Raw genomic sequence first — 1,153,433 nt, forward strand, 5'->3', positions numbered from 1 at the left:
ACTTTGATAGCTGCACCATCTCAGGACTCTTTCTTCTAGTTTAAGGGTGAGCAATTTAGTGTCAGAGTGATTCTGTATCTTACTTGGGTTATACTCTTGGGTGGTGACTCTCAAACCACAACCCTTCCACTTTTCGGTTAATGCTTCTTCAGAGGCCTTGCTCACTTTGGCTTTACTCAGCAGCTGGGGTAACAAGAAAAGGCCACATGAGGAAGTCAGTCAGTGTTTCTCCTGGTCTTCCTCTCTCTTTGTCACTGGTCTGGTGCTAGGCTGCTGGGCTTAACTCTCACCTGCCAGCTGTGAGCCCTTAGGGAAATGACTCTGTCCCTCCGCACCTCATTTTCCCCATCTGGAAGATTGGGATGATTATAACTTTTATCTTATGAGGCCGTTGTGAAGATTAAATAATTTAAATATGTTAAGCATTTACAACTGTGGCTGGCACAGAGGAAGTGGTCGATGTTATTTTTGTAGCAGTGGCACTTGTTTTTATTGTGAGTAGCTATGTGACTAGTAATGATGATTATCATGATGAAGGCGCCAATGGTAAGATATAATCATTTGTTTTGCCTTTACTGGAGTGCCAGGGTTGACTGGGACAAGTGATTTAACATGTGTAGTATCGTAATTAACCCTCATCAGCTAGGATACTTTTGGATGCAATGACAGAAATTGCAACTCCAGCTGGTTTAAATGACAGGTCATTTATTATTGCCTGGAACAGGAAACTCAGACTAAGGCAGGTTTCAATACTGGTTGATTGAGGGAATAAATGGTGATACAAGTACCCGGACTCTTGTGATGCATCTCCTCTATGTTACTTAGCTGTTAGCTTCATTCATATCCTGTTCTTAAGTAGTCCAAGGCACCAGCGGCAGAGCAAACAAGCAAAAATGAGTAAGAGATGCCTGGAAGAAGAAACAAAAATGCTCTCAGAAGTCTTGAGCACACAGCAGACTTTGACTTATTGGCCAGCTCAGTGTCCTATGACACTGGCCAGAGCAGTGCTGTCTCTGAGATAGTGGAATTAATGCTGTTTCCTCCTCCGTGCCATTCAGATTAGCCTTGGAGTGGAGGGTCCCAGATAGTAATATTCTACTCCTATGCAGAAGGAAGAGAAATTGGGTGAGTGAGAATCAAGGTCTACCTCATACAGGTATTGGCCATGCCGTTTTGCTGAGAAGGAAACAGAGGCTGAAAGGAAAATGACATCATAGCTTCATCAAAGCTGAAATGGCACTCCAAGCCAACCCTGTTGGGTCACAGAGTACATGTTCTTCTGTGTCGCATTGAAACTGGATGTTTGGGACAGGAGATGTGCCCAATTTCACTGAGCATATACAGCATTGTTATCCCAGTTATAGGAATATCATAACAAGTCTAATCAAATTAATCAATTTATTTGTGTGTAAGGGTGCATATGCACATAAACACATGAATGCCAAAGTACAGCTTATGGCTTTGTTTCTCAGGTACAATCCACCATTTCTTTTCCGAGATAGTCTCCCAGTAGCTTAGAGTAGCTATGTAGTTTAGATAAGCTGGCTGGTGACCCACAGGGTTGCACAGCCTCTGCTCTCACAGAGCTGGATTGCTATGCTTGCCAACACAGTTGGCATTTTCATGTTAGTTCTGGGGATTGAACTCTTGTCCTTATGCTTGTGCAGTAAGCACTTTACAAACTGAGCCATCTCCCAGCCCATATTTATCAACTAAATGAATTAGGCATTTTTAAGATGCTTAAATATGTGTAGGGGTAAGCTGAGGTTCATGAAGAAACTTTGGTGGACTAGAGACCATTGAGCTAACAAACCCCAAACTTGAATTCAGGTTTGTCTACTTTCAAAGCCTCAACTTTTTCTATAATCTCCCCATAAAATAAAATGTCCTCACATCCCTGTATTTTTGGGGAGCCAAAGGAGAACTGAAACTTTTAATGAGGATCCTGATGCATTTCAACTCACTGACCCAGCTTTTTTATTAAACCATTTTTATTTTAGAATGAGGCACTTTCAAAGCACATGCCCTAGTGAACCGTTTTCTCGTCTGCACCCAGAGTTCTGTGACCTGTTCTGCCCACCTACCTCCACTGAACACTTTGAGGATGAAACATCCTAATTGGCTGCTCTGACGCCCCCTGCGATACATGGAGTCGGGAGTGTAGAAATGCCATCTTTGGGTGACAGGATGGTAGATCTCCTCTTCTCTCAAATGCAGGAGCAAGGAGAGAGTGATTTCAACTGCATGAAACCCAGGCCATGCCCAGTCTTGGGTGGCATGCCCTCAGAAATCACCTCTGTGCTTTCCCATATTACTTCTAAGTCAAACACAGGGATGGGGGTTATGATGAGTGGGTGATCCCACCAAGTGCCACATGCTAGACTAGTGTTTAATTTTCACAGATCAAACCCCTGTGGTTCACAGAAGTAAAATACTTGTCAAGATGCCACAGCTATGGTGTGTAAGCTTGGAGCTGACCTACATCTGAGCCTAAATCTTGTGTTTTCTCAGTAGTAAATTTTGGATCGGTAGTCAACAGTTTTATATCTTTCAAACACCTTTCTCATATTGCACACACGGTCATGTGAATTTGTGTTATTTTTATTGCTGGTAATGGGGACCTACTCAGATTAGCGTAAGAGAAAGGGAGATTGTGTTGTGCATTAGGGAGGTTTTCACAGAGTCCAAGGGCAGACGTTGAGCGCTGTGGAGACTTCTCTCCACCTGTCACATGAGCTTGTATGACTGAGTCATCCTTCATACCCACTGTAGACAGCATCCGTATTCTCTTTACCCAAGAACATCACCAGCTGCACGTGAGCTTTGCTATGCACCGAGGGAGAGTAGTCACAAGATGATGCACAGAGGGTCTTTTCCATTTTCTTTTCCCCATCTCTTTCCCCTCTTCTTCCTGCTTTGTTAGTTCTGTTTTTCAGGAAAGGGAATGACCATTCTCACAAATGATTGCTCTCACAAGTGAGCTGTATCTAGCCCTAGTTTATTGAAGTGTCTTTACAGGTTGAGGAGAAATATTGTACTAAATGGCTGCTCTTGCAATCCTCCTTGTATTGGTGGTATGCTCTAGAATAATGAAGACACATTCTAGAAGGCAACTCGCAGCTCTCTCTTCCAAAACAGCTTATAATATAGCTATGTATTCTGAGGACCCAGTGAACTGCATAGAAAACATAGCAGCATTTGTCAACAAACACAAATGCCCAGTGAATGTTCAACATTGCCATACAGCCCGTCCTTTGAAACTAGAGGGAAAAAAAAACAAATAAGTGGAAAGACCAAAAGCCAGTGCAGAAGCTCAGGGTCCGGTAATGAAAGACGAGGCCATGGGGTTCTTAGAGCAGAGGGAACTGTGCACTTTGGTTACAGAAACACTCAAGCACTTCAGGCTTTTCTCCATCATTGAAACTGTGTTCTTAACCAATAATGTGGATTATGGTTGGCTGAGGTGCTGGAAACCTACTCATGCCTAATGCCTCACATCCGTGGCTTGGCTCCACTGTTCGGGGATATGGGTTCATACAATAAGTTTTCAAAAAGCTTTTAGGGTGAGTTAAATTTCACACAGGGAAGAAATGCTGGTTCAGAATGAGAAGTTCTCTCCAGAGGACCTGAGATGAGTTCACAAAGACATAATAGCCACTATATCATCAAGACACAGCAAAGGCAAGTTTGCCTCAGACACTAGCAAGTCTCCGATACAATGTTTTCCTTGGGAAGTGCTGTCCTGAGGCCACTAATGGGCTCCTCTGGAGTGAGGCCCATTCTTGATAATTAGGAGAGCGGTAAGGGACGCTTGATGGAACCTCTGAGTATTAAGGATTCACCTCCTGGCTTCAATGGGCTCAGCCCATTGACTTCATCACCTCCCACAACACACATACCCCTGAGTGTTAGGGGCAGCTCTGAGAGGAGATTGCAGGTCCTTGTAGATGGGAGAGCAGGAGGAGAATTGATGCTTTGCTGCCATAATTTTCACCAGAGAGAGCCACCTTAGTCCCACTGACCTTTTACTTTATAGACAGTTATGACAACTGTCCTGCCTATTTCTAGGCGATGACAGCACTTTGAGTTTGTATAACACTTTACAGCCTCTAAGGCTCCCTGACAAATATCGCAGTCTTCACTAAAGTGTGATCACATACACCGCAGGCAGTACAAATGCACTTAGGTGGTACATGGAAATTTTTAGTTACCTTAATGCATTTTAGAGAAGACTTAATTAGCAAGTAAAAAATCATGATGTCTCAGGTATTATTTCTTATGATTAGGTGGTGATTATCTGTTTAGTGAGTAGATGTAAAAAGAAGACTGATTTCAGAAGGTGACTATATGGTCAGAAAATGTGTTTGACAATAGATTTACAAAATTAGGAAAATACTACTTGTTATTATTATTGTTGCCCTTATCAACCATGAAAAGTCATGGCACTGGAGATATGGCTCAGGGGTGCAAAGAGAGACCAGAGCTTGCCTCAGAGCACCCAAATTAGTAACCACTGCTGGTTCTTAACCTGCGGCTTGTGACTCCTTTGGGATCCAAAGGCCCTTTAACAGAGTTCACATAACAGGTATCCTGCATTTCAGATATTTACATTATAATCCATAACAGTAGCAAGTTACCGTTATGACATAGCTACAAAACAATGTTATGCTTGGAGGTCACCACAACATGAGGGACTCTATCAAAGGGTGGCAGCATGAGGAAAGTGGAGGATCACTGTTATAAAGGATTTGAACAGTTTCTTCTAATCTCTGTGGTGTGTGTGTGTGTGTGTGTGTGTGTGTGTGTGTGTGTGTGTGTCTGTGTGTCTGTGTGTCTGTGTGTCTGTGTCTGTGAGCGCGTGCTCACAGACACACAAATCTCAAGAGAAATACAATGCAAAGTAAATAGTGATTCCTTCATAGCTCTATTCTGTGTTTTTGTACAGGCTTAAAGTTATGTGGTCTGAATGCAAGTGCAGTTCCTTTCTATGTCCCAAATGTTTTTACAGAATCAGTGACTAAGTCAGATCTTATTATCTTGATAGGTGAGGGTGCGATTCCCAGCACTGCCCACTCCCACCCACCCCCAGGCAGCTTTTCAAAATTAGAAAAATGCAAGGCTCTTAATATGGACCAGAATGGGCTGAGTCAATGATTCCCAGCTCAGCAGAGTTAGCGCCATCAGCAAGGTATGAAAGGCAAAGTCTTGACCTACTCTGGAAGCAAGTCCTCTGGGATGAGGATGGGGTTCAGAAACCCGCTCTGTCGAGCCTACAGACTATGATGTGCCCCAAACAGCGAGAACGGGGTCCTTAACTGATGGCAAGTTCCCCTAGCAGACAATTAGCCATGTATGTGGGCACTTCTTTATCCTGTCAGTTGAGGTGGAGGGTGCTGCTGGCACCCGGTGATTAGAGGCTGCTGGGCATCCTAAAGTGCCCAGGGCAGCTCACCACTTCAAGAAATTCTCCAGTGCAAGGGACAGAGATCAGTGACTTGAAGGGATGCCACATTGCCCGCCAGTGCCCAGTTGGGAGTGGCAGGTAAGCAGGAGATTCTGAAGCTCATTCCTGGCTGTGCTCATGCTTGGTTGTCATCAGAGTTAGAGGTAGACCGAAATACCAGGAAGACTGGGACCAGTGCTCGGGGTTGCTCATTGTATCCCACTTTATCTCCCTGGGCACTCTCTCTCTTTTGAACCTCAAATTGCTGCCTGGATGTTGAGATTCCACCTCTTGTGAAATGGAGGTGTATAGCATTGTTTTAGTAAGTGTAGAATAATTTTGGCATCATTTTTTTTGTATGTAGAGGAGTATATGTGTGTTCATGTGAGTGGTGTACTCATCAATGTGTGTGTTTGTGAATGGGGGTGGGGCAAACAGGTGTCCTGCTCTATATTTTTGTGTTACTCCCTTGAGACAGGGGAACCTGGAGCTCACTGATATTCTTTGGTGCTGGCTGGAAGCTACTGTGCCCCTCCACATGCACTCCTCAACACACTGGCTTTACACGGATGTGCATTCAACACTCTTATTATTTTTAGTTTTGACAAATCACACTTTTTTTGTATACAATACGCCGTGATTACACTCACCCCTCCATTTCTCCCCTTCCATGACTGTTGACCCCCTTTTTCTTCTCAAATTGTCTTCTTTCTACCCTCCCTGCTCCATTTAGGCAGTCACAGTGAACTCACATTTACAACAGCTACACCATACTCCTCCTCATCCTTTGGCTCCTGTAGTTCTTCCATTCCCTCCTCTGTGCCCTTCCTTGGCCTGTAGTTGAAGCGACCAACCACTCTCGGGAATCACTTAATTTCAGCACTTTACCTGTTCTGAGTTCCCGCTTTGACCCAGTGCTATGAGGTTTCTCTGACCCAGAGATGCACGAGCCTGTGGCTGTAAACACATATGTTCAGAAAGCAGTTTTGCAACACCTCCATTTGCCTACCTGGAATTTTGTGTGGGTGCTGGGGATTTGAACCTAGGCTCTCATGCTTGCACAACAAGTGCTCTAACCCACTCAGCCATCTTCCACAGTCCCTCCTCACCATTCTCGGTGGTGAAACCTCAGCCTCTTCCTGTCTCAGACATACACATACTTCATTTCCCATCTGTAAAGTCAGGATGATACTTAGTGTCATTTTTTGTCCCTTCAGCATTATTAAGAGGATCAAGCAGAGCAAGTATGCAGATTTCTTCAGCAGTTCCAGATGAGTAGACAGTGCTTGCCTTTTGCTAATTATAATGATTATTAATTCCCTGTACTGTCTCTTTATGTGTTCTGTCATTTAAGTGGAAACAATCCCCCTAATGCCCAGTGCCATGCATCCGGAATAAGCCCCCTCCTCCCCTTTCATATGACAGATAATTGGTTCTAGGGTTTCACCACAGCTCCAGGGTTGATGTGCTTTCCAGTGGTGATGGAGCAGTGTAGCCTGATAGTCACTTCCATAAATGCGGAAAATTATTTCGAAGTGGTAGGTGATCAGCAGCAGCGAAGACATTTTCAAGCAGGGCATGTGCTGTCCCTGGTAAGCAGACCCCGTTGCTTTTCTCAGGTCAGCCTAGATCAGGTTAATATGGCTTTCACAATAATAAAGGGGAGAAGTCGGAATGTGTCTGCTCTTCTTCTGTTTACAACTTGCTGACCTACTAGAAATCAGAGGAATCACGAGCAGTCTCCGGCCATAATACGGGAAAGGGGGCAAGGGTGAAGCCCTCCCCACTGCTCTAAGACGCAAATGGTCCACACCAACAGCAGAGCATCTTCAGTTTGACTAGAAATGATCCAGCCACAAAGGGCAAGCGTGATGGAGGAGAGCTGTGCACATGTCGCTAAGACAGATCTCCTTCAAGATTCCTTTCTCCTCTGTGACCTCAGGTTATTTGGGAAAATCTTCCTCGAGCAGTTGGTTCTCAACCTTACTAATGCTGTGACCCTTCAAATTTCATGTTGTGGTGACCCCCAGTTATAAAATTATTTCATTGTTATGGCATAACTGTAATTTTTGCCACTGTTACAAATCATGATTTAAATATCCACTGTTCAGAATATCTGGTATGTGAGCCTGTGGGGGTCTTGACCCACAGATTGAGAACCACCGCCATACAGACTCCCAGTTTGTCATTTTCCTGATAACAATACATCTTCCTACCCTCACACCTGAGCATCACACCAGGAAACATCACAATACCTGTGCATCCCTCTTGACAGCAGCCTTCTTTGCTTGTGTAGAACGTTGAGGAAGTGTTTTGAACAGCTTTGAGATTCCCAGGCTGGCAAGGTACAATGTGGGGCTTCCTTCATTTAAGGGTGACTCCTTCCTGCCCACAGAGTATTGTTTCAGGTCTGGGTGGGTTTCATGTACAGCTGAAGTTAACAGGCTGCCTCTGCCTCTCTCCCTCTCTGACTCTACAAGAGAGAGGCTGCTGTTCTCCTTAAGAGTCTTTTTGAACCACCTGAAGAGTGTAACACTGATTCATGGAGACTTCTACTTCAAAGCTCTGTCTTTGTGTTCAGGGACAAGTGACACTGTCACTCTAATAACAGCTATAGGGAGAACTAGGTAAATGTTAATAAGATTTAACTGAAAAATCTAACAGTAAAATGGCAAAATGTCTGACACACAATCTTTTGCTAGACAGAGGCCAGCCTCCCAGCCTCAGCTGTGCTCTCAAATGATCTGTGACATCCAAAGCATGAGTTTGGGGACCTAGGAAGGTGGCTGTAAGTTCAGCATTTCACTGCACGAGGGTGTGAGTCCAGAGTTTTAGAACCAAGATGAAAAGCCTACCAAGCCAATATGTCTTTAATCTCAGAATTTCGGGGTGCTGTGACTGTATGTGTCCCTGGGGTGCTGTGACTGTATGTGTCCCTGGGGTGCTGTGACTGTACGTGTCCCTGGGGTATTGTGACTGTAGGTGGTCCCTGGGGTGTTATGGCTGTAGGTGTCCCTGGAGTATTGTGGCTGTAGGTGGTCCCTGGGGTGTTGTGGATGTACGCGGTCCCTGGAGCTTGCTGGACTGCCAGCCAAGCTGAGTCCTAGGACTCCAGGTTCATTGAGAATTCCTGTTTCCAAAAAGGTGGAGAGAGACTGAGGAAGACAACTGGCCTTTTCCTCTGGCCTTCGTGTAACCCGTATGTGTACATGTGTACACACACACACACACACACACACACATACACACACATGTTTTAAGAAATTGGAATGCTAAGGACTGCTTGTTATCTTGTTGCTCAGGAGGTGGCGGTCTGGGGTTCAAGGCCAGCCTAAGCAACAGGGTGATACCCTGCATCATAAAGACAGGGAAATTACAATTTGAAACATCCAAGCTAATGTCAAGCTCATGCCTAAAAAAACCAGAACCCTACTCTTACACCTAAACTACACAAAGACCCAACAAAGAAAGAGAACTTCAGACCAATTTCCCTTATGAATATCGACGCAAAAATACTCAATAAAATTCCTGCAAACCGAATCCAAGAGCACATCAAAACAATCATCCACCGTGATCAAGTAGGCTTCATCCCAGGCATGCAGGGATGGTTTAATATATGGAAAACCATCAACCTGATCCATTATATAAACAAACTGAAAGAACAAAACCACATGATCATTTCATTAGATGCTGAGAAAGCATTTGACAAAATTCAACACCCCTTTATGATAAAAGTCCTGGAAAGAATAGGAATTCAAGGCCCATACCTGAACATAGTAAAAGCAATATACAGCAAACCAGTTGCTAACATTAAACTAAATGGAGAGAAACTTGAAGCAATCCCACTAAAATCAGGGACTAGACAAGGCTGCCCACTCTCTTACTACTTATTCAATATAGTTCTTGAAGTTCTAGCCAGAGCAATCAGACAACAAAAGGAGGTCAAGGGGATACAGATCGGAAAAAAAGAAGTCAAAATATCACTATTTGCAGATGATATGATAGTATATTTAAGTGATCCCAAAATTTCCACCAGAGAACTACTAAAGCTGGTAAAAAAAAAACTTCAGCAAAGTGGCTGGGTATAAAATTAATTCAAATAAATCAGTAGCCTTCCTCTACACAAAAGAGAAACAAGCCGAGAAAAAATTTAGGGAAACGACACCCTTCATAATAGTCCCAAATAATATAAAATACCTCGGTGTGACTTTAACCAAGCAAGTAAAAGATCTGTACAATGAGAACTTCAAGACTCTGAAGGAAGAAATTGAAGAAGACCTCAGAAGATGGAAAGATCGCCCATGCTCATGGATTGGCAGGATTAATATAGTAAAAATGGCCATTTTACCAAAAGCGATCTACAGATTCAATGCAATCCCCATCAAAATACCAATCCAATTCTTCAGAGAGTTAGACAGAACAATTTGCAAATTCATCTGGAATAACAAAAAGCCCAGGATAGCTAAAACTATCCTCAACAATAAAAGGACTTCAGGGGGAATCACTATCCCTGAACTCAAGCAGTATTACAGAGCAATAGTGATAAAAACTGCATGGTATTGGTACAGAGACAGACAGATAGACCAATGGAATAGAATTGAAGACCCAGAAATGAACCCACACACCTATGGGCACTTGATTTTTGACAAAGGAGCCAAAACCATCCAATGGAAAAAAGATAGCATTTTCAGCAAATGGTGCTGGTTCAACTGGAGGGCAACATGTAGAAGAATGCAGATCGATCCATGCTTATCACCCTGTACAAAGCTTAAGTCCAAGTGGATCAAGGACCTCCACATCAAACCAGACACACTCAAACTAATAGAAGAAAAACTAGGGAAGCATCTGGAACACATGGGCACTGGAAAAAATTTCCTGAACAAAACACCAATGGCTTATGCTCTAAGATCAAGAATCGACAAATGGGATCTCATAAAACTGCAAAGCTTCTGTAAGGCAAAGGACACTGTGGTTAGGACAAAACGGCAACCAACAGATTGGGAAAAGATCTTTACCAATCCTACAACAGATAGAGGCCTTATATCCAAAATATACAAAGAACTCAAGAAGTTAGACCACAGGGAAACAAATAACCCTATTAAAAAATGGGGTTCAGAGCTAAACAAAGAATTCACAGCTGAGGAATGCCGAATGGCTGAGAAACACCTAAAGAAATGTTCAACATCTTTAGTCATAAGGGAAATGCAAATCAAAACAACCCTGAGATTTCACCTCACACCAGTGAGAATGGCTAAGATCAAAAACTCAGGTGACAGCAGATGCTGGCGAGGATGTGGAGAAAGAGGAACACTCCTCCATTGTTGGTGGGATTGCAGACTGGTAAAACCATTCTGGAAATCAGTCTGGAGGTTCCTCAGAAAATTGGACATTGAACTGCCTGAGGATCCAGCTATACCTCTCTTGGGCATATACCCAAAAGATGCCTCAACATATAAAAGAGACACGTGCTCCACTATGTTCATCGCAGCCTTATTTATAATAGCCAGAAACAGGAAAGAACCCAGATGCCCTTCAACAGAGGAATGGATACAGAAAATGTGGTACATCTACACAATGGAATATTACTCAGCTATCAAAAACAACGAGTTTATGAAATTCGTAGGCAAATGGTTGGAACTGGAAAATATCATCCTGAGTGAGCTAACCCAATCACAGAAAGACATACATGGTATGCACTCATTGATAAGTGGCTATTAGCCCAAATGCTTGAATTACCCTAGATCCCTAGAACAAACGAAACTCAAGACGGATGATCAAAATGTGAATGCTTCACTCCTTCTTTAAATGAGGAAAAAGAATACCCTTGGCAGGGAAGGGAGAGGCAAAGATTAAAACAGAGACTGAAGGAACACCCATTCAGAGCCTGCCCCACATGTGGCCCATACATATACAGCCACCCAATTAGACAAGATGGATGAAGCAAAGAAGTGCAGACCGACAGGAGCCGGATGTAGATCTCTCCTGAGAGACACAGCCAGAATACAGCAAATACAGAGGCGAATGCCAGCAGCAAACCACTGAACTGAGAATAGGTCCCCTATTGAAGGAATCAGAGAAAGAACTGGAAGAGCTTGAAGGGGCTCGAGACCCCAAAAGTACAACAATGCCAAGCAACCAGAGCTTCCAGGGACTAAGCCACTACCTAAAGACTATACATGGACTGACCCTGGACTCTGACCCCATAGGTAGCAATGAATATCCTAGTAAGAGCACCAGTGGAAGGGGAAGCCCTGGGTCCTGCTAAGACTGAACCCCCAGTGAACTAGTCTATGGGGGGAGGGCGGCAATGGGGGGAGGGTTGGGAGGGGAACACCCATAAGGAAGGGGAGGGGGGAGGGGGATTTTTGCCCGGAAACCGGGAAAGGGAATAACACTCGAAATGTATATAAGAAATACTCAAGTTAATAAAAAAAAAAAAAAAGTCCTGGAAAGAATAGGAATTCAAGGCCCATACCTGAACATAGTAAAAGCAATATACAGCAAACCAGTTGCTAACATTAAACTAAATGGAGAGAAACTTGAAGCAATCCCACTAAAATCAGGGACTAGACAAGGCTGCCCACTCTCTCACTACTTATTCAATATAGTTCTTGAAGTTCTAGCCAGAGCAATCAGACAACAAAAGGAGGTCAAGGGGATACAGATCGGAAAAAAAGAAGTCAAAATATCACTATTTGCAGATGATATGATAGTATATTTAAGTGATCCCAAAATTTCCACCAGAGAACTACTAAAGCTGGTAAAAAACAAAACTTCAGCAAAGTGGCTGGGTATAAAATTAATTCAAATAAATCAGTAGCCTTCCTCTACACAAAAGAGAAACAAGCCGAGAAAAAATTTAGGGAAACGACACCCTTCATAATAGTCCCAAATAATATAAAATACCTCGGTGTGACTTTAACCAAGCAAGTAAAAGATCTGTACAATGAGAACTTCAAGACTCTGAAGGAAGAAATTGAAGAAGACCTCAGAAGATGGAAAGATCGCCCATGCTCATGGATTGGCAGGATTAATATAGTAAAAATGGCCATTTTACCAAAAGCGATCTACAGATTCAATGCAATCCCCATCAAAATACCAATCCAATTCTTCAGAGAGTTAGACAGAACAATTTGCAAATTCATCTGGAATAACAAAAAGCCCAGGATAGCTAAAACTATCCTCAACAATAAAAGGACTTCAGAGGGAATCACTATCCCTGAACTCAAGCAGTATTACAGAGCAATAGTGATAAAAACTGCATGATATTGGTACAGAGACAGACAGATAGACCAGTGGGATAGAATTGAAGACCCAGAAATGAACCCACACACCTATGGGCACTTGATTTTTGACAAAGGAGCCAAAACCATCCAATGGAAAAAAGATAGCATTTTCAGCAAATGGTGCTGGTTCAACTGGAGGGCAACATGTAGAAGAATGCAGATCGATCCATGCTTATCACCCTGTACAAAGCTTAAGTCCAAGTGGATCAAGGACCTCCACATCAAACCAGATACACTCAAACTAATAGAAGAAAAAGTGGGGAAGCATCTCGAACACATGGGCACTGGAGAAAATTTACTGAACAAAACACCAATAGCTTATGCTCTACGATCAAGAATTGACAAATGGGATCTCATAAAACTGCAAAGCTTCTGTAAGGCAAAGGACACTGTTGTTAGGACAAAATGGCAACCAACAGATTGGGAAAAGATCTTTACCAATCCTACAACAGATAGAGGGCTTATATCCAAAATATACAAAGAACTCAGAAAGCTAGACTGCAGGGAGACAAATAACCCTATTAAAAATGGGGTTCACATTCTGGAAATCAGTCTGGAGGTTCCTCAGAAAACTGGACATTGAACTACCTGAGGACCCAGCTATGCCTCTCTTGGGCATATACCCATAAGATGCCCCAACACATAAAAAAGACACGTGCTCCAGTATGTTCATAGTAGCCTTATTTATAATAGCCAGAAGCTGGAAAGAACCCAGATGCCCTTCAACAGAGGAATGGATACAGAAAATGTGGTACATCTATACAATGGAATATTACTCAGCTATCAAAGTGACTTTATGAAATTCATAGGCAAATGGAGGGAAGTGGAAAATATCATCCTGAGCGAGGTAACCCAATCACAGAAAACCACACATGGTATGCACTCATTGATAAGTGGATATTAGCCCAAATGCTTGAATTACCCTAGATGCACAGAACACATGAAACTGAAGACGGATGATCAAAATGCGAATGCTTCACTCCTTCTTTAAAACGGGAACAAGAATGCCCTTGGCAGGGAATAGAGAGGCAAAGATTAAAACAGAGGCAGAAGGAACACCCATTCAGAGCCTGCCCGACATGTGGCCCATACATAAACAGCCACCCAATTAGACAAGATGGATGAAGCAAAGAAGTGCAGGCTGACAGGAACCGGATGTAGGTCTCTCCTGAGAGACAAAGGCAGAATACAGCAAATACATAGGCGAATGCCATCATTAAACCACTGAACTGAGAACGGGACCCCCGTTGAAGGAATCAGAGAAAGGACTGGAAGAGCTTGAAGGGGCTCGAGACCCCATATGAACAATAATGCCAAGCAACCAGAGCTTCCAGGGACTAAGCCACTACCCAAAGACTATACATGGACTGACCCTGGGCTCCAACCTCATAGGTAGCAATGAATATCCTAGTAAGAGCATCAGTGGAAGGGGAAGCTCTTGGTCCTGCTAAGACTGAACCCCCAGTGAACGTGTTTGTTGGGGGGAGGGGAACACCCATATAGAAGGGGAGGGGGAAGAGTTAGGTGGATGTTTGCCGGGAAACCGTGAAGGGGAATAACAATCGAAATGTAAATAAGAAATACTCAAGTTAATAAAGATAAAAAAATTTAAAAAATACCAGAACCCTTAGATTTCTCCCAGGTATCTGGTTCTTTTTTTAAACCTTCATAGATGATCTATCTCTCTAGGGGATGCAGGGTACAGAGCATGGCACACATTATTCCCTTAGAGAAAACAGAAGTGACTGTAATAAATACTGCAAGGCTTTGCGCACTGTATGAAGTCTAGGGGTTTTGCTGAGATCACTTTAGCTAATTTCCTTTTGGAGTGTGTAAAGGAATAGTTCACAAGAGAGAATAAATGTCACTGTAAGAAAGATGCAGAGTCTACTAATGTGGAAAGTGGGAAGAAGATAGGAGGGCAAAGGAGGTTGATGTAACCTGAGTCAAAAAGCAGCCAAGGAAGGTGCTACCTGCCTTGTAAATTTCCTACTCAGTAACCATCAGACTCGGAGGAACTTGGGAGAATGATCAGCTTAACCCAGGAACTTCCCATGACTGATGAGAAGTCAGGAACTACGAAATTCTCCTTTCTCTTCAGTAGAGCTGAAAGTACAAGATAGAAGGCAGCATCTATTCAGAAATGCCCTTCTGAGGGTCAGAGTGACAGGGAGGGCCTCAAGGGACTACTTCCCACTTGGACTCTTAATAGTTTTAAGGAATTTGTAAGTACCTCAACACTATGTACACCATGAGACAGATAGACAGACAGATGGACAGACAGGTGGATGGACACATGGATAGACCACACACACACACACACACACACACACACACACACACACACACACACACACTTTAGGTTTCCTTTCCTCTGAATGATTCAGAGGCCCGCTTTGATTTACATGAGTAGACCAGTCACTGATTAGGGCAACTATCTCTGAATAGGATTGTGAAGACATTTACAGAGAGGATTAGACTTTGAAGATTCTGACCTGATGGATGTCTCAATCCCTTGATGGATTCAGAATTTGAATACTATGGGAGGTGGTAGAAATGTGGCAGGGGTGGTCTAGTTGAAGGAAGCAAGTTAGTGAGACCATGTCCCTGGGGGATGTCTCTTGTCCTGCCCCCTTCTTATATTCTTTAGTTCATTTTCTTCTTGGACCACTGTGTCTTGAATGTTTTGCTCTGCATGCTTTCCTGTCTGTGACAGACAAGCCCTTCTGAAATTGTGAACTAAAATAATTCTTTCCTCTTGGTCGTGCAACTCTGCCCTCTGAGCAGAAGTGTCACCGTCATCTTATCAGAGGATGTGCCATTACTTGCAAGAGTCCTGAGAGGTTAAGACATGTTGGATCCATAAGAGTTGAGGGAAGGACTATTAGGGATTTTAGAGTCCAGCCACTGCCTCCTGAACCCCTTCTCAAATATATGTAAGTCTGCCCAGTGGTCTGCAGTTTTGGGACATCCTAGGGTATACAGAAAATAGAAGGTTAATTAAAAGGGGCTTCATATATGTCAGTATGTGAAGTTGTCACCCACATGTTCTAAGACCTATAGTCCTGGAAGCAGCGTCTCACCCATGTCCTGTAAGTGAGCCAAAGAAGCTCATTGGTTCACTAAACAGGCTCACAGGCTTGGCAGTGGGGTCAAAGCCCTGCTTCTCCTTGGAATTGGACTGTTCTCTGTTGTGCCTCCTGTGTTGTTGACCTTCCTGCATTAATACAGATGATCTGTGTTGAACCTGATCTAAAGGCTCTTCCTGCCGCCAGTCTTTACCGCAATCTCCAGTTACTTCACAAAGAGGCTCTTGCTGTGGCTATGGCAACCTTGAAGTTTCAGGTCTTCCTCAGTTGGAAGGTTGTACCAGTGATAGAGATGTTGGCTTGGTTTGTAAGCTGCGGCATTTTCAAGAAGGCAGTCAATACACTGTATCTGCAGAAGTGATTTATCAAGACCTGGTGTAAAATCTGGAGATGTGATGGGAATTCTGGAAATCACGTTCATGTCTGAGGCTGACACCAGTCAAACCACCAACTGACCAATTGTCAGCTGAGTCATGAACTGGCTTCTCTGTCATCTGTCATCTGTCATCCTTGCAGCCTGCAGTTCACAGTTGCGATTGCTCACGATGCTCTCACTGCTGTCTTATTATATTCTCCATCTCATAATTCCCCCTCAGACTCTCCCTCAGCTGTCTTAGTGCTGGGATTACAGGCATGCAGCAGGCATGCTGCAACCACAGTAATTTAAAAAAATCAAGAGCTTAATCTGCCCTAAGTGTGCTAACTATTTTAAGAAATTCCCTGACACTTATGTTCTATCCTTAATACTTTCCAAATGTCTTACTGCATATTTGATCACTCATAAGGGTAAGATTTTAGAAAATTTAAAGGGATACTTTCTGTTTTGTAGAAAATCATACTGACTTTAGATGTAACACTCCCCACCAAGTGTGTTTGGGAACAAGTTTCCCATAGAACAGTGTTGAGAGGCAAAGTGGGGACCCGAGGAAGGACATAAAAACTCCTAGAAAGGTTTAAATGTCTTTATCACCAGGATAGGTTCTTTATACAGGAATGCATTCTGCCTCCTCACCTGGCTTTCTTTCGACATTCTACCTTCCAGCACGAGATGGGAAGCCCTGCCGTTCTTCTGAGTCACTGAGGGATTTGGATATTATTGGATATTTACAAGGATGCTTGATTTTATTAGTACCTCAAAGGCCACACAATCAACAGTCACATGACGCATGCAGGCTACATGAACTGGAATCTTGGAAGAATGATCCTCCAGGCGGAAGTACAGAACGAGAAGCAGAAAAGAGCCTGTCCCAAAGCCTGTCCGGGCTGGAACAGCACAGAGCTCAAGTTCACCTACCACTGGCTTCCTCCTTGACTGTCAGCCAGAAGTTCAGCAGCCAGGGAGACAGGGTCATCTCCATGGAGACCAGAAGAGCCAGGTTTCAGTGATGGGATCTGACAAGATGACTACAGGAAGTCCTGCCTTCAAAATCACCATAGCGCCCTGTAATCCCACCTCCAGCTCCTCATCTGAATGGCATGAGGAAGGCTTGTAAGGAGAAGGGAGGGAATCAGAGATAGCGGGTGGAGGGTGAGACCCCTTAGAAGTTTTATGAAAGACGATATCTTGGTTTAACTAATTTTGAATTCTTGTTCTAGCCTTTGGGATGGTGATCTGTGAAGATTATCAGAGTCCAGTACATTTTATTTGAAAGCTAGATAATATGTGCTCATTTGTAACACCAAACTAACCTCAACCTGGACAACTTAACTGAAAACGTGTGTTCACCTACAGTTCAGAACACTGCACATCTGCTATCAAAGTGCTGCCGGGGGGGCTGGGGATTTAGCTCAGTGGTAGAGCGCTTACCTAGGAAGCACAAGGCCCTGGGTTCGGTCCCCAGCTCCGAAAAAAAGAACCAAAAAAAAAAAAGTGCTGCCGGGGACTATGTCTTCACGAGGTGGATGTGTTCGGGGCCTCTTCCTTGGTATTGCTGGCTGCCAGCAGCCAGGGACACTGTGTGGCTTTTTGGCACATCCCTGCAGTCTCTGTCCCCATTTACACACAGCGTTCATTTGTAGGCATGTCTCTGTACACCCTCTCCATTTCTCAAGTGATGCAAGTTTTCTTACTTGGGATCAACCTTAATCTAGCATCTCTATTAATCCTCATCTCTATTAATCACATCTGAAAAAACGATTTCAAATTACTCTAAGGTGATAGATAGACATGGATGTTTAGGGACATTGAGCAGGTCAGTCTTGTGTACCACTTTGACATCTCACATGTGTGTCTCCTACCCAGTAGTTATTAAAACACCAGAAGAGTGAATATGGGATAAGTTTTGACTCTTGGTTCCTTCTCTGTAATGTTGCTATTTATCCCTTCAGTCCTCCTGGAGCTGGACGAACTATTTTTGTCTACTATGCAAGTTATTTATTCTCAGTCTTTCCTTCTTCTATGTAGGAGGTTTCTCCAGAAATGTGGCTTCTCTGAAAATATCTCTTTTTCTTACAGGTACAAGGTAATTGGCGAGCCCTCTTTCTGTCTGCATGGCATGTGTTGAGGAAGAGGCAAGTCTGGTCTCTGTGCAAACAGAAGGCATGTATTCCTCACCATGGGTTTGAAGGAGAACTGAAGCTCTTCCCGTCCAGATTGACCTGTACTTTCTGTTGTTTATTTGGACCGAGAATTAGCTTTGGACACATCTACAGCATGGAGTGATTCCATGCAGAGCTACAGACGACTTTTTAATCATCCTGTCATGTAATTAAGGGATAAAATAGGTCACAGGCAACCGATGGAAAAGGGAAAAAATAGGTTATTCTCTTCAATGAAGGCCACATGTCTACAGCATAATCCTGGCGGGTTCTTGGGGTTTATTTTTCCACTTTTGGTTTCGTTTTTTTTTTTTGTTTGTCTGTTTATTTGGTTGTTTTTGGGACAGGAGATAATGCAGATGGGCATCATTACATATTCAGAACCTGTAGACTGTGTTCAGTGCAGTGATTCTGTTATATGACCCTTCCTTGGGAGGTATGAATAAACATTTTTCTTCCCACATGAACAGGCCAGCAAAATCATTCCCCCAAGTCAAGATTAGTGAACTTGATAGGTTACTAGGGTTACCTAAAGGGGCATGGTAGACCCAAAGGCAGCTTCCTCATCAAAATGCCCACACCACCATGGCTGATGACTTGGAAATGCTACATCTTTGGAGTGCTCTGGTCAGCCTGCAAACAGCTTCCCCTCAAAGTCTCATCTGACCAGAAGTTGTCTAGGCTACTACGATAACCTGAGCAGGGGCTATGTGAATCTTGGGATTCTGAGCTTTCTGGGATTCCTGAGCCTCCTCAGCCCTTCAGGAAGAAATGTTTCAATTGAGAGGAAATAGCTACCCAACAAGTAGGTGCAAAGCAGGGGACAGGAATGGAGAACATAGTTCTTTCTTGCCCGTAAAGGGTGTCTACTGTGTAATAATGGGTATGTCTGGGGGCTTATTTTGCTGCACTCTTGGAAGTGATCTGAGAAGTAAATTCAATTTGGTGAACAGTCACCCATCTGCCTTTCAAAGTCCCAAGAACCTGCCTCTTCCTGTAATTAATTGTATTCCACATCTCGGTGTAAATGTGGTCTAGATGATCTCTTTTCCCCTCCCCCACTCAATCATCTACCAGCTCACTCTATCATGCTGTTTCTGAAAATGTTCCCACTACCCTTATAGCCAGTAGAATTCAGGGATTAAAATCCAAACTTAGCCAGACCCAGCTGCTCTCCACAACATTGGGAGAGTTGGAGAAAACCCATAAAGGATAGCTCTGCAGAATGGAGAGATCTGAGATGGACATCCAATGTCCTGAAAGGAGCAGGCAGGGAGAAAGAACAACCTTTTCAAAGACAAAAGGAGTGAAGGTTGATTTTACCCAAGCAAATAATTCTGAGTTTACCATGGCTATTCTGAGAGGGACCACCATGAAGACAAGGCACAGAAAGACAACTGGAGGCAATTTACATAGGATTTGGAAGCCTAAGGCAAAGAGTGTAGATGGGTTTGTGCATCCCTAGTTAAGGCCATAGGTTGTTAACGGTTACATTTTCCTTGCTAGGTGGTGAGTTTTGAGAACAGATAACAATTCTTAGTGTCTCATGTGACTTTGGTGATCCCATGAGCTCCATCCCCTTAAACTAAGGTCAACCCCCAAAGAGCATCATCCCTTTTCCCAGGTGTGTGTGTGATGCAACCTCTCAGCTGAAAATGCAGCCCACTGACCAGCACCAGCTCCAGCATCACTTTACACAGCATAGTAGGGGGATGAATCCCATTTCTGACTTATTAAATATGAGTGTGAATTTTACATGTTGCAGGGTCATTCGCTTGCACAGTAACATTGGAAAAGCATTAGTTTAGAGGTTTCTCTTTGCAGTATCCTTCTGAATTCTTAGCAAGCCAAGCCCTCTGTCATCACCATAACAACTTCTAGCTCATGAGAACCAATGAAAATGATAACAAGACAGACAAATGGAGTTAGCTGAGGAGTGCAACCTTTACCCTCAATTCAGAAATGTTAGTTTACAGTGCTTTTTTGGTGGAGCTGTTTTCTTCTTTGGAAATCTCAGGTATGTATGTACTGTGTGTGTGTGTGTGTGTGTGTGTGTGTGTGTGTGTGTGTGTGTGTGTGTGTATACAGTCACACATATGTAGGCCAGATTCTGGGGGTGTCCTTCCCAATTGCTGTCTACTTATTTTTTGTTTTGTTCTCAATGCACTTGGCTAGAATCTCTAGGAATCTTCCTGGTTCTGCTTTTCCAGCACTGGATATACATCCAGCTATCTACATGAGTACTGGGGATCTAAATTCATGTCCTTGCATCTGTGCAGCAGCAAGCACTTTACCAAATGAACCATCTCTTCAGTTTTTTGAAATCTTGCTTTCTTAATTACATGGGTATGTGTGTGCATGTTTGTATGTGTATGGATTCATACATGTGTGTTAGTGTGGATGCGCATTTGTATACACGGAGGACAGAAGTTGATGTCCAGTTCTTCCACCAACTGTTGTCCACTTTCTATTTGGAGGCAGGACACTCATTGGAGCCAGAGGTAGCTAGCTGACTCTGTCCATTTTAGATGGCCACCTTGCCCTGGGATGCTTTGCCTCTGCCTCTGTGCATATGGGCCACCACATCTGCCTGGCTTTTAGGTTGGTTCTGTGGATCCAAGTACCAGTGCTCATACGTAGAAGGCAAGTGATTTACCAAGTCATCTTCCCAGCCCCAATATGCATCTACTGATGGTAGAGAATCAGCACTAGCTCTTGTATTTGTAGCTCATTGCTACCATCATCTTGCTCAGATGCATGCCTTTATTTTCAAAGGATAACATTAATCTTTTTTAAAGTTCTCCTTTCATATATTGCACCCCATTACTCCCAGACTCCTCCCACAACCCCCTCAGCTGCACTTTTCAAACATTTCCCTTCAGAAGAGAGCAAGCTTCCAGGGATATCAACCAAACGCAACATAACAAAATGCAGTAAGACACAAACCCTCATGTTGAGGATGGACAAAGCAACCCAGTAGGAGAAAAAGATCATACCAGCAGTCAAAAGAGTTAGAGACACCCACACTCCTATTAGGAGTCCCACAAGAACAACAAGATACACAACCATGACACACATAAGAGATCCTAGGTCAGACCCATGCAGACTCCCTGATTGCTGCCCCAGTCTCTGTGAGTGCCAATGACTGGCTTTGGTACCACCATGGTGCATAAACCAAGGCAGGCAGCTGTTGGGGGTCAGTGCTTTAAGCCACTGACCAGATTGCACCCAGATACCTACAGGAGCTGCAGCCAAAGGCAGCCAGTGATTAGAATTACTCAGCAGATGTTTTTCTGAGGGAACAAAGCTTAATAATGTACTGGAGGTGTTGAGAAAAAGAAGAAGAGAGAGAAAATTTACACACACACACACACACACACACACACACAGAGAGAGAGAGAGAGAGAGAGAGAGAGAGAGAGAGAGAGAGAGAGAGAGAGAGTTGATTGATGAATGAGAGAAACAATGTTCCAGTCACACCACACCATACTTTATTCTTTTTTTCCCTAGCTTACATATCCCAGCAAAATATTTCAAACAATTACAATGTGATTACATTTTAGTTTTCTTCTCGTAAATGATTATGAAAAAAACTGTGTTTTCCAATATCTTTACAAGAAATAGCATTACATTGTACAGGTAAAGAAAAGAGATTATTTAAAAAAAACACATACAATCATAACTAAGCAACTCGTTATCAATTAACAAAGATTAAGCAAGCAAGGTAGTTTTCTCAGCCAGTTTCTCTCACTGGCAGGCAGCAATTTGCAGTTACAAATAAATAATAATTACAAGCAGTAATTATTTTTCTATTTATCTTTAAAAGTAATCTTGTAAAAATCTTAAAAGAATCTAAACCTTCATATAAAAATCAGTCATATCTACCTCAGATCTTCAAAACGCTTATCTTCTCAAGAGCAACTCTTACTAAATCATATCAGGAAGCTGAGGGCAAAAATGGGTATAAGAAATCAATCATCACCAATCCAGCATCAGTGAGAGCTGCATAGGCTAGCAGTAATATACTTCTTCTTCCCTGACCATAAAGAGTCCCTAGCTTAACTAGTAAGACCCTGAATTTCATGTTGTTCCCTAAGACCTTTTACATCAGAACCAGTAGTAAAAATTGGTATCTCAATCTAGCATCACTAACAACTTTATTTTTTACAAATGTTTTCTTTTTCCCCCTTTTTTATTGGATTTTTTTTTATTTCCATTTCAAATGTTATTCCTTTTACTGGTTTCCCGGCCATAAGCTCCCTATCCCATCCCCCTCCCCTATGAGGGCGTTCCCTCTCCCAAACCACTCCGGCTTCCCCCCTCCCCTGACATTTCCCTACACTGGGGAGTCTAGCTTTGGCAGGACCAAGGGCTTCCCCTTCCACTGGTGCCCAACAAGGCTATCCTCTGCTACATATGCAGTTGGAGCCCTGGGTCAATCCATGTATATAGTCTTTGGGCAGTGGTTTAGTCCCTGGGAGCTCTGGTTGGCTGGTATAGTTGTTCTTATGGGGTTGCAAGCCCCTTCAGCTCTTTCAATCCTTTCTCTAATTCCTCTAATGAGGACCCCATTCTCAGTTCAGTGGTTTGCTGCTAGCATTCGCCTCTGTATTTGACATGCTCTGGCCATGCCTCTCAGGACACAGCTATATCAGGCTCCTGTCAGCATGCACTTAATTTCATCAATCTTACCTAGTTTTGGTGGCAATATATATATATATATATATATATATATATATATATATATATATATATATATATATATGGGTTGTATAGCCATGTGGAGCAGGATCTGAACGGCCATCTCTTCAGTCTCTACTCTAAACTTTGTCTCCATATCCTCTCATATGAATATTTTTGTTCCCCCTTTTAAGAAGGATTGAAGCGTGCTCGCTTCGGCAGCACATATACTAAGAAGGATTGAAGCATTTGCACTTTGGTCCTCCTTCTTCTTGAGCTTCATGTGGTCTGTGTATTATATCTTGGGTGATTCGTGCTTTTGGGCTAATATCCACTCACCAGTGAGTGCATTCCATGTGTGTTTTTCTGTGATTGGGTTATCTCACTCGGGATGATATTTTCTAGTTCAATCCATTTGCCTAAGAATTTCATGAAGTCATTGTTTTTGATAGCTGAGTAGTACTCAATTGCGAAGATGTACCACATTTTCTGTATCCATTCCTCTGTTGAAGGGCATCTGGGTTCTTTCCAGCTCCTGGCTATTATAAATGAGGCATCATTTGGGTATAGGAGAGGTATACCTGGGTTCTCATGTAGTGCAATGTCCAATTTTCTGAGAAATCTCCAGACTGATTTCCAGAGTGGATGTAACACTTTGCAATCCCACCAACAATGGAGGAGTATTCTTCTTTCTCCACATCCTTGCCAGTATCTGTTGTCATCTGAGTTTATTATCTTAGCCATTCTCACTGGTGTGAGGTGGACTCTCAGGTTCGTTTTGATTTGCATTTCCCTGATGACTAAGGACATCGAACATTTCTTTAGGTACTTCACAGCTGTTCTATATTCCTCAGCCAAGAATTCTTTGTTTAGCTCTGCACCCCATTTTTAATAGGGTTATTTGGATTTCTGGAGTCTAACTTCTTAAGTTCTTTGTATATTTTGTATATTAGCACTCTATCAGATGTAGGATTGGTAAAAATCTTTTCCAAATCTGTTGGTTGCCATTTTGTCCTAATGACAGTGTCCTTTGACTTACAGAAGCTTTGCAGTTTTATGAGGTCCCATTTGTCAATTCTTGATCTTAGAGCATAAGCCATTGGTGTTTTGTTCAGGAAATTTTCCCCAGTGGGCTCTTCTCCACTTTTTCTTCTACTAGTTTGAGTGTATCTGGTTTGATGTGGAGGTCCTTGATCCACTTGGACTTAAGCTCTGTACAGGGAGATAAGGATGGGTCAATTTGCATTCTTCTACAATCTCCAATTGAAGCAGCACCATTTGCTGAAAATGCGATCTTTTTTCCACTGAATGGTTTTAGCTCCTTTGTCAAAGATCAAGTGACCAAAGGTGTGTGGGTTCATTTCTGGGTTTTCAATTCTATTCCAAGGATCTGTCTGCCTGTCTCTGTACCAATAACATACAGTTTTTTATCACTATTGCTCTGTAATCCTGCTTGAGGTCAGGGATGGTGATTCCCCCAGAAGTTCTTTTATTGTTGAGGATAGTTTTCGATATCCTGGATTTTTTTGTTATTCCAAATGAATTTTCAAATTACTCTTTCTAACTCTATGAAGAACTGAGTTAGAATTTTGATGGGGATTGCATTGAATCTGTAGATTGCTTTTGGCAAAATGGACATTTTTACTATATTAATTCTGTCAATCAATGAGCCTGGGAAGTCTTTCTGTCTTCTGAGATCTTCAATTTCTTTTTCCAGAGACTTGAAGTTCTTGTCATACAGATCTTTCACTTGCTTGGTTAGAGTCACACCGAGGTATTTTATGTTATTTGTGACTATTCTGAAGGGTGTCATTTCCCTAATTACTTTCTCCTCCTGTTTATCCTTTGAGTAAAGGAAGGCTACTGATTTCTTTGAGTTAAATTTATACCGAGTCACTTTGCTGAAGTTGTCTATCAGCCTTAGTAGTTCTCAGGTGGGTCACTTAAGTATACTATTACATCATCTGCAAACAGTGACATTTTGATTTCTTCCCTTCTAATTTGTATCCCTTTGACCTCCTTTCACTGTCTGATTGCTCTGGCTAGGACTTTGAGTACTATATTGAATAAGTAGGGAGAGTGTGCAACCTTATCTAGCCTCTGATTTTAGTTGGATTGCTTCAAGTTTCTCTCCATTTAGTTTAATGTTGGTTACTGTTTTGCTGTATATTGCTTTTACTATGTTTAGATATGGACCTTGAATTCCCGACCTTTTCGGGAATTTTATCATGAAGGGATGTTTTCTCAGCATCTAATATAGTGATCATGTGGTTTTTTTTTCTTTGAGTTTGTTTACATAGTGAATTATGTGGATGGATTTCCATATATTGCTCAATCCCAGCATCTCTGGGAATAAAGCCTATTTGATCATGATGGATGATCATTTTGAGGTGTTCTTGGATTTGGTTTGCGAGAATTTTATTGAGTATTTTTGTGTTGATAATTTATAAGGGAAATTGGACTGAAGTTTTCTTTCTTTGTTGGATCTTTGTGTAGTTCAAGTATAAGCATATTTGTGGTTTCATAAAAGGAATTGAGTAGTGCTCCTTCTGTTTCTATTTTCTGGAATAGTTTGGGCAGTCTTGGTGTGAGGTCTTCTATGAAGGTCTGATAGAATTCTGCACTGAACCCGTCTGCTCCTGGGCTCTTCTTGGTTGGAACACTTTGAATGACTGCTTCTATTTCTTTGGAACTTTGACTGTTTAAATGGTTTATCTGCTGCTGATTTAACTTTGGTACCTGGTATTTGTTTTGAAATTGTTAATTTCATCCAGATTTTCCAGTTTTGTTAAATACAGGTTTTTAAAAATAGAATCTGATGATTTTTTGAATTTCCTCAGATTCTGTTGTTATGTCTCCCTTTTCATTTCTGATTTTGTTAATTTGGATACACACTCTGTGACCTCTGGTTAGTCTGGCTAAGGGTTTATCTATCTTGTTGATTTTCTCAAAGAACCAGCTCCTGGTTTTGTTGATTCTTTCTGTGGTCCTCTTTATTTCAACTTGGTTGATTTCACCCCTGAGTTTGATTATTTCCTGCTGTCTACTCCTCTTGGGTGTATTTACTTCTTTTTGTTCTAGAGCTTTTAGGTGTACTGTTAAGCTGCTAATGTGTGTTCTCTCGTGCTTCTTTTTGGAGGCACTCAGAGCTATGAGTTTTCCTCTTAACACTGCTTTCATTGTGTCCCATAACTTTTGGTATGTTGTGCCTTCATTGTCATTAAATTCTAAAAAGTGTTTAATTTCTTTATTTCTTCCTTGACCCAGTTATCACTGAGTAGATCATTGTTCAACTTCCATGTATATGTGGGCTTTCTGTTGTTATTGTTATTATAGAAGACCAGCCTTAGTCCTTGGTGATCTGATAGGATGCATGGGATTATTTCAATCTTCTTATATCTGTTGAGGCCTGTTTTGTGACTAATTATATGGTAAATTTTGCAGAAGGTACCATGAGGTGCTGAAAAGAAGGTATATTCTTTTGTTTTAGGATGAAATGCTCTATAAATATCTGTTAAATCCATTTGGTTAATAACTTCTGTTAGTTTCTCTATGTCTCTGTTTAGTTTCTGTTTCCTTGATCTGTGCATTGATGAAAGTAGAGTGTTGAAATCTCCTACTATTGTTGTGTGAGGTGCAGTGTGTGCTTTGAGCTTTAGTAAGGTTTCTTTTATGAATGTAGGTGCCCTGGCATTTGAAGCATAGATATTTAGGATTGAGAGTTCATCTTGGTGGATTTTTCCTTTGATAAATATGAAGTGTCCTTCCTTATCTTTTTTGATAACTTTTGGTTAACAGTCAATTTTAACCAAAATTCGATATTAGAACGGCTACTCCAGCTCTTTCTTTGAACCATTTGCTTGGAAATTTGTTTTCCAGTCTTTTACTCTCAGGTAGTGGCTTTCTTTGTCTCTGAGATGTGTTTCCTAAATGCAGCAAAATTCTGAGTCCTCTTTATATATCCAGTCTGTTATTCTATGTCTTTGGGTAGGGGGAATTGAGTCCATTAATGTTAAGAAATATTAAGGAATAGTTATTGTTGTTTCCTGTTATTTTTGTTGTTAGAGGTGGAATTATGTTTGTGTGGCTCTTCTCTCCTTTTGGGTTTGTTACAAGGAGATAACTTTCTTGCTTTGTCTAGGGTGTAGTTTCCCTCCTTGTGTTGGAGTTTTCCATATCCTATCCTTTGTAGCACTGGATTTGTAGAAAGATATTGTGTAAATTTGTTTTATTTTTATTTTTTGTTTTTTGGAATATCTTGGTTTCTTCACTTATGTTCATTGAGAATTTTGCTGGATATAGTAGCCTGGATTGGCATCTATGTTCTCTTAGTGTCGTATGACCTCTGTCCAGGATCTTCTGGCTTTCATAGTCTCTGCTGAGAAGTCTGGTGTAATTCTGATAGATCTGCATTTATATATTACTTGACCTTTTTCCCTTACTGCTTTTAATATTCTTTCTTTGCTTTGTTTATTTGGAGTTTTGGCTATTATGCGATGGGAGAAATTTCTTTTCTGGTCCAATCTATTTGGAGTTCTGTAGGCCATTTGTTTGTTTATGGGTATCTCTTTCTTTAGGTTTGTGAAGTTTTCTTCTATAATTTTGTTGACATTTTCTGGCCTTTTAATTTGGGAAGCTCCCTTCTACCTATTATTCTTAGGTTTGGTCATTTCATTTTGTCCTTGGTTTCCTGGATGTTTTGGGTTAGGAGCTTTTGCTTTGTGCATTTTATTTGACTATTTTGTCAATGTTTTCTATGGTATCTTCTTCCCCTAAGATTCTCTCTTCTCTCTCTTGTATTCTGTTGGGGATTCTTGCATCTGTGACTTCTGATTGCTTTCCTAGGTTTTCTATCTCCAGGACTGTCTCCCTTTGTGACTATTTATTGTTTCTATTTCCATTTTTAAATCCTCGATGGCTTTGTTCAATTCCTTCACCTGTTTGGTTGTGTTTTCCTGTAATTCTTTAAGGAATCTTCATGTTTCTTCTTTAAGGGCTTCTATTTGTTTACCTGTGTTGTCCTGTATTTCTTTTTTTTTAATAAAAAATGTATTTATTTACTTAGAAGCATTCAAGATCATCAACCAAACAGCCACAATGTTTTTTGCATTTACAGAGTGGTATTCAGTTAACAGAACAACAATTATCTTCGTATAAGCCCATCAATGATAACTGAATGATAACTGAGGATGAAAAAAATACAACAAAAATAAATCCCCCCCCCCAAGAAAAGAAAACAAACAAAAAATGAAAACCAAACTACTGTCCCCATATATAACTAATTTGTGCTGGGAACCAACAAGAACCTGCTTTAAATTTCCATGCCAATTTACAACACCCAGACTGTACCAGGCAAGGTTAGTGGCTATTGAAAAGTACCACCAATGGGGTTGGGGATTTAGCTCAGTGGTAGAGCGCTTGCCTAGGAAGCACAAGGCCCTGGGTTCGGTCCCCAGCTCCAAAAAAAAAAGAACCAAAAAAAAAAAAAAAAGAAAAGTACCACCAGGACAGGGTTATCTAAAGACACATTTGATAGGATGTTAACTATACAAAAAGAGACACTGTACAGTTTAAAACCAAATCTGACACAGCCTTACATTTTCAATTTTTTTCTTTAAAAGGTGTGAGTTGTGTACAGGGAGTTAAATGCTTTATTGACAAGGAAAAGAACTGCTCTAGAACCAACTTACTCATTATCAGCTTCTTCTTCATCTTTGTCTTCCTCTTCTTCCTCCTCTTTGTCATCCTCTTCATCCTCCTCATTGTCTTCCTTCTTTTTCTTGCTCTTTTCAGCCTTGACCACCCCCTTTTGCTGAATCAGGTTTTCCTTTAGCTCTGTAGGCGGCAAAATCCTTCTCATGCTTCTCTTTTAGCTTGGCAGTCTTCTTCCTATAGGAAACACCACCCATGGATAAGCCAGGATGCTCACCTTTGATTTTTGGGTGGTACTCAGAACAGAACAAGAAGGCCAGAGGAGGCCTCTTGGGGGCATTGGGGTCCTTGAACTTCTCTTTGGTCTCCCTTTTGGGGGGATGTAGGTTTTCATTTCTCTTTCATAATGAGCCTTGTCAGCCTTTGTTATATCTTCAAATTTCCCCTTTTCTTTAACAGAGATGGACTTCCTCCTCTCTGAGCACTTTTTGGAGGACTCTGAGAAGCATCTGGGTGCTTCTTTTTGTGCTCCTCCTGTCAGGTTTGCACAAAGAATGCATATGAGAACATTTTGCCTCTCGGTTTCGTAGGATCTCCTTTGCCCATGTTTGGTTGATTTTCCCCCCAAAAGTCAAAGAGTCGCCCAGTGCCCATCTGGCTCTTGCTTGCCCAGGTGCTGTCTCTATGGAACTCAATGTACTGCAATGGCTATGGGAGCGGGAGCCAGATCTGTCCTGTATTTCTTTAAGGGAGTTTTTTAAGTCCTTCTTAAAGTCCTCTATCATCATCATGAGATGTGATTTTAAATCCCAATCTTGCTTTACTGGTATGTTCGGATATCCAGTATTTGCTTTGGTGTGAGAACTGGGCTCTGATGATGGCAAATACCCCTGGTTTCTGTTGCTTAGGTTCCTGCGCTTGCCTCTTGTCATCAGGTTATCTCTGGTGTTAGCTTGTTTTGCTATCTGGGACAGTGGCTTGACCCTCCTGTAGGCCTGTATGTCAGCTCTCCTCTAGACCTGTTTTCTTTCAGCTGGATCTGGAAACAGAGAACTGCTCATGGGTTTGTGTGGCCTGAAGCCTCCAAGTGGGTTGCTTGGTGCAGAAGAGTTGGTCTTACTACTGCTCTCAGGTGTGTAAGTGCTCCTGGTCACTGGCTTTCAGCTCTTTGCCCAGGCAGAAACCCAAAGAGTCCTGCTCCTCACTGTCTCTAGGTCCCTGTGCCGAGAGGGCACAGAGGGCACTAGATGGGTTCCTCTTGGGCTAGGAATGTGGGCAGAAGACGGAAAAAAAGGAGGGTAGTTGTCTCCTCTGAGCTCTCAGGATTGTCTGCACTTCTGAGCTTTCTCCCCCACATGATTTGGGTCTTATAAATGTTTTCTAAGAATGGTGGTCTTTGTTGACAATCTACATCTCTAAGTTCTTCTCTAGGGTGGTGATAGACTCATAATCTGCTCCAGCAGCAATGCCTGAAAGAGATCAAACATTAATACTATGAATGCCAAAGATATTGTCCAGAGAGGGACTGGAAGCCCCTTAAAGTTTTCATGTAACCCCTAGACTAAGGGGGATGTGAGGGCAGCAAGCAAAGCAGAGCTCTGTAACAGCATAAAGTCCCCAGGACACATACTCCTCAGGGCCATGCCACACCAAGGCTCACCCATGTGGCTGTGGTAATCCATGGGCATGTGAACCCCTATGAGATGATTCTGTGGGTTATGCTCTCATAGTGTCCTTGACCCCTCTGGCTCCTACAATCCTTTCTTTCCATCTTCCATAAGATTCTCCAAGCAAGATGACATTAATCTTAAGAGCTGGATCCTTTTCTTATACCTTGATTGCCAGTATAAACATTTAAGCATAAGAATTGTACAAATAACTTGAATAGAATGCAAGTCCTGTCGGAAACATAATTCATTGTCTTTGCTTTTTCACAGTTTTATCATGTTTGTCAAACACACTTAAGATTCTGTGAAATTCTATAGGATATAGGCTTGTGCAACTTACTATTCGGCAAAGTTTTGCCATGGAACAAAATTAATAGATACATTAAATATCTCACAGGGAACAATTAGAATAATCTACTCTAGGAAAGAAATGGATGAGCAGTATTGGGCAGCAAATATTGCCATTGACTGGAATAAGAGAAGAGGGGAAACAGTGTCTGTGGAATTAGAGTCAACCCTCTGCTCTATTCAAAGGTTCTCAGTTAACTGAGAGAGTTTCCATATTAGAACAATTCCAGTTAACTGAGAGGTTCTCAGTATCAGAACAATTGCAGTTAATTGCCCTTGAAGCCTCCTCAGGTTTTCAAACTTACTAGAAAATGAGAAACTGATTAACCAATCTGATAATTTGGATCAAAAGGAGTTTGTTCTGAGAGAGATATGGACTCTGACACCAGTCATATCCAGAAGACAATTTTCTCTTCTGCAAGAACTTTTTTTGCCTCTAAAATAGAGAATATGGCAAGCACATACCAAGCCTCCATAAGCAAAACAAAGTACTTTGTTCTGAAGAGTAAATTATATTTTAATGAAGTACAAAATGTAAGAAAAATCATAGATAGCTAGATGATAGATAGATAGATAGATAGATAGATAGATAGATAGATAGATAGACAGTCAGACAGACAGTTCCATATTTATTTGTGGTTTTCTTCATTATTTTGTGTAGCCGAATACTTCTGTAAGAAAAATTTTCTTCTAGTGCTAAATTATTTTTAGTATTTTTGCTGGTGCCAATCTACTTCTGACAGATTTCTCTATGCCTAAAAACAGTCTTTTATTTAAAAACAATGATGTGAACTTACTAGCATACTTGCATAATGCACATATCTATTTACCTGTTTATCATTGATTATGTGTGTCTATCTATCTATCTATCTATCTATCTATCTATCTATCATCTATCTATCTCTGTATCTATCTCTGTCTCTGTGTCTATATCTGTCTCCCTATGTACACACACATTCTATCCATACGTATATATACATACATAAACACATATTCCTTTCTATATAGATTCCTCTCAGATATCCTGTTATTGCCCTGTGCCGTGGAATCCTGCAGCTTTGGATTTGCAGGACCCACCCCTTCATATACTTTAGCAGTCCATAGATGTTAGAGTGGGCCAACTCAGAGCCCTTGATACAGGTCTGAATGATACCTATGTTATTTAGCACACCAGCACTCTTGTGCCTGCACCACCACAGCTAGCTGTCCCACTTTGCCCAGGTGAGAGAAGGTGCCATCTCTCCTGCACCCATGCCACCAGGCTAGCTCTCCAGTACTACTTTGAGTGCTGCAGCTGGTAAGGGGCAGGGTCAACTCTGCACAGTTTTTGGACATCAACATGGTCCCAGTGGCCTATCAATAGTGGTCCAGACTAGGAACATCAGCATGGCCTTTGTGGTACCATGGGTCATGGACATTGAGACAGAGACCTGCTGCCGTAGGTTATCAGACCCAGACCTGGCCCTCTGCAACAGCATAGGCTATGACTACCACAGTGAGCAAACCTCTCCGTGTTTCCTAATTTTGAAATGTTCCACGGAATCTTCTCACTTGTGGTGTTTTTCACAATATGCCTGTCACTGTGATCACCCCTCATATGATACTGTAATTTTCTATGTGTGTTTGTGTTTCTTGGGTTAACATGCCTATAAAATTTTTAGTCATCATTTCTTTTAATTGATGCATATTAGTTTCTGTTAATATATTTTCCCTCCATATTATAAAACATACGCACTATATGTATAAGAGTGTTTCAATGTCCTCACATTACCAAGTTCTGCTTTCTGTGCCATCCCTGGGTCTGATATAACTGAATCCTTCTGTTCATTGTAGACTGTATCACCAAGCTCTTTTCCTTTCCTGGAGACTTTTGTATTGTGATTTTTAGATCATAAAGTAATTTTGTGTTTCCAAAAAACATTCTTGAGGTTTGTCCTAAGGTGCAGTTAGCTTACTTGGAAAAATTTCAATCCCTTGAAGTTTGCTTTTCAACAATTTTATGAGGGAGTAAAACAAACATTGATTTAGGCTGGGTTTGCCTAATATCAAGACAATAAACGCTGAGCTGTATACCATTAGGACTAAAATGTGGAGGCTCGTTTTCCATTACAAATGAGCCAGACACCTGCTAATGCCTGCTAAGCTATCTGTCCTTCTCAAATCTGCAACGCTACTCCCACTCAAACTCAAATTTTCTGCGAGAGAATTTTCTACTAAAGTAGAACATTACTGACACCCTGGCTTGCCTGCATGGTCATGTGTCTGATAAAATAAACAGGAAGCAAAATTAGTGATTGTTGAGAGAAGGACATGGATAGTGTGGCAGCTTGTGGCCTCCTGTATTAAGCAGGATGATGCCGACTTCCAAAGGTCAGAGTGAAAGGTTTGCTTCCACTTCTCTGGAGTCCAGTCCTCCTATTACATGGTGAGGATCATCCTTTTTATGAGCACCCTGCTTAGCTTCTGTATTTTATGGCATCTTTTTTCCTAATCAGCAGGGTTTGGAACTGGTCCTGGCGTTTTGTAAGCTTGAATGCTAGGGTCATTTTCTCTGGACTAGCAAGCAGAGCCTTCTCTAAACGTGGGTGTGCTTCTTACATATGTCTGCTGGCCGCTCTCAGCCCTGGGTGGATCTTCTGTGCCTCCCCTGTACCTCCTATTTTTTCTCTTCAATGTTTTTCTCAGTGAACTCTCACCTCTGGAAGGTACATCTATCTGAACTTGCAAATCTGCCTAGGTTAAGAAGTTTCCCTTTCCTACACCATGGTTTCAAAACTCTCTCTAGGAACAAGTTTGAGTTCTTAGTCAAGCTTATAGAATATGGGCTCCTCTCTTCAGAGACTGTTGGCATGTACTTCTGATGCTTATAATCTGAGAACACGCATTTCATCTCACCACAGGTGCCAACTTTCAGACAAATAGAGAGACCCTGCTCCTGCTGTTTAACTGAGACTGTAAGCAGAGGGCTGTATTAGAGAAAGAGAGAGCCTGTGCATGTACACATGTACATGTGTACATCTCTGTGTGTACATGTGCACTCGTTCATGTAGATGTGCACACTTGTGTATGTACACATGTGCATGGGCATCCACGTGATGCCTAGCAAAACCATGAGACAGAGAGAATTTCTATTTTCTTCTATTTGTGCTAGGTGTGATCTCTGCCTTGAATATTACAGCTATCTGGAAGCTTTGACGTCTAGCAAGAAGGTCTCACCTCAGTGTCCAGTTTCGCCTAAATGATTTAGAGAGGAACACAAATGTCTGCTTTTAGCTCTTAACCACATTCTGCACTTCATTATTGATTTGTTAGTAACTACCTTAATTTATCTATGGGTCACACCAGTCGTGCCGTTTTACTTTCCTCAGGAGAAAGCGTAGGAAGATAAATGGCACCTACAGGCTCACACACAAATTGCAGGTATAGTTGTAACATTTTCACAGGCGTGTTGCTCACAGCCTTCCCCAGGATAAAGTCTGTAGACAGCAAGGAACCTTGACCGCTGAGATGGCGACTTCTACACTAATTTTGTTACCAAGAGTGTGTAATGTAAAAATTACATTCATCAACAATAATTATATGTAGAGTGTCATGGTTAATCTCAGTTGTCACAGTGACAGAATCTGGAATTAACTAAACAGAAAGTTGATGAACACCCCTGTGAGTAATTTTCCTGAACACGTTATTTAAAGCTATAAGACCCACTCTAAGTGTTTCCAGAACCTTCTGGAGGCAGCACAGCTGAAAGAACATCAAAAGAAAGGCTTTGCTTTTAGCCTGTTTTCCTGCGTGCTTACAGGCAAGCGCATCTTCCTGCTGCTGCCGTTGCTGCACTCCTTCACTGTTATTAGAAGCAGCTTCTTTTGACTTGGAGATTTACAGATCGGGCCGCTTCAGTGTGAGTCTGCCATTGTTAGGTCACCTAGACCATACTGTGTAAAACAATCTGTTATGTCCCCTTTGATGTGTATCCTTTCTAACAATTCTTCAATAAGGAAGCCTGATAGAATAACCACAGTCGTGTAACATTTCTTTAGTTCTGGCTTACAGAATCTAAAATACCTACTGCTCAACGAGAAAATATGCTCAATAGTCATTTATAATCTTCAAAAGTAACTGTGTAGAGAAGTCCTCTCACTGTCTTCAGCACAGCACAGAACCACTGGTTATTGTGACCTAGGAGGGGAGTCTGCTCCACACTAACTTGGATAGGATTCTTAGAATGAATTACTAACGCAACAGCTAATTTGTCAACATGACAGAACAGAATATTGGGGTGTTTTTGATCAGACAGATACATACTCAAATCTCATACATTTATTGCTTTTATGATCTCAGGGGGATTACTTATCTGAATGAGCCTCAGAATGTATTAATAAGTAATAAGAAAAGCCAGCCTTGTCTGATCACTCACTCAGTACCAGACATTGTCATGAGATGAAAAGGGAACTGTTATTATTCTCATTTCCAGGAAAATGAGGCTTAGAGAGGTCATTTTCTCTGAATCATAAAAAAACAGTGCATGGACAGAGAGGGTCTGAACCTTGACTACAACAGTTTTATGAAAAACATTTGAAATGACACAGATTGTGGTTATTAGAAATTAAACCTCACAACATGGTCCTGAAACTTACAATCCATGATACCCCCTTTTATCACTGTAATCTCTTTAAACAAGGAGCTCATAGAAGGGGAGGTAACAAAAACATAGCTCTGTAATGACGCAAATATTTGCAGTTGATGAACATGTGAGCCAGTTTTTCATTGCTGTGACAAAATACCCCTAGAGGGTGATTTGACAGAGGGAACCTTGACTTTGGCTCACCGGTTTAAAGGCTTCGATGTTTAGTCCCTGGCTCTAATAATTGGAAGTCTGTGGTGAGGTGAAACATCAGGGTAATGAGAGTATGGAGAGGGCAGCCCACCTCAGGGGGATGATGGATAGGAAGCAAAGAAAGGAAGATTGTAAGAAGGGGGCCAGGCAAGGTATAGCCCAGAGTGACCCGTGCTTCACTGATTCTCATCACCTCCAAATAATCCCATCGTGTGTGAGTCCATCAAAGGATTAAGCCATTGATTACATCAGAACCTCTGAGATCCAATCATTTTACTAAAGTTCACCAGACAGCAACCCAGCCCCCACTGAAGGAGTCCATGTGGGACATTTTATATTAAAGTATGACAGAGGGGAAATTTAAATTCAGAGAAGGAAAGCAATTTTAAGACATTTTAATAACGATATTACTCTGTTCTCTATGGGATCCATGTTTGAGGATTCACATGAATGAAGACAATCCTGCGTATGATCATGTAAGACTGGCTCTAGGATTAGCATTCTTTCTGGGGAAAGAGATTCAGAGCGCATCCACCTCATCCTTATACAGGATTTAGCTGCTTTGGATATGAAAGGAGCCAGACTTTGGTCCAGGTGGCTTGACTCTTGAGTTCTGACCTTTAACTCCAGTACAATGCCACCTTAGTGTAGTTCCTAATACCTCATTTCCATACAGCACTTCTCACATTTTGTTTATTGAGGAGAAGAAAGCTGGGGATTGAAATCAGGACCTTGACAGGCAAAGCACACAAGGTACCTCTACAGAATACCCTCAGCCTTCTCCCCATTTCTGATTGAATTGAGCTATGTATTTGGTGCCAGGATTGTCGTAATTCCAAGACAATGCTCCCCTCTTCCTGGGTGCAGTTTCCCTTTAAAGCTAACATCACAAGTTCAAGGCAGGTTACACAAATATTTCCTTTGCGTTTTTCAATGTGTACTCATCCTCTGCCCCAGCTGATTCCAGATTCCTTTTCATGACAGTTAATTTCCAGCCAACAAGGGTCAAATGAACAGAGTCCGGGAAATAGTGTGAGAAACCCTTCCTCCCAGGGTTACAGCAATTACATCCTTGATAATGAATTGCTCATCAGTTCTGCAGGAGATGGAAGTGATTGCCTCCGCAGGTAGCAATCATTTTTGTGCAACTGCTGTAATTATCAGTCCCCTTCAGTGTGATTGGGATTTAGCAATGGAGACCAGAAGAGTGGAAGGTGTTTGAAGATATAGACTAATATTAGAAACCAAAAAATACATCTTATCTTTACTCTTCTGAAGGATGCTTAACAGATAAGCATTGGATTAAAAAGAAAAGTCATCAACATTTCTGAGTTAATTCCCTTAAAGGATGGCATGCACATTGTGTACACCCCAAACACTTAATACTTGTGACATCTATCTGCCCTCGTGTGTGTGTGTGTGTGTGTGTGTGTGTGTGTGTGCCCGAGAGTGCACGTGTGCGTGTGCACTCAAACAAGTGTTCAAACTTGCCATGATAAATATAACCTGTGGAAAGAAGTTCTTGATCTCCATAATGTGGGTCCTGGTGATTGAACTCAGGTCCTCAGGCTTCGCATCAAGTTCCCTTGCCTGCTGAGCCATCAGGCCGGTCTGACTTTGTTTTTAAAATGTGCCAACGTTTTTCTTTCCTCTTCACTATTGGCCTGGGTAATGTGTTGACATTCCTGATAATATTCTATCTATCTATCTATCTATCTATCTATCTATCTATCTATCTATCTATCTATCTCTTTCTTTCTTTCTATCCTGATTGCTACTCCTTCCTGTTCCTCTCCCCCATTGCCTCCTCTATCCCCTTCTCTTCTGAGAGAATGCAGATTCCTCCCCTGGTTATCTCCCCACCCTGGCACATCAAGTCTCTGCAGGGCTAGGTGTTTCTTATCCCACTGTGGCCAGACAAGAGTTAAGGGAACAGACTGCACAGACAGGTAACAGTTTTAGGGATAGCCCCTGCTCCAGTTCTTCAGGACCCACATGAAGACCAAGCTGAACATCTGCTACATATGTGTGGGGGATCTAGGTCCAGCCTGTGTATGCTGTTTGGTTGGTGGTTCAGTGTCTGAGAGTCCCAACAATCCCAACAGTTTAGTTGACTCATTGCTCTTCTTATAGAGTTCCTATCCCATTTGAGATCCTCAATCCTTCCCTCAGCTCTTCCATAAAAGTCCTTGAGCTCTGTCTAGTGTTTGGCTGTGGGTCTCTGCATCTGTCTGAGTCATCTGCTAGGTGGAGCCTCTCACAAGACAGCCATGCTAGACTCTTGTCTGCAAGCATTAACAGTGTATCATTAATAGTGTCATGGATTTGTCCTTGCCCATAGGATGGCTCTCAGGTATCTGGTTATTGGTTGGCCATTCTCTCAGTCTCTGCTCCATTTGGTAATTTTCAGTACTGATGGGAGTATCAAAAGGCTGTATTCTCCCAGCACTCAGGAATGTAATTTGGCAACAGATATACAAATCTTAAACTCTTATTTTCTCCATCCTTAGCATTTATCTTGGGAAGTTGGACCTGGAGAAACAAAGAAAAACGTAGAAAAAGGAATATTTGAGATTATTCCTAAGAGTAAAATATTAGAAAACACTTCACAGCTCAATGAGAACAGATCATTAAATAAGCCATGCTTCATTAAGTAATGGCATATTATGCAGTCATTAAAAGTCATGTTGTTGAAGAGTAGTTAATGACACATGGAAAATGTTCACTACCTGAATGTCAAGTGGCAAAAGACTAAATACAATCAGAGTTGAACAACAGTAGGTGTAGTGAAGTTTATTAAGCATCCATTATGTAATACTGAAAGGTTTTACAGTAGAGGGTTTTATCTTTATATTTCAGAAAAGGAAACAACAATTCAGTATGTGCTTTCATGCACATCTATGTGTATGTATGTGCCTGTACGTGTGTGTGCATGTGTGAAGACACAAGATATATTTGTGTTTACCATGAAAGAGTAACCAAAGTATTTCTTTTCTTTATCCATTATTTCTTTAAGCTGGTGATTTCCATCTTAAGCAGCCAGTGCATTTGCAATTAGAAAAAATGATAAATAGCAGTTAAAATGTTCTGGACACCTAAGGAATGAGCATCTCTGAAAAGGAAAACTTTCCTAAGCTGAACTCCTTTAAGCAAGACACATAGCTATCTCAGTTCAAACCCTAATTTGAGCATGTACCTGCTTGCCTGTGCAAGGCTCAGGTTAGGGCTGGGAGTCTCTAGCTAATGACACTTGTCTCAAAATGAAGCATCTTGGCGACAGAGCCTCACACACAGCCTGAAAGAGTTGCCGAATTCTCATTAAAGTCATGTCATCCACAGTCAATACAAGGCTGGGGGTTCCGCGTGTGTAATAAAAGCTCCATGTGACTCCTAATCACAAAACGCCACTATGCAATGAGGACTGTCTGCCAAAAGAAATAAAACAGAGGGTATTCTCTGAAATCCTGAGAGGCTGTACAGAGCAGCTAGAGCTGGGGCAGTAAATCTTTTCAGTAAGTTCTGACCATCGACTTCCTCCTAACATCCTGGTTCTTTTACAGCTCATCTGGGTGACTTTGAACTTAAGAAATTACTTCCCATCTCTGAATTTCACTTTTCCCATAAGAACAGTGATGATGATTGGTGGTGGTGGTGGTGGTGGTGGTGGAGGTGGTGGTGACAGAGGTGGAGGTTGTAGTGGTGATGGTTGTGGTGGTGACTCATGGCTTAGAGTAGTTTCAGGATCAACACTCAGCACTTGGGCTGAAATGTCAGGGCATGAAGACAGAACAGATGTGACTTAATCTCTTCTCAGGACTTCTGACTCTGCTTCCTTTTTTCATGTCATTCAGACACAGCACTTGCCTCCTTTCTGCTTATCCATGCAGTATAGAGATCTTGAATTGTCAATTCTCACATCTGTATTAATCCTACCAACTCCTGCTCCCTGCCATAGACTTCAAGCCTTCCTTTCACACTGCCTTTCTTTTCTTTTTTCTTTTTTTTTTTTTTTGGTTCTTTTTTTCGGAGCTGGGGACCGAACCCAGGGCCTTGCGCTTCCTAGGTAAGTGCTCTACCACTGAGCTAAATCCCCAGCCCCTTTCTTTTCTTTTTATGTTCTATTGCATATTCACCTTTTGCCTTTCTCCATTGTTTCTGCCATCATGCCATGCACACCTGTTAGAATATAAACTATGGAAAGTCAGGTATCTTTCATCATTGTTCATTGTTATCTCCAAGCATCTCGAACAGTTCCTGGCACATGAAAGGTGTTCAGAATATAGTTGTTGAATGAAAGTATGGACAAGTGGATGGAAGAATGGAGGAGGAGAGAAGGGTGGATGGATGAACAAATCATCCTCTAATTTGCTAGAATCCGTGGTTACTTAATGTTCACACATATTCTTGTTCATCTCTTCTTGGCTCACTGTTTAGCCAATCCTCTAGAAATCTGTTTATCTCTTACATCCTTCTTGTTTAAAGCCTTTAGTACTTATGTACCTAGAGATATAGCAGCAGTTCAACCCAATGGACAAGCCCCTGGAGATGCCATTTGATATAAGTACATACACATAGAATTGTATGCTTCTGGAAAACGTGGGCTAAATCACTCCCTTCCCAAATGGGGTCAAGGCTTTCTGCAAAGGCTTTCAAGGTATGTTCTGAATGACAAATTTAAGCTGTCACACTTGCCTCACCCATGGGTCTCTGGACTTCACAAATGAAATGTAATTTCCCAAATAAGTAAAATCAGTTCTCAATATCTGTTACTTTCTTGATACTTCTTGAGACCCTTAGAAAGAAGGACACTGCTAGCACTGCTTTTTTTAGCACCAACAGGACACTGTGATGAAATGCCTAACTGAGGCAACTTCAGGAAAGGAGGGCTTCTTCTGGCTCAGAGTTCAAAGGGATACAGTCCCCATGAAGGCAGGCACATGAGGTACCACAGTGAAGAAGTAGCATGAGAGAGATGGATTCCTGTGCTCATCTCATGTTTTTCTTTGCTGTTCAAAATCTCATCCTTTGTAATGGGGCCATCCCTGTAGGATAACTTTCTCTACCTATTAACCAAATCTAGAAAATCCCTCACAGACATCTCCAAATGATTCTACACCACATCAAGTTGATGATCAAGATTCACTGTCATGAAGAATATTGGACCAGAAATACAGATGTGTGGGAAATGTGCACTTCAGACCATGATGCACATGATGCCCAGTGGCATTCCAGTACTTGCCGTTCCTGTGCCTACCACTCCTATTGGTCCTTATTTGCCCTCCTGAGGTTTTGGTCACTGTTCCCACTCCCTTGCTGTAGAAGCCATGCCCAGAATTGGACTGAGGGTAAGATTAGCTCAGAAAGCCATTTACTGTCATCTCAATAAAACCAAGCTCTCTCTAGACCATCACATTTCTCTATTACCCCAGGTCTCCATGGAAGTGATCAATGAAAACATATAAAGTGTGCAGAAGGACATTGTTCCCAGTAGAGGGGACCAGATTACAAACCCACAGAAAAGCTTCTTGGCACTGCTTAACGGCACCCAATGTCAAGCATACTTGACTTTAATGATTGTTTTTGTTATTCTGCACAGCAAGAAGCAATTCATCTTTTCTGCAATTTGAGAACAGGATGTTCCTCTCTTTTGCTTGGGTCTTTTTCAGACAACCACTGTAGAGTTCATGAGCAATCCATTTACAGTGGCACAAGACAGAAATTAGGAGGAAAAGCAACAAAAAAAGGGCAAATCCTGTGACATTCAAACCACACAGAAGGGACCTTGGCATGTAGCACCTGATGGAGAGGGAGCTGGGGGAGGGGTGGGCTCCTTCTGTGATTCTGATCATTCTCTGCAGACACAGCAATGACATGGCCACAGGAATTCTGTTGAAGGAGGTCTTGCCTCAGATGGTGTTTTCCATCAAGGTAAACTTGGTGAACTCCTTTACCTTTGTGTGTCCCTTCTCCTAAGATCATTGATGGATTGGCACTCCCCCCTGTAGGGCTGCCTTGAGGACTTAGAGTAAATACCTACAGTTTTTAGTATACAGTTGATATAGAGCTCACTATTAATGTGTGAAGTCATACCTTTCTCTACCTCTCTAGGGGCTGTGACCCACACGTGATGAGCAATGGGCTTCAAAGCCCTGTCTCTTAGTGTGTCAGTATTGCTGGCTATTTTCTTCCTTCAGGCAAAGATCTCTGGCGATGGCCACAATTTCCATAATCTTGTCGCCTTAATTGCTGCTGTCACTGTGAGCACTGAAATTAATTTTGATTTCTTTTTGTTTCTGCTTAGCGCTTAGAATGTGACTAATGGGATTGTTTTAGCCTTGGCAGGAGCAATGTTCCTACAAACTTGAGCACTGATGGTCTGAGTTCTGCATGTGGGTCCATTTTCTGTCCAGAGCCCCCACAGGTACTGTAAACCTCAGGGAAGAGAATCATTTGGCTGTGGTCATTTGGCCATACAGCCCGCGAGAAGTGCTATGTTCTGCCTATAGACCCTTTTTCACATCTTAATGGTCCTAAGGAAGGGAATGCAAGGGAAGGGAGGCAAGTGAGATTTGCTGCCTGTGTAGGCATTACACTGCTTCATGGGGATTATCCAATTCCCTGTCAGAACTTCAAGAGTTAATAGAAAGGGGTCCACTTTACAAATTTAGTCAAGAAACTAACTGTTAGGGAGAAAATCTGAATTCAGTCGACAATGTAGGCCACCCTCAGTGTAAGAAAACTCCCTCAGAGGTTTCTGAATACTTAATTTGAAGTATTTGTTTATGGTTAGGTGTAGTTTCTTTCTATGTAAGCAAAGGTCTCTAGAGGAACAAATATATTAAGAAAAGAATATATTAATATAATAAACATATTCATATATTCTATATATGTATACAAAGAAAATTTATTAGATTGGCTTTCATTGATAGGGACTAAGTAGCCAATGGCATCTGCAGGCTATAGAGTTCGATAACCCATTTGTCAGTCCAAGGAGCCAGCCATCTTAGCTATACTGGTTGGGCATGAAATCCTGGAAACCCTCTGGGCAGTTTGAATCTACAGTGAAAGACCAGAGAGTTGGATCCCGGTGATATTAGCTCCCATCAGCAGAGGAAGATAGACTTGGGAAGATCAGTTTGCAAAGGCGAGTGTGCACACCCTGCTTTTCCTCAGACATTGTTTTCATCAGGGTCATCTGGAGAGGTGCGATCAACATCATTCCCAGATACAACCCCAAATGTCAATCATCTCTGCAAATGACCTCACAAACATAGAGAGGTGTGTGTCACAGTCAAGTCCAGTTGACAACTGAGGCCAACGACACCTACCAATCACGTTTTCATGATTGGCTCCAAGTTGACAACCAAGATTGACCATCTCGCTTTCTGGCTACCAATTTTCAAGGTTTTGTTAGAAACTCCCTCTGTGCTATGTACTTTCTCATCAACTTGACACAAGATAGGGGTGTGGGAGAGGAGGGAGCTCCAGTTGAGAAAATGGCTCCAGAAGACAGGGCTGCAGGCAACCTATAGGGCATTTTCTTACTTAGTGATTGATGGGAAAGGGCCCATCTCAGGTGATACATCCTGGGACGGTGGCCCTGGGAGTCAGAGGGAGCAAGCCAGTAGGCAGCACTCCTTCACAGCTTCTGCCTCCAGGGGCTTGCCCTGTGTGAGTTCCTGCCCTGACTTCCCTGGACTATGGACTACAAGCTGTAAGACAAAATGAACCCTTTCCTTCTCAAGTTGTTTTACAGCATAGTGTTTTACCACAGCAATGGAAAACCTGGCTAAGTCACCTTCCCTCTTGTGCTATTGTGAGATTTCCCTGTCATGCAGTGTCACTTCCCTAATCTCATTCTTGTTCCCTGAAACCCATTTTCCCCATAACAAATTATAGCTATTTGAAAAACTCAAATTTCACTATATTAATCTCCATGCATTATTAAAACTTCAGTGGCTTTCTATTGTGTAAAAACAATTTGATGGTGCATTAAACATGATTATTCCTCTCATCAAGAAGGCTGGCCCTATCATTGATTTTTATCAATGTAAAGAAGCAAAACTGTTTTCTTACACGCAACACTGGTCCTTAGAAGTTTGACTCCCACTTGGAGTGATCTTTCATACACAATCATGCTTCAAGGAAGCCCAGGCTTGCCACATCACACGCCTTCCAGCTCAACACAACATCCAGATGAGTGTGTGTGCATGACTGACCCAGTACATACTACCAAAAGAGGTATGTAGAAAATGTATATACTTGAATAATAATGTTTTTATTAACTTAAACCATTACATGTTGTCTCATTTTTATTCAGCAATAGAAATTCTGAGTAAGATTCAAATGTTTGCAGTATTCCACAAGCCCTTTCATGACCTCAGAAATAGCATGTCAATGTCACAACACACTTCATCTACTTACTATGATCCAGTCAGTCCTGCTTAAGGTCCCTTTACAAAATAAGCCCTTTTTTTGATTTCAGTCATTTCTGTTGACTCATTTCTCTATATGGAATATTCTTTCTTCCATCTGTTAATAGCATGGTGGGCTTCCACCCTTCCTCAGACTTAGCTTAAATATACTCTCCTTCAGAGAACCCCTGATGACTCCTATTAAATTGGTCATCCTAATATTTTTTTCATAGTAAGTGTACTCTGGTTGTTTTATTAATGCTATTTGCTGCAATTCCCAATCACACACTCCTTTGCTGGAGTCTCTCCTAGTAGATTTAAAATACTAAAGGGGAAGGACTGGATGTGTCTTTTAAACTATTAGATAGTTTGCATAAAACACTGTCCTGTGGGTACCACATGCTGCTTGTACTCCGTCAGAACTTAGGTCATCTCTCTTTTTTTTTATTTTAGGATCCTCAACTCCCTACAGATCCTCCCCACAACCCAGTTAATTTATGTTCTTCCTCTCTAAACAGACACAAAAACAGTTCAAAACAGACAAGTTAAATAAAAAGAGCCAATAAGACAAAAATACCAAAACAAAGCAAAACAAAGAGCAAGAACAAAAACAAAGGCAAGAACCATGGAGGTCATTTGTATTTGCCAGCTACTCCTGGGCATGGGGGAGCCCTGGATGGGAGTTGATATGCTCAGTGACTCTGGAGAAAACTGATTTTTTTTTTCCCTTCCCAGAAGATTTCAATTACAAATAGCTTCTTGGTTAGGGGTGGGGATGTGTTTCCATAACTTAAAAATACAGCTCTGTTCTAGACAAAGTATTTCTAATTATATCCTTATATATCAGCCACCACTTCAAGCATTCATTCATTCACATAACTATCCACTTGTCCATACATTCATCTATACATCCGTGTTAATTCTTTTAATTCTTTCAACATATATTCATTGAACCTCTGTGGTCTGCTGGACACTTGAATTCTGTGTCATATCACACAAAGAAGAGGACCAACTAATGGCAGGTGACGAAACATAAGTTTGGAAGGACATGATAACAGAGTGGGGACATTGCCAAAAATCTGGAAAATCTGGTACTGCCCTGTGTCCTCACCTGCTGCCATCAGCTGTGAATGTGACATCTTCTCTGGCTTAGAACTTCAATGACCTTTATTTCTTTCGATGCCTTCATTGCTGTCAGCATAAAATCCACACGGTTTTCAGTCCTCCCATCTGTCTCTTGCTCCTCTCACCTCCTTGTGCCCTCCAAGCCAGACTTCCTCCATCCTAGAGAGCAGTCCTGAGATACAGGAGCCACCTTTGAACAGTTGCATAACGCATTGACCCAGATGAAGTCAGTAGATCACAGTGGCACTTCTGCCTGCTTCATGTGTTGACCAAAATAATCTAGAGAAACTCCAAAGAGGCAAACACGCTCCTGGTTGAGAACCTTGTTTTGAGTCAAGGGGGTCAAGTTTGGTTTGAAATAGGAAGGTTTTACCCATGCTATCTACTGTCAATCAAAATGCAGCCCTTCCTCAATCCAAAAGTCAGCTATATAACCCCCTATTTATAACTGACCTTTCAGTAAAACATGGGCTAAGAACAGGTGGCTCACTTGTGGCAGCTCCAGATGTGGGGGGACCCATTCAGCTCCCTGAAGCTGTACTTGAAGCCTACCTATTTCCCCAGTTCTCCTGGAGCTCTCCTGAGCTCCATGCTCAGGTTAGAATCAACTTTTGTGATTTGTGATCAAAGGATTCTAGCTAGTCCATCCTCCTATGCCATTCAATTCTTAGGGTACCTAATAGTAATATGCCCCTATCCCTCTTCGCATTCCTCTACCTCTTCTGGAATGTCCTGCCCACCTGTTCCACCAACCCAGATCTTTATCTTTCATGGCCAAGATCAAGTGGTATCTCCCTCTAAGGATATTGGAGAGTGACCTTTTACTCTGGTTCTTCTGTGTACCCCTGGACTGGGTGAACACCTCAAATACCCATGTCCTGTTCCACAGCTGCTTGCTTACATTTCTGCTTTCCTGTGATGGAACACTTTTCCACTTGAGACTTGGCTTGGTCAAGGCTGCAGACGGATGCCATGCTCAGAACAGTTCCAGGCAGGCACGTCTTCTTGGTGACTGCACTTTGTATGAGTGGGCAGGTGTATGGATGGACTGACCTTGTGCAAGGACAAAAGGTCTGAAAATCATCACACTGAGAGTAATCATGTTGAATTGCTTAGAATAAACCTTTCGTGGGTTTGTGCTCATATGTTCAAAGTGCCCTGGGCCAAAATCAAAGAGCTCATTTCTCCAGATGCACAGAGGACAGACAGCACAAAGTCACTGTGACCTCTGAGATTCTGCTTTCTACAAAAATAACATAGGGGTTTTTTTTTTGTCTGACTATAAAAACAGTGCAAATATATTGTGGAGAAGTTATATAATATAAAATCAAAAAGTAAGAATCCCCCATTACTGTATGCAGAGAAAAAGGCCAGTCTTTCTCATCCAGCCCCTCGGAGGTACGAATTCATGTTTATTTAATAGTATTTTATGACATGCTTTCTCCCATTTGATCTTAGACAATGCACACTTTATGTGTTTGAAGAGAACACTGCTTTTAGGGCCTATTCGTGGCTGCACCCCACAGCTGCACCCACGCTGATTTCGTCAAGCCTTTTGCTTGCCAGAGCTGTGCTGTCTTCCTGTCTGGGGCAGGTGGTTGTTAGGGACACTGAGCTGGAGCCTGAGAATGGCTGACAAATAGCATCGCTCTTATTCCTACCCCACTCTGGAGTAGGCTGAGGCTAGGCAGGGATCCAGCTGCTGGAGTAGCTACTAGCTAGCTACTAGTTTGGAGGTGTGCTTTCTATGGGGAGGAGAGTCCCTAGACACCAGGCCTAGATTGGACAGGCTTACACTCAAAACTCCTGGCAGTACTGTGGGCCAGACCTCTGCCCACCCATCTCTATTTCCAGAGAACAAAGCAGCAATACTGTGATAAATGATCTTGGTTGTCAACTTGACTGGGTTTTAAATCGCCATGGAAACCCACTCAGGGTGTATCTATGAGAATGTTCCCAGAAATGTTTAAGGAGGGAGGGAAGAGTCACCCAGGGCCTGAGAACACTATCTTGTTGGCTGCAGTCCTGGACAAAATAGAAAGGAAAAGGAAAGACACCCATCTTTCTCCACTGTCTGACTGTATATAGGATGTGACCAACACTCCTTGACTCCTTGACTGTGCCATCCTGCTTTCTCCACCATGAAGGACGGTGGCCCCTCAAAATGCAAGCAAGTAGATTCACCTTCCTCCCTAAACTGCTGCTTCTTGGGTACCTTGTTTCAAGAAAAGTAACCCTTGCAAGCTAAGTCTTTAACCAAAGGATGAGGGCAAGCAAAGGAAGGCAAGACTGCCCAAATAGTGTTGTCTCCCTAGTGCCCTGAGGCAGGCCTGCTCTTGTCGGCTGTCTCCCACCTTCCTGAGAGCAGTCTCCTTTACAGACAGTACACTGCCTCCATATTTCACTTGTAAACAAGACATCATGGTCACAATCAACTTGTTCTAGTGTCATTTATGCCTTTGTGACAAAACACACCCACAGCAAGCAAGTTAGAAGAGAAAAGGTTCATAGTTCAGCTTATAGTCCCACGTCATGGTCCATGTTTCCACTGAAGACAAGGCATGAGGATTTAAAATGGCCAGTCACATCAGACCCACAGTCAGGGTCAAAGAGCAATGGAGGCTCACTTGACAGTTTGCTCACACTTAGCTTGATTTCTTCATTCTTAGACAATTTAGAAGTGCCTGCCTTGGGAAAGGTGCTGCTCATGGTGTGCTGGGTCTCCCCCTATCAGTCAACTCAGTTAAGACAGTCAATCCCTCACAGCCATGCACACAGGCCAACCCATGGAGACAGTTCCTCACTGAGACTGCCTTCCCAGGTGATTCTAGACTGTCAAGTTGACAAAGCGAGGTGTCACAATGCCCCATTGCCATCTCTCCTCTCTCCCACAGACAACTAGCTCCCTCCGTCCCTCACATGTCTCCATTCCTTTATTTTTCCCCCAGACTCTGTGCATGCAGCTGCAGCTCCTGTATATTGATGACTGCAATGGCCTCACGGCATCCACCTGACCCCATCCCACTGCATGCCTCCCCATCCCTCAGCTCCCACAGTCTCCTTTCAACCTCACCCTTTTTTTGATGTTCTCTGAGCCTCAGAGGGGGAGCCCTGGGAAATGAACTACTTTTCAAAAATATGTTTCTAGAAAAATACCTTGGTATAGGAGGTGGGATATTTTCAAAGCATCAAAACCTATTCCCTGCAAGCAAGTTGCAGTCTGTGGTTTGTTATGATTCTCCTCACTGCTCTCAATGAGGCCAATGACCCTGCCATGTCACATAAACCAGTATCCTGGAGGATCACTTTAGGAGTTTGCCTCTATTTATTTCACAGGGGGATGGGAAGAGCCTTCTTTTCCAAGTTTGTTTACCAGAATAGTATTGTCAATTTGTCCCTTGGGCTTCCCTTTATCCTAGTTGTCCCTTCAGGCCTATTTATTTCTACTGAATTTTAGAATGTCTGCTAAATACATTAACTTGCATCTGATGCTTGCGATAACCTGTCTGGTTATTCCTCTGTGGTTTAAAGTCGTGAGGGTTGGCTTCCTCATTTCTTCCATCGCTGAGAAATTCTCTCCATTCCATACACAAAAACTTTACCTACTTGCTTGGTGATTTTATATGTTCGCATTTAATATTTTGACTTGACTGGATTAGGTTTGTTTAGTTCATGGTTCCAGCAGCATGTCTCTTTTTCTTTATTGCTAATTTTTTCATCTTCTGTTTCTTCCTCAACTTGTCTGCTAGGATTCAATTTGAGTTGATATAGCGTTGAAATTATAAAAATCCTCATATTCTATGTTCCCTCAAATCTCTTGGTCAGTCCTATGTTTCTAAATGATCTTTGGAACTGGTTACTTTCGTCTTGAACAATCTCAGAATCCCAACTGACATTGAATGAAGTGCATTAGTTAATTTAGGGGAAGGAACTTTGCTTTTAACAGGGGAGCAATCAAGCGCAAGGCCTCAGGGCATTCTGGGAAACACTGCCTTGAAACAAATCTCCCACTCCCCCCATCCCCCAAGCAGAAGCCTTCAAAACAATAGCCCCTGAGCCCTTTCAGGCTTCATATGAAACCCTGTGCTAGGATTGCCTCGTTTATCTGTGTGTGCTTCCTCCTAAGTTTGACAGTTTAATTTCTACTTTGTCAACACTGTGAATGGAATTAAATTTTTCTAATTGTTTTATTTCAAATACAGAGGACACTATAGTCCATTGATTTTCAGCACACCACCTTCAGAATATCCTTCACGTTTCCATCCTTCTCAACTTAGTTCGTTTCTGTCCGCTGTGCTAGCAGGGTTAAGCATGTCTAAGAACGCTAAGCACCTCCTCTCACCAAAACGGTGACATGTCTCTGTCTGAGCTGTGGCTCCCGGCTGGGGATGCTCACAAAGGGTGCCCAGGAGCTTTACTCATTCCAGTTGCACTTGGCTTTAGTTAGCAATGAGCGTTGATGACCTAAGTCTGTGCCTTGGAGTTTTGTGGGTGCTGTGGTGTTGTATGCTGTCTTCTTCAAAACGGCCCGTTACAGAACACAAGCTTGAGAACAATTTGCTGTTTCACTCTTTCCAGGCAAAAATGCGGTGTTTCCCTTTGTTCTATTTTATACCAGAATACACGCAGAAAAATGTTGAATTAATCTTTGAAATTCTAAACCCGTGGGAGCCGTTGTCTAGCAAGCAATATCTATTGTAATCTCTTCAGATTCAGGCCGTCTAGAAACCTGGGAGGCCCTGCCACTTTGCCACTCTGATGATTGCTTTGGTGCTATTTTTCAGGATTGCTTTCTCAGAACCCCGCTCGGTGGTGTGTTAAACTCTATATCTGGCTATTCCCAGCTTTTCATTTCTCTTCTTATTATTTCCTGTCTTTGTTCTTGGACTCTGCATTCTGGGCAGGGTCACCTATACACTGCCGGTGCAGTGTCCACGATGTCCTCTGCCCTGTTGTTACAACATGATTTTACATGACCTTACACACATCTTTTGTTTCATTTCCATACCTCATGTGAGCAGTTCCTTGTCTGTCTGTCCTGGGTCTCGATCCCTGTCTGCAAATGGTTTTGATTTTATGATCTTTATTTCATCTTCTTTAGCCTCAATTATTATTTTCATCCATTAGATGCTTTTTTTCAATCATATTCATAAATACCTCTCAGGTTTTAAAAATAGCATGCCTATGCTGGAAACAAAAGAGTGCAGGGGAGTAAAAACGACAATCATTCTGTTAACAAAAAATTGTTAACATAATGAAGTGTTTTCTTTTAACCGAATTTGTGTTTCTGAAACAAAATTGGGTTTTACTTAGTAGGAAGACTCCCCCTTTTTATGTCATTATTACGTATTCTCAGGAGGTTGTTGTAACCCCATTTGCACTCACTGGCTTTCAGAAGAAGAGTAGCTGTAGAAGACAGACTAGCTGGGGAAAGAACATGAAGACCAGAAGGAATGAGAGCCAGAGCAGGACAGATGGGCAGGAGCCAAGGACGCAAGTTGCGAATTTTCATGATTGAAACTCCTCGTTATGTAGACTTGACATATTCTAATAAGAACCGAAAACATGACTGCAGGATTACTCAGTCGTTAAAGGCACTCACTGAACTCACTGAGTAGCTCACAGCACTCACAGGTGCAGGTGCAGGAGATTCTCTTCTGCGTGGACACTCGTCATACATGTAGTACCATTCCGACATGAGGCAAACACTCAGACACCTAAAAGAAACATAACGAATCTTTAAAATCTTGAAAATAGCCAAAAGTCCTTGTACATGCCACCCTAGCTCCTCCACAGTACCAACTTCTGTAACTGTAGCAGACTCTCAAACCGTGGACGTTGATGTTGGCAGAGGCTACCTTTTCGTCTTATTTGCGCGCGCGTGTGTAGACCTCTGCAAACCAACATACACACTGATACAGCCGCCACAAATGGAACTGGGGCAGCACCGTGCAGGACGCTGCGCGCACTGCTCCCCTGCTAGGCCTTTCAGTCTGTCCGTAGCACTAGTGACCGTTCAGTGGGATTATTTTTCAGTGTAGTTTTAGTAGTTCAAAGGGAAAAGACATTGGTTGGATAGACAGAGTATCTTTTTAGAACCACTGTAAAATGTGGGGAAATGGCTAACCGTGCAGCAGGGTGCATTCCCAAATCACTGAGAGCAGTTTTCAAATTTCTAATTTCAAAAATGTTTAAATATTTAAGGTGCTAGCAACATTGTATTCAAAATTTATAACATCACTCCGTATCCCTATAAATATATAAATGTATATAAGTAATTGTAATTTATCAATATGTCATTTTACAAGGCTTAGTGCATTCGGGAATCAGACATGGTAGCCTTGGAAGGCTGACTTTCTTTGCAAAGGACCATGCCCAGAGGTTCATGTAAGACAGTCTGGACAGTCTGTGTACTAATCAACATTTGCGAGTGCACACACGGACACACACACACACACACACTGAAGAAAATGTGACTTTGGTTGGAGGGGTTATGCCATTAATAATAAGGCTGCTGTGAAATTCATGCCCACGTTAAGATTTTACAATATGCAGTCTGCAGTGCACATGACTGTTAAATCCCTGTTTTAAAACATTACTCTACTGCAAGCACTTCTCATGTCAGGATTTAGTTTTTTAAAACAAAGGCTTTAATGACTGCATGATATTCTACTGTATGATTGCACCTCACCTTATTTAATTATTTCCTAAGAAGTTAGTGCTTCTTTGAATTTTATTAGTAGCACACCAGATGAAATTTAGACATTACTTTTTAGTAAATCTTCTAAAAACTGTTGGCATGGCACTTTTGATGTGTTTTTAAAAATGTAGCACTTTTCATGTTTCATTTCATTCATGGTTTTAAGTTATTATCCTGTAGGCCATTGTTCTATCAACAACATCATCATCATCATCATCATCATCATCATCATCATTATTATTATTTTGTTTTTCTTCATTTTTTTTTCCAAAATGAAGAAAGGTTTAGGCAGATTTGGTGTTTGCTAATAGGCAATTCGGATACTAGAAACTCTTTCTCTCTGTGCACAAGCATGAACAAGCACGTGTGCTTGTGTGGTGTGTGTGTGCCTGTGTGCTTGTGTGGTGTGTGTGTGTGTGTGTGTGTGTGTGTGTGTGTGTGTGTGTGACTTACATGGTGGTCTATTGGGGATGTGGGCATGTGTATACAAGTGTTTGTGCCTGTGTGTGGCAGAGGCTGGTGTAGGTAGGACACTAGATGTTCTGCTCTCTCATCCTATGCCTTCTATCCTTGAGACATGGATTTTCACTGAACCTGAGACAGGCTGAGGCCAAGCAAGCCCTAGCAGTCTTCTGCCTTTCACAGTGTGAAGGCTGGACATGCTTGCTTTTTTATAAGCGTACTAGGGATTTGAACTCAGATCCTCATGCTTGTGCAGCAAGCATTCTCACCCACTGACTAATCTCTCCAGTCCCCAGATGGGCTGGGTTTTCCTGATGTCCCCATCTATCTTTTGGGTTCCCCCCGAGAGCTTTTGGTGGAAGGCTACTGACTAATCCTATAGCTGAGACCTCAGAACTCTACACTGAACATGGACCAAGAAGGAATTGTCTTACTGATGAACCAGAAGTAATTTATTCATGAACTAAACTTTTAAAAATGTATATGTGTGGGTGTTTTGCCTGCATATGTGTCTGTGCACTACATGCCTGCAGTGCTGTAAAGGCCAGAAGTGGCGTCAATTTCCCTGGGGCTCTAATTACATATTGTACTGAGCTACATCTAGGTGCTGGGAATCGAACCCAGGACCTCTGAAAGAGCAGCCAGTGTCCTTAACTGCTGAACCCTCTCTCCAGCCCCTCTTTGTGAGTCTCTAATGCTGCCTAGTTCTGTGGTCAGAGCATTGCATTAAATCCAAGCTGGAGGTCACTGTTTCCATTGTTCCTTGTCTCTCAGTCCTTTCTCTTTTCATTTTACTTGAGGTGCTGAGACTTGAGCCTAGGCCCTTCTTCATGCTGAGCATGTGAGCTGTTACTGAGCCACATACCCAACTCGTTTCTCATCTCTCTAGCACTTACATCTTGCGTAGCAACCAACAGCTCTGGCCACCTGAGCCTACACATGACTGCAATAAGAAAGGTGATGTGTGGACAGGGTCAGTGCAGAAACTAGGATCTCCTCAGAACTTGCCTCCTCCATACCAGAGTCCCATGACCCAGATATTACAGCTCATGAAAAAATCCATCACCTTTCCCACCTCCAACTTGCTGCTCTGCCTCCTGCGGACAAGAGAGTCCTTCAAGGAAACCTTTCCTGGAGTAGCTGGCCAGAGCCTTTACCGTCATGCATTTTGATGTAGTTTGAAGTTACTTGAATAGACATGAGTCACTGTACAACTTGATGTCTCAAGATTTTCACCCCTAGTGACCCAGGAGTGGGTAATAGCACTGAGATCTAGGAGAATGGTACTGGAGCAATGTCTCCTCCTCCTCCAAATGATGATGGCTCCCATTTCTGAAACTCTTCATTGTTTAAAAGGCTTTTAAACATTAAAAAGATACATTATCTGAGCATCTGTTAGAACCAGGCACTGAGAACACAGAGTGAATGGCACATTAGCCTATTCCACTTCTCCTTAGTGCTTTCCAAGGACTTCGCACTACACTTTGAATAAGAGCTCGACTCCACTCCTTTCTGCAAGAGCCAGCTCTTCCTCTTTTAGATCATCTCAATGCCCTGCCCCCCTCTTCTGAGCAATCTCTACTCTCTTTAACCGTAGAGGGCTCCGGCTGTCCCTCTTACCTCAGAACCCTCTCTGACTTCTGACTGGAATGTTCTTTCTTTGTATTCATATAACTTACATAACATACTCACATAGCATATGTCATTCAATATCTCCACTTAACTGTCATCTACAGAAGTCAAAACACTGTTTTGATTTATCAAAGGTATGGAAAAGGAAAGAAGTTCACCCCAAACAAATAATTAATTCTTTAGGTGCCATCAGTTAGTCACTTAATTATCAGCAAGCTTTCCACTATGGTTCAGGCTCAGTGTTAGACACTATAGATATGGTTACGTGGTTGGCTATACCTCTGATATCTTGAAGTCTGTTGTGTGGTACTGTTCCTGGGGAGAAATAAGCAAATATCTACTAACTCTAGATAGGGAATGACAACATATCAAACCAAGGACACCACCACAGTCAAAAGCTGTAGATAGCTGAACAGGTTGGGTAATGTTTCTTCCAGGCACTTTGGCTGGTTTATCTCCTCTCCTCAGTATTTCTGGGTATCTCTCGGCAGTTTCTACTGTTTATATACATACACTTGGAGAAGGAGGGTCATAGTGATTCTGGTCAGTTTCTTGGACTTCCTGAATCCTCTGGATTCTTTGCTACCCATGCCTATGACGCTTCCCTGCAGAATAGCATAGCTCACCTCCCCTTAGAACATCCTGTATCTTCTCTGAAAGATGAAGGATTTATCTTGAAGGAATTTGATACACAAATCTACTTGCTTTTTGTAGCTAATAGTCTTTAAACAGATACGACCTTGCCAAAGGGTGGGCTATAGAAATGAGCAGGATGGAGTCAGCCTAAAAGCTATTGCAGTAATGTGATCACTTACAGAGAACTCCAACTTGTTTCTCCTCTCCAATTTCAAATCTTCTCATTTGTAAACTCAGATTCTGCAGGAAAAAAGGATTAATTTTCAAAATGACCCAAAGACTGCCATTGTGACCCCAAAGTGCCATTGATCTCACCTATTCTGGAGCCTGGCCTGCTTCCCAGTTCCAATTCCAGGAGTGATTCACCCTGCTTACCAGAGGATGCAGAGCTCAACTACACTGGTCCTTGTGTTTGACCACAGAATGTTCTAGTGGAAGCCTCTGTTTGACTTTTCCCCTCCTTGGGAGCAAAGTGAAGGCTAGTTGCCATAGTGACTCAGGCTCCAGAGATCCTTACCTGATTCTGCAAGAGGAGGTGCAATGAGTAGGACCAAAGGTGAAGGCTGGAATCCAAAAGAGGCCGATGTTCTGTTTCAGAAGCCTCTAGCTATAGCTTAAACAGTTTCTCATGATTAAATTTTGCAATTCCAGTGCTTCTTAACCTCACTCTCTTCATCAGAAGAGTAGGAATACTAAGGACTCCTTTGGGAATTCTCCAAAAGATAAGTATAGTTATTCCTTTAACTGCTTAGGAAACATCTGGTGCATGTGTAGTAAGGCCATCAATATTCTTATTTTATTACCGCTGTTACCGCCACCACCACAACTAATACAATTACCACCAACACTGTAATCTCCACCCCCATCATCATTATCAACATCACCAACATCATCAATAGCTTCCAGTAGCTTCTTTGTTTGGGACAGAGCTATATAAACGAACAAGAAACATGAAAATCAAAACTTTCTTGTCCAAGTGGTTCTATTGAGATATAGTTAGCGTACAAAGTTGTTGGAAGTTTATGATTTGAAATTTTTAACATGTGTGTACTAGTGAAAAGATTCCAGACACTTGTGGTTATGAGCGTACATCAGATCAAACTTTCCTTCAGTGCTTATTTATAAGGCCTCTGTCCCGTGTTGGTCCCGACACATCACCCAACGGCCAGACAAATGCTCACATGCTTTGTTTCCCTAATTACATGTGTTTGTATCCCTCCAATTCTGCATAAATAGAATCACACTAGTATTTTACGTATTAGAAAAAATGTAACTGTTTGGATACTCTGTGCATGTAATGCTTTTCCATTGTAATGTGTTTATCCATTTGTCTATTGATTCTTGTATAATATCAAAAAGGAAGAGATAATACAAATATAAATCAGTAGACATCATGATTATTAATATTTATCTGCAAGATTTACATATTAATTAATATTCATTTGTTTTACGTTAAAGTTTGTTTCTTAGAAGGTCATACTGGATACAATGTAGAGATCAACAGACCAAGAGGACTCCAGCCATAATGGATGTGGCTACATCGTATCTCCTTTATCTACGGCTCAGGGAACACGAAGAAGGGGGAGCAGAAGGCGTAAAAGAGCCGGGACACCTGGGACTCCAGACGAAAGTCTTCTCCTAGAAATGACTCCACAAGAATGAGCTGAACCAGGCGCATCAGCCGGGGTGCTAATGTGGAAGGGAAAAGTTTTCTTGGAGTCCCACCCCTAGACAACAAGGACAGATAGCAAATGCCTCTGTGAGGTAGAGTTATCCTCTCCAGGGAAGGAGCCCACAATTGGTTGTTCAGTGCAAAATATTCAGCCTTAAAATCATATATACACTACCAACAAACATGGACTCATCCTTTTGCATTTATATGTAATTGTGTATACATATACACATACTAATATATGTTTGTAACCATGATGGTAAAAGAAAAAAGAGGCCATCAGCTTGTGAGTGGGGGGATTATAAGAGGAAGAATAGCTGGGATGAGCTGGAGGGAAGAGAAGGAGGTGAAAGTGACCTAGTCTAACTTCAATTAAAATCATTTTTAAAAAGGAAATAATAAGAAAGTTAAATCATAAATAAAAAATAAAGTCCTAGTCTGTTTCTACTTTTTATGTCTTAAAACCACATTTCATTAGAATATGGACTTACATCAATGAGGTCTCAATATCAATTCAGATTATCATGTGATTAAAACTTTTATATAGAGAAAATGATCTTTTAAAACATCTCTTTTATGTAGCTTAACAAATATTACCACTAAAAAAAAGCCAGATCTATTTATTTATGAGTGAAGGTTATAATGACTGCACCTCAGCTTCCTGATGTGTAAGGCAGAGGACATTCAACTACTTTGGGGTTACTCTGAAGATTCCCAAGCTTATCAAATGAAAGTATTTAGACACAGAATTTGTGCTTACAACAAATGTAACCTAAGTCTGAGAAAAGACCTGGCTGCTAAGACTTTAAAAGAGAGTTCACAATTAAGGAAAAATTAAAAACAGTTCCCCTTTACAAATAATTCAAAATGACATTCCCTTACAACCTGTTTGGAATGAAGTCACTGTGTAAATTTATCTGACAGTCTAATGTGTTATCACCTCAGTGTAGTCTTGCGCAGTCTATTCGCTGGTCAGAATCATGTGTTTTAGGCATGTTATCTGCTGCTCTGCAGGGGGATGCAGGCGCAGAAGACCCAAAGTGCTTGAGTAAAGCCTTATGTCTATTGCACCAGAAAGACAGTTGAGAGGGTCATGGAGAGCCTGTAGTTCCAGATGAAAGGGTCACGTTAGGTTTACTCCAAAGGCCTTCGGGTTCCAACTTCTCACAGCCCCACTGCCTGCTATTTGACAAAAACCCAAAGATCCAGTGGAAATGCTTGATTGTGTAACGATCATTCTCACTCCTCTGTTCATATGATACCTCTTCTGCTTCTGGGGTTTCTTCTCAGATGACCCCTCCCAAAACGAGCATGGCCTCTTCATCTTCTCAAACTCACCTAAAGCCTCATAGCCCACAAGAATGTCCACTCACCTCCCATCTAATGCACCTGCCATTTCCCATCAATACAGTGTTCATTTGTCAAGCCACATTTGTCAAATATTGTCACACTTGTTTGGTCTACCCAATTCCTCCGGCATCCTCTAATACATTGGAGGTAGTTGGGTAAACATTCAGGCTCTGCACTTGAATTGTGAAGGTCCAACCCTACTTTGGTTGTTTCTCTGAACTGTAACCTTGGAAAGTGACTTAACCTCCAGTTAAATTTTTTATTATTAAAGTGTAAACTATCTCATAACATTCACAGGAGTCTAAATGGGAACTTTAATATATGTACATACAGTGATAAATAAATATAAACAAATTTAACACAACTAAAAGCATACGCTTAATAAACAATATCAGGTGAGAATAAACTGCTATGCGATGATTGTTGCTTTATTTTCTTGGCCTCCTTTTTTATGGCTCACGACAGCATTACAGAATACTCATTGCTCGTGTGTCCTGAATGCTAAACAAGGCAATAATGATAAGTGGCAAGTAGATGTTTATTAAATCATGACCCATGCTTGAGTTCTGCTTCTGACAGGCTCTAGGTATGACCCAGAGAAGCCTTTCAACCTCTTTAAAGTTCTGGTTTTACCTGTGAAATAAAAGCTATGATTTAAAAGTTGAATGAACCATTGCCTAATATTGTAGCTACAAAACAGTATTTAATTCATTGTACAAGCACGCTGCCTACTGTGTGCTGGGATGTAGACACACTACTGGGTTGTTAGATATGCACATGTCCTGCTGTCTATGCTGACTCCTCTTGTGTTAAAGGAGGGGTCCCAGAGAGAATCACTATTGGCTATAGGAAGAAAGAACTCAATACAGGAGATTCCCAAACAATCGAGAAAAATTAAATATATTAATTCTGAGACCTAAGGTCAGGGAGTCAGTCAATAACAGTTCATTAGATTTTAAAACTTCACCTTGAAATACATGGCTCAGGTTCTTTGATGTGAAATTAGAAATAATCCGTTTTCATACAGTTTGGGGTATGCGTGATATCTTTTGGATATGTAGATTTGATATAAAAAGAAAAGGAGGGTGTGATAAAAACCGTCAGGGCTTGAGCCAGGAAGAGAGGGACAGGATGCCAATTTGTGGCAATCAAGTTTACTGGATGGTGTGCTTCCCTGTATCCAGACATTCCAGAGGGTCAGACAGAACAGTTCAAATGTGTCCTACAGTTGGCTACTGATTACAGGGGCCGCGCTCGAGTTTGATTGTACTAGGATGTGTTGTTGTTGTTGTTGTTGTTGTTGTTGTTGTTGTTGTTGTTGTTGTTGAGTGGGATCAGTTGCTTTAAAAATGATTCTCCTCCCAGATCCCAGTGTTTCCCCATCCCACAAATAAACTGGACCAGCTGAAAGGCACAGTGCAGTGAGGAAGGAGGTGGAAACCGTTCACCCAGAAGGGGAAGCAGGGAGATGAAGAATCCACTGAGCGTGGTACATAATACAGACAGAAACACTGCAAGTCCACGGTTGAGAAGCTTTATGTGCCAGCCTCTGGACAATGCCATTTGCACGTAATTTGCTTTCAAAAAGATTTTTCTAAAAAAAAAATGACTCCTCACATTTTATAAGTGGGCAAAATCAAAGCAGAAGTGATGTGGAATAAAAGTGAGTGGGCACCAATTTTCAAAATAATGGTAAGTGGATAGATGATGATTAATGACTTGAGTGTGGACTCTTGGTTACAAGGATACAGTGGGTTTCAGAAAACTGGAGAGCCTGGGTGCTCCTGGAAAACCAAACCAATGCACACCTGGGCTTCCGTTTAATTTAAAATTTTTCCATTCTCTCTGTCAGTGCTATCCTGGGATGGCTTTCATTTAAAACTCTCTGCCCAGTCTATGGTCTTCACTTCCCTGGTGTAAAGAGACATCGACACCATCCAAACTCTACATCTTAGCAGACCACCATGCCAAAAGGACGTCTAATTTCCAAACACCTACACCACAGAGAAGCACTCTGACAGGATCAGATCCGCATCCGTGGTCCTGCAGATTCTGGGATAAACCACTGGACAGAGAGGAATGGTAAAGAGTGTTTAGGCAGACACATGGTTTGGGATGTAAGAGATAACAGATGGCTTTGTACTGCTACTGCAGCGAAACTCAGCTTATAAACCTGTCAACAAGACCTTCCCACACAACCAAAAGGCCATATTTTCCAATGACAATTGTTGACCTCTGAGACTTGGCTGTAACCTTTGTCAAGAGACTAGAGCATCCAAGAGGAAAATACAACAGTGGTGCACAGGCTGCTTTTGTCCAGTCCAGGACATGCCTACATGTCCCATTCAGTCACGATCCCTTGTTTGCTGATGTGGAATGGAGTGAGAACATTTGAGCAGAACTGTGGTGTAATAAATTGTGAAGCAAATTCTAAAACATATTCCATATCTCAGATCCTTATTACTCTCAAGCAAGCTCATTTAAAACTAGCTCCCCCCAACCCCCACGCCGGTGTCTTAGTGTCTTTCTAAACTTAGAAAAAGTTTTCAGAATAAAGTTAGACAGAATATATCTTGTTTCCTTCCAACTTCTGGCAATTGTTTGGTTCTACTCTGATCTCATGGGTACTTGCCAATAAGTCTGAGTCAGTCAAACTAAGACCAACCAAACAAGCCCCAAGTGAGTCATGGTACCCAGCATGCATATTTATAGACTCTTTCCAAGAGTGAATCCACTCCAGGCTCTTGATCACACCCCCATGCATCTGTGGTCTTGTAGCAGGCATTTGGAGGAATCAAAGACTGTGATACTTATTCGCCCACCTGGGTCAGTGATGGGCTTTGAACTCTCGGTGAACCACCACCACCCCACAGAGCCAAACACTAAGTGCTCATCTGTGGACGCAGAGTTGTGAAAGAATTCTGTTCTTGCCGCCACCAGACATTCTTCCAGTTGGATTTTCCTTGAGTTACTGCTGGATCCTGGAGCACTAGTCTTCCCCGCCCCACCCCCATCTTCCTGTGGACATAGCAGAAGGGCATGTTGGCACTACAGTCAGACAGATTGAGGCTCTGCTGTCACTGCTGATGTGACCTTGAAATGCTTCCGTGTCTAAGACTTAATGTTCTTCATTTAATATGTAAATGTGAGGGCTCCCCCCACCCCAGGGAACTGTGGGGAGGAGAACGGGGAGGGGAATCAGGCAGGCTGGGACTGTCACTCGGGTGGTAGAGTGCTTGTCTGGCATGAGTGAAGGCCTGGGTTCTAAATTCAGCACAACATATACTGGGAGTGGTGGCCCATGCCTATAATTCTGGCACCCTGGAGGAGGTAGAGGCCGACGGACCAGGAATTGAAGGTTGTGCTTAATTATAGAGGTTTCCTTGGACTACAAGAAACCTAGTCTTAAGAAAAACAACTGGAGGGGTTGGGGATTTAGCTCAGTGGTAGAGCGCTTGCCTAGCTAGCGCAAGGCCCTGGGTTCGGTCCCCAGCTCTGAAAAAAAAAAAAAAAAAGAAAAAAAAAAAGAAAAACAACTGGAAGAAACCCAGAAGACATGACAAATGATTCTGGAATGTGACAGGAGCTGGTGTCAACTGCAAGTCCCAGAAGGGGAGGGAGTGGATCTGACACCACAGAATACAGATGTTTGGAGAAGTTGCAGGTTACAGGTAATCTTCAACAGGAAGACAGACACATCCAGCTCCCTCATGATGACTTGGCTTGGAGGGAGCCTGTGGACCAAAGAGAAACTCTCACTGTTATCTTTCTCTCTGCCTTCCACTGGTACCTCCTACTCATTTGATCCATCCGAGAAGATCTGTGCAGTCTATACAGGTGAGGATCTCAGCACCAGGCTTGATGGTCAGGTATGGAGAGCAGACTGGAGGGCCAGTGGAGGCAGGCAGCTCATGTTACAAACAGCAGGATGTATGTGAATGCTGTGTCACACTGCTTGGCAGCTGCCATGTGCTTAATAAATATTGGCCCTGCTTATTTAATCAACATGAAGAGAATCAGAGAATCCTGCATTTGGTGATTCATTTCCATTTCAAACTTGGCGTTCAATTTTATAGAAAAATTGAACGATTGTGGCTCCTGTTCTCAGTGTTTACTGTGTCTTTTGCAGCTCATTATCACCCTGGCTACGACCTCTAACACAGTCTTTCTTTCCTCTTTGGAAAGAAAGATTGATTTACTCATGTATGGTTTCCTCAGCACCATCTATGCAACCCATGATACAATGCACAGAGGCTGCCTTGGTGGACACACACTGGGCCGCACAGTGTTTATGGCCTGGCACAGGGAAGACATGTAAACCATTCATCAAGAAACAGCATGTGCAGTATTAGCTGGGGAAAGGACAAGAGGCTGTGCTGAAAGCTTGGTGGTTAAACCTTTCCCAGCATCCTCGGCACTCCAGCCTGACACTGTCATTACTGAACATTTGGGAATGAATGTTTGGGGACTCAGGAACAGCATGACAGAGAGGAAGATGAGGGTTTCATCCCCAGAGTTTAAAGGTTTGCAACGTTTTTCAGTTGCTCAGCCCAACTTTGATGTCTTCCCAGCCTTGTGGTGTGACTGTTTAAGTGAATAATATTAAGGTCATCTCCTAATTGCTTATAGAAATCAGCTTCTCGTTCACGTGCTGAACACATTCTTTCCCAACTAATTAACTTGACAAAGCTGAATAGAGAATTGTTTCCGACCCTCCCTAAGCAATTAAACACAAGTGTTTTATCTTGTCTACAACCCTTCCACCGCCTTCTGAGTTTCTGCTGCCAAGGACCGGTGTGCAGAACTTGGATGCACACACCCCTGCTTGACTAGCAAGGTGCTACTCTTCATGGCTCCCTTGCCATCCTTACCCTCCTATGTCTGTCTATCTACAAAGGAAACCTGTCCCATCTTCCCCTGAACAGCCTGGTGTGCTTTCCTCCAGAACATACATGACATGGTGTGGGGGAAAGAGAGCAGCAGATGAAGGGAAAGGAGGCAGGGAAGAGTGATGGGCATGTCAATTATCTCCATGAACCTATTGTGTATACCAACGGTAGCCCAGAAATGGACAATACTATTGTTTTCCAACCAACACCACTATGTTAAAAATAGCATGTTCTTAGAATGTCCCTCCTGTGTCATTAGGAACAACAGTGGATAAATTGGCTGTGGATTGCCTGGTCAACTGCCAAAACACGGACGCATTGAGGATCCCAGGATGCTGAGTGGTAACAAAGAGCAGAGAGCAGAGCCTCCTTGATGCATAGATGGTGTGGGTGTCTTTCCCTCCTTGATGCATAGATGGTGTGGGTGTCTTTCCCTCCTTGATGCATAGATGGTGTCGGTGTCTTTCCCTCCTTGATCCTACATCCCTGAGTAAAAGAGCCCACTATGTCCTACACTCCAAAGAGTGAGAATGATGAAGACCTGGCAGTTCTCAAGAGAAGCAGGAAGTGGCAGCTAATGCCGGAAAACTGGGACATCCCTCCCTCTGAGTGATGCCAGTGTGTAACCCTCAGAGTTTTACCACAATCCCTTGCTAGGAATAAAGGCTGTACTTTTAGTTCTCTCTGTTCCACATGCCTTAGAATTCTTTCTTCTGGAGCTGCAAATGTAACTCAGTTGGTAGAATTGACCTGTCATGCAGGAGACACTTGCTCCATCCCAGGACTGAATAAACGAGACAAAGTGGCACACATCCTTAAGCCTAGCACCCAGGAAGTGGAGGCATGAGAATCAGAAGTGACTTTTATGCCACCTTATCTATAGTGGTTTGGATGAAAATAGCCCCCATCGGCCCACAGAGCAGGGTGTTATTAGAAGGTGTGGCCTTGGTGGAGGAAGTGTGTCCCGGGGTGGCATGGTCTTAGCTGCTTTAGCCAGGCCCAGTGCCACTCTTTCCTCCTGCTACCTGTGGATCTGAACATAGAAAGCCTGGGAAAAGGAAGAGGGTACTAGTTTTCTTATCACTGTAACAAAAATGCCTGCTGGAGTTGATTTCTGAGCAGGGATTTTTTTTTAATCATGATTTCATGTTTCAGAGGGAATAGTTCATTATGATGGAGTTCATGGCAGCAGAACATGGAGCATGGCTTGTTACATCCTGATGAGAAAGTAGAGAACAGAACAGGTCTTAGCTCCAAGTGCCACCCTCAGTGAGCTTCTGCCACTAGTCAGGCCACAGCCCCCTTATGTCTACAACCTGGGGCCAAATGTTCAGAGGGCATTTTATATTCAAATTTTCACAGTGACCATCGCAGTCCATGATGAGTAGTAGGGATTCAATAAGGTCTGACTGAGACTCGAACAGTGGCTACCAATGCAGAAAGATGGGCAGAAAGATGAAAGGAAAACTCTAAGGTGCATGTAGCAGAGCGACCAGAACCTAAACAAAAGACCAGGGGCCCTAAGTGTGACCACAGGATCTGCACAGCCCTAACTCCTGACTTTCTCTTCAAACCCCTGGAAGTCTAGGCAGCCATTACTGGGTGTGCTGTGAGCTTCAGTGTACACAGACTAGAATTTCCCATGGTTTTCAGAACTATCACAATGCATTGAAATTTTCTCTTTATCTGTGACCACGGAAGCCTGGATTATTTCTGTCCCATACTGTAAATTCAACCAGGGACAGGACTGTCTTGATCACTCTTATTTCTCCTCTACCTGACATATATTTGTTGGACAAATAAAAAACACACACTGAATGAATGCTATGGTCTAGCTATGTGATCTTTGCTAAATTATACCTGCTGTCTGCTGATATGTAACCCATTCTTATGGGACCCAGGGTTTTGTTATACATGAAATGAAGCTGGCAATTCCTTACCTCAAACTTGAAGACAACTTTCGATTCACCTCTCTCATATCCCTGTCAACCTCTATGTAAAAGCTCTAAAAGCTCTCACAGTCCACAACCCAGTCTGAATTTCCTGCTCCTACCCGTCTTTCTCAGGACCACATCCAAGCCCGGACTTCCATCCTCTGGAGTGCTACAAAACGTCCTGATTTATTTACTCACTAATGTCACTCTTACACACTTCTTCCCACCAGAGTCTGTTTAACAAGATAGGTTTGGGGAGATAAAAGGTAACTTGTAAAGAAGAGTGTGACAAAGCAGCACATAACCCAGCACTCAGAAGCCTAAGGTAGCAGGGCTGCAAGTTCAAACCCAGCCAAGCTACATCACTAATTCATGGAGAATATAACTAGACTCTGATTCAAACAAACAAATAAGCAAAAAAACAAAAAACAAAACAAAACATGGTAGGGGGTGGCAGTGTGATGTTTATAGGTGGTATATGTTTATCGTGTGTGTATGTGTATGCGTCTGTGTATGTGTGGTGTGATATGTGTTTGTGATGTGGTGACTCAGCACTAAATTGCTGAAAACCTTCAAGTAATATGGCATTTTATTTGAAATGCAGTAAGACCAGTGACCCAGGCTTACTTGGACCCATTAGCAACAGCTGCAGCTTCATGTCTTCTTACGATTGCCATTGAATTCACTGTCCCCTCTGTGCTGGTCAACTGCCATTTTTCTCCATTCATAACTCCTGTGTGAGCTGTAACACAAACATCCTGATTTCCTCCAAGCATTTCTCTTCCCACCGTTCATATTTTTCTTTAGATGGTTACTTCCCAGAGGCTTCCCCAGTAATGGTATCCTAAGGAAAGATATTTTTTGTAGTCTCATATTTTTGTTGTAGTTATTTATCAGATATTACATCGTTTACTGCCAGAATGTATGAATGGAAAGTCTCCTTATAAATGAATCCTACAATATGTACATTTACCATTTGTATATATGTAACTTAAAAGTAGCAGGAGTGTTTAAAAGGGTTATGGGATATGAGGAGGTAAAGGAGGAGTTAGGAAGGGATATAGGGTGAAGGTCATTTATATATGTATATAGAATAAAATGTCTTTCTAATCCCTATTCTCTTTTCAACTCTAATCAGATCTCCCTCCCAATCGCCCTCCCAAGTCCACATTTTCATTTTATTTCATTTCCTCTCTTTTCCTCTCCTTTCCTACCTTTGTTCTCTTTCTTTCCTCTGAGACAGGGTCTCCCTGGATGCGCTTGAAGTCAGAGATGCCCTGCCTCTCTCTTTTGAATGCTGGGATTAAAGTGTATACTGCCTCATTTGGCCAATGTATTTATTTTTAACCAATTGAGTCAATGCCAGTATGTCCCCTGGGACACAGACAACATACTAGTGACCACACCTGCAAAGGACCTTCCCGTAGCGGCCTTGGATTCCCATCCCCACTCCATATGGAGTTTCAATAAGCTTGGTTTTGTACCAGTAACAGCAGCTGCCATATTTGTGTGTGCAAACACTGTGCTATGCCCTGAGGGCAGTACTTCATGGCATTCCTCTCTACCATCTGTCTCTGACATTCTGTCTGCCTCTTCTCTCACAAGGTTCTCTAAGACTACATAAGGAGGGCTTGAGAGTAGTCCTGTCTGTAGGTGAGCACTTAGAGTCACATGCTCTTTACACCAGAAATTGTTATAAATTTCTGCATTAACCACTATCTACTGCAATAAGAAGCATCTCTGGTCAAAGCTGGGAGCCTTGTGGATATAGACATAAATATTTAGAAGGTAGTTTGAAAACATGAACATTTAGAAAAACAATATTAAGAAGAACCTTGGGGCCTATGACTTCCCTAGCCATGGGTTTAGCCATGTTTAAAGTAGCAGGTATGAATTCACTCCTATGGATCAGGTCTCAAATCCAGTCATAAGAGCGGTTGTTCACACCATAGTCAAGCTGCTATAGTGGAACATCTTTCTAGGAAGGTCAGTACTGTAGCATGCAGGGTTCAGTGCTGGAGAAGACCTGTTTTCTCCCAGCAGACTAAAGTGCCTTTCAGTATCATGAAAGTTAGCCAGGCAGGAGAATTCCCCATCAGTTCAAGATAGATTTCTCTGTGTCTTGCATCCAACGTGTATTAGGTCTAAAGCAATAGAGACTTAACATGTAATTATGGTGGGCAGCAAAGAGCAATGGTAATGGCCTGTGTTCTTTTGGGATCTTTAGTCCCCTCCCCCTTGAATAACAGCTTGTAGGAGGTATATCAGTCAAGATTCTCTAGGGGATAAGAACTTATAGAAAAAACATATATTCATATACCTATATATCTGCATGTATCTATATCTCTATATATAGATATGAAGTTTGTTAGTGTGGTTTACAGTCTGTACTCTAGCTAGTCCAACAATTGTTGCCTATCAACTGAAGATTCAAGAATTCTGTATTATTCAGTCTACAAGGCTAGATGTCTCTGCTGACCTTTAATATACACCAGAATCCCAAAGTAGACTCTATGCCAGTGAATGAATGGACTTACCAATGAGAGGGAGAGAAACTAGGCAAAGAACAAAAGCTTCATTCTTCCATATCCAGTTTCCATGTTAGACTGCCTGCAGAAGGTGTGGCCCAGATTAAAGTGGGTCTTCTTACTTCAAAGATCTGGATTAAAGGTGTGAGTCCCCATCTCAAAAGAGGTAGGTTTAAATGGGATTTTCCCACTTTCAATGACTTAATTAGGGCAAAGTCTCCACCTAAATGACTGGGTTTTAGTTAACTTCAGTTTTAGTCAAATTGACAATCAAAAATAGCCATCACAGGTCCACTTCTTGTCAACTTGACACACAATTATATCTCCTTATGACTTGATTAATTTCCAAATGAAAAAATAACCAGATCATAATTAAACCTAACAGGATATAACTATCCCACATATAACCAAAATGCATTGATTGTTTATCCAGGTCATAATTATCCATAATATGATATAACTCTCTTTTGCACAACCTCACATGCATTATAAATTTTAGAATAGGTGAAAATGTCCCCAGAGGGGCATTCAAATTGGTATTTCCAAACTTAAATATGATAACAACTAATATTCTCTTAATTGATGTTACATTATATGATAAAAAATTAAAGAAAGGAAACACGAATTTCTGTACAAATGCATTCTTAACAAACAATGACAGAAACATATCTATTATAATTCTAATTTCTAAAACTGGTCACATGACCTGAGCTGGTATATAACTGCCCCTACTACCCATTCAGTATTTTTTCCACCTTCAACAAGCATCTCAGCAGGTCTTTACTTCTTTCCTAGAGAAGTGACCCATCCCTTCATTCCTGAAGGGTCCGTGTCCTTTGTTATCATGTGGGATTAGGCTGTTGTAGTTTCCCTGTGACTATAATCACAGGACATGACAGCACCAAGAGATGCCCTAAAGGATCTCCAGACATAATCTTTCTTGTCTCCGTTGTGGAAAATGGACACAATTTTTTTGCCTTGGTAATCTGGTTTGGGGATCCATTGGACCTACTGTATTGAATTTTCCCCAGTGTACAATTATGTTCATAAAAGACTTCGAGTCCTTTAGGGGAAAGGGCTAGAAGGAAGGCTAACAGTAAACCTCTTCAGTATCTTATCAAGGTCTTTCCTTTGGTAAACCTGACAATCCTTTAAGATGGCCCTTAAGGAGTTCTGGTGTTTGCAAACTGTCTCAAGTCTAGAGATTGGTTCATGGGCCAACATTCCCTTTGCTATCCAGTGAAACCTTTCTTTCATTTGCTTGAGAAATTTTCTGCTTATAAATATTAAACAAAAATGTAGTAGGCTTCTCATCTATTTCATGCCTGGAAACACCAGGATTGATTATCCAGTACCAAAGGTTGCCATGAGTCATGCCACCATTAAATTCACTTTGCTTGTGCTGTCCATTCTGGGTCCTGACATTATGGGCATTGCTTTGTCGGTGCTGCCCATTAAGATAATTGCAATCACCTTGCCTTTGCCAATTCACTACTGCTTTTCCAGGGCCCAATTACACCCAACTGAGCAGCATTGTCTCTGAACCTAGTTCTGGCACCAGGAAAAGGACAAAAACAAAGCTCTTCAAATGTATGGTGTCCTTCATTATTTGCATCTGATAGGATTTGTGAAAGGTATGTGTTCTGGGTCTTCCCATTGTGGAGGATTAGGTTTTATACCACATTACAATTTCCCTGAGTCTAAAATCCCTTTTTCAACACTAAATCAAAGGATACTAGACATTTCCAACTTCTTTCCAGTGAGCTATCTTTTGATAACTTCAGCCAACCATTCAGTCTTGAACATCTTTTTCCTTTTTAACTGTGTGAGCTTTCATACTAAACCTAGAACCTTCACTCAGTGGGTCCATATATTAATATGTTTATTAAAACAGCCTGATCCAGTTTTATGTTTCTTCTACCATCATCCCACACCCTTACAATCCATTCTTACACATATTGCCCTGACTTCTGCTTGAATAAATTAGCAGACTCATTAAACTCATTAGTAGAGTTCCTCATGACTGAACTTTCTAGTTCTCTGCTAGGACCCTGAGTAGCCTTAACTATAGTTTACTAGATCTAGAGGCAACTATTGGTTGACCCTGGGGAGCATCAGTACTCTCCTGACTTCCATGTTCTTCAGGGAATGCCATTGCTGCTTTAACAGACAGAGAAGAATTATTTTTCTCAGTCAAAGGTGGGAAATGTGACATCTTAGAGGCTGTGTACCAGCTAATTTTATGTCAACTTGGCAGAAAATAGAGTCATAGAACAGAGAGAAACTGCTTTCATAAAACTGGGTTGTAGGCAAGTCTAGATGGCATTTCCTTTGAGAATGATGGGGAGGAAGAGAGGGCCCACCCATTATAGGTTGTGTCATTCCTCGGCTGGTGGTCCTGAGTTCTATAAGAAAAAAGGATGAGCAAGCCATGATGAAAAAGCCATTAAGTAGAATCCTCCACAGTTTTTATATCAGCTCCTCTCACCCCAGATTTCTGTCCTTTTGACTCCTGTCCTGACTCCCTTCAATGATGACCAGTGCTATGGAGGGGTGTTTTGTCCTAGATACAGAAACCCTGAGTAGGAGATGGTTGAGTACATTTTTCTGTTGAGAGTAGAAAGGCTACTTCCTCGACTGACATAAACCCTTGAGCATCTGATGGTTCAAAGAGCTCAGCTTCAATAGGCTCCTCTCACAGGTCTCCATCTGAATTGTAGGATCCCATTCTTTACCAATTAAATATCCTTACTTTAACTGCCAATACCCTCCAAGGCTGGGGTTTGAATTTTTGTTGTAATTCTGCCAACCCTATAATGGGGCTTCTGTTTAATCTCCTGCAACTTGAGCTCTATGGCTGCTGGAGAGAAGATTCTCTTCCAGGGCACAAGTAGCAACCTGTTGATGTGCATTTGGAGCCAGTCACATTTATCACTCAGTTCACTGATGTCCCTCATTGTCATATTCTGAGATGCTAGACATTGGTTAATTTCATCATCGGAGCTCATTCTTTACCTTTGTCAGTCTATCTAGAGATGCTAGAAGCAACTGTCCAGCATCACTGTTTTCTTCACTGTTTCACAAACTGTCAAAAGTTTTACATATGTAGTAACTTCCAAGTTTGTTGCCATCCACGATTGGTGAAGCAGATAATCAAATGTACTTGTTTCAGCAAGTTTGTAAAACCAGTTTCCATCACAGGCTTTCAGTACTCCCTGAGCTCCCAGGTAAGCTTTGGTAACTGTAGGTCCTAGCAAATTAGAAAGCCTATTCCAGAAACTTAAAAATTTATTTTTATACTTATGTTACTCTAGAACCACTCTGGTATCAAATTATATACTAGTCAGGGTTCTCTAGAGGAGCATATCTTATAGAATGAATATATGCATGTACGTGTGTGTGTGTGTGTGTGTGTGTTACACACACGTATAAGAGCTGGATGAAGTCTTAACTAAAATAAAAGGTACCTGAAGAAGCTACCTGGGACCCTATGACCTTGCAACCAGCTTCTGGCACATGGCTCTCATGCAATTTGTTTGGTATTTTAACCATTTATTACCTTGCTTTAAATGCCAGTGCCCACCTGCAAGTTTCTGTTTCTATGAAAATTCTAACCACCACTTTGGAAGTTGGGGTGGCAGAAGTTCTCCAAGAAACACTGACCTCTTTCTTCTTCTGTGTCTTGCCCAGTGTCATCCTGGTCCATGTGGTAGAAAGGAAGAAAGGGATGAGGGTGTCAATTGAAACTATCTTCAACTGTAAGCAGTAGAAACCAAAGATAAATGGCAAGTCAACTGACAGGACTAGTTTATCCTCACACAGCAATGCCTGGAGATTCATTCTAGGGCCCACACCTAATAGCCTCCTGTCTTCTAACTCTTTAACCTTCTCTTTGGGGTTCCTGAATGCTGCCTAATGTACAGAGAGGACTCATTCTCCATGGACCCCTGTCACATGGTGCATTATGTGGTAGTGACAGTATCTGGAATCACATGTCGTGGGTCAGGAGTCAGGCATGGCAGCAGAGCACTCATATCCCATTAACTTTTCAGGGATTGTTCTTGCATATTCACTCCCACAACATTAAATACCATCTTCATAGCTATCTCACCCTTTACAAGGAGGACATTTGCATACTGTGCTTGGGTCACTGACTGCTCCTTCACACATTTTTGTAGTTTGTCCTTGCACCAAGAAGCACAGGCACAGCTCAGATTGTCTTTGTTCTCTCCTTTATCTTTCTATAGCACCAGCTGACCCACATTAGATACTCCATGCAGACCACTGCAACCATTTCACATCTGTGGCTGTTCTCTCTAAGCCTCTTAGGCTATTCCGAATAAGGGGTTCGCTATAAAACATTCAGTTACAGTTGATGCATGAGCATGTTGATATATGAGTGCTGGGTCCTTTTTCATTCAAAGTCTGTTGAAGGTTGGGTAGCAAATTAGGTTATCCCTTCCTAGACCACCCAAGGGTCTATTTATTTTCCTTCGTGTATGCGTGTGTAGAAAAGAACTTGTGGTTTCAGACACAGCAGTGCTTCCTGGGATGTGCAAACACAGTGAAAACCATTGGTTGCTAATAAGTCAGCACTATAAAATATCATTTAAAAGTTATGTAGTGTAGAAGAGCTTGAGAGAACCATGCCGCGTCATGTTTCAACCTAATTTCAGCACCTGGACAGAGGACAGCTCCCCTCCCTCCAGTGAGCGTTCCACTTTAGCAGGGCTGCTGCGTCTTATTCCCCTGTCGGTTGATTGGACTCACACACACAGAGGTTAATTCCCTTGGGGTAGCTACTAAATGCTGAGGAATGGGAATCAGTGGATAAACGTCTTCCTGGTCTCGGCGCAAGACAATTCTGTGGTGTGTTCCACATGGGTCTTTCAAGGTCCCCGATCGTTCATTAACACACTTTTGTTGGCTGTTCTTCTGACTCTGCTTGTGTTTCCTAACTCTTCATCTTCTTTATCCTGTTTCGTAAAAATCTTTCAGTGAACCAAATATGTGAAATAGGAGCTGTTTGGGGTGGGGGGACAAAACAAAAATATTTATTATGCAATTGGTTTGGAAAATATCAATTTAATCATAATTTTTGTTGCAGGATTTTGAGAGGTTTTAATATGCAAACGAAATGTTCGTTTTTGATTCTTCAAAAAAGTAAGGAACACTGAGATTGCCCAGCAGGTAAAGGCTCTTGGTCTTGCCTGAGGACCGGAGTTTGATTACTGAATCTCACATAAGGGTGGAAGGAAAGAATCTATTCTGCAATCTTCTGATTCCCAGCAACCCTCCCCCACTTATCAAAATATGAGCACTCTCCCTCTCTCACACAAAATGATAATAATAATTTTTAAAAGTTTATTCAATCTCAGAAGAACAAATATCACATGTTCTTTGTTTTTGTAGCTCTTACAGGCAATTAAAGATTACCAAGAGAGGGAGAATTAGTCTTTCCCGAGGATTATAACCTCTCTAATAGATTATACATTTTCCAATACCAAGTGGTCAGCTTTAAACACATATACATATGTTTACACAGAATGGACTCAACGGGTTGCATATGCATTGTAAGGAAGAAGTCAATAACTTATGAAGAACGGAGGGGGATGTGGGAAGAGTTGAAGTGCAGAGTAGGGGTCTAAATAAGGTAAACACAGTCAATACTCACATATAAAGAATTCAAATAAAATGAAGAGAATCCAAACTATTTAAAAAGAAATGTGGAAATTAGAAACCCTAACCTTTGATTATAAACTTTTATGACTAACTCAACTTTCAGAATCAATACGCCATGCATGGCAAGAATATCCACTCTCCAATCTAACCTTTAAACTTTTCTGATTTTTGAATAAAGAAAAAATATTACTGTTTCTCAAAGATGTAGAAATGTGGGTGGGGAGAGAAAGGGGGTTTTAAGTGCATCAAATTATGAATACCCCAATTTCATTGCACAAAGAAGAATGAGCTGTATTATGACTATCCTATCCCAAGTAAAGAGTCAGTAGTGGGCTCTAAGTGGTGCTGCTTGAGTGGCAAGACCTTCCCTGAAACTTCATACAACTTCCATGGTAGGGTGGTATCCTGTGTTCTCAGTTGAAAAGATCAAGCTTGTACCCATCTTTAATTATTGTGCTGAGTAGTGAGATTAAACCCAGCAGTTAAACACCTCCTGTGGGGGTCTCTGGAGCTAAGCCCCTCCTGTGTGGGTCTCTGAAGCTGCTATCTCACACTCTGGTTAATCATATCAGCCTGCAGATGATGATTAGCATAATTAATCTTACCCTGTGATTACCCTGAGGAGGAAGCTGTTCTGAATTGCACAGGTGGGATCGGGTGAATGAGTGACTGTGTCTGTTTCCAAGTGGCAAAATCGCATGAGCTGGGGAAGGTTGAGATCAAGCCACCCACCGAGTCATCGGAGTGAAGCAGAGCTGAGTTTTGTGGGATAGGAGAGGGATAGGACAGGTGAGAAGTTTGTATGTCAGAGCTCAAAGCCTCTAACAAACATACAGCCACACAATTCCAGGTTTCCTCTAAGACAAGAGTTGTTTTTTTAAGTGTAACCTTTTGAGAATTTCGTACATGAGTTTATAATTGCATCATCCCCACCTCCTCTCTTGCTCTAACTTTACCCACAAAATCTCAGCAACATGGCCACCTAAACAAATGTTGCACAATGACCTCATCAGTTGAGATGTCATATTGAATGAGGGAAATCTGTCACCTCAAACCTCACAGATGTACAAACAACACTTGACAGGAGCTCTTGGAGTATATAGAACTGTTTATTTGCACCATAGAGTACTACAGCTTGGAGTGGGCATGGGCCCCTATTAACTGGAGGGGGAACAGTGTGTAGAATACGATGGGAAACTCAAAAATAGTATGGGATCAGGAAAAATAAAAGTATTCTACTAAAATTAAGGTGTAGACGTTGTTGGATAGATGGATGGATGACAGATGAAAATTAAAGAAATGCATCTTGCTGACCATGAGCCACACTATGCACTTTGTCCTCCTCCTCCTCCTCCTCCTCTTCCTCCTCCTCCTCCTCCTCTTCCTCCTCCTCCTTCCCCTTCCCCTCCCCCTCCTCCTCCTCTTCCTTCTCCTTCTTCTCCTTTTCCTTCTTTTCTTCCTCCATATCTCCCTCTCTCCTCCATCTCGCCTTCCTCCGTCTTCCCTCTGTTCCTCTTCCTTCCTTGCTTAATTATCTTGGCAATTCAATATTCCCACTGATTTTCAATTAAAGGATGACTAGCAACTACTATGAATGGTTGTTAAAATAAAAAAGTGTGGGTTTCACATCACGCTACTTGGATGCTACTGTCTTCAAATAGATCCTAAAATTATACTTTATTAATAACACATTGTTTGCATATGGTTACTCCTGGTACCTCACTTTGAGAAATGATATCTCTCTCTTGCTTTGTGTTTGTTGTTTGTTTGTTGTTGTTACTTTTGACTTTTTGTTTTGTTGTTTTGTTTTATTTATTTTGTTTTTGATGTTGCCATTTATCAGTTTTGTTTTTGTTTTTGTTTTTGTGAGACAAGGTCTCTCTACAGAGTCCTGGCTGTCCTGTAACTAGCTATGTAGTCCAGGCTGGCCTTGAACTCACAGAGATCCACCTGCCTCTGCTCTTCAAGTGCTGGTAGTAAAGTTGTCTGCCATCATTGCCCAGCTTGAAAAATGAACTCTCTTTATAGAATGAATAACTTGATTAACGCTTCCAAATAGTTATCTTGTTATAAAGGTCTGCACCAATGAACAGAGCAAGAGAGAAGCCTCTTGGAAGTCACATGGTCATAGTCACATGTTTGCCCTCTCTAGTGCAGAGAAATATAAGGGAGAAACTATGAAACATTTGTCCTACTTTGTATCCTATGTTCTTAGAATAAAAAGGAGAGCAGAAGTCAGAGAAAATGTTGTCAATTTGTGTCTGCATACATGCATATATATGAACTCATATGTGTATGGGCACACAAGTGTTACATGCTTGTGAAGGCCCAAATTGGCCACCAGTGTTGCAGTAAAAAATTAAAAAGGAGCAACTCCTGTGCATCCCCTTTAGGTCTCACTCTCACTAGTTCCAGCTCCCGTGGGCCATTGGAACTAGTGCTAATTTATCTTAGCGGCTCCAAGCTGTCCCCCAAAGTTCTCTCTGACCCAGGCAGGTCGCTGCCACTCCAGTTTCATACAGAGATTGCCTAACTCACGGCTCTCTTACTGTGGACTCTGTTCATATTTCCAACATCCAGCCCTGGTCTCAGCGGCAGCTACCCTCCCATAACTCTCTGCCGCTGGCTGCTCTGTTTACATTCCCAACATCTGGCCCCTAACAGTTATGGTATAAACTCCCAACAACCTGTTAAAATCAAGACTCAATAAATTGTAACCCAACAATAAGATTATATGTTAAATTCTCAATCCACAATACATCCACGAAATAAACCTACAACCAATTGATAAGGATATAAACCGCCCACCTACATAAGATAAATTTGCCTACAGAAATCCATCCCAACTACCTTGGCAATTTAACTCCACCCGGATCTGGGTCATCCTTCCCTGTCTCCATCTTGATTCTCCTTTCTTCTCCTTCTTTCCCACCTTACAAAAACTTTGTCCTGCCTTATTGCTTTACTGTCCAACTGTGGCCTTGACCTAACTGGTGCCAGCCTTCACCTGCATATAGACATCAACTTACAACCAGGAGTTTTTCTTGATGTCCTTCTACCATATTGATTGAGGCAGGATCTCTCAATCAAACCCAGAGCTCACCTATATGGTACAGGTGAGCCTGTACCATAGAATGTTACATCTAAGTTTAAAGAGTTAAAGAAGGTTAGATGTGCTGGTGCTTAGGTAATGACAATGTGCTGGCTATTGGTTCATGCATGAGTTCCAGGATGCTACAAGCAGCTGACAGAGAACACATATTACCACAAAGGAGATGTCCACCGAGAAACCAAACAGTCAGTAAGCCTTGGCGACATGGAAGTATGCCATGTGCTGACATGGCCAAAGAAGGAACTTGCTTTCAAGATCAGAAATGAGTCTTGAGAGGATTAATCTAGAGAACAGTAAGAGCTAGTGTATTTGCAGAATTCTTGTTTCGCCTAGCCTGTGACGTACACAACAGGGAACATAAGTAACCACAAGGAAAAGGACAAAGTATCTCGCTATGTCTGGCTGTGTGATTCTGAGCTAGTTATATCTCCTCTCTCTTTTCCTCCCTCTCTGTGTGCCAAGATTGTGGGTTCAGAACTCAGTAAACATATATTGACTTCTTGGAGATAAATATACTCCATTTTCAGCCACGTGTTTTGGCTGCAATGACACTAGTTCCATCCTCTTTAGAGGGCTTCACAACATATAAGGAGATATTTTCAATTTATTTGAGAACTTCACACATGAGTACACTATATATGTATGATTTACACCCGTCTTTCCTCTTCCAGCGCTTCCCATGTCCCTCCCATTCTCTCTCTAACAGCACGACTCTCCTGTAACTATTGTTGTAATATAATATGAAATAAAATACATGCAGATATCCTACTGTGAACACTTAGTGTTCCTCACATGTGCATGATCATTTAGGATTGGAGAACACATTTCCAATGTAAACTGCTTCTCCCTCCTTCAGCAATCCATTGCCTTTTTCTAGAGGTGGGGCTTTGTGAGGTTTTCCTCTGCCCATGATGGCAAAATAACGTTTTTTAAAATGCAGTCTCATGGTAAATTGGTGTCTTGTCTTAGAAAAAGCAGTAAAACTGTATCCATGTAAAGTGTGACAGAGGAGTATGGAGCGTAAGATTCTCAGCCTGCTGTCAGGATGGCCATGGGTTCTGTTGTAATGCTGGATGGTGCTAATTTGTCGGCTCTTTTGAAGGGAAAAAAATCACCAAGTACAGTGACACAACAAGTGTCAGGCCCATTCACACATGCAATGTGTGACTTCTGTCTCAAGTCTTCCAGAGTCATTTTCACTTTTCAATTACAGGATTCTTCTAGCAGGGACAAATGTACCAGACATTGAGTGGATTAGAAAGAAATATGGATCGTTTTCGAAGTGAAGAAGGACAAGCCACCATCTTGCTTCCCTTTGGTGCTACCCAGTAAACAACCCCTTGAGACCCTCTTGCAGAGATTCATTTTCTGAATTATGCATTGGCCAAATCCTTCTGAAAAGGGCCAGGTAGAAGATCACCTGGGTCTTTTGGTCCATAAAGATTTTGCTGCTACCAGTCAATTCTGCATCATAGCATGAAGGCTCTCATCATAGTATATCCCCAGTGCATTTTCATCCATTACAGTAAAATTATAAAATCATCCAGGGACCACATCTGACCTATGGGCTATAGTTTGTCAGTCCCTGCATTAATTGTCCTGAAGTTTCTTTTGTTTATTCCCCTGAGAGATAGAGGAGAGAGGAGAAAGGGCTATGGAGTTAGATAGATGTGGGGTGGAGGCGGGCTCTGCCTCCGCAGGTACAAGACCCTGAAACAAAGACTCTGCTCTTACCAGTGGTTGAGCAACATGGCCCACACCGCTCCTTGTAGCACTTTCTCCTTGAGACTTAACAGTAAGACTGTTTGATAGGAAGGCTCCTCCTCACCTACTCTTATTTCAAATGTTCCAGGTCCAGGAACAGATCACATGACCTGAGGTATAGCAACCAATTCACAGCAATGCCCTGATTTCAGATATTTCTGCTGGCATCCACTGCATAGGTGCCATGAATGATATGACACAGCCTACACTGCATAGGACACTCTTTTAGCAGATCATTAATCACTTGTTCCCAAATATTAGTAATATTGAAGTTCAAGATCCTGTTATAAAGTACTATTAATATAAGTCTTCTCCTTTATAAAATTATATTTTTAGAATGAAGTCCCTTCTATTAGATTCAGTGTGTCTAGTTTTATGTGGAGGCCCTTGACTCATTTGGGCACTATCTTTGTACAAGGAGATAAGAATGGATCAATTGGCATTCCTCTACATGCCCACCACCACTTGAGCCAACATCATTTGTTAAATATGCTGTCTTTTTTCCGCAGGATGGTTTTGGCTTCTTTGTCAAAGATCAGGTGACCATAGCTGTGTGGGTTTAATTCTGGGTCTTCAATTCTATTCCATAGATCTACCTGTCTGTACCAATATCATGCTGTTTTTATCACTATTGTTCTGTAGGACAATTTTAAGTCAGAGATGGTGATTCTCCCAGTTCTTTTAATGTGGAGAATGTTTTTCACTATTCTAGGTTTTTTGTTATTCCAGATGAATTTGAGAATTGCTCTTTCTAACTCTATAAAGAATTGAGTTCAAATTATGATGGGGATTGCATTGAATCTGTAGATTGTTTTTGGTAAGATAGCCATTTTTACTATATTAACTCTACCAAGATGGGAGATCTCTCCATCTTTGGAGGTCTTCTTCAATTTCTTTCTTCAGAGACTTGAAGTTCTTGTCATAGAGATCTTTCAATTGCTCAGTTAGAGTCACACCAAGGTATTTTGTATTAGTTGTGACTATTGTGAAGGGTGTCATTTCCCTAAATTCCTTCTAAGCCGATTTATCCTTTGAGTAGAGGAAGGCTACTGATTTGTTTGAGTTAATTTTATATCCAACCACTTTCCTGAAGTTGTTTATCAGCTGTAGAAGTTCTCTGGTGGAATTTTTGGCATCACCTAGTTATACTATTGTATCATCTGCAAATAGTGATATATTGACTTCTTCCTTTCCAGTTTTTATCCTCTTGACCTCCTTTTGTTGTCTAATTGCTCTGATTAGAACTTTGAGTACTATATTGAATAGGTAGGAACAGATGTTCAGGCTCTAAGATTAAATTAGACAAATGAGATCTCATAAAATTGAAAATCTTCTGTAAGGTAAAGAACACTGTCAACAGGACAAGACAGCAATCTACAGGTTGGGAAAAGATCTTTACCAACCCTACATCTAATATCTATATAGGGCTAATATCTAATATAGTCAAAGAACTTAAGAAGTTAGACTCCAGAGAACCAAATAACTCTATTAAAATGGAGAACAGAGCTAAACAAAAAATTCTCAGTGGAGGAATCTTGAATGGCTGAGAAATGCAAATCAAAAGACCCTGAGATTTAACCTCACACTTGTCAGAATGACTAAGATAAGAAACTCAGGTCACAGCAGATGTTGGCAAGGATGTGGAGAAAGAGGGATACTCCTTCATTGCTGGTGGAATTGAAAGTTGGTGGAAGCGCTCTGGAAATAAGTCTGGCAGTTTCTTAGAAAATTGGACGTAGTACTACCTGAGGACCCAACTAAACCACTCCTGGGGATGTACCCAAAAGATGCTCCAACATATAACAAGGACACATGCTACACTATGTTCATAGCAGCCTTATTTATAATAGCCAGAAGCTAGAAAAAAACCCAGATGTCCTTCAACAGAGGAATAGGTATAGAAAATGTGGTAGGTACATTTACACAATGGAGTACTACTCAGCTATTAAAAATGACGACTTCATGAAGTTCACAGGCAAATGGATGAAACTAGAAAATATCATCCTGAGTGAGGTAACCCAGTCACAAAAGGACACACATTGTATGTACTCTCTGGTAAGTGGATATTAGCCCCAAAGCTCAAAATACTCACAATACAATGCATAGACCATATGAAGATCAAGAAGAAGGAAGAACAAATTGTGAATGGTTGCTTCAGTCCTACGTAGAAGGGGAAACAAAATACTCATGGGAGGAAATGCAGGGACAAAGTGTGGAGCAGAAGCTGAAGGAAAGGCCACCCAGAGACTGCCATTCCATATGCAGACACCAAACCCCGGCACTATTATTGATGCCAAGAAATGCTTGTTAACAAGAGCTCTGCCAGCAATATAGATGAGGATTGTTACAGTCAACTATTGGACTGAGTATGTGGATCCCATTAAAGGAGTTAGGGGAAGGACTGAAGGTGCTGAAGGGGTTTGCAACCTCATAGGAAGAACAATACTATCAACCAACCAGACCCATCAGAGCTCCCAGGGACTAAACCACCAACCAAAGAATACACATGGAGGGAAGGACCCATGGCTTCAGCTGCATATATAGTAGAGGATGGCCTTGTCTGCTATCAATGGGAGGGGCCCTTGGTCCTGTAGAGAATCAATGCCCCAATGTAAGGGAATGCTAGGGCAGTGGGGTGGGAGTGGGTGGGTGGGGGTGGGTGGGTGGGTGGGAGTGGGTGCATGGGTGTGTGGGAGAGCTCCCTCATAGAAGCAGGGGGGAGAGGGGATGGTATGGGGGTTTAGGGAGGGAAAACTGGGGAAAGGGGATAGCATTTGAAATGTAAATAAATAAAATAAGCAAACAAAAAAGTTCCAAACAATAACCACAGCTCTTGAGTATATCTCAGCATTTTCTTGCACTGTGTTCTGCTCTTTATATGTTGTTATCAATAAAGAATTGCTTTCAGTTTAAAAAGAAAGAATGGAATCCCTATTGTCCTTTATAATAAAATCTTTGATCTCTCTAAATTTCTAGATATAAATGTTAGGGAGAAATGATACATATCCTTGAGGCATGCGAAAGTCTTTATCTAGATATAGAAGTTGCTTGATTATTCTTATCTTTAGTTTTCTCAGATATAAAAATAGGAAAAAATGTCACTTATATTAGTACTTTGTGAGGACTACATGGTAATATACATACATGGGGCAGAAATCCATCTCCCAGCCCTAGGTCCATTTAAAAGATAGAGGTAACTAAGACACAAAAAAAATGAAGTAAAAACCTGTGAGGTGATTAACACAGAGAGGTGAGGCAACCTTGAGTGTGCAAACTGGCTTTGAAGGAGTCTCAACCTTCCTATTAATTAATCGTTCCCTTTGGGCATAAGGTAATGAGGAAAAAAATCAAAGAACAACCTTGCCAACTAAACAGTGAAGCAATTAGGTGGAAGTCAATATTAACAAGTCTGTGAAACCCAAGGAGCCAACGGCACTTGGCGGTTTGTGTGTGTGTGTGTGTGTGTGTGTGTGTGTGTGTGTGTGTGTGTGTGTGTACTTGTGTCCTAAGGGCAAGAAACATGACAGAGGAATTTACTCTTCGCCAGATGATTAGCTATTCGATATCTTCCAAGCAGCCAGCAGTCTGTCTCGGCCATAACCATGGGTATGGCCAACTACAACAGGTTAAATAAAGATGTTTTGGGTGAAGCACTTCCTATTAGGTCAGAGTTCCCATCTGTGGCAGCTCAGCTTGTCAATGTAACACCTGGCAAGAAGGAACCGCCCCTAAATCAGATTGGCCCATGGACCTGGTTATGGGGCATATTCTTAACTGTTAGTTGATATAGGAGAGCCCAGCCCACTATGGGCAGAGCCATCCCCAAGCAGGTGGGCCTGGGTAGGAAAGGTAGGAAAAGCAAGCCAGGAAGTGGTGCTCTTCCATGATGTCTGCTTCAAGTTCCGGCCTGGCATTATTGCCTTGGTTTCTCTCAATGACAAACTACTACTTGCGAGCCAAATAGACCCTTTCTTCCCTGTACTTGTTTTTTGGGGTGCAGTCCTCAACATCATTGATGGTGACAGTTGACATTTATTTCCTTCTGTTCTGAAATCATCTAAGGCAATGTAGTTTACAGGCATCCTTTGTGGTACTGATGAACAAACTCAGAATTCTTTCCAGAGGCCTTCCCACTCCATGATATTTAAGGAATCTGTTCCCAAGGGCTATGGACACTGTCTTTCCACACAGTCTCCTCACATAACCAACCAAGTGCATTTGACTTGCTTTAAAGAGTTTCACTACAGTAGATCAGACTAAGCTTCTAATGCAGCCTGATGACAATAGGTGAGGTTTATGTCCACTTGCCTGCACTTTATTCTCACACCTCTCTGTCCCAGTCTCTGTCACATGGGACCTCAGTTACCCAAATGTCTTCACTTACACATATGCTATTTCTTTAGCCTGAATGGACTTTCCTTCTTTACCCATATTTAATAGATTTAACTACCTGTGTTACTAAAGACTCTAGTCTTGTTTTGTTTTTTATAAACCTTTGAATTGAATGAAGCATTTACTCCTCTTGATTCCTGTGGCTTCTTGGTCTTCCCTCTTGTGGAGAAACATTATGTTCATGGATACTTTGACACGGTTCCCTTAGTATTCTTCTCTTCAAAATGAACTGCTGCTTAAGAGAGTGGACGATGTAAGTAGAAGCAGGATACAAAAACACTGAAACTTTTAACCAACAGGAAGCTTCATTACCAGAAGTTGCCAATACTGCCTTTGCTTGTGGCTACAGCTTCTTAAAGGAGGAATCAGCTAGAAGAAGAGTTCAGTGCCAGACTCCAGGAAAATGTCCAAATCCACAACTTCTGCCCTCTTGCCATGTTGCCATAGACCAAACTACTTTTCTGACATGTCTGTGTGAGTAGGCTTGGAACGTTGGCAACTAGGCACACAGACCTGAGTCTGGGAGTATAGTGTTTAGCTTTGGCCTTAAATGAGCTGTCTCTCCAGAGCTAGAACTAGTAATATAGGGCATCCCAGAAGTCTCTAGCCCCTCTGGAGCTGGAACCAAGACAGTCTGGCCCAAAGCTGCCACCATCAATCACACTCTTAAACTGTCCAATGACAAAGAACCCCAGGCAAACAAAGACACTGGATCAAGAATGGCATCTGTGGAAGTCTAGGAAATATGTCCCTTCAGCCAAGGGCAGGCACTAGATCTTTCTTTGGGTGTGATTAGTTCTGCATTGCAGACAGGTCCCTAACTTATGGTGATTTCTGTTACAATTTTCACTTTACCATGGTGCAAAGGTGTTATGGACTAATGCTTCTAAGTTTGATCTTATTCTTTTCTCTGCCTAGGAGTACTCAACACAATTATATTTCACAAGGATAAAAAGAAATACAATGACCTTAAACGTGCTGTAATCTCAGCAGGATGAGCTCAGTAAATTATGCAGAATGGATTGCACTTTGGATTTAGGATATTTTCAATTAGCTCTGTGTGTGTGTGTGTGTGTGTGTGTGTGGTGTGTGTGTGTGTGTGTGTGAGAGAGAGAGAGAGAAAGAGAGAGAGAGAGAGAGAGAGAGAGAGAGAGAGAGAGAGAGAGAGATCTCACATAGCCCAAGCTGGCTTTATATCACTATGCAGCTGAGGATGATCTTGAATGTCTGATCCTCCTGTCTACTTTGCACGTTCTGTGGTTACAGCTGTATGGCATCATAGCAGCTTCTAAAATGCTGGGGATTGACCTTAGACGTTTGTATAATATGGGCAGGTACTCATCTCTTTCAATGGATGTACAGAGATATATCTCTTCGACGAATCAAGGAACATCTACTCAGTGATGTTAAAAGAGTAGACATTGCCATCTCAAATGTCTCAGTGGCTCATCCATCCGTATAAACACCCATTCTCTGTGGAAAATGGGCTGTAAAGAAAGTCATGAGAAAATGATTGTTAACTGATCTGACCCACATGTGAGCAGATGTGGGGCATGCAGAGACGATGGCACATGAAAACGTGTCCCACTAGATAGAGAGTGCCTGGTATACAGTGGCAGTAAGTTGTGGTCTCACTTCAAAATGGAAAATGAATTCAATTCTGTGGCCAGGAGACTGTGGACCCCTTTCCTATCAGTAGGAAACAAGAAGAGCCCTTACTGGCTAAAGCTTTGTATCTTTTGTATCCCGTTGTATCTTTTTCTTAGCAGTCAATATCCAAAACTACTTATCTTGGTTGGTGTTTCTGTCCTCTGACAGTGGAATAGGGGCTGGTGCCTGCTTATATTTCCCACCACCATACTTCTAGCATTTGTAAGAGCCTCTCGTCTAATGGAGACATCCATCTGTTACATCAACCTGATTCCAGCCCCATGCCACAAGAAGGGTTTCTCCATTCAATATTCACATTGCTCGGGTTTCTCTGTTTAATCAGGTAAAACTCATAGCTTCTAACTATCTAACTCCACGTCAGCTTTTTCTTTTCTCCACACCAAGGGGTTGTGCCCTGTATCAGGGGGAAGGAGGAGTTGAGTGTGGCTCATTTGTCCTTTAGAGCCACTGAAAAGCTCAGAGGTAATGTAGACACAAACCCGCTACTTTAATGCTCTAACTCCAAGAGGACTTAGTAAAGCATTGAGTACTGGGCTTCATGGTTTTGCACCTTAGCACATGAAGGCACTTTGCAAAAGGTTGAGTGCACATGATTACCAATTTCCATGTGCACAATGCTGTTCAGCTGTGACTGGGCAGACACTTCCTAAACATGCTGTCGACTGTGGTAATGATATTTCTACTCACTTCTCTCACAGGCCACACATATTTGCATCAATTTTGTAGAGTCCATTTTATTGGTTGCTATGTACATCCTGGTAAATACCAAACACTAGAGCCACACTCAAAGCCAATGACATTGGAGATAAAGGACAAAATAGAATTTGACTTTGTTTACTGTAGAAGTAAGAAGTCCCCTTTGAGGAACTATAACATTGTAGAAAATGGCTTAGGATAATGAAGTTTTTTCTTTATTTATTTACTAGAATATAAATTCAGACAAAGGCTGCTATAAGACATAATGTAAAATACTGAACAGAAGGGACTCTTTCTCTGAAAAGGGAATTTATACTGTTAGACACACACTCTCTCTTAGATCAATGGATTATAAAGTATAATTTTGTAGTTTTAGCTGTAACATATTCTGCTGTAAAAGAATCAAATAGGCTAAATTAGGAGAATAAGAATATGGCACAGGTAGAAGATAAATGGGAAAATCTGGGCTGGCCGGGAGGTTCAGTAGGCACAAACACTCACCTCACAAGCCTCCTATAGTGAGATGTGGGTCAGAGGAAGGAGGCTGGAACCCTGTGGCCCAGCTACCTTGCAGTGTGCGGAGAGACAGAGACAATACAAGTTCCTGCAGCAACAAGGGGGAAGGTAAGAACCCACCTGAGAATTCTCCTTCAATTTCCACAAAGTTAGTAGCATGTGCAATCCCACACTCATATACACATTCATCACACACCCACAACTCACCCCCCACAATAATGATAAAATAAGTCAAAGGAGGGAGCTGAGTGTATACCTTTCATAGCAATAGTATAAGGAACCAAAAACATAGGCAGAATTTAGGAGGCTGTAAGGAATACTTACACAGGCTTGGTGAGGGGTGTAGCTCCAGTATGGGAAGTCAGGGACAGGTTATAAAGGAAGGCACTCTTCTGTCATCACCACCACTGACGGACATTGGATGCTTAATGCCATATTCTATGCTTCAAAGTTCCCCATGGCTTCTTGCAAGCTGGTAAAACATAGGTGTCAGCACAAGACTGCATTTAAATCCCAGTTTCATCACTTAATATATGATTTTGAGCCGATTTCTTTCTGTGCAAAGAAAGTAAAAATGGTAGAGTCGTTGAGAAGGATCCATGGTTTGTATCAGAGCACGTGTCAAGTGCTCCCTACATTTTGTTTAGCACTTTTTTCTTTATTTCCTTTAATCACTTATGACACAGTAGGTTTCTTTACATGTTTACATTTACATTATGTAATACTTGGAAGAGCTGGGGTGTGAAGGCAAACACCGCTGTCCTACTTGGCCAGTGCTGCTGGTTCCTTTTCCTCTGCTTGTATCACCCCCACTCATCACCTACTTAAGGGTTCATATGAAAACAGCTTCTGATGCACTTCCTCACTCAAGCAGACCCTTACTGTAAAACAGAATAGCAGTTCCGGAAAGGGCAATCTTTGTGACAGTGCATGGCTGGTCAGAAATGTCCTGTAGGGGGAGCCATCTGCTTTCTCTCTCATCTCACAAGCAACCCATGCAAAAGGACTGCCTTGTCCGCTCAAAAGGACCACACAGGTATGGACAGCTCCTTGCCTTTCACTGCTTGAACAAGAGGGGTTGTTTATTTGCCATACTGAGTGAAGGGTCTAGATCAAACCAAAGTACTGTTCTTTACCAGACAGAAAGGATGAGCTGTGGGTGGTGGCCCACACACTGTTTGGAGTGACATGAGCTATGGTTTATCCTGCTCTTTGATGGACAACTACCCTTCCCTGGTATGTGCTGATACCAACTGGCATAAGCAGAGTTCATTAAATGCTGTGGTGTAGCAACAATGGCCCTTTATGGGGCTTCTCTTGCTTAGGTCTACCCAGTGATAGGCACTCAGTTCTGCATATTCCAGTGGAAGCTAACTAGGAGCTGGCTGGTCTAGAACGACCTGGCTGGGACAGCTGATACCTTCTCTACCTGCTCTCATTCTCCAGCGAGTCAGACCAGGCTTTTCCAGGGAACCACTGTGCTTCCAACCTCTGCTTATACGAAGTTCACTGTCATCTGATAAAGTCAGGCTGATGAATTTGATCAGATACAAAACTGACTGACCCCTGTCCTTTGCCAGATGGGTTGGTGTATTTACCCCAGTGTCAACTCTTTCTCAGAGCCAATACACTGAGGGAACACGATTTAATGGGAGGGGGGCGATCTGTTTTAGCCCATGATTTCAGGAATTTTAGTCCATCACGTTGAGGACACCATTCCAAAACAGAGCCCTACCTACACATGAATGGGAAAGAGAGAGACAGGGAGGGGACAAAGACAAGATACTCCCAACAACTCACACTACCAGTTGACCTACTTCCCCAACCGTGTTCTACTTACCATTTCAAAATAGTGCCACCTGCTGGACCAGAAGCAGCAAACACAGGAGCCTCTGCTAGGACAATTCCTTGACATCCAGTACTGCAAAAATGAGAACAGTTTTATCTAGGGAGCCAGGCTTGCTTTATACCTGAGGGCATTCTTGAGGCAAACTTTGGAAGCTTAGCATGCATTCTTTAAGAGAATGCAGGATAAGACAGGACTACAGCATCGATCAAGCAAACACTCTAAAGTCCCACAGTGTGGAGCACAGAAGGAACCAGCAATAAAATAAGATACGAAATGCAAGGTGGGAGTTACAGGATTCATCTCTAAGTCCACCTAAAGTTCTTAAAGCTTTCTGTGATGCTGAGAGGTGGGGTCCACCTCTGTGTGGAACAATAACTCTGTCTAAGGAAAGGAAGAGCTACGCCTATGGGGTCTGCAAGTTGCTACCCAATAGTGCTCCTTCCTCTGCCGACTGCATTATTTAGTAGCATTGTTCCTCTCAGGAACACAGATAAGTGGTTCTAATTCACAATCTTGGAGACCAGTTGTTTGCATAGTTCTCTCTCTCTCTCTCTCTCTCTCTCTCTCTCTCTCTCTCTCTCTCACACACACACACACACACACACTCACACACACACACACACAGACACACACACACAGACACACACACACGTCTATCACTGCCACCATCAGAATAATGAATGGCATAAGAAGGGAGGCCCCAGCTTGAAGCTGGTCCTTTCATTTTCATCCGGAAGCATCTATAACCAGGCTGTGGAGAAGCGGTTTACTTAATTCATGTTATTTCATGCAATATCATTAGCAGTATTCAACTGAATCTTTATTACCCTTGTACGTGCTTTCTCTATAAGAGTCGAGAGCAACAATGGGGTTTTACTTATCTTCAGGAAGCCAGTCTTTTCTTTTGATGAAAGAAAAATGGCCCCAGCCCCAGGTTGCCATAGACACTGAAAAAGGCTGTCACCAAACTGCAGCATACCTATTTCCTGGTGACACCTAGAATTAGAGGTATTGGAGAATCAACGGGAAAACTAACTTGATGAGACAAAGGATCCCCACAGTTTCTGCTGACACGCTGCTCTGCAGAAGCATCCTCCCCATGCCCTTCGCCCTTCCCTCCTGCCTGAAGCCATGTGAGTGGATTCAAATCCCAAGACCTTAGCCAGAAAAGTGAAAGCCGTAACTACTACGTATGGCTCAAATTCATGCACAGAACAAAAGACCTCCCTTAAACAACGGCAGTAGCCATCTGGGGCTCCAAAGTGTGGGGTGGTAAAGTGTGTGTGTGTGTGTGTGTGTGTGTGTGTGTGTGTGTGTGTGTGTGTGTGTGTGTGTGTGACTTGCATGTATGTACACATAGTTTGCATGTGTGGAACACCTGCGTGGGTGTACATGGACATATAGGTGGAGACCCAAGGCTGACGACAGGAATCACTCATGATTGCTTTTTCAACTTATTTACCAAGGCAGGGTGTGCTGGCTAGTTTTATGTCAACTTGACAAAAGCTACAGTCATCTGGGAAGAGGGAGCTTCATTCAGAAAATACCTCCATGAGATGGGGCGATAGGCAAGCCTGTAGAGCTTGCCTTAACTAGCAAGGGACCAGGCCACTGTGGGTGGGACCATTCTTGGACTGGTGACCTTGGATTCTACAAGAAAGCAGTCTGAACAAGCCATGAGGAGCAAGTCAGTATGTAGCACCCTCCATGGACTCTGCATTAGCTCCCTCCTCCAGGTTTCTGCCCTGTTTGAGTTCCTGCCTTGACCTTCCTAGTGGACTGTGATTCAGGGTATGTAAGTCAAATAAATCCTTTCTACCCCAAATACCTTTCAGTCACGGTGTTCTATTACAGCAGTAATAGCCCTAACTAAGACTCAGACAGGATCTTTCAATAAAACCCAGAACTCACTGACATAGATAGTCTTACTAGCCTACTTTCTCTGAGCATCCCTGTCTCTGCCTTCTGAGTCTGCTCACAGGCCTCATGGAGACCTGACCTGCAGTCCTCGGGCCTTCTCAGCAAGTGCTTTGACCAAGTGCCAAGCCATGTTCCTATGCCCTGATGAACTTCTCGAATTCCCAAAAATTCCCCAAAGCTGGATGCCTGTGTATGCTTTGGAGTTCCTCAGGCATTCTGCTATTGCCACACTATCTTCCTGTGAGTTCTTCAGCGTGCAGAACAATTTTCTAGACAGGGTGCTGCTTGAACTAAAAATATTTCTACAGGCTCATGTGTTGAAAGCTTGATCCTCATAGGGTCATGCTAAGTTTGGAAGGTCCTGGAACTTTGGAAGGTGGAGCCTAGTTACAGGAAATAGGTTGTTCAAGGTGACTTTGGTCCCCTCCTTTCTACCTGGTTTGGCTTCTTGCTTGCCATGGAGCTAATGGTTTATTTCCACTGCATCTAGTACACACTTCTTCTGTGGTACCCTGTCTCATCACAAACCCAGGGACAATGGCACCAGAGTCCACGGACTGAGAACCCTGAAACTATGAGCCAAAATAAATCTTTCCTCCTTTAAACCTGTTCTCTCAAGTGTTTATGGCAGCAATGAGTATATTCAACACACTGGCTTTTATGTTGTCTCTCCATAGAAGTTATCTCCTTTGCTCTTTCTGTGGCTGGCTCCTTCTTTGTCTCCAAGTCCTAATTTGGATACCATGCCTTCCTGGTTCATTTAAAAATAATTCATTTACCCTAGTTATTCTCTGTCATATCATGTTGTCATGTCATGCTGGTTCCTTTCAGATAATCATCAGCACTGACAATCATCCTTCACTTCCTATTTGCCTATTTATGGCTGATCCCACCTCCCCCATCCAAGGAGCTAGCAGGATAAAGAAGTTGCCTGACAGACGCACACTCTCACATTTGATGGTTTGTTTTGTGAAGCAGGGATCTCGGAGCTCACCTGCTACACTTGCTAGCCAGTCTAGCCTGTTCAGAATGTTCTGGGCAGGTCAACAATCCGCTTCAAAAAAAACCATAAAACTGGATGGCACTGACGAAGGGCACCTGAGACTTCCCCTAATGTTGAGAAGCAGGGGGACACACATGCGGGGCATACAGAGAAGTTGAGTTTTGTGCATGCTAATAAAACCTGAAGGAGAAAGAGGAAATGCTGGCAGCATATACTTTGTGCTCTGTGGATATCTGTTACATGGATAATCAGTTGATCCATCTATCGGTGCTGATGATACCTGACCCTTTAGAAATGTTCTAATCTAAGGCAGGCAACTATCGCCACACAGAAATTATGCAAAGGACCCAGATCTGGCTTCCAGTACTCAGACCAGGCAGTCCACAACCATCTGATGCCCTACCCTCTTAGCAGGCACTAGACATGCATGTCTTGCACATACATACATGCAGGAAAATATTCATTTACATGAAATAAATACATATTCTTAAAAAGACATGCTGATTGGGGCTTGGAAAGATCTATGTTAAACTGTAGCTAGACAAATTTCATGACCTCTTGGAGTCTTTTCACATATGTAGTTATCCCTTCCCCTTCACTTGTTGGCAAGTACTTTATGTATTTGCACTTAATCTGTACAACATAACTCTATGAAGAAGATGTTAACCTAACCTAAGTTTTGAACATTGAAAAAAAATTAAAAGAAAGTTAAGCCCTTGAGGACACTCTGAAACTTAAACAGCTAAATAAGAGTAAACTTAAACAGCTAAATCCTTTGAGTAAGGATTGTGTTTGAACAGCTATGTAGAAAACAGATAAAGTGGGTTTTTTTTTATAAAGGTAAGGTTGATGTTATGTGGGTTGAAGAAATTTAACAGGGGCACTGGGAACCATATGGAAACACAGTACTGCTCACAAATATTACAGAAAAAAGTAGGGAGCACTGTATGAACAAGCAGAGGGAGTAGGCCAGCACATCAGTGCTTAACATTGAGACAGAGTAGACATTGGGTGAGATGACAACATGGCCCAGTGAATCTCTGCATGTGACAGTTATGAGATAGATGATTTCCAGCCATCCAGAACACAGCACACACCTCTGATTCCATCCCCCAAAGGTTAGATTTTTCAAGCATATCTGTTTAGACTGTGAAGGGATAAATGTAACTATAGAAAGTGTAGATGATATTAGAAGAGTTTAAACCCTGGCAAACCTACAAGCTCAGACGTACTCATGCACACTGGAATCCACTCTTCAATGTCTTCAGTTTACATTTGCAACTATTCTCTTGAGATCATATTATAAACTCATTTTATATCCTTTATTTTAAATGTATCATTGGGACATACATGATTTCCCAGCACATACTCTTTGGAAGGTCCATATTCCACACTTTCAAATATCCCACCGAGAAAGTGTTCGATGCCATACATGTTAATTCTTCTTTCTTCTTTTCCGTTATTTCAGTCATGAGCATCTTCTTGCATAAAGTTCTGTCTGATTTCAGATTTAATTAGAAGAGGCATGAAAGTCTGTGTTAAACTGATGTGTGTTCTATAAATCTATGGTAATTACCATTAGAAGTCTTTCTATAGACTATCACCATGCTGTCCAATGAACTGAAGCCACAAAAGCCCAGTGCACCAGACACCCCAGCAGCACTGGGCCCTACTTCGTCTTCAACTTCCTCAAACCTGGGATTGGGATATAACTCAGCTGGTAAAGGGTGTACCCTGCCCTTCACTGGAAGGCCCCCAGCTAGACCCAACACTCTAATAATTTTTGAATGTGGTAGAGTGTGTTTGTAATTCCAGCTCTAGAGCAGTGCGGACAGGGCATCCCTGGAGTTCACTGATCATCTAACTTTGTCTAGACAGAACATTCTAAGCAAAGTAAGAGGTTGTGTCTCTATAAACAAGGTAGAGAGTGTCTAAGGAACAGCAGCCAAAGAGGACCTATGGCCTCAACATGCTTGCTAAACATACATGCAAATGTATCTGTGTGCATAGATGTGTGAGCACATGGGGGCAGACAGGCACACAATTCTTTTAAGACTAAAGGACTATCCAGAAAACCTGAGAAAATCTAATGAGCTAAAACGCTCTCTTATTCAAAAGCGTCAACTAACCTGGACCCTTGGGGGCTCTCAGAAGCTGAACCACCAACCAAAGAGTGAGCACAGGCTAGACCTAGCCCCTGCTCCACACATATGTAGCAGATGTGTAACTTGGTCTTCTTGAGGGCCCCCCCAACAACTGGAGCAGGGCTGTCCCTGAATCTGTTGCCTGCCTCCCTGCCTGTGGTTCCCTTTCCTCTAACTGAGCTGCCTTGTCTGGCCTCAGTGGGAGGAGATGATCCTGGACCCGCAATGACTTGATGTGCTGGGGGAGGGGTAGTGGAGGCCTGACATTAGGAAGTAAACTGAATAAATAAATAAATAAATAAATAAATAAATAAATAAATAAATATTAAAAAGGAAAAAACAGATTCCACCCAAAGGACAATGCTGTTTGATTTGTCTCTTCCAGTTCTGTAATGCTTAGAGATTTTGAAGAGGTGACCTCAGAAATCACTTTGATTCAACATCTGGAACCATGAAGGAGACATAAGTACAGAGGCCACAAAAGTGTCTGTGGTCTGCCTTGGAGCTGGGTCACAGTTGCTCTCCCCTTACATAAACCCTTCAGAGGAGGATGCTCTGCCCTTTAGCCTGATCACAGGATAGAAAAGAAAGAAGTTGACAGGTAAGTCTGTGACTTGAGCAGCACCAGAAGGTGCCTTTGTGATGACCAGGATGACATGAGAGCTGATAATTACAGTACTGGGCACAGATGAGAGACATAAGGACAGTGGCCAACCTAACAGTTAGGCCAGACTCTGCTAAGGTCTTTGAAGGCGTGTCTCTCCCCTTAAATCCATTAAGTTGACAGAACTTTGACTATAAATGTAAATTTGATTATAAATGTATCTGTGATTTTTATAGGAGACATTATTTGGTGATGTGATATTTAATATAATGAAAATCACATTTTGTGTTAGTCTCTCAATATCTTACAAAGAAAGAAAGGAAGGAAAGGAGGGAAGGAGGGAGGAAGGGAGGGAGAAAGAGAGGGGGGGGGGAGAGAGATTTTCCAGGGAGGTTGAGAAATCCCTGGAAACAATCCCTACTAACAATGTTGCTTTATTTTGCTCTAATCTCTGTTAGAGTCCAGAGCAACCATACCCACTCACACCTTGCATATACTACCTCTGTGAGACAGAAAGAACTAGTGGAAGGGAAGGGGAGGGGAGGGGAGCAAGGGAAAGGAACAGGGCAAGGAAGGAAGGAGGGCTATGCCTCTGGTGAACGTGTGCTCTCTGTTTTGAGAATCCTGAAATCTTGGCTGGTTCACTTTTTCCATGATTTCCCACTTGTAACTCATGCCGGTCCCATGAAGAAATCTATTTTGGTTTCTCTGCAGGTTATACTAGGACTGAAGATGTCTGCAGCCAAGTGCCCCAGACATCCCAGGCTTACACCTCTGTCCAGCCCTGGTGGTGGATTTAGGTGTTCTTTCTCCACCTGGCCTTGCTGTGAGACCAGGAATGGGAGCAAATGGCCTTTCTACATATCTCTCAGGCATTTCCCTAAATTCTCAGCACACTGGAACCCTGTGGGCATGCAGGAAACAAGTCCCCAAACACATTGAACTCAGGCCACCACTGTCCTGGCCTTTCTGTCCAGATACACTCAAAGCATCTAGTCACCCTAAGCCACATGATCTCCTTAGTGTGCTTCTCTTTCTCCTTTTGGAGACAGGCTCTTCATGTACACTGGCTTTGAGTTTGTTATGTAGTCCAAGATGACCTTGAACTTCTGCTCCTCCTGTCTCCACCACCTAAATGCTTGAATTACAAGTATGTACTAGTTTATGCTAGGACTCGAACCCAGGCCTTCACACTTGCTGGACGAGCACTTTAGCAAATAAGCTATAGCCCAGCTTGTTTCTTGAATTTTTGAGAATCAATACTGCAAAGGTGGTCACATCAGCTCTGACCAGGAAGACCCTCTGTAAACAGGGACAGGAGGATAACACCAAAAACAAAGAGCAGGTGGATTTGATTCTCCCTCCCTCCCTCCCTCCCTCCCCATTAATTGCTCTGCTCATGTGTGTTTTTGATTTGTTTTTCTAACCTCTAGCTTATAATCCTACTCTCTGGGGTGCTTGTTTATAGCACTTTATCAATGAATCCCACTTCTGCTGGCCTCATTTATTTGCTTCATTGGACATCTTATATTAAATGTTCGACCTTCAGATTTCTGTATGTAATATCACATATGTTAATATACATGTATGTTAATTATTGTACAGGTTCCTGCTCCATCATAACTGATAGCAATGAAAATGATACACGGTAATCTTCAGAAGCAAGGGCCAAGCTGCTTCTGAAAGACATCCATCTTGGGAGATGGCTTCTACGTGACAGTTACTGCCTCACCAGGCCAACAGATGCTTTGCAAATAAGTAACTGGACTTCCAGACCAGGCCCCTACTTGGAAGTCAAAAAAGAGTAGGCTTAAACTTGATTGATGCACAGATCACCCCATAAGTGACAGGAAACAATGTCAAGAGGTAAGAAAAGTGAGTGAAGGCAGGGCTGAGAGGAATAAGGAAGGGCGCCAGTGGGTGCTTTATGATGCATGGTATTTTGCTAATGTTAAGATTTCCCAGATGTGTCATATAAGCCATAGAACAAGGCAGTAGATGGAAGTTTTATTACCTTGTTTGGAATAACTAGTCCCTGTGAACTAAATAAAACTATAGGGGCTGGGACTATGGCTGATTATAAAGGCGTCAGATTGCACACAGAGGTAAGGCTGCATCATGCATTAACACCACCCACCGTTGTTGTTATCTATGTATGCTTGACATTTTAAAGATTATCAAGGGCTTTTATGTTTCATTGATCCATGTAATTCTATCACAAACCTTTATCTAAACCTTATTTTTGATATTATTTAAAATATAATTTATTTTATTTTATGTGATTTATGTGATTTATTTTATATCTATAATATAATCACATAATTTCTCCCTTCGCTGTCCTCCCTCTAAACCCTCCCATATGCTCCTTGCTCACAAGTTCATGGCCACCTTAATCATTAACTGTTCCTCCATGTTAAATATTAGTGCTAGATATAACCTTCTCGGTCAGGGCTGCCCTCTTATCATTGGCTAATCATCTTGTGTGCTGTTCCCTGGGGTACACTATTTTTCCCATTCTCAGAAGTTTTTAGTTGCCTGTAGTTCTCTTTGTATGGTTGAGGCCTCTTGGAATTGTGCCATGCTGGTCTTTGCTGTGATTCATAGACACCATAGTTGGGCAGGGCTGCTGGTTGCTTCCCTCCTTCGGAAGTTTGCATAGCACCTCTGGTTCCCTGAAAGCCAGTCCTCAAGGAGGAGGCTTGCCGTCCATTCCAGTTCAGTGGCTCTGGGCTCTGTGTCTGAAGCGCATGCATAGGTCTTCAGAAATGGAGATTGCCCTTCCACCTCAGGGTTAGAGGGGGCACAAGCTCTGTCCATAGTGACAGCCCATGTGCTTTGAGAGTCTCTTGGACAGCACTAGCAACAGATCAAGAGAGTATTTCTCATGTCTGGTGTTAAGGCCTTTATTAGGTGGTCTTTGGCTCTTAGAGAGAGCACTATCAGCCCAAATAGGAAAAATTATTTAAATTACGTATTTACACACGTATATGCATTGCATACCTTACAGGGGTTTTAAGGCTCTGATTCCTTATGATACTTCAGTCATCCTTACTGTTACCCTCCTTCTCCTGTCACTCTCCCCTTCCCCTGAACTCTGCTATTGCCTCCTTATTGCTCCCCCAAGCTCCTACCCCAGCAATTCTCCTCTTTCCTTCTCTGGTTGCTGTGGTTACTCCAGGCTGGGAGCTCACATCTGACCACCACAACTGTCACCAGACTCCTCCTCTGTGTGTGGGCTCTTTCCCTTTCCCACTCTTCGGGAACAACTAGGACTCCTGAGCCACTATTTCACTATTTTCCTTTTTCTCTGGTGAATATTCCCAGGAATTTTAATATGAGATGGGGGGGAGGGAATAGCCTGTCATATCTATTCAGCTGACGACCTAGTTTTATTTGGTCTGAGGAACGTTTTGTTTTGAGAAATTTCTTTCTTTTTTTTAAGTTTTAATTTTAAAACACATATTCATGTATATTTTCCTGAACATTATAAAACCAGTACAGAAACAGTGTAAATCGTCCTCACCGGTGTAGTCCTAGCATCTATAAAGATCTATGCTGTACTATCAGTGCGGACATCTTTACTGAGTGAATCAGGCCCTCAAATGGGACACCAGCAATGGGATAAAGATAAAGGCTGAATGTTCAGCCTCCTTAGAGACACGGGAGACTGGGCCTTCGCAGGGGATAATAGTAGACAGGTGGTGGCCTCATTGGCTATTCCTGAAAATCTTTTCTTCCTCGTTGAGACCAGGAATCCCTTAACTTGGCCTGAGTCTAGGTCTCTATGAGATTAGGAACCTCTGCACGATGCTGTGAGTGACCCGGTGGACCTGTGCCTCTTGCTTCTGTCACCCACAACACACCAACTTACAGAGTCCCTGTGAAGTAAAAAGCGTCCTTTCTCTGCCATCTACCTGCCTCCCCACTCCCACCCTTTCCCTAGTCTTGATCTCAATTACCGCTCTGCTGAGCGGGATTCATTTCCCGTGGCTCCCTGAAGATTACTGCCAGAGCTTGGAGCATGCCCAGACCCTTTCCTTAAACAAAACACAGGCAGGTTTTAGGCTAATAAGGAAGGCACTGGAAAGGAAACTCCCAGTTGAAAAGGACAGAGTGTTAACAGATTAAGTGGGAGACACTCAATCTTGCATTTGAAAATCAGATGCCTGTGTCTGTTCTACTTTAAAGGCAGACAATGGTGAAGGCTTCCTCTCTCCTTGTCCTTTCAAAGAAGCTTAAATTCTATCCTTGCTTGATACCTAAGCCAGCAGAAGACCAATCTCAAATCTGAAGAAACACACACCTGATAAAGCAAGTGTGTTAAAGGGGTTCAAGATTTAGTTTCTCAAGGAAAGCTGAAAATCGGTCCTTTCTTGTGATTAAGAAGCTGTATAATTCAAGTTGGGATGTGACTCACTTGGTAGGGTCCTTACCCAATTAGGAAGCCCTGAGTTCAGTTCCTAGCGTTAAGTGGGATGTGATGCACTGTGATGCAAACCTGTGCCTGAACTCCCAGCATTTGGGAGGTGTGAACAGGAAGATCAGAAATGAAGCGGAGGAGGTCACCACACAGCGAGTCCTGGGCCCACTTCCGTTGTATGAGATGCAGGCGTTTAGAGCCATCTCGTCTGTATGGACATGCGCCTGGGAGATGGTGCCTGAAACCCTCGCAGTCCTCCCTGTCTCCATCAGTACAAGAAGACTGACCCTCTCAGAACACACACACTCCTGCTGCTTGGAATGACGCATTTACCTGAGAATTAACTCAGGTCCTTGGCTGCATTTTGCTTCACTGTAGGCTAAGCAGCCCATGCTGGTAAATTGTGCGATCACTGCCCTTCTAATGTGGAGTTTGGAAGGTCAGAAGAGGCAGAGCTGGCTCCCAGCTGGGCTTTTGAGAATTGACCTTTTATTTCCTTTGCTGCTCTGTGGCAAAAACAAGTCCTTCTTTCCCAGGAAGGCCCTTGTGATTGGATTTAACACAATGGCAGCAGCAGGGGCCCAGGTCAAGGTAGAAATCCAGCCTGGCATTCAAGGGGTTAAAGTCCTGAGAGCTCCAGACACCAAGGAGCCAGCCCCTTGACTCCTTCTTTGTTTCCCCATCTAAAAAAAATCAAGATGGCTAATGGATGTCCTCCTCAGAGGCCTGACTTTCCACCTATACCAAGCCTGAAACAATGCTGTCCTGAATTGACAAACTCGTGACTTCACATAGGGGTGCGTGCGTGCGTGCGTGCGTGCGTGCGTGCGTGCGTGCGTGCGCATGTGTTATAAACCTCCAGAGATCTACTTCAAATTTGGAAGGTGGGGCAGGAAGATCATTTTAATCTAAATGTTGAATACCAGTCTGGACAACATGGAGACCCTGTTACAGGCTTTCTTTGAATGATCTCAGGCAGCTCGTCCCTTATTTCATGCCAATATGTTCAGGGTTTTGAATGGGCGATGGGATAGGTGACTTGATGATTGTAATCAGAAATTCAGCATCACTTTAGTCAAGGTGAAAATACAATTCCCTGTGTCCTGCAGACTGAACAGGTTAAGACTGAATCCATACTTCATTTGAGGGTGTGAGTATTTGTATCCCAGAGGGAGGATGGCAGCTCTTGGACTATCTTCTGTCATAAACACAATCTTGGATGGATGATGCTTTAAGGAATTTTTAATGAATTTATGGGTTATGAGTCTTACATCTTGATGCTGTCCTCAGTGATAATTTCCAAAATCCTCCTCTTAGTGATCTGACCCTGAGATGGAGGAGGTCTCTGCCTCTCTCACTGGCTCATGAGGAGAATCTCCTGAAGCTGCAGATGCACAGTATAGTGCTATTAACTCTGCCCACTGTTCTGAGCATGCGGTCCCTACAATGTCTTCATTTTTCACACTCTTGGACAGTCTTTTCTTCCTTATTCTTCAGCCTCACACCACAACTTCCTGCTCTCTATTTCTATAAACTCCACTTTGCAAGATTTCACATTTAAAGGAAAACATGATTTTTTTTTCCAACTTGGCTGATTTCACTTAGCAGAATGTTCTCCAGGGGTGCACTGGCTGTCACAGCTGCAAGGCTTTAAAGGTTCCAAGAATGGCCTCTCATTTTCTTTGCTTTCCTTTAAGGTCACTGTCTCCAGTTTTTCATGAGCATTTAGGGGCAACGAAGGGATGGAGCATATCCTGTTCAGAGAAGAAATGAAGACAGTAATTAAATGGTCATTTAGTCATTGCTAGGCTAACAAATCCCAATTATTTCTAACCTTTTTCACATGGCCCTTTAGTCCTGAATTTCTAATGAAAGTTGCCCTATTCATTTGCAGCCTTTTTCTACAGGCCATGAGCTCTTCAAATAGTTTGCAGAATCTTTTCTTGTAATACTAAAATGACTGTTTGCCCCCTAACCACAATAGTAGACTCTCACACATTATATGGTGTGTGTGTATGTGTGTGTGTGTGTGTGTGTGTATGTGTGTGTTTGGGTGTGTGTACATGTGTGTGTGTGTGTGTTTGGGTGTGTGTACGTGTATGTGTGTGTGTGTTTGGGTGTGTGTACATGTGTGTGTGTGTGTTTGGGTGTGTGTACATGTGTGTGTGTGTGTTTGGGTGTGTGTACGTGTATGTGTGTGTGTGTTTGGGTGTGTGTACGTGTGTGTGTTTGGGTGTGTGTACGTGTGTGTGTGTGTGTGTGTGTGTGTGTGTGTGTGTGTGTGTATGTTCTGAGACTGAATCCAGGCCTTTGTGTTCACATGACAAGCATGTTGAAAACTGAGTTACTTCCACAGCCACTTGTCCTAGTTCACTGATATGACCTGGAGTCCCTTCTTTACAAGCCAAGTCGCCCACAAAGGCAAGGCTGCTGAAGGAGTAACTTCAGAGATGCTGTTGCTTCTGGTCAATGAAGACTCACAGCGAGGGGTGTCCCAAGGTCTCCGACCGCAGTAAGTCATGCTGACCCTGTTCATCATGACACAGAAGCAGTTAGGACAGAGGGCAAGCGTGTGGGCAGTGGAGCTGTTCTGCCTTTCTACTCCACTCTCGTCGTGCAGCCTCTCTCTTTCAGTTTCTTCTTTGTGAACCAGGAGGGCTGGGTATACTAAAATGTTTAAAATGCTTACGGCTGAGCTACACAGGCACCTTTAGTATGTAGTTACTAGTAGCCAGCATTATTATAGAACTCCTCCTCCTGGGTGACACAGAAGGAAGCTTTCTAATGTCCATCTTCTCTGCAGTCACATCATTCTTTGGTAACCATGGCAAATGGCCCCAGCCAGATGTTGCCATGACATTTTTTCTCTTGAACAAAAACTTGAAAATCTCTCTTTTGAGAACCAAGGATATCTAATTTCACTTCCCCCATAACACATACCGAAAGGAATTTAGGTTTCTATTAAAGCTAGAAAGTGTTTTAAATGGGAATATAGGGGATTAAATAGGGTGTCTCAAAGCAATTAACTACCCAAATGGGTGGAAGGGAAACTGGATCTATATAGAATACAAGGTCATTGTGTTTTAAGGTGACAGTGGATTAAAGCAGGAACCGAAATGGAGACTGGAAAGTGGGCCTGGCGTATGTCTTGTTCCTTTCTGTGTTTTTCAAATGTATAATTTATACTGCAGTGTGGCATAATATAGCAAAGGACGGATGCAATCCTAAAAGAATGTTCACAAATAAATGAACAGGTTTACCATATCCTTTCCCACTTGGGTCTATTTTCCATTTTTCTTCCTACTCGCAGCCCTAATGAAGAATGACAAGACCTGAATATTAAAAATAGCAAACCATTTTCTAGGCATGGTGGCCAAGCCTGCAGTCTGGCACTGGGGAAACTGGGGTAAGAACTTTGCTGGGAGTCTAGCCTGGGCTGCAGGAGACATCCTGTGAGAGTGAAAATGAGACAGAACCACTCCGGTGTCCTGCTGAGGCGGTTTTTGTTGTAGATAGGAGAAAGAATGCAGCCGGAGGCCTCTGGAAGGGTCCTGAGAAGAGGGCCAGCAGAAGTCAGTGAGAGAGGAAGAAAAGAGAGAGAGCCAAGAGACAAGAGAGATATCCAAGTGGTGCACATGCAGAAATGGCAGGTTTATATAGGACGGAGAAGCTGGGGGAAGGGAAGGGAAGCCCGTAAGCTGGAGAAGTTTAGAATAGGGCAGGGTAAGACATGCTGAAGAGCCACAGACTTTGAGTTTGCCTAGCAGTCTAGCAGATACTGCCATATAGGAAGAGGTAACACAGTTAGCATTCTGTCCTCCTTTTCTCTGGGACCTGACACTCTGGTGTGACTTTTGTGGGAGATGTTAGCAAACTTTCTTAAAGTATGGATGACAGACCGAAGACTTGATTCCACTCAAGTTTCTGTCAGGAAGCAATGAATTTATACAGATTTGCTGGCGGGGAGGCTGGGTATGAGGGAGCAGTTAGAGTAGTGCTGGTGAACCTCAAAGAGCTGCCCCACCCAAAGGGCCCTCCCTGGCATGGGGAAGGCTTCCTAAAAGCTGCAGAAGGACCAGCCCCTTCAGCTAACTTTCTACCCACTAGGTGCTTGAGACCATGTGGAGCTGAGACAGAATTACATCTGAGGAGAGGGGTGTGCAAGATCTCAGAGGGGGGCTAAGGCCCTCTCCATACCCTCCTATTGAAGGAGCATCAGCAGGCGAATCTTGTAAGGTTCTAGGTCAGACAATCAAAACAAGCAATGGCCACCTGGAAAACAGTTTTATATGCCTTGTCTTAACAAAGCAAACAAATGATTTCAGTTTTGCTTTGAGCTTACAGAGCTGACAAGATTTATTTTCCCTCTACCCCTTTCACATTTTTAGCCAAATTTGAGCCCACCAAAAATACTCTTCAATGGCTCAAGATAGCTTGTATGCTAAATGCCTCATTAACAAATTATCTCCTGCCGGGATACTCCAATGAACACAAAGTAAAAGCAAAACAAAGCACTCAGAAGCAAACTCCTAGGGTAGCTATCATCTTCAACCAAGATGGCTCTGCCATGTTCAGCTTTCTGTCTGTCCTTGCTGTCCTGGGCCTGGCTTTCTGTCATCTGCCTGTGTACTCACCTTCACACCCACATGTGTGAAGATCCCGGGAGGACTGAGGTCTCCCATCACCTCTTTGAAGTTTCCAAGGTTCTCAGTGCTCTCGTGACACACAGAGTGCTTTCAATTATTGATTCAAAGAATGAGTGCATTTCTCCTCTTGGATAATAAAAAGTGTCAGAAAAAACAAAAGTTTTACTAAAAATACAAACATACAACCTTGATATGTTCCTGGAAGCTGGTGTTTTCATTAATTAGCATAATGGATCCAGTAAGTAGTGAAAAGTATGTTTGAAAAAGACCAGGATATGGCCCAAGAGGAAACTGTATAAGGCCTCTGGTCTCCCGTGGGGGAGGGCCCAGGAGCGGCAGGACCCCTGCCAGAGATACCGCTGGACCCTGAAGGAAACAGACCGGATAAACAGTTCTCTGCACCCAAATCCCGTGGGAGGGAGAGCTAAACCTTCAGAGAGGCAGACAAGCCTGGGAAACCAGAAGAGACTGCTCTCTGTACATACATCTCGGACGCCAGAGGAAAACACCAAAGGCCATCTGGAACCCTGGTGCACTGAAGCTCCCGGAAGAGGCGGCACAGGTATTCCTGGTTGCTGCCGCCGCAGAGAGCCCGTGGGCAGCACCCCACGAGCAAACTTGAGCCTCGGGACCACAGGTAAGACCAACTTTTCTGCTGCAAGCGACCTGCCTGGTGAACTCAAGACACAGGCCCACAGGAACAGCTGAAGACCTGTAGAGAGGAAAAACTACACGCCCGAAAGCAGAACACTCTGTCCCCATAACTGACTGAAAGAGAGGAAAACAGGTCTACAGCACTCCTGACACACAGGCTTATAGGACAGTCTAGCCACTTTCAGAAATAGCAGAACAAAGTAACACTAGAGATAATCTGATGGCGAGAGGCAAGCGCAGGAACCCAAGCAACAGAAACCAAGACTACATGCCATCATCAGAGCCCAATTCTCCCACCAAAACAAACATGGAATATCCAAACACACCAGAAAAGCAAGATCTAGTTTCAAAATCATATTTGATCATGATGCTGGAGGACTTCAAGAAAGATGTGAAGAACTCCCTTAGGGAAACACAGGAAAACATTAATAAACAAGTAGAAGCCTACAGAGAGGAATCGCAAAAATCCCTGAAAGAATTCCAGGAAAACACAATCAAACAGTTGAAGGAATTAAAAATGGAAATAGAAGCAATCAAGAAAGAACACATGGAAACAACTCTGGATATAGAAAACCAAAAGAAGAGACAAGGAGCTGTAGATACAAGTTTCACCAACAGAATACAAGAGATGGAAGAGAGAATCTCAGGAGCAGAAGATTCCATAGAAATCATTGACTCAACTGTCAAAGATAATGTAAAGCGGAAAAAGCTACTGGTCCAAAACATACAGGAAATCCAGGACTCAATGAGAAGATCAAACCTAAGGATAACAGGTATAGAAGAGAGTGAAGACTCCCAGCTCAAAGGACCAGTAAATATCTTCAACAAAATCATAGAAGAAAACTTCCCTAATCTAAAAAAAGAGATACCCATAGGTATACAAGAAGCCTACAGAACTCCAAATAGATTGGACCAGAAAAGAAACACCTCCCGTCACATAATAGTCAAAACACCAAACGCACAAAATAAAGAAAGAATATTAAAAGCAGTAAGGGAAAAAGGTCAAGTAACATATAAAGGCAGACCTATCAGAATCACACCAGACTTCTCGCCAGAAACTATGAAAGCCAGAAGATCCTGGACTGATGTCATACAGACCCTAAGAGAACACAAATGCCAGCCCAGGTTACTGTATCCTGCAAAACTCTTAATTAACATAGATGGAGAAACCAAGATATTCCATGACAAAACCAAATTTACACAATATCTTTCTACAAATCCAGCACTACAAAGGATAATAAATGGTAAAGCCCAACATAAGGAGGCAAGCTATAACCTAGAAGAAGCAAGAAACTAATCGTCTTGGCAACAAAACAAAGAGAATGAAAGCACACAAACATAACCTCACATCCAAATATGAATATAACGGGAAGCAATAATCACTATTCCTTAATATCTCTCAACATCAATGGCCTCAACTTCCCAATAAAAAGACATAGATGAACAAACTGGATACACAACGAGGACCCTGCATTCTGCTGCCTACAGGAAACACACCTCAGAGACAAAGACAGACATTACCTCAGAGTGAAAGGCTGGAAAACAATTTTCCAAGCAAATGGTCAGAAGAAGCAAGCTGGAGTAGCCATTCTAATATCAAATAAAATCAATTTTCAATTAAAAGTCATCAAAAAAGATAAGGAAGGACACTTCATATTCATCAAAGGAAAAATCCACCAAGATGAACTCTCAATCCTAAATATCTATGCCCCAAATACAAGGGCACCTACATATGTAAAAGAAACCTTACTAAAGCTCAAAACACACATTGCACCTCACACAATAATAGTGGGAGATTTCAACACCCCACTCTCATCAATGGACAGATCATGGAAACAGAAATTGAACAGAGATGTAGACAGACTAAGAGAAGTCATGAGCCAAATGGACTTAACGGATATTTATAGAACATTCTATCCTAAAGCAAAAGGATATACCTTCTTCTCAGCTCCTCATGGTACTTTCTCCAAAATTGACCATATAATTGGTCAAAAAACGGGCCTCAACAGGTACAGAAAGATAGAAATAATCCCATGCGTGCTATCGGACCACCACGGCCTAAAACTGGTCTTCAATAACAATAAGGGAAGAATGCCCACATATACGTGGAAATTGAACAATGCTCTACTCAATGATAACCTGGTCAAGGAAGAAATAAAGAAAGAAATTAAAAACTTTTTAGAATTTAATGAAAATGAAGGTACAACATACCCAAACTTATGGGACACAATGAAAGCTGTGCTAAGAGGAAAACTCATAGCGCTGAGTGCCTGCAGAAAGAAACAGGAAAGAGCATATGTCAGCAGCTTGACAGCACACCTAAAAGCTCTAGAACAAAAACAAGCACATACACCCAGGAGGAGTAGAAGGCAGGAAATAATCAAACTCAGATTGGAAATCAACCAAGTAGAAACAAAAAGGACCATAGAAAGAATCAACAGAACCAAAAGTTGATTCTTTGAGAAAATCAACAAGATAGATAAACCCTTAGCCAGACTAACGAGAGGACACAGAGAGTGCATCCAAATTAACAAAATCAGAAATGAAAAGGGAGACATAACAACAGATTCAGAGGAAATTCAAAAAATCATCAGATCTTACTATAAAAACCTATATTCAACAAAACTTGAAAATCTTCAGGAAATGGATAATTTCCTAGACAGATACGAGGTACCGAAGTTAAATCAGGAAGAGATAAATCAGTTAAACAACCCCATAACTCCTAAGGAAATAGAAGCAGTCATTAAAGGTCTCCCAACCAAAAAGAGCCCAGGTCCAGACGGGTTTAGTGCAGAATTCTACTAAACCTTCAGAGAAGACCTCATACCAATATTATCCAAACTATTCCACAAAATTGAAACAGATGGAGCCCTACCGAATTCCTTCTACGAAGCCACAATTACTCTTATACCTAAACCACACAAAGACACAACAAAGAAAGAGAACTTCAGACCAATTTCCCTTATGAATATCGATGCATAAATACTCAACAAAATTCTGGCAAACCGAATCCAAGAGCACATCAAAACAATCATCCACCATGACCAAGTAGGCTTCATCCCAGGCATGCAGGGATGGTTTAATATACGGAAAACCATCAACGTGATCCATTATATAAACAAACTGAAAGAACAAAACCACATGATCATTTCATTAGACGCTGAGAAAGCATTTGACAAAATTCAACACCCCTTCATGATAAAAGTCCTGGAAAGAATAGGAATTCAAGGCCCATACCTGAACATAGTAAAAGCCATATACAGCAAACCAGTTGCTAACATTAAACTAAATGGAGAGAAACTCGAAGCAATCCCACTAAAATCAGGGACTAGACAAGGCTGCCCACTCTCTCCCTACTTATTCAATATAGTTCTTGAAATTCTAGCCAGAGCAATCAGACAACAAAAGGAGGTCAAGGGGATACAGATCGGAAAAGAAGAAGTCAAAATATCACTGTTTGCAGATGATATGATAGTGTATTTAAGTGATCCCAAAAGTTCCACCAGAGAACTACTAAAGCTGATAAACAACTTCAGCAAAGTGGCTGGGTATAAAATTAACTCAAATAAATCAGTAGCCTTCCTCTACACAAAAGAGAAACAAGCCGAGAAAGAAATTAGGGAAACGACACCCTTCATAATAGACCCAAATAATATAAAGTACCTCGGTGTGACTTTAACCAAGCAAGTAAAAGATCTGTACAATAAGAACTACAAGACACTGAAGAAGGAAATTGAAGAAGACCTCAGAAGATGGAAAGATCTCCCATGCTCATGGATTGGCAGGATTAATATAGTAAACATGGCCATTTTACCAAAAGCAATCTACAGATTCAATGCAATCCCCATCAAAATACCAATCCAATTCTTCAAAGAGTTAGACAGAACAATTTGCAAATTCATCTAGAATAACAAAAAACCCAGGATAGCTAAAGCTATCCTCAACAATAAAAGGACTTCAGGGGGAATCACTATCCCTGAACTCAAGCAGTATTACAGAGCAATAGTGATAAAAACTGCATGGTATTGGTACAGAGACAGACAGATAGACCAATGGAATAGAATTGAAGACCCAGAAATGAACCCACACACCTATGGTCACTTGATTTTTGACAAAGGAGCCAAAACCATCAAATGGAAAAAAGATAGCATTTTCAGCAAATGGTGCTGGTTCAACTGGAGGGCAACATGTAGAAGAATGCAGATCGATCCATGCTTATCACCCTGTACAAAGCTTAAGTCCAAGTGGATCAAGGACCTCCACATCAAACCAGACACACTCAAACTAATAGAAGAAAAACTAGGGAAGCATCTGGAACACATGGGCACTGGAAAAAATTTCCTAAACAAAACACCAATGGCTTACGCTAAGATCAAGAATCGACAAATGGGATCTCATAAAACTGCAAAGCTTCTGTAAGGCAAAGGACACGGTGGTTAGGACAAAACGGCAACCAACAGATTGGGAAATGATCTTTACCAATCCTACAACAGATAGAGGCCTTATATCCAAAATATACAAAGAACTCAAGAAGTTAGACCGCAGGGAAACAAATAACCCTATTAAAAAATGGGATTCAGAGCTAAACAAAGAATTCACAGCTGAGGAATGCCGAATGGCTGAGAAACACCTAAAGAAATGTTCAACATCTTTAGTCATAAGGGAAATGCAAATCAAAACAACCCTGAGATTTCACCTCACACCAGTGAGAATGGCTAAGATCAAAAACTCAGGGGACAACAGATGCTGGCAAGGATGTGGAGGAAGAGGAACACTCCTCCATTGTTGGTGGGATTGCAAACTGGTACAACCATTCTGGAAATCAGTCTGGAGAATCCTCAGAAAATTGGACATTGAACTGCCTGAGGATCCAGCTATACCTCTCTTGGGCATATACCCAAAGGATGCCCCAACATATAAAAAAGACACGTGCTCCACTATGTTCATTGCAGCCTTATTTATAATAGCCAGAAGCTGGAAAGAACCCAGATGCCCTTCAACAGCGGAATGGATACAGAAAATGTGGTACATCTACACAATGGAATATTACTCAGCTATCAAAAACAACGACTTTATGAAATTCGTAGGCAAATGGTTGGAACTGGAAAACATCATCCTGAGTGAGCTAACCCAATCACAGAAAGACATACATGGTATGCACTCATTGATAAGTGGCTATTAGCCCAAATGCTTGAATTACCCTAGATGCCTAGAGCAAATGAAACTCAAGACGGATGATCAAAATGTGAATGCTTCACTCCTTCTTTAAAAGGGGAACAAGAATACCCTTGGCAGGGAATAGAGAGGCAAAGATTAAAACAGAGACTGAAGGAACACCCATTCAGAGTCTGCCCCACATGTGGCCCATACATATATAGCCACCCGATTAGACAAGATGGATGAAGCAAAGAAGTGCAGACCGACAGAAGCCGGATGTAGATCGCTCCTGAGAGACACAGCCAGAATACAGCAAATACAGAGGCGAATGCCAGCAGCAAACCACTGAACTGAGAATAGGACCCCCGTTGAAGGAATCAGAGAAAGAACTGGAAGAGCTTGAAGGGGCTCGAGACTCCATATGTACAACAATGCCAAGCAACCAGAGCTTCCAGGGACTAAGCCCCTACCCAAAGACTATACATGGACTGACCCTGGACTCTGACCTCATAGGTAGCAATGCATATCCTAGTAAGAGCACCAGTGGAAGGGGAAGCCCTGGGTCCTGCTAAGACTGAACCCCCAGTGAACTAGACTGGTGGGGGGAGGGCGGTAATGGGGGGAGGGTTGGGAGGGGAACACCCATAAGGAAGGGGAGGGGGGAGGGGGATGTTTGCCTGGATACCGGGAAAGGGAATAACACTCGAAATGTATATAAGAAATACTCAAGTTAATAAAAAAAAAAGAAAAAGAAAAAGACCAGGATACCTACAGACTGAAATCTCGTCATACAACACATTTGCAGTTTAGTGTAGTTTTTGCATTTGAAAGAGAAATTATTAATTGAGCCCCAAGAGCATCCTGTGTTTACAGTGTATTCTGAAATGTACCAATCTCTATCCAATTGCTTTACAATCAGAGGCTACCTAACGGGCTCATCAATGCTACATAGAGGCATATAGAAGATGTTCTGAGAAGAATCCAGAAGGCTACCCTACTCCCAAGTTCCTCCCTTTATTCATTTGAGACAATTTCCCACCCTGTAACCCTGGCTAGCCTAAAACTCCCTATCCTCTTGGCATCCTGAGTGCTGGAATGCTAGGTAAGTTTTCACCATTTCTGCTTTTGTAGTCTCCACTCATTCATTCACTTCTCATTCAGCGGAGACTCATTGGGCATCTACTCTGTACCAGACAATTCTTGCCTAGTGCAGGAACAAAGCAGAAGCAAGCAACACAAATCTGGCCAATCCCTGCCAAGCATACTAGGCTGCCAATTGTGGAGATACAGAGGGAAGCCAGGAGAACCAAGTCTTCTTCTAAATCGGTTCAAATGCTAACTATATTCACTCCCAGTGTGACTGATCAATACATTTTTGCCTACTTCCCCCTGCGGTACAGTTTTATCTGAATGCAGTATGTAAGTTCGGGTTCTCTGGAATAACTGAAATTGTAGAATCTTTCTCTATAGCTAGAAAAGAGATTTATTAGAATGATTTTAAGGCTCTAGTCCAGGTAACCCAACAATGGCTGGTTATGAATGTAAAGTCCAAGAACCCAGCAGTTGTTCAGTCCGCAAGGCTGGATGTCTTGGCTACAGTATACACTGGAATCATTATACACTGGAATCCCAAAGAAGTAGGCTGTAAAGCCAGGGAAGGGATGGACTTGCTAGTAAGGAGAGGGCAAACAAAGAGCCAAAGCTTCCTTTTTCCGTGTCTTTACAGAGGTTTCCAGAAGAAGGCCTGGCCCAGATTAGATCTGGATTAAAGCTCTGGACTACAGGTGTGATCCTGCCTTAAACACGCTGATTAAAAGTATCTTCCTACTTCAAGTTAAGCAAAAGTCCTCATGGCTGTGCCCTCCACTTCTGGGTTTTGGTTCCAGATGTAGTCAAGGTGACAACCAGGAAATAGTCATCACGTGCAGAGGTGACATCATGGATCACATGGCACACAGAGGTGAGAACATGGACTTTAAAGACAGGGACATTTTCTGTTCAGTAGAGAGAATGATTTACAGTAGCTTGCTTTCTGTTCTGAATGAGAGATTTACCAAATATATGGCAAGCGGAAGTGAAAGAATGGATAGGAAGAATCAATAGACAACAAAGTAGCATTAATTCAGGGACTTCTGAACACCCCGCAGAGACCTGCTGCGGAAGCCCTGTTGAAGCAGCTGGACTTCCCAAATGAGGAAGAGTTCTGAGAGATGCCTGCCGCATACCCTCAGATGAGGCTTCCAAGTTAAAGATAAACGAATAAATAAATAAATAAATAAATAAATAAATAAATAAATAAATAAATAAATAAATAGTAGCAGCTGCACAGCATCCTTCAGGTTTTCAGTATGCCCAGCAGAGAGAGACTGCCTGTGGAAGGAGAGGACCCGTCAGCTGCAGTTCCCGTAGAGCCTCCTCTCCATGGCTGCATTTTTGATGGTTTAGCATTCAGGTTTTTTTCCCCAATGTACAGATTTTTATATGATAAAATAAATGATAGTAACCTCTGTTGTAAATGGTTGACCTTTAAGCTATTCTCAAGCACACAAGATTTTTATATTTGGGCTGTTTCCGTGTTCTCTTCCCTTGTCACAGAGGACCCTTGGAGGACACTTACAGATAAACATGCTTGGGTCTGAAACATCAGAGAGGCAGCCTAATTGGACCTAGAGGGTTATCAATAACAAGAATTAAAATGAATAGGAGACAGGGTAGTTGGAGGAAAGTATTAGTGGATGGATATAATCAAGATACCTGTACACATGTATGATCAGTATACCTGTACACATGTATGAAACTTTAAAAAAAATGCACATATTACTTAAAAGTATGAGGGCTAGAGAGATGGTTTAGTGGTTAAGAGCACATGTTGCTCTTGTAGAGGTCCCAGGTTCAATTCCTAGCACTTGCTTGGAGACTCCAATTCCACAGGATCTGACCTCTGCAGGAACATTGTGGTATATTACATACAATCAGGCAAAACACTCACATGTAAAATAAAAAGAATAACTCCATTTCAATTATTTTAAAAATATGCGGTAGCTGTTGTTACTGGTATAATGACTGAATTTTAATAGTCTATTTAAATGTTTGCTAACATTCCTTCTAGGCTCTGGCCCACAGATACCTGGCAACAGCCCCCTCCTTACTCTTTTACTCTCTTCACTCTCTGTCCCTTTTCTCCCCATTCCCCTCCCCCTCTCTCCACATGTTCATGGCCAGCACCCCCCTCTCTACTCCCTTCCCAACTCCCCTCCCCAGCCTTTCTCTTGTTAAGCACCCATTGCTATTCCAACCATATTGAGTAGAGAAAGCTGATGAATCCTGCCTTAACTTATATTTATCCTATTGTTTGGTTGATATAGAGAACTCTGAGTGAGACATCACAGTTTAAGCCAAGTGGTTTTTAGAATCACCAATCAGTGGGGAAAAATTCTCTCCCCATAAAGTAAGCTAGCAAACATCATGCTAGAAAAAAATAAACAAAATAAAAGTAAAACTGATTCTAGGGAATTTCTATTTTATTTTCTTCTATTGTATTAAGGTGTGTAAGGAAGGTTCTTTGTGTGTGTGTGTATACATATACATATATATATATATATACATATATACATACATACATATATGTATATATATATATATGAATGACAGTGTATGCTGTGGGTGGGAAGGTGGCAGCAGAGGTATGACAGAGTATCTGATGCCCCAGAGGTGGAGTTTGAGGTCATTTTGAATCACCTAACATGGATTCTGGGAAACAACCCAGATTATCTACAAGAGCAACAAACCATCTTACCCACTGAACCACCTCAACTGTAGAGGAAAACAAGAAGACATGGCCCATGAGGATGAAAATATGACAGCATAATAACCTTTCTATTTATAGCTCCTGATTCCCCTCTCAGCCTATAAAAATCTCATACCCTGAGATCCTTAAGACAGGGCCTTGTGGAGTACCACCTTCTCCTGTCTTATTAAGACACTAGCTCTCAAATGATGATTTCTTTCCCATCAGCTTTTGTGTAGGGACAGCTAGACCTAGGTTGAATGCTACTACAAGAGAAATCCAGGCTTTAGGAATATAGATTTCCATTAGTGATACTGTATCCTGGACTAGGAATATAGTGTGACTGGTAGAATGGTTGCCTTGAATGCATGAGGACGTGGGTTCTGCCCCACAGTATTTCATAACTGAGTGTAGTGGAACACACAATAACCCCAGCACTTGAGAGGTAGAAGAAAGATGATTGTAGGTTCAAAGTTATCCATGACTACATCTCAAGTTTGAGGCCAGCGTGAGCCACTTGAGATCCTATTTCAAACAAAGAACAAAACACAATCTGCTTTCAAACACCTATGTGTTCTGTTAACATAGCTGGAGACTAATGGTCACCTTCACTGCCTTTCACTGAAGCAAAGCATTGCAGCTGAGAAACAAGATGCAGGGGAATGAATTAGTGAAAGAAGGAATTAGAGAAATCATTTGCGAGTCTATCTGGGTTGACGCCTCATCTTCTGAGTAAGGGAGAAATATCATTAGGTACTCACCCCCTGTGAGCTGGACTCCCATCACATCCATGTATTCCAAGTCCTCAGATGGTGAGGTCCTGTACAGACCATGCCTCAATACCCACCTTTCTGCCTTTATGTTCATGGTGGTTTGACTAAGAATGGTCCCCAACCCTAGCTGGAGCACTCGCCATGGCCTTGCTGGTACAGGAGAGCTGGGCTGTCCAGCTTATCTACCATCCAGGCTCAGATCCAGGACTTGGAGTTAGTCCACCCCAACATCTACACCATCTGTGAACTTTTGTGGTATGTGAAAGGGCTATTGCTTCTGCTCCAAAGCTGCAGGGTCTCCATGACACAGAACAACAACAGGAAGGATAAGCAGGAAGAGTCCCAGTGAGGACCCAATATTGATGGTGTCACAGAAGCCAGAGACCTGGAGCCAGACCAATGACTCATTACAATGGACATTTGCAAGTGAAGATGTGTGGACAGAGGGATATAGTGTAGGACACACTGACATACTACAGCTTCCACAGTGAGATGTTTTCTATGCTTTGCTTTGTTTATATGTTTTGTTTTATTTTGGGTGGAAAGTTGCAAGGGTGGAGGGCAGATATGAGGGGACAGGGAGGTGAGTAAGGCTGGGGTACATGATGTGAAACACATAAAGCATCAATAAAAAAATGATAAAAAGAATGGCCCCTCTCAGGCTCATGTATTTGAATGCTTAGTCATCAGGGAGTGAAGGTATTTGAAAACATTGGAAGGATAAGGAGGTGTGGTCTTGTTGGAGGAAGTGTGGCCTTTTGGAAGAAGTGTGTCACTGGGGATGGGCTTTGAGATTTCCAAAGTCTGTGACAGGCTGCATAAGTCTCCCTCACAACCTCCTTGCTGCCTGTAGAATAGGGTGTAGCTCTTGCTTCTTCTCTGGCACTATGCCTGCCTTCGAGCTGCCATGTTCCCCAACAAGCTGATCCTGGACAACCCCTAAAACTGCCATCAAGCACCCAGCTAAATACTCTTTTATGAGTCGTCTTGGACATGGTATCTCTTTACAGCAATAGAACAGTGAGCAAGACAGTGTGTTTTCCCCCTTTCCTCTTTCCTTCTAGATTATTATTAAAATGGTCATCTGTATATTTAAAAAAAAAACTCAAAGCATAGGGAAGTTAACCATTTTGTCCACCTGAGAATAGTTGTGCTGTCTAGAGACATCTATGGTTGTCACGATACAGGAGAAAGTGTGGTTGCAGCAGACAGTGAATAAGTAGAGGCCAGGGCTGCAGTTAGGTACCCAAAGTGCACATCACAGACCCATGACTCAGAACATCCTACCTGTCTCCCTCCCCTCTTTCCCTCTCCCACTAGGGCATTCTTCCCTATCACCAATGCATTCTTTTCCCAACTTCTCTCCTCTCTAATAACAAATGAAAGGGAGCATGGCTTTTTTTAAAGTGAGTCAATATCATGTCTTAACACTCAAATGGTAAAATTGCAAGAGACAAACAACGTGATGGAATTAAGATGTCAGGGCTTGCTGACATGGGCTGTGATATTAATGTTGCTTTCCCTGAGGAGTCAGGCCTTCTAAAGCTCGTAAACCATTGGTACATTGCGTATTGACTCCAGGAGGTAAAGATTTGTTTATATGGAAAGACAGTGTTGCCCTGTCCAAAAGTGCTCTAGCATACTTCCATTGGCCATAATTCAATAACTAAACTCTTCATTAGTTTTCTTGGGGTGTCATAAAAATATACCACAGACTGTTTCTTAAGCGATGAACAAAACTTTTCACACCATCTTAGTAGATTGATATCTGAGTTCAAAGTCAATAGGCCTGAGTCTGATATCATCCCACTTGCCTTGTAGACATCTGTCTTCTCCCTTGAACTTTGCATGTTCTTTCTTCTGTGTAACATTTATTTGTCTTAATCTCTACTTAGAAGGGTGCCAGTCATGTTGGCTTAATGCCTGTTGTAATCACTGTCTAAAATCTTACATTGTTAGAGATCATATCTGCTAGAGATCATATCTGCTGGATCATATCTGTTAGAGTTCTACTGAGAATTGCTGGGGGTGTGGAGGACAAAACATTAGCTTGCATTTGTAATGACTTATTTTATCTCTTTCTTCATTTCTAATTTTATATTCTATGCTAATATTTGGTTTGGAGACAGGACCTAAGTACGTGTGCTGGACTGGTCTTAAAGTTGCAATTTGCCTGTCTTGGCCTCTTTAGTGCTGAGATTATAAATGGGTACCATTAAACCAAGCACTACAAATCCACTCAATGAAGGCACTAGAAATCCACACTCTGTTTCAGGTGCTTCACAAGTTCCTGTAACTTAGTCTTCACCCACAGTGAGCAGGTGTTCCACCTCTGAGGTGCACCCATCTTTCAAAATCTTCCTGAGTTAGATTTTTCCATAACAACCCCTCCTAACTGCATGTATTAAAATCTTTATTTGCAATTCTTCCTGAAGTGATCTTACTCAGGAATAAGAATTCTTCAGATACATTTGAGATGAAATTGATATTGGATTGGGGTGGGTTTCTAGCCTAATCAAACTATTATCCTTCAGAAAAAAATATAAATGACTATTTAGAAATAGAGTAAGACAAAAAGAAAAAAGAAAAAAAAAGCATTGTGAATACACACTCCAGCCATCACAAAGCAAGATGGCGGCAGAATGGAAGAAGCTGGTGAAGGCTGCATATTGCTATTAGACCAGCAGGACATAATACAAAGGCAAAGGACACATTTTCTTTACAGTTTCCAGGAAGAAGTAAATGCTGTTGCCACCATAACCATGGATCCATAACCATGGATCCCGGAACCGTCCCACTATAAGTGAATGTTTTCAAGCCCCCACAGTCTGTGTAGCTTTGCCATGACAGCCCTGGAAAACTATTGCATATCATTCTCTGTATCACTATAGCCATACTGAGGTCTGCATCACTCTTTACCTGGTCTGCCACTGTCATCTCAAGTACCACAGCCACTGTAATGACTTCTTCCATTCATTTTTAAAAAACTGTGTGTGTGTGTGTGTGTGTGTGTGTGTGTGTGTGTGTGTGTGTGTGTGTGTGTGTATGCTGGTGGAGATCAGAGAAAAGCCTCAGGTGTCATTCTTCTGCCTTTTGTTTGAGACAGAATCTCCCATGGGCTTACAATATCATCAAATAGGCTAAACTTGCTGGTCAGCTACATTCCATGGATCTGCTTGTCTCTGGCTCTCATATAGCTCTTGCTGTTACTGGGATAATAGGCACACGAAACTGTGTGTGATGACCATTCCTGGTTGTCAACCTAACGACATCTACAATGAACTACAATACAGAAATGAGGGCATATCTGTGATCCAGATCTTGAGGCTGGACAGCACAGGCTTTGAACCAGAATCTTGACATGGGATGACACACACTTTTGATCCAGATCTTAAGGCATAGTAGCCATGAAAAGCTTAGGTCCAGGCAAAATAATACATGCCTCTAATTCCAGGAGAATGAGGCAATCAGATCTTTGAATTCAAAGTTAGCCTGGGACAGAGCAAGTTCCAAGTCCAAGCCTGGTGATTGAAGCATGGTGGTATATACCTTTAATCTCAGCCATACCTTCTGTTGGAGGCCTACATAAGGGCAACGAAAGAAGGGAGACTCACTGTTCTTTGCATGCATGCACTTATTGCCAGCACATCTTGAAGACATACTTCTTCAGGATTTCATGTTATAATAGAAGTACTCCACTTTCCTTATGTATTGTTAACCAACACTATTTCAAATACCAACTAGACATATTGAAAATGGAATATTCTACACAGTTAAAGTGTTCTCTGCACATTCTGGTCTTAGAGTAAAAGAGCGTCCAGCAGACTATAAGGCATACGGAATGATAAGGAAATAAGAGTTAGAGTGAGGGCTGCTTATTACTGCTGCAGAACCTGACCTATCCTGACTAATACAGACATCTTTATGCAAAATGCTTGGTGATGTACTTTACAGATAGGAAACACTTAACCATTTAAAACATTGTTCACATTCATATAGCAACCAGTGAGGCTGGGATGGTGTCAGTCTTACTTTTGCATACCTATACCCATTCGCTCTCAGTGTTTTTTGTGATATGAATTGAAAGATCTCACAAGCAAAAAGCTTCAAGTTATATGTGTGGCTCTTGCTTCCTTATTTGTTTCACCTCAAATTAAGCCCTCCATCATGCCATTAACTTACTACAGAGAATTTGTAGATAGAGGAAACACTTCAGCAAGTGTTGTTATCTTAGCAGACTGTCAAGACTCTATCTGGTACCGTTGGTGGGAGAGGCCATGTCCTTCGTTCACCTTAGGGGTAGAAGCAATGTGCAGAGTTGGTGTTCCCCAAGAGGCCTCTGTCTCTAGGATGCAGAGGCTTCTTGGTGTTACATTTAGGTCAACTTACTGCTGTGTCACAGAGGCCTGGTCTCCAGATTGACTCCATTTTCTGGTTTTGTAAATCTAGGGGAGCTGATTAACATCTTTGCACTAGATCCCCAGGAATAAAACTGGAAAAGGAAAAGTGGCTATCTCACAATCGTCAAGAGAGTTAAAAGAGATGGCAAGGAAGAAACATTTGGCGAGGTGCCCAGTCTGTGTAAGTGTCTAATAACAGCAGCTGCAGCCCAGACCACTGCTTCCGCCGAACACTGACAGACCCCACTGAACAGTGGTGCTCTTTGTTCAACATGTGAGAGCAGGGGACAAACAGAGACTTAGTTTGGGCTTGGAGAGCAGCAAGACTATCTTGAGTCTATTACTCAGCCGTTCTGTAGAGACAAAACACATGTAACTGGACCTTTGACAAGTCTAAGGAATGAATGGCATTTATGCCCAAGGGTCCAGAAAAGCAACTATTGTTTCATATATAATAATATAATATTAAGGCATCACAGTGTATAGGGGTGGGAAGATGGCTCAGTTGGTAGAGAGCTTGCGTCAGAAGCATGAAGACTTGGCTTTGATCCCCAGAGCCCATGTAAAAAGTTGAATATGGTAATGCATGCCTGTAATTGAAGCAATATTGAGATGGGCTGATTCCTTGCTGGTCAGCAGCCCAGCTGATTGGTGAAGTTCCATGTCAATTAAGACCTGAAGAAGGACTCCAGAGGTTTTCTTGTGTCTTCCACATGCATGTGCTCCTGTGTGTGTTTACCCATCTACACACACATGCACATGGTATAATAACATATAGAACATACTTATATAGACATTATTACATTTAAATATGCAAATGATTAATTCCATTGTTTCTTTGGAGTCTTTGGGGTGCACAAGAGTTGCACCTCTTGAAAAATCAATCAAGTGTGCAAAGGCAACAATCGTTTGTCTAATTTGAATTTTCAATATGTTGTAAAAATCCCGTGATAAAGTTCAGGATTAAGAATTCCACATAGATGTGAATGAGGCTTGTCCTGGGATGGGTGTCCTAGGGGGCATAGACTCTTTATTTTCCTTTTCCAGTACGGGATAGGCATTTCCTTATGTGCAGAGTTAGAGGAGCAGAGATTCAGTTTAAAGTCTTACATGGTTGGGTTGCGGAACAGTGAATCACAGCACAGGCTAGTCCTGGCTCATGCCTGGGGTTGAAAATATATACTGAAATGTAGATACATCCACTTATTTACATGTCATGGCATCTGCTTTGATATGATAATATCAAAGTCGGGAAGCTATAATAAGCATGGCATGACCTGTAAGAGCCAAGTATGCTTGTATCCTAGCCTTTGCAGAAAGCCCTGGTCCATAGAGTGACATAGAGCAAACACCTCTGATAGGATATAGTGCTGATGTATTGTGAATGGAGAATTTAACATAGAAATCTGATTGTTGAGTCTTGATTTTACCGGGTAGGTGGAATCAGAGAGTTTGCGGCTAGCTGAGAGCCACCGGGAGAGTTGCTAACCAGAGATAAATTGTGCTTAGTTCCATGTGGCCCAACGGTGCTGGAACTAACTCTAGGTACTAGTGTGGCAAGGTGACATGCTGAAATGAGTGGTGGACCACCTAGGTCGAGAGTACTTGGGGACAGAGTAGAGCCGCTGAAGTCCCCCACAGTGCCATGTGGCCCTATGGCTGCTGGCACTAGTGCGGGATAAAAGGTTACTGCATTGTTTAATATTTACCGCAACAAGGATATCACTTAGACTATGGGGAACTGATGCTCAATGCTCAAGTTGTGTTATTTCCTGTCTCTAAAGTGCCCCCATCTGGCTCTTTTCTGTTTAGAACTTACTGTATTCAAGTACCAGGTTTTAACTAGTGCTGTCTTGGAAGTTCAAGGGTCATTGAGGTTGAAAAGAAGAGAGAGCCAAAGAATCATGGAGCCAATAATGATAGTGTGACCAGAGATCACCATAAGGGAACACTGCAGGAATAGCAAGAGATTAGGAGCTGCAAGAAGCCCTCAAATTCTGAAACACTTGGGGGATGCTTTAGGCAAATGATGTATTTCACTTGGGAATATTCAAGCAAGTCTGGGAGATATCAAACAAGCTTTACCTTTGCATCCAGAGGATTGGGTGGAATACAGATGCTATTCTGTCTGCTTTCTCTTTCTTTGAACCCATCTTGCTTTTATAATAAGACAAAAAGAGAAAACAATGTCTGGGTAATCACAAGGCAGATGCCGGATGTCTGGAGAGTGGTGGTCTTTCCACAGAACTAGTAGGCAACAAGTCTTACATCACATGGCAGATCAAAGGCTTCCTGCTTCTTGGGCAAGTGTCCAGATGTCTGGCCCTCATGAGCTCAGTGATGCTGTTCAAAGCAGATGCCTGGAGCAATCTCATCTTCTATGAGTTACCGACTCCCAAAACTTAGGGCTCACCAGCTCTCCCTGTCTCATCTTGTAGCTAAAGGGAAGGATTCTCAGAGACATTACATTATTTATGGGAGGCCATGCAACTCATTAGTGGTAAAGTTAGGAGAAGAATCCATAGCCTATAACTTCAGGTGTAAGGTTCTTCCCTCTTTATTCCAATGTTGCCATGGGAAGCTTTGATTCCAGAGCTAGAGGGAACTTTAGCTCTTACCTTGTAAAATGAAGGTGCAAAGTTAGTAAAATAACCTAAGAACAATCATGGGGTAGCTATAATTACAAGCCAAGGATTTAGATTTCACTGTTTACCGATTGTTTTATGTCAACTTTTGTTCTTGAACCAGGAAGCACGTATTATATCCCCATTCACTGATAGTGTCTTTTTGCAGCTTTCCACTGTGTCAGAGGAAGCAGTCATATGCTGCTGTTACGTCTGACATAGGGTTAATACTGGGCAGTGAACCCTCTCTGTGAGAACACTCTCTCCTATAGCAAAAGATACCAGATGGTACAGCTCTGACAGCAAAGGCTGCCGGGTTTCTTGTCCTCAGAGCAGACTCTGCAGAGCCAGCCTTTTCTATTAGAGTTTGTAGAGAAAGAAACCACTCATAGACTGAAGATCACATGGACACAGTATCAGACATTTAGTTTTTCCTTTGTCAGTTAGACATTAAACAGAAACATGTTGCTTCAATATGAATTTTGTTTATACAGATGCCCTAAAGTATCTGGTGTAGTGGGAAATGTGGCCCAGGAGAGGTCCCAAAAGATTTAAGCAAGGGGTAAAAGAGAGGAATGGCCTAGAAGAAAGGGGAGAGAACAAGTGTTTGCTGATACTATTGTGTATCAAGTACAAGTATTGGACCCTGTTCCATATAACAAAATAATATTGGTCAAAATACACTTAGTGCTTTCTGTGTTCTATTGGGCAGAGTTTATGTCTTGGTTTATTAGCGTCCAAGGACAGTATGGACCTCAGGATGAACTTGTCAGAAATGATGCAAGGGAGGAAACTGGATAGTTTCTAGAATGTTTAATGCAGGAGGCCTTCCTTTACATGTCATAGATAAGGGGTAAAGAGTTACAAATTCTAGTTGAAGGGAAAGGCCCAAAGCCCATGTGCACGTGCTCCCTGGTGGTTCTAATTGGTGCTAGAGCAATTGGCAAGAAGTAGCATTACCTCTGTCCCCCAGAGCAGCATTTAGCTGACTCCTTTGGAGTAGGCAGATATGTGAGAGGAACGTGTGTCTGTATGGGACGATTTCACAGCGTTTTATCACCTGCAGGGGATCAGCTCTTCTTAAAAATGCTGAGTAGGAAAATGGCCAGATGCATGTCCTGGGAAGAAACAAACATCCACTAAGGGACCAGAGGCTTTGAGTCATGTGTGCCTTTCTTGAAGTATTGATGGGTTCCCAGGAAGACTTCCAATTTCTTATTCTGTAAATCTGTTGTGGTCACACTGGGTTTGTTTGTTTTTTTTTTTTCAAAATAAACAGAACTTGTCTTAACTCTGTACATCTAAAACATGTTTCCTAAACATTGTCCATAGCTGCCTTATTTCTGCAAACCCCTGTACTAGTATCAAGGCTCCTCTAGCCTCCTTTTAAATGGAATTCTCACAGAATGAAGCAAACATCTGGAGCAGGGCCAGGAAGCTATGGTTTATGGGACAGTCCACTTTGTCTTCCAATTTGTAAATAGGCAGTAGCCAAACTCACTTATTTTTACCTGTCTGAGTCTGCCCTCAGTCCAGTGACCTGTGGTATTTGCAGTGGGGACAATTCCAAAGAGTACTTGCCAGACACCAAACAAAATTCCAGTTCTTTTCTTTTGAGACTAATAAGTAAATGGCTATTTAAAAATACCTTTCCTAATTTTGACTTTTGATCCCCTTCTTCGACTTCCATACATTACACATTATAAATGGCTAAAACATAAACTTCTTTAGTGTTTAGGAGAAAAATAATTGTGTCATTAAAACATCTCTTCTTTTCAGATTCCACCCCACCATATTTTCTACCCAAATAAGTTGCACCAACTTCCAAAACACAGATGATTTCCTTCATCCCCCATCCATAAGGTTCCTGGTCCTTGCAGCTCTCACAATTCTTCCTTATTGGAGGTTGTGTCTTAAAAAACCATGAGTGTGAGGTTTATTCAGGCTCCCTGTTGGCATCTCTTATGCTATCTTATATTATTATTTAATATATATATATTAATTTCATTTCCCCAATTAGATGCTAAACCTCTGAGAGTAAGGCTATTAAGTAGGAAGCTTGAGTTACAAATGTTATAAAATGTAACTCTCATCTCTGCAAACTATGTTGTACAAATGAGCTTATGCAAAGCTGATCCACACTTGATTGATTTTGTTTCAGCTGCTTACAGAGAACCCTTTTGGACTGACCCACATTTATGTCTAGGAATTCCCCAGAGCTCTCTCACTTGTGTTCATTTGCTTACGGACCCTGCTGTGGGTAATGCTGCCTCGTCGGAGACCTGTGCTGTTTGTGCTGCTTCTGGAGTTGCATGGGTTGTATCTCAGTATACTCGTGTCTTATCATATGTCTTATCTCCATTTGTGAAGGCCAGATTGCTACTGCGTACTTACAGAGTTTGAGTCACAGTGTGATTCTAACTTCATGAGGAAGGTGAACAATTATCCCACCTATACTTTGTTGTTCATTTGATCCCCAGGTTACTTCACCAGAGCTCCTAAAGTTTCTGTTCCTTTCCTCGGCCTAAATCAGGGTTTCCTGGTTGAGTACCAGAAGACTGCCGTATTGTGAGGAAATCCAGTGGTTATATGGAGGGAAAGTAGTGTCAGTTGGTCCAAATTATTCCAGACATGTCCGTCTAAGCACTAGGCACGCAAGAGAAGAAACCCTTGGATGTAGCAGTTACAGAAGATGCCACATGGAGAAGTATTAAAACATTTGATCCGCAACCTCACCTGAACCATTTCAGCCATCTCCAATCAGCAAGGGTGGGAATTAGCTCAACTCACAGCAGACAGTCAAGATAGGGCCCTGGCTCAACCCACAGCAGACAGTCAAGATAGGGCCCTGGCTCAACCCACAGCCGACAGTCAAGATAGGGCCCTGGCTCAACCCACAGCAGACAGTCAAGATAGGGCCTGGCATGGAAGGCTTCTTTTTCTGACAGCTTGGGGCTTGCTGACAACCACTTACCATCACAACTGAAGACATTCTGATTCTTAGGAATACTATAGAAGTGGACACCCATAGTGCTCCCTTTACAGCTCCTGTCTCCTCTGCAAAGTCCTTTTCAAAATCCCAAGCAAGAGACTGACAATAGCAGCCCATCTTTGGGACTCCTCCTGGTGATCATCAATCCCAGCCACAGGATCATTGTCCTGATGCCATGAGTGTACCTCCCCAGGATGATGTCACGAGTGCCCCTTCTCATGAGAATGTCATAAGTGCTCCTTCTTATGATGATGTCATGAGTGCTCCTTCCCATGATGATGTCAGGTCTGTTTCTTCCTATGTTGATGTCATGAGTACCCCTTCCCATGATGATGTCATGAGTATCCTTTCTCCTACTTCTCAGTTCAGCTCTTTCACTTTGCTTTCATTGCTATCTGTAGGATTCACCAGTTGGACTCAGGAGACATAAACTTTGTGACGGTCTCTGGTATTAAGGGCTGCCACCCCCATTATTATCTGGTATCTTTGCACCTACACCAAGCCTTTCTAATCTTCTTACCAGACTGCCACACTCAAGGAAATCACCCAAGTCTCAGCATATTACGAAACTTCGACAGGACAGGAAACGATTCTTCTACATGCTTTTAATTCTACCAATTCCACATGTAGATGGGGTGAGAGAGAATACATGTAGATGGGCTGGAGTGAGAGAGAACACATGTGGATGGAGTGAGAGAGAACACATGTAGATGGGGTGAGAGAAAACACATGTAGATGGGGTGAGAGAGAACACATGTAGATGGGATGGAGTAAGAGAGAATGCATGTAAATAGAGCAGAAACTGCCCCCCAGCCTTGCTGCTGCTGCCCACTAGGATCAACTGATTCCAATCTATCCTGTTGCTTTATCCATTGGTCTTTACTCATCTCAGTATGTAGCCTAGGCTGGCCTCACAATTGAGGTCCTTCTGCTTTGGTCTGTAAGCACCACCAGTCCAGTTATTAGCATAAACTCACTTCTCCTTTAGTGGTAGTTGCAGTGTCTGCTTTTATTATTTTAAACATAAAGCTTCCAAATCACAGAACTGACAATATGAGAAAGTTGGCTCCTAATCTTTGTGATAAATTCCTCCATCTTTTAATTTTTCCAAGTGACAAAACATGTCATAAGGCACGAGGCACACATGCTTTTCCTCTCTGGGTGCCAACCATCTTTCAACACATCATTACAGACCCTATGCTGATGTTAGTAGTCCTCTGCTTCCTAAATGACTGAACCAACCTGCATCTTTTGCAGTGATGTACAGCATGGTTTATTCCAAAGGAAACTTGAGCAAGCAGAGAGTTATAACCTCATGATTTTCTCTGTAGCTGCCTTGATTTCTGATAAATAGATTTTATTCATCTTAGTTAATATTGGATTTTGACACAAACAGGTTTTTATCCCAGAGGAAATTTGGAGAATTCATCTTAGCTCTTTGAGAGTCTCTAAGGAATAAGCCTGTGAATTAAAATGTCCCTGGTTATCCAAAGTCAAATACAAAAGCTATGCCATCACATGGCGGTGAGAACTGGAACATGGGGGGTGCAGTGCTCTATTCTTAACTGTTGAATAGTTGGTCAGAGGTGACAACTGTATCTCCTTTATAATGTTGATTTAATTAAGTACAAAATGCCAGGTCCTAAAAGAAAGATCTATGGTATCGGTCCCTGCTGTTATCTTTCGCTGATTTTTCTGGCAGTCTTTACCTGGCATGTTTCCTAATTTTGTGTGAATCTTAGACTTTGTTTTTTACTTAGTCATGTGTAATGTACCTTCAAAATGTGCCTAGGTCCTAAGAATATTGCTGAATGTATTTCTACAAAGTGATAAGCTCAGCCATAAAGTCATTTAATCAGACCCAATGGAGAATGTCATCCACACCCCAGAAGTCCTGGCCCACGTCCTCTTTTAGACCGACTTCTGTAAGCCAAATACTCTTCTAACTTTATAGTGTTGCCTATTTTAAAAACTTATATAAATAAACTATTTCAGTATATACAGAGTTTCATATTTCCCAGGTTAGCCTTGGGTTTGCTATGTAGCAGAGGATGATCTCAAACTTCTGCCTTTTGCTCTTCTTTTCTCCATGTCTCCTGTGAGTGCTGGGATTATAGGCATATACCACCTTGGTTGACTTTATACAGTGCTGGATATTGAACTGAGGGCAGCATGCATGCTGGGTCAGAGTCTTGGTCTTTAGAGTCTGGCTATTTTTGCTCAGTATATATTTGCATGACTCAACCATGTTGTTACATGTGTTACTTCCTAGTGTGTGACTATATTATTTTAGTTTTCCGTTCTAATGCTCAGGGAAGTTTGAGTAGTTCCTATTTTAACAGTGGTGTGGATCATGCCTGAAACCTTCTAGTATATTTTCTAGGTGGGGGTTTGGGCACTCACTGCTGTTGGAAGTGAAATGGCATAGTACAGAATTTACATGCATGAGTTTGGGTTAGACGATGCTAAATGATTATGCACAGCACTGATCCCATGGTGCATTGCCACCATCTGCCTATGAGAGACGCTGCAGCATTCCCTTTCTGGGACCCTGCCTTTCCTGTCTTAAATACGTTGGTGGGTTACATTGGTTTTGCTTCAGAGATACTGAGATAGGAACACATCAGCTACTGAGACAGAAAACAAGTAGAAGTAGGAAGGAGCTGGCCCTTCAGCCTTGCTGCTGCTGCTGCTGCTGCTGCTGCTGCTGCTGCTGCTGCTGCTGCTGCTGCTGCTGCTGCTGCTGCGGCTGCTGCTGCTGCTGCTGCTCATTGGGATCATTTCCTGATTCCAATCCATTCTGTTTGTTTGTCCATTTGTTTTTGTTTTTTTTTTTACTTCCTTTCAGAATGTACCCATCTGACAGAAGGAACAAAGCAGTAAGGAAAAGCTTGTAACTCTTGAATTTGCATATCTCCTCCCAGAAATGTGACATAGTTAGTCACTCTACTTCTCCTAGCTGGGCTCCCTTGTATTTAAAATGAGGCTAATAATGTCCCCAGGGGATTCAAAGCTCTTGCTTCCAGGAATGCTCTGTGGGCATTTTTGAACTCCCACTCCATCCTGTTTTCAAATCCACCTTTTCTTTGTATGCAGAGCATCCCCTGGGGCAGTGCACCAATAGTAATCATCAGGTCAAGATGGCGATTTTTGGGATTGCAAAGTTGTGGCTTAATAGGTCCTGCTATTTTTTTAATGGGGCTTTTAAATATGGATCACAACACAGAGATATCACAGGGATCATTATTCTCCTATTTACTGAGGGAAAGAATAAAGACATAACTCTGGGGTTATCTGTAGCTCTCCATGTTTGTGTCCACCCAGCTCTCTCATTTGTGAGCCACATATGATAACTCAGATATGAGAAAACAAAATTTTACCCATGAGGAAAAGACTGTCCAAGCAATCCATCAATAGTGAAACTCAGAAATTTACTCTGGTCACAGAAAATCCCTTGTTGTCTATGCTACTGGCCTCAGTTCAACCATTAGTCCAGCTCCAACATGACTTCAGATAGCAGGATAAGATGACTTAGCTTTAGTTTAGAGAAGTATGGTTGTTCCTCCCCTTGGATATCCAAAATGGCAACTATCTGATCCAGATATCTGGTGTCTTAGGTAGGGGTTTATTGCTGTGAAAAGACACCATGACCAAGGCAAGTCTTATAAAGAAAAACATTGAACTGGGGTTGGCTTACAGTTCAGAGGTTCAGTCCATCATCATCACGACAAGAAGCATGGCAGCATCCAGGCAGACTTGGTGCTGGAGATGCTGAGAGTTCTACATCTTAATCCAAAGGCAAGTAGGTAGGAGGCATAGAATGAGTACTAGGACCCCAAAGCCCATCCTCACAGTGACTCACTTCCTTTAACGAGGTCAACAAGGCCATGCCTAATAGTGCCACTTCCATGGGCCTCTCATATTCAAACCACTGTACCTGGTAAACCTGATTCTTATCACATGTATACCTATAATCTTCTTATCACGTGTATATCTATAATCTGCTGACGCAACCGTGCCTACTTAACTCCAGTTCCTGGTAAATCTCAACAGTGAAGACATCGAAGGTTAAGTACCTGAAATCTTTACAGAGAGAAATTACTTGTTTCCAAAATCCCAAGAAATAAATATGTCTGGGATATAGAGATGATTCCATGGGTAAAGTACTTATTGTGCAAGAAAGTATGAAGAGTTGAGTTCAGCTTCCTAGAACTCATGTAAAGTCTGATACAGCAGTGTGAGTCTTTCTTCCAGCTCTCTAACCAAGAAATGTGAGGCAGAGACAGAACAGTCACTGGAAGTTCAGGGCACAGCTAGTCTGGTATATGCAACAGAGAACAATAAGAGTTTCTGTCTCAAGCAAGTGCAAGGTGAGGATAGACATTTGAGGGTGTACTGTGACCTCCACATGTACCCTCAGTCATGTGTGCATGCATACATATGCACACAAATCATATACACATGTATATGCATATACACATACATTTAAAAAGAAGAAATAATTCTATATACTTGTCTGGTGAATGATTAAAAAAAACTAATGACAACAGTAGACAATGAGTAGATTTACTAATTATTCTTTACATTTCTTTTAATTCTCTTGGGGAAGCATGACCGTGAGCTTGCACATAACAAATGAATACCACAGCTGGGAAGGCAAAAGAACCTCATGCTGGAAACATCACAAACCTTCCACCATTGAAATTCATTAAAGGTCTCCTTTGTAAGCATTCCCAAGGCCTTATCTGTTTCAGAAGTTAATCCCTGCTGTGATGGTTGAGAGAGTATTTTGAATATCTCCCTATCATACCATTAATTCATCTATCTATCTAGTTGTCTGTCTGCTTGTCTATCTGCCTGCATTCCACAAGCACATCACACACGATCAAAGTTTAATTATCCCTCTTCTTGAATTTAAGAGCTGCCTGAGCTCAAGAAGCATGAGCAACTGACCTTTGAATGTGACACAGTGGTTACCACGTAAGAGTGAAAGAAGAAAAAAAGGGAAAAGGAGAAAAAGGCAAAGAACAAAAAGGAAAAGAGGGCAGGAAAGGAGAGAAGAGGGGCGCCTGTTGTTATGGGCAACTGTTGGACACTGAACACCCTACTCCCTTTTGCTGATATCTGGGAACTGACCTCCATAAACTCACGTGGAGCCAGCTTCACAGTCTCTGCTGTGAGATGGTTGTATTAAGTCAGGCTGACCAATTATTATGCTTTCTTTTGATGATAATAATGGCTGTGAAACTAAATCAGACAGGCTGAATGCAATGTGGCAAAAGTTATTAGAATCCATTTCCTAGCCATGGGAGAGATGTTTAGCTCCTCCTGGTGTCCATTGTAAGGGTATTTTATGTGAGCAGTCATCTCAGATTTCCCGGAACTTAGAGGAATCCTGGGATATGAAAGTTTCAGTGTAAAACCTAAAATTTGTCAATTTGTTATTCCATATTTGCATTTTTTATTATCTTAACCCAAGAAGGCTCCTTTTGCAAATTATATATTGAAAAGCCAAAATCACTGTAAAACCTTCTAACATATGATAATGACTGTGTTCCAAGTAGTTTTATTTTTAAATATTATAATGAAATTAACACTGTGTGTGAGTGGAGGAGAAAGGGAAAAAAAAGAAACTGGTTTCCTAGAGTGAGGTCTCTCCTCTACTGTAGGGCATATTACAATTGAGGACTCACAGTGACTTCATGCGGTCTATGTGTAGACATACCATATAACAGAGAAGCCCTCTATGCACTCAGGAAAAGTGTTTTCCACATCTGATCGACCAGTCATAGGACAACACTGACAGCTCCTGTGCTAAGAAGCTTGGATGTTCTGACACCTGTAGCTGTGCCCCAAAAGAGATATCCTCCTCCTTTTGATGGAGGCCACCCTGAGTTTTAGCTGACTTGTGGGGGCCCCAAAGGTCTACATGGTTCATCTCTCTTAAAGTTATAGGCTGATATCTTTGTAAGATTCTACCAGAGAATCTGAGCAGAAACATCATTGTCTCTGTCCTCTTTACCCTTCATTATTCTCCCACCCTGCTGTTCGGAATTGGCATGAGTTATCAAGCCATTTTTGCAGTGTCAGCAGGAATAATAGCCTAGGCATGGCAGTGCAACCCAGAAGGATCCTTGATCCCAGAACAATGTCTCAGTGCAGAGCTGTCCATCCCAGTCTGCATTGTTTGGTTGGATTCATCTTTAAGTCATAGAGACTGTGGGTTATTTTTTTTTTTTTGAGCAGCTCTCTGCCCATTTTTTTTCTTTTATTGGACATGTTTATTTGCCATTCCTGGTTTCCCCTACAGATACCGGCTATCTCTCCCTGCTTCTATGAGGGTCCTCACCCACCCAACCACCCACTTACTCCCACCTCCCCACCCTGACATTTCTTACACTGGTGCATCAAGACTTGACAACACCAAGGGCTTCTCCTCCCATTGATGCCTGACAAGGCCATCCTTGTTACATATATGGCTGGAGCCAGAGGTCAATCCCTATATATTCTTGGGATGGTAGTTTAGTCCCTGAGAGTTCTGGGGGGTCTGGTTGGTTGATATTGTTGTTCTTCTTATGGGGTTGCAAACTCCTTCTTTCTCTAAATCCTCCATTGAGGACCCTGTTCTCAGTTCAATGGTTGGGTACAAGCATTCGTCTGTGTGTTTTTTTAAGGATCTGGCAGAGACTCTCAAGAGACAGCTATACTCTTGTCAGCATGAGCTTCTCGGCATCTGAAATATAATCTGGGTTTTGTGACTGTATATAGGATGGATCCCCAGCTAGAGCAGTCACTGGATAGCATTTTCTTCAATCTCTCCTCCACATTTGTCTCCATATTTCCTCATATGAGTATTTTAGTTCCCCTTCTAAAAAGGACTGAAGCATCTACATTTTTGGTCTTCCTTCTTCTTGAGCTTCATGTGGTCTGTGAATTGTATCTTGAGTATTTTGAGCTTTTGGGCTAATATGCACTTGTCAGTGAGTGCATACCATATATGCCCTTTTGTGATTGGGTTACCTCACTCAGGATGATATTTTCTGGTTTCATCCATTTGCCTAAGAATTTCATGAAGTCATTCTTTTTGATAGCTGAGTAGTACTCTGTTGTATAGATGTACCACCTTTTCTGTATTCATTCCTCTGTTGAAGGGCATCTGGGTTCTTTCCAGCTTCTGGCTGTTATAAATAAGGCTGCTATGAACATAGTGGAGCAAGTGTCCTTGTTATATGTTGGAGCATCTTTTGGGTATATTCCCAGGAGTAGTATAGCTGGGTCCTCAGGTAGTACATTTCCAAATTTCAGAGGAACCTCCAGACTGATTTCCAGAGTGGTACCAGCTTGCAATCGCACCAACAATGGAGGAGTGTTATCCTTTCTCCACATCCTGGCCAGCATCTGCTGTCACCTGAGTTTTTTACCTTAGCCATTCTGACTCGTGTGAGGTGGAATCTCAGGGTTGTTTTGATTTGCATTTCCCTGATGACTAAGGATGTTGAACACTGCCCATAGAGGAGGGCCCAGGAGCAGCAGGTCCACTGCGTCTGAGACACCGCTGGAACCTGAAGGGACCGACCGGATAAACAGTTCTCTGCACCCAAATCCTGTGGGAGGGAGAGCTAAACCTTCAGAGAGGCAGACACGCCTGGGAAACCAGAAGAGACTGCACTCTGCACACATTACTGATTCCAGAGGAAAACACCAAATGCCATCTGGAACCCTGGTGCATGGAAGCTCCCGGAAAAGATGGCGCAGATCTTCCTGGTTGCTGCGGCCACGGAGAGCTCATAAGCAACACCCCACGAGCAAACTTGAGCCTCGGGACCACAGGTAAGACCAACTTTTCTGCTGCAAGCGACCTGCCTGGTGAACTCAAGACACAGGCCCACAGGAACAGCTGAAGACCTGTAGAGAGGAAAAACTACACGCCCGAAAGCAGAACACTCTGTCGCCATAACAGGCTGAAAGAAAACAGGAAAACAGGTCTACAGCACTCCTGAAACACAGGCTTATAGGACAGTCTAGCCACTGTCAGAAATAGCAGAACAAAGTAACACTAGAGATAATCTGATGGCGAGAGGCAAGCGCAGGAACCCAAGCAACAGAAACCAAGATTACATGGCACCATCGGAGCACAATTCTCCCACCAAAGCAAACACGGAATATCCAAACACACCAGAAAAGCAAGATCTAGTTTCAAAATCATATTTGATCATGATGCTGGAGGACTTTAAGAAAGACGTGAAGAACTCGCTTACAGAACAAGTAGAAGCCTACAGAGAGGGATCGCAAAAATCCCTGAAAGAATTCCAGGAAAACACAATCAAACAGTTGAAGGAATTAAAAATGGAAATAGAAGCAATCAAGAAAGAACACATGGAAACAACCCTGGATATAGAAAACCAAAAGAAGAGACAAGGAGCTGTAGATACGAGCTTCACCAACAGAATACAAGAGATGGAAGAGAGAATCTCAGGAGTAGAAGATTCCATAGAAATCATCGACTCAACTGTCAAAGATAATGTAAAGCGGAAAAAGCTACTGGTCCAAAACATACAGGAAATCTAGGACTCAATGAGATCAAACCTAAGGATAATAGGTATAGAAGAGAGTGAAGACTCTCAGCTCAAAGGACCAGTAAATATCTTCAACAAAATCATAGAAGAAAACTTCCCTAACCTAAAGAAAGAGATACCAGTAAGCATACAAGAAGCGTACAGAACTCCAAATATATTGGACCAGAAAAGAAACTCCTCCCGTCACATAATAGTCAAAACACCAAACGCACAAAATAAAGGAAGAATATTAAAAGCAGTAAGGGAAAAAGTCAAGTAACATATGAAGGCAGACCTATCAGAATCACACCAGACTTTTCGCCAGAAACTATGAAAGCCAGAAGATCCTGGACAGATGTCATACAGACCCTAAGAGAACACAAATGCCAGCCCAGGTTACTGTATCCTGCAAAACTCTCAATTAACATAGATGGAGAAACCAAGATATTCCATGACAAGACCAAATTTACACAATATCTTTCTACAAATCCAGCACTACAAAGGATAATAAATGGTAAAGCCCAACATAAGGAGGCAAGCTATATCCTAGAAGAAGCAAGAAACTAATCGTCTTGGCAACAAAACAAAGAGAAGAAAAGCACACAAACATAACCTCATATCCAAATATGAATATAACAGGAAGCAATAATCACTATTCCTTAATATCTCTCAACATCAATGGCCTCAACTCCCCAATAAAAAGACATAGATTAACAAACTGGATACGCAACGAGGACCCTGCATTCTGCTGCCTACAGGAAACACACCTCAGAGACAAAGACAGACACTACCTCAGAGTGAAAGGCTGGAAAACAACTTTCCAAGCAAATGGTCGGAAGAAGCAAGCTGGAGTAGCCATTCTAATATCAAATAAAATCAATTTTCAACTAAAAGTCATCAAAAAAGATAAGGAAGGACACTTCATATTCATCAAAGGAAAAATCCACCAAGATGAACTCTCATTCCTAAATATCTATGCCCCAAATACAAGGGCACCTACATACGTAAAAGAAACCTTACTAAAGCTCAAAACACACATTGCACCTCACACAATAATAGTAGGAGATTTCAACACCCCACTCTCATCAATGGACAGATCATGGAAACAGAAATTAGACAGAGACGTGGACAGACTAAGAGAAATCATGAGCCAAATAGACTTAACAGATATTTATAGAACATTCTATCCTAAAGCAAAAGGATATACCTTCTTCTCAGCTCCTCATGGTACTTTCTCCAAAATTGACCATATAATTGGTCAAAAAAACGGGCCTCAACAGGTACAGAAAGATAGAAATAATCCCATGCGAGTTATTAGACCACCACGGCCTAAAGCTGGTCTTCAATAACAATAAGGGAAGAATGCCCACATATACGTGGAAATTGAACAATGCTCTACTCAATGGTAACCTGGTCAAGGAAGAAATAAAGAAAGAAATTAAAGACATTTTAGAATTTAATGAAAATGGAGGTACAACATACCCAAACTTTTGGGACACAATGAAAGCTGCGCTAAGAGGAAAACTCATAACGCTGAGTGCCTGCAGAAAGAAACAGGAAAGAGCATATATCACCTGCATGACAACACACCTAAAAGTTCTAGAACAAAAAGAAGCAAATACACCCAGGAGGAGTAGAAGGCAGGAAATAATCAAACTCAGAGCTGAAATCAACCAAGTAGAAACAAAAAGGACCATAGAAAGAATTGACAGAACCAAAAGTTGGTTCTCTCAGAAAATCAACAAGATAGATTAAACCCTTAGCCAGACTAACGAGAGGACACAGAGAGTGTGTCCAAATTAACAAAATCAGAAATGAAAAGGGAGACATAACTACAGATTCAGAGGAAATTCAAATAATAATCAGATCTTACTATAAAAGCCTATATTCAACTAAACTTGAAAATCTGCAGGAAATGAACAATTTCCTAGACAGATACCAGGTACCGAAGTTAAATCAGGAACAGATAAATCAGTTAAACAGCCCCATAACTCCTAAGGAAATAGAAGCAGTCATTAAAGGTCTCCCAACCAAAAAGGGCCCAGGTCCAGACGGGTTTAGTGCAGAATTCTATCAGACCTTCATAGAAGACCTCATACCAATATTATCCAAACTATTCCACAAAATTGAAACAGATTTGAAGCCACAATTACTCTTATACCTAAACCACACAAAGACCCAAAAAAGAAAGAGAACTTCAGACCAATTTCCCTAATGAATATCGACGCAAAAATACTCAATAAAATTCTGGCAAACTGAATCCAAGAGCACATCAAAACAATCATCCGCCATGATCAAGTAGGCTTCATCCCAGTCATGCAGGCATGGTTTAATATACAGAAAACCATCAACGTGATCCATTATATAAACAAACTGAAAGAACAAAACCACATGATCATTTCATTAGATGCTGACAAAGCATTTGACAAAATTCAACACCCCTTCATGATAAAAGTCCTGGAAAGAATAGGAATTCAAGGCCCATACCTAAACATAGTAAAAGCCATAAACAGCAAACCAGTTGCTAACATTAAACTAAATGGAGAGAAACTTGAAGCAATCCCACTAAAATCAGGGACTAGACAAGGCTGCCCACTCTCTCCCTACTTATTCAATATAGTTCTTGAAATTCTAGCCAGAGCAATCAGACAACAAACGGAGGTCAAGGGGATACAGATCGGAAAAGAAGAAGTCAAAATATCACTGTTTGCAGATGATATGATAGTATATTTAAGTGATCCCAAAAGTTCCACCAGAGAACTACTAAAGCTGATAAACAACTTCAGCAAAGTGGCTGGGTATAAAATTAACTCAAATAAATCAGTAGCCTTCCTCTACACAAAAGAGAAACAAGCCGAGAAAGAAATTAGGGAAACGACACCCTTCATAATAGATCCAAATAATATAAAGTACCTCGGTGTGACTTTAACCAAGCAAGTAAAAGATCTGTACAATAAGAACTCCAAGACTCTGAAGAAAGAAATTGAAGAAGACCTCAGAAGATGGAAAGATCTCCCATGCTCATGGATTGGCAGGATTAATATAGTAAAAATGGCCATTCTACCAAAAGCGATCTACAGATTCAATGCAATCCGTACCAAAATACCAATCCAATTCTTCAAAGAGTTAGACAGAACAATTTGCAAATTCATCTGGAATAACAAAAAACCCAGGATAGCTAAAGCTATCCTCAACAATAAAAGGACTTCAGGGGGAGTCACTATCCCTGAACTCAAGCAGTATTACAGAGCAATAGTAATAAAAACTGCATGGTATTGGTACAGAGACAGACAGATAGACCAATGGAACAGAACTGAAGACCCAGAAATGAACCCACACACCTATGGGCACTTGATTTTTGACAAAGGAGCCAAAACCATCCAATGGAAAAAAGATAGCATTTTCAGCAAATGGTGCTGGTTCAACTGGAGGTCAGCATGTAGAAGAATGCAGATCGATCCATGCTTATCACGTACAAAGCTTAAGTCCAAGTGGATAAAGGACCTCCACATCAAACCAGACACACTCAAACTAATAGAAGAAAATGTGGGGAAGAATCTTGAACATATGGGCACTGGGGAAAATTTCCTGAACAAAACAACAATGGCTTATGCTCTAAGATCAAGATTCGACAAATGGGATCTCGTAAAACTGCAAAGCTTCTGTAAGGTAAAGGACACTGTCGTTAGGACAAAATGGCAACCAACAGATTGGGAAAAGATCTTTACCAATCCTACAACAGATAGAGGGCTTATATCCAAAATATACAAAGAACTCAAAAAGTTAGACCGCAGGGAGACAAATAACCCTATTAAAAAATGGGGTTCAGAGCTAAACAAAGAATTCACAGCTGAGGAATGCCGAATGGCTGAGAAACACCTAAAGAAATGTTCAACATCTTTAGTCATAAGGGAAATGCAAATCAAAACAACCCTGAGATTTCACCTCACACCAGTGAGAATGGCTAAGATCAAAAACTCAGGTGACAGCAGATGCTGGCGAGGATGCGGAGAAAGAGGAACACTCCTCCATTGTTGGTGGGATTGCAAACTGGTACAACCATTCTGGAAATCAGTCTGGAGGTTCCTCAGAAAATTGGACATTGAACTGCCTGAGGATCCAGCTATACCTCTCTTGGGCATATACCCAAAAGATGCCCCAACATATAAAAAAGACACGTGCTCCACTATGTTCATCGCAGCCTTATTTATAATAGCCAGAAGCTGGAAAGAACCCAGATGCCCTTCAACAGTGGAATGGATACAGAAAATGTGGTACATCTACACAATGGAATATTACTCAGCTATCAAAAACAATGACTTTATGAAATTCGTAGGCAAATGGAGGAAACTGGAAAATATCATCCTGAGTGAGGTAACCCAATCACAGAAAAACACACATGGTATGCACTCATTGATAAGTGGCTATTAGCCCAAATGCTTGAATTACCCTAGATGCCTAGAACAAATGAAACTCAAGACAGATGACCAAAATGTGAATGCTTCACTCCTTCTTTAAAAGGGGAACAAGAATACCCTTGGCAGGGAATAGAGAGGCAAAGATTAAAACAGACACAGAAGGAACACCCATTCAGAGCCTGCCCCACATGTGGCCCACACATATACAGCCATCCAATTAGATAAGATGGATGAAGCAAAGAAGTGCAGACTGACAGGAGCCAGATGTAGATCGCTCCTGAGAGACACAGCCAGAATACAGCAAATACAGAGGTGAATGCCAGCAGCAAACCACTGAACTGAGAATAGGACCCCCGTTGAAGGAATCAGAGAAAGAACTCGAAGAGCTTGAAGGAGCTCGAGACCCCTTATGAACAACAATGCCAAGCAAGCAGAGCTTCCAGGGAGTAAGCCACTACCTAAAGACTATACATGGACTGACCCTGGACTCTGACCCCATAGGTAGCAATGAATAGTCTAGTAAGAGCACCAGTGGAAGGGGAAGCCCTGGGTCCTGCTAAGACTGAACCCCCAGTGAACATGATTGTTGGGGGAAGAGTGGCAATGGGGGGAGGATGGGGAGGGGAACACCCATAGAGAAGGGGAGGGGGAGGGGGATGTTTGCCCGGAAACCGGGAAAGGGAATAATACTCGAAATGTAAATAAGAAACACTCAAGTTAATAAAAAAAAAAGGATGTTGAACATTTCTTTAGGTTTTCTCAGCCATTAGCTCTGTACCCTATTTTTGATAGGTTTATTTGATTCTCTGGAGTCTAACTTCTTGAGTTTTCGTATGTATTGGATATTAGCCCTCTATCAGATATAGGATTGGTAAAGATCTTTTCCCAATCTTTTGGTTGCCATTTAGTCCTAATGACAGAGTCCTTTGCCTTACAGAAGCTTTGCAGTTTTATGAGGTCCCATTTGTTGATTCTTTTTTTTTTTTAAATATTTATTTATTTATTTTACATATAGCATTCTGCCTGCATATGTGACTGCAGGCCAGAAGAGGGCACCAGATCTCATTACAGATGGTTGTGAGCCACCATGTGGTTGCTGGGAATTGAACTCATGACCTCTGGAAGAGCAGTCAGTGCTCTTAACCGCTGAGCCATCTCTCCAGCCCCCCATTTGTTGATTCTTGATCTTAGAGCATAAGCCATTGGTGTTCTGTTCAGGAAATTTTCCCCAGTACCCACATGTCCCAGATCTTGCCTACTTTCTCTTCTATTGGTTTCAGTGTATCTGGTTTTATGTGGAGGTCCTTGATCTACTTGGACTTGACCTTTGTATAGGGTTATAAGAATGGATCAATTTGCATTCTTCTATATGCTGACTGCCAGTTGAACCAGCATTCGTTGAACATGCTGTCTTTTTTTCCATTGCATTGTTTTAGGTCCTTTGTCAAAGATCCAGTGGCCATAGGTGTTTGGGTTCATTTCTGGGCCTTCAGTTCTATCCCACCTGACTGTCTCTGTACCAATACCATACAGTTTGTATCACTATTGCTCTCTAATACAGCTTGAAGTCAGGGATGCTGATTCCCCCAGAGGTTCTTTTAATGTTGAGAATAGTTTTCACTATCCTGAGTTTTTTGTTATTATAAATGAATTTGCAAATTGCACTTTCTAACTCTAACTGAGTTAGAATTTTGAAGGGATTGCATTGAATCTGTAGTTTTTTTTTGGGAAGATGACCATTTTTACTATATTAACCCTACCGATCCATGAGCATGGGAGATCTTTCCATCTTCTGAGATCTTCTTCAATTTCTTTCTTCAGAGACTTGAAGTTCTTGTCATAGAGATCTTTTAATTGCTCAGTTAGAGTCACCCCAAGGTATTTTATATTATTTGTGGCTATCGTGAAGGGTGTCATTTCCTTAATTTCTTTCTCAGCCTCTTTATCCTGAGTAGAGGAAGGCTATTGATTTGTTTGAGTTAATTTTATATCCAGCCACTTTGCTGAAGTTGTTTGTCAGCTGTAAGACTTCTCTGGTAGAAGTTTTGGAGTCACTTAAGTATACTATCATATCATCTGCAAATAGTGGTATTTTGATTCTTCCTTTCCAATTTGTATCCTTTATACCTCCTTTTGTTGTCTGACTGCCTTGGCTAGGACTTCTAGTACTGTATTGAACAGGTAGGGAGAGTGGGCAGCCTTGTCTAATCCCTGATTTTAGTAGAATTGCTTCAAGTTTCTCTCCATTTTAGTTTAAAGTTGGCTACTGGTTTGCTGTAAATGGCTTTTACTATGTTTAGGTATAGGCCTTGAATTCCTGATCTTTCCAAGACTTTTACCATGAAGCGGTATTGAATTTTTTCAAATGCTTTCTCAGCATCTAATGAGATGATCATGTGTTTCTTTTCTTTGAGTTTCTTTATATAGTAGATTACTTTGATGGATTTATAAATATTGAACCATCCCTATGTCTCTGGGATGAAGCCTACTTGATGTTGGTGGATGATCCCTTTGATATATTCTTGGATTCAGTTTGTGAGCATTTTATTGAGTATTTTGGCATCAATATTCATAAGGGAAATTGATCTGAAGTTCTCTTTCTTTGTTGAGTCGTTGTATGGTTTAGGTATAAGCATAATTTTGGCTTCTTAGAAGGAATTGGGTGGTGTTCCTTCTCTTTCTATTTTGTGGACTAGTTTGGAGAGTACTGGTATTAGGTCTTCTATGAAGGTCTGTTAGAATCCTGCACTAAATCCATCTGGCCCTGGGCTTTTAATGACATTTAATGACTGCTTATAATTATTTAGGAGTTATATCATTTATTTGATCATGATTTAACTTCAGTACCTGATATCTGTCTAGAAAATTGTCCGTTTCATCCTGATTTTCCAGTTTTGTTGAGAATAGACCTTTGTACTAGGATCTGATAATTTTTTTAACTTCCTCAGTTTCTATTGTTATGTCTCCCCTTTCATTTCTGATTTTGCTAATTTGGATACTCTCTCTGTGACCTCTGGTTAGTCTGGCTAAAGGTTTATCTATCTTGTTGACTTTCTCAAAGAACCAGCTCCTTGTTTTTTTGATTCTTTGTATAGCTCTTTTTGTTTCTACTTGGTTGATTTCAGCCCTGAGTTTGATTATTTCTTGCCTTCTACTCCTCTTGGATGTATTTGTGTCTTTTTCTTCTAGAGCTTTTAGGTGTGCTGTCAAGCTGCTAATGTATGCTCTCTCCAGTTTCTTTTTGGAGGCACTCAGAGCTATAAGTTTTCCTCTTAGCACTGCTTTGTGTCCCATAAGTTTTGGGTATGTTGTGCTTTCATTGCCATTAAATTCTAAAAAGTCTTTAATTTCTTTCTCTATTTTTTCCTTAACCAAGTTATCATTGAGTAGAGCATGGTTCCACTTCCATGTACACGTGGGCTTCCTGTTATTTTTGTTATTATTGAAGGCCAGCCTTAGTTTGTGGTGATCTGATAGGATACATGGAATCATTTCCATCTTCTTGTATCAGTTGAGGCCTGTTTTGTGACTAATTATATGGTCAATTTTGTAGAAGTTACTGTGAGGTGCTGAGAAGAAGGTATATTCTCTTGTTTTAGGATGAAATATTCTGTAGACATCTGTTGAGCCTATTTGGTTCATAACTTCTGTTAGTTTCACTGTGTCTCTGTTTAGTTTCTGTTTCCATGATCTTTCCATTAGTGAGAGTGAGCAGTTAACGTCTCCTACTATTATTGTGTGAGGTTTAATGTTCTCTTTGAGATTCAGTAATCTTTCCTTTACATATGTGGGTCCTCTTGCATTTGGGGCTTATTCAGAATTGAGAGTTTCTCTTGGTGGATTTTTTTCCTTTGATGAATATATAGCCTTCTTCCCCATCTTTTTTGATAAATTTGGGCTGAAAGTCTATTTTATTGGATACTACAATTGCTACTGTAGCTTGCTTCTTAGGACCATTTGCCTGGAAAAAATTTTTCAGCCTTTTATTTTGAGGTAATATCTGTTTTGTCATTGAAATGTGTTTCTAGTATGGACCAAAATGCTTGGTCCTGTTTACCTATCCATTCTATTAGTCTATGTCTTTTTATTGGGGAATTTAGTCCAGTGGTATTGAGAGATATTTAGGACCAATGATTGTTGTTTCCTATTATTTTTGTTATTAGAGGTGGAATTATGTTTATGTGGCTATTTTCTTTTGGGTTCTTGTTTTTTTCTAGGATGTAGTTTCTCTCTTTGTCTTGGAGTTTTCCATCTTTTATCCTTTGTAGCACTGGATTTGTGGAAAGATACTGTGTAAATTTGGTTTTGTCATGGAATATCTTAGTTTTTCCATCTATAGTGATTGAGAGTTTTGCTGGATACAGTAGCCTGGGCTGGCATTTGTGTTCTCTTATGGTATGTATGACATCTGCCCAGAATCTTCTGGCTTTCATAGTCTCTGTTGAGAAGTCTGGTATAATTATAATGGGTCTGCCTTTATATATTACTTGACCTTTCTCCACTACTGCTTTTAATATTCTTTCTTTATTTTGTGCATTTGGTGTTTTGGCTATTATGTGATGGGAGGGATTTCTTTTCTGGTCCAATCTATATGCTTCTTGTATGTTTATGGACATCTCTTTCTTTAGTGTAGGGAAGATTTTATCTATAATTCTGTTGAATATGTTTACTGGCCCTTTAAGTTTGAAATCTTCTCTCTCTTCTATACCTGTTATCCTTAAGTTTCTCATTGTATCCTAGATTTCCTGGATGTTTTAGGTTAAGAGCTTTTTGCCTTTTACATTTTCTTTGACTGTTGTGTCAATGTTTTCTATGGTATCTTCTGCCCCTTTAAATTCTCTCTTCTATCTCTTGTAGTTTGTTGGTGATGCTTGTGTCTATGAGTTTTGATATCTTTCCTAGGTTTTCTATCTCCAGGGTTGTCTCCCTTTGTGATTTCTTTATTTCTTCTATCCTGGATGGTTTTTTCAATTCCTTCACCTGTTTGGTTGTACTTTCCTGTAATTCTTTAAGGGATTTTTTGTATTTCTCTTTTAAGGGCTTCTACTTGTTTACCTGTGTTGTCCTGTATTTCTTTAAGGGAGTTATTTATGTCCTTCTTAAAATCCTCTATCATCATCATGAGATGCGATTTTAAGTCCAAATCTTGCTTTTCAGCTGTTTTGAGATATCCAGTATTTGCTGTGGTGGGAGAACTGGCTTCTGATGATAACAAGTAGTCTTGGTTTTTGTTGCTTAGATTCTTGGGCTTACCTCTCGCCCTCTGGTTATCTCTTATATTAGATGGTCTTGCTGTCTCTGACAGTGACTTGACTCTCCTGTGCTCTCATTTGTGTCAGCACTCCTGGGAGACCAACTCTCTCCTGGCGGGATTTGGGAACAGAGAGCTGTGGTGCAGGGTCAGTTTTGGACACAGGTGGAAACCAGAACATTCCTGTTCCAGCGATTGTGGGCTTCTGATACACCCATTATCTCAGGTCACAACCGTCACTGTTGTTGAGGAAGTATAAGTACTCAGCCCATGACCATACAGTAAGCCATGACCATACAGCTAGCTTGAGCCTTACTCTCATCCTGAGCGACATACAAGTTGTTTTCTAAGCATCGTGTTCTCCTGTGACTCCTGCTCTTTAATTACTTTCATGATGTTCATTATCCCAGCAAAGGCAGCAGGAGTACTATTGTTCTCACCAGCAAGGGAGATTTCACTGTTTTCCTGTGTGCTAACTGATTTCAGATGATAATGGTGTCTGAAGACACTTGAAAATTACTCTTTCCCCTTATACATATGGCTTTCCTGGAAGAACTCGGGATTCAATGTCCTGGACCCTGCACATAAAGTACAACATATTCAAGTACATTCAAAGAGTCAAACAACTCATTCCATATCTATCCAAGGGAACTAGAGGCAAGTGTTTCCTTTGAATTAAGATGTACTTACCTTAAACAGTAGTAATTCCTTAGTTATAAATAAACAAAGCCTTAACCAATTTCAGTATCCCCTCCCACAAATAGGGTTTATAATCACTAGTTCTATTCATAATTTTTATAGTGAAAGAAAATTAAGTGCCAATTTTTTGAGCAAACAAATGATCTAATTCAGTCAAAACCTAGCAGGCTTTGTTTAGTGAGATTTAACAATATTATATAATTCTTATAATCATTTAGTGTCCTTGAAGCAGCCGGCCTAGTTCCCCAGTGCTGAAGTTTCTGACAAACACTCATTTTCTCACATATTTCCCAAACTGTAGGTTCTAATTCTGTGTTCCAGTTAAACAGCAGTACCTTTAATTTTAGACAACCCATATCAGTTAGATACCCAGAATTCTATCTTCGTTTCCAAAGGTGTCTGTTTGTTGCTCCAGAAGTTGCTCAGCTACCAAAATAAACAGATGACGTACAGGAGAAATGCTGTTGCCTCGTTGGGCAGATGTCTCTCACGATGGTGACTAAATATAAAGTGCCAGTTTTAGGGCAATGATGCCTGCAGATTTAAAACATATTAATAAAGTGTTGGTTGGGAGTATGCCGCTTTGGTTACTGGGGTTGTGGCACTAAGTTACCATTTCCAGGCATGGAATTGCTTAATCCCTGGAAACTAAAGACTTGTATGAACAATTACATTTGAAAAAAGAAATTGAGGAGCAGGAGAAATAGCTCAGTGGTTAATATCAGTTGCTACTCTCCCAAAGGACCAGGTTCTCAGCTACCAGGCCAGGTGATTCATAACTACTTGTAACACCAGCTACAGGGTCTGTGATACACTCTTTTGGCCTCTGTAAGCATCTTCATGCACACACACACACACACACACACACACACACACACACACATGCACACATAAATAAAATATTAAATCTTGAAAAGTATCAAGTTTAGAGTTGGGTATTGTGAATATACCTATAGTTCTGGCATCCAGGAGCCCAAAACAAGAGATTTAAGAGTTTATGGCCAAACCCTTCTATATAGCAAGTCCAAGGCCAGACTGGGATATTGTAATGGTTTGAACAGGCTCATGTGTTTGAACTAGTCCCCAGCTGATGGCATTGTTTTTATTTTTTCCTTTGTGTGTGGTGGGGTGAAACCTTTGGGACATGGTGTCTAGTGAATTCATGTAGGGTTTTAAAGCCAGAACAAATGGTTACAGATGGCCCCATTTGTTCATATCCTTTGCTTCTGGTCTTTAGTGGTCTAATAGGTCACCAAGAAGTGCCAGCCTTAATTTCTACCACCAGAAACTTGGTCATCTCTCCCCAACACGATGGATTGTTACCTTTCAAATTGTGAGGCAAAATAATTCCATCTACCCTTATGTTGTTCCCATCAGGTATTTGGTGACATCAATAAGAAAGGTAAACAATACACATTTGAGGCCAGCCTGGCCTACATAGCAAGAAACACACATCAGAGAAGTCAAGCACTGTAAAGTGTGAAATGTCAACATCTGGGATTTCAACCAAAAATGCTGCTGAATTCAAAGTTTTAATTTGCCTTTCCTTTTGTAACCTGCTTGATCCCAGAAGATAAAGCGATGAGTGACATGATTTAAAATGTGTCATGGTTTACATTCCAGGACCATATTTGAAGGAGAAATGAGTATTTTCCCTGAATAGAATGCAAATGTTCTAGATGTCCAGTTCCTATTGATCTGTCTACAAGTTTGTTACAGAGATTCCCAAGATCAGCATTTAGCAGCAACAGTGAAGCCCATCCTCCCCACATTACACGATGCTTGTTAGAACTGGTTCCATTTAGTTATACAAGCATGTTGAACAACCAGAAGTCACTTGCTCATTTGGAAATATTTATTGATCTCATCTCTAGATGCTCCAGGCAGTGTGCAAATCCCTGGAGACAAAAAGTTTTCAAGAAACAAATGTCTCAGGTGTGAAGACGACAGAGTGTACTGGGAAGGAAGAATAGAAATGCAGCCAGTTTCAATTAAAGCCTTCACACAGGACAATAAATGATAAGACATTTTCTGTACATTGAGCTAAGTCCCATTCGTAGCCATTGGCACATCTAGATGACAGATAATTCTGTCTCAGACACAGTTGTCACCCTCCTAGTATAGGAGTTTTTAAAGGACCTCAATTCTAGCTTTGCAGGACTTTGGACTGGATGATTTAAGCTTTATCCAATTCCTGACCCATAGTAACCATAGAATAACACATTTCTGTCATTTTAAGCCATTAAATTGTGGCAATTTGTTACAGAGCAACAGAAAATAAGAATACAGTCCCCTCTGACCTTTGTGATATTCCATGGTTTCTGCCAAGTGTTCCATTATCCAAGCCTACATACTCTCTGAAGCTACAAGATTTGTTGTTTCCATGAGTCTAAAGGAAAAAGTGTGGGTAGCTTGGAGTCAGAGTAGAGGCCAAATCCCCTCTGTTGAAGTGATCATGGGGAGGTTCATGAAGCCTCTGTCCACCCTCACTGTGGAGGGATTTCCCATGAGTGGACACTGAAACCATAATCTGTCAGGACAGCACAACAGCTTATGTTCTCCCAAGATTCAGAAAACAAACAAACAAAAAAACAAAAAAATAAAAATAAAAAACCAAACAAGCAAAGAGATTCAACCTCTGCTTTAAGACAGACAGCAACAGGAAGAAACCAGGGTGCTGCAGACCTCTCTTATGTGGAGGTGAGGGAGTCTGTGTGGAAGGCAAGGGATTGCTAGTTGCCTCCGTCTCCGTCCCGCAGAAAGGAGCGACACCACCACCACGTTCTTCTCAAAGCAGTTTATTCGGGAACCTTTCTTTCTGCATGCAAGCAGCAATCTCCCTTTTCTTCCCTTCCTTCCTCCAGCCCCCGAGCACACTCCCTTATATCCACCCTCAACTCCACCTCCTCAGTCCAGACTGCGTAATCTCAGTTCATAGGTCCATGTCACATGGCCTGATCTTGCGTCATGGTGCGCCTGCGCAGCTCTCACAATGGATGTGGCTAGTTTCAGGTGTGTGAGGAAGTCAGGTGCTAGTCATGAGACTTAGCTGCAGTCCCGGGCGCCATCTTGGGACTGCCACCACACCTGCTCCCCACAATTGCTGTCTCTCATTTGTTCTGATCATTCTACATCAACTAAACTGAAATACAAATGAACACCTCCACGTATTTTCCAAACTAGTGATGATCAAGTGAGCGAGAGGGCTGTGCCATGGTGTTTCCTTGTGAATCTTTAAGAATTACTGCTGGAAAGAGACCTTAGTGAGGGTCTGTGTGAACAGAGGAAATGGAAGGAGAGAATACATGAATAACACAGAAGTAAGACATCAGATGTGACACTTTTGCAGGTTGTAAAAACTGAGTGACTGAGGGAGAGATAAGAAGGTAAAGGTTGCAAAAAAGAAAAGGTCAGGTCCAGGAAAGCTTTGCAAACTCACCAGGGGAAATATCACCAGTGGACCAGCTTTTAATATTATAACTTTGCATAGCAAAGTCTTCCTTCTTCTGATGACTCATTTAAAAGCAAAATCAGAACATATTTTCCTATAACTTAAAAAAAAATATTAGCCATCTTAATGTTTTCCCAGAAGTCAAATAGTTGGTCAAAGAATAGTGTGGCTTCAAGATGTAGCCAGAAGATATATCTTCAGAGTGAAAGCGGGCAGATACACTGGGCTATTGGGTATTATGTGCTTGTGAAGAGGTGGTGTCTTGAGACTACACATGGGCCTGCCCTACCTATCTTCTGGTTGTCTTTGGGTCAGCTTCTACATTGGGTATTTCTCCAATGACAAAGGACAGAGATGCAGTAAAGCAAGAAGAAACGTGTCACAGTTCCTTTTCCTAGTGCTGTACTTTTGGCAAAATCTGTTTAAGAGACAATGGATTTTTTCTGGCACTCTTTTAGTTAGGGTATCTATTGCTGTAATAAAACACCATGACCAAAAGTAACTTATACTTCCATATTCTATTCCATCACTGAATGAAGCCAGAACAGATTCTTAAACAGGGCAGGAACCCAGAGGCAGGAGCTGATGCAGAGGTCATGGAGGGTTGTGGATTACTGGCTTCCTCCCCATTGGTTGCTCAGCCTCCTTTTTGATAGAACTGAGGATGACCATCCCAAGGATGTCACCACTCATAATGGGCTGGGACTTCTGCACCAGTCAGTAATTTAGAAGATGCCCTACTGCTTGATCTTACAAAGGCCTTTTCTCAATTGAGGTTTCCTCTTTACAGGTGACTCTACCTTATGTCAGGTTGAATAAAACTAGTCAGGACAGGTTCATACTTCAAGTCACTACATAATGTGGAGGTCAAGGGGTGGAAGCTTAAAGCATATAACCACATAGAATTCACAATCAGGAATGCGTAGATGATGGATGTCACCCTTCCTTTTATCCACTTAAATAGTCCAGGATTTCATCCAGGGAATGGTATCATTCACAGTGGGTATGTCAGTCAACACTGTCAAGATAACCCCCCAAAAAGCAGGCCAAAGACGTATCTCATGGATGATTTTAGATTTTGTTAGGTTGATAACTCTAACTCTTATAAATACAAAATGTTTCTTAGGGCTTCAGCTGGAGAGTGCCACATTAATAATTCTATATAAGTTATATTGGTCATAAAAAGTCATAGCTCCTTCAATATGAGTGCTGCACTCTGGCCACAGTGGGACACTGTGATAAACACAAGATAAAATGAGGTCTGTCATTGGACGAGAAGAAAGGGTGGTGGGAACAAAGTTTTAGAGGAAAAGGGAGAGGCAGAAAGGAGAGAGGAGAAAGAGGCAACATGGAGGCAGATGTAAATGATCCTCACCATGCCTCAACATAGATACAGGTTGTTATGAATATTTCTTAAGGATTGGATTTCTATAGGTCAATTTATCTTACCTAGGTGGGCGGTTTATATCTTTATCAATTGGTTTTGAGTTTATCAAGTGGACATACTGTGGATTGAGAATGTAGCATATAAGTCTGATTGATAAATTACAGTTTATTGAGTCCTGATTTCACTGGATAGTTGGGAGTTTATACCTTAACTACAAGGGGGCAGTTGTTGGGAGTGTGAGCAGAGTCCATGGCAGGGAGCCACAATAGGTCAGCCCATGCTGGACTTGTAGAGCCCTGATTTTACTGGGTACCTATAGAAATAAGCTCTATAAGGGGTGTGCTGGGCATGTTTGATACACCATTATAAATACCTGGAGCATCACTCTAGATCTCTGCATACATCTTCAGGTGCCTCTTCTCCCAAACACTGCTCTGGGTCCAAATTTTTGTTTCGAAGATGGCACCAAACATACATGATTGCGGACTCACCCTATTCTAGGATGACCTCATCTTAAGTACCATCTACAAATAACATTACATTCTGTGGTACTGGATCATAAGATTTAACACATGGAACTGGAAGAACCAACTCAAACCATAACAGCTGTATTTTTAAGCATTTGAAGAATGAGATCATTTAGTAGAGACACAAATATAAAAGGTAGCTGCCTGGCAGCATGCTACTTTCCTCCATAGTTGCTGGCAGCAGATGGCCATAAACAGGCAGCCACCAACAAGCCAAGACCATCAAATACTTGGGGCAACCCATATGTCAGGGAATGTAGAAGTCAGCTTTGAAGCTTGTCACTTGATTAACTGTCCTCTTGAACAGATGGGCTTTTCATAGTCCTGTGACAGTCCCTGAATCATTACCTCAATTACCCAACAGGTGCAGTCATTTCTTGAGCTACTTGACATGCAGTCTCTCTACAGAGCACCTCCAACACTGTTTTTTACGGGCTTATCCAAGATCAGAGTTTGATAAACTTGGCTGCACACTAGAGTTATCTAGAGACTTTTGAAATCAACAATTTTTCCATTTAGTTGGTCTGAGGTACAATATAGAATCTGAGAATCTTTTTAAAGCTTTTAGGTGATTACAGTATGTGGCTAAGTTTGCGAACCACTGACCTGGAACTCTCCCAGAAGCAACCACCTGTGTGATGATAATAGTGTTCATTGATTGCAGATGGCATGGCTTAGATTTGTTGCTTGTTGCTTCTAAGTCAAATAATTCAATAGTTCTTTGCTCTAGCTCTGTAATGCTGAATGCACCATTTTACTTCTTTAGCATATTTTTTTCAGCCACTAAGGAATCCACTCCTGGCTGTCTAGACCTATTTCAACTGCTTCTTAGCAGAGGTCACCTACCTGACTGAGACTGGAGAGAATAGTAGGCTTGAATGTGGAACAGCATACTGTAAGTAGCAGAAGTATGGGTCATCATATGATTCCTCTTACGGTCATTTAAACTTTATCAACAAGGCACACTAATAAACCACTTCAGTGAGTCTCAAGCCAACCCCATTCTTTTCTCTGTTAGGACTCTTCATTTACTATTTCTCTTTGTTTCTCATCCTCTTTCTCCTCTCATGCTCTCCCTCATGCCCTTTATTTTTTCCTCCCACTTTATTCCACAGATTTTTAAGGTTGGGGTGGAGGGCAAAGGACAAGCATTAGATTCACCAGACAAAAGATTATGAGAATTGAGTTATAGTATGGATGTTCTGCAGTACTCTACGTCATTTCTGATTGCTTCTTATAGAGTCTGAAGAGAAAACATAAGCCCCAAGCACACTGTGGATCTTAATCCTCTGCCTTGGACCAATATGGGGTTAATATATTCTGTAAGCCTGTTTATTAGTCCCAGAAAGAACTTAGATAGGTTAGCTCTACTCAAATAATAAATTATAGTCGTGATGTTTATAACATGTCCGTTATCTGCTATGCTGTCTTTGATAGGTTCAAAGACTAAAGACCAAGCTAGAATCTTTGCTCCTGTTTGTACATTTGAAATTTGACTTTTCATTAACTGGTACTTTAGACGGGGACAAAGGAAATAGGACACAAAAGGATCAAAAACCAAGAAGAGAGATGATGATGATGATGATGATGATGGTGGTGGTGGTGGTGGTGGTGGTGGTGGTGGTGATGGTGATGAAGAGGAGGAGGAGGAAGATGATGATGATGGAGGTGGGAGCAGACCATGATAGCAGCCTCACAGGATGGAGTCATAATGGAGAGAAATCTGGAAAACACACTGCTGACCTTTCAGCTGCAGAGAAGAGTCATGATGAACCCAGAAAACATATTGCCCACATTGTGTCTGGATCTTATTTTGCATCAGAGGCTCCAACTGAACAAGTTAGGTCATGCTATTGCACTGACTTGGTTGAGTTTGGGATGTTGCCTAGTTTGAGAAAATGAATCTTCATTTCCCCTTCACCTGGCATGTTTTAATGGAGAGAGAGAGAGAGAGAGAGAGAGAGAGAGAGAGAGAGAGAGAGAGAGAGAGAGAGAATCTTGAGTTCTAGGCTCAGTCCAGGAATACAAAGCAAAAAAATAATGTAGGCATTAGATTCTGTTTAATTTGGAGCATCAGCAAACCAAAGCAAAATATTCTGATTTCATTTGCTGTGGTGGTTTGAATGAATCCGCAAAGTCCACCTGCTAGTGACAGATTTCCTCCAACAAGGGCAAACCTCCTAGTAGTGCCACTCTCTATGGGCCTATGGAGGTGTTTTTTGGTAATACAGTGATACAGGATATACAAGGCGGTGGGCACTCCAATATTTGTAAGAGAAAGTATTACCTTTCCTCTGCTAGATTCTCATGGTGTCCATATCTAAAGACTTGGGATTTAGGATTTGAAAATATAGTTTAGAAGAAGTGAAATTTAACCCATTAAAAAAAGTAAATCGGGGTTGGGGATTTAGCTCAGTAGTAGAGCGCTTGCCTAGCAAGCGCAAGGCCCTGGGTTCGGTCCCCAGCTCCGAAAAAAAAGAAAAGAAAAAAAAGAAAAAAAAAGTAAATCATGTTATTTGTTGCAAGTTTATGTAAATTTACAGAACGGAATAAACTTTATAATGCATAAACGTTATGGTTTGTATATGCTTATCCCAGGGAGTGGCACTATTAAGAGGTATGGTCTTGGTGGAGTAGGTGTGTCACTGTGGGTGTGGGCTTAAGACCCTAACCATAGCTGCCTGCTTCATGCCTGCCTAGATGCTGCAATGATCACACCTTGATGATGATGGACTGGACCTCTGAACCTGTAAGCCATCCCCAATTAAATGTTGTCCTTATAAGACTTGCCTTGGTCATGGTGTCTATTCACAGCACAGTAAAACCCTAACTAAGGCAGAAGTTGGTAACAGGAGTAGGGTATTGCTGTGATACATCTGGCCATGCTTTGGTTTGAAAGAATGTGGATTTTGGAACTTTGGATTAGGAAAGCAGTGGGATGCTTTAAATTGGGCTTAATGAGCTAATAGTTGGAATATAGAAGACTTTGCTACTGAGAGTGATTTGAATTTTATGGACTGGGCCCAAAAGATTTCAGTGAAGAATTTTAATATGTGACCTAGAGACCATTTTTGTGGTATTTTGGTTAAGAATGTAGCTACTTTTTGTCCTTGTCTGGAGTCTGCCTGAGGCTAAGATGAAGAGAATGAGATTAATTGCATTGAAAAAGGAAGTCTCAGAAATACCCATCATAGACTTTGTTCTCTGGTTAAGTCTTATGAAGAGCATTTTAAACAAGTGTGGCAATCTGAGAAAGGAAAAATATAAAATATATAGTTCAAGTATTAAAGGGGCACTCAGGAAGTGAAATGGAGCCTAATCCTTGTCCTAAGAGATAGCAGATTAAGGGAACTGGACTTTGGGGAAAGATCCTACCAAGTTAAATTTAGATACAGATGTGGTGGACCACACCTTTAATCCCATGAGACAGGCATGCAGATGTCTAAGTTCAAAGTCAGTTTACAGAGGAAGTTCCAGGACAGCTAAACTTCGGCAGTGAAGGAGTTGGAAAACAGAGAGCTAGTGATAATGTAATAGAACAAGGGGGACATGTTCCAGCCCAAGGAAGCAGCACAAGTGAGCAGCTTTGGTCATTTGGCTGTGGCTTTATAGTCAAGCGGAGAAAGAAGTTTGTTGCAGTCAACAAAGATAAAAAAGGAGTCGGAGATCTGAAGACTGCCTTGAAATCAGACATGGAGTTGCAGAGTTTGAAGTTTTCCCCACTGGTTTCCTGTCTTGTCTTGGGGATTACAGTTAAGTGATTGGATGAATCTCAGAAGAGACTCTGAACTTTGAACTTTTAACATTACTGAGACTGTTATAGACTATAGGAACCTTTGAAGTTGGACTAAATGTTCCCTGCATTATACTATGTTTAGGTATGGCCCCCATAGACTCCTATGTTTGAACAAGCCTATGTGGCCAGGGAGTGGAATGCTATGGTTTGTACATGCTCAGCCCAGGGAGTAGCACTATTAGGAGGTGTGGCCTTGGTGAAGTAGGTGTGTCACTGTGGGCGTGAGCTTAAGACCCTAGCTGCCTGGAAGTCAGTCTTCCACTAGGAGCCTTCAGATGAAAATGTAGAACTCTCTCTGCCTGCACCATGCCTGCCTCGATGCTGCAATGCTTGATGATGATGGACTGAACCTCTGAACCTGTAAGCCAGCCCCAATTAAATGTTGTCCTTATAAGACTTGCCTTGGTCATGGTGTCTATTCACAGCAGTAAAACCCTAACTAAAACAGTAAATTATCATTTAGTGGAGTTGTTTTGAAAATATGGTAAGAAGACTTTTCAAACCATTGATAGGGGTCCTGAAATTCATGTAAACAGCCCTGAATTTCGAGCTGTCACATCAAAACTATTCAAAGTTATAATCAGTGTGTCAGTGGTTTTACATCCCGTATAGAACACAGAAAGACACTCATGTGAGTTGAGAAGAAAGTGGAAGAATAACTTACATCTCCAGCAATAGGACAACGGTAAACTAATTTTAAAATACCCACATGACACACTAATCTCAGTGTGCTTCAATTAAAATAGAAATATAAAAGTGAGAGTTTGACATTTACTCACATGGAAAGAGATTTCATGCATACAGTTCTAGGGAAAAATGCAAATTATAGTATGACCACATAGTCTCACAGCTCTGTTCTCTGTTTTGCTGAGTTATTAGTTCCCCTCTTTTATAATGATGGCAGTCACATTGGATAGTGAGTCCACCCAGCTCCATAGAACCTCACTTTAAACTTACCACACATATACATGCACACACACACACACACACACACACACACACACACACACACACACACACACACGATTTCCAAATAAGGTCACATTCTGAATTACTGTTATGAATTCAAATTACATTTACATTTTATAGAGGAATATTTCAACTTCTAACCACAATGTGTTTAAGGCAAAGACATGGACAATAAAATAATATTGAATATTTTCTATGTGCCAAGCATTAAACTAAGGCCGAGGATGGTGAGAGTATTGTTGAACAGGGAGCATTGTAATAGTTTTTCCTGGTTATATAACGTCATGCTTTTTCCAGTGTTGATAATTGCCCCTTTTTCCATATGTTTAGTTTTCTATTTATAAATTACTTCAGTTCTCCACTGAACATTATCCTTGTAACATTTTTTCTTACTGTCAAACAAATCAGTTATTCTATCGATTCTACAGCTTTTCTGGGCTGACTACATTCATATTTCTCAAATTCCTGTATTTCCTGTTCCAGGTTGTTTTCATTGCCCTCTGGGGACTTCCTTTCAAAATTATCCTTAAAATCACCTCTTCTGGAGTTGTTTCCTCAGGGCCTTACTTCTCAGGTGTCGGGTGTCCTCCTCCATTCTGGTGAAACATTTTGTCCATTGACCTTGCAAGCGGTCGAGAATTTGAGAACAAAATCAAGTGCCTCCTCATATGTGTGTGATTTGTTCTTTGAACAGACAAAGATTTCTAATCTAGAGGCCATTATTATCATTATTATTATTATTTCAAATAATCTCCCCAGCATCTCCCCCTTTTAATGTCAATGTTTAAGTTCAGTACCACACTGCTCTCTAGTAATTTGCCTGTTCCTTTCTACTTTCCTTTTTCAAAAACATAAAACCCCTTTCTCTTTGCCCCTATTGTCTTAAAATTTGATGGTGTGTCTTGCTTTGGCTTCTCCTTTGAAATCCTCAGTAGTAGAATAGGAAGAACATCTTTTCATTAGAGCAATGCTTTTCACAACGGGGAAATTCTCTTGTAGTTTTCCTTTGGCAATTTCCTTTCCTCTGTAACAACATGTGTTCTATTTTTTGGGACTCTTCTCAGTGAAAATATTGGCTTTCTTGAATCAGTTCTCCAGTTATACACGTGTGCGCCCATGCATCCGAATCTTTTCCATTGTTCCATTTTCTCTGAAATGTCCTCAGTTTTTATATTCCAGAGTTCATGCTTAGCTTTTTAAAGATTAGTTAAATTTTAATACCCAGAGCTTCTTCATGCACTCTGAAAATTCCTTTATTTATGTACTCCTCTGACATGGGTATTTCATGAATCCTAATGATATGATTTGATGCTAGCTACCCTGATAGTTAATACTAATTAAGCAAGGATGTATTTTAAGAACTTTCAGAGTTAGCAAGCTCCTTTAGTCCCCAGAACCAAATGGATGGAGGGTAGAGAATAGATCTTCAAAGGTAAAGGAAGATTTTTGGCGATAGAAGAAACAGATGTAGGACATCTGTGATGGCCATGCTCAGCACAGAATGACCACGAGTAGCACACATCTACTGGATCCAGGTGATATTGCTAAGCATAAGAGTCAGCACCATGGAGAGGGACGGCTATGCTGTGTTCAAACCCTTTAATGTACTTGGAAGCTACTGTCATTTACCACTTGTCAGCCCCTGATGAATGCCTCCCCCAGTGCCTTGAAACAGCCTGAAGCTTTGCAGGAAAGGCAGACTGGAGCAGGAGGAGGAGGGACAGGGAAGGGAGTGGGGGCAGGGACTTGTTTCTTCATGAAAAATCTGATGGAAAATTGTCAGCTGTACACCCACTCTCTCTGAAGACAGGATGATGCTGCACCCATCTTAAGCAGATCAGAGCGAGAGAGCCCATTTTAATAAGCAGCGTTATTCACCAAAACTTTGTTCTCCTTTCCCACTTCCTTCCAAAATAAGACAGACATGAACTTGCAGTGAACCCATCCACCTCCCGCCTGCTTTTCTTTTTGTTCACACACATTATCTTGTTGCCAAGGCCTCATCTTCTGGACATTATTCAGGCAACAAAAGCTGGGGAGCAGGGGCCCTCCTGGAGGGAAGCGAGTGCGTTGAGTCAGTCTCTTGACCCTTGGACTTTGCCATGGAGAATAGAGAGATGAAGGAGATAGGACACCATCTAGTCATAGAATTTACAGCTCATTCATCCATGTACTTAGTAAACAAGCATTAATTGGTCACTTAATATGTACTGTGCTGATAACACAACAGGGATCAGGTATAATTTCTATTCACAGAGGAACTGCTTACTGATTTATCCTACTACTGTGTTTGAGCTGTGGGACAGACCTACATTGGGACAATTAGAACGCATGTGATCCCTGCAGTCTGCTATTCATTGCATTGTTACCAAGCACACATATAAATCCACGTTAGAATTATCCCTGAATTGTTCAGATATGGGGGGTCAGTAATTTTTTCCAGATACAAACCAATGTGAATTCCACCCTTAAGAAATGCAAGGCCCGAGATAACATCTGTTCTAAGTCCCTAGAATTTGCAGTCAGGGAGGGGACATGTGTCAGGAGCCTCTCTACCTTCTATGATGGACTTCTATGATGGGCTTTGTTTGCTCTATAGAGAAGAGATGCCCTCTTTGGAGAGTATCTCTAAGTTAAACCTGAGAAAGAAACACTTTGCTTCAGCTAAACCAAAACCCCTGAAGAAGGTATCTATCATGAGAGAAGCATGTATGCATTTGTGCATTTTACTAACACACTTTTTTAAAGACCAAGATTGGTATCATGGACGAATCTTTCCTGCTCAGCATGGTCCATCAGGCATTCATCTATTCATTTCACATGGGAGGCACCATAGAACTTCACTAGAATCCAATTAAGAAAACACATAAGAATACATGTGAGTGTGTGTATGTGCATTTGTGCATGCCTGTCCCCCCCAACACATACATATCATGGCTGTGCTTCAGAGAAAAAGAACTGGTGGGATATGTCTTTCCTCCTCCTCTTCCTCCTCCCCCTCCTCCTCCTCCTCCTCCTCCTCCTTCCCTCGCCCCGCCTCTCTCTCTCTCTCTCTCTCTCTCTCTCTCTCTCTGCATATTTTCAACCCAAAATGTGTTTTCCTCGGTCAAAGCTATCGGGGTCTCCAGCATGATGGTTGTTTTATATGGAGGAAAAGAATCCTTAGCTCGCCCAAAGCTCCCAGGGACTAAACAACCATCCCAAGAATACTCATGTACTCCAGCCTCGTATGTAGCAGAGGATGGCCTTGTCGGGCATCAATTGAAGAAGAGGCCCTTGATCCTGTAAAGGCTCGATGCCCGGGTAGGGGAATGTCAGGGCAGGGAGGTGGGAGGGAATGGATGGGTGGGTGGGTGAGGGAGCACCCTCATAGAAGCAGGGAGGGAGGATGGGATAGTGGGTTTCTGGAGGGGAAACTAGGAAAAGGCATAACATTTAAAATGTAAATAAATAAAAAAAGAATAAAAATTAAAAAAAAAAAGAACCCTTAGCTCCCATGTCTGTTAGACATTGATCTAAGCAGACACAACACAGAAAGACAGACTGGAACAAATGCTGTAAGGGATGAAGAGTCTGAGGTGTGAAACCGGCCTCAGGTGTAAATTCTTAAAGGAGCCTGAGAAATTTCCCGCTATTTACTGACCTCTCAGCCTGTTTATTTAACAATGGAAGCACCTCAGAGGTGTCTCTTGGCAAAGGATGGGTTCAGTGTTTGTTAGGAAATGACTTTGCATTTCTGAAGTGCCTGGAGGGTATGTGGCAGTACTGATCTCCAGCTAGAATGTCAGTTAGTGCAGAGTCACAAGAGCCACACTAACCACCTCATGCTGTGTAATTACCAAAGGATGCCTCTAGTCTGTGCTTTCTGAGTTCTGCTTGTCCACAGCTTCCCATCTCACCCCATTACCCACTCATCAAACACAGCGCCTGATCTTCTTTTAAACATCTTTCCTGAGGGTCCAGGAGAGATGCCTCAGGTGGTAAGAACACTGGCTGCTCCTCGGGAGGAACTAGGTTTGACCTCACCCCATAGCCTTCCACAGCTTCACTTCTAGTGCACCCAACAACCTCAGATGGTCTCTGTGAGCACTACACACATGAAGTGTTCAGACATATGCAGGCAAAACAGACATACAAGGGAAAAAACAAGCATTTAAGGTCTCACCTGACCATGTGATCCAGCATAGGCTCTGATCTCCCAGGTCTCACTTTCAGTAATATTATTCCTTGTGAATTGAGTGGGTCCCTGGGACGGAGAATACACTCATGTCTGCAGAACCACGTATATGCTTTGGCATTTAGTATTATGTGAGTATCACAGAATCAGTGTTCCAGTTTCGCTATCTGCCTAGGCTGGCCTGAAAGTCCTGGTGACAGAGGTTTTCACTAAATCCAATGAATAATATCATCTGTCCACCATCTATTTATCATCTATGTGTCTCTGTATCTTTCATGCACTTATTATCTATCTCTCTATCTATCATCTATCTATTTATCTATCTTATCTGGAAAAGAACCAATAATATACGTGTGTGTCTGTATAATTCAGGTATATGTGCATGCCTGCATATAGATATACAATCATCTCTGTGTATACACACAGGCACACACACACACACACACACACACACACACATATATATACATATGTAGATGTACACATACACGCATGCACACATATATATGGAGAGAGACAGAGAGACAGAGACAGAGAGACAGAGAGAGGAGAGGAGGGAGAAACAGATTTGGTATTTTACTAACTCACACAATTCTGAAAACTTAGATGTTCTCTGATTTATTATTTAGAAGCCAGGGTTGAGGTTTGAATTCAGATTCTTCTAACTCAAGAAAAGGAAGTTTTAATCACTATGGAACATCCCAGTACAACCTCCAGATCACCACAGCAGGTTCTCAGTAAACACGTTTGCCGCTTTAATCATATGAATTAAGTGTAAATGAAGAATTTGCTCTATAATTAGGGTTGAGCACCCTTCCATATGTCCCCACTCTGGTGTAGCAACCATATCAAAGAACAAGTGAAGCCCTGCCCACAAGGAGCTTCTGCTCAAATGAGGTCTGGTTATCACACCAAAGGCCATGACATCCAGACTCTTGGGAAACACTTTGCCTTTTGTCTGTAACTGTAATTGTGAGCATTCTGTCTAGGCTCCACCTGACAGTTACCTGGCAACAGCCATGTATGCTCCACCCCCAGTTACCTGGCAACAGCCAGGTGTACCTGACTCTCTATAAAAGGGGCTGCTTGCCTCCTCCTCTCTCTTTTGCTCTCTCTTGCTCATTCCCTTGCCTTCCCTTCCCCCCTCTCCCCATTTCCTTTCTCCCTCTCTCTCTAAGTGCTCATGGCAGGCCTCTAGTCCTCTCCTCCTCCTTCTCCTCCCCCCCCCTCTTCCTCCCCCTCCTCCCCCTCCCCCCTCTCTCCCTTTCTCTGCATCTAATGCCCTCTAAACTCCCCTCCCAATACCCTGAATAAACTCTATTCTATACTCTACTGTCTTGTGGCTGATCCCTCAGGAGAAGGATGCCTCAACATGAGCACGCTGAGGCACCCCCTCCCCCACACCTCACCACACCTCCATAGAACATATCTCCACTCTATCTTTCTATAAACACAGCAGCAATGCCATGCATTTATTATTTTAAATTTCTGCATGGAAGAGAGGGAATACCACAAACCAGCCACGGGTGCATTATCCTAGCTTCCCTGAGGCTGGCCACCTGGCACCCTAACCTGGGCCTGCTCAGACTACGTGCCTCCTCTGTAAAGCTCTCACACTGACCCCCTTCCAGAGAAACAATGTCTAAAGAAGCTATGCATGGGAAAACTCTTCCAAGGTACCAAGGCGTTGGGCAGTACGGAGAATTCTAGCAGAAAAGAAAATGAGATGGGTAACCAGATGAGTCTCCTATTTCCACAGCATGTCTGAAATGAGAGCCTAGAGCACAGAGGGAAGGGCTTCTGCAAGCAGCTCTGAAGTGCTGCCCGAGTGCTGGCACTTTGTAATCTGTGACACAGAATCTCCATGAGTAGGGAACTGAGGCTGGAGAGGTCTCCGGAGCAAGAGCACCCAGCAACATCAAAAGTCAACCTTTGTTTGTACCTAAGGCCCCTTAGCTCTAAAGGGCCACACGGTCCACATCATTGCTTCATCCACATGGCTACATCCACCTGTTCCCTTTCTACAGTCAACAGATGGCCACCTCTGTAGATATTTTTGACCTTCTGTACTTAGGAATTTATTTACTTGTGTGCTTGCTGTGCGTGCGTGCGTGTGCGTGTGCGTGTGCGTGTGCGTGTGTGTGTGTGTGTGTGTGTGTGTGTGTGTGTGCTTTAGATAGGGTCTTTGTTGGTAGTTCAGTCTGATGTAGAAGTTCATTATAACCTCCAACTGGCAATCCTCCTGTCTCAGAGTCATGAGTGTTAGGATTAGATCAAATGTTGTATCCCTTTAATATAGTTCCTCGTGTTGTGGTGACCTCCAAATATAAAGTTATTTCATTGGTACTTCATAATTGTAATTTTGTATGGTTATGGATCACAATATAAATATCTGATATGTGACCCCTGCCAAAGGGGCCATGACCCACAGGATGAGAACTGCTGGATTAGAGGAATGTGCCACCTTGTCTGCTAAGACTTGGGCAGTCATTCCTGCCATCTGCTAGTTAGAGGTCACAGATTCCAATCAGCATCTTACAATATGTAGAACAGCTTCCCACAGCCAGACAGATAACTACAATCAGGAGCCTAAGATGTCAGTCTTTGTTGCCCAAGTCTAGAAACATTCCTTTAGGGGGCTCATTTCTACCAGGCACTTAATATTTAGCAACATATGTTGAGTGCTTTTCTATACGAGATACTTTTCAATGTTTTAAATAGTTTCAGGTTATTCTATTATATATCTTTTTAACAAACCTGCCATTGTTTCAATCTGGGTCGTTTGCAGAGCAGGGAAATTGCAAACAGTGCATCCAGGAAGCTGTAGCTGTGAGCATGACTCTGCAGAGGGATGCATGCCTTGGAGGATACATGCACAAAAGAGCTTCACTTTGCTCCTTCCAGACTGCTTGGTGAAGGTGCTGCACCCCTTCACGTACCTTCCTCTAGCAGTGAAAATGCCCATTTCTGCATACTCTCACCCACGCTGGGTTTTAGCAAACATTTGCATTCTTTTTGTCATTTTGATAGATAAATACTTTGATCTCATTGCTATTTAAAATAGCTTCTCATTATTCACGAGCGTGGTTGAACATCTTGGACTTGCCTTAGCTATCTGGAGTTCTTAGAAATGGTTCTTTGTTGCCTCAGGATGGGAGCTGTGCCCTTTCAGAAGGAGGCTTCATTTTAACACCTTTTTCTCCCCATCCTGGAGGCTGGCTGCTTCTCTGGCAGAGCCCTGGGAAGGTGTGAAAATGGTGTTACCACACTTACTGAAGACATGCTTCTAGGAAGACAGCATACTGAGACTCCGGTGGGGAATCCCAAGTCAGCCTACCTAGCTGTTTACTGTATCCCAGGCCTTTACCTTTACAAGCATAGCTGTTCTTATGTAAACTCCAAGAGAAATTAAAATTACAAAACACAGCCTGGAGCAGGATGTTTCCTATGAATAAGCTCCTTGTTTTGTCATAGACTAATTACAAGTTTTTATGTGGAACTAAAGTGATATCTTTAGTTCTTTAAGATTGTGATCTTTATATCAGGAAGGCAGATATCCAAAGGGTAAGCAAATGGAAAGGGAGTTTTAGTATCACCTCCATCTTTCGAGGAAGCAGGGAAAAGGGTGTAGTTTCTCACCACCCAGCAAAGGCCTACAAACCTTAGAAGAGAGGAGGTGGTTCTCTCCTGGGACGGCCAGGGAATCTGTTCTTTTAGGATGGAAACAATGCAGCCTGTAGCCAGATCAGCACATAAGCTGTAACTCCGGTCCCCAGAGAAGAAGGCCATGGGGCAGGGTGTGTGCTAAGTACAGTGGACTGTTCCACTGAGCTTCCAAAGGGACTGCTAACTCACCAAGTCTTCTTCACTGTGCTTCTAAGTGCCAGTCACTTGTTTATGTAGCACATACCACATCTAATCTAAATTAATGCCTCAGTTTTCTGGAGGGTAGAGCAAAATGAAGTCTCCATATACTCTTTATTTGTATCTTAGACCCCGAATTATGTCATAACTATATCTAAATACCATCTCCCATCTCGGTGTATGCTTACAATATTCTCTGCCTCTTCCTAAGGGAGGGTTGTGTATCTTAGCCCACTGATATGAGGTTTGGTCAGATAACTTGCTTATAACAATCAAATGTGAGCCACAGTGAGGTCAACTCCCATGAGTAGAAATTTTTTTTTTTAGATTTATTTATTTATTTTATGTAAGTACACTGTTGCTCTATTCAGACACACCAGAAGAGGGCATCCATCCCATTATAGATGGTTGTGAGCCACCATGTGGTTGCTGGGAATTAAATTCAAGACCTCTGAAAGTGTAGTCAGTGCTCTTAACCTCTGAGCCATCTCCACCCCATGGGTAGAAAGTTTCACAGCTACTGCATTGTGCTCTCCCTCTGTGGTATTTCTTTTCTTGACCGTCAGCCCCCTCAGAGCAGCGTCCTCTTCTATCTGTTTTTACCGAAACTTGTTTTGATTGATATGACTTCTGCAACCAGAAGCAGAAGTCCTCTAAGGTTGGTATTTATCTGTTTGTTTCTGTGGTTTTTTAAACACAGTTACTATAACGCTTACATATTCATGTAAATTTTAAAAATCATCTTATTAACTGTTGTAAAAATGGGAGCTAGGACTGTGAAATGTCTTGAGTTGACACTTGAGATAAATTTAGGGAACACTGTCCTTTTCAACTGCAATGTCTACTTAGCCATGAATATAGGATGTCTTGTGTTGTTTGCTTTGACTACTTTCCTCAGTAATGTGTAATGATGTTTTTTAGAGTTTTCAGTGTCCCAAGCTTCTGTTGAAGTCTTTTGTTACACTTCCTAAATGTTACCCATTCTTTCTTCCAGTGCCAGTGAAACTTTTCTTTGGCTTCTTTTCCTTTTAGGGTTCATTCACTGTTAGTATGGATGAATTGAATGTGGTTCTTTTGCCCAGTTACCTTGTATTGTATTGCATTTGTAAAACAATTTCTTAACATTAGCATTTTAAAAATATTTACTTGGGAATTTCTGTATTCGTTATCTTGTCACCTGCAGACACATGCTTCTTCTGTTCCATTATTTCTAATCTGGACACCAGTTACTTAATTCCTTGATTCCTTATCTTAGATAAAAGCTCTAGCATGATGTTGAGCAGTTATGACAAGAGTGACATCTGTGCCTTAGTTTTGGCCCTGGAGGGAAGCATTTAATCTTTCATCATTAATTTTGATGATAGATGTAGATTTTTCAGAGAGAGATAATTTTTTTCTTTTTTCTCATATGTTAACTCACTACAAAATACTACATGATTAGCTTTCATTAGTTCTTTGAGAATTTGATATATTTGATATTTCAGTCATATTTGTTCTCTTCCCCAATCTGCTTTCGGATCCACCCCTACCCTTACCTGCTAACATTGTGCCTCTATTTAAAAAAACAAATAAAACAAAACAACAACAATAAAAACAACAAAACACACAAGAAAACCTCTCAAGCACAGTTTTGCTGCTATAGGCCTGGATGTGTGGACATCCACTAGTCTGTGGTTGACCTATCAGGGCATATACCATATATACCATTAAGAAAATCTCTCTCTCTCTCTCTCTCTCTCTCTCTCTCTCTCTCTCTCTCTCTCTCTCTCTCTCACACACACACACACACACACACACACACACACACACAAATTGTAAATATCTCCTTATGTAGGAGTGAAACTTCAAGCCCACTTCTGCTCTCCATGTTGGGACTTGGTCTGGATTGAGCTTGATATTAACTGTGGGGAGGCCTGTGCAACTGCCCAGCTATGCTGGGAAAACACTGTTGTCTTGTGCTCCTTGCTACTGCTGCTTCTTCCTATATTTGCTTCCCCCCAGTCCCTGCTTCTTTTACAACCATAGCTAAACCTTGGGAGAAGGAGAGATGATATAGATGTCACCTTTAAGGCTGAACGGTCCCCAGGCTCTTGTTCTCTGGACCTTGACCAGATCTGAGTTTCTACATTAAACTGCTGCCAGAAGGAGCTTCCAACCAGGCCACAACACCTAGTCCTTCCCAAAGAGGTCCACAACTAGAGACCAAACATTCATTAACACTCTTGCTTGCTGTGCTATTTCTCCAGCCCTGAGCTCAGCTGGCTTGTGCTGAGCCTCCAGGGCAGCCAGCATTCTTTAAAGTTTCTATCGAATATGTGCTCATCTCTGGATATGCATACTGCCTTGCATGTCTCTGTGGCCTGCTAGCCTTTCTGAACACATAAGGAATTCTCAAAAGTGTCTGTGGATACCTCAGTCTTCACCACTTCAAGGGTTTTTTGTTTTTGTTTTTTTTTTTTGTCAACTTTTTGTTTGTTCAAATTTTCATTGCTGCCCCTGCCTGCTTCTGTATTCAGAAATTTTCTCTCACTTTTTGTGACAAAGGCTGCACGGAGAAACTTATCTTGTGGAAAGCTTTGAATCAGTACAAGTAAATACATGCTTTGTAAGTCACTGTTTCCAAGAAGCTGTCAGAAAGGCCAAGATGACAGTGACCTGAAAACCAGGTTCTGGTGTCCAGAATTGTTTGTCTGCCCAATGACTGGGAACCTTCTGGTCTCACCTGTGTTCTGGCCGCTGGTTGCCAAGGACACCATGGAACTGAGGATGCAGAACAGAGCAAATGTCAGTGCCACAAGCCTTAATCGTATTTATCTGTGTTTTCCTTAATAAAGGATTTGTATATTTTTGCAAACATCTGGTTAATTTCCAGAGCTCTGGATGACTTTTTTTTTTGACTTTTTTTTTAACCACTGCTTTTATGAGACAACAGATTTAGAGAGCTGTTTTGTACCATTCTTACCGGTGTCCCTCTGATGTCCCCCTGATGGACTTTGAATCTGCATCTAAACACTTTGCTTTAATAATCCTTTTCTAAAACGCTGCCTCCATCTTTCTGAAGGCTTCACAAAGGCAGTGATTCGGTTTGCTGTGTTTCTCACTACGTGATTCTTCTTGGTACAAGGGTCCTCTGTAGAGCAAGCATTTGGTATTTGGTGATTCCAGCGAATAAGTGAGTGAGTGTTTTCATGACTGATAAACCCAATCAGAATTTAAAATCAAGTTGTTACTTTACTCAAGTAGTATCTCATGTATGTATGTATGTATGTATGTATGTATGTATGTATGTATATATGTATGTATGTATGTATATGTGTGTGTATTCTAATATATGCAAGATCAATTTTAGAATTTACAAGGAGTAAAATCAATTTTTAAAATGAGTAAACAAAGTGTCTTAAATGGAAGTTTGTAGTATTCTTATTTTTATATAAAGAGAAACAAAGTTTATTATTTGTAGCAATTCTCCTAGGATCACAAAATCAGTATGCAGAAGAGCCTTGGGTTCATCAGTCTCTGATTTTTACATCAGTGTCTGTGACCCACTTATTAGCAGAGGCAGAAATGTGGCTAGACACATGAGGTTAAGAACCAAGATATTTCTGAGTTCAAATTCTAGTTCTATACATTACCTGATACTGCCCGACAGCTATGCACACTCCCCAGTTCTCATTTTGCTCCTTTGGATGAATGGAGACAAAATAACCCCAGCCTCCTGAGGGTGCAGACTGAATGCGATGATGTACACAGAATGTTTATGTGTGAATGATGCTAAATATATACCACATGGTTATGGCATGACAGTAAGAAACATGTGAAAGTGATTAATGGACAAGAAATGGAAAAGGTTGGACCTGGTTTTGTTCCCCTACCAATTATATTATAACAGTTCTTTTATTAAAGGGACACCGATACAATATTCTCCAAGGGAAGTAATTCTGTGGTTAAAAGCTTACTCTGAAAGCCTTAAAATTCACCTTTGATATTGGGTGTCCTATTATACTTTGGTCACCTCCATGTGCTTCGATATGCGCATTATAAGTTAACTGGTATGTATTAAACAGAATAAATAACCCCTTAAAATTCTTGCATCAGGACTATCTAAAGATTGTAAATAAAGGATGCTGTGTTCGGGAAGATTTGCAGTGATGAGAAAATGGAGCTCATTTGGCACATGGACCTGAAAAGATGAAATATTCACGGGATGCGTTATTTACCAGGAGGTTTGCTTTCTCCAGGCGAGCATGGTCTGCAGAGTGGTGGCCGTCAATACCCCACTCCCCGTCCCATTCATAAAATGGTGCCCACCTGGCTTTAGGTGCAGCAGACTTGTCTCTGTCCCTTTCCACCAGCTCTTATGCTGGCTTATTTTTACCTTGTTAGTCTGGGAATGGGTATGGACTGACTGATTCAGAAAGGCAGGCAGCAGCCATGACTTTCGGGTGTGAAGAGGTTAGAGGCTGCAGTCCACATCGTTTCATCTCCATTTGGACTCATATACTGAGGAATACAAAAGATACATTATATAAATGAAGACAAGAAAGCAGATACATTAGCAATTACTTTTAAACCTCCCAAAGTGTGTGAGTGTGTGTGTGTGTGTGTGTGTGTGTGTGTACATGCATGGATGCAGATTTGTGCGTGCATGTGCCTTTTAATGGTACACATGCATCATTAAATTCATTTGTATCTGTTTACATGCATGTAGGGTATGTGTACCTGCATGTTTGGGATATGCCTGGGCTAATATAATCCAGTGGGCAGTGTTTAAGCACACAGCCTGTGCTTGCAGACTGTCTTGCTTATACCCAACTCTACCACTGGCTGCTGGAAGATAAACATTAATCTCCAAGAGCTCAGTTTGCACATCTGCATAATGGGACTAGTTATGATTGCACTGTCCAATTGTAAGGATTAAATAACAATATATATGAAACAAAGTATCAGATTATTACCTGCTACATAGTAAGAGCCCAATAGCTTCTACTTGAAAACCACAGCACTCTCCCACACTTGGTTCCTTTTCTGTTTTGTTTTCCTCTTCGTCTCAAATATATTTTACTTATTATTTTTGTCTTTCCATCATTAAATCCAATAATATATGCTCGAGGGCAAGCTTATCATTAGTTTCCTAAACTACTGCCACCCAATCCTCAGAATCCAGCGGGTACTTAATAATTAATTATGGTCAGTTATGCATACTCGGCTTTGCACATGTCTGTCTCTGTGACTGTCAGTGTGTGAGTGACTGTGCCCAACATGAGGGTGTATTTGTCTGTTAGAGTATATTTAGGGTTTGGTATCTGTGTGGTAGAGGAAGAGATTCAGTCAAGATTTCTAAATGGCAAATGCCAAGAGACTGAGGTAGCTTTTGTGATGTCCTGGCATTAGGGAACATATTCATTAAAGTCACATTCTGAAGGGTTCACTGGCACTAGTAGATGGAAGAAATACAGGGTAACTGGTAGGTCAGGAAAAGTCTGCTCTCCTTAGGGCAACCCTATTCCTGTATTGACAATCATATTTCTGTCTAGTTTATCCATTAATTGCCAAAGCCTGTTGGTCCACAAGCATATGCCCTAAAGAAATGAGTTCCCTGCTGTGATCACATGCTTCTGTCTGTGGAGTACTCTTCAGATATGCTGTGAGACTGATGGGCATTAGGTTACAGCAGGGAAATGAAGACATTTAGCCACTTCTCTGGAACATAATTTTGAAGTTCATGCAATTTTCCCCCAACACTGAAGATGACAGTGATGTTGATGATCATGGCGGATATGGAGATACACCATGGAGACTCATTAAAGAGGTATGGGAAGTGTGGTCAGCATACAATTGTAGGTCTTCATTTAGATGCAAATGACACCTGGTCAGAGGTCACCTCCTTTCCAGGACATCTTATGACATTGAAAAGGAAAAAGATAATTCTGACAATTTAGGCCAAATTACATTCTTTCTGGTGAATGTTGTTTGCTGTAGTACTTGTGGTCAAGTTAGCCAATAGTTTACTGGATGCCTCACTTTCTATCTCTCTGTTCATCTCCTCTTTTTTCACAGATGAATGCTGCCAAATGTTTTGTTTTCAACTCCTTCCATACCAAAGGATTGAACCCTAATGAATATACAGTTCCCCTACCATTTCAGTATCTACTCCTGGAGAACCCAGTCTGCAATAATATGAACGTACATTGAGCTCCCACTATGTGTTTGCCAATGAACTTACATTGAGCTCCCACTATGTGTTTGCCTATGTGCAGACTGTTTCACTATGCTACCTCTTTGGTTCACACAAAATCTTCCTGGATTGTTTCTGTCACTGGTCCCAGTTTATGGATGTGGGAGTACAGGTTCAGAGACAATAACGACAGCTCTAAGTCACACTGTTATCACAAGGCTTTCTCTCTAAGGCTGAATGAGGAGCTAGATGTTGCAAGCATTTCTGTTTAGTCTATTATTTGTTTAGAAACGGGGGCACATTGTACCCTAGACTGTACTCAGGTGTGTACAACAAGAAGAAATAGCTAATAATGTATTATGCTTCCAATATTAAAAGCAGTTTCTGTCAATTCGAATATAAACTCCATTGTGTTGCTGAACAAAGTACTATGCTCAGAGGTAGAGAACTGTGCTAATAACCCAGACAGTGAGAACTCTCCTGATGGGATAGAGAAAAGACTTGACATCTGGATAGTTCCCTCCTAACTTCTGTCCTCCGACTCCTTGCTTTATCTCAGTCCCCAACTCCAGCAGGCACTCCCTGCTAACCCACAGGGTAATCCTGCCATGGAAGCAGCTAGTTTGACTGCAGATCTTCACCTCTTTCTATCCCTACAGATCCAATCTCCTATTCCCATCTCCAGCTCTATAACAGACCTTCTGGTGTGGCCTCTCTTCATTCTCAATTCCTACCCCATGGAGATTAAATAAGCAAATCCTGTTGGAACATTGCTCTTCTTGTAAACCCCTTCAGACATTTAGCCTACCCCCATTACTGTCAGATTGCAATAACAACTAGAAATATACTTTACCTAGGACCCTCAGTGGCCAACCTATCAGATCTACAAAAATTTGTCTACCAGGGAACACACAGCTACCACACTCTACTAAAAATCCAGAGAGGAAACAGAAACAAGAAATAAAGCAAAGACAAAATCCAACAGAGACAAAACCCAGATGCCTAGATACCAGTATAATAATACAAAAGACAATAGGCAGGACAACACATCTCTAACAGAGCTTAGCATCCCTGAATAGTTCAACATTGTTGAAGCACAAGAAAGACCTTAGAACAGACTGTATGAGTATTATAGAGAAACTTAAAGAGGAAATGAATATCCCTTAAAGAAATCCAAGAAAACACAGACAAGTCATAAAAAATGGAAACAGAATCAATAGAGCAAAACCAAAACTGAGAAATTCTGGAAATGAAAATTTTAAGAATTCCTATAGAAAACACCAAGGCAGTCTTCACCAACAGAATACAAGACATAGAAGACAGAATCTCAGGCATTGAAGATACTATTTAAAAAATGGATATATGAGTCAAAGAACTTGTTAAATATAAAAATATCCTGGCATGAAACATCCAGGAAATCTGGTTTAAATTGAAAAGACAAAATCTGAGAATAATATAAATAGAGGAAGGAGAAGAAACCCAGGTCAAAACCCACAAAATATTTTCAACAAAATCATAGATAAAAATTTCTTGAACCTAAAGAAGAAAATGCATAGAAAGGCACAAGAAGCTTACAGAATACCAAATAGATGGAGCAGAAAAGTAAGTCCATTTGGCACATAATAATAAAACACTAAATGTACCGAACAAGGAAAGAATATTAAAAGCTGGGGGTGGCAGGAGTGGACAAGTGACATATAAAGACAGGCCTATTAGAATTATACCTAACTTCCCAGTAAAGACTCTAAAAGCCAGAAGGACCTGAATAGATATGCTGTGAATATAAGAGGTCAGAGATGCTTTTTCTTAAAATACTATACCCAACAGAAGTTTTAATTACTGTAGATGGAGAAGATAAAACATTTGATGTTAGAGTCAAATGTAAGTAATATTTATTTAAAAATCCCAGACTACAGAAGGTGCTAGAAGGTAAGCTCCAACCTAAACAGGTTAGCTACAAGCATGAAAACAAAAGTGAACCAATAATCTTAGACCAGCAAGATCAAAAAAAGGGAAGTACACATGTACACTCAAACACACTCATAAACACACACACATGCACACTTCCCCATAGACACACACACACACATACACACACAGAGACAGACAGACAGACAGACAGACAGACAGAGACAGAGATACAGAGAGATCACCACCAACAACAAAATAATAGGAATCAACAATCATTGGTTATTATAATCTCTAAACATCAGCAGTCTCAATTCCCTAATTAAAACAACAACAGCAAAAACAAAGCCGCAGACTAACAGAATGGATAAAAGAACAGAATCCATCCTTCTGCTTTATTCAAGAAATACACCTCAATATAAAAGGTAGACATTATGTCAGCGTAAAAGTGTTAGAAGATGATATTCCAAGCCAATGACCCCAAAAAGTAAGCTGGTATGGCTATTTCAATATTCAACAAAATAGACTTCAACCTTAAACTAATCAGAAAAAATAGGGGACACTACATACTCATCAATGGAAAAATCCACCAAGATGACATTTCAATTTTTAGCATCTGTATACTAAACACAAGGAAGACCACTAAATCACACATTGACTCTCACACACTGATAGTAGGAGACTTCAACACCCTACTCACAACAATGGAAATGTCATCCAGACAAAAACAAAAGAAAATGCTGGAGCTAACAGACATTATAAACCAAGTGAGTCTAACAGATATTTACAGAACATTTCACCCAAACACAAAAGAATATATCTTCTTTTCTGCATTTCATGGAACTTTATCCAAAACTGACCACAAACTCAGACAAAAAAAAGCAAAAGATACAAGAAAATTGATATAAGCCTGCACCCAGAGCTAACCATGTGCCACAGATCTCTGTACCCAGATCCTGCTGGGAGAAATCTGGTCTCCCAGGAGTGCTGACACACCTGAGAGCATAGGTAAGACCACCATTTTAGCTCCGAGGGACCCACTCATAGCCCTCAGGACACAGAAATTGAGGAACACTCTGGGACAGGATCCTTCTGGTTTCTGTTTGAACCCCGAGCTGACCCCGTGCCACAGCTCTCTGTACTTAGATCCCATGGGGAGAAAGGTGGTCTCCCACTAGTGCTGACACATAGATTTACAGGAGTGTCAAGTCAGAGACAACAAGACCAGCTAACACCAGAGAGAAGCAGAAGGCGAGGGGCAAGAGCAATAACAGAAACAAAGGCTACTTGGCATCATCAGAACCCAGTGCCCCCACAACAGCCCCCTGGATACTCCCAACACACCGGAAAAGCAAGTTTTGATTTAAAAATCACAACTCATGATGATGATAGAGGTCTTTAAGAAGGACGTAAATAACTCCCTTAAAGAAAGAGAGGACAACACAGGTAAACAGATAGAAGCCCATAAAGAGGAAACACAAAAATCAACCAAACAGGTGAAGGAATTGAACAAAACCATCTAGGATCTAAAAACTGAAATAGAAACAATAAAGAAATCACCAAGAGAGACAACCCTGGAGATAGAAAACCAAGGAAAGATATCAGGAGACATAGACACAAGCATTACCACAGCATACAAGAAATAGAAGAGAGAATCTCAGGGGCAGAAGATACCATAGAAAACATTAACAGAACATTCAAATAAAATGCAAAAATGCTCCTAACCCAAAACATCCAGGAAATCCAGGACACAGTGAGAAGATCAAACCTAAGGATAATAGGTAAAGAAGAAAGCAAAGATTGCCAACTTAAAGGGACAGTAAATATCTTCAAGAAAATTATAGAAAAAAACTTCCCTAACCTAAAGAAAGAGATGCTCATAAAATTACAAGAAGCCTACAGAACTCCAAATATATTGGACCAGAAAAGAAACTCTTCCCATCACATAATAGTCAAAACACCAAACACAAAACAAAGAAAGAATATTAAAAGCAGTAAGAGAAAACAGTAACTTATAAAGGCAAACTATCAGAATCACACCAGACTTTTTAACAAAGACTATGAAAGCCAGAAGATCCTGGGGATATGTCATACAGACCATAAGAGACCATAAGAGAACACAAATGTCAGCCCAGGCTACTATATTCAGCAAAACTCTCAATTAACATAGATGGAGAAACAAGGATATTTCATGACAAAACCAAATTTACACAATACCTTTCTACAAATCCAGTCCTACAAAGAATAATAGATGGAAAACTCCAACTAAAAAGCAAGAAAATAATGTTCTTTCAACTAACCCAAAAGAAAGATAGCCATACAAACATAATTCCACCTATAACAACAAAAATAACAGGAAACAACAATCATTTGTCCCCAATATCTCTCAACATCAATGGACTCAATTTCCCAATAAAAGACGTAGACTAACAGAATGTATATGTAAAAAGGGCCCAACATTTTTCTACATACAGGAAACATACCTCAGTGACAAAGACAGACACTACCTTAGAATAAAAGGCTGGAAAATTTTTTCTCAAGCAAATGGTTCCAAGAAAAAAATTAGAGTAACCATTTGAATAAAATCAACTTTCAACCAAAAGTTGTCAAAAAGAATAAGAAAGGACACTTCATATTCATCAAAGGAAAAATCCACTAAGATGAACTCTCAATTCTGAAAATCAATGCTCCAAATGTATGAGAACCTACATTCATAAAAGAAACCCTACTAAAGCTCAAAGCACACGTTGCACTTCACACAATAATAGAGACTTCAATACCCACTCTCATGAATGGACAGATCATGGAGACAGAAACTAAACAGAGACATAGAGAAACTAATAGAAGTTATAAACCAAATGATAACAGATATCTGTTGTGGTTTGCACTGGAGTTATCTGTATTTTGATTCTAATTCCACTGCCCCAAGGATGGCTGCCTAATCACATACTCAGGACTCAGGTGACTTCACTAGAACATTCTCTCCATTTAATTTGTAAAATACAGGCAAGGGCCAGTACAGGATAGAATGAGAGAATGAGGCCTGTCACTGGATGACAAGGAAGGATGGGTGGGAAGAAAAGTTTAAGGGAAGAGGAGGAGAGAGGAGGAGAGTGCATGGCCATGGGCCATGGAGGCTGACATTAAGATTCCACGCTGTTATTATGTTATTCCAGGTTGTTATCAATGTTCTTAAGGGATGGATGTGTACAGGACTTTGTATGTTTAGGTGGGCAATTATATTTATCAATTGGATCAAAGGTTATTGTGTTGTGTGTTCTTTCATGTGTAGACTTAAGTGTAAGAGAGTGTGGGGTGGTTGATCTGGGCTGCCACGGAGTTGGGATGTGTATTACTGGCATGGAAACCTGCCTTGGGAACAAGATAGGTAGAGAGACTGCTGCCAGGCTCAGAGAGAGGCCTTTGGCAGTGTGATATGGGCTGAAGTAAAGCGGGTGAGAGGCTTTGCTGACTGAGACTGAGATATCAGATATCTTGGGGCACTGTGGTGCCAGATCTAGTGAGGGATAAAAGACAGCATTTTATTTTTTATATTTTTACAACAACAGATATCTATAGAACATTTCATCCAAAAACAAAAGAATATACCTTTTTCTAAGCAATTCATGGTACCTTATCCAAAAATGACCATATAATTGTTGTAAAAATATAAAAATAAAAAAATGTATTGTTGTCTTTTACCTCACTGGGTCCGCACCGCGGTGGCCCAAGATACCTGCTAGATATCTCTGTGGAAACACATCCCAACTCCGCCATGGCGGCCCAGTGTCTCCAGCTGCCGCACACTTTCCTAGACTCAAACCCTCACATATAAGAACACACAACACGATAACCTTAGATTCAATTGATAAGATATAAATGCCCACTTAAACATATAAAGCCCGGAACCATCCATCCCTTGAGAACATTAATAACAACCTCTAAATACACAGCCTCCATTGTCCTGCCATGGCTTCTCCCCTCTCTCTCCCTCCTGTCTCTTCCTTTCTGTTCTAGTCTCCTCCTCTTCCTTCAAACTTCTCTCCCACCCATCCTTCCTTCTCCTTCAATGACAGGCCTCCTTCTATCCTGTACCTGCCCCTCACCTGTACTTTACAAATTCAATGGGGAGAAGGTTCTGGTGAAGATACCTGATTCCTGAGCAGTCACTAGGCAGCTGTCCTTGGGGCAGTAGAATTAGCATCAAAATACAGATAACTTCAAGGCAAACCACAACATATAATCAGTCACAAAACAGGCCTCAACAGAAACAAGAAGGTTGAAACAATCCCATGCATCCTATCAGATCACATGGACTAAGGCTGGTCTTCAATAACAGCAAAAATGACAGAAAGCCCACATACATATGGAACCTGAACAATGTTCTACTCAATGATAATTTGGGCAAGGAAGAAATAAAGAAATTAAAGTTTTTTTTTTTTTAGAATTTAACGTAAATGAAGGCACAATATACCCAAACTTATGAGAGACAATGAAATCAGTGATAAGAGGAAAATTCATGGTTCTGAGTGCCTCCAGAAAGAGCCTGGAGAGAGCATACACTGGCAGCTTGACACTATAAGCTCTAGAACAAAAAGAAGCAAATACACCCAAGGGGAGTAGAAGACAGGAAATAATCAAACTCAGAACTGAATCAACCAAGTAGAAACAAGAAGAACTATACGAAGAATCAACAAAACCAGGAGCTGGATCTTTGAGAAAATCAACAAGATAAACTTTTAGCCAGACTAACCAGAGGGCACAGCGAATATCCAAATAAACAAAATCAAAAATGAAAAGGGAGACATAACAACAGAAACTGAGGAAATTTAAAAAAAAATCATCAGATTCTACTACAAAAGCCTATACTCAACAAAACTGGAAAATCTGGATGAAATGGATAATTTTCTAGACAGACACCAGGTTAAATCAGGGTCATATAAACCATCTAAACAGTCCCATAACTCCCAAAGAAATAGAAGCAGTCATTCAAAGTGTCCCAACCAAAAAAGCCTACAACCATATGGGTTTAGTGCAGAACTCTATCAGACTTTCATAAAAGACCTAATACCAGTACTCTCCAAACTATTCCACAAAATAGAAACAGAAGGAACACTACCCAATTTTTTCTATGAATCCACAAATATGCTTATACCTAAACTACACAAAGACCCAACAAAGAAAGAGAACTTCATACCCATCTCCCTTATGAATACTGATGCAAAATTACTTAATAAAATTCTGGCACACTGAATCCATGAGCACATCGAAATGATCATCATCATGATCAAGTAGGCTTCATCCCAGGGATGCAGAGATGTTTCAATATATAGAAATTCATCAATGTAATCCACTGTATAAGTAAACTCAAAGAAAATACCACATGATCATCTCATTAGATGTTGAGATAGCACTTGAAAAATTCAATACCCTTTCATCTAAAAAGTTCTGGAAAGATCAGGAATTCAAGGCCCATACCTAAACACAGTAAAAGTAATATAGAGCAAACCACTTGCCAACGAAATGGAGAGACACTTGAAACAATCACACTAAAATCAGGGACTAGAAAAGGCTGCCCATTTTCTCCGTACTTATTCAATATAGTACTGAAAGTCCTAGCCAGAGCAATCAGACAACAAAAGGAGGTCAAAGGGAAACAAATTGGAAAGGAAGAAGTCAAAATATCACTATTTGCAGATAATATGATAGTATACTTAAGTGACCCCAAAAATTCACCTAAACCTGATAATCAACTTCAGCAAAGTAGCTGGATATAAAATTAACTCAAAGAAATCAGTAGCCTTCCTCTACTCAAAGGATAAACAATCTGAGAAAGAAATTAGGGAATTGACACCCTTCACAATAGTCACAAATAATATAAAATAACTCAGTGTATTTTAGACACTATCTAAGCAAGTGGAATATCTGTATAGCAAGATCTTCAAGTCTCTGAAGAAAGAAATTGAAGATATCAGAAGATGGAAAGATCTCCCATGCTCATGGATTGGCAGGGTTAATATAGTAAAAATGGCTATCTTACCAAAAGCAATATACAGATTCAATGCAATCCTCATCAAAATTCCAACTCAATACTTCATAGAGTTAGAAAGTACAATTTGCAAATTCATCTGGAATAACAAAATATCCAGGATAGTGAAAACTATTCTCAACAATAAAAGAACTTCTGGGGAATCACCATCCCTGACCTCAAGCTGTATTACAGGCCAATAGTGATTAAAAACTGTATGGCATTGGTACAGAGACAGGCAGGTAGAGCAATGAAATAGAATTGAAGACCCAGAAATGAACCCACACACCTATGGTTACTTGATCTTTGACAAAGGACCTAAGACCATACAATGGGAAAAAAGACAGCATTTTCAACAACTGGTGCTGGTTCAACTGGTGGTCAGCATGTAGAAGAATGCAAATTGATCCATTCTTATAGTCCTGAACAAAGCTCAAGTCCAAGTAGATCAACGTTTGCCACATAAAACCAGATACACTGGACCCGCGGATCCCGGCCCGCAGCAGCTCTCTGCTCCCAGACCCGGTGAGAGAGAGACCCAACCGCCTGGTCAGGTGGGCACTCCTGAGGCTGCAGAGCGGAAGAGACCACCAACACTGCTCACCCCTGCCCACATCCCTGGCCCAAGAGGAAACTGTATAAGGCCTCTGGGCTCCCGTGGGGGAGGGCCCAGGAGCGGCAGGACCCCTGCCAGAGACACCGCCGGACCCTGAAGGAAACAGACCGGATAAACAGTTCTCTGCACCCAAATCCCGTGGGAGGGAGAGCTAAACCTTCAGAGAGGCAGACAAGCCTGGGAAACCAGAAGAGACTGCTCCCTGCACACACATCTCGGACGCCAGAGGAAAAAGCCAAAGAACATCTGGAACCCTGGTGCACTGAAGCTCCCGGAAGGGGCGGCACAGGTCTTCCTGGTTGCTGCCGCTGCAGAGAGCCCCTGGGCAGCACCCCACGAGCGAACCTGAGCCTCGGGACCACAGGTAAGACCAAATTTTCTGCTGCAAGAAAGCTGCCTGGTGAACTCAAGACACAGGCCCACAGGAACAGCTGAAGACCTGTAGAGAGGAAAAACTACACGCCCGAAAGCAGAACACTCTGTCCCCATAACTGACTGAAAGAGAGGAAAACAGGTCTACAGCACTCCTGACACACAGGCTTATAGGACAGTCTAGCCACTGTCAGAAATAGCAGAACAAAGTAACACTAGAGATAATCTGATGGCGAGAGGCAAGCGCAGGAACCCAAGCAACAGAAACCAAGACTACATGCCATCATCGGAGCCCAATTCTCCCACCAAAACAAACATGGAATATCCAAACACACCAGAAAAGCAAGATCTAGTTTCAAAATCATATTTGATCATGATGCTGGAGGACTTCAAGAAAGACATGAACACACTTAGGGAAGCACAGGAAAACATTAATAAACAAGTAAAAGCCTACAGAGAGGAATCGCAAAAATCCCTGAAAGAATTCCAGGAAAACACAATCAAACAGTTGAAGGAATTAAAAATGGAAATAGAAGCAATCAAGAAAGAACACATGGAAACAACCCTGGATATAGAAAACCAAAAGAAGAGACAAGGAGCTGTAGATACAAGCTTCACCAACAGAATACAAGAGATGGAAGAGAGAATCTCAGGAGCAGAAGATTCCATAGAAATCATTGACTCAACTGTCAAAGATAATGTAAAGCGGAAAAAGCTACTGGTCCAAAACATACAGGAAATCCAGGACTCAATGAGAAGATCAAACCTAAGGATAATAGGTATAGAAGAGAGTGAAGACTCCCAGCTCAAAGGACCAGTAAATATCTTCAACAAAATCATAGAAGAAAACTTCCCTAACCTAAAAAAAGAGATACCCATAGACATACAAGAAGCCTACAGAACTCCAAATAGATTGGACCAGAAAAGAAACACCTCCCATCACATAATAGTCAAAACACCAAACGCACAAAATAAAGAAAGAATATTAAAAGCAGTAAGGGAAAAAGGTCAAGTAACATATAAAGGGAGACCTATCAGAATCACACCAGACTTCTCGCCAGAAACTATGAAGGCCAGAAGATCCTGGACTGATGTTATACAGACCCTAAGAGAACACAAATGCCAGCCCAGGTTACTGTATCCAGCAAAACTCTCAATTAACATTGATGGAGAAACCAAGATATTCCATGACAAAACCAAATTTACACAATATCTTTCTACAAATCCAGCACTACAAAGGATAATAAATGGTAAAGCCCAACATAAGGAGGCAAGCTATAACCTAGAAGAAGCAAGAAACTAATCGTCTTGGCAACAAAACAAAGAGAATGAAAGCACACAAACATAACCTCACATCCAAATATGAATATAACGGGAAGCAATAATCACTATTCCTTAATATCTCTCAATATCAATGGCCTCAACTCCCCAATAAAAAGACATAGATTAACAAACTGGATACGCAACGAGGACCCTGCATTCTGCTGCCTACAGGAAACACACCTCAGAGACAAAGACAGACACTACCTCAGAGTGAAAGGCTGGAAAACAACTTTCCAAGCAAATGGTCAGAAGAAGCAAGCTGGAGTAGCCATTCTAATATCAAATAAAATCAATTTCCAACTAAAAGTCATCAAAAAAGATAAGGAAGGACACTTCATATTCATCAAAGGAAAAATCAACCAAGATGAACTCTCAATCCTAAATATCTATGCCCCAAATACAAGGGCACCTACATACGTAAAAGAAACCTTACTAAAGCTCAAAACACACATTGCACCTCACACAATAATAGTGGGAGATTTCAACACCCCACTCTCATCAATGGACAGATCATGGAAACAGAAAATAAACAGTGATGTAGACAGACTAAGAGAAGTCATGAGCCAAATGGACTTAACGGATATTTATAGAACATTCTATCCTAAAGCAAAAGGATATACCTTCTTCTCAGCTCCTCATGGTACTTTCTCCAAAATTGACCATATAATTGGTCAAAAAACGGGCCTCAACAGGTACAGAAAGATAGAAATAATCCCATGCGTGCTATCGGACCACCACGGCCTAAAACTGGTCTTCAATAACAATAAGGGAAGAATGCCCACATATACGTGGAAATTGAACAATGCTCTACTCAATGATAACCTGGTCAAGGAAGAAATAAAGAAAGAAATTAAAAACTTTTTAGAATTTAATGAAAATGAAGATACAACATACTCAAACTTATGGGACACAATGAAAGCTGTGCTAAGAGGAAAACTCATAGCGCTGAGTGCCTGCAGAAAGAAACAGGAAAGAGCATATGTCAGCAGCTTGACAGCACACCTAAAAGCTCTAGAACAAAAAGAAGCAAATACACCCAGGAGGAGTAGAAGGCAGGAAATAATCAAACTCAGAGCTGAAATCAACCAAGTAGAAACAAAAAGGACCATAGAAAGAATCAACAGAACCAAAAGTTGGTTCTTTGAGAAAATCAACAAGATAGATAAACCCTTAGCCAGACTAACGAGAGGACACAGAGAGTGTGTCCAAATTAACAAAATCAGAAATGAAAAGGGAGACATAACGACAGATTCGGAGGAAATTCAAAAAATCATCAGATCTTACTATAAAAACCTATATTCAACAAAATTTGAAAATCTTCAGGAAATGGACAATTTCCTAGACAGATACCAGGTATCGAAGTTAAATCAGGAACAGATAAACCAGTTAAACAACCCCATAACTCCTAAGGAAATAGAAGCAGTCATTAAAGGTCTCCCAACCAAAAAGAGCCCAGGTCCAGACGGGTTTAGTGCAGAATTCTACCAAACCTTCAGAGAAGACCTCATACCAATATTATCCAAACTATTCCACAAAATTGAAACAGATCGAGCCCTACCGAATTCCTTCTACGAAGCCACAATTACTCTTATACCTAAACCACACAAAGACACAACAAAGAAAGAGAACTTCAGACCAATTTCCCTTATGAATATTGACGCAAAAATACTCAATAAAATTCTGGCAAACCGAATTCAAGAGCACATCAAAACAATCATCCACCATGATCAAGTAGGCTTCATCCCAGGCATGCAGGGATGGTTTAATATACGGAAAACCATCAACGTGATCCATTATATAAACAAACTGAAAGAACAGAACCACATGATTATTTCATTAGATGCTGACAAAGCATTTGACAAAATTCAACACCCCTTCATGATAAAAGTCCTGGAAAGAATAGGAATTCAAGGCCCATACCTAAACATTGTAAAAGCCATATACAGCAAACCAGTTGCTAACATTAAACTAAATGGAGAGAAACTTGAAGCAATCCCACTAAAATCAGGGACTAGACAAGGCTGCCCACTCTCTCCCTACTTATTCAATATAGTTCTTGAAGTTCTAGCCAGAGCAATCAGACAACAAAAGGAGATCAAAGGGATACAGATCGGAAAAGAAGAGGTCAAAATATCACTATTTGCAGATGACATGATAGTATATTTAAGTGATCCCAAAAGTTCCACCAGAGAACTACTAAAGCTGATAAACAACTTCAGCAAAGTGGCTGGGTATAAAATTAACTCAAATAAATCAGTTGCCTTCCTCTATACAAAAGAGAAACAAGCCGAGAAAGAAATTAGGGAAACGACACCCTTCATAATAGACCCAAATAATATAAAGTACTTCGGTGTGACTTTAACCAAGCAAGTAAAAGATCTGTACAATAAGAACTTCAAGACACTGAGGAAAGAAATTGAAGAAGACCTCAGAAGATGGAAAGATCTCCCATGCTCATGGATTGGCAGGATTAATATAGTAAAAATGGCCATTTTACCAAAAGCAATCTACAGATTCAATGCAATCCCCATCAAAATACCAATCCAATTCTTCAAAGAGTTAGACAGAACAATTTGCAAATTCATCTGGAATAACAAAAAACCCAGGATAGCTAAAGCTATCCTCAACAATAAAAGGACTTCAGGGGGAATCACTATCCCTGAACTCAAGCAGTAATACAGAGCAATAGTGATAAAAACTGCATGGTATTGGTACAGAGACAGACAGATAGACCAATGGAATAGAATTGAAGACCCAGAAATGAACCCACACACCTATGGTCACTTGATTTTTGACAAAGGAGCCAAAACCATCCAATGGAAAAAAGATAGCATTTTCAGCAAATGGTGCTGGTTCAACTGGAGGGCAACATGTAGAAGAATGCAGATCAATCCATGCTTATCACCCTGTACAAAGCTTAAGTCCAAGTGGATCAAGGACCTCCACATCAAACCAGACACACTCAAACTAATAGAAGAAAAACTAGGGAAGCATCTGGAACACATGGGCACTGGAAAAAATTTCCTGAACAAAACACCAATGGCTTATGCTCTAAGATCAAGAATCGACAAATGGGATCTCATAAAACTGCAAAGCTTCTGTAAGGCAAAGGACACTGTGGTTAGGACAAAACGGCAACCAACAGATTGGGAAAAGATCTTTACCAATCCTACAACAGATAGAGGCCTTATATCCAAAATATACAAAGAACTCAAGAAGTTAGACCGCAGGGAAACAAATAACCCTATTAAAAAATGGGGTTCTGAGCTAAACAAAGAATTCACAGCTGAGGAATGCCGAATGGCTGAGAAACACCTAAAGAAATGTTCAACATCTTTAGTCAAAAGGGAAATGCAAATCAAAACAACCCTGAGATTTCACCTCACACCAGTGCGATTGGCTAAGATCAAAAACTCAGGTGACAGCAGATGCTGGCGAGGATGTGGAGAAAGAGGAACACTCCTCCATGGTTGGTGGGATTGCAGACTGGTAAAACCATTCTGGAAATCAGTCTGGAGGTTCCTCAGAAAATTGGACATTGAACTGCCTGAGGATCCAGCTATACCTCTCTTGGGCATATACCCAAAAGATGCCTCAACATATAAAAGAGACACGTGCTCCACTATGTTCATCGCAGCCTTATTTATAATAGCCAGAAAATGGAAAGAACCCAGATGCCCTTCAACAGAGGAATGGATACAGAAAATGTGGTACATCTACACAATGGAATATTACTCAGCTATCAAAAACAACGAGTTTATGAAATTCGTAGGCAAATGGTTGGAACTGGAAAATATCATCCTGAGTGAGCTAACCCAATCACAGAAAGACATACATGGTATGCACTCATTGATAAGTGGCTATTAGCCCAAATGCTTGAATTACCCTAGATCCCTAGAACAAACGAAACTCAAGACAGATGATCAAAATGTGAATGCTTCACTCCTTCTTTAAATGAGGAAAAAGAATACCCTTGGCAGGGAAGGGAGAGGCAAAGATTAAAACAGAGACTGAAGGAACACCCATTCAGAGCCTGCCCCACATGTGGCCCATACATATACAGCCACCCAATTAGACAAGATGGATGAAGCAAAGAAGTGCAGACCGACAGGAGCCGGATGTAGATCGCTCCTGAGAGACACAGCCAGAATACAGCAAATATAGAGGCGAATGCCAGCAGCAAACCACTGAACTGAGAATAGGTCCCCTATTGAAGGAATCAGAGAAAGAACTGGAAGAGCTTGAAGGGGCTCGAGACCCCAAAAGTATAACAATGCCAAGCAACCAGAGCTTCCAGGGACTAAGCCACTACCTAAAGACTATACATGGACTGACCCTGAACTCTGACCCCATAGGTAGCAATGAATATCCTAGTAAGAGCACCAGTGGAAGGGGAAGCCCTGGGTCCTGCTAAGACTGAACCCCCAGTGAACTAGTCTATGGGGGGAGGGCGGCAATGGGGGGAGGGTTGGGAGGGGAACACCCATAAGGAAGGGGAGGGGGGAGGGGGATGTTTGCCCGGAAACCGGGAAAGGGAATAACACTCGAAATGTATATAAGAAATACTCAAGTTAATAAAAAAAAAAAAAAAAAAAAACAGATACACTGAAACCATAGAAGAGAAAGTGTAGAAGACCCTTGAACACATGGACACAGGGCAAAATTTCCTGAGCAGAACACCAATGGCTTATGCTCTAAGATCAAAAATCAACAAATGGGACCTCATAAAACTGCAAAGATTCTGTAAGACAAAAGACACTATCATTAGGAAAAAATGGCAACCAACAGATTGAGAAAAGTTCTTTACCAACCCTGCATCTGATAGAGGGCTAATATCCAATATATCTTAAGATATATCCTCAAGAACTTAGACTCCAAAGAATCAAAAACCCTATTAAAAAATGGGTACAGAGCTAATCAAAGAATTTTCAACTGAGGAATATCTAATGGTTGAGAAGCACCTAAAGAAGTGTTCAACATCCTTAGTCATCAGGGAAATGCAAATCAAAACAACCCTGAGATTCCACCCCACACCAGTCAGAATGGCTAAGATCAAAAACTCATGTGACAACAGATGCTGGTGTGGATGTGTAGAAAGAGGAACGCTCCTCCATTGCTGGTAGGATTGCAAGCTGATACAACCACTCTAGAAATCAGTCTAGAGGTTCCTCAGAAATTTGGACATTGTATTACCTGAGGACTCAACTATACCTCTCCTGGGCATATACCCAAAAGATGCTCCAACATACAACAAAGACACATGCTCCACTATGTTCATGGCAGCCTTATTTATAATAGCCAGAAACTAGAAAGGACTCAGATGCCCTTCAACAGAGGAATGGATACAGAAAATGTGGTACATTTACACAATGGCATACTACTCAGCTATTAAAAGACAATGACTTCATGAAATTCATAGGCAAATGGATGAAACTAGAAAACATCATCCTGAATGAGGTAACCCAAACACCATCCTTGATTTCAAGCTGTACTCCAGACTATAGTAATAAAAACATCATCGTATCAGCACAAAAAGACACATTAATCAATGAAACTGAATTGAAGGCCCAGACATAAATCCACACACCTATGGATACCTGATTTTTTTTTAAAATAAAGAATGTAGAAATACACACTGGGAAGAATTAAAAAAGCATCTTGAACAAATTATACTGGTCAAACTTGATGTCTCCATGTATAAGATAGCAAATTGACCCACATTTACTACCTGCACAAAACTCAACTCTCTGATAGAAGAAAAAGTCATAAATAGCCTTGAATTCATTGACACAGGAAAAGACTTTCTGAACAGAACATTGTTATAGTGGGCACCAAGACCAACAGTTAATAAGTAAGACCTTATAAAAAAAGGAAAATAAAAGGACACCACATTCCGGACAAAGTGACAGCTCATAGAATGGGAAATGTTTTCTATTGGTGCAATGACTAAAGAAAGTCCATTTTAGGCTAGGTTGTCATCTTGGTGCTTAGTGGCTCTTTGTCTCGGACTCCAGTGCCTGGAAGATAAGTCCCCAGGAGCCCTGACTTCGAGATTCCTCACACAGCAATGCACAGCTGAGTCTACCTACTTGTTACGACACAACTAACTGCTCTCTTGGCCACTATAATTTGCTTATGCAGATACCCAAAGATTATTTTGAGTTGCTTAAGCCACTTAAATTTGGCAAAACAGACCAGATTTTGTTTGGTTGCATAGATATTGAAAGTCTTCTTGTGGTTTTGCCTTGTGAAAACCCTTTTCCACACCCCTCCTTCAGATTCAGCTTTAAGGATATAGGCCGGTCACACTTAATCAATGAATCTTTTAATTATAATTGGGTTGAGTCGTCTTTGTTCTTTTCCCAGGGGTCACAAACTCCGTAACACAACTCAACATCCGATAGAGGCTAATTTGCAAAAATATAAATAACTCAAAGAGACTGGATATCAGAAAATTAATAATCTAATTTAAAACTGGGGTATAGATGTAAACAGAGAATTCTCAATAAAGAAAACTCAAATGGCTGAGAAACACCTAAAGCAATGGTCAACATCCTTAGCCTCAGGGAAATGCAAACCAAAACTCCTTCGAGGCTCCATCTTTCACCTGTGAGAATGGCTCAGAGAACAAGAGCCATCTCATGCTGTTGAGCATGTAGAGCATCTATACTCTTGGTAGGAGTGTAAACTTGGGCAGCCACTATGGACATCATTGCCGTGTTTCCTCAGAATGACGGGAACCGATCTATCTCAGGACCCAGCTCTAACACGCTTGGACATATTCCTAAAGGACACTCTATCCTACCACAAGGACACTTTCTCAGTCATGTTCGTTGAGGCTTTATTCATAATACCCAGGAACTGGAAACAACCTAGATGTCTCTCAGTGGAAGAATGGATAAAGAAAATGTGGTATGTTTATGAAGAAAATGAAATAATGAAATTTTCAGGCTGAGGATAGAACTAAAAAAATTATCCCGAGTGAAGTATCCCAGACCCAGAAGGACAAATATGGTATGTATTTTACGTATTTGCTTAGATGTGGGTATTAGTCATTGAGTAATAACAAAGATATAATCCTTAAACCCAGAGATGTTAGGTAGAGAGGAAGGGCGGGATGGGGGCAGACACATGGATCTCCCAAGGAAGGGGCAATAGAATAGATTTTAGTTGTGGACTAGGGGCACTTGGAGCAGAAGCAGGTGGGGAGAAGGAGAGGAGATAAGGTTAAGGAAGGGAATATGGGGAAAGACGGCTTGAATTGAGGGCTATATGAGGGCTAGTATGGAAAACGAGTGCAGGTGAAACCTAAAGTATATGAAGGAGATCCTAATGGGGTCTCCAGACAGTGGGAGGCAGAGTCCCAACTGGCTGTCTCTTGTAACCAAATGCAAGTTATAGTACCAGGACTTGGTTACACCCAACTGAGAAATTAGCTAAAGGGTCTCATGGAAACAACTCAAGCTATTGTCAAGACAATAGGTTGGTCTCCACAAATTGATGGCAAGGCCTCATTGCTTTAGAAAACACCCACACGCAAACCATTGAAAAGGTTAAGTTGCTATATAGAACCTTCACTCCTTCATTCTAGTGTCATGGGTACAGAAATGTACTCTGCATGCTACCAAAAGGGAAATATGAACACCATCCAGACATAATTCCTTTGATCTATATGCTGTCCTACCTGAAAACCATGCTAGGGCAATAGTGGTACAGAGCTTGTGGGAGTCACCAACTGATGTCTGATGTGACTTAAGGTCCACTCTGTGATACAGAACTCACGCCTGACACTGCTGGGTGACCAAGAACCAGAGGCTAGATAACAGAGAGACCTAGAGTAAAACAATAACGACAAAAACAACAACAACAACAACAACAACAACAACAACAACAAAACAAAAACCCCCCCAAAAACTATCATTATTTTAAAAAGGGAGTGAAGTAACTCTTGATGATATTCTGCTATACTCACTGATCACTGCCTTGTTCAACCATCACCAGAGGAACTTCCTCTTGTTGCCATGGAAACAAATATAGAGACCTAATCAGACATGTAACAGAGAGAGACAGGCAACCTCTGGAGGTAGGAGGTGGGGGGACCCTCTAGAATGTCCCAGAGACCTGGGAGGTAAGGGGCACTAAGGACTCAAAGGGAGGGGCCTTTGATGAAAAGTCCAATAGTGGAAAGAGGGAACTTGTAGATTCCACCTCCAGTAGAAAGGCAGGGAATCAAATGGAGGAATGGGGCTGCCACCCCACAGTCAAAATCCCTGACCTAGAATTGTTCCTGTCTAAAAGAACTGTAGGGACAAAAGAGACTGAGAGAAAGGAGGTTCAGTGACTTGCCCAAATTGTGGTCCAGCTCAAGGGGAGGCTCCAAGGCCTGACACTATTATTGATGCTAGGTGTGCTTACAGACAAGATCCTTGCATGGCTGCCCTCCAAGAAGTCCAACATGCAGCTGAAAGACTCAAATGCAGATACTTACACACAACCAATGGAAGAAGCTGGGGACCCCTGTGTTTGAATTAAAGAAAATCTGGAAGAAGCTGAGGAAGAGGGTGACCCCATAGGAAGACCAGCATTAACTAACCTGGACTCTCAGGATCTCTAACACACTGAACCACAACCAGGCAGCATACACTAGTGGTATGAGGTGACTGGAAAATATGCAGCAGGGGATTGCCTTGTCTGGCCTCAGTGAGAGAAGATAGACCAAATCCTAGAGAGACTTGAGGCCCCCGGGAGTATGGAGGTCTGGTAGGGTGAGGTAGGGGTGTGGAGAAATTCTCTTGGAGACTGGGGAAGAGAAACAGGATGAAGAGAAGTCAGAGGGCAGATCAGGAGAAGGATAATGACTGGACTGTAAGAAAAGATTAAAGAATACATTTTAAAAAGGGATTCATTTGTAAATAGGGTATCTACATGAATTCCTTACCTCAGAGCTCAGAGAATCCCATGGAAGAGGAAGGAGCCAAAGGGTAAGATCCAGATGGGATAGAGGACAGTGGGAGAACAAAGTCCTCTAAATCAACTGAGAAAATCTTGTATGAACTCACAGGGCCTGAAGCATCATGCACAGGGCCTATGCAGGTCGGCACCAGACCTTGTGCACATATACATTATAGCTTTCAGCTTAGAGCTTTTCCAACACTTGTAAACGCGTGACTACTGAGTGGGTCTCTGACTCTTGTGCCTTCCCTTTGGCTCTTCTCCTTCTGCTGATTTGCCTTTTCCAACTTTGATGTGATGGTGTTTGTTTTATCTGGCTATATTTTATTTTGTTACACTTTGTTGATGATTCTTAGAAGCCTGTTGTTTTCTAAGAGAGACAGAAATGGAGTGGATCCATGTTGGAGGGGAGGAGAGAGTACCTTGGAGAGGTAGATAAAGGGGGAAAGGTAATAAGAATATATTGCATGATAAAAGAAAATATTTTTAGTAAGAGAACCTACAGTAAAATAGTTTTATATGTGAAAAAGCTTTAATAATTATAATGTTCTACCTAAATCTATGCTATTTCCTAACAGTCTAACAGTTTTATTATGTCTGCTGGCCATTAGTTTGGACTTCTAGCAAAATATTAAAAAATAAAGTATATACCAGTTTTAACTTGAACGTTTCTTTTTTTTTTTCCAGAGTTGAGGACCGAACCCAGGACCTTGCACTTGCTAGGCAAGCGCTCTACTACTGAGCTAAATCCCCAACCCCTCCAGTTTTAATCTTTATAAAAATTGCATCAAGTTTATTTTCTCATGCCATTCTCCAGCAGCTACCAGGACTCCTTCTTCCAGTCCCTCTCATTTCTGCTCCACTCCACCCCTGTCTCTCTCTCTCTCTCTCTCTCTCTCTCTCTCTCTCTCTCTCTCTCTCTCTCTCTCACACACACACACACACACACACATGTACAAAATTGTTCATGAGCATTATGGAAAAGAAATGGGACCTGAATCTTTCTATCAGCTAAATAAACTTGGGGAAAAAGTATTATGGCTCTGTGGCTCAATAAAGGGAGATAATGCTACACATCACATGAGGTGATTGCAGGTTTTAAAAAAATGTGCAAGAAACCTGGCCCAGAGGAATGTTGAGACCTCTAGCCATGGATGTCTAATGACACCCCAAGCTCTGCGTCAGATGATTTTTCAGAATACCATTTCACGCCCTCAAAACAAGACTAGAGGCCTGGGATCTAGCTGAGCCAGACTATGTATGATACTGGCTTCTGGTTCAAGAGCAATGACACAGTAACAACAGGCGGGTGTCATAGGCTCAGAGGAGAGCTCACTCACTTCAAGTTTGTAGAACCAGCAAAGGGCAAGACATGGCTGCAAAATCCATGGTGTCGGGCACATGTGATCTCTATTCATGAGCGTTGTGATTCTTGCCAGCTGAGTATGGTTATGATCATAATCACTCAAACAAAATAGACAATACTAAACTCTCCCAAGCAAAGAAGTTACTCTGATGCTGGATTTAATAGGCAATTTCCTCCATCCTATACTTTCAGCCTGTAAACTATAAATGAGTAAAAATGTATCTCTGATTGAGTAAAACAGTCATCCCCCAGGTGGCCATGGTGGGGTGGTTGGTCCAGAGTTAGACTGCAAAGCATCTATTGGTTCCAGTCAAGGTTGGGAGAACGAAGTTGGACTTTGGACTTTAACCCACACCTTCTGTGCTCTCAGGAAACCACTGTGCATGAAAGTAGACCATTACTCAGTGTCTGATATAAGGAAGGGGTTCTGTGCTGTGAGGAAGGGGAGAAACAGTCTTAACAAGCTTCAGACTGCACCATGAAGATGTGACATGTTATGGGCAGCTGCCCTGTGATGTGAGGAGTCTTCAAGGTCATCATTCCTGCTGTCCCTGCACCTAGCCTCCCAGCCTCTGCTACTGCAACTCAGTAAATGAACTATGGCTGGAAATCTTTTGAAAAATCTATGCCCAGAAAGAAGAAAGACTCTAAGTGCATGGGTAAGATCACCAGAACATTCTGTGAAGAAAAGATAAATGTTAGAGAAGGTTCTCAATGCCATGCCAATTGCCATGGAGTAACAACTATATAAACATGTGTCAAAAGCTGACTGCTGGCTTCCTAGTGAACTGAAGATGGACAAGGCTCCCACATCCCTGGCTCCTTCTTGTTTTCCTCCCTCCCTTTCTCTTAACCTTGCATACACTGTGACTGCCCACAAATGCCTTCCTGCCTCAGCCTAGCTGTACCTGCTGTTTTCCCTGGAAGGTCCTTATTACTATGCAAGCACAGTGCCTCCTGTATCTGTATTTCAGTTACAATGTCACTTCCTTAGTGAAGTCATCAATGGCCATCCTCGTTGTCCTTCACCATCAGTTCATTCTTCTTTATCCTCTGTTTGTTATTCAGTAACCATAAATAAAAGGTTTCTGGAAATAGAGGCGTTTTGTCTTTTCCTATTGCTGTAATAAATGCTCTGATAAACACAAATTATAGGAGAACTGGTTCTTCTTGGCTTATAGTTTCTGGAGGCTGCTGTTTGCCACAGTGAAATCATGGAGCAGGGAGCTGGTTGGTCATCTTGTTTCAGAAAGCAGAACATGAGCAGGAAGTGGGTCCCTGCTATGCATCCTGAAGGCCCACCCCTAATGACCTACTTCCTCCAGTAGGGTTCCACCCCTGCTTCACCTCCTAAAAGGACCAAAGGACGACGTGTTCAAATACCCGTGTTCAGATACCTCATCCTGTGGAGGACATGTGACATTCAAACCACTGCAAGAGGCTTTATTTAATAAACAATATCTCAAATTGCATCTAAAACACTTAGCAAATATTTTACAAATGAAATATGTGTACGAATGAATGAATGAATGAATGAATGAATGAATGAATGAGTTAATTAATTTTACATGCATGGAGATATGTGCAGAAATAAGTCCTGGGAGAGTACGCTGTCACTATTTACCTGAGCTACTTTGGAGAATGTAAAGAAATTTACTTTTCCAAAGGAGAGTGTGGCTGTGAAGTCATGGTTCCTCCTCACAGAAGCAGATGGAATTTATGTGTTAAGCTTTTATAAAGGTGTATCAAAATCTGTGCATCTCTTCTTGGTTAAAATAAAAATGTGCCTCACTATAACAAGAAAATGCAATTATGAGGTTTCTGGAAGTTCTTGTTTTTAAAGTTCCTTTTAATTTAATAATTGTTCTATTTTTAAGGGCTCTTTATAAAAAGTCCTTCTTGAGTTGAACATTTTGGCAGTATAGTCAAACTATTATTGTATTGTTCTTTTAAACTGATGTATATCACTGTATACAATGCTGGACTGCATAAGAATATAATGCATTTAAAAAACGTCCCCTCCATTATTCCCTCCCTCCTTCTCCTCACCTTTCCATGTCCCTTTACCTATAGTGTCCTCTATACACAGTGTCCTCTAAACAGCTTTATTTTTACCTTTGTGCCACAGACACATATGTGGTTTTATCTATCTATATAAAATTTAGAATCCACAAATGAAAAAGAACACATTTGTCTTTCAGAGACTTATTAATTAGATTAATATGAAGGTAAACAACTAAATATAGTTTCAGGAAGTCCCTGAAACTGACTAGATTCTAGATTCACTGGACTCCTCCCTCCAGAGTAAGCAATAAAAGTTGAGAGTTGCTTTCAGATGATCAAAGCTTAGCTGGAAAGGACACCCTCCAACCTGCTGAGCTGCCTACAGGCTGTGCAATATGTTCCAGCTTCCCAGAGATGTGAGCTGCCAACCATGCAGGGCTAGGTCTTGATGACACAGACATCTTTTAGTCATTTCTGCTCCTCTAAGTAACCCCAGTAAAATGCATTGGTGCACTAACTTGGACTCTGGTGGCATCCATACTCTAGCCTGATGTGGATTTTCTCTTTGGGGTGAGTAGACATGTGGTTTCATCTCCCCAGGAAAAGTTCCATCATAGAACAAAGTGAAATGCTAAGAGATGAAGGGGATAACAAGAAAGAATTGCAGGAAGAGAAAGGAAGCCTGCAGGGTATGGGGCAGAAATCCTTAACATACAATGTATACTTGGATGGACAATTTAAAAATGCTTCCAATAATCCACTCACTCCTTAGGTCCTAATCCAAATGCTATCTTCCACAGGGAAGCGATAAATTAACAAAAAAAATCCAGCAACAGCAACAAACAGAGAGAGAGAGAGAGAGAGAGAGAGAGAGAGAGAGAGGGAAACAGATTTCTTCATGCTTAGCTTATGTTGTCACAGAAGCTGTAGACTTTTGTATAGAAGAGTTTGACTTGGGAAGACCCATAGACCAACATTGATTTTAAATCCTAAATCCAAATGAGAAAAGTAATGCTGAAAAGTAGGGCAGGAATATATTCTAGAAAACCATTCTAGAAAAAGAGTGAGTATTTCAGGCTGCCTTTGAGGGTACTGACAAGAGACCCACAATTATACGGGGAAGGATTGGGGCGAGGGGACAAGGGGTACACAGAGTGAAGGAGGCTTGGTCAAACTTCAGTCTGGTTCTGAGTTGGGGGAGATGGGGCCAGCTCCAGGAAGTCCTGTTGTTCCAGAGAGACTGTTCCCAGGATGGCTGTGCTTGGAGCAGTGGGGGATGATCTGCCTAAGAGACAAATTCTTCCAAGATTTTTGAAATATCTTAGTCTCTCACTATAGCTTTTTCGGTCTGAAGAGAGGAGAAGGAAGAGAAATTTAGGATTAACCAGACTTGTATTTCCAGTTCCTAATGATTTGCATGTCTATGTGCAGAACTGAGCCGGGATCTAACCCCAAATTCTGATCAAAGGGACAGAGACAATGTGAAGACAGACGCAGGAATGGCCTGCACTTACCCATGCTCCAGCCAGACACTCGGAGGAATCTGTTCTTACCAAAAGCATACTCTAAGTCTCTGTCGCAGGATCTCAGTGCTGCAACCTTCTGGGATCTGTCTGGGATCTGGGACATGAGGTGTTTCCTTTGCTCCATTATCCTAAAGCCATCATCAGAAAATATCAAGTACAGCACGGTTTAAATGACGGTGATTTACTTACTGCCACGAAGTTCTGGAGGATGGAAGTCCAAAAATGAGAGTGTTGGCAGGGTCTGGTTTCCCTCCAAATACACGAGACAGAGGGGCACATACTCGGAGTCATCTCCTGGATTATGAAGGTTCCTTAATTGGTGGCAGCATAAATCTCACTGTGTCTGTCTGTCTGTCTCTGTGCATGTGCATTCTTTATTTTTTTAAGTTAGCACACACGGTATTAGGCATCATGTTATTTTCAAAGTGTGTTTTCATGACCTCCCCACTCTACTACTCCTTGAATCCCTCTGGGTTTATTTCTTCGATAAACTGTTCTCTCACTGTGCATCCTGTGTGTAAATTTCCCCTTCTCATAACAGTACTGGTTATGTTGAATCAAACTCCAACCTCATAACTTCACTCTGACTGGTTGCTTTTGTAATGATCCTATCTCTAATGTCACATTCTAACATACTGGGAGGTCAAGGTACCAAAATGTCTTTTTCAGTTTGTATGAACCTAACTCAACCCATACTCCCAACTGTAACATGTCAACAAACTGTGGTACTGTCTTCTGTAAATGCTCCTTTTTGTCTCTTCCATTACTAGGTTTCATGTGAAGCTCTCCACAGTGGTTTATACATAAGGAAGCCAGAAAATATAGAAGCAGTACTGCTTAATGTTTGAGGCATGCGTTCTGAATGGGGATGTTCAGGCCTTTAAGAGAACAAGAATTGATTCTAAGGATAGAGAAAGGCATGCTGTTTTATTTATAAGGCAAGATATGCACACAATAATTAAATGCTTAAGGGAGACTTAAAATATATCAACAGTGTATCGGAAATTAAAATTTCATATTGGGAAGACAATTTGAAAGTGTAATTGTTTCAAAGGCTCTTGGGTGATGATATCAGGTGTTAGGAAATACTGTTCTGTGTGACTCATATGTGGGAAGCCCCTAGCCTGTCTCTTCCTGTGCCATTGTACTTGATCATAGTGAATATACGCAGAAGTCATTAGTGTCAGGTATTGAAGAATCATCCATGCATGTTTGACACGGTGCTTAGTGATTGCTAAGAACTGCTGTGATTGTCTGGCCTAAGTCTGTTGTAAGGGTCAAAACCCGGAAGTTCAGCAGTGCAGCTGAGAGTCTCACCTGTAGGATCTCACAGGTGCACACATGCCAGGACAGGAGTTTTGGTAGCACATGTCCCTCTCCCTTCAGAAGGAGTGTCATTTGAATGGTTCGGATTTTATTTCATCTGAGTGTATTCTTTAAGAATTTGAATGATGTAAGTTTAGACTGCCAGTGTGTTGAAAAATGTAAATAAATCAAAGCTACATCAAGGTTCTATCTTACCCTAGTCAGAGTGACAGTCATTAAGAAAGCAAGTGCTGACAAGGGCAGAAGGAAAAGCAACTGTTGAACAATGGCTATATAAGCTAGGGAAGCCACTACCACATTCAGAACGGAGGTTTGTACTGAGAAAATGGATCCTCCATATTAGCCAGTTACACCCCAAAGATCTCCAACTGAACACACCAAGAAACATCAGCACATGGATGATTATGGAGCACTGTTCACAACAGCTGCTATGGGACCGACATAGGTGTTCAAGACCAGGATTAAGAACATGTGATATACATACATGGACAAAATGAAGTTTTGTCAAATTTGGGAAAATGAATACAGCTGGAGATTTTCATATTGAAGACATTGAGACATCAGACTAGGGGTGGAGGAACAACTGTTTCGACTGCTGTTTTGTTCCCTGGGCATGTATCTGCACGCCACTCTACTAAGTCCACAGTGGGATCTCAGTATACCTGCTGAATGAACTGATGTAAAACGGAGTGTTCAGATGTCAGAACCTTTCTATAACCAGGATTTTAGTCCTGTGTGTTCACTTAGTCGCTAAGTCAGGGGGAAGCCAGGATGGTCTCTAGTCCTGATGCTCAAGCTTGGCAGCTAAGATAGAACTGCTTAGTGCACAGGTAGGTTAGAGCCACCGTAGGTGATACTAAACTGTGTCCAAAGCTGACAGTCGTGAAGCATGAAAATGGTGGAAGGGGATTTTCAAATTGCAGCTTTTGTGCATGACAAAGTTACACTCGTGACCTGACAACATTGGGGCCGTGAGGTGGAGGATGAGCCTCTGAGCTTTAGGAGACTCCCCAGTTCTCAGTCATATTGAGACCCGATTATCTGGCTTTGCTCTTTCATTGTTCTCATGGACAAGTTGAAGCACAAAGAGGAAGGTGGGTTCTGCAGACACGGTGCTGCTGTAGCTTTTACTTCCTCCCAGGAGGAGACACAAATATGACTGAGAGCTGAACAATTACCAAATGACCATAACTTTGTCTCTCACGAAAGGCGATGTATAACCACAGTTAGACGCACAGGCTCTGGAGGCAAGCCCAACTCTGCCAGAATTATCTCTCGGACAGGACCCAAGGCCAACGGCCTCCATCTGCTTATCTCTACTTTGGAAAAGACAATGAGTCCTAACTGGAAAATAGCAAGAATTAAATGGTGTTGATTTTCTTAGTAGAGCCAACAGAATCAACAAAGAAAATGGAACATTATTACAAAATCACAAACATGATTTATCTAATGCTCAGACTTGTCTAACTGCTCTGTATTTACTTTTGTTAAACTGGCAATCCTGCTACTGAGAATGTGGAGGGGGATGACCAGGGAGCGGCAGAATTTGCTATGATTGTGTCATTTTATCATGAGGCCTCGCCTCCCTTTTGCCAAACCCTCTCAGATGAAAGTCCTTCAGAACCTTATTAACTCGATTCCAATAATTTTAGAGCCCACAAACTGAAGCGGAGTGCAAATTAGAGCTTTTCACTGTTGAGCAAACTCTCTTCCAAAAGTAAAATAAAGTCATGTTCAAAACTGGATCTCAGTGTGAACATTCAGAATACTGCAGCAGACAAGGTGCTTCTATGACTTTTTACACAGTCGAGGAGTTACTGGTTTCACCGTTAGAGTAATTATAGTTTGTATTAAAATAAGGTCCCCTGAGTGGTGTGCTCTTAAGCTGGTGTGGGTTCACAGTGCCACCTGAGCAAATGGACCTTGTTAATAGAACTAAATCAAATTTTATTTTCAAAGTAATGGCAAGAAATTAGTGTTTAAAACAAACCTGATGCTAATTATCTGTTTGTCTTTGGACAACACATTTCTCATTTGGGGATTCTTGTTTCCTGTTTAAAAATAGAGCCATCATATCACATGACCCCTTAAAGGGCCCTTGACTTTCTCTTTTTCCACCTAGGGCTTCTATTTGAGAAAAAAAAAAGCATGTAAGGTAAATCTATTAATTGTGTTTAGCAATGGCTGCTCCCAGGTCAAGAGGAAGAAAATGGACAAGGACTGCTCTAGAGCCTACACTCCATGACAGAGCCCACAATTCTCAGCCTAGCATGTGCTTGCTGACAGCTGGGAACTTTGAGAAGTATGATCCCAGTCAGAGACGCTGACTGAGCAGCCTGCTGAGGGATCAACCTTCTGTAAGCAAATGAGTTGTTGGTCTTCTGCCACCGGGAACCGGAACCTCTGGCCCAGCTGCCTCCTGTTGTCCTTTTGTCCTTCCTCATACACATCTCGGGCTCACCCCACAACCTCCAGGAAGAGCACATGTGACTACATGGCTTGGCTCATTAGGATGTATTAGGTGGGACCCCCTAGCTTTTGAAGTAGCAGCAGTAATCTGGTCACAGCTAGATCTACTTCTGGCTGGAATGTGTGTTTGCAATTCTCCCTCCTTGGATCACAAGCCTTTTGCACACTTCCACACTGTAGTCTAGTGTGCAATCTTCTCGGCCTACTGCTGCACTGAATTTCATTTCTTCGACTGTTGTGAGATCATTTGAGTGAGAAGAAGAGTTTAGATTTATTTAATAAACACATGCAGCATACTATCTCCTGGGTCACATGAATGATCTTGTTTTCATGCTTTAGCTATAGTCTTCCCTTCGTCTCAAATTCCTTGCATTCTCTTACGTGGGGAACACTACTCTGAAATTCTACAACCTTGTTAATATAATTATTTGTAAATTTCAATAAACAGCACAGAATGTTAATTTGTATGATGTTTTTAAACTTTTCCTGAAAGGAATAATAATTAGTACATTGTGTAGTTTGTTTATTTTAATATTTGTCTAACATTTATTACATATTCTTTTAGTTCACTGTGGTACATTTTTCTTTCTACCACCATAACATTTAGAAATACACATATTCATATATTAGTGATTTTAATCCTAAGAAATTCCATTCCTAACAGGAAAATTATTTGATGATACATCCAGCTACATGAATATTTATTTAGATAAGTGGTTCTCAACCTGTGGGCCATAACCTTTTTTGGAGTCCTGTCACAGAGGACATATATCAGATATCCTACATATCAGATATTTACATTATGATTTGCACCAGTAGAAAAATTATAGTTATGAAGTAACAACAAAAATAATTTTCTGGTTGGAGTCACCACAACTTGAGGTGTGTTAATTTAACATACCATTTCTCTTCCACCAAACTAGAACTGACAAACGAATTTGCTTCTGATCCAAGCAAATTATAACTTTCCTAGTGTGTGTGTGTGTGTGTGTGTGTGTGTGTATTTTAAAAATCTTCTATCATTAGGATTGTAGCTCAGTTGACAGAGTACTTGCCTAGCCAAGCCCTGGGTTTGATCCTAGCATCACATAAAATTGGTGTTGTAGATCATATGTGAAATCCCATCTCAGCACTTAGGAGGTTAAAGTAGGAGGATCAAAATTTAAAGTCATTCTCAGCTATATAGCAAGTTAGAGATCTGTCTGGACCTCAAACAGACAGATAGATAGACAAACAGACAGACAATAAAATAATCCCTCAGTGTTGAAACGAATCCATTTCTTTCATTTTTCTCAGCCCTGTAACAATCCCCACCTTCCAACACATGAGTCTTAAGATCTACATAACGCCCTTCATTTCTGAGGCTGCATGGGCCTTTCTCCTGATGAAGTCCTGAACCTTTTTTTGTTTTCTATTCCTAAGTAGAGAAGTAATACTGTGACTATATGCTTTTTAGAAACTGGAGATAATACACACCACCAAACATCCTCAAAATTCCTCTTCCCCATACTTATTTGTCTCAAAAGATAGCTCTAAAATTTCAAGAAGTGAAAAAAGCCTAGTTCAACCCATCCCTAGTTTTGTACCTAGTAGCAGCCTCTATTCAGAAACGGTTCTGCTGTAATCTCAATCGGGCTGAAGGGCTGGTTGAGGGAACTAGTTAGCTACTTGAAACCAGTCTGAGAAGTCTCTGGAGGAAGCTTTTCTGAACTAGAGTAGACTATAAGTAAGAACACTGTGGATTTGAACTGAAACTATGAGTCCTATTGCTTGGGTGACTGAAGGATGCCCAGGGTATGTAATGAAATATCCGTGTATTCAGCCCACATGTGTGCATGAGTGTGGTATGCATGTGTGTACATACGTGTGTGCATGAGTGTGGTGTGTGTATGTTTGTACATGTGTGCATGAGCATGGTGTGTGCATATATACCTGCTTATGGTGTGTGTGTACATACATGTGTGCATGAGTGTGGTGTGTATGTATGTGTGTGTACATGTGTACATGAGTATGGTGTGTGTGTACATGCACATGCACTCATGTGTTTTAACAGAGATCTTCGTTTCCTGTCTACTCCTACTGCTCTTCATCTTCTTTTAATACTAGGAATAGAATTGTCATTCCTAATGATGAGAAAGTCAACTGAGTTCACAAAGTGTTCAAAATCTCAGTTTCCCCCATAAGGGCAATATGAATGTGAACAAATGACTGCGTTGGAATTCAGCTTCATATTCTGAACAATGGAGACAAAACGATATTCTATTTTCTTTGGGAGGAGCAAGTGTCTGACTTTCTAAAAAGTAAAAGTATGAGAAATGTTACCCTGGGTGGCCTCCTCTCTTCTTGTTTTACACGTGCAGTTTGCCTTCATTTAAGCCCCAGCATGACTGATTACCACGGAGTAAACACTGTGTGGTGCCTAGCGTTCATAAGTATTCAGCACGTGGCAATCCCCAAAACAGGATTGTTAATTGTTTTTTTTCCTTTTGCAAATGTTGAATACTTTTAGAAGTTTACCCTGACCAGTGGCTTAAAACCCAGTTTATGTGTTGAATTGGTTTGAAGAATGACTTTCCGGGTCTGATCGTTGAGGCAGGAGATAAAGTATGCACACATGTTGTGTTTTGCATTTTTCTAGTGGCTCTGACAGAATATGTGATAACAAGTTTGAGGAGTGGAGGTTTGTTCTGGCTCTGTTCGAGGGTGTAGTCTACCATGGTGGGGGAGGCATGAGGCAGGAGCAGGGGATGCTGGTCCCCTTATTACATCCGCTGTCAGCAAACAAAAATGGATGGATGCTGGTGCTCAGTGTGTTTTCTCCTCTTCGATTCTGAACCCCAGCCCATGGGATGGCATTGCCCACAGTCAGGATGAGTCTTCCCACCTCAATTAACCCAATCTAGAAAATACTTTACAGACATGCTACAGGCTTGTCTACTGAGTGATCCTATATCCTGTCGTGCTGACACTCAGTATTAACCATGCTGGCCGTTGATGTATTAAACCATATGCTTATCATTAGATCTTTGCTATCAAACAGGGGCTAGAGACATTGGATTATCTAGAACTAGAAGCAAATCTGTGGTACCACCAGACCCACTGAATCAGAATCTCTGTGTTAAGATTCCTGGGAGATTTGCCAGCATAATAAGATTCAATTTGTGCTTATTGGATGTTTACAGAATATTAAAAACACTCCCAGCTGTGGGTACGGCTCAGCACAGAGCACGTACACAGCAGGCACAGAGCCCAGTCCAGTCCTGAGTACTCTAAACGAGAGTGTCACCAGCACCAAGTAAACCAACCCCATTCTCCTTAAACAGACATGCTGATTCTGTGTATATAACAACACACAATGAACAAAAATGGTAGACCAAAGGCTCAACACCATGTTAAATTGAAGCACTGATTTTTGAGTAATCTACAAAATCTTTTTAATTGGCATAAACTACTGAAATGAGACACAGGATTCTTTTTATTTTCAACAGATGCATAAATGGTAGAAGTTTTGTACATGCATTTTGCCCATGAATAATACATATGTTTTTGGACTACAGAGGTAGCAGTGCCATGTGGTAATAAGAAGTTATCTACACACTTTAACATGGTACAATATAAAAAGTTCTGTAGAGGGTTTTATTTTCTGTGAGATGAAATTGTACTTGGAGAAAACTTCTTGCCCTATGGGTGTGTGGGATCGCGTCCCAATTTTCTTTTAGAGGTTCAAATCCATGAGTTCCCACAGATAGTTGTAAATTCAGAAGACATTCTTGAGTTATATCTCTATTTCTAACCATCAGAACATGTTGCCCTAAATATCCCTGCAATTCATTACACACAGACATTGAGAGTGTTGAGTAGGATAAAGCGTGCTCTGTGCCTTACACCGGGCCTGGTATAAGGTGTGTGTCTTCCATACCTGGACAACACAGGTAAACCAGCATTTTCCTTGCATCTTAAGTCTTCTCTGCCTGAGGCAATGGTATGTAGAGGTTAAGAACACGAGTCTGATGCACATTCCCCTGGAATTGAAGGCAAATTTAGCCCCTTTACTTCAGGCGTGACTTCAGGGTTATTTTATAGACTCTTCAAGGTTGTTTTCTGGCCTCAGTGCTGTCCACTAGCCTGTACAGAAGCCAAATGCTATGCATAAACCACTCAGCACAATATGGAGTAGCTAATGTGAGGTAGGTATTAATTTTCAACATCACTATCCTTTTGGGAACACGGGTGTATTGTTCCAAGTTTCCAGGTATTTGGACTCAGTTTCCCTAGATTATTCTTAGTAGAAATGCATGATGCTGTGTCAGCATCTACCCTTCCTAATCCATCATTCTTTGTTAATTATTCATATTCTCATCCTAACTGTGGGTACAAAAGTGGATCTCCTAATGTTACCAGAAACATGTTCAAATCAGCATACCAAAAAAAAAAACAACCAAAGAAACAAACAAACAAAACAAATACAGGTGTGTACCATTAAAACTGTCACTTGCATTATCCAGAAAAAAAAAAGAGTCACATTCATAGAGGATGAATCCATCAAAGAGCATAGTTATTTAGACACAGAGAAAGACAAAGACTCTTCCAGAAGTTAATCCGAGAATAAATGAAATCGGAAATGATCTTTCAGATGCCGCTTATCATCATATTGTCTCTTTAATAAAAATATTCCCTGGTGTTCATTGTAATTGGGTATTGTCAGTTTAATATTGTCTATATGATATATTGTCTGCTGAATAACAATACTGAATGGAGATAATTATATTTGGGTGAAAAAGCCATCTTGCATATTCACTGAAAGACACACACTCCACAATTGTGCGAGTTGAGTGACGGTAGAGTGGGGAGCATCCTGTGTTGCTTGTTCTACATTTGCCTCTTTGTTTTCTCAGGGTGTCTCTTGTCTTTCTATGATTCAACATCTAAAGTAGAGAGACAAATGCTTTGTTTTCCTCCTTGTGGTAGTACATCAAAGGCAATTGCTTCTCCCTCCCCAGATTCTGGTCTATTTCATATTCCATTAAGGATCTTTTGAGCATAACTCTTCCAAGGAAAACTCAGGCAAATGTCAAAGGCATCAGGAATCCATCAGTGTGTGCTAAGCAATAAAGTTTAAGAACACATTTAGATAGTCTGAGTGGATTATCAAGGATTTGTGTAGTGGGCTTTGTTCTGCTTCCTGAATTTGTATTTATTTATTTACGTACTTATTGTGTTTGCCCGTGTGGTGTGTGTGTGTGTGTGTGTGTGTGTGTGTGTGTGTGTGTGTGTATGTGTGTGTGTATGTGTGTGTGTGTGTGTGTGTGTGTGTGTACATGTGTGCAGAAATACAAATATAAGCTCAGGAATCCTTCCTCAGGTGCCTTTTATCTTGCATTTGAGGCAAGGCACTAGCAGCTGTCCAGTGAGCTTGAAGAGATGCACAAGCCTCTGCCTGACATTTCACTATCACTGTGGGTGCAGGTGTAGTACCCCACTGTAGTACCCCACTGTAGAAGCTCTCCTCACATTTGCAAGGCGAGCACTTTGCCAACCACACTTTCTCCTCGGCCCATCTTCTCCTTCTCACATGTGGTCCCCATGTGTCTTCATCATCTACCTGCTTCTCTGATCCAGCTCAGATGCCACCTTTCCTATTCATGTCTTGCTGAGCCTCTGAACCCTCACTACTGTCACTGTTCTTCTTGCTGACTGTCACTACTTCTTTTAGTAATCTATTTCAACAATCATTATCCTTCAAATGTTTCCTGAGCTCATTTTAGGTGATTATTGCTGTGGTGAACACTGGGATAAGGTGGCAAATAGAATAGATGTAGTTCTTCTTCCTCAAAAAAAAGTCTTCAAAGAATTATATTTCAGAGGAGACATGAAATGAGCAGTTCCAACTAAAAATCACTCTAAGTTTCACTAGGCCCCACACTGATTTCAATGTTGGGCATATCCTAGTGGAAATAGTGTTTTCCATGGCTAGTTGTCCTCACACACTGTGCATCGTGCTCATAAACGCTACATTTTTCTCATTTCTGTGTATCAGGAGGCCACAAAATATTGTCTCTATGGTGGAGTGGTGTTTAAATGTTTTCTAAGTTCAAAGCATACCTCTTCGTGGTTGTTTGAATACAAATGACCCCCATAGGCTCAGATATTTGAATGCATAGTCACCAGAGAGTGGAACTGTTTGAAAGAACTAGAAAGATTAGGAGATATGGCTTTACTGGAGGAGTGCTAGCCTTGTTAGAGGAAGTGTGTCTCTGGACGTGGGCTTTGGGGTTTAAAAAGCCAACAGAAAACCCAGTATCTCAATGTTGCTATCTGCTGTTTGCAGATCAGGATGCACTCTCAGTAGTGATGTAGCACCAAGCTCACTCCCATACCTCATCCATGACGACAATGGACTCTGAAACTGTAAGCAAGCCCCAGATTGAATCATAAGCCTTGCCATGGTCATGGTACCTCTTCACAGCAACAAAACGGCGACTAAGACACTCTTCTTTCGAAAAGGATAACAATCTACAATGCAAGTGAACCCTACAGGGAAACCCAGACCATAATGTTATCTGCATAGATTCCTTCCTGTGAGTAGAGACTCCTAGTTAAGAGAAGTCATTTTGGGGCAGATGAGAAGTCAGTGGCTTGGGGTGTAGTGGGGGAAGCGAGGTGATGAAGGAAAAGGCTACACAGCTCTGAGTGAGAAGACAGATGTGAGTATCGTTACTGTGTGGGGTAAGCAAACAACAGGAGCAGCATAAATAAAGTGGTCTCAGAAGGTGATGCCCGCTGGTTAAGGAGAGGACACCAGAGAGAAGCCTACAGTCAGTGACACAACATGAGGCTAAGACAAAGAAGAGGTGAAGGAACAGACCTAATCCTACAGCCCCAAGAGAACCCAAACATTTCAATAGCAGAAAATTCTTTTTGGTATTTTCCTATTACTTTAAGTAGGACACCCGCCAAACTTTCACACACCCTATAATCTCAAACACAAGCTCATAAACATGGAAGTGTATTGGTCCGTGTTAGTGTGTAGGAAGCAGCAAAGAGGCTCGATTTTATATCTAAGACATCACAGTGGGGACTGGCACCAGGATTGGGTAGTGGTAAAGTTACCTTAGAGATTAACTTAAAGTACTGAGTTAGGATATAACTATTGGTCTTCCTACTAAGACCAATTAGTATTGTACAACTATTACTATTACTATTGGCTATTACTATTACTACTGGCTATTACTATTGGCTATTACCGCAACTGCCAATACAGAGTGTTAAACACTCATAGCAGAGACACAGAAGAGCAGCCTGAACATGAAGCTGTGTCCTTCCTTCCTCCCCACAAACTCGTGGTATAAGAACTGCCACAGACTGGAATCAAGGTTTAGAAACATTAAGTGGATTTCTCAATGCCCCATAACTAGCTAACTATAGCAATGAAGCTTGAACGTCTGCATCTCTGGGTTCAACACTCATAATTTTAATGCTTATTTGTTAATGATAAACAATAGTCAACAATTGTATGTGAGTTATACATTAAAATATACAGACACTAATGGTTTAAATGAAAGCTCATTCAACCAATAAATTATTAGTAGAATAATGAAGTAGAGAGGACACCAGGAGGTGCGAATGGGGAAAGGTCACGAGATGGTGAAGCAGGGGGGAATGCCTGAGAATCTGTGTCAGTTAGCATGGTGTGGTAATGGGCTACCTCAGGAATATGGAGGTGCTTAAGACCTTGGGACCTGAAAAGAGGAGCAAGATCACTTGCCTGATCTCAATGCACTCACTCTGGTAATCTTGGGAAATTTGATTACTTGGTGTCTTGATAGTGTCATATGAAAATAGGGATGAAAACAATACTAAGGGGCAATGGTAAGGTAAAGTGTGTGAAGACCAAGATGCTTAGCGAAACAAAATCACAACCAAGGTCAGAACAGAGAGAGGAAGGTAAGATTAAGAAGCACTTCAAGCTTGGCAATGGACTGGAGAACAGCAGGGGAAGCCTTTGAGTGATTTCTAATGCAAGCAGCTCAGGGGTGGTGGGGCCCCTAACTGAAATGAATGATTCTGGCAGGGAGTCATAGCCACTCAAAGCAAAGTGTTCCTCCATAGAGGCTGTCATTCCATTTTCTCTAAGAACAACAGAAAAGAGAGGATGAGAGTCATTTGAGAAAAGAGAAGACACTTTTATAAACTTTTAGGATGACATTAAATCATTCCTCTTCGTGAAAAATGAAGGCTGTAGAATATCAGAGAAAAAAAAGACCTTTAACATAAAGTAATGTCAACCTGAGTCTGTGTGCCAGTAGATCCTGAGACCAGAACATGAGTGCAGGTACCTTCTGTGGAGGAAACCTGGCATCATGGCACCATGACACCATAGGACCATGGCTGTGGCACCATGGTACTGTGGGAGAAGTACAAAGGGGAAGGGCTAGATGCCAAGCTGAGGACAGAGCCTTATTGGAGTTGTTACTGCTGTGAGGAAGATATCATCTTGCAGGTGGAATTGAGCCCAGAATTCTCCTCTTGAATGCCCAGTGCTATGGCATTTACCCATGGACTCACTTCCCACTGGCCAACTTTGAGCCCCTGGTGCAAACTTCCTACACTTCCAAATCTCACCTCATATGTGGCAGGAGTCAGCTGGTACCATTTTTGATGAACTACCTGAGCCAGAAATGTAAGATTGCTGGAGTGAGCCTCAGCTGCAATACAACCAAGAGTTGAGCCCAGTATGCATGACAGTTGTCCCAGTGGTCCTGACCTAGCTCTCCCCACTTCCTCCTTGTACTTCTCAGGAATAGCTATATATCACACAAAGAAGTGCAATATTCTGAGATAGGAGAGAATTAGCTGGAACAGTACAGGCTCTGGAGCATCCCCAAGCACAATGTCCCCTAGGGCATTAGCCTCTTGACTTGCATTGCCTTGAAGCTTAAGACCCACTGTGTGCTGCTCTCATCTCCCTCAGCTATTGTACAAATGGAGTGTGTACAGCTGAGAGTCTACCCACTCCAGGGCTCAGGCGCATCACTAATCCTTCAGTGGTTCCTTGCTACCAATGTGTTGTAAGTCAACTTCTTGAAGCATGCACAGAGCCTTGTGTCTCACCAGACTTCATTAAGATGGGAACCAATGCTGAATCTCTTTTCCTAGAGGAAAGAGATATCAAGAACCCACAACATATGCTAGGAAAAGATAGGTAAAAATAAACGTCAAACTATAGAAATCTTGAAATGTGTAAATATTTTCAATGTCATTTAACCTATGACTCAGGGATCAGAGATGGAAGAGTTAGTGTTAGGTTGGGGTGAGACTCATAGTGGCTATCATCTAAAACCTAGACAGCCATCTACCTCATCCATGTAGTCAGCCTCCAGCTAATAATTCTGTTAAGGAGAGAATGGAAGTGGCATTAATTCCACTCTTCTATTCTCCCCAGCGCTAATTACTGGAATTCTGCTGACTTATTATTGTGCAGACCAGGACCTAAAAATACAAATTTTAAAAGACGAGTAAATTTCTTTGCAGAATAAATAACACAAGAGCTATGGAGAATCTGAAATGGGATATTTGTCTCCACTTGGAGTCCAATGGATGGGAATTGCAGTTCTCAGTTCAATCAAGAACTTCTATTCCTGGGAGTACAGAGCTCTTAGAGGTCCTAGCTTCTGGCCTCTAAGGAATTCCAGAAATTCCTTCTGCAGTCTGCTTACTCATCATTGTACCCCGAACATTGAGCACTTTTGTTCTCTTTGTTTCATTCTGACAGGTCCTTCTAATACAGTTTGGTCCTGAACACACCCTGTCTTCTAGGTCAGTCAACCATATGATGACAACTTACTGCCACGGTGAAACCTCGAAGGTGTTACAACTGCCCTTCAAACCTGGAACACAAAACCCTTGACCTTCTGATGAAAGTTGATGTGTGTCAAGCATTGTGGGAAGGAGTCTTCCCCTCTTGTCCTTATAAGGACTTTCAACTGTCAGGATGAAGCAATTAGAACTCTGCTGGATATATCCTGAGAGAAAACTGAAAAGCCCAAAAGGAGAACAGAAGTCTCTGGTCTCTGGTTCTTAAAGGATGAAGAGAAGGTTAGAAGTGATGGGAGGGAAGAGGAAGAACGAGGAAGGTCCAGCTACATGTTCATGGATTATTTTACATGGATTGGTAATTGACTAGGGGTGTGTGTGTGTGTGTGTGTGTGTGTGTGTGTGTGTATGTTTGTGAGAGAGAGACAGAGAGACAGAGACAAAGACTTTTATATCTCAAAAATCTATAACAGGTGTTGGTCTTTCAATCTGCTGGCAAATTGAACCACAGCATGCTGGTCCTCCCTGCCTGTCCCAAGTAGACATTTTCAATCGATCAAGCCTTTTATTTCTTTGACTTTTGAATGTCTCCCATCCCAGCCTCACATATAGTAAGCACCAATCAAATAATATGGGATCATCTGATAGCATTCCTACTTAGGAAAGATTTTTTTGAAAAAGGAAAATTCTCCTTCAAATGGGGCTGTATCCATCACAGAGGTAGACTGAGATCTCCCAATCTTCAGGGACTGATGGCATCCCCAAACTACCGCTGCGACTGTGATTATAGATTACCAAGGAGGTGCTGTCCGGAGCTGCCTGCCCTTTCCCAGAAGCAGGCACTAATGACTTATTCATGCATGTATGTCAGCTCTTGTCCACTCTACACATTTAATGTTAACTTGAGTTTAATTGTGATCAAGCAGCAGCAGACTGTGATCCTATCTTCTCACTTACTCTTACCAGAAAGCATACAAGACTCCCAGAGCGAAGAAATTCCATTTGTTGAGGTCTCTTCTGTTTTCGGTATATGGAATAGAGAGTCAGATCATGTACCTTTTCCATTCACTGTTCTACGGTCCCAATACTGAGGATGAATACTTTAAAAGATTTATTTATTTTTGTGTGTGTATAAGTGCTTCATTAGCATGTATGTATGTGCACCACACGTGGGCCTGGTGCTAGCAGAGGCCAGAAGATGGCATTAGATCCCTTAGAACTGGAATTACAACCCAGATAATTGTAGACCACCATGTGGGTGTTAGGAATCCTGGGAATCCAGGTCTTCTGCAAGAGCAGCAAGCACTCTTGCCAGTCATCCCTCCAGCTCCACAGGATGGCATTTTAAAGGAAGGATAAGAAGTAAATGTCATTCTTCAGCTTAGGCACGACTGAGGGCTTGAGCTGGGGAAATGTTGAGGCGTAAAGCCTGAAGGGACTATTCTGTAGCCCTTACATCTCTTCTCCATTCTTTCAACTGACACCTTCCTTTCCAGCCTATGTTGATGCCATCAAAGCCTTCTGATTTGAGTCACAGCCAGAAGAAGCTTGGTAGATGCACAACCTGTTGTTGTTCTCTCTCCACTTGCAACAGTGAATCTGGAAAAATCTTTCTAGGAGAGCAGTGTGTTTGCTCTCCTACTGCTGTTCCCCGTGTTTGATCTGATGTTTCTTGCCTGGAGCTCTTATTTCAGACTAGAGTAAATTATTTACCGATGTTAGCAACCGAGCCTTGTGTTATTCAAAATATAAACCTGAAATACCCAAGCAGTCAGATATTACCAGCTGACTCTGTTTATGCTTTGTAGATATAGAGACAGATCAAAGGGTGATTCATAATTATCCTAACACAATGTGATGTTTCCTAGTGGAAGGAGGAGAAATGCAGTTTTCTCTGGTGACTAGATAATCAGGGAAACACACAGCAGTTTGAGTGAATGCTGACTTCTCTTCTTTAAAGCTTCTGCATCTAGAAGGAACATGGAAGGTGTCAGACCTTGGCAGGCTTAAAGTAATCCTATCTTGGCCTTGTATATCAACAGTCCTTGCTTTACACTTGTCCCGGGGGATACCTGTCACTGTTCCTTCTGCTCGTTCCAGTGCCAGTCCACAAGCTCCTGGTGTCAGCTCCCATTTTTCTTGCCCAGTCTTGTTGACTGTGGCTGTCTAGAAGTGTTTTTGTCTGCCTTCTGGGGGGCCTCCATTGGAACAGTGACTGGTGGAACCTTGTAAGAAGTGATAAAGAAACCAGACTTTGATGTGACATGGGTTTGGATTTGAGTCCTGCTCAAATATCTGTCCGCTGAGTCACCTTGGGGGAAGATCCTGATTCTCAAGTTCCTTGTGTATAGAATAGAAACTTTTGTGAAAACTGATGGAGAAAATTGTAATAGAAATTTATTTAATCTCTTTAGTTATTTAAGTTCCCGAATGAAAGACACATACAACCTTCGTATTTACAATAAGTCTTCAAAAGAACAAAAGCTGGGCAGCTTCTTAACCCTCTATGTTGTTAAAATCTACTTTCCTATCAATAAGCCCAAGTTATTACTGGAATTATTCATTTGGGCTGCTATTAACACCAATTGAGGCTATGTTTTCTTGACTTCTAACCCATGGCAGCTTCTCTTTTCTCCTCTCTTCTTTTTTCTCAGTGTGGTCCTCTTTGGGCTCCAAGCTTGGGAAACTTAAACCCCACCTATTGGCTGTTACCCTCTTTATTTACCAATCAGAAATAACATGGGGGCAGGGTTACAGATGCTACATGCAGACTACATGGGGCCCACATTTAGCATTACAATAGATAGTAAAAGACAAAACCCCAGCAGAAAATGTATATTAACATATGATCTTGTAAAGGAGTTGGGACAGTTCCTGTTAGTTAAGCAGAGGGTTCCTGTTGCAGTTGCTGGGGAGACCTGAAAGTTTTCTGTAGCTCTGTGGAGCATTGTTAGTAGAAGATGCTTAGATTTGCACAACCCTGGGAAAAGTGGACCCTCCATGAGCTTGGGACATGCTTACTCAGACATAGCCAAATGTGTTTTGAAAGGACAAAGAGGATTTCTGTGCAATGGGGAGAAAGTCTTAAAACTAGTGCTTCAAAGTCCAGATGTCAGTCCTCATTTTTTCTCTTTTAAAATTAGTGCAACTCAAGAGTACCTGAAGGGATGCCGAGGTACCAAGGTCATGGAAACCATCTTTCTTCTGTTCATGTCTATGGTGAAGTTGCAGAACCACAGCCCCACAGTCCCAAGCATGGCTGAGGCTGAGCCTAAGGCTGGACAGAAATAGAGCTCCACTCAGTGGATATAAGTGCATCTTCATACGTGTGCAGTGAAGTAATAGTCAAAAGAAATACAGAGTAGCTGTCTAGAAGTCTTTTCATTTGCCTTGTAGATAGCCTCCTTTGGAACAGGGAAGAACAGTGGTTATTGGCATATACATATATACAGTATATATACATATACATATACATATATATATGACCTACATGTCTGTGTGTATGTACATATATATAGGAATATATGTATGACCATATAAGGTATATAAGAACATAAGATGTATAAATACAAAAATACATAAAATATGTTATATACATAAGAATATACAATATGTGTATAAGATATACATAGCTATATAAAATATGAATATTTATGATATGTAAAATATGTTTATTGAAAAGAATACGTGCATAGTTAGAGGGAAAGAAAATGACTTAGGAGAGGCTGATTTGGGATCTGGGAAGTCCCAGGATAAACCATATTCTAGCAAAAGAACCAAGAGGAACTAGTGTGACTAAGAGTAAGTTCCAAGCCCTAAAACCAGGGAAACTGATACTGTCTCAGTCCAAGGCTAACAGCCTAGATAGTGTAGATGTTTGAAGACAAAGTAAAGCCTGGGCACCCAAGGGTATGAGGGCGCAATGCCTGAGCTCCAAAAGTGAGAGATCAAATTGCTATTCCTTTGCTTTAGGCTCCATCTGGGTCCCCAGTTGTTTCCTTATTGCTTCCCATGACTACTGACTCAAATGCCTACGTCTTCCAGGACAGTCTCATAGATACTTGTGGAAATTATGTCTCACATAATTAAAAACCCAGCCACATTGACACTTAAAACTAACTATGCAAACTAACTATGCAGGGCTTCCTCAGATGAGGTTGGTAACAGGTCTCCAAAGTTGTGTGTGACTAGCATGTGACTGAGCCCCTCCATTCCAAACCAGAGAGAAAACAAACCATTTATGTCTTTATCAAGCAAAAGCAGCCTTCATCTCGAAAATCCATCCACATACCTTCATAATTCCAACATATCATATTGACATGACATACATACATCACCTATTTAATAGTACCCTTCAAGGAGACAAACATGGAATGTGTGCGTATCAGATGTTTATGCTTCCAGACATTATAAGATGTGAAATATGCACGGCTCCAAGCTGAATGCCAAGTCATATTAGCTAAAAGGACATTCATTAAAACAGAAATACTACAGCTGTCAACAGATTGGAAATTGCAACAGTGGATCTGTTGATCCTTGATCCAATGGTCCTTGGCAGCTAACTTCTGTTTCTATTCTGAGGTCCTAAGGATCATGGCTCCAGTGCCCTGATAGCATCACATTCACACCTTCAGATTCTGTTCCCTATAACTCCCAAACTTTATAATGTATGTAGTATGTATTATGTATGTATGTATGTGTATATGCATATATTTAATTATATAATACACACACAATTTGTATATATGTGTTCATACTGCATGTGGTGCTTGTGAAGGCCAGCAAAGAGCATAGGTTCCTCTGGAGCTGGAATTACAGATGAACCCCTAAGATGGCTGCTGGTAACTGAACTCACATCCTCTGGAAGGGTAACAAGCTCTTCTAAATGTTAAGGCATCTCTTCAGACCCTTGCTTCCTTTCTTTAGACTAGTTTTACATTTTCAAAAAAAAAATCAGAGCTGCCCTTTTTGTGATCTCCATTCTTTGAGCTCCTCATCCTGTTGATACTGTGAATTCTTGAGACACAGTGACTACTAGGCAGTGGGAAAGTCTAGACTGATGGCTACCTTGAAGCTCACTGACTGAGCCGATCATTTCTCCATGGAAAATGCTCTTGATGCAAATGTTAGGTTAGGGAGACGTAATAACCACCTCACTGGGATGGGTTTTCCTTTCAAGAACAAAATGCATGTTCTAAAAATGACCCAGGAGGTTTATATACAATCATTATCATTTAAAAATAAATGATGTCATTTTTTGATAATGTACTCTCAATTATAGCTAGGCTAGGTTCACTTTAGTATTTCTTCTTCATCCAGATGTGCAAAGATCTTTTAATTGTCCTTGCTCACCTGATCTTAACAGCTATTTTCTCTGCACTGTTATCTGAAAGAAAAGACATGTGGGTGCTGGATACACTGACATGTGCACAGGTTGTCTGTGAGTACAAGTGGCCACTGACCTTGCATTGTGTGCTTTCACTTTTAAGTAGATTGACAGCAGATTTGAGGGAAGGGGGATTTGAAGCTTAGTTCTTGCTTCCTCTAAGCTCTGGGATATAAAGTGAAAATACAAATTTCCTCCATAACACAGAACCAGAAGTAAAAATACGTACCAGACAGTTTATTTCTTCCCTCACTCCGTCAGTGAAATAATTAACAGGATGTACTATTTGATGATGCTTGTTTTGAGTCAATGGATGAAGGCAGAGAAGAGGAGATAGTCAGAAAACTAGAGACTTGCAAGCCCCAGCTTATGTAGGATGTGAATGAATTTCAATGTCCAATGTGAATGAAGAGACGGAAGAGCAGATTTAGTTTTATAGGATAATATTGTTTATGCAAATTGAAAACACATGCAAGTAACACCACAGTTTTTCAGGGTACAGATACAGTTTAAATATGCATTAAAGAGGTAATTGAGTTAGAGCATATATTTAGTACAATAGTGTGTATAGCTTCGTGATGCTGTGACCCTCAATATAGTTCTTCATGTTGTGGTGATCCCCAATCATAATAAAATTATTTTATTGCTAATATGTATAATACAATATACAATATATAATATATAATATGTGATATGTAATATATAATATATACACACATATATATACATATATACACACACATATATACATATATACACACACACATATATACATATATATATATATGTTGGAGACCTCCAAGGATTTAGGATAAACTGTACTGCCAAGTCTATCTGCTCTTCAGTAAGCCTAGCTTTGCCCAAGAGCATAACTGTCATGCTCTCTACAAAGAACCATCATCTCAAAACCTGAGACCACCACAGCTGACTTAATCTGTCTCCTTACCACTTATATCCAAGGCAGTGATACAAAGCGGTGTGCAAGCCACTGAAAGAACCACAAGGAGAGGTTCGCTTAAAGTTGTATGGTTCCTGAAGCTGGCCTCTTTGCATTTTCTTCTGTTTTCCATATGCAGTGAGGATTTCTGATCCTTTTTCTCTATCTGTGAACTGAACAGAATATCTGACCATTGGTATTTGCTGATCATGGAAGCCATGAGACCCAGTGCCTCCTTTAAGCTGCAGTGCTTTGCAAGGAAACTGGATTTTCTGTTTTGTAGACGAGCTTGGGGTCTGTCATTTATTGATTGCATATCTTGGAGCATATAATTTCACCTCTCTGTGCCTTCATTCTCTCCATTTACAGAGTCCCAAGAATAATAGTATCTGGCAAGAGTTCTTAGCATTGTGTTTAGAAACTGATGCAAATTCAGTAAGTGCTGCAGTGACATCACTGTTGTTGTAGCTATCACTACCATGGCTACCGTTACTGTCAGTGTTATTACCACACTACCATGTTTGGATGTACCAACACTGTGAGCAGACATGCTTTGAAGGTGTGTTTGTTAGAAAATAACTCTGAGATCTTCAACAAGTCAAAAGTAAGGAGGAAGAAGTTTAAAAGGGAATTTTGTTTGGATGTCATTTTTCCATCATGGAATCATTCCTGGTTCATAGTAATCTTTGGGTCCACCACCCTTCCTCTTTGGGTGGTCTCACACACACCTGCACAGCATGCACACAGACACACCACTTTAAAGATTCAGTGTTATGAGACCAGGAACTCAATGATAACCAAACCAAGCCCTGCCCCTCCTTGTTCCTCTGCAAAGCCAACGAAGGAAACAAAACTCTGCTGTGCATCTGTGACTCACACTCAGAAGGCTTCCCAGGTGATATCATTTTCCATGAAATCATTCTAGAGCTTTTGTTTGAGTAAGAGCACACATTGATGATGAAATTGTCACTTGCCTCTGTCGTTAAAAAGTCATGAGCTGTGAAATTCAGTGTAATCCTCAGGCTGTGGTGGAGAAGAGTGTGCTCTTTAATGCTCCAGATTCATTTTGCAGACTGATAAGGTTTTGTTTTTGCATTGGGACAACAATGATTAATTTCAACCAAATTATCCTTTCATTGTTAAGCCACCATGTTGTTCTAAGCATTTTCTTATGGATTAGTATTGATGCCAGGGATCCTTGGAAAACCCAGCCAATGAAGCAAATACTTCCCAAGATGTTGTATTTATGGATACTCTTCTATGGATCTAATTAAAGATCATGGTGCCTAATGTAATTAATTCAGTCACCCATTCTGCCAGGAAAGTTCTTATACTTTGTAACTGTAAGCACCAGAACTAAATTGCTTTGGGGATAATGAATTGCAATTCTGAAGGAGAAATGGCTTTCAGGGTATAAATCCTTGAATCAAATAGGACTTTAATTATGGGATTACACCCTTTTATTTAAAGCAGTTGATGGTTATTCTCCTAGACCAAATCCTTTTCCACCTGGAGGTTAAATATCCCATGCCATTTTGTCAAATATGCCTTCAACTCTTTATTTGAGAGATTGTTTTGAGCCCAGGCCTAGAAAAATAGTGATTTATACATTGGTCCATGACTAGCATTTATGTATGTTATGGGGAGGGGCGTTGGGAGGAAGGGAAGGGAGATAGGAAATGCAAAAGTCTCAAATACACATAGTAGCTGTAGGTATCTGAACAAGACTGCATTCTTCTATGTGCCATCATGGATACAGCAGGCATGCATAAGGCCCTACCCCTTCTACAAGAGCTGTTAACTTATAATGGTTTTTGGAGGATACAGTGTCATTTTATTATGATGTATCCACTGAGGGGATAGTTGGGAAAAAAAGAGGTTGGGATGGAAAAGAGAATAGGCAGATGGTATTGGGTGGAGGTAAGCTTAATAACAAAGCAGTGCACATAGGTATGAAACTGTCAAAATCATTATACTGTCTTGATCATACATGGAAGGGTTGACTTTTGGAAGTTGAAAAACAATTCATAGATGGAAAAATGAGAAGATCAGGGGAGAGCATGGGTCTTGAAAACAAGACTGGGGGAGTGTCATCTGAATGTTTCCAACTTGTAAACTAAACAAGAAATGAAGGTATGAGATGGACGGAGAACAGGCTAATGGCTATGACATCACTATACCAACAAGAATTGCGATCATGGAGAGCAGTCTGTGTGTTCAGCCATTGTGTACTCATTAATACTTAACATTTCAACATCTTCATGAGACTGTAACAGGTCTTAGAGAGCATAAAAGCAAGCACGGTGTCAGAAGGTGCACTATCACCGGAGCCTCGGGTTTCTCTTGGCTGGTTTTAGCAGCTCAGGTGGGACACAAAGAAGGCATATGCTTACTGCATACAGGGCTGTGTTTTACCAGGCAAGGTGGTGGAGAGAAAGACAGAGGGAGAGAGAGAAAGAGAGAGAGACAAAGAGAGAGAGAGAGAGACATAGAGAGACACGGAGAGGAGATAGATCCTGAGAACATGGCATTTGGAAGAAGCTATTACTACTGGTGGACCAGGCAGTCTAAGTAGGTTGATAACAGGAATTGGCAAGTGAGAGGATTCATAAAGAAGGGAAGAGTAGCAGTGTAAATTGACTGAAGTCACAGTAAGGCTGCAGGATTGTTGCAAGGGGTTAGCGGACTCAAGCTGGGAGGATGGGAATTGATGTCTATGAGGTAGGGAGTTGGAAGCTATAAATCTGTAGATGGACAAGGCAGAGATCAGTGGAGGTAAATTACAAGTGTACCCTAAAATGCTAGTTGAATTACAGAGGAGGTGCAAGAACAGATATTATAAAAACTACATTTGCAAAGATGAGAAGACTGGCAGAAGTCAGAGTAGAAAAGAGGCTGAACCACTCTGGAGAGAGATCACACAGGCTTGGCTATGATTACATTGGTGAGGAAGGAAGCAGATTTGGGAGACATTTTTGTAGAGTGGTTGGGATGACTCATTCTTATCCTCAATATGACTAGATCAAGAAATGCCTGCTACATTTGTAAGGTGCACTTCTTGATATGACTGTGATAAAACTCCCAGAGATAATTAGGTCATGGGGGTTCTGATATAATGAATGGATTCATGGCATGCTGAAGTTAAGAAGTGGTAAAAGGTAGGTGGGAAGAAGGCAGGTCTTTGGAAGAAGAGAGGGTGTTCTTAGCCTTATGTCTTCCTGTATCCTTGTCCTTGCTTCATACTTAACAGTTAGGTGAGTGTTATCCTCTGTCACATTCTCTATATTCATGATATTCTCCACAGTTCTTTATTGACACATGATCATGGACTCTGAGACCATGAGCCAAAATAAGTTCTTACCTCTTTAATTTCTCTCTCAAGGAGTTTGTTTCATGTACACATACACAGTTAGTGAAATGGTGAGCAGACACCCTGGGTTTGGTTGTGTGAGTTCAGGAAGAAAGGAGAAGCAGAAACATATACCCAGAGTTTTGTGGCCACTACATGCATATTGGTCTGGATAGATCACTGGAGAAGACTTGGTTGGTTGGAGGAACAATGAACCTAGAGTAGACATAAGGTCTGGATATTTTTAAAGTTTTAAGAGAAATCAAAATGTCTCTGTGGTGTATACAAATCATTACATGTTGCTTTCAATGCTTCATCTCCTCTGAGGAGAGATTTACATCTTGCTGGGTGACTAATTCACACTATGGTTTGTGAGAGGAAAGAGTTTTTAAAGTGAAGGGATAGATTCAGAAGTTTAGGGAAGGTATTACAGTATAAGAAGTGAATATGAGCCCTACCATGACTAGAAATAACTGAAGTGGTACTTCTTGTCCAGGCTGGGGAAACTGCTGAGCCAGGATATAAATAACAGTGGTTATAATCTATAAACAATCTTCGTGTTTTCCAGAGCTTGGCCATTATCATTGCCAGTGTTGTTCATCTTCGTTTCAAATCCTCTTAGAACAGCCTCAAGACTTTCTCCATCTCCACCTTACCCTGGCATGCAAGAGTGACTGGATTGCTGACAGAGAAAGACACTTGTCCAAGATCAAAGAGACTGTGGGAGTTGAATGGGATTGCACTGAGGGCCTTTACTGAGCCCACAGAAAATGTGAAAAGAAGGATGTGTTAAGAGAGATAGAGGAGATGACAGCTCTAAGAATCTCAACAGAGCTGCTCTGTGACCTCTCACCTTATAGATCCAGCCACTGTTGAATTTTACCATTGACTAAGCAAGGATATATTGAGCATAGCCTATGAGTCAGGAACCTTGCCAGGTGCAACAGACGGAAAATCAAAAACAGATCCGGATTCTGGAAGAGTGTAGCAAGGAGATCTAGCCATTAATAAAATATTTATACATATACATGTGTAATTATAGTTTTGGTTAATGTGATAGAAAGGAACATAGTGTGAGATAAACAAAGTTGCTCTAATGGAGCAGGTCTAAGAGAGTTTGTATGATACGATGCACACTGAAGTACCAGCCACAAACGGAAGAGAGCAAAGGTGCTATCATTGTAGGCAGAGGCAATAGAATGTACAAAGGCCTGCTTGCAAAGCACACTTGGTGTCTTGAGGTTTCTACTGTGTGAGAAAACACCACGGCAACAGCAACTTGGTGCAGAAAGGGTTTGTGTCATTTTGCAGCTTATAGTCCATCTTCCAGGGAAGTCAAGATAGGAACTCAAACAGAGCAGGAACCTGGAGGCAGTCACTGATGCAGAAGCCATGAAGGGATGCTGCTTACTGGCTTGCTCCCCATGGCTTACTCAACCTGCTTGTTTGCTTCCTTCCTCCCTCTCTCCTTCCCTCCCTGCCTTCCTTCCTTCCTTCCTTCCTTCCTTCCTTTCTTTTTTTAAGGTCTATTTATTTATTTTATATGAGTACACTATAGCTGTCTTCAGACACACCAGAAGAAGACATCAGATTACATTACAGATGGTTGTGAGACACCATGTGGTGGCTGGAAATTGAACTCAAGTCTTCTGGAAGAACAGTCAGTGCTCCTAACCATGGTGCCTCTCTCCAGCACCCTACTTTTTTTTATAGAACCCAGGTCCACTAGTCCAGAAGTGACACTGTCCACAAGGAGATCTCCCATCTCCCGTCCATCATCAATCAAGAAAATGTCCCACAGGCTTTCCCACAAGGCAATTTTGTGGCAGCATTTTCTTAACTTAAGTTCCCTCTTCACAAATAACTCTAACTTGTGTCAAGATGACATAAAACTAGCCAATATACCTGGTGGGTCCAAAAGCCACAGAGGGCCAGGACATTTGCAGCACTGGAGTGAAAACTAATGTTGTCTGAGATGAGATTTGAAATGGCCATCACAGCTCAAGTTAAGACTTGCTAGGGCCTTATTTCAAGACCAATAGAGAGCCATGTACATATTTGAAGTGGAAGAGGAGTGATGACTTTCAGGTTTTCCTTTTAAAAGGATAATCATAGGTGAACTGCTGCTTATGATAGGAAAAACTCAGTTTCCAATTACAACTTCAAAGAGCAAACCAGATTGGTTGAATTTGGATCAGGAGCTCATCCTGGTCAAATGACATACTGCAGGAGGTCCGGGTGGTGTGGAAGGGCCACAGCTGGTGAGAACACACTTTAAGGGAGTCATCAGAAAGGATGAATCTGCAGGACATGGCTGACACTGTAGTCACTTATATGACTCCACCAGTTTCCATGTAAACCCAGAGGTCACAGTGACCTGGGGCTGGTAAATCATGCTCTCATTTCAACATCAGTATAACCCCAAGAGGTAGGTTGTCCCCATTTATAGAAATCAAAATGCAAAGTTGTGCATATTTTAAATCAGAAATGACAAGTTCTATTGTTTATATGCTCTTCAATGTTTTCCCACAAATCCCACAACCATGCTTCTTAAATAAATAAATAAATAAATAACACTGTTATAACTATCTCCTCTTTTTCCTCCTCTTCCTCCCAACACACCCCTCTTCTTGCTCCTTATCTTCTGTCTTATTTTTCTCCATGCCCATCTCTCTCTAAACACATATGTCTGAAGAGAATATCAGCAAGTCTGTCATCCATTAGTCATAACATTTTAATTTATGATTAATGTATGATACATGTATGATTAATGTATGATACATGAATGCTATGTGGGGGGTACATTGCAAGGGACATGTGTGAAGAAGTCAGATGCCAACTTTGTGGAATTGGTTCCTTGATCTCTTTACCTGGGTTCTGGGAGTCATGTTCAGGTCATCAGGCCTGCACATCTAACATCTTACCCACGGAACCTTCGCTTTGACCTGCACTCATTTATTCTAATTCTGTGTACAGTAAGACACCGTCTACTTTGATTAACAGCCCCTCACTATGCCGGTTGCATTGTTGTCCCCAGTGTACTGATAAGGAAACTGAGGCTTGGGGAGACAAGTTACATAGTTGAGAAAACACAGACAGTACTCAGGAATCAAGATTCTAGTTAAGATGTCATGTCCCAGAGTCCTTCACTGGGGTGTAAGAAGAGCTCCTCTGTCCCCTGGCTCCATTTCAGATCTTCTTGAATGAACTGTGGAATCCTCACCCAAAACAATCTTGCAAAATACCAATATAGTTAAAAGCACCTCTCAGTCCTTAATTCATGCTACTCCATGACACCCATACCTATGAGGCTGTGCCCTATTTTCAGAAAAAAATGTCACAACAAGGGATGGATTTCTGGCATTTTATGCTTCAGTTATAATCTCTGTCCTGGAAATGAGTTATTTAGATGGTTAGTAGCTGACAGTCTTCATAAATTCCAAGAGGAGGCACATCAGGGTGACAGGTGACACTGGTTTTCTCTCTGCCATCCTCTCTCTTTCTCCCCCTCTCTTTCTCTCATCACAATCTCTTCAGGAAATCTCTCCTTGTACTAAAGGGCCATGAATTATACAAGTATTTTCTGAAGTTTGATGAAAATTCTTTTACCTAGTACTCTGCCTGCTTGCTAGATCTAAGAGGACTCTAGCCTGGGCTCTTAGGGAGATGCTGTTTACTCTCCTATCATCCCATTGCTAACTTCATCTCACTGCATCTCGTACTTGAATTGCTCAGTCTCTGCTTGCATTGTAACCTAACCACCTAGGGTTTACAACCAAGCATCAGTCAGACGTGGCTCTGGCAAGCTCATGTTAGAAATACAGATAATTTCCAGATTTTTTTAGACAGGGTTAGGAGATGGGGTATAGCTATAGAAGGTCAGGAAATCGAAAGGAGGTATATAGCAGTGGGGGGTGGAAAACTGGGGGTAGCCACTAGAAAGTCCCAGATGCCAGGAAAGCAAGAGGCTCTCAGGATAATATTAGCTGAAATACCCAGCGAAGGAGAGAGAGGAACTATAGAGACCATATTTTAGAGGTTAGGCCTGGTCCTCATGTGAGGGTTGGGAACACCCACCTATCTCAAAAATATTAACCCAAAATTGCTCCTGTCTAAATGAAATGCAGAGACAAAGAGTGGAACAAAGATTGAAGGAAAGGCCATCCAGAGCTGCTCCACCTATGGATCCATCTCATTTGCAGACACCAAACCCAAACACTATTGCTAATGCCAAGAAGTGCTTGCTGACAGGAGCCTGGTATAGCTGTCCCTGAGAGGCTCTGCCAGAGCCTGACAAATACAGATGTGGATGCTCACAGCCAACTATCGGACTGAGCACAGGGGCCCCAGTGGAGGAGTTAGGGGAAGTACTGAGGAAGTACTGGGGTTTGCAACCCCATCAGAAAAACAATATTAACCAACCAGACCCCCCCCCCCCCCCGAGCTCTGAGGGACTAAACCACCAACCAAAGAGTATACATGGAGGGACCCATGGCTGCAGCTGCAGGTGTAGCAGAGGATGACCTTGTTGAGCATCCATGGGAGGAGAAGCCCTTGGTCCTGCCAAGGTTGGACCTCCCACAGTGTAGGGGAATGTCAGGGTGAGGAGGTGGGAAGGGGGTAGGTGGTTGGGGAGAGGGAACACCCTCATAGAAGAAGGGGGAGGGGATGGAATAGGGGGTTTATGGACATAAAACCAGGAAAAGGGATAACATTTGAAATGTAAATTTAAAAATCTAATTAAAAAAATAAAACAGAAAAAGACAGAAGCTGAGATAGAGAAACCAAACCTCGAAGTAAAGTTGCAAGACAAAGAAGGCCGGAGTCACCTCCACAACCTGTTGTTGGTGTGCGCTCCCCTCTGAAGCCAGAAATAACTTTTTTTTTAAAACTTATTTACTTTACATCCTGCTCACGGCCCTTCTCCTCGACATCCCTTCACCACAATCCTTCCCCTCCCCCTCCCCCTCTCCTTCTTCTCTGAGTAGATGGGCACCCCCTGGTTATGCTTCCACCCTGGCACATCAAGTCTGCAAGGTTGGGCACATTCTCTCCCACTGAGGCCAGACAGGGTAGCCTAACTAGAACAACATATCCTACAGGGGTTGGGGATTTAGCTCAGTGGTAGAGCGCTTGCCTAGCAAGCGCAAGGCCCTGGGTTTGGTCCCCAGCTCCGAAAAAAAGAAAACAAAAGAAAAAAAAAAAGAACATATCCTACATAGAGACAACAGCTTTTGGGATAACCCCTGTTCCAGTTCTTCAGGACCCACATGAAGGTCAAGCTGCACATCTGCTACATATGTGCAGGGAGGCCTAGGTCCAGCCCGTGTATGTTCTTTGTTTGGTGGTTCAGACTCTAAGAGCCCCAAGGGTCCAGGTTAGTTGACACTGCTCGTCTTCCTGTGGAGTTCCTATCCTCTTCTGGCCCTAGAATCCTTCCTCCTAATCTTCCATAAGAGTCCCCAAGCTCCATCCACTGTTGAGCTGTGAGTGTCTGCATCTGTCTGACTCATCAGTTGGGTGGAGCCCTTCAGAGGACACCCATGCTATCCTGTCTGCAATAACAGAGCATCATTAATACTGCCAGGGATTATTGTTTGCCCATGGGATGGGTCTCAAGTTGGGCTGGTTATTGGTTGACCATTCCCCTAGTTTCTGCTCCATACCCTGTGCCTACATTTCTTATAGACAGAATAAATTTGGGGTTGAAAGTTTTGTGGATGGGTTGGTGTCCTTATCACTTCACTGGGGTTCCAGCCTGGCTATAGGAGGTGGCCCCCTCAGGTTCCATATTGCCAAAGGTCACTCACATTGATTTGTGGGCATCTCCCACATCCCAGGTCTTAAACGTTCAAAGAATGCATCCTAGGTTCAGTTGAAAACAAACGGAAAATACTGTAGACTGTAGGTAAAGAACCTGCTTCAGTTATCATCTTTGGTGTGAGTTTAAGCAAAATGACATTTGTTATGTGGCAGGGAAGTTTGCAATGATAAATTATTCAAGTGGAGCTGAATCCAAAGGGTTCTAATGACAACCCAAGTCTGAAATTCTGAGCCTGTCTCAGTAGGCTTACCTCTGTGCTGTTGGTGCTGAAGCGAAATCCTCTTCCTCAGCTGACAAAAGCTGTAGGGAATACTGCAACTGCATCCCATAATTCCCAGTGTTCATTAACATTTTGCAAAATGAATGAATAGAGAATCTTACTTGCATACCCTGGTTGACAGTATCTCTGCAATGTCCATTCATTGCTCACTAACAAATGGTGACTCTAGCTGACAAAGGTGGCCCCTTGACACCCACTGTAAGCTTGGCTGACAGAGGGGGGCCCGCGGCACCCACTGTAGGCTCTCTAGTTAATGAACCATCCTCCCACATGCTTTTGTCACCCAGACTCTAGAGCCTAGCATCCGCAGCCACTTTTCCATTTCTCCTCATGTTTTCATTGTTGGTTTTAGGTTAGAAGCATTTCTTTGTGTTCACATTTGTGTGAAAACTAGGTCAGTTCATGAACACTGAGAGAGCCACGTGAATTCTGATTACCTGCTCCACTCTAATCGAATATGTTACTATCTGACTTCTAAGGATTGAGTCTCTGCAGGAAGGGTGGCCCACTTTGATGCCGTCAGTAGAATAATGAGTCGTGCTTAAAGAATGAGTGTCCAGGTACAGAGAAAGAATGAAGGCAAAATGAAATGACCAGTGATTTCACCCATGAATTTGGTATTTTATATTCCTTCATTCACTCAAATTGATTGATTGATTATTCTCAGAAATTGTTTGAAGCCATGCATGTCTGTCTGTCTGTCTATCATCTATCTATCAAGCACCTATTTATCATCTATGCATTTATCATCTATGTATGTATCTGTTATCTATTATCTATCTATAATTTATCTATGTATGTATCTATTTATCATTTATCTATCATCTATCAATCATCTGTTTATCAGTCTATTATATCCTCTCTCCCCCTCTTTTCCTTCCTTCTCTTCCTTTCCCCATTCTCACCGTTCAGGATAAAATCTATGGCCTTGGAATGGCATATTATCCACTTTAACTCTTGCTGTGACAATACAAAATCAAAAGAATTCAGGAAAAGAACGAAAGTTTTATTTTGGGTCACAGTCTGGGGACAATCTATCCCATTAGGAAAGACAGGGCACCAGGAGCCTGAGGCAGCTGGTAACATTGCATCCGTAGCCAGTAAGTAAACAGAAATGAAGGCTCACTCCTCTTTTTCCTTTTTATTCAGTCTGGGACATAGCCCATGGATTGATGTCATCCACATTTAAAGTGGGGTTTCCAATTTCTGTTAACCCCTCATTGATAGGCACAGAAGTGTGCTTCTCAGTGACTCTAGAGCCTATCAAACTGAGAGTCATGTTTGCCAGGACAGATGGGGAGGAGGCCATCTGTATTTATTTTAAGAAAACAATGCTTTAAGTTGCTAGGAAATTCCTCTCTGGAATTGGATGGATTCAATAAGTGTTATTTGCTTGCAAATGATAACAACCTTCCTTGTATCTTTCACATAAATTGTGGGGCAGTAGACAAAGATCCAGGTATTTAGTAGTAGCAACAAAATGTAGCTTCATCAAACTGTCAATTGCTTCCTTGGATTCCTCCATGATGCAGAATTTTGACTGACATGCACAGGGGGCATGGTTGCTGCCACTTTCTAAACACAGAGAACGATGAGGACTACTTCTCTACCTTTGAGTTGGTGAAAGTCAGTTCTACAGAGGCTGTTTACCTGATAGCATCTGGAGAAGCCTGAGAACAGTAACTATTAGAGCCTTTTCATGAGCTCCCAGAAAGGGGGACGAGGAAACTTCTGGTCTCAGGAGCCTCCACACTGGAACCCCCTCCCTTCAGTACTTAACTATAATTAGCGAGAACCATCCATATGGTGAGTCTTCTCGGGCCAGATGGGTGGCTGTCAGGCGGCACATGATCTTTGCTTCACTTTGAAATAGTCATGAGTAATCCTGGGGATATTAATCTGAAAAAGGCTATATTTATCCTCCTTTCTTTGGCTGATGGCACGTCTCTATTTCTTCTCTAGGCATCAGGGGGATACAGGGCACAAGCAGCAAGATAGTTTTTATTGATGCCTAAGGAAGCAGGATGCATTTGCTTGGATCCCACTAGAGTCCATGACCCAATCCTCAACTTCCCTCAGCAAGCTTTGAAGACACTGCATCAGAACCTTGTGTTATCTCAGAGCCTTGGAAGGCTACCCGGGCAATTTAATAGATAAGAAAAGAGTAACAGGTTCTAAACAAGTTATAGAGGAAACTAGAGTGACAGTCACATGACATCTCTGTGACTACGTAAAATTGAGCTTGACTTTTACATCTGCTAACAGGTCTTGTTTCTTTTATTCTTAAAAACTTATAAATATATTTTTTCTGCTGTATGTGATCAAAGGATACAAACAGCTGCTACAGAAAGGAAATCTTGGTCTATGGGAGCTGGGAGGATAACTGGAACCCAAAGGTAATCATCTATTCCATCTGTCTCCTCTCTCCACCTTTCTCCCTGACATCTTCATCTCTTGGCTCATTACCCACCCTCTGTCCTAAGGAGTCCACTTCCTATTTTAAGAGAAAGTCAATCTAATTGTCTGTGCTAATATCCAATGTTTCTTGGCCACCTTTTTCTTTGAAGTCAGAAGATCTCAGAGGTCATTGACCAACCAATGGATGAGTAAGAGCCAGACTCCATGGCCCAGTTAGATGTAACTCCTAGCTCACAGTACCTTAGGTGAGAAGGGACAGCAGGAGAACCCTGCTTCTGGAAGAGGATGCTGAGCAAGAAACACTCTGGGTTATAAGCAGAGGAGGGGTCCTTAAGGTTTTAGTAATTTTACTAACAACTTTATTACTAAAAATGACACATTTTATTAACCACTTCTTGGTAATAATTCACTTCATTGTTATTTTTTTAATACTTTCACAAACCCAAAGGATAGACTTCAATATCTTGTATTTTATAGGTACAACTTTGGAGAGAGGCTGGTCAGTTCTTCCCATGTAGCTTTTAAATCCAAACCACAACTACCTCTGCTGTCTGCACATCATATTCTAGACCAATGTGTCCTTCCTAACTACCTCAGGTCAAGTACTAAACACCCAGGTTCAGGCTCAGTGTGCCTAGAACATGCAGTAGTTGTCAACAGAGCCTGTCCTAAGCTGGTTAATCTGTCCATAAATATCACAATAAGGAATATCACCCATAGTGAAAGCTACTGCCATTTACCTGCCTTCACTTCAAGCCTGGTGCTTTCTGATTAACCCTAGGTGGTCTTTCTCCCTAGAACCATCCTCCCACTGGCTATGAGACTCCAATTTCTCATGTACACCTGGCCTTGCTGTACTTCTCCAGCAGTAATATAGTTTTAAAAGGGACAGAGCTCAGGAGACATAGAGCCAGGTCATGGCCTGGGAATGTCCATATCAGGAGCCATGCATGTGAATGAGCCTTACTCCCTCTCATTTGCCCAGGAAAGGGCTTGGGGAGAGAACAGCAGCAGCTTGGAGATCCAGGTGGACTCTGAACTTCTCACAGACACATTGGTACAAACAATTCCAAATCCTGGAGGCAAGAGTCATCTTTGGTATTTCCAGTCTGGATACTTCTCAGAGTCTGTATTAAAGTCTTTGATATCATTTACAAACAGACCTCAGACCCTGGTAAGCTTTCTCATGTCTTTATGATTGTTGATTGATATAAGGGAAAAGGGAGAGCATGGGTGCATGTCTGTAGCTTTAAACGAGGTTTTGTTGTTTTTTTAGATTCAGCATTTCTTCAGCAAGAAAACACATTGCTTTTCACCCCTAAGTTATTATGAAGAAGGAAATTAAAACATTCATGGAAGTGCCCAGGAGAGACCCTGGCACTCTGTATTTGCTCACTAAACACTGTCATCCCATCACTGAATTCAGCATTGTCTTGGAGCTCCAGAAGTCATGAAAACACGTATTTCTTTGATCTAAAGACATGTTCTTGATCCATCCTTGCTATTATTACTAATTCTAAGTCTCATTCATAATTTCTCATTCTCGCATTTTTCCTCCTATAACTCTACTTGAGTCCTTAAAATACCACCTTTCCTTCCATTTTCAGCTACATTTCATGAGTGGGTGATAGCCCTCATCTTTGGCCCTCCAGAGATTATCTCTCAAGATCTATATTCCTTGTTTTCCTGGGTTAGAAATAGCAACCATTTGGAAATGTGAAGGCTAACTGTGGTTGTGTGATAATAACACGTTTTGAGATAAGATTCTGGGTTCAAGTTCACTGAGAAATTCTTTCACGATTGTTTAGTAATGTCTGCTTAGGCATAGAGTGGAGAGAGACAACCCATATTATCTCTCAGTTAGTCTGTGTTTAATACATAGATTTACTCCCCTCACATACAATATTTCTAGCACTGTTGCCACATTATGCTAACAGTCAGCATGTAGCTGAAGTCCAGTGCATGGCTCTGTCGCCACTCAACAACTAACCATTCAAACATGTGTGGCTCACATACAACAGGAAAATGACCCTCTCAACCATCTTTCCTGAGCAGCTGGAACCAACTCATTAAAGTCTTTGTTATTTTCAAACATCTGTAATGATTTGTGTAATTAGATACAAAGACTAGAGGAAAGACGCAATCTTCAGCATGGTTATAATGGATTGTTATAAACTGCACTTTCAGTCTGGCACCGTAGCATGCCTACCTGTCTTCCTTCTTCCTTCATTACTTTGTTTTATCTCCCTTCCATTTTTCTTCTTTCTTTCAACAAGGTCTCTGCATATATGTAACCGTGTTCCTCCTCCTGCCTCCTGACTGTAGGATCACAGACATGCTTGGCTCTCCTTTAATTTCTAAGCAACATTATGAGGTCAGATGCTGTAGGTAAGGAATGTTCCTAAACTGCACATAAACATACAACTAAGCTAGAGCCTAGCCTACATGACACTTGTTTCCAAAACCTAGCATTTTTTCTCTCAAAATGTGTTAAGTTCTTATCTGCAGGTCTGTAAAATATTCTTTTCTTATTTAGTGTATAGTTGTTATTTGAGATGGAGACGTGTGTGTGTGTGTGTGTGTGTGTGTGTGTGTGTGCACGCGTGCGCATGTGTGCATTTGTGAATACATGGACAGGTACACTCATGTGTGTATATGTGAATGTGTGTGTGCAAATGCCTCTGTTTCCGTATATGTGGATGATTTTTTAATACATTAGGATGAGCAGAGCTATACTCGAGATGGCACATTATATAGCATCCACTGATGGTTCTGAGAAAAGGGGTTATGAAGAAAGTCGAGATTGGCCTTCAGCCAAGTTAGACAGCTTTAGATATCCTGTCTCCAACTCCTGCGAGATGAGTTTTCTGTAAAGGCTGTAACGGAGAGTCCTAGATTGAGAGATTGGCATGGCCTCTGGGACACTTAGCTGGCAAGTGGACGGATGTGCAATGTCTTATTCCAAGAAGAAAGAGTGAGTCCCCTGTGGGAAGCTCTCTGCTGAGCACTCTGTAATAATGAAGCTGTTTATTTCAGTGATCACTGGGGCGTCTTTCTGCCCGTATATACCTCAGGACAACTAAAGATGTGCAATTCCTACTGGACTAACAGCAAATCCTACAAAGGACCGCTCCATTAGCTGGGCCCAGACTCCAAATCAGGTGGGGATATGCTTCCTTCTAATGTCTGCTACATGTGCCCATAAGGGCTGGCCCTGACCAATGCTGGCTCAGAGTTCTGACAGCTGAACTGCCAGGATGACATACTCCTCAGGAATAGCAGAAAATTGGACAGTGTCAAGAAAGAGGGAAGAAAGCACAATCTATTCTGATTGTGTGGAGAACCAGTGAGAGAGCTCGATGAGTAAAATGGCTTTCTGTCAAGCCTGGAGTTCTGAGTTTGACTCCTGGGACCCACATGGTGAAACTCCCTCAAATTGTCTTCTGACACATACACTGTGGCGTGAGCTTGCCTACACACAGAAGCATGCATACACATACACACAAAATCAACCAATTAATATCCAATGTAAAAGGAATGACTGATTATCATTGGTAATGTGGGAACTGTTCTAGCTATGAAATGAAGTGGCTTTGGCTTTGTGATCCACTCTGCAAACTTGACATATGAGTGTAACTGGGGGAATCAGGGAGGAGGAGATGTGTGTGAAGACATGGGCTATGGCAAAAACTTTGTCTCTGTGTCTTTTCTGACTGTCCTTATGCTGGGGAAGATTGGGAGCTAGACAAGACTTTTTCATTCTTTGTCTTTATTTGTGTCCGTGTGTATGTACATGTGTGCATGTGTATGTCTGTATGTGTACATGAACATGTGTGCACCATTTGTGCATACCATGATGCTTATGTGGAAAACCATTCTTAAGAGCCACCTCTTACCTATGCTGCCTGTGGGATCATGGAAAGAAACACAAGTCATTGGGCCTGCTGATGGGACCAGATGATCTTTACTGAGATCTTTGTCTTTGCTACAAGCGTACAGAGGTTACTACTATTTATCATCATCATTGTTGTTATTGTTATTATTATTATCATTATTATTGCTTTTTTACAGTCTAGTCATTGCCATAGTCCCAGACCCCCCTCCCACAGTTCCTCATCTCTTCCTCCGTCCTCTTGTCTCCAAGAGGATGTCCCCCTAACCTCCTCCAGGCCTCCTTACTCCCTGGGGTTAGTCACAACTCAAGGTTAGGTACATCTTCTCCCCCTGAGGCCAGACCAGGCAGTTCTCTGCTTTATATGTGGGGGTGGGGAGGAGGACTTGGACCAGCTGGTGTATGCTGACAGGCTCAGTGTCTGAGAGATCTCAGGGGACCAGGTTAGTTGAGACTGCTGGTCTTCCTATGGGGTCACCCTACTCCTCAGCTTCTTCCAGCCTTTCCATAATTCAATGACGGGGTCCCTGACTTCAGTCCAATGGTTGGATATAAGTATCTGCCTCTGTCTCAGTCAGCTTCTTGTTGGGACTCTCAGAGGACAGCCATGATGCTCTGGGTCCAGCAGATCTCTTTGGAGGTCTTCAAATTGTAGGGTTTTCAGAGGGGCAAATCCACTGATGATCTGCACCAGCAGAAGGTGTAGACCAGAAGGAAGGCAGAGATTGACCAGAGAGGAGGGGTCCTGCTTCCACTGGGCTTCTTGGGGCTCCATCACTGCTGAGGTTATTTGGGCTGATCCCTTATCTGTTGCCCGAGTGCAGCAGATCTCCTGGGAAGCCTTCTTCAGGGTGTGGGGCAGACATGCTGATGCTCTGCCCTGTGGGAAGGCATAGGCTGGAAGAGCAAGCATGTGGAGTTTTAAGAAGGCAGTGTAAATCAGAAATGGCTTCATCAGAGGCGTTAAAGAACTCTGACATGCCACTACTATCATCTCAGTTTTGCTTCTGAGGATTGCAATGCCAAGACAGGACATGTGGATGCTCAGAGGTAAATTCCTAGCCATTCATAATGTCCTCTATGATCCTCGTTTATTATCCAGAGCATGAGCTTCTGGACAGCCATTGTGGATTATACCCTGTGAAATTTCTTTTATGCCCAGTTGCTTCTCTTTCTCAGAGGGAATGCTCAGCTGCTCTGGTGTCTCTGAGAAGACAGCAGACGAACAATGAATCTTCCTTCCTGCTCTGAAGGAGAGATCTTTATCCTTGCTTGGGCTATCAAATGTACATTCTTTAAAAAAAAAAACTCCATTTATTTTTCTTTTAGGTGTGTTTTGCCTGCGTGCAAGTGTACTTACTATGTGCATACCTGGTGCTCATGGAGGTCAAAAGAGGACAAGAGATCTCCTGGGACTGAAGTTACAGAGAGCTGCAAGCTACATGTGGGTGCTGGGAAATGAACTTCTGCCAGAGTGGTAAATGCACTTACTGCTGATCTATCTTTCCATCCCACAAACATACCTTTAAGTCACATTTGAAGCTTCTTTGGGAATGCATGGCTCTTCGAGGTCAACTGAGAAATGGCTTGGCTAGTTAGAGTAGTTTAATTATTTCCTTGTTATTTCTTTCACTCTTGAGTTCTCTCACTTGCTTTTTCAATATTTCTCCAGAACAAAATGTAGGTTTCTCTGCAAGCGGTTGATGAGCCCACCCATTCTTCATGGGCACCAGAAAGGTTCAACAGGACTTCCCAAAGATGAAGGTATTGAGCAACCCACTTGTTTTCCTTTGTCAAGATCCTCCTGGGTTTATCATGAAGGTCTAACATCCGGGAAATCCTCTTCATTTCAGATCAATTAAGATAGATGGTTACTGGGGCTGGAGATACAGCTCAACTGATAGGATGCTTGCCTAGCATTCAAGAAACACTGGGTTCAACCTCCAGCATAAAACAGGTGAGTACCATGCATGTGCATAATTCCAATGCCCAGGGGTACAGGAGGAACAAATGTCCAGTTTACCTCTTCCCACAACCCTGTCTGTCACCTACTTAGAGAAGGCCTTTCTATTTTTTCTACCCAAATATTATTTTTTGATTACTTCCAAGCATCTTCTCTCTTGATACTCTCCTAGGTATCACTATCCAATTTCCTCCCTGACCTGATTAGTAAGAGATCCTTGTTCAAGATTGACAGGAGGCATTTTATGAAGGGTAACAGGACAGAAACATCTACCTTTTGCATGTAGATCAGTGTGTCAGATCTGCAGTCCTCACCATGTAATCATCTCGACATGGATAAGTATTCTTAAAGTTTCTGCTTCAAAGAGAGCAAAGCAAAGACTCACTTAAAGATCTCATAGCAAACAGACAACGTAGATTCACTCTACACTGTCTAGGTCATGCCCAGAAACAAAGAGGTCATCTTGAAAGAGAAATTTCTATTATAGATGCCAAGTTTTTCAAACTGTTGGAACTAAGAGGAAAAATGCCCCATGAGGCAAGCAAGCAGACGAAGCGCCTATATGGGAACTGAAATGTATGCAGTCCTCTGTTTTTTTTAAAAAAAATAACACTATGAAGCTTAAGCTTTGAAACTCAGAAATGTATTCTGTATAATATGATTTGCTCATAAAATTATCGTGTTTGGTGTATTTAAAGACGTGAGAACTTAGGAGGAAGCAGATGAGTTTGGGGAAATAGCTCTTTTTTGAGAAAAGTTAAAACATTTTGAAAAAAATTCTATTAAGGTGAAATTTCCCATTTTCCAGCAGATGTTCACAATTCTATTTCCAGTCTTCAGCATTTTCCATTCTCAGTTAACCCTTGGGACCCCTGTAGGACTCTAAGTAAATAGTCCAAAGAACCAGTACCCTGTCATTGCCTCCTTCTACCCCTCTTGCCATATGTGGGGCACTAAGTGTGATACCCACCACTTGCCTGGTGCTTCATCACATTGTGGTCTTTTATGAAACCATCTACTCCTGCGGTTAACTCTGCCTCTTTACAATTATGGGTTGGTTGGTACCTGTGGTCACTCATGTCGACAATGGTCATCTCACTAGGATGAGCTCTAAGATAGGCTGGGCCTAGATTTATTGAACTGGAGTCTTTGGGGAATAATGTTGCTATAGAAATCATGAACTTACAGCTGGGGCTGCCTACATAGAACCTGTACAAGTCTAGGCCTGTCAACATCATCATGAGGGACTCATAGGTTTGCTATTACCCTAGATGGATTCTGGGAAAAGTCATTCTTTCAGTAATGTATCCCCTGATGAGCCCCCATGCACTAGATGGTGGCTCTACACCCTTGCCCACATGGATGGCCCTGGTTAGTTTTACTGTATAACAAACAAAACAAAACAACAGACATTAAAGTGGGAGGGAATATTGTAAGGATGGAGATGGAATGAGGAGTGTGGGAGAAAAACTAGAGAAGCTGTGGGGACGAGAGTAAACAGAATACATTATATATTTGCCTAAAATTACCAAACAATTAATTTAATAAAAGAAAACAAACTAATGAACCAAACATTATAATGAAAGAAAGTATAGTATATAGCTATTAAAATGTCAAGAAAGAGCTATGTGTACTAAATATGGTGTGACTTCCTGGGTATTAAGTGAACCAGGAGAAATATAAAAGTATATAGATGTGTGTTCCATTAGTTATTACATGGGACAAAATGGAAGAAAAAGACGATAGGCATAAGTCACTAAGCTTCTCCAAGAAGAGGCCCAGGAAACTGTAGCAGAGAAAGGTCATACAGTTGACTTTTAAAAGTATTTTGCATACACTGGCTCCACATTGTTGGCTAACAAAATAGATAAGTAGATAAATAAAAGCTCAGTGATTAACACACTGTATACATTCAAGGAGTCAGTGGGCTGGGAAATAAAAATTCTCTGATACTTTGACACATTGTATACATTCAAGAATTCCTTGGATTGGGGAGACAGCTCAGTAGGCAAAGGTGCTGGCTATGCAAGCATTAGGATCTGGGTCCAATTTCCCAGCATCCATGCGAAAAGGCTGAGCATGCTAGTATATTCCTATGACCCCTGGGCATAATGTCTATTGTTTTATTCTTACTCATACACACACATATGCTTTCCATACACACACTAAAGAAGCATGCCATAAGTTGATTACATTTTTGAAATCTCTACCAATTAAGTCATTATCACACAAAGAGCAGTTCACAAATGTACTTGACTGAGTCAATTGTCTCTGTGGAAGGAAAGTAAATAGTCTTGCTGATTGTCTGAATGTCTTCTGGACAGTCCTCTCAGTAATTTAATCACTTCTGCAACAAATGATAGCTGTTTTTTTTCTCTGTCCAGAAGTGAGATGTACACTGTGTCGCAGAGATGAATATGGTTTGGCTTACTCACCTGACACATCATCCATCAATATAAGGTGTAAAGATACTTGGAAATGATCCACAGAGAGGATTATTATACTTATTGAGAACTGCTTAAGTTCAGAGCTCAAGGTAACTTGACAGTCATCTGATTCAGTTCTTTCATGAGAAAGCCAAGTAAAACAGACCTGATCAAAGGCAGGCTGCCTTCTGAATGCGAAGGCTCCCCAATAGATTCTTGTGTATGAACGCTGGGAAAATTGTGAAAACACTTAGATAGAGCCTCATCAGAGGAAGTGGGTCACTGAGGAAAGCCTTGAAGTGTGATAGCCTGGTCTCCATCCTGTCCTGTTCACTCTCTGTTTCTTGATTGCAGAGGCATTATGGCCAACTGGCCTCTTACTCCTGTTACTACCCTTTCTTTCTTATGGTCCTATGGCAAACAGTATTCCCTGAAGCCTTAAACAAGAATAAACCATTCCTGACTTAAATTATTTCTTACCAGTCATTTGGTCACAGCAATGAGAAAAGAGAATAAGACAGTCATACAAAGATCTGGTCCTAAACTTTTTTTAAAGCAAAATATGTATTTTTATTTCTGCTGTGTAACAAACATCCCTCAAGCTTCCCAACAGCATGAACCAGTTAGCATTGATTCAGTTCTATATCCAAGAGTTGGCTAGGGATGGGAGACACGGCTCTGCTCTACTCAGTGCCATATGGGTTTTATGCAACTAGATGCCCCAGGCATATAATTTTCCTGGTATGGAAAACAAACAGGAAAGTAAATAAAGAATGAATCACAGACCTTGGACAATGAAGCCTTGGAGGTGGCACAGGACCATATCTAGAATTCTATCGACTAAAGAATCCTGGGCTAGACACAAATTAGGATTCAGTGCATTGTTCTGTACTCTTTTACTAGAAGAAAATTAAAAAGCAAAAGATAAGCCAGAGACAAAGGTGGCACAGGATCAAAAGACAAAGAAATAGCATCAACAATGGAATCTACGACAGGATTTTGGTAATAGTCCTGCCTCTTAGAGAGTAATTTCTGGTGTGTGAAGCCAAATGTCTTGGGGAGTAGGGAGGGCTGTGGAAGTCACCACTCTGCTGTTCAGGAGAGCACAGCAAAGGAACTGGATCTTTTCCTTTTCTTTTGAATCTAATCTACCCTGCTTAAGATGCAGCAAGTACAGGAGCTTGGGGAAGTGGTGCTGAGGCTCGCCTCCTCAGGAGCTGTCTTAGGGTTTCCACTGCTGTGAAAAGACACCGTGACCAAGGCAACTCTCATAAAGGACAACATTTAACTGGGGCTGGCTTACACTTTTATAGGTTCAGTTCACTATCATCATGACAGGAAGCATGGCAGTGGAACAGAAAGACATGGTGTTGGAGGAGCCAAGAGTTCTACATCTTCATCAAAATGGAGCCAGGATCACATCAAAAGGAAGCCAGGATCCAACTGTCTCAAGGGCACTTAGGAGGAGAGTCTCTTCTGTACATGGTGGGGCCTGAGCATAGGACCTCATAACCTGCCTACACAGTGACACACTTCCTCTAACAAGGCCACACCTCCTAGTAGTACCATTTCCCATGAGCCAAGCGTATTCAAACCACCAAAGACTGTCAGGGAGGTGATGCTGAAGGTCACTTCCTCAAGGCCCCGGTGGATTGAAAGCATGAAGAATGGGAAAAGATGTATATTAGGGGAGGAAAAGGGACAAGTGATCTCTTTCCTCAGATACTACAAGAGTAGAAGTCTTTCTATTACTTGATTAAAGCCAAGATGTGAACATGGCATTGTCATGAGGAAGATGGATTTAGGTACAAATAACAATCTGGGCACAACGTTAAGGTATGAACAAACACAATGTCTGTCATTCTGGGATTCTATTGCTCTTAGTAATTGAAAAGAACAGACTCTTCCTCCAACAGTTCCTGCCCCTTCTAGGCCCGACTTGAACTCTCTTCCTCCCTGACAAGGACCTTGCTAGATCCCTATGGAGAAGAGCTGGAAAGGGCTGGTCTTATGTACTGGGAAAAATAGTCTGGAAAGTTACTTTCACAGTAATCATGCCTACTGTTTCCTTGGAGGCAAGATTTCTATAAATTAGGAAACACTGCAACAGGAGCACAGTGACTGCTATTGTGATACTTCACACCCAAATCATAGATATTGATGCCGGAGAAGCAAATTCGTAGGATGGTTTGGTTGCAAAGACATTCTAGGATGCTTCGTTGATAATAAGGTACAGAAGAAGCGAGGTGAAAATAATAACAATAGATACCCACATATGGAACTCTCATTCTGCACTGCACATCTCTCCCAAGTCTAGTTCTCTCACTATCACAGAGTAATAGTAGCAGGTACATGTCCTACACCAGCTGATCAGACTCTTTTCTTGGATTCAGACTCCACTGAAGTGACATATACACAGTGGGAACCATTGGGGTTTGTCTATCCCAAAGTTGAAACCTAATAAAACCACTGTCAAGTGTGATTTTTCTGTGTCATCTAAACTGAGCCTCAGTAAGCCCTGGTATTTTATCAAACAGTCTCAGTGTGCCCAGGAAGGGGATTTGGGGTTAGTGTCTTAACATGTGGACCAGAGACCAAATTGCCCTCCCTAATGAGAACAGGCAGGCTAAAGAAGAGTTTTCCTTCTCTGCCTGGCACCCTTTGAGTTATCTTATGCATTTATTCTTGCATTTGGACTATTGGCTTCATTGGTTTTGTGGACCTTGGACTCTGACTGAAACCTCACTACCAAGCTCTCCTGAGTCTCACACTTGCAGATAGTAGAATGGTAAACACCATGGTTTTCATAATTGCATGAACCAGTTCCTATATAGATAAAAATATGAACACAGATACAGATATGCATATGGGTGCTATACATATAGATGATAGATACAGATATGTATCTAGATGTAGATAGCAGTGTCCTAGTTTAAATCCTGTTGTGATAAAAACACCCTGTCATGGTTTGTATATGCTTGGGCCGGGAAGTGACACTATCAGGAGGTGCAGCCTTATCAGAGTAGGTGTGTTACTGCGGGTGTGGGCTTTAATACCCTACTCCTAACTCCATGGAAGTCAATAATCTGCTAGCAGCCTTCAGCTGAAAATATAGAGCTCTCAGCTCTTCCTGCACCATGCTTGTTTTGATGCTGCCATGCTCCTGCCTTGGTGATAATGGACTGAACTTCTGAACCTCTAAGCCAGCCCCAATTAAGTGTTGTTCTTTATAAGACTTGCATCGGTCATGGTGTCTGTTCACAACAGTAAAACCCTAAGACACACCCTAACAAAAATCAGCTTGGCCCAAAAAGAGTCTTTTGTCCTTCCAGTCTTAGTAATCACTTCAAGGAAGTAAGGCAGGAACTCGAAGAGTCATATCACATGCACAGTCAGAAGCAGAGAGAACGAATACAAACTTGTTTGCTGCTCAACTCATTTTATTCAGCTTTATGCATTTGGAGTCCTGCTCATGAACAGTGCTGCCCATGTTCAGGGTGGGTCTTTGCACTTCCTCTTAACTAACTAGGAAAAATCCTTGACATGTACACCTGCAGGTCAACCCAGTCCGGGCAAACCCCTATCTAGGCTATATTCCCCGGTGTACCAAGTTGGCAAATTGAAGTAACCATCACATACAGATACGAAAATATCACCTATTGGGTCAGATTCTCAGGAAATTCCTTAATTTTTAAGGTGTACTTATTTTATATTATTTTAGTATTTTATTTTGTGCATGAGCATTTTGCTTGTATTCATGTGCACTGCATACATACCTGATGCGTACAGAGGTCAGAAGAGGGCATCAAGAGCTACAGATGGGGAAGGGGCGGCACAGGTCTTCCTGGTTGCTGCCGCTGCAGAGAGCCCGTGGGCAGCACCCCACGAGCGAACCTGAGCCTCGGGACCACAGGTAAGACCAAATTTTCTGCTGCAAGAAAGCTGCCTGGTGAGCTTGGGACACAGGAAAGCAGAATTTCTCTAGGACCGGGCACGTTCTGTGTTTACCGGAAGTCCCACACCCGCGGATCCCGGCCCGCAGCAGCTCTCTGCTCCCAGACCCGGTGAGAGAGAGACCCAACCGCCTGGTCAGGTGGGCACTCCTGAGGCTGCAGAGCGGAAGAGACCACCAACTCTGCTCACCCCTGCCCACATCCCTGGCCCAAGAGGAAACTGTATAAGGCCTCTGGGCTCCCGTGGGGAAGGGCCCAGGAGCGGCAGGACCCCTGTGCCTGAGACACCGCCAGAACCTGAAAGAAACAGACCGGATAAACAGTTCTCTGCACCCAAATCCCGTGGGAGGGAGAGCTAAACCTTCAGAGAGGCAGACAAGCCTGGGAAACCAGAAGTGACTGCTCCCTGCACACACATCTCAGACGCCAGAGGAAAAAGCCAAAGACCATCTGGAACCCTGGTGCACTGAAGCTCCCGGAAGGGGCGGCACAGGTCTTCCTGGTTGCTGCCGCTGCAGAGAGCCCGTGGGCAGCACCCCATGAGCGAACCTGAGCCTCGGGACCACAGGTAAGACCAAATTTTCTGCTGCAAGAAAGCTGCCTGGTGAACTCAAGACACAGGCCCACAGGAACAGCTGAAGACCTGTAGAGAGGAAAAACTACACGCCAGAAAGCAGAACACTCTGTCCCCATAACTGACTGAAAGAGAGGAAAACAGCTCTACAGCACTCCTGTCACACGGGCTTATAGGACAGTCTAGCCACTGTCAGAAATAGCAGAACAAAGTAACACTAGAGATAATCTGATGGCGAGAGGCAAGCGCAGGAACCCAAGCAACAGAAACCAAGACTATATGGCACCATCGGAGCCCAATTCTCCCATCAAAACAAACATGGAATATCCAAACACACCAGAAAAGCAAGATCTATTTTCAAAATCATATTTGATCATGATGCTGGAGGACTTCAAGAAAGACATGAAGAACTCTCTTAGAGAACAAGTAGAAGCCTACAGAGAGGAATCGCAAAAATCCCTGAAAGAATTCCAGGAAAACACAATCAAACAGTTGAAGGAATTAAAAATGGAAATAGAAGCAATCAAGAAAGAACACATGGAAACAACCCTGGATATAGAAAACCAAAAGAAGAGACAAGGAGCTGTAGATACAAGCCTCACCAACAGAATTCAAGAGATGGAAGAGAGAATCTCAGGAGCAGAAGATTCCATAGAAATCATTGACTCAACTGTCAAAGATAATGTAAAGAGGAAAAAGCTACTGGTCCAAAACATACAGGAAATCCAGGACTCAATGAGAAGATCAAACCTAAGGATAATAGGTATAGAAGAGAGTGAAGACTCCCAGCTCAAAGGACCAGTAAATATATTCAACAAAATCATAGAAGAAAACTTCCCGAACCTAAAAAAAGAGATACCCATAGACATACAAGAAGCCTACAGAACTCCAAATAGATTGGACCAGAAAAGAAACACCTCCCGTCACATAATTGTCAAAACACCAAACGCACAAAATAAAGAAAGAATATTAAAAGCAGTAAGGGAAAAAGGTCAAGTAACATATAAAGGGAGACCTATCAGAATCACACCAGACTTCTCGCCAGAAACTATGAAGGCCAGAAGATCCTGGACTAATGTCATACAGACCCTAAGAGAACACAAATGCCAGCCCAGGTTACTCTATCCAGCAAAACTCTCAATTAACATTGATGGAGAAACCAAGATATTCCATGACAAAACCAAATTTACACAATATGTTTCTACAAATCCAGCACTACAAAGGATAATAAATGGTAAAGCCCAACATAAGGAGGCAAGCTATACCCTAGAAGAAGCAAGAAACTAATCGTCTTGGCAACAAAACAAAGAGAATGAAAGCACACAAACATAACCTCACATCCAAATATGAATATAAAGGGAAGCAATAATCACTATTCCTTAATATCTCTCAATATCAATGGCCTCAACTCCCCAATAAAAAGACATAGATTAACAAACTGGATACGCAACGAGGACCCTGCATTCTGCTGCCTACAGGAAACACACCTCAGAGACAAAGACAGACACTACCTCAGAGTGAAAGGCTGGAAAACAACTTTCCAAGCAAATGGTCAGAAGAAGCAAGCTGGAGTAGCCATTCTAATATCAAATAAAATCAATTTCCAACTAAAAGTCATCAAAAAAGATAAGGAAGGCACTTCATATTCATCAAAGGAAAAATCCACCAAGATGAACTCTCAATCCTAAATATCTATGCCCCAAATACAAGGGCACCTACATACGTAAAAGAAACCTTACTAAAGCTCAAAACACACATTGCACCTCACACAATAATAGTGGGAGATTTCAACACACGACTCTCATCAATGGACAGATCATGGAAACAGAAATTAAACAGTGATGTCGACAGACTAAGAGAAGTCATGAGCCAAATGGACCTAACGGATATTTATAGAACATTCTATCCTAAAGCAAAAGGATATACCTTCTTCTCAGCTCCTCATGGTACTTTCTCCAAAATTGACCATATAATTGGTCAAAAAAACGGGCCTCAACAGGTACAGAAAGATAGAGATAATCCCATGCGTGCTATCGGACCACCACGGCCTAAAACTGGTCTTCAATAACAATAAGGGAAGAATGCCCACATATACGTGGAAATTGAACAATGCTCTACTCAATGATAACCTGGTCAAGGAAGAAATAAAGAAAGAAATTAAAAACTTTTTAGAATTTAATGAAAATGAAGATACAACATACCCAAACTTATGGGACACAATGAAAGCTGTGCTAAGAGGAAAACTCATAGCGCTGAGTGCCTGCAGAAAGAAACAGGAAAGAGCATATGTCAGCAGCTTGACAGCACACCTAAAAGCTCTAGAACAAAAAGAAGCAAATACACCCAGGAGGAGTAGAAGGCAGGAAATAATCAAACTCAGAGCTGAAATCAACCAAGTAGAAACAAAAAGGACCATAGAAAGAATCAACAGAACCAAAAGTTGGTTCTTTGAGAAAATCAACAAGATAGATAAACCCTTAGCCAGACTAACGAGAGGACACAGAGAGTGCGTCCAAATTAACAAAATTAGAAATGAAAAGGGAGACATAACTACAGATTCAGAGGAAATTCAAAAAATCATCAGATCTTACTATAAAAACCTATAGTCAACAAAATTTGAAAATCTTCAGGAAATGGACAATTTCCTAGACAGATACCAGGTATGGAAGTTAAATCAGGAACAGATAAACCAGTTAAACAACCCCATAACTCCTAAGGAAATAGAAGCAGTCATTAAAGGTCTTCCAACCAAAAAGAGCCCAGGTCCAGACGGGTTTAGTGCAGAATTCTATCAAACCTTCATAGAAGACCTCATACCAATATTATCCAAACTATTCCACAAAATTGAAACAGATGGAGCACTACCGAATTCCTTCTACGAAGCCACAATTACTCTTATACCTAAACCACACAAAGACACAACAAAGAAAGAGAACTTCAGACCAATTTCCCTTATGAATATCGACGCAAAAATACTCAATAAAATTCTGGCAAACCGAATTCAAGAGCACATCAAAACAATCATCCACCATGATCAAGTAGGCTTCATCCCAGGCATGCAGGGATGGTTTAATATACGGAAAACCATCAACGTGATCCATCATATAAACAAACTGAAAGAACAAAACCACATGATCATTTCATTAGATGCTGAGAAAGCATTTGACAAAATTCAACACCCCTTCATGATAAAAGTCCTGGAAAGAATAGGAATTCAAGGCCCATACCTAAACATAGTAAAAGCCATATACAGCAAACCAGTTGCTAACATTAAACTAAATGGAGAGAAACTCGAAGCAATCCCACTAAAATCAGGGACTAGACAAGGCTGCCCACTCTCTCCCTACTTATTCAATATAGTTCTTGAAGTTCTAGCCAGAGCAATCAGACAACAAAAGGAGATCAAGGGGATACAGATCGGAAAAGAAGAAGGTCAAAATATCACTATTTGCAGATGACATGATAGTATATTTAAGTGATCCCAAAAGTTCCACCAGAGAACTACTAAAGCTGATAAACAACTTCAGCAAAGTGGCTGGGTATAAAATTAACTCAAATAAATCAGTTGCCTTCCTCTATACAAAAGAGAAACAAGCCGAGAAAGAAATTAGGGAAACGACACCCTTCATAATAGACCCAAATAATATAAAGTACCTCGGTGTGACTTTAACCAAGCAAGTAAAAGATCTGTACAATAAGAACTTCAAGACACTGAGGAAAGAAATTGAAGAAGACCTCAGAAGATGGAAAGATCTCCCATGCTCATGGATTGGCAGGATTAATATAGTAAAAATGGCCATTTTACCAAAAGCAATCTACAGATTCAATGCAATCCCCATCAAAATACCAATCCAATTCTTCAAAGAGTTAGACAGAACAATTTGCAAATTCATCTGGAATAACAAAAAACCCAGGATAGCTAAAGCTATCCTCAACAATAAAAGGACTTCAGGGGGAATCACTATCCCTGAACTCAAGCAGTATTACAGAGCAATAGTGATAAAAACTGCATGGTATTGGTACAGAGACAGACAGATAGACCAATGGAATAGAATTGAAGACCCAGAAATGAACCCACACACCTATGGTCACTTGATTTTTGACAAAGGAGCCAAAACCATTCAATGGAAAAAAGATAGCATTTTCAGCAAGTGGTGCTGGTTCAACTGGAGGGCAATATGTAGAAGAATGTAGATCGATCCATGCTTATCACCCTGTACAAAGCTTAAGTCCAAGTGGATCAAGGACCTCCACATCAAACCAGACACACTCAAACTAATAGAAGAAAAACTAGGGAAGCATCTGGAACACATGGGCACTGGAAAAAATTTCCTGAACAAAACACCAATGGCTTATGCTCTAAGATCAAGAATCGACAAATGGGATCTCATAAAACTGCAAAGCTTCTGTAAGGCAAAGGACACGGTGGTTAGGACAAAACGGCAACCAACAGATTTGGAAAAGATCTTTACCAATCCTACAACAGATAGAGGCCTTATATCCAAAATATACAAAGAACTCAAGAAGTTAGACCGCAGGGAAACAAATAACCCTATTAAAAAATGGGGTTCAGAGCTAAACAAAGAATTCACAGCTGAGGAATGCCGAATGGCTGAGAAACACCTAAAGAAATGTTCAACATCTTTAGTCATAAGGGAAATGCAAATCAAAACAACCCTGAGATTTCACCTCACACCAGTGAGAATGGCTAAGATCAAAAACTCAGGTGACAGCAGATGCTGGCGAGGATGTGGAGAAAGAGGAACACTCCTCCATTGTTGGTGGGATTGCAGACTGGTAAAACCATTCTGGAAATCAGTCTGGAGGTTCCTCAGAAAATTGGACATTGAACTGCCTGAGGATCCAGCTATACCTCTCTTGGGCATATACCCAAAAGATGCCTCAACATATAAAAGAGACACGTGCTCCACTATGTTCATCGCAGCCTTATTTATAATAGCCAGAAGCTGGAAAGAACCCAGATGCCCTTCAACAGAGGAATGGATACAGAAAATGTGGTACATCTACACAATGGAATATTACTCAGCTATCAAAAACAACGAGTTTATGAAATTCGTAGGCAAATGGTTGGAACTGGAAAATATCATCCTGAGTGAGCTAACCCAATCACAGAAAGACATACATGGTATGCACTCATTGATAAGTGGCTATTAGCCCAAATGCTTGAATTACCCTAGATCCCTAGAACAAACGAAACTCAAGACGGATGATCAAAATGTGAATGCTTCACTCCTTCTTTAAATGAGGAAAAAGAATACCCTTGGCAGGGAAGGGAGAGGCAAAGATTAAAACAGAGACTGAAGGAACTCCCATTCAGAGCCCGCCCCACATGTGGCCCATACATATACAGCCACCCAGTTGGACGAGATGGATGAGGCAGGGAGGTGCAGACCGACAGGAGCCGGATGTGGATCGCTCCTGAGAGACACAGCCAGAATGCAGCAAATGCAGAGGCGAGTGCCGGCAGCAAACCACTGAACTGAGAATAGGTCCCCCATTGAGGGAATCAGAGAGGGAACTGGAGGAGCTTGGAGGGGCTCGAGAACCCAAAAGTACAGCAATGTCAAGCAACCAGAGCTTCCAGGGACTGAGCCACTACCTGAAGACTATACATGGACTGACCCTGGACTCTGACCCCATGGGTAGCGGTGAATATCCTAGTGAGAGCGCCAGTAGAGGGGGAAGCCCTGGGTCCTGCTGAGACTGAACCCCCAGTGAACTGGACTGTGGGGGGAGGGCGGCAATGGGGGGAGGGTTGGGAGGGGGGCACCCATGGGGAAGGGGGGGGGAGGGGGATTTTGCCCGGAAGCCGGGAAGGGGAATGGCACTTGAGGTGTGTATAGGAAATACTCAAGTTAATTAAAAAAAAAATTAAAAAAAAAGAAATGTAAATAAAAATATCCAATAAAAAAGAAAAAAAAAGAGCTACAGATGGTTGTGAGCCCCCATGTAGGTGCTAGTAACAGAATCCAGATCCTCTGCAAAAGCAACAAGTGTTAACTGCTGAGCCCTGGACATGTGTGCTGGGAAGGTCTGTTGGGGATGTCCAAATGCTTTGTTTTCCTTGCTTCCCACCATCCTGGAAAACACTCCTTATCCCTCTGGTTCACTTACTTTCATTTAAACTGCATTAAAAGAACTAACAACCAGGTTCTGCTACTGAAACCAAAACCTATAGCTAATAATACTGCCCTAATACGTGGATAAACATTATTTGTTTTTGAAGGCTTAAAACTATCTTCAGGGCTGTACCTGGCAAGGAGGACTGTAATTGTAGCTACTCAGAAAGCAGAAGCAGAATCACAAGTTTCAACTCTCCACTGGCTAGAACAAGTTTGGTGGCATTCTGAGTAATTTAATAAGATTCTCTGTCTATGTTTTTTAAAAACAAACAAACAAACAAAAAAGGAACTGAGGACGCAGTTTAGAAGTAGAGCACTTGCTGTGTACATGAGTCCCGAGATTCTATCCCCTATAAAAAATACACAAATAGTCAAACAATCCCCCTACACATACACACATAGGAAGCCAATATCTGATGAACAGCAGAGGCAGGATTTGAACCAGCTTGCTGTATAGTCAGACCTTCTATGTAGTCCCCTTTATAGTGAAAGCATCCTATGAGAAGGTAATAGAATAGACACTGGATATATTCTATTCCCTGAATGTAGCTTTTGTGAATGCTTAAAAGCAGAAACTCCCAAGTCAGATTCCTTTCCTCAGTCTGGGAAAGAAGATGCTAATTAGTTAACACTGGATAGACCAAAGAGGGGGTCTTCTCTAGCTCAGAGCTAAGCACCACACTTGCGTACTCTCACTAAACCATTGTGGACTCTACCACCTGAGGGATGTGGGACAGCTGTTGTAGTCTTTGTGAGTCTTTGTGACAGTGCATTCCTAGTCTGAGGAGTGGCCATGAGACCAACTGGCGAATAGCATTAGCTCAAAAGCATTCTGTCTAAACAGAACAATAATAAGAACCCTGACTTTTGCTAGGCACCATCCTAAATGTTTTGTGTGGATTATGTCCCCAATCATCATATCAATATCAGCATTATTATATCTTTTCCAAAAAATGGAAACAAAGAGAAAATTACATTTCTTTGCTAAGGCCTCTAAGCAGGGCTTGGAACCTAAGCAATCCAGCTGTGTTTTGTTAGAGCTGGGAATGGAAGCCAGGGTCTTATGGGTGCTAGACAAGAGCTCAAACACTGGGCTGCATCCCCAGCTCTTTACTCTGACTTGAAAGCAAAGAGAGCAGAAGACGCTGAGGCCCCAAGATGACTTTATTAGGTAACCCCTTCGTGCTTACCTGTTTCTTACAGTTGTGGTCCAGATCTTTGAGACACCATCATATAAGACAGTCTGTGCAGCAACATTCATATTTTTAAAAATATTTTGTTTATTTTTATTTTATGTGTACATGAAATGCGGTGGAGGCTGGTGACCTCGGGGGTGAGTGGGTATGTTGCATGCCCCTAGACTGGAGTTAAAAAAAGTTGTGAGCCTCCATATCGGTGCTGGGAATTGAACTAGGGTCTTCTGGAAAAGCAACAAATCCTCTTAACTATAGACCCATCTCTCCAGCCACAACACTTAGATTTTATGGAAGGTGTGATGTTGCCTATGATCTCAAATATGAGTTGAAGGCTTTGCAGGCTAGTTTTGATTGACAAGGATTTGTAGTTCTGATGTGCAATTGGAGCTCCAGGCTCCCTCACCCTACTCAGTTTTGTTCCCTTTAAAGGCAACTTTGCAACCACCTACGTCCCTGAGAAGATCAGGTGCAAGTCAAGAGGAGCTCAGCACAGAAGTGCTATTCCTTTGTTCTTTGTTTCTGTGAACATATGAGAGAGCATGTTCAAGCATGCAGATGGGCATATGTGTATATGTGCATATATGTGTACAAAAGCCAGAGGTCAACTTCAGTTATCATTCCTCATGTACTGAGACAAAGTTTCTCTCGATGGTTAGGAACGTGCTGACTCAGCTAGTCCAGCTAGCTTGTGAGCCCCAGACATTCATCTGTATCCATGGTATCTGAATCACAAGTACACAATGTCACACCTGCCTTTGCTATGTGGGTTCTGGTTATTGATCTCATATTCTCATGCTTGCATGGCAAACACTTTACCAACTGAGCCCTCTGCCCAGACACTTCTATTGCTGTGTGTTTACTTTTAGAGAGTAAATAATACAGCCTTTCATATTCCTCATAAACCTGAACTAGCCTCCCAGGCTCCTGGGCTAAATTTCATCAATCTGAAGTGTATATTTTACATAGAGAGTGGGGAAGGGGAGAAGACATTCCCTAATCCCCTACCCACAGCCTTGTTTTAACAGGGCTTTAGCTAGCTCTGAGCCTGGAGCCAAAATAAGCCTGCAGAATTAGCTACTAAGAGAGAAAAAAAACGGGAAACTATTAGGCAGATGTCTGGCTACTTTGGGACTTTATGCCTCCAAGGGCCTTAGGGACACTGTGGGGTGGGAGACTGTATCTAAAATTGAGGCTGTGCTCATTTTCAATTATCTTTTTCTATTAGTTCACAATATTGTCATTACTATTATTCTTCAACAGCAGCAGATATGCTGATGTGGTTGACTGAACTCAGTTAAGGCCTTCAGCAATTTCAAGGCCATTTCCATATCTGTTTAATGAAGACAATAGGCTATATTGAAGACAAGATTTCCATGAGAATTAAGAAGAGTATTTGCTATGCATTTACTCAGAAAGTACAATACATGGATATATGATACATACACTATATAGTTGAAGCTCTTTTATGGTGTTCTGCAAGTGTTTAGCAAACATGTATCATATGTCAGCTATTGCATTAGTTACTTTTAAAAAATCTTATTTAATTCCCACTAAGATGCAGTTCTTACAGTGCATATTTCCCAGACAGAGCTTTTTAAAACATTGAATAGCTATTCAATGGTCACGTGGATGTTACTTGGTAGAGATGTTATTATTGTGACTGTTATTAGTAGCCATGTCCTATGGATCCTGACTCTAACAAGGCATTGTACATACATCAATGCGCAAACATTGCTGAGATCAGACAGATTTACCGGAACGTATCACACAGACATCAGGCAGGAATACATAGCCACCTGTGTGGGTAAACACCTGTAATCCCAGCACCGGAAAGGTAGAGACAGGAGGATGGAGAGTTCAAGGTTATCGAGCTACATACAAAGTCCAGGTCTCAAAAAAAAAATATATATATATATATATATATATATATATATATATATAGAGAGAGAGAGAGAGAGAGAGAGAGAGAGGATAGGTTAAAAAAAGAATCAAAGCATAGACATTATAGAAAAAAAGGCCCTGTTGGTTTATAGAATCTAATTTCTCCTCCACAGTCATAGCGTTTTTTAAAAATATTTATATCAATGCCAATTCCCAAAGTAGATAAATTTTGGACAGCAAAATGCAAAGGCTGACAGAATTATTTTCTCACAGGGGAATTTGAGACTCCCCATAGGTGACAGGAAAAAGCATTCTAGGATAGAATTCTTCATTCATTCACTCAGTGATGCATTGCTGGGCATTAGCTATGACCTATGTACCATGACACAATGCTGGGGTCTATGGCTATCAAAGCCTGTTGATGTTAGAAATGCTGTTGGCACAACCTTGCAATGTCACCTCTTTGATCAAGATGGATGGTTGTAACCTGGGGACGGTGACTCCATTTGGGATCTTTGTTGTGTATTCTCAGGATTCTGGGGATCTCCTGTTTATATAGCAACACTAGCCACTTTTCTAATTACACGTGAATTCAAACGTATTAAAATGAAAACTTAGAGAGCCTTCAGGTACTCCATCTCCATTGCCATATTTCTAGTGTTCAGAAACTCCATCAGCAACTTCTCAAGAACCCAATACTTAGCCTGGCTGAGGGCTTCTATACTAAGTGAGTATACTTCTATACTCACGTCCAGCAATCCATACAGCATCACTGCAGAGCACTAAACAGAATATCGTGTGTGTGTGTGTGTGTGTGTGCGTGTGTGTGTGTGTGTGTGCGTGTGTGTGTGTGTGTGCATGTGTGTGTGCGTGTGTGTGTGTGCGCGTGTGTGTGTGCGTGTGTGTGTGTGCGTGTGTGTGTGTGCGTGTGTGTGTGTGTGCGTGTGTGTGTGCGTGTGTGCGTGTGTGTGCGTGTGTGCGTGTGTGTGCGTGTGTGCGTGTGTGTGTGTGCGTGTGTGTGTGTGCGTGTGTGTGCGTGTGTGCGTGTGTGCGTGTGTGTGCGTGTGTGCGTGTGTGTGTGTGCGTGTGTGCGTGTGTGCGTGTGTGTGTGTGCGTGTGTGCGTGTGTGCGTGTGTGTGTGCGCGCGCGCGCGCAGAGGTAGATGCACAGGTGTGCAGAGTCTATCCAAGCTGAAGTGAAAATCAAAACAAATGTAAAACCAAAGTTTAAACAAGAACTCTCCCCACCGTGAAAGCCACACCTGCTTTCCCCCTTCCTGATTTTGGCAGCTGTGCCCATCTCTGCATTGGGACCCCCTGGAAACATGACTGAGTCCAGGAGGACCAGAAGGAGCAATGAGTGAGGCATCTGGAGACTCAGGATGCACTGAGGATTATGTCAGAGTCTGAGTGATCCCTGGCACCTCTGTCTCAGGAAGAATGAGAAAGACAAACACAGAGACTCCCTTGATGTTGGGCTCCCTTCCAATCTCAGTTGCAGCTGCACCACTTCAAATTCCTGTCAGGCAAGGAGAGCCAGCTTTACTCTTGTGTGATAAGGCACCGTCGTCTCTTATTCATGTAGGTTTACCTTGTTCTGTCTCTTTAAGGACTGAAGTATTTGCTTGAGAATTCTTTCCATGGATTTCCTAGGATAGGAGGAACGCAGCTGGCTAGTGAGCTTCCTCACTACTAGTTGAGTTTATTTTGCAAAAGTAAACATAGGGAAATGTTGGAGATCCCCTAAATCCAAAGGCAAATATGAGGCAGGGGAGGTGACTTAGAACCACAGCACAGAGGATTCTCTGCACCACCCAAGGCACTGCTACTTGGTTGAGAATACAAGAATTTCAGAAATGAGATCTTTTAATTCGTTTCCTTTCAGCAGACAATTGCTACAATCTGGGTTTAATTTGATCATTTTGCAAGTATTACGTCCCTGCTATGTGCCAGCAACTCCTTTAGGCCTTACAAACTGGATCGTGCACCAGAGAAACACAGGCAGGCCCCCATGGGGCTTAGATTTTCTAGCATAATGATTTTCAACTGGGGACATTTGGAATCATCAGGAGGCACTGCTAATTTCCATAACAAGGAGAGAGTAGAACATACTTTTGGAATCCTGGAGCAGAGGCCAGGGGTGTTGTAAATCATCCTGCAATATGCAGAACAGCCTGGGCACAATTGGCAAAAATGTCAGCTGGTATTGAAGGTAGTGTGAACTCTGACCTACCAAGTCATAAGCTCATGGATGACACCGACCTGTCTCCCTGCTTATAAATCATGGACAGCACCACAGTGCCAAGTGCATAGGGTATAAATAGCAGATCAAACAAAGTAAGATTTTTGTGGGATAGCTTTGGAAATGATCCAAGCATATACCAATGTCAGACTTTAAGTGTTACAGGAAAAAAAATTGAAAATCTGTGATGTTTTTACTTCCAAGTCGAAGTTCAAGGGTATCCAATGTGAGACATCCACAATTATGAACTCCAGGTGACTTCTGGGGAAAATGATTAATGAGGTCCTAGGAATCAGGAAGTCTGCAACAAAGACCCATAACCTTTGGAATCCATCACACAAAAGGGTCAGTGGCAGTGGGCATTGATCAGATACTAGCCACCAGCATGCAATCATTATTGGCTGTATCATTCCAACCTCCCTGTGGAATGGAACTCCAGTGATCCTGGCTTTACAGACAAAGGATCAGAAGCAGAGAGCTGAAGTAACCTGCCCAAGACCAGCCAACATAGTAGAGGCAAACTGAAAGAAAGCACTTTGGTCTCAGAACATTCACAGTGCCTCCGTTTCCTCTTCTGGTGCTCCTTGATGTTTAGGGGACTACCATTTAGTATCCCCGACTGGCCAGATGGCCCTGGAAGATAGACACAAACTGCAATACAGAAGAAGAAACCTAATCTGAAATGGTTAATATAGACCTCTTCAAGCTGGTGTTTGATAGCGTTTGTCTTCTAGACGCTGATGCTGCCCTGGGTCCCACCTTCTGAACCATTCTACAAGCAATCTCCTTTCACAATTAAGTGCTCCCCCTGCTTATATAAGCTATCACAATTTTTATACATCCAGGATCAGTGAATTCTCGCACAGAAAGGCTCCAGGGAGTAATCTCTAAACCCAGGAAGCAACTCCAGGGTCAGTTTGAAGAAAAGGGAGGATATGTATCTGAATATGAGACTATAGCTCAGCCTAGGGATTAGGGGAGGCAGAAAGAGACTGCAGGAGGTGCCCAAGTCTGGATTCATCTGTCTAGGTTTCCTGGCTCTACTCACTGTATGATTTTAAATAAGCCATTTAATATGCCTCCAACTCCCTGTTCCTGAAAGAGGTATATATTAATACTTGCTTTGTGGACTTGATTGGAAACCAAGTGAACCAACGATGCATTTTATCACTCCTAAAATGCTCATCTACATGTTATCATCTCTGGAATTGAAATGTGCTTTACAATTGACAGATTACCGTAGATCCTTGTGTGGTTTTTTTTCTCAGTGGCATATAAAATAAAAATGTAAATTATTGATTGCATCTTAGAATCAATAATACAGTATGTCTGGAATATTATAAAAGCTTAAAATATTAGGACTCATTGCCTCTAGTTTTATTATCAGATCTTAGCACATCCTCAGGGCTTAGTAAATGTAAGCCCCAAACAAATTTCTCTTGGGCTTGCATCTGACCTGAAGGTACGTATAAAGATTTGTATCAATACAGCACATAGAGAGATCACACTTTGGGCTATCTTCCTAGGGGAAAGGTCAGCAGAAACCTACAGACAGAATTACTTTGGCAAGAAGAAATGATGAAACTCTGGCTGTAATAAATCATACTGGACAGGCTCTCTGTGCTTTCAGGCAATGTTTGCACCATATTTCTCCTCTCGCCACACAAAGCCATCAACCCTTCCACCTGTGCCTTCTAGTCCCAGCAAGCCATTCAGATTGTGAGCCCAATGGTCTGTATGTGATGTTGCCAGCTCAGACTCTGTAGTACCAGTGATAAGCCATTCTTCACCTTCAGCTTGGGCACACAATACTGTATCACCTTGGCCTTGATCTCCATGGTTATTTTGTAATGATGCTTTATGATGTTTACTTTTCTAAATTTTGCTTATTTGTTCAGAGGATATGAAGTTAGTTCATTTGAACATTTTTTTGTCAACATTTACTTGAGCTAAAGAGTTGACCTGGAAGAAACAAATTGTCATAATCGTTAAAATAGAAAGAAATTGTTTTCCTGTCTTTAGTCCTAAGTGACCTTTATCCATATAAAAAACATCCAAATACTTCCAGTTCCCCAGGTTTCTCTGGAACAATGAAACAATGGCAATAGATGACAATGGTGGTGGTGGTGGTGGTGGTGGTGAGCATGATAATGGTGATATTCTGTGTAATATAAGATGGAGAACAAGAAACTGCCTCCATACCATGTAGGATTGCCATGCAGGTGAAGGTACAAGATAGAACGAGGCCTGTCATTGGATGAGAAGGAAGGATGGGCAGGAGAAAAGTTTGAGGGAAGGGGAGGAGAGAGGAATGGAGAGAGACAGGAGACTGAAGGAGACTGAAGGAGAAGCCACGGAGAGAACATTAAGATTCCACTCTGTACAGGTTGTTATGAATATTCTTAAGGGATGGATGTGTACTGGGCTTTGTATGTTTAGGTGGGCAATTATATCTTATCAATTGGGTCAGAGGTTATTGTGTTCTATGTTCTTTCCTGTAGAGAATTGAGTTTTGGAGTATGTGTGGTGACACTGGGCTGCCAAGGAGTTGGGATCTATATTTCTGGCATGGAAACCTGCCTTGGGAGCTAGATGGGTTGAGAGATTGCTGCCAGGCTCAGAGAAAAGTCCTTTGGCAGTGTGATATGGGATGGAGCAGAGTGGGTGAGACACTTTGCTGACTGAGATTAAATATCTACGAGATATCTTGGGGTGCTGTGGTGCTGGATCCAGTGAGGATAAAAGAAAGTCTTTTTTTTTAAATAATTTTATAGGAACAATATCACCCAAAGAAACAGAGATGTAGAATAAAACAAAACCAACAACAGACCAATTTCAAAGACAGGGAGAGAGGGAACACTTAGAAATCCCTCAGATTAGTGATGAGTTACATGCAAGGGGCAGAGAAAGAGACAAGCGATGGCCATTGTGATGGTACATGATTTTTTCCCAGTCCAAGAGGTAAAGGCAGGGGATCTCTGTGAGATCAAGGCAAGTCTAGTCTACAGAGTGAGTTCCAGGTCATCCAGAGCTATGCAATGAAACCTTGTCTAGAACAAACCAAAAATATATGACATATAGCAAAACAAAGGAAGCCTGGGTGAATACAGTACTGGCTGTGTGGTTGACTAGCAGAAAGAGATAATAGGTAAAATGTCACATGAAGATGTCAGAATATCACTAATAAAAATGACTAAGGACCTCAAGACGACAGACAAGCAGAATTCAACCCAGAACCTTTTGTCATAGCCAAAGGCAAGGATAGAAAGCATTGTCTCTCACATCATGGACCAGATGAAGCTACATCACCCTCCTCTGGTAACACAGTGTTCAAGTGTTAGCTGTAACAAGTAAAAGAAGTCAAAGGAATACAAATTGGAAAGAAAGAAGTTAAATTATCCTCGTTTGCACATTACATACTCTTTTACTTAAAAAGACCCTAAAGGCTCCACCAGAAAACTCTTAGACTAGATAAGTATGCATTTATATGCATGATATAGAATCAGCACCCTTTCTACAGACCAATATAACAAGCTTTGCGGGGCCTGGAGAAGTAGTCCAATTGGTAAGGTGCTTGCTATGGTAGCCTGAGGACCTGGCTTAGACTTCTAGAACCCACAGAAAAGCTGTACAGGTCAGTCTGTGCCTGTGGAGACAGGCAGGTCCAGGGTCTGACTCAGCAGCCAGTCCAACTGAAACAACAGTGTCAGGTCCCAATGAGAGACCATGTCTCCAAAGGATACGGTGGAGGGTAATAGAGAAAGACATCAACCTTGGGCTTCCACATTCGCACATACATGTGCATATATCATGCACACATGTGTATAACACATCCATACACACACTATATTTTTTGATAAAGGAGTAAGAGGAAAACAACCCATTTACAAGACTTTGAAACAGTGAATGACCCAAGAGGTCTACTATAGAAGGAAAAAGCTATACAATGAAAACACTGAAGAACATAAATGACTGTGAGAAATATCTCCTATGCTGATATATGGGCATAATCAAGACTGCAAAATGACTACAGTATGTATGTGTGTATGCATATATATGTGTGTGTGCATGTGTGTATATGTGTTTGCATGTGTATATATGTATATGTGTATTTGTGTGTGTATATATGATGTCTGTGTGTATGGACATGTGTGTATATGTGTGTGTATGTATGTGTGCGACATGAAAGTAGAAGCAGGACAGTAAGAATGGAGAAGTGGTTCAAAGAGAGGTGAAGGGAACAAGAGAGGAATGAAATACACTTGATAATAGAAGAGTATGCTTTGGAAGAGGAATGGGACTAGACTGAGTGAGAAGCAGAAAGGAAGGTATTATACCAGCATATAAATAAAATAAAGAATAATGAAACATCTCTATGAAGTTAAAATATCACAATGAAACCCATTGCCTCATATCACAACTAAAAACAAATTATACTCTGGTATATCCAGGCAGTGATCAATGACATGTGCATCCAACAATTTAATTCTGGGTTAAAGATATCAAGACAGTAGCAGATATGTTTTTGTGTGTTTGAGGCCAGTCTTATTCTATATAGCAAGTTCCATGGAGTTATTCAAACCATTTATAAGGTACAGATTGCAGTATAATTAAAAATAGGCATGACCGGTTCCCGTGCACCAACACTCCACACTGGGCCCCTGGTACTCTCAGATCACTGGTCACTGCTTAGTGTTAGTTCTGGTACTGTTGGGCCATATAGAACTAACCTTAATTTATCTCAGTGGCAGCTGGCTTCAGTGTGGCACCACACCACATTAGCCTAGCTAATTTCTAGCCCCAGCAATCTCTCCACTCCCATTGCTAGTCACCTTGGCCAGCCCTGGCCAGCAGGGAACTCTGGCCCCAGCTACCCAGTAATAACAACAAACTATAACCCAACAACCAGATTTATGTGTGAAATACTCAATGTACAATACATCCACACAATAAACTTACAACCAATTGATATGGATATAAATCCACCCATCTAGATAGGATATAAATTGCCCATCTAGACACAAAATTCTGTGCACATCCATTCCTTCAGAATAGTCATAATAACCTGTAAATGTGCAGAGAGACATCCTAATATCTGCCATCATGTTCTCTCGGCTGCTCCCTCACCTTGCTTCAATTTCCTTTTCCTCTCCAAAACTTCCTCCTACCCATCCTTCTTTCTTATCCAATGACAGGCCTCATTCTCTCCTGTACCTGCCTTCACCTGCATAATGACATCAACCTACAGGTACACATCCTTTGAACACCCCCATCTTTCATAAGAGGAAGAGGTTGCCTAGTTTGCCCAATTACAGCTGGACCATAGCTCACTGTCTGTCCCATGGCCATGATCTTTCTTACCTGAAAGTCTACGTAGCCCAAATTAAACAAAAATGATTCCCTAAATGGAAGAACTGTGGCAGGATTGACTGGGACATTATAGGTGATATGTTTAATCCAGTTCTGCAATATAGAGACACAACAGTGAAGAGTATTGAAAACTCCATAAAAAAACCACGTACCTGTGGTGTCAAACCATGTCCTTAACATGGACTCCTTCCCCTTCACAGTGACCCTAGGAAGTAAGGCATATCATTGTGCCTTTAACAATAGAAGCTCAATGGTGGGAGTAGTCTCTTCTACATAACTTTGTATGTTCTGTAGTAAATCTCTCTAATTCAACACCTGTTTTCCTCATTACAGCCTGTGACTATAAATGTTCTATTTGACATTGGAGTACCCATATGCCATTTCAAGACAACCAAGCAAGTTTGGGATTTGGGTCATAGATCATGGTGGCAAGAGCAAGCAGTCAATAAGGAAAATTAGTATGAGGTTTACTCCCTCATGTTTTTGTAAATGAACCTAACAGCATAATTAATTGCAGGCACAATGCTATGCAACGGATCTCTAGAATCCCGTCATATTTTAGGACTGAAACTTGATGCAAAACAAAGAGCTCCTCAGTTTCCTCCCCACTGAGTTCCTATCCTAGTAACTGCCATTTTAGGATCTTTATCTATGTCTATGTCTGTCTATGTATTTGTCACAGGCCCACAGAAGCAGACAAGGGCATCCAGAACTATGGAGCTAGAGATAATAGGAGATTATGAATCACAGGATGTGTGTGTGTGTGTATGTGTGTGTGTGTATGTGTGTGTGTGTGTTGTGTGTGTGTTCCTCTTCTACAGCAGTGATTTGTAAGTGCCGATACATCTCTCTAGTTCCTTACTCAACACTTTTGTGAGTCTTTCTACTTTGAATTCATGTAAATATTTCTAATACAAAAGAAAAACAGAAAGAGTGAGGTGAGAGGGAGGGAAAATTTTACAGGTGGTGATGGTTTCATGGGCTTATGTAAGTATCCATGCTCATCAAAGTATGTAGATTTAAGCAGGTGTGATTTATGTCACCTTTTTTTAATGACAATGTGAGGAGTAAAATAAAGAGAATAAGGATTCCCTTGTGCATGGTGAGTTTCCCTAGAATTAGCTGTAAGCATCCTCAAGAGAAGAAGAACTTAGAAATCCAGGGAATGTGCTTGTGATGAAGGACCCTAGTTCTTACTGAAGTGTAAGAGCTATTAAGAGGCTTGGCCTGGTAGAAAGTAGGTAGGTTATGGAGTTCCTGTGAAGGACCCTAAGGGCTTTCTCCAGCTTTACAACCTCTGCCTTAGGTCAAGATCAGACCAAGTACCAGCTTCCCATCTCAGTTCAAGGATAGGCGAAGTTCCATTCTCCACCCACAGTTTTTGGGAGAAGCAAGGACATTCTTGTAAAACTGCAGAATGTACTGACTGATAGTCACCTGACCCTCTGGTCCCAGATAGAGTTCAAATACATGTCATATGCTTGCTAGCCAATAGATTCAAAGGTCAATATGCTTAGCCAATAAGTTTAAACTGTAACCTTGCTGATGTAACTTGTACCCCCTAAAATGTATAAAAATTGCTTGTTATAGCCATTCAGGGTCACCTTCTAGTCACTCGCCATGAGGGGCTGATTGAAGGTCGACTCTGACACACCAGAAAATAAACCTCTTGCATTTGCATCGAACTCTGTTCTCGTGTCTCACTTGGAAGTCTCCCAGTAGTTAAGACTCACTTTGAGCCTTACAGTGGCTCCCTGTATGCCCTCTGCCTCCCAACCAAGCTTTCCCTGAACCCCACCACAGAGAGTACAGGGCTTCCAGACAAGGCTTCATGTATACTGTCACAGTAAAAGCTGTGCATGTTTGGTATAGAAAATTAAGAAAATACCAAAATAAAGAAAGTTGCGACAAAAATAAAACAACCGTTTCCCACCCCCCAGAGAGCTGTGGATGATTTGGCATGCATCCTCCCAGCCCTCTCCCTCTGCAGTGTGTATTTGTTTTCATCTTCATGCACTTGTGAATGCTTTGTATACACAATTTGCTACCAGACTTCCCACTTAAATTACAAGTATTTCCATGTTATTACAGACTGCTCATAAACATTGCTTCCTTTCCAAGAATGAGACGCAACATCCCTGACCTCCCTGCTACTCTCAGCCTATTTACTCCCTTACAGAATCACTTTGAACCATTTATATTTGAAGCTTTTCTGATTGTTACCTCAGTGACACGGGTGTGCTACTTTTTTCTGTGATGGAACTCCCAGGCCAAATGTGTCTTTCAGAATACAGAGTTTATATTGGCTTCCAGCTCCAAGAGAGTCCACTATAAGGGAAGCATGGTAACAGTCAACCAGAGTGGAACAGGGGTAAAGGCCAGGCCAGAGAACCCTCAGTTTGTGTTGGGCCTCCATCATACTACTTAATGACTGTTTGCCCTAGACTCAAAATTCCAGAAAATAACCCTGCCTCAGTGACTCCACCCAGAAATGCAAAGCCTTGGCCATCTACTTGTTATGATGTAGCTAGCTTGTTTTTAGCTTCTGCAACTTGCTTACATAAACACCCAAAGATTGTTTTGAGTTACCTTAACCCCTTAACTTGGAACCAGGCCAGTTTTGGCTTGCTTGCATAGATATTGAAGGTCATCTTATAGTTTTCCCCATTACAAAAAAACAAAGCAAAACAAAAACAAAAAACAAAAAACTTCCTCGTACCCCTCCATCAAGACAAGCCTGAGATTTGTTTGGACTTAAGATTAGTGTCCTGCTGTTGGCTTGGCCTTAATTAGCATCTCTATGACTGTGATGTATAATTTTAACTATTTTAAAATCTATTTTTAGTGATTGTTTTTAAATGCTTTAACCTCCCTTTTAGTCCGCCAGAGGTAGTGGGAAGAAAAGATTCAGGGGGGAAAGGATAGAGTGGACCTGTTTAGAAAGGTTTTTTGGAGCAGCTCCCATCTATGTTGTCTGGAAATCAGCAGTTTAGTTCACAGGTCAGCAACGGCAGCTAGATCCACTCATAAGCACTTCACAGATACACCAGCAGTCCAGTTCAGTAGAGTTGGGTTAGCACACATGAATCAGCAGTGGTGGCATGACCTAGCAGAGGCAGCCAAGCCTCAGCCTCTGCTCCAGTCAGTAGGAAGGACCAGGAGGGATGCCAGGAGAAGTTCTTGTCTGTGCCTCTCTTAGGGAAACAGAGATCAGTGAAGACTTGAGACTCACGAGCATTGTATAGCTAGCTCGAAAAGCAAGCCTAGCTCAGCCTCTGTCATTGTCTGTCAACCTGTCAAGTCCTTTTGATACTCTCCAAATATCATGTGTCCCATGGGTCTTGCCACAGCACATGCATCTGTCTCAGCTGGCAAATTCTGCCAATCAGCCTGAGTTCACAGAAGCAGCAAGAAACTGCAATTTACCACCAGAAGTTTTTCAGTGTGTTTGTTTCTATAGAATCCTGTCGAATGCAACTGAATTCTGCAATGTAAGGCAGACTGATAAGTGTGTCCTTAGTGAAGAATCCTTCATGTGTCCTTTCACATGCTTGCTATAGCCAAACATTCTCTCTCCTGTGTCTGCTTCAGCTAAACATTTCTTCATGAGTTTGCCTTAGTCTTTCACCTATGTCCATTTCAGCTAATTGCTCCTTCGAGTGTTTGCTTCAGCAAAACACCATCTAACAAACTTTCCAAAAAAAAACCCTTGTTTCCACTTCAGTGAAGAGACAGCATAACCATAGCAACTCTTATAAAGGACAATGTTTAATTGGTGCTGGCTTATAGTTTCTGAGGTTTAGTCCATTATCGTCATGCTGGGAAGCATGGCAGTGTCCAGGCAGACACAGTGCTGGAGGAGAAGCCAAGAGTTCTCCATCTGGATCAACAGACAGTAAGAAGGAAGACTGAAGTACAACAAGGCCACATCTACTCCCACAAGGTCACATGCTCTAATATTTCCTCTCCACGTGGACCTATGTGGGCCATTTTAATTCAAAGTACCACATAGATAATCAATATTTTTCATTACAATTAGATTTAATATGTGGTCTTTTCCCATGGGTCACAAATTCTATAACAGTTGGGAGCTGGCAGCTGGGAGAATTAGCTGGAAATGTGGTGGAGCAATAAACTATCAAAGACGACTCCAGTGACATACTTCCTTCAGCAAGATTGTTCCACCTCCAAGTTCAACAGTTTTCCAAGAAGGACCATTAACTGAGGACCCAGTGTTCAAATATATAAGCCTGCGGGAGGCATATCTAACTCAGACCAGCACAGTGAGCTTTCTAGATAGTTCCTTTCTATGAGAGGTATTACCTATTGAATCTCTACAGTAGTGAATGGGCAAGGGTCATCCTTTGCATCAAATCTTTTCTCCTGCTGCTTCCTCCAGTGGTTATCTCTTCTTTCCCTAAGTACAATTATCATTTTGAAATCATTCCTAAGCCTCACGTTTACCTTCCTGTTAACTGCTTGTCCTATAACTGTGAGTCTTATAAGGAGATTTTCAGAGATCTCTTCAGGCTTTCCTTCTATCCTTTCTCAATTTCTTGTCCTAGTTGTTTTTCCAATTAGTCACTTTTAATAATGTTTATAGTCTTGAGCTAAGATTTGAAAATTATTTTCAAAATGTACATTATTGTGAGCAGGCATCTGTTAGCAACAGCGTAATGGTCCATATTTTGACTGTACCACGCCTACAATGATGTGAATGTTTAGGATAGATTGGGAGGCAATTCTTAATTATTTGCTATTATGAATTATACTATAAGAGATCTGGGGGTTGGGGATTTAGCTCAGCGGTAGAGTGCTTGCCTAGCGAGCACAAGGCCCTGGGTTCGGTCCCCAGCTCCGAAAAAAAGAAAAAAGAAAAAAAAAAAAGAGATCTGAGCATCTGTGCCTGTGTCTAGTCTAATTTTATTTTGTTCTATACTGGACATGCTTCCTACTTCATTGTATGTTCTTTATTAATATTTGTTCAATTAATGGGTCAAGCACAGCAAATATGAACAGTGCTAGAACCTTGGATGCTTTGCAAACTATTCCCCAGAAATTCTTGTAAGTCTTGGGTATCTGAGAAGTCCATGACCACATAGTAGGAATGATTCTCATATCAGCTTTATTTGAAAAGCTCAAAGGAGTGTTGGACTGGTATTCATGAGTCAATATGACATTGACATTGAACAATTTTTGTAATTAAAATTTTATTTAACACATAGCCACACATATTAACTTATAAATTACTAGTTCCATACAATCACGTAGGTGGATCTCCTTCACAAAGACTTTAATATTCAGATGCTAAAATATAATAGACTTAAAATTCTTATTGCTGAGATGAGTTGTGGTGGCATACATATTAGTCCCAGCACTCAGTTTGAGGCCAACCTGGTCTACAGAGCAAGTTTTAGGACAACCAAGAATACACAGAGAAAACCTGTCTCAAAAAACAAAACAAAAATTTTACTGTCAGGATCTTTATAGAAAGATTTATATAGACTTGTCTAGAAGGTCTTGAAGAATATGCCTAAGGTTATTATGACAGTTGTAAGACACCGAGTAAGTCACTAGAGAGGGTGTTGCCTCTCTTCCTGGGCATTCTTGTTCAAGGCCCTTGGGCATGCACTTGTCTCTTAAGATGAACAAAATCTGTGTGATTGACTTCGTAGCAAGCAAAGTTTGCATGCATATTTTAGCTCACTTAGTTGTCCTAACAACCCTTGAAGTAGCTTCTGCTTCTACTATATTATCTGTTTACATATAGAAGACTTTGCATAAAACCACATCTAGTGATGGATATCAGAACAGAAAAGCTGCCTGAGCACCCTCTCTTTTTGTCGGTTACCCAGATTCTATTCTCCAAGTCTCATCCCTAGTTCAGCAGCAGAGTGTCTGTGGCAACCTTCCCTGCCCATCTCTCATCTCCCATGGATCCCATGACCTTACTCTCCCCACTTGTTGCTTTGCCCCAGACCCCCAAACCCAGCATGTACCTCCTGCTAACCCGAGGTCTACTCCTCCCAGAAGAACAAGAAAGCAGAAGGTGGACTCAGACCTCTCCTACTACTCCCCTAACCCAAGTCTTATCTCCAGTTCTGTAGCAGGAAACTGGCTGCAGTCTCCCTTTCTTCTCCGATCCCATCCACAATAAAGTACAAAGATCTTCTTCCCCAGTTTTCTTTTCCCCAGCCCATCCCCTCAATAGTCGCAAACTTGCACTGGGAACACACCAGCTAAGAGATAATAGGTACATGCTCTCTCCTGTTTCTTTCTGCAGGCACCGTTTTACCAAAAGCGACCTACAGATTCAATGCAATCCCCATCAAAATACCAATCCAATTCTTCAAAGAGTTAGACAGAACAATTTGCAAATTCATCTGGAAAAACAAAAAACCCAGGATAGCTAAAACTATCCTCAACAATAAAAGAACTTCAGGGGGAATCACTATCCCTGAACTCAAGCAGTATTACAGAGCAATAGTGTAAAAACTGCATGGTATTGGTACTGAGACAGACAGATAGACCAGTGGAATAGAACTGAAGACCCAAAAATGAACCCACACACGTATGGTCACTTGATTTTTGACAAAGGAGCCAAAACCATCCAATGGAAAAAAGATAGCATTTTCAGCAAATGGTGCTGGTTCAACTGGAGGTCAGCATGTAGAAGAATGCAGATCAATCCATGCTTATCACCCTGTACAAAGCTTAAGTCCAAGTGGGTCAAGGACCTCCACATCAAACCAGATACACTCAAACTAATAGAAGAAAAAGTGGGGAAGCATCTCAAACACATGGGCACTAGAGAAAATTTCCTGAACAAACCCCAATGACTTACGCTCTAAGATCAAGAATCGACAATGGGATCTCATAAAACTACAAAGCTTCTGTAAGGCAAAGGACACTGTGGCTAGGACAAAATGGCAACCAACAGATTGGGAAAAGATCTTTACCAATCCTACAACAGATAGAGGGCTTATATCCAAAATATACAAAGAACTCAAGAAGTTAGACCACAGGGAGACAAATAAATCTATTAAAAATTGGGGTTCAGAGCTAAACAAAGAATTCACAGCTGAGGAATGCCAAATGGCTGAGAAACACCTAAAGAAATGTTCAACATCTTTAGTCATAAGGGAAATGCAAATCAAAACAACCCTGAGATTTCACCTCACACCAGTGAAAATGGCTAAGATCAAAAACTCAGGTGACAGCAAATGCTGGTGAGGATGTGGAGAAAGAGGAACATTCCTCCATTGTTGGTGGGATTGCAGACTGGTACAACCATTCTGGAAATCAGTCTGGATGTTCCTCAGAAAATTGGACATTGAACTACCTGAGGACCCAGCTATACCTCTCTTGGGCATATACCCATAAGATGCCCCAACATGTAACAAAGACACATGCTCCATTATGTTCATAGCAGCCTTATTTATAATAGCCAGAAGCTGGAAAGAACCCAGATACCCTTCAACAGAGGAATGGATACAAAAAATGTGGTACATCTACACAATGGAATATTACTCAGCTATCAAAAACAATGACTTTATGAAATTCATAGGCAAATGGATGGAACTGGAAAATATCATCCTGAGTGAGGTAACCCAATCACAGAAAAACACACATGGTATGCACTCATTGATAAGTTGATATTAGCCCAAATGCTCGAATTACCCTAGATGCACAGAACACATGAAACTCAAGAAGGATGACCAAAATGCAAATGCTTCACTTCTTTAAAAGGGGAGCAAGAATACCCTTGGGAGGGAATAGGGAGGCAAAGTTTAGAACAGAGGCAGAAGGAACACCCATTCAGTGCCTGCCCCACATGTGGCCCATACATATACAGCCACCCAATTAGACAAGATGGATGAAGCAAAGAAGTGCAGGCTGACAGGAACCGGATGTAGATCTCTCCCGAGAGACACAGCCAGAATACAGCAAATACATAGGCGAATGCCATCATCAAACCACTGAACTGAGAATGGGACCCCCGTTGAAGGAATCTTAGAAAGGACTGAAAGAGCTTGAAGGGGCTCGAGACCCCATATGAACAACAATGCCAAGCAACCAGAGCTTCCAGGGACTAAGCCACCACCCAAAGATTATACATGGACTGACCCCGGGCTCCAACCTTATAGGTAGCAATGAATAGCCTAGTAAGAGCACCAGTGGAAGGGGAAGCCCTTGGTCCTGCCAAGACTGAATCCCCAGTGAACATGATTGTTGGGGGGAGGGTGATAATGGGGGGAGTATGGTGAGGGGAACACCCATAAAGAAGGGAGGGGAGGGGTTAGGGGGATGTTGGCCTGGAAACTGGGAAAGGGACTAACAATTGAAATGTAAATAAGAAATACCCAAGTTAATAAAGAAAAAAAGAGATAATAGGTAAGGTTAACTGAAGACCCTCATGACTCCTTTTATCTCCTCCAAATCCAATCCTTCAGTCTGGTCCCTAGCTCTAAAATGGAACCCCCCCCACACACACTCACATCTCCTGTGGATCCCATAGACCATTCCCTCTTAACCTCCCTCTTTCTAGTCAGTAGCTGTATCCTGGCCCCCTACTCCAGCAGGTACCCCTACTAACCCAGAGGCCATGCCTGTCAGAAAACCAGGTAGGCTGCCTGTAGCTGCTTCTATTCTAATGCTAATTTGGGTCCCCCAAAATTGTTTGCACCTAGCTTCTGGGAACCTGCCTCCATTAATTCTAACTGGTCAATAAAGATGTCGGCAGCCAATATCTGGGTAGAAGAAAGAGAGGCAGGGTTTGGGTTTCTTCTTCCAGGAGGAGGAAGGAGGAGGGAGTAATAGATAGCCTTAGGAGAGTGCAGGAGGGAAGAGAAGAATCATGGGAGAAGAAGAATGCGCAAGAGGAAGAACCAGACCTGCAATGTAAAGGGGCCAAGAGGGCATGGCCCAAAGGACTGCTGGAGGGCAGCCAAGACGGAGCATAGAAATTAGTGAGTTACTGGCGACAGGTAGATTCTCTCTCTCTCTCTCTCTCTCTCTCTCTCTCTCTCTCTCTCTCTCTCTCTCTCTCCCCCTTCTCTGACTCTACTCCTTTCTCAGCTCCCCTCCCCATGCCCTGAATAAAGTCTATTCTATACTATACCATGCTGTGTTTGGTCTCTCAGGGGGAAGGGATGCCTCAGCGTGGGCCTGCAGAGGTACTCCTTCCCCCATGCCTGAATACACATGCACCAAACATATCCCCTCTCTCCTTATCTTTTTATAAATACAACAGAACCCATGCTGGGATTTATTAAAGTAATATCACTACTCCTGGCTGCAGACCTCCTCTTCTCTCTGTGTTCCTTCAGATACAATCCCCCAATCTCACCCCCAACTCTGCAGCAGAATCTCCCAAGTCTTATCTCTTGTTCAGTAGCAGGAAACCTGCAGTGGTCTTCCTTTCCCCTCTGACAGCCTCCCCAAGAGTTAAAAAGGCCTTCTGCTCCAGCCTTCACTCCCCCAACACTTCCCAGTATCCCAGTCTCCAACACTAGCAGGCATTCGCTGTGAATACACCAGCTGAGCAGACCAGGAAACCAGGCAACACTCCATCATTATACTCTCTTAAAATCTAGAATGGTAACAGAAAGTAAGGAATAAAACAACAACAAAAAAATCCAAATATCAGCACATACCATTCCACATACCTAGACACCAGCATCAAAACATATCAATAACAACCAGGGCAATGTGTCCGTCCTGTAGCCCTTCTATCCTCCAACAGAAGGCCCTGGATGTTACACCATAGCTGAAGCACAATAAAGACCTTAAACCAACTACATGAAGATGGCAAAGTCCTGAAAGGGAAATTAATAAATTCCCTAACAGAATCCGGGAGGGGGGGCAGGGCAGGGGGTGGAAAGAAATTGGAGGAAATAGATAAATCCCTTGAAGAAATCCAAGAAAACACAAATAGTTGAAGGGAATTAATAAAACTATTCAAGACATAAAAATAGAATCAATAAATAAAACACAAACTGGGGGAGTTCTAAAAGTATAAAATTAAAAATTTTGAACAGGAACAGCAGAGGAAATCTTCACCCACAGAATATAAGAGCTGGAATAGATAATCCCAGGTTTTGAAGATGCAATAAAAGAAATGGCTACATCAGCCAAATAAAATGTTTTAAAAACAAAAACAAAAAAACCCTCCTGAAAAAAAATATCCAGAAGGCACCTGTGGTGTATAGCTGTGCCCACTCCTCCAGCCCTGCCTGTCTCCCAGGGAGACTGCTCTAACCAAGAACACAAGTGAGACACCTATCCCAACCTTCATGCCAGCTGAGACCCCACAAAGCCCCAGCAGACATGGACTCTGTCCTGCCATGCTGGAGCTCGATTTTCCTTCCAGATCAAACCTTCACCTGCAATCAGGGCTAATTGGCATTCCTGTCTCCCCACTGCACAGCTCTGCCTGTCTTTCAGGAGGCCTGCTTTACCCAGACATACAGCAGAGTCTACCTCCAGACACCCAGGACAGTAATATCAGAGACAACCAGATGGTGGAAAACAAGCACAAGAATATAATCAACAGAAGCCAGTGCTGCTTGGCACCATCAGAACCCACCTCTCCTACTACAGCAAGCCTTAGATACCCTACCAAACCTGAATCAGAATCAGAGCAAGAGTCAGATCTTAAGTCCCATCTCACGAAGATGATGGAGGACTTTAAAGACAAGATAAATTATTCCTTTAAAGAAATACAGAAAACGGTCAAACAAGTAGAGGAGATACAGGAAAATATAATCAAAATATAATCAAACAGCTGAAGGAAAAAGACCTAAAAACGGAAGTAGAAACAATAAAGAAATCACAAATAGAAGCAACACTGGAGATGGAAAACCTAAGGAAGAGAACAGGAACTTCAGAAGCAAACATCACTAAGAATACAAAAGATGGAAAAGAGAATCTCAAGCATAGAAGATACAATAGAGAGTGTAAAAAGTATCTAATCCAAAACATTCAGAAAATTTGGGACACAATGAAAAGAACAAACCTAAGGCTAATAGGAATAGAAGAAGGTAAAGATTCCCAGTTCAAAGATACAGGAAACATCTTCAACAAAAACCATAGAAAAAACTTCCCTTACCTAAAGAAAGAGATGAGCATAAACATACATACATAAACATATACAAAGCCTACAGAACACAAAATAAATTGGGCTAGAAAAGAAAGTCCTTCTGCTGCATAATAATTAAAGCACTGAATGTACAGAACAAAAAATATTAAAAGTTGTAAAAGAGCCAAGTAACATATAAAGCAGACTGAACAGAATAGAACCTGAATTCTCAGCAGAGGCTCTAAAAGCCTCTTAGATGTCCTACAGACCCTAAGAGACCACAAATGCCAGCCCAGACTACTGTACCCAGAAAAACTCAATCACCATAGATGGAGAAATCAAGATATTCCGTGACAAAATCTCATTTAGACAACATCTTTTTAATAATCCAGCCCTACAGAGGATACTAAAAAGAAAACTCCAACTCAAGAAGGGTAACCATGCCCCAAAAACACTATAAGTTAATCATCTCACAAACCCAAAAGAAAATAATTATACATATAGTTCAATATACAAAAATCCATAAATGTAATTGACTATATAGCCAAACTCAAAGAAAAAATAATATAATCATTTCATTAGATGGTGAAAAAGCCTTTGACAAAATCCAATATCCTTTCATATTAAAAGTTTTAGAATGATCAGGAATTCAAGGCACATACCTAAACATAATGAAAGTAATATGCAGCAAACCAGTAGCCAACATCAAATTAAACAGAGAGAAACTTGAAGCAATCCCACTAAAATCTGAGACAAGACAAGATTGGTCACTCTCCCCTTATCTATTCAATGTAATATTTGAAGTTCTAGCTAGAGTACTAAGACAACAAAGGGAGAACAAAGGATACAAGTTGGAAAGGAAGAACAGAACACCAATGTCTCAGACTCCAAGAATGACAATTAACAAATGAGACCACCTGAAACTTAAAACTTAAAAGCTTCTGCAAGGCAGAGGACACTGTCAATAAGACTAAATGTCAGTCTACAAATTGGGAAAAGATCTTCATTAAGATCTGACAGAGGGCTGATATAGGAAGAACTCAAGACGTTAGACTCTAAGAAACTAAATAACCCAATTTTAAAATAGGGTACAGAGCAAAACAAAGAATTCTGCACAACCAGCAGAGAAGCACTTAAAGAAACATTCATCATCCTTAGTCATCAGGGAAATGCAAATCAAAATGACCCTGAGATTCTACCTCACACCTGTCAGAATGGCTAAGATCAAAAACTCAAGAGACAGCACATGCTGGCAAGGATGTGAAAAGTAAACATTCATCTAATGCTGGTGGGATTGCAAACCTGTACAACCACTCTGGAAATTAATCTGGCAGTCCCTCAGGAAATTGGAAATAGTTCTACCTGAAGACCCAGCTATACCACTCCTGAACATATACACAAAAGATGTTCCACCACACCACAAGGCCATGTGCTCCACCATGTTCATAGCAGCGTTATTCATAATAGCCTGAAACTAGAAGCAACCAGATGCCCTTCAGATGAGAATGGATTTGGAAAACATGGTGTATTTACACAATGGAATAGTATCCAGCTATTAAAATCAAGGACATCATGAATTTTCAGGCAAATAGGTGGAACTAGAAAATATCATCCTGAGTGAGGTAACCCAGACCCAAAAGGACATTCATGGTATGAACTCACTAATAAGAGGATATTAGCCCAAAAGTTCAGAATACCCATGATATACCCCACAGACACAAAAAAGTTAAATAAGAGAGAAGAAAGCCCAAGTAATGATGCTTCAATTCCACTTAGAAGGAGAGACAAAATAATCTTGGAAGGCAGGGGGAGGGAGGAATCTGGTTGGGAGAGAGGGAAGGGGGGGGAAGGGACCTGGGATGGGCGAGGCTCCCAGAACTCAATATGGGTGGCCTTAGCCAAAATACCCAACAGTGGGGATATGGAATCTGAAGAGAACACCTGCATTACCCAAGAACCCCAGAAGAGGGATAAGACATCAACCCATGTACAAAACTTTCAACCCCAAATTTATTCTATGTAAAAGAAAAGCAGAGACAAAAATGGAGCTACCAGTGACTGGTCCAACTCGGGATCCATCTCATAGGGTGGGGGACACCAATCCCTGACATTATTACTGATTCTATGTTGTGCTTGCAACAGGAACCTAACATGGCTATCCTCTGAAAAGCTCTATTCAGCAGCTGACTGAGACAGATGCAGATATACCCAAGCATTGCACAGAGGTCAGGAACTCCTACGGGAGAGTTAGGGGAAGGATTAAAGGGACTGAAGTAGATGAAAACTCCACAGGAGGACCCAACAGTGTCAACTAACATGGACTCCTGGGAGCTCTCAGAGACTAAGCCACCAACCAAAGAGCATACAGGGACTAGTCCAAGGCCCCCAGGACACATGTAGTAGAGGGCTGTCTTGTCTGGCCTCTGTGAGAGAGGATGGATCTAATCCTGTAAATACTTGATGTCCCAGGGTAAGGTGAAGAGATACGTAGTAGGGGAGGGACAACTTCTCAGAGTTGAAATTAAAGAAGGATAGGAGAAGAACTCTGTAACGGAGGCTGGCGGGAGGGGGGGGGGACATTTGAGATGTAAATAGAAAAAATAATTAGTAAAATAATATATAGATATAAAAAGATCATCCTGGAAATCCAGGACAGTACGAAAAGACCAAAATCTAAGAATAGTAGGAATAAAGGAAGGAGAAAATTCCCAGCTCAAAAGCCTAGAAAATATTTCCACAAAATCATAGAAGAAAAATTTTCTAATCTAAAAAAGGAGATGCCTAAACAGGTACAAGAAGCATACAGAATACCAAAAAGAATGGATTAGAAAAGAAAGTCCCCTCGCCACATAATAATCAAAACACTAAACATAAAGAACAAGGAAAGAACATTAAAAGCTACAATAAGTACAAAGAAACATATAAAGGCAGACCTATTCTATTAGAATTATACCTGACTTCTCAATGGAGACTCTAAAAGCCAGAAGGACCTAGACAGATGTGCTACAAACTCTAAGAGTCCACAGATACCAGCCCAGTCTACTATACACTGCAAAATTCTCAGTTACTGAAGATGGAGAAAAGAAGAAATTCAATGCAAAAGTCAAATTTAAACAACATTTATCTACAAATCCAGCCCTACAGAAGGTACAAGAAGAAAAATGTCAACCTAAAGAGGTTAATTGCAATCATGAGAACACAGGAAATACATAATTTCACACCAGCAAAAACAAAAGGGAAGCACACATACACAAACATACAAATATGCATCACTACTACCAACAACAACAACCAAATATCAGGAATAAACAATCATTGGTCATTAATATCTCTCAATATCAATGGTCTCAATTCCCCAATAAAAAGACACAGACTAACCAAATGGATGCAAACACAGGATCCATTCTTCTGCTACATGCAATAAACACACCTCAAAATCAAGGATAGACATTACCATGGAGTAAAGGATTAGAAAAACATACTCCAAGAAAATGGACTTTAAGAAGTAAGCTGATATAGCCACATTAATATCTAATAAAAATAAACTTCAAACCAAAACTAATCAACAGAAATGGTGAAGGACACTACATGGTAACTGCCCTCCCCTAAAAAAATCCACCAGGATGACATTTCAATTCTTAACATTTATGGCTGAAACACAAGGGTACCCAAGTTTGTAGAAGCAATACTACTACAGCTTAAATCACATGTTGACCCCCACATACAGATAGTCTGAAACTCAATATCCCACTCTCATCAATGGACAGGTTATGTAGACAAATTAAAGAGTGAAATACTGAAACTAGCAGATGTTATAAACCAAATGGACCTAACAGATATTTATGAAATATTTGAACCAAACACAAAATAATATACATTCTCCACATCTCAAAGAATTTTCTCCAAAATTGACCATATGCAAAGCAAGTTTCAACAAGATACAAGAAACTTGAAGTAACTTCTAGCATCCTATTAAACCACCACAGATTAAAGCTGGATTTCAACAACAACAGAAGCAATGCAAAGCTTACAAACTCGTGGAAGCTAAACAACTCTCTAATGAATGAAAACAAGTCAAGACAGAAATAGAAAGGAAATGAAAAGCTTTCTAGAATTCAAAGAAAGTGAATAGACTATTCCTGAATTTATGGGATACAACTAAAATAGTTCTGAAAGGGAAATTTATAGCACTAACTACCTACATTTAAAAAAAGGAGAGATCTCATACAAGCAACTTAACAGCATAGTTGAAAACTCTAGAGCAATAAAAAGTATTCACACCCAAAGGAACAAGAAATAAACTCAAATCTGACATCAACAAATAAAAACAAAGACTCAATTTAAAAAAAGATTGGTTGAGAAAATTAACAAGATAGACAAAATCTTATGCAAACTAACTAAAAAGACAAAGAGAGAATATCTAAAGTAACAAAATCAGAAATGCAAGGGTGGCAAAACAACCACCACCAAAATCTGGAGAACAAGAAGGACATACTTTCAAAGGTGCTCCACCAAATTCGAAAATCTAAAAGAAATACTTTTCTCAATAGGTACCACTTACCAAAATGAATCAAAATAGGATAAAAAATTAGACTAGTCCTATAATTCCTGAGGAAATATAGAAGCATTCATTAAATGTCTCTCAACATCAACAACAACAACAACAAAAAAGTTCAGGACCAAATGATTTTAGGATACAGGTCTACCAGATTTGAAAGAAAGATTAGTCCACAAAACAGAAACAGAAGCAGTATCGTCAAATTTGTTTTATGTGGTCACATTTATTCTGATACCCAAACCACACAAAAACCCAATAAAGAAATAAAATTATAAACCAATTTCTCTTATGAACATAGATATAAAAATCCTCAATAAAATACTTGTAAACCAACACCACATTAAAAACTCATCCAGCGCCATGATCATCTCAGAGATTCAGGGTTCAATACACAAAGATCTATAAATTGGAAGCTACCAAATAGACAAACTAAAAGAAAAAAACCCACATGATCATCTCACTAGGTGCAAACCTTTGGCAAAATCCTCTTCATGATAAAAAAAAAAAAAGTACTGGAGAGATTAGAGGCACAAGAAAGAGACATAATTAAATGTAATCAAGGTAATTTACAACAGGCCTATAGCTAGCATCAAATTAAATGGAGAGAAATTTCAAGCAATTCCACTAAAATCTGGAACAAGAGGAGGGTGTACGCCATCTCCATATCTATGTAATGCAGTACTTGAAGTTTTAGCTAGAGCAATAAGACAACTGAGAGAGATCAAGAAGATACAAATTTTAAAGGAAGAAGTCAAAGTATTCACATTTGCAAATGATATGATAGTATAAATAAGTGACTCTAAAAATTCAACCAAGGAAACTTCTACAGCTGATAAAACTTTTCAGCAAAGTAGCTGGATACAAGATTAAGTCACAAAAATCAGTAGCCTACCTGTATGGAAATGACAAACAGAGTGAAAAAGAAATTAGGGAAACAGCAACCTCGAATAATACAAAATGTCTTGGGGGTAACTTCAACCAAACAAGTGAAAGGCTTGGATGACAAAACTTCAAATCTTTGAAGAAAGAAACTGAAGAAGATATCAGAAGAGAGAATCTCTCATGCTCATGGATCAGTAGGATAAGCATGGTAAAAATGGCCAAGCTACCAAAAGCACCCTAGAGATTCAGTGCAATTCCCATCACAATTCAACACAATTCTTTACAGATTTTGAAAGCACAACTCTCAACTTCATATGGAAAAACAGAAAACCCAGGATGGCTAAAACAATGTTGAACAATAAACTACTGGAGGTATCGCCATTCCTGATTTCAAGTTCTACTTCAAGGCTGTGGTGCTAACAGCCACATGGTATTAGCATAAAAAAAATCACACGGATCTGGGTGGTCATGGTTGATCAATGCAATCAAATGAAGACCCAGACATAAATCCTACACCTAAGGACACATGTTTTCTGGTTTTTTGTTTGTTTGTTTGTTTGTTTTGTTTTGTTTTTGTTTTTCTTGTTTTTGTTTTGTTTTTTTGTTTTTTGGTAAAGAAGCCAGAAATACACATTGAATAAAAGAGAATATCTTTAACAACTGGTTTTGGTTTAACTGGATGTCTGCATGTAGAAAATGCAAATAGATTCATACTTATCACTGTGCACAACATTCAGGTCCAACTGAATCCACGACTTCAACATAAAACCAGATACAATGAACCCAATAGGAGAGAAAGTGGAGAATAGTCTTGAATGCATTGGTATATGAGACAATTTCCTGAACAGAACATCAATATCTCAGTCTCTAAGAATGACAATTATTACATGGGACCACATGAAACAGAAAAGTTTCTGTAAAGCAAAGGACACTGTCACTAGGACAAAACTGCAACCCGCAGAATGCAAAAGATCTTCACCAAACCCACATCTGAGAACTGATATCCAAAATAAAGAATCGAGAAAGTAGATACATTTAAAAAGCACAAATTAGCCAATTAAAACACGGGGTACAGATCTAAATAAAGAATTCTCAGTAGAGGAATCACAAATGATCAAGAAACACTTAAAGAAATGTTCAATGTCTTTAGCCATCAGGAAATTCTAAATCAAAACTACTTTGAGATTTGATCTTACTGTCAGAATGGCTAAGATCAATGACGCGAGGGATAGCTCATGCTGGCAAGGATGTGGGACAAGAGGAATCCTCCTTATTGTTGGTCGGAGTGCAAACATGTACAGTCACTTTGGAAACTAATATGGCACTTCCTCAGAAAGTTGGAAATTGATCTACCTCAAGACCTAGTTATACCATTCTTAGACATATACAACAAGGGCACTCATCCTACCACAGGACACTTGCACAACCATGTTCACTGCAGCTTTATTCATAATAACCAGAAACTGGAAACCACCTAGGTGTTGTTCAACAGAATAGATAAAGAAAGTACAGCACATTTACACACTTACTCAGCTGTTAAAAACAATAGCATTATGTAATTTGCAGGTAAGTGAGTATAATTAGAAAAAAATCATCTTGAGTGAAGTAATGCAACCTAGGAAGGTATAAATATGGTATTTCCTTAAATGTGGATATTAATCCTTAAATAAATAATGATCAAGCTATAATCCACAGATTCAGAAAGGATAGATACACCTTGATCTCCCCAAGATGGAGAAATTGTGATTTTGTGAGTAGACTGGGGGAAGGTGTGGACAAAAGTGGAGTAAATCAGGTAGAGGGGGTTAGGGTGGAGGGGAAAGAGTGCATGGAGAAGCAGAAAGAATTGGGGAGCATTTGGTAGGGGGGAACATGGAAATCTAGTGCAGTGGAAACTTCCCAGAATCTTAGAAGTTGATCCTGATGACGACTCCTAGTAATGGGTATATGGAGTCTCAGTTGATGTCTCTTGTCACCAGGCAAGACTTCCAGTGGTGGGGCTTGATGCTTGCTCAATTGAGTTGTAGCCATTGGCCCCATAGACATCCCCAAACAAATATCTGATGCTAAGACAGGTGCTTACTTTCCATAAACTGATAGCACTAACAATGGAGTCCCGTCACTCAGGACTACTTTCACACTCATTGAACGTGGAAAAGTTACGCTAGTGCCTACATGGAGCCTTCACCCATATGTTCTAGTCCTTAGGTTCAGGGAAGTGCTCTGCAAGCTAATAGAGAAACATGGAAAGCCACCCAGCAACAAAACTCTGACCTACATTCTGCCCTGCTAGGAAAATGGTGGCATAGAACTTGTGGGATTAGTCAACCAACCTCCGATTCAACTTGAAGTTATCCTCCATGAGAAGAAACACATACCTGTCACTACTTGGGTAACCAAGAACCAGAGACCAGATAGCACAGAGACCTAGGATAACCAAACACAACTTGTCAAAAAGTATCAATAAAATGACTTCTAATGGCAATCTGCAATACTCAGATTTCAATGCCTTATTCAGTCATCATCAGGGAGGCTTCCTCCAGCAGCAGATGGGAACGAGTGTAAAGATCCATGGCCAAACATTACTCAGAGAGAGGGAGTCTGAATAGGAGGACCCCATCAAGTCCCTCCCCTCTGAGCTCAGGGAATCCCATAAAAGGGAAGGTGAAAGACTGTAAGAGTCAGAGGGTATGGAGGACAGCAGAAGAACAAGGCTATGAACCAACTAAGTAAGGCACACATGAGCTCACGGAGACGGATGCAGCAAGCACAGGGCCTACATGGGTCTACACCAGATCTTCTAGACATATATTATAGCTATTAGCTTAGTATGCTTATGGGACTAGGAGAACAAGTGGTTCACTGACTTGCTCCTGCTCATAGGATTCTTTTGCTACTGTTGCGTTGTTCTGTCCAATTTTGATGTGATAGCTTTGTGGGTTTTTTTTGGGGGGGGGTGGGTTTGTTGTTGTTTTTGGTTGTTTTACTTCATTCTATTAGATTTTATTTTGTCATGTTAAAAAAAGATTAAAATTACACATGTTGATGGGCATCATAATAAGACTACCGCTGGTGGTGGCCATCAGCACTCCTGATCTTATCTGGGATGTAGAAAAGTGAAGGGAGAAATGCTGGTCAGAACAGCTCAACTCACTGAAAGGTCTGTGAACTCTAGTGTTCCGGAATGCGGACCTTGCACTTCCCTACTCATATCCTCCTTTGCTGACTTCCTGTGCCACTGTCATCTGTCATCTCTGTTTAATTAGCATGGCTCAAAGTACTTAACTGCACCTGGACCACATCCTTCCCTATCCATGGACTGAGAATGGGAAGACATGTATTTGTAGAAGTTATTTAAGGTTTCCAGATAAAATAGAGGATTCTCACCTCAACTGAAATTGTTGATAAACAATGGTATTTTAGTGTAAGTATATTAAAACTTTAAAAGACCCATATGAAAAGATTTTTATGATTTACCTGAAATTCAAATTTATCTGACTGTTATAATCACATATAAAGCATAATACATATTGTGGTATGTATGTATCCATAAACATTATACATATAATGTTTCAGGTATGGTTTCTCTATGAAAACCTTTGCATGACTAGGAAAGCTTGCATGACTTATATTCTATAAACATGCATGCATACATACATACATACATACATACATACATACATACATACATGCATGCATGATTTTTAGTTTGGCCAACATACTCAGAGAAAAGACTAACACAGTGCTTTCACCTCTCTCTGACCAATCCATGTGATGGAGATTAGTTTTTGCACGACAAAATCAAGTGGAACACTGGAGCTGGGAGGTGGATTCCAAACTAGTGAAGCTAGCCAGATTGGGAAACCTTGTCCAAAATGATTTTTAATGCTTTTGGAAGACTGATTTATATATTGATTATGTAATGACCTCAGGACTATCAGTGCACATATATTCTCAGTCTGATACCACTATATATCTTTGGTGTGGATGAAGCCAACATAGAAGAAAAAATCAGCACACAGACCGAAACAGACAAAAGAGAACAAATGAGCCCTGACTCATTCCTGTTTATAATCTTAAACTTGAATCCCACATGGGCGCCGGCCACCTACAACTCAAAAGCATTTTGACAAAACTATCACACACCCGTTGGATGCCGAAGTACAAAACAAAGTACTATTTATAAGTTGTGGGGAATTTCAAACAAGATTCTAATTCTCAGTCCACGTTAGACCTCTTAGTGTTTCTGTGATTTGGGAATCTGTAAAATGACTTTTCTTTCACGATTCATTACTGAGTTAGATTTACCCCTGCCAAACAAACACGTTACATTTCTAAGGCAAATACAAATCAAGAAAGTAGCTCACTGGGAGTTGGGATGAAGGGATGAGACTCACAGAAGGCTTCAGTTGGATTTATAGTGCTTTAGCGCTTAGGCTATGAGATTAACACGTGAGTGTCCATTCAGTTGTTCTTGAGATAGTTTATATGTCCCAACCACTTCATAAAACTAATCTATTAATCTAAAATCCCATTTCCAATCGTTGATCTTAATTAGAGCTATAGAACACGTTAGGAGAAAGTTTGCATTTTTATTTTGTCCCTACTTGGTATTTTGAATACAGAAGTTGTGGTTTGTCTTGTATTTGGTTTGTGCCCTTGGTTTTTATTTTGTTTTTATTTTATTTAGAGTTTGGTTAGGAGTTTTGCAGAATGGGGTCATTCCCTAATTTTGACTCATCACTTTCTCCATGCAAAGACTTCAGCAACCAGAGACCAGTGTTCGATATCTAACATTAATTCTGCAAGTGACTGGTTTTTTTAGATCTCATCTCCTATGTGTTTATGTCTGTGCTGTATTGGGAGTGAGACAGGGTAGATAAGCAGGGATTTGGTGTGGTTATTCTTTTCTCTGAGACCAATGCTTACTGGACACTTTACAACTAACTTGGTCTTCACCAGTTTTCCTTAAATAACAAACAGTACCTCAGGAGCCTCAGTGCTGTGGTTACAAACAACAGCAAGGGTGCAGACTCAACATCTTGTGTCCAGATATCCTGCCCTGCCACTCTCCCTCAAGAGTCTAGCATGTCTTCTAAAATTTACAGGACTTTCCAAGCACGTGGTCACTCACAGGAAGCCAGGAAAATAAATCCCCCCAAAGCCCCTTTTCTTTCCAAAGAGAACCTTGCTGGATACAAAGGAAATCTTATCCACTCTGGGGTTTGGAGGTTGAAGTAGCTCTGGGATACCGTGTTTCACTTTCTCGTTTTCTTATTTGGGTCCATAGAACCTCCAGATAGTTATTTTCTGAGATCTTAATGCTGCAGACGCACACTGAATGTCACAGAAGAGCAAAGGACAAGGGGAACATGTAGTAGGATCAGAAGCTCTCACCCCACTGCAGCCCGTGAGGCCCAGCCCTGAGGCTGTGCTTCAGGCAGGCAGACTCACTCCAGTTACAGTGAAATTCAACTGTAATTGCTGGCAGGGTCATCAGTATCCTCGCCTCAGCACAAATATTAAGCCCCTAAGTCTCCCAAAGAACCTATGCTTGTTTATAGGGTGCGAGCTCAATCTGAGTTGAGTAAATTACTAGCCTTGCATGCGTAAGGACCCAGAGCTCAGTTCCCAGAACTCATGTGAAGGAAAGGTTCGGTGTAGAGCATTGTAGAAGGCTTATGTAATCCCAGTACTAAAAACTCAGAGACAGGGAGGTCCCTGGGCCTTGCTGGCCGACCGGTCTTATCTACTTAGGAAGTTCCAGGCTAATGAGAAATCTTGTCACAAACTCAGAATGGGTAGTGCCTAAAGAATGAAGGTTGAGTTTGACTGTGACTCACATACATGCTGCACGTGCACATGCTTCTACACACACAATAACACACACATATGTATGTATGCACGTATGTATGTATGTATGTATGTATGTATGCATATATGCAAATACACAGATGCATGCATACCCTAAAAATAAACCAAACACACACACACACACACACACACACACACACACACACACACTGGATAGATAAGAGATGATCATTTTTACATGTAGAAAAATAATTTAAATCACTCTCTTAAAATGCAAAACAAGGTTTTGTTCATTTCCTTTCCATTAAAGGTCCATACAGCCTATTGACTTCTCTATTGATTTCTATAAAGCGAATGAGCTAGAAAAAAAACCAAATGGTGTTCAATGAAGACTTAGAGCTTTATTGCAAAAGAACTGTGATTCCAGAGGCTTGGAGAAGAAGTTTTGTCTAATTAGTCATTGTAATCAGGCGTCTGTGGGGATAAGCGCTAATTGTTGAAATAGACAAGCAGTTAGTCACATCGCTTGTCATCTTGCTGGCTGGCAGCAGCCTCTGTGCTGCTAGACCTCCATACTGAAAGCACAAGCAGGCTGCTTCCCCTGCTCTCACTGAAGTGGAAAGTTCACCCCTAGGGTAGTGAGGGCCCCTCAGAGCTCAGCTCTGAGCCTCTGAATTCCCAATGCTTTAACTGTGAGCCTTTAAAGCAGTGCCAGTAAATATGGAGGAGACACATTCAGAAGGAAGAATTCAGAATGTTTAAAACATGCTCACCTTTTTTACTCTGCCAGTGGAGAAAGTTCTGCATTGACATGAATAATTCTCTCTGAGCTCTGAGCACTACTGTAATTCTTATGTAACAGATGGGGAAGGCAAGCGTTTGGACTTGGTAAATGACTACTTTGACTTTGCCTGGATTATCTATGAGATTCGAACCCAAGCCAGCCTGCCTGCAGTCTCTGTTTACTCACTAAGATCATAGACCCTATTTGTAATTTATTGAATGATAAAACTTCTGCACACTGTGTCACTATTTCATTCATAAATACTCAGAAACTACCACAGTGGCAGAATACTCTTGCCTTCCACATGTACATATGCAGGTATCCCTGTATGTGTATTAATTTTAAGACAATTAATGTTGCATTCATTGATACCCCTCACTTCTAACCAGCAGAAGTGACTCTTGCAACTTAGGAGTCGAGATAAACCCCCAGCAGCTCATAACTACTCTACAGGTCGAGTACCATGTGGAGCAACTGTTGAAATATCCTCCATGGAAAGGATTTGGAAAGAGCCACAGCACAGGTGGACATCTTGCAAGTGGAGGCTTTGGTCCAATTCAAGTCTCCAGATGACTGAAACTCCAGCCACCTTCTTGACTAAGATTTCCAGAGCCGCCGAGCCATTCTAAGAGTCTGCAATCTTCCGACAATTAAGTTTTGTTTTATTTATTATTCAGTTTATTTTCGCTTGATTGTGTTTGTTATGTTAAACCAGGTATGTTCAGCTTAAAATAAAATGAGAACCTGTGGATCCTTTAAGGGTTTTTGTTTTTCCTGTTTTGTTTGAAATCACTGAGTTTTAGGGTAATTCACTACATAGCAATAACTAGTACTGGGCATGCACTAACGTGGATTTTTATGCAAGCATAAACTAATAGCGATTCAAATTTTAAAATAAAAAGCCACAGGACAGTGTGGTATGACCCTTGTGCCTTTAGTCCTGACATTGCCTACTCCTCTCCAGCTCAGTTGATGAAACAACTAATTATTGTTTAAATAACCAAATAAAAACAAAGCAAACCCAGGCTGCCAAGGACTCCCCCTTCCTACAGATGAGTTATGTGGAGCGGGACCAGATAACCCAACTCCTGCTGGCCAGTTCGTCTTGTTTTCCATCCCTTACCATCCCTTACCAGGCCATCGCAAAGCTAGGTCGGTTGTTTACAGCATTTTCTTAGCTAACGCTTACCTATACATCAAAGCCCTGGGGCTCTTCACTATTTATGAATCCTTTCTCCCAGCTCTGGGCCTTGCTCATACTTGTAACTTTACTTGTGTAAAGGGTTTTGGTAGCTCTTGCACCTCTGGGAGCAGGAACTACGTTCTATTCCTCTTAATTTCTCCTTTCTCATGCAAGGGTCCGGCAAAGGCAGTAATATGAAGATATTACTGTACTGACTGTCTGTTCTCTGTAACAAATGATTCCAGGACACAATGGCTTAAGGCAGCAAACATTTATTATCTCACATTTCAGTGGTTGATACCTGGAGTGATACACATCGATTGTTTAATCCTAAGTCCCGCCCAACTATTTAGCATTCAGTCAAAATTTACCTTGAAGTTAAAAGTCTACTTGCAGGCCATTTGCAAGGTCCTTCACCTTATAGGCCTCTCCATGGAGCAGTCTGCAACACAGAAGCTTGGTCTCATCACAGAGAGGGAGGGATAGACAGTGGGTAGAAAGAGGGATAAAGGATGAAGAGGAGAAGGGAGAATCAGAAGAAAGCGGAGCGTGAGGAAGATTTAAGTAAAACTGACAGCAAATGCCAGGGTCTCTTACCAGCAGCCATAGCTCATCGCCTCTACAGTACTGTGTGCATTAGACTGGCCCAGAGAGGTGATTCCACAAGTGACTGAAGGCCTGGAGGATGGGCTCAGTGAAGATATTTAGAAGGTAACCTTGGACTTCTCTGAGAATAAATCCAGGCTGCAGTGTTCTTTACCTGTCTTATTTTTCCACCTTCCTGCTACATATGACTCATGCAAAATACAGGCTTCTACATTTGACCTCTATTCATATACTACAGCAGCTGCATGCTGCACTCAAATGTGTGAGCATGCACATATCCCCCACACGCATAAACATGTGAGCATGCACATATCCCCCACACCTATACTCACCTCTTCATCTTCTATCGCTCCTCTCTCTTCTCTTTTCGCTCTTCTCTTCTCACTTTCCTTGTTTTTTAAAGAACAACTTGAACTCTCCAGTGACCCAGGATTTGGTCCATCCCTGTTGTAGGAGGAGAAGCCTGGAGGAGACAGAGGACAGGCACTCCTGGGTGGCAGTTACTCGGGCATAGGTGCAGCTGCCTTGTGCTATCCCAGGACTCTCTTGCAACCATATCAAGCAGGGAATCATTCTAAAATTCAAAGAAAAAATAAACCATTTTAAGGTGGGCAAAGCAGCAGCATTGAAAAGTGTGAGCTGTTTTGGCTGGAAGGCTTTCCCATTATTCTAACACTCTCCTTGGTCAGCACGGAATGGCAAGGAACAGCTTCCCTGGTCAGTGTGGCTGCCACTGTCCTCTCTCACCAAGACCTGGCAATGCCACTACTGCCATGTGCTCACGATCCATTCCATGCCATAGTTTATTATTTGGCTTCTTTTGCTTCATATTTTTGCATAACTTTTCTTGAAGTTCAACCATTTTTATCTTTCTTTTATTTTTGACAGTTTCACATACATACATAATATGTTTTAGTCACGTTCACCCCCATTAGCTTCCTTTCCCCTACCTAAATCCCTTCCTCCCAGTAAGACCCTGTAGTTTTCATGCCTTCCTATATGTATGCTCCTGACTTTATTTAGAGTTTCTTGCAAAGGCATGGGCATAGGGTTGCTGATGGGAGTATGAAACAAATGATGTGCCACTAGGGAAAATGAAGTCCCTTCTCATAGCAAGCATCTACCACCAATAGTCCCTAAGAGAGATGTGGGGCCTTACAGGCCCAGCAGTCTTCCCCTTCTCTCATCCATGACAAAGTGTTGATAAACCCAGTTTATCAGGATGGTGCATGCCGGTGTCAGTGTACACATGTGGTAGGTAGGTGCAGGTGATATGTGTGTATGTGTGTGTAGAGTCCCAACATCGACATCAGATAACTTCCTCAATCTCTCCCTACCATGTACCTGTGATACGGTCTCTTGCTGAACCTGAAACTTGCAGATTTGGTTAACCCGTGTGGTCAGCAAGCTCCAAGGATCTACCTGACTCCATCTGCCCATCATTGGGACCACAGGTGTACACTGCTACACAAGACTTTTGCATAGGTTCTGTGGATCTGAACTCAAGTGTTTATGCCTTGTTATCCATGTGGCAAGTGTTTCACCAACAGAACCATCTCACCTAGTGAGTGGGTCATTCCCATACCTGATGGTTCATCATCAGCACCCACTTGATTGACTTAAGCATCACCCGGGAGATTGGTGAAGTACACTCCCAGGTTTCTGTAAGGAAACTCTCTTAGAGGTTTAACCAAGGAAAAACTTCACATGAAATTAGTCAGCAGCACCCTCAAAGGCCGGCTCAGAAGGCACATCAAAGGGAAGATAGTTGGTGTACAAGACATTACAGCTCTCTGCTTACTGGCTGCTATGATACAAGTGTGATGCTCTATGGCACTCTTCACACCATAATGAATGAATGCTCTGAAACCAAGCCCTCTCTATCTTTAACCTCCCAAGGAACTCACCAGTATTTCCTCTCTACACATGGAGAAAACAAGAAAACTCCTTGCCACTTTCACAGTCATTGTCACTTAGGGAGGGCCACCTGGAAAAGGTGAGGTCACCTGTGGAGGAGTAGACTCACCCTGGGGAATGCTAAATGCAAGATGCTCAAGGAAGGAGTGGCACAATGGGACCCACATCCTCGAGGCTCCAGTGGAGTAAGACACCTTGCTTTGTTGTGATGAGGAAGAAGGAGGTACCTCTGTCTCATTCAGGCCAAGGTCCTGCTTAGACAGAACGTGGTCCCGAGGGTCTCGGCTGTTCTTCCTGGGTATTTGGTTGCTATGACCAGATACCATTCAAAGCTTTGACAGCTCCAAGGTCAATGCCACTTAAGACAATTAGCATCGCCAATTCTCCTAGCCATTGCTATAGTAAACTCAGTTTGGAGCACTAACACAGACTCTCATGTATTCTGTTCCTTTTCATTGCTGTGTCATCAATGCATGTTAGAAGCAACTTAAAGATTCACAGTTTCAAGAGTTCAAATCCTTCATGGCAGGGAAGACATAGAAGAATTCTAGCCAGTAGAAGGTTACGGTGGAAATTCCTCACATCCTGGAGGACCATGAACAGAGAGGGCAGACCTGGGAAGCAGGGTACTCACCTAAAAAGGCCCTAGTGACCTACTTCTACCAGAGCCCTTGCCTCCTGAAAGTGTCATAACCTTCAAGGTATCACCAGCAGTGTGGGCCTATGAGGCACTGCAGCATTAGACTGACATGTGCGTGTATATAGATTCTCAAGAAGTGTTAAGGAATTCTTAAAGGAAAATGAGTAGCTGGTTGTAAAGAGGGAAAGAGAGCATGGGGGATCAGAGGACCAAGAAGCAGGGAGAGGGAAGAAAAGTAAGAGACAGAGGCATGTGGAGAAATGCTAACCTCAGGGCTGAGATGCACCCTGTTCTTTTCATTAGGCAGGATCCACACTTCTCTGTACTCAAATCTGGTCCCTTTGAACAATTTCCCCCTGACTGGAGGCAGCAAGGGAGAGAGCAGAGTCAAGAGACAGTGATATGGCACATTTATTGATTCCAAACAGACTCCCCAGGATTCAGTTGAATTGATCCCTTCAAATTAAATCCTTTTGTTGCAGCTGCTTCTCAGCCACCACCTCGTCTGTCCTAATGGGGCTCTGATGCCCAGTTCAACACTGAGGCCTTCAGAGATTGACTCCACAGTCCGCTGATGGGCTCACAGACCACGGGGTAGGTAGGATAGGGTATGAGCTATGCGCCTTTCTGAATTCTCCTAGGTGGCCAAATAAGTCTAGCTAGTTTGAGGATAAAGACAGGAGAAGGGAATTATATTTGCAGAGGAGCTCCCCAAAGGGCTGAAGAGGAGCTGGCTTCCCCTTGCAGCTCCTGCATCATGGCATCCCACTCAAATGGAATCTGGGGGTGGAGCTGGTCCAGGAAGGCAGCACATTTTGGCATGCAGGAGTATCAGGGAGAAAAGTGAGCAAGCCTCCTGTCGAGCTCTGTTCTTACTCCTGCCAGCACCTTGAGTCTCATTTTGCTCGGATCAAGGTGCAATTTCACATCCTGGGGGAGGAGAAGAGCTGGGTGGCTTTGAAGTAGGGAGAACTGGATACAGGTGCAGAGGGAAGGTGTCATTTGGAGAGATGTAGCTCAGGAAAACCACACCCCTATCTAGAGTAGCATCTGTGGGGTGCAGATGAGGACACTGAGGCATGGTTATTCAGAAGAACCAGCACTTGGGTATTGGGCATGCATATTCATTTCTGTGACGTAGTTCCACAGCCTGCTGATCGGTGGTAGAGCTCCAGCTCTTCTGCCTACAGCTGTACGAGTTTGAGTAAATTATGTAACATCTCAAGGCCTCGGATTCTTCATCTGTAAAGGGGAGAGAAAGTTCATAACCACATCAGGATGTTGTTAGGGGACAGTGAGTTGCTAAGTCTCCTAAGATCTAAATGTTCTTAGAAGAAGGAGGCAAATATTAAAGGGTGGGGATATTTAGACCTTTGGCCACAAAGCAGTTCAGTGCTATCAAAAGAGTGGTGTTAGCGTATTTGCAGGGGGAGAGGCGGAGCTGGGTGGGCACTGGCAGATGATCAGGAAGTCACTAGCCTGTGCTCTTCCAATCCCCCTACACAACTGTCTTTGTCTTGTTATGGTTCCAAAAGGAACCAGCAAGGCTGCTCATTTAAGCTGAGAAGACTATCGACAGGCCTCCCAGCAACCTGGGAATACAACTTCCTGCTCTGCCAGTAACCAGAACCCATCAGTGTGTGGAAAGGAGATGAACATGTACTTCTGAGCAACTTCCCATTTCTCTAAAAGCCATAATTAGGCCAGACCTCAGCATGGAAGCCAGGGTATGCTACATGGAGGTTTGGGGCTCTTCTTCCCAAGAATCTGAAACTGAAAAACTATTCCAAAGTTCAGCATCATGCCAGATGAAGTGCTCTGACCTGTGGGGCCCCAGAAGTGCTAGAGAGCACACTTGTGGCAGTCAAGAGCTTAAGTCCTTTGTTTAGACAGAAATGGGTTCAAATCCCACATCTGCAACTTTTGGATGCTGGGATTCAGGGGAATTTACTAATGAGCACTTAGGGGTGCTGAGCCCTAACCCCGCTCCATTCTTTGGGCCCTCCTGGCTCCCCCATTTGTTTTATGCTATCCAAAGTGATAATAGTTGCTGGATTGTCCTGGTAGTCACTAGATGATCCTCTAACTAAAACTTTTAGCACACTTCCTGGGATACACTCAGTATTTATGAGCTGTTTAATTCACTTTCCGATATCTTCCCAGGTTTGTTCCATGGAGGACATCCAAAAGTATTGCCAGCTATGTCCCTGGACTAGACAGCGCCTCAAGCTCTACTTCCTGGTCTTGCTCTGACTTCCAGGAAGCTGAAGCCAACACTCATTGCAACTGTCTTACTGTTTTTCCTGAAGCCAGTCCTTTTTCTGACTGAGAATTGTATGCCCACTGCATCCATTAAATGTAAATATGACTATTGATCACTATTGTCTGGGAACACTGTCTCCGACTTCTCTGTTTCAGATGCCCACTACATTCCAGGCAACCCTAGCCCTCATCTGTTTTATGGTTTCCCAAGAAAATTGGGAAATTCCAACTGCATGCACTTGTTAAATTGGCCCCTAAATCTCTGCAATGTAATTTACATTAATCTCCTAAAATGATACGGTAAAACTATCAAGTGGCTTTAAAAGTCCAATTCCTTTGGCTCAAAATTTTGACACATAGAACTAAAGAAGGTAATAACATGAGGCTTAGAGAATGGGAAGAAAGTAGTTAAAATCACCTTTGCAAGGGAGAAGGTGATGGTTGCCCAGGTTCCATCCACAGAGGATGGATGAAGCTATTGGCAGACATTGGTGTGTTAAACAGGCTTGTGGCATCTCCCCTTTAATTCTGCGAGGATGCTGTTGGTTTTTATCTTCAACTTGACACAAGCTGGAAGAGGGAACCCTCAATTTAAAAATACCTGAATCAGATTGTCCTGAGACCTATCTCATAAGGGAACTGTCTTGATCATTAATTGGTGTATTGATTGAGAGCTGTGCCCACTGTTGGGCTGTATTAAGAAGCTATCTGGGAGTGAGCCAGTAATCTGCATCCCTACATGGTTTCTGCTTCAATTTCTACTTGAGCTCCCACCCTTACTGTACTCACTGATGGACTATGGCCTGGAAACTGGATGAAATAAATCCTCTGCTGCCCAAGTAGCTTTTGGTTGTGGCATTTATCACAGCATCAGCAAGCAAACACAGGGGTATTAGTATTTACATACAGAGTAAGTCTCTATGACACATGCAGGTCTGCATGTCAAGCTGACAAGGGCGTAGCTGTCAGAAACAAAATGCCCGTGGAGTTTCTTATATTTGTTTTGTATTTCTTCAGGTGTTTTTAAAAATAAGGATCATGTGTTAAACCTAAGTGTCATGATTAGGGTTTTATTGGTGGGAAGAGATGCCATGACTATGGCAATATAAAAAAGAAAAGCATTGAATTGGGGCCATTAAGCATGGTGTCTTGTAGGCACACATGGTGCTGGAAAGGCAACTGAGAGTACATCTGGACTGACAGGCAACAGGAAGAGAGAGTGACACTGGACCTGACTTGAGCTTCTGAAATCCCAAAGCCCAATACCTCCCAGTGACACACTTCCTCTAATGAGTCCATACCACCTAATAGAGCCATTCCCTGTGAACCTATGGGGGCCATGAGGAAGTAATATTGTAAATTACATGAAGGCTTTAATAAACCATGTGACTTATGGCCATGAATGTGATGTTCAGTTCAACAGATAGAATGTATCCCCTTCATATTCAGGGTCACAATCCCAGTGTTTTATCCAAAGCCTCAGAGCATCAGAGGTATCACACCTCCCATCTCTCTCTCTCTCTCTCTCTCTCTCTCTCTCTCTCTCTCTGTGTGTGTGTGTGTGTGTGTGTGTGTGTGTTTGTGCACTCACTCTTTAGGAAGCAGAAGGCACAGCAAACATCAACCCTGTAGATATAATATAAATGGGTAAATAACACCAGGATTTGTTACATAAAATGCTAAAAATTTATAACTTTAGGATGTAACCACTTATTTTCCACCTTCAGAAATCCTAGCATCTGTTTTTTCCAAAAATGATGAAGAGTGGAGAATTTTACAGAGGGGAAAATGATAACTCCTTTCTTTCAAATTGAAGGAAGAAGAAATGGCAATGGTGTGGAAGAAAGACCAAGCTTTCAATCAAATAAAGGCTTCATTTGAGTCTCTGTTGAAAGCATGGGGACAGGCACTGGACTTTGTAGCACACATCTGGCAGTTACAACCGGGGCAAGGAGCAGAGGCACTTCTCAAGTTACCGAGTATGCTGTGAGGACAGACTCTCTACTTCCTACCTCACACAGGCTGACATGGGCTCAGGGATCCCAGCCCAGCACAACAAGACATGACTTGTGATTCTGTTTTTACCAACTTGAGAAGAATTTTGGGAAAACATGTTGAGAGAGAGAGAGAGAGAGAGAGAGAGAGAGAGAGAGAGAGAGAGAGAGAGAGAGAGAGAGAGAGATCCAGAGGTAAACCCTAACTGTAATATTTAAGTGATGGTGCCTGTGTTTACATTCCCCTCTCTAGAGCTTCCTTTTCACCCTCCCCATCCGTAGGCCTTTTCTGGTGTTCTGGTTCTGATGGAGCTATTCCAGCTTGTATCTGGAGGTCATATTCACGTCTGAGGATTTGGATCTAGAATCCTTGTATTACTTACTGTTCTATTGCCGTGAAGAGATACCATGACCAAGGTAACTCTTATCAAAGAAAGCTTTTAACTGTGGGCTTGCTAACCATTCCAGAGGTTAGTTCATTTTCTTCATGGCAGGGAGCATGGTGGCATGCAGGCAGGTGCTGAAGCATAGTTGAGAGCTTTACATCCTGAACTGTTGAGCAGAAAGAAAGGCTTTGTGCCTGATGTGAGCTTTGGTAACCTCAAAGGCCACCTCAAGTGACACACTTCCTTGGACAAGGCTATGCCTCCTAATCTTTCTGCATTCAACTATATGAGCCCGTGGAGGCCATTTTTATTCAAACCACCACAATCTTCAAATAAGAGATAACATTTAGTGTTTTCTATCTGAGTCTAGTTTTCTCACTCACTATATTGTTTTAGAGCTCCGTTCATTCACCTACAACTTTATTTTCCTTTACAACAGTATTATATTCTATTTTATATAGGTGCTACATTCTTTATAATCTAAAAAATAGTTGAAGGACATTTGTTTCTATTTCATAGTATGCTTGCTAATTTTATGCCGATTTGACACAAGCTAAAGTAATCTGAAAGGAGAGAAGCCAATTCAGAAAATGCTTCCATAAGACCAGGGTGTCAGTAAGCTTGCAGGGCCTTTTCTTAATTTTTGATTGATGGGGGAGGACCCAGACTACTGTAGATGGGACCACCCCTGGGTTCCAGTTCTAGATTATATAAGAAAGAAGGCTGAGCAAGCCATAAGGAACTATCCAGTAAAAGTTCCTGTGCTGACTACCTTTTGTGATGAACAATGATGTAGAAACATGAACTAAGTAAACCCTTTCCTGCTAATTGCTTTAAGCAGTGGTAACCCTTAACTAAGACACCTAGCAAACATGAACCTAGCAGCAATGACTCCATCTAAGCAATCACCTGCAAAGTAGGTTATAGCTTTGAGCATATGCCAGGAAGTGCTATAACTAGGTCACATGGTATGTTTCTTTTTAGTATTTTGATAATTCACCATAATTATTTAAATAGTGGCTATACTAGTTCATCATTCTACCAACAGTGAAAGATGCTTTCCCTTTCCCCACATCCTTGCCAGAATTTGTTGTGAGTTGTTTTAGCCACTCTGAGTTAATATGGAGTTCTGCTTTATCTATCACTCCTGTTCGTCTAACATTACATATATAGGAAATGTTCCCCTTCCAATTCTGGTGAAGAAAATATAAGAGATTTAGCAAAATAGCATGAAGCCTCTTAAGTGCTCAGTTAAAGAACAACACACACGCAGGCGTGGGGTCACATGACTTTAATTCCAGTACTAGGGAGTCAGAGGCAAACAGATCTCTGTAGTTCAAGGCCAGCCTGGTCTATACAATGAGTTCAAGGAAGGTCAGGGATATGAGAAGGGGGAGGAGAAAGGGAGGGAGGGAGGGGGAATGGGAGAAGGAGAGGGAGGGAAAAAAGAAACTCATCAATCTGCTTCATTTGTTGCCCAAATTGAGTCATATGGGCAAATCAGAAAAGGAAAATAATATCCCATCTGTGGAATTCATAAGCTTGATGCCAAGAAATTAGCAGCTGTAGGCTGTATGCTGGTACAAAGGCAATATTATTCTAATTGATTTACTAATAAATGGTCTCAACTCCCAAGGCACAGGATGAACGTCAGTTGGAAGGATTAATAAACAAAATCCATGTGTCTGTTGTCTATAAGAAATTCATCATGACTTCAAAGACAGAAGCCCCTTGAAAGCGAAAGGATGGAAAGCAATACAGACGATGCTATCCTAATAATAACTGTTATAATAGACTTCAAATTAAAATCCTAATAGAATAAAGAATGACACTTTGCCTTCACCTGCACAGTGGGAGAAGGGACAGGACATAAGGAAGAATAAACCAGAGACAGGGACAGTCATTGGGAAGTTTCTGAAGATATCCAGACAAATGGATACTGTAAGAATAAGGTAAGAAATAAGCAAAGAGATAAAATAAAAACTAGGCACTGCCCTCCCCCCACAACACTATCCCCAAACCCCACTCCTCACCTTTACTCTGTACCAGCTTCCACCTCAGGTCTAGAGACTCCCTGTTGGACCAGAGACCACAAAGGATGCCAGAATTCCAGGAAGGCCACCAGCTCGCAGACATCCTTCACTGTCTTGGTGTACAGACCCCAGACACTATTCCCAATCCCCCTCCCCTCCTCATCACCATGCCATAGCTTCCAACTCTGGCTGAGACCACCTTCTCTAGGAGAAGACAAGAGTGGACAAGAGACCACACTGGCAAACAGAAGTCTAGCCCCAACTAGAGTAGAGACCTACTTCCCAAGCACAGGCCACACAGGCCAGAAGACCAGAAAGGAAATAGAAACCAAGAAACTAAAAACCCATCTAACAAGACAAACCCAGAAATCAGCATCTAGGACTATAATTACCCCAAACTCTGATACAGGCAAATGGATTGAACTGGGAAAACACCCATCCTGAGTGAGGTAACCCAGACCTAGAAAAGCATGACATGTACTTACTTCTAAGTAAATATGAGCTGTTAAATAAGAAATAATCACAATACAATTCACAGACACAGAGAAACTATGTAACAATGAGGGTACTAATGGGGTTACATTGACCTCCCTGGGAAGGGGAAATAGAACAGATTCTGTGATTGGACTGAGGACAGGTGGGTATGGGAACAGGAGTGATCAAGTACAGGGAGGAGGGACAGAGGGAGAAAGCATGGGGAGACATGACTGGAATGATTAGAATTAGGGAGAATTTGAGGGACAATGTGGAAACCTAGTGCAATGGAAACTTCCTGGAACCTATGACCGTGATTCTAGAGTGCATTCTTGGAAAGGATGATATGAAGCTTGGCCATGGCCAAATTCTGTAAGCAGGTGTGGTGGTTTAGACGAAAATATCCCCTATATTCTGGTATGGAATGGAATTATTAGAGGTGGCCTTGTTGTAGGAAGTGTGTCACAGGCTCTGAGGTTTCAGAAACTCAAGTGAGGCCCAGTAGCTCACTCGCTCTATCCCTAAGGATATCCTCTATGCCTAAGGATCCAAATAATAGACTCCTAAGCCACTTCTCCAGCACCATGTGTGCCTACCTGCTAAAATGCTTCATGCAATGATGATAATTGACTACACTTTGAACTATAAGCTATCCTTAATTAAATGCTTTCTTTAGAAGAGTTGCTGTGGTCATGGTGACTCTTCATGGTAATGAAACACTAAGGCACCAGGCAAGGCTTTCATTGGTGAGGCTGCCATACCAATCCATAAAACGTTCAATGTTACAATCTGTCCTGGTGCAAGATGTGCTGGCTCGGAGTTTGTGGAAGTACTCAACTAATGACTGCTCTAACTTGAAGTCCACACCAGGAGAGGAAACCCACACTCAATACTGCCTGGATGGCCAAGAGCTAGGAACTGGATGTCCCAGAAACATAAGGCACAACCAAACCTGACTGTCAAAAAAAGTCAATGAAAAAATTCCTATGATGTTCTGTTATATTGTTGGTACCTGCTTTGTCCCATTGTCACCCGAAACTACACCCATCAGCTGATGGGAGCAGATGGAGAGACCCACAGTCAAACATTAGGTGGAGCTCTGGGAACCTTAAAGTGGAGAATGGATTAAATGAGTTAAAGGAGACTAGGACACCAAGATAACACTGCCCATAGAATCAACTGAGCAGAGCTCATAGGGGCTCATGGAGACTGAACCAACAATCAAGGAACATGCATGGTTTATGCTAGTTCCTTTACATATTTGACTGTTTAACTTGCTGTTTTTGTGGAACTCCTACTAACTCCTAACAGGACTCTTTGTCTGCTCTTGGACCCCTTTTCCCCCTACTGGGTACCCATGTCTAGCCTTGATATGAGAGTTTGTGCCTAGTCTTGTTGTATCTTGTCATGCCATGTTCAGTTGTTATCCTTGGGAGACCTGCTCTTCTCTGAAGGAAAACAAAGGAGGAGCAGATCTACATCTGGGGGAGAGTGGAAGTCGGGGAGGTACTGAAAGGAGCGAAGGGTGGGGAGACTGTGGTCTGAATGTGTTGCATGAGAAAGAAAGCAAGAAAAAGAAAGTTTAAAATATAATTTTGATTAAAGTACAGTTATGTTGTCATTTGCCCTGAAGTTATCTGTATTTTGGTGCTAATTCCACTGCCCCAAGGACAACTGCCTAGTCGAGTACTCAGGAATCAGGTGACTTCACCAGAACCTTCTCCCCATTGAATCTGTAAAATACAGGTGAGGGGCAGGTACAGGATAGAAGGAGGCCTGTCATTGGAGGAGGAGGAAGGATGGGCGGGAGAGAAGTTCGAAGGAAGAGGAGACTGGAACGGAAAGAAGAAGAGACAGGAGGGAGAGGGTGAGAAGCCATGGCAGGTGATGTTAAGATTCCGCTCTGTGTATTTACAGGTTGTTATCAATGTTCTTAAGGGATGGATGTGTACTGGACTTTGTATGTTTAGGTGGGCAATTATATCTTATCAATTGGGTCAAAGGTTATTGTGTTGTATGTTCTTTCATGTGTAGATTTAAATGTAAGGGAGTGTGGGGCGGCTGGTCTGGGCCACCACAGAGTTGGGATGTGTGTTTCTGGCATGGAAACCTGCCTCGGGAACTAGATAGGTAGAGAGATTGCTGCCAGGCTCAGAGAGAGGCCTGTGGCAGTGTGATAGGGGATGGAGCAGAACAGGTGAGACGCTTTGCTGACTGAGAATTAAGATATCCAGCAGATATCTTGGGGCACTGTGGTGCCGGACCTAGTGGGGATAAAAGACAACCCTACTTTTTCATTTTTTATATTTTTACAACAACACAGTTACACCATTTTTCTCTTACTTTTCTTCTTTCTATCATTAGTTCCTTCACTCAAACCCCTCCCATGTTTTACTCTCTAACTGATAACTTTATTTTTATTATTATTATTATTGTTACATTTAAGTACAACCTGCTGAGGACAGTTCTGCTGTTTGTGTGTACATGGCTTCAGGGATGATTAGACTACTTTGTATCAGATAGGTTATCAGGGGTCTCATCCCTTGGAGAGGTTAGCTCTCCATACCTCCGCAGTCATTAGTTGTCAATAGTTCTTTGTTTAGGAGTGGGATCCTGTGAGATTCCTCTCCATTTTGCATTATCATGTCTATTGATAATGTCATTATTCAGATCATGTCTATTATACAGCCATTTCTGGGACAGACTACTTCACAGCAGACTTTCTGGTTCTTAAAATCTTGACACATCCCTTCCCTTGATCTTGTCTGCCAAGGACTGGCCTCAGCTAGGTTCAGGTTTCTGAGAGAAAGGGTGTCTGGGGCCAAAAACAAATGACTATAAGTCAAATCATAGATCTAAGCTGACAGCCTATGTTCTGCTCGAGATGGCTCCCTAGACAGCTCTCTATAGATAGCTCTTAGCTAGATAGCCCTTAATTCTGTAGTCTGCTCCAGACAGCTTTTCAGATTGTTCTCTCTGTGTGTTCTGCTCTGATCTCAACAGCCTTCTCTTGCTAATTAAGAAAAAAAACTTTCTGGGTGAGACAGATAACTCTCTGCTCAAGACATCTCTCTCTGGTAGAGACAGCTCTGTCTGCTAGTTAAAATTCTAAAAGCTCTCTGGATAGTGCATGAGTTTTCTGACCAGAGTCAGGAAAGCTGCCATAAAGAATTCTTAGATCTTCCAACCAAGTTGTAGATTCTGTTAGAAAAATTCTAAAAGTAATTCTTGGGTTTTCTGGTCAAAATCGGAAAGTCAGAGAAAAATTCTAAAAGAGCTGTGTTCATTCTTCACACAGCCTTCTCTGGATAGCTGCTAGAAGACCTTCTAAAAGAGCTGCGTTTGCTCTCTAGATAATTTTTAGAACTTCTGACCAAAAAATTCCGAAAGAGCTATGAAAAATTGAAAAGGAGTTGTGTTTGCTGTCCATGGATTTTCCAAGTAACATCAGAAATCCTGTTAGAAAAAAATTCTAGAAGAGCTATGCTCACTCTCCAGAGGTCTCAAGATAGCTTGGCTCCCACTAGAAAAAAAAATCTAAAAACAAATAGCTATCACTTTCTGCTAGCTCATCTCATCTCACACAGACCAAAAGTCCAGTTTTTTTTTATTTATATATCAATTCAGTTATTTAATATAGGTTGCCTCTTGACCATCCCAGGAATCAGCATTCCATGACGTTAGCCTTTTGACTCTTAGGAAAATGATAGTACCTACTTTGTTTTCTCTCTTTTTTTAAAACATTGTTAAAAGAATTCAGAGACCTCCCTGCTTTGTAAATTTAGCTAGGTGGGACCTTGTCCTGAAATTACCATTGCAACCACACCTGGACCTAAGTCATCTCCGCCCAGGCTGACCCTGAATTCAGAAGTCTGCCTGCATTTGTACCTACCTGTCTACCTGTCTGTATCTTTCTGAAAAGCTGACCCTGAACTCAGACATCTGCCTGCATTTGTATCTACCTGTCTTTGTAGCTTTCTGAAAAGCTGGCTCATAGTGGAACTGCCTCTGCTATTTAGATTTGTGAAGGTCCTCATATAATTCATATTGCATTGTTATATTTTGCATAACTGAAAAATTATATATCCCAAATTTATGTTTGAGTGTTCTTTCCAAGTCTTAAGGGCTATCCTGAAGGTCCCAGCATTTACAATTTTGCTGATACATTAGCCATACCTTTACCCCCTGGACTCTGATTATCATGGAGTCACTAATATTAACAGGGAGATCTCAAAGGAGGAAAGAGGAAATATATACATTATCATACAAAAAAGACTTATACCCAACAACTGTCAACACTCATGGAAGCCCACGCCCTGCTGGCTCAGCACAATCTCTTCCAAGAGCCATGTTGGAACTCCCCTAACCCCAAGTCATAGATGCTGTATTCTGGCTACATATCCACTTGGGCTAGGCTCCCATGATCCATTGATCTCTGCTTTGTGATCAGTTGTGGTTGTCTGTGATGGCCTTCATTTGCTATATAGAGAAGTTTCTTTAAAGGGGTGATAGCTGCACTTCTCTATGGGTAAACTTATAAGGTTTAGAATATAGGTAAGGACTTCTGCTGACCTACCTAAGTAATGCTAGTAGATACTCGTCTAAGGACTATGGCCTCTCTAGCCCCAGGACATTCTTTAGGTTTCTAGTACCAGGCATGATTCCCTCCTTGGGAGGCCTTAAGTTCACTTAGACAGCTGTTGGTAACCACCAGCCTATGAGTGCCACTATTGTACCTTTATTTTTTTTTTTTTTAGTGACAAGAAAAGAGACCATTTATTGAGCTGCAGCCAGGCTCAGGTATAGAAAGAGGTTGAGCTCTGAGACTTTTTCTGTTGAGTCGTTTATGTGCTATGCTTTGTTTTTGTAACGCTCTGTTTTGGCAGAGATAAGCTCACAGTTGGAGGGTTTCCAGTGTCCTGTGGGTTTCTTTTTTTTTAATTTTTTTTATTAGATATATTTCTTTACTTACATTTAAAATGTTATTCCCCTTCCCCACCCTTTCCCCTCCCTCTCCCCCATACGGTTATTCCCCCATACATCCACCTTACTGCCCCCCATATCTCCCTGCACTGGGGGTCCACCTTTGGCAGGACCAAGGGCTTCCCCTTACACTGGTGCCCCAACAAGGCTATTCTCTGTTACATATGCAGTTGGAGCCATGGGTCAGTCCATGTATAGTCTTTCAGTAGTGGTTTAGTCCCTGGAAGCTCTGGTTGGTTGGCATTATTTTTCTTTTTTTTTAATTTAGAGAATACTTTATTAGTTTTTGTAATCAAACCCACGTAGATAAGACCTTACATATTTAATACAGTGCGTTACCCCTGTACAAATGGAAAAAACTTAAGTTCAACATTTCTAGACCAATATGGCTGTTAATTTCTGTACAGTGCCAACTCAACACAGTAAACGGGGATACTTTTTTCCAAAGTTGACAGCACAGCTAAAGTTTCCAAAAATTCAAATTATATATCTGTATATATATATATTTATATTTATATAAAAAGACCAATAATAGCAGTGTGTTATGCATCAACAGCAGCAACAGCTTTTCCAGGTTCTGCAGTCATCTGAACAAAACTGTAGAGACATCCAGCACACTCCATTAAAAAAAAAAAGTAAAAAAACAAAACCCGAGAAAACAGCACAGTTCTGTTACTCTTGTGGTACCTGGCACCATTTTGAGTGCCACTATTGTACCTTTATGAATGTCTTGCCATGCTGATCATTGTTGTGGATCATAGGTCACAGCTGGAAAGAACTGTTAATTATCTCCCTCCCTTGACAGCTTACATGGTACTTTCTGGTACTATGAAGGCTAGATCACAAGAAGGGGGAGTTCAGTTTAGCTCCAGCTCAAATAATCCCGGACCTGTGCCCTAAATAAGCAGTATGTTCAGCAATAGGGGTTTACCTTCAACCTCTGAGAACTATCCAAGGTAACAGTAAGACTCTAGAGTTAGAGTTATTTATAATACCCTATTTATTTATTTATTCATTCATTCATTCAAGGATGTTCTCCTCTTATGACTGATATTGGGATTTCTGAGTATATGGTTCTTCTGGGGAGTGTTGTCAGTCCAAGTATCATAGCTTCATGTATGTATGTATATGTGTATGTATGTATGTATGTATGATGTGCATTTATGTATTATATATAACTTTTAAGCTTTTAATTAAATATAAAATAATATAATATAATTCCTTGACTCTTTATGAGACAGCCTCCATATTTGTCCCCCCTTCCTCATTTTTCTTCTGTACTGACCTTCCTCCCCAATCCCAATTCTAAGTCAGAATCTCCCTTCCCCCTTTCTCCATTTCTCTCTTCATATCACATGCACCCTGCTATTTCCCTTTCAACCCCTACCTCCATTGTCCATTTTCTGTGGTAACTCTACATTGGTAAATAATATCTGAAGTTTTAGAGGTATAACTGCAGAGGAAAGAAAACATAGAGTACTTGTCTTTCTGGATCTAGGCTACTTCACTGGAGATAATTGTAGATCCATCCATTCACTTGCAAATTTCATGATTTCATTTTTCTTCATAGCTGAATAGTATTCTAACATATATATAGAATTAAGGTCAACAATTGACAAATGGAAACTTATTAAAGTGATTCTGCACAGCTACAGAGTGGAAGAGAATTCTTGCAGCTACATATCTGATAGAATATTAATATCTAGTATATACAAAGAACTAAAAAAAAAACAAAACAAAACAAGAAAAATGAAGCAACAGTCAAGGAAACAAATGATCCTATTAATAAGAGGCCAGGGATCTAAATGGAGTTCTCAATAAAAGGAATAAAAATGGTTAAGAAAAGCCTTTTAAAATGTTAAATATCATTAGCAGTTAGAAAAATGTAAATTAAAACAACTCTGAAATATTTCATCTTACTCCAGTACAGAACACCTGACAATAAATGCTGGAGAGGTTATTGGCAAAGGGAAGCCTCCTTCGCTGTTTGTGAGAGGACAGACTTGTGTAGCCACTGAAGAAACCAGTATACAGAGTCCTCAAAAATGAAAATAAACACACCATATGATCCAGCTATAGCCCTCCTTGGCATATGTTTAGATGACTTCTCATCCTACTCCACAGACACTTGGGCCATGTTTGCTTCCTCTGTTAAGAATAGCTAGGAAGTGGAAACAACTGACCTCCTTCCTCAACAATCTCGTGAACTTGTACCATTACTTCCTCATTCGATGCTTGTAATGTTTATTTGTGTGTTTATTCATGTCGGTGCTAGGAATTGAACCCAGAGTGCTGCCTGTGTTTAAATAGCTGCTCTATCTCTGAGCTGTACCAATCCTCTTTTGACTTTTCCTTTTTGAGGCTTTGCTACATTTCACAGCCTGGTATTGAACTGACCCTAAAGCTCAGGCAGGCCTTGACCTTGCAGTCCTACCTCAGCCTGTCAAGTAGCAGAGATCACAGGCCTGCTTAAGAAACTTTTTGCCTAAGAAATCTATCTAAGGGAGCTAATTTTGAGTAGTAAATTTCAACCCAGGAGACCTAGAGTCTGAGCCTAGGTTTGCAGGATCTTCATGATTCTGCTGCTGCCTCACTTAGGAGGTTTATGGCAGAACAGAGAATGTGACCTTGTGATTGAAAAGTTCGAGGAGGTGAAAAGAAGAATTGAAGACAGAACACAAACAGCCCAGACTTCTCATCTCAAGGAAAGTGCATGTGTGCATGTGTGTATGAGTTTATATATGCATGTGTATCTGTGCATATGTAAATGTGTGCATGTATGTGCTTTGTGTCTATATGTATGTATGTGGATTTGCATATATGTGCATTACCAGATGCATATGTGGGTGTATATCTCTGACGCTGCTCCTGTGACTGCAGTAAGTATTTGGTGGTGGAAATAGTTTGAAGATGAGAATGCCTGGCCAGTCCTGGTGCTGCCTTGTTTTGTTCTGACCTTGTTTGCTTAGGGAACAGTGATCCTTCTCTCTGGAACAGAAGTCAAAACTAGTTTTTTCTATTTTTCATTTAAACAAGAATTTTCTTTTACGGCACACCCATATTCAGAACAGGTAGCTTGGAATGTTTGCTCTTTCATTGCGTTCACTTGTTCTAAGTCAGAGTCCTGAAATGTGGCCAAAGCTGGCCTAAAATTCCTAACTTTCCTGCCTCAGCCTTTGGAGTGCTGAGAGTACAAGCCTTGCTGCCATGGCTCAGCATCGTTTTCTTCCTAGAAACTTCTAAAGTAGAGTTTGATTGAGTTTTCTTTCTAGACAACCCTTTGGGACACAGTCTACAGCACTTACCTCTTTCCCCTTATCTGAGAAGCTGGTTATATGTGATAGGAGACAGGTGACCAAGTCTAGAATGAGCAACAGATCTCAGCTGAGACTCATGATGAAGACTTCGAGAAACAGAGAGAATTCTATGTTAACCAGAAATCTGATAAATAACTGAAAAGATGAAAAATACCCACAGACATTTTCACTGAACCCCATTTTGTTCTAAATGAAAGTGCCAGGAGGCCAGTGTGCTGGGTGAAGGCCCTAGCTGCCAGTCACCTGATTGGAGCACAGTCCCTGAGACCCACACGGTGGAAGGAGAGAACTGGCTCCTGCAAGTTGTGCTTTGACGTCTCCACATCAGAGTACAATACACAAGCCCCACTTCACACAGATAAATAAAGACAATGAAGAAGCTTTTAAAGTACCAGGGACCTTGTGCGCTCTGCTAACAAGGTAGAAAATAAAGGTAGGAGCAAAAAGGGAGTCACGAGCTTCTGGAAAAGTAGGCCAGAATTACCAGCTCTCTCAGTCCACATATTCAACCTGGCGACAACACAGAGACATGTGAAATTCCAATTGGCTCTCGCCAATCACGGTCTAAATTGTCTCTGTAATGTGGATCAAAGTTCACCCTGGGCAAGCTACTTCAGCACCACGGACAGCACAGCACCTCTAAGGAGCCGGAAGATAGTACAGTGAGTCTATTGCTTGCTGTACCTAAGGCTCAGGGATCATTTCAGGAGAGGAGGCAGAAGGACTGACTGACTGTAAGAACCAGAAAACTGGGGGGTGGCTGTGTAATCGTGTCTCTTCAGAATGCCAGAAGCTTCATCCATATATTCTCAGCAACATGACAGCATAGACATGAGCCAAGTGAATACAACAGCAATAGACATGGACTAGGGAATGCTCAGGAGGCAACGAAGGAAAGAACAGTCCTCCCCAGGGCCGTTAGTATCCAATATCAAGTGGTCAGCTCAGGAGCATATAGGAGTAACCATATGCAGACTGGGCAAAGATATATAGATATAAATATAGATATATAATATTTATATATAAAATCAGTATAAAATATCAATATCAAATACACACACATCATGAGTATATGGAAGGGTTTGGAGGGAAGAGTGGGGGAGGGAATATAATGTAATTATACTATAATATCAAAATATAAAATAGATGTTTTAAAAGTGCCTTCCATAGAAGCACAAGGAGCTGTATTAGTCAGGGTTCTCTATAGGTACTGAACCAATAGCATTAATATATTTGTATATTAAGAGAATTCATTAAAAATTTATATTGAAATAGTAAAAACAGCTGTATCATATCAGAGAGGCTGAAAACCTGATAGTTTCTCCATCCATTAGGCCGGTACCTCAGCCCCCAGTGTAAGTGAACAGTGGCTGTCCCAGGAGAAGCTGACAGTTCAGTCCACATGGCTGTGTGCCTCTCCAGTCTCATCTTGGCAGCAGACTCTGGAAGGCTCCTGAAGAGCTTTGGTCCCAGTCCAGTTGTGGAAATTCTAGATCTAATGTCAGTGAAAGAATCTGCAGTCATAGCAACAAGTAAATCAACTCAGCAGCCAGAGAGAAGGCCAAGTGAGAAAACAGCAAATAATCATCCTTCTACCATGGGCTCCTTTGTCTGGGCTGCTACCAGCCAGTGCTGCCCACATGTCATTTAAGGAAATCAGGACAGCTCTTTAGTTGAGCCTTCCTGTTCAGGTGATTCTAGTTTGTAGCAAAGTGACATCAAAACAACCACCACAGGACCTGACTTCAGGTCCCTGGCACTCACTGAAAAGGGCTATGCATGGTGGTGCAAACCAATGACACAGGAAATGTGAAGGTATGGACAGGAAGAGACTAGGGGCTCATTAGCCAGTCAGTGTAGCCAACCAGTGAGCTCCGTGGTCAGTGCAACACCCATCTCAAATGATAAGGTGTAGTGTAATGGAGGAAGACATCTGAAACTGACCACTGATTTCTGTATGTGCACATGTGGAGACAAACACACACACTTACATACACATACATATAAGCATCCCTCCCCAAATACACACATACAAACACACACACACACACACACACACACATTCTGAAAGGAGAAGGAACTAAGTATGGAAAAAGAGGGAGGGAGGGAGGGAGAGAGAGAGACAGACAGACAGACAGACAGACAGACAGACAGACAGACAGAGATTCCAACCATGGCTTTATGGTCAACCTTCTCTGACCCTCTTAGCAAAATCCATGGTGCTTGTGACTCCTGTGGTGTCTCCTTAAAAAAACACAAAGGCAGCTTGAATCTGCCTATCCCAGCTGTCTAGGAATGTAACAGTGCCTGTTTTCACCCCATGCCTGGCTCTGTACTGGCTAAGGATATAATAGTGCCTATTTTCAGCTTTTCATTTAATTTTTGAACCCAGACTTTCTCTATTGAGATTAACACATTCTTTAATATCAAAACTGTGATTTTTATTAAAATCATATTAAGATATAGAATGATTGTTCATACACGTGTACGGTTCACATGCAGGCTTATAATTTCTTGACAAGGATGCCCTACTTACACAAAAATCTCAATATGACCCCATGAGCAACATGAAACCAGCCAACTACAGAAAGTGTGTTTGTATAAAGGAGTCAGTGTGGTTATTTTGCTATTCTTACGTCAATTTCGAATTGCCTAACCAAGTAGGTCCACGTTACAGAGATGAAAGCAATAACAAGTTCTGTGGGACAGACAAGCTCGCCCCTGTCATCCTAATACTTGAAAGGCAGAAGCAGAAGAGTTCCCAAATTCAAGGCCAGCCTGAAAAACAAAGGTGAGTTCCAGGCCAGTCTGGACTATATGGTAAGATCCTGTCTCATTTTTTTTAATCTTTGAATTTTTTAATATTTACTTCTTTTAAAACATTCAGAATATCATCTGGGGAGATGACTTCAAATATGCTTGAGCTAGAGGATCCAAGTTCAAATCCCTACCACCACATGAAAAGTTAGGTATGGTTGTTTGTGCCTATAACCCCAGGACTGGGGAGTATAGACGATCCTGAGAGCTCACTGACCAGCCAGCCTAGCTGAATGACAACAGTGCCTGGTTCACTGGGTGAGCCTATTTCAAAGTAACGAGGAATAGCAATAGAGCATGATTTCAAGATATCCTGCTGTGACTTCCACATGTATATATAGTGCTGTATATGCCACACTCTTACGTACATGCCTCTCTCTCTTTCTCTCTCTCTCTTTCTCTCTCTCTCTCTCTCTCTCTCTCTCTCTCTCTCTCTCTCTCTCTCACACACACACACACACACACACACACACACACACACACATTAATAAGGTCTGGCCCATACAAGCTTTCTCACCCCTTTTATCAGGATCTAGAGCTGATTTCAAAACATCTTGAGTTTGGCCTGATTTCAGCAATAGAAAGTTAGAGGGAGTAATCTTTTCAAGGTTTAGTGTGTAGGTTTCAAAAAGTCTTGTGGTGACTATCTTCAGCCTTGAATTACTTTTTGGAAAGCACCCATAAGGAAATAGATCCGATCTGCTGAAGCAGAGTGAGAGACCACACAGTGAAGCACGGGTCAGCATCCACTGCTGCTGCTCAAGAAGGACTCACAGCACAGGTGAACCAGAACTTGGTTCTCCTGACCACTAATGTCACACCATTAGAGAACATTCTTAGAAGACGGCTGTGTGATCAAAACTGGCACAAGCAGAAGACCAGGACAAATGTCAATGCACAGACCTCTATTCCCAACAGTTACCAACTGCTGGATGTTTACAAACAAGTTGAAAGATGATTGGGTCTCAACTCTTCCCCTGCAGAAGCAGCAAGGGGTGGAGAAAACCCACACATCCCCTTTAAGTTCTGAGAGTCCTCAGTGGTGTGACTCAAAAGCACACCTTCCTTGCTCTTCACTGTGGAGTGTGGGGACTTTACTGTGGCCAGTGGGTAGCTGTGTGAGGAGGTGGTGGGTCATTCAATCTGTCAGTGTCCTTTCTTCTAAGGTATAGCATTGTCACACACAGGTAGTCCCACTGCGAGCCACTCACAGGTTGTCCCACTGCAAGCCACTCACAGGTAGTCCCACTGTGAGCCACTCACAGGTAGTCCCACTGTGAGCCACTCACAGGTAGTCCCACTGCGAGCCACTCACAGGTAGTCTCACTGTGAGCCACTTATGGGTTGTCCCACTGTGAGCCACTCACAGGTTGTCCCACTGCGAGCCACTCACAGGTAGTCCCACTGTGAGCCACTTATGGGTTGTCCCACTGTGAGCCACTCACAGGTAGCCCCACTGCGAGCCACTCACAGGTAGTCCCACTGCGAGCCACTCACAGGTAGTCTCACTGTGAGCCACTTACGGGTTGTCCCACTGTGAGCCACTCACAGGTAGTCCCACTGTGAGCCACTCACAGGTAGTCCCACTGCGAGCCACTCACAGGTAGTCTCACTGCGAGCCACTTATGGGTTGTTCCACTGTGATCTCCCCTTAATGGTTTAATTGACTCTGAACTTTATCACTCTGAGCAACAAGCCACAAAAAAGGGCCTAACTAAGTAACTGTCAGTGACACAAGGTACCAAGTCTTCTCATGTGGGAAGTCAGCTTCTAAGATAGCCTCCGTCTTCATAGGTCTTAACAATGGTGTACCACTTCCTTCCTAGTTTTCATCATAGCTAATGCCATGCATGAGTGCCCATGATGGCAAAGGATGACAGAGAAGACTCAATTCTGGGAGAAGCCATTCTGTTTACAACTTAAGTCCCTCCAAACCTCAAGTGTGCTGTGACTCTCTTTTATACATGAACATCTTTGCCCTTTTGTCATGGTAAACAAAAATCCAATATCATTAGCACACATGCAATACTATAGAGGTATAGAGTAGGTCAGGTCATAAAACAGGCCCTTTTATCTCAAGTTGAGTTATTCACACCCAGCTACACATACAGCATAACCCATGTTCAACTCCAAATCTCCAATCATGGAACAAAGAAATACTTTCGACGTGAATGAATAGATCTTCATTCTTCTAAAACACTTATTTTCTTGCCTTTCTTACCATTGAGCAAGTCCTCAAATCACATCACTGCTCTCATCCCCACACCAGAGTTCTCCTGATATTAGGAGACAATCTGACACAATTCAAGTGAACCTAGAAGGAGGTCAACATTTGTGTTGTTTGTCTGCAAAGTCAGAGTAGCTTAAGTGAGCAGCTAGATATTTGAGAAATTTTAGTTTGTAGATTCAATGCTAAAACACATTGCTTCCAGATACAGAAAATGTGGTAAATCTACACAATGGAATACTACTCAGCTATCAAAAACAATGACTTCATGAAATTCATAGGCAAATGGATGGAACTGAAAAATATCATCCTGAGTGAGGTAACTCAATCACAGAAAAACACACATGCTATGCACTCATTGATAAGTGGTTATTAGCCCAAATGCTCGAATTACCCTAGATGCACAGAACACATGAAACTCAAGAAGGATGACCAAAATGCAAATGCTTCACTTCTTTAAAAGGGGAACAAGAATACCCTTGGGAGGGAATAGGGAGGCAAAGTTTAGAATAGAGGCTGAAGGAAGCCTCAGAGCCTGCCCCACATGTGGCCCATACATATACAGCCACCAAACTAGATAAGATGGATGAAGCAAAGAAGTGCAGGCCAACAGGAACCGGATGTAGATCTCTCCTGAGAGACACAGCCAGAATACAGCAAATACATTGGCGAATGCCAGCAGCAAACCACTGAACTGAGAATGGGACCCCCGTTGAAGGAATCTTAGAAAGGACTGGAAGAGCTTGAAGGGGCTTGAGACCCCATATGAACAACAATGCCAAGCAACCAGAGCTTCCAGGGACTAAGCCACTACCCAAAGACTATACATGGACTGACCCTGGGCTCAAACCCTTGGTCCTGCCAAGATTGAACCCCCAGTGAATGTGATTGTTGGGGGTAGGGCGGTAATGGGGAGAGGATGGGGAGGGGAACACCCATAGAGAAGGGAAGGGGGAGGGGCTAGGGGGGATGTTGGCCCAGAAACTGGGAAAGGGAATAACAATTGAAATGTAAATAAGAAATACCCGAATTAACAAAGATAGGGGGAAAAAGGTTAAAATATTGAAATACATCATATATGGTAAAAATTCTTCAGTTTAAATGGTATTTTAAAAGCAACTGTTCACTGTGCAGTATGGAAAATTCTAGAGCATTTCTCATTGAGAATAAAGGGAGAGATGAAATACGTTGTCTTCTCTAGACAAGCTACTCCTGCATGGTTGCATGGGAACATTTTTCTTCATAAAACCATGCCTGAGAATAAATTAGGGACAGTAACGTGTATTAGCACAGAGCTGTAATCTTTGAGTTCCAAACTAATTAATAAAGGCGGAGGCAGGTGTGGTGATTTATGTCTGTTGTCCTAGCATTTGCAAAGCCGAGTCACAAATTGGGGCCAGTCTGGGCTCTATGAAGAGTTCCGGGTTCATGGCTTCTTCTACAGAGTGAAACTCTATATGGAGAAAGAAAACAAAACAAAATGAACACATGTAATAAGGATAGTGACCAGTTTCTTAGGTGGAATTCCAGTGGGAAGAACTACGATGAGTGATTTGGTGAATCCTATGGAAATCCATCATGTTAACAGAGGCAATCATACATGGGTAAAAAAGGAAGTTGAATGTAATCAAACCATTAAGCTGACCTCACAGTTTTCAGAAAATTCTGGAGCCAGAACATAGGGGAATGTCAGGGGTAGGGTGGGAAAAGGAGGTGGGTGGGGAGGGGAACACCCTTATAGAAAAAGGGGAGGGGGATGGAATAGGAGGCTTATGTCTGGGAAACTGGGAAAGGGACTAGCATTTAAAATTTAAATAAAGAAATATCCAATAAAAGAAAAACAAACAAACAAAAACACATTGCTTCCAGAAACCACTATTCCATTCTAATCTATTCTCTCTCTGTCTCTGTCTGTCTGTCTGTCTGTCTGTCTGTCTGTCTGTCTGTCTCTGTCTCTCTTGCCTTCCTCCTCTAGATGCCTCTCTCTTTTCTTTCTGCTGGTTTCTCCCAAGGAAGAAACAAAAAGATCACACAAGAACCTCACCATGCTTGAAATTCCAGTCTCTAAACTGAGGGGAAAAAAATCTATTATTTAAGCCAAATCTATGATCATTTAACAGTGGTCCAAGCCAACTGATACAAAAACAGCCCAGTTCATGCTTAGTTCCTTGTCCCTGCTCTGTGCTGATTTGACGCTCTTTGTGCAGTTGGCTTTTACCCGTTTGTTATTTTCAGCTGTTGTCACTTTAGCCTCCAGATAAAATCCTCCACTCAGACCTACCACATGAGGGACATGTGTATGCATAACACAGCAGCACCATCATGCTTCTCATGCAGAAGCCAAAGCTGGGGCTGGCATAGGTGCTAAAACATCTGTTACTCTAGCATGAAGCCCTGAGTGTATATCCTCAATGCCCATTTAAGGGCCACTCACTACAGCAAGAACCTGGAAGCTCCATGGTAGCAGTGGGGCAGGAGAAATCTGGAGCTTATTCATTGGCCAACCAAACTGATTGGTAGCTCCAGGTCAGACACTGTCTTAAATAATCGCTGTCTCCAAAAATTCAAGTGGAGAGCAACTGTGGAAGACATTCAATAATGACTTCTTGCTTTTATGGGTGTGTACAGTTGCATGAGGTACTACACAGACACACAGACACACACACACACAAGCACAAAAACATACACACACACGCACGCACGCACGTACGCACGCACACACACCCTGAAGAACTGACACCTGAGCATGTTGTCTTCTCTCAACACTTCCTCCATTTTATGTTCATCTCACTCTGATTTCTGTGAAGTGTCCTGCATTCCCTGAGTAGCTCAGAGATACCAATATATGTGCCCTTCCTCCCAGGTTCTGTTTATTATATATAAAAAGAAGTAGTAGTTCTAGATCATTCTCAGGCTCTAGATCATTCTCAACCACTTCTCTTTATTGTCATTTTGATGACAATATCTTCATAAAAATATCTATCAATGTCCATAAAATTCTGCCACACTTTTCTTATTTGTCCCCATCATTTTAATTTTGGCTTCTGTTACCTGTTGCTTCCTCTACAGTCTCTCACGTCCTACATAATGAACTATATCCTCATGATGCTTCTTATGCCAGAAACAGCACAAGCAAACCCAATGCACTGGTGACTACTGGGTCCTTTCAGCTGCCATCAAATATGGTTTCTCTCTCCCCAAGTCATCCAAATGTTTAATGCACAGAGTCACTTGTAAGTAGCATAAATTGGTAGAGTAAATGTTAATCAACTGTGATGAACAAGAGTAAGATTTTTACAAAGTTACAGGTTTAGATGAAGTTGTTCCCACGGTGGAGTCCTAGGGCCTTCATGACAAGAAGGAGAGGCATGTATGCTCCCACCATGGCACAATGCATGATGGTTACTTGAGTCTATGATATGTTATTTGCATTTCTACTCTCAAAATTTGAAGTAAATAAACCTCTTCTCTTTATAAAGTAACCCAATTCATGTATTTTATTACAATTACAAAATAAATTAATATACTTTTCCAACATTACTTCTTGCCATTTTCCATTCATGTTTTCTTTTTCCATCAGCAATGCAGATTTTTACCATTCTCCTGGACCATATCATATACGATCATGCCTCTAGATAGGTGAAAGTCCCTACCTCACTTTGTTCATCTCATCTCAGCTAACTGAGCTAGTTCGTATTATTCCTTCTACTTTCCATTTATTTCTTCCTCTTGGGACCCTCATTCACACACATTCCAATTTAATTGAGTTTTCATGAATTCCTGTAGGCCAGAATATTAACTTTTGGCCCCCAAACATAACAACCTAAGCTCAATCTCTGGGACACAAAAATTGGAAGGAGAGAACAGAGTCCATGAAAATTAAAGTTGAAAGTCATAGTTGTTTATACACACACACACACACACACACACACACACACACACAAATATAAAAATAGAAATATTAGGCTCTATAAACAAGATTGAAACAATGATATTAATAAACATAGTCATAGCAGCTCTCTGCTCCCAGACCCCGTGGGAAAGAGACCTCACCGCCTGGTCAGGTGGGCACTCCTGAGGCTGCAGAGCAGAAGAGACCACCAACACTGCCCACCCCTGCCCACATCCCTGGCCCAAGAGGAAACTGTATAAGGCCTCTGAGCTCCCATGGGGGAGGGCCCAGGAGCAGCAGGACCCCTGCCTGAGACACCGCCGGAACCTGAAGGAAACAGACCGGATAAACAGTTCTCTGTACCCAAATCCCGTGGGAGGGAGAGCTAAACCTTCAGAGAGGTAGACAAGCCTGGGAAACCAGAAGAGACTGCTCTCTGCACACACATCTCGGACGCCAGAGGAAAACACCAAAGGCCATCTGGAACCCTGGTGCACTGAAGCTCCCAGAAGGGGCGGCACAGGTCTTCCTGGTTGCTGCCGCTGCAAAAGCCTGTGGGCAGCACCCCGCGAGCGAACTTGAGCCTCGGGACCACAGGTAAGACCAACTTGTATGCTGCAAGTGACCTGCCTGGTGAACTCAAGACACAGGCCCACAGGAACAGCTGAAGACCTGTACAGAGGAAAAACTACACGCACGAAAGCAGAACACTCTGTCCCCATAACTGGCTGAAAGAAAACAGGAAAACAGGTCTACAGCACTCCTGACACACAGGCTTATAGGGACAGTCTAGCCACTGTCAGAAATAGCAGAACAAAGTAACACTAGAGATAATCTGATGGCGAGAGGCAAGCGCAGGAACCCAAGCAACAGAAACCAAGACTACATGGCATCATCGGAGCCCAATTCTCCCACCAAAACAAACATGGAATGTCCAAACACACCAGAAAAGCAAGATCTAGTTTCAAAATCATATTTGATCATGATGCTGGAGGACTTCAAGAAAGACGTGAAGAACTCCCTTAGAGAAACACAGGAAAACATTAATAAACAAGTAGAAGCCTACAGAGAGGAATCGCAAAAATGCCTGAAAGAATTGGAGGAAAACATAAATAAACAAGTAGAAGCCCATAGAGAGGAGACACAAAAATCCCTGAAAGAATATCAGGAAATCATAAATAAACAAGTAGAAGCCCATAGAGAGGAGTCACAAAAATCCCTGAAAGAATTCCAGGAAAACACAATCAAACAGTTGAAGGAATTAAAAATGGAAATAGAAGCAATCAAGAAAGAACACATGGAAACAACCCTGGATATAGAAAACCAAAAGAAGAGACAAGGAGCTGTAGATACAAGCTTCACCAACAGAATACAAGAGATGGAAGAGAGAATCTCAGGAGCAGAAGATTCCATAGAAATCATTGACTCAACTGTCAAAGATAATGTAAAGTGGAAAAAGCTACTGGTCCAAAACATACAGGAAATCCAGGACTCAATGAGAAGATCAAACCTAAGGATAATAGGTATAGAAGAGAGTGAAGACTCCCAGCTCAAAGGACCAGTAAATATCTTCAACAAAATCATAGAAGAAAACTTCCCTAACCTAAAAAAAAGAGATACCCATAGGCATACAAGAAGCCTACAGAACTCCAAATAGATTGGACCAGAAAAGAAACAACTCCCATCACATAATAGTCAAAACACCAAACGCACAAAATAAAGAATGAATACTAAAAGCAGTAAGGGAAAAAGGTCAAGTAACATATAAAGGCAGACCTATCAGAATCACACCTGACTTCTCGCCAGAAACTATGAAGGCCAGAAGATCCTGGACTGATGTCATACAGACCCTAAGAGAACACAAATGCCAGCCCAGGTTACTGTATCCTGCAAAACTCTCAATTAACATAGATGGAGAAACCAAGATATTCTATGACAAAACCAAATTTACACAATATCTTTCTACAAATCCAGCACTACAAAGGATACTAAATGGTAAAGCCCAACATAAGGAGGCAAGCTATACCCTAGAAGAAGCAAGAAACTAATCGTCTTGGCAACAAAACAAAGAGAATGAAAGCACACAAACATAACCTCACATCCAAATATGAATATAACGGGAAGCAATAATCATTATTCCTTAATATCTCTCAACATCAATGGCCTCAACTCCCCAATAAAAAGACATAGATTAACAAACTGGATATGCAACGAGGACCCTGCATTCTGCTGCCTACAGGAAACACACCTCAGAGACAAAGACAGACATTACCTCAGAGTGAAAGGCTGGAAAACAATTTTCCAAGCAAATGGTCAGAAGAAGCAAGCTGGAGTAGCCATTCTAATATCAAATAAAATCAATTTTCAACTAAAAGTCATCAAAAAAGATAAGGAAGGACACTTCATATTCATCAAAGGAAAAATCCACCAAGATGAACTCTCAATCCTAAATATCTATGCCCCAAATACAAGGGCACCAACATACATAAAAGAAACCTTACTAAAGCTCAAAACACACATTGCACCTCACACAATAATAGTGGGAGATTTCAACACCCCACTCTCATCAATGGACAGATCATGGAAACAGAAATTAAACAGAGATGTAGACAGACTAAGAGAAGTCATGAGCCAAATGGACCTAACGGATATTTATAGAACATTCTATCCTAAAGCAAAAGGATATACCTTCTTCTCAGCTCCTCATGGTACGTTCTCCAAAATTGACCATATAATTGGTCAAAAAACGGGCCTCAACAGGTACAGAAAGATAGAAATAATCCCATGCGTGCTATCGGACCACCACGGCCTAAAACTGGTCTTCAATAACAATCAAGGAAGAATGCCCACATATACTTGGAAATTGAACAATGCTCTACTCAATGATAACCTGGTCAAGGAAGAAATAAAGAAAGAAATTAAAAACTTTTTAGAATTTAATGAAAATGAAGGTACAACATACCCAAACTTATGGGACACAATGAAAGCTGTGCTAAGAGGAAAACTCATAGCGCTGAGTGCCTGCAGAAAGAAACAGGAAAGAGCATATGTCAGCAGCTTGACAGCACACCTAAAAGCTCTAGAACAAAAAGAAGCAAATACACCCAGGAGGAGTAGAAGGCAGGAAATAATCAAACTCAGAGCAGAAATCAACCAAGTAGAAACAAAAAGGACCATAGAAAGAATCAACAGAACCAAAAGTTGGTTCTTTGAGAAAATCAACAAGATAGATAAACCCTTAGCCAGACTAACGAGAGGACACAGAGAGTGTGTCCAAATTAACAAAATCAGAAATGAAAAGGGAGACATAACAACAGATTCAGAGGAAATTCAAAAAATCATCAGATCTTACTATAAAAACCTATATTCAACAAAACTTGAAAATCTTCAGGAAATGGACAATTTCCTAGACAGATACCAGCTACCGAAGTTAAATCAGGAACAGATAAACCAGTTAAACAACCCCATAACTCCTAAGGAAATAGAAGTAGTCATTAAAGGTCTTCCAACCAAAAAGAGCCCAGGTCCAGACGGGTTTAGTGCAGAATTCTATCAAACCTTCATAGAAGACCTCATACCAATATTATCCAAACTATTCCACAAAATTGAAACAGATGGATCACTACCGAATACCTTCTACGAAGCCACAATTACTCTTATACCTAAACCACACAAAGACACAACAAAGAAAGAGAACTTCAGACCAATTTCCCCTATGAATATCGACGCAAAAATACTCAACAAAATTCTGGCAAACCGAATCCAAGAGCACATCAAAACAATCATCCACCATGACCAAGTAGGCTTCATCCCAGGCATGCAGGGATGGTTTAATATATGGAAAACCATCAATGTGATCCATTATATAAACAAACTGAAAGAACAAAACCACATGATCATTTCATTAGATACTGAGAAAGCATTTGACAAAATTCAACACCCCTTCATGATAAAAGTCCTGGAAAGAAAAGGAATTCAAGGCCCATACCTGAACATAGTAAAAGCCATATACAGCAAACGAGTTGCTAACATTAAACTAAATGGAGAGAATCTTGAAGCAATCCCACTAAAATCAGGGACTAGACAAGGCTGCCCACTCTCTCCCTACTTATTCAATATAGTTCTTGAAGTTCTAGCCAGAGCAATCAGACAACAAAAGGAGGTCAAGGGGATACAGATCGGAAAAGAAGAAGTCAAAATATCACTATTTGCAGATGATATGATGGTATATTTAAGTGATCCCAAAAGTTCCACCAGAGAACTACTAAAGCTGATAAACAACTTCAGCCAAGTGGCTGGGTATAAAATTAACTCAAATAAATCAGTAGCCTTCCTCTACACAAAAGAGAAACAAGCCGAGAAAGAAATTAGGGAAACGACACCCTTCATAATAGACCCAAATAATATAAAGTACCTCGGTGTGACTTTAACCAAGCAAGTAAAAGATCTGTACAATAAGAACTTCAAGACACTGAAGAAAGAAATTGAAGAAGTCCTCAGAAGATGGAAAGATCTCCCATGCTCATGGATTGGGAGGATTAATATAGTAAAAATGGCCATTTTACCAAAAGCAATCTACAGATTCAATGCAATCCCCATCAAAATACCAATCCAATTCTTCAAAGAGTTAGACAGAAAAATTTGCAAATTCATCTGGAATAACAAAAAACCCAGGATAGCTAAAGCTATCCTCAACAATAAAAGGACTTCAGGGGGAATCACTATCCCTGAACTCAAGCAGTATTACAGAGCAATAGTGATAAAAACTGCATGGTATTGGTACAGAGACAGACAGATAGACCAATGGAATAGAATTGAAGACCCAGAAATGAACCCACACACCTATGGTCACTTGTTTTTTGACAAAGGAGCCAAAACCATCCAATGGAAAAAAGATAGCATTTTCAGCAAATGGTGCTGGTTCAACTGGAGGTCAACATGTAGAAGAATGCAGATCGATCCATGCTTATCACCCTGTACAAAGCTTAAGTCCAAGTGGGTCAAGGACCTCCACATCAAACCAGATACACTCAAACTAATAGAAGAAAAACTAGGGAAGCATCTGGAACACATGGGCACTGGAAAAAATTTCCTAAACAAAACACCAATGGCTTACGCTCTAAGATCAAGAATTGACAAATGGGATCTCATAAAACTGCAAAGCTTCTGTAAGGCAAAGGACACTGTGGTTAGGACAAAATGGCAACCAACAGATTGGGAAAAGATCTTTACCAATCCTACAACAGAAAGAGGCCTTATATCCAAAATATACAAAGAACTCAAGAAGTTAGACCGCAGGGAAACAAATAACCCTATTAAAAAATGGGATTCAGAGCTAAACAAAGAATTCACAGCTGAGGAATGCCGAATGGCTGAGAAACACCTAAAGAAATGTTCAACATCTTTAGTCATAAGGGAAATGCAAATCAAAACAACCCTGAGATTTCACCTCACACCAGTGAGAATGGCTAAGATCAAAAACTCAGGGGACAACAGATGCTGGCGAGGATGTGGAGAAAGAGGAACACTCCTCCATTGTTGGTGGGATTGCATACTGGTACAACCACTCTGGAAATCAGTCTGGAGGATCCTCAGAAAATTGGACATTGAACTGCCTGAGGATCCAGCTATACCTCTCTTGGGCATATACCCAAAAGATGCCCCAACATATAAAAAAGACACGTGCTCCACTATGTTCATTGCAGCCTTATTTATAATAGCCAGAAGCTGGAAAGAACCCAGATGCCCTTCAACAGAGGAATGGATACAGAAAATGTGGTACATCTACACAATGGAATATTACTCAGCTATCAAAAACAACGAGTTTATGAAATTCGTAGGCAAATGGTTGGAACTGGAAAATATCATCCTGAGTGAGCTAACCCAATCACAGAAAGACATACATGGTATGCACTCATTGATAAGTGGCTATTAGCCCAAATGCTTGAATTACCCTAGATGCCTAGAACAAATGAAACTCAAGACGGATGATCAAAATGTGAATGCTTCACTCCTTCTTTAAAGGGGAACAAGAATACCCTTGGCAGGGAAGAGAGAGGCAAAGATTAAAACAGAGACTGAAGGAACACCCATTCAGAGCCTGCCCCACATGTGGCCCATACATATACAGCCACCCAATTAGACAAGATGGATGAAGCAAAGAAGTGCAGGCAGACAGGAGCCGGATGTAGATCGCTCCTGAGAGACACAGCCAGAATACAGCAAATACAGAGGCGAATGCCAGCAGCAAACCACTGAACTGAGAATAGGCCCCCGTTGAAGGAATCAGAGAAAGAACTGGAAGAGCTTGAAGGGGCTCGAGACACCATATGTACAACAATGCCAAGCAACCAGAGCTTCCAGGGACTAAGCCACTACCTAAAGACTATACATGGACTGACCCTGGACTCTGACCTCATCGGTAGCAATGAATATCCTAGTAAGAGCACCAGTGGAAGGGGAAGCCCTGGGTCCTGCTAAGACTGAACCCCCAGTGAACTAGACTGGTGGTGGGAGGGCGGCAATGGGGGGAGGGTTGGGAGGGGAACACCCATAAGGTAGGGGAGGGGGGAGGGGGATGTTTGCCCGGATACCGGGAAAGGGAATAACACTCGAAATGTATATAAGAAATACTCAAGTTAATGAAAAAAAAATAAAACGTAAAAAAATAAAAAAATAAAAAAAATAAACATAGTCATGTGGAAGGAGTAAATGCTATGTGGTCCTACATATAGACATACATGTGAGTAATGACTGCTGGTCAAGGAGGAAGACAGATAGATAGATGATAGGTAGATATAGATATAGTTATAGATATAGATACAGATCTATAACCATAGATAGCAACCAACAAAAGGGGCTATCAATTTGAGAGTGGGGGCACATAGAAAGGGTTAAAGGGAGGGTACTGGGGAGGAATAGAGGAAGGAAAGGGAAAGGGGAAAGTATTACTTTATTTTAATTTAAAAATATTACATGTTCAAATTAAAATAAAAATACAACCTTCACCAGACACACCACATCATGATTGACTGGAGTCTGTTTGCAAGGTGTCTTTGAAATGTCATTTTCAAAGCTTTAGATACAAGGACAAGTTGATTTGGGCTTTCTGCTAACTTCATTGCTATCTTGAAAATCTATTCCACTTGTTGATGTCTGTCTTTCTAGGATACAGATGAAGATCTATTGTGTCATTGACTATCCTCACGTGATAAATAGATACATATCAAAGCTTTGCAATGGATTCTGCAGATGACATGCTCCTTTGTTATTTCCCTTCTCCCCCATGTAGATTTAAGGTAGGGTTTTTCCCCTGCTAATCGCTATGGAATAAGTGAACATCGAATGTTATATTTTACCCAGGAAAGTGATTTACTCACCTATGTTTATTTTATCTAGGCTCTGCAGTTTTATACTGACAAATATGTGTATCCACAAAGAAAATGTTTGGATATAGTGGCTTCTGAGAACAGGACAACATTGCCAGCAGTCATTTCTGCTTTAAAGTATATGACAATGATGGAGGAAGACAGCCAGACATACAGTAAAGCCATCCGTAGAGGCTAAGTAAGAACAAAGCTCAGAGGGCAGCTAAGTGATTGTTACACTAACATGAAAACCCGAGTTCACATTCAGAACCACACAAGGTTTTATGGCTTTGTAGCTTTGTGGCATGCGCCCTGGCACTGGAAGAGGAGAAACAGTCCAGCTGCAATAGATAACTCTAGATTCAGTGAGCTGCACTGTCTCAAAACAAAGTGGAAAGCAATAGAGAAAGAGATCCAATGGTTTCTGCCTATGCCTGGAGCTGAAAGCAAGTCACTAGGAGTGCTGACACATCTGAGAGCAGAGGTAAGACCAACTCTTCTGCTCCAAGCCTGCAAGACCCAGGACACACAAACTCAGGAGCAGTCTGGGACAGAACCCTTCAGGTTTCGGCCTGTACCTGAAGTTGAACAGGTCCCATAGCTCTCTGTATCCAAATCCCATAGCGGAGAGAGCTGGACTCCCATGTGAGGACATTCCTGAGAACTCAGGGGAGACCTCCACTTCTGCTCCCATTCCTGGTGCAAGAGGAACCTGCCTGGTGCCCTCTGGGAAAAGGAAGCTAGGAGCAGTCAGGGACAGGAACCTTGGGGTTTCTGCCTTTACCTGGAGCTGAAGCGGTCCCACAACTCTCTGTACCCAGATTTGGCTGTAAGAAAAGAGGTCTACAGGAGAGCTGACACACAGTCTTATAGGAGGATCAAGCCACTGTCAGAGATAACAAGATAAACTAACACTGGAGACAATCTGATGTAGAGAAGCAAGTTCAGGAACATAAGCAACAGAAACCAAGACTACTTGGCATCAGCAGAGCCCAGTTCTCCCACTAAATCAAATCCTGGATATCCAAACACACCAGAAAAGCAAGATTGGGATTTAAAAATCACATCTCAGGATGATGATAGAGGATTTTAAGAAGGACATAAATAACTCCCTTAAAGAAATACAGGACAACACAGGTAAACAAATAGAAGTCCTTAAAGAGGAAACACAAAACTCCCTTAAAGAATCCCTTAAAGAATTACAGGAAAATACAACCAAACAGGTGAAGGAATTGAACAAAAACATCCAGGATTTAAAATGGAAATAAAAACAATAAAGAAATCACAAAGGGAGACAACCCTGGAGATAGAAAACCTAGGGAAGAGATCAGGAGTCAGAGATGCAAGCATCACCAACAGAATACAAAAGATAGAAGAGAGAAACACAGGGGCAGAAGATAACATAGAAAACATCGACAAACCATCAAAGAAAATGTAAAACACAAAAAGCTCCTAACACAAAACATTCAGGAAATCCAGGACACAATGAGAAGGTCAAACCTAAGGATAATAGGTATAGAAGAGAATGAAGAATCCCAACTTAAAGGGCCAGTAAATATCTTCAACAAAATCATAGAAGAAAACTTTCCTCACCTAAAGAAAGAGATGCCCATAATCATACAAGAAGCCTACAGAATTTCAAATAGATTGGACCAGAAAACAAATTCCTCCTATCACATAATAGTCAAAACACCAAATGCACAAAACAAAGAAAGAATATTAAAAGCAGTAAGGGAAAACAATCAAGTAACATATAAAGGCAGACCTATCAGAATTACACCAGACTTCTCACTATAGACGATGAAAGCCGGAAGATTCTAGGCAGATGTCATACAGACCATAAAAGAACACAACTGCCAGCTACTATATTCAGCAAAACTCTCAATTAACGCAGATGGAGAAACCAAGATATTTCATGACAAAACCAAATTTACACAATATCTTTCTACAAATCCAGCCCTACACAGGATAATAAATTTAAAACTCCAACACAAGGAGGGAAACTACACCCTAGACAAAGCAAGAAAGTAATCTTCTTGCAACAAACCCAAAAGAAGAGAGACATATAAACATAATTCCAACAACAAAAATAACAGGAAACAACAATGACTATTCCTTAATATCTCTGAACATCAATGGACTCAATTAACAATGAAAAGACATAGACTAACAGACTAGATACATAAAGTGGACCCAGCATTTTGCTGAATACAAGAAGCACACCTAGTAACAAAGTCAGAAACTACCTCAGAGTAAAAGGCTAGAAAACAATTTTCCAAGCAAATGGTCCCAAGAAACAATCTGGAGTAGCCATTCTAATATTGAATAAAATGGACTTTCAACCAAAAGTTATCAAGAAAGATAAGGAAAAACATTTCATATTCATCAAAGGAAAAAAATCCACCAAGATGAACTCTCAATCCTAAATATCTATGCTCCAAATGCAAGGGCACCTACATTCATAAAAGAAACCTTACTAAAGCTCAAAGCACCCATTTCACCTCACATAATAATAGTGGGAGATTTCAACACCTCATTCTCATCAATGGGCAGATCATGGAAACATAAACTAAACAGAAACACAGAGAAACTAACAGAAGTTATGAACCAAATGGATTTAACAGATATTTATAGAATATTTTATCCTAAAACAAAAGAATACACCTTCTTCTCAACACCACATGGTACCTTCTCCAAAATTGACCATATAATAGGTTACAAAACAGGCCTCAACAGATACAAGAATATTGAAATAATCCCATCCACCCTATCAGATCACCAAGGACTAAGGCTGGTTTTCAATAACAATAAGGGAAGAATGCCCATATACACATGGAAGTTAAACAATGCTATACTCAATGATAACTTAGTCAAGGAAGAAGTAAAGAAAGAAATTAAAGACTTTTTAGAATTTAATGACAATGAAGGAACCACATATCCAAACTTATGGGACACAATGAAAGCAGTGCTAAGAGGAAAACTCATAGCTCTGAGTGCCTCCAAAATGAAACTGGAGAGAGCAGCTTGACAACACACCTGAAAGCTCTAGAATAAAAAGAAACAAATACACACAAGAGGAGTATAAGGCAGGAAATAATCAAACTCAGGGCTGAAATCAACCATGTAGAAATAAAAAGAACTGTACAAAGAATCAAGAAAACCAGAAGTTGGTTCTTTGAGAAAATCAAGAAGATAGATAAACCCTTAGCCAGACTAACCAGAGGTCACAGAGACAGTATCCAAATTAACAAAATCAGAAATGGAATGGGAGACATAACAACAGAATCTGAGGAAATTCAAAATATCATCCGATCCTACTACAAAAGCCTATGTTCAACTAAACTGGAACATCTGGATGAAATGGACAATTTTTAGACAGATACCAGGTACCAAAGTTAAATCAGCATGTGATAAACCATCTAAACAGTCCCATAACTCATAAAGAAATAGAAGCAGTCGTTAAAAGTCTTCCAATCAAAAAAAGCCCAGGACCAGATGAGTTTAGTGCAGAATTCTATCAGACCTAATACCAATACTGTCCAAACTATTCCACAAAATAGACACAGTAGGAACACTACCCAATTTCTTCTATGAAACCACAATTATGCTTATACCTAAACCACACAAAGACCCAACAAAGAAAGAGAACTTCAGACTAATTTCCCTTATGAATATCGATGCAAAAATACTCGATAAAGTTCTGACAACCAAATCCATGAGCACATCAAAACAATCATCCATCATGATCAAGTAGGCTTCATCCCAGGGGTGCAGGGATGGTTTAATATATGGAAATAATCCATCAACATAATCCACCATGTAAACAAACTCAAAAAAAAAAAGAAAAACCCACATGATCATCTCATTAGATGCTGAGAAAGCATTTGACAAAATTCAACACCCCTTCATATTAAAAGTCTTGGAAGGATCAGGAATTCAAGGCCTATACATAAACATAGTTAAAGCAATATACAAGCAAACCAGTAGCCAACATCAAACTAAATGCAGAGAAACTTGAAGTAATCCCACTAAAATCAGGGACTAGACAAGGCTGCTTACTCTCTCCCTACTTATCCAATATAGTACTTCAAGTTCTAGCCAGAACAATCAGACAACAAAAGGAGGTCAAATGGATACAAATTGGAAAGAAGTCAAAATATCACTATTTGCAGATGATATGATAGTATACTTAAGTGATCCCAAAAGTTCCACCAGAGAACTACTAAAGCTGATAAACAACTTCAGCAAAGTGACTGGATATAAAATTAACTCAAATCAGTAGCCTTCCTCTACTCAAAGGATAAATAGGCTGAAAAAGAAATTAGGGAAATGACACCCTTCACAATAGTCACAAATAACATAAAATACCTTGGTGTGACACTAACCAAGCAAGTGAAAGATCTATATGACAAGAACTTCAACTCTCTGAAGAAAGAAATTGAAGAAAATCTCAGAAGATGGAAAGATCTCTCATGCTCATAGATTGGCAGGATTAATATAGGAAAAAATGAGCATTTTGCCAAAAGTAATCTACAGATTCAATGCAATCCCCATCAAAATTCCAATTCAATTCTTCACAGAGTTAGAAAGAGCAATTTGCAAATAACAAAACAAAACAGGATAGCTAAAACTATCCTCAATGATAAAAGAACTACGGGAATTACCATCCCTGACTTTAAGCTGTATTACAGAGCAATAGTGATAAAAAAACTGTATGGTATTGATAGAGAGAGAGTCAGGTAGATAAATGGAATAGAATTGAAGACCCAGAAATGAACCCACACATCTATGGTTACTTGATCATTGACAACGAAACTGAAATCATCCAGTGGAAAATGATAGCATTTTCAACAAATGGTGCTGGTTCAACTAGAGGTAAGAATGTAGAAGACTGCAAATCAAACCATTCTTATTGCACTGTACAAAGCTTAAGTCCAAGTGGATCAAGTACCTCCACATAAAACCAGATACATTCAAACTAATAGAAGAAAAATTGGGGACAAGCCTTGAACACATGGACACTGGAGAAAATTTCCTGAACAGAACAGCAATGGCTTATGCTCTGAGATCAAGAATCAACAAATGGGACCTCATAGAACTTCAAAGCTTCTGTAAGTCAAAGGACACTGCCATTAGGACAAAACAGCAACCAACTTACTAGGAAAATATCATTGTCAATCCTGTATCCGATAGAAGGGAAATATCTAATATATACAAAGAACTCAAGAAGTTAGAATCCAAAGAAACAACCCTATTAAAAATGGGGTACAGAGTTAAACAAAGATTTCTCAACTGAGGAGTTTCAAATGGCTGAGAAAATGTTCAATATCCTTAGTCATCAGGTAAATGCAAATCAAAACAATGCTGAGATTGCACCTCACACCAGTCAGAATGGCTAAGATAAAAAACTCAGGTGACAGCAGATGCTGGCGAGGATGTGGAGAAAGAGGAACACTCCTCCATTGTTGGTGGGATTGCAGACTGGTACAACCATTCTGGAAATCAGTCTGGAGGTTCCTCAGAAAATTGGACATTGAACTGCCTGAGGATCCAGCTATACCTCTCCTGGGATTATACCCAAAAGATGCCCCAACATATAACAAAGACACATGCTCCACTATGTTCATCGCAGCCTTATTTATAATAGCCAAAAGCTGGAAAGAACCCAGATGCCCTTCAACAGAGGAATGGATACAGAAAATGTGGTACATCTACACAATGGAGTATTACTCAGCTATCAAAAATAATGACTCATGAAATTCATAGGATGGAACTAGAAAATATCATCCTGAGTGAAGTAACCCAGTCACACACACACACACACACACACACACACACACACACACACACACACAAACCCACACATGTATGCACTCATTGATAAGTAGATATTAGCCCAAAAGCTCGAATTAGCCAAGATACAATCCACAGATCACATTAAGCTCAAGAAGAAGGATGACCAAAGTGCAGATGCTTAAATCCTTCTTAAAAGGGGGAATAAAAATGTTCATAGGAGGAGATATGGAAACAACGTTTGGAGCAGAGACTGAAGGAATGACTATTCAGAGGCTGTCCCATCTGGGGAGCCAGCCCATATATATAGATATATGTATGTGTATGTGTATGTATACGTATGTATGCATATATGTGTATGTGTGTGTATATATATGTATATATATATATATGTGTGTGTATATACAGCTGCCCCACCTACACAATATTGATGAAGCCCAGAAGTACATTGTAACAGGAGCCTGTTATAGCTGTCTTTTGAGAGGCTCAACCAGAGCATGACAAATACAGAGGCAAATGATAGCAGCAAACCACTGAACTGAGAATGGGGTCCCCATGGAGAAGTTAGAGAAAGGTTTGAAGGAGCTGAAAGGGCTTGCAACCACATAAAAAGAACAATACCAAACAACCAGAGCTCCCAGGGACTAAACCACTACCCAAAGAGTAAACATGGACAGACCCATGGCTCCAGCTGCATATGTAGCAAAGGATGGCCATGTTGGGCGCCAATGGGAGGAGAAGCCCTTTGTTCTGTCAAGGCTGGACCCTCCTGCCAGTGTAGGGGAATGTCAAGGCAGGAAGAGTGTGGTTGATGAGGGGGAATACCCTCATAGAAGGAGAGCAGGGATGGGACAGGGGCCTTAAGGACAAGCTGGAAAGGGAATAACATTTGAAATGTAAATAAAAAATATAATAAAAAAGAAATGTAAATGAATAAAATGATTAATAAAAAAGCAGAGATCCATTAACCCTTTCACCTCCACAAGTCTGTGTACAGGTGAGAAGACCCATATATATATATATATATATATGTATATATGTCTTCATACATATACATATACATGTATATGTATATGTATGTATGTATATGTATATATGTATGTATGTATATGTGTGTACATACATGCATAAAGCAAAGAGTACATGCACACACACATTAAAAATCAATTGATATGATAATTGAAAAGATGGTATGAATGCTGAGGCACCACAATGAGAGAGAAAAGTAGTAGAAATGACTAAAATAATAGGTGGGTTACAGAGAGGGTTAGTAGATTAAAAGGTGGAGCAGTCAATCCCAAGCCTGCATAGCAGAATTGTTTCATCTGACATGTTCATGCTTATGAAAATGTTTTGCATGTAGGACTTAGACTCAAAATTTTCAAAGTGGAATCTATAGCTAGAGACATAGGGTGTGACCTAGGAAGGACAAGTAAGAACAAATATTTAAAATAATATTATCTTGTTAGATAAAAGTAAAGAAACAGAATGTAGATCCCTCATGATCCAAATCTGCAGTCACTGCCAAGGGAACAGAAAATGTTCTTGAAATTTCTGAATAATTACTTGCCTAAGAATTGCTCCCCAGCTGGCAACATCATTCAATTTCAATTTCATCAATAATTATAAACAACAACCAATAGATACCACTCATCTGAAGAAATCCAACAGTGTGGAAGAACATTCAAAAGACAATAAGCATACTAATGTGTAAAGAACAGTTAACAAATTAAACCCAAAGAAATGTATTGTACTGTCACACCAGCAGGAAAGAACAGAGTGCTGGGAAAAAGAATCATAACTCTCAAAAACAAAATCTAGTGTGGTGGTTTTAATTGTCAACAAGACACAATCTAGAAGACCTCCCCCCTCGCCAAGAAAACCCTCTTATTGAGAGATTATGTAGATTACCAGGTTGCCCTGTGGGTGTGCCTGCAAGAGATTTTCCTGATATGGATGATGTGAGGTTTGGGCCCTGAACTATACCAACATAGACAGGGGACTGAACACAAGAAGCTCTCTCTCTCTCTCTCTCTCTCTCTCTCTCTCTCTCTCTCTCTCTCTCTCTCTCTCTCTGGATGTGACTTGCTGTCTCCAGCTCCTCTCTCAGTTTCCTCTTAGTGATAAAGTGTAATCTGGAAATGTAAGTCAAATAAACCCTATCTTTCTTAGAGTGGCTTTGGCCAGGGTATTTCTCACAGCAACAGAAACAAAACTAGGGCAACAAGGACTGGCAAGCTAAGAACTACAAGATGGATACTCTGTATAGAAGCATGGGTAACCATGAATATTAACAATCTTGACTGGAATACCTCATTGAAAAATTATTTCATAACTGGCTAATTAAAAAAAAACAGGTCAAATATAATGGGTCTTGCCAAGGAAAAGAATGCATATCCTTGGTAGATTCAATATTTATTCAGTAAGTCTTCCAAAGAACGAAATATCAAACATGAAAGAAGTCTTTTAGAATTTATTTTAGTTTTAATTATGTGTGTCTGTGTATGACTGTGTACATGTGAATGCATGTATATGCAGAGTCCAAAGACATTAGATCCTGTGGAACTGCAGCTACATGTGCTTCGGGGCTCCCCTACATGAGTAGTAGAAACCAAACTCAGAGCCTCTGGAAAGGCAATACATGTTCTTATCTGCTGAGACATCTTGCCAACCACCTGAAAGGAATTTCAGACTTTTCATGTAGTCAGTGGTAGTATTCCATTTATTATTACTATGTGTATGCATGCATAATAGGGGGTGAGGTCACATGTTTTTGGGCACGAGAGTGGAGATCAGAGAACAACTTTGTAGAGACGGCTCTCTTTTGACATTTCTGTGGTTTCTGGGAATCAGGCTCAAATCATCAAGCCTGCATGGCAAGTGCCTTTTACCTGTTGAGCTAGCTCATCTCACTGGCCAAGATTTCATTTGTTAAGTGTATTTCTATTGAACACATATGTATTTGGCATGATTTAAAATGCAACCACAAAACTATTGCACAGGATACAGTAATGATCTCATCTGAATTCTGTGTATTACGGGAAGGTGCTGAACTCTGCTGCTTTGGGCCAGAGTAGTATAAGTGAACGATGTCTTAGATAGTGGGAGACAGGCAGGTGAGGACTATGATCCCTGAAAGAGGGAACTTTCTCGAGTGAGGCTGGTTGTCCAGTCCCCTGCTTAGAAAAAATGCCCCCAGCATATTTGGAGAATAGAAGATCAAGTGGACTAGTGCAGTAGTTCTGCTAATGTGTGAAAGCCAAGGTCAGAGGTCAACAAAGACATCTGCCAAGCAGTTTGGACTGTATTTAATAAACTGATACTTAACGATGTCATTAAAGGCACGAATGTGGACATTGTCTTTGATGGAACATCCCATCTAAATCCATCACTGATGTGACTTACCAAATACCAGATGCTGTGGGCTGGAAGGGAAGTTAGCCCCTCGGGTGCTGGAGGAAGTAATGCAAAGAGACATGGATGCTGCTGCTCACGGAGTGGAGAGAGCCTGTGACTGCCTCCATGATAGCTTGGAATCCAACTGAGACTGTGAATGCCTTTAAAACACTTACAACCCCTAAGGTAGGACTGACCCATGCTCTGTCCTTCTGACACCTGAAAGCAAGCCTGGATAAGATCTAGGGGAGCTGGAGGGAAGGGAACTGGGAGGATTTGACAGACAGATTTATATTGGATTCACGCTAGCCAAACACAAGTCCAAATACACAGGTTCATTGCTGCCATCCAGTCAGGAGCTTCCTGCCTGAACAGTCTCTGTGGTATATTAACATATTCAACATTAAATTAAAATTCACTGGATGTTCAAAAACAAGTTAAAAAGTAGTCCACCGTCAAGAAAAATAGAACCATCATTCTTACTCAATTATGAGCTATTCCAAATGCAGGGCTGAGCAGGTGAAAAATGTAAACAATTATAGTTCCCATGATCCCTTCATAGCCACAGGTTGCAGCAACATATGGACAACTAAGATTAGAAAATAATTAAATATTTCAATATTGTATCTGTACTGAGCATCTACAACCTATTCTTGTTATTATCCTCTTGAAATGCAGTGTAGAAAGTGTTTCGATGGCATTTATATTGCATTATCATAAGTACTCCAGAGATTACCTAAAATTCATAGGAGGTTCGAATCAATTATGTGCACTAATCATGCTATTCTGTATTGATAATTATGAAAGAGCATGTGATAATTATGAGCATTTATTGAGGCCTTGCAACCAATTCTTTGTTGATAGTTAAGAGACGGCTGTATGTAAACGTAATTAAAGAGTTAAAAGAAAATATGGTCTTTATGGGTGAATTAAAAAGTCTTATCCATGGTATAGAAATAAGAAAGAATCAAATAAAAAGCCTAGACCTTAAACATAGAATAATTAAAAGTCCAATAGCTAAAATGTAATAAGTCACCGTGTGGGTAAAATAAAAAAAATGATACAGCAACAGTAATCCTAACTAAAACAATGATTCATGATTTTCTGTGCCCCTTCAAGGGTCTCATGTGACTTCTGTGGCTCTGTTCTTTGGAGCACACACAGCTTGTTTTCTAGGCTCCAGCTGGCTTCACTGCTGCTGCTGTTCTTGATGGTCATCCCATGGTACTGGCATCTCCAATGTGCTGGAGTCTTCTATCATAACTGAGTTGTACTTTGACCAGTAGCCTCTCCTAGGCTCTCTTTGCTGACTCCAATTTTACCGTCACACACACAATGCCAAGCCTCAGCTGCTCTCCACCACCCCTTCATGCCTTCAAAACCAGTATTACCTCGTAACATACACATTACCAAGTTTGGCTACCAACAGAAGTACAACCTTATTTGCTTATGGAGTACAGCTTCTATGTGTTAACCCTGAGAAAATAGTTCCCAGAAGGTCAGTGATGCTGGTCTCTTGGTGATCACAGCTGATTCTTCAGCTCCAGCTGACCAGGCCCCACATACTCTGCACACAAAAGGGCTTAGTAAAGTCTTTGCTTCCCCCTGAAACTTCACAAGTCAGGCCTCCACTGTCTGAACTGATTTTTTTCCCCAAGCTCCCACAGAACAGCTCAATGAGCTCTCAACACTCAATGGCATTTCTAGCCCAAACTTCAAAAGTCCTTTGACGATCCTCCCAAACAACATGATCAGGTGTGTCATAGCAATACCCCATTATCTTGGCACCAACCTGTCTGAGTTTGGGTTACTATTGCTGTGATGAAACAGTCTGACCAAAGCAACTTGTGGAGAAAAGGATTTATTTGGCTTATAGTTCCACATAGTAGTCCTCTACTAGAGGAAATCAGGGAAACTCAAACAGACCTAGAACCTGGAAGCAGGAGCAGACGCAGAGGCCAAGGAGGGGTGCTGCTGACTGTCTTTCTTTTGGTGACTTTCTCAACCTGCTTTCTTATAGACTCTAGGACCACCATCCCCTTTCCCCATCAACCACTAATTAAGAATATGCCCAGGGTTGGGGATTTAGCTCAGTGGTAGAGCGCTTGCCTAGGACTGGGGACTGGGTTCGGTCCCCAGCTCCGAAAAAAAAATATGCCCCACAGACTTGCCTGCCGCCTGATCGTACAGAAGCATTTTCTTAACTGAGGATCCCTCCTCTCAAATGACTTTAGCATGTGTCAAGTTGACATAAAACTATCCAGCAAGCCATGATTATTATTTTTCTAATGAAAAGATAAAATGAAGAAAGACAACAGATCTTCAGATATCTAATGAACAATAATTTTTAGGAATATAATTTTTCAAGTCCCTAAGGAGAAAAGAGAAATAAATATTGGAGCAGAAAAAAAACTCACATAAATTAAGAAATAGTGGGTAAAAAGTCTCACAAAGTTATGGGGTGGGAGAGTAAAGCAGTGACTTTTAGTTCAAGAATCTTGGTAAATGAAACCTGTTGTGGTAAAATTAAAATAAGCTTCTTTTACCCTGCACTAGATCCAGCACCGTAGTGTTCCAAGACATCTATTTGATAGTTTCATCTCAGTCAACAAAGCATCTCACCCGCTTTGCTCCCTCCCATATCATACTGTCAATGACTACTCTCTGAGCCTGGCAACAGTCTGTCTACCCATCTAGTTCCCAAGGCAGGTTGCCACCATGCCAGACATACACATCCCAATTCTGTGGCAGCCCAGTGTCTCCAGTCACCACACACTATCTTAAATTCAATTAAATCACCACATGAAAGAACACACAATACAATAACCTCTGATCCAATTGATAGTATATAATTGCTCACCTAGACATACAAAGCCTTGTACACACACTTCCCTTAAGAATATTCATAACCACCTGTAAATGTACAGAGAGGAACCATAACATCTGCCTCCATGTTCTCTTGGCTGCTTCTCCTTCTCTCTCTCCAGTTTCCTCCTCCTCTCTAAAACTTTTCTCCTTCCCATCCTTCCTTCTTGTCCAATGACAGGTCTCGTTCTGTCTTGTACCTGCCTTCACCTGCATAATGACATCATCCTACAGAAATCACATTTAGGCATAGTGTAGTTATTCTAGTTAGCATCAGATGTCACCTGACCCAGCTCAGAGTCATTTGGAAAAGAGCAGTTGAAGGACTGCCTCAATCAGGTTGGCCTATGGGTCATTTCCTTGATGGCTGATTAATGTGGGCAGGTAAAACTGGGCTGTATATAAAAGTTAACTGAGCATGGGCAGGAGGAGAGAGGTTCCTCTGTGGTTTCCACTTCAGCTTATGCCCTGACAGTATGAGCTGAAAGAAACCCTTTCCTTCACAGAGCTGCTTTCAGTCAATGTGCTATTATTACAACACAGCAACAGGGAGCAAACAAGAGCAGTGGCCAAACTGGAAAAAGAAATAAAAGCCTAAAAACAAAGACATCACACACACACACACACACACACACACACACACACACACACACACACACACACACACAGAGAGAGAGAGAGAGAGAGAGAGAGAGAGAGAGAGAGAGAGAGAGAGAGAGAGACAGGGTGGAGGGAGGCATCAGGGACTTCTCACGGAACCAATGGAAGACAAAGTAAAGAGAATTTAAAAAGATGATCAGAAATCTAAATACAACAAAAATAATCTTCAAAATAGGATATGATACAGGCACTTTGGATAAACACAACCTGTGAGAATACATTACGAAGAGGACTTCATTGAAAGACATAGAAAGGTTACCCTTCAAGTCAAAAGGAAATGAAACAGATAAAAATCTGGTTAAAAACAAACAAACAAAAATCCATGAGCACCAGAAACGGTAAAAACATGAAAATACACTGTGATGGTTTCTTTTTCTTATAATTACCATAAAACAACACTGATGAAACAAAAGCAGCCATGTAAAGAGGGATTTAAAGCAGACATAGAAATAAAATTACATGGGCCAGTAGATAAAGCAGAGGGAGTCTGTGTAATGAAATCACACTCCCTAAGGTAACATTTATGGAGTATGAAATACAGAGTCTGAAGCAGACTTAGTAGAAGGAATATGTAAAGTGATCCAAAGACAAATGTAATGGGGTGTGGTCTGAGGAGCAGACAGAACTTATCCAGTGTGAAGAATGAAAGGGTATAGTCTCACTGTATGTACATTTCTATAATTTAAGAAGGTATAGTCATAGAAAATCCTGTTGGTGTGATAAAATTCTCTGAGATGAGCAACATAAGGGAGAAAGGCTTTATTTCAGCATATAGTTCAAGATGTGTCAACCATGGTAGAGAAGTTAAGACCGGAGGAGCTTAAAGCAAGTGATCACATCACATCCACATTTGGAATGGAGGATGAGTACTTGCTGGCACTCAGCCTTATTTCTCTATTTATATAGTCCAGATTCTTCTGCTTAGGGAATGGGCATGCCCAAAGTGGGCGGGTCTTTCCCCCTCAAATAATGTAAACAAAATAATTCTCCACAGGCATGCCCAGAGGCCCTCTTCTAAGTGAGCCTAGATCCTGTCAAGGGGACAGTTTCACTGCCATATGTAAGCTGTCTGATTAAGAAGGTAGTGGAGAATGTCATACAGATAATGTCATACAGAAAGTATCATATCGATACATACTTTAGAACATGAGTGTGTGGCATGAGATTATAGCTAATTAGTAGAATGCTTGCCTCCCATGCTTATATCCTGGGGTCAAACTCCAATGCCTAAATACATATGTAAATATACGCATGCACATTTTCTTACTTAGGGTTTTACTGCTGTAAACAGATACCATGACCAAAGCAACTCTTACGAGGACAACATTTAATTGGGGTTGGCTTATAGGTTCAGAAACTCAGTCCATTATCATCAAGGTGGGAGCACGGAGGCATACAGAAAGGCATGCTACAAGAGTAGCTGAGAGTTCTACATCTTCATATGAAAGCCACTAGGAGAAGACTGGCTTCCAGGCAGCTAGAATGAGGATCTTAAAACCCATATCCACAGTGACAACTTTCTCCAACAAAACCACACCTACTCCAACAAGATCACACCTCTAAATAGGGCCACTGACTGGGCCAACCATATTCAAACCCATAAACACACACACACACACACACACACACACACACACACACACACACACACACTTGTGTGTGTACACAACTCTGATGTCAAAACAAAGGGGAATGCTTGCTATGCAAACTGAGCATAGAAAAGCATAAAACCATATTTAAAAAGAGTATTATGGGCTAACACTATAGTAGAGCATTTGCCTCATATGTGCAAATTCCCAGCATAGCAATAAAAAAGCCATTACCTACACCAGATTTTATGACAAGGAATTTTAAAGAAATGAAAGGGAAGGATAACAATAGTAAAATTCACCACAAATATACCAGAATATTAAAATTCATGAAGCCTAAAGAGACAGAAATAAAGAAATAAACATCTTAAATCATAATAGAAGGTGTGAAAAGCCCCTCTCACCAGCTGATAGAAGAAGTGAGAAATTCTTAACAAGGGTACAAAACTTCAAAACAGCAATGTAAACCAATGTGACCCAGCTCATGTTTGCATAACAGCACACTCAAAACTGCAGAGCACACATTCTTTCCGAGGGCTTATGAAACATTCACCACGGTAGGATGTATACTGTACTAAAGTCTCAATAAATTTCCAACTGGTGAACGTATTTTTATATTTCAAAGGAAGTGATGGGACTGGGTGTGCTTAGTGGCGTTTAATTTCCTCCTCCCATCACTTTCAATGTATATCTCAGCGGCACTGCACACAGCCGTGGTGCTGAGCAGCCACTGCCACCCTCAGAGCATTGAATATTGTAGTTTTGATGAATGTGTGCTACATGTGTATATGAATAAAACTCAGCGTGATGTTTCAATACACATACAAGATATCCTTTCATCTTGTCAACTGAATCTGATTTTATGAAAGGTTTCAATGGCCTGGGCCTGGTGGTGTGTACCTGTGACCCAGCACTCAGAAGGTGGAGGTTGGAGAGTAAAATCTCGAAGGTCATCTGTGACTATATACAGATTTGAGGTCAATCTCGGGTAGGGTCTCTGTTAGAAGAGGATGGGGAGGAGTAAGAAAGAGGACAGGGAGAGGAGAAGCGTATTTCTGAGATAAATGGAAAATAAAGATCAAATTTTTATATAATAAAGAACTTGAAGTCAAGAAAATATTAACTAAATGAAAGTAAAAATCTATTTTAAAGTTTGTACGCTTCTGAGGAAGTAGTATGTAGAAGAATTTTATAATAATAAATGTAATGATTGGAAAAAAGCTATAACATAGACTAAGTTTCTGCCTCTAGGAAACTATAGGAAAAAAGAGCAGTTTAAGCTGACAATGAGCAAAGGAAAAACTAATAAAGTTAGAAGTCAATGAAACACAAACACGGGAACAGCAAAGTTTAGTTTTTGAAAAAAATGATAAACTATCCAAGCTAACCACAAAGAAAGGATATAAATTATTAATATCAGAACTAAAAGAGTGCTTAAGATCCAATTGGAACGAAATTAAATTAAGATCCAATTTCCAAAGCCAATGGGAATTAAGAGCGAATCCCAATTAGAAAAACTATAACCAGGAGAAGCAATCAAGAGCCGCTGAAAGGCAGGCACCTTTGACTGGTTGGTAGGAATAGGGGTTTTTGTAAAGCCACAGTGCAAATTGACAAAGTTCAACCAGTCACTCCTGGCCGTGCTGAATGGACCAGCCATGCCATATCTGGGAAATCCTCAGAGGGATCAGTCAGCATGCCACAGAGATGTGTGCATAGAACACTCATTTCTTCATTGGTCACAAAAGTCAAACCATACTCTGAACACACAGATCCATTCACAGACCACTGGTTTGCCATTCATTCAGCCACCAAGACAAACAAATTATATCATTTTGCACAAAACAACTAATGAGATAAACTAGAATCAGAAAGACGAGCTTCGTGTCCTTTCAAAACCTGATATTTAGAATTTGGAGACAACACTCTCAGAAGGAGAAGGAGACCATGAGGAGAGGTAGAGGGGAAAGACAGAGTAATGCGGGGGCATCTGTGATCACGGTCTATGTTGGATGTATACAAATGTCACAGTGAAATCCACTGCTTTGTACAACCGATGTTAATAAAGAAGCATGGTAGAGCTATATACCTCAAACGACTCAAACCCACTTCCTCAGACTTGATAACTTTAAATCATCAACTTCTTAAGGAAATAATTCCTTAAAAAAACCCATCAATTAAAACAAAGAAAATTGGTTATTTGAAGAGTCTATATTAAATCTTTAAATAACCAAGAAGTTAAACTTCTCCAAATGAGATCTCTAGGCACATGTGATGTCACTGCTTAACTCTTCCAACTATTTAAACATAAGTGACACAAGTTCTCCAGTCAGTGGAAGATGGGGGGGTGGGAAATAGAGACAGACAGACAGACAGACAGACAGACAGACAGACACAGAGACAAGATAGACAGACAGATTCCTAATAACTCATTCTAAGAGGTCAGCCCCTCTCTTATACATTAAAGGCATCCTGAGGGATAGATTGCAGAGTGATGTTTCTCATGAGCACAGACACATGCAAGTCCTCAACACAATCTTTTTTTTTTATTAACTTGAGTATTTCTTATTTACATTTCGAGTGTTATTCCCTTTCCTGGTTTACGGGCCAACATCCCCCAATCCCTTCCCTTCTTTATGGGTGTTCCCCTCCCCATCCTCCCCCCATTGCCGCCCTCCCCCCAACATTCACGTTCACTGGGGGTTCAGTCTTAGCAGGACCCAGGGCTTCCCCTTACACTGGTGATCTTACTAGGATATTCAATGAGGTCAGAATATCCTGTGAGGTCAGAGTCCAGGGTCAGTCCATGTATAGTCTTTAGGTAGTGGCTTAGTCCCTGGAAGCTCTGGTTGCTTGGCATTGTTGTTCATATGCGGTCTCGAGCCCCTTCAAGCTCTTCCAGTTCTTTCTCTGATTCCTTCAACGGGGGTCCTATTCTCAGTTCAGTGGTTTGCTGCTGGCATTCGCCTCTGTATTTGCTGTATTCTGGCTGTGTCTCTCAGGAGCGATCTACATCCGGCTCCTGTCGGCCTGCACTTCTTTGCTTCATCCATCTTGTCTAATTGGATGGCTGTATATGTATGGGCCACATGTGGGGCAGGCTCTGAATGGGTGTTCCTTCTGTCTCTGTTTTAATCTTTGCCTCTCTATTCCCGGCCAAGGGTATTATTGTTCCCCTTTTAAAGAAGGAAACACAATCTTACATAATTGAATCTACAATGTACACAAAGATTCTACTTTTATAGGACATTGGGTGAAACCAAGGGCATTCCAAAAAAACCCCACGAACTTTTGTTAGTACTACATTGTGTTAACATTTGTACCCTAAGGACATGTGTGCTGTGTGACAAATTGTCAGACAAATGTGAGACACAAGTAACAAAGGACATAGAGTCTACCACGAGGACCTTTGAATACTGTGTACAGAATAATTCTATAAATTCCAGCTACTCAGAAGTAAGAAAGTTTATTTACCCAATGGGAGGTGAGAAATAGGGAGAGAAGGGCATGCATATCCCAGAAGTAGAAAGCAGGCTCCTGCCAGTATGGAGTGAAAGTACCAGGAGGAGGGCAAAAAAGGGTCAAGGGTCAGCGAAAGCAAATATGTAAAAATGTCATTCTGAAACATTAGTTTGGTGCTAATTTTAAATTATAGGCATACTTCTTTGAGAGAAATTGGATGTAATACTACTGTGCGACCAATACAAGCCCAAAAAGCAAAATGGATACACACTCACACAAACAGCTGGTAAAAATAAACATTTCAATGGTTCAATTCCCACCAGCGGTTATACAACTTGTAAACATGCTCAGCATAGAAGCTGTGAAGATGAGCGTTAAAAAAGAAAAGATGGATGACTCCTCTATGGTGTCTGTTTTTAAGACACATGCTTCATTAATAAATTGGCTGCTTTTCTGTGACAGAAAGCAACTTGTACTGTCAGAGGAGGGAAGGCACAGCAACAGGCAGCCACAGCAGGAGGCTAAGGGACCCAGCCCAGCTACACCAGGAAGCAGAAAGCCAGTGCTAGGTAGGGCAAGGCTATAAAGCCTCAGCCTGGGTCACGACCCTTTGGGGGTCACAGGTCAGATATCCTGCATATCAGATATTTATAGTATGCCTCGTGACACTAGTAGGCTACGAAGGTTGAGAACCACTGCCAGCTGTCCCAAATGAAACAGCAAGGTTCCATCTTCCAAAGGTTTTATGACTTCCCCAAACTGCCTCCTTCTGAAGGACCAATTATTCAAATACACAAGGACATTTCTTATTCAGACACCAAAATCACAGAGATCCTGAGAAGAAGAAGGTATGTGCACACTCAGTAAACCTTTTCCAGTCACAGTCCCTGGTTTGGAAATGTCGCACTTGACCTTCACGGTGATCCGGTGAGAAATGCTATTCTTTTCTTTATTAGACAGCATGTACACATAGTAGAAGTTAGAGGCAGACTCAAGGCCAGACTGCCTGAGACATTTGACTTTATGCCTTGCCACTGGTGGGAAATGTAGACCAGACAGTGAGTGGCATGGGCCACGGCAGCATTAAATAGCCATGATCACAACTCAGGGAGGGTGTACTGACCAGCAGTATCCTGGGCTGCACGACCAAGGCACCTTGAGAATGTTGACAGGAGAACTGCTGCACGAGTTATGGTTATGAGCTACTGTCCTTGGCTGGAAGGAACCAAGGAGTCCTCTGCCAGATCTCAGAAGGACGGTGATTGCTGCTGGGGGCCTTTTGACTTCTTCAGCCATTGAAATTTCTCTGACAGCCTTCGTGCCATGGAATTTGGGCCACTTGACCCAGCCAGAAACATTCTCCTCCCTCCTTTCTGGGTCAGCCAGCGGTAATTTGGCTCCCCTCTGCCTGCCCCCATTATCTCCTCCCTGGGGGTTTAACAACCACTTCACTGCACAGCTGCTAGAGGCTGGACTTATTAATTAAAATTTAAAAGAAAGACCATTTTGGACGCCTTGATTGAGCACCCTTTACATCAGAAAATATAGAAGTTCATAACCTCTTCAAGAGATTTCAACTGCTTATCAAGGGAAAGAAAACTTTCCAAAAATAATATTTATGTTTATTCTTTGAAGAAAACTTTTCCCCCCTCTAGACTACATTAGCTGCATAAAGTCCATTCCCTAAGCGTATATATCAGTAATCAAACCATAAACGCAGACATTAAGGCAGAACAATCTTGCTGTATATAGCACTTGGAAATTTCCCCAGAACATTAAAATGGATTCATATGGGGAAAGTAAGAGCCAGGATATCAAATTAAAGAAGAAGAAGAAGAAAAAAAAAACCACTGAGGAGTGAAAAGAGACAATCTGATGCTTTAAGGTAATGCTCGACCACTGTCTTCTTTCACCAGGTGCCAAGACAACTTCGGATGCGCAGTAACACAGTTTAATGTTTTCATCCATGAGGCTTCAAGTGAGAAATAGGCAAACGAATGACAGAATGACAGGTGTTATGGGCGTCTGTCTAGACAAAGCCCTTACTTTTGTCAAGATGGAGGCAAAGGCTATGAGTGACACTCTCAAGGGCACAGAGCAAGTTATTTCTTTCCTAAAAACAGCCGCTTGGGGGAACCTGGGAAGATGTCCATGTTGCTGAAGCTGTACCCATGAAGCATGAAGATCTGAGTTTCAGTCCCTGCAGCCAGTGTGCAAATCAGGATGTAATGGTATGAGCTTGTAGTCTCAGCACTGAGGAAGCACAGATGTGGGGCCCCAGGAGCTCAATGATCAGCGAGTCTAGCTGAATTGCTGAGTCTGCAGTTTGAGACACCTGCATGTTGACATCTGGTATCTAAGCAAACCCACATGTATGCACGAACAGGTACACAGACATACAGTCACACACCATACACACATCCACATTTTAGAAGATTCAGCTTCCACATTGGCTCTTTAGCGTTAGTCAACTACAACCTGATGCCCTGACTGATGGCCCTAGAAGACTGTTTCCTACCATCTCAGAAAGATGAGCAACTGTGAATGTGACAACTGATGACAATCCTGGAGCTTCTTCACTCTAGGAAGATTGGAGGAGAGAATGAGAAATTCAGTAAACATCTCTGAGTCCAGCCCCATGGTCTCTGTCTTTGGATCCCACACCCCTAAACGGACCAAGTTGTCTGGCCTCAGTGGGAGAGGATCTGCCTAGTCTTGCAGCAATTTGATGTGCAGGGGCATGAAGGGTGAGGGGTGAGGAGGTGACAGTGGGAGCAGTGGTGGGGTTGGAGGGGGACAACATCCAGAGTGCAGGGCTTTCCCTTTTCAAAAATGGGGAAGGTGGAAAGGGGAGGGCTTGCATGAAGCAGGAAAGGAAGGGCTTATATTGGGTGATAGATAGATAGATAGATAGATAGATAGATAGATAGATAGATAGATAGATAGATAGATTGATTGATTTAGAAAAATGAAAAGAAAATTCCAGTTGAATTTTCCTAAGTGCCTCTATATTTAGCAGACAAAGGCCTAGACCATTAAGAGACTTAGCCATAAGGTGTAGACTGGGATGTAACATCCCAGCGTCATTAAAACTGTAGAGTGGAGGTGTTTTATGTCATCAACCAGGGGACACAGAAGTAAAAATTAGGTCCCTACAATACTGCTGTCCCACAGCTGAGAACAACCAAGTCCAAAGGAATATAGTAGAAATCCTGACCAATCAGCTAGAGGCTCTGCACAGTATCTCCATTATTGTTACTTTGTAGCTTGACAAGTTCAGACAAAGAGAGCAAAAATACTAAGCCTGGTTTCCTCAAGGGTTTAAATCTGCAAGCAGAGAGACTGAGGAGGGCATTGTGACTCAGCACAGAAAATGTGCTGAATTGTCAAAAGGCATAGGTGATAAGAAAAGCAGAGAGAAATGTGTAGACCCCTTTCAACACACGTGTAGCCTGGTGAGAAACCATGGCATGGCAGTGCACCGTAAGCAAGAAGAAACAGTGAAATGCAGTCTTTCCATCCACGAGGCACTCTGCCCAGTACACTCAGCCCTTGCATAGCTATCAACTCATCGTTTATAGATGGTACCATTGCTGGCATTTGTCTACTAACAGTTGGCTCTACCTGCTCTATGAGAGTGACCAAAGATACCCCACCTCCCTTCCCTGCTTACACCAGGAAAACCAAAAACAAACTTAGATTCTCTACATTCTCCCTGGGCTGGACAGTGGAGGACGGAGTAGGTACCCAACTTTACGCTCAATCAGAAACCAGCCGCTGGTGAACCATCCACCCCTTCACAGAAAACCAGTCGCTGGTGAACCACCCACCCCTTCACAGAAAACCAGCCGCTGGTGAACCATCCGCCCCTTCACAGCCGCTGGTGAACCATCCGCCCCTTCACAGCCGCTGGTGAACCATCCGCCCCTTCACAGCCGCTGGTGAACCATCCGCCCCTTCACAGCCGCTGGTGAACCATCCGCCCCTTCACAGCCGCTGGTGAACCATCCGCCCCTTCACAGTCGCTGGTGAACCATCCGCCCCTTCACAGCTGCTGGTTGTTTGCTTTTTTGAGTCAAGTCTCTATAGTCCAAGCTAATCTCAAACTCCCTCTGTCATCAAGAATGACTTTGACCCTTTGGTCCTCTGGCTTCCACATCTGTGTGCCACCAAGCCTTGGCTCCACACACACTGCTTTGAGAAGCAGCTCTAGTGTGGTATTTTACATCACACGAAACTCATGTTTCAATTACACTCCTATGAATTTTGGTTAAATTAAACAAGTGTTACAACCACCATTATAAATCTGTTGAGAACATTTGCAGACAGACAGGCAGGCAGGCACGCGCGCACGCACGCACGCACACACACACACACACACACACACACACACACACACACACATGGATAACTTAATCTTGAATCTTTCCCTTCTACCCCCTCTCTCCCTCATTCTATCCATCTCCCCTTCCTTCCAGCCTCCCTCCTCCCTCTCCTTCTTTCCTTCCTTCCTTTCTACCTTCCTTTCTTCCCTTTGGTGTGTACATGGGAGAAAATAGTGTGTGGTATATAAACATGTATATGTGTAAATTCACATGCCTATGCAAGCACATGGAGGCTAGAGAAAAACATGTGAACCATATCTGATGACTTTACACTTTTATGTAGGCTTTAAGGACTCAAACTTCTGTTTTTGCAGTAAGTGCTCTTAATCATTGAGCCATTTATCTCCTCAGCCCCCTCCTTCTACCATTTTTAAAGCTATATCCTATAAATACAATGACATGCTTGTGGTTTGGGTCTATTTCTTCCTCTTTTTGCTCTTGCTTATTCCCCATGATATATCTGAAGCTCACTGGTGAGCTCATGTGCTGGGAGTTTGTTCCTTTCCTCTATGAAGCAGTGTCTCATACACTGGAGTGAGCAGACAACATTCCAGCTCCTCTATGAGCACACAGAGCTGTGCACAGAAAAACCAGAGCAGCAGCTTTGAACACAGTGTCAGGCTGGAACTAACTAAATGTTCTTTTAAACAGATGTCCATAATGGTCCTCAAGACCAAATACACCCAGTGAATTTTTAATGGGCTTGGAGGAGGTCTCGGGACGTTCATTGGTTGACAAAGCTCCCAGAGGCACTGCTTTGGAATCCAACAAAGGCCATTTGCCTCCTACTCCGGCATTCCCACCCCAGTCTCTGCATCAGCACTGCAGGGCTTTGGTCTTATTATGTCTTAGTTGAAGTTGGCCAAGATCTCCCCAAGGATGAGTTCCACCTTTGCATATGCAAGTCAGCATTTCACGTAGACATCTGCCTGGGCCCAGGCCTCTGACATCAGAGATGCTCCACAGGTTTCTGACCCTTTTCAAGGTCAGCTCTCATTCTTTTACCCATCCAAACCTAAGACAGGACCCCTTAATCTGCTTCCTCAATGAGATTCCTAAATCAACTCCTTCTGTGGGATATGTGACCTTCAATGACTCTGAGATGTATTCATTGGGTTTTCATAACTCCAAGGTGTTCTGCCCACTTTCATTTTCTGTTTACTGCCTGTTTCACTGGGTTAATGAGAGAGACAGAGATTCAGCAGCACTGTGGTGCACCGGCCCAGTCACCCCATCACAGAAGCATATTATTATCATTATTTCAGACACAGATCCTCAGATAGGTTAATTGGCCAAGGTCATACAGCTGCTAATTGTAGCTTCAGTACTTCAAGTCTTAACTCCAGAGCCTGCCTACTTTGTACTATAGTCTGCTGGCTTCCATCCACCTTACATCTTTGCGGAGAAGTTTCCACTTTCCCTTTAAAGTGCAATTTAATTGTAAAGACATTCTTGCAAAGCTCATTCCGTCTCCCTCATTTTCTTTTCCTTCCCCACTCTCCTAAGAGAGAGTCATTAGAAAGGTACATTCTGTCTCTAAGTCCTCTTTGTCTCATACCAGAGGTCCCCTTCCAAAGAACCCAGTGGAGGTGCCCTGGAGAGTTGCAGCAACATCAGACCTTCCCAGTGGGTCTGTAGAGGCTGAGAAAAGCAGTATGCGAATGCTATAACATTCTCCAGCTTGCTTCAGACAGCCTACAACCTGCAGACCCTCGCCTCCAGGGGAAATGTAAATGAAAGGCAAGCTGAATTTTTCATCAAATAAACAGTTGGATTCTGTTGGAGTCTGGTGAGCAAAGCAGGGCATTGCTCCATTTTAAGCCCTTATCGGAGCCCAACAAACACTTCTCCCAATGTGTGACTGGGTTTAAATTTACTGCTGCAGGTGGAGGGGTGATAATGGAGTCAGCCTCTCAGGGTCTCATTCCAAAACACTTGTATAAAAGCTCTCTTTGGGCAAGTGTCAGCCTGGCTGCTGAGGAACTTTCCAGAGTTTCACCTAGTCTTTGGTGCTTGCACATGCATGGCTTTTACTCCCAACTGGGAGTTAAATCTAAGACCCATATGTACAAGGTATATGGCCTTAGTCAGATTATAGCACTGCTTTGAGTGACAGTTGGCCACCATCTTGCCTGTATTGTTTCAGCCATTGCTTCAGGCATTCACCCAGAACTTATGCATAGATTCTTTTTTCTAGCTAGAATAGTATTGAGCACTACAGATGAAGGAAGCCATTTTTGTCTGTCTCTGTCTTTTGGATAGGAAAGTGTAGAGAGGGGAGTAAGACTTAAGGTCACAGAGTCAACAGTAGAAGAGAGGGCTTGGCCAAGGCTTGTTGAGAGAAAAAGCAGAACAGGCAGGCACAGAACAGAATGAGACCAGACATGACCAACTATGGAGACGCTTTGCCTGGGGATGACCAGTAAAAGTTTGAGCATCCCCGGATTTGTGGAGGAAGCTCTGCCTTGTCAACTTCTCATAGACAGAAAGTAAAAGTTCTGAGGGACGCAGTAAAGTATATCTCCCATATTCAGCTGGTAGTTTGCCTCTCTGGTATTGTGTTTATTTTTATTCCTTCACCTTTTCATGTTTAATTATTTAAATCATTGTGGGAAGGAGTGTGTGTTTGTTTGTGTACAGGACAAGTGTGTGTAGGAGCCAAAGATCAACCTTCGATTTTTTTCCTCAGAAACTGCCCACCAAATTTTTAAGACAAGGTCTCTCTCTGGAATCTGGGACTCACAGATTCAGTAGCTGAATTGTTAGCACTCACCAACATATTTCTGACATGAGTGCTGCGGATGGAACTGGGATCCTTCCTCACCCATGGCTAGCACTTTATCAATGGGGCCCTCTCCCCAGCCTTCCAGCTGGGATTTAGTCCAGGGATATTTGACTTCAAAGGCATGCTGTGTGTTCTAAAGGCTGCAGATTACTGCAAAAGCCCTGCAATGCTCTTACAAACACACAGGTTCATACCTCTCTCCAGGGTCAGCTCAGGCTCAACGCCTCTTGAAGGGCAGTGCTCCTATCCTTCCTCTAACCACAGTACCTGGCATGCACATTCCTGTTCATCCCCTAACTCCAGCCTTTAGATTTTGTTTTTAACCTGTGAGGTTAAATAATAATATTCTTTATTTATTTATTCTTTGAATTTTCATGCACACCTACAGTGTATTTTAACCATATCCATCCACTACTATCTCTCTTAAACTCTATCACTCTATCAGTGGTTGCTGAAGGCTGAAACCACTCATAGAACCTATAGGAGAATGGAAATCTTATGTTCTCAAAAGAGAAATCAATAAATAACACATGGAGAAAATGAATACAAAATATTCTGTTTTGATGGTTAGAAATACAGAAGTAGTCTTCTGGAAGAAAGAGCTAGCCAGTGTCAAGAAGGCCTTGTCTCTAAGGACCCACCAAAAGGGGAGACCTGGAGACAAGAGGAACAATGAAAGCTAAGCTGCTTTGAAATAAAAACCCTAACACGTTTTAGAAGCCCTCCAATGTCCGTGATGAAAGACAACAGTGCGCAGCCGGGCTCTGCTCTGAACCTGAAACCAGAACACAAACTCTCCCCATCCAGGCTAGCAGGCGAGGAGCTGGAGCTCTGGGTTGTGCTCTCCCGTGAGCGTATACCCTGTACACCCTGTACACCCTGTACACCCTGTACACCCTGTACACCCTGAACCCTCTCTAGATATGGGTCTCTCTCATAAAGCAAATGCTCCAGACGTGCTCCCTTTGTTATCTGTTGTTCCAGACCCATTCTGGAGTGCTAACAACGCTCAGTATAATGGCAGGCATGTAGGCATCACCAGTAGGGTGTGTCTGCTCCAACACATAATAGGGACTTAGCAAAGACTTCCTATGTGGAAAAATTAGTGACAGTGGTTTCCACCACAATTGTGACTTTTTCTAGCTGTGAGTTGACTTTTTTTTTTTAATTAAAGGATCTCTGGGATAGATATAAAGACACTTTGGCTCATTAGAAAAGAAATATCACGAGGAACTTTGCCCACCATACTACGAGGGAAGCTATGTTGACATTAAGGATGGGGAGAGGATCGTTATCGCTACTGAGGGAGCATCTTCCTTCCCTCACATATGTAGAGAACATTATGTGCTGCTAGGCAGTTTGCACAGCATGGGTTTCTCAAAGGGGGGTTTTCCTTGAACAGAAGGCATGGCTTACTCATTTTAGCAGGCAAGTATCTTCCTGGCCCTTACCCACCACAAAAACAGCCAGGCAGGTCCCACTGGGCTGGGAATGAGAGGAGCTGAGAGGGAGGAGCTTGGGAATGGGGGCTCCTGCATCCCTCCTCCACAGAGTTTTTGGTTATAGGGGTTCTTTGAGAAGCAGGGGTGTGTACTCCAAAAGAACACTGCCAGGTGCTGTCCCAAGAAAGTATTGAGCAAGGAAAGACCCCTGGGGCCACGTATCAAATAGCACACCAGATTCTCACCACCTCCCTCCAGAGTCCCATTAATTCAGTTGTACGGAATTGTAAGCAGTACTGGAGATGCAGAGAGAATAGAGCAGGGAACAGACCCAAGTTGCTCTGACTCACTCCTAATGGCTTATCGCAAGTCAAATGGATTGTATCATTGTCTTAACTGCTCCCCTCCTTATACAGTTAGAATGCATTGTTTTTTTTCATCATTGTAAATAACACCACAGTCAAGTGGGTTGGATTTTTTTTTGTTTGTTTCTTGCAATACCAAAAATCTCTGCCTTTAGAGTTGCAGTTGCGAGCGGTAGACTTGTTGAATTAAGAAGCATGGATATTTTTAAGGCTGTTGATATACATTGCCAAATTGCTTTTCAAGGGCAGCAGCAGCTCATACTACCTCCAGCTGTGCATGCGCTCTCTCTCTCTCTCTCTCTCTCTCTCTCTCTCTCTCTCTCTCTCTTCTCCTTCCCTCCCTCCCTCTCTCTGTCTCCCTCACTCACTCACTCCTTCCCTCCCTCCCTCACTTCCTGTCCTCATTTTCCAACTACAAATTAACATCACCATTTTCTTTTTCTTTTTTATTTCTTTGATTACCAAGCAAGGTTTGAACACTTTCCCTCAGGTTGTTGCTGCTGCTGTGGTTGTTGCTGCTGCTGCTGCTGCTGCTGTTGTTGTCGCTGTTGTTGTTTTTAAAGCTATTCTTTTTCCTCTTTGTGATAGTTTTTATTTTTTTGTCTGTTTTAGTTTTCAGAATCTTACTGATTTTCTAAGCTCTTTATGTTAAAACTATTAAATCATGGTTTGTCAGTATTGCTTAGAATATGGTTCCATTCTACATCCATTTAAGATTTGTGAAGCCAAAAGACTTTCTAAAATACAATTTAATCCACAAATCTAACATTTTGTGATGTTGCCAACCTAGTATTTTCTGACTCAGAACCTTAATAAATGTTCAACTTTATTTTATTCTTTTGCTTATTTGTATTTTAAAATGATCAGTTTTTTGTTCTGGAAGTCTGGGGGCTTTTTTTTTTTCTATTATCAGAATTGACTGTGATGTAGGATTAACCTGGGCTTTTTGCTAAATTACAAACCAACATCTGTCTCAGCAGTATCCATTGTAATAATCCCTTGCTGGTCCCATGATTACTTAACCTCATTAAGGTCTTGTTCCTCAAAGTGGCCGTTTCTGCTCCTTCACTTGTGGAGCTGGCAAAGGCCTCTGCAGATGTTCCTTTTTCTCTCTGTTCCACCCACAACCACCTCCTGAGTTTCTTTTCCAGCAGAATCCCCAGAGAGAGTCTTGGACTTCAGACCAAAGACTGATGCATCTTGAAAGCTTTTGTGTTTATCTATTCTGCATTTGCAGTGCAACCTGCACTCTGGGAGGTCCGGGCCTCATGAGCAATTCCATTTGAGAAGCATAGCCTCGGTGTGTACCTGTGGGAAGCTGCTATGTGCCCACAGCAACTGTACACTCTCTAGAGCCTGAGCGAGTCTCAGTGAGTGAACGGCTGAACAGGGTTTCACAAAGGCATGGAAGACTTTGAGAACTACAAAGCCCTGATCTTAGTTCGAGACTGGAGGAGCTCGAACTCCTTTTACTGAAAAGGGAAATCAGTAAATTACACATAGAAAACAACAAAACAACAACAATGCATCTGTCCTTAAAAATATGAAACAGATTTTCAAAAAGAAAGAGCTAATGATAAACAAAAAGCCCTTGTTCTAAGGATCTGCCCAAGAGGGGAGACAAGAAGATAGAGGAACAAGGACTGCTACTCATCCTTAGGAATCTGATTGACACTTCTAAGTGTGGGTAAACAACTGCTTTGCAACAAAAACATACCACATCTTAGGGACCAATCAATGTCAACATAAACAAGATGCACTAAAACACAGCGCACTCACTTTCTTATCTGATGTATCGTGTGCAAAACCAGATCTTTCTCTGATCCCATAAGAACATAAATTGTGTGTATATTTCTCCTTTGGCAGCATACAGCCTGCCTCTGGTACCAAGAACACTAGCCTGTAGGGGTCAAGGCCCTGTGAAGGCACCAGTTCAACTTCTTTACGTTTATGTTCAATGAGGCATGTAAGTGTTGTCTTCAGCAACACGGCCTTGCTGTCAGTTTGTAGAGGGTCTCCTATATCTGTGTCAATAACCTGGGCTATTTGGGAATTCCATGGAACCCCTTTCTCAATTATATGAAACCCATTCCTGGTGCTAGAAGATTTATTTGGTAGCAAGAGAAGGCCAGATGAGATTCTGTCTTCCCTCTTACAGGTTCCCTACCTGCAAACTATGCTAGAATAATGGTGGCACTAATCTTGTAGAAGTAACCAACCAATACCTGATTTTACTTAAGGCCCCTTCCACAACATAGAAGCCATACCTGACACTGCTTAGTTGACCAGGAACCTGTGAGTAGATAACCCAGAGACCTAGGGGAAATCCAAATACTGCTGTTCTACCAAAGGAACTTAGCACAAAAATGACTCCTAGTGACATTCTGCTGTACTCAGAGATCAGAGTCTCACTCAGCCATCATTAGAGAAGCTTCCTCCTGCAGCAGATGGGAACAAATACAGAGACCCACAGCCAGACATTACACATTCCTCAGAGAATGAGAGACCTTGGAACACTCAGACCTTGTCTCCGTCTCTCCCCTGGGGGCTCAGAGAATCCTATGGAAGGTCAGACCAAAAGAATATAAGAACCAGAAGAAATAGACACCAGGAACCCAAGGCTTTCTAAATACAGCAGGACTAGCATACATGTGAACTCAGAGGTGAGGCAGCATGCACAGGGCCTGCAGTGGTCTGCTTCAGTTAGGGTCCTAGAGCTGAAAGAAGTGGACATGTTCTCCATTACTAACCCAGAATCCACCATTTAATAACCACTTGCAAACTAAAATTCAGTTTTCTCCAAGGGAACCCAGCAGTAGATGGCCAACAGAAAGTGAACTCAACTGCATCTTCGGAAGATTCTTGTCTCAGAATACCATATCAGAATCTTTCCCTTTTCTTTTTCTTCTTTGTTTTAATGTCCTATTTCTGACATTTCTGATCCTTTGTATACATATCATGGCTCCCAGTTTTGTGTATTTATCAGACTCCTGAATGTCCGCCTGAGTTGGTGTCTACATCTATTTCTGCCTCTTGTGTCTTTTCTTGGTCTCTTCTCCTTCTGTTTCTTTTGTCCTGTTCTTGTTAGTTTCTTTTTGTTTTACCTAAGTATATCTTATCTTATTGTTATCCTTTAGAAGTGTGCTCATTCTCTAAGGACAGGAAGTGGGTAGATCCAGACAGAAGGAGAGGTTAGGAGGTACTGGGAGGAGTAGAGGGAAGGGAAACAAACCATAATAGAGATCTACTTTATGAAAAAAATCTATTTTTGAGTTTTTTTTTTAAATTAAAAAATGCAACAAATTCTCACCATTCAAGTCAGTATGAGGAGGGAAAAAGAGGGGAGGGGAGCTGCAAATCATCCTCTCTCTGAGCACACATACTCTGTGCCCTCTCTGGATGTAGGTACATTATTCTAATGAAACAAAGCCTCCCAAGCCCTTCCCTTTTGCTTCTGAACCCAAAAGGTTCTCTCTCCCACACTAACTGCCCATCCTTCAGGGGAGGAGCCAATCAATGTCTTCTTCATTTCCTTAGCTCCAACATCTGTCATGTGCTCTGGGCTGCTTTTCTATTTGCTTTGGTTTTGAGACAAGGTCTTCCCGTACAGCACAGGGAGCCTTGAATTCGCAATCCTCTTGGCTCCATGTCATGATTACAGACATGGATCCCAATGCCAAGTCATTAGATCATACTCTGATGTTTGCATATACTTGTTGAATATTTGAAGGGAGGGGAGGAAGAGAAGAGGAGAAAAGAAGAAGAGAGGGGAAGAACGGAAGCAGAAGAAAGAGTAGAGGAGTGGGGGAGGAAATGGAAGAAATGTTACTCCTCTTTTTCTCAGCTGCCTATTGACTGGTCTCAGATGGTCTCTGGGATCATAATTTAGTTTCACACAGAGGGTGAATCCTTTACCAGCCTTGGACTTGGTTTCTGAGACTGTGCCAAAAGTAAATATCCTCTTGCTTAAAGCAGTGCTCATCTATTCAAACCCATGATGTCAGAAGCAGAATCTTCCTCAGCATCACTCAGTGCCAGAGACAAAGAGAGGTGGCTCTTCAGCACAATGCAGCATAAGAGAAAAACCAGTGTGAAATCAGTCATTGCAGCAGCAAGGCTTTGCTGGCTTCTGGATGCTTCGGACAACCTCAGTCAGAAAACCAAGGGGTCTTCTGCCAGTCTTCCTCTAGACTCAAGATTTAAGGCACCTTTTCCCTTACTCCTCTCCCTGCTGACTAGTGGGAGTTTATGTAAATGATAAAGACTGGATCAGGAAACAAAACAAACCAGGAGGGACAAAGGCCCTGAGATTCAAGATTGTATCTTTGGTTATACCAATGTTTGTAAAATTATACACATAATAACCCACTTTAAGTGAATTGTTATGCTATATTTCATGGCATGCATATGTAATCCCAGCGGTCAGGAGGCAAAGGCAAGAGGACCATGAGTTCAAGACCAGGCAGAGTGACATAGCACCACACTGTCTCCAAAAAATAATTTAGAGAGTTGAAAAGAAGGTATGATTTTCTTAGAAAATACTAAGTATATACTCAAGGTTTTTCGTTCTTACATATTTTCTATTTACATATCCCAGACTTTTTATTTTGAATTATTTATAGACACAATAAATTCTGCAGTTGTACAGACAGATCTCATGTACCTGTCACTCACCATCTCCCGAAAATGGCATCTTATGTAACTCTAGTTCATGATCAAAGCCAGGAGACAGAGACTGACGCAATCTCAAACAAGAGCTTGCACATAGTCAATTATATAGAGCCACGAGGAAATATGGGTTCCTGATAATAGAGTCTGTGGGTACTAGCCACAAACACCGTGACTATAAACTTCCTCAACGTCAGTGACAGCTCCAATCCACAGGGGAAATAACTGAGGGAGGTGTTTGTGAGGAAGTATGGTATGGGTGTGTCTGGTCTTGTGAACTGACAGGAAGGCTCTAGAAATGAGTCTAAGAGGCAAAGAAAACAGAATCCTCAGGAGAAAATGTTTATGTTGAAAGGCAGCTTAAGGGAGCTAAGATGAATATCTAACATAGATGCAGGTGGAGATTAAAGCAGATATTTAACTGATCACTAGAGACATTCAAGGCACGGTACTCCAGAAGGTCAACTAGAAGAAAGAGAATAAGAGAGAAAGCCAGTGTGCCCTCCATGACCTAGGCTAAATGAGCAAAGCTTGACTTTATATTCCTCAACTGGGCAGCCAAGCAAACTTAGCAACAGCATTCCATTCGCGGTGCTGTAGTGACCAGCTAGTGCGGGTATGGCTGACGTCTCTACATCCTTCATTTTCTACAACAAGCTACAGAAGTTCTATGGCTCCCACCACAGGGCAAATTGAAAGGAAGGAGGACTAGAGAGTCTAGCATTTAAAAATCTTCTGACTTACTGAACAAGTCTGCTAAGCATTACGGAAGATAAGAACTTCAGTGCGGACGGAGTAGAGGAGGAGCTGGCTGGCACCAGGGTGTTTGGGAAAGGATGAAATTAAGAATTTACTAGAGAGTCCTGTGAAGGGCAGCATCTGGTGTTTTGACTTTTACAGAAACTGGTGGTGTCACCCCCATTCTTTTTAGGCACAGAGCATATCAGACCTGGTTCTCTTCCTTTGGTGATTGACAGTCTGTTGTTTTTGCTAGATTGTTTGGAGGCATTTGAGGGTGGCAGAAATGTTGTTTTCCTCTCTATCCAACCTCAAAGAGAACTCCTGTCTCTTATCTCCATTTTCCAAGGCTCTGTCAAGGGGGCCCACCTGGGCTGGCTGGTTTAATTAATGTCTACATTATCTATCTGCTGCTTTTGAAGCTGTTGTCATGTTGTTGATAATAAAGCTGCACTGGGGCATGCCCGAAGCCTAGCTTTGCCTGTAGACCTCCATCCATGGATGTCCTCAGCCACAGAACAGAGAAGGGAAGCAAGAAGTGTTCTGATTTGGGGGAAAATTTTATTTCTTCTCCTAAGAAATTTGGCCACAGATGCATTCTAATCTCAACAATTCTGTCTCAGTGTTCTCATTCTCTTTGTCATAATCCTTTGAGGCTCATGAAAGCCACAGTCACCAGGTCACAGAAAGCTGTTATGATCACAGCCCTCATCTGTTGGACATGTGTATTGTTACTCCATTGGCTTCTTCTAATATGAAAGTACAAAATGTATCTGTCATTCTTGCTACCATTGTGAGCCATGTGAATACATAGAAAGAATTATTGCTGTGAGAGTTCTGAGATGAAAGTCTAGGAGGAAAGAGTGTTATTCTGAGCTTGTGGTTTCAGAGGGGTTGGCACAGGGCTGCTTCAACTTATGATAGGTAGGGCATCATCATGGTGGGAGAGTGGAGCTGAGTCTGTGCTTTATTTCTTGGTGGAGAAGAAGTGAAGAGAGCAAAAGAGACTGGAGACTTTGCATAACCTCCAGTCATCTACATCCTCTAGGTAGTCCCTACCTCCTGATGCTTCACCTTCTGAAGCTTCTACAACCTCCCAAAGTATCAGCACATACTGAGATCAATCTTTCAAACATGGACTTATGTGGAACATTTTGTTTTCAAATCATGGCACAAGACATTTAAAACAGTGCACTGGATTGAAAGGAGGCCTACAATGAGCATAAATATACCACAAGGTTCGGGTACACAGGATTCATTCTTGCTCAAATTCAGAAAAACCTCCTCTAGCAGGCCCATTAGCTGGTCACGAGCTAGCGGGAGTCTCCAGGTCTGGAGTAGAAGAATCCAGTATGAATTGGGCTGTGACATATACCATCCACATGTCCTCAGATCAGCTCCTTCATGCCAGTGTCTAGCAAAAAAAAAAAAAATACAAACGTACCATCAACCTCAGTGTCACAGTGTCCACAATCAGCAACATCACTGAAATCATAAGTAATCACCATCACTAGCATCACCACAGAAATCATGATCATTATCATAACATCATCATCAGTATCATTATCATCATCAATAACTTTGTGGATTAAAAATAAAACAATAATATTATTTTATGGACTATCCCAAACACTCAAGAGACTGTCACATTCTATAGCTAGATTCCTCAAGAAAACATAGTCTTTTATTCTATCACATCCTCATTTCCATAGCATGTGCAGAGTATTAACTATTAAATAAATGAACAGGTAGAAGTGAGTGACTTAGCACTCACTGAGCACTGGTATATGCCATATGCTTTATAGCCTTTTTAACTGTCAAAGAATCTTTAGAATATTTCCACTTCCATCTCTAGGCTACCATTATAAAGATCCTGGAATGTTCACAAAGGACAGATCATTATGAAGTGACAATGGCATTCAAACATAGATCTGCCCAGTGGTCATTTCATACCGAGATAGCTCCCTAATGAACCAGCAAGTTTTCTTATACAGAATCACCTTTACTCTGTATAATCTGGGTAATCAAATATTTACTGCCTCCAAATAGGGGAGAGGAACAAGGACTTGGGAGTGAATGGCAGATGGCCCAACAATGTCATCAACATTAAATTACCTGGCCTTCAGGCTGCTAAGATTTTCTAGTCAAATTCTAGCCACTTATAATTAAGAAAGTGCCTATTTTTTCCATTTGCAAAACTATCCATCCAAATAGAGCATGCTGAGAAGTCTGGTCATGATTTTATTATTTGAACAGGCTGCTTTTAAAATCTCAAAGAAAATGACAAACACAGACTCAAGTCACCAATAAAACGAAGTATTTAGACTGGGTTTTCTTCGGCATAATGAGCAGACTTCAGTGAGGGGAGAGAGAGAGCTTTCCAACTCCAAAGGTCAAGTTATAGGACTTTTACATAAGCGCTCACGGGAGCACTGAGAGGTGCCATATGGATAAGGCAATATCTGTAAGTGACATCTGAGTTATAGTAATATCTCCAGAAAATGCAGTTGATATCCCTCCACTCTGTGCAAAGCAATCAAAATATTGTTATGAGGATGCCATATCAGGTCTGGGGAGGTATAACCACCAGTAAATACTACACCAGGTCTAGGGAGATGGTACAATTGATAAAGTGCTTGCCATGGCTGCCTGATGACCCATGTTCAATCCAGGACCCATGTGAAAAGAAGCTGGGTATTGTGGTCTGCACTTGCAATACCAGTGCTGGGGAGGCAGAAGCAGGTGGCTCTTTGGGGTCCACTCCCCAAGCAGCCTAGCTAAATTGGTGAGTCCTAGTCATCAACACACACTGTCTCAGAAACAAAGTGGCAAGGTAAGAGGTAGAAAGAGTGTCCAGTGGGTTGGCTGGAGAAATGGCTCAGCAGTTAACAGCACTGGTTTCTCCTCCTAGACAACAGGCTCTCAGCACCTACGTGATAATTTACAACTGTCTATTAACTCCTGTTTCAAGAAACCCAGTACTTGCACATGGCCTCGCAGGCATTGCTTGCACCTGGTGCCCAGACATACATTCAGTCCAGACACCCACACACATAAAATAAAAATAGGTAAACTTCAATAAACATTAGGGTGGGTGACATTATGAGGAATGACATCCAAAATTGACTACTGGCTTATAAATGCATTCTCATACAAGTAAAGCTACACCCCCACACACACATGCACACACACACACATATGCACACACACGCACACACACATACACATGAAGACACACACATGCATGTACACACACAGAGGAAGAGAGAGAGAGATTGAGAGAGATTGAGAGAGAGATTGAGAGAGATTGAGACACACAGACAGACAGACAGAGTTTACTATCACACTGATCAAGAAATCTGGGCTCTAGGGATAATCATGATGGTGGTGGTTATAATTGGATGATTGCTGAGCATGAAGCATAACCAGAAATACCCCTAGTTACTACCCTTAGGTGGTTTCTATTCAATACCTTGTAAGATTGTTATTGTTAGCCCAATCTCGCTGATCTGAAATGTGTGTCCCAGAGGTTAAGTAACTTGTGTGTAATTAATAAGAAGTGAGCCAGATGCTACTTAAACTAGCTTAATTACATTCATTACCCCATGCGTAGCCTACCCAAGTCTGTCTCCAGGGTTATAACAAGGCATCATATATCAGTAGCAATAGTGCTAAAAAGGAAACCTTCTCTTGGAAGGTTTCCATGCCAATGGCAAACTATGCAGCCAAACAGGAGTATGTCATCCACGGAGGAATGAAGACACAGGAGTCTGATCCCATCTTAATTCCGACAAAACTTTCTAAATGAGTATAGACTTCTTGGTAGGTCATTTATATATTGATAGCAATTTTTGAGTTGAAGTTTTATATGTGTGCATGTGTATGTAGCTATCTGTATATGTGCACATGTGCATGTGCATGCAAGTATCTGTATGTACGTGGGCAGATGCATGTGCACATATGAGTGGAGTCAAAAGTATAAGTCTGGTGTCTTATTCAATTACTCTCCACATTATCTTTTGAGACAGGATCTCTCACTGAATCTAGAGCTGAATGACTTAGCTAGGCTGGACGGGCACTGAACTTCAGGGACCCAACTATAGCCATCTCTTTGGCACTTGTATTATGTCCAACACAACCCTCAGAATTTTATGTGGGTGGTGGTAATCCAGACTCAGGTCTTCATACGTGCATAAGAACCTGTACTGTACTGACTGAGTCATCTCCTGAGAGTCCTTAGCCCAGAGGTCCAAGGGCACATAAGGTTGATCAGTATATGAGGTCAAGAATCATAAGTCTATTTTTTTCTGGATAGAAGATTTCCACCTTAATTAAATGCTTAATGGTATAGGATATCCTTCACGATATCCTTCACAGCAAGGAATGGCTCCAAAGTTTAGGACCTGCAACCAGAAAGTGTCCTTGTCACACGTGTTCACGAAGGTGCCATGCTAAAGTAAAGATAGCATTCCTCTATGTGTTCATGTGTTCTCTCATTCAAGTCTTTTGCATTTCCTTTACTTCTTGCTGTGTTCTGGGCAATATGGATTCAGAGACAAATTCACCTTTAGGGAGATTTGTTGCATGACCAGTTCCTGGCGAGACATGAACAAATGTCTGATTTTCAGAGTAAGGCACCAACAATAGAAGAAGGATATGATCCCACTCAGGTCTAGATTGAGGAGTCTTTATTATCTTTATTATTTTACCTAAGTCATTGTTAGACTTATTTATGGGAACATGAGTGACCCCAAAATTATCATCCCTAACTTACTACAAATGGGTGCCTCCCAAAAGCCTTGGAGATTAACCCCTTCCCGGCCCTCAACTGATCTCCCACATTCTGTGTTTGGGAACATCCCCCTGACTATACGTAACTAAGACAGAATTACATATTACAGGATGAAGATGTGGGAGGTAGTGGCTAAAACATCAGGTTTACATCTTACAACCTTCTTCATCTTCTTTTTCTGAGGAAACATCTGCAGATCTGGAGGCTGTCTTGCTGATCTCAGCTGCTCTGATTAAGATGGTGATGGCTGTCATGCTCAGAGGACAGCATCCCACAACAAGCTCCCAGCAGGGGAAAATTCCTAAGCAGATGATTACAAAGTATATACTATCGTTTCAGGCATAATGAGAAGCATCTAGCTAGGCAGGAAAGGGTCTAGGAAGTTCTCATCCATGTCTTGGATAATGGGAAGAATTCATTAACTATGTGAGGAACAGAGTTCATTTTGGGCTGAGCCAAGGACTACCCAAAATGGTAGAAAATACAGGTGGATGTATGCAGGAAATCAACATGAATTTCCCCAGAACATACAATGACCATGAATGACACCACCATCAGTGAGAAGGTCATTCCCACATCAATCAAGACAATGCACCACAAGCTGGCTCACAGGCCAATCTGGTGGAGATGTTTAGAAGTTCCCTCTTCTAAAATGACTATATCTTGTGTCAACTTGATGTGAAAAAAAAAAAAACCTTTAAAGCTTTTTTAAGACTTCAGGAACAACCCAGGCTTCATATGATGCAAACTTAAAGACAGAGGCCATCTCTTGTCAGATGGCTGAGATCATCTCACATGGTCCATTTTCATATGTGTCTCCAGACCTACAGGCATCTCGTGTACTAATATTTTGATGAATAAGTTAGCAGTAGAGATTGCTAGGTGGGATTAATGTTTGAGAATTGGAAAGAGACTGGATGTGAAAAAAAGAGGGAAATTGAAGCCACTTGTAGCATCATAAGAAGCGTTTACCTTCCGACTTTAGAATTTGAATGCTACACAACAAATGTAATAGTGGAAGATGATGGTGGGTGATCTAATGTGAAGTGACATAGAGACATAATTACATTTTTTCTTTGTGTATGAAAGAGAAGAAATGAAGAAAGGAATCGAGAGATTTAAAAAAAAAAGAGGGCAGCTCTCTGCTCCCAGACCCGGTGAGAGAGAGACCCAACCGCCTGGTCAGGTGGGCACTCCTGAGGCTGCAGAGCGGAAGAGACCACCAAGACTGCTCAACCCTGCCCACATCCCTGGCCCAAGAGGAAACTGTATAAGGCCTCTGGGCTCCCGTGGGGGAGGGCCCAGGAGCGGCAGGACTTCTGCGCCTGAGACACCGCCTCCGGAACCTGAAAGAAACAGACCGGATAAACAGTTCTCTGCACCCAAATCCCGTGGGAGGGAGAGCTAAACCTTCAGAGAGGCAGACAAGCCTGGGAAACCAGAAGAGACTGCTCCCTGCACACACATCTCGGACGCCAGAGGAAAAAGCCAAAGACCATCTGGAACCCTGGTGCACTGAAGCTCCCGGAAGGGGCGGCACAGGTCTCCCTGGTTGCTGCGACTGCAGAGAGCCCCTGGGCAGCACCCCACGAGCGAACCTGAGCCTCGGGACCACAGGTAAGACCAAATTTTCTGCTGCAAGAAAGCTGCCTGGTGAACTCAAGACACAGGCCCACAGGAACAGCTGAAGACCTGTAGAGAGGAAAAACTACACGCCCGAAAGCAGAACACACTGTCCCCATAACTGACTGAAAGAGAGGAAAACAGGTCTACAGCACTCCTGACACACAGGCTTATAGGTCAGTCTAGCCACTGTCAGAAATAGCAGAACAAAGTAACACTAGAGATAATCTGATGGCGAGAGGCAAGCGCAGGAACCCAAGCAACAGAAACCAAGACTGCATGCCATCATCGGAGCCCAATTCTCCCACCAAAACAAACATGGAATATCCAAACACACCAGAAAAGCAAGATCTAGTTTCAAAATCATATTTGATCATGATGCTGGAGGACTTCAAGAAAGACATGAACACACTTAGGGAAACACAGGAAATCATTAATAAACAAGTAGAGGCCTACAGAGAGGAATGGCAAAAATCCCTGAAAGAATTCCAGGAAAACACAATCAAACAGATGAAGGAATTAAAAATGGAAATAGAAGCAATCAAGAAAGAACACATGGAAACAACCCTGGATATAGAAAACCAAAAGAAGAGACAAGGAGCTGTAGATACAAGCTTCACCAACAGAATACAAGAGATGGAAGAGAGAATCTCAGGAGCAGAAGATTTCATAGAAATCATTGACTCAACTGTCAAAGATAATGTAAAGTGGAAAAAGCTACTGGTCCAAAACATACAGGAAATCCAGGACTCAATGAGAAGATCAAACCTAAGGATAATAGGTATAGAAGAGAGTGAAGACTCCCAGCTCAAAGGACCAGTAAATATCTTCAACAAAATCATAGAAGAAAACTTCCCTAACCTAAAAAAAGAGATACCCATAGGCATACAAGAAGCCTACAGAACTCCAAATAGATTGGACCAGAAAAGAAACACCTCCCGTCACATAATTGTCAAAACACCAAACGCACAAAATAAAGAAAGAATATTAAAAGCAGTAAGGGAAAAAGGTCAAGTAACATATAAAGGGAGACCCATCAGAATCACACCAGACTTCTCGCCAGAAACTATGAAGGCCAGAAGATCCTGGACTGATGTCATACAGACCCTAAGAGAACACAAATGCCAGCCCAGGTTACTGTATCCAGCAAAACTCTCAATTAACATTGATGGAGAAACCAAGATATTCCATGACAAAACCAAATTTACACAATATCTTTCTACAAATCCAGCACTACAAAGGATAATAAATGGTAAAGCCCAACATAAGGAGGCAAGCTATACCCTAGAAGAAGCAAGAAACTAATCGCCTTGGCAACAAAACAAAGAGAATGAAAGCACACAAACATAACCTCACATCCAAATATGAATATAAAGGGAAACAATAATCACTATTCCTTAATATCTCTCAATATCAATGGCCTCAACTCCCCAATAAAAAGACATAGATTAACAAACTGGATACGCAACGAGGACCCTGCATTCTGCTGCCTACAGGAAACACACCTCAGAGACAAAGACAGACACTACCTCAGAGTGAAAGGCTGGAAAACAACTTTCCAAGCAAATGGTCAGAAGAAGCAAGCTGGAGTAGCCATTCTAATATCAAATAAAATCAATTTCCAACTAAAAGTCATCAAAAAAGATAAGGAAGGACACTTCATATTCATCAAAGGAAAAATCCACCAAGATGAACTCTCAATCCTAAATATCTATGCCCCAAATACAAGGGCACCTACATACGTAAAAGAAACCTTACTAAAGCTCAAAACACACATTGCACCTCACACAATAATAGTGGGAGATTTCAACACCCCACTCTCATCAATGGACAGATCATGGAAACAGAAATTAAACAGTGATGTCGACAGACTAAGAGAAGTCATGAGCCAAATGGACTTAACGGATATTTATAGAACATTCTATCCTAAAGCAAAAGGATATACCTTCTTCTCAGCTCCTCATGGTACTTTCTCCAAAATTGACCATATAATTGGTCAAAAAACGGGACTCAACAGGTACAGAAAGATAGAAATAATCCCATGTGTGCTATCGGACCACCACGGCCTAAAACTGGTCTTCAATAACAATAAGGGAAGAATGCCCACATATACGTGGAAATTGAACAATGCTCTACTCAATGATAACCTGGTCAAGGAAGAAATAAAGAAAGAAATTAAAAACTTTTTAGAATTTAATGAAAATGAAGATACAACATACTCAAACTTATGGGACACAATGAAAGCTGTGCTAAGAGGAAAACTCATAGCGCTGAGTGCCTGCAGAAAGAAACAGGAAAGAGCATATGTCAGCAGCTTGACAGCACACCTAAAAGCTCTAGAACAAAAAGAAGCAAATACACCCAGGAGGAGTAGAAGGCAGGAAATAATCAAACTCAGAGCTGAAATCAACCAAGTAGAAACAAAAAGGACCATAGAAAGAATCAACAGGACCAAAAGTTGGTTCTTTGAGAAAATCAACAAGATAGATAAACCCTTAGCCAGACTAACGAGAGGACACAGAGAGTGCATCCAAATTAACAAAATCAGAAATGAAAAGGGAGACATAACTACAGATTCAGAGGAAATTCAAAAAATCATCAGATCTTACTATAAAAACCTATATTCAACAAAATTTGAAAATCTTCAGGAAATGGACAATTTCCTAGACAGATACCAGGTATCAAAGTTAAATCAGGAACAGATAAACCAGTTAAACAACCCCATAACTCCTAAGGAAATAGAAGCAGTCGTTAAAGGTCTCCCAACCAAAAAGAGCCCAGGTCCAGACGGGTTTAGTGCAGAATTCTATCAAACCTTCATAGAAGACCTCATACCAATATTATCCAAACTATTCCACAAAATTGAAACAGATGGAGCCCTACCGAATTCCTTCTACGAATCTACAATTACTCTTATACCTAAACCACACAAAGACACAACAAAGAAAGAGAACTTCAGACCAATTTCCCTTATGAATATCGACGCAAAAATACTCAATAAAATTCTGGCAAACCGAATTCAAGAGCACATCAAAACAATCATCCACCATGATCAAGTAGGCTTCATCCCAGGCATGCAGGGATGGTTTAATATACGGAAAACCATCAACGTGATCCATTATATAAACAAACTGAAAGAACAGAACCACATGATCATTTCATTAGATGCTGAGAAAGCATTTGACAAAATTCAACACCCCTTCATGATAAAAGTCCTGGAAAGAATAGGAATTCAAGGCCCATACCTAAACATAGTAAAAGCCATATACAGCAAACCAGTTGCTAACATTAAACTAAATGGAGAGAAACTTGAAGCAATCCCACTAAAATCAGGGACTAGACAAGGCTGCCCACTCTCTCCCTACTTATTCAATATAGTTCTTGAAGTTCTAGCCAGAGCAATCAGACAACAAAAGGAGATCAAAGGGATACAGATCGGAAAAGAAGAGGTCAAAATATCACTATTTGCAGATGATATGATAGTATATTTAAGTGATCCCAAAAGTTCCACCAGAGAACTACTAAAGCTGATAAACAACTTCAGCAAAGTGGCTGGGTATAAAATTAACTCAAATAAATCAGTTGCCTTCCTCTATACAAAAGAGAAACAAGCCGAGAAAGAAATTAGGGAAACGACACCCTTCATAATAGACCCAAATAATATAAAGTACCTCGGTGTGACTTTAACCAAGCAAGTAAAAGATCTGTACAATAAGAACTTCAAGACACTGAAGAAAGAAATTGAAGAAGACCTCAGAAGATGGAAAGATCTCCCATGCTCATGGATTGGCAGGATTAATATAGTAAAAATGGCCATTTTACCAAAAGCAATCTACAGATTCAATGCAATCCCCATCAAAATACCAATCCAATTCTTCAAAGAGTTAGACAGAACAATTTGCAAATTCATCTGGAATAACAAAAAACCCAGGATAGCTAAAGCTATCCTCAACAATAAAAGGACTTCAGGGGGAATCACTATCCCTGAACTCAAGCAGTATTACAGAGCAATAGTGATAAAAACTGCATGGTATTGGTACAGAGACAGACAGATAGACCAATGGAATAGAATTGAAGACCCAGAAATGAACCCACACACCTATGGTCACTTGATTTTTGACAAAGGAGCCAAAACCATCCAATGGAAAAAAGATAGCATTTTCAGCAAATGGTGCTGGTTCAACTGGAGGGCAACATGTAGAAGAATGCAGATCGATCCATGCTTATCACCCTGTACAAAGCTTAAGTCGAAGTGGATCAAGGACCTCCACATCAAACCAGACACACTCAAACTAATAGAAGAAAAACTAGGGAAGCATCTGGAACACATGGGCACTGGAAAAAATTTCCTGAACAAAACACCAATGGCTTATGCTCTAAGATCAAGAATTGACAAATGGGATCTCATAAAACTGCAAAGCTTCTGTAAGGCAAAGGACACTGTGGTTAGGACAAAACGGCAACCAACAGATTGGGAAAAGATCTTTACCAACCCTACAACAGATAGAGGCCTTATATCCAAAATATACAAAGAACTCAAGAAGTTAGACCGCAGGGAAACAAATAACCCTATTAAAAAATGGGGTTCAGAGCTAAACAAAGAATTCACAGCTGAGGAATGCCGAATGGCTGAGAAACACCTAAAGAAATGTTCAACATCTTTAGTCATAAGGGAAATGCAAATCAAAACAACCCTGAGATTTCACCTCACACCAGTGCGATTGGCTAAGATCAAAAACTCAGGTGACAGCAGATGCTGGCGAGGTTGTGGAGAAAGAGGAACACTCCTCCATTGTTGGTGGGATTGCAGACTGGTAAAACCATTCTGGAAATCAGTCTGGAGGTTCCTCAGAAAATTGGACATTGAACTGCCTGAGGATCCAGCTATACCTCTCTTGGGCATATACCCAAAAGATGCCTCAACATATAAAAGAGACACGTGCTCCACTATGTTCATCGCAGCCTTATTTATAATAGCCAGAAAATGGAAAGAACCCAGATGCCCTTCAACAGAGGAATGGATACAGAAAATGTGGTACATCTACACAATGGAATACTACTCAGCTATCAAAAACAACGAGATTATGAAATTCGTAGGCAAATGGTTGGAACTGGAAAATATCATCCTGAGTGAACTAACCCAATCACAGAAAGACATACATGGTATGCACTCATTGATAAGTGGCTATTAGCCCAAATGCTTGAATTACCCTAGATCCCTAGAACAAACGAAACTCAAGACGGATGATCAAAATGTGAATGCTTCACTCCTTCTTTAAATGAGGAAAAAGAATACCCTTGGCAGGGAAGGGAGAGGCAAAGATTAAAACAGAGACTGAAGGAACACCCATTCAGAGCCTGTCCCACATTTGGCCCATACATATACAGCCACCCAATTGGACTAGATGGATGAAGCAAAGAAGTGCAGACCGACAGGAGCCGGATGTAGATCGCTCCTGAGAGACACAGCCAGAATACAGCAAATACAGAGGCGAATGCCAGCAGCAAACCACTGAACTGAGAATAGGTCCCCTATTGAAGGAATCAGAGAAAGAACTGGAAGAGCTTGAAGGGGCTCGAGACCCCAAAAGTACAACAATGCCAAGCAACCAGAGCTTCCAGGGACTAAGCCACTACCTAAAGACTATACATGGACTGACCCTGGACTCTGACCCCATAGGTAGCAATGAATATCCTAGTAAGAGCACCAGTGGAAGGGGAAGCCCTGGGTCCTGCTAAGACTGAACCCCCAGTGAACTAGTCTATGGGGGGAGGGCGGCAATGGTGGGAGGGTTGGGAGGGGAACACCCATAAGGAAGGGGAGGGGGGAGGGGGATGTTTGCCCGGAAACCGGGAAAGGGAATAACACTCGAAATGTATATAAGAAATACTCAAGTTAATAAAAAAAAAATAAAAAAAAACAAAAAAAAAAAAATAAAATAAAATAAAAAAAAAAGAGGCAGAGTTCCTAAAATAGAAAGACAAAAAAGAAAGTCAAAACAAAATCATTTGGTTTTGAAGAGGGCTGATTTTTCCCTTATTAATTAATTAATTTATTCACTTTACAGCCTGATTGTAGCCCCTCTCTCTACTTTCCTCCCATTCCCACCCTCACATACCCTCCCCCATTCCCTATCCTCTTTTCCTCAGAAAAGGAGAGGCTCCATGTACCAACCCACCCTGGTACAGGTTTTGAAGGCAAGAAGTACATAAAATATATGCAAAGACAAAGCCCAAGCAGAAAGGTGTGTGTGTGTGTGTGTGTGTGTGTGTGTGTGTGTGTGTGTGTGTGTGTGTGTGTGTGTGTGATCCCACACACATATGCATAAGTATGAAGAGGCAACATGCATGGGTAGAAGGAGAAAGAAGGAGAAAAGAGAGGGTAGGCAGTGAGAGAGTGTGGAGACAGCACTCATGGAAGGCATTCTCTGACTGGGAAAGCCAGGAATATAGTGTCAGGGACTAATTAAATTAGTGGATAGCCCAAAGAGGATGAGGAGAGGAGAGAGGAAGAAGACAGAAAGAAGTGCAGAAGCATATGCAAGAGACTCTTGCTGGATGAAGAGGATAGGAAGCCTGGACACTCAGTCTGCGCTGCTCCAGTCTGATTCTCTTAACCAGGTCAATGGATCCTTCACAAGACCACATTGCCTTTGTATACACACCTACTAAACTAGATTGGCAATTTGCAAGCCTAGAAGGGACTGAGCCTTCAGTTGCAAAAGCCCAGGTCTTTTGCTTTGCCCGGAAGGTATCCAGTGGGGATGCACTTGATGCTCCAAGACAGAAGAATTTTGATGTCACATCGGGAGAATATACCTTTGAGACTGTTAGGATCCAGATGAGGTGATTATCTGGGCCAAGAACTCCTTTCTGGAAAGAATGTCATGGTAATTGCTGACAGTCCTCTGTGTGATGGATGGGAAAAGCTGGGAATAACATGAATAATGAATAAGCAATCAGTCTATTCTTGGATCTGCTATTACTGACCTTCTAATTGGGTGTCTGAGTCTCCTGGGGTTCCCTAAACCATGACATGGCTCTCAGAAGACCCGGTAACCAAAGCTGAAACATAGTAACTCATCACAAATATTCTGATTGCAATCAGTGGCCACTTTGGAAGCAGGAACAAATGCCATTGTCTTATTTTTCTCCTCCCCTAGATTTGTGATGATTAGACAAGGAATGTTCTTTATCCAAGAACAGACTTGAATAGCATCCTGGCTCTCCCAATTCCCCATTGCTTAGCTTGCACTCAGAAGCTCATTCTCTTTCTAAAGTTAGGATTAATAGTTCCCACCTCATATGATATTTTTTGAATGTGTGTGCGGTGACCATTGCTAATGTATGCAAATTGCCTGGCACATAGTAGCCTTTTAATAAATAATAATTGTATCATTATTATTATAGTGGGCATCTTTGGCCAAGAAGCTAAAGACTGGCAGCCTGACAGATAAAAATCCAGAGTTACGTTTAGAAAACTACCACCCAAGTGTGCAGTAGCCCTAATTAGAATTCTCATTAAGTCCCGATAATGAGAAATCTGAAGACACTTTTCAGTCTCCCAGGAGAAAAGAAGTGAGAGGATTATTTTTTAAGTGAATTTATAAAAAAGTAGCTTTCTACACGATCTCACTTGGCCTCTCAAGCTCACTAAGTGATGTAGGGAGTTAGACAAGATGCTCTTGTGCTCCCTTTGACCTTACAGGGTGTTCCATAATTGTATGGTCAAAGGATGGCCACCACTCCCCACCCCACATCGTTTTTCCTCCAAGCTCAAGAAGTAGCAGGTATAGTATGTGTTATGTGTAAAGTGTGGAAAAGAGGATCAGGACAAAGACTCTAATCAGTGAACTTGTTTGACGTGTAGCCACAACCCTATGTGAAGTCACAGAACTGAATGGGGGGGGGAGGTCATGAAAAACCATACAAGGTTTTTGAAAAAGCAAACATGGAAACTTAACTCAAAAATCAAGTGCTTAATGACGCCAAAATGTTTGCGGCAGTGTTCATCCACCATAGCTTTGTTCTGAACACACAGCCTGTGCACTTGGCACTGTGTGTGCTGCTGAAAGCTACCCTAAACACATCTGCTCACATGTGAGACTTTTATCTGCTAGCAATTGCAGGGTTTTCGTGGTACATACAGAATATTCTGCTCTTACAGAAACACAATGCTCTAATCATGGAAAATAAATATTTTCATATATTCCTCCACCATTCCTCAGCATAAACGTATCAAATTAGTATATCTTTGGGTTGTATTTTGTTAGAATATTTAATTTTAAAACTTTCTATTTAAATAGATCATTTGTTTTTTTTATTAGTAAATGAATTTTGGCTTGAGGTTAAAAGAGAATTTGCAATAATTTCTAAAAATGGTCTAAACATACTCCAGCCTCGATGTATTATGTCATTATGTCCATAGCATTGACAGTTATAAATCCAAACTATGTATCAACTCTGAACCCATTTAAAAATTCTATATCCCATAATATCAAATATTCGGCTAAGATTTAGTTCTTTATACAAAATCAAGCAAGCACATCACTCTTATTGGCACGCAAACTAGTTTTCATTTGTAATAAGTGAAAAGATTGCATGTATATCATCAAAGAATTACTTCTAAGTAAATTTATGGTTTATTTTTATAAAATATTGAATTTAGGTGGATATTTTATATAGCCATATACCTGGGGTCAGGCAACAAATTCTTGAGGGAAAATGGCTCCAAATAAGAAGGATGTATGAAGCTGTGTTCCAGAGTGACACTCTCCTTCAGGTGACACAAAGGACCCGCCACATGACAGGGTAGAAAAGGAAAAGCTTGAAGAGACTGTTCCAGGGTGAGCAGTGTGAGCTGGAAGCAAGCACATCAGTGCTCACTTCACTAGAAATGCTAGTGGCCTCTCTTTAAAGAATATGAGGCCACACACAGAGTTGGGCCATTGATGGATATTAAATGGCTTTGAGAATCTTTGAGGTCCTAATGAAGCCATGTTTCTTGTTTCTTTGCACATCTCTTCCCATAAGCAATGGTGGTGCTGTTATAGTGCATGGGAAGCATCTTAATCATCAAAACCCTAAGACACTTCCTTCAGTCATCTTTTGTGCTTTCATAATGCCCAGGAAGAACACCTACTCTGTCATAGGCACTATGGTGGATGTTGGTCATTATGGCAACAGAGATCGTCACTCTCAGGAAGCTCCACTCCAATGAGAAGAGATGGACAGTATAGACACAAATAGTAAAGTAATACAGTAATCTGCAAAGGAGTGGGTGGCATTAGATTACAGAGCAAGTTAAAGGCAGCCCCCAATCAGAGGTGGACAAGTGTAGTGAGAATTTGGTTTCTTTAAAAATACAGATATAATATGGGAATATGTTCTTGTTCTAATCCCGGGTGTGGGACGCTTCAATTCTCCACAGCCGTTATGATTTGTCTTGTGCTTTGTCAGGTGGGGATGTGATTTGTCAAATGAAGATGGTTCACATTTGCAATTCTGGAGTATTCTTCAGAGGGTATAAAAATGTCATCGCCCCTAGGTGCTGTGGCAGCTTCTGTTCCCTCTGCTGTTGGTTGCTCATTGCTGGTTCTTGTGGATTGCCCTGGAGCTGTTTGTATTTTGATGCTAATTCTGCTTTCCCAAGAAGGCCTGCCTAGTCACTGCTCAGTACTCAGGTGACTTCATCAGAACCTTCTCCCCATTTTAACTTATAAACTGAAGGCGAGAGCTGATAATTGGGCTGAGGAAGGGAGCTGAAGAGTTTGAGAGAGAGGGGGGGGGGAGAGAGAGAGAGACAGACAGAGACAGAGACAGAGACAGAGAGATATTTGGGGGAGGTTGACTGACAGAAGAAGAGGAGGTAGAAGAAAGATAAAGCTGAAGCACATGGCCTGGCAGCCCTTCTTGGGGAAACAGGATTAGCATCAAAATACAAATAGCTTCAGGACAATCCTAACAGCTGCCTGCTGGTGGCTGGTGGCTGGTAGCTGGTGGCTGGTTGCTGGTTAGTTGCTGGATTGCAAGTTGGAGACATCCTAATGAAGATTGGGCTTGTCCCAAAAAGCTAGAAACCCCAAATCAGTAGGAAGTAGTCTAATTAGATTGACATCCTTCTTTCTCCTCTATCATTCTTTCCTACCTGGTGTTGGAGGGTTGGAGCAAAGGGTGAAGTAGAGCAGTAGGGAAAAGAACCAAATAAAATAGTCTGAAAGTCTGGTTACAGACAACAAGTTCTTACCTTCCATTGCTTAAGATTAGGACCATGAGTATTAGCCCATTCAGCCTCACATACTCTTCAGATGTTTGAAGCAGAAAGGCAAAGAGTCAGAAAAGTGGAACAGGCCGTGTATGCTGTTTGCCATAGCTATGGCAAGGCCTGAAAATTAGTCAGTTAGCCAAGAGGAAACAAAGTGGGGCTCAAGAAGTGTCTGACAGAAAAGATGGAGTGAGGAACTGTTTATTGTTGTATTCTGTATTAGTTAATTCTTTGCCTCTGAACGTAAGGAAGAAAGGGCTTATTTATCTCACACTTCCAGGATACAACCTGTATGATAGGGAAGTCACCAGCACAGACTTGGAGTAGCTCTTCATACTACATCCGTGTGGAGTAGCTCTTCATACTACATCCGTGTGAAGAAGAAGAAGGCACAAAGGTATGACTGCTGGTGATCTTTCTCCACCTCCTGGAGTCAGGGATCTCCTGCCCAGAGAATGTTCTGCCCACACTTAAGATGGTCTTTCCACACCAACTAGTGTTTTCAACATAATTGGGCATGCCCAGAGGCCTGGCTCCCAGACATATTTTGACATTTGTCAAAAGGACATTTAACACTGAAGTCAAACTACCTTTCCTTCATACTGGACAGAATGATGAAGCCCCTTGATTTAGTAATATTCACATGAGTATTATAAAACATGTAACCAAAGTTAAGTTTTTTGTGGGTAGACTGTTCCTAGAAGGAATCCCATGCCAGCTATTGTCCTCTGCATGCCTCCTTAATCAATGGGGTGCACCAGAGTATGGGGATGCACCCTATAGCAGAGACCCCTGAGAATAGCATGCCTGAGATGGGATCCTGGGCAGGTAGTGCTGGAGATTGTATGGCTTTTGCTATGTGGAAAACTGAGCTATCTTCCAAGAAAGTACTTCTATACCGTGTTGAGGAATTACAATTAATATATATATATATATATATATATATATATATATATATATATATATATATATATATATATATTCCACCATAGTCTCTTATTTGGCAGGAAAAGAAATATGGGGAAAGATGAGATGGAGATGTGGAGATGTTATCCTGACATTTCTTCAATCTGGTGGCACATAAGACAGAGACTAAAGGTTAGACCTGGGGCACAAAACCCTTCTTGAGATCCAAAGACTTGGAATATTTTGGGGGGTTAGGCAGGCAGTGGCACACAGCAAGTGAAATGGAAATGAAAAAGCACACCTATCACATATGACTAGTAAAAGATACAGTGAAAGAAAAAAATCTCTGATAGGGAAAACTCTGCCTCTGAACTGCTTTACCACATAGCCTGTCCTGTCTTGGGAAACTGTAAGGCATACAGAGAATGCAGAGGTAGCTAGTATAAGTGCCCTGGAAGCAGTGCTAAACACCCACCCCTCCTTGAGCCATGGATTATATAATATATGACAATGTGAAGGAAACCGATCTCCTGCTGGACTGGCTCTTATGGGACATTAAGTTATTGCTGACTGAGGTCTCCATAAACATAGAAACTAAAAACAACAGAGAATCAGGAGTCACTGAACAAACGGGGCATATGGAAAGCCATGTGTGATGTCGAGTTCATTGGCTCTAATAGGGTTTTGTTCGGAGGGGAATTAAATATGGTTCATTCAGCCAGGACTTTGGGGCTGGTATATAGGGCTCTAGCAGCTTTGCTAGGCACCATGGTGGGATTTAATATTAGACAGCATATAAATTGGGTCTGTAAGGTCTTAAAACATTCAACAGGATGAAAGGAACAGGAAAGTTGATGAAACTGATCACTCATAAACAAATGTGGTATGATTTGTGTTGAACTGAAGCTCTTACAGAAAAAGAAGTTGACAGAAAGCCAAATAGTGTGATAGACAACCTCTGGGAGGCCTTAGAGTCTGGACGACAATTCATCAGAAGGCTTTAAAGATAGTGAATGACCACAGCATAGGTAAACAAAATATTAAATATTGTCATAGAATAGGGAAACTACCCCCTCAAAGCATGCTGTGCATACTGTCCACTGTAAGACAGTATATGGGAAAGAGATTGTTCGGACAGCCTGAGACCCTTTACGTAGCCATGCATAGCCATTGGAGAAATAATGGACTACCTAAGAACCCATGAAAACTGGGGACCCAGCTCCAGTAATAGACACAGTAAATAAGAAGGTAGCCTTGCTGCCCTGTAAGCTTTGGTCAAGTCAAGTAGTATAAGCCAGTCTGGATGTGCTCATCAGGGCAGGGACATGAGCACCAGTGTCAAGATGGGAAACATGGATGGTTCATAGGGAAGATCCAGACTGTAGAGGAAGGCAGTGTCTCTTATTCTCACCCCTATAGACAACACTGCTATTTTAGTGGAGCAATCGATAATTGATATGTATAATGAGATCTTTGTCCGCTCTATTGGACCCTTCTAACATTTTAAAATACTCCCTTAGCTGCTAAAGACCAACTGGCACTTGCTTGAAATAGATATTAATTAACCTTCAGAGAGTCTGTGAAAAGGTTTGCTTATTTAGTGTCTTGTAAGTTTGGAGTCCCTTGGGCATTTCATGAGCCAGGAGAAGCATCTGGAAGAATGATACAAACAGCACTTATAGAGTATGAATGAAGATACCTTACATGGCATGTGTGGGAAAAGCACTCTCAAAATCCAGTACCAGGGTTAAGCCACCTGCCTATGAGGAGTTGACCATGGAAGCTCTCAAAGCCCCATAGTAAAGACTATTGTTAATACTATTGTTTGCATGTCAGAGCTAGATAGCAAGGAGACTGAACTATTTGGCTACAAGATAAGAAATCAAACTGGAACTGAGATAGTCCTTGGCTAACTTTCATAGTTGAGAAATGTACTGTTTAGGTCGCTGGTGAAAATGTCATCAGTAGTCATACTCAGCTGCAGATGTTGAGTGCCACATGCCAAATAAGATATTCTCACTGGGGGGTTGGGGATTTAGCTCAGTGGTAGAGTGCTTGCCTAGCAAGCGCAAGGCCCTGGGTTTGGTCCCCAGCTCCGAAAAAAAAAAAAGAAAAAAAGATGTTCTCACTGGCTCAGTTGTCATGGCTGTTTTGAGTGTTACCAACTGCTTTCCAATTGCACTTATGACCTGCTCCATAGGAGGAAATTAATGTTTGGTGCCATAATCCAGAGCCTGTGGTTGGTGAGGTCATGGGTACCAGTGAAAGGCTATTGCTATTGTTTTCATAAAGAGTTATAACTCTTGAATTGGCTTCTAGGCATTTGTAATTACACTCAAAGAATACTTATGCTGTTAACCTTAGTCACAGAGGAAAAATTCCTATTTATAATGGGCAATGGTTTCTTTGGAGGCTCATAACTGTTCAAACTAAGAATAAATGACTGTTACTGTGGCTTAGTAGCAACTCAGCCATGAGTGAAAACAATTCAGAAGTCTGTATCTCCTCTTCCAAAATTCAAAAAACATCATAAAAGAGGGGGCAAAATGTATCAGGACAGGAAGAATAGATGGAAGATTTCTGAGCTTTTCCCTCTAACTAGAAAACATTCTTTCCTAGAGTAAGGCATCAAACTTGTAACTTAAGCTCATGAGACTTAGCCCAGAACACTCAGAATTTCCAAGAGCACAGGCTTCCTTCCTGAGGTTACATGCATCACATTCAGTGGCTGAGCAGAGGAAGCTTCTCAGAAGCTGACTACAAGTTGCACAGAGGGGCCCAGGTATTGTAACTCACCCCCCCTATTGTGATGGAATTTGTTTTTGTTGGGAGGGTTGTTTGTGGATTTGATGATGTAGCTGCCTGAGAATCAACATGCTCCTCCTGTAGATAGCCCATTTGCCCATGCTCCTACACATAAAACCTCAATACACTACTGACGGATTCACCACACTGGACTTGAGAGTTTCACTCCCTTGTCTGGCATTGGTTTCCTGTCTGGGGTGAAAACACAGTAGTCCATTCATGATGGTTTGCATATTCTTGGCCCACGGAGTGGCACTATTAGAAGGTATGGCCTTGTGGGAGGAAGTGTGTCACTATGGGGATGGACTTGGACACCCTCCTTTTAGCTGCCTGAGGATGCTCAGCCTGCTCCTGGCTTCCTTCAAGTGAAGATGTAGAGCTCAGCTCCTCTTGCACCATGCCTGTCTGGATGCTGCCATGCTCCTGCCTTGATAATAATGGACTGAACCTCTGAACCTGTAAGCCAGGCCCATTTAATGCTGTCTTTTATGAAACTTGCATTGATTATGGTATCTGTTCACTGCAATAAAACCCTAACTAAGACACCATGTCTCTCCAAGAAAAGTTAGACTACAATACACAAGGACAATTGTGCTTGTTTCTTCTAAAATCTCTTGGGGTTTCATATCATCCATCTCAGCTGTTACTCAAAGAAGTCCTGCAAAGATGCAGACCATGGTTGAAGAGGCCGACTGCAGAAAAGAGCAGTGTACATGCACCCTCTCAGGAGCTCACGTGCCCTAACAGACTAGCGAGAAGCTCGCCAAGTGCTAGTGACAGAGCCAAGTCTCTACATGTGTTTCTCAACAGCTGTCCCTAACAATTTATACTGCACTCTTCAAATGCCTGGTACTTCCAGATCATACTATTCAGGTCTAAGTCATGCCACTTCTTACAAGTTGTCAAATTTCACCTCTCAATCTGCAGGAACTGTCCTCGATATCCCAGTAATGGTTCAACGGTTCTAGCCAAATGAATCTTATTCCAGCTTTCTGGACTTAGACTTTTCCCTAACCCAAATCTAACCATGACCCAAAATTCTGGGATGAAAAATATGAACTTGTGTTCCATTTAATAGGTGTCATAACTTGAGTAAGAGAAGATGGAAGAAAGAATAAGAAATACATAGGGGCTGGGTCACTGGGAAAGAAGAACAGATCTGTCCTAAACTATAAATGAGAATCCCCTCTAAAGTATATAACCAAGGAGAACAAGGTCTAAGTTCATGCAGCTGGCCCCATACAGAGCTGGAATTAACAGCAAGAATTTTTGGCTCTAGATGAATGCTCTTCGAACTCCATTTATCTGCAAAATAGCAGGCAGTTTACCTCTACGCCTCTGTTGCCCAGACCCTCCACTCTCCACTGCTAATGTTATTATAACATAAACTTGATTTGCTATTTCCCAGGGCTGTTCTCCCAGGATTGCTATCTGCACCTCATGTTCACCACCTTCTGGATAATTTTTAGTCACCTTCTACCACAGATAAGGATATGAGTTGAACTGAATCCCCCATAACCTCATAGATGTGTAACCTTCAGAAGAGAACTTAGGGAGCTTCAGGAAGAGGCAAGGACTCTACAGTACAAAGGTTCTTCTGTTCCCACAAATCTAGCCAGGTATGTGGTGGGGATGGGAGGATGCAAACCAGAAATATACAGATGAAGTAGGGATGAAGTAGTGTGAAAGGAAGGAAGATACAAGCAAGGCATAGAAAGGAGGTTAGTGTGAGCAAGGAAGGATACAGAGTCTTTCTCTCTATATTTTACCAAGGTCTTACAAGGCAGGGTGTGTGTCTGACTCACTGCAGTCCACCAATAATGGGTCCTGATAGTGCAAAAGCTCTTCTCGTGTTTTCTGAGTGAATCAGTGAGAACACAGACATCCCTATCTATGAACAAACTTCTAAAAAGTGCATTATTATACTTAATTCATATACAAGAAAAGCTATGTCTAAATAAATTGCCTAAAGTGGTACAGTGCTATTGTTTGAGGGGCCCCTCTAAAAATGAGACTTAGAGTTAGGCTTCCATTGTGATCATAGTAAGTGGTGGGATTCTTGGGTGGTACTCAAATGCTGAAGGCTCGTGGGAATTACCACAGGACCGGTTTGCGGGTAACAGTCTTGTGGGAATTACCACAGGACTGGGTTGCTGGTAACAGTCTCGTGGGAATTACCACAGGACTGGGTTGCTGGTAACAGTCTCGTGGGAATTACCACAGGACCGGGTTGCTGGTAACAGGCCACATTTCTGGTCCTTTTGTCTGTCTCCCACATGCTCGCATGTCCTTCAGCCACATTATGGCTCAAAATAGAGGCCATCACTTTGAAATGTCCAAACCTCAGAATCATAAGCTAAATGAAGCCCCATTATTTATTCTCTACCAAACAGTGGTTTTCAAATACACACCCCAGGAAACTGACTAGGACACATAGATTCTAAAATATGAACTGTGGATGTAACTTATTTTCTAAATCATTTCTCTAGCATGCATGAGGCTCTGGGTTTGATCCCTAACACTGGCAAACAAATAAATTGGTAAATGGGCTGAGATTGCCCCTTAAATGATACAAACTCCCTAGGACCATGCCCTACATGCTTCTTCCTAAACATAGTTCTCAGGAATAAATTCTCCAAATTTCTTGAATTTCTGATCCTGGAAAACTTATCCTTCTGAGACTGAGTCAAGACTAATGTTTTTCAGACGTCTAGCCCATGCTTCACAGAGATGTCCTCATGTTTTCCCATTTCATGCAAAGCTCTTCCTGATTTTGTATACCTTAACGGGTCTAAACTGTGGTTTTCAATTCAAGAGCTGAGGCACTTTGGAGACCTTTGGCTTTCCCATCTCTTTGACTTTGGCAAATGCTGAAGAATGAAAACCCTGGGTGCCAACTGGGAGAAGTAATGGCCTGTCACTAACCACTGTAAGGTGTTGTCTGAGATCTGACCCATTGGATTCCTCCTCTCTTAGTGAGCTGCTGTCATTCCCATCATTTTCCTTCCAAGCTTCTTTTCTTGAGTTTGCATCCTTGTCTCTACATCTTTCTTATGACCTTGACACAAAGAAAATGCAAAACCCAACCTACCCCATTAGCTTGTCTATCAGTGGGTCCAAATCAATGGTACAGAAATGCTTCATACTAATGACATCGCCAAACTCACCATTGGTTGAACACTCACCATTGTTCTATTTTGGTTATTGTTCTATGCCTTCTTTCTAGTCCTCAAAGAACACAGGATTGGTGTGATTGTATTTGTCCTCCAGACGAGAAGAACAAAGGCATTACAAAACTTAGTAGGTTTCCTCAGAAATTTAAGGAGGAATTCAAATTCATTGTTATCTACTTTTCTGTTTCCTGTTCCCATATTGGCATATAGTTACTCAATGTCCAGTTCCTCATTTTTAGAAGAAAAAAAAAGAAGATAGCCAAGGGATCCATGTCCTGTACACTCCCTGGAAAATCCTAAGTAGACTCTGTTTGTGAATAAATAACTAAACAAGGATATCTGAGCAGAAGCATGTTCTCCATGTTCAATAAACGTCAAAGACTTTCAATGACTCCTCATGAAAGAGCATCCGATTAATCTAAAGCTGGAGCCAATGTCAAGTAATGAAAGTGAGGATAAAGGCTTTCCCAACACAACCTACGGAGTGTTGACTCACGTTATGCTGAAACCAAGAATTCTACAGATACCGAGCTTACAGAACTACTGCACATTCAGTTCAACTGCCTTTGAGAAAGGGTCTTCAAACCACAAAAACAAAATAACAGCCTCAGAAACAGCTTTAAATTACCAGAAAGTAAGACACCTGCACATCCTAAATTGCATCTTCAGAGTCTTCCCAATTTCAATCTTTTAAGATGGAGACAATGAATGCTCTGTTTAGATGTTGGGACTTTTGAAAAAATGAGGCTCCCTTTTTCTAATGCTTTTCAAAGAGGCATTATACAATTTGAATCTAAGTGAAACCTCTGAACTGGCAAAGAGGAGAACTTCAAGAGGATGTGACAAAATTACTTCAGCAACCATGACATTTCTTGATGCGAAACACTTTCTTTGAACTGTACAACACAGTGTGAGTAAGAATTTGGAATCTGACAGGAAAATAAGCGAGATGCCAGGCTTGACGATGAAGACATTCTTCTCCTGTTTTTTTCTCCCACGGTGACTGATTCCAAGTATAGCCAGCAATACTGAGAGGGTTAAGTGGAATGCCTGTAAGTGGCAGAATCAGCCAATTTCAAAGTCAAATGATCACTCTAGGACTTGCCCTGTGACCTTGACTAAGTCATTTGACCTCTTGGTTCCCTTGTTCATAAAACAAAGCTATTATTGTCATCAGAGTTGCAGATGCAGGGTTAAAGAGAATGCATTAAAGTTCTTAGCACGGAAGGATAACTTAGCTAGGACAATGGCGATGTTAATGGAGGTGGCATACTGTTTACTGAGTGACATTTATGTGCCAGGTACAATTTTGTCTTTTGTAAGAAAATTCTGGCTACTCTAACTGTCCCTAAAATCTTAGGTGTTAACACAGTAGAAGAGCATGTCCCCCACACAAGCTCACGGGGAGGTAGGAAGAGCAGTAATGGAAGTTGCATATCCACAAAGTCATTCAGACTGCTTGGCTGAAGCTCTATTATCTTTACCTGAGTTTACCAAGATGGCCTGGGTATTGGCATTAAACCAGCAGTCTGAAAAGAACATTGGATGGACCATTCTGGAAGTTTTGAATGTGTTACATCTCAAAGTGCCCAAACTCAGGCAAATAGTCCCCATTCTCACGAAGAGGGAAGGAATGAGAAGCATAGTTCTATTATCATCCAATAACAGAGAACCTGAGGCACATGAAGGACTGAGCAAATGAAAGACTAAAGTCTGGTCCCAGGATAGCTGGCTGCTAGCTGTTGTAACCATCTTCAGGTGTCCATGCTTTGGTAGGGAAGGGGTCTTAGATACCATCTGTGGCAGGCGGCCTCCAAAAACACACCAGTAGCTCTTGCTCTGGTCTTTAGAGCCTTGTGTGATCTTTTCTCTTTCATCAACTTGTGTCTAATCAATAGACTGTGACAACATTGAAAGAATGTCACTTCTGGCATTAGGCTTGAAATGATAGTTGTCTTAGACAGGGTTTGATTGCTATGAACAGACACCATGACTACTGCAACTCTTATAAGGGAAAACATTTAATTGGGGCTGGCTTATATTTTCAAAAGTTTAGTACATTATATCGGTGGAGGTAAACATGGCACCAGGCAGGCCAGCAAGGAGCTGAGAGTTCTACATCTTAATCCACAGGCAGTAGGTGATTGTGTACCACATTGGGTGTAGCTTAAACATATGAGACCTCAAATATTGCCCTGACAATGACACTCGGATTTGTGTGTGTGTGTGTGTGTGTGTGTGTGTGTGTGTGTGTGTGTGTGTGTGTGTGTGTGTTTTCCCACTCTGATGAATCAAGCCACTATACTGGAGATACCAACATGGGAAGAAGTTGATGTGAGCTTTTGTAAGAACCAACTAAGAACTCAGCCCAAGAGCCTTGAGATCTGAAATCCAGCACCAACTCCGAGAGTTTAGAGCATACTTTTACCTGCTGAACCCCAAGGTGAAACCCAGACCCTGATCACATTGATTTAGGACCTCATTAAAGACTTCAATTTATAGGACAGAGTACGTTATATTCAGACTTCTGACCCCAGACACTATAAAAATACGTGTTGTTTTTTATAAAAGTATAGTTTTGTGAGCTTCTGGGGCCTTCCTAGTTAGCGGTTCCCAGGGAAATATCCCACACCTTAACACACACCAAAAAAATTCTTCTCCCTTTTGTTTTTATGCTTCCTGTTCTTTATCTCAAATTTTTCATCTTAATAATGAAATAAGCATACTTGTTAAGATTTTACTAAGAATGTTTAGGGCATTAAAAGTACTTTTCGATGATGTTTAATTAAATCAACTCATGGCTCCTGAGTTTGGCTTTATCCACCCACACATGGTACCTCTCTGCTCAAACTCTTTTTACATTATGATTTTAAATTAGCCTATAAAGTAGTAGGTTTTCTCCTAATTTACCACAGATTCTTAGTTTGAATGATCCCTCAGGCCTCCTCTTCTCCCACATATCCATCTTTTAGAATCTTGTTGCCCTCAGTTTTCTCTCCCTATGTTTTCATCACACATGGTCTGCCACTTCAGCCCATTGGCTCTTCTCTCACTTTCAAGTCTCTACAAATATTCCAAGCTAATCAAACAAACTAAGAATTTGAAACCATGGTCTACATATGAGTATGTGGTGGCCCACTCTCTGGGCCAGGGTTACTTAGTTCAGCATAATATTTCTAGTTCCGTTCATCTTCCTGCGAGTTTCATAATTTTCCGTTTTCTTTAGCATTGAGTGGAATTTCACTGTGTGTACATGCCTCATTTCCACTACTTGCTCACCAACAGACTGACATTTAGGCTGCTTCCATTTTTAGCTACTGTGAATAGAGCAGCAATGAATGTGAATGTGGCCATGCCACATATCTCTGTGGCAGGATATGAAACCCTTGGGTATATACTCGCATAGTATAATTGGGTCATATAGCCACTCTTTTTTTTTAAAGAAGCTTTCAGACTGATTTCCATGGATGCTGCATTAATTCACACTCCCAATAACAATGTATAAGAGTTCCTCTTTCCCTATCTCCAGCATTTGTTGACACTTGGGTTCTTGATGAAAGCCATTTTGACTTGAGTGAGGTAGAATCCCATTTTTCTAATGATGAAGGATGTTGAACAAGTGCCTACTGGGTATTTGTGCTTGTTCTTTTAAGGACCTTATTCGATTCTCTAGCTTATTTTTAATTGGTATCTTGTTTTCCTGCTCTGTTTAAGTTCTCTGTATGTTCTAGATGCTAATCCTCTGACAGATATATAGATGACAAAGATTTTCTCTTTCTGTGGGTTGATGCCTCATTTGATCGACAGTTTCCTTTGCTGTGTAGATACATCTTACTTTTATAAGATGCCATTTTCAGTTGTTCTCATTTTCTCTTCTACCAGAGCCATATCCAGGAAATGCTCACTTAGGCCTGAGTTGAACTGTCCTTCCTACTTTTCCCTCCAGGAGGTTCAGAATAAGCTCTTACGTTGAAGTTCCTACATTGGCCTTGGTTGCCTACCTGAACAGGAATAGTAAGACCTTATTGCTAAAGACACAATTCCTTGGTTGCCAAACAGAGAGAAACTACTGTGAACAAGCTAGAAGCAGCCTCTGCACTTACTGGCTTTCATAAGGAGAGAAATTGCTTTGTAGGCAACTGGGGAAGAAAAATCATTAATGATCTTTCTCATTTCTGAACCTTAAATGCTGTAATACCAACTTGTGTGCCTACTGGTACAATAGGGGCACAACAATTATGGGAGTAAACACACAATTTCTGATTGGATCTGAAGCTCATTCCACAAGAGGGAGTTCGTGTTCAATACTGTAGACCTTTGACCTGGTCAAAGGCTCAGAGCTGGAGATGTCACAGGCATGAGGGTGATTCTAGTGCTTTTGCACCAGTGAGTAGACATGCTGTCAAACTGACTCCTACTGAGTTGCTCAGATCCGAAAGCCAGTGCTGTCTTCAGCAAAGCAGCGTTTCTTTTCGGTGAATGGTGGTCAATGCAGAAAACAGAGATGCTGAGGTACTGAGAATAAGTGATAGCTGTGTGTTCCGCCTTAAGTAGGACACTCTCTGCAGGGCTCAAGGGACACCACTAAAGAGGGATCAGAAGGAATGGAAGAGCTTGACACTAGAGAAGAGGGCCATAAAGCTCTGTCACATGGATATGACATAGTCATGGCACCATGAGCTCACATGGTTTGCACAGGACTGAATCCCTAAACATTTAACAACAGATAGAAGAAGGACTCACACAGAACCCAGCAGGAGCAGAAGATTCCTGATAGAGAGGAGGTTGCTATCTTCACTGCTGTACCCACTACAAACACGAAAAAAAGTAAACAAACAAACAAGAAACCGTGAAGATGAAAGGAGATATGGCAGGGAGATGTGAATACATTACTTTCTAATTGACAAGTATGGGGAGAATTATGATATGCAAAATAATAATAATTATGCAAACTAATACATCATCTAAATCCAAGAGTTCTCAGATTTTTATTACTACCTTGTACCTCATTAATTATTATTTTATGGTTTATAGATTTCTAGATCAAAAAAATCCTTTCTACGAACAAGCAACATTTACTAAGGAATAATTGATTTTCTTTCTGTTTTCTTAAAACATTGTATTAAATTATATTTAATAGTTTACACAGAGACACAAGACACAGACAGACAGAGACACACACACACACACACATGCACACACACACACACACACACACACAAATCATATCCTGGTCTTTCTCATGATATCACTATCAAAAAATTAGAGCAAAACACAACACCGAATTCACTCATGTCTCACTCAAAGTCAATCAAAATGGTACTTTCTTAAACCCCATGGCCTGGGTGCAATTACCTCGATTAAAATGTAAAGCATTGACTGCTGTGTTCTCTAAGTTGGCATGTGTATGTACGCTCTCTTACTTCATTGTCATAACAAGACTTCGGTGATTTGCTTTTCTGGTGATTGGAGCTCAAATCATTTCTGAGGCTCCCAGGTTCCTCCTTGGTGTTCATTAGTCTTGCAGATCAACTAGATTAGATTAAGATGCACCTATGAGATGAGCAAGGCATACGCTGGGTGCTTCCAATTCAAACTGATGAAAGAGTAAACATCATCTTCACATGGATGGTACCATCTCATAGTCTAGGGACTCAGATCGAACCGAAGGAACAGAGGAGGTCTGGTAGCACAGGTCTCTTTCTCCCTTCCTCCTCCTCCTCCTCCTCCTCCTCCTCCTCCTCCTCCTCCACCTCCTCCCTTCCTCCCTCTTTCCCTTTCCTCCTGTGTGCTCTGATATGAGCTGGTCTCCTCTACTACACCTTCCCTGACATGATAAGCTCAAATCTCTGGAACCATGAACCTATTTTTCTTTCCCTTTCTCTTCACTAAATCATTCTCAAAAACTTTGTTATATCAACAAAAAGTCTGATGAATACATATTTTCATCCTTCACAGAGAGCCAGAGAACAGCTCTCTTTAGATAACATCTTTTTTCTAGTTGCATTCCAGAGATGTGTGTGTGTGTGTGTGTGTGTGTGTTTGTATGAGCATGTCTATATATGTGTATGTGTGTGTATGTGTGTATATGTAACTTTTATTGATTCTTTGTGAATTTAATCATGTACCATAATCCTACTCATTTCTAGATCCTTTAGTATCTTCCCCCCACCCATGCATCCTCACCCTCAAAAAAAAAGTAAGATCGAATAGAAACAAAACAAAAGCCCAAAACACCTTGTCATGGAATCTATAGCATGTCAGTGTGTCCCACAGTATGCCCTTTTGTTCACACACCTGTACTTGCAAATGTTCATTGCAACGAGTAAGTGGTCTGGTTCTAGGCCTCTGGCTTCTGCTACATCATCAATACTGGATCCTCAATGGGACTCCTCTTAGATATCCTGTTATTGCCCTAAGTCATGGAGGTCCTGCAGCTCTGTGTGTGCAAAACCGGCCCCTTCATGAACTGCAGCAGAACACAGACAGTCGATGTTGAGGTTAACCAACTCAAAGCCATGGACCTGGGCCTGGGAGGTAGCTGAGTCAGTCAGCCAGGTCTTCTGCCTCCCACACCACCAGGAGGAGGTCACTGGCATTGTCCCAGCTAACAACTCTCCTGCCTTTTATGTGCTGGGGTCAGTTCACCCATGCCTTGCCACCAGGGTCAGCTCCATTGTGCTGCACAAGCAAGGTACAGGCCCATTTTCCTGCTCCCCAACTCTCACACTCTCAGGGCCAGCCCCCCTACCTGCCACAGGTATCCAATCTCTCAAGCCCCCCAGAGCAGACCAGGGATGGAATCAGCTCTCCCATGCTCATACTCTCAGGGCCAGCTCACCTGTCCCTTCCACCCACCCTTCATTACCTCCTACCCCACCATCAGGGTCAGCTCTACTGTGCAGAGATAGCTTTCCAGCTTGTGGTGGTGCATGAGGAGCAGGGCCTGCTCAGCTTAGTGCCTCAGAGGGCAGGCTAGACCAGAGACATCTGCATGGCATTTGGTGGCCACTCAGGCTACAGATATTGACACAGACCCCAACTGCAGCATGACTACTGCATGGTCACCTCACATCTACCTGTGCTTACTGCTGTTGTGTCTCCAGTCCAACCTTTCCTCAGAGTGTATAGATTCCTCAGCTTCGCTTTCTTGTCCATCTCTCCACTATGTGCTCCACTTTACATCTCTCCATAACACATTTGTTCATCATAGTGTTACCCACAGCAGGTAGTTCGGTGTCTTTCTTCCAGTTACCCCAGTCTGGCAGAACCAGGGAAGGCCGTTGGGTGTCTTTCTTTGGGCCTCCCTAGGTGATATAATGGTATTTGATCAAGAGCTTGAGGCTGAATCTGAGAGAAAGTTAGAATTCTTAGTTTCCTGTCTATTTGTCCCAGAATCCTCCTCTTGTCTTGCTTTCCTTCCCTACTCAGACACTCGGGAATTATAAACACTGGGTCTTTTTTGTTGGTCATCTGTGAAATATAGAGAATAGATATGAAGAAGATGAACAGAGACACCAATTGCCAATGATCACTCAGTGCCTCTGTATCAGTGACAAGGGAATAAGAGACACCAATCTGTGGACCCAGCCTTGTCTAGAAGATTACTGTCTTCTCTTAACTTTATTTTCTTAGAACTGTTTTTGATCCACATATAGTTGTATAGGAGAGGAAGCAAGCATAGGTAAGAATCATGTAAGAATTAATTGGCCCTGGCAATAGAATTGTTTTGGAACAGTGTTGACTTCCAAACATGATATTCACTAGGTATGTGGTCATGAATGGATCATTTGACTTCAATGAGCCTTAATTTTCTCCATCTTGAACATGGGTGTAAAACTTTTGTTTGGAGTTCTGTCAAGATGTGAAAATGAAGCAATGCATGTATACTGGCTAGTCCAGAGCTTGTTATATAATAAGTATTCATTTGTTTATAAGCATTGCTATTATTTTTAATATTAAGACAATGATTATCCAGTCTGGGTCTGGAGTTATAATAAAATCTGTTGGGTTTTACAAATAGAGTCTTTCCATTTTGGAAACAGTGAGGTCTTTGTGATTGAGGTCTTCTAAGCACTAGATTGGACAGAACTTACTCAGTATTGTTTTAGACAAGTAGGTGACTACTAGGCTCTGACACCGAGGTCTGTCTTGTCAGGAGGGGCGATGAACTAGAAGTATATTTTGTCGTCTACTCCAGAATCTAGCTAAGTAAAACTTAGTATATGGTCAAGAGATTAAGAGCCAGGTGTCAGATAGCTCCGCCCCTGAAGGATGTTACTTGAGCAAGCTTAACACTTCTGATCCTTTGTGTTTTCTTCTATGAGTGGAAGATAGTAAAATACCACTTCATAGAGTAACATAAGCACATAAGAAATAATTATTATGATAATAAAAATGCCTGTTTGCCAAGTATCAAGCCCTGAGCTGATAGTATTTTTCTTCTCTACAACAGCCAGTAGTAGCTATATTGCTATCCCTATTCTAATGCCAAGCCCATGGAAGCATGGGGTCAGGGAAAGCTCTGTGTCTCCTAAATCTGCCAGCCCAAGGGCATTTGACTCTCACCATGAACCTTTGCAGGGATCTGTAGCTAGAACTCAGTAGCCTTATGAATTTAAATGGGGGAAAGCTTTGCTTTTACATGAATATCATTAAAATTTAGTATGTTTCTCAAATGATAAATGAAGCAACAAAACATAAAGACACCAATATCAGTGGGATGTGTTACTGAGGGAAAAACATCAAAAAGGTGTATATATATATATTTATAAAATATAAATATATAAATACATATTTTAAAAGTATATATAAGTATATATATATTTCTACATCACAAAACATGGAGTTTTTTTTAATACTTCTGTGACTATATTCTAAGAGAATGAGCTGTTGAATTCTAAGTGTTCTGAGCAAGGAATCTACAGTTTTGCAGGACAATCCAAGGCACCAAAAGCACCAAATATTAGGTCTTCAATCAGACATGATGGTACACATCTGAAATTTTAGTGCTGGGAACACAAATATGGGCAGATTCTGAGTTTGAAGCCAGGGACTCTGAAGAAAGAAGGGAGGGGAAAAAGGGTGGGAAGGAGTGTCTGTGTACCACTCAGGTACTGAACAGCACTCAAGGTACTGCAGGCTTACCAGGCCATGCCGCAGCATGCTAGTGTTGCAGGGACACATGAGAGAGATGAGGGTTTCAACCTGTGGCCACACACATTGACACAGTGATTTGGAGGTGAGGCTCTGCCTACTGGTGAGAGAGCAGGACTGAGGATTAACCCAAACTTCCTAATAGAGTCACAAAGAAAGCTACTTCCTGGGCCCGGCAACATGGTGAAAGAGGGGCGGAGCCAACAGCACTGCTCACCAAGTCTACTGCTGATGCAGGACAACAGAACCTTCCAGCACTGGACGCAAAGCCGAAGGATGCACCTACAAAGGTTCCCTCTCTCTGAATGGATACACATAGCTCCATTCCATTTTGTCTAAATCCTGAAATCTTAGGAAGAGTTGCAAGCCCCACCCATCGGCAGCTGCCTTGAGATGGTAGGAAGCTTGTTCTAAGCACTTGGCTGCCCTAAACTAATTCACACCGTCTTCATCCACGCTCTGCAAGGGAGCTTAGGGATCAGCCTGTATCCCCAGCTCTCTCACTGACCCACACACTCAAGCAAGTGAGAACTGCTGGCAGAGCAGGTGAAGATAAGCTTTCAAGTTCAAATCCCCATTCCACCACTTACTAGATGAAGTGATTTGAATGACTTCAGTTTTAGATACCTCTCTATACTAAAGCTCTGAAGCAGATAATTGTGAGGATTAAATGTGCCAAGACACCGTGTTTAGTCGTATCTGTCTCTACAGAGGTATCTTGCTTGTTGTTCATGAGTTGTGACTTAGCTCAGGTGGCTTAAAGCACAGAAGTGCGTCTCTCCCCACAAAGGCATACTTCTCTGTACTCCATTGGTTGGCTCCGATATGTCCTGGTTTGTAGCTTGACCTCTGTTCACGCTCAGGTGCCAGAAGAGCACTCTTTTCTTTCATATGGCTCTGACTGTGGGGCTATATACCATAGAATCTACCAGAGTACATAGCTCAGGATCCACACTCCCCGTTGCTTGATATGGAAAGACTTACTGAATAGCCCCAGCTTAGAAGTGTCATTCCTGGAGGACCTTAGGCCTCTGGATGTGAGCAGCAGCGCTTTCCTGCCCCAGCTCTGACATCTTCGCACATGTTGAAGCTAGTGTACAGCGGATGGTTTCTGGTTACCAACTGGTGCCTCTCTAGGCTTTCAGCAGCTTCCTCTCACGCTGAAAATGTTCATACTCACCAACCTAAGACTGTTTCCTCATGGAAGTCCCAGGAATCAGTCCATGAATGATACAGATCAGATGTGGATGGCTTAATTCTGAGGCAATGTACTTAACATGTTCATCTAGCCTTGTCTCACCACTCACTGTATAGACCCAACCAGCCTCAAGTTCACGGGAATCAGCCCCGTCTACCTCCTGAGAGCTGGTTTAAAACGTACCTGGCAATGCCTCTTTACAGAGTTAATATTCATGAGAGCAAAGATATGGAGCCAGCTTAAGTATCCATTAAAAGGTAAATTGATAATAAAAGTGTGTGACATAAAACTGATGGGATATTTCTCAGCTGTAAATAAATATGAAATCATGGATTTGCAGAAAAACACAAGGATCTCAAGAGTATACCTTTAAGCAAAGTGACCCAGACAAAGAAAGACAAGAACACATGTTCTCTTCCACATGAGATGCCATCCTGTCATCCTGTAATGGACACATGTGCGAGGGTAGTGGTGGGTGATGAGGAAGGACTGGAGACTACATGCAGGACAAACACAGGAAGAATGTGGGACGCTGGGAAACACACACATAGTGGGGGCAGGAGACAGGGTTAAGGGAACCACAAGGAACACCCCTGATCCCCAAATGTCATAATGGTATCTTGTACATTATATGCTGATTTTTAAATATACAGATAAAATCAAGAAAAGAGGGGGGAAAAGTTTACCTACGACCTAAGCCTCAACTATCTGTGGTGATAACCTACATGATAAAGGTCCCCAGTTTGAGAGTTTTCCTGTCATATTCCTCATCCCTTCCCAGGATATTATTTTTCCTTTTCAATTTTAATTAATTAATTGGTTTGTTTACTTATTATTTGGAGGGTTGCATACATACCATAGAGTATTTGTGGACATCAGCAAACAGCTTGCAGGAATTAGCCCTCTCCTTCTACCTTGTGGGGTCCTGGTATCAAAGGCAGGTCCCAGGCTTGGTGGCGGGCTCCTTTACCTGTTGAGCCATCTGGCCAGCCCTCCTTCGCTTCTGAAGTTAGTTTCTTCTCCTTGGTGTTTCAGACGTTCGGCCTCTTTCAGGAAGAGCTGTTTTTAACAAGTTTCTGTCTGATGCTGGCGGAATGATGGAAGCCAGCCAGGAAATGCAGTTGAATAAATAGGGGAGAGCCTTCCTTCTCCCTTCTTGTCAGTAGTCATGCCCACCATCGCCCTCTCACTAGTAAGAAAGCAAATGTCTGAGGCTCAGCCAGGTTCTTTGTTATTGATATGGATTGAGTGATGGTGAAGAGAACCAGCCATGCCATATTAAAGACCCAGTTAATTCCGACATGTGCATACTTATCAAAAAGACTGAACAATAGGTCTGGAAATCTTGTATACGTTGCCAACAACTAGGAGCTTCCATTGCCTGAGAGGATTAGTACTGAGCCTAGAAGAATCAGTGCTGAGCAGTTCCCAGGAGAAACTCATACCAACCTGAGGGGCTCCAGAAGCATGAGAAGACACCCTGAGCATCACATATAATCAGTTTATTGCCAGGTAAGAAATTCATATTAATATAGTGAATACATATGTTTACAAATAAACATTCTTAGAAAACAAACAAATGTTTTTTTCTTCATTGTAGGAAGTGTTATTGTATCATAAACTCTGCAGTGTGACAAGTGTTAACACGGGTTTACTTGCAGAACATATGGTTACTAAAATATTTGCACATAAAATATGCTCCATTTACACCAAAAAAAAAACTGGGGGGAGGAGTTAGATGGGAATTCCAGGCAGAGCCCAAGGCAGGTGGAGGCTGAGACTCCAGGAAGGTGAGGGAAGCCATGATCTGGTCCCATAGAGTTAGAAACTGGGGGTCTGATGGAAGGAGAAGAAAACAGTTGTATAATCTTACTCATTGTCTTCAATTATTGTACAGATCATGCTCTCTTTCAGTGTCATAAGAGTTACCTGCCTTCCCAAGAGGAAGGCAAAGAATAAACAGATATTCCCTGCTGATTGTCCCTTCTCAGTTCATCTTCCAAAGTCAAACAGAAAGCAATGAGGCAAGCAGTATGAGAGCTGTCTGTGACCGCATCATGTGGGAAGTATATGCTACATGCTAGTGGCCAGACTGTGTCTTGGAAGTCAAAATTACAACTGCAGACCAGGGAGCCGAGTCTACTTGGATGAAGTCTACGTCAACAAGAAGGGTGAGTAAGAAATAGACTAATATAGACTGTGGGTCAAGAAAGACCTTCTTTAACTTAGAGTTGGATAAAGGGGAGGTGAAGGGAGTCGAGAGGGAAAAATGAGCTAGAAGGAAGGAATGGATTGCAGAACTTGACCTGGAAAGAACCTCTCAGATAAGTCACCCTAGTGTTTCTTGAAGTAGGACTGTATGTCACTAGTACATGCAAACTGTATGTCAGGGAGGTAGTATATGGATACAGGGCACAATTTAACACCAATTCTAAAGAGGAGTTTCTTTTCACCTGCATTCCCCTTCACTGAATTACTCTTAAGGACGAGCTCTCTATTGGGTACCAGTATCTTTAACTGCATTAATGTCTTTTTGAAAGAGAAGAGAACAGGCCAGACCTTCACTAGAGTTTTGTCTTCGAGGCCAATGTTTTCCATGTTTACTGTCTGTACATGGTGATGGATGCTAGTGTTCTATATGTGATAAAGACGGGATGCTTCTCTTTCAAAATGACCTAGTTTAAAAGCAAATGCAGTAAGATACCAATACTGTGATGATAATCCCCCAGTGTGCGTGGCGAGGGTGTAACTAACTCATGTCAAAGAGAGATGTGCAAAGTCATACTCCACTGTGGAGAGTGCTGGGGTCTCAACATTTCTCTGACCTCTGACCTTTGTGTTGCCCTTCTCTGCACCTCTTCTTATTTGGGAATCTTATAGAGTTTGATCTTTGCAGACTCTCTTCTGTAAATAAGAACAGAGTGCTGTTTTTAAAACACCGAAAAGGCTTAACTTAGGCCAGACTCCCCATGCTTCAGATGGGAGACAGCCCCAGAGAGATCAAAGATATTGCCAGGTCCTTTCTGCTTGCTTGGAACATGGAAACTATCTGCTGTGCTGATGCTGCTGTGATGCCAGAGAGCCCGGGCAGCAGAGCATCCCATGGAATGCTCCAATTCTATTTCACTAGATTTTTACACCAAAGAAGCTGTGAGATTTTAGAAGATGCTTGTTAATTAGCTAAGAGCTTCGGGGAACAGTTGCAGACTTTTCTCTCTAAACAAAACTCTCTTGCCTCTCCACGCACCTGCCTGTGCTTCCACCAAATGAAGGACTTTTAGGAGGACCTTCCTTGCTGGGACCCAATAACTGTTGGCTGTTGGAACCAATCTGAAAGCAACCTTGGGAGAGTCCAGGTAAGAAAGGATGGCATGAAGTGGCCCTGGAGGTAATCTGGCGGGAGGGAGGGAGTTGGGCTGTTCTTAGGTACCTCTGACATTGTAGCAGCTCCTTCAAAGGGTGTTAATTGGTTGGGCTCACCTACAGAGGAGAGACAGAACATCACTACTGCAGGAGAAACGGGAGGCGGGAAGGGTAAAGGAACAGAGGATGTTCTTGGGAAACGAGACCATCACTTAAACAACAGCAACACACTGAAGGCACCACCCACGCTTATGACATTTTTCACTCCAAAGCAGTTGAAGTTTGGCAGCAGTGGCAGCAGCACGCTGAAAGGGAAAGGGTGGTGGGGACAGACAGGTCATAAAGGACATTTTTTGTCTTTGTTGCAGTTCTTAGAGACGACCCGGGAAGTGAAGGCTCCTCGGTGTCCATCTCACCTGCTGTTACTCTCCAACTGCAGGTTCTTTAAGCCCCAGAAAAAGTTAATATTTTGTGTGTTCATTTAACATGTCACTTTAAAAGTTCGTTCTTTATTATTCTCTGGACCCTCTGGCTATCATAAAAGCCCATCACTGTCAACATCATGGTCTTTCAGGGAGTTCTTTAGAATGTCCTTCCCTTTCCCATCATTGGCGGTGGGCTTAGAGCAGACTTACTTTGTGAGATTTTTGCATTCAGTTTCGACGGTATGCAATGTTCCATGAGAGTCCATTACAGCCTCACACTCCTCACTATTCTGCATTTGCATCACTTCTTTGGACTAGGAAATGCTTGTGACATGAGCAAATTCCTTCCGGACACTCTGAGCCACTCCTCTCTGTGTACCTACCCTCTTCCTTCTACCAGGAAAGACAGAACCGGGGAACCCAGTGCGCTCCGTGGGCAGTTTGTCTAAATTGTGCTACTTATACATCTGTTATAATGGATTTCAGTTTTCTGTTGGGGGAGAAGGAAAATGAGCCCCCACAATTTGGGCCTGAAGCTTAAAGTTTCCCCCTCTGTATTGCTCAATGTCCATGCTTCGGTCTCGCTCAGCTGCCTGCGGGAGCGTATTAGGCATGACCCAGGAAAAACATGATTCCTTATCACGAGTAGGTCTGTGGTTGGTTCCTGCAGAACGGAGTGTGTGTGTCTGCTGAGGGGTTGGGGTGGGGGTGGGGTTGGGAGTGGGGGTGTACAGGACCAGGAAGGTGTAGGTGGAATGGTATTTTTTGCCTCTCTCAGTTGAGTGTGGTCTCCAGGGTGCTCCCTGAAGTGAAAGCTCAGACAGTCACTTCTGTTTTGCTGTTAGTGATGAAGTATGGCTGTGTGGGTGGAAAGTGCTGGGTGCGAGTCCCCAGCGGGTCGCAAGAGCCTGACTCAGCTATGCCAAGCTTGCCCTTGTTGCCGTAAGCCTGCCGCCGGAGAGACTGGTCACTGGGGTCCCAGGTCTTAAAGTTGGCTGTAGAGTTGTAGGCCAGGGGATGCGGGGGCATCTTGTTGGTGCGAGACTTCTGTCCATTCTGCTGGGCAGGCCCGTGCTCTGGGCTGAAGGCCCGAGGCTCATCTTCCACTCTTACCGGGTGCAAAGGGAGATTTCCCTTGGCAGCTAGCTCTGCCAGGTGCCTTCTCTTGGTGTAGAAGTCATCATTGACCTTGTCAGCTGCACAGTGGGATGTGTTGACAGAGAAGAAGAGAGCAGAAACGGGGGAGAGAGAAGAGAGAGTTAGGGAGTTAGGCAGGTCAACTTGAAAACACTGCAAAAACGGGCTGACAATCCAAACAAGACATAACGGGGACTCCACCTGGTACAAGACAGAGGCAAGCATGGCGCCATGCCCTTCTCACAGTTCAGAGCAGAGCAGGAACAAGAGGTTTAAAGGTACTCCCAATTAAACACATTTAGATCACCCCAACTAAACACTTCTCCCACCAAAGTTCCACACCGCTTGCTGCTAACCTTGGATTTTCTAACATTCAAGTGTTGTTTCCTCATTAGAGGAAATAATAATGCTCACTAGAGAGAGCACTCTCTCACTCAAGGGCAGCAGTATCGACTGATGGATACATCAGTTTAGTCTCTGCTGGCTTTTGTGTGTATGTGTTAGAGGGGACACATGAAGGCAGGCACCAACTTCAGATGTCTTTCTCAGTTACTCTCCATCTCAGTTTTTGAGGCAGGGTCTATCACTTTCACCAGAACTCATAAATTCTGCCAGATGGCCAGACACAGAACCTCAGCCACAATCCTGTTTCTGTCTCCCCAGCACTGGAAGTGTGGGGACATGCTCTGTACTCAACTCTTTATGTGGTTTCTAGGGCTTGTACTTTTGTCCCTCTGCTTGTCTGTAGAACACTTCACCAGTTGAGCCATTTCCCTACCCATCTCCTGGATTTTTACTATTTTCACTTTAAGCTTTAGGTAGCATCATGCTCAAATCCCAGTTCCACCGCTGGTTACTTCTGTAACTTTGGCTGCCTTAAGTTCTTCTACCACCCACTTCACTTCTGCATAAGGAAGTACTCAAAACAAAACAACTATTTCCATAGTGTGTGGAAAGCTAAGTGATCCCATGTGTAGTGGATACTCTGTGCTATCTTAGCCGCCATTCTTAACAAAACAGCTCTAGGTTCTCCCACAATCGTATATAGGCTTGGCTTGCCATACGTAACTAACAATATCTTAGTAGCTACAAAATACTTCATCAACCGTCAAAATGAATTGACCCCCCTTATTTATGAAAAGTTAAACTATGCTAATGTTCTGCCTTTACAAACAAAGCTGAAATGACAATGTTTTTACTCAAATCTTTTGTATTAAGATTAATTCTAAAACATATTTTCTTAATCTGCACCAGAATTAGCAAACTGTGGCCTCCTGGGAACCACTGTTGTTATGAACAATGGTTTTTTGAAAACGATGCTACACCCATTCTTTTACCTATTGCCCATGACTCTAGTATAATTGAGTTACTGTGGCAGACAAACTCTAGCTGAAGAACTAAAATATCTACTTTATTGCACAAACCTTTGAGAAACTGTTGGGTGGTTCCTTATCTGGACTACCTGAAGTAGAATGACTTTTCTAAAGAGCATAAATATTGTTAAAGCTCCGGTTTTGCTATCAAGATTTGAAGCAGTTTTCACCATTTGACCACACCCTCACCTTCACTAAATGACCCCTTGTTTTCACCCCTCCTTCATTTTCTCTTTTTCATTTATTTTTTGAGAATGTGTTAAATGAGTACTGTGTTTACAACATTTTCATTCTTCCCCTCTTCTCTCTCTCTTCCTCTCTCTCTCTCTCTCTCTCTCTCTCTCTCTCTCTCTCTCTCTCTCTCTCTCCAGCTCTCCCACATCCCCCTCAAATCCTCTCTTCAGTTATTATTGTTGTATACACACAATCACAATCTGACGAGGTCTCACAGTGTTGCATTGGGACTGACCACTTTGGACTGAATGGATAACTTTCTGGGGTCATCCTTTCTCAGGAGCTGTTAATTATCAATGTACTGATTCACCTAGAGGTGGACCTCATTTATTTTTATTTAGATCCTTATTTACCTGATAATCTGATAACTTCCCTTTTTCATTTCCTCTTATTTTGTCTTGTAATTTTTATTCCTAAAAGATTCTTTATTATTTTACATTTATTTCTTAACAATATAGTTCTGAAATGGCGTGTTACTAGCCGTCCGAAGTACCTGTTCATTTACCATAGTGCTAACTGCATCACAGGTGTGAGCTCACAAAAGTTCAGTAGCTACAGCTCTTTAATCATGTGATCTTTCCTCTACAGATGTAGGACGGATGGGGATTATGAATCCTGCCAGTGGCTTCTGCTGTACAAATTAAGGAACTGTCAAATTCGAGCCCATGAAATGACACAACTAAGGGTATCCACAGCTAGAGCAAAGTCCTGGTAATAAAAGCAGCTACTTGGGACTGAAGAGTCAGGTAGTCAGAACCCAGAACCATCTCTGAACATGTTTAATCAGAATCTCTGAAAGGCGAGCCCAGACACCATTTGTCTTTAAGTCCAGGCAATCAATCCTAATCCTCAGTTGGGCTTGAGAGCCCCAGCAGCATCCATGCCCTCTATCACAGTGGCATGCTTCGTTTTTTATAGAAAACTGAAGAGCAGTGGCTTCCTAACTCGCAATAGTATCCTCAACTACTTCCTACCCAAGAAGCCTCTCCTTTCTTTGAACTCTCAGTGGTTCCCTTCTCAGAGGTTCTTGTCATTGTTCCCATGCTAGAGCTGTGCAGAGGAGCACATCTGGTCAAGAGGATGATGGAGAAATGCCCTTTCTGCTTCCCTCCCAGACATCTCTTACTGAAAAATCTCATTTACTCTCATTATGTACCTGGTTATGACCTAGCAGAATCATTTCGTACTGCAACTTCTCAGAACTCAGAGTAAGCCCAAGCTCTGCTCAGAGCATGGTCCAAAGGTTTCCATTTTGACAGGCAGAGAAAACTAATTATGAATGAGGCAATGCTTTCTAGAAAATTCTAAAGAGAGGGAAGCATGGGGGCATTTGATTCTTGAGTTGTCAGAGAAGACGTGTGGGTTCTCATGGCTTCCCACATTCCCAACCCGAGTTGGTTCTCTCTGTGAACCTAGTATTAGAAGCACCTTAGGAAGTGGAGCTCAAAAAGTGTATGGACTCCGAAACCAGCTAGACTATGGAAATGACACTTAACACCATATACCTGTCTCCCTGGGACAAAATGAGGATAATACTAAAAACAGTCAGATTTACTAGGAAGAATAAAGCACATGAGATACAGATGTTACAGAACAATAATTCCTATAGCGCAATGTAACTGCTCAATACATATTTAGTACCTACTTTTCCCTTACTGAAATAGCACAGAATTTCCATCAATGCATGTTTATTGAGTATGTATTGTGTTCCAGGCAACATAGTGGTCATGAAGTAGGCATCCATCAGAGCCAATCTGCACCCTTCGTGGCTTTGTTGCTTCACCCTTCCTGCCATGCTGGTTGAGTGCCCAGTTATCCATGAGAGAATATATAGGAGGTGAGTAGTGTTGAGGCAGGCTTCCATGAAGAAATGTTCTTTAAGCTGGCATCCAAAGGTGGTGAGCAGCCAGATGAGGGAATCAACACTGTATTGGAAGAGTTGTCACGGTCCTCGGAAGCTCTTGCCATCAGAAGGCAAAATCTATTTCTGCACATCTTGAATTGGGTTTGCTTTGTTTCTTGCTTTGATCAGATAGAAGGAGCTTCTTGAACCCCATTCCGTGGGAAGCCCAGCTTCTTAACCTCAAAGGATAAGAAACCTGTAGGCCTACTACTCAACTCCACATAGACCAAATCCATCCAGTGACCAGATAGCTAGTGAGACCATCATCCTGGACAGTACAGCAATAGTCAGTCTGCGTAAGTGCTGCCCAGAGCATCCCACCAAACCTGAAGTAGGGTTGGAAGCAGGATTCCCAATAAATGGTGGCTATGCTGAGCCACTAAGTGTTGGAACCATCTGTAGTATAGCACTTGATAAGCGATATACAGAAGCATTTCACAAAACCCTGTGGTGGGAAAGAGCATGGTTGTTTTGGGAAATTGAAACATCCAGGTGGCACAGAGAAAAAAGCAAAATTACACCGCTGTCATCCAATGCACCATTGGCAAGATCATGTCATCTGTACCACCTGATGTGTCTAACCAAATCCCTCCATGGAATTCTGGGGTGTTTTAGAGAAGCGAAGTAAGACATAGCTTTAGTACCCAGGGATAGAACAGACACCCCAGAGGATATTTTTACAATGATTTCAACCACCCTCATCTTCTAGTGTAGTTTCATGAACACCACCCTCCTTCCCCACTCCCCCAGTCCCCACACCTCCCGACACACACACACACACACACACACACACACACACACACACACAGAGTATTTCTGGTTTCTCCTTTCTTGCAAGAGGTGAGGACTGCTTACCTGGCCACTACATGCAGTATGGTCCCTGTTTTAATATATCACAAAGCACCTAGTGAAGGAAATAACAGATTCACTGAGCAGTCTTGTAAGCTCCATTAGCAAGTGCATTAACCTAATCAGCCCCACCACCTCATGGGCAGATGGCTGAGAAGCCAACCAAGAAAACAGATGTTGTGGCCATTCAGCAACACTAGAATTCTTTGGTTTGAATTTTCTCTTTACCTGAAAAAGAAGGGACAAAAAAAGGTTCTTTTCTTCCAATGAGCCTAATTGCCTTGAAGGAGCCTGGGTAGTAAAATAAAATGGCACCTTCCTCCATCTGTCTCTTTCTTAATTAGCAGAAGACACTTACTTGCACAGGTGCAGGGCAGGGTGGAACTCTGCATCTGTGGAAACAGTGTCACCACACTAACCATCTCCAAGGCAAGCTGCACGTCTGAGGGCCCAGCAGGTGGTTCCCCAGGTACCACCTCCTTTCCGCAGGCCAAAGGAATCCCCAGGACTGCTCCTTACCGCCTGCTTTCACCTGGTGATATTCATGAGCTTCTCCAGTGATAAGGGAAGCAATGCTCCACCACCAGCTTTCACCATGGCTTGTCCATCTCGGCCTTTGGTTCAGTAGTTTGATAAAATATAATGACTAATCTTCCCATCACACTTAAACACAGTGTTGGAGATTGGTTCTAATGCTTTGATTCAATCAGGACTCTGCATGCCAAAGGTCTTTGTCTCCAAATTGGTTTTTAATTGATCAATAAAGATGCCAACAGCCAACGGTTGAGCACAGGACAGGACACTTCGAGTTGTGCAGTTGAAGATACAGAGAGGAACTGGAGAACTGTCATGACTTGGGATAGACGGATGAGATGCAGGAGTGACAGGTAAAGCCAATCAGCCACGTGAGATTTCCGGTAAATGACCAGTGGCCACTCCCCCGAAAGAATCTGGGGTAGCAGGAAGGTTTAGGAGTTTCCAGCCTTTGAGGTAGCCAAGGCACTTTAAAAATAAGCTAATGCATATGTGTGTCTTTCATTCATGGATCCAAAGACAGCTCCTAGGCAGGTGTGCAATCCACTGGGAGCACAACGTGGTGTAGCCAAAACGCACCGCTACAAAGCAGGGTCTGTGTTCTTTGCAGAGGCCCCCAAGTGTGCATGACTGGATACTTGATCTTAGAGCACACTTTTCTATGCCACACTGATGGAGACCCATTGCAGAATGTATCTTCTTCCAAAACTGCTGCGACAGGGTACTACAAACCAACTGACTTTAGACAACAGAAATGAAGTTTATAGTTACTATGGTGGCAGAACCATGTTTCCCCTCAAAGCTCTGCCCTTCTTACTTTCTGTTGGTTGCTGGCAATTGGGGAGGTATCCAGTGTCTTATAGCTTCTGACCACACATGACCAACCCCAATTCTCTCTCTCTCTCTCTCTCTCTCTCTCTCTCTCTCTCTCTCTCTCTCTCTCTCTCCCTGTGTGTGTGTGTGTGTGTGTGTGTGTGTGTGTGTGTGTGTGTGTGTGAGTGTATGGTTTCAGGTGTATTATCTTCTTGTATGACCTCAGTTAGTTAATCTGGTGACATTTAAATCACCCTTCTTTGTATATGTTCTCAGAGCCTGGGCTTAGTAGACATGCTCTAAGAGCACCATTCTACCCAAGATATACGGATTCTTTTCTATTCTTGAACACAGAAGTGCATCACTAAATTACTAGCTGGTGGCCTTTGGTGCTCTTCATCTTTTGCCCCTCTAATCAAAGCCTACTTCCTCCTAACAGCCTTCCTGCTGGCCCAAGAGAGAGATTTTCTAATGCTTCCACCATTTCATCATCATTGGTATTGCTGTACGAAATTATCTTGCTTAGCATTTTATTCTTCCCTTTGGCTAGAATATAAGGTAGACAATATCTGTCTTCATTGCTATTTCTCAAACACAGAGCACAGTGCCTTGTACACAGCTGGGGTATATGTTGTATTTGATGAAGAAAGGAAACTGTTAACAGAAAGCCAGGCTGGTGTCATTCTCTAATACATTAGAGGTGGGCAGGCTGTTTCAATACCTGGTCATCCAGTCCATGACACAAAAGACTGAGGAACCTGTTCTTTCCAGAAGTTGAAGGACTGAAGCTTCGGTTAAGCATTTATGCCTCAGGCTGGTGAGGTAAGGGCCATGTGTCTGCCTGAAAGTGCAGAGACTCAGGCATTTTACATTTTACTCAGGCACATTACAGGGAGCATAGAATAGGGTTCAATGGAGACCAGAGGAGTTAAACAGACTAGATCTAGATTGATGAGTGTTGACATAGTCTGCCTCCTCACTCCCCAGCTCTTACCAGTGGGACCTAGTGACAACTCACCTTTACTGTGTGAGTGTGACCTCCTTCACACACTCTAGGTTGCTGAGTGTTGATGTAGTCTACCTCCTCACTGCCCAGATCAGTGGTACTAAGTGATAGCCTGCCTTTATGCCTTTACTGAGTATATGATCTCATTCATACACCTTTTGCCTTTCCTTTTATTTACCCAGTGTCCCAGTTGAATTCTTTTTGTCAACTTGACACGAGTTAGACTTATGTGGGAAAAGGAACCTCAACTGAGAAATGGTCTCCATCAGATGGCCTATAGGCAAGCCTTCTTAATAATTACTGTATAGGGACCATCTTAATAATTACTGTGAGAAGGCCCAGCCCACTGTGTATGATACCAACCTCGGCAGGTGGTCCTGGGCTGTATAAAAAAGTAGGCTGAGCAAGCCATGAGGAGCAAGCAGTTAAGCAGCACCCTCCATGGCCTCTGTTCTGTTATCAGCAGCCACTTTCTCAAGGCAAGGAGGAGTCAAACTACAGTTTCTGAATCCCACATGAAGCTCCTGAAATCCACAGCAGAACTACGGTAGTGAGTTTATGAACATTGAGATGAAATAGGAATTTCCATCCCTCCCTCCTTCCTGGCTACCATAATGTGAACTGCTCAGTTTTGCCCCTCTAGCCCTGACACGATGGACTGAAACTATGAATTCAGGTATTTTCTCATAGCAATAAAAATTCTAACCAGCTGATGGCACCATTGAGAGACCTTAGGAAGTAGAATTAGGACCCTCCCACCCTCCACCTCATTCCCCCTGCCTTTGCCATGGGTTCAAAGTAACAGAACTAAGATGCCCTGAACAAAACATCCAACAAAAAAGTAAATCTTTTTCTCCCCATTAAGTTGTTCGCTCAGGTGTTTTGTCACAGCGAGGGAAAGCTGAAAACATTGCTTTACTAACCCAGCAGCTCTGGCTATGAAAAGCATGGTAATGCAGCAAGAGGTCAGAACTGCAAGTGGAGCCTGGGTCCCTGTTGACCACTAGAACCAAGAACTGCCCCACCCACCTGGGACAATGATATGGCAGAAAACACACATCTTTCACCTAAGCCACTGTATTTGTAGAGCTTTTCTGGAATGTTAGGCAATATTTACTTTAACTTCTATAGAAACGGTTTCTGGGTCTCTGCCTTTTTATTTCCCCCTTCACAAGCTAAATTCAAAAGTACAAGGCAGACAGTTCAAGTTTTTCACTGCATCCTCTTGCCTTTGAAATGCATGCTGTAAAGCTATCCTGGCTCCCTAAGGCTGTCTCAACAGGCAAGAATAAGAAAGGCTGAGGAGAGCCGATCTGTCTGAGGGCTGCTATGCAGGGCCACAGAGGAGATGAGATGTATCTCCCTGGCAAATTAGACCCATTTACTCAGTTCTGGGCCTCACAAGGAGAGGGGATGCATTTAAGCCAGGCCCTAATGACTCTTAAGGTATCTTGTTTTTCATCATGGAACACTGCGTATCTTTCTTGCAGCAAGTCTCTGTCTATGAGAGGAAAGGAACAGAAACAAAAGCAGAAAGTACCATTCTGGAGATTGGTCTTTTTCTGTCATAACCCTGAAGGCCCCTGGCAGGAGGTCTTGCTGTCTTTGCTGAAGAAGATCCTGGAACCGCCTGGCTTGGGCTTTGCATCAAAGCTCCCAGACTGCAGCACTTGCTGCTCTTTTGTAGCTGATGGTCTTCTCAAACAGTGGACCCTTTGTCTCTTCCCTTAGGCAGTCTGGCTGTGTGCAGTCTCCATTTTCAGCAAGGTTGCTGAACAAAGGTTTTGGGGGGCTCTGCTCTAGCCAGAACTGACCACAGACCTCTGACACAATCCAGCCCAGAGTGAACTGTATCTGTTCCCTGCCTTCCCACGTGTCTGGTATTGCTGCTACATAAATATAACCCTGTGGTGTGGTTTGCCTTCTGGCCTACCTCCGTGCTGCTGAAACGTACAGGTGTGAGATAACTGAAGGGACTGAGGAAGACTTCGGTCCTACACCCCGCACTTACTGCCTGCCACTTCCCCTCTTCCCAGGATGATCTGAAGTCCATAATGGTGAGATTTGGGGTGCTACAGTAATTGAAGGTATTAGAGGACTTTTGCTTTTCTATTGGTGGCTTTTCTCTATTCTCCATGTGACTTTGAAACTCCTCCAGAGGGGCGGGGTGGAGGGGGTGGGGAGATAAAGGAAAAAGAAAAAGCAGGCAAAGCAAAAAGGTTCTTGTTTTCTTCTCTACCACTGGGCTCTGAGTTCATTCCTGTGACTAATAGTATTCATAGACAGGACAAAGGTGAAGGTTGCAAAGGTGCTTGCTGGCTTTGGTTGCTTTCCCATGTGCTTTCCCGCACAGCCATGACTGAAACTGGTCTCCGCTACTTCTATTATTTCGGAAAGAAAAAAAAAAAGGCCTTCACATGAAAATGTCTAAGCCACCCCTGTCAGTGGGCAAACCCAGCTTACATTAGAAGAACCTCCCACATCACACAAATCACCCGTACGTACAAGGAGTTCCTCCTCTAAACAGTCACTGAGCCCGGTGAATCCTGAGCTGTAATCCTGCTCCTTGGTTACGCACTGTGATGTGGTGACAGATATAGAAGTGCCAGCCAGTCTTTTCCTCACCTCTAAGAGGAGCCCTGGGTTTCTAGGAAGGACAGTCCTGGCTTTTCTCCTTCTCAGTCCTGGTTTTGTTTCATACTCATTTTAAGAACAGGAAAAGCTTGCCCTGCATGGACTTCACCGCTCTTTCAACAATTTTGCTGTGTCTACTGCATGCTGTGAGCATCATGCAAGATGGCTCCGCAATGTACAGGTCTGGTTGGCATATACTTGGAGCGACAGACTTTTCAACTACAAACCTGTGTATTGTGATCTTGATGTGATGGCATTTTATGAAGCCCAGAGAGCTCTCTGCACAGCCTCATTTCATGGCCTGTGGGTTCTCAGGCAGGTCCATTCAAGCCCCTCTGCTGCCCTGTGCTTTCAAAGTAGCTGAATGGAGGGTAGGGCGGGATTTGATTTTTATTTAAAAAAAAATCATCTCTCATCACCCGCATTCTTCCTTCTCTCTGTATCCTATTGCTTGCCACCAAACCAATAGCCAGAATCAGGAAATTACAAACACTAGAGTTTCACAAAGTAATGTCTTTAGGCTGTCTCTGGGTGGAAGTTTCACCAGTATGGACTGTGCACTATGTATACACCAATGAAGAGGTAATCAGATTAAAGGTGTGCTTTTGTCTTCTGTCTCCTATAGCATCCCTGGAAGAACAAGTCTATCCAGGAGACATTTGTTTTCTTCTTTATTTTGTCCATTCTTTTCTTATTCATATTTATGTTTTCATTAAGAGAGAGTCTTTCTCTGTTGCTCAAGCTAGCCCATGATCCCCCTCCCTCAGCCTCTGTAGTGCTGGGATCATATGTGTACAGTAAACCTGATATAGCTATTGTCTTAGGAGACAGAAATGACTAGGACTCTTAGTACCTACTATGAGCTAGATTATTTTTAGCCTTTCACTTTCATACCACATTTAAAGCATCTTAAAGAAATCAGACAGACAAGGGACCATTGCTCCTTTTATGTGGTGGCTAAAAGGAATTAAGACCCAGAGATACTGTGCATCTTGGTTGTCAAGGCACTCTTTTGTGGCCCATAAGTTGCAGTGTAGGAAATGATATGGAAGAATGTTCCCCCAACCAATGCTCTTCCAAATGTGATGTAGCTTTAACTGCCATGAGGAATATACTTTTTAGCAAACATCCAAAACACATGTTGGTTGCCTAGGAATGGAGTTTGTAGAGGCATAGTTAAGGGGGCTATTTTGTTTTCTTCAGCCAATGAAAATGATCTAAAATTGACTGTAGTAATAGTTGCATCTCTGAGAATATATAGTAAAAGTTATTGAATCATGAGAGGAGTGCATCATGGGAAAAATGACGGCCGGTGAAAATTGGTGTTCTAGGACACCTGTTAGATTTTAGGTAAAGCGGGATAAATTATAGCATGCATAAGAAGATTCAGAAGGTAGGTATATTAAAGGAAGAATGTGCTGGGACCTCCCCCAGCACACATAATTATAGGCCCAGGTCCTTAGGGATGAGTGGATGCACGACTTTGCAACCGACAACTTCAGTAATTCACAGTGAAGCTCTGGGTCTCACCCTGATCTTGCTGAGATGAAATTTTCTTGTGTAACCTTTAGCAACTCCAGGTTATCTATAGAGGAATAGGGATGGTGCCCCAGTGCCCTTACCTTGCCTTCTGAAAGGTTCCTTTACTCTTACTAAGAATTCCCTCTGAAGAATTGAGTGCCTCTAGAGTGCTGGGTTTTTCTATGCATTCTCTGAACCTGTTGTACACCAAGCCCTGTGTTAAGACTTCTACTCACATGACCTCATACAGTTATTCTCACCAACCCTGAGCAGAATGGTTATGCAGATTTCCTCCAGTTTAGCAATGGCAGAAACAGGAGTTCAGAGCACATGAATAGCTTGGGTAAGAACACAAAGGCTGACTCCAGTCAAAACAACTGCATAACAGCAGTTGCCCTCGTATCAGGCGCTCCAGTACAGCCCTGGAAAGTCCACATTCCTTGAGGAGAACAGTTTCCCAAAAGCTGGCTTTGACTTGATTGTAGGCTCAAAGCAGTATCTTCCGTTTGTGGTCTTTCTACAAAGGCAGCTGGAATTCTCAGGGTTCTGCATGAGTGGTCCAACATCAGTGACTGCTTCAGGCAGTGTTGAGGTTTGAGCTATTGCTATGTATTGTAATGCTAAATTCTGCAATGGAAGGTCTAGGCCGAGAGTGAATTCTCACATTTACCAGCTTTTGTTGTGCAAACCTTGTTTCTTAATTTAAGACTATTGGTTAAATAAAAATGACTACAGTCAATTACTGGAGGGATTAGGGGCAGGCACGGTTTTTGTTTGTTTGTTTGTTTGTTTTTGTTTTTTTGTTTTTTGTTTTTTAGTTACATGTTTAGCAGGGTGGGAAATGGGGAAAAAAGCAGAGAAGGAAGAGGGAAGAGAAGGAGGTGCCATGAAAGGAGATGAACCTGGTCTGGAGAAACAGCAGTTATTTGGGTTACATATTGGGGAGGTAGTTAAAAAATAGATTAGGGGTTACACCCCCCCAGTAATTGTCAAAACCAAATAAAATAACCATAGTCTGAGTCTCATTTATTTTTAAGCTAGTCAGGGATCTGCTTTAATTGGTTGTACTACATCCATAGATAGCAATAGACACTAAAAGATGAATGTGGTGTCTGCCACTTCTCTGTACCATTTCCTGTCCTGGCAGATGAGATTCTCTTCTAAGGTGAATCAATGGAACACAGGTGGCAGGAGAAGGCGTGGCACGTATCTATAGGGACTTTGTCATCACGGTTACACTTCTTTACCCAACCTCTCTGGGAAGGACCCACCTCCTACCTTCTCCACCATATTCTCCCTGTGTTCTAGAGGTGGGTTCCCAACAGCTTCCAAACAACTGACTGTTAAGATGTCAACTGATCTGCCTTAAATTAAAAAAAAAAAATGAAAGTCAAAGGTATTTGGGAAATAATGAGTTAAAGTTTAATAGCTTTTCGTTGGCATAAAATTCTCCAGGGTCTCAGGTTTTCCTCTCTCAATGATAATAGCAAAATAATGCCAGTAATCACCTGCAGACACTTAGCACTTTCTATTTGCTGGGGCTATGACATGTGTTTAAAGCATTATTCCATTTCTGCAGCCATCTAGGAAGTAGCTGGTGTGATTGTCTCCATTTTGCAGGTCAGAGAGTCAGGGTTTGGAGTTTATAACCATGCTACTTGAATGTGCCTGACTGAGTCTCATTTCAGGAGCTAAGCAGGGTCAGATTAAGGAGTTGACTGTCTGGCTGAAGGCACCACGAGCAGCAAGTTAGGAGCAGAACTGGAACTCATAAGCCCAACACACTCAGTTCTTTTCTTTCTTATAAGAAGGTGGCCTGACTGTGCAGACTTCCAGCCTTATTTCATGCTTCCCCTATAAGTTAAATGGATGACATTTGAGAAAGATCAGTGACCTCAAAAGAACTTGGCCTTGACCTCCTTCTCCTCCCCATAACAGAAAATAAATAAAGGTACACTTAGGAGAGGGCTCTGGTTTGAGCAGGAAACAGCTTTTCAGACTCTTCTTTCAACATGGCCTGAAATATTGTCTAAAGCCATCAGACCACAGCAGGCTGACAAAGGCCTAGATGCAGACTGCTTCTCCAGGGCTGTCACAGAGCCCTAATAGCTTTGTTTTCACAGGGAGTGTGGTTGGGGTATGTCTCTCAAATTAGTTAGATCTGTCATGTTCCAAATTGTTTGCGTTTCTAAAAATGGGATTTGACATGTGAACAATTATTATCTAATGCAAGACCCAAAAATCTGTCTCTTTCAAGTCAACAACCTGTTAGTCAGGGAATTCTTATTAAACACAAAGCTCTTTCTCGGTATGGGACTATTGTGCTCACCCTTTCCAACCAGAATTGTTTTTGAGCTCTGAAGCCTTTGTCCAATTTCATCTTCATCTCTTTCTTAAGCCTTGGGTAGGTGCTCTCTGTACTCATTCAAGGATATTAGTTCCCCAGCAAGCTGTCCCTCGGGCAGTGCTGTGAAATACCCAAGTCAGCAGAGCAGCACCCCAGAATTAATCAGCAATTCTACTCTTGTAGCTCCATCCAAGGCATAGTCAATCAGGCGCTCCTGAGCAACTGAGCGCTTACACTGCTCTGGGACAAGCATTTGCCTGGTGGTCCTTGTCCCCATCAGAGCTACTCGCTCATATCTCCTGCAGCCCCCCATTATCCCTCCACTGTTCTCTTCTCTCTGTCCAGTTGAACACCATCTGTCTTCAAGAGCATCCTAGTTGGTGTCTCCAGCCCCAGTCCAACTTTCTGTAGTCCATTTCCTATTGAACAGTCACAATCATCTTTGAAAAAGGCAAAAGTGATACCCAGATACTTGTCTAGAATTTGCATTGTCTGTCTCCTTCTCTTATTCTGTTTAAGGTCTTGAAAGAGCTCTACCTCCACCTCCTTCGATTAGCTGCTCCATTCCTACCGTGGGATCCAGCAATGTAGAAGGAATGAAGAACAAAGAGAGCAGTGCTTGTGGTTAGTTCTGAAAACAGCTTTTCCCACCCTCCACCTCCATGGGAAACAACTTATCCATTAGCATCAGAGGGACATATTCTCAAATTATAGTTCTACCTTTAGTGACTGAATTCCTTTAGGTAAGTGTGATTCTCCCTCATCCATGACCTATTTCTGAATGGGTATGAAGATCTTCAGCAAAGTGTCTGGAGAATTAAGCAGCACAATAAGTGTGAAGGACCAGTGTTCTGGCACATAGTAAGGAATTAATATTAACAATAATTATATTTAATAACTTGACCTAGTCACCCAACTAGCTCTTTCAAATACTCAATAATTTCCTTAGTCCCACTGATCACTGTGCTGGAAAGTTGAAAAAAGTTCTGTTCCCTAAACTCTAATTCCCCAGACATACGATTGACAATGTGGCTGTGTATCCTATGCAGCAATAGTGACAATTCCAGAATTAATTTGTCTTGTGATGTGTTTTGGCCACTCTACTTTTGACCAATTTGCCTTTCCTCAGACATTAAGGCATTTCCTTAGAACAACTAATAATGGGAGGTGAGCAAAGGGCTAACACACTGTCCAGAAACAGCCCTGAGCATGGACACTGCACCCGAGTGCATGCACTACAAGACACACCTCAGCACTGGAGACGCACAGACTTATAGGTACCAATCAGTAGACACACATATGACTGGATCACGTACAAACACTGGGACTCTCTGTCCCTTTGTTATAATGTTGACTTTGACAACACCTGGACGAAAGAGCCAGAAAGGGAGTACGGTACCTTTTGGTGACTTAAGCGTTGCCACTGCCCAGTCACCATCAGCATTTCCTAAAAAATAACAATTGAGAGATGCTGATCTGGTTACCAGGAAACCCATTCTTGTGGTACCCTCATGCCCAGATTGTGCTTGGTACCTCAGTTGCAGCCTCCAAGAACTGTGGTCTCAGGGGACCCAGGGAATTGGAAAGGAGCAGGTGTGGCCTTGCACTAGGTATGTACCTGTTTTGACAAGACCTAAGAGGATGTCAAGAGGACTGCCCGAGTCATGCTGAGCTACGGCATCACAGCAAGCAGCAGCAATCTGAAGTCTGACTATAAATTTCAAGTTTTCACTACAAAAGACAAGACATTTTGGCTTACAGAAGGTTTCACTAATACACAAGATGACTAGAGATGGAACTTGCTTCCCATTTGCTACAGACATTTTTCCAAAAGAGGTTACATCATTGTTAAGCTCCAAGCCCGGACTGGAGCATGCTCATCTGCCTGTAGCTTTAAAAGCCCCACTGGGCACAACTTACCTTAGCACAGTGCCTAACTGGGAAAGATATTGCTGAAAGTGAATGAATTCACTCTTCTCCAGAGCCACTTTCCTAAGTGAGGAAACCCCACCCTCTAAAGCTACAGGGACCACACTGGTTAGCAAAGAATCCCAAATGACTAATGCAGTGCTTTACAGAACAGCTATATGGCTGGAATTTGAGTTATAAAAGAGAGGAGACACCATCCCTGACCTCAAGCTATATTACAGAGCAATAGTGATAAAAACTGCATGGTATTGGTACAGAGACAGGCAGATAGATGAATGGAATATATTTGAAGGCCCAGAAATGAACCCATGCACCTATGTTCACTTGATCTTTGACAGAGGAGCTAAAATCATCCAGTGGGGGGAAAAAGACAGCATTTTCAACAAATGGTGCTGGAAACTGGCAGTCAGCATGTATAAGAATGCAAACTGATCCATTCTTATTGCTTTGTACAAAGCTCAAGTCCAAGTGGATCAAGGACCTCTACATAAAACCAAATATACTTAAACGAGTAGAAGAGAGTGGGGAAGAACCTTGAACACATAGGCATAGGAGAAATTTTCCTGAACAGAACACCAATGGCTTATGCTCTAAGATCAAGAATTGACAAATGGGGCCTCATAAAACTGCAAAGATTCTGTAAGGCAAAGGACACTGTTAATTGGACAAAAATGGCAACCAAAAGATTGGGAAAAGATCTTTACTAATCCTACATCTGATAGAGGGCTAATATCCAATACATACAAAGAACTCAAGAAGTTAGACTCCAGAGAATAAAATAATCCTATTAAAAATGGGGTACAGAGCTAAACAAAGAATTCTCAACTGAGGATTATCTAATGGCCGAGAAGCAACTAAAGAAATGTTCAATATCCTTAGTCACCAGGGAAATGCAAATCAAAAAAACCCTGAGATTCCACCTAATACCAGTCAGAATGTCTAAGATCAAAAACTCAGGTGACAACAGATGCTGGTAAGGATGTGGAGAAAGAAGAACACTTCCCATTGTTACTGGGATTGCAAGCTGGTACGATCACTCTGGAAATCAGTCTGGAGGTTCCACAGATCGTCGGACATAGTACTATCTGAGGACCCAGCTACACCACTCCTGGGCATATACCCAAAAGATGCTCCAATATATAGCAAGGACAAATGCTCCACTATGTTCGTAGCTGCCTTATTTATAATAGCCAGAAGCTGGAAAGAACACAGATGCCCTTCAACAGAGGAATGGATTAAAACAATGTGGTACATCTACGCAATGGAGTACTACTCAGCTATCAAAAACAATGACTTCATGAAATTCTTAGGCAAATGAATGGAACTCGAAAATATCGAGAGTGAGGTAATCCATTCACAAAAGAACACACATGATATGCACTCACTGATAAGTAGATATTAGCCCAAAAGTTCAGAAAAGCCAAGATACAATCCACAGACCATAGGTAGCTCAAGAAGAAGGAAGACCAAAGTGTGGATGCTTCAGTCCTTGTTAGAAGGGGGAACAAAATACTCCTGTCTAAAGGAAATACAGGGACAAAGAGTGGAGCAGAGACTGAAGGAAAGGACATCCAGAGACTGCCCCTCCTGAGGATCAATCCCATAGGCAGCCACCAAACCCAGTCACTATTGCTGATGCCAAGAAGTGCTTGCTAACAGAAGCCTGATATGGATGTCTCCTGAGAGGCTCTGCTAGAGCCTTACTGATACAGATGAGGATGCTTGCAGTTAACCTTCAGGCTGAGCATGGGGGCCCCAATGGAGGAGTTAGAGAAAGAACTGATGGAGCCGAAGGGGTTTGCAACCATAGAAAGAATAATAATATCAACCAACCAGACCGCCCAGACCTCCGAGGGACTAAACCACCAACCAAACAGTACACATGGAGGGACCCATGGCTCCAGCCACATATGTAGCAGAGGATGGCATTGTCTGGCATCTATAGGAGAAGCCCTTGGTTCTGTGAAGGCTCATTTCCCAAGTGTAGGGTAATGCCAGGGTGGTGAGGAGGGAGTGGGTGGGTGGGAGATGGACCATCCTCATAAAAGCAGGGGGAGGGAGGATGGGAGAGGAGGGAACTGGGAAAGGGGATAATATCTGAAATGTAAATATATAAAATATCCAATAAAAAAGAAGAAAAAATAGAAGTATTCTAAATCTAATTCCCTTCCAGATGTATCCAGTAGCCCCTGGGGGAGTAGTCTCTTATTAACAGAGTCTCGAGTAACTTCTCATTAAATAAACAAATATGAAAAGAACTCAGAATGCACCCCACTCCTTCATTACAAGTGTTCTCTAAAATTGAGTTTAAAGTTTAAAAGGCAATGTCTACCTATGAAGGCCTCATTCCATTGACCTGGAATCAGTCCTGACCAATCAGTGAATGTTGCTGTCTCTCCTGTTCTTTCCTAGGAACCCACTTGGGCAGACTGGGTTGGACCACTTTCTGCATGATTTCCAGAGACCTAACAGGCTGCCAGCTGAGAGGAGATTCACGGAACATCCTGTGACCAGAATGATTACAGACCACAAATATGGGCATTTAAACATTTCCAATTGGCTTCCCAGGCATGCCAAAGGACTTTCAAATCGCCATGTGCCCACTAGGGATCTGAGTTCTACGTCCTCATCATCCAAACAGAGAAGAGCTTGGTGTGACAGGACAGGAAGTTAGAGCTCAGCAAGTCCTGCCCGAAGTGCTTGACCATGTCCTCTTCCCCTCACCTGGGGTCATCTAGATAGTCACAGGGCCCCAGATCTTCCTGTGCCCGTGGACAGCCAAAGTCAGTCTCCAAAGGAGTCATCCTCCCCTGAATCAAATTCCTCAGCTTGCCTTACAGGCAGAATCCAGTCTTTGTCACCTTTGCCCTAGCTTCCAAGTCAGGGCGGGCCTAACAGTGCAGTAACAAAGTCTCTTCTATGAATCCGTTGACCATACACACCTTATGAAGATGGTGGCTGATGGGGCTACCAAGTGGGTACTAAAGTCCTCACTATATTTGGTGGCAGGAGCTGACCTGAGGAGACTGACTATTTGGGGATGAAAAATGCTCATTTAAAGGGGATGGACCTTTTAGACAGAACAAGAGCTGTAGGATAGAAAGGGGAATGAGGGAAGGTAACTGCTATTGTAAAATTAGGAGCTGTATGGTTTGCTGCTTGAAAATATATCTCAAATATAGTATATTTCAATTATACTATACCTTTTACCTTCAGAGGAAAAACAGCTGACATCTTGTTCAGTCTTGCCCCAGAAAAGGAACTGGGGAGTAAAGAACAGGCCTCACAGAAGGAGGGAGCAAAGTTTGCAATGGGCCCACAGGAGAGGGTGTAGGGAATGGTCCTGGACAGCTTTTCTTTTACCTGATGGTAAACTTTCACTGTTTGAAGTAGATCAGAAGAAGCATCATTTCGTGCAAACAACAGGATTTCCAAGTCAAGCAATCTTGAATGTGAACTCTGTTAACCACACTGAGCTTTGGCTTCTCCATCAATATTACTATACTATTATAGACACAGAACAGTAGGTCCAGTGCCTCCCTTGGACACATGCTGCTTTGGAGGTCAGTGGAATTATCTTCAATAAATACCCAGTTTAAAAAAAAATTAAACTAGGTGAAATCAGTTCATGGCTGTGGTCTCATGGTTTTCTTTGGTCCTTGGTACAATGTAGCCACAGAGAGGATGAGGAGGGAATCCTGCACTGTTGCTGGTGTTTTACATTTTTATTAGAAGATTTAACATTCCAAGAAAAGATCACTTGTCAAATGGCAAAAGTAGAAAGATTTTTCTGAATATAAAACAAAGATTTTAGTTAAGATGAAGGCATACAGAGCACTGTGACCCCATGCTTGTGAATTCCTTCTCTCTTAGCCTGGGGGCCCGAGGTTGAACCTAGCCACACATAAAGGGCTTGTGGGCAGGAACCTCACGCAGTGTAGGAGTTTGACCTCTGAAACCTAGGACCACTGGATCAGGACAGGTCCATAGGAGATAAATGCTGACTGCGGGCTACTTCCTGTCTGTCATGTGCGTTGGAGATTATGTAACAGGATGGAGTTTCCCCTGACCTACACATAGGAGCACTCCCTCTCCGAAACACCAGGGCATCTTTAGGGATATCTTTGGGGACACTTCTGTCTTGCTCACATTGTTCTATGAAGAGATACATCTGTCCTCATTCTGCACCTGCCCTGCACATGAGTCAGGGAAGGGGAAATTAACGATGTCACCCTATACGAAGCATTTCTCAGCATCCTGTCTCCAAACTGTTCAAACCCATATTACAGTCTCAGTGAAGAGAGCCAAGTGTGTGGTGCGGGCTCTTTGGTGGATGGTATCTCTCACATCTGGGTATCCCATTTCTCCCAGACTGTGGGTGGAGAAAGTGAAGTGGCTTGGGCTGGCTCTGCTGATTCTTAGGGTTCACAGAAAAGTAATGTGGTTTTGTTTCCTTACTTGTTTGTTCTTTGATCGGGCCCTTGATGTGAACTTAGAAATGGATGTCAAGAATGTGGATTCTCCTCTATCAACAGGAAATTCCTGCCAATCAAGGCCCAATGTATCTGGGAGTCTGGAAGAAAGTTATGACTGGTAGACTTCTGGAAGAGGCTATAGTGGGCTGAAGTGCTTTCTACATGTGGAGAACTTTTCACCAGGCTGGATCACTGCCTCCAGCTAAGCCATTCACTATGTGTGGTCGTTACTCTGCTACACAGGAGACACTGAGGCCCAATGAAGCCAAGAGTGTCTAAAATCACTTAGTAAAGTTTGGGTCGACACACAACTCGGTCCTGAGCAAGTTTAGTTTCATGTACAATTTTCTTCGTTCTTGCCAGTCACCCCAGGTTCTGCCTTGACATGATGTCTAGCACATGTCAATTCACTGCCTTTGCAAAGGGCACAGGTGGTTCAAAATGCCCCATACAGTGCTGAGTACTGGAGAGACAATGTGGATGGGGCTGGCCAGGTCCATGCCTCAGTGTCTCCTATAGTCAAGGGATACCAAATCCAGTACCTGGAGAATAAACAGACAAATGAATGAATGAATAATATTCAGCTTACTTTCCCCCACAGAGCTCTGTGGGGCTCAGCTCCTGACATTTCCCCCTTGTGTGCTACTCTTTTGCCAGTAGCTGAGCCGTGAGCCCCCTGGGAACAGATATCGTTCTACAACCACATGCCTGGCATACCCAGGTGGTATGCGTCAAGACCCCAAAGTCCATAAGAAGAAGGTTCTCTCTAAGCATGAATGGGGTGGGTTCAATAAAGCAGCAGAAGTAGAATGAGAGACAAAGGCAGGCAGGGTTGGGGATCAAAATCAGCAGTAAAACGGCTTATAACCCTTTCTTCAAATCTGGCCTTCCAAAGCACTGGCAGCGAATGAACGGGGTTTAAAATCCCACAGTTGTTCTAGTAACTAGACAAGGTGGGATGGTTTCCTATCACAATTTTAAAATTGTAACAGAGCGGTGTTTGGGGACCATCCACTCTGCTTCTTTGTTTATCAGATGAGGTGGGAGCCTGGGCACTTCGATGGCTGTTCAGCACCATGCAGCTAAGAAAGGGCAGAGCTTGGACTAGGCTGGAGCCTCTGATAAGCACCTGATGTTTGGATAGTAAAGCCTTCAAAGAAGATTTATTCCCTAGGGTGTGTTTTGAAGTTGGCAGTTAGCAGTAGAGGCTGGCTAGGCTTCTTGTATCCACTGGATTGAGAGATTTTACACAGGGAGTCTGGCCCTGGGAAGTTGCAGAGTTTTAGATGGCAAACCATTTTTAAACAGCCTTGCTCCCGGGCAGTAATGATCCTCTAATGAAATGCACTTCCTGTTCACACCAGTTTACATTACATCTTAATAAAGAACCCTTGAAAGAACATTTATTATGGGATTTGAGTTCACTCATGCAGGCCGATGTTAGAGTCCTGGGGAGCCACTGGGTCAGGTAGTTCCTCAGCCACAAACTCAGAGTAGAACCAGGTCACCCACCATGCAGTTAAAGTCCAAGAACTCTACAGCTGTCAGAGGAGTCGGCTAGGGGACCCTGTTAGCCACTTACTGGATTGGGGCCAAACCCCAAGAGAGATCCTTCCACTTGCCACAAGATACAAAGGTGATTCCTTAAAATTCAGCTCGTCTTTGATTCTTGTCAAAGGTAAGCTCATTCGTTCAAGCAGCAAATATTCCAGGAGTTCCTGGTTGCCGAAGAAATGGTTACATAACAAGTGCCAAACACATTTTCATATTGCAAATTTCATTCCAAATGCTCAGCAGACAGTTCTTGTCTACAGCAACCCTGAAGAAATCCTGGGAAGGATCAAGGAACTGTGTTGGAACATTTATCTATTATTTACACTGAGAGCTACTGAGTATCTGGTCGGGGAGAGCTCTAAGTTAAAGAAATGAGCTGCATGGGATAATATGACCAGTTCTCAAATAAGACAAATCCGGGCTGATGACTCTTAGTGCCAAACCAAGACTCAAATCGAACAACAGATGTTATTTGTCTCTGAACTGCAGGGTTCAGAAAGGGAGGTGAACTCAGAACAGTGTTTGCAGGTTGCTGCGGCTTTGTGAGCAGTGAGTCTCACCTGCTCTCCTGGGCAACAGTACCCCTCCCTTCCTTGTAATACAGATGCTTGCGATGCCCATGTTATGCAAGAACACAGTGTGAAATCAAGAAAGTTGATAGCTGTAGAAAATAAGACATGGTGTTTTCTAGGGGTCGGGGAGGCAAAGAAATAAATTAGGAGACAATAGTAAGGGAATGGGAAAGATTTACCAAGCTGAAGGTTTAGGAAAGCTGTGTCTTTTGGTAATATACCCTTGGCTCAATCTCTTCTAATTAGTTCATCCCGAAGGCCTAAGGAATTGGGGAACAGGATCTCTCAGACTTCTGGTACAAACACTAATTACCTAGCCTGTTTCTGTTCCAATGTGAGAACCCAATACATTTGTTTTATGAATATTTTTATCAGCATCAACCTTAGATAGCACAAACACCAGAGCCATACCATAATGTTTGTACCTTGGTTCTGGGGTTAGGGTATTTCATAGTTGAATCTGCAGAGTATCTCCTATCCCATCTCCATTGAGGGGCTGGATGACAGGAAGATGAACAATTGATCAGAAAAGACAGTGTGTCTATCTGTGGTATCCTCTACCTGACTGACATTTCCTGGAACCAAAACTATGTAAGAATAAATGAATGAATAAGCTTTATAAATAGTCAGAAGGGCAGAAAGACCTCCACCAATAAATCCCACGGAGTCCCCTCCAAGGGGAGTCGTTCCATCACAAAAACTCCTTCCTGGTGGCCAATTCTTTTGTGAAAGAGAAGAGCTCTCCATGAGAAGAATATTTAAAGATAACCACTGAGTCCTCTCTAGGGGACCCAAGCTGAGCCTGAGAGCAAAGAACTGTGAAAGGAGTCCGTGTGGCTGCTCACAAGACAGTGAGGCTCTGGAAAAGAGGGATGGTACTAATGGTGGGACCTTGCTTTGTTTGAAAGGTCTCTGTATACCCATTTTATAAACTGGAAAACTGAGACCTACTGAGGGTTAGGAAACTGCACAGAGTCAGGCAGAAGTTGTGACAGAGCCAAGATTTGAGTCCATATCTGTCTGGCGTTTATCAGTTCATCAAAAGATAAACTCGGAGAAGTGGCAGATGATGTGGAAAGGCAAGCTTAAAAAACTCTCCTCAAAAGAAAATAGAACTCACAGGACATAGCAAGAAGGAAACAAATTTCCCATGTCTGGAGTGAACAAGAATGTGGAAAACAGGCCCAGGATTTGGGAGAGGATGTTAAGAGCAAGCAGTTGAGAGGGGAAGTTCTACTGAATGTTGGGCTCATGGAGTAGTCTAAATCCTTAGCCCTCAGCTTGGGCTTCACATTAGAAATAGCCATTTATTTTAATTTTACATATATGTGTGTTTAGTCATAAATCTTGGTGCATTCCTGGTGCTTGTGGAGGTCATCCCCTGGAAATGGAGTTACAGATGGTTGTGAGTCACCATGTGGGTGCTGGGAATTGAACTCAGGACCTCTGGAAGAGCAGCTATGGTCTTAACTGATGAGCCATCCTCTTCCAGCCCCATTTATTTTTTCAAATGTCCATAGACATTTGACAAACTACATCCTTAACCTGCTCAGTTAACACCTCCAAGGTGGCCTGTGGCCTTGGTGCTGCTTACCACACTCAGGTGATTCTGGTACTCTGACTCCATCACTGAGAACCTGAGTTGTCATAACCAGTCACTAATCAGGAACTGACAACTTTGCTCTGACTGAAGCTTCATCCAGTGGAATGTGTCTGAGGGCAAATTGCTATGCTCTAGTGGAAGAGACTGGGGAGACATGGAAGGAAGATAGGTACTGGGTAACAAATGCCTAGTCATTTCTCCACTCTGTTACCACTGCTTTTGGGTCTGCAGAATCATCTCTCAATTCCTTCTCCTAACCATTGAGCTACAATGTTCTCCTCCATGAATTACTAAGACAGTATGCATAAGAAGTCAAACATAGTGTTGTACACTTGGTAAGAAATGAATTTATAATAGCGCTGTAGTCTAGTGTCTAGACTATCCTTCCCCAGGAAATGTTACCCCCTGAAGGAGAGAAACAACTTAGGCTAAGATTGTGCACCAACCATAAGCTTATCAGAGAGAGCAGGGGATGCATAGGTGATGGGGTGGATCTTGTTAAAAGCCAAGGTGTTCCTAAGAGTCATATACTAGATTGTACATCTGAGGCTCTTAAGGATTACCTAGGAAAGATAGGGAGTGCTGAGGGAGGTTAAACATAAGTGGGACCACACGAGTATCCAGGTCTTTCTCCCCAGGAAAGAGTCCTCACTAAATAAGTGCCCCAGGTGATCACTCTGCTCCACACAGCAAGGCAAGACTTAATTAGGTTCAAAGGAATAGCTGTGGGAGTCTGTATTATTTATATATTTCATATACATATGTATATATATGAAAGAAACTTGATAATGATAGGTAGATATAAATGATAGATAGGTAAATGGTAGGTAGAAAAATGACAGATGATACATATAGATGATAGATGACAGACTCATAAATACACATATGTGCATAGATATAGATAGATGATGATAGATAGTCAGATAAATGATAGATTCATAGACACATATACATAGAAATAGGTAGATAGGCAGACACATCATGCATTTAGATTTATATATACAGTATACTTACATTATACATACATTATACTTACACAAATTGGTTCTTAGACATATACATATATGATAAATCATAAATAAATAAATAAATGATAGATGATAGAGAAAATAGGTATAATAAAGAATATAAATCAAAAGTAAAAAACAATGTTCATAGGGAGAAGCCGAGTAAGGGCGAGCATAAAGAAAACAGATACATGTAGGAACTCCTTACCTACTGCCTTTAAGGAGGCATACTTGTTGAGCTCTTTGCCTGGAGGCTGCTGTTCATATGGATTAGAAATCTGGCCCAGGTTGGGGTATGAATGTGGGTGTCCCATCTGCTGGAGCAGAGGAGAAGTGGGCACTGCATTGTTCATCTGAGTGGTATCTGAAAATGAAGAGACAGACATGATCATAAAAAAAAGCAAGAGCTTCCAAGCACCCCACTTGACATCATCATAGACCTCCATTCTAAAACTCTCCCCCACACCAGGGACATGAGTGGCAGAGCATCAGATTGAGCGATAACGTGTCAGGTTCTGGTCATCATGCAGGAACACTGGGCATCAAAGCAGTATGTGGGGGCACTAGAGAAATGGCTCAGTGGTTAGCACTCCATTAGGCTTCTGTAGAGAACTCAGCACTCATACCATCAGGATCATGGTAAGACTCAGAACCCAGGTGGTGTGACCTTTGAGCTCAGTCACCTTGGCCATGGTTGCATACTTCCAAAAACCAGCTGGTTCTGGGCACTCATGACCGGAGATATGCTCCTTTGAATCTCAGCACTCATATTTAGTAGCTCAGAAATAACTGTAACTCCAGCTCCATGGGCATCCAACATCTCTGGCCTACTGGGGAACTTGTACTCATATGCGCGCGTGCGCGCGCGCGCACACACACACACACACACACACACACACACGCACGCACATGCACACATACACACAAATTTAAAAACAAAATCTGGGTTGCAAGATGTTGAACTTCAGTAACATTCAAAGAAATATCACTCAGAAGAAGCCTACCCCTTCACCAAGAAGCTGACCAATGTGAGGAGGACCGGATGTCACCAGCGATGATAAAGGTGCTGAGAACAGAGAGGCCACATGAGCTTCTGGCCAATGCAGCCTGCTCAGCCCACTATACCTGCAAGAAAGAACCTAGCACACAGCACTGAAATCTTTAACACACGCTTATCCAGAGCAGACAATGTCGTGTTATGTGACCAAGCCTACAGAAATATGTAACTGCCAGAATGTATAGATTTTTGCTCACAAATGCTTTTCGCATAAGTCTATTGTGTTTTTGTTTTTTGTTTTTGTTTTTTACTGTAAAGTGGAAAAACTGAACTACTATATGGGAATTCATTTAAAATTTTACATATGCATTATGTGCATAAGTTATACTTGCATATGGTAGAAAATCATGCAACTCTTAGAAGGAAAGAAATAGGTTTTAAAGTAAATCCACACTACATGTCTAGGGAATTTCCAGAGACTGCATAAGAAGCATGAGAGGCAGTACAAATGTTACAGTGTTTATCTTACAAAGGAAAGTGTGCCTATTTCTGCACACCAAGGTTTGCAGAAGCTAAACAAAAGATTATCAAGCACATACTGAATATTGGCTCTGTGTGGGGACAAAATACCCTGGGAAGGGAATTTCCAGAAGGTTCATCATATAAATGCATTCTGAGATGAGATCTGAAGGAAAAATAAAATATCAGTCAGGTGTGGCTGATGAGGGCTGCACTAGAGACATGTTATGGGCTGAGGAAAGAGCTGGTGGGTTGCCACTGGAGCAAAGTGGTAGGTTCAGGTTCAAGCTCAGCTCCTAGAGAGTGGTCCCTGGTCTCTAGGCATGCATGGCTAGAAAGTACAGTATAAAGAAAGCTGAACAAGATGAGGCAGCAGAGGCTGAGAGAACCCAGCCAGCTAGTTCAAAGACCCCACCTTGAGAGCAATGAAATAGGGTTTGGGCGGGCGACAAGGCTGGTCAACCCAGTAGAGGCAATCAGGACTCAGGCTCAGCCAGGGAATCTAGTAGGGTGTCGCCAGCGCCGGGAAGCACCTGTGTTCATCAAGATGCACACTGCTAGATGCCGGAGCTACCGCGTGAGATCCCATTAAGCCGGCATTCACACTCATTTCCCAGCTTCTGCAACTCCTCAGCTGACAGCCCACACAGCTGCTAGTAGGCAGAGCCTTGCTCTCAGCTGATGGAGACACCATACTAGGCTTGCTGCATTTCACACATCTCTCCTTCAACACCTGGCTGGTCTGCAACCAGTGCCTCACCGACCTTAAGGCACAAAGTTCAGGCACTTGCTTCAAGGTGGGGTGACTATGGAGAGGTCGGTGGGTGCTCCAGAGCTCACCCTGTCAAAGACAAAAGTTTGGGCTTTACAGGCCTCTGTCGCCATTGTAGGGTGACACTAGCCTGGATATGATACAGAGAACTATTCATGTCTATTTCAGTAAAATTTTATTTTCAAAACCAGGTGACACCAAGTTTGGCTCAATGACTTTTGTTTGGTCACCCCTGTCTACACTTCCCCTAACATCTTCATCCTTCTATGGCTACTTTATCTTCCCTTTGTCTTTCCGTGTGTGTGTGTGTGTGTGTGTGTGTGTGTGTGTGTGTGTGTGTGTGAACATGACAATTCTCTTGCTCCCTGGCTTGAGAACAAGCTGCTGCAGAAACTCAAAGATGGACGCCAGGGGAGGGGCAAGGGAGAGCTCTGTTGACAGGTACGAAGACAAAGTTTTACAGTGAATAGGACTTAGTCCTTTTATAGTCTTTGTCTCATAGTAGGGTGACTATTAACAATAATGTATTGTCTAGCTACAAAACCTTAGAAAAACAATTTTTCATGTTCTCATGACAAAGATATGATAAATGGTTTGAGGGTACAAATATGTTGATCACCATAAATTAACCATTACATGTATCAGGTACCACACCCATTGGCGTGTACGATCATTGTGTGTTGATAAAACTTAAAAGATCGACTGAGTGGTGAATTTAAAAAAGCCCAAGGACATTAGTAAACTAATTAATTAATGACTCAATGCCAAGTCTTATTGTCCCCCCAGGAAGAGATTTCAACCACTACCTTATCTAGTTAGAACTGATAGCCCCCAAGTCAGTCCTTCAGGGTGAAGCTGACCCTTCATTCTTTCTGTCCCTGTGTCCTAGACCCTCACCATTGTACTAAAATCCTATTTCTAAGCTCCACAAGGAAATGCTAACAACTTCAGTAAAAGAGGAGAAGGCCTTGTAGAGATGCTCCTCATTGGACATCTTGGAATAGCTCTTGTATTATTAAACAGAATACTTAACATTCCATTATGGAGGACTTGCTTTTAGAGTATTTCTGCTAAGTTTCATACTACCTCAAGGGCACTGAGTGCTTATTGAACATAAGTAGGTATGACAGAGAGGACCCACCAAAATGAATCCTCTCAAAAGAAGAAACGAGGCTGCCCCAAGTCATGCTCCTGCTTCACATTCAGAACCACACGGAGTGACTTGCTGGCAGACTTAGATAGCCATTTTGTGCTAGCTTCCAGGCATGAGATATTCAGAAATATTAAAATTCCCACCCTGGAGGAAACCATCAAGAACTGTTAAACAGACATTTGTGGCTGGACTCTGAAACGTTATTTTTGTTTTCCTAGACAGAAAGAGAGGTTAGACCTCATAAACTGCTACTCAATTTAAGTCCTGCCCTACAATGTACCCAGCAAAGGAGACACGAAATAGGCAGAGGAGAGGAAAATCCAGGTTGGGATGTAAGGAAAACAGAACATCAGCACGAATGAAGAATGCCAAGCAGGTGAGATTTAGCTTATACTCTGAAAATACTGTGACCAAGATAAGAAAAGAACTATAAATGTGTGAATGTATGTGTATATCTCTGGCTGCATATACAAATAAACATTTATCAGAATATCTATACTAAATACATACATAATTTTTGCATGGCTATGACCATAGAGAATGGTCACTAGCAATGTCTTTCTCTTGGAAGAGTGATTTCCTTTTTAGATACACCTCGGTTCTAGAGAGATCCCATGCCCCTGCATAGAAAGTCTATCCAACAGAAAGAGAAAATATCCCATGTCCTCATAATTTTACAGCTCATTACAGCTTAGAAAGACTCCAGAGCTTTTGCTGTTCTACGATGCTAGCCACGCTCCATCAACAACCTCCATTAGCATGCAAGAAGCCACTGACATCCTGCACTTTTCTCTAAGACAGAAAGGGGCTCATGTATCTGACAATCATCCTCAAAGAAAGTCAAGGCATAATTACGCTAATTGGAGGCATCTAGTATTCTTACACCGAGGTAACCACCTTAGACATGCCATTATTGTGAGGTATCTCTTCATCACTCAATACAAATAAAGTGGATGCAATTCAGATCATGTCAGTGGTGGTTTAAAAAAAAAAGGTCAGTTACAAACACAGAGAGGGCACTCTAGGTTTCTGTGCAGAGAAAACAAACGAGCAGTGACTCATTTGGAAGGAGTAACAACACAAAGAGCCCCAGAACATTCCATGAGGAGGAACGGCAGAGAAAAACACTGGAGGCTCAAATGTGCTGGTCTGACAATCCCAAACGCAGTCTTCTGTACTTATGCTGTCTGCCCTGACAACTGTGCACACAAGTTCATGTTGACATGCAGGTGTGGGTGTGCATGGGGAGGCCAAAGGTCAGAGTCAGCTTCTTCCTCCACTACTCCCTACTGTATTCACTGAGACAGGGTTTCTCGCTGAACCTAGAACACATTGATTTAGCTAGACTGGCTGGCCAGGGAATCTCTTATCTCTAGCTCCCCTATCCCAGGACTACCCAGCCCATCCTTCCTACTTAGAGAGTTGGGGATCAGATTAGGGTTCTTATGCTTGCATGGCAAGCACTTTATTGACTGACTTTCCCAGCCTCTGTTAGTTTTTGTTGAAGGATAGATTTTTTTTTTATTTTTCTGTGGATGAATATTTTGCCTTCATGTATATATGTGGACCTGTGTGTGCCTAGTACTCAAGGATGCCAGAATAGGGTGTCAGATACCATGGAACTGGAGTTACAGACAGTCTAGACCTGCCATGTGGGTACTGCAAATCAACCTTGGTCCTCTGAAAGAACAACTGTTCCTAACTGCTGAGCCATCACTCCAGACCCGAGTTTTAAATCCATAAAATACTTATAAGATAGTACAGAAACATCCAGTATTGTCCTTGACCCAGTTTCTCTCATAAGAACATCCTCTTCAGGGATGCTACAATCCATGAGCCAATATTGATAGGTTAACTAACACATGCTCACACCTCATTAAGGCTCCCTTCTCTCTTACCAGTATCCTTTTCTTCTGTTCCAGAATCCCATTCCAGCACCACATTAAATCAACTCATGTTTCCATCATCTACTTTGGCCATGACAGTTTCTCAGACTTTGATATCTTTGGTTTTTAGGATCATGGTTCCGTGGGTAACCTTCTTGAATGTCAATTAAAAGAAATATGTCTCAAGTATTTTTTGTCATTGAATTATTTATTGGCTATTGCTCCCAATAGCCAATTTTGCTCATTGGCAGAAAAGCACAGAGGCAGACACTGTCATCATAGAACATCAAGGATGCACATGATGATGACTTCTTGCTGGACCAGCTCAGATGCCAGCGATTGCTGGGTTACTCCCTTAGTGAACGTCTTTCTCCAATTCCCCTCTTTTTCACCTCCCATCCTCATCCTGATCCATCATCAAGAGAGCAGGTGTACATCCTCCGCACCTACAGAAAAGCAATAGATACTGTGGCCCTTCAGTAGAGGTATAATATATAAGCCACTTTGTCCTCATTTTCATTCCCTGTTCCATTGTAGACACATTAATATGTGTCTTATGTTCCCCAATTAGCTGCTTTGCCATACTTCCATTTTTGATATCTGAAACATAGCATTGTTTGCTTCTTGGTAATGCAATGTATCCCCAGGATCATATTACATATATCCTGTCTTGGCCCAAAGATCATCCATCTTTCTGAGGACCTGGTTCATTTTACTGGAGAAAATCATTAGATACCAAAAATTTGTATGTAAGGGAAGTGTGGTTACTTCTCATATCCCTCAGATGATATAAAAAGGACATTTCCATGTGTGAGGACACAGCCATATGCACATATCTGTAAATACCTATCTCCGTAACCACCTATACCTGTATTAGCCTGTGCATGCATGCATTCTGACGTCTCTAATATCATTGATCCATTGTCAAATGCATCATTTTGCACTCCACCTGCTTAGCTTGGATCTGCACCCCAATAATAATAATAATAAACTCAACTCCCAGCGTCCTCCATCATACTAGTTAGTTATTGATTTATATATGTTTACATATAGGGTGTGTGTGTGTGTGTGTGTGTGTTGCATTATAATTTTTAGCTCATATTTAGAAGAAAACAAACTTTATCTACTAGAATACAGTGACTGAGAAGTGTATATTTAAATTTTTATTATCATTACTCATTATATAAAATTATATATTTGATTATAACATTTCATGGATTATATGATGTATTTTGCTTGCATTCATATCCATTACCCTGTCTTGTCCCTGCCTCCCCAACTCCCACTGACTCCCCTTTATCTTCTACTTCCATATCATGTGTATATTTTAGAACTGTGGATTTTTACATATAAGAGAAAACATGTAACATTTGTCTTTCTAAGTCTCCAGTTCCACCCTTTTCCCAGAAAATGGCATAAACTTTGATCTTCTATGTGGCCAAATAATACTCCACTGTGTATATGTATCATATTTTTGTAATTTATCCAACTATTGGCTATGGAGGCTAATACATAAGGTGTTGTGAGTGTGCTACAATGTGTGGACATCTCTGTGGCATGCCAACCTCAACTCCTTGGTGTTTGTATCTAGACTAGTAGAGTAGGATCAACTACATTTTTAGTTCCTTGACCAACCTCCATTCCGAGTCCAAAGGGTCTGCACAGTTAGCAATCCCACCAGCAGTGAGGACGGGCTGCTTTCCCAGCATCCTCACCAGCATTTGCTGTTCTTTTCTTGATAGCACTTCTGACTGGAGTGGGCTGGGATCTCCATGTTTTGATTTACATTTCCCTGATGGCTATGGAGACCAAACAGTGGTCACACATTATTGGCCGTTTACTTCAGTGAAATTATAATATAGTTACAACATTCCCTCCCCCTGTGCTCATCCCAGACCCTCCCGTGTACCATGCTGTCTCTCCTTCAAATTCAGAACCTCAATTTTTCACCAATTGCTACTGCATGCATATATGTGTCACATCCCTAAATATAACGTGCTCAGTCCATATAATGCTATTTGTATGTGTGTTTTCAGCTCTGACTCTTTGGCACTGGACAACCAATTTTGTGAGCTTCCCTGAAGAAGACACCCCTTCCCACTCCCAGCTTTCCTTCATGTAGGAGTGAGGACTCCCAGGTTTCCTCTCCACATTAGCATGGCCTTGGTATCTTCCCTGTTCAGCTCACATTTGGGCAATCATATTGGTGACACGTTTTTGAGAACTGTGAAATTGAGTTGCTTATTTTTAGATCAAATTACTCCTGTTTTAGTATGTTTTTGTTTTAGTTCATTACATGCTCTATACATTAATGGCTTGTGAGCTGGAAAGATGCCAAAAATCGTCACCCATCCTTCAGGTCCCCTCTTTACTGACCATTTCCTGTACTGCACTGAAGCTTTTTATGGACGCAATCCCATTTGTCATGTTTTATTACTGAGCTATTGAAATCTTTTGTATAAGTCTTTGCCTGTGACTGTATCTTGAAGTATTTCTTCTGCTTTGCACTACCAGTTTTAACATTTCCCATTGTGCATTAAAGTCTTTGATTCATTTTGAAGCAAACTTTTGTACTGGGTGAGGAACATACATCTAAACCACTACATGAATGTATGAATGTGTACTTCTTCCCCAGTATCATTTGTTACAGCCATTTTCCTAGTCTGCATTGCTTTCCTATGAGAGAGAGAGAGAAAGAGAGAGAGAGAGAGAGAGAGAGAGAGAGAGAGAGAGAGGCAGAGAGAGACAGAGAGATAGAGAGACAGAGAGACAGAGACACACAGAGAGATACACACAGAGAAGGAGAGAGAAAAAAGAGAGAGAGAAAAAACAAATTACTATTTGTTTTGTTCTGGGGAACATATGCTTGGCAGATCCTAGGTAGACCTAAGAATTTAGGGTTTCTGAGAAGGTATACAGGCAAGGGAGAAGGAACAGCAACAGTGATGATAATGGTGGTGATAGGAAAGATCAAGAAAGTGAAAATGCCATCTATACATAATGAATACAGAAGGTTAATGAGACATGCAACATTCTTTATGTATGACTTCATCCACTTTTCCAGGAATCTGCATATTCAACCCCATTTGACAGAGGATGAAATTAAGGGACAGAGAGGTTTTGCCCCACATCATATCCCATGAGAGTGGTAGAGCCATCCTGAATCTCCCTTTCAGCCTGACTCTAGGATTTGGTGGTCTTGGGCATTTCCTTACTGTCTCTCTGGAAGCTGACAGTTAAATTTCTGACATTCAAAAGTCATTTGAAGGCCAGATAATAATCAATTTTTAAGTTAAGCTATTATCTTTGGAAGGCATTTTCTCCTAGATTTCATCTCCATTCACTAGCATATTAAAGACATGGTTGGCAAGACAACAGAATTTTGATAAAGATGGACTAGAGAAGAAAAGACTCTGAAAGCTGAGCTGCATTGATTCCTGAAGAGACTGAGGATAGAAACAGAGAGACAAAGAAAACCGAGACTGTGTCACACGACTTCCCCTCCTGGAACTTCCAACCCCAGGTAAATGGAGAAATGATGGAAGAATTGAAAGGAACTCCAGAGGGAGATCACCGGTACTGCTCCTACTTGGGAGTCTAGCTAGAGTCCACAGAATAAAAGCACTGAGCTCCTTTGGAAACAGGGGTATGGGACTGGAGAGATGGCTCAACAAAATGCTGCTTGTATTAGCAACAGGGGCTTGAGTTCATTGTCCCAGAACCCACACACAAGGCTACACATAATCACGTGCACCTTCTAGCCCAGTGCTGGCAATTGCTGAGGGTACAATCCCTTGTTCTTTCTGGCCAGGCCGCTGCAGAAGCAGTGAGCACTGAGTTCAATGAGAGACCATATATCAAAAAAGAAGGTAGAAAGTGAACAAGAAAGTTACTTGACATTAACTTCTGGTTCCCACATGTACACACATGCACCAATATGCATAAACAAGGAAAATTAAACAATGATGCAATCTGACCAGATGACTCCCTGGTTGGTTCAGTAATTCTGAGATAGTGCATAGCCGTAGAGCTCACACTTTACCTCAGAACTGGCCATTGAACCTGACACCCAAGTGTATGGAGTGAATTTTGTTCTATTCTCCTTTCTCCCCTAAGTATATAGTCCACTCAGACAAATGCTAAAAAGGCTAATAGAAGGCCCATTAACTGTGTAAAGACCTTTCTGTATCTTGTTTAATAATATCCTTTTATAGGTAAGGAAATCAAAGCTCAGAGAGAGCCTTGGGGAAATAGTGCAATCATAAAGTACCCACCATGCAACCATGTGGACCTATCAATCCCTGGAACCCACATTAAAGAGCCAGGCATGGTTCCCAGTACTGGAGAAGGCGCAGCAGATGCTGGGGCCTGCGGGCTGACAAGTCTGATCTATTGGGCAAGTTTCAAGTCAGCAAGAGACCCTGTCTCGATAAAATTATGAACAGTTCCTATGGAACAACATTAAGCATGTACTTTGGCCTCCACATACACACACATGCATGTACACTTGCACACATGCATGTACACACACATACACACACACACACACACACACACACACACACACACATGCACACGCACACTTACAAGAAAACGAAGTCCAGACATACTCAATGATATGCCAAAGACAAATTGAGTGTCACGATAACAGCAGGATTTCCTTCAAGGTTGCTCTCCTGCAGTGTTTCCTCCACTGAGCCGGGCTGCTTGTGGAGACTTGGCCCTGAGCCTGCTGTGTAGAGAGACAGTCTCCTGCCTCCTTCTTGTAGTATCCTAGTCAAAGGAGGAAAGCCCAGTCCAGACCCAAGCTTGCTTGTTTCTTCCTTGAACAAGAGCGGGGATGGGGGTAGTGGGTGGGGATAGACGGAACAGGACAGATTTATGCTGTATTCACAGGATGAATGAACCCTCCCATTCTACTCAGCCCTACTCCTTGGGGAGTTCCTCTGGGCCCTTAGCTCTTCACTACAGTCATTCCTTTGCAGAAATTTTAATATTTCTGATCTAGGATCCATGCTTTTATGCAAAAGAATCTCACAAAAAACCTTTCAACAATTGAGGATAGTGTTTTTCTGACTCTGGAGGCCATGTTGGTCCTCGGTTCCACGGTTCCCTCATCCCCACCTTTTCCACCACAGTGTGCACAAGACTTCTGCCTTTGCATACAGCACCATGAATGACATAGGAATGAGGTCTGAAAGTCAGTTTGGGATTAGCATTCTGATGTCATCTTCCTGTAGCACCTTTGGTATATCATAAAGTCTTCTGGGCCTCAGCCTTCTCACCTCTAAATTGGGGCCATAAGAGCTTAAGCTTGCTATAGGCTTTGCAGACATGAAGCAGAACGACCTTCTGTCAGGCAGGTAAATCATCACCACAGTAGCTGAAGCTTTGTTGCCTCTGACTACCCAGGAAATCAAAGCAACGTAATGTGGCCATGAGAAGAAGAATGGTAAGTTTGAGAATACAGGATGTTAACCAGATTTTTTCCCCAGATGTATCAAAACAGGACATTTGAGGGAGAAAAGTCAGAAGAGGTCCCTGCAGGCAGTCATTGCTCAGGTAATTATCATAACAACAACAGCAACAATGAGAATGGACTTTCAATGTCAGTACAGAACTCTGGCTTTTAGCTCAGCTTTCCCCATCTAATCTTTCCAAAGCTTTATGGCCAACATCCTTTTGAGGAAAAAACCTACAATTTATATAATTGGAAATACCATCTAGTTTTGTCTTTGGCCACAGGTAAGCAAGCAAGAAAGCAAAGAAAAAAAGATAGTCAAAATTATAAATTTGCAAAAGAGGACATCGTAAACTAGCCTCCCACCAGGAGATATTCATGAAAAAAAGAGAATTAAATCCATCTCACTGAATCCCAGCAGAGAGGGACAAGTTCCAATTCATAACAGAAGACAAAGTACAAATGCCTAAGAGTAAAACCTTTGGCAATGGCAGCATGTGCTACCTGAGGTTTACGTCTTCAGTGTGGAAGCATTTACTTTTATTTTGACCATTTAGTGTGGGACTATTTTAAAACTCGAGTTATGAAGTATTTATTTTTGTTCACTTGTGACCAGTTAAGTCTGGTTTGGTTTCCCAAGATAGAGGATCTGTGTAGCGGAATTTTCTCCTAATTAATTGATTGAATAATAAAGACGACAAGAAGCCAATCTCTGGGCAAGGAGGAAGCAGGTCTTCTGGGTCTAAGAGGGGAAGGGGAGATACGGGAAGAGGGCACAGTCCTTTTGGTCTGAGAGGTGGGAGCAAAAGGAAGCAAAATGTAGACGGAGACTGTTAGATCTGGTGCCTGATTCCACACCGCCACTGGAAGATTTCCAACATAGAATAGACGATGAGTTTACAATAATAGATTCCTCAGCCAGTGGTTGTGCTATCTGTTGATTCTAAACTAAGATTGTCTGGTGTTTTACATTCTCAGTGACTCAGGTGGGCTCCAGGGAAGAGGTAATTGCAGTGGAGTGCTGGCTGGCAAGAACGCACTCCCGGCTATGGAAACTGGGAGAGCGGAGCAGTTTGGCAGCAGCTAGCCAAGGGGACCAAGAGAGCAATCTCAGAGCTCTGGAGAGGCAAAGCTGGTGTTTGTCGGAGAAGCATTGGCTACAGGAAATATGCAGGTCTTGGGCTATGTACTGGGCTGGGTAGACTGAGGCTACTGGTGCTTAGCCGGCAGTAGTATGGATTTTTTTTTAATAATTACACACTACAGATCTGCTCTGTCTATATTCCAAATATGAAAACAAAAAACCCACAAAGTAACAAAGACAGCAAGAACGAAGAGATGTTTAATTTTACTCTGAAGTACCATTGTGTATATTCTTAAGAAATTCAAAATGTCCTGCTGCAGTATGCTGTCATCACTTCTAAGACAGATAATCTCTTCAATGCTATCGTGGGAATGTGTACCCTCTGAAACTGACGTTGGAATTGATGCCTCAGCATAACTGCACTGAGAGGCCGTGAAACCTCTGGAGTGAATGAAGTCTCATGGGACTGTGTTAGGTACCTTGAGAAAGGGAATCTGCCCCTTGTGCTTTGAAGTGTCTGTCTCTGAGCACATCCACTTGCCCTTCTATTTCCTGCCATGAACAGATACAGCCTGATGCCTTTGCCAGATAGAACTGCCTGATCCTGGATTGTCAGCCTCTACAACCATCTTTCTACCTCTACTATCATCTTTCCTTTATAAATTTTCCTGTCTCAGGTATTTTGTTATAGTAAAAGGAAATAGACTAAGACAGGTATTTAATTCACTAATGATCACTCAGGACCATCTACAAATATGAAGAATTGTTCAATGCCAACACCAGCCATTTTGGTCAATGTCATGAGCGAGTTCTACCAGTGGACACTTGGTCCTTTGCACATCAGCTTCAAAGTGCTGTGGTTTTGATCCTTTATCTCTTCTCCCTGCACCCTCCCCTCTGACTTCTCTTATTCTGTGGTCTCCATTTGTCCTGACACAGTTATTCTGGGCAGCCATCCACTTTGGCCATCTTTATTTCAAGTCTTAACATTATCGTGGCATTGGAAACCAGGTACACAAGCAAAGTAGAACAAATTACAATGTGATAATTAGCCATGCTTTTCAATGTCATTTTAGTCTATAAAATGTTCTGCTCTATGCTTGTGAAAGCAATGTTGAACTATCTTTTACTTCTTGGCTTAAGTGTCACATCATCTAAGAGACCTGCCTCACTTCCACAACATCAGAAAAGACAGTTTTACACAATGTTCATATTTACAAATTCTGGTGATCTTATAAAATGTCACTCAGCAATGCTGCAGACATCTCGGCCTGTATAAGTTCACACAATGATATTTGCACATTGGCAAAATAGCTCAACAACATACTTTCTAGGACACACATCTCTGTTGTTGAGTAATGTGTAACTGTATTCTTGTGGGTCCCTTGATGAGCTTGCTACAACTATGTGACAAAGTCCTATAAAAATGGGTGGTGTTAATGGAGGTGTGTTGACCTCCAGGTCTGGGAGCTAGGAGTCCAAGATTAAGGTGTAAGCAGATGTACTTCTTTCTAAGATGGTGAAGGAGCCTGGGCAGCTGGTGTCCTGCTATTCCTTGGCTCACTGCAGTTAGCTTTTACTTCACATGCTGTCCACCTGCAAGCTGCTTCAGTTGAAATTCTTGTTTCCATGAAGGCACCAGTCTCGCTGAATGAGTGACCCACTGTGCTCCAGTAGAGTCATCTCAATTCATTCTGCAGTGACCTTGTTCCCAAATGAGGGCCCATCCATCAACATTAGACACTACAAGCTCCTTTCTGCCTATGAATTTGGGCAGAGTATAGTTCAATGCAGGTGTCTGCTTTCTTCACTGCCCATCTGATAGTTTTGAGATCAGGGAATATGTCTGTCCTTTTTCTCCCTTCCCCTGCCCTAACTCCTCACACAGGACTTAGTTCTTACAGGAGAGGAAGAAAATGGGACAATTTCCCAGATACCTGCTTTGTAACAGGCAACACTTAAGGCACTCTACCTCAAGTCAGACTTTGTTCAAAGCAAACTGTATAGGGATTAATGCCTTGATTTAGCAATATAGGAATTTGGGATACTTCAAATTCTCTCTCTCTCGCTCTCTCTCTCTCTCTCTCTCTCTCTCTCTCTCTCTCTCTCTCTCATTATGTAGTACATAAATCACGAATTTTTGGAACAACTGATACCTGGGACAGAAAATGACAAGAGTAGGAGGTAAAGGGAAGACAATAAAGCAAATGAGAAAACTGGACATAACTTTCATGCAAATCCAGGGTACTGAGCTGCTCAGGCAATAAGACAGCACATTTCTCTTGTGGATATGAAATGAAACTAAGTAAGCCACACCAAGTCTGGAACAAAAACGTTGACACAGGACAGGAAGGACCTCTAGACAATCCTGCATCAGCCACTGGCTGACTGGCTAGCAGCTGCTTTGCTTCTGTCTGATTGTTCAAGGCATTTGGAGCAACTTGTCAAAGCTTCCATGGCCAATATGGAGAGAGCATCAGGAGAACCAGACACACCAGAGATGATGGGAAATTGAGAGAGAACAGGGGATCTGAAACCAGAGCTAAAGAGAACAAGGAAAAGTCTTCGAAGAGTTAAATACTTCTAAACCACTAGGGAAATGAATGCTCATACACATGGGTCTCAGTAGAGTCTGGGCTAATGGTTGGATGCAATAATCTCTCTATTACTCCTTTCCTCATCTCTAAAGTGAAACAAGGGGCTAGGAAGTGACTTCTCAATAAAATCCTTGCTGTGCAAGCACAAGAGCCTGCATTTAGTCTGAATCCAGTAACATGTCAGGTGTTGGGGCTCATGCTTGTGCTGCCAGGACTGGAGAGACGGCAACAGGTGGATTCCTGAGGCTCAGTCCAACCACTCTAACTAGTAAGCTCCAGAGAATGGAGAGACCCTGTTCAAAAATAAAGGTGGAAAAAGGGTGGATGATGCCTAAAGGACCTCTATCCTGCACACAAACACATATGCATGTGCACACACACATGTGCACACAGGCACACAGGGTTGAGGGAGAGGCTGGGGAGGCTGGCACATAGACAGCCGCACCAAAAAATAAAATAGTGGAGGACAGAGGGATGTATATGATGAACATACATTATCCTCATATACAGTTGAGAGAGAGAGAGAGAGAGAGAGAGAGAGAGAGAGAGAGAGAGAGAGAGAAGCTGCTATATTGCAATACTTACCTCACACAGCATACTACTCTCAAAAATGCCTGGAAATTAATCCCAGAAAAGTAAAGGAAAATGCAAGAGATTGGGAAGATTAGATGAATGTTATAGTCAGACATTGTTCTCTGTCTCACGTTCCAGCATGATGGAGAGTCCAGTGCTACCACCTCCAACAGGATTTCTTACCCTCCCAGCATCTGCCCATCACACCCCATGTCACCATACCTACGGCTGATGGCATAGGACATATGCAAATAGACATCTAGTGATTGTCTCTCCCAAGTCTTTACTTAGAATAACTGTAGGTGATGATGACTCTGTCCCCACCTTACCATAAAATATATACCACAGGATATTTTACTTTTAAAATTCATTGTTTGAGAATTCAAGAAATACCATCACACCCACCCTGTCTTCTAATTTCCCCAGGATTTCCCTAATACATTCCTACCCTATCTCTCCCCTCTGTCTCTCTGTGTCTCTCTGTGTGTATCTGTGTATCTGTCTCTGTCTTTCTCTGTCTCTGTCTCTCTCTGTCTCTCTCTTTGTCTCCATCTCTCTGTCTGTCTGTCTGTCTGTCTCTCTCTCTCTCTCTGTCTCTCTCTCTTTCTCTCCGTGTGTGTGTGTGTGTCCTTCTCCCTCCCTCTCTCCCTCTGTTTGTATACATATATAATAGTGTGGTCTACCCTCTACTCTTTGCCACAGCTGCTGTGAGCTCATGGGAGCAACAGCCATGCCCTGTCTAGAAGACAACATTTCACAACACTCCTCATCTGCCAACACATATATTCTTTCTTCCTCCTCTCCCTCCATGTTCCCTGAGCCTGTTACGGGGTCTCAGATTGATACACATGACTCACTTAGAAGAGGGTACTCAATATTACATCTCAGTAATTTGACCAGCTGTGACCACAGCCCACTGTAGAAAGAAACTACTCTGACCAGGGCTGAGATGAGCTCAGGTCTATGGGCACAAACATTCAGAGGGCACTCTGCAGATGTGTCCTCCACTTCCCCTTCCAAAATACTTTCCAGATTCTCTCTTTTTCCTGCCTTCTTTCTAGATCAAACCACCATTGTCTCTCTTCCTCCCACCTACAGTCATACTAATGCACAGAACTTATAGGACAGCATCCCATGACCCCTTGCATCATAGGGTGAAAATCACATACCATGGAAAGGTCTCTTGTGGCTACAAATCCACTACGCTACACAGTGAGCATACCCCAGAAATCTGAGGCATCACTCACACACACACACACACACACACACACACACACACACACACACACAGAGTGTTCACACATTCTTTGTGTTTACAATGCTTCCTCACTCATCGTGTTAGACTCTGTTCTATTTTTCAGGAAAGTCATTCTTTAATCTCCTCATAGAAATGCAGTCATTAAACTATTGTTATTAATTACTAGTTATTATAACTATTAGGGTGTGACAAAACGATAACGATACAATGCCCTTTCCTTCTCCCTCACAGTCATAGTTCATGAAAATATATCTACTTGTGTGACTTATTTATTGACACTCCCTCCTCCACCAAATGTGCAAAAAGCATGTCTATTTCCCTTCTAAGCACAATGTCTCTAGCTCATGGCAACTGCTCAGAGAGTTTTAGGATTCAAATAATGGATTGGTGATGGCTAAAAGATTCCAAATGTTACACCAGTTGGCTCTTGATTCAATCAGCTGTCTCCTGGGCAACAGAAACTTGCCATCTAAAAAGGAAATTGCTCCCCATATCAGCTTCTCTAGATTAGGATTTGGTATCTTTCTTGGTACTCTGCAGGGTGTCTATCGCCTGCCTTCATGAGGGCCCCTCAGATTCTCATTTTCTAAACTCCAAATACTTGAGGCTGAAGCTTTAACTCACCAGTTATCGGTATTCAATCTAAGTGCAAAGGTCAGCCATGATTAGCCTTCCCATGGGAATTCAATTTTAAAATGCGAAAGTGTTAAACATGCCCTGGCACTTAACAAACATGTCAGGTATATATCAAATGCCTGTAGCTCCTTGGAGCTGTGGAAGCCATAAGTTTCTGATAAATCTAAAAATATAGCTAATCAGGGGACTTTTCTTTTTAGACTCATAGGGTTTTCTAGCCACCCAAGTCTCTCTCTCAAAATCCCTCAATATCTTGGGCCAAGATGAACTCAAAGAAAAAGACCTAAACAACAGCAACAGCAACAATTTTGAGTCTTGCTCCATTAATCCAATCCTGTATCCAGGACAATATTTAATTCATTCTTCTACCAAGGGGAAGCAGAGGGCGGTATATTATATGCATTATATGAGAGGCAAGTGTATGTTCAAAGAATTCTAATCTGTTTCTATTTGATACCCTCACCTCATCATTTAAATTTTCTAGTTGGGTTATGACTTGTGGGTTTCAGCGGTGACCCTCAATATTCTTCATTCATAAAATACATAGGAGAGGCTCTTCCCCTTTTCTAGCCCACTCTATTCCCCAGAAAACCATGGTCAGAGCCAAAGACAGGAGCTATGTTCCTCAGTAGATTCTCTTTTAATCATTAGAGAAGAAAAGAATGCAGTACAAGTGTGCTTGGGTGTGATTCCTCCTGACTCTCCCTGTAGTACCTGTCTCACTCTGCATGATTTCTTAGCATCTATAATTTCTCTGCTTCCACAAATGAAATGATAATCATAGTACCTACCTACAGGAATGGTATTGAGGGAATACATTAGGTGCTTAAAGATGTTTATGCCTAGGACATAGCAGCCACTAATAGCAGGGGGACGGAGACACCATTACTGTGAAGGAATAATCAGTTTTAGATGTCACAAGAGAAACAAAAATGCTTCTTAAGGCATCTTACATTTAATACCAGGCCTTTCTAGAATTATAGAAATTAATATTGAATAGGACACAAAAAGAAACCAGCTGGCTGCTGAAAAGGTGAGTCTGAAAAGAAGCCGAGGCAGCAAGTATGTGCTGGGCTCCCCCAGCACCTCTACTGTCTGGGCAACACTGCTCTACCCTGCACCTACAGCCTCAGGCACTCGGGGCTGGATTCTCTACTCCATGTCTCTAGTAAGGTCAGAGGCATGGAAGTAGGGTGTGGTCTGTGTTGTTGAGGAAGAGTTAGGCTTGCCCAGCATCCTGGAGCTACATGATTCTGCCAGGTAGCAAGTAGTTAAACGCTGAGAACTAAATGAGGCTCATCTGTCAGTCGTGGGTGGCACCAACTCCATCTGCTGTTTTAGAAGCTGTGAATGTGATTGGAGGAAGTAACCTGCAAAACGTGACACTTCAGAGGTAGATGCTTCTTCAGGAGGTAGTGGCACTGTGATCGTGAAGAGTCTCCCAGACTCTTCAAAAATGTGCAGGTGCAACAAAAAATGAAAACAAGCTTGTCCATGATCACTCAGCAAATATGCAAGATGAGAACTGGCCCTTGGGATTACAAACTCTCTCCATGCACACGTTTGATCCATCCATGAAGCTAACCCATTGGTCGAAGGACACCATTAAAAAGAATAGCAAGAGCTCTTTCTTATACCCACATGGGTTCTTTAAGTTCAGACATGTTTTCCTCTCTATTCTCTACAGAGTCTCAGAATAAACCTTATTAGTCACTCATTCATTCATTCACTCATTCATTCATTTGGTAATAATTTGGAATTTCTTTCTGTGCAAGACATTGTCCCAGACACCGAGACTACGTCAATAGCAAAATACAAAGACTTCAATGCTTAAAGCTCACAGCCCAGTAGGCAAGGACAGAAATTAGACAAGAAGAAAATCACACAAACGGAAGCCTACTTGGGAACTGCCAGACTATTCTTAAAGAAAATGTTGGATAACAGCCATGCCTAGTGCACTCATGGTGGGATATTGAAAATAACTCACTATAATATTTCCCCTAAGCTATTTTTCTGTAATGGGCACTTTCTCATTGTGCAGCTGTTCATAAATAGCCCGAGTCTCTGAGGGGAGTTTGCATAGTGGAATCAGACTACAAAAGAGCCCAGTTATTGATTTTTGAGGTTTGAAATACAGTATTGATACAAACAAGCATTATAGAAGCCAGTGTTTGTTTGTTTATTTGTTTAATCCTAGTCCAGGAGGTTTAAGAACTCCTAAGTTACAGGAGAGAAAAATTTCAAATAGAAACCCATTAATCAAATAAGTTGTTTGTTCTCTTAGAGCATTGTACACTGTCTATGGTAGGATCAAATGCAGTTTCTCTAACCCTTAGGTTGTCAACACATCTCTGAGTTTGGTGGTGGGTCGTATATATCCCTGATGGGCTGCGCAGGAACAAGGAAATAGGAGAATCACAGTTAAGGAAGTCAGAAATGAGAAGGACCCCCAGCCCTGAGCCCTCAAAGATCAGAAGCTGAGGTAAGCAGGCTATTATTGGACTCATGTGTCTTGCCCACTTTGGAGTAACCACACAGATGAATAACATCCAGTCATCACCGCAGCTCATTTATTGTCTCAACAGCAGATTAAGAACCAAGGGAGAGAAGAAACGTGTGAGATCTGAGGGCTGTGGATCAGTGAGGCCATTATCTGCCTTGAGCTTCGGCCCACCCTACCACCCACTCCTCCAAGTGAGGTTATAATAGAACAATAAGCCTGTAATTATATTTTACTTGTGGAAAAAAGATGGTGATGAGTCAACAGCCAGCTCACAGATGCACTGGGCACCAGTCTTCCCTCTTGGGCCCAATCTAGAATTCTCAGTGCATGTGACGGTTAACACTAATCATCAACTTATGAACCAGCCACTTGACAGGATCCAGAATCACCTATGGCACAAGCCTCTTCACAGACCTGTGAAGGATCATTTAGGATAGGTTACCCTTTGGACACACCTGGCAGGGATTATCTTCACTACATAAGCTGAGGTAAGGGGACCCACCCTTAAAGTAAGTGGTACCATTTCCAGGGGTGGAGTTCTGAACTGCATACAAAGAGGAAGGCTAGCTGAGTGTGCATGCGCAGTCATCAGTAGTCTCTTCTCTTTGACTATAGTTGCAATATGACCAGTTGCTGCTCTGACTTCTGCGCTATGATGGAGTAGACCAACTGTCAATCAAAATAAACCTTTTCATAAGGTGCTTTTTATACGGCATTTTGTCACAAGACACAAATAACTAACACACTGTGGGTCCATGTACTCACATCCTCATGGTGCTCTGGCATAAGAAAACTAGACCATGAAAAGTAGAGTAATTGCCCATTAAATGCATTAAATTGTGAGTGGTAAGACCCAAGCTCTGATGACCTGGAGATTGGACAGGTGTTGGAATGAGGGGAAGAAGCTCTAACAAGATGCATAGCTTATGCAATCAGAGGTCAAAGGGGAAACTCAATTCCTCTGAAGGAATAAGGAGCAGTGCTTCACAGCAAGCAAGAACCAAACTGGGTAGGTAAAGCCACTTGAACGATTGGCCACAAGCAACACTTACAAGTAGACACAGACATGTGAGCATTTTTCAAAGTTAGAAGTAACTTTGGGGATAAGAATATGACATACTGAAAAGAGACATCATAATTGGCTGAGTTTTTTCTACACCAGGATGCCATAGCTACTGGCCATCCTCTCCCTCTTCTGTTTTAAAGGAGAATGTGAAGCCCAGTGAGGCCATCCGACATACAGATCTGGGAGCCAAGATGACCCTGCTCCATACCAGTCAAGTCCTTTGTAGTGTCCTGTTACAGGATATTTGAATCTGTTTCCAGTAAGGCTATGGCTCTGCCCTTAGTATACACCCAAACAATGAAGGTAAAGTTACTTTGTAGAAGGATGCACAATGTTTGAAAGTGATGTCTAATTGAGTGGCAGAAAGGTGGTGAATCAGAGAAAAATCTGGCACAATAGGATATGCCCAACTCTCACGAGGAGAGAGAGGAAGACAAATTACTTAAGGGAAAGACAGACAGTGCAGGAGAAGAGTATAGTACAAAATATAGTAGAGTTCCTAGAAAGCAGTGCATTGGAGTTGAGATGGAAAGTAGAACACAGAGGGAGGAGGCACTTTTACCAGTAGTTTCACAGAGACAGATTGAAGAGAGAACAAGCTAAACATGGGTAAAGACAGAATGAGTAAGAGAATGAGAAGGAACCAGAAGATTAGGAAAGATTGCTGGAGTTAGTTTGGGGCCAAGCAGAACAATTCCAAGGCTGAGAGAAAAAGGGATTGAATAAATCATCTGAGAGAGAAATTTGAGCCAGAGTAGCTGAGTTGAACCACCTGGCCAGAGTTCAGGAAGAACTAAGAAGGGGTGAACTTGTACAGCAGTAAATCTCAGAGGTTGAAAATACTCTGGGCCTAGATTATATTGTATAGAGACTAGAAGCTTCCAGAACTAGGCCTCGGTTAGCAGATGGAGGCAGTAAGCCTCAGAGACAACAATTATATCAGAGAAATACAAGTCCTTTTACGGTGCCCCATATGGAGGACCAGGACGCTGGCCTGGATTCTCTGATCTCTTGGTGTATAATGAGTTACTGAGTACAGTGATGCTTTTCTCTGCATGGGAAGTCTTCCTTTTCTTCTCTTGGGATCACCCTTGACCCATGATGGTGAAGATTCTTTCTTGGTCCCTGCAGACCCCTGGGTGCAGCAGCTAAGCTGCTCTGCTGATTCTTTCTTATCAACAGTTTTCAAATGTCTGGCTCCCAATCTCACCCCCCAGCTCCTCCCTCATTTTCTCCATTCTATTTCATGCTACCAAAGCTCTTCTGAAATCACAGGAAGGCCCAAAGGTCCAGAGTCCCAGGGGAGCTCAAATACTGTGGCAGTGATAGAGAAAGGGAGGTCATCAGGTCACATGAGGAGGGAAGAGTTCTTGTTCTTTAGAACCCAGCGTGAGGACTAAGGACCATTTGCTAATCAGGAGTCTGGAACATGTCATGTGAGCAGATTTTACATTTAAAGGCAAAAAATAGAAAATGAGTTATCTTGTACACAGTGCATACCTGTATTCACATTCACAGATGACCGGATAAATACTGGGTGGTCCATACTGTGCTTGCTTCCCCAGCACAGGTGTTAACATTGACATGACACAGAGTAGCAGAGAAAGCTATCTGCCATCTACACTGTGAAATAATGTTCAGCCATTGGAAAAAATATGAAACCCTGTCCTTTGAAACAACATGAATAAAAACAGAGGTCAGTTCAGTCAACTAAGCCAGGCATGGAAGGGCAAGAAGGACCCCTTCCAAGAGGACTCTAAACAAGTCAATCTCAGAGAATTTGAGAGTAGAAATGTGGCTGGGAGTACATACCTGAATACCAACATTCCACAAATGGAGGAAGGAAGATTATGGGCTTAAAGCCAACCTAGAACCATATCGAGTTCCAAGTCTGCCTTAGGAACATAATGAGACCTTGTCTCAAAGAGCAAAGAAACAGAGCGCTGTATGTGACTGCATTAATATGTATAATTTTCTATTTTATGTGCTAGTTGAAAATGAAGTTACTTTTACAACATTCAAGTCCCGTGTAAGTCAATGCTCTGCGAAGGTCTGGAACAATAAAGCACAGCGAGAAATGACTTTGAAGTCGTATATTTCAGTTCCTCATTTTACCAGGAAGTGGTGGGAGGCTAAAGTGAAATGGCCCTATCACAGTCACACCTGTTGGAGCCAGACTGAAGGATCTGCTGGGCTCTAGCTCCTTATGTGTGCTTCCCTGAACCTCTTCCCCATTTCTTCTGGCTAATGTTTTCAAGTTCTTCATTTCAGCCATTATCAGGAAACCTACACTGCCCACCCCAAGTTGGATTAGGTGCTCTACTGTTTTGCCCTAGCAATGATTAGCCAAAGTTTCCCTTGACACTGGATACATTATCAGACTCTATCACAATGGCCGGACTTGTCCATGACCTCCTAATCTTAGTAAAACTAATATCGCGGATGTAGATGACTCTTGGCAGGGGAGTGAGAGGTAGGTTATGCTACACACTGAAATGTATTGTGGAATTCCTTTCCTCTGCCCACCAGATGCCAAGAACCTCTCTTGCAACCTAATATGACCAAGAATGTCTTCAGGCATTACTATATGTCCTCAAATGGAGTGAAGGGGACAAAGCCATCCCCAGCTGAGAATTGCTGGGGTAAATTATTGAATCTCAGAGAGCAGAGACGAGGTCTGTTCTCTGGATTCTACTGTGCAGCACAGGCTGCACAGCTTGGTAAGTAGGTGATGTGCTGAAGCTATGATATGCTACATGTGTATTTCAACTTCTTGCTCCCATGTTATGGTTTCCAAAACATGTTTTCAGAAGATACCAGGGATATTGTTTTTCTGGAACTCAGCCAACATTTCTGTCTGTTTATGTGTCATTGCTAGAACAAAAGTAATAAAACATGGGGCTGGAGAGACAACTCAGGCTGTAAAGTGCTTGTCATCAACCATGAGCCCTTGAGTGCATAGCCATGTAACAAATCCATGTAACAAAGCCTGGGATGGTAGTGTGTACTTGCAATCCAGAGCTAAGAGACAAATGGACCCTTGGTGCTTACTCTCTAGCAAGCCTAGCCTACTTAGCAACTCCAAGCCAATAAGGAACCCTTATTTAAAATAAAGCACATGCACACACACACACACACACACACACACACACACACACACACACACATTAACAATAAATGCTTGCCAATGACCAGAATTTAATAAGCCTTTGTTTTGGGAGCACGTAAGAAAGTGTGTGCACACGTGCGTGCACTCTGACTGAAAAACAGTTCTTTTCCGAGCAATATTCTCTTGAAGAAGAAAGTGTATTTTCAGTAAAACAAGAAGTCTCTTTCTCAGTTTCATAAAAGACATTATTGGATCATTAAAGTCTCGTTATATGTTGAGCTTTAATATGCTGGTCTTTACTTGGGAGCACATAGCAATCATGAGGAAGAATTTTTATTGTCAGATGAACAGATTGGGAAGTAAGATATTATGAAATGTGCTCTTAGGCAGCAGATAAGTAATTAGGTGACAAGCAAAATACATTATTCGGCATTTCACAATATTTCCACTTCTTCGCCAATTCATTAAAATCCTGCCTCCTCTCTCGTGGCCCACAAGGAATTAACATCAAGATTATTTACTGGAAATAAATACAAAATGAAGCCGTCAAGAGAAGTGAGTTGTGATTAAGTCTATGATCGTCATGAGCTCTTTTCTGTGCTTCCAAATAGATGGGAGATCAGACTTCGTTTATCCTGGATCACGGATGATGTTGTTCTTGCCAGCATTCAGGGACAGTGATGTGATGTCTTCATGATTATTCTGCAGAAAAAGAAGCTGGAAATCTATAGATGGTGCCACAGAAAGGAGAATAGTCAAAACAAAAGTAAGATCACTATGCATCCTTACAGAGGTCGTGTGTCTGGACTTTTTACAATGACTGAATTCAGTAGCATACTCCCCAAGGAAGAGCAATCAGCAAGCCATGTGGTTTCTGTTTACTCTCTACTCCTTTGTATTTAGGGAACACCTTCATATCGTCTTTGGATTATAGACATGTGAAGGTCCCTTAACTAAGATGTGGGCACATACACTGAGAAACTGGGCATAAAGTTACCTTCTAAATATTCGGTTTATTGACTGATAGATTTAATAAGAGAAACATGTGTGACAGAAGTCACAGTGTACAATGAAAAGGCTCCGAGCCTTAAGAGTTCAAAGGCATATGCTCAGTTCACTGTATAATGACCAAAAGGAGGATGGGGAAGAGACCTGAGAAAGGGAAGGGAGGGGAGGGAGGAAAAGGGGGAAGAATAGAAGGGAGGGGAGGGAGGGAAAGGGGGAGGAAGGACAGAGGGGAAAGTGGGAAGAGATGCGGTGAGGAGGACAGAGTCAGCAGGAAATGTCCCTACATGCATCCTCCAAGCACTAGGGGCGTCATCAGTTGTGGAGATTGAGGCAAGAGTTGGAGAAGAGCAGAATCCTGCCATTAGGACCATTTTATGACTGAGGAAAGGGAGAGAAAGTGAGCCATTCAGACTCTACAGGACTCCAGCTTTAACACAAGCATGTGTGTGCAGCTCGCAGGCACACAAGAAGGGACTGTTATTTGCTAATGGTTCCTCTTTTCTGCAGATGAGGATGACAATCGCCCTGGCTCCCTCTCCTCCTTACAGTGTTCTGAATGCCCTCTGTTCTGTGCTCATTTGGAGTAGGACTTAGACAAGGGCCATTTTCTCTTCTGGAAAGGTCTCCATTCATCCAGTGACCTTGCTTGTGACTAGCACATTCTCCTATCAGCTTTGTAGAACGCTGTTCTGCAGTCTTTGATGCTGCCTAAGTCCTTCATATTTGCTTCTATTTCATCTGCCATTGCAGTGACTTCGTGGTGCATTACACTTGGGGCCCCACGACTTGATGTATAATCATTCACTCCTCAATCTCCTGGATATGGCACAGTATACAACTTAGGACCATTGTCTGTCACAATGGTGAACCAATGTTTAAATGTCTATGGCTTTAAACACATGCACAAGAATTCTGAATGAGATTTTCCACACCAGCCAAAGCTGCAGGGAAACCCAGGAAAGCCTCGAGAGAATACCGTGGTTCTGGTCTTGGCATAGCATGTGCTTCCACACAGAGCTATCGTCTGTCACCACTAGCCCTGGGAAGCCTGGGGACCACACCACAGAGGCTGTGCTGCTCTTTGACTGCTGGTCCAGACTGCTCACAATTGTTCTGACACCCAATACCAGAAACAATCCCAGTCCTTCAGCAACAGATCAATGGATGCGACTGTCATCAGTTCTTCACGGTTCCATTTTTCCATCAGCATCTCACATTAAGAATTTCTCATGAAAATGGCTATGAGAGAACAATTTAATGGGATTGTGAGTTTTTAAAGCTCTGTCTCCCTAATTAATACCCCAGAGGCGGAGTTTTTTCTAACATAATGGCCTTTCAGTGTTAAAAGGGCTTAATATTATGGTAAAATATATTTCCTTTCCTGGCTTGCTGACCCAGCTGATAGCATGAAAAAGGAGCGGATCTGTCTTCGCTGAGACTCCGCCACCACAAATGGCGTTGTTTTCGGTATTTTCATAATGAACTAATCAACTACTTATTCACTAATTGTGTCTACATTAAAATCTTATTACCCTGGAAAGGGGATACACTGTAATTGACCTTCCAACCAGAGTGGGAGGGGTGAGGACACATGGCAAGCCGGAAGCAGAGGATAGAGCCAACATGAGGCAGGATTTTTCTCCCTCGTCTCGGAAGCAGGTGTGAGGTCTTCTGTCAGGTCACCATATGCAGAGATGAAAATCCAAACGCAAGAAGATGTTGCTGTTTTGCTAATGTCTGTGGCTGCAGGTTTGCTATAATTACCAAGAGGACAGAAATGACCACTGTAATGATGGCAATCAGTCACCGAGCCCTGTGTGCCAGACACTACGCATGTGCCATCAGTAATTTTCACGTCAACTCTGTTAGGCAGCCATGGATGTCCATTCCTACTGTGAAACAGGCTCGGACAAGGGAGGTATGACTTGCCCAACACCACATACTATGGAATGCAGGGCAGAGGACTGTCTCCTTGCTGCCTGCACAGCCTTGTGAAGGATTCTGTCCCCCTTTACACTATATATTAGGAAAATCATGCTTTGCGTGTTAGTTACTGTGGCACATTGGAAAGATTACATTTCCCAGTTTCAGTTGTTTACATTCACTGGGACCACAGGGTTACATGGTCAACAAGGTGTGGGCAGAAGTAACTGAAAACCGTTTCCATGTCACTAATGTGGTAGCTTTAGAGATCATGTTTGGAAGTTTGGCCACAAGATGGAGGCGGGATGCCCAGTGTGTGGAAGACTGTGCATAAGAAACAGGGTTTTATTATGTGAAACTATTGGTTTGACAAGGTTGTTCATCACTGGTAGCCTAACCTAACGAGGAAACCCCTTAAAGAATTGGTATCTCTCTGTTCCACATTCATTAATAAGCATGTCCCATGTGTGAAGCAGCAGAGATACAGAAACCACCAATATAGACCTGGCTCCAAGCCTCAACATGTCTCGTGAGAGACTAGAGATGACAAAGGACTAGAAAATGAGCACACAGAGGATATCATCACAACCCTGGCATCATCCATGTAGGAACCCAACAGGTTCAGGAATGACCTCTTTAAAGCATGGCTCCTTTAAAATTAATATTCAGGAAAATGAAGGCAATGAAGATTTGGCTGCACTGCAAAGCTCATTTATGATGCTCATAGATTCCTCCAGGAAGGGTTGTCACAGGAGGCCATGTGGGAGAGCACCGGGGTCAATTAGGAGAAGAGGTATGGGGAAATGAAGAGCATTTGCTCCCATTTCCAAGGAAGAAATCAACCAGACAGTATTGTGTTTAGGGGGAGTTGAGTGATTTTAGTGAACTACGATGCACAGGGGTGCCCCCAGTGTGCCTGGCACTAGGATCTGGAGAGCAGAAGGCCAGTAAAGGAGATGATTGAGTAAAGGTTCCAGTTTGCATGTGAAAGATTCCTTTGATTCAAATCCTTTACTGTCAATACAAATGTACTGATCATGGCACGGTAGTCCTCCTAGGGTCAGCAAGTCCCTGAGATACTAAAGCATTAAGTCTAGAAAAGGTTATTACAGACCTGTAAGCTGAAACTTGCCAGTTTCCGGGGCCATTTGCCATGGAAAGAGCAATGCTCAGTACACACTGATCAACAGCGGAGAACTCCACCAGAGAAGCAGTTGCTGAGAATGAGCAAGAGAGGAGAGTGTTCCAAGAAGCAGGGCAGACAGTCACGCCTGCGGTTGCAGAGGGCAGCATGAGAAGAGAAGAGGATGCTGGGAAACTACACCTGAGCGCTCTCGCCTTGCTTCCTTTTGAATCTTCTTTCTCTGTCATCGCCCAGCTCCCTTGTTCAAAGCCACCTTCCGAAGGTCACTTGTAGCTTTTGACCATCACATCCCAGGATCCTTTTCCTTCACTTTTGATGATATGTCTGCAATACGTGGGGGCTGTGCCAGAGACAGAACAAAGCAGACAGAAATACCTTCCCTAGGGCTGGGGAAATGGGTCAGGTGGTAACGATGGTTGACTGAGTTCAGATCCATAGAACCCGCAAAATGTAAGGTGGATGTGGTCATGTGCATTTGTCATCCCTGTGCTGGGAAGTGGAAACAGATGGATCCCTGGAACTTACTGACTGACCAGTTTATTCTACTTGGTAAAAGTTAGGGCAGTGAGAGATCCCGTTTCAAAAAAAAAAAAAAAAAAAAAAAAAGTAAGCTTCACACATAAGAAGTACCTACTTATGGAGGAAAAAACGAAGTAGACCATTATGAAACCTGAGGCTCTGGGTGAAAATAATATGGGGGTGGACTGGGAAAAGAGAGAGAGAGAGAGAGAGAGAGAGAGAGAGAGAGAGAGAGAGAGAGAGAGAGAGAGATTAGAGGAAATAGGAAAAAGGCCTTTATTCAACACACCAGGGGATATCTTAGCAATTTTGCCTTGTCAGCTGTGCTAAGAAGCAGAAAATTGACCCTAAGTTGAAAGGGATTTGCTAGACAGCTAGGCTGGGAAGAACATAAACAGGTCTGTGAGAATGCTGAGGTGTGAAGGGGAATCTGGACGTGTCTCATAAAGCGTGTCCTCGGCTGCGTGTCACTGTCTTGTCCTTTTGGGTTTCTGACCCATTGTTTCATCTGCCTGGAAACTCTGACATTGGCAGAATCAGGGAATGTGTGCGTGTATCACATCCCAAGGGTGATCTCCTGCAAACACAAAGTATTGGCAAGTCATAGCTATCATTATGAGGACGACCTCCCGTAGACAAGCCAGTGGCCAGGGAATCAGGCTCAGGCTGATAATACCCATCATTTTCTTAGAGGTTGTACTGAGCCTGCCATGTGGGCCAAACACTGCTTTGGGCACCTGATTTACAAGTATCCTACCAGTTTTTATAAAGATCTGTTGACATGATTTATTGGAAACCACATCCATTAACATTTTAACAACTCAATAACTCCAACCACCTCAGTGAATTTCTCTTAATAAGTTCACCTCAGTGAATTTATCTTAATAAGTTCACAGCAGAAAGGATTTTGCTTGCTGATCAGCAGGTGAGAGCAGGTCTCCTGCATGCCAGTTGTGGGAAAAGGATGATGGATGTGGAGCTGGGAGCTCACTGAAGACTGTGGAAAGGCCCTGGGAAGTGTTGCCTCTGTTCACCCATTTGTGAGGCCAGCAGACTTCGGTCTCAGTTCCCTGGTACATTAGATAACTTTTAATAGGACGTTTCCTACCCACGTCACATGCATGGTGGATGTCTCATTCCCCCACGACCCACATCACTGTTTACTAAACAACTCCAGCCAGGACAGCATCACCACCTCTGCTTTCATTCTTAGCAGCGATGCCTATAAAATGGCAGAAATGCCAGGATTACCTAACAGCCAGAGTATTTCCTGATAAACTAAGACATTCAAAGTAGAACATGTTTTCTTATGTCCTGCTTGATATCATCTCTTCATTGCCCCAGAGCACATCTGGAAGCCAACACTAAGTTGTTATGCTAAGTGGGGCTGAGGAAGAACAGGTTACAACCCCAGGTTGGGAACTCTGCAATTATCCATCCTACTTCTGTTGTCTCCTGGGTGACTTGGACCAGCCATGTAATAAAACAAAACTCAAGACAACTTAGCACAGTATAGACCATGAATCATGTACTTAATAAATATTAACATTTTCCTGTCATATCATTTCTGTTGATATGTTCTTAAGGAGCACAGCACAGTGTCTGAAGTGCGGTGGGAAATGCTTCTGGGAAAATCAGACAAGGCTGAACAAAGCCTTGCCACCTGAGCGGATGATAGAGACTAAGCCCCAGAGCTCAGTCAGGAAAGAGCATAGCTCCTGCTAACACATCAGCCTGGAAAACCAAGAAAGATTCTGCTTAGTAGTAAGGCAAAATTATACCTAGCATAAATGTCAATGTCTTCAACAACAAAGCCTTCAAGCAATGCCCCCCAAAAATAAAACTGTCTCCAAGCAACTTGATTGCATCCTAGGTAAAAAAAAGCTAAGATAGTCATGAAAAAAAAAAAAAAAAGCAACAACCAAGGTCAACGTGAAATGGTCACCACTCGATAAAAATTACCAAGCATGCCAAGAAGCAGTGAAAACAACCCATCTAACATAAAAATCAGTCAGCGAAAACACTTCAAAATGTGGGTGATATAATTAGAAAACAAAGACATTAAACCACTGATTATAACTGAATTTTCTATGCTCAAAAACTAGAGGGACTCCTGGGCACCGTGAGTGGAGAAGTAAAGATACATAAAAGGCTCAAGCCAGGATTAAAATCTATGACACACAGCATAATCACATGTACTGAACTGGTTTCAGAGATTATGCAGTGGAGAAAACAAATACCGGTGAATTGAAAGCTATAGAAATAGAACCAATTAAAATATAGTGAAGGCTGAGGAAGTGCCCCGACCACAGATCTCTTGCCTGGTGTGCGTAAGAGCCTGGATTTAGTCCCAAGTACTGGATGGATCTTTATGACGTTGACTCATTTATTTATTGTGTGTGTGCAGAACCCAATGAAAGTGACAGGTGAGTTTAGGAGGACCAAGCTCAAGTCATCACACCTGGTGGCAAACACCTTCACCTTTTTAACCCCTCTTCCTGTCCCATAAAAATGACTTTCAAAACTAAAAGCAAACTGTGAAGATAGTACCATTGATCTGAGGGAATGCAGCTGAGGAGAAACAGAAAGAAGGAACTAGAAAATGGTTAACTATGAATTAATTAATGATGAACCATTCTGAAAATATTACGGAAACTATACACTCCAGATTCAAGAAGACTAATACACAAATACCAAAAACTACAGGGAATCAAATGAAAGACAAACTGTCGGAAATCAATGATATTGACTAAAATCTTAAAGATAGCCAGAGTCATAAAAGGAGAAGGCGACATTCTTATCAGAGATACTGCAACTTCAAAGGTTCATCATGACCAAGTAGTAGTCATTCCAAACTCAAAACTGGTTTCCCACACTGACAGTAGTACTGACAGTAGCTACTCTAAATCATGAGACTAATGGGTGAAGAAACAAATCATTAATAAAATCCAATGTCTAACACCCAGTGAAATTTAAAGTGGTACAGGGAGGGCATCTTCACACTCATTCTGGCCATTCAGAATGACTTTGACAGATGCCTTATCTTTCCCACTATGGTCAGGAAATGGTAAGTGTCTGTGTCCTGCCTGTTCTGGTTCAGTGTAGTTCCAATACAGAAAAGCAAAGGTGGTGGGTAGGGAAGAGGAAGCTTACACGGGGGAGAAAAAATGTGGTCTTTTTGTTTGTTTGCTGTTTTGTTTCTATTTTTTGTTTTTTTGAGACAATGTCTCTCTTTGTAATTCTGGATGTCCTAGAGCTTGCTGCGTTGATCAAACTAGCCTCAAACTCACACACATCTACTTGCCTTTACCTCCAAAATGCTGGGATTAAAAATGTGTACTACCTTGTCTGGTAAAAATAAAAAATTAAATTACTGATTTACAAGGGAGAGCATTACTTGTACAGAAAATCTTTTGGAGCTGTTTTTAAATACCAATCATTTCTTCAGAATCTACCTAAACTAAAAATTACAACCAATACCTGATTTTCTCAAGGCCACAGGCCATAAAATCAATACATAAACATCAATTGTCATTCTATAGACTGGTGATGAGCTGAGAGAAATGGAAAGGCAAGAAAATATCCAAAAATAGCATCTCAGATACTGAGGGATAACTCTTAAAATGTGGAAGTTCTGTATGTTGACAGCCTCAAAAACCTTAGGAGTAGAGTTGTGTTGTAGCTGGGTCAATTGGGGTGGGGACCCCATATCAGTGCTCTCCACATTTTGACCAGCTGTGCCTTTCTATAGTGGTCTTCACTGCAAAAAGGAGTTTCTTTGCTAAGGGGAGGGCTACAGTTATCTTTGAGTATGAGGACGAGTGTCTGGAATGCAGTTAAAGGTTACAATGGTTTGGAACGTGGAACTAGCAGGTTCTCTGTGGCCTTAGCAGCCACAGGTAGTCAGCTAGGTATGTGGGGCTTCACACCTAGATGAGGATCTATAGGCTTTTAATCACTACAGGGAGAGAGGGGGACTTGGTCTTCCCACAGCTAAGCTCCCTCTTTGGTTATCCAATACCAAAGGTCAGCCCTAAAAGCATAGACATATGATGAACAGTAACGGAGGTTCAGCAGGTTGTATTTATAGATTAATTCTATTTATTTATTCTATTCTATTTATTTATTCTATTCACACACATACGCACATATACATATGCATATATTTGTAACAATAATAATTGAAGAAAAAAGGCTCTGGGTTTGAGAGGAATTAGGTGGGGAGATAAAGCAGGGACTGGAGGGAGAGGGGAATTATATAATATACTACACATTTCTGAAATTGAAAATTTTAAATGATTAGTTCAATAAATCCAAAATCCTATCAAGAGATACTTTGAAAGTTCTAAGTTAAATGTAAAAATTCTCACAAATAGGATTAATTGGGCTGTCAGTCATCCTCCAAAGCAATCTATAAATTTAGTGAAACCACAATCTAAACAAGTTTTTTAAATACAGTTTTTATTCAAACCTTCATACAGATAGATAGCTGAGTTGGTAGGAGGGTGTCTTGCTTTTCCAGAAGACCCAAGTTAAGTTCCTAGCACCCATGCTGGGCAGATCATAATGGGCTGTAACACCATGGGATCTGACACACTCTGCTGGTCTCCCTGGGCACTGCTACATGCATAGCACATGTTCACACGCAAACACATGCACACATACACCCCACACCAATACAAAGTAAATTTTAAAATGAAAGAAATGTAATGCAAACACTTTTAAATGGCAATGGCCAAAGAACTTTGCAAAGTAGAATAAAGTTGGGTTGGAGATATTAAGAAATGTCCCCAAGGAGGAATGTCTTAAAAACCTGAGATTTATTGCGTCCAGGGGGATTCTTCCAAACACAGTTTGATTGTATCCTCCCTGTGACCCTAGATGCTACACTCCAGGAACTTCCTTTCAAGCAAGGAAATGAAAATAGTCTGTGAAGTGACTCTCTGTCCATGTTCTTCAAGTAAACATGTGCCTTTTGTATAACAATGCTGGAGAAGCGGCAGCACACACTGTTCTTGCAGAGGTTCAGTTCCCAGCACTGCAGTATGTGTCTCCCAGCTCCAGGGGACCAAACGCCTCCAGTCTCCAAAGGTACGCACACATATGTGCACATACCACACCCCCAACACACACAGCTTAAGGTAAAATAAAACATAAGATGATTCAACATGGATTTATAATAGCTTCATGCCTTTCCCTTTAATCTTCTTCTAAAAATACAATGAATTATTTTTTAAAATATATTTACCTCAACAGTTTACATCAAGAGCAGCCATCTTTGGACAAGGATAGCTGTTGCTCCTGTAATAAAACACAAAGGATCCTAGAACTTTTCTTTCACCCTTATTCTAGTGTATTTTCATATAAATAAATTTCCTCTCCTTGCCTGAATGTTGCAATGAATATCATCTTTAAGTCTTCCAACATCTATGTTTGAAAGTCCTCTTCAGTGTGCTCCTCTGCCAATTATCACTACTGCTTGATCATAGCCACCAACTATTTAAAGATAGCATCAAAATAAAATGCCATGGTTGACCATTATCGAGGTCCAGGGTTACTCTACTTATTTATCCCCCAGTCTGGGTTTTCTCAAAGGGAAGAATCTGGACAAGTCTCAGGTTTGTTTTAATAGAACTTGATTTATTATTCTAGAAGTCAGCTCCATGCATGAAAGATGTTCTCCCCCCAGTACAGTGATTGATGTTAATGTGAGGTACAAAAGAGCACCCCTGCCTCTCACAGCCTCCTTCCTTGACAGTCCTGTTAGAATCAGCTGAGTAACTTGTTGAATTCATGTCTTACTTCTCTTAGATCCAGACAAATAGCTCCCTTGCCTGTTTCACAGGAAAGAATTACACCAGTCTACTCCCACTCAAAAATCCTAAAAACACATTCTTCTCATTTCTTCCATATCAACTAGTTCTCCAAAGAATCTGAGAATTCTATGCATGTGCTCCGTCCCCAGAAATGTAAGCTCTCCTCCACCTCCTGCCCAAACACCCACCTTTCCCTCGACTTCAAGCTTCATGTTGGAGAGTCAGGAACAGTATGAAGGACTTACTTCTACTGACAGCTACACCTTGAGCCCAGCTCTGCTGTCCGGTTTTCTTCCTGCCCCTCATTTAAAGTCCCCAAATCTTGAAAAACTCCTGCACTAGTAGGAAAAAATATACAAAAATAAGTCTGTCTTTTAGGGCAGAGTCCAAATTCCTCATACTTAATCAATGCAGAACATTATCTTACATTTACCAATCGCTCAAAGGATCCATTACCTATAACAGACTGTGCATATGGCGTCTTACCTTCAGGTAGATTCAGATTAAAGTTGAGATAGGAAGATGCCAAGAGATAAAACTAAAGGAAGAGCAATGCTACCCAGAAGAATGTTGCAAGATTATCTAAGAAGACTGATTAAGAGACATTGCTCAAAACCACTCCTGGGACCCAGTCCTCTGATGGGCAGTAAATGCTGATGGTATAGAGGCCTCAGAGGCAGGCTACATATCTGGTGACACCACAGGAGTGTCCCATTGATATAGCAAAAGCTGCACATGCTTTTGACCACCCTGGCCAGTTCTACTTTCCCGCAGAGTGTTTAGAATCCCCCAACATGGAAAGCTACAGATGACTTCTCTCTGGCCGGAATAGAAAAGGTTGCGTTTTTGTGGCTCCTTCAAAATCCTTTCATCTTTAGTCCTACCCAGGGTTCTCCTTTCCCAGCAGATCATGGGTAAAGCTCTAGCTGGCATACCAACACTGCCAGTTCTCCTTCGTGAAAAGGGGACTAAGGAAAGAAAGTGGATCACTACAGTATCTGTCACTGCTTTGAATCAGGGAATCAAGTTCTTTGGAAACCATGGTGTGTAAGGGGATGCTGAGTTCCTCCCCAGACCATCTCAGCCAGAGGCTTCAGCACTGGGAGGCATCACAGTGACATTTCTTCTCTTTGTCAGCATGTTCCTGGCATATGTACTCCAAAAGGTCTGTGTAGACACTTGACGAGGAGGTTGCTAAACACCAGGCTCAAGAGGCTGTATCTTTAAACGAAATCCAGCAGAATATAAATGCTGCTCCCAAAGGGACCTTAGGAGAATTCCCCATCTGATTGAGGTTCTTACACCCCATGCTTGGGTTCAGATCTCCTCATGGGACTGCACTAGACAAACACATCCCCACACAAATGCCTTCCCCATAGGCCAGTAGAACTTGGTGAAGCTCTGCTTTGGATTTGTGAGAACAACGCCAAGAGACTACAACAATCTGACAAGGATGAATGTAGATACTTCTGGAGTGAATGAGTCATGGTAGCCATGTACATCTCTGGATGGATTTGTGGCAGGAAATGAGAGAGGCAAGCCTACTCTGTAAGCTGGCCACATAGGCCAAGATCTCAGGGACTCTTCAACCTTATCTGTCACCATCTTTCTCCTATGGCTCTTAGCCAGGGAACTTTGTATTTGTCCCCAGAACACACCAGCTCATGTCTTCTTAAAGATCTATATATACATGGCTCCCTTCTGTAGGTCCTCATCTTCCTCTTTTTTGGAAGAATTCATTTAAATTATATCACACTTCACACAATGTGAAATGATTTCCTTTCTCGTTTACTTTCCCTAGGAGAAGTTAGTTTGTTGATTTTGTTATCCACCTTGTTTCCACTGTGACATAGACCTCAGTAAATACTTGTAGAAGGAAGAACCAGGGCTATGAAGAAAAGGAGGCAGCAGGGGCTCCAGAACCATCCAAACCTGGTGGCTGTGAAAAGCACCCAGAACAGGGTCCTGAACCTAGGCCTAGGACCATGGGAAGATAATTTGGACACTTCCACACATGTGCATTCTCCCTTAAGGGAGAGACCTATCTGTCAGGGATATGATGCCTATGGTACCTGATTCCAAAGAAGGCTTTGGTAATATAGAAAATATCACCAAATATAGCAAATGTTTATTAAAAGAAGAGTAAGATGCTCTGAAAATGAACCAAGAACCACTTCTGTCATTTCCTAAATACATTGCATAGTCTTACAGAACAAGACCTTCCCAACTCTAAATGCTTTGTGAGAATTGGATTTAACCGTGACTCTATCTCAAGAATAAACATTCTTAGAACCATCTGGAGCTCAATCTACATCCTGGAAAGAAGGCTTGCTTTTGGCAGAGATAGGACTAGGGATACTCTGAGAACTCCTCCTGGACACTTAGATCTGAGAAATTATGGCAGAAACTCAGAATTCATATTTTTTTTTAGTATTTGAAATTGTATTTACATCATTTCCCCCATTCTTGTTCTCCCAGACAACCTTTCCCATGTAGCCCTTTCTTGCTCTTTTTTCAAACTCATGGCCTTTTGTTTTCAGTTCTTTAACTGTTGCTGATGTGCACATGTGGGCATGCACATTTGTGTGTGTATGTGTGTGTGTGCATGTGCATGCACGTGCACATTTGTGTGCATGTGCGTGTGCATGTGTGTATGTGCCTCTGTGTGTGTGTTTCTGTCTGTCTGTATGTCTGTGTCTGTGTGTCCGAATGTGTGCATCTGTGTGTTTATTTCTAAATATGTAAATACAACCAACCTATTTGGTCCACACAATGTTACTTGTATGTGGATGATTTCAAAGCTAACAATTGTGCATTGGGTAACTGATTGGTGGGGGATTACATCTCCCGGTCTCAGTATTCCATAATCGCCTGTAGTTCCTTGCCTACAGTAGAGGCCTGGTGACCTTCCCCATTCAATGTCAGTATATACAGTACTGTCACCCCTGTTCAGGTCTTGCTTTGGCACCACACTGATGAGATTTAATGGGTATAAATTCTTTGACATTTCTAGGAAACTTAATCTCACAGCAAAGTCCCTGTTCCTCTGGCTCTTATAATTTGTCTGTCCCCGATTGCACAATAATCCCTGAGCCTTGGGGGAAGATGCTGTGTTGTAGGTGAATCCTATGAGATTAGGCACCGCAACCTCTTGTATTCTGAGGAGTTATGATTTTCTGCCACAGTCTGCAAAGTAAGAGTTCTTGATGGCAGGAGAGAACTACACTTATCTGTGGCTATCAGAATAAATATTTATAATATAGTTAAGGATTGGCCATGACTTCCGTCGTGTTGAGCTGGTCTTAAGTCTAATTAGAGAGCTGTTGGTTACTGCCAATGCATGCATGCCACTACAGCACTGTAGGGCTATTGTGCCATGCTAGTGTTGCTGTGGTTCATAAACGTCATAGCTGAGTAATATTATTGGTTGACTATATCCTTGGAAGCTTGCATGGTGCCTTCTGGTCCTCTGAAAGAAGGCTTTTAGCTCAGATCCAGCCCGGGTCCTCTAGGCTCTTTGTCTAAAGTGCATAATATCTTGAGCAATAGAGGCTTATCTTCCACCTCTGGGAGGCAACTAAAGGCAACAACAGCAGCCTACAATGTTTTGGGAATCCCATGGACAGCACTGAACAACAATTCAAAAGAGTTTCTCATGTCCGGTATTAGGATTTCTTAGATTATCCGTTGTCAGTCTAGATAGTAAAATTTCATTTAAACTACACATAAAAATGTTTAAATAGACTTAATGTATAATATATATAATTTTAAGTAGATAAATAATGTTTTCTTATGGCCCTTTTCTTCATCTTTATGGTTATTCCTCCCTGTTTCTCTCCCTAACTAAAGTGCCCCCCCATGTCTTCCTACTTACCCTTCAAATCATATTCTCTTTCTCTTACCCCTTTATAGGTCTCCTTTACTTTCCCAGTTTGGTTTCTGCAATTACTACAGAGAAAACCGGAATTTGTTAAAGAGAGATAATGTGCTAGGCAACAAACCTAAATTTATGTAACTATCACAAGAATCCTTAGAAATGGGTCTTGTTTTCCATTTTAAACAGGAGATGTCCACAGTAAAGCTAACATTTGAAGTCTAATCTGAATTTGTTCTATTGAATTTGAGTCATCCCTATCACTTAGTGTATATTTGGAAGCCCCTCCTAGTCTTATATGCCTCCCCCCCCCACCCAATCCTGTCTCAGACAAAAAATAGTCTCTCTTTAAGAAGTCGAAGAGACTATTTTTTTTCTCAGCCTCCCATGCTCAAACAATAGCATGTGGCTCAGCCTTGGCCAGTCATACATGCCATCCCTAGACTTTGAATTGGGAGCTGGTGGCACAAAAAATAGACAGTGATGAAGCCACCTTGGGAGTAGCAGTGTAAGTGCGCAGTGGAGGGAACAGAAGAGCTTCACAGCACATCATCTGGGACAGAGATGGGACAACTGTTCTGGCAACTGCCACAAAAGCTTCATTTAGTTCCCAGACACCCTGAAAATGCTATAGCTCCCCAATACCTTTCCCATGCCTTCATTCTCTACTGTAGTTATTTAGAGTTTGTTTCTTTGCTTTGCAACTAAGAACTCAAGCTGACTCTGCTTCAGGCAAGACAAAACTTCAACTAGTAAGAAATAGACCAGAGGTTTGAATGGTCTCTCTCTCTCTCTCTCTCTCTCTCTCTCTCTCTCTCTCTCTCTCTCTCTGTGTGTGTGTGTGTGTGTGTGTGTGTGTGTATGTGTGTGTGTTGTTGTGTCTGTATGTGTTGTGTCTGTATGTGTGTGTTGTGTCTGTATGTGTGTGCCTGTGTGTTTGTGTCTGTCTGTCTCTCTCTGTCTCTCTGTCTCTGTCTCTGTCTCTATCTCTGTCTCTCTCTCTCTCTCTCTCTCTGTGTGTGTGTGTGTGTGTGTGTGTGTGTGTGTGTGTGTGTGTGTGTGTATGTATGTGTGTGTGTTCTCTCTTTACTGCTCTTTGTAGGGCCAGGCACTGGGGGAAACTGTCATCACATTTGACTCATAAGGCACAGAAAGAACTTTATCATTGAAACTGCCCCCTCCACACTCCAAGGAGACCATGTCAAAGAATATCTGCGGAGAGGAGTCAAGCAGAAGACCATCCATGGCAGACAAATAGAGGCAGGGACTTGCAGGATCTCACTGGCTGTTTCTAAGTCTCTTCTCAAAGAAAGACTAAAGCTGTCCTCACCACCAGGTCTCGGAAAACTGAGAGAGTGATCATCACCTAGCCTGGAAGAGACTTCTCTAGGAACAGTCCAGAGGACAGTGAAAAGTGATAACAGTAATCTGGTCATGTGGAACTGCTCTATGCAGTGCAGGGTCACACCCACCAAGTACAAAGGGCTGTCTGAGACAAACAGTAATAGCAATTGTGGTACTAATGTATAATACTTAATAAATCACAATCTGTTTCATATGTTCTCATGCTGTGGTCTTTCATTCCTCACCAAACTTCGTTGCACTAGAATTTCTGTGACCTCTGCATTAGAGATGAGAAACTGGGATGATGAAAGGTTGCCCAGACATAGCAAAGAATGGCAGACTGGCATTTGACTCCAGATAATCCGGCTCCAAACTCTGAGACTGTAAGTTCTACCCTGACCAGGAAGTAAAATATTCACAGTAGCGCTCTGGCTCTGCCATTGTAAATCAATTCATATATATTATTAAGCAAACTGCTCAATGTCAGTGTAGACTAGAGGCTCTGTGAAGATAGACTCATGCATGTCTTATGAGCCCAATGCCTACCACTATATTAAACACAGAGTGAGTACTCAAATCATCTTAGTGGGATGGATGGATGGATGGATAGATGGATGGATGGATGGATGGATGATGGATGGATGGATGGACGGATGAATGGATGGATGGACGGACGGACGGACAGATGGATGGATGGATGGATGGATGGATGGATTGACAGATGGACATATAAGGTGAACAGTAAAGGGGATGGAATAAGAATCATTTGGAACCATCAAAAGATGAAACATGAACAATTTTCTAAGTGAGCTTCTTATCACAATGATTTCAAATGCCCTTGGCTATGTTTCCAAAGGAACCTTGCAAAATGTATTTCTAAACATTCAGTTTTGGTGTGTATGCAATTTAGAGCCGTGTGCCTTGAGTATGCCTGATTTGTCTATTTGCAGTTATGGATGTAAATAGACCCCTTGTGTCAACATATTCTCATAGATGTACCAAGTACAATTGTGTAAAGAAAAAAATAAGTGCATATACACTTGGCCCCATCAACGAGTGTTTACAGGATGATGAACACATGTATATAAGTACACAGAATTAGTAATGGGCTTTTATTTAGAGCTTGCTAAGTGGGCTCTATCCCAAACATGGAACACACATCACCCCATTTAATCCTTCCAACAGTTGTGGATATGCCCAGTAATGCATTGTAACTGTGCCTGGATTTCTATTAGAAAACCACAGGCTCAGACTGGCTGTCAATTTTCTGCTGCCTAACCCAAGCTTCATAAGCACTAGGATTCTCCTGGACCAGAAGCAGTAACAATGAATTAAAGGATAGATCATAAAGTCCTTTCAGAATACCATCCACTTAAGTGACAGCAGACACCCAGCCTGTGTCCCCTTGCTGTGTAAACACATTCCCACCACCTCAATTGCTTAAACAAGGCTCACTCTGGTTTGGCATCCCCACAAATACTTTTTTCTCCTTTTTGCCATTTCTTTTTCAAAAACAAGATTGCTCCCTCGGCAACTGTTTCCAAGCACATTCTCTCATTCTGGGAGGGAGAAGGATAAAGAAGGAAGAGTCTCTTATTACTATACAGGGATCCAAAATAAGTCAGGGGAAGGAGAAAGTAGAAAAGAAGTAAAAAAGATAATGACCCCTGGCCTTCCCTCCTATCAATCATCTATCTATCTATCTATCTATCTATCTATCTATCTATCTATCTATCATATATCTATCTATCATCTATCTATGCTCAATCACCTATCTATCATCTATTACCTATTTATTATCTATCATCTATCTATCTATTTATCTATCTATTATCTATCTATACCTGAAGGCCAGAGGACATCTCTAAGGCAGTCTGCCAAAGCTAATGAGGATATCACAATTACTCCTCTTATAGATGAGGTATGTTGCCAATGATATGTTTGTCTTGACTTTATTTTGACTACTACAGTAGCAAAAATGGTCCCAGGATAAGAGGTGATAAAAGGGCAGAGAACTAGAAAGCAACTGCCATTGCCTTTCTCCCCAGTCTGTTTCATCCGATCTATGCCTTTAAGTAGGGGTTGGAGAGAAATTTCAGTCAGTGATGTGCCTCCTGCTGCATGAGTACCTGACCAACTCACCAGGCCTGGTGACCTGTGTTTGTAGTTCTAGTGCTGGGCGTGAGGGTTGGGGGAGGGGGGCCAGACCTCTGGAGCTCACAGCACAGTTTGTCTAGATAACCAGTAGCTCTGGGTTCATGGAAGATCTCTCAAAAATAAGAGAGAGAGAGAGAGAGAGAGAGAGAGAGAGAGAGAGAGAGAGAGAGAGAGAGAGAGAGACTGACGTTGGTTTATGGGCTCCATATGTCCACACATATGTACTCACATAGCATGTGCATTAACCCAACCACACAAAGATATACCACATACACATTTTTTTAAAACAACAAACAATTCTATTCCACTTGCTTAATTCCATCCAACTCATATTTCAGTACATTCTATTCCATTCTATTCTCTTTTGTTAGTCCAGTGCCTCCCCCTGAAACCCAGTCAAAGACATCTGCCCTGATGCTCTTCCCTTCCCTGTCACCTCATGACAGCTCAGCTTTTTCCTTGCTCCCATGGGTCTTTTTGTCCATTACTCATCTTTGAACTCACTTAATTGTGATCTAATCACTTCACACTGGTCTAGTAACTCTACTGGAAACATTCTATCAGCGACCATCAAGTGTGCCACAAGAGATGGAGAGAGAAAGACAGAGCCCCCTCCTCTGCCATCTTCTCGGAGATACAGAAGTGACTCTTAGAAGGCATGAAATCCATGAAAGCCCACTTGTCTTCTAGGGACCAGGTAAACTAAGAACTTTGATGAAGAACACTCCTCTACTTATTGTCTCAGTCCCCTGTTCAGATCATGAATAAGAAACTTAGCTTCCTGGGTACCCTGCAGAACAGACACAAAAGTCTCAACTTTGATTCCAGATTAACCGAGTGGTCAATTTTCTTCTGTTTGGCATCTGATTCAGAGCAAGTGATGTTGCTTCACCCAATGACTTTAAATTTGTTAGAGGCTCAAGACACTGAACAGTGCTTCACTCAGAATTTATGACTCTTACACACTGGGTAGGATCTCTGGCCCCACCACACCCCCATGCCACCCTCGTGCTCAGAACCAGATGACAGAGCAACCTCTTTGTGGAAGATTCCAGAGCCATACTGGAGGGAGAAAGAACACAGAAAATTGAGTACTGGTTCTCCAGATTAGCATGTAGAAGAAATCCATTTCTACTCACATTTGACTGTTCTAAGAAGACCACATACCTCATTCAAAGTCAGGGGGAAAGACACATTTATTAAGAAGGATAAAGAGCAGCAAAATTCTATGCACTGGCTGAAGGAACCTAGATACATTTAGAGGGAAGCACTAAAAAATACCCAGAAGTTCCCTAACTCTGATTTCTTCAAACCTGATTTTTTTCTTTTACATATAAGATGGCCAAACTTATTTTGTAGGATTGCCTTAAACAGTAAATGAAGGCTGGTGAGATGGCTCAGTAGTAGCATTGGCCAGAAGCCTGGTGACCTGAGTTTGATCCACAGAACCAATGTAAGAGATGGAAAGCTAGAACTGAGGGCACAAGATTGTCGCTTGGCCTACCGCATTTGCCAAGGCTTTCACATGCGCGCGCGCGCGCGTGTGTGTGTGTGTGTGTGTGTGTGTGTGTGTGTGTGTGTGTGTGCATGTACATAATAATAATAATCTATATATTAAATAGACAATTATAGAAATAGTCCAATGCATACTAGGTACTTAATTAATATTAATTTTCTTCCCCAAGCCTCAGATTTATTTGCCAAGCATCCTTGGCAAAACAGCAGAGGCCTGAGCTAGATGGCTGTTATCTGGGAACAGAAAGGCACATTGAGCCACACCTCCTCTCCTACCCCACCCTCAGATCTGTTGCCTCTAACTGCAACAGGAGCTTCAGCCACGTGCTCATGGATAATCCATCTGCTGCACAAATGTAATTATATCACAACATTGATTTCTGATGGGCAGAGACCAATACCAGAGATGCTTCCTTCCCAAACACTGCAGAAAAAAAGTATCATACTCCCCAGAGCAGAAGTGTAGTCATAACGAACGCTCATCAAGTACAATATTTTTCCATGCTCCGAGGAAGACTGGCAGATGCACTGGAACATCAGCTTTGGGACCTTCCAGAAAGCCACATTTCTTTGCTTGCTGGAGCTTCTAATAGGATGAAACTGGCACTTTGAGGCACACATTCATCACACCTAAAGAATATATGCAAAGCATGCTCTGGAGGCTCCACCCCCTTGTAGAGATTCATGCACTGACATGCTGCCTCTAAGTTCTAGAACAACAGGCATCAGATAGCACAACTGTGTACACCATATCTGAGACAGCCAGGACCCAGGGAGGCATATGCTGTCCATCAGTCCCTACAGATCTATTCCGAACTACACTTGGAGGAAACGCTATGGCTTTCCAGCCCTTAATGGAGTGCAACCATTAAGGCCCAACAGAAAAATGTTTCTCCTCTGACATGAGCTGTGTTTCCTTGTGAAGATATGCATTTATCTCCCTTTGATGCCGTAACAAATCACCACTCACCAACTTAGTGGCTTCAAACGACACAATCGATTATTTGACACTTCTGAAGGTCATAAATCAAAATTGGGTCTCACTAGGCTACAATCAAGGAATAGACAGAAAACAGGGCCTGCAGTACAGGCCTGCCGTTCAAAGACAAGACAGAAAGATGACCCTTTTAAGTACAGCCTGGGCTATAAAGCGAGCTCAATAACCAGTCTAGGTAACTTAGTGAGAGTCTGTAAAAAAGGCCTGAGGCAGTATCTCATGGGGAGGAAGCTTGCCTAGTATATATATAAGTGAAATCACATAATACAAGAAAATAGAATAAACACGGAGATGAGGGTCAACCTATTTATTTACCCTTTTCAGTTGCTAGGGGCTACCATATTCTTTGGCTCCGGGTTCCCTTCTATCTTGACAGTCAATATTCGGACATCCTTCCATCTGCTTCTACAAAAAAAAAAGACTTGTGATTCTATTGGCCTGCCCTGATAACTCAGGTTTACCTCCTTATTTAAACTGAGCTAGTCTGCAGTCTTCATTTTTCTCTGAAACTTTAATTTTTCCTTGCTCTGTAACACAATCTGCTCATAGTTCCCAGTAGTCAGGACAAGGATGCAGTGAGGATTATTGTGCCTACCAAGACATTTATTCTTTTTTCTCCTGACATAGCCTTAACTAATCCTTCAAACTGGTTTCCATCTTCACCAAGACTATAGAATAAATAGTGCCCCAAGATAGGGCTGAAATTTTATCTAGCCTTTGAACTTTTTTGAGTTGAGTAACCCAGTAGTTGAAAATGGTTCAAGTCCAATATTCTCAATGACAAGGCCCGCTGAAAGGCCCAGAAGTCTGCATCTGTTCTCCTCCTGAAATCTGGTTCTCCAGCATTCCCTGTCATACAGTGGCTAGTATATATAAGTCGGACCCTGTATTGGCATCGTTTATCCACAGGTGAACTCTGTCATTAGCAGTCTATCGGTCCTGATAGTCAGCTATAGCAGTGAATGGAACAAAAATCCAAGAAAGCTACTAAGATTAGAGACACACGTGTATAGGTAGACTCTCTCAGCTCACACAGAGGACAGCTGACTTATTGGCAAGGGACAGAAGGTGAGTCTGGAATAAAAAGCTCAGACAGAATTTGTTTCCAGTGAGTGGGATATTTCTTCTGGAAAGCTGTGGGTGTTTTCGGTGTTCTATTGTTGATGCTAGCATGAAATCATGGTCCTGTTTGGTTTTCTTCCTGATCTTTCTTCTTTTACTGCTTAGTCTAGGGAGCTACACTGATCCAGAAAGACAGCGTCCACAGAACTGATAGCCATTTCTGTGCATTTATTCATTCAAAGCCCAGTTAAACCCTACTATGTTCCAGAAACCATCAGGAAATGCTAATTTTAAAACAGGTTCTATATGTTTATTTGCCAAAGAAAATTATCCTATGGAGACCTACTGAGTGCCACAGCCTAGTTACACCCTCCTCTTGTCAGATCAGAGTCAGGTGAGACAGTCTTCAAGTGATCTGTGCTGGTACGCCAGACCTGTTTTTCTGAATGAAAGAAATGCTTCTGGCGAGTTATAAGCATCTAATATGCATTTGGTTCAAGTGTTTGTAAAGGTTTAATTATGCATCCATATAAATGTGGAGAAGTGCTTTATATAAAAACAGTAGCAACAGATACTAATTGAGGGGATATGAGGTGATGTGTCTGGGTGGGTGAGATATATAAAGCTACCAGTAAAACAAGTAGGCTACAGAGGCAGAAGCTTATGGTCACGTGACCACAAGAAGCCGGCAAGCTTGCTGTTGTTCTGCCAAAGGGAAAGAGGATGAAATTCACTGAAGGGGAAGGGAGTGTGCCCCACTCTGGCCTGCCTCTTTTGTAGAGCTCCCTCTTTATGTTGACAATAATATAAAAATAAAATCTTCATGCGAGTGAAGTAACTAATAATCAGAGACAAAATAACCCAGAGTTACTGGCTTAGGGGAAAAATGTGGGTCAGTGTTTGAGAGATGATTTCAGATAGAGGAAGAGGTAAAATGAAGAAGGATTATTTGGGGATATAATGAGAACAGGCTGAGACTGGAGTCCCATTGACAACTTAGGTGATTTACCTACCTGGGCTGTCTCATCCATGATCAAGAGTACACCCAACTTGTCGTCCTGTCCGTCACTATCAGGACATAGGAGGAGATCCCAGGACAAAGCTCCTTCAGAAATGTTATGAAAATGGAACCTGTCATTATTAAAATTCATATTTTGGTCTTTAGGGTTGGGGTAAGATAGAAATATGCATCTCTGAAAAGTCTCCACCCATGATGATGGCCTCCAGACTGCACTTTGGTAGCAAAGCTTGGAGCAGCCTGTTATCAGCGAGGTTGCTGGGAGTCCTGTTCCTTAGCACTTCTTCCTTTTGGCAGCTTCCACAGAAAACCAAGTTCACTGAATATTGAAAGATAGGCTTAGGAGAAATGAATCACTGTATAAGAGAGAACACGGTGGGGGCAGCAATACAGGGCATGGTGAGCTAATGCAGTGGGAAGAACATTTGCCTACCATGTTGATCTTTGGCCCGGAAACCATATGTGTTTAAATGCACCCTAACTCTATGGTGGAATATCATGAAAGGTGATGCCCAAACCCAGCACTGCAAGGTGAATTGAGAAGCTGGCTCGATTGATAAGGGGGAAGACAGTGGCCTACACAACTGGAAAGCGTAAGGAAAGACAGAGAGATGTAGCTATCTGGGGAGCTGCTTAAAAGGCCAAAAGGTGGATAAGGAGCAACAGGTTGCCCTCAAATTAAGGCTATGAGAACAGGCTTCTTCTGGCCGTAGTGGAAGAGCTGACATCCACAAACAAGCTTTGCTTCTACAGGAATGAATGAGGGAGCTATAAGTAATCTCAGGTACACACACTCCATGTGCTTAACTCTACCCTATGTCACTCCTACTGCTGCTGGGTGTGTTCTAAAATCCCAGGAATTCTGTGGCTAATGTTGTTCTGGTGGTTGGGTAGGTTGGTGCTGTAGAATATAGCATTGATGTGTTTACTGAAGGATATGGGCTATGGCCACATGAAGCCACTGCATCTGCTCTTACAGCTGCTGGTTTGTTGTGGACATCAGCAATAAAGCCCTAGAACAGAATTGCATGCAATGATGTAGTCTACCTCTCTCTCTCTCTCTCTCTCTCTCTCTCTCTCTCTCTCTCTCTCTCTCTTTCTGAATCCCTCAGCTTTATTCTGAGCTACCCTTCAGCCTCAGGCTCAGAACTGTAGCATACACAGTGGTGAGAGTTCTCCTTTTCTCCTTTCCCCTAAACATTTGTCTCCTGTACAGAAAACAACTGCAATTTCAGAACTTGGGAGATTGGGGCAGGGGCATCATAAGTTCAAGATCAGCACGGGCTACATATGGGGACCTTGCCTCAAAAATAGATAGATGGATGGGTGAGTGAATGGATGATAGATAGATAGATAGATAGATAGATAGATAGATAGATAGATAGATAGATAGATAGATAGATAGAGTGGATGGATAGATGGATGGATGGATGGATGGATGGATGGATGGATGGATGGATGGATGGACAGATAGACAGACAGAGGGACAGATTGATAGGATGAATGAATGGACAGACAGATAGACAGACAGAAGGACAGAAGGATGGATGAATGGACAGACAGATGGACAGAAGGACAGACAGACAGCTTGTGAAGGGACAAGTGGCAGGCACAGATAATTTCTCACATGCCAGTCTATTCTTCAATATTTACTAAGCAGGGTTCAATGTACAAAGAGGCTCAGAACTTTAGCTAAAAGCACACACACACACACACACACACACACACACACACACATTCTGCCTCTTAATGACAACAATGACTTTCCCTCTCTACCTCTTCTAGGACACCTGCACCTGCTGCTCTGGTGGAGGGGTGGGGAGAAAAGGGTGCACTTCCGTCAGCCAGTCAGTCACCATCACTGGAGTAAGCAGGCACTGACGTCAGGAGTCAGAGCTGTTGGAGTTACATAACGCCAGAAGCTGCTTGAACAAGGGATAAGGACATATTTAAAACCTTGGGGAGCTAAAAATAGGCAAAGAAAAATTGTTTCCTCATAAACTTTTTAAGCTTTAGAATACACACACACACACACACACACAAAACCTGTGTGTGTGTGTGTGTGTGTGTGTGTGTGTGTGTGTGTGTGTGTGCGTTTTCCTGGACTTTGATGGTTATGTGGCCTTGGGCAAATTTCACTGTTGAATCAGAATCTCAAGAAAGTGAATATGATATCTATGTGAGAGAGAGGAGAGAGGAGAGAGGGGGGAGAGAGGGAGAGAGAGGGAATTTTGTGTGTGTGTGTGAATGAGAATGTGGTGTGTGGGTGGGTGAATGAGGACATGTGCGTGTATAGGGAGTATATGAGTAAATATAGATACAGATAACAGACAGACAGAAATATAGAATAAAGGTGACCTGAGGTTTGCTGTAGTGATCTGGTACTGGCGTGAGCATTAATGTGACTTTGGAGGATATGTGAGTACCAGATATATATATTTTGTGGATGAGAAGGTGTGTTATATGTACTTGTAGCTAAAGCATATAGGTTTCTTTGTATATGGGGGGGGGGCGGCGATGCTGTGGAAGATGATAGTGTGTAGCACCAGAGTGTTTGCAGGCATGTGCAAAGGCCATGTGACAGAGAGCACATCTTCTTGTATATGTGAGTATGTAGTGTATTTCAGTGAGTGTGAAGATTATGTGCTTGAATGGAGTTGAGTGTGAGTATGTGTTTGTAAGCTGTACAGTATGCTACAAGTATGGGCAGAATAACTAGGAGATAAAGGAGTCCGGTGTATGTTGGAAGGGTTACAGAGGTGTGTGAGAGTGCACACATGAACACACACACACACACACCACATCTGGTGATATCAAGGAAAATGAACAGAGAGTCCTTAATCTCCTTTCCTGATGCTTAGAACATTCTAGAACCTTCTTCAAGCCTTCAAGTTATTTATGAGGAAGTATCTGAAGGTGTTCTACAGGATGTTAAACCATAATTCTCATCTGTTTTTATGGGAACACAGCTTCTAATTACTCTTTTGGTCAGACACAAATTACTCAGGTCAAGTAGCACTTCTTGGTACTTATGAGCCTCTCTAGTGTTCTGGTCTAGAGGCAGAGATAATCAGAAGTGAAAAGAAACCAAAGCAAAGCAGGAACAAAACTCAGCTTATTCTCTCCCACAGTGGTTAATAAAATCCAGTGTGACTTCAGCCAAGAAAGCTGGTAGGCTTATTGCAGATCTCTCCTCTCTCTCTCTCTCTCTCTCTCTCTCTCTCTCTCTCTCTCTCTCTCTCTCTCTCTCTCTCTCTCTCTCTCCACATACACAATATATGCAATGCTCCAGTCTTAAGGACCCCCTAGCTCAGCGGAAGAGCACCTGCTACAGTCTCCCCCACACCAGTCACCTCCCTCTCCAGTGGATCACGTAGACCCAAACTTTCTTCTCCCCAGTCTTTGCTTTAGTCTGACTCCCACCTCCAGCAGGCATGGCCCCAAGAACTGTAGGCCACTCCAGCCAGTGATGCAGGCAAACTCACTACAGACCCCCTCCTGTTCCTCAGTTCCCACTGTGGCCTCCCCCTCCAGCCTGCTCCCACTTGACCGATTGTGTACATCTTCTCCTACCTCCTCCCCATCCTCTTATTCCAGTCCCTAACTCCACCAGGCTTCCTCTGGGAACTCTCAAACCAAGCCTAACAGAGAAGTAAGTAAGCCAGCAAAGCAGATAGAGAAGCCAGATAGTCGTTCTCCCCTCTCCTCTATGTCTAACCCCCACTCCTCAGCCAGATAGTCGTTCTCCCCTCTCCTCTATGTCTAACCCCCACTCCTCAGCCAGATAGTCATTCTCCCCTCTCCTCTATGTCTAACCCCCACTCCCCCCCCCAGCTCTGTAACAGACCAGCTGTTGAAGCTCTCCTCACTCTCTGCTCCCATTCCCAGGGGACTAAGCAGATCCTGTGACACACACCGCTTTCCTCCCTCCTGTGGATCCTCTCAGCCCTGTCTCCCACCCAATCTTGATTTCTAAGTGTCAGTTCCCAGACTCTAAGAAGTCATTATCCCAGAACCCATAGTGTCCACACTTATCAGGATTCTAGAAATTTTTCCTACCAGCCAACACACTCCCCTAGGAACCAAGAGAGCCACAGAAACCAAAGAACAAAACACCTAACCAACAAAGAAAAGACAAGATAGATCACCTAGAAGTGCAATCTTCTCAAACCCTGATGCCTAGACATCAGCATAAAAACACAGTGGATGACAAGCAGGACAATAGGTCCCCACTAGAGCCCAGCAACTCTACCACAACTGTCCTGGAATACTGAAACATAGCTTAGGCATAGGATAATGACCTTAAAATAGCCTTTATGAGTGTGATAGAGGTCCTTAAAGAGGAAATTTATAAGTCTCTTAAAGAAATCTGTGAAAACACAACCAATAGAAAGAAATGTATAAGACAGCTCAAGACCTGAAAATCAAAATACAATCAATAAAGAAAACACAAACTGAGAGCTATCTAAAAATGAAAAATATAGGAACTTAAACAGGAACTTCAGAAGCAAGCCTCACTAACAAAATACAGGAGATAAAAGAGAGAATCTAATGCATTGGAGACACAATAGAGAAATGGATACCTAGACAAAAAAAAAGTTAAATCTAAAAACTCCTGGCATTAAACATCCAGGAAATCTGGGACACTATGAAAAGATAAAAATCAAAGAATGATAGGTACAAAGTAGGAAGAAGAAACAGGTCAAAGCCACAGAAAATATTTACAGTAAAACGATAAAAGAAAATTTCCCTAACCTAATGAAGGAGAAGACTCTAAAGATATAGGAAGCACATACAGCAAATAGACTAGACCAGAAAAGAAATTCCTTTTGGCACATAATAATCTAAACATTAAATATACAGAACAAAGAAAAATATAAAAGTTGCAAGGCAAAAAGACCAAGTCACCTGTCAAGACAGACATTTTAGAATTTCTTCCAACTTCTCAATGGAGACTCTAAAGGCCAGAATGGCCTGGACAGATGTGCTGCCGATTCTAAGGCATCATAGGTGCCAGCCTAGACTATCATACCCAGCAAAACCTTCAATCACAATAGACAGAGAAAATAAGACATTCAATGATAAAACCAAATGTAAGCAATATCTAGGAATCTACTCTATAGCAAGAGCTAGAAGGAAAACTCCAATCTAAAGACATTAACAATACCCAATAAAAGACAAGGAATAAACAACCCCATACCAGCAAGTGAAGATTGGAAACAGACACACAAACACACACATCGCAACACCACCTCCACCTCCACGTTCACCAACACCAGCATCAACACCATCACTACTACAACAACAACAAAATAGCACAAATCAACAAACACTGATCATTAATATCTTCCGACATAAATGGTCACATTCTCCAATAAAAAGACGCAGATTAACAGAATAAATAAAAAATCAAAACAAACAATAAAAGAATCCATCTTTCTGCTGGATCTAAGAAATATACTTTAACATCTAGGATAGACATCACCTCAGGGTAAAAATGTGGGAAAAAAGATATTGCAAGCAAATGAACCTAAGAAGCAAGCTGGTGCAGTCATTTTAATTTCTGACAAAGTAGACTTCAAATCAAAATTGATCAGAAGAGATAAAGAAGGACACTACATACTCATCAAGGGGAAAAAAAAAACCAAGAGGACATTTCAATTTTTAACATCTATCCTCCAAGCATAAGGCACCCAAGTTCTTAAAAGAAACACTACTACAGCTTAAACATATTGACCCTCACACCCTGATAATGAGAGACTTCAATTCCACACAATTGCCAATAGACATCATTTAGACAAAAACTAAACTGAATTCATAGAAATGCTGTAGTAACAAATATTGTAAACCAAATGGACCTAACATACTCACAAAACATTTCACCTGAACATAAAAATATATATCTTCTTGTTAGCACATCATGAAACTTTTTCCAAAGATCAAGCCTCAACAGACACAAGAAAATTGAAATAACACCCTGCAGCCTATCTGTCCACAATGGATTAAAACTGGATATCAGCAACAGCAGATACAACAGAAAAGTTTACAAACTCATGGAAACTGAAAGCTCAATACTGAATAAAGAAGGGTCAGTTTCTTAAGAAAGAAATTAAAGAGTTTCTAGAACTGAATGAAAATAAATACACAATATAACCTAAACTTATGGGACACAATAAAGGTGGTTGAAAAAGGCAAGTTCACAGAACTAAATGCATAGGTAAAGAAACTGGAAAGATCTCACACTAGCAATTCAACCATACTCCAGAAGAAAAGGAAGAAGTCACATTTGGAAGTAGACAGCAAGAAATAATAAAACTCAGGAATGAAATTAATACAATGGAAGCAAAACAAAAACAAAATAATAACAATGACAACAAACAAAAAATCAGTGAAACAAAGAGTTGATTCTTTGAGAAAATCAATAAGATTGACAAACCTCTATGCAAATTAATTAATGGAGAGGAGGGACAATGCAAATTAACAAAAATATAAATAAAAATAGGGACATTAGAGCAGACACTGAAGAAATCCAGCAAATCATAAGAACATATTTTAAAAACCTGCACTCCACCAACTTGGAAGAAATGGATAATTTTCTCAATATCTGTCACTTACCAAAGTTAAATTGGGATCAGATAAGCAATCCAAACAGACTATAAGCCATAATGAAATAGAAAAAGTAATTAAAAGTCTCCCAACAACAACAACAACAAAAATACTCCAGGGTCAGATGGTTTTGGCACAGAATTCTAACAGATTTTCAATGAAGAGTTAATGTCAATTCTCCTCAAAACATTCAATAAAAAAAGAAACAGAAGGAATATGCCCAATTCATTTTATGAAATCACAGTTACCCTGATACTCAAACTACGTAAAGTCCCAGCAAATAAAGAGAATCGCAGACCAATATCCCTTATGAATGTAGATGCAAAAATTCTCAATAAAAAGCTTGCAAACAAATCCAATAACATACCAAAAAAGATCATCTACATGATAAAGTAGTCTTTCTCATGCAAGGATGGGTCAACATACACAAATCAATAATGTAAAGTACCATGTAAGCAAAGTGAAAGACAAAATACCTCATGATCATCTCATGGGATGCAGGAAAGGCCTTTGTCAAAATCCAGTAATCATAATAAAAGTTCTGGAGAGATTAGGGTTACAAGGAATGTGCCTAAATATCACAAAGGCAGTTTGCAGCAAGACTTTTGTTCCACATTAACTTAAAAGGAGAGAAACTCAAAGCAATTCCACTAGAATCAGGAACAAGACAGGGTTGTCTGCTCTCCACACCTATTGAGTATGGTACTTGAAATCATAGAGAGAGCAATAAGGCAACAGAAGATGGAGTTATTGGAAAACGAAGAGGAAGCAGTCCAAGTCCCTTTACATGCAGATGATCTGAAAGTATACATAAGTGACCCTAAAAATTCCATTTTTAACTGTTACATGGATAAACACTTTCAACAACGGAGCTAGGTATAAAGGCAACTAAAAAAATCAGTCGCCTTCCCATACACAAAAGATAAATAGTCTGAGGAAGAAATCAGGATGTGGACCTTTCCCAGTAGCTTCGAATAATATAAAATATCTTGAGGGGTAAGTGTAACTAAGCAAGTGAAAGACTTGTATGGTAAAAACTCTATGTAACTGAAGAAAGAAATCAAAGAAGATATCATAAGATCGAAAAATCTCCCATGCTCATGGACATGGATCGGTAGAATTAATATAACAAAACTGGCCACCCTATCAAAAGCAATCCACAGAATTAACGCAGCCCCATCAAAATTCCAAGACAAATCTTTACAGATCTTGAAAAAACAATTTTCAGCTACTTATGGAAACGTGCGCACACGCGTGCGCGCGTGCGCGCGCACACACACACACACACACACACACACACACACACACACACACCCCAAGATAGATAAACTATCTTTATTCGTACTAAATAATAAAGAAACCACTGGAGGTATCACCATGTGTGATTTCAAGTTGTACTACAGAGCTAGAATAACAAAACCAGCATGGCATTGACTCAAAAACAGACGTGTTGATCAAGGAACTAGAACCGAAGACCCAGACATAACTTTATATACCTGTGCATACCTGCTTTTTATAAAGAAGCCAGAAGTACATCTCAATATAAAAAAGACAGCATCTTAAACTACACACACTGAAACTGATAGAAAATAAAGTGGTGAATTACCTGGAACGCATTGACCCAGAGTCAACTTTCTGCACAGTACAGGCACAAAAATCAAAAATTAATAAATGGAACCTCATGAAACTGAGAAACTTCTGCACAGCAAAGCACACTGTTATTCTGACAAAGTGGAAGCCTATATAATGGAAGAAATTATACCAATTACATATCTGATATAGGGGTAATATCCAAAGTATATAAAGAATTCAAGAAACTAGAAATAAAAAAAACTAATAACCCAATTTTAAAATGGGGTACAGGTCTCACTAAAATTCTTAAAGAAGGAAACTCAAATGGTTGAAAAACACTTAAAGAAATGTTCAACATCCTTGGCCATCAGGGAATGCTACAATTAATAATACAAGTGACAGCTCATGCTGGCAAGGATGTTGGGTAAGGGGAACACTCCTCCATTGCTGGTGGGAGTGCAAACTTGAACAGTCACTATAGAAATCAGCGGGATAGTTACACAAGAATATGGAAATTGATTGACTTCAAGACCCTGCCATACCACTCTTGAGCATATACCCAGAGGACACTTCACCTTATCACAGAGACACCATGTTCCTTGCAATGTGTTATTTGCAATTGCCAGAAATCAGAAACAACTTAGATGTCCCTTAACAGAAGAATGAATTTTAAAAAAAAGTGATACATTTCCACAATGAAGTATTGCTCAGCTGTTAAATTTTTTTAAAGGGGGGGCAGGTAAATTGACGGAACTAGGAAAATAGCACCTCAGACAAGTATGATATGTACTCACTTATATGAGGGCATTATCTACAATCTGTAGAGCCATAGAGGTTAGGTAGAGAGGAAAGGACTGAGTCAGGGCAGATGGATCCCATTAGAAAAGGGAAAAAGAATAGACAGCTAAGGATAGATAGAGTTGGACTGGAGCAGGAGGATCAAGTGGGGAAGGGGATAGAAAAGGGGGATCAGAGAGGGAGAGCACTAATATTAAGGGCAATGTGAGGGGTGATACGGGAACCTAATACAGTAGAAGCTTCTTAAAATATATACATGTCTGAAGGTGATCTAAATCAAATCACCAAATAGTGAGGGAGATGGAGCCCCGACAGGACATCTTTTGTCAGCAAATGAAGCTTTCAGTATCAAGCTTTGATTACATCTAATTGAGTCATTGGCCAAAAAATACCCCCACAGAAACCCCCAAACAATCCAGGCTGTTGTCAAGACCATAGCTTGCTCTCCACAAATAGATACAAGGCCCTATTGCTGAAGACAACGCCCACATAGCTCACTGAACACGGAGAAGTTGACCTGAGGCCTACAGAGCCTTCATCTTCATGTCCTAGTCTCTTTGGTAAAGGGAGGTGCTCTGCACACTGCCAAAGGAGAAATGTAAACACCAAACTGCCATAAACACTGTGATCTAAACTGTTGTCCTGCCTTCCAAATATACCAGGGCAGTGGTGGCCCAAACTTTATGGGAATAACTAACCAGTATCCGATTTGACTCCACAAACCCTACATGCATGACCAAGAACTTGAGATTAGATAGCCCAGGGACCTAGGGAAAAATGAAATACTTTTACACAGACAGACAGACACAGAGACAGACAGACAGACGGTATGACAAATAAAAAAAACTTAGGGGAGGGGGGAGGGGGATGTTTGCTGGAAACCGGGAAAGGGAATAACACTCGAAATGTATATAAGAAATACTCAAGTTAATAAAAAAAAAAAAAAAAAAACCTCCTAATGATATTATTATACTCAAAAATCAGTGTCTTGCTCATCCATCATCAGAGAAGCTTTCTCCCACAGCAGAAGGGAACAAACACCTCTGTGATCCTCAGTCAGACATAACGCAGAGTGGGAGATCTTGGAACACTGAGCTCTAAATGGGAAGTCTCCATCAGATCTCTCCTGCCAGAGGTCAGGTAATCCTGAGCAAGAGGCAGAATGTAGGAGCCAGAGGGGATAAAGGATACCAAGAAAACAAGGCCCTTTAAGTCAACATAAGCAAAGCTCATAGACTTCGTAGAGATTGAAATATCATCAGGCCTTCACAGGACTACACCAGGTTCTCTATGTATATATTATGGATTCCAGTTTGTGTTTTGATGTGATTCCTGAGTGTGTGAACAAGTGAGCCTCTGATTCTTGTGCCTTCTCTTGGGCTTGTTTTCTTCCATTTGTTTGTTTGTTTGTTTGTTTGTTTGTTTGTTTGTTTTCTCCATTATTATATATTATATTGCAGTATATTATATTATATATTATATTATTATCTCATAGAAACCTATTCATCTTCTAATGAGAGATAGAAAGTAGATGGATCTGGATAAGCGAGAAGGACCAGAATTGATGGAGATGAAACCATAATCAGGCTGAGAGAAATTATGTAAGGAAATCTTTCCATAAAAGGAAAAATACTTTAAAATTTGAAGGAAAAAAAGAAGAAGAAAAGCAAAGAAAATTCAGGATGGCTTGGAAGGTACTTACCAGCCGGAGGTTTCTAGTTCCCACTCTAAGTATTTTGCAGTTTGAACTTGGGTGAAGCTTTCTTCTTTGAGGCTCTAGAATCTTGTCTTACCTTCACCTGCTTTAGCTATGTGTTTATATAGCATTTCTTCTGTGGTTCCCCACAGAGTTTGGAGAAAGTCCCAGTGTCCTTAGCATACTGTCCAGGATACTTCATGATCTGGCCCAGTTGCTTGCTAATTTGCTGCCGTCTTTCTAACCCACCAGAGTGTGATTCACTGATCTGCTAACTGTTGCTCAAAGGCAACAGTATCTTAGCCAAACAATGCACACCACTTTAAAAGAAACATAAAAAGGGGTATCTTATTTTACTCAACATTTCAAAGGTGTCAGTTTATCATGGTGGGAAGCATATGACATAATACTGTATGATAATAAAGACAGAAAAAAAGGCAGGCACCGATGGCAAGATGCACCCCCAAAGCTATGCTCCCAGTGTCCTATTTCCTTCAACAAGGTCCTTCCTCCAACCTTTCACCAATAAAATTGTTATAGGGTGAACTCATCAAGGGATTAACACCTTCCTGAAGTCAGATCCATTATTTTGTTTCTGGGAATACCCTCACAGAAGAGCCCTGAGATACACTTCCTTAATTTCCTAGGTATCTTTCAAATCAACTAAGTTGGCAATGGAGATTAAGTGTCACCTGGTTCTTTGTGCTCAATAACTAAAGTCTTTATCCACAGAGATACCAATTATAATCAAGGGCACATCCTTATACATTTATTCATTTTTTTAAAAGAGATTTTAGGGCAATAGTAGGTTCCAGGAACTCTAAGATTAGACATTCCTCCTGTCCCAGCAAATTAAAATTAAAATGGGAATTTCTCCAGATATTTTGACCAGTAACTTGTCCTAGAATGTAGAATAGAGGATGGTTTGAAAGAACCCATCCTTGCCTTCTCTCTTCCTGTCCCTCTGCCTTTATCATCACATTATAACACGCCCTCCCAAAAATGATAGAACAACACTTTTGAAACTTCAGGCTAAATGTCTCCCATTAGTCACAAGTTCAGGATAGGCACATCTGTGTTTGAAACCTGATTCTGTCATCATGAAGCTGTGTGATCTTAAGCAATTTTCCTAACCGCTCTGAGTCTCGGGTACAGTGTGTAATAACCCTACCTCAAAGACTTGGGTGAGATGCTTTTTGACTTGCTGGGCTCAGTCAGCATTGGCATTAACAGCTATGCCCCTAATGTCTTACTGGTGGATTTGAGCGGTGAGTGAAAAAGTAAAGGCACCGTGGCATACAGTGTTGCCTCAGTTCAAGCACTACATCTTTGCTTGGTGTTACTGGTGTGTTAGGACACAGACCCATGGGGATGGAAGAGGCTTTTGTATTTGTTTCTTGTTTGTTTGTTTTTGTATTGTTTTCTTGGGTTTTTGTTTGTGTGTTTATTTTAGTTACTAAAAAACCTTCCAAGCCTAGAGCGGGAGCTGACACACAGTAGTTACTCAGGAAATATCACAGCCCAGCCCACCACCGTCCACTAGGAAGCTAGGATTTCACTTTCAGGAGTCTCAGGTGTTAAATGCTCAGTGACGGTGCATCATTTATCCCCATCATTTATTGCAGCTCTCTACACCTTCACCAAGAGGAATGTTGTCAATGTCTTGGGTATTTTACATAGACCTGAAATGAAATAAAGGTATTCACTCATCTTTTGGAGACAGTCAACAGAAGTCAGACACACCCCCTCCTCAGTTCTGGATGACTGGACTCTGCATCTGTCAGCCAACAGCAGAAATCCATCTGTCTAGTCATCGCTATGACTCAGTTGTCACATGATGATACAATGTGCTCAGCACCTTTCCTTTAACCCTCTTGCCAATTATGAAGGCAAGTACTCCACCTCATAGGTGAGCAAGCCAAGCACAGGCTTAGTCTCCTCACTAAGTATTCAAAATAAGACTTGAAAAAATCAAGCTTCGTTTAGTGCACTAACAAAGAAAGAATATGAAAAGTAGTAAGGGAAAAAGATCAAAGAACATGTAAAGACAGACCTATCAGAATTACACCAGATTTCTCACCAGAGAAGATCTGGGAAGATGTCATACAGACCTAAGAGAATGCAAAGAATCAACAAAACCAGGAGCTGGTTCTTTGAGAAAATCAACAAGATAGATAAACTCTTAGCCAGACTAACCAGAAGCATAGAGACATTATCCAAATTAGCAAAATCAGAAATGAAAAGGGAGACATAACAACAGAATCTGAGGGAATTCAAAAAATCATCAGATCCTACTACAAAAGCCTATATTCAACAAAACTGGAAAATCTGTATGAAAGGGACAATTTTCTAGACAGATTCCAGACACCAAAGTGAAATCAGGATCAGATAAACCATCTTAACAGTCCTATAATCCCTAAAGAAATAGAAGCACTCATTAAAAGTCTTCTAATCAAATAAATCCCAGGACCAGATGGATTTAGTGCAGAATTCTATCAGACTTTCATAGAAGACCCAATACTAGTACTCTTCAAACTATTCCACAAAATAGAAACAGAAGAAACACTATGCAATTCCTTCTATGAGGCCATAATTTTGCTTACACCAAATCACACAAAGACCCAACAAAGGAAGAGAACTTCAAACCAATTTCCCTTATGAATATCAATGCCAAAATAAGATTTTCACAAATTGAATACAAGAACACATCAAAATGATCATCCATCATGGTCAAGTAAGGCTTCATTTCAGGGATGCAGGGATGGTTCAATATATGGAAATCTATTAATGTAATCCACTATATGAATAAACTCGAAGAAAAAAACAAAATGATCATCTCATTAGACACTGAGAAAGCAGTTGACAAAATTTAACACCCCTTCATGATAAAAGTCTTGGAAAGATCAGGAATTCAAGGCCCATAACTAAACAAGGTTAAAGCAATATACAGCAAACCAGTAGCCAACATCAAGCTAAATGGAGAGAAACTTGAAACAATCCTACTAAAATCAAAAACTAGACAAGGCTGCCCACTCTCTCCCTACCTATTCAATATAGTACTTGATGTCCTAGCCAGAGCAATTAGACAACAAAAAGAGGTCAAAGGGATACAAGTTGGAAAGGAAGAGGTCAAATTATCACTATTTGCAGATGATATGATAGTATACTTAAGTGACTCCAAAAGTTCTATCAGAGAACTCCTCCTACAGGTGATAAACAACTTCAGCAAAGTGGCTGGATATAAAATTAACTCAAATCAGTGGCCTTCCTCTCCTCAAAGGATAAATAGACTGAGAAAGAAATTAGGGAAATGACACCCTTCACAATAGTCACAAATAACATAAAATACCTTGGTGTGACACTAACCAAGCAAGTGGAAGATCCGTATGACAAGAACTTCAAGTCTCTGATGAAAGAAATTGAAGAAGAACTCAGATGATGGAAAGATCTCCCATGCTCATGGATTGGCAAGATTAATATAGCAAAAATGACCATCTTGCCAAGCAATCCCCATCAAACTTCCAACTCAATTCTTAACAGAGCTAGAAAGAGCAATTTGCAAATTCATGTGAAATAACAAAAAACACAGGATAATGAAAACTATTCTCAACAATAAAAGAACTGCTGGGGAAATCATCATCCCTGACCTCAAGTTTCAGATACACTGAAACTAATAGAAGAGAAAGTGGAGAAGAGTCTCGAACACATAGCACAGGGGAAAACACCCTGAACACAATACCAATAGCTTATGCTCTAAGATTAAGAATTGACAAATGGGACCTCGTAAAACTGCAAAGCTTCTGTATGGCAAAGACATTGTCATTTGGAGAAAATGGCAACCAACAGATTGGGAATAGATCTTTACCAATTCTGCATCTGATAGAGGGCTAATATCCAATACATACAAAGAACTCAAGAGGATAGACTCCAGAGAATCAAATAATGCTATTTAAAAACTGGGGTTCAGAGCTAAACAAAGAATTCCCAGCTGAGTAATATCGAATGGCCGAGAAGCACCTAAAAAAATGTTCAACATCCTTAGTCATCAGGGAAATGCAAATCAAAACAACCCTGAGATTCCACCTCACACCAGTCAGAATGGCTAAGATCAAAAATTCAGGTGACAGCAGATGCTGTCCAGGATGTGAAGAAAGAGTGACACTCCTCCATTGTTGGTGGGATTGCAAGCTGGCACAACCACTCTGGAAATCAGTCTGGAGGTTCCTCAGAAAATGAGACATTGCACTACCTGAGGACCCAGCTACACCTCTCCTGGGCATATACCTAAAAGATGCTCCAACATACAACAAAGACACGTGTTCCACTACGTTCATCGCAGCCTTATTTATAATAGCCAGAAGCTGGAAAGAACCCAGATGTCCCTCAACATTGGAATGGACACAGAAAATGTGGTACATCTACACAATGGAATATTACTCAGCTATCAAAAACAACGACTTCATGAAATTCATAGGCAAATGGATGGAACTAGAAAATATCACCCTGAGTGAGATAATCCAATCACAAAAGAACACACATGGTATGCACTCACTGATAAGTGGTTATTAGCCCAAAAGCTTGGAATACCCAACGATACAAGCCACAGACCACATGAAGCTCATGAAGAAGGAAGACCAAAGTGTGGATGCTGCAGACCTTAGATGGGGAACAAAAATCCTCACAGGGGAAGTACAGGGACAACATGTGGAGCAGAGACTAACAGATACAGAGGAGGATGCTTGAGCCAATTGAACTGAGAACGGGGTCCCCAATGGAGGACTTAGAAGATTGAAGGAGCTGAAGGGGACTGCTACCCCATTAGAACAACAACAATATCAACCAACCAGAACCACCCCCAGAGCTCTCAGGGACTAAATCACCATCCCAAGAGTACACAGGGATGGACCCATGGCTCCAGCTGCATATGTAGCAGAGGATGGCCTTGTCAGCCATCAATGGGAGGGCAGGAGAGCCTTGGTCGTGTCAAGGCTCAATGCCCCATTGTAGGAGAATGTCAGGGCAGGGAGGCAGGAAAGTGTGGGTGGACGGATGAGGGAAACACCCTCGTAGAAGCAGGGAGGTTTCTGGAGAAGAAACCAGGAAAGGAGGAAACATTTAAAATGTAAATAAAAATATCCAATAAAAAGAAAATCAAGCTTCATCCAGCACTCTCCTATGCTATGATCCATGCCTTTCCTTTAGTTCCTGACTAGAGGCCAAGAGTCTTTGTTCACTCTGCTCCCTCCAAAGGAAGAGGACAGGGAACAGAACTGACACTAACAGAAACAACAAAGCTAGAGAAATAATGTTGTCGATAACTGCCCCAAAATCATGACACTAATTAGGAAAGATGCTCTGTGTTCTGCCAAAAGCTCTGTCTTCTCTAAGGGATCAATAAATCAAAAATAATTGTTTACTTTGCCTAGGTTTCCCCCTACACGCAGTTGGCTGTAGTTTTTTTCCTTCTTCCTTTGTATAATATGAAAGTTGATGAAGGAGCCTCATTTTCACTAATGAAAGAAACTTATTTTTGGCACTCTATGCCTCATTAAAAAGAGCAAAACCCAGTTAGTGGTAGCTTCTGCTGCCCTTATTTGTCCAAAGCAAGGCCTGAGGTCAGCCGAAGGCCAGTTTGGGCATACATTTCAAGTGTATTGTTTTTTTTATAAGACATTAAATGACAATTTTAAAAGTCAGTCAGTAACAGCAGCCTCTCTCATTTGCTTCATCTTTCATCTCTCTAACCTTAACATGTACCTGACCAAAGACCATGGAACCTAAAACCTACTGCATGATAGCACATGAACCTAGAAACTCCAGAACACTGGGGACACCTGAGCAGGGATAAGTCATTTAAATCACATAATTAGGGAACTGGGTAAGTACTTTTCATCTCTGTTCAGATAGAATACTAAACCCTCAGAGAGTTTGTTCCTAGTCATCCACATAGTAAAGTCAGTGAATAAACAGATCAGTCAGGTTCTTTCCAGGCCATACAATGTTCTGCCCACCCAGTCTGGGCATATTTTATGATACATGGGTTAGATCAGTGGTATAGAGAAAAACCTCACAATTAGCTATCAAAGGGATAAAAAAAGACATGTGGGGCAACACCTGCCAACTACCATGGTATAAAGACTCCCCGGCCCCACAGCCTGGCCAACTACAAGTATACAATCAACCAATGTAAAATCATTGAGCACAGGCTATGGCAGAGGTAGGTCTAATGGACTCTTGTGGAGCAAGATAGCTAGATCTTTGGATTTTAAGTTAATGTCCCATGTAAATTGGCCCATGAGAAAGAATCCATTTGCGTGTTTTAACATTGCCTGCTTGATAGCTAGCTCTTCTTCATTGTGAGTAAATAAGATTTCATGGTGTTTGTATATCAGCCCTATTGGAGTCAATTTCTGAAGCTGAATCAAACCAAGAGGAAGTGTCTTTAAGAACAGTCAGTCATAACTGGTGTATGGTGACCAGAACACACCATGACTTCCTACTTAAAATTCACACGCTGGCCCACTGGCTTCTCTGTCTCAAAGAAAATCATTATTGCCCTCTGTTTAAATTCCAGAAAGATCAGCAGTACACTACAGAATTATTTATCATTTTCACTGTCATGGTACAGCATGCTAATTAGAATACACGGAGCAGAAACTGAGGCCTTCCCTCCACCTCCAGGTGCTTTAAAGTCGTAGCCACTGACTTCAACATAACCTCTCCCATACAGCACATAAACAGGAATTAGGGAAGCAAGTCCCCTCTGAAGGCTTCCCTAACCTACATGCTAATGTGCTTTTGAAGGGTTCAAATGGTAACGTTTCTGTGTCGCCATGGAAACAGCCCCCACCAGTGAAATAATACGGTAGTAATAAAGGCAATAATGAGGAGGTAATAAACTAATGAACCTGGGGTAAGCAGAGGCAGAAACACTTTAGCCAGATGATGGCAGTTGTCAAGGATTGCTCAGCAGAGGCTGAGCTACTGCAGGTGACTAAACCTCAGACTCAGAATCCTGTGGACCACCTCTTCCTGAGGACCACCGCTTCCTGCGGACCACCGCTTCCTGCGGACCACCGCTTCCTGCGGACCACCGCTTCCTGTGTGTTCAGGTCTGTGTAAGCTATGCTTGGCCTTGCTAGGATAAGAGATCTGACTACCTTACAGGAGGAAGAGTTACTCAGGCTTATAATTCAAAGAATCCCATATGCTAGGTGCTAGTGGGGTGGAGCTGTTTATATCACAACAGAGAGGGGGGGGAGGGAGGGAGAGGGAGAGAGAGAGGGGGGGGAGAGAGAGAGAGAGAGAGAGAGAGAGAGAGAGAGAGATCATATTCAGTTGTTTCTCTTTTTTTTAAACTCCTTCTGTTCAGCTCAGGCCTTCCCAGGCTATGGGGAGGATCTCCTCACTTTAAGAGTGGGTTTTGTCTCTCAATTATTCCATGACACCCACGAGAGTGTCCCACTAATCCCTACGTAATTTTGATGCAGTCAACTCATCAGGAATGATTGACTCTCACAAGATCTCATTGTAGTTGGTCACTGGAGGACACGACAATATAAATTCTAATAAACTCAGTATAAAAGAACAACTGGAAGAGACTTAGATGCTACAAAGAATTAACCTAACTGAAGATAATTTTAAAATATTTAAAACCTTTAAAATAACTAAACTAGCTGAGGACTTGGCTTTATCGGTAAAATGCCTGCCTTGCAAGCAGAAGGACCTAGAAAAATTCAAATTCTCATTTCCCGTGTTAAAATTGGGCTCTGTGATACATACCCATAATTAGAGTGCTAAGGATGTCCTGGGAAGATACTTGGGGCTCACTCGGCAGCCAGGCTAACCTAATTGGTAAACTCTCTGTTCAGTGAGAGACCCTGTCTCAAAACTAAACCAGAGATTTGTCTGTGTGTTTCACTGGAGAACAAATGGAAGCCAGAAAACTAGAGAAAGCCTTTGGGGCAGTGGGTAGACACATTGAGGTAAGAGGGATAGTAGTTTAACCTACTGAGGGTGGATGGCTTAAGTGGGATGGGGAAGTCTGGTAGCATCAGAGAGACCTTGAGGTGGAAGGGATGGCAATTCGAAGGAAGGAAGTATGCAAAGGCTTATGAAAACCTACGATTTCACAATTTAAAAAATAAATTGTCCTTTACCCAAGTATGTGCCAGGCCTAACCCTGCTTAGCTTCAGAAATGAGGCATATCCAGGGTGGCATGGCCAATGGTGCTGAAGAGCACCACACAAGCTTCTGAAGCAGCCAACAGCACTATCCAGTGATGAGTCTGTGAACCACATCAGTCACCGACAAGGCAGAATGCCCGTAAGAGTGTAATAGTGATACAACCACATCAATCACCAGCAAGGCAGGATGCCCGTAAGAGTGTAACAGTGATACACACACTTTGGTGGTAGCCAACATCTCTCTAAGACCCTGGGACTTAAGACCCTCTCACCAACAGGGAAACGTGCTTGGTACTGGAAACTTAGTCAACTGCTCAGTGCTAGTGAAGTCATAATTATTGGAGAACAGTCTACAACTACTACTTTATTAAACCACCATCATGCCTAAAAATAATCTGTGAAAGTTTGTCCTCAGACTCACAGATAACGGTAGTCTTCAGCCCTCACCAAGGAAACTCTATTTGCAACAGACAGGGTAACTACAGAAAATTACAACCAGTCAAAATGCAGAGTGGTTGAGTTCAGTCCAAATGGAAACATCTACACAACACTCCTTTACCTTAAGCTTGGTGAACACTGAAGAAGAGGTTGGCAGAGAGAACCATGAGAGTCAGAGTGGGAGTTTGCTGTAAGATTGCATCTCCTGGTATTGTCAGAGGAGACACCAATAAAGTCTCACCAACATGGCTGCCCAAATGTAAGTTTAACAAGGAAGACATCAGTGGACATGCCAAAGTGGACAGGGAAAAACCCATAAGACTTCAACCCTACACAAAAACTATGGGCAACCAAGAAAGGCTGGAAGCAGGACAGGTGGTCTTCCCCAAGGAAGAGCACACCAATTGGTTGCTCAGTGCCAAATGGTCAGCCCTGAAAACTTATATACAAGTAACATTATGGTTGGTGTTGGTGTCACACAACATGAAGATCTGTTTTAAAGGGTCTCAGTGTGAAAAAAGTTGAGAACCATTGTTCTAGTGGATAGCCTCACATCCGTGAGGCAGCACTGACTAGACTTATTTAATTGAGAGAGTGCAAAGGGGAGAGGAGGAGGGAAGGAGGAGGGAGGGAGGGAGGGAAGGAGGAGGGAGGGAGGGAGGGAGGGAGGGAGGGAGGGAGAGAGAGAGAGAGAGAGAGAGAGAAATACAAGAAGTTGGGAGGTATATATTGGTGACATGGAGGAGACAGATGGAGAAATTAAAGATTAGTTGTGGTCATATTTTATTGTATACATATGTGAATCAAAAATTAATTAAATAAATAAATAAATAAATAAATAAATAAAAGCAGTGATTTTTTCCAGTTGAAGAAGATGCCTATGTTAACCTCTGGCCTCCAGGTGCATGAGCACACAGGTGTATACGAACATGCACGTGAGGCAGGAGACTGGAGAACAGGGTAGAGAAGGAGTTTCCAGAGATTAGCATACAAAGGGCATGGTTAGACTGGAAACCCTGTTCTACCTGAGCTTCATTCAACCAACGGACAAGCTGGAAAAAAATACTCAGGTTCTATGAACATGAGGGAGCAGGTTGCTATGTAAATGACCCATAAAGTCAGACAAAGCTTATCTTTTCCCCTTGTGGAGTCTGGCCTGCCTCCAAGCCCATCTGTATCCCTCATTTTAATAAAGAATTCCCTCCCTGTATACATTTATGTCTCTCTTTATTGTTAAGAAGCAAAAGTATCAGGAAAGTCATGTAGAAGCACCCCCCCCCGCCAAAAAAATAACTGTGTATCTGTAACACCCACATATGCTTGTTTACATAGGTGTACATGTGCAATGGACACGGTAAAAATGGACACACAAAAGTTAAGCTTCAGGAGAGCAGTACAAATAAATATAGTAAACTGTGTGCTTAGGCACCAGAGCTTGCGAGCCTCACACTCAGGAACTGAAGAAAAGAATTCACCAGCTGCACCTGGTTTGAATTAAGAGACACTAAGAGTTACTGCTAATCACCCAGCTTCCTCCATGTGAGATGCTCCATTTTAAAACAAATTACATTGATTTGTGAACCATCACTTTACATGGTCTATACCGAGGCAAGAAAGTCAGACCAACAGAACTTTCTCTGGCAGAGCAGAGATTCAAAGCTGGGCCTCAGAAATGTAAGTCAAATGAGAGCTACAGCAGCATTTCAGGGAGACTAGAAGGTTGATGCTGGCATCTTCCTGCAAGCTGAGTTAATTTCCTGCTTCAGTGGGGAAGATGTACAGATCTGGTCCTCCAGTGTTATCATTGCAAGCTATGTTCTTAGTACCCATTATTACAGTCCTTGAGAGTATGGGAGGTGTTTGGAGGCCACAACTGGATGCTGTGTTTTTAGGCAGATTTCTGTGACTTTCTTGTTTTGGTTTGTTTTTTTTTTTTTTTTTTTTATTCTTTAACTGACAAAGAGTAGTGGCCATCAGCCTCCATAATGAGAAGACTTTAAAGGAAACACCAGGCTGAGGCCACAAAGACAGCTTCATACTTCTCTTTCAAGTTTTCTGAATGTCTCAGCAATTCTAATAGATACCTTAAGACAATAAATTATCCTACTCACATAAGAGTTTGCCTAGTGACCAAACTGGCACAATTAAGGAAGTGATTGCTTTCTCAGGCAAAGCTGAACTCGCTACTCCTTTTTAGAAAGCCCCCTCTAGTCCTCCCCACAGAGTGAAGACTGCATAGAAGAAAAACCAGAAGGAGAGAAGCGAAAGTATTCACATTGGTTTTTAAATGGCAGGATTCCTATGCAAGGTGGGTGAGTGGCTTTCCTTATTTAGTTTTTGTCTTCTAAATTTATTGTTGTTACTTTTGTGGGAAAGAGGAGTTTTTGAGAAAGGTGTCACCAGTTTCCTCCCATCTGAACAGTGAAAATCCTTCCTGTAACACATGGGTCTTTGCGGTCTGGCCCCGTGTTTCCTCATCATTGACCACTCTCCTTCTCCTTTATTCATGAGTAGTTCTAGATAGTTCTACATCTCCTCCCTTTTCCAAAACACTTGTGTAGATTTGCAACTGGGTCTTTCCACAGTTCCTTGTATTATTCAAAATGTTCTGGAAGCCATCCCCTAACCTTTCCTAATGACTCCACCCTCTCTTTACCTCGGAGTCTATGAATACACTCACTACATGGCTGACATGTGTCTATTTGCATATGTGGGTCAACAGTGAGCACACTGAGGAAAAGGATAATATCTTATGCCTCACGGCCCTCCTGTTACAGAACCAGTTATAAGAAACAGTTGCCAGGAGGAGTTATGGGGTAGACAAATGAAGGACTGCTTGGGCTGCCTGTGGACACACTGCCATCTAATCAGCAAAGGACTGATGGAGAAGCAAAAGCAGAAAGGATGAGCTAAGCTGAGAAGCCATGTGGAAGTGGAAGGGGCCATAGCAAGAGCACAGAGATGGGATGACTGGGAAGCTCACTTGAGTCACAATCCATGGCTCGGTGAATGACCAGCAAGAGGTGTTTCTTCTGTGGTGTCAAGGTGCCAATTTTAATCTTGTTTTACCCATAAAGGTCAAATAACAAATTCTATCCTGACTTGCCTTATTTGTTACAGAAATATTAAATTGTTAGGAATAACATACGTTTTGGAAAAGATTAAGCACTGGGGAATAGCTGGATGCCTCACAGGGAGAAGGATTCGGGAAGACATAGGTTTTCCATGCACACCAACTCATATTATGTGGCCATACTTGCTCTGATCATGAATCATTTCTCCTTTGTTCATTTGAACAGGCCATAAGGATTCTATTTAGCAACATCCAGTTTTGCCAAATCCATGGCTAATCTCACGTGTCCACGAACATGTAGCCTTCTATTTGAAGGTTTCATTCCCATGGTTCCCAGCTTTGCCTTTGCTTACAGATTGCCTGGGCATCTTGAGGCCTTCTAAGAGGAGCACCACCCACCACTGAGGGTTTCAGAAGAAGATGCAGCTATCACACCTTCTAAATAGAAGATGCGATGTCTACTGAGCTGAGGAAGAAAGGACCAAATCAGTCAAGTCAGGGCTGCTAGCATCCTCCCTGACCTCACAAACATCCCTTTCCCAGCCATCCTCTGCAGTCTCTCAGCCCCTCCCCATCCTGTCTCCCTCCCCTCCTGTCTCCCATTCTCTTTTCTTCCCCTCATATCCCTTACTCATTGTCTTCCCTTTGCCTTGTCTCTTCTCATTTCCTTTCCATTCCCCTCTGTTCTCTCTTCTAACATCATCCCCTTCCTTCATCAATAATTCTTTATGATGTGCCAGTGTATAAGCCCATCTCTCTGGGCTGAAAGGAAGAATTCCCTACTCCATACTCTCTGACTTGTAACAGTCCTTTAGAATTCAAGACTTCTGTGAAACACATTTGTAAATCACTGGGATTTATAATCTCTAAGAGGCATTTTCTTCTTAATAATTTAAAGTTGTTAGCATCCCATAAGAAATTCGTGAAGGAAGGATAATGGAAGGGGTAGATAGAAGTGGTGTCAAGGGAAGAGAAGTGGGGAAGAGGGGAATGGAAGGGAATGAAAGAGATGAGAAGAGGGGAAGATGGGAGCATGAGGAAAAGAAACGGTTAGTTATATTATGGGAGTCACATATGTTGACCACACTGCAATGGATGTCCACACATTCATGAGAGACAGACAGACAGACAGACAGACACACACACATACACAAGAGAGAGAAGCACAGATACACAAACAGAAACAGAGACAGAGAGACAGAGACAGAGAGACAAAGACAGGCAGAGATAGAAGCACAGATACACACACAGAAACAGAGGCAGAGACAGAAGCACACACACATACATACACACAGGCACACACACATACATACACACAGGCACACACACATACATACACACACACATACATGTACACAGGCACACACACACATACATACACACACGCCCTCACACATGAACAGAAATTGCACAGATGGCTCAGTAGTTAAGAGCGCATGCACCTACAGGTAATTCTGCACCCTTACTTCCATAAGCAAGTTCGTCAAATTGAATTTCTCTGGAATTGTTTCTTTGGCCTCTTGTTAGCTCCCTATTTGAAGTGACTAGACACTGTTCATTTTTGCTAGGAAAATGAGTTAGCCATAAACATTTAAGAAACTGCACTTATGTGAATTGACTTAAGCTTAGTTATGGAGACACAAAAGGAGTTAGCCATGAGTCCACAGGCAGAAGAGACCTCGAAGAAGAAGCAGGCTTAGACAGAGGCTTAGAAAGGGGACTGAAGCTTATAGTAATCTGAGGGTAGCTGTCACTCAAAGAGTGGGATCACAGACTGTGTTCAAGGATTTAAAGACTCATTTCTCTTTAATAAGTCTCTCCCATAGGACCAACTCAACACCATTTACTAACAGATGATTTTTTTCTTGCTCCAACTCAGGCTATCTCCTACTCCCCAAGTATCTTGGGATACAACTTTTTCACAACATCAGACTACAATCACTGATTCATATTGGGATCACCATGCAACAGCATCTGTAATAGATAACACTGCCTGTCTCCCAGTTCAACTCAAACACATGTGTTTCATTTACTTCTCCTTGGCCAGCATAGCACTGTCAACTCCAAATGAGACCTCATTTTGCATGCCTTAGATGGCTTGAACACTTCTGGAAGTTTTCAGACATGATTTCCTGAGTTCTACCATCCCTTCCCTTCATCTCTCCTAGAATTCTTCTGAGATGGCAAAAACTTAAACTTATTTGGAAGAAAGTGTCTTGTAGAGATGCAACCTCTTGGTAGGCCAGCATGCCGCAGGGATTTTTTTTTTTTTATTAACTTGAGTATTTCTTATATACATTTCGAGTGTTATTCCCTTTCCCGGTTTCCGGGCAAACATCCCTCTCCCCCCTCCCCTTCCTTATGGGTGTTCCCCTCCCAACCCTCCCCCCATTGCCGCCCTCCCCCCACCAGTCTAGTTCACTGGGGGTTCAGTCTTAGCAGGACCCAGGGCTTCCCCTTCCACTGGTGCTCTTACTAGGATATTCATTGCTACCTATGAGGTCAGAGTCCAGGGTCAGTCCATGTATAGTCTTTAGGTAGTGGCTTAGTCCCTGGAAGCTCTGGTTGCTTGGCATTGTTGTACATATGGGGTCTCGAGCCCCTTCAAGCTCTTCCAGTTCTTTCTCTGATTCCTTCAACGGGGGTCCTATTCTCAGTTCAGTGGTTTGCTGCTGGCATTCGCCTCTGTATTGCCGCAGGGATTTTAAGTGCGTGTGCCACCACTTTTGCATTTTGCTTTTGCAACAGACATCATTAATCAATCACTGCTTTTTTTTCTATTTAGTCCCAATCCTATAACAGAAATCTCAACTCAGTTCCCTGGCTTTCCCACCCCTGACTTAGTGGAGTTTGTACCTATGAAGAAACCCTGCTAATCATTTAACTTATTTTTAAACAAGATACATTAATCAAAATAAATGTCTATTAAATATGAGTGGGGCAGAAGGGACTGCCGTACTTTGTTATACGTGTTGTCAATTAGCCAGTGAAACATACCCTAACTAGAGTCTTCGCCAAACTCCATAATGGACAAGGAAGTGATGTGTACTGTACTCAAGAAGAAAAGAGAGTATGTACATGGTTATGGATCTTCTCTGCATGCCATGCATTTTGCCAGGATGGATGGATGGATGGATGGATGGATGGATGGATGGAGATAGATAGATAGATAGATAGATAGATAGATAGATAGATAGATGAATAGATAGATGATAGATAGATGACAGTGATAGATAGATAGATAGATAGATAGATAGATAGATGATAGATAGATGATAGATGAATAGATAGATGAGTAATAGATGACAGAGATAGATAGATAGATAAATAGATAGATGAATAGGTAGATGGATGGATGGATAGATAATAGATAGATAGATAAATAGATAGATAGATAGATAGATAGATAGATAGATAGATAGATAGATGTCAACCACAAGATAGACGTTTTCATTGTGCTGTGTCCTTACCATAGGCTAACAAGGGGAAGTAACCAGATTGCAGAATTAGTAATTAAGCAGCAAATCATTCCTTGGGGTTTTTTACTAACAAAACAGTTTTGGTTCTTATGGAGTCTGTGCTCCTATGGTAAATATTGCAGGGCTCTACTGTAATGTTCTTTGGGAATCAATCAGAAGTAAAAATACAAGCTCTGGGCTCTTACTTTTAGTTACATATTAAATTGTTGTACTATTATATTTATATATCAGTTACATATAAATAATATTGTATACTCGTAATTTTATATATTATATAAATTTATATATTTATATATTATATAATTAAATTATACTAATCTATTAAGTTCATCTAATCCCCAGGACAGTCATGTGGGGTAAATATTGTCCTCTGCATGCTACAAAGAAGTGACTTGCCCACCATTGCCCATATAGCAATCGAGAGCTTCAGGTCCTCCTAATTGACACACAGCTTCATGGCTGCTATACTCTAATTAAGAGAGGCACGTAAGAAATTACATTCATTTTTTCAGCAAACAACTGAACCATGGCATAGGAAGTATTTCATGGTGGATCTTTCTAGAGAGCTTTGGCCACTGAAAGCCAGTGAGTTCTCTTCAAGGTTCTTTCTAGCCCAGAACTCGCAGTAGCAGATGGCCTGGGCTTGTATTTTTTGCTTCTGGTTGTTTGCCACAAAGCCTTACAGTAGTAGGAGCACAGACTCCATAAGGACCAACAGTGTTTTTATCAGACAAACCCCCAAGGAATGATCTGTTGCTTAATTACTAATTCTGCAATCTGGTTATTTCCTCTTCTTAGCCTGTGGTAAAGACATAACATAGTCAAAACATATCTTGTGGTTGACTTTAAGGTCTTTTAAACCAATACATTAGTGTCCTTGTTAGCATTATAACAGCATGATAGGCTGGATTCTCCATGGGCAAAGGCTATGTTAACCCTTGGGATTCAGAGTATTCACTAGGGAAGGAACACTCATCTTAGGAAGAGAGATAAATAGAATAAGTCAAAGGGAGAAACTGAACTTGAACCTTGTCTGCAAAGCCTGGGATAACCCAGCAATGAGCTGTGGGATGAATGTTCCCCACTAGGGTTTTACCCTTTCAAGAGAAAATAGTGTAGCCCTGTCTATCTGCCTCATTTCTTCCCTAATGTTGGATGCTCCAGGAAGAACAAGAGGATGCAGAGATCTCCTGCTGAGGCAAACCCTGAAGGAGTAGCAGCTGTGGCTCCCTGCTGAACACCTTGGAGCTAGGCAGCAAGGCTTTGAATAATAAGGACCCAGGTTGTACAAAGTAATGATAGCTGCTGATGTTTGAATAGGGCTTGGCATTTTCATATCTAATTACATTTGCTTCTCACAATCCAGGCCTGACCGTGGCATGCTCCAGTAGAAACAACTATTACTCAAAACATTTGCCACTCTTTGTTATGGAAGAATTATTTCATGCCACCACTGACAGGAGGGTCAAACATGGGCCTCACTTTAACCACAGACAAATTGGTGACTATGATGTGCATCACTTCTAAGCAGATCTTTAAAAGGACACTCTCTCCTTTGTCTTTCTGGCCAAGAGTGAGGTGTGGCCAACAGAGAATCTACTCTTCCAGGCTTCCAAGTGAAGCAACATGGAGAACTGTGGCTACCTTACCATAACTGTGTGTGCCTGTTGCTGTTTTACTACATTAAGATCCTTGGGCTATTTGTACCATACAGACCTTAGTGTGGATGGACTGAAACATCTCCATCACCTTCAAGGCACGAAGCTCTTGCTCATCAGCCACCCCTGATTCTGTATTTGACCCCTGCCCACCTCCCCAGTCACTTCTCTCTTATCTAAGCTCACTCCAATCACACAAAAGCCATTTTTCTTCTAGAAGAGTTTCCACAGCACTGGTTCTCAAAGGGGAGTGCTTGTGCCCACCAAGATCTAGGGAACATTTGGCAAACATACATTTTATTGGGCAGAAGCCAGCAGTCTTCCTAGGTATTTAATATTCAGTCTGCATGACCACCCTCACCTCTTCTCCATAGAAGAAATCGCCATCTTATCTTCCTTATTAGCCCAGTTAGGAACTAGTTTGCAAATCCCCACTAGTGCCTAGCACTGTAACCAACTACGTAACTAAAAATTACATAATAAATGCTTATTCAAGATAAGTAATAACTAGTGTATAATAAAATGGTAGTGTATTTTGAGCAGGACTTCTTTATAAACATTATTTAATTTGATTTGTTAATTAAAGTAGCTATTACTTACGCTTTTTATTTTATGAATGAGAAGATTGGCCTCAGGTTAAGCAACTTAGTTTATATTTGGCAGTGACAGACCCTGTAGGTAATCTGGTTCTTCAATCCACCTAACACCAGGTCTCTCCTGTGACAGTGTGGGCATGTGTGGGTTCTAATGACTTTCTTACACACTGTGAATACTCAGTGAAAGATAGAGGTGGGGCATGAAACTCATGGTAGCTGGACAGCCCCATCTCCAGTGAAACCATGGAGTGCACATATTATTAGAGGGAAAGTTAAAAAAAAACTATAAAATCACTAGATTTGATCCAATGTGTGTCAACAATTCTAAACAATAGAATATTCTTCTCCATTAATGTGGAGAAATCTCCCTCTTAGATATAGCACAGAATGTTTGCTAAGTGAGTGAATGAACTAGTTTATAGAACTGATAATAATGGAAATATAAAGAGGCAATCGCTGATAGACAGCAGGCCAATTACTTCCATGACTTTCAACGAAAGCAATCCCACAGCATAGCATGGGCTTGTCTCTCCCCTGAGTAATATGGGCAAAATGGGGGAGGGAGTCCAGACAATCCAGCTGGCTAGACTTGGCATTTGGAAAAGGAAGCCAATCACCCACTTTTCGTACACACAAAGTACACTCACAACCTGATACGTCTAACTGACACCTCTACCAAACCTGCAGAGATACAAAGCACCAGGGAGGCCTTAGAAACCCAAATTTCTGGAGACACCATTGTCAATTAAACAAATCTCCAGAATCCAGTGTTCAGCAAACTAGTGTCCTTTCAGAAAAAAGGAATGAGCACCATGGCCAGTCCTGATGGGTAAGTGCCATTCCTTGGACATTTGATAATTCTATGGGCATTTTACCATGACAGGAAATAAGCACTTATCTTTCTCCGGTATTCCACATCAATGCAGAATGTACTTGCCTTCTATTCAAATATCAAGGTTCAGAAAAATAAAGAGCTTCTCTAAGCCCCACCAAGCTCTTGACTTTGAATCTGGAAGACTCTTCATTTATTGCCTTCTTATCTGCCTCCCTGGATTATGTCACGAGTTTCTGCAGTATGGAGAAGCTATCTCATACTCCTTTTGTTTCCATAGCTGTGGACGAAGCTTGTTGAATGAGCAAATATTTTGCTTCTCTCTGCCATGGTCTTACCTGGCGATTCCTTGTACACTTTCCCCAGGTGGCTGTGAGGTTCTTCCCGGGTCATTAAGATGACCTAGAAGGCTGGACCAGAGGGCATTTCCCCAAATATCTGGCTCTAATATGAAATGATTCCTACAACCTGTTCACATTTTTCCTGTTGTTTCCACTGAAGGCCTACACTTCCTTACCACCTCTTAATGTTTTCACTCGATGAGGAAGGTGCAGGCTACAGATAGAAAATCACAGGGAGGAGATAGTCATATTGAACTCCCTCTTAATTGGCCCCTAGATCTAGGGAACACTGGTACTCTCAGGACATTATTCTAATTGTCACAACTACAAAAAAACAAAAAAAAAAACCAAAAAAAAACAAAACTGCCTTGCTCTACTAGGCCATGAATCCTGCTAGCCCCTAAAATGTTCAAAGTAGCCCAGTAACAAAGAATTGTGCAGCCCAATACAATGACAAATACACTACATTAGAGACACTAGAAGTTAGCAACAGAAATCATTAAGTCCATAAAATGTCAGAAAAATAATGATGATAAAAGCCATAAACCTCCCCAAGGAAATTACACACTACTGTGCTGTTTTAATTCTCATTTAAGTGCCTTCTGAGGCACAACTACTAACTCCACATCACTAACGAGGAAAACAAGGCACACAGCCTCTCAGTTGCACAGTGGCTGAGCCATTATCAGTCTCCACTGTTGGCTTCAAATCTATATTCTTGGGATAAGTGGGAGTCTTCCTTATAGCTTCCAGATTCTCCAGCAAAAAAGGCAGTGCCTTGAGCTCATTGCAAAGATTAAAATGCAGCAACGCAAAGGGTTCACAATCCTGCAGGCTTTGTGGAAGGAAGCGCTCCAGATGGGAGTCTGAGCAGTCACTAGCATTTGCAGTTGGGTGAGCAAACCCCTTAGTCCCACTTGGGTTTCTGCTGCCGTCATGGTTAAAAAGGAGAGGAGCCACGTTGGGATAGTGGCTCAGAGAGTGTGGCAGATCACATCCTGTTGGGAAGAAAAACAAAACAACAACAACAACAAAAGCCAGGGCATAACCTGTGACACACCACAAATATGTTGTGGAGCTTCAGGCAAGTTACTAAAACTTGGTTGTACATATGGGCTTTCTGGTTTAGTATTTTCTGTTGTAGGTTTACTGGTGAAGACACATCATGTGGAAGTGGGAGCCATGAACAAGCATGGCCACCACTGCTTTTGTACTGAAAGTATTACTAGGAGGCTGGGAAGATACTAGATTGCTGTGTAATCACTTATCATGAGGACCTAAGTCTGACTGCAGTACCCATATGAAAGGGCAGGTGTGCTGCGAAGGAGAGATGATCACGGTGGTGCGGCCTGACCAGTGAATTCCAGGCAGAGCAGAAAATGAAGTAGAGAGAAATTGAGAAAGCCACCCATCATTATCAGCGTCTGGCCCTCACATACACACCTACACGTGTGCACCTGGCCACAGCCACCTTTAATGTTTGACACAGAGCAGCTGTTGTGCTACCATGGCTAAGTAGAGAAGTTCCCATGTCCTGTGAACCAAATTGTCCACTACCTGAGCTTAACCAGAAAAAAACCTTCACATCATCAACATTACAGGTTTTTAGAAAGTGTTAATTAGGGAAATCAAGATGCATAACTAAGCTAGATGGTATACTAAAGTATCATCCTGCTCTAATGATGAAGTCTATAGGAAAATACTCTGGTAAAGTACTATGAAATGTAAGTATTGAAGTGCTGAAATAAATTAACAAGGATAACCTGACAAAGTAAAAGAAGAGAGAGAGGAAGGGGAGGAGGGAGGGATAGAAGAAGGTGAAAAGAAGGCAAGAAGAGAGGAAAAGAAAGGGAGAGAAAGGAGGGAGAGAAGGAGAGACACAGAGAGGAAGAGAATGGGGGCCATGAATCTAAATCCAAACAACCAGGGTCATTGGATTTGGAGATAGTTGTTCACTCTCAGCTCTTCATCTTTTATTATGTGCATTATGCACATAAGGAGACGAGAGGAAGTATCTGGTGTCCTCATCCATCATGATTTCTCCTCCCCTGACACAGAGGCTCTCACTGCACCCGAAGACAGACTGGTAGCAACAAGCCCCTGCACCTGTCTCTGCACCCACAATGCTGGGGTTACACTACAACGGCCACACCTGACCTTTCGCTTGGGTTCTAAGATCCAAACTCAGGACTTGTACCACAAGCACTTGTGCATGTTGAGCAATATTTCCAGCCCTACACTCAGTTTCTAACAGATTGTACTGAACCAGAAATGGGAAATCCTGCATCATTTCTAAGGCTGCTAGGATTATTATAAGATCTACTCAATGGTGACTGATTCATTCACTAGCTGCATGACTTCCTTGCCCCCAACCCCCACATTGTTCCAGGAGCTGTGCTGGTCTCTAGATAGCTATGCTAGCCCAGAGAGTGTGACAGACCGCTTCCAGTTGTGAAGCAAAAAATAAACAAAAATAAAAAACAGAAAAACAAAAACAACACCACCACCAACAACAACAAAACCAAGGACACAACCTGTGACACACCACAAATATGTTGTGGAACTTCACGTGAGCTACTAAGACTTGGTTGTACATATGGGCTTTCTGTTTTGGTATTTTCCATTTCTTAGATATGCTCTTCTTTTCTCTTAGAACACGAGGGGGGAAGCATATCTTGAACAAGGAATTTCAGTACAAGAAGGATCCTTGAGTACGGTGAGAGCCATTCAGATCAAGGGACTCTGTCATTCCTACCATTACTAACGGCTGAGACTATTTCAAAGGCATGAGAAGCTCTCTGGGATCCTCGTCAGGAGAAGCCTTTGAAAGGTGATGGAGGAGTCACAGCACAGAAGAGCTTCACTCAGGATAGGCCAGGAACAACGCACATAAGCAGAATACTTCATCAATTAGAGGTTTCAATGTCTCATGGAGTAAGAGACAGCAAACAGTGTATAAAATGGCTAGTCCAAGTTACTGAACGACAGGTTCCTCATCAGTGAGGAAGCAGGATGCCAACATGGGGTGTGTTCTCTTTCAGATAACCCCGCTGAAGCCCTCAGCAGAGCATCAGCACAGCCACTCTGTGTATGGGTAGCAGAGGTTGCTGCTGCTACTGCTGCTGCATTCCTCGTCTTCCTTTTCTTCCTTTTCTACTTCTTTCCCTTCTTATTCTTCCTCCTCCTCCTCTTCCCTGGAAACTGGACCACATTACCAGTTTCTCTTGTATATAGCCACACACTAGGCACATTCAGTGAGATCTTAGTTGAAGTCACACTTCTTCACTGGCCTTATGCAAGACCTCCCACCTATGGCACAGCCGTTCATTCTCCCTATGCCTGATGGTCAGATATAAGGGACCTAGGTGAGAATACCGAAGCTCAAAAAGAGAGAAAGAGCAAGAAGACAGAAGGCAGAACATCAGCACAGTCGTCTCTGTGTATGGGTACCAGAGGTTGCTCCTCCTCCTCCTCCCCTCCCTCCCTCCCTCCGTCCCCCATCCCCTCCTCCTCCTCTCCCTCTTCCTCCTTCTACCCTGGAAGCTGGACCTCATTAACAGCTTCCCTTGTCATTGGCAGAGCCACACATGTCCTTGAATTGCTGCATGAAGAAGTCTTCAGGATGTATGTGAATAATTTTTTTTAGTTTTTCAAAGTTTTCTTCATGCCCCTTTATGCATTTGGTCACTGGAAATGCCATGAAAGTGAGAACCTGGTGTCATTCACGCTCTGAGTCATACAACGTCTTACATAAGGTGATCAGAAAACATGCATAGGCAAAAAAGTCAGCAACCTGGGGCAACATAAATGACGATCCACACTGCAGAAACACTGAACAGTGGCCAAGTGTGCAGAAGGCTGTGTAAATCAATGCATATGTGCAAACTTGCACTTCTGAGGAAAAAAGATCAGAGTTCTGTCTGGATATCAATTTTACCATCATGAAAGGGCTTTAAACATGCTCAAAGCAAGCATGGCATAGTGATGAGCTGTACCCCAACAGTGGAGTAAGGCATGACACAGTGATGGACTGTACCCCTAATAGTGAGCAAAACAAAATTCTTTCCTTCAGTGGATTTAGTTGGGTGTTTTGTCACAGTAACTTGGGGGAAGGGGGGTATAAGATGTCCTGGCCACTAGACCAAACACAACTGTGTCTCTCAATAAGATTGGAGTAGCAATATTTACTGGAGAGTATCTTAGTTAGGGTTTACTACTGTGAACAGACACCATGAATGATGCAAGTTTTATAAACGGCATTTAATTGGGGCTGGCTTATAGGTTCAGAGTTTCAGTCCATTATCATCAAGGTGGGAGCATGGCAGTGTCCAGATGGGCATGGTGCCAGCAGACCTGAGAGTTCTATATCTTCCTCTGAAGGCTGCTAGCAGAATACTAGCTTCCAGGCAGCTAGGATGAGGGTCTTAAAGCTCACACCTACAGTGACACACCTACTCCAACAAGGCCACACCTCCTCATAGTGCCACTCCCAGGGCTGAGTATATACAAACCATCACATTCCACTCCTGGGCCCCTGTAGGCTTGTTTAAACATATGAGTCTATGGGGCCATACCAAGCCATGACATAATAAAAAAGCACATTTAGTCCAAATTCCAAGGTCCACATAGTCTATAGCAGTCTCAACAATGTTAGAAGTCCGAAGTTCAAAATCTCTTCTGATATTCATTCAGTCACTTAAATATAATCCCCAAAGCAAGACAGGAAACCAGCTGGGCAGACTCCAAACTCTGCATCTCCATGTCTGATGTCAAAGTGGTCTTCAGATCTCCACCCCTTTTTCATCTTTGTTGGCTGCAATAAACTTCTTTCTCCTGGGTTGTTTCCACTCCCTATTAGCAGCTTTCCTCAGCAGATATCCCAAGGTTCTGGCATCTCTAATATCTTGGGGGTCTCCAAAGCAACTTCAATGTTACAGCTTATTGTTTCTATGTCTGGGATTCACACATGATCTTCTGGGCTCCTTCAAAGGGCTCTGCCCTCTGTAGCACTCTAAGCTCAGATTGATCCACTCCACTGCTGCTGCTGTTCTTGGTGATCATCCCATGGTACTGACATCTACAATACACTGGAGTCTTCTGCTGCAACTAGGCTTCACTAGAGAGCCTCTCATAGACTCTCTTCATGATGCCAAGCCTCGGATCCTTTGTATGACCCCTTCAGCCTAGGCTGTCAATTGTACCTTCACCAATGGCCTTCAGTGGCCTCTTAGAGTGTTCTTCATGAGCCCTTCATGATTTCAAAACCAGTACCACTTGTGTGACTCTTACACATTATGAAGTACAGCTGTAGCACTAAGTACAACCTTGGCTATCTCTGGAACACAGCTTCTTTGTACTTTCAGAAAAGACTTCCCAGATTTCACCTCAGTGATGCTAGTCTCCTCTTAATCACCATTAATTTCTTAGCTCCAACTAACCAGCATCGACTGTCCCAGTCATCCTTTCTATTATTCACTCTATAAGCCAGAGCCACATGGCTGAAGCTGCTGAGTTTTGCTGCTTGCAGGAACTGAAACATGGCCTCCTTGTTCTATGTCATTACCGCTAATTTTCTGTTTTCCAACTCCTTCACTACCTAAGCATAGCCATCCTAGATCTTGCTCTGTAGATTGACCTTGAGCTCAGAGATCTGCATGCCTGTTTCCTGGGGTTAAAGGTGTGGACCACCATGCCTGGATCTAAACTCAGCAGGGTAGGATCTTTCCCCAAAGTCCCCTAATCTGTTGTCTCCTAGAACACAGAATTCAGCTTCATGTCACTTCCTGGTGCCTCTTTAATACTTGACCATATATTTTATATTTTTCCTTTCTAAGCTTGCTACACTTGTTCAAAACACTCTTCATGAGACTTAACCAGAGAACAAAGTCTCTGATGGGCTTTTTTGAGACTTCCTTTGTCAGTGCAATTAATATAAATCTCTTTACCTTAGCCTCAGGTAGACTCTTTAGATAAGGGCAAAAAGCAGCCACATTCTTCACCAAAATACCACAAAACAGTCTCTAGACCACATCCTGAAATTCTTCTCCACTGAACTCTTGTGCCAGGTCTGCACAGTTCAAATCAATTTCAGCAACAAAGTCTTTCATTTTCTTACTAGGATAGACCATTAAACCCCATTTAAAACATTCCACTGCTTTCCAAATCCAAAGTCCCCAAATCTACATTCTTTCATACAAAAGAATGGTCATGCCTATCACAGCAATATACCAATCCCTGGTACCAACTAAGTCTTAGCCCAAGCCCAGAGTGACATACCTACTCCAACAAGGCCACATCTCCAAATAGTGCCACTCCCTGGGCTAAGCATTTCAACCATCACAAATAGAGATAAAATCAAATTGGATTAGGCATACGGAGTTTTCTGTAGAACACGTAACATTTAAAGGGTGCTCAGCATGTGCTACCCTCACACCCCTCCCTCTTCCCCAGAGAGCTGGTTGTTCTTATCAAGTCCTGGTCTCAGAAACTCAGCAGCAAGCAGAGGCTGTCTGTCCCCAAGTGACTCTACCACCAGGACCAGCCAGTATGCACCCAACCCTTAATAGCATTTAAACTTTGTCTGTGCACCTAATTATCTTGATGATGCAGAACTCAAAATAGCCCTGTGTGAGCACCCCCAGGAAAGGTCCTGTCCACAGACCCAGCCCTATTAAGCCAGAAAACAAGCATCTAATCTAAGAATTTAACAGCTAACAGCTGCAGTCCTTAAAACAAGAGAGATCAACAGCCTAGCCTCAGTGGCTGGGCTCAGCCAGCTACCCTTCCTGACTCCTTCAGCCCACCTCACACCATGTGCCACCCACCCACCCTGGCCACTGCCATTCCATTATTATAATACTAGAAAAGATGCAGTTAAACCCATTTTACAGCCAAGGGGATTGAGACCTAGAGAGAATCAGGCTCTGGAACAGAGTTCGAAAGTTCTCCATTTAGCCTTGATTCCTCAGAAACAGGTCATTTTTCAGGGCTTCCAGTTCATCTTCTGGAGCAGGGCCAAGAGGAGACCTTTAGGAACTAGCCTGCATAACTCATTTCAACCCTTTAAGAGCTAGCCTTCAGCACCCATTCCAGCCCCTGTTCCCTTACTTTCTCATTCTCTTCCTCCCAGCTGGCTCCTCTTCTTTTCTCTTCCTTGTCCTCCTTCCTTCCTTGGGCTCCTTTTGGCTTCTCTTCCCCTCCCCCTCCCCCTCCTCCTTTCCCTTCCCACTCCCCCTTCCCTTCTCTCACTCCCTTTTCCCTTAAATCTGTCATTTTCCCAGCATTTGTGAATGTGTGAAGCGATGATCAACTGATCTATCTTCAAGTGACCTACACTCAGATGAGGGGAGAGAAGAATTGACCACAGGACCCCAGCAGTGGTGAGTATAATGGTAATGGGATGACATGAGAGCACAGAGAACACGGACAAGCACCCTGGGAAGGCTTGCTCTTAAGACATCCTCTGTTTCATTGGCATAGCTGCAAATGTCACCATCCGCACACATGACCTACCAAGGCTCCATCAGCTGATGGATCATTGAGCTCCTACCTATTACAAAAAAGACACCCTAAGAGAAGGCCACCATCTTTGACATATCATGAAGGCAGACCCCTGGTTGCCTCTCACCAATTTCAGTTGTTAAGGGCCATATCTGGGGCAGGACTATTAAGACAAAAAAGAAAGCAATTTTCTCTTTGTGCTCCATTCCAGACCAATAGCTCACCAGTAGTCAGTGCCCAGCCTTACCCAGAAAGCAAATCACTGCTTCACATTTTGTGAATCAATTAATAAACAATAAGTAAATATTCTATGAGTACTGGGCATGCTATCACATTATGTTACCACAAGTATCTCATGTCAAGAAATCTTGTGATGAAAGAAACATAGGTCAGATTTTTGGATCATTCAAATTTGGACTTTAAACAGGGTTTCTCACTGGTCTGAAGTTGGCAGAGTAGGCCAAGCTGTTGGCCAATGACCCACAAGGTCTGTCTCCCCATTGCCAAGCGTACATCATCAAGCCTGTTTTTTTCTGTGAGTTCTGGGGGTTAAATTCAGCCCCTCCTGCTTGCATAGCAAGTTGCCTCATTGAATGAGTCACCTCTCCAGCTCCTGAGATTAGAAATGACCACCCTATGGAGATCTGTGTATCATCTTTACAAGTGTGGATAACAGCGTCAAGAGTTTATGGTTGAGGAAAATAAAGCCTTGTGCTATGTCTGGCTCATCACAAAACAAAGATACAACAAAATTCCCAAAGTTCCTAACCAACCATCTTCATGGGTTCTGAGATGTGTGACGTCACTGCTTATTCACCAGGGAATGAGCAAAGGCTCAGAGGAGAAGCCACCTCTAGGATTGAAGACCCTCCCCCTCCCCACCAGGACACCCCAGTCCATCTTGAAAGTCACTCTCAGGAAGTCAGTGGTGAGTCCACAGGTCAGGCTAGAGGGGAGTTAATATCACGAGTTTAGTTCTTTACCCTTTATTGGGTCAATGGCATCCAAGCTAGTCCCTTCAGTCCTTGCCTTGACCCACCATTCCTTGAAAAGTAACTGGTTACATTTTAAATAGTGACAAGTTCCAAATGCTTCATGCTCTAAAGAATCCAATCTTGCCTGGTGACGGAGATGTGACACCACTTCTCCTGCTTCCCCATCCTGGCTAATATGTCTGGTCAGGTGGCAATCTCTCTCCTTTCTCCTTTCTCCTCCCAGCTTGAGAAAGCTCTGATTTAGTGATTGTTCATTATCCCCCCATTTAGACAATTTTCCACACACAGTGGAACCTTTAAACAGTGTGAACAATGTTGTCAATCTTTCTGCACACTGCCTCTGCTAGGCATTAAGAGGGAAATTGCCTGCACAGCAGGGGTGGCATTAGGAACATACAGTTTCCATTAATAGTAACAGGCCTTGAAGTTCAGTCAAGAGAAGGGGGCACTTCAGACACCTGCATACTAAGAGCTGGGCTCTGTCTGAGTCAGCGGACCCATGATTAAGCCATTTTCACCAGGGGGACAATTTTCAGCTACATGGTCCAATGAGGTTGGCAGAAAAGGGACTAAAGATACATCGAATAGGTGCTATGTGCAAAAGGCTCTGATAATACTTTGTCAATTTGATCTCAGAATAAAGCCAGGGTTAAGTACAGTAGTCACATTTTAGAGAGAAGAGTGTGTAAGTAAATATATAAATCCCCACAGTTCATGTGATTGAGTATCTCTGTTAGGGTTTGTCATCGTGTTAGACAAAGTGATTAATACAAGCAAAAACATGAAATTTGAGCCTCTTTTTAGCTCTGGTGGTCCTAAGGCTTTCTATCAACCTTCAAGAAAGACAGCTTCTCTCTCCTAGGTTGGGTGGCTTCCTTTGGTGGTAGTTGAAGAATTACTCATCCTCACCTGTTAATATTTCTAATGAGACTCATTCTCACAGGATCCTTGGGGTCTGCTGAATAATTCTTCTCATCCGTCTTATGTCTTTGTTCAAACAAGAAAGCAGTCCACTCCCTCCTTGTTATCTGTGCCGCTCAGTAAGACACCGTCTTTGTTGTGAGATCAGCCTTTCTCTGCCCCTTGAGTACCAATCAAAGTCATAGCAGCTAGACCACTAGTCCCCATCCGACATCCCTAATAGGCACCATTAATCAATTTCCCACCAAGCAGCTCTTCCTAATGGATCAGATTAGATACTCAAGATTTAATTTTCTTTCCATCCATGGCCCAAGCCAATCACAGGTCTCAGATAAATGAGTGAGTCTGTCCTTAGTGAATCACAAAGTCTATTCTTTTCTGCCTTCCCTTCCCCATTTCTCAGGAGAGCAGGAAATCACACTGATCATATTCTAATGATCCATTTACCAAGATTGGGGTCTAGACAGATATTCTTTCCTTTCGTCTTAGATGGGTTTAGTCAACTTCTTTAACCTGAGGTGAGTTGACTTCTGTAAAACAGAAATCATAACTTCTCTGCATATTCAAAAGGAACATGCATTGTGGAGCCCAAACGCAGTGCACGGCACTGCTCAGTCCACGGCACTGCTCAGTCCACAGCACTGCTCAGTCCACGGCACTGCTCAGTCAATGAGCATCAGTCTCCTCTCCCGACCACCAAAATCATGCTGGCCCATTTTCCTCCAATAAAAACAAGCTTAAAAACTAAACTTGCAAATCCAGATGGCAATCCACTTATTTTTTTAAATGTTATTTTTCAGAAAATATTCAAACATCTTTGGAGAATTGCTTTCTCTTTCACTATTACATCTAGTGTAGTTCTTGTATTATGTAGTTATATGTTGTTTTGTTTCCTGCTCAGTGTCTCCAGTGTTTAGGAAGGGTGGAACTCTTATGCCACTCTGAGGATAAATGTTGTCTGAAGGCAAGAATTGTTGCTGGTGGCTAGGCAAGAAACAGTCACATTCTAAAAAGGCCACATTCTAAAAAGGCCACCTTTGCCTGAGTGGCAACATATCCTGGGATGATTAGTGACCTCTTTCAGAGGTCCTGAATGTCAACTGAATCCTCTCCTTTCAAAGCCAATGTCAGTGCTGATTTATTTGTGTCTTAAGCAATAACATAAAATTATTGAGCCTACTATGAGCACGGTACACATGAGATGAGTCAGTTTCTACATTGCAAACTCCAGTTATTTCAGCAACTAGCTAAAACTATGGCAGTAATGTCTGGCATGGACAGAGTTCCCCACACACTAGATATCTTAGATGGATGGCCTTGCTTGGTCACCAGCTAACTCCATGGAATAAGACTACTACCGTCATCATTTTAACAAGGGGAGTCTGAAATAGAGAAAATAAATGTTAGAGGTGTCTTTTATATGGCCACATTGTATGTGTGCATGTGTGCGCCTGTGTGTACATGCATTTGTGTGCTTAATGCAGCAGTCTATGATCACAGCATGATATTCACTGGCAAATAGGCAAAATGAGTTATTAAGGCATACCAACGCAACTTCTCTTCCCCATTCCCACCCCATGTAATTCACATTCCATTAGTGGCTATAGATGTTTGCAGACACTGTTCATGAAAAAAATGGCTATAGTAGATATAACCATTCTTGTATTAGAGCATCTATCTGGGGGTCTCATATTGGATACAATTTGGGTTGAAAATTGTTATAAGAAAGGCACAGAAACAGATGGTCTTGGGTTGCAGAAATCACCTGTGAGAGGACTTCCTCACTCAGACTGAGGTTAGACATTGGAGCTATACAGACTGGCACTAGAAACAATGAAAAACCTTTGCTGCTAGAGATCATAGATTCTCATGCAAATAGAATCTCTCATCTCCCCTCCTACACTCCCTGATGCTCCTTGATCTGTCTCCCCTTAATAATTTGAATCTCTAAGTCTCTGGTCATCTATGAAATGAACTCCCAATACCTATGAAAGAGTCTGTGTGTCTGGGGAACTGCCTGTCCTACACACATTTATCTCTCTCATGAGACAGCCCAGCCCTCTTCCTTCCCAGCAGCTCCAGCCTATGAACAGTGCCATAGCCACACCTTCTTGCCCTGAGAAGGCAGCTCAAGGTATCTTGCGCATTTCCCTTTCTGGCTTCCTTGCAAACTTCTAGGGCCATTTGCCTCCCTCATAAATATTTGTTAGAATCCAGGCTTCTCTGTCTCATTGTGTTTTCACATCTTATTTTCTGCCTTCTTAGCGGAGCTGATTTGACATAAATATTTATGGGTAAAAAGATGTTCTTCAAGTCCCTAGTGCCTTCCACACTTCATACTACCATGCGGGGAGCCTTTGGGGCCGCCGAATGTGTTTTCTTCTGTGTGCCCTGTGGAACACAGTGACCATCAATTCTGTCCCCAGCTGTGGGGACAGACAGATGTCTGATATCCAATCTCCGGTTTACATGCTCCACAGTGACAAGCCCTGGAAGATGTGTCAAAGAGTTCCAAGGCTTGAGGGTAGAACTTGCCAGCTCTCTCTGTATCTCTATGGATGGCAGGTGAGAGTTGGTCGATAAGTGGAACAACTCTCCATTTTAGCTGGCTTAGCCAACAATTAGAAATAGTCATATATCTAATAGCACGGCTGCATTTGTTCTTTCTTTAATCTACTCCTTTTAGTGCAACCGGCAGGCTTGTCCACGTCTCCCTTCCCCTCTGGCAATTGTCTTACCATCACCACCCAGCCTTTAAGCTATCTTCGTCATCTTCATCCCTACACATCTTGCTGATTCCATCACACAGTTTCTGGAGTTCCTGGTTCTATTTTTTAGGTCACCAATTAACCCTCACCTAACCTTAGCTATTTCTTCTGTGAAAATGGACCGACCCAGGACCTAAATCGTATCAACCCTCAACAATAACAAAGGATTAGCCTCCTTTCAATGTTCAACACTTCTCTGGTATAACTATCAACACAAGAGGTCAGTAACATGTTCATCTCAGGCTATGCAAGAATTCCACACTACAATCCTCAGAGCTCTGGTTAATAGGAAAGATATTTCAGGTGAATCCCAGTCCACCCTCAGATTCCACTGAGTAATTCCTCTGAAAGCAATATCAAATAGATGCTGTCCACACCTCTTGGGAAGCTTAAATATTATTTCATGGTCATATAACAATTTGTGTGATACATAAATACTATAAATAATTAATAACAAACATTGTGATAGTTTGAATATGCTTGGCCCATGGGAAGTGGCACTGTTAGGAGGTGTGGCTTTGTTGAAGGAAGTGTGTCACTGTGTAGGTTGGCTTTGAGGTCTCCTAATACTCAAGCTCTACATTTGGATCAAGATACAGAACTCTTAGCTTCTTCTCCAGCACAATATCTGCCTGCCTGCTGCCATGCTTCCCCCAATAATGATGATGGACTGATGATAATGGACCAAACCTCTGAAACTGTGTTTACTGTCCTTTCTAAGAGTTCCTTTGGTCATGGTGTCTTTTCATAGCAATGAGACCCTAAGACAAAAATGCATGTTATATCAATTACGCATTGATATATATCACCTATTAAAGTAGTTCATAACAAAACTATGCACTGAATTGTTTAAAACAACAGTAGATTCAAAGCCATAAAACTTAGGTTCTAAAATCAATACCATTTAAACCTCTGTGACTTTAAGAATCCTCTATCAGCACCTAGTTTCACAGATGTAAATCAAGGATCTTGCTCTCCCCAAATGAGGCTTGAACAAATGAGAAAAATTCAAACATGCTTTGGACCTTATTATTCCAAGGCCTCGTTCTACAAATGTAGGTCTACAGACCAGCAGCCTTTAAAGTCCTGGGATCCATAAGACACGTGGCAGACCTGAACAACCCCAGATAATCGGAGTCAGAACCAGACTGTCTTCATTTTTAACAAGAGCTCCCATCCTTGGGTAAACTTCGTGCATTCCGCTGTTTGGGAAGTAGGGCTCTAAGAGCCTGTCTGAACTTCCCATGGAATAGAACAAGAATCATTGCCTGTTCTTGCTGTCTCCCACTTCTGTGCATGAAGCTGTTTATTGGAATGCCCATTTTCAGAAGCATTCACACTATTCACTCACTGTGTACATGCTCTCTCTCTCTCTCTCTCTCTCTCTCTCTCTCTCTCTCTCTCTCACACACACACACACACACACACACACAGGTGCACACAGGTGCACACAGGCACATACAGGCACACGTGCATGCACACTGGATTATCTGCCCTTCCTGTGTAATCCAGAGGACTACCTCCATTACCAGGCTAAGCTCACTCTATAGCATGCCTGTTGGCTAACAAGGAATCTCCAAGATTAGGACAGTGAGCTTTTATAAATATTTCAGTAAAACTCTGCACTACGCAATTCTTGCATGCATAGAATGCAGCCAGAACCTGACTGTGTGTTAGTTTCCTTTACCTGCCACAACCAATTACCAGAAGTTGAGTGAGTAAGAAGAGAGAACTTTATTCTCTCTGTTCTGGAAGTCTGAAAGCCAGGATCAATGTGTCAACAGTGCCACGCATTCTGTGAAGGTCCTAGGGAAAAGTCCATCTCTGACATCTTCCAATTTGGTAGCTCCAAGGACCCTACACATGGTCATCTGTGCCCTTTCTTCCTGGTATCTCTCTGTTCTGACTCCTTCTTCTAATGACACTAAATTTAGAGCGTGTGGATCATTAAGAATGGACTCCTCACCTCAAGGTCCTTGATTCAATTTTCGAGACCCTCTTTTATCCAAATAAAGTGGCATCCATGGGTTGCAGTCCTTCTTAAGGGTCACCATTCAGACCATCATACCAGCTTACAGTAATCACCCAAAATAAAAGCCTGCTGTGTTCATGAAGACACTTAAAGACATACACATAAGCTCCCAGAAGGCTACAAAATAAACTTGTTTTCTCTGTGCCACAAAATGAAGCCAGAATTTAAACAAGTACATGGTTTATTTCCAGGAAGTTTGTCCTTCCCACAGATAAGCGCCTACTCTGTATTCATGTATACAGTGCATCTACCATATGCCTGTAGTCATGTTGTACCATGTATCTGTCCAATCCCCTGTACAACAATTCTGGTGGCTTGACATTTATCTTAACCATTTTCTGATCAAGAAACTAACGTATTTCAAGGATGTGTCCTTAATACGTGTCCTCCTATCCCTGAAACCTCAGTTCTAGGCAGATCGCAACATTCATTCTTTGCTGACCAGCTCAGGGTATGTGAAATCCCTCAAGCACTGGCTTCTGTGCATGTCTGAATGAAGAATGGACATAAAATAAGGTCAGAGATGTTAACAGGGTTCAGTTCCAGCTATAACAAAGCCTCCATTTGGAAGGACTCAATTTACAAATAACATGGCAGATGCAATCCCAGCTATGAGGAAAGGTCTAGAAGTAAAATAAAAATCTCTCTTGGAGAGCCAAAGTTACACATGCAGAATTTGGTATTTGAACTTGGCCTGAAGTTTTCTACCAATGAACAAATACTGTAGGTGAGTGGGTGGCTACAATGAGTGAAGAGCAGAGGGAAACAGGTAGACCTTTGCTTATAAGAATACCGACAGAGAAACAGCTGCATGGACAGCTCATATAGGGTTTGCAGACTGAAGTATTCGCATATGAGGCGCTGTTAGTGGAATGTGAATCAGTGTGAGAGGATTGCCCATCATTTGTGGAGAAGTCAATATGGCAGAGCCATCACATGGCTTTTGTTATTTACTGCCTGGGGCATGTGGGTTGGCAAATACATTGATTATCACTCTGTTACAGAAAACAATGCAAGAAAGTGAGTGAGTACAAAATAGCAAAGTAGCCCAAAAGGTGATAATGTGTAGAAATTCAGATATGATTATGTTAATGTTACCAAACCAGGTTAGTCCCAATCACAATGCATAGCAGATATGCTGCAGATGGATAGAGGGACCAATAGATGGACAGCATTGACATGTAAATGATCCTAAAGTGTAATATTGAAAGGAGGGAAGTGAGATGCAAAAATAAATGTAAAATAACGATAAAATTTCCCCAACCAAAGTACATAAAATTCTATATATTGTTTAGTAAAGCATAGGTCTATATATAAAAGTTAGCAGGTCTGAGAAATTAGACACACAGGGGAAAAATAACATCTGTAGCTATCCTTGCCTGGTTGGAAAAGAACAGGATAGAGCCTCTAAGGGAAGCCAAAAGAACATGTAAACATTACTTATAACATATACTTTTTATATTCAGATGTTAATATCTTAGTCATATGGCCAAGCACTACTTACCCATGGACAACTCTGAGGAGTGAGAACCTGGGTAGTATCTCGTTCTTAATTTCCTCAAGATAAACACAACCAATTTTACAAGATCCAGGTAGATGAAGGAAGCCTGGCAAATGAGACTTTGCTGATTTAGCAAAGCCTTATTTTTTAGATGGCATACATTTATTTCCAGAAACCTTTCAATGGATTCAGGTTACCCTCAGAGATAAGGCAGGGCTCTAAGTTGGATGTGCTCGTTGAATGAATGAATGAATGAATGAATGAATGAATGAATGAGCAAATGACAGAAGGGATTAGTGATTCCCTCCAGGGAATTTAGAGAAGCCTATATTGACTGAGAATTCAATTAGATGACCTGTAGTCTACAGCCACAAAGCCATTTTCCTCCCTAAAATATGGGTCTGGGCCTCTTCCCAGTTTCTTTTGTGTTCGGACCCTCCTCTTCCGTAGGTTCCAAGAACACAGCCAGAGAAAGAGGATGAATAGCCCAGTAATTTGGGGCCATTCTCAGTTCCTGGGCTGGGTCCCTGGAGCACATGAACATTCAGCACATCAGCTCTGACCTTGCTGCTCAAATTCCTTTGTAACCAACATAATAATGAGCTTTGGCCTCTCAAACAAGACAATTTTCCCAGGGCTTCAATGTCTATTCCTGTCCAGTGAGTGCCAAGTCCTGCGGCAGGCTGCCAGTTAACTCAGAAGCACTGTTCCAAAAATTCCAAACTGGTCTTTTTCCTACCCTGGGAGGGCGGTGAGCCCCAAGCTTCTCCTTAACTCCAACCACAAGTAGCAGGAAGAGTCCTCTTCCTCAAACCTCAGCAGATAATTTGTTATCTGTCCTCTGGGAGCCAGCAGAGCCATCATCACTTCAGCCAATGAAAAGACTCTCGATGGGGGTCAGCGTAGGTCTGAGAAACAGGAGATATTTGCAGATTTATTGTTCCACTGCCACGAACTGGAGTTGGAAGGATGGTAGAAAGACACCCAAATCCTAAGAGAGAGCAGGTGTAGTGAAAGGGCAAATGCCAACCCCACATTCTTTCACCCTTGCCAGTATAAGCTGGAGCTGTGAAGTTGGGGTACAGTGTATGTTTTCTGAAGGAGTCAGGATCAGTTATAATCACTGGAGATCATCCAACCAAAAGAGAGGGCGGCAACCAATCCAGACCCATAAAAATAAAGCAGCAACTACTCCAGACCCATGAACTTGTATTGATTTCAAATTTGCTTTATAAAAACCTCATCGTCATGATAAGCCTGCAAGCCCAATACTGTGTAAGCAGAGGCAGGAGGATCAGGTTGTCCCAGCTACAGACTGAGTTTAAAGTCAGCCTTGACTAAAGTCAGCCTTGAATAGGGCCTTCTCTCCAGTAATAGAAACAAAACCCGAAAAAGAGAACAAACAAAGCTGATGTGGCCTCTGTGCGAGGTGCAGTGTAGAATTACCTGCTTGTGTGTTAGAAATAATCCTAATAGAAGGTGAGGCCCTAGAAAATGAAGCAAAATGTCTGTCCAGCTTGTGACCTGTGTGCTGCAGAAGTCCAGGATAGCTATGAATGTGGCCCAACACGAAACTCCTATGATTACTTTATTCTATAATTTGATTATGAAGTTCTCAAATAAGTATGAACTTCCTGAATGACAACAAAGATCATACCACTGTCAAAGGTTGGACACACCTGAAGCAGGTAGCCTAGCAAAGCCCAGACACCAATTTGTCTGGAAGGTGAAGCTAGAAAGCAGAAACCTTTCCTTGACCCCCTCAATACTTCAGCTCACTACTTATGCATCAGGTATGCCCTTAACAAAAGCACCAGGTTGCCCTTCGGGTAATCAGGTAATTCTCCTCTGATTAATCAGAGCAGATATAGCTCACTTCCTTTAAAACAGAAAAAAGGGGAGGAAGGAAGGGAGGGAGGGAGGGAGGAAGGGAGGGAGGGAGGGAGGGAGGGAGGGAGGGAGGAAGGAAGGAAGGAAGGAAGGAAGGAAGGAAAGGACAAAGACACAAAGAGAATTAAAAACCCTTTATTCCTTTGTTTCTTCATTGTGAAATGATCTGGGTATAAATGAAAGGAGTTTGGGGATCACATTTCAAAACAAATAGCAGTCAGTCCATGTGTAGTGGCTCAAGCCTATAACCCCTACGCACTGGGAGGGTTGGATAAAGAAGAAAGATCCTAAGTTCCAGGACAGCCTGGGTAAGACCCTGTCCCCATAGAAAGGAAAGAGAGAAGGAAAGGGAAGAAGAGAACAAAGGCAAGGAAAGACAGAGGGATGGACCAAGGGACAGAGGGATGGAGAGATGAAGGGCCCTAAAGTCAGGAAGACCAATTTTGAATCCCAGACGCACTTCCTCGCTGTGTGTTTGCAAGAAATGTCCCTAACCTGTCTGTGCTTCAATTCTTTCATCTGCAAATACAAAATGAAATGGACTTCCAAGGACATCAGTCAGGTCATGTGAGCACTAGAGGCCAGGTAGCCCTCACCATCCCAGCTTCTCCCTTCCTTCACTCTGCCTTGTAACCCTCCCCCTTTCAGTCTCTCCAGCTTCCTTCCCTCCTCTGACACACTCTTCTGCCACACTTTAGAGAACCAAAATCTTTACAGAGTGACAATACTGAGTTTTCGGGGGTTATTGGAATAGTCAATTCAAATTCCCCCTACCTGGTAAACTAGAGGCTTAAAGGCTTGAAATGGCAGCACAGTGGGTATTTCAGAAAGATGAGCTCAGTGGGGAGGGACTATACTCAGTCCCACTTCAGAGATAGAGAAACCAAGGCAGAGAGAAAGCCATAAATTATCCAACGATCTTCAGCCAAGACTTGAACTCAGGTAGTCTGGTACTGGGCAGCGCCACACTCATTATGGGGTGCCTTTCTTACAGACTACCCGCACCTCCTGGGAGCCCAGTGCTTGATATTCTTTTAATGCCTTCAGGCCCATAAGCAAGACATCAGTCACTAGTAATGAGCCCTGTGATGTGGGCACTGGTTCAGTTTAAACAAATTGCTCATCCTTTAGATATGCAAAGGCTTAGTTCAGTAGTATCTGTCTGTCTGAGACCAAAGTTCCCCAGGCTCCCAAGGCAAGACCAAGGTCATGTGTCACTCTGTGATCATGGGCTCCGAATGAATATATCACAGTTCTTTGCTGAGTGGCTTCATTGGCCTGTCACACCCTCAGAACGTTGTTTCCACATCTCCAAGCACCTTTGATTCTTACTTACATTTCAAGTCCCTCTTCTGTGAGCCTCTGGACATTACCAAAGATCCAAGCAGTCAGAGACAGAAAACAAACGTGGTGCTTCTGAACACAACCCGTGAGTCCCAGAGACACAAGAAGCAAGTACAGCTCTCTATTCAGGAGTTTCCAAAGTTCATTTTTCTGACTCAGTCTCTATCCCTTTTCCTCTTTCATGAAAAGCCCTCTTCAAGCAAGGAAAATTGCAGCTGCTTTTTGCAGCCATTGCATCGATCCCAGATAGAGAAAAATCCAAGTTCAGACGCCACAGAAGCCTTTGTGTTCCCTGTTCCCTGGGGTGCCTGTTGCAGGAAGTGTGACTGGTGGGTGGAACTGCTCCAGCAAATGGATAAGCCGGAAGGATGCAAACTTTTAGTCATTAGCCCAGCTGTAGCTGTGTGGAGAGCATCCTGGGCCATAGGGCAAGTTCAGACACAGCCTTTAATAAGGCTAGGACTTTGTGTTTTTGTCTTGTTGTTTTTGAGATTAGGATAGTAGTCTGTATCCCAAGCCTTGAAATTACTAAAAACCCCAGCCTGGCCTCAAAGTCACATTCTCCTTTCTCAGCCAGACTGCAGGCATGCCCCACCAATGCCCACCTCAACAGGCGACACAACATAGAGTTGTTTCTTTGTCAGTTGAATATTATCTTATGCATTATCCAAACATTGTGCTACCAGATACCTACCTGAGTAATGAAAACACGTGTCCACACGAAGACATGCCTATGACGTTTGCAGCACTGTCACTCACAGTAAGTCCCAAATGGAGAGAGCCTCAAACTCTTGCCAATGGGTGAAGCCAGTAGACTGCCCATGTAACAGAATATTATTCAGGAATGAAAAAAGAAGATCCCATACATGCCACATGGATGAAAACATTATGCAAAGGCAAAGAGAATACCACATGCAGCATGACTTATTATTAAAATATACCCAGTAGAAATCCACCAATGGACTGAAGGAAGGGTGGGGATAACACCTTACTGGGAAGAAAACCATACCTAAAACTTGTAGGTTGGATCTAAGACTGATATGTGGTACTGGGGATCAAACTAAGAACCTCAGTTCATGCAGCAAGCACTTCCCTGAATGACCTATCTTAATAGTGTGTGTGTGTGTGTGTGTGTGTGTGTGTGTGTGTGTGTGTGTGTGTGAGAGAGAGAGAGAGAGAGAGAGAGAGAGAGAGAGAGAGATTAAAATGTTTATCTTCATGTTTGTTCAGCAAGTGTTCTTACCTACTGAGGCATTTCTCTGGCCCTTCAAGTTTATGCAACACACACACACACACACACACTTTCATGAGACTTCATTAGAGCCATCAGACTTCATTAGGGCACAGTGAAGACTGATAAGGTAGGCTGGGGTCAGGCTATAGAGGATATTAACTGTCATGAGACTTCATTAGAGACCATGGTCTGGATGAGTAAACTCAAGGCCAGTAGACCATTTGAGAATCCAAAGGAGGGCAGTAGGAAAGGGCTAAGGTCCAGCATAAACCAGATTGGAAAGGGGAAATACGAAGTAAAGTCTCTCACATGAAAAATGCATAGTTTTAATACCATCCTTCAAGAATCTACACAATTATTTTGTGATGTTTAGAAACAGTGAACTCTGTGAGATGAGTGTAGTTGACCGAAAGCAAGCACACATTAGACCTGCCACAAGAAATCCAGACATAACAGGGGGAAGGTTTGTGTGAGTAGAATCCCTGAGTTTGTGAATGAGCATAAAAGCAAGAAAAGGAGCAGATAGCTGCTGGGCTGAAACATCCTACATATACCCCGGAAAGCCTGGGTTGGTCAGATACCATGTTTGAGAGCAGAGCTGAAGCTCACCTGAGTCTCTCCCAGGTCTGCATTCGTCTGTGACTTGGCTTCCTTCCTACCAGCCCTTGCACTCACCTGCTTGTTGGTCATTAAGATCACCAATCTCAAGTGTTGAATCTCAGAAACATGTTCATTGGCATCCATGATGAACCAAAGCTGGGTAAACCAAGCACACTGGCAGAAGACCAACCATCAACTAAGGAAATGAGCTCTCAGAAAAAGCAGTGCAGAGTCCCAGAACATGGAAAGGGATGAAGAACAGGGCCATGGACCTGAGGGAGAACAACCGCCTCAATGGCCTGATAAACCTTCTCCCTGTGAATTCTAGACACAGTTACTTGTCTTTATCTTGGTTTCCCAATTGTTGGACATTTTGTAATTCCAAAGTTCATCTCTTGGAATTTTTAAGATGCTACTGACTGATTGATTGATTGTATATGAATGTTTTGCCTGAAAGTATCTGTGTTGCATGTGTGTCCCTAGTCCCCACAGAGTTCTGATGAGAGCACTGAATCTCCTCATATCTTGTCTTTACATGAGCATATGTTATTTTATCCATTCCCTCTCTCACTGAACATTTAAACAAAAATAAAACTTGCCATTTTAAACACCTGTACAAAACAGAAATGTCAACTTGCAAGTAACAAAAATCAACTTTAGCCGGCTCAAAGCAAAAATAACAAAGGAGGGAGGGAGGCAAGCAACAAGGTTAGGCTTGCAGTTCAGTTGGTAGAGTGCTTGCCTAGCACACAAAACTCTGGATTCAATCGCCAGCACCACATAAAACACGGCATGATGGTGTTCGTCTGTAATCCCAACACTCAGGAGGTGGAGGCAGAGGGTCAGAAATTCAAAGTCACCCTAGCTACTTAGAGGGTTGTAGGTCATCCTTGGTGACATGAGGTCTTATCTTTAAAGGGGAAAATGCATGAATGCGTAATGTAATTTTAAAAAACGTTTTGCTTTCCTGCAGCTGTTGTAGAAGTCAAGCATGATCTAGAAACTAGAGCAATATGACTAGAACTCCTTTGTCCAGCCCTCTTCCCTAAGCTTTGTTTCTCTAAGGCTCCTCACTCTGAGGAAAGTTCATCCTATTTGGTGTCAATAGCATAGCACTGTTCATGTGGCTGCTCAGTTTATCATCTCAGATGAATGCCATGTTCCCTTCCCTGGTATTTCTTGCCGAAGTTCCAGAAAAGGGATAGGTTGGCCCATTCAGGTCCATGTACACTTTGAACCAGTCCCTGTGGCCAAGGCAATTCCACATTTTGATTGGCCATGCAAGGAGGAGAAATCATGGTGCTCTCCTCAGAACTGGAGGCTAGAGTGAACTTCGTCTAAATTCTGCATTCACTGAGAATGAATAGAGTGAAGTCCATAGACCAGGCATACAGCAAATACTCAACAGGGATCGCCTCACCAAATCTTCATAAATACCCTAAGTAGGTTCTTTTAATAAGGAGTCTCTGGTTTCGTAACTCTAGTTTGTTTTCCTAAAGCCACTGAGCTAAGAAGTGGAGGTGGTGAACTGGACAGTAAAACTTAACCATATACCAAACTTGGTATTGTGCATTAGGTTCTGTACTGGGGAGGGAAAGCAAAGAGATTAAAAGTAGACAATCATCACATCACACAAAGGAGGAAGTACATGGGATGGTGTGCAATTCCAACATAAGTGCTGCCATTCTGGAAAGTTCCAGAAAACTATGGGAGGCATAGAGCTTAAGTCGAGAACCTTACTTGTAACTCCAGATGCACAGCTTACCAGCTGTGTGACCTTGAGTCATGGGCTTCATCTCTGTCTGCATAAAAGAGACAGGTGTGGGGCTTCAGGGATGAAAACAGAGGCAGGAAGATATGGGTGCATGAAGGGTCAATACTGGGTGAAATGCAAGTATAAAATGTATCTATGATGATGATGATGATGATGATGATGATGATGATGATGATGATGATGATCAAAACACATTGTGTGAAATTCTCAAGGAATTAAAAATATATTTCAATACCAACGTATCACCCAAGACTTGCATGTTCCATTTGTTTCTTGTTTCCTGGCTTGGAAACTCTATAACCAAAGCCAGGCAGAGTTAAGTTCCCAGTCAGCATAGGGGAAGGTGGGGTTCCCTGCCCCTGGCAGCTCTCCTTGTAGGCAAGGCTGATTCCTCTTGACAGCACAAGCAGTTGGCCAGCCCCAGAATGAAGCTGGCTGTTTGGAAAGTTTAGCTCCTTTTCTGTACTCTATTTTCTCTCTCCTTAGAATTGCAGCCACCCTGCTGGCAGTAGCCCAGCCCTCCTTCCTTCCCTGGAGTCTCCCCACTACCAGTCTAATTGGATGGCTTCAGGAAGCCCCATGGGAACATCCTGTCCCTCCTCTGGCTTTCTGATCCTCTGTCCAAGAAGAAGCTTCTCAAAAATAGGAAGCAGAAGCCTAGTAGGCTGCAGAGAATCAGACCTGTTGAGCTAAGCAAGGGCAAGGGAGGGTGATGGACTGAAATGAGGATAGATAGGACTCACAGGGGACTGAAGATGCAGCCCTTCAAACAACACTGCTTCTCCTCCAGTCTTGGACACCTTCAACATACTGACATGATGCCCTTTCAGAAATGCTTTCCAAGATAAAGGAAACCTGGTTGCTTTGCTAGCCGTATGCTTCTAGAGTTCACTTCCAAATGTGTACAGTACAAAGGATGGCTTAGCAGTCAGAAAGACAACAACTATAGAAATAGACTTCCGTGGCCAGATAGTATAGAGATGCTCATTTTAATACTACTTAATTGCATGAATTCTGTATCGTGAATGTTAAATATTACTCATGCATAAGTCAGTTTAAATCTTTGCAAAAATCCTATGAAATTGTCTTTATACCCACTGCATGGATAAAGAAGCCAGGGTGCCAGTGAGTGCGGTCATCCCTGTAGGTGAGCAACAAGATGAGTTCAGATTAAGTTATCTGAAGCCTGAACTCATATACCTCCTAAAAAAGCTTTACTGGGGGTATAATTTATATAGCAACCATAAAACTCATTTATTAAAGAATACTTCTCTATATTTCAATAAATAATAAAACATCAACATTGCTGTAGAATTCTAGTCACCATCTTCTTTCTGTTTTAGAATACTTTCAACATATTAAGAAGTTTCAGGGGCTGGAGAGATGGCTCAGCGGTTAAGAGCACCGACTGCTCTTCCAGAGGTCCTGAGTTCAATTCCCAGCAACCACATGGTGGCTCACAACCATCTGTAATGGGATCCGATGCCCTCTTCTGGTGTATCTGAGGACAACTATAGTGTACTCATAAATATAATAAAGAAGTTTCTTCACACCTATTTGCTGGTAACCTTCTTTCATCTTTACCCACAAATAACCACGATCTCTCTCTCTCTCTCTCTCTCTCTCTCTCTCTCTCTCTCTCTCTCTCTCTCTCTGCAGAGATGTCTTTTATAGAGGATCCAGAATAGAATAGTGTAGTCTACACATCTGGCTTCTTTTACTTGGCATACTACTTTTGAGGGACTCCCAAATAACAGCAAGTATTAGTATCCCATAACCTTTTTTATTGCTGAATTATATTCCACTATATGGGCTATACCATATTTCACTTATCCAATAACTGCCTGATTGGTGTTTGGATAGTTTCTCCTTTGGAGTTATTATGAAAAATGTTTATATGAATATTCATGTATATGATGATATGCCTTTGTGTGAACATATGTTTTCATTTCTCTTGGGTAGATTCCTGGGAGGGAGAATTTCTGGGTTCCACAGTAAGTTTATATTTAACATTTTCAGAAACTGGCAAACTGTTTCCCAAAGCTGCTGTACCATCTCCATCCCGCTCAAGCCCCACTATTAAACATGACTATCCCACCTCAAAGCCAGACTGGAACTCCATGTCCGGTGGGTGCAGAACCCTTTAGCGGGATACTCTGTCATAATTTGTTTTATGTGAGTTGATTATGAGTTGACAACACCTATCTCATCAAACCAAACCAATGTCCTACCCTTCACATCGCTAGCATCTTCACCGCATCCTCTATAAGGCACCTGCTTTCCCTTCTCATTTGCCTGAACATCGTATAGTGGGCTGAAGGTTTTCCTTTTAATAAATGCCATTAGCTTTTATCTATAGTTCATCTTTTACTATATGGAGTTTGAATGTCACTGTAGGGTTAGAGGAGCAGTTATTGGACTGTTGGATATGCCCAGGGAGGGAAGGAAACCAACAGAAAATGTGGATTCCTCCAATCTAAACAAGTAGCGGTGTGAGGAGTAGGGAGTCAATTTGGTCCCAGCAGACAGTAAAACACACGAGGCTGAGCATTAGCAAAAGCATCTAAAGTCAACGTGGTAGTGATGAAGAGCTGCGGACATTGTGACAGGCTGTGGACATTGTGACAGGCTGCGTACATTGTGACAGGCAGTGGAAATTGGCTTCCAGAAACTTACTTGGTTTGCTTATTTTATTTTCAGTTTCTGATCTTGCTACATTATAATTAGAGAGTGATGTTGGTGATCTTTTCACCCCGGAAATTTCTATTTGTATTTTAAATATGTTAACTTTAAAATGTCCCTTATGTATATGAGAATAAATCATTTTTTATTATTAAGTTACGTAAATTGCTATGCCATATTAATCATGTCATATGGGTTGTTCGTGGTCTGACTTTGTTTATTCAATGTAATTTATGTAATCTTTCCTGCTCAGATATAAGATTATTTAAGATTATTTAGGTGTTCCACTATTGGTGATTCTTTGCATCTCTTGAGGTTTTTCTTTCATGGAGGTGATGGCTGTTTTGATGTTTTCAGCAATGTTTAAAATTATTCACTAAGAATCATGACATGCAGCATTAAAATATACCAGGTCTTAGATATGCAGAAAGGAAAGAAGGCAAAGGAGGGGATAAGGGGGAGGGAGGAAGGGAGGGGGGAGGGAGGGAGGGAGGGAACAAATCCGGGATCTGAGGGAATGATTCAATTCTTAAAATACTTCAGAATTTGAACTCACATTCCTAGAATTCATAATAAAAGCTGGACTTAGCAATACACACCTATAACCCCAGCCCAGGGAAGTAAAGAGAGAAGATGACCCGCCCGGCCCACTGGCCAGCCACTGGAGACACGCAGGCAAGTGTCAGGTTCCGTAAGAGAACCTGTCTCCAAAATAAGGTAAAAAGTAATCAGGGAACACACCTAAGTTGACCTGTGGTATTCATATGTACGTACCAGGCATGTTTGTACACACACATGTAGAGAGACCATGGAGAGATGAGACAGAGTTATCCATGACGATAAACAGAGAGGGGACGGGGAAATCTGGAATTTAAATTATCATCATTTTGAGTCTCAACAATGACTGTGTTGGGTGCTGCATACTGACTTCCGATTAACAGACAATAGAGCCCACAGAGGCTGACTTATTTCCAAACATCAGAGGAATCAGTGAGGTATCCCAGTGGCAGAGAAACAGGGGTGAGTGGCAAGGAGTTGGAAGAGAGGACAAAAGAAAGGAAATCAATTCTGACACCATGGCTGAAAAGCTTCCAGAGTACCAGCTGTGACTCTCTCATGTGATCGAGTTGCCCAAGAAAGCTATATTAGGGCATCAGAAGGGACTGAGGAAAATCTGTCCTCTCTCTCTTTGAAGCTGCAGCTTCCAGGGTCACTGAGCCCAGGAATGGCAGACAAGTTCAGATGTGCCTGGTGGGTGAGAAGTATCAACCCCAAGAATTTGGGGCTGTTCAAACTTCTCAAGAGTCGCTAACCTCAGCCTGCCAGGAATTCTTCCTCACAGCAGCTTTGTGACAAGCCCAGGTACTGAGCCATCATTGTGCAAAAATTACCAGAGAGCCATAACTAGCCATTAGTAAGGAAAGCCTCAAGGTCCTTAGTCCTAGGAAGGAGCATGGGTAATCTCTGAGATAAGACATAGCCCCAGAAAAGCTTTGCCTTGGCCCAGGAGCTCAATCTCAACAGATCCAAACTGAGAAGGAGAAGGAGGACAGGGAGTGAGTATAGTGTGCAAAGCAGACCTGGCAGGGAGAAGGTTGAGGCATCACTGAGGGAATAGCCATCCTAGCACTGACCAGGAATTTAGGGCTGGTGAACCTGTATCTTGAGTCTGGAAACTAGAATGAAATCCTGTTTTCTCCTCCCCTTGGTATTTTTGTATTTGTTTTTAACAGAAAAATAACAATCATACAGAACACCTCCTAAGGACTGGAACAGTTCTTATCAAAGAAAGTCAGTGTTTGTGAGGGTGTAGGGAAGGACATGGCAGACTCTTAGAGGAAACAAAAACTAATACAGATGTTGGAAAGTAGTATGGCATTTCCTTTAAAAAACTAAAAATAGGGGGTTGGGGATTTAGCTCAGTGGTAGAGTGCTTGCCTAGGAAGCGCAAGGCCCTGGGTTCGGTCCCCAGCTCCAAAAAAAAAGAACCAAAAAAAAAAAAAACAAAACTAAACTAAAAATAGAATATATATGTGGGAAATAGCAGGCAAAAGGTAAAATGCTTGCTCTGCAAACACAAGGACCTGAGTTTGAGTCTCAAACAGCACATAGAATAAGCAAGATGTGGTAGTAAACTCTTGTAATGCCAACACTTGTGATGCAGAGATAGGCATCCCGTAATATCCTTGGGATTCACTAGCCAGCCAGTCTAGCCTGCTTGGTGTGCTCCAGGCCAAGGAGAGACCCTGTTTCTGACAGTGAGGAGGGTAGAATGTGAGAACAGACAAAGACGTTTGTTTTCACATGTATGTACACAGATGTGCAACTGAAACGCATGAGCACATATGTACACATCCAACCATATGTGCATGGATATAATATAATATCTGGATATATTTTATATATAGTATAACACATGAAAAACAATGGCTGCCAAGATTGTCCTGAGAGATTCAAGTTTACAACTTAGCACTAACTTGTGTTTCTGATGTGCTCTTTTTGTTTCTTTGTTTCTTGTTTAGATTAGCTTTTTTATTCTAACCTTGCTGAGGTACAGCTGATAAATGAAATTATACATATTTAAGTACAGCTTGATACTTTAAAATATACTCAGATGGTAAAATGACCAGCACAAAAAGATAATTCAAATATCCATCACATGACATAGTCACCACATTCTTGTGGCTAAGACTTAAAGTTTACTGTCTCTAGTACTGCCTTAGGGTTTCTATTGCTGTGATCAAGGCAATTTTTATAAAGGACATTTATTTGGAACTGGCTTACAGTTTCAGAAGTGCAGACCACTATCATCATGGTCGGAAGCATAGCATTTGCCAGACAGAAATGGTTTTAGAGGAGCTGAGAGTTCTACATCTTGATCTGAAGGAAACCAGAAGACTGATTCTTTTATAGTGGGCAGAGCTTAAGGACTAGAAACACTCAAAGCCTGTCTGCAGTGATCCACTTCCTCCAAGGCCACACCTACTCAACAAGGCCACACATGGGTCACGTGCTCACATGGCTGAAACTCAGTCCTTTGTCACTCATATCTTCTCTTCCCATAATCCCCTGTGATACAGTGAACCTGAAGGATACTATGCTAGATGAAAAAGTCAAGTGTGAAAGTACACAAGCCTCACTGTCTGACATAGATGTGTACTCACAAGCAATGCCACTCACAGAGGCGAGTGCGTATTGCTGCTGTGCTGCTGTGTGGATGACTGCACTGCCCTGTCTCTTGTGTGGCTTGGAGAAAGCACTGCAAGTGTTCACCTGCTCAGACCTTCAGACAGCCCTGAGCACACAGTCAGACCCCAAATATAAGTAAACTGTGATGATATGGCTTGGCTATGAAGTGCCCTCAGCTTCAAGCAATAAAGGTTTTGTTTCCAGCTGATGGCACTGCAGAAAGCTGATTGGACCCATGGACAAGTTCTCAGCTAATGTATTATTAAGAGGTGGGCTCTGATGGGAAGTAGGCTATGTCACTACAGGCTTGCCTTGGAGAGTAGATTTTGTCCCTGGATCCTTTCCCTCCTCCCCCCACTTAATGCTCTCTGTTTTTCCCTGTCTCTTGATCCTGAGTCATGACGTTTTGAGATGCCTCTGGCCCAGGGCAATGAAGCCAGCAGACCACAGAGCAAACCTCTGAGACCATAAGCCAGCATTCCTACTTCTAGTTGACTTGCTGGGATATTTTTTCCAAGAAACAAAAAGTGACCAACAGCAATACAGCACTACAAAATTACCCTTGAGGCACCAGAAACCAAAAGTGATGGCCAGACTCAAGCTGGTGTGCCGTGCTTAGACACCTGTAACAGGTCTGTTCAGAACTAAGGAGTCCTCTTAAGCATGTCCTGGCTCAAGGCACAATTTACCTGTGCATATTAAGAGAAATGGTTTTTTCTAACGCCAGATCCCAGTTGGAGCACAGGTTCTTGTGAATGTACAAGTATAAGCATAGGCAGGCACACATGGGTGCACACCAGATCCTTGAGTTCAGTAAAACAGAACTATATTATTTGCTGAAAAGACAAAGCATGTTTGCTTGGCATGATAATTAAACAGACAGGCTGGCCAGCATGTTAAAGATGCTAAATTCAAACCTATACCTCTTGTTTTCTAGAGGTGTCAGCTCTAGTGACACTGATGTCACAAGCCTCTCCCTTGTATAGCAACAACCTGCTAAAGCTGTTTGGGAGCCATCTTTTAAAGCACAGTGTATTCTTTCTTTTATTCTATGCCTGTCCCACAGCTTCTTGCTTTATCTCAGGACCTCTGTTGGTGTCTTGATTCTTGGCCCTATTGAAATTGTGAAAGGAAACAGTCAAGGATAGATGGCTATCCTTGTGGAGATCCATCCACATCCATGTGGAGACTCTCTGGGATTTTAAATTCTAGGCTTTTGTCCCAAAAGCCCTGTGAAATGCAAAGTGTGATCCTGTGATGGTTCAGGCCTGCAAGCCCAACGCTCCGTGTGCTGAAGCAGGAGGATCGCTCTGCTGTGAGTCTGGGACCATTCTGGGCTATGGAATGTCACAAAAAACAAGCAAAGTGCCACCAGGGCCAGTTCCCCAGCCAAGCATGAGGCTACCTCAGGATCTTTGTGCTTACTCTTCCCTTGGTCTAAAGCACTCATCACTAAACATCTTCCCTGCTTAGACCCACAACTCCTTAGAGCCAAGGCTGAAGTCAATCCTGGTCAGCATGACAGAGAGTCACACCCCACCCCCAACATACCCTTGCCTTCCCCACACACCTTGTTTTCCCCCATCATGCATGCTATAGTCCAACATAGTATATTTTTGTAGCAGATGGAAGGGAGGACTTATGGGGTTCCTATCCTCTCTAGGCATCTACAGGCAGTTGGTGATTCTAGGAGAGAGTAAAACATTAATTTTTCAGTGCTGTGAGTTTACCATGTTTCCAGAAATAACTTCTTACTCAAGATCCTGTAAGCCACCCTAATACAACCTGCTGGGCATACATAGAAATGTGAGAGTAGACAGGGAGACTGGTTACAAGTGAGATGAATCCTTGATAAGAGGGAGACAAAAGATGACACCAGAGTGAATGTACTCAAAATGCATTATAAACATATGTGAAGTGTCGTGATGAAACTCATTGTTATGTATAATTAAGATATGTTAATAAAATATCCATTACAGTGTGTTATTCCAGGATGTACTCGGGAGACTAAGCCAGGACACTCAAAAGCATAGGACTACAGGAGGACATAGAAAGCTGAAGACTGGCCTAGGTGGTGTGGCAAGATCTTACCTGAAGACGAACATAAAAGGCTTGGATATAGCTCCAATGGTAGAGTGCTGGGTTCAATTCCCAATCCCCAGTATATACACAACTCTCATATATGCATATACCACAGACACACACCAGTCATACACACATTTGTCGCAAACACACACACACACACACACACACACAAACACACACAAACACACACACACAAGATGAGGTGCCAATTCTAAGGTCCTGTTCCCCAGTTGGTTCTTGATTTGTCAGTAAAGAAAGCAGTGGGCCAAAGGCTGGGCAGAAGATAGAGGCGGAACTTTTGGGTCGCTGGAGGCAGGCAAAAAGGTGTGAGGAAAGAGAGGTTTTTTCCACCAAGCTTTGGAATGAGAAGACCCCAACAGTCATGTGAGGTCAGGAGAAGCTGGGGCCTGTGGCCACTACTACAGGCAGGTGGCCATTGATGTTTGGCAGGGACTGGATGGGATTAGCCACTGAAGTTTAGGGCAGGTGAAAGAGACTGAGTTAAAAAATTGATAAGGACATGCTTTTCCATGCAGGAGATAGTAGTGCCCAGCAATTATGCCAAAAGGAAAAGTGCAACAGAACAAACTGCGTGTGTGTGTGTGTGTGTGTGTGTGTGTGTGTGTGTGTGTGTGTGTGTGTCTGAGGATTCAAGGAAAGCTGAGAGCAGGCTGGGAGCACACCTGGTCCCAGAGCAAAGGTGATAGCTCAAAACTACACACCACATATACAGATATACACATATACCTCATGCACACACATGCACACACACACACACACACATACACATATACACATACTACATTTACTTTGTGTACCCTTTGTTTTTCAGCTTCAAGAGTGATCCATGAAGACAGGATGTGTATATTGGGATTCTTTTCCTCTCTCCCCTCACTGGCATCACCAGGTTCTCAGACAGATAGTAAAGATTGGCACTTTGTGGAACATGCAGCCTCTGTCACAGCGCCTCAGCTCCATCACTGTAACAGAAAATCTGCCAGCAGTGACACATTAATGAATGGATGTGGATATGTTCCATTAACATTTACTTACAGAAACAGGGGCAGCTGGATTTGTCCTGCCAACCAGTGATTGCCAGCCATGGTCTAGAATGGTAGTTTGTACCCTAGAGTCTCCCATGCGTATTTTCTGGAAAAACTCAGCGGCTTTTTATAACAGTTCCCTAGACATGTATAGTAACTTTAACGACCTTTGTGTGCGTCTTGGGGTGAATATAAATGCTCTACCTGCTTTCACTTTTTATTTGGGGGTGGGGAGTCTTGTAAGTTGCCCAGGTTAGCCTTGAACCCATTCTACTGCACATATGGGCCTTGAACTTGCAATCTTCCTGCCTCAGCTTCCTGGAAGCTAGAGTTCCAAGCCTGAGCCTCTGTGTATAGCTTTTTATTACTTACAGTGATTTTATTTTTAAAATAATTTTTCTTTATCCTTCACAATTTCAACATGTAAACAATGAATTTTGATTGTGTCTGGCCTTATTTCTCCACTCTTTAAGTGCTCTGCAGTCCTTCCTCCCCCCCCCCCACAGTCAATGTTCTTCCTCTGGTTTTGATAATATGTTAAGTCTAGTTGGTGCTGCCCATATGTTCTTTGATGCAGAGCTACACACTGCTTCATGGAACCTACCAGTGGCCATACCCTTATAAAAAGAATGTTTTTCCCATCCCCAGCTGCGAGCACCTGCCAATAGGTCCTCACTAAGGGACAGAGCCTAGAGAATACCTGCCCCATCTATGTCAGAAGTTTGCCTGCTTGATTGTGTACAGAAAACCACAGAGCTATAGGTTTGTGAGTGCAGCAGCCGCACCATGTCTGGAAGACGGCACTGCACAGTGCTGCTCCTCCCATTTTCCAGTTCTTCCGTCCTCCTCCACAAACATTCCTGGAGCCTTGACAAAGTGTGGGTCAGGTACAGATGCCCCATTTGGAGACAAACACTCAGTGCTGTATTCTCAGCACTACCAGTCAGACATCTCTGTATTGACTGATGCCCACCACAAAAATAAGCTTCTCTGTCCAGTGTTGACCAAAACCCATGTCTACTGATATAAACCTAACTATTTAGAAGGTAATTTAACAACATGATCATCTAGCAAAATAACAATATCAGGATCTGTTCCAGAGCCTATGGCATCCGCAATCATGGACTTTTGGCCAAGATGACAGTATCAGACATAAGATTTCTCCCCATGGATCAAACCTTAAATCTAATTAGAAAGCAGTTACTTACTACACACTAGCTGTGCCATCATTATACCAGCACACACATTCTGCCTGGCAGGTTAGTATTTTAGTATGCAAAGTCCAACATGGGCTAAGAGCAGTGTCTCTTCTCCCTAGCAGCCTACATAGCACCTTCCAGCATTAGGAAAGCTAGCCAGCAAGGAAGACGTTTTTAGTTGGTTTGAGATTAGTTTGTCTATGTCCTACAGCCAAAGCATGCAGCTTCCTCACCAAATAGTTATGGTGGATATCCGAAAGCAAAGGCAGCAATCCTATTTTGCAGATGAAGAAACTGATCTCAGAGCCAAAGAGGAACTGAACAACACCAAGAACTGAAGTCCATCTGAAGGTCAATGCTGAGTTCTGGTTTCAAAGTCAGAGTATAACAAATCCTGCAGCTGGTCTATGGTGAGGAATAAGTGTACATTCAACCCTGAGAAACTCCCAGAAAGTATCCAAGCTCTTTGGTTTAATTGCAGGTGGCATTTCCTCCAGACCTCATTCCTTTGCAGCTAGAGCTTTGATATTGTGCACATGTTTTCCAAAAACAAAAGCCATCCCTTCCCTTTCCTTGCAAAGGATAAGAATCAATGTTTTTATTCTTTAAAATGCTTACTTTTATTTTATGCCTGTGGGTGGTCCACCTGCATATCTGCACCACCTATGTAGCCAGTACCCATGGAGGCCAAAGAGGGCACTAGGTCCTCTGAAAGTAGAGCCATAGATGGTTGTGTGCCATCGTGGTTTCTGGGAGTCGAACCTGGGTCCTCTGGAAGAGGCCAATACTCTTAACCTTTAAGCCCTCACTCCAGCCATAAGATTCAAAATTTTATAAAGAAAAAGCATAGAGTCAGCCAACAAGGGGAAAGCGGTGATTCTTTGAGTTTCTGAGAATTTAGTGGGACCTCAGCAACTCAAAGCTGCTCATCTGTATTAGAGGAGCATTGGGAAGTCACTTGTCTCTTCACATACGTGTGTCTGAACCCCACACCAGTAGAGGAGCGTATTTTCACTTCCTTTCTATATATAAAGAAACCAAGGTTCTTCATCCAAGGCCATCCAGCTTCTAAGTATCATGGACAAAATTTCAACCAAGTTTACATAACCCCCCAAACCCTTAGCTCTGTACCCAAACAGCCCAAGTTCAAAACCTTAGATGGGTAGTTTCGATGAGGATCCTTATTTTCTTCTATAGAACAGATGCAGGCAATGCTTCTGAATTCAGTTATTAAAAAAGACTCTCTGTAGGCACTAAGCATGATAGTAACCATACAATATTGATTGCAACTGTCACTGGTGCTACTCATGCTAGGGGTAGAAGTAATAGCGCATTATTACAAGACTCACCTTGATACAAAGAATCACAAGGCTCTTACTATTGGCCAAGAACAGTCCAATGAAGTAGCATGTAACATCAGCTATGTGCCTTCTTCTGAAACTCATTTTGCCCCATTCTAAATTGTACTCTATGCAGGAAGGACACTCCAAATTAGTGATTTTAAAGACTGTGTGATCACATAGTACCAGGTGACCCATCCCCTAACAATTTTGGGCCAGCAATTGTATTGGTCAAGTAGTCAAGAGTCTTGTACTCAAGGGCAGTCCTTTGTGACATGTGAAATGCCTTTCTCTTCCTTGGGCCTCAGTTTCTTCTAATATAACTTTGGTGGTCTCCAGGGTGGGATTCTCAACACAGATTCACACACTTACCCTTTTCTTTGCATCATGATATTTAATAAACACTTCTCCAGTTTTTACAATGCATAAATAAGACCATAAGACAGACTCAGTGCCTACCTTTATAGACCTGAACTTCTAGATTAATGGATTTGGGCATAAACTTTAACCTCAGTAAAAGTACACAGTGTAAAAGTACAGTGTAGGGGAAAGAGTTCACTTAAAAAGAGGTGTCAAAGGGCTACAGATGTAGTACAAACAGCAACAGAAGGTAACAAGGCCAATAGTCAGGACTAACCCCTCTAAAGAGGTTCCGTGAAAGGGTGAATTCATCTATTCATAAAACATTCTAAGAAAGATAATTCCAAATGGAAGGCTCAGCAGATGTGAAAATGTAGGAAAGAGCATCCTTATAAAACATCCAAAGGCCAGGAGGGATGACACCGAACAAGTGAGGCATCCACATGTAGAAGATTTGGAAGTAAATTCTCAGCATGGATTATGTCTTGACTTGATGTGAGAACCATGAAAAGTCTTTGGGAGTCTATAAGACCACAAATGACTGATTCCAACTCTTCCCCAGCATGTTTTATGCCCATCCTACTTCCCTATCTTTTCTATATTTTAAAATATCCACTTTGTTTTCATCCAGAATCTCCAAGAGCCTTGAGTATGTTAGATGACCTTTCTCAGGATTCCTTGAGACACTCCATTTATTTCATGGGACCATGGTAGATTGATGATTTATGCTGGTATTAAAGTCACCTTAGTGACCAATCTCAGGACATGTCTATAAGGATCTTCCTAGATTTAGTTAACAGAGAAGTCCTACCCTAAATGTGAGTGGGGCCATTCCACTGGATGAAGTCCCAGAATGAATGAAAAGGAGATAGAGATATAAGAGCAACATATACCACCACCTGAATACATATGCAGTGTGACCTTCTGTCACAAGCTTTTGTTACCACATCTCCCTACCATTACAGACTGGGTTCCCTTGAACTGTGACCCAAAATAAACTGTTCCTCCCCTAAGTCGCTTTTTGTCAGATATTTGGCCACAGCAAGCAGGGAAATAATTAATACAATAAATGACTATTAGCTTGATCATATACGTTCTCATTGCAAGTTTCCTAAGGGTGGGGTATTTACCTACAGCCTTCACAAGACATTACTCAATGTACTGAGTATGTGCTATGAGCTGAGTGTACACTGAGAAAAGTATCTCTCACCAAACCCACCTCATCAGCTTAGGACATAGGGATGATTGACCTGATTTTTGTGGCTGTAGAATCAGACACTTAAAGCTTATCCAGGTAAAAATTGGTAAAGCAGGTAGCTGACTCCTAGGATTTGGTTCTCGACTATTGCTGTCTTTCAGAGTGTGGGCCCAACCCATCTATCAGGATCTGCTATGAAACTTGTGTAAAATGTACACACAAGCAAACCAAGCAAAATGCCCCAGAACCTCTACATATGCTGACCGATAGTATACTAACCAGCCTTCTATGAGGTTTTGATGAACAATCAAGTCTGAAGACCATTGGATGGTATTGCCCGACAAGGTAAACTCTAATTATTCTGTAACAGAACGATGGTGATCCAACACCATCAGCAGCCCCTCCCTTTGTAGAATTCATTGCATCATGTTTATTGATAGATATTGGATATACCACACTTAGAAACCCAAGTTCCTTCCCCATTAATTTAAGACATGAAACTTCCATGGAATGTAGAAGTCAGCCAGTGTAGAAATGGCACACACCTTTAATCCCAGCACTCAGAAAGCACAAGCAGGTGGATCTCTGTGAGTTCAAGGCCAGCCTGGTCTACAAATCGAGTTCAGAACAGCCAGGGGTGTTACACAGAGAAACCCTGTCATGAAAGCACATAGATGAATTGTGTGTTAAAGGGTCATGGGTTTACTTGTCCCCCAGCGATAGTAATGAAAATGCCAAATGCAAACTCTATCACCCCTCCCCTTAGAAGTAAGTTCTATGTGGAAGTTCCCAGTTGTCTGCACGCTCACAGGAAATTCTTTCTTCTCCCTCACAAGGAGGTGTTTGACAAACCACCAAACTCAGCAAGTTTTCTCTGCCAAGAAGGAAGAAAATAAAGGATTATATCTAAAGAAGAAGGCGTAGCATGAATTTCCTGAGGACTACATGTGCCAGGCCCTGACTCTACTGTCTGTGTCCTGTATGTATGGCTGCCTTTAGAACACAACTCAGTAAAACTTATGTCTTCACTTTAGAGGACAGCTCCAGGACTCAAAGAGGCTAAGTGGCCTGCTTGATACCAAGCTAATAAGAAATAAAACCAGTCAATACCAAGTTGGCTTGGCCATCAACACATGGTCTTATTTACTATATTATACCTTACTCCTCAGTAAAACCCCGAACTAAGACCACGAGGCAGTTAGGAGAAAGGTCCAGAGAAGTCCTTCACTGTGGAAAATATTTCATCCTCAATTTCAGAAGTGTAAATCTCATTTAATAGGGTCTGGATGCTGAGAGAAAATGGACCTAAAGTCACTTTTCCCTCCAGCTCTGAGAAAATATTCAGGGTGTATTTTTCTATTTTAGGCACAGTTACAACTAAAGCAGTCAAGTGAATTAGTTGGTTTTTGGTTGTTTTTTTTTTTTTTCCTCTCTCTCTCTTCTCATTTTGCCTAGTCATCTGTAAACAAGGTCTATTAAAATAATTAAATGCAAATTCAGTAATTTCCACAACATTTAACTCAAAAATAGCAGATTTTATAAGAATGGGTATATTTAGCACTAAATTGTTTCTTAGCTTATTTTGTCTAAGGGACTATTTTAAAGTCATATTCCGAAGATGGGAATTTTGGATGCATGTTATCAATGATTCCATGGCACTCCACGGGAGACAAATCCATCTTCTACCCTCATCTTAAATAAAAAAATGCATATTTGAGGGATCTGATATGCTTTGCCTTCTCCCTTTCTACTGCGACAATGATATCTTTCCTTTCCCAGAATCCTATCTGCTGGTGCCACAGTAAAGGACAAAGAGAGACTAGAAAACAGCCAGGACTCTATCCTCCTTGAGGTGGGAGACTGCTCTGCACAGGTCTCATTAACCTTGCTTTATTGAACACAGCCTAGAGATGGGCAGAGCAATGAGAAAAGCAGATAGAGGAAAGAGAGCCATACAGAAGGGGAGCGCTGGGCCACACCCTTCCCTTCTGCCAGAGGCGTGAACCTTTGAGTCAGCAAGACTTCCATGTGAACTAGTTTGTCCTGGTGCTATTTATATATCCCACACCACGGCACAGTACACGAATCGAGATCCTTCTCAGGGAGGCACAGAGGAAAGGCAGACTGGGGGAAGGGAGGAGCAAAATACCATTTTCCCTGGAAATGCTCAAAGCACACTTGAGTTCCTGGAAAATACTCCAGAACTCCTCTGAAGTAACGTTCACCCAAAGCTGGCCAAGAGGAGCCAGCATTCCCGGACTTGGCTCTCTCTGGGCATCCTGGGATGCACGCATTCCGATCTTCATCTGTCATGTGTACATCCTACCTTGAATGTTAATGGTGAAGTGGCCATTATGAGAATTTATCTCAAAGTCTACGGTAGGTAGTATTCATGGGATATCCCCCTTCATAGGGTTCTTTGATACCCAAACAAGAACTCGACCCTGAAGCAGTGATGCTTAGTTGCTGTTCTGGTAACTACTATCATGACTTTACAATAAATTTGTCATTTTATGCTTGACATAGCTAACCCCATCCAAAGTCCTGCACAGTGATGAGTCACCATCTGCACTCTGCAGATTGACAGGCTGATGCCCAGGAGGGGAAACACCAAGCCAACATTGCCCAGACAGTGAGTGAGTGGAAACTGGAACTCTCCAGGCCCGTGGCCTGAGTATTTTGCTGTTGTTACTCTCTGTTTTGGTGTTTGTTTGTTTGTTTGTTTGTTTGTTGTACATTGTTTTTCTGTACTGGGAATAGAACACAGAGCCATGCACCAGTAGCCTGCTATTCCACTGAGGTATATTCCCAGCCCTCATATTTTTATGCTAGGCTCGCCATAGCTCTTTTTAAGCCCTAGCTGGTTTCAAACTTCTAATCCTCCTGCCTCTGCTTTGCATGTGCTGAGATGACAGATCTGCACTGCTAGTGATGGTTACAACCTTTCTTAGAGGTTATTTTGTTCTTTAATACTTCTAGGAACCCGGAGATACAGAAATGATGCTAAGGAAGTCTTGCTGCCCCGCTGTCTCTTGGCTGTGGATTAGTTTATACCTGTTTCTCACAGGAATACTTCTCTTCCCCAGAACACAGATCCCACTCCCTATTTACTCATTTCAGGCTTTTCTTAACCTGAAACTTTGGCCAAGTGAAACCTTCTGTGGAGCTCCCCAGGCACAGGGGACATCAGGGAAGAAGGGGCCGTGCCACAATAGAAAGGGAGAAGGCAAAGCATGTCAGATTCCTCAAATACGTTCCTTTGATTTAAGACGAGGGTAGAAGATGGGTTTGTCCCCATTGGAAAGCCATGGAACCGTTGATAACATATGCCTGCACGAAAAATAAAGTGCTGATTTAAAACAAGTAAAGTTTAAAAACAAAGGATGGACACGTGATGTGCTCAGACCAGTCTGGCCTGTGCTCCGAGGTTGAGCTACTGTCTTTTGTGAGCTTTATTTTACTTGTTTTAAATGAAGTTGATCCAGATAATCTAGAAGACAAAAACTGTGAGACCATAAGACTTCACGTAAGTCTAACCCTCACCCTAACCCTAACCCTAACCCTAACCCTAACCCTAACCCTAACCCTAACCCTAACCCTAACCCAACCCTAACCCTAACCCTAACCCTAACCGAACCCGAACCCGAACCCGAACCCGAACCCTCACCCTAACCCTAACCCTAACCCTAACCCTAAATACAGGGTGTTTTCTCCTCTTTCCCTGTCACGTGCCTACCGACTCACAGGAGGCACCACCAGCTTCTTAAACACTCCCAATTGTACACCTGTAACCTGAAATTAATCCCAAATCCTGCTCTTGCCTCCTTTCGCCAGCAGACTGTATCTATCCTGAACCAGTGGCTGTCATTGATCCCCTGCCCAGATTCCCTTTGCTAGCAGCTATCACTACTTCGCAGCTAATATGAACACTAGCTGCTCATGGCTCACAATTCTTTTCTGTGAACAACTGACTCCAGGCTGAATGGGAGCTGCCTTGTCTGCAGATACATTGGCAGTCCACTGCCTCAGCTCAGTCACCTTACTAAGTGACATAGGATATAGAAAGCCAAACCTATGTAGCTGGAGCCCTGACAGGAGGGAGAATCCTCTTCAGACCTGCTTCTAAAGAATCCAGACAAAGACACATGTGAGACACTTTTGCTTTGCATTTATCAGCTCATGTGATGTTCATCAAGCCCTGAATGTTCCACTCAGGTCATTATATAGATGACATACATAATGAGAAACTCGTGTAAGCTAGAGTCTTACAGTGTCTCTGTTCTGGCTAGTTTTATATCAACTTGACATGAGCTAAAGTCATCTGAGAAGAGGGAGCTCAGTTGAGAAAATATTTCCGTAACAGCAGACTGCAGGAAACCCTGTAGGGCATTTTCTTAATTGGTGAGGGAGGACCCAGCCTATTGTGTGTGGCGCCATCACTGCCTGGTGGTCCTGGATTCTATAAGAAATCAGGCTGAGCAAGCCATGAGAAGAGGCCAGTAAACAGCACTCCTCCATGGCCTCTGCCTCAGCTCCTGCCTCCAGGTTCCTGCTCTGCTTAAGTTCCTGTCCTGATTTTCTTTGATGATGATCAGTGATGTGGAAGCAGAAGCCAAATAAACCCTTTCCTCCCCAAATTCCTTTGGTCATGGTCTTCTGTCACAGCGTTAACGACCCCAAGACAGTCTCCATCTGCTAACGTAGCCATTCAGCCCCATGAAGTAGCCATGAACCATGAAGAGATGAAAAAATGCTGAAAGGAAAAACGGTACCTTCGTTTTCCCATGTGTCTTTGCCAACCAATAAGAGCAAATACATGTAATCACATCCCCCCCACCCCGCACACACATACACAGCCCAGTGCCTATTGGCAGCCTGAGCTGAACCTTACAGTCCTAGCAGTCCTGGAGGGTATTCAGGAGCACCTGACACCTCCAGGTTGGGATGGGCAGAAGTTAGGAAGGAGAGGTCCCGGGAGTTTGGAAGAGTGGTCCAGGAGAAGCTGGGCAGCACACATTCCACACCCAGTGAAGGATGGGTGCCTTGGAAAGGGAAAGAATTTCTCTAAGCCCTGCACCTTGGCAACATGTGCACATCATGACCTTTCCACTAGGTGTTTAACTCCTATTTCCCTTACGGAATGGTTCTTAGGCAAAACATAGCTCCAACCTACAAATGCAAAAGTTAATTTTGTGGGAAACAAAAATCTTTTATTACCCCCCCCATATCCATTCTCTTATCTCCAGCCAATCATACCCCATTCCTTTGTAAAATCAACCTCTACTCAATCCCAGGTAAATGGTTAGGGCAGGACTGATATCTGCTCAGCAACTAGTTCGGACCTTAGCACACTGCCCTATTGAGAGAAAGAGAGAGAGAGAGAGAGAGAGAGAGAGAGAGAGAGAGAGAGAGAGAGAGTCAGTCCTGAGAATTGAGCGGAAGTCACCTCACAAGGTCCTCTCTCTTCTCCAGTGTGTGTTGAAAATGAGAATTCTTCCATTGTTTTGTCCATCCTTAGCAGAAATAACCATTTGTCTACGATGACCCACCCAATAGTATCTGAATATAAAACAAGCTTCATGGAAGGGACTCAGGTCTTTGCAGTGCTTGATCAAGCCATACCTGCATTAGAAGCAAATCTCCGTTTGTTTGGTTTTTTTTTCCTGTTGCTTTTGCTAACAAATAACATAAATTATTCAATCCAGAGTGATTACAGAGTTTTCTTTTAAACAATAAGAAAAATCTTAAGTGACTTTATTCAAATTCTCCAGAGAGTTCACTGTCTCTGGATAGCATCTCACGTCAGCTTCAGAGAGTTGGTCCCTACAGATTTCCTTGATCCCTCCACTCAACCCATAGAGTCTCTGCTAAACTTTCTCGTTATCATATTTCCCTTGCAGCTGTCTAATGAGTCATTGGTAATCCTAAAATAATGCCAAAATACTGTAAAAATGTTGACTGCGGCCCATATCCTTGTTTGTCATCTCAGTCTTGAATCAGGATAAGGGGCCATAAATTATGCTCCCCACCACCTCCACTTAATGTTACACACACACACACACACACACACACACACACACACACACACACACACACACACACTTTATGCTCTCTAATATATCAAGAGAAAGTGCTGCTTTAGGAATGGTCTGAAGTGTACTCTGTTCAGAAGAGGAGTACTATGATGTCCCAGAGAGATCGTGTCTCACAGTCACCAGCTCCCATTATCCGTGCTTTACGTACCCAAAGTCAATAATCAACCTTGGTATGGTGAAGCAAGTTGACAGGAGTGGAGCGGGGAGGGGGAGAGCAGAGAGTGAAGAACACTTGTCATGGTATTCTATAATTTGTGTTATTATTACTCACTGCTGCCAATGTAATTGTAAATGAATATTTGTGAATGAAGCACCATTGTAGGTATTGTGGGTACAGGAAAGACAGAGTGCAGATAGGACTCAGTCCTATCCAAGGTTCTAGGTTCCCATGGAGGATCATGATTTGGGAGATCACTATAAATTCTGGGTGCAGGATTAGTAAAGAGAGGTATGGAATGCACAGACTGGCTACCTTGGATCAAAATTATATCTTATGGTTTGCTTTAGACTAACTTCCTTTACAGACAGGAAGTCCCTCCTCATATTCTGATAAATAGTTCACAATGAAATTTCAAGTCCAGTTTTTCGTGGCCTAAGTCACAGTGGCCAAGCAGACTGGGCAGTCAGCTCTGCCTGAACCATTTACACCGTGATGAAGACTGCAGTAGAGCTCTTTCCTGTCTGATCTTCTTCCTCAGGCTAAATGACCCTTCCCTGAAGTTTTGGGGTTCATCCTGGACAAAGAATCCCTCCCCATGCTCCCCATCAATTGTTAAACTGCTTAGCCCTTGGAGGTCTATTTTGTATCCATTCCTGGCTACAATAAGAACTGCCTGGATTAAATAAAATGAATCTAAAGAGAGTTGTGAAAATCCCAGTTCTCCAAAATTTAATGCTGTGGTCTGAAATTTCTAGCTTCCACCCCAGAGTGCAGGCATCACGGTGTTAAGAAGCAGCACCTTTGGGAGGTAACTAGGTCATTAGCATGGAGCCCATGTAAATGAGATTAGTGCCCTTCTGAGATAGGAGAGTGATGGTCACACACTGATTGTGTGAACTGCCACACTAGAGCAGCAGTCATTCTCAAAACAGAAAGCGAGCCCTCCCTAGACACTGCATCTGCTACATCTTGATGTCTAGGATTGGAGACCTTTATCCTCCAGGACTGCGAGAAATAAATGTCCAAGCCATTCCATTGTGACACTTTTCTCCTAGCCACTCAAAATGACTAAGAAGCCTTTGCACACAGCCTGTCTATTCTTTACGTCTACTGACAGCTACCATCAACTTCCAGAAAAGTGGAATGTTAACCAACCACTGCCAACCATTACCTAAAAATTTTGGTAAGTGATAACTAAAGAAAAGGAGTTTCAGCACACCAGCAAACCACCCCCCACACCAGCATACCACCCCCACACCAGCATACCACCCCCACACCAGCAAACCACCCCCACACCAGCAAACCACCCCCACACCAGCAAACCACCCCACATACCAGCAAACCACCCCCACACCAGCATACCACCCCCACACCAGCAAACCACCCCCACACCAGCATACCACCCCCTACCCCTGCAATCCTCATACCACCCCCCACCTCCTGCACATCAGTATGCCTTTCCCCACCCCCACATCAACATACCATCCCCCTTCCCTACCCCCTGCACATCAGCATACCATCCCCCACCCCCTCATTACTGACCTAACTTTCAGACCTACCTATCCTCACCCTCCACCAAATATCACTCACTTTCCCATCCCTGCAGCATAATTTCCCAGATAGCATACATGGCAGACATTTTTGTTCTGGTTCCCAGTCTCACTCATTTCTTTGTCCTATGTCCCAGTTGTCTGGGCCTTTGGTCACACAGTAGTGTGTTGTGTTGGCAGTCTGTGGTGGAGCAGTACCGTTTGGTCCTGGACAGCTGGGATGCAAAGAGGGAAAGGAAGGGACTCTCCCACCCGGATTACCCAGCTCCACCCACTCCCTAGTCCTTCCCCCTAAAGATGCCTAGGGACTGGGATCCAAGCTCCACATATTTAGGCCTTGAGGAACATTTCCAAACCTTAAGCCTCTACCCTGGAGCAACAGAGGAGGGTCCAGTCTCAGTCAATTTGCAGGGATGCTTCCTAGGAATTTACATACTCCATGAAACAAGACTGCAGCAAAGGCTAGACCCCAGCAAGTGGTAAAGTCTAGAAAAGACTGGTTGGTCGCCCTGCTCTCCACACCTTGGGTCTCTCTAGCCTGGTCTGCTCCCCTTCCCTTCTCTTAGACTCAATATTTTCTCATTTCTATAATCTCAGGCAATGTTGTATGCTATATCAATGCACACAAATGCATAGTTTTAGCTCTCCCAGAATGTATTTCCTAGGATTTTTTAAGCTTTGATTGTGTGTTTGTGAGTGTGTGTGTGTGTGTGTGTGTGTGTGTGTGTGTGTGTGTGTGTGTAACAGTGAACCTATTGTTTTAAGCACTACATATGGATGTCGGTATTATATAAGAGACTTTGGCCCCAGGAGTGAATAGCAAAGTTTCTCCCTTGTATAAACCAAATGATGTCATGACAACAGAATTTTTGTCAAGGAACCAGAGTCCTCTAAAATTGCTTCTATGATGATCACCTCATGTCTCATTAAAATTAAGTAAATCACAGGGAGTGCAAGCACCCCAAACTGGGTGAGCTTCATCAGGAGAAAACATCATGTCTTCAGGCAACAAGCAGGGTCTGAGCAGGGTAGCAATGGCATAGCAGCCTCCTATTGCTGGAGCGTTCTTCATTGTATGCACATGTTGGGGTTGGGAGGTGATGTGCTAATTGCTCCGTGCAGACCCCTGAACAACAGAATGGTTTCCTGCTGTCATTCCTCATGACCCACCTATCCCTTCAGGATCCTTTATTTTATAATTCCAGAACACTGAACATAAGGAAACTGATGAGGATCTGCAGTAAGAGCCTTCACACCGCACCAACCAGCATCCCTCCCCGCCCCAAACTCATCCTGAATGTTCCCCCACAGCTGAAAGCAAAGGCTGAGTGGAATTCAGAGCCTGGAATTTCAACCAAACTCTGAAGGCATAAATTGTCTTTTGAATGCCAGAAACTACACTAGGAACTTCAGAGGCTCCCCATCCTCTGAAGTATGGGGTTTTTTTTTTCTTTTTCTTTTTTCTTTTTCATTCTGCTCTCTTATATTACCTTATATTACATGGCTTCAATTTCCCCTCCCTCTCCTCTCCCCAGCCTCTCCCTGTCTTCTCCTTTCCTGGATTCACATGACCCCTCTGCCTCATCTCAGACAAGAGCAGGCCTCCAAGGGACATCAACCAAACCTAGCAAAACAGGCTACCAGGCACACACCATCTCTTCAAAGCTGGACAAGTTAAGCCAGTAGGAGAAAAAGAGTTCCACAGGTAGGCAAAAGAGCCAGGGATAGCCCTGACCCCCTGTGAGCATTCCCACAATAACACCAAGATACACAATCATAACATATATGCAGGTGGCCTAAGTCAGACTCCGACAGGTTCCCTGACCTCTGCGAGCCCCCATGAGTCCCAGCTAGTTGATTCTGTGAGTCATATTCTTGAGGTGTCCCTGACCCCTCTGGCTCCTCCAATACTTCCTCTCTTCCTCCACAGGACTTCCCAAGCTCTGTCTAGTGTTTGGCTGTAATAGTCTGTATCTGCTCCCATCAGTTACTGGATAAAGTCTCTCTTGTCTCTTTGATGACTATTCCACTAGACTCCAGTCCTAGAACACTATGCAGGCAAGACATACCCGTAGGCCAAAGGTTCAGTGGCTAGGTTGGTGTCCCAATCCCTCCACTTGAGGCCTTGCCTGGTTACAAAAGATGGTCTGTTCAGTTTCCATGTCCTCCATTACTGAGAGCCTTTGCTAGGGTTACTCTATCATTGGTACAGTAAACAACTTCCTGAACAGAACACTAACAGCTCAGGCTATTAACAATTAATAAATGGAACCTCATGAAACTGAAAACCTTCTATAAAGCAAAGGACACCATCAATAAGACAAAATGGCAGCCCATTGAATGGGAAAATTTTTTCACCAACTCCACATCTAACAAATTGTTAATATCCAAAATATATAAAGAATTCAATAAACTAGACATCAACAAACTAAATAACAAAATTTAAAAATGGAGTACAGATCTAAACAGAGAATTCTCAACAGAGGAATCTCAAATGACTAAAAAACACTTAAAGAAATGTTCAGCATCCTCAGCCACCAGTGAAATGCAAATCAAAACATCTTTGAGAATCTTATACCTGTCCGAATGGCTAAGATCAATAACACAAGTGACAGCTCGGGCAGGTAAAGATGTGGAGTAAGGGGAGCACTTCTCCACTGATGGTGGGAGTACAAACTTGTACAGCCACTTTGGAAATCAATACAGTGATTCCTCAGAATAGAAGGGGAATTGATCTACCTCAACACCCAGCTAACCATTCCTGGGCACACACCTGAAGGACACCCCATCCCATCTCAAGGATACGTGCTCAACTATGGTCATAGATGCTCTCTTCATAACAGCCAGAAACTGGAAACAACCTAGATGTTCCTCAATTGAAGAATGGATAAAGAAAACATCTACACAATGGAGAATTGTTCAGATGTGAAAAACAGTGACAACATGGAATTTGTAGGCAAATCAATGGAATTAGAAAAACATCATCCTGAATGAAGTAACTCAGACCCAGAAAGACAAGCACAGTATGTATTCACTTCTAAGTGCTATTAGCTGTAAAGTGAAAGACAGTCACCTTCAGTCCACAGACCCAGGGAAGACAAGGGGGCTTAAAGGGGGACACAAGGATCACCCTTGGAAAGGGAAACAGAACAGACTTCACAGGTGGACTAGGGGCAGGTGGCACTGAGAACAGGAGGGATCAGGTTGGGGGGGGGGGGGATACTGGGAAAAACCACTGGAATTGGGGGTGCATTTCTGGGGTGAGGTAGAAATTTAGTGCGATGGAAACACCATAGAATCTATGAATTGTGTTTTCTTAGCGCAATTTTATGGAAAATGAGGCTCAGAGAAACTAAATAACTCACAAAACCCAATCTGTGTATAATTCAATTATAACCACTGCTGTGCCTCCTCTAAGGAAGGTTAGTCATACTCTCACTCCCACAATCCACTTGAAAGTCTTCCACTGCCCACTATCAGGGCTTCACTTTACCTAACACTGGGCTGGCCCAGGATTAAATGAATTGATGTCATGTCCATCCATAGGTTGAAAAAAGACATGGCAAACAGTTGAATATGTATATACTATATTTCTTTCTTATATACAAGAGAATCAAACTTTGTTTCCAGACATTATCATTAGGACCTCAGAATTCCTCCATCTATACTTTCCCTTCAGACACTAGACTTTGTTCAAGGAAGTAGGTCCCCCGGAATTTACTGCTTAGCTTTCTGTTTCTCCCTTTACCTCTTCTTAGTCCTGTTACTTTTTAAAATTAGTCCTATGAGTTTTAATTGTATTCATCCCCAAATGATCTACCCACTTCTCTACACAAGCAACGTTGTATCCTTTTTTCCCATCAAGTCTTATTTGTGCTTCTCCTATATTCTTGAATATGTGGCCTCCACTCCAGTGTAGTTGACTCACCAAAGGAAGCACTCTCAAGGAAAACTGACTCTCACTCTCCCAGGAGCTATCGATACCCTGTGGATCCTCTGCTAGTGGTGGGACTTTAAGCCCCACCCCCTGGCTTCCCAAGCCTGTATTGGGTCAAACTTGAGCTTGCACAGGGCTTATACATGCTGCATACTGCCCTAATCTCTGTGAGTTCATACAAGAACTGCTCTGCTGTGTCCAGAAGACACCGTTTTCCTGTAGTCATCCACCAGCTCAGGCTCTTACTGTCTTTCTGCCCTCTCCCTCAATAGGATCCCTGAATCTGGAGAGGATATAGATGTTCCATTTAGGACAGAACATTCTGCAATCTCTTATTCTCTGCATCTTGGCTAACTGTGGGTTAATCAACATCTACTGCATAGAACATAGAAGCTTCTCTGGTGAGAGTTGAGAGATGCATTAATCTATGGATATAATGATAAACCATTAGGAGTTGGTTTAATACTGTTTCCATTTAACACAGTAATGGTCATAGGCTCTCCTCTAAGATCTATGGCCTATCTGGCCCCAAGTTCTCGGCTTAATAGTGGTGGCAGTTTTGGATTTCATCTTGTGGAGTGGGATGGAAATCCAATCAGAAAGTGATTGATTACTCTCATGATGCTACTAATACACCAGGGGCACATCTTGCCAGGTCAGTCATTATTTTAACTCATGGCATTCATGATTGGGTAATAATGACAACTATTTTCCTTTCCCAAGAGCATGCACAATACCTTCCAGAATTATATGTTATCCAATAAGCATGAAGCTTCCAGGTCAGTGATATCTACTCAAAAATGTGGTGTCCGCAACAACAATTTCACTTTTAAATCCTGGAGGGTAACCAATAGCATTGGTGATACCCTGTAAAGTGGGTGTTTATGGGACCACACTATTCAACAACTCCAAAAGAGGAAACCCATTCCAAGCACTGAGCTTTCATTTATTAGCCCGTGGTATCAAGAAGAGGCATCGCCATCCATTACAGAGTAACTATTCAAACTCTTATCATATTTCTGGATTTGTTTATCTTAGGAAGCTACTACAATAGTAGGTAGATTTCCATATGTTTTATTTCAAAAAAAATTTTATGTTATTTATTCTTCCTCATATTTCTTCCTATACCATACCTTCCCATTTCTTACCACAATTTTTATCTATTCATCTTGTTATTTAGTTTTCTGATGAAAGCATAATCCTATATATGCATGGAATATAATATATTTCTAGTCATCAGCACATTGTATAAAGTTTAAGTTAGGAGAATCCCCACATCCATAACCTTAAGCATTTTCTCATTTCTTGTAGCTCTTTCCATGTAAAATGCATTGTTATTAACTATAGCCACCTTTTATATATTGGATTCTGAACTTGCTCTTCCTGCCTAATTTTAACACAGAGCCCATTGTATCCCTCCCCAAACCCTAGTCTCTGTTCTCTCCTCTCACAGCCTCCGGAAAATACCTATCTATTCTGAGCTTATGTGAGGTCAGTTATATTTTAGAGTTCACATATGAGTAAGATAACAAGGTATTTCTCTGTGCCTAGTTTCAAACATAATGTCTTTCAGATTTACCTATGTGTCTCAAATGAGAGGATTCCATCTTTTAATGGTTTGCTTGTCTTCCATTCTCTGTGTGTGTGTGTGTGTGTGTGTGTGTGTGTGTATGCATGTATGTGTATTTATGTTTATATGTATGAATGAGTGTGCATGTGTGTATATGTATATATGTATGTACATATGTGTATGTGTATGTATGTGTGTATATATGTGTGTGTATGTTTGTACATTGTATTCATTTTCTTTATCCATTTATCCATTGATTATCCTCTAGATGCATTGTCTGAAGTTAGACCACTGGTTCTCAACAGAAAGTGATCTTATCTCTTTCCCCCAGTAGATATTTGACAATGTCTAGAGACATTATAGGTCATCACTGTGTTGTGGATGCTGCTAACATCTGCAGCACAGAAGCCACACATGCCAACTGTCATACAGTCACACAGCACACAGGACAGTTTTCCATAGCTCTGGCCCAAAATATCAACATTCAAAAAATTGCAAAATCCTAGGCTAGATCAGTCACATGTGACAGTGGCAGTTACCTTTTCCATGGACCTTGTTTAATCTTCTATAACATGAGAGCCAATAATACAGGCAGGTAGAGAGAGGTGTGGAGGCTAACTAAGAAAAGACACAGCAAGTCCTTGTATTGAGGAAAACAAGCAGAATTCTCAGGAGAAACGCTCTGAGTGAGCCGTTCTGCTCAGCATCCCCAAACATCTCAGCCAAAGGTCTCCAGACCAGAAGGATCTCCTTGTGGGGCTCAGAGACTCAGTGGTCATCCTCCCCTGCCTGGTGCATCTCCTTCTCTTTGTAACTCTTGAAGGTAATAGGCCCAACAGAGCAACTTGAATTATAAAAACCTTCCCTTGCGTTCACAGAGAAGAGGGACAGAATTCCTTGGCTTCAGGGTCCAGGGGGCCAGGCTAGTTTCTCTTGCCTCCCAGGTGCCACTGCTGCTGGACAAACTGACACCACATACTTGAGATTTGAATGCAGGAAATAACTGAATCTTGGCAGGCATACCACACCTCCAATGGCTGACTTCGTGACGCCATCTAAGCAGGTGATTAGAAAACGTCCATAGTCCTGCTCAGCTTCCCCAGTGGTCCTGTCTCCCACATGCAGGTCAGGGAGAAGAGCCACATGCCCGCTGGCTCTGCTGACCTCACCCCATAACCTGGACACTTTGTGCATTATGCCAAGCTGTGCTGGGAGAAGGACCAGGTAAGGGTCCTAAACAGGAGCATGCGGCTCCAACAACAGCAACAACAGGTTCACTTCTCCCCTGCCAAGTGCACAGATGCAGAGAGAACTCACAGTAAGAATAGCATCCCTGTGAGTGTGGGAAGCTGGCTAAAGAATCTTTCATTTGGCTTGGCATGGCCAGACTTGGATACAAGATATATATATACATACATATACACATATATATACACACACATATATATGTGTATATATATGTATATATGTATATGTATATGTATATGTATATGTATATGTATATGTATATGTATATGTATATGTATATGTATATGTGTGTGTGTGTGTGTGTGTGTGTGTGTGTGTGTGTGTGTGTACTCAAAATATAACACCCCTTGAGGCTAAATGCTCTCAACTTTTCAAGCATGCATTCAAAGGACATTGGAGCCTTTTTATTTGTTTGTTTGTTTTTTTTTTGGTTCTTTTTTTTTTTTTTCGGAGCTGGGGACCGAACCCAGGGCCTTGTGCTTGCTAGGCAAGCGCTCTACCACTGAGCTAAATCCCCAACCCCGGAGCCTTTTTAAAAATGTATGTCCTCAGGCTGATTCTGACTGGACAGGCAAGGGGTAGCTCTGAAATATCAGCCTGCTTGCAAAAGTTCTGCTGTGAACCACGAATGCTCAAACTTTGTAACTCAGTACAGTCATCTGCAGGGCTCTGGCTTCCTATCTGGTGGCTGCCACCACAAATGGCCTCGAGCTAGAAGGGGTAAATAGCAGACATTTAGTCCTGCATAGCTCTGGAGGCCAGAAGTCTCAAGTCAAGGTGTCATCATAGGCTTTTGTTCTTTCTGCTGTCTCCAAGGAAGAGACTGTCTCTTGCTTCTCTTGTTTCACATAATGGCCGCCAGCAATGCTTGGAATTTCTTGACTTGTGGGTACACCATTCTGATCATACCTCCCTGTCATGTGCCTTCCTCCCTGGCTCTTCTCTCAATCTTCTTTCGGAAGGTTGAGCATTGTTGATGGGTTTTAGGGTTCACCCTAATGCATTATAACCATCTCTTGTGACCCTTGTCTTAGAAGCATCATGAGAAGGGCTGGGAGATCTTGTGTGGTGAAATGCTGACTGAGAGGCATGAGCAGTGAGTTCATGGCTCAAAACCCAAGTATAAAAGTAGAAACAAAACCCAGTGTGCCCATCTGTGCTTGCAGTCCTGAGGCTAGAGAGGTGGGGATAGGCAGACCTCTGGGGCTCACTGGAGACTGGAGCTAACTTAATGGTGTGAGCTCCAAGTCCCAGTGAGAGGCCCTGTCTCAGAGTGTGAGAGAGTGAGAGGGAGCACTTAAGGAGTGACAGCTAAGGTTGTCATGGAGCCTCCACAGGCACAAGCATGCATAAACACATATACAGATGGGCACATGAGTCACATGCTGACGTCACCAAAGCCCCCCCCCTCTGGTAAGGTCACATTCCCTCATAGGTACTCACTGCTCATCCTCAACATCAGCCCTCGCCAGGAGATTCTGACTGGAGGTCTAAAGTGGGGCCTGAGAATCTACATTTCTGATACATCCCCATGTGACAGACCTCCACCTGCAGAACCACAACAAATATTCCCCAGACATCTTACCATCAAGCAAGTGTCAGAACTACGAAAGGACAAGGACCTTTTGCCCCCATCTTTCAACCTTGACTATGCAATAAATTGCTCTTCTCTGCCACAGTGACCCCAATTAATCTTTAGTAGCAAGGCCTGCTGGGGAAAAGAAATGGAAAGGGAGAGGTAGGCATGGTGCTACATTCCATTACCAGTGTGAGCTTGGATGAATCATTCTGCCTCTCTGAGCCTCAGTTTCCTCCTCTGTAAAGTGAGGATAAGAACCTCTTCTTGATGCTTAGGAGACAGCTCAGTCAGCAAAGTGCAAGCACCAGCACCTGGGAGGCAGGAGAGGAGGAGCCTGAGGCCTGCTGGCCAACCAGACTACCCTACTGGCAAGCCCCAGGCCAGTGAAAGAAGTGAACCGTGCCTAAGAAACCTCTGGTCTCTATATGGATATGCATGCACACTAGTGCTCACATGCTCAAATTCTGACTGACCCAGCCATAGCTTTTAAATGGATGGACAGATCAAAATTATAAACGTGAGGGGGAGAAAGGACTAAAGAATCCAGAGAGGTCAGAGACACCACAAGAACACCACGGGAACTCTTAGGGGCTTACAGAGATCAGGAGGCATATATAGATCTGACCTAGGTTCTCTGTATGTCTTATGGTCAAGTAGCTTAGTGTTCTTGTGGGATTCCTAACAGTGGGAGCAGGGGTTGGGGGACTGTCCCTGACTGTCCCTGACTGTCCCTGGCTCGTTTTCCTGCTTATGAGAGCCTATTCCTCCTGCTGAGTTGCCTCGTCCAGCTTTGATCTGATGGTCTTATTATAATTTGTTTTGCCATGTTTAGTTAATGTCCCTAAGAGCCTTGCTCTTCTAAGAGAAGGCAGAGAGCTGGTGTGTGAATCTGAGATTGAGGGAAAGTAGAGAGGTGAGACTGGGGGATGGGAGGGAGGAAAACTGCAGTTGGAATGTAATATATGAGCGAAGAATTTTAATTTTTTTTTTTTTTGGTGCAGCTAGAGCTGTAAACTGAGCAAGCTAGCAAGCCTGCTGAGAACCTATGCGTGGCCTTTCCTCAGGAGAAAGGGCTGAGATGTAACTGGAATAGCCTGAATGAAAGTCTCCATCCGACCTGGGCTGAGCGTGGAAAGTTCCAGGAGCAGTACCATCAACACGCTCCACCTGCAAGCTGCTGCCCTGTCTCCAGAACCCAAGATGGCAGCACGGCTCTGCGCTAGCTGTGATCCGCAGGCTTGCCTGAGCCCAGTCCACAGGCTTACCTGCAGCTCTTTGTGATGTGACTCAGACACTGGTCCATTAAGGGACTGACGGACACTGGAGCCTGCAGAGAGAACTGACCTGGAGCCAGGGATAAGGGACCATCAACCCCTCTGTGCTTTGGAGAAACAGGAGTCTCTCTTCTGCATCCCAGCCCTGTTAAAGTAATGGACAGGACCCTGGGCAATTTGAAATGAGACATCAGGGCTACATCACCTGGGTGACTGGGTATCCTCCAGAACCCACACTCCTCCTGAGCCTCCAAGACTTTGCCTGTAAGGGGAAGCTAAAAGATACGCTGTTCCTGGTGTAATAGATGTAACACAATAGCCCAGGTTTGCATGTTGCCTGAGGCCTGCCAGCATCCACAAAGGGCCCCAAAGTCCCTGTCACCTGATTTGCATCCTTCACATTGGAAAGGCAAGGTACAGAATCAGGGTTACACAAAACTGTTGGTTACACATCCAATCCTGAGTTATCCGTTAGTTTGTAACATGGCAAAACAAATTACAATAAGACCATCAGATCATACACAATCATGAGAACCAGAGCTCAGACCACCCACAGTCCACATCAAAAGCTTGGTGAGATCATGCCTGTAAACCCAATGATAAGTTAAGAGTGGAGACAGGGAGAACCAGCGGCTTGCTGCCAGTCTAAGAGACCTAAACCGGTGAGAGACACATCATGAAAACTATAGAAAGACAATCAGCCTCTAACTCTGACCTCTGGACATATTCACTCAGGCAAATGCACTCACATGTACACGTGCACGCGCGCGCGCACACACACACACACACACACACACACACACACACACGGTGCTGCTGGTGGTGGCAGCGGCGGTGGTGGTGGCGGCGGTAATGGTGATGATAATGGAGATAATATAAAAAAGTATCAATTTTTAATATCCCTCACTGCCTGTGGTGTCAGTAAGCACTCACACTGCTGTAGAACTCCCATCTACCCATCTGCAGAAACACTTCTCATCCAGCTTTCACTCTCTGTGCATCCCTGTCGCTTATCTCCCCCACCCCCATTTCTCTGTTTCTTCTTCTGTGATGCTTAGAGTCAAATCCAGGGCCTTGGGCTTGCCAAGCAAGAGCGTTTCCACTGAGCCACACCCCACCCCTTCTTGTCTTAAATACACCCAGTGCTATCTGGCTCCCTCTCCCAGGCCTCTACTAGAGCCTCAGGAATCAGCAAAGACTGGGCAAGGCAGCACAGACCTGTAATCCCAGCACAGAGAAGGCTAAGGCAGGGGGATTTCCAGTTCAAGGCCAGCCTGGGAGAACTAAGGCCCCACCAGAGGAGACCCCAGTTTCCCTGTTTGCCAGTTATTACTTATTCCCCTGGGCCTCGCTCTCCTCATCTGCAAACTAGGAAGAGAAACAACACCTGTGTCCAGGTTTGCTAACTGATAACAAAGAGTGGCTGCTCTCTCTCGAGATGTTAGCCATGAGGATCACTGTCCACTACCCGGCCTCCTACTGTGGTGGAAATGCGTGCTCCTGGACTCCTTATGCAACTAAATCCCCAGTAGGACAGGGAAGCCTTTCCCAACGGAGAAGCCCAGCCCACCAGGGAGAATTCACTTCTCCAACATATTCCTGAGATTGTCCCTCCCCCAAAAGATACTGCAGACAAGAGAGAATCACCCCGAAAATCTGCCCACCAACCCAGAGTCAGGCCCCAGTCTGACCAATCGCATGTGTTCGCCCTGTGGTGGTTTCCTAGGTAACCAGCACTTCTGTACCAACTTAGGGAGACTGGGTGCTGAGAGAAGGGAGGCTGGGAAAGAAAGAAAGATCTGCCTGGAGACCTTCAGAGGCAGGGGCAAGGCAACAGGGACAGTCACAGAGACATCAGGGGCTGGCAGTTGCATAGGGGAAGGGCCGGAAGAAGGAAGGAGGGCACCACCTCTGGTCGTATTTTATACACATGCATGCACATGTAAGCAAGCACGCACAGGTTGACTTTTTTAAAAAAGAAAAGGAAAGAGAAAAATGGCTAAAACCACGCTAAAAAAGGAAGGTCCCAGATGGTAGGATTTCTCAGTGACACCCTCTCTCTTAGTTCATTCAGGCTGCTGTGCCAAAATGCCATGTGCCGGGGGCTTGTAAGCCACAGAAACTTTCTTCTCACTGTGGCGGATGCTGGGAAGTTGAAGCCCAAAACACAGGCAGCTTGTGTCCACCCAGGACCCTTCCATATAGATCTTGTCGTCTCAAAATCACTTCACATAACACAAAGGACCTCTCTTTTTTAAAGGGAACACCTGCTATCTCAAAATGGAGCCCTTGTGGCTTCATCATTTGCCACAGGCCCCACCTCTTGATACCCTCATTTATGGAGTAGGCTGCAAGACTGGGAAGGGGAGAGAGGCGAGTCTTACGGTCATTGCACCCCCCTGCCTTGTAAGATCACACTTCGACGGTGAAATTCATACACAAGTGCACATGCGCATACGTGTGTGTACACACACAAGAAACCTTTTTGCCACTGTGGAGGCTAGGTTTCTCAATGGCCCCATCACAATATTTGTTAGAATTTGGGCTATCGGCCAGACTTACTTGCATAACTTCTACTGGGAGAATGAGGAAAGTCACTGTGTCCCAGTCCCCAGCTGGAAATCAGCCTGCTCTGGCTGACCCAAAGTTCACGTGGCCGACTGTGTGTTCGTATGTGAGCCCTCTCTTGGGGAACTTTCCTTAAAGACGACAAGGTAATGGGAAAGAGGTGGCCCTTCCACCAGCTCTGTTCTGGGATCAGAACTCCAATCCTCCAGCTTGAGCAGTCAGTGAGTACTTTTACCACTGAGCCACTCCCCTTCCCCAGAACCAGGATTTTCCCAAGCATTTCCTATACAGAGGGCACAGCCAACGGTGCATGGCACATTGTACATACAATGTCTCATTGTATCTATACAGAGTGTGGTTGGCCTGTTGTGTAGTTAGAGAAACCAAAGTGTAGGAAAATGAAAAGTAGTTTTCAATGGCAGGTACCACAGGTGGGGGAACTGAGGCCCAGGGAAGTAAAAATGTATAAACTTCCCATGAGCTCCGTCATGGACTCAGGGTTCCAGCCCTCAGAGCTCCAGTGTTGAATCCCACAGCCCTCAGATTCCTCTAGAATATTGGCCATGCCCCGGCTAGTCTGGAACGGCAGAGAGAAGATAAAAAGACAACACCAGCCTGCACAGACATTGCCAGTGTTCATGGGTTTGAGGGAGTGATGTCTTCCTGAGATATGAAGGTGGGGAGAGATTGGCAGAGGATAGCGGAGGGTGGAAGGTGGCAACGGGGCTTGTGAGCCCACTAGCCAACAAGAGAGCCTCGACCAAAAACTGGGTGAAGGCGGGCTGTAGCCGAAGCAGAGTGAACACGGGGCCCTAGCTGTATGACAGGTGTCAGGCTCTACCCTGAAGACAGAGCAAGCTGCTCAGGCACAAGCCACTCAGGGTATCTGCCTAGGAGGAAAACCATGGAATCAGACTCACCTCTCAGGTGAAACCTCCCAAGCTACTAATTCCCACAACTCTGTCCTGCTTGGACACTCATCCTAAGACCTACAATGTTTACACTCCCTGTCCCACAGGTGACCAAGGCTTACACCTGCTCATAGCCATGCAGAGGTGACAGTCATCAAGGCCTACTTCAGAGTGATGGAATGAACATCCAACTAAATAGAATAGGATAGAATCGAAAAATATCAAAGTTCTCTCCTGGATAGGACAGACGCAAAGTCTCAGAGGGGAGTGGAATGTCGCAGTCAAAAGGCAGTCCTGCGGCCAGAGTGGACAAGAGCTGCTGGATTAGCCAGCTACAGGGAAACTCCTACTCTCTCCCCAGGCTCCATTCCGGGCCATTCATGGCCAAGGTCTTCCAGGTGCTGATGTCTCCTCCTGACTCCCTTCCCTGACATCACCGACAGTGTCTCTGCCACAGTCTCCATGGCATGGGCACTCTTACTTAAATTTCATCACCCATCATTGCTGGAAGTGGCAACTTGAAATTAGAACTTTGCAAGAAGTAAAAATGCCCTGTCTTCCTGGCCTGAAGGAGGCAGAGGATGCTGATGGAGCCTCCATCACATACATGCTGTCTCCATGTCTCTTTGACGGCCCCTCAAGGAATATCAGGAAAGAAAGTGATAGGTCTCTGTTTCAGGTGAGAAAACAGACTCTAAGCCAGCAGATCCCGTAGCTATACCTCTGGAAACCCTTGGTAAAACCAGGCATGAGGCTGAGTACCCCCTCATTGAGTTCCCACTAAATGACAGTCCCCTCCAATAGACATGATTTGACTACATCTATTTTAAATAAGGAAATCGAGTCAGAGTTTTTAGCTTAAACTCATGGTTCTGCATGCTCACCCAGGTAAGCATGCCTGGCCCAAACACTCTCGTCTCTCCAGGAACCACAACCTCAACTCTAAAACATGAGAGGGCTTCAGCCGGCCCAGTCATTAAAATAAATGATTAAAAATCAAAAGCAATTCCCCCAAAATATTCATGCTGAATGAAGTATCATAATTTTAAATACAAACAAAATCAGTTACTGAGTGATGCCTGTCTCAACTAAAGCCTGGGGCAAATGAGTAATCTCTCCCTATATCAAGAAACTCCTCTGAGTATCCTGGTCTCGGGGACCATGAGGGCTGCAACTGCTTATGCCCTCAAACAATAAAACCTCCAGTGCTCTTTACAGCAAACATTCTGCAGCGAGGCCCTCAGTACAGAAGATCCAAGTTAGGACCCCTTTCTCAGGTGTGGCAACTGGGACACAGAAAGGTCAAGGAACCTGCCCTAGGTTGCACAACAGGGTCAGAGCACTCTCTACAGGACTACAGGATTTGAAGAGTTTGTACAGAGTTAGCTGACCACTACAGCTAGGATTGCCAGATTTAGTAAGTAAAATATAGGACATCTACTTAAGTGTGAATTTCAGATAAACAATGAGGTTTTAGTATAAGTCCTACACAATATTTGGGACAGACTTAGGCTAAGCCCTTACCCATTGTTTATCTGAAATTCAAATTTATCTGGGCATCCTGGGTTATATTTGGCAACCATAGCTATAACAGACTTGGGAGAAAATAAAAATAACAAGCAATAGGATTCCTGGGCACAGCCCTGTGTTCCTCCCTCCCCTTTCCTCCTGAATATCCTCAGCTTCCCCAATCACACACACACTCTGCATGAGGCATCCTGTCTTCCATGGTGCTCTCCCCAGCTCATCACTCACATGGTACCCCCACAGCCATGTCCCCCTATGACCCATTTAGTCTATTTCTCATGCTTTTCTGACAATTGTTTCCATGCAAAATTGTCATGGAATTTGATCAAACCCTTGTCCTCATTGTTCTTTCTCAGCCCCTACCTCTCCTGGGAACCCTCCCCTTTCAGTCAGTCTCCCCTTCTTACCTGTTCTTTTTATATCAGGGACCTGGTGAGCTTAACTAGCTGCATGAGCATGGACTGGGGCCATTTACTGCAGTTGGGTCAACTTATAAGGGCTACATCATTGAGGGAAATGACTCTCCCTCCCCAGGCTACCTGTTCACTGCTCAGACAGGAGTGGGACCTCATGAACCTCTGCCCATTTATTGGTTTCTTTGCAGATAATATCACATCTAGAAATAACTGTGCTCCAGGCCTGGCCCCTGTGTTAGGCTTACACTTTCAATGAGTTGCTAGCTAAGAGAACAAGGAGCATGCCTGGGTGGATCAGCCAGTCTAGTTAAGTAACCATGGAGTAGCCCTCTTCTCCCACACAGCCCTGTGTTCCTCCCCTCCTCTTTCCTTCTGAACATCCTTGGCTTCCCCCAATCACACACACTTTCCATCATGTTGTCTACCCCTGAAGTGTTCTCTTGTACATCATATTGCTCAAGTCCCTTTGAATCCAGACAGTGTAAGGACTGGCCCAGTTCAAAGGTCTTGATGGAATCCAATAACTTTAGGGAATGAGCAAGCTTTAGATCACCTTAACAACCGTAACGACACACACACACACACACACACACACACACACACACAGAGAGAGAGAGAGAGAGAGAGAGAGAGAGAGAGAGAGAGAGAATTATATAACTTCAGATGAGGAATAGTCATCAAAACTACCTCCTTGCCTAACATCACTGCGTTATTATTTTGACATCTGTGTAGGCTGCAGAACGATTCTTTGAACGCTGTGTGAGGCATATTTATATCTCTGACTGTAGCACGGAGCCTCGAGAAGCTTGTTCTAGTAGGTCTCACTCAGCCACAGCAAGCCCTGTGTGGAGAGCCCGGAATACCACCCTGTGTTTACTATTTCTCACAGAATATACTCCCAAGTGGCAGGGTGACAACTGAGCCCTGCCGGTCCTCTGTGCCAGTGCCTTGGTCCTCATGGACACAGAAGCACTATGACCTGAAAGGTCCATCCCCACTAGTACCAGCATTAGTCTAGTGACTGACAACAGCTCGTAGCAGTCAGCTCTCTGTCACTGTGGCAAACCATTTGCCTCTGTTCAAGAGCGGACCAGAGGAAGGCTGGTGTACTGGCTGGTTTTATGTGTCAAGCCGAAGTTATCACAGAGAAAGGAACCTTAGTTGTGGAAATGCGTTCTGGAGACCCAGCTGTAAGGCATTTTCTCCACTAGTGATCAAGAGGGGAGGACCCAGCCCATTGTGGGTGGTGCCATCCTGGCCTGGTGGTCTTGGGTTCTATAAGAGAGCAAGCTGAGCAAGCCAGGGGAAACAACCCAGTAACATCAATTCATGGCCTCTTGACCTGCTTGAGTTCCAGTCCTGACTTTCTTTGGTGATGAACAGCAATGTGGAAGTGTAAGCTGAATAAACCCTTTCCTCCCCAACTTGCTTCTTGACCGTGATGTTGGTCCAGGAATAGAAACCTTGACTAAAACAGCTGGTTATAACCCATTAGAACCAGGTCTCCATTGTCAGTTGAGCCCTATGTCCCAAAGATTCTACAACTTCCCAAAACACCAGCAGTTGAGGCTCAGGTGTTCAGACACACAAGGCTAGCAAAGATATTTCACATGCAAAAGGTAGCAGCTGGCCTTGAACTAAGGATCACCCATGTTCTGTACCTCCCTTTTTCTTATCATGGCCCCACAAAGTACGAGTCACCAACCACCTCTTGCAGAGAAGCAAAGGGAGGCCTGAGAAAAATCTTTCATATAGAAAAGTGACAGCATCTTTTGTCCTGGCCCAAGTCCCCTCCCAGGCTCCCAGTCACAGATTTATTATCTCCAGGGTCAACCTCCCCACCCCAACTTGCACGTTTAAGAGGCTCTTGAGTATTTTAGGATCAAGCTCGTGTGGCATCAGAGGCCTTTCCTTGGGTGAAGTCTCAGTCTCCCATGACTCACAGATCAGGGTGAGGCCCAACAGCCTGCACCTCAGAAACCTCAAGTAATTAGGATCCAGGGGATCGGGGACCCTGAAAACATTGTCTCCTGAGGTTGCTATATCCTAAGATTATCTACTTGCTTGCCTTTGAATCCAGCTCATTCCATGCAGGTCAGTCTCAGGGAGGACAAGGGCATCTCTAGTTTGTAAACATGCCACTGGGCAGTTCACGGGCTGCTTCCCCTACCTGAAGGACGATCCCTGTGAGTCTCAGCTGGGTGGGGTGTTGCAACCACTTAGCCCACTTCTGATGGGGTTTGGCTCTGAAACGAGTCTTTGAGCTTGCAACTGCAGAGTGGTGGAGAAAGGCCCTCTCCTACCTGTCAGATGATAATGTACCTTCAGCCTGTCCTCTATCCCCTAATGTATCTTCAGCCTGTCCTCTATCCTCCAATAAGCCTGTCCAAGGCTCCAAATCTCCTTCTGTCTTCCTTGTTAACCTGCCAAGTCAGAGAACAATGCCTCTACCATGCCGAGTGGCTCTTCCCACCCCAGCTAAGGTTATGTCCTTGCTGCCTCCACTGCTGTTGGTCTCATAAGCCAACAGGATCTCCTAACTTACCTTCCTCTTAGCCCCACGCCTTCACATCTCCATGTAGCCCTCGCACGGAGAGATGACGCAGATCACATGGCCCAGAGAAGTGGATTGGTGGTTTAGAGAATGAGGTTTTTATTTCTCAGCCCTGAGACTGGGGGGGAGGGGAGGGTGTTAGAGAATGAGATCTTTATTTCTTAGCTCTGAGACTCACATTCTGCTTGACTTTCTGTCTTTGTGTTAAAACATTTCAACCAAACACAACTTAGAGGAGGAAAGGCTTTATTTAGCTTACACTTCCAGGTCATGGTCCGTTACTGCTTGCTGGATGATTGACAGGCTCCAACTCAGCTGGCTTTCTTATCAAGTTTAACACACCAGTCCTGGGAATGGTGCTGGCCACAGTGGGAGAACATCTTCTATACCAATTACCAATCAAGACAACCCCTCACAGACAAGACAGGCCAATCTGATCTAGGAAATCCCTGGACTGACACCGCTTCTCAGGCAAGTCTGGGCTGTGTCAAGTTCATCGAAAGATAACTAGGACCCTGCCCCAGACCTTTAAGGTCAGTGAAAGCTAATGAGATCACCTCCCTAGGCCGTCTCAAAACAGACCTTCTCTATGCCATGGAAATTGCATTCTTCAACTGTCACTGGGTCTGTCTGATTCAAGTGAATGTCCCCATAAGTCCTGTCATGTGTTTTGACTCACACATGTGTGCTTTCTCTGACCTTCTGACCTTGACATAATTAATTCAGAGTTTGGCTCATGCCAGTCTTCGGCCTTCATCTCTTGCTATTTATTCATCCAGCATTACCTGGACATCTGCCATGAGTCCTCCCCCAAACCTCAACCACCTGTTGATCATACCCATGGATCAAGGTGGGCACGTATGGTCCAGCAAACTGACCCCTTCATTGTGACCAAGAGGCAAAGAAAGAGAAGACCTAAGGTCCCAGTATACCCTTCAAGACCGAGATCCAGTGACCAACTCATCCCCACTGGACTCCACTTACTGAAGGTCTGTGGTTGAGAAACACAAATCTGTCCCAAGCATTTGGAGAACCACATCTGGAGGTGCAGGCGGTTCCCTTCCTCCTGGGCATCTCTCAGCACAGGTGTGTCAGCTGCCAGGAAGCACAGTCACTTGTTCAGCCACTTTCACCCCCACACAAGGAATGGCCTTTTCAAAATTCCCTGGTTGAGAAACAGCAATAGAATAATGACTTTGTAGGATCCTCAGTATTCTAGTGACTTCTGTGTGGCTCCATGTTCTGATTTGAATTTTAAATAACCCCCACAGGCCCCTGTTTGTTTTGAATGCTAGATCTCCATTCTAGAACAGTTTTAAAGACTGTGGAGCCTTTAATAGGTGGAGTCTAGCTGATGGGAGTAGGTCACTAAGGGTGGGGCTTTGAAAGTTAGACCCACCCCCAAGTCCTGTCTGCTGTCAAGTGACCATGATGACACTGCCTTGGGTTCCCACTGCCACAAATATAGCTACTCTGCCCTTGCCTTTCCCCCACAATAAACTGAAACCCCTTTGAAACTGTAAGCCCTGTCTCCACTTAAAAAAAAAAATCCTCCTTCCTCCACTAAGTTATTTCTTTCAGTTATCTGGTTACAGTGATGCAAAATAAGAATTCCACCCTGGAATGCATTTCTGAACTTTCCCAAGGCTAGCTCAACCTCCAGAGAGCTGGAAGGAAAACACAACCAGTGTGTCTGAGAGCTTAGAGTCCTGCTCTGCTCCCAGCAACACAGTGGCACACTGACTCAGTCTTCCAAGAAACTTCCCTCTAAGCATCCCCAAGGTCTAAGACCCCGAGACCCAGAAGGACAGGGAGAGCTACCACAGGGTAGCTACCGGGAATCTCACCTCCACCTCGAGTCTCTCCAAAGACTCAGGTAGCCACTATTCCCACTGAGCTTAAAAGAAACAGAGCAAGGCTGAGGTTATAACCATGACAAGGGGGCACGCAGCGACCTGGTCCCACTTCCACTTTCTGGACACACACTCATAAGTTGAGCTTGCCACAGCTGTAGAGAGTGCATAATTAGACTACCACTCACACTGCTTTCTGTGTCACATAAACTAATATGACAGAGATGGTACAGAAAAAAAAATTCTAACTAACCTCATACCATGTGATGACAGACAAATGGGCCATGTCGTCGTGACAACCTGCTAAGAGAAGACAGATGTGTTCTAACCGTGGTTTGAGCCTTCCGTCCACCATGGAGCAGAAGGTGTGCAAGAACAAAGCAGCTCACACCACACAGGACAGGGATGCAGTGCGGCGTTGCAGTGTTAATCTGACTTTCTAGCTTATGACAAGTCCCCATCCTGGATGTGGCCATGGCACATTGGCAGGTCTCCTCCCTTACTCAGTCTCCCTGGGGACACCCTCACAGACACATGCAGAAGTGCGTTTTACTGAACCCTTCCTGCCTCTTAATCCAAGCAAGTTGGCAAACAATTGTGGGGAAGGGTGTATAACAATCATGCAAGCATGTGTGGGGTGGGTGTGGAGGGGGTGTGTGTGTGCCTGTGGGGGGTGTGTGTGTGTGAGAGTGTGTGTGTAAGAGTGTGTGTGTGTGTGTGTGTGTGTGGTGTGTGTGTGTGTGTATGTGTGTAGGAATGTGTGTGAACCCAGACATCTGGTGGATGTGTGTGTGTGTGTGTGTGTGTGTGTATGTGTGTAGGAATGTGTGTGAACCCAGACATCTGGTGCACGTGTGTATATGTGTATGTGTGTGGGTGTGTGAGTGTGTGTGTGTGTTTAGGAATGTGTGTGAACCCAGACATCTGGTGGATGTGTGTATATATGCATGTGTGTGTGGGTGTGTGAGTGTGTGCTCAGACACTCTGAGAGTGCAGGATACAGCTTAAGGCAGTGTTTCTCAACTGGGTCATGATCCCTTTGGAGGTCAAATGATCCCTTCACAGGAATCACCTAAGACCATAGAAACACAGATATTAACATTATGATTCATTATATATCATATGATTCATTACTGTATCACATGATACAGTACAAAATTACAGCTCTGAAATAGTAACAAAATAACTTTATGGTTGGGGCCACCACAGCATGAGGAACTGTATTAAAGGGTCACAGCATTAAGGTTGAGAACCACTGACTTAAGGCCTTAAGCTTTGAGTGGAATTTTCCTAAAGAATGGCTATTTGAGATTTGAAGGAACCATGAAAACTGCCTAGGATTAAGCTAGGAAGATGAACAAAGACCGTAGGAGCAGCTTGTGTAAAGGTCCTGTGGCAGCAGGAGAGAAAGGATGTTTCCAAGCACAGAAATGAGGTCAGTGTAACTGGAAGGCAGAGAACAAAGAGTGCAGCTCAGGGGAAAATGGAGATGTGGCCAACGTGGCTGCACACCAGAACGATTTCTCTCTGTTCTAATCTTCTCCTGAGAGCAGGCAACTCATTGTTCTCCCTCCTGGTAGGTATCTCTGGAGGAGTTTCACCAGCCCCCCACACCCCCTTAGCAAAATCCCACTGGCGCTCTGAAAACCAGTCTAATTCGCCGGCTATTTTTAAAAGGAGGTCCTGAGAGGAAGCTAAAGGCATTCTCCTTGATTCGCCAATGAGAATTTCCAGGGCTATGCATGTAGTCAAATGACTTACAAGCCTCCTTCATTCCCAGAAATATCAGGAAGTTTAAAATAGAAGCCATAGTTTGCTGCTGGGGAAACTTCAATGACATGAAAAAAGGTGGAAGAGAAAGGAAGAGAGAAATTTGCATTCTGGGCCAGGAGTGAACCTGTTGTAAGTGGGCAGGGCCCCAATGGCCACACCCCTTCAACCCCATGCCTTTCCCACCCTGGTAAAAAGGAGAACTGTCCCACAGACAATGCTGAAGATCCTGTGACTGGCTCAAGACCAGTCAGAACCAAACGCCTGATTCTAGTAGTTTCCTGAAAGTCCGGCTTTCTGCTCCAGGTGAGGATAAGAAAAACTGAGGCAAGGCAGGAAATGTTGCCAGGGTGACCAACTTTGCTGATTTGCTCAACACTGCAGCTGAAAGTTTCAAATCCAGGGGTGGGGAGTGATTGACCTGCAAGCTTGAGACCCTGAGTTCAACCCCAGAACCTATATTAAAACAAAAGCAATCAGAAAAGACATGGCAGGCTTTGCATTCAATCCCAGCCCTGGAGAGGAAGAAAGGGTAGACCCTTGGAGCTCCAGACCAGTGCAGTATCATAGGCTGCCTTAAAAAACAAGAGACAGTGTTGAGGAGGAAGGACACCTAAGACCAATGGCCTTCATTTACATGCACAACATACACACATGCATGTGAAAGCTCACTAAAAGAGAAGAGAGAGTCAGAGAGACAGAGAGACAGAGACACATACACAGAGAGGGAGACAGAGACAGAGGGACTTGAAAATACATGTATGTCTCCATTCACGGAAGTCATGTAAATAGGGTCTGTATGTCAATCAGGTGCATTTCTACCAAAGATTCCACTCAAGACTCAATTATTTCAGAGTAACTGGCAGCCAGGAGCATCAAAGAGACATGTCTAACTCAGTCCCCATCAACTCAGGAAGGAACAAGAGCAGACTCCCCTGGTGGCCATTTGCAAAGCTTTCACTGGATGATGCCCAATGTTCAGGCTTCGTGCTGTACCCCTGCACTCCTCATGCTCTGCCTTTTGTCTTCAGAACCATGCAGCTAAAATCACATGTTCACCTATAGTTATGGAGGAAGGCTGTCTCATCTCCAGTCTCAGAAATCTGTGCAGGAAGCAGTGTGGGAAAAGCCCCAGATCGTGGAAGTAAGTGCCATGTTCGTGAAGATCAGAGCCTGCCTTGCAGGTGATGCCATGTTGCTGCCTTTCTCCATCCATGACCACAGACTGGCTCACAGTGGCCTAGGGCTGCCATCCTATGTAGCTGAGCTGTGCTCACTCAGACCCCTCGTGAGGATCTAAGGCTTTGATAAGAGTTTTAAATTATTTCAAAGCATTTGAAATATAAAAACTGCATGTGGCCTGTCTGGGCTCTGTTGACATGGAATTTAAGATGATCTTAACCCCTGAAAACACAGGTAGCTCCAATTTTCCCTTTTCCCCATTCATTTGTTTGCCTAAATCACCCTAACCCATTCATGCCTGTTCATGCCAACACACATCTGTAAATATGATAACAGAAAAACAAGTAGATGAGAAGGAAACCATTAACGTGATGTTTTCTGAACCCCAACCTAAAGGCTGTACCCCAGCAAACAGAAGCAACCATGTTCCCAGCTCACACTTTGTTAAGCATGTTGCTGAAGCATCCTCTCTTGGAGTTTTCTAGTGGTCCTCTCAGATAGGAACTGCTAGTAGCCCCATTTTTTTAGATAGCAAAATTGCTAAGATGAGGTGAGACAGAGCCAACAGGATTAATGTCACTGAATACTTGACCTTGAGAATCACCTGATATATCCTCCCTGATCAGTCTTTAGGAGACAGGATGAGCCACAAAAGCATCTTAGCATGGCCAGAGGACTAAGTTCTAATGACTGCTGGATTGTTCAGGAACTGAGGAAGGTCAGGTGACTTCTCCATGCCCTGATTTCCCCATTTTAAGACTCTGAGATGATGCTTGTTGAATTATTTAAAAAATAATATATATGATATATAAAATTATAGGCTGGAGAGGCAACTCTGTTGGGAAAGGGCTTGTCTTGCAAGCACAGGGACCTGAATTTGATACCCAGAATTTGTGTGAAGGTTTTTAAAAGTCAGGTATAGTAGGTCACCATAATAACACCAGCTCTAGAGAGGTGGAGAGGGGAGGATTCCTGGGACTCACTATCTATGTGTTAAGTTCCAAGCCAGGGAGATACCCTGCCTCCATAATAAAAAAAAGATGTTTTTAAAGTGAGGGACAACTGCCTTCCATACTTATGAATACACTCCTACACATGTATCTGCACATGCATACAAATACACACAGACAGACAGATGCAGACAGTCACAGAGACAGACATACACAAACACACACAGAAAGCTATAAAGAAATAAACAGTTTAAAAAGGTAAATGTATTCATATAGCACATTACAAGATACTCTGATATTTTCCAGTCTATCAACATATGTGTGTGCATCACTCTTTGTTGCTTTTTTTAATTATGTAAAACTGATATTTACATAGGGCAAACTCAAGCTATCATTAAATTAATTTTGAAATAAAAGAGAGTAGAAATGGAACTATGGTGGTTTGAATGAGAATGGCTCCCATAGGCCCATATGTTTGATCATTTGATCCCCAGTTAGTAGAACTGTTTGGGAAGGATCAGGAGGTATGGCCTTGTTGAAGTAGGTGTGTCTCTGGGAATGGGCTTTGAGGTTTCAATAGCCCATGCCAGGCCCAATCTTGTTCTCACTTTACCTGCAACTCATGGACCAGATGTAAGCTCTCAACTACTGCTCCAGCACCACGCCTGCCCACTGCTGCCATGACCCCCACCATGATGATCACAGACTCACTCTCTGAAACGGTCAGCAAGCCCCCAGTTAGCTGCTTCTTCTATAAGTTGCTTTGGTCATGGTGCTTTGTCGTGGCTATAGAAAAGTAACTAAGACAAGAACATAATAAAAAAAAATAGTTGGGAAACAATTATTTAAGAGAACCCTCATGGCTTGGTTTAACTTGACTTGGTCTAGTTTGGCCTGGTTTGTTTGAGGGGGGCGCTTTTTGTTTGTTTTATTAAAGGGTTTTGAATTTTCCAAATCATTTTTGAAGATCAATTTTAATATATTTTATTTGTTAATTTTTGAAATTATAGTTTCATTACAACATTTTCCCCTTCTATTTCCCCCTCCAATCCCTCCCATATCCTCCTCCCTGATCATGTTCAAATTTATGGCTTCTATTTGATACAGGGTCTTACTGTGTAGCCCAGACTGGCTTGGAACTGGCTAACAATATACAAGCTAAACTAAACTGCACATTTTCTTGCCTCAGTCTCCATGTTCTATCTAACCAGGCTTGTTTTCTTGCTTGCTTGTCTTTGCCAGTCTTTTGGATCCCACCCTGGACTTGAACTCACTCTGTAGCTGAGAATGACTTTGAATCGTGACTTATAAGATTGTTACCCTAGAGTAAATTCAAGGCATGTTTTCCCTTAGGATAAGATTATAACTTCTATCCTTAAAGACTGAAGAGACAAGGATGAAACAAATAAGAAAACACATATTGAAGAAAAAAACCATAGTCCAGGGTCCCAGGCAGGCTCTGACCCCATAACACCCTTTCTTCTAATTTGAGCATCATATGGGATGAGGATCATGGGGCCAAAAATGTCTTCAAAGTGACAGAAGATGATACAGGGACATTTTGACTCCACAGCCCTAGGAGGAAAAGCAGCAGGAAGTTAAAAGGGGCTCATTATCCTCTCAGGATTTTTTGTCTAATTCTCTCCTTTTGATGGAGAATATTTACACCACCAATAGAGAAGGCATGTGTGCTGTCAAGAGCTGTCCTTGTTTCAGTGACAATGAAAGTATGCAGCCACCATTGTGTCCCCGTCACCACAACCAATAAACCATGAAAACAACCAGGAGGACATCCCTCCCCAGTAGAGCCAAACTAGGTCATCTCCTGACACATCCTCATTTCAAATCAGAGCAGAAGCAAAGAAATGATTCCCTACTGTGAGCACAGGGCTGGGCATTGGGTAAACAACCAGAAAATGAATCGGAGTCATCTGATAAACCTGACTATTTAATAGATGGGGAAAGTCAGGCTTTAAGGAAGGTAGTTGACCTCACAGATGAGGCTGCTAACGGCCTGCGTATGCTTCTTCTGCCCTATAGCAGTGGAAACACTCATTCATCCACACTGTTACATCTCATTATTTCATATTCCTTTGACAGTTACATACAAGTATACACTGAACTTTGGTCCTTCTCCCCCATTGGCACTCTGTCTCCTCCCCCTTTCTCGCACTGAAATACTTCTATTTCCATGTTGGTTTTTTCATTCAATGATGTAGAATGACTGCCATGATTCCTACATACCTACCTTGGCAAATATCAAGGCTGAACTTTAAAGTCACAATCCATGCATGCACACATGCACATACACATACAATCAAAAATGATATCTTTAGATTCATCAATAAATCCTGGCTAGTGCCTGCTGAGTCTAAAATAAGAACTAAATTTCAACAGAGTATTCTTTTCGTTTTGTTAATCTGCATCGGACATTGATTGGCTGAATGACCAAAGTGTTTAATAGGCTCCATGACAAATTCAATACACATTTGAAGAAATCAAACATGAAATAAGTGATTGACTATATTTAGTTGACTAGATAAAACCTAACTATAACTCCTAATTCTATAAGCAAAGGAAACCAGGACAGAATACAAAAATTGCCTGCACAGCCTTGTTATCTGCAGCCCTGTTCACCATAGCCATGTTACAGAATCAGACTATACGGTCATCAATGAACAGAGAATTTTTTTTGAAGTGCTATTCTCAAATGCATTACTATTCAACTATCAAGAAGTGCAAAATCATGTCATTTGCATAAAATGGGTGGTCCTAATGAAGATCATGGTTAAATAAGCAAGGACCAGAAAGACAAATATCACATAACTTCTTTCAGACTTGGACTCTAAACTTTTGAAAAAATGACCTGAAAGGAAAAGGATGACCATTGGTAAGAGGAGAAAGGACAGTAGGAGAGGGGGGAGGGTCAGTAAGGGATAGGGAATGATCATCAAGAGAGAGGGGGACCAGCAGGAGAGAGGGGGACCAGCAGGAGAGAGGGGTCCAGTAGGAGAGAGGGGGACCAGCAGGAGAGAGGGGTCCAGCAGGAGAGAGGGGGACCAGCAGGAGAGAAAAGAGAGGCAAGAGAGTACAAAGTAAGTCAGGTCAAAGAACAAGACACACATGGACTGGAACCTCACAATAGTCATTGCATTGCTCATGAATGTCAGCCAACATAAAGTGAGCTGCACATAAGTGATTATAAACACACTTGAAGAGTGAAGCCATGGCTTAAGGAAAAACATTTTTAATCAACTAGATCTTGTGACTTCTAACCACTATGATACTCCCTTAAATCCCACAGCTTGTCCCAGCACAGAATGTCTCGTCTCTAAATACTTTTACCCAAAAAAGTTGGTTTGTTTTCCACACTACAAGTGGGGCAGGCAAGATAGCTTATCAGGAAAAGAAACTTGTTGCCAAGCCTGGCAGCCTGAGTTTGTTCCTGGGACACATATGGTGGAAGGAGAAAACTGATTCTCAAAGTTCTCTTCTGACCTATACATATGCTTTTTTTGGTGAGTACACACACACATACACACACACATACACCATATACACTCACACATACACATACACACACCACATACACTCACACACATACACACACTCATATACATCATATACACACACATACACACTCACACACACACACCATATACACACATACACACTACCATATACACTCACACACATCACATACATACATAGCATATACATATACTCACACACACATACACACACCATATACACTCACACACATACATACAACATATACACTCACACAAACATACACACACCATATACCCTCACACACATACACACACATCATACACACACACATACACGCACATCATACACACATACATACACACACCATATACACTTACACATACATACACACACATCATACACACACACACTCATACACACACACGCTCATACACACACCATATTCACTCACACTCATATCACATCACATACACACACACTCACACACACATCATATAACACACATACATACATGCATACAACATATACACTCACACACACACATACATCATACACATACACACACACACACTGATTATGTTTTTAATGCTGGAAGCCCATAAGCTATGTCAGTTTCTGAGGGCCCCACCAGCAGTGTCAACTGCGTAGATGCCTGGGTTCAGTTTCAGTGTCTATCACCTGTCTTCCTGTCTTGATCAGAGATGTCAATGTCCCAAACTGACTTCGCATTATACAAAAGAGGCGACCTCTTCCCACTTCTGCCTCACACTGTGTGTGAGACATGCCATCTACGCAAACAACAGAAAGGGAAACAAATATGAAACTCATTATTCGGTAATAAATGCTGCCTCAAGACTGCAGCCTCTGACATCACCAGAGAAAACCCAGCTCTGCTAGACACTAAGAGGAACTGCTGGGCACTGCTGAGTGTGGCTTGGATCTGGAAGGCATGTCCCAAGAAGATAAGGCTATGAGGAAGTGGTCAAACCCTGAACAGTCAGGGCCTGGAGCAAGAGATCACTGGGGCATGGCCTTGAAGGGGATATAAGGACCCAGCCCTGTCGGCTTTCTGTGCCTCCTGGCTGCTGTGAGGTGAGCAGCCTCCTACTTTTGCAACAACAGACTTCATCACCTTAGTCCTAACGAAACAGGGCCAAGGTGTCAGGGACTAAACTTTCTGAAATCCCAAGACAAAACAAACCTTCCCCTTTCAGTTGACAGTCTCAAGTATTTTATCACAGTAACTGACAACTGACTTGTAAACTAGAACAATAAGCTTTAGCGTCTAGTAGACAGAGTATGTCTCCACATTCCACATACACAAGCCTCGGAATGTTTGTCAACACCCGTGTCCGTGAAGGGACATGAACAACGTCTACCTTACACAGGAAGTAAGATAACATTTTTGAGGAACTTACCATGAGGCCCAGGATACAATAACTACTTGGTAAACTTTAGCAATGTATTATTCAATATAATCAATTATATGAATCCCACAGGATTTGTGTGAGCACCGAGCGATTTAAAAGATGCAAGGGGCACAGCTCCAGTTCTGGTTCTCAGGAGGATCTTGATGATTGCTGGCTTCTGGTCACCTTTTTGAATGGCCTCACTGGGAATTTTCTGTGTATCGTTTTCCTGCTAGGCAAAAATCACTATGCAAGCAAATTCCTACACACCATCCAGGAAGTCATCAGACAGCAATCCCTAGACAGTGGGTCTCCAGACCACACACCCTTTGGCACAGCACAAAGCAGCAGATAGACTGAAAACTTGTTTTCGCTGCCTAAGCAAATCTACTTAAAATAAAAATGGGAGACTGGCCCCAATCTGAGGCTGGTAGGCTTCAGCATGGAGGTCCTGGCCCTGTGAGAAAGACTTCTGAACTTTTCTTCATTTTTCTCTGTCACAGAGGGGACACTGAGCTAAGCATATGACAGACTGCCACTGTGGTGGCCAGAGGGGCCATGAAGGATTCCTGTCAGTCAGAGCAGCCTGACACAGGGAGCTAGAAACTCCTGACTCCCAAAGGCACTGAGAGGTGGCCACGGAGAGCTGGGAGTGGGGAAGATCTCTGTGGAATAAGTTTCCAGGCTCCTTTGACTTATCTTCATAGGAGACAGCAGACCGGGCCTCTGGACAGAACTGCACTGCTACCAAGTTAAATGTTGATCGGCCCCCACTGGACTCTTCTCTGAGCGCAGTGCAGGGAACTCTAACCGAGAATCCCAGCAGCCATAATGGAGTGAGGTTCCCACTGAAGCAGGAAGCACATGGACAAGTTAGGCCAGGTAGGCCGTTCTGGTAGAAGAAATGGTCTAGTCAAAGTCATGGGGGTGAAGGGGAGATAAAAGGGATCAGACACAAAACAAAATAAACAGACGCCTAAACAAGTTCACAATGGCTGGATAAGAAAGCCAAAAAGTAACAAGTCACAATGGAAGCAGATCACACCTCAGGAAGGGTTTAGCTTGCTCTGTGCAGGGAAGGGAGCCATAGAGTATTGTAGACAGCAGGTAGTAGAAAGATACATGTTTCCTGGTGAAACCACTACTCAGGAGTGTTAGCTAACCTACTGTGTGACCCGCTCTAAGCCCTGTTTTCTGAAAACTGAGAGAGACCTGAAGCTGTGGAGCCATATCTCTACTATCCTGGACTCGCGCCCCTGAAATCTGTGGGATCCCCCTGTATCACATAACACCCTCTTCAGTCACAGCTCTGTGCTCTGAAAGTCTGGGCTCCGTATCTGAACTGCCTCTCCTATTTATAGGCAACTAAAATACCTTTCGTTGGCCTATAGAAACCTAAGCTGGGCTCAGAGCCTCTCTTCATACAGACCTTGAAATCTACATTTTTATCCATCTTGAATACAACAAGGCTTTGGAATCAACAAACCATCACAGAGAACCCCCTCCCCCCAGAAAGAAGTGAGGGGCATAGATGTCTACTTTGGGGTGCGAGCTGGCTTGGTGGGTAAAATTGTTGCCACCATGCCTAACAATCTGAGTTCAATACCTTTTTGGGTGGAAGAAGAGAGCTCTAATCTCCCCCTCTGGGTGTACAGTGCACGCCCTTAAGCACTCCCCACTGGCCTCATCCGTGCGGTGTGAGACAAAGAGAACTGAGGTGCTCTTGCTGTTGGTTGTGGGGGTGCTGCCTATGCAAGGGCAGGAAGAGGCATGGTGAGCTGAAACCCAGAAGCAACCTGTGGGCTCCATGGCTGGGAGGGATGGGGGCTGGAAGAGACCAGGATTGGTGTCCCTGTGGGATGTGTCCCAGGTCGCCATCTGCAGAGAGAGGTTTGAGGCTAGGCTGTGGAGGATCAGCCAGTTCAGCTTTAGTTAGTGTGGATAACAAGGCTTTCATGCTGGACGCAGAGTTGAGCCGTAGAGGAAAATGCACAACTCCAGGTGACCGGCACTGAGATCAAGGAGAGCTTTGTACCCAAGGCAGTTGCTACGCTAGGGACTATGCATCTCCTGCCAGAGGAACAAGTGACTGTGTCTCTTGTTCCTTGTTTTAGGACCAGCAAACTCAAGCTGCCCCAGAGAAAGTTTGCAAAGACCAATCCTTGCCAAGCGGGTGGAGACAGAGCTGTGCTGCACATCAGCCATGTCTGGGGATGGTGAGCAAGGACTCGTACGCCTTCTAGTCAGATTGGGAGAGGAGGATCGGGCCCACAGCTGGAAGTGGCCGGTCCCACCCCCCCAAGCCAGACCCTCAGGGCTGCAGGGTTCAGGCTTCCTCCTGCCTTCTGTTTAGTGCAGCTTCTGCTCTTGGCGGTCAGTGCATAGGAACAGGTGTGTGGGTTTGCGCTTTCCCCATCTACCAACTGTTCCCCGTTTGGGGAGAAAAATGAACTGCGTCCTCGTTAATGCCACACTGTTTATTGATTTAGGCAAATGCCTGGCAGCTCCAATTCATCTTCTGAAGGATAATGTAATAAGGGCCCACATTATACAGTATCTTTCTCTGGGCTCTGAATATGTCACCCTCCTTTGTCACACCATTTCCTTGAGTTGGGAAAATAAGCATGCCCTGGCATTGACGCATTGAGCAGGCATGTTCTTCTGAAGCTAACGAAGCTGGGGGTAATACACAGCCAAAGGCAGGGGCTCTTCAACAGCTGTGTGATGCTGTGCCAGTCACTAAGCCTCTCTGAGCCTTACGTTCCTCCTATAACCCCCAAAGTATCTCCTGCCTGCCTACCTACCCATATAGCATCTTGATCCTGCCGAGTTCAAATTCGAGTTGTTTAACCGATTGCACAAAGCCCGAGGAGTTGGCATAGGGGTAGGAAGCTCACTGTGAAATAATTAGGACTTAAGCTCATTCAGAACCCCAGAACCCACATGAAGTTAGACATGGCAGCGCGTGTGTCTGTGACCCAGCAATCTGTCGAGATGGCAGGTGGAGACAGGAGCACCCCCTGAAGCTCTGGGTCCAGCTAGCAGGCATGCTCACGGCTGACATGAGGGAGGACCAGAACATCAGGAGGGAAGGACAAGACAGACTGGCGGAGGAACCCCGCCCAGAAGCTCAGGCTAGGAATGCTTAGCACATTTGACTGGACTCGAGGGATGAGTAAGCACGGGTCCAGAGAGCGCCAGGCACAACACAAACTGTGGAAGTGGGAGTGGGTACTACTGCCAAAGTCCAAGCAAGAAGAGAAGGCTGCCTGATCCCGTGTGGGTGGGAGACAAGCCTGGAAGGTGACAAACCAGGTTTGAGCTCCCAGGCTGCAATCCCTAGCCCATCTTAACCATGCGACTCAGAAGAATCATCTTAAGCTCTTTACAAAGTCAACTTCATTGAGGTAGGATTTGCAACCAATAAAGTATACACTCCATCCCATTCCCTCACCCAGAATCCTTCTCCAAACCTCAGCTTCCTAGGGCTTCTGAGCTGTAACCTGCACCCTGCCCTGATGCAGCTGCCTCCTCCCCACCTAGGTCAGGTGCTCCACAAGAAGCCAGCACAGCTGAGGTGAGTTATGTAACTGCTACTGCTATCCTGAGAGAGCTAAGAGGGGAAGAAGTCTGCCTGACAAGGCATTTTGCATTTCAAGAGGATTTTCCAGAGACATGGGGATGCACCTGTACTAGTTCTTCCGCACACCTGCATGTCTCCTGGCCCACCTGCCTGCTGACCACTGCCTTCAGATATCCTGGGAGCAGAGCCCAGGGTTACCCAGCAATCAGGTTACCCAGGAGAGGCAAGAAGAGTCTTGCCCACTTCAGAACCTGGCACTCCACCTTAAAGTTTCGAGAGTGTGTGTGTGTGTGTGAGTGTGTGTGTGTGTGTGTGTGTGTGTGTGTGTGTGTGTGTGAGAGAGAGAGAGAGAGAGAGTGTGTGTGAGAGAGAGAGAGAGAGAATTCAATTCGATTCATTATTCCCTACTATACTTTTATACTTTTACATAGAAAATCGCACCAGAGGGCAACGCCTGATTTCTCCACTGCAAAAAGAGGATAATAATAGCCTTTAATTTACAAGTCGTTAGTTAGCATAAAATGAAATAACACATATAAACAGGGCCTTCTGTGATATCTGGCCCACAGGAGGCATTCATTAGAGGCTTTCTGGAGCTGCCTTTTAACAAGAAACTGTTCTACTGCCAAGCTCTATGCAGGAGATGTCCTCCTGCCTTTCCTCACTCACAGTGGCCAGGCACTGACCACGGTCCTGCTATATCTTTGGTAGTCGGGCGCTTTTTCCTTCTCAGCTCCAGGAAGCCGACTGTGTCACCCCATCCATCATTCTCCAGTAATTCTTAGCCGTGTGACTCCCTGAAGACATGATTTTAAGGCTCTGAAAAAAAAAGCAGCTCTATTGAAGTATGATTTATGAACCTTCTGAGCTTTCATGTTGATGGCTTTGGACAAAGTGCACACAGCAAAGACATGGGACATCTCTACCACCCTGACAGCATCCACTGGGTACCATCTCATGGGCCTCTCATGTCCAGCCTCAGACAACACTAACCTCATGATACTGGAGATTACCGTTCCGAGATTTCATTCAAGTAGAATTATATACCATGCATCCTTCTCTGCCTGCCTTCTTTCTCCCAGCACAGTGTCATTGAACTCATCCACCCTGGTGCACATATCACAGTGTGCTCATGTGCACTGCTGTTCCACCCCACCAGTACTTTCTCCAGTCACATAAACATGGACTGGGGAGATTTTTCCACCTTAGCGCTGTTACGAATAGCGTGTATAGGTCTAGTGTATAGGTCTGTGTAAGGACGGAAATTTCCATTTACCATGAGAAAGAACTTAGAGTCCAGTCTGAGGGGTTGCAAGATTAGCTCAGGCTCAGGCTTAACTTCAGTTTTAAACTGTGAGTCCCCGTTTGGCTATTGCCTTTTACATCTGCAGTGTATGAGAATTTAGTCACTCTGCACTTCTGCCCTTACTGGACGGTGATGCTCCTTACTTTTCCCCACTGAAGTCTACTTTGAATCATAATACATGATCTTTGTGGTAAGGTAAGACATATGTACTCCAAACTAATGCAGTGAGTGAGAATGTCCCCTTCTCTGAACTGAGCTCGCTAGACCAACACCTATTTCCAATATGGATGGTGGGTCTGTAAATGGGGTTGGCATGTGGGTATAGAGTTGGAAAGACCTGTCTTGTTTTCACAAACCAATCCCTAACTAGCTGGTTGTAGGTCATTTTAAAGGTACAACTCCGTTGGAAAGACCTGTCTTGTTTTCACAAACCAATCCCTAACTAGCTGGTTGTAGGTCATTTTAAAGGTACAACTCCGTTGGAAAGACCTGTCTTGTTTTCACAAACCTATCCCTAACTAGCTGGTTGTAGGTCATTTTAAAGGTACAACTCCCATTTCAGTTGTCTACAAAACAGAACTGACGCAATCACCCTTTTTGTCGGCAGGAGAGCAGAAGCCAAGATCTGTATGGTGTGTGTTAGCTGTGCCGTGTGTGGAGGCAGCTATGCTATCCCAAGAGCACCAGGCATCTACTGTCTCAGGGATGCAGCCTTAAAAGCCACCCTCAAATAGTATCACTTTTTAAACATGGTCATCGACTCTGGCAAGGATCCCATGTCTGCTCAGCTCCTTCCCATGTCCAGAACTGGCCTGGCGCTGACTGATTTGGAATGATCTTGAATGGTACGAAGGAGTACTCTGGCTCGTGCTCCCTGTGTCTCTCATCCTTCAACAAGTTTGTCTAGGAGCATTCTCTTGGAAGCCCCAAGGTGCAAGACAGAAAGCAGAAACACACAAAATCCTTTGGAGTTGGAACTGGCAGACTGTTCTAGCACATTCTTTTGGCCAAAAGAAAAACACAGGGCCAAACCGACTCCACAGGTGGAGAAATAGTTTGCACTTCTTTGGGAATGCGGTCTCCAAAATCACGGGGAAACTGTGTGTTCACAGGGAGGAGCTGGATGTAGCATTTTAGTTTGGAAAAAAATGCAATTTCCAAGTGACCTAACCAGTTATCCCCACCATCATAGCATTTGAAGTCTGGATGCGGTGCAATATCTGTGATCCAATTGTTTCCCATCTTAGAGGGAAAAAGGGTGCATCCTAGTGACCTGACTTCTGTCAGATGTGTATAATACCCACTCATTAACAAGTCTAGCGGGACCAAGAGGTGAGACCAAAGCTAAGAAGTTAGGTCATTGTTATGTCATGCTGATGGTGCTCCCAACCCCTCCTCCATGAGTTCTGTGTTCCTCTCTGTCCTGCAAAACCAACTGGCTGCCAAGCAGCTAAGCCAAACGCCTCGTGCTTAGCAGAGGTAAGTCTGTAGCCTCAGATGCAAGTATACTAAGAAGCTTCTTTTGCTTCATCAACTGTGGGCTAACCCACCTTGGACTCAAGTCCTGGAAACAATCGCTGGTAAGTTGAAAGAAACAGATCTGAATTAACTATGAATCCCTACTGGGAAGCATGACCTCCTCACAGTGATAATTCAAGTTCACCTCTCCATCCATAGACCTAACAAGGGGAACCCTGGCAGATTAATTTCATAACAGGCACCTCCACCGCCATGTTGGTAAACACCAATAGGCTGTTTATCATTAAACACTAAACACCAAACAGTATTTTCAATATATATGGGCTCCTGGTCCAAGCAGACTCTGAATCATTTCTTAAGAACTTGAAACTGGGTTATACACTCCCTTCTGATGGCTGGCCCCGGGGTAGTTTGGGAAGTGTAGGGTTGACAGCACCTGCCCAATGTGAAGAGAAAGATAGGCTTACGGGGTGGAGGGGTGTAGAAAATAAAGCAGAGTAAAGCATAAAATTCAGATTCAAAATACCTGGTCTGAGAGCTTCTTACACCGGTGATTCCTGGTTCTGTGTATACTGTTTCTTCTCCATCCAGTTCCCAATGATTTAAATTTCCCTTGAAGAACTCCCTCCCCAGTCCCTTAGTCTAGACCATTGGCAGAACCAAATTCTGAGGAAGGGTTTGTCATCACCAAGCCATGCATCAACATCTTCCTTGGGCCACAGTTACAATCCCAGACATGAATATATGACTCAGCTAGAGTCAGTTCATCCCAGGATTTAAGCCGGTGAGACTAGGAGAGACACCTTCCCGTCTACATTAGACTTGAAGCTGGATGACACGAGTCAGGGACTGGTGGCCACTGTCCAGCTTTCACAGGAAGACAGTCTGCCTGGAAATGGAGACAATGCAGAAGACAGAGCTGAGGGATGGAGCAAGGCCTTGCTAACTACATGCAAGTTCCTCCATCCAGCTCAAACTGAAGCAAGATCTTCCGGCAATTCACTAGTTCCAAGCCAACATTTCTTCTTCTCCTATATTATTTTGTATGTGCTAGGGACTGAACCCAGTGCCCTGAACAATGCATCTCTTAGTGACATTTTCATGTGGGGGTTCTCAATGTTTTTGCTCACGTGTACTCCCAAATCCTCCTTGCACACATTCCTCATGCTGCCTTCATGCACATATCTGAGTCTAGAGTGCACATATAAGAAAGAATATACAATATTTCCCCTTGTATATTAAATTATTTTTGTCATAGCAAATGTGAACTTGAGTTTTCTCTTTCTTAGAAAAGTCCTAACTATGGCCTCTATGAAGTCAGGATCATGCATGATCCCCCTAGACTGCTCCTGAGTCTTTATTTCAGCCTAGAAGCCTGGGGGGCTTTCACAACAGGCCAGAGTCCTAGTTCAGCTCCCTTCTACTTTCATTATATACAGACAAAAAGCAGGGGTGCACAAGCACACCCAAGACTCCGCACAGGGCACTATTCCTAGGTGCTTTGATTATACATTTGGCCTGCCCTGGTGTAACACATGCAGCCTTAAAACTCTCTATCCTGGGCAAAAATTATACAATAAAAGCTTCAGGATTTATGGGGAAATTGGGTTAGGGGTATAACACTCATATACTTCATCACCGACATAGTAAAAAGAAACAAGAACCTAATAAAAAAGTAGTACCATTTTTACATGTGTTGAGTGGCTTTAAAATGTGTAAGTACTTCAATAAATATTGTGTTACCCTGAAAGCCTGAGGTTCGATTGCAGAGGCCAGTCCTGACAGACAGCTGTAGTTTGTGAATTCTGTGAGGCATGGAAACTACAGAAGAAGCTAAGACCCCAGGAGGGAGAAGCTGAGACCCAGGGAGAGGTTTGGATGGTGGAGAAGCTGTGACCCCAGGATTGGGGTTATATAAGCTGTGGTCCTGACTACACTGCTCTCTTCATGGGTGGCTCAGCTCCACTCAGGAGTTTTCTGCAGTCACCACTTGTTTTTGACTTCAGGAAGTTTCACATAAGCGACGTGAAATCCACATTATGTCCAAATCGCTTCCCACTACATCAATCTCACTGGAGCAAATCCAAGATTTCCAACACATGTTGTCATAAGGAGCCTCACATGAGCCTAATGTATTAGTTTTACCACTTTCAAAGAGAAAGCACTGAGCCTCAGAAAGCCAGTGAATGGGGAACTCTGAGACTAGTGTCCATGTGTCACCCCATGCTCACGCGCCTGTCACTGCCTGGTCACCTGAACCCCAGGCTCTCTTCTGACACACGTGTAAACATACTGAGTCTCAAGGATGCTGGTGTACCACAAGTAAGACCTCAGTGAGTCTCCAGCACTCTACAGGCCTCAGGTTCTTCCTCTGTCAGATGCTACCCTGCCTACCCACCACAGGGACCCCATCTGAGACGGGTCATGTCCTTTGCTACTCCTCCACCTCAACTGTGGCATGTGCTGGCTGAACATGGGAAGTTGAACATACTGTGCACACTGCAGCCCGTGCCGTTCACACTGCATGCCGTTCACATTGCATACCGTTCACACTGCAGCCCGTTGCCGTTCACACTGCATACCGTTCACACTGCGTACCGTTCACACTGCAGCCCGTTCACACTGCAGCCCGTTCACACTGCAGCCCGTTCACACTGCATGCCGTTCACACTGCATACCGTTCACACTGCATGCCGTTCACACTGCATACCGTTCAAACTGCATACCGTTCACACTGCAGCCCATTCACACTGCAGCCCGTTCACACTGCATACCGTTCACACTGCAGCCTGTTCACACTGCATGCCGTTCACACTGCATGCCGTTCACACTGCATGCCATTCACACTGCAGCCCATTCACACTGCAGCCCGTTCACACTGCAGCCCGTTCACACTGCATGCCGTTCACACTGCAGCCTGTTCACACTGCAGCCCGTTCACACTGCATGCCGTTCACACTGCATGGCACTTGGCATTCACAGAACACATTCCACTAGACAGAAGCGGAAACAGAAGCGGCCTGTGAGTGCAGAAGACTTCCTAAGGTCACAGAAAAGGCAGCAACTACAGAGAGATTCAAATCTCCTGTGGGTAATTTTGCAACATGCCTGGAGTAAGACCCACGGCAACCATGGTGCCTCCTCAGATCTGTCTGAGTCACTGTGTATCCCAATGACCCCCTCACCATCAATTTAATAGTAAAGGCTTACCAAGACATATGATTCTGCAAAGTCACTTGCCTACATAGAACCAGTGGCTGGTCATTCTGAGGCTGAGCGACTCAAGATAATCAATTGCTCAACCAATATTTCCTGAGAATGCTCACCAGTGACTCAAACATACCGTATATACCACACTCAAACAGTGCCATAACAAGGCCTTTCAGGATTCATTTCCCTCGATGCATTCCTCTCCTACAGATGTCCTCCTAGAGCTTCCCCATTCGGAAAGCAGCACTTAATCAATTCTTTTCTACCATATTTTATTCATCAAAGACGAAGTCAGGCCTCTGGTCCACAGGCGGTAACTTACTTCCCCAAGTCTCACTGTTAATGAAATTCTAGTGAAGGGCGTTGCTACTCACTTATGGTGCCCGGATCTCAGCCTGAATGCTCTTGGAGCTGGCTCTGAAATTGAGTTTGAGTGGTGTGTTAGTCAGTGATCTAGGGCTGTGAAGAGATGCCATGACCACAGCAAATCTCATAAGAAAGGCATTTAATAAAGGCTGGCTTACAGTCTCAGAGGTTGAGTCTGTTGTTAACATGGTAGGGAACACAGAAGCATACAGGAAGACACGATTGTAGAAGCTGAGAGCTGTAATCCGGATCCACAACGAGCTTCTTGCTGACTCCCCTCTTGCATTCCAGGAATAGCATTCTTTGGGGAAACAATTCCTTCCCAAGTCAAACTCCATTTTTTTTTCAAGAGCTGACAATAACACTGGGATCCCCAACACGACCTAGGCCTGACCAATCCAAGCATTCCAACACTGCCTCTACGCACAATGATTGGCTCAAAGAATGTCACGTGACTCCTGCTGCTACTGCGATTGCAATCTATAGCATACCTTCCCCTGGAAGACACTCTATCCATGGAGGTTGCTGGGCTGAGGGGCATTAACTGCTAAAGGGAGTCAGAAGTCAGCAGAGCCAAGATTTCTTTCAGCTAAACTTTACCAAGGCTTTATCTAACTCACTAAAATGAATTGTGTTGAGTGCCTCACTTGATAAATGTCAACACATGCATTGATCCAGGAACACCAAGACACGTGAAAGACAGAACACAACACCTAAGGAAGGTGTTTCACACCCAGGGGCCACATTACATGAGCAGTTTCCCCCCTTAGTGTCTCCTGTGAGTACAGCTGCACGGTACACACTCTTGGCACCTGCCTTCTCTCCTTTAACACAGCACATCTGAGAGTCAACCGTGTTTGCTGTGTATAGATATTCATTCTTTTTTATTGTTGAGATTTATTCCACAGTGTCGCTATGACGTGGATTGTTTATGTGTTTTGTGATTGGCATTTTATGTTATTGCTAGCTTTGGATTATTATGAATAAAATGTGTATGAATATGGATGTAAATTTTTTTGTGTGGATGTAAGTTTCAATTCTCTCGGGTAAATATACGGAAATGGAGATGCTGGGCAGCATACTAAAGATATATTGAATTTTAATAAATACACTTTTAAGAACCTCTTTTGAGCACCTGCGTCTGGCTGGCTTTCTAAGCTTTTGCTAATTTGATTCAATAAAAAGCACTAATTGCTGGAGCACATTTGAGATGGACTTTGCTACTAAGCATAGCTGTAAGGATACCAGGGAATGGATCTCTCAGCAGTAACAGCCATAGTGTTGAACACAGTTTTCAAGGAAAGACCAGCACAGTACACAGAACTGGGCAACGTAATGTTGAGAATGGGAATCATGGGGATCCCAAGTATCTTACTGGTCAACCAATGATATGTGGCCCCCAAAGACCCAGTGAAACAGGAAACTGAAGGAAAATCCCCAGATTTCATCCAGAACTCAGAAGTTATGGTGCCTTAAAGGTGAGGTAGTGGCTTTCAGCATCAAACTGTAAAGTGCTGGTTGTGGTATGGTAGGGCTGTGGGCTTCTCCTTTCCCTTATGCCCTCAAATTTGGACCAAGGAGATGGCACAGAGGTTAGAGAGCTTGGCTCACAAGTACGAGAACCGGAGTTTGGATCCCCAGAACCCATCTAAATGTGGTGGCCCTGCTAGCCTGGCTGTAATTCTAGCCTCAGAAAGCAGAGGCAAGCTGCCTAGCAAGACCATATTGATGATCTCTGTGTTTGATTGAAATGCTTGAAATACCCTCCCTTAATGAATAAGGTCAAAGATTGTTCTATAATCATTCATGGCACACATGGTATGTACATACATGCAAAAATTGCACATGTGTGCACTCGAGCGCGCGTGCACACACACACACACACACATACACACTCATGAACTAAAGTTCTTGAGTGTCAAATCCTTCTCTAATAAAATGGAAATAATACTGTCAGAGGTGACTGGACGTTTTTCATCTGACTGTGAGTTTTACATGTTCCATTTAAGTTATTCTCAGTTACTTGGATAAATGAAAAGATCTTCATTGTTACTGCGTTACCTGCAAGAAGTGAAGGGTTCCAGAAGTTAGAGACTGACCCTGTGCAGAGAAATCACAGTGGAAGTTGTCCAAAAAACTGAAAACAGAACTCCTAAGTGATGCAGAAATCCCGCTTCTACAGAATAGCCAAGAAACTGAAGCCAACATCTCAAAAAGACATCTGCACTCTGTAACAGGATTCACAGCATCCAAGATACGGAAACAACCCAGTGCACCTCAGCAGCTGAGTGGGTAAATAAACTGTAGTGTGTCCAGACAATGGAATTATTAGCTTTTTACAAATGGGAGGAACTGCATTGTGTACTATAACATGAATGAGACTTGAAGACGTCAAGTGAAATAAACTAATAACAAAAATGACTTCCTGCTGCATCTATGAGGTACTTGAAATAGTTAAACTCATAGAAATAGAGAGCGTCGGGGCTGGGATGTAATTATTAATCAAGGGGTATAGAGTCTCAAGGTAAATAAGTTCTGTTCACCTCCTATATAGCATTGGCCCTATGATTAACAATGCCAAATGTTTGCTTTATAAAAAATTGTAAAAGTCATTAAGAAAGCTGAAGAACCCTTGCTGCTCTTCAAAGAGGTCTGAAGTTCAGTTCCCAAAATCCACATTAGGTGGCTCACATCTGCCTGTGACTCCAGCTCTGGGCGATCAGACATCCTCTTTTGACCTCTGTGCAAACCCACACATGTATTCACACACCCAAACACAATAACAAAATAAATCTGTTTTATATAATGTTAAGAGGGAGCTGAGGTTGTGGTGGTAGAATGTGTGCTTAGCATTCAGGAAGCCATGGGTTTAATCCCCTGAATGGTGTAAACCTGGCATGGTGGTATAGTAGACACCTATAATCCCAGCATGGGTTTCCAGATGGGAGGACCAGTTCAAGGTCACCTGTCTCAAGAAGGCAGATTAAGAAGACAGACTTCCTGTTAAGTCTTCACCACAATGAAATGAAGGACAGAGAGGAGCGATGTGCAGTTACAGGAGGTAAGACTGAGGACCATGCACCAGCTGCCCAGGGGGCCTTCTGCAACCACGTCCAGCTATCCAGTAAGTGAGGCTCCCTGTGGGTGGTTCCCCACTGGCTAAACATTATTGTGTCTTCTAGTGACATCAGAAACTACACACGTAAAGGCTCACCACCATGACCGCCCAAACGTGAGGTAAACAGGAACAACAGTGCGCATGCCAAATTAGAAAAGTCTGTGAGACCGCAGCTCCACACAGAGGCCTACGGGCAGGCATGTGAGAAAAGCTGGAGGCCTAGAGTGAAGACCTCCTCAGAGAAGAGCACACCAGCTGGGTGTCCAGGGACAAAAACTCTTCTCTGAAACATACATACAAGCAACATTATATGGACTCGACAGGTTATATTTTGTAACATGTATGTATATACAAATACGTATTTGTAGGCACTAATAGTTGATTTAAAAGAAAAGAGGTCATGGATTTGAAGGCAAGCAGGGAGGTATACACAGGAGGGTTAGGAGGAAGGGAAGGGAGAGGAGGAGCAAAACGTTGTAATTAGAATACAGTCTCAAAAATAAACAAACAAAAATTTCCAGAAATTTTTAAGGATTTTCGGTGGATAGGCCACACCCCTGCACGAGAACTCAGAACCTCCAGAGAGCAGACGAAAGCATCTGTAACCACCAAAGCTCCTTGCAGATTCCAGAGCACAGCCAGCCAATCTTGAGAACCAGTGGCCAGGTCAGACAGAGGTGGCAGCTTGGGGAGCCATCGGGATCACATGGAGGCTACAGGGGCAGGTCTAGCAGCATGGGCTGGCCATCCCAGCAGGGTCTGGTAGCACAGCCCCACTGTCCCAGTTACTCAGGAGGCCAACAGAAGGATCTCAAGTGTAAGGCCAGCCTGGACTACAAGGTGCAAGGTGAGTTCAAAGCCAGGCTGGGAAATCTAGTGAGACACTGTCTAGAAACAAAGTAAAACTAAGGCTGTTGGTGTAGCTCATTGGCAGAGCACTTGCCTGGGACGCCCAAGGTCTTGGGTTCAATCCTCAGGACTGAAAAGACCATCAACAACAAAATGTCAGCCACAGCTCCAGAGTGTCTGATGCAGGATGTCTGGGCTGCTCTCTGAACTCATGTCCACATTTCCACAGGATGCTGCAGCCGCTTTGAGACTGAGGACCAAAGAACCAGAGCCCTTCCATTCATGCCTGCCCCTGTCTCATAAGGAGGCCATTATAATATATTGTCACAGGAATTGTGGTGAAAAGAAATATAGGTTGCTCTCAAAACTTAGAGAGGAAGGACATCAAATATGCCCAAAGGTTCAGAGGGACAGTGCCAAGCAGAGATGGTAACACACTGAGTTTTGAAGATGCTCTTTAAATATGCTTGCATCAATGCCAAGGTCACTGTAAGACATGGGGAAAGCACCTGCACAGCTTAGCTCACTGTACGTAAGTGGAGGAGCCTGGTGGAGTGAGTCACTCAGGACCTAGAGTCACCCACCCCCACATCCCTTCTCCAAAATCTTCTCTTCCATAAGCAGTGAGGCCACTGTACCTGCACTTAATGAAACACGCACAGCTGCTCCAGCCAGGCAAGCAGACGGAGCCTGGCTGGGCACAGGAGAGCATCGTGGGAGCCATAGAATCCGCCAGCACACGGGTAGTGTGTATCGCTCAAGGTGATGTAACCGTATTTTGTGAAAAAGGAATTAGCGCAGCTGAATTCATAGAGAAGGAACGCACTGCTCTGACTGCCGAAATACCACTTCTGAACACAGCACATGAATGGCAAAAATGGGGCTGCAGAGTTAGCTCTGTCAGGAAAGTGTCTGGCCTGGGAGCATGAGGACCTGAGTTAGATTTCCAGGACCTACTGGAGAAAAGAAAAAAGCCAGGTAGGGCACTGCCAGCGAGAGAGGCAAAAACGGATGGTGTTTCTGGGACTCACTAGCCAGCCAGCAAGTGCCTGGGCTATGAGAGGCCCAAGTGGGTGGCGCCTGAAGAACTAAGGTTGTCCCGTCTGGCCTCCCCCTGCACACCTAGATGTGTGTGCCTGCACACCCACATGTATACACGAATATACATACAATAACAACAATAACTGGTTGTCGACAGTGGAATCTGAACTCAGGCTTGTCTCCTCCTCCTCTTCCTAGTACCCACCATATACTGCCTGACAGGCTTAGAGGTGTAGTTCACTGAGAGAGTGACAGCTTTGCATGTTCAAAGACTGAGGAGATGGTTCCACGGGGAAAGTGCTGCCACACAGGCTTGAGTACTGATGCTCCAATCCAAAGAGAAGCCTGCCTGGCCTGCTCAGCATCCCTGGGTTCAGGGGCGGAGATGGGGAACCCTGTAGCCAGCTGGCTAACCCCACCATCTAAAGTGGAGAGCGCCGGGTCCACAGAGATTCTGCCTCTATGGATAAGGGGAGAACCACAGAGAACAACACCCGGAGTCAATTTCTGGCCTCCACACGCAAACACACATGCACACAGAGACCACCCATGTACACATGCAAAAACCAAAACAAATAATATTTTCATTAAAAAGAAGCCTGCTTGTTTTTCTCCAATCCCAGCAGCCCCGGTAGGAATAAGGAATCCACACCCTGGTTCCCCTACAGTGGCCAAGGGTAGCAGGAAGAAAGCTGCTTAGGAACCAACCAAAGTCTGGCTACGACCATGCCATGGGAGGCTCTGGGCCAGCTCTGGGCTGCCTGGCACCTTGGTTCCAGATTCTAAAGACAGGCAGCTGAACACCAGGCTGGGGGAGGCCCAGGAAGCACCATGGTAGCTTCTGTTTCTAAATAGATGTTCTGGGCTTGGCCTCTGGCAGCTGCTGATGAGATATGGTGCAGGTGTTCCCACATCCTGGGAAGACCCAGGCTCTGAACAGAGATGGGGTTCTATTCAGTCCCTCTACACTTCAACTGCCCGTCGGGTATCAGTGAGGGCTCCTGGAGATGAGAAACCAGGACAGTTTCTGACTTTCTTCCTTTGGCTTCTCCGTTTCCTGAAATGCAGTTGGTAAATCACATTGTGGAGAGATTTTTTTTTGTTTTGTTTTGTTTTGGGTTTTTTTTTTTTGCATCTTTTTGAGGTATGTTTGTTCATATGTGTTGGAGGCAGGTTTAAAAGTACTCCTGCATATGGAGACCTCCAGTGTTATCCTCAGGAATCCCACCCATCTCTTTGGAACATGATTTCTCACTGGCCTGGAGTTCACTAATTAGTTCACAGACACTCCTGTCTTCCCCTCCTGTGCCAAGACCACAAGGGCGCACCCCACACACATGCATTTTCACAGGGTGTCCTAGGGTCTGACTCAGGCTTCATGCTCATGAGGTAAGCACCTTACTGAGCTTTCTCCCTGGACCCTCTTCCACCCTCAGGAGGCTTTTCCATCCATACTGGGTTGAAAAGCATTCTTCTGAAGTGAAGAGCTACACCTGGAACTTGTGAGGTAACATTATTTACAAACGTAACCAAATCTTGATCTCGAGGTGAGGTCACCCTAGCTCCCTGGGGTGGCCTCTAAGTCCAATGGCAAATGTCCTCAGAAGCGGGATGTGGGCTCATATGCTCACAATCTCAGTGCTTGAAGCTGAGCCAGGGGGATTGTGGTTTCTAGAACAGATTGAGCTGCATAACAAGAGTCTACCTCAAAGGGGATGGGGCAGAGGAAATGTGAGGCCAATAGCTTCAGAGGGACGACCATCCGTCACCTGAAGTCGGGGAAGAAGCTGGAATCACACACCTGACAGCCAAGAAAACGGGGGCTACAGAGGTAAAGAAGCAAGGATGAACCATGAAAAGAGAGCAGAGACTGCGGTCCTACCAGCACCTTGATTTCACTTAACCTCCATGTTCTAATCTATGCAGAATGTGGCGATTTCTACAGCAGTCCTGGGATGCTCATAGGAGACCTTTCCCTTCAGTCATCCCAGCCGTAGAGAAAGCAGCCACATCTCCCTCATTTGCTGGTTTCCTATCTTCCCTGCTTACCCAATGATCAGAATTGACTAATATACACTTTAGTGTTGGGCATAATACAGAACTTTACCTATTCGAAGCCATTTTCCACATTTCCAGGCACAGAAGACCCTCTGGCCTCCTTTTTTTCTCTCAATCACATCCTCACCAAGGTACTCCTTGAGAGGAACTTCTCAGCCACACCAACATCAAGATACACTTTCCATTTCTCTCTCTCTCTCTCTCTCTCTCTCTCTCTCTCTCTCTCTCTCTCTGCTTTCCTCTTGTATCTCCTACACCTGCTGTGCGTGCGTGCGTGCGTGCGTGTGTGTGTGTGTGTGTGTGTGTGAATGGTGTCTGTGTGTGCATATGTGTATGTGTGAGTAGTATTTATTTGTTGAGGAAAGGAATGGGAATCCTGCGTATTGTGGAATAATAAACAGCAACTCAGACCATGACTCATTGGATGACAAAAGCCAACATTGCCCCAAGTACAGCAGGAGAATATGTCTCCAGATCTTGCCAGATTACCCTGGGTTAGCAGACAAGATACCAACTAACCCTGATTGACACTTACAGTCCTTTTGGTGGAGATGGCAGGACCAGGCCATCATCATTACCCATGAAGCCCCAAACCCAATCACAGGCTTTTCAGTAAATCAGCCATTCCTGACTCAAAAAACCAGGGTCACAAATTTGTCTAGGTTTCTACATCTGAACTTCTTGGCCCAGTACCTACCAATCACTATGGATGGAAGAGATATGAAGTGGTCACAGTTGATGGCACAGTAAGAATTTTGTACCTGTGTATATAATTCTCTGAAGGAAGAGTGAATGACAAAGCTAGGGACAAACTGACATGCAGAATCCCTAGAAATGGTACCTGTGCAAGTCTGGAAATCTATCCCTCCAAGTTGTCAGCGCCGCTATCATCTAACACAACTGGACCATGTTGGGCAAACGGGGAAGGCTGGTGCAGATACCTGGGTCTGTAGGGGAGACATCCTAAAGAGTCTCAGGGGCCATATTATTATACTGAAGTCTGTCCTTCCACTAAAACCATATGCCGAAGCTCTAGCTCTTTGGACGGTAGCTGACTCCACAGATAAGGTCTCTAGAGAAGAGGCGATAGCTAAATGGGCAAATGAAGGAAGGGTTCTGGTCCAAAAGAATTAGTGCCTTTACAGAGAAGCAGCTGCAGCTCTTCACACACTCCCTAAAGAAAGGCCATGCAAGGCCATGCAAGGGTACATGCAAGCAGGAGAGAGGGCCCTCACCAAAGCAAAGGAATCAGAACTGTGAGAAAACACATCAGGATTGCCTAAGACACTCTACCTAAGCCGTTTCTTACATAGCCCAAACAGACTAAGGGGCTCACACTTTTCTCGGAAGGTCAAGGCCATCCACAGTTCCACTCTTGGAATCTGAATCAGATGGCTGCAAGCGGCGAAGGCGAATCTGGCTCTGACAGTGGATGTCTAGGGCTCTGCACTTGCACATGCTCAGCAGAGAGTATCTATGCCCAAAATCAGTTTACACCCATGAGAGGAGGAGACCAGGAGTTCAGAAGCTCAAAAACAGCCTTGGCATCATGGTGACTTCAGGGACAACCTGGAATGCTTAAAATGCTGTTTCAAAAACTACAGTGGGGGCTATGGAGGTATTTCGGTCAGTAAGATGTTTTCTGTGTAAGCATGAAGACCTACCTGACTTTGGTCCCCGGCACCCATGAGAAAGTCAGCCATTGGGACACACGTCTGATGCCATTGCTAAGGAGGCAGGGATGGGACAGGATCTCTAAGGCTCCCTGCCAACCAGCCTGGACCCATCAGAGAGTGAAATATCAATCAAGTATTCTGGGTGATGACGGTGGTAAAAGGATGAGTAATGAAGCAGGACTTTGAGGGTCTCAGTGGGGATCCCAGTTAAGCCCACAGGAGCTACAAGAGGACTTAGTGCTCTGAATGCCAACTTCCTTGTTTACAAATGATCTGTGTCTCCCTTTTGTTTGCTCTTGTTGTGATAATACAGTCTGAGAAAGCAAGTTAGTGGAGAAATGGTTTGTTTTAGCTCACAGTTGGAGACTACCATCTATGGCTTCAGGGAAGTCAAGGCAGCAGGAACCAGGGCAACTAAGTCACATCCAGTGGAGTCAAGCAGAGAGAGAATGGATCTGCACACTTATGCATAGCTTACCATTTCTCTCCCACAACCCTAGACCGGAAGCCTGGGAGGAGTGCTGCTCACTTTCCAGTGTCTTCCCGGATACCCACCCTCCAGATCAGCCACAGGCCAGTCTGATCAGGACATTTCCCCACTGAACTTTCTCTCCTGTGATCCTGGATTGTGTCCATTAGAATTGCTGACTAATTGTCGACGATTGAGTAACTAATTGTTGACAGTTAGAACTAAGATCACAAATTATAATTGCAAAAGGGAAGTCAGGGACAATGTAGTTCTGAGGTAAGAGGAGAGGAAGTGCCTGGCACAAAACTCCAGACCCGGTGATTAGAGGCAAAGGAGGGGCCCCAGGGCTCAGCATTCCTGTTGCTTATACTTCATTCACAGGTTCCCATTCTTCTCAGAATGTCCTTTGAATCCATCCATAAGGCCATGGGATGCCCAACAGTTCTGTCCTTTCTTGGAAGCTGCATGTGTGTGCTGTGCACATTCATGTGCACACACATGTGGAGGCCGGAGGATGATTTTGTGTGTCATTCCTCAGGCACCATCTACCTTAGGGTTTTGAAACAGGTTTTGTCACTAGGCTGGAGTGGTAGAATAGCTGGCCAGTGAGCCCCCATGAGCTTTCCTGTCTCCACCTCCCCAGCACGGTTTTACCTGCACAAGAAAACACTTGCACATTTTTATGTGGGTTCTGGGAAAAGAACTCAGGTCATCACACTTGTGTGGCGAGCTCTTTACCACAGTTTTTAATTTCCTTTATGTGTACCTAAAAAGTATCATCGTATGTCCCTGCCCCCTGCCAGTGACGGCATAACCCCCGCTGGTCAAATTCTAATACTTTTGAGTCTTGGTCAAAACTAAAGTGTAAAAATAAAAAGTTGCAGAAACTAGAAATGTAGCTCAGTGGATAGAATGCTGGCACAGCATGCATGAAGGCCTGGGTTTGATTCCCAGCATCTCATAAACTGGTTGTAGGAACAAATGCCTGCAATTCCAGAGTTCAGGAGGTGGAGGCAGGAGAATAAGAAATTAAAGGTCATCCTTGGCTTCACAACAAGTTCAAGGCCAGCCTGGGCTATAGGAGATCTCAGCTCAAAAATTAACTTATTGAATAACTAAACAAAGGCAAGTCGTTTTGGCCTATAGGCTATAATGCATCAACCCCAGAGAAAAGCATGAAGCCCACAATCAATGGTGGCTTTTTGACGCTGATATCAACTATGACATCATGCCACAGAAGATCATTAACCAGGCACTTGCTGAGCACTTTTTTCACCCATCCTCTGCTGGGCATAGCAGGGAGAGTAGCAGGCATGGAGATGAGATCAGAGGGAGAGCGAAGGGCTCTACTGTTGCAGAGTTCCTGTTGATGCACATTCGAAAGCTCAAAATCACACTTCCCGTGCTCTGCTTAACCACTTCCCGGCAACCATCCCCACACTGCTGACTGGAGACAAGCCTAGCCAAAGGAGGCCAGGAAGGCAAAAAGTCTTGGGAACCATCCTCTCTGGAACAATCACAACATAAATCGGCCTAGTAAAAAGCACATTCAATCTGAACCCAAGAGTCGTATTTCAAACTGTTGTCTGTGATGGTGGCCCCAGTGCTGGGCTTAACTCAGAGGGGAGGTGGCTGGTAACCCTTGGTTTCTTAGCCACAGGCCTAGGCTGGCCCTCAAGGGCCTTCATATGGGATACCCACAGCCTCTGGGGAAAGCTGTGATTTTCTGGGCTTTGTACTGTTTTAACTTTTAACTCCGGGCCTCAATTTCCTCTTCTGCTGTGATTCACACCATGACCAGAAACAGCTTGGGGAGGAAAAGGGTTTATTTTATTAAAGCTTTTAGTCTACCATCCAGGGAAGCCAGGACAGGAACTCAAGGCAGGAATCTGGAGGCAGGAGTTGAAGCACAGGTCATGGAGAGGTACTGCTTACTGACTTGTTCCTCTTGGCTTCCTCAGTCTGCTTCCTTATAGAACTCATAGCTACCTGTCCAGAGGTGGCCTGGCTCACAATGAGCTAATTAAGAAAATGCCCTACAGGCTTGCCTGAGGAACAATCTTAGGAAAGGATTTCTCAGTTGAGGCTCTCCTCAGATGACTCTAGCTTATGCCAAGTTGACAAAACAATATCCATGGAGTGATAATGAGCACAGCATCCCCCACCCTGTGCTTTGTTAACTTGTGTTGGTACCCCTGGACACCTATGTGTAGGAACAGCTTTAAAGGCAATGCCCCTTCTGCTGTGGTCTAAACATAAAATGTTCCCATGAGTCTGTGTGCTTAAACATTTGATTCCCAATAATAGTGTAGACTTCAAGGAAGGCTTCGGTAGCTGAGCAGAGAGAGTTATGGGTTGTAGTCTGGACAGGATCCTAACCCAAGCTCTCTGCTTCCTATTGGTACTGTATAACCAGCAGCTGCCAGAGGCTTTGACTCCACTAAGCCAGATACAAAGGATAGACTATGGTCCTCTCAAACCTTCAACCAAAATTAACCCTCCCTTCCTTCAGTGTCTTCTTTCAGATATCTATCACAGTGATAAGAAAAGTAACTAGTCTACTCCGTACCTACCCGGTTAACTAATGCATCCTGTATCCATCTCATTAGCATCTAGACGTCACCATCTGAGCGAGGCAAAGCTGATGAGAGGATCTGAGGTGGTGCCTTAGGGATAAGAAGAGTCCTGCAGAGCCACAACAGTCATATGGGTGGGGTGCCTGGTGGGTAAGGATGAAGTATGTAGTTAAGTCCTAAATGTTGAGGCATTGCTTGAGCAATCCAGGCATATTCCTGAGCTATTGGCAAATTAGAGTCAAACGAGCGTCCACTGAATCCTCTGCCCATGGGTCACTCCTAAAAGCCACAGGCCATATTGTCCAAGCTTACAAAATCCCAGCTTCCCCCAAAGGTTCTAGGTATCACACACAAAGGCCTGGAAGACCAATATAGGCCTGTGGCTAAGAAACAAAGGGTTCCCAGCCACCTCTCCCTCTGAGCTGTCATTCCAGAGAAAGCCTGTGTCAGCCAGCCCTGACAAAGGACAGACAGCCTGCAGGGAGGGATCTTGTTCCTGGTCAAAGCTATAGGCTTTGCAGCTCATTAGCACTGGTCCCTTGGAAGATTATCAACCCTGGGGGTCCCTGATGCTGCTCACAAAGCCACCACATGACTAGTAAAGTGGCCTTTGCTACCAATATGGATGGCGGAAAGGTCCTGCCTCCCGGTTCTCTGTCTGCTTAGTCAATAATAGCTTCAGAGAGGGAAGAGAGAGTCAGTCCTTTTCTCTCTGTCTCCCTGTGCCCCTCCCTCCCTTCTAGATGCTGAAAATAGCCTAATTAGATTGTCCCTCTGCCTGGGTGCCATGGAGGTGACAGGCTCAGAGGCTGTCACAGAGCTCACACACCCTCTGGAAAGTGCCTGTAGCTCTCAGGTTGCCTGTGGCTGATGGTGAAACAGGACACAGCCCTGCAGGAGGAGCGGCTGTCACAAGGCAGCAGTGGTGTGAACTTAGCACAAGCAGTAAGGATGCTGAGGAAAACATTGAACAAAGTCAACTGGGTCCCCTTAGCAGACTGTATTTAGCCAAGGACAGCCTCAGCCGCCCGCCCAGTCTCTGAGACCTGATCACATGCAAAACCACACAAGGAGCAGAAGCCTGCCACATGCTGAAGGCTGGGGATTGGACCAAGCTCGTCAGAGTAAAGAGTAGCTACCAGGCTCTGTGGCCCTGTCTGCTCCTCCCCACTCCCTGCCCTGCTCCCTCTCAGTTCAACATGATGATGCAAGCCCATGGCTAGCTCTGGGATTTACATTACCTCTTCCTGGGACTTGTCCCTAACAGTCACCCTCATCATCAGTTCTCCTCTGTAAGGTCACCTCAAAGACAGATTATTATCAATGAATGATGACTGCCAACCATGCCCTTCTCTTCAACCACCACCACTGTCAGTCTATTTTCCCACTCATTTCTTCTTTAAAATGAGCACTGACTACAAGCAGTGTGTGTGTATGTGTGTGTGTGTGTGTGTGTGTGTGTGTGTGTGTTTACTCCACTCATCTACCCAAGACCATAAACCACATCACAATAGGATCCGTGCCTCTCTACTTCACTGCTGACTAGAGTAGATGCCCAACGCAAAACACACTGCAAAAAAGTTAGCAAGAGTACAGCGGTGACATTTCACTCAAGCAGACATTTGGCACTTAGAGGCCCTGAAGCAGCAGCATCTCCTAAAACAACTGCCTCATTTACTTTCATTGCAATTGCTGTGACAAGAAAGGGAGGGAGGGAAGGAAGGAGGGAGGGAAGAAGGGAGGGAGGGAGGGAAAAAAAGAAAGAACCCATTGGCAAAAACAATGGAGAAAGCCGTTTATTTGGTTCCAAATTGCAGTTCCGTCATTATAAGGAAGCAAAGGCAATAGGAAGGTGAAGAGCTAGTCAGCACATCCACAAGACTGAGAGCAATGACCGATGCTCGCACATGCTCAACCCTACTCTCTCCATCCTGTCCAGGGACCAGCCCAGGAAACAGGGCTCTCCACAGTCGAGGTGAGTCTTCCCATTTCTGTTAAGCCAATGAAGAGATTCTCACAGGCATGCCCAAAGACAACCCCCTCTAGACAGTTCCTCCTTGAAACTCACTTTTCTGATGATTCTAGAGTGTACCAAATTGACACTCAACTGTTAAGTATAAAGGGAGTCCGATTCCAACAGTGTGTGGTTTTAAGCTTTTCAAAGTTAGTGAGTGAATTACTCCAACTCTATAGTGCCAGTTCTAGTTTTCTCCTTCTTTGACTCCAGGCACACAAACCTAAGAAAATGGCAGATCACATTTGGCTGCATGCCTCTGGAGCTTCAGAGACTCTTGAGTGAGAAACAGATGTTCTGTAAGAGCAGAGACCCCACCTGTACTCCCTGTTATGTTCACTCCTGTCTGGAATAGACCGGAACATAAAGAGCCCTCCACAAACACCTGTTGGTGAATGAGGGAGGGACTTGAGGGGCGTCACAGCACTGACCAAACACCTAGCACAAGAGTACTGGAAGTACAGCAGACGATGAGAGCTGAATTTACCACTGGTGGGGACAAGGCCACAAGAATCACTACCTTTGAATGCCCAAGAAGCAGAAGAGGAAACAAGAGACAGTGAGACTTCAGAGGATGGTCAAAGGCATTGTCCCTCGAGGAAAGAGGAGGGGATACACAATCCATCCAATGAGGAAATAAAAGGGGGGATACACAACCCATCCAATGAGGAAAGAAGAGGGGGCAGGATACACAATCCATCCAATGACGAAAGGGGGGGTATACATGATCCATCCAATGAGGAAAAAGGAGAATATGTGATCCATTCAGTGACTGTCCTATCTCACCTGCTGAGTTTCAAACACTGCCCCAGATCATAACCTCTTCATCTGTGCCTAATATAGGCCACTCTCTCACTCCTTCCCTCACTCGTCCATCCAACAGATAATTACCAAGCACCAAGTAATATACTTCAAAATGAGCAGCCACCAGAAATTCTCATACCTGAGAGCCTTGAAAGATACAATATACCTAGTGGATGGGTGGAAGGTTCGACAGACAGGACAAGATGGATGGACGGATGGAGAGATGAATAGATAGCTATATCCGCAATTGACTTTCGAAGTCCTTGAGGACAGAATATCCGTGTCACGCTTCACTGGCATTCTTTTTGCCCTCAGCCACAAGTCAAAGAGACAGAGAAAGTGCTCAATAAATATTGATCAAGTGTCACAGGCAGACTGATGTCTTGATAGGTAGCAGTGGAGTGAAGTGAGACCCTTGTCCCTTCCAGATTCGCTCTCACTGAGAATGGATCTTGCTTGACTGTCCCCACTTCAGAAGAAGCTAAAGGATGGTTACTTACCCATATTCCCTCTCCCCCAGGTTGCTGAGCTCACTCTGGTTCCTTTCTCTGTTGAGGAAGGGATGGGATCAGACAGGCATGCATTTTTCTTTCTTTCAAATTGTGTGTATTTTCCAATATGAGTCTCTTGGCACAAACAATATCTTAGCTAATATAAGCTGGTCTGAGTGTGTGTGTGTGTGTGTGTGTGTGTGTGTGTGTGTGTGTGTGTGTGTGTGTGTGTGTGTGTGTGTGTGCTGCCCATCTGTAGTCTGAGCTGCAGGGAGACATATGCCTTTGTGGGTGACTTTGAATCAAAAAGGACCCCAACATTCTGTGCTCCACTCTTTGAAATAAAAGCTCAGACATGCCTCTGCTGATAGCCGAGGTCACCCAAGAATTGCCATGGATGTCAATGTACTTCAAAATGGGCAGCCACCAGAAATTCTCATACCTGAGAGTCAAATGTCTATGTGGTAAGCACCCTTTCTTGATTCTTTCAAGAACCCACCCTTGCTGCCTTTGTTCATGGTTCTCCCCTCCCCTCACCCTCCAGTCATGCGGACAGGTGAGGACAGCACAAGAACACAGCTTCAGGGATTCCCAGGTTGGTACATGACCCCCAGCCTGTCCAATCAATGACCGCACTGGCCTAAGCAATAAAGACAGAGATTAAAAAGTCCTCAGTGATTTCAAGGAAGAGTCCATCCCATGACCCCCGAGGAAACTATAAAACATGAAGGCTGTATTTTCTAAGAGCAGAAGAAAAGACTGCATCTACCCACCTCCTTTGTCACTAACCAGGAGTGTGATCTTGTATTGACTAGATTTCTCTTCCTTCCATCTTCCTCCATGTGTAAAATGAGTATCCACATGCTGCATGCAGGAAGGTCACACACACAGTAGGTACTTTATAAACGCTTCATGCCCTTCACCCATCCACCTTCTTCTTGCTACTTTCCCTAGCGGCTGATCTCATAAGTCATGTAACCTTCCAGAACTCCCCCGTCTACCTCTCCAGCAACAGTCTCCCATCTGAACTCCAGACTCATACATCCAGCAGCTGACTTGGCATCTCGTTTTGGATGTCTCCCAAGCATCCCAAACTTAACAGTTTCTCAAAATGAGGCAGCCTTCCATGCTTCATAACTACCGACTTCAGAAAACGGTTCCCCTCATTTCAGAGAGACGAGTCTGAGGGAGGTGTTACACTTGTGTGTACACTTGCGTGAACACGTGTGTGTACATGCTCGCCTGTGTGGAGGCTAGAGGTTAACATCAGGCGTAGTCTTCTTTCCCTTTCTATCATCTGAGGCAGAAGCTCCTACTTTACCTGGAACTCACCATTTGTACTAGACCAGTGAGTCCCTGAACTCACCTCTTGACTCTGCCCTCCTCCAGGTCTGCAGAGATGTGCCACAGTGTCTAGCTTTTTACATGGGATCTAGGGATCCTAACTCAGTACAACACACACTCTGTCCACTGATACAGCTCCAGGGAGGCAGGCCTTAAGTAGGTCTTAAATGCCCCACCCAGAAATTCAGGAGGCATCCCTCTCCCCCACCCTCATAAGGAAACACCACCCAGTTCTGTTTATTCTATGTTTTGTGAATCTCTTTCTCAGCATCTCACTGTCAACTCTTATGTTCCTTCACTGTCTCAAGTGTAAATTGATAGATCAATCCATTCTGAATCAAATATCTAGGCTGTAGAGTTTTGGATACAAAATGCCCCACAAAGGGCACATACATACACAGGTGGTACTGGGGAGGCAGCAAGCACTCAGGTGTCTGAAATGTCTCGTTCTCAGGTTCACCATGTCTCTCCGCTTTCTGTCTGACATGAAGTGAGCAGCTTTCCTCTACAGTGGACTCCCAAGCCATGGCCTTCTACCTAAGCACACCAAATAATTGTGGATAGAATCCTCTAGAAACATGGGCTAAAACAAATAATCTCTCCTCGTCTATGTCAGGTATTTGGCCATATAAGAGTAATCAATAGTTAATGCAATTATGTTAGCCAGTATAATTGATATTAATTAATAAAAGGGTGATTGATAATTAATATGCACATACTTAATAACTCATAAATCAAATAGTAATACATAAATCAATGTGGTTACAGCACTTCCCTTGTATAAAGTCTTCCAACAGCTCCCCGGGGAGTCTTAGAATAACTTTTTTTAAATTCTTTATCTTAGCCCAACAAGAGAACACATCCTGGTTGTCATGGAGGCCTTGCCTTTGACCCTGCTTCTGCCCTGACTTTATCAGATATCTGTCTGGACTCCCAGAAAGGCTGCATCGAGCTCCTGGCTACCCTGGACTTCCTGATGAGTCTTAAGTACATCACTTCCCTCTTCTAGATCTTTCTGAAACAGAGAAGCTGGTCACCAACCTGGACATTCTCCTCCAGTCGCTATGAGGCAGACTTGGAGAAGAGATCACATGCCACCCCCTCAGGGGCCTCTGCTCTAACGCCTCCCTGTGCTTACATGGTGGCTGCAAACATGCGCCTCCCCCCATGCTGTTCTGTGCTCCCTGCCTGTTGTCATGGGCACACTATGTGCCTGAGACAGCCCTGTGATAGAAGTCAACAGGAGCACGTGGCTAATGCACAGTCCATTCTGAAGACAGCGGATATTCCAACTTCCCCTGGGTACTCGTTCTAAGTGGTGGTTACAGGTTGTTTTTATGTCCTCTGCCCTATGATGGGCAATTGTTGCCATGTCAGTACAGCATGTTTTGGTTTTAGACATGGCCTGAATATCTAAAACTTGGGAATACACCAGTGTTTGAAACATTTGGAATCTTACCATCCTTGTGTCAACAGGAAAACGGAGCTGAACCAAGTCTGGAGGCAGACAGATGTGAACTGAATCTAGATTTGTTCGTTTTCTGGTTTATTTCACCATGATTTTCCTCTACCAGACACCTTAACGGGCCTTCCTATGACTTGGGACTGGGGGCAGAAGTCCCAAGGCCCTTCATGATGGGCAGACCCTACAGGATGTGTCCCCTGCTTCCAAACCTACAACACTTTGCATCAGACCTTCCATCTGTCCCTCTGTTTCAGCCGCGTTGGCTGTCTTTCATCTGAAATGCTTCCCACAAAGAAGTTTTTACACTTGCTGTTCCCTCCAAGAAAAATGTGCTCCCATCGCCAATTTAAATCCCATTCTGTTACAGCCCAATGTCTTAGGAGGACTTTTTGTGGCCTTTCCAACTCTAGGGCTCAACATCATGTGATTTGATGCATTCATACTCCAACTAGAGGTAAGTCGGCAGCATAGACCACAACCATAATGGCAATTTCTCTCCTGCCTTTGCCAGGTATTTGACCACAACACTGTAAGAGTGACTAATTCATAGGGCAGTCTGATTACGTTACTACCCTCCATAATGCCATCCAATGGCTCCCCAGAGATTACAGGATGAAATAAAAACTCCCTATGTTAGCCCACCAAGAGAATATGACCTGGTCCTGACTGATCTGCTCTTGCCTTGACTCTGGAGGTATCGGTCCTGACTCCCACGTGGTTCTGCAACCGCCTCAGGCTCCCTGGTGACCTTCTTCTACATCTCTGAAGCATAGTTCTGTAATGGTGAAGGAGCTGAATGACCTTGTCACAGTGTGTCACCAGCTCCTAGCACCGGATGCACTGAATGAATGGTTGATTTAGTGGCTTCACAGCTTAGAGGATGAGAAAAGCGGGACAACCCCACCAGTTTATTAAACCAAGCTGGTTGACTAGGGTCACTATTGCTGTGATGAGACACCATGACCAAAGTAAATTGGGGAGGAAAGGGTTTATTCAGCTTACACTTCCACATCACAGTTCATCATCAAAAGAAGTCAGGACAGGAACTCACACAGGGCAAGAACCTGGAGGCAGGAGCTGATGCAGAGGCCATGGAGAGCTGCTTACTGGCTTGCTCCCTGACTTCCTCAGCCTGCTTTCTTGTAGAACCCAGGACCACCAGCCCAAGATGGCTCCACCCACAATCACTGATTATAAAATGCCCTGCTGGCTTTTCTATAGCCCAGTATTTTCTGGATTGAGGATTCTTCCTCTCTAATGACTCTGGCTTGTGTCAAGTTGACTTAAAACTAGCCAGCACATATGCCAGCTCATGTCAGTGGATAAATAAAAGTCACCATCTGTCTGGCTCTGCCACTTAGTAGCCACATGACATCATACCTGAGACATGTCTCTGAGCAGTTGTGAGAACTCAATGGTACCTTTTTATATAAAAATGCTGGCATATAGTAGGAACTTTATAAAATATGCATGTTATTATCAACATGCAGTTAATGGTTCTCAAGCACCAGAGTCTAATGAAACAGGTTGATTAAATCTTTTTTTTTCCTTGGGAGGAGTTCTGGCCATTGGAACTTTTCCCATGTTTTTGCCATGAAGATTTGAAGCATATCAAAATCCCACAGACCACCTAAGTAATACATGTGACACATTGCAATCTTGTGTTATGACCTCTTTATCCATCTATCCCTTTACTTACTTAACAATCTAATAGATGGTGGGTGTGGTGGTGGTGGTGGTGTTGTTGCTGCTGCTACTGCTGCTACTGATGCTGCTGCTGTCATGGCCTTACTGTGCACCCCGGGGTAGCCTTCTAATTCGTAATCTTCCTCCACAGCCTCTCGGGGACTGGGGTTATGAACATGTTCTCTTATGGCTGGCTCCATGACATTTTTTATGCATTTCAAAGTAAACAGTAGATATCAGTATTTCCCACATACATTAGCATGCTTCTCGCTTCATTAACTAGAATCTAACATCTGTTTATATATTTGTCTTCTGAGATAAAATTTATTTAACATGTAATGTCCAAATCTTAAGTATTGTCTTTGATGAGTTTGACATCACATTTGCACATGCAACCCTAGTTTCTATGAAACAAAGGACAAAAGCTCCCTCAGTATTTGCCCCCCTATTCCACATAACCAACCACTGTTTAGAGTTTTCTCTAAGTCCACCACAGATCACTTTAGGTACTGTGTTTAAAATATTCTGGAAGAGAGACTTTGTGAAGTCAAGATGCTGAAGCAAAGGCTGGGAAAGCCTCCCACCCTAGGAAGCATCAGGAGAAAGGAAGACAAACAGGGAGCAGCGGAAGAGTTCCTCGACCTTTAGCCAATGTGTCTTCAGGATTGCACATCCAGAGGAAAGAACAGAACTCAGATTCCGGGACACCATCTAATGTTTGTACCATTGGCCAGTACAGAAACTATGTCTCAGAAAGAGACAAAGCAGATTGGGAGATTCCTGGGTCAGTAAAGTGACTTCCTTGCAAGCACAAGACCTGAACCCAACTCCCAGAACAGACATTAAAAAGCTAGGCAAGGTAGTGTGTCCCCATACACTCAGTGCTATGGAAGTGAAGACGGTGGTCTCACATGTGAAAGATCACATCTGAATCCTCAGAAAAAGAGCTGGGAAGGCTTGGTAGTCCATTTGTAACCCTAGGGTTCAGAAGACAGAGACAGGAGATCTCCAAAGAAACTGGCTAAACTGGCTAAGCACATTAGCCAAATCAAGGGGAAAAAAATTTAGGTTCAACTGAGAGGTCCTGCCCTGATGAATAAGGTGGAAATGACAAGAAAGCTTCTAATGTCAACCTTAAGCCTCCATATGCACACAAGTGCACCATACACATGTGAACATGCACGTGCATACAAGTGTACCACACACATGTGAACATACATGTGTACATATCTTGTACACAATAATTTATCACGATGATGATGATGGTGGTGGTGGTGACAACGACGATGATGATGATGACGATGACGACAGGACAGGGAGCAATGATGATAGAGATTATGACAGTGCTAATGACAGTGATGGTAGTGAGTGTGCTGGTGATACCAGTTTAAGTCTCTTGAAACTGCTCTGGGGCCGTTGGAACAATGTTACTCAGAGGTTCCGGGGAGTTATTTCTCCAGTTCTGGGGAAACCGAGAGCCAATGGCTGATACAATAGCTTTGTCCTTTGCCTCAGTCAGACAACCTCTAGGGTACAATTAGATACCAGAACTAGCCACAAGATCAGGCTGCAGCAGTCTCTAAACAATATCCTTGTTTAGTGTCCTCCCTGTCCTGCCCTCCTATTTCTTCATGGGTTTCTGCCAAGGGCATTATCCTAAAAATTACTTGCACATCAATCTCTACCTCAAACTTCGCCTCTAGGGAAATTGACCTAAGAGTTCACCTTTTGGGAATGGGAAAATCAGGCCCAAAGAACTATAGGAGACTGCTTTCCGTACTCTGCAGGAATCAGAGTTTGACCCAAGTATATATGTCCAACTCCAAATCTCTGCTAGGACTGCCTTCCAATAAGCTACAGTGAAGAAGCCACATTGTTGTGGGATGGTTCACCAAGGACTAAATAACATCCACACGTAAGAAGGTTCTTCCCAGAGCTGTATGGTCAAGGCTATCTTAGCCCTTCTTTTCTAGTTGTATACACAGCTGCACAATGGTTCCCAGCTTCCATGACACTGTGTGTGCTGACATTACTAGTTCTGACATTTGAAAGGAGGTGGTGATGAACGTTTATGAACATGGCTTCTAAAGAGTTCATTAACACTCTCTTCATCCTTCCCTGGAGTTATGAGATGCTTTCAAACCCCTAACATACGTTTCTCAAAGTGGATCCCGCCCACACCCGCGGATCCCGGCCCGCAGCAGCTCTCTGCTCCCAGACCCGGTGAGAGAGAGACCCAACCGCCTGGTCAGGTGGGCACTCCTGAGGCTGCAGAGCGGAAGAGACCACCAACACTGCTCACCCCTGCCCACATCCCTGGCCCAAGAGGAAACTGTATAAGGCCTCTGGGCTCCCGTGGGGGAGGGCCCAGGAGCGGCAGGACTTCTGCGCCTGAGACACCGCCACCGGAACCTGAAAGAAACAGACCGGATAAACAGTTCTCTGCACCCAAATCCCGTGGGAGGGAGAGCTAAACCTTCAGAGAGGCAGACAAGCCTGGGAAACCAGAAGAGACTGCTCCCTGCACACACATCTCGGACGCCAGAGGAAAAAGCCAAAGACCATCTGGAACCCTGGTGCACTGAAGCTCCCGGAAGGGGCGGCACAGGTCTCCCTGGTTGCTGCCGCTGCAGAGAGCCCCTGGGCAGCACCCCACGAGCGAACCTGAGCCTCGGGACCACAGGTAAGACCAAACTTTCTGCTGCAAGAAAGCTGCCTGGTGAGCTTGGGACACGGAAGCAGAATTTCTCTAGGAGGCACGGTCTGTGTTTACCGGAAGTCCCACACCCGCGGATCCCGGCCCGCAGCAGCTCTCTGCTCCCAGACCCGGTGAGAGAGAGACCCAACCGCCTGGTCAGGTGGGCACTCCTGAGGCTGCAGAGCGGAAGAGACCACCAACACTGCTCACCCCTGCCCACATCCCTGGCCCAAGAGGAAACTGTATAAGGCCTCTGGGCTCCCGTGGGGGAGGGCCCAGGAGCGGCAGGACTTCTGCGCCTGAGACACCGCCGCCGGAACCTGAAAGAAACAGACCGGATAAACAGTTCTCTGCACCCAAATCCCGTGGGAGGGAGAGCTAAACCTTCAGAGAGGCAGACAAGCCTGGGAAACCAGAAGAGACTGCTCCCTGCACACACACCTCGGACGCCAGAGGAAAAAGCCAAAGACCATCTGGAACCCTGGTGCACTGAAGCTCCCGGAAGGGGCGGCACAGGTCTTCCTGGTTGCTGCCGCTGCAGAGAGCCCCTGGGCAGCACCCCACGAGCGAACCTGAACCTCGGGACCACAGGTAAGACCAAATTTTCTGCTGCAAGAAAGCTGCCTGGTGAACTCAAGACACAGGCCCACAAGAACAGCTGAAGACCTGTAGAGAGGAAAAACTACACGCCGGAAAGCAGAACACACTGTCCCCATAACTGACTGAAAGAGAGGAAAACAGGTCTACAGCACTCCTGACACACAGGCTTATAGGTCAGTCTAGCCACTGTCAGAAATAGCAGAACAAAGTAACACTAGAGATAATCTGATGGCGAGAGGCAAGCGCAGGAACCCAAGCAACAGAAACCAAGACTGCATGCCATCATCGGAGCCCAATTCTCCCGCCAAAACAAACATGGAATATCCAAACACACCAGAAAAGCAAGATCTAGTTTCAAAATCATATTTGATCATGATGCTGGAGGACTTCAAGAAAGACATGAACACACTTAGGGAAACACAGGAAATCATTAATAAACAAGTAGAGGCCTACAGAGAGGAATGGCAAAAATCCCTGAAAGAATTCCAGGAAAACACAATCAAACAGATGAAGGAATTAAAAATGGAAATAGAAGCAATCAAGAAAGAACACATGGAAACAACCCTGGATATAGAAAACCAAAAGAAGAGACAAGGAGCTGTAGATAAAAGCTTCACCAACAGAATACAAGAGATGGAAGAGAGAATCTCAGGAGCAGAAGATTCCATAGAAATCATTGACTCAACTGTCAAAGATAATGTAAAGCGGAAAAAGCTACTGGTCCAAAACATACAGGAAATCCAGGACTCAATGAGAAGATCAAACCTAAGGATAATAGGTATAGAAGAGAGTGAAGACTCCCAGCTCAAAGGACCAGTAAATATCTTCAACAAAATCATAGAAGAAAACTTCCCTAACCTAAAAAAAGAGATACCCATAGGCATACAAGAAGCCTACAGAACTCCAAATAGATTGGACCAGAAAAGAAACACCTCCCGTCACATAATTGTCAAAACACCAAACGCACAAAATAAAGAAAGAATATTAAAAGCAGTAAGGGAAAAAGGTCAAGTAACATATAAAGGGAGACCTATCAGAATCACACCAGACTTCTCGCCAGAAACTATGAAGGCCAGAAGATCCTGGACTGATGTCATACAGACCCTAAGAGAACACAAATGCCAGCCCAGGTTACTGTATCCAGCAAAACTCTCAATTAACATTGATGGAGAAACCAAGATATTCCATGACAAAACCAAATTTACACAATATCTTTCTACAAATCCAGCACTACAAAGGATAATAAATGGTAAAGCCCAACATAAGGAGGCAAGCTATACCCTAGAAGAAGCAAGAAACTAATCGTCTTGGCAACAAAACAAAGAGAATGAAAGCACACAAACATAACCTCACATCCAAATATGAATATAAAGGCAAACAATAATCACTATTCCTTAATATCTCTCAATATCAATGGCCTCAACTCCCCAATAAAAAGACATAGATTAACAAACTGGATACGCAACGAGGACCCTGCATTCTGCTGCCTACAGGAAACACACCTCAGAGACAAAGACAGACACTACCTCAGAGTGAAAGGCTGGAAAACAACTTTCCAAGCAAATGGTCAGAAGAAGCAAGCTGGAGTAGCCATTCTAATATCAAATAAAATCAATTTCCAACTAAAAGTCATCAAAAAAGATAAGGAAGGACACTTCATATTCATCAAAGGAAAAATCCACCAAGATGAACTCTCAATCCTAAATATCTATGCCCCAAATACAAGGGCACCTACATACGTAAAAGAAACCTTACTAAAGCTCAAAACACACATTGCACCTCACACAATAATAGTGGGAGATTTCAACACCCCACTCTCAACAATGGACAGATCATGGAAACAGAAATTAAACAGTGATGTCGACAGACTAAGAGAAGTCATGAGCCAAATGGACTTAACGGATATTTATAGAACATTCTATCCTAAAGCAAAAGGATATACCTTCTTCTCAGCTCCTCATGGTACTTTCTCCAAAATTGACCATATAATTGGTCAAAAAACGGGCCTCAACAGGTACAGAAAGATAGAAATAATCCCATGCGTGCTATCGGACCACCACGGCCTAAAACTGGTCTTCAATAACAATAAGGGAAGAATGCCCACATATACGTGGAAATTGAACAATGCTCTACTCAATGATAACCTGGTCAAGGAAGAAATAAAGAAAGAAATTAAAAACTTTTTAGAATTTAATGAAAATGAAGATACAACATACTCAAACTTATGGGACAAAATGAAAGCTGTGCTAAGAGGAAAACTCATAGCGCTGAGTGCCTGCAGAAAGAAACAGGAAAGAGCATATGTCAGCAGCTTGACAGCACACCTAAAAGCTCTAGAACAAAAAGAAGCAAATACACCCAGGAGGAGTAGAAGGCAGGAAATAATCAAACTCAGAGCTGAAATCAACCAAGTAGAAACAAAAAGGACCATAGAAAGAATCAACAGGACCAAAAGTTGGTTCTTTGAGAAAATCAACAAGATAGATAAACCCTTAGCCAGACTAACGAGAGGACACAGAGAGTGCGTCCAAATTAACAAAATCAGAAATGAAAAGGGAGACATAACTACAGATTCAGAGGAAATTCAAAAAATCATCAGATCTTACTATAAAAACCTATATTCAACAAAATTTGAAAATCTTCAGGAAATGGACTATTTCCTAGACAGATACCAGGTATCAAAGTTAAATCAGGAACAGATAAACCAGTTAAACAACCCCATAACTCCTAAGGAAATAGAAGCAGTCGTTAAAGGTCTCCCAACCAAAAAGAGCCCAGGTCCAGATGGGTTTAGTGCAGAATTCTATCAAACCTTCATAGAAGACCTCATACCAATATTATCCAAACTATTCCACAAAATTGAAACAGATGGAGCCCTACCGAATTCCTTCTACGAATCTACAATTACTCTTATACCTAAACCACACAAAGACACAACAAAGAAAGAGAACTTCAGACCAATTTCCCTTATGAATATCGACGCAAAAATACTCAATAAAATTCTGGCAAACCGAATTCAAGAGCACATCAAAACAATCATCCACCATGATCAAGTAGGCTTCATCCCAGGCATGCAGGGATGGTTTAATATACGGAAAACCATCAACGTGATCCATTATATAAACAAACTGAAAGAACAGAACCACATGATCATTTCATTAGATGCTGAGAAAGCATTTGACAAAATTCAACACCCCTTCATGATAAAAGTCCTGGAAAGAATAGGAATTCAAGGCCCATACCTAAACATAGTAAAAGCCATATACAGCAAACCAGTTGCTAACATTAAACTAAATGGAGAGAAACTTGAAGCAATCCCACTAAAATCAGGGACTAGACAAGGCTGCCCACTCTCTCCCTACTTATTCAATATAGTTCTTGAAGTTCTAGCCAGAGCAATCAGACAACAAAAGGAGATCAAAGGGATACAGATCGGAAAAGAAGAGGTCAAAATATCACTATTTGCAGATGATATGATAGTATATTTAAGTGATCCCAAAAGTTCCACCAGAGAACTACTAAAGCTGATAAACAACTTCAGCAAAGTGGCTGGGTATAAAATTAACTCAAATAAATCAGTTGCCTTCCTCTATACAAAAGAGAAACAAGCCGAGAAAGAAAATAGGGAAACGACACCCTTCATAATAGACCCAAATAATATAAAGTACCTCGGTGTGACTTTAACTAAGCAAGTAAAAGATCTGTACAATAAGAACTTCAAGTCACTGAAGAAAGAAATTGAAGAAGACCTCAGAAGATGGAAAGATCTCCCATGCTCATGGATTGGCAGGATTAATATAGTAAAAATGGCCATTTTACCAAAAGCAATCTACAGATTCAATGCAATCCCCATCAAAATACCAATCCAATTCTTCAAAGAGTTAGACAGAACAATTTGCAAATTCATCTGGAATAACAAAAAACCCAGGATAGCTAAAGCTATCCTCAACAATAAAAGGACTTCAGGGGGAATCACTATCCCTGAACTCAAGCAGTATTACAGAGCAATAGTGATAAAAACTGCATGGTATTGGTACAGAGACAGACAGATAGACCAATGGAATAGAATTGAAGACCCAGAAATGAACCCACACACCTATGGTCACTTGATTTTTGACAAAGGAGCCAAAACCATCCAATGGAAAAAAGATAGCATTTTCAGCAAATGGTGCTGGTTCAACTGGAGGGCAACATGTAGAAGAATGCAGATCGATCCATGCTTATCACCCTGTACAAAGCTTAAGTCGAAGTGGATCAAGGACCTCCACATCAAACCAGACACACTCAAACTAATAGAAGAAAAACTAGGGAAGCATCTGGAACACATGGGCACTGGAAAAAATTTCCTGAACAAAACACCAATGGCTTATGCTCTAAGATCAAGAATTGACAAATGGGATCTCATAAAACTGCAAAGCTTCTGTAAGGCAAAGGACACTGTGGTTAGGACAAAACGGCAACCAACAGATTGGGAAAAGATCTTTACCAACCCTACAACAGATAGAGGCCTTATATCCAAAATATACAAAGAACTCAAGAAGTTAGACCGCAGGGAAACAAATAACCCTATTAAAAAATGGGGTTCAGAGCTAAACAAAGAATTCACAGCTGAGGAATGCCGAATGGCTGAGAAACACCTAAAGAAATGTTCAACATCTTTAGTCATAAGGGAAATGCAAATCAAAACAACCCTGAGATTTCACCTCACACCAGTGCGATTGGCTAAGATCAAAAACTCAGGTGACAGCAGATGCTGGCGAGGTTGTGGAGAAAGAGGAACACTCCTCCATTGTTGGTGGGATTGCAGACTGGTAAAACCATTCTGGAAATCAGTCTGGAGGTTCCTCAGAAAATTGGACATTGAACTGCCTGAGGATCCAGCTATACCTCTCTTGGGCATATACCCAAAAGATGCCTCAACATATAAAAGAGACACGTGCTCCACTATGTTCATCGCAGCCTTATTTATAATAGCCAGAAAATGGAAAGAACCCAGATGCCCTTCAACAGAGGAATGGATACAGAAAATGTGGTACATCTACACAATGGAATACTACTCAGCTATCAAAAACAACGAGTTTATGAAATTCGTAGGCAAATGGTTGGAACTGGAAAATATCATCCTGAGTGAACTAACCCAATCACAGAAAGACATACATGGTATGCACTCATTGATAAGTGGCTATTAGCCCAAATGCTTGAATTACCCTAGATCCCTAGAACAAACGAAACTCAAAACGGATGATCAAAATGTGAATGCTTCACTCCTTCTTTAAATGAGGAAAAAGAATACCCTTGGCAGGGAAGGGAGAGGCAAAGATTAAAACAGAGACTGAAGGAACACCCATTCAGAGCCTGTCCCACATTTGGCCCATACATATACAGCCACCCAATTGGACTAGATGGATGAAGCAAAGAAGTGCAGACCGACAGGAGCCGGATGTAGATCGCTCCTGAGAGACACAGCCAGAATACAGCAAATACAGAGGCGAATGCCAGCAGCAAACCACTGAACTGAGAATAGGTCCCCTATTGAAGGAATCAGAGAAAGAACTGGAAGAGCTTGAAGGGGCTCGAGACCCCAAAAGTACAACAATGCCAAGCAACCAGAGCTTCCAGGGACTAAGCCACTACCTAAAGACTATACATGGACTGACCCTGGACTCTGACCCCATAAGTAGCAATGAATATCCTAGTAAGAGCACCAGTGGAAGGGGAAGCCCTGGGTCCTGCTAAGACTGAACCCCCAGTGAACTAGTCTATGGGGGGAGGGCGGCAATGGTGGGAGGGTTGGGAGGGGAACACCCATAAGGAAGGGGAGAGGGGAGGGGGATGTTTGCCCGGAAACCGGGAAAGGGAATAACACTCGAAATGTATATAAGAAATACTCAAGTTAATAAAAAAAAAAAAATATCCTGTAAAAGAAAAAAATCAGAATCTTCCATTCCAACATTAAAAAAAAAAAAAAAAAAAAAAAAAAAGTGGATCCCAAGGCACTCTGCCAGGACATCACAGCAAATTCAGTGGCGACACCGGCTACTTTAAAGGTTTGAGAAACATTTGTTTTTATTTTTCTTTATTTAGTTGTGTGTGTGTGTGTGTGTGTGTGTGTGTGTGTGTGTGTGCACGTGAGTGAGTGCATGCGTGTGTGTTCTACATGTATGCCACTGTGAGATACCTGGTGTGGGTGCTGGGAACTGACCTCAGGTGCTCTAGAAGAGTGAAAGTACTCCTCTAAACCACTGAGACATCTCTCTGGACCATTAAAGTCCTTAAGCTCAGACAGCAGCATCTATCTGAACCCTGTAAACTAACTAGCTCAAGGATGTCCAAGGTTCTACATCTGTCACCATAGTCTTTTTTAATGATGTCATAGCATTACAAGGCTGATGTCTGATGGTTGCTATGATTACAACCAAGTAGACTAGCTTCTTCATCCTTACATATTCCATATTTCTAAAATTATCTTACTCAGGTAATTTGTAACATCAAAGCCAATACATGAAGTCATGTCAAGTCATATATGCAGAATGTTTTAAAAAGACTCACCCAACATTCCCATTCCTAGCCAAGAAGGAGCCCTCTGAGTCTGTGCCTTCTCATTCCAGACCCACTTTATTCAAGGTCCCTCTCAGAGTCTACTTAGTGCTCACAGTTTTGCATCATTCCCCTCTGTTTGGTGTCTGTCTAACACAGGCCCCAAGCATAGTGCTAACATGCTGCCCAAAGAAGGCTGTGCTGAGTGTCACACAGAAGCTGCTTGTATGTTTGGATAAGCTTTGCTCATGCATGAAGTATAGTATCACTGACTCTTAGATCCATGTTCATAAATGGACAAGACCTAGTAAATAAGATGTCTTTACACAAAAGTGGACATGGGACCAGGTTATATATTGTTCAGTGGAAGAAGAGTGTTGGGCCAGAGGACAGGGAGGAGTTCTGTGAAATGCTTTCTTCTGGACACAGCCACTACACTCATAAACCAGGCATCTATGGTTACCATCCTGAGTCCTCTACAATGAGCCTGTCATTCTCTCATGGATAAGGAGAGGTTTAGGATGCCCTGCCCTGCCATGGTGAGCTCTGATAGCTAATGGATGTGATATGGTCACTGGTAAGTTCCTCATGCCCTAGTAAATAACTCTATACCTATGCTCATGTAAGCTCCCCTAATGCAACTCAGTGGATTTCACAAGGATGACATTAAATACGGGGACTGGTAGGGCAAAAGCACGTGCAGTAGGTTTGGTCTAATGCTGTTTGCATCCGAATGTTAGTTTGGGTACCCAAAACTGCTTACATGAGTGTCTGCTCATAGATTCTGGAAACCTGTCCCCAGCTGGTTCTGATTGGTAATAAAAATGCTGGCAGCCAATGGCTGGCAGGACAGAGGCAGGACCTTAGAGTTGTCCCAGGCTTGGGACCAAGAGGAGGAGGAAGAACATAATCAAAGGCAATGGATTTTCAGCCAAGAGTCAGACAAACTGTTGTATAGAAATTCTTCCATATTGAGACATTCCAACTTGGAGGGAGGCTTGTCAAGACAAAATAATAAGGCATATGAAATAACAACTCCCAAGTCTTGGAAAGGCCCTGAAACAAGGCTCACAAAGTTTCTCAGCAGTGCCTCTAGCAGTAACACCTGCCGCAGAAAGGAAGCCACCAACTGCTGAGCTACCTACAAGTTGTGCAGTCACCAAGGGTGTACCATTGTAAGTCACCAGGGAGGCAGGGTGGGCTTTTCAGTGATGTTGTTGCCTGTGAGTCATCAATGCTTCCATAAGTAAACCCTCACTCATACACCAGTAAGGAATCTCTGTAAACTCTGTTTCACCATATTCAACTTTGGCAGTCATTTATCTGCTGTTGGTGCCCTACCTGGAATAATCGGTGTTTGCCCATAATGTACCAGTGTCCAGGGCCACCTGCCCTGCTCATGCCTTTCTTTGCCTGAGCTGGGTGTTTTCCATTTCATGGGCCCTTGTTTCTAAGTAACATACATGGAGTTACACCAGCCAAGAATACTGGAGACTTCCTGGTAGCTTGCTTCTGCACAAGAATGAGTTTCACTCTATTGTTAGTTAGAAGCTTCAGGAAATTGAAACTTATTGTAGGTTGGAAGTTTTTGGGAAATCAAAACTTATGCCATTGGTTTCTGATGTGATGCATACTTATTGTTACCCTGACAACCAGTTTGTGTTGTGTGATTTTTCTGCTTATAAGCAAGTGCTTATTGCTTGATTAAACGAGAATACTGTCTTATCTCCATTGATGTTCCCATGGACCAGGACATACCAGCAAAAGTCACACAACACAAAACAAATAAATTCATAGATGGTAGGCAGGCAGACAGACAGATAGAGACAGACAGAAAGACAGACAGGCAGGCAGGCAGGCAAACAGAGCAAGCCTGGGTAGCAAGATGACACTTGTATGAAGGACTCAGATAAGACCTTTAGTGAGGACTACTAGGAAGTCTATTGGCATATACAAGTTGGTGAAGGTTGGTGGGAAACAGAGCTGAGATGGTGAAGAGCCTCAAATTCTGAGCTCATTCTGAACTAGAAATAAGCCAAATGCCACCAACAGAATGGATAACTAATGCATGCTCTTCAGGGAACTATTATTCAGAAGAAAGAATAAGAACGAATATCTACACACAGCAACCCTGATGACCCACGAAGATGTCTTGCCAGTGAAAGAAACTGGACACAAAGCACAGCAGATGCTATGACGCCACTGTGGAATGTTCTCAAACAAGCAAAACTACTCTCTGGTCACAGAAATCAGAGCACTGGTCTCCTCTGGGGATTGTGACGGACTGAGAAGGGACATAAGAGAATGTAGGGATTCAGGGAAATGATCTGCGTGATGAGGAAGCTTGCTGCATGGGGAAAAGCATCTGTCAAAATGTATTAATTGCACACTTATGACATGTGTATTTCACTGTATATAAATTATACTGATTCAAACAAATTCTAGGCTAAAGATTTGGCAGTTGATGGCTTCAGAAGGCAATTATATGCAAGCTGAGTGGTTCTATCCCCAGAAGGTTCAGCACTGGGTGCTTTATATAAAGCTAATTTTGGCAGCCATCTTTTTCAACTTTTCTAAAGAAAAATACCCCCCTCCCCAATCACACTGTTATTAAGCACTCCAAAATAACAGAGCAAACATAAGCCATTTTGTTCAGAGCTAAGGTGAGTGATGGAATGGTCTTCCAGGCCTGGGCTTAGGGCCTTCTTTTCAACTCTGAAAGTGCGCTGAGAAACATTCGAAAGTTTGGGGTGGGCTTTGAGAGACTCCAGGACGATGATAATCACTAACTCAAGAAAGAAAGTCGGGCACAATCGAGTACACCAAATATGGGGTGAACAGCATCCCCTGATGGTGTGCAAGGCCACAGCTTTTGGGTCTGGCTGGAAAACCAAGCAAATCAAGCAAGATTGAAAAAAAGGGTAAATGGTATGTAGGACCCGATCAGCCTTATGTCCAGGAGGTCCCACTCACAAAAACACAGAGATGGAGATCGATGCAATAAGTAAGAGGTTTAATAATCCAGTGCACTGGGGTGGCCCTGTACTCCGGACAAGGGTGACCCCAAAGAACAAAGGCCCACACCCTTTATACTGTTTCAGGGTATAGGCTTTAGGTTATAGCATGAGTTGGTTATTTCTCATTGGTGGGGCCTATTACTTTTTTAATTCATTGGTGGCAGCCTAATGTCCTTTGAATTCATTGGAGGCCCTTGGTGGGGAAATATCTTTGGCATGCTGAGGGGGTGGTGAAGGACCCCTGCTAAGGACTCATTTCCTGGAATAGGGTGTTTTCCTAAATTCCACCTGCCGCTTGCCTAAGGCAGCCTTTGTCCTTCATTTTGACTCTAACAGTAGCCTGCAGCCAGAGAATCCAGCTTTGGAGTTGGTGATGGAGCCCGTCGAACACAGCCTTGGTCAAAGAAGCTAAGCACTGTTCCACTCCACCCAAGTCAGACCAGAGCCGCAGCGGTATTTTCGTGGTGTGGTTTGGTTTGGTTCTTTTTAATTGTTGGTGTTGTTCTGTTTTATTTTTTTTCTTCTCGGGTTTTTCAAGAGAAACCAAAAACTCTGAACTTTATATTATACCTCCCAGGCTGGAAATACTCAATTTAAAAAATATACTGCATACCTCAAATCCACCCTTCTAAGCCACAAACTTGCCATTTTGGAGTTAAAACTATTGCAACTGCACCTGAGCTCCAGGCTTCAAATTAAATGAGGCATGGTTACTGCTCCGCTGTGCCCTGGATCCTCCCAGGGTTCTGAGCTGTCTGCTCCTGGAGTCAGGAGACTTCGCTAGCTCCTTCTGTTTCTTACAGTTATGCAACCAGCCTTGCTGAGACCTGCCCAAGTACAATTCCAAAGCCTGGGATCAGTGTTGAGCTTTCAGTGTGTCTGCCCACTCCTTATGGTGCACATCGACCATCAGTGCAAAACAGGAGGCGCCGGAAGGCAGCCCAAAGCCCCCAACCTGCCGCAGGCCCCATTCATATGCATACATAAGATAAAATCGCCCAATTAAAATTCCTGCTAGGTCATTGGAGGCCTGGTTTTTCTTTGTAAATAAGTAAACAGAAGTGAAGGCAAGCAGGTTTTGATCTTCTACCTCTTAGATCCATCTGATGGCTTTGAGATATCCTCTGCAGCACTGCATAACTCTAATGAGAGAAGGCGGAAGGCAAGCAGAGCTGTCATGGAGACCCGGGAGAGATGGAAAAACCCAGCATATCACTTCTGTGAGGCTGGACACTGGGTGGATGCTCAACAGACACTCAGTTCAGGGCTGAGACATCCCTCTTAGACCAATGCCTCTCTAATGTGACCCACCTCACCATAGAAGCACCAAGCTGCTCCTTAGAAACTGAAATGTTGGCAAAGGTATTTAATGTCAGGCCCACCCTGAGAAGTGGGGTATGGTTCTACCCATCTACCTTCTGCCATGGCAATAAATGCCTAAAAACAAAAAACAAAAAACAAAAACAACAAAAAAGAAACTTAAAGGTCTACTATCAGGTACCAATTAGGGGTCCTTGATGAGGGACTGAAAATGTTCCATTTTCTTCTCCACTAAACCCTGAAATATGTAATCTCTTTCAGAGGAGCTATAAGCACACATAGACAAATTGCATTTGTAAAAAAAAAAAAATGGAAGATGAAGGAACTGGAGAGAAGGTTCAGCTGTTAAGTGTGCTTGCTGCTCTTCCTCAGAGCTCATGTCCAGTTCCCAATGCTCACATCAGGTAGCTCACAACTCTGTCAGCCAGCACCGGGGGAACAGACAGCCCCTTCTGGACTGGCAGGCACCTGTGTACATGCTGGCAAACGCACAAATACAGATAAGCAAAGAAAAGAAAAGGAATCCAGGCTAAGGCTGGGAGTGATGGTGCATGCATGGAATCCCACGGCTTGGACGGCCGTGGGGAGGGGGCCATGAGTTTGAAGCCAGCCTAGGCTACTTAGACAGGCTTTGTCTCAACAACAATGACAACAGCCAAAGGATCCAGATGAAAACAGGGACTAGGTGACTCTATGCTATGCAGTGCTCTGCTGTGCTCTACCATGCTATATTATAGTATAGCTGTATGTTATTCTACACTATAAGCTATGCTACAGTACAGGATATGCTATGTTATGCTATATATGTGTATATGCTATGCTTTGCTTTAGGGTACGCTACACTATAGGATATGCTATGCTATAGAATATGCTACGTTATGCTATACTGTGCTATACTATATACTGTTATGTTGTACTATGCCATATTATATGCTATCTATGTTATATACTATGTTATGCTTTTCTTTGCTATCTATACTATACTATGCTACACTACACTATACTGATGAGTGATGTAATCATTCTTTCCCTCAGTTTCCCCAACTATGAAATAGGATAATGACACACATGCCTCCTTAATAGTAGTGTGCAAAGGAATCAAAGCAAGCCAGCATGTGGAGTGCTCAGCTCTTCCTGGCCCATGGCAGCATCCAGTGCACATTCACAGTCACAGAAAGGTGTGCCCTTGGGGAGCTGCAGGATGCTGTTTGTCCTTTGCCAAACAACCTTTTTGCTATAGCCGTAGGAATTATGTCTCTGAGACAGAAAAACTGGGGATCTGGCCTATATCCTGGCTCTTCTCCCATGACCTTGAGCAACTTCTTCCCTTCTGGATACTTAGTTTTCAGCTCTAAACACATGTGTGTTGACAAGATTGTTTTTCCAATTTGTTTTCCTACCTCCTTTATAGTGCTATTGTGGCTATGTGAATTCCCTCCCCCACACACACACACTATCATTTACTCAAGAGCTTCATTTTTATTCCTTTGCTCAACAAACCTTCCTCAGACTCAGTGTGGTGCCGCATGCCTGTAGTGACAGCCCTCAGGAGAGTGAGGTGGGAAGACTGTGAGCTTAGAGCCAGCTGGACCACACTGCGAGCTCCAGCGGAGCATGGGCTACACAGTGGGGTTCTGCATCACAACTCGGTTTTGTTCAGCTGTGTCGAGCATTCTCTCAGACAGGAGCGCTGCTATAGATTGTTTTCCCTTAATAACCACTGCACTCCCCTCCTGAACAACAACAGCCACAAGCTCACGAAGCACTAAGCTAATGTTAGGCATTTTTTCAAATGCATATTGAAATAAATGTCTAAATGTACAATGAAAAATAGTCCATTGAGATCCCCCTGAAATCTCGTGTGGTCAGGGATGCGAAGTGGATAGTTTTGGACCTCAGACTCAGGGGACATCCAAGATCCACTGCTTGTGAATGTGCATTTCTGAATTCCTATGGTGGGAAGGTCGACATGTTCATCTTCCTCTATTCCAGCCCACTCTGCCACAGAGATGAACAGAGTGACGTTAATTGAGTAATTATTCCGAATTACAAGAACTTTTTCTGTGCCTGCAAGAAGGGCTCTGTCAGTTTGAGAACACACTTGAACCTCCTGGTTCTCTGTTTGCAATTCCCAGCCCAAACTTCTTCCCTTCCATAAAGTGGTATGTTTGTTTTCACGGGGTGAAGGTGTTTTCATCTTCAAAGAGTATTAGCAACTCACGGTGACCCTAGATCTGATGGGAAGAGACTCCCCCAGCCCATAATCATCCACAAGACAGCTCTTGCTAAACACATTTAGCACATGGTGCATAGAGTCAAGAGTGATGCTCAGAGACGCCTTTGAAAGAGTTTTTTTTAAGACTTGAAGGGAAAACTTTCCCACCAATCAATTAAAATTTTCTAAAACTTCAGTAGAAAAATAGGTTAAGGACATGAACTAGTAATTCGCTGGAGAAGAAATATAAACAAGTAATCAGCATATGAAAAGATACTCAAGTCCTGAATAATCAAAGAGAATGCAAATTACAACAAGAGAGCTGTAAGGCTTTTTTTTTCCTTTTGTTTCAACTTAAGCCAGGGTTATGGCACCTGAGCCATGTAGGCACTTGATTGCCAAGCCTGCTGTCCCCAGTTTCCCTGGGACCCACAAAGTAGAAAGTGAGAACTGAGTCCTACAAGCTTTCGTCTGATCTCCACATGCATGCTATGGTGTGTGTGTGTGTGTGTGTGTGTGTGTGTGTGTGTGTGTGTGTGTACGTGCGTGTGCACAAGTGTGCAATCACACATGCACGCACACACACACACTAATGCTTTGTACTTTCTAGAGTGGAGAAAGGACATATAGCATTGAAGAGGGACCTCTCTCCACTCTGGAGAACTTGTGCCTCAGGGTCTTTGAAAGGGATCATGGTGACTGAATTCCTTCTAGGAATCCACCTGTTACAGAAGATCCCAGGAGCCAAGCACAGAGCAGCTCACCTGCTTACAAGAGACCTGGGAAGTCAGCCCTGAGGACTACAAAGGAGCAGTACAGAGAATCCCTGGACCCTCTCTTGAAACTCCAAATCATTTCCCCAGCCAGTTATAGCAACTCTGCCCTAATTGCACCTGGCCATGGGTCTCTGCTGGGGAAAGGGAATCTAATCTAAGGGGGCGGTTAGCTGAGGAGGAGCTGCTCACAAGGGCAGCTATGGGGATATCACCACCCATACTGGGTGAACATTTCCGTTGTAGCTGCTCTGGGGTCAGCACGCTACTGTGAGTAACCCCTCACTCAGAACCCATAAGTCAGCCCTACAAGCTCCTCTGAGAACTTTCCCAACAGAAGCTTAGGTGAGACTGTACTCCAGTTCTCCACTGGAAAACTAGTAAGGAAAGGTAGACATACTTTACGTGCATGCCTCTCTCCCAGAGAAGAAATTCTCAATTAAGAATGTGAAAAGAAGGAATATCTGAAATACCAGGATAAGAAAATTATGGCAGTTCAAACATGTTTGGTTTTAAAACAGAAGATGTTGAGAATGTTAGTGATCTACAGGAAAAAAAAGTCTTTCAACAGCAGCATTTGAAACATGTGAGGTTAGACAATTAGCTCTTCATGGGGTCTGTCATGAGTATTAGAAGATGTTCAACAGCTGTGGGACTGTCCTGAGCATGGGAGGGGGCAGGGGGTGTTCACAGCAGCTGTGGGGACTGTCCTAAGCACTGGGCATGCGCTCTCCCTTCCCCAGCTGCCTATTCAGTCCAGTCACCATAACCAGAACAGTCTTAGACACTGTCATATGCTCTTTGGCTTGCAGTGAAACCTGCCTCAGTAGTCACTGATCCAAGGTCTAACGATATTAAATCACTGAAATGTCCAACAGCAACGAAATAAAACTTGCGATCTGCTAATGCGGTGAACTATTATAGATTCGCTGAACATATCGCTTTTAAAAAATATTTAACAACATGAAAACCTAATCATAATAAAATGATAATTTGGGGATTTTTTTTATATGTAAACATATGTTCCTAGGAAAGCAGAACCCCACCACCACCAAAAGAAGTCAAGTTAGTGGCCAAGGGCAGCTTTCATTTCTGTTATCCAGACTTCCAGTGGTTCTGTCAGCTCAGAGAAAAGGTTCCAGTCTAAAGAGTCTGCCTCTGAGCTGCGGCAGTGCCGAAGTCCAGCTCTGTTTTACTTTAGCTTCCTATCACTGACTTCATCTACCGAACAAGGCAAATTTGTGGTAATCACAGCCACAGTCAAGAGCAGATAGTCCATGTTTCCCGAAGTGCATCCAGAAAAAGGTCAATTCGCATTCTTCAGCATTCCGAATCCAGAAGGCCAATTCTCATTGGTTAGCATTTTGATTCCAGAAGTAGGCCAATTCTCATTGGTTAGCATTCCTTTTCCAATTGATATTTTTGTTCTTAAAAGTAAAAACATACAGATCATCAAGGCGGTGACCTCCAACAGAACCTAAACCTGGACATTTGGGCGGAGAGAAGTGTCTGTGGCTTTTGAGGGATGAAGGAAGTACTGAGCTACCTGGGAGGAATTCACTAACTCAAGAACTGGGACTGGCCAGGCTGCCATTTCCAACGTCAGATACATAAAGTCCGCAGATACACACAGACACACAGACTCTGCCCTCCTTTATGACTCTGTGTGTGGTTACTTGAAATAATGATAGGTAAAGAACTGAACAGCCAAGTTAGATATGACCACAGCTTTAGAGAAGAGTCTGGAACTTTGTTTCAAAATATCATGGGAAGGCTTAGAGAGCACAGGAAGAAGCCCTGGATAGCAGGTGCATACTTCAGGCATCTGGCTAGTTTAGATTGCAGGTACTTGATTCTTTTCATTAAAGTCTGGGCATATTCATACATCCCGCCATGTTGAATCAGTTTCCTAGAGAGAAACTGAATTAAGGATTTGAATGTTATTGGTTTCTTAAAAACAAAAACAACAACAACAACAACAACAAAAACTCAGGACAAGCAGGACATAGTCAGGAAGCAAAACGAAGAAAAGCCTCTTCGGTGAAGTAAGTCCTTATGGGCGATAAGTTCAGTCTGGCTAAATAAGGGTCTCTAGAGAGCAAGGTAACTTACTGATCTCAGGTGACCAAGTCAAGCTTCAGTAATTCTGTATCTGGTAATCATGAATCAAAGGCTGTCTGAAAGCAAGGTAAAACTTTCAGGCATTTCCAGATTTTCTCTCTCTCTCTCTCTCTCTCTCTCTCTCTCTCTCTCTCTCTCTCTCTCTGTGTGTGTGTGTATGTGTGTGTATGCATGTGTGTGTGTATGCATGTGTGTGTGTGTGTGTGTGTGTGTGTGTGTATAGGGGCGTGGGTGTGAGTGTGGGTATGTGGGTTGGTGTACATCTGCATGTGCATGTTTGAAGGCAAAGGCCAATCTCAGGTGTCGTTCCTCAGCCACTACTATCACCATTATCATCACCATCATCATCTTGAGACAGGCTCTCACTGGCTGATACTTCATAAGGCTGGCTAAGTCACAACTCTGCCCCCAGCACTAGCATTATAATCACACACCACAATGTCTAGCTTATTCTTTACATGGGTTCTGGACATCACATACTATTCATGTCATTCAGGAGAAATTCCTCAGATAGGGATGGAGACAGGAAATGGAAGAGGACTGAGCCAAGCAAGGCACAATTGCAAGACAAGTCTCCGCCTCAGCTTGAGGCAAGAAAACTGGGCTGTCATATCCCTACAGTAGTTTAGTGTCCCAGGGTGGTTCCAATCTCCAAAGGAGATCTTCTGAACAGTTTCTTGGGGAAACATGAACAAATGGAGTGAGTAGCTCCAGACAGAGCACCTATGACAGAAGGAAACATAATTCCTCCCAGGTTGAACTTGGTGAACTAATTAGTTTTGATGTTACTTATAGGAACACAGTGAACACTGAAAAGCCCTCCCTAGCATGTGTGATGACTCATAAAAGCCGAACGTCTAGGGCTTATTCCACGGCTTCCATTCAGCTTTACCAAAACCTCTACTCTCCCCAGCAATTATTCAATGGTATTATACAAGTCTTGTAAGTTTTAGGAACATACTCAACCTTGTAAGTTTCCTTAGCTTCCTGAGTTTCATGAGTCTTTCTCATAAAACGTCAATTCAGAAGAAATCTCTGTCCACTAGTCACAGGAGCAAAATCAGAAGCAAAGCCCAAAGAAGCCTGCCAAGGAAGTCATAGGCAACCTAGATAAAACACAAGCACAAACCACCCAGGCACTGTCACACCTATCAAAGAGCAGAGCACTTTCTCAAACTTTAGTCTTTAAACCTGGAGAACCAATTTCTTTGCTATTTAAGGTGAAAAAAAAAACCTATCTTTTTCTGATATCCTAAAGATTATCTCTAGGACCATTTACAGGAGTTGATTACTCAAATATGGCTTTAATCTATGGGAAATATCCACTTTCCCTCTTCTAAAGAGAAAGGCACAATTTAGTAACTTGTCTGTGAAACTCCAGTTTTATCAAACAGACATTAGCAAATAAGGGGAATTTGACTGTTCTCCCAACTTCAGAAAATTGAGCTTATATTTGGGGGGCAAAATAAAAGGCAGCTGAGGTTTCATGTAAGAGTCTCTATAAGAAGCATGACTGAAAACAATTCAGAGACTCTGATGTTTGCTGCTACAGATCCTGAATATGTCTCTCATTTCTCTCTGCTGCACAGTATACCTCTGTTAATTTGCTAGGTGCTAGGATGCTTAAAGAGAAGTACATTTCTGTGTGAATGATGGATTGACAAGGGGAAATTGGTTGGGAGGCCAGGGGTCTCAGACTGGAAAAGCCGGGAAGCATACCAAATTCCATGTGGGATCCCCACGTGGAATAAAAGTCTAGAATCTATGTTAATTATCAGATGTTTCAATAAAATACATATATCAGTAACAAGTAGAGTAGGAAACCACATAAGGGTCTGAACAGGAGCCAATGGCTACAATCAACACTATTAATCATCAATCAAGCACCATTTGGTTACAAGATAAAGAGATAAGGCTCCCAACCAAGGGGATTCTTTTTGAACATGTTTAATCTAGAGACCAGAGTTTCATAGGCAGTAGCCAGGGAGCTAAGGGTTCAAGCGATTGGTTCCACATACAGCATATTATTTACTGAGGGCCCCATTGTGTATTAGAAACTATGCTACATCCGTGAGAAGCTTCTAAAATACTAACCTGCCCATTTTTCAAATGCAAAAGCCAAAGCTCTGGGAAATTAAAGAAAATTCCAAGTTCACACAGCTAGTCAGACACAGAGCTGGGATTCAACCATCCAAAGTTCCACCCTTGGCCCTGTCCCCATGTGCTGTTTCTGGATCTCTCAGCTTCCCACTCCTGTGTACATGTCTGTCTGTCTGTCTGTCTGAAGGTCACTGTGTGTGGCTCTGTCCTGCCTCAGTAGACTTGCAAAACAGCAAAATGACCTTCTTCAATTTGCTTCTAAGTAATATCCAAAGGACGCTAATACATTGGACTAGAGCCCACCATTATCCATCAGCACCTGTGCACCTGGCAAGACTGTTGATATCTTTTGGTTCAAGTTCATAACTAAATTTTATTTAGCAGTGACAGGGCACATATCATGGTGCCCATGTGAAAGACAGAGGTCATCTCTCTGAACACATCTCTCGTCCAACCACATGAGATGTCAAGATTGAACTTGGGTAGTTGGACTTGGCCACAGGCTCCTTTACCTGCTAAGCTATTACATCAATCTTTGATGCAGAATTTTAAAGAGACCGACTACCTCTTCACCCCTTCTTCTGTGAGAATGGAACAGGCCGGGTATAGGGCGAGAGCAGCTTGATCGTGCATTTGTTCGTGTATAGCATACCTTCCCAAGTGTCAGTGATTCACTGGGGAAGAAGAACTTACAACAAGAGATCACCCTGCCGGATACATACTTGGGGGAAGCCATCACAACATCAGGGCAAATGCTGCAAACAATGCAAGAAAGTGAAAAACATATTACAGAAGGGGGTGCCCTGTCTAGCCTAGAAAGTTAAGGGAGACACAGGAGCTGTGTCTGACAGATAAGCATATATGCACACAGGGTTCTAGTGTGTGCCTCAGTGAGGGACTCTGGGGTACTGGTTAAAATCAGAAGATAAGGGCTTATGAAGAGAACACCAGAAAGTAAGGCTTAAAAGGTAAGCCAGGGCCACACTGTGAGTGACAGTCTGTGCTCAGAAAGGAGAGGTGGTTCTCTTGAGTGGCAAGACGATCCAATGAGCTGCTGCCCATCAGGACATTCTGCTGTGATGGAAAGGCTCTAATCAGCTCTGTCCAACACAGCAGCCACAAACTAAATACTTGGCATTTGGCTGTCGTGACTCAGAAATTGAATCTTTAATTCTATCTAATTTAATCAATTTCAATTTCAATTGTTACAGGAGGTAGTTGGCTGCCCTGTTGAACAGCTGAATCTAACCTTTCAGTTGTGGACTCTGGCCTATAGTGTCCACTCCGTGAGCTTCCCATGCAGCTTAGTGGTGTTGGCAGCACTGAGAGCTGTGCAGCAGGGGAGGGGTGAGCCATCTCTCTTTGAGAAAGAATAGTTATTCAATCTGCTGTAACAAAGTAGCACAACCAGGTGATACAATGGAAACTCACTTCCTCACAGTTTCCCAGGCCTAGAAGCCCAGAGGAAGCTGTCACCAGTTGCCTTGTCTCAGGCCTCTCTTCTTGCCTTACAGATGGCCCTCATTTCTCTATTTAGCCATTCTCCGTATGCATGTGCATTAGATTAGGTAACTAGAGGAGATAATCATACTTGAGCAAAGCCTACCCAGGGCTGACTTCACTTCAATTAAATGGCCTCCTTACGACCCTTTCTCCAAATGAAGTCACATAGCAAGATAAAGGGGGTTATGGGTGTAATACATAATTTTGAGGGGACAGGGCACAATTCCACAACAAATAATGAGCAGGTTGAAGATCTGGATTTCTAACTAATTCTGAGCAAGATCCTGAGCTCTAGCTGTGGTTCTGGGTCCCCGCTCCATTGCTGGCCTTAATCACAGACCTAGGGAACACAGTGACTCGTCAAATGGAAATGGAATAGATATATCTGAATAGGTTGACTGGAAGTAAGATGGAGAAAAACATGGGAAACCATGATTGATTGAGGGGACTGAGGACTGATGAGAGACTTTTGGGGCATCTGGAGAATCCTGACCATAAAGAATAGGCCAGAAAGCAAACTAAAGACATCATTCTTGAGGCTGGCCCGCTGTCACTCCAGGGAGAATAGTGCTATATGTGCAGCTAAGCCCTGCTGTCCAGTCTCTACGAGGGATAGAACAGGGCAGATACAGAGGCTTGAGAGTGACTGGGCAGCCAGTGTGGGGAGTTCTGCCTTCTTGTACTCATTCCTGTCTTCCCAGGGTCACTAGGACAGATTGACAAGTCTGCCCTTAACCATCTACACTGACCATCAGCTAAGTCTGTTACCTCCTTAGCACAATGAGTACTCTGCCAAAATTAGCTCACAGACACAGGGTGGAAGATATTTGAGAAGTTTAACCTTTCTAGAGAAAACAGCACAACAGATGACAGGGTCCAACAACAGCAAAATTATTAGACCAGATGGACTCAGACAGTTATTCTTTTAGTGAAGATTTTTAAAGTTACTTTGATTGAACAATATAAAAAAGAAGGAATTTCAAAGAATCTAGTTTAAGCATCCAGGAATGAAAATGTTAATAGAAAGATCACAAGTAGTGGATAACTGGACTCAGGATACACAGAACTGAAGAATGAGGTAACCCACGGGCAGGTAAGAGGAAGGAAGGAAACTGACAAGAGAGAAAGTTAGGAGCTCAGTGATATGAAAGAGAAGACAGCCACAGATGCCCAGGAAAAAATTAGGAGAATGAGTACCTAAATAGACAGATAAATAGTTCTCCAATATTTTAAAGTTCCTAAGACTAGAAATGAAGAAAATTGCATATCTAGGCTAACTGGAGTAAAGCAGAGTTTATTGAAGACAAAACAGAATTCTATGAACTTCCAGGGAAAAAAGCAGATCAAGGTGGTGCTGCTGCTGTCCTTGTGGCTGCTGCTGCTACTGTGGATGCTGTTGTTGTTATTATTATTGCTGCTGCTATTGTTGTTGCTGCTGTTGCTGTTGTCATTGTTGTTGTTTTAATGGAAATGAACATATTTCATCAGCAATAATAATAATGGCAAGAACACATGAATCTATCTTAGGGAATGGTTAAAGTAGGAAAAAATATTATGTCCAATTTAAGCTGCCATTCAAACGTATAACTATGTTGAAATATTTCCAACAAGCAATACCTCAGATATTCATCATAGAAATTTCAAATTAAAAACACTCTTCAGTGGCTGTGGAGATGTCTTCGTGGGTAAGAACATTTGCTACACCAGTGAGAGGACCTGAGTTCAACTCTCCCACCTTCATGTAGAAAGCCAGGGGTGCCTCCATATCTGCATGTAACCCCAGTGCTGTAGAGAGTAGAGACAGGAAGATCTCTGGGATTTTCTGGCTGTCAATCCTAGCTCCAGATTCAAGAAGAGACTCTGTCTCAAGGCAGTCAGGATGCGAGTATCACAGTAGAATGTCTAATAGTCTCTTAGAGCTCCACATTAACACAGTCAGGTGCACACATGCACGCACACACACACACAAACATACACACACACACACAAACACATACACACACACAAACACACACACAAACATACACACACACATACACACAAACATACACACACACAAACACACACACAAACATACACATACACACAAACATACACACACACAAACACACACACACAAACATACACACACACAAACACACACACACACTTTTGCATAAATTATCTAAATAAAAGGAAATATACCAGCAAGAAATTGTACTAAGTGTGTTGATGCTGTTTTTAAAGAGTAATAATTAAGGCCAAGTTAAAAAAAAAAAAAGGAGAAATTACACCTGAAAAACAGAATTTGTGTTGTTGTTTTTTTTTTTGTTTCTTTTTTTTTTTTTGTTTCTTTTTTTTTTTTTCGGAGCTGGGAACCGAACCCAGGGCCTTGCGCTTCCTAGGCAAGCGCTCTACCACTGAGCTAAATCCCCAACCCCTTGTGTTGTTGTTTTTAATACAGTTTTACTATGCTGAGGATCAAGCTCAGGTAAGCAAGTTTCCTCCCATGCAGCTCCATCCCAAACCTAGACACAGAGCTGGCAGACTCTGCTCAGTTGTCCTGAACCAGTAGCATCGGCATCATCTCCGCTTGGAAAGCATGCGTGCGCAGCTTGCTGGGAAGGAAAACATGTACCCATAGCACACTGGGGCGGACACTGTGGTCTCACGAGACACCCTAGATAATGTGACTGTATATTGAAATTCAAAACCCGTTGGTCTACAGGATGTCAACAGAATGCAGGAGACAGCCGGGAGGGAAGATAGGAACCTTAATTTTTAAAAAGCAAAGCAAGGATTAGAAGCTAAACGTGAGACATACTGAAATAAATTAAGATGGATATCCAACAGTGGGAATAAGTGACGTTATAGCTACAGCCATTACAGATGGGTTTTAGTAAGTGGAAGAGAAAGAAAGACAAGCAAATCCAAAAGATGATGTGCACGCATTTCAGAGAGCAAAAGCAGCCCTAATAAAAGACAGACAAAGGGAATGCAACAGAGGCTCAAGTGCTCAGATGGGAGTGGATGGATGGCTCTTGGTGGCGAGCCTTGTGTGAGACGCAGAATATTATTACAGTTTGGGCTTTGCCATCCTTACTGCGTCGGTGCGTGGGACTCTAACTGGTAAGCACAATCAATTAGACAGAAGTAAATACTGCACAGAACACGGGAGTTAGACACGAACAATTATGGCCAATCCAATTTTATATGCCTAAGACACAAAATAAAATAATAAAACAAACCTCCTAGAGTGCTGTCTTGAATACAGCAGCCATTCCAAAACCTTATGAAATAAGAGAGAATTACTTAGACCACGGTGGGAAGAATTAAACACAGAAAGACAGGCAGAGAGGGTGCACCGGCAGCCTAGACCCAACTTGAAGAAGGAGCTGCTGACACAGGAAAGGAGAGGGCGGGGTCAGGAGACCCAACACAGTGTGGGACTTGAAAACATTGTTATATTCCAGTGAATACAGTTTTGAAGAAAAAAATTATTACAGAATTCCTCACTTTCTTATATGTTTGGTTCTTAGGGAAGAACAAGCATATTACGCTGACTTCAAACTATAACTGAAGGTTAGAAATCTCTTCCAAGCTCCTGATGACATCATTTACAGTAGACGTTAAGTGGATTATCCTGGAAACAGGAACTGGTCTTAGTGGTTGTTTATGAGAACTTTACGTAGCGGTAATTCTCACTGTTGGCCTTTGGTTTGGGGTTTGGATACAAACTGACAGGTTCATAACATTATTTACCGTGTGGAGTATAATTGAGTTCTGAGTGCTTCAAATAATGCACATGCGTCGGTTACAGTCCCGCTTGAGTTCTTAGGCCATGTTCCCTCTGCGAGGTAAGTCTTGTTAAGGCCACATCTCTCAGATCAGTCTACCAGAATGAATAGCGAGTGGTCCAAGGAGCTCTAGCCACCGTTAGTGACAGTCAATGATGCTGTGGTCTAGGTGCAGACACCGAGCAGGATTCCACTCTATTTCTGGAGAGCAGCTTATGCCACCATGACATCTGCTTGTTTCCAGCAGTTACATTGTTACCACCGTCCCCTGCTTCTTTGTCATCTGTCTCCTCACCATGTGGTCCCTCTACAAAGGTCCCACCTCTGCCCTCATCTTATTCGTCCACTCAACTTCCTCTCCATCTTCACAACTAAGTTTTAGTGTCAGTTTCCCTGAATCTTCCCCTGGTTTCCCAAGCTCATCTGTGTGCTGTGCAGCATGAAGGCTTCTGTTGTGAGCTCTGAGAACACGGCCATTTCTTCCATGTCTACTTACTCAAAAGCCACTATCATCCATCCACAACTCAAGCCACTGCAGTCTCCACTATATCATAAGTACATTCAATCTTCAAGAAAAAGGACAAGAATGCCCTGCCTGGGGCAGTCGCTCTTAAAGGCATGAACCCATACGTCATCAGAAACAGCAAGTTGCAGTTATGTTTAACTGCATGGGAAAAAAATGTCTGGTATACTGTCTGCTTGCCGTGTCTTCTCTTCTCCCGACACTTCCTCCTCTGCGGAAGTCGTACAGCCTCATCTTTATCCTCAGTCCTATCTCTAACTAAAGGCCTACCTCTGGGCCTCCACCAAGTCCCAACTGCATCTGCCCATGTCCACAGTGTCATTTTACTTTTCCCGTTCAAGGTGACATTCAAGGCAGAGCCATGCCTGAAATCTGGCCAGTCTCACTCTGAAAAAATAAAATTTTGCTGAGTTTCATTGAAACAAAAGAATTGGGAGGTCGTAGGTACACTCAGAACACTTGGAATGCCTGAGGGACATCCTGAAAATGGACCAAGCAGTTTGGTCCGAATATCAAACATACCTTAATGTTGGAGGATTTAAGCATCGCTCCCAGTTTCCATCAGGAGTAATTACATGCAGGAGTACTTACCAGAGTAAGATTCTCTTATGAAAGGTGTTAGGGAATGGCTATCAGTAGAATGCTTGTCACACAAGTGTAAAGACCTGCGTTCAGCCCCCAGAAGTCATGTAAAAAGGCATATAGCCATGTGTGTCTGTAATCCCAGTACTAAGAGACATGAGCAGGAGGACCCCTGGTGTTTGCTGGCCATCCAGGCTAGTCAAAGCAATAAGATCTAGTTGATTGCGAGACTCTGATTCAGAAAAGTTAAGTGGAAAATGTTTGAGAAATACACCTGACATTATCTCTGGCCTACACACACAAACACATGCACATGCACATACACATAATACTCATACACACACACACAAACTCATACACATGCACACAAACGTGCATAATCATGAACACACACATAGACATGCACACACGCATGTGTACACACATGTATGTACACATGTCACACGCATGTACATGCACATACACTCGTGAGCATACACATACACACAGAACATTCAATGTCAAACTCTTCTAGGTTTGGAAATCTGAAGGACCATCTTCTGTAAAAGTTAATGAGTTTCTCTTGCTAAAGCAATGAGTGGAAATTTGAGATGGGTCAGCAACTAGTGATTGGCTCCAATGTGTTGCTAAGTGAAACTAATTGTGACCCACAGTAAAACGGTGGTTAGTTGGGATTCTCTGAACTGTCAGATTTAGTAAAGAATTAAAATGTAAATGTAAATTTCTATCTAATGTTTACTGACAAAAACACTGTGCCACTAAATGAATCTCTCGCCCTTCTTTATTACTTAGGCCACAGAGTATGCCTTCCTATCCTTCACCAGTAACCAGAACCTTAATGGATCATCACTCATCCCTTGCCTGCTCCTCCCCCACCCACTCAAAACCCTCACATCTGTTCTCTGACCCACGGAGAGCAGTCCTGTCCATGGTCCACTCTTTTGTCTGTCAGCTAATATTTTCCCTGGTCGTTATCACCTACTTAATCCTTAAACACATGACTTCCATAAATCAAATCATGCTAATAGAGTCAATAACTCTTATCTGAGTGCACAATGACATTTTGTTCTTGAAGTTTTGATAAATATACTTGAAGAACTAACACATCTTTCACATCTCTCTTGTATTAGGCCCAATTTTAGTGCAAGTTATCAGTAAAGAGACAGTACACACTTGATCCTGAGCTGAGAAACATATTTTATATATATATATGTACATATATATATATGACTTTTGATTCATAACAGTGAGTACAGTGTCTGCTCACAAGGACATTTAACGAATACTTATTATATGGATGGATGTAAATATTTTGCATATTTGGCTAACAAGACACAAATGTTGGAATCTCAACAAACTTTATAGCAACCCAAAATTTTTAATGTAAATCTATATGTATAGATCCAGATAGTTATAGATGACATAGACACAGATAAATACAAATACAGAAATATTAGATATGAACAGATTTGAGTTGAGCTATGAAAATATAGATAGTAAATAATTTTGTACGTGGAATGACCTAAAAATCTCTGTGAATAGCTGTGGCTAGGAGACTTCGCTTAGAACTGGAAATCAGTAGGAATTGTATATTCGTGAACTACTTTCTTAATTTTCAAGAAGTATAAACTATTTCCAGGAGACCAAGATCACTCTTGCCTGCATAGTCTCCATGCCCCCATTTTTGGTCAGGTTTCCTTTTGTTAAATATCTCTCTTCCACTGAGTAGTACTTCAGTAGATAAATCAATTAAGACTGACTGCTCTCACCTGGCCAAGGAGTTGTAGAAGCTTGTAGAAGGACATGCCTCTGCCCCGTAATATCAGCCCCAGACATTTGAGTACAAGGACTGAGACCAGACAGAGGTTCACTGTTTGCTACAGGGTCCAAGGAGCTCCCCTGACCCAGTCCTGTCCAGGTCATGCTCTTTAGCTCCTAAGAATGGCCAATGTTGAGTTTCTATTACTTAACATCAACAAATCCCCACCATCATACTAAAGAGCTTCCGCCTAGACCAGTGGTTCTCAACCTGTGGGTGATGACCCTTTTGGTGGTCAAATGATCCTTTCACAGGGGTCACCTAAGACCATTGGAAAACATAGATATTTACATTATGATTCACAATAAAGCTATGAAATAGGAACACAAATAATTTAATGGTTGGGGGATCAGGACAACACAAGGAACTGTGTTAAAGGGTCATAGCATTAGGAGGGTTGAGAACTGACCTGTAATCCTTTTCAGGGTTCTTTCTGGGTCCTTGTAGGAAAGTAAGAGCAGGCTCATGCTGCAGTCCATAAAAGTGTTTGAAGATTAGCAACCACCCAACTAGTATCTGGACAAAAGAAGAGCTTTTCCCACATCTATAGAGCCAACTGTCAGGGAAAGAGACAGCAGAATACGCAAAACCAAAGTCCTAGTTCAGCTTTTTATCCCTGGATCCAAATCAATGCCACCACCCTGTCACAGAAGGATCTCAGCAGCAACGTTGATGTCTCAAAATTGCCCAGGAATCAGTCATTTGTAGGTGAAGTGCTTGTAAAATCCAGTGTTTTACACATATGCAAGTTATTCAACTCACAGCCTTCCCCAGCATCTGTAGCCCTTGGTGGGCATGGAGAGGTCTGTTTACTTTCCACTCTTTTCTTCTTTCAGATCTCTCCATGCCCAGTTACTGAGAAGGCTCTGTGCTGAAACCACCATGTCCCTCTGGTCAGGTCCTGTGCAGGCAGCCACAGCTGCTGGGAGTTTCTGACTGCAGTAGCCCAATTCTGTTCACAAGACACCATTTCCCAGCAGTCCCCTAAAACCAATCTTCTGCTGTATTTCTGAAACATTCCCTGACACTTGAAGTGAGAGGAGGATCTAGATGTTCCATTTAGGGCTGAGCACTCTTCAGACAGAATGAGTCTTTATCTTCTTATGTGGTGTGTGGGGGAGGGGGGCCAGGGGGTATTACACAGGGGAGGGGAGGGGGGATCATCAGGGGGTGTTACTGGGGAGAATGGGGGTTTTCCGGCAGGGGGCAGTCAGGAGGGTGTTACTCCTGCATCTACTGCTGCTGTAAAATCTATTCTCCAGTCACAGACAATCCAATGCACTCTCCCAAGCTCCTCACTGTTTCCTGGATCACTTACTGCTGTGCTCACTATTCTACCTGACAGCCAATGGCTACATACAGTTGTTCAAGTTTAACTTGGAATTAATTAACATTAAATGAAATAAACAATTCATTTTCTAAGCTGCACTCATCAGGTATCCATTGACCAACAACCGTATATAATTAGTAGCTGCCACATTAAACAGAACAGATGTAGTGTATTCTCATCACCATGGAAACTTCTACTGAGCACAGCTAACTTAGAGGACCAGCTCAACTCCTTCCTGGGGTCTGTAGGATTTTTCTCTGCATCCTCCTTCTGGCATCTTCACTTCATTGGGTGTCATTACAACTCACAGTCATCTAGTCCTTACTACCCTGGCTTTCTATGCAGCTTTAGAACTTGTATGTTTTTCCTGCCTCGAGCCCTTTGGACCAATGGCTTCCCATGGCTGGAATGCTCTTCCACTCTTTTACTGCATTTCTTCTTAACAGACATGTTCTAATTCAGAGAACTTCTTCCAGGCATCTTCCCTAAACTCCCTACCTTTCCAATGCCAGTGCTTAAAACTAGTAAAAGTATTCATAATTACTTATTAGTTTACATCATTATCCACTTCTCTCTCTCTCTCTCTCTCTCTCTCTCTCTCTCTCACACACACACACACACTTACACATACACACAAACAAATGTACTCACATGCATTCATGTTCACACTTACACATGTACACATGTGCACACACACTGGCACACACAAACTTCCATGTGGGCATACATAATACACACACACAGAGTAACACACACATGAACACATGTATTCACATACATGCATGCTCACACTTACACATGTACGCCTGTGCACGCACACTGGCACACAAACTTTCATGAGTGCGCGTGCACACACTCACACACTCACACACAATTTATTTACAACCATATCCCCAGCGTCTAGAATAGTGTCTGGCAGAGAAGAACTCAAGCTGCTTTATGGAATAAGTAAGCTAAATATAATGCAAAACTATGCCTAGAATCCATGAGACAACTCTCTAAAGAAAAAGCTAATAGAAATAACCCCACGGGTCCAACTAAAACTGAGCTGAACACTGAGCCAGAAAGGAGAGAGGAAGTCTGCAAACACTGGCTTCCTCTCCATTCCTCCTAAGATTCTTCCCATTTCGGCTGCTTTGATTAATTGCTTCACAGATCCAGACAATGATAATGGCATCGATAATTATGAAAGTAAAAAATAAATAAATAACAGGGCACCAAGCAGGTCCCCTGGTGCTTGGGCTCCTGGGAGGCAATGATCTACACGACAGCCCAGCGTGAGTAAGGGGATTCATGAATTTTTTAAGCAACATCATTTCCAGAGCAAAGGAAGGAAGCCTGCCTCCCCAATTATGCACCAAATGAGGCTCCCCTCCCTCCCTTCCCCTACCCGAGCTTCAGGGGCTGACTCATGCTTCATGGGAAGACCTTTCTTCCATCCCAGTCTGGGAAGTCAGCCAACAGACAGCCGGGTTTTTGCCCGCCTCTCAAACCCTGCAAGGCACAGCCTCTGTCTCTCACATGGCCTCTTCCCTGTCTGTGATCAGGAGTGATCTCAGCTTGCCTGGCTGCTGACAGAGGCGTGGGGATTTTCTAGACAGCCCTGTAGAACCAATGAGCAAAAGGGGCCCCTACAGCCTTCTCACATTGACCTTTTGAAGGTCAAGCACGAGCAGCAAGCACCATCTTTGAAATATCTGCCCCCAAGATTTTAGACCTATCATTTAGGCTGTGAAGTAATCATGTCCTGGGTTGGGGAGATGGCTTGGTTAAAGCATTTACTGAGCAAGCATGAGTCCTGGAGTTCAAACCTCCAAAGTTCACACAGTCGGCCCTGATAGCCAATACTCCAGGCAGGTAGATTGGCCAACCTGTAGGGTCACCAAAGTAAGCAGCTAGCCAGACTAATTGTATTGGCCAGCTCTGGATCAACTGATGGGCCTGCTTCAACTAACATGATGGCAGACTTCTGACAAATTCCTACAGCCTGTATGTACACAAGTACATGCAACCCACCCAACACATGTACCTACAAGCATGCAAACATGCATGCACACATACATGCCAAACACAGAGACAAAAATGATCATGTCTTAAGAACTGGGGAAAGAGGGAAGCCTTGGCAGTGTCCAAGTTGCCTGTCATGACTCCACTAACAGAGAGGCCCTGTTTCTGCTACTATGCAGCCTGTACTCCTTCATCAATCTTTGACTGCCCCAGGGAGGAACATTTTGTTTGTTTATCAGCAAATATCCCATGAGAACCCTCTGTGCATCAAGTCTTCATCCACACGGACTTGTATTATTCTGAGTCCATGTTAACACGCATGCACGCACTCACTCACACACGCACGTGCGCACACACACACACACAGGACATAGGTATGCTTTCTGCTGTTATGACTAAGATCTTTGACACATGGAGGAAAATGCCACCTGTCCTTATGAATAAAGTTTTATTGGAGAACAGCCACCTCACTCACTTGAGAAGAGCAACTTAGTGAAGCCTAGCCTGTCTGTGACTCACTGACCTTAGCAAGTAAAAGATCAGCCGAGCCTAGTGGCTAAGACTGCTAGCCCCACCTACTGAGGAAACCAAGGCAGGAGAACCACATGTTCAAGATTAATCTAGACTAGAGTGAGTTCAAGGTCAAATGGACAGCTGAGTGAGACTTTGTCTCAAATTTCCAGACAAGTAAAGAGGATTGGAGATGTAGGTCAATGGTTGAACACTTATCTAGCACACCGAGAGTTCTGTGTTCAAGTCCCAGTGGCACAAGTAAGTGAATACATTTCACCAATCAAGCCCATGTCCACTCCCAATTCCAGTTTCCTTCCTCATTCTAGATCCCAAGATCCCACTTCCCTAAACTTGGTGGTGATTGTTCTCATATATATCTTTTTAACCATAACATAATCTACCTTATGGTCCCTCAGCAATTTGTTGTATGTTTTTAATGTTTTACGTTTTAATATAGTTGCCAGAGTCTCTACTCTAGCTCACTCATTCCGTTTCTTGTAAAGCAAGCGTTGGAGAACATGTGGGAAAAGCTCACATTTCACAAATGCACAGCGACGTCAACAGAGTGAATAATCAGTACCCAGGGATTTTAACTCATTTCCGGGGTCCCAGAAGCTATAGCACCTGATGATGAGTTACACAGAACTTTCACCATGAGCCCATTGCTGCTGAATACAGAGCAGCAAATAGCAGTACAGCAGGAGTGGTGGGTCCAGCCCATGCCCCTCCTGAGCTTATGAATAAAGTTTGACTGGAGCGCAGCCACTCACTCATTTGTCCCTCCTCGATGGCTGTGTTTGCAGGGCTAAGCAGCTACATGGCGCCACACTGCTTATGAACCCACAACACTCACTCTCGGGCTCTTGGCAGAGATGTTTACAGACTCCCTTTTCCTGGCTTTCACATAGCCTAAGATGTACAGCACGCACACTTTGGTGTCTCCTTTTACCTCCAGGTATGTTTGCGAGACATACAAATCGTTCGTACGTACGGTTGTAGCTGTTCGTTCTGGCTGATCCATGGTACTCCATTTTGTGTTTACAATGCAGTCTATTTACCCATTCCGAGAGAGATGGATGTTTGGGTGGCTTCCCATGTGGGGCTTTTATGAATACTGCTGCAGAAAACACTTTGTTCATGTCTCCTGGCACAGTCCAGCCACTACAATCACTGCAAGGTAATTCACTGTATTAGTAAATCATAACGTAGCTATTTGCCCACCTGATAATGGATGCTGAGACCAGTAATTTCCAAAAGAGTCTACATCGAGATTTCCTGGAAGCTTCAGAGTAATGACTCAGTCCCACCCAAGCAATCGTAATTTGCTTGATGTGGGATGTTCACAGCTCTGGGACCTGGAATTTTAGGAGATCTTCAGTTGGCAAAGATGAGGTGAGAGAAGAGAAGGAAGCCTTAGGTATCACTGACAGGAATATTAATTAGTGCAGCCACTAAGGAAATCATTATGGAGATTCCTCAGAAAGACTAAAAATAGAACCACTACTCTATCCTCCTTACTTTATACCCAGAGATATCAGTGCCACTTACAATTGAGATATATACATATATATGTATATATACCTGCTTATCAGAGCACTATTGCCAAGGTATGTAATTGCCTAGTTGCCCATCTATGGATGAATGATTGAATAAAATATATGATATAGTGAAATATTATTCACCCATTAAGAAGAACAAAATAACGTCATTTACAGGAAAATGGATGAAAAGGAAGACCATCTGTTAAGTCAGATAAGCCAAGACCCAGAAAGCCAAGAATTACATCTTCTCTCAGTCAGACAATCCTTTAAGAGACAGAGAGACAGACAGACACACACACACACATACACATGTACAGAGAGAGACAGAGACAGACAGACACACACACATGCAGAGAGAGAAAGAGACAAACACACACACAGAGAGAGAGACAGAGACAGACAGACAGACAGACAGACACAGAGAGACAGAGACAGAGACAGACAGAGACAGAGGCTGAGAGAAATAAGAGGAAACTATCAAGGAATAAGAAGGGACCTCCAGGGGAAACGCATGGCTACAGGTATACAAATATGTTGTCGGTCTGGGAGATCACTCAGCATATAAAATCTTTACTCTGAAGCATGGGGAGCAGCGTTTGATCCTAAACCTATGTGAAAACGTCACATGTGTGCACTTTTAATCCCAGCATTGAACAGGGGAGACAGGGAGATCCCTGAGACTCACTGATCAGCCTTCCTAGTGAATCCCCAGTGCCAGTAACATACCCTGTCTCAAAATATAAGAGGGAAGTTGCCTGAGGAATGGCACCTGATGTTGACCTCTCCTATCCATATGCATGTACTTGCACATAACGTGCATGCCCACAAACACTCTCAACGCTGCTGCTGTTGGCATTGCTTATTCGGAGAGAGAGATATACATCCATATGGATATAGATATGGGTACAGATGAATATGTGAATGAATCAGCCTAGACTCCTATTTTTTAAATCACCACGATTATTATGTTTATTAGTTCCCATGGCTACAACATGCAGCCATCCATTTTTGCACATTTGGGATTTCTGACAATACCAAGCTATAAACAGGGCAGAAATTCTACTCTGGCTTCTTGGTGAGCTCCAGTGACTTCTCTGAGGTGAAGAGAGTGAGAAACGTCCTTGCCTCGCAATGTTCTTTAACTCTGCCCATCTCCATGTTGCAGAAAATCTGGGAAATCTGTGAACCCTTTCCATTTCAAACCAGATGATGTGTCTGTAAAATATTACCCTTGACCAAGCCACTCAGCAGACTTCAAACAGGTAGGTTGTATAATGCACCCTCGTGTAATGCTAACACTGGCAGGGGTAGATCAAACCATTCCTTAACCCCATGATGCTTTTGGACATTTAGTTATTTAGATAATAAACTCTGTTCTCTCATTATTGTTAACTTTGTTGTCAAATGGGGAAAACTATCTTGGTTAATATACTGACTTGTTCCGTTATGTCATACCTATAATGATGCATGTTGTTATTTTGGAACCTGTTTTATCTGGATAGGTAATAGATATTTGTTTAGTGTCCACTATGCACCAAGGACTTGGATCTTGAAAACCATGCACACGTTCTTATATCATTTTAAGAATGGCTTTGCTGTATCATGGTCCCATGGTTGCCTTTAAACTCAGTGTCTCAGACTAGATCTGATAATGAACTAATTCTTGATCCATCTGGTGTTGAGTAGAGACCAGCACATCTCCAGCAGCTGGTGAGAGCCATGATCAGTGCTAAGACAACGGTCCCTTGAAGGCTCCTTCTTCATAGGGAGGCTTCAACTGAGTTTATGATGAGGCTGTGACTTGAGTTTCTAAGCCCAATCCATGCAGACTAGAGGGAGGGACTGTAACTGGGGGCCACAGTGTCATACCCTGCAGTTCAGCTTGAAATCGCCATCCCTGTTACACTCCACTTGTTACACCCATGGGACCCGGAAAGAGGAAAGACATGGGGCTGAGCACTTTCCTGTAACCGAGAACTAGTTACCTCTTGGTCTCCTCGTCTGCAGAATGACAGGGGATAGTAGTAGCTATTATCCCCTTGAATTACTTGGAAAATGGGCAGATGGGAGTCACGGAGAAGGCCCACGAAGGGCACGTCTGTAGCTGAGAGTCTTTGCTGGAGCCTTGATGTGAACGTACATTTCACTCTCACCTGCCCCACCCTTTGTGACGAGCTGAACTCAACTCTCTCTGAGCCAAAATGGCCCTCTCCTCTCTAAGGTTGTGTCTGTCTCCGTGACTTACAAGTAGTCAATGTTAAGCCAAAGCAGCATCTCTGCCACTCAAGACAAGCCCCCGGAGGTCAAAGCAGCCTGACCTCTGGCCTCCAAACCTCACGTTTTGTTGGAGGGCTTAGGTTTGTAATTGTTTTCCTTTCTTTTCTTTTTTATTTCATATCCCTCTGCCTTGATGCCGGTTCCACATTCTTCACAGATTACACATGCCTGGCACCTCACTTGCAACAGGTGATCATCTGACAATTAAGCAAGCATAGCTTGGTGGTGCCCCGCCTATGGCTGCTGCCAGCCTCCCATTGCAGTGAAAGCAACAGATACAGCCATGTGACCCAAGCAAAGAGGGGTTTGGTGGGAGCAGGGTGCCTCAAGTAGCATACAGAGAAGGCTAGGAGGCCATAGACCAGGCCCAGCCACAGGACTAGAGTCCAGTGTTAGGAAGCACATTCCCTGCAGGCCTCGCTCAACACCCCCGTGGAGGAAATGTGCTAGACCGTAAGAGATTAAAGAGACCAGACCCTGGATGGAGAAGCCAGATGGCCGAAATGGCCAGCACTCAGCACTGCTGGGAGAGATATTGTCTCCAAGTGGTAAGGCACTATGTGCTTGTTATCTTAGCCAGCTAGGGGTGCTTTAGTAAAACACCCTAAAGTGGGAGCATAAATAACAGTGATGTCTAGACACTCAAGAGTGGAAACCAAATCAATGGCTGGTTTGGTTCCTAGTGAGGGCTTCTCTTTCTGTCCCCTCCTATTATATATGCAAAGGACGGAATAGGCGAAACTCTGGTCCCTCTTCTTCTATCCTCATAGGAGGTCTGTCCTTATCAGCTCACTTCACACAACCCCTCCCTATGGCCCTCTGAACAGGAAGAGTGGAGGTCGGGACTTTGATGCTTAAATCTGAGATGGGTATAGTACTCAGCCATAAGCATGGGAACATGGAAAACATGATTCGCACAACTGAAAGAACAGAATAACCTCAGAAAGATCAGAGGCGCAGAGACCACGGAGCTGGGGTAGAGCCCGAGTCTATCCTACAGTCCATGGACACGTTCCTGGGCCTCTTTGAGCATCATTTCCCTTCCTGCCTTCTAGGAAACTGGAAACGGGCACCTTGTGTATGCAATGGCGGCGGCTGCATGGCCCCAGTACACCATGGTCAGGTGATAGAAGGGACTGGCCTCCATCTGGCTAGAGAGAGCCTGGCTTGTGCAGACAAGACAGGCAGAGTGCCAGGCCTCAGGAAACAAGTCCAGCCCCAGCCAGAGGCCTCCGTGCTGGGAGCTTTGCACTGACATCACCACAGGGCAGGCCAGACTGATCCTACTTTAATTACTCTTCCTAGGCCAAGGCCAGGTCTCTTGGTGTTCAGTCCTAGCTGTGCAGGAATACAGGACTCACTGGGCAAGTATGTGCAGATACACGCAATAGCTGCTCAAACAGTGGTGCTCACTGAAGCCTGCACCTATGGTACCATGTGGCTCGTGGGAGAGCAGTGACTGGAGAAAGAGTCCTAGTGCTGTGTGCTCCTGTGCTTTCTGGGGCCGTTTCCCAGGTCGCTCTTGGGCAGGATGGTGGGACTCTATCTGTTAGAATCCTGAACTTTGTGGGGTCTCATCCTCTTCTTCAGTTCCATCTCTCTTTATGGAGATTGGTCCCCAGGGTGTCCCCCAACTCCTCATCTCTACTTTTGGTCACTGCTGTCCTCACACGGACACACCACTGCATCGTGCCTCTGGACCTTAGGCCCTTCCCACCCCTGCCAACAGCCTTACCAACTGCTCTCTCCATTGACTCCCCTCCTCCGATCCACACACACGTCCTCTAAGACAGACTCCCTTGCTGGCTGCTTGTTATCTCACTATACAACTCTATTCTGGTCTTCCTTCTATCTCGGCACAAGTCAAATGTGCATCATCTGTATGCATGCCCAACACGCCCAAAATACACACCGTGAAGCCCTAGCACCAAGGCTGGAACATGCTAACTGCCCGGTTAAGTGAGAAAGTAAGCTAGGATATATAGTTTCCCCTCACGGACAGACCCAGACCAGGTCCTACCTGACCTGGCTCCTCCTACTTCTCCAGCCCCATCCAGATGTCACCTCCAGAGCATTTGCATTTCCTTCCTGATTTCTCCACTGCCAAGTCCACACCTTTGCATACTCTGGTCCCTCCCTCTGCCAAGGCTCTCTACACTCCACCTGCCTGTCAAACCCTGGCTCAGGGCCTTACAAGGCAGCTGCTCCTCTTTCAGAAAGCCTCCCCGGACTCCTCTCTCCTGTAACTCTGTAGTTCACTTGGGCCTGGCCCTTTTCTTACTTACAACTCCCGTTATGCTGAATAGCAGTAATGGGTGTGTGTCCAACCCTTCAGAGAATTAGTCTTTGTCTCATTCATTCCTTGGAATATTCTAGAATACCCCGACACTGAATATATACTACACAAAATACACACTCCGCCAGTAACCATCAGATTCCTAGATGACTTTCCGCAGGGTGCCTTCCAAAGGTGACCTTGGACAGTTCATCTCACCGTCCTGTGCTTCCATTGTCACGCTCAAGCATGGCATTGACAGGCTGTGCTAAGAATGCTCATGGGTGCATGGCTGGTGCCCAGCACAAGTATGTGCTTAATAGAGTCAGATGGCCTCAGCCTCCAACTGGGGCAGCTCTCTACACAAATGCCCCCTGGTGACATAATGTTATTAGTGTTATGGTGTTGAGAAGATGTCTATGGAAGCTCCTTGCTTAATAAATGGTTGAAACACCAAGGTAACACCTGCATGCATAGCTACATACATATGAAGATATGAACAAGTATATAACACACACACACACACACACACACACACACACACACACACACACTCAGTATCAATCTAAGGAATACTTAAAATGATCATAGGTGGGAACCATTGATGGAAACCATTGATAACCATATTCCGTCTAAGTCATCACTGAATCATTGTGGGGCAGGGGTGTGCATGTACCCATGGCACACACAAAAGTCCAGGAATAAAGCCAGGTGTCCCATTCTGTAACTCCCCTGCCTTATTCCCTTCAGACAGAATCTCTCACTGAACCTGAAGGTAAACTGGTAGTCCACAAGACCCAGTGATGAGCTAGTCTTTGCCTCCCACAGTGCAGGGATCAGAGGAACAAGTAAAAAATGTTTCTGTGGGTGCTAAGGATTTGAACTTAGATCCCCATACTTGTATACTACGTGTTCTTACATACCTAGTGTCTCAGCAGGACCTGTCACTGGCTCTCTAGCCAAAACATTAATCACTTTATAAAAATGATTGTAGAAGGAAAGGGGATAAGGAGAGAGAGAACATGCAGGAAAGAAAGGGGAGAGGTAGGAAAGAAATGGGGAAGGAGAAGGAAGAAGAGGAGAAGGCAAGGGAGTGGGAGGGATGGAGAATAAAGTAGACAGAAGACGGGAGGTCACGGACAGAGCAGAGGGAAGAGGAACAACGGATTTATTAGCCAGTGCCCCAGACTGTGTGTAGTCCCGTGACAGAGAAAAAGAGAACAATATACAGAGAACACCCTGTCTTGGGAGTCTTGGGAGATGACTCATTAGCATAAGAGAACATAACTAGAGTTCAAGGCTGAACAAGATCAGGGCCAAATGCCAATGGGCACACCAGGCAAGTAAACACAGGGAATGCAAGCCCTGCTCAGACCTATTTATAACAGTTCTTCAAAGATTCCATAAATATGTAGTGCCGGCTACTGTATAATTAGAAGTCATAATGCTTACTCCTGAAGGGGGAACCTTTTACATGTGAACAGTTAATTTTCAATGTAAACTCACTTTGTGTGGCTGGTTTTTAATTGTGAAAAGGGCATTTTTTTAATTCAAAATAAGCATCATTAGTTTTCTTATCCAAACTCCATATTTAGAGTACAGAGATTGTTGGCCTAAAGGTGAGCATGTGGGTGGAGCATGTGGGCAGGGCCTGGGGGCAGAGCTGGGGGCAGAGCATAGGGATAGCACATGGGGTCTATGTCTACCTGACTGATGCTCATTTTGTGTCCTCTAAGCCTCAGTTTTCTCTGATACACAATGGAACTCAGAGAGTAAATGGAAGATGGACAGCTCTAATAACAATTGCTTCCTTCTTTCCTGGTGATTAGACCCAGGAGTCTGGGAACCAGGTATGGCCCAGTTTTTCTGAGTGCTACAATGGAGGATTAAGACTAGGGTTTCATGTGAAGGTTCCAGCCAGTCTTTCCCAGTGCTAATCCAAGAGGGAGAGTGTTCAGCAAGTATTTCCTCAGAGAGTAGAATGATTCTATGATGTGACCAATGAACCAGTGAGACTCACCCACTGGGAGAGGCTCAGCACCTCCCTGGTGGCTCCTAGCTCTCAGTGCTCTCCTTGAGATCAAATTCATTATTAGCCAAATAAAGAACTTATAGGTTGTCTTTTATAAAGGAGTCACAGGATCCAGAGCTGAACAAACAAACCAAATAAGCTCTTAAACCGGATGATGTCTCTCCTACATACAGCCTTCTGGTCATTTCCCATCACAATAAAGAGCAGCTTTCCTTCTGGTGCCGGTGGACTGTGGCTTCAGTTCTTCCTTTCTGACGTCACATGGCATCACTGTGGCTCGGACCCCTGTTGCCTAGCCATTCTGACCTTTCTGAAATCATCTAAAGCCACTCCTCAAAGTCAATTCACAGGCGGATGAAACCCCTTCAGCGGCATCCAGCCTTCAAGTCAAAAGCATGTATGAGCAGGGGACATGGCTCTCAGCAGGTAAGGGTGCCTGCTGTAAGGCCTACATGAGTTTGATTCCTGTCACCCCCAGGAAGGAAAAAAAATCTCTGGCCACCATATGTATGGTGTGGCATGCAAAAGTCCATGCATATATACACACAAAATAAATAATTTAAATTAATAACAGTTTTAAAAATTAAGTAGCTTGTCCATGCTTCAATAGATGACCCTACACCAATGCTCCTACACCAGTTAGCAGCAGTGACTGGACTCGGTTGGTTATAAATTAATAATTAGTTAATTGGTTAAGTAAATTTTGGAGGTATATGTGTTGGGGGAGTCTTGTGGAAGTTGGAGGGAACAGGTAGGTATGAATGCAATCCAGATACCCTGTATGTATGAAATTGCATGAATCTTTTCAAAGAATAAAGAAAATGCTAGTTGTAAAAAGGTTTTATAAAAAATTATGTATACTGAAAACAGACATTTTCCTTAGATTATGTCATAAGGATATAACAACTCTTTCCATAGCATTTAGATTATGGTAAATGTTCAAAGTGATCCAGAGACCATTTCAGCTTACAGGAGGACTGTATATGTTGTATGAAAATACTTCGTCATTTTCTAAAGGAACTTGAGCATCTCTGCTTTTTGTTAATATTGAGAGAATATTCTAATGTCTCTTGCTACCAGGGAACCTCTTGCTCTTTGTTGACATAAGTTGCTGAGCTGGGGCTATTTGTTATACAGCACTGTTGTCACTAATAGCTGACTGATGCAGTCTCTAGTACTCCCATTTACTCCATACACAAGCTTCACGAGTCACTTAACCTCTTTAAATCTCAGTATACTCTACGATCTTTGGAAGTTATATCCATCTCCTCCCACTGACTTCATGCCGTGACTGTTGCACAACAGATGAAAACGATTTTTAAAAAACAGAAAAAAAAAAGGATTGCAAATACAAAATAGCATTATCAGCAGGCATGAGTTTGACCTGGCAACAGAGCGTGGCTCCCAGCGTAACCCCAGGACATCTGTTATGAAGCTGCATCATGTCCAGCACACACTTCTGAACCCAGGGCCACACTCGGTGCTAATTTTTTCCTGACATACAAAATAAAATGCCAGACTTCAGAAAGTAATTTCAACAGGCCAGGAATCAAAAGTGATTTTTACTTCTGAGGTGTTGCCTAAGGGGAACTTGTGGGTACACACAGACTGGGAGCACTGGGAGGGAAGGCTATCATAATTTAGTTAGAACAGCGGAAAGCAGAAGCAACAACTGTCCAGCAACAGGAAACTAGAAAATCTGTAGAGTGTGTCCACATTATAAAACACCTCATCTAAAAAAAAATAAATAAAAAAATAATAAAACACCTCATCTACAGAACAACTGGGTTAGATCAGAGAATTTTTACAAACAGTGCGTCCTTGGAATTGAAATATCTGGAGAGGTGATTCAGGAGCAGATCTGGAAGAGAGAAGAAAGGTACTAGGGGAATGTAGGTCCTCTACTCAGTTTCAGTCAAAGGATGCTTAAGGCTAGAGAAATGGCTCAGTACTTACAATCACTCACCACTAACACAGAAGACGGAAGTTTATTCCCAGCACCCACAGCGGGTAGCTCAAAACCACCTAATATTCCACCTCCAGAGCATCTAATGCCCTCTTTTGGCATCAGGACCCATGTGCGTGCACACACACACACACACACACACACACACACACACAAACACATACACACACATACACACACACATATACACATACACACACATACAAGCACATACACACACACAAACACACATACAAACACATACACACATACACACATACACACACAAACATATACATACACACAAACACACACATGCACGCACATGTACACATACATATGCATGCACAAATAAAATAAATCTTAAGAAGAAAAAGTCAAAGAAAACTCAAATCGCACCTGCACTGTGGATCAAATGTCTCTGTCCCACTCTACTCCATAAAGCACGTGCACTGAAGCTCTCTTTCTCTGTGAGCCTGAGCACCTGGCTGCCGGATAACAGTGCTGTTTGGAGAGGAAGTGGAGGCTCTAGGAAGTCAGGTCTGGCTGACAGATACAGCACACAGGCCTTGAGGATTATACCTGAGGTCGATCTCCCATTTTGTGTGGACTTTCTGATCCATAAGCTGTGAGCAACTCACACCACAGGCTCCCTCTAGTCTGGAATCACCTACCTCTACCTCCACCAAGATGGTCAAAGTTCCCTCTGAACTGCAGGTCAAAACAAAACTTTTCCTCTTTAGATCGCTTCTGTGGACTATCTGTCACTAATGCAAGCCCTAATACTCAACATAACAGTATTTACAGATAGGGCTGTGGAGATAATTAGGTTACAAGTGAGAAGTGTTATAAGCACCTGGTATTTCAGCCCTGGTCTTGGGTTTCATTACAGCACTGTGCTGTAGACCGTTGTTTATCTGTCTCCACAAAAACCCTATAGTGAATCTCCACAAATTAGGTAGGGCTTTGCAGAGATAATTAAGACTAGGTGAGGTCACAATGGTAGAACTCTCATGAATGGAATGAGTGTCCTTAAATAAGTCATTGGTCACCTTGCTTTCCTCTCCACACTCTCTGGCACTAGAGAAGTTGCCAGTCTGCAGCCTAGAACCCAGCTACACTGGTGCCTGGACCTCGGAGCTGCAAGCAATACATGTCAGCTGTAGACAAGCCGCCCAGTCTGCGGTGTTTCACTACAGCATCTTGAGCAAGCTGAGACAAAGCACACCGAAAGGGTGTCTCAGGAAGGGTTTCCAATGGCCACCCCAGGGACCGATTTTATAAGCTGCTAAAAGTTACAAGCCACCACTGTAGAAGCATAAATCCTAACAGAGAAATCACTGGTGGTGGGGGTGGGGGATGATTTCCTGTGTGGTTTCACCTTTTAATGAGAAGAAGGAGCGAGTTGGATAAAGAGAAGGAGGAGAAGGGATGCTCTCCAACATGATGTATGATTGCATGTATGAACAGGCATGTATGAACATGCCTGATGTATTTATTAGCTAGGTCAGATTCCAATCTTCCTTTCAATTTCTTCACTTGACTTACCTAAACGTGCTGAGCATTTACTGATCAATGGCTCTCTAGGAGCGAAAGGTGACAATAAGTCAAGGAATCAAATATTCAATAAACCAATGTCTTTCTTATGGTTTGAATGTAAAGTTTACTTCCTAATGCTCGTAGGTTGAAGGCTTGCACCAGAACTGAGAGATGATTAGGGTTGCTGAGAGCTCTGAAATCATGGCGGTTGATTAAGCCATTCATGGGGACTCATGAGAGGGCGTTTTGGAAATGTGATGGAAATGAGGAAAAAGGCAGGGCACACCGATGGAAAGAAGGGTCATGCCCCAGCCCTTCCTGCTTCTTCTGTGTCCTCATGGACATATGAGCAGCTGGCTTCACCATGTCCTTCAATTCTTGGAGCTCAGTTCCACTTCAGGCCCAGAAATTCAGAGCCAACCAAATATACCAAGTCCCCTGAAATCACAAGGTAAAATAAATTTTTCCCATTCTCAGCCGTTTCTCTCCATTTTGTGCCATGGTAACTAAAAGTTCTGCTCACCCAGTCTTTATACCTGCAGTTGACTAAGAGCACTTGAGGCCCGGTGTCTGGGTTCAAACCCCATCTGCACACTGATGGACTAGGTGCCCTTGAGATAAAGACATCATCTTCCTGAGTTTGAGTGTCTCATCTGCTGTGTGTCAGTCTCGTAGTTCTACTTCTCTGTGTGGTCAAGACATTAACAAGAGGATGTCCGTCAGACAGACAAGTGGCTGGGTAAGAGGCAGTGCAGAGTGGTCACTGGAGAATCTGCTTCTGTTCCAATTTTGTCAAGCATCCTGGGAGGGTATCTCCTCCAGAAGTTCTTTGCCTGCTTTTCCTGAGAGGAACACCTCACCTTCACCACCACTACATTCCTTTTCCCTTCTTTATTGTATTCACAGCCTTTATCACTCCCTGACCTTGCATACTTCACTGACCTATTCCCTGGTCCTCTTCTCCATCAGTGTGTGAGTTAAGCGCTGTGCCAGACTCACGTAGGCTCAGCACATGGTAAGCATTCAATGAACGTTTATGAAAGGCAAGAAGGAAGATGTCAATTCTGACTCCATGGAGCAGAAACACTTGACAGGGGGATGGGAACAATGGAGTCAAGGACCCCAACATCCACGAGAACAACTAGGAAAGAATCAACCACGTGTCTGCTGCAGGGCCCTCTGGGAGGTTTTCTATAGCTACACAGAGGGACAGTGCCACAGGGCTGCAAGAGGAGATAGACGGATCCAGTGGAGAGATTCGAGTCCAGCCTAAGCAGGCTGCAGAAAGGTCTCTAGACATCACAAGATCATTTCAATAAAGCAATTCCACCTTGAGAAAACATGAGCCATGGAGCTGCAGTTTCTCCAGAATTTTGTATTAATTATTTCCTGGCCTAAGGCACTCTATGTTAATTGCTCTCAATTGAAAAAGTGTATGTTTATGTTTGTGTTAGCAAAAAGCTGTGGGGAATATGTCATTTTTTAAAATCATTAAGTCTTCAAGACAGCGCCTCCAATCTTCCACAGTAGACCAGTTGTCCAGACCTTCAGAATAGCAAGCAGCCTCCTCCCAGGACATATTGATGTACAGATGTCCCGCCCCTCCAGTACTGAGAACGGAGTAAATGTTTGGCTTTGTTTTCCTTCCGTCTGTGCATTTCCCCATCTTTAGCCTCTGTGGCGAGAAAATCTTAGGGTCCAAGCTATTAGAAGTAAAGTTCTTACTGCTAAGCAAGGCAGCTAGGGGCCAAAGACAAAGACAGAGAAAATGCTAGAAGCCTTCTGGAGCTCTGGAGATCAGTCTGCAAGGTGCTAGCCAGGAAGCACTAGGACTTGAAGTATACTCCCAGCACCTCAGCACCTGTGCAAAAAGCTGAGCAGAGGAGCACACATTTGGAGCCTAAGAGCTAGGGAGGCAGAAACAGATTTCTGGGACTCACAGGCTAGCCAGCCTCTCCTAATGCATAACTGAGAAGTCCCAAAAGAACCATTGATGTCTCCCCCATTTTTTTCACCAGACTAGTTCATTAATTCAGGAACACAACTCCTGGAGCCCATATTAAGCCTAGCAACTCAGAGCTTGCTAATTTATTTTCTAGAGCAAGGTCACCAAAAAGTCATTTTCTATAGCTCAGGGGCCAAACCCAATGACTTTGTAAATAAAGTTTTATTGGAATGCAGCCATTCCCTTTCATTTACACTTGATCCATGTCTGATTCTTTTGCACAACTATAGAACTACAGAGATCAAAGGACTTGCTCTCTCTCCCTTTAAAATAACTTTTTTATTAAAAAACATGACTTGTCACTTCTGATCTAGAGTGATATTGTCCAATAGAGATATGGGAGAGATGAAGCAAATTTCCAAGCAATCACATATAAAACACAAAGAAACAAGTCAATTTTAACAAAATGCTTAACTTAGCCCACTATGTTCAAGATGCTACTATGACAAGACATCATTCACTTACAAAAACTAATGGTGTTAGGCTGGGGAGATGGTTGGTCAGTAACATACTGGCCTTGCAAGTGTGAGGACCTGAGCTGCATCCTCAGACCCACAAGGGAAAAGCCACATGTGTGAAGGCAAGCCCTACCCAGGTGGGCTCCTGGAGCTGAATGCATGACTGTGGAGGTGAGGAGTGTGCAGACAAGGTAACTCCAGCACTAGGTGATGACGAGTCAGTGCATCTGGCTGGCCGACAGCATCTTGGTCTGACTGCTGCAGGCAGTTCTACTTCACGTCCCCCTAATTTGGCACACCCATTGCCAGACTGACATTTTCTGTAACTAGGAAGTGTGTCTTCCTACATACAGTGAAAAAAGGCTCATCCTCTGCCACCCCTGACCAAGGGAAGCTCAGCCTTTGATACACTGGGAGCAGATGGACTCCTGTTTACTCCTTCCTACAACCACCTCCACATATCTTCAATCCACTTGCTGGGCAGCCCCTGGTACCTCACTGCTTGCTTCCTCATCAGCACGGCCTTGCTGCTCAGCATACTGCTGCCTAACCCACCCACTCCGTGGGGTTCTTCTCTTTGAAATCAACTACTGAAATATGGGCTGGGGGATCTGCAGGCATGGGAGTGGGGGGGGGGACACACTGGAAACAAAGCTAGCATGTATTTTTCTTCTCCAAACTATTCTCTGTCTTGGAAGCCTGCAAGATAGACAAACCTTTTCTAAACTCAAAGAGAAGAATTCAGAAAATGAGGATCCTAGGCCAAGTCCTGACAGAGCTAAGATCTCCTGAGGGAGGAGGTCACACATATTTGGGGAGCTGGTTTGATGATTATTTTTTTTCCCACATCTTCTACATCTACCACCTTCAAGTTAAGCTTTTCTGGGTATTTCCCTTAAAATAAATACAGACGCATCAGTGTGTGTGTGTGTGTGTGTGTGTGTGTGTGTGTGTGTGTGTGTGAGAGAGAGAGAGAGAGAGAGAGAGAGAGTGTGTGTGTGTGTGTGTGTGTGTGTGTTTCAATTTAAAAAATAAAGGTCTGATGTGGGGGGCATGTGCTTATAATGCAATGCTAAGGAAACAGAGGCAGGAGGCTTTCCTGGGGCTCACCAGCGAGAGAGCCCAGCCTAACTGGCAAGTGAAACATCCTGTCTCAAAAAAGTAGATGTTGCCTGGAAAATAAGGCCAGCGGTTGTCTAGTGACCTCCACTTGTATATGCACAAACATGTACCCATACATATAGAAATACACGCAAAAATAATGTTGACATCAATTTTTCATATGAAGCCTTCACAATCTGATGTCTATTTTATGTCAATGGCACATGTGTACACAGACAGCCTCCTCATTGCCACGCATGGCTTGGACTGCCATATTGGAAAGAGCATCACACATAGTTAAAGAGAAGATGTCTCACCACATGCAAAAGTTTCATGTCCTTGCCTGCAGCAAGGACCCACAACCAATGACCACTGTCACAGAGATATCAAAAGCCAATCCATGGGTAAACCACATGACTAACTGGTATACCTCACACTCCAGCTCACCCCATGGGACAGGCCAAGGTTTGGACTCAACTGAGACCTGTCCTTTTTTGTCTCCTGCCTCTATCTTACTACCATGCCTTCTTTCCAGGGCCCTTCTGGGGGTGCTCCCCCAGGAAGTGCCTTGCACAAGAATTCCCATTTCAGGCTCTGCTTCTAGGGAATTTGTCTGGGTTCAGGGAAATAAAGGAATAAATATTTATTGAATATTTAGCACATGTCAGACACCTAGTAACTATCTTTCCACAAAGTTATAAGGTTGGAAATATCATTCACATTTTAAAGATAAAGAAACCAGAACAGCCAGGCACAGTGGTGCATGCTTACAGCCCCAGAACTCCTAAGCAGGAGAATTTGGAGGAGCTAACAGAGCCTATGTTGTAAGATTCTAGCTCCGGGTCATGAAATAATAATAGTAACAAAAATAATGGAAATAATAAATAAAAATAATAAATCATAATAATAAAGACAGGGAACAGCAAGAGAGGAAAGAGGAATTGAAAGAGAAGAGAAGGAAGCATGAGGAAAGAGGAAGAGGACAGGAGAAGGAAATAGGAAGGAGAAATAGAAAAGAGGAGGAAAGAAGGAACAGAAGAGAGGGAGGAGGAGGGGTGAAGGAGGGACAGAAGGTGAAGAGAGCATTGGAGCCATATAATAACACCGTGGAGTTATTCAACAGCATGGATTGTAAACATATGCAACAATAATTAAATGTTTGAGGCATAACGAGCATTAGGAAAAACACGACAATGCTGGGTTTTATTATGTGGATATGTGACTTTTTTTTCCAAGTATGACATTGGAAGTTAATTCTAAAAGGATCTTAGGTATGATCTTAATGATTCTGTCTCCCCCAAATTTTGTATGTTGAAATTGTGGCCTCCAAAGTGACAGCATGAGGAGATGGTGACTTTGGGAAGTCCCTAGACAATGAGAACAGGACCTCACAAAGATCATTCATGGCCTTAGCAGGCAGGACTGAGGGAGCCTGCTGGCCTCTTCCACAATGCCAGAGTGGTGAGAAGGCACCACTGTTTTGCCTACAGTCTTGAGGTATAACCCATGCTGGCCTGAAAACCTGTCCTGCTTCTGCCCCCTAAGTGCTAGGATCACAGACATGCACCACCATGTTTAACTCAACAAGGTACCATCTATGGGAAAGCAGGCCCCGCCTGGCAATAGAGCCTGAGCATCTCAGTGTCCACTGCTGTCCACTGGGCTTGTGTGGTTTATAGTTAGAACAGCCCAAGCACATGAAGACAGCAATATACCAGGAAGAGCGCTTGCCTAGTAAGCGCAAGGCCCTGGGTTCGGTCCCCAGCTCCGAAAAAAAGAAAAAAAAAAAAAAAAAAAAAAAAGAACAGTCCAAGCACATGCAGGCAGCAATATACCAAAATAGTATCACCAATAACTTTCTTTGAGCATGTAGGATGAATAGTTAGTATTGGTTTTCTTTTCTTTTTTTTTTTTTTTTTTTGGTTCTTTTTTTTCGGAGCTGGGGACCGAACCCAGGGCCTTGCGCTTCCTAAGCAATCGCTCTACCACTGAGCTAAATCCCCAACCCCTTAGTATTGGTTTTTCTTGTATATTCTATTTGCCCTTGCTTCCCTCATCAGTAAATTGTCTCCTTACTGATATGATTAGACTCCACTGAAAACACTGCCATGCAATAGTTAAAGAGCTTGGTTGGTTTGGAACTGATTTGACCAGAGCTCCAATCCCAGCTCTCTCAAGTATGAACATCTGAAAACTTCAAGTTTCACATCTTTAAAAGAGACAAAGTCCTCCAACTCTTGGAAGTGTTATAAAGAGTACAAGTTTACATTCAAAGTGCTTAGTCTACTGTCTGGGAAAAAAATAAATCGGAAACCAATAAATAGAGATGGGAAATCAATAAATAGACACTAGACCATCTTGCTTCAAAGTTCATGTTTCCTCAAAACTAACTCAGAGAGGTCCGTGACAATCCTCCACTCAACTAGATCTAGGGACAGCTGCAAAGCCAAAGATTGTCAAGTGTGAGTCAGGAAAAGTCCTGCCCAGTCGCCCCCATCTCTGCATAGTTAGAACACCTGAGTTCCATTTATGGGAAACACGCCCTGCCCCGCTCACAGCTGGTCACTACCAGCTTCAAGGGGCAGGAGTTCTTCCCTTCCTGTGATTAATGAGACTTAAATTGGCCTACTGACAATGAGTTATCTTCAAGACATCAAATGTTTTACACTGAGTTCTCCTTTTGATTAAAAATAGTCCAGGATTTTGAGAGACTCTGTCTCAATGTCCCCGTTAATAGGCACGTGATATCTCCCTTGCTGTTCACCCACATCAGGGATGGAGGTGACATTTTTTTCTTTCTGGTGCTCCTGTAAAGGCAGCACCTGTCCCCTACACTTTATCTGAAGTGACCCAACTTATGATGTTGCCAATAACTGCTTTTGAATGTGTTTGTGTTTTGCACACTGAGAATGTCCACTTCCCCGAAAAAGGGTTTGGTTTCCTAATACAAGGATTCCCTATAAATGGGCCTCAGATGTACTTCTTCTGTGTATAGAGTAGCTACTGCCCCACAACATGGCCACATACCCTTTGGAGAAAGTCTCTATCCCAAACCATGTCCCCTTTATGTGGGCCTCTACTCCTCTAGGAATATACTTGCCTTCTTGTCACTGAAGGCAGATTCTGTCCTTCTCCCACTGCTCTCTGGCTCTCAATGGCTATAGCCCACTGATAACTCACCATTACTACATCCCTATCTTGCTGCAACCCTAACAACACTTCCTGAGAACATCTCCCAAATAGGGGAATTTTCCTTGCCTTAGGATCTGTGTGCTTCTAGGAGAACTAAATTGAGGTGGTGCTGCCAGCATGAGAACACCAAAAAAGTCTTCCAAGCACAACAAGGAGGCAAGATGGTGTGTGAAACACATAGGTCCCTTGCGGCTTTCTGACTGAAGACTTGGGCACTAAGGAAGCCCAGATGATTCAGTTCACAGAGATCTACCATCCAAGAACTTTTCAAACCCATGTCTGTTACTAACATCCCAATGGCCGCATGCTACTCCCTGGTCCCTCCTGGAAGCTCAGCATACAATGCTGTTGCTGATTTTTTCCCCACAGCCTGGGGCATGATCAGTGGTAGAGGGCTGCCTTGGTAGGCACAAGACTCTGGGTTCTCTTTACAGAACTATAGATTTAAATAAATAAATAAAATTAATAAATAAGCAAGCATTGCTTTCGGCTCAGCAACATTTCTGGAAAAAAAACAGAGATGTCAAAGCTGGCTGGTGAGCGCTTGCTGGACATCTGAGAGCAAGCCCACATAATTATTTTTTTTAATATTCCTGAATAGAAACTGGAGACCTGAGAGATGGCTCAGTCAACAAAGTGTTTATCTTGTGAGCACAGGGAGCCCAGCTTGATCCAAGAACCCATATTTCAAAACCTAATTTTGACTGTGTTTGTGTTCTCAGCACCTGTGTAGACAGAAACAGGCAGCTCTCTAGGGCTCTCTTGGTCTATTTGGCAAGTTCCATGCCTTTAACAGAGCCTGAAGAAAAAGAACAGAGCCTGAAGATGCTTGCATACCTCCACACGTGTATGTATACATGTATATGTGGATACATGTATCCATGTGCTCATGAAGGATATAGCCGTTTAGAAGACAGAGAAAACAGCACAAATAAAGAAGTGTAGAGTGGGCCAGTTCATTTAGTCAAAACCACTTATTGAACATCTAAGTGCAAGGCAGGATGGTAGAGAAAGATATGAACTCCAAGACATTGTCTTCTTCATAAATGTTGGTATTAAACTGTATGTGAGATAGGCATTATGTAAGCCCCTGACATCTACATGTAGAGGAATGTGCCTTTTGGTTTGACTGGGTTTGGGAGGGGCATTTTTAGTTTCATTTGGTTTTGGGTTTTGAGATAGTGAGTCATTATATAACTTAGGCAGCCTTGGATTCATAATCCCCCTGCCTCAGCCTCCCAAGAGCTGATATTACAGGTATGTGCCACCACGCTCAAGTAGGTGTGAGCTTACAACAGCCATGGCCATAACAGAGGTCCTGGCTGCACAGAGCCCAGCAAGAGACAAACTGTTAGCCTTTCATAGATTCTGCATCAGTCAAATACACTCTGTTGCCATGGTGAAAGGACTGAGAAACGCAGTGGAAATGGGAGCTTTGCCTTGGCCCACAGTTCCAGGGGTGTCGGTTTGTCCTCATGCTTTCATTGCTTGAGCCTGAAGCAAACTCAGGAGAGCACGGTAATGGGGGAGGCAGCATATGGTAGAGGAGGCTACTCATCTCCTGGCAGCCCAGGAACAGAAAGAGGGAAGAGTGTGAAGGAGGGCCTAGAGACAAGATGCAGCCTTCCACAGAAGCTGTCCAGGAGTCTGCTTCCTCTAACAACTAGACTCCTCTTCATTTCTCCCACCTTCCAACACTGCCAACAAATCACAAATCCACCCGTGGACTGCTCCATCAGCTGGCTCAGAGCCCTTATGGTGAGCTCCCAAACACCCCAGCTTGAACTTTGTGTTAAGGACCAAGGCTTTACAATCTGAGTCTTTGAAGGAAATGTCCCATTCGACACATGCTCAGCTCTTGGCGGCTTCAGTCAACCCCTCCTTCCTTTTGTATGGAAAGATGCACGGATTTATTTCTCCAGTCAGTTTACACATCTTATCATTTATTTATTCCACCTCATTTCACAAAGGATTTGAAGCAGCAAACAAAATATAAATAAACAATCACACATTGGATACAGGAAAAATACAAATTAGTACAGAGGTGTGTGATTTTTTGGTGTTATGTAATTAGAATCGCTTCTAAAGATCTAACCTTTAAACACACACACACACACACACACACACACACACTTCTGTTGCACAGAGATCCTCTTCCTCTTCCTGTTTGGGCAGACTTGATTCAAGCCCCACCCCTCAGCCCGTAACTAGCCAACCAAAGCACTGTTTCCCAGGTCATATTCCTTCCCACAGGCCAGTCAGAAACCTCTCTGTAGTTTTCAACACAGTTGTAGAGAAATATCCTCTTTCCCTCCTTGGATCTCTGGATCTGGAGCAATTATCACAATCCCTGGCTATACCTACTAGTAGCTATCTGGTCATTTCAGAGGGAAAAAAACCTATCTAGAAAGTTAAGTCAAGGGGGATTGCAAAGTTTACAGATGAAGAGACAAAGTCAAAGTTCTGGAAACACTGGATGTCTAGCAGCATCTACAGGTCAGATGTGGCCCAGAAAATTCCTCTTTCTGCTTGCATTAGGTTTCTGTCCCCAGGATCTTCAAGTTCCCAACATAGTACATATGTCTGAGATACCTGAAAGACACCAAATAGGCAGTGGGAGATGAGGGTCTCAGTGTTATCAATTCCCCCTGTAGTCTTTCAGGTAGGCAATACAGAGGGGAAACTGATCAATAATGCTACTCTCCTGAAGCATGGCATGGGGACATCCATGGGGCTTTGGGGAAGCAAAGCTCCTTCCCTGGCATGTACGCTTTGATGAAAGAAACACTGAGTGGTGGACTGAGGGCATAGGTCAATTGGTAGAGTGCTTGCCTAGAACTCAAGAACCCCTGAGTTCAGTTCCCAGCACTGTATAAAACTAGGCATTATTGGCACAAGCCTATCGTCCCAGCATCTAGGAGGTGGAGGTAGGAGGATCACAGATTCAAGGGCATCCATAGCTACTACACAGTAAATTCAGGGATAGCCTGTGTCATATGAGGCTCTGTCTCAAAACAATAAGAGAAATGAGCAGGGTCAGCATTAGACAGAGATGATGTGTCTGAGCATGCACTTCCCAGAGGGTTTCTCTACCGCTGAACACTACTGCTGAACACTGATCCCCCAAACTAGCCCCTACTATCAGCCATTCTCCCCAGCTTCTGAATGGTCTACTCTTGTCTACCACAAAAAGAACTCAAGAACCTGGGAACTTCCCTCCAACCCTGAGAAGTGTTACCCAGATACACCTGCAAGCACTGGGGGCTGTCCTCCAAAGTGCCCCTGCTCTTCCCCTCCTGTCTCTGTGACTAATTCAAGCTGTTGGGATCTCAAGTTCCCACCAGGCTGTCACAGTGCTGAGGATCTCAGATGGCTCCAGCCCAAGTAACAGATTGTTCCAAGCTACTTGTCCTTACAAACAAACAAAAAAGAATTTGCACAGTGCCCTTACACTTGTCTTGGTGAGGTGCTTCTTTGATAAAATCCATCCCAACAACCTGCCTCATTTAAGTGCCCCAGACAAGGGTAGGATGCAGACACAATGTTATACCAATGGCACTGAGGAAGATGAGGTTTGGTTTTGTTTGTCCTTTTGGTGTGTTTGTCTTGGCTACCCTGCCAAGGGTTTGATATGCATCATTCTCTCTCATTTGCACAGAGATCTAAGCCATTGGGTAGCAATACCATTTCCTATGGGAAGAGGGAAGGACTCTATGACTTCCCCCAGGTCACTCCATTAGCAAAGGGTCAACCCCAAAGACTCCAGTCCCTGAGCCCCTTGTATTGACCTCTTTCTCAAAACCTTGACATGAGTAAACAGAAGCATCGCACGCAGAAGCTCCTGTCTAGGTTCAGTTTATCCAACCAAGCCTTCCTTTTCTTCTCAGCAGAGATATTCACAAATCAAACCATTACAATGCGACATTGGCTTTGTCCTGGAGACAGAGTTCAGGGGAAGAGCACTTGTCTAGCATGCAGAAATCATTGAGTTCAATCCTCAGAGTCACAAAATATGATGTGAAGAATGGTTAACTCTTAAAGGGTTAAAATTATCTACTACTTTCCCTACAGTAAGAATTAGTTAGCCAGACAGGACATGAAATGCAACGTTTCTCAAATTATTGTCCATGGCCACTTGCGTCAAAGTCAAATGGGAGCAGGGTAAGCCTGCTGAATATATGTCTTCATGGTGTGGGCTCCAGTCCCAGCCTGGACTCCAGGGCTCTGCTAAGGCAGCTTCTATTAAGAAACACTTACAAAATCCCCTGTCTCTATGTTAGGCAGGCGCTAGGTATCTATCATCGCTGGAGCGTTCCACTGACTATCATAATGACAGGGACATGCAGACAGATGCTAGAGACAAGTTCACAGACTGAAAAAAACACAAAGTAGATACATTTAGGATTTCAAATCCACAAACAACCTTAGACCAGTGACAACTTCCTTTTGTACGTAAATAAGAGCTATAAAAAACAGGCATCACTGGTCAACCGGAATGTATAGATCTCATCAATCAGATTGCAAATACTGGAGAGTGGCATGGACTGTATCTACACTGAAGTTGTAAAGAATTCTTTTTGTCATTATTCCCTCACTAAGACTATGAAACAGTTACTTAAAAATTGTGTCAATGAGTATTATAAATAACCTACAGAGGATTTCAAACGCATATGAAGATATGCATAAGATGTATGCAGACACACTGTCATTTGGGGTATAAGAAACTTAAGCATATGCAGCTTTCAGATTCTAAGACAATAGCCCCCCATGAAGACTAGCACACAGTGTGACCAGTGTGACCAGTACAGACATAGTACACATTCCATTAACAACAAACAGGGAGGAAAGGAGAGGAGCAACAAAGGGTCTTCAGAAGAAAACACCCAAGGCCCCTCTCTTTCCTTTTGCATTCTTCTCTCCAAAGATGGCAAGAGAATACGTTATCCTGTACAGCATTCACTCAGTGTGCAGAGAGCATGGTACATGTGAGACATGACAGGGGGTGGGGCACTTAGAAGTGTTTAGAACCCTCAGAGTCTTCATTCCAGTTAGATGGGAAAGCAAACATTCCTGTGGAAGTTCAAAGGCACAAAATCCAAGGCGATTCAGTAAAGAAAACCAAAAGGCAGGAAAGGAACTTAGCAATGTAAGCAAGGGTAAAGAGATCTGAGATGAATGGGACACAGGAGGAGTAATGTAAACTGGGTATAAAGATGGGTTGAGAACAAGCTCAACTGGGCCATGTCTAAGGTCTCTGGATGGGAAGGGGACTGCAGAGTGGAAAGCAGGGCATGCCAGAGCTGCATTCTGGGGGACATCTACAGCCCTGCTGTGGCCTCAGGCTCTCTGGGGTCCTGGGCTTCTAAGGATGAGAAACTGACTTGGCAAAATATACAGAGTGGAATAAGAAGAGCTGTCACCTTCCCTTTCCTGCCTGGGGCCCCACCTCCTAACCTGTGTGTCCCTCTCATCCTGAGAGCCAACGGCTCATGAGCTCATACTCTCCATATTGAGCAAGGCATCAGCTCATCTACAAGCCAGCATGGCCTACTTGATGAGGTCCTCATGCGTCCCCAAGGATGTCTGTAGTTGCATTTGGATGCTGTAGCCCTCCCCTTTATAGTCCTACCTAGTACCAGTCATCCAGAATTGTCTATTCAGGCTTCAGGAAAGGGAATAAAAGCCAAACCTACTGGCCGAAGAACCCCATCATCTACCACTACAGACTAAAGTTCTGGGCTCTGCTTCCATACACATATACTGAAGACCTGGTACATAACATGACTGTATTTAGGGATTGTGAGCAGAGGATGATAGCTAAGTGACAGAGAGAGACTGAAAAGAAGAGAAAAAAAACCCTCTTTCTCTCTGTTGCCTTCTAGAAGCCTCACCAGAAACTCACCTGCCAATACCTTGTTTTGACCTTCCAGTCTCCGGAACCATTAGGCAAAAATATTCTGATGTTTAAGCCACCTAGACTGTAGGACATTGTTGCAGAAGTCCAAGGACAGTGAGGTGTCCACTCTAGAGGTGAAGCAGGGTGTGGAAGTGTTTATAAATATTAACAAATTCGTAGAATATATCTGAGAGACTAGACCATCAGCTTGACCCTGTGGATGCCTCTGGAGAAGAGAGGTAGGGGATGCAGAATGGAGGACATACGACACTTGCTCTAGATTCTTGACTATTTCCCTGCATGTACACATGGGTGTGTTCAGATAGAGTACTACATTCATTTTTAAAGACAGACTCCAAAGGTGTAGACAGACCCCTGACTAAAGGAGCCTGCCTGGAGGCCAAGGAGAGCCACCCTGGGAAATCCCAAGCTCAACACACCATCTGAAACTCAACTTATAAAATCCCACCAAATATGAACCCAGGTCAAAGACAAAGGATTCTTCACAGAGGATTTGCTAACTAGATGAGGGTACCTGGGAACATTATCTGTGCTCTCAAGAGACAGCGGCAGAAACAGAATAAATATGTAAGCCGTTCTGATCCCTAGTGAGGTCCTAAGTCTGAAAATGGGCAAAACCATATGGTGCCACCCATGACTACCAAGAAAGGGCTTACATCTTAGGCGGAGAGCTGAGGCCAGAAGGGGCAGCTCCAGTCATGTGCCGCTTAACTTCCTCAGGATGGCTGTTTCTTTGGTTGAGTACCAGATGATATAACTAGCTTGTATTTAGGGGCCAAGTTATATGAAAAATGCTAGAATCTTTAAATGCTAGAATCTTTACACTGTGGAGCAGCTCGTGGGAAGTGAATGTGTCTGAGGCAGAAGCAGACGCATGTCTCCCGTCTCACTTCCAGCATATGCTCATTGTGTAGAAGGGGGACGGGAACACTTGAATTATTTATGTTACAAGCTCGTACTCTTGCCCTCCCCCCAGCACCACCAACTCCCTTCTCCTCATCCCTGAACTGAGATCACAGAGTTGAATTCACACAACTGAAAGACACTTATAGCTCACTGTACTCCACAGTAAGGTAAGAGAATGTGGCACCAGCCCAGCCTGGCTCCTCCTCCAACCATGGAAACCTAGAAGATTATTGTAATCAGATCACAACTGCTCAAGCATCCCTGGTTTCCTAGCAACCCTCAAAAGGCTCTGGTGAAGGGTTGGAACAAAGGCTTCATGGGTAAGGTAGTGGCAGCTGTGCTTAAGATTGCTGGAGCACTTCTTCAGTTTATCATAAAGGTCTCTCCTAACCATCACCCCAGCAACTCACAAGACACCTGTTAGAAAACAGTTATCAGGCTCAGGGCAAGAGCTCCCAGTCTCACTTCTGAATTCTTCCGGAGGTCTTTGAAGCTTTTCATACGTCCTTCTATATGGATTCTTACATCCTGTGACTGTTCCCTCTGGCCAAGCAAGCATGTTCTCTCCATTTTTCTACAAACACGCTTCTCCATGTGCTCATGTGACTTTTCACACTCCTTTAGTGGTACATTGTATGACCAGTAACACTTGGGAATGCATGATACTTCCATGATTACTTGGATATCAATCTTCATGATCATGCAAACCAATTTTTAATGGAGATATGCTCTAGTTTCATGTCTGTGCCTAATAAAACCGCAGGGAAAACGCCCCCACTGTAAAAAAGCACGCCAAGGGTTGAGGCCAAAGGGCCATGCAGACAGCATTGTCACATTGGTGAAATTTAATGGTATGGAAATGACTAGATAGATGTCAAAGTCTAATAACACCAGACAATAGGATATTTAAAGGAAAATGGGCTTTGCTGGCGTCCCCTTTGAAGTACCCGGGAACCTATACTCTACTTATAATCATTGAAGTGGTTTCTTTCTGTAGATCTCTTTCCGTCTGTGGAATTCAACCCATAGCATTGATGAAAACAACAAATAAAACATCTACCTCCCTCCAGGCCCAGGGTTGAATATGTGACTCAGTGTGGACCCTTAAACTTAAATGGGCACAAAGAGAGAAAAATGACTAGATTGATTCATGTTGTCAAGGAATCTCTGAAAAAATATAGTTAGACAACCTGATGCTGAGCATGGTCACGTACAGAAATAATTTTCCATCACTGTGACAAGAAGTAGCTTAAGGGAGGCTTATCTTGACTTATTGTTTGAAGGGATACAGTCCATGGTGGCAGCAGGAGAAGGAGCTGCTCATATTGTGATCACAGTCAGGAAGCAATGAGTAAACAGGAAGTTCACTCACTTAAACAGAAGCTTCATCTCCTAAAGGTTCTACGATCTCCCCCACCCCCCCAACACCTCCAGTTCAGGGCCAAGTGTTCAAACACACAAACCTATAGGGGCCATTTTATATTCAAATCACAAAACAGTGCATGTCTGCATCATGTACTGTTGGCACTCCAGACGCTGAAACAGGAAGACAGTGAGTTCAGAGTCAGTCTATGCTAAGTAATAAGACCATCTTGAAAGTAGGGAAGGGGAAGACGGATGAGAGGAAGGAGTAGTGCCTGTTTGCCTGCCTTCCCAAGCTGGGACACTCAGATAATTCTTAGTTCTATGAACAACCCACATTCTTCCAAAAGGTGGGGGTTTCCCCTTATATTTGATAGAACTGATTTCTGTTGCTTGTAACTCAACACTGTGACACGGACTAGCGATGCTGAGTTTAGAAGGTGGTGGTTACTGGGCAACAGAGGGAAGGAAATTACTAATGACATTGGCTTTGGCTTCCTTTGGCAGCTGTTTTAAAAAGTTTGGCTGGAAATACTGGAATGGATATAACTCCTTGTCAATGAAATCAGGCTGGAAACAGGATAATAAGTTTATCGCCATAAGAAGTGATTAAGTAGGGCCAGGTAAGCATATTTGAAAGTTCTCTCAGAATATTATTTCTCCCTAGATATCAATAATTGCTACACCAGATGTTTTATACACACACACACACACACACACACACACACACACACACACACACACACACAGGCTTGGAAGAGTGAAATAAATAAACTTACAAATGGCTTTGCTACAGCTTTTTAGTCTCTCATCTTCTCATCTATTGGCCCAAAGAACTCTGAACTTAAAGAATTTTTCAAAGGACTAATATTTAATGTCACAGCCACTGGATGGCCAGATCAAGCACTGAGGCACACTAAAGTCTTGGTAGATATCTACCAATGTGAAAGACTTAGCAGTGACTCAAAGGTTCACATATAGGGGCTAGGAGATGCTGGGGAAAGAAGCCAGCTGCACAAGCCTGATGACCTGGGTTCCATCTACAGAGCCCACACAAAAAGCCTCTGTGGTGTTGTGCCTCTGTAATGCTGGCAGACACCACTCCCAACGTGAGAGAAGTGGCAGAGACTACAAAATGCCCAGGAGCACACACCCCAGGCTTTGTGTAGCAGAGCAGCAGAAAAAAGTGAGACCCTGCCTCAAATTGATTTCTGAAAGTTGTCCTCTGACTTCCACATACATGCTATGGCATGTGCGTGCATGACTATGTACACACACACACACACACACACACACACACACACAAACACACACACATCTCTCTTTTTAAATGTTCCACCTACAGCCTATGGCTGGTACTTTACTCTGTTCTCAGTTTTGAATGACATTTCTTCACATTTATTGATATAACCTTTCCTGTCCCTCACCATACTTCAGCCCTACTGGTCTCCTTTATTTTCACAAGTATGTGAACTGTGCTTATGCCTTACGGGCCTCTGACTATGAGTACATCTCCACCCAGCCCTCTCATGACTCCCATTCCTCCTTACTCACTACTCTTTCTGGCCCTGTCACTTCCTCATGGCAACCTTGCTGCTTCTCACCATCTTACCTCAGCTATTTATCCCATATTTATCTTAAAAAGCATTCCTTGTTTATTTTTATCTATTACCTATTTGGACAGTTTTCTTCCTTCCCCTGAAATAAAGGTTCTAAAGGCCAAAGAGTTTAGCACAGTGCCTCTTGGATAACATGATAAAAAGATCTGAATAAATTTGTAGTCCAGGAGTTATTCTCTATATTAAGAAGACTGAGGCAAGACAGCTCAATGGGTAAAGGCATTTGCTGCACAAGCCTGGTGGCCTTTGTTCAATTCCCGGAACTCATGTGTCCTAGTTAGCTTTGTCATCTTGACACAGACTAGAGTCATCTGAGAAGAAAGCCTCAAGTAAAGAACTGCTTAAGTCAGATTGTCATCTGAGCATGTCTGTAGGGGACTGTCTTGATTATTAACTGCTGCAAGAGGGCCCAGCCCACTGTGGGCAGCAGCATTGCCTAGGTAGGAGGTAAGTCCTCAGCTGTATAAGAAAGTTAGCCAAGCCTGATCCTGTGAGTAATCCAGCAAGCAACATTCTTCTGTGGTTTTTTGGCTCAGTTCCTGCTTAAATTTCTTTCCTGATTTCCCTCTAATGGACTGCAGCCTTGAAGTGTTAACGAGATAAATGCTTTCCTCTCCTAAACTGCATTGGTCATGGCATTTGTCACAGCTACATAGTCAAACTAGAACACTGTATGAGGAGTGGAAGGACTCCAGGAAGCCAACCTATACCTTCGATGTGCGTGTGGCATGTGCACCCCTCCCACATACAGCGCACACACAGCAATAAGCTTACAATAAGGACACTAAACAATAGCCACCCCCATTTTCTACAGCAGCTTTGCAAAAATACAAATAGATCACATTTTCCTTTGTTACACCTACTGTGACTTGAAAATAAATCAAAGATATGCTGTGAAAATGCAGTTCTAGATTAGCGTTCCAGCAAGGAAACTAAAAGAACTTCAGTTGACTTTGGTGTTTATGTATAGTCCAGGCACTCGGACTTGACAAAGAGGGCAGAGCTCTGAGAATCTCGAATCAGAAGTTGTCACATTCTTTCAACTATTCCATTGGAGGTTCACTTATTCATTAAGCAAAGATATGTTAATTTCCTACTATATATGCAAACACCATATGCTGTACACTTCACACTTGAGACCTTCTCCATCTATCAATTTGGTTTATATTCCCCTGTGCTATATCATATGTATCTCACTTGATTTACAAGATCACTTTTCCTTTGAGGGTCTTCTATCCTATTCACAGCAGAGATAGGAGTTTCATAAGTACCAATCTATCTTGCTCTCCCTGCAGGCATGACTAAGCAATCAGGGCACCTCCCACCCTCTCAGCTCTCACTGCAGGCATGACTAAGCAATCACAGCACTGCCACCTTCTCAGGTCTCCATGCAGGCATGACTAAGCAATCACAGCACTCCTACCCTCTCCGTTTTATTACATTCTTGAAACCCACTTTCAGCATTCCATTGCAGGCAGCTGTGACCTCTTATCAGTGGCAGTACTCAAAATAGAATTCCATTTTACTTAGGATGTAAGAAAGATTCCAGGCTTGGGGGTCAGACCATATCTGAGTCCTGCCCTCTCTAGGCATCAAATATAGAGCCTATGCCTGCTTATATATAAAACACAAAGATCCTTCAGACATCATCTTTAGAATACGGATAAACCCACCTGTTTTGCATAGTGTTGAAGAGAGTACAGGAGGTACCACATCAAACGCCTGGTGTACCGTGACTGTTTAGTATGCATTATCAATGTTGGTCACTTCCCACCTCAGTACACCTTACACCAGGGCTCACATACAGCTGCTGCTTGATAAAAGAAGCTGCTGCAACAGGGCACACAGAGGTCAAAGGTCAAAACCCAGGGAAGGCCCCTACTTGAGGGAGAGATGTCTTCCTCAGTGGTGCAGACACTGGAGAGTTGCCCACGTTCCTGTAAACAACCCCTGACCCACGCTTTTATGGGTGACCCTGATTAAGCTAATATGTTTGCCAAAAACAAGCAAACAAACAAAAAAACCATGGAAATTAAAGGACACTAGCAGGAAGAGAGGGGCAAGCCAGCAGAAGTACGAGAAGGAAGAGGATAAGGGGTGAATATATATGATCACAGTAGGACAGATATGCATGGAAATGCCATTATGGGAAAAATACGTGTGATTGGTCTATGTTAATTACAACTCTCCCTCTCTCTCTGCAGCGGTGGTCCTCAACCTGTGGTTCATGACCCTTTAGGGACCACGGTCAGATACCCTGCATATCAATATTTACATTACAATTTGCAACAGTAGCAAAGTTACAGTTACAGAGTACCAACTAAAGTAATGTTATGGTTGGGGGTCAGCACAACAGGAGGAACTGTGTTAAAGTGTGGCAGCATGAGGAGAGTTGAGAACCCTGGATCCACAGCAATGTCATGAGGGTAATGGACTGAACCTCTGAAACTGTAAGCCAGCCCCAATTAAATGTTTTCTTTTATAAGAGAACAGTAACCTTAAGTCTAACTAAGACACTTGGCTGTCCTGGAGCTCACTCTGTAGACCAGGCTGGCCTCAAACTCAGAGGTACACCAGCCTCTGCCTCCCAAGTGCTGGTATTAAGGGTATGTGCTACCACACGGAGTAAACTATAACAAGTGTGAAATGACATGTCTGTGGCATAAGGTCTCTTTGTAACACACAAGTCAATATTGTGAGACTAGGTGGGAGATGACTAAGGTTACTTTGCCTTTGCAGAGCCAAAGATTTTTACTATTCATATCAACACAACATAGTCATTCATGGATATTAAACACACCCAGTCCCCTCTTTAGTCTGCTCTGACACTAATAGGATTGAGGCTGGCATGGGTGGAACACCATGGGGCAGGGAAACTGGAGTAAACGAAATCGAGGGAGATACTATTGGAAAAAATCAACTGGGATTGAATCAGTAGGTTGAACTTGGGAACGCTGCCTTTGCCTGACATTTCCTAATTGCCAGCAATGTCAGAATACAGCCTCACGAGCTTTTCAAGGTACACAACAACTTTTCTTGGCACATAACTTAACACTTGCTAAACTGAGATACAATGCTAAGACTTAATCTGCAGGACCTCAAACTGCGGTAGATTTACAAAGAAAACCACTAGTGTGCTTGACGAAATCTGCCTAGTGTTTAATCTGACAACATTCATTGCCCAACGTTTTTTTTTTTTTTTTTTTTTACAAAGCACCTACTATGCACCAGGCACTGAGGACAGAATAGGGAATGAGTCAGACAAAGCACCCTGGTGTCTAACATCTTGGTAGGAAAGACAGAAAAGGAACAGGAAAGAGACATGAGTTTAGATGGTGACCTGAACTGTGGGAAATTACATGGGGATCCCCAGAGCAGGACCCTGCAAGGCAGCTCTCCACAGAGGCTTTGCACACAGCAGGTGTTTGGAGGGACAACAGCTTCTGTTGTGTACCATGTTGCTGTGACAATGCATTTGGCTGGAAGCAACTGAAGGAGATGTCTTTAGGCTGCAAGGTTTGAAGGCTGCTGTCTGTCACGAAGGGGAAACCAGAGCCCCAGGCAGCACCATGGGGCAGCAGTGGTCAGCTGACCCACATCCTGATGGAAGACAAAGCTTGAAACAGACAGGAAGTGGAGCTGCAACTAAAACCTCAGTGCTCACCTCCTGTAGCTAGGCTGCCCTCTGAAATGTTCCACGGCCTTCCACAATGCAGCCACCAGGGAACTGCCCAGCAACATGTATTCGTGAACATCCCTTGTACCATAAATGCTCAATGCTTGTTTTTAAAAAGGAATATTGATTGGCCCAACAAATTTGATGGCCATATTACTTTAAGAAGATCCATACATTTTCCTGTACTTTGATTAATAAGTGTTTTATGAATGTTTTTATTAAATATATCCAGATAGATGATAATAGGCAGATAGGTAGATAGATAGATAGATAGATAGATAGATAGATAGATAGATAGATAGATAGGCAGGCAGGCAGGCAGGCAGGCAGGCAGGCAGATAATATGTAGAAACACAATAGCAATTTCTATATACCTAGCCCCAAGTCATAATGGCCAGGATTTAGTAAATACAGATTTGATGAGCCAATAGGCAAATTGCAAACCTAAACTCTCATTTTCAATTAATTGAAGGAGATAAATGGATAGATAACACACAGATGACAGACGAAGGGGAAAGACGGTAAATCCTGGGAACGTAAGTTTTTCATGACACTCTAATTTCATTTGGTTTGGGCTCTGGGATTTGTTTTGTTTTCTTTTTGTTTGATGGGGCGGTGGGTGTTGAGATGAAGTTTTGTTTTGTAGCCCAGGCTGGCACTGAACCTACAGTCCTCATATAGAATCCTAGGACTGAAGGCATGTGTCAGCTTAGGCTTGGCTTTCATTGTGAGAGCCAACTCTTACCTAAATGTTTGATATTTAAATGCCTGTGATAAAGATAACATTTAGTAATTGCATTTTAATTTCCTTTATTGGTAAGATCATAAGCCTACCATATTGCATGGACCCTGGATCTCCTCCTAGGCAAATCCCCTGGCCTCTCTGAAGTCAGACACACACCGAAGGCAAGATAATGCCAAGCAAACTTAGCCCCAGCTCCAAGATTCCCTAAGGGAGACTTTTCTGGCTGGTTGACTTGAATTGGGTAACTACAGACCAGAGAGATTCAGCACTGTGGACAGATCTGAGGCTGGGCAGGGCAGTATTCTGCAGGTCCAGGGACCTAGATTTAAGTGTATAAAATCCAGGCATTGCTATCAGTCTCAATGTAAACTCGACTCCAGGCTGAATACCTGAATTAATGACTTCAAATCTCCATTTAATGAAATATTCAGATTGTGATTGCACTCAGTTTCATTAACTGTAATTCTCAGGCTAATGTAATGAGATTTTCTTTCAACTTGTAATTAACTTTATTGAGAATGCTTACTGGGATTTTTTTTTAAGGCAGGTTTCCTCGAACCTTACTGCAAATTATTTTAATGTATGTATCATGGTATTAAGTATATTACTTATTTTTTGTTAGCTGTTAATTTCCAAAGAAGCAAAAGATCTGTATTAATCTCTTCTAGGGGGAGACAGAAGGTTTGCTGAGTGAAGGAAGCCCTCTAACCAGGAAATAATCCTGGTTGCTGATTCTGAAATCCAGGCTTCCTCTGTCAGACTTGGCATTCTTATTATTTTTCTACCAAAACCATTATGATCCTAATCAAAAAAGCTCCTTTTTTATGCAATTTGCAATATAAAAATAAAAATTCTTCAGATTTTCAAAAACTGTTTTCTGTAGCTCAAAGTCCTCCCTTCAGTCAAAGGCGAACACTGTCGAAGTGTTCTGCTTTTCCTCCTCTGTTTTCTTGGAAAGTCACTGGGGAGTATGTTTCTGGCAGAACAAATATTATCAATTTCTCAGGAAAAGATGTCCTTGCTCATCTCTGCCCCCATGTTCTGGGGAGACCTCCTGCTTGTTTGCAAGGTACTCTTCCCGGCCACCACCATTGCTTTCCTCGTCTCCTGCTCCTTACTGTATTGTAAGAGCCAAGAGGATATACCCGAGAAAGGCTCCCCACACGCATGTCTCCCATTGTTGCCTAGAGAGAAGTTTTAAATGCCAGCTGAAAGTTGATTCAAAGGAAATATTAATTACTGGCAAGTAATGTCAGAAATGTCTGGTACTCCAGAACAAGACTGGTGACTTTATTTAAGTGGGTTTATTTTCAAAAATGAGGCTAACCTAATGCTGCAATTCTTAACATCAATCAATAAGGTAAAGAAAAAGAAAAGAAACACAGCCCTGATATAATACGCAGCAAGGGCTCCTGGGAAAAGCACAAGAAAGGATGTGACCAGAGTGTAAGATTTGTAACTCAGTACATGAGTGTAGTGGCCAGAGCCCAAGCTCCTTGCCTGGTGTCTCTGGCCATGGGCAGGTCAGTCAAAGCCTCTGAGCCAGTTTCCTCATTGATCTGTCATTGCTGCAAACACATTTTTATTATTTCATGGTGCTCTTGAGGGGAGGTAAAATGAACACACGTTGTAGGTGACACACAAATGGATCTGCTTCACTTGTGACTCCTAGCACATCAAACACATAGCAAGTGTACCCCTCCCGCATCCAAACATGAAGGCAGAAATATTTTCCCAAAGCAATAATGTCACTGCTGTGCAAGAAGCATGACTTGGCATCTCTGAAACTCAACCGCAGGGTTGAGCCTTTGGGCTTTCTTTACAGAGAGTCCTACAGGCAGTTGGAAAAGCAGCGCAAGGCTTATGTGACCATATTAGAAGAAAGATTTGGAAAGAACTTACAGAAGGTAATTTTTTTCCTTTTAGGGCTCCATCTTTTTTTTTAATTTTTTATTAGATATATTTATTTACTTACATTTCAAATGTTATTCTGTTACTATTGCTGTGATGAAATACCATGACCAGAGCAACTCGGAGAGGAAAGGGTTTATTCAGTTTATGCTTCCACATCACCGTTCATCACCAAAGTCAGGACAAGAACTCAAGCAGGGCAGGAACCTGGAGGCAGGGGCTGAATCAGAGGCAGAGGCCATGGAAGGGTGCTGCTTATTGGCTTGTTCCACATGGCTGGCTCAGCCTGACTTCTTCTAGACCCTTTGACCAACTGCCCAGGGATGGCACCACCCACAATGGACTGTGCCCTCCCCCATCAATTACTAATTTAAAAAATGCCCCACAGGCTGGCCCACTGCCTGATCTAATGGAAGCATTTTCTCAGTTAGGGCTCCCTCCTTCAATGACCCTAGCATGTCAAGCTGACATTAAGCTAGTCAATACAGGCTCTGTTTCTTTGTTGACAGCACATGCCCTGTACATGAACACACACACACACACACACACACACACACACACACACACACACGTTGTCAACCAACACAGAGAATGAAAACATTGCTAACAACATCTGTCCAGTGAATGCATCCCCGTCCACACAGACACTCTCTAGTAAACAGACAAGTAGTCGTGTTTCTATAACCAGGCATGCGTGGTGCTACACTCCTTGCGTATGCCCATTCTCTGTACTCCTTTTGTAGTATAGAAAAGAGGTTCAGAATTCTAGTACCCGTTCCAAGCATGCACAGCTGCTAAGGGATGGATCAAAGCTCAGGTCCCAGCTGTCCACCTCTGAGATCCAGACCCTCCGTGGCTCCCTACACTCCCACACACTCACTTAGACATGTTTGATAAGAGATCTCCCTGTGTGGCAGGCCTCTCAGTGGCACTGTTTACCCCAGACAGTAGATCTCTCAAGCTCAAGCTGCTTGGAGTCACTACAGGCCTCTGAGTGATTTTCCTAATGCAGCACAGATCCCTTCCGTTAGCTGCTTAACAGTCGATGACACCCCAGGGCCTCCAGAGTGGGATGGGACAAGCCGTGCACCTTTCCAAGGCAGCGAAGACTTTAGATTTCAGGAACAACTTAGTATGTGTGACATCGTAAAAGTTAGACCCTCCCCTCAGATAGAATGAGCCAAGCTCTATCAGAGCTGGCTATCTATGAAAGCCCCTTACTGTCCACCCAACTGGGTGGTTATTGAGCTTGTGCTAGACTCCCATACATGCACTCATCCAGCAAGTGTCTATGAACATAGTACACTGTCTAAGCACTAGGGATACAGGGACAAACAGAGCAAGAGCATCCGTGCTCACCCTCCACCTCCCATGACTTACAGACTCTGCCCCACCACAATACCCAAAAGGACCCAAGAATACCATCTACCTTGCCCAGCTAATTGATTTAGAATCAGACAACCGATCCAGAGGAAACCCAGAAGCCAGAGACCAACATTTGTGTGTGTGGTCCCATCCCCCTAACACCCATCAAGAATGAGGTATTTCCCTGAGCTGTTGTTGGGTTTCACAATGTCCCCCTTGGCCTCATGTTTGGACATTCTATTTAGGGAGCTTATGGAACCTTAGGAAGTCAGGCCCATGTGGGAGAAGACTTTGAAGGTTGCACCTGTCCCTGATTCCTGCCTCACTCTTTGCTTCCTGGTCCATGAAGTGAACAACACCTGGCATATACACTCCCATGGCTGTGTGCTTCTGCCACCACAGACTGAGCCTCTCTACATGTGTTTCCTACAGCAATGGGGCTGAAACTCTCTGAGGCCATGAAGAATTGTTTTTTGCTTTTCTGAAGTCATTTCTGTCAGGTATGTTGATCACATGTGTGCAGAAGTTACTAATGCAACCCCGCCTCTGACATATGAATCTCACGAGGAGGCAGTCCACAGGGTCTAATGAACCTGCCTTACAGAATGTGACCTCCCCAGGTTCGAATCCTGGGTACTCTGTTATTCCCTGTGATGCCACAGACAGATGCTTTACCATTAACTCCTAATTTACACACTTCCGGATGCACACAGACACAGTGAGAAATGGATAAACTCAGTGTACCTGGCCACCCAGACACAATGCCTCTCACAGTTTTCAACTTTCCCGGTGTATTTTAAGGCAAATCTCATTCAGGCAAAATGTTAGATGAAATTCCTTAACTTCCATCCATCTCAGTTTTCCTAAGTCATAAACTGAGAATAATGACGCTCCACTATAGATCTCTTCCTTCACCAGACAGATATTCATGGAGACACTGCCATGGGCAGCCTCTGTTCCCAGTGTCAGGGAGATGGCTGTGACCACACTCAGGACTTTCCTCCTGACATCTGTGCTTTTGTGCTTTGCTGGAAGACAGATGGATGAACCAAGATGACTTTAGACAGAACAACTTGCCATAAAGAAAATCCTGGTGACACAGGAGCAGCATGTGACTTGAGGCCAGAGATGAGCAAGGAGGTCTGGCTAAGGACACAGTGAGTCCTGCCAAGGGAGAAGCCCCGGGGACAGTGTGCTGGGAACAAAGCACCACAGAGGTAAGGAGCCTGGGGCAGAAATGGGTGTGGCTATCTGAGGGCTGTTTTGAGTTCTAACTGAGTTAATGCATTCACAGCACTTAATGCAGTACCCAGCAAGTGCTCAATAAATGTCAGGGTTCTAAAGGAGACCTCCCTACAAGATGCCAAGTTGGATGCATAGCCTAAAACAGCCCTTTCCTGTGGCATCAAAGGGGCTTTCGTTCCTTTAGTATATCCTTCAAAACGCTCATTCCCAGAGGGACACCCACTTGTTCTGCAAACACCTGCAACACAAGAGAGATCAAACAGTGTTAATCGCACCCTCAGGGCCTCACTGGCTGGGTTTCTGTGGGACTCAGTGGTGTAGATCAGTAATGCTGGCTACTATGGAGGTGGCTCAGCCAGTTCTCAAGCTTGGAGTCCTACTGGCTTCTCCAACTCCAGCTCTCAGTTCCTTAAACACACCCTTCAAAATGTCCATTTCCAAAGGCACACCCACATACATCTCAGAATGAAAGATAAAGGGATCTCAAGATGACTTTCCATGATAGAGAGTGAGCTCACCATGTGTGAGGGAGGACATAGGTTCAACCCTCAGCTCTAGGGAAAAAAAAATCAGTTCTACTGATCCATAATTATGGAAATGTTGCATCATTAAAGTTTTTAAGGCCCAGTTTCCTGTCCTAACAATGACAAAAACCTATAGGTTTTGAGAGAACTCAGCGTGTTTGGGAATTTACACTGCCACCTGTCCAAGTCTCTCATAACATTACACTACTCTACATACACTTTACTCTCGAACACTGATATCTATATTGATTCCTGGCTAGGAAATCCCTCTGCCACCTACATATTACAAAGTTTCTGAAAACATCTATGTCAAAATTTCCAAAAGTCAAGGTTGGGCATCCTATCCCTGCCTTGGTGAATATGGGCAATTGAGAGAGGGCCTGAGCATGAACTGCTCTCAGTTTTGTGTCCACTTCTTAGTTTGTGAGAGACACGTTTAAGGATCGATTTGGGAAGGAGGCTTGATGGGGCCAGAACACAAGGGGCTTTTCTTATATATTCCATGTCTTAAAATGGAATGAAGTCAATATTTGTCCTCAGTATTGAGTGAAATCTCACTTACATAGATGATGATGATGATGATGATGATGATGATGATGATGATAATAAAATAAGTACTAGTAGTAGTATATTAGTACTGGTAGTAATAAGGCTGGGAAGATGACCCAGTGGGTAAAGTGCTCTCTGCACAGGCACAGATGTTCAAGTTCAGATCCCCAGCACACCTGTAAAAACTGAGCATGTGGGTAGGAAGAGGAGCATCATGGGAAACCACTGGCCAACCAACCTAACCAAAAGGGAAAGGGCCAGGTTCAATGAGACTGTCTCAAAAATAAGAAAGAGGAAAAAAAGAAAGAAAGATGGAAAGATGGACAGAGGTGGGAGGAGGGAGGGAGGGAATGAGGGAGCGAAGGAGGGAGGGAGAGAGGGAATAAAGAACAAAGGAATGAAGAAAGATGCAAACACCTAATGCTGACTTTTGGCCTCTGTATACAGATACATGGGTGAGCATGGCCTCATATGCTCATGTAGTTCATGTAACAGATTATAAAAAGATAATTGGATGGATGGATGGATGGATGGATGGATGGATGGATGGATACACATATACATATGTGTAATGATCAACAGACAATAGACAGACAGACCAACAGACAGACATACAGACAGACAGACGAGTAAGTACATGCACCAAATGCCAAAGCTGTGCTTCACATGTGCGTAAAACATAAGACACTGCCACACAGCTCTATACACAAAGCACATTCCAGGAAGCAACTGGTTTCACTCCAGCACTGACTGGATAGCTGCTTTCATATGGACATTGCGAGCACTGGAAGGTACCCTGTACCTGAGTTAATGTTGCTCTCTATCTGCATTCCATCATGCTACAATATCATACGACTAAAATCCAGCCACTGATGGATGCTGCACTAAAGATTAGGTGCCAGCCAGGGTGGACCATGAGACCCAAAGGGAACATTTGCAAAGGAATGGTAAAATTGAAGCAGTGTCTACACAGTAGGTATGAGGAATTTGCCTGTGTAATTCATCTGAGGAAACTAACCTAAGTGGCATAAGATGCTAACAGAAGCGAGTGGGTGAGGAGTGTGCAGAACCCCATGAACAAATCTTTGCAAGTCCTCTGTAATCTAAGGCATCTAAAGCATTTTTATTTCCAAACTACCACTGTTAACACAGTGAAATTGAGACACATCCAGGTCGGTTCCACCTGCAGCCCCTCACCCACACCTCCCATCCTGAGAAAAGACTGAACTTCTAAGGGGGTGTCCCTGGGAATGCAGGAGGTTGCAGTAGGAGAGGCAGAGTGCTTTCTGGGGACATGGAGCACAACATGCCCTCAAATGCAACTGTTCTGTCACTCAGAAGCTTTAGAGTTTGCAGAAACTCAACATTGCCTCAAAATCTGCATCCTATCCACCAACAACTTCAAAACCTCGCTGATTGTCTACACAGCATGTCAGCTCCTGAAACATTTGATCCAAGCAGAAAGGGTGCGCTAGCATGAGTGTATTAAAGATGCTAAGAGCTCCTCATAATGGCACAAGACAATAATCCCAGCACACAGGAGGCTGAGGCAAGAGGATTGCAAGTTCAAGGTGAGCCTGAGACACAAAATGAGATTCTACTTCACAGAAGGGTGGGAAGGAAGCCAGGAGAAAGAGGAGGAAAAGTAGAAAGAGGAGCGAGAGGAGGAAGAGAGAATTAAAGAATAAAAAGAATAATTCTCTCCAATACATGTTGTTGAAGGGGTCATTGAGCAGAGATAAAAAAGGGCATGTGACTGTTAATCCAACAACTTGAATATTAAGTGAAGAATAAACTAAAAGCACAACAATCCATCCTCTTGATGTATCACAAATACATGTATCTGTAGGTCACTGTAGTTCCCATAATGCCCTGGGAGTAGTTTTATATTCAGGTAGGTTTGTTCTAATTCTATGAAGGGCTGGGCTAATTTTTCACTGATCAGATCAGATCCCTCACCTGTGTTTCTCCATCAGCCAAATAGGTTCAGGTGACCACTAATCTTGTTAAGCTCCTGGTAAGTTAATATCAATCATGTAGTAATAGCCTTTCAGTGAACTACCAACCTCATTCCATTTTTTTAAACATACACATTTTAGTTGACTGTAACATATAAAAAGTTTCTATGAATCAATAAGAAGATAAATCATTCATTACAAAGAAGCTCATTCTTACTGTTAACCACTATTCACATATTGATTTTGCACACAACTTATCTTTCTAATGTAAATTCAACTTACAAGGCTACATGCCCCCTATTGTTCATAGTCAGATGTTCTCAAGAATGCTTGATGGGAAAGGACGGGGTCAACCTGAAAGCAATGTCAGTGGAGATTCTTGTAAGGATTCAGTGCTGGAGATAGCACTCATGGATTCTCCCTGGGGTTTACCAGAACATCCTCCTATAGTGTTTGTTCTCCTTGGCATCAAAGACTATAAAGCAAGGCCTTGTGAGGCCTATGACTCCAGCTACAGGAAGATCTGAGTTCAAGGTAAGCCTGGGCTACTAAAGGGCTCAAGGGTGGCCTGGGTATTAGTAAGTGAGACCCTGTTTTCAAAATAAAAATAAAAATGAAAAAATCTAGGGATGTGAGCCAGTAATATAATGCCATCTTACTCAAGTATGGGCCTAAATCCTACCCACCTTTAGTATCAAAAAAACCAATCACCAAGGCACAAATATAGCCCTACAGAAGAATCATATACATACAGCAAAGTAGCCTGTGGCAGAGATGAGTGAGTTATGCAGTCCTTGATCGTTCGGTCCTTGGTCTTCAGCACAACTGTGAATGAAGGACCCTCCCTGTGAATGAAGGACCCTCCCTGTGCAGTGGTGAGTGCTGAGCAAGCCTAGTTCTCAATGAACAACTTCAGAGTGAGTGCTTCAAATCACCTCAGAGCCTGAGGCGTCCCTTCAAAGCCTGTGAGCCAACACCCTCCACAGCCAGAAACTCCATACTTTGGTGACCCCCATCTGCTTGGAATTCATTCATAAGACTTGGAAACAGCAGCAGATATAACCAGGCACAGCCATGGTTGCCACCCTGGTTGCAGGCTCTGTGGGATTTGAACATAAAGGTTCCAAAAGCTCGTGCGTTTTGCCTCACAGTGCATTGATCTCAAAGACTATCTTTACAATCCAGTTTGCAGATAAATAACATGTAATTGTTTCATTTACTAAAGTTTCCTGTTGGTAGCTTATTTTCCTATCTGTGTCAATACCGAATATTGTCATTGCCAACCACTATAAGAATTTCCAAAACCAGGGAAAATTATCACCATGCAAAATCAGAGAATCCATGTCATCTGTGTCAAAGCCCCATACCCTACACAGAGCTCTTCCTTACCCATTTTATAAAAATTTAAAAATTTGCAGCCTAACAGTCTGCAACTATGTCTCGGCAAATGAACGAGCCTTGCAGCTTGTGGGGGAGTTTCAGCAAAGGATGCCCACCCTGAGAGAGTGCATGACACCAGTGCTTCTGCTGTTTTCGGGAACCTCCAACTATGGTTTGATGCACCCTTCCAACAGCCCGCCTCAGCTGCTTTCAAGCAGGATTCTTCACATTGCTTCGACCTGGGAATATGATTGCTAGGAAGAACCACCATAGCAATGTGTGCAATGTGTGCCTATCAAACCCAAGCAGCCTCATTGTTCCTCGACTCCTAACTAGAGCATCAGCTCCACTGTGTGTTGTCTACTCAGACTTTGGAAGGGAAGGAAACCTGAGGAAATAAACCATAATCCCCTGGGATGCTCCGTCCCAGGAAAAGCATCTACTGAGACACAATAGTAAAAGAAGCCTGTTCCCTTTCCCTGGCAGAGCAAGAGAACCAAATGTAGAAGCATGCATATTCATCCCCCACTACACACACACACACACACACACACACACACACACACACACACACACAGTGGGGGTTGTTATAGGTCTTTTTTGGGAAGCTCATTTTATGTTCTAAAAGATAAAATTGTATGTTCATTGAAAGGAGTGTGAAACCTAAAAATAGCAACTAGTTAACCTCAGAAGACAAATAAAACAATTGGTTAATCAATGACCCAGCCGAGATGAACCAATAGCAAACACTCCCCAATCAACATGAACCAATGAGATAGATTATTAACTAACAGATCAACAATAAATCAAACCAATGAAATAATGCATTGGTTAAGTAAGTACCCAACATGAGAACCAAGTTTATAGATCAACAATGATGAATCAATGAAGTCATCTAGTAATTAATAAAATAACCAACCAAGTGTCTCACTCTTTCGCAGGCAACACATCCATGTCAACTCTTACAGGACCAAATGCAGCATCACATACAACAGAGAAAGCTAACTTGTCCTTGAGTCGTCCCAGGAAATCCTGCCAAGTGCCACTGCCATATTACCATGAGACTGGAAGTGGCCTGTACTTACGGAGATTATTTATGGGGGTTCTTGTGTCCATGTTCTCATAATGCTGCACGTGGACGACAATGTTAAGGTCTCTCTCCATGTGGTCAGTGTTGCAGTGGCCCTGTGGCCTCATGACATCCGCAAGGGCTCTGAAAAAACAAAGGAAAGAACTCGGCTCACTCACAATACAGCAGTGTGAACCATACGCCCGTCACTGCCCATACTGGACAAACAGGAAAGCCATTCCTTCCAGAGAACTGCCCTTCCAGTTAGGGATAGCGCAGAGGAAAACACAGAGGCACTAAAGTGGCTGTGAGCAGAGGTTGCATAGTCATGCTACACGCTGCATACTGCTTACTGGCAAGGTCATCTACCCGACAGTGCTGCTGAGGGGTCAGATGATGAGTTCATGCAGTGTGGCTCCACCCCAGAGACCGAGTCCTCTGTTCCTAACACACATGCCAACACTTCTTGCCTAGCAATGGCCGCATATTAGTAACATTTACTCAGTCCTTACCATAAGCTAACCATTAGGCTAACAGCAATGTTATCCCTTACCTAAGCAAAAGAATATAGACTTTCTTGTGGGCTCACAAGGAGTTATTACTTCTCTGCAGAAAAACAAACAAAGGCTCAGAGAGGGGAGTTGACTTGCTCAAGGCCACCCAGCCAGTGTGCAGCACAAAGACTTCAATGTTTTCTTTTTCTTTATCTCTTTTAAAAAGAGGATGGGAACACAGTTCAAGTGCTGTCAATGACCTAACCTCATAATGAGATGTAAGCTGTGCTTGCACTTAGAACAGAGCAGACAGATGTCACATCCCAAGGTCAGATTCCCAACACACCTCCCTCCTTATTTACCCTCCAGGATATGTACATTTAGAACGGTGCAAATACCCTTAAACATATGTAGTACAGAGTGCTGTTTACATGTGAGTCTCTCCACATGTTTGGTCTTTCTGGAACCTCCTTCTGTTTGCCCCTTTGTTCATGCACATGAAGCTCGATGGAGTGCTGACAGTTGATTTCATGTCTCACAAGCACTGCCAAGTTCTCCAGCCTCCTCAGCCCCATGTGTACTTACCTGCAGGAATTGCTCTCTCCATCTGCAAGCCTAGCAAGATGGACCAGCCACTGTGGGTGACAACTACAAGAATGGAGATGTTCTGTAAAACCAGTAGACTCATCTCTGTAATGACGAGCAATCCCAGGAACCAACAGGTCAATGGAACTCTTCATTCTGATCTCCTCTTGCCACCTGCAAGCCCTACCTCCATGTTTTAGGGGATACACCCTGACATTCTTAGCCAAGTGGCTCTCAGTATCCTCATCAAAAGAGACAAAGAAAGGGAGGTTCTGCGTTGGCAGGGTCCACCCAGACCACCAAGAGCTCAGCAGAGTGTCTCTGCTGAAGTATCTACGGCAGCCCACAGCACGCCGAGTTTCATCTAGATTCATCTGAACCCAGAGGGTTAGACCCTAGAGCTGGGCATGTGTGAGGTGTTTCTGAAAGCTTTCCCTATACACCAAGGGCATGCTCTAGTTAAATCTTGAGTCTGTGCTAGAGCAACAGGGGCCATGCATGAGGACCATGGCTGTGGTGGTAGATTACAGTAAGAACTGCAACCTGGGAGAAGTCTGAAGGGAGAGAGACCCAGGGCAGTGAAGCTGGAGGCCTACAGGTGCCAGAGGACAAGATGGAATCCACTAGAGACAGGAAAATAACAACAGCCCGCACACGTTTGTTCATTCAGCAGATGTTTATTGTCTACAGTATGCCATGCATGACATGAGGCCCTGGGGGCACAGCACTGCACAAGCTGAGAGAGGTCGTGGCCTTCCTGGAGCTTACATTCTATGGGAGAGAATAAAAATAGATATGTTAAATAAAAATAAGCAAGAGCTGAAATAAACAACAAGGAATGGTGCAGCCAACAGAGCCAGGTACCATAACAACAGCCCAAAAATAGAAACGGTCCGAACGTCCATCAGCCAAAAAGCAGAATGCAGTATACAAGATGGAATATTACTCAGCAGTGAAGAGGAAGACTAGAGCCCAGACACCAGTCCAAATGTGAGTAAAACTTGAAAACCTTATGGCCAGTGAAAGAAAGCAGACACAAAAAGGCCTGGGTTGTGTGGTTTCATTTACAGCAAGTGTCTAGAGTAGACAAATCCATAAAGATCACAATCATGGTTGCCAGAAGCTATGTGGGAAAGAGAGAGTGGGAATAGACCCCTAGAAGACAGGGAAGGACTGGGGGACAGGGGAGGGGCAGCTGGTGCTTCATTAGACCTAGTAACTAAGAAGTGAGTCAGAGAGGTAGGGAGAGATACCAAGACAACATCTTACGAAGAGGTGAGACTCTTATGAGCAGCATTAGGCTGGTCACGAGATGCTGCAGCTTGGAGCTGAACTGTCCCTCAAAGATCCATGTCAAAGGCTCATTTCCCACCATGATGCCATGGATGGTAGTGGGGACTTTAAGAGGAGAGGATAACTGGAGGTCTTCAGTCATGGGAAGCAGTGGACATGGACCCTGACCACTTCCTGTTCTCACTGTTTGCCTTCCTGGCCATGAAGAGAACATCTGTGCTCTACCACGTGCTCCTGCCAAGACACGCCACCTTACACGGAGGCCAACAGATCGTGAGCTGAAACCTCCTAGACTATAGGCCAAACGAACCTTTCCTCTGCACAAGTCGGCCTGCTCAGATGGTTGCTGGAGTAACAGAAAGCTAGCTCACACAGGTGGGGGGACAGAAAGAGCATGTCAGGCAGACCATATAGGAAAGCACAAAGGCCCCAAGGCAGGAAAGACATCAGATATTTAAGGAACAGGCAAGCAAGCTGATAACGATGGAGCAGGCCAAACAGAGAGGAACAAGGCAAGGCAAGCTGCAATCCATTTTACAGAGCAAGGAGTTGCCCACATGAGATGAGTTCTGCTCCTGGCTGAAGGAGTGACTGGAGTTACTCCTGAATGTCTGAAATCAAAGCCCATGCCCTTTCCTGCCTCTGTGCAACAGGCAAGGTCTGAAACTCAGGAAGGCTTCAGGGAAGGGAGCTCTGAGACAGGACCTTGTAAACCTAACTTGCCTTTTCCACTTCTAAACAGGTTCTTCATCCTGGACTTCAAAGGATCGCTGAATTCTTCTGGAATTGAATGGAAAATTTGTTTTTGCTTTTTTTTATCTTGAGCAAAGAAGCCATAACTTTCATCAGACTCCCCACGGGTCCACTCCCAAAGCACCAAAATAGTGGAGCTCTCCCCATCAGACTTAAGCCTGGCTTTAATGGCCTTTATTCAATAAAATGAGAGATCAGTTCAGTTCTGTGTTGATGCCACTGCCTGCACTGGATCCACACAGCAGACAGCAGGAGTCAGGGACCAAGGATCAAGGGAGGCCCCAGAGACACTGTCACCAGGGCCCTTACTTCAATCATACATGTCCCAAAGGGAAGGCACACATTAAATTACAAACTTTATGTCAGCTGCTCATCACAAAGCAGCCATGTGGATAAAGGAAGAGCTCTCCTCTATAAACCCACAGGCTGAAGGCAGATCTGCAAACGCAGGCAGCAACATGGCAGGCCGGGTGTGGTAGGACACACCTGTACTCCAGCCATGGCAACTTTGAGGCTACTGTGGCTTACATGACCAGTTCAAGGCCAGCCTAGTGAGTCCACAATGAGAACAGAGCAGGGAGATGGTAGGAGAGAGCGGGAGGGTAGACGTCAAAGCAAGGTTTATTTTCTCCCATTCTCCACAGGACGGAGCTTGTGCTTTATAGCACACCTTATGTTTGTTCAGAGGTCCTGGCACCTACTAGTTGCTGAATGAGGACATTTTGTGGTGCGTGCTATACTCAGGGGGAAGGACATCCCACTCATCAGAAGCAAAACAAGGGTTTTGAGGGTTTAACAAATGGTCCTGGTGTCTGTTTGGGTCTGAACAAAGCAAAAGATTTATCCTTCCCCAACTAAGGGAATTCTCCTGCCAGGTGGCTGGGAAACCTGAACATCTCTAGTTCTGTGGAATCTCCTCTGTCAACATCCAGGCTTGATCTGAGACATGAACTTGGCAAATTTTGGACGTGATAATTCCATGTAATAAAGCTTTTGATGTATGACTGAAGCACCAAGCTTCCTTTGAACCCCTCAGAGGAGCAGCTACACGTTGATTCCTTTGCCTCCCCACCCCCACACATACTCTTGCCCCTTTTTAGAACGATTGTGTTGACATATTATCTTTGAGGTTGAAAAATGATTGAGTATTGACAATTTCACAAGCTTCAACACAGTAACAATTTTCTTGTCCATTTCGTTATGTGTTACCTATCCCTCCAGTATGTGAGGGAAAGAATTAGACCAGTATCTGTCACTACCGTCTCAGAGTTATAGCTCAGTGTTGGCCATAAAGTAGATATTCAATATGTATTGAACATGTAAGATAGCCATTAGATGGATGGATGGATGGATGGATGGATGGATGGATGGATGGATGGATGGAGTAGGTTATGCCATGTAAAACAGAACAACAGAAATAGAACTATCTTTATTAGGCACTCAACACACAGCTGTGGGATGTTTGTCCCTGCGTTCCTTACTGAGAATGATAAAGGGAAGAGCACTGAACCAATCAACTGATAACTTGGTCATAACTAATAACCAATCAACTAACCTTCAGACAGTGCTACAAAGGGAAGCAGATAACACCGAGTACTAAACCCAGGCCTATGGAGGGGTGTGTGGAGGAGTGGGGCAGGGGCTAAGCATGAAAGGTCAGAGGAGGCTTCCTGGAGAAGGCAACACTGTAACGGAAACCTGAAGGGTGAGGACCAGTCATTTCAGATCTAAAGGAAGAGGACTCAGCCTAACTGACAGGTGGACAAAATAGAAACCTTATATCACTTTTCTTTCTGATACAGAAGCAAATATAAGATGTCAGTATTTCCAAAGGGACAGCCAAGTTCCAGGACCTGTCCTGAAGGTTTCCAAAGGTCTAACCTGGGAGATTTGCTGTTCTTCACTTGTTTGGTTTTGGTTTTATGTTTTGTTTTGAGACAGTGTCTTGTGTATTAGAGGCTGCTCTAAGATTCTCTATGTGGCTGAGGATCTATTAATCCTCCCACCACCCCACCCCGACCCCTAGAGCTAAAAGGGTAAGTGTGCACTATCTTACTTGTTTCTAGGCAGTAATGGGACTCAAACTCAGGGCTTCATGCTAGGCAAGTACTCTGGCAACCAGACCACATTGCAAGCTCATATCCTGAGTTTTAAATATGTTAGTGGGCTTCCTGGGCATCATCTCTTGCACAAAGAACTTCATTCATTGTTCAGAACACAAGGATAATAGTCATAGTCAAAATTTCCATAGTGGTAATTTACACCAGTACAAACAAATACCAAAGCTCAGCAAACTCTTCAATCAAAATGTGTGCATTTGATGGCATAAGTTATGCTCCCATAAAGGTGATTTTGGTTCCCAAAGAGAAGCAAATGTGTTTTGCAAGAAAAATAGATACTTCGATGTGGTACTGTACATGGGCTTCTCCAGCTTGGGAAGCCACGGAATAACCACAGGACTGCGGAAAGATGGCCCGATGAAAGGGGTTCTGGAGGACCACAGCAAAGGCCCATGGAAGGGGGACCTTGCCACTTGATGTCATATCTTTGCAAGGCTTTTCTAATGCATTTTTGAAAACTACACAGGACACTGCTATGCCTTTTGCCCACACGGATTTATTTTTTTTGTGCCTTGGAATTTTTTATTCTGTTTGAAGATGGGGGAAAACAACATGTGTTTCCTGCCAACTTCAAGTGGAGAGCTTCAGATATACACGTCTGCCCTCAAGGTTGTTTCCCAAGTCTTTCTACTGAGAGGTCTAACACTGCCAGGACAGGTACATAAGACATTCTTAGACTTGACCTCACATGGACTCCCAGAAGGCCCTGCTGTTTTCGGGGCATTAAGCACTTCTTTAGAATCTGAGAAGACTGGAGGTCCTGTGGGTCCATACTCCAGTGCAGTGCAGCCAAGAGCCTGCTCCCTGCTCCAGACCATCTGGGTTTGAAGCCAGAATTCTCCGGCTCACCAGGTGCTCGCTCACCCTCTTGGAAAGCGGTCTGCGCCTCCGTAATCGGCAGACTGTCATAGAAGCTACCTTGTGGGGGATGGGTGTGAAATTAAATGAGAATTTATACACAAGCTTGTGGCAAAATTGCAAAGCTAACACAGGTTCTTCGACATCCCCAGACAGCACTTTTCAGTACATTCAATCTAGTCACACGCAAGCCATCCTTCCTGTTCAGAGCCTGCAAGCTTCTCCCGATCAGATGGAAACGCAAACCCAGAGTGGATAGGAGAGTTGGCCACTGCTACAGAGTACAGAGTAAGGACCAGGCACTGAGGTCCAAGCTACAATGTCACCCCCTTCAGTAGACCAGAGGAAGAACTCCAGAAAAAGGATGCTGGGTAGTGACTGGCTAGGCTCTATGCTAATCGCTTTCCAAGCCTGCTCCTCACTGTACACTCAGGCTGCAGATAAGAACTGGAGTTGCAGAGATGTGAAGCAACCTTCCCAAGGTCACCCAAACATTAAGAGACTGCTCAGACCTACTGGGAGCAAGTGCTGTTCACACAAGCCTTCTGCCTCTCTGGGCTGCAAGTGGCGGAGGTGAACCCAAGAGCTCTCTGAAGGGGATGGTCACCGCCCAGCCACAAACAGCAGCTGCTCTGTGAAAACCGCAGGTGCAGTTATCAGAGCTCTCGAATGGGACAGAGGAATTACAAATTGGAATTCTCTGAGAAATCCAGTTCTTCAGTCCAAGCTACTGACTTGAAGTTGGCTTTAAAATAGCATGAATATTAGGGGTGAAAGAAATTTCACAGCCAAATACAACAACGCTTCTTTACCAGATCCAGACATAAAGCCAAACTCTGAAGGACATTTGGGGTGTGAGAAGGAGATTTTAATATGATCGGACATTTAATGACAGTGTGGCATTTTTGTTCTCTTTCTAAGTTGTGATCATGGAATTGTATTGTGTGGGAGAAATGTTGTTCTCAGGAGTCCCATGCTGCAAGTGTTAGGGAACTGAATGATGTGTCTACAGCTCGTTTTCAAATAGTTCTGCTGGATGGGGGCTAGGGACAGAGAAAGGGAAGGAGGGAGGGAAAGGAGGAGGAAGAGAGGGAATGGGAGGTGAAGAAAAGGGGGAGAAAGGGCAAAAGAAATAGGAAGAAAGCATCAAAATAAACGCAGAATTTAACAAAACTGTAAAACTAGTTTAACTCTGTCAACTGAGTGGTGACATTTTCTACTGCCACTGGACAGTTGTGGGGGTGTCATCTACTTAGTGGGTGGAGGTCAAGGATGCTTCCAGACACCCTACAATGTGCAAGGCAGTTTCCACCACAGAAGTTACTATACAGCCCTGAGTCAGCACCGGGGTGACAGGCCCTGATTCGGGCAGATTGTCCTGTGGTCCGTTGTATTCTCTTCCAGGGTTTTATATGCGTCAGTTTTCTCCTAGTAAAAACTTATGGTGGCACACACCTATAATCTATTCCTTAGTAACCTGTGATAAGCAGATCATGAGTTGGAGACAAGCCTGGGCCATACGATCAGACTATATTGCAAAACGATACACAGAAAACTTACAACACACAAATAGTAATACTTTGCAAGCCAAAGGGCATCTATCCAGGAACCTTCAACGGAGGTACCTGTGGCTGCCGTGTTGATGCTGGAGAGCTGCTTCCACAGTTCTCCTCCTCCCTCCCTCCCTCCTTCTCCCCCTAAGGGGCACTTGAGCCTGTGAGGGTCAGCGAGTGTCTGAATATCCTGTGTGACTGCTCTCCATCTCCCATGGGGGACAGGGCATTTCACTGAGCCTGGAGCTCAGCATTGGCTAAGCTTGAAGGAGCCACTGGGATCTGCCTGTCTCCACCTTCAGCACTGCAGTAACAGACACTCACTGCAGTGCTGGGCTTTTTAGGTGGGTTCTGGGATTTGAACCCAGGTCCTCATTCTTGCACATCAGGTACTCTTCCCCCACTAAGCCACTTCCCCTACCCCCCCCCCAGTCCTTACAAGACGGTGTGGGTTCTCCCCAGCCCTCCTGGGGAGAAGAAGCCCTCTTTCTTCTCCATCCTCCTCAGCCCAGAGTGAACCAGGCTATATTCCAAGGACTCCAAATGTGCATTCTGACATGCTGGGGGCCTCCATCGGCAAACCCAGGCTTCCTGGTCACCTGGATGTGCAAAGACAAAGTGTGCAAAGAAACACTGCTTGCCACCTGTGTGTCCTTGACAAGGTGCTTCCCAGGCAAAATGAGAACAAACCTCATGTGTGCATCCCTGAGCTCCTGGTAACACAAAGAGGCTGTGGCTGGCACATTAACTGCTCCTGGGATGTGCCTCACCTCAGAGCAGCCTCTTTGCTTCTAAGCTTGGTGCACTGCTGGAGGATCCCTTAGCACCATCATGTCAAAGTAATGAGCCAATAGCCACACTGGGCTCCAAAGGATTAAGTACAGAAGCAGCATGTGACACAATCAGAGGGGCTGGGGCAGCCTGGGCGCCTCAGACAGGTTATACAAGTGGAGAAAACAAACTCCTGAATGCAAAGAGAGTCACGCTGTCCTCTGCTTTGCTCTTGAATTAACTCTGCACCTCCTCCCTTTGTGAAATACTTTCAATCTCAAAGCCAGTGTTTCTCCTGGATCTCAGAGTTACTGAAAAAGAACGCTAAAGAAGATGTCCGAGGCCCACTCCAAACATACTGACCATCAATCTCTATAGAAAGAGCTTAAAACTCTGTCCCCGAGAAGCTCCCCAGATCCTGAGGCTGGGCCTGAAGACATCTGACTCAAGTACAAGGGGGTTAGACCCAGAATTACTATCAATGTCACAATTTTCTTCTAATTGCATGACTTTAAGCAAAGCCACTTCACCTGTGCCATGATTTTCTCCTATGTAAATAGGGAATTAAATAGCAGCCACGTCGTAGGCTAGCTAAGAGAACTGAGTTTATACACATACGTGCACACACACAAGCACACACGAATGCATACCTCACAGTGCCTGGCACCCAGCCCTGTGCTCAGCAGGTGCTCACACTGGTCCCTTCACAGTGTTTGGATAAGCATGAGAGTCACCTGGAGAGCTTTACCAACCCTCATTCTAACTTAAAGTCAAAGAGGGTAGAGTCCCTGGCAACAGGGACGTTAAGCAGTACAGGTGGTCTCAAACAGCAGCACACTTGAAAGGCATCCCTAAGAAGCTGCCCATAACATAACTGAGTCTTCTTTGCCAAGGCCAGGCACTTTCCACTGCACTCTAAAATCCCCGAATGTTTACAGGAAAAAAAACCTAAGTTAAGTAGCTCTGGGTACTTCTGGATGCGGCCTCCAAACAGACCTTACCTAGAATCTGCAGAAAAACTGGAGTAAATACCTCCAAAAGGAGGAGGGGTTAGAACGGGGAACTGGGTTCCCACTGAGCTCCTGAGTACCAGTGAAGAGCTGGGTTGACCAGGGCGCCTGATCCAAGGGAGCTTGAAGCTGTAGCATCAGTGTCACCCACAGACACACCAACAATAGCTCCTCTCTCCACCAAATCCCAGAAAGGGAAACTCAGTCAAAGAACTTAGCAAAAAGGCATGGTGGAGATTTCAGCCCAAGTTAAGGTGTCAGCAAAGCAGCCTTCCTGTCTCTGCGTACTGGTCCCCTACATGGCAAATGCATGTTACAGACCCGCATTCAATGCTCACCCTCACCCTCACCCTCACCCTAAGGACAGCAGGGGATGACCCTGGATGGGGCTCTCCTAACGTGAACCCACTGGGAAGCTATACTTAGAGCACCTTTGGGTAGCAGGGGGTAGGCTGGGCCAGCAACTTGCTCTGGTTCCAGTTTCCTGGATTCCCTGGGAACTTATTTTTGTGCCCAGGAAATCGCCCTCTACCACTAACCCAAACTGATCCGAACTTCCCCCCTTCCCTCCAGATCCCTTATCTCTGGAAAAAGGAAAAACTTTCTTATATAAACAGAAAATGATTACTAGTGAGACAGTAATGTTCCTTTGCCTATTTTTGCTAGTCTCTTTGTTCAGATTTTTAGGCATGTATACGGGTTTCGTGCACACGTGCACGTGTGCGATAGCGCGGGCACACACACAACCGCCCTTCATGGGGGTGGGAGGCTTGGAAGTGAAGAGAACAAACACTGTGACTTCAATGCCCAGGCTCAAAGTCAATTGGGCTTTGGCTCTAGCTGTCCTGGCTGTCGCCAGACCTCATGCTAACCCCTCATCTCTCCCCCGGTCCTGGCTCAAGTCTGCATCCTTCACCTCCAAAGTTACTGAGTTCTGGGAATCAATTCAGCCACTTGGGGGAGGGGCTAAACAAAAAGGCAAATAGCTCCCTTAATCCCCAAACGCTTTCTCCCATCTGCTGCGACTTTACCATTGTTGGGACTTGCATAATGAATAAAGAGAAAGGCAAAGTTGACAAATCAAGGTGCCTGAAGGGTGGAGGGGGCCCTTGGAGTCAGCTCCAACCCAGGCAAGGCGTGCAGCCTTGTGATGGCTGCAGCGCAGAGAGGGATAGATGATGAAGGAGAAATGGAACAGGAAAGAAGAGGTTCCAATCAAAGGCCCTCAAAGCTCTGGGGACGACAGCTCTATGGAGGCTTTTGTTCTCACCCTCTCCGTGCACTCTCCCTAACCTTTGCTTCATTTTCGCTAGTGTACAAGTTGCAGGAGGTACTCACTCTTTCCCTCCCTCCCTCCCTCCTCCCCTCCCTCCCTCCCTCCCTCCTTCCCTCCAACACACACGCGCGCGAGGGATCACACACGCCCCCCCCCCTTCAGGTTCGCCTGCCTCTGTTTACCAAGGGAGGAACATCTTAAATAAATGGATCCTTTCCCCAAAATCCAAGAGTTTGAAGATCCGGCTATGTGTCTCAGGCCACACCACCATATCTGGTGAGAGGTAACAGCAGGTAGGCGAGGGGGAAAGGAACCCTCCCTCCCCTTCCACACTCGGCCTTCACCCCCACCTGTGCTGAGCCCAATGCCTCGGCTCAATGCTACAAGCGAAAGTTGTCCTCCTGGGTGACATTCCCAAATCGGAGACCTTGGGGTAGAGGGAACCATGGCTGGGGTATGTTGGAGATGGGAGGGAAAGGAAAGTGGACCCAGAGAGGAGGGCGAAGGGAAGGCAGCCCACCTGGACATATGTTCCCTTTGGGGCCGGTGTGCTTTCTCCAGCCCCAGCTTGGTGAAGATGCCCACCAGCACCATGACAGCCACCACCCCGCAGATGATGTAGACGATAAGGTTGGTCTTGTCCTTGGTAGGGTCGTGCAAGGGGTCATCCTTACGCGCTGGGGGCTTGCCCGTGTTAAGCCAGAGTGGCGTGTCGTAGTTGGTACAGGTGCTCTGGTTCAGTCGCCGCTTCTTAAACGTGCAGCAGAACCGGAAGCCACAAGTCCCGCAGCAGAAGATGAAGTCGCCCGAGCTGCAGTTGAACGGCGGGTCCCACTGGCCCATGACATCGAAGTACCCCCGACAGGAGTCCGGCGTGGGCGCTCGAGTCGGCGGTGCGTCCGAGCCCCCGACGCCCTCGCCGGCCTCTCCGGAGGCGGCCCCCGAGCGATTGCTCCCTGTGAGCAGCAGCACGCCGCCCAGTTGCGCCAGCTGCCCGTGCCCAGCTCGCTCCTGCGCCCGGCACATGCGGGCACACAGCTCGGTGAGGAAGCAGCCGAGGAGCAGCCGGAGGACTCGGCGCATCGTGTCTCCGAGCCCGGGCTGGAGCGCTCGGCCGCCGCTGGAGCCGATGCCACCGCCTCTGGACGCGCGGCCGAAGCTGCCAAGGCTGCTGGCAGGGGCTGCGGGCCGCCGCTGGCCGCACATGCAGGGAGGCGGCGCGGGGCGCTCGGTGGTCGGCGGCCACTGCGCTCGGCTCAGACTGCGTTCGCCTCCAGCGCGACGCGCGCCGAGGAAGGGGGCCGGCCGGGGAGGAGCGCGCCGGGGCCGGGCGGGGACGGAGCAGGAGCGGGGGCCAGCGCGGGGTGCAGGTCCTGCGGGCCACCGGGGGAGGCGGGGGCGGAAAGCAGGGGAGAGTCGCTGTGTCCGTAACTCCCCTCCGTCCGCCGCCCGGGACTCGGATCCCCACGTCCGCTCGCTCGCAGGATGCTCTTCACCTCTCTTGCACGCCAAGTGCGCTGGAGAGAGAGAAGCGACACTTGTGGAATGAAGGGAGGGCCAGAGGGAAGGGGGAAGGGGAGGAGGACGGGGGGGGGGGGCGAGCGCTAGCTCGCAAGGGGCGGGGGCGCGGAAAGAGGTGACTCGGGCGGGCGGGGGCGAGTAGGGGGGCGTGCAGAGAGCGCTGGGGCAGAAGCAGCAAGCTCCGCCGCCGCCAGGCTCGGAAGAACAGCTCTGGTTTCTCGGCAGGTGGAAAGAACCGCGGCTGGGACCTCTGGCACCCTCTCGGGAGAAAGGTGCGCCTCACCCTAAGCAAAGGCTCAGAGGTGGCTCCGCCCGCGGTGTTTTACCCCTAGGGGTGCGTGCGCAGAAGCTGCGGTTGCAATCTGTCGATCAGGGAAGAGGTGACTCTAGGAGAATCGGGACAGATTAGATGGCTTGCTCACTCCAAGACACACTAGAAGCAGTGTAGACAAGATCTCCCTCCTCCCTCTGGGCGTGCAGGTACTGCCTTGCCCTTTCCGGGGATGCGACCTCCTGCCTGGCGCGAGCCTGGGATGGTTCAAGTCCCTGGGCAGAGAAGAGGCTGGAACTGGGAAGGTGGGTTAAGTGTCAAGCCCCTTGGACTGTGGTAAGCATCCCAGAATAGGGGCTTGGGAACTCATTTTAAAATCTAGGAGGTCTGGGGAGGCGGCCAGCGGACAAAGCGAAGGCAATGGCTCATCCTGGAAGGGCTCTCCTAAGAAGTCGCCTAGCCCTTAGGACCTGCAGCTTTCTGTCCCTCCTCGCCCCCGCAGCGTTCGCTGAGCTCCACAGGAGGGCACACAGCGGCGCCGCCTCTGCGCTGGCAGTCTTGGCGCAGCGCAAGGCCTGGGCATTCATCCTCAGCCACTATGTCTTTCCTGCAGCCCGCGCTACAGTCTCCAGAGCAGGCTGTCCACTGTCTCCACAGAGCCCCCTTTCCCGACATCCTCACCGAGCTTGCTTCCTTGGCTCTCAGCATCTCTTCTCAGCCTTTCCAAATCTACTCACTCTCCCTTTCTCCTGGCTGATTCCTCCCAGCCGGACATAAGCCCTCAACCATTTCTCCTACTTCTTCCTATCCCCTGCTTGAATTTTATTTCAATAGACCCTAAAACAGGACTCACATCAAAGCTGCTAAGCTAAATTTATATCCTCATACGCCCCGGCGTTTTGTTTTTTAATTGTATTAACTGAGTATGCTCTTTGCAGTAGGCTGGGTGATTCACAGGGAAAGCAATGTTTGCTCTTCCTTCTCCTGTCTGGCTTCAGCTACAGGACTCTTTGGGGACATTTCAAAGGACCACGGAGTTGGGCAACATGTAAAAATGGGCCGCTGGGATCCTCTTAGTTGAGATTTTATGAGAGGGTTTATTAGGACTGTGTGGCAAGTTTTCTCCAAATCAAAGAGTTTGGCTAAGCTCCCCCAAACCTTTGAATAAAGGAGATTTACAAATGCAGCTCAGGACCACGTTGGTAAACCACACCAGGTCTTAGAGCCAAGACTGACTGCTGGAGAATGTACTCCAACCCATCTCCCACCTAGGAAAGGGGTGAGAACTGCCAATCATCAGCTTCCTCATAACAGGACCATGTAAATAGAGTGGGAGGCATGTCTGTCATACTGGCAACCCACAACTGCCACCGCCTTGTCCATCCCACAAACGTGAGCACTGGTGTGGGGGCTGATAGCAGCTGGCATCCTCCGTGAGTTACAGCACGGCCCCTAAGCTTGCTTTTATTAAAAATCAATAACTACTGGTACCAGACAACCAGGGGGCTTGCAGAAGAATGAGTAAGCTCGGAGTCCCATGAATTCTCTGCTTCTTGATTAATATGATCTTCCCAATACCAATGTGAGAAACTGAGCCTCAAAGCAATGAAAAAAGCTACCCAGGAGGATTTGTGGCATGAACGCTAGAGTTGACATTTTACCCAAGAATTATGCTTCCAGAGCCTATGGTCTGGCCACTTCCTATCCCTTCCTAACAGACACACAATCCATCTTCTATTACTTATTTCTATCTTTCATGTCTCCAAGCACTGCCGTGTAAATAACATGACTAAAATGGCCTTGATAATCCGTGTTCCCAGGCACATGACGAAAACTACTTGTGAACTATGTTAGCTGTGTGTTTAGTTTTTTTTTTTTTAACAATTTATGAGTCAGGAAAGTGCTTGTCATGAAAACAAAAGGATCTGAGTTCAGCCCCTAAAACCTACATGAGGACGCAGATTGTGATGACACACGTGGAGAGAGGACATGAGCCAACTGTCCTAACCTATCGAGGATCTCCTGCCAAGGAGCTGGGGGTCAGAGACATGGCTGAGCACTTAATAGCTTTACTACACTTGCAGAGGACTCAGGTTTGGTCAGGTTTTACAATCTCCTAGATCTCCAGTGCTGGAGTACATGGCACTGTGGCCAGCACAGGAGTCCACATGCACTTGCACACAGAAATTCACACAGACACACACATAAAAAGATAAATCTTTGTTAAAAAAAATCTAAAGTCTTGGGGAATGACACTTGAGGCTGTCATTTGGCCTCAGCATGCACTGCCACACACATATATGCACACCTGCACCCATAGGAATATGCATATACATAGATATAAACACGCACACGAGGGAGGAGACAGACCGGCAGACGGAGAGTCGAGTGGAAAGAAATCTTTAAGAAATCGTTCAGTATGGGACAAAAAGAAGAAAAGAATACTCAGAGCACAAATATTAGAGTTTCTAGAATTCACGACTTCCCTGAGGTTGGGAGATATCTATACTTGGGCTTGGGGAAGGAAGGACCTGAGGACCTGAAAGGCTACTTAGGATCCAAGAAGTTGTGAGCTCTATCTAGCAAGTGGTAAAGCCAAGGCCAGAATAAACTGCCCAACTACTAATGTAGTCTTCTGCCATCTCCAACCCTGCTCCAATGCCTCTTCAGTGCTCACCAACCAGCATCAAGGCATCCTTTACAGTGAGCAACCTCATAGAAAAAAATGTGTTTCACACACACACACACACACACACACACACACACATACACTCACACACACACATACACACACATACACACACATACACACACATGCACACACACATGCACACACACAGACACACACACATACACACACATGCACACACACACAGACTCACACATACACACACACATACACACATACACAGACTCACACATACACACACATACACACATACACACATACACACACACATACACACACATACACACACATACACACACACATACACACACATGCACACACACAGACTCACACAAACACACACACATACACACTTACACACACACACAATTTCGAGATTTGGGGGATTTAAGAGACTTTAAAACATGATTTTAAAATACCTTATGCAAAATATGGACAGGAGAGTCCACTTCTAGATCTGCCTTTGGTCTCTGCACAAGTCTCTGTCTGCAAGACTTTTAACTGGCTGCTGCTCCCAGCTTTAATTAACAGAGACTGCCCCCTGTTTGCGACAAGAAAACTGCAGGAGCTGTGTTTCAGAAGGAAGCAGACTGAGATTTGCCCTGCCTGCCTTTTTCCTGGAAGAATCCTAAGCCTCCTCCCATTCCCCCCCGCCCCCGAGCTTTCCCCTGGTTCAGCTCCCTTCCTATTTGCAGTGACTGTACCTGCTGGGATTGTCCCAGCCTGTGTGCCAAGCCTTTGAAAAGTATCTAGGAAAATCATCTGTGTTCTTTTCACTCTTTGGAGGGGTAAAAATGCCCATTTTTATATCCAGTTATCAAGTATAACCACAACTTCCTGACAGGGGTATGTGTTTGGACACATGACCAAAAGCATATTTCCTTTAAGGCTTTTATGTGGTGATGGGGGCAGGTTCTAAAGTTGCTCACCAAAACAGCAAGTTCATAGACAAGGGAAAATCATATCAGATCTCTTCCCCAAACCACGACAGAAACAAGTTCACTTGAACACACCCCAGGGAAAATTGTGGCCCTTTATGAAAGCTTTTTTTTTCTAGGAAAGAGATGAGGATGCTATAGTTTTACAGCTCAGGCCTTTTTAATAGCTAAAGAAGAACCTCCTTTACTCTGGCCTCAATTATTCAGGTGGCAGTACCTACCACAACAAGCATGCAATGGTACCAGTAACAATTAAGGAAGGGTCTGGGCTGCCTCGGACTACCTTGAAACCAGTGTTTATAAACCAGGCAACAAATTAAATTATGTGAGCAGTGGCCCTTCCCAGAGTGAGTTGTTTGTTAATCTTCCTCATCAGGTGGCTTTTAAGGATTCAAAGAGGTTTCCAAGCAACTGTTAGCCTTGAGGGGGAAAAAGGGAGAGATGACACAGAGGCAAATTGTAGCAATCTCGCCTGCTTCCAGAAACACTTATTTGACGGATTTTATTCTCCGTGTCTGCAGAGATAAAGAAGCTTCACAGAGGTGAGCTAGGTTAGTAGCATGTCTCCCTGGCACTGACGGCGGGCCCCTCCACAGATACTTCATTTGTCAGTAGTATCTTACTTATTTCAATATGCATCTTTTTAAAAAGCACACCCTCCACATAGGCAGAATGGTTAAAGTGTAGTTAGTTCTTTTAAATTCAGCAATGTAAAGTCAATTTAAGAATGGTGTTTACAGCAAGAAAATACAACTGCAACCTGAAGCTGGAGAGGGGGCACCTCAATGTCAGGCTGGTTTCCACTTATGGTCATGGGGCAGTGGCACGCCTGTGTCCTGAGGGCACCCGGTGCACTGAGGAACGTTTGGCACTATCTCTTACCCTCACCCGCCAGACACCCATTCCACTGTGTCTTCACCCCACTGTAACAACTAAAATTTTCATGAATGTTGCCAAATGTCGACTGGGGGTCAAAATTAAAACCAATTAAATGCCATGAGTGTGTACAGTGCTTACGTTTGAATCCCAGCTCTGTCTGGCTGGAAGTTTTTCAAAATTTGTAGTGAGAAGAGGTTTCGGTGTTAGCTAACTGTCTGTAAGCTCCTGCCGTCAAGTTAAGTTGCTCAGTCTCCCCAAGCTTTGGATTTCTCCCCAACAGGGGTAATGGTGTCTCTCTAAGCTAGGTATGGTGGTACATAACTGCAATCCCAGCACTCAGAAGGCTGAGGCAGGATCATGAGTTCAGTCTGGACTGTACAGCAAGACCCTATTTTTAAAAGTAAGCAGTGATATCTCTCTCCAAGAATGTCCAGATCCTAGAACTGTGCTTTCTATAACGCTAGGCACTGTGAGTGCAGACTCTGAAGTCTCTAAAGAGAGCTCTTTAACACAGAGGGGCTGCAAAAGCTCAGCTGCAGAGATCTCAAGGATGCCTTGGAGACTGGCCTTTCCCCTCCAGCACTGCACAGGCTAGAAAGTGGAGCCATATATTTATTACAGAGCCAGCGCAGGCTTCCTGAGGGGTCCTCTGTGCTCAAAAGGAGCCCACATTTAGCTCAAGGCCCTGCAGATGCCTTTTGAAATTTGAACGGTGAGGCAGGGATTCACTGTGTATTTCAGGTTGACTTTGAACTATGTTCCTCCTGCCTAAACCTCCCAAGGGTTGGTATTGCATATGTATTCTAACCTGCCCAGCTTCAGAGCAATTCTTAAGCAAAAAGGCCCAACATTTTCACTTTGCACTGGGCACAGTCGCATAGCCAAACTCAGGCAGAAATGAGAGTCAGGTTTATACAGGTCCCTAGAAAAAAAAGCATATGGGAGAGGATTAGCAAGAACCAGAATCTGAGTAAAAACAGATGCTATAAAACCCATCACTTTATTGCTGGTTTTTAAAGACTTTCTCATGAGTTTTTAGCTCTGATAGACAGGAGACAGCTTCCTGAGGCTGGTGACATTGGAGTGGCCATCAGTGACTATATAGCAAGACTGGCTGTAGTAAACACAAGCTCAAAGCACAGGGCAGATGCGTGTCAGGGTTTCTGCTGGTCCCTAAAAGACAGAGATAAGTCTGACAACATGTGCCAGAGAGTGCCTGCTTTGGCTTGCTGCACATTGCATTCACACTGTAATTCAATGCCTGTAGAAAGTACCAGAAATTAATACTGTGTTTAACGGAGTTGATACAAATGTATGGGTGTCTTTAAAATTCTTCTTATGTCTTTTCATGCACATCCATGTGTGTGCAGGTTTGAACATCCATGTGTATGAATTTTCTCTTTCTCTCTCTCTCTCTCTCTCTCTCTCTCTCTCTCTCTCTCTCTCTCACTCTCTCTCTCTCCCCCCACCCCCGTGTGTGTGTGTGTGTGTGTGTGTGTGTGTGTGTGTGTGTGTGTGTGTTGTATGTACTGAGGCCTGACCTTGATATAAGGACTCTTTCCTCATTAATTGAAGCCTGGTCTCACAGTTCAGAACAGAGTAACTCTCTGTCTAGTCTGGCTAACCAGTTTGGTCTGAAGATCCTTTCTCTTTGCATCCCAAGAGTCAGAACTATGTCAGTCCATCCACCTACCTAGCATTTATGTGGTACCAGGGGATCCAGACTCTACTCCTCAGATTTGTATGGCCAGAACTTTAACCACTGGGCCCTCCCAGGCCCTCACTTTGTTTTTCAAACCAGTCTTTCACTGGGACCTGGACCTAATAGATTAGGTTAGACTAGACTAGCCTTGAAAAATTAACATGGAAATATTAGTAAAACTTTTAATTAAAGGTGAAGTACCCCAAATTTTGTTCATTGTAGGCTGATCCTGACCACTAAATTCAAGGAGTAAATCAAAGCAATTATATGAATAATTTAAGTCCCTCCAACTCTTCCATGAAGCCAAAATAGGTTTGGAGATTATTAAAATAATGAGGCGTATTTCCAAGAATGAACCAAGATGAAAACCCCATAGTTGTGCTATCCTAGGTTCCCAACAGATTACCAGATCAGCATTCACCATCTAACAAGTCACCCCAAAGCTTGCAACTGAGAGAAATCCCTCCTATTGCTTGAACAGTTCTGTGGTTGGACCTTGGATTGATCTTGCCAAGATACCTTTTCTGAATTTAGATGGGCTCACTCCTGCATCTGTTATAGGAAAGTTAACGGGTACTAGTTGGTCAGGGATAGAGTTCAGATGAGAGAGCCCTTCTCCATCCCATGAGCCTCTGATCCAGAGTAGCTTTGTCCCACAATGACAGGGCAGGTTTTGAGGAAGCACACAAGTTCTGTTGAGACCCAAACCTAGAAGAGGCCCTGCTTCCCTTCCTTCCCATTATGTTTGCTGAAGCAAGCTAGAAAGCTGGTTCAAGTCTATGGGCAGAAATAGAAAACTCTTGATGGAGGACTACAAAGTTACACCAAAGGCTATGTGCATATGTGTCAATGACTGTAACTGTTACTAAGACCAGCCTTTATACAGCAAAACCCTACTACTACCTGCTAAGGCAAAGCACACTCTTAATCGGAGACACCCCTCCCCCAACCTGGCCACTAGGATCCTGTAACTTGCAGGAGAATGGACAGAACTGGAAGTCAACCATGCAAGTCACAAATTAAGCCAGACTCAGAAAGACAGTTGTTATGTTTTCTCAACAATATGGTATCCTTCTCTATCAGGCAATTCTGAGCACTAATATCCTCACATGTATCCTAGAAGTAGATAAGGCGTCTCGGATGCCAAAGTGTTTTAACTTCTCTCAGTCACCAAATCCATTTAATTTTCTGTAAATATTTATCAAAATTTTAGTTCTCCTTGCCTCCCCTTTCTTTCAATCCTGTCCCCTCCTGTCTACTTCCCTCCTTTCCTCTCCACTTCTCTTTGCTTTTCATCGCTTCTTTTCCCTCCTTCCTTTACTGAATGTTTACTTAGCACCCAGAGCTCTGCTAGGGATTGGAGATGAACTAGTGATAAGATACAAACCAGATGTCATGTGCCATGACAGACACCGCCAAACTTTCAGTGGCTTAACACAGCAAATGGTGACTATACCATCCTAAAGTCACTTACTTCAAGCTACACAGAAGAAGGCAAGAGCAGGAAGGGTCAAGTGAGGCACTTTGCCTTCAAGTCTGGAAGTGGAAGGCATCCTTCTCATGATATTCCATTACCTAAACTTGGCCACAGGACACAAATCTGAGGACAAAGGAGTCTGGGAAATGTAGTCTTCTTGTATGCCTTGAAAAGAGCACTGAATCAGTCCTGGGCCTGAAGAGACAACTATGTTATACGAAGCAGATGCTGTACGTTAGCTTTCTCACCACTGTGAGAGGATACATCACATAAACAAATTAAGGGCTGGGGAGATGACTCCCTGAATGAAACCATGTGAACTAGAGAATCTGAGTTCAGATTCCTAGTACCCACACAGAAACTGGGCATGAAAATATATGCCTGTATTTCCAGCTTTGGATAGGCAGAGATAGAAAAATCCCTAGGGCTTACTTCTCAGTCAATCTAGCCCAGTCAGTGAGCTTCAGGGTCCCAAGTACTAAGGTTCAGAATAATTAAGGACAATACTCCAAGTGAATGTGTGCACCCACACAAACAAATTAAATGAGAAGAGATTTATTTTACTCACTGTTTCAGAGGGTTCAGGTAATGATTATTTGCCCCAGCCCCTTGAGTAGAGTTTCACCGTAACAGGATCATGTGGCAGAAGAGATCTTTCACTATATGGTATACAGGAAGCTGAAGATATAATGGGAACCATGTTCCACTTCCAAAGTCCTGCCTCCAGTGATCGACTTCCTCCAGCTGAGTTTCTCTTCCTAGAGTTTCTAGAACCCACTCCCAACAGTCCTACCAGTTGCAGACAGAACATTCAACACACATGAGGGACTCGTCATATTCAAACCATAGCACTGTGGTAGGAGAAATGGGGAGTTCTATTAGAAACAGAGCAGGGGTACAGTTAGCATGAGTAGAATGTGGAAAAGCAGTGTAGTGGTGAATCCTGACTCCCTGATACACATCCAGGTTCTGATCCCCGAAACCTTTTATGTAACAAAGAGACTTTCTGGATGTAATGCTCCTGAAATGGGAAAAATGGGCTGACTTAGCCAATAGGCTTCAAGTATCATCATAATGTTCTTGGAGAAGAGTCCGAGGGAGGGCTGCCTGCAGAGTAGAACAGGAGACATGATATAAGAGCAGGGCCTGGACTGATGTTCTTTGAAAAGAGAAGAATAAAACTAGGAGGTAGCCTGGTTTGGTGGCAATCTCTTGTGATCCCAGAACTGTGGCGGTGGAGATAGGCAGATCCCTGGCATTGCTAGCCAACCAGCCCCTCCTAATCAGTGATCTCCAAGCCACATAAAGAGACTGCTTTAAAAAGTGGATGTGGATGAAGCCTGAGGAAAATATTCTTCATGTGAACTTACTCACTTTAGGGAATGATTAAAAAAACCTCAGCCAAGTCTATGCCTATTTAATATACTTTTGGGATTAAAAAAAATAAAAGTATGTATGTGACGCTTCCCAAGCTCATACTGTGAATTTAGATATGTAGATGAAGGTCATGTGACAAAGCCAGTATCTGTCATCTACTAGCTGTCCAGTGAATTTGTAAAATGCACACACCAAAACTAAAAACTAATGACTTACCCCATCGACAACAAAGTAAGAGAATTATATCCTTCTGTTTCAGAGGTGGGCAGGTATTACAGGAACACTTCCTCTGGGTTACAACAAACAAATGTCTTCATACAAAGGCCTCAACAAACCCAAGTGCATCATGGGGAGCCAGAGAGTTTATAGGCTCATTTAAAGAGCATGGGTGATGTTGCAAAAGTGTAGGTGACCTCAGAGCAGCTGCACCAGAAAGTCTCACCCAGCATGGATGAGTTCTCATAACTGCATAGGCGGTGTCCTCCCATGGACTCTTCAAGGCCATGAGGCCATGTGTGATTACAGTAGAATTACACGCAAGTGGCTAGGAGATGAAGAATGGAGTGGCTGGAATCTCAGATGAAGATCCAGGAGCCTTCCCCAACTCAACTGGTTTGGTTTGGTTTGGTTTGGTTTGGTTTGGTTTGGTTTGGTTTTTGAGAGACGGCCATCAGTCCATGAGCCTGAGATCTCTCCCAAGTCATCATAGCTTTTCTGATTAAGATAATGGCTGTGATGCTCAGAGGTTAGCGATCAACAGTCGCATGTGACCCAAGCTGGAACAACACGGTATCACCCAGAGACCTTTTCTCTCAAGAGAGAGAGATGGTCCCATCTCTGAGGAGAGCTAGCATGAAGACCAATCCAGCTTGGAGATAGGAGAGTTGGGACATTAAGGAGATATAGAAAATCATTTTGTTTTGAGAAAGGATCTACACAGTAGCCATCAGCTACCCTAGGAATCATAACAACCCAGGTTGGCCTTTAAACTGCAGCATTCCATGTGCCTCAGCCTCGTGAGTTCAGGAATTGTAAATATTACCCAGAGACAGAATCTTTGACTCCCTGAGTCTAGCCAGTGCGAGGCTTGACCATGCATTTGGGGTTTTATGAATGAATACATCAAGCCACCCCTTAGAACAAGTTGGTTTCATTAGAAAGAAACAGTACTCACTAGCACACCCACTTCATACAACCACCCTACTTAGAAAACATTGGATCAAGTCCAGTGTTTGATAAATCTTACAATATGTAGAATTCAAGCAAAGACCTTAAAGAAAATGCATTGCCCACAGATTCTGAGACAGAATGGTGAATCCCAGAACCACTTTATGGAAATAGCCCCACATAAGTCCAACATAAATCACAGAATCCGGTTGTTTTTCTGGTCCCCAGCTTTAACTGAAGGGAATGACCGTCTGACCCAGAGCCTACCATGAGCCACATGGTAAGACTATATATGTTCACCTCATTTAATCTTCCTAAAAGACCTTGAGAGATCTTTAAAAGGATAAGATCCTTCCCTTCATGACTGCAAAGTGGTCCAGATACACAACTGCAATTCCACCCTTATAAAAAGAGCAGACAGATGTGAGAAATCGCAGAAAAAGCTAATTATCTAAGGAGAAGTGTGATTAGGAGAACTTCATTCTCTTGTAGGTGTAAAAATGTGTGTGAGTGTGTGAGGATGTGTGTGTATGTATGTGCCAGTGTATGAGAATGACTGTGTGAGCATGTGTGGGTATGTAAGTGTGTATATGTGAATGTGTAGGGGTATGTGAGCATGTATGTGTGTGAGTGTGTGTGGGTATGAGTGTGTATGTGAGAGTGTGTGTGCATGTATGTGTGTGAGTGTGTGTGGGTATGAGTGTGTATGTGAGAGTGTGTGAGTATGTATGTGTGTGAGTGTGTGTGGGTATGAGTGTGTATGTGAGAGTGTGTGTGCATGTATGTGTGTGAGTGTGTGTGGGTATGAGTGTGTATGTGAGAGTGTGTGAGTATGTATGTGTGTGAGTGTGTGTGGGTATGAGTGTGTATGTGAGAGTGTGTGTGCATGTATGTGTGTGAGTGTGTGTGGGTATGAGTGTGCATGTGAGAGTGTGTGAGTATGTATGTGTGTGAGTGTGTGTGGGTATGAGTGTGTATGTGAGAGTGTGTGTGCATGTATGTGTGTGAGTGTGTGTGGGTATGAGTGTGCATGTGAGAGTGTGTGAGTATGTATGTGTGTGAGTGTGTGTGGGTATGAGTGTGTATGTGAGAGTGTGTGAGTATGTATGTGTGTGAGTGTGTGTGGGTATGAGTGTGCATGTGAGAGTGTGTGAGTATGTATGTGTGTGAGTGTGTGTGGGTATGAGTGTGCATGTGAGAGTGTGTGAGTATGTATGTGTGTGAGTGTGTGTGGGTATGAGTGTGCATGTGAGAGTGTGTGAGTATGTATGTTCGTGAGTGTGTGTGGGTATGAGTGTGCATGTGAGAGTGTGTGAGTATGTATGTGTGTGAGTGTGTGTGGGTATGAGTGTGCATGTGAGAGTGTGTGAGTATGTATGTGTGTGAGTGTGGGGGGTGAGGGGGGAGAGAGAGAGAGAGAGAGAGAGATCCTATTGTAAGCAGAAGAGAGGAAAAATATTTTGCAAGCACATGCCAAGCAGACAAGAAAACATTGTGACCACTAGATCCAAAAGCTCAAAAGCTATGTCCTTATAAAAGATTTGCTGAACACCCACATGTGGAGACCAGGGTGTGGCTAATCCCATGGGTCAGCAGGAAAATGACTCTTACCAATGAGGTCAGAGTGAAGTGGTGTGCATACTGAGTCTGTTACTAAAAATGAACATGTGACTGTTTATCTGAAGGCCGTCTTCCTCGTTTTTATTCCGCCCCAAGAATACACAGCAGTAAGTCTACCCCACAGAGATGCTTTTGCTTTAAAGTAAGCCAGAAAGTCCAGGCAGTTCCTGGTTTGTCCTGCCTGGAGAGTTTCCTGCCTGTGTGAAACCAAAGGGATGGGGCAGGATGGGAGGCTGGATCCACTTGGCTTTGCTGGGGTTAATCTTCCCCACACCATGTTAGCCTGGCAGTGTAACCTGGCTTGTCACTGCTTCCCAGACAACTAAAAGTTTGACATTAGGAAGAGGCTGAGAAGGTGTCTGCTAACCCTCTGGGGAGACAATAGGTTAGTGTAACATCTACTGAACAGATGTGCTGACAGAAATGGCCAAATGGCAGGCTTGGTGAAAAGCGAAGGCTGGTTGTGATACAGAGTATTTTGCCACGAGAAAATATTGTAGCGTGGTTGGTATTGTTTGCGCTCTTCCTTGGTATTTGTCAATGGAGCAGAGAATGTTTTACTGTAGCTGAATCCATCTTTAGATATTTTGTTATATATATATGTTCTGGGGAAGGCGAGAAAAGGAGGGGTCTGTGAAAAATGGTAGTCATCCTGTAATCAAGACCCTGGGAGACAAGGAGCTTCAGCCCTGACTGTATCTTTCCAGCCTGGTTTGCTGACATCAGCATGTTGTGTATAAAAAGCAAAACACTATCTCCTTTTAATAACATGCTGAACTGCCTACGTACCCACAGGAGAACATGGTGTTTGCCAATTAAAGGAGTGTGAATCTCAAAGGCAGGTACAAGGAGCCAATGTTTTCCTTTTAGAGCAGACAGGAGTTCAACACAGTGTCTTGGGTGAAAATAGTTACAATAAATGTAACAGTGATCTGGACATAAAACCACATGGAGGAGGGAGTGACAGAGGAATAATCTCCAGGTCTTCCTAGAAAGTTTACTTTCTTTTGAAAATAACTCTGTGTGTGTGTGTGTGTGTGTGTGTGTGTGTGTGTGTGTGTGTGTGGTGTGTGTGTGTGTGTGTGGTGTCTGTGTGTGTGTGGTGTCTGTGTGTGTGTGTGGTGTCTGTGTGTGTGTGTGTGTGTGGTGTCTGTGTGTGTGTGTGTGGTGTCTGTGTGTGTGTGGTGTGTGTGTGTGTGTGTGTGTGTGGTGTCTGTGTGTGTGTGGTGTCTGTGTGTGTGTGTGGTGTGTGTGTGTGTGGTGTCTGTGTGTGTGTGTGGTGTCTGTGTGTGTGTGTGATGTGTGTGTGTGGTGTCTGTGTGTGTGTGTGATGTGTGTGTGTGGTGTCTGTGTGTGTGTGTGTGTGGTGTCTGTGTGTGTGTGTGGTGTGTGTGTGTGTGTGGTGTCTGTGTGTGTGTCTGTCTGTCTGTCTGTCAGTCTGTGTTGTCTATGTCTGTGTCTGTGTGTTACTGGCTGCCAGTGTGAGCATGTACTGCTGAGAGTAGCATGGGTGAGCGTGTCACAGTGCAAGTATGGAGGTCAGAAGACCATTTCAGGTGTCATCCTCCCGTTCTACCTCGCTTGAGACAGCCATCTCCTGAATTTCACTTCTTTATACACCAGGCTGGCTGGCCCTCAAGTTTGCAGGGATTCTCTTGTCTCTGATCCCCCCTCATTGTATGAGCACTGGGACGGCAGACATTCTCTGGCTTTACATAGGCTCTGGCATTCTGAACTCAGGTCCTTACATCTGTGTGGAGAAACACTTTACCCACTGAGCCATCTCCCAGCCGTTACTGTGAAGATTCTAGGTTGGCACTCCACCACCCATCACCACACTGGCCTCTTCAGTCAGCTTTATGAGCATCCTGATATGCTTACTGAAGCCCTCACCTGATGTGATAATTATTCTGAACTGCCCTGATTTACCTTCTCTGCTGTTAAAGTGACTCACTTCATGTAACATAAATTCTTTATCTTACAAACAGATCAGATTTTCAATCATTTATTTCAAAACCTTAGGAGTTTGGGGATTTTTCGAGGCATGATCCTGTGAACAAATATTTAAGTGTGTATGTTTCTTTAGGGCCTTACTCACCCAGTGTTCATTCAAGAGCTGCAGAGAGCTCAGTGTGATGACGCAGGTCTTTTAAGCTAGCACTCAGGAGGCTGAGGTTAAAAGTTGTGAGTTCAAAGTCAGCCTAGGTAACTTAATGAGATCTTAGTAAAAAAAAAAGGTGGGGAGGAAAGAATGGAGGAATGGAGGGAAAGAGGAAGAAGGAAGGAGGGAAGAGAAGGGTAAGATAGAAAGAGAAGAGAAGAGGAGGGAAATGCTGGGGAGGAAAAGGTAGACCCTTCATCAATGTTTGACATTGACTAAATCACTATCTGACTGTTATAGTCATAGGCTTTCTAGAAAGCATCTAAACTTCCACTGTATCACCAGGATTTAGCTTTCAGTGCTCTGTGAGACCAATGCTTTAAGGAGTTCTTCCCAACTTTTCTTCTTTCTCCCCATCTCTTTGCATAAAATAGGAAGGGACTCTGTAACTCATGCGTATCTTTTACAGCACTGACCAGGGTAGACTAGCTCAAAGGAATAGTGTTACCCATGCTTGAAACCCCTCACTTCTCACTGCCCATGGGATAAAGTCCCACGTCTTTCTGAGCACACCAGAGTGCCCTGCGAGTTCCCCAGTCTGCGTGCCAGCCACACTGACCCACTTCCCCTGTTTGGTGACACCAATGGCACTTCCAGGTCCCACTGCACTCCACAGCTTTTCACACCCTACAGCCATGCTGGCTGTCTGCCTGAGACAACTTCCTCGGATCTTGTTTTCTGCATAAAATATCACCAGTATTTCATGGCTCAGCTTAAACCTTCTCTCCTTCAGGAAGTCCTGCTTCTTGTGGCCTCTAACATCATCCAGGCTGATAGCCTCTGTTTACACCATCTAACTGCCATGGACTTTAATGGTCACTGTATACATGGTACTTTATAACTGTCACCTTCCCTCCTCACTGTGCTGGACTCAGAGTTCATCTCTGTCTTTAAGGTTGGACGTGGTACTAAACACACCGTGTACTATCCCAGCAGGATTGTAAGGATATTTGAGGTTAGTTTCTGACTCCATATGTACCATGGAACGTGTGTGGCCACATTCACACCCTTACACACAAAGAGTTTGGAAGGTGGAAAAAGAATGTTTTTCTTCCTGTAGGCCTGCCTGTTTGGCTAGGACAAGGGGGTTTTGTTCTTTTGTTTTATGCCTTCCAATTGAACGTATAACACTGGTTTGTACCCAACAAACCTTGGGACATCTCCATGCCCATGATCTGATGAACACACATAGCCATAGAAATCAATGATAGCATTTGTGTAAACTTCTGACCTTTACAGGCAGCTACAGTTGCCTGCAAGAGACCCTCATGGTCAGGCCTGTTGGAGGGAGGGGTATGGTGAGAGCCACCAGACAGACCTGCCTCCTATGCCTCCTACCAGCTGTATGTCTCAGCCACACTCATGGCTCAGTAGGTATTGGAATGTGGAAAAAGTCAACTGGGGTTTAGGGATACTATCTACCCTGGGTGTGACCTTTGGGGATATAACTTGCCTCTGATGCTTAGCTTAGTCTGGAAGACCCTCCATGGAAAGGAAAATGCTAAGTGTATCATGCATTGTTACAAATGACTGCATCGTAAAAGATAATCTTGAAGTCAAGAGTGGCCTGGACTACATAGTGAGACTTTGTCCTCAAATCTCTCAAACTGTACTGGGCCTCCCTGAGCTGTGTAGTGTGGAAGCCCTGATCACCTCCATTGCTATTATTCCTGGCATTGTCAAGTCAAGGGGAAAACAAACAAACAAAACAAAACAAAAAACAAAAACAAACAAACAAAAACCAGGGCTGGGGAGATGGATCAGCAGTCAAGAGCACTTGCTGCTCTTAAAAAGAACTCAAGTTTGAATTCCAGAACCCATGTCAGAAATCTTGCAACTGCCTGAAACCCCAGCTCCAAGGGCTCAAATGCCCCCTTCTGGCCTCCACAGGCACTGCACTCACGTGCATATATCCGTACACGGACGGATATACATATGCATAATTAAACATTTAAAAAATTCTAAAGAAAGGAAAAAATACCCTGTGTGATCCACCTGTCCCCCAGTCTCCATTCCCTGAAACCTAAAAGTTAAAATCAAGCACATTAGAACACCCTATCACTATGGTAACAAATCACATCCCTCAATGACCACTATCTTTTTAGCTAAAGTAGACTTTCAGCCAAACAGGCCAATATAGTTTGATGTTTCTATAGACTCATTAAGAATTCAGTATTTTAAAGAACTCAAGAAGTTAGACTGCAAGGAGACAAATAACCCTATTAAAAATGGGGTTCAGAGCTAAACAAAGAATTCACAGCTGAGGAATGCCGAATGGCTGAGAAACACCTAAAGAAATGTTCAACATCTTTAGTCATAAGGGAAATGCAAATCAAAACAACCCTGAGATTTCACCTCACACCAGTGAGAATGGCTAAGATCAAAAACTCAGGTGACAGCAGATGCTGGCGAGGATGTGGAGAAAGAGGAACACTCCTCCATTGTTGGTGGGATTGCAGACTGGTAAAACCATTCTGGAAATCAGTCTGGAGGTTCCTCAGAAAATTGGACATTGAACTGCCTGAGGATCCAGCTATACCTCTCTTGGACATATACCCACAAGATGCCCCAACATATAAAAAAGACACGTGCTCCACTATGTTCATCGCAGCCTTATTTATAATAGCCAGAAGCTGGAAAGAACCCAGATGCCCTTCAACAGAGGAATGGATACAGAAAATGTGGTACATCTACACAATGGAATATTACTCAGCTATCAAAAACAATGACTTTATGAAATTTGTAGGCAAATGGTTGGAACTGGAAAATATCATCCTACGTGAGGTAACCCAATCACAGAAAAACACACATGGTATGCACTCATTGATAAGTGTCTATTAGCCCAAATGCTTGAATTACCCTAGATGCCTAGAACAAATGAAACTCAAGACGGATGATCAAAATGTGAATGCTTCACTCCTTCTTTAAAAGGGGAACAAGAATACCCTTGGCAGGGAATAGAGAGGCAAAGATTAAAACAGACACAGAAGGAACACCCATTCAGAGCCCGCCCCACATGTGGCCCATACATATACAGCCATCCAATTAGACAAGATGGATGAAGCAAAGAAGTGCAGGCCGACAGGAGCCGGATGTAGATCGCTCCTGAGTGACACAGCCAGAATACAGCAAACACAGAGACGAATGCCAGCAGCAAACCACTGAACTGAGAATAGGACCCCCGTTGAAGGAATCAGAGAAAGAACTGGAAGAGCTTGAAGGGGCTCGAGACCCCATATGTACAACAATGCCAAGCAACCAGAGCTTCCAGGGACTAAGCCACTACCTAAAGACTATACATGGACTGACCCTGGACTCTGACCCCATAGGTAGCAATGAATATCCTAGTAAGAGCACCAGTGGAAGGGGAAGCCCTGGGTCCTGCTAAGACTGAACCCCCAGTGAACTAGATTGTTGGGGGGAGGGTGGCAATGGGGGGAGGATGGGGAGGGGAACACCGATAAGAAAGGGGAGGGGGGAGGGGGATGTTTGCCCGGAAACCGGGAAAAGGAATAACACTCGAAATGTATATAAGAAATACTCAAGTTAATAGAAAAAAAGAATTCAGTATTTTGAACAGTTAGTTTAAATGTTCCTCACATGCTTGTGTCTGTGGCTGCTTCCATGTGCTGTGGCTGTGGCTGTGGCTGCTTCTGAAGTTTCCCTGAGCTGCACCTGGGCTTTTCTATTAGTTCTCTCTCACTTCCTCTTTCCTCTTCCTTACTGCTCCTTTCCCTCCAGCCTCCTTTAGAACTAATTACCCTTCAGAGTAACAACACCCTTAAGCAATTGAATTCCCCATTTGTCTCATTAATACTGTATCTGTGTTGATATAACAAAGTAATTTTTAATGTAAAATTCTACTGTGTAATCATATATAAGCAATAAAACAAAAATCATGAGAAAATAAGTAAAAAAAAAATAGATTCAACATTTTGCTGTATCACACTGTCATCTTTTAGGCCATAGAGAAATCAATGCACAAGCTTCCATATGAAGTATAAGGCAATAGATTAGAATTCCAGGATCAGAAAGGGTCCAGAAAATTCTCCTTTCAAGTGTTTCATATGCTTTCTCCTTTAATATGATTCTGTCTTAGGGATCAAAGCACTTAGAGATTTTAGTAACTGGGTCTGTGAAAACAGATTGTTTGATAATTTGCAGAGGAAAAAATGTGGAAGAGGGAAGTTATATACAAAGCTTGTTCACCCTCCCTTCTACCATTTCTGTTGGCAGACATTAGTAGTCGATCCTAGCACCCATTTCCTCTGAAAGGAGCAGAGCTTCAAAATCCTTATTAAGAAAGTGTTTCAGGCAGAAATGATCCAAAAGGTGAGCTGTGTGGGCCATTTCAGAAATGTTTAGGCAATGGTTCTTCTCTCAGTCTCCTAAATTGGATGAAGACATGTTCTAGTTGTCACTAAAGTGCCCCAATGCACTGTGAGTTAGAAACTGAAATGTTTTCCTCCCGTGTTGTTGTAGATTTACCTCCAAGGGCCCCCTGTTGTCTCCAGCCTACACTGAATCTTTTCTTCCCTGATCACCAATGGTCTTTAGAATTCAGGCCAGGTAGGTCTTGATCTAGCTAGACTGTTAAATTCCTCAGAGGCAGACAGAAGCTGACAGGTCAGAGGCTGGGCATGCAATGGAGATACTCAGACGTATTTCTTCCCTTGTTGCTGGTTTGAAAAGAGAAGGCCACAAGAAAAACATTGTGCCTTCTCAGTAGCTTCAAGAAATAACATCTAAATAAAAACTTGGTGAGAAATTAAGACAACAGCAAAATAGTTCGTCTGCCCTTTCGAGTCTAATGCGCTCAACCCATTTACAGTCACACAGTGGAGAGAGTCAGTGCAAACTGTATTACCCCGAATTCAGGAGACCTTTGCTGGGTTTAATCATTTAATATTTCAAATAGCCTTTCCTCACCTTTCTCCTGACAAGATTATTAATGCTGAATCTTTGCAATGCTCTGAATTTACAATCCGTTCACCATCTTCCCCTGAAATGCCTCTCATTAAAGAAGTGCCTGCTGTTTGCCCACTGGCCTCTGTCCATCCTTTCTTTAGGCTAGAAAGATGGTTCAGCTAGAAAGTGCCTGCCTTTTGTGCATGAAAACTGGTGTTCAAGCTCTAGCATCCACATTGCTTAAAGGCAGGGATAGTGGTATGGTGATAGATCTCTGAAGCTCTATGGTCGGTCGGCATAGCCTACTTGACCAGCTTCAAGCCAGTGAGAGACCCTGTCTCAAAAATGAGGTAGGAGCTGAGGAGATGGTTCAATAGGTTAAAGTGCTGCCATCCAAACTTAAGGACGAGAGTTCAGATCCCCCAAACTATCTAAAATCTAAAAATGGTGACATTTATGTCTGTAATCCTCGCACTTCCACAGTGGAATGGAAGGTAGAGACCAGAGAATTCCCAAAAGTCACAGGTCAGTTATCATGGCATCTGCAGAAGGGAAGAGAATCTGTCTCAAACAAGGTAGAAGGTGAAGATGGACACCCAAGATAGCTTTACACTTGTGCCATGGGACTCCCTCTCCCACCAAACTTCTCCCAGCTCTTGGGCTTGAAACACTGCTGCTCCTGATGCCCAGAACACAGTTTTACATCATACTTGTGGTTGGGATCCTTTGCAATGCAATAGCTTTGGTTTCTGGGTCTGGTGGACACCTGGATCAACATCTAGCTGCTTTCATGCCTCAGAGGAAGTCCTTATCCAAACATCTAATAAAACACCTAAACAAAAATTCAGTGAGAAATTAAAACAATAGCAAAATAGTTCCTCTGCCATTTTGAGTCTAATGCATTCAACCCATGAGCACTTAACATGACCAACCCAGCTGGTCAAGGAGGCTATGCCGACTGGCCATGGAGTTCAGAGATCTGTCACCATACCACTTTAAACAATGTGGATGCTGGAGCTTGAGCACCAGTTTCTTTATCTAAGAAGTGGACATAAAAACAGCACCTGGTTTGAACAGTAGTACTTTTGAGATTTAAGTTATATAACCAATGCACACCACGCATAGCTATAACCACAGTAAACACCTATTTAAGAATGCATCGCCATTAGTATCATGTGATCTGATGGTAGTTTTTATTGCCGAGAGTTTTAAGTTGAAGCCTTTCAAGTCGAAGAGCATGCCTTGTCTTCTAATGAACTTTAAACATCTCAAGGGCACTGTTGAGTTAATTTTCCACACCTGTGTCAGTTCCCGTCCATGGTGTAATGAGCCATCTCCTAATTTAGTGCTTTAAATAACATCAATTATTGGGTTTAGTGGTTCTTGAACTTTAGCATGAATCAGAATCATAGAGAAGGCTCCTGGAGGCCCATTTCTTCACTGTCCCATCCTAACCAGTGGCATTGCTAGACTAGGACAGAGTCTGAGGACAGCAGTTTCACCCGTAAACACAGTATTCTGGGCTGCACTCGGCTCCGAAGGCTGGGTCTTGACCGGAGGTTGCTCCTGCATTTAGTCCCAGGGAATTGAATGCTTCGAGGGGCTGTTGGGATCCAAACTAGGGTTCTATCTGTCAAGCTGTGTTCATCCACCTACCCTCAAAATACCAACTACAGAAACAAATTAATAGTGAAAGGCAGAGAGGGGAGATTAACTCAATGCAGCCACTGAGAACAAGAACAAACAGGTCTCGTGACTCCCCTCTCACTGAGTCCATCTTTCAAACTGTCATGAAGTTTAGTTTAAAGTAGAGGACCAGAGTTAGCCATAGCTAATGAGTCCTGCTTCATGTATGGTCCTTCTTATCCTCACTACCCAACTTTCCAACATGGAGACTGACAAATGGTCAGAACTGTGTGGTGAAATCCCTTCCTGGGAGACAAGCTGGCTGGCCAGGCTTCAGGTTAAACATCTTTTCCCAACACAAGGTTCCTAAGCAAATTCCAAGTTCTTGGGGTCCATTGTTCCAATAGCCAGATGGCTCAAAGGAAGATTACAAGTGTCTCTTTATAGTATCTCTATCTTAAAAACAAATACATTTAATTGTTTTCCTTCCATATATCTGTTAGAGCACACAGTGCCCAAAGATACCAGAAGAGGGCATCAGACATACTGGAATAAAATTACAGACAGTTGGGTGCTATCACATAGGTTCTGGGAACCAAACCCGGATCCTCTGGAGGAGCAGCCAGTGCTCTCCTGTGTCCCCAGGGTAGGGCAATTAGAGTCATATAGCAGTTTTGAAGAGTCATTTGGTTGCTAGGTCAGGAGACGTGTAGCTGGGTAAGCCATGTGTCTCTGATGTCTTAGCTGATCAGCTCAGGCTCTCCATAAGGTTCCTAGAGTGTGAGGGCTACAGAACCCTGGCTCCAGACTAGCACTGTAGCTTTTTCTACATCACAAGGCCAGCCCACACTCAAGATAGGACAAGCCAAAGATATAGGACTTCTGTATCTTTGAAGTGTGGCTGGAGAAGAGAGAGGAGGCTATAGGACACACAGATCACTGTGGGCTGATGAATGGGTTTCCTGGCAACCGTTGTCTCTGTTTCATGTGTTTGGCTTGTTTGTTTACTTGTGGGATGAGATTTTGCTGTACAATCTCCTATCTCAACCTGCTGAGTGCTGGGGTTACACATGCTCACATGAAATCAGTGAACTCAGAAGTTTACATTCTGTTAGGTTTGAAACCCAAAACAATGGCCAAGGTGTCCATCAGATTGGACCTGGACCTAGCATCCTTCAATCTCTCCCTGTTACAGGTCCTCCTGGCTGGCATATCTCACCTTTACCCTAAGCTTCTCCAGCCCAGGGGCTGAACTGCCCTTCCCCTTGCAGCCCTTCCCTATGTAATCCAGCCATTTTAGACACTTGGCCTTTTGGGTCTACACTTTACCCTCTTGACTAGTGTCTCGGTGCAAGTTGACCCTCTGGATAGGTGTCTCCTCTCTTCTCTCCCCTCCCTCCTCTCCTCACATGGACCAGCTCAGTCTGGTCATGATCACTTTGGACTCTTCCAGATTCCCCCACCTGGCTATGCTCTTCCTTGGATCTATAACAAACTTTCTCCTTTACCTAGAAGGAGTCACATCCTCCCTTTTGTCTTCTCTCTTCTCCATTCGCACTCCAACATTGGCATGACCACACAAGGGATTCCTGAAGAGCCATTCCCTGCTCAAGGCAATGTGTTCTCTGCCTCCTATCCCGCTTTCAGGCTTAACATAAGGATTCTCACCTCACAGAATTGTGGTAAGGATTAAGTCTGAGGAGCAGTCTGACATAAAGATCTTCAGACTTCCTGAACTGTTTAACTTCTCTAAACCTCAGTTCCCTCATCTGAAAAATGATCAGGAATCACCAGCATCTCACAAACATCTGGGAGGATCAGACAGGAACACACATGCAGTATGTCTGCCTTATCAAGCTCTCATGGTGGTTACTAACGTGACTGCATGACCCAGCACAGTAGCTGGTAACCAAACACTAGGCCCAGAGTACCACTGGGAGTGTAGAAGTCACACGTCCTGCTCAATCAGTATCAGAAGAGCTGTTGGAGCATGTCTCAGCTCAAAAGTTTCAGGTGTGTGATAATGCCTAGAGAGCCAGCTTTGAAAACCCAACTATGCGCGAAACCACCACCAGCCTGGCCAGGTAACCCTTGAAGTACCACCATTGTCTGCAGCTGGACACTGCTGCCTGTTTCTCTTCTACCTCTAGCCCATAGCTCCATTGCCTGTGCTTAGGAAGTGAAAATAGGTCAACTCGATTTTTCATATTTTAGAAACAGGAATACAGAAGAAAAGGATGTGGTAGGCAGATCCAGAAGCCTAGGTGATAACTAGTAGGCTAGAAAATTCACAAAATTTTCACAGTTTCTCTAGATAGGAAAAAAAGAAAAAAGAAAGAGAGGGGTAGAAGGAAACAGGGGAGGGAAAGAGAAGGAGGAAGGGAGAAAAGGGGAGGGAAAAATGATGAAGAAAAAGCAGAAGGAGCCTTGCAGGCAGAGGTTGCTCTGTCCCCTCACAGGCAGCTCTGAAAGCAAAGACTACAATGCTAAGTGAGCAGTCTTGTCTGCAGTCCATTTCCTTGTCAGGGAAGCCACAGAGACCCCAGAAGGCCAGGTCCTCTGCTAAAGCTTTCAGAGTGGTCCATGGGGCTTCCCTCTATCCAGGTGACTCCTACTTAGAACAGTGTTAATGGGTCCCCTGCCACAAAGCCCTTGTCAGGTCTTGCAGTTAAAAGTGTCTCTTTCAAATAATCATTATCAGAATCCAAAAGGCTCTGGGCAAATAGGAAGCTGAGGCTACAGTTCCAGGCAAGCCCTGAAGCAAGGCAGCCTCCCAGGCTGCCACTTGAACTGCCTACCCACTTCTCAAAATAGATAAGGCTGGCCTTGCAGACTCAGGGGCTAGCAGGGAGCTCTCTGACAACTGACAGTCAGATTCTGGTTCAAGTCCACTATAAGAAAAGCATATACAGAAGTCTGAGGGAAGGATACTTTGGGGAAGTTGGGAGTCTAAGAGGACATAGGCCAATTAAACCAATACGTAATCAGGGCAGTGTCTGAGGGAGGTGGAAGGGATATAATGAAGTGTTAATGATCACCCTGAGTTGCTTCAGAGAAAAGCAATATTTGGTACAGGTTAGGCAACCATTAGAAGAGCCTTGAATCAATCCCTGAGAATGCTGAGGAAGCAACGTCCTACATGAAGGAAGGGCATTGAGGTAGATGAAAGCAAGCAGGGACCTTGAGCTTGGGACAAGCTCATCATATCAGGACAGAGGAAGGTTGATGTGGTAAGAAGCCTGTGAAATCACAGGAAGTAAAACCAAAATAAGTAGGTCGCAGTGGTGATCGGGCTCCCAACAGTCTGCTGCAGGGATCTCTACCTCCTGGTAGTGACAACCTTTCATAGGCAACAGACAGGAGTGACCCGTGGGACCAGTAGACTATTGGGACAATGACAACATATGGCATGAGCCAAAGTCATAGAGAATCACTGTAGCCTCTTTTCTGTACCTACAGATCACACTCTCAGGAAATGTGTGGAGGGCGCCCCAGTAGACGCATAGGAGTAGACGTTTATATGGGAGGGAGATGCATAGGAGTAGACATTTATATGGCAGGTAACTGAGACCTCCAATACCAGTCAGCACTATCCTCTAAGCTACCACTTCAGAAGGCAGCCGAGTGCTCCTGACTGAGTCCTCATAAGGCATGGGAACAGCTGTGTCACTCCCAAGTTCCTGGACAAAGAAAATGTATGCCGTGGTGAGGAGGAAGCTCAGTCAGTAACATGCTCGCTGAACAAACAGGGGAGCCTGAGTTTGGCTCCCTATCACCTGCTTTAAAAGCTGAGTGTAGTGGCACGTGTCTATATTCCCAATACTGGGCAAGCTAATCTGTGAGCTCCACATTCAGTATAAGACCTTACGTGACTAAGGAAGATGTTCGGTGTCCAGATTTGCCCTCAACAAGCATGTATCCCACATGTACACATCCACAGAGCACACACGAATGCCACTAAGGAAACAGTGCATAAGGACTGTTTGGATCCCTGGCAATAGAGGATTATTTATTATACGACGGTAAATAACTGATACACTTCATTTTTGGTATCCAGCAAGGAAAAGAGAAAATGACAGACTCAGGCTCATGTTCCTGTGGGGTACACAAACTCTGTGAGAAGAATGAGGCCCAAGAAGGTAAAGGGGGCAAAGGAATGTGAAGAGTTCTTATGTCCAGACTTCCCTCTGTCTATTCACTCCATCTAACCAGCTCAGAGTGGCTAAGCTATATTGATATATGAAGATGAGTAACCCTCCTCTAGATTCTCCTCAGAACTTCTCTCTTCAGATTGCATATAAGAGAGGCATGCTTCATTGTCTTAGATCCCAGAGTGACCATGAGGGCAGAACTGGTACCACTGTCACCCTAGGCATGCATACAGCTAACTGCATTGTAGGACACTGATTGGCCTTGGGGGTGTTGGCTTTCTCCTTGTAAACCCCACATACTTGCTGGTGTGTGCATGCACTTTTACAGCTGGTTTATATTGGTAATGATTGCCACTTGCAATTCACCCACTGGACGTCGGTAGTGAAGTATCCCTGATGTGGTTCCATCCGCACCACACCCCTTGATGAGTAAAGGACTTCCTCAGTTTTGAAAGATGAGAAGCAGAGGCTTAGCAGAGACAAGTTAGAGTGGAGAAGCCTGGAGCCCATGGAATCACTATTTGTAGGGGCTTGGAAATAAAATACGCCAGGAATAGTAAACTCCTAACTCTTGTTGGGACAAACAATATAACTTCTTAACATCTCGTGTCATCTGAGCTTAAGCCGAAAAAAAATCTCTATTTTAGGCAAAAAGTAAAAACCTTCACACAAAGAATCCAACTGAAACGAGGCAGTTCTGAGGGCTGGAAGAACAGGGTCATGGCTTCCCTCTGGAGACAGTTTGCAGGGGAGCCCTGGATGGTCACAGAAAAAGGACGATGGACAATCAGAAAGCCACATGCTGATTCTTCCCTCAGGAACACATCTCTAAGCCACAGGATAGACATAGAAACCATTCTCTCTTCTCATCAGCTGAAGTTTCTTGGTACAGTAGAGGTATTTCTTCCTCTATAACTCTACATCAAACTTACTTTCCATGTGATTGGCTGTTACAGACCACAGTCAGAACAGCAGCTGCAAGGAAGTCTGGGAAATTTGGATGCTGTTAGCTTCTCAGTCCTGCAGGTTAAAGAGGGGTTGAATTGATGCTTGAAGGAAACATCTACTGGACCTACCATCCTCTCTTTCCCCATTTGAAAGCTAAGATTATAATTTGTGTTCTAGCTACTCGTGGGCTGCACTGAAGGCCAAACACCCAAGCCTGTGAACGTACTCAATTATCCATCTCAGTACTGAGCACGGAAACCCTAGCAATCCATCTTAGCAATGGCTACGTTAAGTCTTCAAAGCTGAGCTAATACAGGCGAGAACATCTGGCCTTGATGCTACAAGATGGCTAGATTGCTCAAAGCCAGTTCTTCTATACCCCATAGCCTTCCTCGGGCTCTACTGTATTTTATACTCACTAATTAAAAACACAGAAAATCGGGGCTGGGGATTTAGCTCAGTGGTAGAGCGCTTGCCTAGGAAGTGCAAGGCCCTGGGTTCAGTCCCCAGCTCCGAAAAAAAGAACAACAACAACAACAACAAAAAACAAAACAAAACAAAACAAAACAAAAACCAGAAAATCCTTTCCAGGATGGATAGACTCAAGACTTTACCTTTAAGCACAAAGAACTCTAGAGTTAATGCCATCACTGATAACTGGTGACTTTTGAGTTCTTAGCCCTAAGTGGGATGGCTATATCGCCCCCTACCAAGACTCGGGGACATTGCAGAAGAGGGAGCAGAAGGAATTAAGAGCAGGAGTGGGGAAGAGGGACAAGTGCCTTGAGATGCTGACTGATGGACAAGCCATGGCCTTTGCCCTCATGAATTCACAGCAGCTAGGGTAACCTAGGATAACTGCACAGGATCAAACCAACGAGATTAGCCACATTCTACAGTGGTTTGGGGTTGTTTGTTTGGATACTTCATTTTGTTTGTTTTGTTCTGTTTTTGTTTTTTGGGGTTTTTTGTTGTTGTTTTTAGGAGAGGACATAAAAGGAAAAGGAGAGGTGTTGTGTCTGGGAGAAATGGAACGATGGATATGATCAAACTATTCTTTTTGCATGTATGAAATTGTGAAGGATAATGGAGAAAAGATATCTTATTTTTTAAAGGATAGTGGCCCACAAAAATCATGTCTCCTCACCTCCAGAGACTAATGTCCCAGCCAGTGCAAGAATGGGAAAAAGACCAAGCCCTTCCCTCCACCTCTAAGCTGAGAGGTGGAATTTTCTAGCAGCCAGTCAGCCTCTGGCCTAGTTCTGATTTGAAAATGCTAATGTTTTGTTGTTTTGAATACCATATGAGAGGAAGTTACAGTTTCTCTGGGAAAAACTCTCTGTTTCTTTCTAACCTAAAATTAAATGAGTCTTGCTAGGGAAATGTAGAACTACAAAGATTAAGAACCATGTTTCTTTATTCTTTTTCTTTTTAAATTCTCTTAGTTCTAACTTTCATTAGCTTTGCATTAATGTTGTGACCAAAATTAAATTTAGATCAACCAGAGGGGGAAAATTATTCTTTATTTTCTTTAAAATATATTTTACCTTCAGAAAATTGGCAAGTAGTGAAATGAAATTCACTATTAAAGCAAGCCTTGATAATTTGCAACATTACCTTTAGAGAAGGGTTGAAAGAAAAATACTACAAAGATTTAGAGGGAAAAACGTGGTGATGAAATAAATTCACTTAATCAAAAAATAAATAAACAAGCAAGCAAGCAAACAAACAAACAAACAAATAACAACCTGGTCCTAAAAGGATGCTGGGAGATACTTGCCCAGTCCTAAAGGAATGCTGGGAGATATTTTCTGTAGAAAACCAGGTAGCAAAGATTATCAACTTTCTAGTTCATAGGGTCTCTGTTGCTAGAGAGATGGCTCTGTATTTAAGAGAACTGAGTTCCCAGCACCCACATAGTGGTTCACAACCCTCAGTAACTCTACTTCCAGGATCTCTGGTGCCCTCTTCTGTCCTCTAGCTTGCTGGCTGTGCACAAATATACATGCAACCAAAACATCAGCAAACATGAATTTTAAAATAAACAAAATATTTTTAAAAGAAACTGTCACTGCCAGCATTAGAATAAAAACCAAGTGCATTTCCTGCCTCTTGAGCAAGAATAAACTTTTGCTTTGGCCGGACACTAAAACAAATAAACAGGTGAGCAAAGCTCTTCCTTCGCAGGCTGATCCTGGCTGCCCTATGTAAGATCTCTCCTTTAACTCTTTAACTATCAGGGAAACCTGATCCACACTCACTGCAACAGGTGAGCTGGCCACGCCCACTGCACAGCACTTGAATATTTATAGTAAAAAAAAAATTGAAGGAAAAGTGATGTTCTATAAATAGCAAATATCTTTTGGAGAATTAATTTGAAGGCTAAAAAGAATAATAGGATTTATATTTTTATTTTAAATACTTTATTACTCCATATTTTTGATCCTACATGGATTCAATTATGTTGCCAGATATCCAGATACCTGGTTAAACTTTTTTTTTTTCAGAATGGATCTGTGAGAGTGTTTTGTGAGTGTTCAATTCCATAAACCCAGGTAAAAGTGTTATCTTGGATTCTAAAGATTATCCTTTATCCTTTCTTCTTTAATCTCCTTTCTCTGTGAGCTGGTCACTTGCTCTGATTAACATTGTCGGAAGGGCTGGAGAGATGGCTTAAGTCAAGGCAGTGAATGCCTGCCATGCATGGATCCCCAGGACCTATGGTGCCTATGGTGGCACTCACCTGTGACCCCAACTGGAGTGGGAGTGGGATGGGCAAATCCATGAAGTTCATTGGCAAGACAGCCTAGAAATGACATGACAGCTAACATTGATCTCTGACCCCCATATAAGCACGAGTATGAACATCTTCATGCGCACACACACACACACACACACACACACACACACACACACACAGAGAGGCACACATGCACTGTAGAAGTTCAATTGGAAAAGAAGCTGAAAGGCTGGTGTGGGGAAATAACCCTGTGTCCTGTGTCTGGCAGATCAAAGTGTAAAGCCTGAGAGGACAAACCCAGAGCCAGTTCTCTGAGTTCAAAGCCAGCTCCATCGCTACCCAACCCTGTACTTGAACAAGTCGCTATACTCCCTGTGTCTGAGCTTTCACATTTGTAAAAAGAGATAGCGTGTCTAATGTCTGTGAGATTTGTGGGCTATAAAAATATAGTTTGGGAATATTAAGGTTTTGCAACTGTTTGTTACTCTTCTTCTGGCTGGTCCTAGAGGTCGTCATAAAGCTTGCGTCTTTGTACTGTTTCCCCTCTCCACCACTCTCAGCTGTAGGTTTTACTCCTACATCTCTCAGGCAAGAATCAGTTGATAGGTACTTAAAGCAATGCATGGCACATGGTAAGGACATGTAATAGTCGTCATGGTGGCGATGCCACAACTGCTGCTGCTGCTGCTGGGGAGGAGAGGGGTTGGGGGAGGATAGAGGAACCGGTGATGATGGTGCTGTGACAAAATAAGGAGGAGAGGAGGATGGTGATGAGGAAGAGGAGGAGGAGGTATAGGAGGAGGAGGGAGAGCAGGGCTGTAGTGGTGCTGGTGATAGTGACAATATCGGCAAGGAGAAAGAGGATGGAGAGACAGACAGTGGTAGTGATGATCATGATGGTGATGGGGCAGTGTGGGAAGCAGGATGGTGCTGATGATAGCAGTGATGTTGATGAGGATTATGAGAAGACAGAAATGGAGGAGGGAGGAGGATAATGGTGGCAGTGATGCTGAGATAGTAAGAGATAGGGAAACCAAAATGATGTGACAGAGAAGTGCAAACAGTAAAGTTGGAGCTAGACTCCAACTGTGGAATAATGGCATGGAGGATAGGTGGGCTGGATGACCATGAGCTCCATCGAAGGTCTGCTGGGAAACCAGGCTAGGCAGTGCACATCTGCAATCCCAGCACTCAGGAAGTAAAGTAAAGGATGATCAGGAATTCAAGGTTAGGCAAGGTTATATAGGATATTCAGGGATACTCTAGGATATATGAGCCTCTGTCTCAAAACAAAACACAAAAGCATCACCAGCCCCAAATAACTCCAAAATCCTTCTAAGGATATCAAAGGGAAAATGAGAAGGTATAGGGGGAAAAGAAAAAGTAACATAAGAATGGACAAAGTTGAGGTTTATTATATGCACACATGTATATTTAACATGTACCAATAAAACCTCTAGTGAAAACAAGTGCATTAACACCACACAACTTTGCAAACTCATGAAATGCACAGTCATGATCTCCATGAGCCGAGATCAACCTGGCCTCAGTTTCCCTTGAGGCACAGCACAGGTTTCCCAGCCAGGCACACACACATCCTTCCCGACTAGCATCTCCCCACCTCTCCAGCTCTGTGCCCCGACAGATAAAGCCAGGTCTCTTTTATTATCATTCCTTCACCTCATTCTGTGCCCTTACCCTGCTTCATCCATTTTTGTATTTCCTGGTTACACTTAGCCCACCCTCATTCACAAGGCTAAACAGGCCCGAGTCAGACTTATCTCTTGTATCAGTGTGAGTTTGTGTAACACCAAACAACAGACACAAATATAACAATGAGCAATTCAAAAGGGCCTGAGATAAAGCAAAAACCCAGCAGCCAAGACTCTTCAGGGTCAATCATACGACTTCTCAGGGACCTGCACCTCCCTCTCTTTCTCATCTGCTGTTCTCAAGGTGGCTTTCAACTCTTCCTGGAAGCAACATGGCAGCCACAGCTTCCCTATCAAATACAAAGTGTGGTAGTCCTTCCTTGAACCCCGCTACAGTTTGAATGGAAAATGCCCTCCATTGGGTTCCTATGTTGAATGCTTGGTCTTTGGGGGGTTCTGAGAACTTTAGAAGGTGGGGTTAGATGACAGAAGAAAGTCACCGAGGTTTTCTTCACAGAATGTATCTGTTCCCCAGTTGCCTGCTCTTTTCTTTGTCCCCTGTCTTTCAATGAATCAGCCTCCTCTTCCATGATGTTCTTCCTAACTACAGACCCAGAAACAGGAAGTCTAAGATCACAGACTGGACCAGCTGAAGAGAGCCAAAACAATGCCTCTCTTCACTTGTTTCTACCATGTATGTGGTTACAGCAATGAAAACAGTAACTAAGGCAAGTTTTCAATGACGGAAAGGTTTTGTGAGATTCTCCTAGATGATTCCCTCTTGAACATTATTGTCCAGAATCAAAGTCCAAACACAAAGCAGTTATTGACAGTGGAAATTGGAACATTTTATGCACTTGGACTAGACAAATATCCACCCATTATGACTGGAGGAAGCCAGCATCCTCAGAGCACATGAGCACTCAATACCTAAGACTGAGGCTACCATTACCATGTGCCATTCATCCAGGATGGTACCACCACTTTGTGTTGTAACTGACTGATTGCCTGTCTCCTTCTATGCAATGTGGGTTTCTTAAGAAAAGGAGCCACGACTTGTCCATCAGCATTAAAGGCATTTGATAAGTGTTTTTTGAATGGCTAAGTATGTGGGTGGGTGAATGGATGAATGGATGGATGGATGGATGGATGGATGGATGGATGGATGGATGGACGGATGGATGAATAATAGATGGTTTGATGGATGGATGGGTAGGTGAGTGACTAGGTGGACTGATTGATGGCTGAATGGATGGATTAATGGAGAGGTGGATAGATAAACAAATGTGTCAGTTGGAGAGGTGGATAGATGAATAAATGGGTATATGGGTCTAGCAACAACTGCACCCTGGCATCACTGAGATAAGAATGTTATAGTTGTGCTCTATTTGATGGAGAATCCTAATGTCTGGCAGAGTACCCATGGGAGAAAATTACTAAGGGTGAATTTTGATTTTCAGACCCTCTGTCTACCTGTATCATAGCTGCTCTCCAAGTTCATAGAGGCTGCCACAGCCTATTCTCTGGACCAGTTTTGGTTAGTCAGGCCTATTATCACTAAACCTCCTTCCCTCACATCAATCATCAGATGGAGCTGGGTTCCCACCCACAGTATTCTAACTCAGTCTGAGGAGCCCTGCTGTGCCTTCTCAACCGCACACTTGGGATAAGATTTCAGAATTCTGTACACCTGGGACAGGATGTGTATCTGTCCAAATTCACCATGGTAAATCTGTTGTACCCTCAAAGTTGGGACAGATCAGATCCCCTTCAACAAAGTAAAAATATTTAATACAAGCAGGGACCTTGTTTTCCTCTTCCTTACCACTCAAAGACTGGCTGCCCAGAGCTGCTAGCCCAGAGCTGCTAGCCCAGAGCTTTCAAAATGGTTTTTAAATGAACAAATGGAAAGAAAACACACATAGTTATTTTTTATTAAGTTATCTATCGTGCAATGATTTCACAGAGTTCATGGGAGTGTCCTTTAAATATATTTATTCTTCCTGTCTGCATTCACTGGACACACACACACCATGTTCTACACTTAGTTCTACCTTAACAGGATTTAGATGAATTCGGAGAACTCAGAGGAATTGTCTCACCACTCCCACCCCACCCCCAGGATATTCAGGTCTTTTGAAGATGTGCAAACCAGCATGCAGAGTGTATTCCTTCACAGATATGTTTTGTGGATGTTGTGAACCAGTGCAATAATCATGATGCCTCTGCATATCACCCTTGTTTTCAAGAATCTTAGATGCAGGCTTAGATGATTTTCATAAAGTTAAACAATCCATGAGTACTAGTTTTGTGCCTTGCCCCAAAGGACGTGGCTGTAATAAAATAAAGCAAGAGTTGGAGATTGAGGAGATGGTTTAGGGATTAAGAGCACTTGGTGCTCATGCAAAGAACCCAGATTCAGTTCCCAGAACCCATGAGTCAGCTCACAACTGCCTCTAAGTCCAGTTTCAGGGGAATCTGTTGCTCTCTTCCGGCTTCCGTGGGCACCAGGTACACAGACATTCAAAGCACCCATACACGTAAAATAAAAATAAATAAATCTTGTTTTAAAAATCTTTAAAAGACAAAGAAGGATGATTATTTTGGCTCATGGCTTCAGGACATCATGATAATAGGGACATGTCACACAGTGGCTGGTAGATGACTGAGGATAAGGAAAGAGCGGGAATAAATTACCCCGAAGGACTGGACTCCAGCTATCTATTTCCTCAGTTTTGTTCCACCTTGAAAGGAATCCAGAGTCTCCTAAAGGTGCCACCAGCTGGAGACCCCAAACTGTCACATATGATCCTGCAGGGGATATTTTACTTCAAACCCAACAACAATACTCATTCAAACTAGTGTCAAAAACCTTGATCTCTTCCCCTCTTTCATGGAGATAAGACATGCCAAATTTTAGCTAGAGCACAAAGCCATCCACAATAAATATTGCACATCTCAGCTTCTGCTGTGCAAGTTGATGTGGTAGTTTGAATAAAAATGCCCCTCATAGGCTCATATATTTGAATGTTTAGTCAACAGGGAGTGGCACTGTTTGAGAAGGATTAAGAGGTGTGGCCTTGAGTCCAACACCCGCGGATCCCGGCCCGCAGCAGCTCTCTGCTCCCAGACCGGGTGAGAGAGAGACCCAATCACCTGGTCAGGTGGGCACTCCGGAGGCTGCAGAGCGGAAGAGACCACCAACACTGCTCACCCCTGCCCACATCCCTGGCCCAAGAGGAAACTGTATAAGGCCTCTGGGCTCCCGTGGGGGAGGGCCCAGGAGCGGCAGGACCCCTGCGCCTGAGACACCGCCGGAACCTGAAAGAAACAGACCGGATAAACAGTTCTCTGCACCCAAATCCCGTGGGAGGGAGAGCTAAACCTTCAGAGAGGCAGACAAGCCTGGGAAACCAGAAGAGACTGCTCCCTGCACACACATCTCGGACGCCAGAGGAAAAAGCCAAAGACCATCTGGAACCCTGGTGCACTGAAGCTCCCGGAAGGGGCGGCACAGGTCTTCCTGGTTGCTGCCGCTGCAGAGAGCCCCTGGGCAGCACCCCACGAGCGAACCTGAGCCTCGGGACCACAGGTAAGACCAAATTTTCTGCTGCAAGAAAGCTGCCTGGTGAACTCAAGACACAGGCCCACAGGAACAGCTGAAGACCTGTAGAGAGGAAAAACTACACGCCCGAAAGCAGAACACTCTGTCCCCATAACTGACTGAAAGAGAGGAAAACAGGTCTACAGCACTCCTGACACACAGGCTTATAGGACAGTCTAGCCACTGTCAGAAATAGCAGAACAAAGTAACACTAGAGATAATCTGATGGCGAGAGGCAAGCGCAGGAACCCAAGCAACAGAAACCAAGACTACATGGCATCATTGGAGCCCAATTCTCCCACCAAAGCAAACACGGAATATCCAAACACACCAGAAAAGCAAGATCTAGTTTCAAAATCATATTTGATCATGATGCTGGAGGACTTCAAGAAAGACATGAACACACTTAGGGAAGCACAGGAAAACATTAATAAACAAGTAAAAGCCTACAGAGAGGAATCGCAAAAATCCCTGAAAGAATTCCAGGAAAACACAAACAAACAGTTGAAGGAATTAAAAATGGAAATAGAAGCAATCAAGAAAGAACACATGGAAACAACCCTGGATATAGAAAACCAAAAGAAGAGACAAGGAGCTGTAGATACAAGCTTCACCAACAGAATACAAGAGATGGAAGAGAGAATATCAGGAGCAGAAGATTCCATAGAAATCATTGACTCAACTGTCAAAGATAATGTAAAGCGGAAAAAGCTACTGGTCCAAAACATACAGGAAATCCAGGACTCAATGAGAAGATCAAACCTAAGGATAATAGGTATAGAAGAGAGTGAAGACTCCCAGCTCAAAGGACCAGTAAATATCTTCAACAAAATCATAGAAGAAAACTTCCCTAACCTAAAAAAAGAGATACCCATAGACAGACAAGAAGCCTACAGAACTCCAAATAGATTGGACCAGAAAAGAAACACCTCCCGTCACATAATTGTCAAAACACCAAACGCACAAAATAAAGAAAGAATATTAAAAGCAGTAAGGGAAAAAGGTCAAGTAACATATAAAGGGAGACCTATCAGAATCACACCAGACTTCTCGCCAGAAACGATGAAGGCCAGAAGATCCTGGACTGATGTTATACAGACCTTAAGAGAACACAAATGCCAGCCCAGGTTACTGTATCCAGCAAAACTCTCAATTAACATTGATGGAGAAACCAAGATATTCCATGACAAAACCAAATTTACACAATATCTTTCTACAAATCCAGCACTACAAAGGATAATAAATGGTAAAGCCCAACATAAGGAGGCAAGCTATACCCTAGAAGAAGCAAGAAACTAATCGTCTTGGCAACAAAACAAAGAGAATGAAAGCACACAAACATAACCTCACATCCAAATATGAATATAAAGGGAAACAATAATCACTATTCCTTAATATCTCTCAATATCAATGGCCTCAACTCCCCAATAAAAAGACATAGATTAACAAACTGGATACGCAACGAGGACCCTGCATTCTGCTGCCTACAGGAAACACACCTCAGAGACAAAGACAGACACTACCTCAGAGTGAAAGGCTGGAAAACAACTTTCCAAGCAAATGGTCAGAAGAAGCAAGCTGGAGTAGCCATTCTAATATCAAATAAAATCAATTTCCAACTAAAAGTCATCAAAAAAGATAAGGAAGGACACTTCATATTCATCAAAGGAAAAATCCACCAAGATGAACTCTCAATCCTAAATATCTATGCCCCAAATACAAGGGCACCTACATACGTAAAAGAAACCTTACTAAAGCTCAAAACACACATTGCACCTCACACAATAATAGTGGGAGATTTCAACACCCCACTCTCATCAATGGACAGATCATGGAAACAGAAATTAAACAGTGATGTCGACAGACTAAGAGAAATCATGAGCCAAATGGACTTAACGGATATTTATAGAACATTCTATCCTAAAGCAAAAGGATATACCTTCTTCTCAGCTCCTCATGGTACTTTCTCCAAAATTGACCATATAATTGGTCAAAAAACGGGCCTCAACAGGTACAGAAAGATAGAAATAATCCCATGCGTGCTATCGGACCACCACGGCCTAAAACTGGTCTTCAATAACAATAAGGGAAGAATGCCCACATATACGTGGAAATTGAACAATGCTCTACTCAATGATAACCTGGTCAAGGAAGAAATAAAGAAAGAAATTAAAAACTTTTTAGAATTTAATGAAAATGAAGATACAACATACTCAAACTTATGGGACACAATGAAAGCTGTGCTAAGAGGAAAACTCATAGCGCTGAGTGCCTGCAGAAAGAAACAGGAAAGAGCATATGTCAGCAGCTTGACAGCACACCTAAAAGCTCTAGAACAAAAAGAAGCAAATACACCCAGGAGGAGTAGAAGGCAGGAAATAATCAAACTCAGAGCTGAAATCAACCAAGTAGAAACAAAAAGGACCATAGAAAGAATCAACAGAACCAAAAGTTGGTTCTTTGAGAAAATCAACAAGATAGATAAACCCTTAGCCAGACTAACGAGAGGACACAGAGAGTGCGTCCAAATTAACAAAATCAGAAATGAAAAGGGAGACATAACTACAGATTCAGAGGAAATTCAAAAAATCATCAGATCTTACTATAAAAACCTATATTCAACAAAATTTGAAAATCTTCAGGAAATGGACAATTTCCTAGACAGATACCAGGTATCGAAGTTAAATCAGGAACAGATAAACCAGTTAAACAACCCCATAACTCCTAAGGAAATAGAAGCAGTCATTAAAGGTCTCCCAACCAAAAAGAGCCCAGGTCCAGACGGGTTTAGTGCAGAATTCTATCAAACCTTCATAGAAGACCTCATACCAATATTATCCAAACTGTTCCACAAAATTGAAACAGATGGAGCCCTACCGAATTCCTTCTACGAAGCCACAATTACTCTTATACCTAAACCACACAAAGACACAACAAAGAAAGAGAACTTCAGACCAATTTCCCTTATGAATATCGACGCAAAAATACTCAATAAAATTCTGGCAAACCGAATTCAAGAGCACATCAAAACAATCATCCACCATGATCAAGTAGGCTTCATCCCAGGCATGCAGGGATGGTTTAATATACGGAAAACCATCAACGTGATCCATTATATAAACAAACTGAAAGAACAGAACCACATGATCATTTCATTAGATGCTGAGAAAGCATTTGACAAAATTCAACACCCCTTCATGATAAAAGTCCTGGAAAGAATAGGAATTCAAGGCCCATACCTAAACATAGTAAAAGCCATATACAGCAAACCAGTTGCTAACATTAAACTAAATGGAGAGAAACTTGAAGCAATCCCACTAAAATCAGGGACTAGACAAGGCTGCCCACTCTCTCCCTACTTATTCAATATAGTTCTTGAAGTTCTAGCCAGAGCAATCAGACAACAAAAGGAGATCAAAGGGATACAGATCGGAAAAGAAGAGGTCAAAATATCACTATTTGCAGATGACATGATAGTATATTTAAGTGATCCCAAAAGTTCCACCAGAGAACTACTAAAGCTGATAAACAACTTCAGCAAAGTGGCTGGGTATAAAATTAACTCAAATAAATCAGTTGCCTTCCTCTATACAAAAGAGAAACAAGCCGAGAAAGAAATTAGGGAAACGACACCCTTCATAATAGACCCAAATAATATAAAGTACCTCGGTGTGACTTTAACCAAGCAAGTAAAAGATCTGTACAATAAGAACTTCAAGACACTGAGGAAAGAAATTGAAGAAGACCTCAGAAGATGGAAAGATCTCCCATGCTCATGGATTGGCAGGATTAATATAGTAAAAATGGCCATTTTACCAAAAGCAATCTACAGATTCAATGCAATCCCCATCAAAATACCAATCCAATTCTTCAAAGAGTTAGACAGAACAATTTGCAAATTCATCTGGAATAACAAAAAACCCAGGATAGCTAAAGCTATCCTCAACAATAAAAGGACTTCAGGGGGAATCACTATCCCTGAACTCAAGCAGTATTACAGAGCAATAGTGATAAAAACTGCATGGTATTGGTACAGAGACAGACAGATAGACCAATGGAATAGAATTGAAGACCCAGAAATGAACCCACACACCTATGGTCACTTGATTTTTGACAAAGGAGCCAAAACCATCCAATGGAAAAAAGATAGCATTTTCAGCAAATGGTGCTGGTTCAACTGGAGGGCAACATGTAGAAGAATGCAGATCGATCCATGCTTATCACCCTGTACAAAGCTTAAGTCCAAGTGGATCAAGGACCTCCACATCAAACCAGACACACTCAAACTAATAGAAGAAAAACTAGGGAAGCATCTGGAACACATGGGCACTGGAAAAAATTTCCTGAACAAAACACCAATGGCTTATGCTCTAAGATCAAGAATCGACAAATGGGATCTCATAAAACTGCAAAGCTTCTGTAAGGCAAAGGACACTGTGGTTAGGACAAAACGGCAACCAACAGATTGGGAAAAGATCTTTACCAATCCTACAACAGATAGAGGCCTTATATCCAAAATATACAAAGAACTCAAGAAGTTAGACCGCAGGGAAACAAATAACCCTATTAAAAAATGGGGTTCAGAGCTAAACAAAGAATTCACAGCTGAGGAATGCCGAATGGCCGAGAAACACCTAAAGAAATGTTCAACATCTTTAGTCATAAGGGAAATGCAAATCAAAACAACCCTGAGATTTCACCTCACACCAGTGAGAATGGCTAAGATCAAAAACTCAGGTGACAGCAGATGCTGGCGAGGATGTGGAGAAAGAGGAACACTCCTCCATTGTTGGTGGGATTGCAGACTGGTAAAACCATTCTGGAAATCAGTCTGGAGGTTCCTCAGAAAATTGGACATTGAACTGCCTGAGGATCCAGCTATACCTCTCTTGGGCATATACCCAAAAGATGCCTCAACATATAAAAGAGACACGTGCTCCACTATGTTGATCGCAGCCTTATTTATAATAGCCAGAAAATGGAAAGAACCCAGATGCCCTTCAACAGAGGAATGGATACAGAAAATGTGGTACATCTACACAATGGAATATTACTCAGCTATCAAAAACAACGAGTTTATGAAATTCGTAGGCAAATGGTTGGAACTGGAAAATATCATCCTGAGTGAGCTAACCCAATCACAGAAAGACATACATGGTATGCACTCATTGATAAGTGGCTATTAGCCCAAATGCTTGAATTACCCTAGATCCCTAGAACAAACGAAACTCAAAACGGATGATCAAAATGTGAATGCTTCACTCCTTCTTTAAATGAGGAAAAAGAATACCCTTGGCAGGGAAGGGAGAGGCAAAGATTAAAACAGAGACTGAAGGAACACCCATTCAGAGCCTGCCCCACATGTGGCCCATACATATACAGCCACCCAATTAGACAAGATGGATGAAGCAAAGAAGTGCAGACCGACAGGAGCCGGATGTAGATCTCTCCTGAGAGACACAGCCAGAATACAGCAAATACAGAGGTGAATGCCAGCAGCAAACCACTGAACTGAGAATAGGTCCCCTATTGAAGGAATCAGAGAAAGAACTGGAAGAGCTTGAAGGGGCTCGAGACCCCAAAAGTACAACAATGCCAAGCAATCAGAGCTTCCAGGGACTAAGCCACTACCTAAAGACTATACATGGACTGACCCTGGACTCTGACCCCATAGGTAGCAATGAATATCCTAGTAAGAGCACCAGTGGAAGGGGAAGCCCTGGGTCCTGCTAAGACTGAACCCCCAGTGAACTAGTCTATGGGGGGAGGGCGGCAATGGGGGGAGGGTTGGGAGGGGAACACCCATAAGGAAGGGGAGGGGGGAGGGGGATGTTTGCCCGGAAACCGGGAAAGGGAATAACACTCGAAATGTATATAAGAAATACTCAAGTTAATTAAAAAAAAAAAAAGAGGTGTGGCCTTGTTAGAGAAAGTGTATCACTGGGAGTGACCTTGGAGATTTCAAAAAGTGCACACCAAGTACATCATTTCTCCCCTGACCTCCAACCTATGGATCAGGATGCAGCTCTCAACTGCTACTGCAGTGTCTCCACAGCAATAGAGCAGTGACAGCCAAAGGAGTGTGACAGCAGGCTCATGATCATGGGAATCCATTGGTCTTACCATGTTCCTCACCAGCCTGAAACAACTGGCCTGATAGAAAGGAATAAAGGTCTATTGAAGACACAGTTATACCACCAATTAAATAGCAGAAGCATGGAGGGCTGGGGTGGGGTTGTCCAGAAGCTGATAAATGCTTTGAAAAACTGTCCAATATACAGTACAGTTTCTCCCAAAGCCAGGATCCATGGGTCTAGCAATCAAGGGAATCAAGGGGTGGGAAATGAAATGACTCCACATACAATCATGCCTAATAACTCACTAGGAAAAAGGTGCTTGCTGTTCCCATGATCTTAACTAAGTTCTACTTGCCTAGAAGCTTTGGTTTCAGAGCGGGGAGCACTCCTACCAGGAAACACAGCAAACATTTCACTGAACTGGAAGCTCAGAATTCTTCCCACTGGCCACTTTGGGCTTCTGATTTCATTAAGCCAACAGGCTAAGAAAGGAATAACAGTATTGGGAGGAATGATTGATCTAGATTACCACGAGGAAATTAGATTGCTTCTCCACAATGGAGGTAAGAAAGATGATGTCTGGAGTTCAGGAGATCCTTTAGGGCATCTCTTCATGTCTTGGTCCTACAGTATACTGTGATTAGAATCAGTGGGAAACCTCAACAGCCTAATCCAGGCAGGATAACAAAGGGCACAGACCTTTCAGGGATGAAGGGTTGGGTCACATCTCCAGAAAAAGACTAAAGACCTGCTGAGGTGCTCGTTAAAGGTGGAGGAAATACAGAATGGGTAGTATGGAGGTGGTTCTAAACACCAGCTCCGGCCCTACCTCCAGTTACTGAGAAGAGGGTCATAATCAACAGGAGTGTGTTTGTCATGGTTTGTCAAGGATGTGTTCGTACAGATATTTGTGTTTTCTTTCCTTGGTTTTTCCAGCCATGTTTGTAACATCAATTAAGAGAATGATATTAAGTTTTGAGATATTAAATGAATTTCCCTCAAATGGAGAATTCCATATATTATAAAATTTATAATGCATTGCAGTTGTGGTAGATGAAACACCTTCATATGAGGCGGCTCTGTAGCTCCCCTTTCCCTTTGACCTTCCTGCTGGCTGCAGCAGTGGCACAGTTCTGAGCGATGGAAGTTTCTAAGAACTGAGGAAGGAGCCAAGCCTGTCCCCAGCCACGTTGCCATCCTTCCCCCACACTACTCGCTTCTCATTCACATGACAAGGACATATTCTTCTATTAGTAGAATAGAATTTCTCTGTCACCAAATGCTATGCTAGCAGTGTTACACCAAAATGCTTCCCGATCTGCCATTGCTTTCAAATTAAAAGTCCTAAATTGACTATCAACATCAATTTCACCTGAAAAGATGAATCAAGATACTTAAAGCAATGATGCTCATAAAACAGAGTTTGTTCAGCGGGAATATGTCACAGCGATTCCTGAGACAACTGGTGTTGGTCTTAGTTTCTGTCAAATACTGATGTCTTCAAAATTCATTTCACAGTAACAAGCTAAAGTGGGACAGAGAAGAGAAGGCAAGGAAAGGGCTCTACTGTCTCCTCCATAAAGACGGTGTGTAGGTTCTGTCTTACTAACGCAGTGAACAAAATAAGCATTAGAACCGGGGTGGGGCTGCAGCTTATGGTAAGAGTGTTGGTCTGGCATGCATGAGGCCATCTGGTCAATCTTCAGAGCCACAGGAAAAACATAAATGTTTCTGCCCTATAAAACACTAAATAAATGAATATACTGCTGAAAGGTTTTTTTTTTAATAAAAGGTAATAGTTTGACATGATGGGTCAATCTATGGCTGAGACTGAAATGAAGTGAATTTGAGCTGTGAGCCCTATTTGAGCAAGACCAAAGCATTCCCCTTGTATACATGAACCTAGAGAGAGAGAGGTAGAAGCCACCTTAATGTTTAATGTCTCTTCGCATCTCTCCTCCCTCTCCCTCCCCCATCTCTCCTTCCTATATATGTATGTGGGGAACACACAACAACAACAACAACAACAACAAAGTGCTTGTCTAACACAAAGGTGTTGGGTGCTGCTCCCTTTGGGCTAAGAACATTTTCCTGATGCTCCTGGGAGGAAGAAACGCATAGGTAGATCTGTGTTTGTCTCCGATGACATTTGCCAGGCACATGGTGCAAGCTATGGTAACCCTGCCTGCAGCTGAAGAACCAAATACTTTCTGATTGTGCAGGAAGGTGAGTCCTTAAATCTGCTCTATTCCCCACAGTGTCTGTCCCCAAAGTGGATCACCTGAAACCTTGCTCAATTAGCTGCACCTCTAAGCCTGGGAGTTTGAGTACTCTGTTTTCTAATCCCCGTATTGCTGAAATGTGTATGAGCATTGGCTAAGAAATAGAGGGCAAGATGAAAAACAGCCAACCTTCCCCATTGAGACATATTGAAAAATGGTTGCTCTGGGTTGTACTATCATTTTTGCTGGTTCATAATCTATGTGGGTATATAAAACACATCTCAAAGCTGTAATTACATCTTCGGGGAAAAATTCTAAATGTGTTTCATGCATATGTATCGAAAGTGAGTTGTAAAAAGTTTTTGTTGGAGTATATATTACTTTTGGCTTATTTAAGTTTATTTTACAGTACATTAAAATCCGGTAGAAATTATTAGCTGTAAATGTGCAATAATATTGCATTAACCCAGCAAAATATACATATATATGTATATATAATTAGCTGAAAGAAATATGTTCCCATCAGTGATTAATGTGCCAAAGCCAAGTTATACTAATCATAAATTTAAATCTAATATATTAAAGAATTAACCTTGCTTTCCCTCTGAGAAGTTATGTAGTCTGTGATTTATTATTTCTCTTAAGAAATCTACCTTGAGGATCGTCTATATTTTAAAATGAGTCATCTTCATCTGTTAAAAACAACAGGAGTCCATGTGCTGTGTTGACTTGCAATGCCACTCTCTGCCACTAGGAGCAGCAGTATCTAGTATTTTACAGGTGCTGCTGGTGGTTGGGTTAAAATTTTTGTACTTTGCATTCTAAGTGGGGAGGTCACTTCTCTTTGAACCTCAGTTCTTTCGGGAAGGGTTTAGAGTATAGGGGCTCTAGGGTCATAACCATTAACATTTCATGATTTAATAATGGTGGTATTTCAAATATGGGACGATGAAGAAAACTTCGTTAAAATCCCAGAGATGACACTAATTTAATTCCATGATGTGCAGCCATAGTCAATTACCCTATTCAGGGTGCTGTCATAAGATATCATGAGGTAGGTTTATAAACAACAGAAATTTATTTCTGAAGGCTCACAGTGAGCAGAGTCAGTCTCAGGAGAACTGATTTCTGAGTCTTAGCTTTTTCCTTCTTTCTAGTTAGCTCTCTCCTATTAGGGCAATAACACCAACCAATGTTTGCTGTGCTCCTCCTCTGTGCCCCTATCCCTATCCCTTCCCTATCCCTATCCCTTCTGTTGTAACAGAGGCACCACCCTCCCTCCAGGCCTCACTTTAATGTGTTCACATCTTGAAAGTACCTATTTCCAAACAAGGTTATAACCACAGGTGCAAGTGAGTACTTGATTATAGAGGAGCAATTCAGTCCAGTAGGAGGACGTTAATGATGCAAAAGAGGAAGAAGGAAGGAAAGAAGATGAAGAAAATGAGATCAGTAATTATTGAGCAAATAGAGTAATTATTGAGTACATAGAGTAGTTATCAAGCACACAGAGTACTTATCGAGCACACAGAGTAGTTATCAAGCAGATAGAGTAGTTATCAAGCAGATAGAGTAGTCATTGAGCACACAGAGTAGTTATCGAGCAGATAGAGTAGTTATTAAGCACATAGAATAGTTATTGAACACATAGAGTAGTTACTGAGCACACAGAGTAGTTATTAAGCAATAGAGTAGTTATTGAGCACAGAGCGGTTATTGAGCACACAGAGTAGTTATTGAGCACACAGAGTAGTTATCAAGCAGATAGAGTAGTTATTAAGCACATAGAGTAGTTATTGAGCACATAGAGAAGTTACTGAACACACAGAGTAGTTATCAAGCAGATAGAGTAGTTATTAAGCACATAGAGTAGTTATTGAGCACATAGAGAAGTTACTGAACACACAAAGTAGTTATCAAGCAGATAAACTAGTTATTGAGCACAGACAGTAGTTATTGACCACACAGAATAGTTATTGAGCACACAGAGTAGTTATTGAGCACAGAATATACTGCTTCACCATAAGCAGTCCTATGGAAAGTGCCACATGCTATTCTCATGCTAACTCACTTCCTAAGCCAACACTGAGCTTCTGAGAGGCCAAGGCTTTTTTATTCAATATCTCTGTACTAGTGAAATGAGTGTGAGATTCAAATCTGGGATGCCAGATCCTGACCATAGCTCTCTTGCTCTTCACTATCCCATTGTTAAAGAGTCTGATAAATGAGTCTTTCCGCTTAGTTTTGTACAAGGCAAGCAACAGTATGCAAGCTGGTTTTAGGTGATGTGCAGGCACAGATTATATAGAATGGAGGGTTGTGGGGGAGTAGTATCCTCTCCTTCCCAATGCTTTATTTTGAACTCATGTGGGCCAGTAGGAAGTTGCTCCAGAAATAGTATAGAAAGTTCTGAGTGTCCTTCACCATGCTGAGTGATGACATCTGACATGACTATAATGACATATCAAACTCAAGAGGTTTGGCATGCTCTTGCCTGTATGCAGATGTGTGTGTGTGTGTGTGTGTGTGTGTGTGTGTGTGTGTGTGGTGTGTGCACTTCAGAGTCCACAAAGGGGCTCTGAAGTGCTTAATCTGGGTTGTCAATTAGTTTGGATTAAGCAATGCCTAGAACATCAGTGAGACACACTGTGTTTGTACTTCTAGGGGAAGAGTCACCCTGAATAGGGTCAACACCATCCCATACTAAGGCACAGACAGCGTAGGAAAGGAAGAATGGAAAAGCCCATCATCTCTAGAATCCTCTCTAATCCCCAGCCACTACTAAAATAAAGTAGGAACTTTACTCTGTTTTTTTCTCTCTCATGATTCCTTTTCCTCACCACAGACCCAGAAAGAGGAGCCAGTTATCGTATAGACTAACACCTCTGAAACACTAAGCCAAACTAAATCCTCCTTCCCATAAGTTGCATCTCATAGGGATTTGACACGGTTGAGTCTTTCACATTTAGACTTTAATTTCCCTTTGAGAATTCACTTCATTCATTCCAAAAGAAAAACATCATTTGTCATTCATTACCCATCAACCATTAATTACACAATTCAGCACTCTCCCTCATCAAAACCCCCCAACGTTAGCATTAGCGGACAGCAGGACCTGCCGACATACAGTGACAATTCCTTTTCCCTCCCAGTTTACCCATGCCACAGAGATGACAATTTTACAGACTATGAGCACTGAGATATTTTTTATCTTAAACAAATGTTTGGGAGAAACGAAAGTAAGAAACCCAGTGAAGTATAATACAGGTGGTTTGCACATAGGGCAGAGAAATTAAGGAAGGTGATACTCTGATATCCAAAGAACAGGGGAAGAGTCAATGGATCAAGTCCTCACTGGACAAGCATGAAGACATGAGTTCAATCTTCAGCACCTACACAAAAAGCCAGGCACTGCAGCACAAATCTGCAATCCCAGTGTTCTAGAGGCAGAGACAGGAGAATCCCTGGAGCTTATGGACAACCAGTGTAGCCAAATCAGTGAGCTCTACACTTAGCTCTGTCTCAAACAATGCCATGATGGTAGTGAGAAGCTTCGTTGGTTAAGGGCACTTGCTACTGATTCTGACAGTCTGAATTTGATCTCCAGAACCGAGGCAGTAGGAGAAAACTGACTAGCACAAGTTGTCCTCTGGCCTCCACATGTACACTGTATACATGCACACATGTGTGAACATTGCAAACACACACATGAAAAATCTGTAATGGATAATAGATGAGGAAGGCACAATATCAACTTCTGGCTTCCTAGTGCACATACAAACACATACACATGTATCACAACACACACGTGTGGGTGGGTACACATTCACACACACATGCACATGCTATGATACACAAAGTTTGCAGTTTCAGAACACTGATTTAAGAAACAACTTGGACCCTGACCAGACTCGGGATGTTTTACAACATTCTACAGGAAGAACAAGATACAGGCATTTCCCCCTGAAAATGCAGAACACAGCTGGCCATTAAAATGGGAAATAAAGAAGATATGCTTTTACTCCTGAATCTCAAGGCCTTTTGTTAAAGAAGATTTCAATTTGGCTGGGCACTCGCCATGGTGATTCATCCAGCCAGTCTTTGTAATTTTTTTTATTAAATATTGCTGCTGCAGGGACGGGCTGGGTATCAGGGCTAGGACAAGATGCTAGCTTGACTCTGAAGGTCGGGCAGACAACTGCTCATCTAAAAGGTGATGTCACCAACAGGCAGAACTTGTCTTTTGTCCAAGGATGTGGGGGTCGGGTGGGAGTCACTGACCTGCTTCCTACGAGAAGTAGAGGAGCCGAAAGGTGATAAACGAGAGAACCTAGTGGGGCAAGCCTCCTTGGAGTGCTGAATTCATTATTTCCTCTTTCCTGCCTCTTCCATTAAAATAATTCAAGGAATATATTGTGGAACATTCAGATAAATTGTTTATGCCTATGCTGAGTCAGAATAATTAATTAATTTCTAAACTCTCATTGCTGTAAATAGTGTCAGGTCTCTCTTCTTTTGTGTGGTGGATTTTTCAAGATGAATCAGGTTAAGGTCTTCAAAATCCCACTTCATATATGACATAGCTCCTATTATCCATTCACACCCCGATTGTCAGATAGCCAGCTCTTAAGACCTTGTAGTGACCCGAATCCTTACCATACATTAAAGATCAAAGACTAGGTGAAGTGCCAAGTGTCTGTCATCTTGGATCAGAAAAATAGAAAAGATAACATTGTAGGTTAAAGTGCTTATTACCTAAACATGAGGGTCCAACTTCCTATGGGCAGAGAGTAGAATGCAGAGTGTTGCAGCTCTCTGGCTGGTCAGCCTACCAAGCTAACTCAGAAAGCACTGGGTCCCTTAGGAGAGCCAGAAGAGCTATGGAGGAAGACACTTGGTGATGACCTGGATCTTAGCAGTACCCTCTTACTAAGACTCTTGGCTTCCCTCCTTCCCAACCTCTAGTCAGTTTCCAGTACAGTAATCCGTGTAAACCTTTCAAAGCATAAGGTCATATCACCACTCTGCCACCTGCCAGGGCGCTGCATTTCCTACGAAATAGAGTCAAAACTCACTGTTGTGCAGTGGTGAGCTCTCACCCTCTGACTAACTTCCTTCTCCATCCTGTTCATGGCTTCCCAGTTATGTCTTGTAACTCCTTATACCCGGCATGTATTCCTTTACACCCCCTTTGGATTATTTCTCTCTACTGAACCTTCCCCCATATATTCTTGGTCTTTATTGCTTTCCATCCTTTGCTTTAACTGTGTTTCCTTTCAGAGTGCTACGTGCCCATCCAGTGTACTGCCCCCACCATGCTGTAATTTCTATTTTTCCACAGTGTAAGTTCCACCTCTTGTCACACAGATGGCTATTTAGTATCTGTTTTCCTAAAGTTCTCTTCAAGAATAGAAGCCTCATGAGGACAGGCCTCTGCTTTGTTCACTCCAGTTTCCTAAATTCCTCAGGACTGTGCCTGTCACAAAGTAGATAGGTAGACGAACACCTTCCTAGAGATCAGAGATAAAGACATGACCCATTCATTAAGCATTCCTGATGCACAAACTTGAGGAGCAGAGTTGGGATCCCAGCACCCAAGTAAAAACCAAGTGTATCCCCAAATGTCTGTAACTCTTTATAACTCTATGTTACAACTGGAGACAGGAGGATTGCTGGGGCTTTCTGGCGGCCAGTTGGGCTCAAAATATAAGCTCTGAGTTCAGAAAGAGATCCTGCCTCAGAGGAACAAGACAGAGTGATAGAGGAGGGCACCTGATGCCCCTTCTGTCATCCACATGCACCTGCATGCTCCCACACATGCACACACATACTCATGCATGTACACATGTGCAAGCACATAAACACATGTGCACACACATGTTGTGCACACACACACACACAACTTTTATAGAAGGATTACCTAAGAGGAGTCATACCCCAACTCCTCAGTCAAACATTTGAATTCTGCATATTGAGGCCGTTTGCTCCAGCATGGGCCAAAAAGGGAGACAATAGAATCCCATCATTCTTGTTCATGTGCTCTTTTGATCATATGTATGAATAAAAGTACTAAATGTCATATGACCTATACTTGGTAGGCAAAAAAGAATTGCTTCTCTAGGCAAATATAGGCAGCAGAGGCAGACCCTTTTACCAGAACATGGCAGCCCATAGTAGTTGAGAGGGACCTAGAGTTTGGAAAACTGGCCCCAGGATCTTTTTGCATTTCCTCCTCAGAGAAGAAAGGGGAACACTTTGTGGGGAAAGTAAGGTAGAATAGAATCTGCACACTATTGTGTGCTGGTGAGAAAACCCTACTACTGAGAAGAAGAGAAGGGCTCTTTGTGTGGGGGACAAGTTGTCCCCACAGTGTCACTGGAAGGGGGAAGAAACTAGTTGCTATAGTTTGAATCTGAAATGTCCCCCACAGGCTCATGCTTTAAGAGTTTAGTCCCCAGATTCTGCTATGTGCAATGCTTTGGAAAGATGGGGCCTGACAAGTGATACTAATAGTGACCAGAGACACCATCCTGGAAAACACACATGGAATTGTAAGGCATAACTAAAGCTGTGGAAAGACAGTATCTTTGTTTTTAACTATTATTATGGGTAAGAGTGTTTTGGGGAAACTGTGGAGATGGCCCAGCCAGGAATGTACAGCTTGTGCAAGCATGAAGACTTGAGTTTGAATTCCAAACCTACATAGTAAGTCAGGTCTGGTGACACACACTTGTACTATTAACTCTGGGGGTTGAAGATGGTTGGGTTCAGTGATCAGCCAGATTAGCTGATATGGTGAGCTCTATACTTAGTGAGATCCTGTCTCAAAATGTGAGGTGGACAGTAACTGAGGTAGACATTTGGCATTACTACCATGTTTCCCACATGAACACTCACACATGTGCACCTACATACATGAATACATGTGCATATAGAATTTGTGTGTGTGTGTCACCATTGTCTTATATATTTTATATAGTTTTTTTATGTTTCATAGCTAATTTTTTCAATGAGGAAATATTTAAAAGAGATAATACAATTTGAGGGTTGTGAGGTTAAATAGGAAAGACTAGATGACTTTGATGGTCTGTAAAACTTCTTACTGAAAGAACTTTGGGCAGAAGTGACTTGATGTAAGCATTGTGGATTTAGACATGCTGAGTGGGACAATTATGTCTGTTTTCCTTGACTCTGACCCCCCCACCCTTCTTCTCCTTCTCCTCACTCTCTTTAGACTCTATGAATTCTTCACAATGATTAACTGTTGCTATTATTAACCCTCGGGTGAGAATTCTGGCTAAAGAGACATTTTATTGGTGAACTGTGTTAAACCATGAGAGCTAAATAATTCTCTAGTTAATTCCCATTGTGTCAGCAGCATTGGTCACTGCATAGTGATCAATTGTAGCTCCTTAACATTTCATGAGTATGTTATTTGACTTAAAAATGATAAGTATTAAGAAAAACAAGTGAAAGAAGAAAAAAATTTAAACTTATACAAAGGGTGATCTCCAGAGGAGAGAGCCTAATCTGTCCAATTTGACTCTCTATAGTTGATTTTTAATTTTTATATGTATGCTGTATATGTGTGTTCAAGAATGTGAGAGGCTAACTTTGGGAGTGGGTTCGCTCCTTCCAGGGTGTAGAGGCAGGGGCTTTCCTGTCGGTTATGCCAAACTGCACGCCCAGGGTCCCCTTCTCCCATCCTGCTGTAGTACTACTGGGGTTATGACCTCTGACACTTCATCCAGCTTTTTACCTGGGTTTGGGGACCATCCCAGGCAGTGTCCTATTGCTGTAAAGAGACACCACGATGCACAGGTTGGAGTTGGCTCAGTGGTTTTCCTGTCTTGCTTTGGTCCAGTATTTTCTCACCATGTTCCCTTCCCTCCCTTTTGGTATTCTAGTGTTGAGTTTGTGCCATGGAATGTTAGAAGTCTGTGATCTGATTTTTTTGGTTTGATTTTCTAGGGGTTACATTTAAGATATTGCCTTGAATCTCAGAAGAGACTTTGGACTTTGGACATTTAAAACTGGGTTGAGACTGTTAGACTATGGGGACTTCTGAAATAGGACTGAATACATTTCTGCACTATGTTATGGCCACAAGCCTATGAGTGGGAAGGAGGCGAATATAGTAGTTTGAATAGAAATGACTCCTATAGGCTCACAGATTTGACTGTTTGGGCAACAGGGAATGGCACTATTAGGAGGTATGACCTTGTTGGAGTGGGTGTGGCCTTGTAGGAGGAAGTGTGTCACTGGGGCTAGACTTTGAGGTCTCAAATGCTCAAGCTAGGCCCAGTGTCTCTCTCTTTCCCTGTTGCTGCCAATCCAAATATAGACCTCTCAGCTACCTTTCCAGCACCATATCTGACTTGTGCTACCATGGTGCTTCCCACCATGATGATCTTGGACTAAACCACCAAACTGTAACCCAGCCCAAGTTAAAAGTTTTCCTTTATAAGAATTGTAGTGATCATTGTATGTCTTCACAGAAATAGAAATCCTAACTAAGATACGTGGCAACTCTTACAAAGGAAAGCATTCAATTGGGGCTGGCTTACACTTTCAGAAGCTTAATCTATTATAATCTTGGCAGGGAGCATGGTGGCATACAAGCAGACATGATACTGGAAAAGTAGTTGAGAATCCTACATTTATATCCCCTGGCAGCAGGAAGAGACACCTCAAAACCCACCCCTAGATACACATTTTCTCCAACAAGGCCACACCTCTTAACCCTTCTCAAGTAGTGCCGCTCTCTGCTGACTAAGCATTCAAATATGTGAGCCTATGGAGACTATTCCTACTCAGACCACCACAGGGACTCAAACTCCGGCCACCAGGTTTGCTTGGAAAGCACCTTTACCTGCTAAGCCATTTTGCCAGGCCCAATATCTTTATTTGAGAAAGAGTTCTTTGTTTGGTTTTGTTTTAAATACAATATTTGTGTTAATTTTTAAAGGATATCATAAAAGTATTTTGATCATATTCACCCCTATTCTTTGGAGGTTCACCCCTGTACTCCTAACTTGGGTCATAAGTATCACACTAAGTTCAGCACACTCATGGGTGTGGGGCCGTCCACTGAAGAACAGCCCCTCTACTGGATGCCACACCCTTAAAGAAGCTGACTGCACCTCTCTCAGAAGCCAATCAGGCATGAGTGTTAATGAGTCCCGCCTCTCCATGTTGGTATCCGATTGGCTTAATCTTGTGCAGGTTTGGTACAAGCACGGTTGCTGAGGTTCGTGGGTATAACAATCCCGTCATGTCAGAAGACATGAATTCGCTCTGGTCCTCCCTGGCTTCTGCCTCTTACCACTTCTCAGACCCATCTTCAATGTGATCCATAATTTTTTTTAAAACGTATAACCCAGGCTGGTCTCAAGCTTCTGATCTTTCTGCTTCTTCCCCTTCAGTATGGCCTACCTGCCACCACAATTTGTCCCAAAACTCTAATCAAAGTTTTTGGGTTTGTTCATAGCCATAATGCTTTAAAATAAAGTCAGCAATGATTTGCTACTTCCCTCCTTATTAAAAAAAAAACAGTTTTATCTTCAAACACCCTTGCAAATAGAAATGGAGTTATAGCACAAGTAGACAACCTAGAGTTGTTCTTTTAACATGAAGTGGAGACTCGGCTTAGTGACAGCCACTTTCCACTACACTTGAAAGTAAGACTTCTGTAAAACTTCAATTTTTAAAAAGTGGTTTCTATCTCACCAAAATAGATCCTTGCTTCCAAGTCATCTTGATGAGAGCCTACTCAGACACAGCATTTATACCCTTCTGGAGTTGTATATGGAACTGGATCTATGTTTTACCTCATGCTGAATCAGAGAGTTCTAAATCTGGAAGGACCTCTAAGAGTAATTACGAAAATGGAAACTCCAGAAGACAAAAAAAAAAAATCAAATAATCACTAGTCTTCTTGTGCCCTGTGTATGCAATGCCCATCGGCGGGATGCCTCAATATTGAAAGTACTGACATTTCTGACCAGATAATATTTTATTGTAGAAGACTGTCCTATGCTTATGGAATATGTGGCCTCTCTAGTCTATTCACTAGATGCTAGGAGCATCCAACACCCATGGCTGTAACACACACACACACACACACACACACACGCACACACACACACACACACACACACACACACACACACACACACACAAAGAGAGAGTATCCTTCAGTCCTAACAGCCAAAATACCTCCAGGAATTGCCAATGTCTCCTAGGTGGCATTTGAGAACATCTGCTATGAAACTCTTTTAAAATATTCTCCATGTCAAAGGTAATATGATGCCCAGTTAACAGATGGAAAAACTGAGTCTCAGAAGATTAAATGACACACTCCTGCTCATAGAGATAATACAGAACAGAAGCAGGACTCATCTGCACTATTAAATTCCATGTGCACATCTTTACCCATAATACCCATAATGTGTGGCACTGTGCCACACATTTTACATGCATATCCTCATAAAACTCTCTTATCCACTGCAAGAAAAAGGCACAGTCATAACTTTTGGGTTCCCTCATAGCAAAAAAGTTATCAAGCCTTAATAGCCCTGGCCAAGGTCACACAACTAAGTAACGGGGTTTTGAATCAGCCTGTTTGCATTCTCAATGGCATTGTTCAAGACTGAGGGCTTGCTACACCCTGTTCTTTACCAAGGAAAGGTGGGAGGGCAAGGGAAACATGCAAATTCTCACACACTGTTCACTCATTCATCAATGACATTGTGTGGAGTTGATCTATCACAGGCTGAAGAGTGGGCCCTCAAGAACTGCTCTCCTAATGACTCCTGGTGCAACTGTAGACAAGTTCCAAATATTCTCATTTCCCTGTCAGTAAAACCAAGCCAAAGGTTTAGGATTATTATTTTTATTAATCATTTTATTCATTTGCATTTCAAAATATATCCCCCTTCCCAGTTACCCTTCCACAAACCCCTTATCCCATCCCTCCTCTCCCCTGTCCCCTTTGCCTCTAGGAGGGTGCTCCTCCACCTACTCACCCACTCCCACCTCACTGCTCTAGCATCCCCCTATGCTAGGGCATCAAGCCTCCACAAGACCAAGGGCGTCCCCTCCCATTGATGCTGAACAAAGCCATCCTCTGCTACATATGTGTCTGGAGCTATGGGCTCCTCCCTGTATTGTCTTTGGTTGGTGGTTTAGTCCCTGGGAGCTTTAGGGGTCGGGTTAGCTGATATTGTTCTTCCTATGAGGTTGCAATCCCCTTCAGCTCCTTTGGTCCTTTCCCTAGCTCTTCCATCGGGTCCCCTGGCTCAGTCTGATGTTTGGCTGTGAGTATCTGCATCTGTGTTGGTCAGGGGCTGGTAAAACCCTCTCAGGGAACAGCAGTACCAGGCTCCCGTCAGCAAGTGCTTCTTGGCCTCAGCAAGGGATTGTTGTCCGTAGATTGAATAGATCCCTAGGTGGGTGGTCTCTGGATGGCCTTTCCTTCAGTTTCAGTTCCATTTTTTGTCCTTGCCTTTCCTTTGAACAAGAACATTTCTGGGTTAAAATTTTGGAGATGCGCGGGTGGCCCCATCCCTCAACTGTGGGCCATACCTATCTTCTGGGGTGGACAGGTTCTATCTCCCTTTTGCTGGGTATTTCTGCTAAAGTCATCACCCTTGGGTACTGAGAGCCTCTTGTTTCCCTGGAAGCCTAGGTCTTTCTAGTGGCTATCTATTATTATGATAAGAAAATGATGTGTTGCATTGAAAACGTGTAGGACACAGTTGAGGAAGGGCTTGAGTGGGTAAAAGCGCTGACCCCCATCACTAAGAAAAACAATGCATGGATCCAAGCGCCTGTACCTCAGTCAACGCCCCTGTGCATACATTACACACCACACATACATAAAATGATTAGGGGAGACGGAGCACATGGGGAGTGATCAATAAGAATGCTAATAACTGCTATTATTGCTATTGTTACTTCCCAGAAGGAACTGAGCCGGCTAAGTTCTGAATGCGTGCAGAGCTAAATAATATGGAAACAGATAATAAGCGAAATCATCCTGCGAGGAAAACACAATTGAAATGCCAGAACGATCCCTAGGCAGCACGACAAGAATGCATTTACCTGCTGTTCCGTATGTTAGCTTTTAAAGGAAAAAACCCACAATAACTCATGTTTGTCGTTATATTTTTAAAAAACACACCACTTTGACTGATGTGTGTAAATGCTATGGGATATACGTACAGTACAGATTGCACTCGCAGGGAGCCGAAGCACATCGACCAATTTTCTAGATCTCTTGCCATCAGTTTTGTCTGTCTCTACTCCGAAGACTTGGGGGCGAATGTGAAAACAACTTCTGTTGCTAGGAACATTTCAGTAAATGAAGATACACCTCTGCCCACAGAGGTGGTCCTGTGACAAGTCCCCCTGCTCCCCTGAAAACCAAGTTATACAGGAATGTATGGCTGAGTCTAAAGATGTTTGTCAAGGCTAGTAATTGTAGTTCTGGATGTAGTTTACAGATGTTAAATGCAAAGGCGAGGGGGAGGGCGCCTGGAAAATATCAATTCTCTCTCCAGGCAGCTTTGCCTCTCTGCATCTGAGCTTTTCTCCTTTCCCCATATGCAGATTGGTCAGATGCTCTAAGAATCACATAGAAGTTTGGGTTGAACAGCTGGGGGGGTGTCAAAGTTTAGCATTAGAAGTCATATCAGTCTTATGATTGAGTTATCTCTGATGAAATCTGTAGGACTAGTAAGTGTGCTGTCCTCTGCTGGCTTGTTCTGCCTCCTTCTGACTTGGTGGATTAAATTTAAAGGGGTCGTACATTTGAAGAGTGCTAGAGTTTATATGAGACGAACCAGACTAATCTTTGAGGAAAATAATCAGGCTAACTTATTTGAGAGACAATGTAGCATAGTGGTCAACTGGGGGATGGGGCTTCAGAGTCAGGGCATGGCTTCCACCCCCACTTCTGCTATTTAACTGCAACAAAAGCATCTTAAGGACGGAAAAGTCTATTTTGTATCTCTGTTCTAGGATACAGGCAGTCTATCGTGGTAGGGATGCCAGGGAAGCAAGAGTTTGAGGTCACGTTTCACCTGCAATCAGGAAGAAGACGGCAGTGAATGCCACCCACATTTAGGAAGAGTTTCCCACCTCAATTAACCTCATCCAGCACTGCATTACAGACATGCCCAGCCATTCGTCTCCTAGGCAATTCTGGGTCCTGTTTCATGGGCAATCAATATCCACCACCTCAGCGGGCCGGTCAGATAACTTGTTTCTAACCAAAAGGATACAGTTAAGGATAATGGGGTGTCACTTCTGTGACAAGGCTCTACACGAGCTCATTCTGTCCTTTGCTGGCTTCAATAAAGTGATCTTCCACAGGTGAGCTTCTGTGCGCCAAAGAACTGTGGACAGGGAGCCAACAGGTGACCAAGGCTCCAAGTGCACCCGTCCCTGAGCAACTGAAAGCATCCAACAGCCACATGAGTGAGCCTGAGGCAGACCTGCTCCTTCTCAAATCCTAACGTGAGACCTCAGCCCTGACTGCTACCTGGAGCTCAGCCTCTTGCAATACTACAAACAGAAGACAGCATGAGGATGCATATAATCCCAACGCTCAGGAGTCAAGACCCTGTTTTTAAAATTTAAATGGATGAAATAGGAAAATCAGTAAATAATAAATTAATGTGTTTTCTGTTAAGCTGCTAAATCCTGCTGTCTTGTTTTGTAGCTGTTGCTACGGGTACAGAAGCTGTGCCACTGGGATGGGCTGAGAGCATCTTCTCTGAAGGGGGAAGTGACGATGCTTAGAGCTTAGAGTAGAGATGAGGGAGGCATTCCTAGGCTAAATGCTTCATACCGTAGCTGATGCCTTGTAAACTGCAAACTGTAATGTTATTTTATTAACAGCCTTCTGTATTCACGATATATGTCCATCTCTGGATAATTAATGTAATGTATAGGAACTTTAAACATACAGTGTTTAAAAAGCCCATCTCAGGTGATTCTATGCAGCCATTGTAGACACAGTCCTGCTTCTGCTGCATGACTGTTGTATCCTGAGGGTGAGGGAGACAGTTGTGGGTATCTAGTTGCCAGGGGAAGGGAGCCAATGGAAAAATTTTGCAGAAAATCCCAATGGAGAGAGGAGCATATGGACTTAGCCAGTCACCTGTTTCCCTCGTGGCTTGTAGGGCAGTTTGGCAAATGCATGAGGAATAAAGAAGTGCCGGGTGTGTCATTGGTGGGAGTGGGAGAATAATTTTCAATACAATGGCCCATTTCTAAGAAGTTATCAGACAAGGGCAGCAGTAGTTTTCAGTAGCTCTATTTATGGACAGGAATAAGAAATGACTGGTAATTAACCATTTTGACCTACACACATGGCAATTTCATATAGTTCTACTTAAAAGAACACCATTTGAGACAATTTTAAAGTCCAAATGGGATTGTGGATCAGCCGAACTTTCACTGCAAACACACTCACAAACATACTTATACATATAGTCATGCCTCTGTATCAATGGATTTCATAACCTTCAGTCTCAACCATAGATCAAGACACTTGATTTTTGTGTCTATTTTGCACACATTCAACCCTTTTCATTGTGTGGTCTAGAGAACATGTTATAAAAATAATATTTATTAATACATAATATTTTATCGTATTAGGCATTGGATGCAACCTAGAAATGATTTAAAGTGTACAAGAGGATGTGTGGAGGTCATATGCAAAGCTAGGTCACCCTACACAATTTTGAGTGTCCACAGGTTGGACCTCTTTGGTGGAGAAACTGGGGTCAATCCCCTGAGAATTTCGATGCATTCCTTTCTTGCCTTGTAAGCATTTTTGTTGGGTTAAAGTTTTTTGACATTCTCATATATTCTATGCTGTGCTGTGATTACATTCATCATCCCCCACTCTCTCTCTCTCTCTCTCTCTCTCTCTCTCTCTCTCTCACCCCCCTCCTTTCCCACTGGTCCCCACTTTATCCTTATGTCCCTCCTTCTCTGTGCAGGTTGTCACAGATGCTGTGTGTCCATGATCGCAACAACCCAGACGGAAGGTACCACCCCAGGACCCACCCTCCCCCCATCCTTCAGCTCCTACAGACTTCCACCCTCTTCAGCAGTGCTCTGTGGGCCTCTGGGGGGGGTGCCCAAGGCTAAAAGCCAGTCTTGGGTAGTAATGTAAATGTTAAAGGACAAATAAACTACATTCTGTTTGGCAAAACATCAGCAGTAAATCCTCATGTAGCATTCTAACTTCCCCAGATACGGGCTTTTGACTAGTTCCACAGTGCCATGCATGCACTCCCTCCTGTGGAGTGTGCCTCACATTGCTCCTGCTGAGTGGGCAGTGATCTGGTTACCCCCCTCCCAAGGCACTCCTGTCACCATTACACCACAGCATGCATATGGAGGTCAAAGAACAACTTTCGTGAATCCATGCTGCTGCCATGGAGTTTCAGGGATCAGACTCAGGCTGACAGGTCACATGAAAGCATTCCATCACGAGTCACTCGCCTGCCTCCTCTACATCCTTCTCAGCATTCAGGATTTTTTATTTAAAGCTCCTTGTACATTCTGGATAATAGCTCTCCGTTAGGCACAGATTTTGTTCCGTTCTGTAGGCTCCCTCATTGTCGAGTTGACTCTCCTATCATAACTGACAATGTTGCTGAGTTTACTAGTCTCAGTTGGCACCTGTGCCCTCTGTGGAGAAATTCAAATGCACCATTCCAAGCCTTTCTGGCTTTTAAGGTGTCCATTGAGAAGTAAGTTGTTATTCTGACGGTCCTGCGTGTGACCTTTTTGTTGGTATGTGCTTTGATGTTTCTCTCTTGAAGCTTTTAATCCATTTTCTTTGTTCTGCATAGTTAATGTTTTACTACACTCTGATAGAGGACGTTTCATTTCTGATCCTGTCTATTTGGCGTTTTGTATGTTTCTTATACATGGATTTCCATCTCTTTCACTACATTTGAGTCATTTTCTTCTTTGATTTCATTGAAAACATTTTCCGTGCCTTTAGCATAGAATTCTTCTCTTCAGTGCCTACAAGTCAAAAGCTTGATTAATTTCCTGGTTCACAAAGATCTCATGTGTTAGTCACAGCATTTTAAAAAACATCATTCTCTTTGACTAAATGGTCCCACTCTTCACTCTCAATGCCATATTCCAGCTTCCACACAATCCACTCTGTCAGTGAGGCCTTCCACTGAGTCTTTCAGTTTGGTTAGATTTTTCTTATTTCCAGCCTTATTCACATTTGCATTTATCCCGTGTTTTTCTTTCTTGAGTTCATCTTTCCCGAGCTGCCCTTATGTTCATTAGGATATTTGTTTTCTCGGAGTTCACTGAGGGATTTATCCTATCCTCATGGTTAGGTGTTTATTTGTGTCCCACTTTGACTTGATTTGGTTATTTTTTCTTTTTTCTTTTTTAGTTGGTTATTTTATTTATTTACATTTCAAATGTTATCCTCCTGCCCAGTTTCCCCTCCACAAGCCCCTATCCCTTCCTCCCTCCCCCTGCCTCTATGAGGATGCTCCCTACCCACCAACCCACTCCTGCCTCAGCAGCCTAGCATTCCCCTATACTGAGACATCAAGCCTCCACAGGACCAAGGGGCTCCACTCCTATAATTCCAGATAAAGCAGTCCTCTGCTACATATCCAGCTGGAGTCATGGGTACCCCCCTCTGCCGTGTACACTTTGGTTGGTGATTTAGTCCCTAGGAGCTTTGGGGGGGGGTCTGGTTGGTTGATAATATTGTTGTTCTTCCTATGAGGTTGCAAACCCCTTCAGCGCCTACAGTCCTTGCCTAACTTCCCCATTGGGGTCCCCTTGCTCAGTCCAATGTCTAGCTTTGTACATCAGCATCTTTATTGGTCAGGCTCTGGCAGAACCTCTCAGAGGACACCTTTACCAGGCCTCTGTCAGTAAGCACTTCTTGGCATCAGCAATAGTGTCTGGGTTTGGTGTCTGCAGATGGGATGGATCCGTAGGTGAAGCAGTCTCTGGATGATGTTTCCTTCAGTTTCTGCTCCACTATCTGTCCCTGTATTTCCTTTTGACAGGAGGAATTCTGGATTAATATATTTGAGGTGGGCGAGTGGACCCATCCCTAACTAGGAGCCATGCCTATTCACTGGATATGGTCTCTACAGGTTCTATCTCCCCTTTGTTGGGTATTTCAGCTAAAGTCCTCCCTGTTAGGTCCTGGGAAGCCCTTGGGTCCCTGGCATCTAATGGTTACCTCCACTGCTACACACCTACTTTCAAATTCCTGATTCTCTGTACTTCTCCTCCATCTCCTCCAATATTTGAACTGTCCCCCTTTCCCCTCTCCCTCTTCTCTCCTTCTCAGATCCCTCTCTCCCTCTACTTCCCAGAGATTATTCTTTTCCCCCTACTGAGTAGTTCTATACCATCCAAACTTTGGTATGATCTTCTTTCTTGAGTTTCATATGGTCTGTGAGTTGTACCCTGTGTATTCTGAGCTTCGCTTTGGCTAATACCCACTTATCAGTGAGTATATACCATGTATCTTCTTCTGTAACTTGGTTACCTCACTCAGGATGATATTTTCAAGTTCCTTCCATTTGCCAGCAAATTTCATGAAATCGTTGTATTTAATAGCTGAGCAAATTGTGTAGATGTGCCACATTTTCTGTATCCATTCCTCTGTTGAGGGACATCTGGGTTCTTTCCAGCTTCTGGCTATTATAAATAAGGCTGCTGTGAACACAGTGGAGCATGTATCCTTGTTATATGTTGGAGCATCGTTTGGGTATATGCCCAGGAGTGGTATAGCTGGTCCTCAGGAAGAATTATTTCCAATTTTCTGAAGAACTGCCAGACTGATTTCCAGAGTGGTTGCACCAGTTTGCAATCCCACCAACAATGGAGGAATGTTCCTCTTTCTCCACATCCTCACCAATATCTGCTGTCGCCTGAGTTTCTGATCTTAGCCATTCAGACTTGTGTGAGGTAGAATCTCAGGGTTGTTTTGATTTGCATTTCCCAGATAACTAAGAATGTGAAATATATCTTTAATTGCTTCTCAGCCATTCGAGATTCCTGAGTTGAGAATTCTCTGTTTAGCTCTGTACCCCACTTTTAATAGAGTTATTTGGTTCTCTGTAGTCTAACTTCTTGAGTTCTTTGTATATTTTGGATATTAGCCCTCTATTGGTTGTAGGGTTGGTAAAGAACTTTTCCCAATCTGTTGGTTGCCTTTTCCTCCAAATGACAATGTCCTTTGCCATACAGAAGTTTTGCAAAGCTATAAAGTCCCATTCATCTATTCTTGATCTTAAAGCATAAGCCATTTGTGTTCTTAAAGCATAAGCCATTTGTGTTCTGTTCAGGAAAATTTCCCCTGTGCCTATGTGTTCGAGGCTCTTCCCCACTTTTTCTTCTATTCGTTTCAGTGTATCTGGTTTTATGTGGAGGTCCTTGATCCACTTGGACTTGAACTTTGCACAAGGAGATAAGAATGGATCGATTTGCATTCTTCTACATGCTGACCGCCAGTTGAACCAGCACCATTTGTTGAAAATGCTGTCTTAATCCACTGGAGGGTTTCTGCTCCTTTGTCAAAGATCAAGTGACCATAGGTGTGTGGACTCATTTCTGGGTCTTCAATTCTATTTCACTGATCTATCTCCCTGCCTCTGTACCAATTCCATGTGGTTTTTTTAAATCATTATTGCTCTGTAATACAGCTTGAAGTCAGGAGTGGTGATCCCCCAGAAGTTCTTTTGTTATTGAGAATAGTTTTTGATATTCTTTTTTTTTGTTATTCCAGATAAATTTGAGAATTGCTCTTTCTATCTCTGTGAAGAATTGGCTTGGAATTTTAATGGGGATTGCATTGAATCTGTAGATTGCTTTTGGTAAAATGGCCATTTTACTATATTAATTCTGCCAATCCATGAACATGGGAGATATTTCCATCTTCTGAGATTTTGTTCAATTTCTTTCTCCAGAGACTTGAAGTTCTTGTCATACAGATCTTTCACTTGCTTGGTTAGCATAACACCAAGATATTTTGTATTATTTGTGACTATTATAAAGGGTATTGTTTCCCTAATTTCTTTCTCAGCCCATTTATCCTTTGAGTAGAGAAAACCTACTGATTTGTTTTAGTTAATTTTGTATCCAACCACATTGCTGAAGTTGTTTATCATCTGTTGGAGTTCTCTCATGGATTTTTTTTTTGGGTCACTTAAATTTACTATCATATCATCTGCAAATAGTGATATCTTGACTTCCTCCTTTTCAATTTGTATCCCTTTGATCTCCTTCTGTAGCCTAATTGCTCTGGCTAGAACTTCAAGTACTATATTGAATAGAGAGGGGGAGAGTAGGCAGGAGGACTGCTTCAAGTTTCTCTCCATTTAGTTTGAGGTTGGCTATTGGCTTGCTGTATACTGCTTTTATTATATTTAGATTTGGGCCTTGAATTCCTATTTTCTCCAATACTTTTAAAATGAAGGGGTGTTGTATTTTGTCAAAGGCATTTTCAGCATCTAATGAGATGATCATGTGTCTTTTTAGTTTGCTTATACAGTGGATTGTGCTGATAGATTTCCATTGAACCATCCCGGCATCCCTGGGATGAAGCCTACTTGATCATGGTGAATGATTGTTCTGATGGATTCAGTTTGCAAGAAATTCATTGAGTATTTTTGTGTCGATATTCATGAAAGAAATTGGTCCAAAGTTCTCTTTCTTTGTTGGGTCTTTGTGTGGTTTAGGTGTAAGTGTAACTGTGGTTTCATAGAATGTATTAGGTAGTGTTCCTTCTGTTTCTATTTTATGAAATGCTTTGAGAAGTATTGATATTAGGTCTTCTTTGAAGGTCTGATAGAATTCTGTACTAAAACCATCTGATTCTTGGGATTTTTTTGGTTGTGAGGCTTTTTTTCTCTTTTTTTCAGAGCTGGGGACCGAACCCAGGGCCTTGCGCTTACTAGGCAAGCGCTCTACCACTGAGCTAAATCCCCAACCCCTGGTTGTGAGGCTTTTAATGACTACTTCTATTTCTTTAGAGGCTGTGGGACTGTTCAGATGGTTTATCTGATCTTGATCGTCCAGATTTTCCAGTTTTGCTGAGTAGAGATTTTTTAATGGGATCTGATAATTTTTTTTTTCCAGAGCTGGGCACCGAACCCAGGGCCTTGCGCTTCCTAGGCAAGCGCTCTACCACTGAGCTAAATCCCCAACCCCTGATAATTTTTTTTAATTTCTTCATTTTCTGTTGTTTTATGTCCATTTTCACTTTTAATTTTGTTAATTTGAATTCTGTCTCTGTGCCCTCACATTAGTCTGGCTAAGGGTTTATCTATCCTGCTGATTTTCTCAAAGAACCAGCTCCTGGTTTTGTTGATTCTTTGTATCTCTCTCTTTGTTTCTACTTGGTTGATTTCAGCCCTGAGTTTGATTATTTCTTGCTGTTTACTCCTCTTGGTTTTATTTGCTTCTTTTTGTTCTAGAGCTTTCAGATGTGCTGTTACACTAAGCTGTTAGTATATGTCCTCTCCAATTTCTTTATACAAGCACTCAGAGCTATATGTTTTCCTCTTAGCACTGCTTTCATTGGCTTTGGGTATGTTGTGCCTTCATTTTCATTAAATTCTAGAAAGTCTTTAATTTCTTTCTTTCTTTATTCCTTCCCTGACCAGGTTATCATTGAGCATTATTCAGCTTCCACGTGTACGTGGGCTTCCTGTTGCTTTTGTTGTTGAAGACCAGTCTCAGTCTGTGCTTATCTGATAGGATGCATGGGATTATTTCAATCTTCTTGTATCTGTTGGGTCCTGGTTTTTGTCTGATTATATGGTCAATTGTGGAGAAGGTAGCATGAGGTGCTGAGAAGAAGGTATTGTTTTAGGATGAAATGTTCTATAGATAGCTGTTAAGTCCATTTGATTCATAACTTCTGTTAGTTTCACTGTGTCTCTGTTTAGTTTCTGTTTCCATGATCTGTCCATTGATGAGAGTGGGGTGTTAAAGTATCTTAGTACTATTGTGTGAGCTTCAATGTTCTCATAGCATTATTACATGAGCTTCAGTATGTTTCTTTTACATATGTGGGTGCCCTTGCATTTGGGGCATAGATGTTCAGAATTGAGAGGTTCTCTTGGTGGATTTTTCCTTTGATGAGTATGTAGAGTCCTTTCCTATCTTTTTTGATAACTTTTGGTTGAGAGTCTATTTTACTGAATACTATAATTGTTACTCTAGCTTGTTTCTTAGGACCATTTACCTGGAAAATTTTTTTCCAGCCTTTTACTTTGGGGTAATATCTGTCTTTGTCACTGAAATGTGTTTCCTGTATGCAGCAAAATGCTGTCCTGTTTACATATCCAGCCTGCTAGTCTATGTCTTTTTATTGGGGAACTGAGTCTATTGATATTGAGAGATATTAAGGACCAATGACTGTTGCTTCCTGTTATTTTTGTTGTTAGAGATGGAATTATGCTTGTGTGGTTCTCTTCTTTTGGGTTTGTTTTAAGATTAGTTTCTTCCTTTTTCTTGGGTGTAGTTTCCCTTTTTGTGTTCCTTCTATTATCCTCTGTAGGACTGGACTAGTGGAAAGATATTGTTTAAACTTGGCTTTGTCAGGAAATATCTTGGTTTCTCCCTTCACTGTATTGGATATAATTGCCTGGGCTGGCATTTTTTTTTGTTCTTTTAGTGTCTGTATGACATGTGCACAAGATCTTCTCACTTTTATAGTCTCTGTTGAAAAGTCTGGTGTAATTATGATGGGTCTCTTCCTCTATATGTTACTTGACCGTTTTTCCTTATGACTTTGAATATTCTTTCTTTGTTCTGTGCATTTGCTGTTATGATTATTATGTGATGGGAGGAATTTCTTCTCTGGTCCCACCTGTTTGGTATTCTGTAGGCTTTGTATGTTTATGGGCATTTCTTTCTTTAGGTTAGGGAAGTTTTCTCCTATAATTTTGTTGAAGATATTAGCTGGCCTTTGAATTGGGAGTCTTCACTCTCTTCTATACCTATTATTCTTAGGTTTGGTCTTTTCATTGTGTCCTGGATTTCTTGAATGTTTTGAGTTAGAAGCTTTTTGCTTTTTGTATTTTCTTTGACTATTGTGTCAATATCTTCTAGGGTATCTTCTATGCCTGAGATTCTCTCTTCTATCCCTTGTACTTTGTTGGTGATGCTTGCATTTATGACTTCTGGTCTCTTTCCTAGATTTTCCATTTCCAGGGTTGTCTCCCTTTGTGTTTTCTTTAATGTTTCTATTTCCGTTTTTAGACCATGGATGATTTTGTTCAATTCCTTTACTTGTTTAATTGTGCTTTCCTGTATTTCTTTAAGGAATTTGTTTCCTCTTTATGGGCTTCTACTTGTTTACCTGTGTTATTTATGTCCTTAAATCATATTCATGGGATGGGATTTTAGATCTGAATCTTGCTTTTCAGGTGTGTTAGGGTATCCAGGGCTTGCTGTGGTGGGAGAACTGGGTTCTGATGTTGCTAAGTAGCATTGGTTTCTGTTGCTTATGGTCTTGCTCACCATCCCGTTATCTCTAGTGATAATTGCCCTTGCTATCTCTAACTGGAACCTGTCCCTCCTGTAATTCTGGTTGTGTCAGAACTCCTCTGAGTCCTGCTGTCTCTGTGATCCTGTCATTCTGGGATCCTGGGATCCTGAGATCTTGGGTGTATCAAGCTCCCTCTGGGATCCTGAAAACCTGGTGTGACCAAGCTCCTGAGGTCCTGTTGTGTCAGAGCTCCTGGAGTCAAGCTTTCTCTGGGTGTTGCAGGAGTGTGGGAGGAGCCAAAGCCCTGGGTATGCACTGGGCACAGTTACAAGCCAGAAGGAACTTGTGCTACGGGCTGGGCGGTGATTCTTGTTTCCCTGGTTCCCATGGCAGTCCCAGTAACACTGGATATTGGGAGAGATGTTGTGACCTCAACTATGATCTTGAGTGTGTCAGAGCTCCAGTGATCCTGGGTCTGTCCAATCTCCTAGGAGTCAAGCTTCCTCTGTGATCCTGAGTGTTTCAGAGCACCTGGGAGTTGGGCTCCCTCTAGGTGTTGTAGGAGTGGGTGCACAGTCAGAGCCCCAGGTCTGCTCTGGGCACAAGTTCAGACTGAAAGAACTAGTTATTTTCACTGGGGTCAACAATGGAATTGATGACCTTTGAGGCAAGCATTGCTGTCTGCCTCAGGATGGTAAATATCAGTAAGTTTAATCAAGAAGAAAACTCAATTTGATTTCTCTTGTATTGACTAAGGACTTTTAGTGTTAGGGTGTTTATTCTGGATTCTTACTAAGCTCCCTGGGAGCTTGTATCTCTACAACAAGCTGAAACTGTACATTCAACAGGTACCTGAATTGAGAGGCCTGGTTTAAGGTGAAAATGTCTTTTTCTTTATTCTCACTGAGAGAGGAGGCAAGACATTTATATCATCAAACTCAATAAATGTAAAAATATATCTTAGGTGTTTGGAGTATCTTAGGTGCATGGAGTCACTACTCATGGTTTTGGTAAGTAACCAGAAGCTCTTCTGGTTATCCCTAGAAAATAACCTACAAGGGAGTGTTGCACAATGCAGAGATAGAAATGGAGATGGGTCGATGAACTGAAACCCACATGCACTGATTCAATTCAAGCTTCTGGATGAAAAAGGTCACAATCCTGCCTGCCTTTCTGCCCTAGGGGCCTGCAGATTATGCCCTGCTAAAAGGCCATTGGTGGCTTTCATGTTAGCAACCACAACAAGCCATTTATTAAACAATTATTATATATAATGATATATGTCTTAAATACACTATGTCACCAAATCCTCCAAGGAACTTTGTAGTTAAACATGACAAGTGCTAGTTTACATGTGAGATAAACAGAATTCCATGTAATTAATGACCTTGCCTCGGCTCACAGTGCCTACAGCAAGAAGAATAAATGTGGTCATGTGATCTGAACTTCAGGTTCTGTGACTCTGCAGTCCAGAGGTAAGACAACTGCTGTTTGATTATTAAACGGGATGTCATACCCGTACTCCTAGTGACTGGGAGGCTGGGATAGGAGGATTAACTGAACTCAGGAACCTACTAAAAGGTAGACAAGAAAGAAAGTTAGCCTAGAAAAATTCTAAAGAGTATCACTATGGAAATGACACCAAATGGCAGGAAACAGAAAGAGGGCTTTCAACACCGTCGTCTTGGGAATGATCAGTGACACCAGGTAAATTACCTCTAGCTTCACGAACTCAACTTTAAAAAGGAGCAAAAATTTTATTTTGTTTTGGTAATAAAATGAGAAAAATTGCATAAAATATCTTAGTAGGCAATCATAAAGAACAATCACATATTATGACACCTGAAATAGTTTTATTTCCAATAACAGACAAGAGGAAAGCTAACAATCAATGAAGAGGGCTACAGAGATTTCTAAATGGTACAAGGACAGGAACTTACATTACGGCTGAAGAATACAGGTCTAGCTTGGAAGTTCTCAAAATTTATCTAAGGAGAGGGGAAGTGCTACTACTGACAACCCATTATCACTGAAATGATACATTAATAGTAAGTCAGGCATGGTGGCAGATACCTGTAGTCTCTGCTCTGATGAGAGGATAGAAGACTATGTTTCACATGGGAATCTCAAAACAACCAAGGCAACAAAACAAAGAGCTTTCGTCTTGTTGGTACTCCTGTTTTCATGAACACAGACATTTCCAGTTCTAAAAAAAAACAAAAAAACAAAAAAACAAAAAAAAAACAAAAAACAAAAAACAAAAAAACCTACCAGTTTGCTTTCCCCTTAAAACATACACATCGCAAAATGAACAAACAAAAAACAAAAAAACCAAAAAAAACAAAAAACAAAAAAAAAAACAAAAGCAGAAAACAGATCGGGGGCTGGGAAAATGGCTTAATCAATTGCTTTGCAAGCATGAAACCCTGAATTCAGTCTTATCACAGGTATAAAAAATGCTGGCTTAGTGCTACGTGCACTGGAGAACCAAAGACAGGTGAATCCCTGGGGTTCACGGGCCAGATAACATAGCCTTCTTTATGAGATCCAGGCCAGTGAGAGACCCAGTCTCAAAAAAAGAGTAGGGCATCTCCCAAAGAATGACACAACTGTTGTCCTCTGGCCACACATACATACATGTTCAGGTACATGAACACAAACAGGAATATACACATATGCACACACAAACATGGCAGAGACCAAATTTGCAAAAGTGAAAACCCTGTGCCTTTTCTAGGCTCCCCTCTGCCCCGGCCCCAACCATGCCCTGTGCAAGTCAGGAAGAGACATTTCTGCATTCGATTTTCTGTAAGGATGTTGTCCTTCATTCCAGACAACACCAACCTGAACTATGCCCCCAACTCTGGAATTTGGACATTTTAGAAGAAAACTCTCTTATGGTATGTACCGAAAGCAACAGAATCAATAGCATGTGCCTATATCCATAGAATGGGGTTATTTGAAGGAAAGCTATCAGGTCTAAAATCAACAGTGTGGACTGGCAGGCTGACAACCACAAGACGAGCACTGAAGGCTACAGGATGAGCAGTGACTCTCACTTTACATTCAAAAGCTGATGCTGGACTGAGGTCCTCTTGCCCTGGAAGAGGTCAGTCAGTATCTTCTCCATCTCAACCTTCAGCTGACTTAATGAGGCCTATGATGGTTAATACTGATTGCCCAATGGATAGGATCTAGAATCATGTAGGAAAAAAGCTTCTGGGTAAGGAGGTTCAGCCTTGGCCTGAGGAGGTCCTAAGAAAGGGGAGGTGGGAGCAATGCTGATTGAATAATGACTCAGAGTCAGAAGTGGCTGCAACTGTCCGTTCAAGTGTTCTCTCTGTTCCTCAGTGTAATGGCTATTCCTGGTTGTCAACTTGACTATATCTGGAATGAACTACAATCCAGAATTGGAAGGCTCGCCTGTGATCCAGATCTTGAGGTTGGGAGACACAAGTTTCTGACCTGGATCTTGGCATCAAGATCTTGAGGCATAGAGGCATAGTGGCTATGAATCCCAGGAGACTAAGGCCAGGAGATCTCTGATGAGGTCATCTGGGAGTCCCAGATACAGGCATGGTGGTACACACCTTTAACCTGGGCCACATGTTCTGCTGGAGACCTACATAAGAACATTGGAAGGAAGATTCTCTCTTCCTTGCCTGCTTGCCTTGTGGGACTGAGCAACTACTAGATCCTTGGACTTCCATTCACAGCTGCTGCTGACCATTGTTGGGGAGTTGGACTGAAGACTGTAAGTCATCATAACAAATTCATTACTGTATAGAGACTACCCATAAGTTCTGTGACTCTAGAGAGCCCTGACTAATGCACCTAGGATTCTCATCATTCCTCCTCCTTCTCCTTTCTCCCTCTTTTTTCTTCTCATCATTCTTCTTCCTTCTCCCTTCTCTTTCTGTTGCCTTCTCTGGACTAGACAGCCTGAACCCAGTCTTTTATTTACTAAAGCCACATCATCAAGGCTTTAAACATTGTTAATAATTTTTTTTAAAAATCCTTAAATTTACATAGATTCTATGAATCAAGGATCATTAGTTCTAACCTCTGATTCCTTAAAACAGAAACTAAACTCAAAGCAAAAGCACATTTCCTTATGGTTTTTACACAGCCTGTTCTTCATGGGTATCTGGACACATTTCTTGTAGTTTCCTAGTACAGCAGACAGCAGTCCTTAGTAACTGTTTTCATGTAAGAACAGAAAAGTGACAGACTCCTAAGGCTAAAATAATTTCTTACAAAATTTTAAAATTCATGAAGCAAAGTAGGCATTGTCATCTTCAATCCTTCAAGTAGCTAGGAGAACAAACCACACCATTTTTTAATTCTCTAATCGTTGTTTCCTATCCTGGAAACTCCAAGGCCTCATGCGCTCTCCGTCTAATACTGTTGGTTTCTAGATCATATACCAGACTTTCTCCTATAAGGTAAACCCATCTATCATTGCTTGTTTTCTGTAGATTCCTCTTTCCCTATCCATGCCTTTTCTTCTGTTCTTGATGTTTCTCTCTGTCCCTGATGTCCCCAAGTTCACCCTGGCTAATAATGCAGCAGTCATTGGACCAAAGGGTACATGAAATTCCTAATAATTTCAAGTTCAAGGCCAAGTCTCAAAATGAGCAATTTCTACAAAGGACCATGTAGGCTACTATGGCCCCTGTGGTTATGTTGTCTAGATCCTTTCAGATGGCCCTAAAGACCAAGAAGCAGGTCTGTTCCTTGTCCTCCACAGCCTCATGACTACCTCCATTCCTCTTTCCTGAGAACATCTGTTCATTTATTATGAGGTCATTAGCTCTGAGTAATGGGACAAGTGTATTCCCCAGAAAGAGAGATTGAGTATAAAATAGAAGAGACAGCGATCGGTTTCAGGGCAACAGCAACCATCAGCATGTGACATGGGGCTCAATGGCCAAGTGTGGCTGCAGAGGCAGGAACTGTATCACGCCTCCCCTTACACAGCCACGCCAGACTGGCATCTGGGCATGTCTGTGAGGGGCTCTAGAGCTTAACTGAGGTGAGAGGGCAGAACTGAGCTAAATGCTGCACATCATCACCCATGGGCTAAACTTTTGGACTGAATAAGGAGGACAAAGTGAGTTGAGCACAAACATTCATCTCTCTCTGCTTCCTGGCTGCAGATACTGTGCCCAGACGCCTCATACTCCCGCAGTCATGCTTTCCCTGCCTCAGGCTGAGTCAAATGTACAGTTTTTTTCTTTACTTAAATTGATTCTTGTCTGGTATATTAGTCACTTTTCTGTTGTTGTGATAAAACATGATGACCAGCAGCAACTTATAGAAGAAAGAATTTATCTGAGCTTACAATTCCCAAAGGATAGCATAGCAGCAGGAGCCATGGCAGTAACATTTGGGAGCTCACATCTGGAATGGCATACAGGAAGCATAGCAACCTCAGAATAGTGCAAGTCTTTAATTTCTCTAAGGACATCTCCAATGACAGACCTCTTGAACAAGGCTGCCTCTCCTAAGCGCCAAACAGTGCCATCTACGGGGAACCAAGCATTCAAATGCCTGAGGTTTATGGGAGACATTTCTTATCCAAACAATCGCATCCAGTCCTTGTCAGATCAAGGAGAAAAGTAACTATGGTGGCTTGATGGGAATGACCCCTCCCCCCATAGGCTCATATATTTGAATATTTCGGCATCAGGAAGTGACCTATTTGACAGGAATTAGGAGGTGTGACCTTGCTGGAGTAGGTGTGGCCTTGTCAGAGGAAGTGTGTCAATGAGGGTGAGCTTTGGGGTTTCAAAAGCTCAAGCAGGTTCAGTGCCTTTCTCTCTTCCTGCTGCCTACAGGTCCCTCAGCTACTTTTCTAGCACCGCTGACTGTCCATGTGTTGCCATGATCACTACCATCAAGACAGAACTAAACCTCTGAAACTGTAAGCAAGTCCCAACTAAATGCTTTCCTTTGTAAGAGTTTCTGTGGTCCTGGTGTCTCTTCACAGCACTAGAACACTGACACGGTAACTAACACAAGGTCCACCACACTGTGGAAAGTAAAAGTGCAAATAAAAACTCATTCAAAATCATCAATTCAGAAATAAGCAGAGTAAAGCTTGAGCTGGCCCTATAGCCCAATAAGGTGGCATTACATGAACCATCACAGAGCCTCACCAAAAACAAGGGACTTTCCTGTACATTAGGCCTCAACTTCTTATCTAAAATCTAGGATGTTTCTGTTGGTTCTAGTCCCAGGAACCTCGAGGAAGAGCTGGTGCCTCTGCCACCAAACTACATTGTGAGGACAGGAAAGTCCATTTTTCTGAAAAGAGATCTGAGTATTGTTTGCCTGAGAAAGAGACGGCCAAATAGATTATCCATTCCATCCCCTAAAAAGGATGATCATGGGGTTGGGTTGGAAGATCAGCCAGTGACTGTCATCCTTCTAAAATCTACTCCTCTTCTCCTACCCCACTCCTGTTAACCATTTTCTTTTAAAAAAGACAACACTTCAAATGTGCTGTGCAAACAACAACTAGACCCACATATTTAATGAATTGAGAGACTTGTGGTTACATAACTTACCACTTGGGATGTAAGCTAGGGCTGGGCCCCTTGGAAACATTAGGGCTTTGACTCTCAACCATTTATGTTTACTCTGCACATCCCCTCAGGTCCCTCCTTATGTCCAGGTTGTATACAGCAAATACATGATTAATAATAATCACCATGGCTAATATACTGTGGTTACTAACTACTTGCCACTGGAACTGTTAAATAGTTTGACATATGAACCCATTGGTACTTGTTACTTTGCTCACTGCTATGACAGAAGCAACATAAGAGTAAGGTTTTGTGTTGCAGATGCTTGCACATGTGCTTGGCCAGGAGATCACAAAGGTGTGCGGCAGAGGAGGTTTTCACCTCACAGAGGACAAGAAGCACACTGTAGCAGGAAGTGCTTAGGAACAAGATTATCTCTGGGACACTCCTTCCAAAGACCTTTATTCTCCAACCTGGCATCACCTTCTAAAGTTCCCTGAACCTTCAAAAAACAAAGCCATTTGTTAAGTTTCAAACCCAGGACATGACTGAAGTGCCAATTTAATACATCAACGTGGACATGGCCTCCAGGTTCTCCTAGCAGCCCCACTTCCTACCTGTTATAGGGTATGGCTGGCATACCCTGCCCTTTACCCTGAATGCCCCAGACCAGAGTCTGGCCTGACCTTCCCCCAGAGGCTCTTCCCTATATAGTCCAGACATTTTGGTTACTACCCTTTTTGTACCTTTGGCCTCCTGGCTGCTGTACTTGGTTCCCTTCTTCCCTCTTTCTCCTTTCCCCTTCCTCTCTCCCAGATGTCTCTACCTCTGCCTATGCTCTCCCACATGTCTATAATAAACTTTCTCCTCCACCATAACTAGGGGCAGTCATATCCTTTCCCTTCCTTTTTCTTTTTCTTTCTTTCACAACTAGCTGGGGCCAACTGTCCAATAAGAGCCTATGGGAAACTTCTTATGTACAAATCACAACATTTTCTAACTTTTTCTCCAACCCAATAACCCTAGGTATTGTTATTGTTCTTATTTGACAGTTAGGGAAACTGAGGTGCAGAGAAACTAATTTTAAGATCATACCTACAGTAAGTGTTGTATTAGGATAAACCCAAGTAGTTGAGATACAAGCTCATTTGCATATCTGTTCTAAATCACTAGTACTTATATCTGACTCTAGTTCAAGGTCATGAGACGGTCATCCTAGCTCTGCTAACCATACAAACATTTCAGGCTTACACTTATTGAGAAGAAAATTTACCAACTTAGCACATCCTAGGAATTCCCTTGCAGTGCTTAATAAAAATATCCTCCTCTTGGGGATATGACTTCAACATTTCCACCTTTGAAATCTGGATTGGTAGCAAGTATGAGGGTTGTGGTTCAGTGTAATGGCTTTTGAGTTGGACAGATTCCATTTTGTCTTGCTCACCTGCAGCTCATAGCTTTCTTTCAGGACCTGTGTCTCTCTCTGAGCGTCAGCTTCCCCGTCTGACTAGAGCAGCCAATGAGGTAGTGAGCTAAACACAAAGTACTTAGGGCAATGCCTGCTGCACAGTAAGAGAAAAAACAGTGACAGAGTGACAGTGGTAATGTCCAGGCAGTCAAGATGCCTTAAAGGCTCTTGAGATTATGGTGGGCAGTTCGGATGGTTGCAACATAAAACTTAGGACATCGAGTTGAAATGGAATTTCAAATAAACAATATTTTAAAAATAGCCGCATAAGTATCTCCCAAATACTGCATGGGATATACTTAATGCTAACCCTTTTTGCTATTCTTGTTAACCTGAAATACCAAATAATGAAGCGGGCCTATGCTTGCTAAATAAGGCAACTCCAGGCCTCAAAGCCTCAACACCCAGTCGGTTCCAGTGCAAGTTGGACCCTAATCAGGCGCACCGGTCGATCCCAGAGGTGTAGCAATCTCCTTGCTGGCCCAGGCAGTACTAGCAGCACCCGGAGCGGCCCCGCCCTGCCCGTCCCTCCCAGAGCCGAGGGCAGGTTCCAGAAACTGTTCCAGGCGGGGCAGTCGGGTGGTGTAGAGTCGCTTCCTCCTCCCACAGAACGTGCCCAGGCAAGGCCAGTCGCTCGCCATGTCAGCTGCGGGGGCGGCGGATGTTTTCCATAGAGCCCGGGGCAGGACCCTGGACGCGTTTTCCTCAGGTACTACTGCTTGGCTCTTCACCCGGGAAGGGGGACTCCAGAGCTGCAGAACCTTCCGCGCGCGGAACCTTCCGGTCTCGGGCGCACACTTCCAGCCGGACCCTTCGTAGGTTGCACATGGCACCGCGGAGCGTTGTAGGAGTTGCTCCTCCCTTGCGGTTCTGGGCTTCGTTGGCCTTGACCTGACCTTGCAAACAACAAGCCAAAAAAACAAAGCAAACAAACAAAACAGAAGTCGGGCGGAGAGGACAGAGAAGTGAATAACTCCTTGGGCGCTGCTGTGGGGCCTGTCCTCTGTCTTCTTCATCTGTAGAACCGGACCACTGCAAGCTTTTGGAGGGGGGCACCTGACAAGTGCGGGGTGTGTCAGAGGTTGTTACTTGTAGTGAGATTGTATTTTATATCCAGCCGTTTACTGTAACCGTAGAGAGGGAAGGCATTCTGGTCCTGGTAGCGGTAGCGTTCTTGGACGTTGGTCTTAGATAATCTGCCCCTCTGTTTTGCCTCAGAGCGAGCGTTAAAAGATCAGAGTAGTTCTGTAACTTAGGGTGGGACACATGCTAGGTGTTAAGCAAATGCTAGACCTTGAGCTATTCAGAGGATATAGGTTGGTTCCTGTTTCCCTCTGTTTAGTTTGGATCTTTGGGGTTGAGTCTTCTCTGGCACTACAGGAACGTTTGTCTTTCTTGTCTTGTTATCCAGCCTCTAATTTGCCTGAACTGCTTTGAAAAAGAAGCAGGCAGGTTCCAAACCCTGGAGGGCCTTGACCCCTGGTGGGACTAGGAAGCCTGGCACCCTCTCAGCCTTCACATCCTATTTTCAAGTTCATTTCCTCAGACTTACCTGTGCCTAGCTAGCCAAAGAAGAAGATCAATCCTACAGTTCTCTGATAGGCCTTTGTTTCTTTCCCTCTTTGCAATTCAAGGTTCTGCACAGGTGTGCACAGCCATATAAATCCACTGATGGTGGACTGGGGAAATCTAAGCTGCTGTGGTGCCATTTTCTACAAAATTTAATGTGTCTCATGGTCCTTTTCCCCCCAGCCTATATATTTTTGAGATGCATCCATATTATTCTAAGTAGTTCTCCTTATACTTCCTTCTGAACAGTGTCCCATTGATTGATCATACGTGTTGTATGTTTTGTTAGTGGATGTGCTCCAGCTTGGTATCTATCTTCTCTTTGCTTCTCCAAATTTCTCCTGGCCACCATGCTCTAGGAGTGACTGCCATGGAGGTGCAGCAGTGAACTTTTTTGCCCCTCCTTAGATAGGCAAGAAGACACTCAGCCTATGGGGAGTTCCCTGAGGAGATGGGGGGAGGGGAAGTAATCACCAGAATGTTTATTCCTGCACTCGATGCCCTTTCAGGGTTCCCATTTGTAGGCTGTATTACCTGCTTTTCATTCTTGTGAATAGTATTGCAGTAAGCCTTTTTGTACAACCGTCTTCTGTAAACACATAGGAGAGTTTCTTCAGGAGCAGGGTGTGGGTTATGGGGTATACCCATCCTCAGGTGTATTGCTACATTGCCTTACAGAGGGTTGTTAACTGTTTATGCTCCCTCTAGCAGACTGCAAGAGTTTCCTGCTGCAGGCTCCTTTCCAGTCTGAGAAATACCATGTTTCATTTACACTCTGTAGTAAGTTGTGAAGAATCAAGAAGGAAAGAACGACAAATCCCCAGACCTCAGGCTCCAAATCTAGGCATGGAGCCATGGCACAAAAGTAGTAATCCTTGGCACCCAGTGGCCTTCGCAGTGAGAGGAGCCGGGATTGTGTGTGGGGGAGAGCATTGACTGACATCAGAGAGAAAGGAATAGAATCAAAATGAAATGGATTTGAGATACCATCTGGAATCCTGAACACATTTAGGAGGTAGGAATGTGCCGCGCAGGGGGAGTAGACGGTGCTGCCTTAAGATTTGAAGACATCGGGGCTGGGGATTTAGCTCAGTGGTAGAGCGCTTACCTAGGAAGCGCAAGGCCCTGGGTTTGGTCCCCAGTTCTGAAAAAAAGAAAAAAAAAGATTTGAAGACATCCCGACGGGGAACAATGTACCATTGTGGATGGTTCCAGTGCATTGTCTGTACTGTGCGTTCCTAAGCATGTGTTTCTGTTCGGGTGAGTGCAACATTCACCAGAGATTCAAAACCAAAAACAGTCAGAAATTCTAGGAAAAGCAGCAGCCAGTCTTGGCACCAAAGCTTGGCAGCAAGGCTTAGGCAGGGTGGCACAGGGCATCAGATGCCACAGAAAGGTACATGGTTGTACTCACAGATGCCCTCAGGGCAGTCCAGTTACTGTGGGAAGTAGAGCCTAAGTCTGTAGAGACAGGTCTCACATCTCCTTCAAAGGGGTTCAGTTAACTCAAACCGCTGTCCCGGGCTTACACTGTTCTCATCCCTAGGAATTAGCTACCCGCCACAACCAGATACCTGGGTGACAGAGCTTCTGTTTCTCCAGGAGTTTGATAAGTGAGTCTCAGTTTCAACCATCCATAATCGGCTAACATAACATAATCAGCTCTGCCCTGCTGATGAGGGCTCACATTCTTTGGTTCTTTTTTTTTTTTTTTTTTTCTTTTTTTCGGAGCTGGGAACCGAACCCAGGGCCTTGCGCTTGCTAGGCAAGTGCTCTACCACTGAGCTAAATCCCCAACCCAAGGGCTCACATTCTTAAGGCGTGTTCAGATACTCATTTTAATTAGGCAAATTGATAATTATAGTTCTTTGACACATAATCCTAATTAGGACTCTTTTCGGCTAGCATGTAACTTCCTTCTCAGAGGTTTACCACATTTGTTCTGAAGAAGTTCTGAAAGGGATAAATCAGTACAGAGGTGAGGGCTGGCAACATGGCTCAGAGGATAAAGGTGTTTGCCGCCAAGGCTCAGCCAGACTTTGATTACGGGAGCCCACATGTTAGACCAACTGCCCTACGTTGTCCTCTGACCTCCAAGTGAGTGCCATGGCATCTGTACTCCCACATCCCCACAAAATACAGAATAAAATTGAGTTTAATTGTTCTAAGGTCCTAAACGTATTTGTTGGTATTTTATCCTATCAGGATATCCATCTCCTTGGGTAGCTTTCTTTAAAAGATTGTTGTGGGGGACTGGAGGGATGGCCCAGCAGTTACAAACATTCCACTCCGCTGGAGACCTGGCTTCAATCCCTAGCATTCAAACCAGGTGGCTTAGAACCACTTGTAACTGTGGATCAAGGGGATATGACACCCTCTTCACAGGAACGCAGACACATGGAGTGTATACTCACACAGGGAAACAGACAGAAATTAAAATAAAATTTAAAGGAGTGCAGTTTTTAAATAAAATATTGTTTCTCTGGACATTTTGCACCTCTGCGGCTACCTTGTAGGAGTTGATGGTTTTTGTTAATTTTGAACATTTCTGTTTTCCCTGTAAGTCCTCTCACTGGTGAGAGTAAGTGAATTCTCAGTAGAAATAATCAAGTTTAAACAGTGTAACGGGGCAGCAGATGAAGTGAGCGCTTCAGTGGCGCCTTTTCATTTAGGGCAAATTAGTTCACTCTTATTTGAAGAGGGATCTGTTCAATAAAAGCCGTGGGAGTGGACAGATATGGCCCAACAGCCTAAATCAATACCAAGTTTAATCGCAGTAGTTGGACTTTGGTTGGCTGTGGAAGGCCCTGTGGCGATACCTGAGCTAAAAGCAATTAACCAAGTATGCCGTAACTCAGTGTCTGTTGATTGACTAAGTGACTGTAGCCAGTTAAACTGTTTCCTTTTGTTCCTTCTGCTTTCAGTTACTCACTTTAGTGCTGCTTGGCTCCGTGCTGGAGCCTCAGTGCTGCCCCTACCAGCTGCCTACCCACACATCATTTTGGCTTGGTTTTTCCCTTTGGTCAAATAACTGAGCTAAATTTGATTGGCCAAAGAAAATTCCCTCTTGACAGTCACCATGACTAAACAGGGATGTTCCTCATTGTAAGCACCAGCTAAAAGATCTGGTGATCAGTGCCATTTACATGTTTAAAAAGGCCACATTAAAAAACCCAAAACCTAATTTTTAAAGGAGTTTGTTTGAGATAGGCTCTAGCCGAGGCTGGTCTGGAACCAATGAGCATGCTGCCTCAGTCTCCTCAGTGCCTGGATTGCTGCTGGGTCCCACCATAGCCTGGCTGGGCTTCTACTTTGAAAGTCTTCATTCCTATTGCGACTACGGCTTGTTTTCAGTAATGTTTCAGAGTGGTGCAGGCAATGCAGTGCTCTAAAGCAGTACTGTGTGCACCTGCAGTCTGTAGGTGTGTCCACCCCACCTGTCACAGGTGTGTCCACCCCACCTGTCACAGGTGCCTACTACCTCCTGTGCAGGCAAGTCTGATTGACATTTCCTGTGAATGGAGTCATATGTGGCCTTCCTGGTTCACCTCAGAAAGCTTCAGAAGTCGTCCACACTGGCAGGCAGCTAGTGCTTTACCCCTTTACTGCATCAAATTTCATTGTGCAAATAACCAAATTTGTTAAATGAGTGGTTACTATGAACAGAGCAAATATATATAGTTTCTTTATAGCAGATGTGTAGGTTTGGAATTTCTGGGTCATGCAGTAGCTTTACTGTTAACTTTATCTCCTGACCAGCACTGCCTGGAGTTAAAAGCAACTGGAGGAAGAAGGGTTTATTTTGACTCTCAATCAGAGGTATAGTTCTTCGCAGCAGGGGCGTGGTGAGGAAGGGAGATCTGAGCTGTGGCAGCTCAGTGTGAGGTATCTGGGAGAGAGATGGAATGTTGCACCCCGTTCTCTTTCTCTCCCCGTCTTCAGTCCAGTCATTCAGTGGGGTTGTCCGTCCCTATTCAAGGTTGGTCTTCCCTCACCAATAAAGCCTTTCTGGAAACACCCTCATAGACACACCCAGAGGTATGTTTCCACAGTAATTCACTAATTCCAATGAAATGGATTAGCCATAACAAATAGTGTTGAATTTTTGTGTACTTAATGGCACCGGTAGCCCTCAGAAGAAATACTTACTGAGGTCATTAGTTATTTTAAAATTGGGGGTTTTTTTGTTTGTTTGTTTGTTTTTTATAATTGAGCCAACCAAGCTCAAGTTTTATAATTTCTGGACCAGGCGCCTTTCTTACTGAATGTATGATGTATGGATACTGTCTTCAAAACACGTTTTAGGTTATGATGAAATCCAGTTGATCAGCTCTTTCTCTTATCAAGTCACATCTACAAACTTTCTTTCCCTAAGTTGCAGGTCACAAAGACTTGATCCAATATTTAACATATTTTATGGTAAAAACTCTTGATTTAGGACAAGGATTCTTTTTTAAGTTTGTGGAGAGCCAGTGAGATGGCTTACCGGGTAACAGTAACACCCTGAAGCCAGGCGATGACAGGAAGCTGGATAGAATGGTGCACATCTGTAACCCCAGCACCCCCACAGCAAGACGGGAGACAGGAGAACTGCAGACTATGCAGCTTGCCGGCCAGGTATCCTGGAGTATACCGCAAGGCACCCTCCCTCAGAAATAGGTGCAAGGCAAGAACTGACTTCTTAGGTGTGCTGTGTGTGACACATGGGTGCCCTCCCCAATAATAAAGTAAGTTGAAGAACTTAGTTTACACACCTGAGGATGGAGCCCACTCACTCCTCAGGCATGGTAGGCAGGGGCTCAACCACTGGCCTGTCTTCAGCCCCTTGAGGAGATCTGTCTGTGTGAAAAAGAAGAAGGGCCTAATTATTAGGAAGCCCTTGTAACTTTCTCTTCTACCTATAGTTAGACAGCTTAAAACAAAGAATACACTATGGCTTTTAACATTTCATCTTCATGTAGACCATAAATACACACTGATTTACATATCTTTTTTAGGTCCGGCCAGAGGCCAAGCACCTGTCTTGGCCTGGATGTATAGATGGACCTGGTGTGACTTTATATAAGCAGATGAATGAATCCTTTCCAGTTGCACATATTCCCCTACCCCACAAACATGCAGTCAGTTAGCAAACACTCGATGTGGGGTCTTCTTAGGCTTATATCTTTCCTTTGTGGCATTTGTCTTCCCAACACCCAATGTGATGGTGTTTTACGTTTACCAGCCCTCGTTTATCGAGTCTCTCCCCAAAGCTTTCATCTTCCTTAGAGACTCACTTGGAGTTGGAAACAACACTCCATCTTCCTCCCCTTTACACATTTCATTAAACCAGGCAACTCCAAAGCAAGCAGCAGCACCAACAGACTGGGGACAGGTTACAGGAAGCAAGCAGTGAGCCGAAGGAGCCACACACGTATGCAGCGTGCAGGAGGGTGGAGTGCCAGCAAGGGCTGACCACTGGCTGACCTCTGACTGACATCACCCTTCGCGCAGAAAGCTTCCAAAATGCTGGTCAGACCTTCCAGGCACCCCTGGGTGTTTGTTCAGGGTAGAATCTTCTTACAGAGAAGGCTGACACACAACGTTTATGTCTGTGCACTGCCCACATTTTAACTTTCCCATGGGCTTGGGTGAGAAAGAGGCACTGAAGCAGGGCTGGGGCAGTGGCTGGCCCCAGCCCTGTGGGAACTCCTGGCCTTCTGCCCCCCCCCCCAGCCAAGTTTGGTGCACAGATAAGTCAGACACCTAGGGAATAAATGAGTGCATTCTGCATAGCCTTCTTTAAGAAAAGAGGAAACAACATTTTCTTCCCATGTGGATAGCACCTGGCCTCGTTTATAAAATGGATGTAGAGCTTGGTAGAGGTGCTGAAAGGCGCTGGCTTTGGTTTGTGCTGGCGTATTGTCCTAGAGGCACCGAGACATTTCATGGTGTGTGTTCTTACCCTAGTAAATGGACAGGGCCAGAGGCTTTTGATGACAAGTCCCTTACCTCTGCTGCCGAGACCCTGAACCAGCACCAGGTTTTCATCTGCCCAGGCTGCTCTTTCTCCAGGGCTTTCCAGGTCACTGGTTTACCTAAAGCTGAGGGGTTGTTAGTGGCCTTTACACTGCTGATCCCTCTTCTGTTCAGATTATTTCTGGTCTTGGACATTCATCCTTGAGGGCACACTGACTTTGTCTACCGTCCTACCCAGTTGCCACCACAAGCATCCTGGCCACCTGCAGCTCACATGTGAGCAGTTCCAGCAACTTTATGCACTCACTCTATCTCTGCCGTCTCCTCAGTGACACTGTGGAGATGCTGGGGCTTGCTGTTGCTGTTGTTTGCAGTGCTGAGGTGAGATTCAGGGATTCCCACATTCTGGGGTAGATCTTTCCCATAGAGCTATCCCACCAGCCCCAAGACAAACTGTCTCAAACAAGTTTGGGACCTGTCATCCCAGACTAGGTTTTCCTCTGTCTTTCTCCCCTGTGCCAGCTCTAGGGTGTAGTTGAAGAAGCCTGTGTGCTCATCTTTTGTAACTTAGGCCTCAACATTGTTTCAACCCATCCTTTTCCTTGATGACACTTAGGGCTGTTCACAGTGCACTTTCTCCTTAGGATTCTGTGGTTTTTCCTAACTCCGGACATTAACTGGTGGCCAAGCCACTCAGGAGTCATGTCATGGTGTGGAAATAGATGGGTCTCTGCATGTGCTTCTGCCCCACATACTGTTCATTCTCTGGACAAAAGAAAACTGAATCCAAAGTATTAGACAAACCACTAGCATCCCTCATACCCATGAGGACAGCCATGCAGTGTGCACCGTTCAGAAGCATCTGCAGGATGAAGTTTTCCCATCAGATAGATGCCATGAGTTGGAAGGACTGTTACCTTCTTTCTGCATCCAAGGACTGCTTGGAGGTAGGTGCCTGTGGTGCCACTTCCAGGTCTCCCTCAAGCTCCAGTGAGTCAGCAACTGCCAGCGTCTTGGTGGGGAAACAGGGATATGGGCAGAGGTCTAGCCAACAGCTACCCAAAACAGGCATCCCAAAATGGCACAGGAAGGTCCTGGAAATGTCTTACTGTTCGCCAGTAATGCTAAGTGCCACCTGGCCAAGAAGTCTTGTCCTATTTGCTGTCTTGCCTCCAAAGAGTTTCAAAAGCCTTCACTTTCAGGTGGTGAGTGTACCAGCCAAGCCTTGACTCAGAAGTCTTTGCGTCTCAAAATCATTTTTTGTTTTTTAGTGCCTTTGAACTAAAATGTAGGTAAATTTCCCCTGGTACCTGGGACAAGTCATTTGGCAATTCATCTAATTGCTTTTACAGCTAATCCTGTGGGGAGAGAAGTCCCCGAAGGACATTTTAAAATTACTTTTCGTACACTGTACAGCTCACCTTTTGTAGGTGTGTGGTTTGCGACTTTTGTCACATGCACAGAGTGGTGCATTTGTCGCTGCAGTCCACTTTAGATTCCTTCCTTTCTGAACAGAAACCCTGCACCCTCATAGCTGTTGCCAGCCCCGAGGCCCTGAACAGCCATTATAGAAGGGTACTGTACCTGCCGTACCCAGCCTGGACTGCTATGCCGAGGCTGTTGTTAAACTAGAGAAAGTCCCAGAATAGTGAGTTCTGTTTAGCAACCCCCACCCCCACTAAAATAAGATCAGTCCCCCAAGAAGAAAAACAATTTGCTGAAGACATTTAGATTGTAGTTCACCACGCAGATTGCTGCCGGGAGGAGCTGCACAAATTGTATTTCGCTGGCATTGCTCTTTAACCTAACAGCCTCCAGGCAGCTGTAAGGCCTTCCTACCTTTGCTGTTTTGTAACCAACACAGAATCCACAGTATGGGAAAGGTAGGGGTGTTGGGACAGGGTATGTAGGTACTTATCCTGAGTCACACTGTGACTCCAGGAGTCACATTCCGGGAGTCTTGTCTCTGTTAAGACTAGAGTCAGGGAGACTGATGGTGATCATGGTGACTGTAGGTTGCCCATGCTGGACCATTTGCTCTGTGCCTAGTTCAAATTAACCAGTTCTTCGTAAGGAGCTGCCTTTATTCATTGTCTACAGATGAGGAGACTGAACCCCAGAGGATAAGGAACTTGAATGTGTTACAGTTAGTCAAGAATAGAAATGAATCGATCGGAGTAAACTCTTGAAACTCAGATTCTAGGCTACAGCCAGGTAAAGGTAGGTCCTGGTGTGGTCTCACCCTAGCCTCCTAGTGTCCCTGTGGTCATTTGCCTCACCCTTTCCAGGAGTGTGTTCCTCCCAGCACCCTGCTATTCACTGTGCCTTGTGACTATCCCAATCCCACCTGGGGTCCTAGGAAGTTTGGTATCAGATAACAGCCTCCTTCTGTTCACCTTTCCCGAAGGCTGCTCTGTAAGGCCTTAAAGGACACTGCTCACCATTGACGGTGTAGCATTGCACCTCAAAGAGGTGTGTCCAGAACTCATGATCCTCCTGCTTCAGACTTCTCACGCTGGGATTGCAGGTGTGTCCGTGATGTTCAGTTCTTATGTTTGAATAAAAGAAGGGAGCCAGAGTAGCTTCTGCTCTCGGGGGAAGCAGGGAAGCCCTGTGGAGTGGCAGCTGGGCTGAGACAGATGAGATTTCATCAGAAAGCGTCGGGAGGGAGTCAGGCTCAGTGCTGGAGGAGGTACTGGCCTGGCCACTGCAAACCATATTTCTCAGTAGGAAGCATTCACAAGTGGAGAGCATCCCTGGGAAGGTGGGAGGTGTGGGTGTCTGAGAGGAGCGGATAGTGCTTCCTTTGGTTCTGTGCCGTTACTGGTGGCTGTAGGGTGGGCGTCAGCAGTATGCCTGGCTCCTACATACAGGGTTCCAGTAGCACCACTATGATAGTTAAGACTGATTATCATCTTGACAGGATCTAGAGTCACCTGTGAGGTATTAACCAGATTCGGTTGAGATAGGAAGACCCATCCTATCTGTGGGAAGCACCGTGCCATGGGCTGGAGTATCAGACTGACTAAAAATGAGAAACTGAGGGGTTGGGGATTTAGCTCAGTGGTAGAGCGCTTACCTAGGAAGCGCAAGGCCCTGGGTTCAGTCCCCAGCTCCAAAAAAAAAAAGAACCAAAAAAAAAAAAAATGAGAAACTGAGCCAAACAGTACCATTTGTTACTGTGGATAGATACAATGTGAATGGCTGCCTCAAGCCCTTGCCACTATGACTACCGTGATGGACTGTCCTCAAACCCTGATCCATAACAACCTTCTTTAAGTTGTCTTTATCACAGCACCAGTGAAAGTCACCAGTACAACTCCCCACTTCCCACTATGACATCCAAAAATGTCTCTGGACATTTATGTTAAAACCATCCCGAGATGGCTAGGCTGATTCCTTGACAGGCTTCAGATTGGCAGTTAAGGAGACTAGGCCTAAATCTCTGTTTCCAAGAACTGGGCTAGTCCAGCCAAGTCCAGGCCTCAGAAGCTGCCCTGCCACCTGGCCTAAGGCAAGGACAATGGGTCAGCAGCAGTTTCCAGACTTCCTCAGCTACTTCCTCAGCAGCAGTTTCCAGACCTCCTCAGTTACTTCCTCAGCAACAGTTTCCAGACCTCCCCAGCAAGTTTCCAACCCCCCACACCCCGGTAATGGAATGTCCCTAGAGATGGACCCAACAGATTAATATAGAGGTCACCTACCCTGGAATTCCCTAATGCACTTTAAATCAGGGCTGCAAGCTTATTTAGTTGTGTCTTTATCTTGGTAATGGGAGACCTCAGCATACTGGACTTCTGCAGAATAAAACACCGCTTGTGTTTACATACTACTTGAGTCCAGGGTGTCGTTCTTCAGTGAATCATGGACCCTTACAATCCAATAGTATGGATGCTACAATGTCATCACCCATCCTGCTCTGTTGAGTGCAGAGCCACTGGTGTGACTCATCTGTAGTAGACAGAGCTGGAAAAGCTTTGGCTTTATCCTAGTGCCCCGGTGTCAGAATGAGCCAGGGCCTGGTGGCATCTCCACTGGTCCCTGCCATGTTTGCTACCTGCCAGTCTCAAGACAGGCCTGAATGACATGTGTGCTCTGGAGAGAGAAGCAGACATGGGCCCGGCATTAAGGAGAGTCAGCATATCTGCACTGGGTTGGGGAGTGATGGGGGAAGTTTTAGAACAGCATGGTGGCAGCTTCTACCTTGGTGGTCTGGAGAGGGGAATTCTCAGAGTTGTTCTTGAAGCCTGTTTCAGTTAGAACAGCAGAGGGCTGGTCCACACCAAGGGGTTGTGGTACAGGACAGGAAGGCTAGAGCAGGTAAAGTAGAAAAGGAAAGTTGCAGCTTGGTTGGCTCTGTGGACGAAAAGATAGGATCCCAAGGTCTGTAGACTGAGGGACTGGAGGTGATGGAGGAAATGCATCAGCAGAAACAGGTCCAGGAAGACGAAGGCATTCATTCACTCTGTGATACTGAAAGCTTAGGGTACCCAGGGAAGGAGCCAGGATGAGTGGAAAGCATGAGTGCGAAATGCATGAACTGTAGAGATGTTGGATTTAAGATACCGAATCCAAATTGGACATTCCCAGAAACATAAACCTACCCACTATGCTCTGCTCATTTTAAAGCTAATTCTTTGTCTGTCTAGTCATGTTATTTTGAGTTTGCTAAATTTACAGGAATCAACACCTTGGATTCTTAAATCTTTGTACTCTGTAATAATGTGAGGTAGTTCTGCTGAGGTCTCTTAATCATACTGCTCAGCCAGGGTCTTATGCTGTGTGCCCTGTTTGATCAAACTCCATTTAGAAAGTGTGCTGGTTTGGATAAAAATGGCTCCTAGAGGGGCTGGGGATTTAGCTCAGTGGTAGAGCGCTTACCTAGGAAGCGCAAGGCCCTGGGTTCGGTCCCCAGCTCCGGAAAAAAAAGAACCAAAAAAAAAAAAAAATGGCTCCTAGAAGGACCGACACTGTTAGGAGGAGGTGTGGCCTTGTTGGAGGAGGTGTGGCCTTGTTGGAGGGGGTGTGGATTTGTTGGAGGAGGTATGGCCTTGTTGGAGGAGGTGTGGCCTTGTTGGAGGAGGTGTGGCCTTGTTGGAGGTGTGGCCTTGTTGGAGGAGGTGTGGCCTTGTTGGAGGAGGTGTGGCCTTGTTGGAGGAGGTATGGCCTTGTTGGAGGAGGTGTGGCCTTGTTGGAGGAGGTATGGCCTTTTTGGAGGAGGTGTGGCCTTGTTGGAGGAGGTGTGGCCTTGTTGGAGGAGGTGTGGCCTTGTTGGGGGTGTGGATTTGTTGGAGGAGGTATGGCCTTGTTGGAGGAGGTGTGGCCTTGTTGGAGGAGGTATGGCCTTGTTGGAGGAGGTGTGGCCTTGTTGGAGGAGGTATGGCCTTTTTGGAGGAGGTGTGGCCTTGTTGGAGGAGGTGTGGCCTTGTTGGAGGAGGTGTGGCCTTGTTGGGGGTGTGGATTTGTTGGAGGAGGTATGGCCTTGTTGGAGGAGGTGTGGCCTTGTTGGAGGAGGTATGGCCTTGTTGGAGGAGGTGTGGCCTTGTTGGAGGAGGTATGGCCTTTTTGGAGGAGGTGTGGCCTTGTTGGAGGAGGTGTGGCCTTGTTGGAGGAGGTGTGGCCTTGTTGGGGGTGTGGATTTGTTGGAGGAAGTCTGTCACTAGGAGGTGTGAACTTCTTAGAGGTTTCAAATACCCAAACCAGGCTCAGTGTCTCACTCTGTCTTCCTGCTGCTTAAGGATCAGGATATAGAACTCTTCGCTACCTCTCCAGCACCGTGTCTGCTTGCATGCCATGATGATAATGGACTTGCACCCCTGAACTTTAAGTCAGCCCCAATTAACTGTTCTCCTTTATGAGAGTTAGTGTGGTCATTGGTGTTTCTTTTCAGCAACAGAAACCCTAAGACAGGAAGTATGATTCTTCCCCCTTTATGGAAACTAAGAGATCTGTTTATCTACAGCTATCCGAGGGTGTTTCTAAGTAATATATCCTGAGAACATACATTGTTATAGCATGAGACACCAAGACACTCCTTGGCCTTTTCCTGGTCTGGGATGAGAACAGTGATTTATTTGCTTTGGGGATTGCATTTATTGTAGTCAGTGACTAGCATACAATAACAAGAGGATCTAGGATGTTTCTAACTTTCAGTATATACAAAAAGTCACCTTCCATTGACAATTGACAAATATGCCCAAAAGGTAACGAAAGTGAGCAAGATGAAATACATTAGCAGCAACAGGTCCAAGAAGACATCCACTTTGCGATGCTGAAAGTGCAAGCTGTGAAGAGAGCTGCAGTTTGGATGTCTGTTTTCCCGCGGGATTTAGCACATGAACAGTCTCCGAGGAGAGCTTAATAGGGAGGCAGCGCGAGGCTCCTACAGGCTTTTAAGACTCGCCCTATATCAAGCTGCCCTGCGCTTTATTAAACAGATGAAGAAATCTTAGGGGCCTCTCCTGTGCATGGTTTATTATATATGAGATCCACTGTTAATCCGTCAACTTTGCAGGATGCCTGCCATGATAGTCTCTTTCCAGGCAGCAGAAATTAGACTTAGCCAGGTCTTGTAACTCTGTGTAGCCAATGAATTTGATTGGTAAAGCAAAGCTTTTCCTTTAAAACATATTTGTAAATTAAAAGTTTGATTTAGAAATTGGTGACAACCTCGAGACATTGGTGTGTGACTTCTCTGTCATCTCCATCAACGGTATGATCACCCAATCCAAGCCAGGGTGTGTGGAGGGCGGAGTAGGCCACTCGAGCCTGCACCATCTCTGGGTCTCCTCTTCCCCACCTTGAGCAAACTAGAATACTTTCCATAGATGGGAGCCTGATGGTGAACTGGACGTGTGTGAGCCAGAGAAAGTCCAGGGGCATGCAGAGAGATCACACAGCTACAGCTAGTCTTTGGCAGGTGTCTCATGAGCAGCGAGGTCAGATTTTCCAAGAGAATTAAGAAATCCATATACGTGTGTGTGTGTGTGTGTGTGTGTGTGTGTGTGTGTGTGTAGTCTTATATTCATATATATAAAATTCTCAAATTTATACATATATAATTCAGAAATTCACACATGTGCGTATATATATGTATATATTCATATATATATATAATTTAAATGTTGGCAACAGATTTCAGTTTTGTAAACAGTGTGTGGGTCCAGCAGAGCACATCTGCTAGTCAGACTATGAGTTTGGCATGTCTGGAGGAGAAGCTGGGTGTCTGGGCAGCAGCTGTACCTTGAGTCAGCCCCATGCTGTTGGCAGCGACTGTGCGTATCACAGATGACTGGGAGAAAGTGCCGGCCTTGCCAGCTTTATTTTTATGCATTCATCTCATTTACTGAGTCTCTTCGTTTGAGCAAAACTTTTTGGAGACAAAAATGTCTATATGGAAATCAACAACTTTGGGGCAGCCAGGAGCCCCTTCCAGATTTGTGCATCTCTCCAGCCAGAGACTCAACTGCTCTTGGGTAGGAGGTATTAGCTGTGTGACCTTGAACTCAAGCCCCAAAAGTCTCAGTATCACCTTGGTTGAGTAAAAAGCTGGCTAAGTCAACTTTTAGAATATTCTCGTAACTCTGGTAGCCTCTGTGGCTAAGCTTTCAGCTTCCTGTGGATGGGCTAAGATCAATGGCTTAACTCAGCTTTGTTAGAAAGTCAGTAGCAAAACTTGAAGTTTGCATGAGAATCTAGGCCTGGGTGTTGTTTGTTTGTTTGCTTGCTTGCCCGTTTTCAGTTTTAGAGATAGTGTCTTTAGAGCTTAGGCTGGCTATGTAGCTGAGCCTGACTTTGGAATTAAGGTGTGTGCTATTACCTGGCCCAGGTAGTGTCTGTGCCTCCTGAGATGCTTGCTCTCTGAGATTATGATCCCCTATCTTTGTTGTTGTCTAGCCTAGTGACTTCATTGTGGTAAAGAGCTCCCCAGAAGCAATGGCTGTGTGGGAGGTAGAGAGTAGGGGTTTGAGTCATGTACCGTTATAACACACCATTTCTAGGAGACCCTTTCCTCTGGTAGCTTTGATAACCCGAGTTCTTGTGCTGTGAGCTGTTAAAGAACCAAGGACGGCGGGCCCCTTCAGCACAGCTAGCTAAAAACTCACATGGTTTTCAGCTAACACCTCCAAACTGGCCAACACCTTGTTTGATGCTTATGAGGGGCTGTGAGCACAGGGCTGACTGAGCTGAGCCTAATTCCTGGGAACTGTGAGACAATAGCCTTGTGCTGTCCTAAGCTGCTGTGTTCCTGGTAATTTGTCACTTAGTATTAAGGAGCTAATTGAATTTTTTAATGAGTGGGCTAGAGAGATGGGGTCAGTAGATAACGTGTTCTTCAAGACATGAGTCTGAGTCCCAGAATCCCACGTAAACCCGTACATGTGTCTGTACTCACAGCACATCTATAGAGAGACAGACGGGAGGCAGCCACAGGAGGGTCCTCAGAAGCCCTAGCCCCCTGCCTGGTTTGTGGAACAGGAAAACAGCAGAGACCCTGTCTGAAGGTGGAAGGGGGACTGGTACTTGAGTTTGTCCTTTGACCTCTACACACATGCACGCACACACACTCGTGCAGACCGGGGGTAGGGGGAGAGGGAGAGGGAGACTGAGATTGATTCATCGCACGCGCGCGCACACACACACACACACACACGAGTTAAGAATTACATTCATTATGGGCATTTTATTCATGAGTATCTTAGGTGTTTCAGCTAAACCAATGCAGTTTATTATGTGTGAACACTGTGCTGAGTGTGGTGGACATGTCCTTGCTTACAGCTGTTTTCACTGTGTGTCACCATGTCAAAGAAGATCAGAAATGGCAGAACTAGGGCTAGTGGGAGACAGCTGAGTGAGAAACAGAGCTTGTCACTTTGTCTGAGAACCGAGTTCGATTCCCGAGACCCACACTGTGGACAGAGCAAGCTAATTCCCAAAGGTTGTCCTCTGCCCTCTGTGCAAATGTGCAGCTTACGTGCGTCCTTTCCCAGCCACAGACTGTAAAGGAAATAGAACAAAGCATTAGAACTCACTACTCACCAAGACTTCTTCACTTAAGCCTTCCATTCAAACAGTCGGGTTAATTTTTAAAAGCAATTTCACAGTCACAGACAATACTGAGAAATTGGGACCACATACCTAAGCTAAATAAAGTTCAGGACAAAAATAAAACAAAACAAAACAAAATAGAAAAAGATATAACCCCAAAATATTACAGTTAACACAAAAGGTCCTCCTCAGAGTAGTGTTTCAGTTTTGGGGAACCGAGTCTCTGAGTATCTGCCCCTTACCCAGAGCACCCGATTCTCCTGCCAGCCAGGTTCCTTGGCTGGCTGCAGGCCAACTATCCTCAGCTGTCAGTGGGCACGCATCAGTGAGGGATTCAACTGACTCGCTCTCCTACCTGTCTTACCCCTCCTCCTGGTGTCGCTGGGTCCCAGGTCATCATAGTAGCCCACCAACTCCCCCCTTTACCCTGCAGAGTATCCATTGTTGTCTCCATTTCCAGACAATTCTCCTTAATTAGACTTGTCTGGCATTTACCCCCGAAGTCTCTAAGACAGTCTGCTCAGGGAAGTTAGTGGGGGAATGGGGTGTCTACACGTGTATCTCTCAGTAGTGTCAGACGTTCTGACTGTAAATCAAGTGTATCGTGTCTTAAACTGCTGTGGCGGCCCTTCCAGAAGGTCTTGAGGAACCGGGTTTTCCTAGGACGGGCAGTAAATAGTAGTTTGACCCCAGAAAGGACACTACAAGGTCATCCTGCAGGTATTCCAGGCCTTGTCTGGACCTTGGAATTCAGTTTCATCCAGTAAAAGTCTGCCATCTGAGGGATAAAGGAGATGGCTGCTCTCAGAGCAGCCCTCCTTCCAGGACAAAGTTTCTATAGCCCCACATCTTTAATTCATATTAATTAATATTTAATTTAAATATTTTCATATTTGCTCTTTGTGTGTGAACGTAACAGGAGGTTAGAGGTTGGCTTTTGGGAGCACATCCTCCCCTTCCACTGTGGCATTGAATTCATGTTACCAGGCTTGAGTGGCAAGGATCTTTATCTGCTGGGCTATCTCTTGCCAGGTCCATTTAAAACGCAGATTCTCACCACATAGCTCAGGCTGACCTCCGAGTCCAGCTCCTTCTGTTTTCATGCCCAAGCATGGGGTTGGCAGGCGTCATCCCCATGCTGTTAGCCTGTGCAGCATTCAAACTGAGGGACAGTAAAGACCATCAGCTCCTGGGCAAGCCTCCAGAAGATGCTTTGCAGGCACACAGCCCTGAGCTAACAGTCGCCTAAGAAGACAGATGCAGTGGGTTGCGTACTGAAGTTGTGGAACTGCATTCACTTTAGATCTGTGAATGAGAATTTCTGGAAAGAAGCCTTGGCTACAAAGGCTGATTTGATTGACTGACTAGAAACTCACTGACTGGAAGTCCAGAGCCAAATTATCTTGGCCATCGCTGGCCCACCGAGAAGCCACTTACTGCCCTCTTTTGTATGTGACCTAATGTCTCTATAACCATTAGTTAAGCCACTTGGAATGTACAAACACAGTGATAGCTTCTAGAGTGCAGAGCCTTAGACTGCCGGGTGTCACACTGCCTGAACCCCATAACTGAGCTGTTCTGTGGCTGACTACCTGATATTTCCACCAACGTGTTTGAAGCACGTCTAGATTTAAGATTTTCTTTGTTCTGTTATTTAAAAGCTTCCTGAAACTATTTCTGTGTTGGAAAATGGAATTTGGAGTAACCCAAATCCATATTCTTGGGGCATGTTCTCATATTTGACTCCAGACTAAACTTTCTTCTCCCCTTTGAGGTGAAAGCTGTGTTTTTGTATCAACAAGTTGAATCTATTTATTTTGTGCTTCATCATCATTAAAATTGACACTCTACGTTTTTACTAAGTAAATGTATAATGAAAGATTTATTTTAATAGCTTCAAGGACTATTGACTTTTTGAGGCTCTTGACTATTTGTCATGGGAAAGCACTTGTTAAAATGTTTGCTGCAGGAAACTTTCTGAACTGTGTCATAATAGGTTGATTTATTCTGTGACCTTGGGTGCCAGTCACCTCCTGGGTCTGCTTCTGATTAATTTATATGTTTTAGATAGCTCTGCAGACGGTCTCAGAAATCAAAACATAGCTCAAAGCAATTAGTGTCATACAAAGGTTACTATTGGAATAATAAGAAAATGTTATTAATCATTAACTTTAAAAATTAATCATTAACTTTAAAAACACAAAACAGAATCTGGGAGGGTTTTTAATATTGTTTGTTTTTTGGGGTTTGGTGTGCGTGTGTGTGTGCGTGTGCGTAAGTGTGTGTGTGTGTGTGTGTGTGTGTGTGTGTGTGTGTTGCCATTATTTTGTTTTGTTTTTATGTGATGTATTCAGCTCTTCAGGAAGAGTCTCTCCCCTGGAGCCCTTATGTCTTCAGTGTGATTTGCCAACAAATTACACTGAAACTTGACGGTGAGAAGTAGCAAGTGTGCATTGTTATGCATCATTGCTGGATGCTGTGACCACAGACACTCCTAAGGCTCCAGTTACGGCTCTGTTCTTACCCTAAAGCTCAGTAGCCAATATCTCTCTTCCTGGTCTACTCACATGGCCATTGGCCTGATGCAGTTCTTTCTGGGATGTTAGCCAAACACTTTCTTCTGTTCCTTGCCATATTGGCCACTCCGTAGGGCAGTTTACAAATGACAGCTTGTGTTTTGTTTTCTTCTGAGACAAAGTCTTTCTACATAGCCCCTGGGTGACTTGTATTTGTCTCTGCCTCTGAGCACTGGGATTAAAGTCAAGCACCACTGTAACCAGCTTGACACACCAGCTTTCAGCTATAGAGCAGGGAAAGGAGAGAGAAGAAGAAGATCGTGGTCGGCCAGCCGTTATCTGAGAGGACATACTGTTAGCTATATGCTGTACATTTGAAGCAGATGCAGCCGGTGCTCAAGGGTTACAAAGGCGTGCATATTATCAGTAGTGTCTTTAAGGACTGACCACGTTGGTCTTCTTATCAAGAACAGAAAAGGCTGAGTGAATGGATTAAATCCTTCACTAGTTTGCTCTCTGTCCTGTACAGCATGATGTACGACCAAGCGCCAGCCACTCCTTTTCACAGTAAACTCAGGTTGATTGTGGTTGGACCAGACATGATGTAGATGGAGGACTGAGAGGCAGGTGCCCTTTGTTCCGTAAGTTTGGAGACTTTTAGAATAATGCGTCACATTCCTGTAATCTGCCAACAGTAGATACTGATTTTTCTCACTACCCCATAGAATGGTTGAGGGGGTAGGTTTGTTGATTTGTTTGATTGTGGTAGGTATTTCACCTTTGGTAGGCATAACAGGACATTGTGGAGTGTGTGTGTGTGTCTGTCTGTCTGTGTGTGTCTGTCTGTGTGTGTGTCTGTGAGTGTGGGTCTGAGTTGTGTCTGTATGTGTACACACATGCATGTGTCAGGGCATTTTTGTCAGTTCTACCACAGTTAAACTGGGAAGAAAGAAAACCCCTCCCATGTTCAGTCTCTCAGTGTGCTGATACCCAGGTCATACTGCCTTTGAATTATTAGCATTGATTTTTTTCTTTCCTATTTTCCTTTCACATTGATGTTCTCGTTTCAAGATTTCAAGACTTTATTCCTGGCACCACATCTCCCACCAGATAGCCAGAGCTTCTGAGTGCCAAGTTTTATAATTAAAATTCTGTTGCATTACCCCCAAATAGCACAACTGGTGCCATTAAGCCTGGAAGAAAAGATTCGTAAGCACTTTACCTAGTCATTTAAACATAACTCTGGCAGCATCAGTTTGGGTATTTTTAATTCCAATTAGAACACTATTACCGACCATTAATATCCTCTGCACAGTGTTTCACTGTGGTCTCAGGTTCATTTCAGATGTCTCCCTTTCAAACAAACAGTTTGGGTACATGGCTACAGCAACCTGCATGGTTCCTGTGGCCTTTGGGAATCACCAGGTCCCCAGCATAATTAGTATAAATCAAAATCCTCTAGGCAGTGACAGGAAAATGGTATGTTTGGACAGCAACTTATCAAAATGACCTACTTAATTTAAGAAAACTACTGTTTCCACTTGCACGGTAACCTGGATGCTTTCACTGACAGATTTTTTTACCCCACACTCCCCTTTAGAAAAGGAACGGGAGTGGACAGGTCCATTCTACTTCGTCCAGGGTGCAGACCCTCAGTTTGGGCTGATGAAGGCCTGGTCCACCGGGAATTGTGACAACGGCGGTGATGAGTGGGGGCAGGAGATCCGTCTCACGGAGCAAGCTGTTGAGGCCATCAACAAGCTGAACCCCAAACCCAAATTCTTTGTTCTCTGCGGTGACCTCGTTCATGCCATGCCAGGTAAGCGTAGGGGCTGTCAATGAGGGCCTTTTCTTCCTCAGCTGATCCTGACCAAGTACAGGCAGGAAAGAGTAGACTTTGTTCCAAAGGTGTCTCTGTTCACTGTTGTTCCTGCTCTTCAAGGTGTTGTGCTGGTTACTGAATATCAGAAAATGCATGCTCACTTTGCATTTAGAATTTGGCAAGATTAATCACAGTAATTAGGCCAAGTTACCATTCAGATGATCCAAACTTAGTAGGAAAACACACCTCTGTGTTACCTTGCTACATTTCCAAAGACAAACATTACGACTTCCAAATACCATGTGTGACTGCCCCAATCCCACATCTGCAACTGTCCCAATCCCACCTGTGTGACTGTCCCAATATCACCTGTGTGACTGTCCCAATACCACCTGTGTGACTGTCCCAATACCACCTGTGTGACTGTCCCAATACCACCTGTGTGACTGTCCTAATACCACTTGTGTGACTGTCCCAATACCACACCTGTGTGACTGTCCCAATACCACACCTGTGACTGTCCCAATACCACCTGTGTGACTGTCCCAATACCACACCTGTGACTGTCCCAATACCACACCTGTGTGACTGTCCCAATACCACACCTGTGACTGTCCCAATATCACCTGTATGACTGTCCCAATATCACACCTGTGACTGTAATCCAGCCCCTCCTTTTGTTGCTTCTCCTTTTAAATTTTTATTTTATGTGTACAGGGGTTTTGCCTTCATGTATATATTTGTACCATGTGTGCACAGTACCTGCATAAACCAGAAGAAGCATCGGAGCCTGCAGACCTTTGTGAGCCACCATGTGGGTGCTAGGAATTGAACCTAGGTCTTCTGCAAGCCATGCTCTTAACCACAGAGCCATCGCTCTGACCCTGCGCTCTTTGCTTGTTACAGTTTTACTTTTCCCCTATCTGTTGTCGTTTAGTTTTGGCTGGATCCAGGGGCTCAGAGGTTGTTGTCTGAACTTGATCTCTCCATCTCTCAGCTATGAGTTCTTCTTAGTTGACTTCATTTGTATCCAGGCTCTCTGGGTAGTGGCTACCTAGTGTAGCTGTGAAGTAGTTAAATCACTTTGGCTCCCTGCAGGTCGTGTGTGCACTGCACCTGCCCAAGAGCTCTCTGGATTCTCAAATGAAAGACACGTGCACTCACTCACACACTAGCTAATTCTGATATGCCTTGACTAGCTTATAGGCACTTTTAAACCTCCCCGTGGCCAGCAAACACTCCCTTCCGGTATTCCTGAGTTAGCATATTTTAAAATCTATATTTCATCTCCGCTACCCCAAACCCAATCAGGGAAGTGACCCCTAGAGCCACTCTTCTGAATTCTTACATGGTAGGCCTTTAAGTTTCATCTTTCTGCTTCCTCATCATGGTGATTCTTTTCTCTTCCCTTCCCTTCCCTGCCCTGCCCTTCCCTGCCCTGCCCTGCCCTGCCCTGCCCTGCCCTGCCCTGTCCTGCCCTGCCCTGTCCTGCCCTGCCCTGCCCTGCCCCTGGTCTGCCCTACCCCTGGTCTGCCCCTTCCCTTTCCCCTTCCCCTTCTCCTTCCCTTTCCCCTTCCCTTGCCCCTTCCCTTTCCCCTTCCCCTTCTCCTTCCCTTTCCCCTTCCCTTGCCCCTTCCCCTCCCCTTCTCCCCTCCCCCCTCTGTCCCTTCCCTGCCCCATCTCTCTGCCAATTCTTTCTTATCAGGGGCCCTCAGGTCTGAAAGTGTGGCTTTTGGGAGCCAAAATAAGACAAAGCATTAGAATGAGTTCCCATCAATCTAGATAGTGTCTGTAAGCCTAAGGAGTTCTAGGTGTTTTATAGAGATCACAGCAGAAACAAAATGACCTATTCTGAATGACCTAGAGTCACAGATCACATTTACTGGATTCACATGACCCAAAGCTAAGCTGTGAGATCAGCTTCACTCCAGCCATATGGTCCCAAGAATAGGATGGTTTCCCTAAAGAAGAGTAAGATGCTGGCCCTTGAGCATCTCTGCAGGTGTGACTTACTGCTCTCACCGTGTGTCCTCATCTTCTCTATGACTTTACTTATAGGAGGAGAAGGGGAGGGAGGGAGGGAAGAGGAAAGGAGTAAGTGAGGAGGAGCGGGAGGAGGAAGAAGTTCTTGGATACCCAAGTAGCAGATGCTTCTGGAACTCTCTTCCCTCTCGCCTATACCCTCATTTAACATCCTCCTGTCTCAGCCCCATGATCAAGTCTAAGCACGGAGAAGTGATCCTTCCCATCCAGGAGGCAGTTAGCTCCCATGGCTTCTTCCCTTTTCCTGCCCATGTCTTTGCTTAGTATAACAGAAATGACCTGAAGACCAGGGTAGAATGCAAGTATGTCTGGAGATATTCGCATTTGTCCAGCTCTACCTGTCAGCTCGGTTTATGCGCTGCTCTAGGAGCTGCAAATGGCATCTTGAATATGCTTGGCCCAGGAAGTGGCTCTATTAGGAGGTACATCCCAGTTGGAGGAAGTGTGTCACTGTGGGATAGGCTTTGAGACCCTCCTCCTGGCTGCCCATGAGCCACTCTTCTCCTAGTAGCCTTCAGATCAAGATGTAGCACTCATGACTCCTTCTCTAGCACAATGTCCTCTGGATGCTGCCATGTTTCCTACCATGATGATAATGGACTGAACCTCTGAACCTGTAAGCCAGCCACAATTAAATGTTGTCCTTTATAAGCTTCCTTGGTCATGGTGTCTATTCACAGCAGTAAAACCATAAGACCCTGAGACGCTTTTCAAAACACTGGACGTATTTCAGTTATCCCTGTCCAGCTCCTACTGTCTGGACACCATGTGTCAGAACAGGGTGAAGATGTAGGAAGGAAAGGGGCCAGTTAGAGCCGTTTTCTTTAACATTCTTGGAAAACAACAGACTCAACTCTCAGGAGTGTCCTTTTCTGTTTGCTGGTGTCTTACACAAAGTCATTCATGTGCCCGTCCATCGATGATTCCTCCAGGTGGAGCCCATAGATATCACCTATAGAAACACCTGTCCTGGCTTAGGCCTATAAAACTGAGATAGGAAGAGGAAGCAGAAGACAGCCCCCTCCGTCAGAACCCAGGAGCCTGGGCCACCTCCGTCAGAACCCAGGAGCCTGGGCCACCTCCGTCAGAACCCAGGAGCCTTGGCCACCTCCGTCAGAACCCAGGGATCTGGGCCACCTCCGTCAGAACCCAGGAGCCTGGGCCCCCTCCGTCAGAACCCAGGGACCTGGGCCACCTCCGTCAGAACCCAGGGACCTGGGCCACCAGTTCTCCACCTGTTTGTGCTGGGGCTCTCACTGAAACAGAAAGAATGCAAAACTGCCATCCATTCTGGGGCTCCGTAGTAAGAACACAGAGATGAGCAACGGAGACACCAAGACCTAGTTACAGCTTTCCCTGGACCCAGATGTGTGACATGGGGACAGAACCTCCCTCCCTACAACAGAGGTGACCCTCTGGGCAGCTCTACATGGAAATGTATTTGGGAAAATAGTCCTTTGTTTGTTTTGTAGTGAAGTCGCCACCCATAAATGCGACCTTTTCCTGATGACTTGTGGCCAAGGGTTCACAGGTGTTAAGATAGCATGGTGTGGAAACAGCTGTAGGCCGTAGCTTCTGACACAGTAAGGCAAGCTAAGGGGATGGGTTTGCTGACCCAGCACATCACTGCCGTTTCCAGATGGTCTGCTGTGCAGTTAGCTGGTGTCTTCAGGGTGATGTGGCCCATGTGCCGTCAGCCTCAGACTATTGCCCTGGATCACATCATGGGCGAAGGGCTGCCCCTATTGACCCTTGAACATAGATTACAAAGTTAGCATTTTTCTGCCCAGTGGCTTCAGGATATCACGAGGCTTCCTGGAATTATGTAACAGGTTCTTGTGGATGTTTACCAGCGTGTTCTGAATTATGTTAACATATTCAGCCACATTTCAAATTCAGATGTAAAATAAAAGCTTTTCTTGCAATTACATTGCTTCTTAAATGGGATATACCGAGCATAAATAAATGGAAACCATTTTATGATCAATCCTAGCAATTGATCGGAGGACCTTGTAAATTGGAAGCTGCAAAGCTCTGAACATAATGTGACTGGATCAGAACTCATAATCTCCTCTAGAAATTTGGGCTGTTTTGGGAGGTCTTAGCTGAGCCATATACAGGACTTTAACTGTCTTTGAATATTTTGTCTGAGATGAAACAGAGCGTTTTAAAGCTAGTTATAATGTTTAATATGCAATAAGTTGCTTCCCTCGTTCAGTGCATCCACCAGGGCTGACTAGAAAAACAGTTATTTGCTTTGACTACTTAGCACATTGTTAATGACTAAATGCATATATATTAAGCAGATAAAATCACAAAGCTTGCTTTTAATTCTATCCTAAATAGTATCTTGGGTCGAGTAGATATTAACTCAACAGGAAGTAAAAGAACTTTGCAAATAATGAATTTTTTTAATGAAAGTAACAATATCCTTTTTCATTGTAACTATCCATTATAGCATCCATTCATCCACAGACACTCACTGATTGCAGCATAAGTGCTAGTTACAGCACTAGTCACTGTGGGTATACTAGTGGAAGTGAGAGACCAGGGGCTCTGCAGCGCTGAGGGCAGGAAGACAGACGCATGGGTGGTAGGAGGAGGCACTGGGGCCAAGGCTTCAGCTTGAGTTTCTACAAATATGTCTTCATGTCACAGACACCATTTTCTTTTAAATTTGCAATTAAACATCTCTGTGAGATTAGCCACATTAAAAGTGGCAAATTAAGATCTTGTTCATGTCACTGAGACCACTGATTTCCTGTCCTTCAGCTCTCAAGCCCAGGGTGCCTTTTGTAGGCCCTGCTGTCTACCCACTGAGAGTGTCCCTAGGAGCCTTATTAGAGTCCGGCAGTTCCAGGTGGAGGACCGGTCGGAATGTGCTGCTGTGATTATGGAACAAGAGATTCCAGTAAGCCTCTTGCTCGTCGCTGGCACACAGATCACCCCTATGTATTTGGACTGCTGTAACGCCATAAAACAAAGGACACAGGTCGGCTCTTCCCTGGTGTAGAATGTCCCAGAAGAGCTCTTGTAGTTCGCTCTGCCTGAGTGACTGTGGTGCGCTTGAGATTCTTGTGAACTTCTCCCGAGCCTCTGTTCTGTAGAGGGAGACAAGCCCGTGTTCACCTCACTGGACTTCTGTAGCTGCTGGGACAGTGCACACTTACCTCACAGATCTGGAGGCTCTCCCACCCAGAATACATTTCTGGGCTTGTCATGCATCTCCAAGGCCTATAGTTTGGAGTCTTCTCTGGCCCCTGCTGCAACCTCTGGGATTCTCCTTCTCAATCTGACTAGCCTTCCCTCCCTCCCTCCCTCCCTCCCTTCTTCTGATACAGACCTGTGAGATTACACTGAGCCTGCCTGATAACCTAGAGTAATCTTTCCAGGCTGCAAAGTCCCCTTTGCCGTGGAAGATGAGGATTTTACAAGTGCTGGGAGTTAGCGTGTGGACACCTCAGAGGATGCTTTATTGAGCCTATCACAGATAACTTGTGATGAGTGAAATTCAGCTCTACAACTAGCCAGTGTTACTGCCGCTGGCTTACCTCCTTGTAATACCAGTGCGAAACAGTCCAGTGGTTATTTCCATTTTTGCTGATGAGTTACCTGGCTCTAAATTCTTGTATCTGAAATGTGGTGGGGGTAACTTCTTCTCTAGACCTCTTGCACTTTCCACTGCTGCCTTGCTATTAGAAAATGTGGACCCAGAAATGACTGGAGCTTACTGGAGATGGAGCATCTCTGCCCAGACAGATCTAGTAGGTCTTTAGGAAGTCACCAGATGAATCTTTCCGGCAATATGATTGAGATGCACTTGCCAGACTAAGATGCTCAGACCCAATGCATTCTGCTTTCCATGTATTATCCAGAAAACCTGTGTGCATACCAGGAGCCGCTGCGAGTCCCCTTCATGGTTGTCACTGATGGTGTTTAAGCAAGAGAACTGCCGCCCCTTTACAGACTCGCTCAGGTTTTGGGGAGATGCTTTACGTGTGGAGGTTTTGTTTTACTTGTTAGCTAAAGCAGAATGCTCTCTCCTATAGAAAACGCCCACAGCAGCATGTTGGCCAAATGCCCTGGAAAACAGGCACAGCATTTTCTTGAACGGGATTTGTACATACATAGCTAGGATTGGCTTTTTTATTTGGACCACGTACATGCACAGAACTCTTTATCTACCATTCCAACACTAAAGGGTCTCTGAAAATGAAGATTGTTTTCTTACATTGGAAATTGATTTGCTTGGTAACAGGGCTGTCCAGAACTCATCTAATGGCGACTCGCACATTTGTTAGAGAGTTCCCAAGCTCTGCTCTGTTCTCAAGTTGGTCTCAGTCTCCTGCTCTGTTAGGGTGTATTCTGTCCCCTCTATTCCCCTTCTAGCGTTTGTAAAAATACAGTTTTAAACAAGATCCAGCCCAGCAGGTTTTTCATAAGAATTTATGGATCTGCAGAACAGATGCTTACGACTTACAAAGAAACATTTCATCAGTAAAAGCAAAAACTTCTTCTTCCCACTTGTGTGATTCCCCCCAAATTAATTTTTGCACCTCTCTTATGTGGCAATCACATAGTAGTTTCAGGGTCTAAATAGTCCCTGATGCTTTAGGGTTGAAATTTTGGGACCATTTCTGTTATAACCAGAGGACCTCAGTGTGAAGCTGAATCGATTCTAGAGATAATTGGAACAAATTGGAGGAGAGGGTGTGTGCACAGAGATAGAGTTTGTTAGGAATAAGTGCAGAAGTAGATTTGGGTGGGAAATCTTCATGGTGGAGAAAGGCTGCAGAGGCTGGAGAGGAGGCAGAGTCACTTGGTGACTGGGTATTGAGGAATGGGTGTCACCATGGCAACGTGAACTAGAGATACTGACAAGTAGTACAGTGTTTTTCCTTTGGACAAAACAACAACAACAACAATAACAACAGAAATCAAGCTTTCTTCTTGCTTGGTCATCTTAAACTAGGTGCAGAGGGATGGGCTAAAGTCTAGATAAAAGTTGTCACCACCCAATAAACATCCAGACTCTTTTCCCCACTTGACAGCTTCTACTTCTATGAAGAATGAATAACTTTGTGAAAAGAGAGCATTGAGCGAAGCTGGGATATTGAGTGTGCTGGGCTCCAGGCAAGGAATGGAACCGTTTGTCTTTCTGTGGCTTGCCAGTGCAGGAGGGTTGATATTCATTTTTCTGAGGCCGGGCAGACACAAACGTGTGAATACAATTCTGGTACAAGCCAGACTCTGATAAGGAAAGCCACCAAGGCATGATTTCAAAACCAAAGCTGGGATTAAGGCTCCATCCAGCAAAGGGCCTTATCTCAGCCCTCCCAACACTGTCAAGTTCCCCTGACCCAAAGCTGAGTTCCAGAGTTCTGAAGGGCAGTGTTGTGTGAGGTGGCTGGAGGGCTGTTGATGCTGGATATGGGGAGGGAGTGGAGCCACATGAACCTATGTGTGCTTCCCAGGGGTCTTAGCGAGTTACAAAGTTCTAGAATAGATGAATTTAACTTGATATCTGTACTCAGTGCCTATGCTATTCCAGACTGTGTTCTAGATGTTTCTGCTATGTGAAATGGATGAGCCTGCTAATTACCTGTAAAGGATATGGATATATGATCACCCCGCGACTCCCTCTCCCTCTCCCTTTCCCTCTCCTTCACCCTCTCTTTCAGCCTCCTTCCTTCCTCCCTCCTTCGATCCCTCCTTACTCTCGAAGGATTCTAGCTAGAATAGATCTGGGTGTGTTGTTGTTGTTGTTATATTCACTTTCTAAATTATACAAGCAATGTGTAAATAGGTTGCTTTTGCAAGGATTGAAAATCTTCATATAGAATCAACCATGAACCCCTTCCCAAATTTTGACCTGGGGTCACTGTCGTTCAGATATTGTGTTTGTGCAGCAACCTTTTCCAAAGCACAGGCACAATCACTCTGTGCACATTGTTCTGCGACTTACTCTTTCCCCTTCCGGTTGTCTGAAAATTCCTTGTGTTGATATATACAGGCTCTGTCACTTCGGAGTCCACAGATGGAAATTTCACGGTTGTTAACCTGCCCTCCAAGTCGTTCTAGCTGAGATAACCTCCCTGAGGTAACTGAGGATGGGAGGAAACCTAAGCAGTGTTGCTGACATCCCACTGGTGCTCCCGTGCCTTTGGTGGTGCCAGGGTCTAAGGATGAGCCTGGGATCCTCCAGGCCATTTGTCCTGAGTCCACACCAGCCACTCTGCTTTGTGGCTGTCTGGGGGACCTCTCACGGGCACAGGGTGAGCAGCTTTCCTTCCTGCGATCCCTTTTGTGTAACGGTAGCCTTGGTCCCTGTGATACAGGTTAAGTTGCTGGGCCCCGCGTGGCATCTCAGGAAGTTTCCATTTTGTGGAAGCCCTGTGCCCATCATAAACTTGTTTTTAAAAATCTCAGTTCCTTCACATTCATCCCCTGCATTTATTTTTAAATGCCTACTCCAAGAAATGCCAAGATTTAAAGTTAATTTACCATATAGTTCCTTACACAGAAGCAGAAAGAGGTTTATTTGCATGCGAGGGTATGATGCCTCAGTCAAAACATCACCGGGCTTGGGGATGGGGACGGGGAATGCGCCGAGACTGTCTCCGCTCAGTTTTATGCCAAGAAGCAACCAGAGGGCAATCGGCTCAGCCCCTTGGCTCCTTCACTCCTTCAATCCATTATAAACCCCATGAAAGCATTCAAGCAATCAGGGACAATACTTCCCTTCTGCTGAAGCTGATTAGGAGAGGTCTGAACCAATTTACCTAATATTACTAATTAGGGGAACACAGGGCCTAGGCTGAGTGGCTGCTTCTGATTAGGTGTGTGATTGCTGCTGGCTACCACAGACGCACATGGCTGCTGGAATGTTCCCCGTCTGACAGGGCATCTTAATCATGCTGGGCCTTGGGACCCCTTTGATAGCTTGGCAAAGTCCCTGAACCACATCACATAGTAATGTTTTTAAACATAGAGAATTTCCATCGAAACCAATACAGTAATCAAAATACTGTTACAAAAATTGATTGGGTGATATGCTTGGTTTTTGGTTGATGTTTTAGCTGTCGTCCTGACATCATGGTTCATAACTACCCAGGTTTGATAGTGACAGTGGACTCCATGTTCTATGGCATGGACCATAGAAATGTGATAGGAAACCTGTGTGGTTTCTGGTGCTCCATGATCAGCTGCTAACCTGGTAGAAGGCGGTACTCTATCAGCATGAATTTAGTGGAAATCTGGGGTTTTTTTCATCTGCAATCCCTGCCCACCCCTGCAGTGCCTATGGCCCCAGATTAAGAGCCTGCATCCCCACACAGGAACACAGTCCTTGTTCTCCCTCAGAGCTGCGTCTTCACAGTGACAGTGGGCATTATGATTGGCCAAAGTACAAACTCCGTGGCAGAAACTTTACTTTTAAAAAAATAAACTTTTTATTGATTCTTCATGAGTTTCACGCTGTTGCACCCCAGCCCTGCTCATCTCCCCGTCGCCTCATATCCACCCTTCGCCCTTGCAACCCCCTGCCCAAAGTAAAATAAACGCACACATGCGTCCTGAGTGCTGCAGCTGTGAGAGGCAGGGCCAGCTCTCCTGAGTTCCTGACCCTGTTGGGTGCTTTCCTGACTGATGGAGGTGGTGAGGTGCTAGGGGGCAGACATCACCACTGCACCTGTGCCAGCCCACTGCAGATGAGACAGGGGTCAGCCTCCCACACTCACACTCTCAGTGCTGGCTCACCCATGCTTCCACCACCAGGGCCAGCTCCACTGAGCTGTCTAGGCAAGTGCTACCTTCCTCAGATGAGAGATGGGGCCAGCTCTCTAGAGCACCGCAGCTAGTGAGGGGTGGGGCCAGGTGTGCACAGCCCCTGGACATCCATGTAGTTCCTGGTGGCTGCACTGGCCAGCGACAGCCCCATGTTCTGTAGTGGTAATATGAGCCACAGACCAACGTCTGCCACTGTGTAGCCACCAACTGAGATGTAGCCCCCAGTGGTAGCTCAGGCTGGGATCTCACCATGGCCCCATGTGGCAGGGCTGGCTCCTTTGCTGCAGGCTACTCTTCCAGTCCGTTTTAAGATGAGATTCCATCCCTCCTGATGACGTTTAAACTGCTCCACTTCTCTTTCTCTCCCATCTGACCACCACAGACTCTCACATTATGGTGGCTTCTGCTGCAGGCTGGCCATGTGCCTGGTGGGCCCCCGGGTGACATCCTCTATCCATGCTGTATGGTGTAACTACAAGCAGGTGTCATGGTCCACTTGTGCCAGGAGCTAGAGGGCAGGTCTGTGGGTGGCATGGCAGGCCACAGGTCTCTGTCTTCCTCCTCTCACACTGTGCTGCCTGGCTTTGGTTTGAATTGCTTTTCTATGAGTCCCAGGCATAAGACAGCTTTGGCCACCAAAAGCCAGGCATCAATCTAGAGGAACAAAGGAGCCATCTGCTCTGCCCCTGACTGACATAAGAACGCCACCAACAAGGTGGCTCTTTGCCCATCGACAACAGGGAAGAAACTTTACTTTTAATTAAGGGTTTCTCAGTCGTGGCCAGGAAAAGATGGACTTTTGACAATTTGATGAAAAGAAATGGCTAGAGTTAAGTAAAAGGGACTAAGTTGACTTTTGGTTAGGGACACTCAAAAGAGTCTGCCATATTCTTTGTCTCTGGCTTCATTGAGATGAAAACAAACCCCTGTCAGCTGAGAGAAAATTCCCTCATCTGTGTGCCCACGGCACATTCAAGAAGGCTTAGAAGAAACCAAGCGCACAACAGGAAATGATAACTAGGAAGCCAGTCAGACTAAAGGCAGATAGAAGCTCATGTCACAGGTCAAGGATTTCCTCTGGGCTATGCAACACAGGTCCAGAAAGGTGAATCTTTGTGTCCCGTGTTTTAACTCGAGTGGGCCAGCCATAAGTAGGGTTTTGTCTAGCTAGTAAACCCTGAAAATCAGGTGGGATTTAGAGTATTTGCATAGATGCCTTAGGGAATGACGGGGAAAGGGTCCTTAGTTTTCATCAAATCTTTTAAGGGCTCCTGAGTCTTAATTTTAATGTGTCAACTTCACTGAGCTTACAGGGATGCCCAAGTTATTGTTAATCAGTATTTCTGCTTCTGTCGACAAAAGTATTTCTGGAAGAGAGTCTGGATTGAGGAAGACCTGACCGCACCAGTGTGGTCAGGTGGCATTCGGTACGGAGGCCACTATAAAACAAGATCGTGGGAGAAGGGCAAGTTTGTCCCTTCTTTGAGCTGAGACTATCTCCTTGGACGTGGTGCTCCTGAGTCTCGGGCTGGCAGCCCGCACCATCAGACTTACAGGGCTGCAGCTTATGGGCAGCAGGACATGATTTCGTGGCCACGATGAACATGCGAGCCAGTTCTGTAGTGAATGAACCTGCTCTAATGATCTTCCTGTGTATCTTCTGCTGATTCTCTGGAGAACCCTGACCCATGACTGGCTCTGTGGCTCTGTGACTCAGAAGGTACAAGTTCCCAAGGTTCCCAGGGACAGATATGCTTGTGATCTAGTTCCTAATTTCTGTTCCCTTCTGGGGACTCACTGCGGCTCATGCCTGGAAGCCTTTAGGCAAGAGCAGACTGCTCAGGAGTACCAGACCACACCCACAGCAGAGCTGCCCTGGGCCCTCCCACCCTCAGCCCTTCCTTGGGGTTTTGCAGAGCCAGTGGATGGAAACATCAGAACCTGAAGAGGCCGGCTTAGCAACATGGGGTGAACCAAGCTAGAGCCTCGGAGCTTCTGCTTAGCTAACTGGAGTGTGTACATCTTTCCTCTGTTATTTCTACTCTCGTTTTCTGGAATTAGAACATTCTACCTTTTCCTTGGCCTATTTTCTTACTAATGAGGTACTAAAAGGAGGCATGATCCTGAAGGGGTTCAATTATCAGGTAGTTGGTCAAGTCGTCAGAATGGGAAATGAGCAAAATAATGAGAGGCTGGAAAGGAAGCTTAAATGCCAGAGCTGCCGAGGGGTGTGTTTCCCAGACTCCAGCGTTTCGAGGCTTCGATGTACTTTCCAGATCCCACGTTCACTGTGTCCTTCTGTACTCCACTGGGAAGGCACCGAAGGTTCTGTTTACCCTGTATTGCCTGATTTGTATGAAACTTTATTATTCTTTTATCTATTATCCTTTTTATATTTAACTCTTCATTGATTCTTTGTGACTTTCACACCATGCATCCCAGTCCCACTCATTTCCCCATCCCCTCGTACCCACCATCCTACCTACCCCGAAAAAGACAAAACCTCTCCTTGTGGACACTGTAGTGTGTCGTGGCGTGTCCCACAGTACACCCTTTTATCCACACTTCCTTACTTGCAAACGTTCATTACAATGACTCATCGGTCTGGTTTGAGGCCTCTGGCTTCTGCTACACTACCAATACTGGTTGTCCCAGGCATGGTCTGCCAGCCCTGGACTGTGTGGTGCTGGACTTCACTTATTGTCTTACTATGGTGAAATGTTACTGTTACAATACATAAGTGTTTGTGTGAAGAAATTTTGAATTAAGCCAGGCCTGGTGGTACAGGTTATATACTCAACTGCCCAGGAGGCTGAGGCAAGAGGATTGCAGGGTTTTCCTAGGCTAGTGGGTGAGTTCCAGACTAGCCCTGGCCAACTCAGTGAGGTTCTGTCTCAAAATCAAGTCAAAAGAGATCTAGGGCTCTGAGCAGCTGTGCGCCTGCTTGGCTATGTGGTCCAGGGCCAGTCCTGGTCAGTAAGAGAAGGGACTTTTTGTCAATCAATAGAACTGGAAATTCTGTGTGGGTCATTCACCCCTCTCAGCCTTTTCCTTTGTTTTCTCAGAAGCGCATAAGAGCACATTCCATAGCACAGTATAGCTCCTTGGTACGTCAGGTAGTTATGGTTGGTTAACCGGATGCTTTCCACTGGCTAATGGTACAGATGCAGCACTGCGCAGCTGGGAGCCTGGGTGATGCCGGGACAGCAAGCTGCAGCTTTTAGATGCAAACTTAAATGAATCTCATCTAGTAACTTGTATAACTTGGAAATGGGTAGACTGTTTAAGCTTGACCTGTTAGCAGTGTGGCATTGGGTCACCGTGTAAGTGATGGCTATGCCTGCAAAGCCGGAGACCAGTGAATTTACACACCGCAAGTAATTAGGGGAAGGCAGTGAAAGCATTAACGGTGGAAAGGATTATGGCTCGAGACTAGGTGGAAGCAGATATGTCCAACCAGAGGGCCACATCACTCCCATGAGTCCCCCTTTGTGAGGACTCCTGTTGCAGACGCGGTTCCTGTAACAGAAGGCCATTCCTAGAAATGTCCTATAGCCAGTCCCTTCACTGCTTGCTGTCGAAGTCAAGTCATCAGATCTACTCATTTGGTTTTCCAGTTGATAACAGCAAGTACATGTCCCCCTGTGGCTAATACTGTTACAGGAAGCAGGCAGTCTGACCTCAGGAGGCTAACACTAGGCAGGAACAGAGACAAGCATATGGACCCAAGACTAAAAGAACAGGTTTAGATAGATTTAGGATACACTTTTTAGGAATACACTTTTTTTATAGGAACAGAATCCCTGTAGGTATCTAAATAGCCCTTGCTGGTGGGCATTTCTGTCAGGTCCTGTGGTAACCTGGGCTAGAGGCTGCTCTCGTGAGCCCACCTCTGTACACTGTGACTTCATGTACACCTCTGTACATCTCTGTCTCTGTACGTCTGCGAATCAGTTAAAAGAGCATGCTGTAAGGTCACACGCTGACGTTCAAATCCTGTCTCGGTTGCTTATGTGACAGGCAAGTTACTTATTTCCTTGGTAACGAGTTATCTGTAGAAAGTGGGGACTGTCCAACTTCACGTTGCTCATAGGAATCCAGTGTGATCCTCTCTGAGAGGTGCTAGGGCTCGATTGGCATTCAGTGCCCTCCGTAGTTACTGATGTCTTTTTCCGATGAGGGTTTCTTTTAGATTTATTTTATATCACATGTGTTTTGCCTCCATGTATATGCATGTGTTGTATGTGTGTCTGGCACCCACAGAGACCAGAGAGGGCAGCGGAGCCCCTGGAACTGGAGTCACAGGTGCTTATGATCTACCATGTGTGTTCTAGGAATCTAAACCATGTCCTCTACGGGAGTAACAAGTGCTCTTAGCCACTGATCCATCCCCACAGCCCCTAGTTCAGCACATTTTATCCATTTATTTAAATTCATTGCTTTAGCGTACAGCCATGGCCACAGTCAGCTATGCAGTATGCAGCAAAGCCTGCATTCATACCACACCCCCTCCTCTCGCCACACACCAGCAGGTCCACTCCTCCTGTGTGCATTTGCCTGTTCTGTGAGCTTTGTATAACTGAACACACAACAGGGGTGCCTGGCTTCCTTCACTTAGCACAAAATTGCCTAGATTCATCTGTGTTGTTACTTTTGTTGGATAAATACTTGGTTTATGAGTATGCCACATTTAATGATCTACTAAAACTGCATTTTTAATTTTCTTGTGAGGTAAATCCTTGATAGATGTTGAACCAAATGATAATATTAAGGAAAATGAAAGGGTTTTCCCCCTGACGTATGGTACAACCAGAACAACTTGATACTTTTTAACCCCGTGGCTAAATAATACTCTATTTGGCCAAAAAGTCCAATTCCTCATCTCCTTTGTGTCCCTTACCAAAGAAAGACAACGAGAACAAGGGCTTTGCTTCTACTTTGTCCTTGAAACACAGCCTCATTTATCTCAAAGCAGCCTCAGACCCATCTCGTAGCTGAGAAGACCTTGAGTTTCCTCCCTTCTACCTCGCGAGTGTCATGATGACAGGCTTGTGCCATCATGCCCGATTTTACACAGTGCTGGGACTGAACCCTGGGTGCATACTAGGCCCACACTGCCAACTGAGTTACATTCCAGCTCAGAGGGGTTACTTTCGATGTGAGAAAAAAATCCCAAGGAACAAAGTAGAAGCAGGGTCTACTGGTGTCCCAGGTTGTTGCCAAAGATGCCCTGGACCGTGGCTCAAAGAGCTGTAAGGCTTGACTCCTTGTTCTGTTTCTTATTTTAACAGAGGCTATTTTGTCTGAAAATGAAGCTCAACCTTTTGGAAACTAAAAGTAAGCTTACTACACTGACTACTCAGAGTTTTCAAACGTTTCCTAAGACGTCATTTAGTCATTTCAGAAAATGCAATTTTCGGGGTTGGGGATTTAGCTCAGTGGTAGAGCACTTGCCTAGGAAGCGCAAGGCCCTGGGTTCGGTCCCCAGCTCCGAAAAAAAGAACCAAAAAAAAAAAAAAAAAAAAAAAAAAAGAAAATGCAATTTTCCCTGGTTGATTGATTCCTTTTCCAAAAGCCACCAGAATTTGGGGCCATGACTGGGACAGGAAGTGCCTCACACAGGTACCTGTGTTTGACCACGGTTTCTAGCTCAGTGTTGTGGGAGTTTGTAGAGCATTTTGGACTCTGGCTTAATGTGCTGAAGTGGATTGCTGGACACCAGACATAAAAGTGGTGTCTGCTTCTGGCTCTGGCCCTCCTGCAGGTCTCCTCTGTGTGTCCATTGGAGAAGCCATTACTACAAGCTCCTGCCGCCATGATCAGCTCACTCCAGCCGCCACACCCTCCCCACCATGACAGGCTGTGTCCCTTGATCTCTGCATCCAAACCAGCCTCTCCTCCTCTTAGCTGTTTCTGTCAGCCACTGTCACAGCCATAACAAGAGCTAAGTGACACACATGGCACTGGAGCACTGCCGAGGTAGCCGCCCTGTTAGGAAATGCAGCGTTTGTCCCTCTGTGCGGATGTGCAAACCATCAGCTCACCCCGCCCAGCACCACTCAGCAGATAGCTTTGGTGTTTATGGCCATAGCCCAGCAAGTAACCACAGCTTGGACTTCTTGACATCGCATGAGTTACAGTTTCTGCAGGATGAGCCCTTTCATTTGCTGCCCTCCACTGGGCCAAGCCTGCATGGAGACAGATAAAGAGGGACCAGTATGGGAGAGAGCTTCATTTTCTCCTGAATTTGATGACAGATGGTCTGATGTGGATCTAGACAGGGTGCAAAGTGATCCCTCCCAGAAAAGACACCAGTGCAGAGCCTTGTGGTAAAAAAACAGGGTGATCTGGGTCACCCTGCCAGTGCTTGGCCACATGGGCACTGGCAGCTTCAGGTTAATCTGAAGGCGGTGACTTGGGAGTCAGTCGCTGCTCTGTGTTTAATAGACTGGGACAGCAGTACTCAAAGTTGGCTCATTTACATTTCCCCTTAATCAGTAAATTAAAAGCAGCCCCCAGAGCCCTCATCTAGGCCTCTCCGAACACCGGCCACATGGTGCAGGGATTGGTGGCACTTGTGAGGAAAAGCAGTTGTGTCCTTGTGCCCGTGTCTGCTGAGGGAGGGCCCTGCTGCAACCCCAACATGAACAAGCAAACAAACATCAGCAACAACTCTGGCCACTGTTGCAGTCCCCAGATGCCACCAAGGGCATGTATGAGCATCTCCCACCCTAAACGCAGCATCGTTTTTCCTCGTGAAGAACAAATTTAGCAGCCGGTTTTTGTCATTGTTCCTGGCACTCATCGTGGACATTTGTCCTTGACGTCCCAGCACATCTGAAGAGTTTCCTTCTAGGCGTAGTCCAGGAGGGAAGCAGAGATCACCTGCTAGGTTGGCAGCCAAATGACCTGATATCTCTCTGGCATCCCTTGGCCAAGACATAGCTCAGACATGTGACTGTCTCACCTACCCGAACTGTATTCAACTCCTGCATACAGGTGACAAATAAGAGACAAGGGTACATCCCCGATCATGGAGGAACGTGGCTGCCACCTGTGCGGGCCCTGTGCCCAGGCCTGTTTCTCCCTGGGCACAGTTTTCATATGGCTGGAAGGACAGGGAGGACTACTGCTGTCCTGATAGCATCAACTTGGCTCTCCAGCTTTATACTCACACATGGTGTACCTTTGATAAATTGCTTCTCTGTGTGAACTAGCCAGATTCAACAGCACGGAGCCCAACCAATAGAAACTCTGTTCTTATCCTAAATTACCTCGCAGGGCAAGCTCTTGCCCCCGTGCTTCCTGCTGCGTGCAGCTGCCTGTTGTACCAGGCTTGTTCCTCTCCTTTGAGCTTCCTCAAGTCTGCAGACATGCTGCCACAGCCTGGACCACAAGGGTGCGTCCCGTCGTCATCCCCTAGTGTTGTTTAATAGAGCTCGTGGATGGGAGCTCCGTATCATTACATAGTGAGTGTTCTGCCACCGAGCCACACCCCAGCTCAGTTGGTGGGCCTTTTGGTTCACACATGAGCTGTTTCCTCCCTACTCAGCCTGTATTGAGACCTTCTGAATTGCCAAGCTGCAGAGGAGTGAGAGATACTCCTCCCTCACCAGACAAGCCTCACTGTTTGCCTCTCCCACCGCATTTATACAGGTGAGGACCCAGAGCACTGACCACATTGTGGTCCACACCTGCCAGGTGGGCAGTCACCTCTGTAAATTGTCATCACCCGGCAGCAACAGAGATATCACAAGACATACTTGATGCCCCTCCCCCTGGCCTCAGGACTATTGGAGCAGGGCACCTCGATAAGTTGGGATCTTCCAAGAAGCTCTCCCAGGGGAAGGGAAAGTCTGATGGCTGGAATTGCACAGAAATGGGACTGGTCTGCCAGGAAGGGACTTCACGCAGCATTGACAACTTGTCTGACTGTCTTGTGGAAAAACTGGAGCAGACAGGGAAGGGCAAGAGCGCACTTGACCAGGGCTGCTCAGCTGTGCACATTTCTTATCTTGTATAAACCTCAATCTCACAGCCGTGTCCTGAAGATGGACTCAGGGCGGGGAGCGGAGCACTAAGTCGTGTGGTTCTCTTCCCAATATGGCCGTATTGAAGAGATCTTCTTTCTCTGCTTTCAGTGTTACCTGTCTGTCTAATTGGCCTATTGAGGATGGACAGCCAAACCCAACATGTTAGGATCTCCAGAGGCCAGGAGCCAAGCAAAGTGAACAGTGCCTCCGTGTGAGGCGTGCTGTGTCTGTCACGTGGTGCCGAATGAACAGACATGGAAAGCAGGTTCCCTTATCCATGGGCAGTTGGGAGGATTACCCAAAGTAATAGCACAGCACAGCATTTGGTAGGCGGCGAGCCCTTCAGAAACTAACAGCCACAGCAGCGGATTTTCTTACATCCCTTTCAGCCTGAAGGCTTCTGGAGTAGGTCTCTCACTTTGTCTCTGTCAGTTTTGGGGTGGGCAGGTTGGGGCTAAAGAGTTTATCAGAAGTGTTTTAATGCCATGGACTGACAGGCAGGGCCACGGCACACTAAGGGCCCCAAGGAGAGTTCAAGCCTCGCACCGGATAAACAGCCTGGCAATCAGAGAGAATTGGAGCCCATATGGCAGGAGAGGGAGCCTTTTTATGTGCTCTGAGGGTTAGGGGCATTCACAGAAAGCGCCTGCAGCCAGACTCTGAGTCCCAGGCAGGAGGAGGGAAGCAGGTGGGGAACTGGATGTGGCACCCTCCCGTGTTAACTCACTTCCTGGCTGAGATGTCATGGCTCCTGCAAGGCTGCTGGCTAGGGCACAAGGAGAAGTGTCCAGGAGAGACTGCCTGTCAGTATTTGGGGAGGAAAGCTGCTTCAAACAATGGCAAGATTCAAGTACTCCTAATGGTTTCTGTGCTCTGACTACTGTACAGAGGATACATAGGTATTCAAAGCACAAAGGCTTGTCTGGGACTTTATTGAGCATCAGTTTCCTTACCTATAAACTAGGGTGTTGCTGTCCATATCCCTGTGTTATCAGAGGATTCGATGGGATTATGTATTACAGGACCCGGCATGTAGATGACTGGTAGCAGTCACAGGTGATGTCATGGTTGACCCCCTGCTAGACAACATGGTTATATCCCTTATCCTGTAGGATGTAGGTATGAGATATAAAAAGAATCTTTAATCTCTCTTTGCCCCTGTAGCTCATAGTCTAGACAAAAGCTTGCATGAAGTAACAGTGCCAAGGAAGTAACTGGATTTCATTCACCTAAATGACTTCTTTTGCCCTGTGTTGTGACTGTTCTGCTCTGTTTTAGAGTCCCAGCTATCGCTCAATTTTTTTGGAAATAGTCTTCAGCCAGATGCTCTGACATATCAGCAGCTCCTATAAATAATTAGTATTTTCTTCTGACATCACCAGTCAGTGTGTGTTGGGGACTCATTACTCCTTTAAACGGTTCCCATTAAGACTGATTTATGGATTATCTTCAAGGAAGGAACCTGTCACATATGACACCCATGCCATAGACAGGCAGCCAGAAGCAGGGTGGCGGTGGGCAGGGGAGAGCCTCTCGGAGCTCAGTTGTCCTTCCTCGGCAGTGTCCTCAGTGCAGACAAGAGATATGTAAGTGGGGTGGAACGTGTGTCAGGCTGAGGCTCTGTCTGCGAGATCCCAGTCGTGCAAAGGAAAGAGCAGGACATTTTATACAACTATAGTCAAAGTGTACCCCTCCTCTCTCAGTGATGCTTCCTTCGATTTGAACTTTGGAATCCTGTTCTGCTCTAAATCCAGTGACTCTCTAGCCTGCCGCGCTAGGCACCACTGTGGCTTATGGCGGAAAGGTATAAGATGACTTAGTTGTGGGCACATACACCACTCATGGTGTAAATAGCAGGGTTCCTTTGGGTCTACATTGTAATTTGTAATGATACATGGTTTTTAGAACATTGAACCAAAAACACTAGTTGCATGCCAAGGAAGATAATTGTTCAGCGTGCTGTCAGGATATACCTAGTGGGTTGTCTGTAAGTTGTACCATGACAATTGAAGATAACACCCTACTCTTGCCTGGGCACCTCTTATGTTTTCTCACAGATCCTGGGATGCTCATTTCCCTGTATGCACAGGTAGCCCATGCCTGTTCTCCATTACTGTAACCATCTATGACTTACCATGTCTCGTACGCTATAAATGATTTTATAAGTGGAAGCTGGTGTGCAGAGAAACCTGTTTTGGACTTTTGGAGGCATGGACAGTGGGTAGCCTGCGTCTGACTCCTACATGTGTTTGCCTTTAGTAATCTAGGACCCTTAGCTCCACTGTTAGGATTTTATTTTATTGTTAGTAAGTTGCCTAAATGCAGGCATTTCTGGTAGATTTAGTTAACAGGTCCTCAGATCTTACTGTGAGGAATTGGGCAGCATTCTTTAAGAATTTTAAACATCTCAGCATATTAGAAAAACCGAAAAGCATAAAGAATACCAAAAATAGTTCATAGATTAATGAATGCACATGTATCTAGCAGCCAGCTTAGGAAATAAAGCATCAATTCTGTTGAATCCTCCCGTGTGCCAGTTTCAGTTAAGGATTAAGTCCATGTGACAGAAAATCCAAATAACATTGGCATATATAAGAGAACACTCAGGTAATGAGAAGTTTGGTTATCCTGGAAGCCAGGCTGTTTACTGTTGCTCCTTTATATTGGGGTATGCCCTCTGTCTTCATGACTACAGAACATTGCAGAGACTGCCCCATACATCTGCATTCTACCAGGAGAAAGCAGAAGCAGCAAAAAGGTGTTTTAGCTCATCTTACCCAATGACTTCCAAGCCAAAACTGTACTGGAAAATGCTGTGCCCATCACAGCTCACTTTTGCTGCCAACAGAGTGTAGGTTCTACAGTCAGGGTGAAGAGAAGGCTCACCAATGATGTGCCTGCCACCCTTCCCAGGGCTCCTGCCTGAGGGTAAGAGGGTTTTTAAAAATTATATTATTATTATTATTATTATTATTATTATTATTATTATTATTATATGTGTAGGGATTCTACAGAAATATATGTGCTTGTTCTATGATATTTTTAAACCTTGTGAAAATTAATAGTATCCTGAGTGTTCTTCCACAGCTTGTTACAGTGTTCCTTTGGTTCTTGTCACTGTGGTGGAGAACTCCACCATAGAACCTCTGGAGTCCCCTTATCCACCTCACACTGCTACCTCACATAGTGCTGCTGTGTTCACTTATTCTTATACCCGTGAGCTTCAGCTTCTAGAATAAACATTTAGGAATGGAGGTGCCGGGCCAATGTGTCCCAGTGTTCCACATCCCTGAATATCACTGTATTTTATTTACAAAATGGCACAAGCTGGTAAGGGTGCACACTGCCATTTTCTTGCTAACACTTGGAATTTCTGGGTGTTTTGTTGCCACAAGCCGCTGGAGTGTGAGGTAGCATTGCGTTGCATGTTGATTTTAGCATCAGTGACCTACATGTGAAATAAATTCTAGGGTAGGTAGACTTTGGCCACAGGACTTGGCGAAATCAAGATAGTACTGACCAGGAAGCTTCCACCTTCCTAGCTGGAAGTGCCCGAAGGTCTTATGGAAAACCATCAAATTCTTGCTCAGCTGTGAACTTCAGGAGTGACTGCCATGCCAAGATATGCCCATAAAATGCAGTCATGGCATGAATGTTATTAATGGGATAACCACCCTTTTCCTCAATGTATTTAGGTCCAATACACAGGAGAAAATGTTTGCCTAGTGCTGTAATCCTGGCCAGAAACCTGTGGTTGAGGAGCTCATAGGCCACAGGAGGACCTATCACTATTATTTCAATAAGTGGATATACTATCAAACAAGCCTCTAAATTCACATATCTCTACCCAGAGATTAGTGCAACTCTCAGATCTTATCAGAAACTTGTTTGTGCAGTGCATGGCAGTTAATGCCGAAACTCAAAACCGGTCCAAATGCAGGGAGAGAGAGTAAGTATCTGTAGTTCTCAGTCTTAAATGGAACATCTATAAGGTAGGCACACATGCACACATGCACGCACACACGCGTGCACAGACACACACCATGGCTCAGGGACCATTGCAGAAGAGGGGTCGGAAAGATCAGAGTAGCCAGAAGTCAGGGAGGACAAGAGCAGAACAATATCTTGTAGACATGACAGAACCTCTGTATTCATGAACACAGCAGCTGTGGTCACCGACACAAGATCAAGCCAGCCAACATTCCAACATGGAGGGAAGAGGGTCTCGTGGGCTCCCCACCCGTAACTGAGGAGCAGTTGACAGTTGATGACTGTTGGGGCATGGGAGTCAGGGTGTGATGCCAAGTAGGTGGACCATACCTCCTTGGATGACCCCATGCCCGGGAATATATAAGCAGCACAAACTGAATCAATGAATCATTTTTTTAAAAAAGAAAATGATATATTGTTGAGAGGGAGTTAGGGATGGATCTTTGGGGCTTACAGAGAGGGGAGTTGGTCAATATGATCAAAGTGCATTGTATATATAGATGAATTTTTCAAAGAAATTAGTAAACATATTATATATTTTGAAAAATTCAGATGTAGCTCAGCAGAATACTTGCTAGTGTGCTCAGGGCCACCTCCCAGCACCGAGAAGGAGACATAATTATAGTGTGCTTGTTTCATGCGAGACAGTTTTGCTACACTGTCCTGTCTGTCCTCCCGTCTCCACGTCCCAAGTGCTGGGATTATAGGCATGAGCCACGCACTTCGGGCTTTACATATCGTCTGAGCCCTTCCTATTCACCCCAGCCACTCCATTCTCTAGGAGGCACACCCTTGTCCTTTATACAGAGTATTTGATCTGTTTATCTACACAGAGTGTTTGATCTATTTATATTGGTTATTGCTGCTTTCCTTAGATCTAAGTTTCCTTTCTTGTTAGACGTTCTTTTTGGTAAACAAGGTACCTAATTTGTTTATTTTGGTTATAGCTGGTGCTTTTTTTTTGACTCAACAACTTGCTCTTGGTGGGAGTGGTGGTACACACCCGTAATCAAAGCTTGCAGGAGGCTGAGCTAGAAGCTTTAGTATCTTAGGCCAGCCTAGGACACATAGCTGTACTGCGTCTCTAAAACAACAGAAGGCATTTTTTTAAAGATTTATTTTTTCACTTTATGTATGTGAGTAAGTACACTGTTGCTTTCTTCAGACACACCAAAAGAGGACATCGGGTCCTATTACAGATGGTTGTGAGTCACCATGTGATTGCTGGGATTCGAACTCAGGACCTCTGGAAGAGCAGTCGGTGCCCTTAACCACTGAGCCATCTCTCCAGCCCCTTCTTTTTCAATGGCGATGGACCCCAGGGCCTGATGCAAGCACTGTGCCACTGGTCCACATCTGCGGACCTAAGAAGTCATTCTTTGTCGTGGGGTCCTAACTTTGGGGTTGGCATATACAGGGATAGGGCCGCCTCATAATGTCTTTATACCCAAGTATCTTCACATTCCGCCCAACTGCTGCCTTCCCTGATAGGCCTTTTTTATATCTGGAAATGACGTATAGCAGGAAGCAGACAATCTTGCTTCTCCTCCTGGTGGGATTCCAAGCTTTCCCAGAACCATTTACCTGTGTCTGAGCCCAGGATAAACCTGTGTCCAGTAGGTCTTCAGCAAACTGCTAAAAGCCTGGATCCCCAGAGTTCTCTCAGCACTGTGTACAGAAACTCACCATGCCAAGCCTGCTGCACGAACAGAGCTGAATGTGGAGCCTCAGCTTTCCCTCTGGAAAAGCTGTCTCTGGGACCAACTCTAAGAAAAGTCCTTGGTTTCCACAGACTTCCCTGGCAGGTTGTCATGGTCATTGCTGCAGACGTTTGGGACAGAGAAGGGGCTCCAGGAAGCCAGAGTGTAGTTTTCTTGTATCTTGTACCTCTACTGGTTTGCTCCCTATCTTTTTGCCTTGCTCAGTCACAGCTATGATAATGACTGTGCACTGAGCCCCATGGGTCCTCTTAGCCTGACTCATCTTATTTGGGCTGGTATTAGGACCTCCATATAATGTCCTTCCCCTCTGATGTCCCCATAATAGTGGGCAGAACTCTACTCTCAAATGTTAGCTTTCTTGTCTCCCCATTTCCCTTTCAGGACTTTTAGGAAGGGCCTGGTATACAACTGTTCTACCAATGGCTGTGCCAACTCTAGGAAAGGAATAGTGGAAGTGCCCAGCAGGGAGGCAGAGGAGGGTGTTAAATGGCCACCAGTAAATCTTCCAAGTGGGTGTATTTTTATGTTTTGCAATTGGTGACATAAATATTTTCACACCTATTTTAACTGGCAGTCATAATTTTTCTCGTCTTGGAACATGTATTTCTGTGATATCTTTAGTTAGGCATTTCCTGCTATCCCAATCTTGCCCAACTCTGAAATCCCAGGCTTACAGCCTCGGCTCCACACTCCTGCCTCTGTGGTTTATGGCTCATCGAGATGTTCTGGTTCTGGTAGCTGCTTTCCCCCTCAGGATATGTGTGCAGACATGTCCCACAGTTTTTAAACTTTCCTTAAAGGTAGTATGGTCATTTTTCTTTTCTCTTTCTCCCTGTATATCCATTGTACACACGGGGTTCACTATGATGTCACACCATGTGCTCACATCATGTTCTTTGCTTATCTTCCCTGCATCCTCCCCTTCCCTCCCCTCCTGCTGGTTTCCTCTGTCTTCTCAAGTAGTTCCCTTCTGGCTTATATAATGTTCATGTGTGTCGTGTGTGTGTGTGTGTGTGTGTGTGTGTGTGTGTGTGTGTGTGTGTGTGTGTGTGTGTGTGGTGTGTGGTGTGTGTGTGTGTGTGTGTTTTCAATTTTCTTCCAAATGTCCTAATTTTACTCTTTATTGCTTAAAACTCCATTGTGTATGCACATCACATTTCTTTCTCTGCTGATGGACATCTTGACTGGTTCCATGACTTGGGGATTATGAATAGGGCTGCAGTAGACATGGACACGGAGGTATCTCTCTGGTGTGCTGACTTGGAGACTCGGGGTGCTTTAGCTGGTTCACGGAGGAGCCTCCATACTGATGTGTACCAGTTTGCATTCCCATCACAGGGTGTAAGGGTGCTTTAATTTGTAGATTTGTAAGAGCATTCTTTCTTTGTGCTGTTTAAACCATGTTGTCTTTGGCCAAAGAGAGAAGTACAGACTCAGTGTGGCGGGCGCTCCACAGCAGGCAATGTGCCTTGCGGCAGAGCTAACTGAACCTGTTCCCAACACTCCAGCCATACCACTGCTCATTTGTATCTTCTGCCTACAGAAGCACACGCCCACCCTGATATCTGGTGCCCATTCCACTGGTGCTCACATAAACAGACCAGGCGCACCTAATGAGGGAAGCAGATGATGGCAGCATTTCAGAGCTGCTTGGAAGCAAGCTTAGAGTCCTGAATCACACTGCAGCAGTCCCCTGGCCACTGCTAATGCTTCAGGCTGTCTCTCCACTCACAGTGACTCCCCTCAGGGCTCCATAAACAAGTCTGTCTCTATCCACTTGGTCCACAAAAAGAGCATCTAAAAATAAAAGGGGATTGATTTTTTTCTTTTGATTTTTAAATGTCTGGTATAAAACCATTGCAAGCATCTCTGGTGCCAGTCATGAGGCAGAACCATTCTGTCTTATGATTTACCCTTTCGACCATCTTGCCCACTGCATTATGGGTACCAGCCAGCCAGTTGGCCTGGAGTGACTGTCATAGTCTGTCATAATTGGGCCTCATTACATTGTCATGCCAGGCCATCTTCCTGGGTTGGAATTGGAAATGGTCTCAGTGCAGCCTTGGTTCCTGGAGCTGCTGAGTGAGTGACAGCAGTGTGGACTGCTGCAGCCTTTTCTCCCATCAGCCAGAGCTGCTGCCATATCAGAGGGCTGGAGTATATTGTCAACTTGCACACATTAGTGGACCACTACCTGATCTTTTCGTGTTCATACACTGCATGTTTAAGTCAGGCTACATTATCCATCTCCACGGACAGCTATGATTCCTTTGGGAAAACATTCAGAATCCTGTCTTGCTCTGTGATGTTGGCAGTCCATGATTGTAGTCACATGTAGTCATGTGTGCAATAGCATGCCAAAATGCTGTGCTCCTGTGTGACAGTGATGCTGACTGCAGCAGACCACCCATCAGGGCCCTTAGAGACACAGGGCTGGCCTACTCTGATCATTAACCACTGTGGCAAATTGGTTTTCCTCTTCTTACTGGTTGTCTCATAGTCCAAAGACGGCCAGGAAGACAAGCACACTAACTAGAAGACTTCTGCCAACACCTTTACCACCAGGTAGGCTTAGGCTGAGGTCCCACAATCCACATCTGGTCTACACAAGCATTCTTGGACTTTCAGGGGCTTATGAACAACAGGCAAGAGAAGTGTGCTTATTGCTTGGGTGATACAGGACTGCCTTGAGCAAAGCTAGTTTCTGATGACATAGAAGAGACAGTGGACACTGGCGTTCGGATGACATGGAGGGAGGAGTCCAGTCCCTATGCCTGATGCTTGTTGCCTTGATAGACTCATTCCTCTGGAAGCATAAGCCAAAAATAAAATCTTAGTTCTCTTAAGTCGCTTTTGGTCTCAGCGTTTTAGCAACAGAAACATAACTAATGCAGAATAGAAGACGGAGAGAGCACACTGCATGGTTGGCTATGCTGACCTTAAGAGAGTGCACTGTCTCTATTGTGCTCTCTCGCTCTAGTTCTCTCTCTCTCTCTCTCTCTCTCTCTCTCGCTCTCGCTCTCGCTCTCGCTCTCGCTCTCGCTCTCGCTCTCGCTCTCACTCCAAATTTCCAAACCCAGAAATTAATGTCTGGAGGCTGGCATTTGGGACTTCGTGTTCTGGATTGTGCCTGGCTATAGCTCACCACCCATGGAGGCTTGGGAGATTTTCTTGAGACTGGTGCTTTCAACTGTAGCTCTCTCAGCTCTTCACAGCTCCTCACATGCTGCAATCTTGGCTCTCAGCAGCTTCTGCTCCTACTGGCTTCCTGAAAATCTTCACCTGCCTTTTAGTTGCTGCATGAGTCAAGGGCTAAGGGCCCTGGCAGTCCCAGGGCTTTAGACGTCACTCTGAGCTGCCTTGTAGCTGCTGTTGCTTGAGCTGGGGTTGTTGTATGGCTAGCTTAGTTCACTGTATTCACGATAAGACAGTAAATGACCATCTGGGAGAGCCTTTACTGGACCCTATCATAACACTTGAGAGTGGATGAAGCGGTAGTACACAAGAAATAACCGAGAACGGTGAAACAGTTTCCGTATCGCCAGAAGAGAGGCCTGCATACTGTGTGGGCAGCTTCTGATTTCACCAGTCATATAGCCTGTGTGTGAAAGACATTTGGTTCCACCAGTCATGCTCCTCATATGCAGACCAAGCACCCTCCATGAGAACACCAGGACCCTTTGGGGATCACAAGCTTCTGCTGAGTTCATAGTGGAGAGACAGCTCCTCCTCTCCTCACTAAGGATGAAGGCTGGAAGTGTGATCCCAGCTGCCCTGGAGTCTCTGGGAGCTAGTGCAGGCTGTGGCAGAAACCACACCCATTAGGCACATTTCTGACTACTCTGACAAAGTGCCCAGTGACAGCTTAAAGAAAGAAGCTTTATTATGGCCCATAGTGAGGAGATACAGACCTTCATAGTGGGGAGGCCTGGGGACAGGCATGTGAGACAGCTGGTTACGCTGTAGCCACAGTCAGAAAGCAGAGAGTGATGAATGAGGCGCTTAGTGGGTTCTCCTTTTTTTCCCCCCTTTTTATTTAGTCTTGAGATTGGAGCCCAAGGCATGACAGTGCCTACATCAGTATTGGTCTCCCCTCTTCAGCCACACTTCCCAGCAACGCCCTCAGTACCCATTTTCAGATGAGGTCAGGTTCACAGGAGTATTAATCGTCACAGACCTGCTCTTTGCACAGACCTGAGCTTGATACTCAGATGCATCACTTTTACCCACAACACTCTCCACTGGTCCTCAAAGGCCCGTGATGTCTCACAATTCAAAATCATCTAGTCTATCTATGAGACTTCCCAAAATCTTTACGGTTCCAGTGTTGTTCAAAGCTAAGTGTCTTCGGAGACTCAAGGTGCTCCCTTGAGCCCTGCAAAGTAAAAATTTAAAAGGCCACATTGATTACCATTCCAAAAAGGCAGGTCAGAGGACAAAGAGCAGGTCAGAGGAAGACCAAAAGCCAGCCAGGCAGACACAGCAACACCGCAGCTCAGTGTCTGCTGCCTGGGGCTTGGGAGAGAATCACTAGGGCTCTCACAACTTTGGGCAGCGCCAACACCCCCAGTTCTTCAGCATGCAGTAGCATGCACATCCTCTCTCTTGAGCCAACTCTCCTTCATGCTTTTGGCTTTCCTCAGCAGAAGTCCCACAGTCCTGGCCTCTCCAGTATCCTGGAGACTCCACTGAAACTCGGTCTGATCTTCATAGCTCTGTGCATGCATTGCCCGACCACTCTGCCTTCTGGAACCTACATTCAAGTTTCCATGATCCCATAACTCTTGGACTTTGCACAGACGTCGTTAAAAGCACAGACAAGTACTCTGGCTCCCTACCCCAGCTGTAGTAGCCTGTGTGTGCTTTGGTGGCCGATCATGAGAAACACTTCCTCAGGTACTTTTGAAGCAGAGAGCCCCTCCAGTAGCACCCTTAATTCTGGACCTCTTCTTTCAAGTGATTTTCACCTCTGTAAGTTGGAGGAGCCCTCAGTGGGTGGGATCTTCCTCAGAGCCCCTCCGCTATTAGTGCAGAAGGATTTACTTTAGTGCTACTAATCTGTTTAGTGATCGGATCTCAGATCACCGCTGCCTTCCATGGGGTTTGTCTTACGATTCTTTTCCCCTTCAGACCATTCTCTTTTTTTCACGTCTTAAATAAATGCAGGGATCTGAGCAGTATGCAGTCTTTAAATTTGTTCCACCAGACCACTTAGTTCATTACCGTTAGCCTCCCTCCAGTTTTCCGGATGGATACGAATATAGCCAGATTCTTTGCCAGAATACAAGACGAATGGCCTCTAGCTATGTTCCCCATAAAGTCCTTGTTCCCCTCTGAAACTTAATGAGCACGGTCTTTACTGTCCATACTTTAGTTGGTATTCTGATGGCCTAAACTCCCACCAGAATGACCCAGTAAGCTCTGCCTCCAACATTCTGAGGGTTCTGCAGTTCCCAGCTGAGAACATTAACTCTACCATTTGTGACAGCCTGAGAGCCATGTAGATGGGTCTCTCCCAGTGACAACTGCCTTCTACATCAGCCTTCCATGCTAGTCACTTTCTCAGTGCTGTAACAAACACCCAACAAAAGCAGCTTCAGAAGTGTGTGTGGGAGGTTGTCTCCCAGTGTGACAGTGTAGCCCATCGCTGTGATGGAGTGTAGAACCACTGAGCACATTGTATTAGCAGTCTACAAGCAGAGAGACATGAAGGCCAGAGCTCAGTTTGCTTTCTCCCTTTTCCCCTTTTAATTCTGACAAGAAGCCTAGACCATGGGATGCCGCTGCCCACATGATGGTCTCTCCTTGGTTCAACCTCTCTGGAAATACAGGCTTGCCCAGAGGACTCTTTCTTCCCAAATCCAGTAAAATTGGCAATGAAGGTCATTAGTTTACAGCTGAAGTGGAGTTCCCTAATGGCCTGACCTTGGAATGCTCAAAGCAAGCAGGCTGCTATGATGATGATCTGTCCTGTTGTTAAAGAAGGAACTGCTTGGGTAGTAGCTCTCTCAAGGCTGCAGACCCAAGAAAAAACATGGCACCCGTCCGTTAGCCATGATAGCCATGATGGCTATTTTTGGTCATCAACTTGACTATATCTAGTATTAACTAAGTGAGGGAGTTTTGTTTAATTTGAAGTGGGAAGATATACCTTTAATCTAGCTCTTTTGAGGTTGGAAGATCCCCTCTAACCTGGGCCACATCTTCTGCAGGAAGCCTATATAAAGAACATGGAAGAAAGAAGCTCTTGTTCTTGGTCTGCCTGTTCTTGCCTTCCTAGCAAGTCCATTTCTTCACTGGCATTAGTGCCTACATTTTCAGGATTCTGGCATGTTCTAATGACCAGCTGAATCTAGCCTTGTGGACCTAGCCATTGTTGAATTACTTGGACCACAGCCTATAAGCCATTCTAATAAATCATATAATGTATATATGTGTGTGTGTATATATATATACATATATACATATATGTGCACACATATATACATATGTATACATATTTATATACACATATATCTATACATATATACACATTCATATTTATACACACATATATATGTATATATGATTATATGTATATGTAAGCCATCCTAAAATATATTCCATATATGATTGATTGATTGATTGAAAGAGATTCATTCTATACATTCTGCTACTCAAGAGAACCCTAAATAATACAACATCTTAGGTTTTTAAATGGAGAAAACATCAGAGTGCTCCCAACAAGGAGCCAAAGGGAGATTGCATGCTTAACCGTACCATGGCTAACTCTCAGCCCAGTATCCCTAGAAGATTTGGACGCTGCCAGTCTGCCTTCTGCTGACCTTGCCACATGCGTCTCTGCACTTTCTCTGCCAGTATTCTGTCCTCACAGGGTCCCCAAATAGATCTTTGTGTCTGCTTTGCCGAGAATGCTGTCCTTCACACTGCCCCATCCCAACAGTCTTGTCACTCAGGAAGCTGCTTTGGACACTTCAGCTGGCTCAAACCCCTGCTATGCAGGAAGGAGTTTCAGGTGAGTCCTGCTCCGTGACAGTCACACCCCAAGCATACAGTCAATTGTAAGAGGCATCTGGACCTCAGGAGCACAAGGACCAGGCACGATCATGGTGACGGTTCCTATTCCCGAGGAATTCCTCTCTTACGATAAGGGTATGGCACTAAATAAAGCAGGACTCACCATTCCCACGAGGCTAAAGGAGTCAGCTCCAGACATTGACTCAGTTGCTCAACTCACCATGATCAACATCTGCCAGTTTCTTACTTTCCTCCTGGTCGCAGAATAGCCAGAGAAGCAGCTGTCATGTCTCCAGGATGAAGAGAGGAGCTGTACCACTGGTCTTGGCCCTTGATAAGAAACCACATATGTTCTCCAGAATTCCCCTAACTGGTCTGCTTGTCGCTCTTTGTCTGTAGGCCACTTTCAGCCAAAGGGCTGCAAACCTGACAGCTTTCCTAGCGCCTGAATTGGCAAAGCAGTCTCAACAGCTTTGGTCATTTGCTCTGTTATGCATTCAGTGTCTACTATAAGCCTGTACTACACTATAGGTTCTATTATAGGCACTCTCCCGACACACGCACGCACGCGCGTGCGCGCGTGCGCGCGCGCGCACACACACACACACACACACACACACACACACACACTTCCTTATTTTTGTTTCAGTTCTGCAAAGGTATGCACTGTCGTTCCTATCCTGAGATTGGAAACAGTTTCTGGAAGAATTAATGACCTGGCTTTGGCTGTTTGCCTCTGGAAGGGCAGAATCATGACACTCACCCAAAGTAGCCTCCATTCAAACCTCCTCCGCTTCCATAGTGAGGCAGTACTCCGCAGGTCTTAGGATCATATGTGGAATCCCAGTGATCTTAGGATCATATGTGGAATCCCAGTGTGGGTCTTTTTCTACTAGGTGATCATCTGTCCATTCACTAAGCCCCAGTATCAAATGTACTTTGGCAAAACGGTTTGCTAATGTTATTGCAACCAAAGAAAATATACAGCTATAACTTGGGATGCATTTTGTGTTTGGTACCTAACGAAGTGGCATTCATTGTATGAGCAGGGCTGTCATTTCCAACACAGGGTCTCATTGGGTGAGCTACTTAATAGGCATTTACCCAGTGGTTGGTCCCCACTCTTAAGGCTCTGAGTAATTTACATAACCTTTTCCAGTTTCAGGAGGAAAAGTGCTTTGCTAGAAGGCTTTGCCCTTTCACTATTGCCGGGAAATCCCAGTGTCCTTGTTTCAGAGTGAATGACACGTGACCACACGTATCCATGTCCACAGCCTGCAGGCAGGCATTTGGGGACTAAAACATTCAGAGCTAGCCCCTCAAAATGTTTTTTAATAATATGCAGGGGTTTTTGTACATGCGATTGTAAAAATAATAGGCAATTGGAAGAAAGTGGGGAAGAAGAGTGAGAAAATCACCCCTAATTCTACACCACCCAGCGGCAATGAGACTGACACACTGACGTATTTCCTCCCCACTGTCTTTCTGTATACTTCTCATAGCTGAGCTCGTGCTCCGTTTGCATTTCTGTGCTGCAGGCTGCAGCACACACCTCCTTGTTGCTGCAGGCGCCTTTGTGAACGGCTGCAAAAAGCCTCTTCACAACAGTGCTTTACTCGATGGTCTCTCATGACGGACACATGGGTGAACTTGGGGAGTCATAGCATGCACCTGTTGTAGTTCACGTCTCTATTGCTGTGATAAACATCATGATCAAAACTAACTCAGGGAGGAAAGGCCTCATTTCATCTTCCATTTCCAAGCAATAGTCCGTCTTCATGGCAAGCCAAAGCCAGAACTCAAGGCAAGAACGGAAGCCAAGATGGTTGAGGAGCACTGCACACTGACTTGTGGCCAGTCCCTACTCAGCTGCCCTTCTTGAATCATTCACAGTGACCTGAACCTGCCTTCACCAATTAGAAAGCAGCACAATGTCCCACAGGCGTGCCTACAGGCAGCTCTGAGGAAGGCAACTCTTTGAAGCTCCCTAGTTTTCTAAGAAAGAATAATCCAGACCTAGGCATAAGCCAGCATGTCCTCTGCCTGCACTGAGCACCTTGTCAGCACCAGGGTTGGTGGGGCACACCATGATTTCAGTACTTGGGAGGTAAGGTAGGAAGATCATGAGCTTAAGGCCAGCTTGGGCTACATGGGAAGACCACCCATAAAAAGGGGAGCTGTTGGCATGGCTCAGTGGGCAGAGGTGCATGCCGTCAACCCTAACAGTCTGGGGCCCACGTTGTGGAAGGACACTCCTACAGGCTTTTTCTGACCTCTACACAAACAGCTATAGCATTTGTGTACACACACATACACATTCACACACAAAATAGATTCAGCTTTCGGAAAAGGACCAGTTATCAGTGTACCAGTGGGGATCCAGCCATCATAACTCTTGTAGTGAGTTCGCATGGTCAGACAGGGTGCTGCTGTCCATGTATTTTAAAGATGAACAAGTTCTCTCATCTTTCAGGAGGTGGAGAGGGATCTCCATAGAGATGACTGAAGACCATGGAAGCCTTTCTTCTAGCTGACTCCTCCCACTGCTCCTCATATGGCCACCGCCATGGTGACCTCAGAGCCCCTTGATGTCCAGCTCCTGCTTCCTCTTTCTTGCAGTGTTCTGGCCGCTGCACCCCAACATGGTTCTAGACTCCTACAGTCAGGCAAGGCTCTTCAGCTCAGACCAGTCAGTGTGTTGCAGCCAAGCCAGAGTGGTATGTGGCTGTGTTCCCAACACTCAGGAGGCAGAAACAGGAGGATTGTGTGGGGTTGGTGCCAGCTGGAGCTGCATACTGAGACCCTGTCTCCCCAGCAAAAGGGGTCTGGGGGGGGTAGTAATAGAACAAAAGCAGCCAACAAGCACTGTAGCCCGAGATTATTGGAAAGCTCCATCCCGAACAAGTCCACCCTTCCCCGAAACCCTCCAAAGCTGTGGTTCTCAGCCCGTTTAATACTGCGACCCTTTTATACAGTCCCTCACGCTGTGTTGACCCAAACCATAGAATCAGATTCACTGCTGCTTCATAATTGTAACTTTGCTACATAGTTTGACTCATAGTGTAAATATCTGATATGCAGGATATCTAATATGCAACTCCAGTCAAAGTGTCGTTTGACCCTCAAAGGGGCTGTGACCCACAGGCTGAGATCCATTGCTCTAGAGATAGTCCATAACTCTTAGAATCCAGAGTAAGTCCCTAAGTGGTGGCCATAAGGCTCTCCCTGCTAAGTGGTGGCCACAAGACTCTTCCTGCACTTGCTCACCTCGGAGACTAAGGAGCCCACAGTAGCAGCATGTGCTCAGCACCTTGTCCCCTCCGCACACTGTTTTCACACTTGTGGGCCTGTCTTCCTTCCCCTCAGCCCTCCCTTTCCTGTACCTGGAGCTCCTGCACCCCACTAATCATCAGGCTCCACTGCTTCAGGGTGTCCCCATTTGAACACTGGTTCTGGCCACTCCTGCAGGCTGGAGGGACTCTTCCTCAGCGTCTCTTTCCCTACCACACCAGCATGTCTAATTTACTGCATGTCTTATGGATTCACTGCGCTGACACTTTATCTCTCATCACTGTAGTGTAAGTCACACACACACACACACACACACACACACACACACACACACACGGATGTGTGCATACTCTTCTCTCTGTAGCAGCAGGGTCCTCGGTACAGACAGATGCTGATAAGGTCTTGTGATGCCAGTGCAGAGAAATCTCAGGCTGAGTTCTTCCCTCTTCATTTTTCTCTTCCCTCCACATTCTATTTCTTTTTGCATGTGCCTCTGGGGATTAGTATTTAACTCATTCTTGGAGCAATCAGAAGTTTCTGGACAACGAGAGCTAAAATCCCCAAATGCCTTGCCTTCTCCTCATCTGTTGGTGAAGCTACGATGTGTACATGACTGTGACTTACTGTGCTAGGCAGGGTTTTCTGGAGGAACAGAGCTGATAGAGTCTATGTATATTATAGTGGGGGACTCACTAGATTGACTTATTTGATAGTCCAGCAATGACTGGCTGAGTGCTGGACAGCCTGAGAAGCCAGCAGCTGTGCAGTCCACAAAGCTGGAGGGTCTCCACAGTTCCTGTTTGGTGCTGAAGGCCTGGAGGCTCCTGGAGGCTCACTGGTCTTTCATCCATGTTGGAAGGCTCAGGAAACTAGAGTCAGCTTTAAGCAGAGGATAGCTGCAGAAAGAACAAACCAGCAGGGTAGACACACTCACCGGCAGGGTAGACACACTCACCAACAGGGTAGACACACTCACTCACCAGCAAGGTAGATATACTCACCAGCAGGGTAGACACACTCACCAACAGGGTAGACACACTCACCAGCAGGGTAGACACACTCACCAGCAGGGTAGATATACTCACCAGCAGAGTAGACACACTCACCAGCAGGGTAGACACTCACCAGCAGGGTGGGCACACTCACCAACAGGGTAGACACACTCACTCACCAGCAGGGTAGGCACACTCACCAACATGGTAGGCACACTCACCAACAGGGAGGGCACACTCACAGCAGGGAGGGCACACTCACCAGCAGGGCAGGCACACTCATTACCCGGTAGGCACACTCACCATCAGGGTGGGCACACTCACCAGCAGGGCAGGCACACTCACCAGCAGGGCAGGCATATTCACCATCAGGGCGGGCACACTCATTACCCGGTAGGCACACTCACCATCAGGGTGGGCACACTCACCAGCAGGGCAGGCACACTCACAGCAGGGAGGGCACACTCACCAGCAGGGCGGGCACACTCACCAACAGGGTAGGCATACTCACAGCAGGGATGGCACACTCACCAGCAGGGTGGGCACACTCACCAACAGGGAGGGCACACTCACAGCAGGGAGGGCACACTCACCAGCAGGGCAGGCACACTCACCAGCAGGGTAGGCACACTCACCAGCAGGGTAAGCACACTCACCAGCAGGGAGGGCACACTCACCAGCAGGGAGGGCACACTCACAGCAGGGCGGGCACACTCACCAACAGGGTGGGCACACTCACCAGCAGGGTAGGCACACTCACCAGCAGGGTAGGCACACTCACCAGCAGGGCAGGCATACTCACCAGCAGGGTGGGCACACTCACAGCAGGGAGGGCACACTCACCAGCAGGGAGGGCACACTCACCAGCAGGGAGGGCACACTCACAGCAGGGCGGGCACACTCACCAACAGGGTGAGCACACTCACCAGCAGGGTAGGCACACTCACCAGCAGGGTAGGCACACTCACCAGCAGGGTAGGCACACTCACCAGCAGGGCGGGCACACTCACCAGCAGGGCGGGCACACTCACCAGCAGGGTGGGCACACTCACCAGCAGGGCGGGCACACTCACCAGCAGGGCGGGCACACTCACAGCAGGGAGGGCACACTCACCAACAGGGTGGGCACACTCACCAGCAGGGTAGGCACACTCACCAGCAGGGCAGGCACACTCACCAGCAGGGCGGGCACACTCACCAGCAGGGCGGGCACACTCACCAACAGGGTAGGCACACTTACCAGCAGGGCAGGCACACTCACAGCAGGGCAGGCACACTCACTCAGTGGCAGGAGTGGGGCCTGGTGGGACTGATGTTTCCTTGACCTTTCATTCTCTCTCGGCCACCCGTCAGACGATGTTCATTTTAAGGGAGGAGTTTCTTCCTTCAGTCGATCCTTTTCTGAGGATTCCCTCATAAACCACCCAGAAATACAGCCCCAGTTGTTTGTAGATCCTTTTACCTTAACCATCACAATGGACCTTCACATTTAGCTATGGATGAGTGGACAGTGGCTGACTGCATAATGATGTTAAACACGTTGATTTGAGTTTGAGTCCCTCTCTTGAGTGGTGACACACTGTTCCATGCTCTCTGGAGCTACCAATGAGCTGCCAAGCTCCCATCCCACCCCATGGTCATGAGGATACGTGGAGACAGCCGACCCCATGGTCATGGGGATACATGGAGACAGTCGATCCCATGGTCATGGGGATACATGGAGACAGCCGATCCCATGGTCATGGGGATACATGGAGACAGCCGACCCCATGGTCATGGGGATACATGGAGACAGCCGACCCCATGGTCATGGGGATACATGGAGACAGTCGATCCCATGGTCATGGGGATACATGGAGACAGCCGATCCCATGGTCATGGGGATACATGAAGACAGCCGATCCCATGGTCATGAGGATACATGGAGACAGCCGACCCCATGGTCATGGGGATACATGGAGACAGCCGATCCCATGGTCATGGGGATACATGGAGACAGCCGACCCCATGGTCATGGGGATACATGGAGACAGCCGATCCCATGGTCATGGGGATACATGGAGACAGCCGACCCCATGGTCATGGGGATACATGAAGACAGCTGATCCCATGGTCATGAGGATACGTGGAGACAGCCGATCCCATGGTCATGAGGATACATGGAGACAGCCGATCCCATGGTCATGGGGATACATGGAGACAGCCGATCCCATGGTCATGGGGATACATGGAGACAGCCGACCCCATGGTCATGAGGATACGTGGAGACAGCATGCTGTGTTGTTAGGCAAGGATGCTCTGAAGGGTGCGACAAGTGGATTTTCATCTTACAGTATTTTCATGTCCTTATTATGAGAAGCATCTGAATGTGGGGGTAAGAGTTTAAGATTTCTCAGAAAACCCAGCCATCCAACACGTAGGAGCTGTCTAGTCTGGCTCATATGGACCAAGTGCTGGTATCGGGCTAAGTCAGGGATGCAGGGTGTCTTGTTCCTTGGGTGGGAAGGGTCTGATTCACTTCCAGAGTGAAGTAATGGCCCATCATGCTATCCATGCATGGTTCTCCTCTCCCCATTGGGGGCAGTTTGATCTAAATATAATTTCATTTCCTCACTGGGGTACTGAGAGGGACAGGCCCTTTTTATTCTCTTACAGAAGCATTTAATCAACTCATAATCCATTTCTGGACAGTGCACAGTGCCTGACAGCACTTGTGCATGGGTATGTGTGTATGTGTGTGTGTGTGCACATGTGTGCATATGTGTGCTTATGTGTACATACATGTGCATGTATGTGTGTGTATAATAGTAACTCACACAAGCATTACAGAGGATGAGGCATTGTTCTCGGTGCTTTGCAAAGGTGAACTTACTCAGTCTTCCGACCTGTCTTGTGAACTGGACAGGCTAATTGAACATGTTATATTACTGTGAGGAAGGGAAGCCCAGCTCTCAGTGTATGTTACTTTATGGCTGGTCATCCCATCAATTTTCCCAATGAAAAGGCAAAACAGATCATTGTTTCTTGGTTGTCATAAATTGGAACAAATTTTCAAGCCAATAAAAAGAGCTTCTCAGAAGGTCTCCCATCTCTGGGCAGCAAGTTTTCTTTAGCATTCTCCAGGTGACTCTTCAGACAACCCTCCCAACTTCTCTTGGCAGGGTTCACTCTCTTCCTGACCTCAAGCCAGAATTTCTCTAGAACTTTCATGACCTCAGATGCCTAGGATGAATGCCAATGAGCCCAGAGGAAGTGCCTCACAGCCATTATGACAGGAGCCCACTAGTGCCTTCAGCCATCACTGTGTGCTCCAGCTCCCGCTCACTGTTGGTCTTTAGCAGATGCACATCCTGGTGCTTGGCCCCTGGTGCCTGGTCTCATCATCTCTGGTAAACAATGCCAGGAGCACCCTCAAACTCTAGGGTTGCTGGGCTATATTTAAACAGCTTTGAGAACAAAAAAGGTTGTTGAAGTGGAAGTTTCTGGATATGTCATGTGACGCAGACTCACGTGGTATTTTGCTGAGGCAATACCCATGGGAGGACACATCATGTTTGAAGAGAATATAAATAGGACTCAATGGACAGTGACCCCACACTTGCATAGCTAGTTCTGCAAACCTTCATTGGTCTCGCATCTTCACTGATCTTAGCTTTGTTGAGAAAGGCACGGCAGAGAACTTCTGGCGTCCTGGCTGGTCCTGGTTGCTCATGCTGACTCTTGCTGATTTGGTGGAGGCCTAGCTGTTTCTGCTGGATCATGCCACCTCTGGTGATTCATGTTTGCTATCCTGACACCACTCCCAGTTTGTCTCCATAGTCTACATGGCACACTTGCTTCCATTCTGTTTGTGCATTGCTCAGGGTTCCTGTAAAATTTGCCAAATGATGAAGATCCAGCTCTGTCCTTCCTCCAGGTGACTCTCAGACAGCCCCGCCATCCTCTCTCTCCCGTCTTTGAATCCTGATTTGTATTACACGAGCAGACTGTGTTGATAATGTCTCACCCATATGTACATTAGTGTAAGCATTTTTTCAGTCAAATTATGTACGTTGTGGTCATTTTTCCTGCATGCTTTATTCATTGATAGGGTTTTGTTTTGTTTTGTTTTGTTTTTTTAATTCAGTGTAGCCTTTTTTTTTTTAAATGAGCACATCTACCTTCAATCTCTCTTCTGGAGAGATTGCTCTGTCAGTTTTTAGTCAGGACATTCACAGTCTCAGGTTTCCTGCCCATGTCAGCATCTTGAGACAGTTTCTCTGAGAGCCTTTCATTCCTGCCCCGGTACTCACTCCACCTGCCAGCAGTCTACATCTTGGGATCTTTGTCTCCACTGCAAAGTATTCCTTCATGTTTATCCCACATTAGAATTCCATTTGCTTCTCTTTTAGATGAAGTCCATCTTCTGGTGCTTCTGGGAAGGCATTTATATTTATAATGTCTTCCTCCACCTTCCATTCAGTCGATACTTTTCTTTGTTTTTTTCTCCACATAACGTTTCTATTGACTTCTGGGAGTTTGACATCATGCACCCTGATGACAAACCCTTCTCGGTCCTTCCATGTCCTCCTCCTCCCTTGTGCCCCCAGTCAAATAAGCAAAAGATAAAAATAATGTTTAAAAAGGGAATGAAAAGAAAGTCCACTTCGTGTTCTCTGTGTACTCGCTGGAGCACGGTCAAATTCTTAGTGACCTGCCCCGTGAAACAGGACCGAGTCTCTCCCCTCCCAGCCCTCCACCAGAGTCATCAGCTGTGGAGAGCTAACTTCAGCATCCATATCACGCCTTTTAAGAGTTCTCTTTGGTGGCTTCCTGTCTAGGCTGTTACTTTGGAGGGGGGGTGGATTATGGTGGGGTAGGGGTTGTCACAGACCCCTCCCCCGCCCCCGACTGTGTGACTGCAGTCACTGATATCATGGGGAAGTAGCTCCTTGCTCTTCACAGTCAGCAAGAACATGGATCATGGACTCCATTCAGTTTCTGGCAGTAGCACAGACCACAAACATGGCCCACTGCTGCAGCAGGACCACAGACCTAGGCATGTTCCTCAGTAGCAGCGCAGACCTGGACACCGACAGCTTCAGGGGCAGCACAGACCACAGACATCTGCATGACTTGAATGGTAACTCAGCCCTCAGACGTCAACACAAACTGTGGTTGCAGCAAGGCCTTTGACCTAGGCGTGACCCCGTGTGACGGCGAGGACCACGACATCATCATGGCCTCAGTTGGTGGCTCAGGCCACCTGTACAGTTGAAAGCTTCCTGTTGAATGTTAGGTGGCATTCATTTGTTCTCTCTGAATTGTTGTTGTTGTTTTGAGACAGGACTTCCCTGTATAACCCTAGCCATCTGGGAACTCACTATGTTAAACAAGGTGACCTTGAACTCAGAGATTCTCTTGCCTCTGCTCCTGGAGTGCACACACCACCTGGCCTGGGTTCCCTCTGACTTCTGAAGGCCTGGCTTCCTCCTCGCCTTTGCTCCTGTGGTGTAGATTTTAAGTCATTCGATGCTATTGCCATTCTTGACCTTTTATTTAAAACTGGGACTGCTCAGTGCCTTCACATGGCAGCTGTGGACCAGTCCTTGTTCACATGCTTCAGACGGACAGAACTTCTGAACAAACAAGACAGGGAGTGCGGTGCTGTGCCCGGGGTTTTGTGCCTTCCCCTCATCTTAATGTGCAAACTCAGTCAGCCAAGCCCATTGCTGTCTAAGCCCATTGCCGTCTGTCTCTGTTTTGCAGTCTGTGGCCCATGTCTCTGCCCCTTTATCTCTGTAATGGGACATGTAGCAGGCATACAGGGAAGGATGCTTTTAGTCCACCATCTTCGGCCGGAAACCTCTGCTTTTAGTGTTACTTGTTTCACAGACTGTAACCCTGGCCTTTCCTCGAGTTGTTTTTGCATGATGACTTTGTAGAAACAGGGTTCTAGTGCCCTCAGTCTTCCACCGGTGTTCCAGGGCCGTCCTCGGGTTCTGCATTGCCGAGGTAATTCTGACTTTACAGCTAATCAGATGTGGTGATTAATAGGCAGCATGATTCAAACAGGTAGGTAGGTAGGTAGGTAGGTAGGTAGGTAGGTAGGTAGGTAGGTAGGTAGGTAGGTCGATAGGTAGGTAGGTAGGTTGGTAGGTAGATTGGTAGGTAGGTAGGTAGGTAGGTAGGTAGGTAGGTAGGTAGGTAGGTAGGTGACAGACAGACAATCCCCAAGTTTCCGAACTCCTGGCTTTAGGGATTTTAAGTTGATCTAGTTCAAGTCTGGCAAATTGAATGTCTTTAGCGGTGTAATATGTCAATGTACAGCCTTGTCGTGTTCCAAACTTGGTTCCTAGAGGACCCCGTCTTTCTGGAGCTGCTCGTCCATGTTAGTTTGAGTGTATCTGGACTAGGAGGCAAAGTTGAATACCGGGTTCCTGGAAATTAGCAGTCAGGATAGGTTTCTTCAAAGTTGCCACTTCCCCATTCCCTTGGCCTCTAGACTCTTCCGCAGCCCTCACCCCCCAACCCCCACCCCCCATCCTTCTTCCTGTGCGTAGATGCTGGGCAGACCCAGCAGAGATGATAAGGAAGTTGTGTGCTCCTCTGTTCACAGCTTTGGGACTTTGCTAGCATTCAGGTAAGACATAGGCCTGCTCGATGAGGATGCTGTAGGAATGGCTGACTCTGGGCCACTCAGACTCTTCCCCACTGACTCTCATCTGTCCTCTGCTTCAGTTCCTATGCACTCAGCGTAGGTACTGTCCTGTAGAAGCACAGCCATGATTCTCCGGGACCGCAGCACTTCCACTGGAATAGGCTGCTGTAAGGTGATTACAGATGGGAGTCTATGGATGGGATTTGGCCTTGTGTTTCTGAACAGCCCAGAAGAATCTTTTACTTCACTTGGCCAAAGCCAAGTTGTGACCGACTTACATTAGGCTTTCTGTGGTTTACCCATCCCCGTGCCTCATAATATAACAAGGGCACACTACTCTAAATCTAGCGGTCCAGTATGTTTTCCTTTAGTTAAGGTGACAATTTCTAGATATAAGTAACTACATAAGTATCTTTACTCAAATATTACTCCACCTAATATGTCAGTCTCTCAAAGCTGTCTCAGAGAATGCATAGTGGTTGTATTTCTGGGTTAGTACCAGAGCATTTGTGACAAGGAGAAATGACACAAAATCTGGCAAGAGTAACAGAAGTGTCGACTATCTTGCCAGGAAAGCAAGCAGTGCAGTTTTGTCAAGGTACATGGAGGTTGAGCGCTGTGGGAACACCTCTTTGGCTGATCAACCAGGTACCTTTTCAGGTACCTTTTGGTAGTATCTAAAGTTCCACTACATGGGCATATGGTACAGGCTGGGTAAGCCAGAAATCTGTCCCCTGTGATGGAAAGCCTGGGAAAGCCTCTTAGTCTAAGCACCCACTTGATAGGTGGCACACAGACAATGCTTGCAGTAGAGTGGGAGATCACCACCCCCAGCTCTGGCATCAACCTTGGGCATATACCCTGTGCTCTGAGTTGTCATGGGGGAGAGAGAGGCCACCCTGTTGATCTCAGGATCCTCACCATCCTTGAGTACAACAAGTCATCTTTTGTTTTTCTTCTGTTATTTAAAGGCAGACACAAACTCTCTATTTTATAGCTAGAGAAACTTAGACAGCTCACAGATTCTAACAGGACATCCATGGGAGGAAGGGGCCAGATAGATGCTATTGGTGACTTCAAGTACTGGGGTGGGATCAGTGAGGAGTGTAGTCCTGGGGGTTCTGTGGTACCTGAGGAAGATGTCAGATTCAGTGGAAGTGGTACATAGAACAGCTGCTGAGAAGACCTTCGTGGGAAGAGGGTGGAGGTCTGGAGTGAGAGAGTCTGAAACATCTTAGCACCAAGAGTGCTGTACCCGGTGTACTCTTCATGGCGAACAGAAGTGCTGTGTCAACCCCATTCTTCTTCTTCTTGCTATCAGTCTGCTTTAGAAGCTCCATCAGGCCCCGGGCAAGGAGATGGCTACCGTGTCCTCAGGTCTTTGGGGAAGCACTCTCTGACTCAGGTCAGGATGCAAGGTGCTGCTGTTGTGGGGCAGTGCCCTGGTGGATCTGAGAGAAAATGTCTATTGGGACATAGAGGAAGGAGCAAGTAGTCTGCACACACTCATGGACCGCTCTTGGTGGCTAATTGGATGAAGTGTCTTTCACACAAGGGCTGGGTCTGGTAGATGAGATGTGGGCAGAAGCCATTGAGGGAAGATGAAACCTGTCACTTGCCCTGTGCTGTTTTGCTGGCTGCATTTTCCAGATGCTTCTCCCAGGTTTAGGCCAGGGAAACTCCACTATTGAGTCCACACCCTGCTGTCCTGCCCCATGGGAGTTGTGCTTATAACCTGTAACACTTCGTTAACAAGGACCACAGACTACTCGTTCTCAGCAGCAAAAATTTAGTTTCTGAGGTTCAGGAGGCTCAGTTCCTCCAAGTCCTCTCTTGGCTTGTGTCCTGTGTCTCAAACTCCCTGGAAGCAGGTCAGGGTGGACTGGGGTCCACCACAACAGATTCATTTAATCTGATCACCCCTGCATAGACTGTCTTCCAATACACTGCATCCTAAAGTTCTGAGGGGGTGGGGCCTCAACTGGAGAGATGAGGGGGATGCGGTCCAGTCAGGAACTAGGGTGTCCCACCACTGTGACCTCACCATTGCAGCATGCCAGGGGATGGGCTGTCGTTCTTTTTGAGGAGAACTCTCCGAAATAGGGGAAAGCCACTTGTACACAGGGTGCACTCACACACATGTGCACATCTACGTAAGCATCATCCTCCTGCACAACACTACCTGGGTATCCAAAGTCCCACTCAGAAAGAAGCTCCTTAAAGCTGGGCCACAGAGAGACGAGGTGTGTGGGACGGGACTAGGCAGAGGGCAGCAGCAGTGATACCACCTGATAACTCTTCCCTGTGAAGAGCCACCCTGACACTCATCTGCCTGCCCTGCGTTTGGCCCCGCTGGAGAGAGCATTGAGTTTGCAAGTAACCACGTGGAGTCCCCTTACCTGAAGCCTTTATCGACACAGTTCTGTTCTTTCCATCATAGCTTGTATTGAGTAGAAATACTGCCCCCTGCCCCCCTGAATTATGTTCCTCTGCTTATTGAGGTTGTCCTGATATTTAATTAAAATGGTTTCTAGCAGTAGTTGAGCATATCATGATCAGTTCTCCCGAGTCCTCGTGCCTCCAGGGAGCAGGGATTATAAAGGTCTTGTTTTCTTTGACTAAGCGACATCCTGTCTTGTCCGTTTGCTACAGAGAACATTAGTTTGCTTGTTCTTGTTATGGAAATGGTAAATGGATTCTTAACCTGCCTGAAACCTGTCTGCAATGAATTATTTAAACAACCTCCATCACAGGGAAGAGAAGATACTGTGAAGGTCTAGGAAATGGATGACTTTCATATATATGTGTGTACATGTGCTCACATATACATGTGTATAGGCACATGTGTATATAGTTGTACGTGTGTGTGCGTGTCCTAGAGGACAAACTCATGTGTTGTTCTCAGAAGCCAGGCTTTCAGAGTCTTCTCAAGTTGTCCTGGAGCTCTCCAAATACAATAGACTGGGTCACCAGGGGGTCCTGGGGGTGTTCCTGCCTCCCCCTCCCTAGTGCTGGGATTACAAGCACAAGCCAGAATGTTGACCTTTCTTATGTGGGTTCGGTGATCAGGCTTGGGTCCTGGGACTCCAGGGCAAGCAGTTTGCTGACCTTTGTATCCCCAGCCCCTAGAACTGTTAAATGGCAGTTTCCTAGTGGGATTTTGTCCTGTCTGCAGGCCATCACAAGAGCTGGCTACTTGCTTCTTGTTCTGTCTTTTCTGTGAGAGAATTATAGTCTGCAGTCAGTTTTAGCAGCTTCCTTACTCTTTTACCCTTAGAGGGAAGACAACATGTTATGATTGTGATGTTCTATGCTTGGTAGGTGTAAGCACTACCTTTGTGTGGTGTATGCATGTACCTCTGGCTGGGGTACACTTAGTAAAGCACAGTAATGATTTTCCCTTCAGAAAATCAGCCCTTATCTGAGGAAGAAAGAAACTGGCTGCAGCATGAATACCTGTGTTCTTGGAAATGGAATAACGCCCCTGTTCTCAGCAAACCACAAATGTGGTACTTAGACTCCTCAGGAAGCCCAGAGTTCATTGCCAGGGTTTCCCACACACAACTTCATCATTGTAACATCATATGTATGTACATGGGATACCTTCGTTTACCATGTGTGTAGTTAATATGAATACAGGCACACATATGCCAAGCTAATGTCATACTGTGTGGAGGAAATAGATCTATCCTGTGTTGGGGAAAGCAGCGGGAGGCTTTACACGCTGAGAGTGCTAGTGTGCCAAGTACCCCGTGTGTGTTCATACTTAGAGCAGCCCACGGTTAGCTCTAGAGTGGACAAGGGTGAAACGTTGAAACGTGTGAGGCTCCGATTCAGGCAAGACTTGACCATCATTCTGTTTTCTTCTGAGTTTCTTCAAAGAGCATGATGCCTCCACATACTCAGGGGGTCTCCTTTCCTCCTGTTACTTCCTACACCGTTTAGTGCAGCAACCCTGACCCAGCCTCACCTCCTGGCTGAGAAACAGAGTCACCTCTGCCAGCCCCCTGCCACTGCTCCCTCAAACACTAGCAGATGCCTACATAGCCAGGGGAACAGAGGCAGCCTAGCTCCCTTGGCCTTGCGGTCTCTGTGCTGCTGCCCCATTACCCAGCCCTGGGGGCCCTGGAGGCGGTGCAGGTGCAGTTGTCTGTTGGGGTTTACTCTAAAGTCTGTGTCTCCTTCAGCCTCTGCATGGGAGCGATCCTTGCTGTTCCAAACCAGGAGCATAGCGCTCTGCTGGACTGTGTCAGCCATGTGCAAACCTCAGGCCACAGCGGCTCAGGCAATGCAGCGGAGGTCTCCCCCAGGCCAGGGTACCTCACCTGGCCCGCCACACAGTGGACCCACCATTCCTATTTTGTTCTCCGGGCTAGTGATAGAGTTGAGGTTTCAAAGTCACAACTGCTTCAGGGTGGAAGAGCGCTCGTGGGGGTAGGGAGATTCACGAGTGGTGAGACACTGTGCAGAACACCAGGCAAGAGGCCTTGTGGACCTGACGCAGTACTGGGAGCTGGAGCATGTTGCAGCCCTCGCTGTCCCCACAACGAAGCAAGCCTTCCTTCACAGCCCAGAGGTTTGTGAGTACTTGATTTCCGTTGTCACTAGCCTGACAACTGGAGGGTAGCTTAGCTCAGCCTAGCTTCCCCGAAAAGCTAGGAGATCTTTGGTACTGGAAATTGAACATCAGATATTTACATTATGATTCATAACCATTGCAAAATTACAATATGAAATAACAACAAAGATAATTTGACGGTCGGGGTCAGCACATCGTGAGCAGGGCGAGAAGCACTACTCTGGGATGACTGCAGTCTGAAGCTGAGTAAGAACAAGAGCTCCTAGGAATCTTGAGTCACTCACTGGGAGCCTCGTGGATCAGAAGGACGTAGGAGGGACTTTGTAAAGCCATCAGTTGGTTCCTTAAACAAGGAAGCAGGCAGTTAGTGAGACCTCATAGTTCAGCCTCCTAGGTGTGTGCTCCAGAGAAATGAGGCATCCATAGAGAAAGTGTTAGTGTATTTACAGCAATACTGTTTCCAACAGCTAAAAGGAAGAAACAGCTCAACCAGAGCACCTATCACATGGCAAATGGATCAGCAGAACTCAGTCCACCTTACAGCACCACACAGTCAAGCAGCAAGAGTACCAATGGAGGCTAAGGCAGATGAAACTTGATTCACAGAGGGAAGTCAGCCATAACGCACCACAGAGGGTTAGCAGAGGCCAAGTATGCTTTTAGGCTCTTAGGGGATGACAATGAGTAATAGTAAAACAGAGTAACAGTCTTCTTCTGCAGGACAGGACTACTAAGCCAAATATTCAAAAGCAAGGTGACCACCTTCCTCCTCACCACCTTCCCTTCAGATGCCTGGTGCTGGCTGGAGCCAGGGCTGAGTGCAGCTCTGCTGTACAACTGAGCCAATCTTCAGCCCCATGTGTTGACCTCGGAAGTCATCTGGCCTACAACAGAGTGCTATTCGTGGAAATACCGTTGTCAAGAGAGCACAGTTTGCTCCGAGCAGTCTTGTTGCGCATTTCGAACTGACGTTACTCGTGGTGTTGCATTGTGTCGCTTTATGTTTCTGAAGCGCCTTCCTGTCATTTCTGCCTCTCCCATCTCTGCTTCCCTGAGAAGCAAGAACGAGAACTGCGTGCCGTTGGCCTTGGCATTTACTTTGTCTCTGTTCCTGTTAAAATTTTATTTATACGTGTTTACCTAACAAGAGCTAATTTCAGCACTTTTGCTAGCTTTTAGGTGTCTTGATTATTTTTCTTATTATAAAAGTAATTTATGCTTATGCGACATCCGGGGTGTGGTGAGTAGACAGCGAGACTGCCGTGTTCCTGTCCCCTCTGCCACCCCATGCATAATCAGCCCTGACAGCTTTGTTCGGTTTTTTTTCCTAGGTATTTTATATCTTGATAACCTCCATGATTTATTTTCAATGAAATTGTGTCATATCTATTAATTCCTGCCATTTGCAGTTTGTCCTGGCCCTGCCCAAGGTCACATTCCCCAAAGCTATCGGGTAGAACTTGAGTATGTTGGTTTGGCTTGGTGCAGACTTCCTTTGTTCTTACCGCTGCTTTAAGACACACCACTGTTTGACGTTGAGGTCTCAGCTAACGTCACAGTGAACAGGCTGTGCTGTGGGCTCTTGTGTGTGTGCAGCTTCAGGCTGGCATCTTTCTGGTCTCTTACGGAAAGTTTGGGTTAATATTTCCTAGTGTTCCCTTAGGAAACCTTTAAAGTCAAGCTGTGATTTTTACTGTGTGGTTGGCACCCGGCCTGACTGTTCTGTGTCCAGCCTACACAGAAGAAGGAACATTGTAGGACCCATCCCCACCTCTTAGGACTTGGGCCAGAAGTTCCCGTTTCTGGAGTGTTAGCTATCCCTGTGCTTTACTTTCCCTTCCTGGCTCAGGGCAGTAACACTGGAGCCAAGCTCCCTGCACATAAGGGAAATACCAAGGAGCACTCAGGTGACATCAGACCTGCCTTCTCACTGGAGAGATGACGAAGCTGAGCATGTCCTGAGGTCTCATTCATCCCCACATTCCCAAAATGGAGTGTTAGGACCTAACTAGAAACCCAAAGCTCAGAGGGTCTTGTTCCCCTCAAAATGAAGCTCACATTCCTTGAGTCCAGGGACCTCAGCTGCTCCCTCCTGGAGTGCTAGCCCAAAGGGCAGTGGTATAGAGAGGTCAGCACTGGAGTCTGGTGAGAACCGTGGCTGTATCCGGTCTCACCACGCCTGAACTCTGAGCTCTTGCACCCACCACTATCAACCTCCCACTCGAAGGTGTCGTGTGCACAGTTCACTGGTGCCAACCCCACCCACGCTGCTGTGCACCCATAACTCCATCCATCTCATAATTCCTTTTCCCTTGGAAAACTGAAGCTCGCTCTCTTTAGTAAACAGCTCTATTCTCTCCCTGCCTGCAGACTGCAGTGGCTACTTTTGTAGTTTCTGTCTCTGTCTGACCACTCTGTGCTTCATGTAAGTACAGTTATGCAACATCTGCCTTTTCTGACCAGCTCACTTCAGCATAATGTCGTAGAAGTTCAGCCATGTTATAGCATACCAGAGCGTCCTTCCTGTCAAGACTCTCTCTCTCTCTCTCTCCCTCTCTCTCTCTCTCTCTCTCTCTCTCTCTCTCTCTCACACACACACACACACACACACACACACACATACACACACACATGCATGTCATTTTATGTTTATGTTACATGTTTTAACTATTTTGAGCATAACAATTTGTGCTATTGCAAATACAAATGTGCAAATAGCTCTTCAGACCCTGTTTTCATTTCTCTTGAGTGCACAGCTATAAAGAGAGTAATTCCTGAGTCATGTCACCATCTGTTTTAACGTGAGGAGCCATTCTGGCCACCCTGTCAGCCATACCACCCCACATTTCCACGGGCAGTGTCCACGATCCCCAGTCTCTCTGCCTCGCCAATATCACTGTCCTTCTGTCTTGGCGCTGTCGCCCTCATGGGTGTGAGGAGATATCTCACGTTATTATTATATAAAAATTATAATTTATTATTATAATGGGCTGCATTTCTCCAATGGCTAGCTAGGCATCTTTCCGTGTACTGCTTGGAAATCTTATATCTCTTTTGGAGAAATGCCTCTTTATGTCTTTTGCTCTTTGACTTTAGTTTATATATATTCTAATATTTCCCCTACCAAATATTACAATTTAAAAATATTTTCTCCCATTACAAATATTTTCTCCCATTCCGTGGTTGACTTTTTCCCCCTCTGTTGATAGCTTTTTGATATCCAAAAGCTTAAAATCTTCATGGCATTCAATTTGTCAACTTTTCTTTTGTTTTCTGTGCCAATATTTAAAAAGAAATATCATTTTCCACCAGCCACTTAGCCTTCTTTTCTAGCCCATCTCCGTTCCTTTGTGTCAGCCACCAGTCCCCAGAAGTACTTTCTAGCAAGGACCTTCGGGGACCATACTGTGCTAAAACTGAGGTTGATGCCTCGCCCGTCCTCTGTCTAGAAGGTTTTTCCTACAATAGATGGAAACTGATGTAGAGACCCTCAACCAGACAGTGTGCAGAGACTGCAGTCTGCAGAGCACTCAGTCCTAAGTGCGATGTCCTGACCAAGAGCCCTCCCCCAGGGAAGGGAAACCGTGCTCAGGGATCTGCACCCATAACTCCATCCATCTCAAATCCTTTTCCCTTGGAAAACTCAAGCTCCCTCCCTAATAAACAGTTCTCTTCTCTCCTAGCCTATGAACTGCAGTGGCTACTTTTGTAGTGTTTTGCAGAAGAGGAAGCAAAAAGATTGTAAGAACAGGAGGGCATGGTGACTGCCTTCCAGACACAGTGCTGCACGGGTTCAAGCCACAAAGAGTCACCTTACTGAGAGGAGGAAGTGGATGTGGGCTCCCATCCCTACCCAAGAAGCTGTCTGTACCAAGATACCTTTTGGGCAGGAAAAAATAAGCTTTTTCCAACGGAGTCTCATCGGTTACACCTACCATACTCCGGGGCAGCCACCGGCCAACGTGACTTGTACTCTGGGGTGTACGTAGGCCTTCATCTCATTTTCTTGGTTTCCTTCTTTTTTGGTCCTTTGTTTATTTTGATTCCCATCTTTGTGGGTGGCGTTTTACGTGGGTTTCTTGCTTTGTTGTTGTTTGGTTTTGTTTGTTTCAGAGAAAGAACAAAGTTGGGTAAATAGGGAGGTGGCCGAGGTTCTGGGAGGAGTTGAGGGAGTGGGAAAAACAAAATATTTGGAAAAAGTTTTAATAAAAAAATGGTTTACCCAATATAAAGAAAAAGATGATAGATAGATAGATAGATAGATAGATAGATAGATAGATAGATAGATAGACAGATGATTGATAAATAGATGCCCATTTCTTTCTTTATTTCTGTTTTTCTTTTTTCTTTCCTTTTTTTGTAGTGAAAGTTTTATTTTTTGCTTAATAGTCATTTTTTTGTGTGAGTTTCCTTCACATGACAAGAATGTATTACTCAAAAACTGCATGTTCTATCAAAATCCCTTTGTACTTAGTGGTACATTCAAGACCAGCTTTGGTTACAATTCTTTAAAAAAAAATTTTAAAAAAAGGTCTAAATGTTATTACTGGACAAACACCCTAGTTTAGACATGAGCAAGTGTCCAGGTTAAAAATATTGAAACCTATCTGGTAGGACTGATGGTCGATCACAATTCGTTATAAACCATGGTGTGACTCCTTGCAGACCCAGCTTCGTTCTTCTCTAGTATCTTCTCTTAGAGTTCTACCTGGTTTTCTTACCAGTTTTCATCCAACTCCACTGAGGAATAGAATGGTTTTGCTTTTCTTTCTTGGCCAGGAATCGCTTGATTCTGAAAGTCTTATGAGACGACACGGCAAGAGGCCAAGTCAAGGCATAGTGCACACGATGGCGGAGGGAAAGAGGAGCAGCACACTGTCCTAAAAGCAAAACCAAGGCTCTGCCCTTAGAGTAGTAAAGAGCAGCTGTATGGTCTGTGGCAGGTATCCTACCGCTACCCCAGACGCCACAGCCTGACCCATAAGCAGAGCATTCACATCCGAAAAACCAAACAATTCTGGTGAGTGGGAAACATCTCAAATAGGTTTCACTGTGAATACTGTGGTAACCTCAAGAGAGCTCCTTGAATCACCGTATTTGTTCCTAGTAAGACAGAAGTGTGAGGTCTAACCTCACGCTGGATGGACATTCTTTGACCAGAGGTTCTTAGGATATACTTTAAGCTCTATTTAGTCTCAGTTTTCAACTGCAGTAGGTTCAAGAAGGCTAGCTCATTGGACCACACATGGCTACCACCTAAATATGTCTCAGCCCCTTCTAGTTGTATTCTATTTCATTTCTGAGAAACAGTAAGGACTGGAGAAATTGCTCAGGGCCTGTCACTGTGAATAAGAGCATCATTGCTAGCTGGGTGGCACATGTCTTTAATCCCAGCACAGAGGCAGGAGGAGCTCTGAGAGTTCAAGGCTAGCCTGTTCTACATAGCAAGTTTCAGTTCTGCTAGGACACAATAGAAGGATTCTACCTCAAAAACCCAAAACCAAACCGAAAAGAAACAAAAAACAACAGAGCAGTTATCGCACTTGCAGAGGTCCTAGGTTCAGTCCCAGTATCCACATGGTAGCTCACAACCATTCGTTACTCCAGAGCCCTCTTCTGGCCTCCGTGGCTGCTCACAACCAGCACCTCACGTCTGCCTTGAAGACAACTCCTAATTCTCTTCCAAGTAACATTTTTTTTAGTCATTTTCCAGTTTTTTCTTCTTACCCACCCCACTCTACCCTTTCCTTATATGTTTATTCCTTAGGTGAAGTGCAGAGCAAAGCACAGGAAATCCACGCCCATGGCCAGTCTCCATTCGTCCTGTTCGTTGCTAGTAGTGTTTGGCTCCGGCTTTGTCGTCTAGCATTTGCTTCTACAGCAGGACTGTTTTAGAAGGCTGTGTTGAGACTTGCCACGAGCTGTGTTGATGCTAAGGTGTTACTGATGTCCTGACCCAAAAAGAGATCCCAGAACACACAGTGAGGACTTGTTAAACACAGTGAAAACAGCTTCACTCAAGCGGACTTTAGCGATCTATAATTTACTCCTTTATTTCTAACTCAGCTAAGCACTGTATATGGTACATTGGAATGTCTTCATGCTTTCGGAAGTGGGTTGTGGATTCTCATGTACAGTGACTATTGCTGTTAAAAAAGGAAGGACTCAGATTTGGGTTGGTGAGAAAGGAAGGCAAGTAGTGCTTTTGCAAGACATGTCAGTACCAGACTGTGGTTTCCATGGTGTGACTCCTGGCTGTGCCCAAGCTGCCTAGGTCTTCACCTCATTCTCACATGTGGGGGAGCTCAAGGCTCAGAAGGATTCATCTCACTGGCTCTTCCTCCAACATCTGAGGAAAGGCAAGGTGTACAGAAAAGCTCAACAAGCTCTGACTGTGACTGACGAGGCTCAGGGACGTGGCCCTCATTATTCTTGATGGGTTATTGGGAGACATTTGTGATGTCCTCAGAGCACACACCCGATAACCGCATTCCACTCCCAGGTCTGTTCAGAGTCCTGATTCAGCCTTTCTTTTGGAGTGTTCCTTAACTGCCCTGTGTGGCTGTTAACTCACACCCAGCATTCCCTGTGTCTGCAGAGGTAAATGCATTTAAAGGCATGACAAATGCACCTGAGCATCGAGAATGGGAAGTGTGCTCTCCCCCAACACCGAGTCACTGTAATCCTCGACGTCTTAGCTGGAGCAATAAAACAGCCAAATAACGGGGACTCAAATAGGGAAAGAAGAAGGTAAAGTATCTATTTGCAGATGGTATGATTTTATATATAAAAACCTAAAAACCCCCACTCCATCTACAGCTGATAAAAAATATGTTCAGCAAAGTAGCAGGATACAAAATTTACACTCCAAAATCAATAGTTTTTCTATACACAAATGACTGAGAAAGAAATCAGGAAAATACTACTTTCCACATACACACACACACACACACACACACACACACACACACACACACATATCTTGGCATAATTCTAGCCAAACAAATGAAAGATTTATATGGTAAAGATTTGGAACGTTGAAGAAGATATCAGAAGTTGCAAAGATCTCCCTTGCTAGGGTTAAATATAGTAAAAATGACCATCGATCAAAAGCAATTTATAGATTCAAGACAATTCCCATTAAAACTCCAACACAATTCTATATAGAATTCTATGATGATTTTTGACCTCGTGTGGAAACACAGAAAGACCCAGGATAGCTAAAACAATTCTGAATAATAAAAAAACTGCTGGAGTCTCACCATCCCTGAGTTTAAGTTATACTACAGAGCTATAGTAATAAAAACAGCATGGTCAATGGAATTGAATTGAAGACACAGACATAAGTCCACACAGCTATGAACACCTAATTTTTGACAGAGAAGCCAGAAACACACACTGGAAAAAAGAGCATCTTGAACAAATTGTGCTGACCAAACTGGATATCTCCATGTAGAAGAATGCTTATAGATTCATACCTGTCACTATGCACAAAGCTCAACTGTAAATGGACCAGGGGCCTCAACATAAAACCAGATATCCTGAATACAATATCAGAGAAAGCAGAGAATAGTCTTGTTGGGATAATAATACTGTGTGCTGTGTAAAGGTTGTAATATTCAAATGCTGATTTCTGTTCAGGCAGAGAGTTGAGTGCAGACCAGACTTTAGCATTGCATTCACATGGCTACGCCATATTTTGTAAATGCTCCCTCTCTCACCTCCTGATTGATTTAAATAAACCTGATGGCCTAGAGCAAAGGAGAGGAGAATCTTTGGGACTTCCAACAGAGATAGGAACTGTGGGAAAGAGGCAAGTACCAGAGAGACATGGAGGAAGAAACAGGCTGGGACTAAAGGAGAGGTGACTGACAAGCTATGTGGCAGAACCTAGATTATTAGACTAAACTGGTTAATAAGTTAGGAGCCACACACCTGAGCTATAAGACCTAAGCATTCATCAATAAATATGAGTTTCTGTGTCATTATTTGGAAGCTGGCGGTCTCAAAGAAAGTCCCAATGCGTAGTCTTAAACTCATTGACACAGGAGAAAACCATCTGACCAGGACACTGATAGAACAGGCTCTCAGACCAACAATATATGGGACTCTGTAAACTGAAAAGCCTCTCTCTAACAAAGGACACTGTCATGCCAGCAAAGTGGCAGGCTATGGAGTGGGAAAAGATCTTTACCAGTTATGTATCCAATAGAAGGTTGATATCTGATAGATAGATAGATAGATAGATAGATAGATAGATAGATAGATAGATAGATAGATAGATAGATACTAAAAAAATCTGGACATCAAGAAGACAATCCAATTTTTTTAATGGAATACAGAACTAACTAAACAGAGAGTTCTCAAAAGAGGAGAATCAAATGGCTGAGAATCATCTGAGGAATTGTTCATCCTTAGTCATCATGCAGATCAAAATGACTCGAGAGTCCGTGTTACACCTGTCAGAATGGCTTGATGAGTAACACAAGCGATGGCTCAAGCCATCGAGGAAGGGTTCCTCAGGGAGACGTTAATCTATCCTCAGATCCAGCTGTACCACTCCTGAGCATGCACCCACACCACTCCAGTCCTGCTGTGGAGACACCGGCTCGCTTGTTCATAGTAGCCGTAACTGGAGACCACCTAGTTGTCCATCAGCTGGCAAATGCGTCATGACAGTGGGGGCAGTGACACGATGGAATCTTACTCATCTGTTTAAAAAATGAGGTTGTAAAATTTACAGGCAAATGGCTGGAGCTAAAAAAAAAATCATCCTAAGTGAGGTAACCCAAATCCAAAAAGAAATGATGGTTTGTATTGTCCTGTCAGCCTTCAGTAGGCACACCAGTCTCTGAGCAATCACAGGGTTGTGTATACAGTAAGAGCTGTGAGTCGGGAGGATCTCCCAGGGAAGGAGAAGCAGAATACATAGAGAGAGAGGGGAGTAGCTGAACGGAAGGGTGAAATGGAGAAGAGACCAAGGGAGGGAAAAGAGTGGCAGCCAAAGCTAAGGGCCGTTAAGGGGTCATGGAAAGTGTAGAAGTGTCTTAAAAATAGATACGTATGTGAAAGGAATCTAAGTGGATTCATCAAAACATGGGAGACAGTGTGCCAACTAGACATTTTGCCACCAAATGAAATCTCTAATTCTCGGAATGAATTACAACTAATTGAGTTGTTGGTCAAAGGAGTCCCATGGAAGCCCCCAAACACCTTAGGCTATCGTCTTAGTTAACTTTTCCATTGCTGTGAAGAGACACCATAACCATGGTAATTCTTAATAAGGAAAACATTTAGTTGGGGGTGGCTTACAGTTTCAGAGGTTTAGTCTATCATCATCATGGTGGGAAGTTATCTCCAACTGATAGACACTTGCAGAAGAAAAATTAGTTCTCTCCAGTGGAGTCTCATTGAGATAACCCACACATAAAGGTGAGCCCGTGCTAGCAGTGGATGGCCAACATAAAACAAAGTGGTTGTATTAGTCAGGGTTCTCTGGACTAACAACTTATAGAATGAATCTTTTTCAATATGTACACACATATGTGTGTGTATGTGTGTTTATATATGTGTATGTATTTATATACACACACATACATACATACATGGGATTCATTAGAATGACTTACAGGCTGCAGTCCAGCTAGTCCAACAATGGCTGTGAATGGAAAGTCCAACAATCTTGTAGTTGCTCAGTCCATGAGGCTGGGCGTCTCGGTTGGTCTTCAGGAGACGCTGGAGTCCTGAAGAACTAGGCTCTAATGCCAGTAAAGGGATGGTCTTGCTAGCAAGATGAGGGCAAGCAGGCAAAGAGGTAGCTTCCTACTTCTGTGCTCTTATGTAGACTTCCAGCCAAGTGTGGCCCACATTCAAGGTGTGGCTTCCTGCCTCAAGGTCCATATTAGAAGTGGACCTTCCTACTTCAGGTTCAGCAAAAAATCCCTTACTGGTGTGCCCTCCGTGTGGGGAATTCAGTTAGTTCCAGATGTAGTCAAGTTTATAACCAAGGATGGCCATCACAATGGTATTTTTGTATACATTTTGCCTCAGGTCACTTTGTATGACTTTTTTGTTTTGTTTTTAATCTTACTACTCTGCTTGTTGTGTTATGGTTTCTGATTTTGTGGGGTTTTTTTGCGGGGGGGAGATGTTTCATGTTTCTTAGGCCTTTTTTTTTTTTTCATTCTGGTTTGTTTGGTCTTTTTATTCGCCTGGTTTGTTTTTGGTTTTGTTTTTTAATAGAGAAAGAAGGCAGGGAGTTTATGGGGTGGGGTGGGGGGTGTATCCTGGAGTAGATGAGGGAGTAAAAACTGATCAGAATATATTGTAAGAAAAATTATTTTCAATATAGAAAATGAAAGTACTTTAATGTTTCCCAGGAAAAAATACAAATAAATATAAAGACCAATGGACATGCCCTGTGTATCACAGTGACATAAAGTTCAAGTCCATGGCTCAGGTCTACTGAGCCCCTCCCTCACCTGAGACCTAGAACCTCTGTTCATGACCAGGACAGCCCCTGCCATGGGCTCAGCCCCTCAGGCTGAGCTGCCTCATCTGCCAGTCTCGGAACAGTGCCTGGCTTGTAGGGACTCTAGGGTGGCCATTCTCCCTGAAGGAGACAGGAGGAGGAACAGCCAGGACTGGCTGGCAGTGCAGCAGAAGTCTCACAAGGAGAATAGTGGTCTGCCTGTGTAGCAGTGCTCCATGTTCAAGGTATGAGCTAGCCCATCAGCCACATAAACAGTCAACAGAGACTTGGGGGTCACCAACATTGTCTGGGTTCAGCTGAAGAGGCCACATCAGTACATGGTAGCTGCAAACCTAGATCCAGGACTAGTTAACCCAGATGAGCCGTGAAGCAGAGGCTGACTTAAGGGAAGTCCCAGCACCATTACCAGAGCTGCCTCCTGGATGTTGTGCTAGGCTATACCTGCTGTGTCTCAGGCTGAGTCCAGTTAGCTATGCACATGGTCTGAGACCTCAGCTGTGCTGTGTGGGTCCTCCAACCTCCCCAGGAGAGTGCCACTGAAGATCAACAGGCTGGAATGCAGCTGCCTTTGGGTACTAAGTCCTGGGTTCTTCAGACAAAAAGATCTCTCTTTGTTTCTCTCTGGCTCTGTCTATGTCTCCCTCTCTCTCTTTCTCTCCATCCCTTTCTCTCCCTGTTCTCTCACTTTCTCTCTCCCCCTCTTCCTCTTCCCTTTCCTCCCCCATCCCATTCTGTTGCTTTCTCTCCTCCTTCTCCTCAGCTTTCTCCTCTCTTGCTCTCTCCCATTCCACACTTCCGTGTTCCCTATTTTCTTCCTTCCCCCACTTTTAGTCCCACATCCTGCTTCTCCTCTCCCTTACCCTCCCCTGTGATTTCTGGAAGACAAGGAGAGAGAAGGAGAAATTTTAGATAAACTTTCCCAGCCCCCTTGAACCTGTTTCTCAGATTCAGACTCCTTGAATCTTTAGAGACATTTTATCCATCGTACATGGATGTATCTAGAAGTCTTTAACATTTTTATGTGAGATTCTACTTTTTGTGCCTTATTTTTCACCCAAAGTGTGTTAAGCCTCTGTGATGGTTTCGTTAAGAATGGCCTCCATAGGCTCCTAGCTCACTGGGGAATAGAAGTATTACGAGGTGTGGCCATGTCTCTCCAGCACCATGTGTGTCTGCCTACCACCATGACGATAATGGACTGAACCTCTGAACTGTAAGCCAGCCCCAGTCAATTGCTTTCCTCTATAAGAGTTGCTGTGGTCACTGTGCCTCATCACAGCAATCGAACACTGACTAAGACAGGATCTTCTCAGGAGAGCTGTTTCTTTTATGTATTTCATTGGGGGCACACATGCAGAATTCATTTCAGTAACACACCGAGACTCTGACCTTACGCAGTTACAGTGCAGCTAACAGTGAATGGAGTGAAAGCAGGGAAAGGAAGAGAGACAGACAGGCCTACCATCACAGTGGCCACTTAAGTGAGCCCCTCAGATCCGGTAAGCATCATCAGGCCAGGAGAAAAGAGTAGCCTCTAAGGCAGCATGAAGCACAGAATCAGGGATGAGGAGCTCGCCTGGGACCCCCTGAGCAGTGAGAGAGGGAGCCCCTTTACACACTAATGCCCTGTGCCCCCTGTGCTGCCTTAGTCCTTCTGGCTCCCACACCATGCTTGCTGCTTTGTGTCTGAATTCCTCCTTCTCTGCATCTCTGCCATTCGTAGATCAGTTGCTTCCTGAGGGCTTTTCTTGCATTTTCTAAGGTGTATTTCTAATTGATATATAAGTGTGCAGTTTTGGTGACATACAGACATTTTGATTCATGTATAATACCAACTCTGGGTAATGGGCACAGCAGCATCACCTCAGGTTACCCATCATTTGTCAGGGACACTCAGATCTGCCCTTACAACTATGTAAAGTTCCAGCTTCAATCCCTTTGCTGTGGGTCCCATCTTATCTATCCCGGGACGATGGCTGCTCCTTTCCATCATCCTTGTGCCATTCCTGGCCCTGGAGTTACACCTCCATCCTGCTGTCCTCTGTAGGTCCTCATGACATTTAAGGCAGGTGGGGCGCATGTTGGTAATTTACCTAACACATGGTCCAACTCCCAAGTTTAGAGGAAGGGATTTATACTTATTCCTGTCACTAAATTGATGGTTCACACATAGTCGATGCTTAATAAATATTTGTTGAATAAATTTGCACAGAGAGGCTGTGAAGAGCAGATGTGGAATTGAATTGGTCATTTCAAAATCTACTTATTAAAGCTGTAATACATTATTACAGGAAGTGCAGAAGCCAGCAATCTGGAAAAGGAGGAGGGTGCTGGTTGCCCACACATTTTTCCAACTCTATCCAAATAATCATTTCCATTCTGAGTCCCACACGCCGGAGTGGGAGGGAGGACGTGCTGCTGGGCACTAAGACGCTGAGCCTCTGTGCACCTCGTGGAACCACGAAAGAGATACAGACTGCCTCTTCCTGTGCCAAGAGGCTTGGCACATTGATCACTAGATGCAGGGATTTTCTTCTCTGAAGGTACTGATGGGTTCCGAGAGGCCACATAGATGCCTGTGTGCAGCCCTCGTTCAAAACCAGGTCCACACAGACATAACCCAGGGATGGCCAGGTGCACAGGGGCAGCAGTGGACTTCTCAGGCTGCAGGACTGAGCAGGAAGTGTTCGACTCTGAGGAATAGATAGGTCCGTGCTTCATCTGTTTGACATTTCCGTGATAACATCCTCAATCGTTCTGTCTTGGTTTCTTGTAGTAGATAGGTAAATGGCCTACAGCCCTCTCACATTCCCTTCTTGTTGTAGGAACTCGCTGGCGGAAAGAACAGACCAGGGACCTGCAGCGAGTACTGAAGGTCGTCGACCAGGACATCCCACTGGTGCTGGTCAGCGGCAACCATGACTTGGGCAATGCCCCCACAGCCGAGACTGTGGAGGAGTTCTGCCAGACATGGGGAGATGACTACTTCAGCTTCTGGGTCGGGGGTGCCCTGTTCCTGGTGCTCAACTCCCAGTTCTTGTACGATGCCTCCAAGTGCCCTGCACTGAAGCAGGCCCAGGACCACTGGCTAGACCAACAGCTGAGCATCGCAGAGCAGCAGCAGTGCCAGCATGCCATTGTCTTTCAGCACATCCCGCTGTTCCTGAAGAGTATTGATGAGGATGACGACTACTTCAACCTCACCAAGACCGTGCGACAGGAACTGGCCGACAAGTTCACCAGAGCAGGTAGTGCCTGGGGTATCTGTGTGTCAGCCTCCTTCGGCCTCCTGGCGAAGCGAAGAGGGGACAAGGCTTGGATAGGACTGGTTCTGAGCCCACTCACTAGTGGTATGGCTGTGGGTGAGCGGCCAGTTCCTTCCTGCCTCAGTGTCTACAGATGGTTAAGAGCAGTGATCCTAGGAAGTGTTTAGGACGACCCCTGACCTGCCTAACCCCTGGTAGATGCCCACAGCTGAGGACGGGGGTCTTGGAGGTCAGGGGTCCTAACAGAAGGGCCCAGAACGTGGTTACATGTACCTTGGGAGATGAGAGGAGCTAATGACATCTTTCCTTATTTCCGTGGGAAGCATGAACTGACTCAAAGACAGAAGCCTTAAGAACCATAGTCCTCGTGTATCATACAGGAAACCTTGGGGTGAGACTTCAACTTCAGATTGGTCCTGAAACCCTCCTGTGTTTACCCATACTGGGGCACATTATGCTTCCTTCCTGAATTAGGACAGGGAGGTGTATGCATAGGATCTCTGTCCTGTAGACTTGCAGCTCATCATGTATGTGGTCACAAGCACACAGTGGCAAAATGAAGACGCCCGAGGTCAGCCTTAGCTTATGAGGGCCACTCTCTGATACTAGCCCATGTCACCTCTCTCCTCCTTAGTTCCCCTACTAGGGCCCTCCTTAGGGAAATGGAGTGTCCTAGGTGACTCACCTCAGTGATTAGTGGTCTGCAGCCATGACAGCTGCTGTGTGTCCTGTCCCTGACTGCCTCTGTTAAGCTGTTCCTTGGCTTATTTGTTTTAGTTACTGCAGGAAGGAGCAAGGGTTGAAGTTGGAAGTGGTCTCACTCAAGAGCCAAAATTTGTTAGACCAAAAAAAAAAAAAAAAAAAAACCCAACAACCTCTGGTCTTTCACTCATGGTCTGCTGTGAAACCCAATAAGCCCTTATGAGATATTTTACAAAAAGCTTGTGTGGTAAGAGACTCTCTCCAACTGTTCCGTGGAGATAGGGCTGGGAAACTTTTATTGAAGGCCTTTGATATCTGAGGCCATGCTTGAATTAGTGTGGAAAGCATTTCTGATGCCAAGGAAGCAGAGCTCATGTCAGGATGCTGTCCGCTCCACTGTGGAAACTTTTACATCACAGTACGTCCACTCCTTCCACTGCATGTAGATGCACACAAGTGACGTAAACGCAGTTCCTAACTACTGTGTGTCCTTCATTCTGTCAGCGTTCTCCAGTGGCACAAGGTCTGGGCTGCCCATCCCAGGACAGGCGGAATGCCATTTGTGAGAACGCCCAGGTGCTGAGAGATGCACAGTGTTAACAGCGCGGCGTCCGTGGAGGAAGTGTGGTAAACCCACCCAGAGCACAGAGGCTGGGCCTGGGCCACACAGCGGCTGTGGCAGGCTCTGGAACCAGGTTTCTTGTCAGCACAGGACTGTGTGTGCTTCTGAGGTGAATCCCATGGCCCCGTCCTGTGAAGGTTGATGTCTACAGGTTTTGCCTTTGAGTAGACAAAAACTATCCATCCAAAATTGGTTTGTAAGCATGAAGCAGATTGGGAGTTCACCTTGGTGGTATTTTCCATTCTTGATGGTTTTAGACCCTGGCATCCTGCAGGCTCTGGGTCCAGTTGCTTGGCGGGACTGTGCTCATTTGGGGCCTTTTTCCTGCCTCCTTCATATTGGACCCAGCCAGGCCGTCTGTCACCCTCCTACCCCAGCACACAGTCCATCCCTTTGACTTACCCTTCCCAGAAGTCCTTTCCTTTTGCTCTGGCTGTGAGACTGACTCAGTTCTCATCTTTGATATAAAGCTCTTTCGCCCTCCAGTTCCTGGCCCATGTTTTCTTGATCCAGCGCCTGTCAGTTGGATCTGTAAGTGTTGGCATGTCCGAGACTCTCACTAGACTGTCAGCTCCTTGAAGGTAGAGACTTTCTGCCCTGCCTTTAGGTCTGGCTCTGGGCTCAAGCTCACAGCCAGGCCTCTGTGGTGTGGACGGAGTGCAGGCGAGAAGGAAAGTCTTTAACTAACGTCCAGCCCTCGATGGCCAGCAGATAAAGCTCAGCGGTGTCCAGGACACACTCTGGGATAAGCACATACTGAGAAGACTCCAGCTCCGACTGTCTGTCTGTCCCACATCCTGTGCCCTCGGCATCTTGGGGTGCCATGGCCTTTGTCTTCCCTCCCGCATTCTTCCACCTGTCTTGTAGGTCACTCACAGTCTGTTCCTCCCCAGCCCGCCTTTGCCCCTAGGTACCGCCTGCTGGTAGAAGGCGATAAGTCTTCTTTGCACTCTTCAGAGCCTCACCTAAATCTACTTCCTCAGGGAACACTAGAGAGACCGAAGCCCCTCCTACTGTCAGCCTTGCTAAGCCAGGCTGTCAGACAAAACAAACATAGGCAACATCTGAAGTTGCAGTTCAGGGGTGGCCAACCTGCTGTTTGGTTGGGAGGTGTGGATGGCAGGACCGTGTGCTTGTGTGTCCCGAGCAGGGCAGGGCTGTCACTGACCACACCAGAATGTGAATGACAGTGGCTGAGGCCACCGCAGTAGAACTTGAACGCATTTTGGAAAGTCAGACATTCAGTGATATTTTGTGAAATTTAACTTAAAGACCTTGATAAAGCTGGGGTGACGGTGGCAAGTGGTATTTTATTTAATGCTGCCTCTAGCTTTTGGCCCCACAGCAATATTATTTCCTAATACTGTTTCAGTCTCATTTTTCTCCTTGTGCTAAAATGCCAGCGCTCAAAAAATATGTCAGGAGCTCATCAGATGATCAGGGTAGCTTTTAATTACGATAATTGTGTTGTTATAAAATATCCTTTTAAAGAATACATCCCTCCCCAAGCTACCGTGGAGATAAAACCTTGCTTCCTTCCAGGAAGTTTAATGAATAATTCTGAATCATTGTGTGGGATGAATAAATGATTTAATAATGAGCATCAACAATCATCCCCCATTGTTGCACTAATTTTCGTAAATGGGATGAGGTAAATGAGGAGGAAGGCTGACACCGTACAATAGACCACCATTTGTGTAGGAATGCGCTCCGTGATCCACAAAACGAGGAGCTTCCAACCTCAGGTTTCCCTGGAAACAGATGCTTCCTGTTTCTACTTTTGAAGTCAATGACGGGGGTGGGGAGCTTCTTTGTATGGAACAAAAACATTGTCAGAGACTGGGAGAAATAAACAGATACCAGGGCAGGGCAGGCGCAAGTGCCAGGCAGCGCCGCTTGTCCAGCCTTCTTTTGCTCTGCCTGGGGAGAATCAATTCCATCACATCCAAGGGCTGTGGAAATCGGTTTCCCTTAATTCACCTGATACCTAGTTGGAGCTGCAAAGGCAGATCATAGATAATGAAATCTGGGTGGAAGTTGGAGGTCGGCTCGTCCCTCAGGCCTCTCTCAGCAGAAGGTTAATATGTGACCCAGTTAATTCGGATGGCAGTTTAAGCATTCAATCTTGAAAAGAAGAAAAAAGCGGAAGTCTGCGAGTGCCCGTGTTTCCCCTCGATGTCTCGATACCTTTCCCTTCCTCTCATTCTCCACACAGAGCTTAAGGATGGTGTATTAAAGAGCCCCGGGCACATTTGGCAATTATAAAAAATTCCAGCAAGTTGATCTTTCTTGCAAAAGTTAATGAGTAATTTCACAGAATTAGTTTCATCTCTAGCATTTGTGTGCTTTTTAACAAAGAAACAGAAAGGAAGGGCGAGCTCCTAGCCCTCAGCTGTGTGGCCTTAGGGTTTCAACATTTAAAGAAGGTAGAGGTCAAGCGTCCAGGGAACCTTAGGCCTCTGGTCTAACGGTGATTGTACTAAAGCCGTCTACCCTGACTCGATGCCACCAGGAAGTGGGTCCTGGCCGTATTCACTAATGGAAGTCCAACCCTGAGCCTGTCACACAGTGTCAACCCCTTTGATAAAAAGACTCACTGGTTAAGAGGGACAGAACCTGGTCTGATCTCACCTCCCTAGCTGCTGTGTTGCTGGGACGCCCATGCTGCCATAATGGTCAGCAGAGTTCTGGATAGGAGACACACATCCCAGAGCACTGCTTCTTAAACCGAGACGTGCCCACATCTGGGGTCACACTGCAATATGGGGTAGGAGACAGGAAAACAAAACACACGGTGGTGAAAATTAACTCAGGATCAAACCCATCAGAACTCGGTGTTCCTAGCAGCATTGGCACCGAGAGGTACTGTTTGCAGTGCACAGTGTCCTTGTAGCCTTGGTTCTACACACTCAGTGTGCACGCTTGGCGTCACATACTCCATCATGCCACCCGACACCCGCATATGCTGCTTCCTAAGTGTCTTTGCTCAAATTTGAGATTACTGCATGTTATGAGTTGCCGGGTGTTCTTAAATGTACCTCTAAAGTGTTCTGCTCTTGTAGAAACATAATAGCTTAATTGCAGTAAACGCAGACGATTGTTTTCAACTCTCTTCCCTTAGCATGTAAGAACCAAATTAGCGTATCTCCGAGTAGGGTTGTGTCAGGATGGGCTATTTTAAAAACTATTGTTTGAGTTGCTGACTGAGTTTCCTTTCAAATACATTGATGGGTTTGGTTTTGGTTAGGAGAGATACTGCAGCAGATTCTGAAATGGCCTAGGTGCGTTTCTCTCATCTCAGACTACTTCTCAGTGAGTTGACAGTCTCAGGGTTGTATTGTCAAAACGTCTACTCTGTGACATGTCTTCTACAGTCAACCAAGGTTTAATTCTCTTTTTAAAATTTTACATATTTATGTGTACAGGCGTTTTGCCTGTGTCTGTATCTGTATCTCTGTTTGGTTCCCACTGAGACCAGAAGGCTGTCCGAAGCCCTGGGACTGGAGTTACAGGTGATTGTAAGCCGTTACATGGGTGCTAGAAACTGAACCCAGGTCCTAGGGAAAGAGCACCCAGCACTTTTCACTGCCGAGCCATCTCTCCAGCCCTAAGGTTTAATTCTTCATATAAAATAAGCAAGCAGGCCATCTCATTGGTGTGCAGATTTGCATTCATCTTTAATAAATTATTAAATTATACATATACAAAGAATTACGATGAATTAACTATGATCGTTATTTCAAGGTTGTATAAAATTTTCTCAAGCAAAACAATGTCACAAGTAGAAAAATGTAAGAAGCATTAGCCTAGAGTAGATATTCATAAGACTTTTCCTTGGACAGCATTAGGCTGTAAATCTTTGGGGCTTCCCTGAGATCTTTGTAGAGCTATTTAGCAGTACTTCTGGAATATGTAATGGGCAGAGCATGTATACAACTGGTGCTAGCCATGTTCCAACTGTTAAAAAAAAAAGACTGTGGGTCTGCCCCTGCCTCCAAGACATGTTCCCTTCCAAAAGACACTTGTGTGTGAGTCCTCGAGTGGACAGTGTGCATATCAGTGTGCAGCGTGCTTCCTGGAGCTGGCGTGGTCATGTGGCTGGCTCACCGTGGGGATCCGCCCTCAGTGAGCCTCCTCTGCTTCTCAGTTCATCTCCCTAGGAGAGCCCAACACTACTTCTGGGGCCTGTGATGCAGCCTAGATTGGAGAGGGAATGGGAAGGACTTGGCGACACTTAAAATGTCCTATGATTGATGTTTACTTTAATGTGCACTGGAAAGACATAAACAATTCAGTAACTTAAATGCAGGTACAGAGTAAGGAATTGGATAGCTAGGAAGTAGAAGCCAAGAAAGGAAAAACTTACAAGAAGTGGGAGGGGCTGCTGTGGGGGCGTTGCAATAGGAGAGGCTGTGCAACAGGCAGGTAAGCACCAGGCCATGGCTGGGGCAGACCTTCACCAGGTGGCACCTCTTTCTGTTTTCTGTTGTCCTTTGTGAAACAAAGGTTCTCATCCCAACCTCGGGGTTGGTGCATTAGATAAAATGAGGGCATGTCCTAGAAGTGCTGGGCGCATGCCTGAACATAGCAAGTGCTCCATAGGGACGGACTTGCTGGTCTGTGACCCTGAACTGTGTTAGATTTCTCAGCAGGCCATTAACTGGACAGGTGTTTCCTAACCCAGAACCTGGCTCCCCTCTTTAGGAGATAACAGGAAAGCTCTCCAGGTAGAGTCACACTTGCTCTGAGGACTAACCTGCAGTCTCCTACGGATCGTCAGCCCTGAGCACTGTGCAGAGGCTAGATCAAAGCCTTGGGCTCCTGGAGTGTGCGGGGAACTCGTCTACTTTGCGTCTGAGGTTCTTGAGAATAGATAAGGACTTCATGCTCCCTAGTTTTCTGAAAAGGGACCACTAGTTTAGGAGAAGGAGAGCCACAAAACTAGATACAAAATTCCTTTGGAATTTAGCAAATAAGTGTGACTCTTTGTTAAAGTGGGCACTGTACAACTGTTGTAGCGAACCTTTGGGGGCCTACTTCCATGGTCAGGATTTCCAAATAAAGAAGTTTGCCTCAAGACAGTGGTGATCAGCCTGCAGTGCCCTCCGTCTGAAGTGCGTCTTTAGGAAGCTAATCTTGGTGTCTTTTCTTTTCCAATGACTTTGTAAAAGAACAGACAAGGGTCCCCTTTTAAAGCATCCGTAGAACCCCGATCTTCTGGAACCAGACTGGTGAATTTCCCTCTCTAAGTTGTCTTCCAGCATGTAGTCAGTCATACTCTCGTTTTTCCAGACGTGGTCAGTTGTATGTTTTGATCCACTCCCGGGAAAGCATCACATTTTAGTCATGTGATGCCCATGTCTCCTTCTCCATAAAAGATGAAAGACCAACTGCTGATCTACATCTGGTGTGAAGTGGTAGGTTTCATTTCTCACTTTGGAGGTATCCTTAACAGTTGGGCTAATTAAAGTTAAAATCAAGTCCTGATGGTAAATATTTATAAATCAAGAATCTGGCGTGTGAATGTGTTCTACCGATTCCGAAAGTTAAGTCAGCCTGTGTTCGTTCAGCAGACAGCGCGGGCTCCTTGGTAGCACTCAGGCCAGAGGAATAAACAGAGAGGAAGAGATTCCTTCTCCAGAGAACCGGATCAAACGTGCACGCAGGCGTTTGTGGAGTGTATAACACGTGCGTGTGGAGGCCGGATGCGAACTCTTAGTGTTGCTACTCAAGTGCCATCTGCCTTATCTGACACCGTCTTCCTTGTCCTGGAGGCTGGACAGCTCGCTGCCTGTCTGCACCTCCCAGTTCTGGATCACACAGGCATACCACCACATCTCATCTTTTTTTTTTTTTTCTTTTTTCACGTAGGTTCTAGGCTTGAGCTCGGGTTCTCATTCTACTGAGCCGTCTTTCCAGCCTTCTGGTCACTCTTAACGTGTTGCGTTGTAGTGTCTCAGAAAGGAGCTTCTGGGTCAGGAGAGGAGGAGTCTGGGATTTATGAAGTAAGAATATTCTGTCTGCTCTCTCAGGTCCTGCTTTTAAAATGGCTGTTGCCACCCTCTGGAATGCTGATGCTGTCAGTGATGCTGGTTTGTAAAATCTTGACGCCCCGAGTGTCTTAGTTCAGTTTCTGTTGCTGTGGCTGACACAAGCTATCATTTATAAGGAATAAATGTGCATGTTATGAAATCTAGGAAGTTCAAGATCAGGAGACCATACCTGCCAAAGTCTTTCTTTACTGGTGAGGATTTCCTGTAGTCCTGAGGCAGTACAGAATGTCACATGACGACACCACATCCTGCCCCAGGTCTCTCTCAAACCCATTGAATTAGGCCCTTCCTTGTGTTCTTACTCTCTTGATACCTCACAATGAGGATGAAACCGTAGCGTGACGTCATTCTGGGGACGTTTGACCCATGGCCCCTGTTTGAGCAGAACACCCTAACTTCCTCTACAGTTCAAATTCTCCTTTGCTTCCTGTAGTCATAGCAACACAGCCAAGGCTGGGGTCCCACTGTACAGAATCAGCTGGGATTGCTTGAGTGTGGCTGCTGGTCTTTCATTTTACCTAAGCATTTGCAGGGCCAAGGAGAAGGGTATTGGTTTACATCACCAAGCCTGATGACGTTTCAATCCTGGGGACCCATGTGGTGGAAGGAGAGAATTGAATCCTCCAAGTTGTCCTCTGACCTCCATACATACACCATGGCATTTGTACTCTTGCTCATAGACACACTAAATAAATGTATAAAGAAATTTAAAGTGTTGGCATATCAGAGATGAAAGTCAGGTAACAGCATACTTGGTCAGATGCAGTCCTGGTCCTTGTGGTGGTTCCAATGAGAATGACCTCCTTAAGCAAATATGTTTGAAAGCTTGATCCTCTCCGCCCCATGCCCTGTGAGACTGTTTAGGAAGGATTAAGAGGTGTGTCCTTGTTAGAGGAGGTGTATCACTAGGGTGGAGCTTTGAGGTTTCAAAAGCCCACACCTTTCCTGGTTAGCTCTCTCTCTGCTTCATGTTTGTGACCACTGAGGCCTGGAGAGATGGCTCAGTGGTTAGAGCACTGACTGCTCTTCCAGAGGTACTGAGTTCAATTCCCAGCAACCACATGGTGGCTCACAAGATGTGAGCACTTAGCTAGTGCTTCTAGCACTGCCTGCCTGCCTGTCGCCATGCTCCCTGCCATGATGGCCATAGACTAACCCTCTAGAACCATGAGCCCCAAATTAAACTTTCTTTTTTTTTTATTAACTTGAGTATTTCTTATATACATTTCGAGTGTTATTCCCTTTCCCGGTTTCCGGGCAAACATCCCCCTCCCCCCTCCCCTTCTTTATGGGCGTTCCCCTCCCCATCCTCCCCCCCTTGCTGCCCTCCCCCCAACAATCTAGTTCACTGGGGGTTCAGTCTTAGCAGGACCTAGGGCTTCCCCTTCCACTGGTGCTCTTACTAGGATATTCATTGCTACCTATGAGGTCAGAGTCCAGGGTCAGTCCATGTATAGTCTTTAGGTAGTGGCTTAGTCCCTGGAAGCTCTGGTTGCTTGGCATTGTTGTACATATGGGGTCTCAAGCCCCTTCAAGCTCTTCCAGTTCTTTCTCTGATTCCTTCAACGGGGGTCCTATTCTCAATTCAGTGGTTTGCTGCTGGCATACGCCTCTGTGTTTGCTGTATTCTGGCTGTGTCTCTCGGGAGCGATCTACATCCGGCTCCTGTCAGCCTGCACTTCTTTGCTTCATCCATCTTGTCTAATTGGATGACTCTATATGCATGGGCCACATGTGGGGCGGGCTCTGAATGGGTGTTCCTTCTGTGTCTGTTTTAATCTTTGCCTCTCTATTCCCTGCCAAGGGTATTCTTGTTCCCCTTTTAAAGAAGGAGTGAAGCATTCACATTTTGATCATCCATCTTGAGTTTCATTTGTTCTAAGCATCTAGGGTAATTCAAGCATTTGGGCTAATAGCCACTTATCAATGAGTGCATACCGTGTGTGTTTTTCTGTGATTGGGTTACCTCACTCAGGATGATATTTTCCAATTCCAACCATTTGCCTATGAATTTCATAAAGTCATTGTTTTTGATAGCTGAGTAATATTCCATTGTGTAGATGTACCACATTTTCTGTATCCATTCCTCTGTTGAAGGGCATCTGGGTTCTTTCCAGCTTCTGGCTATTATAAATAAGGCTGCTATGAACATAGTGGAGCATGTGTCTTTTTTATATGTTGGGGCATCTTTTGGGTATATGCCCAAGAGAGGTATAGCTGGATCCTCAGGCAGTTCAATGTCCAATTTTCTGAGGAACCTCCAGACTGATTTCCAGAATGGTTGTACCAGTCTGCAATCCCACCAACAATGGAGGAGTGTTCCTCTTTCTCCACATCCTCGCCAGCATCTGCTGTCACCTGAGTTTTTGATCTTAGCCATTCTCACTGGTATGAGGTGAAATCTCAGGGTTGTTTTGATTTGCATTTCCCTTATGACTAAAGATGTTGAACATTTCTTTAGGTGTTTCTCAGCCATTCGGCATTCCTCAGCTGTGAATTCTTTGTTTAGCTCTGAACCCCATTTTTTAATAGGGTTATTTGTCTCCCTGCGGTCTAACTTCTTGAGTTCTTTGTATATTTTGGATATAAGGCCTCTATCTGTTGTAGGATTGGTAAACATCTTTTCCCAATCTGTTGGTTGCCGTTTTGTCCTAACCACAGTGTCCTTTGCCTTACAGAAGCTTTGCAGTTTTATGAGATCCCATTTGTCGATTCTTGATCTTAGAGCATAAGCCATTGGTGTTTTGTTCAGGAAATTTTTTCCAGTGCCCATGTGTTCCAGATGCTTCCCTAGTTTTTCTTCTTTTAGTTTGAGTGTATCTGGTTTGATGTGGAGGTCCTTTATCCACTTGGACTTAAGCTTTGTAAAGGGTGATAAGCATGGATCGATCTGCATTCTTCTACATGTTGACCTCCAGTTGAACCAGCACCATTTGCTGAAAATGCTCTTTTTTCCATTTGATGGTTTTGGCTCCTTTGTCAAAAATCAAGTGACCATAGGTGTGTGGGTTCATTTCTGGGTCTTCAATTCTGTTCCATTGGTCTATCTGTCTATCTCTGTACCAATACAATGCAGTTTTTATCACTATTGCTCTGTAATACTGCTTGAGTTCAGGGATAGTGATTCCCCCTGAAGTCCTTTTATTGTTGAGGATAGTTTTAGCTATCCTGGGTTTTTTGCTATTCCAGATGAATTTGCAAATTGTTCTGTCTAACTCTTTGAAGAATTGGATTGGTATTTTGATGGGGATTGCATTGAATCTGTAGATCGCTTTTGTTAAATGGACATTTTTACTATATTAATCCTGCCAATCCATGAGCATGGGAGATCTTTCCATCTTCTGAGGACTTCTTCAATTTCTTTCTTCAGAGTCTTGAAGTTCTTATTGTACAAATCTTTTACTTCCTTGGTTAAAGTCACACCGAGTTACTTTATATTATTTGGGTCTATTATGAAGGGTGTTGTTTCCCTAACTTCTTTCTCAGCTTGTTTCTCTTTTGTGTAGAGGAAGGCTACTGATTTATTTGAGTTAATTTTATACCCAGCCACTTTGCTGAAGTTGTTTATCAGCTTTAGTAGTTCTCTGGTGGAACTTTTGGGATCACTTAAATATACTATCATATCATCTGCAAATAGTGATATTTTGACTTCTTCTTTTCCGATCTGTATCCCCTTGACCTCCTTTTGTTGTCTGATTGCTCTGGCTAGAACTTCAAGAACTATATTGAATAAGTAGGGAGAGAGTGGGCAGCCTTGTCTAGTCCCTGATTTTAGTGGGATTGCTTCAAGTTTCTCTCCATTTAGTTTAATGTTAGCAACTGGTTTGCTGTATATGGCTTTTACTATGTTTAGGTATGGGCCTTGAATTCCTATTCTTTCCAGGACTTTTATCATAAAGGGGTGTTGAATTTTGTCAAATGCTTTCTCAGCATCTAATGAAATGATCATGTGGTTTTGTTCATTCAGTTTGTTTATATAATGGATCACGTTGATGGTTTTCCGTATTATTAAACCATCCCTGCATGCCTGGTATGAAGCCTACTTGATCATGGTGGATGATTGTTTTGATGTGCTCTTGGATTCGGTTTGCCAGAATTTTATTGAGTATTTTTGCGTTGATATTCATAAGGGAAATTGGTCTGAAGTTCTCTTTCTTTGTTGGGTCTTTGTGTGGTTTAGGTATAAGAGTAATTGTGGCTTCATAGAAGGAATTCGGTAGTGCTCCATGTGTTTCAATTTTGTGGAATAGTTTGGATAGTATTGGTATGAGGTCTTCTATGAAGGTCTGATAGAATTCTGCACTAAACCCGTCTGCACCTGGGCTCTTTTTGGTTGGGAGACCTTTAATGACTGCTTCTATTTCCTTAGGAGTTATGGGGTTGTTTAACTGGTTTATCTGTTCCTCATTTAACTTCGATACCTGGTATCTGTCTAGAAAATTGTCCATTTCCTGCAGATTTTCAAGTTTTGTTGAATATAGGCTTTTGTAGTAAGAACTGATGATTTTTTGAATTTCCTCTGAATCTGTAGTTATGTCTCCCTTTTCATTTCTGATTTTGTTAATTTGGATACACTCTCTGTGTCCTCTCGTTAGTCTGGCTAAGGGTTTATCTATCTTGTTGATTTTCTCAAAGAACCAACTTTTGGTTCTGTTGATTCTTTCTATGGTCCTTTTTGTTTCTACTTGTTTGATTTCAGCTCTGAGTTTGATTATTTCCTGCCTTCTACTCCTCCTGGGTGTGTTTGCTTCTTTTTGTTCTAGAGCTTTTAGGTGTGCTGTCAAGCTGCTGACATATGCTCTTTCCTGTTTCTTTCTGCAGGCACTCAGCGCTATGAGTTTTCCTCTTAGCACAGCTTTCATTGTGTCCCATAAGTTTGGGTATGTTGTACCTTCATTTTCATTAAATTCTAAAAAGTTTTTAATTTCTTTCTTTATTTCTTCCTTTACCAGGTTATCATTGAGTAGAGCATTGTTCAATTTCCAAGTATATGTGGGCATTCTTCCTTGATTGTTATTGAAGACCAGTTTTAGGCCGTGGTGGTCCGATAGCACGCATGGGATTATTTCTATCTTTCTGTACCTGTTGAGGCCCGTTTTTTGACCAATTATATGGTCAATTTTGGAGAAAGTACCATGAGGAGCTGAGAAGAAGGTATATCCTTTTGCTTTAGGGTAGAATGTTCTATAAATATCTGTTAAGTCCATTTGGCTCATGACTTCTCTTAGTCTGTCTACGTCTCTGTTTAATTTCTGTTTCCATGATCTGTCCATTGATGAGAGTGGGGTGTTGAAGTCTCCTACTATTATTGTGTGAGATGCAATGTGTGTTTTGAGCTTTAGTAAGGTTTCTTTTACGTATGTAGGTGCCCTTGTATTTGGGGCATAGATATTTAGGATTGAGAGTTCATCTTGGTGGATTTTTCCTTTGATGAATATGAAGTGTCCTTCCTTATCTTTTTTGATGAATTTTAGTTGAAAATTGATTTTATTTGATGTTAGAATGGCTACTCCAGCTTGCTTCTTCTGACCATTTGCTTGGAAAGTTGTTTTCCAGCCTTTCACTCTGAGGTAGTGTCTGTCTTTGTCTCTGAGGTGTGTTTCCTGTAGGCAGCAGAATGCAGCGTCCTCGTTGCGTATCCAGTTTGTTAATCTATGTCTTTTTATTGGGTAGTTGAGGCCATTGATGTTGAGAGATATTAAGGAATAGTGATTATTGCTTCCTGTTATATTCATATTTGGATGTGAGGTTATGTTTGTGTGCTTTTCTTCTCTTTGTTTCTTCTAGGGTATAGCTTGCCTCCTTATGTTGGGCTTTACCATTTATTATCCTTCGTAGTGCTGGATTTGTAGAAAGATATTGTGTAAATTTGGTTTTGTCATGGAATATCTTGGTTTCTCCATCTATGTTAATTGAGAGTTTTGCAGGATACAGTAACCTGGGCTGGCATTTGTGTTCTCTTAGGGTCTGTATGACATCTGTCCAGGATCTTCTGGCTTTCATAGTTTCTGGCGAAAAGTCTGGTGTGATTCTGATAGGTCTGCCTTTATATGTTACTTGACCTTTTTCCCTTACTGCTTTTAATATTCTTTCTTTATTTTGTGCATTTGGTGTTTTGACTATTATGTGACGGGAGGTGTTTCTTTTCTGGTCCAATCTATTTGGAGTTCTGTATGCCTATAGGTATCTCTTTTTTTAGGTTAGGGAAGTTTTCTTCTATGATTTTGTTGAAGATATTTACTGGTCCTTTGAGCTGGGAGTCTTCACTCTCTTCTATACCTATTATCCTTAGGTTTGATCTTCTCATGGAGTCCTGGATTTCCTGTATGTTTTGGACCAGTAGCTTTTTCCACTTTACATTATCTTTGACAGTTGAGTCAATGATTTCTATGGAATCTTCTGCTCCTGAGATTCTCTCTTCCATCTCTTGTATTCTGTTGGTGAAGCTTGTATCTACAGCTCCTTGTCTCTTCTTTTGGTTTTCTATATCCAGGGTTGTTTCCATGTGTTCTTTCTTGATTGCTTCTATTTCCATTTTTAATTCCTTCAACTGTTTGATTGTGTTTTCCTGGAATTCTTTCAGGGATTTTTGTGACTCTTCTCTATGGGCTTCTACTTGTTTATTTATGATTTCCTTGAATTCTTGAGTTCTTCACGTCTTTCTTCAAGTCCTCCAGCATCCTGATCAAATATGATTTTGAAACTAGATCTTGCTTTTCTGGTGTGTTTAGTATATTCCGTGTTTGCTTTGGTGGGAGAATTGGGCTCCGATGATGCCATGTAGTCTTGGTTTCTGTTGCTTGGGTTCCTGTGCTTGCCTCTCGCCATCAGATTATCTCTAGTGTTACTTTGTTCTGCTATTTCTGACAGTGGCTAGACTGTCCTATAAGCCTGTGTGTCAGGAGTGCTGTAGACCTGTTTTCCTGTTTTCTTTCAGCCAGTTATGGGGACAGAGTGTTCTGCTTTCGGGCGTGTAGTTTTTCCTATCTACAGGCCTTCAGCTGTTCCTGTGGGCCTGTGTCTGGTGTTCACCATGCAGGTCACTTGCAGCAGAAAAGTTGGTCTTACCTGTGGTCCCGAGGCTCAAGTTTGCTCGTGGGGTGCTGCCTACGAGCTCTGCGCGGCGGCAGCAACCAGGAAGATCTGCGTCACTGTTTCCGGGAGCCTCCGTGCACCAGGGTTCCAGATGGCGTTTGGTGTTTTCCTCTGGTGTCAGAGATGTGTGCAGAGTGCAGTCTCTTCTGGTTTCCCAGGCGTGTCTGCCTCTCTGTAGGTTTAGCTCTCCTTCCCACGGGATTTGGGTGCAGAGAACTGTTTATCCGGTCTGTCCCTTCAGGGTCCCGCGGTGTCTCAGGTGCAGTGGATCTGCTGCTCCTGGGCCCTCCCCCACGGGAACCCAGAGGTCTCATACAGTTTCCTCTTGGGCCAGGCATGTGGGCAGGGGTGGGCAGTGTTGGTGGTCTCTTCCGCTCTGCAGCCTCAGGAGTGCCCACCTGACCAGGCGGTGAGGTCTCTCTCCCTTGGGGTTTGGGAGCAGAGAGCTGCTGCGGGCCGGGATCCGCGGGTTTGGGACTCCCTTAAACACTTTCTTAAGTCACGGTGGTCACGGTGCCTTATCACAGCAATTGAAAAGTAGCTAAGACTCCTCCATGCCCACTCCTCTCTACAGTGCCTCATTCACATCCATAGTAACGTGAGGGAGCCAACCAAAGCTCATCAACTGTTAGGAAAGGAGCTGTTGACGCCCCGTGTCCATTTATAATAACATAGGCTCAGAAGAAGATGGAAACCAGGGCATTCTTCTGGGAAGAAACCCAGGCGAGGACCTTGTAGCCGCATCTTTGCAAGGTCGGAGTCATGCTAGGGTGTTGTGGCCTGGTCTGTTATGATAAAGCCTAGGCCTGAGCTTCCCATATACCTGAGATGATAATTCCCATCCTCATGTCTCCTCAGTGATAAGACCCCTAAACGAGGGACTTTTCTCCCCGGAAACCCAGAAAGCAGGTTTCTTTGGAGCTATAGCTAAGGGTGTGCGTGTTACTGTCTGCTGGCAAATCCACACAAGCCTCTCCTGAGGCAGCTGGTGCTCTCTCCGTTGTACTGAGCTCTCGCTGGGGTTGCAAAGCTGGGCAGCAGGGAGCTGGCCTTTAAGCTTGGTGAAATGACCCAGCCTTTCGGCCCAGTGTCTGCTTCTGGCTGGTGCTCATTAATGCGAATTATTAAATATTGCCCTCAGTTTCTCAGTCTACTCCTCGTTCTTAGTGAGAAACAACTGAAATGACTTAACAGTAGATAAATTGAGACTTAGGGGACACATTTTCTTTCTGGTACCTTTAGCATACTGGTAATAGTGTTGGTTGGAGCCTTGTGTCTCTGACAGTGTTGAATCTGTCCCTCTCTGTTGACTGGGCTGGGGGCTGGGAGGGGGTGTGATTCCCTGTTCCTGCAGTGGCCTCACTGTATCTCCAGTGGATAAATTCACAGGATAGCCAACCTCCTTGAGGATCAGTTCTAATGTGTACATTTACAACAGTGACTACAATATTACTAGTTACCATTTACTAAATGCTACACGACAAGTGCCATTGTAACTGTATACATGTAATTAAACCCTACAGGACAGGAGGTCGGGTGAGCTCTCCCCGGGGCACATAGCAAGGCTGGACTTGGATCTGTAAGAGTACCCAGAGGCATTAATGAGCATCCTTAGTGTCCTTGGCCATGGCCAGCCCTGGTGGGGAAGGAGGGATAGGTGTGTAGGCCCATATGATTTTCCTCCAGGGCCTCTGCAGGAAGGGAGCTGGTCCACCCAGTCAGGGAAGCTTAGCCTGTGAATGTTCCAAGAACTTGTGCTAAAGGAGATTCTAGAATAGCACACAGTCTCTGACTTGTAACTCCTCTGTTACAAAGCCAGCAGCTTTTTTGCCCCTAGATTGAACCTTTCTTTTTCTCCTGTCCCCTTGAGCACAACATGTGGTCTTTGTTTAAATGCTGGTGGTTCCTGGATTCCAGCCCTCATAGACTCAGGCCAGCCCCTGGGAAGGTGGGGGAGTGGAGTATAAATCCTGATGAGCTGAGGATTGTGGACCCCAGGTAAATGTCACTTAAAATGGGAATCATGACTCCAGAAAATAGGAATAAAATAAAAAGTATTTAAACTGTGATTGAGACATCTCGGGAGACAAGTGTGTGTCTGTATCTGCTGCAGATGAAACACTGGCAAGAGCAAACTTTTGTTTCTTTTTTTAATTAATTTCTTTATTAGAAATTTTTAAGCTCCCTATCCCATCCACCCTCCCCCTTCTTCTATGAAGGCGCTCCCCCTCCCCAATGACCCCTCTTCCCACTCTGACATTCCCCTAGACTGGGGGGTTCCAGCCTTGGCAGGACCAAGGGGCTTCCCTTCCCATTGGTGCCCAACAAGGTCATCCTCTGCTACACATGCAACTGCAGCCATGGGTCCCTTCATGTGTACTCTTTGGATGGTGGTTTAGTCCCTGGGAGCTCTGGTTGGATGGCACTGTTGTTCTTATGGGGTTGCAAGCCCCTTCAACTCCTTCAATCCTTTCTCTAACTCCTCCAATGGGGACCCTGTTCTCAGTTCAATGGTTGGCTGTGAGCATCTGCCTCTGTATTTGTCACGCTCTGGCAGATCCTCTCAGGAGACAGCTTTATCAGGCTTCTGTCAGCCTGCACTTCTTGGCTTCATCAATATTGCCTTGGTTTGGTGGATATATTTATAAGGGCTGGATCCCCAGGTGGGGCCGGCTCTGAACGGTCATTCCTTCATTCTCTGCTCCAAACTTTGTCTCTATATCTCCTCCTATGAATATTTTTATTCCCCCTTTTAAGGACTGAAGCATCTGCACTTTGATCGTCCTTCTTCTTGAATTTCATGTGATCTGTGGATTTTGTCTTGGGTAATTCAAGCTTTTGGGCTAATATCCACTTATCAGTGAGTGCATACCATGTGTGGATTTTTTTTAAAGTATGATTTATTTAATATATATGAGTACACTGTAGCTGTCTTCAGACACACCAGAATAAGGAATCAGATTCCATTTTAGATGGTTGTGAGCCACCATGTGGTTGCTGGGATTTGAACTCAGGACCTCTGGAAGAGCAGTCAGTGCTCTTAACCACTGAGCCATCCCTCCAGCCCCGTGGATTTTTTTTGATTGGGTTACCTCACTCAAATATTGGGATAATATTTTCTAATTCCATCCACTTGCCTATGAATTTCATGAAGTCATTGTTTTTGATAGCTGAATAGTACTCCATTGTAGATATATGACATTTTCTGTATCCATCCTCTGTTGAAGGACATCTGGGTTGTTTCCAGCTTCTGGCTATTATGAATAAGGCTGCTATGAACATAGTGGAGCATGTGTCCTTGTTATATGTTGGAGCATCTTGTGCCCAGGAGAGGTACAGCTGGGTCCTCAGGTAGTGCAATGTCCAATTTTTTGAGGAAACTCCAGACTGATTACCAGAGTGGTTGTACCAGCTTATAATCCCACCAACAATGGAGGAGTGTTCCTCTTTTCTCCACATCCTCGCCAGTATCTATTGGCACCTGAGTTTTTTATCTTAGCCATTCTGACTGGTGTGAGACAATTTCAGGGTTGTTTTGATTTACATTTCCCTGATGACTAAGGATGTTGAACATTTCTTTAGGTACTTCTCAGCCATTCAATATTCCTCAGCTGAGAATTCTTTGTTTAGCTCTGAACCCCATTTTAATAGGGTTATTTGGCTCTCTGGAGTCTAACTTCTTGAGTTCTTTGTATATATTGGATATTAGTTTTCTTTGGGATACAGGATTGGTAAAGATCTTTTCCCAATCTGTTGGTTTCTATTTTATCCTAATGACAGTGTCCTTTGCCTTACAGAAACTTTGCGGTTTTATGAGGTCCCATTTGTCAATTCTTGATCTTAGAGCATAAGCCATTGGTGTTCCGTTCAGGAAATTTTCCCCAGTGCCCATGTGTTCGAGGCTCTTCATCATTTTTTCTTTTATTAATTTGAATATATCTGGTTTGATGTGGAGGTTTTTGATCCACTTAGATTTAAGCTTTGTACGGGGTGATAAGAATGGATCAATTTGCCTTCTTCTACATGCTGACCTCCAGCTCAACCAGCACTTTTTTCCACTGAATGGGTTTAGCTCCTTTGTCAAAGATCAAGTGACCATAGGTGTGTGGGTTCATTTCTGGGTCTTCAATTCTATTCCATTGGTCTATCTGTCTGTCTCTGTACCAATACCATACAGTTTTTTATCACTATTGCTCTGTAATACAGCTTGAGGTCAGGGATGGTGATTCCCCCAGAAGTTTTTTTATTGTTGAGGATAGTTTTCACTATCCTGGGATTTTTGTTATTCCAAATGAATTTGCAAATTGCTCTTTCTAACTCTTTGAAGAATTGAGTTGAAGTTTTAATGGGTTTTGCATTGAATCTGTATTGCTTTTGGCAAAATGGCCATATTTACTATATTAATCCTGCTAATCCATGAGCATGGGAGATCTTTCCATCTTCTGAGATCTTCTTCAATTTCTTTCTTCAGAGACTTGACGTTCTTGTCATACAGATCTTTCACTTGCTTGGTTAGAGTCACACCAAGATAGTTTATATTATTTGGGACTATTATGAAGGCTGTCATTTCCCTAATCTCTTCCTCTGCCTGCTTATCCTTTGAGTAGAGGCAGACTACTGATTTGTTTGAGTTAATTTTATACCCAGCCACTTTGCTGAAGTTGTTTATCAGGCTTAGTAGTTCTCTGGTGGATTTTTGGGGGTCACTTAAGTATACTATCATATCATCTGCAAATAGTAATATTTTGACTTCTTTCTTTCCAATTCATATCCCTTTGACCTCCTTTTGTTGTCTGATTGCTCTGGCTAGGACTTTGAGTACTATATTGAATAAGTAGGAAGAGAGTGGGCAGCCTTGTCTAGTCCTTGATTTTAGTGGGATTGCTTCAAGTTTCTCTCCATTTAGTTTGCTGTTGGCTACTGGTTTGCTGTATATTGCTTTTACTATGTTTAGGTATGGTCCTTGAATTCCTGATCTTTCCAAGATTTTTAATATGAAGGGTATTGAATTTTGTCAAATGGTTTCGCAGAATCTAATGAGATGATCATGTGTTTTTTTCTTTGAGTTTGTTTACATAGTGGATTATAGTATTGAATTTCCATATATTGAACCATCCCTACCTGCATCACTGAGATGAAGCCTACTTGATCATGATAGATGATCGTTTTGATATGTTTTTGGATTCTGTTTGCAAGAATTTTATTGATTATTTCTGTATCCATATTCATAAGGGAAATTGGTCTGAAGTTCTCTTTCTTTGTTGGGTCTTTGTGTGGTTTAGGTATAAATTTTAGCTTCATAAAAGGAATTGAGTAGTGTTCCTTCTGTTTCTATTTTGTGGAATAGTTTGGATAATATTGGTATGAGGTCTTCTATGAAGGTCTTATAGAATTCTGCACAAAACCCATCTGGTCCTGGGCTTTTCTTGGTTGGGAGACTTTTAATGACTGCTTCTATTTCTTTGGGAGTTGTGGAACTGTTTAGATGGTTTATCTGATCCTGATTTAACTTTGGTAAGTGGTCTAGAAAATTGTCCATTTCATCCAGATTTCCAGTATTGTTGAATATAGGCTTTTGTAGTAGGATCTGATGATTTTTTTAATTTCCTCAGATTCTGTCACTATGTCTCCCGTTTCATTTCTGATTTTGTTAATTTGGATACTCTCTCTGTGCCCTTTGTTTAGTCTGGCTAAGGGTTTACCTTGATGATTTTCTCAAAGAACCAGCTCCTGGTTTTGCTGATTCTTTGTATAGCTCTTTTTGTTTCTACTTGGTTGATTTCAGCCCTGAGTTTGATTATTTCCTTCCAACTAAGCTTCTTGGGTGCATTTACTTCTTTTTGTTCTAGAGCTTTCAGGTGTGCTGTACAAGCTGTTAGTGTATGCTCTCCCCAGTTTCTTTTTGGAGGCACTCAGAGCTATAAGTTTTCCTCTTAGCATTGCTTTCATTGTGTCCCATAAGTTTGGGTATGTTGTACCTTCATTGTCATTAAATTCTAAAAAGTCTTTAATTTCTTTATTTCTTCCTTGACCAGGTTATCATTGAGTAGAGCATTGTTCAACTTCCATGTATATGTGGGCTTTCTGTCATTTTTGTTGTTATTGAAGACCAGCCTTAGTCCATGGTGATCTGATAGGATGCATGGGATTCTTTCCCCCTTCTTGTATCTGTTGAGGCCTGTTTTGCGACAGATTATATGGTCTATTTTGGAGAAGGTAGCATGAGGTGCTGAGAAGAAAGTATATTCTTTTTATAGGAAGAAAAGTTCTGTAAATACCTGTTGAATCCATTTGGTTCATAACTTCTGTTAGTTTCTCTATGTCTCTGTTTAGTTTCTGTTTGCATGATCTGTCCACTGATGAAAGTGAGGTGTTGCAATCTCCCACTATTATTGTGTGAGGTGCAATGTATAAGGTTTAGTACGGTTTCTTTTATGATAACTTTTGGTTGAAAGTTGATTTTATTTGATATTAGAATGGCTACTCCAGCTTGTTTCTTGGGACCATTTGCTTGAAAAAGTTGTTTTCCAGCCTTTTACTCTGAGGTAGTGTCTGTCTTTGTCACTGAGGTGTGTTTCTCGTATGCAGCAAAATGTTGGGTCCTCTTTACGTATCCAGTCTCTTAGTCTATGTCTTTTTATCGGGGAATTGAGTTCATTGATGTTAAGAGATTTTAAGGAACAGTGATTGTTGTTTCCTGTTATTTTTGTTGTTAGAGGTGGAATTACATTTGTGTGTCTCTCTTCTTTTGGGTTTGTTGCAAGAAGATTACTTTGTTGCTTTTTCTAGGGTGTAGTTTTCCTCCTTGTGTTGGAGTTTTCCATCTATTATCCTTTGTAGGGCTGGTTTTGTGGAAAGATATTATATAAATTTGGTTTTGTCATGTAATATCTTGGTTTCTCTTTCTATGTTAATTGAGAGTTTTGCTGGATATAATAGCCTGGGCGGGCATTTGTGTTCTCTTAAGATCTGTGTGACATCCTCCCTGGATCTTCTGGCATTCATAGTCTCTGGTGAGAAGTCTGGTGTAAGTTTGATAGGTCTGCCTTTATATGTCGCTTGACCTTTTTCCCTTACCGCTTTTAATATTTGTTTTGTGCATTTGGTGTTTTGACTATTATGTGGTGGGAGGAATTTCTTTTCTGGTCCAATCTATTTGGAGTTCTGTAGGCTTCTTGTATGCTTATGAGTATCTCTTTCTTTAGGTTAGGGAAGTTTTCTTCTATAATTTTGTTGAAGATATTTACTGGTCCTTTAAGTTGGGAGTCTTCACTCTCTTCTCTACCTATTATCCTTAGGTTTGACCTTCTCATTGTGTCCTGGATTTCCTGAATGTTTTGTGTTAGGAGCTTTTTGTGTTTTACATTTTCTTTGATGGTTTGTCGATGTTTTCTATGTTATCTTCTGCCCCTGAGATTCTCTCTTCTATCTCTTGTATTCTTTTGGTGATGTTTACATCTATGACTCCTGATCTCTTTCCTAGGTTTTCTATCTCCACAGTTGTCTCCCTTTGTGATTTCTTTATTGTTTCTATTTCCATGTTTAGATCCTAGATGGATTTGTTCAATTCCTTCACTGTATTTTCCTGTTCCTCTTTAAGGGCCTCTACTTGTTTACCTGTGTTGTCCTGTATTTCTTTAAGAGTTATTTATGTCCATCTTAACATCCTCTATCATCATCATTAGATGTGATTTTAAATCCAAATCTTGCTTTTCTGGTGTGTTGTGATATCCCGTCTTTGCTTTGGTGGAAGAACTGGGCTCTGATGATGCCGAGTAGTCTTGGCTTCTGTTGCATAGGTTGCTGTGCTTGCCTCTCGCCATCAGGTTGTCTCTGGTGTTAGCCTGTATTGCTGTTTCTGACAGCGGCTTGACCGTCCTGTAAGCCTGTGTGTCAGCACTCCTGTAGACCTGTTTTCTTACAGCCAAATCTAGGTACAGAGAGCTGTGTTCAGCTTCAGGCAGAAACTGGAAAGGTCCTGTTCCAGACTTCTCCTGGATTTATGTGTCCTGAGGCCTTCAGGTGGGGCCTCCAGGTGGCTTTCTTACCTCTGCTCTCAGGTGTGTCAGTGCTCTGGCAGGAACAACTTAAGGGAGAAATGGCTTATTCAGATCCTGGTGCAGGGGACAGTTCATCATGGTATGGGAGTCAAGGCAACAGGAGCTTGAGGCAACTCACCACACCCAGTCCATAGGCAGGAAGCAGAGAGATGGGTGTTTACTGCTTGGGTCCCTTTCTCCATTTTCAGTCGAGCATCTCAGCAGGGAATAGTGCTGGCCACAGTGAGCAGGTCTTACCACCTCAACTAAGGAGGTCAAGTTAATCTCCGCAGGACTCTGCAGAGGACCATCTCCCAGTAATTGTGGAGTGTGTCAGGAGAACACAAGCCATTACGTGGGTGGATTCCATGTTGGCAATATTTCTTGCCTTTTTTTCCTCCTTCCCTTCCCTCTTCACTTCCTAGTCCCCCTATTAAAGACCACCCACACACCTTTAATTCATAGGAACCTTAGGCTCACGATTGTGTCTTCTACTTTAGGAGCACCTGAAGCCCAATTAATGTGTGTGTCTGGAGGTGCTGTGGCCAGTCATAGAGAAGACTGCTACGTGTGTGATGATTCCACCAGTGCGGAGAAGCCCTGAGTCCAGTCTCCGGCTCTTTAGTTGGGTTATAGAATGGCCATTATTTTTCTTCCCACGAGTTCTTTCTCTGAACTTTTATTGGAAAGTTCTCTTTTTTATTAGCATACATTAGCTGTGCAAAGAATTAGCTATGTGTGACCTTTCTGCACACACAGTGCACTGTGACCACTTCCGTTCCCTCTTTGTCACCCTTAGCTTCTTCTCTGCTTCCGTGCCTCAGAGTTCCTAATAGTCCCAGCTTTTGCTTTAGCTCCTCCCCAGACTTCATGTATGTGAGAAAGAAGTATCATGTAGGATACTCGTCTTTTTGTGTCTGGCTTATTTCACTTTAAATAGTGATCTCTACTTTCATCCATTTCTTACAAGCAACATGGTTTGTTCTTTGAGGCCAGCTAGAACTCCTCTGTGTGGACGCACCATACTTCCATTGTCCAGTCACCCTGTGATGGACACGTGGGCATCACCACCTAGCCACTGAGAATAGCGACGTGATAATAGGTAAGCTGGTTCCACTCTCCTGGTCTGGATTCTGTCATATGTATCTGAGGACTGGTATAGCTGGATCATGTGCTACTTCTATCTGTAGTGTTTTTAGAGACCTCCATGCCAATTTCCTTAGTGGCTAGACGTGTTTGTGTTCCCACAGGCAGTGTAGACGGGTTCCTTTCCCCCCAAATCCTCACCAGTCATGAAGGTCACTGACCACCCCCACCAGCCTTAGAGGTAAAACCAGAAGCTTCAGGATGAAGGATACTTTGTTGTAAGTGTAATGTATCTTCCTAAACAGTGAAGGAGTTTGAAGCATTCTGTCTGTGGGTGAAGGGAGTGAAGGGGTGGAGAGGATCAGATTGCTGCATGCTGCCTGTGGGTGACAGTAAGGGCTCACTGCATGCTGTCTGTGGGTGACAGTAAGGGCTCACTGCATCCTGTCTGTGGGTGACAGTAAGGGCTCACTGCATGCTGTCTGTGGGTGACAGTAAGGGCTCACTGCATGCTGTCTGTGGGTGGGTGGCAGTGCAGGGCTCACTGCATGCTGTCTGTGGGTGGGTGGCAGTGCAGTGCTCACTGCATGCTGTCTGTGGGTGACAGTAAGGGCTCACTGCATGCTGTCTGTGGGTGGGTGGCAGTGCAGGGCTCACTGCATGCTGTCTGTGGGTGGGTGGCAGTGCAGTGCTCACTGCATGCTGTCTGTGGGTGACAGTAAGGGCTCACTGCATGCTGTCTGTGGGTGGGTGGCAGTGCAGGGCTCACTGCATGCTGTCTGTGGGTGACAGTAAGGGCTCACTGCATGCTGCCTGTGGGTGACAGTAAGGGCTCACTGCATCCTGTCTGTGGGTGACAGTAAGGGCTCGCTGCATGCTGCCTGTGGGTGGGTGGCAGTGCAGGGCTCACTGCATGCTGTCCTTGGGTGACAGTAAGGGCTCTCACTGCATGCTGTCTGTGGATGGGTGGCAGTGCAGGGCTCGCTGCATGCTGCCTGTGGGTGGTAACTGTGTGAATGATGTGTTGCGTTAGTTTTTTTTACGCATCTCTATCTTTTGAATTTAAAAACAATGCTTTGAGGGAAGATGGCCTTGTTCAATCTGTCGTGATATATCTTATCATTTGTCCTTCCTCCTAGAATCCTGGTTTTTGTTCAGGGCATCAACATTAAAAACTAAATCCTATACTGAAGTATGGTCAGGGGTTGGCAGAGTGTGTCTGGGAAGAGGCAGACAGCAGGTTTGGACCCATCACATGGGTCCTTGCTGAAGCCTACAAGTGACCAGGAAGAAACAGAAAAAGCATTCTTCACTTATGGGCCATAAAAGCGACAGTGGGTGGTAACAGGATGGCCACTGATACTCTATCTGAGGGTAGTACTTACCCACTCAGCAGTTCTCTTCCAGAAATTCCACACTCACCTTAACCCACGCTGTGGTCCCCTACCAGGAGGAAGGACCACCACCTAAGTCAGAGGGCTTTGCTTCCTCACACTCTGCCTCCAGTGTGCATCGTCCACTTCTCACTTCCAGACCACCTCTGTCATGAACGTGGCAGGAGGTGATAGCCCTGAGTCTGTTTTCTCTTCTACAGTTAGGAACTATGCTAGCACCTGGGCTCTGCTGAACATAGGCACCAGGGAAGGCAGTTCCTGCAACCTCACAGCCAGTGGCCAAACCCTGAGTCATACAACCCCCGCCAGCCAGAAGCAGAGGCCGTCTGTGGTTGGTGGTGACCAGGATCTAAGCAGACCTCCATCCTGTCTTCCCAACATAGCTTTTCTCCTGCTTGGAACCTCCTGAGGATGCTGAGGATGTGAATTTTCCAGGAAGGCATCCTCCAGAGTCAGGAAAGGAACATTTTAAAAGAAATGAAAATCTCCTAGAACCCCAGCATTTCTCCCATGTCTCCTCCATTGTGAGTTCCCAACCCTACGGAGGCCCTGGGGGAGGTTGCCACTGCCCCCTCTACCAAGGCCCAGTTCAGCCATCTTGGACCGGACTTTCTGAGAACAAAAGCAGGGGAAAGGGAAGGCCATGGATGTGGAGGCAGCTAGTGTGTCTGCAGGGCAAAGAAGGAAAACCTCTCAAAGAGGGAGCAGAATCTTGAGGGTGGTTCACAGCTATCCCAAGGGATCCAAAGCCCTCCGCTGTCCTCCTTGGGCACTGGACACCCATGCGACCCACAGGAATGCATGCAGGCAAAACACCCAGACACATAAAAATGTTAGCTAAAAGTATTCCTTTTAAGTTTATCAAGCATTTGAAAAAGGAAAGAAATGGTAACAAAAATGGATTGCAGGGCAGGCAGAAGCCAGAGCTGCAGAACAACTGTACCAGATGAGAGCTCTGGAGATACCTGGCCACTGCACACTGAGAGACTGTGTTTGATGTCACAGGACAGGTGCCAGATGAGGATCCTACAGTGGGGGGGGTCTCCTGGATGCTTTCCTACAGTTGATGTGGTTGGATATTCATCTGAGGAAGGTGGCTCTGGTCAGTCTACAGGCTACATTTGCTCTTGTGCAAACCTGGAGAGCCCCATTTTGTGCCTGGTTTGTTGAGGCTCCCAGTTAGGCTGAAACACCCTCTTTGAACCTACGTATGGCCTCATGACCATTCTGGAGTTTAGCAGGCAAAACTTCCAGGAAGACCATTGGTCATTTTGTCCTCCCAGTTAGAGCTCAGATGCTGCTTTCTGTGGTTGGAGACGAAAGCTACAATCCCGGGGAAACAAAACAGGAAGGTAAACCGGCACAGACCTTCATGAAACAAACCTTCGAGCAGTTGCACCTACCTAACGTGGATGGTGGCCCACCTGCTTCCCTTTCTTCTCTGGGATGCACAGATCACAGCCAAACACAGACACAGACTTTGCTTTGGTTGAGAGACATTATAGCCACTAAAAACTAAAATATCCTAACACAGATCTAGAGTTAAAGAGAGCAGCTGACAGGAGTTCACAAGGAGCGCTCTGAGAATGAAGAGGAAGCTGATGAAAAGGCTCCAGTAGGAGAATGGGCTGGAAGGGACATTAGGACACTCCCTCAACCCTAAATCAAGCCTCTATGCTGTGATGGTCATTTCAATGCATAGGGGTGTTGACGTGTTCTTTTAGGAATCCCTGGCAGGAGTTCATTTTCCCAGGTTTTAAAACAGAAATGCACTTAGCAAGGGGCTCACACTTGATGGCTGCAGTCTTCCCTGGCTCTAGCCAGAGGTACTCACTCCTGGCACTTGTACCTTTTACATCATACAAGGCTGTCCCCTTCGTGGCTCACAGCCACCTCTATCTACCCCCCCCTCTAGTATTTTTGGATGGATTTCCAATTTGATACATGAACATACCATCAGTCAAAACAATCTTTTTAATGAGCCTCTTGTCCTGACAGCTGTGTTTAAGACGGGGCATGGGAATCATAAGAAAAGTATGGGAAATTGTCCATTCTGGATTGAAACCTTAACGCCTGCCCTACACTCCGTCCCTCCCAAAGCTGCTATCTTCTTTTAAAAGAGGATATTATGAATAGCGAGAAAGATGTAATTTGTGCAAAGGAAGAAAAAAAAGTCTCCTGATCAGATAGATAGGAAGGAGATGAAAAATATAATTTCTGAGCAAGGCTCAAATATGTAACGGACGTGCAGCTTCCTGCCACGGAGCCCACCCCGACCTCTAGCCACATGCCATTCGGTTCTCACTGATTTCCTCGGTGACGCTGCATGGTTTATGCTGAGCTGAGCCTGCCTTCCAAATGAGGAAAGCAAGCCTGGAGATGGAGAAGCGCGGGCCTTGTCACTCAGCTTGGCACCACAGAAGTAAGCAGAAAGCCTGCCTTTCTGACACTGCTCCCCTGGCAATCAAATACTAATGATGTGATGGGGGGAAGAAAGAAAGAAACCTCTTGTGCATTCTCCATAGGTTTTGAATGCTCAGCTCATCTAGAAAGTAATCAATTTAAAGTTGAGCATCATCTGCTGTGGAGAAGAGGACTTGTGGCAGGAAGCCTGCAGGTTGAAGTCCAGGCTAGGGAGTGGTGCTGGGTGCCAACCACACTTTGTGGGCAGCAGACTCATGGCAGCTGCCAAGCACCTCTGGGCTCTGGAGAGTGATTATTTCCCACCCTTCACCTTGGAGCTGACAGCTCACAGGCCGAGGAGGATAGAGAAGACTGTTCTGCATCACAAAGTGTGTGTGCTGCAGCCTGGCGTGGGACATACCATGCTACAAACAGAAACACTGACCCCTCATACCCACCCCAGGACTCACTGTGATTCACTAACCTGAAAATCTTTCGTCCACTCTGGGCTGGAATCTTCTACAGAAGAGCCTACTGTGCCCTAGGCAAGCTGTACATACACCAGTCTCCTCTCCTCTTCACTGCCTTCTCTGCCACCCGGAAGCATGAACCTCGGCTAGTGGCCATTAAAATGTAACTTCATTAATAATTTAGATGAGGCAAAGTAAGTATAATTTTTATAGCTAAGTTTTAGGTGAAAAAAATGGTGGGAAATCCTTGGAAGAAAGAGAAGGAATCCCTGTAGGATATATAGAGTGAGTGGCCTTGGGTGAGGGTCCTTGGAACAACTGAGTTATCTCTTCCTACCCAGAGGAGAGCCAACAAGTGAAGAGAGAAGGGTGAAGGAATAGGGGAGGGGAAGCCACCAAGAGGAGGCTATGGGTTCTAGAGAGGCCAGTTAGTTACAGCCCAACATCCAAGTAGTTATCTGATGGGACAGCATAAGCATTTGGGTACACAGGGTGCCCGCCCACCATAGAATCAGCCTTCCACCCTCTGAAGGACATCCGCCTTCACTCCTCTGCTATGCCCTCAACCAATCAGATGTGGGGCAGATGGGTGGCGGGCACCTCCAGAAACCAAGAGAGTCTCATGCTAACGACGACCAGTGAACGAAGCTAGGAGTTCCTCCCTGACACCTCCCTCACCCCGGCACCTAAGGACCCTGGGATCCCTGAGAGTCCGCACCAACTGCCTAGGTCCCTGTGTCTGAGCAGTCCCAGGGAGACTGAAAGACACCTAAGCCACCCACCTCCCATGAGGACAGTTTTTATTAAAATACAAAAAGATCATCTCAACTCCCTAGTTTTTATATATCAAAAATACAGTTTCCGGTATTTTAGAGGTTAGCCCTGACTCACAGCTGTGTGTTTATACATGGAGCACGTGGAAACTGTGTTGCTGAATGTAACACACCATGTCACACATGCCGTCATAGCATGTCCTACTTTGTGAAATCTGCATGCATTTGTATATCGTCCATGATGTGTGCATAGTCTGGAAAGAACTCCTGAGTTAGGAAGGCAGCTGGAGAACTGACTCCCTGCCTCCTCCTTTTGTTGTTAATGCTGGTTTTGCCTTGACGGTCTCTATTTTTCCAGTATTTGCTCTCGTTTTTAGTGGCCTTCTGCTGTTCTTTTCAGCTTTCTATGCAGAAATACTCTTAGGTTTACATTAATGTTGTTAGAATGTGGTTAGAAAGGAACACCTTTACCCTTTACCAGGGTTTGACCTGAATATGCCCCCCATTGCTTTACCACTGTGATTGTTTTTGAGAGTTATTTCGTATGTGTATGACACTTATATGTATTGCAGATCTATTTGAGGGGGAGTGGGATGACACCCATAGGAATCCACTGCCTTCTGTTTGTTAACTGCTTCTTCTCAGTCACTCCATTATTCACTCATAGAGATGTGTGTGTGTGTGTGTGTGTGTGTGTGTGTGTGTGTGTGTGTGTGCATTCATGTGTGTGCGTGCATGCCTGTATGCTCACGTGTGCACACAAGCCACACTTTACCCATCGTCTTGAGGCACGGTTTGCTTTTGTAGGCAGTAAAAACTGCTCGTCGAGACCAAGCGGAAGTCAGAGCAGGTGTGATGTATTTAACTTGGACCAAGCTGGCGAGAAGCTGGGTGGCCATGGAGCCTTCAGGCTCGTCACTTCCTGCTGTATGCTGTGTGTGTCCCCCAGTAACTGTCAGGTGTGGTCCCTAGCAGGAAACTGTGGGACAAGGATGAGCTGGATCTTGAGGACAGGGGAATGAAGCCTGGGACTACACCAAAGCCAAGAAAGGTAAGGTCTGCAGCACCTGACCCAGCGGTGTCCTTGTAAGGCAGGGGGATGCTCAACCTATGTGCAACAGTACCTGTTAAGACTCTTGGCAGAGAAAGAACAATGTTAAGGAATTCTAAATAACATGTCCTGAAGCTTTTTCACAGTACCTGGGTAGGTCTCCAGTTCCTGTTATTGATTGCTGTTTTCTGAGATTCTCGCTGACCATCAAGCAGTTCAGTTTATGCAAAGTGTATGCAGCCACAGTCTGCTCTGCACTGTCTTTCCCCAGTACAGAAACCTTGAAACCTTCTGGCAGTTACCCCAGCCTTTCTTCCTATCTCACCCCAGCTCTAGAAATCTCAGCAGGGGCTCTGTCTGCTCTGAGCAGTTCATTTAGCATGCTGCTTGAATGGCTGCGCCTGCTTCGGGCCCTCAAGGAAAGGGGACCTCCTGTGAAAGAAGCAGCTTGGCATTCTGAGCAGCCCACCTCCCACCAGCAGAAATCAGCCTGTCTGACGGCTACTGGATATCCATCACAGTGTCCCCCATAGTGAGTGTCGGGGCTCTGATGAGTGTCTGATGAGCAGACATCAGTTGTCAGCATGATTGACTGGCAGTAGGGCAGCAGCACCTGGGTGTCTGGGTGATAGGGACCTACTATGTGTTATCCTTCATACCCCTTCCTTGTGAGATTGCCACTGGAGAAATCTCTGTTGACACATTCATGGCTTTGGTGGGAAGTTTAGTTGAACTTTTTTCTGAAGAATGATTTGAATCTTTGAATTGTGTCAAGTCTGAAAAAAAAAATGAAAACACTAAATCCCCACTAAAGCAGGCTGTTTCATTTCTTAACCACGTGCCTCGGTAAAAGTTACTGGACACCTTTACCCTTAGAAAAGTCGAGAAAGGGGGAGGTTTAAAGAGCAGAATTAAAGCACACCTATTGGCGGGCAGCTGTGTTTATAATTTGGCAAATCCCAGGAATCTACAGAACAGTTACTAGCAAGATTTTTAGTAAGGCTACTGATAGGCAGAAATCAATTGTGTCCTCACATACTCTTAGCACACAGTTGTTAAGGAAAACTGTGAGGACAACTTCATCTCCAGTGCCACGAAGAGGCCAGAGGGTAGCATGGTGTCTAAGACCCCTGCCTGAGGACTGCAGCAAAACCAGACACGCAGGAAGTGTGAAGACACGACGTGGCCGCGCCCACGGCACTGCAGACAGGCAGTGTGGCTCTTTCCCAAAACAGAGATTTAGTCCAAATTGTAGCAATCATTTCTACTGTGTAGCCCTCGCTGGCCTGGCACTTGTCATGCTGAACAGACTGGTCTCACAGAGACCTGTCTTCTGGGATTACAGGCGAACACCACCAAGCCCAGCCAGTTTTATGCTTCGTTAAAATTTTGAGGCTGATTCTGGGTACATTTCTGTATTTCTATGACAACCAATAGATCCATTCATGGGGTTGGAGGGCCCGTGACATACCTAGACACCAGAGTCTCCACACAAAGGACATTTATTACCACAGTGGGGCAAGCAGGTATGGGGAGGGGCCCCTCTGGATCAGGCAAAGACAGACAGCAGCCCCAGGTAGTTTTTAAGGAGAAAGGGAGAAGGCTACAGTAGGGTGAGTTGGTAAGACCCGACTGGACAGGTTAGCCAGTGTAGCCAAAAAATGAATCCTGATGGCAGAACATTGGTGTTTAGTTTCAGGAATGAGTCCATGGCCAAAGAAGGGAACAGATCTTGGGGTGAGCTTTATGTCACCTCCTGGTTTAGCAAGTGAGAGGGAAGAGGAGAGGGCAAACCCTGCCGGTGCCCTGTTTGCCGTGCCCAGCCTGCTGGAGCCCTTCAGGGGTGATGTGGGTCAGACTGGGGGCTCCCACTTGCTGAGCAGCCTGGAGATGTGAGGAGCGGGCAGTGGAGGAGCACCCTTGTACAGGAGCTCCCCGCTCACTGCAGACATGTTCTCCACGAGCCTCGTATCCTGGTGTCCTCTGAGAATGAGCACTACCCACGTTTTCGTAAGCTATCACGTTGATCATCTCCATTCATCTTGAGAAGCCCAGAGACTTGCGGGTTTTGCAGAATCACGAGTGCTTGGCTGACCTTCAGATATTTTTTTAAACAGTGTGACTTTCTGTACTGCACAGTTGCCCTCCTCCCAGTCACGGTTACTGCTCATAGCCATGCCCTTGGGTTCACACCCTTCCTCTCTCTGCCTTCACACCACACCATGAACTGAGTGGTCCCGGGGTCCACACACGCTGACATCCCACTGTAGGTCAGGGAAGTTAGACACAGTCCTCGGAAGCCCTGTGGAATGGCCCTGGGACCCCGCTCAAATGAACAACAGGTGGAGAGTGTTCTGGAGGGGAGGCCCCAAACCAAAGAAAGGCTGGGTGTGGCTGTGCCTCTTCCTTATTTCTGGCAAGAAGGCGGGTGTGGGTTAGCATTCTGCCTAAGGCATTTCCACCTTCTCTGGCCCGCCCTTACCCTCCTCTCTACAGAGTGGGAGTGTATCTAAAGCAGTTACATGCCTGGGAGGGTGTCTGGCAGGTCATAAGCTCTACATCCGAGGCATCAATAGTAACTTCCTTCATATGCCAGTTCCGAGAGGATCAGAAAACTACAAGTGTAGGTTTGTTCTGGTCAAATCCAGTCTCTAGGAAGCCTCTCGGGGATTACAGCTCTGAGATCACTCACATTGTGAGCATACCCTAAGCCAGCCTAAACCAGATCAATGTCTAAGTTGTGTGCCCCGAACAGGCCACCTGAGCTGTTGCCCTTCTCCCATTGTGTGTGGGTAGTCTCTTCCCTGCCCAGCAGTAATGGTGTATAAGATGGTATGTGTACACAGTGCCACACTCAGGAGATGCAGGTACACAGAGCCCCTCCCCGCCGGTGTCCCTCCCTGCACTGTCCAGGAGTAGATCCCTCCACTGCTACCTGGTCCTGTGTGAGCCTTGAGCAATGGTTGGGAAGACCATCTCAGATCAGCACCTCCCTGTTGTGCATTACCAGCCTGTGGCTTCACAAGGGGAACTGGCACTTGGACCTGCCTCTGACTTACTAAAGACACCGCCTTCCCTGAGAGGCTGTAGTTAACCACCCCATCCCATCCCCACCTTGCCCACCGGGAAGTTGAGAATGATGTGTATACTTCCTGACTGGAAACCCACAGAGCCCTCACTGTAAGAGCCCAGAGTGGGTCACCAGTCATGACTATCTACACTGGCATCCAGGCTGCTCCCTGCAGAAACCTCACTCCATGAGGGATTATGCATGTTTACCTGTTTTCTGTAGCGTTACACCACACATACACACATACACACACACGCACACGCACACACACACACACACACACACACACACACATCTCCCTTGCTCTCTCTCCCACTTGTGAGTTACATTTTTCCTCACCATTGAGGAGAATAAATCATGAATGCCTGGTGATTTGTGCAGTTCTCTCTGCTACTGCTAGCAGTATAAAGAGGCGTAGCATTTTTGTAAATACACACTAGACATGGAAAAAAATGAAAGCTGTCCAGTTAGAGCTCAGCACATTTTCAGACTGAGGTCAGCAGCAACTCAGTTTCAGGGCATGCACCCCACAGACTGGAACTATGCTGGCCACATCTCACTTCTGTAAGTTATGGCCTTCCCCGTATTAAAATATAAATTATATTAAATTATAAGGAGATTGTACTCCCAATCCTCTGATTCCAAATGAACTTGAGTCAAGGCAGCTTAAAAAAAAAACTTTTTTGTCTCTTGAAGACTTAATACCAAGAAGAAATAAATATATGGCAGCAGCCACACATGAGGTCCTCACAAATGCAGGGCGGCCTTTCGCCAGGAATCCTTTCTCTGGCAGTAATTTCAAGAGAGTAGTTCATAACTCAGAATCAGCCTAGCCATGATTCTCAGTTAAGGAACCACGGGAGCGTGTCAGCACAGATTACTGAAGAACAATGGAGTTCTGCCTCAATCCCAGAAACCTCACTACCATCAATCGCACGTCAGGGAAGTCATGACACCTCAGTATATTCCTGTCTACTCTGGAATATAGATCAATGCTTCTCTATCAGAAGCTATTCAAGAGCCAAGGCAACAAAACTTCAGCTGAGGCTCCTCAGCCTATAAGCAAGAAGATGGTGGATCCACACTTGGACTCAGCTTGCACACTGCAGAGCTCAGATGCCTGCAAGAGCAGCTGGGCCTGCTCCGGAGAGGACAGGCTAAGCAGTGAACTTGTTAACACAGTCCTGCCTCTCTCCAGTGTCCTGCCCACAGGGCTGATGCCAGCATTCATCTTAGGTAGGGAATCTGCGACAAAGGTCAGCAGTGTGCCCAAGGCCCCAGGTAAATCTGAACCTGAATCTGCAAATCTAACATCTGGCTCTGTGTTGGTTTCTTAACCTGTTTGGGCCTCTCCTTTCTCACTTGGACCAAGGAAATGATGTGAGGACCTGGGACCACTGGGAGGAAGCACCAGGATAAAGAACAAAAGGGACTTCTCCATATGCCTTTCTCACATCCACCCACCTCCTTAATGGGACCATGCAAGACAGCAAGTTCAGCTTCAAAATGCCCAGGCTTGGCCTAGGGTCAGAGAGAGACCCAGAATCTCCAATCTCCCAACCTCGATAGGCTTCCTACAGATCTATCCTGAACCACAGACACTCCTTCATTGTCCACTCAGTGTCTCATCCTTCCTGCTTCAGTGCTCACCCTGCCAGCCAGGAGACCCCAGAGCTTCTGGGAGCATCACCAGAGTCTAGGAGGAGTGGTTGAGTCTTGCCCCTCCTTCCAGATCCTTCCTTTGTAAGTGCCAGTGCTTGATCTCCTACTTGGGACCCCAAAAGGTTGGTTCCCTGTTTCTCACTGACAATTATTTCTAGTCCCCTTTAGATATCTTTGTTACTCTAAGAATTTTCATTTGGTCATTATGTCACTAATAGCAAATGTGAACCCTAAGAGTGTTGGGAGCCACAAGGGAGCACAAACATGTCGCAAATAACTGAGGCCCAGTAAATTATACTCTGAAAGTCCTGTGGGCCCCGTGACTATGCAGGACTCCTGCTCCTGTCTCTGCGAATGCTGAGGAACGTGACTTGAAACAGCAGCAAAAATGAGTCTTTGTAGCTACCTACTGCTCCTGCACGCCATTCTCAAAATTACCAGTCACCCTTGCCCCCAAAAATAGTGCTGTTCACAATGGTAAATTAGCTATAAAGAGTCAGGATAGTGTTCATGGGGTCAGTATACACAGAGAAGACATAGTGTTCATGGGGTCAGTACACACAGGAAAGTATAGTGTTTGCAGGGTCAGTATACACTGGGAAGGATAGTGTTCATGTGGTCAGTATACACAGAGAAAACATGGTGTTCATAGGGTCAGTATACACAGAGAAAACATAGTGTTCATGGGTTCAGTATACACAGAGAAAATATAGTGTTCATGGGTTCAGTATACACCAAGGAAACATAGTGTTCATGGGGTCAGTACACACAGGAAAGTATAGTGTTCGAGGGGTCAGTATATACAGGAAAGTATAGTGTTCGCGGGGTCAGTATACACTGGGAAGGATAGTGTTCATGCATGGGGTCAGTATACACAAGAAATTGTAGTTTCATGGGGTCAGTACACAGGGAAGCATGCTGTTCTGCCGACAGTACATTACAGCTAGTTCCAGGCATCCCCTGGGGATTATGAGCTGTTTGTTCACGTGTAAGAGAAGGCATCTGTTTACAATTTACTTGTCATCTATAAATGAATATTGTAGGCAGCATTGCACTGTATCTGCACACCACACACACACACACACACACACACACACACACACACACACACACACTTACACAAATACACAGTGGTCCCTTCCCTGGGGACCTCTGAAGAATCCCAGCTTCCTCTCTGACTCATAAGTTGTGTGTGCGTGTGTGCGTGTGTGTGTGTGTGTGTGTGTGAGAGAGAGAGAGAGAGAGAGAGAGAGAGAGAGAGAGAGAGAGAATTGTAATCCACATTATAAAAATAGCCCTTTCAAAGTAAAATCCCGGAGTTCAAGTATTTTCAAAAGGGTATCAGCATCACCACTGTCGCAGAGCTGGCCGTTTGCACGTTTCACTGATAATCCCGGCACTGAGCTCATTCAGTGCCCACTCCCCTCTGTGTGTAACTCACCTGCCGTGAGGTGTCTAGGTTCATTAACGCCGTAGTAGGCTCACGCTTTGTTTGTCTCTGGCTGAACGCTGTTCTGTTATATGGACAGATGTTTAGGTCACGCCTACATGCTAGTAGGCTGCTGTAAATGCCACCAGCACAGACTTGGGGTTTCATTTCTCTTGAGCCTTTGTCTGTCGTGAGGTTTCTGGGTTGCGGTAGCTCATGTCTGACATGGCTGAGGAAGTGTTTGACACCTGCACTACTGACTTCTCACGTCTTGACAGACATGTGAACACTGTTGCTCTCTGCTCTTGTTCTCACTGATGTACAACCACATGTGGCATTCCTTAGTTTCCGTTTCGTTTTGTTTTCTTTTTTGGTTTTGTTTTTTTGAAACAGGGTTTCTCTGTGTAGCCCTAGCTGTCCTGGAAATCAACTCTGCAGACCAGGCTGGACTCAAACTCAGTCTGCCTGCCTCTGCCTCCTGAGTGCTGGGATCAAAGGTGTGAGCCACCTAGCTCCAGAGAAACCAGATGTGCCAGGGTGGCAGGATACCCAGGAGGGGACTCTACCCTCTCAGAGGAGAAGTGGAGGGGAATGGGAGGAGGGATTGTGAGGTGACCGGGAGGGAGTCATCAGTCGGGATGTAAAGTGAAGATAGATAGATAGATAGATAGATAGATAGATAGATAGATAGATAGATAGATAGATAGATAGATAGATAGATAGATAGATAGATAGATAGATAGATAGATAGATGATAGACAGATAGACAGACGTGCGCACCAGCTTAACAAACAATTAGGGGCTACCACAGTGGTTTACCGGGACTCGGTCATCCATGTTTCTCTTTCTCAGTTTTCACTTCCTCCTTTGCTAAACTGCTTCTCTTGACAATCTGTAAGTAAAGGTTTAGAAATGGTAAAATCGGATTATTTCCCCCACACTTCTGTAGACATGCCTTTTTATTTTGCCCTCCAGCATCAGGCGGGCCAGGCACAGAACTCGAGGTTCCTGGCTCCTTGCTCTCAGGATTTCTAAGACTCTGGTTCCTTTGTGTGAGCTGATCTATTGTAATGGTCCCCAGGATGGCTCTCTAAGGGCTTTTTAGTCCCCTTCCTCTCTCCGGTGCCACAGGTTGACCGCGCTGTGTCTCAGTGTGCACGTTTTGTCAGTGCCTTGTCCTGGGCATTCCTTCCTCTGTGTCCTGACCCTTCCAGAAAACTCCCCGCCATGTTCACATTCTTCTCTGCACTGTTTTCTCCTTCCTCTCTTTCCAGTTCCTGTTACCGATCTCCCAGATTCCACTCTACTTCTTGGGGCTCTGTGGAGAGCGGGCTCATGCCTTTGTAGCTGGTGTGAATTCTGATACATCTCCTCAGTTCTTTTCTTCAATTTTCCATTCATCCCATTTGCTTGATTGAAGGTTTTTAGTGTGACTTCTGGTGTGCATCTTAATAATTCCATTTCTGAGTGTTCAATGCTTCTCACTATTCAATTTTTGCCTGTTTTCTGTCAAAGTCTTACTTACAGACTCTGATACACAAAAGGCATTTGCTTTAAATACTTGTCAGACCTTTTCTGTTAAGTAATCACACCTGGAGTGAACTCACTCCTGACTGAGGAGTCTGGTCTGCGTTACTTCCCATAAGATTTCTTCATGAGCTGTCAGATGTTTCTTTTCTCTGGTTCAGTGTGAGACACCAGGACCTTCTGTTTCCGTTCTTGCTTCATGCTCCATGTCTGTTGGTTTTGTGTTACACACACACACACACACACACACACACACACACACACACACACAGTCCCTAATGGCTGTCTAGATATCCGTTGTAAAACCTGGGCTCAACTGTGTGGTTCCTGGGTATGAGCCCACACCTATTGTTCTTTCTAGAGTCTGATGTGATACTCAGGCTCAGAAGTATGCTGAAGAACTCCTAGGTACACATGCTCATGTGCGTGTATACACTGAGAATTATACTTAGGCCCCCACATGCTAGTGACTTACACGCTCCACTACTGAGCTCGCACCTAGCCCTGTGACTGTTACACGCGGAGGACCTTTGTGAACCCACTGTTAATGAGATGCTATGAAGGTCTCAGTCAGTCAGCACTAATGTGAACGTCATCCACAGAATCAAACTATGAAGCCCACGGGTGATATGCAAATCCTGTAATGTCTTCTTCCTTTGCCTGCAGGTATCCGAGCCGTGTTCTCCGGCCACTACCACAGGAATGCTGGGGGAACCTACCAGAATCTTGACATGGTGGTTTCATCTGCCATCGGGTGCCAGCTAGGCAAAGACACCCATGGGCTCCGGGTGGTGGTCGTCACTGCAGAGAAAATTGTCCACCGTTACTACAGTTTAGATGAACTGAGCAAGAGGGGACTGGATGACGACCTGAGAGAACTGCTGAAGGAGTGACGGGTGCCCGCAGGGTCCGCTCAGCTATAGAAACGTCTGAGCAGAAAGGCGCCTTTGTGAACGGATATGCTTTTATATAAATCAAACTGCTGGGTCCTATCCTTAATTACTTTCAGAAGAGGACTGTCTCTCCTTTAAAATCCAGACAAGATGGCTGAGGGTGTTTTCTAATTGTGGTGTGAGACTTCCCAAGTGATGTTTGGATAAATTCTTCTCATCGTGCAGCTTTTAACTCTGCCCTTGAATCACTGCTTCTGACAGCTTACAATCAATAACCACCTACTGCCCTCAATCCCCACTCCGTACCCAAGAGTGAGCCTTAGTAATTCCTCAGACAAACTGCGTCTGCTTTTGTTAAACTGTGGTCATGACCCCCAGAATGCTAGGAAAACAGAGGTTCCCCCCTCCTTCCTGACAGACCAAATAGTAAGGCCCCCCTCAGGGCCCCATCCCAGGGCCTCAGAGATTCATCGTCATAACGAGTAGCATCATAGCCATCACTGGCTGGAGTTTCAGGACTCCCCTCACTGCTGATGTTGTGAACACAGTGCAGGGGGCCACACCGGGGTGTGTTTGCCTTTCTGATGACAAACACCATCTTCAGACATGCAGACTGTGTTGTTCCAGAAGATCACAGGAGGCCGCAGCATGAAGACCCTACACAGCCCGCGCTCCCATGCACATGGTCTCCTGCTGCAGGCGTTGTCAGACCGATAGCCTGGAGGGGAAGCTGGACTTCTCCCAAGAACAACCTCTGGATTTTCCTCTGTGTACCAGCGGTCCTGGTGCACAAGTAACCAGGGCCGCCACATCCTGCCAAGGAAGTCTTACAGTGTCCTGCAGACTGGGAAATCTGAAACCAACTTTAAAAACTCAGTGGTTATAAATGAACCACGAAGCCCACTAAATTAGAAAACTTTCAGTCAATGTAGCAAAACCATGAGAAATTAAATAAAAAGATAATTGGATATGTAAATTCATAAGGAACAAAAGATACAAGAAGTTAATTATTATACAGACTGGTGACACCAGAGCTCATTGTTAGGAAGCACAAGAAAATTAAAATTTTCAAACCAGAGTGATCTTGCAGTGCTTGGCCGTGTTCCTTTTTTGTTTTCGCTTTTTACATCACAGTGTAAGAGGTCAGGAGAGGTCCCTGGTCCCAAAACATGTGGGCTTGACCCCATGACAGGAGAAAGATTGGTCACAGTGGGCTGAAGGCATACCCTTTGTCTAAGTCACATGAAAAATGCAGCCTCAGAATGGGGACAAGGATACGGGACGGAGTGGGGGAAACGAAGAGCCTGTCCTCAGAACACAGGCGTTACAGAGCTGGCCCAGAAGCCTGATCATGTGCAAAGGCTGCTCAATGGAACAGCAGTATCCACGTGGGGCTTGCTGCTGTGGGGAGCAAAACTGTGTAATCCGTGTAACTTAGATAGCAAGTCACTATTCTGTCCTCTCCTGGGACCTGCCTGAAAAAGAGAGAAAAAGAAAGAGGAGCTCATTAAAAGAAAAACCAATAAGGCCTCCCCACATGCCCATGCTGTTTCTGAATGTTCTTTGGGTGTGCCGGGCCCATCCGTGGACATGGAAGGACAGAGGTGCAGGCAGCTGTGTCCTCAGACAGTGCCGGCCCTCAGGGAAGGTGCTGTTCTTGGCTGTTGCTGTGGTTCTGACTGGGATATGGCTCATCCAAAGATGATTCCAGATATGGGAGTTTGCTCCTCTTCATGAAATCATGAATGACAAGGTCCCACAGAAAGCTCTTAGGTCATTCTCGGGCTCCAGTTGCTCTCTAACTTCCTGTTTTACAGTGTGATCTGTGACCATCACAGTGTCTTCTGCCAAGAAGCCTTGAAGAGCTACCACCACTGCATGAAGTTCCTAGCCTTGAGTTTCTCCTCGAGTACCAGACTAATAGACTCTCAAATGCAGAATGTCAGTTCTCTTCCCCTTCCCATTAGTCATTTTAACTGGAAAATCAAAGAGGAAAAGTTATTTAAAGTGGTCTCAACTGGGATTTTCCAGGCCCAAGGGAGGGGGTTTGCAAAGGAGAGTGGGCTGGATGATGATGGTCTTACTGAATTTTTTCTGAGTTTATCATGGATCCTAAAGTTGGGAGGATATAGATTGGTGGGGGTAGCAAACTATAGCTAACAGACAGTGTGTCTTAAACAACTTTCTGCATTAACCTACTGCCATAGAGAACTACAAAGCAAAAGACTAGCTTGTCGCTTTGTTTTTTTCTTTTTATTCTTTGTGTGAGGTTCATATACTCGGGACCCACTCATCTCTCCATCCCCTCATTCTTGCAGTGTCCCCCCAAAAACACACAACAAGAAGACAAAGCCTAGAAAACCTCTTGTCCTGGAAACTGTAGTGTGTCCCACGACAAACCCCTCTATCCACATATCTCATTGGTCTGGTTCGAGGTCTGCTTTCTATGAAACCATCAATATTGAATCCTCACAATGGTTATCCTTTTGTTGTCCTGTGCCATGAGATCCTGCAGTTTTGGATCGGCAGGACTGACCCTCCGTGGTTCACAGATAATGCAGACTTTGAGGTGGGCCAAATCAAAGCCCAGGATCTGGGTGTGGGTGACAGCTGAGCCCACTGGATTTCCCTCACCTACCCCACCAGAGCGAGCTCTCCAGCACTGCTCGGGCTAGGCCGCCCAATGCCGCCATTGACAGGAGGCAGGGTCAGCTCTTATTCTCATGCCCTTGGAGCTGTATCACCAGCACCCACACCTTCATAGCCAGCTCCACTGTGCTCCCAGGCAAGGTGCAGGCCCCTTTCTCCCGAGTGCTGCAGCTGGTGAGGGGCAGAGCCAGCTCTCCCAAGCTCATGACCCTGTGGGGAGCTTTCCCCCCTGCCAGAGGTGATGAGGTGCTGGGCAGGGGCTGGAACATTACCTCCGTGCCTTTGCCATCCCACAGCAGACAAGTGGCAGGGTCAGCCTCCCACACTCATACCCTTGGGGCTGCCTCACCCACACCCCTGTCACCAGGGCCAGCTCCACTGTGCTCCACCATGCTGCCTGGGCAAGGCACAGGACCTACTCTCCCGAGTGCTGGCACAGTACCTGCTCTCCCGAGTGCTGCCACAGGTGAGGGATGGGGCCAGGTCTCCAGAGGTCCACATCCAGTGAGGGATGGGGTTGTGCACATCCCCTGGACATGCACATGGTGCCTCATGGCTGCCCCAACAAGGAACACCCCCATGTCCTCTATTGGTAATATGAGCCATGGACATTAGATATGAGCTATGTTGCAACAGACCCAGATGTAGCCCTCAGCGGCAGCAATGGCTGGGACCTCATCATGGCCCCAGGCTGGCCACTCAGAACAGGCTCCCCGTCCCCATCCTTCCTTCTCAGTTCCATCTCTTTGTAATGCTCAAGTTGCTCCACTTCTCACTCTCCCCTCCAAGCACCACATAACTCACAGTACTGCCCTGCCCCTGCCTGATAGAAAACACCACCACCAACATGGTGTCTCTTTGCCCATTGCCAGGGAGGCAAAAGACTGTTTGCCCAAGCCAATGCCTAGAACATTGGCCCTGCAACTGTAGGTGCTACACACATGATAAAGCTCTTACGTGTAGAGCAAAGTCGTGGACGAAGAGGCGGCAGACGCATGATTGGCGTGTGCCCGAAGCCTTTGTTCTTACCCCTAAGCAGCAGCTCTGCGGCCGTGGTACTGTCACAAGCAGCAGGTTCTGTTGATTTCTGTAACAGACACAGAGGGGATGCTCTCCTCTCATAACCATAGCAACTTGGCTGCACAGGTGAAAGAGAGCATGTGGTTGGTGAGTGTACATATTATATATTCCCATATCCATAAATGCTGTCTTTTGTCATCAGAGAGGGCTGTGTGTGTGCACAAGCACATGCGTGTATGTGCATATATGTGCATTTTTTTAATAATCCCAGCAGTTTTTCAGCTGGAGTCTCTCTCCTTCCGTCAGTTTCTGTTTCCTTATTTGAAAACTTAGTGATGTCACAGTACTTACTGCATGAGTCTTCCCTCTTCCATAAGCACAAATCTGATCAAATAATGATGTGACCTTGCATTATTCCATCAAGCATTCTTAACAGTCATCTCCCTCCCTCATTGATGGTGCCTTAGAATAAAGTCCTTACTGAGACGTCAGCCCCATGTTGCTGCACCCCATGTCTGCCTCTCGAACCCCACTCACTGCACCCCGTGTCTGTCTGTCAAGCCCTTCACACCGGCTCTGCTGTGACAGGTACCTGTTGTCATTTTTTTTCTCAGTTCAGCACTCACTCCTCAGAGAAGTTCTCCTGCACCACACAGCCAAGTCTCCTTATTTTTTTGTTTGGTCTGATTTTGCTGTTTAGCAAATTTAGAAATTTGCTTGATTGACAATCAAAGATCATTAAAGTCACCTCCACAGGGATGCAAGCCACAGGACACCAGGACATTCCTCTTCTTTGCCATCTGTTCCCAGTGCCCAGCACTGTGCCTGCAGATGTAGCAGAGCCTGGCTGCTCACAGAATAAAGGGAGAGAGCAAAGCTTACAGCAGCAGCGATCGCAGGCAGCCGGTATGAACTCTTGGTGCCCACAGGAAAATAAGGCAGGAGCCCCATTCCTCAGCCCTGTGCTGCTGTGGAATAGCCCTTAACTAAAGTAGCTGCTCCAGAGCTCAGCTTTTATGTTTCATTTGTTCTGTTTTTGTTGAGAGGGGGCCTCGAGTATCCCAGGTTAGCCTGGGACTCAGCTATATAGCCAGAGATAACTCTGAACTCCCGATGCTTGGATTTTAGGCATGTGCCACCACACCAAGCTCTTGGGTTTTGTTTGTTGTTTTAATATCAGCATCTCTACATGGTTGCACATCCCTAATCTCAAATTCCAAATGTAGCCCTTTCTTACGTTACAACATTTTGGATTTCATATATCCAGAACAGGGATGCTCACCCTAATTCTTTCTGAATTGTCATCTAAGCTAGATGTCATCAGAAGTCAGAAAATAACTAGTAGTCCCATCTTTACCCATGGCCCCAGAGCACAGTGAATGTCAAAGGGAGTGATGCGGGTGTCTCAGGACCCAGCCCTTCTGAGCCTGGTTTCCTGAATGAATATGGGGCAGAGCCAGAGAAGTGCTGGCCCAGCCGGGCAACCGTAGGCAGCAAACTGCAGAGGAGCGAGATCTAGAGAGCAAGTGCCGCCCAACGGAGCCTCCTGAGACCCGCAGCTCCGCAGAGGGCTCTGCAGCTGCTGGACCAACAGGATGAGAGACGAAAGGTCACACTGCACCTCAGCAGGGAGGAGAGTAACTGGTGCCACCTGGAGAATCGTGGACTAAGTGTCCACAGAGCAGCCCCCTCCAGAAATGCCCTAAAGCAACTGCTGAGATTTGAAACATGGACAGATTAAAAGAACTTAAAACCTAGACAATAGTGCTGCATTGGATATGAGAGGACAGATGTTCTCACGAGGCTACAGTCATGCATGTATACAAGGGGAGATAGGAAGCTAGGTGAATAGTTGAGAATAATACATGTAAGTATGTATTATATATGTATGTATGTATATGTGTGTATGTGTGTATATGTGTGTATATATGTATGTGTGTATGTAGGTGTGTGTATATATGTATGTGTGTATGTAGGTGTGTGTATATATGTATGTGTGTATGTAGGTGTGTGTATATATGTATGTGTGTATGTATATGTATGCATATATGTATGTGTATGTGTGTATATATGTATGTGTATATGTAGGTGTATGTATATGTGTATGTGTGTATGTATGTGTATGCATGTATGTATGTGTATGCATGTATGTATGTGTGTATGTATATGTATACATGTATGTATGTGTATGTGTGTATATATGTATGTGTGTATGCATGTGTGTATGTGTGTATGTATGTGTGTATATATGTATGTGTATGTATGTATATGTATATATGTGTGTATATTTGTGTATTATATGTATGTGTGTATGTATATATGTGTGTATATCTGTGTGTATACATATATGTGTGTGTATGTGTCGACGCCAGCACCGACCTGGTACCGAGAATCGGGCGAAAGCCTACGGGATGAAAGAAGCACACACACACAGGTTATTCGTGTCAAGCCAGGAGAGGAAGAGAGAGAGACTCCTGTAGCTTTATTCACCACTTATATACCCAAGTTCCCCAGGTAATATCTGGGAAGCACAGTGGGAAACCCTGGCTCGTGACTACCTGGCTCCTGACTTCAGTAACAAAAGACCGACTTCGAGATCTGAATTAATTAGGGAGAAATCCGAGAGGACCAGCCTAAATCTCAAGGATAAAGGCTGAGGAAGTAAAAGGCAGAAGTAAATTGACCACCACCCAGGTGTGGTCCAGGTGTGTCAGTTCCACATGCATCAGCCGGGCTCAGCAGAGGTCATGCAGTGGAGATATCGGGTGTTTACTACTTGGTCTTTTCTTCCTGTGCTGTAAATACATGGGAGAGGCCTCTGTCCAACAATTCCATGACTTCTTAACTGTGGCCATGCAGTTGTAAAGCAGCCAGGCCCAAATCCAATATGGCACTACATCTCCCCCGTTATTTATATATAAAAGACCATTAGGTAGAGGTAGTGGTCTGAAAGAGATCAGACATGCCTCACAGAGTGCCCAGCTCGGCCATGGTGAGCCACTCTTGCAGTTAGGACTGTACCCCAATGGCTAGGAATGAACTTATGCTGTAACACACCGTTCTGGGCTATACGTGTGTGTTATTGGGGGAGAAACTGGGCAGAGGAGCATTTGACCAGCCCATACACTTAAACGGGGTGTAGCCACCTCTGTCTTAGGATCGACCTCTCAAACCCCAGCCTTATCTGTCATAGGATCACCTTGTCGCCCCCAAGGTTCCTGTCTTAGATTGGTCAAGGGTCAGAGGAAGTTGCCCGTCCCTGAGGATAGCTACATTGGATCATCTTGTCATTCCTCTTACTTGAGCCCAGGGGCAAAAGAGCAGGGGCCAGATGGCATTAATATAAGAGATTGTGGAAATTGAGCCTCTCCCAATAAATAGTGGGCACCTTATCTGGTTCTCCTCAGCTGTTATGGCCATACCACCAAGGGCCCTAGTCAAGCCGCTCCTGTAATAAAATTTAGAATTCCCAATTGTTAGCAACTACTCCAGAAAGTTCACCCACTCTGCTTGCCTAACAATAGATTGGGGGAGGGTAACTCCAGACACTGCAGACACAATGGCTGCAGCAGTGCACAAAGGGTCGAAGCGCAGGCCGAGGTGGGACGGGACACACGCAGTGGTCAGCAGGCAGGGCAGCTGCTTTTTCTGGCGTCCTATTGGTGGACATCACTGCTGACTGGAGTGTGCTCCTTATTCCCACTGGTATCAGGATCACGGTCTCCATCGGTACCGGATTCCGTGGAGACAGGACGAACACAATGTTCAAGAATCCAAATGGGTGCTTCAGCATCTCTAGGAAAAACACAAGCAGAACCCCTAACCCTAACTAAGACAGGGTCAGGTCCCTTCCATACTCCTGAGGCCAAATCTTTCCATTGGACCATACCTTCCTTATATCTTTTTCCTTTCCAATGTCTATCTGCTGCTGAACAGTTATTCTTATCTACTAACAAAAAATTTAAAATATAGGTAATAAAGGCAAGTTTAACAGGTGGGGAATTCTAGTCCCCTGTTTTAGTTTTTTCAAGATAATTCTTAAGTGTCAAGTGAGCTCTTTCTACTATAGCTTGTCCTTGAGGATTATAAGGAATGCCAGTCTTATGTACAATATCATAATCCTCACAAAATTTTCTAAAAGGCCCACTAGTATATGCTGGACCATTATCAGTTTTTAATTGTCGTGGGACTCCCATAAAGGCAAAAGCCTGTAAGCAGTGACTTTTAACATCTTTAATTTTCTCTCCACTATGAGCAGAGGCAAAGAGCAGGCCAGAATAGGTATCAATAGACACATGGACAAACCGTAGCTTCCCAAAGGAAGAAATATGGGTAACATCCATTTGCCAAATATCATTAGGTTGTAACCCTCTTGGGTTAACTCCCAAATTGGGAGAGGAAATAAATGGGGCACACTGGGGACATTGACTGACTATTTGAGCTGCTTGTTCTTTAGTTATTCCATTGTGAAACCTCAAAGAGCTAGCATTAAGATGAAATTTTCTGTGCATTTGTAAAGCTTTATCATAGGCAGTACCATTCATTAACACATAGCAACATGAAGATCGAGTATAAGAATCAGCCAATTCATTGCCTTGTGCCAAGGGGCCAGGTAACATGGAATGACCTCTTATGTGGCCCACAAAAATAGGTTCCCGACGCTGCCACAGCAAGGCCTGTACTTGTAATAAGCAGGCACAAATGGATGAAACAGGAGCAACAAAGGCAGCGGTCTCAAGGGGTGAAACAATGTGAGACACATATACACTATCAGTGTATATGTTGCAAGGTTCATCAGGAAACATAACCAAAGCTAATTGTAAGGCTTTCAATTCAGCTAGCTGTGCAGAACAATTAAGAATTTTTATAACCTCTACCTTCCCTCCAGACACTACCACAGCACTACCATTGGAGGAACCATCAGTAAATACTAAATGAGCCTTTTGTAAAGGAGAACTAACAATGATTCGTGGAAAAATTACCGGATGCATTTTGAAAAATTGACAAATCTTACTATCAGGATAATGGTTATCAAATTGACTAACAATTGTGCACATTAAAATAGCCCAATCCGTAAGTCCCTGGGCTAAATGTTGTAGCTGTTCTTTGGTATAGGGAGTAATAATAAGATCTGGTTCTTTACCAAAAGTCTGTAAGCTAATTCTTTGAGCCTTGAACAGTAATTGAGCAACGGCCTGAGGATAAGCCACCACTATCTTCGCAGGTGACACTTGTAAATAAACCCACGTTAAAGGTCCATCTTGCCAAAAAAGTCCCATAGGGGAATAGGCAGATACAAAAATCAGAAATAAAAGAGGTCTAGAATAATCAATATAATTAAGGTGAGCCTCTTCCAAAGCCCGTTGTACTAAATTTAAACATTCACGAGTTTCGGGTGTTAATTGTCTAGGTGAATTTGGAGAGGAATCGCCTTTTAAAATATCAAACAATGGCTTCAACTGTCCTGTGGTTAATTTTAACGTCGGTCGGAGCCAATTTACATCCCCTAATAATTTTTGAAAGTCATTTAAAGTCCTTAGTGTATCCAACCTACTTTTAAGTTTTTGTGGGCGAATTCCTTTTTGTAACAATTCATGTCCTAAGTATTGATATGGAAAGTCTTTTTGGACCTTTTCAGGGGCAATCACTAGTCCTGCAGCAGCCAAATTTTCTTGTAAGTCAGCATATGCTGTCAACAACTCCTTTTCATCTGGAGCCGCTACCAAGATATCGTCCATAAAATGGACGATATAAATCTGTGGATATTTTTGCCTTAAAGGCTTTAAGGCAGAGGCTACATACACCTGACACATGGTAGGACTGTTGGCCATTCCCTGAGGTAACACGACCCAGTGATAGCGATGAGAAGGCTCTTGAAAATTTATGGAAGGAATGCTAAAGGCAAATCTCTCAGTCTTTAGGATGTAGGGGAATAGTAAAGAAACAATCCTTTAAATCAATAACTATCATATGCCAATTTTTAGGTATAGCTACAGGACTGGGAGACCAGGCTGAGTAGGTCCTATAGGTATCATAATTTTATTGATTTCCCTTAAATCTTGTAATAATCTCCACTTCCCAGACCTTTTCTTAATCACAAAAATAGGTGTATTCCAAGGGGAAGTAGAAGGAACAATATGACCAGCTTCTAATTGCTCCTGTGCTAATTGACGAGCTGCCTCCAATTTTTCCTTGGATGGGGCCACTGTGGAATCCACACCGGATCATTAGACTTCCAGGTGATGGACAGAGGTTTAACATTCGGAGGCTTATTAACAGTGGCCCTTAGGATAGATTTCCCAAGCCTGTTTTATCGCTTACACTACAAGATTTGCCTTGTTTCCTCATCACATTTCGTACAGGCTGAGTTGTCAGCACAGCCCCCATATCATTGAGCACATCTCGTCCCCACAAATTGGTAGGTATTTGCTCTAAAACAAAAGGCTGAAACCATCCCTCATGTCCTTCCTCGTCTCTCCATTTAAGAATCTTGCTACTTTTTAGAGGAGCTGTAGCTGTCCCCATTCCTTGTAAGGTGGAGTAAGATATCTCTAGCGGCCAGGCCTTTGGCCAGAAAGCTTTAGCTATTACAGTTGTATCAGCTCCGGTATCCAGGAGCCCGTGCAGGGGCTTTCCTTCAACCCATAGAGTAAGCGTGGGACGCTTCTCTAAGGAGGACACCCAAAATGCTCCAGGCCCAGTGGACCCAAAGCCCTGATTACCACGGGCAGATTTAAACACAGGATTATCAGTAATGAAACCGGGGCAAAAGGACTAATTGAGCTATCCTATCCCCTTGAGGAATAACTACAACGCCTTTTTCTACAGAAACCATAATTTTAATTTCTCCTGTAAAATCGGAGTCAATCACTCCAAGAAAGATTTTTATTCCTCTCATCAGGGCACTGCTTCGGCCTAACAAAAGGCCTATACTCCCAGAGGGCAGAGGCCCATGTACCCAGTGCCAAGTGCCTGGGGGCCCATTTGAGGGGTTAACACTGCTCTGGCAGAGGAGCAGAGGTCCAGTCCTGCACTTCCTGGGGTCCCTCTGACCAGGTCCTTGACGAAAAGGGATTGGTTTGAGGGATGGGGTAGGTTCTACCTCGGAAGTTTTCATGGCTCCGTACACTCTGGCTTGTGGGCCCCGGAGCGGGCCCCGTCTCCCGTTTCCCGGAAGGTTTAAAGGCTGCCCTTCAACATCCTCCCTAGATCTACACTCACTTCTCCAGTGATGGCCTTTACGGCACCCAGGGCATAATTCAGAGTCTCCTATCTTTTTGTTCTGAGGGCACACTCTTTTAAGATGTCCAGGTTGTCCACACCTGAAATAAATCATGGTTCCTCCATTTCCCTTCTGCATGGCCACAGCGATAACCTGTCCCATTACATAATTCCCATCTATTTCTTTACACAACTTAATATAGTCAATCAGACTCTTACTCTTGTGAGATCTAATAACCTCCTTGCACCACTTATTAGAATTCTCATACGCCAATTGTTTCACTAAAGGCATAGCAGTATCAATGTCTCCAAACAGCCTCCCAGCCAACTGTAATAATCTATCAGCAAATTCCTGGAAAGGTTCCGAGGGTCCTTGTACTACCTTCGATAATTGTTCCCCGGCTGCCTTATTGGGCAGGGCCTTCCAAGCTTTAACTGCCGCTGTGGAAATTTGAGCATAAACGGCAGGATCATATTGATTCTGGGCTGGAAGGGCCGCATATTGTCCTGTTCCTGTCAACATTTCTACATTTCTCTGGGGGAACCCTGCTTGCGCATTAAGTCTAGCTAGTTGCGCACATTGTTCTTGAAATTCTCCCCTCCATAATAGAAAGTCTCCGCCACTCAATGCTGCCCTACATAACTGTTGCCAATCTCCAGGAGTCAAAGTGGATGCAACATAGGACTCAAAAATGGCAGAAGTAAAGGGAGCGAGAGGACCATAGGCAGAGACTGCCTCTTTCAGGTTTTTCAACTCCTTAAAACTCAAAGGAGCATGCTGTCTGATGGATTGATCCGCATTGCTGGGGTCCAGGACCTCAACAATAGGAAATGCCACCCTCTGTCCAAGGGGAGGCTCAGAGAAAATTACCCCTCTCCTTGTAGCCTTGTCTTCACAACACCACTCCAAGGAGGAATAGGGTTCATAGGCAGGAGCAGTAGCTCCCTCTCCTTTAAAGAAGGGATTTACACTAGGGGGACGAGATCCTGATCTTTCAGTGGCCCTGTGCTTATTAATCTTTCTCTTAGGCACCTCTAATTCCTCTACTGATGTCTCTCCTTTTTCCTCCTCTGAGCTAGAATCCTGATCTGGATCAGAGGTTTGTAAAGACCCACGAGAGGCATCATCTTGTGCTGCTCCAAATGTTCTTTCTATCTCTGACCTCCGTCCCCTTATTTTCAAGAGAGCATCTGAAAGGAAAATTATACAGATTTAAGGTTTAAAAATATGAAGTTAAAAGAGTATGTTTCAACTCAGGACTAAACACTGTGAAAAGCAAGTCCAGGCAGCCCCGCCCTGCCGCTAGAACTAACAGACCATAAAAGGAAAGGAATGCAGAACAGACCAGGAGTACCGGACCTGACTCACAGGCCACCTGGCAGGAAGAGATAAGCCCCCAGCCCCCGACATCCAGGACGCCCCAAACCTGCCAATGTGTGTAGCTATACCTTATTACCTCATCATGTGAAATAGCCAATCATATGTGAACATGTCTATGTGCCTCGTTTGAATCCACCAATCCCCGTAACTATGCATCTGCTTCTGTACGCCCGCTTCTGCTTCCCCAATCCCTATAAAAGCCCCATGCTGGAGCTGCTGGGCGCGCAAGTCCTCCGAAGAGACTGTGTGCCTGCAGGTACCTGTGTTTTCCAATAAACCCTCTTGCTGATTGCATCCGAGTGGACTCGGCTCGGTCATTGGGCGCTTGGGACTCCTCCTGAGGGAAAGGTCCTCTCCGGGGGTCTTTCACATCCTTGAACAATCCCCACAAAGAAAGCATGGCGGCAGGAATGCTCTCAGGGCCATATTTCCGCAGCGTTCTTTGCAAATCTCTCATAACCTGTTCCCAATCAGGAATATTAAGTTCTCCTGAGTGGGCAAGCCAAGGACTAGTCTTTTCTAAGGTTTTAATAAATTCTTCAACTGTTTCTTCCTTTATACCAATTCCCTGATGCTCGAGCAAAGTAACTACCTGATCAGCTAGCTGTGAAGTAGAACTCGCAGTTCCCATGGCGCGAAAATTTTCCTTTTCCACTATCCACTCACCCAATCCGTCCCTTCTCCTATGCCGGCCGGGCTCCCGGGATGTCCTGTAGGTACCCCTTTCTTCTCCGATCTCGGTGGGACCTCCAATTGTCGACGCCAGCACCGACCTGGTACCGAGAATCGGGCGAAAGCCTACGGGATGAAAGAAGCACACACACACAGGTTATTCGTGTCAAGCCAGGAGAGGAAGAGAGAGAGACTCCTGTAGCTTTATTCACCACTTATATACCCAAGTTCCCCAGGTAATATCTGGGAAGCACAGTGGGAAACCCTGGCTCGTGACTACCTGGCTCCTGACTTCAGTAACAAAAGACCGACTTCGAGATCTGAATTAATTAGGGAGAAATCCGAGAGGACCAGCCTAAATCTCAAGGATAAAGGCTGAGGAAGCAAAAGGCAGAAGTAAATTGACCACCACCCAGGTGTGGTCCGGGTGTGTCAGTTCCACATGCATCAGCCGGGCTCAGCAGAGGTCATGCAGTGGAGATATCGGGTGTTTACTACTTGGTCTTTTCTTCCTGTGCTGTAAATACGTGGGAGAGGCCTCTGTCCAACAATTCCATGACTTCTTAACTGTGGCCATGCAGTTGCAAAGCAGCCAGGCCCAAATCCAATATGGCACTACATGTATGTGTGCATATTTCAGCCTTTAAAGGGATGAGCTTTGCCACGTGTCATAAAACAAATGGACCTAAAGTCCATTATACCATAGGAAGCCAAGCACAGAAAATGTTGTCTGGTGTCAAAATGTGAAATAGAAATACTAAAAATGTAAATTGTGCTGGAGAGATGGCTCAACATTTAAAGTGCTTGCCACAAAAGCAGCAAGGATGAGTGAGGGCTGAAGTCTGAATCCCCAGAACCTAGTTAAAATGTCAAGTGAGCACAGCAGCCTGTCTGTAATCAGTGCTCATCCTGAAGCAAGCTAGGTAGCTTGGGCCAGTCTGGCTGAACTGAGAGATCTACCTCAGTTGAAGAAAGCTCCTGTCCTCGACCTTGGCCTTCCACCTGCCTGCACATGCATATGGGCACTCACATGCACACCACACCCGGAAGACCCATGTAGAGATGAACTCACACATATATCCTTATAGAAGATACATAAGGACGGTGATAAGCAGGGTTCCAGGGCCAGAGCAATGAGGACGATGTGGGTCGAGGGATTCAGAGTGGCTAACAGGTAGATGTTCTTACTGTGGGAGGCAAGGCAGTAACTGAAGTGATGGACAGCTTCACCTCTCCGAGAGAGAGAGAGAGAGAGAGAGAGAGAGAGAGAGAGAGAGAGAGAGAGAGAACCTTTCAGAGAGAAAGAAGCAAGATGTTTCCAGCTGATGGCTTCATGGGTTTCTGTCTGTAGTTTTGCACTGTTGGGTTGGACCCATGAAGAGGCAGAGCCTCGCAGTAGTGGGAGCAGGTGGCAGAAGCTTCTCGCCTCATGTCAGACAGAAGCAGAGAGAAGACAGGACTGGACATAACCCTCAAAAGTGAACGCTCACTCTACCTGGGCCCCACCTCCTAAAGGTTCTGTAACCTCCCAAAATGGTGTTGCTAGCTGGGAAACAAGCATTCAATACACAAGTTGCTGGGGACATTTCCTCTTCCGGCCACAGCAGAATGTGCACCTTATACCATCCCGTTGTATACCTTAAATTCTACAATAGAGCTTATTTTGGAACAAAATATTTTTAAATCAAACTTAAAGAAGAATTGGCACAGGAATGAGTTACAGTCCTTCCCTCTCACCAAGGTTTGCCCTGAAGACAAACCACAGCTGTTAGGTGGTGCATTGGGGATAAAGAATACATTAGCAAATATCTGCTGTAGCTTAGACCAGAGAAACAAGATGAAGAAGCCTGGGGCACTGAGGAGTCAGTGAGGAGTCCCAGAGGGAAGGGGGCCGATATGGAAGCCCCTGATTATGGACTTCACAGATTTCTGCCTTGCCTCAAAGCATGTGTAAACCAAACAGGCCAAACAGCAAAAGCTAGAGAGACTGGGACACGATTTGACCACTGCCCAGAGCAAGTGCCCAGAGCAGGCAACGGGGAGCGCATTTACACTGTGAGTGTGATCTGTTCCACTGCTAAGGCAAAACCTGGGCACTGCTGAGAGGAACCCAGATGCTGTACAGAGAGCATCGCAGTGCCTAAGACACAGCTCTGGAGTGCTGGGGAGGGGAGAGGAGGGAGAGCAGGGGAGAAGAGAAACTCAAGTCATACTTAAAGGAAATGACGTCATTCAGAATTCCAGGATGCTCGAATACCTGTTGTAAAGAATAATCACTCGGGGGCTAGCGGTTAAGAGCACTGGCTGCTCTTCCAGAGGTTCTGAGTTCCATTCCCAGCAACCACATGGTGATTCGCAACCATCTGTAATCGGATCCAATGCCCTCTTCTAGCTTGTCTGAGGAGAGCAACAGTGTACCCACATACATTAAATAAATAAATAAATAAACCTTTAAAAAAGATTTATGCTCAAATGGAGGCACTCATCTGAGGAATCAAAATGGAAATTTTGTAGTTGAAAAAATACAACACCTGAATATTTAAAATTCTGTGGTTCTAGGGTGTTGTGGGACATGTTCATTGGTGGAACAGGGCTACTTGGAGAAGAAAGAGTGGATTGAGGAGAGGACACATTTCCTTGTGAAGACAGGAGCAGAGGACAGGAGTGACGGTGTGAGTGTGCAAGCAGAGGCAGCAGTTGGTTGACAGCCCCTGCAGGGTCAGCTCCCAAAGGCACGCTGCTCTGTGAGGAGGCAGGGATTTTGTGCACAGTTCCCCTCTGTCACAAGGCTGAGACCTCCACCTGTACAGAACTGGTGACATCTGGCTTTCCCCGAATCCCCACCTCCACCCAGAGCATCTGACTGCTTCAGCATTGGTGGAGGGTGACAGAACCTTTGTCACCATGAGGTAAAGTCCTGGGCCCTCCAAGCTACCGTTTTAAGCCCTTGGAGACAGTAGATGGTTTTGTCTCAGCTTGCCTTTAAAAGACTCACTTGTGTTATTGGAAAAGCTAATAATAAAAATACAAATTTAAAAGCTAGCAAACTTAGGCTGGTGAAATGGTGTCTTGATTAAAGGCACTCGCTGCCTAGCCTAGCCAATTAATTTCCATGATCAGACTCCATGGGTTGGAAGAAGAGAACCAACTCTGTAAATAATCCTCCACCCTACACACACACACACACACACACACACACACACACACACACACACACACACACACACACCCTTAGACCTCAGGAACCACATGCCGAGGCTGTCACCAGCTTACTAAAAAGCCCGCAGGTGAGATTGAACTCTGTTCTCTTCTGTTGTGGGGGGAGAGTGCGAGCCCTTGAGGTGGGGAAAAGCAGCAGCCACCAAGCTCCCCTCCTGGCCCTCATATGAAGATTTGTTGATTTTCTGTGCAGCACTTGAGTGACAGATCCTCTCACACCATGGAGTACCCCACAGATGTCCACCAAGCTCTGTGGGTAGCACATCTCTGGCTTCAGGAAACAGTTCAAATATTGACATCTCCATGTTCCAGCAGCCCCCTTCCATCTCTGGGGAAGGTCTCCATGCTGAGAGCCCTCAGGAGCTTAGGAAGACTGCAATGTGACCTGTCTCTGAGGACAAGACGAGCCTCTACTGAGCACACAGCTCGACAGTGTCCAAAGTCATCCCACACTGTTTCCAAACTGCCATTCTCCTCCCTCCAAAACACATTCTCTTTCAGTTCTCTCCTTCTTAACAGGGGCTTCATTCCCCCACCATATGCCTTGAGTGTCTTGCCGCCATCACGCCAAGCTCCCCAGCCCTCTACTCGCCAGGGCTCCAAGTCAGGCTTTCAACTCCTTTCCTTCAACAAATTAACCCCTGCAAATCTTGACTCCCTCTGTAAAATGGGGACAGGGTGGCACCTGTGGGCATTGCTAAGAAACAGTGAGTGTTAAAGAGATAGCTGAGTTCATCCAAATATCCACAGAGGCCAAACCACACAGCCTGCTCCTCTGCTGTGGGCTCCTGAATGCCCCGTCTGCCTCTGTCTTGGCCATTCACTAGATCTGATTCAGGAAAGACGCAGTAGAGTTCTCTGGTAACAACATAAGAGCAGAAGGGAGAGTGTTATGGAGAGCTCTGAAAGCCTGAGTTTGAGCTGAGAAACTCAAGATGGTAAGGTTAGCCAAGAGAATGAGGCAGAGAGGGGTGTTCCAAAGGGAACAGCAGAAAGGAGCCATGGCACAGAGATAAGACACCAGGAGCAGGACTCAGCACTGCACATGCGGGTGAAAGTTGAAGCTGACTAGAAGAAGACAGAGCTGGCGGTGGCCTCGGGTCTCCTGTCCCATCCCAAGCCAGCCTCCCTTGGCCTTCCCTGATTACAATCCATTGTGAGTTAGAATATCTTCTATACAGTACCAGCTAAATGACAGTCTCTTCCCACAAATCCAAAGCTTTGTTGTGGTATTAGGAATTGAGTTCATGCCTGGCATGTTGGACAAGCCCTTCACTGTTGAACTGTATCACCAACTTTCTTCTGCTTTTATCTTTAGAAAAGGCTCCTAAGTTGCCCAGGGTAGCTTTGAACTCATGCGGAGTAGCCCAGACTAGCATTGAATTTGCAATCCTGACTCAGCCGTCCGTCTGGTAGTTGTCGAGGATCAGCGACAGTTCCAAACTTGCCACCCCCTAAGCCACCCAGACCCTTCTTCCGGGGCCACAGACTGACAGCACAGTGCAGAGCTGACCCAGCTTGGAGCTCCGTATTCACATGACCACATGCAGAAGGTCATCTCATCAACAGGCTGTTTCCCTAACTCTAAGGTGCACGGTTTTCCTCACATCTTCTTTCTGAAACTAAGGCTTGCCTTGCCACCGGTAGCCTCACTGGTGGCCTCTCTTTAATAGCAGACCTTTAGAAACAGATGGCAAAGGAAAGACAGGAGAGAGGTGTAACTAGTGGGATGGATGTGGCTTCCATGGGCTGAGTTCCAGCCCTGGCATTCTCTCAGTGGCCCTGTGTGTGGCCTGGGGTTTGGTTTTCCATGAACTGAACTGTAGGGAACCATTCCCATGAGATCTTCAGGAGTTTATTCATGAGGACACCTCATTCCTTGTTCAGGGTGGAGCCCTTTGTTCAGCCCTTTGTTAGTCTGCACCTAACAGGAGACACTGGCCTCCATCACCACCCTGCTTCATGTAGTTGGTGGTTGATGCTCAGACAAAGACCCCAGCAGTGCAACCCCAGAGATGATGACTTCCCCAGCTCACGAGCAGAAGCTTCCAGGCTGCTCTTGAGAACACAACCTGAATGCCTAGGCTATCATTGTGGGTGAGATTACAAAGGTATGCCGTGGGTGACGGGAGAGGGAAGGGGGAAGAGGCAGGTGCAGTGGATTGTATTTCCGTTCTACAGCTTTTTATAATTCAGCCTCGAAAGAATCAGACTTCTTGAAACTGGGAAGATGGTTCAGTGGGTGAAGTGCTTGCCTCACAGGCACGAGGACATGAGTTTCCTGAAAGCTGGGCATCGTGGTACTGAAGTACATAGTGGTAATGTGTGTTTGTATCCTCATGGGACAGAGTGGGCACATCCCGAGAGGAGAAGACCTGTATTCCTGGGGCTCCAGGCCAGCCAGTCTGACCTAATTGGTGAGCTCCAGGAGACTCGGTCTCAGAGACAATAGATAGTGATTTTTAGGATAATATCCTAGAGCAGTGTTCTCAACCTTCCTAACGCTGTGACTCATGCACATGACAGTTCCTCATGTTGTGGTGAATCACAACCATAAAATTATTTTTGTTGATAATTCATAACTATAATTTTGCTATTGCTATAGATTGGAATGTAAATATTTTTGGAGATAGGGGTCACAACGAAGGTAGAACTGCTGCTCTGTGTGGTGCACTGGACTGCGTACACACAGACACGGGGGAACAGGAGCAGACCTCTCTCACTGGGGTTTAATAACACACACACACACATGCACACACACACATGCACACACACACATGCACACACACACACACATGCACACACAGACACAGGGGAACAGGAGCAGAACTCTCTTACTGGTGTTTAATAACACACACACATGCACACATGCACACATGCACACACACACGCGCGCACACACACACACACACACACACACACACACACACATGCATGCACGCATGCATTCAGGCTTACTGAAGTCACCAGCCAATCTCCCGGCAGCCCGTTTTTGTGGAGGACATTGGAAGCTGGTTAACAGACTCCCTTTCTCTCTACCTCAAGCCTCACCTTTATCCAAAGTGACTTAGTTTTCATGGACACTGACCATCTCAGGAGGAAGGACGACTTACACCTGCGTAGCATCTCTCAGATGCCTCTCTCCCTTCTCTGGTGTTGTGGGTCGTATGGATGGGTTCCTTCTGCTCTAGGCTTCTGGTGGTGGAAAGAGACACAAATGGGATGCAACACAGTACCATCGCTCTGACCACACACCAGCAGTGCTGTGATGGCAATCTGACCAGGTCCAGCCAGAGAGACATAGTCCAGGCTGAGTGGGAGGAAGAGGGGCATGTTAGTTAAGTGTCAAATCCTCTTCTAAATGTGTCATCAGCATGAGTTCACAGAAGCCTGAAAACAACCTTCCCCAAGTCGGACTCGCATTGTACCAGTATTCAAATGAGGACGCTGAGATGGAGGGACAGAAGGAGACTCAACACGAATCTTATTAACGACTAGAGGCAGTGTAGCCCCAGCACCTATACCCATCACTGTAACAGTGCTGGCATCATAACCCTTGGGTATTGTGCATGGTGGCAGGCCCAGCATGAATAGTGGGTGAGGCTGAGCAGGGTTAGCAAGTCGCCCGATGGCCCAGCTTCTTCCCGAGAGCAACTTTGTCTCCTAAAGTTATGTCCCTAGCATTCAGAATAAGTCTATTTAATGATTCGATTCAGTTTTTCCCTCTCCAAGGAATTTTAAGCAACAAAGTCACAAACTCCCTGAAAGGCTTCCAGCAGAGGGGTTTCTGGGCCAACCTCTCACCTGCAGAGACTGCAGAGATGAAAGAAAGTGCCAGTAGTTTATTTATTTCTCCCAGCATAGTCAGCCAGCCTAGGACGAATACTGACGTCATCTGTAATTAGCAGAGGCCCCTGACCGCCTGGTCACAGTGTGGACTGGCTGCTCTGTGGGCAGAGAGAGTCTGAACTGGGCTCCCTCTGAGACGCTCTAATTACCACTCAGGAAAACAAGCTTTTTGATGTTATATAGACAGTTGTCAACATCTCCCCAACAGGGCAATAACTGTTAACACACACTCCCAGCCAGGGAGGGGCTTTCCAAAGGCTGCGGCACCAGGGCTGGGGACTTAGAAATTAGAACTCATCTTCATTTCCGACTGTCCTGTCCATGGAGCCCCTGGATACTGCCAATCAGAGCACCCGGAGAGAGAGGTTCAGTGTCTGATGACGTACGGCAGAGGAGGTGTGGCCTTGTTGGAGGAGGTGTGGTCTTGTTGGAGGAGGTGTGGTCTTGTTGGAGGAGGTGTGGTCTTGTTGGAGGAGGTGTGGTCTTGTTGGAGGAGGTGTGGTCTTGTTGGAGGAGGTGTGGCCTTGTTGGAGGAGGTGTGGTCTTGTTGGAGGAGGTGTGGCCTTGTTGGAGGAGGTGTGGCCTTGTTGGGGGGGGCTTGTTAGAGGAAGTGTGTCACTGGGGGTGGCTTTTGAGGTTTCAAATTTACAAGCCAGGACCGGTGTCACTCTTCCTGCTGCCTTCCAATCCAGACGTCAAATTCTTAGTTACTTCTTCAGCTCCATGCCTGTCTGGATGCTGCCATGCTTCCCACCGTGATGATAATGGACTGAACCTCTGAAACTGTAAGCCAGCCCCAGTCACATGCTTTTCTTCGTAAGAGTGTCTGTGGCCATGGTGTCACTTCTCATGACACCTATCTAAAACACCTTCTCTACCCTACTGTTTGTCAGCATGGCCCTTCGGGACTACCTGGCCTCTGTCCCTACTTCCAGTTTTCCCTTCTTTGAGACAGACTGTCACTATTGCCAGGGCTAACCCTCTCTTATAGCACAGGTTGACCTCCAAATCATAATCCCCGTGCCTAGACGTCCTGAGTATTGGGGCCACCACTCCCAGCTTGGACCTACAGCATCCTCCTATTTCTGTTACACAAATTTTCCCACACTTACAGCCTTTTCCTTTACTCTGACTAAACACACTGCATAATCACATCTGCCAACAGTTGCCTCCTGAGAAGCTGTCATAACTCCCACAGTACACACGCAGGAGCTGGGGATCTCCTGGTTCCTGAGTTCTCAGTTGTCACCTTTCTACCACTGGCACTCATGGGTACCATCATTCAGCAAACAGTGCCCTGCCCACTCTTTCACACACACATACACACACACACACACACACACACATCCATACCCCCACACACACATGCACAAACACAGACACACAGATCTATACCCCAACACATACACATACAGACACATGTACACATGCACACGCACACGCACACACACACACACAAACACAGACACACACATCCATGCTCACACACACACACACACATACAGACACAAGTACACATGCACACACACGCACACACACATCACACACATGCATTCAGGCTTACTGAAGTCACCAGCCAATTTCCCAGCAGCTCGTCTTTGTGGAGGACGTTGGAAGCTGGTTAACAGTCTGCCTTTCTCTATACCTCAAGCCTCACCTTTATCCAAAGTGACTTAGTTTTCATGGACACTGACCATCTCAGGAGGAAGGACGACTTACACCTGCGTAGCATCTCTCAGATGCCTCTCTCCCTTCTCTGCTGCTGTCTGGGTCATTTGGATGGGTTCCTTCTGCCCTAGGTGGTGGAAAGAGACACGAATGGGATGCAACACAGTACCATCGCTCTGACCACACACCAGCAGTGCTGTGATGGCAATCTGACCAGGTCCAGCCAGAGAGACACAGTCCTAGGCTGGGTGGGACAGGGTGAGCATTCTTCCAGCTGGAGTGTGCCTGGGAAGTGAAGTGCGCCAGTAAACAAGGATGCTGTGGAGGAAGCCGGAGCAGAGCAAAGGGACGAGAGAACAATGACGGAAGAGACCAGCATGTGCACCTGGGTCCAGCCTTGCCTGAAGCGTCCCAGAGACAGTCTGAGGGCTCAACTAGCTGAGTCAACGTTTCCTTCTTTGCTTAAGCTCGTTATCAATTGTTTGCAAACCAAAAGGGCCCCAACTGGTACTCATAGGATCACCCCCACAGCTGAGCTGGAGGCCGGGTGAGAAGACTGTAAGCAGGGGTGGGAGCGATGCCCACCAACCGAGATGGTACAGGCTCACAGGGGAGGTGGCAGAAGCCCAGGACTTCCCTGCTTGGTGACCGTGGTGCTTGGAAGAACAGTTATGATGCTGTGACCATCTTCCAGATCTCAGAGATCTGGCAATGAGCGGTAAAGAGGGGCTTCCTAAGCCTGTAGCATATATCCCTGATCAGTCCACAGGGCCTGCCATTCCCACCGGATGATTTAGAAAGATGACGCCCATCCCGGTTTGATCATGTCAGGGGACTGCCACTTGAGTGGCTTTTATTCTGTCAAATAGAATCTACTCTCCTGTTTTTCAAAGTCAAGGTCATTTGAGGCTTCTGAGTTGATGCCTGGGCTTATGAGCTGCCTACACAGCCAATATTTCTTCCTTATTGATTCAGTAATGGGTTCTTCAGAGATGTCTGTGTGTGGACATGAGAGATCCAGTGTGCTGGACTAGGAGCCTCAGAGTAGTCACATGCTGAGCACTGCTGTGTGACACTATTACCACAGACAGGCAAGCAAGCACACACCCATTCCAGACTGGGAGCCAACTGCAAACCAGAGCACGATACCACCAATGTCCAATGGGGGGAAACTAGTGGGTTTTACTGAGGTTATTTACAGGGATTCAGGGGAACGGTCACTTACAGGAGGAGAAATGAGTCACAGGCAGCTGTGTGACCAGTGTCCACCCCAGCGTGAGTGGCAGAATGAAAGATGAAAAAAGGCATGGCTGAGGGTCTGCAATAGAGCCGAGGTGGGGGTTGTCCTGTCTACTCACTGTGAACACTTTGCTACATCTCATCAAGTTTGAAGTTTCATTTAAAAGTGTTGAAAACGAAAAGGGCACCTGGGCTCAAAACTCTGTTTCTTCCCAGTGTAGAAGCATGACAGCCATTAGTGGCATTTGCCAAGCAGCAGGCAGCAGGAGCTGTGCTCTGAACTTTACATCCGCAGCCTGTTTAATTTGCACAAGAATCCAGTGCTCTTGTTTCTCCTGCCCTCCATTTGAAGGCGTGAACCCCAAGTCTGATGGTGACAGCTCACCCATCACAAGTCCGATGGTGGTGGCTCATCTAGCTACACCAGCAATAGCAAAACCTCAGAAGCCAGCTGGTGCCTCCCTGGCCCATCGGACTGTCCATGACTAAGATGCCACTATGCAGGAGAACCCCACCGAAGGCAACTGCTCCCAAGCTCCCTGCACCCCGAGTCACACAGCTCCTGTGAGCCTGACAGAAGTCTGGTAGACCTGGGGCCTCCTGTGGTCCCACCACCAGGGTCTCAAACCCCTTGACTCATGACCAACTTGCTCAAGCCAGAGTTGCTCATCACTGACTCCACCCAACTCTGGTGCTTTGCTCCAGCAGACACCACCGCCACAGTCCCCTCCCGTCTTGTGCACCCAATCCCTCCTGGAGGACAGGACTGTCACATGCCGCCCCTATCTGTCCTTCACAAGGGTTCAGGAGGACTTGTTGCCTCGAGAACTGGCTCAGTGAGGAGAGTGCTTGCCGGTGTATGAAGATCCAAACCCACGTAAGGACATTGACTGCTCCTTGTAATCCTAGCACTGCACAGGCAGAGCGCTCAGTCCCTGAGGCTCGCTGGCCAGTCGGCATAGCTTAGTCAGAGGAAAGTGACAGAGCAGAGCCTGTGACCAAAAGAATAAATGTAGGCAGTGTTGACAAACAATGGAAGAGGTTGTCCTCTGGCCTCTACACGTATGCCCACATACTGGCACATGCACACACACGCATGCACATGTATAACTTAGTGACATGCACACATACAAATACACACAAAGAAGTGTTGGTTGGTTGATAAAGTCAAAAGATATATTCATGTATGTATGTATATATGTATGTGTAAACTTACATGTGTATGTTTAAATGTGTGTGTATATGTGTGTGTGTATCTGACTGATTCCTGTACCCTAGATGTTCCCATGTATAGTTTGGAGACCAGCAGTAGTCATGGTTTCTGCTCTAGTGGAGCATCCTGGGTAATCAATGACTCTTACACACCACTGTGTAACATTATGCCAAAACTTCCAAGTACTTCTCACACTTCTGAAGGGGAAGGCTCTCAGAGCAACAACTGGGTAATTCTGGCTCAGGGCGTCTCAAGTTGTTTTGCTGTCACCTGAAGGCTTCTTTAAGCCTTCACGGCTTTCATGTGGTCACCTACACGGCCCTTGTCAGGTATCCCCCAAACCAATGATCCAAGAGAGATTCTTCATAAAATCATAGTCTGCCAAACCTGACCTTAAAGCGCCACACGCCATCCCTGTCACAGGAACTCTGAAGCAATATGAGAAGAGACCAGACAGGACGTGACGATCAGGAAGTAGAACGCATCCAGAGCCATCCTGAAGGCCGGGTACCCAGTGATAGACACTGATCAGTCAACCACCACACATGAACCTGAGGTCTGTGCTCTCCGAGTGCACATCATGGTTGTGGGAGAGTGGATTGGGTGGGGCCAGCACTTGGAGGCATCTAGTGGTCGAGTTAGCCAGAGATGAGAAAAGGGGAAAGAACTATGGGCTCCCAGCCCACAGCTTTGCCCACAGGGGGAAGCCTTAAATGCAGGGACGCCAAGACTGTCCCTCAGAGGGTCTCGGTGGCCAGAGTGAGGCCCGGACATGAGGGGTTTTCATGGAAGCTGAAGGAGAGAGTGAGTCACCCAGAGGGTCCAGAGCTGTAGTCTGAATCTAAGCAGGGCCTGAGGACGGGAGAAGGAAAGGCCGATTAGAGTTTTGCCCTAGGATAAAAGCTTATGCTCCCAGATGAGAAGAGCAAAAGGTTGCAGGCGGTTGAAGTCAGTGTAATTATAAAGCTGTCTGAAATGCCAGCCAGGGTCAGCACGGTGACCTGTGACTCCATGCCTGGCAGGGACTCTAGGACAGGAGACGGGATCTGCGGAAACTCTACCAACCTCCTGACATTCAGATTCTGTATGTGTAGGGAGAGGGGGAGGTGCGCTGCGTCGTGCCTGGACGCTTATGTCTCCAGCAGGACCCGTGAATTCCTTTCCAAGACAACCTAGGCCGTTGACAGTTTGCCCCACCTCTGCAGTGACATGAGAAAGGTTATTTCCCGCCTCCCACTTTTAGCACCACATTAAGCAGAGGGGGTCCTTCCTTTTCCGTCAGTAATGATCTCCTGCCTCCCAATAGGTGACTTCTGGGTGTCTTTCTTGAGCAGAGGAAAGGGTGACTCATAGCTCAGCAGACTGCAATCATCAGCATTGGGGTAAATGCCCCACTGTCAGCCCTGCCCCTCCATACCCTATGCTTATTGAGAAGAAACATGATAGAGGGTTTAGCCAGGAGCACAGGAAGCGGAAACTAATACTTCCAATTCAAGGAGTGTTAACCCGGCATTACGTTCCACTGAAGTCTTGGAAGAAAATGTAAAAGTTAGAACTAAAAAGATATCTTAAGAAGATCTACTTCAATGCCAGGTGTAGTGGAGCAGGCCTTTAATCCCAGCCCTCAGGAGGTGGATCTGAGTTCAAGGGCAATCTGGTCTGCAAAACTAGTTCAGGACAGCCAAGGCTACACAGAACAAAAAACAAAACAAATAAAATAAAATCTACCCTAGAGGTGGCCAATACATAGCACACACCATCTCCCCTACCTTATATCCATACCACATATTGAAAGTTTACCTCAGCAGGGCTGAGAGAGGGCTACTGATCAGTCTTCCGGAGGATCAGAGTTAATTCCCAGCACCTACAGAGTGGCTTGCAAGTGTTTGTAGTATCAGTCCCAGGAGACCCAATACCCTTTTCTGACCTATGTGTATGTGATACACAGAAACACTTTCAGACAAACACTCATACACGTGAAATTAAAGTCTTAAAAAAAGTGTGTCTAAGCACCTCCTACCTCTGAGTCTGCCTCGGGACTACATTCTAGGCATCCAGTACTGCCTCAGTTAGGGGTTTATTGCTATGAAGAGACACCATAACCACAACAACTCTATCTCAAAGGAAAACATTTAACTGGGGCCAGCTTAGTTTCAGAGGTTCAGTCCATTATCATCATGGCAGGAAGCATGGCAGTGTGCAGGCAGGCATGGTACAGGAGAAGCTGAGAGTTCTACATCTTGATCCAAAGGCAGCCAGGAGTCTGTCATCTTCCCTTGACAGAGCTTGAGCATAGGACATCAAAGCCCACGCCCAAGGATGCATTTCCTCCAACAAGGCCACACCTTCTAATACTGCCAGTTCCATCGGCCAAGCATATTCAAACCACTACTATCAATTGTGGTTTCCACCCAAGATCTGCATTTTGTTATATAGTAAAATTACATCAGAATTTCAGCCTTTTCACATTGCCCATATTTTAGGAACATGGTACCCCTGTGTAGCCAGCTGTACTCACACAGAATGGAAAATTCCAATCATTGCAGACAGACTCAATAACATTTTACCCTAGAAATGTATTTCCCAAATGTCAGTAATTCATCTGCCATTGCCGTGTGTGTGTGTGTGTGTGTGCCTGTATGTGTGTGTATGTGTGTGTGTATATGTGTATGTGTGTGTGCGTGTGTGTATGTGTGTATGTGTGCGTGTGTGTATGTGTGTATGTGTGCGTGTGTGTGTATGTGTGTGTGTATGTGTGTGTGTATGTGTGTGTATATGTGTATGTGTGTGTGCATGTGTGTATGTGTGTATGTGTGCGTGTGTGTGTATGTGTGTGTGCCTGTGTGTGTATGTGTGTATATGTGTGTATGTGTGTGTATGTGTGCGTGTGTGTGTATGTGTGTGTGTATGTGTGCATGTGTATGTGTGCGTGTGTGTGTGCATGCGCACACTACATTGACCACTTTCGTTTTTGCTATATTGCTGAGGATGACCTTGAACCTGCGATCCTCTTATCTTTACCTCCCAAGTGCTGGGATTACAGGTGTGTTCTTGTATGGTAGGCCAGTACTCTACCCACTGGACTACATCCCAGCCCACAGCAGCCACCTTTAAAAGACATTTACTTTAATACGGGTGTCCATGTTACTGCAGTCTCCTTTACTTGTGTAACAGATATAATCCAAGGCCCTTCCCAGATGCTCCGAGCCACACACAATGGCAAATGCCTTGTTTGGTTGCTTTACATTTTCACAAAGCCGTGATGGAGTTTAGCCCGTAATTAGCACAGTGAGATTAGTAATAACTAATGGTAAAATAATTAGAACAATATAGGATGGTTTTTTTAAAAATTTATGACTTTGTTCTGTAATTTTCTCTTTAATGTGCCGGGCTGCATTTGGCCGCAGCAGGAGCACGAAGCAAAAGCTCACTGAGCTGAACCCCTGAAAGCTCGCTGAGCTGAACCCCCGAGATGTTTGGACTTACTTGTTCAACAGTTAACTTTGCTTGTCCTGACTGTTCTGCCAAACGCTGAGGTTGGGACATGCCAACAACCAACTAAGGTTTGTCCTTGACAAAATGGAAAAGACTGAAAAAAATTTGAAATGAGGCAACCTTCCCACCGTGATTCTGTGTGAAGCCTCACAGATGTGCCTCCTCAGCTGGGGTGACAGGATGTGACTTACCAACACCAGGAGAAACGGCTTCACTTCTTGATGCTCTGCTGTGGAAATCCTACGCTAAGGGAAATTTTGTCCAAGAGGAAGCCATCTGTTCTTTGTCTGTCTGTCTGTTTCTTTGACCCTGGGTCTTACAATGCAGCCCTGGCTGGTCTGGAACTGTTCTAGGATGGGATTTGCCTGCTTCTGCCTTTTCAGTGCTGGGATTAAAGGCATGTTCCACCATGTTCTGCAGAGGAACACATCTCTGATGCCGTCCTACCTGGGAATTTTCCAGGTGGCCAGGCTGCCACCAGAAGGGATATGCCAAAACTTCCGCTACTTGTTGCCACACAAGGATCACAGCCTGTGCGGTAGTGCAGCCATTGCGAGCACACACTGATCTCACAGAGAACCAGAGTTCGGTTCCCAGTGCGTAAAAGTACCAGGAACTCTGGTTCCAGGAGCTCTGGTGCCCTCTTCTGGCCTCCACAGACACCTCACTCACTTGTGCAGACCCAACCCCCAACCCCCAACCCTCACAGGACATAAATAAAAAGAAATAAATGTGCTGACTCCCATTCAAGTGTTCCTACCTCAGCATTACTGACCCGAGATTCAAAACTAATGAATGAATGGGAACTCAGTTCCTTGGAGATGTTGTCCTTGTAAAGAAAAGCCCTGTGACCCTTTCGGCTCTCAGCATAGACCACTGTCTGGCAGCAGAGCGTGGACTCGGTATGCCCTGTCAGTGAGCCCAAGGACTTATGATGTTTTGGAAGCTGCTGGCTCCTGTTAGGACAATACAACTAGGACTTACAGCTCCCTAAGAACCAAGGCTCTCAGTAGTCACAAGCTGAACAGCCTGTGTCCCATGTCCTGGACTGTTATCTCAGCCACACAGAACACGGTTGTAACAGTGTGCCGGACCCTGTCTAAAGAACACTTCTAGGCACCCAATAAAGAAGTCTGAGCCATAGGGAAAGACTGCAGCAGGGAGGGAGAGGGGTCATGCTTTCCAGTCGCCCCTTCTGAAGCGACCAGGAGTGAAGCCGTTTTAGTCACAACCGTTACAAGTGCAGTCTGAAGAAAATGAGACTTGCTAAGAGGGAGAAATAGTCCATGCTCTGCCGTCACAGTCACTCACAATACCAAGACTTTAAAGACCCAGCCACGTCCTGCAGTAATGAATCCTGTCGAACCCTTTGAAACATAAGCATTCCTTGACCTGTTTTGTTGCAAAGCCTTTTCCAGCTAGGCAGCCCCAACACCCAGCAGCTACCCAGTCCACCTCCTCTCATTTTGGGTGCTTGGACATTTTCTCATCTCCCACCTTGGTGATTTAAATAGGAATGTCCCTCCCCCAACACTCCACCCTTAGAACGCTTAGCCAAAGGGAGTGGCATTATTAGGAGGTGTGGCCTTGTTGGAGGAAGTGTTTCACTAGGGGTGGACTTTGAGGTCTAAGAAGTTCAAATCTGACCATCGTGTCACAGCCTTCTTCTGCTGCCTGCATTTGAAGATGTAGAACTCTCAGTTCCTTCTCTAGCACCGTCTGCCTGCATGCCACCATGTTGATTATAGACTGAACCAGCACCAATTGTTTCCTAAGAGTTGCCATGGTCATGGTGTCTCTTCACAGCAAAAAAACACAAAGTGAGACACCCACACAGTACAGTTGAGGCCTGTGATAACAGTTTCAACAGAAAAGGCACTGAGCTAAAACACACCCTGACCTGCCTCGAACACTTCCCCCATGATATTTTAGTCACTTTCCCAGCCACCAGATGAGTGGAGCAGCCTCAGAAGGGGTACAGGGAGCTCTGTAGAGATATGGACAGAAGGGGTCTGGAACCTTTCCTGTGGACCTGTGATGTGAGCCACTAGTGTGTTGTGTTGTGGATGTGAAATGTCCCCAGTAGTTGTGTGTTTGAACTCTTCATTCCCAGCTTGTTTTGGGAGGCTACTGAGTCTTTAAGAGGGAGAGCCTCCCCGCAGGAAGTGAGTCCTGGCAGGAAGTGGGTGAGCCTTGAACTTTTATTGCCTGGCCCCACTTCCTGTTACCTCTCTTTTTGCTGACTGTATATTCAATGCTACCAACTGTCTCAATCTCCTGCCTCCAGGCCTTTGTGAGTGTGGGGCAAAGCAAACCCTTCCTTGTTTCTTTACATCTCGAATTTAATCACAGTAGCAAGAACAGTCACTAACACAGCATAATGGGATTTTATTCTTGTGTTGAAAGCCTTTTCCTCAGTGGGGCCATACTTGGAGCTTCAGACAATGCTCACACGGTAAATCTACATCTCACCATTTCTGTTGCCTAAAAGAAAAGAAAGAACACTTTTGCCTCTGGTTGGAGAAACCTTCAAGGACACCTCTGGTTGGCTATGGCTTGATGTCTACTGCAGACCAACTGGATGTAGGGCATTATGCTTTGTGGGGCTGCTGTCCCCGTGATGGGACCTGGAGGGCTCTGTGAAGTGTCTCACTTTGTCTGGCAATCGCAAAGGATCCTTTGGCAAATACTACTGAGCACGGGTGAGTATTGGCGCTATAGGAATGTGGTGCTGTCCTGCAGTTTCTGTGGTAAATCACGCACATTGTTGACTTAAGATAACCATGAGTGTGAGGTCAGGCTCAAACTGCAGGACCGAGGTCAATCTGTTTGTGCTTCCCTCACAGCCTCTGCTGGCTTCCAGGACTCTTGGTCTTGTAAAAGCATCACCTCTCAGCTCTGCCTCCACCTGCATGTTCACATCAGGTTCTCCCCAGGATCTCATAGGTCTCTCCAGCTTTCTCATAGGCTACTAGTCATTGGGTTTAGAACCCACATGGGAAATACACGATAATCCCATCTGAACGGCCTGAATCCCCCTCCTTCACCGAGTACTTAGTGATTACAGAGCTTTGTCACAACTGGGGAAGGGATAAAGTTACTATACTCAAGTGGGTAAAGGCGGGGGCTGCGGCTAAGCATCCCACAGTGCACAGTTCAGACCTCCACGACGCGGACTGATCCAGCTTCGTATAGCAAGATGGCTGAGAGCCCTGGCTAAGGACGTGGAGTCCTGTCTCACAGGAACACTTGGTGGATATGATTTGCCTCACTCCCCCCCTTAGACTGCATTTAAGCCCATCTACAGAGATTTAATTTAATTTAATTTAGTAAGGCCATATTCACAGGTACTTGCAGATGGGACTTAGACATATTAAGAAACACTAGGGCCAGTGAGATGGCTCAGTCTGGGTAAAGCCACCTGGCACCAAGACCAAGCACATGAGGTTGGTTCCTGGGACCCACAGAATGGAAGAGAGAAAGCCGTCTCCTGAAAACGGCCATATGACCTCCGTATGTGCACCAGGCATGCAATGCCCTCCCACAAATGTATGCGAACACCAAGTAAATAAAATGGGTTCCTCTGAAAGCCCTGAGCACCCGCGCACTCCAGCCCCAGCCCCCCTGCCCTCCTCAGGGTAGCGCTGGCTGGCTTACTCTGCTCTCATACGAAAGGTGCTGGAACAGACCAAAGCTGTTTTTTATTTTTCTGATTTTTATCATTTTTTTTCAAGGTAACATTTGTTGTTCTAAAAAAAAAAAATCCTGCAACACACAAGTATGTTGGTAATTACAGGTTTAATGCAGAAAGGACTGAGGGAGAGAAAAGCCTCACCTTCCGTAGGAAATTCTTCTGTGTACACTGCTTCAGCACCATCTCTTGAAATTCTCTTTCTTTCTGAGCCCCCAAGGAGGACCTGGACACCCAGGCCCTTGTGACCTGCTATGAGAAGGAGCAAGCTCCAGGACCCTTGTCAAAGGTGACTGGTCCACAACTAGATACATGGCCCAAATTGGACCAATCAGACCTCCTTTGGGCCGCCCTGTCTCTATGTGGGCTGGTCTTCTCATCCAGACAGCATTTGTCTGGGACCAAGGGCAACCACTGCGCAGTGAAGACAAATAGAAGAGAAGAACAAGACAGAAGGGAAGCCGAGGTCAGACACGGGAAAGTGAGACTCTTGGATTACGTCCCGTGACCTGAGACATGCTGCTCACAGTGGGTCACATGATGCCCCTCATCCTATGTCAAATTTCCTCCATCTTAAAGGTTACAATGAAAGAGTCTGTTAGTTGTGTCTTGCAAACCCAGCTGGCTTTCTTCCTTCCCCCTCTATCTTGACCCTCCTCCATAGCCCTGTGAACACCTCCTCCTCCTGGGAGTCTTGTCTCCTCGTCTCTAAAACACGAACAGATATAACTCCGGCACGGGGTCATGATGCAAGTTAAATAAGATATAATTCTGGAAGGATAGAAAAACTACTGTTATGTATCACCCTTTGTTTGGTAGAAAATAAATTACTTAATAGCAAAGACTATACATATATATATATAGAGAGAGAGAAAGTGTGTGTGTGTGTGTGTACATGCATGATGTGTGTGCACACACATGTGTGTATGCATGTGCATGTGTAAGTGCAGACATACATATGATACAACATGCTTGAGGAGGTCAGAGAACCACTTCAGATGTGGTTCCTTGCCTTCAACCTCGATGGAGGCAGAGTGTCCTTTTGTCGTTAGCTGTCTAGCTCACCCATGAGCTTCCAAGATCTTCCTGTCTCTACTTTAAGAACACCAAAGTTTCAGGTATGCTTTTCTGTGTCCAGCTTTTACATAGATTCTGGTGATTCAAACTCAGGTCCTCACAATTACATGATGTCTTAGGGTTTTACTGCTGTGAACAGACACTATGACTAAGGTAACTCTTAGTTACCTTACCTGGGACTGGCTTACAGGTTCAGAGGTTCAGTCCATTGTCATCAAGGCAGGAGCATGGCAGCATCCAGGCAGACATGGTGCAGGAGGAGCTGAAAGAGTTCTACATCTTCATCTGAAGGCTGCTAGGATGAGGCTCTCAAAGCCCACCCCACAGTGACACACTTCCTCCAACCAGGCTGTCCCTCCTAACAGTGCCACTCCCTGGGCCAAGTATATTCAAACCACCACACACAGCAAGCAATTTATCCACTGGGTTGTCTCCTCAGCCCAGGTATTACTGTCAACTCCTTCTTGCCTATGAGGAAACCAGGGCTTGCAGGAGTTGTGCTCCCCTCAAAGCCACACAGCTCATGGTAGCAGCAGGTTTGCAGTTTGCTGTTTCCACCCTGTGAGTTTCTCCAGCGGCTCTCCTCAGACTGGACACACGTAAGCTTCAGGGCTGCGTAGCTTCTCTGACTGGAAGGCGTTGCAGAGCTGAAGCTCTCGGGTTGCCGGGGAGCAGCAGGCTGAGCCTCCTGCCTGCCCTACATCTGCTCCCTGGAAGTCCCTGGAGTTGGAGCTGATGTGGAAACTAGGGACAGGACAAGAGCTCGACATGCCACCTGCTTGGCACGCAATCCCTCCTTTGCAGCGAGGGCTCATGACAGGAGCCTCCCACGGATGTGCAGATGCCTCCTGCTCACCTAGTTTAATCAGGTGGAGGTGCCGAGCCCCATCATGATCACCTACTGATGCCACATGGGGCAGACACCACCTGCCACCTGCCACCTGCCACCTGCCACCTGCCACCTGCCACCCGCATACGCTCCCCACTCCGCCCAAGGTTCTAGGACACCACTTTACTTGCTGCTGCTTTTGTTTTAATTAAAGCAGATGATTCATCTACGTGGCTGAACGCTCAAACAGCAGCAGAAGACATAGAAGATACAGATGCAGACACAGCCTCAGATCTCCTTCCGCATAGCAGTCCTCCAAGGCCACCTCCCTGAGAGCCGTCACCACGTCAGTCTCCTAGCCTTCCAGAAAAACTTTATGCACACCCAAGTCTAAGAATCTATTTTTAAAAACACAGGCATACACATTTTTCTCTAGTTAATCAGACATGTTGGGACCCTGTTGGTGTCACTTGGTGGAGAGCAGTCATGTGCTTCCTGTGCTGCCCCAGGACTGTGTTTTGTCATTGTGTGGATGGGATGGGTGATGGTCCCACACCACTCATCCTCCACTCTGTGCCCGGTGAGCACTTCACATTACCTGGATTTGTCTCAGGTGCAGGGAGCTTCGTGGAAAGCCAGCTCCTGGTGACAGAATTGCTGGGACAAATGTTACGTTTACTTTTCATTTCAATAAATGTCAGCAACTTACCACTGGAAATTGTGTAGCTTGCCAGGGCAGGTTCCCGCCTGCTCAGGTTCCAGTGTGGGGTGTCCACCTGTCTTTGAGGGTCTGAGCACTCCCTTAGCTCCTGCAGCACAAGCCCACCCACGAGTCATAAGTCAGAATTATGAGGCTGGCTGCCAAAAGCACTTTTAGAATAAAAGATCATGTAGATGACTTGAAGAGCACATGATTGAAACAAGTGAAGAGAAAGATTTATGACGTTAGATTTGTGATAACTGTGAGGTGCCTGTCAAACCATTTTTCTGGGGTTCTTTGTTTATTTGCTTTGCACGGTTGCTTATGTGTTGGTGCATGTGTGCATGCCAGTGTATGCAGGGACATGTGGAGACCGGTGCTTCCTAAGGATCCATCCGCCTTCCTTGTTTATTCAGTGTTATGCGTGTGCCCCCCCATGACACACACAGGCACACGTGCCCAGGTGTGCCCATACGGTTTCCAGGAGACGGCCCAGTGTCTTCCGTCAGTCTCCATCTTATTCCCTTCAGACAAGGTCTCTCAGTAAACCTGGACCTCGATTTAGAGATAGACTCGGTGGTGGTCAGCGTGTGCTAGCGATACCCCTGTCTCTGTACACCTTCTCCCTGCTCCCAGAGCTAGGCCCCAGGCACAAACAGCCACGCCCAGCTTTCACAGGGGTGCTGGGGATTTGAACTCAGGTCCTTATGCTTGCACTGCAAGCATTTCTACCCACTGAGCCATCTTCCCAGCCCCCACCTGGTTTGTCGAGGCAGAGTCTCTCTTTGGCTTGGTCAACCAAAGCCCCGTCTCCATCTCCTTGGCAGTAGGATTATAAGTATGCCATTGTGCCTGGCTTTTTTCAAACATGAGTTCTGGGGATCCAGCTTAGATCCTCATAGTTGCAAGCACTCTGTTAACGGAGCCACCTCTCCAGCCCATGCTCTGTATTTCTAGCCAGCTCACTAAGTCTTAGGGTTTGAATCAGAAATGTCCCTGTGAGCTCATGTGTAAGGTGCTTGCTTCCCAGAGATACCTGAGGGGTCTTTCTGAGGTGATGCAGAAGTGGGCTGGGCGTTCGGAGATTATAGGCTGGCGCCAGTTCCTACCACTCAGGAAGCCAGGCTCCATCCACTGCATGTCCCCACCACCATGATGACCTCCTCCTCTGTAGCGATGGATCACCACGCCCACTTTCCACGGTGGAACCACGAACCCGTGTGCTCCTTCTCCCCTTGTCTCTGCCAGGTCTCCACAACAAAACGAAAAGAAGACATTGGGAGGTACGAGGAAGCCAAGAGACTCCATGAACTAACTCTAGGCTCCCAGCGTGATGGAAGGTGAGAGATAACCCGTTGGATCCAGCAGTCGTCCCCGAGCACAGACGCTCGCTACGGGGAATGTTCTTTGTTTGTTTTATGTTTTCCTGCACAGACACATTGATGTTCAGAAAACAAATAGATGCTCTAGAAAGTTTCAAGGTCTCCCTTTCATCTTCCATGCCCCCTCCCTCCTCTCTTCTTCCTTCTCCCTCTCCTTCCTCCTTTCTCCTCTTTTCCCCCTCCTCCCTCCCCTCTTCCTTCCATTCACTTCCCCTTCTTTCTAATTTGGTGCAAATTGGGAAGGACCAGAGACATGGGCCTCATCCCAGCACTTGCCTGCCCTCCGTCCTTTGCTCTGAGGAGTCTCTGAGGCAGCTGTCTGTGCCTGACTTTGTTTCAGGCCCTGTAAATAAATGACGTAATGCGCACTCAAAAGATTTACTTTCTAGTCCAATTCTGGGCCTCTCTGCGTGTTTTGTGGTCGCAGCCCTATGCCCTTTCTCCATTAAAGAAAGGACTTAAAATACTTTATGATCTCATTGATACACTATTAGATAAAATTGGTACAACAAAATTATTATTATACATTTAGACATTCTCCTGGAGCTGAAAGTTCATGTTTTTTCCATCCTCGTAGACCTTGGCCTGGTGCTTACTATCATGGAGAAGCTGGCCTCAAGTGAACGGAGCCTGCCGCACGGCAGTCATTACCGTTCTTTATTTTTACAACAATGAGCTCATGCCGAACGTCTCCCCGTGAACATCCCTCCCCCTTGGTATGTCATAGCTGCTTCTACAAACATGTGGAAGTTCACTCTTAGTCAGTGAACTTATTAAGTTCCCCAGCTTGGATCTGACAGTGTCTGTTCACTCCCATTTCTGCCCCTACCAGCGCACAGCTGTGGCTTCTATACCTTCTCTTTCTGGTTCCATTATCCCAGAATGGTTCTATAGTCACAGCTCCCAGCCCAGGGTTATCCGGAGAGAGGGAGGACAGACGGCTAGAGAATGCTTGCCCTGATGGTGATGGTTGGTGGGGTGCTCATGTCTCTTCCAAATTAGTCTCACGTGCCTGCTGGTGCTCTAGCCCAACTCAACCCAACTCCCATGCTGCCTTGCAATGCCCACTGGGAACCCCTCCCAAAGAGACACTTGCACCGCAGCTCTGTCTTGTAAGATGCATGCAGCTGCTTGTGAGCACGTAGATTGCCTTTTAGAGCACAGGAGTAATCCACATTCAGTCAGGTAGGTATCTGTGGACTGCTTTATTTAGATACACGAGCACTGTGTGTGACGTTCGTACAGGTGAGTGCTTCCCCTTCCGTAAGCACTTAGCTTAGTTCAAGATGCTGCACTGGGAAGTGGGACTAAGTCCTCATCCCTCTGCCCTTCCCTCACACCTGCCCTTCCCAGCCTCTCTCTTCCCACTCCTCCCCAGGTCCTACTCTATCCCTCCATGACATCAACTGCTTTATTCTTGTGGATCGATGCTTTTGTTTTTGAGACATATTCTCAGGACCAGAGCGCCCGGGTCAAGGGCTGTGTGCTCGCTTTTGTTATCAATCAGCAGCTACTGTCAGAGTTTACCTGTGCAAGAGCCCAGCTATTCCTGTGGACGCTGGGGCTTCCTCCCTGCCCCTTTCCATCTCTCAGTGTGTAGTGTATGTATGTGGTTATGTACACACGCGTGTGTGTGTGTGTGACTGTGTGTGTGCATGTGTGTGTGACTGTGTGTGTGCATGTGTGTGTGTGACTGTGTGTGTGACTGTGTGTGTGACTGTGTGTGTGTGACTCTGTGTGTGTGTGACTGTGTGTATGTGACTCTGTGTGTGTGTGACTGTGTATGTGTGACTCTGTGTGTGTGTGCATGTGTGTGTGTGACTGTGTGTATGTGACTCTGTGTGTGACTCTGTGTGTGTGTGACTCTGTGTGTGTGTGTGTGTGCGCATGTGTATGTGTGACTCTGTGTGTGTGTGTGTGGTGTGCATGTGTGTGTGTGACTCTGTGTGTGTGTGACTGTGTGTATGTGACTCTGTGTGTGTGACTCTGTGTATGTGTGTGTGTGACTCTGTGTGTGTGTGACTCTGTGTGTGTGTGACTGTGTGTATGTGACTCTGTGTGTGTGTGACTCTGTGTATGTGTGTGTGTGACTCTGTGTGTGTGTGACTCTGTGTATGTGTGTGTGACTCTGTGTGTGTGACTGTGTATGTGTGACTCTGTGTGTGTGCGTGTGTGGTGTGCATGTGTGTGTGTGACTCTGTGTGTGTGACTCTGTGTGTGTGTGACTCTGTGTGTGTGACTCTGTGTGTGTGACTCTGTGTGTGTGTGTGTGCGCATGTGTATGTGTGACTCTGTGTGTGTGCATGTGTGGTGTGTATGTGTGTGTGTGACTCTGTGTGTGTGTGGTGTGCATGTGTGTGTGACTCTGTGTGTGTGACTCTGTGTATGTGTGTGTGTGACTCTGTGTGTGTGTGACTCTGTGTATGTGTGTGTGACTCTGTGAGTGTGTGACTCTGTGTATGTGTGTGTGACTCTGTGTGTGTGACTGTGTATGTGTGACTCTGTGTGTGTGACTCTGTGTGTGTGACTCTGTGTGTGTGTGACTCTGTGTGTGACTCTGTGTGTATGTGACTCTGTGTGTATGTGTATGTGTGTGTATGTGTGTGTGACTCTGTGTGTGTGTGCGTGTGTGACTCTGTGTGTGTGTGACTCTGTGTGTGTGTGACTCTGTGTGTGTGTGACTGTGTGTTGTGACTCTGTATGTGTGTGTATGTATGTGTGTGAGACTCTGCGTGTGTGTGTGACTCTGTGTGTGACTCTGTGTGTGTGTGTGTGAGTGTGCAAGCACGTGCAAGCACACAGGACCAGAGGACAGTGTCAAATGTCTTCCTGCACAGCTCTTCACCTTATTTGTTGAGACAGAGTTTATCACTGAACCTGAAGTTTACTGATTGGCTAGACTTGCTGAGCAGTGAGCGCCAGGGATCCACCTGTCTCTATCAGCTCCTCGGCCCCTGGTTGGGGATTATAACTTGGGTCTTCATCCTGATATAACTGGCACTTTGCCTGGTGAGCCATCCCCTTCCTCTCTCTCTCTCTTTTGAGGCTGAGCCTTACTCTGTAGTCTAAGCTTGCCTGGAAACCGTGGTCCAGTTATCTGAGTCTCTCAAATGCTGGGGCTGTGGACATACCACTCACTCGTCACCATCCTCCTCTTCTGCCCCTCCTGAGACCACCCTCACTCAGTACCAACACCCCAGAAAAGCTGGCCCAGGCTGACACCCAGTCCAGCCAGCACGGCCTTTCTCCTCGAGTGGCACAGGAGGCTTGAGTTTGTGCTCAGTGGGAGAAGAGCTTCGAGGCTCCAAAACCTTCAGCTCTATGTGAGTTCTTTTGGTCTTTATCGTGATGTAATTCTGTGCTAGCAAAGGGTGGAAGGTATCCTGTTCAATGCCTACCCCAACATGAGATGCTTATTGTCTGTGCTTTATCAGACAGACATGTGCAATGTAACAAAACATACACCAGACACACAATGTGATTTACAACTTATAAATATGCATATTATATGTCATGAGCCATTTGAATAAGATGTCCACCTATCTGCTCATTTAACTGTCTAGTGTATGTTTTGCTTGGACAAGGTCCCTCCATTGCACAGTTTCTCTGTGTTCTCAGCTAGGGAGTTAACAGACGCACAGTATTAGCATCTCAGGTACAGGTCATCTTGCCCAACAGTAGCTCTCAGGCCAGAGATTATGAAATTTTTTTCTGGGTCAGACTGCAATCCAGGACAATGAATTAATTCATCTTCTTTCAGGGGCCTAAGTCTTTAATCTTCCTTCATCTAGAATGTTCCTCAGCCTCACTCTGCCTTTTGTGACCTTTTCATTTGTGAAGCCTCCAAGCCAATTACCGAACAGCAGGTCCCTCATTGTGAGCTGGCCTGCCATTCCTTCCTTACTAGATTCCTGTCTCACATCTCCAGCAGGAAGATCAGAGGCTGATCCAGTCTCTCTTTGCCGGGCAAAGGATGCTCCCTTCTACCCTTCATTCTGGTCATTTAATTAAGGTGGCGCCTGCCGGGGATCCCCTCTGTGATATTAGCCTCTCTTCCGTTGCTCTCTAGTGAGTACTATGTAGCAAGATATTTTGGGGACCATGTAAATGTCTTGCTTTTCTATAGACACCCTTTTTGGATTCATCGAGGGCTCTGCACTGTACAACGTGCTTTGGGCTCGGCTGCAAACGTCAAGCTGAGAAGATTGTAGGCAAGCATGTGTCAGGGCCTCTTTGACCTACTAGCTTTATTTCAGAAAATATCCGAAGGAAACATGCAGGATGGAGCTTCCAGCCCAAATATTTACATTCCAACACCGCACCTAAGATTACCAAAGCTGAGCCACACGTGAAATCGCTATCAGGACACAGGAGACAATGTTCCTCAGACAGTGCTATGTGGAGGGTAAAATGGCAAACTGTGTGGGCAGATGCAAGGCGGGGTCTTGGGTCAGAGAGCCTTGTGAAGTTCTCACTTCCCCCTTACTCAGGGCTCACCAGGTAATCCACGAAGGCCTTGAGCCTCATTGTCTTCTCCCTAGGTCTCCAAGAAGGTCAGCATTGCAGAGTCAAGCCCCACTGAAAAGTGAAGGCGGGTGACGGGAATTCCATATTGATTCCTGTGGTGGTTTTGAGGATCTAGACAGTGTCCAGACACATCGTCTGCGCTGTCTGTACAAGTTGATCATAAATTTATTTTAACCTACATATTAATGGGGAGGAGGGTGGCTCAGTGAGAAGGCGCTTTCTACACAGGTGTGAGGGTCTGAGTGCAGATCCCAAGCATGATGTAAAATCAGGGCACTGTGGCTCACAATTGTAACCCAGTGCTGGGAATACAGAAAGGTCTGGGGCTTACTCGTCACCAGTCCCCCTGAAACAACAGGCCCAGGTAGAGCAACCGTGGGGAAATACCTGAAGTCAATCTTATGCCCCACCCCTCAATACACACACACACACACACACACACACACACACACACACACACACACACACACTCATACTGTGATGGTTTGAATAAGAGAATTGCCTGCCTCCCTCCCTCCCATCGTCCCTTCCTCTAGAGAAGCGCTCAGATGTTGGGCCCAGTCTCCCGTGGCCCAAGAGTGGGCTCCTGCTGGCTCGCTGAGTTCTGGGAATCTACTTGACCATAAATGTAGAGCTTTGAGGGAGAGGGTTGCCTAAGAAAAGCCTACAGGGAGAGGCAGAGGCAGAGACAGAAGGGACAGACAGGGGGAAGCTGGGCCAGGCCACAGTGAGAGCAGAGGAAGGGACAGCAACAGGCAAGTGCCTAAGAAGGCCTTTTGTTCTTTTTTAAGGGAAGATTTCATGCTCTCCATGCAGCTTTCTGCAGAGGGAGGCCTAGGCGTGCTGGAGGAGTCGCAGTGTCCTCCCTTTGTCTGCTCACAGGCTGTGACCCAATTAGTTGGCAACTCTGGAGACTCAGGCTGGTCCAGGGCAGAAGCAGGTTCCAGGTAATAATTCAATCCGGCCCCAGCTCAAGGGGCAGAGCCCTGTTTGTACATAGCAAAAATATGGTCCCTCCTAGGAATCTTCTCAAAGTCACCTTGTAAAGAGGACTTTTGGGGGAGCCCCACGAGGGATGCCATCTGCTGGGGCCTGCCTGGGTGATGGGTGAGGCTTGGGCACCAGAAGCATCAACAGAAGGCAGGGGGACCCCTCTCAGCCACAGGTGGGCTCAGCATGGGAGAGCCCGCAAGAGACGGCTTTCCAAGTTGTGTGGGGGGGTCAGGGACAAGATCATTTCAGTGTCTCTCCGGGATGACAAAAGGGGCTGATCATTGCTTTAAAGGGGAGAGGAGGGGGATCCAGGCACTGTTAGGGTGGCTGGCCTAGAAAGAGGTGTAGCCTCAGCGCTGTCCAGCAAGACACTCGAAGGGTGTTTACTAGCTCAAGAAGCAGAATTAGCGGTGAGGTCCCAGAGTGAGGGGCAAGCACATTCTCCAGCACATCTGTAATTGCACTGGGGAAGATGAGACCAGAGGGTTGAGAATTTGAAGCTAGCCTGGGCTACATAATGCCAGTCTCCTGTTGCTCTGGTCAGACTCACCCGCAATCCACCTCCAGTACTGCAGGAAGGCAGTGGGCCAGTGTCAGAACGCACCCCAAGTGCAGCTGCTTATCTCCCTAGTCAAGATGTGCTCCTTAATGTGGCTGTCAAACCCAGCAACAGCCCTTGTCTGCAAACGAACGACTCTGTGGTCTTGGACAGACCTTGTATACTTGGCTATCTGAGCATCAAATGCTGCTGGCCCAGGCCTGCAAGGTTGTTAGAGATGAGCATGTCAAATACACAGAGAAGCTGGCCAGGGAGGGTCAGCCACTCAGGGCTGCGCTTGGTAGCACACTCGCTTACCCAGTGCACCCAGGAAGGAAGGGTCCAATGTGCTTGCAGGGCCCGGGGGTGGCTTGGTTGGTAAAGTACTTGCCTTGAACTGAGATCAGTCCTCAGATTGGATGTGAAAATGCCAGACGAGTGGATTTGCAGCTCCGGGGAGGCAAACAGGCCGTCCTTTAGACTCACTGCCAACCCGGCCTACGTAGTGAGCTGTGAAAGACCCAAGTCAAAAAGAGGGCGGTGCCTGAGGAACTGTACTCACAGTTGTGTTCTGTCTTCCACACACATGTGTGCACCAACATACATGCACAGAGAGAGAGAGAGAGAGAGAGAGAGAGAGAGAGAGAGAGAGAGAGAGAGAAATAGTAGTATGTTTGACTTGTGAGAAATATTCCATCATGACAGTAGACCCCTGGGGGTCACCTGGCATCCCCTTACAGGAGAGACCATGACCTGCCTGGTGACCTCTCCCACACATTACAAGCCACCCTGGAAGGACACTCATTCTGTAACCAGACCCAGGCTGCTTCCCAACTAAGTGTCCTTGGGAGAGTCTGGGTTTGTTTGTAGAGCATTAGTGACCCCTCCTACCTCACAGGATGCTGTGAGAATTGTGAGTGCCTGGCAGATAAAGGCATTTGCTTCAATAGCTTGGCCATCTGGCTTCCATCGCTGTGCCCCACACAAAAGTTTCCACCAATTTCATAAAGATGTCCTCTAGTTTCCATACATGTGCCATGGCACATGTGAAATATCCACACATGTACATGCAATAATATCACGTTCACACCTATGCTCACCACAATAAATTTTTTAAGTTTTTTAAGTGAGCCGAGGACCTGGCGAGAGTGGTCAGAAAGAACAGGCAGCCTGACTCACAGGAATGCACACACACATATACACACAAAATACATGTAATCAGAATATTTTAATAAAATAAAAAAGCCTAGGAAATTATAGCATTGTGTTGACCTTGCAGTGGGTTCCCACGGTCAGGGTCCCTCCTCCTTTGCATCTAGAGATGTCTAAGAAGAAACCAGAGAGGATCCTGGTGACCTATCCACAGGGGTACTGGGGAGCACACACTCACATTCACACTCTCACACACACATACACACACACACTCTCACATACTTTCACACACACTAATTATTTTATGTTTCAAGATCTTCTAGAACATACTTCTAACTTTTGCCCTCCAGAATCTTAAAATCTGTGTAGTCAAAGTTAGTTGTGTACAGATTGTCTTCTCAAAGTCATATATATTTGCCCATATTTTATTGTCATTTAAAATTTTTAAATCAATTTTTAAATTTTGTGTGACAGTAGCCCAAGTTTCCTTTTTCTTTTTTCTGAATCTACAGACAACTATGGGGAGGTGAGAGCCTCTGCTTGTGTAAATACTTTAACACACAGTAAACCTCTGTCTGCATGGGGCTTGGTTCTCCTTTGTTGATCCTGTATTTCCACTCTAGTGTCCCTGGCTTCGTTATTACTGAATGGACACATTTCCCTCCACTCTCCCTGAAGCCAACCGTGGCTCCTTTGCATTTCAGGATGAGGCTCAGATTCTATAGAGACAAGACGTGCATGGAAGTGTATTATATTCACAGAACAAGTTAGGAGAATGGCCAGAGAGCTTTGTTACGTCTTCTTACTTTAAGATTTATTTTTATTTGTAATTTATGTGTATATGTGTGCCTGTGTACACATACCTGAGGAGGCTGTAAAATTATTGGATCCCCTGGAATTACAAGTGGTTGTGAGTCACCCAGTGAGGGTGCTGGGAACTGGACTCAGGTCCTCTGCAAGAGCAGCAAGTCCTCTTAGCTACTGATCCATCACCAGTTCATTTGTTACGTCTTCCCATTCATGAACAAGGTATATGCCTCATTAACCTGCTGTCATATTATGAAGATCTACAGTTTTCTCTATAAAGAGCATATCTGTGTAAGGTTTACAGTCTACTGATTTTGATAATTTGAGTTTTAAAATGTCCTTGTCACACCCAGCACATGAACACCACACCACACACACACACACACACACACACACACACACACACACACACACACACCATTTGTGATTGTGGCGTAAGTCTCTTCTTGGATAGTTTGGCCCCAGTGTGGTGGCATTGGAAGCCCATTTACAGTCTAGGAAGTAGGGAAGGCTTTCTTGTGTTGGAAGGACAGACATTTTGTGTTGGGTTAACTAAGCATCTACACAGTATCCCACGGAGCATTCCGAAGGCCTGTCTGCCCCGTTTCCCTGGCTTCCTCTTTGTCTCTAATCTACAGATTGTATTTGGGACTGGGTTTGGAAGCATGCTGGGGAAGAATGGGAAAGTGTAGCCAGCAGCTCTGGGGTCTAGGGCTCAGCTCTGGGGTCTGGGGCTCCAGATGGTACATTCTGCCCATTGATTTCCACAGCACTGTGCTGTGTGTACTCTTACTTTTCTCAGTGCCCAGCAGAATCACTAAAGACAGGCTGATCTGAGTTCACAGTTTCAGTCCGTTGCTGGGGGCAGACAGGGTATGGTGCTGGAGCAGGAGACCATGACTCCTTACATCTTAGCCCGCCAGGAAGCAGAAACCCAGGTGACTCCATTCTGCTTCTAGGTTGTCCCAAAGGGAGTCCCTGAAACAGCACCACCACAGGATGGGGCCACATGATCACACACACACACACACACACACACACACACACACACACACACACACACACACACACACATTTGGTGACAGTTCCTGTTCATATCACAACCCTGTCAGACCCTAAAGTCACTTGAGATCTCCTGATTCTTAAAATCTAGGGGAAGTTGAGTTAAACCCTGCCCCATGGATTGCTGGGAAATCAAAGCAGCCTTAAACTAGGTTCCCAGATTCCAGGTATATTTAAGGGGGGGGGGGGTCACCTGGGTTCTGAGTTTGTACTTCAATCAAATTCTTACTTGCATTAAAGAGAGCAGAAGAGCCATGTCACAAATCCTGGTTGTGTGGCCTTCAACACTTAACCCTCCTGACCTTTGCCTGTGTGAAGAATGGACCAGAGAGACTGTTCCTCATATTTAATCTAAGGGTTATGACTAATGAATGAGAGTCCTGGTCAGATGACAGGTAACATGTGAAAAGTTAAAATCATGGGTGCCAGGGAGATAGCTCAGAAGTCAAGAGCACTGGCGCAAGTTCGAACCCCCTGCATGCGCATAAAATCCAGGAATGGGTGTTGTGTCCGTGACCTCAGCATGGAACAGGGGAACAGGCGGCTCCTGAGAGCTCACTGTCTGGCCAACAGAGCCCACACAGTGAGCTTTGGACGTCACCGTAAAGTAAATAAGAGGCAGACATCTGTACTCCCCACACAGTTACACACACACACACACACACACACACACACACACACCAAGCTAGTGTCATTTATTTTCCGATCATGCCTTTCATCTTCTTCACTTTTTATAGAGGAACCAGAAAAGCCACAAGCCTAGTCGCACCTGCAATGCTGGCACTTGGGAGGCTGAGGCCAGAGGCCTGGGTAAGATCCATGGCTGGGTTTTTGATAAAACAAGTCAACGAACTTTGGTGCTGGACCAGCTCCAGTCTGCTGCTGCTAACCTGGAGATGAGCTGGAACACAGTCACCCCACCTCATAGCTATGTGGTTATAATACAGTCAAATGGTCTAGCAGAGCTCAGTGTCCCCACCCCACCCCACCCCACTGCCGTCTCCGGCCTTTTAGAGTAGCTTTGCCAACTTCTCACAACAGCAGTTTCTCCCAGTCTGCCTTCAGCCTGTCCAGTCCAGTCTGGAGACATTTCATTCGGGTGGCTGACCTTTCCAACAAGGACTAATCACTGCTTCTTTAGTGAAGGGTGTGTGTGTGTGTGTGTGTGTGTGTGTGTGTGTGTGTGTGTGTGTGTCTACGAGTGTCTATGTGTTTGTGTTCTGCATGTGTGTCTGTGTGTATGTCTGTGTCTGTCTATGTGTATCTGTGTGTCTCTCTGTTTGTGTATCTCTGTGTATGTATGCTAGTGTGCATGTGTGGACACAAAAGCAGTACCCAGCGTCCTACTGCTGGAAATGTTCAGTCTACTTATATACATAAAGCATGTCTGAGCTCCAGACCAGAAGAGAAACCAGTCTTGAGCTCGGACTCTAATTTTCCACATCTGTACAGCAATCTGATGGGCTCGCCCATTTTGAGTGGCTGCTGGGTGGAGCCTCTCAAAAGACAGTTATGCTAGGCTGTCAGGGAGGGGGTGGGCTGTGTGTGGGAGAGCAGGGAAAAGAATGGAAATTGGCAGGGGCAACTCTAGGACATACCAGAGACCCAGGACGGGGAGGCTCCAGGGAATTTATGGGAGTGCCTCTAGCTGAGACTAATGGAGCCTAAAGTGGCCACCTCCAGTAGCCAGGCAGGACCCCCAGTGGAGGGATAAGGACACCTACTCACCCACAAAACCTTTGACCCCAAATGTGTCCTGCCTTCAAGAAGTGCAGGGACAAAGAGGAAGCAGAGACTGAGGGAATAACCCATGACTGGCCCAACTTGAGAGCCATCCCATGGGCAAGCACCAATCCCTGACACTATTCACGAGCTTCTGCTACGCCTGCAGACAGGAGCCCAGCATAACTGTCCTCTGAGAGGCTCCACCCAGCAGCTGATGGAAACAGATGCAGAGACCCACAGCCAAACATTAGTTAGTGGAGCTCAGGGATGCTTGTGGAAGAGTGGGGGGAAGGATTGAGGGAGGCAAAGGGGAGAGGGATTCCACAGGAACACCAGCAGAGTCAACCAACCAAGACCTTTGGTGGCTCCCAGAGACTGAACCACCAACCAAAGAGCAAACATGGGCTGGAACTAGGCCTCCACACTTATGTAGCAGGTGAGCAGCTTGGTTTCCATGTTGGTCCCCAAACTGTAGTGGGGACTGTCCCCAACTCTGTTACCTGCCTTCCCCTAACTGGGCTGCCTTGGCTGGCCTCAAAGAGGATGTGCCTAGTCCTGCAGCAACCTGACATTGATACCCAAGGAGAGGAGAAGGGGAGGGGATGGGGAGAGGCTGTAGGGGAGGCCAGGAAGAGAAGAGGGCTGAGATCAGGATGTGAAGTGGATGGATGATGGACAGATGGACAGACAGAAGGACAGATGGAAAAAAGATTAAGTGAGATTTTAAAAGTTGTTTTATTTTTATCATTGTGTGTGAGAGTGATGGAGTGGGGGGTGGCATAGCTTTGTGGACTTGCTCTCCCCTCCCACAGTGGGTTTCTTCAGGTCCATGCAGTAAGTACCTTTACCACTAAGCCATCTTGTTGACCCATGGGTTGGTTTTGTTTGTTTTTGAAACAAGGTCTCTCTATGTAGCCCTGGCTGTCTTAGAACTTATAACGAAGACCAGGCTGACCTTGAGTTCATAGAAATCCACCTGCCTTTGCCTCCCAAGTACTGGCATTCAAGGCATGCACCAGTAGGCTGGCCATTGGGTTGCTTTTTAAAAGCAGTCTTTGGTGTCATTTTGTTCCTGGCTGCCTGTAAAATGGTGTTCATCCTCCTTAGAAAGTGAGGAAACCTCCCCAGCCCCCATCCTCACCCGGTCCCCCACTGTTTCCAATCTTCCCCCATACCCTTCTGCACCAGCCAACACCCTGTTTCCCACTGCCTTGCCTCTCCCAGTGCCCACTCCTACCCTGCACTCCCATCACCCCTGGGCCACAGCAGGTTATGCTCCTCTGCCTGAGCTGTCCAAGAATCTCCTTGAGGCCATTGCCTAGGATATCTGGGTTCCTTCAGCTCAGAACTCAGGTCATTAAGGTTCAGGCTGCTGTGGGTGACCATGTCCACCCACCTCATTCCCTCCCTAGCCTCAGAGCACTGACGCTTCAAAGTGCTGGCTTGGTAGGCATTTTCCTACCCTCTCTGTCCACTCCTGTTAGTGTGACTTCTCCCTGCAGGGTTTCTCTTAGCAGACATCATCAAGTGGTCACCTGATTTTGTCCTATGTACCCAAATACCAGTGCAATGTACCCCATTGTCTTGGTTGCTTTCTCTTAGCTGTGTTTTTTTTTAAGTTTTCAGCACAAAGAACATATTTTTTTTTGTTGTGCTTAATAAATAATTATGGCAAAACACATGACATAGAGTTCATCTGTATTGTTGCAAGTGATGTAATTCGGTGGTATAAACATGTTCATAACATTGTGTGCCCACAGCACTGCCTGACCCTGCTGTCCTCCATCTTGTCAAGGCATGCGACAGTAACTCCTGCCCTGTTGGCCTTTTTAACCCCTCTAACCCACCAACTGGGCCTAAGTGTTCTAATGTAAGTGGGAATTATCCAGTTTTTCATTCAGTGCCAGGCTCATTTTCCCATAGCTCAGTTTCGTGGGTTCATTTGCTTTGAAGTAGAGGTGGGGGGAGAGTTGGGAGAGGGGTGTCAGCATGCCCTGGGGGAGGGGTGTCAGCATGCCCTGGGGGAGGGGTGTCAGCATGCCCTGGGGGAGGGGTGTCTGCATGCCCCTCCGCTCAAAGGCTGACTAACACATCCAGCTGTTGGGTGCATTGCCCATCTTTCCCATCTTTTCAGTACCGGCTGTCTCACTGGAGGGAAAATGAGCTGTCAGTGAGCTCTTTCTGGTTGGTTACGTTGACCATCTTTTGTGAGTTGTGTGAATACACGTGTGAGGGTTACTTTTTCATTCGCTTATTCTTCTCATTATATATTACATCCTGACCGCAGATTCCCCTCCCTCTCTCCTCCCAATACCCCACCATCACCTGTCCACTCCTCTGGTTCCCTTTGGAGAAGGGCAGGCCTCCCGGGGATATCAACCAGCCATGGCATACAGGTTGCAGTAACACTAGCCTGGACAAGCAATCATTAGGTGGGAAAGTCTTCCCAAAAGCAGGCAAAAGAATCAAAGACAGCTCCCGCTCCCACTGTTAGGAGTCCCAGGAGAAGAGCAAACTACACAACCATGATATAGACCCAGAGGACCTAGGTCAGACCTTGCAGGTTCCCTGGCTGGAGTTCAGTCCCTGTGAGCCCCTATGGACTCAGGTTAGTTGATTCTGTGGGTTTCCTTTGGCGTCCTTGTTTCCTCTGACTCCTACAGTCCTGAAAGACCCCCCCTTAAAAGGAAAATTATATGAGCGTAAGGTCCACAACTATAAAAGTAAAAAGTAAGTCTTAAGATTCACAGACTCGGGCTGGAGAGATGGCTCAGCAGTTAAGAGCACCCAACTGCTCTTCCAGAGGTCATGAGTTCAATTCCCAGCAACCACATGGTGGCTCACAACCATCTGTAAAGAGATCTGATGCCCTTTTCTGGTATGTCTGAAGACAGCTACAGTGTACTTATATATAATAAATAAATAAATCTTTAAAAAAAAAAAGATTCACAGACTCAGAGCTAAAACAGGCCTGGGCGAGCCCAGGCATGCCCAGGCCCTGTGGGGCCTACCCCGACGTTAAGACTAACAGACCATAAAGATAAGGAAAAAGGAATGCAGGAACCAGCCCGAGTTATCAGTGCTGACTCATAGGCCATCTGGCAGGAAGGGATAAGCCCCTAGCCCCTGACATTCCGGATGCCCCAGCCTGCACGTACTCTTTTGCTGCGTAACCATGCATCCGCCTCATTTGAATCCACCAATCGAGTCCCTGTAACCATGCACCTGCTTCTGTATGCCTGCTTCTGCTCCCCAGAACCCTATAAAAACCCGTCCCTGGTCTTGCTGGGCGCACCAGTCCTTCCGAGCTGACTGAGACGCCCGCAGGTACCTGTGTATCCGGACAATAAACCCTCTTGCTGATTGCATCCGATAATCTTGGCCTGGTCATTGGGCTTGGGGATCTCCTTCCCGAAGGAAGATTCTCTCTGAGGGTCTTTCAGTCCTTCCTCTCCCTCTTCTGAAGGATTCTCTGAGATCCTCTGTTTGGCTGTGGGCCTCTGCATCTGTTAGCTGCTGGGTGAAGCCTCTCTGAGGAAAATTATGCGAGGCTCTAGTCTACAAGTACAGCAGAATATCACTGAAATAATTCTATTGACTTTTTTTTTTCCCAGTTGTATTTGGTTTTATCTTAGGTCTCTGTGCTATCCACCCTCTGGTTCCTGGTCCTCCAGGCAGTGTCAGGAGTGGGCTTTCTCTCCTGGCATGGGTCTCAAGCTGGAAATTGTTGGTTGGCCTCTCTCCCAATTTCTGAGCCACCTTCTCCCCAATACATCTTGCAGGCAGGACAAACTATAGGTTGAGGTTTTGAGAATGGATTGGTGACCCAGCTGGAAGTCTCACCTGGTTACAGGGGAGGGCCAGTTCAGTCTCTGTGTCCCCCATTGCTAGGAGTCTTAGCTAGGGCCACCCTCATAGATTCCTAGGAGTTTCCACTGCACTAGGTTTCTGCCTTGCCCCCTGAAATGCTCCCCAAATCCAGTTGTCTCTCCCAGTATTCTCTTCCTCCGTCTTCCCGATCCCTTCTGTTCCTATCCCTCCCTGCCTTCCTTGTTACTTGGGCTCTCTGGGTCTGTGCAGTGTGGAATGCCTACCCTTTACTTTACAGTAGTGGCCACTGTAAGTGAGCGCACACCATGCTTGTCTCTGGGTCTCACTCACAATGATTTTTTTTTCTAGTTTCATCCATTTTCCTGCAAATTTTATGATGTTACTCTTTAACAGCTGGGTAATACTCCATCATGCAAATGTACCACATTTTCTTTATCCATTCTTTGGTAGCGGGATGTCTAGCATGTTTCCAGATTCTGGCTAATACAAACAAAGCTGCTATGAACATAGTCAAGCCATTGTCTTCGTGGGAAGGCGGGGGATCTTTGGGAATATGCCCAGGAGTGGTATAGCTGGGTCTTGAGGTAGATCTATTCCCAGTTTTCTGAGAAAATGCCGAATTTCCAAAGTGGTTGTACAAGTTCGCACTCCCACCAGCAATGGAGGAATGTTCCCCTTGCTACACATCCCCACCGGAATATGCTATCTTTTGATCTTAGCCATTCCATTGATCCTCATGTCTGTTTTTGTACGATGCAGTTTTTTTTTTTTTTATCACTATTGCTCTGTAGTACAGCTTGAGGTCAGGGGTGGTGACTCCTGATATTCTTCAATTGTCCAGGGTTGTTTGGACTCTACTGGGTGTTGGTATTTTGGGTTTTCTATATGAAGTTGAGAATTGCTCTTTCAAGGTCTACAAAAAATTGTGTTGGAATTTTGATGGGGATTGCATTGAATCTGAAGATAGATTGCTTTAAGTAAAATGGCCATCTACACTCTGTTAATCCTACCTGTCCATGAGCATGGGAGATCATTCCATCTTCTGAAGTCTTCTTCAATTCCTTTCTTCAGGGTCTTGAAGTCCTTGTCATACAGGTTTTTCACTTGCTTGGTTAGAGTCACACCGAGGTATATTACTCATGGCTACTGTAAAGGATGTTGCTTTCCCAGTTTCTTTCTCAGCCCATTTATCATTTTTATAAAGGAAGTTTACTGATTTATTTGAGTTAATTTTGTATCCAGCCACTTGGCTGAAGGTGTTTATGAGCTGCAGGTGTTCTCTGGTAGAATTGTTGGGGTTGCTTATGTATGCAATCATATCACCCACAAATAACGATGCTTCTTCCTTCCCAATTTGTATCCCCTCCATCCCTTTCAGTTGTTGAGAGTTGGTTCAACTTCCCTGAGGGTGTAGGCCTTCTGGTGTTTCTACTGTTGAATTCCAGTTTTAATCCTTGGTGGTCTAAGATACAAGTCATTATTTCAATTTTCTTGTATCTGTTGAGGCCTGATTTGTGACCAAGTATGTGGGCAGTTTTAGAGAAGGATCCATGAAGTGCTGAGAAGAGAGTATGTTCTTTCATGTTTGAGTGAAATATTCTATAGGTGTTTGTTGTAGTGAGCCATATTGGATTTGGGCCCAGCCGCTTTTTGACTGCATGGCTCAAAGTGGCTAGGTGACTCTGGGCTGTTTGGCCACAGATATTCACCCCTAAGATGACTGCCATAAGTCTTAAGATTGTTGGACAGAGGCCTCTCCCATGAATTTACGGCACAGGAAGATAACATTCAAGGGATGCCTCAGCTCCCTTAGCAGATACCGGTTATCTCCTGAGTCAACACCCGGTGTCTCCACCGCCTGACCTCATCATCTACCGCCTGACCTCTTTGCCTCCAGCTATCACTGCCTATATCCGCACCTCCCCCTCCTCTGTGTTTCACAAAGGACACTCCCCCTACCTGAAAGCCTTAAAAGCTGTAACGTTCACCCCAATAAACGAGACCTTGACAACAGAATCTTGCTTGGTCTCCTTCTTCTCTCACCCCCCATTTAGGCCCAAGGGTAGCGCCCCTTCGGGACCCCGCTGGGTCCCCGCTGGCGGGGACAGTTTGCCAGCTCCATTTGATTCATAATGTCTGTTGGTTTCATTATTTATCTGTTTAGTTTTTGTCTGAATGGTCTGTCAAATGGTGAGAGTGGGATGTTGAAGTCTCTCACTATTAACATGTAGGGTTTGATATACGATTTAAGCGTTAGCAATGTTTCTTTTACAAATGTGGATGCCCTCGTGTTTGGGACATAGATGTTCAGAATTGAGATATCATCTTGGTAGATTTTTCCTTTGATGAGTATAAAGTATTCTTCCCTGTCTCTTTTGATTAATTTAGTGGAATTCCTTTGATTTTTCTCTCCATTTAATTTGATGTTGGCTATTGGCCTGCTGTAAATTTGCCTTTATAGTGTTGAGGTCTGTTCCTCATATCCATGATCTCTTCAGGACTTTTGTCGTTCTTGGTGGTGGTGGTGGTGGTGGTGGTGGTGGTGGTGGTGGTGGTGGTGGTGGTGTGGTGTGGTGTGTGTGTGTGTACATGTGTGTGTGTGTGTGTGTGTGTGTGTTTCTCTTCTTTTGGTTTTGCTGGTGTGAGATTATTTATTTCCTGCATTTTCATGGTGTTGTTTACTTCCTTGGGTTGGAGTTTTCTTTCTAGTACCTTTTCCAGGAATGGATTTGTGAATAGCTATTGTTTAAATTTGACTTTGTCATGAAATTTTGTTCTCTTCATTTATAGTGATTGAAAGTTTTGCTGGCTATAGTAGTCTGGGCTGGCATCTGTGGTCTTTTAGGGTCTGCAAGACATCTACCTGTCTAGGCCCTTCCTGCTTTTAGAGTCTCTGTTGAGAAGCTGGGTATAATTCTGATAGGCCTTTTCCCCTTGCAGCTTTTAATATTCTTTCTTTGTTCTATACATTTGGTATTTGATTATTTTGTGGAGGGGGGTACTTGTTTTTCTGGTCCACTCTACTTGACGTTCTGTAAGCCTCTCGTACTTTAACAGGCTTGTCCTGTTTTAGGTTAGGAACGTTTTCTTTTATAATTTTGTTGAGAATTTTTTCTGGGCCTCAGAGCACGGACTCTTTCCTTCTTCTCTTCCTATTATTCTCAGGTTGAGGTTGGGTCTTTTCATAGTGTTCTGTATTTCCTGGATATTTTGTGTGAGGCACTTTTTAGATTTAACATGTTTTTGGCAGATATATCAATTTCTATCGTATCGTCTGAGAGTCTCTCTCCCTTCTCTTGTGCTCTGTTGGCGATGCACTGTTTGTTGGTTCTGTTCCCTTCTCTAGGTTTTCCATCTCCGGGGCACCTCTGTGTTTTCTTTATTGCTTCTATTTCTATCTTCAGGTCTTAATGGTTTGATTCATTTCTTCACCTGGTTGTTTCCTTTCCTTGGCTTTCCTCCCGTTGTTTCTTCATGATTTCCTGGGTTTTCATTTCCTCCAACTGTTGGTGTTTCCCAAATTCCTTTAAGGGAGTTATTCATGTTCTCTTTGAGAACCTCTATTCTCTTCATAGAGTCGGCTTTCAGGTCATTTTCCTGTGTATAAGCTGTGTTGGAGAACTGCTGCAGTGCAGTAGCTGGGCTCCAGTGCTGCCATATTTCCTGGGGTTGGGGCTGAGTATAGGTCGAGGAGCCTATTTCTGAGTTTGTTTTTGTTGAATGGGTGCTTTCGTTCCTTGATTTCTTGGTCTTCCAGACTTTGTTGTTGTATTTCTGTTGGCTGGTGTGAGACCTCTAGTCTGGCAGGGAGTCTGTCAGAGTTGGTGGCTTAGACCAGTAGTTAGCGTGACCTTTGGTCCTGCAGGGGATCTTTGGCCTTCTGACTGGGGTAGCCTGCACTTGAGCAGCAGGTATTTGCCTCATAAGAGTGGGGGCTCTGCAGTGGGGGAGGAGCAGGGCAGTGGGGGTTGTCAGCAGCTTAAGGCCCTTTGACTCTGAATGGAGAGAGTGGGAGGTTTAGAGAGCATAAGAGGCTCTTTCCTGTTCTGACTCATGTGTCCTGTACCTGACACAGTGGATATCTGCCCTAGGTTGGGCTAGGGGCATGTCAGGGTGGCACAGAAAGGGATGTATGCAGTGTGGGTCTTTGGACTCAGAACCAAGGGCATGGGCGCATTCTGAGCGCAGGCAGGGCTGCACTCCTGCCTGTTCTGGCTGGCCTAGCCTTCACTGGGCTGTAGCTGTCCCCTCCTATACAGGCAGGCCTGTATAGAAGAGGGGGTAGGTGAGGCTGGGGTGTGTGTCAGAGGCTTAGGACTTTGGACTCTGAACCAAGAGACTGGCAGAGTTCCCGGTGCAGGTAGAGCTCTTCCCTGTTCTGGCTGGCCTGGCCTGCATCAGAGCTGAGGGTACGCAGGTATAGGGCGATCCTTACTTTCAATTGTCAACATGCCATAGTCTAAACTGGGAGGAGAGTGTCAGTGAGTGATAGTTTGAATCAGTGTATGGCTATTCTTGGTTGTCAACTTGGCTATTTCTGGAATCAAGTACAATCCAGAAATGGAGGGCAACCTGTGAAAGTTTATTTGTATTTGGTTTGGAGTGGGTGAATCCACTTCTAGTCCAGGCCTTTGTGCCAAGAAGACACACACCTTTAATCTAGATCTTTAGGTGGAAAGACATAACTCTAATCTGGGCCAACCTTCTGCTAGAAGCCTATGTAAAGACACGGAAGAGGAACGCTTTTGCTCTTTGCCTCTTGCCCATGCCTTGCTAACCCATCCAACTGGCACTGGAACCCACTTCTTTTGGATTTCAGAACATACTGAAGACTAGCCTAGACACACAGTCTTGTAGACTGAGCAACTACAGATTTTTAGACTTCCACTCACAGCCAGTCATTGTTGGATTAGCTGGACTGCAGCCCATGAGCCATTCCAATAATTCCCCATATATTTATGTTTATGTCATCTTTATCAAGCCTATATCTATATCATCATCTACTCAGAAATAGGGGAGGTAGGGAGGGAGGGAGAGAGAGAGACAGAGAGACACAGAGAGAGAGAGAGACAGAGAGACAGAGAGAGACAGAGACAGAGACAGAGAGACAGAGACAGAGGGACAGAGAGAGAAGCAGAGAAAGAGAGAGAGAGACTGATTATAGAGCCCTGACATACAGATTTTGGTACAGAAACGGTGCTCCTGTGATCCATCATGCTTTTATTCGGCAGAATGTGGATCAGTTTGGGATGTGGCTAGGAAAGTGACTGAATACTTTAAGCAGGTCCTAACAGACCATAAATTGTAGGAGCATGGGAAGACAGTTGTGCTGAAGGTGATTTGAACTGTGGGGGTTCAAATCTTCTGGCTCAAGAGGTTTCAAAGGAGAAGAATATAAGATTGTGGCCTAGAAACTATTCTCATTTTATTTGGAATTTTTGCCTGCTTTCTGCTCTTGTCCAAAAAAAAAAAAAAAAAAATCTGCCTGAGGCTAAATTGAAGAGTTCTGGATTAATAGCTTTGGCAGAGGCGATTTCCAGACAACCCAGCGCTGGTGGTGTTTCTTGGTCATTTGTGGCCTAACTCACACAGATCTATAATGAAAAGGAGCGAGCTGAGCAAGGAAAAGTGCACAGTGTACAGTTTGAGGAGAAAAGGGGAAGCTTAATAGAGTCAACCCTGTCTTCAAGGAAATAAAAATAGAGAAAAGTCCAGTGCTAGATGGAATAAAGGGAGTGGCGACCTCAGGGCAAGACCCTCCCCCAGCTCAGCTTCCACCTTGTGAAAAGAAATTAAAGACAAGCTTTAATTTGGGGGTATGGTGGTGTGCACCTTAAATCGTAGCACTCTAGAGGCAAGCGCTGGCAGATCTCTGAGTTCAAGGCCAGCCTGGTCTACAGGGTGAGTTCCAGGATAGCCAATCTTAGGCAGTGAAGGAGACCATCAAAAATAGAAAACAGTGTGGGTGGAGAGCTTGTAAGCATGAGGACTCAAGTTTCCTTCTAGAACCCATACAAAATAAAATGGGAGTGGCTCCTACTAACCCTAGTACAGAGGAGGCAGAGTCAGAAGATTCCTGGGACTTGTTGGCGAGCCTAGAAGAATCAGCAGGCCCCAGACTAAAGAAAGACCGTGTCTTAAATGCTCCAATAGAGCCTCAAACAAGTCATAAGCATTAACGAACACACTAGGACTGGCTTCAACCTCAGTGCAGAAAACACACGATTGGTGTAATTATGGGGCCAGGATGGTATTTAATTTAATTTAATTTTATTATATATATATTCATGTATATGCAACACAGAAACATGAATAAGAGCTGTAAACATGGCCACCACATCTGACACTCACTCTCCCTTCCCATGATGGGTGATGACAAGCTCTTGTGCCTGGACCTGGTGATTGGCACTGTCTCTGGAAGCATTCTGGGGAGCACTCAGTAAAGGACCTCATGTGTTGATGTATTCACGGGGTGGAAGGGGGGGTGATGGGAAAAGGAAGTGCAGTGACATCGGATCTGGGTGGCTAGACCTTAGCACCCTGTCTGTCACATGGACGCTTCCTAGTTAAACATCTCCCCCTTCCTTTACTTTCTTCATTAACCTCAGTTGTTCAAAATGCATTTCCATCCTTTGAATCGAAGTGTCCCTTCCTAGGGCCTCATGTCAAAGCTCTGTGATTTATTCCATTCAGCAACCATTGTGGAGCTCTCTGCCAGCCCCACGGTGCACCAGGGATAGCCTTGGGTATCTGGAGTCAAGGGCTGTGACTCACCTAAGCGTCTCATCTGCAGGCTGATCTCTACCGTGGCACACACCCCTGGATTCCCTGTCACTCCTGGCCTTCTCTGGATCTCCTGTCAGTCACCTGTGGTCTTCCCTGGGTCCCCTGCACTGCTATACCAAAATGCTCATGGCCACTAACTTTATAAGAAGCGTCTTCAGCACCTAGGTCTAGAGAATAAATAACACAGGCTCTGGCTCTGGACTGTTTGAGCCCTTCATTGGGTGGTAGAGCACAGAGGAAGGCTCACCGTGTGAGACAGGAAGCATGGAGACAGAGACTGTCTTTCACAGGTACAACCCCAATGGCTTACGGGCCTCATACCAAGTTGCCCTACCTCTTAGAAGTCAGCTCCATCTTCCAGTACTCTACCACAGGGACCAAACCTCTGATCACCAACCTTGGGGGACACTCAAACCTCATTACCTGTGACCTTGCCTGGGCCCCATTACCTGTGGCCTTGCCTGGATTTTCACTAGAGCGTAATTGGCATTAGTTGCTTTTCTTGTTGCTGTGACAAAAGCAATTTTAGGAAGGAAAGGTTCATGTTAGCTCAGTGAGGGACACAGTCCATCATGGAGGGAAAGACATGGCAGCAGGTGTGAGCAGCTAGGACTTGGAGGAATAGGAGGCAGGGCAGACAGGGGCGGGGCCAGGCCATAATCCTTCAAGACCCATGTCTACAACACTTCTTCCAGAGAAACACAGTGGCTGGCCATCGGGAAGGGCCTCATCATATGTAAGCGGCCTGTCTTGTTTCCTCAGCCCATCTAAATGCTGCTGTCTTTCATAGAAAGTTCTAGAAGGATGGTAAAGACCAAGAGCATAAAGGTAAACTGAAAATGTAAACGTGGCCCCAGCTCCTGTGTGCCTGACTCTTGCTCTTCCTCTGGAGTCACTCGCTCACCATGCTGACCTGACAGGGCCGCGGACAGCCCTGAGATCACTGCCCCTCTGGGTCAGAGCTGGCTGCTGAGTCACACACCCCTCCGCCCCCGATTTGCCAGGAAGGCTCTCAGGGAATCATTGGAGATGAATCTTATGAACGCCATCTAACAGCAGTTATCCAGATGGGGTCCAGGCAGCTCAGAGAATGCATAAGACAAACAGTGGACAAGGCCTATGTATAAATAAAAGCTACTATGGAAAACCTCATGATTTTAGAAGTTCCCTTCCGGATGTGCTTTATAAATAATTGATAGAATAAACATTGTCATTTCTGAAGCTTACGCAACAGCCTTCTCCTGAGAGTTTAGCTCAGAATTTTTACTAACAAGGACGTTTAAGAACGTTTGAGGGCTCACCCTGTTCTGACGGCTCCTGGCTTGACCTGAGCTTGCTACTGAGACCAGGTTGGTTCACTGACCCTGGTATTCACTTGGCCTCTTGGGAATGAATAAGCACCAGACCCTGAGCGCATCATACACGCACACATGAAATGCAGGCAGAGGGGAAGCTGCCTCTCCTGTGGTTCTCTGGGGCTGCTGGGGCCACGTCATGGGTCCCTAGCTCTGTAACATTTCAGTCGAAGTAGGTGGTGGTGCTACTGGAAGTCAGGACAGGGTCATTAGCTCACTGGGAACATGAGGAGCCCTCATGTGACTCCAAGAGAGCCCTTGACGGGGTTGCTGTGACCCACCTACCCTCCTCTCCTGCCTCTGCCTCAGTACATTGCCATTTCTTGCTGCCCACCGTGATCTGATGTGACTAAGTGAGCACACCCTTAACCACCAGAGAGCAGCAGCTGAAAAAGAATTGCTCCTGAGGCTCCTGGGAGAATGACAGACCAGACAGAGCTGAGTGCATGAACTGCTGGGTCCAATGGTGACTCTCTGTTGTTATCTTCTTCGATTTTAAGAATTATTTTATGTGCATGAATGTTCTAACTGTATGTATGTATGTATGTATGTATGTATGTATGTATGTATGTATTATGTATGTATGTATGTATGTACATGCCTGGTACCCATGGAGGCCAGAAGAGGGCATCAGATCCGCTGGAACTAGATATGGATGGTTTTGAGCTACCATGTAGGCTCTGGGACTCGAAACCTGTCCTCTGAAAGAGCTCTTAACCACTGACCAGCTCTCCAGCTGTCCTCCTTCTTGCTGAGTCTGATACTCACCTGCCAGCCGCCCGACCAACATGCACATGTACTGCTCTGCGAGCGGAGAATCCAGGAGTGGGAAATAGGAATGTCTGCCCGGCTAGTGGTAGGAGGATATTGGAACACATGACTAGGACAGAGACACGAGTGTCTGAGGGTGATTGTCAGGAAGGAGTGTGACAAGGGGCACCTCACCAGCGGGTTGCCACACCCACTCCAGTGGCATCTTGTGTGACAGGAAGCTCTTGTGCTTCGTTTCTATCCAGACAGAGGCGTGTGCCTGGAATGGCTCGGCCTCCTGGAGGTCCCTGCAGTCTCCCTACAAACAGATGATGACCAGGGTCTATGCTTGTGGTGGAGGGGCCTTCTGTGTTCTAGCCTTGGTGATCTTAGCAACTTTAAGCCTGTCAACAATATCTGATTTTAAGAATATAGCAGTGTGGGAAGATGGTCATGTACTTTAGATGTCTCAGGAACTGAAAGTTCAGAGACGGAAAACGTCTCACACCATCATGACCCTGATGAACTCAACGGCTGTGATGAATTCAACTGCTGTACCCATTAGCTCCCAGTAAATAGGAGAGAAATTAATTAAAGTTACTAACAACATGACTGTTCCAGAAAAGCCTTTCCCCCCTTTTGGAAAAGTTTTGTTTAGCATGATTCAAAACAGTAATGATTCTTTTAGAAAGATCATAGACAAGTTCCAACAAGTTAAACAAACTTATCAAGAGTTAACTATGGTTACAAAAGTTCCCTTACTATTCTGAGGGGCCATAAATATAGAGTTTAAACTTTATTATGACAAAGATAAATGATGAATACATAACCTGGTGCTCACAAATCTGGCAGTATAACTGCAGTTTTCTAAACTATTGTTTGCAGCTGAGAACTGTTTCCTAGACTGTATGTTTAGCTTTCCTCTCTGCAACGGACATTTGGTGGGGTAATGAATAAGAGCTGGATGACTGCCAATTATGATGTACCTGTTCTAACTGCTTAAATATACGCCAAGAAGTAAAGCTTTTTGCAGCAGCACACACCTCAAGTTTGTGTCTGTCGCACCTAATCCATTCTCTACCTGAAATCCAAGCCTTGGTCGCTCTGCTGACACTCCCCCAGGTGCTCTGCAGGAGTGGGTCATACAGAGTTGTATGGTGTTTTAGTCAGGGTTTCTATTCCTTCACAAAACATCATAAGCAAGAAGCTAGTTGGGGAGGAAAGGGTTTATTCAGCTTACACTTCCACACTGCTGTTCATCATCAAAGGAAGTCAGGACTGGAACTTAAGCATGTCAGGAAGCAGGAGCTGATGCAGAGGCCATGGAGGGATGCTGCTTACTGGCTTGCTCCCCCTGGCTTGTTCAGCTTGCTCTCCTATAAGACCCAGGACCACCAGCCCAGGGATGGCACCACCTACAATGCCCTCCTCCCCACCCCCTGATCACTAGTAGAGAAAATGCCTTACAGCTGGGTTTCATGGAGGCATTTCCTTAAGGAAGGTTCCTTTCTCTGTGATAACTCCAGCTCTTGTCAACTTGACACACAAAACCAGCCAGTACATATGGTAAGGAAGGGCATCCATAGTAGCACAACAATCTAGAAGACATTCAAGAGCCCAGGAGAGCCAGTGTGGTAAGCACAGGACAGGACTTCCCAGCCCTTGTCTGTCTCTCTCTCTCTCTCTCTCTCTCTCTCTCTCTCTCTCTCTCTCTCTCTCTCTCTCTCTCCTCATTCCACCTTTTCTCTTTTATTTCCTGGCAGGGTATCGCTATGTAGACCAGGCTAGCCTCAAACTCTTTATCCTCCTGCCTTGGCTTCTCAAGTGCTGGGATTAGAGGCATGCCCCACCATGCCTGGCAGTAGGCTAATTTCTGACGAGTACACACCCAAAGGGAAAACTGCTGAGCTGCAGGCCAGTCAACATTAAGTCTTCCAAAGCTACCTCCCCAGAGGTGGAGGGAAGATGGGAACTGGACCAGAGAGTGGCTGGAAGTCTGTTGGAGTCCTTGGTGTGGGCTATTGGGGCAAAATTGATGGCATGGAGTTAGGCTTGGAGTGCTGATGGGTTTGGGCCATGTGTGGTTTTCTTCCTAGGGCCTCTGTAGCAGTTGGCCAGAATGCAGCTTTAAGTCACAGTGGAGTCTCTAGGAGTCAAGGCAGGGGACCCTACCCACTTGAGGCTTTCGGAAGGGACCCACTCCAACCCTTCCAGCTTCCAGTGTTAGTCAAAGTTCTTGGCATCCCTTGACACATGGTTATGCAACTCTATCTTCCCGTGGCACCCTTGTTATCTATTCCCTCTTCCCCGGAGGACCTACTCACACTCATCCTTGCTGACTGCATCTGCAAAGCATGCAAGGGTGCATTGGAGAGTCTGGTGAACCTGCAGTGTTGAAGGACCTGCTCTCAGGTGTGAGAAGAAACAGAGCACAAGGACTTGGCAGAGGCCCTGCTGTGTAGGAAGAGAGACATGGAGGAAAGAAGTCCACATGAGCCTTGACGACTGGCTGCAGATCCTTGTCAGGGCACGGCAGACTGTGGAGAGAGTGTGTCCGTGACCTTGAGCTTTTGTTTGAGCTGAGCCAGGCTTTACTTATACCTCAATAGGTAGCATCTATGCTGGTGAATGTGCATAGTATGCAGATCCCTGGTGAAACTGTCCAGGCACGGTCAGGCTAGCCATCACGGGGTCCACACCACTCAGAGAAGAAAAGGCTGCATTTGCAGACCTAGCTGCTGTGTTGCTGAGAGAAACCAGAATTGTGTTGTGTGTGTTCAGAGAACTGGGCAGAGTCTCCTGCTCATCTCTCCTGTTGAGTGGAGTCTCGTGGGTGCACTAACCATAACTCAGAGCAGGCCTGTGCCTAGGAGCGGTGAACCAGCACAGAGCGAACTCTGGTATTTTGTAGGCTTTTTGTCTAATTTTGGTTTAGCCATTTGTGGGTTTCAGACTGTGAAGGTGGTGTTGCAAAACCCAATATTAGAAGATTTAGGGGCTGGAGAGATGGTCGTTAAAGGCTAGGCTCACAACCAAATATATTAGAAGATTTGGGTCTGGTCTCTATCTTGGTTTGGCTTTCTGGGAGGGCTAAGTACCCTCCATGGGAATCTTCCTGGACAGCATCCTGCAAGAGATACTGGATTCTGGAAAGTTCCCAGAAATACTTCTGCTGCTGGCAGCCTTAACCTGGGAGAGTCTTCTAGAAACCCCTCCTGTGTGGGTAAACTGAGGTAACATTGGGAAGGATGGCAGCCTGCCCCAGGGTCTGCAGCTGAGTGGGGAATTTAATGTCAACGAAGCTGAGAGGGCCAACATGTCACCTCTGTTCATGGAGTCCCTGCCTGGCCAGAGCTGGAAATGGAATGAACCACATTCAGGCTCTGCCCTTGGGGTGCGGAGTACAGAGTCAGAGGCTTGATGGCACTGTCACAGGCAGCATGCAGAGGAAGGGGAGCTGGTGCCAGCGGCAGCAGTGGTTCTCAACCCGTGGGTCACGGTACCTTTAGGAGTCAAATGACCCTTTCAATGGCACTCACACCAGACATTTGTAATTCATAGTCATGTGGCAAAATTAGTTATGAAGCAGCAACAAGAATGATTTTGTGGTCGGGGTCACCAACATGAGAAACCATATAAGGGGCACAGCGTTAGGACGTCTGAGAACCCCTGCCCTACAGAGGGAAGTGGCGTCAGGGGGCTGCTTAACCAGGCGAACTTCAAACGTAGGTTCAGGCTACCTAAAACGCCTGCTGAGACACTCTGGAACACTGGGTCCTAAGTAGGCTGTCTTCATCAAAGACCTGTCCTCCCGGCTCAGGAGACAGGAGGCAGGAACACTGTAGAGTCAGAGGGGACGGAGGACTCCAAGGCAACGGTGCCTCCCAGGCTCCCTCCACAGGACTGAGGCACATCTGAGCTCACAGACCGTGGCAGCAGCACAGGGTCTGCGCAGGTTCAAGCCAGATGGGTCTCAGTACTGAGACATGGGAAGGACTCCCACCCCTAACCAAGAAGCCATCTGCAACTGATACCTGCTACCAAAGGATGTCATTTTCTCAATGGAGTCTCGTGGGTGCATTAACCACACCTCAGAGCAGACCTGTGCCCAGGAGCAGTGGACCAACATACAGTCAACTCGGTGGTATTTTGCAGACTCTTGTCTACATTTGGTTTGGCCGTGTGTGTGTGTGTGTGTGTGTGTGTGTGTGTGTGTGTGTGTGTGTGTGTGTTTATCTGAGGATTCAAGGAAAGCTGAGAGCAGGCTGGGAGCACACCTGGTCCCAGAGCAAAGGTGATAGCTCAAAACTACACACCACATATACAGATATGTTGGTCTTTTGCCTATTTAGTTTTTGTTTTAGAGAGTGACAGAACATAAAGCTAGGTGAGTAGTGAGGTAGGATCTACGAGGAACTGAGGGAAGGGGACAACGTGATCAAATATATTATATGAAAAAATAAAGACTATTGTGGAGGGAATGATGGTAACTTGGAGGGCCAAAGGTTTATCTTGGAAAATGAGCTTGAAGTTGGACCTGGTGAATGAATGATTCACAGAAAATGGACTGGACCAGCACATGCAAAGGGCCTGGGGCAGCTAAACATGTGGCTTTCCTGAGAATGAGACCAGGAAGTTGGGGCCAAAGGGAGTAAGGGGAGAAAGGCCGAAGGTAAGTTGGAAAAGCGGGCTCAGGCCAATGTCCAAGACAGAACTGAAGGGAGCAGTAGAGCAGGAAGGGCCACACAGCTCCTCACAGCATAGGACTCCACTGCGTGGAATACTTATATTCCTGCTGCAGTTCCCCCACCCCCAGCTTCTGAACACAACCCCAGCCCAGGAGGGGCTGTGGGGAAGGAGCAGCTCATATAAGGGGTACACTGCTGGAAACAAGCCTTCTAGAGGTGATGGTGCTATTTAGGACCTTGTCGATTCCAGCATGGCCGTGCTGGTGACAGTGTCATAAGCAGGCCTCTGACTGGGTAGACAGAAGGCTGTTACTATACACATAGTAGCCTAAATTCAGCATTAGGAGTCTCCTAAGGCAGACTTCTGTTTACCAGGAACTTGATAAGCTACCCCTAAAGATCAAGTAACTTTAGCAAGGACATCTAGTCAGTCCCAACAAAGGTCCCAGACCGACTAGAAAATCTACTTCATTTCCTCACTGTTTTGCTGCTCCCTCACCACAGACACACACACACACACACACACACACACACACACACACACACACACACACACAGAGAGAGAGAGAGAGAGAGAGAGAGAGAGAGAGGGAGCGCGCACCTTGGCATTTTGATCCCTGACAAGCCTTCGTACCCACCAAGCGGTCTGGCGCAGTGGTTTGAATGTGCCCTCATTTGCACTCACTGAAAACCAGGAACTGGGAGCTGAAGCCCATACATAGGCCGAGAACACAGGGACCATCCAGGCCCCGACCAGAGCCACCATCAGACTCCATCGCCATTGGACTTCCCCCAAGGGCCAAGGCAGCTCCTGACACCAGCCTCTGGTGCTTTGTAGCAGTGGTGGTGAGGGTGGTATGGATTTCCCCAGGCAAAGGCAGAACAGCTAGAGAAGGCTGTGTGTCCTTCTGGCTGATCTTCCAGGGTGCCGGGGCCACTCCTGGATTGACAAATTCAAGTCTATGCAAGCAGGATGTGCCTTGCTGCCTGCCTCACAGGAAACACAGAAGGGCTCAGAGGGAGCCCGGATCCATCCATCCATCCATCCACCCATCCATCCATCCATCCATCCTTCCTTCCTCCTTCCCTCCCTCCCTCCTTCCTTCCTTCCTGTGGAAAGGAGCCTGCCATGAGGACGGGATGATTTTTTGCGTGTGTAAGATCATTATTCTACATCCCACTTTACCAAGACCAGTGTGATGCAAGTGACTCCCGATGTTTAACTCAGAGCTGTGCTAGCTGAACCACATCTTGTATGTAGGGTGTCGTCTGAAGTGGTAAGTGCGCCTTCTAAGCCTTAGAGGTTTTCTTGCGATAGTTATAGTTCATTGAAATCCAAGCTGTCAGCAAGGAATCTAGACAAAGGAACCACAGAGAGGAGAGTCTAATTTAGAAAATGCCATTTTAATCCCCTCACTGAAAAGGCTTTTCTCAACCAGATTGTAACAAAATCCACAGCTTATTCCAAAAGAAAAATTTAATACAAGAGATTTTAGAAAATTAAACATTTGTTTAAAAATTCTATTGTGTAAACCTTAACATAAGAGGGGAGTCGGGATAGCACATGCTCAGATCTCCGGGCTGTCTGAACCCGCAGGCTCCAGACGTAGCTGTAGCAGCCACAGAGACCTTTCCAGGAAGGGTGGAACCTGACCAGGGTCTTCACTCCCCTGGAGGTCCCAGCTCTCGGGGCCTCTCTCCAGGTGCTCAGTGTGCAAACCACTGTCACATGCGTATCCTAACTCTTGCTGGGCCTTCCCAATCTGTCCTACTGATGAAAAAGACAAACAAAACCAAACATCCACGTGGTCAAGCGGCTGCCCCCTGGCTGGGGCAGAGCTGACAGCTGCAGGTGGCACTGGGCCAGGGGGTGAACAGATGCCTTCAGGGGAGAACATGGCCCCAGAGTGAAGTGAGCCCAAGGCTTCTTCCACACAGCAGCCACTCCAGCCTTGCTGCCGCCGCGCTCTCCACCCTCTCCATCCACTGCCTAGAGTTTACTTCAGATGCATCATGGAGACCACGGACCACAGCAACAGAGCCTGAACTTTTTGGCACAGAAATATTAGATAAAATATACAGTGCTACGTTGTGCAAAGTGAGCGAAACCAACATAAACAGCAGACACTAAACACGGTTGTTAGTGAGATAACGCACAATAGTTTCTAGAATGTTACACAGACCTTGTTCTTAAGGAGGTGCCTGCCTTCTGGTCGCACTCCCAGGCCAGGACATAACTCTGGGGTGGGTAGCAGTGTCTCTAGTAGGAATGTTGGCCATCTGGACTGACTGCCGTGGGTCTGACCACTCCTTCTTGCATACTCCCAGACATTCGAGCAGGCAGGGGCAGGGCACCGTGGTGAGACTGCCTGCTCCTGAGTGGTCCTGCTGGCAGAGGGGCTAAGCTCTCCCAAGTCCCTCAACTGAGCTTACTGGGTGAGTGGATGCAGGTTCAGGTGCAGGCTGCTGACGTGAGGGGTCTGGTGGTGGGTCTGGGAGAACAGGGCCAGCCTCTCCTCAGGGGCCAGAGTGTCTACAGGTTACACACACAGATGAACCTAGAATAGATGACTTGCCCTCAGGAAATGTGAGCTCTTATAGGAGCAAAGTCTTGGCGGCTGCTAGAATGCCAAGGCCACAGTGAGGGTGAGGATTAGGAAGTGGTCTCCTGAAGAGCTGAGGTTGTATCACACGGGGTAAGCACGGCTCTGCACTCCTCTCTGGACTCGGGGCCTCAGACCTGGGGAGCATTGTGGGAACAGCCTTCCATCACCTGAGTCCACCCTGTCCTGCTCTCCGCCTGAGTCCCAGGATGTGCTTGTGAGGTATAAGACAGACAGCCTGGAACCAAGAGCTGCTGAGTTTCTGTGGAGACAGGGTGTGGGCAGGCCTGGAGTGTGGCTCAGTGGAGAGCTTTTGTCTAGCACTTGCAAAGGCCGTGGTGTCAACCCCCAAATTGGGGAAAAGGACTGAGTAGGAAGCAAATGTCAAGTAACCAAAGGGCCCTACCAAGTCCCTGGAACCGAGCCTTTGTATTCACATTATGGCAAAGTAGGGCGTGGTCCCCATAACTAATCCTGGAAAACCAAGGCCTCAGGTCCGGGTGTCTGCCTGCCTTCTCTCCTTCCTTCCTTCTCTCCCTTCCTGCTTTAACTGCAGTACTGAATGTGAAAGATGACTCTGTGTGTCCTGTTTGCAGTGAGAGAGCCTTAGGCTGTGTGCCCCAAAGACCTGGTGCTCAGACTCTGCTGTGGAAGAGGTGCGAGTGTAGCAGGATCCTGTCTGTATAGAACACGATAGAATATGAAGCATCTCCATGCTGGGTCCTCAGCTCAGGGGGTGGACTTGGGGATGCCAAAACCTCCTAAGGCCTTTATGCATGCTTCAGTTTGCCCAATTGCAAACCGCATGCCCAACCCACACGCTGGGTGTGGTGTCTGTGTGGAGCCTGAAGCATCGCAGGCAGACGAGGGATGAACCATGTTGACTTTCTAGGGCTGAGAAGACTCTTGGGTCCTCCCTTCCCAGCAAACTGAAGAGGGCAGCCCTGTCCCCCCTCCCCCAGCCCCCCAGCTCCTGGGCCTAGCCTCGAGGGAAGGCGGGTGTGCTGTCCCTCGTCTGTGCACAGCCCACTTGTCTGCCCCAAGGAGCCCTCCAGAGTTGGAGCTGTTCAGGCCTCTCCTGCACTCTGAGTCCCTTCTGGCTTCTCAGGGACCTTCCCCAAGCGTCCCAAGGTACCAGGAAGACTCTGCTTCCACAGACCATTCGCCGAAGTCTGCCTCTGAGCTTCAGCCCTTTGTTCATGCCCAGGCTGCCTCCCACCACCGCCTAAGAAGTCACCCCTTGGTAGACGCCACTGTGGGCTCCTTCATTGGCACACTGCTTGGTACACAGTCTCTTCGGCAAGCTCCTCCAAGCTGTATGAAGACGGCAAGGAGGTTCTGACCTAGGAACACAGACCATCACTGACAGTGGCTTCTGAGAATCAGGGGGACCCAGGCTTGATGGCAGAGGGAGGCAGAGATGTGAAGCATCGGGATCTCATTCCACTTCATGCCTGTGAGCCCTGGACGAGGATGGGACCCTGAGACGAGTGCAACAGAACTTCATCTTGTGGGCACACAGCATTCTGCTCCCACTGAGATGTCAGGGGACCGTTCCGGGACAATCATTCTCTTTTCAGTTCGGGCACTGGGTCTGAGAGCCCATAGGGCCAACCTTCCACAGTAATGACCAGAGCCAATCTCTTGTGGCATGAGGTCACAGCGCCAATTCTCGAGCCCGAGTATTCAGGCTGCTGCTGAGGGCTGTGCTGGCGGTTGGAGCCCTCAGGTCCGATTAGTGTCCTTGCTCCGGCAGTCTCAGGTGTCCTGTATGGATGGGGGAAGGATAGTTCCTCAAGGACCAGTCACTGCCAATGCCTTTGCTAGGCCACTAGATGGAGAAATCACATCCATGCCAGCCACGTGACAGTACTGCTGGGTGTCTAACCACCAGAGGGGGAGGAGGACAGGGAAGGAGACCCCATCCACAGACTGCAGTAGGCAGTTGCATCAGGAAATTCAAGAGTGTAACAGTCATTCTAGTTCCCGCATGGGAAAGCGTCATGGGTGGCATCTGAAGGATCCATCTGCCATGTGTTGTGATCTCAACCAGGGGTCTGGGCCCAGCCTGGCCCCCACTGTCCTGCTGGCAGGACTGGAGGAGGTGACAACCATACCTGGCCCCCCTGGGGGTAGTAACAGTGTCCCCATCTGTGTCTGTCCAGTGAGCAATGGCTTGCTCTAAGGACAGAGACCCGGCAGCTAAAACTGACCAGTTTAATTGGGTGGCGTGTGGCAGCAGCAGCAGCAGCAGGAAGGGTGTTCTCTGTGGGGACAGGGTCATCCTGCCAAGGTGTCCAGGGCCAGCTGCCATGCCAAGGTTAAGCACAAAGTGGCTGGGGGTGGAGAGTCCACCGGGGTCAGAGGTCACCGCTTTGAGGTTCCACGTTGCGCACCTCCCTGGGATGGCCTCGGGACAGCTTAGGGAAGCGGGAAACGACTTTGGGCCTGCTGCTCTTGCTCAGCGGTTCTCCGGGTGGGGTGATGTCCCTGCAAGACAGGAAGAGATCTGGATAAAGTTAGAGTTTAAATGGGAATGACACAGCAGGGAATGGGGTCACATGTGAGACCAGTGGAGACCAGAGGGAGGGCCAGCACCACTTGGTCAGTGTGACTGGAAGACATGAGGTAAACGTTTCCCACTTTTTAAGCAGCCTGGAAGGCCCACTAACCCAGGCTGTCTGAGCTAGCTTTGGGTGCCATGCACGAGCCTGTTTTGAGGCTGTCACTAGCCAAGTGCTCTGCCAGGCATCCCTTCATCTCTAACACGGCCTCATCCAAAGATAGCATGCCTCCTCCGAAACCCCTGCGCCCGCTGGTGTCCGTCCAAGAGGAGAATCAGGGCATTGCCAGTGTTTGGTGGCCAAGGTGTGGTTCACAACCCTGGGGTAGGTGGGGCTGCCACATGACATGGGTGGGCCCAGAGCTCAGGCTGTAGGGTGAGCACAGATGTGTGTTCAATGGACAGATGTATTCTTAAGCCTCTCAGCCATTGCTCAGGATGCCCTGCAGGTCCCAGGGGAAGAGGAGTGCATGTGGGATACAGTCTCAAAGCTTCTCTTCCTCCTTACCCAGTCTAATAATGCTAGTCTTCAAAGCAAATAACCTCCTATGTACATAAAAGTATGGGGGAAATGTGTTCATTTCCCCAGACTCAGCCCTACTCTGAGTGGATTCTGGGCTCTCTCCTCTTTAGCTATACTCTGTAAGCTGTGGCAAGAGTCTTTTCCCACCGAGTTCTGTAAAGAGTGAGGAGGCAGAGGCCATTGAGGATGTGCTCATGTTGAAATGGGTGGTCAAAATGAGCATGGTGTCAACTCCAGCAGGGTCTTGAGGGGTAGCAAAGCATAGTGAGGAAGCCCTGGCCAAAGGTAATAGGGGGCTCTATGGGGACAGTGGCTAGAGGTGTGAGGTTGGGGCCCTCCACTACAGTCTAATGCTGCTGTGGGTGCTCTGGTGTCTGTCTGCTGTCCTAGCAGCCCTACACTTGGGGATAGAAAACAGGAGGATCAAGACAGCCTGGGAAACATGGCTAACCTGTCCTAATTCCAGCCTCAGATGGGCGACTCTCAGTGATGTTCCGTCCCCAACAACAGTGCCTGGTCCCTCAGTTCCAAAGGCTTCAATGTTAACTCAACCTGAAAGCTGAGTTCTCAAAGTCTAACAGCAAATCCACAGCTTCAGCTGTGGCTCTGGGCGTGAGCCTGGGCCAATCCACTTCCCATGGCAGGCAGGGGTTGCTTAAATGCTACCAGACCTTATGTGTCTGGAGCCATCCTGGAGTCCCCTCACCCTCCCTGGGCACTTCCTATGCCTCCTCAAGTGGCACCTTGAGGATGACTTCTCAGGACAGTGATGGCTGTGTCCATACAACTGCTCAGACTCTTGCAGCCCATGCCTGCCCCCGGCCTGGAAGACTTCCTTTCCAGTGCGCTAGTGTACTGCAGGTAAAGTGACCACAGCCGAATACTTCCCTAACGGTTTTATTCTGATGGTATCAGCACAGATGAGCAGCTACGACACAGACCGAGTGACCCGCAGAACAGCAACCACATCAACAAAGTCCAGCCTCCAGCTCGCCCGCTCGCTCTCCCTCCCAAGGGTTGGCGGCAGGTCTCCATCATCCAGCTAGGAAGACGGCAACCCCAGAGCCCATGTGCTATTCAGCTGCTGGTGAGGGAAGAGACCTTGTTACTGCCCTGAGTTGTCTCACTCAGACCTGGGGCGCCCTGTCAGGTGGGAGGTGAGAACAGACTTACAAGCAGCAGCCTGCATCACACAGAAGGATGCTGAGTGGATACACTTGGGGTCTGTTCTGGGCTCACAAAAGTGGTTCTCAGCCCATGTATGCTCTAGAGTCACCAAACTTCAAACCGTGTTCGAGTTGAGCTGCAAGACTCATTTAGAGCTTTCTGGAAAGTCCAGGGCGGAAATCAGGAAGCAGAGGAATCGAAGCACCAATCAATACATGAACGAATCCACTGATCACTGAGGGTAAGGTGGGTTTCTGGTGGGCTGGCAAACAGTGAATTTTGGGACTTGACTTCGGACTGTCTCTAGAGGAGGCATGCAAGTCAAGCTAGGGGGACAGAGTGTTCTACAGAGTGCCTTCTTAGCAGCTGTATGCCACGCCTCATTCCAGAACAGGCCTCACCTCACAACAAAGCTCAGGGCAGCTGGAAGCCAGAGCTCAGTGGAGGAAACTCTTAGAGAAGGGCAAGGCCACCTCGCTCGGTGCCTGTATGGCTCACCTCAGGGTTCATTTCCAGTTAAATGTTGTGAGGACTTCAGCTTCCTCCTTCCCAGGCTTCCTCCCAGAAAGAGGCTATTAGAACAAGGATGTTCAGACAGAAGAAGGAGGCCCATAAAAAAGACCTCTGCACCTTTCTTGGAAGGCAAAGGAGATGTGGCCAAGAGACTGCTCCCTCTGTCTTCACTAGCTCTGCTTTTCAGCCTCAAGCCTTTTGAAATGTGGAATCTTATTTCATTACTTCCTGGAATAGGTAACACAGAAAGTGGAGCAAATTTAAACAGAAAAGCACAAGTGACATGTGTATGCCCCACCAGCCCTGGCGTCCAGGGAACAACCCTCTTTAGTTCTGATATACCTTTCTTGAGCTACCTACTGTACAGTGTGTGTGTGTGTGTGTGTGTGTGTGTGTGCGTGCGCTGTGTGTGTGTGAGTGTGTGTATGTGTGTGAGTGTGTGTGTGTGTGTGTGTGTGTGTGTGTGTAACTTACTGCTTTGCTTGTTAATTCTACAAATGGAAAATGTGCACCATGCTGCCTTCCCCTTCTCACGCTAGCGATACATCACTGAACTTCTCTGAGGTGCTTCATGGAGATCAGGATGGTGTCTGGGTGAATCTGGAGGTGAGGTTCACTGCAAGTGTGCCTGACAGCCAGGAAGGGTTCTCCTGCCCTACCAGAGCACCCTGCCATGCTGTGTTTTGACCCTGACCATAATAGGTTCCTTCTGAGTTAAAACCAAATGGGCTCCTTAAATTGTTCCTTTCATGAGGGGCTCTGGCAGAGTTACTGTATGTAGCCCAAGAGGAAACTGCCCGTGAAGAGGTCCAGAAGGAGGACACCAGTGTTGTCCCCAAGGGCATGGCCTTGGAAGGTAGAGGACTCTCAGGAGTCATGGAAGGGTGTCAAGCAGAGAAGACAGTGCACTCAAGGGCAGGGGAACCAACCAGTGGTCACTGTGACACAGGCCACTGTAAACTTCCAACATGGTTGTGTTCTCATGCTTGCAGGAGTCCTGTCTCCAATACATGTCCTCCAGACATTACAGCTGGGTGACAAATGCTACATCCAGACAGAATGTGCAGGGGCAAAAGGCTCACCTCTCTCTTGAAGACAGTGAGGGCAGAATGCTATGATATGTCCAAGATGACTCCAAGATGGCCTTGCTTTTGTGGGACTACACTGACCTCTGCCCTTTGTCTGGTGGGATCACTGGATATTACCCTTCCCTAGGCTGCACAGGGAATGCCAGAGACTACAGAGTAATCAGGCTCTTGGAAACTACAGGGGGTTTGGGTTTTGTTGTTGTTGTTTTGTTTTTTTGTGGGGTTTTTTTTTTTTTGAGACAAGGTCTCACTCTGTAGCCTTGTCTAGTCTGAACTCACGATGTAGATCAGGCTAGCTCCAAACTCACAGATCCGCCTGCCTCTATATTCCCAGTACATGTGTCACCCCAGTAGGCACCATCTGTTCTCTGAATACAGCTCTGCCTTCATTCTATATCTGTTTGTGCTAAGCCGCAGGAGGCACACAGGGAGTGTCTTCAAACCAGGGACAGCTAACCTAGCCTACCCTCTTCTAGGCCAAGGGCACAGAGATTAGTCTGCTTTTACATCCTATTTCAGATCTCCAAGGAAGTGTGCCAAAGTCTTCAGCCACTGTCCCCAAACTACAGCCCCTCCATCTTAGGAACAGCCCCCACCCCCCGAGACACAGCGGGATCAATCATCTCGGGGAGTTGGACCTTCCTGGGGCACCTTTATAGAACCAGAAGTGGCTAGTGGTCACCCAGGCCACACCTTGCCCAGCACTGCTTAACAAGCTCAGCCTCTGCCTCTGTCCTGTGGCGTCCCTGCATAGTCATACCAGTGTCCCAGCAGCTGCCAATGCTTACACGTGTCAACTGTGGCTAAAATCCTGACCCTGCCTTTTACTCATTACTTTCTTCTTTCTCCTTTGAGGTGAGTGGCCAGGCCTCACATCTTCAGCTCCCAGAGCAGGGGCTCTGGTTATAAACCTGACAGAAATGGCTCAGTACTTCCTGATCCACGAGTGCATTCAGTGGCGTAGCACGAGGACAGAGCACTTGCCTCATGTGTGCACAAAGGCAGCAATATGCCTGTGGCCTGGCTCCCATCCACAGCTCCCCACACAGGGCAAACAAAGCAAGGCCTTCCTGTATGCCTAAGACACAGGCAGACACATCAGTGCCCTTACCTGTAATTGTGTGTGTGCAAGGGGGGTGCTAATGGCTGCAGTGGCTCTTACTCTGCAGTGGCTCAGACCTGGAAGCACGGGCACAGATTCTGCTCCTCACAGACCTGGGAGCACGGGCACAGATTCTGCTCCTCACAGACCTGGGAGCACGGGCACAGATTCTGCTCCTCACAGACCTGGGAGCACGGGCACAGATTCTGCTCCTCACAGACCTGGGAGCACGGGCACAGATTCTGCTCCTACTGGGACAGGGGCTTCTGCTATCATCCCCGATCTACAGGGCTGCGGAAGAGGATGAAGCCCTGCAGCAGGGACTGCCCCAGGCAAAGGACACAGCAGGTGGGACTAGGAGCACAGGAGTCTCAGGGGCCATTTTAAAGGAGTACAGTACCAGTACCAGTGCCATAGATGTTTATAAGCAACAGTGCCTGGCCTTCAGAGCCTCCCTGCTCCACTGGCACAATCACTGCCATCGACTCAACCGGCAGGCTTGGAGGTCACTGCGATGGCACCTAACACACTGGTCTCCATTTATATCAAAAGGGACAAACCTCTGGGCACTTAGAGTCCAGCTGAGCTATGGCCATCGTCACATCAGCCTGCCTGTCAGTCAGCAGGGGACATGTCACTCATCCAACAAAGATGCTGCCTTTCCTGCCATTCCCTGTGCAGACCCACCAACAGTGAAGAGGTCTGAGGTGCAGGGGAGAGGCCGCATGAGTGTCAGAGCATCTAGGCAACTTGTTTAGAAATGCCCCACCTCCTGTGCCCTGTTGGCCCAACCCTCAGGACCATCTTTCCAGCAGCTGCTTCTCAAGCACAGTGCAAACCCTGCCAGGCCGTGTTTTCTATGCCCCCTACCCACAGTTGGCTATACTTAGGATGAAGCCTTTGAGACCTTGAGTTATAAAGGCAGAAAATGGCCCCAGGGAAGACTTCTGTTTGTGGCAACACCTAACTGCATTGATGTTGCCACTGGCTTCACCAGTCAAGGGTTCAGTCCTAAAAATCAAGATGGGGACCAGCTTAGGCTGAAGACAGTGGACAAAGGTAACAGGGGATGAGGTGAGCCTCTGGCTGGGCTTGAGGCTGCACCAGCCCATCTAATAAGCCATACTTCCAGTATCTAGACACTCTGGGCCGCGCTGGCTTGGCAGGCAGCGGAGGCACCACTCAGAGCCCACTCTAGCATCAGAGGGCAGACCCCTCCCAGCCGGCAGGTGTGTGAGCCAGGGCCACCTGTTTCCCATGTAGCAGCCATTCTCACCGGCAGGGAGGCAGGGGATGCTCTAGTCTGGAAAATTCCAAACACTGTGCTTTCCTTCCCCGCTGGGCTGTGTCCCTCGGTTTCTAGGACCTATCACTTGGGAGTGTGCTCCATACACCTCCTTCATGAGCCCCTCTCCACCTATTGACATCTCCCAGTTACAGCCACAAGTCCTCTCCCATAAGCTCCTCTGTCCTCCATGACCTAACCTAACTCAGGTGCCTGCCCACGGGCAGCTCTTCAGTTTATGCTTTGTAAGCCTCTGTTCTTGGGTTCTGGATGCACTATCTGCCCAGCATGAGTGAGTGTCCAAAGGCCTCACAAAGCCCATTCCTTGCACTTCTGAGTCATCATTTACTAAATGGCAACTCTGTGCTTCTAATCCCTCACGCCAGCGATGTCACCACTCTCTCATCCACACTTCACCAGTACTTCATTCCAAACACACCAGGGGCTAGAAGCTGCTCCCATCCCTCTCACCTCCCCAGAGTCACCTTGCTTCACCCTTGGATGATCAAACTCCTCCTCCAGGATGGCCCAGCCATTCCCTACACCACAGGGTTTCCTCGCACTTCTGACTACCATGCACCGATCGTCTTTGCACCTGTGGTTTTCTCTGCCTGGATCTGTCCATGAGGGATATGTAGGATCTACACCATATCCCATTACCTTTGAGGGCTTCTCTACCCACAGTAACACGTCCACACCAGGCTTGTTCCCACTTGTCTCTGAAGTAAGCACCAGCTGGTACGCATGACCCCCTGCCCCTAGGCTCAATGTGTCCCTAGCCATAGGTGGGGACTTGTTCTAGCACTGTCAGCATGCCTGGCAAGCATCAGGTGTACACCCTGCACTTGGCGGAGGGCAGCCACTACTCTGGGCTGTGCTCCTGGCCAGCCTGGGCTACTACACTGACAGATCCTAGGACAAGCTAAATAAGCCTGATTCTCCTTTGAGTTCTAGGACTAATTTGAACCCTTTGACTCTATAACTGCGTATGTGTAAAGTTTCCCTTGTTTTTTTTTTTTTTAAAGCAAGTAAGGTAACTACTTAGACATCTCTAATTTCCTCATCATGTTTTGTTCACTTTTTAGTCAAAACAACAGTTTGAATCACAGCAGTCCTGTGGGCAATGGGAAAAAAGTTTTCTCTCTTGTTTATAATTACCAATCCATCCATCTAGTGTTCATATCCCCCTTACTGTATCCTTCATGGGACTAAAAGGAAACATGGATTGCATGATTAGGCACCTACTGTGTGCTTTCCATCCTCATGGCTCCAATGTTGCAACCCTGTGCAGTCATGTTAGCATCTCGGTGTTGTGGGAGCACACACAAGGATTGTAAGAACACAAAGACAAACTAAGGACCTGAGCCCACCATGGCCTCATGTCTACGTACTGAGACTGAGGGAGGCTGATCCCAAAAATCAGAGTCCCGAGAGAGGACCACAGCAGCCCTTCACTGTCAGACAGTAACTATTCCAGCTTGTTCCTGTGGTTCAGGCCCCTCTCAGAAGTGACTTGTCACCAGTCCCTTTCTCATTGTGGTGGTCCAGCAGCAACACATGGTGTGAAAACTACAGGAGGCAATGAAGAGACCTGGCTGGGGATCTGGGCTCCCTCCCTGCTGACCACAGTCTGCATGGGTGAGAAACATCGGCCATCATTCCAAGGCTGCCCCTAGATGGGCTGTGGCTGCCTCTTTCTCATCCAGCACACTCCATGGCCTGACTGCCATTCCATTCTCTAATGGCAGGGAAGGACCTGAGCAGTGGAGTCTTACATCACTGAAGTCCAGGCCTGCAGCTGCCTAGCTATGGACTCTGCCAAGTCACGTCCAACAGGTTGCCCATTTCCACACCTGTGCTGAGGGGTGACTGGAGGAAACAAGCCATTATGGGTAATCCCAGAGTTACTAGAGGGTGAGTGGAACCCACCTCGTGGCTGGCTGAAGAAATTGAAAGAATCGATGACTGTCCCAAGACCATTTCTATGACACCATTTCCATTGTGTTCAGTCAGGGCTCTGGTGTGAAACTTGGCCTCTTGGGTAAGAGTTAGGAGTCCAGGAAAAGCAAGTTACTAAAGGTGGTCCATGCATGACTCTCCCTTGTCAACTCTTTCCAGCCGAGTGTCAGGACATACCATCAGAACCCTAGCCACCATCAACTTCTTTCCCTCCTGGGCTTAGAGAGAGTTCTGCAGGAGGAACAGTCTGGACAGCTAGCTGACTTAGCCCACCAGCTGCAGCCTGAGCCTGCCCCTTACCGTGGCTGACTTGGGCACTCAGGCTGGAGGTAAGTGAAGGCCCCTCCGTGGAGCTTTGAGACACGTCTAACTCTGATGGAGTTGGTGACTCTGCCAGGGATGGCAAGCCAGGCTGTGTGGACATTCTACATATGCCAGGAGGGACAGAATGCAATATGAGGGTGTTCCAAGTTCCTCACACAACCTGTCAGAAGGGATCCCTGGCCCCAGTGCACGGTGTACTGGCCCCTTCCTCCCACATCACCCCTGTTCAACCTGTGAGTTGGTGTGGACTGAGTGACCCTCCCCCTTTGCCCTAGATATGATACAAGGAGAGGCACCTGAGGCCCCACCAAGAGTCCAGTCAACTCCAGGGCCTCATAGCCTGCCATCTGCAGTGGGAGCAGTGCTCGGACTTGGGACCACCAAAGACCCAGGACTGATGTTTTCTGCAAAGCAGCATCAAGGCAGTAGGTATCTCACTGGTAACCACTCATGGTCACTCTAGACAGCACATTTTAAAGTTGGGAGGGAAGGCTGTGTGCTGTGTGACTACCTGACTCACAGATAGAAAAGCTAACACCAGGATGGGGTGGCACCATGGTGAATCGAGTCACCTGAGCGCCCCATGTGCTGTTCCCACACCTCCACTATTACAGGGATTGTGGTTTTTTTCACCAACCCTAAATTGGATGGCGGGTATTGTGCCAAAGACGACCTAATCCGCTTCCCTTCCTCCAAACCGGATTCTCTGAGGCTCCAGTATTTAAAATAAAAGCCACGAAGTGGGGCAGCAGTTGTACTAATATCTGTGCTGCCAAGCCATATCCTTTGGGGACCAAAGTGAGACTCTGAACACAGAAGCCAGGCTGTGACTGCATCAGAACAGGACCCTGCAAAGGCACACGCTTGGTGGCATTTCTTTTAATATTTTCAAGCCTCTGAGGTCTTTGTGACTCTGAGCCCCGTTTTACAGGTAAGGACACTGAGGCAGAGAGTGAGCCAGGCCACACAGCTCTGAAGGCCTAACATGCAGCCGTAGCTCTGTGCACTCACAGCTGGAGTTCCACCACCACGGTCTGTAGTGAACACGCTTGACTGACATCTCAACGCCACACCCTCTCTGCCCTGTTTCTAAGGAGCTCAGGAATTCTGCACACCCCCATGAGTGACACCAGCAGCTGTCACAATTGCAGCTTTGTGGTTCTTGTGCAGCTCCACCTTGGCGTGCCGACTGCCAACACTGTCTGCAGCAGGGGAGATAGCGGCACAAAGGCTGCAGAGGGGCAAGTCCACAGTCACCAGGCTACCAGGTAGGACACAGCCTCAGGCAACACTTGGCCTAAAGCCCTCCATCTCCACAGATGCCACTCCTGAGCCCTTGAGAGGAAAAGGTGCCAAATGGCTGTCCAAGTGGCAACAGGATGGCTGCTTCCTGCTGTGCTGTATGCTCAGCCACTCTTCCCAGGACAGCTGGGTGAGCATCTGCAGCCCCGTTGCAGCAGCTCCCAAGTGTGAACAAGAGAGACCCAAGCCGTTTTGCTCCTCCTCCCCAGGAGTATACCACTGAGCTACACTGCTGAGATGGTGGGACACAGGTCTCAGTGTTCTAAGGCCATTTAGCATACCTTGGGCATACTGGACACACAAGGGACACAGAAGGGCTGTGGCTCCCAAGCAAGCCAGCTAGGGACAGCAGGTCGGTGCAGTGTAGAGCAGACATCAGAGGCCATGGCTCCACAGTAATGCCAGGCCCCAAGCTCCTCGCTGCATCTTCCTGAGCCTCATTTTCCAGGCCTTCTGAAACCTGCACTTCAAGTAAGCCCCAAATTGTGGGCTGTGGTAGGACCTAGGAGAGTGCCAGGCAGCTCCTGTGGGCATCGTTTGGAGGGGCTGTAGCAGGCACAGCTTGTACCCAGGGAACTTCCCCAGGAAGTGGAGAGCAGCAGCTACGTGCCTCTGCACCAGGCTTTATTCTGACTTGGGCAAGAGGACCCCTAATCGAACCCCTGAACTTGGCAATGGTGAACTAGTAAGAGAAGCATAAAAGTTTTCTGCAGCCCGCCCTCCCCTGTGCTCCCAGCCCCCACGCCCCAGCTGCACGCCTTGTTACTTCATTCTCACACTCATTTTTTCACCTGAGGAAGGATCAGCAACACAACACAAGGAAACAAATGGGTCTTAACGACCCGGTGGGAAGGGAAGAAGCGCGGCCCAGCTCTGGCGTCTGGCAGGGTGAAGAACGCATGGTTTCCAACATCTGTCTGAGCTTTGCAAGGTCCAACGAGCCCACTCAGACATGGCAACATGGCACCATGGCACCATAGCCAAAGGGTCCTGTTTCTGTATACACTATTCACTGAAGAATGAGGGCTTCCCACGTCTGCCAGTTGGGAAAGGCCCTGCCCTAAAGCAAGCTGGCCTAATCCCTTGGAGTTTCCCTGCTCCCCTATGTTGACCCTGATGGCTGACTTAGGACATTCTCCCATTGATGTGGCAGGGACGCCACCACAGCTGTGCCATGCCACCTGCTCTGTGGGGCCTCTGCCAGCCTGGCAGCCTGGGAATGGACAGCTTGCTACTCTTGATGCTCTGAGACTGTATGTTTCACAGCTTGTTCAAACAAAGGAGAAACTCTGGAAACACCCCCTCCAACCCTGACAGTTTCTTCCCAGCTTCCCCTCTGCCTGGCCGGTGCAACAACACTCTATCCTGTCCCAGGGCCCAACATTGGCCATCACTGCTTTCTGTTCCTCCCTCTTTCTTTGGGCACCTCCACCACCCCAGTGACTCCCAAGTTGTTCTCATTAGAGTCCTGGGAACCTGCATCTGGAAGGATGCTCCAAATCCCTAAGTGAGAGCGGTCTTCATGATTCAATTCCAAAGTCAAACGTGAAGATTGCCCCAGCAAGAACCTGTTCTCAGAATATCCTCTGCTTCCCATTCACTGTTACAGCAGCTCACAGTGGCCAGCGCAGTGACCAGACAATACTAGCTTGGACTAGAATGACATAGCAACAGCCCAGAGCTAATGAATGCCTCAGGCAGAGAGGAGCCCAGCCAATACCACCAGCACTGCAGCCGGTGTGTGCCATGCCTACTGGCTAGGGAGGCTGTAAGCACACAGACCCATGCTTCTAGAGTGTGGTTCTTACAGCTCCTGGGGTACATCCTAAGCAGTGAACACCAGGGTTATTTTATTTGAAGGCATCCCCTTTGTTTGCCATCAGCATCTGCAAAGGCAAAATGAGCAACCGGGAAGGAGGAAAGAGAAAGAGGAGCCTCACAACACAGTGGCTCAGGAGGGTTGGGTGTAGGCTAACAACCTCAGGCGTTGCTCAGTGCCTCCTGACTAAATAGAGATCCAAGGACAGAGGCTGCCTCTGGCCCTGGGTCAGACAGGAGCTACCTGGACAGACAATGGAGATTAGAGGGCTACAGAAGGACAGAGCCCAGCAAAGCAAGCCATGGTCCTTTTGACCCCAAAGGCCAGCTTAAACCCTTACTTTTAAACCCTCTCCACTTGGGGCCATGTGGACTGTGGAACCTACAGGGCCCTTGAAGACCCACCCCCCGACTCAAGATGAAACGTTCTGAGTTGTATGCGTCAGTAACATCTTTTGAAGCAAAAAAGCCTCCGCGTGGGCTCAAGTGGGGCCTGGAAGAGCACATGGCAGCCCACCGTGACCCTGGGCTAAACTTAATTGCTCTCTGGGAGAACATGGCTCTTCTCATCTCAGCAGAAACTATATTTAACAACGTTTGGAGTAAAAGTGACAGTGGGTGGAGAAACCCCCACTTCTGCTGAACCTCCATGTGGGGGTCTATGTGGTGACCTCCTTTATTCTGTCTCCCCCCATCTGTCCCTCCCATGGGCACCGCAGCCTCCAAGGGGTGAGTTTCACAGAGAAGATGCATTTTAATGATAGTGTTAAGTGGCAGCCCTGCAAATCACTGAAGCCTCGTGATGTGCTGCCCATGTCCTCAGGGAACTCTTGGAGTCCCTTCCTTAGGGGCACCACCTCCCCCAGGGTCAGAGCAAACTTCTGCAGGTCAGAAATGCCAGGAGAGCACAGAAAAGGTGGCCTCCTCAAGGGTGGGTGAGAAAGGCTATCTTTCTGCTCCCTATTTGGAGGTGGGGACTCCCATGTGCCGCACTGGCACAGAACCTAAAGCTGAGAAGAAAGGCCCGCTTCCCACTGTCCCACTTTCAGCCTCAGTGCTGGGTGAGGCAGGCTTCGTTGTCAAGGAAGGAAATTGGCTAAAAGTGGGCACTGGGCCTGCTGCTTCTCCACTCTCAGATTTGTGGGGATAGCAGGCTGCTCCAAGGCCATGCTGGCCTCCCAGACACAACGACACTGACACCAGCAAAGTCTATGTGCCGCAGGCTCCACCCAACACCAGACACAAAACTGCAAAACGCTGAGAACTTAAGGGCACACAGGAGGGGATTCGCCAGCCAGCTCCTCTCAGAGGCTCTGACAGCCCTGATCCCTGCCCCATCTACAGAGTCTGGCTCACAGAATAGATGAGCAGGCACCCGACATAGGCAGAAGCGGAATGGACGACAGCAGCATGGGGGGCAGGGTATCTCGAGTCCATCATCTATGGAAGGGCTCTTAGAGTGATCACGATCCAGGGCCACACCTTGGAGTCTCTGCAGAGCTAGGCAGGCCCTGTGAGTGTGAGGCATGTGAGAAACCAGCCAGAGAATCGTGTGTGGCAGGGAGGCTGGTTAGCATCTGAGACAAGAGGATCTAAGGGTACAGAGTCACCAATGCCCAAAGCTGAGTGTCGCATGATGGGGACAGGGAAAGATCAATCTTATGTTCAAGAGAAACCTGGCATTATTTCATGTCCTAACCTGATGAATTTAGTTGTTTTACAATGGCAACTGCTTCGCTTAAAAACAGATGAGAAAACTCCATTGTCTGCAATGGGATTAGGTCTGCCCATGGGCTGGAAAGTTTCCAACTATGACCCCAACCCAGGTGAGGGCACCATCTTGCCCAGGTTTCCCATGTGCTGGGAGGAGCCCTGAGATCAGTTGTGTCTCCTCTCTGGCTGACCTTCGCTTTTCCATGTTATAAAATAGCTCACGCACGCAATCACACTGCTCTAACTTGAACTGCTACAAGTCCTTGTGGGATTGGTATTTTAATGGCACCACCACCACCACCACCACCACCACCACCACCACCACCACCACCACCACAGTTCCACAGTAAAACAAGCACAGCTGCCACCCAGTGAGAGCGGAGAGGATGATGAGATAAGGACTGTGCAGAATGGGGCTGGCCCAGCTCACCACAACGCTTCTTAGGAAATGCATCCATGGACATTCGCTCACTAGACAGGACCTTTAAGCTCCCAAGTCAGTGTCAGAAAAGAAACAAGGAGGCTGCAGAGGTTTATTAACATGATGCTTTAAGGGATTTATCTCTTTAGTTGACAAGTGCGTATATGTGTATTCATGTATATTTATGTGTCTGTGTACATATGTGCCTGCTTCTTGTATCTGTGCATTTGTGTACACATACATGTCTATCTGTGTATGTCTGTGTAGCATGTCTGTATATACATATCTGTGTCTGTATGTGTGTGAGACCGTATATATGTATATGTGTGTGTGTGTGTGTGTGTGTGTGTGTGTGTGTGTAACTGTGTTTAACTGAAACTCTCTGGCTAGGCTCTTCATTAAGGACGCTGATTTCATGGTCTTCTATGAGCAACATAGATAGAAAACATCTTTGGGGATCCCTGGCAAGATGTGCAAGACTTGACCGCAGATCACCTCTTTGAACCCCAAAATGAGAACAACCTGTAGCTCTCACCCTGCAATCTCACCTACTCACAAAAGACAGGAGAGATACCCAAAGAGATAAAGCTACTTAGGGCTGACCAGAGTTTTTAGCCTACTGTTTACTCAAAATTCCACTTTTCCAAATCTTCTACTGAAATTCCTTTGTTCTTTAAGCCTACAAAATTGGACCCTGTGTTCTGTGTGCTAATGAGGAACAGACAATTTCTCTCTCAGTACTGATTAGCACTGACAGCTGGACCTGCATCCCATGCTGGACACAGCACTGACATGCAGCTGTCACAACCCAGCAGCCCAGCATGTAGCAATGAACACCGGTCTGTGGTGGCTGGACTGCTGGAGCCAGCTGTGGACCCTGGTATCCTTGGGGACCGTCCTTCTCTCAGATTCCTTATCATCTGTCCTTCTGGGCCTGGCCTGGAATTCCCTTTACAACTGCGGGTAAAGTCCAAACTTCTGGGGCTCAGAGGGAAAGGCGAATTCCTAACAGATGCCTGGCTAGAGCTGCCTGAGACATGAGCTAGTGTTCCTCATGATGTAACTGACAGTGGGAAGACGCAGTGTCCCAACTTGTCCCTTTTAAACAGGGGAAAGGTATCTTTTAATATACAATGCATTAGACTTAAAGACAACTGAAACCAGTAAGTGACAAAAGGATCTCTGCAGAGAGTAGCTCTGTCTGTCTGGTCAAAGCTCAAACTGGAAACTCTGGGCACATTCCACAGACAGAGTAGAAATCCACCCATTTCTGGTTACAGCATCACTGTGGGTGTGAACAGCCCAGGTTCCTTTCGGCACACTCCTGTAAAGAACCTTGGCAGAAGGACACGTTAACTTTGTCCCAGCAAGTTATACAGACTCAGACAAGGACTTCTCACGTGAGATTCTCAAACTTAACTGTGAGGACCCACAGGCCTCTCCCTGAGGCCTGTTACACCTGGGACTTCCACAAGGAGAGTGTATTAGAAATGGTATCATTGCCTTCCCACACCTGGAGATCATGAGAATCTCAGGACTTCATGATCTTGGTCATCTTAACTCAAGGACATAAACGTTCCAGGCAATGAAGACATTTGGAAGAGAGGGACAAGGCACCACTCCAAAGCACTGCTTAGATTCATCCTCCTAACAACAGCACCAGAGCTGTGGGTACACATTGAACCCCTAGGACCACATGGCGGAGGTCCTCTGCCTTCCACACATGAACACACACGTAAAAACATGTAATAAAAAAAAATGTAGCCCTGGGCAGCACCCCACGAGCGAACCTGAGCCTCGGGACCACAGGTAAGACCAAATTTTCTGCTGCAAGAAAGCTGCCTGGTGAGCTTGGGACACACGGAAGCAGAATTTCTCTAGGACCAGGCACGTTCTGTGTTTACCGGAAGTCCCACACCCGAGGATCCCGGCCAGCAGCAGCTCTCTGCTCCCAGACCCGGTGAGAGAGAGACCCAACTGCCTGGTCAGGTGGGCACTCCTGAGGCTGCAGAGCGGAAGAGACCACCAACACTGCTCACCCCTGCCCACATCCCTGGCCCAAGAGGAAACTGTATAAGGCCTCTGGGCTCCCGTGGGGGAGGGCCCAGGAGCAGCAGGACACCTGCCAGAGACACCGCCGGACCCTGAAGGAAACAGACCGGATAAACAGTTCTCTGCACCCAAATCCCGTGGGAGGGAGAGCTAAACCTTCAGAGAGGCAGACAAGCCTGGGAAACCAGAAGAGACTGCTCCCTGCACACACATCTCGGACGCCAGAGGAAAAAGCCAAAGACCATCTGGAACCCTGGTGCACTGAAGCTCCCGGAAGGGGCGGCACAGGTCTTCCTGGTTGCTGCCGCTGCAGAGAGCCCCTGGGCAGCACCCCACGAGCGAACCTGAGCCTCGGGACCACAGGTAAGACCAAATTTTCTGCTGCAAGAAAGCTGCCTGGTGAACTCAAGACACAGGCCCACAGGAACAGCTGAAGACCTGTAGAGAGGAAAAACTACACGCCCGAAAGCAGAACACTCTGTCCCCATAACTGACTGAAAGAGAGGAAAACAGGTCTACAGCACTCCTGACACACAGGCTTATAGGACAGTCTAGCCACTGTCAGAAATAGCAGAACAAAGTAACACTAGAGATAATCTGATGGCGAGAGGCAAGCGCAGGAAACCAAGCAACAGAAACCAAGACTACATGCCATCATCGGAGCCCAATTCTCCCACCAAAACAAACATGGAATATCCAAACACACCAGAAAAGCAAGATCTAGTTTCAAAATCATATTTGATCATGATGCTGGAGGACTTCAAGAAAGACATGAACACACTTAGGGAAGCACAGGAAAACATTAATAAACAAGTAAAAGCCTACAGAGAGGAATCGCAAAAATCCCTGAAAGAATTCCAGGAAAACACAATCAAACAGTTGAAGGAATTAAAAATGGAAATAGAAGCAATCAAGAAAGAACACATGGAAACAACCCTGGACATAGAAAACCAAAAGAAGAGACAAGGAGCTGTAGATACAAGCTTCACCAACAGAATACAAGAGATGGAAGAGAGAATCTCAGGAGCAGAAGATTCCATAGAAATCATTGACTCAACTGTCAAAGATAATGTAAAGCGGAAAAAGCTACTGGTCCAAAACATACAGGAAATCCAGGACTCAATGAGAAGATCAAACCTAAGGATAATAGGTATAGAAGAGAGTGAAGACTCCCAGCTCAAAGGACCAGTAAATATCTTCAACAAAATCATAGAAGAAAACTTCCCTAACCTAAAAAAAGAGATACCCATAGACATACAAGAAGCCTACAGAACTCCAAACAGATTGGACCAGAAAAGAAACACCTCCCGTCACATAATTGTCAAAACACCAAACGCACAAAATAAAGAAAGAATTTTAAAAGCAGTAAGGGAAAAAGGTCAAGTAACATATAAAGGGAGACCTATCAGAATCACACCAGACTTCTCGCCAGAAACTATGAAGGCCAGAAGATCCTGGACTGATGTTATACAGACCCTAAGAGAACACAAATGCCAGCCCAGGTTACTGTATCCAGCAAAACTCTCAATTAACATCGATGGAGAAAACAAGATATTCCATGACAAAACCAAATTTACACAATATCTTTCTACAAATCCAGCACTACAAAGGATAATAAATGGTAAAGCCCAACATAAGGAGGCAAGCTATACCCTAGAAGAAGCAAGAAACTAATCGTCTTGGCAACAAAACAAAGAGAATGAAAGCACACAAACATAACCTCACATCCAAATATGAATATAACGGGAAGCAATAATCACTATTCCTTAATATCTCTCAATATCAATGGCCTCAACTCCCCAATAAAAAGACATAGATTAACAAACTGGATACGCAACGAGGACCCTGCATTCTGCTGCCTACAGGAAACACACCTCAGAGACAAAGACAGACAATACCTCAGAGTGAAAGGCTGGAAAACAACTTTCCAAGCAAATGGTCAGAAGAAGCAAGCTGGAGTAGCCATACTAATATCAAATAAAATCAATTTCCAACTAAAAGTCATCAAAAAAGATAAGGAAGGACACTTCATATTCATCAAAGGAAAAATCCACCAAGATGAACTCTCAATCCTAAATATCTATGCCCCAAATACAAGGGCACCTACATACGTAAAAGAAACCTTACTAAAGCTCAAAACACACATTGCACCTCACACAATAATAGTGGGAGATTTCAACACCCCACTCTCATCAATGGACAGATCATGGAAACAGAAATTAAACAGTGATGTAGACAGACTAAGATAAGTCATGAGCCAAATGGACTTAACGGATATTTATAGAACATTCTATCCTAAAGCAAAAGGATATACCTTCTTCTCAGCTCCTCATGGTACTTTCTCCAAAATTGACCATATAATTGGTCAAAAAACGGGCCTCAACAGGTACAGAAAGATAGAAATAATCCCATGCGTGCTATCGGACCACCACGGCCTAAAACTGGTCTTCAATAACAATAAGGGAAGAATGCCCACATATACGTGGAAATTGAACAATGCTCTACTCAATGATAACCTGGTCAAGGAAGAAATAAAGAAAGAAATTAAAAACTTTTTAGAATTTAATGAAAATGAAGATACAACATACTCAAACTTATGGGACACAATGAAAGCTGTGCTAAGAGGAAAACTCATAGCGCTGAGTGCCTGCAGAAAGAAACAGGAAAGAGCATATGTCAGCAGTTTGACAGCACACCTAAAAGCTCTAGAACAAAAAGAAGCAAATACACCCAGGAGGAGTAGAAGGCAGGAAATAATCAAACTCAGAGCTGAAATCAACCAAGTAGAAACAAAAAGGACCACAGAAACAATCAACAGAACCAAAAGTTGGTTCTTTGAGAAAATCAACAAGATAGATAAACCCTTAGCCAGACTAACGAGAGGACACAGAGAGTGCGTCCAAATTAACAAAATCAGAAATGAAAAGGGAGACATAACTACAGATTCAGAGGAAATTCAAAAAATCATCAGATCTTACTATAAAAACCTATATTCAACAAAACTTGAAAATCTTCAGGAAATGGACAATTTCCTAGACAGATACCAGGTATCGAAGTTAAATGAGGAACAGATAAACCAGTTAAACAACCCCATAACTCCTAAGGAAATAGAAGCAGTCATTAAAGGTCTCCCAACCAAAAAGAGCCCAGGTCCAGACGGGTTTAGTGCAGAATTCTATCAAACCTTCATAGAAGACCTCATACCAATATTATCCAAACTATTCCACAAAATTGAAACAGATGGAGCCCTACCGAATTCCTTCTACGAAGCCACAATTACTCTTATACCTAAACCACACAAAGACACAACAAAGAAAGAGAACTTCAGACCAATTTCCCTTATGAATATCGACGCAAAAATACTCAATAAAATTCTGGCAAACCGAATTCAAGAGCACATCAAAACAATCATCCACCATGATCAAGTAGGCTTCATCCCAGGCATGCAGGGATGGTTTAATATACGGAAAACCATCAACGTGATCCATTATATAAACAAACTGAAAGAACAGAACCACATGATCATTTCATTAGATGCTGAGAAAGCATTTGACAAAATTCAACACCCCTTCATGATAAAAGTCCTGGAAAGAATAGGAGGTTCAAGGCCCATACCTAAACATAGTAAAAGCCATATATAGCAAACCAGTTGCTAACATTAAACTAAATGGAGAGAAACTTGAAGCAATCCCACTAAAATCAGGGACTAGACAAGGCTGCCCACTCTCTCCCTACTTATTCAATATAGTTCTTGAAGTTCTAGCCAGAGCAATCAGACAACAAAAGGAGATCAAGGGGATACAGATCGGAAAAGAAGAGGTCAAAATATCACTATTTGCAGATGACATGATAGTATATTTAAGTGATCCCAAAAGTTCCACCAGAGAACTACTAAAGCTGATAAACAACTTCAGCAAAGTGGCTGGGTATAAAATTAACTCAAATAAATCAGTTGCCTTCCTCTATACAAAAGAGAAACAAGCCGAGAAAGAAATTAGGGAAACGACACCCTTCATAATAGACCCAAATAATATAAAGTACCTCGGTGTGACTTTAACCAAGCAAGTAAAAGATCTGTACAATAAGAACTTCAAGACACTGAGGAAAGAAATTGAAGAAGACCTCAGAAGATGGAAAGATCTCCCATGCTCATGGATTGGCAGGATTAATATAGTAAAAATGGCCATTTTACCAAAAGCAATCTACAGATTCAATGCAATCCCCATCAAAATACCAATCCAATTCTTCAAAGAGTTAGACAGAACAATTTGCAAATTCATCTGGAATAACAAAAAACCCAGGATAGCTAAAGCTATCCTCAACAATAAAAGGACTTCAGGGGGAATCACTATCCCTGAACTCAAGCAGTATTACAGAGCAATAGTGATAAAAACTGCATGGTATTGGTACAGAGACAGACAGATAGACCAATGGAATAGAATTGAAGACCCAGAAATGAACCCACACACCTATGGTCACTTGATTTTTGACAAAGGAGCCAAAACCATCCAATGGAAAAAAGATAGCATTTTCAGCAAATGGTGCTGGTTCAACTGGAGGGCAACATGTAGAAGAATGCAGATCGATCCATGCTTATCACCCTGTACAAAGCTTAAGTCCAAGTGGATCAAGGACCTCCACATCAAACCAGACGCACTCAAACTAATAGAAGAAAAACTAGGGAAGCATCTGGAACACATGGGCACTGGAAAAAATTTCCTGAACAAAACACCAATGGCTTATGCTCTAAGATCAAGAATCGACAAATGGGATCTCATAAAACTGCAAAGCTTCTGTAAGGCAAAGGACACTGTGGTTAGGACAAAATGGCAACCAACAGATTGGGAAAAGATCTTTACCAATCCTACAACAGATAGAGGCCTTATATCCAAAATATACAAAGAACTCAAGAAGTTAGACCGCAGGGAGACAAATAACCCTATTAAAAAATGGGGTTCAGAGCTAAACAAAGAATTCACAGCTGAGGAATGCCGAATGGCTGAGAAACACCTAAAGAAATGTTCAACATCTTTAGTCATAAGGGAAATGCAAATCAAAACAACCCTGAGATTTCACCTCACACCAGTGCGATTGGCTAAGATCAAAAACTCAGGTGACAGCAGATGCTGGCGAGGATGTGGAGGAAGAGGAACACTCCTCCATTGTTGGTGGGATTGCAGACTGGTACAACCATTCTGGAAATCAGTCTGGAGGTTCCTCAGAAAATTGGACATTGAACTGCCTGAGGATCCAGCTATACCTCTCTTGGGCATATACCCAAAAGATGCCTCAACATATAAAAGAGACACGTGCTCCACTATGTTCATCGCAGCCTTATTTATAATAGCTAGAAAATGGAAAGAACCCAGATGCCCTTCAACAGAGGAATGGATACAGAAAATGTGGTACATCTACACAATGGAATATTACTCAGCTATCAAAAACAACGAGTTTAAGAAATTCGTAGGCAAATGGTTGGAACTGGAAAATATCATCCTGAGTGAGCTAACCCAATCACAGAAAGACATACATGGTATGCACTCATTGATAAGTGGCTATTAGCCCAAATGCTTGAATTACCCTAGATCCCTAGAACAAACGAAACTCAAGACGGATGATCAAAATGTGAATGCTTCACTCCTTCTTTAAATGAGGAAAAAGAATACCCTTGGCAGGGAAGGGAGAGGCAAAGATTAAAACAGAGACTGAAGGAACACCCATTCAGAGCCTGCCCCACATGTGGCCCATACATATACAGCCACCCAATTAGACAAGATGGATGAAGCAAAGGAGTGCAGACCGACAGGAGCCGGATGTAGATCGCTCCTGAGAGACACAGCCAGAATACAGCAAATATAGAGGCGTATGCCAGCAGCAAACCACTGAACTGAGAATAGGTCCCCTATTGAAGGAATCAGAGAAAGAACTGGAAGAGCTTGAAGGGGCTCGAGACCCCAAAAGTACAACAATGCCAAGCAACCAGAGCTTCCAGGGACTAAGCCACTACCTAAAGACTATACATGGACTGACCCTGGACTCTGACCCCATAGGTAGCAATGAATATCCTAGTAAGAGCACCAGTGGAAGGGGAAGCCCTGGGTCCTGCTAAGACTGAACCCCCAGTGAACTAGTCTATGGGGGGAGGGCGGCAATGGGGGGAGGGTTGGGAGGGGAACACCCATAAGGAAGGGGAGGGGGGAGGGGGATGTTTGCCCGGAAACCGGGAAAGGGAATAACACTCGAAATGTATATAAGAAATACTCAAGTTAATAAAAAAAAAAAAGAAATATAAAAAAAAATGTAAGCTTAGTGCTGACGGAGGACCATCAAGGATGCTCATTCAGACACCAGGTTGGCAAGGTCCAGGTTGGAGTTTGTTTCAGCACCAGTGACAGCTCCCAGGTGCTGCAGCTTTGCACACTGGGAAACCTGCACAGAGCCCCGGGAACCTAACTCTAATTGTGCAAAGGGAGCAGAGCTTAGCGCCCAGGAGCATGCCTCAGGACAGATACTCACACGAAGAAAGGCACCAGCTGCACCAGGGTCTCCTTCTTGGGGTTGGCAGCAAACTCAGGCACCATCTGGATGACCTTGTTCATGACGCTGCGTAGGTAACTCTGGAGTTGCTTTCGTCGCTCTTCCACAAACTTGGCATCCTAGGAACAAGGTAGAAAGGTGTACACTCGTATACTTGCTTCCTAAGCTCAGAGAGGATCTTATCCAACACGCGCCCATCAGGTGACACTGGCAGAGGAGCTGGAGTGGAGAGTGGCATGCTGGCTTGCTATGTGCAAGGCTCTGTTCCATCTCCATCCATCACTGCTCAAGGTGGGATGGGCATCAATCAAAGCATCAGCCCCAGGACACGCCTATGCACAAACTGTCTGCATGGCTTCACATGTGCTATGGGAATGATGCCTGGGGCAGCGTTTTATTAAGCATAGGAAAGGTGTCCCGATACCTGTGTACAGAGTGCTCCCAAAATGACTGAGTGAGTGAATGAATCACCAGATGTGGCTATTATTTCTGATGGAGTTCACAGAGACAGCATAAATACACAGGCATACTTAGTTATTGATCGTACTGCTATCCTCTGGAGTACATACTAATTTATCTTCACAGTTTTTCAAAATATGAACCTGTCACTGATTACAAAAGATTCAACATGTGACTAAAGCAGTGTGGCACAGTCTGAAGGTAGGCACAGTGTCCAAGTCACAATCACACCCCTAGGTGTGTATTGGGGGCTCCTCACTCCTCACTTGGGCTTACTCTGTCCTGTGTCTGTCTGGCCTTTGCAGACAGGGCTAGCTCCCCAGACAGCAGCCGGCACCATTGTGCCTGTGCTTGGAACTGTGTGATGGTCTGATGCCCCCTTTATATCCCTGCCTAGCTCTACTCCTGCCCAGGTGGGTCCTGGCTATGACAAAGAAATGTGGGCAGTATGGATGTCAGCAAAGGCCTTCCTGGTGGGTCCTGGCTATGACAAAGGAATGTGGGCAGTATGGATGTCAGCAAAGGCCTTTCTGGTGGGTCCTGGCTATGACAAAGAAATGTGGGCAGTATGGATGGCTCGGTGTGGAGAGAAGGCTGTGGAGAGGCAGGAACTCACAGCCTCAGTCTGGTGGATCACCCACAGCAACTGTGGAAAGGGCTGCCAACAGCAGAGCTCCGCCCTTGCACCAGACCACTGAGTAAGGATTCTTCTCTGCTTCCCCTGAGCAAAAGGAGCTCATCTCGTCAGGGCTTAGGTATACTCTGCCCACTGGGGCCTTATATTGATTGGATGGTACCCAGACAAGCCTCCCAGTGCTCCACTCACCAGCAGAGAACTCCCGAACAGTCTGGGGTAAGCATGAGTGAACAGGGTGCCGGTGACAAAGGACTGGCTTATTTTCATGTCTATCCCTCAGAAAATCGGACTCTGCAATACCAGACACTTATTTACAGCTATGACTGTGGTTTTCAGAGACTTCAGTTTTATAGCACACCGTGTGTGTGCTCTGGGAAGTCTCCTCCAGGAACTGTGTGTGAGGAAGAACCAGGGGACTCTACTAGCAGGACTTCCCAGGCTACCACAAAGGCAGTGTCTTCTTGTCCCAGAGTCTTGCCATGAGTTGCCCCAGTGTGCAACCCTAGTGCTCTGGGCTGGGTGGGCATAGCTAGCACTGCCCTAAACCTCTACAGCCTGGAGGGATCGAGTCAGAAAGGATCTTCCAAGCCCACGCTAGAGCCACCTGACCTGTGCTCACTGGGTCTGGACACTGACTCTGCTCCTTGCTCTCTACATTAAGCAATTAGATGTTCATTCCTGAGAGGGGTGATGGGTTGGGTGAGGGTGAGGGTGAATGGACCTACCTCCCCAGGCCTGGGCTTTAATTTGCATCAGAAACCCCTAAGGCAAGCTTGAAAGGCTCTGCAGCAAGATGAGACAGGAGCTATTAGCCCTGGAAGGGACTACAGAAGGTTCTGGGCATAGGCAGAGACACTCAGCAGTATAGCCACAACAATCAGAGATGGGTCTTTATGGTGTACAAGTGGCTTTGCTGAGCCACCAAGCCCAAGGAAGGTAAGTGCCCCAAGTGGAGGCCAGAGGACACCCCCCCCCATCCATCAGGTATCATCTTAGCAATGTCTGCTTTCACCCAGGCCCTGCCAGAAGTGACTTGACAGACAGGGTCTTACCTGGAGGAGCCCCCAATTCTTCCCTAGCACCCACTCATCTTGAGAGCCAGTACCTGGGAACAAGCACTGTTTGATTAAAAAAATCCAACTGAGTGGCAGCCAATGTCTAACCGCTTGCTCTCGTGTGTGTGTGTGTGTGTGTGTGTGTGTGTGTGTGTGTGCACGCGCGCGCATGTGCATGTGTGTGATGTATGTGTACCTGTATGTGGAGACTAGAAGACTACAGAAATCTTGGGTATTGTCCCTCCAGACATACTTTTGAGACAGAGCATTTTACCTGTGGCTCACTGAGTAGGCTGGGGAGCTGGCCTCAAGGCCCTCCTTGCTCTGGCCTTCCCTCCCTGGCAAGGGCTTTACAAGTTTGTGCCATCATATGAGCTTTTTTTCTTTTTTAAAGGAAGTGGGCTCAGCTATTTTTCTTTTATCTGATGTTACGTTACAGAGTGGACTAGCTCCCTACCTCCTGACAAAGTTTAAACCTGAGCAGTTCAGAGTGAGCGACAGCACCTCTCAAGTCTTCCCTGTGCCCATGCTCCTCACAAGCTGTCTCATTACAAGACCACCAAGGCTGCTGACAGGTTTGGATGGGGAGACGTAGCCCAAAGCCCTAAACTAGACAGCAGATAAGCAGGAACTCAGGCCCCAAGGAGCAATTTCAGACCCTTCAGCTCAGGAGACAATCCTCAACCTTCACTGAAAAACCCTTTTGTTTTTCTCTCACTGACAGGCACCTGCATTCAGTTCACAGAGGTCTCACTTCTCCTTGAGTTTTAGCAGAAGCCACTTTCTGTATGGACAGAGGGATACTGATCACCTCAGTACCCAGTAGACTGTCTGACTTTGACTTAGCGCCACGAGCTGCCGAGACTCATGAGCTGCTACCAAAACTCAGGCCCCCGGCCTGAATATCCCTCCGCCATGTGCAGAGTCATGGGAGAGTGCATACCTGCAACTGGGGAAGGCCATGCGGTCCTCTCCGTAAACACTGATGCCCTTATTTTATTACAAAAGTGCCTCAGGTGCCCCCAGTAACTCATCTAACGAAACAGTGGCTTCTTCGTTATATGGCCTTTTCACCATGTACTGCTGAGGAACTAAAGCCAGGGCCCCATGCATGCTAGCAAAGTGCTCTACCTCTGAGCTACATCCCTAGCCATGCTAACATAGCCATAGCTGGATGTGGTGGTGCATTCCCATAATTCCAGCATTTGGGAGTTGAAAGCAGAAGGATCAGGAGTTCAAGTCCAGCCTCAGCTGTGCAGCAAGTTGAAGAATGCCTGTCCTACATGAAACTCTATAACAAAACAGGACAATAAAATAAATAAGGAACAATGATAGCCACTTGATACTTCATTCTTAAATACTTAGTATATAATTCTAGAAAATTAGGGCATGTTTCTATGTAATCAAACACTATTATTACCTCCAACAGAGAGAACACTCACATGTTGGTATTATGGACTGGTGCATCTGAAGTTTCAAAGGAGCCTGCTGCCTCTGAAGGCTTTCTGTGTTTCTGACTTTGTTTTTGAGACAGGCTCAAAGTTAAAGTTGGTCTTAAACTGGTAAGCCTAGAATCCTAGTGCTGGGGTTATGCGTAACGTCACCATGGCTGACTACTCTTACAATGAGAATGGAGGTGTCAAGCCAGGACCTCAGCCAGAAGCTCTCCCAAAGGTTGAGGGGCAATGTGGACAGGCAGAGTCAGCCCTTCTTGTGAAGAAGTCAGTTCCCACCATTTTTACCACACATGCTGTCAGGAGTCTACAGATGAGGTTTGACCCACAGGTTGTTTTGTATGGACTAAGCTGAGTCCACACAAAGATTAAAAGTAGAGAGTTCTTAAAAACCTAGATCCTGGGGAGGGGAGAAAAAAAAAAAAAACAAAAAACAAAAAACCCTAGATCCTGGGCTTCCCTTTCACGCCCGGCAGCCCTATTGTTTTCTCTTCACAGTGCCTGCTGGCCACTCACCTGCCTTCCTTCATTGGTGTCTCTCCCCCTGCCCCAATCCCACTGCATATCTCACATAGGTCAAGCCTTGTCTGTCTAATTCACCCTGCATCATAAGATCCTCACACGGTGCCTGAAGGAAACAAGGACTTTGAAAAACAACTGGGTGAAATATGTTAATCAGGAGATACATGAGGAAGGCAAGACTGGTGGCCAGAGACAGCTCTGTGGAAGCCATGGTCCATGACCAGGTGAGAGAACACACAGACCCAAAGGACAGGGGAAAGCAGACCAGGCTGGTGTGGAAACAAGTCCTTGGTTCTAAGGGCCGCTAGAAAACAAAAGACCGTGTGTCAGTGAGCTGGCTTGTCAGAGCCTGTGTGTCATCCAGGGTACCTGGGGTGATATCACAGACACAGATCGTGCTCCCAGGGTGGCAGTCAGCATGCAGAGTAGAAATGATGAGGCTGGGTGTGAGCCCAGCACATAACCTGCCAGACAGCTCTGCTGGCCACTTAATGAGTTGGTGTTGTCCACAGACCTGCTGCTGTTTATAGCTGTGTCTGAATACTACCATCAATTATGGGTGGAGCTGTTCACTGGGTAAGCAGGGTGCACAGGGATGTTTTAATGGGAGTATTTAGTCCTCCCATAAAGCCCCATTTTACTTCAAGCTTCAGAAAAGAAGGAGAGCATTAAATTAGGCATTTCTCTAAATGAGGGTGGACGTCAAGTGCTTGGGTTCCACCCATCCCTGCGTAGTCTCTGACATGGCTTTTCTCCTGCAGGAAAAGCTCCACACTGCAGCAGTGCCTTCCCAGAGGAAGAGTCACTGTGCTTCCTATGCCCCCTCACACTCTTATCAGGCACGACCTGGAATTCTCAGTTGGTCCAGTCTGGCTGGAGCAGCAGACAGGCCAGTCCCTGCTGAGAGGGGCAGCTTCAAAGTCAGCAGATCTAAAACAGGTCACTGGCCAGAGAGTTTACAAACCTTGAAGAAGCTTGAGTTGGCCTCCTAGTTCTCACCATTCTAGTTCTCACCAAGGTAAACACTGGCACTATTTCATCTAGCCATCTCTGTCTGCCACACCATACCCTGGAAACTGGTGACTAGGCTAAGAGCACCCTGGCTGGGTTCTGATAAATGGTCACTGGTAAATGTTGCCAGGGATAGAAAAAAAAAAGGTGGGGGGAGATTTCAGAGAACACCATATCCCACAATCATCTCCATGTACCTTTGAGGGAAAAGCCAGAGGCTGGTGTCTGGACCAGATGCTCCGTCTCGGACCTACCATTTTTCTCAGACTCAGAGATGGCAGATCATAGCCCTGGGACTGGGCAGCACAGCGACAGAATAGTCAGGAAAGAGTTTGGACATGCAAAGCAGCACTCCCAAAAGATCAGTGGCATGCACTAACCATGAACATCAACTGCAGACAGAAGGGGAACCATGCCTGTTCCAGGATGGGCACCAGGAATCCAACTGCATGGGGGCCACACTCAGCCCATCACACCTCACATGGTGACGCTAACCACTGCAGCGCGGCCTTCACTGAGAGCTCACTCTGTGCCCAGCACTACATGACAGGTGACCTGTTCCCTCAGCTGCCCTTACAGCAGCTTTACGAAGGCATATTTACGAAGCTTTACGAAGCTTCCCATACTGCAGAGGAAGACACTGAGGCTCTGGGGGATCAAGGGTCTCCTCCACATTACACAGCTGAGGTTAGATTAATAGTGAATGCCATCTGTCCTGACTGCACCAGTCACCTGCCTTGAGAACCAATGTACCAACACCAGGCTAAACCTGCAGCTCTGACAAGAACAGAAATAAGAAACCAAATGCTATCACCTTGGCTGGAGGAAGGAGAGTCAGAGGTCCCGGAAGCTTGTTCTGCTCTGGTCAAGTCAGATATGGTGGTCAGTCTGCCCACAGGCAGAAGCCACTGTGAAACTGTCTCTCGTATCTTCCCACTCCCCTTCAGGGATGGTCACGGGCTGAACTCTTGTGGGGCCACACTGAGCCACAGGAAAACCCCTGCCTTGGTTGCTAGGGACCAGGGTGGATATCTTTAAACCTGCTTTCTCTTAAGTACTTGAGATTCCCCTCTGTTTTTGCTGAACTTAAGAGTCCAAAATGCCTCTTCAAGATAAGAGAAGTAGATGAAGGCAGGCCCAGCAGGTCTTTGCACCACCCACATGCACACTGCGGTGGTCTGAATAAGAATGCCCCCCTAGGTCCATGTTTGAATGCTTAGGGAGTGGCATGATTTTAAGGGATTAAGAGTTGTGGCCTAGTTAAAGGAAGTGTGTCACTGGGGGTGGGTTTTGAGGTTTTAAAGTCCGAAACTAGGCCTCTTTCTGCTGCCTGTGGATCTCAGCTCCTTCTCCAGCACCATGTCTGTCTTTGTGCTGACATGTTTCCTGCAATGCTGATAATGGACTAAACCTCTGAAGCTGTAAGTCAGCTCCAATGAAATGCTTTTCTTTATAGGAGCTGCTGTGGACACTGTATCTCTTCACAGCAATGGAACATGGACTAAGACACACACATGCATTTCTTTACTTAGTTAATAGTCACTTTCTTAATGCAAAGTCAGGGCTCTGACCGGGTCCTCACATGCTCTAGCACAAGCTACACCCCCAGACCCAAGAGCCTCCAGTTCAACAGATGACCTTCCCACACTAACTCCTGCCTGTCCAGTACTCACTCTTCCCCCACCATGATGCTGTTGAAACTACATTATAATCCCCTAAACAGCTTTCACTTCCTGCGCTCAGCCCACTCTGCCGGAAAAAGGCATACCTGCTCCTGGAATGGGCTGGGCCCAGATGTCAGGCCAGATGTTGGAGCATCCACGATCTGCCTATGGTGATCACCCCAGTTATGAGTCCATGTGCTGTAGAAACACTTAATCCCAATCTGGGGTTTTACCCTGCCTTTAACCATTTAGTGACCCTGAGGTCTGAGGTAGGGACACCATCAGGGTACTGCATGGCCATAGCAGAGCCCATCAGTCCCTCTTCAGAGTGATGATTTTTAAGTCATGGAACAGATATGTAGGAACAGACAGACAGCCCTTCCCATTGAACTTATTCCCTGGAGCCATGGCATAGCACTTAAGAGGGCCTTGGGATTCCTTAATCCCGAGGTCTACTGGCAGGTCTCATATCTACAGCAACTGCAACTCATACACTTAAGGATATGCCAAGACAGTAGCTGAAGCTGTTCTGGGACTTGACAAATGCCTGTGACTTCCAGTGGTGACCAAGTCCCAGGAGCCACAGCTGCCACTGGGTTTCACCACACATGTTCACTCTGTCCAGAGAGTAGCTGCTTTGACTGGAGTGTAAGATATCCCTCACAGGCTCCTGTATCTAGGCCCTGGGCTCCCAGGTGCTGTAGGGATGCTGTAGAAACTTGCAAAGGTGGGTTCCAGCTAGAGAAAGTAGATCACTAGGTCAGGTCTTGGGGTTATATAGGTTACATAGCCTGCCTATTTCACGTCTTGGCCTCTGCTCTGTGTCTGTATGATGGTCAAGTCTCCTTCACGTGGTCTTGCTACCATAATTTCTGTCCAAACACGTAGAACCAAGCATGCATGGGCTGAGGCCCATTAACCCACATGCCCTGATAAACCTTCCTCTTTCAAGTTATTGATTTCGCCAGTGCCATGTTGACATAAATAGCTAACAAAGACAAGTTTAGTTCCATTCCAGACCCCAGGATAAACCCTGGACTAGGTAACCAGGCTGAATCATGGACTGGCCCCTTGGGTCTTAATTTCCCTATGCATAAAATGGGTTCCACTAGGGGGATCTGATGAGAGTGGGAGTGGGTGGGTGGGTGGGTGACATTAACAGGCACTTGGGCCAGATAACATGGCACTTTCTGCCTTGGCCTTGCAGGCACTAGTACCAGAGGTTTCTGAATGCTTCCTGTGGGACCAATGACCTCAGGAGCAAGATGACATTATCTTTCTACTTGAGGACATCAAAGTACCACAGGATGCTCACTTTAAACTGGTACGGGGATTTGAACTTTATGACCTGACACTCGGAGTTCTGAGGGAAAAGGCGTCCTGTGCAGCACAGTCTGACCTTGCTCCAGCTCTACCCTTGGTGGAAAAGCTTGCATACCTATGTGAGGCATGTGCCTGCTTGGGTCACCAGTGTCCTGAGCCTGGACACAGACATTCAAATCTCCACAGAGGACAGGTATCTCCTCACCTCAATGGCAAAAAAGGACAGGGGACCCAGTGCATGGTGTGAAGCCTATGGCCAGCACAGGTCTTGTGCTAGCCCTCCTAGCCACTGTAGCCACACAGATAATAGTGACACGTCACTGCCGCCCAGTTTAGCACTTCTCACCCTGGCTCTGGGCCAGCTCAGACTCTGCAGCAGCCACACCTGGCCACGGCAGAGCGTATTCTGAGCTTGTTTAGAACTCCTACCTCCGCTGGACAGAACACTCCACTGTCCTCACACTGCCTCAGGCCCCTCTGCTGAATGACTGACCGACCACAAGGGAATAGCACCTGGGAAGGGCCTGCGTCCTGCCTGCCTCTGAGAAGCTGCCTGGTTCAGTCTATGAGGGTGATGCAGGACATAGCCCCCTCCCGGTGCAGATGTCAGCAGCATTCGGTGGTGGCACAAGATAGTCTAGAAAAGACATGGCCCAACCCGCTGCTTGCCCAGCTTGGGAACTGAGAACCTGCAGGTTCTCAGGAGCACAGCACCACTGGAAAGGGGTGGCTGGTAGGGTCCACGTCTCTGGACTCAAAGTATGTGAGGTATGGTCAGTACCACAAAGCCAAGCTGACAGCAGGATTTGCTGTAGCTGTAGTGAGAGCTGTGAAGCCCAGTCTATGCTGCTCTTTTTTTTTTTTGGTTCTTTTTTTCGGAGCTGGGGACCGAACCCAGGGCCTTGCGCTTCCTAGGTAAGCGCTCTACCACTGAGCTAAATCCCCAGCCCCTATGCTGCTCTTAAGGAAGGCCTTCCGTGAGAATCCTCAGGAAGTGCTTTAGACTGGGCTCTCTTGCTCCACTGTAGGAGGCAGGCAGGAGACAGGGAGAAAAGAAAAGGCAAAGGTGGGAACAAACAGAAAGCTACCTGGTGGGTTTGTGGGGCCAGCTTCCCAAAAGACAGGCCTGCCTGCCCCAACTGAGGTCTCATCTATCATGCGGTTCACAAAGCCACTTCCGATGCCCTGTGGGTAGCGGTCAGGCCCAAGTGACACTTTACTGCCAGCATCTGATAGCCCTGCCACCTCCATGCCCATTCTTGTCTTTCAAGGAGGGTTGAGTGATTCCACTCTGGTTGACAACAAATGAAAGTGTGTGAGAGTGTGTGTCTGTGTGCATATGTTATATTTGTGTTGAAGAAATCCGATGCTGTGCCAGTTCAGACAACACTACCACCTGGGCCAGCCTTCTAACACAGAAATAACTGAAGCTCTTCTGGGTGAGCGCTGATGCACACACACCATCCTGAGCCACTGGGAGCATGGCTCTTCTGTAGTTAGCTCCCTTCTGTGTACAGGCTGACACACAGTAGTTACTCAAGAAAGACGCGGCAGGCAGCAGGGTGCAGGACCGTGGTTTAGGCAGGATTGATCCAGGACCATGACTTGGCTAATCGCAGCCATCATGACTGAGCCTGGCATGATACAGGACCCCAGCATGAAGCTATAATAAAGCAGTCACTCCTGCTCATTGTGCTTCACTGATAGAAAGTGAGCCAGGAAGGCAGGTCATGTTTGCCCAAGAAGGATCCTGCCTGATAAGAAAGCCAACTTAGAAAAACATAGGCAGAGCAAGAAACTATTAGATGGTAGGCAGGGGTCCGTGAGTACCCAAGAGAAGCCTTAGACTTTTAGATCCAGCCATTCCTGAAGTCAGATTCTATTACACAAGTCAGTAAATTCTAGTTATGTAGTAGCATAGTAAGATGCTATCTTTAAATAAGCAAACAAAACTTATATGGAAAAAGAAATCATTATTTCTAAGAAGCCAGCCCTGAACTTCCAGGATAACAAAATTCAAAATTCAAAAGCTTTTACCCAGGTGCAGTCTGTGAACGTGGCAGGGCAGACAGGCTCATGCAGGGGAATGACCCACTGCACTAGGCACAGCCCAATGGCTGCCACAGAAAATGTTAAGTGCAAGGGGAAGCCCTTCTTGTTTGCTCTGTCCCCTCAGTTGTCACTATAGTTTCCATAACCATCACTGTCACAGCCCTTACTGTAAGACACAGCCAGATCTCAGGAGGAAAGTGGCCTTTGGGTCACCAGCTGACAAATTCTGCCTGGAAGCTATGTCCACAGCACTGGTCTAGGCCCCCCATGGAGATAGACCAACATCACTAGTGTGATCTGATGTTCCCGAGGGTCCTCAGCTCCACCAGGTTTTCTGACTTCTTCGTTCCCTTCCAGCCTTCACGGCTCGTGCCAGCTTGCTCTGCCATGTGCTCCTAGGTCTGCACACTGACCCCATCCTCCACCTGGAAGTGACAGCTCTAAACTGCAAACTTAGTATTATCCTTTGCTGTGGTTTTGGTGCCTCCCTCCTGGCACACATGTGCCCACTTTTATAGAAACAAACCATTAAACATGCAGCCATACTAAAGCTACTGAAAGAAAAGAGAGCCAAGAGAGGTATACTCACGGGGTGAGTTCTATGAACAGGGAGGATTCAAGCTGAACCTGACAGAGAAGAAAGACCCACCATGGGAGGAGTTGGGCAAATTCAAAAGCTGTGCATGCAAAGGTCCGGAGTCAGGAAGGGGACTGAGGGCTGTGGTCTAAGGGGAGACAGATGTTATCCGCTGCAGTGTGGCCACCAGGAGGCTGAGGAGATTAAATGAGAGAGTGCACATAGGCAAAGCCTATGCTTTGTGAGTAGTACCGGTGCATAGCTAGCAACAAAGAGCTGCCGTTCTTAGTGGATGGCCCTGCTAACGTGAACAGGGTTCTGTTTATTTCCTGCTCATAGGAAGAAGACTGCCTAGTTCATGGGGAAAGCCATGAGCCAGATCAAAGGCTCCTTTGTGACTCAAAACAGTTCCATTTTCAGCAGCTTTATGAGGATCAGGCACTTGGCTCAAAAAAGCTTCAAAACTCATTACAAAAAAAGAACTTCACTTTCCCTCAGAAGGCAGAAGCCCCAGGAAAGTAAATGATGAGAATGTTCTGGGGAATGAGCCTAATGCTTCTGTGACCTGGGAGACAAACAGCTCTCCAGAAATAGGTCTCTGCTACTCAAGATGCAAAGCCTTCACAGCCCTTCCATGAAGGACTAAGGGCTGGCACAATGGCGACTCTTGGTTGTCAACTCAACTAAAACTCAAATGGCTGGGCACACTGTGAGCAATTTTTTCTTACATAAATCATTTGAAGTGGGAAGGCACACTTCTAACCTGGATCTGGAGACAGGAAGACACACACACACACACACACACACACACACACACACACACACACACACACACACACACATTAGATAAGCTCTGTTTCTCTGGAGAAACCTGTCTAACACAGGTGGATATTCACCAAGGTATTTGCTTAAATTATGGTCACTAAAGAACATGATTTTAGGTCTGAAGAGATGGCTGTGGATGTGGGCAGAAATGCCTCAGGAATATGAAGACTTGAATCAGTCCCAGGACCTGAGTTAAAAATCACGGCATGGTGGCATGCCTTTATCATCCCAGGATGGGACAGCCTGACCCCTGGAGCACTCACTGGACGGTTAGTTGAAGAGATGCTCTTTCAAATAACCCGGTGCCTGAGCAATGGCACCCAAAGTTGACCTCTGGTGTCTGTGGACTTGCACACATGTGTGCACATACAAAGAGCACAATTCATGGCCTACTGTTCCTCCATGCAGAGAAGTGCAAATCTAGCCTCTGCTTACACGAGACACGTGCAACCCCCAGAGGTACATGGGCTCCTGAGAAGTTATTGCAAGAGCTGGGACACCTCAACGGGGCTGGCTGGCTGGTAAGCAGAGAAGCAGGGATGCACATGTGTTTACAGCAGCAGAGGTCGGGTAGACACAGCACACAAGCTGGCCGGGTTTCAGGAATAAAGGAGTCCAAGGTGCTACTTCCAGGGGGAGACTTGTCATGTCTCAGTAAACAACTGATGACAAGGGGGGACGTGGAGATCTCAGAACCAGGAGGAAGGCCTCCCCAGCAGGAAAATGACACAGGTTCACAGGCTCACAAAACAAAGAATGGGACAGTGTAACAGCAGTGTCACCCAGTCCTTAGAATATAGGGAGGGCCCAGTGTGGGCAAAACAGAAATAAAACGTGCCTGAGACGCAGGATCCACTCCACTGGAAGTGAGCACGCCAGGCTACCTGGGGGATCAGTTTGCCAAGAGTCCTACGATGGATGCCTCGTCACCAGCAGCCTCAGACCAGGCAAACCAAGTTCCAAGGAGCCATGAGGCAGGAACTTCTGCTGTAGTGATCAAGCAGGCATAGTGGTGCACACCTATAATCCTAGCACTCAGGAGGCCAAGGTCATGGGTTCAAGGGCAACATGGGACACAATGCAGTGAGGCACTATCTCAAAGAAGAGGGGGGTATTAGCTAAATGGCTACATCTCAAAGCACTGTAACACCACCGAGGAATGCAAGCTGGGACAGGACACATAAAGAGTAGCATCATTTATGCAGTCATAAAAAGATAACACTTTTATAATCCCACCATAAAAGCACAAAGGCAGCGACCAAAGGGACCACCAGCCCCAATCTGCTCCCCTCTGGGATGGGGGCTGCAATGAGAACTCAGCTGTATTTATGATGTTTAATTTCTAAACATTAACACTCCTTCCATCTGGATGGAGACATGTGCTTATTCATTATGGCTTTCTGTGTGCTCTGGGGACTAACAGAAAATTTTGCAATAATTTTTTTAGGCGCTTAGAAGTAGATAGGACAAAATGTGCATGGTTGTTGACTATAGGTGGTGAGAAGATGGATGGTTTTCTTATTCTATGAGTTCCTTCTTTTTCCCTTCTCTCAAGGAACCATGCCAAGGAATTCATGCCTGTAATCCCAGTGCTGACCAGGCATGGGCCACAAAAATCATAAGTCTCAGGCCAGCCTAGGCTATAGAAAGATACGTTATTTCAAAAAAGAAAAACAAAAAAGGCAGATCAATGTACTATCTGGCTAGCAATACCATCTCTGAGTGCAGACCCCAGGAAGCAGAATAGACAGCAGATGGTTAAATGCAGCCAGTGTCACCCATACTTCTAGAAAGAGAAAAGATACTTAAACTATGGTGTCTCTACAGAGTGGAATACTATACAGCAACGAAGTGGGACCATCAGGTTTCCCATGCAGCAGCAAAGAGGTATCTGACAGCTGTGGTGTGGAAAGAAAAAGCAAGAGAGTTCAAGTTCAGAAGCCCTCCATGTAAGGTTCTCAGGCCTCAGACAGTCATTAGAGATCAGGAGCAGGACTGTGGTCCACTGTGGAGAAAGTGACAGGAAGATGTTGTTCCTGGTGCTGTGGCCTGTCTTGGCTTGCTGGGGTATGGGGGGAATATTCTAAACAGTACCTTCAGGTTGGAAGCTATACCCCAATTTAAAACAATACCAGAGCCTGGAATCCCCACATTCAGGACTGAGGCTCACACATCACTCCAGGTTACAGAGTGAGGCCAGCCCAGGCTCTATGACAGAGGGAGACCTGACTCAGCAAAAACAATAAAAGTCACTCTTCAGCGAGGTAAGGAGGTAAAAGGCATGGGCATGAGGCCCTGCAAAGGCCCCACAGTGGCTGTGCTCTTGTGGTGTGATCACTTAAAGGGTCCACAACCTTTCGGAACAACGGCACCAACTGTGGACATGAGCCCTGGGTGTGCGGGGGCGGTTGATAGTCAACCCATAACAGAAGTCAAATCAGTGTGGTTCCCTCTGGACCTGTTTTAAAGCTAGTGCGAGGGCAAGGTGCTGAGCTATGCTGAGTGAATTATGTAACAGCAGCCTGCTCTGACTGCTAGCCTACAGAGCCGGGGGTGTCAGGACGCTGCCAAGCACCCAATTCACACAGAAGCCTGGTGACTTGCCCGAGGCTACACAGCCAGTGTTTCCCAGTAGAACAAGCCCTTTACCCTTTGCCCCTAGATCCCATGGTTTCTGGAAGAGTCCTTGGCCTCAGAGAAAGTCAGCAACTGAGTAGCCCAGAAAGCTGGGTCCAGTAAAAATAACTAAAGTGCTGGGGCTCAGAGGTATTGGAATTCCCCCAGGATGCCAAGATGGTGATACCAGTCCTCAGTATGAATGGGAGCACTGGAGGGGAACGTGGCAATTATTCCCAATTACTCAAGAAGAGGGTAAGAGCTCAGAAGGGCTCTTCTCTGGTGCCATTTTAATCAGCTGTCCAAAAACACATGCAAAAACAGCAGATGGAACACAGGTTAAGTATATTCTGAAGGCCTTTCAAGCCGAAGGGGTAGATTAAATAATGATATACAAGCAATCTAACGGCCTAAAAACATTGTGGATGAGATCAAATGCCCGGTAGAGAGTCAAGTGTCAATTAGAAAAGCAGCAGGCTTGGCATAAAAACAAGGCTCTCCAGCTTGGGCAGGCAGGGGTGAAGCAGGGAGACAGCCAGTGGTGGCCAGCTAATTGGGAAGGCTGTCCCCAAGTGCCACACCAGTCATAACTGGTTTAGTTTTTTGAGACAGGGTCTCTTTATATAGCCCAGTTGGCCTGGAATTTGCTATGTGGTTAAGGCTGACCTCAAACTCAGGTTCCTGCAGACTCAGCCTTCAGGATAACGGGACTACAGGTGTGAGCATCATGGCTGCTGAAGATGCTGACCGTCCTACTAACATTAACTTCCAGTGTCCGGAGGTGGCATCTGGGAACCAACCATCTCTTTCAATGAATGCTATCTGCACCAGTGCCAGCACCTGTCAGTCCAGTGAAAGACAAATCCAGAGAAAGAAACTGATGGGAAAATGGCTGCCACGCAGCAAGTCTGCTGCTTGAGCTCGGGGCTTGTCATGGGTTCACTCTCTGTGCTTGATCTGCCCACAAAAGCCAGGCTCTGTTGTCCATGGTTGTCCATGATGTCACAGGACAGAGAGAACTATAAATCGGGCAGTTGGTATAGTGTGGGAAAGAAACCCACGAGATCAGACGAAGCTTCCTGGAGGTGTTACAGGTCAGAATATGCAACAGACAGCAGCCTTGGGTCCAACCTCTCCCTACGCATCAGGCAGCAGACATGGGGTGCAGGGGCACCCACACTTCTAATTCTTTACACATGACTGCAAAATTTGTATTACATTTGATATTGAAAAGTCTCCCCAAGAGCCCCATTTCCTCCACTTCAAGGCTGAGCTCATGTGTGTCACTGTCCTGGGAAGGCTTTCCTTGCAAAATGATGCTATGTATTGTAAAATCCCTTTAGTGCCATTTACTGACCTAAGAGAAGCCCGGGCTCCTGGCTGCCCTTGCTCAGTACAGGAAGCACCAGGCCTTTGCAGGAATGCAGAGCCGGCTTTGTTTGGACATGGATCTTTTACTCCCCCATTTCTCCTTGGGAAATGAGCTATCGCCGACGTTGTGGGTCTTCCCCCCACATCTGCACTCCACAGGCGCTCTCTCCATCACCTCTGGCTCCATACATCATCTCATTCATCCCAATCTCCCAGCACCTAGCACATCCTCTGGGACACACCCACTACAAGGAAGTGTGCTTGGAAAAGCCACCAGCTGCACTTTTGTACTTCTCTCTCAGGGTCAGGCCCTACATGGACACAGACCAGCACAGCAAGCACCACTGCCTTCTTGCGTGTGTTAATGAGCACTCGAGGAGTAATTTCTCTAACAAGTTGAAGGGCCTGACCTTGCTTCAGTGCCAAGTGAACACTCAGAGGGCCTAGGGTTCTCGGCTCCCATTGGCTCACTGAATACTAACAAAAGAGTACTGAGTCCCTGCCCAAGCCTGGAGCCATAAATGTGGCCTAGTCTGCCTGGCCTCTAGCACATCCTGCAAAACCCACCCGGCAGAGAGAGGCCAGAGAGCCCCCTCTAGTGGACCAGCAAGTTTTCTGCTGTTAATTGAACTGGGGAATCCCTGCTGAGACCCACACCTCACAATCTCCAGTCAGTGTCAGCACTGACGGCACTGTGGGGAAGCATACAGATGCCCATATGGTACATAAAGCAGACTGTAGCCTGCTCCCTAAATGGTCCCCATGAGTCAGTTCAGGAGGGAGGCAGTTAACAGCCAAGGCTGACAGTGACTGGGTGTTTATGACTCAGTCACCCCAAAGATGTCATGTCTGGATCCTCCCTGACGGTTCAAACAGACAAGTGAATCACCTCTGAAATATACCAGTCATGGAGAAGATCCCAACATAGTAACCTTTCTGGACAATTTGTACTCAGCTTTCTAGGAATTTTGCCATCAGTAGGCCCACATGAATCCACAAAAGCTTGGCCTTTAATTGAGATCATAAAAGGTCCTTATGGGTACAGTTCTACACCCTGACTCAGTCCTCTCTTGGAAATTGAAGAAATTGTCCAGTTCTGTTGTGGTCTTCAGTCAAAGTGAACTGAAGGGAAAGTGTTTACCCTCAACCTCATGTGAGGCCAAGACTATCCTTCAGCCATTGAGGAATGACAAGGTAAATGTCAGGGGTCCATGTGTCTATAGGAAACCAGTCTGGACATCTGGTTGCCACCCAGCTGGTCTACTCACTCAGAGTCCCCACTACACAGAGGACAGGCCTAGGGTTGCCCCCGGCTTTTTCTAAATGACTGAACTGCAGAAGCCTCGGTTGGTGAGGTTGGCTCATGGACTGGCATTCTCGGCAGACTTAACGCAGGCTTATAAAATGGGGGAGGGGTCGCTGAGGAAGCAGCGGGTGGAGAAGGAGCTGCTTCAGCCTCAGAGAATGCTCTTAGTGATGTAAGACGTATGGTAGGCCGAGCTAGTTCCTAGAGCCTCATGTGGCAGCAAATAGCCTTGGCAGATGTGACAGACTTGAGAGTCCTGAGTTGGGATACCACTGGGGATTTTCTGCAGGGGCCCAAGGTTAGAGTAGCATGGCGATTGTCTTTATAATGAGGACCAAGAGCTGAGAATACAGCAATTCTGGTGGGCAGCACATGCTGGAACCAGCCCCACAGAGGGGTTCCTGTCAATACTATCCCTAGTTGCTTCCATGTCCTCCAAGGGTCCTGAAGTTCAATGTCCGGCTGCTTGATATCCTGTCACCTGATTCTGATGGCTATTATGTGGGACTATCCATTTAGTGCCCAGGGGAGTTAACCCAGGAAACCAGGGATGGGTTGTGGGCTCCCTCAGCAATTCCAAGTGCAGACAAGGTAGGGGAAATGTCTCCACTCACTAACTGTTGGGACATTGACTGAGCAGCTGCACACTGGGTCCAGACTTAGGTCTGTCTTCTTCAGTCCCATGTGGCCTTTTGCATGGTGGCTAAACAGTAACACATTTTCAATAGAGGCCACCCCACCTTTGTGACTGAAGTGGCCACAATAAAAGATACATCTTGAGAAAGTCTGGTCTCTTCATGCATGTGAGTGAGTATAGTAACAGTGACTGGAACTAGGGAAAATATTGTATCACCACAGCAGTCAGCAGGCAGGACCAACCAAGAGGCCAATTTATTCTGTGTTTGTATGTAAGTGGGGGGGGGGGGCGCGCATGCGCGCACACATGCATTTGTGGTCAGGCATGTACATGTTGGTGGGTGTAGATACCAGAGCACAACCTTGAGTCCACCTTGATTTTTAGACAGGGTTTCTCACTGACCAGGAGCTAGCCAGTGAGCTGGTCTGGTTAGTCAGCAAGCTGCCTTGCTAGTGTGGGACTGCAGGCATGCGGCACACGGCTATGGAGGGCGGGGGAGCTGCATTGGGTCCTCGTGCTTGCATGGCAAGCACTGTTATGACTGAGCCGCTGCCCCAAGCCTCCCAACACTTACTTTAATTTTGTAAATTATACATTTTTGTGTGTGCACATGCACATGCACATGCACATGCACATGCACATGCACATGCACATGCACATGCACATGCACATGTGGAGGCCAGAAAACCTCCTTCCACCTTACCATGAGCTCCAGGAATTAAACTCAGTGTGACAAGCTTGTGCAGCAAACACGTTTACCCACTGAGCCAGCCCTCTTACTGGCTTGTTTTTTAAAGTATTATCTAAAGGCCACAGTCAGGCCTGCCTGCATCCAGTTGTCTCTGATGCATTCACACAACACAGGTGATGTTAAGAGTTTCCTACTGGAAGGGAACGTCCCCCACTGAGCCAAGCTCTCTGCTGCTTTCTAGGAAGCTATACTGGTACAAGGGGGGAAACCCACCCACAGAAGACTGCCCTTCCCTGAGGTGGAGGCTCATGGGTGGCTCCCTTCTCCTGTTTCTCCCAACACTGCAGTTTTCCTGCGGTGAGCACAGTCTTCAAGGACAGACAAAGTGACAGCAAAGATCTGGCCCCTGGATGCATACCTTGTTTCCGATGGCCTTTTTGGGTGGGAAACTGTAGGCCCTTACTTGTGGGAAAGCACTCTGCAGCTGGTGGTGCAGCCCCCGGAACTCAGTGTACCGACGATACACATTCCACTCGTCGTCTTTTATGCGAATGTAGACCTGCCAAAGAGGGAGAGAGGAAGACAGGCTGAGCCCAAGCTCTGAACGTCTCCCTCGCAAGGCACCAGTGGGCATAGGAGAGACTCAGTGAGGCACATGACCCTGGAGCCCAGCGGCATAGTGTGTCTGCATCAGCCTGAGCGAAAGCACAGCCACATCTCCCTGCACACGTGAACTACCCTTACAAGCTGCCTCGTGGACACCAGTTCTGTAAGTCCCACAGGCCTGAGGTCACACTGATCAGTGCACAGTAGGGGAGCTGATTTGGGGCAAAAGAGAGTGAGGCTGAGATCTTCCAGACAGTTGGAGGGCCTGGTAGGTAGAAGGGAAAGTCAACACCCGGGTGGTATAAGCACAGACAGGGACATAACTTTATCCCAGCCAAGTTGGGACCCTGCCTGGAGCATGCACAAGAGGCTGCTGTGTTTATGGGTTCAGTACCTTCTAGGACACACAGCTATTGAGAAATGGGGGCTCTTGGTTTTGTTTGTTTGTTTTGTTTTGAGATATGTCTCCTTATGCATGTGTTGTTGGCCTGGACCTTGCTATATAGACCAGGCTGGCCTCAAACTTACAAAGATCCTACTGCCCTGTCTGCCACTGCTCCCAGCTGATGTGTGTTAAAACCTGGTTCCACCTAAGCATGACAGGGAGGGAAAGTCGCTGCGTAATGACTATTGTACTGTACATAAAGGCTCCCCACATCCTCAAGCCCTCCTCACAGAGAGACCAATGTAGACGAACCGCTCTACTGCGAGTTGACAGTCTACATCCTTCACAACATAGGTTCAGGAGCCAACTCCTTTTACTCAGTGGAAGCAAGGGTGTGTTTCCTATTCTCCTGTTCTTCCTGAGCCTTCTACAGGGATGCTTGGCTTCTGTCCCTCCTCCTCTAAAGGAAGCCACACTCAGCTCTGTAGACCCAGGACTCTCCAATCTTAATATCTAGTGCAGACCTCAGACGTGAGCTGCAGGCAGGGTGTGCATCCTCACATTCTTTAACACACCTAAATCTGACCCCTCTCTCCTGAGTTAGTGATTCCTCTTCAAGAGTAAAGACAACATAAACCATCATCTATGTCATTGTCTCTCAGGCTCCACTGCCTGCATGTTCCTACGTCAGGCTGGCAGCCGTCTCCAGGAGCAAAGGACTTGAGGGCCAACAGTAGCGGGGTAGAGCTGACTTCTGCTGTGGGCAGCAAGTCCATACCTGGAGGCCACCGATAGCCAGGGGAACAGGGTAAGTGCCAAGGCGCCATGGCTCACCCATGACTGGCTCACCTTACCACCTTACACAGATGTGGATGAAGCTCTCAGCTCTGTGACTCCTACTCTAAAAGAAAAAAGCCACTGTGAAGTCGGCAAGTGGGAGGCCAGGGTTGAACAGAAATAACACACTCCAGCGAATCACAGCACTCAGCACTGAACACTCAGTCATGTGCTGGGCACTACCCCGGGCACGTGCCTCTCCTCTGCCCACAGGCTAAGCTGTAAGGCAGAGGGTAGGAACACCATCTTCAGATGGAGACATGGGCTCAGACAGGCAGTGTCAGTTGCCCAGAAAACAAAAGGAAATGAAGAATCTGGGCCCAGAGCTGCCTTCTCCCCAGTGTCCTGTGTTTACTCCTCTGCAAGGGCTGGGGCTCACAGGGGTCTCTGGAACCCCATACCAACAAGGAGACAGCAGGGAGAGAAGGAGTTTTGCCATTTTCCCGAGCATTTAGTGTAATCTCCAAGTTTGTCCTTGCTAACAAGCCCCTGATTTCACCTCCTCACTCACACTTCTCTCCTCAGAACTAAGGATCTGATCTGATAGAATCAAATGCCATCAAACCCCTCCACATGACTAACAGCCACTCCCCAACAACCTGCTTGGCGTCTGAACCTGGGAAACCTGAGGTGCAAATGATTCATTCATGAATTCTACACCATAGAACTGAGTGCACATGTTGAAAACTGTTAAGTCATTCACTCATTCATTCATTCATTTCTTTAATTAATTAGGTAACTAATTTACTTTCAAGGGCTCCTCTACCCAAATTCAGTTTGATTGGCCCAACTTTCCTCAGCCTGAGCCATGAAGATAATAATTCCTTGGTGGAATGAAAAGCCAGTCTCTTCTACACAACCAAGTTCCCTTCTAAACAATGGATAAAGCCACTCATCTTGACCCAGCAAAAGGAAATAAAATAGGTGGGTGCTGTTGGGGCCAGCATCAGGACCACTGCCTGAAGGGAAAGAGTAGACTTGAGATCCCTTCCCTGCAGAAGTCGGTCACCCCCAGAAAGGCCTACACAGCACAAGGAGGCAACAGTAAGTTGAGGGCATGAGGTGTGGGCCTCAGTCCCTTGGTGAGCACAGCCTAGAACATGTGCTTGCATGGGCTGCGCCTTGAGGAGGAAGGAGGATCTAGGGCTGTTGCCAAGTGAATAAACAACGAAGGCTAAGATGGGAACCTAGAAGAGCCTTATTCATTCTGCTGACAACAAACTGTTACAGCCACCATGCAAAGCAGGACACAGGCCCCTCAGAAGCTCAGACAGAACTATGTATGACTTAACTGAGGACACACCAGAAGGATCCAAAGCCAGCACACTACCAGCATATATGTGTACTATGGTTTATCAAGACACTGTTTACCATAGCCAACCTCAGGAACCAGGCTAGATGCCCATCAACAGTTAAATGGATAATGAAATCATCACCTATAAAATCTCAGTTTTGTTGGGCTGTAAGGAATAAAATCATGTCATTTGTGGAAATATGAATAGAACTGGAGATCATCATGTTAAATAAAATAAGCCAGACTCAGAAATAAAATGCTGTGTGTTTTCTTTCACATGGGCTTCTAGCTTTAAACATACTCACATGCACCACAGGTGCACATGTGCATGCAAGCGCACACACATGCACACATGCACAAGCACACAGTCACACATACATATATACATGTATCAGACATGAAACTAGAAGAGGGGCTATCTATGAAGAGTAGGGACCCAGCTGTACAGTGGGAGAAGGGACAATGCAGGATGACACAAGGAAATGCTATCAAGGTATCTGCCATGTATATAGTAAAGGTCAGGATGAAGCTTACCATTCTGTGCAATGAAGACATGCTAATTCTAAAAACACGAATACCTACAGGATGCCATGGGCTCCCTCATGCTTCTCATTTGTCAGTTCCACTCATCTACAATGCTGTGCACTCTCCCTGTATTTCTTCTCTTCTTTCTTGAACTTCATATAAATGGGTCATGCTTATATAATCCACCGTGTCTGGTCCTTCTCAGGCCAGATGTGAGATGCATCCATGTTGCTATATGCCCTCTCAATAGTACTTTGACATGGTTGTATAATATTCCACTATGTTAACATGGCACCAGTACCTGCTCTGCAGAGATGAGCATTTAAGGTATTTCCAATAGGGTGCTCTTGTACCTGTCTCCTTAGGCCATACAGATCTGAATGTTGGAGGCAAAACTACCATGGCTAGCATGAAAAAAAACATGGTCAATATTGTCATGAGCTAGGGGAGAAGCAAGGCCTCCCATCTGAGCACAAAGGACAGTGCTAAAGTGTCCTGCATTTCCACCAGAGAGCAATGGTTACGCACAGCAGACAGAGGTAGAAATCAATGGGAAGACAGGATCTGTATGATGTGTATTTGAGGAAACTGTGCTTTTTCCCTGTCAAGGACCTAGATTCCCAATCCAGACTGTGGGCAGAACTGGGGTTATGCCCAAGATACTGTGGCGAGTGCCCACTCACACGTAAAGTGTGGCTGGATCAGCCCTGAGAGGAAGGCCAGGCACTGGGTCTGAACCCTGGTGTCACCTCTTGTACGTTAGGTCAGCTCTTCTGCTTGATAAATGAGGGCAATGCTGATGTGGGGAGAGCTGAGTGACCGGCATTTAGACCGGCGTCCAGTACCCACATAAACACATCTGCCAAGTGTCAGTTGTTCCTTTCAGCGAGCACCGGTCACAGGCACAGTGGGTGAGGGCAGGATAACAGGCAGGGAAGAGAATGAAGATGTGCAAGCTCGGTTTGGCAGGTAGAAGTTCCAGGTCAAATGCCTGCCAAACACAACACAAGCCTCATTAGTCCAAAGCATGTGGGACGAGAGGCAGGTTGGCAGAGACATGGGCACAGAACTGTACACAGGAGACGCCTGGGCCATCCTAAGCACCCCCCATGCCACCCCCACCCCTGCCCCGATACACTCACTGTAACACTAGGGATGGTCTTCCCTGCAGAATGGGGTGGAGGCTGGCCTCACTGGGTGGTCCTGAGATGCCATGTCTAAGGCAGAGAGAGCAATGGCAGCTGCAGAGATGGCAAGGCCTGTCACCTCCGTCATCCACTGCCTTTGTGTACATGAACTTCCCTATTATAGAATTAGGGGTAATTATAGGATGTGCAATCACAAAATTAAAGCAGGTAATTACCATGCCTAATTAATTGTCAAATGCTAGGCAGACAAGAGAATACAAACAGAAGGCGTTGCTGGGGATGGGCCAGTCCCGGGTCCCTCTGCTTGCACAAAGCTCAACCTCAGCAGCACCAGAGGTCAGAACCCGCCCACCCCCAACCCCACCTCCACCTCCGGGCGGAGGGGGCTGCAAGCAGGAAAATAAACCCAGGATGCACACTGGGCTCACTCAGTCTGAGCTGGGCACCCTCTGTGCTGGCTCTAGGCCAACAAGGCCTTTATATAGCCCTGTCACAAACACACCCAGAGTCCCAAATCAGAGAGCTATTTCAGGAAGGGACCTCATAGGGGCTAAGTTAATGGCTGCTGTAAACCGTGGCAAGGAGCAGACTGTAGAGTCTGGCCCACACATGACAAGGATTCACAAATACAAACTGTGGGTTTGCAAGCAAAACACCAGGCTGCCTGTGCTTGCTGGCAGTCACTAAACACCTCCCTCTGCACTCATCTTCTGCACCATGTGAAGTCCTGACCCCAGAAGCAAATGCTTAGTTCTACATGATGCTGTTTTCTCCTCTCCTTGGTACTGGGGATGTAACTTAGGGCTTCATACATGCTGAGTAAGTGGCAACCAATGTGCCACACCCCAGTTACAACTTTCTCTTCTTATTTTCAGAGATCTCATGCAGTAGTTCAGGCTGGCCTTGAACTTGTGATTTTTCTGCTTCAGTTCCTCCCCACCCCCACCTCAAGTATATGGGATGGCAGGTCTACACTACCAAGCCCAGAGCATTCCAACAGGCCCAGAGAAATACAGGTCTTGTATCTCTTAGAAAACACAAGTCTGACTTCTCACTTCCTGGAATTCATGGACATATGGCTTAGTAATGCCTTTCAAAATGTACCAGACATTTTGCATAAAAAGTTCTCTAAGGTCCAGTGATTTTCTTTGTTTTAAAATGAAGCCATGGAACAAGTAAGATGTGTAAACACCATTACATGACACAAAAGGCAGAGGAGACCAAGCTCAGAGCTTCGGATGGAGGAAGGGCCCGGAGCCACACCATATTCACAGAGGAAAGCAGAGACAGCATGACACTGACGTGAGGACTATCACATTCAAGAGTCAGATGACATTAGATGCTCTTCAGGATGCCTTGAGGTTCCTAATTCATTTTATTTCCTTAATAGGCAATGAGTGAGATGATTTGTGTTTTGGTTCACAGCCCATGTTAATGTATCCTCGTTCAACTTTTCTTTTAATGAAATGGCTTCATGTGTTATTAACTGTAATGTCCTCGGTGCTAGAACAAAATGCCCAAATTACCATAGGACCACACTGATGGAGTGATATTATCGCGACCAAATGCTGCAAAGAAGATGAACAACTTAGCTGAAGACAAACGACTTTCCAGTTCACTGGGTTATGTAAGCGAGGGAGATGAGGAGGAGACGGAGACGCATTAGTTATTTACTGAGGACTGCCAGCGCCATCCTACAGGCCTGTGACAGAGATACAGAGGAGGCCTGGGAAGTGGAATGAACCAGCACAGTCTCTCAGGGGGAGAAGCATAGTGCCCGGCTCTACACACTGTACTCCGATCAGACAGCCAGCACCATCTGAGAGCCTCCGCAGAAGGCTTGGCCAATGGTTCCCAAAGCCTGGTCTTCCTGCTGGCTCACCTTTCAAGGTGACCAGATTCGAGAACACTGTTTCAGACATGTGTTCTACCTTCCAGACCCTATTCACATTAAGTCTCTTTCCATGGTCACAATTAGGTGCCACCAGCTCAGAGGCAGCCTGGTGGCTTTTTCTATCCCCTTGTAGGTAGGCACTGGGGATCTTTAAAGAATAAAGCCAGGCTTCATCCCTGGCCTCTCAAACTTGTTGGCTTGTCCAAAAAGGTGCAAAGAACCCTGATGAATTCAAATGGAGAAAGAGCTGGAGGAGAGGGACACAATATCTCCAGCTGGGTGAGGAAGATGGATGCAGGAAATCATGAGAGGTGTTTGGCTTAGAACAAAGATCAGACTGAAAAAAGTCTAGCAGTGGTATTGAATGTCTATGTTGAGTCAGGGTGACTTGAGCTTGAGGCTAATGGTTGATTACACAGGGAAAAGACCAAAAGGCTAGAGGGATGACTCAGTAAATAAAGTACTTGCTTCTTAAGTAAAAGGGCCTTGGCTTGAGTCTAGAAATTTAAAAAGGCAAGGCGTTACCGTCAGCTACAAGTGCCATCTAACAGCTGTACAAAATGATGGGCATGGGGAGGGAAGACATCTGACGTATATGCTCCAGGCCTTTTAGAAAATATGCTTTATCATACACATGAAATTATAACAAGAAGGATGGGAAGTGTCGCCAACAGCAGAGGAATGGGTACCATGTAGAAAGGAACATTCTGTAAATGTCACCATGGCAAAGCTGGTAGTATACGACGTCACCCAGCATGCTGCCAGCACTACTGTGGGCAAACAAGGCACGGCCCTTGCCAAGAGTACTACTGTGCATATCGAGCACTCTGTGAAAATGTATCAGGTGAAGGGAGATTAGCAAGGGCCAGAGAGGGACAGAGAGCAAGCAACTGGTTGAACAGAAAGGCTGGCTGCTCCAGCCAGGGGATGCTCGGTAAGAGGATCCTAAGCTGCAGAAGTCCATTCCTTGTGAATCCATGGCTTGACAAAGGTACCAAAAGACCCAAAGTGCCAAAAGACAAAAACAAAAGAGCTAGGTAAGGTGGACGGATGTGGAGACAGGAGACTGATATGCTTGTCTAGTTCTAAGTCAGTGAGAGACGCTGCTGTGGTGATTTGAATTAGAATGGCCCCCCATAGTCTCATATGTCTGAATGCTTGTCTCCTAATGAGTGGAACTGTTTGGAATTATTTGGGAGGGACAAGGAGATGTAACCTTGTTGGAGGAGGTGTGGCCTTGTTGAAGTAGGTGTGGCCTTGTTGAAGTAGGTGTGGCCTTGTTGAAGTAGGTGTGGCCTTGTTGAAGTAGGTGTGGCCTTGTTGAAGTAGGTATGGCCTTGTTGGAGGAGGTGTGGCCTTGTTGAAGTAGGTATGGCCTTGTTGAAGTAGGTGTGGCCTTGTTGAAGTAGGTGTGGCCTTGTTGAAGTAGGTATGGCCTTGTTGAAGTAGGTATGGCCTTGTTGAAGTAGGTGTGGCCTTGTTGAAGTAGGTGTGGCCTTGTTGGAGGAGATGTGGCCTTGTTGGAGGAGATGTGGCCTTGTTGAAGTAGGTATGGCCTTGTTGAAGTAGGTATGGCCTTGTTGAAGTAGGTGTGGCCTTGTTGGAAGAGGTGTGGCCTTGTTGGAGGAGGTGTGGCCTTGTTGGAGGAGATGTGTCACTAGGAGTGGGCTTTGAGGTTTTAAAAGCTCACACAAACCCCAGTCTCTCTTTCCGCCTCTGCCTGTGCTCAAGATGTAAGCTCTCTGCTTCTAGCACCATGCTTGCCCTCATGTTCCCTACCATGATGATCATAGACTAACCTCTGAAACAGTACGCAAGCCCCAGTCAAACACCTTCCTCTATACGTTCCCTTGTTCGTGGTGTCTTCTTACAGCAATAGAACAGTAAGACATTGTCTTAAAAATCAAGGTGTACAGCTGCTGAGGAATGACATTCCAAATTAACTTCTAGCCTCCAGCATGTATACATCAGAGGTATGCATGTCCTACCATTTGTGACAACACTTAAGCAGAGCACACCCAGAGGCTGCAGTGCCAGGGTGAGGTGAGGGAGCTCATGTGGAGACCACAAGATCCGTTACTTTCTGAGAAACCCTGTGGCAGTGACTACAGCTAATGCCTATTGTCTTCTAGAATTGGTAAGAGAAGTGTCATCATCCCTCACCATATATACTAAATTCAGATGGTGAGGAATGTATTAGATAATTTATACTTAATGTTTACACACAACAGATTGTCATGTTGTATCTTTGAATATGTATACTTTGTATTTATCAATCAACTATTTTTCAATGCAGAAGTTTTAAAAATAAAAGAAATGACAAGCTGGAGCACCTGTAGGTACTCTGAACTCCCGAGGTAGAAGCAAATTTTGAAGTGAGTTTTGGATGTAGAGACCCTGCTTCAACAAAGGAACAAGAGCCATGATAAGGCGGGACTTAGCCTGGTGTCAGCAGATAATGGGCAGGACTTAGCCTGATGTCAGTAGATGATGGGGTGGGACTTGGTCTGATGTCAGTAGATGATGGGCAGGACTTGGCCTGGTGTCAGTAGATGATGGGCAGGGCTTAGCCTGGTGTCAGTAGATGATGGGCAGGGCTTAGCCTGGTGTCAGTAGATGATGGGCGGGGCTTAGCCTGGTGTCAGCAGATGATGGGCAGGACTTAGCCTGATGTCAGCAGATGATGGGCGGGACTTGGCCTGATGTCAGCAGATGATGGGCGGGGCTTAGCCTGGTGTCAGCAGATGATGGGCAGGACTTAGCCTGATGTCAGCAGATGATGGACGGGACTTGGCCTGATGTCAGCAGATGATGGGCGGGGCTTAGCCTGGTATCAGAAATGCGGAGAAAACAAGAGGCATAACTGGCATATGGAAGCTTACAGAGCAAAGAGGAGAGCTGGGCATGGTAACTCATGCCTAGAATCATATGACTCATATGACTTGGGAGCCCGAGGCAAGAAGTCATGATTCCGAGGCCAGCCGATGCTGCACAGTGAGCTCTATGTTAGCTTGGGCTACAGAGTAAGATCTTGTTTCTATTTTGTTTAAATTAGAAACTATTACAGCCCATGATAGGTATAATTCCAACAACATATGTGTGAGCAGAGTCACAGCCCAGAAATGAAACCAGAAAGGATGCTTCCATGAGTTGATAGCTTCTCATTTTCTTTATGATTTGTTTGTTTGTTTGTTTGTTTTCCAGACTTCCTTCTGCCTGACTTTGGTGACAGAGAAGCAAAGTGTTACTTGCCAGGCATCTGCTCAGCACCCTGAGGATGGTACAACTCTTCCTCCATCCTCACAGAGGACTGAAGGATCATCAAAATACCATGTTCAGAAGGTCTCAGGATGAAGACTGTCGCTAAGCTTCAGGAAGAGCCACTGTCCGAGAGCGAACAGGGAATGCAGAGCCAGCCACAGTCACAGAGCTAGCACAAGGGCTCTCTGGGGACTAGGCTAAAGACCCTACCTGTGGCCAGAGAACTAGCTGAGAAGCTGTGCAAAGTCAGAGCCTGGGCCACCTGCCCACGCACAGTGCCTCAGCATTTCCCCCGTGATGACAAGTGAAGGAAGACCTGATGTTCCACCATTCTCAGGCCCATCAGAACTATTATAACCGACAGTGAACTCTTGTCCCCTGGACCCCAGAGCAGCCTCCAGTACAAGAGACAAGTCTGGTAACAGAGCACCTCTCTCTTGGCCTTGGGGAGGAAGGGTAAGGGTGAGGGGGCACACACTCTCGATCTACAAGAGCAAGGGGACAGACTGCCCTGGCAGTGTCCTGCAGGTCATCCCATCCACTGCAGCCTGCCCCACACTTGCTGAGTGAGCATCTGCTGGGTACCAAGCTTTGTGCTGGCCTTGAGGACACACGGCATGTGGCCCAGGGTGTCAGAACAGTGACTATGAGTACAATCTGGGGCTGTGGTTACCTGGGGCAATTCCAATTGCACATTCCTGCTACAGCTGATGTGTTTATTAGCCTCTCGACCTTCACTAAGTTTATGAAGTCGTTTCATGGCATGAGATGAAGGCGGCTGCCCGTGAAGATTGTTTAGAGCCAGCCATTCTAGCTGGCAGGTAACACATAACAGGTTTGCCGCTATCAGCAAAGCTGTCCATCTTTTCTAAAGCACCCCACACACCACTTACAAAGACAGACAGACAAAAAACTCTGTCCTGTGGTGGAAGTGTTAGAACAGAGAGAAGCAAGGAGTGGGCAGCCGGGGACACTGCATACAGCACAGTGTGACGGTAAATCATGGAAGGCTTCCTGGAAGAGATGATGCCTGAGTCAGGCCAGTAAGGCTGAGGGGCCAGGCCAGCCTACAACAATAGGCAGCTGCCTGCTAAGTTCTCCTTTCTAAATCGAATTCTCTTGAGCAGGGGAAGCCTTGCGCTTAAAAAGAAGTCTGGCATCTGGACAGCAGCATGCTCAATGGTGAAAACAGAGAAATGGTTGCCATCTGGAACACAGCTCCAGGACTTCCAGTTCATATGAACAGCTTCCGCCACTGGGGACCATAGGAGAGCATGGGGCTTCCTCTTGTCCTGGGAAGTGGGCTGAGGGATGTAGTGTGATTCTCCAAGCAGATCCACTGGGCTGGGAGGCTCCCCCGCTGCTGCCCTTAAAGAGGCTCCTTGACACACGGCCTTCCAGCATGCTCACCCTGTCTCACCACATGTACCCAGAGCCTTCAATCCATGTAGATCAGGCTCTGGGTTTCTCCAGGAAAGAAACCAACTGCTCCAACTTGATGGTGCTGGGGTCCCCGGACCTGTTTATCCCTCTCTGCCTCACACTGACTATCATAAAGAATACCTGTGGTTTTGAAAGATGGAAAGGGGGGTTACTGGAAACATTTTTGAGGCTTCTTGGAGAGGCCAGGGTGGACATGCTGCCAAACCTTCCTCTGGGCTATGTGGGGAAGCAGAAAGCTATCCACAGTCGCTGGCCGAGTGCCTGCACTCAGCCGTCCTCACAAACTATGATGTGCTATGTGTTTTGCAGCCTGGCTCTCTCTTACTTTTTGAGCCCATGATGGATGCATGTGGGCTGAGGCATTACTCAAAGGCCAATTCCCTAACTTACATAAGGGCTGACACGAACCCAGACTCTGTCTGACCTCTGTTGCCTGAGATCTCTGGATTCTGTCCAGCTCTAAGCGTAAGACTGAGGCCTTGTCAATCAAATCTAAGTGAGCAGTAAGCACATGCCTGGTCTGCACATACACTGCGACGTCCCTACTATGAAGAAACAGGCTGGGAAGGTGGCCCAGTGAGAGAAGTGCCTGCCACCAATGCAAGAATGAAGACCGGGATGCCCAGCACTCGTGTAAATGCTGGGTTGAGTACACATGCATGCAACCCTGGCACTAGCGGTGCAGAGACAACAGGCAGATCCCAGCAGAGCCCACTAGTCTAGCGAACTGGTGATTTCTGGGTCCAGTTAGAGACTTCACTGCAAAAGGTAGAAAATGAAAGTACATGACAATTGGCACTGCCCTGACTCCCTATGAATGCTATACATGCCACATGTACACATACACATGTACACACACATGCACACACACAGTCACCATTGCCCTAACTCCCTATGAATACTATGTCGCATGCATACACACAAGTATACACACACACACACACACACATACACACCTGCCTCAGTTTATATCAGGCTTGGCTTCCCCCTCAGCATCCTCACCAAACACACTCCAGAGACTCCAGTGAAATAAGGCCAATAGGATTATTTGAGCTGGAGCAGCTATGCTCCAGAATGCCAACTCAGTCCATCCAGGCTCAGGGATGAGAAAGGACGTACAGCCTCTTCAGGTGCAGTGCAGGACCCACAGTGACACTGCTACTGCTCTCACCGAACACAGCCCAGAGAAATGCAGATGTGGCCTCTTCACACAGCTGCAAGGCAGAGCCTACAGTCCTTACTCTTCCTCTTTGACAAGCACACAATTTAATTTAAGGGCTTCTGCAGTAATTTTCTCAGATCATAAGCCCACTGCACAGTAGAAGGCTCCACCATGATGTGTGCACAGCCCTCTCTGATGAATGTTTAAAGAGACATATTAGTCATGGACTTGTTCATCATCCCAAGAGACAAAATTTCAACTGCAAGTACATTGCAAACAAACTTCTGGGCACATGTTCCTCCCTCAAATGATACCATAGTGTTCCTTTCTTTGAAGTCCCTAATGCCCATGATGGGGCTGAGAAGAACGTGTTCCTACCTCCCTCGCTTATAAAGCACCACGGAAGGCACTCACTGTGGGTATTATGTCTGTCTCAGCTTTATCTTGGAAATGCTGGGCAAATGAGGCCTGGGCCGTTTGCCCCAAGGCCTGCAGCCAGTAGGCAGGTGGAGATGTGATTTGACCTTCTGTCTTTTCTAACCCATGTTTGTGTTTTTTTTTTCCTCCCCGTGGCCCTGACCTCAACAAGTCCAGGCTCCAGTAGGCATCCTCCAGCCCCTGTGAGCCTTGAAATGCCCAGCCTGCTGACTTGACCTCCATGAGTGGGGAGGAGGGCAGAGCAAAGGCAAGTCCCAGCTATGGAACCACTGCTACCTCAGTTATGCTCTGGTCCCATCACCAGGCTGGGGGCCTGAAACAAGCTGCTAGTGTCTGCACAGTGGGACACTGCTTATGTCATTGTAGGGCACCTCCGAGAGCTCAGTGGTGTCCTGAAGGACATGTCTGCCATAATCACGTTAGCAGTTCCACAAGGGAGTGAAGTCCAATTAAAGAGTGGGATGGGCAGCTTCATGAGGGGAAGGAAAGGGCAGAGGCCTTGCTTGATGTCAAAACTCAGGGTCCACCACAGAGGAGGCCTCATGGCTGAGAGTCCTCAGAGTCAGAGTTGACTCCAGCAATAGATTCCAGCATTTCTTTGAGGCTGAGAAACAAGGCACTTGCTCTGCAAGGACCTGGAAGGCAAGATGCCAAGCCAAGAGCCCTCATCCACCCAGGTGTGCCCCTAGTGGTCGAGAGCTTAGAACTTCTCTCTGCTTCCTGGGCCAAAACTCTCTAGAAAACCTCAGTAAGCCTATGGATCCTCTCCGGAAAAAAAGAAAAACACAACCCCCACCTAGCCAGGCAGGTGTGAACACCTCTTGCTAGGCAGACAGAGAGACATGCCAGGTACATATGCTACTAACACACACACATACACACACACACACACACACACACACACACACACACACACACACACACACACCATCAGGTGTGCACAAACACACAGAAACACCTTAGGTGCACATACTGACCGATTATCTTGGACGCAGTAAGGAAGTTCTATCAAGCCAAGGCCACGCCCAGAGTTTCTGAGCCTCTAATATACATAACTGATTTACAGCCTTTTCCACTGGCCTCAACCCTATTCTGACTCCCTGTGGGAACCCCATGGCCTGAAACCACAATTTCATATTACAAAAGAGACCCAGAGCCTCTGGAAGATGGAAATCTAGCCTGAGCCCTTCTGACTCCAGAAGAGCCCTCAAAGCCCCCGTGTTCTGGAAACCCTGCAAGACATACAGAAGGTTCCAGAAAGTCTAAAAATGACTGAGTAGCCCTGTGGGAACTGACTGCCCAAAAACACAAGCTCCTGGACATCCTGCCAAGGCCACTGATGGTCTGGCTGAGGGTCATGTGTGAGCCCAGGTGCAGCAGCCAACAGACTAACACACGACATGGCCATGGATTGTAGTTTGTTGTCACACTTGTAGTAATGGTAGACTCTTCCTGGAGATGGGGCCTATGCTGCAAGTGCAGGGACAAATAGCCTGTCTCATCCTGGATGGCATCACCAAACAACAGCAAAACAACTAAAGTCCCAGTTTCTTTCTAACACCTCAACTCAAACTCCAATAAGCAATGGAGAGTGGTGGTCCCAGCATCCTGGAGGTGGAGGCGGGACGATCATGGGTTTGAGCCCAATCTGGGCTGCACACCGAGACACTGGAAAAATAACGCTGCTGTTTTAAAACTTGGAGGACTTTCTGTAAGCTTAGCACCAACTCATCTGGCAGCTAAATTTGGCTGAACTCAAAGGAAGGTATCATGACCAGGCTACACCTTGCTTCCGGTCAGTGCTCCTGTCTGCAGACACACTGATGTGGGATGTTTGGAGTAACTGTGATTTAGTCCTTTCTAAAGCTTATCGAGAAGAGAAAGGGGAGGATGTCCATCTGGAGAATGTTGACTATGAATGTTTCAAGGGCAGGATTCTGACTGTGCTAACAGAAGCTGAATTGTAACAAGAATTTGGCTACATAAGCATGCATGGAATTGTATAACACATAAGGACTGCCTAGGAATTGTAACTTAGTAAGACCTTAAGACGCATACACACAAAGATCAGTCTTTAAATATCATTCTGAAGGAAAAGAAACGCTACTTGCATCATGTCACTTAGGCATCTTTGACAGTAAGACAAGATGGCTACACTTTGTAGGTTTACTCTCCCATTTGTCGACTGTGATGGATTAATTAACAGCCGGACTCCCAGTTGGTGGGAAGCTCTGTTATGTAAGGTTGCAGTCTACCTTGTCCAGACAGCTCCTCTGAGCTCAGTGCAATGGAGAACTCCCCTTCCTAGCAGGGCTTCCCCTTCTCTTGCCTTGTTTGTAGAGCCTTCCCACTCCCAGCCAGCCCAGGACCCTGCAGCCCCCACCTTTTCCAGACTCCACTTTATCTTTCCAGCCTGGTGTGTAGCAGCACTTGGTCCCCAACATGCATACCACAGCCAATCAGCTCACATACCGGAGCCACTTGCATGTAACTCTAGGGTTCCTAGAAGAAACAGAGTGTCCATTTGACCTTGGCCATATTATCTGCTTTGGCCCATCGCATGTCAGAGTATAGGGAAGCGCCTCTGCTGCCAGAGTGGACATGCTCCTGGTCTAAGACACAAAGGGTGAGAGGTGTGGAGGATCTTACCCACCAAGTCCTGGAGGCAAGCTCAGCCCAGATCAGTTGAGTCCTGGGCGAGTACACACATATATGAACAGGAACCAGTAAGATGCTCTGCTGGGTTGTCTTTTATACCATGACTATGGCAGTACCTGACTGATACACCGGGCTCACTGAAATAAGTAAAGCCAGTGCCTGCCTGGTTATGATATGCTCTGTCTGCCATGTTGCCATTTCCCACGACTCTTTAATCCTCATAGAATGATGCAGGGGGGCCAAAGCTCAGAGAGGCTTCCAGACGTGCTCATGGTGCCTCTCTCAGTTCTGTGGATCTATCTCAGAGAACAAGGCTTAGATCTACTGTGTTTATGTGTCTTCTGCACAGCCTCCGTCTTGTTGAATGAGCTTACTCTCTGTGCGGTCCTGGGCTGGGAGGAGGAGCAATGCAAATCTCTCTCCTCCCTCCCTCCTTCCTTCCTTCTCTCTCTCCTTCCCTCCCTCCCTTCGTCTCTGTGTCTCTCTGTGTGCCTGTCTCTCTCTCTGTCTCTCTGTCTGTCTGTCTCTCTCTGTCTCTGTCTCTCTGTCTCTCTGTCTCTCTCTGTCTCTCCCTCTGTCTCTCTCTCTCTCTCTGTCTCTCTCTCACACACTCACACACACACTCCACCCCACCCCCCCCCACACACACAGAGCAAAGACAACTGCTATCCCCATTTTGCAGATGAATAAACTAAGGCCCAGACAGCCAACACTGACAGCAAAATGCAATGCATTTTGAAGCTACCTTTAGCTTCAGAAATCTTCAAATGCCCTACCTCAGTGCCCATGTTTCCAAGCAACCAAATCCTTTTTCAAACCATGGCCTATATGAATATCTGACATTTAAAAGAGTTTCTCTGGTCAAAGCCAAGCACAGCAGATCCCTGACTGCTCGTGTATGCCAGGGTAGACCCCAGTTATATTAATAGAGTTCCGTATCAGCACCAACTTCATTCACCCTAGCTTGCCTCAGCACCCTTCCCAGCAGCCCTGAAAGCCTAGTCCTAGGTCTTCTGGGCATTCTTCCGAAGGCATCTTCTGCCTCTGTCTACATACAAGGGTTCTGTGCCTGCAGGGCCTGCTCATCCTCAGCTGGCCTTAAACCCCACGCATATCCACAGCTCAGTCCACTTGTCTCCCATGGCTCTGCCACAACATACTCTCCCCCACTGTGCAGAAGCTTTTGTGGCATCCCTACCCGACATTCTTTCTGTGTTACTCTCTGTCTTCCATTTGGCTTCAGCACCATGCATACATATTTACTAACTTTTCTGCCTTCCCTCTTCTAAAACACCAGCCTACTACAAGGTTTACTCTTCACGGCCCAGCACCCTCCATACCTGGCCAACGACAGATGTTCAGCAGAGGCCTTTCAGAGTGAGTGAGCAAACGGGCACACTAGCATCGACTGCGTGTGTGACTGCCCCTAGCCCTCTGCACTGAGCTTATACGACATGGGATGGGGTCACCTGCCAAACGTTATCGTTTGAAACCAAGGTAGGAAAGGGTGCTAACCAGCACCGAAATTTATAGAGGGAATAGTTCAGGAGTGAGTGCTGGCTACTGTGCTATAGGAAGAGAGAAAAGTTCTTTCTGGGATGGTACAGGAACCTACAGAGCAGGCAGCCATTGCCACCTAGAGGTTGGTCACAGCCACAACTGATGCTGGTGTCCCCTGGGCATGAGGCAAGCAGAAGTGGCCTAGGCTAGGACAGGCTTGAGTCTGAAAGGCCCCGTCCACAAGGCCAGGAGCAGTGGGTGCTTTAGAAAATTCCAGATGTAGAGCTGGTGAAATGACTCAGTAAGTAAAAGCACTTACTGCAGAAGTTGAGGACATGAGTTCAAATCCCCAGAGCCTGTAGCCAGACATGTATAGTTTTCTTAGACCCAGCCCTTTCCATGGGGAGGCACATTCAGGATAATCCCAGAAACAGATTACACACGAAGTGGGAAATGCAAACAAGACCCTGGATCAAGTCCAGCAGAAGGCAAGAACCAACACCCGACGGTGTCCTCCGACCCCACACAAGTGTATGAGCATATATACGTGCAAACATACACACAGCAAGAAAAAAAAAATTCCAGACGTAAACTAAAGTCTCACCAGCCACTCAGGAAGACTCGACTCTGGCCCCTGAGCTGGCTGCTGGTCACAATGAGACAGAGATCTCCACAAAATGATGGCTTTGGAGTAAGAGAGGAACAACTGAGCCAGAATGAGCAGGCCTCCCAGAGTGCAGAGGGACGCTGGTCCAGAGAGGAATGACACCTCTCTCACTTCCTCTCCTAACCACATCACAAGGCAATAGGGCCTGGGTACATGGGAGCACGGGGCTCTGCTGTAACCTTATTGTGTCAGAGGCTTTCTGGGGCCAGAATATTGTAGAATCCTGTGTGTGCCTTGGGTGTCTGTACCTGTATAAGGAACACATACTGCCCCTGGATCATGTGATATGGGCTTTACTTTCGAGGATCTCCTCTGTGTCTAGGTCCCCTGGGGTCTTAGAAAGGATAAGACTTAAGCCACTTGCAAAAATGAAGTCCACTTCCAAGGTCAAGGCAGCACTCTTACTAACAAAAGGGCCCAGAAACAATAAAAGAAATGATAGCCAACATTAGAATATGACGTTTTATTTAAACACTCAACATTGAAGGTTAGGCCTGTGAGCTCCTGTGGGAGCAGCATCAGCTGTGCCCATCCTAAGCACGCTGACCACATCCTCACTACTTCCCTGGTGCCTGCACAGCTGTACTGGGGAGAGATACAGGAGCCAGTTCCCAGGCGGTGCCCTCTTCCACCTCAGTGCCACTGTAGGATGGGGAAGTGAAGCAGCTGGCACCTCAAAGCCTAGTGGTGCCTCTAGGCAGGCTATGGGATGCTCTGAGAAGGCCTTCACTGCCCCCACTGGAGGGCATGTGCCCATGTCTGCTACCTTTCTGGACAGCTCAGCCCACGGCATCAGTAGCATCCTTCCGCAGTTAGAGGATGCTCAGCACCTCCTGACTCAGCACTGTTATATTTTGGACAGGCTAATTCTTTATGGTGTAGACTTATATGCAGTATTTACAACATCCCTTCTTGGGATTCCTTGGGTGCTAGAGCACGGATACCCTCTGTAACAACCAAAACTGACTTCAGTTATCTCCTTGAGCACAAAGCCAACCCTTGTTGAGACTCACTGAAGGGAACTGTCTCAGAGAGGCTCAGCCACTTGCCTATGATGTACCTCGTCAATGTTGTCTCACTTAACCTTTCATGGGGTGGTGCAATTACCCCATCTTATAGATGACAAAAGAGAGGCTCTGCATGAACGTCCCAAAGCCCAATACCAGGGGACTGACCCTTCCTAGAAGTAAACCCAGGAAGACCATGTGGCTGTCCACAGTGACACACTGCACCCCTATTCAGGAAGGGTAGGAGGCAGTCAGCAAAGCCAGGTTGGCTGCAAGTATCCTGGATGTAATGATACAATCACTGTGCAGCCTTAAAGACTGTGGTACAGGGCATCTTGAGAGGTGAGTGCTACTGAGCAGGACACAGCCACACTTGCGAGCCCCATCCCATTAGGGAATCAATTGGACAAAAGGCCAGCACTGACCACAGCACCACTGCACAGTGGCCACACAGCTACAAAGACTCACCCAACACTTCTCTCAGCACCCAGAAGGCTGCCATCTAAGAAAAGGAAGCCTGAGCTTGGCAGGCAGCCAGGAGCCTTGGTTCCTATCAAGGTGTGGGTCTGGAGACTAGTATGTCAGGAGGTGGCAGGGGCGGGGACTCTAGTGCTGGGCCCCTGGGCAGTGGGAGGGTTAGAGGAGTAAGTACAACAGTCAATATGCCTGGAGCTCTCCTGCAGATACACCTCCTATCCCACTGAATTCAGTTTAAAATGGCAGCTGTCTTGCTATTCCTGACACTTGATGCCCAATGTGGCTTCCCACTTCCTCTTCAGCTGTCTCTTTATTGGACAAACAGATCACAGGTTTAGCCATACACCTGCCCCTGCAGGCTGTGGGTCCTTCCCTGTGCTCCACTTGTGAACCATATTAAACAGTGACAAATGCTGGTGTCTCCATTGTGGCCACAAGAAGGCCACAGTAGTGGAAATGAGAGCAGTGACTGGGGCTCGGGGCGAGTCCCAGAGGACCTGAAGGGAGGGTGGCATGCAGAGGAATGTTGGTTTTATAATGTGAAGCTATACAGTCTTGAGTGGCTTGTGTGACACCTCAAAAGCTCTATCCCTCTGTAAAATGGGCCAACGGAATCACTGCTGTCACCCGGTGCTCTCTGTGCCCAGGATGCTGTCCTTTCACAACAGTGGTCTCAGCCACTCTCACTGATTTGGGGAGCTTTTATCTTAGATGCCCTGAGAGTTAACATTGTCAACTCGTCAGGAATTACCAGGAAATACACCTCCGAGGCAGTCTGTGAGGGTTTTATTGAGTAAATTAACTGAGGTGGGGGATATACATTAAACTCACAGGTGGTGCCATACCATGGGCTGGAGTGTAAGACTGAGGAAACAAGAAACAAGCTGAGCAAAAGTCTTCCTCTCGGCTTCCAGAATGTGGATGCCGGGTGACCAGATGCCTCACACTTGTGCCACTGTATCTGCCCTGAAGCTGAGAGCCAAACAACAGTCCCTCACAAGTTGCTTTTGTGATGCACTTAGTCATAGCAATGAGAAGAATAACAATGTTCTAACCATGGATCTTGAGTCAAGAGCCTTCCCCACCCCGCTCCTGACAAGCCTGCCAGCAAGGAGGGCCCTCTGGGGGAGCAGCAGGCTTTCTCATGTGGGGTTGTTTTAGCTTTTGTTTAGTAAAATTAAGTACCCTCCAGCTTACATCATGAAAACAACCTCAGGAAACACCTGAAACCCTGGAGCATGAGCTGGACGCCTTATACAGAGAGCTGCATCTCGGCTCAGACGGCAGTTTTTAAAACATACCCTATTAGAGCTCCTGCACTAACAAGATGAAACTGATTTACTTTCTAGCCAGGCAATCCAGCTGGTGAATGCCACTTCCTCCCAACTGTGCAATCTCTACTCTGTCCAGTGGTTTTTCTGGGCTTTCATTTCCATAGTTAAAAAACAGGGATTTGATAAGAGATGAGAACTGGTCTCTAAAGTTCTCATTCCCTGCTTGATGCCAGAAAAGTGTTTTTTTTACATTTTTCTTTTTTTTAGAATTCCATGTAACAGGGACTTTAGAATCCCTGTTAATGTGTGTTTGTGCCAATTGACAGGAGAAGGCAAGGTGGAGAAGCACCCAATGACCACACTTACACCTCTGCAGACTGAATTCAACCATACCAATGCTTTTCCTCAAACTTGTGAGGGAATAGTGCTGGTTTCTAGTATTCATTTAAACATTGAGCCTTGCTCCACTATAAGACAGATCACAGGAACCCACAGACCCTATGGAATACAGCAGAAGAGATACATGGTATCTCTTTCACATTGAGAGACTAGTTCACCAGGGCTGGCTCGAAGGGTCTCTAGGTTACAAATACTCTCACGTTATTTGTCTGAGGTCAACTGGCAGTAAGTAGAGGAGGCAGCAAATGGCCCAAACCCATACTTGACCTTGCACATGTCTAAGCCTAAGCTTGTATGACACAGGAACAAACAAGCAAGCCATGGGGACAGGGAAGAGGAGATACTCCATCCATTGGGACTTAAAAGCTGGCTTGGGTTGGGGATAGGGAGGGAGAGAGAATCCAGGTAGAATAAAACTTGAAATTTTAAGACTATCACAAAGGCAGGGGTAGAGAACAGGGTAGTGAACGCAGGAACTACCACCCATCCTGATGGATGACCTGATTTGGCTCACATTAGTATGTAGGGCCACTAAGAACACTGTTGGCGATCAAATGTACCGATTGGTTTGTCACTGGTCTCAGGGCGTCAGAGAATAAACACTGTGCTCGGTGTATAAGTGCACACCTGCACACATACGCAGCAGATAGGCAAGCACGGCAAGCCCACAATGAGGGGACAAAGACACTGACTGCTCCTTAGTGAGAGGTGGGACACAAGCAATTGCCACATGTGGCTGATTCTGCCCTATGGACAGACAGCAAAGCTGTCATATGGCTTGACCTAATGCTTCCCTCAGGCATGCTGAGGCGGCCTAAAGGAAGCCCACAGTAGTGCAGCCCATCCAAGCACACGCTGAGTAGACAGAGCCTCTGAGAAGTCAGGCTCCCGGGATCTTAAGGCAGTGTCACCTGGCTCTCACTCAGAGTGTCCATGGCTGAGGCAGGGGAGGAATGCCGTGCACTCGACATACACCTGGCAACCAGCACAGCGACTTACTAGATGACAAGCCAAGTGCACATGGGCTCCGGGCATACCGTGTGGCCGTGCTTTGTTTCTTCTGGTGTTGACTGCAGGGGCAGTTTGACTCTGTGCTTTGTTGCTCCTCCATGGTCAACATGATTTAACTTTAGCAAAGTGCCACACTTCCAGAAAGGGCATCAGAGGACAGGCTCCAGGACCCTGCACCCCACGGAGGCCTGTGAGGCGGCCCCTCCACAGCTGACTACTGGAAGCTGGAACAGTCCCACTAGCACTGCTGTGAGTGGTTATATGTTAAATATGCCACCTGATAATAAGCAATAATTACTGACTTGCTGTGCACTCAAGGTGTGAGGTGCAGACGCGGAGAGGCACTTCCTTGTCTCAGTGAACAGAAGGAGAACGGACTGGGGTGCAGAGTACACACTTGCCTCGTATGTACAAGGTCCTGAGTTCCATCCTCAGCGCCATGAGTCAGTCAATCAACGAGTGGACAAACAAAGCAAGAGGCATAGAGTCTCAAAGAGAAGCCGCCATCCCAGCAGCATGCTCAGGAGTTGCCGCTGACAGGGTGCGATGGGAGAGTGGGCAGCCTGCCTGTCTAGACGGCTAGCACACCCCACACATGCCCCAAAGCACTTCACCCCTCCAGGTTCCAATCCTTGTCTACACAGTGAAAGCATCTGGCACTCTTGTGCAGCTCCCCAAGCTTGAGGGGTTTGTGTCCAGTTAGCTCCTGGTGGATGATATGCAAGCATGGGTGGAAAGGTCAGGGAAGAAGCTAAGAGGATGCAGAGGAGAAGCTCTGCAGAAGGCCTTCTCCAGGTGAAACTTACCGCTCGCTCGTTAAGGTAACCAGACAAAGCTCCTTCTTAATGAAGTAAGCACTTTCTCCCCCTTCCCCATCCCCCTCTCTCCCTTTGTTTTGTTCATCCATGTCTTTGTTGCTGAGCTATCAAGCTATCTCAATGGTACTGAGCATCAAGATTCCAATTTCTGAGAAGCCAAGGCCTGCCAGAATGAGAGGAGTCTACAGAAGGAAGCAGAAAGGCCAGTGTGAGAGGAGGAAAGGATTGGACCAAGAAGAAAACAAAGCAGAGGAGAGAGTGCAGAGCTCCAGCCAGGCTTAAGTCAGGTGAGCACATTGCAAGGTTGGAAGGAGGCAAGGGTCTGTAGGGAACTGTGGGAGACAAGCAGCAGCAGCCATTGTCCTGAAGCCACCTATCAGAAGGGAAGGGAAAAAAGAAGCTAACAGATCTGAGCCCCCAAGGCTCTCTTACCGTACCTGTCTCAGCCAGGGTCAGACAACTGGTTCAGTCTCAGGCCCTGTGGCTGCCCTCATCAAGGAATGAGGAACACACAGAGAAGAGATGGACCTGACAGTGGGTGGACTGAGCTCAAGGGCTGAGCTGTATACAGCCAAGGAAGCATGGCTGTGCCAGGTAGGAGGCCCTGATCCCAGGAAGGTGTGCCCCAGATGGGTGAAGGCCTATCTATCATACGATTGTGTGCATGCTGGCAGCAAGTACGTTTCTGGGCTTGCTCCTAACAGGGAAAGGGTGCCTTTAGTCAGAGCTCCGGACAGTGGCAGCTGAAGCGCTGTCTCTGGGAGGCACCAGAGTCACGTGGGTGAAAAGAGCAGATCAGCTGACCGACAATGCAGTCCCTGCATACTGACTGCCAGCCCCCCCCCCCCCCCCCCCGCCCCTTGCTTTCTTTGCCTACTACTTCAGTTTTGTGGCTAGAGAGTGCCTTCCTTACAGAGACCAGGCATAAGCTGCTGTACACCTCATGGTCCCATGGTTCCTCTCCATACACTGACAATGTATGGCTGCCTCTCGAGGGCCTGAGTGCAGATCCATTCCCTATCAGACAGAAAAAGGGTACAGGGACTGAGACCATCTGCTCCATCCCACCGCTGAGCACAGACGTGGCACCCTGTGGCCACTCTGATGAGGTAAGAGTAAATGTGTGAGAGAGTGCAGGCAGACATGCAAAGCTGAGAGCAGGAGAAAAGCATGAGAGAGGAAGAAACACTTGTTTTGGTTATGTTGAAGCAATGTAGGATTTCAATAAATGCATGGTCTTGTTTGCTTGTTTGGGATTTTGACAGTGACTTATTTTCAATGCCTGGCCTGAGACTTTCTATGTAAACCAGGATGGTTTTGAACTCATAGAGACCCATCTGCCTCTGCCTCTCAAGTACTGGGATTAAAGGCACCACATCTACATACACAGTTTTGCTGAACTGATTGTCTGCCCACTTGCATTCTAGCCTAGATTCACGACACACCCCGATCCTCAAGACTAACAGCTTCCTCCAAGATGCTTGGTGTCAGGCCTGAGTGGGTGCTGATAAATCCTGGCCTACCCTTCATATTCAAAGACCTAGAGAAGCAAGAGTCTCAGCTAAGGTCAGGAGACAGGCAGGGATTGGGATGATGACACGCCTGCAGGTCAGGGGTTGACGTCTGCCTTAATGAGAATTTTGGTTTCTTTAAAGAACACAGAAATAAGAAAGTGCTTTTGTTTTAGTTTCAGGTGTGGGGTTGGGGCAGCTTCAGACTGTCCACAGCAGCTATGATTTACCTTGTGCTCTCCCAGCACAAGTGTGTGACTTTGCCAGTAGCAGACAGATTTTGCAACTGAGACTTTTCAGAGGGTATGAATAAACGCTAGGGCCCCAGAGGCAGGGTGGGTGTGGGTTGGTTGGTTGCTCTTGGTTGCTGTTAGCTGTGGTTTGTTAAGTACTCTCGCACAAAGAACAAAGAACAAGGAAATTTGATGGCAAACATCAAACTTGCCTCGAGGAACTCGGAGTTCCTAATCAGCAGGAAGACGTCTAAAAATAACGCCCCCTTTCCTCTCTATCTCCTCCCCCCCCCCCCCTATCTAGTGTTAGGGGTTGAAAGGATGGAAAAAAGGTGGAAAAGGGTGGAAGAAAAAAGAACTCACAAAGTAGCAAAATTGTTGGCTACAGTCTACAGTCCTTCCAAGGAAAAACAGGGCTCAGAGAAGCTGCTTGGCCACCTTGAGTCCCGAGCCTGGCATGTTGTGCGAGCAGTCGGGAGGACAAAGGCCTGTCTGAGCAATGCTGACTTCCTGAAAAGGCATCTGGGAGGGAGGGAGGCAGCCAGGTGCTTGTGACCCACTCCACCAAGCAGCAGCACACCTTGCTCACGGAAATGTCACGCGCCATCCTCTCGCCAAGCTGCTGCTGACTCCTTGTACTAAAAACAGCGCCGTGTTCCTCTGTTTGTTTCTTTCCCTCGCCTAGAATAGAAATGCCTGTCTGTGAGCTCTGTGAAAGCCTGTGCCAGCATGGCTCCTAGCACAGTATGGCAGCACTTTTGGGCAGTGCCAAGGAGACAGTTCACATCTGCTGCACTAAAATAAAACTCTTGGGACCAAGAGGGGCTATAGCTGAGCACCTCACCCCAGCTCCCAACTGACTGCAGCTGCCACCCCATGAGCAAGGTTGATCCTAACTCCAACCCCCATGACCAACCAGGTGTAATAGGCTTGGGTTCAGCCCATCAGCCCAGCTTGCATGGGCCTAGAGGGCAGAAGGACTGGCACTTAGTGTCTTCATTGCGGGTGCATGCTCTGCTCAGGAAGCTGTAGACTGTGGACAACTGTAGAAGCTCAAAAACACACTATCATTGTTACAGAGACCCAAAGCCTAAGTCAACCGAGACAGACCACCCAGATCCTGCTCCTCCCAAACGGAGAAGTACCTCTCAGTCAAGAGAGAAATATTCATGACTATACTGGGTTCTGAACCAATGAGCTCCAGAGGTCGGCAGTGCTAGTAAAGATGTGGTGGCCACAGTAGTGACCACATCCCTCTGTTATGTCCCTGGGACCTCGGCACATACAAGGAGGCTCCCAAGGGTGCCTGCAAGAAGGTCTGTGGTCTAGAGGGCTTGCTCCATTTAATGGTTTGACTATCTCATTGCTGCCCTTCTAGCAAGTAGGGTCATTTTCTAAACTAGAAAGACAACAGTTTGAGATGTGAAGGAACAGAAGCCTGGTGGAAGTGTGCTTCTGCCAAGAGCTTTGATTCTCTACTCTGGAGCGTACCAGCTGAGTCCTTCCAGGCTCTAACTCCATGCTTACTTCCCAGGGCAGGAGAGAGGCATCCCACTTCTCTTCAGCCAAAAACCAAGCATGAAGACCCCACAGCACGGCAGCCAGGAATCTGCCTAGCCCAGCAGCAGGGTGTCAGACGCAGGGAGCAAAGAAAGCCCAACTGCCCCCATCAGCTGTTTGGTGTTTGGTTTTTTTTGGTGGTGATGGTGGTGGTGGGCTTTTTATTTTGCTTTGTTTTGGGTTTTGGTTTGTTGAGACAGAGTTTCTCTGTGTAGCTCTGGCTATTCTAGAACTTGCTCTGTAGACCAGGCTGGCCTTGAACTCAGAAATCTACCTGCCTCTCCTCTCAAGTGCTAGTATTAAAGGTGTGTGCTACTACTGCCAGGCACCCAGAGCCTGTTATAAAGGAGCTGGCACTGTGGGCATCACCAGAAGGTTCTGTGAAGTGGGGCCATCTCTTGGCCTACTTTACTGGCCCTTAGGCAGGATAAAGAGAAAGGATAAATTTCTCCCTCCCCAATGCTGGACCACACCTAATTCCAGGTCACCAGACATCCTGTTCTAAAGTTCTCAGGTTACAAGTGGCTGCCTCCAAAGCCCAAGCGTCTCTACTTCCTTCTATAGTCAAACAGGGAAACAAAGCAGCTGCCTACAGTTTACTGTGCTGCAGCGGTCTGGTCAGCAATCCTCATTATCTTATGAACTTATTTCCCTTATTGCCTCTACTTGAAAGGAAAGGAAACTGAGGCTCAGAGAGGTCAAAAAGGTCGCCCAATACCATCCAGAAGTTGGTAGGATGGGCTGGAAGTCAAAGCACTTGAATCCAGGGCTCAAACTCTTGCTCTCTAGCATGTCAAAGAGCATGGAATGACACCATCAGAGGGACTTTCCTATCAGCTTTAGGAAGGGCACAGGGCATGGGGATCTGCATGGAAAGTGACTGTGAAGACACCCAGAGCCAAGGTCCCAGGGAAGAGACAAGGGCAGACCCTGGCAAGCAAGGCATGCAGGAGGCAGAGGCCTTCGGGCACAGACCAAACTCAGGATGAAACAGTTGGGCAAAGAGTTAAAAGCATCTGAGGCAGGCATGGGGTGTCAGGCAACTCCTTTTCAGCTCTGAGGTTTAGAACTGTTTGTGGAAAGGACAAGGAACTGAAGACTTTCTGTAGGATGTATAACTCTAATTAAACCTGAGGCAGGAGACTCTTCTGTGTAGACTCCAGTGCCCCCTCCAGACACCTTTTCTCTTTTTACTTTTAAAAAGAGGTTTGTTTATTTTATGCTATGGGTCTGAGTGTTTTGCCTGTGTATGTGTGCATACATCCTGGAGATGACTGAGGGGCCGGGGGTGATGGGAACTGACCCTGGGTCCTTTGCAATAGCAGCCAGTGTTCTTAACCCTTGTACCATCCCTCCAGCCCCTCCTTTTTCTTTCTTTTTTAATTTCAAAAAGTTCTCAGAGCTGCAGCTAACCCAAGTGGGAAGATAGAAGAAACTGCTCACCCAGAGAGCGGCTCTGTATCTTCTAACAAGTTGCTCATCCTGGGAACAGAGCTCTACACTGTCTCCCCAGCAGAAGCAGGAGAGGCAACTTTCCAGAAGAACACAGTGGGGTTTGTGTGCTGTAGCTCAGATCTAGAAAACCCCTAAAATCCCACAGAGTAAAGGCTTGCTCCCTGCTGTGAGCTGGTGGAGCTCTGAAGATGAGGGCAGATGTGGACATAAGGTCATTAGGCCTTGCCCTCAAAAGGGAGATGGGGCTATCTCCTCCTTTCTTCCTCTTTCATTCCAACTGACTATGCACTGAAGACTCCAAAACCATGAGCCCAAACAACTTCCCCTTCATAACTGACTGTCTCCAGTGCTTTGCTGTACTGATGGAAGGCTGACTAACAGTGTCCCTCAGAACATATTACCCATTTCACCTCTACCTACCTCCTCTTCTACAGTAGATACCAGACAACCCGGTTCATACAAAAGGAGTCCATCACTGATCTTTGCCAAGGCAGCAGAGTCAAAAGTTCTGGGAAGCACTCCTGCTTTGCCCAGGGCCTTCCTCCTCAGGGAAAATGTAGAACCCATAAGAAACATGAAGAGAAAAGCCCAGAATGGTGACAGGCATCCTGCTTCCCAACCACATCACAGGTCAGACCCCACACCCCCTGCCCTTCTGTGAGTCTCCATGGTATTCTCAGCTGTGTGAGCCAACAGCCTTCCCTTCACCTCTCAAGCCACCCCAAAGCCTACTCCATGAGACCCCAATGAACTAGCCAGGGTCCTGTCATTGTCAAGTGAGGAATTAGACTAAGCTGGCCTTAGACATGGACTTCACAGTAATAGATAGGCTGCCTGCTGGCCTAACAGAGGATAACGGCTGAAAATAACCATGCTGCTGGAGTTATCACGTGCTGATGGTCCCTTTAGAATGGGGCCCACCCTTCCTTCCTGATCACCCTTACAGCTACCTAAGCAACCCTCATCTGAGCTAAGGGCTGAGCCCCTGCACCAGGTTACAGGCCTGGCCAGTGTGAGCTCCCACTTGCTGTGGGCATTTATGATGATAGCAACTACCTCCAGACACCATCAGCTCCTCAGATGCTCGAAGACAAGGGCAAGGCTTAGAAGGTACAGATGCAAACTGCTGTAACACTGCCTACAAACGCTCCCCATTCCACAGGGGGCAAGCCCTGCTCTCGCAGTTCTGACTTATTCTTCCTGATCCAGTGAAGACAGCCCTTCCCGACCATCTCACCTGAAACAACCTTTCCCACAATGCTCTGCCCCTCGTACCCCATCCTATGCCACTTTCTTTCCAGCAGTGAGTGATGAGTAGCTTCGCTGTGTCAGACAGTGGTGGGCACACGTTCCTGGGAGCAGGCATCTTATCTGGCTAGCCTCACTGGCATAGGCCAGGCCCAAAGGCCTTGCGTGTCCATGTTAGCAGGCTCAGTGGCTGGCTGGGAAATGGGATGACTGGATGAAGGAACTTCCAGAAAGAAGCCTGTGAGCTAACCCTGTGCTGTGAGCCTTGTCTGGCCGTTTTGCTCAAGGGTGTGGGCAAGAGTGAGAGACTGAGGATAGTAGCACCTAACACTGAGAAAGCAGAAGTTTGGGCTGACCACTTCATGACTTGGCTCAGTTCAGAAGAGAAAACATGGACAGACCCACTTTCTGGAAGTTTTTCTAAATGATCAAGCTTCTTCTTTTTTTTTTTTTAAAGAAAAAATGTCTATTTCACTTTTTTATGGGTTCCATCAAAGTTACATATTTTTTTTATTACACCACAGAGCTGGGATCACCATTCCTACCTTGTAGATCAATATCTTCAACATTAAACAATAAAAGTTTCAGCCTCCAAGGAAACAACAATCTAATAACCTATCACCCTCCTCCTCATAGGCCTCAGGGCTTGGGGAGCTGGGTGCTGTTCTTGGCCATGCAGCCTTGACATCATAGCCTGTTTCTGGTCACTCCTCCAACTCCTCTCATTCGTCCCAGCCCTGCTCTCCTCTCCGGACAGGACCATACTGTTCTCTCTACTGACTGGTTCCAACTCGGTATCCATACCATACCCTCTGCTCAGCATAACAGTGCATGGGGCACTTCCCACTGCTCTCTAAGAGTGAGGCACCCCTCAGCCCATCCCCATTAGCTCCTGCACAGCAACTCTGCAGGACTGATAAAAATAACCAGCATGTGGCTGAGAGATGGCTCCATCGGTCAAGGGCCTGCTGCACAAACATGAGGACCTGAGCTATGCTCTGCAGGATTCACGGAAAATGGGTGTGGGGTGAATGTCCATCTAGCACCAAGCAAGGAGAGACCTATGGATCCCCAGGGCTCACTGACCAAACAATCTAGCCAAACAAATGAGCTCTGGGTTCAGGAAGAGACCCTGTCTCTAAATACAAAGTGGAGAACAAGAAAGACAAATACATGCTCACATATAAAAATGTGCTTGCGCGCACACACACACACACACACACACACACACACACACACACACACACACCATGATCAATAACAGTATGACTAGCTACAATAGGTACAGGACACAGACAACATTACAGGTAAGTGAATTCTGGATCACACCATTTTGCTTATCCTTCAAGTCTCCATAAATTTTGTGGCCGATCCCCATTTTACAGAAATGAACTATGGATCAGAAACGTTAACTTATTAGAGAGCAAATTACTATCTTGGGACAAAGCTGAGATGTGAACTCAGGAGTACCTAACTCCAAATCAGTGTATGTGATTCCAGGTCCACGGCTGCTCACTCCTCAGGTCCTGACAGCCAAGTGCACACCAGCTGATGTGCCTTCCAGAGGCTGGGACCACAGTCACCACTACTATAATCATTAGGATTACTTTGGTTTCATGAGACAGCTCTCACCATGTAGCTGGCTGGCCTGGAACTGTTATGCTGCCCCTGCTGCCCCTGAACCTAGAGACTTCCCGCCTTAGTCTCCTGAGTGCTGGGATGGGTGAGTGCCCCTACATCCAGCTCACAGGTATAATGAGCCTGCAGGATGAGTGGTACTGTTCCGGTTATGTGCATAAAGTGTTTTCGAAAACAGGCACACGCTTAATGGTAAAGGTGTTTGCTGCAAGACTGAGGACCCACATAGTGGAAGAAGGGAACTGACTCCCGCTCCTCTGACCTCCACATACACACCATGGTACACACTGCACACACAGGGATAAATGTGTGCAGTCATTTTAAGCGTAAATAAATTGCCCACTGTGACTGGGTTGGGGTTCATGTCTTTCTTCTCCACAACTTTGACTTTCTATATCACACAGCAGCCCAGTCCCCCAGCCACAAATCTATCTATAGGGAAGAAAGGAAGGGGTAAAAACAGAATAGGCATGGAAGTCATTATGGCTCCCAGAAATGTTCATGACATTAAGGATGCAGGATAAAGTGCACAGAGAAGGAATTTGCTCTATCACCCCAGTGTGTTGCATGCAGTTACACACACACACACTCACCCCAGCGCGTTACACACACACACTGGGAGTGGTGACCTGGACATGAGGTGTGGTAAGGCAATTTCTATGTTAAGAAGGGGACAGGTTTTCAGATGAGGGAGACCAGTGTAGAGAAGACCTGCAGGTGCTCCCTCCAGTGCTGTCTTTGCAGGGAACTGAGTTCTTTCCGTTCCTCTAACTTCCCAATTTCTGTATGACAGCCACACACTAATTTTGACAGTTTTAACTTTCACCTTTCTTTTCTTCTTCTTTTTGAGAAATTGTCTGCTGCCAGCAAGGGTTGCACCCTACCTGACTTGCACGCTGGGAATGGGCACTGCTGGGGGCTGATTAAGGCTAATCTAAGACTTTCAAATGTCCAAATTGTCTTTGTTGGTTTCTTTGAAGTGACTAATTTCATTTTCTATTAAACTTATTTGCAGTTCAAAACCTTGTTTTGATTACATGTTTGGTGTAGTGGCAAGGCTGCAAATATGGACAAATCACATTTGCATGAGGGCTGCTGAGGAAGGGGGTTCTCTTGTGTGAGAAAGGGAAAGAAACATGAATGCTTAACCGTGCATATTAAATCTAAACCTCCTCTCCACTCACATTCTCAGCCCCTTCCACATGCATGCCTGTGTCTTGACAGGCAGAAGGTCCACCTGGCAGGAGCTACACTGTGGCTAACTGCTGAGTTAGTGCCAACACACTGTCACAGGCCTGATTTTCCTGAGCCTCTGCTATGAGAATCAACTGGCTTCTTCCAGGACCTTCCCAACCATGAGGCCACTTTCAGGAGGACACATGTGGCTGTGTCAGCAATAGAAGAAAGAGGAGTCACTTGAGGCTGTGTCAGCAAGCCCTTGAGAACCTCCTTCTTCAACTTTTCTTCACTCTGGTTGGCTCTGCCTTTGAGGACTGTGGGTATAGATTGGTCCTTACATTTCCCTTCATTATGGAGCACAAGTAAGACCAAAGCTTTGCCAAGATCACACTTACTGATTACTTAACCACCATGGTCAACTGAGCAGAGATTCACTCAGTGAATCTTGCAGCAAAGGCATTTTCTCCTTTCATTAAATAATTAAATTTATTGAATAAATTAATTGATTTTGAGACAAAGTCTCACTTTTTAGGCCACGTGGGTCTGAAACTTACTATGTAGTTCAGACTGGCCTAGAACTCATGGCAATCCTCCTGTGTCAGTGTCAGCCTTAGTGCTGGGAATACAGATATGAGCTACCATTCTGAGCTGCTTAGTATCTCGTTTTCTTTATTACTTTTTGTTTAATAAAGTAACTAGTTTGAGGATAAAGAAAATAAAGTTCAGTAAGATATAGTGTGGAGACAGTTGGTTGCCCTGAAAAACCAAACGGAGCTCCTCCATGTGAGCCATATATGCACACAGCTCCATCTTTCCATTGAATTTCTTTACTACTATGTGCATTTTTTTTAACTTTCAAAAAGCTGGGAGTAGACTACAAATTCTCCAACTGATTTTCTCCCATTCTGGCATGTGTAATAAATAACTCTGCAAGCTAGTGTATGAGATATACAACCCTATCTAATCTCTACCCATCTTCTGGTAATCCTAACACTGCTTGCTGAGGTAGATTAGATTAGATTCCTTTGGTGGTTCAGAGTCCCTCCTGGAGAGCTCGCCCCAAGGGAAGGTCAGGTCTGTTATCACTAGTCTGATGAGTTCTGTGAGTTCTGTGGAGGGACGCTATGTTGTACCCTTCTGAGCAGAGGCTTCCAACGCCTAAGCATGGTTTGCCAATTCTTTTCTCCCTTCAGCATGACTGAGGACTTCCCCTTAGCTCTAAAATGCTGGCAGAGAGACCTTGTGACACACATAGAGTGACCCTTGAGTGTAGAGACAGAGTTGGAAATTGATATGTCACAAAACCATTGTAAACTTGGAGGATCTGAAGGTTGCTTGTCATAACATCAGAAGCTGGCCCATAGCAACCGATTGCTCGAGTATTAAAGTGAGAAACAACTAGAACACTGTACTAGGTCTCTAGCTGATGCCAAGGGTTGGTCCTGCAGTCTTGGTGCCTTCCCTGAGCCTCATCGGCCCACTGTGCTGAGAAAACACAACAGCACCTCCAGCAGCTTGGAGAAAGGTGGGCTTCCTAAGCTCTCCATTTGTCTGAGAATTTTCTACACAACCAAAACATGCAGGTACATAACATAGGCTTACAGATTAAACATTTGCAAGAAATAATTTAAAACCCTATTTTAAAACATTTATTCTATACATAAAATTTTCCCATTTGTGAAAGATAAAATCAAGCTTGCAATGCTAATGAGATAGATCTGCATTTACATGAGGCATGGACTCCTGTCTGAATGCTCAATAGAGCAGGACCTAGGACATCTTCAACATTCTTCAGAGTTGACTGATATTTAGCTACTATGACTCTCAACACTGACAAGACCAGGTATAAAGATACCGTACAGAAGAAGGACAAGAGTCACTTCAGAAATTATTAGAAAATCCTAATTTCAACCCAAAATTCATGAGGATTTTTCATGAAACTCATATCAGCAACCCAAACAGCAATCTTCGAAATTAAACATTCGAGCACAATACAACTTCAAGATATAATTTATACTGAGGACTTTGGGAGGGAGTTATTGAGTCTTTCTGGATGGAGCCTTTATGCATCTACGAGTGCCAAACACCTTCCATGTATCTTGAAAGCACTGTTCTTCATGACATACAACAGGCTCGAGTCTCAGCAGTGTTCCAGCATCACAGTGCTGTGCGACATGGTGACACTGGACTCAACTACAAGCTGGACTCTGAGTTACTCTTCAGGCATTTTACTATTCACAGCACTTTCCTGCTGCCAAGTTTCCCATGGTTCCCAGACTCAGCTCTGTGACCCCTGCATATGAGACATAACCCACAGTGTGAGATCTGGACTTGGGTGGGTGAGAGCACCTGGGTGTGACCCCTGCATATGAGACATAACCCACAGTGTGAGGTCTGGACTTGGGTGGGTGAGAGCACCTGGGTGTGACCCCTGCATATGAGACATAACCCACAGTGTGAGATCTGGACTTGGGTGGGTGAGAGCACCTGGGTGTGACCCCTGCATATGGGACATAACCCACAGTGTGAGATCTGGACTTGGGTGGGTGAGAGCACCTGGGTGTGACCCCTGCATATGAGACATAACCCACAGTGTGAGATCTGGACTTGGGTGGGTGAGAGCACCTGGGTGTGACCCCTGCATATGAGACATAACCCACAGTGTGAGATCTGGACTTGGGTGGGTGAGAGCACCTGGGTGTGACCCCTGCATATGGGACATAACCCACAGTGTGAGATCTGGACTTGGGTGGGTGAGAGCACCTGGGTGTGACCCCTGCATATGGGTCATGGCCCACAGTGTGAGATCTGGACTTGGGTGGGTGAGAGCACCTGGGTGTGACCCCTGTATATGGGTCATGGCCCACAGTGTGAGATCTGGACTTGGGTGGGTGAGAGAACCTGGGTGTGACCCCTGTATATGGGTCATGGCCCACAGTGTGAGATCTGGACTTGGGTGGGTGAGAGCACCTGGGTGTGACCCCTGTATATGGGTCATGGCCCACAGTGTGAGATCTGGACTTGGGTGGGTGAGAGCACCTGGGTGTGACCCCTGCATATGGGTCATGGCCCACAGTGTGAGAGCTGGACTTGGGTGGGTGAGAGCACCTGGGTGTGACCCCTGCATATGGGTCATGGCCCACAGTGTGAGATCTGGACTTAGGTGGGTGAGAGCACCTGGGTGGCTGGTTTTCTTTGGCCGCATCTCTGACTTTCAGCACTGCTTAGGAGACTCGTCCATATTGCTGCCCCTAAATGCAGATCTGGTGCTACCTGGTGCCCCACTGGATGAATGGATGGCTTACACATGTGCTTTTCTATGCACATGCTTGTCACAATTGCTATCCTGCCTTATTATGTGGTTTAATAGTTTTTCATCACTAAATCTAACTCTTTAGTAACAAGAACTTAGTATACCTTTCTCCTTGCTGCAGAGTCTCAGACAGAAAAAAAGAGAGGGGAAGACATTGAAACATGACCCAAAGGAAGGGCCTCCCCCCAAGCACAAAGCTAAAGTTACCCTGTACCTTCAACTCTTAGTCCACCCCTAGGTCCTTAAACAGTTCCTGCTTCACAATGCTAATTAATATATTAAGATGCCATTAGTCATAATGCGCAGATACCCAAAGTCTCTGAGCCTATCATAGAAGGCTGCTTAGTAAGATTCTTGATGCCTGGAAGTCCATGCTTCCCACATGAGAACAATGTCATCTCTGTTATATAACCACATTCAAGAGATAAAACTTTCCTGTTCAATTAAACTATCACTTTCGATTTCTTTGTAAACTATGCTTGAATAGAGTAAGAGGAACAGCTAAACAAAAACCAAAGTCTCGTGCAAAACAGAGTCAGAAAACTGGCCGTGGGAGGCCTCACAGCCCACCGCTAGCAAAACAGCCTCTACCCTTGATGTCTCAAGGAAAAGCAGAAAGGGAGACGCTATTGCAACATGGGGTCAGATATGCCTTGGCTTCTGGCTGCTGAGAAATACACTGTCCTCCTTTCAAAATAGAATCTTTCCCCTCATGCATCTAACCTGAAATCTGGACACATGCAATCCCAGTGTCACCTGTGCATGTCTGCTTATCCACTAATTTAATAAATGTTTAGTGATACAGACTGATCAAGGCCTAGGGAAAGGTCAGTGCTTATAGACCAGCCAGAGTCAATGGACAGTGTTCAGTTATAGAAGCAAATTATCTGTGTCAGAAAGGACAGCACTTCAAAGAAGCTAAAGCAAGCATGTGACTTCAGGTAGAGGTGGTGAGGACAGCTTCTCAAACCTGGGAATGTTTGGGGATGAGAAGAGAGTCAAAGCAAGAATGAAGGCTAAGATTCTAAAGGAATCTGCAAACTAAATGGGGTTGTTGGACCAGGTTCTGCAGACTCAGAGGAATAGCTGGGTTGGATACAGAATTTTCTCTCAACAGCAAAGTTTCCCAAACATTTCATGACATAATTTTAACAGAGTCTGGGTGTGTGGCCTTTTTCTACTCCTGAAGAAAACAGGACCACTGTAGCTACTGCCATTGTTTTCGTCATCGTCATCGTCGTCATTACCACCACCACCACCACCACTCCATCACCAATAACAACAACCATCATCAGTCCTCAACCACCATCAACAATTATCACCACTGTCTACCATCATCATCATCATGATCATCTTATCATCAATCATCATTCATGAACAATCATAATCAACCACCTAAGTTACATCATCAACCATCATCAATCATTATCAATCATCACTATCAATACCATCAATCATTATCAACCGTCACTATCATCATCATCAGCCATCACTATCATCAATCATTATCTACCATCACTATCATCATCATCAAGCACTGCCATCATCACTATGATTATAACATAAATAACCATCATCACCATCAAGCATCATCACCATCACCAAACATCATCATGCCCCACCATCACAAATCCTCAATACTATCAATAAATACATCACCACCACTACCATCATCATGGTCCCTCTTCTCTATTTGGGAGCTCTGTTGAAGGTTTTGTCTTTTACGGTCGATGGTAACACTATAAGGGAGGGCCCCAAGATCTCAAGTCTGTACATAGATGTCATGACTCTGTCTCTCTCCAATTAACTGTGATTGGCAAATAAAGATGCCAACAACCAAGAGCTGGGCAGGAGACACAGGTGGAGTTTAGATTTCCCAGACCATGGGGAAGAAGAACATGCAGGAGAAGAGGAAGAAGAAGAGGCCATGGGATAAGAGTCAAGGGAAGGTGGCCCTGAGGGCTGCCCAGTTGGAGCTAAGAGCAGCCCAGATGGGACATAGTAAATTGTAATACCTTGGGATTGCTGATAGGAATAGAGACTAATGGCATGGAGGGTGGGCAGCTACCCATCTACTGTGATGCCTAAGGCTTATTACACATATAACGGCTGTGAGTGTGTCTGTCACCCAGGAACTCAATAACCGAAGGCAGGAGTACAAACCCTGAGCTGGGGTTTTAAATAATTCATACTACAGAGCTCCATTAAGAAATGTTGGGAGCTCAGGCCAAGAAGATGGTTCAGTTGCTAAAGTGCTCACCTTCCAAATGTGAGAACTTAAGTCTGGATCCCCATAACCCACACGAAAAGCTAGGCATGACAGTATGTATCTGCAATCTAAACAACCATGAGATAGGAGGCAGAGACTAACAGATCCAAGTTTGCTGGCCAGCTTGGTGACTCTCCAGGTCAATAATGATAGGCCCTGTCTCAAACACAAGAGTGGAAGGGTAACACTAAGGTTGTCACATGACATATGTGGACACACCTGTACAATGTGAACATCCCCTGTGCACACATGCATGTGAGCACACACAGTGGTTGCTCACTGCTGTGGGACTTTGGACATGTACTTAACCAACTTTCTCACATATGAGAGCGCTGCCCCGTGAAGTGGTGGTGCAGAACAGGACTTATGTATGTGGAAGGCTTAGTAAACAGCACTTGCCTTATTCACATTTCCCTGTCCTTTCTTCATAAACGCATTAGTGCAAAAGGAAGTACGGAAGAGGCAGATTTGGTGACACAATTCAGTCAGTGAAACTTTCTAGCAGATGACTTCCTTTTGCTAAGCTACATGCCTGTTTCCCTTTGGCCTCTTCTTCTGAGGTGTTCAAAGTCTGTTTCTCTCCTGGGTTCCCTGCTCTGTACCTGTGCCAGCAGTATTCAGATCCCAGAGCTGAGATCCCTTGTGCCCTCTACTCTACCACTCCTGACTGAGCACACTGTCCCTGGGGGCGCCAATCTCTAGGTCACATTCTCCACAGCCTTGTCTCTCTGTCCCTAGAAAACAGTTTCCACACGGCTGCCAAGCCAGGCTGCCTCTCCTAGCTCTAGACAGTAGAGCAGTCTGACAGTTGCCACTGCTGGGAAACCTGGCACAGAGCTTGGGACTCACAGTCCCTTGGGAGGAGGCTGACAGCACAAGGAGCTAACCTCTCAAGGTTGGGCTTGAAATGCTTTTCTGAATCTGGGCGAGAGGGAGGCAGAAATGCAAAGCTTTAACAACAGTTCTGCCTCCTCTGCCTCATTAAGAAACCAAGACTTTTGAAGCCCAGCTCCAAACAACAAAACCTAAAAGCTCCCAGCCCTCCTGGTATAATGTGGTGGCTCAGAGATTAACATGATGTGAAGAACTCCTGAGGCTGGAACCAATCAAGGTCCAAAGGCAGACTGTGGGGAAGCTCTCCCAAGCCAGAAGGCACTTATTCACTGCCACATGTCTATTTCTTCAAACCAAGAATAAACTAATCATTACCCCTGTGCCACATGCCTCCAGGAAGCATCCGTCACATAAACACAAACTGTAGGAGCTGACATCTGAGCAGTCACATGCTGCTGCGAGACAGCTCCTGCACACTGCCTCCTGCAACTTTAGGATCAGCATTGGGCTGAGCAGCAATGGCACCAGCAGGTGAGAAGCTGTGGCATGATGGCACCTGTTCCAGAAGCTTCCGCATTCAGCCCATATAACAAGGAAAGAGACAGGCAGATACCTGAATCCTACTGTGAATTTTATCTGGGCCGCAGCCAGGGAAGCCCTGGTTCTTAAATTCTTGACTGGAAAGAAAAGTGTGTTTACATGTGCATGTGCATGTGTACATGTGTATATGGAGGACAGAGGATAACCAATACACCAGCTGATGTCCATCTCCCCCTCTCATGCAGAGTCTCTTACAGGCATAGAACTCACCCACAGGTGAGGCTGGTTGCCTAGCAAGCCCCAGGGACCTCCTGTCTCTACCCTCTCCCAGCACTGGTACCACAAGACACATTACACACCAGCATTTTTAGATGGATTTTCAGGGTGGAACTTAGGCCCTCAACACACCCATTCCCAACATTCTCATCACCAACTGAGCTCCAGAAAAAGACTTTTATCGTAAGCGTAAAACTATTGTGCCATGTGTCTACACAGACAGCCCTGTGGGTGCAGAGTAACTCAAACAGCAAATACACTAGCTGTGGGTACCTCGGAGGAACATGCCTGCAACAGATCTACTAACTGGGTCTGTCAATGCATGCAGAAGGCTCTGCAGGCACTATTCTGGAAGTTTCTAACCACACTGAGAAGACCTAGCATGATGCTAAAGAGGACAACACAGTGAATCCTGCATTTGACAATCACTGTTGTTTCCCCAGGACTCAGGACATGCCTAAAAAACAAAAGGTGTTTTGCTAACTTTTATATTCTGACACACATAAAAACGCCTGCTTTGCCTAAACTCTCACGCTACCTAGCTACAGTGAGGAGTCTGGAGCCTTCAGTGTACAAAGACGACCATGGGAAAGCCTGCTGACAGCAGCTCATTTGTGGGTCTCCCCTTTTGCTGGGCTCCATGAAAATAAACCACTCTGCTAACACTCGACAGGAAAACACCCAGCCTGGGAAGGCCTTGTTACAAGCATTCAACAGAGAATCAGTGGGAAAAGTGGGCACAAGAGAGGACAGATGGATGGCTGGGCACTGAAGAATTTGATACAAAGATCAACTCTTACACAGGCAGTGCATCAGACGTACAAGGATAGGAGAAGCATAATCTAGGGTGTAATGTCAATAGAGACCCAGGCTCTTGTTATAACACTTCATCCATCCACCAATCTAGCAAATGTGCATCAAGCCAGACTGTGCTGGGCACTGGGGTCAATGGGAAACAGTTGGCACACAGCTGGCACACAGCTGGCACACAGCTGGCACACAGCTGGCACACAGCTGGCACACAGCTGGCACACAGCTGGCACACAGCTGAACCTGAACATCGGTCATCTGAGTGAGCCTCCTTGGAGGCTGCAGGCCCTGGCCCACATGATTACATATTCAGTGCCTGAATCTAAAAGTCATGGAAAAGCCAGACCAGAAACCTAAACACAGTGGCTAGGCTATCTCAGCATCGGCTGAGAAGCTGGGGATGCCATCCTTGACTGCTCTTAGCTGGATGTGAACAAGTCTTCAGTCTCTAAGACTTGATTCTGCCAGAGCCTAGAAGACCACCACTACCACCACCACCACCTCCTCCTCCTCCTCTTCTTCCTCCTCCTCCTCCTCTTCTTCCTTTTCTTCCTCCCCTCCTCCTCTTCCTCTTCCTCCTCCTCCTCCTCCCCTCCTCCTCCCATGGACTTGCAGCTATAGGAGACATATACCCTGAAAGTACCATGCGCACATTGAGTCAGGCCAGTCATGGAACAGAGAGACCTTTTCCACTGGGGCAGCCTTGGTGAGGGATGTTGGCCTGCACCTACACATCAAGAACTACTGCAGTCTGGCTGTTCAGTGGGACAACTAAGAGTCCTCAGCAGCTCCACAGAAAACAGGAGCCTTAATAACATGGAGTTCATAAAACTTACCCTGATGCCTGGATCTTCTCCACTAGGCTACTGTAAGTATCATTTGAAAGGGTTTCCTGTTCCCTGCTGGCAGGGAGAGCAAGAGGCCAGATGCTACTCACAGTCCTGTGGCTGCAGGATAGCACTCTTAGCCAAGTGCATCATCAGAGTCCCTGCACCTGCAGTCTGGGAGCTGGGGCTTACAGAAGCAGTGTGGGTATCCTTTAATTCATTGTCCTTGTGCTTGTTCCCTGGTGGAGGATTCCCATGGGAGCTGGAATTTAGGACTAGGGTTGGCTGAGGAACAGGTGTTGGGAGAGGAGATAATGGAAGACAAGGCAGAGCAAGCTGGGGTCTGCCACCCTCTTCCTGTGACTACAGGACCCCATTGTAACATAGGCCACAGTGTTGCATCTGGATCTGAAACAGAAAGTGTGCTGGACACAACTACAGGCTACATTCTGTCGAGACTACATTAGCTTTAATGGAGGTAACCTTAATGAGGCTTCACTTCAGCTGGGACTGACACACCCCAGCAAATGGAAAATGACTCCTGGGCGACACGTTTGAACATTTAGGGAACCCTGGAGACAGCAGCTCTGACTGCCACCATGCATTCGGGATCTTTTTAGGTTTGAAGCAGGGCACAAATTATGTACCACAGTTAGTATTTGAATACTTGGCAGTGCTGTTTGGGGAGGGTATGGAACCTTTGTGGGCAGGAGGCATAGCTGTAGGGGATAAGTCACTAGGAAGGTTACAGCCTGGCTTACCTTCTAATCCTGGCCCTAGACTTCCTGTCTGCCATGGCTGTCTGACTAGCTACTGTCAGCTCCCTCCACCAAATACTAAGAGGTTCCGGCTGCCCTGACTGCCATGCCCTCCCTTCCATGATGGGCTATACCATCTAAACCAGGAACCCAGAAAAACCTTCCTCCCTTAAGTTGACTCTCTCAGGCACTTGGTCACAGCATGAGAAAAGCTAACGAATGCACCTCTGCTTCTCCCTCCTTCCTCTTCCTCAGGTGCCTCTCCATGAAGTCCCCACATGGAAGCCTCTCTCCTCTCAACAGACATGCTGCTTGCAAAGCTGTGATTACTCCTCCTCACCCTGCAATCTCTCAGTGACAAGGCCTGCTGCCCACTCCCACCACCTCCCCACCAGTGGCTTGCCTTGCTTTTGACTCTCCTGGAGACATTCTCCTAAAATCTATTATTCAACAAGTACACAGTTGGACCTTGCCCAAGCCCAAGCCCAAGCCAACTTCCCAACCCAAGCCATACACTTAGCAAATGATCTCCAAAGTGTAACCACTGAACCACGAGCACAGAAGAACAAACAGTGCAGGCAGTGGATCTCCACAACTAGCCACAGTGTCAACTCCATGTCCTATCTGCCAGGTCACTGGCCTGACATCTCTATGCACAGTTCTTTAGGGAAGGACTGTGTGGGTGTTCAGAGGCAGTCAGGGACAGCAGAGGACCCTGCTAGCCTGATATTTCCACCTCCTACTCCGTGCTACTGGGGACCTGATTTAATGTAATCTACTACATTTGACGACTTTCCTAAGAAAAAGACGGTCTGATACCTACCATGATGTGTTCACTTTTAACTGTAGCTGCTTATAGGTGTATCATATTCCTAAACATGAATATGTTGAAAACTGTAGCATTTGATGGCTAAGGAAGTCCTCCTTAATTCATTTCTCATGGTCCCGGGGCCTCAAAAAGTTCACATTCCAGTCCCCATCGTGCCCTCTGAGACTCTGAGAACATTACATCCAGTACCAGTTGCTATGACAGCAAGGACAGTGAGTGGTGGGGAAAAGAGTGGACAGAGACTTTGGAGGACTGTGGTCATGAGATTGCATAACCAAAACCAATCCACGCATCTGCCATGAGGTAGGTGTGTGGGTAGGGAGCACCATAGGAAGGACATTGAAAGCAACAAAGTCAGCGCTTGACCCTGGCCCAGTGGAAGTTCCTCAACCCTCGTTCACCTTCATCTGACACATGGGCCTGAGGTTGGAACACACATATGGTGACAGTGAGCGTCAAGGTGGCATGCCATCAACTCTCACCTGCCACGAAGCCTTCTGGGACCCCCAGAATCCCTCCCCCAGACACCACCCTTCACCTGCAGCTGCCCAAATGTAGGTCCTGGGTGTCTACCACATGCCTCAGAGGCCTCTTCCTTGCAGTCCTCTGGGCAGGTCATATAAAAGGCTTGACAGACTTGATGCCAATAAAGGTTTTTCAGTATCAGAACATGCCTAAAGTCATGTGGCTACATGAAACTGTAAAGGGTCATGTCCTCAAAGATCGTATGCACGCACTCAGCCTTCACATGTTGTCACATGTGGCCATGTCCTGTCACTGGCACTATGTTCTGCAGTCCAGAGCCAGTGGCATGTAGGGTCATGAGAGGAAGCTCACTGTCAAGTCTGGCTCACCACCAGCTCTGCGTATGTTGAACACAGGCATGGTATATAGCAGGTCCTTAGTCATTAGCTTAGGGACAAATAAATTATACAAAGAAAGGAAAAAACCCCTCCTATTTGTAAAGATAAAACCAGGAGAGAATCACAGTGACACCTGAAGTCAAGAGACTCCCTGGGAGGCTTAAGTGCTCTAAGAGCAGCTGGGGCTACTGGCTACACTTGGTGCTATGGGAGGCAATGTTCCAGAAAAGGAGATTGCACAGGGATTTCTCATGGCCTGCAGCCATGAGAAGTTAGCCAGTACTAGCTGGAGAAAACAGTCAGTGCGCAGCAGGCCTGCACTAGGCTCTCCAGGGCACCCATGTTCACAGCAGATACAACAGGTAGCCCAGTATCTTCAGCCTTGGAACTGGTTGATGCTTTCTCCCAAATGGGAAATGTCTTGTTCTAGGGCTGATAAGGTTGGGGGTCCCTCCAGCCCACACTTCTGCACTGCAGTCCCCTTCTCTGAATACACTCCTGCTATCTTTCTTCCTTAGCAGATGCCCTCTCTCTGCAGAGCCACATAAAGAGGGAGTCTGAGATAACAGATACCTGAGGCCCACACCATCTTAGGAAAGAGGATGAAAGAGGGGCCAGGAAACCCAAGGCTTGGACTGTAAAAACATCACCCTCCAAGTCACCTAGAAAGCCGAGGCTTGGACTGTAAAAACATCACCTCCAAGTCACCTAGGCCCCAGTTAGCCATTGAGTGCCTATGACGGATTATGGACAGTGGAAAAATAACATTTCCAGCATCCTCCACACACATGCTCAGCTGGATAAACATTTAACTACTCTGGATACATACATTTCTTTGACAGTAGTGGGGAGCTTGAATACTGAGTGAGTCTTCGTAAGGTACCACCTTTCCTCTCAGCCATGACAACACCCTGTGGTCTCTAGGAAAGACAGCTATTCCTTACGAAAGGGCCTGGTGAAACAAAACAACATTGTACAAAGAAAACCTAATGGAGTCACACTTCTGGTGCGCAGATTCAAAGGCTGAACTTAATGTCATAGAGACAACAGATGCCAGGAGTACTTAGAGGAAAGGTACTTTTAAAGGGAGGGACTCGGGGGCCTGGAGCACAGTGCTAATGTGCCACTGCATAGCACCTGAGTAGCTGTGACTCTGCCAAAGGAGGGGGATGGTGGGTTGTTTTAAGATCCAAGATTACTCCTTAAGCATTCTCAGTTGGCCAATGGCACCGATCTCCAACCTGTTTGGAAGCTGGGTTATCTGGAGAATCAAATTAAACATTTGCAGAGGCATAAGCTAGAAATTTATTGATCATAGCAAACTTAATTACATTGTGTGAAAGTGACAGAAAATCAAACCACAAACACAACCACCTACTAAAAAAGAGAGGGAGGGAGGACAAGAAACCACTGTGCACTGAGGTGGCTTCCGTCACTGAGTCAGCATTTCATGTCTAGCTACAGCCTGTTGTCAGCCAGACATCAGCAGGCTCCGAAGAGTAAGAAATCCTCAGGATAAAAGTGTCAAACCAGAAACACACTGGAAGCCAGTGCCATTCCCATCCTGAAGACTGCCAAAATGCCACTTCTCACTTCAGTGCCCTGTAGGCAGAGGAATAGGAGCCTTTCACCACACTCCATAGGACTGGTGGCCTCTGCTAGAACCTTTTTTGGCATTAGCATGAGTGCAGGAGCTGAGGGTTAGTGTCTGTGAGATGTAAATAAACTGTTTTCGTGTCTCTGGCATTGGAGAATTCCATCTCTGAGCCATCCCACCAGGCAGGCTTCAGGCACCTGACAGTCCACCAACAAAACCAACTCTGAAGTCCTGCTATGACAGGAGTGGTCACTGACAGACAGCCAACACAACTTCCTGAGACAACTACTTCTGTCTGGCTTTTTTTGCCTAGCAGGCTAGACTCGAGTACATGAGTGTATATGCATGCACGTGTGCACAGCACACACGGCAGAGGTCCAGATGCCTGCCTATCACCTCAGCGATGCAGGTGACTTTTTTTACAGAAAAATCAGAGCCAAGGCTGGGCCCCTCCCTTTGTTATAAGGGCAGCTGTGCCAGCTGTTTTTCTAGGAGCTTCTAAAGAGCTTGATTCTACCCACAGTCAGAGCTGTGATTTGAATACAAACTGTATCCTGTAGGCCCACACTGAACACTTGCTCCGGAATGTTTGCTGTTTGGGAAGGCTGTGGAACCTTTAGAAGGGAGAGTCTGGGTGGAGGATGTGGGTCACTGAGGGTAACTTTGAAGCACAGCAACACTCTTGTGTAACCTGCATGCCAACACAGTCTGACCAGCCACCCGAGCTGCAGCCACCATTTCTTTCCTGTCTTGACATACTATGTCCCTCTGCAACTGTAAGCCAAAACAAATACTTCCTCCCTAAGTTGCTTTTTTCCCCCAAGGATAGTAGTTAAGATAGTAAGACCGGATCTCTAAAAATCTGGCAGGGGTGGCAATTTGAGCTAAAAAGCCATGTGTGCTGAAACATGTGCTTCCCTGTGTCTTTGTTCTCTCACTGTGAGACAGGACTAACCTCACTAAGTTGCTATGAGCACTGAAGGAGCCAATTCCCACAGCATGCAAATCAGTGTGGGGGCGGGGACCTGTGGCTGCTAATCACTATTTATATTACTAACAGCCTACCTGGCATCACCCTTGACTTCATGCTCTTTTCACTACTGCGAATTTAGTATTATTCTTTAAGCTGACTCACTTCCTATTTACTTAAAATTTATTTTTAAAGAAATTGTACCTCATTGTGGAACATGGGAAAATAGATTTGTGCCATAACTGAGAGGTAAATGTAAAAATGAATACAGTGGAAAAAAATGACACCTGTGGTCAGAGGAAGTGTCAGTCAGGAGCCTCCTGAGTTACGTAGTTTGGAGAAGAACAGGACAATGCTGGCCTCCAGAGACCAGACAGGCATCTCTAACCTGCAACTCACAGGCCACATATGTTCCAAAATAGTGACCACAGTGGCCCAACATTTTGTAGATAACAACATCCTTCTGCAATGTCAGACAGTTAGGCACCCACACTGGAAACAGTACAGCAGTGGTTCTCAACCCAGGAGTCTTGCAGAAGCCCTATGTGGGAGAGGCTCTCCCCAAAGCTCTTCGTCTGAACTCTGGTACTGTCTTCTAAACTTCTGTGCACATGAGACCCTGCTGTCCCCCTCCCTGGGAGGCACAGTTCTCAACCTGCATGGCCCTGTGGAAGCTTCTCCCCTGATAGAAATATTAGCTTTGCTATGCAACAACATGGCCGCCACAGGCACAGCTAGTGAGGGCCACAAGACTAGTGTGACCAAGGAGCAGATGGGCTCAATTTATTCAGCTTTAAATAATTTCAGTCTAAGCAGCTGTGTGTGGCTAGTGACTGTGGTGGGGACAAAGCAGTTGTAGTGAGAAAGCTGCACAGGGTGTGATGGACGGCGATCTCTCCAGCCTTCCTCACTCATTCCCTTTTTAGCTTCTGATGAGGGATAGGCATCTTTTCTTGTCGCCAACAGTGGAATTACTTAAAATGACCAATTGCATTTCCATTTCACAATGGCTGCCAGACTTCGGGAAGCTCAAAGCACTGAGGAGACCATGTTGGACCTCAGAATACAGTTTCTGCTTTTTTTTTTTCTTTTAAAACCTTTGAGTTTATATTTTATTCAATCCTGGTATATTTTCTCTTCTTTTGATCATTCTTTTCTAGGTTTCTCTGGAAATTATCTTGACTCTAAATAATGTGCATTAAAAACATCTTCTAAGCAATGCCCAGTGGTACCATTATCTAAACAAGTCACTTCTAGCCATTATCAGTGCCATGGGAAACACTCCACAAAGCTTCCTACAATGTTTGCAAACACCAGTCAGAAGCACTGTAAGACAAAGGCGAATGCATACCCATGCTATATACAGAACTAAAAACACAAACATAGAAATCTCCCACATCTGGCTGCAGACCACGTCCAGACTGCACGGGCCTTGCAGAGCTGAACCCTGAAGCAGTCGTGTGAACAGAGCTTAGACACTCTGCACACTTTGCTTATCAAGCATGTAGGGCCCATTCTTTTGCCATGGGTAACCTCACTGGGCATGGTAGCACACACCTATAATCCACACACTTGCAAATTCAAGGCCAGCCTATGCTACATACCAAGCTCCTTAAAACAACAACAAAAGCATAGTCTGGTTTCATTCGGGGCATCATGTCTCATCTTTCTGCGCTCAGACATGTGGTTGAGTGAGATCAATGCCAACCCAGGTACCAGCAATGGGTACAAGAAGCCTGACTGAGCCTAACCCTAACCCTAAGATTCATCCTTAGACAGGAGGTCCACAGTGAAGTATGACGTAGCTGTGCAGAAGCTCGAGTGTACGATGCTGCTGGGAAGCAGCCATCCAGGAACGGCTCAACAGAACACTGGCACTAGGCAATGACAGGAGGCACCATGCACATCCTCCTACTTGACCAAAGCCACACACCCCCTCACCAGGGCAGTTCCTGCACATATACAAATGGTGCTAACACGCAAAGCACCAAGGCTTCACAACCATGATGTCTGCACGAAACACAGGCACTTACCTGATACACGTGGTACGCGTTGGCTGCTTTGCCTCGGAGAAACACAGAGGGGATCCAGACATTGATCAGTGCCCGATTTGATCTAGATCAGAATAAAGAGATGAGAGGGGCCATTTTTATTTACCAAAAAAAAAAAAAAAAAAAAAAAAGGGCAGGTCAAGGGACTATTTTCTCCAATAAAAGGCATTTTAAACAAGACACTTATACAATAAACATGTTTAACACTTTCCCCTAAACCTCAGAAGACTATCTCTAAGGATTTTGGTTTAAAGGATATATATATATACATATATATATACATATGTGTATATATATGTGTGTGTATATATATGTGTGTGTGTATATATATGAATGATAATTTCTAGAGAAACATACAGAAAAAATGATCAAAAAAAGAAAATATATCAGGGTTGAATAAAAAGGATATATATAGATGTTTATATATATATGCATATGTGTGCATGTATTCATCATATATGAATATGAGAGCTATATATAAAGGATATATATATTTATACACACACACACTTACATATGCAGTGTATTCTCTAGAATAATGTTTGATCTTCAGTTCTTACTAGCTAAGTGACCTTGAAACTCAGTCACATCTGAAAAAGGAACACTAACAGGGAGGCATGGGAGGTCATATGCAGGAACACCCAGTTTCTGGAGCAGCCCATGGAACCACCTGCCTCTACACTACCTGGTTTCTGACCTTGATCTCCATTTCTACACCATATCTCACAAAAGCATTATCTGTGGTTTTGAAAGTGACTTGGGGTTGGGGAAGAGACAATGAAAAATAATGAATTAGAAAAACTCAGATGCCAGGTACAAATGCCTTCTTTGGGCTTCTCCAAAACACTGTATATAATGCATTCATACTTTAATTCGGTGTTCAGTTGAGGAACTGTTTCCATTGGTCTGGCCTGCGAGCATGTCTATGAGGCAGGTTAACTGCTAACTGAAGCAAGAGGAGCCGTCTGCTACAGACCTCACCCTGGGTAGGTAGGTCTGGTTGTGTGAGGAGGGTAATGAGGGAGGGGAGGAAGCTAGCGAGCAGCACAGCTCCCGTTTGTGCTTCAGGCTGCTGCCTTGCGGTCCCTGGAGGATGGGCAGTAACACATAAGCCAGAAGCCCTTTCTCCTGAGGTTGCTTTGGTCATGGTGTTTATCACAGAACAGAGAAGGTCACTCGGACAAGCAGTCTAAGGCAAGCAAGATGTAAGCTGAACTACAAGGAGGCACAGCTCACTGGCAGAGCACCTGCCCGGCATAAACCTGTGCCTGGTTCCATTTGCAGCACCATCAGAACAGAAGGCTGCTTCCTGAGGTCATGAACTGCACAGCTCCACATTTTATGTACGCTAACTCAATGCCAATGAGAACTATTCAAGATGCAGTTGGGGGCATTTTGGTTACATGACAGTTCTGCCTTATGTGACTTACGGTACGCAATGTCCAACCTGCCACAGCTCCATTAACCTCAAGGCAAGGGCTGTGGCTAACCAGGGAGAGGAGCCTTCCCGAGTACCCCTGCTCAGACCTTGTCAGCTTCCTGGGCCTGTAGCATAATCCAGTGGTTTGTGGAAGACTCCATGACACCATGTCCTCATGGTCTCCAGAGTGAAAAGCATTCTATCTTCATTAATAATAATGATGATAATGATGATGATGATGACGATGATGATGATGATGATGATGATGATGAGAACAATAACAACAACAACAACAGCAGCAACCCTCAGGTGAGCAGCCCTGGCACCTGTACACTCTGGGCCAAGGTGATGATCCCCTTCCAAGGGACAAGACACCCTGAATTATCAAAGTGCAATCAACAGTCCTGAGCCATCAACTTGGTCTGTGTATCCAGTGGCACTCCACAGGAAAAGGTCCCAAACTCAGACAGGCGCACCGAGTAGCAACGCCCTGGTTCCGTTCCTTTCCCCACACTTGTAAGGCCAGGGATCCTATAGAGCAGGCGACCCCCCCTGGTTCCGTTCCTTTCCCCACACTTGTAAGGCCAGGGATCCTATAGAGCAGGCGACCCCCCGCTGGGTCAAGCTCTAATTCCAGGCCGTCTACTGCACTGTTAGAACAGCTGCCTATGTGACGCTGCACATCAGCGCCACTGGTCCTCTGTCCTCCTCCTGTCTATCACTCATCTGTCACAAAACAGGACCTTCTATGTGGCAGATACAATGCAAAGTACAAGAGACAGAGAAGCTGAGAAGACAGATGTGGTTCTTCCCTTCACCAAGTATCTGTTCACCATAAAAGGGTGCAAATTACACAAGTTATTCTACATGGCCAAAGGAAATAATATGATTTCAGTTTTAAGATTTTATTGAGGCATGGTCTAACCTGAAGATTGTCTCATGTGTATTTGGGAAGACATCTGTTCTAGCTTAGAACCATAGGATCTACAAAGACCAATGTTAAAGGCTTGGGCCTCTGCTTGTGGCCCTGATAGGCCTCATTGGACCTTTAACAAGTAAGGCAGGGTGGAAGAGAACTATGGGGTCACAGTCTTTCCCTAATTCTCTTTGCTTCCCAGCACCATGAGATAGGCACCTTGCTGTGAGCCATCACATCCTGCCTCTGCACAGGCCCAGGAACCATAGAGCTACTTTACTATTGATTGAAACCTACAAAACAAACAAGCCTTTTCACACTAGACGCTGATTGCCTTAAATATTGTTATAATAACAAAGACCAGACTGACACGGGGTGCATGCTAGTGATGAAGTGCTCCATCTGATATATATCTATATCTACAGCTATAGTATCTATGACCAAATCTATATCTATGTCTACATATGCATCTATCTATCTATATATCTCTCTCTATATAGCTTTATCCATTATGCTATGCTTAACTGTGTTATAGGATTGCTCAGGTCCAGTTACCTTGCAGATCTTTCTAGCTGCTCTATTACTGGAAGTGGGATACGCAGCTTTGACTATCCTAGAACTGGCTTTGCTTCTGACTGTAGTCAGGGTATATATACTGGAGAGTCAAGCTCAGTTTTGACTGTGATCACCCCCCCCCACCATATCCATCTCCATGGCAACCTCCAAGACAAATGTCCTGTGCTGGCCACAGCCTCACTCCAGTTTCTAGCATACTCCACAAAGTTGGTTCCAGGACTTTAACCTTATAAAAGGGGTCATTAAGGCTCAGAGATCATAATGGCTTATCTGAGATCACAATGTTGTAAGTCCACTGACAAAGATTTCAACACAGAGCTCCTGGCTGTAAACAAAATGTTCTTTCCAATGTACTTTCTGAATGACCCTTTGTCTAGGGGCAGGACTTTTGTTGTTGAGACAAAGGCTCACTTGCGTCTGGCCAGGCCTTGAATTCCTGGGTCTGAAACTAGAGAGACTGGACATGCACCCACTGACCAAAACTAGGTGAGGAGGAGGAGGAGGAAGAGGAGGATGAGGATGAGGATGAGGAGGAGAATGACGACCTTCCTGGTGCTGGGCCTATGTTCCTGAGGGGCCTAAGGAGCCTATGGATCACCAAACAGAAAGTGTCTGAAGATTCCCAGTAGAGCATCCACACAGAATCAGAGACAAAAGCAGGGCAGTGCAGACTCAGACACAGACACAGACACAGACAGACACAGACACAGACACAGACACAGACACAGACACAGACACAGACACAGACACAGACACAGGCACAGGCACAGGCACAGGCACAGGCACAGGCACAGGCACAGGCACAGGCACACACAGAGACACAGACACACACACAGACAGACACATAGACAGACACACAGACACAGACACACACAGAGACATACACACAGACACACACAAGACACAGACACAGATGGGCTGAATAGCAGCAGGGAACATGGGGCTGTACGAAGGTGAAGAGTAGAGTGTGTGCCCTGTGCAAAAGGACCCTCTGGTCTGCTTAGCCAGCTGTGGCCTTTGGGAGTAAAAAGTTAAAACTCTATGTAACACCCCCAATTTTAAATGTCAGGTCAAAACTAAAATGATTTTAAGGCCCAAGAAAGAATAAAGCCATCACATTAGATGGCCTGAACCTCAGAAAACTTTCCCAGTTCTATCAACCAAATGGACTCATGTGGACCTCATAGGCCTTTCGGCCTTCCCTTGTAGAATTCAGGATGTGGGCCAGCAACAGGGTTCACTCTCTTAAGGCCCATCAAGAGAATTTGCATGGACTTACATTTCAAAATCCGACAAGCTCTGGTCTTCGGATGTTTGGCTCAAGTCTCCAGGCACCTGCAGTTGGGAAGAGAAAGGCAAGAGGGAAGGCATGCATTACTACAGTTTGCAGATTCACCAAAAGCTTCTGTCTCTCCTGTTCTCAAACACTTCCTCTCAGAATGAGAGGGAAAGCAGCTACTGGAAAACAATGAGATTTCATGGAGGGCTGGCTGGGGATGATGCTACAGTCATCAAAACTGCCGCCACGCACAATCTCAACTATCTTTACAGAAAAAGCACCCTTAATCCTGTTGAGATAATCACAGACACGTAAAAGCATGTAATTTTGGAGCCATAAAGGACTAATATTAGGATTGGTGACGTAAGATATCATCTGTGCAATGAAAAAAAAATCTATTGTCAGTGTGAGGAGTATTACCAATGTCAAACCTAGTATGTAAGCAAAAAAAGACCACTGCCCCCTCCAAATGGCTGTCCTTTTGCCCCATAATATATGTGCACTACAGGCAGAAAGAACATGGAGGCTCCTGACTGACAAGAGCTATGTTAAAAAATGACTGATGACAGAAATCAGACAGTGTAATGATGGCCCTTACCAATGCTGCTTGGAGTCCTAGTCATACACCATGAGGCAAGTGTGAGGGCCATGAGGCATCAACAACACATGACCACCAGTGAACCCCTAGCCCCCAACATTGTCAGGGCTGGCACATGGGCTTAAAATAGCTATGCTCTGACTATCTGATGCTCATGCTGGTAGCTGCTAAAACAATGATGATGTCATCCCACCACCCAGGGTGAGTCTAGAGTTGACTAGGATTTAAAGAATCTAGACAAAGGGGAAGCACTTGAACCAGAGTGGAGTGTGGGGAAGTGAGGGGAAATTATTGACAATATCCATCAATTTCCACAACTTGAAGCAAGGTGCTGTTTCCCACAACACAAGTGAAATCAAGACTTGGAGCCTCCATCTAGGAAGCAGATACAAACCAGGTCTGTCCAGTTCTGTGCTCTAATGAAAACAAAACCAAAACCAGCTAACAGGTAAAGCCCTGAGGCTTCCATGTAAGGACTGGAAAAGACTAGAAGGTGCTCCTTGAAGAAAGCAGCCCAGCTGTGGAGACAGGAGCATGAGTGAGTGGGAGCCGGGTCTTGACCTAAATGGCTTCATACCAAACGTCCTCCTGCCTTCTAGGCTCCAAGGTTCTGAGCAAATCAATTCTCTGAAATATACTGGGAATCATCTAGAAGACTGGTGTGTTTGTGAGGAACTTTTTGGAGAGAGAGCTCTGTGTTGAGACTCAGGAAGCAGACAGACTTCTGCCTTGTCACCAGGCAGACTCCACTCTCACAGGGCAGCACCATGTTCCTCACTCCTCCAAGGTCTTGTTGGACTGGGCTCTTGTGTCACATTACAGTTTTTCTGACTATTACTTTCTGTAGGTGGCTGAAAAGAGTTGATACAACATATTCAGAAAGCAGGAGGCTGCAGGTACTGAGATCAAAAAAAAAAAGCCATCCTTTAAGAGGGAAGTTTTTACTGAAATTGACCTAGAAGCAACAACCCCAGGCCAACCAAAATGTCTTCCAGAGATCACCCCTTAAGCAGCAGGGGGAGTGCAGTGGTAGAGTATTGCCAGCACGGAGAAGGCCTGGGCTCCATCCCCAGTATAAACCAAAACCAAACCTCAGGTGTTCTTGATTCTATAATCAAATATTTTAACAATGTTATCTACAGAAAAAGGCCCATAATACACAATAAGCACTTGACAGGAGCTGTCACTGACAACTGGTAGAGAGTGAGCTTGAGAGAGACTCATCTTTCCATCAGATGGAATGAGCCATCTTCTGGGCTGCTTCTCAAGAAGGAGTTGACTTTCTCTACATTATTCTGAAAACAAGAAAAACCCTGGTGAATGCAACTAGGGCACCAGCAGACAGGTGAGACCTACCTAGTACCTGTGCCTGCTTTTGCATCCAGAACCTGAGATGTGAAACTCCCAAGTATTGATGGCAGATGTGCTGTGGGAGCTGGGGTGAGCTGGGCCACTGCTGTTCATCATTACACCCGTTTTGTGTTGTTGTTGTTGTTTTAAGACAGGCTCTCATGTAGCCCAGGCTGGCCTTGAGCTCTCTATATAGCTGAGGGTGACCTTGAACTTTTCATCCTCCTGCCTCTGCCTTCCCAGTGCTGAAATTACAGGCACGCAGCACTGTTGGTTTATGAAGTACTGGCAATGGCAGCTGGCCTTCATGTATGCTCAGCAGCACTCTGCCCAGTGAGCTGCATCTCCAGCCTCTCGCTGTGCGTGCATTTGAAACAAAAACAGAGTGCTACCAGCTAAAACCTTGAGTAAAGTGCAGTAGCTACACAGTGTACTTTTGATAAAAGTTTAGTAGCATACATCAAAGCTTAATCTTTTTCAAAAGCAACGAGTGGAAGACACATGGCCAGTGTGGTCCCTACAGGCAACCGTGTCTGTGGGTCAATACTATGAGAACAAAATACAACTGGGAGATGACAGTGAATTCAGATGAGGCCTTTCTGCAATACTCTACAATGATATTTTCACTGATACACATTCTAGGGCAATCTGCGTATCTATCACATTATCAAGGTACAATTTCTCTCTCTCTCTCCAGCTTCTTCTGGGCAACAAGTCAGATGGAAGAGATTTTGCTTTCAGAGTCACTGGAACATGAGGGACAGCCCAGGACACAGCCAGGGCTCTAAAGCCACGTGCCCTGCCTCTCATCCCTGTGGCACCTATGTGCTGTGCCCCTGAGGCTAGGGACAGCTCTTCAGGTTTAACTGAGGAAGGACTCACAGGTTGTAAGGATAGCAGGTACCAATGCATCAGAGCTATCGACTTAAAAATAGCATCCTGAGAGCCCACCTCAGAAAAGCCTCTGAATGTGCAAGTCCCACAAAGTACACACCAAGGGCAAACCAGAGGGAAGGAAAGGAGAAGAAAGAGACAGATTTCAAGCTGCCATTACAGAACAAAGTGCTTCCTCAAGGAGGAGGAGGTGGCACCAGGTGTTTCCCTGACAGTAAGTGTCCCTCAGGGACGATGGTTTTCTGGGAACATTCTAGACAGTGAATATAAGAGCTCAGAGGTAGGTAAGTCCTGCCGGCTTAGAGGCTTTTCTTCTAATTCTGTGGCATTGTCAGGATCAGGAAGCCAGGAGATATTTATATGTCGTCCTGAATACTGCAGAGGCTGCTTAGAAGAAAATGCTGTGACCTTGGGGGCCTCTAGGCAGCCTCTGCACCAGCTACAGTGGTTATGGAGAGTCATGGTCAAGGTCCATGTAGGGTTTATCTGTCCAAAGCGATGCCAGATCTCCTCTGGGCTCACGCCAATGTCCAAAAGTTAGTCTCTCCTGTGTAGTGCTGAGGATACCATCTAGACACCACATGCACTCCCCCACTACGTTATAGCCCAGTCTCTTTACTTTGTATTTTGAGAAAGGTCTTACTAAGTTACCAGGGATGGCCTTGAACTTACCTGAAACCTAGGCAGGCCTTGAACTTGAAATCTTCCTGCCTTAGCTTCCAAATAGTTTGGATTGTAGGTCTGTGCTACCAGGCCTGGTCAGAATGCTGATTCCATAGCACATAGGCAATACATAGGATGGAACAGAGATATTTTATAAGAAAAAAATTTTTTGATACTAACTACAAGCATATCTTAGACCTCCTGAAATCTGAGGAATCCAAGGAGACCCAGCTCTGGGCTGTGACCTCCTCTTTGGCTTGTCCTCCATGCAGGCACAATGAAGTGACCAGCACAGTCTACCCATCTGCTTCTCACTGAATCCAGAAAAGGGCTGTTCCCTGTGGGCCTGTGGGTTACATGAATAGGCAAAACCCACCAAGGGGGAAACAAAACAGATTGCTTCTTGAGTCTTCCTGGAGCAAAGCCCCCAGGGTAGAGAATGAGAGATGAGTTGGGAGAACCCACTCCTAAGAGACACCAGCAAGGTTTCCTAGCTCGGGGCTCCCTGAGGGATGGGGGCAGGAACAGGCCAAAGCCAATAGTAGGCTCACACTCTACCCTCACTGTCACTGTGGAACTCTCGCCAGAGTCCTGTCACTCTGACATGTCAATTCCCAAACTTAAGAAGACACCAGCGAGTCTGCTCCAAATGCCCACTACGTGCCCCCTGTATGCTTCTGGAATAAGGGGAGGAAGGGGAAAAGGGAAGGAGAAAAGAGACCATTAGAAGCTTCCTCAGCTTCTTCAGTAATTCCCCTGGGCAGAATCAGGACATAGGTACAGACAGGAAGGGTAAACAGGAAACATGCCTGGTGGTGAGGGATGACAAGAGGATGTTATGGTCAATGCTTTTGCTCTAATGCTACTTGTATTATGGTAATTTGGGACCTCAAAATTGCACGAGAATCCACATGATTGCACACAAGACACTGAGGGACTCTAATCCCAGTTGGTTTTGATTGCTAAATAAGGTTGCCGGCAGCCAATAGCTAGGCAGGGCAGACAGAGGTGAGACTTGTAGGATTCCCAGGCAAGGGAGTGAGGAAAGACAAAGATCTGCCACATGGAGAAGAGAGGGGAACTTGAGAACTTGAGGATCAGAAAGCATAGCTGCCAAGTAGGAGCTGGAGTGGCCCCAAGAGGGCTGCTCAACTGGGTCTAGGGCAACAAGATGGAGTATAGATTTTATACACTACCAGAGGGAGGAGATCAGCCACAGGGTGGTTAGGAAGTGGCCCGTCCTTGAGCTGTTTTAGGCATATAAAAATATAAAGGAACCCAGAGCATTGGGGCAGGGAGCTGGGATGTGCCATTGCCACCTGACTGCTGCCAGGGTCAATCTGAGTACTCAGTTGAGTACTGCTATACAGTCCAAAGCCAACCCAGGCAACTCAGTGAGACAGATCCTGCCTCAAAATAAAAAAGCAAACCTATACCCACAGTCATGAGGGGCAAATAACAAGATCACCACACGTCATCAAAGCTCCCTGCACTACAAACGTGTTCACACACAGCCCACCCCAGATACCTCCAGTCAGCAGCTGTGGGCCACGGTGTCGTCTCTATCCACAGAGTACAGGTGTCAGGAGCACAGCTCAGGCCCAGCCGCTCAGGAGCCCCAGTGAGTCCATGCATTCAACTCTTCACATGGGAAGGGGAATCACCTCTAGGTGGAGACATGCCCTTATCTCCTCTATTGAAAGGTAGTCCAGTTTGAGCAGGTCAAGGATCTGGTTCACTGTGCAATCACTTCTGTCCCTGGTGGAGGCCCTAGAAGCCACCATGGGGTTCGGTAGGGTTTGCCCACTGTTCAGAATTCTGACTTGGAAAGGCCTCTTTCTGTTCCTCCTCAGGGTCTATCTCTTTCTGATGCTGTCAGAGCCTAAGTCTGAGCCCTTGGTACTTTGGCCTTCCTTACTCATTCTCAAAAGTTCCCTCCATGTAGCTGCCTGCTGCCACATGACTGACCTCCATGCCTGCTACCACATGACTGACTTCCATGCCTGCTGTCACATGACTGACCTCCCTGCCTGCTGTCACATGACTGACCTCCATGCCTGCTACCACATGACTGACCTCCATGCCTGCTGTCACATGACTGACCTCCATGCCTGCTACCACATGACTGACCTCCATGCCTGCTACCACATGACTGACTTCCATGCCTGCTGTCACATGACTGACCTCCCTGCCTGCTGCCACATGACTGACCTCCATGCCTGCTACCACATGACTGACTTCCATGCCTGCTGTCACATGACTGACCTCCCTGCCTGCTACCACATGACTGACCTCCATGCCTGCTACCACATGACTGACTTCCATGCCTGCTGTCACATGACTGACCTCCCTGCCTGCTACCACATGACTGATCTCCATGCCTGCTACCACATGACTGACCTCCATGCCTGCTGTCACATGACTGACCTCCATGCCTGCTACCACATGACTGACCTCCATGCCTGCTGTCACATGACTGACCTCCATGCCTGCTGTCACATGACTGACCTCCATGCCTGCTACCACATGACTGACCTCCATGCCTGCTGTCACATGACTGATCTCCCTGCCTGCTACCACATGACTGACCTCCCTGCCTGCTACCACATGACTGACCTCCCTGCCTGCTGCCACATGACTGACCTCCCTGCCTGCTACCACATGACTGACCTCCCTGCCTGCTACCACATGACTGACCTCCCTGCCTGCTGCCACATGACTAACCTCCATGCCTGCTACCACATGACTGATCTCCCTGCCTGCTACCACATGACTGACCTCCATGCCTGCTGTCACATGACTAACCTCCATGCCTGCTACCACATGACTGACCTCCCTGCCTGCTACCACATGACTGACCTCCCTGCCTGCTGCCACATGACTGACTTCCATGCCTGCTGTCACATGACTGACCTCCCTGCCTGCTACCACATGACTGACCTCTCTGCCTGCTACCACATGACTGACCTCCATGCCTGCTGTCACATGACTGACCTCCATGTCTGCTACCACATGACTGACCTCCATGCCTGCTGTCACATGACTGATCTCCCTGCCTGCTGCCACATGACTGACCTCCCTGCCTGCTACCACATGACTGACCTCCCTGCCTGCTACCACATGACTGACCTCCCTGCCTGCTGCCACATGACTGACCTCCATGCCTGCTACCACATGACTGACTTCCATGCCTGCTGTCACATGACTGACCTCCCTGCCTGCTACCACATGACTGACCTCCATGCCTGCTACCACATGACTGACTTCCATGCCTGCTGTCACATGACTGACCTCCCTGCCTGCTACCACATGACTGATCTCCATGCCTGCTACCACATGACTGACCTCCATGCCTGCTGTCACATGACTGACCTCCATGCCTGCTACCACATGACTGACCTCCATGCCTGCTACCACATGACTGACCTCCATGCCTGCTGTCACATGACTGACCTCCATGCCTGCTGTCACATGACTGACCTCCATGCCTGCTACCACATGACTGACCTCCATGCCTGCTGTCACATGACTGACCTCCCTGCCTGCTACCACATGACTGACCTCCCTGCCTGCTACCACATGACTGACCTCCCTGCCTGCTGCCACATGACTGACCTCCCTGCCTGCTACCACATGACTGACCTCCCTGCCTGCTACCACATGACTGACCTCCCTGCCTGCTGCCACATGACTAACCTCCATGCCTGCTACCACATGACTGATCTCCCTGCCTGCTACCACATGACTGACCTCCATGCCTGCTGTCACATGACTAACCTCCATGCCTGCTACCACATGACTGACCTCCCTGCCTGCTACCACATGACTGACCTCCCTGCCTGCTGCCACATGACTGACTTCCATGCCTGCTGTCACATGACTGACCTCCCTGCCTGCTACCACATGACTGACCTCTCTGCCTGCTACCACATGACTGACCTCCATGCCTGCTGTCACATGACTGACCTCCATGCCTGCTACCACATGACTGACCTCCATGCCTGCTGTCACATGACTGATCTCCCTGCCTGCTGCCACATGACTGACCTCCCTGCCTGCTACCACATGACTGACCTCCCTGCCTGCTGCCACATGACTGACCTCCATGCCTGCTGCCACATGACTGATCTCCCTGCCTGCTGCCACATGACTGACCTCCATGCCTGCTGCCACATGACTGACTTCCATGCCTGCTGTCACATGACTGACCTCCCTGCCTGCTACCACATGACTGACCTCCCTGCCTGCTGCCACATGACTGACCTCCCTGCCTGCTGCCACATGACTGACCTCCCTGCCTGCTGCCACATGACTAACCTCCATGTCTGCTACCACATGACTGATCTCCCTGCCTGCTGCCACATGACTGACCTCCATGCCTGCTGCCACATGACTGACTTCCATGCCTGCTGTCACATGACTGACCTCCCTGCCTGCTACCACATGACTGACCTCCCTGCCTGCTGCCACATGACTGACCTCCCTGCCTGCTGCCACATGACTGACCTCCCTGCCTGCTGCCACATGACTGACCTCCCTGCCTGCTACCACATGACTGACCTCCCTGCCTGCTACCACATGACTGACCTCCATGCCTGCTACCACATGACTGACTTCCATGCCTGCTGCCACATGACTGACCTCCCTGCCTGCTGCCACATGACTGACCTCCATGCCTGCTGCCACATGACTGACCTCCATGCCTGCTACCACATGACTGACTTCCATGCCTGCTGCCACATGACTGACCTCCATGCCTGCTACCACATGACTGACTTCCATGCCTGCTGTCACATGACTGACCTCCCTGCCTGCTGCCACATGACTGATCTCCATGCCTGCTACCACATGACTGACCTCCCTGCCTGCTGTCACATGACTGACCTCCATGCCTGCTACCACATGACTGACCTCCATGCCTGCTGTCACATGACTGACCTCCATGCCTGCTACCACATGACTGACCTCCATGCCTGCTGTCACATGACTGATCTCCCTGCCTGCTACCACATGACTGACCTCCCTGCCTGCTACCACATGACTGACCTCCCTGCCTGCTGCCACATGACTAACCTCCCTGCCTGCTGCCACATGACTAACCGCCATGCCTGCTACCACATGACTGACCTCCATGCCTGCTACCACATGACTGACCTCCCTGCCTGCTGCCACATGACTAACCTCCATGCCTGCTACCACATGACTGATCTCCCTGCCTGCTACCACATGACTGACCTCCATGCCTGCTGTCACATGACTAACCTCCATGCCTGCTACCACATGACTGACCTCCCTGCCTGCTACCACATGACTGACCTCCCTGCCTGCTGCCACATGACTGACTTCCATGCCTGCTGTCACATGACTGACCTCCCTGCCTGCTACCACATGACTGACCTCTCTGCCTGCTACCACATGACTGACCTCCATGCCTGCTGTCACATGACTGACCTCCATGCCTGCTACCACATGACTGACCTCCATGCCTGCTGTCACATGACTGATCTCCCTGCCTGCTGCCACATGACTGACCTCCCTGCCTGCTACCACATGACTGACCTCCCTGCCTGCTACCACATGACTGACCTCCCTGCCTGCTGCCACATGACTAACCTCCATGTCTGCTACCACATGACTGATCTCCCTGCCTGCTGCCACATGACTGACCTCCCTGCCTGCTGCCACATGACTGACTTCCATGCCTGCTGTCACATGACTGACCTCCCTGCCTGCTACCACATGACTGACCTCCCTGCCTGCTGCCACATGACTGACCTCCCTGCCTGCTGCCACATGACTGACCTCCCTGCCTGCTGCCACATGACTGATCTCCCTGCCTGCTACCACATGACTGACCTCCCTGCCTGCTACCACATGACTGACCTCCCTGCCTGCTGCCACATGACTGACTTCCATGCCTGCTGTCACATGACTGACCTCCCTGCCTGCTACCACATGACTGACCTCCCTGCCTGCTGCCACATGACTGACCTCCCTGCCTGCTGCCACATGACTGACCTCCCTGCCTGCTGCCACATGACTGACTTCCATGCCTGCTGCCACATGACTGACTTCTATGCCTGCTGCCACATGACTGACCTCCACGCCCAGTTTTTTTCCTTTCTCCTCTCTATTCTCCTCCTATGTGGAGAGGAGATGGGGTCCATATTCTTACAGATAGCAGTAGAAATCAGAGTGTTGAATGTGCAGGTCTCGCTCTTTAAGGGAAGGAACGTGCATGGCTGTTCCCATCTAGACTGGGAATGGATATGTTAGTTTGCTATCTGTGGAGCCAGGCTTCACCGGAATCCCCCAGACTCCTGAGCATGGTTTCTCTGTCAGCAGAACCCATTCTTGTGGAAGAGGTCACAGATCCCTTGCAAAAGACTGCTTTTGGCAAAGGAGTTTCCACTGTAGCCATGCCCTAAGCCTTATTGTGATAGCTGTGATGAGAAAACCTTTTTTGTACTGTGTTTAAATATATAAAAAGCAAATTGCCCAGGGTCAGACTCCAGAAGTTTGGACCACCCTGGATGGATAAGTCACACTGAACCCAATGGGCTTCCCTTTTTGTTCTCATGTGGATCATTTCCCTGCGGGCAGTGGAACTTGCAAGGGGCCCCCACACTATGGGCAGCTTCAAGACATACAGCTGGCCTGCCTTGGGGTTTTAGTCTTGTTATCTTCTTTTAAACATAAATAGATTGTCCTTGTGCTTCCTTTTGACTCCACTTAAATTCTTTTATGAGACTAAGAACCCCACGGAAGAACCCCAATTCCCCAGTATCATGTGGTAGCTCTGCCATGACCCAACTCCCCCAGGATTTCCAATAAAATTTAAATTCTGCCTGTTTTTAATTTTTTAACCAGAGAAAATGAATCCTTCAACTTGGAATCCTGCTATCTAAGTCTCCTAAGTGCTGGGATTACAGGCACTTGCTGCCATGCCCAGTTTAGCTATGCAGTTTTAAACCTTCATTTTATGTGCATTTGGTGTTTCGGTGTTTTGCCTGCATGTATGTGTAAATGAGGGTGGCAGATCTTGGAGTTACAGACAGGTGTGAGCTGTCCTACAGGTACTGAGATCTGAACCCTAGTCCTCTGGAATAGCAGTCAGTGTCCTTAACCCCTGAGCCATCTCTCCAGTCTGGTTATGCTTTTTAAGCCATTGCCTTCGTAGGTGGTTTGACACACAGTAACTCATGCCCATAACAACTGTCCAAGGCCATGTAACAAGTCATTAAGTGCCAGCAGCAGGATCTGAGACAAGGCACTCTATACCACAAAGGTTCGCTGCCTCCCACAACAGAATCCTCACCGCTCGCACTCTGCCTCAGGAGTTGACACAGTTCACACTCAGAGATTTGGCTGTAGAGTGCCTCTGACAGAGCTCCACCACCACCCTCTACCATCCACCTGTCCTAGCGTGCCATCTGTCCACACTGGCTTTCTATGACTGCCCCCACTCTCGGGGAGCTCGGGGAGCAGTCTGCATTTCCCTGCTTGCCACATCAACCAGTTCACGTGACACCCACCAACCTGGCCTAGCACCTGGCCCACCACAGGTACTGACTGTATGAATGAATCATAATAGAAGCTGTATTTCCACTCTGAAATGTCAATCAATTTTTAAGCTGCTGTGCAGCAATTCAAAAATCTTCATATGTGGTTAAGATAAGTTAGCTTGGGGATAAAAAAAGAACCAAAGAAAAATAGTTTTATTTGTCTTTCAATTTCAAAGCTCTCAGGTTCACTGCTCAAAAGAAAAGGCAAGAAGAAAACATGACAGCCACAATGAACATTTGTCCCGACCATGAAATGGCACAGCGCTATTTGTGCAGGCTTCTTTCATGCACTGGTTTTCAAATAGTCTTCCCATAAGCAATTAGCTCTCTCTCTCTTTTTCAGTCAAAATGAAAACCATTTTCCAACCCACTGACACTCTGCTTTCCCATGTCATTTTAAACTAAGGAACCAAGTCTGAAAGGGCTCAGCTATTATCTTCAGGCTGGGGCAGCCAGGCAGGCTGGGGCAGCTGCAGAAGGGACCATGCATGATGTTGACCTGCACTCTCACCACCATGAGGAGGACTCAGAGAGGCAGGACCACATACAAGGTTCTATGCTTGCCTGCTTGTTAATTTACCTGGTCTGCAAATATTATAGGCATCAGATGCTTGTGGTTTTAAAAAATAACTCAGGGGTTGGGGATTTAGCTCAGTGGTAGAGCGCTTGCCTAGGAAGCGCAAGGCCCTGGGTTCGGTCCCCAGCTCTGAAAAAAAGAACCAAAAAAAAAAACAAAAAACAAAAACAAAAAAACAAAAAAACAAAAAAAAACAAAACTATAAAAAATACTCAAGGCCAAAGATTGAAGAGGTAGCAGCTAAGAGCCTTTTTATTTATCCTCTGTGCAGCCCAAAAAGCTTCGGTGGATTTATTTTTGATGGTTCACGTTCCCTCATAAGATTATGAAGGTTTCAGGAGCAATATTCTCAGGCCTCCAAGATGGCGTTAGGCATGTATGAGATTGCTTACTAAATGTTTGAACTTCATGGGCAAGAAGTAGACATCCAAATGGAGAGACAGATGAAGGGATGGCTGGAGGAGGGGAAGGAAGGAAGGAGCATATGTAAACGATCCAGTTTACTTAGAGTGGGTACTAGCTTCTTCCTGTGCCATTAAGCTGCTCAGACAACATTTGCATGAAGCCAAATATACAAGGAAACTCTACAGCACCACTCAGGGTAACATGGGCCCGGGAGGAAGTCATGAATAGTTATATAAACATAGTCAGAGTGAGACCACACAGCTCCCAGGAAAACTGCAACCCTCCTCCTCTGCTAATGAGGAATAGCCTAAGACAGAACACCAAAGCCAAAGCCTGACTCAAAACAGGTTGCAGGTTCACTGTCTTTATGAAAAAGGAGTGAGCTTTCTGCACCTGTGTACTTGGATTGAGCATTTTGGAAGCAAGGACACTCATTGGAAACAAAGATCAGAAAAAAAATAACCTTTCATTCTGTAAAATTTGGAACCTTCACATTTTTGCTGTGTAATCCAAGCTGTTAACTTTCTCAATGTAAGTTTAATAATCATGTAATTTTATATGCATAAAAATGGAAGAATGCTTGCCTCTGGTTGGGGAGCATGGAAAGACCAGGAAGGATAAGGGAAAGGCATTCTGGGATGAACTAGAGTTCAACATGAACCTTAGGAAGAAATATGTGGTGATGTCTGCAACTTTTAAAAACTAATAACAAAAATACAAATGAATGGCTAATGGGAAACATGCATAAGTGATGGATGGACAAACAGTGGGTAGTAGAAGATGGACAACAGAGACAGACAGATGAACTGTGAGTGAATGGACAACAGAGATGGATGAGTGAACTGTAGGTAAATGGACAACAGAAGTGGATGGGTGAATAGTGGGTGGGTGGGTGGGCAGAGAAGGGATGGCGGATAGGTGAACTGTGGGTAGTAGACAGATGGACAACAGCGGTGATGGATGAACAATGGGTGGGTGGGTGGGCAGATAACAGATGATGGATGGGTAATTGATGGATGGTAGAGAGATGATGGACACAGCAGGTACAGGAAGATGTTAGAGATAGAACTTTAGTGGTGAACGTACCAGCATGCAATGGACAAAATCTTTTATATGACAATTTTTTCAAAGTGTTTAAAAAGTTTTATTCAGTTGGGCTAGAGGAATGAATGGCTGAATTGCATTACAAGAGAACAAGCATGAAGAAAAGGAAAAGAAAAGGTATTTCTGAAGTGGTTAATCATTAAAGTTCTTGTGGGGTTTTTCCCCCCCTAAATTCTGCAACATTTGTGGTATGTATTAGCTCTCTGGGATAATCTGTTTGGATTTCTTTCCTCATCTAAATAAGTTTGGTGTTGGCTTTGCTTTTATGAAGAGCAGTTAAGACTCAGCTTGCTGCCTTGCACAAACTACAACCTTTCCCGGGAAGCAGATGACAAATAGTACATTGGAGGGCTGGTGTGGGGCATGATGAGAACTAACTGCCTACCCAGAGCCGGGCAGAGCTGGTGTGGGGCATGATGAGAACTAACTGCCTACCCAGAGCCGGGCAGAGCTGGTCTGAGGCATGAGGAGAATTGCCTACTAAGAGCAGGGCAGAGCTGGTCTGAGGCATGAGGAGAATTGCCTACTAAGAGCAGGGCAGAGCTGGTCTCAGCAAGCAGCAGGCACAGTTCTTTCTAGTTACCTCTCAGAGGTGGAGAGTCACCTGCAGCATCAAGGATTTTGGACACCCAGCTGATGACCCAGAGGTCTGGCCTTGGAATCAGTCACCCATTTTGAAAGTCAGTCATAATACCACAAACCCCCACACTCCCCTGTTATTGGCACTTATCTGAAAAATTTTTATCAAGTTCCAACCTGGAGTCAGATCCTCTGTCAGGAAGGACAGCCTCACACAAGCCAGGTTCAACTTCTTGGAATGCCTCTCTATGCAAATGAGGTACCTCAGCCAATGAAACTTTACCCTAAAAACCCCTTCCTGCTCTCCAAGGTTCATATTTATAGGCCTTGATTCACCTGGAAGAAAGTGTGTGTACACAGGTTGTTTCAGTCAAGATCATCTGAGAGAGAGAGAGCTGTAACACTGGAATCTTCAGAGAAGCCCCGCCCTCGCTTGGCATTCACACTGGACCAGGATCCTGCTGACTCAACTATTCTGGATTTTGCTTCATCCTCCCCCACCCAGGGCGCATCAATGCCGGAACTCAGCACTGCTCTGCTCCATCCCTCCCTGCCTGGTGTGCAAGCAGTGCCTGAACACCCAGGGGAGAAGTAGACCCTGGCACCACACATCGCACGCTCATGTGCACCAAGAGGCACAGTGTCGTCTGCTGCCAGGGGGATGCTCCACGGTCACAAGTGTCCTTCAGTGGTTGTTTCCTCTGTAGTCACCTCAGAGGGTTGAATGTTGCCACGGAAAGAAAACATCTACATCAGAAACCTCGAAACTTACTAATGTGACCTTACTGCAGAAACAAACTTTGCAGATGTAACAAATAATGTCCCTTCCAGGAAGATGCTGACCTCATTTTTTCTCTTTTGTCAACAAACAGCAAGTGAGTTCTGCTAAAGAAGGCTGCCTGGTGACATGTAACAGCCCCTTGATGATTACACCTCCCAGGGTGGCACACCCCTCTTCTGAACTCGGTGATTGCTGTACAAGGTGTTTTTTGAGACAAGTCAAAGCAGCAAAAAAGAGCTCTGCTAGACAACCACCTGTCCCCACTGTCGTCTAGCAGGCTGAGCAATAGCACAGCCTCACTGTGCTATTCAGAGCTCCCAGAGTTCCTGAGAGGAAGATGCAGGGAAAGGGGGCAGATTACGGTTGCCTGCTGCTTGGCATCCATTTGCTTCCTGGGAAATCATCCCACTGGCTGATTTAACCCATGGATGGACACCAAATAACTCAAGCTAACCAGTGCAGCCGACTCTGCCCACAGAGATGGGTTCTAGGTGGTGTCCTGAGGTAAGCCGACCCTGCCCAAAGAGATGGGTTCTAGGTGGTGTCCTGAGGTAAGCCGACTGCCCACAGAGGTTGGTTCTAGGTGGTGTCCTGAGGTAAGCCGACCCTGCCCAAAGAGATGGGTTCTAGGTGGTGTCCTGAGGTAAGCCGACCCTGCCCAAAGAGATGGGTTCTAGGTGGTGTCCTGAGGTAAGCCGACCCTGCCCAAAGAGATGGGTTCTAGGTGGTGTCCTGAGGTAAGCTGACCCTGCCCAAAGAGATGGGTTCTAGGTGGTGTCCTGAGGTAAGCCGACCCTGCCCACAGAGGTCGGTTCTAGGTGGTGTCCTGAGGTAAGCCGACTCTGCCATACCAGTCCCAGGGCTGCTGTGGTGCCGGGGCTGAGGTCACTCTTTCTCAGTGACACACTGGGCTATTCCAGGCGTTGCCACCATCCACAGAAGGATAAGACAGTTGTGGCAGGGTATGGTGGACAGAGTGATGTGCAGATAGGCTATTTCATGGCCAAGACTCCACAGTTTGTACTTCTCTAAAGCACGGTGCCGGGCTTTGCTGAGGCCTGTCTAGGCTGGTTTCTCTTGGTCTTCCACTGCAGGCATTCTAAGTGATGTGGACACCACAGATCCAGAGATCCTGCCCAGCTTACATTCTATTTTATGTCAGTCTGTAAGTTTTCACAGCAAGGCCAAGGCCTGAAAACAAAAACCCAAAGGAAACAACTCAACCCTCCTTCCAAGAGGAGCACTCTTTCAGGACATAGACCACATCGGCCTTGACTCTTCCAGCGCAGGCGAGTGAAAGACTCAGCTCATTCGTGTAGCACAGGCAGATCAACAAAACGAAACAAGTCTTAATTCCCATCATTCCAGCTGGCACCAGCACCATGGCCCAGTACCCAAGAACCAAGCACTTAGTGTGCCATCCAACTGGATTCTCCAGCCACGCCCTCAGGGGGGCACATCCCAGCTCTGGAGCCCCTGAGATACTCCTTAGTAATTCTGCCTTTTCTTCTTGGACTGCAGAGGGTTTGCTTTATTGATGATACATCCCATTTCTGGGTAGAAATTTTGAAAGACAGGATCTCTTGTTTCTTGAGCTTGTCTAGGTCTGAGTCAAGGAGAATGGAAACCATGGAGCACAGTCCCTACTACCCATAAAGGACAAGCAACGCTGTAGAGACAGAAACATCAGTTTCCCCTTGTGACATTTTGGGACTGTTACTATAGCACAACATAACCTTCCCTGACTAACATATTAGACCCCATTTACAGATGTGAAAACTGAGTCTGAGGAAAGTAAATCATGGATCCTATATCCAACCATGCTACCCAGGATAGAAGAGAGAAACTCTTGACATCAGATGGCATGCCTCAGAGTCTAAGGGACCAGAATCCTTCATCACGCCATCTAACCTGTAGCTTTCAGGGAAGCCTTGGTATGTGCTTATGATATCAAGATCAGAGGCAGAGAGGTTCCATTTTTCATGCCTTCTTCCTCCACAGACTTCTCTATTAAGCTCTGAGTTTTCTATAAGCCACCACAAAACGTTCAAGTTCTTCTGTGACTGATGGATAACTTCTTACCCAAATTAGAAATGGTTTCAACTTAGGTATCAAAGAAATCAGGGGTGGCCAATACTTGCTGCAGTAGCTCCTAACACTTGACAGCAAGGTAAAAGGAAATGACAAGAGCAGCATGGTCAGCTCAAGACTGACACACAGAGCTGGGCTGGTGTCAGCCAAATTCAGTGAGCATGTTCTGGGCATCCAACATGAGGATGCTTGGTAAGAAGTGGAAACTAATAGTCACTTGTTCAATAAATATTTAATAGCCCATAGCAGGTGCCTGGAGCTCAGCCAAGTAGAGAAGAAGTGAATGGAGAGGAGAGAGCCAGTTCTGTGCTGAGTGAAGGTAACTGTCATGAGGACGTGCACCCTGAGAACACAGGCATGCACACAGGCCTGTGGCCTCCCACACGGCGGCTCTGAAGGCATGCTCTGTAAACCTAAACCCCATCTCACGCTCCCTGGTGGGTGGTACCAGTCTTATCTAAAGATGAAGACATCTCTGGGAAACCAAGAGACCTGTTGGTTCCCTCACTTAGTAGTCATGGGCACTTAACTCACCGGGCCTTCCTGTTCTCTGAGGGAAACGGCAATATGTCTGTCTCACAGATTGCTAATACATTATAGCATTTGAAAGGAGGCATGGGACACAAACAGCTTAGCAGAAGCTGTCGGTTGTTGCAGGCAGGGTGTGGTCATCATCCCACTCTTAAGGTTTTATCTATCTCCCAGGGAAGCCAAAGACTTATTGATAAGACTAGTGAGTATAAGAAGAAGCGATGTCAAAACAGAGCAGTACAAGGCAGCTCTAGCCATGGAGGTCTGTCTCCCAGGGTGGGCTTAGCCCTTCAAGGCTGTCCACAAAGCAAGAGATGAAGAAGCCAGCACATATTCATGAACGGAGACAGGAAAGTCTCGGAACAACCTACAGCATAATTAACCCACAGATGTTTAAAATAGGCAAGCATATTTTATATGCATATACATTTAAGTTATGCAATGTATATGCATGAAAGACATCCAGAGCAATGTGAACTGAAGTTTCCATAGCAAGGTCACTGGAAGAGAGGAACCTATGTTCTGCCATCGATTTACTGAAACTCTTTCAGGATATGGTTTTATATTGTGCTGTTTGGAGAAATTTGGCAGTGTTTGAACAGATGAAAGGGTTGAAAAGTGAAGCTTTGCAAACAGGAAGAGCAAGCGCAGATGGCAAAGCTGTGCCAGGGTGGGGAGAGTCCGTCTGTCCTGCCTCGGAAGCTACCAGCTTAACTCTGAACGAACCTAATGTACTTTCCACACTCACTTTCTGTACAAAAGTGTACATGATGCATCACAGCTCCAAAGAATTCTTTTCACATTTCAAAATTAATTAAGTCTCCAGAAAAAAGTTATGGCATATAGGTACCATGATTACACTCTTTGTGACTATAATTTTCTATCTTTAAGTATTCATAAATGCTTTTTAATAAAGGCTTAAGCTTAAAAAAGGCAATTAACCCAGGCTTTCTGGCCAAACCTATAACTCCAGTTACTTAGGAGGCTAAGATATGGTGATCACAAGTTCAAGGCTAGCCTGGGCTACAAAGCAAGCTCAAGGCAAGCTAGCAACGTTGTGAGACCCTGTCTCAGAATGAAAAGTAAACAGAGGGCTGTGAATATAGCTCAGTGAGAAGAATGCTTCCCTTGCAATGCTCGTGGTTCAGTCCTGTCACACACATGCACTCATGCACACACCCACTCACAAACACACACTCACACCCCAATAAGAAAATACCTGCACCCTAGAGGGCATGGGCAGCAAGCACTGGCTGCAAGCTTGGCTCTTACAGGACGGGGGTGGCAACTTGCACTTGGGCATCACATTCATGCTGGCATCAACAGTGATATTTCTCAACAGCAGAACTCAAGAATGCCACTGAATCAGGGAAAAAAAATAAAAACAAGGCAAGCTGGGATCTCAGGTTCTCAAAATCCCTGAACAAGAAGATAGCTCTCCAGTGCCTGGCTGGCATATTTTATTTTATTCTTTAGTATCCGAGAGTGTTCCATTCAAGCTCTGGGTGATAAAATCATCTTGGTGTCCATGCCAAACAACAGCACAGTCAAAGCAGATAAACACACATCAGACAAAACATATTCTGGGGTCAACGCCCTCAAGGACACAGGCTATATCTCCCAGGTCTGTGTGCCCCACACGCCATGAAACTGTGAGTGACCTACTGAAGCATAAACTAGGGCAAGATTCCTCCCTTCGGTCTCTGCTGAGGTCTTTCCCAAGCACAGAGTTGACTCAGCTCTGTGACACTGCATGCCTTGCCAGCAGACATGACTGACTGAAGTGGAAATGCATTTCCCAGGTTCTATACACACAATCTTATGTGGCCAGGACCCACACACCTGCAACACTCAGCGACAACCAGCTCCCATGCTTGGTAATGAGCATGAGAGATTATGAAATGAGAGTTTAACACAGGCTTCAGGAAAGCAAGGGCTGAGCCGGGGGACCCCTTGGTCCAGGGTGTGCTGGTATGCATTCCAAAGTCATGGTACCACGTGGGCAGCTGCCCAGCAACAGGAGAACAAAGCTGTACCTAAGAAGGGGCTTTCATTCCTCAAATGGAGAAATTTATAGAGAGTTCTGCAAGCATTTTTCAGGATGATTTTGGGTCAAAAACTAATGTTCCTCTGCTAAGCTTCTATGTGGGATACACTTTTAGAAGTCTTTCTTAACAGCATTATTCAGAATAATCTGCATGGCAGCAGATGGCTAAAACACACATGCCCAAGCCCAGAATCCAAAGCCTCTTATGACCTAGCTGTGCTGCTCAGAGCTTCGAAGGGACAGCGGCAGACGGTTTGGCACTGTGTCATTAGAGATTTGCCAATGGCCACCGAGCCAAAACGTGAATTTCTTATAAGCTTCCGTCCCTAAGCAGCGTCAACCCTAACAGTCAGGGCCTCTGAAGATTTAAAGGAGCAGAAACAGGCCCACTTTGAAGTGAACCTTATTACAAACTGTGGGATGGGTCTGCCGTCTCTCTCATCTCTGAATTTTAATCATCTTTCCCTCGAATCAGCTAGACATCAACAGTGGAGAGAATGTCCTGTGCAAACTTGGGGTGGTTCGCAGTAGAGATTATCAAACTCTGATGTGGCAGAACAGGAAGCCACTTTTCAGGACAATGGAAGGCCCTGGTGAGTGGTGTTACCATAGCTACTGCAGCTGTGTGGTCATATCCTCATGACACATGCTCAGCGTCCGAGGAGATGCTTATGACGACATGGTGCTCATCACACAAAAGCTCTCAGTCCACAGGGGAAGGGAGATGCTGACATGGAGGGATGAGTCACAGTCACAAGCACTGCCACACAAACACGTGGGTAAGGGCCCGGGCCCCTACAGGGATGGGCAAGGGAGCATTTGCAGAGGGCTTAACAGAGGCTCAGGAAAGGAAACCACACCCCGCCAACACACACACATCATACAAACTTATACATTTGTGTGCACGCGCGCGCGCACACACACACACACACACACACGCACACACACACACGCACACACACACATGCACACACACACACGCACACACACACACACACACACACGCACCATGGAAATGAATCTCAAGAAGAGGAAGGACTTATGGGTTTTCAGTTAAACAGAAGTTACTGCTGTACCACAGAGCCTTGTGAAAGTTTATTAAGAGGAATCAATGAGGAGGAGGACATAAGGAAGGGACAGGGAAGGGGCAGAGGGGACTTGGGCAAAGGGGAGACACAGATAGATGGCAGAGTCAAAGAGAGGTGAACATAGACAGAGAGTGACACACACAGAAAGGTAAAGAAGACAGAGACAGAGAAATTGCAACCGAGGAGAAGATGGACAGACATGGGAAGAGAAAGGTAGGAAGGGAGACAGAAAAACAGGTAAAAAGAAGCACACAGACTTGGAAGCAATAAAGAGAAGGGAGGAAGGGAGGGATAGGAGCAGAAGAAAGGGAGAGCCAGAGAAAAAGCAGAATGAACTCCATGAACTGTTCACTGCTGGTCGATGCCCCCCGGGGGGTCTAGGAATCAGTGTTTGGCCAAACACCCCAGGCAGGAAGGCAATGAATGCCCATCTTATCTTACCCAATGACCTGGGGTCACACATGTGGTCTCATTTTCTTGGGCTCCACAACTCAGAGGCCAGGCCATGTTTTCTGATGAGCCCGGAGGGAATGTAACAGGGACTAGCAGCATAAAGAACTCTCAGAGCTTTTCCACTGCCTTTCTCAGAAAAAGAGTGTGAATTCATTCCTAGAAACCAGGTCCCTGGAGAAGGAACTGAGAACACTGTGTGTGCCCAGGTCTGTGGGCAGCGCACTGGGAGGTCCTGCAGCAAAGGGGACCTCCTTACTGTGCTGCCTTTTACCAAATATTTTTACCTAATAAATATTTTTCCATCAGAGTCCTCCTCACACATAGGAATCACTGTTCTGTTTTTAGGAATGTCTGCTTTCTCCAAGTTGATGCTTCCAAAGAGCCCCTTCTAACTAGCTCCAAGGCAAAACAATCAGTGTGATTAAACCAGCAACGAAAGCTTATAATCTTTTGAAATAAAAACTAAATAAGCAAGAGCAGCAGCAGCAAGCCTTTGCGTGCACACTGCCAGAAGGAGGAAGGAAGGCCAGCAGAGTGCTCGGCACACAGTGGGACCGTTGAGCCGCACCAGAGTCCATGAGAGTCTACACCATCCAGAGTGCTGTACCCAGGATGTGGCTCATCAGAGGCTGCTGGGCCAGAGCAGGAACTGAAGTGTGGACTGAAAGAGTAGGGGAAGCATCATGATGCCTGAGTTTATAAGTGTTATGGTTTGACTGGGAAACAGCCTCGGAGGCCCATGTGTGGAAGGAAGCATTTGCTCCCTGGCTATCTGGAGAAGCTGTGGCACTATGGAGTCTAGCAGGAAAGAGGAGGTCACTGGGTGAGAGAGGGAGCTTGGGGTTTATAGCTCAGACTCTTTCCTTCCTGAATGCCCATGCCATGTAACCAGCCACCTCAAGCTCATACTACCTCAGACACAAGCCTCTCCTGTGCCGCCATGATAGACCATGCCCCTTAACTGTGAGGGACAAGCCCTTTCCTCCTCTCATCCAGGTTATTTAGATTTGTTATTCTAATTCACATGTATAAGTGCTTTCCGTATGCATGTATGTACACTATTAGATTTTTTTGTTCTAACTCACATGTGTGAGTGCTTTCCCATAGGCATGCATGTACACTATGAGCAACTTTGGTGCCCTTAAAGGTCAAAAGGCACCAGATTCCCTAGAACTGGAGCTATGGGTGTTTGTAAACCACTATGTGAATTTGGGGGATAAAACTTGAGTCCTCTGCGAGAGTAACAAGAGCTTTTAACCACTGAGCAATCTCCCTAGCCCATCCAAGTAATTTAACAAAGTACAGAGAAAAGTAACCCATATTGTAAAATAAAAGTTTTTTTTTTTAAACAGAGTCCAAAAGGTTGGCATTTTTAACTGTTAAATAAATTCCATTCTCTAAGATCAGATTGAGCCGTGTCCCTTCTCACTGTAAGCCTGTTTTGTCTTCTGTTGTATGAGGGTCACAACCAGTAACACTGTTAGGAACGCTGGGGAGGGAATGATGCACTCACACTTAAAGGCCACACTTGGGCAGTGTGGAGGTTCGAATAAGCTTGGCTATGGGAACTGGCACTATTAGGAGGTATGGCTTTGTTGGAGGAAGTATGTCACTGTGAAGGCGTGACTTGAAGGATACTAATGCCCCACCCAGTATGGAAGAGACCCTCCTGGCTGCCTGAAGAAGCCAGTCTTCTGCTGGCCTTCAGATCAAATTGTAGAACTCTTGGCTCCTCCTGCACCATGTCTGCCTGGACACTGCCATGTTCCCACATTGATGATAATGGACTGAACCCAATTAAGTGCCCTTTCTAAGAGCTGCTTTGGCCATGGTGTCTCTTCACAGCAATGGAAACCCAGAGACAGGTAGCAAGCACTCTGTTACGGCCCGCTCCTCAGATCTGCAGTTATACTCTGTGCAGTCTTCCTCCTTCACAACAAGAACGAAGCATGGAGGCGGCTCTTTGTAAAAGCTCCACAGTGACACTAGTCATGTACTCATTCAGCATAAAGAACCCACAAAGACACTACCTAAGTTCAAACGGAGGGTATTCTAAGAAATGGGCCACTGTTCACTTCCTGTCTGCCCATGGTCCCCTCTTCAGCCAGTCCTGAAGGCTGGGGCACTCAGGGCATAAAAACAGGAGCATTGTGAAGACCTGTCCTACTCATGGGAGACAGGGTCAGCACCTGTCATGTAGGCCCACCACTCACTGCCCTTTCTTATTCACAGGCTACAGAAGCATCAAGAAGAGGAGCCACCAACCTGATGACGACACAGAGTAACAGGCCTAGGGGCTAACGAGAGGTGGATGCTACCATCATGAGGACAGACAGCAGAGTTTGCAGGACACCTGACAGGAAACAGTCCAACCAGAATCACACCATCAGTGAAATGACACCAATCCCACGCATCTAGACTCAAATATCAGCTTAAGGAAAATGAAAACAGAAAAGCGAGTCACAGCACCACGTAGCAAGTCAGCATAAAATACCAAGATGGAAACAACCCAGTGCTCCCACCAACACTCAAGGGAGAGAGGGGAGGGAGGACCCGAAAGACAAAATGTAGGAACGGCCAGATTCCCAAAGGCAGGATGGTGGACGGCCAAGGCTGAGGAAAGAATAAAGGATTAGTGTTTTACTGCAGGTGGAGAGTCGGTCAGTCTCCAGAGAAGCATGGCGGGGAACAGCTGCACATAGAGGGAAATACAAGCTGAGCTGTCTGCTAAAATGGTTGGATGACTAAGGTACTCTTACCTTCATCTTTAAGTTATAAGAGAGAATCCTATGAGACAATCAATGAATTCTGTGTGAGCCCCATGTGGATCCCAGATTTTAGAAACCTATTTAAAAATGATGTAGCTGGACATCTGAATACTGATACTTGCTGCTGTCGAGGGTTAGTGGACATGAGAGGTAAGGATGGTATAGCATTTACAGTTTCTAACTTTTTAAAAGCGTTTTCCTTTACTTTAAATTTGTCTCTCAAATATTACATCCCAACTGAGTTTCCCTCCATCCCCTCCCACAAGTCTCTCCCCCCCTTACCTCCCCTGTCCCCCAGATCCACCCTACTTCCACCTCCCCTCACAAAAGAGCAGGCCTCCCAGGGACATCAACCAAATACAAAACAAGCTAGAAAAGCATTTTCTTATTTTAGACATATTCAGTAGGGTGGCCAGAGATAAAATACTACTTAGTATTTGACTCAAATAATACAGCAGGGGAAACAGAAAGTGGAATGCTGAAATAGAACTGGCGCCGGCTTGTGAGAGCTTGCGGTGCACACTGCTCCCTGCCGACCTTTGGAACAGGGTGCTTCGTGCGGGAAGTGTTTAATGAAGCTACGGTGCGCATGCGCGGAAGGGCCAGCATCCAAACTCACAGCACCGCAGCTGGAGTTGTTATGAGGCGGGCCAAGCAAACATCCAAGGGACACAACGGATCCGACCACAGGCTGTGCTTCATCAGATACAGAATGACTGAGCCGAGGAAATGACCCAACTAAATCAGCAAGCAGGTCTTAACCAGGGGTGTCTGAGGAGATGGAATTAGAACCCTCTAGTTTAGGGGGCGGGGACCCCAGACTTCACAGGCCAGCCCACAACAACAGTTACATGAGCAGAGATATCAACAGCCTGCACAAAAAGCCTATGACTGACTCTTCCTATATTCAGATGCTCCTCAGACCAAACTACAGAATAAAAACAACCCAAAGTAGGCAATCTAAAGACCCCTACTGGGCTGGAGAGATTGCTCAGTGGTTAAGAGCATTGACTGCTCTTTCAGAGGTCCTGAGTTCAAATCCCAGCAACCACATGGTGGTTCACAACCATCTGTAATGGGATCTGATGCCCTCTTCTGGTGCATCTGAAGACAGCTACAGTGTACTTATATATAGTAAATAAGTAAATCTTTAACAAAAAAGTCTGTTTCCTGACTGTGGAAATCTGTCTGTGCGTCAGAGCACAGACATACAGAGGAAGGCTCTAAGTCAGTTGAGAGCACAGCAGTGTAGAGGGAGCACAGAACATGCCCGTATCAACTGCATGACTATACAGTTGACCAAGTATACAGTCTGCACAGTGCTACCAGGGTGTGTGCTCGTCCGGGTCCTGCACTTCCCTAGATCACCAGCAGGGATGAACTAACTCAGAGTGGACCTGTGGGCAGCAGAAGCCTGGAGGACCCAGAGAGAGCAGGCAGAGGGACGTGTTTGCTGGTGGGGAGCACTCACCGGGCCTCGGAGGTCAATCAGTTCCTGCCTCATTTGGGACACCAGGGCTTCCTTGGCCACCAGGGCCCTGTGTAGACGCTCATTGAACTCAATCAGCTCTCCATGCATCTCGGCTACCTGGAAAGGCAAGCAGGACATCGTCAACCTCAGGTGCGGCCCCATGCATGCTGATCCCCTGCTTCTGGCAGTCTCTCTCCTGCCAGAGACCACAGTACTATGCACCAGCAGTGGCATGCAACCTTCCTTGAGTTGGGTGAGTCTGGCAGTTTATGGTCAGAAGACGACAGTGTTGGACCATTTCAAACCCTAACAACACTTGTACCAAAGGTCGTTTTGTTTGGCAGTCTAAGCTACGCTTGGTGAGAAAGTTCCTGCTGGGGCTGGAGGTATATATAGCTCAGTGGCAGTGCCACTGCCTGCCATGCATGCCACCCTGGTTCAAATCTTAGCAGTGCAAAGATAAATTAACCAACAACGATGATGATGCTCTAGCAAGTGGTACAGTGGGGACAAATGCAATTCCATTCGCTGAGCCCAGGGTTCGAGTGAGAAAACAGAAGTGAGGGGTTGGGGATTTAGTTCAGCGGTAGAGCGCTTGCCTAGCGAGCGCAAGGCCCTGGGTTCGGTCCCCAGCCCCGGAAAAAAAAAAAAAAAAAAAGAGAGAAAACAGAAGTGAGCTCTTTCCTAAACATGTCGGCACACCCCTCAGCAAGTTCCTTCCTAGCTTTGGCTGCACACACCTCAGCAGGGCACCGCTCCAGTCATCATTGATTCCGTCTGCATCGCAATACGTATTTCTCATGCTCTTAGTCAGCTTCATGTTGAAAGCTTACGGATTGATCCCACCTTCCATAAATAGTACTCTGAACTCAGGAGCTTCAAGAGCCTGTTCCAGGCTGTGTAATGAGCTGCTGGAGGGGAGATGAGAACCCTGGCTGGGTGCTCTGAAACTGCACCAGCCCCACATGGCAAGCTTACAGTGAGCCACAGAAGCTTCCAAACTCAATTATTGAACATGTTTGGCTGGTTCCCAAAGAAACAAAGATAGAGGTGCTATAAGGTAGTTTATAGCCAATGCAAAGCCACTCAAGTATGATTTCTGCACTTTGGTGAACCCTGAGAGGGTGTTCTAAAATGCTGTCCCTGAACCCCTCAGGAAGACGCCTGTGCAAACAGTCTCACGTGGCCTGACCACCGCTGTCCCTGACAGACTCCTCCCATAACTGGATTCACACAGCAGTCACCTCATGTTGGGATTCACATAATGATGCTAAACTATTTGTCACAGGCATTTAACATGACACATAAAATATACATACTGTCAGAAGAGGGACATAAGGCATGGGGGGCACTGAAGGGATGACATGAATCTCACATCAAGGAGAAAAGGGGAGCTCCCCTTTTTCCATTACAAAGATAGAATGTGCAGAAGGAAACACTTCCGGGCTGGGTTGTCAGTATTGCACGTGTGTGTTCACTTACTCTTCTGTACACAGAGCAGAGAACACATCCTGCTCAGTCAATGCTTCCAACTCCTGCTCTGTGCACCCACTGTCCCCAGCCTCGCCACGAATATGAAGCTCGAAGTGCAAACAGCACCAAGGCTGCTTTCAAACAATGCAGTGAGCAAAGCACGGATGGAGACGTCAGTGAGTCTCAGCACCTCTCTTTTCACAGAAAGTAATTTCCCCACTTGCCTTATTCTTAACAAAAGCTTAAGTTACTCCCACATGAAACACACATAATATCACAATAATGTCTGTAGACAGTCCACACGGAAGTCATGTGACCGCCTGCGTCTGCTGGAAGTCAGCTGCACCTGCTGGTGGACTTGCTAACATGCTCCCAAGAAATGAAACGCTTCAGACAGCTGCCACTGTCCTTGCCTAAGGTGCTGCAGGAGTCCGAGTGCTGCAACAATTTCCCACAAATGCTTACAACAGCAACCCACACAGGGCTCCAGGGTGCTCACTGTGAACTGACAAACCCCAGCTCCCTTTTGCAGCCACAGCAGTGGTCTATATCACACAAAGCTTGGTCTTCACTGGGGAATGGCGGGCTGAGGAGCTGGTGCTAACCTGTGAAGGCGAGCTTTCTGTCTCACTGAACGTGTGGGTAGCAGCCAGAAACATATCTATCACAGCACAAGGGAACTACAAGACTGGACTCAGAACAGACACCCTTCCACCTGCTCTGATGAGGCTGACAGTCCCATCGCATACCCTTACCTGCTGTTTGATACCCATAAAGTGTCTACTGGGCCCAGGATAAAATCCATGTTCCCTCTCTCTCTCTCCAACTCCCACTCTTGGTCCCTTACTAACAACACTAGGCCCTGGCAGTCCTCTCTGCTCCACAGTCATGCGCAGACAAAGGAAGTCACCCTACAGACAAAGAGAATGGCTAACCATCACAAAATGGAAACCCAGACTGTCACTTAATTGGGCCACAGTGCTGGTGTGAGGAGATGCCTGTTCATAGGCGGCAGCACTTCTGAGGCAAGGTAAATGCCCAGTGCTGAGAGCCTTCTGTATAGCAAGTCAGGAGACATGGAGAAGGAGTCAGCGAAGGGCAGTTGAAAAGTGCCACAGAAGGGATGCAGACTGCAGTCTGGGCGCTCACTGTCCCTCACTCACGCTGCTGAGTGCCTGCTGGCCAAGTGGTAAATGCTGGAGGGACACACAAGTGTCTCCTTGGATGCTTGGCCAGATGAGCCATGACTATATTTTGGAGGAAGGGGGAGAACGGCAGGAAGCTGAGTTCCCTTCAAGTGGGTGCATGAAGAACAATGGTCTTCAGACACAACAGGGCTATGGGGGAGCTTTTAAATCTGCGAGGATCCCAGAAGCACCGTAATCACCTCACAAGCCACAAAGGATTATGAATTAGGAAAAGCCTCTGGCGTTCCCTTTCACACCACGATGTTTTCTGTCTTGTCACATTCAAATGAATGCCTCACCCTCTTTCAAGTAGCAAAATAGACATTTAAGATGGAGACAAGCCTCAAGTTTCAGTAGCAACTGAAGTTCTTCAGTGCCTCAGGATCCATCTGAGGTGAACTTCAAATGCTGTCTCTTCTGGTCCTATCTGCAGTGGCTGTTGGGAAAACTGGAGTTCTTTGTGAACAGTGCATGACAGCAGACCCAGCCTGACCACTGCCCTGGCAGGTCTGCATTTCAGCCTCTAAGAGGCTTCAGACATCTACTGCCCCTTCCTACAGGGTGGGCAACCTCTCCTTACGGAAAAGACCACTGCAAGCTGATCCACCTCAGTGTCAGTCAGACCAGGCAGGGCAGATATTTGAAGCCATGCCGTGAAAGCCTTTGCAGTGATGGCTGCAGAAATCGTTGAAGTCTAGCAGGAAGCTAACCCCTTTTGTGGTAAGAAATGCGGGTTTGTCTTTCATGGCATGGACTAATAGCCCACGACCAAATTCATCATGGTTACTTGGTAGGTTCCATTCTGAGAAATGCAGATTTACTCCTCCTCACACCCCAGTTGAAATGGGAGGGACCTGGTATGAGCTATGTGGTTTACCTGACAGAGACCTCTAAGACACAGGAGTCAGTAACTGTCATTTCCTGTCTGAACTGCCGCCTCAAGGTCCCCAAGGTCGACCTTCACTCTTCATGGTGCATCCTTATGGGAAATCCACAAGAAAAGATGGCGAGCAGCCTCTCTTTCAGTCCAGGAACACCCATGCCTGGTGGTGTACAAAGCCCAAGCATCCAGAAATATCAAAACAGAGGTAAGGCTGATACTTTCCTCATGGTTTCTGAGAAACTGTTCGAGAGAAAGAAAGCCAGAACAGCCAGGAGCTACAGCCCTCAGCAGAATGCAGGAGGCTCCATGAAGCTGCACGGGTCTGCAGTAGGCAAAGGACCGCCATCTCAGACACAGGAAAGCTCACAGCACCGCCATGCTGCAGCTCCAACCAGATCCACCCCGTCCTCTCCCCTTGCTTGCTGTATAACTTTAGGCTGCTTGCTTTCTCCTCACTGGGGTTCAGTCTTGTTTATAAAACAAGGGAAATCACAACACAAGTTTCAGAAGGCTTGAAAGGTGTTAATCAGTTAATGTTCCAGAAGGCTAAAGTTGGGGCACTTCACAAATGCTGGTTACTGCTCCCCAGCAGTACCCTGGTTCTGTAGGACCAATGCCCTCCATCTCTCTCAGGTCTCCTCTCTCCATCCACTTCCACTGCCAGGCTAAACCTGAACAAGCACTTTAGCGCCCTCCGCCCCCAGTCTCCAGCTGATGCACGGTACTTGTAACAGAGCCTGAGGGGTGGACAATATGTATCTGTGGAGCAAATGAGTCTTTAGAATGGGCTAAATGCCAGAGGGAGCCTGCGAATTACCCAGTGGATGAGCCAGTTAAGGATGGAGCCTCGCTGAGACATGACCAGGGGGCATGGCTATGGATGGCAGCCCCGCCTTCCCTCTTCCCTCCTCCTGATCCACCTGTTCCTCAGGCTGGAAAAGGTTTTCTGTGCTGGAAAGGAGGTGAGGCCCTGCAGAGCTGACAACCATCCCAGGATCCTTAGACATCAATAGGAGCTCTTTGTGAACAAGCCTGGAGTGGCTGGCTGGCTGGCAGAGCTTTTGAAAGGAGAGTCCAGACAAGACTTTTAAAGTAATTCTTGACCCATTTTCACAGGCCTGGCTGAATGTGGTGTTTTATGCTTGTAATGGGCTCTAATCACCACCATTGTGTGGAGCCAGGTAAACTGTGCTGAATTAACAGAAGGGCTCTCCCCTCCCCTCCACTGACCCTCCCAAAACTGTACCTTTAAGAATACTCTCTTTTAGGGCTTGGGGCCTTGAGAAGCAATCACACAGAAGGCCAATGTTGCTGGGCGATCTCTGTGCTCTATAGGAGGGCTTTGAACAGTCCAGGAGGCACACTGTCTATTGGCATGCACAATGCCTGGCTACCCAGCACAGTGCCCTACCCCTGTTTGCAAGCTCTGTGAGACATGGGTCTTAGTGACCACTACTGTAGCAATCCCTATGTGGTTACAGACCTCAGTTCTCTGCCCTGTAGAACAGAAGCAGCACTAGTGGTATCCAGTGTAATTTCTGAGGCCTCAGGGGCTGCCACATGACACAAAAGCACAATCTTCCCTTTTACAGCTCAAATGCAGTCAATAGCTCAACTCTCACAGTTCAAGCTCCATGATCACCACATTGGAAAGGCAAGATGGGATGGTTTTCCAAATAGCCAACATGGAATTTAAATGCAAATAAATGCCTGGTTCTGAATCTGGGACAACACGTGTAGACTGTGCCACGTACCCAAGACCAGCTGTTATTTCTGTTTACTTGAGGACATGACACTTCTGTTTCATCAGCAAAACAGAGATATTCCTACAAATGGACCCTGCAGAATGTGGCAGTCTGAAGTTTTGTCTGCTTAAGCATTGAGCAGGCCTTTTTCCTCAGCAGCATGCACATCCTTCCTTTACAGAAGGCCACCCTACCTCTACATACTTTAATAAAACACAGCAGTACCCAAGCACTACCCTGCTAGGCTGATCTCCTCAGAGAAGCCCACCCAACCTGCTCTCCTCTGTTCTATATTCTCAGCTCTCAGTGCTATAGAAGATGGATTCTATCTACAGAGTCAGAGAACACTGTAAAAGAACACATGTAGTGGCCTGACAAACTCACTGCCCACCCTGGCTCAGATCCAGCACTCCACATTAGACCATCCCAACCCCTATTCTATCTATGAGCTGCTGGACTGCAAGGAGGCATCGATGCACAACCAGACCTGGGAGCACATCATTGCCACTAAAGATGAAAACCTGAAGCATGGTAGTGAATGAAAATGGCGTCGGCCACCCAGCCACAGGACCTAGAAGCAGCTTTGAGGATCTTGAGAGAAAACCACAGAGCTCCTATAGAGCCAGCAGTATCCCTGAAACAAGTGGGAAGAAAAGAAAAGAAAAGGCAGGACCTTTTATGGGAAGATGCTTTTTAAAAAGTGGACTCATGATATTGGAAAGAAAGATTGAGGAACAGAGCCACGTGAGAGGACAGCAAGCTACAGATGTGGAGGAGGGACAGGAATGATACAGGAGCACAGCTGCAGCAAGAACGGGGCATTACTGGTCCTCAGCCTGCAGGCCTGCTGCAACATGCTGGGAGGAGAAGAGCGCAGGGCCATGGCACTGCCCACAGGCTTCAAGTACAACAGTCATGACCCAGGTCTCTTGGGTTGGGAGGAGTGCTATGGTTTGCAGCTCACTTGGATCCTGTCCTTGGACATCCTGCCTAGCTGCAAGATCACCCTGACTCGGGACAACAGCAAGTAGCCAAAACAAGTTTCAGTGACAGCTATTCATGATGCTTCAGAAACCAGAAACCTTGACCTATGCCTATGGCAATGGGTATTTGCATGTAAAAATGTTTAAACTAGAAAAGATATATTGAATAACACTGCCATTTCTAACAGTCTATGACAAATGAATGTGTAATGGAGGGTTGGGAAAGACAGAGGAGCAAAGCAGCACATAGGTGCTGGAGAGAGGCAGAGCCATGTTGATATCTGTGGTCCATGCTGCCACTAGGGGCCACGTCTGAGTCCATGGTCCATGACACTGCCTGAAGTCATGGAACATGTTGGCACTGAAGGCCATGTCTGTGGGCTGTGCTGCCGTCCAGGGCCATGCTGGGGATTGCAGTCCTGCTATAGCGGCTGGGTTGATGCCCATGGGCCAGGTTGGTATCTGTGGCCCGTGTTGCCACAGGGGCAATGATGATGTCCAAGGCCTGTGCTGTTGCTACAGGTTAAGATGGTATCAGTGACCCATGCTACAGCAGAGGCCCCGTTGATGTGAATGTTCTAGATTTCCACCAGAGACCATGGTGAGCTCCGTGGTCCAGGTTGCCACCAGGAGCCATGTCTGGGTCTGTGACTGTATTGGAGCTGAGGTCCATGTTGGTCCATGGCCTGTGTTACCACAAAAGAAAACCATGTGGCTTTCTGTGGTCTGTGCCACTGCCTGAGACCGTGCTGATGACACTAATGGCCATGTAAATTTGAAGGCTTCCTGTTTAGGCTGCTACTTTAAGGGGCAGGTGGTGGGAGGTACAGTTTGTCACAGAAACCTTCCATGTCCCTCTTTCTCAACTATATGTCTGCAATCACTGAACTGATGTCAGGCAAAAGTAACTTCCTTGTTCTTTATGTCAGCAGGAGCATGGGTCAGAGGCTTACACACAGCTTCTGGCAACACAAGCAGCCCCTGCCTGCGGTAGGACCACACAACCGGACTAGGCCCCCAGAGACAGCCAGACCACAGACCACAGAGATCACCATGGCCTCAGGTGGCAGTGCCAATCACTCAGAAAGACAGAAAATAATTACCAGCTAGAAAGCTATGGGGTTTTCCTCATATAAACTGAATTTGTCACTATAAGAATTGTCCGACCTTCTCCCATTCCACAGACACTTATTTTATTGATGGCTAAACTGATGGTATAGGACGGATCCATGGCCCAGATATTCAATCCATTAATACTTCCTTTTCCTTAGCCCAACAGGTGGAACTGGCTGTTTTGATTCATCTATTATAGTTAATTTGTAGACTCTTAAATACCATTTCAGAATCTGCTTATGTTGAAGAGTTATTTCAGACAATAAATTCATACTCATGCACACACTAACCTCCCTGGGTTTATTGCAGGACATAAGCAAGCTGGTGCAGTAACCTGCACTATTTTTACCAGAAGAGAACTGGGGAGGGGTATGCATCTGTGGCTGCAGATGGGTCCACTGAAACACTGGATTCTGGTCTGGTCCCTACAGTCAAGGGCCATCGAGGACAATGGCAGAGAGTGAGGAGACAGTGGTAGTCACTAGAAAAATAGCAAACCTGCATATAAAGGGCAAAAGGCAACATTGGGCTGTCTTAGTTAGGTTTCCATTCCTGGGATGAAATACCATGAGGAAAGAATTTATTCAGATTATATCATAGTCAACCACTGGAGGAAGTCAGGACAAGAACTCAAGCAAGGCTAGAACCTGGAGGCAGGAGCTGGTATGGAGGAGTGCTGCTTACTGGCTCGCTTACTTACCATGGGCTGCTTGGCCTGCTCTCTTATAGAACTCAGGACCACCAGCTCAGGAAATGGTAAGATCCACCACGAGTTGAGCTCTCCCCACTGATCACTAATTGAGGAAATGCCGGATGGCTGGATCTCAGGAGGGCATTTTCTCAGCTGAGGTCCTCCCTCTCTGATGACTCTACCTGTGTCAAGTTGACACACAAGACCAGCCAGTACATAAACATATCATCAGAGGTCAAATCTGCCCATCTGGGATCATGTTAAGGCCTCACAAACCAAGGGAGCCTTATTCTACTAATGACTCTGTGTTTATGAATAGACTGTGGGACTGAAATAAACTGATTCACTCCTCTGGAGAATGGATTGTGTTTAGTTTTTTCTTGGGATTTAAGTCACTTCCTATTTATATAGAACATCATAACATTTATATTCCTATTAAAGCCAAATATGGATTTACATTCTACAAGAGACCAGAGCTACCATCAAGCCATTCTCTAGGCTTTACGATCAGAATAATGATGTAATCAATAGTATTGCACATAGTTTTGATCTCTGCTCTTGCTGACTGAGCGCTACACACCATACTTTCACTGTGCTGATATTATAATTTGCTTGGCATTTTCTCACAAGCACTCAGGAATTTCTCACAGGACTCTATTCTTGGGCCCTATTCCCTTTTTTATTTTTTTTTCCTTTTTTTTTTTTTTTTTTTTTTTCGGAGCTGGGGACCGAACTCAGGGCCTTGCGCTTGCTAGGCAAGCGCTCTACCACTGAGCTAAATTCCCAACCCCCCCTTTTTTATTTTTTAATAGCAGGAGATCCAGAGCTGTTTTGATTGAGATGTTATAGATGAATCTAATTGTCGTGTAATACGTGAGTATCCTATAAGCAAGCAAATGTGTAATATCAGATGTGTTTTGCCACATGCAGCTTTCTTTGTGATCGACATTTTATCCAGGTGACTCTTTTTAATCATCAGAGTATAAATTGCCTTGTGCTCTGAATAAAGTTGAGTATTGCATGAGATTTTAGTCCTCATCATTTTGAAGATCCATTTTCACAGGTTTCACATTTAGAGCAGTGCAGCACACAACAGAAACAGATTTGACCTAAAATCATTTTTAAATGCTAAACATACACAGTCAACAGAACTCCAAGGCTGCTGTCACAGTTGGTGATCCACATCTAGTAACGACATACACCTAGTGAGTGAGCTACACCCAAGGGAAGATCTACACACACTGATACTCTACACCCAGTGGATAGTCTATACTTGATGGTGATCTACACCCAGTGGATGGATAGTCTACACCCAATAACGATGGTGTTCATGCCAGGGAGGGATGGGAATCATAAAGAAGAGACTATAAGAGTGTAAAGGATTTCTAGGGACAGTAGCTATAACACAGCCTACACAGGGAGGACAGGTAAGAAGAAACACAACAGTAACCATAAAAGAGAGCCACACCAGAGCAGCTACCAACAATTCAGGCACTTGGGCAGCCTGTGCATATGGCATAGACGAGATTACCTCTCAAGCCAATGAAATGGTTTTCAGCAGAGGCAACCAGGAGCTTTCAAAGATGTCATGAACTTTCTGAACTTTCCTGAGACCAGAGAGATGTATCACTAACATTCTAGGGTCTCAGTGGGGCCCTGATGTACTTGTGGCACTTTTTACCTCTTTACTCTATAATGGAGACAAGGGGCCTGCTATTCTGCCTTGTCAAGATTCCATGCTTTGACCACAGAGGACCTGTCCCCAGTATCCCAGTGAATACAACCTGTCACTTTCAATGCCCTCTCCTCATAGTTCTCCACATCCCTTCCTAGTGGACATGAGTGTCCTGCCTTCAACTCCTGCTGTAGAATGGCTTTTACCACCATCTTGCACGTTGCCCTGCTCTTCAGCCTGTGAGATCCCTGCCATCTACCAAGTCTCATCTCACTGTGAATCCCGGGCACCCAGCACCTCACAATGCATGCAGATGGCTCATGCCAAGTGCACTTCCATGACTCCCAGGGCTGAGGCCAATGCAAGACCAGCTCCAGCTCAACGTAAATGCAAATCCCCAGGCCAGGCGCAGTGGCACGCCTGCAATCCTAGCACTCCAGAAGCTAAGGAGGGAACACCACAGGTTCAAGGCCAGCCTGGGTAAATGACAAGAAGAACAAATGAAACAGAGCAAAACTCCCAAAGACAGCACTCAGTCCTCCATAGGACAGCCCTGTCACAGGACAGGCAGCAAACCTCATTATCACAGGCTCACCCGTGTAGGCTGAGCCCTGCCACCTTTCCTGGCTGAGGTCCAGGTTGTTCTCCTCCATTCTTTCCCTTGCCTCTGCACCTTCATCATGGTCCATTCCATCTGCTTTCTGCAACCTGCGCAAGCCTCAGCCTGAGTGTCCTCTGCAGAGGGACCTCCCTGAAAACCCTGGCTAAGGAAGACTCTCCCAGCACTAGGCTGTGTTTACCCAGAACACCTTCTCCCTGCTGTGGGGGAAGCCTCTGCTAAAACAACACAGTAACCCCCACCTCCTGATGTGTACACCCTGCCCTGGTAGGTATGGAGTATGGGCAGAACCTTTCCCATTGCTTGCAGCACAGGGGAAATGGCAAAGGCACTGGGACACCTCTGCTTAGAGACTGAGATGGGTTACCCTTCTTCTGTCACTTGCTTGTTCTCTGTGTTCTCCACACGACAGCACTCATGTCTCCACTCTGACAGAGCCAGCTCTGTTGTCAGTCGTCCTGAGTCAAGGAACTAAGCAGTAGCTAGCAAACACCTGAGGCCCACGGAGAACTAGCATTAGATTCCATACTCTCAGAGCAAGCCACACGTATGCTGGTATGACAATTCCGCCTCAAGTCAATAATACAGCCAGATACTATCTGAAAGCACTAATTTTTAGACAGACGTCTTCAGCTGAAATAGAAAACCAATTCACATTCACCAACTTACTTGTTTCTACAAAGTCAGGGCCAGGTCTGTCTGTCTGTCTGCCTGTTTCTCCCTCTCCCTCTCCCTCTCCCTCTCCCTCTCCCTCTCCCTCTCCCTCTCTCTCTCTCTCTCTCTCTCTCTCTCTCTCTCTCTCTCTCTCTCTCTCTCTGACACACACACACACACACACCCCTGTGCTTCACAGAGGAATTAAGTATTTAATTTGTGAAATTAAAGTCAGCCATAGCTAGAAACCATTTATGAAACTCTATCTCTAGGAGGCTCTTCAGTGGGATGCCACATACTAGTAAAATGTCCAAAGCCAGCCACTGAAGAGCTGACACGGATGACGTCACAGCACTCTGGGTTTTGTCTTGGTTTTAGTACTGACGTAGAACTCAGGGCCTCACACAAGCTGGGCGAGGACTCTGCCACTGAGCCATACCCTAGACCCACAACCTAAGCACACCCAGCCACGTCTGATCTCAGAGTTGGATCCGGTTAGTACCAGCTGGGAGAACAGCTGACCCATATACTAGCTCTGCCAAGGACTCTCACCTCATCCTCCATGGTTAAGCAGGAAGGTCTATCTCTTTCACATTTCATAGGCAAAGAAACAGAGGCCCAAAAGGAAGAACCACACAGCCAGTCAGACTGACAGCTAGGTCCATCTGCTCTGCAAACCTATCCAAGCTGGAGACAAGCCTGGACAAACACATCAGCAGGGGTCAGGAGAGGCTGTGAAGATGTCCCTCTCCTGAGACATCTATTCTGGGGACAAAACTAGCACATTACTCAGTACTGACAGATTAATACACACATATGCTGCTTTGCAAATTTAGCCACAGAGCAACAATAAAACATGTCTTTAAAGCAATTTGTGGAAACAGAATGCTTAGCATTCTGGTTTCAGATGTAAAAAAAGAAATGGAGATCCAGATAGGTGATGGAGATGGAGTGTGGCTGGAGAATCTCACTCATCCATGCCTCGGTGCTGAGTCCAGGCTGAGCAGAGAGCGGGAGGGACATGTGTTGTCACTTAGGGGAGTGCACTGAACCAGATGAGCTGTCCGTCTCGGCTACAAAAGGAGGGAAGAGTTTCTCAAATCTATAGCCGAGGGCTTCGGAAGGATGACTGCAGGCAAAGAAATCTGCATGCATCAAGCTCAGGTCCAGGGTGGATGCTAGTCAATGAGCTGACATGGCAGACATGGGTTTACAACAGAGAAATCATTGGAAGGTCTGTCATATGCCCACTTCTCATCTACACACACACACACACATACACACACACCACACACACACCACACACACCCCACACACATACACACACCCCACACAAACATACCACACCACGCAAACATACCCACCACTCACACACCACACACACACACACCACACACACACCACACACCCCACACACACACACCACACACACACACATACACACACACCACCCACACACCCACACACACACAAATAGCACACACATACACCCATACCACACACAAAAACACATATACACATACACACACATACACAATACACCCACACCACCCACACCACATAAACACACTATATATATATATATATATATATATATATATATATATATATATATATATCCCACACCCCCACACACACACTACATAGACATGTACACCTTAGACACATACACAGTCTCTCACTTTACCACACACCTCCCTGCAGTGGCTCCTGCAGCATTTACTCTTTCTCCTTACAACAAAACCTATTCTTGCCTTTGAAAGGCCTGGGAACTCAGACATGACAAGATAAGCATATTTAATAAATGAAAATGTCAGTAGGGACAGACAGATTCATTCATCCAGTGGTGACTTTATGAACATGTGGCTAGCCCAGTCATACAAGGTCCCTCACCCAGAACAACCAGTCCAGCCACATAGGGCCCCTCACCCAGAACAGCAGGTCTCTACTTAAGTTCAGTGCTCTGTGACTATTATCTAGAACTTTCTTTGTGAGTAAAGTTTGATAAGACAAAAGAGATAGGTGTGAAGAGAGGAGATAAAGTTTTGCCCGTGTCTCTCCAATACTTGGCCACTGCCTCTAGTAGGTGCTTCCCTGTGTCATTCCATTGACTAGATCATCAGGGGTCTTTGGGGACCACATTTATCAGTGTTCTTGTGTTGAAAGGGATTTAACATAGAAAATGGGGGGGGGGCTTAGAGATGTTTTGTGAGACAGAGTCTCTTGTATCCAAGACTAGACTCACACTCACTATGTAACCAGGCCTTGAACTCCTCTTGTCTCCACCTTCTAAGTGCTGGGATTGCAGGCACACATCACCACATCCAGTTTGTGCAGTGCTAAGAGTTAAACCCATGGCTTTCAGCATGCTATGCAAGCACTCTACCCACTGAACCACACCCCAGACCCAGCATTCTAAATGCATTCCAGCCGACATTAGATTTCTACAACAGGCAGACCTGCCTAACCCCAATGACGAGTTCCGACGAGCTATCCAGGGATAAGACTTCTCCTGTCTGTTGCCATTAGGTCTGACAGGGCATCCCATGCCTAGTTCCTAGTCAACATCTACCATCCAAGCCCACAGCATCCTTCCAGGACAGACATGTCCGGGTCCATGAGAATGAGTCATTGGCTGGATTCTAAAAGGAAAAGAATTAGCTCCTTTTCCTTGGGGTAGCATTGCCAAGGGCTATGAGCTTTGCAGCTGCTAAATGTCAAGAAGGAGGAAGAGTACACTAGAATCAGAACAGAGAAGAAAGAAGCACGTGGGCCTCCAGGACTAGATCTGACTTTCTAGATCAAGCCTTACCTGAAATTGCTTCTTTAAGAGCATTCTAGAAAGACTCTTTTGGTTTAAGACTGAGGATCAAATTAGTACCTTGGTTAAATTCATACATGTTTTGTACTCCAAGGATCCATGTTGGGAAATGTATGCATGGCTTCGAAAGAGAGCAAGGTATTTCTCACAAGACCCTGGTTCTCAAGACAACTGCTAGTCCAGTCATGGTGGTTTGAGGCAGGACAATTAGAAGTTCAAATCAGGCTGGGTTACATGAGATTCTGTCTCCAAAATAAACAAGGAAGAAGACTGCTAGAAATGCCTGAGCATGCCTGACCCAATCTCCCTGGTTTCCCAGTGTGGCTACAAAATTACTAACTTACAGTACAGTGTATATCAAATATCATGCTATGTGCCTTACACACACACACACACACACACACACACACACACGTGTACTGTGCCGTGATAAAGCTCACAGCTAAAAACTGTTTTCAGAGAACCCTATGAAGGCAGCAGCGGCGCACCCTTTAATTCCAGCACTTGGGAGGCAGAGGCAGATGGATCTCTGAGTTTAAGGCCAGCCTGGTCTGTGGAGCAAGTTGTAGGACAGCCAGGGCTACAGACAGAAACTATGGCTCAAAATCAAAAACAAAAAACAAAAAAGATCTCCGTGCAGCAATTCTGGGGTGAGGTGAGTGTGACCTGGAAGACAAACCTCACTTTGCACGTCAGCTCCACCATTATCAGGTGACGCAGTTGGCATGTCCTCTGTGAGCAAGGGGTTAACCACCTGCCGCCAAGGTGGTTAAAACAGTGCAGTTGACTCTGGCTGCTGCTCTCTACCAGCATAGACATTCTCACAGCCAGGCAGGAAGGCAGCCCCGGCCCTTCTCTCAGGTGGGAGAACAGATAATGCCTGCTGCCTCCCAGGAGCACTCAGAGGTGCAAACGTCACCACTCCACATGCTCGCCCTGGACAAAGGTAACATGTCATTCCTGTCACTGTTCTCTGAGGGGACGGGGTTTTAAGGAATTGGTTTTATGACAACATAAAAGACCCCAGGGGAAGCCAGCAGGCCCAGCCAACATGAACAACCTCACAGATGCAGGGCAGGCAAGAGTCTTGTGCCACCTGCTATAAGAGCTTTTTCTTTTCTTTTTTAATTCCTGCCAAGAAGTGCTCTATAGTCAGACTTATTTCGGGCTCTGTGCTGTCAGGAGGCTGGGCAGAGGCTCTATTTTCAATACCTTGACTCTGCCTGTGTCACAATAAGCTGCACACCAAAACTTCCTCCCCGAAAGCTGAAGCGATTTTGATTCCTGCTAGCTACTCTGAGAGCAAGCACTGCCTCTGGGTCTATAGAAATGGCCTAATTTGATTTTATTCAGAATGTAAATATTATGGTTTTCTCCCTGTCTAAATGGCACTTGTACTTTCTGTTAGATAATGGTTTCTTAAAGACATCCGGTGTTAGCCCACTGTTGCACACACGGATCCTACAAGCTGTCATTGTGAATGTCTGTCATGGGCCAACAGGGGAGGGCAGAAGCAGGCAGTCCAAGTTGCTTAGGTCCAAGTCCTGACCCTACCAGTACCAAACAGGACGGGCTTGAGCAGGTTGTGATTCCACGGGGCTTTATCTCCAGTGGTTAAGTTAGATATCTTTTGGATATTATAGGATCCAGAGTCACCCCTTTGAAAGGTATTTCAAAGATGTCAGCAAGATAGCAGACAGCCTCTCTGGACACAGGTTCCTAGCATGCACCACAGGAAGTAGCACCCAGTTCAGTGACAATTCTGGGATTCTGTTTTCTTTGATAAACACAGGAATATGTTTTAACTTTAATCCCAGGGGTGGGGATGTGGGGCTGCTTCAGACTGTCCACGGCAGCTGACTATGATTTGCCTCATGCTCTAGCAGGGGCGTGATTTTGCCAGTTGCAGAGAGTTTGTTTCTGTGAGCATGTGATGTTTGGAATTCTGGAGACTTTTCAGAGGGTATAAAAATGCTCGGGCCTTGAGAGGCGAGTTCTTGTTGCTAGTTGTTGATTGGTTTTGTTGGTCATGGTTTATTAAGTAGTCATGCACAAAGAAGAAACAACAACAAGAAGAAACTAGGTATCTGACAACAGAAGATCAAATTTGCCCCAAGGAACATGATGCCCCTAGTCGGCAGGAAATCGTCTAACACAACTTTGCCCCGTCCTCTCTATCCTTTTTTTCCTCTTCTATCTAATGCTAGGAGCTTGAAATAGTGGAAAGTGGGGAGAAAAGGGTAGAAGACAAAAGAACACACGAAGTAGCCAAAGCCCAGCCAGAGCCAAGTGTTGCCTGCCTGCTCCCTGCTGTAACTGTCATTTCCTATATGAACAGCAACGAAAAAATTGCCACTGTCCATGGAGCTGTTTTAGTTTTGCTTCTTGTTGCTCTGATGAACACCCTAACAAAAGTGACCTAAGTTTCAGGTTACAGTCCCTTGGTTGTGTGGCGGTCAAGATGTCACAAACCTGAAGCAGCTAATTCTATGTAGTGGGTTGGCCTGATGCTACTTGTATTCTAGTGTTAAAATTGGGTCCCCAAGAGACAAGAGAGTCTGCACATAGACACTAAGTGACTCCGCCCAAATTATTTCTGATTGGCAAATAAAAAGGCCAACAGCCAGTAGCTGGGCAGAAGAAACATGGATGGATCTTAGGCTTTCTCAGCTTGGGATGGAAGGAGGATCATGAGGGGAAGAAGGCAGGAGGACAAAGGAGAAGCCACCATGGGTTAGAAGTAAAGAAAACATGGCCCTGAGGGCTGGCCAATTGGAGTTAAGAGCAGCCCAGATGAAACATAGTGTCTTGGTTAGGGTTTGACTGATGTGAACAGACACCATGGCCAAGGCAAGTCTTATAAAGGACAACATTTAATTGGGGCTGGCTTACAGGCTCAAAGGTTCAGTCCATTGTCATCAAGGCAGGAGCATGGCAGCATCCAGGCAGGCATGGTGCAGGAGGAGCTGAGAGTTCTACATCTTCATCTGAAAGGAGCCAGGAACAGACTAGGCCTCCTCAGGCAGCTAGGAGGAGGGTCTCCAAGCCCACCCCCACAGTGACACGCTTCCTCCAGCAAGGCTACAACTTCTCAATAGTGCCAGGTGGGGATTCAATAATCTCTACAAGGATTGTATTCTATTCACAGGTAAGAGCAGAGATCAACAAACTAATGTACACGTATTGCGTTAAATAATAAAAAAGGATGCACCATCCCACACTAGCCCTGGCTACGCTCTGGCCCTAGTGGTCTTGCCACCTCTATGGCTAGCCCCATGTAGCAACTGCCCATCTCATGGTTGGCTGTCACAAATTCCCATGACCAGGTAAAATCAGAACTCTAGAGGCTTGTAATTTATCAGTCTGATTTATATCAGTAAATTCTCGCCCCACAAAACACCCAAAGAACTCAGAGCCAATTGATATTGATATAAACTGCCCACTTAGATTGGACAAATTGTCCTATAATAATCCATCCCTTATAAGATACTCATAGCTACCTGTGACTATTTAAAGCCACACAGATCTGGGTCATCTTTCTCTTCCTCCATCTTCTTTCCTTCTCCCTTCCCTCCTATCTCTCCTGCCTCTCAAAAACTCAAAAACTCTCAGCCCTCCCTCCTTTTCTACTGTCCCATCACAGGCTCTAACCCTCACCTGCTGGCAGGCAGCAATCTACATACACATGCCAGGGCCTAGCCCCACCCTCTGCTTATACAGCCAGAGCTGACTCACAGTTAAGATAAGTCTTTTCACATCAATTAATGTCATCAAGACTATCCCTCACAGACATTCTCAAAGCCCCGTCCCAGGTGATTCTAGACAAGAAGTTGACGGTAAAAACTACCCATCACAGTAGGCTTCCTTCTGAATGGATGGTATGTGCAAACATTTCCCTATGAAATCAAGTATGAGACCTCATGGTTATAACAACTAGAAAAGTGGTAACATGAAGCAAGGGGCCAGTGATAGGTCGGGATACCTGCAGGAAAAGTAAGTGAAAAAGTATGTCGGGTGGGAGGCGGGGTCTTGTGAACATGGAGCTGCTGATACTCAGTCTCTGGTAACTGGACCAACTGCTGCAGGAGCTACCACTGCTTCCAAGAGACTCTCTCAACAATGAACTTAGTAGGAAATAGCCTGACTGTTTGACACTGGCAATAAACTCAATACTAAAAGCTCATGAGTCAAAGGAGATCCGTGGTCTATCTGGAACTCATTTCCCCCTATGCTAAGTGCTAAGAAGATGGTAAAGATAGTCGCTTTATAAATTGGGACCAAGATGGTCCCTGTGGGTAGGCAGCTCTATGCCTGTCACACAGGACCCTTGCTGTGTGGTCCACTATGATTCTCTCCCCGGAAGTGGACCCCATGTGCACAGGCAGAGCTTATCAAAGCCATGCCCAGGCTTCCTGTCTCGACAACTCTCTATCAGCAAATGACAGCTGCCACTGCCCCGCTGTGACAGTTCATGTGTGTGTCTGCTCTAAAACATCCCACCTAACACCCCTCCAGATGGTCAGTTTTGGCACTGTACTTGTCTTAAGACCCAAATCCCTAGAGTGTGTGGCTTCACAGGGGCAGTTTCTGAAGTGTTCTCAGAGCTAAGAGATGAACCAGCATTTCTCTTCCCTACAAGGCTACCCAAAAATTAAACCACCCCAGTGTTTCACAAATAAAGCCACCAGCTACAGAGAGGAACAGCATGAAGGGGCATTTATAAAACAACAACAAAAATGTGCAAAGGCTGAATGAGTCTGGTTTGGCAGCTGTGCTGTCACTGTCCTGGGCAAAGCTCATTCTCTCCTAAATCACGCCAATCAGCCAGGCTGCACTGCAGAGACTCTGCCCTGAGTTCCTCTCCCGCCCCAGGCTGCACTGCAGAGACTACAGAGATAGTTCCAAGATGGGACTACGGAAGCCAAGCGGAAGCCTAGGAGAACAAAAGGAAGAACCATGATGGCCCTTTCTGTGTGGCCAACACCCAACAGCACTGGACCCATCAAAACACTGGTGAGGGAATGAGCAAGAGACAGTGAGCTCAGGATTTCCATGCTTACCTTACCAGATATTCCGGATCACGTGATCTGATCTCTTTAACCCTTTGGTTTCCCTTCTCTTGAACAGGGACAACTCTGTTACCATGCTCAGAGTAGTGAAGAGTGACCGGGTTTAGCAAAGCCTGGTCCCAGAATCTACAGGTACAGAAGGGTCATCTCCCTCTTCCTCCCTCCTGCATAAGTCTGACCAACTGGAAAGACTTTACAATCACACACTAGACATGTGAGCAGAGCTGACCATCAGGGTCTGAAAGGTGACCCCCAAGGGAATGACGAAAGAACAGGTGCGTCATGAGGATAATCAGGACACCAGAGACTGCAGAGAAATGAAAGGTGGACAAGGGTCGGGGGCACCTGCCAAATGGCCTTAGAAGCCCCCCAAACACCCCAGCAAACCCCAGGTCCTTGTGGCCACAAATACTATCAGGACAGAGAAAAATTTAGAATCGTCACTTTAATAGAAAAAAAGTAAGAGTATAACACATTTTTAGCTATTACCATAAAACTGCTTTAACATGACTTTTCTGACCAGCATGACTACTGAAGGAACAAGTCCCTGAAGGAATTGAGTCCCAGCTAGACTCAAATGTTAATTTGCTCATATCTGTGGGAAATGACCGAGTTTCACTCAGAGGTATACCTGCTGGTCCATAAGCTGATGGTATGCATAAACACATGCACAGGCATGCACATACATACACATACAAGCACACACACAGAGAGGCACATGTGAAAACTTGCACAACATGCTCCCATGACCCAAGCCTTAACTTTCCTTATTTCTTTTGTCTAATAAATGATTAACAATAGCAAGAAAGCAACAAATGGCTGGGAGGTGGTGGTGCACATATTCAATTCCAGCTTCCAGGAGACAGAGGCCGGCAGATCTCTGAGTTTATGGCCAGCCTGATCTACACAGCGAGTTCTAGGACAGCCAGGGCTACACAGGGAAACCCTGTCTTGAAAACCTGAAAAAAAAAGGGGGGGGGAGAAGAAGAAGAAGAAGAAGAAAAAGAAGAAGAAGAAGAGGAGGAGGAGGAGGAGGAGGAAGAGGAAGAGGAGGAGGAGGAAGAGGAGGAGGAGGAAGAGGAGGAGGAGGAGGAGGAGGAAAAGGAAGAGGAGGGAGGAGGAGGAGAAGGAGGAGGGGGAGGAGGAGGAGGGGAGGAAGAAGAAGAAGAGGGAGACAAGGAAGAAGAGGAAGAGGAGGAGGAGCTAATGTTTCACTGTACTTTCTAGTAATCCCGTTCCATAAAGGTGGGAGGGAGGTGTGTTCTAGAACTTTTCTTCAGTACCTGAAACACAGGATAGAAGTAAACCTATCTTTATTCTGTAAATATACAAATATAATAAAGGTTAATTCATACGGAGACAGAATTTCTGCAAATATTACTTTAGAATTCTTTTTTTTTTTTTTGTTCTTTTTTCGGAGCTGGGGATCGAACCCAGGGCCTTGCGCTTCCTAGGCAAGCGCTCTACCACTGAGCTAAATCCCCAACCCCTACTTTAGAATTCTTATTGAAATTGCTGTTTCTAGAATTTTCCCATGGCTGAGCACAGGAAACAGAAACCACAGACAAGGAAGAAGCCCCATGAAACGCAGTCATATGAAAGAAGGTGGCAAGCACTGGTGAAGCCACTGGTGAAGCGACAGCTTGCCCTGTATCAGGCCTGAGCCCCAGGGCTGGGGTGTCGAGGGGAGGCAAGACCACTTCTATGGGACTATGATGCTTCCCCACACTCGCCTGCCGGCTGGACTCTTCCGCCTGAAAGAGTGAACAAGTCCACAGTCTCCGTGAGTTCCCGGAGGGTGGGGTGCTGCTACCAGCCTTTCCTGCAACAGCAGGCTCTAAGACTTCTGGACTGTGTGCGGGGCAAACCCCTGGATCTAAGATAGGCTGCCAGGCTCTGACACTTGCCAAGATGCCTCCTACGTCTACCACTGAACTTCTCCGGGACTTGGCTTCCACATATTCAGGAAAATGGTGACCCTAATACCCACCTGCAACCCTGGCTCACAGACTTGCTGCTCCTGTGCACTTCCAAGGCTAGGTAACTGAAGATGAGTTACTGCCCTGGGCCACAAGGGGCCGCCATTCCCTGAACACAGTGTCAGGTACCAAGTCAAGTACAGCACACTAAACAGGGCCTCTGCCATGTTATCAAATGCTCAGAACAACTCTCTGTAACAGTCCTTCTGCCAGGTGAGAGCACTGAAGGGCATGACCCCCATGACACAATCTGGCATCACACCCTGGCTCCCAGCACTATGCAAACACACGCAACTGCAAACAAGGACGATAAGCAACTGTAAGACATCGGATCTCTGCAGAAAACAGGCCTTGGGCCGAAAGGAAGAATAAGGAGCTGGACTCAGTATGGATGCAAGCATGAAGACCTAAGGTCTGATGCCCAGGACCCACATAAAGCTGAGTGGGGCAGCACAAATACTTGTAATCCCAGTGCTGCTGTGGGAGGACGGGTAGCAGAGACAGGAAGATCCTCAGAAGCACAGGGGCATCTACCCTGGTGTTCAGAGGCAAGGACAGACACTAAATGTGACCCTCTGATTTCCACACATGTGCTGCAGCATATACATACCTGCATTTACACACATGAATACCCCTTCTTTCATGCATACATGCACACGCCTCTCCCCATCCTCAGTGACCTAACACATGCTTCTAGTGAACGATGAGCCAGCAGAGGCCAAAACACAAATAAGACAGATGCATCCAGCATGCATGCGGATGTGTTGGCACTGCTAAGTACACATGCTCCTGTTTACTGCAAAGGACATGGGCAGGAAGCACAAATCATTCTCCACTCACACAACATTGAAAGAGACAACTGTAAAAGCCGGCAGTGAGACCAGGTCAAAGTGAGGGCCCAAATTATCTTGACTGAACATTGCCACTCAGTCCCAGGTTGCTTTAGGCATATATTATACAAGGCACTAGCACAAGAAAACCCAGAAGGGCAGAGCCCCTCCTAGCCATGTAGAACTGAACACCGTGCCTAAAAGCAACTTTAAGGATGAAAGGGTTTATTGTAAGGAGTCACTGAGGCAGGAGACTGAGATGGCCAGTCATAGCACATCTACAGTAAAGAGCAGAGAGAAAATATACCTAATCGGTCTGCTTATGCTTGGCTAGCTCTCCTCACTCCACCACAGTTGAGGGCCCAGTCCATGACATGGTGCTCCCATATTCAGGGTAGGCCCTCCACCTCGAACAATCAAGACAGCCCTGTCAGACACACCCACAGGCCAACCTGATCTACATAAACTTTCATTAAGACTCACTTCCCGGGGTTGGGGATTTAGCTCAGTGGTAGAGCGCTTGCCTAGGAAGCACAAGGCCCTGGGTTCGGTCCCCAGCTCCGAAAAAAAAAAAAAGAACCAAAAAAAAAAAAAAAGACTCACTTCCCAGGTGATTTGAGGTGTGCCAAGTTTATGGTTAAAATCAACCAGCACAAAGACTTGGTTCAGGGAACCTAGATCTACTTCTGTATACACAGCCCCAGGGTTATCTGCCTAGACCTACTCCAGCCCCAGGAGCATGGCACTGCCTCTCTGCCATGGTATGAATGTGGTTTGTCATCCAAGTAAATATGGAGGCATAGAAGTTGTGTGAAAACCTTGAGGAGGTGAGGCCTGCTGATGTCGCTGGGGGGGCTACTACTCTCAGGAGCCACGAGGGTAGCTCTCATGGAGCCCAGGCTTCATGAGAACTAGCTGTTAGGACAGTAAGCTTTTCTCCTTGGCCATTTTCTTTTTAATTTCTTCCAGAGTCACCTGCCATGAGGTGAGGTAGCCAGAAGGGATGCTCACCAGAAATGGCACCGAAACCACATACTGAATAGGTTTTTTAGCCTGCCTTGGATAGTTTTGCTATAATCGCAAAAGGAGGGGTAATACAGACTGCATCCCAGGCCTGGGAGGGAGACACTGAGCTGCTAGGAGGGCAGCTAGGAGCTGCCAGTGCCACAGAGTGAGAGGCAGCAGCAAGAGGAAGCAGAAAGGGAAGTTGGGAGAACCAGGGATGGTATCCAGAACATGCACCGTTTTAGCACTGAGTTCCAGCTCAGCCAGATCTCAAAACTGCATGTTATGCTAGCCAGCCAACTCCACCTTTTGCTTCAGTCATTGTAAAAAGTTTCTGGAAATGTTAAGAAGTCCAGCCAAGAGAGGGAGACACACAGATGAAAATACAAGAATCAGCAGTGCTGTGGCAGAAATATCCGCAGACTTGGAGGATGCCCAGGGAACAGGAGTGACCACAGTTCTTCAAGAGAGGCTTCAATGAATAGCAAATGACTGAGTGGGTGAGGGCACTTGCTGCCAGCGCCTTCCATCTCTGGAATACAGAGAACCAACTTCTGCAAGTTGTCTTCGTCCCCTGACTTCCTCATTCCCATGATAGTGCACAAGTATGCATGCACAAAGAAACACACAGAGACGCAGATACACATACAATTATAAATATATGTAAAAGAAAAACATTTTCAGAAAGAAAGAAAAATGAAAGGATCAAGTCATAAGATACTGCAGAGGGCCGAGTGGGTCCTGGGCCAAATCTAGTTAGCAACACTGGCTGCCTCATTTGGTAAAGGAAGGCACTTTGGAGGTAGAGGGGCTCAGTCACTGAAGTGATTGCCACACAGGCACAAGGACCTGAGCTCCATCCCTGGTACTCACGTAAGTGAGACATGTGAGGCTGTAAGCCCAGCAGTACCTGTGAGCTCAGCCAACCCAGCCAGTGAGAGGCTGGGGTTCACAAAGAGACACAGAGTGACTGAGAAGATACTCAACATTGACCTCTGTCTACATGCACCAACACACATGCATGTCTACACACACAGAAGGAAGGGAGGGATGGACAGATGGACGAATGGATGGTTGGATGGGTGGAGGGAGGGATGGACAGACAAACAGATGGAGAGATCATTGGTTTGGGTGCTTTTTGTTTTTCTGAAGAAGGATCTCATTATGTCACCTATTGGCCATGGCATCTATATCCTCCTGCCTCAGCATCCTGAGTACTAAAGTTACGGGCAAACATGGTGGAGCTCACCTCCCCACCCTTCACTCAGGAATCACCAGGGACAAGTGAGAAGAGATGCCCCAGAGAGATGCCTACATATCCACTGACTGGCCCTTGACAAGAAGGTCCCGGCCTCACTCATTCCCGCCCAGCTCCCCAGGCTTGCTACCCTGACTGCTCTACACCCAGACAGATGAGAAAGAAAACGAGTAACAAAAATTAAATTAGAATACAATCCCACTGATTTTTTAAAAAGCAAATCTAATTCTTTTGTGCTCAGAAACTGCCAAGATGTCAACCTCATATAAGATAATAAATAAGAAGAACCAGAAGTTTCCTTCCAAATATTTAATTAATGTGTTTTATCTGCTTCAGCACCTGGGAACAATGGGCCAAGGGTTGGAAGATCAAGTCTGCACCTTCACACTGAATTCTCGGTGTTGTATGAGCCTGTCACAACCTTGGTGTTACGTAAATACGTAAATACAGGTTTTTCCTGTTATTATTAATTAGGCTTTTTCTTAACAGTCAGTATCGGAATTAACCACCAAAGAAGAGCTACCAGGACGTATTTAATTAATTTTTATGGAGCGAACGTTCCTGATTATTGTGTATTGGCTTTCCAATCATTCCTCTTCAGCAGAGTTTCTCTGTCAAATTAAAACAGTTGATAATACGCAAATAGATGCCTTGTGACACCATAACAGATGCTTGTTCTCAGGATTTCCCTATAAGGGCTTCAAGAACTTGGACTGGCATGGTCCTTATCCTTTCTTCACTAGAGCAGACCTGCAGCTTGGGATAGAGCCAATGTGGGCCAGCCAATGCCACATTTCACACAGGAGAATCAGTGAAGCTTCGGGGGGTCCGTGTTGTTCTGCGTCTGTCCCAGGGCAATTGTTTTGCTCTCTGGTACTATGAGTACTGGTAGTATAAGTACTATATTCACTGCTGTGGCAGATTATAGAAAGGACTGAGGGAGGAGAGTCCTGGGTCCTAGCAGAAGAATTAGGGGTGATCCCACATGGCTGCAAGCTACCTGGGCCTCTGGGGGTGGTCAGGTTCTGAGCAAGCTGAGAACTCTGAATACAGTCCTGCTCCTGTCCTAATTCATTGCTTCCGACATGGCAGAGGCAAGGATGCAAGGAAGAGCACAACTGCTGCCTTTCCTGTTGTCCTGTGTAAGGAAGAGTACAACTGCTGCCTTTCCTGTTCTCCTGTGTAAGGAAGAGCACAACTGCTGCCTTTCCTGTTCTCCTGTGCAAACACTGAATAGTTCTGCACGCACCTGTTACAGGTAATGTGTCCAGGATGGCCAAAAATTCCAATGCCTTTTTATCTAAAGAAACGGGACACAGCCCTGGTTACATCAAGATCGGAGCACTTGGAAAGAATCCTCCTGCAGGGGTTTGTCATACCAGTCTACTTCTCTAGACAGGGTCCCAGGAAGGAGTAAGTGCTGGCACACAGAAGTTACTTCAGAACATTCTAGAAGGGACAAGTGAGGAATTCACCATTCGCACATTCAGATGGCTTACAGTAGGGTTATATTTCACAAGCCCATCATATGCTGAAAACACTGAAGCTGAAATGTGTTAATGTATCCCCGCCTGGGAGGACAGGCCTCCTATAGCAACCACCCCACAGTGTCCACTCAGACCATAGCTCCTGATGAAGTAAGTCATGCTGCCTACATAGCTATGCACTGGCTAACTGTCCATCTTCCCCAGCATACAACTCCCTTAGGATCAGGGCCCAGTTCTTTACTCTCTCTTCCCCAGTACCTCTCAGAACAGATGCCAAATATTCCACTGTTAGGTACAGTGGCACACACCTCTAATCCAAGCACTCAGGAGACTGGGCAGGAGAACTGTGAGTTCAAAGCCCATCCGGGTTACATAGAGACCCTGCCACAAACAAAAGAAAACAAAAATATCTATTGATCAATTTTCTTCAATGTTGACAATCTTCTACAGCACAGCTCTACAAACTATGAACAATCAACCAAGCCTACCCCACTGTCTTCTTTCAAAACCCTGGATTACTGGATCTGAAATAGTCCACTTGGGCTACCATAACAAAACTGCAAAGTACAATTCTTAGCTCTGGAGGTGCCCAAGGCCAAGGTGCAGATGGAGTGGACTTCTCCTGATACCCCTCTCAGAGACTGCAGGGGACTACCTTTTTGCTCTGCCTTCAACTGCCTCTTCTCTGCATCCCTTGGCTTCTCCCTCTTATGAGGCAGTGGTGGATTTAAGAACTCTCACCTCGGGGTTGGAGGATTTAGCTCAGTGGTAGAGCGCTTGCCTAGGAAGCGCAAGGCCCTGGGTTCGGTCCCCAGCTCCGGAAAAAAAAAAAAAAATTAAAAAAAAAAAAAAAAAAAAAGAACTCTCACCTCCCATGACGAGTTATACTAAATCACTCCTGAAAAACCCTATCTCCAAACACAGTCACATTAACATCAGACTGCAGCATACGAATTATCAGAGGGACAAAAATCAATCTATTTCAAAACACCCCTCATTCATTGCACTCCAGTGCAGGGCAACAGAACTGAGTGCTTGGAACAGAGAGCATCCATACTGAGAGCTGAAGAGAGGACTCTGCTCTCAGCACTTTGAGCACCCCAGGGTAATAACGCTAGACTCCTCACTGTTTCTTGGCTCTGCACTGGGAGGCTTCAGGAAGCCTACGATGACAGTATTAATCCTCTGTACCATAACCAGTGGTTTTAGCAGCCAGTCCAGTTTCCTAATAGCAGAAAGCAGAGATTAATAAGTACAGGCCCCAAAATCCATGATTAAGACACATGAGGGATCACATTGCTTGTCAGACACCGGCCCCACAGTAATTCATTGAGACACGTGGCATGTGTATGAATAACTGAGAGGCTGCACAGGGAGTAGTCAGAAGGTCTGGAGTTTGGTATTACACAGACTGAAGTCCTATGTTCAGGCTTTTCTCACTGACACCCTCTTTGGGAAGAGACGCTTACTTTTCCCTTTGGTAAACCACAATTTCAATGAGAATCAAAGACTTTAGGTCTCAAGAGTTTACAGAAAAGGCAATGCTAAAGAGTCAATTTGAGTTTTCCTTTGCCCATTGCTGCTTCTGTTTGCTTGTACTCCTGTGTGAAGGCACTGGACTTCTGTTTGCATGTACTGCTCCTGTGTGAAGGCACTGGAAGCCCTAGAACCCCAGTGCAACTGATGCACGATAGGAACTGGAGGCAGGAGCTACAGTGCTGCTCACTTGTACTTTATGGCTTGTTCAGCCTGCTCTCTTATAGAACCCAGGGCTACCAGCCCAGAGATGGCTCCACCCACAATGGGCTGGACCCTCCACCATCAATCACTAAGAAAATGCCCCGTAGCAAGATCTTAAGGAGGCATTTTCTCAATTGAGGTTCCCTGCTTTCAGATGACTTTAGCTTATGTCAGGTTGACATAAAACCAGCCAGCACAACTGAACTCTTGTCAACGTGACACACAGACATATTGTTGCTAATCCATAACCTTCCCTTTCTTATTCTTCCTCAAGATCACATATTAATATCAACATTACAATAGAAACATTCCACATTTTAAAAGTCCCACAGTCTTTAAAAATACTTTTAAAAGCCATTCTCTTTAAACCCAAAGTCTTTTGAAATTCAGTCTCTCAACTGTGGACTCCTTAAAAATCAAAAATACTTTCTTACTTCAAGAGGGAAGAACCAAGGCACAGTCACAATCTGAACAAAGCAAAACCAACCTCTAACATATAAATAACTCAAATGTCCAATTACTCTCTGGAATTCACTCACAGTCTTCTGTGTTCATCCAAGGGGCTTGGGTCACTTCCCTGGCTTTGCCCTCTGGAGCACACTCACCGTCTTCTAGGCTCCACACGGCTCCACTCCACCACTACTGCTATTCTTCATGGTACTGGCATCTCCAAAATTGCTGGGGTTCCCTTCAGCAACTGGATAACACTTTCACCAACAGCCTCTCTAGTCTCCCTTCAGGGACTCCAGTCCTGCCACACAGTGCCAAGTCTCAGCTGCTCTCCATGACCCCTTCAAAATCAGTACCACATGGGTGACTCTTATTAACAAGTTCGGCTGCTAGTATGCAACCTTAGCAGCCCTGCCATCTCCGGAACACAACTTCTGTGAGCTGACCCTGAGGAAACACTTCTCAGAAGACTTCATCTCAATGATGCTGGCCTCTTCTTAATCACAGCTGATTCTTCAGTCCCACTTGACCAGCATCCATTGTCCCAGCAAAGCAAAGGTTTTGTTAGTGGTTTTGGTCTCTTGTCAATCATGGCTGATTCTTCAGCTCCAGTTGACCAGACACCTCAGATTCCTCACATAAAACATCCAATAGATTCTTCATTTCCCTCTGAAACATCAGAGGCCAGGCCTCCACTGTCTATACTGCTTTCAACATTCTTTCTTATCTCCTACCCTCCTACAGAGCAGTTCACTGTGCTCTCAGTACTCAATGAATTTTCTAGCCAAAAGTTCCACAGGCTTTCCACAGTACTTCCCAAAACAACATGGTCAGGTCTGTTGCAGCAATACTGCCCTATTCTGGTACCAAAATCCAGGATAGGTAGATAGGTAGGTAAGTAGGTAGGTAGGTAGGTAGGTAGGTAAGTAGGTAGGTAGGTAGGTAGGTAGGTAGGTAGGTAGGTAGGAAGGAAAGAAGGAGGGAGGGAGATAGATAGATAGATAGATAGATAGATAGATAGATAGATAGATAGATAGATAGATAGATAGAGGATTTATTAGAATGGCTTACAGGCTATAGTCCAGCTGGTCCAACAATGGAAGGTCCAGGAATCTAGTATTGTTCAGTTCACAAGGCTGGATGTCTGAGCTGGTCTTCAGTAGACACAAAAATCCCAGAGTAGATCCAATGTCTTGGAGCAAATGCACAAAGCCTCTTTGATCTCCATCCTCTGAGTGTAGAAACACATCCAGAGAACCAGTTTTCCCTAATGTGGAAGCGACTAGGCCCACATGTTTTTACACAATAGGACCATTTGGAAAGCCATCTTCTAAGTCACCAAACCAGGCAGAATCATTTGATTCTCAACAAAGGGAGACCTTGAAGGAGACATGAAACACAAAGCCTTAAGCTTCAAAGAATGAGGTGCCCACTAGGCTCTCCTACACTGCACAATTCACCTACCCCAAGAGGTGGGTCTTAGCTCCTGGCAAAACCTCCCTCAAGGGACATTTCATTTGCACGTGCCTTTATGCCATCAGTCCTTGCAGATATAACTTTTGCCAAAAAGACCCTTTTACCCACAGCTCAGACAGAAGGAAAACCCTTGATATTCTGCTACTGTTTTTTTCCTGTTAACCTCCTCTAGGCATCTCTCTATTCAATACCAGCCTGGATAAGCATCAGAAATTGAGATGAATAACAGTGAAATTAATCTTGTGGTAAATGCTATGATAAAGTGTGGGATAACCAGACTGAGACAGAGAATATTCATTACTGAACGAGCCCTCCACCCCACCCCACCCTTGTTCAGTTTTAGGGTAATAAAACTTCTAAGCTAGAGCTAGACATAGGCCTACTAATTAAAGACTACACTCCTCAGACTCCTTTGTGGCTCCTTGTGACCTTCCATGTAAGACAGTTGGGTGTGACAGGCAGTTATATAAACAGGAATAGGGGGACGCTGAATCCTCGTTCTCTTAGTGATCTTATTGAGGGGAGTCACCCACCCTGTTGCCTGAAAGTTGTATGCAAAGAAATCATGGCTCTGATATTGTGTGTATCACAGTGATAAGCTGTGTTAAGCTCAACTAACATACTCATTGAAATGAGCCTAACTTTTGGCTGGCTCTTGTCCCCGGCACAGAATTCATAACCAGTCTCTGCCTCCACAAAGCTCACACTCTAACTGAAGACAGACAATACCCAAGCATCCAGGAAACAAGACCTGTGAAGGATTAGAGACAAATGTATATAAGTATGTGCTGTCTTCAATACTTTCTCACAGCCCAGACCTAAAGCCTTTACAGTGGTTGTGGGAAGACTGCCCCAGGCTTCCTGAGCTGCACGACAATAGCCCTAGGATGTGTCAGAATGACACAGAACACTTGTACTTGCATGTACTCATGTGCGCGCTCACACACACACACACACACACACACACACACACACACACACACGGGGAGGGGGGGCATGTAGAGGTGGGGATAGGTTGGAAAGGAAGATGCATAAGCAAAGGCAAGGGACATTCTCTGGCCATCTACACTGGCTCTTGAGAATGGAATCTGGAATCTGGTGAAAGTGGTCTTGATACCTCCTTACAGCTACTGGGCTGAAAAGGTTTCTATGCTCAGAAAAACATCTCAGGAAAACAGAAAGGACTCCCCAGTGCTCCAGTCGGTTTCAAATAAAAGGCTTGGTTCTGTTCCATTGTAGCCTTTCCCACAATCTTGATTAAATGGCCAGTTTCATATCTAACTTTCTTTTCAAAGGAAGTCCTATTCAACTAAACTATAAATTAGAACTGGATTATGATCTCCCAGGGACGTCTCATCTCATTCCCTACCTCCCCCATCCTCCATAGAAGTTATCTGGGAAAGAACACACTTCCCTGTGGAGCATGCACTGCTCCTGAATACCCAGGACCCCTGAGGCAGTCACAGACTCACGTGCCTCTTGAAAATAGCTTCACTGTAGTGTGGCAGGCACACAATGGACCTCACATATCCAAAGTAGCCTCTGCTGGTGTGTCTACGCTTTTGAAACCACCAACACAATCAAGATAGTGAACACATCCATCACTCATCAAGTTTCCTCAAAGATCCCTTGGTAATTTCATCTTCCCATGAGGCATCCCAGGTAACCAGTTATGTGCGCAGAGTAGTTTGCATTTTCTATAATTCTCTATCAGCAGAATCACACAGCACATGCTAGTTTGGGCCTGACTCATCAGCAGAATAACTATTAGGCAATCTATCTTGCTGTGGTGTATACCAATAGTCCACTGCTTTTCATTACTGAGGAGTGACCCATCATATGAACAAATCAGTATTTACTCCATAGAACTTCTACTTTAGGCTACTACAAATAATACAAATACTTTGGGAGCTAAGCCAGGTTTACATACTACAGAGACACTGTCTCTTCCCCAAGACCACACAAGTAAAGCTGTTCTGATCACTGGCACATGGGTCTCTGTGTGGATGTGTTTTCTTCTCTCTCAGACAAATACCCAGGCATGAAATGCTAGCCCAGCCTTTGAAGGTGGAGTGTCATCACTCTGAGATGTCTGTTGAGAAGCTTCTTCAGGAGGAAGACAACTCCCTCCTCAATGAAGTACATAACTGTATGGATATTCATAGGTCTGTGCGACCACAGCACAGCACAGCAGAATGCCAATCCAGGGCAGATAACAAGGCAGTTGGGTTCAACACGACTCAGCAGCCAGTGCTGTTTTAAACATCAAGATCTAACTCCAAGTAATTTTAGGAATATCAAAGCACAGCACAATTTGGTGGAAAATTTTCCTGGTGATAAATAACTCAATACCATGTTCGCAATGAAGTTTTAAGATTTGATTGCATCAAACTCTTTGTAGCATACATGTGATATTTTCCATAAAGATGGGTTCTATAGATTGGCCAAGAAAAAATGAGCTCATGATAAGGGTCTGAGGAGGATCTGGTGTGGTCTCAGTCATCCGAATAGCGCAAAGGCCACCAAGCTATAATCACCTCCACCCCCAGGCTTCTGGGCAGAAAGCAGGTTATACATCACCCCCTTTGAAAACACAACCCTGTGTGTTTATCATTCCTGGTTCCCCTAGTGCTTATCTGTGAGCACATGCCTCCTATACACACATGCACATGCACACAAGTATACACATACACACCTCCAAAAGCATGGCCTGTGCTGTGAAAGCACACTAGGGGCATAGGGAGGCCACTGTCACCCTGCCACATCTATACTGAGCTCTGCTGTCTCTCTGCTTAGTCCCTGCCTACTATGTTTAGCTTCAGAAGCAGAAAACAGCTACAACTATAAGCTGGCATAGAGCAGGAACTCTGGTCAAATAGTTGAAGGACATGCATAGGATTTCAGGTTAGTGACATACCAATCATATCAGGCAGAAACTCTATGCTAATGCAGAAGTCTCTGATAATGGCACCAAGAGACACCTTTCTGTAGCCCCTCTCTCTTCATCCTATTCTCATGGATAATGTTGTACATGTCTAGCCCACAAGTCTAGCAGGTCATGACCTGTGTCTCACTGGTTCACTCTCCTTTCTACGTGCGACAGACTTAACGGTCTTCTACTAGAGTCAGCACAATAGGCAGCTCACACAGTCTCACAAGTATATGGCTCCCTGCCACTTTGCTCATTAGACAAATAAATCACTGGCTGTTGTCAAGACTGTCCAGTGAGAAACAGATAGACTTATCTCCCGTTTGTACTGCTCTGCTTGCTGCAGCAGCCCTTACCGCAAAGGCACTGCAGCCACCTCCATCTCCCCAAGGATCCAATGTGTTTTTATGACTGCTGTTTATGCCAGGCCCCCAGAGCAGTGACCAGCACACAGTAGGTATCACCAAGCACTCATAGAGTAAGCCAACAACATGAAGCAGCATTGACAGCATCAGGTACCCAGTAGGTCTGCTTTGAACACTAATGTTGGTTTCTGTAAGGGCTCAGTGAGTGCTGAGCTATGTCACCTACCCCGAGGGAGCTGGATGCAGAGCTGATCCCCGTAAGAGGGTTCGGCTCACACACTTCTCAAACCCTGGAATGACCCTGGGAATGCCCTGTATGCCACTGAAGGGAAATGATTGAAACAGTGACCAACCACAGTAACACACAGCAGCAGATGCAGGTCACAGAAGCCGTCCTGAGCAAGTAGCTTGGAAGAACGCAAACTGATGGGAACAGAAACACCGGGACATGCTACAGGGCATCACCACAGCGAGGTAGTTGCTGAGGTAAGTGACTGTAAAACCAAGTAAGCAACACTCCGAGCAGAGGCAGCCGCTGGTCCAGGAGCCCACGGTCATGGAGGAAGTGAGGGTCATCATGAGAGAATCTCAGGGTGGCAGCACTTTGCTGGCTGGTGGGGCACAGTGCCACTTCTTCAACTGTCAACAGACATGTCAGCGCATAGCAACTAGACCCATGCTCTGACAAGAGGCCTCTGGCAGAGAACACTGCTCACACTGACCTTGAGACATTTGCAGAATCCTCTAGGTTTCCAAGATGCAAGACTATGCAGGGTGCCACATGTCCCCCACATTCTACCACTGACAAACTCCACACCCCTTCTTGATCTCAACGCTTTCACAGCAAATGTTTATACACTTATAAGCTCTGAGGCTCCGTACCAGACCAGGGGGAGAGGACAAGAAAACACTGCAGAGCAGGCCTTATAAGCAAAGACCTCATGTGCTCACTGTACACTCAACACTCACAACACACGTGGTGGGAATCCCCCTGCTCCCTGAACCAGCCATGATGTCAGAACCCACACCATGTGTTATAGTGAAGGACCCCGTCTGACCTCAACACCAACCTGCACCCCAGGCTGTGCCCTGCCAGGCACATGGTGTAGACAATCCCTCAGCCTTCAGACAACACTTAGTTGGCATCACCTCTTGTGGCAGTATGCTGCTGCAAACTGAATGAGGAAAGGTGGACTTGGCATGACCTGGGTCCCTTTTCCTTGACCCCCTCCTCCTTACAGAGCTCTCCTAGGAAACCCATCTTCAGAAGAGACTGCCTGCCATCCGCTGCAGGAGCAGAAGGCTGAAGAGAAGAGAAGGACCTGACTGGGAACTCCTCTGTGCTAGGACCAGAGCCACAACTCCAATCTTACCCAGTGTTATGCTGTGCTTTGATACAACTCTGCAGTCCACTGAGGGGACAAGCAGTCCCAGAGATATCCCTGGGTGTCCATGGCTCTCTCACCCCAAAGCTTTGATGAGCACAGAGACAATCTCTGTCCATAACGTGGCCAGTACTTGCAGTGAGCCTAGTGGGGAGCTCACCCATCAAGTCTGCCCTTCTTTATTTTCATTTGAAGAAAGGAACTTTTGGGAAGGATCTGCAGAGTGATGGGGAAGCCATGTGGAACCCTTGCACTTGTCCCCAGAGGACATGCCTTACAGTGGCCCAAGACAGCTATCACCCTTACACTTTGGATGCTGGATTGGACGTTGCCTTCAATCCCTTCTGCAAAGGCAGAAGTGTGGAGCAGTCTCTCAGGACATTGCCACCTCAGCATCAGCTGGAACAGAGCAGGGATTTCAAGGCCTGTGTAATACTCTTCGGTCCAAGACTCTGCTAATCCAGCAAACTATGAAATACATTCAAAAAGTCTGCTTCACATTTGAGCAGGTTACAGCTGCCAATACCCTGCTGTGACAGACTAAAGGGACAAGTGACCTCACTTTGTTAGGTGGGGATGTTGTCCTTTCCTGTTTGAAGCCTAGGGAAAATAACGAAAAGGCTGTCCCTGCCCCAGAACAGCAATGGTTCTCAGAGCAAGTGAGTCCTATGTCAAAGGCAAGTCAGGAAAACAGCTAGAACCAGGAAGAGGGCTGCTGAAGGTAACATTTCATAGAGCACCTTGAGAAAATAAAACTGAAAGTCAAAAATTATGATAAGAAATCACAAACTTTGAAGTAAAGAAAATGTGATGGTGGGATCTTAATTGTAACGGTCAGACTAAGCGGCACCTAGGAGACTGGCGAGGCACCCTGGGATCTTAATTGTCACAGTCAGACTAAGCGGCACCTAGGAGACTGGCGAGGCACCCTGGGATCTTAATTGTCACGGTCAGACTAAGCGGCACCTAGGAGACTGGCGAGGCACTGGGGTGGTCCACTTGAACTGCAGGAGGCACCGTCCAAGAGGCTGGGAATCAGCTCCAGCACACAGCCATCTGTAACGCAGTCCCAGGAAACCCGACGCCCTCTTGTGACGTCTGAAGGCACCAGGCATGTGGGAGATATGTGTTTGTAAACACCCACAGGCAATATGGCAACTAAACCAGAGGCAGCAGCACCTGAGCAGCCAGCAGACTGACTGGAGCAACTGAACAAAGTTGGAATCACAAGATCATTTTTTTTTCTGAATTAAAATCAGTTTGCTAACAATTCAAAACTAAAGTTTCAAATAAAAAACATGGCTCCTTTAAAAACGAAAGCTTTTAGGGCAGCACAAATATGCGCCCCCCCCCCCCCCAGCAGTAATAAGTAAGGCTGAGCTGAAAGAGGAAGCTGTGCCCTCCGGTTCCCTGGCCCTGCCATGTGAGTCATCAGGATGCATGAGTGGAGTGGACACGAGCAGCCCCAGTGGCAGCCACAGTGGCACACGTGATGGCAGGGCAGATGAAATTTAGACCCTGTTAGGACATCACAGCCATCCAGCTGGAGATCAGCAAAGGTGTCTAAGGGGGCAGGGTATCAAAACTGAAGCTCCTGGCATAAAGGTAGGGACTCTAATTCCAGCTCTAATTCCAGTGAAAAGGTGCCTTCTCACTCCTGTCTTGTAAATGCCTCTCTGTCGCTCGTGTGTGTGTGTGTATATCTGTTCATGTGGGAATGTGCACACACATATATACATACGGAGTCCTCATATGCATGCCAAGTCTCTTCCACTAAGACTCTCTGCCTTAGGTTTTTGACATAGGAGCTCTGTGTACTAAACCCAGACCATATCAATTCAGCTAGGCTGGCTGGGCAAAAGCAGGCTCCTGTCTCTGTCACGCTCTTCCTCAGTGACGGCAACACACACATGCTGCTATGCCCAGCTTTTGCGCAGATGTTGAGGGGCCAAGCTCAGCTGCTGACGCTTGTAAAGTAGGCACTTTGTGCACTGAGCCATCTCCCCAGACCCCACTCCCACCTCTGCAGAGTGTACTTTCTATTCTTCATTCCTTTGCTTCCTATCTATAAAAGCGGCAATCACTAAATGATGCTCACTCTGATCAGATCAGCCTGAGGACTAAAGGAGACAGTAGTACATGACAGCCGTCCCCACAGAAATACATACTCTGCAAGTACTGAAACCAGCATGGCTACCTTCCCGCAGCCTTCTGCATCAGCCCTGACACCGTCCCCTCCATCACCACATCACTATGATCCCCACCATTTCCTGCTTTATGACCTCATCCTCTACCTCGTGTTACCCTAACTCCCAACCTCCCCAACCTCTATTACCCCAGCACCATCACCTACCACTGACTTCTCGCTTCATCTCCATTTCCTGCCACCATCACCTCCTCTTCCATCTCATCTCCATCACCCCTATCACCACCATCACCACCATCACCTCCTCCTCCATCACCACCATCACCTCCACCTCCATCATCACCATTACCACCATCACCTCCTCCTCCATCACCACCATCACCTCCACCTCCATCATCACCATCACCTCCTCCTCCATCAACACCATCACCTCCTCCTCCATCATCACCATCACCTCCTCCTCCATCATCACCATCACCTCCTCCTCCATCAACACCATCACCTCCTCCTCCATCAACACCATCACCTCCTCCTCCATCAACACCATCACCTCCTCCTCCATCAACACCATCACCTCCTCCTCCATCAACACCATTACCTCCTCCTCCATCAACACCATCACCTCCTCCTCCATCAACACCATCACTCCTCCTCCATCATCACCATCACCTCCTCCTCCATCAACACCATCACCTCCTCCTCCATCATCACCATCACCTCCTCCTCCATCATCACCATCACCTCCTCCTCCATCAACACCATCACCTCCTCCTCCATCAACACCATCACCTCCTCCTCCATCAACACCATCACCTCCTCCTCCATCATCACCATCACCTCCTCCTCCATCAACACCATCACTCCTCCTCCATCAACACCATCACCTCCTCCTCCATCAACACCATCACCTCCACCTCCATCACCACCATCACCACCATCACCTGCCATTACCCTTTTTCTCTAGCACAGTACCATCATCTTCATCACCTCCTCTTCTGCACTCCATCTCTGCCATCCTCTCTATCATCATTTCTTCCTCCATTATCTCCTTACTCCATCCCTTCTTCCTCTCATCCATTTGCCACCACTACCTCGTACATCACCATAGATACAGAGAGGACAAAAATTATCCCCTTAGCTGAGTCTGCTTTAGACCTTCTTGGCTCTTCCTTTACCCCAAGCCACCCACACTCTTCCTTCCCAACAAAGACACTACTACTTTGTGGCTTATTGACTGTTTCCCAACTTCCTTTTGGCTGCTGAAGCATTCACCATGTTTTAAAAATATACCTATCTAAAGACATGTCTCTATTTCACACTACACGAAAAGGCAGTCTTTTCCTCCCAACACTGCACTGGAGTGAGTGTTCAGAGAACTGAACTTTACACTGCAGTCTCCCTGCCTCCCATTTCTTGACACTCATCATCCATGAAGTCATAGATTCTATGGTGGCTCAGAAGACCTACATATACACGGCATGTGTAAACTTTAGTTTCCACAGATTTCAAATGATCAGAAAGCTGATATAACCACATTCTTTATAGTGTCACACTAAGATAACTGATGTCTGTAATTATGGTCCCGAGGCATGGCGCACTCCCTAACTGCCTCCTGCGTTATCGAAGATAAAATCATGCTCAGATGCCTTTTAGCATTAAGCATATTTTAATCATATTCTCATTCTTGGAGCATTAGTAACCCACGTGGCTGAAGTAGATGATCCAGGCAGCTTTGTGAATAAGATGTTCTGAATAAAGCTGAGATTTTCAGAATGTTCTCACAAAGCTACACTCTACAGACACTGCAGGTGGATGACTGTGATCATTTATCAACAACTGAATTACACAGTGACATTGCTGTGTGGTGCTATAGTAAAATGAGGGACAGGAAACAGATGAAGGCAGCAAAATGTTTTCCACTCCTGCTGAAAGCCAATAATTCTGATGAGCATCCTAGAAGCCAGGGCAAAGATGGAAATATGACCAATGGTATAATTCCCAGATGCTCAAACACATGACCATTTAGTCAAGAGAATCATTCGTGTATATCACACACATGAGAAACTGCAAACAGTGATGGCTTGGGTGGCAGAGACAGGAAGGCAGCAAATTCAAGGCCATATGGGCTATAAATAGCAAGACTCTGCTTTAAAAACATTTGTTTTTGTTGTGGCTCACGGAGAAGCACCTGCTTATCTGCCTAACCTGTGCAACAACCTGGTTAGATCGCCAACACGAGAGAGGGAGGAGAAGGGGAAGGGAAAGACAGAACATGACTTTCGGGACATAATATAGACACGTTCACACTGTGTAAGTGTATATATGGCTGTATATAGATGTACATACTTTGTGTATATGTAGGTTTGTATACATGCACATACTATGCATGTATGTGATGTGTATACATGCATATACTATGCATATATATGAGGTGTATACATGCATATACCATGCATATATGTGATGTGTATACATGTACATACTATGCATATATGCTGATGTATATATATGTACATACTACGTATGTATGTGATGTGTATACAGGTACATACTATGCATGTACGTGATGTGTATACATGCACATACTACGCATATATGTGATGTGATACATGTACATTCTATGCATGTACGTGATGTGTATACATGTATACTGCATAACTGCACATATTTCATGTCTATGCATGTGTGTGCACATATTTATTTATACTTCTATCTGTAGCCCCTAACACTTCTACGAGGCCAGAGCTTCAGATTTCTGATGCCACTGAAGACAGCAGACAGACTGGGCAAGGGAGACAATGGGGGTGTAGATAGTTAAGGTGTGTAAACTTCACGGTACTTGTCTCAGCCATGGCATGGCTCGAGGCAGCTCCTGTTGTACAGGATAGGAGTTCAGTGCTTCCAGTCTGACTTTTCACTGCAAAGCCCTTCCGGCACACTCACATAGCTGACATAAGAGATAAGTGAGAACACTAGCATCTGGCACACTCACATCACTGACATAAGAGATAAGTGAGAGCACTAATGTCTGGCACACTCACATCACTGACATAAGAGATAAGTGAGAACACTAGCATCTGGCACACTCACATAGCTGACATAAGAGATAAGTGAGAACACTAGCATCTGGCACACTCACATCACTGACATAAAAGATAAGTGAGAGCACTAACGCTCCTGTGCACCCCCTGCAGAACCTTTGGCTATGCCTGAGACACTCTCCCTGACATGAGCCTCTCTTGAACTGCAAAGGTTGTAGACAGTACACACTGGTAAGATGACATTTAACAATCACTCACTCTAAAATGCGACACTCCATGGCACCTTGTAAAAAGGGATTATGTGGCACAAACAAAATGGCTCAAAAGGTGAGGTGCTTGCCATCTATTTTAGCTTTGTCCCTGTTGCTGTGATAAAATACCCTGTCAGAAGCAACTTAGAGGAGGATGGGTCTCTGTTGGCTCACAGTTCCAGATTAGAGACCAGTCAGGGCAACAGGAATTCCACCATGCTGCTTGTCTCAACTACAGGCAAAGGTAGAAAGAAAGTGGATGCAAACCGTCTCGGCTCTTAGACAATCCAGAGCCCAGTCTCAGGGACTGGTGCCAGTCACCGTGGTCTGAATCTTCCCTCATCGAATAGACAATGCCTCACAGATATGCCCACAGGCCAAGCAGACCTAGAAAGTGTCTTCCTGAGACCCCCTCTTCCCCTGTGATTCAAAGGGGTCAAGGTGACAATTAAAACCAACCATGTTGACTACCTGAGTTAGATCCATGGAAGCCACGTAGAAGCTGCCCTCTGACCTTCACACATGTGCTATGGCATATGTGCACGGGCAATCATGCATGATACAAACACGTAATAAAAACAGTAAAAATAACTTAGAAGGTGTTCTCTAACAAAATGTTTCCAAGCACATAGAGCACAAGATACTATGATCTGAACCGTACTGACGTCACACTGAAGTTTTAACCAAGGAGCTGGAAGAAGGGGAGAAAGCGTGTTGATTATGAAAAGAGTGGGGGCACTGGGGAGTGATTAGATCACAAAGACAGAGCCCTTATTTATAAATAAGATTTTACCCAAGCAAAAGAGCCCTCAAAAGAGCCCCCTCTCTCCTGCCCCCCTGAGAACATTCCAAAAAGGGACCTCTGTGATTCAGACAGTGAACCCTCATGGGATACCGGTTCTGTTCTCTCTATGCCACCGATTTTATGACTTTGATAAAACTGCTCAAACCAAACCAGCAGACACCACAGCAACAGAGTGATAACAAGAAGAAAGCCACTACCCTAACTCCATTTCTGCTGTCATAACAAACACCCTGACAGAAAGCTACACAGGGGAGCAAAGGGTTTGTTTGCCTTACAACCCCGGGAACTCTAGGAGACTCAGCTGCCTCCATCAGCAGAAGCTCTAGAAAAGGCAGGAGGATGGTGGGAAAATCAGCTACAGAGGATGCTAGGAGAGACAGTTATTTCCTGAAAAGCAATCTAAGAATACCTCAGGTGACTTGGGCAAGCTCAAGTACTTGGGTCAACTGGGAGGGGAGAAATGTGTGGGAATTCTGTAAGCCTCAAACCAAGAACTAGGGGTAAATCTGCTAACTTCAAGTCTTGGCCAAGTTCTGACAGTGAATAGGGTAGTGTGGCCCAAATGAAGCCAGTGTTCCCACTGTTCAGAATCCTTAAGCCCATCGTGGCTGGGAAGTGGCGGAGAAGCAAGTGTGGGAATGAAAGTACCTTTTACTGTACGTCTTCCATGCCTGGTTCCGAGGAGGCCGGAGCATGCTCCTGGTTGGGCAGGCTGTCCTCAACCACATGACAAGCCACAAGAAACACAAGGAGCAAACCTGGGGGTACAGGCAGGTCTGGGTGATGGCTGAAAAGGGCCTAGAACTATGCCTCCTGGAGTGTGAGCACTCAGGCAGCTGCAGGGAACAAAAGCATGATGCTTCCTGCTGGCCCAGCCTTGCACCACCCAAATTCCCATACAAAGGGCAGAGGCTAGGAAGCACCAGCACCAAGACAGTGAAGTCTCTACCCTCAAGTAAGACAGGGTACCTGCAGAAACCATAGGTGGCCCGTTCTTCTGAGTGAATGACTGGCTGGCCACTAGTCTACCAAAGAAGGGAGGCACAAGGAAAGGTACAACTGGGTTGTTCTGACAGTACTCAGGAATAGTCACCTCAGGAGTGACATCAAATCTACCCCAGAAAGTAATAAGACAAGGGGAACCCCATCACAAAATGTGCCCTTGGAAGGAGAAGGGGAAAGCTGGGCATGTAACAGTTACTTACCTACAGATGAGGCATTGAATATGCTAATTCCCTGGGCTAGAGATACCTCGAAACTGCTGCAGTACCTGCTGTATGCATCCCTGTTGGTGGCACATGAGAGCACAAGAAGTTCCAAGTCATCCTTAGCTACCCAGGGCAGGCTGGCCACATGAGCTCTTGACAAAAGGCAGAAGTAGGGGAGGAAGGGTGAGAGTGCAAAGATTATCCTCAGGTTATAATTAAGGCTGCTCGAGACTCAGGGAGCTGAATCGGCGGGGGCTGGGTATACACCCAGATCCTGATCTGTCACCATGACCAATGTAAGACGGACTAGCATCACTGGCAATATGGACACAGGATGTTGCCAACGGAGAACGGCTATGAGCTGCAAGTCTGGACTCCGCCCCTGTCTCCTGCCATCCAGTGCTTATGTACCTTTGAACACTCGGGGACTTTAGAGTGTCTTTGTCTCCTCTGTACAAGGATTGGAGCAGTACTGTGTAGAGAGTGTAAGGAACAAACAAGACACATCAAGTGCTCAAAACCATGCACGGGGTAAGCAAGTAGGGCAAGTGCAGCCAGCCAGTCCACCAGAGACCTCGGGTACATCCACAAGGTCAGCACGGCTTTCAGGAGACGTGAATTAGGGATCAACAGGCATGCGGTGCTTGGCTTTACTTTCAAATCCACTCTAGCACACACCCAAAGTGGATTAAACAAAACTGTTCAATTTGTTCTTTCTACAAAATTACTAAATTAGAGCAACTCATTAGCTGAACTACATGATTCATTTGATGAGTTTTCTCTATAATAAACTGAGAAAAGTCACTCCCAGTCCAAGCCTGAATCTCTTGTAGTTTAGTAAGGTCTTCTGGAGGAAGACAGCCACATGCTTCAGGAAGCAGAAATGCTACCTGGCTTGGCCTCAAAGAAATCCTCACATCTCATCTCATGGTGACAGCTTTACAAAACCAAATGAATGGGTTACCTGGGGTGTGACAGGACCTCAGAAATGGTCAAATGTTACCCCTGAAATCTTCAGTCAACCATTCTAAACATCTTAGTTTCCATACCACCCACTGTGCTCATGGGTATAAAGACCAAGCTGCATACCCAGTGTGACAGTGGCCACAGTAGGTACTTAGCAGGGCATCTCGGTGACTGATTGTGATGCTGTATGCCTTTAATTCCTGAACTTGGGAAACAGGCCAGTGAATCTCTTCAAGTCCAGCCTGGCTCCCACATGAGCACCAGAGCGGCCATGGCTACATAGTGAGCACCTGTCTCAAAAAATTAAAAGGGGGGAGGGTGGCAAGTAGGGGATCTCAATCACTTTTAATTTATGTTTATATCGTTCATTCATTCATTCATTCATTCATGAATTCATTTAGAGGTGAGTGGGTTTTTGGTGAACACATGCCTGATGTTGCATGCCTGTCTGTCCATCCGTCTGTCCATCCGTCCAGCCCCACACACACACAACACACACACGATGGTCAGTCAAACCTCTGCTCTTTATAAACTAATACCAAGGTCACGACACTTTGTGCCAATCTCATGATAATAGAGACAAGCAGATGTCAGGAGATTTTAATCCCTTCAGATAAAGCAAACAAGCACTGCGCTATCAGAAGCAGAGCCCAAGGTTGAGGGGCACACATCAAGGGGCACTTCTGAAGTGACAGGCACCCTGAGGCAACACTTTCCCAGACATTTCTCAAGCCAAACCCTGCCAACTGTGGAAGGAGAAACCTCCACACACAGCCCTTAGGACCCAGAGAGAATAGCCATCCAGTTCTGATATCACCAGCTTTGTCTGACAAATGAAATCTTCCTAAATGGGTTAGAAGCAAACAGCTGGCTAGGTTTACAAAGGAAATTCTATCAAGTGGCAGAGAACAGGAGGAAGTAGTAGGGGACATGGTCCCCATTTGCCTGTGTTGGGGAAGACCGAGGAAGAGAGAAGAGAAAGCAAAGGGAGAGTTACCCACCATACCATTTTCAGGGGGAAAAAGGGAATATCAACCAGGACTGGGAAGATGGCTCAGTCAGGAAAGTGCATGCATACCCTGCCAGCACGCAAAGCCAAGTGTGATCCCTGGAGCCCTCCGGGAAACTTCCAGCCAATGGCATATGCTTGTAAGCCCTGGGAGAGGTAGAAAGGGGGGGCACACTCCCAGAGTCCCCTGGCCAGCCCATCTAACCTAATTGGTGACCTCCAGGCCAGTGAGAGACCAGGTCTCAATGGAGGCAGAAGGCCCAGGAAGTTGTCCTCTGGCTTCACATGTACATGCATACAAATGCACACACACATGCATTTAAAAAGAAAAAAACATTACCATTTCTAAAGCCTAACAGACAGGTGGGAGCACAGCTGAGCAAAGGAGCAAACGTTTGCAAGATACTGTGACACGCACCTCTGACAAGGCTGTGATAGAACAACTGCTCTGTGTGTGACTGAAAAGTACTGCTAGAGACAGACACCGCTGCCAGGGAGGGGCTGAAGTGTTGTCCCTGTCTCACTGCTAAGTCTCTCAGTCAGCAGCACACACACCGTCCCAGCTTGTCAAACTCACACATGCTCTTCCTGCAACCTGAACCAGCCTAGCCCACTCAGCTGACGGGGAAAGGACCTGCACACCTTCCCCTCCATGGCAAGGTATCAAGACTGCCCTCGCTCCTGGTTCTGCCTCACTGAGTACTTCAGGGGTAGAACAGGGGCCCAAAAGCAAGGGAGACGGTCTGTTCACCATTAGGCACTCATTCGCTCTTGTTCACTCATTCTCTGTGAGCTAACGAAAGCCAGAGTCTCCACAGCAGCCTTCCCCTCAAAGCACATCCATTCCCCATCCTCTGTTCCCCACATCTGAACAGGGCTCTCCACCGTCTCAGTGCAGAAGCCAGACCCTGGGGTCAGATGAAGAGCAAGAGTGGAGCTCAGCTGGGTTGCCAGCGTAAATTCAAAGCTTTGGCCGGGAATTAAAGAGGCAAAGTCTTGTCTTCCCTGAGTGTGAGCCTAGAAGAAAAGAATTGCTCAGGGGATCTGAGCCATCTATGAGCAGAAGGGGAATCACCCAGAGTCATTAATTCAAAGGAGAAATAATAGAGGCAAGGATGGGAGAGAATCAGCAGCCTAGTGACACAGCTGTCACTCCTAAGGTCAGCGAGCTATGCCTAAAATCAGACTGTCCTGGATTGACGGGCAGGACAGGTATGTTCCTCCACAGCGACAAGCACCCCAATAGCTCCCTGGCTGAGCAGGTGAAATCCTACCGCTCTTCCGCAAAGGTTATGGCGGTGCATTCCCCAGGTCTCTCTCCTCTGAAAGAATAAAAAATGCAGCTAAGAAGTCAGAAGTTTAAAAAAGCTCTAAATACCTCAAATTCCAGACCCTGCCCTCTACCTGTACTAGCCGACCATAAAGTTAGAATAAAATCTTAGAGAATAATCTTGAGAAGCAGGAAGCTTCTCCCAGGAACTGATGGACCATAAAGTAAACAATCTTGAGAAACAGGAAGCTCCTCCTTGTGATTTTTCACCGGTATTCTCGACATTTTCCAATGACGCCCTAACCCTACCCGCTTGGGTTGAGGTTTCTTCCTTTAAATTCCCCTTGTCTTAGTTACTGGGGGTCGAACTCCACTGCCCCTTTGTGGGATATGAGTCTCGACCCCAGTGCACTGGTTCCTATCAATAAACCTCATGTTTATTACAGCAAGGATGGTCTCACGTGAGTTCTTGGGGGGGGTCGCATCATCCCGAGACTTGAGTGAAGGTCTCCCTGCTCCGGGGGTCTTTCACCTCCAGCCTGGACAGCACATCAGTTCTAGATAGATCCCAGTGGCCTGAGCAAGTCACAAGATCCCAGAAAGAGAACCAAGATAGGACTTGATGAATAAATGTCTTGTGTCTGCCACAGCCAGTTTGGTCCAGCTTTCCTGTGGTCTTCAACAAAAATGCTGTTTAAATGAGTTACAGTCAGATGCCAGGGGTCCTGCAGGATGCTAGGCTGTAACATGGCAGGATGGTGACGGGGGCACAGACACTGCCATCTGCTGGGCTTGCAGCAGAGCAGACTTGGAGAAAGGGCAAAATGCGAGCACGGTCAAGGCAAGTGCAGAGAGTGCTCCATCAGGATCAGGTCAGACACAGAGGATGCTCTAGGATGTGGGAGACTGAGCTCAGTTTGAGCAGAGAAGTGGCCCAGGCTAGCTTCAACCTTATAATGCCCCTGCCCCAGCCTGCTAGGTGCTGGGGTTACAGCCCCTCCACCACACCCATCTTCAGATGAGATCTTAAAGGTGAAAAGAAAAGTTGGCTCTCTCCTCTCCTCTGCATGCATACCCTTTCTCTCTTTCTTTCTCTCTCCCTCTGACCCACCCCCACCCCCACTCTCCCCATGGGGACTTCCCAGCCTCAGTCTTGGGGTCAGTGAACTCTCCCAGCTAAGAGAGGTTTCCCAATAAACCTGCCTTTAATATAGATAAAAGTTAACAAAGAAAGGTGTGTCAGGGATGGACCATGAAAAAGGGAATCAAGTTAGTTGTCAGGTCAGACAGCTTGCCCCACCCGCTGTGCAAAGGCTGCAGACGCCGCAGGAGTTTATTAACATGCACATCAAGTCTTCAGATGCCTTGGTCACCGCAGGGCTGGCTTGCAAGAAGAGACTTTCTCCTACCAGGCTGGCAAGCCTTGGACCCCACAAGTCACATCAGCTGTCTGCTCTCTCGGAAGTTTGTAGCTCTACCCTCAAGCAGCAGCTTTTCAAGTAAAAGTCGGGCCAGCTTACCCAGCACTGACAACAGCCCTGATCCCTCCCCAGGCCTGCCCAGCACCAACAGAACTGCACTGGATCTCCTGAATCTCTTCCATCAAGACCAGGCAACTCCTGCCACAGGCCCAGAAGTAGCTTCAGGAAGCTTCTTCCTGCATAAAGGGAGAGAGCTAACAGGGACCCAAAATAGTGGAGGACTGAGGAGCTGAAATCAGCTACTATAATTACAAATATTTTTATCTGTCGTCCAAAGGAGGAGCATTGGATCATCTTCCAAGTGTGTCTTTGTGTGTGTCTGTTCCTTCTTAAGTACTCCAGACTCCAGGTTAGACGCAGCCCCAGATTCCAGGCCTCAGCACAGTCAAAACCAACACTCTGGCAACTGAACAGCCTCCTCCATCTCTTGTTGGTTTTTTTTTTTTTTTTAAAGACATAACTATCCTCCTGCCTTCGCCTCCGCTTCCCTGGTGCTAACATCACAAGTGTATAACACCACACCCAGATGAGACAAAGAGAATTCCTTGTCAGTTATGAGGAAGCGGGTGCGTCTGGCCCAGATGTGGAGCTACAACAGAAGAGTGCTGGCAACCCAGGAGCACCAAGGCCTCTCTAGGGACTAGGTGAGCTGAGTAACCAGTGCTTGCCGCTGCTGGCTGCACTCCTGCGTATCTCAGGATCCATGAAGCGAAGGAGGCCAGAGAGCTGGGAACGCCTGCTCCTCCAACACACCGGCCAGGATGAGAAAGACGCAGAGCTTCCCCTGGCCTGAACTAGACTTTACTGAGTTCTTAGAGCAGACCTCAAGGAGGGAAACTGGTCACATTCCACTGAGAGTCTGAGGCTTAGAGAGGCCCAACAGGAAGTGGGAGATCAGAACTCCTCTGCTTTGTGGCATCAAGTGTCCTCTAAGCCACCAGACTCCAAAGTCAATCTCAAGAAGAAGAAAGATCAAAGTCTGAATGCTACCCACATCTTACATTTCCTGGAGGCCAACCACCAAAGTGGACTGACCAACTCTAGGGAGATTAGGTGAAACCACAGGAATTACCTAAAAGAGAGAAAGAAGTAAGAGTCTTAGATGTATCTTGGATGTAGCCAATGTCTTTGAACTTCAAAACCTCTACTGAGAAAAAATCTGAAGTTTCAGATCTTCAAGAGAGAGGGGAAGGTTTACAAAGAAAATTATGAGCACCATCACTGGAGGTCCAAAGGAGGAGGGAGGAGTTATGCAAAAGAGCTGTGGTGAGGTGCCTTCAAAGCCTTGCTCCAGACAGTGCCTGACTCCTCCTCTGCCCTGCAGCTTCTCCAGGATCACCACCTCCTTAATCTTGGGAGAGTGCCTGCTCTCTCCACACCTAAGAAACTGACTTTAGTGGCTTTGCCACTGAAGCCACTATGCAGGGAAGGAAACAGAACTCAATCTAGAGGAGCAAAGGCCAGTAGAGGGTCATCTGGGCCTCTTCTTTACCACTACCAGCTCTATCAGAGGCTCAGGGACAAGGACAGGAGAAGACAGGATAGCAGGAGGAGGCACAGGCTGGCTGCTGAGAAGGTCCTGGCAAACCTGTAAGAGTCAGCCCAGCTGCCTGCTGCCCCCGTCCTCTCCAGCATAAGCTTAGCTTCCCTTAGCCCTGAGTGTCAAAAGAGAGCCTCTTCCTCCTCTACAGAGCCTGCTTTCTCCCCTAGAAGTCTTCCTTCTTTTTGCTTTTTACTTGCCATACTGAGAATTGGACCTGGGCCTCAACCACACCAGGCAAGTGCTCTCTCCTGAGCCATAGGCTCCTACGAGACATTTAACCCTGCCAACTATCAGCCTAATCAGAGACTCCACACAATATCCTATGCATCATCCTTCACAGGGTGCCAGAATCCACTTAGTAGACTGTTGGTAGTGTTTTATTTATGGAGCACCAACTGCATCTGAAGCTGTGGTACTTAACAGATATATGGCCCAAAAAGCTCTGTTCACATTAACCCCAAGGAGCTCCTGGCCTGGTCCACTACAGGCCACTGGAGCATAAAGTAACACAAAATATCTGTAAGACATATTGTTGCCCTCTGTTGAGCATAAGCAGAGGTTATAGATTTGTGAAATGGTTTTTCGCTTCTTCCTTGCTGAGAAATCTAGCAAATCAATTAACTTTGCAGAGTTGTGATCAGTAGTCACAGAGCATTGGGCCTTCTTCAGGTGACTCTTTGGAGGCCACAAGACATGGGCATGACATCTCAGCCTACTGCCTGGAGCTATAGGACACACTGGAGAGTCGGACACTAGGATTACAGCAGCAGTCACATTCCCCATGTGTTCCCCTGCTGGGTCACCCTACAACTGCTGCAGCCCTCTCTTTGTGTGTGTGTGTGTGTGTGTGTGTGTGTGTTACCTGTGACAAAATACCTGGGAAGGGCAACTTAAGGAAGGAAGGTTTCATTTTGGCTCATGGCTCACAGCCCATCATGCAGGAACCTGAGACTTCACGCATGTGTCAGAAAACAGAGACGATGCTGGTTTTCAGCTTGCTGTCTCCTTTTTATTCAATTCAAGCCATGGAAGGGCACTGCCCATGTTTAACAGAGGCCTTCCCTCCTCACTTAAACTAATCTAGATAATTCCTCATGGACATGCCTAGAGATTTGTCTCCTAAATGATCTTAAATCCTGTTAACAAACAATATTAATTATCATACTTGTTTTCCAAAATTCAAACCATGGGTTTCAGAAACAATCTGGAATGTGTTTGGGGCTGGATTAGTACTACAGGGCAGAACCCAGAACCTCATGCCTGGTAGTGCTCTACCACAGAGCCACCCCCAGTCCTGGGGCAGCCTCACTATTTCAGTCTTCAGCACTTGCTGCTCACCCACTATTAACAGATGGCTTCATGGTGCTCACTGGGACCAAGGCTGCCCAAGTGCTGGGTTCTAGGCCACCATGAACAAACGTGTAGAGTCCGTATGCAAATGGGGGCAAACTGCATGCTTCTAAAGACAGACAGCAGGACAGCAGGAGCTCCTTCACACTGGGATGGATCACAGTGTTGGGGATGCTCCAAGTAGTCACAGCACTAAAATAAAAAATACCGCCCTCTTGGTCCTGCTAAGAAGGAAGGATGCGTGGTGGCCGAAGCTCTACCCCCCACTGCACTGGCTCCCACTGCACTGGCTCCCTACTCCACTCCATGAGTGTCTGGGTAAACCCAGAGCATCACACAGAGCTCGAAGGGCTCCACTCATGTGAACACCAAAGTTAGCAGATGGCTGGTGTTAAGACATGCTAAAGCCACAAGAACAGACAGCAGTCTCCCCCCTTCCTAATCAGAGGAGGAGGAAAAGCCATCTGGATAGTGAATGCTAGCTGAGGGGCCAGGGATTGCCACACAAGCGTGAGTACTCCAGTTTGATCCCAAAACTCACATAAAAAGTGGGGTGGTGGTGCAAAGTCAGGACTGAAGATGCAGAGAAGGAAGAATCCCCTGGGCTCCCTGGTCAGCCAGTATCCAGCAAGCTCCCTCTGACCAGACCTTCTCTCCAGGCCCAAGTTCTTCTGCGTTTAATCTACCTGTCACGCTCTCACTCCTGCACACTTACCAGAGATCTCAAGTGTTCTAGCTAAGTAATGCTTTCCAGAGAGCAGACTCCCTTTTCTCCCTTTGTGTTCTGTCTTTCTGGTCTGTGGTGCTAGCTGCTGCTATAGCAGGAGGGCCCTCACCTAGGTCACACCTGAGCAGCCAGCATTCCAGATAACTACGGCATCGGAAATAGGGCTAACCTTACCTCAATGAGCTTCCTCTCATAGGAGCTTGCTAGTTCCTCGGCAACTTCCCCAGGCTTCTGTTCAGGGACTGTGACTTCTGCATCAACGTTCCAAAGACTGGGTACAACTTTAGGAGAAGAAAGACACTCAGGTAAGTGTTTTCACATGCATCGAAAACTACACTCCCTCATTTTAATGTTCGTATTTAATATTTGTGCACATATGTGTGCAGATGCACAATTTCTCCAAAAAAGTCTTAATAAAGAAAAAATTATGGGCTGGAGAGATGGCTTAGTGGTTAAGAGCACCCGACTGCTCTTCCAGAGGTCATGAGTTCAATTCCCAGCAACCACATGGTGGCTCACAACCATCTGTAAAGAGATCCGATGCCCTCTTCTGCTGTGTCTGAAGACAGCTACAGTGTAATAAATGAATAAATCTTTTTTAAAAAAAGAAAAAAAGAAAAAATTACAATTAGTAATTATTGTACATTACAGCACCTTACACAGTGTATCAACAGGGGTGGTTAGGGCCTTCTGAAGGGATAAGGGTTACTGGGGTTCTGAAGGGATAAGGGTTACTGCGGTTCTGCACAGGGTTCGGAGTTATCACCCGGAAAGCCTTGGGGAAAAGAAATGTCTTAGCAGCACACAAGCTCATGCATACAACTTTCCTATTGGCCAAACGTCATTTTCTCAAATAAAAAGAAAACGTACTCTGGAAGGTGGTGCCTGCCTACAGTGTGCTTGGAACAGTGGTTCCACGTGCCAGGCTGTGGAGCTTTGAATGAGAATGGCTTCCTTAGACTCACATGTTTGAATATTTGGTCCCAAGTTGCAGGAGCTGTTTGGGGAAGATTAAGAGGTTTGGCCTTTTTCAGGATCTGTGTCACAGATAGACCAATGGAATAGAATTGAAGACCCAGAAATGAACCCACACGCCTATGGTCACTTGATTTTGGACAAAGGAGCCAAAACCATCAAATGGAAAAAAGATAGCATTTTCAGCAAATGGTGCTGGTTCAACTGGAGGTCAACATGCAGAAGAATGCAGATCGATCCATGCTTATCACCCTGTACAAAGCTTAAGTCCAAGTGGATCAAGGACCTCCACATCAAACCAGACACACTCAAACTAATAGAAGAAAAACTAGGGAAGCATCTGGAACACATGGGCACTGGAAAAAATTTCCTAAACAAAACACCAATGGCTTACGCTCTAAGATCAAGAATCGACAAATGGGATCTCATAAAACTGCAAAGCTTCTGTAAGGCAAAGGACACGGTGCTTAGGACAAAACGGCAACCAACAGATTGGGAAAAGATCTTTACCAATCCTACAACAGATAGAGGCCTTATATCCAAAATATACAAAGAACTCAAGAAGTTAGACCGCAGGGAAACAAATAACCCTATTAAAAAATGGGGTTCAGAGCTAAACAAAGAATTCACAGCTGAGGAATGCCGAATGGCTGAGAAACACCTAAAGAAATGTTCAACATCTTTAGGCATAAGGGAAATGCAAATCAAAGCAACCCTGAGATTTCACCTCACACCAGTGAGAATGGCTAAGATCAAAAACTCAGGGGACAACAGATGCTGGCGAGGATGTGGAGAAAGAGGAACACTCCTCCATTGTTGGTGGGATTGCAGACTGGTACAACCATTCTGGAAATCAGTCTGGAGGTTCCTCAGAAAATTGGACATTGAACTGCCTGAGGATCCAGCTATACCTCTCTTGGGCATATACCCAAAAGATGCCCCAACATATAAAAAAGACACGTGCTCCATTATGTTCATTGCAGCCTTACTTATAATAGCCAGAAGCTGGAAAGAACCCAGATGCCCTTCAACAGAGGAATGGATACAGAAAATGTGGTACATCTACACAATGGAATATTACTCAGCTATCAAAAACAACGACTTTATGAAATTCGTAGGCAAATGGTTGGAACTGGAAAACATCATCCTGAGTGAGCTAACCCAATCACAGAAAGACATACATGGTATGCACTCATTGATAAGTGGCTATTAGCCCAAATGCTTGAATTACCCTAGATGCCTAGAGCAAATGAAACTCAAGACGGATGATCAAAATGTGAATGCTTCACTCCTTCTTTAAAAGGGGAACAAGAATACCCTTGGCAGGGAAGAGAGAGGCAAAGATGAAAACAGAGACTGAAGGAACACCCATTCAGAGTCTGCCCCACATGTGGCCCATACATATATAGCCACCCAATTAGACAAGATGGATGAAGCAAAGAAGTGCAGACCGACAGGAGCCGGATGTAGATCGCTCCTGAGAGACACAGCCAGAATACAGCAAATACAGAGGCGAATGCCAGCAGCAAACCACTGAACTGAGAATAGGTCCCCTATTGAAGGAATCAGAGAAAGAACTGGAAGAGCTTGAAGGGGCTCGAGATCCCAAAAGTACAACAATGCCAAGCAACCAGAGCTTCCAGGGACTAAGCCACTACCTAAAGACTATACATGGACTGACCCTGGACTCTGACCCCATAGGTAGCAATGAATATCCTAGTAAGAGCACCAGTGGAAGGGGAAGCCCTGGGTCCTGCTAAGACTGAACCCCCAGTGAACTAGTCTATGGGGGGAGGGCGGCAATGGGGGGAGGGTTGGGAGGGGAACACCCATAAGGAAGGGGAGGAGGGAGGGGGATGTTTGCCCGGATACCGGGAAAGGGAATAACACTTGAAATGTATATAAGAAATACTCAAGTTAGAACAGAACCACATGATCATCTCATTAGATGCTGAGAAAGCATTTGACAAAATTCAACACCCCTTCATGATAAAAGTCCTGGAAAGAATAGGAATTCAAGGCCCATACCTAAACATAGTAAAAGCCATATACAGCAAACCAGTTGCTAACATTAAACTAAATGGAGAGAAACTTGAAGCAATCCCACTAAAATCAGGGACTAGACAAGGCTGCCCACTCTCTCCCTACTTATTCAATATAGTTCTTGAAGTTCTAGCCAGAGCAATCAGACAACAAAAGGAGATCAAAGGGATACAGATCGGAAAAGAAGAGGTCAAAATATCACTATTTGCAGATGACATGATAGTATATTTAAGTGATCCCAAAAGTTCCACCAGAGAACTACTAAAGCTGATAAACAACTTCAGCAAAGTGGCTGGGTATAAAATTAACTCAAATAAATCAGTTGCCTTCCTCTATACAAAAGAGAAACAAGCCGAGAAAGAAATTAGGGAAACGACACCCTTCATAATAGACCCAAATAATATAAAGTACCTCGGTGTGACTTTAACCAAGCAAGTAAAAGATCTGTACAATAAGAACTTCAAGACACTGAGGAAAGAAATTGAAGAAGACCTCAGAAGATGGAAAGATCTCCCATGCTCATGGATTGGCAGGATTAATATAGTAAAAATGGCCATTTTACCAAAAGCAATCTACAGATTCAATGCAATCCCCATCAAAATACCAATCCAATTCTTCAAAGAGTTAGACAGAACAATTTGCAAATTCATCTGGAATAACAAAAAACCCAGGATAGCTAAAACTATCCTCAACAATAAAAGGACTTCAGGGGGAATCACTATCCCTGAACTCAAGCAGTATTACAGAGCAATAGTGATAAAAACTGCATGGTATTGGTACAGAGACAGACAGATAGACCAATGGAATAGAATTGAAGACCCAGAAATGAACCCACATACCTATGGTCACTTGATTTTTGACAAAGGAGCCAAAACCATCCAATGGAAAAAAGATAGCATTTTCAGCAAATGGTGCTGGTTCAACTGGAGGGCAACATGTAGAAGAATGCAGATCGATCCATGCTTATCACCCTGTACAAAGCTTAAGTCCAAGTGGATCAAGGACCTCCACATCAAACCAGACACACTCAAACTAATAGAAGAAAAACTAGGGAAGCATCTGGAACACATGGGCACTGGAAAAAATTTCCTAAACAAAACACCAATGGCTTACGCTCTAAGATCAAGAATCGACAAATGGGATCTCATAAAACTGCAAAGCTTCTGTAAGGCAAAGGACACTGTGGTTAGGACAAAACGGCAATCAACAGATTGGGAAAAGATCTTTACCAATCCTACAACAGATAGAGGCCTTATATCCAAAATATACAAAGAACTCAAGAAGTTAGACCGCAGGGAAACAAATAACCCTATTAAAAAATGGGGTTCAGAGCTAAACAAAGAATTCACAGCTGAGGAATGCCGAATGGCTAAGAAACACCTAAAGAAATGTTCAACATCTTTAGTCATAAGGGAAATGCAAATCAAAACAACCCTGAGATTTCACCTCACACCAGTGCGATTGGCTAAGATCAAAAACTCAGGTGACAGCAGATGCTGGTGAGGATGTGGAGAAAGAGGAACACTCCTCCATTGTTGGTGGGATTGCAGACTGGTACAACCATTCTGGAAATCAGTCTGGAGGTTCCTCAGAAAATTGGACATTGAACTGCCTGAGGATCCAGCTATACCTCTCTTGGGCATATACCCAAAAGATGCCTCAACATATAAAAGAGACACGTGCTCCACTATGTTCATCGCAGCCTTATTTATAATAGCCAGAAAATGGAAAGAACCCAGATGCCCTTCAACAGAGGAATGGATACAGAAAATGTGGTACATCTACACAATGGAATATTACTCAGCTATCAAAAACAACGAGTTTATGAAATTCGTAGGCAAATGGTTGGAACTGGAAAATATCATCCTGAGTGAGCTAACCCAATCACAGAAAGACATACATGGTATGCACTCATTGATAAGTGGCTATTAGCCCAAATGCTTGAATTACCCTAGATCCCTAGAACAAACGAAACTCAAGACGGATGATCAAAATGTGAATGCTTCACTCCTTCTTTAAATGAGGAAAAAGAATACCCTTGGCAGGGAAGGGAGAGGCAAAGATTAAAACAGAGACTTAAGGAACACCCATTCAGAGCCTGCCCCACATGTGGCCCATACATATACAGCCACCCAATTAGACAAGATGGATGAAGCAAAGAAGTGCAGACCGACAGGAGCCGGATGTAGATCGCTCCTGAGAGACACAGCCAGAATACAGCAAATACAGAGGCGAATGCCAGCAGCAAACCACTGAACTGAGAATAGGTCCCCTATTGAAGGAATCAGAGAAAGAACTGGAAGAGCTTGAAGGGGCTCGAGATCCCAAAAGTACAACAATGCCAAGCAACCAGAGCTTCCAGGGACTAAGCCACTACCTAAAGACTATACATGGACTGACCCTGGACTCTGACCCCATAGGTAGCAATGAATATCCTAGTAAGAGCACCAGTGGAAGGGGAAGCCCTGGGTCCTGCTAAGACTGAACCCCCAGTGAACTAGTCTATGGGGGGAGGGCGGCAATGGGGGGAGGGTTGGGAGGGGAACACCCATAAGGAAGGGGAAGGGGGAGGGGGATGTTTGCCCGGAAACCGGGAAAGGGAATAACACTCGAAATGTATATAAGAAATACTCAAGTTAATAAAAAAAAAAAAATCATTCAGGCCAAGTAAAAATAAAATCTAAAATAAAATTTAACAATATCAATGAAAAAAAAAAGAAATACTCAAGTTAATAAAAAAAATATAGAAATTAAAAAAAAAAAAGGCCAAGGAAACTAAAAAACAATGAATCTGTAGAACACCAAACAACACAAAGCAGGCGAAAATGGTGAATGCAATCTCCAGGCTGCCATGTGGGATGATGTGACTTATCTGGTGCCTTAGCTGCACTTTACAGCCACCACAGCATGATTACAAAACAACCAGTATGATGGTGCCAAGGCTGCAGAAGTGTGCTTTGTGGGTCTGAGGGAGTGAAGCAAAGGTGTTCCTCATGCTCACACTGAGTCGTCAAAAGTGCTTACAAATGAACTGCCCACATTCCAGAATACAGCCTGCCTCCATCACCACTGTTACCAGAGTCCCTTATAAAGGCCTTGCCACCATGCCCCCATCTCATCCCGGCTCACAGGGGGGCTTTCCTGTATCTCCACTGCCACAGACCAGTACTCTTACAGGCCAAGGTGCCCATCCTCTGACCCTTTCCCTTCTGTGAGGTTTTTGCTTTTTAACTCGGTTATTGCCTTTTGGCATTATTTGAAATTACTGATACCAGGCACTGTCTCTCCTTGGATTTTTAGGCCTTGACCCCCAGTCCAGTGAGGTGATGACTCACTAGACAGCTGTGAGGGAACCCCTCAGACAACAGGCATCGGACATTTCCCCCTTCCTCATTCAAGTGCTCCAAACTGATCCACTTTTACAGTCAGTTCTGACCTCAAAATCCCTTAGTTACTCAATCTTAATTCAGCTGACTAACAGTATCCTAGATCCCAGCATTATTTGGGATCTATACAAATAGTGCAAACAGCCCTGTTCCTTTTCTGACTGGTCTACCCCACACTGTGTAAATGTTCTGTCTTTAAGTTCCTGTTGATGGATCTGTAAGTTTGTTGAAGAGTTGGAGCCAGACCTAGCAGGAGGGCGGCAGAAGCAAAGGAGTGGGTACGTGCAGTGGGTACGTGCAGTGGGTACGTGCAGTGGGTATGTGCAGTGGGTACGTGCAGTGGGTACGTGCAGTGGGTACGTGCAGTGGGTACGTGCAGTGGGTATGTGCAGTGGGTACGTGCAGTGGGTACGTGCAGTGGGTACGTGCGTACACCTGGCACACACTGTTCTCCCCTGCAGCCTCCACTCAAAACCACTGCTGATCTGACTCCCCTGAGGTTCGTATGGATCACTTGTTTCTGCTGGCTCCTGTCTCCAGGAGATCTGACTCTAAGTTCTAGAGTCTGATGTTTTAGCTTCCCTCTGGGCTGCTGTGCCCTCCATGTGGTCACCAATGGGTTTCTCTGGCTCCTGCAGCCTGCTGCATCTCTGGGCTGCTGCACCCACAGAGACAGCTTCTTTTCTCCAGCTCAGCCCAGTTCTTCCCCATCTTCCAGGACTGCAGTCTCTGTAGCAGATTGGACTCTTTCCTTTGTGCCTCTAACTCCAAGCTACATGTTCTAGCTTTCTTTGTGCTTTCCTGGGCCTATACCTGTCAAATTTCCTTGCCTTGCCCCTAGAAGCTGCCTGCTAAGTCCTGCAGCTTCTCTGATGTTGGAACCCTTCTTCCCGGTAGAGTTCCTCATTTGTCTGTCCTCGTCCCTTAACTGTTCTTCTACGTCTCTGTGCCATACAATGTCTTTCTGGCTTCTGAAGTCGCCTCTATGCCCTTGGCACCCACTGCACAGGCTACATTCTCTCTCAGCTCTGGCCTAGCATACCAGCGTGGGTTTTACACCTAGCTGGTTTACACCAAACTATTTACATCTTGGCTAACTGTTCAATACCAGGCTTCTAAAAACTTGAGATAAGTAAAAGCATGTTTGGTAAGTAGGATTTGTAAATTCCTAAGGCCTACTCAGGCTCACAGTAATATTCGTCTAGCTTCTTTGTCTTTGCTCACTTTAAGGTTTACTGATTTGGGGCTGGAGAGATGGCTCAGCGGTTAAGAGCACTGACTGCTCTTCCAGAGGTCCTGAGTTCAAATCACAGCAACCACATGGTGGCTCACAACCATCTGTAATGAAATTTGATGCCCTCTTCTGGTGTGTCTGTACTCACATTTAAAAAAAAAAAAAAAAAGAAAAAGATTTAGTGATTTGGATCCCCCCCCCAAAAAAAAAACCCTCAGTATTTTATAATGGTGTAAAAGGTTCAGTAAAGTCTCCCTAGGGACCGTATGTATGAATAAAAGTTTTAGTTTGATAGTAAAAGAGCTTCAATTCAAAAAGTGTTATTTTTAAAGTTCAAACTTAAAAGGGATAAGTTTTAAAATCCTAATCTAATAAAAACTACTAACTCATTGTAAACTGTCAAAGATGATTAAGGCATTTAAGTTATAAATGATGGAACTCTTTAATGTATTCAGTGCTATGCTGTGGCCATGCTAAGTACTGATGCATTTGATTACAGGATAAGCATTATTTAGCCTCCTATGTAGTTTCCAAAGTTATGCCTAAAACAAGGAACAGAGTTTGTTTAATTTAAATACACTTAATAGATAATGATCTTCAAACTCTTCAGAGACCTGCTACAAAAGGCATTTCATGTTTAATGGAACGCTTCCTGTGATACAGAGATATGCCAGCTCCTGCAAGCTGCCTCAGATCTTCTCCAAAGAAGATGGCGGGCACAGAACAACTCCACCTGGAGCCTGCTTTAAATGTGGCAAGGCCAACCCTGGGTGAAAAACCTCCCTTTACCTCACCCAACACCAGGACCCTGCCCAAATGTGGACAAGCAGGACACTGAAGAGTTGATTGCCCCACTTTGCCTAGACAAGACAGGCCAGGCTCCCCAAGTTCCTCCTCCACAGGAGAATCTGTCAGTTCTCCTGGGCCTGGCAGCTGGAGACTCATGCTGCCCTGGGCCTCTGCCTCCAACGCCATGGAGGAAGCCAAGATCACTGTCCAGGTAGCTGGTGAGTCTCCTTCAGAGGTACTGAGGCAGCCACTAAAGGAAACAGTACAACATAAAATTCAAATGGAGTATTTGGGGGAGTAGGAGTGGAGTGTTGATATCAGGAATTGCTTTCAGCTCCCACAGCTACACCATTGGTCACTGTGGCCATGGCAACAGCCATACATTCCCAGTATACCTCTGGCTTAATTCCTAACTCCACCTGGGAGCGGTTATGTCATATTCCAAATAAAGGTGGACATCTTCTGCCATCTGTCTCTTTTCTTTCTGTCATCCCTTCCCCTTGTCTCAGTCTCCCATTAAATTCCCCCATGTGTTGGCTTGGTGTGCTTTATCTGGGCATGGGCCCATATTTAAACAACATCGAGACTCTGTGTGTGTGTGTGTGTGTGTGTGTGTGTGAGAGAGAGAGAGAGAGAGAGAGAGAGAGAGAGAGAGAGAGAGAGTTAAAGAATACTAAATAACAGTGAATCTGTGTTTCTAACCTTGATATGAAACACAGACTCAATTCTTATAAACTAAGTCATGCAGAACTGTACTCCATACAAATTCAAAAACTTAACTTTGAAACAGGACTTAGAAAAGCTGGGAAACACTGGCAGTGTTGTACCCCTGCAATGCCCGCACAGGACGTGGTGCACCCCTGCAATGCCCGCACAGGACGTGGTGCACCCCTGCAATGCCCGCACAGGACGTGGTGCACCCCTGCAATGCCCGCACAGGACGTGGTACACCCCTGCAATGCCCACACAGGAGGCGGAGGCAAGCATATTGGAGTTAAGCTCATCTTTGACAACAGAGCACTTGAGGTAGGTGACTGTCTCAGGACTGTCTCCAAACAAGAAAGAGGGCAGGTGAAATGGCTCAGTGAGTGATGGTTCTTCACAGCCAAGCCTACTGACCTGAGCTCATTCCCAGAACCCACATGGCAGGAATAGTGCAGTCATAAACATACACACACACACACACACACACACACACACACACACACACACACACACACACCCGAACATACAAAAATTAAAATAGTAACAAAGAGATTAGATCAGGGGCCTGTTGGGGCTCTTAGTCTCATTAATAAAACAATTTGTTGACTGAATTGGAAATGAGAGAACCTTATTAGAGATTAAGACAGAGAAAGCCCCGTGGGTGAGCAGGCTGTTCATCCCAGCAGCTACCCAGAGAAGAATAGAGGACAAAAGGAAAGGAAAACAGGACAAACCATGTGAGTTAAGCCTGCAGGGGTCAGCAAGGGTCATCAGAAGGCTGCAGGCAGACAACATAATGGTGCAGGAGGACTGCTTTAGAGAAAAGGCCACAGATGTAAGGAAGGGGTGCTTACAACAGAAACAGAGAAGAAAGGAAAAGTTATACTTCCTGAGCAGTTCAAAAGAAGCAGGCCACCCTACAAGGGAGCATGGCTGCGCTCCTTGAGACTGAACTAGGGATAGAATTCTGACATCATCTCAGTAAAAACTGTTCCTCTGCCTCTTTAGTGTGGCGTACAGCAAATCTATTCTCTAGTGGTGATCCCTTGAGCAGGTCGTGGGTCCACCAAACTGGATTAACTCTTAAGGAAGAGTACAAGGGCATGTCTCCACCTATGAGTAGATCCCATTCTTTAACAGCAGCAATGCCAGCAGCAGGACAGAACCCCGAGACGTTGTTAACTATCCAAAGTCTGTAGTCAACAGTCCCTAGGGTCTGCCCCCCCTAGTGCCCCTCAGATCTTTGCCTAGGGTGTCTCTCTCTACACGGAGTCCCTGCCTATTAAGAAGATGTACGCCCTAACCCATCTGAGCCATGAAGCCATCAGGCTTCCCCCAGGGCTCAAGAACCTGAGTGTACTTAAAAAGAATCAGCAATATTCCATGCTGGGCAAGGCAGACAGAAAGCAGGCTTTTTTCACATTGGAGTCTATGTTGGCTCTTTTGGGTTTTGTGTGTGCATTTGGTTTTGGTTTTTAGTGCTTTTTTATGAGAGAGAAAGAACAGAAGTGGGGTGAGTAGGGAAGTGGGTAAGAAAAAATATGATCACAATATATTATATAAATTATATAAAAATATATATAATGTTATATATAATATTATATAAATTATATAAAATATATTGTATTATATATAAAAATTAAATTATGTTTTGTTTAGGACATGTCTGCATGTGTGTGCACACAGGCATTCGAATGTGAGTGGTGCCAGAGGCTAATTTGGGGTAGTCTGTTCTCTTTTCATCATGTGGGTCCTGAGAAATGAACTCGGATCCCCAGGCTTGGTGGCAGGCACTTTCACCCACTGAGCTACTGCCATGGCCTAGAACATCTTCTTACCTTCAAGGCTGGGAGTAGACTCTGAAGTCCTGAAGATTTCTCATAGACCAGGTGACTTTCTTCTACAACGTCCCAGCCTCCTGCTGGCCTGCTTTAGCTCCTACAGCTTTGCAAGCCAGTCAGACACTTTACTTCTTTGTGCAAATAACATCAGACCTGAGCCCGAGTGCCATGCCTGTCTCACCGGCTCGCAGCCACTAGTGTGCCACCTCACACTTCTCAACAAGAGAGCACCATGGACCCTAAATTCTACTGAGGAGAGAACACCCCACAGGCGGCGGCCTCTCTCCACTCCTGATTGGTTTTAATAAAACGCTGATGACCTATGGCAAAAGAGGAGAGAGACTGAAGGCAGTGGCGCTGTGTGAGGAAGAAGCTGGCCCCGTGTTAGAGACTGAGGCAACAAGCCATGCAGCAGACAGAATAAGCAAAAGTGGTAAGAGCTAGCTGTGGACTGGAATAACCCAAAGGCCTACATCATTACTGAGAGCACAGCGGGGCACAGAAAGGCCTTATAGCTATAAGACACCATGTAGCGCCCTACTGCCCAAGTTGGGATGTGATGAGGCCACTTATGTATCATGAAGTTACACTACAACATCCAACTTGCTTTGCTCTTAGTCATGTCAAGATGACTTCCTTAGCCTTGAGTGAGCAAATCTGCACCACTCTCCACCATTCATGCATCATCCAAAATAAGTCCAGGTGAGGAGTGAATTCTAAATGTCAACACTGACAACGGTACAAACATCGGTGACTAGTCAGAGCAGAACTTGGTGAGCTGTCTCTTTCCTGAGTCTGCTCTCCTGGTCCTGATATGGAGGGAAGCTGAGTGTACTTCCTGCTTCTGTGTCTGCTCCTGTTGCCTGTTGAAAGGGTGGTCTCTTTCTCTGTGACCCCAAATTTACTGTTACATTCCCCAGGAGGAACGCCTGTCTGTTTGTGCTAACAAGAGCTGGTTCTGAATTTAGGGACACAAGGCACAGAAACAGTCAACAATTCATATTAACTGCTCCCCTCTCTTTCCGCCCCCCTGTTTTTTGTTGTCTGTCTTAGTAGGTAGCATCTCTGGCTGGCACAAACTGTCAGCCACCTATCTCTGCCTTCCAATTGCTAGGATCACAGGTGCACCCTACTCAGCGCAGCAATACACTCTTAAACCTAAACTGTAATCAATAATGATTCACTCCTTGTCTTGAATCACTTTTACAGTGTAAAGGAAACCCTGAGCAAAACCCACAGCTGCTGGGGCCTCACAGGCCAGGACACTTTCCTGAGCTATGCTAATTAACTGTACACTGCACAGAAAAGGCCAGCACAGACGCAGGTCAGAAACAAAAGTAGTCCAGGCACGGTGACATGTGGCTGCAATCCCAGGACTCAGGTAAGGAAGGAGGACACATTTGCATAGTCTTGTCTACATGGTGAGACCCTTAGCCAAACAGGGAGAGGGGGGAGAGGGGAAGGAGGCAAGGGAGAGGAAAGAAAAATAATACGATTATCTGTATTTAATGGGTTCATCACATGTGAAACTTACATCCCCTTCAGCAGGGTCACAGAAAATCAAAACAATGACCCTTCTTCAACTCACACAGCACTTTGTGCTCACTGGCACCAGACACAAGTCATTGACTACCCTTTGCCTAGCACAGCATCTACCAGTGAACACTCACCACTCCACTTCCAGCCCTCTCTGCAGTTAGTAGTCTCTACCTGTGTTTCCATGGAAGCATAATTATATATTCCAAATAGAAAAATAATGATCTGACAAAAAGTAATCAAAACCAGCTTCCCCCGTGACATGCACTGACTGAGCCACTGAGCCAATAGACACACGCACATTTACTCAGCATTGGAACTAGGGTTGTGTATGTTTGCTGTTTGTTAAGACAGGGTGTGTCTACATAGTCCTGGCTATCCTGGGGCTTGGGAGACCTCTGCCTCCCAAATGCTGGGATTAAAGGAATGTAACCACCACAGCCGGAAAAAAAACTCATGTGCACATGAGTACAGAGGCACAGAGGTTCTGGCCTAAAGCTAGAGTTACAGACGATTGTGAGTCACCCGACATGAATGCTGGGAACTAAACTCTTAACCACTGAGCTGTGTCTCAGGCCTCCAGAACTGTTCTTCACGGTCCAGGAAAGCTGAGGGTTATTGGACAGTAGGGCCATTCAAACTTGGGAGAGTACTGCGGAGTCTGAGGCCTTGGGCTGCTGCAGCTCAAAGAGTATTTTGGAGGCATCTGTGGTGAGTCACTTGAAGCAGGTGACTCTGCTGCTAGTCTCACTCGTAGGCACCAAGGAACACAATAGGCTTCTTCCTAAATCTTCCTAAAGAAACTACACATCTTGGAAGCAGCATACAGTATGATAAGGATCTAGGTTTTCTCTTAGTTTGAACAAGTATACAGTGACCCAGTGCACACAGTGTGCAACTGCTGGGGAGAGAGGCACTTCAAACCCAAGGACAGATTCCTAGAATACCATAGTGCACATAAGAAAATGTACCAACGGCGACAGCTAGAGAAGACCAGTCTCTATGTGGTGGAGGGTCTGGGATGCTTCCAGACTCCAGAGCATAAACGTACCTCCTAGACGAGACATCAGGTCCCAGACTGTTGCAGCAAAGACCATCCCTAATAGCCAGAGGTGGGAATGGAGATTGAGGCATGGAGTGCTAAGGCTAGGTGCTTGAGGTTCAAGATCAAGCTCATCCATTCACCAGTGTAATCTATGGCCAAGGTTTTCAAGTGTTCACTCCCCTGTTAGCAAATGAACCAGCACCTAGACAAGAGACATGTTTAAGGGACTAAAATGAATTAAGTGGAACCATGAAGTTCACATTGATCAGGGATTAAGAAGTGATTTGGGGTGTTGGAAAACAGTAAAAGTATCCTCCCGTGGAGGAAGTATGCTAATTAAATCAGAGCAAGCAAAGGCTTCAGTAGGGAGGTGCTGTCTGATCAGAGCCCTACAATGTTCTAGGACTTCAAAGAGGGCAGTGAGGCTAAAGCATAATTGAGAGACAGACAGACAGACACACACACAGAGACAGACAGACAGACAGACAGACAGACACAGACACAGACACAGACAGAGAAAGACAGAGATATAAAGAGGGAGACAGAGAGAAAAGAGAGCACAAAGACCAGAGAAAGCGCAGTCAAGGCTTTTATTCTCAACAACAAAAAGGGAGTCCCTAGAAGGAGATTCCAAACCCTAACCCTAGCCCTGTGTGCCCAAACTTGGAACCTCAGCTCTTTCCAATGTCCACACTATGTCCTACCTACTCTGGAGCCAGCATCCCCTGTGTTCCCTAGGGGCCACTGTGGCATACTTCTGAGGCCATGTGTTTACACTAGAAAGTTCACACAAACACTCTCATGAAGGAATGCAGTCTAACGTTTTGGTTAGTATAAGATACTAACCAATGACACTATAAGAGCACTGTACATCCAAATTCTCCACAAGGTTGAATTTTTAAAAAACATGGCATCAGCCAAAATTATAGAGCCATGTTTTACAACACATCCATCAGAAAGTGGGACCCACACTGCTGTCAACGTTGGTCAGAGGAGCTTCTTTCTGAAGTGACTACAGAGGCCATAGCTGCTCAGTGGGCAGCAGTGACTACGGAGGCCAGAGCTGTCACCAGATTCTTCCCAAATGTATTTCCACCTGCCAGTGTGGTGCAGCCTAGAGGGGTCTGGTGCAGATTTCAATGCTATGCTTCCCCATTAGAGAAAAGCCATTTGACTGCAATAACCACTTACTCACTGGAGTAAAGCACATGGATCGGCATGCTAGCCAGAGTAGTTTCTCACTCAGAGTGCAGCTGTGTGAAGGCATGTTCCTTGGCAGAATCTAGGCTGTACTTGCAGCCGTACGGGTCCCTAAGTGTCACCTGCCAGAGAAGGGACTAGATGGCCTGGATGACTCCATGTGTCATTTCTAACACATCTTGCTCCTAAACAGCTGTTAGGTCCTAAAACCTGGGACAAATGGCCCAGGTCACATAATCAAAGTGGACACTGGCCACCAGGTTCTCCCAGCATACCTCAGTCTCTACCTATTACCCGATCCTCCTGGCTAGCATACCCCATAACCCATCCTACACTTCTCCAGCCCAGGCACTGGGCTGCCCTTCCCTCAGTTCCCCTTCACTATGTAATCCAACCATTTTGGCTTACTATTTGGGTCTCCTGGTTATTGCACTTGGTCCCCCTATCTCTCCTCTCCTTTCTTTTACTTCCCTTCCTCTCCTCACATGGCTCTAGCTCATGTCCACTCTGAACTCTTCCAGATGTCTGCTTCTGGCTATGCTCTCCCACCCATCTACAATAAACCTTCTCCATTATATCTAAGGACAGTCAGGTTTCCTTTTTTTTTTTTAACTCACAAGTCACAGCAAAAACTCAGCTGGAAAATTGATGTGATGACAGAAAGCATGAGGCATAATCTCCTTAGGTGGGACAGCTGCTGGAAGTGCACACGGTACCGCAGCACCACAGCACCACAGCGCCACAGAGCCACAGAGCCACAGAGCCACAGAACCACAGCGCCACAGCGCCACAGAGCCACAGCGCCACAGCGCCACAGAGCCACAGAGCCACAGCACCACAGAGCCACAGCGCCACAGAGCCACAGCACCACAGAGCCACAGCGCCACAGAGCCACAGCACCACAGAGCCACAGAGCCACAGAGACACAGCATCACAGAGACACAGAGACACAGAGACACACCACCACAGAGCCACAGAGCCACAGCGTCACAGAGACACAGAGACACAGAGCCACAGCGCCACAGAGACACAGAGCCACAGAGACACAGCGCCACAGAGCTACAGCGCCACAGAGCCACAGCGCCACAGAGACACAGAGCCACAGCGCCACAGAGCCACAGCGCCACAGAGCCACAGCGCCACAGAGCCACAGCGTCACGAGACACAGAGCCACAGCGCCACAGAGCCACAGCGCCACAGAGCCACAGCATCAGAGCCACAGAGCCACAGCACCAGAGCCACAGAGCCACAGCACCACAGCACCACAGAGCCACAGCACCACAGCACCACAGAGCCACAGAGCCACAGAGCCACAGAGCCACAGCACCACAGAGCCACAGCGCCACAGAGCCACAGCGCCACAGAGACACAGAGCCACAGTGCCACAGAGACACAGAGCCACAGAGACACAGAGCCACAGAGACACAGAGCCACAGCGCCGCAGCACCAAGCACTGCTTCTGCAGCGGGGACAAGAGCTGAAGTGTGCACAGCTGTCCAGGTTTTCACACCTGTTGCTTTGGAGTGTGGCAAGCACCGGGTTAGTGTTTTCATCCTAAATTTCCAAAATCATTTGTGCATGTTGAAATAAGCAAGTGTGCCATCCCATTTTAGAAAAGCAGAGCTACCCCCACCAGAGGCAGAGGCTGTACATCTGCACACCCTGGGTGAGCATGGCCTACAGTGCTGAGGTGAGCATGGCCTACCGTGCTGTGTTGTGCATGGCCTACAGTGCTGAGGTGAGCATGGCCTACAGTGCTGAGGTGAGCATGGCCTACAGTGCTGAGGTGAGCATGGCCCACCATGCTTAGGTGTAGCTTCATAAACAAGAGCAGAATACACATACTATAGAACTTAGGGCCAAAGGGGCATGGCTCAAATCCTGAGTCAGTCACTTCCTGCAAATATGGCTACCTGGGCACAGTCTCCTGCTGTGGAGATAAATCCTCTCCTCTGGCAGGGTAATGTTGAAGGAATCTATACAGAAACGGGTGAGGCAGTCAACTGGATGCTTAAGATATCCACCCAGGTGACACTTCCCATCTTTCTGAATCCACAAGACAGTCAGATCCGGGAGGTCACTAAACAGCTCTTCAATACTGATCTCAGGAGCCATCATCACCTGACTGGATGTGGAAAGCTGACTACAGCCGCCTCTCGCTCGCCCAGCTACTAGGGAGGTTTGTGGCACATGTGTAAATCAGCAAGCATGTTCAGCCTCCACTTCTAGTCCTTTAAAAAGGCAAATCTACTTTCTCCAGTGGTTTTATTTCTCTAAAGGTTCACTTTCTCAGCCTACATAAGAGCTCATGTTCTCAGGAGACTGACAAAAGTCATAGGTACTGAGTTTGAGGACATAGACAACCTGGGTTACAAAGTGAGAGGCTTGATCTCAAAATAAATAAAAATTGAAAATAATAATGCTACTGCCGAAAGAAAGCAATCCTTTTTTACACTTCCAGGCTTTAACTTGACCTACATACGAGACCTGAATATCAAGGAAGGGTAGAGACTGAATCCAGCCATCCTGTGACACTCACACATATTTATGAGGGTACTTCAACCCACATAACTGTGTACACTCAAAACTGGCCCACTGCTGGTTATAAATTATATCAACTGTAGCCATCATAAAAGATTGATTATAGGATCACTCCTGGCCACACACTTGCTAAGATGTCCACATGTGAATTCATGTACCCTTACTGCTTTTCCTTTTCTATGATGTGCAACAGCTCTCTCACTCCTAGTGAGTCATGGCGCCTCTAGTCCAGACGGCCCTGGCATCAATCCCAGCCGCTTTATCACAATTTGAAACACAAGTCTCACCATCCCAGGTCAAAGAGCACTGCTACAGCCATTCATGTGAGAACACAACGAGGGTCAATAGGGAGAGCATTTAAATATGGCAACCAACAGAGCCCCAGAGTGCTCTGTGATGGCCATCTGCCACCATGCTTCTGTGGGCCTCCCTCAGCTCCCAGACTTAGCAACCCAAGCACAAAGCTCCTGGGGTCCATACCTGTGCAGCCATTTTTTTTTAATTTTAATTTTAATTTTTATTTTTATTTAAGACAGCTAACTACCATTCATTTTAAAACAAGATCCATAGGAAACAAGATAAAGAGGCTGGCAAAGCTGAGAACAAGCTACCCACCCAGTGACCAGCCTAAAAGAGCCCAAAAGAGCAGGCAAGAGAAGAAAGCCTGTAAAAGTCTCAAATATACTCAGAAATGAGAGAGCTTCAGGCCATGGCGGACCTCAAAGGGCCCAAGATCAAGAACATAGACTCCTGGTATGAGAGAAACAAGATTGGAGGCTCAAAATTGGCTACCTGAAAAAAATCTGCAATTTCTGAAGACATTTTCCAGCCCATGGGCAACATAAGCAAACTGCAATTGTGGTTTAAGCACAGAATTGTGATTAACTCAATTGTTCCTGTTCAAAGGAAACACAGGGACAGAGAGTGGAGCCAAGACCAAAGGAAAGGCCATCCAGAAACTGCCCCACCTGGAAATCCATCCCATCTGCAGACACCAAACCCAGACACTATTGCTGATGCCAAGAAGCACTTGGTGACAGGAGCCTGGTATAGCTGTCCCCTGAGAGGCTCTGCCAGAGCCTGACCAATACAGATGCAGATGCTCACAGCCAACCATTGGACTGAACATGGGGACCCCAATGAAAGAGTTAGAGGAAGGACTGAAGGAGCTGAAGGGGTTTGCAACCCCATAGGAAGAACAACAATATCAACCAACCTGACCCCCCAGAGCTCCCCGGGACTAAACCACCAACCAAAGAGTGCACATGGAGGGACCCGTGGCTCCAGCTGCATGTGTAGCAGAGGATGGCCTTGTCTGACACCAATGGAAGGTCAGGCCCTTGATCCTGTGGAGATTCGATGCCCCAGTGTAGGGGAATGAGGCAGGAGTAGGTGGGTGGTGGGAGCACACTCATAGAGGTGTGGGAGGAGGGATGAGATGGGGGGTTGCAGAGGGGAAACTGGGAAGGCAGGCAACATTTGAAATGTAAATAAATAAAATAACCAAGTTTTTAAAAGATGATTTTTGTTCAGAAGAAAGGTGAAAAGAACTTCACATAATTAATGTGGAAATTCTGAAATATGTCCCTGGTCCAGGGACCTTCAAGGACAAGTATAATGGCTGAAACTAGAGAGGCCTACAGCACAGATAGGAAAAAGAAGTATCATCCTTGAAATTCAAGGTCATGGCAAAGTCTACTGCTTCAAGGCAGAAAAGATACATTTAGAAAAGAAATCATGTTGAAAGCTTACTCCCTTATGAATTCTCGAGAGCAACAAAGGGTCAGGTCACAGTGGAAAGAAAACAAACAAGGCACCCCAGAGCAGCACAAGACACGGCCATGCAGCCGCACCTCCTACGAGGACACAAGAATAGAGTCAAGGAAAGTGGGTTCATGTAGAGAAGGCCAGGGCAGAGAGGCCACATTAACAGGATCGATAACGATGACTCGGCAAGACAGGGGGCCAAGCAGATATAGAGAGAGGACGGGGAGGGATGAGAGGCATGTTCACATTGTGGTGACCTGGCCAGGGAGGTCTCTAGATTATGGTGCTCTTGAGATGAGCTGTGGACACCTTCATCTGAGAAACAGATGGGGAGGAAGGGTATTAAAATGCAGACTCCTTGGCTTTGCTTGTTGGAAATTAATTTTGTAGGTCTGAGGGGAGGTCTAAGAATCAGCATTTTAATTAATATTAAAGGTGATTTCTACATGCACAATAATAGTCTGAGAAGCAGAACCTGATAAAAAGATATCCCAAAGGCAAACAAACCCACTTGAGGAGTAGCCCTAATGCTCACTACTCCAGCAACTGTCATGAGTGATGTACGCCTCCAGGCAACACAGTGAGGCCTGTGCACAGCATGTGGAAGCGGAGCTGTCTGCCCTCGTGTCTCCTGGGCATGTCTGCTCTGAAAGGAAGCTACCAGAAACTCATCAGTGTGGCTGATGAAGGCTAACTTCCTACTCTGTGTGACACGTATGTGGCTGCAGGAACTGTAGCTGATGCTCTGTGAAAATGAAGATTATATGATCTGCACCTTTCACCAAGCAGACTGGTCTCTGTTTATGTGTAACCAGTGGACAAAGGAGGGGAACAAAGAGCCAATCACAGAGTGCACTGGGCGTGGGAGCACACGCATGTTCTTGATATAGTGATTTACATACAACAGAAGCCGCAGGAGGAGGGTACACCTAGACGTGCCTTGACACCTGTGGGTCTAGGGGGCTGGCAGAATCCACCAGCTAAGAAGGTGCTCATCGCAGCGGTTGAACTTGTCAGTTTGGTTAGACTAGTACCTCTGGGTGTGTCAGTGATGGGCTTTCCTAAAACAATTAGATCAGGAGGTTCTGACCTCATCAGCATGTTAACCCCTTGATGGGTTCCTCATGTGACAAACTTCTGGGAAGGAGTAAAAAATATAATATGGGTTGTCTGGAGAGAACACAGACCTGGGCGTGTGACTCTGGGGCTCAACTTACCCTGGCCTTTTCCTGTATCCCTTCTGCCACCATGAAGTGAGTCACTTGTGAGCCACACTGCATGAAATTCTCAAAAATTATATTTTTCATTCATTCATTTACTTTACACACTGATCACAGCTTCCCCTCTCTCCTCTCCTCCTAGTCCCTCCCTCTCATCTTACCTCAATCCACCCCTTCCTCTCATTCTCCTCAGAGAGGGGAGCCCTCCCACAGATATCAATCAACTCGCATAGTATATGAAGTTGCAGTAGGATCAGGTGCATCTTCTTATATTGAGGCTAGATAAGGCATCCCAGTTAGGGGAAAGGGATCCAAAGACAGGCAACAGAGCCAGAGACGAACCCCCCTGCTCCTGCTGTTAGGGGTCCTATATGAAGACCACACTGTATTTTTTAACAGCACTCAGGAGGCTGAGGCAAGGCTGTCAGAAAGTTGAGGCCACCATGGATGGGTGGATAAATGGATGGATGGATGGATGGATGGATGGATGGATGGATGGCGATGGATGTTGGGGAATCTCATGGGTAAGGGGACACCACAAACCACCCAACATAATTAGAGATGATTACAACTAGAGGCAGACAGAAAGAAGGTTCTACCTCAGCCTGCGTCACACTAAGCCAACAGAACCAACACTGCCCCTGGAAGTCAGGGTAAGTAGGTTAGGAGCCACCATGACCATACTGGACTCTGAATGAGTCCCCCATAAACCCAGAAGCTCAGTGCAGTAAGAAAAGGGCTTTGACATATTGGGAACAGTACCATAATAAATGGCAAGCCAGAGGCTATTTCAAAAAGCCCACAGAGATGGTTGGCCTTGACAACTTCCCTGAAAATCCTAATTATGTCTGAGCACCCAAAGTGCAGAGCCCTGGAGGAAGCAGAGGGCTGGAAAAGCAGGAATTGTCTGGTGAGGGGTCTGTGTCACAACAACAGCCACAGGGCTGACCCTGCCTCTGCCTATATATGGGCTACCTGGCACCCAATTGCCAGTCTCTCTATAGGCTGCTGCTACACTGTGAGTTCAGCATGTGAATACCAGCCAGTCTCCTGCTGACAGGCAAAGAAATGCCCCTAGGGAGATGGATGTCTTCAGGTGTTAGATGTTAGATAAAAAATAACAACTATCTCCACATGCAGTACCTTCAAACCCCGAGGCCACATCTAATGTGGCCATTTACTCCCAAATGGTTCTCAGTCCCACAGGACAAGCACAGGTGGAACGTAGCTCTCCTCAGCTACCAGGATACAGCAGCAGAGATGTGCAGTCTGCTCCTGACTTACAAAGGCTCTACCTACAATGTATTCTTTCATGATGGCACAAGAACAGCACATATTCAACAGAAACTACACTTTCCATTTTGAATTTGAATATTTTCCCACACTAGACCCCTAGTGTGGCCTTCTCTTCATGCTGGGTGATGGCAGTAAGCAAAACTCTGGATAAGGCTAAAGACTGGGGAAGAGGGACACTCTCCAGTATAGTGCTAAGCTGTGAAGCCTGGTGTGCCCTGTGCACTGTCAGCTGACAAGAGTCTATCTGGATGCAACCCTATATAATTCATAGCCAAAAGTCTCTGTAAGTCCAGGGCATCACTCTGCTGTTTATCAAGTTGGCTGTTGTAGGTCAGTGTCATGGGTCCCATGGGGGCCGCAGCAGGCTGCCCTGGACCAGTGGAGAGCCTGCCAGCCTGCTACCCACTTACATCTGGTGTGGCAAATGAATAAATAGATAAGGGGACAATTTCTATTGACAACATTTGCAAAACTATGCTGGCTACTTCTCTTGTCAATGCCACACAAGTAAGAGATACCTGAGGTCAGGAAACTTTAACTGAAGAATGTACTCTAAACTTGACCTAAAGGTAGGTCTGTGAGGCATTTGTTTGGTTGATTAATGATAGATGTGCAAGGGCCCAGCCCACTGTGGGTGAGTCTACCTCTGGGCAGGTGGTCCTAGGAATTTCAAGCAAGCAAAGAGCCATGTAGAGAAAGTCAGTAAGCAGCATGTCTCCATGGCCACTGCTTCATTCCCTGCCTCTAGGTTCCTGTCTTGAATTCCTGCCCTGACTTCCCTCCATGGAGACCTGTAAGGTATAAAATGAAATAAACCCTTTCCTCCTCAAATTCCTTTGGTCATGGTACTTATCACAGCAATGGAAAGCATGCTAGAGTAGACAAACTGTAAACTGGAGAGGCTGAGCTGCTCTCTGCAGGGAGATCTGGGCCTGTTTAAAATCTCAGACGTAATTCACACAAAGCCCCAGTGCAGCCCCAGAGACCCGGGCAAAGGAAAAGGCAAGAGCTTCAGCATCCACCAAGTCTTCACTCAGCGGGAGAGCGGCCAGCATGTGTGAAACAGTTGGCGGACAGGACGAATAAGGGTAGGTGACAGCAGATGAGTGTCAAACATGGGGTTTGACAAGACACAGGGAGGGGCTGCATCTGTTACTCTCACGAGGAAGCAAGGTCAGAAGGGCTCTGAGCAAGAAGGACGTGTGACAGACTGGCATCCTGGCAAGTGCTACAGTGAGCTACATCCCAGCTTTCTTTTTACTTTTGAGAAAGGATCTCCCTAAGTTCTCCAGGTGACCTTGAACATGCAATCCTCCTGTTCCTTCCAAGTAGCTGCAACTGTAATCCCTGTGTCACCAAGTCCCTGATGCCTCTAGATTACTTCAGATCAACTGCCCTCATCTTACTCAACACATCGGCACAATTCAGTTCAGCTGTGTACTCTTTTCCCTAAAGTGAACACTACCCTCAGCCCAAAACCCCAACTCCCTTCTTTTATCTCAGACTCAGTCCTAGACCATTCATACTCATTCTCTTGGGGATTTCACTCAGGCCAGGGCTGCAGACACACTGCACTTGCAGCTCAAGAGTCTCTACCTATGTGCACGGCAAATCAGCTTGAGTGCCCCCATATTCAACATAGGAAACTGGACTCCAGGGAGGTCAAGAGCACAGCAGGGCTGAGTTGTGAGAAGATGAGAGGGGCCACCAGGCAGGAGGCAGAGCAAGGTCCTGGGGTAATTCCTTTATCACTTACAAATTGGAGAACGTGTGTGACAAGTGGGCTTGGGAGCAGACCACACCTTCCACTAGGGCTGAGTCCTGAGTTCTCACTTTCTTGTGAAGCAGTGGCTTTTACATCATCAAGGTCAGTTGACACAGTGCTCACCCAGAACATGCCAAGCTGTGGGTTCCATCTCCAGCACTGCAGAAACTAGGCGTGCTGGTGCTCACCTGTAATCTTGGCGTTCCAGAGATGGAAGCCAGAGGGTTAACAAGTCAAGCTCACCATTGTTTTAATATGGAGTATGACGCCTGCCTGGGCTACAAGAAAGCCCGTCTCCAAATAAATAATAAAATAAAATTGCTAAGTAAAAGTCCAGAACATTGCCCTATAAAGTAACTCTACCCCACTTTACAGATCAGAAAGGCAGAGGCACACAGAGATGTCCCTACGATCCTATGACCCTTCCTGCCTGTGATTAATCCTAACATTCGGGGCAGCTCTGCAGTAGGAATGCCAGTGTCTAACAGAGCACGGCAGCGTAGAGGCTCTTCCGTCCTGTCTTCTTCCTGAGGCCATCTCAAGTCTAACTAGAGTCTGATCTCCTCCACGGACAACCGTTTATTAAGATTTATTTATTTTTGTGTATATTAGTACACTGTAGCTGTCCTCAGACACACCAGAAGAGGGCACCAGATGTCATTACAGATGGTTGTACGTCACCATGTGGTTGCTGGGATTTGAACTCAGGACCTCTGGAAGAGTAGTCAGTGCTCTTAACCACTGAGCCATCTCTCCAGCCTTTGATGGAGAATCTTGTGGAAAATTATCCAGCTCTATTAAAGAAACTTGATGTCAAGATATCCTGGCTAACTTACCTCAACTCCTATTACACTGTCTGCTTGTGTAAAACCTCCTTCTGCCCCCAGTTTCTCCACCCCTCTATTCCTCCTCAAAGCTGCAAAGGGGATACCAAGATGTGAGTTTTAATGTTAGAAACCTCTTACCGTAAACATTCAGGGCTATACTTGGGTCCTGAATACCTGAGCGTAGTCCCAGCTATAATAAAGACTTGAAGTTGTCTGAGTGGTCATGTCTGGTGGGATCCCCAAAACGAATTTTCCCTGTAAGGAAAGCATGCCTTTCTGACTGATTCTGAAGCTATGTTGGAACACTTGGCGGGTGCCTGCCTGAGGCGCCATCAAGCAAGCATTCTAATTAGAGGCACTAATAAACAACCACAACAACTCTGGACAGGAACTGCTCTCTCTGAGAACAGAAAACTGTCAGTTCAAACCAAGTAACATGAACAAATGGTGAGAAGTGTGAGTAGGGGTGGCAGTGTGTGCTCTGTGGCTCAGGAGCGTCCTCCCGGCTAACCCTCCTGCTGCAGTGGGCTCGGAGACAGTCTCCATTTGGATAATGCTGGGGCCCGCGTCTGGACTGACAACCTCATTTTCCTTCCAAGAAGCCCTCTATTTTGCACATGTGGTTTATATATGACTATGTAAGTTAACACCAGAGGTGACAAGTTCTAGTGAGATAGCTCACTGTGTAAAGGTGCTTACTACCATGTCTGATGCCCTGAGTTCAATTCCTAGGACCCACATAGTAGAACAGAAAACCAAATCCTGCAGAGTGTCATCTGACCTCTACATCCATGGTCTGACATGCATTGTTCCCATCTCAAGAATGAATAAATATATGTGATTAAAAAATTTAAAGAACTCTAAACAAACCTAAGAGTCAATGAAAACTGTCTTTACAGCTACTGTCTAGTTACAAGTACCTCAACGGCCTGATGTGTTGTTTTACTAGCAAAATCTTCCACGGATAAGCGATAAGACCAACCATGACAAGAGACTTTAAGTGTACAAGAAACACAGCAGGTGGAGGAACAGTTACAACAAGAGCTCAGAGGGATCAAAGAAGAAGCCCGTCCAGGGCACTATAAAAGCTCTGACAACCCTACTCTAGGGGTCTGAGCTCAGGCACATGAGGGCATGAAGTTCAGAAGGAGAAACAGACATTTAACTTGTTTGCCTGCAACTACATGTGTACACATGTGTATGCATAAAGGGTTATCATATCTGTACCAAAGGTACAGAAAAAAATGCCAAGAGTATAGCCCCATGTTCCATTCATTGAGCCTGTGCCCAGGACATTTGAAAGGTGTCAGGGGACAGGACTGTTACTGCCCTTGGGTCTCACAGGCAGCTGCTTTTCCAAGAGTGAGAGCCTGCCATACTGAGTAGACTACTCCAAGGTTAAGGCAGCGGGATGTGATGGGGTGAGTGAGTGAGCTGTGGGTTTTAAAAAGTACTGTGTGTGTGTGTGTGTGTGTGTGTGTGTGTGTGTGTGTGTGTGTGTGTGTGTGTGTGGAGGGCTGAGTGCCATGTGTGTGTGTGGAGGGCTGAGTGCCATGGCATACACATGTCTCACAGCGTGAGTGTTGGACTTTGAGAAGGGCTGTCTTTTTGCTTGCTGCTGTAGAGCATGTCGCTAGCCTGTAACTATGGCGAGGTTCCTAGCTCCACCTCCCAGGTCTCTGCAGCAATACTAAAAGTATTAATACATGATTATTAATAAATTATCAATAGGTTCTGGGGATTTGAACTCAAGTCTTCATGTTTACACAGCAAACATTTTACCCACTAAGCCATCTCCCCAGCCCAACCTGTGGTTGGTTTTTAAAGAACATAGTTATTAAATACCCATCAGCCACTTCATCAGAGGTTGAATTCAAAGCCAACTGTTCTGGGGGTGAGCAAGCCAGCACCTGCTAGCGGGACCTTCCGAATGGGTTCTCTGGATTGTTCTACTAGTGGTTTTCACCATCTGTCCTAGAGAGACCCTACTAGAACAGCCGGTTCAGGAGCAGGCTTGTTAAGTGACCAAGTCTTAATGGCGTGCTACACAACCCACCTGGCTCCCCAGCACTCCTGGACAGTGGTTCTCCTGTTTCACAGAGAAGTGCCCTGCTGTGATGGATACAGAATAAACCCACTCAGGTTCTGGGAGGGCAGAATCAGTCCTTAATCAAGTCTGTGGACTCTTCTAAAGAGATCGGCTATAACTAAATCCCATAGCTATTCAACCTAGTCTAATGCCCTACACGTCTGGACAAAATAAAGGACTCGAGTAGGACACTAGCATTCCTGAGCAGATCAGATCTGTACATCGTCTGTGTACATCGTCTGTGTCTGGAAGCTGCATGCATATGCACCTGCATATGGAACAACCTTAGCTATCATTTCTTAGGCATCTTAGCTATTTTTTTTTTTTTTTTTTTTGGAGACAGGGTCTTCTAAGGGCTTGGAGCTTACCAAGTATGCTAGGGTGGCTGGCCAGTGAGCTCCAGGGACTTGTCTGCCTCTGATTCTGCACTACTAGGACATGCACGTGCCAACTGAGTTTTCTATGGACCTCACAACAGCAAGGAAAGATTTCCTATGTCATTTAATGTCTAGGCTATCTCCCCAACTCATGAATTTTCTCTTCAGCCCACTAAGCCCCAATCACATAGCCACTTAGTCTAAGCTTGTCAAGACCTTTCTCAGAAAAACAGAGTGCCACTCAAAACAAAGGACTAGAAAACACCAATGAGCAAGGAAATAAATATATAGATTAATACAACTTTTTGATATGCTGTTTTCGTTAAACCTACCAGCCTTGGAAGACAGAGATGTGGTAGGGCTTCCCAGAGCAAGCTGGATATTATTCATATGAGACCTGCCTCAGTGCCTAAGGTAGAAGATGGTCCCCACTACCTACCTCAGGCCTCTACATACAAATGCACACATATGCACGTGTGCCTGCATACACAAAAATGGGGGGGAGTGGAACTATTGCATTGATATACGCCCACTGCCCTGCTCCTCCTCCCCTTGCTGTTTTTAGCTGACATACACCATGACCTTCCTCAGTAGCCTCACTGACATACTACTGTCTACTTCTTCCCTGAGTGAGATCAGCTGGCACAGAGGCAATCAAAAGGGGAGAATGGCCTCATTTTCTACTGGGCCAGATTTTATTTGGATTCACTAGTAATAACAAAACTCAGCAAAATCAGAGATAACACAACTTCTGAAGCCCATGCTCTCCCTGTGGGGCTTAGCCGACTAATGCTCTCTAACCATAGATGGAGGAAAGAAGCCTTCTCCAGGGTAACAGCCAGGTATACACTACCAGGACCAACACTAGCAATACTCAAGATCAGCAGTGAAGGTGCCACCAGAACTCTGATAGCTTCCTCCACTTCCCAAGCAGTGAGAACCAGAGTCTGAAGAGATCTCCACCACGCATAAGCTACCCCGTAAACTCCTGCTACAGACCTTCAGGAAACAATCTAATTGTTGTCTGGAACATTTGACCCCAGTTTTGTCACACCACTGACTCTTTCCCAAGGCTAAGTCCAGCCCAGCTCCAGGGAAGACATGCACTAAGGCCTACCATTGAGCTAACTGGGCTCCTGATTCCCGGGCGAGCTGACGGTGGAGCCGTCCTATAATGTTACTTTGGGACTGCCACTGGCTAGGAAAAGAAGCAGATCCATTAATAACAGCCAACAAGGAAGGAGAGAGAAACAAAGACAAAGGTGAAAAATCAAACAGATAGACAGATCCAGAGACAGACTGGATCCTAGTAATACCCGTCCCCTGGCCATCCACCTCATGATCTGGATAAACCTTTTATCAAATATTCTATCATGAAACACTCCTTTCATATAAACCATATTAGCTGCTTGCAGGGTTTCTCTACTCAGGATTAAGCCAAGTGCCTTGTTTTGTTTACAATAATGAATTCTATGGGACAAACAGACAGATAAGCACTTATGGTTAATAACCATCAAATCCTCTTAAGGACCCAGGCACAGTTTATAAAATTGCAATTAAAATCCTGATTAATTTTTCTAATCTGATCTAATTTTAAAACTCATGTAGAAAATATGAAAAATTGACATAAAAAAAGCAAGCAGGGGCTCACAAAAACTGCAAATGATATAGATCACAAAAAAATCAAGATTTGATTAGGCAAAGTAAAAAATTGATTTTAGTTTAAAAACTGCACAGAAAAATTAAGGGAAAAAGCTATTTGCCACAAGAAAGGCACAAAAATGGTATCATAAATAAAAAGTATATGACACAAACATCTAATTTTAAAGTAGCACACTTTTTAAATGTCCCAAGCACAATGGCACCCACCTGTAATCCTAACACTTAGTAGGACAAAGGAGAATGTTGAGTTCATGACTAGCCTGTGCTACATAACAAGACCTGTCTTAAAATAAAAATAAGTAAAACAACTAATGTTTGAATAACTGAGGTTGACAAAAATGTATTCAACTCTAAAACCCAAGAGAATAAGCAGAAATAGTCGATATGTTTAGGAAAAAAAGGCAACACTGTAGAATAAAGCCAAACGCACAGTTTAATTATCAAGACTGAAGGAATCACCCGATGCTAGCTGAGGTGACACAAGCATGCCACACGTGGCTGCTGTGTAGACGCTGCTTTCTAGAAAGCACGTTGGTTTTTCTTTGGGAAGAGCCCTGAACAGCCTACTCTGTCTCTTCCAGGAACTGACCCCAGAGAACTAATCAAGACCCCATCCAAAAGTGCAGCATGAGAGCCACCAAGCACCAAGCATCCAGAATCCAATCATGGGTAGAGCCCACTGCCTGGGGAAGCATGAAATGTTGTGTGGATGTTATTAAGACTGTTAAGAAAAAGTGTCCAATGACAAAAACGTTCTTAATATGATCTCCACTGGATGCAAGAATGCAAATGGCAGGCCTCAGATGGTCCTCACTCCCTGTCGACAGGCACATTGTACTCAAATAACAAAGACCAGGAGCCGTCCTGGCACATCCTAGAGGGCCCGTGCCTTGGATGTCGCAACTTCAGGTGGCTTCTGTTTCTTAGTGTCTCAGTCCAACCTTTGGAAAACTTCCTAGCAGATACAGTTCTTAGATCAGCAAATAAGTTTTACAACACTATGTCGGCAAAATAGCCTTGATGGAGCATCCACACTGGTGGGGTTTAATTCACCACGGCCTGCGGGATTCTGAGGGCTCAGACACAAGCCCATGCATGCAACTGGGGCAGAGGGCATCTGCAGTGGTTTTCTGAGCCTCAGTGCCCTGCCAATGCAGACCAAGTTCCTTTCCTCTCTGTTCTCTCCTATGTGTGCACCAGAACACAGATACACTGGTGATGGTCTTAGCCACAGTGGCACAGAAGATAGGGCAGGAACACAAGTAAACAGCGAAGCTGCCCACCAGCTCTGGGCAACCTATGTGAGTTTGTCCCTCTATGGAGACTAAGTCATTCTGTCTAAGCTACCAGGGCCACATCTCCTCAAACCATGGACCCGCATCTATGCCACTGTCACACTTGCTGTGGTGGCTTACAAACTGCATGCCAAAAGCATCATCAACTTGTCTGAGACGTGACACATAAGAGGATGGCACTCCGGGCTTCTCGTCCCTTGCTTGCCTTCTTCACAATTGAGGTTCTGAAGGTTTTTTGGGTAATTTAAATGTTAAGAATGTGTAGACAGCCAAAAGAATTGGAAACATCCACATTTGCAGCGACTTCATAACACACACAAAGGGACCATCCAGGGCCCCATCCCACCAGGGTTCAAGCAAACCTGTAAAGTCTCCCCTAAGACAGCAACTGGCTGCAAGGTGTTTGGTCCCAGCAAGCACTTGTGTTAACTGGGGGAGCACAGTGCAGAGGTATTTGTTAAATGAGATTAGTGTTGAGTGAAGTGGGGAAGCCAGAGATAGAAAACCCACAGTACTGGGAAATAAATATGAAAAGCAGTTCTGAGTCATCTGTGCAACCAGAGGCAGCATATATTAAGAAGAAAGTGAGAGATGGAAGTTTAAATCATATATATTCTGCCCTTCTAGGCAGGAACAATTCCCACAGGAACAGAAAATTGTACTTTTCCAATAACCCTAAATTGTTATTTATTTCTGAATCCTCACCTGTTACTATTTTGTTCCCTAAGGTTTCCACACTGCTGAGAGAACTGTGATTATAAGTCAGAATCTATACTCCAAATGCACACAGGTACACATTGATCAAATCTACAACCAGTGTTGCCAGCCGCCTTTTATTATGTTTAAGTTTCTGTTGTGAACACTGATTAATTTTCCTTTCAATAAGAGAAGTGTGGTGTGCCAGTCTCTCTGTCCAGGTTTCCCATTCCTCCCCTGGAAGTGGAGTCTTGGCATGAAAACCTGAGAACTGGAACCCTGCAGAGCACCACAGGGCTCTCTCTGCAGGGGAAAATCTACCAGTAAAGGAAGTGCAGGCAGAGACAGTGAGCCCCAAAACACAGCCCCTGCATTTTAGCCAGCGGGAGGTACAGTCTGCCCACACTGCTCTCAACATGGCACTTCAAACCCACAAACCCTCACTTGGAACCTGGATTATGCTCCCGGGCCAGACTTCAGATTAAGTACTACAGGTTTGGGACCACCCTACAAGGAAACAGTGAATACCGCAGGTGTACAGTGCTAGTTGGACTTTAAGGACTTCTGCCAATTCTGGGACTCATCGGTGAAGGGGAATTCAACCTTGTGTCTATCTGCCCAGCTTCACCTCCCTCTGTGATTTCGTCCTGACTGGAGAGATGGCTCAGGCAGGACCAACATAGAACCTCACATAGAACCCAGAATATTTAGGCTGGAGCCAAGGGACTTTTCTCTCTAAGCAGCAACGCATTCTGATGTTAAAACTGGCAAAAGCAACTTTGTAAATAGCTGTACACGCAAGAGGCCCTGTGCTCCATCCAGAGCCCATGCAGCCCTTGCTGTGATTCCAGAGCTGGAAGGTGAAGACAGAATCCCTGGGGGTGACTGGCCAGCCAGTCTAGCCTGATCCTGAAGTCTGAGGCCCCAGTGAGAGACCAATTCATTCATTCATTCATTCATTCATTCATTCTCTCTCTCTCTCTCTCTCTCTCTCTCTCATACACACACACACACACACACACACACACACACACACACCCCAAGATACAAGCTATTGAGTGGTGATGACCTCTGACCTCCAAATACATATGCATACACATAGATGCAAGAGTGAGAGAGAGAGAGAGAGAGAGAGAGAGAGAGAGAGAGAGAGAGAGAGGGAGGACCCATAGGATTGGAGTAAATCAAGATCTGTAAATTGTTTATCTGGTCCCCACATTACTCTATTCCTGCTAGTCAATAAAAAAGACACAAACAACAATTACAGCAATGACAAACTTGACAGGGTGCTCAGTAAGACGAACCAACCTGCCTTGAAATTAGGCTTGAAAGCCAACTCATAGTAAAGAAAAACCCGGTTCATTCTTGTTTTGATTAACCTTTTGTTTCTCAAGGACTGGGTTATGCCCCTCCCCAGATTCCCAGTAATCTTAACTCCACATGGTTCCAGGAAACAGGCAACATGCCTGTTTCCAAAGCTCATTATGAGCACCTATGACTGATTACCTATTGGTATGACTACCTGGCAACTATGTCTTAGTTTCAGGGAGTCGTTATGGCTACCTTGCTATGCTTATCTTCTGTACCCCCACCTATCTGCCAAATCCCCCATTAGAAACCCCACCCTTGAGCTATAAAACCCTTGTCTTCCTTAAGTCCAATGCTGATCTCTTGAACCCCACTTTTAGGGAGAGACACAGATAAAAAGCTGGCTTTAATTAATTTGGCCATGAGGATCTATTTTGATAAGTGGTCTTTCTCCTCAAATCTTTGGGATTAACAAACACTGTCAGTCAAAAGAAAAATACAAATCAAACCCAATGAGGTAGTATGGATGGCCAGAAGGGAAGGGCAGATAAAGAGTGTGGGCTTGGAGGCTGGAGCCTCAGCCAGAGCCCCATCCACTGCTGGTGCACAGGCAGAGCTGTTTGGGAAACTGCTTGGTGACATCAGTAAGTTAAGGAAGCAGTTACTGTGTGAGGCAGAAATTCTACAACTGGAGAAGCACCCTCCAGAAACCCAGAGCGTGCCTACACCGTGCATGGACAAATGTTCACTGTGATGCTGTTTATAGCACTCCCAAGTGTAGACAACTCAAGTGCCCGGCAGTGGGAGGGTATCAGGTGCTTCCACAGCTCAATGCACTTGGTTACGGAAAGCTGACTTCCTAGTACACACTATGATGTGGGTGTGCTATGAAACCATGCACTCACAGAAAGCCGTGTACCCCAACTACTGGAAATACTCAGAGCAAGTGCAACCACAGAGGCAGTGGCTACTTACTGATGGGCAGGGCTTCCTTTGGGGATGGTGACATGATCCACAGTGGACAGCCATAACAGATATGTGGTACAATGAACATATTAGACCATCAGATCTTGTTCTTCATCCAGGTGAATGATATCACATAAGAAATGTATCCCAATAATGCTGGTTTTCTGTGGTTCACATGGCGTTTCTATCCAGTGTGCAGAACTGGATGAGTAGAAGTACAGCCCATCCCCTCCACACCATTGCCCAACTTGGGCTGGGGCTCAAGCACCTCCCAGATAAGACAAGGCATGGCTCCTAGCCAGGACTGTGCAGATGAAGAGAACTGAACCTAGCAGAGGGATTTCCCCCTGTCTAACTTGCTGAGGAAGGGGTATCTGTATCTTATGTGCTCCTCTTTGGTTGGGAGGGTACCCCAAAGTCCCTGAGGAGCCCCTCACTTCCAGTGGTATTCTGAATAAGAATGGCCTCCACAGGCTCACAGATTTGAATAATTGGTCACCAAGGACCGGCACTATTTGAAAGGATTAAGAGAAGTGGGGTTGCTGGAGGAAAGCCCCTGCCAAACTGCTCTTCCCCTTGCCTGGAGAAAGGGATGTGAAGCTCACAGTTACTCCCCCAGCACCACACTTGCCTGAGTGCTGTCATGCTGGATGACACGCCATGATGATTTGGACTAACCGTTTTACTGCACTGGGTCTCCTCATACTCAGGAGTTTAAGAACAGTACAAGTTAGCTACGGGTTATCTTCAGAGGGAAAAGAAGAGCACAGAGTTGGGAGAGGTAAGGTGTGGCAGAGTTGGTGGGAGAACTGGGACTGTGCTCAAAAGACATTGTATGAAATTCTCAAACAATTAATGAAATTGTATTAAAATAGAAAAAAACGTAATTGGAAAAGTAGGTTGCAGCTATGAGACTACTGTATAAACCCCAATGAGGAGAGGACTCCTAAGCTTTAAATCCTCTGTAATAAGTTTGGTCTCTGCTACTGTGATACAATATCCAGGAGCAAAAAAACTTGTGGAGAAAAGAGTTTGTTTGGCTGCTACACCCCCATCACCGTTCATCAGGGAAGTCAGAGCAGGAAGTCAAACAGTGACCACAGAATGCTGCTTCCTGGCTTGCTCACCGACCTTTCTTACAGCCCACCAGCACAGGGAGGGTCCACCCACAGTCCAGTCTAATGCAGGCAACTCCTCAACCTCAACCTCGAACCGCTGTGACCACCAACACAACAGGTTGCACACAGGCTTCATGGCACCTTGGGTTTTAATTCACTATCAACTCCACCCTAAGCCTCACAGAGTTTCTGTAGCTGGGTAGAGAATTAGACTCTTTTTTTTTTTTTTTTGTTCTTTTTTTTCCGGAGCTGGGGTTCGAACCCAGGGCCTTGCCCTTCTTAGGCAAGTGCTCTACCGCTGAGCTAAATCCCCAACCCCAGAATTAGACTCTCTTTAGCAGCCAGACTTCCCACTGTGACTTCCCACTGTGAAGCTTACTGGAAGATTAAAAAAACAAAGCTGTTTTTTTGTTTTCCAAAGAAAATTTAAGCCTGGGATCCAAGCTTCTAAACTATATCCACTATGGAAGTAATTATGCCATAGGAAAGACATCAAAGGGATTTCCACTGGACTACCACTAATACCTTTCCTCCTCAAGAACCCTAAGCCTCTTAATGTGTCTCCAAAGACAAACAGGCTTCACCCTCAAAATGTGGATTCTTAAGGTGCTTGGACCTGGGCTGACAGCTGTCCACCAAGCCTGAAGACCTGGATTCAATCCCTGGAATCCACCTGGAAGAAGGAAAGAACCAAGCCGACCTCTGACCTCCACACAGCACCACGGTGCTCAAACAAGTGTGCACAGACTCAGACGAAATAAATGAACACCTCTTAGAGAAGGGCCTATGGAAAGTGTTAGGCCGAACCAACCACTAGAGACAAACTAGGGCACACCAAAAGCAGAAGAGGAAAAGACTTCTCCTTCATGGTAGAACTAGGGCCACATCAGAGCAAAGGGCCAGCAATCTGACGACTACATGACCCTTAAAGCATACATGCTGCTGGATGTGGGGGCACGTCTGCAATCTTAGCTGAAGCAGGAGGAGTACGTGTTCATGGCCAGTCCTGAGCTAGACAGTGAGGACAGTAAAGGGCTGAGTAGTAAAAAATAGAAAAGGGGGAAGGGAAAGACAGGAGGGTGTTAGGTCTGAAGTGAGCCTCAAAAATGTGGATGCCATTGGCAATATTGGAATGACAGACTCTGACCAGGTAAAGGGAAAGACGTAGACACAAGCATCTAAGATCAGCAAAGAATCTAATTCCCTATTAACCCAAGCACACTTGTAACAGATCAAAGCCCCAGGCTGTTTTGGCCCCCAGCCCCCTCCCCCATACTCTAACTCACTGGCTGTTTCAGTCTACAGGATCCCTCCCACTGCCACATGCTCCCTCAAGAGAGGCAAGGCTCTCCTGCTTTTTTTGTGGTTCTCTCTACCACCCCACCCAGCCCCATATAGCCACAGCAGTTTAAATTGGCAATAAACCTATTGTCCTACCCATGGAGTAGTCTAATTTCAAGGTCTCGCTGTCCTCACTTATAGATAGGAGGAGAAAAAAAAATAATATATATATATATATGTGTGTATATATATATATATATATATATATATATATATATATATATATGCTTGATGGGGGAAAAATAAGAAAAATATATGTAAAGAAAAGAAAAAAAGTATTCACTGGAACAAAATTCAATTCACAATAAGAAAGAAAAAAAAAGTACAGCCACTCAGGAAATAGAAATAAAAAGAGCTACTTTTCCCCTATTACTGTTTACATGCAAATACAGACTATACGTTTGCTGAGAGCAGTCTGCAGCCCTGCTCTCTTCATAGACACTTCATGGGCACAGCCTTTCTGGGGAACAAGAGGAGAATCCCTAAGCTACAGCCTTGGCCTGTCCCTTCTGAGTAGGAGCTGCACCCCAATCACTAGATGCACTGCAGGGGCTCCACATGCAGGGGCATTTCCTGCACTATCTGTCAGCCAAAAACAGTAGTAAAACAGAGTACAGCAAGAGGAAACCATATGCCAGGCAGTGATGGCTTACACCTTAATCCCAGCACACAAGAAGCAGAGGCAGGCTGATCTCTGAGTTTGAGTCCAGCCTGGTCTACACAGTGAGTTTCAGGACGGCCAGGGCTACACAGAGAAACGCTGTCATGACACACACCCCCAAAAAAACCTGAATGAAAAGAAAGGAAACCAGTTAAGAAAACTCTTGACAGAATGTCACTCTACGTTTAATTATCTCATGGTCACACAGCAATAAGGCTTTATGACATATAAAGGAGCAAAACAGGACGATTATACAATCTACAGAGGTGTCCACAGCCTCGACTGTCTGGAGGAGGCACCGAGCCCTCAGTCTGCTCTACGATGCGCTTTGACACAACTAAGCTGTGGCACTGAGTGACACAGAATTCAACATCCTATTTAACCATTATGTGCCACAGCCAATTTACATTCTGACTTCAGAGGGAAATTAGTTTTCCTTCTTTTTTGGATCTTTTACTCATTTTTTCTTTTTCCTTTATGTTTAACATGCATAATAAAAAATTATATATGGGCTGGAGAGATGGCTCAGCGGTTAAGAGCACCCGACTACTCTTCCAGAGGTCCTGAGTTCAATTCCCAGCAACCACATGGTGGCTCACAACCATCTGTAAAGAGACCCGATCCCCTCTTCTGGTGTGTCTGAAGTCAGCTACAGTGTACTTATATATAATAAATGAATAAAATCTTAAAAATTTAAAAAAAAAAATTATATATGTTAGTGGATATATTATATGATGTTTCAATATGGATATGCTTCTTGAAGTTTAAATTAAGATATATATTACATATATATATTTGTGTGTGTGTGTACACATACATATATATCAACTCTTATAAATGTTTATCATTTCTTTATGATCAAAACATTTCAAATCATTTCCTCCAGTGTTTGGAATGTACAGTCCATTGCTAGGGTGTATAGTCACCCTCCTCAACTTCTCCTTGCCCCCTCAGCCTCTGGTAGCCTTATTCTTACACGTGACTTCTCTGAGAGCAAACAGTAGATACCACATGCACAACAACACACTACACTCGTGTTATCCATGACGGACATAGTTCACTTAATGTAACATCCTCGTGCTCTGTCTGTGCTGGCGTGCATGACAGAATGTCTTTGTTTAAGAGCTGATGGTGATCCACTGTGAATCACTCATTTTACTCACCCACTCTCAACATCAGTGGATGGACATGTGGCTCTTACTTTCTTAGCTATTGTGACCAGAGTTGCATGGGATAGCAGATGTCTCTTCAACAGACAGTGTTGAGGTACAAAGGTCATTGCACCCACAGATCACCAGGGAACCCAGAATGTTAATCACACAGGGGCCTCTTCTCAGAAGAGGAGATAAAATGCCCAGAAGCCTGGGAGTAGGTTTGTTAATGACCTGGTGACCTTTATGCTATCTTAGAGGCAGACCTCACCTATCTTTGGCTATAGAGACAGACCTCACCCAAATCCACCAGAGTGTTTATCCCACTCTCCCTCCCTAGACATTTATCCATCCTTAGGGGAGATGCCACATGTACTTTATGGCCTACTCTATGCTACTGGTCAGAAACCACACTAGATTTTAAGCCTTGTAGCTATAGAACCCACCGTCATGGTCACATGTACTTTGTAAAGGTGTTTCTATGTGGTCAGACCTTAAGCTTTATTATGAGTCTGCAACTGAACTGACTGTTGCCTAGAAACCTTTTCCCAACCTGCTCTGTGTTTTAAATTTGCTGACGATAAGCAGCCTGGCATGAGACTCCCCAAAGTCTGATCCAGGATGATGAAGTCAGTGTGCACGGGGTTTTTAGTCTCATCTCCTTACATGGTTTTATTCCTGATCTGACACTGCAGAGACCCCTCAATACAGATTTTATTTTTCTTACAAACCCAGGAGTGGGACTGCAAATCACTGTATAATTACACTTTTCATTTATGCAGAATTTTCATAATGATTTCCATACAGATAGAGATTTACATCCCCAGAGACCTCTCCTGTAAATCCTCACCAGAACGAACGAACACACACACACACACACACACACACACACACACACACACACACAGTTCAATGTGGTTTTTATTTCCATTTAATGATGAATATCACCAAGCTAATATTTTTTTCATATGCATGGTAGACATTTCATGTTTGCTTGTTGTTTTGGGACAGCCTCTAGCCCAGGCTCAATCTACTTTTCAATTGTGAACCTCCCCAGTGGTAGGTTCACTGGCATGTGCCACCATGCCTGACTTACAGCTTCCTTTGAGAAATAGCTGGTCTACTGCCTGGGTTTAGCAGGGTTACTTATTTTTGCTGTTGACCCTTTAAGCTTCTGTCCAAGCTCTGGATATGAAGGCCCAGTCATAAGTCTACCTCCGCATACCTTCTCCCATCATTCGTGCTGTCTCTTCCCGTGGCTATTTCCTTTGTCTCTCGGAATCTATTCAGTGAGAGGCAATCTCCCTGCCAGCTTTCGCCTGATGTGCTGTGCTTTTGGGGTCATATTTTAAAAATCCTCACAGTGTTAATTCTGTCCATACCCATGTCCTGCTCTCAGGTTTTCAGTGTGGGATACTACACTTAGGTCTTTAATCTATATTGAGAAGAATTTTGGTGAAGGAACTGGAGAAAATAGAGATCTATCTGGTTTTTTGGTGGTTTGAATACTCTTGGCCCAGGGAGGGGCACTATTAAGAGCTGTGGCCTTGTTGGAGGAAGTGTGTCACTGTAGATGTGGGCTTGGAAACCCTTTTCCTAGATGAATGTCTCCTGTTTTGATGTCTTTCTCAACATGGATGACAATTCCATTTTCTGTTTTGTGTGTAAATTTTAGTGTTGGTTTACGTCCAGTTCTGTGAAGAATGTCACATTGGCATTTGGGTAGGGATTAGAGTTCATGTAAGAGAACATGAGCACTACAGACTCTTCAAGACAGGAGCTTACTCTGTCCCCAGGCTGACCTCAGCCTCCTAAGTGCTGTGATCCAGGCCTGAGCCACCACCACCCTTTTTCTGATCTGTGTACATGTGCGCCCACTTGGGTTTCACAGGGCTTTGCAATTTCCACTGCAGAAATTGTTCACTAAACTCTTATTCTTGGGGTTGGGGATTTAGCTCAGCGGTAGAGCTCTTGCCTAGCCCTGGGTTCGGTCCCCAGCTCCGAAAAAAAGAAAAAAGAAAAAAAAAACTCTTATTCTTAGACACAAGGACTATTATACTAGTCTGCTTTCTGTTGCTGTAATGAACACTGGTCACATGCAACTTAGCAGTGGAATAGGTTTATTTGGGTCACATTTCCCAGGTTACAATCCATAGTTGAAGAAAGCAGACATGGGAGCTCCAGCAGGAACTGAAACAGAGACTACAAAGAGCGTTGTTTACTGGCTGGCTCTGTAGGCCCGCCTGCCCTGTGCCAATCAAGAACAACCCTCAGAGACCTGGGCACAGGGTAGTCTGATTAAGGGTCCTTTTTCCAGATGACTCTTAGATTAGTATCAAGCTGACATAAAAACTAAGATACAACCCAAATCAGTTTGAAACCCCTGAGAATTTGCCTCAGTTTGAATTGGGTTTGCATTTTTTCTAATTTCATGCTGAGGAAGATTATTTACATGCTCAAGACCTGTCACGTGTATATTAATTTACAAACCTGTTAAAGCTGTCTACTTTAGGGGTTGGGGACATAACTCAGTAGTTAAGAGACCTTGATGTTCCTGCACAGGTCCTTGCATCCAAAGGCAACTCAAAGCTAACTGCAGTTCCAGGGGATCCAGTGGCCGCTTTCAACTGTCCACTCTGCAGCTTGGTTTGATCTGTCCCAATGTAAACTGGAACCTCTGCTGTGGATGAATGCACCTCTCTAGTACCTGTGGGAGGACAAGAAGCCATGTGCCAAGCAGCCTGCTACTATCAGTGCCCTGGAGCTTGACCATCCTGGTGCTGTAGGAACTACGGCTCCTGCCCTTACCCTAGGGACCAGTAAGAGGTTTTCTAACAGAGAGAACACAAAGGATTACTTGTAGCTGCTTGTATTCTAATGCTAATTATGGTCCCCAAAAACTGCTCATAGGATAACACCTACACTTAGCTTCTGGGAACCTGCCCCCAGTTGGTTCTGCAGACAGAGACAGGACTTTAGGATTCCTGGGCTTGGGATTGGGAGGAGGGGGAGGGGGAGGAGGAGGAGGAAGAGGAGGAAGAAGAGGAAGAAGAGGAGGAGGAGGAAGAAGAGGAAGAAGAAGAGGAGGAAGAGGAGGAGGAGGGGGGAGATCTACCATGCTGGGAGAGTATGGAGGAGAGGGAGGCACCATGCCTGAGAAGAGTGCAGGATAGAGAGGCATGGCCACCATATGAAGGAGTTGCAGCCCAAATGGGTCCAGGGCAGCCAAGATAGAATATAGAATTTAGTAATAACTGGGGATTAACCACGTGGAGGTTAATTAAAAAACATTGTTACACTTACTTGACAAATAAAAGTTATTTTTTGGAAGTGATAAATCCCAGTTTGTCTTTGCCTAAACAGGAAGTCAAAACTAACATTGTTTCTCAGGTTTTAAGAGCAGCTTCTGATCAGTCTAAAAAGCCTTCTTTTGCAATACACATTGGAAAGATAAACAGTGAATGGAAGCAACCTCATTTCTATACCATTTGTTTTCATTTTAATTTAAAAAAACCTTCAACAGGAGTATATAAATTACAGCCTTTGGGGGAAAATCTGGGCTGACCCCAATTTTATTGATAAAGCTTTATTGGCACACAGTTACTTATTTGTTAACATAACGCTATGGCCCTGTAACAACAGTCTAGAAAATGTGGCAGAGAGCAGTCTTGCCAACTAAGTCCAAAACACCTGCTATGCATCCCTTTTAGACAGTTTGTTGGGCACTGTCCTAGAAAAAACTTAAGTATTTGCCCATGCTGCTCTATGGAGCCAACAAGGCCTCTGTGAAGTGGGCTGGGGCCACCCGAGATCAGCCATTATCTCCAGAGAAGTCAGAGCTGCAGAGAGGACCTCCTGACCAGCACAGGACACCCCTCTGAATCTGACCACAAACGTTAACCTTTGGAAATGGTGTGTGAACCACTCCTCAATTCACAGGTTGCTAAGTTAAGAACATTCTGAAAGGACATCATTTCTGGGGTTTTAAATGGTATGAAGAATATTTATCTCAGGGTTGTGTGATGCATTTGATGCAACACACGGGAGCACTGGCAGATTCACTCTGGAGCCCACAATCCTCCACTGACCCTGGGACACCAGACTCTCCTTGGCTTTCCTGTTGATTCATGCATTTTCAGAGTGTAACATGGGCACAGGCAATGTGCTCTCAGGTCAAATCAGGCCTCTTCCCTACACTTACCATTTACCTAAATGACAAGCATACAAGCAGACCACACACTGCACACACTGTGTGCAAGGCACAGCTCAGGGACTTTGCGTGAGGATACCAATTACACCAGAGAGAATCCTGCCACTATGGAGCTCAGACTAGGAGCCTGAAAACCAAACAACAAATTAAATAACCACAGATTAGCAATGAGAACAAGAGGCAGAAATTGGCAGCTTAGAGTAAAGAAAGATGACTAGCCTCCTTCTTGGCTAAAAGCTGGGAACTCCCTTCAAAAACACCAGGACTCAACCTTACCAATGGCCAGAGACACCACAAATGTCTCTGGTTGGTTTCACCATGGACAGAGGCTGGTTTTCCTTATCTTTTCTCTACAGGAGTAGTAGCCCCTTCCTTGAAGTCGTGCTGAAGAAACCTCGAGAACTTCAACTCTGGAATAAACAGTGGACTAAACAGCTCGTCCCTGTGCCCCTCCTCCATCCACTAAGTCTCATTAGCTCCAAAGCAGAGGAAAATGGTGCATACTGGATCCCCCCACTCTACCGGAGCACTGCCTTCCTTTCCTCCTTACGGACCCTATTACGTTAATAAAAATAAAATTAAGAAAGCTCACCCTCAGTGGTCCATGAATTTCTTTCTTTGAATCTGGGAAACATGAAACCGAAAGCCTCAAGCTCTGGTTGGCTTTGATGCCACTGACTTTCCAGGATCCTGACCTCTCAAGCCAAGCACTGAAGAAGTGAAAGGCTCGCTCCTTTGCTCTCAAAGACACCTAGGATTCCTGTGTCATTATGACACATGCTACAGAGAACTCAGGTAAGATGCTGAAAGGACCTGTCAGAAGCAACTACCACGGGAGACCAGGGAAGGGTTCTCTCTCTGTGAGGAGGTGACACAGCCAAGCTCAGCCTGTAAGCAATGAGGAGGAGCTAGGTCAGGCAGAGGTGAGTACCCATGGATGAGGAAGGACGCGGCACACACGAGCAGTCACTGAGATAACTTACACAGCAGGCCAGGTGTCGAAAAGAAGTCCCTCTCTCCATAGTCCCAGGCAGATCATTCAGTACTCTTAACTGATGAACCAATCCTGCTTGTTTGTTTTCTCTTGTTTTTATTGTGGGTGCTAGAGATTGAATGTAGATCTGTGTCTGAAACACAATCATGTTTCCATTTTTTTTTTAATCTCTCCAACTCCCACATCAAATTTCTATGCTCCTAGCTCTCTCCCAAGAGCAATGGAGAGATAAGGCTTAGGTCTGTCCAGGCTAAGGGTGGGAAAATATGGGATGCTCCCAGAATGAAAATGAGGTGACCCAGCAAAGAGACAGGAAAGCAAGGACAGAAAGGAGACATAGACAGGGTCAATAATATGAACAGGAGCCAAGTCAGGCACAGTCTTGTAAGTCCTGGTAATGGGTCTGGATTCTAGTCTGAAAGCAACTGGAGGTCGCTAAATAGTGTTAAGTAGAGAATCAACATGGCATATCTGCATTAGAGACACTGTTGCAGGGAGTGAGCATCTGGAGTTACAGTATTAGAATCAGAGAGACAAGAATGCCAATGGTAGTGGTCAATAGAGTGACTTGAGGCTGATCTCAGGCACTACACTTGATCTTTGCCAAAAGGTTGAGAAGCCACTGTTCTCAGCAACTGAAAGCAATCACCTAAAACACTGTGCTAAGAAATATTCACAAGCGTAAATAAGGATTCTGAAAAGGGCATCCTGATTGATTAGTAATGCCTGCATGGACATAGGAGGAAAAAGAAGCATCTCTCCTTTCTCTGCTGGCAGAAACCAGTGACTCTTATAATTCAAGTACAATCTATTTGGTTTTAGACCTGGACAAAGGATTGAAGTACATATTTTACATATTAATGCAGATCTGACCTCTGGGTTCTCCCAGCATCCCTCAGTCCTGTCTGCTACCTGGCATACCCTGCCACCAATCCTGAACTTTCCAGCCCAGCAGCTAGGCTGCCCTTTCCCCAGAGGCTCTTCCCTATATAATCCAGACATCTTGCTCTCCACTTTCTCCTCTCCTCCTCCTCCTCCTCCTCTCCCTCCCTCCCTCCCCACTCCCTCCTTTTCCTCCTCCCCCCCCCCCTGCAGGCATGCTCTCTTTCTTCCACCCCCTACATGGTGACTCCCCTGCCTCAATCCTTGTTGACTGAATTAAGTTAGTCATTTTTATATGTATGACTTTCAGCCCTCAGCTGCTAAAGGAGAAGAGTAAAAATATACCAGATGGCTGGCCACAAAAAGCATTGCCCTAGAGCAGGAGCAACACAGCAAGTGGCACACTCCCCCTCCCCCATGCAGGGTTGGCTCACTGCTTCGAAGCAAAAAGTCATTTGGGTGGGGCAGCAGGTACCAAAAATGAGAAATGTCTTGGATGGGGAGGGATGTACTTCACAGGATGGACTCCAATGGTGCCATCTCCTAGCCCCTAGGTTTTGAAAGATGGCAGGAAAAATACAAAAAAGAAAAGAGAATAGTATCTACCCAGTGGGTCCCTGACAAGCAGTTATGAGAAGATCACAAGCTCAAACAAAGCCACAAAGCAGTGGACCCTACAATCCTGGTCCCCATATCCCAGTAGACCTAAGCATCTTCCATGACTAGGTTACCTTCTCAGACATGATAACTCGGGTCTGAATTGAGGATCACAACCAGGCTCTGCTATCTGCAGACACAATCCACTAGGCCTTCAATGTAAAATAACACTACCCAAGCCAGAGGCTCATTCTGCACATTCAACTTCCATGGACCAATTCCAGCTACCCGCTTCTTGTGACAGTGCCTTACTATGTAACTCTGACAAGCCTCACACTTCCAATCTTCTTGCTCAGCCTCCAAAGTGCTGAGATCACAGGCAAATCCCAGCTTTTAAGCCTCTTTCTAAAGTACACACCACTCTGTGGCCCCATGCTGCAGAAGGAAATCGAATAGACTCGTTGTAGCTAGGGTGAACACTTGAATGAAATAGTTATCTGTAGAAGCACTGTGACCTTGAAGAAATCATTATAGAAAACCAAGATTGTTTTCTGTTATCTACAGAGTTGTTTTTCTTTAGGAGCTTTACAGCCTATGCATGACTTGGGCCACAAGATTCTAGGTCCTGGCACACCTGGAACATCTTGCATTATTGAGGACTGCAAACAATACACAATAAGGACTTACGCTGCAGGGACATGATATTTTTCTCCACGAACATATAGATTAGATTAGGGGTTTTGGTATGTGAAACTTGTTTTACCCAAGAAAATAACTTTCGTGTATCAATCAACAAATCTGCTTCTGCGGGGCTGTCTGATGTTCAGCCCAGGGGACGCTGGTTCCCCTGCTACTAAGAAGCTAATGTTTATCTGGAGTAACGCTTTTCTTCAGTCTTCCTGCTTGACTCAGAGCACTGACACCATGCAGGCCCAGTAGGCTCTGAGACCTGCTGCCTGTCACTCACACAGCCCTTGTGTTCCTCTCTCTCCTTTTTGAACTCACAGAATTGCAAAATGTGTCAAATTTTAAAGAGTTTACCTTAATAGCACACATTCCTTTTCAGGCAGTCATTAAAAAGTCATGAGCACACACTCCCACTGCAGTGATTCATGAGCACACCTCATCTCCGGGCTCTGGTTACCAAATGCCATCTATTCTGTGCCATTCCTGGTGGCTGCGCTTTAACCTCAAGCATGCATGGCACTTTGTCCTCCCCTAATGCTCAACAGACCGTTCTTCAGAAAACGCATATGCAGAGAGGTTGATGGTCACTGGGATTGACTTCTAGGAGCAACAGGGACTGCAGAGAAATCAGGGTACGTAAACGAGCTGTTGAGTCTTCAGATGCATTCCTGTAGAAAACCCACAGAGGTGGCACACTGGAGGCTGGCAAATTTTGGGGCCGAAGCCAGATCTGACTGTCCCATCTGTCTGTGGATTCCTACCACTAAGCTAACTACAGCAAGGTGGGCACAGCAAATCAGGGTTGGCTCCTGCAGTGTGCTGCAGCTGGTTTTGTCTTCAGGCAGCTCTGGCTGACCTGAAGCTGACTATGAAGCTAGCCTTGAACTCACAAAAATCCTCCTGCCTCTGCCTTGAGACAGTTAGAATTAAAAGTATACACCACCATGCCTGACTTAAAGGATAAGTTTTTTTCACAGAGAATGAAGATTTGATGAGTTTAGAAACAAAACAAAACGCATTTCTTCTATTAATACCTCAAATCTTCCAGATAACTCAGCCGTTTGAAACCTCAGCTTTCCCCAGTGCTCTGCAATGCAGACTTCCTGGGCTGATCTGGATGCTCCTGCAGCCGATCCTCACTCCCAGCCAAGCTCAGGGCCAGCCCTGCCGTTGAGCAGATGGTTTTGGGCAGGTCTTCTTACTTACTTCTAGCTGGCCTGTAGCTTGCCATGTGGGTGGGCTATCTTGAACTCATAAAGATCTGCCTGAATCACAGAGACAGCATCCTGCTGCGCACCTCCCTACCCACCTGTGAGCCTCCAGGGCAAGCACTGGGCTGCAGAGCATTGGGCATCAGAATGGGTGGCTGGCCCATGGGGAGGGAAGGAAAGAGGAAGACAAGAGGCAAAAAGGAGGGAGCCAGGGAGATGTAGCACTTGCCCCATGTATTCAAATCCCACAAGACTGAGGCCAATGCACAATATTCTACTCCTTGAGTACCTTGGCACACGTGCCAGGAAGCACCGAGGACCTGCTCTTAAAGCTGCAGTATGCGTGTGCTGAGAGAGGAAGAAGCTGCCATCCTGGTCAAGAGCTAAGAACTCTTAAGTGCACAGATCTGGGCAGGGTCCAGTCAGAGCCTTAACAAGGGGGTAAGCCTCTTGGAGATTCTAAACAGGACTGTGGGGCATAGAATGAAGCACTGTAGTGTGGATTCCGGCAAGCCCTGACCGTGGAGGCTAAACCACAGGTGAGGAGTGAGCAAAAAGTACAGTGATAATACAACAGGTGAGGAGGGCCCACAGGGTCTTCCCTCAGACTCCCTCACCCAGACCTCCACACCGAGGACGAATGTGACAAAGCACCACTCACCACTTGGAGAAGCCAACATGAGCCTCATGCATTGTGCTTTCAAAGTGAAGAGAAAAACATCTACAGCTGTGCTCTAGTTTGCTTTCTATTGCTATGATAAACACCATGACCAAAAGCAACTTACACTTCCAGGTCACAGTCCATCACTGAGGTAAGGCAGAGCAGGAACTCAAGCAGGAACGATGATGCTGACTTACCCCTGACTCAGTGTAGCCAGCTAGCTTCCTTACACAGCCCAGGACCACCTGCCTAAGGAAGGCACCAGTGACTGGGCTATGGGGCTCTTGTGCACCAGTCATCGATCAAAAGCCTCTCAAGCACAGGGTCACAGGGCAAACTGACGTACGCAATCCCTCAGTTGGACAGCCGAAACTAGAGGGCAAGTCAGCCAAGGATCTATAAGACAGCACGCTACCAGTCAGATCCAGGCAGCCTACTCCTCTCCCGCAGCATGGGAAGTTGCGAGGGGCCACAAACACATAGTCCAGTCACTACACTGTCATGTGGTCTTTCTGCAAACTGTGGAAGAAAACATAGAAAAGCAAACAGCCTTCAGGTGAAAGGCACTGGAGCCCAGATGACCATCCTACTAGGAGGTAAGGAATAGTAGGAGGAAGGCAGGTCATGGAGCGCCGCTCTCCAGATATGACTGAGACCCTGTCATTTCCTCATACTTCTTCCTGCTGTGAGGTAGGTGGGGTCCTCACCACACGCTGCACACTCTGATGTTCTGGTGTAACACAAAAGTGCCAACTGACCACAAACTCAAACTTCCAAGACCAGAAGCAAAGGGCTCTTCCCTCCTGCAAGCTGATTGTCTTGTCTGTGTCACTGGATGAAACTGACTAATGCAGCCACCCTGATACTGTTGTCTGTGAAGGCTTCGGAGGAACAGTGTGTTTGCCACATCAAGAACAAGAGAGCAGCATGGGGTAAGTCAAACCAGGACAACTCCCAAGAGAGGAACTGATCAATTCATTCCAAAACTCAACCCACACGGACAGTCCAGTTTGGAAACCTTCCTTCATATGTGTACAGGTATGTATGTGTGCAGTGTGCGAGTGAATGTGCACATGCGTATGCATTCACATGGAAGTCAAAGGACAATTTCAAGGGTCCTTCCTTAGGCTCTGGTCAACAAGCTTCAAGAGCCTGCCTGTCCCCATGCTGGGGTTGCAGGCACACATCACCATGCCTAGCTTTCTCCATGTGGGTTTAGGGACTGAGTCAGGTCCTTATGCTCATAGGTAGGCACCTCACTGACAGTCGGCTGGCCATCAGGGATTTACTACCTAAAAGCCATAGCTTAACAGTAACAATGTCTGTATCATAAAGAAGTACAGAATTCACCTCCCCATCCAGCATCTAAAAGACACACAGGACAGGGTCCAAACAATACCAACAGTGGCTGCAGATGCAGCTCAGCTGGCAGGTGCCTGCCTCGCCTACATGAATCCCCAGTGTTGATCCTCCGCCCTGCATAAAACAGGGGCAGTAGTGCATGGTTGTGACCTCAGTACTTAGGAGATGCCGACAAGAATTCCTTCCAGGTCATTCTCCACTAGAAAGGAAGTTTAAGGTCAACTTGGAATACACAAGGAAGATGTTAGAAGGAAGGTGGGGAGGTAAGAATGAATGAGCCAACAATGAATGAATGAATGTTTGAGTACCTTTTGAAGGGCAAACAAAGCCCTTCTTCAAAGCATCCATCACCAGCTCCAGGGAAGCGGACACCATTGACTCACCTCCTAATCTGTGTGTGTGAGTTTCGCTAAGCTCTGATTCCTCCTTGGCTGAGTGAAGGTCACAATCAGAGCTAGCACTGCAGAACAGACACAGATTACACCAGCACATGCTTGGAGCTGTGCCTAGCAGCACACACTTAAACGTGAGCCTCCATTTCTCATCACCCCCTCTACCTAGGGTGCTATTCTGTGGTCTAAGTCAAAAATGGGAGGATGGGAGAGCCACCCGCACAGCATTGCTAGTGCACGCACATGACTTGCAGGCTAGTGGTGGCAGCTGCAGCAGCCAGCCTTTCTCAGGGGCTTTGAGGAGAAGCACAGGATGGGGTGTGAAAACATGGGTACAATAAAATGAGTGAGCACCCCTCCTCTCTTCTGCACATCCACCGTGACAACCAAGAGAAGTCTGGCCACAGTGGCACAGATTTGTCATCCAAGCTACTCAGCAAGATGATGCAGGATTTCCAGTTCAAAAGCAACCTGGGCTATCGAACGAGTTTGAGAACAACCCAAACAAGTCTGTGTAGCTCGTCTCACAGTCAGTGAAGATGGCTGGGAGTGTGGCCAGTGGTGAGTGCTTACCTACATCTAGGAGTGCTGTGTGCTCCCTGATGTCTACCTCCAGCACTGAGAAGCAAAACTCTAAGCCAGGCAGAGTAGGCAATGCCTAATTCAGATAACCGGGAGACTGAGACAAGAGGGTCATAAGTTCAAGGACAGCCAGAGATAATAGAACCTTAGAGAAGGAACCGAGATTAAACCCCCAAAATCATGTAGTCCCCATGAGCTGGGAACCTGTGTCCTGGCTGTCCTGTGCCGTAAGTATGATGAGGTTCTATGAATCAGGTGACTGCCCCGTAGCCCCAGGGCCCTATTTCCTGTTCCCTCTCTCCCTTCTCTGCACAACTCTATCTGTGTTAGCAACAAACTGCTACTTGCTACTCTCTTCAAGTATCTAAGATTACTACAGTGTGCCTTGCAGAAAATGCTGAGTAAACAGAGCTAAAGTGGGAGAGAGAGGGAAAAAAATGAACCTTCTCCATCCCACGATTCCCGGATGGGCAAGAGCAGCACACGAGTCAGTCGCGGGTGCTCCTCCGTTCTCCTGCCAGGCAGGAGCAGCTGAGCTCAGCAGCAAGGCAGACTGCAGGAGGCATGTTCACTGTACACCCAAGCATGCATTTAGAATGCCTGCAGTGCCCCCCCCCTCCCATGAAGTCTGACCATCCTACTCAGCTTCTATTCCTGTCCCTTGCTCATTTGCGTAATTTTAACACTGCAGAATATAGCTAGCCTAAGAATATTTTTTATAATTACACCCATCACAGGAACTGTCAGTATCTAATGAAGGATAATTTCAGCTATTATAAGAAGCTTAAAAGATCATTTTCATGAATAATTCGTAATATGAATCATTAAATTCAAACAATGTCAGAAATTTAAAAAAAAAAAAAAAGGAAGAAAAAAAGAAAGGAAGGAAAAATATTTTAGGTGCCTAAAAGTCACCATCCCTTTAAAGGCAGAATCTGACGAGCTCGGAAACCCAAGGCTGAGCGACACTGGGGAGGAAGCAGCATGGAAGTTGGATTGGGCTGTTTCTCCTGGCCCTGCCTACCTCTCCAGCTCAGCTCAGCCCCGCTCCTACCTCCCACACCCAGGGTGCCAGCCCTGAGCCCCTGGGCCTCCTTTCTAGTGTACCAGCCCTCACTGTTTCCCCTGCCAAAACCGGATCACCGTGGTCTGGAAACAATGAATGCACACAGTACTGCTCTGCTGGTAAATACCCTGAGCATCCAGATCCAGCCATAGCTGGTTTCAACTGTCTGCTAAAGATGAGGGAAGTTACAGTACAGACCTTTCTAACAGCAGAATCACAGGTCTAGCCTGGGCTAAAGCCAAGGAAGCAGACTGCAGGCTGGCTGGTGGGGTGGAGTGTGCTGGAATGCTGGTGGAGGGATGGTCAAGATCTCGATATAGATGACACTGACTTCCAGGCTCAATTCTATCCTGGGGAAGGTCTGTCCCTGTAGGAGGCACTGACACCCTTGTGCTCACAGATAACCTGCACTCCACAGTCACCCCACCTGCCAGCCTGTACATGTAGAGAATGACTAGTGAACCAACAGCACGTCCACGGGGATTCCAACATTCTGATAGGGGAAGGATGACCCAGAGAGCTCTGTGGAGTGACAGTGTTACCTGGAAAAGGCAAGGCAAGTCAGGGACCGCTAATTCCTGCAAAGGTCAGGTGATAACTGTTTTAGAGTGTGAGGACAGCCCCACTCCTGTCTCTGCTGGACTGCTTGTCTACATATCTGCCTCTCGAAAGCAGCCATCAGTGATACTAACCAAATAGGTATGGGCCTGTCCCAACAGAACTAGATTTGCAGGAGCTGCAGAAATGGCTCAGTGGTTAAGAGCACTCACTGCTCGTTAGAGGACCCTAGTTTAAATCCCAGCACCCAGACAGCAGTTGCAGCTTCTAAACTCCAGCGCCAAGTGATCGAATACCCTTTGCACAAGCACCATGCAAGTATGTGCTGCACAGACATACATGCAGCAAACACTCACACACAAGATAAATCTTTAAAAAGCTGGATCTACAAACAAGGCGCTTGTCCACAGCCAATCCAGTGTGCTGGAGTCATTCGGAGAGGAGAACAGAGCAGGTGCACATGACAGAGCCGAAGGTCTGTGTTCTCTTACATGCATCACTCATTTCTGCCCACTGAAGACAGCACTGGAAGAAGTGGGAGGCTGTGGGTCATCACATTGCTGTCTAAACCCTGTTAAAATACTCAATGATACAAAAAAAGCATGAGATACAAGCTACCTCAGGACCGCTCCCATTGAACCTAGTTCTCTTGTGATATAGTCAAACACCTAAAAACCATCCTTCTATAATTCATATTCATGTGGGGAGATGGGAAAAATAATAAATAAGAAGTCAAGAAAATAAATTTTATTCTGTCTTCCAGAAAACAAGTCAACAAAAGATAAAGAGTAATTAAAAGCTGTGTCCCGGGGTTGGGGACTTAACTCAGTGGTAGAGCGCTTGCCTAGGAAGCGCAAGGCCCTGGGTTCGGTCCCCAGCTGTGACCCACAGTTAGCATCGGGCTCTTTGGAGAGGAAGGAGGAGGCAGGGTGTGACAAAGTAGGCTGAGTCTGAGCCCATTCCAAATGACACGACAGCAGGGGTGTGTGTGATTCAACTCCTGTCTAGAATATACTGCATATGTATCTTAGATTCAACTGTGTGTATATGTGTGTGTAACTTGGATTCAACTCTCATTTAAAAAAAAAATAAAGCTACTAGAAAAACATGTTTTTAAGTAACCTCCATCTTGGCTGATGACCTCATCGGACTGTAAGCAGCCATGTGGCTGGCAGCCATCTTTACTAATGTTAAAGAATACATGTCATGTGAGTTAACCACTCTCTTCAGACGACCACTCGGCATAGAACAATTTTAAATGCCTCATTCAGCATCTGAAGAGTTGGAGGACAATTATCTATCAAGTATATCTAAACTAAACCAAGTTTGCAGTTTCCTAATTACTTGTTTTAGGCTTAGTTTTGAAAATATAACTATGAAAGCATAAATAAAGTTTATTACTATAATTAATTATATTAGTATTTAGTATGGCTAATACCTTTCACCTTGCCAGTCACTAGGACTTTCTCCAAACTGTGAACATGCAAGACACTGGAAAGTTGAATGCCCTGCTTTGGCTAGACAAGGTAGGCTGGTCCTCTAAGTTCCTCCTCCACAGGAAAGTCTGTTGGGTCTTCTGAGACCTCTGTCACCACAGAAGTCAAGACGACCATGGAGGAGCCTAGGGTGAGTGTCCAGGCAGCCGGTGAGTCTGTCATTTGAATAGATAAGGAGCTGTTTGCTCTGCACTTCCTACTCACTCAGACAAAGGTCCTCTTTTCATCCCCATGATGGTGTGGACAGTGTCTAGTGACAGCGACAGTTTAACAGCAGCAGCCAAGGCTCAGCTGCCTCGTGGGAAATGACTGGATAGAAAAGTGCTTTAAGATGTGAAAATGCAAGGTTTAAAGGTCTAAGAAAGTGTCTTAAGTAAGGTATACAGTTCATAAAGGTATGAGGAAGTAATTAAAGATAAATGTAAAAATGAAAAATCTTTTGGATTTCTTTCCCTCTCTGTGCTATTCTTCCTAAGACCTCAAAGTTTAGTTTTGACATCGGTCAGTGGAGTTGGGAGGCGCCATCAGTCCAGCTCTGGTAAGCACCGACTCCTACTAGAGCCCCAGCTGAGATTTTAAGTTTCCTTCGGTTATCTTCTAAGCATAGACTTGAAAGTGCTTCTGATGGTGGTAGAAACATCCATCCAGTCTATACACATCCAGCCTTCTAGATAGAGGAAAGAGTGCTCCCCCTTTTAACCCATCGTCATTTTGGGTCCCCAAGCTTCTACTGTGTGAGTCCACTGCCTTTTCTACAACATGGATCTCAGTCCAGTTACAAACAGTGCTGATGCTCATGTGTCTAAAGCTTGCTTACCTTTTTGTAAACCCAGAAATCCTTATAAGCCTCAGGGAGTCAAGTTCAATCCACCTCTTCTGGGTTGAAAGGACTCCAGATAAGTACTGTCAATCAACAGCCTGTTTCCTCACCTGCCTTGTCTGGTTATTCCTGAGGGTGAGATCTCCACTTTCCCTGATCTTGAGACTCTCTTCTCCCAACTACCAGGACAATTGGCCTAAAAGTTTCAAATATACATCTAAGAAAAAAACTTCCCCATAAACTCTTCAACTTTACCTTCTGTCCTTAATATAATATCTGTTCCAGCAATCTGCTACCTCTAGGGGCTCCTTCAAAATCAACATCCTGGATAGCTTCAAAGTGCGAGCCCCAGGTGGTCCAGCCTGGCATCAACAGACTACATGACCCTAGCCCCAGAGGTCCCACAGAGCCTGGACATGGCATGAAACAGCCCTGTTCTTCCTGGACTTGGCCATCACCTCAGCTTTCTTGGGTGCCCAAAGATGGTGATACTCCCAGACAGCAGGAAGCACAGTGCCCCCATTCCTATTTCCTCGCCTTTTATAATAAACAAAAGGGAAGAATGCTAGGAAATGCCCACATTTGAGATCCAGGTGCCCCCTCAGGTCCTCCCCCGTCTACCTTCAGCAACTCAGCAGTCACGTGTCATCAGCCGCCGCCAAATGCAACTCATTTCTACTGTCTCTAGGAGTAAGATAACTTTTATAAAGCCCATATCGTCACAGTTCGTTCTCTCTCTCTCTCTCTCTCTCTCTCTCTCTCTCTCTCTCTCTCTCTCTCTCCCCTCCCCCTCCCTCTCTCCTCCCCCTCCTCCTTCTCTCTCTCCCTCTCTTTCTCTCGCTCGCTCTCTCATTCTCCATCAGAGGTGGCCTTTCACAGTCCTCCCCACAAACTCTTGCCTAAGGTCTCTTGTGCAGGGAAATCTCTGCAGCACTCCTTGGCCTGGATCTGCCAAGGCCCCCTTCTACCACAAAACCTAACAGTGAGCTCCCTTGGCTGCACTTTAATCCTTCACTTTACACACATGGCAGCTAAAAGCAGAGACCAGGCTGTCCAGCAGCACTGGGCTCTCCTTACTCCCTAGCAGTGGGAAGCACATGCTGCCAACAGGGTGATGAGATAGCCCCTGGTATACAATGCAGGCATGAAGAATTCCAGGCAATGTGTGCTGGGCCTGACCTCATCTGGAGGAGTTTTAAAGAGCCTGGGTCCCTAAAACCATGACACTGTAGGAGGGGATTACCCAAGGATGGAAATGAGGAGGCCTGGATCCAGTTCAGCCCAGCCTGGAATGCCTGGCAGCAAGGGTGAGCTCCCTCATGGGAGAGCATGAGCAGACACCAAAAGCACTCACTTCCACTTAGGCATATATCTGGTAAGACAACATAGCCTAAAGCATACATAAAAGGCCAGGACCCGTGTTGCTTCTGGAACTGGGAGCTGGATTCCTGAACAACTGTGACCCTGGGCCTATGCTGAAACTCTTCACTAAAGTGATGGCACAAAAAGTGGCTTGGAGGCAGGCCCGCCCCTCTCAAGTAACATCCACCAGACCCCCAAAACCACCAAAGACAGGGACTATTGCCACCAGGAATCGCCCCTCCTTCCACGCATGCACTCAGAGGTAGCACGTTTCCCAGCTGAATGGCTTCAAGTAGAAACTGTGGAGAAAGGGTCTGAATGCTCCCGAAAGGACGCTCATTACCCCCTGGCTCAAACGCGCCCTCTGTAGTGGCAGAGTAACAGCTGTCTTACAGGGACACGAGGCAATCGTAAAGACTGAGAGACATGAATCAGGAATAGGAAGTGATGCAGCCCGAGTGCCTGTGGCCAGAAACCACCCACAACAGCCCAAGCTACTTCGAGACACCTCATGTAAGAGAAAACTGTGGAAATTATTGTTTGAGTTTTCTTTCTAATACAGCCAAGCCTTATCCAACCCAACATGGTATCCCCTAGTTAATGACATGCATGCTGTGACAACAAGGTCAAGATACTACCTGCACAACCACCCAGCAAATATCTAACCTCCTGACACAAATGCTGGGCTGCCTTGTTTCCAGCACATGTCCGCTGCAGTCAGCTGGGGGCTTGCTGCCATTCACCCCTTGCATCTCCATCAGAATCTCTTGCCTGCCATGGCTCAGCCCTGTGCTCACACCAGTATGTTGCTGTGTGGCTGCACTCCTCATGTGACAACAGCCTGACCTAGTGCTAACCACCCCTCTCTCTCCTGCCTCACCAAGTCCCACGGTTAAGTAGGAGATACACAGCATCTAAGGTGGACCAGAGCTAGCCTGGAACATCTGTCGGAACAACGCATAAGGCACTCTAATTACGCTTTGAAGTTAGTTTTTGACTTGACACAAACAAGAGTCACCTGGGAAGAGGGGTCCTCAGCAGAGAGCTGCCTCCATCAGACTGCCTGCCTCCATCAGACTGCCTGTAGGTATGTCTGTGGGGAGTTTCTGCTCCTTTGGGGATAGCAGGGGGAGAGGGGCGTCCTTGAGACAGGGCTTCTATGTGGAGCCCTGGCTGTCCTGTCATCTGTGGAGAAGGTTGGCCTTGAACACAGAGCTCCTCCTGCCTCTGTCCGGAGTGCTGGAATCAAAGCACCACCACCGCCCGCCCAGCTTTTTCTCAATGGATGTGGGAGGCCCAGCCCGCTGCGGCAGGTAGTCCTAGCTATATAAGAAAGTGGTCTGAGTGGGCCACGAAGGACACCAGGAAGAGGCACTGTTCATGGTCTCACACAACTCCTGCACAGGCTTATGCCTTGACTTCCTGTTCTGGCTTCACCCAAGTGGACGAAGACAAGAAAGTAAAAGCCAAATCAAACATTTCTTCTTCCCCAAGTTGCTATTGGTCAGTGTTTTATCAAAGCAGCATGAATCTAACTAGAACAAATTCTTTTTTATAAAATCTGAAATATGTATAGAAAGTATAATTGTGCTAACTCTCGGACGTGAATACAGACTTTATTAGCTGTATTATACTCTAGGCATTTCCAATAAATTCAATTTTTTAAAAAAATCAACCCTTTTATGTCTGAGAAGAGAACTTAGTAAAGCGTACTCATGCAAACAGTTGAGCACAGTAACACACCAGCACTGGGGGAGCCGAGGCATGAAGGTCCCACAGGTTTGCTGACAGCCAGTCTAAGCAGTCCCTAGTTCCATGTTCAATGGGACAGCATTTCTCAAAAACTGAGGGGAACAGCAGGTGATGCGGCTCAGCGGGTAAGGACACCTGCTGAGCAAGCCTGGTGACCTGAGTTCAATCCCTGGAACCCACATTAAGGTGGAAGGAGAGCCCTGACTCCACAAGCTGTGCTCCACCCTCCACAAGTGTCATGGCACATCCGCCCCACACCTATGCACAAAGAAATAATTTAAGTTTTAAGAATAATACAGGAAGTATACCCATGAACCTGCACACACATTTCCATCCTTCACGCAGACGAAGTCTCTGCCACTTGGAGACTAAGGTCAAAGTCCAGATTCACAGTCAGCATGGTCAGTTATAATATATTAATACTGTGTGTGTGTGTGTGTGTGTGTGTGTGTGTGTGTATGCGCGCGCGCGCGCACATGCATATGAGAGAGAGAGAGAGAGAGAGAGAGAGAGAGAGAGAGAGAGAGAGAGAGAGAGAGAGCACGAGCCCGTGAGAGCTGAGAGCACGGGAGGCAGGTAATAAAGCACTCCCCAGGGTTTGTTTACAGGACAGGAAGCTCTTTCCCTGACGGATCCTATCCCATCTGGATAATGGCTGCGAAGCTTTCAGAGAGGCTCACTAGATGATTACCACCTTAATCACTCACCTTTCAGAAACTAATTGACAGATGTCCGCTAATTCACTTGACCCTCTTCAATTTGGAGCTTCAAACCATCCCCAGATTGGGATTGGGGATTTAGCTCAGTGGTAGAGCGCTTGCCTAGGAAGCCCAAGGCCCTGGGTTCGGTCCCCAGCTCCGAAAAAAAGAACCAAAAAAAAAAGAAAACTGCCTGCTATTTGACATGTACGTCACTTGTTATTGCGGTCATCGCTCGTCCAGAGCACACAGAGCAGAGTCCAGAAAGTCACCGTCATTATCTTCAGCCTCTAAATGAACATCAGTAGCTCTGAAATAACTTCCAACAAGAATATGGAACCATTAAAGGCAGACAGTGCTGAGCCTGAGCCGACACCCTGCCTTACCCTTCTCCATGCTCCCTCCTCAGGCAGTGTCTCCTTCCTCTTCACCAAGGAAGGAGAGAGTTCCCAGGTAAGGGAGGGAAAGGGCATGTCTACTCTGCACCACCAGCAAGCATGGCTTTCCACAGCACCACGGCTAAGTGCGTGAGCTAAAGGGTCTGGTCTGCTCCAAGAAGTCACCTACCCCGTTCCTTGTCTTATAGACAGTACATAACTGGCTCTGACTATCCAGAAAGATGTATTATTTTTTTCCTCAGAATAAAGTGA

At 44.5% G+C, this 1,153,433-nt stretch overlaps 3 protein-coding genes, 4 long non-coding RNA genes and 1 other non-coding gene across 28 annotated transcripts in view; 3 read left to right on the forward strand and 5 right to left on the reverse strand.

Annotated features, from left to right (window-relative positions):
• The window catches only part of LOC108352046 (uncharacterized), a 39,058-nt gene extending 20,239 nt beyond the window's left edge, over positions 1-18,819 (forward strand). The window contains exons 4-5 of the long non-coding RNA XR_005489987.2: positions 16,861-17,307; positions 18,274-18,819. This is a non-coding gene — a long non-coding RNA (uncharacterized LOC108352046). The remainder of the gene's footprint in view (positions 1-16,860; positions 17,308-18,273) is intronic.
• Positions 18,820-377,258: 358,439 nt separating this feature from the next.
• On the reverse strand, positions 377,259-670,252 carry Shisa9 (shisa family member 9). Of its 6 annotated transcripts, XM_039087032.2 has the most exons (6): positions 670,116-670,252; positions 668,832-669,828; positions 657,615-657,742; positions 405,259-405,414; positions 395,310-395,357; positions 377,259-380,755 (listed from the first exon to the last, which is right to left on the reverse strand). In XM_039087032.2, exons 2-6 carry the CDS (start codon positions 669,515-669,517, stop codon positions 380,376-380,378), a joined length of 1,398 nt encoding a protein of 465 aa, XP_038942960.1. In that variant the 5' UTR covers positions 669,518-669,828; positions 670,116-670,252; the 3' UTR covers positions 377,259-380,375. The 6 variants fall into 6 exon arrangements, with proteins under 6 accessions (XP_038942960.1, XP_038942961.1, XP_038942962.1 ...); XM_039087033.2 differs by lacking the exon at positions 395,310-395,357 and having other exon boundaries at positions 668,832-670,119; XM_039087034.2 differs by lacking the exons at positions 377,259-380,755; positions 395,310-395,357 and adding an exon at positions 399,546-400,856 and having other exon boundaries at positions 668,832-670,119.
• LOC134480743 (uncharacterized) lies at positions 443,728-470,898 on the reverse strand. Its single transcript, XR_010055504.1, has 3 exons — positions 468,622-470,898; positions 451,037-451,128; positions 443,728-449,366 (listed from the first exon to the last, which is right to left on the reverse strand). It is a non-coding gene; the product is annotated as an uncharacterized LOC134480743 (long non-coding RNA).
• LOC120095014 (uncharacterized) lies at positions 641,878-653,519 on the forward strand. 2 transcript variants are annotated; one of them, XR_010055503.1, is made up of 4 exons: positions 641,879-642,180; positions 647,325-647,388; positions 651,119-651,373; positions 651,913-653,519. It is a non-coding gene; the product is annotated as an uncharacterized LOC120095014 (long non-coding RNA). The 2 variants fall into 2 exon arrangements; XR_010055502.1 differs by having other exon boundaries at positions 641,878-642,180; positions 647,325-651,373.
• Cpped1 (calcineurin-like phosphoesterase domain containing 1) lies at positions 670,235-862,673 on the forward strand. Of its 2 annotated transcripts, none has more exons than XM_063268855.1 (4): positions 670,235-670,408; positions 763,253-763,471; positions 822,886-823,308; positions 861,369-862,673. In XM_063268855.1, exons 1-4 carry the CDS (start codon positions 670,336-670,338, stop codon positions 861,593-861,595), a joined length of 942 nt encoding a protein of 313 aa, XP_063124925.1. In that variant the 5' UTR covers positions 670,235-670,335; the 3' UTR covers positions 861,596-862,673. The 2 variants fall into 2 exon arrangements, with proteins under 2 accessions (XP_063124925.1, NP_001013985.1); NM_001013963.1 differs by lacking the exon at positions 670,235-670,408 and adding an exon at positions 743,145-743,270.
• On the reverse strand, positions 773,908-774,050 carry LOC120095441 (small nucleolar RNA SNORA48). Its single transcript, XR_005490913.1, has one exon. It is a non-coding gene; the product is annotated as a small nucleolar RNA SNORA48 (small nucleolar RNA).
• A 63,826-nt stretch (positions 862,674-926,499) lies between the features above and the next one.
• Positions 926,500-1,153,433, reverse strand: part of Snx29 (sorting nexin 29) — a 413,817-nt gene continuing 186,883 nt past the window's right edge. For 6 of the 14 annotated variants that reach the window (XM_039086859.2, XM_039086860.1, XM_039086857.2 and 3 more), the window contains 7 exons: positions 1,096,794-1,096,900; positions 1,047,006-1,047,122; positions 1,022,041-1,022,096; positions 1,017,832-1,017,913; positions 970,703-970,843; positions 952,064-952,203; positions 926,500-930,207 (listed from right to left, as the gene is read on the reverse strand). In XM_039086859.2, the coding sequence (XP_038942787.1) occupies positions 930,078-930,207; positions 952,064-952,203; positions 970,703-970,843; positions 1,017,832-1,017,913; positions 1,022,041-1,022,096; positions 1,047,006-1,047,122; positions 1,096,794-1,096,900 (773 nt within the window). In that variant the 3' untranslated portion in view covers positions 926,500-930,077. Of the gene's footprint in view, positions 930,208-952,063; positions 952,204-970,702; positions 970,844-976,003; positions 979,801-1,014,084; positions 1,014,184-1,017,831; positions 1,017,914-1,022,040; positions 1,022,097-1,047,005; positions 1,047,123-1,075,749; positions 1,076,047-1,096,793; positions 1,096,901-1,122,245; positions 1,136,161-1,153,433 lie in introns of those variants that run through there. The other 8 variants (NM_001109526.2, XM_039086858.1, XM_039086861.2 and 5 more) reach the window with 8 other exon arrangements.
• LOC120095243 (uncharacterized) lies at positions 930,208-943,342 on the reverse strand. The gene is made up of 2 exons (XR_005490609.2): positions 934,895-943,342; positions 930,208-934,786 (listed from the first exon to the last, which is right to left on the reverse strand). It is a non-coding gene; the product is annotated as an uncharacterized LOC120095243 (long non-coding RNA).

The sequence above is a fragment of the Rattus norvegicus genome, chromosome 10 (assembly GCF_036323735.1).
Source record: "Rattus norvegicus strain BN/NHsdMcwi chromosome 10, GRCr8, whole genome shotgun sequence".
Lineage (NCBI taxonomy): Eukaryota > Metazoa > Chordata > Mammalia > Rodentia > Muridae > Rattus > Rattus norvegicus.

What these genes read in the sequence shown, in the direction of transcription:
- Cpped1 (XM_063268855.1), top strand. Translation starts at nt 670,336, where the DNA reads ATGCGACCTCCTGCCTGGCGCGAGCCTGGGATGGTTCAAGTCCCTGGG. An exon ending in AAGAGGCTGGAACTGGGAAG is followed by an intron (nt 670,409 to 763,252) that starts GTGGGTTAAGTG and finishes ACTCCCCTTTAG; the next exon opens with AAAAGGAACGGGAGTGGACA. An exon ending in CGACAAGTTCACCAGAGCAG is followed by an intron (nt 823,309 to 861,368) that starts GTAGTGCCTGGG and finishes CTTTGCCTGCAG; the next exon opens with GTATCCGAGCCGTGTTCTCC.
- Shisa9 (XM_039087032.2), bottom strand. Translation starts at nt 669,517, where the DNA reads ATGTGCGGCCAGCGGCGGCCCGCAGCCCCTGCCAGCAGCCTTGGCAGC. An exon ending in CAAAGGGAACATATGTCCAG is followed by an intron (nt 657,743 to 668,831) that starts GTGGGCTGCCTT and finishes TTGTTTTTTCAG; the next exon opens with AGCCCTTGCGGATGTCATGA. An exon ending in AACCCCCATAAATAATCTCC is followed by an intron (nt 405,415 to 657,614) that starts GTAAGTACAGGC and finishes CTTCATTTTCAG; the next exon opens with ATACCACTCAGATGAACAAT.